The following is a 1,077,635-nucleotide window of genomic DNA, read 5'->3' on the forward strand; positions in this document are numbered from 1 at the left end:
CGTTTACAGAGGATCCATTCCATGGTAGAGGGAGCATGATTTATCCTCGTAAATAACACCTACTCCACATTGATGTGTGTCTTCCTTGGCACAACCCTGCCACCTCTACACGTGGGATTTCAAAAGTGACTGATTTCTCAATCTAGAATCCTGGACAATGTCGCTTTGGACCAAGAGATAATTTTTTTTCTTTTTTTTTGAGACAGAGTCTCGCTCTATTGCCCTGGCTGGAGTGCAGTGGTGCGATCTCAGCTCACTGCAACCTTCACTTCCCAGGTTCAAGTGATTCTCCTGCCTCAGCCTCCCAAGTAGTTGGGATTACAGGTGCCCATCACCAGGCCTGGCTAATTTTTGTATTTTTAGTAGAGACAGGGTTTCGCCATGTTGGCCAGGCTGGTCTCGAACTCCTGACCTCAAGTGATCTGCCACCTTGACCTCCCAAAGTGCTGGGATTACAGGCGTGAGCCACTGAGCTTAGCCCAAGAGATTAATTTTACAGCAAAAGGTCCACAATGGATACATGGCGATGGGATCCATTGGTCCTACCAACAACTACATCTGCTGGAAACAGTCAGCCTGGATGACCATTGAAATGGCTTATTAAAGGCTGGGCTAAGGGGTCAATTGGAGGTTTCTATGTGGGGTTTGGAGCTTGTATTAAATTAGAATGTATCTGGTGGCCCATGCCTGTAATCCCAGCACTTTGGGACCCCGAGGAAGGAGGATCGTTTTGAGGCCAGGAGTTCAAGACCAGTCTGGGCAACATAGTGAGACCCCATCTCTAAAACATATGTATAAAATAGCCAGGCACGTTGGTGGATGCCTGTAGTCCCAGCTACTCAGGAAGCTGAGGTGGGAGGACTGCTTGAGCCCAGGAGTTCAAAGCTACAGTGAGCCATGATTGTGCCACTGCATTCCAGCCTGGGCAACAGAGTAAGACTCTGTCCCCAACTCCCTGCCTCCAAGAAAGTACCTGGGATTTGTTTTAATCAGGTATGGCGAGGCCAACAGGCCAGCAGACGAATGCCGTGAAGGAAAAAGTTTTTACTCACCCATCCCTAGAAACAGGAGGCCATGTGGGGCCACTCAGGGAAGTACTGGGGTAGGTCAGTGGGGAGAGGCGGAGGGGGAACGGGGCAAGAGCCTTCACTGTGGTTTGCGCAAGAAGGAACAGGTGAGGCTGGGGGAATGGGTTGATTGGGTTTGGGATTGGCCAATTCTAGTAATTTCAGCAGCCTCCAGGGTGTAGGGGCCACTCCTAGCAGTCTGACGTCTGGCCCTGGGATGCTGCGGGTCGAGAAATATTGTCTCCAAGAGTGCAAAATCCAGATGGAGAAGGTGCTTGCGTTTGGGCTCTGGCTTGGTCGGTTTGCATACCGAAGGCGTGCCAGCGCTCGCAGGAAAGTGGTTTACCATCTCTAGGAATTCACCAGCACTGGAAGGAACAGTTTCTCCAGGATTAGCAAGGCCCCCAGAAGTCAAAGCATCATAAAAAACAGACAATTAAAAAAATATATTACTGATACAAGCTACCTTCTACCACATGCCATAAGCATTGAACCAATAGTTGATGCACTGTACCCCAATAGCTGTAATTCAAAGGCTCCAGAAGCAAGGACTGACCCTTCCCAAATCACTCCCGGTGACCCCAGTGGCACCAGACAATCCGGTTTTCCAGTTGCCAGAAAAACACTTCCATTAGAAAACTCACCGAAATGGGCCAAGTGCAGTGGTTCACAGCTATAATCCCGGCACTTTGGGAGGCCAAGGCTGGTGGATCGCTTGAGTCCGGGAGTTTGAGACCAGCATAGGCAGCATGGCGAAACCTCATCTCTAGCAAAAAAAAAAAAAAGAAAAAAAAATTAGCTGGGTTGTAGTGGTGTGCATCTGTGGGAGGATGCTTGGGAGGCTAAGGTAGGAGGATTACCAAGCTTGGGAGGCAGAGGTTACAGTGAGCCATGACGGTACCACCGTACTCCAGCCTGGGCAACTGAGTGAGACATTGTCTCCAAAATAAATAAATAAATAATAAATAAAACCATGAAAAGTTCCTCTGAACCTGCATCTGTAAATGTGTAAATGTTATCTGTCACTTTGGGTTTCTTGTGCCAGTGAAACAGAATTCAAAGGAAGGAGCTCCCATACTAATGGGGGTCATTACTGAGTATTGTGAGGGATCTGGATGGCTGCCGCACAGTGGAGGTAGGGAGGAGTCTGTCTGGACCATGTGGTTTCACTGCGAACCCCATGAGCCCAGCAGACCATGAGGATCTTGGTGCATTCATGCCTGGCGATAACGGTGAACAGGGAGCAGTCATGCCTGGCAGAGAACGGGCAACCAAAGGCTGGGGCCCCTCAGGGATGAGGGCTTGGGTCACCCCAGCAGGCAAGAGCCTTGGACCATCTGAAGAGCTGGCTCAGGGTGAAGGAAATCTTGCATGGGTTCTCTCTAGAGGGGACTGATGACAACTATTAATTATGGACTTGGGACCACCTGCAGTTGCCCGGAATGTAGCTCGTTTCAACACATCTCTTTATTCACTCTTTCGGTAGGTCATGCCTGTCCACTGTCCCGAAGACTCAGTGCCACTGTAGGCTTGGGGTGGGCACACATGGATCTGAGTGGTGCAAGGGGTGGACTGTGGCAGACACTTTCTGGTGCTCTGAGTCACTTTCCGTTAATTTCCTTCTGATTTCTGCAGCAGCAGTGGTGGTCAGTTACAGGCAAGCGCAGGCATGCAGGGAATGTCCCACACCAAGCATGTGACAGCATCTTTTCCCTCTCTGGCTCAGAGTCCTTTCAACAAGGGTCTGTTGAGGCTATGAGCAAGCTCTGTCCACAGTTATGAGGAAGTCAGTGTCCTCAAGGGACACCCTCCACCTCTGGGAGCGGAGGAGCAGATGGATACATGCTCCAGGCTCCTTCTTGCGGAAGGACAATTCTGGGAGACATTCTATACTCTTTGCAAGGGTTTCTACAGAATCAAGCCCCCTTTGCTGAAGCAGCAACCATGATAACTCACCCTGACATCAGCTTTTCCTCTTTCCCTTTAGCACTCTTGTTCCTTCTGTCTGTTCCTTGAGGTGCCTCCCAAATAAACTCCCAACTCCCAAGACCTTGTCTTAGGTTCTGCTTTGAAGGCCTCCAAACAAAGGCACCCCCATGTTTTTGTTTGTTTGTTTGTTTGTGACGGAGTATCGCTCTTGTTGCCCAGGCTGGAGTGCAATGGCATGATCTTGGCTCACTGCAACCTCTGCCTCCCGGGTTCAAGCGATTCTCCCACCTCAGCCTCCCAAGTAGCTGGAATTACAGGCATGCGCCACCACGTCCAGCTAATTTTGTATTTTCCAGTAGAGGCGAGGTTTCTCCATGTTGGCCAGGCTGGTCTCAAACTCCCAACCTCAAGTGATCTGCCTGCCTCAACCTCCCAAAATGCTGGGATTCCAGGCATGAGCCACCGCGCCCGGCCTGTTTATTTGTCTTTTGAGGCACGGTCTTGCTCCGTTGCCCAAACTGGAGTGCAGTAGTGCAATCACAGCTCACTGCATCCTTGACTTCCCAAGTTCAAGTGATCCTCCCACCTCAGCCTCCTGAGTAGCTGGGACTACATGCATGCATCACCATGCCTAGCTAATTTTTTGTTGAGATGGGATCTCACTATGTTGCCCAGGCTGGTCTAAAACTCCTGGCCTCATGGCTGGGTGTAGTGGCTCATGCCTGTAATCTTAGCACTTTGGGAGGCTGAGGTGGGTGGGTCACTTGATGTCAGGAGTTCGAGACCAGCCTGGCCAACATGGCAAAACCCCATCTCTACTAAAAATGCAAAAAACAAAAACAAAAACAAAAACAAAATTAGCCAGGAGTGGTGGTGCATGCCTGTAGTCCCAGCTACTCGGGAGGCTGAGGCAGGAGAATCACTTGAACCCAGAAGGCAGAGTTTGCAGTGAGCCGAGATCACACCACTGCACTCCAGCCTGGGTGACAGAGCAAGACTCCATCTCAAAAAAATAAAAATAAAAAATAAAATTCCTAGGTTCAAGTGATCCTCCTTCCTCAGCCTCCCAAAGTGCTAGGATTACAGGCATGAGCCACGGTGCCTAGCCAAGGACACCCTGTAATCAAGCAGTCCTGGTGGAAGGGCTGGGGTGGCCCAGGGCAGCAGGTGTCTGGCCAACAGTTTCTAGTGTTTTGTGACTGCTACTTACTGACACACATAAAAGAGACAGTCATACTGGTGCGTACTGGTGGAATGTTGACTCTTGTCTTCAACAATGCCAAAGTTCAGGGTTTAGTAAAAGTATTTAAACAGGGCGTGGTGGTTCACACCTGTAATCCCAGCACTTTGGGAGGCTGAGGCGGGTGGATCATGAGATCAGGAGATTGAGACCAGCCTGGCTAACATGGTGAAACCCCGTTTCTAATAAAAATACAAAAAATTAGCTGGGTGTGGTGGCACATGCCTGTAGTCCCAGCTACTTGGGAGCTGAGGCAGGAGAATCACTTGAACCCAGGAGGCAGAGGTTGCAGTGAGCCGAGATCGTGCCACTGCATTCCAGCCTGGGCGACAGAGCAAGACTCCGTCTCAGAAAAAAAAAAAAAAAAAAAAAAAAGTATTTAAACTGGGCCTGGTGGCTCACACTTGTAATCCCAGCACTTTGGGAAGCTGAGGCAGGAGGATAGCTTGAGAACAGGAGACCAGCCTGGGGCAACATAGTGGGACCCCTCCATCTCTACAAAAATTGCAAAAGTTAGCCAGCCATGGTGGTATGTGCCTGTAGTCCCAGCTACTTGGGAGGCTGAGGCGGGAGGTTCACTTGAGCCAAGGAGGTCGAGGCTGCAGTGAGCCATGACTGTGGCACTGCACTCCAGCCTGGACGACATAATGAGACCCTGTTTCAAAAATAAAATAAAATAAAATAAAAAACAGTATTTACAGGCCCGAGAACTGCGCAGGTCAAGCCATTCATAACTAGTTCTTTCATGTATTCATAACATTTCAAGATAAAACCTCCATTTGGGTGATTATCTGAACGGCTGAGGCCTATGCCACTGGTATACAGAGTGTGCCTCTGGGTAAGTGGTCTCTCTTTCCCTAAATGGGGCTTCAGCCAGAAATTTGTCTTGTTTGGTTTTGTTGGGTGGTCAGGTTGTGCCAAGCATTACATATGATGCTTGAGTCATAATCACGTTGAGAACAGAAAAAGAAACCATTTATGGTCCCTTCCTATACTAAGCACTTCACATGCAGGATCTCGGACTGGAGAATTACTCTCCAAGGTAGCTATTGCTGTTACTTCCAATTCCTTGATGAGGACACTGGCTCAGAGAGGTTAAGTAACTTGTCTGGGGCCACTCAGCAGTTAGGTGACACAGCTGGTATTCTTGCCCTCTCCCTGGGCTGTCTTCTTGGTAGCACCTGTGAGCTCCAGCCCAGAAGAGATGCAGTCAGGTCCACTCACATCCTATTGGCTGGAACTGGTCACATGACCCAAGGTGAACTGGGAAGGATGCTGGGAGGTAGAGAAGAACGTGGCTAATTGGTGAACATTTGCAGCTCAGTACCAGATACAGCCGGGTGCAGGCAGGGCTCTGTAAGATGTGGTCATCTCTGCACATTGATTGCCATGCAAGGCTCGACTCAGCATCTGTTGGCCTGTGTCTGCTTCTCCAACCTGTGCACACACAAATGGGACCAGCCCCCAGCATCCCTGGGAGACTAGAAGAGGCCTTGAACTCCACTCGGGATCAGCTCTTCTGAATGCAGATTAATTGCTGTTGATGTTCTTTGGACATAATTTTCCGTGAGACAGGATCATTTGGAAACCCATAAATACACATTCAGATGCACGTGATGGATAATAAACTCGGCTCCAGCGAGTCATTTGAGCTGCCATAAATCTTGTTTGCATTTTCTTCCCCAGTGCCTGTAAATCAGGCCCTATCTCTGCCTTCTGGGTCCTGGTGGCCCCTACCTGCCATCCATTACGCTGCAGGTGGGGCATCCGACAGCCAGCCCCACACGCCGCCCTCATGCCCTACGCACATCCATCACGTGGCCAACCCTGCATCCTGCCGGCCTCCTGGGGGGCCCAGGTTCCCTGAAGTTTTACTTGTCTCCTGTGCTTTTCCGAATAGCAGCTGTCCCCTACCCCCAACATCACAGATTACACGAACCTGATTGGGTTTTAACGACATGCAAGTTTTGAAAGCAAACTGGAGCGAGCTGCTGCTGGGTTTCTACCCTCTCCTTGGCCTGTGCCCCTGTGAGCTGTTTTGTTTTCAACAAGCCAACCATGCAAAGAGCAGGCAAAACCTTGTGGGGTTTGGAATCAGACACGGTGGGCTGCAATGGTTCTGTAATTAACAGATTTCAGCCAAGTTCTTTCTCCGGGTCTCAGCGTGCTCATCTGCAGGATGGAGATAATAACCCTACGTCCTCGGATTGTATCTCAGTGTAATAGTACTCAGGTAATCAACATTAGAGAAACCCCCAAAACTCAGTTGCTTAACCCAATATACAGGTTTGATTTTTGCCCCATGCAAAATCCAGTATGGCAGCTTCCCGCTCTCTTACAGCTTTGTTTTCTGGAGCTGATGATCCTCTAAGATCACCGCCGCAGGAGAGGAGAGAGACAGAAAAAGGACATTGGCTCCTAACTGCTCCAGCCCAGAAGAGATGCAGTCATTTCTGCTCATCTCCTATTGGCTGGAACTGGCCACATGACCCCAGGTGAACTGCAAAGGCTGCTAGGAGGTAGAGGAGCCTGTGGCTAATTGGTGAACATTTGCATTCCTCCAGGAGTGGTTGTGAGTGTTCAATCACATGCAGTTCTCGGGGCAGGGCACCGAAGGGCTCTAGCAGAGCCTCGAGATGTCAGAGATGAGTCTAAAATAAGATTGGCCGGGTGTGGTGGCTCATGCCTGTAATCAGAGCACTTTGGGAGGCCGAGGAGGGCAGATGACTTGAGGCAGCCTGGGCAACATGGTAAAACTCCGTCTCTACTAAAATACAAAAAATTAGCTGGGCATGGTGGCACATGCCTGTAGTCCCAGCTACTTGGGAGGCTGAGGCAGGAGATTCACTTGAACCCGGTAGGTGGAGGTTGCAGAGCTGAGATCGCATAATTGCACTCCAGCCTGGGTGACAGAGTGAGACTTTGTCTCAAAAATAAAATAAAATAAAATAAAATTTTGCCTGTGACCTGCTCTGGGCTGGGCAGCAACTCTTGTTCCTTTGGAATCCAGGAAGGACCCAGAGGTCAACCCTGGACCAGAGGCAACTGTTCCTCCTTTCTCCCTCCTCCTACCCTAAGGGTGAAATCTGTTGCTTGTCCTGGTGGAATTCTCTTTTTCCAGCTCCCATTCTCAAAAGCACCCCATAAAATACCAAAAATAAACACCGTGCATGGCTTCCATTTGGGGAGGATTTGTCTTTTTCCTTTAATACTTCTTACCACGACATACCAGCCTTTCATCTTTGCACGCCTGGGTCCATAACCCTGGGAGGCAGGCCAAAGGCAGTGTGTGTAGCCTCTTGGGTCAAATGAGGACTTACCCCCTCTGAATGCCGAGGAAAGCACAGGGGACTGTCTGGGGGAGGCAGCACGCAGTGAACAGACAGGGAGACGCTGGGTCTGGGCCTGGAAGGATGCATAGGAGTTTGTCGGGTGGCAAAGTTGAGGCAACAGACAGGGAGACATTGGGTCTGGGCCTTGAAGGATGCATAGGAGTTTGTTGAGTAACAAAATTGAGTGTGTTCCTGGCAGAGGGAGCAAAGTGTGCAGAGAGATAGGAATGGGAATGGACTGGTGTGTTCTGGGAGCAACTGGGAAGTCTGGATGTTAGGGTTCCTGGGGATGGAGAGGCCAGGAGGACTGGGTTGTGGAAGACCAGACTTTATCTCCAGGACAGTGGGGAGCCTGGGAACAGCGCAAGTGGGGACGTCCCAGGATACCTGCCCACCACGACCAACTTTTGTGACAGCACCGAATCTTGTATTGGTGGCAGGGTGGCCTGTTTTCTCCCCAGATTTCACTTCCTGGGCAAAGGCAGTCTTGCAAGAATCTGAAAGGAGGCACCACATAAAATGACTTTTTTTTTTTTTTTTAAGTAAAAAGTCAACAGTTCCGTGATCTTTGTAGAAATTAATCAGGAACACATGCGTTCTATTTTTCATAAATTGCAAGAGATCAAAAGGAAAGGAAAATGCTCTTAGGGTAAAAGACAATGGGAGTTCCATCACCAGCTGGAACACCCCACACACTGTCTTGGAGTGGGGGGCCTTCCCTGCACCCAGCGTCCTGGTGTGCATCCCTGGAGAGAAAGTATGGGCTGGGCATGAGATACAGGATGGGCTTAGATACGACCCAGACCTGAGAAGCTCCCAGGCAGGAGCAGAGGACCAGGCTCAGCAGGGGACAATGACAATCTCTAGAGGGACAGTCCAGGGCCGAGGGAACCCAGAGAAGGCCTCTAAGTGTCTCAGATATGAGAGGAGGAACAATTGGAGAGGAGAACAAATGGGTGGGCTGGGGACGTATCGAGACTGTCTTTTTTTTTTTTTTTTTTTTTTTCCAGACAGGGTCTCCCTCTGTCACCAGGCTGGAGTGCAGTGGCACGATCTCAGCTCACTGCAACCCCTTTCCCGGGTTCAAGCAATTCTCCTGCCTCAGCCTGAGTCTGTCTAGAATGTACAGCTAATGAATCTCGATTTTTCTCTTGTGCTTTTCTCCCCAGCTATCTGAGGATGGGGGCACAATGGCAAAAGCCCTGGGCACAGAAAGCCAGTCCAGCTTTTCTCTTACAGTGAGGCCAATCCCATACTTTATGGGGGTTTTTCATACTTTTTTTTTCTTTTTGAGATGGAGTCTCGCTCTGTCTCCCAGGTTGGAGTGCAGCGGCATGATCTCGGCTCACTGCAACCTCTGCCTCCTGGGTTCAAGCTATTCTCTTGCCTCAGCCTCCTGAGTAGCTGGGATTACAGGCATGTGCCACTACACCCTGCTAATTTTTGCATTTTTAGTTAGAGATGGGGTTTCACCATGTTGGCCAGGTTGGTGTCGAACTCTTGGCCTCAAGGGATCGGCCCGCCTCAGCCTCCCAAAGTGCTGGGATTGCAGGCATGAGCCATGGTGCCCAGTCCCAATCCCATCCTTTGAGCCTCAATGCCCTCATCTGTAAAATGGAGCTCATAATGAGACCTACTTCCCCCCGGAGAACTATGGACAGGTGCATGCTCTCTGGGGCCTCTCTCACACTGGCCTTCCCCTTGCCAGCCTCCCCTAGGTCTATCTGCTGTGGGGGCTGCAGTTACTCATGGGCAGGAGAAGTGAGGAAATGCAGTTGCTCAGGCCTAGACCCAGCTGATGCCCTGTGTGTCCAAAGTCCAGTGGGGCCTGGGCCTCTGGTGGCCGGGACACCCCTGTGTCCAACCCAGGGTGGAGAAAGAGGCCAGGAGGACATGGTGCTCTGAAGGCCTTTTGTGTGGCATCCTCAAGGGACCAGATCCAGGGCTCCTCCTGCACCCTGAGCCCCCACACGGGAGCTGAACAGCACCCAGCCTGCCGCCAGCCACCCCCGCGGTGGCCTGGTGCCAGCCCTGCAGGCGGGCGGTGAGATAATCCGGCTAGACGGGCTGCCATCTTGGCACGTCCCAAGACGCCCGAGGCCACGGGGAGCTTCAAAAGGAAAATTAATGTCTCTTACCAGCAATTAGAGGAAATTATTCAGATAGAAATCTTGTTTTCTATCTCCTCATCCTTGTTTTTGAATCCCCAGCCTTTGATTTCTTTCTTCTCCGGGGATTCTCAGAAAGATGCTCTGAGAGCCTGGGCTGTGCACCGAGGCCTAATGAGGGCCTGGCACACCTGGCGTCGCAGCCTCGCCTGGGGTAGTCGTCTTCTGAGGCCTGTGCTCCTGAACCCAGCCCTGAGGTCTTCCAAAGAGGCTGGCGGGCCCTTGGCAGCTGAGGGCAGCTCTCCCGAGGTGGGTGGGCCTCTGTTGGGGCTGGCTCCCCCTGATGCCCAAGGGAGGGGGCACAGGGCTATAGGCAGACGTCATGCTCTTGGGGTGAAGGGGTGCTGAGGGCACTCCTGGGTGGAGGAGAGGCCCGAGGGGTGGACTCATTGGGAACTGACACCCTTCCTGTCTCAGCGGGGTCCACTCACACTTTCCACCCTTCAGTCTTTCCCCACTGCCTCGGATGCAGCTTCAACTTCCCAACCCAGGGCTCAAAGCCCTGAGGATCTATCCCCGTTGGCTTCCCTGGCCTTGCCCGCCGTCCCCTCCTCTAAACGTCCCCCGCTCCACCTGCCCAGGGTGCCTGGCTTGTTCCAGACAGGAGCTCAGCCGCCATGACCCATGGTCGCACACACCCTGACCTGACATCAACGACCTTCTTCTCTTTTTCTGCCTGGTAGACTGCTGCACCTCCCCAGGTGGCCCAGCACTGCCTCACCTTCTCAGAGGTGCTGGCTTGGACCCCACCCATCAGAACAGTTGACATCTCCATCACCTAGTCCAGGCCACTGTCCTGTGCTAATCAGGAGCTACTCATGGGCTCTCTCCTCTAGAAACTCCTCAAAGAGGGAGAAGGGCGGCTTCATCTCTAGGTTCCCAGCGCCAGGTGGCCCTGAACGGGCTTTAATAAGCTCCTGCTTGAATGAGTGACACCCAATGATAATGAGGGCTTGAATAATTGAAGGAATGAAAGAATGAATGGGACTTATTAAAAGAGGCACCAGGAACAAGGTGTCAAGAGACGAATCTTGAATCATGATTCAGTCACTTCTTCCGTGTGTGACATGGAGCAAGTCGCTTTACCTTTCTGGGCTTCATTTTTCAGTTCTGTAGAATGGGATTAATAGTTTTAATTAAAACTATTAATACATAGTTTTAATTAAACTATTAATATATACTGCCTTCAAAACAGTGTGTGGCTAAAACAAAGTAAAGGGGTTGCCAGGTGTGGTGGCTCACGTCTGTAATCCCAGCACTTTGGGATGACGAGGTGGGTGGATCATTTGAGGTCAGGAGTTCGAGACCAGCCTGGCCAACATGGTGAAACCCTGTCTCTACTAAAAATACAAAAATTGGCTGGGCATGGTGGCGCGTGCCTGTAATCGCAGCTACTCAGGAGGCTGAGGCAGGAAAATTGCTTGAGCCCGGGAGGTGGAGGTTGCAGTGAGCTGAGATGGCGCCATTGCACTCCAGCCTGGGTGACAGAGGGAGACTCTGTCTCTAAATAAATAAATAAATAAATAAAGGGGTTGATCATGCAATTATATTAAAGGCCAATGTACCACTCATCCCTCCCTCCCTCCCTCCATCTACTCATTCATCTAATTATCAATTCATCCATCCATCCACTCATCCATCCACCCATCTATTCACCCATCCACCATCCATCCACTCATTCATCCATCCACGCACCCACACAGTCATTCATCCCTTCACCCATCTATTTATCCATCCAATTATCCACCCATCCATCCATTCATCCATCCATTCACCCATTTGTTTATCCATCAAATATCTATTCATCTATCATCCACCCACCCATCCATCCATCCATCTATCCATCCATCCATCTGTCTGTCCTCTTGTCCATTCATTTAACAACCACTCACTGAGACCTCCTTCATGCCAGGCCTGTGTTGAGGAATGGGGGACAGTGTGGGGTTAGAAGCAGGACCTGCCTCCAGAATATTCTCTCAGGGAGCGGTCATCAGTGGCAGCAGAGAAGCCCAGACAGGAACTAAGGGGAGGAGGCTGAGCATGCAATCTCAAGAGTACAGCCCAGGCTGGGCACAGTGGCTCACACCTGTAATTCTACCACTGTGGGAGGCTGAGGCAGGCAAATCGCTTGAACCCAGGAGTTCGAGACCAGCCTGGGCAATGTGGTGAAACTCTGTCTCTAGAAAATATTAGCCAAGGCTGGGCACAGTGGCTCATGCCTGTAATCCCAGCACTTTGGGAGGCCAAGGTGGGCAGATCACCTGAGGTCAGGAGTTCGAGACCAGCCTGGCTAAAATGGTGAAACCCCGTCTCTACTAAAAATACAAAAATTAGCTGGGCGTGCTGTCATGTACCTGTAATCCCAGCTACTCGGGAGTTGAGGCAGGAGAACCACTTGAATGCAGGAGGTGGAGGTTGCAATGAGCCAAGATTAACACCACTGCACTCCAGCCTGGGTGACAGACCAAGACTCCATCTAAAGAAAGAAAGAAAGAAAGAAAAAGAAAAGAAAAGAAAAGAAAAGAAAAAGAGACTGGGCACGGTGGTTGACGCCTGTAATCCCAGCACTTTGGGAGGCCGAGGCGGGCAGATCACAAGGTCAGGAGATCGAGACCATCCTGGCTAACATGGTGAAACCCCATCTCTACTAAAAATACAAAAAATTAGCCAGGCTTGGTGGCGGGCACCTGTAGTCCCAGCTACCCGGGAGGCTGAGGCAGGAGAATGGTGTGAACCCGGGAGGCAGAGCTTGCAGTGAGCCGAGATCGTACCACTGTACTCCAGCCTGAGGGACAGAGCGAGACTGTCTCAAACAAAAAAAAAAAGAAAGAACAGAAAAGAAAAAAATAGGCAAGCGTGATGGCACATGTATGTAGTCCCAGTTACTCGGGAGGCTGAGGCAGAAGGATCACTTGACCCCAAGAAGCAGAAGCTGAAGTGAGCCCAGATCATGCCACTGCACTTCAGTCTGGGTAATAGAGTGAGACCCTATCTCAAAAACAAAACAAAACAAAACAAAACAAAACAAAAAAGAGTACAACCCAAATCTCTTCTTCCCACCACCTCAAATGCACCTGGTCTTGTCATGCTCAACCGGCTTCAGAAACCCTAGGAGACCAGGAACACTTCTGCCAGGGGTCCAGTTGGGAGGACACTTGGAGGGCCTGGTCATGGAGGTGGAGGTAAAGAGGAAGGGAAAACCAGACACAGAGAGGTTAAGAAATATGCCCCCAACTACTGTTGAATTGGGATGTGAGTCCTGAGCCACATTCTTAACCAGGTCCACATCCTGGATCAAATGGGCCCTCAAGTCAAGTGCTTGGAAAGCCTCCAATAAGTAGCTGGCCAGCATCTATTACATACTTCCCCTGACAAGACGCTCCCTACCTTTCCAGGCTAGTGAGGCTCATCTGTGTATGGCTCTGACTGTGAAAAACTCTTTCTTGGATAGAGGATCCACATTGGTCCTGGCTCTGCCCTCTGGACCCTGTATTCCTGTTGGCCTGGAATGTCCCTGCAGAAACTTGAAGACAGTAGTGTGTCTCTGAGCCTTCTCTTCCCCAACATGGGTACTCTTCCCTGCTCCCCCCAGGCTCTCTCACCTCCCAGCTGTCCATCTAGCACAGAAGATCAAATGTATCATTGAGACCACAAGGGAGGGGAAGCAGCTTGGGAGATCAGGAAAAAAACTTATGACAGTAATTTAGGGTCTTAGCCTCACCCTTGGCCTTATCCTGTGCTTTCTAGACATTAACTTTCATCAGCCCCCAAATCTTGATTTAATCATTCCAGCTTAACGTATTGTCTTCGTTGCTACAAAATGCCTTGATTCTTTTTGGGGAGTAGAGATAAATAATAAACAAATAAAGGTACCCGTTAACCCCCCCACTAAGTTTGGGGGGATGATCACATCTGCGTCCTTTCTCTCTTGCCTGCTTCAAGAAACAATTGTTAATTATTTTAGCAAGTTTCAGATCAGTTGATGTCATGACAATATCTTGAAATTAACCATAGTGGCCGGGCATAATGGCTCATGCCTGTAATCCCAGCACTTTGGGAGACTGAGGTGGGTGGATCACCTGCGGCCAGGAGTTCAAGACCAGCCTGGCCAACATGGCGAATCCCCATCTCTACTAAAAATACAAAAAATTAGCTGGGTGTCATGGTGCGTACCTGTAATCCTAGCTACTCAGGAGGCTGAGGCAGGAGAACCACTTGAACCTGGAATACGGGAGGCGGAGGTTGCAGTGAGCCAAGATCACACCACTGCACTCCAGCCTGGGTGACAGAATGAGACTGTTTCAAAAAAAAAAAAAAAAAAAAAAAAGTCTACCATAGTGAGGGTCTTTACACCATGAGAATTGGCAAACACTACCAGTCAGGGCTTTCCCCCCTACATTTTCCAGCACACAACTGAATATGCCTCTCATCTTTCTTGTCCCCATGGAGTAGTCAAGTGAGGAGGACTGCCTGATCCTAGAGACCCTGATCCTCCTAAGATGCACACTAGGCCTCTATTCTCAGAGGACTTTCCCCTCACCTGACTCTCCTCGGTGCACATGCTGTCTTCCTCTGTATTCTTTTAGGAGCCACAGGGCTTCAAGAATGCATCCATTCATTCAACATATGTTGAACACCACTATCTGTCAGGCCCTGGGCTGGGGACTTGTGATGGAGGACTTACAGATTGAACAGAGCTGCCTTCTCTACCAGTGCCTTGAGGGGACTCACTCTATGTCATGTGTATGATTCATGCTATCTCATTTAACCCTCACAACATCCAGGCCCATTTTATAGATGAGAAAACTGCAGAGCCTGGAGTGTCAAGTGGGTGATTTCTATCTGTTCTGCTCTGAAGACCCAGGTTTAACACTCAAAAATGACAGTGGTGGTAATTTTTTATATTCTTGTTTGGTCTTCATTATGGCTCTGAGAGGAAGCTGTTTGTTGCTCTATTTGTCAATGGGGAAAGCCTGAAGCTCAGGGATGTTGACTGGTCCAACTTGCAAGCTTGAATGAAAATGCAGGACTCTGTCTCCTAATCCAGGTGGTGGTGCAAAATGAGCCCCCCTCCTGGGGTGGAGCCTTGAGTTGGGATCCCTGAGTTCTTGTCTCAGCCCCAGTGGGGATGTCAAGGGTGACCTTGGACATGTCACTTCTCATGATCTAAGCCATTCTGTGCCCTTCAGCCCTGATTGCTCTGAGCCCCAGACCCTGCCATCCCCTGTCACTTGAGCTTCATCATAAGACGTTCCATGAACGTTGCCACTTATTGCAACACAGATGGAACTCTCTAAGCCTCTGTTTCCTCATGTGTAAAAACTGGATAACAGTAGTTTCTACTTTACAGGATATTGTGAGGATACAGTAATATCATACTCTCAATGGATCCCTCAAGGATGCTCAATGTTAGCCATTAACTCTCTGGGAACATATCCCCACTGTCTAGCTGGCTGTGGTAATCATGTATGAAGCCCACGAACATTCAAGTGTCCAGTGATCACCTAAAATGCACACAAGTTCATCCATTCAGTGTTGACATGGACAGATGGTATGGTGGATTACAGATGGCTATAAATTATTTGTCATGCCTTTCAAGAAATCTACTTCCCCTCCTGTTGAGTCTAGACTATCCTCGTGGCTGCTTATCCAATAGAATGCAACGGAAGGAACAGTGGCCAGTTATAGTGTCCTAGTCTTTATGAAGACTGGCAGTTTCTGCTTCTCCCTCTTGGAACACTTGCTCTTGGGACACTGCTTCTCAGAAACCAACCATCATGCCCCAAAACATGTACAGAAGCCACATTTAGGCACTCTGGTTGACAGCCCCACTAAAGTCCCAGGCAACATCCAACATGAGCTGTCAGTCATGTGAATGGGCCATCTTGGATATTCCAGCTCACTATAGCCCCCCGATGGCTGCATCCCCAACCAACATCACATAAAGCAGAAGAACCTCCCAGCTGAGCACAGTCAACTCATAGGATAATGAGATTTAAGATAGTTATTACTTTAAACCACTAAGTGTTGGTACAATTTGTTATGCAGAAAACCAAGTGTTGGGGCAATTTGTTATGCAGAAAACCAAAACATACAGTATACCCATTTATGAAACTTTAAAGTATTTATTTACTATTTTTTTGAAAAAGATTATACTTTTTCATTCTATACTACAGAAAACTATAAACAATAATTTGCTGCCTCTATTTGTATAGCCTGCAAGGTAAGCATGGCTTTTACACTATAACATGTCTGGAAGAAATCAAAAGAAGATTATTTTGTAATCTATGTGAGAAATTTATACAAAATTCAAATTTCAGTATCCATAAATAAAGTTTGATTGGAATACAGGCATGCTCATTAATTTATATCTTGTCCACAGCTGGTTTGTCGTGAGAGCAGTAGAGTTCTGTGGTAGTATCAGAGGCCATATGGACCATAGCACCTGAAATATCTACTGTCTGGCCCTTTCCAGGAAAAGTTCACCAACTCCCTTCTGTGGAGCATTAAATATGTATCATCATTTTGAACTTAAAATCTTGCATATAAGAACTTGTATGTGTCTGAACACTTATTGACTGAGTCCTGTAAGGAAAAATCAAAAAAGCAACAGTGGACTTTTTTGCTTATTTATTTTTAATGTTTATAGAGACATGATCTCAGTTGATCACCCAGGCTGGAGTGCAATTGTGCAATTATAACTCACTGCAGCCTCCATGTCCCAAGCTCAAGTGATTCTACCACAGCCTCCTGAGTAGCTGGGACTACAGGTGCATGCCACCATGCCTGGCTACATTTTTATGTTTTATTTTGTAGACACAGGGTCTCGCTATGTTGTCCAGGCTGGTCTGAAACTCCTGGGCTCAAGCAATCCTCCCATCTTGGCCCCCCAAAGTTCTGGGATTACAAGTGTGAGCCACGGTGCCAGGTCTATTTATTTGTTTGTAAGTTTGAAAGCTTTCAGAAGTTTAAGAATGGCCCAAGCTGGGCAACAGTGGCTCACACCTGTAATCCCAGCACTTTGGGAGGCTGAGGTGGGTGAATCACCTGAGGCTGGGAGTTCGAGACCAGCCTTAGCAACATGGAGAAACCCCATCTCTACTAAAAATACAAAATTAGCTGGGTGTGGTGGCACTTATCTGTAATCCCAGCTACTCGGAAGGCTGAGGCAGGAGAATCACTTGAACCCAGGAGGTGGAGGTTGAAGTGAGCCAGGATCACACCATTGCACTCCAGCCTGGGCAACAAGAGCAAAACTCTGTCTCAAAAAAAAAAAAATGGCCCAACAGTGTGAAAACATAGGAGGAATGCCTAGAAAGCATTCAAAGAGAGATCAAAGGGAAACTCTGATTATGGGGATGAACAGAAGACTTTGAAGAAAGAAACTAGAAATGGAAGGGGTCCTAGTGGGAAAAGGACATCCCCTAAGGCCAACACAGCATCCATGCCCCCAGCCCCTTCTATCCTCCCCGCCCCCACTGTCCTGCCCTGGCCAGAGCTCCAGGTCACACTATTCCCACTATAGGGCCTACACTAGCTGTCCCCATCTTTGTCCCCTACCCATCTTCCTCCACTAGGGCTCAGCTTGACAACCCTTCCTCGTTAGCCTACCACCTCTAAGCCTGCATTGCTTCCCTTCTCTGTGCTCTGAAGTTATGTATACAGGACTTGCCTCTAAGCTCCCACTGGCCAGGTCGTACCATTGAGACCCAACCACTTATTCTTCTGCTCCCTGGGCTGGCTGCACCTTGTGGGTAGTCATTGGGCTTATTTATCTCTGGGCCCCCAGGGAAGACATGAGAGCCAAGCTGCTGAATACAGGGGCCCTGCAGCTTGTACTGAGCATTTGAGTACCAGAAACTTACGGAATTTCACGGTGGAAGACCCTACAATACGGCATCTCCTTCCCATGCCCCACTGTCAGGGACAAGGGGTGTAGAGACATCGGGGCCTCCCAGCTGGAGAGACTGTTCAGGGCCAGCTCTGAGCTGCCTCCCACCCTCGCCTAGCCTCTGGCAGGGCCTCTGGCCGGCAGGAACGGCCAATAGAGTCACCTCCTGCTGACAAGCCTGGCGCTGACAGCCGGGATCTGGGAGAACAAGAAGTCCATTCAAGGCACAGGGCCGGGCGGGCCCACTTTCAGGTGTATGATCTCACCTCTCGGAAACTGGCAAGCCGCCGGAGGGCCTCGACAAGCCTTTGATGACCCTGTGCTGAGGACGCAAATCCTAGGCCTGGCTGACACCCTGCTCCAAGGACCAATGACTAAGGCCAAAGACGGTCCCAGATGGGGCCTGGGTAGAGGTGAAACTGCACAGGCGGACGGGCAGAGCTTCCACCTTGGAGAAGAGACCCAGGCCTGACTGGGACCCAGAGCCAGGATGGGCACCTGGAGTGGCAGGGACAGCCCAGACCCCTCCTGCCCCGCTTCCCGGGAAGCAGCAGCTTGTGTGTTCTGGTCAGTCGGCTTTGGCAAAGCTGACTGGTGACATCAGGCAGGCACCCCCTCTCATCCAGATCCTGGGTCCCCCCCACACTGGGACCAGCTGGGGGCTAGAGCTAAAGGAACTTTGCTTCCAGCTCAGCTTGTGGCTGGGCTTTGTTGCCCAGTAACCACCGGCACCCTAGTGGAAGGGACCGGCCAGGGGGAGCAGTTGGCCCCATCTCAGCTGGAATCTCCCAGGGTAACTGGGCCTGCAGCTTGCTGGAGTTCGTACTTTTCTGTGAGCTCACAGGGCAGATCCCAGGAGCCAAAACTGACCCAGAGGGAATGGAACTCAGATGGTCAAAGAAACCACTGCCCTCTGCTCTCTTGGCATGCGACCTCAGTTCCACCCACGGAGACCAGATGGCGGTCTCTGGCTTTTCCAAGGACTCGCGGGGCAGGAGTCCAAGACAGAGCACACACTGGCCTCTCACTGTGACCAGCAGTGGCCTCTGTCGTCACCTCTGTGGATGGCAACACGGGCCTTCCATCCATTCCGCAAAAGGAAGGCAAAGCCGCAGCACCCATGCAGGGGCCTAAGCCCCGAGGGAGGTTCCCCATGCCTTTGAAATGACTATTCTGCTCTGGCTGGAGGCCCCGGGTCCTGCCACCTGACCCCAAGAGCCTCTCTCAGCTCAGGTCCTGCCTCCTGATCACTCACTGAGCTTGGCCTCCAAACGACTGTGGCGACGACAGGCTGTCTACTGCCTCTCAGAGCTCCTCCTGCCCCGGCCGGCCTGGCTCATTGGTGCTGTGGATGGCTCCCCATCTCCCAGCAACCAGGACTTCTCCCTCCTCCAGGCCCCCGGGACTCTGCCTAGCCCATGCCCTGGGCTATTTATGGATGTGTCCACTGCTCTGCCTCTCAAGAATAGAGGTTGGGTGTGAGCCCACACCGATTCCTAGTGCTCAGCACAAGCCTGGTCCAAGGAGGAACCCATTGGTAGTTTGCAAAGTGAAGTCTCTGGTCATTGAAATGGCAGTGTGACCACATCCTTGGAGTGGAAAGATGACAGTCTTCGAGAGCAGACAGCCGTGGGCAGTTGTGGCCCTTGGACAAGTATCTTAGCTTCTCTGAGCCTCAGTTTCCTCATCTGCAGAATGGGAATATTAGCACCCATTCCCCTACAAGAGAGCACAGCAATTCAAGGCTAAAGAGAGTTGTTTGTTGTTTTTGTTTTGAGACGAAGCCTTGCTCTGTCACCCAGGCTGGAGTACAATGTTGCGATCTCAGCTGCTGCAACCTCTGCCTCCCAGGTTCAAGTGATTCTCCTGCCTCAGCCTCCCGAGTAGCTGGGACTACAGGTGTCCACCACTATGCCTGGCTAATTTTTGTACTTTTAGTAGAGACAGGGTTTCACTGTGTTGGCCAGGCTGGTCTTGAACTCCTGACCTCAAGTGATCCACCCACTTCAGCTTCCCAAAGTGCTGAGATTACAGTATGAGTCACTGTGCCCGGCCGTAAGGCTGGAGAGAGGTTTAAGAGAGACCAACTGTGTGAAGCCCCGTCTACCAGATCCGGCACAGGCACTCAAAAAAAATCAGTCCCCACTCCAGCTCTGGGCTTCTCTCTCACTGGCCTTCTGCGCCCAGTGCCCCAGAAACTGATCTGAGCCGGGGTGGGAGCCTTCACAGCAGCTTGTAGGGAAAATGCTGAGCCAGGGTCCTCTGCCCTGAATTTTGGCCTCATCCTGCCACTTCCTGCCTATGTGTGCAAATGAGAGCTGCCTTTTCTCTCTGAATCCCAGCTTTCTCAACTGTAAAATGGGTACTCCAGCCTGCCTGGCCCACCTCACAGTGGAGGTCCAGGTGCTGTGTAGACTGTCGAGGGCCATGTGACAGGTGGCCCAGGCCACCCAGGGACTGGGCCACCTTATTGGCAGGTGGGCATAGTGATGGCTCTTGTCTAGGATGGCCTGCCTGGATGGTGACCCAGTGAGAGTCCTCAGTCCCCAGCCAGGGCTGCTCTGGGCCCAGCCTGGCCTGAGATACCATCCCAAAGACAATTACCATGCTTCAGCCTCTCGAGTAGCTGGGATTACAGGCACACAACCATACCCAGCTAGTTTTTTTTAGTAGAGACGGGTTTCACCTTGTTGACCAGGCTGGTCTCGAACTCCAGACCTCAAGTAACCCACTTGCCTCCACCTCCCAAAGTGCTGGGATTACAGGCATGAACCACTGCATCCAGCCAGGCCTCCAGCTTTTAAGGGAGATTCACATCTGCCCGCTTGATGGAAGTTGTGGGCAGGGCAGGAAGGAGAAGAACCAGTATTTACCAGAATGGATGAGGGCATTCCAGGAGCGGCCTTTTGCTGAATGGAGGCAGCATGGAAAAGGAGCAGGCAGGACCCGGACAGTGTAGGAGCCTGAGGCTGTCCCTCCAGGCTGTCCCAGGGATCTGGAGCCTCATCGAGGCCCCGTCCTTGGCTCTTCTACCGCCCCAATCCATGGGAGCCAGGAATCTTGTTGCCTCAAACTTGGGGAGTCAAACTTCACAGACAAAGCGCTCCCACTGGAGGTGCTTGGAGGCCTCGAACCTGCATCCTTGAATGGCCCAATGCCCTGATGGGCTGGGCTTCAGAGAGGGAGGGAGAGGTTATGGAGTGCTGGGAGTGGAAACGGCTGGAGGTATAATGTCATTCCATCTGCAGACCAGGAAACAAGGGATGACAGAGGGGGCCGCACAGCCAGGCAGTGACAGGTGAGGGACAGAAAGGGATACCCCCCGCCACCCATTGTCCTGGGGGTGCTGCCCAGGTTCCTGAGTAGTTGGGTCAGGTTACCTAAAGAACCCTTGAAAGCCCACGAGGAGAGAAAACCCGCTTTCAACAAACGTGGAGAAAGGCGTGGATCAGAGTTTAACAGGTGAGGTCCCCGATGACTGTGTACCACTCCATGCAGGGCCCAGGGCACACAAGCCTCCTTTGTCCCCTGCCGTGCACATGGGACCAAGACTAAGGCTTCTTCCCCCTGAATATCCTGCCCTCCCTCCCCAGCCTCCTGCCAACTGCCTGCCTTCCAGTGCCCCCGAGGACACAGGATAGAGGATTGCTTTGTGGACCATTGCTGGGGACATGTGGACAGGCAGGGGCTACCAGCTCAGAGCAAAGATGTCACAGATGCGTGAAAACACTGAAGATGGGGACGCAGAGGCACCGAGCATTAGATGGCTGGAGTCACTGGATCACAGCATCTGGAGCCAAGGCTTTCCACTGTTCCCAGGTGTAATTCTTCCTCTGCCGTGTAAAGCGGGTGCCCCAGCTGTACTCACTGGGCTGCTCTGTGGGTCGCACAGTCAGTAAGCGGCAGAGCTGGGATAGGAGGCCAGGCAGGTAGGTGTCTCAGCCCTGTGTCTTACCCTCTCTGGCCTCAGTCTTCTCATCTGTCAAATGGTGTAATAATAGGATATATTCCTCAGGGTTGCTGGGAGGGTTATGCACGTGAGTGCTCGGTGACTGTTCTCTAAGGGTTTGCTGCTGTTTTTTTTACTTAAGGAAACTTAACATCGAGTAGGTTAAGCAGCCGGGGCTTGAATTTAGTCTTCTCTGCACCAAAGTAGTACTGTGGACTCCTGTGCCGACGGTGATCTAGAGATTCCCAAGTCCCAGAGGCTTTGGGGAAGGCGGAGCCAGAAGAGGCTGCTCAGCTGTCAGTAGATGGCGCTGTGGGGCCACAAGGGCCGCCCTCGCTGCAAAAGCGCATTGACGCACCATGCTGTGCACAGACTGGGGTCTCCCAGCCCTGGGCCAGGCCCCGCACCAGGTATGGCCCCAGGAGAGGGGGTGCTGCTTACCTTGTTTCCCTGATGAGAGATATGAAGGCTCAGAGAGACTGAACCACTAGCCTTGAGGTCACACAGCTATAAGGGGCAGGGCTGGGGCTCCCCACGCCAGATGTCTCACTGAGATCCCCAGCCCCACCCCCATCCCACCCCTCACTCTGGCCCTCAAGAGGCCACAGTGACTCCCCGGCGCTTGATGGGAGCCAGGCGCGCCCCTCCTCCCCCCATGGCTGGACATTCCAATGAAGCTGAAGCCACCAGCTTTGAAGTGAGAGCTAAACCCGGATTAGGGCGGCTCCAGGCTGGCCTCTCCCTCCCAGCCCCATTGCCAGGTCCACGCCCACCAACCATGTCAGGCCAGAGTCCTGGCCGCACAAAGGGGTCTGGGGCCCAGAGCGGGCAGGACCTGCCCAGCACAACACAGCCCCTCTCATAGATGGTCTCTGCTGAGAAGCCTCAGGGGCCCGCACGACCTGCTACTAGCCTGAAACCCCACGTCACGCGGGTGCCAGCCCACGGGAATGGGAGGCTGTCTGTCCATCTGTCTATTTGCGGGCAGCCACACTTCCCTGGCCTCACTCTGCCTGTTTGGGTTCCAGGATCAAGCCTCTTTGTTCAAGGAGATTTAGACTCAAGACTGGAAGATGACACTGGTATAGTGAAGCTACACCAGTTCTGGAACCCATGTTCCAGAACTTTCTGGAACATCCACCTTCAGATTGATCTCTCACAGCCTTTTCTCCAGAATTCAGCTCTTCCCAGACTTCACTATTTTATTTTATTTTATTTTATTTTATTTTATTTTATTTTACAGAGTCTCACTCTGTTGCCCAGGCTGGAGTGCAGTGGTTCAATCTCGGCTCACTGCAACCTCCACCACCAGGTTTCAAGTGATTCTCCTGCCTCACCCTCCCAGGTAGCTGTGATTATAGGCATGAGCCACTGTGCCCAGCCTTATTATTATCTTTTTGAGACGGAGTCTCGTTCTGCCACCCAGGCTGGAGTACACTGGTGCAATCTCTGCTCACTGCAACCTCTGCCCCCGACTGGATTCAAGTGATTCTCCTGCCTCAGTCTTCCAAGTAGCTGGGATTATAGGCATGCACCACCATGCCCGGCTAATTTTTGTATTTTTAGTAGAGATGGGGTTTCATCATGTTGGCCAGGCTGGTCTCGAACTCCTGACCTCAGGGGATTTGCTCACCTCGGCCTCCCAGAATGCTGGGATTACAGGCGTGAGCCACCGTGCCTGGCCTTTTCCTAGACTTCAGTGGTTCCCATTTCACCTTCATGCTTCATTACTTTTTTTTTTAACCTAAATATTGTTTACATTTATCGTTTTCCTTAAATCGACTCCTGTAAATATGTTTATTTTAAAGAAAGCTTTTATAAAAAAGAAAAATTGCTATCAAAAATGAAAAGCTAGTCCCCTGTGCCACGTACAGACAATATGCATAAAGACGCATACCACGGCTGGGCGCAGTGGCCGATGCCTGCAATCCCAGCACTTTGGGAGGCTGATGTGGGTGGATCACGAGGTCAGGAGATCGAGACCACCCTGGCCAACATAGTGAAACCCTGTTTCTACTAAAAATACAAAAATTAGCCGGGCGTGGTGGCGGATGCCTGTAATCCGAGCTACTCGGGAGGCTGAGGCAGGAAAATTGCTTGAACCCAGGAGGCGGAGGTTGCATCGAGCTGAGATCACGCCACTGCACACCAGCCAGGTGACAATTCAAGACTTCGTCTCAAAAAAAAAAAAAAAAAAAAAAAAGCATACCACGAAAATGGAACAATGCCGTTCAATTCTGGCTGGCTGCCAGGGCCTAGGGAAGGCTCTCAGCCTGGTGTCTGCTCCCTTGCTAAAGAAGGCAGTAGGCTGGTCAGAGACCTGGTTGCACAAAATCCAGCCTCTCCTTGATGCAGTCAAGAGAGAACATTGTGGAAGCAGACTCCCTTTCAGCATCTTTCATTTGGAGTCTGGTCATCATCTCTTCTTTGTCTGCATTTCTCCCACACATTCTTCAAGTTATCACCTCCTCCAGGAAGCCTTCCAGGCTGAAAAGGGCATCCCCTGTGCTTCTTCAGCTCCACAGGCATTTCCTGACTTGGCATTTGTCATCCTGGTTTAATAAATCACATTTCCGGTTATATCACTCCCAATGGAATGAAAGTGTCCCTCTTTTATTCCTTAGAGACAGGGTCTTGCCCTGTCACCTAGGTTAGAGTGCAGTGGGATAATCATAGCTCAGTGCAGCCTCTAATTCCTGGGCTCAATCAATCCTCTTGCCTCAGCCTCCCAAGTAGCTGGGACTCCAGGCACACACCACCACACCCAGCTTTTTTTCTTTTTTTTCAGAGATGGGGTCTCATTATGTTGCCCAGGCTGGTCTCGAACTCCTGGCCTCAAGCAGTCCTCCTACCTTGGCCTCCCAAAGTGCTGGGATTACACATGTGAGCCACCACACCCAGCAAGGGCCAAACCTTTACCATGGCCCACACAGTTCTGGGCCACTCCCTTCCACCCACCGCAGCCTGTCCTCTGGCTGTCTACCTCTCTGCCGCCTTGAGTCTTTCTTGCATCATGATGTCCTCACTGGTCATGGGGTCAGCTTTCTCCTGGATATAAGCTCAGTGTGGTCTGGTGAGGGGTGATCTGACCACCTTCAGGTCCCCAGGCCTAGTCTGCTTGAAGGAAGAGAGCAGCCTGGAAACTTAGCATCGTCACTGTCTCCATTTTCCAAATGGAGAAGCTAAGTCCTAGTGAGGTTGGTGACTTTCCCAGGGTCACCCATCTAGCCATGGCAGACCTGGATGCAAACCCAGGCCTCCGGGGCCAGCAGGGATCCACCCTCCCCTAAACTCCCTCCCTCTCAGGACTCTACTTCACCTTCATCAGGCGAGATGTTTTGTTTGAGAGAGACAGGAAGAGAAAAACAGACATGGACAGTCCCCTGGGACCCCCGGAGGCCCAAGCTAACCCCCAGCCAGACTGAAATCCTTAGCCCAGGGCTCAGCTCACAGCAGGCATAGAGTACAATCTCCCATCAAGACTCTGGCTATACATCCTGGCTAACAAGGTGAAACCCTGTCTCTACTAAAAAATACAAAAAACTAGCCGGGCGCGGTGGCGGGCGTCTGTAGTCCCAGCTACTCGGGAGGCTGAGGCAGGAGAATGGCGTGAACCCGGGAGGCGGAGCTTGCAGTGAGCTGAGATCGGGCCACTGCACTCCAGCCTGGGCGGCAGAGCGAGACTCCGTCTCAAAAAAAAAAAAAAAAAAAAAAAAGACTCTGGCTATGGGGGCGCCCCCTTGGAACCTCACTGCGTGCCTTCACCAGCTCCTGAGGCCTGAAATTCCATGAGGAGGTTTCATTGCCCTGAGGTTTAGTGTCCCAGGCTAAAGACACCATCAACCCCTAGTCCCCACTCCCACCCCAGCCACGTCCTGGCTGTGAAAAAGGTGCAGCCACTCCCAGGGTTGCCACAAAAACAGAGTGATGGTGGAAGCCTGTGCCAGGCAGGGTCCCTCCACCAGCCACGCTGTCCCGGGAGGGGCCCCACCCTCCTGCGGTCAGCAGAGGCTCCCTGGGAGAGTCCCCACCCCGCCAGCTCCAAGCCCCTGGGGTCCGTCCTGGAAAGACCTTCAAAGGACTTGGCCATTCTTGAGTGAGTGCCAGGACGGAATCTGCTCCCAGAGTCAATTTAAGCAGCCACACGGGTAGAAGGAATTTGCCGTTTCTCTTAACAGCGACCCCCTCATGATTTACGTGGGGACCACTGTCTGAAGGCCCCCGGCTGATGGATCCCGAGTGGAAAAATGAAATGCCAAGACCCAAGTGTCTTGCTGGGCTAATTATCCTCAATGAGACCCAGCTGGCTGTGGCAGCCGGCGGCGCCAGGGCAGGGCCGGATCCCTGTACCCAGCTCCCTGGGGCTACAAAGGCCTGTCCCAACCCTGCCTGTGTTCCCTGTCTGTCACCTACCAGGCCAAGTCTGGGGCCACCAGGGATTCCAGGAGAGCCACTTTGGCCAGATAACAAGATGCGTCACCTTGGATGCTGCCAAGCAAGCCCAGGACTGGCCATGGCCTTGGGTTTGCTACTGCCCTGGGGGGTAGAAATCCTTGAGACACCAGGGGCCCTGGGGTTCCATTCTGCTTATGGGAAGACTAAGGCCTAGGCAGACAGGGAAAGTCCCCTGAAGCCTCCAGGAGGCTCAGGAATAATTGCAATTCCAGCCTCAGCTTCTGCCCTGCAGTGTCTTGGAGGCCCAAAGCCACAGAGCTGCTTCCAGATAACTCCCATGGTTCGGGGCTGGCTCTCTGGGTGTCCTGGAGCCAGTCAAATATTTCCCAAGAGCCTCCTCCATGCCAGGCCCCATGTAGGGTGCTGGGGGCATAGCCGTGGGCAAAATCCAGCCCACTCCCTGCCCTCGGGGACTTATAGCACTCTGGGGGAAGACAGACACCACTTACCAAAAAGCAAAAGTTCTTGGTGCCGTGAAACTACATGGAAAGTGATTTGGCCTATTCCGGTGTCAGGGCCTTAGGATGTGCTGCTGACCTGAGACCAGAAAGCTGAGTAGGGAGTGTGATGGTTAATACCGGGTGTCAACTTGATTGGATGAAGGACGCAAAGTATTGTTCCTGGGTGTGTCTGTGAGGGTGTTGCCAAAGGAGATTAACATTTGAGTCAGTGGACTGAGAATGGCAGACCCACCCTTAATCTGGGTGGGCACAATCTAATCAGCTGCCAGCAAGGCCAGAATATAAAGCAGGCAGAATGTGAAAAGACTAGCCTGGCCTAGCCTCCCAGCCTACATCATTCTCCTGTGCTGTATGCTTCCTGCCCTCGAACGTCGGGACTCCAAGTTCTTCAGCTTTGGGACTCGGACTGGCTTACTTGCTCCTCAGCTTGCAGACAGCCTATTGTGGGACCATGTGATCCTGTGAGTTAATACTTAATAAACTCCCCTTTATGTATATCTATATCTATATCCTATTTTATTTATATTATATAATATATATTATATAATAATCTTTATATATATGATAATTATATATATATCCTTTTCTTTCCCTTGTGATCCTGTGAGTTAATACTTAATAAACTCACCTTTATATAGATATATCCTATTTTATATATATATCCTATCCTATTTTATATATATCCTATCAGTTCTTTCCCACTAAGAACCCTGACTAATACAGGGGGGATTGGGCAAAGGAGCAGGGAGTGTTTCAGGCAGAGGGAGCAGCATGACCAAGACTCTGCAACAGGAGGAAACATAGGGCCCCAGATGAAACTGTGCAGCTGGAACCCAGAGCCCAGGGCATGGTGGTGCAGGGAAGTTCAAGAGGCTGGCAAGGGGTTCTCTTGTTTGTTTTGGTTTTTATTATTTTTTCTAGAGATAGGGTCTTGCTTTGTTGCCTGCCGAGGCTGGTCTAGAATTCCTGGACTCAAGCAATCCTCCAACCTTGGCCTCCCAAAGTGCTGGGATTACAGGCGTGAGCCACTCCACCCGCCACGTTCTTGTACCTTTAGAAAGGTGCTTCCAGAAAGAACTCTGGAAAGACGGTGTGTCCATCCATATGCTCATTCTTGCTGATTTCTGTCTGGCTTTTGGGAGCCTCAGCCTTCCACCCCCGGAAGGGCAGCTCTGTGGGTCACGCCAGCTACCGGGACCAGAGGAAGAACTGGAGAGCCCGGGGTCATCCGGGTATTCCTCAAGGACTGGACAGAAAGGCATGGATATTGAAGGTGGCTGGTGGTGTGCCCAGGTCAGGGGCAGCGGAGACCACCAATGAACCAAGCTTGGGAGAGAAGGGCCTCCAGGAGGCCATGCTGTGTAACTCCCAAGAGTGGCAGAGACCAGGGAGCCACCAGCAGCCACAGAGCTGGCTTGTGCCTTCTGAGAGGCCCCCTGCTTTTCTTTTCCCTGGGGCCCCACTGGAGCCTCATCACTCCCATGCCTATAGCCTAACCCAACCCTGGTATCTCCCAGCCAGAGACGGTTGAGGGCAGAGGTGAGGTACTACTGGTGTTATTGATCACCGTCTCTGAGCACTGGTACAGAGGAGGTATAGACAAGTGGAGGCACCGAGGACAGAGGAATGAATGAGATGAATGCCCCTGGCCTCCTCTCTGAGCTGACATGGAGCCCCTCTGGCCTTCCCTGCTGGCTGGCCCTGTGTCTTGGAGGAGCTGGGCTCCTGCAGGTGGGCAGGCCTAGCGGCAGGGTGCAGCTGGCAAGCAGATACCTGTGGCCTGCGGTGCCTTGGCTCTGGCTTGGTTCTGCGGGGCACAAACAGGTCTGACAAGTTCCTCAGCAGCAGAGACAAGGCTCGGTCCATGATTTCCAGGAAAGTCAAAGTCTTGGAGAGCAAGCGGAGCCAGGCTTGGGGTGGAGGGAGGAGCTCCTCTGCCACATACCTGTCCCCTGTGTCCTGAGCCCAGAGCTCCAGACGGATGGTGGTGCTTCTCTCTCCTGCCTCCCACAGAGGGAACAGGAGCTCAGCAGTGGGGGAAGAGGAGGGGAGACCTTTCACTATGGCCGAGGGGTCGGGGAGTGTGGCCCCTGTGGTTAAGCAGCTACTGTCAAAACCAGGGCTGGCCATCAGCAGGGTCCAACATGCCACCCTCCTTGGCCTCCTTCCTCCTGGCCTCTCAGGGTCTGAATTCTACTCCTCAACCCACAGCCTCCAATCCTTGGCTCCAGGGACCTCCTCCCCCAACCTCAGCCACCCTATTCCAAGATCACACCTTAGACCTGCTCTTTTCTTCCTTAAACACTTGGTTCTTCTTTCTTTCTTCCCTTTCTTTCCTTTCCTTTCTTCCTTCCTTCCCTCCCTCTTTTCTTCTTTCTTCCTTCCTCTTTCTTTCTTTCTCTCTCTCTCTCTTTCTTTCTCTCTCTTTCTTTCTTTCTTTCTTTCTTTCTTTCTTTCTTTCTCTTTTCTTTCTTTCTCTCTCTCTCTTTCTTTCTTTCTTCTCTTCTCTCTCCTCCTCCTCCTCCTCCTTCTTCTCCTTCTTCTTCTTCTTCCTTTCTCTCTCTCTCTCTTTCTCCCTTCCCTTCCCTTCCTCCCTTCCTTCCTCCCTTCCTCTCTTCCTCCCTCCCTCCTTCCCTTCCTTCTTTCTTCCTTTTCTTTCCTTTCTTTTCTTTTCTTTATTTCTTTTCCCTTTTTTTGTTGAGACAGGGTCTCATGGTCTCTCTCTGTCACCTAAGCTGAAACGCAGTGGTGCAATCACAGCTCACTATAGCCTTGAACTCCTGGGCTCAAGTGATTCTCCTGCCTCAACCTCCCAAATAGCTGGGACTACGGTTGTGCGCCACCACACCCGGCTAGTTTTTTGTATTTTTAGTAGAGATGATGTTTGGTCATGTTGGCCAGGCTGGTCTCAAATTTCTGACCTCAAGTGATCTGCCTGCCTCGGCCTCCCAGAGGGCCGGGGTTACAGTCATGAGCCACAGCATCTGTCCAACAGTGTCTTAGATATAACACCCAAAGCACAAGCAGAAATAGCTAAAACAGACTTCATCAAAATTTAAAACTGTTGCACATCAAAGGGCACTATCAAGAGAGTAGAAAGACATCCCACAGAATGGGAGAAAATATTTGCAAATCACATGTCTGAAAGGGTCCAGGCTGGGCATGGTGGGCTCATGCCCGTAATCCCAGCATTTTGGGAAGCCAAGGTGGGAGGATTGGTTGAACCTGGGAGTTCAAGACCAGCCTGGGCAGCTCTCCTAAAAAAAAAAAAAAAAAAATTAACCAGGTGTGGTGGCTCATGCTTATAGTCCCAGCTACTGGGGAGGCTGAGGTGGGAGGATCACTTAAGCCCGGGAGATTGAGGCTGCAGTGAGCTGTGATGGTACCACTGCACTCCAGCCTGGGTGACCGAGTGAGACCCTGTCTCAAAAATAAATAAATAGACAAATAAATTAAAATAAAAATATCTAGTATGTAGAATATATAAAGAACTTCTATAACTCAGCAACAAAAAAAGTGTAACACAATTTTAAAATGGGCAATGAACCTGAACAGATTTCTCCCAAGAAGAAATACAAATGACCAATAAAAACATAAGATGCTCAATATCATTATCCATTAGAGAAATGCAAATCAAAACCCAAATGAAATACCATTTCATACCCACTAAGATTGTTATAGTTTTGAAAAAAAAAAACACACAAAACAGAAAATAACAAGTATTGGCAAGGATGCGAAAAAATTGAAACCCTTGTACATCACTGGTGGGAATACAAAATGGTATAACCTTTTTGAAAAGTAATTTGGCAATTCCTCAGAAGGTTAAATATAGAGTTACCATGTGACCCAGTAATTTCACTCCTAGGTATATGCCTAAGAGAATTGAAAACATATATTTATACAAAAACTTGTACACAAATGTTCATAGTTGTATTATCCATAAGAGCTAACAGAAATATCTTAAATGTGCATCAACTGATGAATAAACAAAATGTGATCTATCCATAAAATGGAATCTTATCTGGCTATATAAAGGAATGAAGCCAGGTGCGGTGGCTCACGCCTGTAATCCTAGGAATTTGGGAGGCTGAGGTGGATGGATCACCTGAGGTCAGGAGTTCGAGACCAGCTTGACCAACGTGACAAAACCCGTCTCTACTAAAAATACAAAATTAACCAGACGTGGTGGCTCACACCTGTAATCTCAGCTACTTGGGAGGCTGAGGTGGCAGAATCACTTGAATCCAGGAGGTGGAGGTTGCGGTGAGCCAAGATCGTGCCATTGCACTCCAGTCTGGGCAATAAGAATGAAACTCTGTCTCAGAAATAAATAAATAAATAAATAAAGGAATAAAGTCTACAACAAGGATGAACCATGAAAATATTATGCTAGGCCGGGCGCGGTGGCTCAAGCCTGTAATCCCAGCACTTTGGGAGGCCGAGACGGGCGAATCACGAGGTCAGGAGATCGAGACCATCCTGGCTGACACGGTGAAACCCCGTCTCTACTAAAAAATACAAAAAAAAAACCTAGCCGGGCGAGGTGGCAGGCGCCTGTAGTCCCAGCTACTCGGGAGGCTGAGGCAGGAGAATGGCGTGAACCCGGGAGGCGGAGCTTGCAGTGAGCCAAGATCACGCCACTGCACTCTAGCCTGGGCGGCAGAGCGAGACTCTGTCTCAAAAAAAAAAAAAAAAAGAAAATATTATGCTAAGTGAAAGACACCACACACAAAAGGCTACCTATTGCAGGATTCTATTTATATGAATGTCTGGAACAGGCAAATCCATAGAGACGTGCAATAGTAGCTTCATGGTTGCCAGGGGCTGCATGCAGGAAGAATAAGGAGTGATCACTAATGAATTTCATTTTGTGGTGATTAATATTCTGTTTATAAGTAGTGGTAAAAGGCAGAGCGCGGTGGCTCACACCTGTAATCCCAGCACTTTGGAAGGCCGAGGCGGGCGGATCACCTGAGGTCAGGAGTTCGAGACCAGCCTGGCCAACATGGCAGAACCCCATCTCTACTAAAAATACAAATGTTGGCTGGGCATGGTGGCACGTGCCTGTAATCCCAGCTACTTAGGAGGCTGAGGCAGGAGAATCGCTTGAACCCAGGAGGCGGAGGTTACAGTGAATCGAGATCACACCACTGCACTCCAACTTGGGCAACAGAGTGAGACTGTCTTTAAAAAAAAAAGTGGGTTTTATGGTATGTGAATTGTATCTCAATAAAAAAAAAGTTTTTTTTTTAAGTGTGCACTCTTTTGCCTCTTTTTCCATATAACATAGTACATATGAACAATCAGCCAAGCTGTTGTGTACATCAATAGTTTATTCTTATTGCCATGTGCTATTCCCATGTATGAGTGCCCTATTATTTATTTATTCAGACAGGGTCTCGCTGTCGTCCAGGCTGGAGTGCGGTGGTGTGATCACAGCTCACTGCAGCCTCCAACTCCTGGGCTCAAGTGATCCTCCCACCTCAGCCTCCTGAGTAGCTGGGACTATGGGCGTGCACCACCATGCCAGGCTAATTTTTATTTTATTTTTATTTTTATTTTTTTTGTAGAGATGGGGTCTTGCTATGTTGCTGGACTGGTCTCAAACTCCTGGCGTCAAGCAATCCTCCTGCCTCGGCCTCCCAAAGTTCTGGGACTACAGGTCTGAGCCACTGTGCCTGGCCTCTTTTCAGATCGTTATGGCCATTTGAATATTATTCTTGTCATCTACCTTTTTTGGGGTTATAATCTTTCTATTATAGATATGAAGAATTTAAAAATATATATATCCTGTGGATATGAGATCCTTGTCACGATGTATGTGTTGCCGGTATGTTTCCTGGCCCAGTGCCTTTTTTCTTTCTTAATTGCATCTTTTGGTGACCAGAAGTTTTTAATTTTGATGAAGTCCAATGTATCCACTTTTATGGTCAGAGCTATGTGTGTCCCGTTTAAGAAATCCTTGCCTACCCCCTAAACATCCCTTGAAGCCACCTCTTCCCTTCTGATGTCTTCGCCTCTAGCCAGCTCTTTGCGGCCAGTTTTCTCCCGTGCTTCTCCGTTCTCTTCCCACCGATGTCCCCACCCCACTTTTTGCCCCCTCCTCTGCCTCCCTCACTGCAGTCAGCAGCATCTTCCTGCCCAGGGACAGTCCTGGCTCTTCTGAGAATCCCTGGGACCAGCACAGCCTCTGGCACGCACTAGGTGCTTAATAAAAGCTCCATAAATGAAGGCAATATCCTGTGGCTTAGCTGGGAATCGTTAAAACTGTCAATTAGCTCTAAACACCAGCTCCTCGGGAACATTTGAGCAGAGCCAGAGAAACAAAAAAGTTTTGGAAAAACCAACAAGATAGGAATGTTTCGTTTTCTCCCTCACTGGAGCATTTACCGCACAAACTCAGACCTCGTTAGCATTATTTATTCTTGCTTTGTCCCCAACCATAGACAAGGGAACACTTTTTCTTGTACCCGCCGGTTGCAAGAGCTCCCCGTCACACCCTGCAACAGTGTTTGCTGCCCCTGAACGCTGGGGAGACTCGTGATCCCCTAATCCTTCTCTTCACCATGAGTGATGACGTAGCACAGGTTTCTGTAGTCCAGGTTGCCGCACACATCTGGGGGGAACGCTGCAAACATCTGCTTGACCTGGGAAGGAGCAGAAAGTCAGCCTGCACCAGGCCAGGTGGCAGCCAGAGCAGAGAATCTGCTGTGATCCACCAAAATCCCAATTTACCTCCTCCTCACTGAAGCGGTCTGCCTGGGTCATAAGTTTTTCTTTGATGCTGTTCAAGGGAGAGACACAGTCATGTTCAGGGAAAGGGATATCCAGCTTGAACATGCAGACCCCAGGGGTGATGAAGGGCAAGTGGGGGCAGGGGGATGTCCTGGCTCAGGAGGCCAGGCTACTCCAATGGCCCAGTAGCCTCTGAACCTCGGTTTCCTCCTCCATGAAGTGGGCTTTCCTCCCAGCATCAGGTAGGGACCAAAAGAAATGACCTGGGGACCCCAACATGGGGGCCACTCTGAACCTCAGTTTCTTTTTCTATATAAAGTGGGCTTTCCTCCCAGCATCAAGTGGGGACCAAATGGAATGACCTGGGGACTCCAACATGGGGGCTACTCTGATTTCCCATCATGCACTATAACTAAGCTCTGTATCATTGAGGGGAGACACCTCAGGTCCCCTACCGCAGAGCCTCTTTTGCCTGATTCTGGACACACTGTTTTCTCCAGCTTGTGATGTTCACTGACATCTGCAAAGCGCTTTAGAGACGACAGATGCTTGTGCTCTGCCAAGGGTATAGGAAGGCCTGTCCAGGTCTGTGTCCTCTTGGGCCTGCAAGGGACTGGTGCCCCTTCAAGTTTGGAGGGTCCCGCAGGGTTCTTAAGGGAGCTCAGTGGGCAGGGATGGTGTCAGACAGCTGAGCGGGGCCTCGTCCACCCACTCTGGCACCAGCTGCGGCAGACCTCACTAAGGACCAATGCACATTTTCCATTATTTATGTTTCTGTGGGCCAGTCACAGTTTCCAGCTCTCCAGGCTGGGGACTTTTCACAGACTCTGTTTCAACCAGAGCCTCCGTCGTGGCCCATCTGGCCTGCCTGGCCTGCAGCTACAGATCCAGGTCCCATGTCCCAAGGCAGTGTCTTCAGTTCCCAAATTAGGGCCCCAAAGGGTCTTTCCAGCCTTGTCCTTGAGAGCGAAGGTGGTTGAGAGTAGAGGGAGGGCTCGGTGTCACTCCAGGGATGCCTCTGATGCTTCCCCAGGTCCCCAGGATGGAGGTAGGAGCCACAGACCCCGAGGGAGGGGTGAAGGGGAGGACTGTGGCCTGGAGCAACCCTCAGCATCCCCTCCCCATCCCAGGGGAGTATGTGACTCATGGTCTTGGAGTTGAGAACGTGTGAAACAGGACAGACCCTCTCCACCTCCACCCCTGCCGCATCTGCCCTCTCCCCCCCATCCAGCTCCATATGTGAGAATCTCAAAACTAGCAAAACTTGCCTCAAAACCTGAAGGCCGGCAGCATTACAGTAATTGATCAGGAAGCCTGGGCCTGGGGAGGAATCTCACCTGCCCCAGGCCACCCTCAGGTCCAGCAAGGTTCTGAAGGGACTGCCTGGGCACAGCTCAGAGGTCAGCCCTAAATCCTGGGTCCTGGGAAGGCTGCCACTCCCCCGCCCACTCCCGCCTGCAATCCTTGGCTCTCTGCTCTCGTGTTGTCACTGGGTGGGGCACCCCTACCCTCACGATGGCAGCCCCAGTGCCTGCATCCACTTTCCCTTCATACATTCCAAGTGAGCCGGTCACCTTCCCCAGTCCTTACTGCCCTCTTGCCCGAGGCAGTGCTGGCTACGATCTGGCTCAGTCCTCTCCCCAGACCCTGGATCCTATGGGCACTGGTCCCTGGCTCTTTGCTTATCTGTCTGCCCGACTCCGTCTCGACGGCCATGACCCTCCTGGGAGCTGCAACCCTCTCCTCTCCTTCTCCAGGCTGGCCTCCATGGTGTCCTTCCCTAACTCCTCCTCAGGTCCTCCCACGCTCCCAGGGCAGACGGAGAGTCCAGGGGCTAGGGTGTGAGCCTCTCCAACAGGCCCCACCTGCCACTCTGTGCTCAGTCTCCCCTATACCACCTCCACCCACACCCTCCAACTGCAGCCAACTCCAAACAAATATGCACACGCCAAGCCCTGGCCCTCCGAGCTCTCTATTCTCTCATCTAGAATGCTGTTCCCGCCCTAGCCTGGGCAACCCGTAGTCATCCTTCAAGGCCCGCCTTTGCCCCCACACCCACCCCACTAGGAAGCTCTCTTGGAGTGACCCACCACTTTTTTTTTTTTTTTTTTTTTGAGACAGAGTTTCACTCTGTCGCCCAGGCTGGAGTGCAATGGCGCCATCTTGGCTCACTGCAACCTCCACCTCCTGGGTTTAAGCGATTTTCCTGCCTCAGCTACCAGAGTAGCTGGGATTACAGGCGCACACCACCATGCCTGGCTAATTTTTTTTTTTTTTTTTTACTTTTCAGTAGAGACAGGGTTTTGCTGTGTTGGCCAGGGTGGTCTAGAACTCCTGGTCTCAAGTGATCTGCCCACCTCGGCTTCCCAAAGTGTTGGGATTACAGGCGTGAGCCACCGCACCCAGCCTGACCCACCACTTCTTATCCATTTCTACTTCCATGCACACACAGAGAAGGGGACACCAAGACCCAGAGAGGGGAAGGGACATCAAGCGATATCACTGGGCTGGATCCCCAGCTCCTGGCTTTTGGGAGAGAAGACTGCGCTGCCACCAATCCTGACCCCAGCCCAGAGCTGGCTTATTCCCCTGAGCCTTTGCAGGCAGGAAAACCCAAGGCAGTCAGGGGGAAACTTACACATCGGCCTTGACAAAACCTTTTCCTTCAGTGTCGAACACTTTGAAGGCGTGGAGAATGGTCTCCTCTGGGTCCGTGCCTATAAGCAGCACATACAGGGCAGAGAGAGAGGCAGGTGGAGAGGGTCCCACAGAAACAGGCACCAGGCTGGGCAGGGGCTGGGGATGGGGGCAAGTCCCACGGCCCCCGCACAGAGGCACAGCTCTGGGGAACTTCTTCCCCAACTTCCACTGCACAGCGAGGGCCGAGCTCACTTGAAGCAAGAACAAGGAGGGAAACAGGTCATTGTAATCATAGACAAGGGCACCGCATATATATTTTTGTGAACAACGTGTGCAACTGTACATGGAGACCCTGATTGAGCATTTACTTTGTGCTTAACCCTTCCCTATTTTACAGATGGAAAAGCTGAGACCCAGAGAAGTTAAGTGACTTGTCCAGGGTCTCACAGCTGAGTCTGCTGCATGACCAGTGAAGGAGGGGGGCATGACTCTGGGGCTCACGCATTACCCAGGCTGTGCACAAGACGTCGTGGGTGGAAGAAAAAGAGTTCTGTATATGGATGCCAAAAGGCTGGGGCTTGGGCAGTGGCATTGGAGGGGTCTGAGAGATTGTCCTGGCCAGAAGTGGGGTTAGGTGGGCCCACGGGCCAAGGGAAGGGGCTCGGGGGGCAGAAGTGAAGCCAGAGAAGTTCTGCTTTTATCACGTTCACAGCATAGTCTTGGGGAGAGATGTCATTAGAAGAAACGAATCTGATACCCACAATGGGATTGAATGTGCAGCCCCCGCATTGCACCAGTGGGAAACGGAAGCCCACAGAGAGGAAGGGTCTTGCCCAAGGCTTCACAGGCTGCGTGAATGATAGCAGGTGACCTGGCCACCCTTGCCTGGTGCTCTTTCCCCCTCTGTCACCGTGTCCCCCTTGTTCACTGTGGACGCGAGGGTGCCCCCTTCCTTTCTTCAGTGCTCAACTGTGTCATTGGTGAAAGGGGACAGAGATGGTGCTTGACACCCACCTCACAGGAGCAGCTAAGATAACATGCCATTCATGGTAAGGTTTTAACAAACGTGTATCAATCAGGGCTGCAAACAAATCTGAGTGCTCTATGCCTGCAGCTTTAAGATTTTATCCCCTGGAGCTCTCAGAGCACCCATGGAGTAGATGTGGTCGTTTTAGTTTATCAGAGAGAAAACAGGCTCAGAGAGGTTTCATTACATGCCCAAAGCCCACTGAGAAGAGAAAGGACGATTGAAACCCACCTCTGTGGACTCCAGAGTCCCCTGCTCCTTCTGCCACCCTGTGCTCCTGCCAGTCAGATTGGGTCAGGCAGGGCCATGTGCCTCCCCCATCAGACTAGGTCAGGGCCATTTGTTCCTCCACCATCACACTAGGTCAGGACCATCTGTGCCTCCCCCATTAGACTGGGTCAGTGCCATCTGTTCCTCCTCCATCAGACTGGGTCAGGGCCATCTGCGCTTCCTCCATCAGATTAGATCAGGGCCTTATCTATGCCTCCCCATCAGATGGGGTCAGGGTCATCTGTGCTTCTCCCATCAAACTGGATCAGGGTCATCTGTGCCTCCCCCATCATACTGGTTCAGGGCCATCTGTGCCTCCCCCATCAGACTGGATCAGGGTTATCTGTGCCTTCCCCATCATACTGGCTCAGGGCCATCTGTGCCTCCCCCATCAGACTGGGTCAGGGCCATCTGTGCCTTTCCCCTCAGATTCGATCAGGGCCTCATCTGTTTCTCTAGCACTAGACAGGGTCAGGGTCAGCTCTACCTCTCCCATCAAACTGGATCAGGATCATCTGTGCCTCCCCCATCATACTGGCTCAGGGCCATCTGTGCCTCCCCCATCAGACTGGGTCAGGGCCATCAGTGCCTTTCCCCTCAGATTAGGGCCTCATCTGTTCCTCTCCCATTACACAGGGTCAGGGCCATCTGTGCCTCTTCCATCAGACTGAGTCAGAGCCATCTGTGCCTCTCCCATCAGATTAGATCAGGGCCTCATTTGTTCCTCCACCATTAGACTAAGTCAGGGCCATCTGTTCCTCCCCCATGAGACCAGATCAAGCCCATCTGTGCCTCTTCCATCAGACTGGGTCAGGGCCATGTGTGCCTCCCACATCAGACTAAGAACTAGCCAGGAGTAGGGCAGTGTCTGAATCTCCAGGCATCTCTGAAACTGGCACAGAGTGAAAAAGCCTGGCACATGCTGGCCTCACTGGCCTGGGAACTTCTAGAGGGCAGAGCCATGGACTGCCTCTGGGCAGGGTGGCAGGAAGTTCGTGTGCCCAGCAGAGAGGCTCAGCCCAGAGCACAGCAGGGGCAGGGTTCCAGGCCCTCACAGCCTGTCCAAGCAGGCAGGGGTTGGGCAGTGCCTCCAAGCGGGTGAGGCTTGAGTGACCAGAGGCACCCACTTGGGATTTGCTTCCGAGGCCACAGCCTCCCAGGTTTCACTGATTAGTTGAAAATTCCCAGCGTCTTTGAAGAGGCCTCACTGCTTGGGCAGGTTTGTGGCCAGCTCCAGCCTGTCCCCCTGCGGATCATGCACATGGACTTAGCTCAGGCTCTCAGGCTCTCAGGCACCCAGCACAGCCCTGCCACTCCCTATTGCCATGGCTGGCAGTCCTCCCTTCCCTCCTCCACAGAGAAAACCTCTATTCCTGAGACTGCAAACCTCATAAAATCTGCTACAGAGTGGCTACCTCCCCCCATCATCGTTGGGAATCTCATGACACAGTCTCCTCTTCCCAATTAGTGGGGTGAGGTGGCGCCCGCCCCAGCCCCCTGCCCTCCCGGCTCCTGTCCCCTCCCACCGGCCTCTCACGCAGTCTGGCCACGTCTGCACAACAGGCTCAGCCGGAGCCCCAGTCCCGGTGCCCCTGCAAAAATGAGAAACAGCTGCAGCCCTGCAGCCCACACCAGACCCTGGGTCACAGCTTCAGCTCAACCATGGACCAACACAAGCTTTTAGTCTCCATCTTCCCATCTGCGAAACAGGTTTGGGGCCCACCGTGAGCTGACAGAGTCCCCTCCCCTTCCCCTGAGCACTCCTGAAGGCCTCTTTAAACTCCTGCTCTGGCAGCAGGGCCCCTGGCCCACGTCCAGCACCAGGGGTGGCAGGTGCTCACCGCCTCACCTCCTGGGCCGGGCCCTGGGCCGTCCACTCTGGCAGAACCAGAGGCCACTTCCCCAGGCCCTCCCGCCGGCCTTTAACAGGCCTCCTTCAGTGACGTTCCTCTGGATAAAAGAATCAGGCCTGTCTGCTTCCTTTGAAGTTGCTGGCTAGAGTCACGCATATCTTTCCCACAGAGCATTCTTCTCTCCTGGCCTCCTGGGTTTCTGAGCTCTTCCAGGAGGCAGACATGGTCCTGGAAATAGGCCCCGACAAGCTGCCCGGAGGTGGGCCCAGTGATGCTCCTGATTCAGCTAGACAGCCCCACGTTCAGAGCCTGCTCCGGATGAGCCTGCCCTCCCCAGCCCTGGGTTTCCTCATCTCTCGCACCCAGGCTGATGGCTGCCTTCCTTCTGGCTCTAGATCTGCCGGGACACGGTGCGTGGAGGCTGCTCTACCCCCCAGCAGGTCACGACCCATGAGAGTACTGATTTTTCACCCCATCGAACCTGTGATGTCAGGTCGGATCACCCTGTGGTGGACTGAATGGTGGCCCCTAAAAAGGTATATCCACCAGAAGCCGGGTGCGGTGGCTCACACCTGTAATCCCAGCACTTTGGGAGGCCGAGGTGGGTGGATCACGAGGTCGGGAGATCGAGACCTTCCTGGCTAACACAGTGAAACTCTGTCTCCCCTAAAAATACAGAAAAATTAGCCGGGCGTGGTGGTGGGCACCTGTCCCAGTTACTTGGGAGGCTGAGATAGGAGAATGGCATGAACCCGGGAGGCAGAGCTTGCAGTGAGCCAAGATCACGCCACTGCACTCCAGCCTGGGTGACAGAGCGAGACTCCGTCTCAAAAAAAAAAAAAAAAGAAAAGAAAAAGATATGTCCACCAGAGCCTGTAAATGTCACCTTATTCGGAAAAAAGGACTTTGCAGATGTAAGTTAAGCATCTTGAGATGCAGAGATCATCTTAGATTATCCAGGTAGGACCTAAATCCAACAGCAGGTAGAGTCCGGGCGCTGGGGCTCATGCCTGTAATCCCAGCAGTTTGGGAGGCCGAGATGGGCAGATCACTTGAGGTCAGGAGTTCGAGACCAGCCTGGCCAATGTGGTGAGACCCCCGTCTCTACTAAAAATACCAAAAAAAAAAAAAAAAAAAAAATTAGCCAGGCATGGTGGCGGGTGCCTGTAATCCCAGCTTCTTGGGAGGCTGAAGCATGAGAATCGCTTGAACCTTGGAGGTGGAGGTTGCCATGAGCTGAGATTGCACCATTGCACTCCAGCCTGGGCAACAGAGTGAGACTCCGTCTCAAAAACAAAACAAAATGAAACAAAGAGGCAGGTGGAGGGAGGTTAGATAGAAGAGGACGGGACCATTCACAACGAAGCAGAGATGAGAGAGGTAGAGCCACCAGAAGCTGGGGAGGCAAGGAATGGATTCTCCCCAAATCCTCTGCCAGATTTTGCATTTCTAGTCTCCAGGACTGTGAGAGAATACATGTCTGTTGTTTCGAGCCACCCGGTTTCACAGAATTTGTTACAGCGGGCTCAGGAAACTATTATAAGCCCATTTTACAGACCAAAAAACTGAGGCCAGAAAGCAGATAAATCTGTGCAAGGTCAACCTAGGAGTCAATGGGAAGCCAGGGCCTGACCCTAGGCCTAGCCAAGGCAGGGGGTCCAAGAGAGGAGGCCTGGCAGGGGCAGCCTGAGGGTGGGGGGCTGACAGTGCCCACCTCCCAGGGACCACTGCCCCAGCTGGCTCTTCCTTTTTTTTTTTTTTTTTTTTGAGATGGAGTCTGGCTCTGTTACCAAGCTGGAGTACAGTGGCCCAATCTCGACTCACTGCAACCTCTGCCTCCCGGGTTCAAGCAATTCTCCTGCCTCAGCCTCCCAAGCAGCTGGGATTACAGGCACCCACTACCATGCCCAGTTAATTTTTGTATTTTTAGTAGAGTCAGGGTTTCGCCATGTTGGTCAGGCTGGTCTCGAACTCCTGACCTCAGGTGACCCACCCACTCGGCCTCCCAGAGTGCTGGGATTACAGGCATGAGCCACCACGGCCGGCCTTGGCCCTTCCTTCTAACCATGGAACTCTCAAGCTCTGGGATGTCCCTATGAGAGAGCTCCCCCAGGGCCAGGACAGAAAGGGGACACAGATGGCCCCAACCCTCCACCCCACGCCTAATGCTGTGTCTCGAGTGGGTACAGTGGTTAGAGCCAGGGTTTGGGGTTGAGGTTCCATCCCGGCCACTTTTTGCTGGGGCATCTGGGGCAGGGTTCGTGACTTCTCTGGGTCTGAGTCTCTTCATTTGTGAATGAGGCTCCCTGATCCTTCCTCTGGGGGCTCCAGTGGCCACAGAAAAAGACAAGGGGAGTAACTCGCTCTGCACGGGGGTCGACCACAGCATCTTTCGGAAACACCTTCCCTCCGGCATCCTCTGCCTGTCCCCCCAGCCCCATGTGCAGAGCGGGCAAAAGGAGCCCACAGGTAGGAAGGTAGGGGAGCAGCATGGCTGGGGGCAGTGGGATGGGGAGCACTGTCCTGATGGTGGGCGAAGGGGTTAAAGGCAGGGTTTAGTTGTTGTTGTTGAGACAGGGTCTTGCTCTGTCACCCAGGCTGGAGTGCAGTGGTGTGATCTCGGCTCACTGCAACCTTCACCTCTCAGGGTCAAGCGATCCTCCCACCTCAGCCTCCAAAATAGCTGAGACTACAGGTATGTGTCACCATGCCTGGCTAATTTTTGTATTAGTAGAGATGAAGTTTCATTATATCACCCAGGCTGGTCTCAAACTCCTGGACTCAAGCAAACCGCCCGCCTCAGCCTCCCAAAGTGTTGGGATTACAGGCATGAGCCACCATGCCTGGCCAAAGCAGGAGTCTTTACGGTTACCCCAGTCTGTGGTGAAGAGAGGGAAACTGAGGCAGGGCCCCTGAAGGTGCGTGCACCCGGGGGCTGGTGTCTGGGGCCACATCATGCTCCCACCTGTGGTGTGTGTGTGTCAGGGCACCCCCTTCATACACACATCCCCCTGCCATTCCCCGCCGTCCCCCAGGACTCCAGGAGCCTGGCTTACCCTTCAGCTTCTCCCCAAACATTGTCAGGAACACCGTGAAGTTGATGGGTCCGGGGGCCTCCTTCACCATGGCCTCCAGTTCCTCGTTCTTGACATTGATGCGGCCTGTGGGAGGTGAGAGGTGGGGCCGCCCGGGAGGATAAGAGAGAACAGAACTTGAGCCTTGGAGGGTCCCACAGAGCCTCCCCACCCAGCCGTCCCACATGTCCCCCACTCAGCCCTAAGGCCCTGCCCCCTCGTTGGGGGACTCTTTGGGGGACATTTGGGCCACAGTCAGCTTCCGGCTGCCCCCAGCCTCATGAGAAGGGGAGCAAGTCACTCTCATCCCCATTTTACAGGTGAAGAAACTGAGGCCCAAGAAGCTGCAGCTGAGGTGCACAGGGGCTGCAGGCTCAGGATTCCTGTGCCCCAGGAGGGGATCAGTGGATGCCTGGATGCCGGGATTCCCCGTGGTTCCAGGGGACACTCAGATTCCCAGGAGCTCAGGGCCTTGTTACGTCCGTTCCGCCACCTAAACCCCGCATAGGCAACTTCAGGCTCTTCCCTGGGGCCTTAGAGGGGGCAGAAACCTTAACCTGGGAGTTGGGTCTTTCCCTCCGAATCAGCTTCTCCCCTGCTCTCCTGGCCCCTCCCCACACCCAGGGCCACCTACACCAGCCCCAGGCCCATGCTGCTACTCCTGTCCCTGGAGTGTCCTCCCCTTCCCTGGCCGAGTCCTTCTCCAACCCCCCAGGAAGGTCTGCTGACTTTCCAGGCAGCGGCTGCGTTTCCCCTGCGCTCCCCAGCACAGGAGCCTCTCACGCCCACTGCGAGCGCTGCCCCGCTGGCCCCAGCTGCCCACTCTCTCCGGATGGCCCGGCCCTAAGCTCCGCCGGCTGCTGGCTCACCCACCCAGTGCGGCAAAGGTGTCCCTCAAGTCCTCTTTGTCGATGAAGCCATCGCGGTTCTGGTCCATGATGGTGAAAGCCTGGCAGAGACACAGGTGCTGAGTGGCCACCCACCCTTCCAGTCCCCGGCAAGGACCATCCTCCTGCTGACTGCTGCCCAAGGAGCCTCAGGGCAGGTCCCTCTGGCAGCCCAGCTGGGATGTGCTCCATCCCCAACCCCTCATTTCAGGCTCACAGCAACTCCAGTTTACAGAGAGGGAAACTGAGGTGCAGAGAGAAAAAAGCCTGGCCCCAGGTCACACAGCAAGCACAGGGTCAGGTACAGAGAGAGGAAGAGGCTGCCCAAGGGCAACAGGTCACACATCCAGGCTCTGGGCCATGGCCATGGTGTCCTGAAAAAATAATGCCATTGGCCAGGCATGGTGGCTCATGCCTGCAATCCCAGCACTTTGGTAGGCAGAGGCAGGAGGATTGCTTGAGGCCAGGAGTTTGAGACAAGCCTGGGCAAAATAATGAGACCCTGTCTCTACAAAATATTAAAAAGTTAGCCAGGCATAATGATGTATGCCTGTAGTTTCAGCTACTCAGGAGACTGAGGTGGGGATCGCTTGAGCCCAGGAATTTGAGGTTTCAGCGAGCACTGACTGCAATACTGCACTCCAGCCTGGGTAACAGAACAAGACCCTGTCTCAAAAAAACAAACAAACAAACAAAAAACAAAAAACTATGATCATTAAAAAATGTAGTAATGGACTGAGCACGGTGACTCACGTCTGTAATTCCAGCACGTTGGGAGGCTGAGGCAGGTGGATCACCTGAGCTCAGGAGTTCCAGACCAGCCTGGCCAACATGGCAAAACCCTGTCTCTACTAAAAATTCAAAAAATTAGCCGGATGTGGTGGTGCGTGTCTGTAATCCCAGCATCCCAGCTACTTGGGAGGCTGAGGCAGGAGAATTCCTTGAACCCGTGAGGTGGAGGTTGCAATGAGCGGAGATCACGCTATTGCACTCCAGCCTGGGCGACAGAGCCAGACTCTGTCAAACAAACAAAATAATAATAATAATAATAATAGTAATAATGACATCTTCAGCCCCCCGAGACTGAGGACTGAGCCTCTGCCCAGCTCCTTGAGCAACTGGCATGCATTCCAAGAATCCTCACAACAGCCCCATGGGACAGCAGACCGACCTCTTTAAACTCCTGGATCTGGGACTGATCAAACATGGAGAAGACGTTGGAGCCGGCAGTGCCTTCTGCTCTTTTCCGAGCTCTTCTCGGTGCCTGCGAGGTACCAGACAACGCCTTGCAGCGGCCCCTGCCTCGAGGGTCAGCCCCCACCCCCTGTCTCACCTCCCAGGGCATCGCAGTCCAGAATGACTCTGCCCTCCCCGGTGCCCACAGCAGACAGACAAGGCTCCCCCTGAAGCCTTGCAGGTAATCAGGACGTTCTCCCAGCCCATGACAAGAAGCCTGCATGGCGTGCACCCCCACAGAGCTGGACAGCTGCTTCCTGGCCCTGTCCTCCGGGCTCCGGAAGGTGGGCGGCCAGCGCCTGCACTGCAGAGCAGAGGCGGGCATCTCTTCCTTCAGCCTCCCCATCTCCACCCCAGCATCCTCCACTACAGCTGGAATCTGACCTTATCACCACCTGCTAAAAACCTTCTTCGTGTTCTCAAGAGAACAACTGAGCTCTTAGCACCCCCGACGGGATCTGCCTCTTGCCCCCTCCCGGAGCTGCTACTCCCTCTCACCCAGGCCCTCTGCTGTGTCCCACAGCTGCCTTCCCTCCCGGCGTTTGCCCCTGCCTGGAATGCCTTGCTCTGTTGGAATTCCCTGCTTGGAATGCCTTCCCTGGAGAATCTATGTAGAGACTCCTACCCATCCTGTAGGCTCAGCTCCCTGTCACCTCCTCCGAGAAGCCTTCTCCGACCCCAGGCCATTCTCCCCTCCCCGCTCCACTGTGAACTGTCACCCCCACAGCACGTATCACACTGTCCTGACATATCTCTGTGCGTCTGTCTCCTCGACTAAGTGGACATCTCAGGGGTAAAACTCACTTTGCCCCATCTCTGGTCTCTCCTGTCCCCACCCTGAACCTGGCTCAAAGTGGGGATCAGCTGATGCTTGGAAATAGCTGCCCAGAACTCAGGGCCAACCTACGTAGCAGGCAAAGCAGGAGGCCACCCACGTTGAGTAGTTAGATGGTCTCCGGCCAGCCTTCCTGCCTCTGTGATGTCATGGTGTCTGGAAGTCCACTATTGGGCACTTCCTGAATGCCCTAGGTCCCCAAGACCCCCGAGGGTCCTGTCCCTCGGCAGCCATCCTTACAACCCCCAGGGGCGCTGTGAGCCCCAGAATGGGCTCTTGATGGGGGAAAAGAATTGCTGGATTCCAGAGGGGGAGGTGGACGGGATGGCACAGACATGGGCTCCCACCGCCAGCTCCTGTCTCCATCACAACCTGTACCACCCTCTCCTGCCAAGCCCTTGTCTACCCGCCCCCACCAGAGCAGAGGATTCCCCTCATCCCCTGCTCCCCACCCCCCAACGCCTGTGTGGTCTCCCCTGCCCCCAGCTCACTGCTGTCCCCACCCCTGCCCAGGAGCCCTCGATTGACGGGGGCAGAAGTGCCGGCTGACTTATAATTAGCTTTTACTGGGTGCCTTGTCTCTACTAATCCTTTGAAAGGGGGCTGCCAGGGCGGCCGGGAACGTTATGATGCTGTAAAACCTCTGTAATATTTATAAATCCTTTCAGACATCATAAAGAAAAGAACTTCCCCGCAGAGTTCATCTCACATAATTACATATACATTTCCTCCGATTAATAAAAAATGATCACTTCCGTCTGTGGGAGGTTCTGCCCTTTCTCTGGCAGACCTGGCCATGGCCTTGGCGTCCTCAGTCCCTGCCCCCCAAGGTCCCAGGCTCTCATGATCCCCCTGGCTACACCCCCACCCTACAGTGTCCCAGAGCTCCACGACGGAGGGAGAGGTCATTTTCTCTACTGCGCAATAGAGTCCTAAACCCTCGGGTCTTTGCAGCTCAGCTGTCTTGAAAATTCCTTTTGAGAACGGCCCCTATAAAATACAATTCCCCAGAGAGGAACATCTCAGGGAAGAAGGGGGTCACCCGCATCCGGGTTCAAAGCCTGGCGTGGCCGCTCCCAGCCTCTGTGATGTTAAGAAATTCACTTGTCTTATCTGAGCCTGTTTCCCCATTTGTAAAACCAAGAACATGTCGACCTCAACGCATCAGGACATGTATTAGACACATGCGGACCTCCAGGCAGGCCCATGCCCAGTCCTGGGGACCCAGGGCTGAATCAGGCCCCATCTTGGTCCCCAAGAAGCTCACAGTCCCGCTGGAGACAGGCAATCCATATAGGCCCTCAGGCAGTCAGGAGGTGACAAGCCGAGACTGACAGCCGAGTCAGAGCTCTGGGCTGAAAGGGACTAACTAATGAGGCAGGTGAGACGCAGGCACAGAGGGACAGCTAGATTGATACCCTGCAGGGAGTCCCCAGGGGCAGAAGCCCAGGGCAAGTCCCACGTCACATGAGGTGCACAGGCAAAGGTGAGCAGGGGGACCTCAGAGCTCCAGAGGTGCCATGCTGTCGCGAACACTGACCCCCGGCCCTCCCAGGGGACCCGTGCCCTCAGAGCCACTGCCCCTGTGAAGCCCCCAGGCCCTGCCCACCCCGTCTCTCGACACCCTCCTCTTCCTCATTCTCCAGCAGTCCCCACCAAGTTCAGGAATGCAGAGACTCAAATCAGGACCCACGTGGAGAGGAGTCCCAGGTGGGGCAGGTCCAGGCACGGCATCAAGAGGGAAGAGGAGGTCAGACCAGGGACAACATGAGATCAAGGTCAGGAAGGTCAGTGAGAGGCAGGGTGAATTCAGGCAGGAGGTGGAGGTCAGAATCACACACGGAGTCAAGGTCACAGAATGAGGTCAAAGTTGAGAAATGAGGCTGGGCGCAGAGGCTCACGCCTGTAATCTCAGCACTTTGGGAGGCTGAGGCGGGTGGATCACTTGAAGTCAGGAGTTCAGACCAACCTGGACAACATGGTGAAACCCCATCTCTACTAAAAAAAAAAAAAAAAAATAGCCGGGTGTGGTGGTGGGCGCCTGTAATCCCAGCTACTCAGGAGGCTGAGGCAGGAAACTCACCTGAGGCCAGGAGGCAGAGGTTGCAGTGAGCCGAGATCAAGCCACTGCACTCCATCCTGGGCGACAGAGTGAGATTCTGTCTGAAAAAGAAAAGGAGTTGCGGATAAGGTCAGGGTCACGGTCAGGGTCAGGGGTGGGAGGGAGGAGACCGCAGTGCTGAAGCCAAAGACACAACAGCCACAGGCCTGAGCTCCCCAGGGAGGAGGTGGAGGTGAAAGGAAGGTGGCCGTGGCAGAGGCAGAACAACCCCAGCCTACCATGGTCTGGAGAGCTCCCTGGAGCTGCAGCTGGCCTGGGGATAGCTCAGAGATGGCCCTTAAATAGTGGTCCTCCCAAGGCCCCTGGCATGCACCAGGCTCAGTGTGGAAGGTGATCCAGGACAGGATAGGGGCCTCCCTGCCAGGCACCTGCCTTGGGCCATTCAGAGTGGGTGGGGTTGGGGGGAATCCGTGGGTAAAAACCACGGCCACAGGGACTGCCTAAGCCTCCAGGATCTCCGAGAGCCCTGGGCCAACTGTTTTCTCCAGAGCCAAGGGACCAAGACCCAGGAAGGGGCATTTGGCCAAGGACAGCGAGTAAGTTGAGGCCGGCAACCCCAATGGGAAGATTTGGCCTTGAGTTGTCAGGGAGTGTTGCCCAGGGTGGGGTCAGCCATGCTGGCTGGGACCCACTCAGACTGCAGTGTGGCCGGACCTCTGGAGCCGTGGGACTCTGGGTGGGACATCACCCTCTAGGAGGCTCAGTGGTCTCATAGGAATGGGAGGGTGTGACACCCCCCGGTCTGCTTGTGGAGAGGGTTTCTGCACCAACCTGGCCCTCAGGGTCTCCTTCTCCCCATATGCCTATTATCAGGACCCCCATTACGCACCCCCAGGCCAGGGGACCCCCTCAGAGCACTGAAATGCTCAATGAACAGAGAAAGCAAAGAGACAAATAAAAGAAAAATGGGATGGGCGTGGTGGCTCACGCCTGTAATCCCAGAGCTTTCGGAGGCCAAGGTGGAAGGATCGCTTGAGGCCAGGAGTTCAAGACCAGCCTGGGCAACATAGTGAGACCCCCATCTCTACAAAATATAAAAAAAAGTAGCCGAGCATGGTGGTGTGTTCTTGTAGTCCCAGCTACCCAGGAGGCTGAGGCAGGAGGATTGCTTGAGTCCAGAAGTTTGAGGCTGCAGTGATCTATGATTGTGCCACTGCACTCCAGCCTGGGCAACAGAGTGAGATATTGTCTCTTAAAAAAAAGGAAAAAAGAAAAATGGAGGTGACCCTGATGAGGAAGAACTGAAAAATGAGACCTCCATTCCACCCTGGCTTCACACACACACATCCATCCCCACCCGGCCTGGCCCCGCCCAAGAATTCTCTAGTACATCTGCCAAACAGAGCCCGCACCTGCCCTGGAAAGCCTCTCCTGTGTCTAGTGCAGCCCCAGCAGCCCCAGCTCGACCTCAGAGGCTGCCACTGTCCATCTGGGGCCCGCCACATCTGATCAGCTGCCAGGGCCGGCAGTGCTGGGTTCAGGCAGTGAGCCCATGGGTCCCCAGGGGCTGAAGAGCTTAACTGTCCCTGGAGCTTGCCTCAGGCCTTCAGGCCTGGGTACAGCTGATCCCCTGCCTTGGGGGAAGGGAATATCATCATCATAATAAGAAGAGCAGCTACTATACAACACAGAAGGTCAGGCCATGTCTTAAAACACGTATCCTCACATTCAGTCCATACCCCATTTTCCGGATGAGGAAACTGAGGCACACATGGGTTACCCAAGGCAGGTAAGAAGTGGAGTCAGAGGCCAGGCACAGTGGCTCACACCTGTAATCCTAGCACTTTGGGAGGCCGAGGAGGGAGGATCACTTGAGGCCAGGAGTTTGAGACGAGCCTAGGCAACATGGTGAAACTCTGTCTCTACCAAAAAAAAAAATTTTTTTTAATTAAAAAAATATTCAGGCATAGTGGTGAAGCGAAAAAGTTCCCTTATCCCCTTCACAGGGCATGCGATGGGGGTGTGGCTTGCTTCTTCCATGACCCACTGCTCAAACCTCTAGGGGGACCATGCAGACAGGCAGGCTATGGGGCTCCGACCTCACGGCAGCATCTAGGGGTGGAGGCTTACAGCTCCTGAAGCCCCCGTGGGCGTGTGTTACAGGATGCTCTTCCAGTTTTGCCATCTGTGGGTGGCTTGTGTTCATCAGCTCAGTTAGACCCTCTGCCTTATCGCAAGGACAAAAGGCTTTCTGTATCCTGGGATTCTTGCCTTGATGCATGTGAAAATTGGATCACACGTGGGCTTGGAGAATGAGTGCGAGGTTTTACTGAGTGGTGGAAGTAGCTCTCAGCAGATGATGGGGAGCCAGAAGGGGGATGGAGTGGGAAGGTGATTTTCAAGGTGCTCAGCGGCCAGACTCTCCTCCGACCATCCCCGGCCAAATTCCCCTGGGCATTTGCTTTATTCAGCCAGTCGATGGCCTGCCAGCATCTGCCAGTGCTGTCGGTGTGCTCTTCCCATCCTCTGCTCCTCTTGACGTCCAGCCGCCTGTGTGTGTACCCACTAGGGTCTCAGGGTTTTCATAGGCACAGGATGGGTGGGGGGGGGCAGGGTGTGGTGGGCCAGGGTGGTCTTGCAAAATGCAACATTTGGGCATGTAAACATGAGTGCCTGTCCTCACCTAGGTCCGTGGGCACAGGCCCAAGGGTGGAGGCCTCGCCAGGGACCCTGCCTTTCTCCTCCCAGCACTTCCCTGTCCCCCCTCCTATATCAGTGGCACATGCCTCTAGACCCAGCTACTCAGGAGGCTGAGGTGGGAGGCACTCAGCCTGGACAACAGATCAAGGTCCCATTTCTAAAACAAAAAAAGGAGAGAGAGAGAGAGGGGTGGGGCCAGGACAAGAGCCCCTCTTTCTAGTGTTTCCAGAAGGAAGCTTCCAAAAGGTTCTGCTCATCCAAACTCTCCCCTCCTCCTGCTCCCTCCCAGTCACCCCCTACTACAGCTGACTGCCACGTCCCTGAGCTCTAGTGACTGAGTCCTCCTCCCAGAGCTGGGGCCAGGTCCTGCCACGATGCTGCACAGCCCGCTTTCTGCAGCAGGAAACTGTGTGCCTCAATCTCCCCGACAGGGCTCCTCTCCTGGTGTCCTGGCATTCCTCTCCAGGGAGACAAACCATACATTCCACAGGTGTTCAGCAGGCCAGGGGGAAAGGAGAACCCAGCTCTGGGGATGGGAGCCTGGATTCCAGTCCCAGCTGCCTGTACCTGCTGCAGAAAGCGGGCTGTGTGACCGCGACAGGTGCCTGCCCCTTTCCAGGCTCGGGCAGCGGGACAGTGGCCAGGCTGCAGGCTTTCCATGCCTGGTCTGTGAGCCTGGCCCTGGTGCCTCCTGGCTCTGGGCTTACAGAGGGGGTAGCAGACCTAAAACTCCTGCTTCCTGCCTCTGGCTTTGGCTTCCCGCTGCCCTGAGGCCTCTGCAAGCAAGGGCTCTTGCCTCCAGGCAGCACGCCAGGGACTGTGGCAGGGGCTCCCGAAGGCCAGGGACAGGCCTGAGCAAGTGGAGAGCCCCCCCGCTGCCTGCCCGGAGGAGGGGAAGCGACGCTGGTGAATCACACCGGCTTACAAATTAGTCTGAGTGGATTTCCTCCCCTGGCCTCCTCCTTCGTATGACCGGAGGGAGGAAGAACCGGTGAGAAATCTGGTAGAGACGTGAAAACCCCGGGGTGAGATGGTTGGGAGACGTTCGTTCCTGAGGGGTGGGAAATGTGAGGGTGCAGTGGCCTTGAGAAGGGGGAGCCGTGAGTTCTGCACCCCCCAGTGGGACCCTCAGTTTTCCCCATCTGAGAAATAGTGCCAGCAGCTGGGACCCCTTGAGGCTGCCATCGGGAAGCCTAGTGCCATTGGAAGGAGGTTGGCTTTGGGGTTATTGGCCTGGGGTTTGGAGGGCAGAGCCTTCTCTTGCCCCGCTTGCACCCCATGTAGATGGAGTCCTTGACAGAACTCCAGCCTCTCCAAGCTGCAGCCCCTTCACCCAGGTGACACCGCAGTGAGTCAGTTGTCGTGGCTGGGTCGCACTGTTTGATTCAACTGACCACAGGGCCAGGGCCAGGGCCAGTTCTTGGAGTCAGAGACACTCTGAGGGGTCTCTGCTCCCAGCCAGGGGACCCTGGAGAGCAAGTATCCTCTGGAACTGGAATTCCAGGTCTGCCTGGGGTTGAGTCAGAGAATACTTAGCACTCCCGGTTTCCAGAGGTAACTGAAGTTCTGGGAGTGGCCAAGCCAGGAAGGGAGCTTGGAACGAGCCCAGCTGCCTGGCAGGGGGACAGCTGTTCCCCAGACAACACTGGAACAAGCTGGGGAGATGCCTTCCCCTTTCAACCCTCACCCCTAACCTCTCACCTCTAACTCCTCAGGGTCAGCAGGCTGTCCCTGTCCTCCAGCCCCACGGCCCTTGACCCCTTCCCTGGCCAGCCACCACCCTGACTTTGGCTGTTCTCCAAATGCTTCCTGAAATCTCCTTCCACCAAGCCTTTGGCCACATCGCATGTTCCCCTACTCATCACAATCACAGTCTCCAGCCTGCTTTAGAACACCTCTCGGCCAGGCATGGTGGCTCCCGCCTGTAATCCCAGAGCTTTAGGAGGCCAAAGTGAGTGAATCACCTGAGGTCAGGAGGTCGAGACCAGCCTGGACAACATGGCAAAACTCTGTCTCTACTAAAAGTACAAAAATTAGCAGGGCATGGTGGTGGGCGCCTGTAATCCCAGCTGCTTGGGAGGCTGAGGCAGGAGAATCACTTGAACCCGGGAGGCGGAGGTTGCAGTGAGCTGAGATAGCACCAATGCACTCCAGCCTGGGTGACAGAGTGAGACTGTATCTCAAAAAACACACAAAAAACAAAAAACAACAAAAACAAAAGGAAGCCAACAGTGCTGCCTTCGGTCTGTGGCCAAAGGCCCAAGAGCCATTGGTGTAAATTCAAAAGACTTCCAAAACTGAAGAACTTGGAGTCTGATGTTTGACAGCAGGAAGCTTCCAGCACAGAAGATGAAGGCCGGAAGACTCAGTGAGTCTTCTTATTCCACTTTCTTCATTCTGCTTTATTCTGGCCTCGCCAGCTCATTAGATGGTACCCACCCAGATTAAGGGTGGGTCTGCTTCTGTCAGTCCACCGACTCAAATGTTAATCTCCTCTACCAACACCCTCACAGACACACCCAGAAACAATACTTTGCATCCTTCAATCCAATCAAGTTGACACTTAATATTAGCCATCACACCTACCCACTGAATTTGAGACCTTAGGCCACTTTCTGACCCTCCGTGAGCATTCCCAGGCTGCTGTAAGAAATGCCTACAAATTATTTGACCATGGAGAGGCGGGATCTATACCATCATTCCTTGCCAATGGGCAGGCTTTTGTGACTGCTTTGACCAAGAGAGTAGGGTAGAGTGTCACTATGTGACTTCTGAGGTTAGGTCACAAAAAGCCATGGAGCTTCTACCTTATTTGCTGGGACTTTGTGCTGGAGCCCTGAGTCACCCTATGATGAGTCTGACTACCATGAGGTGGCCATGTTGTAGGGAAGACCAAGTCACAGGAAGAGGCCCTGTGTCTGCACTCCAGTCAGGAGTCCTTGCCTTTGAGTCATCATCTGAGCCTCCCAGACAACAAACGTGTGAATGATCAGTCTTCAAGTGATTCTGGCACCAGCCATGGAGTCACCCCCATCCTTAGAGCCCCCCAGCTGAGGCCCTAGAGATTATGACAAGCCACCATCACCATCCCTTTTCTGAATTTCTGATCCGTAAGAACCCCTGAGCATGCTGCTATGCTTTGGGGTGTTTTGTTTTGTTTTTTTTTTTTTTGGTTTTTTGTTTTTTGTTTTTCTTTGAGATGGAGTCTCACTCTGTTGCCCAGGCTGGAGTATAGTGGTGTGATCTCAGCTCACTGCAACCTCCACTTCCCAGGTTTAAGCAATTCTTCTGCCTCAGCCTCCCAAGTAGCTGGGATTACAGGCACCTACCACCACACCCAGCTAATTTTTGTATTTTTAGTAGAGACCAGTTTCACCATGTTGGCCAGGCAGGTCTCAAAGTCCTGACCACAAGTAATCTGCCTACCTCGTCCTCTCAAAGTGCTGGGATTACAGGCATGAGCCACCATGCCCTGTGCTTTGGGGTGATTCTTTACAAAATATCATACTAACCATCGCAGCGATATTTAAATGTGATCTGTAGGGGGACAGGCTGCACAGTCACAGTCTACTCCTCAAGGGTCTGGGGCCTGTAGGAAGATGAGAGCATGAATTTGAAATCAGATGAAAGTGATTTCAAGTCCTGCTGGACCACTTGCTCTGTGACCTCACCCACATCACTGAATTTCCCAGAATCCTCAGCTTCTCCACCTGTCACACGGAGTCAGTTTTCACTTGGCAAGTTTGCTACGTGCCTGGCGCTTGTAGATTGCGGCTACCAATCCTCTCTGGTTATTGGCAGAGAACATGCTGCCCGTGACAAGACACTGAGCCAAAAGACGCCTCTATTGGGCTTCCAGAACGTGCTTCCTGTGCCGTGGCTCCAGCGTCCTTAGTGGAAGAGAGACACCCTCACGGCCTGCCCTTTCTGGCCTGGCCAAGGCAGCATGACTCCTTGGACGATCCCTCTCCCCATCCCAAATGTCACAGCCCGGCACCATGGCTTCCCTCAGACCCTGTGGGCCAAGGACAGACAGTAGGCTGGGTCCACAGGAAACACCCAAAGTCACAGAATGCCATTTACCCATTCCCCCATCTGTATCTCCTTTACCCATCTCTGTCACATATTGAGAAAATGGCTCCAGATTGGAGGTGCACACAGCCCCTGAGCTCCTGCAGCCATCAAGGCTCCTGACAGGCTGGAGCCGTCCGGGAACTAGAGGCCGGCTCAGGCCAGAGCAGCTCACACATAGCATTTCAGACAGACCCTGACTCAGGGCCAATTCTCCTCTTTCTCCCTTACCCCAGAGGAAATAGCCTCTCATGTCCATCAACTCTCTCATTGCCAGGTGGGATGCCTGAGATGTTGACAGTTAGAGCCGGTGGGCTGTCTTTTCCCAAAGCCCCTGGCGTCCCCTCTTCCCCAGCTCCCATCCCATCTGGAGCCTTCTTCCAATTGGAGGCCACGTAGAAAAGACACGGAAACCTTTAAACTAAGAATACGTCCTGGAATGCTTCTTCCCTGTTTTATAGCTGCAGCTCAACAGGCTGGTGAACGTGCTCCCTCACCCATAGACGCTCAAGAGAGGCATCCCATCCAAGGGGCCTGTGGTCACAGCGTCCTGCTGTAAAAATAGCTACGGATGGCCGGGCACGGTGACTCACACCCGTAATCCAAGCACTTTGGGAGGATCCTCCCAAGGTGGGAGGATCACTGAGGTCAGCAGTTCGAGACCAGCCTGGCTAACATTGTGAAACTCCATCTCTATTTAAAAAAAAAAAAAAAATTAGCCGGGTGTGGTGGCACGCACCTGTAATCCCAGCTACTCAGGAGGCTGTGGCGGGAGAATGATTTGAACCCAGGAGGCAGAGGTTGCAGTGAGCTGAAATCACACCAATGCACTCCAGCCTGGGAGATGGAGGAAAACCCTGTCTCAAATAAATAAATAAATAAATAAATAAATAAATAAATAAATAAGTATCTGTAGAACTGATGGCTGAGAGGAGGAAAAGGGGGTAGGCTTTTTCTGCCCAGTGGGACTGGAAGTTACCCTAAAAGGGAGTAGATGAGGTCTCTGAGCCAGGTCTGGGAACCTGCGGCTGGATCTTGTTTGTTCTTGTTTTGTTTTGTTTTGTTTTGACAGGGTCTCGCTCTGTTGCCCAGACTGGAGTGAAGTGGCACAATCAGGGCTCACTGCAACCTCCTGGGCTCAAGCAATTTTCCCACTTTAGCCTCCTGAGTAGCTGGGACTACAGGTGCACACCAACATGCCTGGCTAATTTGTGTATCTTTTGTAGAGACGGGGTCTTGCTATATTGCTCAGGCTAATCTCAAACTCCTGGGCTCGAATGATCCTCCTGCCTCAGCCTCCCAAAGTGCTGGGATTACAGGAATGAGCCACCGCACCCAGCCAGCTTCCCTACTTTTGAGGTTTTGGGACTCCAGCTGGCTTCCTTGCTCCCCAGCTTGCAGACGGCCTGTGTGGGATCCTGTGAGCCAATTCTCCTTAATAAACTCCCTTTCATATATGCATCCATCCTATTAGTTCTGTCTCTCTAGGGAACCCTGACTAATACAGTAGGGGAGGCAGAATTCAGATCCAGGTCTGAAGGACTGCGCCCCACAGCCAGCTATGTGAGCTCAGGAAGTCCAGGAAACTCAGTGGGGGGTGGCACAGCATGGCAGATGGTGGTTCTCTGACCACAGCCAGGAAGGCCTACGTTTGGAAAGGGGCCCAAGAAGGGAAGAGAGGTCGGGCCCCCTTTTTCTGCTGAGAATGACCTTGAGAGGAGGCTGGGCCCTCCTTCAATGCCAGCTCCCTCCCACTCAGCCTGGACTGTGGCATCACCTCTCTGGGTCTGCATGTCCCCACGTACCCTTCCTTGAGCCCCTGACCCAAGCCCTGGGGAGGGAGGGGCTTACACAGCTCCCTCTTGCCTCACTCTCCATCGACAGCTGTAGAAACTGAGGCTCACAGGCTGGGTGTGGAAGCTCACGCCTATAATCACGCCTGTAATTTTGGGAGGCTGAGGCAGGTGGATCACCTGAGGTCAGGAGTTTGAGACCAGCCTGGACAACATGGCAAAACCCTGTTTCTACTAAAAATACAAAAATTAGCCAGGTGTGATGTTGTATTCCTGTAATCCCAGCTACTTGGGAGCCTGAGGCAGGAGAATCGTTTGAACCCGGGAGATGGAGGTTGCAGTGAGCCCAGATTGCACCACTGCACTCCAGCCTAGGCAAGAGAGTGAGACTCTGTCTTAAAAAAAAGAAAAAAGAAAGAAAGAAAGAAAGAAAGAAAGAAAGAAAGCAAGCAAGCAAGCAAGCAAGCAAGCAAGCAAGCTGAGGCTCACAGCAGGAGGGCTGAGTCTCCTAAGCCAGCTGCTTCACCAACCTCCTGCCAGCTCCAGCCCTTTCATCCTTCTGCCCTGTCAGTCCCTGCCCTCTGCAAGTGGGGCCAGGGTGAGGGGACTGTAGGAGTTCAGGTCCATGCATTCTCCAGCCCCCGTGGCATTTCTGCAGGGGTTCAGAGCAGAAGAGAATGGTGGGATAGGCGGAATCCCCGGAGCCTGCGTGGAGGAAGAGAGAGAGGGTGAACTGGGCCCTGGTGGATGCCTGGTTTCCCTATCTTTCCCCCAAGAGCCAGGCCGACCTCGTCCCGCTGGACAGCTGAGGAAACTGAGGCCTGGAGCAGCGAGGGGCCTGCTCAAGGTGCACCACCGCAATTCCAGCCGCGACTCCACCCACCCCATTCCCTAAGGGGTGCCTGGGAGTTGAATAACCTGGAAGTTCAGGTGGGACCTCCCCGAGGCTCTAGGCATCCCTGCAGTGGCCAGTGGCTCAGGCAGGCAGTGTCAAGGCCAGAACCCTCCCAGGGGCCTAGAGGTTGCCAAACAGGCCCAATTTTCTGTGCTAATGTGGGCTTTCTGCTGCTTGGAAACTGCGCACACCCTCCTCTGAGAGCTGAGCCAGCAGCAACAGGACAGACTATAATTATGACAAGTTACATCCTGTTGTCCTGGCTCAGTGATTAGCCACATCGCCCAGCACCCAGCAGCTTGCACTCCAGGGGTCTGCCAGAAGCAGGGAGGGCGAGAGGAGCCCTTTGTTAACACTCGCCCCCCATCCTGCCTTACAACCGCCCCCCCACCAACTGGGGGTACCTTTTCCCGCTAGTTACTCATCCCCGAAACCTGACCTCAATCACCCTCCAAGGGAGTTCGCTGAGCTGGACATTCCACCAGCCTCCACAGACCGGGGCATCCACAGCAGGGAGGATGATGGATGATAGGAGCCCTCCCGAAAGATATCCCACAGCAACCCTCATTTTGCCGCCTTTAATCCCACAGTTCTGGGGCTGGGCTCTGAGGCAGGAATGTCATCCATGTTTGTGCCTTGCACAATTGCAGGGAAGCCACTCACATAGACCGCAGTAACTTAGAACCTTAGACTTCAATGAAACTGTGGCCTCTGCAGTTGGGCAGTGTACAACCTGAATGACTGTACATATTCTACAAGGTATAATTTCTCAACGCCTTCCCTCAAGCAAATAAGACACAAATCCTGGAGGCACAGGTCCATTCACCCAGCTGACCAATTCTGGGACTGCATTTCCAGAATGTTCTATGTGAAGTGGGAAAAGGATTCTTTCTCTTCTCTCCTCCTCCGGGCCGGTGTCGTCATGGGAGTTCTGAGTACAGTTGCGGGCCTGCTCTGGGAGAGAAACAGATACAAGGAAGGAGAAATTCCAGGAGCTTGGGAGATAGCAAGGACCCAGACCCACATTGTCTGAGCCTGGCTGATGTTCTTCAGTCAGCAGAGCTTCTTAGACCTCAAGTGTAGAGACTTAGATGCACCATGAACTTTGGTTCATGGAACACCCTGATCATTGGCCCATAGCTGGCCCTTTTTCTCTCCATCTGGTTGATTAATTGATTGATTGACTGATATAATGAACATCCATGAACACCACCCAACTCAAGGACCAGAATGTCACCAATAACTTATGTCACTTATGCCTTCTGATACGGTTTGACTGTGTCCCCCACCAAATCTCATCTTGAATTGTAGCTCCCACAATTACCACGTGTCATGGGAGGGACCCGGTGGGAGGTCATTGAATCATGGGGGTGGGTCTTTTTCATGCTGTTCTCATGACAGTGAATAAATCTCATGAGATCTGATGGTTTTATAAAGGGGAGTTTCCCGGCACAGGCTATTTCTCTTGTCTGCTACCATGTGAGACGTGCCTTTCACCTTTCACCTTCCGCCATGATTGTGAGGCCTCCTCAGCCACGTGGAACTGTGAGTCCATTAAACCTGTTTCTTTTGTAAATTACCCAGTCTCGGACATGCCTGTATCAGCAGTGTGAAAATGAGCTAATACATATTCCTATCCACCTGCACTCCTCCACACAGAGGAACGACCATCCTGAACTTATGCCTATCATTCTCGCACTGATTTTATGACATCTACATGTACACTTAAACAATATATACTTGAATTTTGCTTGTTTTTAAACTTCTTTTTTTTTTTTTTTTGAGACAGTCTTGCTCTGTCATCCAGGCTGGAGTGCAGTGGCATGATCTCAGCTCACTGCAACCTCTGCCTCCTGGGTTCAAGCAGTTCTCCTCAGCCTCCCAAGTGTCTGGGACTACAGGTGCCCACCACACACACACAGCTAGTTTTTGTATTTTTGGTAGAGATGGGATTTCACTATGTTGGCCAGGCTGGTCTCAAACTCCTGACCTCAGGTGATCCACCCGCCTCGGCCTCCCAAAGTGCTGGGATTACAGGCATGAGCCACCGTGCCCAGCAAAAGCGCATTCCATTTATTGTGCACTTCATTTCTATTATTATTCCAATGTGCTATATAATGAAATAATTCTACAACTCACCATCGTGTAGGATCAGTGGGAGCCCTGAGCTTGTTTTCCTGCAACTAGACGGTCCCATCTGGGAGTGATGAGAGACAGTGACAGATCATCAGGCATTAGATTCTCATTAAGGAGCTCGCAACCTAGATCCCTTGCATGTCATGTGCAGTTCACAATAGGGTTCACGCTCCTTCGAGAATCTAATGCCTCGGTTGATCTGACAGGAGGTGGAGTTCAGACGGTAATGCAAGCAATGGGATGGGGCCGTAAATACAAATGAAGGCCGGGGGTGGTGGCTCATGCCAGTAATCCCAGGACTTTGGGAGACCAAGGCAGGCAGATCACGAGGTCAAGAGATCAAGACCATCCTGGTCAACATGGTGAAACTCTGTCTCTTCTAAAAATACAAAAATTAGCCAGGTGTGGTGGTGTGCGCCCATAGTCCCAGCTACTCGGGAGGCTGACGCAGGAGAATCACTTGAACCCAGGAGGCAGAGCTTGCAGTGAGCCAAGATTGTGCCACCGCACTCCAGCTTGGCGACAGAGCGAGACTCCATCTCAAAATAGATAAAAATAAATACAGATGAAGCTTTGATAGCGGGCCCAGCACTCATCTCCTGTGCTCCAGCCCAGTTCCTAACATGCCAGGACTGATACCAGGGGTTGGGGACACTTGATCTCGCCTATTGCTCCTAAGCTACAAACCTGTTCAGCACGAGACTGCACTGAATACTGCAGGCAACTGTAACACAATAGTATTTGGGTATCTAAACATAGAAAGGAGACAGTAAAAACACAGTATAAAAGATGAAAAATGATACACCTGTCTAGAACACTTACCACAAATGGGGTTTGCAGAACTAGAAGTGGCTCTGGGTGAGTCAGTGAGTGAGTAGTGAGTGAACGTGAAAGGCTTGGACATTACTGTATACCACTGCAGACTTCATAAACGCTGGACACTCAGGCTACATGATTTTCTTTTCTTTTCTTTTTTCCTGAGATGGAGTTTTGCTCTTGTTGCCCAGGCTGGAGTGCAATGGCACAATCTTGGCTCCCTGCAACCACCACCTCCCAGGGTTCAAGTGATTCTCCTGCCTCAGCCTCCTGAGTAGCTGGGATTACAGGTGCGCACTGCCACACCCAGTCAATTTTTGTATTTTTAGTAGAGATGGGGTTTCACCATGTTGGCCACGCTGGTCTCCAACTCCTGACCTCAGATGTTCTGCCCACCTCAACCTCCCAAAGTGCTGGGATTTCAGGTGTGAGCCACCATGCCTGGGTGATTTTTTTTTTGGAGATGGAGTTTCACTCTTGTTGCCCAGGCTAGCATGCAATGGTGTCATCTCTACTCCCTGCAACCTCCACTTCCTGGGTTCAAGCAATTCTCCTGCCTCAGCCTCCCAAGTAGCTAGGATTACAGGCATGCACCATCATGCCTGGCTAATTTTGTATTTTTAATAGAGACGGGGTTTCACCATGGTGGTCAGGCTGGTCTCGAACTCCTGACTTCAGGTGATCTGCCCGCCTCAGCCTCCCAAAATGCTGGGATTACAGGCATGAGCCACTGCACCCCGCCACTACATGATTTTTATTAAAAAAAAATATATATATATATATATATATATTTCTTGGCCAGGCTTGGTGGTTCACAGCTGTAATCCCAGCACTTTGGGAGGACAAGGTGGGAGGATTGCTTGAGGCCAGGAGTTCAAGACCAGCCTGGGCAACACAGCAAAACTCTGTCTCTACTTAAAAAAAAAAAAAAAAATTAGCTGGGCATTGTGCCATGTGTCTGTCATCCCAACTACTCAGGAGGCTGAGGTGGGGGAGGATCACTGGAGCCCAGGGGTTTGAGCCTGCAGTGAGCAATGATGGAACCACTGTACTTTAGCCTGGACCACAGAGTGAGATCGCTTCTCAAAAAATGTGTATTTTTCTTTCTTCAGTAATAACTAATCTCAGCTTACTGTAACTTTTTTACTTTATAAGCTTTCCAATTCTTTTTAACTTCTTTACTCTTTTGTAATAACATTTACTTTAAAACACAAACACGTTGTACAGCTGTACAAAAATATTTTCTTAGGCTGGGCACGGTGGCTCATGCCTGTAATCCCAACACTTTGGGAGGACAAAGTGGGCGGAACGCTTGAGGTCAGGAGTTCGAGACCATCCTGGCCAACATGGTGAAACCCCGTTTCTACTAAAAATACAAAAAATTAACCAGGCGTGGTGGCAGATAGCTATAGTCCCAGATACTCGGGAGGCTGAGGCAGGAGAATCACTTGAACCCAGGAGGTGGAGGTTGCAGGGATCTGAGATTGTGCTGCTGCACTCCAGCCTGGGTGACAGAGCAAGTCTCCATCTCAAAAAAATAAATTAATTAATAAAAATAAAAATAAAATAAAATTATTTCTTTATATTCCTATTCTATAAGCTTTTTGCTATTTTTAATTTTTGTTTTTACTTCTTAAACTTTTTTGTTAAAAACGAAGACACAAACACACACATTAGCCTAGGCCTACATGAGACCAGCATCATCAATATCACTGTCTTCCACCTCCACATCTTATCCCACTGAAAAGTCTTCTAAAACTCGTGGGACTGTCATCGCCTATGACAACAATGCCTTCTGGATACTTCCTGAGGGACCTGCCTGAGGCTGTTTTATAGTTAACTTTTATTTTCAATAAGTAGAAGGAGTACACTATAAAATAATGACAAAAAGCGTAGTATAATAAATACATAGGCCAGGTGCAGTGGCTCACACCTGTAATCCCCACACTTTGGGAGGCCGAGGCGGGCAGATCACCTGAGGTCAGGAGTTTGAAACCAGTCTGGCCAACATGGAGAAACCTAGCAAAAAATACAAAAATTAGCCAGGCGTGGTGGCACACGCCTATTATCCCAGTTACTCAGGAGGCCAAGGCAGGAGAATCACTTGAATCTGGGAGTCGGAGATTGGAGTGAGCCAAGATCACGCCACTGCACTCCAGCTTGGGCGAGAGAGTGAGACTCTGTCTGAAAAAATAATAACAATAAAATGCATACATACATACATAAACCAGTAACACAGTCATTTGTTATCATTATGAAATATTATGTACTATATATCATTGTATGTGCTAGACTTCTTTTTTTTTTTTTTTTTTTTTTTGAGACAGGGTGTCGTTCTGTTGCCCAGCTTGGAGTACAGTGGTGCAATCACTGCTCACTGCAGCCTCAATCTCCTGGGCTCAAGTGTTCCTCTTGCCTCAGCCTCCCAAAGTGCTGGGATTACAGCTGTGAGTCACTGCACTTGGCCTTGCTTATTTTTAAACTTTAAATAAAGGGATTAGCAAAAGTCTCTAGGAGTTGCCTTTTCACTGGACATGACACAATCAGGCATTGCTTAATGACTGAGATACATTTTCTGAGAAATATGTTCTTAGGTGATTTTATTGTTGTGTGAACAACCTAGAGTGTATTTACACAAACCTAGATGGGCTAGCCTCCTACACATCTAGGCTAGAGGGTCTAACCTGTTGCTCCTACACTACAGACCTGTATAGCATGTGACTGCATTGAATACTGGAGATGCTTGTAACACAGGGGTAAATGGGCAGGCATTTGGCTGTCTCACACTATTTAGATGAGGGATTCCTCCTTCACCAGTGGGGTGAATAGGAGATGATCAGGGCACATGTGACTTGCTTTGATCAATGGCATGAGAGGAGAAGTGTTGGGCCAGCCCCAAATCTAAAGCTTTGACTCTCTCCTGCCTTCATCCCATGCCATGACCAAGAGAGAAGCTGCACCCTCAGCCTGGAACCCAGGAAGAATATACTCAGATACTCAGAGCAGAGCAGTCCCGGCCAATCCCCAGACTCTCAGCTTGAGTCAGGACTTCCCACCAAGCTCAACAGAGCCCCAACCTAGATCAACCAAGCCGCAGCCAATCTGCAGAGCCGTGAGCATTAACGAATGTTGCTTTGAGCCAGAGATGGGGGTGATCTGTTACTCAGCATGTCAATGGCTAATCCATTGCATCAAAATTCACTTATGTTGCTATATGACACCACATGTGGCTTATTCTTAATTGTGTAACTATAGGCCCATTAATATATCCACTTTTCCTATTGATGAGTATTTGAGTTGTTTCAATCTTTTGCTACCATAAATAGCACTGTCCTTTTTTTTTTTTTTTTTTTTTTTTTGAGATGGAGTCTTGCTCATTGCCCAGGCTGGAGTGCAGTGGCGTGATCTCAGCTCACTGCAAGCTCTGCCTCCCAGGTTCACGCCATTCTCCTGCCTCAGCCTCCCGAGTAGCTGGGACTACAGGTGCTCACCACCATGCCTGGCTAATTGTATTTTTAGCAGAGACGGGGTTTCACCGTGTTAGCCAGGATGGTCTCGATCTCCTGACTTCATGATCCACCCGCCTCGGCCTCCCAAAGTGCTGGGATTACAGGCGTGAGCCACCGCGCCCGGCCAATAGCACTGTCTTAACATTCTTTTAAATTTCTCAGCCAGGTGCGATGGTTTACGCCTGTAATCCCAGCGCTTTGGGAGGCTGAGGCAGGCAGATCACCTGAGGCCAGGAGTTTGAGACCAGCCCAGCCAACATGGTGAAACCCCGTCTCTACTGAATACAAAAATTAGCCGGGTGTGGTGGCAGGCGCTTGTAATCCCAGCTGCTCGGGAGGCTGAGGCAGAGAATCGCTTGAACCTGGAAGGCAGAGGCTGCAGTGAGCCGAGATTGCACCACTGCACTCCAGCCTGGGTGACAGAGTGAGTTTCCAGCTCTAAATAAATAAATAAACAAACAAACAAATAAATAATCTTGATGTGTGTGGGCAAGAGTTTCTCTGGAGAATATAGCTAGAAGTAGAAATGCACATATTCAACTTTACAAGATAGTATCAAATTGTTTTTCAAAGTGGCTGTACCAATTGTCACACCTACCAGCCATTCTTGAGACCTGGCTCATTTCATCCTATCCGATATCTGCTGTCAGAGTTGGGTGGTTTTTTATTTTTGCTTTTTTTTTTTTTTTTTTTGGTTTTTGTTCTTGCTTTTCTTTTCTTTTTCTTTTTTTTTTAAAGAGACAAAGAGACAGGGTGTCACTCTGTTGCCCAGGCTGGAGTGTAGTGATGCAATCATAGCTCACTGCAGCCTCAAACTCCTGGGCTCAAGCGATCCTCCTACCTCAGCCTCCTGAGTAACTGAAACTATAGGTGCACACCCCATGCCTGGATAATTTTTATTTTTTTATTTTTGTAGAGATGGGATCTCACTATGTTTCCCAGGCTGGTCTCAAACTCTTGGCTTCAAGCAATCCTCTTGCCTCGGCCTCCCAAAGCACTGGGATAACAGGTGTGAACCACTGCACCTGGCAGAAAAGTATTTTTTTATAAATCTAGTGTAGCCCAAGTTCTCCATTTTAATGTAGCCAAATTTTTCTTCGCTGTTTTGGTGTATCTCACACCGCTTCACTAATAGCAGACAATATTGACAGCAACTAGATGCTAAATGATCTATAACAGGGATAAGTTGAATTATGTCAAATCCACACAATGAAATACTATACTGCAGGCCAGGCACAGTGGCTCACGTCTGTAATACCAGCACTTTGGGAGGTCGAGGTGGGCGGATCACCTGAGGTCAGGAGTTTGAGACCAGCCTGGCCAACATGATGAAACCCCGCCTCTGCTTAAAATACAAAAATAAGCCGGGTATGGTGGAGTGTGCCTGTAATCCCAGCTATTCAGGAGGCTAAGACGGGAGGATCGCTTTAACCCGGGAGGTGGAGGTTGCAATGAGCCGTGGTCATGCCACTGCACTCCAGCCTGGGTGACAGAGCAAGACCTTGTCTCAAAAAAAAAAAAAAAAAAGAAAGAAAGAAAGAAAGAAATTACCAAATTACCATATTGCAGTTAAAAATAATTATTTCAAACAAATATGATATAAAAAGATATTCACATTGTAATAAGTAAAACGACTAAGTAACAAAATTTGATTCTAAATGTGTTAGGATAAACTGAAATGTCTTCCACCTGTCATTAGACCCAGACTTAGAATAAAAATCAATCTAATCCGAGCTGAGTCATCCACGCAGGTTAGAAAAGAACCCTTTATTGCTAGAGAGGGTTTTATGGTGATGCAAGCCAGGCTTCCCAGGAAAATCTACTGTTACAGAGGGGTCAAGACCAAAGCCATACAAATGAGGGAAACAGAGTTTTTTTTTTTTTTTTTTTTTGAGACAGTCTTGCTTTGTCACCCAGGCTGGAGTGCAGTGGCGTGATCTCGGCTCACTGCAACTTCCGCCTCCTGGATTCAAGCGATTCTCTTGCCTCATCCTCCTGAGTAACTGGGATTACAGGTGTGCGCTACCATGCCTGGCTAATTTTTGTATTTTTAGTAGAGACGGAGTTTCGCCATGTTGGCCAGACTGGTCTTGAACTCCTGACCTCAAGTGATCCATCCTCCTGGGCCTCCCAAAGTGCTAGGATTACAGGTGTGAGCCACCATGCCCAGCCCAGGTTCATCTTAATTTGAAATTGGCCATGTTGCCGGGCACCGGTGGCTCACACCTGTAATCCCAGCACTTTGGGAGGCTGAGGCGGGCGGATCACAAGGTCAGGAGATCGAGACCATCCTGGCTAATGGTGAAACCCGGTCTCTATGAAAAATAAAAAAAAATTAGCCGGGCGTGGTGGCGGGCGCCTGTAGTCCCAGCTACTTGGCAGGCTGAGGCAGAGAATGGCGTGAACCTGGGAGGTGGAGCTTGCAGTGAGCCGAGATCACGCCACTGCACTCCAGCCTGGGAGACAGCAAGACTCCGTCTCAAAAAAAAAAAAAAAAAGAAAAAAAGAAAAAAGAAATTGGCCATGTTACTTCTGAGAAAGAAATGATGAAAGCAGTGGTCATTTTGGTGAGATGTGCTTAGCTCTTCTCCTCCTGTGGGTGGTCCCTGCAGCCCTCTCTGGGAGGATCCTGAGATTGTCCTGGGGTGCCAATCTTTGTTCTCCAGCAAAGCACCAGAAGGGGCCAGTGGAGGGTAGGGGAGATGGGGAAAGTCAAAAATTTCTATATCATATAAGATTAGAAACAGGTCCAGTGTAGTGGCTCATGCCTGTAATCCCAGAGTTTTGGGGGGCCGAGGGGGCCAAGCCCAGGAGTTCAAGACCAGCCTGAGCAAGATAGCAAGACCCCATCTCTACAAAAAATTTAATAATTAACTGGGTATGACGGCGCAGGCCTGTAGTCCCAGCTACTCAGGAGTCTGGGGTGGAAGGATCCTTGAGCCCAAGAGTTCAAGGCTGTAATGAGCTATGATGGCACCGCTGCACTCCAGCCTGGGTGACAGAGACAGACCCTGTCTCTAAAAAATAAAGTCGGGAGGGCAGGCACGGTGGCCAGCACTTTGGGAGGCCAAGGTGGGCAGGTCACTTGAGGCCAGGAGTTCGAGACCTGCCTGGCCAACATGGTGAAACCCCATCTCTACTAAAAATGCAAAAATTCCCCAGTGTGGTGGCGCATGTCTGTAATCCCAACTACTTGGGAGGCTGAGGCAGGAGAATCGCTTGAACCCAGGAAGTGGAGAATGCAGTGAGCCAAGATTGCGCCACTGCACTCCAGCCTGGGTGACAGGAAGACCGTCTCAAAAAATAAAAATAAAATAATAAAATAAATAAAATAAAATCAGGAACAATCTATTGGAAGGTGGGACTTCTCTGAGATTTGAATCAAAGTTATATTCGTATAACAAATGCCCTAATTTATTTATATTGTCTATTTCAGGTGGCTGGGCGCAGGTGGTGTGGGAAGCCCCTATAGAGACTGGAGGGGGAGCTAAAGATTCCGTAAGCCCTCGCTTGTGCTGTGTGTGGTGTAGGTGAAAGTGACAAGGGGTTTCTTTCTCCACAAGGGAGGAGAGGCATATCTAAGACCAGCATATATCTAACACGGGGACGTAGAGGGAGGGAGTGCAGAGGAGAAAGGAAAACAGGAAGAGGGTCTTCTCCTTCTCTCTGCCCCACCTCAGAGCTCCTAGCAGAGGTGGGCACATGGCGGGTTCTCCGGGAAACCTCCCAGGCTCCGCTCACGCGCCTACCTGGCCCCAGGTGACCTTGGGGTGCCCGCGCTGTGGGGAGCCTTCAAGGCGCCCGAGTGAACCTGGGGACTGTTTGAAGTCCTGGCACCTTCTAAGGATTCCGTTTAACAAGCTGGGTGCCGTGGGCACTTGGATGAAAGGAGCTATGTAAAGACATGATATCATTACCCATTAAAGCTCGTTTTCTTAGAAACAGGAAGGTCCATTTGCCAAGAGTAAACGGTAAGGGCAAGCCCTACCTGGGCACGGGACCCTGCAGTTGGGAAAGTCATTCTGGGTGGGCTCAGGAGCCAGTGTGAGTCAGAGCGTGGGGGTGAGGAGGGGTTGGAGGTCTCACCTGCGCCCCAACCCCAAGAGGGAGAAGCCAGCAGAAACAGCAGCTGGGGCCCCAGGGGGCTGGAGAGTCTGCCCAGCCTAGCAGGAATGAGGGAATTACTGGCCCAGTCTGGATGGAGGGGGCCACTCCGTCAAACTCAGAAACACCCCGACATCCTCTGCAAGATGTCACCTCCATGAAGGGACAAACGAAAGGCGCTGGCCCTGTCATTCCCCTTTCGTTAATTCTGCAAATGTTAGGCCAGGCACAGTGGCTCACACCTGTAATCCTAGCACTTTGGGAGGCTGAGGCGGGTGGATCACTTGAGGTCAGGAGTTCAAGACCAGCCCGGGCAACATGTTGAGATCCCTGTCTCTATTAAAAATACAAAAAATGAGCCAGATGTGGTGGTGTGTGCCCATAATCCCAGCTGCTCGGGAGGCTGAGGCAGGAAAATCTCTTGAACCTGGGAGGCAGAGGTTGCAGTGAACTGAGATGGAGCCACTGCACTCCAGCCTGGGCGTCTTAAAAAAAAAAAAAAAAAAAATTGGAAAAGGTGGTGTGTGAGCTTCACCTGGAAGGACAAATAGGACTTGAGGGACAGAACAGGAGGGGACACAAGCACCTTGAATATGTCCAGGGATTTCCACAGGCAAAATGCACTTAACCCACCCAGCAGGAGGGCCCTGGGCTAGAAGCCGGGCCGGGCTTCCCAGTCCTTCTTGAGCATGAATTAGCCAAGGTTTGCAATGGGCCCGTGACCCGCCCCTGACCAGACCCCCCACCTCCCACCCAGTTCTCCCCGAACCACACCATGCCAGGCCCTGGCACTGAGGCTGCACTCCATCTCCCCATCCTGCAGGGTCCAATCAGCCCCCCAAACTCAACCTCAGGCCGCGACCCTCGCGAAGGCCCGGAGGAGCCGGGCGCTGCTTCCCAGCAACTGTGTTTCCTCAGCCTTGTTTACAGTTGTTGAACTATTTTCGTCAAATTAATTAAATACATGCTAAATCCTCTCCAATTTGTTGTGCGATGAATTAAAGATGTGAAGATTGTGAAATGCTCAAGAAAACCCATGGATGCTGATGAAAGCCGCCGGCACCACAGCCCCGAGTCAAGCGTCAGGCAGTCCAGAGTCTGCTTCTATCACCCGGCTGAATCAGAGTGGAGTTCTGAGGCCTCAGCGGCCAGGGTCCCGGGGAGACCTCACGTCTACCCACAAAGGTGACTCAAGGCGCAGAGATGCCCCTGTCTCTGGAGAGCACAGTGCATGGCTGCCAGGGGCATGGGACACAAAGTTCTTCCCCAGAGTATACCTCAGGGCTTCCTACAACCCCTCAGGTCAGCAGCTTGCAGGAACAGCAACAGCTTGACCAGGCGTCGTGGCTCACACTTGTAATCCGAGCACTTTGGGAGACTGAAGCAGGAGGATCACTTGAGCCCAAGAGTTTGAGCCCGGGAAATACAGGAAGACTGCATCTCTACAAATAATTTTTTTTTTTTTTTTTTGAGACGGAGTCTTGCTTTGTCACCCAGGCTAGAGTGCAGTGGCCGGATCTCAGCTCACTGCAAGCTCCGCCTCCCAGGTTCACGCCATTCTCCTGGCTCAGCCTCCCGCGTAGCTGGGACTACAGGCGCCTGCCACCTCGCCTGGCTAGTTTTTTGTATGTTTTAGTAGAGACGGCGTTTCACCGTGTTAGCCAGGATGGTCTCGATCTTCTGACCTCGTGATCCGCCCGTCTCGGCCTCCCAAAGTGCTGGGATTACAGGCTTGAGCCACCGCGCCCGGCCTTACAAATAATTTTTTTAAAAAACTAGCCGAGGCTGGGTGAGGTGGCTCACGCCTATAATCCCAGCACTTTGGAAGGCCGAGGTGGGCGAATCATTTGAGGCCAAGAGTTCGAGACCAGCCCGGCCAACATGGTGAAACCCTGTCTCTACTAAAAATACAAAAAATTAGCTGGGCGTGGTGGCATGCACCTATAATCCCAGGTACTCAGGAGGCTGAGGCAGGTGAATCGCTGGAACCCGGGAGGCAGAGGTTGCAGTGAGCTGAGCTCACGTCATTGCACTCCAGCCTGGGTGACAGAGCGAGACTCCATCTCAAAAAAAAAAAAAGAAAAACAAGGAAAAATCAGCCGGGCATGGTGTTGTAACCATGAGTAGTCTCAGCTACTCAGAAGCTGAGGCAGGAGGACCGCTTGAGCCCGGGAGGTCGAAGCTTCAGTGAGCTCTGATCACAGCATTGCACTCCAGCTTGGATGACAGAGTAAGTAAGACCCTGTCTCCAAACAATAAATAAATAAAAAAAAGGAATAGCAACAGCAAACGTTGATCTGAGAACGCAGTGCACAATAACTCACGTAATCCTCATGCAACTCTCCAAGGGGGCAGGTGCTGCTATTATCCCATTGCACAGTGGAGGCACAGGAAGTAACTGGTCAAGTTCATACACCCTGGGAGGACACGAGGCCTGGAAAGAGGCTGGGCTGTCCAGCTGTAGAGTCTGTGCCGGTAACCACTATGTACACAGGATCCTCCCCTAGCTCTGGCCTGTCCCAGGTATGGTTTTTGCAGAATCAGCCGCCACAGGCCAGACCACACCCCCAGGAGGCTTCTGGGGTCTGGGACACACACCATCCCACCCACCCTACAGCTAGCATCTGCCTCATTCTAGTCTTGTTCTGGGTAAAGTGTACCCCATTGGCCTACATGAGAGGGCAGGTCACCCATGAGAATCCCTTCACTCAGACAGGGGCCTCCTGCACCTGCCTGGGAACATAAGAGAGGCATGAGTGCTCTAGCCAGAGAAACTGAGGCACAGAGGGTCTTGCAATCTGTGAGTCTGTGGCCTAAGCCCCTTTCCTGGAGCAAGGTGATGCATAGATTCAAAGTGACCCCATAGCCATTGATGTGGATCCAGGGGAACCCCGGGCTCTGTGTGTGTGTGTGTTTGTTTTGAGATGGAGTTTCGGTCTTGTCACCCAGGCTGGAGTGCTATGACGTGATCTCAGCTAACTGTAACCTCTGCCTACAGGGTTTAAGCAATTCTCCTGCCTCAGCCTCCTAGAATTATAGGCTGGAATCACAGGCACGAACCATCATACCCAGCTAATTTTTGTATTTTTAGTAGAGAGGGGGTTTTGCCATGTTGGTCAGGCTGGTCTTGAACTCCTGACCTCAGGTGATCCTGGTCTGTGTTTTCTTTCTTCCATGTCGTACATGAAGAGATTGAGGTCCAGAGAAGAACAGGGACGCGTGCCCAATGCCCAAAGAGAGCTGGTGGGAGAGCTAAGTTCAGATCCGAGAAGGAATGGCTGAGCTGCTGGTGCCCAAAGCCCAGGTCCCAAGCCGGGGCTCCCCGGTCACTGCTGTCACTCCGCTCCTCCAAGGTGGCAGGCAGTCTGACTGTCTTGGGGCCCAGGGTACGTTTCACAGAGCCTTGATTCCACCCTGTGAGGTGGGCACGGGTGTACCCCACCTACTGAGCAGAGCAGCACTGAGAACCCAGAAGCAACTGTGGATCTGAAAACATCTTGTAAACTCCAAATCCCAAAAAGGATGGTGATTGTTGGAAATGTTGATTCTGGAGAAGAGGATGGGGGCAAATTAGGTGAGCTCCAGGCCAGCGCCTCCTGCTAAGACACATGCACCCCCTCAACAGAACTCATTCCTTAAAACACACACACACACACACACACACACACACACACACACACACACATTTTTTAAGAGACAGGGTCTCAGTCTATCACCCAGGCTGGAATGTAGTGGTGCAATCATAGCTCATTGCAGCCTCGAACTCCTGGGTTCAAGTGATCCTCCTGCCTCACCCTTCCGAGTAGCTGGGACTACAGGGGTGTGCCACCACTCCCGGCTAATTTTTTATTTTTGGTAGAGATGGGGTCTTGCTATATTGCCCAGGCTGGTCTCGAACTCCTGGGCTCAAGCAATCCTCCCACTTCAGTCTCCCAAAGTGCTGGAACTACAGGCATGAGCCACCGCACCCAGCCCAGACCTCATTCCCATGTGTCTACTCAGGTGGGCAGAGGCCCACAGTGCCCAGAATCTGGCCTGCTTACGACCTTTCCCAGGAAGAGACAGGGCACACACCCTTGGGGGTCTCTCTAGGACACCCTGGCTGGCCACAGAACTCTCTTACCCTGAAGTCTCCCTAAGTGGTGGCCTCAGTTCTGTCACAAGCCCTTTGATGAGAAGTTGACCACATGGCCCCCACTAATTCCTCTCTGGCCCTTAGCAAGTTTTCACCCATCGCCTTAGTGACATGAAGTAAGATAGGTCCCCAGCCTCCTCCCCTATTCCCCGAAGGCAGTCTTTCTCAGGGGCCTCCCCAGGCCTGTGCTGAGCCACCCTGGGACACAGCAGGTGATGTGACCCAGTACCTACTGCCTGGTCACTCATGGGCAGAGGAAGACAAAAGGCCACTTTGGTAAAAAGTGGCAAAAACGTCACTGTTACCAAGGAGACAGGGCTAGGATGTGCAGAAGCCAAAGAACCTAGCAGAAATGGGAGAGATTGATGAGTTTTGATGGGGGTGGGGAGGTTTGGTGAAGAGAACAAGTGGGCCAAGTGGGCATTGTAGCTAAGGTTTTGAAGGATGAGTAGAAGTTTTCCAGACAGAGTTAGGAGGGTGGGGGTGGGGGTGGAGCAACAGAAGGGGATTTTAGACACAACTTCTTTGTAGGACACTGCTTTTCTCTTTTATTTTTCTCAGGAATGATCATTGGAGACTTTGATTCAGCAGGAGGGAAGGCACTGGGCGTGGCTGGAATACAGGGCATAGGACGAGGAAATGGCAGAGCTTTATCTATGAAGATGGCATTTTCCAGGTCCTGGGGGAGGAGGGGGTTGACGTCAAGGTAAAAGGCTTGCTTCTGTGCATGATGGGGAACCCCTGAGAGGCTTTGGGCAGAAAGAACGATGACGAAATCACTCTGGCCTCAGACACAGACCAAGACAAGAGCCAAAAGCTCAGAAAAGACTGGAGAAATAGAACAGAAAAGAGGCGCTAAAGTCTTGGGCGGGGGCCCTGGGGGAGGGCATTGATTAGAGCAAGCTTGTCCACCCTGCAATCCACGGACCGCAGGTGGCCCAGGACAGCTTTGAACATGGCCCAACACAAATGCCTGAACTTTCATAAAACATGATGAGATTGGCTGAGTGCAGTGGCTCATGCCTGTAATCCCAGCACTTTGGGAGGCTGAGGCGGGCGGATCACTTGAGGTCAGGAGTTCGAGACCAGCCTGGCAAACATGGTGAAACCCCATCTCACTAAAACTAAAAATACAAAAATTAGCTGGATGTAGTGGCGCACGCCTGTAGTCCCAGCTACTCGGGAGGCTAAGGCATGAGAATCACTTGAACCCAGCAGGTGGAGGTTGCACTGAGCTGAGATTATACCACTGCACTCCAGCCTGGGCAATAGAGCGAGACTTCGTCTCAAAAAAAAAAAAAAAGAGAGATCTTTACAATTTTTTTTTTTTTTTTTTTTGAGACAGAGTCTTACTCTGTTGCCCAGGCTGGAGTGCAGTGGTGCGATCTTGGCTCACTGCAACCTCCGCCTCCCAGGTTCAAGCAATGAGATTCTCCTGCCTCAGCCTCCCAAGTAGCTGGGACTGCAGGCGCGCGCCACCACACCCAGCTGATTTTTTTCTATTTTTAGTAGAGACGGGGTTTCACCATGTTGGCCAGGGTGGTCTTGATCTCTCAACCTTGTGATCTGCCCCCCCCGGCCTCCCAAAGTGCTGGGATTACAGGTGTGAGCCACCGCGCCTGGCCGGTATTTTTGTTTGTTTGTTTGTTTGTTTAGCTCATCAGCTATCATTAGTGTCAGGGTATTTCATATGTATGGCCCAAAACAGCTCTTCTTCTGATGTGGCCCAGGGAAGCCAAAAGATTGGACATCCCTGGATTGGAGGGACACTAGTGGGGAAGAGCACAGTGGGGACCAGCTGTGATCGAGGAGAAAGCTCACTCACCCCTACTTCCTGTGCTGTGGCCAGTGGGTGGTGCCAGTCCTCCTTCTTCAAGGAAGCAGAAGAGTATTTATTATAGAATAAGAATGAGTGTTGGCCAAGCTCGGTGGCTTATGCCTATAATCCCAGCATTTTGAGAGGTTGAGGCAGGCAGATCACTTGAGGTCAGGAGTTCAAGACCAGCCTGGCCAACATGGTGAATTCCCATCCCTACTAAAAATACAAAAAGTAGCCAGGTGTGGTGGTGCGCGCCTGAAAACCCAGCTACTCGGGAGGCTGAGGCAGGAAAATCGATTGAACTCGGGAGGCAAAGGCTGCAGTGTGCTGAGATGGCACCACTACACTCCAGCTTGGGCGACAGAGCAAGATTCTGCTCAAAAAAAAAAAAAAAAGAAAAAGAATGAGCATTGAGATGGATGATGGATGGCACGGTCTGCAGAAGTCAAGGTTCGAAGAGGGGGAGATGCACTGGGGACCAGGGAAAAGTCACTGGCCAGCCCTCCCGCAGCAGGGAGGCAGGCAGAAGAGTCAGAACTTGCAGGGAATCTGGGAGCCAGGAGGATCTGGCTGCTGCAATACGAAGGCGGGGCCAGTGTAGACTCTCATAGAGGTCTCTTCACACCATCTCTGTGAGGTCACAGCCAAGCGTCTGGGGAAGGCACGGGTCACTGTGACTTCTTAACAGGGCCAGCAGCCTGGGAGAAGAGCCAGCCACCAATCAGGGAACAGGACATGCAGAAGAGTGTGGATAAACTGGAACCCGTGGGCACCTCTGGGTCAGTCTCTCTGCCCCGCCTCTAGCCATGATGATGCTCAGAGCACAAAGTTCACTTTAGTCCAACTCTAACTCAGACCCACAGAAGGGAGGGGATTCTAGGAAACAAGGCTCTAGCTTGGCCAACTTGACTCAGTACAAAACCACCACAGCAGGAAGACATGGAGCCGCTTGCTGAGACCAGGCACCAGGGATGGGGCAGGTTCAGGGATGCCTGGTATGGTTGTGTATGTTGTTCACTGCTCAAGAGCACCTGGCTAAGGAGCCAGGAGGGGCTGAACTGACCCTGGCATGAAGCCATATCTATCTGGAGGAAGGGGCGTCTTTTTCTAAATTGCATAAGATACCAATCAAACCTGGGCAGGATGAGGGAAAGGCATTGTATTCTGGTTGATATGGGAGGTGTGGGGGTGTCCATAGGTTAAGCTTCTCCCAGCATCTGTCATCCCCCTCTGTGACCAACACTGTAAAGGCCCCATGCACAGGGCCCTTGCTATCAGTTGGACTAACCAGTAACAGCCTTGTGGCAAATGGCGACGGTCCTAAAATTCCCAGAGGGCAGGCAGTGCAAAAGCAGGCAGAGACAGTTAACTTGGAAGGAGGATTGTGCCTTAGGCAGAGCTGTTTCAGATAGAACGAGATGTGTTTTGAGGTAGTGAGTTCCCTGTCACTGGAGGTATGCAAGCAGAGCCAGATGAATGTTTGCAGGGTTTGGTGCAGGGGATGTCATTAAGCTCTAGGTGGCAGTTCAGCCACTTGCTCCTCCTGGACAGTGAGTCAGGTGTGAACAAGACCTCAGAGGATTGGTGGCGGGTCTCAGGCGGGGTTGGGGGGAGTTCCTCTCCAGCCCTCCCCAACCCTTTGTCTCTGCTCAATTCTTTTTGGAACCAGATTAGGTATTTAGAAGATTAATTTCATGTTTGTGCAAAGCAGGGGATTAGGAGGGGAGGAGACTGAGGCTCTCTACAGGTTGTTAATCTAAAATAAGACAGCAAAATCGCTCTGGCTACGAGTCACAGCTAAGGGTGCCACTGACTGCCAACAAGCCAGGGTTTTTCATCAGTAGTTTTCTTTCATTTTCTGCCGTCTCAGGACCAACACTCTTGCGCTCTGGGGAATATCAAAGGCAGAACATGGTGGGGTGGCCTCCATGCCCCAGAGCAAGGAGACTGGAGTGCCACTCCCATTACCCCCATCCTGCCAAGGTCCAGACTGCAGACCTCAGACAGAATTCCTGCCACGAACACCACCCCGACTCCTCAGTCCACTGCCACCTCCTGCCTCACTCCTCGGTGCTCCTGGAGGAACCAGAGGCTCAGAGAGGACGTGGATTCACCCCAGCAAGTCACTGATTCCTGGCCCAGAACTCCTCCTCGGTGCTGCCACTTAGAGTTGAGGTGGTGGGAGCTGCTGGAGGCCTTCTGGGGGTGTCTGGAAGCATAGCCCATGCATCCAGGAGCCTAGGGGGATTTTTTTTTTTTCTTTTTTGTAACAAAATTATTGGGATAGAATTCCCAAGCCAGGCCAGGCGTGGTGGCTCACTCCTGTAATCCCAGCACTTTGGGAGGCCAAGGCGGGCGGATCACAAGGTCAGGAGATCGAGACCATTCTGGCTAACACGGTGAAATCCTATCTCTACTAAAAATACAAAAAATTAGCCGGGCCTGGTGGCGGGCGCCTGTAGTCCCAGCTACTCGGGAGGCTGAGGCAGGAGAATGGCATGAACCCGGGAGGCGGAGCTTGCAGTGAGCCGAGATCTCGCCACTGCACTCCAGCCTAGGCGACAGAGCGAGACTCTGTCTCAGAAAGAAAAAAAAAAAAAAAAAAAAAAGAATTCCCAAGCCATACAATTCATCCATTTAAAGCAGGGATGTCCAATCTTTTGACTTCCCCGGGCCACACTGGAAGAATTGTCTTGGACCACACCTAAAATACACTAACACTAATGATAGTTGATGAGCTTAAAAACAAACAAACAAAAAATTATCGCCAAAAAAAATCTCAAAATGTCTTAAGAAAGTTTACGAGTTTGTGTTGGATCGCATTCAGAGCCGTCCTGGACCACATGTAGCCCACGAGCCACGAGTTGGACAAGCTTGATTTGAGGTGTACAATTCAATAACTAATGAATTTTTGTATATTTAGAGTTGTAAAGCCACCATTTTAGAACAGTTTCGTCTCCCCAAAAAGCAACCCTGTACTCATTGGCAGTCTCTCCTCACTCCCTTCCCCATCCCAACCCCTCGTAAATAATCTACTTTCTGGCCAGGCAGGGTGGCTCATGCCTGTGATCCCAGCACCATGGGAGGCTGAGGCGGGTGGATCATTAGAGGTTGGGAGTTCGAGACCAGCCAAGCCAACATGGTAAAACGCTGTCTCTACTAAAAATACAAAAATAAGCCAGGTGTGGTGGCGCACGCCTGTAATCCCAGCTACTCAGGAGGCTGAGACAGGAGAATTACCTGAACCCAGGAGACACAGGCTGCAATGAGCCAAGATCACGCCACTGTATTCCAGCCTGGGCAACGGAGTGAGACTCCATCTCAAAAAAAAAAAAAAAAAAAAAAAAACTGAGCTCAGGAAAGATTTGGCCAGTTTATAAGCAAAACTAGAAGGGAAAAAGGAAGCAGCCAGAAATGTCAGGGTTTGCAGGGTTCGAAAAGCCAACTGTAGGCTGGGTGCAGTGGCTCCTCCCTGTAATTCCAGTGCTTTCGGAGGCCAAGGTGGGAGGATTGTTTGAGCCCAGGAGTTGGCGACCAACCCTGGCGACATAGCCAGACCCCATCTCTACTACAAATTTTAAAAATTAGCTGGGCGTGGTAGCACACACCTGTAGTCCAAGCTACTTGGGAGGCTGAGTGGGAGGATCACCTGAAGCCAGGGGTTTGAGACCTGGCTGGGCAACATAGCAACTCTCTGTTGGAGTCCAAGGCTGCGGTGAGCCATGATTGCACCACTGCACTCCAGCTTGGGTGACAGAGCAAGAACATGTCTCAAACGAAACAAAACAAAATAGAAGAGAGAGAAGAAAAGCCAACTCTTTCTGGCTTTTAACTTCATATGTGTTAAATGTCAATAAATTTACCTTTGTGTATGTAAAATGTCAATTAAAAAGTGCCCTTGAGGAAACAAAGTTAACTCAGGAGATAGAAGATAACTTGAACAAAAACTCTAATTAACATCCCCAGGGGATTCCCTAAGTAAACAAAAAAAGAGCTCCGGGGAATTCAAAATACCTTTGCTAGAATTTTTAAAAGGTAACAAAAGAGTTGGTGATTAAGGCTAAGGAATCTCCCAGAAAGGAGGAAAAGAGAGATGGGAGATAAAAGATCAGAGGTAGATGGGAAAATCCAACCGCTACCCCTGGGAGTTCCAGAAAGACAGAATAGAGAATACAGAAGGAAATAAGTGATCAAAGACACACAAGAAGAGAGGTTCCCAGAACACAAGGCTAGGAGCCTTCAGATTGACTGGCCATACAGCGCGATAATAAAACTAAAGACGGCAAGGTGTGGTGGCTCATGCCTGCAACCTTAGCACTTTGGGAGACCAAGGTGGGAAGATTGCTTGAGGCCAGGAAATCAAGACCAGCCTGGGCAACATAGTGAGACCCCACTTCTATTTAAAATAAAATAAAAGTGTATTTTGTTTTTATTTATTTATTTATTTTGTGGCAGTCTCGCTCTGTTGCCCAGGCTGGAGTGCAATAGTGTGATCTTGGCTCACTGCAACCTCCACCTCCTGGGTTCAAGTGATTCTCCTGCCTCAGCCTCCTGAGTAGCTGGGATTACAGGCGCCCACCACCCATGCCTGGCTAATCTTTGTATTTTTAGTAGAGACGGGATTTCACCATGTTGGCCAGGCTGGTCTCAAACCCCTGACCTCAGGCAATCCACCTGCCTTGGCCTCCCAAAGTGCTGGGATTACAGGTACGAGCCACCACACCCGGCCAAGAAAATAAAATGTTAAATAAAACGAAAGAGAAGGCAAGGAGAAACTTCAGTAGGTGTACCAGTGGTAAACAGATGGTCCTAAATATTTCCAGTGGGCAGAGGTAAAAGCAAGTCACTACAAAAGAACTGCTGATCAGCCGGACACGATGGCTCACGCCTGCAATCCCAGAACTTTGGGAGGCCAAAGTGGGTGGATCATTTCAGGTCAGGAGTTCAAGACCAGCCTCGCCAACATGGTGAAACCACATCTCTACTAAAAATACAAAAATTAGCCAGGTGGGGTGACACATACCTATAGTCCCAGCTACTTGGGAGGCTGAGGTACGAGAATCACTTGAACCTCGGAGGTGGAGGTTGCAGTGAGCTGAGATCGCATCATTGCACTCCAACCTGGGAGCCAGAGAGAGACTCTGTTTCAAAAAGGAAAAGGAAGCAAAGCAACAGAGCAGTATCTTCTGGGTTCTCAAGCAAAAGTTTTGGCTTTCTGTTTTGTTTTGCTTTTGTTGTTGTTGTTATTGTTGTTGTTGTTGTTGTTTTGAGATGGAGTCTTGCTCTGTTGCCCAGGCTGCAGTGCAGTGGCACGATCTCGGCTCACTGCAAGCTCCGCCTCCCGGGTTCACACCATTCTCCTGCCTCAGTCTTGAGCAGCTGGGACTACAGCCACCCGCCGCCACCGCACCCAGCAAATTTTTTTTTTTTTTGTATTTTTGGTAGAGACGGGGTTTCACCGTGTTAGCCAGGATGGTCTCAATCTCCTGACCTCGTGATCCGCCCGCTTCGGCCTCCCAAAGTGCTGGGATTACAAGCATGAGCCACTGCACCTGGCCAAGGGAAAGTATTTTTAACCTAGAATTCTATACCCAATCCAACTATTGTGAACCTGGAAAATCTGAGACATGTCTCACTTAATTTATAAAGTTTATTTTGCCAAGATTGAGGACATGCGCCCATGACACTGCCTCAGAAGGTCCTGACGACATGCGCCCAAGATGGTCGGAGCACAGTTTGGTTTTATACATTCTAGGGAGACATGAGACGTTCATCAACATATGCAAGATGAACATCGGTTCAGTCTGGAAGAATGGGACAACTCAAAGCAAAGGTGGGAAGACTCAAGCGGGGAGGGGGCTTCGGGTCACAGGTAGATAAGAGACAAATGGTTGCATTCTTTTGAATTTCTGATTAGCCTTTCCAAAGGAGGCAATTGTGATGGCACACACCTGTAATCGCAGCTTCTCGGGAGGCTGAGGCAGGAGAATGGCGTGGACCTTAGAGGCGGAGCTTGCAGTGAGCCGAGATTGAGCCACTGCACTCCAGCCTGGGCGACAGGGTGAGACTCCATCTCAAAAAAAAAAAAAAAAAAAAAAAAGATATGCCTTTATCTCAGTGAGCAGAGGAGTGACTGAGTAGAATGGGAGGCAGGGTTGGGAGGCGGAGGCTGCAATGAGCCAAGTTCAGGCCACTGCTCTCCAGCCTGGGCATCAGAGTGAGTGAGACTCTGTCTTGAAATAAATAAATAAATAAAAATAAAAATAATAAAATGAATTTAAAAACTGAAAAATTCTTTTGTAGAGGTGGGGTCTTGCTATGTTGCCCAGGCTGGTCGCAAACTCCCGGGCTCAAACGATCCTCCCAAATTAGCTTCCAAAAGTGCTGGGATTACAGGCGAGTGCCACTGTGCCTGGCTTGTGAACTCTTTTCGCTTTAGGGTCCAGTTTTTCTTTCTCTGGAAGTTTCTAAATGCTGTTCTTTTGCCTGCATTTTCTGCATCTTGAGTTCTTTTGATGTTTCAGAAATGCCATCAAATCTATAGGGCCCTCGTTTTCCCCGGGTTTCTGGTCACTGGTGTTCACTACTCACCCATCCTCTTTTGCTAATCTGGATCCTGGCATCTGGTCACACTCCTCTTACTCCCCAGGACTGCAGCCACTGTTGCCTGTATCTCATTTCTCCCTCTTTCTTTCTTTCTTTTTTCTTTCTTTATTTTATTTTATTTTATTTTATTTTATTTTATTTTATTTTTTGAGATGGAGTAAGCAAGCTGGAGTGCAGTGGCTCGATCTTGGCTCACTGCAGCCTTTGGCTCCCGGGTTCAAGCATTTCTTCTGCCTCAGCTTCCCTCTTTCTCAGAAAAGAAAAGAAAGCAACAGAGAAGTGTCTGTAATCCCAGCACTTTGGGAGGCCGAGACGGGTGGATCATAAGGTCAGGAGATCGAGACCATCCTGGCTAATACAATGAAACCCCGTCTCTACTAAAAAATACAAAAAACTAGCCGGGGGAGGTAGTGGGCGCCTGTAGTCCCAGCTACTCGGGAGGCTGAGGCAGGAGAATGGCGTAAACCCGGGAGGCGGAGCTTGCAGTGAGCTGAGATCCGGCCACTGCACTCCAGCCTGGGTGACAGAGCCAGACTCCGTCTCAAAAAAAAAAAAAAAAAAAAAAACAGGGAAGTGTCTTCTAGGTTCTTAAGGGAAAGTATTTTTAACCTATTTTAACTCCCTCCCAAGTAGCTGGGACTACAGGTATGCGCCACCACGCCCCGCTAATTTTTGTATTTTTAGTAGAGACAGGGTTTCACCATATTGGCCAGGCAGGTCTCGAACTCCTGACCTCATGATCTGCCTGCCTCAGCCTCCCAAAGTGCTGGTATTACAGGCATAAGCCACCGTGCCTGGCCCTCCTTCTTTCTTGGTTTATTTATTTGCTTTTCCCTCTGGGAGGAATGGATAGACAATACACTTGTGAAGGTTTTGGAAGTCTAAAAAATGATATGGTCCTCAGGCTTATTCAATAGTGTGAAAAGAAAATAAATCTTGGGGCTCTCAAATCACTAAGCTAAAGAGAAAAGTCAAGCTGGGAACTGCTTAGGGCCAACCTGCTTCCCACTTTTTTTTTTTTTTTTTTTTTTTTTTTTGAGACAGAGTCTCATTCTGCTGTCACCGAGGCTGGAGTGCAGTGGCACGATCTCAGCTCACTGCAACCTCTGCCTCCCGGGTTCAAGCGATTCTCCTGCCTCAGCCTCCCTATGAGTGCCCACCACCATGCTTGGCTAATTTTTTGTATTTTTAGTAGAGACAGAGTTTCATCACGTTGGCCAGGCTGGTCTCGAACTCCTGACCTCAGGTGATCCCTCCCAAAGTGTTGGGATTACAGGCGTGAGCCACTGCACCCAGCCTATTTTTATTTTTATTTTTTGAGATGGAATCTTGCTCTGTTACCCAGGCTGGAGTGCAGTGGCATGATCTCGGCTCACTGAAACCTCCACCTCCCAGGTTCAAGCAATTCTCCCACCTCAGCCTCCCAATTAGCTGGGACTACAGGTGTGTGCCACTACACCCAGCTACTTTTTGTATTTTTAGTAGAGACGGGAATTCGCCATGTTGGCCAGGCTGGTCTCAAACTCCTGACCTCAGGTGATCTACCTGCCTTGGCCTCCCAAAGTGCTAGGATTAGAGGTATCAGCCACCACGCCCTGTCCCTCCAAATTTTTTTTAATTAGCCAGGTGTGGTGGTGAGTGCCTGTAGTCCCAGCTACTTAGACGCTGAGGTGGGAGGATCACTTGAGCCTGGGTGGTCGAGGTTGCAGTGAGCTATGATGGTGCCACTGCAATCCAGCCTGGGCAACCAACTGAGATCCTGTCTAAAAAAAAAAAAAAAAAAAAAAATTCCGGGATCACATTATGGTTGATGAGCAAGCCAAGGTGTGACAGTCAAAGGAAGCATCTGAGTGGGGTGGAGAGGAAGTCATTTGCCTCACTGTGAGATAGGTGACCCTGGAGGCTCAGAGACCATGAGGGCGGACGGAGAGGAACCCCATAAATGGGCTAATGTCTTCACTGAACGAGGGGTTATGGGGATCAATGAATGAGCCTCCAAGGATCCTCAGAGACGTTTCTGCTGCCTCCCCAGCCAGCACCCCACAGCCCAGGAGGCTGGACTCTGTATTTGGTTCATTGATCCAAGCTCCTTCTAGACCCTGGGATCATCTTCCTGCCCCACCCCACACTGATTCCTCCCGCCTCTCATCCCAGCCCACTCCAATTCTGACAAACACATTCCCCAGTGCCTCATCAAATCCCACGTCGGTACATGCTCAGGAAGGAGTGGAGTTGGTTCCAGAGAGGTTGGCAGTGAACTGGAGTGAGGGATGGACAGAGAAACTAAAGGAATTTTCCTGGAGGGAAGGGCTTGAGGGTGGAGATCGGGAGGCTCAGCTGCTGTCAGTAAATGTATGTAGAAGATTCGAGGAAGAGGACGCAGACCAACTGCGGTCTGGGACCCCAGATTGCTGAGCCGCCAGCAAGGGGAGGGTGCTGCAGGGAGTTCCATTTGGGTTCAAATAAGGAAGCCCAATTGAAGGAGTGAGTTCTCCATCCGAGGGGGTGTGTAAGCAGAGGCTGCACATCCACCCTGCTGGGATGGTGCTGGTGGGATTCAGGCATGAGATGAGGATCTCCAGCCCTGAGACTCTAAGAAAAGGAGATGAAGAGCAATGGGAGGGAGGAGAGAGCAAGACAGGGCCCGAGGCTAAAGAACAGACGCCACATCTCAGCTGTGGAAGCAGCAGCTGGAGATGGAACAAGCCCTTATGTGTGGGGAATTCGTCTCAGCAGATGAGGTACAGCGAGGATGTTCACGATGTCTCCTGAAATGAATACCATCTGGAAAAAGAACAAATTCAACAGGACCCATTTTTTTTTCCACTAAAAAACCAAGCCAACTTCAGTGCCATCCTAATTTATCTGTTGAGAAAGAAGGTCTTTATTCTCAGGAGCTGGGAATACCACTTCTTTATTATTATTATTATCATCATCATCATCATCATCATCAATCATGATCATCATCTATTTTTTTTTCTTTTCTTTTCTTTTTTTTTTTGAGACGAAGTCTCCCTCTGTCGCCCAGGCTGGAGTGCAGTGGCACAATCTCGGCTCACTGCAACCTCCGCCTCCCAGGTTCAAGAGATTCTCCTGCCTCAGCCTACCAAGTAGTTGGAATTACAGGTGTGCACCACCACGCACGGCTAATTTTTATACATTTAATAGAGACAGGGTTTCACCATGTTGGCCAGGCTGGTCTTGAACTCCCAACCTGGTGTGATCTGTCTGCCTTAGCCTCCCAAAATGCTGGGATTAAAGGCGTGAGCCACTGCATGCCCAGCCAGACTCCCAAGTTTTCTTTGTCAATTCTTGCTTTAACTATCTTGAGGCTATGTTATTAATGTATAAAAGATAAAAAATTTCTGTCTTTCTAATGAATTTACTCTGTTTTATTCTTTATTGACCCTCTTTATCTCTAGTAATGCATTAGACCTTAACATCTATTTTTCTAACATTAATATAGGTACACCATCTTGGTTTTTTTATTTGCCTAGAGCATATTTTTCATCCTTTGATTTCTAGTCTTTCTGTGTTCTTATGTTTTTGTGTGTTTCTTATAAATACCATATACTTGAATTTTATTTTAATTTTGTTTTACAATCTTTGTCTTTTAATTGGAGAATTTAGTTTGTTTACTTTTTTTTTTCCTTTTTCTTTTTTGGATACAGAATCTCACTCTGTCACCCAGGCTGGAGTCCAGTGGCATGATCTCAGCTCTCTACAACCTCCACCTCCGGGGTTCAAGCAATTCTCGTGCCTCAGCCTCCCAAGTAGCTGGGACTACAGGCATGTGCCACCATGCCTGGCTAATTTTTTGTATTTTAGTAGAGACAGAGTTTCACTACGTTGCCCAGGCTGGTCTCGAGCTCCTGAGCTCAGGCAATCCATCTGCCTCAGTCTCCCAAAGTGCTGGGATGACAGGCGTGAGGCACTGCGCCCAGCTAGTCCTTTTACATCGAAGGGATTAGTGAGCAATTTGGGTTTATTGCTATCATCTTGTTATAGTTTCCTATTTGACTCACATTTTCTCCTGCTTTGTCGCTCTCTTTTCTTGTCTTCCATTCGTTTATTAGTTAGATACTATTGTAATAATGTTGCATAAGAGAGAACTTCAAAATCTCAGTGATTTACACCACCAAAAATGATTTCTCACTCGAAGATCAGAGGCCGGCTACCGCTCTGCTAGGTCTTCTAATTATTCTATATTGTGCGTCTCCTCTAAGCATATTCTCGCAGGGAGCAAGCTGAATGAAGCAGGAGAGGCTACCGAGGGCATGTTTTTCTCCCAGCAGTGACAGGCACAGAGGGACAAAGCTAAATCATGCAAGGACATTTAAAACCTCAGTTTGTGGCTGGCTGCAGTGGCTCACGCCTATAATCCCAGCACTTTGGTGAGGCTGAGATGGGCGGACCTCTTGAGGTCAGGAGAGTTCGAGACCAGCCTGGCCAACATGGTGAAACCCCGTCTCTACTAAAAATATAAAAATTAGCCAGGCATGGTGGCGCACACCTGTAATCCCCAGCTACTCGGGAGGCTGAGGCATGAGAATCACTTGAGTCTGGGAGGCAGAGGTTGTGGTGAGCCGAGATCACGCCACTGCACTCCAACCAGGGTGACAAGAGCGAAACTCAGTCACAAAAAACCCCAAAAAAACAAACAAACAAAAAACAAAACAGGATGTAGATTTCCCCATGAAGGACAGTTTTGCAGGGCCATTTCAAAATACACCAAAGAAATACAGTTGTGGGTAAAAGACTTTGATTTCTTTCAGGGCCTGCTATCTGTCATGCTGGTATCTTATTGCTAAAGAGGGACCGTTTTGTCCTTCTTAGGGTCTCTGTTTTAATGTGAATGCTGGTCAGCTGTACCTGAATTCCAAAGGGAGGTGGGTATAATGAGGCATGTCTGACTAAAGCCATTCCCATCAAGGCCTGAACTAGTGTTTCAGGTTTACTTTAGAATGCCCTTGGCCGAGAGGAGGGAACTATTCACTTGGCTGGCGGGGGTGCTTAGAATTTTATTTTTGGTTTACAATTCCTAGGAGAAATATGTGTGTAGGTACACCCACCACACACACACACACAGACACACACACGCCACACTCATATAGATTATAATCTAAAAACAACTCATTCTGGCCAGGCGTGGTGGCTCACGCCTATAATCCCAGCACTTCGGGAGGCCAAGCGAGCGGATCACCCAAGGTCAGGAGTTGGAAACCAGCCTGACCAACGTGTTGAAACCCTGTCTTTACTAAAAATACAAAAATTAGCTGGGCATGGTGGCAGGTGCCTGTATTCCCAGCTACTTGGGAGGCTGAGGCAGGAGAATCGCTTGAACTTGAGAGGTGGAGGTTGCAGTGAGCCGAGATGGCGCCAATGCACTCCAGCCTGGGCGACAAGAGGGAAACTCCATCTAAATAAATAAGTAAATAAATAAAATAAAATAAAAATTACAAATAAAGAAATAAAAACAACACATTCTGGTAGATTCTATTTTATTTATTTTACATAAGACAAAATGAAGTTCAGAAGTATGAAGTGACTTGCTTGGAGCTTCCCCACTTAACAGGGGCCAGAGTTAGGATTCAAATCCTGTCCAACTGGCCCCAGAGCCAGAACTCCTTGTACTACCTTGTCCCTCCCACCTCTATCTCTGGTCATCTCTGCATGAGGCTAAAACAAGAAGGCAGATCATTGCCTTGTTCAACGTCAGCTGGGAACAGGTGCATCAGGCAACGCAAATTTTTCACCACCCTACAAATATCCATGAGTGACAGCACAAGGGAGTACCAACTCACTGTGAGTATCGACCTTGGGATTACAAACAAATTTCAGTGTGTAGGTGAATTGACAAATGCAGAATCCACCAATGATGAAGATCAACTCTACAGATGCTCCTTGACTTACGATGAGGTTACATCTCAATAAACCCATCTCAAATGGAAAGCATTGAAGTTGAAAATGCATTTAAAGGCCAGGCACAGTGACTCACACCTGTAATCCCAGCACTTTGGGAGGCCAAGGCGGGTGGATCACCTGAGGTCAGGAGTTCAAGACCAGCTTGGCCACCATGGTGAAACCCTGTGTCTGCTAAAAATACAAAAAAATTAGCCAGGCATGGTGGCATGCGTCTGTAATTCCAGCTACTCAGGAGGCTGAGGCAGGAGAATCACTTGAACCTGGGAGGCGGAGGTTGCAGTGAGCCAAGATCATGCCATTGCACTCCAGCCTGGACAAAAAGGGTCAAGCTGTCTCAAAAAAAAAAAAAAAACAAGAAGAAGAGAAGAAGGAAGTGCATTTAATACACCTAATCTATCAAACATTGTAGCTTAGTCAAGCCTACCTTAAACATGCTCGTGTAACCAAGTACCCCCTTTTACTAAGAGATAGTTTAATTATTTTTCTCTCTCCTCCTTTACCCTGCTTCCTATTTAGCTATTCAGAAGTGCAATTATAGCCTTTTACTTCCCCTGCACCAGATACTCCCTATTTTAGGGGTCCCCAGCCCCCAGGCCATGTTAGCAACCTGTTAGGAACCGAACTGTGAGTGGCAGGTGAGTGAGCATTACTGCCTGAGCTCCACCTCCTGTCAGATCAGCGATGCCATTAGATTCTCATAGGAGCACGAGCCCTATTGTGAACTGTGCGTCCGAGGGATCTACGTTGTATGCTCCTTATGAGAATCGAACTAATGCCTGGTGGTCTGAAGTGGAGCAGTTTCATCCCAAAACCATCCCCTGCACCTCCGGTCTGTGGAAAAATTGTCTTCCACGAAACCAGTCCTTAGTGCCAAAAAGGTTGTATAGACCGCTGCCCTACAGGTAAGTTCATCTAACCATGTGCTTAGAAGCACCAGAGCAGAACTCCCTCCCACCAGGAAGTTGTCTTGGGAGACAACAGTCCATCTGCCACCCAAAGTGTGCCCGCTACGAAACTCTGTCCCACCTGGAGAGTTTTTGTCCACTTCGCCAATGCAGTCCTGTCCACGAAGGTGCCAGCAGTCACCAGCTCAACTGCCTGGTCATGCTAGCACCAAAGCTGGTATGAAGACCCGCCCCCAACCTGCCTGCTTCCTTCCCTGCATGTCATTCACCTGCCTTCTGCCCAAAAAGTGAAGCAATACCCTTAAGGCAGGAAGCCTGTACTTCTCCCCCTAAGCTAGCTTTGGAATAAAAAGTCACTTTCTTGGCCAGGCGTGGTGGCTCATGCCTGTAATCCCAGCACTTTGGGAGGCCAAGGCGACAGATCACCTGAGGTCGGGAGTTCAAGACCAGCCTGGCCAACATGGTGAAACTTCATCTCTACTAAAAATACAAAAATTAGCCAGCTGTGGTGGCGTGCACCTGTAATCTCGGCTACTTGGGAGGCTGAGGCAGGAGAATGGCTTGAACCCAGGAGGGGCGGAGTTTGCAGTGAGCCGAGATTGTGCCACTGCACTCCAGCGTGGGCGACAGAGCGAGACTTCTCCAAAAACAAACAAACAAACAAAAAGTCACTTTCTTTTTTTTCCCTTTTTTTTCTTTTTTGAGACAGAGTTTCACTCTTGTTGCCCAGGCAATGGCGCGATCTCGGTTCACAGCAACCTCCGCCTCCCGGATTCAAGCGATTCTCTTGCCTCAGCCTCCGGAGTAGCTGGGATTACAGGCCTGCACCACCATGCCCAACCAGTTTGGCATTTTTAGTAGAGACAGTGTTTCCCCATGTTGGTTAGGCTGGTCTTGAACTCCCGACCTCAGGTGATCCGCCTGCCTCAGCCTCCCGAAGTGCTAGGATTACAGGCTTGAGCCACCACGCCCAGCAAAAAGTCACTTTCTTTATATCAGACTTTGCTCTTGTTCACTGGACTCTACAAGCAGCAAGTGACTGAACCCACAATTTGGTTACACTCAGAGCACTGACATTAGCCTACGGTTGGGCAGAATCATCTGGCAACACAGTACACTGTACAGTATGATTGTTCACCCTCATGGTTGCCTGGCTGACTGGGAGTTACAGCTCACTGCAAGAGAGTATCATACTGCATATCGCTTGCCCTGGAAAAGATCAAAATTCAAAATTCAAAGTATAGTTTCTGCTGAATGCATATCGTGAAGTCGAAAATTCCTAAGTCACACCACTGTAAGTCTGAGACTGTATGTAATCTTTCACCCTCTGCCAGAAATATCTCTTCAATAATTGTCCAGTGCTTTAAGTATATTTCCAGAGAGCTGTGGAGTAGGGGGCAAAGGGCCTTGAGCAGAATGGTCTATGCCTTTGTGCCTCCAAATTTCATCTGTCAAATAGAAAAAAGAGGCCGGACGCGGTGGCTCAAGCCTGTAATCCCAGCACTTTGGGAGGCCGAGACGGGCGGATCACGAGGTCAGGAGATCGAGACCATCCTGGCTAACACGGTGAAACCCCGTCTCTACTAAAAAATACAAAAAACTAGCCGGGCGAGGTGGCGGGCGCCTGTAGTCCCAGCTACTCGGGAGGCTGAGGCAGGAGAATGGCGTAAACCTGGGAGGCGGAGCTTGCAGTAAGCTGAGATTCGGCCACTGCACTCCAGCCCGGGCGACAGAGCAAGACTCCATCTCAAAACAACAACAACAACAACAAAAAAAAAACAAATAGAAAAAAGAATCCCAGGTCAGATGAGCAAATGATGATGTCAAAGTGCTCAGCAAACAATAATGTACATGAAAGCGCTTAGCAAACAATAATGTACATGAAAGCACTTAGGAAACAATAGAAGTGTTAATACCACGTGCATTCTTGTAATAGCTGAGCCTACAACTTTGGTGACACTCTGGTTCTAAGCATGATTTTCAGCTATTCCCAAGAAACTGAAGTTTATGTAGCAGTGAACGTCCTACGAGCAATCAGACCCACTTCACTTCTCTTGATTGTCATTTAATATTCTTTTATTAAACATCAGTTGTGAGTATGACCTAGAGAGCCACTTGATGTCAGAGACATCAGAACTGAGCTCAAGAGACACTCAGATACCTGATCCAGACCTCAAAGGAAAGATCTGTCCAAAGTTGAGAAACTAAGAGAATGATCTGTCCACCTAGACCACGCCAGGCCCTAGGAGAAGGTCTGTCCACTCAGACCCTACAGGAGAAGCTAAGAGAATAGTCTGACCACACAGGAGCTGCTGAAGAACAGCCAGTCGTGGGTGCGGGGGGAGGAGGGTGCAGGGAAAGAGGCAGGAAGAAGATGTGCTTCCAGGAGAGCAGAGGTTAATGGCGCCCAGTGCAGCTGAGATGTCAGGCATGATACGGACTGAGAATTACCCATTGTGTTTGGGCTGTGATGTGGTTTGGTTGTGTCGCCACCCAAATCTCATTTTGAATTGGAGTTTCCATAACCCCCACGTGTCACAGGAGGGACCCAGTGGGAGGTAATCGAATCATGTGGGCAGTTACCTTCATGTTCTCATGATAGTGAGTGAGTTCTCATGAAGGCTGATGGTTTTATAAAAGGCTTTTCCCCCTTTTGCTCGGCACTTCTCCTTCTTGCTGCCATGTGAAGAAGGACATGTTTGCTTATCCTTCCGCCATGATTGTAAGTTTCCCGGGGCCTCCCCAGCCATGCTGAACTGTGAGTCAATTAAACCTCTTTCCTTTATAAGTCACCCAGTCTCAGGTATGACTTTACTAGCAGCATGAGAACAGACTAATACACGCCATGTGTCATCTCATTTCATCTTCAAGCACCCCTCTGGAGGTGGGTTCAGAGAGGCAAGTGGCTTGCCAAAGGTCACACAGGTGAGAGGAGCCAGAGGAAGGATTTAGAGGCTGGCCAGGCACAGTGGCTCACACCTGTCATCCCAACACTTTGGGAGAATGAGGTGGGAAGATCACTTGAGACCACAAGCCCAAGACCGAGCCTGGGCCACATAGCAAGACCCCATCTCTAAAAATGAAAAAGAAAAAAATCATCTGGGCATAGTGGTACATGCCTGTTGTCCCAGTTACTCGGGAGGCTGAGGTGGGAGGATTGCTTGAGCCCAGGAAGTTGAGGGTGCCGTGAGCCATGATCACGAGACTGCACTCTAGCCTAAGCGACAGAGTGACACTATCTAAATAAATACATTAATTAAATAAAGCCTCAGTTTGTGTTACCTCTACTCACAATCATTGGCTAAAGCAAGTCACACCGTCAGACTCAACCTCAAAGGTGGGGGGAGCTTGAAAACCAGTGGCCTCAAATTCTTTAGTTTTGAAACTTGAGTGTGAGAAGAATCTCCAGGCTACTCATTAACCTGCATCTGAGATGGGACTCAGAAGTCCGCTGCACACCCAGGAGGCTCCAGTAGCATGCATGGCCTCCCTCCTACTGACCCTTGTAGCCGGGGATCCCTGAGTTGTGTTGGGCTCCCCTCACCGCCCCGCCTGCAAACACATCCGAGTACATCACCGAGGTTGCTCCCCAAAGGAGGAGGGTGGCCCCCGGGGCACTCGCAGCCCCTCCCCTCTGCCTGGCCCTCCCCTGAGCTCTCTGCAGATTCCTCATTAGTGAGTGCAAAGCCAGCCCCTTTGCGCCTTCCCAGGCCTCTCAAGGACTGGGAGAGGCTGGAATGCAAGCCCCGAACCACCCTCCAGCAATCCTTCATTATCCCTTCCCTCGCAGGTCCCACCACCAGGTAATTCCATTGTTAATTAAAATCCTGAAGCCTTTAATATCTCGGCTCATAATTGCTATTTTCCCCAGCCCTGGATTGGCTGTGCAGGCTGCGGGGGGAACCTGCTTTTTTTTTTCCTGGGCTCTGCTTTGTAGCAATCACCGGCTGTCTATTTCCTCAACCTCAGCCAAAACCCTTCTTCTCCGTGGGCTTCAATAGTGGAGCAATGGGGACCACCCTGGGGGCCACCCTAGCACCCCCTGGATGCCTCCTAGGAAAGCAGACCAAGGAAAGAGGCAGTCTCCTCCCCCAACCCCAGGCAGGCCTCCAAGTACAACCCCCAGCAACACAGCCTGGGAGACCGAGACAGTCAACTCCTGTACACAGCGGGCCATGAAGGCCCCAGAGTCCCGCAGAGGCCTCCTGAGACCATGTTCATGGGCAACAAGGCTCTTCCTCATCCACGTATCATTTGCTGCTCCCCCGAGTCCCGAGTCCCCATTGTTCAGGTAAAGAAGAAAAAGATCAGAGAGGGAGGTGAATTTCCCAAGCCCACACAGCAGAGCCAGGAGGCCTAGAGTGCAGACCCTGTGCTCTTCTGACCATATCCTCTGCCCGTTGGCCTTTAAGACCTTTCTTACCTTCCTGTTCTCAGCCTCGATGCCCTTCTTCCTCCTCCACCAGCCTCACTCACACTTAGCCTGGCCCCTGTCTCTTCCTCTGTCATTCCCATTCTAGGTGAGGATCCGGGTTCTGTAGATGCTCCCAGGGGAGGCAGGGGGCCAAGAGTGAGGAGGGACAGAGGACTGTGACTATTGGTCACAGATGTCAAAGGCTGGAGGACCACAGTGGAGCCAGGAGGGGGGTGCTGAAGTTAGCCCTGTTTTTTTTTTTTTTTTTTTTGAGACAGACTTTCACTCTTGTTGCCCAGGCTGGAGAGCAGTGGCATGATCTCGGCTCACCCCAACCTCTGCCTCCCGAGTTCAAGCAATTCTCCTGCCTCAGCCTCCTGAGTAGCTGGGATTACAGGCATGTGCCACCATGCCTGGCTAATTTTGCATTTTTAGTAGAGACGGGGTTTCTCCATGTTGGTCAGGCTGGTCTCGAACTCTCAACCGCAGGTGATCCACCTGCCTCAGCTTCCTAAAGTGCTGGGATTACAGGCGTGAGCCACCGTGCCTGGCATGCTTTATCTTAATCACTCTGTGCTGTTGACCCAAAGGCCCCGTAAGGTCTGAAGGATCACGCCTCTATCCCCTGCCCGCTGGGAAGGTGACCGGGTATTACCCTCTGTGGAAGAGAGCACCTCACTCAAGGCCAGGCCTTTCTTGGGCAACGGTGCAGATGGGGGCAGAGCTTGGCTGGCCTGGCTCCAGCTTTGGAGGGTCTGAGGGTGGACTGAGCTCTTGTTGCAACTGCCCTGCTCCTCCCTCTGTGCCCCCTGCTGCTGTCCTCCTCCCCCACAGGTGTTGATCCCAAGACCATATGACCATAAAACCTCCATCCAGTCTGATTCCGGGGGACCTGGCCTTCTAGAGCCGTTTTTCTTTTTGGAATTTCCAGGGCCTGCTTCCTCTACTCTCCCTTCCCACAGGGACCCCAGACCCTGTGCACCATGACCCATTACCCACGCGTCCCATGCTTCTGGCTGGTCTGTCGTTTCAGAACTGGAGAACGGAGACGTATCCTCTCCACTTTCAAGAACCTCAGCTCGACCGGGTGCTGCAGATCCTGCCTGTAGTCCCAGCACTTTGCGAGACTGAGGCAGGAGGATTGCTTGAGCCTGAGAGTTGGAGGCCAGCCTGGGCAATGTGGCGAGACCCTGTTTCTACAAAAAGTTTAAAAATTAGCTGGGTGTGTGGTGCATGTCTGTAGTCCCAGCTACTCAGGAGGATAAGTGGGGAGGATCATTTGCGCCCGGGAGGACGAGGCTGTAGTAAGCCATGATTGCACCACAGCACTCCAGTCTGGGCATCAGAGCAAGACCCTGTTCCCCTGCCAAACAACAACAACAACAACAACAACAACAACAAACCAAAACGAAACCTCAGCTCCCCCTAACAGAAAGTCTCCAGGGGCCGAGGACCCCTTCAGAGCCCTTGATGCTTCTGAGGTCAGCTGTGTCATCCCGAATTTCCAGAACTGGAAAATCTGTCACCTGCCCCAGCTGCACAGCTGGGAGGTGGTGGAGATGGAGTTCTGAACACATCGGGTTCTCATCTAATCCTCAGCTCACAGCTGCCTCAGTCAACCTCCAACAAGATTCCTCTGTCACTGGTGGCTCTGCAAGAAAACCAGTCCCTGAACTGACCAGCTCTTCTGACTGCTCAGAAGTAGGATCATGTTTTTGTTTTTGTTCTGAGATGGAGTTTCGCTCTTGTCATCCAGGCTGGAGTGCATTGGTGTGTTCTTGGCCCACTGCAACCTCTGTCTCCCAGGTTCAAGCGATTCTCCTGCCTCAGCCTCCTGAGTAGCTGGAATTACAGGCACGTGCCAGCATGTCTGGCTAATTTTTGTATTTTTAGTACAGATGGGGTTTCACCATGTTGACCAGGCTGGTCTCGAACCCTTGACCTCAGGTGATCCACCTGCCTTGGCCTCCCAAAGTGCTGGGATTACAGGAGCGAGCCACTGCACCAGGCAAGAAGTAGGATCACGTTTCCAGAGGACTGCTTGCATTCATTCATTCATTCATTCATTCACTCATTCAATAAACATGATGTCTTGAGCATCCCTTGTGTCAGGCAATGTTTGTTGCTGGGGACACCTTAGTGAACAAGATGGACAAAGCCCTGGTCCTCTTGGAGCTTCTATTCTAGGGAGAAAGATATACAAGTAAAATAACATACAATAGGTTAGATAGTGCTAAGTGCTAAGGAGGAAAACAACAGAGAAGACGGACATGAAATGCCTGTGGTGGGTTAGACGGTGAAAGTTGAGTCAGGGTGGCCAGGGAAGGCCTCAATGGGAAGCTGGCTTTTGACAAAAGGGTGCAGGAAGGCCAGGTGCAGTAGCTCACGGCTGTAATCCCAAGACTCTGGGAGGCTGAGGCAGGAGAAGTTTGAGGCCAGCCTGGGCAACGTAGCAGGACCCTGTCTCTACAAAAAAAACTTTTTTAATTAGCTGGGCCTAGTGGCAGGTGCCTGTAGTACCAACCACTCAAGAGGCTGAGGTGGGAGGATCACTTGAGCCTGGGAGGTCGAGGCTGCAGTGAGCTAAGATGGCACCACTGCACTCCAGCCTGGGTGACAGAGTGAGAGCCTATCTCAAATGATTAAGAGAGAGAGAGAGAGGGAAAGGGTGAAAGGGTGAAAGGGTGCAGGGCCCAGCTGGGAACAATAGGTCACATGGAGCCCTTTCTCTGGACTCTTGGTGGGGAAGTTCCTCCAAGGAAGAAGTTCCTTCAAGCAGAGGCTGAGCAGAGAGGAACGGCTGCTGCCCGAGCTTCCCAGTCTGGTTGTCCTGACAGGGGCAGCAGGAAGGGTGCATGGACACCCATCTGCGTAAGGAGCTTGCTAGGCAGGGTCCCCCTTGTTCCAGTGCTTCCACCAGTGCACCCAACCTGAGCCCTGCCCAGGTCCTGCTCACCCCCTGAATGGCCTTCCAACACTGAAGACCTCAGTCAGCTACTTCCTAGCAATGAAACACGTGCAGCCTCCTTGCAACGAGTGCCATATATTGGAAGGGCACCCTGAGATTCCAGGCAAAGGAAATCGGTCACCCAGAGGTGTTATGTGTTCCCTGCAGGAGACAATGCAGCTTCAGCCAGGTCCCCCAGCCTCCGTGAGGAAAGTGCCCTGCACTGTCATCCTGACCACAGTTCCTGGAAACCCCCAAGGAAATTGGCACATTCTGCAGATCTGATCTGCTGGCTTCATCTCTGTCAGGCACCTAATCAGTGACAACACCCGGATCCAGGCTAGAGCCCTGTAGCATACCACTAGAGACTGTTAGTGAACCTGTGCTGGCTGCCCCTTCGTGTTTGCTAACCAGCTTTCTGAGGGATCAGGGAGGGACACCAAGCTCTCCCCACTGTGTGATCTGAGTGTCTCTCTTTAGCTCCCATGTGTGGAGGAAAGAAAGGGAAAGGTGTCAGCTGATATCAAAATGGAGAGAGTAAAACCATGACAAATACAAGACAAACTACCCAAGGTCCTTTGGAACCATTCTGGCCTTGGGAGGTGTCTGAATCCACAAGAAAGACTCAATGAGAGTTAAAAAGAAGCATTCTGCTCAAGACTGGAGAGCAGCTAGGATGAGGCTAAGTAGTAATGGACAACAGCTACAAATTCATGAGAACGGGAACTGCCATGGATTGGACAGCAGGGCCCTTGTGTGTGTGCGTGCGTGTGCGTGTGTGTGTGTGTGTGTGTGTGTGTAAGAGATGGGGTCTCATTCTGTCACCTAGACCAGAGTATAATGATGTGATCACCACTCACTGCAGCCTCAACCTCCTGGGTTTAAGTGATCCTTCCACTTCAGCCCCCTGAGTGGCCGGGACTATAGGCATGCGCCACCATGCTAAGCTTATTTTTAAAACTTTTTTGTAGAGATGGGGTCTCACTATGTTGCCCTGGCTGGTATCAAATTCCTGGCCTCAAGCAATCCTCCCGCCTCAGCCTCCCAAACTGCTGAGATCACAGGTGTGAGCCACCATGCCCAGACCACACACACTTTTTATTCATGAGAAAACTGAGGCTCAGAGAAATTAAATATCTTCTCCAAGTGGTGTGGTAGGGATTTAAACCTGCATCTCTTCAAATTTCAAGAGACATCTTTTCTCCTTAGAGACAACCAAACCCCTCAGGATGTGCATGTTTCCCATGGGTGGAGGGAGCACCTTGAGGGCCAGCAGGAGGCAGTGTGGAGCAGAGGAAAGGCCAAGGGCTTTGGACTCAGACCCACCTGGGATTGCATCTCAATGCTGTGCTATCTTGAACAAGTTACTAAGATTCTCTGATTCCTGTTGTCATTTTCCTTATTGGTGCTGCAATAAGTTATCTCAAACTTAGCAACTGAAAACAACACAAATGTATTATCTTACCGTTTTGGCAATCAGAAGTATGAGATGGGTTTCACGGAGTGCAGTGGGGTGATCTCAGCTCACCGCAACTCTGCTTTCTGGGTTCAAGTGATTCTCCTGCCTCAGCCTCCCAAGTAGCTGGGATTACAGGCGTGTGCCACCATGCCCGGCTAATTTTTTTGTATTTTTAGTAGAAATAGGGTTTCACTATGTTGGCCAGGCTGGTCTCAAGCTTCTCACCTCAGGTGATCCACCCGCCTCAACCTCCCAAAGTGCTGAGATTACAGGCGTGAGCCACTGTGCCTGGCCTTAATTTTCTGTCTTCTAAGACTACCCACATTCCTTGGCCTGTGGTCCCCTTCCATCTTCCGAGCCAGTGTATTAGTTCCTTCTCATGCTGCTATGAAGAAATACCCAGGACTGGGTAATTTATAAGGAAAAGAAGTTTAATTGACTCACAGTTCTGCATGGCTGGGGAGGCCTCAGGAAACTTACAATCATGGTGTATGGCAACTCTTCACAGGGTGGCAGGAGAGAGAATAAGTGTCAGCAGAGGAAATGCCAGATGCTTATAAAACCATCAGATCTCGTGAGACTCACTCATTATCACGAGAACAGCATGGGGGAAGATGCCCCCATGATTCAATTACCTCCCACCAGGTCCCTCCCACAACATGTGGGGATTATGGGATTACAATTCAAAATGAGATTTGGGGCCGGGCACAGTGGCTCACGCCTGTAATCCCAGCACTTTGGGAGGCCAAGATAGGCAGATCACCTGAGGTCAGGAGTTCGAGATCAGCCTGGCCAACAAGGTGAAACCCCATCTCTACTAAAAATACAAAAATTAGCCAGGCGTGGTGGCATGTGTCCATAGTCCCAGCTACTCGGGAGGCTGAGGCAGGAGAATCGCTTGAACCTGGGAGGCGAAGGTTGCAGTGAGCCGAGATTGCACCACTTCACTCCAGCCTGGGCAACAGAGCTTGCAAGACTCCATCTCAAAAAAAATAAAAAAAAGAGAGAGAGAGATTTGGGTGGGAACCCAAAGCCAGACCATATCAGCCAGCAAGGAAGGTAGCATCTTCAAATCTTCTAACGCTGACCTCCTTTTCTGCCTCCTTGTGCTTTAAAGAACCTGATCATGGCCGGGCGCGGGGGCTCACGCCTGTAATCCCAGTACTTTGGGAGACCGAGGTGGGCGGATCACCTGAGGTCAGGAGTTCCAGACCAGCCTGGGCAACATGGTGAAACTCCGTCTCTACTAAAAACACAAAATAAGCTGGGTGTGGTGGCACACGCCTGTAATCCCAGCTACTTGGGAGGCTGAAGCAGGGGAATCACTTGAACCCGGGAGGCAGAGGTGGCAGTGAGCTGAGATTGCACCACTGCACTCCAGCCTGAGGAACAAGAGTGAAACTCCATCTGAAAAAAAAAAAAGAAAAAGAAAAAGAAAAAAAAAGGACCTGATCATGGCCAGGAGCCATGACTCACTTCTACTACCTCAGCACTTTGGAAGGTTGAGGCAAGGAGAATCCTTTTAGCCCAGGAGTTCAAGACCAGTCTGGGCAACATAGTAAGACCCCATTTCTACAAAAAATTAAAAAATTAGCTGGGCATGGTGGTGCACACCTGCAGTCCCAGCTACTTGGGAGGCTGAGACGGAAAGATTTCTTGAGCCCAGAAGTTTGAGGCTGCAGTGAGTTATGATTGTAGCATTCCACTCCAGCCTGGACAACAGTAAAACCTTGTCTCCAAAAACAAAAACAAAAAAGGACCTGATTGATTACAAGGGATCCACTCAGATCATGCCGAATAACCGCTTATCTCAACGTCATCTGATTAGCAACCTTAATTCTGTCAGCAATCGTAATTCTCTTTTGCCAGATAAGGTAACAGAGTCTCAGGTTCTAGCGATTAGTACATGGATATCAGGTTGAGGATGGTGCTGGCATTATTCTGCCCACCATGTTCATTATCCTTATTGAGCATTTGTGAAATTAAGATGAGTTTGTTCAATAGTAGCCCCAAACACGGTAGCTCTCACAAGCAGATATTTAATACATGGTCCCTATGAGTATATGTTTGTTTGTTTTGAGACAGGATCTCACTCTGTTGCCCAGGCTGGAGTGCAGTGGTGCAATCATGGCTCACTGTAGCCTCGAGCTTCTGGGCTCAAATGATCATCCCGCCTCAGTCTCCTGAGTAGCTGGGATGACAGGTACACACCAAGCTCCACTAATTTTTGTATTTTTTTTGTAGAGACAGGGTCTCACTATGTTGCCCAGGCTGATCTCAAACTCCTAGACTCAAGCAATCCTCTCGCCTCAGCTTCCTAAAGTGCTGGGATTACAGGTGTGAGCCACCAAGCCTGGCCCTATACTAATTAAAATTTAAAAACAGGCCGGGTGCAGTGGCTCATGCCTGTAAATCCCAGCACTTTGGGGAGGCCAAGTCGAACAGATCACCTGAGGTCAGGAGTTCGAGACCAGCCTGACCAACATGGTGAAACCCCATCTCCAACAAAAATACAAAATTAGCCGGGCGTGGTGGCTCATGCCTGTAATCCTAGCTACTCAGGAGGCTGAGTCTTAAGAATCGCTTGAACCTGGGAGGCGGAGATTGCAGTGAGCCGAGATCACGCCACTGCACTCCAGCCTGGGCAACGAGTGAAGCTCTGTCTTAAAAAAAAAAAAAAAAATTTAAAACCAGTTTTAAAAGTGACTATCTTACCAAGGTTATCAAAATCTTTAAAGGAACCAGGGCCAGATGCTCCCTGCCGCCCGCAAACCCACCCTTGGTCTGCTGTAGGAGGCTGGGTCCGAGGAGGCTTGGCAATAAGGGAATCCCTAGGGGAAGTGCTCCCTCCAACTGGAGGCTCCTGCCTGGGCTGTGGGGATGCCCTCCAGGGAGGTGAGCTGGCTGGAGTTGTGTGCCAAGACTTAATTAACTCTGGAGCAACCACATGTCCAAGGACAACTCTGGAGCTGTTGAGAATGACCCAACCTAGATACGGCATTTCCCCCAAACAACCCCAGGTGTAACACAGACTAGGGGAGCCACCTCCCAGTCAACCACAGCCAGCTGGCTCCGGGCCCCTGGAAGTGCTAGTGCTTGGGGTCCACTGAGCTTTCTGACTCCTCCTCAGATATTTTAAAAATCACAGCTTAAATGAATTTGCTATTTGAGGTCTTGTGCCTTTAAGTGAAATTCAAGCCACTGATTTCCAGAGTCTGTGTCACCAGCTGGTTTTACAAATAGACATGCAAGCTTCTAGAATCTTCTAGCTGTTTGCCTTAAAAGACGGGACACCAGATTTCTTTTATGAGGCAACCCTTGAACCCCTAGAGGCCTAGCTTTGGAAGGAAGGAAAGATTTAGGCTGCTTAAGTCTTATTGCAGCCACTCATGGCTACCATAGACAGTTGTGCAGCCTGTGCACTGCACAAATGCCCCCAGCTGGGATGTCAGGGGGAGCAAACATGGGAATTAAGATCCAGCCACACTGCACTGCACTCACTCTGCACTCACACTGCACTCACCAGTGGCATATATGATCTCAGATTGGCTCCTCCCAGAGGAGGAGTGAAGGCTCGAACTCTGCTTCTCAAACTAGATGTCCATCATGCACAAAACGTGGCCCACCCGTACAAAATCAGGGCTGCTCAAATCAAACGTGACACAGCTCAGAAGCTGACAAAACTCAAACTGGTCTAATCCCCTGTGTGTTCAAGGATCACAAGCTTCAATGTCATGGCAATGTCGAATTTCCATCTGGGCGCCTGGATGTTACTCTCAATTTCTGTGTTCATCGTGTCTCAACCAGTAACTGTTTGCCCAGTGCTGGGCCTGGAGGCAGCCCTGCTCTCACCCACTGTGGGTCTCCTGGGTATACTCTGGGGCCTCCTAACCTCACTCTTTGGTAGATAGTCAGAAATCAAAGCCAGGAGCAAGTTCCGAGTCCAGAAGAAGAAGCAGGCCCCATTTTTCTTCCTTCCTTCCTTCCTTCCTTCCTTCCTTCCTTCCTTCCTTCCTTCCTTCCTTCCTTCCTGTCTCTCTCTGTCTTTCTTTCTTTCTCTCTCTCTCTTTCCTTTCTTTCTCTCTCTCTTTCTCCCTCCCTCCCTTCCTTCCTTTCTCTTTCTTTCTTTCTCTCTCTCTTTCTCTCCCTCCCTCCCTCCCTCCCTCCCTTCTTTCCTTCCTTCCTTCCTTCCTTCCTTCCTTCCTTCCTTCCTTCCTTCCTTCCTTCCTTCCTTCCTCTCTCTCTTTCTCTCTCTCTCTCTCTGTCTCTCACTCACTCTGTTACCCAGGCTGGAGTGCAGGGGTGTGATCTCGGCTCACTGCAACCTCACCTTCTGGGTTCAAGCAATTCTCATGCCTCAGCCTTCCAGATAGCTGGGACTACAGATGTGCGCCACCACACTTGGCTAATTTTTGTATTTTTAGTAAACATGGGTTTCACCATGTTGGTCAGACTGGTCTTGAACTCCTGGCCTCAAGTGATCCACCCACCTTGGCCTCCCAAAGTGCTGGGATTATAGCCACGAGCCACTGTACCTGGCCCAGGCCTAGCTTTCTGCTACGCCTGGACATGCTTTCAGCAGCTTACTAACTGGTGTGGAGAGGCCGTCTCAGAGGAAATACGGACTGTCTAGGCTCTGAAAAGCTGCCTGGATTCTGTCCTGTTTGTGAGAAGGCTAGCGCTGAAACCTCCACATCACCCTACAGTCCTGGTCTAGACCCAGGAGGCATCAGCAGTGTGAGGTGCTAGGCTGGTTATCTGTTGCTGCCTAACAAGCCACCCAAAGCACTGTGGTTTTACAAATTTTATGATTCTCACCCTCATGGTTTCATAGGGTTTACTGGTTTCAGCTGGGTGGGTGGTTCTGGCCTGGGGTCACTTGTAGAGTTACAGTCAGATGGCATCAGCGGCTGGTGTCATCTGACTAGAAGTCCAGGATGGTTTCCTTACTCACACGTCTGGTGGCTCAGCTAGAAGACCCAGGTCCTGGCCAAATCACTCTCTCTCCCTGCCAGACTTCCCCATGAGGCTCCTTGGGCTTCCTTCCAACATGGCCACCTCGGAGGAGTCAGACTTGTCACACAGTGGCTGGCTTCCCCTAGACCAGGCATTACCAGAGAGCCAGGTGGAAGCTGCAAGGCTACTTCTGACTTAGCAGGGCACACAGTCCTGTCCACTGTGTTCTCCTGGTATACCCAGGGCCAGCCACTATGTATTCAAGGGGAGGGGATTATATAAGAGCATGAAAACCAAGAGGCATGGTTCACTGGGGGCCCTCTCTGGTTACTATCCACCACAAGGGCGGGCAGGTCCAGGGTGGGACAAGTGCAAAGGCAGTCAGAGAACAGGTGGCCTGACTCTTCCCTCCAGCTAGGACTGAGCTGGGCTTTTCCACAAGCACCATCATCCATTTATTTCACAATTGTTCTGTCACCTGCCACAGTGATGACTTAGCCCCTGTGCTCACCAACTGTCTTTCCTATACGATATGATCCTTCCAGGTAGAGAAACAGTGCAAGATATTCCCGTCCTAAGTATTCAATCCAAATCACTGATTCAATATCTGTATATTTAATAACAGGCCTGCAATCCAAATGCTTTGGGAGTCTGAGGCAGGAGGATCTCTTGAGGCCAGGGGTTCCAGACCAGCCTGGGCAACACAGCAAGAACTCACCTCTACAAAAAAGATTGGCGTGGTAGTGCACGGTAGTCGAGGCTGCAGGGAGCTATGATCACACCACTGCACTCCAGCCTGGGTGACAGAGAAAGATCCTATTGCAAATATATTTATGTTGTATTTATATTTATATTATATATTTATTTGCATTATATAATTATATTATACATATATTATAATATATAATATAAATATAAATTTAGTACCTTTATAAACATATATATATACACACACACACATATATATATAGGATTGACTATAGCCCACTCCATTTTTCAGCTAGTTCAGAAAGATGCATAATTTTTTTCCTCAAGCCACAGCCTCCAAATGATTGAACTCTTTCATGGATTTCCAGCCAGACCGAGGACATGCACAGCTCTCTATCCATCCACCCAGGAACTCTAAACAAGCACGTCTCCTCCCAAGTCTTGGTTTTCTTCTGGGAGAAAAAGGGGTTATGGAGACAGAGAGGTTGACCAGATGGCCGGACTCCAAGAGCCACCATTATGATCAAGGGGATCCAGCTACCTTCATAGTCTTGGGCAGGTTCCTCCTTATCAGAGTCTTAATCTCTCACCTGGATCACAGGAAGTCAGACAAGATGACTCTACGGGCCCTCCCAGCACCACCATTCTTCAGACTCTCATCCGACCCCATTCCGCACATCCAGGAATACAACCATTGCCTTGGGATTGGGATTTCAGCCCGGATGTTCGGTGTAGCCTGTTCTCCCCCAGATCCCATTCCCCTGAAGTTTAAACCGTTGCAAACAGGCAGACACTGCAATGGAAGCTGATCTGAATCCATTCTCTGGCTGGGTGCAGTAGTTCACACTGGTAAACCCAGCACTTTGGGAGGCCGAGGCAGGAGGATCACTTGAGCCCAGGAGTTGAAGACTGGTCTGGGCATCACAGCAAAACCCAGTCTTTACAAAAATAAAAAATAAAAGTTAGCTGGGTGTGGTGGTGCACATCTGTAGTCCTAACAAGCTACTCAGGAGGCTGAGGCAGGAGGATCGCTTGAGCACAGCAGCTGAAGGATGCAGTGAGCTGCGATCACACCACTGTACTCCAGCCTGAGCAACAGAGTGAGATACCGTCTCAAATAAAATTAAATGAAATATTAATAAAATAAAAATAAATCTATCCAGACGTGGTGGCTCACGCCTGTAATCCCAGCACTTTGGGAGGTCAAGGTGGGTGGATCACGAGGTCAAGAGTTTGAGATCAGCCTGGCCAACATGGCGAAACCCTGTCTCTACTAAAAATACAAAAATTTGCTGGGCGTGGTGGTGCATGCCTGTAATCCCAGCTACTTGGGAGGCTGAGGGAGGAGAATGGCTTGAACCCGGGAGGCAGAGTTTGCAGTGAGCCGAGATCACGCCATTGCACTCCAGCCTGGGCAACAAGAGCAAAACTCTGTCTCAAAAAAATAAAATAAAATAAAAATAAAAAATCCATTTTCTGGCCCCTGGCTACCACTGAGTGATGGGACCAGGGTGGGCAGCAGCTTAGTGTAGCAGAAAAGATTGAGACGAGAGGTCTGCCAGGCTGGGTGACGATCCAGGCTTTCCTACTTGGCGACAGCATGACCTTGAGGCATTTCTTAACCTCTCTGAACCTCAGTTTCCCCATTTGCAAAATGAGGGTTATAATGCTCACCTCCCAGGCTGGGTCCTATCTGAGAAGGCCAGAGGAGTGCATGTTATTATTCAAACTGCATGCTGGAAAGTGACGTTTGTTTCAAAGGCAGCGGCGCTGATCCTTGTCACTGGCGCAGAGCCCTCCCTGATATAATTTAGGAGTTCTGGGTTTGGGAGTGACTCCCGGGCAGAGCGGCCATCTCCCTCCACCCCTGACATCCATCCGCAGGATGAATAAACCCTGCAGCCCGCCTGGAAGGGCTCTCGAAGCAGTGGCCTCGGAAGATGCCCTGGGCTGTCGTATTCTCCGACAGGCCGTGCTAAAAAATGACTCCAAGGAAAAGTAAGCAGACACTCCAGGCCATAAATATTTCAGAGCGGAATGAACGTCCTTTCCCCAGCACCGACTTGCCATATATATTATTTATAAAACCATAACTTGAGTTGAAAGATAGTCGTCGAAAGAATAGACAGTCTCACTCAGATTCACCCGGCGCTTGGGAAAACCATCTAGATGGAGAGAAAATAGTGTCTGGGCTAGGTGAGGTCACAGGAAGTCACCTGGCTCCATCCCCTGGCCCCAGCCTGGCCTGGGGAGGGACAGCCCAGAGAGGCCTCGGACCCAGCAAACTGCCAGGTTTGCACAACCCAGGGCCTTCCTGGCTTCTTAGGAAATCTCCATTAAATGACAACCGTCACAACCAGATGGTTAAAAAATAAATCTGTTATCCCCCTTTATAACAGGGGTAGGGCTTGTCATGAGAGAGGAAGCTGAGAAGGGCTTCCCAGAGGATATTGGGTGAGCAGACTCACTCCCCAGCTAATTTTTATATTTTTAGTAGAGACGGGGTTTCACTATGTTGACCATGCTGGTCTCGAACCCCTGGCCTCAGGTGATCCGCTCACTTCGGCCTCCCAAAGTGCTAGGATTACAGGTGTGAACCACCGTGCCCAGCCCTATATTGATTTTTTAATATGTATGTGGATATGAGGTAGGAGGTGGGGCTTGACTCAGGACCAGATTGAGGACTGGCTGAAACAGGGAAGAAGCACAAAAAGCCCCCCTCCATAAGCCATGCCCACCAGCCCCGTGTCAGTTTCCCTTTGCCACGACACCCAGAAGTTACCACCCCCTTTCTATAAATTTCTGAACACTCCACCCCTTCATTTGCATGTAATTAAAACGGCGTATAAACATGTACAAGAAGACAGCTTCCACTCCCTATGATTTTATCGCTGATCAATCCGCACTCCTGGCTCACTGGCTTCCTCTCACCCACCAAGTTGTCCTTAAAAACTCTGCTCCCCAAATGCTCGGGAGACTAATTTCAGTAATAATAAAACTCCGGTCTCCGGCACAGCCGGCTCTGCATGAATTACTCTTTCTCTATTGCAACTGCCTGTCTTGATGAATCAGCTCTATCTAGGCAGCGGGCAAGGTGAACCCCTCGGGTGGTTTCAACCTCACCCTGCCATGGTGTGCGTGCGCGTGTGGGCAGATGTATCTTCCTCCCCCATCCAATCCTTGGGCTGGGCTTGTGCCCCTGAAAGCCCACAGTTCTGCAGGAGGAGGTCCCTGTGTTCACCCCAGATCCTCCCAGATTATGCCAGCAACCCAGGGAGGGCTCACAGAGGCCCTCGAAACTCCAGCTTGGCTGCAGTGCACCCCTGAGGCTCTCCCTCTCCTGTTGCATGGCACTGCAGATCTCTGGGCTAGTAGGACCCCCAAGGGTTGGCCACACTGCCCACCTCATGGAATACGCCACGACAGCAAACACAAGTGAAGTCCGCTCCAAAGTGTGAGTGTCCAGTGTCAACAGCATCACAATCTTCTACAAGGCACCATCTCATCATCCTCGAAGCTGCCAGCCCCATGATGTGGAAGCACAAGAGGAAATGGTCTCAGCTGGGGACAGTGACTAATGCCTGTCATCCTAGCACTTCGGGAGGCCAAGACAGGAGGATCGCTTGAGCCCAGGAGTTCAAGACCAGCCTGGGCACCGTAGCAAGACCTCCCCGCTCCAACCATCTCTACAAAATATAGAAAAATGAATCCGGCATGGTGGAGTGCACCCGTAGTCCCAGCTACTGGGGAGGCTGAGATGGGAGGATCGCTTGAGCTCAGGAGTTTGAGACCAGCCTGGGCAACATAGCAAGACCCCTTCTCCACAAAAACAATTTTAATAACTAGCCAGGTGTGGTGGTACATGCCTGTGGTCCTAGCTACTGGGGAGGCTGAGATGGGAGGATCGCTTGAGCTCAGGAGTTTGAGATCAGCCTGGGCAACATAGCAAGACCCCTTCTCCACAAAGACAATTGTAATAACTAGCCAGGTATAGTGGTACATGCCTGTGGTCTTAGCTACTTGGGAGGCTAAGGTGGGAGGATTGCTTTAGGGCAGGAGTTTGAGACTGTAGTGAGCCGAGATTGCACCATTGCACTCCAAGTTGGGCAACAGAGTGAGACCCTGTCTCCAAAAAAAGAGACAGAAAAAAAGAAACAAAATAGAAATCACTGGTAATTCCATGACCCAGAGGTACTCTAGTTACCATTGGTGACCATGTGTGTGGATGGATGGTTACATATGTATAAATATCTATACACATACGTATGTATATATCCCTGTAGGAGAGTATGAATGAACTTAAGCTTATTTAAACTATTCCCCACTATTGTTCCCACCTAAGGAGTGGGAATCCCAGGTCCCAGCTGGAGAGAGACTGTCCCAAGGCAATGTTGTGGCAGCACTGAGGTCAGTGAATCACCAGCAGAAATGAAAGCCGCTGGGCTGAAGGGCTCAGGGGACTCAGAAGAAACTTCTGGGATTAAGGCCCAGCCCAGCTGTCTGGGGGCTGTGCGGTATCTGGGGACAAACCAAGGAAGGACAGGACTCTGGCGGGGCCTTCCTGGCACCGTCCTGTTCAAAATGAACACAGCACTGTCTGCCCCGGCCCCCATCCCACAGACCCCCTGCTCAGACTCATGACTCCAGTGGGGTGGCCCTTCCTACCTTACATGCAGGCTGGGGCTCTTCTCCATCCCCACCGTGGATCCCCATCTAGCAGCCATGGTCAGCAGGACCAGGGCACGGCAGAGTGGGACATGGAAAGGTGGGAGAAGTTGGGGGGAGGGTGCACGAGCTAGGGGAGGTCTCGAAGGCTCTCAGGGAAAGCAGAAGTTAGGCTGCTAAGGCCTGGATGGGGCCTGATGCAGAGGGAGGAGGGGACTTTCCAGGAGAGGAAAAGTCTGCACTAAGACCCCAACCGGAAGCAGACGTCGCCTGGTCGGCAGGGAGGCCCACAAGGCCACAGTCCCTCACCACCACCCAAGGGAAGCCCCCAGGATCGGAACCACTGGCCACCCTCAGGCTCATTGGCTTGGAATGGCTATTTTATTTTATTATGATTATTTTTTAAGAGACAGGGTCTCACCCTGTCATCCAGGCTGGAGTGCAGTGGACCATCGTGGCTCCCTGCAGCTTCCAACTCCTGGGCTCAAGCAATCCTCCTGCCTCAGCCTCCCGAGTAACTGGGACTACAGGCGTGTGCCACCACACCTAGCTCTTTTTTTTTTTTTTTTCACAGAGGCAGGGATCTTGATTGCTGCTCAAGCTGGAATGCAGCGGCGCTATCATAGCTCACTGTAGCCTCGAACTCCTGGGCTCAAGCAATCCTCCCGCCTTAGCCTCCCGGGTAGCTGGGACTACACTACAGGCATGTCCCACCACACCTGGCTAATTTTTAAATTTTTCTCTAGGGATGGGGTCTTGCAATGTTACCCAGGCTGGTCTTGAACTCCCAGCCTCAACTGATCCTCCCACCTCGGCCTCCCAGAGCATTGGGGTTACAGACATGAGCCCTGGCACCCAGCCAACTCTTTAAGATCAAATGCTGGCTGGGCTCAATGGCTCATACCTCCCAGCACTTTGGGAGGCCAAGGTGGGCGGATCACCTGAGGCCAGGAGTTCGAGACCAGCCTGGCCAATATGACAAAACCTCATCTCTACTAAAAATACCAAAAAAAATTAGCCAGGCATGGTGGTGCACACCTATAATCTCAGCTACTCAGGAGGCTGAGGCAGGAGAATTGTTTAAACCCAGGAGGCAGAGGTTGCAGTGAGCTGAGATCATGCCATTGCACTCTGGCCTGGGCAAAGAGAGTGAAACCTCATCTCAAAAAAAAAAAAAAAAAAAAAGGATAAAATGCCCTTTGTACTCCCCACCATTTGAGGCGCGGAAGATACAGGACCCTACTGAGAGGGGAAGGGAGCAGCACCTGGGGTCACTGTGTGAACTCGGGTGAGATTCCCGTGCTTAGGAGGTAAAACAAGGTTTGCAGTACCTACCTTAGGTGTAGAAGTAAGAATGAAATGCAAGAGCAAACATAAAAACCCCAGGCTGGAGGACTGAGCCCCCAGTGCCTTGGGAGCCACGACAGTGGGATCATTCACACACAGACAGGCCTGGTGGAATCTTCCAGACCCACGCCTTGCAGCGAGGAGGCCTGCTCAGGCCCCAGAAGTCCCCCCTCACTTGGGCACAGCCCAGCCACCATGCCCACCTGGTTGGTGGGCACAAGAGTGTCGAGGGAATGTGCTTTGTGGGCAGCAAAGTCCTTCTTCAAAGAGGTGTTTCCACCTGCAGCTCCGAGCAGGACATGGGGTCACATCGGGCCCCAGGACAGCAGCCCCTGTCCTAGGCTTGGTCCTGACCCACCTTCTCTGGAAGCCAGTCCTCAAGTACCCTTAGGGCCTTTACACGCTCACACGTGCAGACACGCACATGCACACACAGGCACACACACACGCAGACACACATGCGCACACACAAATGCACACACATGCATACAGGCGCACACATGGACGCACGCACGCACACACGCATGCACACACGCACGTACACACATGCGCACACGGCTGCCTCCACTCAGGCCTCCACCAACCCCCTCCCAGCTGTAGCCACCGCCGCCACCCCCAAAATTAAAAAGAAATAAAAATAAAAAACCGAATGAGTTAATTTGCTAAAATGAACCAGAATGCAATAACTGATTACATTTTTCCCCAAAGGAAACTTGAGTTAATTTGGCCGGTGACTCATATGCCTGGCTGCCAGTGACAACACACACCATCCCAGACACAGCTCCTCGCTGTGCCCCACTGCCAGCCATCCCCCTCCTGGCTTCCCTCCTGCGGGAGGCGGGGACAGAGGGGTGGAGGGAGAAGTGCCCACTGGATAAAGAGCTGTTTGAGGCCCTTCTGAAAGTGCAGGAAACACACGCATGCACACAGACATGTATCTGTACAGAAGTGCGTGTCTGTGCACTCACACCAGGCACACACACACACACACACACGCCTGCACCACAGCTGAACTCTGGCATGGGCTACTCAGTAAATCATTCAACGATAACCTCTGCATACCAATACTGGGGGAAAATCCAATTAAAGTAACTCATTACTAAGTCATTCCTATTTTCCCAGCATCTTAAAGCTCCTGGGAAGAGAAGGGAAGGACAGGCAGATTACTAATGTGACCTCTCCTAGGCTGTGGGGAAAATTCCTGGCCTGGCTCCCAGGGGTGGAGGCCCCAGATGGATTTCTCTGTCTGCTTGGGGGTAGGGGGAACACTGGGGACAGCCCCCCCTCCCCATCCTTGTACCCTGTATATGGCCACAGCCTCTCCCGAAAACAGCACACATAGCTCAAGCGAAGTCCTACGGTCAGCAGACCCATGAGGCCCAGCCTTGTCATTCACATGCTGTGTGACATTGCACAAAGCACTTAACCTCTCTGAGCCTTAATCTCTTCTCTAAAATATCTTCATCTGGTGGTTATTTTTTGGGTTTATTTTGTTTTGTTTTGTTTTGTTTGTTTTGTTTGCTTTGTTTTGTTTTGTTCCTCTGTCACTCAGGCTGGAGTCAGTGGCACTATCACAGTTCACTGCAGCCTTGACCTCCCTGGCTCAAGCAATCCTCCCGCCTCAGCCTGTTGAACAGCTGGGACTACAGGTATGCACCTCCATGCCTGGCTAATTTTTTTTGTATTTTTAGTAGAGATGGAGTCTCACCATGTTGCCCAGGCTGCATCATCTGATTTTTTTTTTCTTTTTCTGAGACGGAGTTTCGTCTTGTTGCCCAGGCTGGAGTGCAATGGCGTGATCTCCGCTCACTGTAACCTCCACCTCCTGGGTTCAAGCGATTCTCCTGCCTCAGCCTCCTGAGCAGCTGGGATTACAGGCGTGCACCACCACGCCCAGCTAATTTTTTGCATTTTTAGTAGAGATGGGGCTTCACCATGTTGGCCAGGCTGATCTCGAACTCCTGACATCAGGTGATCCACCTGCCTCGGCCTCCCACAGTGCTGGGATTACAGGCGTCAGCCACCACATCCAGTCCATCTGATTTTTTTTAACTGGAGGGGGAAAGAAAGGAAAGGCACATACTTTTCCCTTCCTCTTTCCCCCTTGCCACTGATTGGGTCACAGAAGTGATGGCAGGAGGCAGGAGCTGAGGCAGCCATATTGGACTCAAAGATAGAAGTCACCTACTGAGCAAGACAAGAAAACCCAGCAAGATACAAGGAAAACGGAAAATGGTTCCTTGAGACTGTGGAGCTGCCGTGGAAGCCCTGGATTGTTTGTGGCCAGACTATTATATGCAAGAGAAACAAACTTCTATGTTGTTTTCAAAATATGTTACCTATATTTATATATCACCATCATCCCTATGTTCACACATGGTGAAATCTAAAGCCATTCAGAGGCTGGGCATGGTGGCTCACACCTGTAATCCCAGCACTTTGGGAGGCCGAGGCAGATGGATCACTTGAGGTCAAGAGTTCAAGGTCAGCCTGGCCAACATGGTGAAACCGCGCCTCTACTAAAGATACAAAAATTAGCCAGGTGTGGTGGTACGCACCTGTAATCCCAGCTACTCGAGAGGCTGAGGCAGGATAATCCCTTGAGCCTGGGAGGTGGAGGTTGCAGAGAGCCAAGATAGTGTCGCTGCACTCCAGCCTAAGTGACAGAGTGAGACTCCATCTCAAAAAACAAAATAAAATACAAAACTATTCAGAGGGGATCACTCGTTAAAGACAAGAGATGTCCCTGGACTCCTCATCCAGTAATCCCCAGTGAAATGACACCACCCAGGGCTCCAAGTTTTGGCCCAACTCACCCACCAATTTCTGCGCATCCTCAGGTACATCATTTTCCTCCCCATGTTTCCTTACCTGTCTTTTGACACTAATATCAGTCTCAATTTTTAAATGCTGATCAATGAAGGACCCAAGCCATGGATGGGCAAGAAATCACTTTGTAAAGAACCAGGATTGGGCAAGGTGGCTCATTCTTGTAATTGCAGCACTTTGGGAGGCTGAGGTGGGAGGATCACTTGAGGCTAGGAGTTTGAGAGCAGCCTGGGGATCACAGAAAGACCCTTGTCTCAAAAAAAAAAAAAAATTTGAATTAGCTAAGCATGGTGGTGAGCATCTATATAGCCCAGCTACTCTGGAGGCTGAGGGAGGAGGATCACTTGAGCCCAGGAGTTGGAGGTTGCACTGAGCTATGCTCATGCCACAGCACTCCAGCCTGGGTGACAAGGCAAGACCCTGTCTCTAAAAAAAAAAATTATTTTAAAGATCAGGGAGGCTGGGCATCTGGGCACAGTGGCTCACGCCTATAATCCCAGCACTTTGGGAGGCCAAGGTGGGAGGATAACTTGAGCCCAAGGAGTTCAAGACCAGCCTGGGAAACACAGGGAGAACCCCACCTCTATAAAAATAAAAATTGGCCGGGCGCGGTGGCTCAAGCCTGTAATCCCAGCGCTTTGGGAGGCCGAGATGGGCGGATCACGAGGTCAGGAGATCAAGACCATCCTGGCTAACACGGTGAAACCCCGTCTCTACTAAAAAATACAAAAAAACTAGCCGGGCGAGGTGGCGGGCGCCTGTAGTTCCAGCTACTCGGGAGGCTGAGGCAGGAGAATGGTGTGAACCCGGGAGGCGGAGCTTGCAGTGAGCTGAGATCCGGCCACTGCACTCCAGCCTGGGTGACAGAGCGAGACTCCATCTCAATAATAATAATAATAATAATAAATAATAAAAAAATTAAAATTAAAAAAAGTAGCTGAACGTGGTGGTGCGTGCCTCTGGTCCCAGCTACTTGAGAGGCTGAGTCCGGAGGATCCCGTGAGCCCAGGAATTGGAGGCCACAGTGAGCTGTGATTACACCACTGCAGTCCAACCTGGCAACAGAGTTGAGACCCTGTCTCAAAAATAAATAAATAAATAAATAAATGGACAGAGAAAAGCAGGAACTGGGTCTAGGTGTCTAGGCGGGACTGATGACTGGCTGGAGCACAGAAGGCAGACAGACCCACAGCCGCCAGGCTGGTTTCAAGCTCACCTGATCCTGTTGCTAAACCGTCTTGCAGGAGAGGAAGCTGAGAAAGAGAGAAAACCTAGAGGAGAAGCTGGAGTCCCACCACCCAAGCCCTGCCACACAGCTGCAGGTTGTCCGAGCCTGCCAGAGCCCTGTGCCGGCCTCCCAGGCCAGACAATAGAAACAAAGGCAATCCCAAGTGGGGCACAGGTCAGGGCTCTGTATGGCCCCAGGAATGATGACACCTGGGGACGGTTCTCAGAGTGGCCAGATGTCTGCCTGAACTCTGAGCCCAAAACTCAAGCACAGAATAATTGTCCACCATGACCTTGAAGGCCAGCTCTCACAGCCGGAGGGAGCAACAGCCAGGCTTCTGGGCACACTGAGGCACACTCAGGCCCCACCGTCCCCTTGGTGTGGGTCTGAGCTCGTGCCTTTCGGCATGTGCACAGCCTTGGGGTCGGTCAAGCCTGGATTCGAATCTGGCTGTATCACTTACAAATGGAGGGACCTTGATTGAGGAGGGTTTATAACCTCCCAGAGGCTCAGCCCTGCCCCTACACCCAGGGGGCTGCTGAGAGGCTGAGAAGCTGAATGAGGTCAGGGCGTAGACAGCCACGCACGCCATAGGCACACACACAGGAAGGGGACTTCCCCTCCCTCCCAACCGTGGCCATCTGCGCCCGACTGGCGTGACAAAACGGCAAAAAACATTGGTCAAATTTCTATGCAGCATCCTCCAATGTCCCCAAGTCCTGTCATTTCAAGATAGAAATCGGGCTGACGTGCTTCCTCTTCTCCAGAAAACAGACTCCAAGCATGGTCAAAAAACCAAAGGCGGCTGGGTGCGGTGGCTCACGCCTGTAATTCCAGCACTTTGGGAGGTCAAGATGGCTGGATCACCTGAGACCAGGAATTTGAGACCAGTCCAGCCGACATGGCAAAACCTTGTCTGTACTAAAAATACAAAAATTAGCCGGGCATGGTGGCACGTGCCTGTAATCCCAGCTACTCGGGAAGCTGAGACAGGAGAATCGCTTGAACCCAGGAAGTAGAGGCTGCAGTGAGCCAAGATCACGCCACTGCACTCCAGCCTGGGCAACAGAGTGAGACTCCGTCTCAAAAAACAAAACAAAACAACAAAAAAAAGAACAGCAAGGGAACCTTAAGGGTCCAAGATTCCCACTGAGAAACTAGGTCTCTATTTCTCCTTATTCCAGTCTGGAGCGGCATGTTCTGGACTTCTCCAGGCCTCAGACACAGCAGAAAAAAACGCAAGAATCCTCATGCACCTGGCTTTTTCATTTTATTATTTATTTATTTATTTTTTGTTTGTTTGTTTGCTTGTTTAAGATGGAGTCCCAATGTGTGGCCGAGGCTGGAGTGCAGTGTCGCGATCTTGGCTCACTGCAACCTCCGTCTCCCGGGTTCAAGTGATTCCTCTGCCTCAGGCTCCTGAGTAGCTGGGATTATAGGTGCCCGCCACCACACCCACCTAATGTTTGTATTTCAGTAGAGATGGAGTTTCACCATGTTGGCCAGGCTGGTCTCTCAAACTCCTGACCTCAGGTGATCCACCCATTTCAGCCTATGAGCCAGCGCACCTGGCCACACCTGGCTTTTTCTATTGATTGACTGATTGATTGATTGATTGATTGATTTAGAACTGAGGTCTCACTCTGTGGCCCAGGCTGGAATGCAGCTGCGCAATCACAGCTCACTATAGCCTTGACTTCCAGGGTTCAAGCAGTCCTCCTGCCTCAGCCTCCCAAGTAGCTGGGACCACAGCCACGTGCCACCACATCCGGCTGATTTTTCAAATTTTTTGTACAGCTAGGGTTTTGGTATGTTACTCACGCTGATCTTGAACTTCTGATCTCAGGTGATCTGCCCCCCTCGGCCTCCCAAAGTGCTGGGATCACAGATGTGAGCCACTGCACCAGGCCCACATCTTGACTTTTAAAGCATGCACCATATAGCTTTATTGTTTTCCACCTGAATCTCCTTATATAAGACTCCCAGGCTGGGCCAGGCACAGTGGCTCACGCCTGTAATCCCAGCACTTTGGGAGGCCAAGGCGGGCATATCATTTGAGGTCAGGAGTTCAAGACCAGGCTGGCCAACATGGCAAAACCCGTCTCTACTAAAAATACAAAAATTAGCTGGGCGTGGTGGTGCATGCCTGTAATTCCAGCTATTCGGGAGGCTAAGGCGGGAGAATTGCTTGAACCCGGGAGGTGGAGGCTGCAGTGAGCCGAGGTCATGCCACTGCACTACAACCTGGGCAACAGAGTGAGACTCAGTCTCAGAAAAATGAATAAATAAATAAAAAGATTCTCAGGCTAAAGTCACGAAGCAGGGTGGCCCCGAGCCCCAACCAGCAGACACAGCCCAAGGGGGCCTCTGCAAAGAGCAGGACTGTGGGTTGTGGGCAAGACGTGGAGGGGAGGGAGAGGAGAGCAGGGGACCCCCTACACTGGGAGGAGTTTGCAGGCTTCACCAGGGAAATAGGAAGGCACCCCCTGCCCCAGGGAAGCGGACAGGGCATAGAAGGCATTTTCCAAATTGTACAGCTACAGGGACCACTCTGCCCAGAGCTCCACTCACACCCTCCAACCTAGTCACACAGACACACATTCACACACACACACTACAGTCGTACACGCACAGATATGCATTCACATATACACTCACAGACATACAGATACACACTCACAGGCACACACAGACATGCATTCACATACACACTAATGCGGAGACACACCCAGGCGTTCACACGGAGTCACACTTACACACAGACATGTATTTACACATTCAAATGAATACACACGCTAACACACAGAGACACACACTCAAAAACACACACACAGAGACATGTATTCACACACCAAATACACACACAAACGCTAACACAGAGTCGTACTCACATAGACACACACACATACACACGTAGGTATCATCACTACGCTAATGTCTCTCCATGTCCTATGACAGGTGTGCACGGCCTTACCTTGCACTGAGGTGCCACTGCAGTATTGGGGTTCTGCCATAGTATTGGGGTCCATTCACCCATAGACGGTTCATCTCCAGTCCCACACGCAGGAATTTCCGGTGCCACGGGACCTTTTGCTGGGGAAGATGCTGGTCTGCTCCAAAGTCAACGTGGAATCTGGGCAGTGCCAGAACGACCTGCTCCTGGCTTGGGAGCCGAGCACACAACCCCCCTACACACAGCGCCGTTTAGATCCTGGCACCCCACCGTCGGGCTCCCTAAAGATGTGTCCGTTCTGCTTGACTTAAACACGGAATTTCTGGTGGGTCCTCCAGCGACAGGGGAGGGAGGAAGAGGCTGTGGCTTGCAGGACAGGGGGTCAGGATAGAGATATGGGCAAAGGCTTGGGGGCCTCCTGCTTGCAAGGAACCAGGTGGGGTCCTATTGTGGGGATGGGCGCCCCTCCAGCCCCTGGATTCACAGGTCCTTGACCTTCCACCTCCTGGGATCTTCTGTCACAAGTCCCACCCTGCAGCCTATCCTGGGCATGTGACCCACAGCCTGTGTCTCCTGTCCCTCCCAGCGCCACCCTGAGCTCACCCTACCCAGCCCCCGCCACGCCTGCTGCACCCCCAGGGCGGACCTTCCTCCCTGCCCAGGCTGGACATCCCGCCTCTCTTGCCTGCCCCTTGACCTCCCTGATGGGACTAAGTGGAGGCTTCTGTTCATGGAAACTGGGGTTAAGGAAGCAAACTACAGGGCCTGGGGTCAAGGTCAGGGCCAAGATTAGGGCTGAGTCAGCCCTGCCTACCTTCTTCCCGCCTCTTCCCCCGGGCATCCAGGCCCTTAGGTGTCAGGAGTTACAGCCTTGCTGTCGCCTCCTGCTCCTCAGGTCAAGGCCAGGGCTGCCCCTTCCTGCCCCCCTTGTCGTTCGCTCCCCGAGGGCGCAGCAGAAGCGCGGGGAACTCTGGACCCCACGAGCCGCCCTGGCAGAGGTTGCGCCGCCGCTTCCCTCGGGCGCCGCTAGGTGGCGCCGCGCTAACGAGGATCGGGATAGACCGAAGAGGCCTCGCTGCCACCAACCGGGTCCCCACTCCCCGGGCCCCAGGCTCGCCTCAAAGCTCAAACACGCACCCGGGGTCCCTTCCACCACCCTTCCTCCCCATCCCTGGCATTCTTAGCCCTCGGCAGCTCCCGTGGTCCCAGGTGCCAGTCCGTTCCCTTAGCAGGAGACCTGGAGTGCACGGCCCCTCCATGCCCCTGGGACGCAGGACACATCGGACGAATAGGAATCAACTGTGGGGAGGGAGGGGCCACCCAGGAGAATCCCAGTCCACGGATTAAGGGAGGGTGGCATGCTGAGTGCCAGGCAGAAGGCCTGGCCTAAGCAGTGCTCCCTAAGTGAGGGTGCACCCTCACTTACATCCTTCCAGGACAGTTCCTCTTCACATCCTTCCAGGATAGCTCCCCGCCTCTGCGTTTTCTCCCCCAGTTTGGGGGTAGTGGTTTTAGGCCCCCGTGTGAGAGTGAGAAGGCTCAAGGGTGCCACTACCCCAAAACCAAGGGGGCAAGGGGCAGACCCCACCTGTACCGGGAGCAAGGAGCTGCTTTAATTTACTCCTCCCAACATGTCTGTTAGATGTTTTACCAACGAGGGAGATGGGGCTCAAAGCCCAAGGTCACATGGGGGTAGATGGCAGGTGGATCCCAGGTCTGGCAGATGCCCTTGCCATGCCCTGGGATGCCCCAACTCTGACCACAATGAGCCCCTCCATCTCCTTTACTGCCCAAAACTAAACTCTGAGGCACAGTGACCAGGCCAAGCTCAGACATCCCTGACTCTATGCTCCACCTCTGTCCCTCTGAGACCCCCACTGTCCTACAGCTGCCTCCTGGCCTTTGCAATGGCTGATTGTCCTGCCGGGAAAGGTGTTTCCCCAGCCTCGCCCTTCAGGGCCCACTCCAGCATCAACTCCTACAGGAAGCCCTCCCTGATTGATCCCTAAGTGGAGGCTTCAGTTGGGTCCCAGCCTCAGGAAACTGGCATCAGAGCCTCCCATGGTCCCAGGCTCAGACACAGTAGTGAACTCAGTCAGGTGAGGGAAGAGCTGAGAGCCCACCACCACCACGATACTGGTCCATCGGCAACCTGTACCACACCCCCAAACACCCAATTTACAAAGAAACTTTTCAAAGGACATTTAGGGTAGATGATAAAACTATGGCCCAGAGAGGCCAAGTGACTGGTGCAGAGTCACACAGCAAACCAGAAGAGAGACTAGACACCAACCAAGGTCTGTCACTACATTCATGAAAGAAAAGAAGGCTGGGAGCGGTGTTTTGTGCCTGTAATCCCAGCACTTTGGAAGGCCAAGGTGGGCAGATTGCTTGAGCCCAGGAGTTTGAGACCAGCCTGGGCAACATAGTGAGACCTCATCGCTACTAAAAGTTTAAAAATTAGCCCAGCATGGGGACGTGTGCCTGTTGTCCCAGCTACTCAGGAGGCCAAGGCGGGAGGATTGCTTGAGCCCAGGAGTTGGAGGCTGCAGTGAACCGTGATCACGCCACTGAACTCCAGCCTGGGTGACAAAGCAAGGCCCTGTCTCTAAAAAAAGAAAGAAAATAAAAGGAAGACCAAAAGCAATGAATTTAAAACACACACACACACACACATGCACGCACACACGCATGCACTCATGCATGCATGTACTTACGAGGTAGGGCAAAGTGCCGTTGTGGACTGCAGCTGGGAAAGAGGGTGACTCAGTGCCACGATGCCCTGCACAGGGCCCCACGCTTCTGAGAGCAGTCCAGCATGCAGCTAAAGCCATCCTCTCCTGTGGGCACATCCCTGGGGACAGACCTCGTCTGTTTATCACCTGGCTTGGGTAACCCAAAAAGCTCTGCCCTCCAGTCGTCCGGACAGTGTCACCCATTATGACTGCCCCAGAGCACCTAGGGGTAAGTTGAGCTGGGTCAGGTTAGGCTAGTCCAGGCAGCCCCCAGGGACCCCAAAACTCACTGGCATCCACCTCTCAGGGTCTTGGGCTGAGAGTCATAGGTGCTGTGGGACATTCCAGAAAGTGCCCCCAAGAAGGCTTCATAGAACAAGTCCTACACTTGGGAGTTGGATCCAGGTTCAGCCTGTGCTCTGCCCTGCCTCGGTGTAGCCCTTCCTGAGTGCTGCTTTGGGATTCATTAATACAACCATGGGCTGGGGTGGGCGGGCACTGAGTAGCATGTGCTGGAGAGAGAGAGAGAGAGAGAGAGAAAGCACATGCATATCACGCATATCTTCACACTACTACTTCTCTTTTTTTTTTTTTTTTTTTTGAGATAGGGTCTTGCTCTGTTGCCCAGGCTGGAGTGCAGTGGCATCATCATAGCTCAATGTAGCCTTGAACTCCTGGCCTCAAGCAATCCTCGCACCTCATTCTCCTAAGTAGCTATGACTACAGGCACACACCACCGCACCTGGCTCATTTTAAAAAAATTTTTGCAGACATGGAATCTTGCTGTTGCCCAGGCTGGTCTTGAACTCCTAGCCTCAAGTGATTCTCCTGCCTCGGCCTTCCAAAGTGCTGGGATTACAGGGCATGAACCACCCCAGCCTCCCTCCCTCCCTCCCTCCCTCCCTCCCTCCCTTTCTTCCTTCCTTCCTTCCTTCCTTCCTTCCTTCCTTCCTTCCTTCCTTCCTTCCTTCTCTGCCTCCCTCCCCCTCCTTCCTTCCTTCCTTCCTTCCTTCCTTTCTTTCTTTCTTTCCTTTCTTTCTTTCTTTTTCTTTCTTTCTTTCTTTTTCTTTCTCTTCTTCATTTGTTCACTTTTTTTTTTTTTTTTTGAGATGGAGTCTTGCTCTGTCACCCAGGCTGGAGTGCAATGGTGTGATCTCGGCTCACTGCAACCTCCACCTCCAAGGTTCAAGCAATTCTCCTGCCTCAGCCTCCCCAGTAGCTGGAACTACAGGTGCCCGCCACCAGCCAAGCTAATTTTTGTGTTTTTGTTTTTGTTTTTGTTTTGAGACAGAGTCTCGTTCTGTCGCTCAGGCTGGAGTGCAATGGCGTGTTCTCGGCTCACTGCAAGCTCCACCTCCCGGGTTCACGCCATTCTCCTGCCTCAGCCTCCCTAGTAGCTGGGACTACAGGTGCCCACCGCCACGCCTGACTAATTTTTTGTATTTTTAGTAGAGATGGGGTTTCACCGTGTTAGCCAGGATGGTCTCGAACTCCTGACCTCAAGTGATGCACCCATCTCAGCCTCCCAAAGTGCTGGGATTACAGACGTGAGCCACTGGGCCCGGCCCCTTCCTTCTTTCTCTTTTCCTTTCTCTCTCATGCTTTCTTTTCTTTTTTTCTTTTGAGAGCCAGTTGTAAATCATTTACCTGCAGAGGCTGAGAGAGCAGCCTCTTCCTCCTCCAGCCCAGGAAGCCAGTCAGCAGCACCTCCAAGCAGCAAGCCTGCCTCCCTTGGTGTCGCTACCGCCCACCCGGCTGCACAGGGAAAGCCTGCGACATCTGTTCTTCCTCTTGCTTTATTTCTTGTTTCCTTGCCCAAGCCTGGGAACCCGCGCTGACCCTGCTTTCCCTACCCCCACTTGACCTCTGCCCCATGGATGTCTGGCCCCAGAGTGTCCCTGGAGGAGCTGATATTTCCAGAGAGTCACCTCTGGGCCTCCCGGGGACCATCCACACCAGGGGGTGATAGTTTCTGAGGTTCAACCCCCGGAGAACATAGCAGCAAGCCCTGAGCCTCCCCGAGAATCTCCACACCACTCAGCAAGAGCCCGCGCTGATCAATCAGTGAAACGGGAAGGCAGGGCCATCGCTAATTCAGGCAGCACAGCATGGAGTTGGCCTAATTTGGACGTGGCCTCCGCTAAAGCTGACCTTCGAACCCTCCAAGGGGGGAAAAGAGAAGAGAAGAGAAGAGAAGAGAAGAGAAGAGAAGAGAAGAGAAGAGAAGAGAAGAGAAGAGAAGAGAAGAGAAGAGAAGAGATCGAGTTGCCTCACCTATTTAAAGAAAATGATGATTTTCAAATGCGTTTAATGCATGAATTCGGGTACATCAAAAACTGATATCATGATTACGATCCGCCCTTTGTCCCCTAAAGATGACACCCTCCTTAGCACCACCAGCAGTCAGAATTGCTGCCAGCACTGAGCATTAAACTCCCTGTCTTGTTATGTTTTTTTTGTTTTGTTTTTGAGACGGAGTCTCACTCTGTTGCCCAGGCTGGAATGCAGTGGTACAATCTTGGCTCACTGCAACCTCCGCCTTCTGAGTTCAAGTGATTCTCCCACCCCAGCCTCCTGAGTAGTTGGAATTACAGGCACACACCACCACGCCTGGCTAATTTTTGTATTTTTAGTAGAGACGGGGTTTTGCCATGTTGTCCAGGCTGTTCTCGAACTCCTGACCTCAAGTGATCAGCTTGCCTCAGCCTCCCTAGTGCTAGGATTACAGTTGTGAGCCACCATGCCTGGCCGAAACTCCTTTTTAAAGAACATCCTTGGCTGGGCACGGTGGCTTATGCCTGTAATCCCAGCCCTCTGGGAGGCCAAGGCGGGTGGATCACCTGACGTCAGGAGTTCAAGACCAGCCTGACCATTATGGTGAAACCCTGTCTCTGCTAAAAATACAAAAATTACTGGGATGTGGTGGCATGTGCCTGTATTCCCAGCTACTTGGGAGGCTGAGACAGAATTGTTTGAACCTGGGAGGCAGGGGTTATAGTGAGCTGAGATCACACCACTGCACTCCAGCCTGGGCAACATAACGAAATTGTCTCAAAAACAAAAAAACAAAAAAAGTCCTGGCCAGGCACAGTGGCTCATGCCTATAATCCCAACACTTTGAGAGGCCGAGGTGGGAGGATCACTTGAGGTCAGGATTCTGAGACCAGCTGGAGCAACATAGAGAAATCCTGTCTCTACAAAAACAAATGCAAAAACTTAGCCAATCATGGTGGTGCACACCTGTAGTCCCAGCTACTCAGGAGGCTGGGATGGGAGGATCGCTTGAGCCCAGGAGATCGAAGCTGCAGTGAACCTATGATCATGTCACTGCACTTCAGCCTGGGCAACAGAGCAAGACCTTGTCTTGAAAACATAAAAGAACATCCTGCCATCCATTCCATCAGGCAGCCCTTCTCTCTTTCATGTAGCAATATTTATGAAAGGACAGCTGTGGCCACAGCCCTGTTGAGTCCACACACACAGATATTTTCTGTGGCATGTTGCTCCTGTCCTGCCCTTCGTGGGGTCTGATTGCAGAGGCTCTGGGGATAGGACGTCACTGGACTGCAAATTGGCACTGGCGCCACATCCGTCCCATGTCCTGCCCAAGTCTAACTTGACTTCTCTTAGTTACTACCCCATCAATGTTTGCCCACTGAATGTTCACTGGTCCTGCTCGCGCCCCAAGTGAGTGGCTGGCAGGAAGGCCAGGGTTGCGGGGCAAAGCAAGCAACTGCCTGTTCTGGACAAGGGCAGTGGCTTTTAATTATTTTTCAGCAGAACTCTCTTTATAAGCAAAATCATAGGGAGAGCCTCCGGATATAAAACAAGAGAGAACAAAACGGCTATAGTTGAATTCGGCCCTGCCTAGCTGCCCCTCCACCTGGGATCTCCTGGATTTTCTCTGGATCTTCTAGTTTTGAAGTCTCTCTCTCTCTCTCTTTTTTTTTTTTTTTTTTTGAGATGGAGTCTCCCTCTGTCACCCAGGCTGGAGTGCAGTTGTGCAATCTCGGCTCACTGCAACCCCCACCTCTTGGATTCAAGCAATTCTTCCGCCTCAGCCTCCCAAGTAGCTGGAATTATAAGTCTGCCATATCATGCCCGGCTAATTTTTTGTATTTTTAGTAGAGATGGGGTTTCACCATGTTGGCCAGGCTAGTCTCGAACTCCTGACCCAGGTGATCCATCCGTCTCGGCCTCCCAAAGTGCTGAGATTACAGGCGTGAGCCACCGTGCCCAGCCTAGCTTTGAAGCCTTTGGTTTCCACCAGGGCCTGATCCTGTCCAGAAACCCAGTCTAGAACTCCAACCTGTGGGTGTAAAAGAAAATATAAGGAACAAAAATTGCTGGGCACAGTGGTTCATGTCTGTAACTCCAATACTTCAGGAGGCTGAGGCAGGAGGATCACTTGAGGCCGGGAGTTCAAGACTATCCTGGCCTCTTCAAACATATCAAGATCCTGTCTCTCTTTTTTTTTTTTTTTTTGAGACAAGGTCTCTCTCTATGTCACCCACGCTGGAGTGCAGTAGTGTGTTCATGACTCACTGCAGTCTCGAACTTCTGAACTCAAGCAATCCTCTTGTCTCAGCCTCCCAAGTAGCTAGGACTACAGGCACGCATCAGCACACCTGACTAATTTCATTTTTTAAAAAATTTTTTGTACAGACAGAGTCTGGCTATGTTGCCCAGACTGGTCTCAAACTCCTGGCCTCAAGCGATCCTCCCACCCTGGCCTCTCAAAGTGCTGGGGCATGAGCCACTGTGCCCAGCCAAAATCCCCATCTCTACAAAAAGGAAAGGTTAGTCAGGCATGTGGTGCATGCCTGTAGTCCCAGCTACTTGGGAGGCTGAGGCAGGAGGATCACTTGAGCCCAGGAGTTCAAGGTTGCAATTGGCCATGATTGTGCCACTGCACTCCAGCCTGGGCAACAGGGTAAGACCTCCATCTCTAAAATAGAAATAAATAAATAACAAAAACTGGGCTGGGTGTGGTGGCTCATGCCTGTAATTCCAGCACTTTGGGAGGCCGAGGTGGGCAGATCATTTGAGGTCAGGAGTTCAAGACCAGTCTGACCAACATGGTGAAACCCTGTCTTTACTATAAAATACAAAAATTATCCAGGCATGGTGGTGGGTGCCTGTAATCTCAGCTGCTCAGGAGGCGGCAGGAGAATCACTTGAACCCAGGAGACAGAGGTTGCAGCGAGCCACGATCGCACCACTGCACTCCAACCTAGGTGACAGAGTGAGACTGCCTCTCAAAAAAATAAAATAGGGCCAGGCACGGTGGCTCACGTCTGTAATCCCAGCACTTTGGGAGGCTGAGGTGGGCGAATCACTTGAGATCAGCCTGGCCAACATGGTGAAACCCTGCCTCTACTTAAAAAAAATAAAATAAAATAGCCGGGCATGGTGGCACACTCCTGTAGTCCCAGCTACTCGGGAGGCTGAGGCAGGAGAATCACTTGAACCCAGGAGGCAGAGGTTGCAGTGAGCCGAGATTGCACCACTGCACTCCAGCCTTGACGACAGAGAGAGACTCCATCTCAAAACTAAATAAAAATAAAATAAAATAAAAATAATAAACAAAAATTGGAAATTACAATAGTGTCTCCAAAATACCATTTCCTGGGCTCCACCTCCAGCTCCCCAGAGTCCCAGAAAGAAGAATTCTCTTCTTTCACACCTAACAGCTACCCTGGCCCTCCACGGCTCCAGATCAGTCTGGCAGTGATGATTCTGGTTATACCATCTTCCAAACCAATCACTGGGATGCTGAGGCCTGCAGAAGACCCTGTTGTCCCTACCAACACCTGGGACACCAGATTGAACCAAGGAGCCATCTCTCATGATTGTATGAGTGACAATAAATCACTCATTCTTCATTCATTCATTCATTCAATGCTGCCGTGTCCCTGGTGCCCAGTGCAGAGCCAGGGACTGCTGTGAAGGGCACATTCTCATTGACATGTGCCAGGCTTTGCACTTGGCACCAAGGACATGGTAGTGCCCAGGTAGACAGAGGTGCTGCCTGCATGAAGTGTGAGATGGACTCTGGTGAGGACACGGGCAGTCCCAGCCTGGAGCCACACAGGCATCCATGAGGGCAGGAGGGGAGCTTTGGGGCACATGGAGGGGTCTGATTCAATCCGGGAGTCAGGGAAGGCTTCCTGGAGGAAGTGGCCTCTGAGCTGATACCTGGGGAGTTAGCAAGAAGAAGAGGGTACAGGCTGGGCGCAGTGGCTCATGCCTGTAATCCTAATGCTTTGGGAGGCTTAGACAGGAGAATTGCTTGAGGCCATGTGTTTGAGATCAGCCTGGGCAACATAGGGGGACCTCATCTCAAAAAAAAAAAAAATTTTTTTTTAAGAGCATGGGTGCATGGCTGGGAGCAGTGGCTCATGCCTATAATCCCTTTGGGAGGCCAAGGCGGGTTGATCACCTGAGGTCAGGAGGTCGAGACCAGCCTGGCTAACATGGTAAAACCCTGTCTCTACTAAAAATATGAAAATTAGCCAGGCATGGTGGCACACGTCCGTAATCCCACCTGCTCAGGAGGCTGAGGCAGGAGAATTGCTTGAGGCAGAGGTTGTAGTAAGCCAAGATTGCACCACTACACTGCAGCCTGGGCGACAGAATGAGACTCCATCTCCGAAAAAAAAAAAAAAAAAAAGAGGGCCGGATACGTGGCTCATGCCTGTAATCCTAGCACTTTGGGAGGCCAAGGCGGGCAGATTGCCTGAGCTCAGGAATTCGAGGCCAGCCTGGCCAACATGGTGAAACCCCATTTCTACTAAAATACAAAACATTAGCTGGGCATGGTGGCGTGCACATGTAGTCCCAGCTCCTAGGGAGGCTGAGGTAGGAGAATTGCTTGAACCCGGGAGGTGGAAGTTGCAGTGAGCCAAGATCGTGCCAGTGCACTCCAGCTTGGGTGACAGAGCAAGACTCTGTCTCAAAAAACAAACAAACAAACAAACAAACAAACAAACAAACAAACAAAAAACAGAGGGTGCAGGCAAAACGGAGTTCCAGCAGAGGAAATGGCATGTGCAAAAGCTCAGGGCGTTGCAAGAATGTGGGGGCTGGAGTTTAGTGTGGCTTGGAGAGACAGGTCAAGGTGAAGGTCCCAGCTGAGGAAGGCTAGAGAGGGACAATTAGATTTCTAAGGTCCTAGTAGGCAAAGCAAAGAGGGAAACTCGATCAGTCATCACATTCATGGGTCCAAGCTGCTGCTGGGGATATGGACATTGTTTCCAAGGACTGAGACCAGGGAGAGAGGCCTTCTGTGCACTCCCATAGGTGGGCACAGGGGCAGGGGGTGAGTAGCATTTTGGACAGCACCCCCATGACAGAGGCACCTTGGCCGTCCAGGGCCAAGTGCAGGCTGGTGGAAGTCAATCTGTGAGCATCCAACTCCCAGGCGTCCCATTCCACCATCCCTCGAACTGGTAACATTTGGGATCCTGGAGCAGCAGAGGGCCCACCTTGTTCATGGGCAAACAGCCCAGTCCCTATCTTCCGCTGCTTTTCCTCATCCTTCCTCAAGGCACACCTTGTACAGTGTGGCATTGGCCTTTAGCAGACAACCTGGCCTGAGCCCGGCAGAGGTGCATCCTTGCCTGCACTGGCTGGTTCCCGATGGAGCTGCAGCTGCCACCAACCCCCGGACCCCAGGCTGCCTGCTGGTGCTGCATGATCTCTGCCTCCTGGGTTCAACAGATTCTCTTGCCTCAGCCTCACGAGTAGCTGGGATTACATGCACGCACCACCACGCCCGGCTAACTTTTGTATTTTTAGTAGAGACGAGGTTTTGCCATGTTGGCCAGGCTGGTCTCAAACTCACCACCTCAGGTGATCCACCCGCCTCGCCCTCCCAAAGTGCTAGGAGTACAAGTGTGAGCCACTGCGCCTGGCCTCTCCTAATGTTTAAATGCATCTCTATATGCCTCCTGACATCCTTTTCTGAGCAAGGCAGGTGCAACTAACCAAATAAACAAATTCAAAATGACTCCCCACCTACCCGCTCCTCCCAGCACTGAGCCATTGTCCAAAGGTGAGTGTCATGAGGCCAGGGTGACTTTAGTCCCAGGGGGCCCCAGGCTTCTTGTGCCAATGAACCCGGGCCGACCTGCACCCATTCTGCATATGCCCAGACATCTTAGGGAGGCAAGGCCCTCTTCCCGCCCCAAGTCATCTGTTCATTCATTCACTCAGTCACTTGTTCAGCAGATGGTGGGTCTGAGGCTCTAGCTGGCTCACCCCCTGGCTGCGCTGGGCCTAGGGGACATTGGCCTCAGCAGCTGACCGACGGGGCCTGTGGGACAGTCTGTCCTCACACTGGCGTGAGGCTTGCTGCAGAGTCCGAAGTCACCATGTGCCTCTGGGCCTGGCTCTGTGCTGGCAGAGGCTGTTCCCTGGAACGGATGCAGGCTCCCATATGGGGCCTCAGAACCCCAGCCCTGCCCGCTGTCTGTAGCCTCTGTCACCTGCTCCTACGCAGGCATCTCCAAGGCCTCCCCTGTAGACACAGCTCCAACCTCCCCAGGCATCAGGCCAGGGCTCCTGCAGGGTGGCCGCCACCCCAGCGGGAACCAAGCTCCTTCCTCTTCAGAGCTGCCCCAGGTCTCCAGGGACTGGATCCAAGGCTCTTGGGTCGTAGAGATGACTGGAGATGCCCCGTCCTTCATCCCCTCCTCCTGCCTCAGTGCAGCCCTGGATCCTCAGATCCTTCCCCAGGGTGAGAGAAGGTGGTAGAAGTGAAAGCTCCATTTCTCCTTCATGGCGATAGGCAGACAGACAGACAGACAGACAAAAAGGCATGCAAATAGGCAGGCAGAAAGTCAGACGGGCAGACGGGTAGGCAGACAGACAGGCGGGTAGGCAGGCAGACAGATGGACAGGTGGCCAGGCAGACAGGAAGATAGGGAGACAGACAGGCAGATGGGCAGGTGGGCAGGGAGACAGGCAGACGGGCAGACAGGCAGAGGGGCAGACAGGCAGACAGATGGACAGGCAGGACCCACAGACAGGCAGACTGGCGGGCAGACAGGAAGGCAGATGGACAGGCAGACCCACAGACAGGCAGACAGATGGACAGGCAGACCCACAGACAGGCAGACTGGCAGGCAGACAGGTGGACAGACAGACAGGCAGACAGACAGACTGGCAGGCAGACAGGCAGACAGATGGGCAGGTGGGCAGGGAGACGGGCAGATGGGCAGGCAGACAGGCAGACAGAGAGGCGGATAGACAGGCAGACAGACAAACAGGCAGACAGGAATGCATAAAGATAGACAGACAGACAGGCCATCAGACAGCGGGCCACCTAGCTGGTCAGAATTGCAAAACTCCCAGGCGTAGCAGAGACATTTTGACAAAACAGGGTGGTGGGTGTCCCAGGGCCCTCTCCACTGTGGTGATGAGCAGTGGCTCAACCCCCTCCCCGGAAGGTGGAGAACAAAGACCAGGCAAGGGGGCCACCCGGTCCTTACCCTGGTCACCCCGGCCATCACCCCCATGGGGCCCGGCTGGCCCATGAACTCTCCGTGGTTCCCGGAGGCGCCATCACCCTCGTCTTAGGGGAGGGCGCCTTGCGGGGCCGAGAGTGTGGAAAGAGTAGCGTGTTATTGTGCACTTCTTCTTAAGTCTGTGATAAGCTCCTTCTATTAGACTATAGATCTCGTCACATAAAATAGATTTGTGGACTCACAGCCAGGGAGAGCCCCATTCTGGAGCGGCGGAAATGGCTCATTTTTCCCTCTCTTCTGAGAGTAACTGATGGTCGTGAATTTTTCACCCAAATGTCGCCACTAAAGATGTCACCAGCCTCCCTCCCCTGGAGATTTTACGATCTGGCTCTAATGGGGTGGGGGTGGGGCCTGGGGCGAAGGGACTGGTGTGACCTGGAGCTGGAAAAAGGAATCAGTGTCATCCAGGGCAGGGGGTGGTGGGGAATCAAAGGGGTCAGAGGCTGGAGTGTTGATGGCGGGTGACAACAGCAGTTCTGTTTACTGAGCAGTTACTGCATGCCAGACATGTCATTCACTCTCTGGCTGAAGTTCTTGATGCAAATAACAAAACATGAAGTAGCCGGGCCGAGATACAAGTCATACACTTGCCTTCTCACCTGTAAGGAGGAAATAACTTTTTTTTTTTTTTTTTTTTGAGACAGAGTCTCGCTCTGTCCCCCAGGCTGGACTGCAGTGGCCGGATCTCAGCTCACTGCAAGCTCCACCTCCCGGGTTTACGCCATTCTCCTGCCTCAGCCTCCCGAGTAGCTGGGACTACAGGCGCCCACCACCTCGCCCGGCTAGTTTTTTGTATTTTTTAGTAGAGACGGGGTTTCACCGTGTTAGCCAGGATGGTCTCGATCTGCTGAGCTCGTGATCCGCCCGTCTCGGCCTCCCAAAGTGCTGGGATTACAGGCTTGAGCCACCGCGCCCGGCCTTTTTTTTTTTAGACGGAGTTTCACTCTTGTTGCCCAGGCCGGAGTGCAGTGGTGTGATCTCGGCTCACTGCAACCTCTGCCTCCCACGTTCAAGCGATTCTCCTGCCTCAGCCTCCCAAGTAGCTGGGATTACAGGCATGCACCACCACACCAAGCTAATTTTGTATTTTTAGTACAGATGGGGTTTCTCCATATTGGTCAAGCTGGTCTTGAACTCCCGACCTCAGGTGATCTGCCCGCCTTGGACTCCCAAAGTGCTGGGATTACAGGCAAAAACCACCGTGCCTGGCCTTTTTTTTTTTTTTTTTTAAGAGAGAGAGAGAGTCTCACACTGTCACCCAGGCTGGAGTGCAGTGTTGCAATCGTAGCTCACTGCAGCCGCAAACTCCTGGGATCAGGTGATCCTCCCACCTCCACCACACAAGTAGCTGGGACCACAGGTGCCCACCACCACACCTGGGTAATTATTTAATTATTTGTAGGAAGGACAACGGCTCGCTATGTTGCCCAGGCTGGCGTCAAACTCCTGGACTCAAGTGATCCTCTGTCCTCGGCCTTCCAAAGTGCTGGGATGACAGGCATGAGCCACTGCACCTGGCTGGGAATAACTCTCTTGCAAGAATCTGCATCAAAGTCCTTCTGCAAGGCTGTACTCCAGGAAAATGGGATGCTGGCTTTGGCAAGGCGTGTTTTCTGTTTGGGTAACTCATTAGGGAAATACCTACAGCCATTGTGGGAGAGGGGATGAAATTAGGACTGGAAATAACCACTGTCTCCCTGCTCGTGGAATCCCAGGCAGCCTCCCTGATCAGGAAGGGTGAAGTCCGTGCCGGGAGGGTCTGACCAACACCTGAATTACCAGGAGAGTTGGAGCCATAGACTCGCCACCCTCTGTGGAAGGACGGGAAACCGGATTGAATGAGAGAGTTCTGGAAAACAAACAGGAAGAGGAGATCCAGGTGTGGGAAGAATGTTTTGGAGGGACGTTACCCCCAAACATCCAGGCTGGCAGGGCCTGCTCCCCTCGGACGGTGCAGAGCAAGGAGAAGGTCAGACAATGGCCCCCTCATCCTCCCGTACCCTGAGCCAGGAGAGTTAAATAACAGCGGCACCTCCATCACAGCCCAGGGTCTATTTGGTTCGCAGGGACTGGCACCAAGCGAAGACACTCAAGAAAGGGATTCTACTTCCTGATCAGCAGAGAAGGGACTAAAGAAATGCTCCTGGCCGGGCGCGGTGGCTCAAATCCCAGCACTTTGGGAGGCCGAGGTAGGTGGATCATTTGAGGTCAGGAGTTTGAGACCAGCCTGACCAACATGGCGAAATCCCATCTCTACTATACAAAAATTAGCCAGGTATGGTGGTGCATGCTTGTAATCCCAACTACTCGGGAGGCTGAGGCAGGAGAATCGCTTGAACGCGGGAAGCGGAGGTTGCAGGGAGCTGAGATCGCGCCGTTGCACTCTAGCCTGGCGACAGAGCAAGACTCTGTCTCAAAAATATAAAATAAAATAAATAAACAAATAAAGTCATCTTTCCCAGGGTGAGGAGGCACAGCTTGGGGGAGAGGGAGGGAGTTTGCATGGAGCCCATGGAGGGGGTAGCAAGACTGAAGGATGGGGGGGCAACGGAGGAGACACATCCAGCGCCAAGCCCCAAGCGGGGACTCAGGAAATGTCCAGGGATTGATTGACATTTTACAAGACTCAAACACGTTGCACGTGGCACTCCCCAGATTATTGCCCTATAAATGAGTACACAGCACGTTCACTGATTCATGACCAGGAGGAATCCAGCCCCAGACAAGTAAACAAGACGACTGCAGTACCGCCCAATAAAGCTAATAGGTGCTTTGAGAGAAGCAAGTTCAGGGTTCGCTTTCCAAGCTCAGGGTTAGTGACTGGCTTGCTGGGCAAATTACTCACTCTGCCTGGAGGCAAGGAGATGTCCAGGAAGTCTTCCTGGAGGAGGGAACAACTCAGCTAATAACCATTAAGAGCATTTGGAGTGCAATTCTCTTGATGGCAAGACAGTGATTAATACCAGAGGTGGGTCCATTGTGTGGAGGAGAGAGTGGAGGGACGGTGAGAGAGAAGAAAATGTTGGGGACAAGCTCAGAATCTCTTGGAGCTAGAGGCTTCTTTCTTTCTTTCTTTTTTCATGATCTCGGCTCACTGCAATCTCCACCTCCCAGGTTCAAGCAATTCTCCTGGCTCAGCCTCCTGAGTAGCTGGGATTACACACCCATGCCACCATGCCGGGCCAATTTTTGTATTTTTAGTAGAGATGGGTTTTCACCATGTTGGCCAGGCTGGTCTAGAACTCCTGACCTCGTGATCCGTCCCCCTTGGCCTCCTGAAGGGCTGGGATTACAGGCGTAAGCCACCGTGCCCAGCTGGGATCTAGAGTTTTATCTTCAAAAATACATGCAACTTTTGCATCCTGCTCCATAATACAGCGTTGGTTTTTGTTTTCGGTTTTTGTTTTGTTTTGTTTTGAGAAAGGGTCTCCCTCTGTCTCCCAGGGTGGATGGAGAACAGTGGCACTAGCATGGTTCACTGCAGCCTCAACCTCCCAGGCTCAGGCAATCCTCCCACCTCAGCCTCCCGTGTAGCTGTGTCCACAGGTGCACACCACCACCCATCACGCTGGGCTAATTTTTAATTTTTTTGTAGAGATGGGGTCTCACCATGTTGCCAAGGCTGATCTCGAACTCCTGGGCTCAAGTGATCCTCCTGCCTTGGCCTCTCAAAGTGCTGGGATTACAGACATGAGCCACCATGCCCAACCAGTGTTGGTTTTTATTTAAAAAAGTTTTCTTTCTTTTCTTTTTTTTTTTTCCTTTTGAGACATAGTCACTCTGTCACCCAGGCTGGACTGCAATGGCACACTGCAGCCTCCGCCTCCTGGGTTCAAGCAATTCTCCTGCCTCAGCCTCCCAAGTAGCTGGGATTACAGGCACATGTCACCACGCCTGGCTAATTTTTTGTAATTTTAGTAGAGACGGGGTTTCACCATGTTGGCCAGGCTGGTCTCGAACTCCTGACCTCAGGTGATCCACCCGCCTCGGCCTCCCAAAATGCTGGGATTACAGGCGTGAGCCATTGCGCCTGGCCTAAAAACAAGTTTTCTAATTACTTACCACATATAAATAGACAGAGAGGTCAATGGAGCAGGAAAGAAAGCCCCAAAATGTACCCCAAAACATACTAGAATTTAGCATATGAAAAGGAGGGCCTTACATCAGTGAGGTAAGCGTGGGCTTTTTAATAAATGGTGTTGGTAAAACCAGGAAACCATCTGGAAACAAATAAAAGTGAATCTGTTCGCCAGAACACAAAAACAAATTCCAAATGGGTCCAAGATTTAGATGTAAACGTTAAAATCGTAAGAGAACCAGAAGAAATATGAATGAATCCCTTTATAACTTTGGACTGGGGATCATCTTCCAATGATGTAAAATCCAAAAACTGAGGAGGGGGGATAGTGAGCCTTTAAGTTGATGATGATGATGATGGTAATGATAATAATAATGGGGCCAGAGGTGGTGGCTCACGCCTGTAATCTCAGCACTTTGGGAGGCCAAGGCAGACGGATGACCTGAGGTCAGGAGTTCAAGACCAGCCTGGCCAACATGGCGAAACCCCGTCTCTACTAAAATTACAAAAAATTAGCCAGGCGTGGTGACATGTGCCTGTAATCCCAACTACTTGGGAAGCTGAGGCAGGACAATTGCTTGAACCCAGGAGGCAGAGGTTGCAGTGAGCTGAGATCACACCACTGCACTCCAGCCTGGGCAACGAGAGCAAAACTCCATCTCAAAAAATTAATTAAATTAATTAATAACAATAATGAACAACTTCCATATGACAAAGAGCATCACACGCAAAGTAAGTCAAAAGACAAGCAGGGAGAAAATATTTGCGACTCATATTACAGCCAAGGGGCTGCTCTCCCTAGTAGGTAAAAAGTTCTTACAACAAAAGAAAAAAACAACAAAAAATCTAGTAGAAAAATGGACAAAGGATTTGAACAGAGCATTCTAAAGGAAAGAAATATAAGTGGACTTTAAACACATGAAAATGCTCAATCTTATTCACATTAAGAGAAAAGTGGGCCTCGGTGGTGGCTCATGCCTCTATTTCCAGCACTTTGGGAGGTTAAAATAGGAGGATCACTTAAGTCCAGAAGTTTGAGATCAGCCTGGGTAAAAATCTCATCTCTACAAATATTTTTTTTTAAAGTTAGCCAGCATGGTGGCACATGCCTGTAGTCCCAGCTACTCAGGAGGCTGAGGCAGGAGGATGGCTTGAGCCCAGAAGGTAGAGGCTGCAGTGAGCTGAGGTTGGGCCAGTGTACTCCAGCCTGGGCAACAGAGTAAGGCCTGTCTCAAAAAAAAAAAGAAAAGAGAGAGAGAAATGAATTATACACCACACCAGAATACCATTTCTTACCTATCAGATAGGCCCAAATCCAAAAGTATGCCAACATGGCCCAAGGATGAGGCTGTTGTGCAGGCAAACAGGCTGTCTGGCCTGTTGCTGGTGGGAACGCAAAACGATACTACCCCCAGTGGCTAGTGATTTAGTAATTCTTATCGAAGTTACGGATGCATTCACCCTATGGCCTGTGAGTCCCACTTCCGGGAATGTGTTCAACAGTTTCACCTTGAGCATGTGAGAAATGATGTACGTATAAGCTTAATCATCGCAGCTGCGTGTAACAGCAGCCAGCAGCAAGCTGGCAGCAATCCAATTGTTTCACACATATCTATGCAAAAAGACAGTGAAATAAATCATGGTACATCCACACAGTGAAGTACTATGAAGCTGTTGAAAAAGGAGGAGGAGAAAGAGGAAGAGGAGGTGGGAGAGGGGAAGGAGAAGAGGAGGAAGAGGAGAAAGCTCTCTATATACTGATGTGGAAAGATAGAATATTAGGTAAAAACACAAGGAGCAGAACACCATAGGTGGGTGGGGTGTCTCATGCCTGTAATCCCAGCACTTTGGGAGGCTGAGGCAGGAGTAGCACTTGAGCCCAGGAGTTCGAGACCAGCCTGGGCAACATAGCGAGACCTCGTCTGTGCAAAAAATTTTTTAAATTAGCTGGCATGGTGGCTCACACCTGTAGTCCCAACTACTCGGGAAGCTGATGTGGGAGGATTACTTGAGGCTGAAAGATCAAGGCTGCAGTGAGCTGTGATCATGGAACTGCACTCCAGCCTGGGTGACACAGCAAGGCTCTGTCTCAAAAAAATAAAAATAGGCCGGGCGCAGTGACTCGCGCCTGTAATCCCAGCACTTAGGAAGGCCAAGGCAGGTGGATCACCTGAGGTCACGAGAGCAGCCTGGCCAACATGGTGAAACTCTATCTCTACTAAAAATACAAAAATTAGCTGAGCATGATGGGCACCTGTAATCCCATCTACTGGGGAGGTTGAAGCAGGAAAATCACTTGAACCTGGGAGGCGGAGGTTGCAGTGAGTCAAGATTGTGCCACTGCAGTCCAGCCTGAGTGACAGATTGAGACTCAGTCCCAAAAAAATAAAAATGAAATAAAGATAAAAATAAATCAAAAGAACAGCATCTATGTCACCAAATACAGATTGCTTTATGCATTTACATAAAAAAATACTAGAAGGATACACAAGAAACTAATTGTTCCTCTAGGGATCAGGGGGATGAGATCCCTGGAACGTGGATAGAAAAGGGACTTGTGATAAATGCCTTTTCATAGCAGTTTGGATTTCAAACCGTGTGAACACATTACATATCCACACTTTTGTAATGATATTAACATAAATAACTTGCCAAGAAAGTAAACATCAATATTTATCAGGTATAGGTCTGGTGGTTTGTTCATCCCTGAATACCAAGTCCTAGATCCATAGGAACTTGCCCCCCAGTTTGGAGGAGACAGCAATGGGGAGCCATTGAAGGTCTCTGAGCAGGGCAGGCACACAGTGAACCCCAGAAAGCCCATAGCCCTGCAGCCAGTGCTCAGGGCCAACAGACAGCTGCAGGGCCAGGGAACCTATGACTGCGGCCCTAGGGGCAACTTTGGATCAAAGTGGAACTTCCTTGGTGGCCCAAGCCCCCATGCACCCCGTATCCAATGTCCAAGCTTCCCTGGCGGCAGCTTAGCACTCAGCTCTTGGCCTTCTGCTTCCTACATAGGGAGGAGATTTTCTACTATGGAGAGAGGGTCGCCACCCGACAGGGCTCAAGGAAGCCCACGAGAGCCGGTTTCCAAGCCCTGGGGCTCGGGCTGGGCTGGCTGAGCCCAGGTCCCTCAGCTGATACCATGGCAAGTTGCTGAGAAGTCCTGCATGGCAGCTCTGATACCCGATGGGGACCTAGTGGGTGTCCCTCTTCTCCCTTTCAAAATGAAGACATCCTTCTGGCTGCAGCTCAGGGATAAGTGGAGACAGAGGGACTCTTAGGATCACTCTCCACACCCCACCTCCTTCAGGAAGGCTTCCTGGGCCATCAAGATGATGGAACACCTCTTCAGCCTCCGTCTCCTGGACCAAAACCTGCCCTGCTGCCTTCTCCGAGTCCTCCATCCAGGGCTGCGACCCTTGGTCCTGACTTCACACCACCCTATGACCAGCCCCCAAGCTCTGGCATGCTAGTCCCTCATCTGCAGCTCCCAGCCCCTCACCTTTCCTGCCCCTCCGTGGGAGCTTGTCCATACAAACATTTTGTAAACTGTAAAGGGCTGTGCACTGACAAACACTTTGCAAACTGTAAAGTGCGGTGAACCGACAAGCACTTTGCAAACTGTAAAGAGCCGTGCACCCATAAGCACTTTGCAAACGCTGAAGGGCCATGTACCGGCAATGTCTCCTGAGGTGAGGAGGAGGGGGAGGGAGAGGAGAAAGCCTCTGACTGTGGTTCTCCACCACAGGCCTGGGTTTTACTGCCCGCATGAAATGCTGTGTTTGCTCGGCACCCCACCCGGTGGCTTGTACACACCTGTACGCGGAAGGCTGTAATTTGGCAGCATTAATCACAGGTAGGATCACACCCAAGTTCCTGGCACTCCACTCCTCAGGGCGGCTGGCCAGGCCGTCGCCTTTGTGTTCCAATTATGCCATCTTTTATTGCTCTTTTTCTTTTCTTTTTTTTTTCCGAGATGGAGTCTCACTTTGTTGCCCTGGCTAGAGTGCAGTGGCACTATCTCAGCTCACCGCAACCGCAAGCGATTCTCCTGCCTCAGCCTCCCGAGTAGCTGGGATTACAGGTGCCCGCCAACATGCCCAGCTATTTTTTGTAATTTTGTAGAGATGGGGTTTCACCGTGTTTGCCAGGCTGATCTCAAACTCCTGACCTCAGGTGATCCGCCTGCCTCCCAAAGTGCTGGGATTACAGGCATGAACCACCACGCCTGGCCTTATTGCTCTTTTAATGATAACAGAAACACTGAAGGAGGCAGGGTCTGAGCGTGATTAATGACACGCAAAAAAGCCATGCAGTGCCACTGCACTTGGGGCCCAGAGGAAGTTCTGTGTCTGGACAGAGCACTCCCCGTAGGCGGGTGTGAAGAGGCTGTGCGGGGTAGTGGCTAGCACATGGGCTCTGGCATTCTACAAGCCTGAACTCAAATTGTGGTTCTGGCGCTAACCAGCTGTGTGACCCCAGGCAAGTGACTTGCCCTCTCTGAGCCTCCATTTCTTTATCTCTAGAACAGTATATCGAAGACAAAGGACTGAGATGACTGTGGGGAGAGGCTGCTACTTAGTAGGCTTTTGTCAATGCCAAGTCCTCCCGGGCCCTCCCATAGCTAGTGCTGTCTGTTTCTCCCTCCAAATTCATGTCATTTCCTACAGGTGTTGCCTCACTGCTATGCACGCGGTAGGTGCACAGGGCGGCCGAAAGAGCATGGGCTTTGGAGTTGATTTTTCCCTTCCCTTCCCTTCCCTTCCCTTCCCTTCCCTCCCCTCCCCTCCCCACCCCTCCCCTCCCCTCCCCACCCCTCCCCTCCCCTCCCCACCCCTCCCCTCCCCTCCCCTCCCCCCTCCCCTCTCCCTCCCCCTCCCCTCCCCCCTCCCCTTTCCCTCCCCCTCCCCTCCCCCTCCCTCCCCCTCCCTCCCCCTCCCTTCCCTTCCCTTGGAGTTGATTCTTCCCTCCCCTCCCCTTCCCTCCCTTCCCCTTCCCTCCCCTCCCCTTCCCTTCCCTCCCCTTCCCTCCCCTCCCCTCCCCTCCCCTCCCCTTCCCTCCCCTCCCCTCCCCTCCCCTCCCCTTCCCTTCCCTTTTCTTTTTTCTTTTCGAGATACAGTCTTGCTCTTCCCCCAGGCTGGAGTGCAATGGCGAGATCTCGACTCACTGCAACCTCCCCCTCCCAGGTTCAGGTGATTCTCCTACCTCAGCCTCCCGAGTGACTGGGATTACAGGTGCCCGCCACCACGCCCAGCTAATTTTTGTATTTGTAGTAAAGACTAGGTTTCACCATGTTGGCCAGGCTGGTCTCAAACTCCTGATCTCAGGTGATCCACCCACCTCAGTCTCCCAAAGTGCTGGGATTATAGGCGTGAGCCACCGCACCTGGCGATTTTTCATCTATTCAGTAAATATTAACTTCCTGCGGCCAGGGTGCTGGGGATCTGGCCCCACACAGATGGTGTAGGAAGGTGTCCCTTGGGCCATGCCTTCCTGATGCTGTGCCCTGGGTTGTGGGAGGAATGAGGCAGGTGCAGGAGGAGAGCAACACGGGTGAAGGTCTGGAAGTGAGACAGAGAGGCTTTGGGAACAGTAGGCTGGCGTGTGCAAGGGACGGCAGGAGAAAGGAGGCCCGAGGCCAGATCCTAAAGGCCTTTGCACCTGGGCTATGGAGTCTGAGCTCCATCCAGAGCACGTAAGGAGCCACCAGAAAGATTCAAAGGGGAAATGTGGGTTACAAGGCCAGGAGTGGAGGCAAAGGGTTGGTAAGAGGTTGCAGTTGTGGACCAGTTTCAAAAGATGAATGGGGGCCAGGTACAATGGCTCACGCCTGTAATCCCAGCACTTGGGGAGGTCAGGAGTTCGAGATCAGCCTGGCCAACATGGTGAAACTCCCGTTTCTACTAAAAATACAAAAAAATAGCCGGGCATGGTGGTGGGTGCCTGTAATCCCGGCTATTTAGGAGACTTTGGCAGGAGAATCATTTGAGCCCAGGAGGCCAAGGTTGCAGTAAGCTGAAATCGCACCGCTGCACTCCAGCCTGGGTGACAGAGGGAAACTCCATTAAAAAAGAAGAAGAAAAGAAAAAAAGATGGATGGGAACCAAATCTGGGATTACTTTTTATTTTTTAGAGACAGGGTCTTGCTCTCTATCACCCAGGCTGAAGTGCAGTGCTGCAATCACAGCTCCCTACAACCTCAACCTCCCGGGCTCAAATGATCCTTCTACCTCAGCCCCCTGAGTAGCGAGGACTACAGGCAGGCGCCACTGGCCACTGAGTTGGGCCGGGGTAACTTTGTGTCCCTTCTCGGCCATGTACCAGCTATGAGACCTTAGGCACATGATTGACGTAACTCCTGGCCACGTTTCCTTGTTCCTAAATTGCAATAGTGATGCATGGTTCCCCAGGTAGCAAGATTTAATAGAGATTAAAAGAGGGGCTAGCCAGGGATGGTGGCTCATGCCTGTAATCCCAGCACTTTGGGAGGCTGAGGTGGGTGGATCACCTGATGTCAGGAGTTTGAGGCCAGCCTGGCCAACATGGTGAAACCCCATCTCTGCTAAAAATACAAAAAATTAGCCGGGTGTGGTGGTGCACACCTGTAATCCCAGCTACTCGGGAGGCTGAGGCAGGAGAATCGCTTGAACCCAGGAGGCGGAGGTTGCAGTGAGCCGAGGTCATGCCATTGCACCTCAGCCTGGGCAACAAGAGCGAGACTCCATCTCAAAAAATAAAAAAATAATAAAAGAGGGGCTATACCATACTTAAGAAATAATTGCGTAACTAAATAAATGGGGACAGGAGGACCGCTCTTCCATACAGTAGAATGCTGATTAATATGTGTACAAGAAAAGAGGGAAATAGGAAAGTTGCCAGTAGGCAGTGATAGTTGCAAATGATATCACCAATGGATGCTAAAATTGATGGGTGAGAGTTTAAGCAGAAACAGGATGTGCCTGGTCTCAAAGTATCACCCCAAAATAAGGATTAATTAGCAAGAGAAGGGAGACAGTAACTGTACAGGGAGAAACCACTGTAATCAGTGAGCAAGGCTCATACCGCAAGATGCACGCAGACTGCACCGAGATGGACGTGATGTTATCTTTGTGATATTCTCACCCAAAATGCATACGCTTGCTCTGAGCGAGAGAACGCATTGAACAAACTCAGAATTGAGGGAAATTGGACAAAATAGCTGATTGGGGTCAATCTTCAAAAGTGACTTCCGGCCGGCAGCGGTGGCTCACACCTGTAATCCCAGCACTTTGGGAGGCCAAGGCAGGCAGATCACCTGAGGTCAGGAGTTCGAGATCAGCCTAGCCAACATGGCGAAACCCCGTCTCTACTAAAAATACAAAAATCAGCCAGGCGTGGTGTCTTGCACCTGTAACTGGGAGGTGGAGGTTGCAGTGAGCCGAGATCGCACCACTGCACTCCAGCCTAGGTGACAGAGCAAGACTCCGTCTCAAAATAAAATAAAATAAAATAAGTGACTTCCAGGCTGGGCACAGTGGCAGTGGCTCGTGTTTATAATCCCAGCACTTTGGAAGGCTTAAACAGGAGCATTGCTTGAGCCCAGGAGTTCAACATCAGCCTGGGCAACATAAGGAGACCCCATCTCTATAAAAAATAAAAAATAAAAAAATAGCCTAGCATGGTGGTGCACACCTGTGGTTCCAGCTACTCAGGAAGCTGAGGTGGGAGGATTGCTTGAGGCCAGGAAGTGGAGGCTACAATGAGCTATTACTGTGCCACTGCACTCCAGCCTAAGCAACACAGTGAGACTCTGTCTCAAAAAAGAAAAAAAAAAAAAGACTTCCAAAGCGTCAAGGTTATGAAAGAAGAAAGACTGAGGAGCTACCACCAACGGCAGGAGGTGAAGGCGAAATGACAATTACATGTAACGTGGGATCCTGAGAATAGGATCCTGAGACAGAGTAAAGAGAGCCGTGGAAAAAACAGTGAAATTCAAATAAACGAGCTCTGCAGTTTTCTGAATGGTATTGCACCCACGTTAATCTGCTTCTGATCATTGCGCTGTGTTTATATAAGACATTAACTTTAGGGAAAACTGGGTGTGACCTACACAGAAACTCTACTTGTACAACTTTTCAGTAAACCTAAAATTATTATAATTTAAATTTTTTTTTTTTTTTTTGAGACAGAGTCTCGCTTAGTCGCCCAGGCTGGAGTGCAGTGGCGCGATCTCGGCTCACTGCAAGCTCCGCCTTCTGGGTTCACGCCATTCTCCTGCCTCAGCCTCCCGAGTAGCTGAGACTACAGGCGCCCGCCGCCTCGCCCGGCTAATTTTTTGCATTTTTAGTAGAGACGGGGTTTCACAGTGTTAGCCAGGATGGTCTCGATCTCCTGACCTTGTGATCCGCCCGCCTCGGCCTCCCAAAGTGCTGGGATTACAGGCGTGAGCCACCGCGCCCGGCCAATTTAAAATTTAAAAGTTGTTTTTTTTAAAAAAGGATTATATCAGTTATCAGTTGTTCTTAGCCTTGGAGACACATTTGATCATCAAAAGACCAAGAGAGGTGTGGAGTTGTGTGTCTTGCTTTTTTTTTTTTTTTTTTTTTAGAGACGGTTTTGCTATGTTGCCCAGGCTGGTCTCAAACTCCTGGCCTCAAACAATCCTCCTGCCTCGGCCTCCCAAAGTGCTGGGATTACAGGCATGAGCCACAGTGCTCAGCCCCCAAGAGAGGTTTTTAATACTGTGTCCTGGCCCCTCCTGGGATCAATTGAACCAGTATCTCCAGGGGAGAGGCCGAAGCATGGTTAGTTATTAAAAGTTCCCAGGTGATGTTCATGGCAGCTCCTGTTGAAGGGTGGGCTATATGTAAATTACTTGGCCCAGAGTAAGCTCTTTTTTTTTTTTTTTTTTTTTGAGACAGGGTCTCACTCTGTTGTCCAGGCTGGAGCACAGTGGTGCAATCTCTGACTCTCTGCAGCCTGAAATTCCTGGACTCAAGCAATCCTCCCACCTCTGCCTCTCAAGTAGCTGGGACTACAGGCATGCAACACCACACCTGGCTAATTTTTTTTTTTTTTTTTTTTTTTTTTTTGGTAGAGATGGAGTTTTGCCACGTTCCCCAGGCTGGTCTTGAACTCTTGAGCTCAAGCGATCCACCCACCTCAGCCTTCCAAAGCTACAGGCATGTGCCACCCTGGCTGGCCTGGTTCTTCAATAAATGATCATTTCCCAATATAAATGTGTGGGTTCATCACCTGACATCTTCATGCACTCACAGACTATTGAGCACCAGGCACTGCGAGATACAGCAGGGATGCCACGGTGGGCAAGAAAGACGAGGTCCTCATATTCCAGAGTGGAGTGGGGATAAGACAAACAATAAATGCTTGAAATGATCACACATGGGACTTTATTAAAAAAAAAAAAGGGGGGGGGCTTTGATGGAAATAAATGGATATGATAGGGAGTAACTGGGGATGGAGGTGCAAGCTCCATTAGATGGGGTAGTTCAGGAGGACATCCTGGAGGAGGTGACATTTTAGCTGACAGTTAAACTGGAATGATGAGAAAGATGGAACCATAAGAAGAGCCGGGGAGAGACTAGATTTTCTGTGCAGTGGAAAGACTCCAGTGATCATCGAAGGGATGAAGGGCAAGGCAAGGCATGAAGGGCAAGGCAGGGATGTTCTTTGGTCTGATTTCATTTTTTTTTTAGACGGAGTCTCGCTCTGTTGCCCAGGCTGGAATGTAGTGGCATGATCTCAGCTCACTGCAACCTCCACCTCCCGGGTTCAAGTGATTCTCTCACCTCTGTTTCCTAATAGGCTGGGACTACAGGCGACCACCACCATGCCCGGCTAATTTTTGTATTTTTAGTAGAGACGGGGTTTCACCATGTTGGCCAGGATAGTCTCGAACTCATTTCCTCAAGTGATCTGCCCGTCTTGGCCTCCCAAATTGCTGGATTTACAGGCATGAGCCACCACACCCAGCCTCATACATCTTTTTTAATTACTATTTTTTAGAGACAAGGTCTCAGTCTGTCATCCAGGCCGGAGTGCGGTGGTGCAATCATAGCTCACTGCAGCCCCCAATTTCTGGGCTCAAGTGATCCCCCAAACTTGGCCTCCCGAAGTGCTGGGATTACAGGCATGAACCACTGTACCCGGCCTGATTTAGGATTTTTAAAGATTACTCTGGAAAGCAAAAAGGTTACTCTGGCTGCCAGAAGGAGGCTGATCCATGGGGGTGAGTTAGGAGGCTCTAAGATCTGTCCAGGAAAGAGACGATGGTGGCCTAGACCAGAAAGATGGTGACAGAGGAGGAGTTGAACTCATTGAAACTGGCATTCCATTGAGCTGAGGTTTGGGGTAAGCAGTGCCCTGGCCGCCCAGCTCCTCAGCAGAGCAACTGCCCTTTCATTTATTGTTATTATTATTATTATTATTATTGAGATGGAGTCTTGCTCTGTCTCCCAGGCTGGAGGCCAGTGGTGCAATCGCGGCTCACTGCAACCTCCACCTCCTGGGTTCAAGCAATTCTCCTGCCTCAGCCTCCCGGGTAGCTGAGATTACAAGTACACACCACCACACCTGGCTACTTTTGTACTTTCAGTAGAGATGGGGTTTCACCATGTTGGCCAGGCTGGTCTCAAACTCCTGGCCACAAATGATCCACCCACCTCGGCCTCCTAAAGTGCTGGGATTACAGGTGTGAGCCACTGTGCCTGGCCTGCAACTGCCCTTTCAAATCCAGCCAGTGCCTACTTGTTAGTACCTATCGCATGCCAGTCCCCCAGCCCAGTATCATCATGGCCACAGGCTCCCCTCCTGCAGTCACCCATACGCCCGAACATGTCACATCCTACAGTCACCCTGTAAGCCACATGCTCCTGGAATCCCTAATACTGATGGCAGAACTAAAGCTCAGAGAGGAAAAGACACTCAGCCAACATCATACAGCCTGCGGAACTCAGGACAGCCTGTCCCACTGCCCCAGGCTGGTTCCCCAGTCAGGACCCACCACTTCCTCTGAGCCTGGAGGATGAGGGGAAGTGCTGGCAGAAAGTCACCCTAGTGCTCCAAGCAAACAAGGGCAGGATTGATGTCCAGAGCCAAGCTGGGCCCACGCAGCTGAAGACGGCAGCACTGTCATCCTCCAGGGTGCCTGGGCCTCAGCCCAGAGATGTAGCTCTACCTGCCCAGCCTGATCTCCGAATTCCTAGACATCCCAGCCCAGGGAGGCCAGGTTCCCAGGAAAGCAATTCTTACTAAGGTGTGAATGACTGATAGCCAGTCCTTTCCTGAAAGGGAGTGACAGCATAGGGACACTGAGCTCCAGAAGCAAAAGAAAGGATCAGCCTCCCTCTGGCAGCCAGAGTAACCTTTTTGCTTTCCAGAGTAATCTTTAAAAATCCTAAATCAGGCCGGGTACAGTGGCTCATGCCTGTAATCCCAGCACTTCGGGAGGCCAAGTTTGGGGGATCACTTGAGCCCAGAAGTTGGAGGCTACAGGGAGCTATGATTGCACCTCTGCACTCCGGCCTGGATGAAAGGGGAAATATAAAATCTTTGGCCAGTTGCGGTGGCTCACACCTGTAATCCCAGCACTTTGGGAGGCTGAGGTGGGCAGATCAGTTGAGGTCAAGAGTTTGAGACCAGCCTGGCCAAGATAATGAAACCCCGTTTCTACTATAAATACAAAAATTAACTAGGCGTGTTGGCAGGCACCTGTGATCTCAGCTACTCAGGAGGCTGAGGCAGGAGAATCGCTTGAACCTGGAAGGCAGCGGTTGCATTGAGCCAAGATCACACCACTGCACTCCAGCCTGGGAGACAGAATGTGACTCTGTCTCAAAAAAATAAAAATAAAAAATAAAAACTTAGCTCCTTTTCTATTTTACATCCTCTTCGCAGCTGGAACTCCTCGGGGCTCAGTTATTAGCTGCAAACTCCTCCACTTAATTCCTCAAATCAGCAACAGATGGAGGAACTCAGCTTCCAGCCCAGCCCCACCTAATGCTGGAGTCCCGTCAAGAGTGGAGAGTTGTCTCCTCCTGGCTTGGACGCCTCCAGTGACAAAGCCCTATTATGTTCATTAAAAAACCTAGTGTTATTTAACAACATGGCTATTGGAAAGTCCTTTTACACATGTGAGCAACAAGGAAGTAGGTATAAAGCAAACACGTCTGGAACCATTGGTTTCCCTTTTACAGATGGGGAAACTGAGGCACCAGGGGGTGAAGGCATTGCCCGAGGTCACCCATGAAAGAATGGAGCTGGCTGGGCACAGTGGCTCATGCCTATAATCCCAGCACTTTGGGATGCCAAGGCAGGCAGATCACAAGTTCAGGAGATCAAGACCATCCTGGCCAACATAGTGAAAATACAAAACAAACAAACAAAAAACAACTGGGTGTGGTAGTACGTGGCTGTAATCCCAGCTACTTGGGAGGCTGAGGCACAAGAATCGATTGAACCCAGGACGTAGAGTTTGCAGTGGGCCAAGATCGCGCCACGGCACTCCAGCCTGACAGAGCAAGACTCCGTCTCAAAAAAAGAATGAAGCTGGGATGTAAACCAAGGCAGGGATCCTGGTTCCTGAAACCTCTCCAGTGAGTGATCTGAAGGCCCCAGACCCTAATCTGTTGACTGCATCATTAGCTATTCCCCAAGTAAAGTGTGGTCTCCTAAAGGCCACTGCCAATGCCGTGACATGTGCCCCAGGAGGAAGCAGGATCTTCCCGACCCAACTTTGAACATGCACTTGGAGTCCTCAATCAAGACAGCCTGGAAGAAATGAGGGCAGATGGGCGACTCAGTGGCCCCCAAATGCGTGCCACCATGGCTTCCCCTGATCCACACATCTCTTGACCCCTCCCCTCTACCCACTCACGTGCTGGGCTTTCTCTGCATCCCTGGCAGGGACCTGTCTCGGATCACAAAGATGAGTAAGAGAAGGAGGCTGTTGGCCTGGCGCCGTGGCTCACAGCTGTAATCTCAACACTCTGGGAAGCCGAGCTGGGCGGATCACCTGAGGTCAGGGGTTCGAGACCAGCCTGGCCAATATGTGAAACCCCATCTCTCATAAAAATACAAAAATTAGCTAGGAGGGGTGGCGCATACCTGTAGTCCCAGCTACTCCGGAGCCTGAGGCAGGAGACTCTCTTGAACTCGGGAGGTGGAGGTTGTGGTAAGGCAAGATCGCACGATTGCACTCCAGCCTGGGCAACAGAGCAAGACTCTGTCTCAAAAAAAAGAAGGTACTGTCTTCCTCTTGACCACAGAGCAGGGTGGGTGGGTGGGAGACGATATAATGAGAGGACACAGGCCTCCTAGTCACAGGCCAGGTTCAAGACGAGGCCTCAGCTAAGCATGGTGGTTCCCACCTTTAATCCCAGCACTTTAGGAGGCTGAGGCAGGAGGATCCCTTGAGCCCAGGAGTTCAAGACCAGCCTCGGCCACATAGTAAGACCCCCATCTCTACAAAAAGAAGAAAAGTTTAAAAATTAGCCAGGCATGGTGGCACATGCCTGTAGTCCCAGCTACTCAGGAGGTGAGGCAGAAACATCTCTTGATCCCAGGAGGTCAAGGCTACAGTGAGCTGTGATCATGCCACTGCACTCCAGCCTGGGCAACATAGCAAGACCTCATCTATATGTACATAAAATATGTACAATAATAATTTTTTTTTTGAGATGGGATCTCACTCTGTTTCCCAGGCTAGAGTGTAGTGGCAAGATCTCAGCTCACTGCAACCTCCACCTCCAGGGTCCAAGTGATTCTTCTGCCTCAGCCTCCCGAGTAGCTGGGATCACAGGCATGCGCCACCTCGCCCGGCTAAATTTTGTATTTTTAATAGAGATGGAGTTTCACATATTGGCCAGGCTGGTCTCGAACTCCTGACCTCAGGTGACCTGCCCTCCTCAGCCTCCCAGAGTGCTGGGATTACAGGTGTGAGCCACCACACCGGCCTAATAGTAATTTTTAAAAGATAAGGCCGGCTGGGCACGGTAGCTCATGCCTGTAATCCCAGCACTTTGGGAGGCTGAGGTGAGCAGATCACCTGAGGTCAGCAGTTTGATACCCACTTGGCCAACATGTGAAACCCCATCTCTATTAAAAATACAAAAAATTTGCCAGGTGCAGTGGTGCACGCCTGTAGTCCCAGCTACTTGGGAGGCTGAGGCAGGAGAATGGCGTGAACCCGGGTGGCGGAGGTTGCAGTGAGCTAAGATTGTGCCACTGCACTCCAGCCTGGGCAACAGAGCAAGACTCTGTCTCAAAAAAAAAAAAAAAAAAAAAGACAAGGTCTCATCCTTTCCTGGTTGGGGGCCTCGGGAAATCACCTCTCTGAGCCAAGTGAGATTCCCTCCAAAAACAGTCCCACCATCTAGAGGGTACAGAGCCATCTCTGCCCTTGCACCCCTTCCACAGACTCTGGGATGAAGGGACAGCTGCACCCATGCCCCCTTCTGCCTGTTATCACATCCTTCCAATCCTAGATTACCCCTCGCCCTATTCTCTTGGGGACCCGAGCTGCCCTCAGCCCCAGACCCCCCGAACCATCCTGCCACCAGGGCCTGGGCTGCCTTAATCCGGGCCCCCTCCCTCCCTGCAAAAGGCTGCAAACGCTTTTGAGGGCTGGAACATCTGGCTAATGGTGGGGAAAGTGCTGAGACGACAGGTTATTTCAACACGGTCATCATCTGTTGGGTATTTCAACACTCAGTGCTTGTGCAAGAGACTTAATGGGACCTGTCATAAACTCACGCTGTCTCAAAGCTCGGGCACGTCGCGGCGGGGCTGATGGGGAGTTGTCAGGGTTTAGCAATAGGCCCCGTCTTGGGGCCCGTAGCCTCCTTAAGGGTTATTTTGGCTCCACCGTGGAAGGCTCGAAATCTCAAGGTGTCAGAGAAAATCCCAAGCAATTACCTCCCGGGGTAATTAGATGGTGGCACAGATAGCCCGCCTTCCTGCCTTCCCTCCTGCCCGGCAGAGGGAGGGAGAGCGGGGGACCAGCCGGCCCAGCCCCCTGCGCCAGCCCCGTGGGGGAAGGAGGCCGCAGATGACCTCATGGAAGGAACGGTGGTGAATCATGGCCCAGACCACATTCGTGTTTCCCCGGGGGTGGGCAAGCGTGTTGATCACCGGAGGGGCAGCTTCAACACCCAGGGAGATGGGGGGCAGGCCGGGGGGTGGGCGTGCTCCAGGAACCCACCGGCCTCACTGCAGCAGACCAGAGCCCAGATCTGGACTTGGGATGTTTGATTGGGTTCAGCCCTGATCCAAGACTTTGTCTGAACTCCATCGCCTCTCTGAAAGGCTACACAGAGGGTGGAGGGTGGGGTAGCACCTCCTGAAACCAGGAGGCGAGGTCCCGGGGAGGGAGGTCACCGTCCAAACTTGTGGGGGCTGTGCAAAGCTCCCCACCACTGGCTCTCCCGGGGCAAGTAAGAGGCCCTGCCCCATGCTGGCAACACCGGAAATGAACTAAACAGCACAGAGCAGAGACTCTAGGGCCTCAGACAGCCCCACTGGCCGGGAAGAGGGGCAATGGCTTAGCTACAGAGGCCTCTTGGTATGGGGATTCACAGAAGCGCCCTGGGGAGGCCTGAGGGATGAGAGATCAGACTCCCTCAAAGACCACCAGAGCCCCAGCTGAGAACCTGCTCGGTGCTCATCCACCCTCCCTGTTCCACCCCAACACGCTTATCCCCAGAGTGTTCTGGAGAGGTGGTACTAACGGGGGGTCTTGTGGGAGTTCATGAGGATGGGCTGGAAAGGGAGCACGGGATTCCCAGCCCTGCATGGGACAGGCGGGGAGGTGCTGGGACAGGACACCCAGGGAGAAGGAAGAACGTGGAGAACGTGGAGAACGCGTCGGGTATGCCAGCAGGACTGTGCGCTGGGAGACCAGAATGCAGGCCATTAAGACACGGACCAGGCCGGGTGCGGTGGCCCACGCCTGTAATCCCAGCTCTCAGGGAGGCAGAGGCGGGAGGATAGCTTGAGCCCAGGAGTTCGAGACCCGCCTGGGTAATATAGCGAGACCCTGTTCTCCACAAAAAGGAAAAAAAAAAAAAAAAGACAAAAAAAAGACACGGACTGGACAGGCCTGGGCAGGGCAGCCCACGAGTGCGGATCCCTTGGTGCACTGGGGAGCCACAGAAGGTCTTTGATTCCTGCAGTTACACATACAGCAAGGGACTTTGAGCCCCTTCTTAGGCTTGGTTTGGCAGGAGCTAGGGAAGAGTTCTAGGGGTGGGTAGGAGGAGGTGGGAGGTGCAAGAAGTCAGAGAATAACCTGAGTGAGGACAACTGCCAGGATGAGAAGGTGAAGGGAGCATGGGACTGAGGATGCTGGGAAGTAGACGCCCCAGAACTGGGGCCCGAGCTGGGAGAAGCTGGACGAGGAGGGGCCCCTTCTCTGAACCAGTCCACAGAGTTGAGAGGGAGGACAGACAGGGAGGGGTTTGCGTGGACTTTGGGGTCTCCCTAGAAATCGGCCACACAGGACTCAGGTAGTCTCCTCTGTCATGGGGACAATGATCCTCTGCTTCAATCGGACCCTTCAGAGTCACTCAGACATTCTCCCAGGAAACACATCAACCAAGAATATGGTTTCTTGCTTTGGTTTGGTTCGGTTTTGTGGTTTGCTTGTTTTTTTTTTTTTTCCAGACAAGACTTCACTCTGTCACCCAGGCTGGAGTGTGGTGGCAAAATCACAGCTTACTGAAGTCTCAAGCTCCTGGCCTCAAGCGATCCTCCCATCTCAGTCTCCCAAGTAGCCAGGACCACACAGGCATGCGCCACCATAACTGGCTTTATTTATTTATTTATTTATTTTTCTTGAGATAGAGGCTCGCTCTGTCACCCAGGCTGGAGTGCAGTGGCACAATCTCAGCTCACTGCAACCTCCACCTCCCGAGTTCAAGTGATTTTCTGCCTTAGCCTCCCAAGTAGCTGGGATTACAGGCGTGCGCCATCACGTCCGGCTAATATGCTTGTATTTTTTTAGTAGAGATGGGGTTTCACCATGTTGGCCATACTGGTCTTGAACTTCTGACCTCAGGTCAGGTGATCCACTCACCTCGGTCTCCCAAAGTGCTGGGATTACAGGCGTAAGCCAACGCACCCCGCCATTTTTTTCTTTTATTATTTGTAGAGACACTATGTTGCCCACGCTGGTCTTGAACTTCTGGAATGAGAGATTCTCCCACCTCGGCCTCCCAAAGTGCTGGAATTACAGGTGTGAGCCACCACGCCGGGCCCGAGCCCCTGCCTTTATACAATCACATCACCTCCAAACAGAGGAGAAACTGCCCGCCCTGCCATCTTCAGACAGACAAGGGCTGGGGATGGAATGGTTTATTCTGACTCACAGCCGGGGCTCACCTGATGCTCACCCCTGTCCTGTGCAGCAGGCACTGTGATCATCCCATTTTACAGATGAGAAGACTTGCTGCTTACAGGTTCGGAGCCCAGGCCAGCCATCCCTGCGACCTCACTCCTGACTGGGGCAACTCAAGTGTCAGGACCGGCCTTCCTTTACTTCCTGGGCAGGAAACCTCATTGGAGCTCCCCTGGGTGAGGTGGGAGGGACCTGGCCCCTGCCCTTCACCAACACTCCAGTGTGGCTTCCTGTTGGCCACCTGTCTCCCCTCCCATGCCAGAGACCAACCTTGCCTGGGTACAGGGAACCACGGTGAAGCAACCGTGAAATAGAAAGGGGCCCTGGGATGGGAGTCAGGAGATGGATGCTGTGGCAGTCCTAGTCCCGACCCTAATGCGTTCTGCCATCAGGAGGAAGTTATTTATCATCACCAGGCTTCCAATTCCTGCCCTGAAGAAAGAGGCAGTGGCCTCAGTTTCTGGTCAAGAGATGACATCGTGGCGTGGTGGAGAAAGGCCCCCCAAGCACAGCCAGCCACCAGGTTGGGGTTTTAGCCCTGCCTCTGGAGTGGACACCCTCGCTTCCCCAGGCCTTGTCTTCTCTCTCTCTCTCTCTCTTTTTTTGAGACAGTCTCGCTCTGTCACCCAGGCTGGAATATAGTGGTACGATCTTGGCTCACTGCAACCTCCACCTCCTGAGTTCAAGTGATTCTGCTCCTTCAGCCTCCCGAGTAGCTGGGATTACAGGTGCGTGCCACCACACCTGGCTAATTTTTGTATTTTTAATAGAGATGGGGTTTCACCATGTTGGCCAAGCTGGTCTTGAACTCCTGACCTCAAGTAATCCACCTGCCTCAGCCTCCCAAAGTGTGGGATTACAGGCATGAGCCACCGTGCCCGGCCTTCTCATCTTTAACTGGGGTACAATAGCATCTCTCTCAAACACAGCCCAGTGCAGGTGCCACGCTAGGGAAGCATGATGTCCTCAGTGTGACAGGCAACATCCCCATCCTGCTCTAGAACCTTCTGTGGTCCCTTGACAGACTGTCCCTAGCTGGGAGGCTGGACCACCAACTACCTGCTAAAAACAGGTCTGTGGACTATGGGTTGAGTGCAGGGGCTCATGCCTGTGATCCCAGTGCTTTGGGGAGCCAAGTCAGAAAGATCGCTTGAGGCCAAGACCAGTCTGGGCAATTCAGTCTCTACAAAAATTTAAAAAATTAACCGTGCATGGTGGTGCATGGCTATAGTCCCAGCTGCTCAGGAGGCTGAAGTGGGAGGATTGCTTGAGCCCAAGAGTTGGAGGCTGCAGTGAGCTATGATCACACTACTCTACTCCAGCTTGGGCAACATAGTGAGACCCTATCTCTACAAAAAAATAAAAATACAATTTCAAAAACAGGTTTGAGCCAGGCACAGTGGCTTACACCTGTAATCCCAGCACTTTGGGAGGCCAAGGCAGGTGGATCTCCTGAGGTCAGGAGTTAGAGACCAACCTGGCCAACATGGTGAAACCCTGTCTGTACTGAAAATACAGAATTAGCCAGGCATGGTGGCAGGTGTCTGTAATCGCAGCTACTCGGGAGGCTGAGGCAGGAGAATTTCTTGAACCCGGCAGATGGAGGTTGCAATGAGCCGAAGATCATGCCACTGCACTCCGGCCTGGGCAACAGAGGGAGATTCTGTCTGTCGCAAGGAAAAAAAACAGAAATACAAATACAGAGCAAGGAGAATGCACTGGAAACTCAAGAGTGGTGAGCATGAGGGCTGGGACAGGGGTGACAGGAAGGATGACATTCCCTCTTGCCTGCCCCGTGGCAGGCCACGTGCCAGGAAGGAGATGCCCACAGTCCCTACTTCTCCCACCTCAGCTCTGAACCCAGGCAGGGCTGCATACAGCATGCCAAGAGGCCCCCAGGCCCTGGGAACGGGGCCCCAGGAGGGCATCCAGACTGGCTCTGACCCCTGCCTCTGGAGCAGCCTCCCGGCCCGGCCTCCCGCTCGGCGTGGGGCAGCCCAGACACCATGGCTCAGGCCGAGGGCCTCCCGCCATGGCCTCCCCATCGGCTGCGCTGGATGGCACCGTCTCCTCATGCATCTGCCAGTTTACATTCCCCCAACGAAAAGCAGCTTTGTTTATGGAAAGAGCTATTTTGGTTCCACGATTTCCCTCCACTCCTCCGGCTCGCAGGCGGGATGGCAGCTGCTCTCTTGGGGAGCTAGGAGGAGCCGTGGAGCCATCTCCACTCCCTTGGGGAGGGGACCACAGGGCTCTGGCATGTAGAAGGGGATGGGGACCAGGCACACAGTGCCATCACCCCCACGAAGGCTCTGGGAAAAGGACCAATGCACAAACCATGTCCAACACCAGGTCAGGGCAACCCTGCCCAGAGGCAGGAGAGTGGGGTCCCCATGTGCTGCTGACTTGGGCACCACACACTCTGCCTGCCCCAACCGTGTGCCCTGGGCTCTTGGACCATACCCTCCTCCTCCCACAGCTCTGCCTGGTAAGAAGGGTTATTAACCCCATTGCACAGATGAGCAACTAAGGGTCCTGGAGATGATGAAGCACCTGCAAAATTACAAAACTTGGGGACGAGGGGCAGGGTTCCCTTCCCGGGACCCAGGGTTCTGACCCCAGATCTCATCCTTCTTCCCCTGATGCCACCCTGTGATGGAAGTAGAGACACACATCTCATAGAGACGGGAGCCAGTAGGAGTCCAGGGTCACTGCCATGCCTCAAAAAAGGGGTGGCAAACATTAACTCCAGTCACAGGAGGCAGCGAACCAAGTGTGAGTAGTAATAGTCCAGTTTACAGCATGGGGGCCTGCCTGGAAGGAAGCTTCAGTTTCCTAGATGGGAGCCCCGATGGCTCAAGGGGCAGGAGGAAACAAGTAACAGTGTCCCTCCAAAAAAAAAAAAAAAAATCACAAGAGGCCAGGCCAGGAGCCGTGGCTCATTCCTGTAATCGCAGCAGATTGGGAGGCCAAAGTGGGAGGATCACTTGAGGCCAGGAGTGTCAGACCAGCCTAGGCAACATAGCCAGATCCCATCTCTACTAAAAATAAAAAAAACTTAGTGCAGCATGGTGGTGCACTCCTGTAGTCTCAGCTACTTAGGAGGCTGAGGTGGGAGGATCACTTGAGCCCAGGAGTTAGAGGCTGTGCTGAGCTATGATCACACCACTGCACTCTAGCCTAGCAGATGGAGTGAGAAACAGTCTCAAAAAAAAGAGAGAGAGAGAGGCTTGGCCAGGCGCAGTGGTTCACGCCTGTAATCCCAGCACTTTGGGAAGCCAAGGCAGGCAGATCACAAGGTCAGGAGTTTGAGACCAGCCTGGCCAACAAGACAAAACCTGTCTCTACTAAAACTACAAAAATTAACTGGATGTAGTGGCGGGTTCCTGAGGTGAACACATCAAGGTCTGTAATTCCAGACACAGAAACCCACTCTGACTGGGTTAGGCAGATAAGGAATTTGTTCAAAGCTCCTACGTAACTCAGTATCTCCCGGAAAGCCAGAGTCCCAGCTGCTCGGGAGGCCGAGGCAGGAGAATTCCTCGAACCTGGGAGGCAGAGGTTGCAGTGAACCGAGATTGCACCGCTGCACTCCAGCCTGGGCGACAGAACAAGACTTGCCAAAAAAAAAAAAAAAAGGCTGGGCGCGGTGGCTCAAGCCTGTAATCCCAGCACTTTGGGAGGCCGAGATGGGCGGATCACAAGGTCAGGAGATCGAGACCATCCTGGCTAACCCAGTGAAACCCCGTCTCTACTAAAAAGTACAAAAAACTAGCCGGGTGAGGTGGCGGGTACCTGTAGTCCCAGCTACTCGGGAGGCTGAGGCAGAAGAATGGCATAAACCTGGGAGGCGGAGCTTGCAGTGAGCTGAGGTCTGGCCACTGCACTCCAGGCTGGGCAACAGAGCAAGACTCCATCTCAAAAAAAAAAATTATATAATAGATCTACTTCCTACTCTTCCCTCCAGATGAAGAGCTCCTGGCTGGGAGTCAGACACATTCCTTTTGCCTCCCTGAACACCTCCAAATGCCCCTCCTATGTCTGGGGAATTCCCCACCTTGTGAATTACATCCTCCTTTTCAGACCCCCTTGCAGCTAAGGCTTAATCATGTGACCTGGGCTCCACCAATCCATGCATGTACCAGACTCAGAATGAGAGCAATGACCCAGGAAGTAGAGGCCATGTGGAATCCATTCTGGCTGGCGAAGTGTCAGATCCCACATCCAGTTTCTGAAGGCAGCACCATGACTTCAGAGTTGGAGCCCAGTGGAAGGCCAGCCTGGCATGCAGTGGGATTAGGGGCCTTGCTTCTGATTGTACAGCCTCAGAGCCTGGGACTCTGGCTTTCCGGGAGATACTGAGTTACGTAGGAGCTTTGAACAAATTCCTTATCTGCCTAACCCAGTCAGAGTGGGTTTCTGTGTCTGGAATTACAGACCTTGATGTGTTCACCTCAGGATAATGAAAATGCTCCAGGAAGCCCCGGCTCAGCCCAGCTGACAAGAGTCAGAGGCATTTGTGCATGAGCAAGAGACCTGCCCTGCCTTCTCCAAGACAGCCCCGTGCTGGGCCATAGGCTGGGGATGGGAGGGAATGGAGGCCCACCAGGCCAGATCCTCCCTGGCCTGTGAGATGCCCAGACACCAAACCCAGCCCAGGACAGAGGTCTGGGCAAGAGTGGCTTTCAGACCCCAATGGTCCTGCACATCCAGGTGGCTCCTAGGAGGGGACTCCAGAGCTCTTCCCCACAGAAGGATCACTTGAGCTCAGGACTTTGAGACCAGCCTGGGCAACATAGTCAGACCCCATCTCTACAAAAAACAAAACAAATAAAAATAGCCAGGCATGGTGGTCCCAGCTACTTGGGAGGCTGAGGCAGGAGGATCACTTGAGCCCAGGAGATCAAGGCTGCAGTGAGCCATGGTTGTGCCACTGCACTCCAGCCTGGACAATAAAGTGAGACCCTGTCCCCCACCAAAAAAAAAAGACTTGACATCTCATCATCTCTTTCAGGAAGCTTCTAGCCCTATGCCTTTTGAGCCAGGTGCCTCCCAGGAACACCCAGAGGCACTGGGGCCCCGTCAGCCAACGCACGTCCACACTAGATTGAAACTGCCCATTTCAGGTCCTGTCCATCCATCTCCCTACTGAATGGCAGCCCCCAGAGAGCAAGGGCCGTCTCCAGACCATTCTGAACGCCCAGTGCCCAGCACAGTCATGACACGGTAGACGCTTAGTGTGTTTGTTGAGTGACTATATGATGACAGAATGGATGTCCTCCTCCGTGGGAAAAGTCTGAAGTCTTGGCATAGTGAGAGCCAGGAAGGAGAAGAGCAGTCGCAGAGTGGCCCTGTGGCTTGGTGGGCAGCACACACTCCTACCTGAAGCCCCCAGGCCATTGATCACCTGTGCGAAAGGCATGAGAAGGGCTGGCCGATGCCTGCTGCTGCAGCCACTGCAGGTTTATTCATGAGCCCAGCAGAAAAGCATTTCCCAGGAATCTGGAGTTGCGGACTTGCTTCAACGCTCCACTTACCCCACTACTGATTTGGATTTTTAGAGACAAGGTCTCACTCTGTCACCCAGGCTGAAGGGCAGTGTTACTATCATAGCTCACTGCAGCCTCAGCCTCCCCAGGCTCAGGTGATCCTCCTACCTCAGCCTCCCAAGTAGCTGGGACTACAGGTGTGCGCGACCACGCCCGGCTAATTTTTATATTTTTCTACAGGTAGGGTTTTGCCTTGTTAGTCAGGCTGATCTCAAACTTCTGGGTTCAAGCAATCCACCCACCTCAGCCTCCCAAAGTGCTGGGATTGCAGGCATAAGCCACCGCGCCTGGCTCCCAACCACTATTGGTCTGTATCTAGGAGACGTGCACCTCTCCATTTACTTGCCAGGGACACCTGTCCAGCACACATCAAGGAACGAGGCAGTGATTGAGCGGCTTTGAGTAGAAGTCAAGTGTATCCCTTCGGAGTCTCTCTTCTTTCCCGAACATGGGCAGGCAGAAGGAAGTTCCCAAGGGGCCCCTCAGAGGGAATCTGGCAGCTCCAACCCACCAGCCCAGCTGCCATCGTCAGCACAAGAGGCGAAGTGCAAAGGATCCCTGCTCCTCCAGGCCACAGCTGCCTGAGACTCACACCTGGTCCTGCAAGCTGGCATCAGTGGCATTATCTTGGCCCTACAGGACAGACCTAGAATGACTCATAGCCCACACCAAACCGTGGATGGTGGAAGACTCTGGACTCCCTTCCCAAGATGTCTGTGACGTTTTGTTGTGGACACAGCATTAGTCATATGTCACAATTGCCCGGGGCCCAGAGCCCAACTTCCACTGAATTTCAGTCCAGGGACAGCCTCAGCTTCTTGCATGAGACGCCTCCAGCCTGCAGCACAGCCACCAGATGTCAAAATCCTTTACCTTAGTTTCTGTGCTCAAACCCACTCACACCAGGCATCTGTGTGGGTAGAAGGTTTACTGTCGCTTGGAGAGGCAGAGGAATTTGCTTTGCAATTATTGGGACCTATTAAAATCCTTCTCCCTAGATGTTTCTCTGTCATATCTGCTCTGGCCTCCGCCTTCTCCTTCCTCCTTCTGCCCCTGAAATCCTGCCTGCCATCAGAGCAGAACTCTCCAGCCCCCGAGTTGGTCCTGCCTTCAATCCCGAAGCATCTGATCAATTTTCCTAAACAAGGAGGTTTTGCTTCTAAGCAGAATTTGGTGCTGGTTCTTAAAATAATGTTTTGTTTTGTTTTGTAATCCCATGACACTGGGATCAGAGTCACCTTCTCAGCACAGTTTCTGGTACCCCTTATATTGCAAGGACCTGAACTGAATGGACACAGACCCGGACCTCAGAGAGTCCAGGAGAGGCGAGCCCTATGTAGACCAGAGCAGAGCCGATGGGGTGATAACAGGATGAGAGAAGGGCAACCCAGCCCTGGCGGGGGCTAATGAGGACAGTGGCCTCTCCTTGGAGGAGCCAGAGAAAGCTTTGCCAGAGAGGTCACGGGAAAGCCAGTCTTGAAGGGGTTTCATGAGCAGAAAGGCAGCTGGGACGGTCAGCCAGCAATACCTCTCCAATGGGTTGCAGCATTCACACTGCACCATAATCACTGGGTTCAAACCAGGCACGGTGGCTCACGCCTGTAATCCCAGCACTTTGGGAGGCTAGGGCAGGAGGATCACTTGAGACCAGGAGTTTGAGACCAGCCTGGGCAGCATAGCAAGATTCCACCTCTACAAAAAATAAAAATAAAAAATTAGCTAGGGGTGGTGGCACATGCCTGTGGTCCCAGCTACCTGGGAGGCTGAGGTGGGAGGATTGCTTGAGACCAGGAGTTAGAGGCTGCAGTGAGCTATGATTGCACCACTGCACTCCAGCCTGGGTGACACAGTGAGATCCTGTCTCTAAAAAATAAAAATTAAATTAAATTTTTTAAAAAAGAATCCTGTTGGCCGGGCGCGGTGGCTCAAGCCTGTAATCCCAGCACTTTGGGAGGCCGAGACGGGCGGATCACGAGGTCAGGAGATCGAGACCATCCTGGCTAACCCAGTGAAACCCCGTCTCTATTAAGAAATACAAAAAAAAACTAGCCGGGCGAGGTGGCGGGCGCCTGTAGTCCCAGCTACTCGGGAGGCTGAGGCCGGAGAATGGCGTGAACCCGGGAGGCGGAGCTTGCAGTGAGCTGAGATCCGGCCACTGCACTCCAGCCTGGGTGACAGAGCGAGACTCCGTCTCAAAAAAAAAAAAAAAAAAAAAAAAAAAAAGAATCCTGTTTAGTGTCTGCCTCCTCCATCAGACTGGAAACTCATGGAAGGTGAATGACAGGGGCTGAGGTGCAAGTTCAATCAGCCTGTGGCCCTGGGAGGAAGAAAGGGAAAAAGCAGGTTAGGGGATGGGACTGCAGCCGCAGCACCGAGGTCCTGGGTGCCTAGAAACCACGAGATCCCTGACACTGAGGCAGAAACAAGGGCGAGCATTGACTGGATTTCTATCCTACACGTGTTAGCGGATGTGATGGCTTCAAACTGAAAGTGAGTGAGTAGTTTGTGGGACCTTGGGCCACACCTGTGAAAGGCTTTTTTTTTCTAAGACAGGGTCTTGCTCTGTCACCCAGGCTGCATCGCAGTGGTGCAATCACAGCTCACTGCAGCCTCAAACTTCTGGGCTCAAGCAATCCTCCAGCCTCAGCCTCCCAATTAGCCAGGACTACAGGCAGGAACCACGATGGCCAGCTATTTTGTTGTTGTTGTTGTTGTAGAGATGGGGTTTCACTATGTTGCCCAGGCTGGTCTTGAACTTCTGGCTTCAAACGATCCTTCTGCCTCTGCCTCCCACAGTGCTGGGATTCAAAAGGCCTTTTATATGAAGCATTTGTGATCCACCAAAAATCCTATCGTAAGTCCTGTTGCTCTAACAAGCACCATAATCGTGCATCTGTCCAGAACTCTGCATTGAGGAGGAGGCTTTAAAGCCCACGTGCTCAGAGCTACGGTGTAGACCCTATACCCCACCATCATCCCACAGGATTCAGGGAGCAGCTGGAGGTGAGATAATTGTAGGCTCCAGGCTCTGCTCCCTGGGTGGGATTAGCATTAGTCAGTAGGTTTCTCTGTCCCCTCAATCTCCCCGCTCCTGGGACTTGCAAAGCAGTGAGAGTGGGCAACACGCCGTGTAACACAGTTAATTACACGTTGCTTGCATTGTGCTCTAATTACTGTTCAGGCGTGTGGGGCTCCTCACCTGCACTGGATCCTGGAACTCAGAGAAAGAAACTTCTGTCTCCTGTAATCCCAGCACTTTGGGAGGCTGAGGTGGGCAGATCGCTTGAGGTCAGGAGTTCGAGACAAGCCTGGGCAACATGGTGAAACCCCCATCTCTACTAAAAATACAAAAATTAGCTGGGTGTGGCAGCTGGCATCTGTAATCCTAGCTACTCGGGAGGCTGGGGCAGGAGAATCGCTTGAATCCAGGAGGAGGAGGTTGCAGTGAGCTGAGATGCTACCAGTGTACACCAGTCTGGGTGACAGAGCGAGACCCTGTATCAAAAAAAAAAAATTAAAAATTAAAATAAATAAAAATAAAATTGATTGTAGAAATTGCATTAATGGCTACATTAAAAGCCATTGAATTGTGTGTGTACATATATATATATATATATATTTTTTTTTTTTTTTGAGACGGAGTCTCACTCTGTCGCCCAGGCTGGAGTGCAGTGGTGCGATCTTGGCTCACTGCAAGCTCTGCCTCCCAGGTTCATGCCATTCTCCTGCCTCAGCCTCCCCAGTAGCTGGGACTACAGGTACCCGCCACCACCCCAGGCTAATTTTTTGTATTTTTAGTAGAGACGGGGTTTCACAGTGTTAGCCAGGATGGTCTCGATCTCCTGACCTCGTGATCCGCCCGTCTCGGCCTCCCAAAGTGCTGGGATTACAGGCGTGAGCCACCGTGCCTGGCCTGAATTGTATATTTTTGATGGATGAATTGCATGATATGTGAATTATATCTCAATAAAGCTATTACTTAAACAGGAGAAAACAAAAAACCCAGCGGCAATCTTCCCCAAGCTCCTTGGCAATAGGAGGCCCTGCTGTTCTCCACCCAGCCCTTCTGAGTTCATGCTTACAGTTGCTTCTTTTTTTTTTTCCTTTGACCCGGAGTCTCCCTCTGTCATCCAGGCTGGAGTGAGGTAGCGCAATCTCAATTCACTGCAACCTCCACCTCCTGGGTTCAAGTGATTCTCCTGCCTCAGCCTTCCGAGTAGTTGGGATTACAGGCACTCACCATCATGCCCGGCTAATTTTTGTATTTTTATAGAGATGGGGTTTCACCATGTTGGCCAGGCTGGTCTTGAACTCCTGACCTCAAGTGATCTGCCTGCCTTGGCCTCCCAAAGTGCTGGGATTACAGGCCTGAGCCACTGCTCTCAGCTGCTTCTTAAATGCAGCTGGGGCCAAGCAGAAAGACGGCGCTGTCTCAGGCCAGGCAAAGGCAGAACCCACTGGACAGAGTTCCCTGAGATTGAGGCAGGGATGACGCATGGCTGCCTTGTGACTAGCTATCTCTCCGCTCTCTGGTGAACTATCCCAAGCCAGACCGTGGTTTTGTAATTTGAAGTCCAAGGCCGTGAATCAACATAATCTACTTATCAAGACCAAAGGCTGCGGTCGCCGTGCATGTAGAAGGAACAGCTCACAGTGCGTGGCGCCTTCATGCCAGAGGGCTGGGCCACACCCTGGTGCCCACTGGGGGTGGTGCCCAAGGATCCTGCTGGACTAACCAAACACAGCCCTGGGCCACACCTTCCCCCAGCCCTCTCAGCCCTCTCAGCTCTGCCACTTGGAGCCTGAGAGTCTGACACCCCCCACCCCACCCCCAGCCAGCTCTGTGACTCCCAGTGCTCTGGCTTTGGGATTTGTTTTGTTTATTTTAGAGACAGCGTCTCTCTCGCTGTGTTACCCAGGCTGGGGTGCAGTGGCGCCATCATGGCTCACCGAAGCTTCCGACTCCTGGCTTAAGAGATCCTCCCACCTCAGCCTCCAGGGTACCTGGGATGACAGGCATGCGCCACCATGCCCAGCTAACGTTTTAAATGTTTTATAAATGTCGGGGGTCTATGTCGTCCAGGCTGGTCTCGAACTCCTGGCCTCCTGCGATTCTCCCACCTCTGCCTCCCAAAGCCTTGGGACTATAGGTGTGAGCTGCCGCACCCAGTCTGGCTTTGGCTTCAGCATTTACGTTATGTTGTAAAACACGACTTCAATCAGGGCCACTTCCTTTAGCTTAAAACTCTTCAGTGCCTTCTGGAGATAAAGACTAAGCTCTTGGACCCAACTTGGTGTGACCCCTGGGAGTCCTGCCCCGACTGGGAGCCCCCATAGCTCATCCTCCCCATGGCCCCTTCACTCCAGATACACGGGTCTTATTTTAACTCTTTGGTTTTTTGTTTGTTTGTTTGTTTGTTTGTTTGAGATGGAGTCTCGCTCTGTTGCCCAGGCTGGAGTACAGTGGTGTGATCTCAACTCACTGCAACCTCCACCTCTTGGGTTCAAGTGATTCTCCTGCCTCAGCCTCCCGAGTAGCTGGGATTACAGGCGTGCACCACCATGCCTGGCTAATTTTTGTATTTTTAGTAGAGATGGAGTTTCACCATATTGGCCAAGCTGGTCTCAAACTCCTGACCTCGTGATCCACCTCTCAAAGTGCTGGCGAGGCATGAGCCACTGCGCCCAGCCTGTTTTAGTTCTTTGTAGTCCTCCTGTTCCCTCTTAACCTGGGAGCCTCTGGGTAATGTCTTCAGCCCATTGTCTTGGCATCCAGCTAATTAGGTCACTCATCCCTACAAAAACCCATCTTTCAAGGAATGGCCATCCCTGCTCAGGTTACTGAGTCCTGTTGACCCTGGACTCTCTCCTGTCTCTCCCCTGGCACTGGTCAGTGTGTCTGTGTTGCTGCAATTGCTGAATTAATGTCCGTCCCTCCCTCCAGGCCACATATGATGACACCCCCTGTAGCTGCCACAGAGCCCAGCACCCAGTGGATATGCAGAAAGCCCTCGTAGGCCAGGCATGATGGCTCACGCCTATAATCCTAGAACTTTGGGAGGCTGAGGTAAGAGGATGGCTTGAGGCCAGGAGTTTGAGACCAACCGGGGCAACATAGTGAGACCCCATCTCTACAAAAAATTAAAAAATTAGCCGGACATGCTGGTGTACACCTGTCGTCCCAGCTACTCGGGAGACTGAGGCAGGAGGATCGCCTGAGTCCAGGAGTTCCAGGCTACAGTGAGCTACGATTGCACCATGCACTCCAGCCTGCCCAACAGAGTGAGACCCTGTCTCTGAAAAAAAAGAGAGAAAAGAGAGAGAGAGAGAGAGAGAGAAAGAGAGAGAGAAAGAAAGAGAGAGAGAGAGAAAGAAAGAAAGAAAGAAAGAAAGAAAGAAAGAAAGAAAGAAAGAAAGAGGAAGGAAGGAAAGAAGGAAGAAGGAAGGAAGGAAGGAAGGAAGGAAGGAAGGAAGGAAGGAAGGAAGGAAGGAAGGGAGGGAGGGAGGGAGGGAGGGAGGGAGGGAGGCGGGGAGGGAGGGAGGGGAGGGACCAAGGGTGGGAGGGAGGGAGGAAGGAAGGAAGGAAGGATGGAAGGAATGAAGGGAGGGAGGGAGGAAGGAAGGAAGGAAGGATGGAAGGAATGAAGGGAGGGAGGGAGGAAGGAAGGAAGGACAAAGGGAGGGAGGGAGGGAGGAAGGAAGGAAGGACGGGAGGGAGGGAGGGAGGGAGGGGAGGGGAGGGGAGAGAGGAAGGGGAGGGAGGGAGGAAGGAAGGAAAGAAGGAAGGAAGGAAGGAAGGAAGGAAGGAAGGAAGGAAGGAAGGAAGGAAGGAAAGAAGGAAGGAAGGGAGGGAGGGAGGGAGGGAGGGGAGGGGAGGGGAGGGAGGGACGGAGGGAGGAAAGGAGGGAGGGAGGAAGGAAGGAAGGAAGGAAGGGAGGGAGGGAGGGAGGGAGGGAGGGAGGGAGGGAGCGAGAGAAAAGAAAAGAGTGGACAATTCCAGGCTGGTGTAAGCTGAATGAAAAGCCTTGTCCTGGAGTTGCACTTAAACCCGTTCTTGTTTTCAGCTTCTCGAACTCTCCCGTTTTTCCCAAACATAAATTGCTCCCGGTCCTCCTCTGCCTATAACCCACCGGGAGCTTCCCATTGTGATTATAATAAAACCTAAGCTCCTCGCCATCACTCACAGGCGATGTCACCCACAGGCCCTACAGGGATATGGTCCCTGTCCCCTCTTACATCACAGTGGGAAGCTCTTAGAGGGTTCTAGGGCGAGAAGCATCTTTCCTCCTGAACTGACATTTCGTCACTTTGTGCCCCTGACTCTCTCCAAGTTCATTTCCATCTCCCTCTCTGCAGGGCCAGGTGAATCAGAAACTGATCGCACACCAGAGAAACTGATCGCACACTGGAGAACCAATGACCCACTGCCCTTGCACCTCTTCATAGGGGCATTTGCAAGAGAAGCCGTTTTTTTTTCACCAACGTCATTGGGAATTGCCAGGACAAGGTGATAATAAAAAGCAGACTGCTTTGAGTAATTTTATTATTGTTATTAAATTGGCTACAGACAAGGCATTCCCTCATTACCTGCACCCGGGAGGGACCACTTGCGCCACCACTAGCCCCAGCCCCAAAGGAAGACGTCCAACATCGGTCCCTCCACTGGGCAGGTATTGGAACAGAGGATGTGACCTCATGGCCGCCCCATAGGGTCACCTGATACAGAATGAAGTAGGTACCAGTATAGCTTTTACGTCACCCCACCAGGATGGTGAGGGGGGCACCAGGCACTCAGTCATGTGGTCACAGGGCAGGAGTTCAAGGAGTATCCACATGACAGGTTTTTTATTTGGGGCTTGGGAAGAAGTAAGGCATCCATGGCCAGGCGTGGTGGCTCACGCCTGTAATCCCAGCACTTTGGCAGGCCGAGACGGGCAGATCACCTGAGGTCAGGAGTTCGAAACCAGCCTGACCAACATGGTGAAACCCCATCTCTACTAAAAATGCAAAAATTAGCCCGGTGTGGTGGTGCCCGCCTGTAATACCAGCTACTCAGGAGGCTGAGGCAGGAGAATCACTTGAACCCAGGAGGTGGAGGTTGCAGTGAGCCGAGATTACATCACTGCACTCCAGCCTGGGTCACAGAGTAAGACTCTGTCTCTAAATAAATAAATAAATAAATAAAAGCAGTAAGACATCCACACACCCCTCCGTCAGCTTCCTCTGTGACTAGCGTGGATGTTCTCAAAGGCAGCAGAACTCTAGGACCATTCCTTTATTTTTTTTCTTCAGAGACAGGATCTTACTCTGTTCCCCAAGCTGGAGTGCAGTGGCACAATCCTAGCTCACCACAGCCTCCAATTCCTGGGCTCAAGCAATCCTCCTGTCTCAGCTTTCCAAGTAGCTGAGGCTACAGGTGCATGGCACCATGCCTGGCTAATGTTTAAATCTTTTTGTAGAGATGGGATGGGGAGTCTCGCTATGTTGCCCAGGCTAGTCTTGAACTCCTGGCCTCAAGTCATCCTCCCACCTCGGCCTTCTAAAGTGCTGGTATTACAGGCGTGAGCCACAGCATTTGGCCTAGGACCCTTCCTTAGAGTCCCTGCTGTGAAGCTGGGCTGGGCTGCTGAGGGGCCATGGCAGATGCTGACTACATGGAGCAAGAGCAAAATAGGAAGAGCCTCTGAGCATCCTTCCCTGGCTGTTCCCTATGCTTGTCCTTCTCCTTGCCCCAAACCTACACCTATTCCCGACTCTCTCAAGGAGGTCCGGTTCTGTGCATTTTATTTTTTTTAAGAGGCAAACTGGAGCAGGCTGGATGCAATGACTCACCCCTGTAATCCCAGCACTTTCAGAGGCTCAGGTGGGCAGATCACTTGAGGCTAGAAGTTCGAGACCAGCCTGGCCAACGTGGTGAAACCCCATCTCTACTAAAAATATAAAAATTAGCGGCTGGCCACGGTGGCTCAAGCCTGTAATCCCAGCACTTTGGGAGGCCGAGACGGGCGGATCACGAGGTCAGGAGATTGAGACCATCCTGGCTAACACAGTGAAACCCCGTCTATACTAAAAAATACAAAAAACTAGCCGGGCGAGGTGGCGGGCGTCTGTAGTCTCAGCTACTCGGGAGGCTGAGGCAGGAGAATGGCGTAAACCCGGGAGGCGGAGCTTGCAGTGAGCGAGATCCGGCCACTGAACTCCAGCCTGGGTGACAGAGTGAGACTCCATCTCAAAAAAAAAAAAAAAAAAAAATTAGCTGGGCATGGTGGTACATGCCTGTAATTCCAGCTACTCAGGAGGCTGAGACGGGAGAATCGCTTGAACCCAGCAGGCGGAGGTTGCAGTGAGCCAAGATCGTGTCACTGCACTCCAGCCTGGGCAACAGCGTGAGACTCCGTCTCAAAAAAAAAAAAAAAAAAAAAAGATGTAAACTGGAATAAAGTTACAGCCAATGGGCGCTGGTCACATGCCAGCAGGGGTTTTTTCATTTTGCCTCTCTGGGAACCCTCATATTCCCTGTACCCCTGCCCCCTAACAACAGAGGAGCTCCGTGACAGCGGGAAGAAGAGACAGGACCAGGGAATGGATCAAACAGGGTCCTGCTGAATAACTAGCCAGGCAGTGGAAATGCTTCTGAACAGTAAAATTTCAACAGAAACACCAGAGAAAGGAGATGCCGGCCAAGTGGGCAGAGAAACCTTGGCCCGGAACACAGCCTCCCGTTCCAGCTTCCGCAGGGGGATTAAAGACAGATTCGGCTGCTCACATCCAGCCCTTGTGAGGGGCCCGCCGGTGCCCCAGGCATTAACACCCACCTCCTGATTCATTTTGTCCTGACCACAGCCCTTGGGGGAGGACAAGGCATGCCCATTTTACTGGTGGTGGCACTGAGTCTCTGAGAAACCTAATGATTGCATAGGGAAGCCAGGCTCTCTGCCTGCGGGCCCAGGGCTGTTTTCAAGGTAACCTGAAACCTGACCTCCCTGCCCTGGCTGTCAGCACAGCCTCCCGCCACCCTCCCACTGTCCCTCCCCTCCCCCCACCACTCCCATCCCCCTTTTCACCCACCTGCCTGCGGGCTGGTGGCTGGCCACTACTGGAAGACTTCCAGGCGCTCTCCCCTCCCCAGTCCCTGAAACATTTTGGAAGAAGGGAGAGGCCGGGAACTTAGGGCCCAACATGAAGGACATTAGTAGGTGTTAGAAAAAATAGTCAAGTGTGAAATGAATTCCTGCAAACCTCCCGGCCTTGCTGGGAACCTTCGCTTCACCATCCGACAAACCCACAGCTAATAAATCAGAGGCGGTGACCAGAGCTGGAACAGCCAAAACAGCCTGAGCTGGATCCGCACAGAGCCTCAGAGGGGCAGAGAAGGGAGCGCTCTGGCCACCTGCCTCTCTCCTGTAGCGCCAGCTCCCTGAGCATTTTTTTTTTTCCAAGATGGAGTCTCACTCTGTCGCCCAGGCTGGAGGGCAGTGGCGCCATCTTGGCTCACTGCAACCTCCGCCTCTCAGGTTCAAGCGATTCTCCTGCCTCAGCCTTCCAAGTAGCTGGGACTGCAGGTGAGTGCTACCACACCTGGCAAATTTTTGTATTTTTAGTAGAGACGGGTTTTTGCCCATGTTGGCCAGGTTGGTCTCGAACTCCTGACCTCCAGTGATCGGTAGTTCACTGTAGTGATCAGGCCCGCCTTGGCCTCCCAAAGTGCTGGGATGAGCCACCTCACCCGGCCCTCCCCAAGCTTTTTGAGTTCTCCCTGCGAACTCAGAATCTTTGGACAACCTCCAAAATGACTCCCTCACAGCCAGAGCTGGGTTCCAGGTCGTGAGAGGTTTTCAGAGCGTCTGAACAGACAGGCCAGCTTGGGGATCTCTGAGAGGGTATACCTTCCACTCTACGAAGCCGCCTCCTGAGACTACAGCCCCCATAACCTGAATCCTATTCTCAGAAGGCCAGGCCCTGTGCCACCTCTTCTCACCACGCAGGAATTGAGGCCCACAGAACAGAAGAGATCTGTCCAGAGCTTACTCTGAGTCTATGTTCCCTCCCTGGGCCCTAGCGTGTTGTGTCTGTACCTGAAGGGCACATGTACAACCTGATGTCTCATGTGAGCAGGTGAATTTTAGCCAGTTGGCCCAACCAGAATCCAAGCTCTATAAAGGCAAGGCTTGAGCCTGGCCTAATTTTTGCATGCTAAAATGTTAGCTCAGACCCCAGCTATAGAAAGAAAGAAGAAAGGAGGGAAGAGAGGAAACAATAAATGTGAAACAAGGAAGGTGATAACAAGGAAGGTTTTGGAACTGGGATTTTATTCTGATTGGGCCACAGTAAAAATGAATTGTACAATTCCTTCAGGCATGGTGGCTCACACATGTAATGCCAGCACTTTGGGAGGCCGAGGCAGGAGGATTGCTTGAGTCCTGGAGTTCCAGACCAGCATAGGCAATAAAGCAAGACCCCGAATCTACAAAAAATTTTAAACTTAGCCATGCACTGCATTCCCAGTGGCACGGGCCTGCAGTCCCAGCTACTCAGGAGGCTGAGGTGGGAGGATTGCTAGGATTGCTTGAGCCCAGGAGGTTGAGGCTGCAGCGTGAGCTATGATCATCATGTCACTGTTGTCCAGCCTGGGTGACAGAGGGAGATTCTGCCTTTAAAAAATAAAAATTAGCAGCCAGGCACAGTGGCTCACACCTGTAATTCCAGCACTTTGGGAGGCTGAGGTGGGCAGATCACAAGGTCAGAAGATTGAGACAATCCTGGCTAACACGGTGAAACCCTCTCTCTACTAAAAATAGAAAAAATTAGCCAGGCATGGTGGCATGCACCTATAGTCCCAGCTACTCGGGAGGCTGAGGCAGGAGAATCGCTTGATCCCAGGAGATGGAGGTTGCAGTGAGCTGAGATCGCACCACTGCACTCCAGCCTGGGCACAGAGCAAGACTCTGTCTCAAAAAAATTTTTTTAATTAAAATTAAAAATTAGCCAGGCATGGTGCTGCATGCCTGTAGTCCCAGCTCCTCAGGAGGCTGAGGCAGGATGATCACTTGAGCCCAGGAATTCAAGGCTGCTATGAGTTACAATCATACCACTGCCCACCAGCCTGGGCAACAGAGCAAGACCCTGTAAAAGAAAGAAAAGAAAAGGTGTTTTGTTCTCCCCACTCCAGATTGTAAAGTCCCAGGGAAGGACCATGATAGGCCCAGGCAATGTCATGTGACCACCCCATTGAACCAATCACGATGACCAGAACTGAGTCTGTTCCAAGAAACAAGGAAATTGCCCAGGGCAGATAGAGTCCCAGATGTCCACTACACGTGGGTTTATTTTGTTTGCCCCGCATATCAGCTCTGGAAAGGAAGGCAAGAAGAAGGGGTAAGTACTATGGCCTACACCTTCTGGCTGAGAAACCAAGACCTTAAGAGATTTCTTTTCTTTTCTTTTTTTGAGGCGGAGTCTGGCTCTGTTGCTCAGGCTGGGGTACAGTGGCGTGATCTCGGTTCACTGCAAGCTCTGCCTTCCAGGTTCAAGAGATTCTCCTGCCTCAGCCTCCCAAGTAGCTGAGATTACAATCACCCACCACCACATCTGGCTAATTTTTGTACTTTTAGTATAGACGGGGTTTCACCTTGTTGTTCAGGCTGGTTTCAAACTCCTGACCTTGGGTGATCTACCAGCCTCAGCCTCCCAAAGTCCTGGGATTACAGGCTTGAGTTACTCCGCCCGGCCAAGAGTTCTCCCATCATGAAACACTAAGTGGAACCTCTACCTACCCACACCCAGTCCCCACAAAGGCCAGGCTATAGCTGCCCCCACACCAAAGGAAAATTCAACTGGGGCTGGACACAGTGGCTCAGGCCTATAATCCCAGCCCTTTGGGAGGCCGAGGCAGGTGGATCACCTGAGGTCAGGAGTTCGAGACCAGCCTGGCCAACATGATGAAACCCTGTCTCTAATAAAAATACACAAATTTAGCTAGGCGTGGTGGTGGGCATCTATAATCCCAGCTACTCTGGAGGTTGAGGCAGGAGAATCGCTTGAACCCGGGAGGTGGAGGTTGCAGTGAGCCAAGATCATGCCACTGCACTCCAGCCTGGGCAACAAGATTGAAACTTTGTCACAAGAAAAAGAAAAGAAAATTGGAACTTAACTCCTGCCAGGATTGAAGTGAGAGAAGGGAAAATGGATTTCAAATGTGTTTTGAGAGATTTCATCAAGACCGAAATGACGTTTTCTAATACATGTCTCAGCACAAATCTATGTAGAGAAGGAAGCGGTGTTCAGATGAGAATCTCAGAGCCATGCGTGATAGAATTGGAAGAGGTTTGGCTGGGCGTGGTGCTCACATTGTAATCCCAGCACTTTGGGAGGCTGAGGCAGGCAGATCACCTGAGGTCAGGAGTTCAAGACCAGCCTGGCCAACATGGTGAAATTCTGTCTCTACTAAAAATACAAAAAGTAGCTGGGCATGGTGGCGCATGCCTGTAGTCCCAGCTACTCGGGAGGCTGAGGCAGGAGAATCGCTTGAACCTGGGAGGCAGAGGTTGCAGTGAGCCGAGATCACGCCACTGCACTCCAGCCTGGGCGACAAGAGCGAAACTCCATCTCAAAAAAAAAAAAAAGAATTGAGAGAGGTTTTAGCAGTAATGTCATCCCCCCAGGTGGGTGGTCTCACAAGTTCATGCAAAACCAGAAATAGGCTAACAATGGCTATTTATTGAGTGCTGGACATTTTTTATATATTCAGGGAGCACTTCCTCCCCACCCCTGAAGTTTCCATTGACAATGATATATCCCTTCTTCACTTCCTGCTTTTCTGATCCACTTCCTTCTCCCCTAGGAGGAGGACTCATCTGATTGGTGGGTTTGGGAAAAGGAAGCAACTGCCTATCGTAGTCCCTTCTAGGCACGTTTCAGTCCAATCAGCTACCCACAGAGGGTGCCTTCCCATCTCAGTTGATCCAACTCCTGCAAGTCTCTTGTGTCAGTTGAGTTCTGAACTTGGGAGGAGAAGTTTAAATTGTGTGTGTGTGTAAAAAATATATATAATATATATTGAATTCCCAACAATATATATTATTATAATTATCAACAATACTGTGAGATGAGTATTACTCCCATTTTATTTTTATTTTATTTTATTTTTTGTGATGGAATTTCACTCCTGTTGCCCAGGCTGGAGCACAGTGGTGCGATCTTGGCTTACTGCAACCTCCACCTCCCACGTTCAAGCTATTTTCCTGCCTCAGCCTCCCCAGTAGCTGGATTACAGGCATCTGCCACCACGCCTGGCTAATTTTTGTATTTTTCATAGAGACAGAGTCTCACTATGTTGGCAAGGCTGGTCTCGAACTCTTGACCTCAGGCAATCCGCCTGCCTTGGTCTCCCAAAGTGCTGGAATTACAGGCGTGAGCCACTGCCCCCAAGCCTCTCTTTCTCTTTTTCTTTCCCTTCCTTCTTTCCTCCTTTCTTTCTTTCTTTTTCTTTTTTTGAGACAGGATCTTACTGTGTCACCCAAGCTAGAATGCAGTGGCACCATCACAGCTTACTGCACCTCACCTGGGGTCAGGAGTTCGAGACTAGCCTGGCCAACATGGCGAAACACCGTCTCTACTAAAAATACAACAATTAGCTGGGTGTGATGGTGCACACCTGTAATCCCAGCACTTTGGGAGGCCGAGGCAGGTGGATCACCTGAGGTCAGGAGTTCAAGACCAGCCTGGCCAACATGGAGAAACCCTGTCTCTACAAAAATACAAAAATTAGCTGGGTGTGATGGCGCATGCCTGTAATCCCAGCTACTCGGGAGGTGGAGACAGGAGAATCGCTTGAACTCAGGAGGTGAAGGTCAGCCGAAATTGTGCCACTGCACTCCCAGCCTGGGTGACAGGGTGAGACAACATCTCTCAAAAAAAAAAAAAAAAAAAAGAGAGAGAAGGGAGGGAGGGAGGGATGGGAGGGAGGGAGGAAGGGAAACAGGGAGTGTGGGAGGGAAGAAGGAAAGAAGGGAAGAAAAAAGGGAAAGAGGGAGGGAGAGAGGGAGGAAGGAAGACTATCTACTTTTCAGGGTTAGGATGTAGCATTCAATGTAAAACTACACACAGAATGATTAGAACCGGTCATAGCACACAGTGAACACCACTACAGCCTGTCTACTGCAGTTATTATCCGTGTGTCCTCGGACAAGTCTCCTGCCGTCTTGGAACCTTGGCTTCGGCATCTGCATAACAGGTGAAATGGTGGCACCCCATGAGGTGAGTCACATGAGCGTCACATGGGAAAAGTTTTGGAGAAGGTCTTTGCAGTGTGTCCAGCTCAGAGCAAAGGCAAGGGGTTGGGATTCTCTCACACCCTGCAGGAGTCCTAGTGCATGAAAATGGACTGTTCCTACCCTCTGGGAGCTTATGGTCCAGTGCAGGGGATTATTAAACTACACAAGGAGACACAGTACAGAAGGACTTACAGGCTGGGACATATGGAATTTGGATTTTGTCTTAAGTCCAATGCAAAACCATCAAAAAATTGTAAGCAGGGGGAAATGTGATCTGATTGACATTTTTAAAAAATTACTCTGGGTTGGGCGTGGTGGCTCACGCCTGTAATCAAGCACTTTGGGAGGCTGAGGTGAGCGGATCATGAGGTTAGGAGATCGAGATCATCCTGGCTTACAAGGTGAAACCCCGTCTCTACTAAAAATACAAAAATTAGCTGGGCATGGTGGTGGACACCATCAGTCCCAGCTATTTGGGAGGCTGAGGCAGGAGAATGGCATGAACCCGGGAGGTGGAGCTTGTGGTGAGCCGAGATTGTGCCACTGCACTCCAGCCTGGGCAACAGAGTGAGACTCCTTCTCAAAAAAAAAAAAAAAAAAAATTACTCTGGTTGCCAGGCGCAGTGGCTCACGCCTGTAATCCCAGCACTTTGGGAGGTCGAGGCAGGAGGATCATTTGAGGTCAGGAGTTCAAGGCCAGCCTGGCCAACATGGTGAAACCCTGTCTCCACTAAAAATACAAAAGTTAGCCATGCATGATGGTGCACGCTTGGAATCCCAGCTACTTGGGTGACTGAGGCAGGAGAATCGCTTGAACCGGGTAGGCAGAGGTTGCAGTGAGGCGAGATCATGCCACAGCACTCCAGCCTGGGCGACAGAGTGAGACTCCATCTCAAAAAGAGAAAAAAGAAAAAAGTTACTCTGGCTGCAGGGTGGAGGAGGAATGAATGGGAGGTGGAGCGAGGGCATGAGGACAGAGGACCCCACGAGTAGGGCAGCGGAGATGGCCAGGAGTAGTTGGATTGGGGTATTTTGGGGAGCTGGGATCTACACAGTTTGATGTCGGATTGGGTGGGGAAGGTGAGGGAGAGGGTGATGTCAAGAAGGACTCAAAGGCTTCTGGCCTGAGCCCTGGGTAGAAGGCGGGGGGACATTTCCTGAGAGGGGAGAGCTTGAGTTGAGTTTGGGACACGGGGAGTTGAACATGCCCTTGAGACATCCAAGTACAGGTCCTAGGGACAGCAGGGTGCGCACCGTGACAGAAGGGACTCAGTGACTGGGTGCTATTGTGAGGGCGGGCCTGCTATCCTTGGAAACAGTGCTTTGGAGGACCTAAGGGTGAGACCCTCTGGCCAGGGAGACCTGGACGGCCCCAACCCCTTCCGCCCACGTCCCACTACTCCCAGGTCTAGGGGAAATCTGGAGTCTTCCAAGGACTTGGTTCTAACACAGTGGTGCACATTCCTGCAATTTTCAGGGAGAGAAGGGGCCCAGAGGGATGGAGCCAGCCTGGGCAGACTCTAGGGAGGAGAAGGAGAAGGAGAAGGAGGAGGAGAGGCACAGAGTGTGGCCTGGAAGCCCCTTCCTCAGTCTGTTTGCACAGCTGTCCAGGCCTGGCTGGGCAGGGAGGGTGTGAATCATGGGTTTCCGGTTCACCACCCCCCACCTCCAGGGGAGGACAATGTGCCTGCAGGTATGTAGTTTGGTGATGAAGACTCTCCCAGGAGAAGCTCCTCCTCTCTCCCTCCTCCCCAGCCCTTTGACCACACCTCTGGGGTTGTTTTAGCTTTGTTTTTTGGCTTTTTGTGTTTGGTTTTTAGAGACAGGGTCTCGCTCTGTTGCCCAGGCTGGAATGCAGTGGTGCGATCATAGCTCACTGCAGCCTCCAACTCCTGGGCTCAAGCCATCCTCCAGCCTCAGCCTCCCAAGTAGCTGGAACTGTAGGCAGACGCCACCGCACTTGGCTAATTTTTTAAGTGTTATTTTTTGTAGAGACGAGGTCTCACTATGTTGCCCAGACTGGTCTGGAACTCCTAGCCTCAAGTAATCCTCCTGCCTTGGCCTCCCAAAGGGCTGAGATTATAAGTGTGAGCCACCACACCTGGGCAATCCCCATTTCATGGTTTAAAAGGAAGACTCGGGGCCCAGCACAGTGACTCACGCCTGTGACCCCAGCACTTTGGGAGGCTGAGGTGGGCAGATCACCTGAGCTCAAGAGTTCGAGACCAGCCTGGCCAACATGGCAAAACCCCATCTCCATTAAAAATACAAAAATTAGCCAGGCATGATGGCACATGCCTATAATCCCAGCTACTTGGGAGGCTGAGGCAGGAGAATTGCTTGAACCCAGGGGCGGAGGTTGTAGTGAGCCAAGATTGCATCACTGCACTCCAGCCTGGGTGTCAGAGTGAGGCTCTCCAACTCAAAAAAAAAAAAAAAAAGGTGGATTCGAGAAGGTCAAGTGTCTTCCCAAGGGCATTACGTATCTCTGTGCTGGGCCTGCCTGACCCCAGGTCTCTGCTCCTGGCCACTGTGCCCTCACAGGAGACCTCTCAGAAGTGAGAGAACTCTCTGGGTAGGAACCAGAATAGCATGGGAGGAAATTCCTCTCCCAAACCCATGACTTGGTGACTCCTCTCCTCAGCCCTGCCCACAGCCCCAGGGTGCACAGAGACCTTGCTTCTGACACTCTGGCCAAGCTGGCTCTGAGAGTGAAAGGCTCGGTCTCTCTTGCCTAGGGAAGACAGATGCAGCCTTTACAATCATGCAAGTAACCGTTTACCCACTTGGCTTCCTGTTAGGTTGTGTGTTTTTTGTTTTTTTTTTCTTCCTTCCCCCAAGGGGTGTCTCTTATCTGAGGGTTCTTAGGGGCTTTTTGTGCTGGGCTGTTTACCAATGGGTGACCGTTAGTGTCAGAACCAGCCTCTTGGGAGGAGTGAGGTGAAGAAACGCAAGACCAGGTGGGGCCTCGGTCATCCACACAGCCACAGGAGGGCAGGCTGGACGGGACAAGCACGTCCTGGGCAGTGAAGGACCACGGCCACATCCAGCTCTCCTGCCAATTCCGGGCTCCTTCTTCCAAACGGCCCGATTTAGCCAAGTTAAAGTGAGTTGGTGGCTGGGCATGGTGGCTCAAGCCAGTAATCCCAGCACTTTAGGAGGCCGCAGCAGAAGGATCACTTGAGGCCAGGAGTTTGAGATCAGCCTCGGCAACACAGTGAGATCCCACTCTGTAAAAAACTATAAAGTTAGCCAGGCGTGGCTACACAAGCCTTGTAGTCCCAGCTACTTGGGAGGCTGAGGCGAGAGGATCACTTGAGCCCAGGAGTTTGAGGCTGCAGTGAGCCATAATCGTGCCACTGCATTCTAGCCTGGGCAATGGAAGGAGATCCTGTCTCTTCAAAACAACACGTTTAAAACATTTTGCCTGTAATCCTACCACTTTGGGAGGCCGAGGCAGGTGGATCACCTGAGGTCAGGAGTTCGAGACCAGCGTGGCCAACGTGGTGAAACCCCATCTCTACTGAAAATACAAAAATTAGTCAGGCATGGTGGCTGGCACCTGTAATCCCAGCTACTCGGGAAGCTGAGGCAGGAGAATCCCTTGAACGGGGGCGGTGGCAGAGGTTGCAGTGAGCAGAGATGATGCCACTGCACTCCAGCCTGGGCAACAGAGCAAGACTCTGTCTCAAAAATAAAAAATAAAAATAAAACATTAGAACAGTGCTTGGTACCCAGTGATGGCTCAGTAGGTGTGAACCAGTCATGCAGCACTTAAAGCATAGCCTGTGCAAAGAGGCCGTGCTTCTACCTTCACCTTTCCAATAGCATCTTTCCAGAACTTTCTATCTTCTGGTGGGCAAGGACCGTGAGAAACACCAAAATCTGGAGAGAAATCCTGGGTCTTGAGATGACTCCGGCTGTGCCTGTCTTGGGCAAGTGGGGTGGTGTGTGTGTGAGGGTGAGGGGGCCCAGGAAGGGTCCCTGCACTTCACTCCTGCACCTTTGGCTCCCCACAGCCCCCCTCCCCTTCTCTAACTCCAAAAAGCCCAGAGGCCCAGCCGTGTTTGGAGAAGGAGGGGGTCCCTGAAGCTTGGGCCACCTTCAAAGTGACTGCAGGGAGGAAGATGTGGACGCTAGACTCCGTACTGACCACTCTGAGAAGGAAACCCCCAGGGGAAAGAGGATGTGTGGTGGGCATCACAGCAAAGGGGTTTAGGGGAGACAGGGATGTCTGTGAGATGTGGGAGAAGCACACTGAAGACCTGAGAGGTGAGAATGGATGGAACTGCCCCTGAGAAGGGGAACGGGGTCTCCTCTTCCTCTAAGAAGGAACAAACCCTTGCACTTGTCGGCAGAGCCCTGAGAAGTGAAAAGTGGATTTGGCCTTCCTTAGGAGACCAACACTCACCCGCAGCGCCCTAGAATGTAAACAGGGCTGGGAATGCAACGACCAGGTCCTAGTAGCCTAAAGGCTGGTACCTCTACCTCCATCAGGACCTGGTGCCAGAAATAAAAAGATTCTTAGACTATCCCCACTGGAGGCCGGGTGCAGGGGCTCAGCCTGTAATGTCAGCACTTTGGGAGGCTGGGGCAGGCAGGTCACTTGAGGTCAGGAGTTCAAGACCAGCCTGGCCAACAGGGTGAAACCCCTCTACTAAAAATACAAAAATTAGCCGGGCATGTCGGCAGGCATCTGTAATCCCAGCTACTTGGGAGGCTGAGGCAGGAGAATCACTTGAACCCAGAAGGCGGAGGTTGCAGTGAGCCGAGATAGGAGGTTGCAGTGAGCCAAGATCGTGCCATTGCACTCCAGCTGGGACTACAAGAGTGAGACTCCATCTAAAAATAATAATAATAATAAATAAATAAAAATTTTTAAAAACCCACTGGAAGGGTCCTGCAAGGCCAGCCACGAATCTGTACAAGTCCTCGGACAGATTGGGAAACTGAGGCTCAGAAAGGCGGCCCCCACCCCATCGGAGCATCCCAGCTCCACGCGCGCGCCTGGCAGGGGGCGCACTTCCCCGTCGCGCGTGCCAGGCAGGGTCCCCCAAGGAAAAATCCTCTTAAAAGAGTTTTTCCTTTCGCGTGAACTCGCCGCCTGCATCCAGCGGCGCGGTCTCCAAGGTGAACCTCTTACAAATGTGTTGCAGATGTGCGTCCTTCCATTTCTGGCTACCGCGGCGCTGCTCGGGAGCTGCGGCGGCGTCCCCAGAGCGATCCAGCCCGCGTTTTCCGTTCCGCCCGCCAACTTTTGCAAGCTGTAGTTATTTGATAATGATTTTTTTTTTAAACCTCTCCCAATAATTGTTATCCTCCCCGCCCGGTGCAGCTCAGGTGATGGGCATAGACGGCGGCTCCTCCTCCTCTTCCTCCTCCGGGTGCGCTAGGCTCTGGCTTCAGCCCAGGGGGAAGAGCCACAGCGTAGGCGCCTTCTGCAAAGGCAGCGGGGAAGGCCCCGGAGGCTGGGCCAGAGCGACCCCGGATCCGCCCCCGCCCCGTCCATGAGGCCTCTCACACCCTCCCCCGGCCCAGGCTACCTCCTCCAAAGCCCACTCTCCGGAGGCCAAGACTGGTGAACGGCTAGGGGCTGGTGGGCACAGAGTTCAACATTTTAAATATTTATTAGGCACCTACTGTATTCCCGGGCCCTGAGCAGAGCTGGCCTCCAAACGAGAACAGCCCTTGTCCTCACGGAGACTGGGGGATGCCACCCCTGACCTGGGAAGGTGAGAGGGGCTTCCAGGGCAGGGATCCCCCCGACAAAACTTGCTCAAAGTGCCAGTGCTAGACAAGGAGGGAAGGCTTGGCTCCGCAGCAAAGTTCAAGGCAGAGCTCCGCCCCACCCCCATCACCTCCAGCCCTTCCTCCACCTTCTGCCAAAGGTCATCACTGAAAGCACCCTCAGAGCCTCTTTTAGAAAGCTACGGGTCTCTGCCCGGCGCAGTGGCTCACGCCTGTAATCCCAGCACTTTGGGAGGCCGAGGCGGGCGGATCACTTGCGGTCAGGAGTTCGAGACCAGCCTGGCCAACAAGGAGACATTCCGTCTGTACTAAAAGTACAAAATTTAGCCTGGCGGGATGAGATGAGCCGAGATCGTGCCACTGCACTCCAGCCTGGGCGACACAGTGAGACTCTCTTAGAAAAAAGAAAAAAAAAAAAAAGCTACTGGGCTCAGAAAATGCAGTTATGTAGGTAAGCAGGTGGCTGAAAGGCAGACCCACACTAACTCCTTTTTGGAATCCCTGAGGTGCACGCATAAACAGGGGCGGGAGGAGGGCAGGCTGGAGAGAGCCCAGGTGAGCTCCTGACCCCCACTGGGGGGGCCACATCTGGGTCTGATGGCTCAGCTACAAGTGATTTGAGAGGGGCCCTTTGCTGGAGGGAAGTGAGCCCAACCTCAGCTCGGTTACATCCCCAGAAAGCCCAAAAAGTTCTTTTTTTGTTTGTTTGTTTTCGTTCTTTAAGCCTGAGCCCATTTTTTAAGTTTTTAAGTGAATATTCAGTTTTGGTTTAAAGTTTTTAAATGAATACTAAGAGTTTTCGTTAAAGTTTTTTTATGCATACGAAGTTCTTTCTTTCGTTAAGCCTGGGTTGATTTTCAGCTTTTTAATGAATACCATTTTAATTATTTATTTTAAATGCTAAGGTTTTTTTTGTTGTTGTTGTTGTTGCTGTTGTTTTGTTTGTTTGTTTTTTTGAGACGAAGTCTCATTCTGTCGCCCAGGCTAGAGTGCAGTGGTGCAATCTGGTCTCACTGCAACCTCTGCCTCCTGGGTTCAAGTGATTCTCCTGCCTCAGTCTCCCGAGCAGCTGGGATTGCAGGCATGCACCACCATGCCTGACTAATTTTTGTATTTTTAGTAGAGATGAGGTTTCACCATGTTGTCCAGGCTGGTCTCAAACTCCTGACCTCAAGTGATCCACCCACCTTGGCCTCCCAAAGTGCTGGGATTACAGGCGTGAGCCACCATGCCCAGCCTTAAATGCTAAGTTTTCATTTTAATAAATTTTTAATGAGTTGATTTTAAGTTTCTTGGGGCTTTTTTATGGGGGTCCGGGGGGACCAGGTCTTGCTGTGTGGTTCTGTCACCCAGGCTGGATGCAATGGCGTGATCATAGCTCACAGCAGCCTCAAACTACTGGGCTCAAGTGATCCTTGGCAGTGGCCGGAGTTCTGGGTACCTGGAGGTGGGCAGTGATAGAGGCATTTCCCAGGCAGGAGGTACCACTCAGGGGATAACTGACTCCTGGTAACTCTATGGCCTTCCCTGAACCATGAGTGACACTGGAGCAGTGAATGTATTACCTCTATCGCGCCGACCAAGAGCTGGTACTGATAGGCCATTATTGACGATCTGTCTAAGGGTAGATGTAAGAGGGGCCTGTGAAGCCACACTCCAAGGTCGAATTTTCTTGTTGTTGTTGTTTTGGGGTTGGTTATGGGTTTTTGTTCTTTGGGGGGTTTGGGGGGTTTTGTTGGTTTATTGATTTGTTTGCTTTTGAGACAGGGTCTTGCTCTGTCACCCAGACTGGAGTGCAGTGGCACAATCATGCCTCACTGCAACCTCAGTCTCCTGGGCTCAAGTGATCCTCCCACCTCAGCCTCCCAAGCAGCTGGGACTACAGGCATGCACTGCCATGCCTGGCTCATTTTTAAATTTTTTTTTAGAGATGGGGTCTCACTATGTTGCCCAGGCTAGTCTGGGACTCTGGGCCTCAAGAAGCCTCGGCCTCCCAAAGTGCTGGGATTACAGGTGTGAGCCACACCACAGTTGCCCTCTAAAGTCTAGTTTCATCTTGTGAAGAGTGAGGAGCCACTATGAGGCGACAAGTCAGGGTCCTTCCAGGCCCTTACAGGAAGCCCACCATGACTGTTCCCCGGGGGGTTCACTAGTATCTCTGAGCACATTGTGCCTCTAAGCCAGGCCCCCGGCTATGGAAGGCGACCACCCTCCCAGCCTCCCAGCCTATGGGGGCGATGCTTCTAGAGGTTGGAGGACTCATCGTGAGGGGCAGAACAGTCTGATTTTCCTGGAGGACGCCCCTCCATAGACAGGACAAGCCCCCAGCCACTGCCTCCTTCTTCCCAGCACTCAACACTGCTCCTCTGCCTCCTTTATCTTTCACTTCCTCCTCCTCCACCTTCTGCTGCTCACCAGAGTCCAACTCACATTTCTTCAAAAACTTAAAATGGGCTAGGTGCATGGTGGCATGCACCTAAAATCCCAGCACTTTGGGAGGCTGAAGCAGGAGGATCACTTGAGGCCAGGAGTTCGAGGCTGCAGTGAACTATGATCACACTGCTGCACTCCAGCCTTGTTGACAGAGATCCCATCTCTAAATAATAATAATAATAGGCCGGGTGTCATCCCAGCGCTTTGGGAGGCTGAGGAGGGCAGATCACCTGAGGTCAGGAATTCAAGACCAGCCTGGCCAACATGGTGAAACCCTGTCTCTACTAAAAATACAAAAATTAGCCAGGCCTGGTGGTGGGCACCTGTAATCCCAGCTACTCGGGAGGTTGAGGCAGGAGAATCACTTGCACCTGGGAGGTGGAGGTTGCAGTGAGTTGAGATCGCACCACTGCACTCCAGCCTGTGCGACAGACCATGACTCAGTCTCAAAAATTAATAATAATAATAATAATAAAGTTTCTTTGATGTACGGATCCAAAATTTTCCAATCAGAAAATCTAGAAAGAAGCTATTTTAATTTTGGCATATGTATAAGTTTCATGGTTTCAGGGGTGTCCAAGGGAGAGAATACAGTCACAGGTTCTTAGTTTCTGTTTCTGGTTGGGCCAGTAAAGCCCCTTCCTCATCTCTCTTTTCCGCTTGTCACTAGAGGCAGAAACTAAAAACCATGGCTTCAGGCTGCTAAAAGCCTAAGACAAAACAGAACAACAACGGCCAAATAAGGCAGGTTGGACAAGCTTGGTAGGGTTTAGTATCATTTTTTATTGTTTATTCTCACAATGAGCAGGGCACATCCTCTGCTCATTGTGGGACCTGTGCAAGACCCAGATCAGGGCTACCTCCTCCAGGAAGCCTTCCAGGCTCTACAGGCTGTGTCAGGTACTATCTGCCACGCTCCCACAGCCCCTGGGGTTCTCACCATTGCAGTCCACAACACACAGTATTGGGGTCATTGGTTTACCCATCCCTCGCCCTCATCACGAGTTCCTCGGGGCAGAAACAAGAGTCATTCCTCCCTGTGTCCCCAGTGGTGCAAGCAAGGTGCCAGGAACAGTTAGTGGCACTGAGTCTGAGAAGCAGGCTGGCCTGTGTGAGTTGCCTTCTGCTCCAGCTGTGTCCTGGGTCGTGATGGGATCAGGCCTCCTATAAGGGGCCCTTTCACAAGCTTGCCACCCTCCCCCACCGGGTTGTGAGACCCTCTTCGGAGCCTCGGAGAAATCCCTCTCTTCCTGTCTCCCTGGGCTCAGCCATCACCCTCCCAGCCTGCCGGGAGGGGGCTCCCACAGGCACGTCCCCTCCCCATCCACCCCGGAGGAGGGAGATCAGATGCTGGGCTGGAGGCCCCTTGTCTGCACAGAGGCAGGATTTATCTCAGTTTGGGGAGGTCTGGGGCCCCCAAAGTCCTAGATCATCATTAGTTCCATCAAAGAGGCGGCTGTGATCTCAGAGACAAGATGCATGGTGTTCAAATTGGAAACAGCCTGGTGGGCCGAGGGGCAGCGCTGGGCGGGGAGAGGGTTCAGGCCACCCCTGGGGGAGCCCAGGACACTGGAGGCATCCCACAGACGGTCACAGGAAGAGGAGGAGGAGGAAGAGGGAAGAGAAAACATTCCACTCCGGCTCCAGGGAAGAGAGCTGCGCACAGATGGAGCGGAGCCAAGTCTGCGAGTCAAGGCGACCTCCCCATGGAGGCTGGAGAGAAAGTGTGGCCAACTGTACTCACCACTCATCCCATGAGGGTCCTACTGTGCCCCACCCCGCACCGCAAACCTTTGTGGGCCCAGTCCCACCACCCACAGCAATCCCTGGGAACTAGAAAGTGAAGGAATGCATTGCCTTTGCTTTACAAACGGGGAAACTGAGACTTGGGGGGGGCAAATGGATGTGCCCTAGATCACCGGGGGTACCTGGCATGGCTGGGGTTCCAGCTCAGGTGCCTGGGCCTCCGGAACTTCACCCCGACTCTGGAAAGACATAGCAAAGAATTGTTTTTGTTTTTGTTTTTGTTTTAATAGAGTTTTGCTCTTGTTGCCCAGGCTGGAGTGCAATCTCACGATCTTGGCTCACTGCAACCTCCGCCTCCCGGATTCGAGCGATTCTCCTGCCTCAGCCTCCCAAGTAGCTGGGATTACAGTTGCCCACCACTATGCCTGGCTAATTTTTTTTTTTTTTTTTGTATATTTAATAGAGACGGGGTTTCACCATATTGGCCAGGTAGACCTCAGGTGATCTGCCCGCCTTGGCCTTCCAAAGTGCTGGGACTACAGGCGTGAACCACTGTGCTCCGCCAAGGGATGGTTGAGTGGGTACAGTTCTCTATCCTTGTCGCTCCCTGTTAGCGGCTGGCACCGAGACAGCAGTTCGATTTGAAACTTGAGGTTTAAAATAGAGCTGGAGAAACAAAACAGAAATTTCTCCTAAATATTGAGAAGTAGCCATACTAGCAGACAGAATGAGATTTAACTGGCACATTCAACTAAAGAAACAAACGTAAAAGATTTCTCCCACCCTGCTGCTCTATGTGGATGACTACCTCTGTCTAGACGCTCTCCAAAGGATGTCCTCTAACCCCTGCCCACCCCACAGGCCTCCAGACAGCTGGCCCCTCTGGTCCCCCACCTGCGCTCCCCCCATGCTCCCCACAAGCCCCTCTCCAATGGATGGAGGGTAGTTGAAGCCGCTGTCTGCTGGTGCTGTGGGCCACTTGGGTGCAGTCCCTGCCCGGCTCTGCTCAAAAGAGATAGGCTCTGACTTAGTGGGTGTGGTCTCCAGTCCCCAATGGGCAGAGGGAGCCTCTGTGAGGCTCCAAGAGGTAGCCAAGGCATTAAAATGCCTACAAGGCAGGCAGGATGGTGATTCTTTAATGGACGATAGGACCAGAGAAGTGATCCGGTCAGGAAACGGTCCCTAGGAGCAGAGGAGAGAGAGGAGATAGGACTTCTGTTGGTCGGGCATGGCAGCTCATGCCTGTAATCCCAGGACTTTGAGAGGTGGAAGCAGGAGGATCACCTGAGGTCAGGAGTTCAAGACCAGCGTGGGCAACATAGCGAGATCCTGTATCTAAAAAAAAATATTAAAAAAAAAAAAAAAAAAAAAAAGCCTGGCCGGGCGCGGTGGCTCAAGCCTGTAATCCCAGCACTTTGGGAGGCCGAGACGGGCGGATCACGAGGTCAGGAGATCGAGACCATCCTGGTTAACACGGTGAAACCCCGTCTCTACTAAAAAATACAAAAAACTAGCCGGCCGAGGTGGCGGACGCCTGTAGTCCCAGCTACTCGGGAGGCGGAGGCAGGAGAATGGCGTGAACCCGGGAGGCGGAGCTTGCAGTGAGCTGAGATCCGGCCACTGCACTCCAGCCTGGGTGACAGCGCGAGACTCCGTCTCAAAAAAAAAAAAAAAAAAAAAGCCTTCTGTCTAAGAGTGTTTCAGAGACTCTGTTTATAATGGTGAAAAATGGGGAACAACCTAAGTTTCCAGCAATAGCTAAGTAATACCATGTGATGGACTAGCAAGTTGCCATTACAAGCAATGCTTGTGGACTTCTTTTATTAGCGTGGGAGAAGTGCTGTCAGCGCAATGCAAGATTAAATGAGATAATTTATGTAAAGGATTTATCACAGTTCCAGCTACAATATAAACACTCAAAAACTGTTAAATGTGGTGTGTGATAAAGGCAGGAATGAAAAAAATATATATAGAGAGAGAATAATTCCAGATTTGTAAACAACAAACACGTTTTAAAAGGCAGTAGGGGCTGGGCACGGTGGCTCATGCCTGTAATCACAGAGCTTTGGGAGGCTGAGGTGGGAGGATCGCTTGAGCCCCAGTTTTCAAGACCAGCCTGGGCAACATAGCAAGACCCCATCTCTACAAAAAATTTAAAAAATCAGCCAAGTGTGGTGCTGCATGCCTGTAGCCACAGCTACTCTGGAGGCTGAGGTGGGAGGATGGCTTGAGGCCAGGAGTTTGAGGCTGCAGTGAGTCATGATTGCACCACTGTACTCCAGCCTGGGTGATACAGCAAGACCCTGTCTCAAATAATAATAATATTAAAGGCAGAAGGAAATATTAGAAAATATTGCTGAGTTGTGGGATTATTGGAGATTTAGGGGCTCACACCTCTGTATTCTCCAATTTTTCTATGAGTGGATATATTCTATTAGTGGAAATTTTTTCCAGCTTTTTATTATGCAAATTTCCCAACATGCAGCACAGTTGAAATAATATTACAGTGAGCGAATATATACCTCTTCCTAGATTCCACACTAACATTTTATTATCTTTTATCTCATAAACATTCATCTACCTAACTTCTCTCTATCCAGTCATAAATCCATCTTAGTTTTTATAATGCCTTTTAAAGTAAACTGCAGACACCTTTCTGTAAATACTTCAACATGCATATCAGGAAAAGTAGGGGTTTTTTTGTTTTTGTTTTGAGACAGAGTCTTACCCTGTTGCCCAGGCTGGAGTGCAGTGGTTTGATCTCCACTCACCGCAACCTCTGCTTTCTGGATTCAAGTGATTCTGCTGCCTCAGCCTCCTGGGTAGCTGAGACTACAGGCGTGCACCACCATGCCCGACTAACTTTTGTGTTTTTTTAGTAGAGTTGGGGTTTCACCATGTTGTCCAGGCTGGTCTCGAACTCCTAAGCTCAAGTGATCCTCCCACCTTGGCCTCCCAAAGTGCTGGGATTACAGACATGAGCCACTATGCCCAGACAAGGAAAGTAGTTTTTAATAGTTACCTAGAGGAGACAGGGTGTCCTCAGCCCTAAGAAAGCAGCCCCCGCTTCTCCATCATTCTTGCAACAAGCTAGTCTGGAGGGACTGCAGTGGGGTGGGGTGAGGCCCAGCCCTCCAGCCTTCCTCTGTGGGTGACCTAATCGGCCCTTGCAGTCCAGGGGTTTCTCCTTACCTGAGGCAGAGACAATGAGATGTAAATAAACCTCTCTTCTCTTCATCACCTGAGGGTGTGGTGAAGGTTACCTGAGATAAACCTGAATTCACCTTGGGCTTCCTAGAGCGGTAAGGTTGTCAGATGAAGCAAATAAAAATATAAAAATCAGCCAGAATTGGTGGCATGCACCTGTAGTCTAGGTTACTCAGGATGCAGAGATGAGAAGGATCACCTGAGCCCAGGAGTTCGCGACCGATGAGCTATGATCGTGCCACTGCACTCCAGCCTGTGCAACAGACCAAGACTGTCTCCAAAACAAAAAACAAAGAAACAAACAAACAAAAAAACTGCCGGGCGCCTGTAATCCCAGCACTTTGGCAGGCCGACGTGGGCAGATCACGAGGTCGGGAGATCAAGACCATCCTGGCTAATACGGTGAAACCCCATCTCTACTAAAAATACAAAAATTAGCCGGATGTGATGGCAGGCGCCTGTAGTCCCAGCTACTGGGGAGGCTGAGGCAGGAGAAGGGCGTGAACCCAGGAGGCGGAGCTTGCAGTGAGCCAACATTGCTCCACTGCACTCCAGCCTCGGTGGCAGAGCGAGACTCTGTCTCAAAAAAAAAAAAAAAGTTTCCTGTTATCTCAGTGTTATTTAACAAATAAAAATTAAATTTAAAAAAATGAAAAAATACATAATATAAAAAATACAGGACACCCAGCTAAATTTGATTTTCAGATTAACACTTTTTTTAGTGTTAGTATATCCCATGAAATATTTGGGATACACTTATACTAAAAAATGATGCAGTCTGTATTTTATCTGGCAACCCTATGCAAGATGGGAGAATCAAAGCCCCAGAAAGGAAAGCATGTCAGGAGTTAGGATATGGGTTGGGATTTTTTTTTTTTTTTTTTTTTTTTTTTTTTGAGACAGGGTCTTACTCTTTTACCCAGGCTGGAGTGCAGTGGTATGATCATAGGTCACTACAGCCTCGACCTCCTGGGCTCAACCAATCCTCCCACCTCAGCTTCCTGAGTAGATGGGACCATGGCTGTGCACCACCACACCCGGCTAATTTTTTTATTTTTAAGAGAGATGGGTCTCACTATGTTACCCAGGCTAGTCTCGAACTCCTGGCCTCAAGCAATCCTCCCACCTCAGCCACCCAGAATGCTGGGATTACAGGTGTGAGCTGCCATGCCTGGCCCAGGTTGGGATTTTTGATAATAAAGTCTCACCTTTTTTTTTTTTTTTTTTTTTGTGATATGGAGTCTGGCTCTGTCACCCAGGCTGGAGTGCAGTGGCATGATCTCGACTCACTGCAATCTCCACCTCCCAGGTTCCCGCCATTCTCCTGCCTCAGCCTCCTGAGTAGCTGGGACTACAGGCACCCACCACCACGCCGGGCTGATTTTTTGTATTTTTAGTAGAGACGGGGTTTCACCGTGTTAGCCAGGATGGTCTCGATCTCCTGACCTTGTGATCCGCCCACATCAGCCTCCCAAAGTGCTGGGATTACAGGCGTGAGCCACCGCACCTGGCCAATAAAGCCTCACATTTGTACTGTACATTGTAGCCCACAAGGTGTTTTCAATTTGTTATCTCACTCAAGGCTCATTATCAGTACCCAGGAGAGTAGGATTTTATTCCCATTTTACAGTTGAAGAAACTGAGTCTCCTAGAAGCCCAACTTCCAGCTTCCCCACCCAGCTGAAAAGGTGCAGGGTTGGTGCTCAACCGCGGCATCTGGCCTCCTGTGCAGGCTCTCCTGAGTCTGGTTACTGTCTCTGAGCTCTCAGTAGACTACACCTTTTTATCCTGAAACCCACAAGCGGGGTTCCAGGATGAGGCTTTCAAGCCTGCAGCTCCAGTGAGCTTAAACGATCTAGTTTAAATGGACGTTAAAACAATGCAGAGAGAGTCCACCATCTAATGTCACTCAGAGGGGTCATGCAGAGTCAGAGAGAGGCCCCTGTGGGGTCTGCCATCTCTTAAGTCCCTACTTTCCTATTTGCAGGGCACCTGTGTGCCTTGCAGGGCTACGTGCAGAGCCAAGAGGTAGGCACTTAGAGGTGACAGAGTTGAACCACCAGCTAAGACCAGTGATCCGGGCAGGGGCCAAGCTCTGTGTAGCTTTGGCGAAACTGAAGTTTTAGAGTCTTTCTTACATCAAGTAAGAAAGACCATTATCTGGTGGGGCACAGTAGCTCACACCTGTAATCCCAGCACTTTGGGAGGCCAAGGCTGGTGGATCACTGGAGGTCAGGAGTTTGAGACCAGCCTGTTCAACATAGTGAAACTCCGTCTCTACTAAAAATACATAAATTAGCCAGGCATGGTGGCGCATGCCTGTAATCCTGGCTACTCAGGGGGCTGAGGCAGGAGAATGGCTTGAATCCAGGAGGTGGAGGTTGCAGTGATCCGAAATCATGCCACTGCACTATAATCTAGGGGATAGAGCGAGACTCCATCTCAAAAAAAAAAAAAAAAGACTATTATCCCATATATCTGCATGCATGTGGCCATTGCTTCATCTATTGGTTGCTTGGTTTGTTTGGAGACAGGGTCTCACCCTGTCACCCAGGCTGGAGTGCAGTGATGCAATCATAACTCACTGTAGCCTCTCACTCCTGGGCTCGACGATCCTCCCACCTCAGCCTCCCAAGTAGCTAGGAGTACAGGTGTGCGTCACCATGTCCAGCTAAGTTTTAGTTTCTATTTTTGTAGAGAACGGTTTTGCTATTTTGCCTAGGCTGGTGTCAAACTCCCGGCCTCAAGTGATCCTCCCGCCTCAGCCTCTCAAAATGCTGGAATTACAGGTGTGAGCCACTGCACCCAGCCAGTTCAATGCATTTAAGCAATGATTTTAAAACGTACTTTCTTTTGCTATCGTTATTCACTGAAAAATGCGCATTGAAATGTAGTAATGCAGTAAACAAATCTTTCTAGGTTGAATATTGTTGCATGCTGTTCTGACAAAGGAGGGGAAAATTCCCTGTCTGAATTTCCATGGTCCCTCCTCCTACACCCATACACATCCTGCGCCGCAACAGACTTTTTCTTTCCCAAAAGGAAGGTTCTTATTGTTGTTTTGTTTTCACTTTGAACTCCTGAGATTCGTTTCTGGCAAGGTTCCTTTCCTCTCTCTCTACCAAACAGTTTTGAAATAGTCATCATTTCTCTGAGATGATAAACAGTGAGAGATTGCTTTTACTTTTGAAGGCAATGAAAACGCATCTATGGTTTCACTTTGAAACACATCAGGAAAAACACTCCTATCACATTTAGCACGTGTAAAGGAATTCTCCATTCATGGGCCACCTGTGTGTCTGACGACTGTTTAATACTGCTTCCCAAGTTTCAGTAATCGCTGGAAGCCACTTAATCACATCCAGCCTCGCGATGTGCGACCCGGTGTGTTTTCTGCAAAGTTCCCAGCGTCCTGCAGGTCTCTCCACCACTCCCGTTACATGTGTTTTGGGTAATCGCCAATCTTTTCACAGATGAATGCCAGAATGTGGAACAAAGGCTTGAATGCAATGAAAGCACGCTGCGGTTTTTAAATTTTTCTACAAAAGCATCAGCATCACAAATTGCAATGGACAATGCTCCCCAATGTGCCTGCACAGACCCCTTATTCCTCCTTGTACCATACTGCGGTGCAGCCAGCATTCCCCACAGATGTGTCCACCCTTCTGTTGCAAATTCGGCCACCCATGTGACAAATTCCATCTGATTAGCAGATAATAATTTGCTACTGACCGTTCCATTAGGAAATCAATATCTTCGCCTCGCCCAAACTGCAGTGATTTCAGATGTGCTTTACTTCTTTTGTATTTTCAGAATTTTTACAGAGATTTTCTTTTTCAAAGCAGAAACTCCTGTGCTATGTGAATGAGTCTATATATATATATACACACACACATAACTTTATATATATAGGCAATTTATATATGTCTTTTTTTTGAGATGGAGTCTCCCTCTGTCACCCAATCTGGAGTGTAGTGGTTCAATCTCGACTCACTGCAACCTCTGCCTCCTGGGTTCAAGTGATTCTCCTGCCTCAACCTCCTGTGTAGCTGGGATTACAGGCACCTGCCACCATGTCCAGCTAATTTTTGTATTTTTATTAGTGATGGGGTCTCACCAGGTTGGCCAGGCTGGTCTCAAACTCTTGACTTCAAGTGATCCACCCACCTTGGCCTCCCAAAGTGCTGGAATTATAGGCGTGAGCCACCATACCCCGTCTATATATGTCTCCTTTTTTAGAGAGAGATGGGGTCTTGCAACGTTACCCAGGCTGGTCTTAAATTCTTGGGCTCAAGCAATCTTCCCACCTGTGCTTCCCAAAGTGCTGGGATTACAGGCATGAACCACTGCCCCTGGCCTCAACTTACGTATGTCTTTATGACCATATATATGAGTTAGTCTTAGTCATCTTTTCAATACCAGCAAAATCAAAGAGTCTCTATAAATTGAGATAGTGATTCAGATTTTTCTTACCTAAACTACAGTGGTTCTTTCACTTCCCAGAGACGGCCTTTACATGTTATCAGGAGACATTGATTTCATCTGCCATGCCCTGTAATGTTTCAACTTTTATTTTTCTGGTGATTTCATTTTGAATTTGCTGGCTTCTACCGGCATCGACAGATTCACACATTAGAATCACTGTCTTTTATGGCCTCCCGAAACTCCCTCCAAATTGGCTTTATTCAGGGAAGGAATATTCTTGTCATGACTCCTTAACGATAAACACTGTTTTGCAAGAAATAAAGTATGTTTGACTTTGAATTTCAGGTATGTTCTTGTTTCCTCAAGCTGTTATGAGTGAGCAGATAATAATTTGTTAGTGACAGTTTCACTAGGAAATCAATATCCTCTCCCAATTGCAAATGATTTCAGATGCATTTCACTTCTTTTGTATTTTCAGAATTTTTACAGAGATTTTCTTTTTCAAAGCAGAAACTCCTTGTACTCTGCAAATGAGTCTGCTCTGCAAAACATTGACAGAAACAATGAGGAGAGTTTGTGTGTGTGTGTGTGTGTGTGTGTGTGTGTTTGTTTGTTTTGTTTTGTTTTGTTTGAGACAAGGTCTCGCTCTGTCACCCAGGCTGGAGTACAGCGGCATGATCTCAGCTCAGTGCAACCTCCCCTCCCGGGTTCAAGCAATTCTCGTGCCTCAGCCTCCCAAGTAGCTGGAGCTACAAGCGCATGCCACCGCGCCTGGGTAATTTTTGTATTTTTAACAGAGATGAGGTTTCACTATGTCGGCCAGGCTGCTCTCGAACTCCTGGCCTCAAGTGATCTGCCTGCCTTGGCCTCCCAAAGTGCTGGGATTACAGGTGTGAGCCACCACGCCTGGCCAGGGAAGGTGTTTTTTTTTTTTTTTTTTTTTTTTTTACCCCATTTCCTACCCTGCAAATCTGACTCCAAGAGTTTTCATCACTTCCAACTTTGCCTTAAACTCCTCACATATTAAAAATGCATTTTAAGACTGGGTAACATAGCGAGACCACATCTCTACTAAAAATTTAAAAAATTAGCCAGGCATGGGGGTGTGTGCCTGTGGTCCTACCTACTCAGGAGACTGAGGTGGGAAGATGGCTTGAGTCCAGGAGTTCAAGGCTACAGTGAGCTATGATCACATCACTGCACTCTGGACGATGGAGCAAGATGCTGTCTCAAAAAACTTAAAATTAAAATTTAAAATAAAGTAGAAATAAATTTTAGCTTATCTATCACAAATGTCAAACTATGTGTGGCATCCTGGCATGAAACCCTATAATTTTCTGTATCTATATTGGCATCATTTATATACAGATTAATTATTGGTGATAAAGGCTTACTTGAAACATCGAGTCCCACCATTTGACAACATGACTCAAGAATGAAAAACAGATCGGGTACAGTGGCTTGCATCTGTAATCCCAGCATTTTGGGAGGCTGAGGCAGGAGGATGGCTCGAGCCCAAGAATTTGAGACCAGCCTGGGCAGCATAGTTAGACCCTCGTCTACAGAAAAATTTCAAAAATTGCCAGGCACAGTGGCTCACGCCTGTAATCCCAGCACTTTGGGAGGCCAAGGCGGGCAGATCACCAGATGTCAGGAGTTTGAGACTATCCTGGCCAACATGGCAAAACCGCATCTCTACTAAAAATACAAAATTTAGCTGGGCCCAGTGGTGGGTGCCTGTAATCCCAGCTACTTGGGAGGCTGAAGTAGGAGAATCACTTGAACCAGGAGGTGGAGGCTGCAGTGAGCCAAGATCACACCATTGTACTCCAGTCCGGAGAACAAGAACAAAACTCCGTCTTACGAAAAAAATAAAAAAATAAAAAATTAGGCCGGGCGCGGTGGCTCAAGCCTGTAATCCCAGCACTTTGGGAGGCCGAGACGGGTAGATCACGAGGTCAGGAGATCGAGACCATCCTGGCTAACACGGTGAAACCCCATCTCTACTAAAAAATACAAAAAACTAGCCGGGCGAGGTGGCGGGCTCCTGTAGTCCCAGCTACTCAGGAGGCTGAGGCAGGAGAATGGCGTAAACCCGGGAGGTGGAGCTTGCAGTGAGCTGAGATCCGGCCACTGCACCCCAGCCTGGGCGACAGAGCAAGACTCCGTCTCAAAATAAATAAATAAATAAATAAATAAATAAATAAATAAATAAAAAATTAGGTAGGTGTGGTAGCATGGACCTGTAGCCCCAGCCACTTGGGAGGCTGAGCTGGGAGGATCACTTGAACCTGGGAGGTCGAAGGTGCAGCGAGCGATGACCACGACATGGCACTCCAGCCTGGGTGACAGAGTGAGACCCTGTCTCAAAAACAAAACAAAACAGAAAAACCATTGCTGGCATTCCTAAGAATGGGGTCAATACCTTCAGAATCGAACTGCCCTGGACTCAAAACGCTCCCACGTTTCCACTTATCCACAGGCTTTTTAGACTGACTGAGCCAAACTCTTAGACATATGAACACAGACTTTGATTTTCACATCTTTTTTCCAATAATTGCACTTACCAAGAGAGAAACCATAGCTGACCATGATCAATGTATCCAATAACTGAAGGAGAGTAAGACGTTTGTCTTCCCAGCAATACAAAGGTACGCACTTGTCAATGTGAATGAGGGGTTTACTTCAGTCAGCAGACACAATATTTGCCAACTGAGGATGCTAAATTGATGGATCCCATGGTGTTGGCTTTCATTTTTCTTTTGGAAGCGTCTTTTTAATTTTTCTTTTATAGAGATGGAGTCTCACTATGTTGCTCAGGTTGGTCTCGAACTCCTGGACTCAAGCAATCCTCCCAATGTGGCCTCCCAAAGTGCTGGGATTACAGGCATGAGTCACCGTGCCCAGCCAGCTTTCATTTTCTATCTTGATGAGGAGATAACTATTTTTTAATATTACTATTATTTTATACTACTACAGGAGAAACAGAAAAATGGGCTAGGTGTGGTGGCTCACACCTGTAATCCCAGCACCTTGGGAGGCCGAAGCAGAAGTATTACTTGAGGGCAGGAGTTTGAGACCAGCCTAGGAAACACAGCAAGACTCCATCTCTACAGAAAGAAAAAAAATTTTAATTAAATTGTTTTAAAAAGAGCTGGGCCCAGTGGCTCACGCCTGTAACTCCAGCACTTTGGGAGGCCGAAGCAGGTGGATCACCTGAGGTCAGGAGTTTGAGACCAGCCTGGCCAACATGGCGAAACCCCGTCTCTACTAAAATTACAAAAATTAGCTGGGCGTGGTGGCGGGTGCCTGTAATCCCAGCTACTCGGGAGGCTGAGGCAGGAGAATTGCTTGAACCCGGGAGGCAGAGGTTGTTGTGAGCCGAAATCGCACCACTGCACTCCAGCCTGGGGGATAGAGTGAGACTCTGTCTCTAAAATGAAATGAAATAAAATAAAGTAAAATAAAATAAAATAAATAAATTGTTTTAAAAAGAAAGAAGGCTGGGCGCGGTGGCTCAAGCCTGTAATCCCAGCACTTTGGGAGGCCGAGACGGGTGGATCACAAGGTCAGGAGATCGAGACCATCCTGGCTAATCCGGTGAAACCCCGTCTCTACTAAAAAATACAAAAAACTAGCCGGGCGAGGTGGCGGGCTCCTGTAGTCCCAGCTACTCAGGAGGCTGAGGCAGGAGAATGGCGTAAACCCGGGAGGCGGAGCTTGCAGTGGGCTGAGATCTGGCCACTGCACTCCAGCCTGGGCGACAGAGCGAGACTCCGTCTCAAAAAAAAAAAATAAATAAATAAATAAATAAAAATTTTAAAAAATAAAAAGAGAAGGATGAGTTGTGTTTCATGCATATGTAGCTAATTCCAAGTTGTCTGACTTCTCTCTCATGTTTTTGACATTAATGCAGTTTTTCTTCTCTGCCTTTTTGGGAAATCAGGGTCACTCCTAGGATGTTCCATTCACCCTCTTACTCCTTGGACTTTTGAGGAACATTTCCATGCCAGGGACACAGTTAAGCCCTGGGCACACAGATGAACAATCCATTTCCTGGCCTGGAAAGCTCATAACTCCAAAGGTAAGACAGCTGTTGACAATTCTAAACAGTTTTTATTTACAACACTTCTAACACCAAACATGTGAGGTTTTCTTCCCCACATCAACCAGTTCTCCAACTTTCCGGACACCAACTGGGTGTCCTGCAATTCAGTTCAATCCTTCTTTATTTTTATTTATTTATTTATTTATTTATTTATTTATTTATTTATTTATTTTTGGACAGCGGCCCAGGCTGGAGTGCAGTGGTGCAATCACAGCTCAGTGTAGCCTTGACCTCCCAGACCCAAACAATCCTCCTGCCTCAGCCTTCCAAGTAACTGGGACTACCGCACCACCATACTTGGCTAATTTTTTAAAAATTCTATTTGTAGAGACGGAATCTTCTTATGTTACCCAGGCTGGTCTTGAACTCCTGGGCTCAAGTGATCCTCCCACCTCAGCTTCTCAAAGTGCTGGGATTATAGGCATGAGCCATAGCACCCGGACAATTCAATTCAATTCTTTTTTTTCTTTTTTTGAGATGGCGTTTCTCTCTGTTGCCCAGCTGGAGTGCGATGGCACGATCTCGGCTCACTGCAACCTCCACCTCTGGGGTTCAAGCGATTCTCCTGCCTCAGCCTCCCGGGTAGCTGGGACTACAGGCACGTGCCACCACACCCGGCTAATTTTTGTATTTTTAGTAGAGATGAGGTTTCACCATGTTGGCCAGGCTGGTCTCAAACTCCTGACCTCAGGTGATCCATCCACCTCAGCCTCCCAAAGTGCTGGGATTACAGGCATGAACCACCATGCCCAGCAATTCAATTCAATTGTGACACTAACTGCCAGGAGTTAGGGCAGATCCCACAGGATAAGGACTCAGTCCCACAAGACTGCTCCCCACTTCAGATGTCAATCACATGTATAGAGTGCACAGAGGACCCACTTTTTTTTGAGATAGGGTCTGCTCTATCACCCAGGCTGCAGTGCAATGGCATACACGATCATAGCTCACTGCAGCTTCAATCTCCTGGACTCAAGCAGTCCTCCCGCCTCAGCCTTTCAAGCAGCTGAGACCACAGGTGCGTGCCACCATGCTTGGCTAATTTTCGTTTTTTATTTTGCAGAGACAGAGCCTCATTATGTTGCCTAGGCTGGTCTCAAACTCCTGGACTCAAGCGATCCTCCTGCCTTGGCCTCCCAAAGTGCTGGGATTACAGGCGTGAGCCATGGCACCCAGCCCCATATTCGCATTTTTGTGCAACTTGGCTATAAAGTTGTGGATTCCCACAACCCCCTCCTCAGATTCAATAATTTTCCAGAATGGCTCACGGAACTCAAGGAAACACTTTCCTTACTATTACCAGTTCATCTTCAAGGATATTATAAAGGATACAGATGAAGACACAGAAGAGATCACACAGGGCGAGGTATGGGGGTGGGGGATTCGTGGCGTGATCCGCCCGCCTCAGCCTCCCAAAGTGCTGGGATTACAGGCGTGAGCCACCGCGCCCGGCCTCTCCCCACATGTTGATGTGTTCACCAGCCTGGAAGCCCCCTCAACCCAGTCATTTAAGTGGTTTATGAAGGTTTCATTTCATAGGCATGATTGATTAAATCATTAGCCATTGGTGATTAATTCACTCTCCAGTCTCTCTCCCCTCCCTGCAGGTCCAAGTTGGGGCTGAAAGTTCCCACCTTCTAGTCAGGTGGCTGGTTTTTCTGGCATCCACCCCCATCCTGAAACTGTCCAGTGGCCCAGAAAGTGTCACCTCATTAGCATAAACTCAGATTTGCTGGAAAGGAGTTTGTGATGAATAATAACAGACACTCTTGGGCTGGGCACGGTGGCTCACGCCTGTAATCCCAGCACTTTGAGAGGCTGAGGCGGGCGGATCGCCTGAGGTCGGGGGTTTGAGACCAGCCTGGCCAACATGGTGAAATCCAGTCTCTACTGAAAACACAAAAATTAGCTGGGTGTGGTGGTGCACACCTGTGATCCCAGCTACTTGGGAGGCTGAGGCAGGAGAATCACTTGAACCTAGGAGGCAGAGGTTGCAGTGAGTCAACAGAGTGCCACTGCACTCCAGCCTGGGTGACAGAGTGAGACTCCATCTCAAAAAAATACATATAAAAATAAAAATTAAAAAAAAAGACAATCCTAGCACTCAGGAAATTCCAAGGGTTTTGGAGGCCTGTGCCTAGAAGCAGAGACAAAGGCCAAATATAGATCGATTTCTTACTGTATCACGAAGTCACAGTGGGATAACTGCAGGAGACCGGTGGTCACTTCTTCCTGGTGGGGTGAGGAGGAAGGAGCAAAAGTTTCATAGACGTGACTGGAGGCCAGGCAGGGTGGTTCAGGCCTGTAATCCCAGCACTTTGGGAGGCTGAAGTAGGAGGATTGCTTGAGTTCAGGAGTTCAAGACCAGCCTTGGCAGCATAGCAAGACCCCCATCTCCGCAAAAAAATTAGCCAGACATTATGGTGCACACTTGTAGTCCCAGCCACCCGGAGGATGAGGTGGGAGGATAGCTTGAGCTTCAGAGGTTGAGGCTGCAGTGAGCTGATTGCATCACTGCACTCCAGACTTGGTGGAAGAGTGAGAACCTGTCTCAAAAAAAAAAAAAAAAAAAAAAAAAAGACCAGGTACAGTGGCTCATGCCTGTAATCCCAGCATTTTGGGAGGCCAAGGCGGTTGGATCACCTGAGGTCAGGAGTTCAAGACCAGCCTGACCAACGTGGTGAAACCCCGTCTCTACTAAAAATACCACACATTAGTAAGGCATGGTGGCACGTGCCTGTAATCCCAACTATTTGGGAGGCTGAGGCAGGAGAATTGCTTGAACCCAGGAGGCGGAGGTTGCAGTGAGCCGAGATCGCGCCACTGCACTCCAGCCTGGACAACAGAAACTCTGTCTCAAAAAAAGAAAAGAAAAGAAAAGAAGAAATGACTAGCAGTGGCAGGAGCAGGGGATGACCTGTGGCCACCCATAAACCCAACCAACACCCAAACTACCACCTCCAAAATCATACAACCTCAACGGAAAGGACATGAAAATTCCGTTTCAGGCCGGGCGCGGTGGCTCAAGCCTGTAATCCTAGCACTTTGGGAGGCCGAGACGGGCGGATCACGAGGTCAGGAGATCGAGACCATCCTGGCTAACACGGTGAAACTCCGTCTCTACTAAAAAATACAAAAAACTAGCCAGGCGAGGTGGTGGGCGCCTGTAGTCCCAGCTACTCGGGAGGCTGAGGCAGAAGAATGGCGTAAATCCCGGAGGCGGAGCTTGCAGTGAGCTGAGATCCGGCCACTGCACTCCAGTCTGGGCGACAGAGCGAGACTCCATCTCAAAAAAAAAAAAAAAAGAAAATTCCGTTTCAAGACAAGTTCCCAGTTTCTCTACCTAATCTGATTTCAACACTCAACCCTCTCCCAAATAGAAATTGGAGGTAGGGGGGTGCTTTCTCAGGCCATTTGCCCACCTTTGGGGAGAGATAGTCTCCTCCTCTGGCACTAAGAGGATGCTGGTGTTAGCTAGTGCCATCCTTCACATCCAGAAAGGACTCTCTGCTCCCGACCCCCAAAAGCAGACCTTGTTCCACCTTGGAAGGGGCTAATATGACAAACACCAGTACCTGGCCCAGGATCAGACACATTGCCACAGAATCTCTAGGCATGGGACCTAGGTATCTGCATGCATTAAAAAAAAAATTTTTTTTTTATGAAAGAGATATGGAGTCTCACTCTGTTGCCCAGGCTGGGGTGCAGATTATAGCTTACTGCAGCCTTGATCTCTCAGGCTCAACTGATCCTCCTGCTTCAGCCTCCGGAGTAGCTGGGACGACAGGTGTGCACCATTACACCTGGCTAATTTTTAAAAATTTTTGTCAGCTGGGTGTGGTGGCTCAAACCTGTAATCCCAGCACTTTGGGAGGCCGATGCGGGCAGATCACCTGCAGTCGGGAGTTCGAGGCCAGTCTGACCAACATGAAGAAACCTATCTCTACTAAAAATAAAAAATTAGCTGGGTGTGGTGGTGCATGCCTGTAATCACAGCTACTCGGGAGGCTAAGGCAGGAGAATTGCTTGAAACCAGAGGCAGAGGTTGCAGTGAGCCGAGATCAGGCCATTACACCCCAGCCTGGGCAACAAGAGTGAAACTCCATCTGGAGTAAAAAAATATATATATCGAAGAGACAGGGTCTCACTATGTTCTCTAGGCTGGTCTTGAACTCCCGGCTTCAAGCGATTCTCCCACCTCGGTCTCCCAAAGTGCTGGGATTACAGGCATAAGCCACCATGCCTAGCCCTGTACTTTTAAACACCTGTTATGCACACTGCAGTTTGAGAACCGCTGCTCAGGCCGGGCGCGGTGGCTCAAGCCTGTAATCCCAGCACTTTGGGAGGCCGAGACAGGCGGATCACGAGGTCAGGAGATCGACGAGACCATCCTGGCTAACACAATGAAACCCCGTCTCCACTAAAAATACAAAAAAATTAGCCGGGCGTGGTGGCGGCGCCTGTAGTCCCAGCTACTCGGGAGGCTGAGGCAGGAGAATGGCGGGAACCCGGGAGGCGGAGCTTGCAGTGAGCCGAGATCGCGCCACTGCACTCCAGCCTGGGCGACAGAGCGAGACTCCGCCTCAAAAAAAAAAAAAAAAAAAAAAAAAAGAGAGAGAGAACCGCTGCTCTTACCTTTTGTTTCATAAAGGGGAGTGGGGCTCCCTGGGAAGCCAGACCCCCCAGGATGGCCAGGGTCACAGATGCCCGTTGGAAGCTGGGCCCTGGAATGGAAAAGCCTGCCTGGTTGTGAATTTGGACTCTGTCCAACAGCCTCGCCAGGGAGGTTGTCCTCCATCCATCAAGCCAGCCTGACTCCCACCGGAACCAATCCAGAGGGAGGAAGGAAATCAAACATGGCATCTGGATTTTGCCAGCAACCAGGCACTTGGGGACCTTACCCGCTTTTCCATTTCCTGGGCTCAGAGCCCACTCCTGCTTCCCCGTCCCCTACGACACAGCCTTGGGTCAGGTCTCCCCAGCTCCTACAGATTCCTCCATGGTCCCTCTGCCTCTTGTCTCTGTGCCTCCAATCCATATGCCATTCTGCTGCCTGGGCAATCATCCATAAATGCAAATTGATCTGATTTCTCCCCATCAGAATCCTTAAATGACTCCTCATTGTCTATGAGGAAATGTCCAAATTCATCAGCCCAGCATTTAAGACCTTTCAGACATCTGACTTCCTTTCCTTGTCTCTGAATAACCCCACTAATGCTCCTACCCACCACCTACCTGCTCCCTCATCCCAGGATGTCCAGGTGCCCCTGGTGCAGTGTAGACAGTGGTTATGGACTCAGCTTCTGGAGCCAGACCTCTTGAGTCAAGATCCTGGCCATGCCATTAACAAGTTTTTGGGCCTGGCTGGGTGCCATGGCTCACACCTATAATCCCAGCACTTTGGGAGGCTGAGGGAGGAGGCTCACTTGAGGTCATGAGTTTGAAACCAGCCTGGCCAACATGGTGAAACCCCGTCTCTACTAAAAATACAAAAAAAAAAAAAAAAAAAAAAAAAGCTGTGCATGGTGGCGGGTGCCTGTAATTCCAGCTACTCCGGAGGCTGAAGCAGGAGAATCACTTGAACCCGGGAGGTGGAGGTTGCAGTGAACCGAGATTGTACCACTGCACTCCAGCGTGGGTGACAGAGCCAGACTCCATCTCAAAAATAAATAAATAAATAAATAAAAATAATAATAATGATGATTTTAAAAATGTAAAAGCCTGGCAACCCTTTTGCTCCCTCTCTTACCGTATGACATACCTGCTCTCCCTTTACCTTCCGCTATGAATAAAAGCTCCCTGAGAGGCCGGGCGCGGCAGCTTACACCTGTAATCCCAGCATTTTGGGAGGCTGAGGTGGGCAGATCACTTGAGGACAGGAGTTCAAGACCAGACTGGCCAACATGGCAAAACCCCCTCTGTACTAAAAATGCAAAAATTAGCCAAGAATGGTGGCACATACCTGGAATCCCAGCTACTTGGGAGGCTGAGGCAGGAGAGTTGCTTGAGTCTGGAGGTGCAGTTGTCAGGCCTCTGAGCCCAAGCTAAGCCATCATATCCCCGGCGAAATGCACGCGTACATCCAGATGGCCTGAAGCAAATGAAGATCCACAGAAGTGAAAAGAGCTTAACTGACGTTCCACCGTTGTGATTTGTTTCTGCCCCACCCTAACTGATCAGTGTTCTTTATAATCTCCCCCACCCTTAAGAAGTTTCTTTGTAATTCTCCCCACCCTTGAGAATGTACTTTGTGAGATCCACCGCCTATCCCAAAACCTATAAGAACTAATGATAATCCCACCAGCCTTTGCTGACTCCTTTTTTGGACTCAGCCCGCCTACACCCAGGTGAAATAAACAGCCATGTCGCTCACACAAAGCCTGTTTGGTGATCTCTTCACACGGACACGTGAAACAGCAGTGAGCAGAGATCACGCCACTGTACTCCAGCCTGGGCAACAGAGGGAAACTCTGTCTCAAAAAAAGAAAAGAAAGCTCCCTGAGGCTCCCCAGAAGCTGAGCAGATGCTGGCACTATTCTTGGACAGCCTGCAGACCCCAAAGCCAAATAAACTTCTTTTCTTTATAAATTATCCAGTCTCAGGCATCCTTTTTTTTTCTTCTTTCTTTCTTTCTTCTTCTTCTTCTTTTTTTTTTTTTTTTTTTTTTTTTTGAGACAGAGTCTTGCTCTGTCACCCAGGCTCGAATGCAGTGGCGTAATCTCAGCTCACTGCAACCTCTGCCTCCTGGGTTCAAGCGATTCTACTGCCTCAGCTTCCCAACTAGCTGGGATTACAGACATGAGCCACCACGCCCGGCTAATTTTTGTATTTTCAGTAGAGACAGGGTTTCATTATGTTGGCCAGGCTGGTCTCGAACTCCTGACCTCAGGTGATCCACCGGCCTCGGCCTCCCAAAGTGCTGGGATTACAGGCGTGAGCCACTGCTCCCAGCCTCAGGCATCCTTTATAGCAACGCACAATGGACTAACACATTTGCCTTGTATCAGCTTGAGAACCAAACACTAAAAACCACATGATAAAGGAGAACCTGATTTCTATTTATGCAATGTTTCTTAAAGCCATAAAAGACGATGAATATTTCCAAAAAGAAGAAACTGAACAGAATAAAAGGTTAGACTTTTTTTCTTTTAATATCAGAGAGGTAATAAAATAGAAAACCTTTTTTGTTTAATTAGTCATTATGATCAGGTATCTATGGAAACAAGTCTGTGATCATGCTGGAAATAGGTAAATCATCTCCTCATTGAACAATGTAACAATCAACACAAAAGCTGGAGGTGTGAAACATCAACGTTCATTTCTTCAACAAGTGCTTTTTTTTTTTTTTTTGAGACAGAGTCTTGTTTTGTCATCTAGGCTGGAGTGCTCTGTTGCCCAGGCTGGAGTGCAGTGGTGCGATGTTGGCTCACTGCAACCTCCGCCTCCCGTGCTCAAGCGATTCTCATGCCTCAGCCTCCTGAGTAGCTGGGACTACAGGTGCCTGCCACCACTTCCAGCTAATTTTTATAATTTCTGTAGAGACAGAGTCTCACCATGTTGGCCAGGCTGGTCTCGAACTCCTAACCTCAAGAGATCGCCTGCCTCAGCCTCCTAAAGTGCTGGGAGACACGATGCCCAGCCTCCTCCTAGTAATTTTCCATCCACTCACCCCACCGTGCTCCCAGGCTGTGAATTCCCACTTTTTCCTGTGGTATTTGTAGTTAAGTCCAATCTCTTTCCCTACTGCAAGATCCCATCGTGGTGGTTCTTTACCCTGTCACAATAGTGCCCCCTTTTATTCAAGGTGTTAATTTTTTCTCTAACACTGGAAACTTGTTAGAAACGCAGGGTCTGCCCAGGCCCGGTGGCTCATACCCGTCATCCCAGCACTTTGGGAGGTCTAAGCGGGAGGATGGCTTGAGCCCTGGAATTCTAGACCAGTCTAAGCAACACAGCAAGATCCTCATCTTTGTTTTAAAAAGATTTTAAAATTTAGCCAAGCGTGGTGGCACACGCCTATGGTCCCAGCTACTCAGGAGGCTAAGGCGGGAGATCACTTGAGCCCAGGAGGTCAAAGCTTCAGTGAGCTGTGATTGCACCACTGCACTCCAGCCTGGGCAACAGAGTGAGACCCTGTATCCCCCCAAAAAAGAGAGAAAAACAAAAAGATAGATCAGAATGAACCTTTTTTGCATTTTACAGATAAGGAAGCTTCCGCTCAGAGTTGAGGGCTTCCTAAATGGCCCAATAAGGGTGGCCTGGTGCCTTGCTCCAAAAGGCCTTAACAGTAGAACTGAGACGATGGGCTGGGTGGTCCTCATTAACCTCTGAAAGCATGCCTGGGGAAGAAGGGACCAGCCCAGGCTCCAAGGGCCTCTTCAGAACAACACCCTGCTTGTCCAAGTGCCTCACTCCCGGGTGACTTGATTTCCAGGAATACCAGGGCAGTCCCCTGCAATGTCCACTCAGACCCAGGAGCCTTCCTGGTATCAGGCCTGATCCCAGCAAACTGCACAGATGGCTGTGCCCATCCCCCGGCTGTGCAGGGAAGCCCAGGGAGAGCTTGAACTTCAGCCACTGGCCCCTGCTTTCAGGCCTAATCCTGCAGCAGCTGAAACCAGGGAGGGTGGGGGCCGGGGTCTGCAGGGGTTGTGGGGTTTCTGCTACTGTGAGTTGCAAAGTCCATTTCCAGCCTCAGCGAGGGCTGCCTCCTGCCCTCTGTTCTACTCTTAATCCCTATACCATGGGACCATTTGCAGGTCTCCAGATTTCTTTCTTTCTTTTTTTTTTTTTTTTTTTTTTTTTTTTTGAGACGAGAGTCCTACTCTGTCACCCAGGCTGGAATGCAGTGGTGCAATCTCGGCTCACTGCAACCTCTACCTCCCAGGTTCAGGCAATTCTCTTGCCTCAGCCTCCTAAGTAGCTGGGACTACAGGAACCCGCCACCACACTTGGATAATATTTGCATTTTTAGTAGAGACGAGGGTTCATCACGTTGGCCAGGCTGGTCTCGAACTCCTGACCTCAAGCGATTCGCCTGCCTCAGCCTCCCAAAGTGCTGGGATTACAGGCATGAGGTCTCCAGATTTCCTGTTAGAGCTCACCTTTGAAACTCAAGCCAACTCTTCATTGTGCAGAGAGAAAGATAGAGCCCAGAGAGGGTAATGGAGCTGCCCAGGTCACACAGCAAGCCAGAGGCACAGCCAGCCTGGCACCCAAGGCTTCCCTTTTCAGGGCTTCAGCCTGCAGGCCCACCATGTGCCCCAACATGGCCATGGCCAGAGCCTTGCCCCAAACACCCACTGCAGGGCCCTTATACCTGCTGTTCCCTCTGTCTGGGAGTCCCATCCTCTCGACATCCCTATGGCTTATTTTCTGAGTGCATTCAGATCTCTGCTCACAGATCAGCTCATTGGAGAAGCCCTGTCTGACTCTGTAAAACAGACCCCTCCCGGCTCCTGCTTTGTGGCTCTGCAAAGTTCTAGACATTGATATTATGTTCTCTGCTAATTGTTTTATTTTGGTCATTTTCTGCCTCTCCCTGGCCTGAATATAAAAGTCAAAAGGGCGGGTGTGGTGGCTCATGCCTGTAATCCCAGTGCTTTGGGAGGCTGAGGCAGGAGGGTCACTTGAGGCCAGGATTTCAAGACCAGCCTGGGCAACATAGCAAGACCCAATCAGTAGAAAAACTAAAACTAGGTCGGGCATGGTGGTGCACACCTGTAGTCCCAGCTACTTGGGAGTCTGAGGTGGTAGGATCCTTTGAGTCCAAAAGTTTCAGACCAGGTCAGGTGTGGTGGCTCATGCCTGTAGTAATCCCAGGGCTTTGGGAGGCTGAGGTAAGTAGATTACTTGGGATCAGAAGTTTGAAACCAGCCTGGGCAACATGGTGAAACCCCGTCTCTACCAAAAATACATAAATTAGCCAGGTATGGCAGTACACACCTTGTAGTCCAAGCTAATTGGGAGGCTGAGGTGGGAGGATTGCTTGAGCCCGGGAGGTGGAGGCTGCCGTGAGCTATGATGGCACCACTGAACTCTAGCCTGAGCGACAGAGTAAGACCCTGTCTCTGTTAAAAATAAATAAATATTTAAAAAAAATTATAATAAAAGCCAGAGTGGCAATGACTTTGTTTTGTTTGTTGCTGTGTCTCCTGTGGCCGGAACAGTGCTCGACATAGTAGAGGTTTTCACTAAACATCTGTGGAGCGAATGCATGAATTCACCTATAGTTTCCAGATCTGAGGGTGATTAAATATTCCCTTACCGTTGTGTGAGGAGAGCTACAAACACATCCCAGCTTCTTCCCTTCATCTCCTCTCTGGTTTGCAGATTCAGCCTCTCGCAATTCACTGTTCCCAGGGAATTGTGTGAGAGAAATGGGCCTCATCTTCATCTTGTCCTTAGATTACTGGTGTTTATCTTTCCCACACACACAAGCCCCAACCACCAGCCACCACCATCCTCCCCTGGGCCCTTCTAATCGCTCATCTTAGAATGGGCTCTCCCACCTTCCAGGTGAAATGGCAGACAGTTTGCAATTCTATCTCTTTGTTTATTTAATCCTCATAGCCATCCACTGATGCCACCACAGTCACACTCAGCATCCTGATTCCCAGGCTCAGAAAGGGTAAGTAAATTCCACAGCTAGGAAAGGAGCAGAACAGACTCACGCCCCAATGCCCTGATTCAAAATTCGGTTGTCAGCTTTTCTCTCTCCCTTTCTCTCTTTCTCTCTCTGCCTTCCTTTCTTTCCTTCTTTCCTCCTTCCTTCTTTTCTTTCTTTCCTTCCTTCCTTTCTTTCCTTCTTTTTCTCCCTTTTCCTTCCTTCCTTTCTTTCTTCCTTTCCTTCTTTCTTTTTCTTCCTTCTTTCCTTTTTTTTTTGAAGATGGAGTCTCGCTCTGTTGCCCAGGCTGGAGTGCAGTGGCGTGATCTTGGCTCCCTGCAAGCTCCACCTCCTGGGTTCACACCATTCTCCTGCCTCAGCCTCCCAAGTAGCTGGGACTACAGGCGCCTGCCAATAGGCCAGGCTAATTTTTTGTATTTTTAGTGGAGACGGGGTTTCACCATGTTAACCAGGATGGTCTCGATCTCCTGACCTTGTGATCTGCCCGCCTCAGCCTCCCAAAGTGCTGGGATTACAGGCATGAGCCACTGCGCTCAGCCTTTTCTTCCTTCTTTCCTTCTTCATTTCTTTTTTTCCATCTTTCTTTCTTCCTTATTTTCTTTTTCTTCCTTTCTTCCTTCCCTTCTTTCTTTCTTTCTTTCTTTCTTTCTTTCTTTCTTTCTTTCTTTCTTTCTTTCTTTCTTTCTTTCTTTCTTTCTTTCCTTCCTTCCTTCCTTCCTTCTCTCTTTCTTTCTTTTCTTTCTCTCTCCTTCCTTCCTTCCTCTCTCCTTCTTTCCTTCCTTTCTTTTTTTTTTCCTCAGATGGGATCTTACTTTGTCACCCAGGCTGGAATGCAGTGGCATGATCATAGCTCACTGCAGCCTCAACCTCCTGGGCTCAAAAGATTCTCCCACATCAGCCTCCCAAGTAGCTGGGACTACAGACGTGTGCCATCACACCTGGCTATTTTTAAAGTATTGTTTTAGAGACACAGTCTCACTATGTTGCCCAGGCAGCCTCAGATTCCTGGGCTCAAGCAATCCTCCTGCTTCAGTCTCCCAAGAAGCTGGAACTGCAGAGGCACATCACCATGCCTAGCTAATTTTTAAATTTGTTGTAGAGATGGGGTCTCACTATGTTGCCCAGTCTGGTCTCAAGCAATGCTCTCACCTCAACCTACCAAAACATTGAGATTACAGGCATGAGCCCCTCGCCCAGCCATCTGCCTTTTCTAGGTCATTTCTGAGGTCCAGCATGGAGGGAAAATGCCAACACTAAATCAACACTGGGGGAGTAACGTGAAGTGCCTATTAATTTGCTGGTGCTCCGTGAGGGCCCGTGATCCTAGACGAGAGGGCTCTGCTCATGGAGTCTGTTCTCTTGGGCTGCCGTCCAACAGGTTGGGCAATCCTACTTCTTTGACCCCTTCCTTTTTTTTTTTAAACGGAGTCTCACTCTGTCCCCCAGGCTGGAGTGCAGTAGTGCAGTCTCGGCTCACTGCAAGCTCCGCCTCCCAGGTTCACGCCATTCTCCTGCCTCAGCCTCCCAAGTAACTGGGACTACAGGCACCTGCCACCACGCCAGGCTAATTTTTTGAATTTTTAGTAGAGACGGGTTTTCATTGTGTTAGCCAGGATGGTCTTGATGTCCTGACCTCGTGATCCACCTGCCTCGGCCTCCCAAAGTACTGGGATTACAGGCATGAGCCACTGCGCCCGGCCTAACTTTTTTATTTTTGCTTATTTATTTATTTATTTTTTTAATTTTTATTTTTTGAGACAGAGTCTCACTCTGTCACCTAGCCTGGAGTGCAGTGACGTGATCTCGGCTCACTGCAACCTCTACCTCCCGGGTTACACCATTCTCGGCCTCAGCCTCCTGAGTAGCTGGGACTACAGGCGCCCACCACTTCGCCTGGCTAATTTTTTGTATTTTCAGTAGAGACGGGGTTTCACTGTGTTAGCCCGGATGGTCTCAATCTCATGACCTCGTGATCCACCCGCCTTGACCTCCCAAAGTGCTGGGATTACAGGCGTGACCCACCGCACCCGGTCTATTTACATTTTTTTTGAGAGAGAATCTTGCTCTGTTGCCCAGGCTGGAGTGCAGTGGCGTGATCTCCTACAACCTCTGCCTCCTGGGTTCAAGAGTTTCTCCTGCCTCAGCCTCCCATGTAGCTGGGATTATAGATGTGCGCTACCACACCCAGCTAATTTTCATCTTTTTAGTACAGATGGGGGGCTCACCATGTTTGCCTGACTGGTCTCGAACTCCTGGCCTCAAGTGATCCGCCTGCCTTGGCCTCCCAAAGGAGTTGGAAATCCACAGACCTCACCTCTACCAAAATATAAAACTAGCGGGGCATGGTGGTGGGCGACTGTAGTCCCAGTTACTCAGGAGGCTGAGGCAGAAGAATAGCTTGAACTTGAGAGGCAGAGGACACAGTGAACCAAGATCACATGATTGCACTGCAGCCTGGGTGACAGAGTGAGACCCAGTCGAAAGAAAAAAGAAAGAAAGAAAGAAAGAAGGAAAGAAGGAAAGAGGGAAAAAAAGAAGGAAAGAAGGAAAGAAAGAAAAGAAAGAAAGAAGGAAGGAAGGAGAAAAAGAGAGAAAGAGAAAGACAGAAAGAAAGAAGGAAGGAGAGAGAGGGAAGGGAAGGGAAGGAGGGAGAAAGGAAGGAAGGAGAGAAGGAAGAAAGGAAAGAAGGAAGGAAGGAAGAAAGGAAGGGAGGAGAAAGAAGGAGACAAAGAAAGAAAAAGAAAGAGAGAAAGGGAGGGAGGGAGGAAAGAAGGAAGGAAAAATAGGCGGAGAGGAGAGGATTTAAGGAAGGAGGAAGGTATGGCCAAAGCTATGAAATTGGTAACGATTGTGGCCTGTTTCCAGGAAACGTAGGTCTGGCAGAGCCAAGCATTCCCCATGGGAGCCCTGGAGTGAACAGGGGAGTGGAGACAGATGATGGACAGCCTTGAATGACAGGCTCAGGGATTTGGACTTCTCATAGACCACGGGAAATCATTGAAAGTTCATCAGCAAAGTGACATAATGGCTCATGATTCAGAAAATGTATGGCTGGACTGTGGGGGTGGGTGGAGCAGGAAGGGAGCCCACATTAGGAGGCTGCCCTGCCATCCACGTAGGAGGGGAGAAATTATAGAACATCACCCCAAGGTCTCACCCCTGTCATCCACAGGTGAGAAAACTGGGGTCCCATAAGGGAAAGTGACAGTGACATGCCCAAGGTCGAAAAGCCACCAAGGAACAGAGCCTGAACCTGACCTCTGGGTTTTAATATTTTTTGTTTATTTTTAGAGGCAGGGTTTTGCTCCGTCACCCAGGCTGGAGTGCAGTGGCATGATCATAACTCACAGGAGCCTCGAGCTCCTGTGCTTCGAGTGATTCTCCCGCCTCAGCCTCCTGAATAGCTGGGACTACAGATGCACACCACTGTGTCTGACAAATTTTATTTTTTTGTAGAGATGAGGTCTCACTGCATTGCCCAGGCTGGGAGATTTTTTGTTACTGTTTTCCTTGGAGACAGAGTCTCACTGTGTTGCCCAGGCTGGAGTGCAGTGGCATGATCTTAGCTCACTGCAACCTCTGCCTCCTGGGTTCAAACAACTCTCCTGCCTCAGCTTCCCGAATAGCTGGGACTACAGGTGTGTGCCACCAAGGCCGGCTAATTTTTGTATTTTTAGTAGAGACAGGGTTTCTCCATGTTAGCCAGGCTGGTTTCAAACTCCTGACCTCAAGTGGTCCCTCCTGCCTCAGCCTCCCAAAGTGCTGGGATTACAGGGGTGAGCCACCGTGGCTGGTATGTTGCTGTTGTTAATTTCTAGCCCCAGTGTCTTTCTGTTACAGGAGACCCTCCCTGAGGCCACCGAGACCATAGAACCCAGTAGATATTCAAAAGATAAATGCGGGTGTGATGGTTCGATTTGCTGCCCGGCTTAGGTTGGTGGCAGCAAGGAGGCATTATAAGTGTGAAAGACAGGGCTTAGGGATTGATGGTGGTTTGGAGCAGGGTAGGAGGGGAGGTGATCAGCAGGGCTTAGACCACCATCAAAGATGCATGACAGCCAGAGGAAGTCAGGCCAGGGTCTCGTTTGTCTGACACAGGAGGAGCTCGTTCCCGGAGATGCCTACACAAGAGGGTCTCCTCCAGGTTGGAGCTGCAGAGAGATCCAAAGTGCAGCAGAGGCTGGTTGCGGTGCCTCACGCCTGTAATCCCAGCACTTCGGGAGGCCCAGAAGGGAGGATCACTTGAACCCAGGAGTTGCAGACCAGCCTGGGCAAACACAGCGAGACCCTGTCTTTACAAAGGACTTTAAAAATTAGCCAGGTGTGGTGGTACTTGCCTGTGGTCCCGGCTACTTGGGAGGCTGAGGTGGGAGGATTGCTTGAGCTGGGAAGGTCAGGGCTCCAGTGAGCTGTGATGGAGCCACTGCACTGTGATCGTGCCTGGGTGACAGAGCTGAGACCCTATCTCAAAAAAAAAAAAAAGCAACAAGAACAACACAAAAACAGGCTGGGCGTGGCAGCTCACACCTGTAATCCCAGAATTTTGGGAGACCGAGGGGAGGGGGGTGGATCACTTGAGGCCAGAAGTTCGAGACCAGCCTGGCCAACATGGTGAAAACCCACCTCTACTAAAAATACAAAAATTAGCTGGACGTGGTGGCGGGTGTCAGTTACTTGGGAGGCTGAGGTGGGAGAATCGCTTGAACCCGGGAGGCAGAGGTTGCAGTGAACTGAGATTGTGCCGTTCCATTGCACTCCAGCCTGGGTGACAAAAGCAAAATTCTGTCTCAAAAACAAAAAAAAAAGAACAACAGAAAAACAAAGGGCATGAGAGACACCCTGATTCAGAGCCTGGGTGTGGACACGCAGTGGAGAACACACAGTGGGGGGCCCAGCATGGGAGCATGGAGGCCCCCACCTCCTGGCAGCAGAGCCAGCGGGCTCTCCTGATGACTATGAGCTAATCACTTACCTTCTTTGTGTCTTGGCTTTCTCATCCGTAAAATGGGAGTGATGATGCTTACCTACCTCATCGCCGAGTTATGAGAATTAATTAATATTTATAAAGGACTTGGAGATCCACAGATGAAAGCCTCTAGAGAACTACAAAGTATCATTACCGTAATTACATTACACTATTATATCTCGGGCCAAGGGCTTTCTGCAGCTTTGCTTATTACTGAGAATGGGCGATGGCGTGCAGATAAAACCCAATCTTCTCCAACCATCGCGCAAAACGCCGACCCAACTTCATCCAGATCTAAACTCTGGGAGATTCCATCAGGCTTGGAAGACATGACAAGCGTCTCCAGCATGAAAATCCCCCAGGGGCAGTGAGATATGGTAAAAAGACTACCTTCTCAGTTTCCTCCTGGGAGCAACAGTTCTGGGGGTCTTAGAGAATCAGGGGCTACTCTGCCTTCCTCCAGAGGCCGCCTCCTCATAGGTCAGTCTGATCCAGCATCATCCAGTCAGGCTTTCTCTTCTCGGGGGCACTCCTGACTTTTTTTTGGTAGAGACACAGGTCTTACTTTGTTGCCCAGGCTGGTCTGAAACTCCCGGCTTCAAGCAATCCTCATGCCTCGGCCTTCAGAAGTGCTGGGATGACAGATGACATGAGCCACCACCCCTGGCCTCTTGGGGACCTTTTTGATGTTCAACTGGGGCCTCTGTAGGATCCCTTCCCATCATTTCCCTGGCCCCAAGTCAGACTCTGCTTCCAGACCCAAAGAAGACAGCTGCTTGGCCTTGGATGGTAAACTCTCCCTCGTTTACTGAACCTCCAACGATTTTGGTGTTTACCCATCCTCCCTCATTTCACAATAGCTCAACCTGACCGGGTAGGCGAAAGCTAGATCAGAAAGAAATATAATTACCTTTTTACGAGCTTATGACATGGTTGCACCCTACTCTCCTGCCAGCTTGTCCAGTCACTCACGAATGATGATATACATACTATAAATTATATCATTATCGACCTATAATTACAGGCAACATATATATGAATCCCCCTGAAGGAGATTGAGGCTCCAAGATTACGTACCCTTGCCCCTCGGTCCCTTGGGAAAAAGCCCGTTGCAAGAGGGGAGGTTGTTACCAATTTCCAAATATCACAGACGCTCTGTTAAAACAACAGAGACGCCCCCTCCCACCTTCATGCATACACACCCCCAGGCTCCATTAGAACAAATCAGCTCACCCCACAACACGCACAAAGCCTGAGATGTTGGCAGGAACAGATCTGGACGTGTGAGGGCTGATTCTCAGGGGGAGACCAAGGGCAGAGTGCCCTGGCTCTGGGAGCTCCAGGGAGAAGGACTGGAGTGTGTGGAGCAGGACGAGGTCCTAGGATACCAAAGCAGGGCAAGGCTGGGAGGGCTGTTGCTCCCCTCTGTCCTCAAAGGACACCCTTAAAGACACCTGCACCTCTTAGGACAGAGCATTGGTGCTCTCAGAGATGCCCTCACTCCATCAGGACATTTCCCAGTGCCCGGCAGTGGTCTAGTCACACAGTCACCCTGCACCATCCTGAAGAGTGATCTATCTGGAGGGCTAGACCTGGCTGAGACGGGCTGTGGATGCTCCCGGGCCTTTGGCTGATGGCAAGGGGCTGTGACTGCTGTGCTCAGCTCAGTTCCTCATGGGAACCCTGGGCCAGAAGGAGATAGTAGGCTAGGTTTAGGAAGAGGACCAGGATCAGTCCAGGTGCTAGAGCTGACCAGCCTTCCATGCCTCTCTTCCTCCCTTCTGTGGGCCTCCTGGAAGCTCTGGGGCAAGCTCTGGGGAGCAGACATGAAAATGGCAAGTGGAGCTGGACTTGGTGGCTCACGCCTGTAATCCCAGCACTTTGGGAGGCTGAGGTGGGTGGATCACTTGAGGTCAGGAATTTGAGACCACCCTGGCTAACATGGTGAAACCTTATCTCTACTAAAAATACAAAAATTAGCTGAGCATGATGGTGGGTGCCTGTAATCCCAGCACTTTGGGAGACTGAGACGGACGGACCACCTGAGGTCAGGAGTTGGAGACCAGCCTGGCCAACACAATGAAACACCATCTCTACCAAACATACAAAAATTAGCTGGGTGTAGTGGTACACATCTGTAATCCCAGCCATTGGGAGGCTGAGGCAGGAGAATCACTTGAATCGGGATGTGGAGGTTGCAGTGAGCCGAGATCAAGGCTCTGTCTCAAAAAAAAAAGAAAAAGAAAACAGCAAGCCTCATTCATCCTTAGGGAACTCAGAGAGAGAGAGAGAGAAAGAGAGAGAGAGAGAGAGAGAGAGAGACAGAGAGACAGAGAGAGAGAGAGAGAGAGGCCCTTGGCCAGAGGAGCATGTATTCCGCAATGAATGTGACACCAGAGGCCGGACAGAACTCAGAGGCAAGACAGAGGGAGGTGGGAACTTAAGAGATCAGGAAGGATTTTGCAGGTGGGCAAATGGGAGAAGGAGATTCTGCAGAGAGAGCATCTCCCATGAAGGCATGGAGGTCTGTCCGTGCTGCAGTGAGCATGCCTGCTCACTTACAGCACTAGCCAGGCAGAGGTGAGAGGGGAGGCTGGATGGGGCCAGCCCTCCCCGCTCCCCCCATCCTATCTTACCTCCAGCTTTTCCTCATACAAACCCACACTCAGCCAACCGGACACCTTGGTGTCTCCAGTGATCCCCTCAGTCTTCTGCAATCTTTCCTCCTTCCTCTTCCTTCCTTTGTGACATCCCCTTCTCCCGGTCCCACCAGCTTATCTGGTCACACTTGGGATGTGAGGGCCTGGATGGTTGTCTATCAGGGTCTGATACACACCCTGATCCCCAAATAGCCTTGCCCTGGTCAACTCCTCCAACCAGCCTGGGACCGGGCACACAGCAGCGGGAGCAGGAAGAGGAAGAGGGCGCCGGGGGACAGAAGGGTTTTACCCAGAGTCACAAGTGGCAGACTCAAAACAGCCGAAAGCCTCTTCCATCTGGATGGCAGGCGACCCCAACTGTGGCTCTCCCTTGAATCACATCTTGTAAAAAAATCATTTGCACGTTTGAATTCAAAGCCCCTCAAAACAGTATAAACACCACCATCCCGCGTACCATAAAAACCGCACTGAGCATTTATGGAAACTGAAACATGTGTATTAACATATGGCAAAAATTTCACTTACTGCATCTTTTTAGCATTGGACTGATGCATGAGGCATCTGTGCAAAAAGCGTTGGAATGGAAGCTTCAGAAACAAGCAGAACGAGAAAAAGGCTGTCGCGGAGGCTGGCAGGCCAGCAGGGCGGCAGGGAAGCCCGAGGATCCGTCCCTGGCACAGGCTGGTGGCTTTGGCAGAGAGGCAGGGGGTTGGCCCACCAAGGAGCAGGGCCCAAGAGCGCACACAGTGCAGCCATCCACCCCAGACCCTCCGAAGCAGCTCCCACCCGCCCTTCAAATGATGCTCCCACTTCAGCCTCCCGAGTAGCTGGGATACAGGCTCCCGCCATCACGCCCGGTTAATTTTTGTATTTTTTAGTAGAGGTGTAGTTTCTCCATGTTGGCCAAGCTGGTCTTGAACTCCTGACCTCAGGTGATCCATCCACCTTGGCCTCCCAAAGTGCTGGGATTACAAGTGTGAGCCACCGCGCCTGGCCACCGCCTTCCTTCGTCTTTCTTTTCTCATTTTTCTCTCCTTCTACCTCCAAGCAGTAGATGGATCTTAGATGCTGGAAACAGGAGAAGCAAGCTCACTTCTTTTTTCTCACCCCAAGTCCCAGCAGGAGAGAGTCAAGTCATTCTATGCCCTACAGTCCATTATTGAATCTCTTCTTTACTATTTATTTATTTGTTTACTTACTTATTTTTGTAGAGACGGGGATCTGCCTATGGTGCCCAGGCTGGTCTTGAACTCCTGGCCTCAACAATCTTCCCTCCTTTGCGCCCAAAGTGCTCAGGTTACAGGCTTGAGCCACAGCACCTAGCCTCATGATCGAGCTTTGATGGGAATCCCAGAGTATGACCTTCACTAGCTTCTGCTTGGAACCAACAGCCAAGTGTCCCTTGTGGCTCATCTAGGGTTGAGATGGCTGCAGCCTGCCCCATTATCTCATCTAAAAGGCCAGTTAGGGCCAAACGCAGTGGCTCACACCTGCAATCCCAGTTCTTTGGGAGGCCAAGGTGGGAGAGACACTTGAGCCCAGGAGTTGGAGGCTGCAGGGATCTACGATCATGCCATTGCACTCCAGCCTGGGTGCCAGAGCAAGACCCTGTCTCAAAAAAAAAAAAAAAAAAAAAAAAAAAAAAAAAAAAGGCAGGAGGCAGTCAGGAATTTTCTTCTCCTTCCTTAAAGGAATGTTCATGGTTCCAGCACACACAGTCCCTGTTCACTGAGCCAACCCCCCATGCTGGGCTTCATGTCTAGGAGTGGCAGCTGCAGGTAAGAATGCTAAGACCCTTATCAGACCCAGCATTCTGACGGTCATAGGCCCTTCAGCATTCTTCAACTCTAGCAGCAGCCTCAACCCAGAAAGCAGAGGCCCCCTTCAGGCCTGCAAATGGGGCTCTACCCTGAGTCCTCAGACCAGCATGTGGCACGGTGCCATGCTTAGGGATGTGCTAGTCACTCTGAGTTGCTTTGAAAGAATAAGCCAGCCTTGGGCCAGGCGCGGTGGCTCACGTCTGTAATCCCAGCACTTTGGGAAGCTGAGGTGGGCAATCACCTGAGGTCAGAAGTTCGAGACCAGCCTGGCCAACATGGGTGAAACCCCGTCTCTACTAAAAATACAAAAATCAGCTGGGCGTGGTGGTACGTGCCTGTAATCCCAGCTACTCAGGAGACTGAGACAGGAGAATCGCTTGAATCCAGAAGGCAGAGGTTGCAGTGAGCCGAGATTGAGCCACTGCACTCCAACCTGGGTGACAGAACAAGACTCTGTCTCAAAAAAAAAAAAAAAAAAAAAAAAGAATAAGCCAGCCTTGTAAATAGCCACTGGCCCAGGGTGAGTTACAGTTTCCATGAAACGAAATAACAAGAAACGTGCTTTGAATTACTTTGATACTATGTGTCACAAGAGGTCAGGTGGGCTTTCAGCTTCCCTCTGAGTGAGAGAGCATCCCAAAGGGTGATGCAAAGAACATGGCCACATGGCTGTGGAGCCTGTGGGATGGGGACCTGTGGCAGATTCACTCATGTCATGGAGCATGAAGGTGTCAGAACTGCCACACCTCACACCTTGCAGGCTCAGGCATCTACTGGCCTCTGTCATCTGATTGGGGTCTCTGCTAATTGAGGGATAGGTGTGAGAGTGAATAGTCACAATCCTGAAACCTAGGTGGAACAGCATCACCATTGCATAAACACGCTGGCTGCCAAGAAGGGCCCTTCCGGCTGGGCATGGTGGCTCGCACCTGTAATCCCAGCACTTTGGGAGGCCGAGGCAGGAGGATCGTTTGAGCCCCGGAGTTTGAGTTTGAGACCAGCCTGGGCAAGCTAGTGAAACTCCCATTTCTACAAAAAATACCAAAAAAAAAAGTTTTGTTTTGTTTTGTTTTGTTTTTTTATATACACCCTTGATGGTGCCACTGTTCTCCAACCTGGGCGACAGAGTGAGATCCTGTCTCAAAAATAAAGAAATTGGCCAGCACAGTATCTCATGCCTGTAATCCCAGAACTTTGAGAGGCTGAGGCAGGTAGATCACCAGAGGTCAGGAGTTGGAGACCAGCCTGGACAACATGGTGAAACCCCGTCTCTACTGAAAATACAAAAATTAGCTGGGTGTGGTGGTGGGCACCTGAAATCCCAGCTACTCAGGAGGCTGAGGCAGGAGAATCGCTTGAACCCAGGAGGCAAAGGTTGCAGTGAGCAGAGATTGCGCCATTGCACTCCAGCCTGGGCAACAAGAATGAAACTCCATCTCAAAAAATAATTAATTAATTAATTAATTAATTAAAATAAAGAAAGGGCCTTCCAATGTGGGGGCTTATGGGTCCTTTGGGTTTTTTATCCAAGGCTGAGCAAGTCTGTTTCTCACAGGTGAGGGGTAACCAAGCTGGTCTGGAACAGGGAGCCTCCATCAATTTCTTCTGATGGCAGCTTTCCAGGTCTACAGTGCTGATTTGTGCTGGAGTGCTATCCTATCTGTTAATCAATGGCATGGAAGAGAACACGGACTGCTGGGCAGATCCCCACAGTGCCTATCAAAGAATAACATCGAGTCTCAGACTTACACGGAAGGAGGAAATTAATCCACTGCCCTCCCATTCATGAGGATACTCCTTGCTGCACCCAGACACGCAGTTTGCAAAGTGCTTCCGTACACATCAACATGGTTGAGATGTGCAGCCACCCTATGAGGGAGGCATCCTGACCCTCACCTTCTTAGATGGGAGGAAACTGACTGGGCGCCGTGACTCCCGCCTGTAATCCCAGCGCTTTGAGGGGCTCCCCTGAGCTCAGGAGTTGGGGACCAGCCTGGCCGATGTGGTGAAACCCCATCTCTACTAAAAATACAAAAATTAGCCGGGCATGGTGGCATGCACCTCGGGAGACCAAGACAGGAGAATCGCTTGAACCCAGGAGGCAGAGGTTGCAGTGAGCCGAGATCATGACACTGCACTCCAGCCTGGGCAACAGAGCAAGACCCCGTCAAAAAAAAAAAAAAAAAAAAAAGGGAGGAAACCAAGACTCAGAATATTGAAGTGACTAACCTAGGGCCATATGGTCAGTGGGTGGCAGAGACATGGCTCAGAACAATGTGCCCTGACCCAAGGGTCCCTCTCTCTCCAGAAGACCCCCCCACCTCCAGTCAGGAAATCTTAACTCTTATTAAAAGCCAGACACTAGGTCCTAGCCCTCTTTCTTGCACAGTGGGTACTGTCTGGGTGCCTACTAACTCCTTATCAGAAAGTAGACTTTCAGCCTAATGCAGTGGCTCATGCCTGTAATCCCAGCACTTTGGGAGGCCGAGGCAGGAGGATCACTTGAGCCCAGGAATTCGAGACCAGCCTAAGCAACCTAGCAAGACCCCATCTCTACAAATAAAAATAAAAACATGAGTCAGGTGTGGCAGTCCACAACTGTAGTCCCGGCTACTCAAGAGGCAGAGTTGGGAGGATCTCTTGAGCCCAGGAGGTTGAGGCTGCAATGAGCTATGATGGTGCCACTACTCTCCAGCCTGGGCCACAGAGTGAGATCTTGTCTCAAAAAAAAAAAAAAAAAAAAAAAAAGAAAAGGTAGGTTCTCTTAGGCAACCAAATTGCCTAACATTCTATCTTTTTAACCATCAGAATATCAGAACCTGGCCCTGAGACAAAAGAATATCTAACTTTCCTTTCTTGCTTTGATAAAAATCAAAGCCCAAGAGGTAAAATTACCAACCATTTCCCCCAGCCAGCATCCTGGACTTGGGGTTTATTCCCAGCCTTATGGGGTTCCCGGCCAGGCAAAAGGTAGGCAGGGTTTCCTAGCTCTCTTTATCTTTCCTGTTCCTCTCATAAAGAAAAAAAAAAAAAATGTGGTGGGGCCCGGAGCACAAACAAGTTACAAGAAGATGAGACGATACCCTCTTGTCACCATCCTGGTATTTCAGTATCTAGAGAATGGCGGCTCAGTGCTTGCATTGGCAAAGAAAGTGGGGTAATTGATATACCTTACGACATCTTTCAGAATGTGCTCCTCCCTGCTTTAATTTCAGCCTCAAGGTGTGGAGAAGCAGGCTGCTTTCTGAAAAACAAGAAAAACACATCCTTCCGTTAACCAGGGTACTAAATGGCTTCAGGCCTTTCTCACACCTACAGTCCCAGAGGGCCCCCAAGAGTCCTTGGGTGGTCTAGGAACCTTTATTATTATTAGAGACAGGGTCTCCCTCTATCTCCCAGGATGGAGCGCAGTAGCACGATCATAGCTCACTGCAGCCTCCAATTCCTGGGCTCAAGCCATCCTCCTGCCTTGGCCTCCCAAAGCACTGGGATTACAGGTGTGAGCCTTAACACCCAGCCCTAGGAGCCTTTTTTATTGAATCTGTCCTGGTTTCCTCCTGCTGGAAAAGGGGGAGGACGTGATATGGTTTGGCTGTCCCCACCTAAATCTCATCTTGAATTGTAACTCCCACAGTTCCCTCATGTTGTGGGAGGAACCCGGTGGGAGGTGACTGAATTATGGGGGCAGGTCTTTCCTGCACCGTTCTCGCGATAAGTGAATGAGTCTCACGAGATCTGATGGCTTTAAAAACAGGAGTTTCCCTGCATAAGCTCTCTTTGCCTGCTTTATATCCTGGCCGCGCCAGCAGCTGATTAGACGGTGCCCGCCCAGACTGAGGGTGGGTCCGCCTTTCCCAGTTCACCGACTCAAATGTTAATCTCCTTTGGCAACACCCCCATAGACACACCCAGGATCAATACTTTGCATCTTTCAATCCAATCAAGTTGACACTCAGTATTAATCATCAAGGGTGGTGTGGGGTTGGATGGTCTTCCAGAAGATTCTGTTCGGAATGACCATGGGAAGCCAGGCTATGATGTTGGAATGAAGGTCCGGAGATGACTGTGTACGAAGGGAAGGTCGAATGTTGGTGGGCAGGGCACAGGGCTTGCTGTGTTTCTGGCATTCAGTGTCCACTGTGATGGAGGAAAGAAGCCCTTCCTGAATTCCAAGGGGAATTTTGGGTGATGTCAGGAGAAGCAGGCACACAGGTGTGCAATGCACGTTTGCCAAGACAGCCACATAAGCCATCGGCAGGACTCAAGGGGCAGGAAGGACTTCCTGGGGTACTCATTTGGAAAAGGGGTGCTTTGGAGTAGCTGGGAGGGCCGGAGCACTTACTCAGAACACTTAACCCACTGGGAGTCACTCCATGGACAGAACACGATAAGGCAGAGGCCACATGGAGGACCTGAACACCTCTGGATGACCTCAGACAGTCACTTCTGGTCTCTGGCCTCCGTCTCCTGTTCAATCATCAAAGCTGTTTACCGACTTCCGAGAGTCACTGGAAGTCCCGAGTGTGGCGACAGGCGTGCAGGAAACTCACACACTATAAATTCCCTTTCAAAAGTCAGGAGGAAGCCAGGGGAGCGGACGTTGGTCTAGACTGCTGTGGCATTTCTGAAACTCCTCTGAAAATCCACCGCCATCCGCAGTGTGCCAGGAAGAGCCTCTGTCAGAGGACAGCCATTGAGAAGTGGACAACAGTGGGTACGGTACATTTATAATTTGCAGAGAGGAAAAAAGCAAAAAAAAAAAAAAAAAAAAAGGAAGAAAAACAGTCATCCGCGCTGGCTGGCTCACGGTCACACACATTTCTGGGTCCTTCCCCAGCAGGCAATGACATCTGGTAACCCCATTGTCTGCTATCTGCAGGGAAGAAAGTGTTAGACACGAGGGCAGATGGAGTTTGCCTAACGTGTCTGTTCTCTTCTTCGCTGCCTTTTCAACTCTTCTTGGGAATGCAGCAAAATAGCAGCTGTTCATAATTTCATGAATAAAGAACTATGTAAATTTCAACTATGAAAATGTGTTGCGTCTCTTGTGGGCAAAGTGTGGTGTATGCTCCTGCGCCGTCTCTATTTCCATCTCGTGCGCATGTTGGAGTTTATCTAAACGGCACTCTCTGGGTAACTGCTCAGTTTCAGATTCAGACTCGGCTAATTCATGACAAACAGCTTTGAGAACTATCCCTGCTTAGCCAGAGCAACAGGCTTGGAGGCCCAACTCTCAGGGTAACAATTCAAGGCCCATCGCCTCTGAGTGAGATGTCAGTCTATTCTCTCTTTCCTTCTCTCTCTTTCTTTCTTTCCTTCTTTCCTTCTTTCTTTCCTTCTCTCCTTCCTTCCTTCTTTCCTTCCTTCCTTCCTTCCTTCCTTCCTTCCTTCCTTCCTTCCTTCCTTCCTTCCTTCCTTCCTTCCTTCCTTCCTTCCTTCTCTTCTTTCTCTCTTTCTTTCTTTCTTTTCAGGGTCTCGCTCTGTCACCCAGTCTGGACTGCAGTGGTACAATCTCGGCTCACTGCAACCTCCACCTCCTGGATTCAAGCAACTCTCCTGCCTCAGCCTCCTGTGTAGCTGGGATTACAGGTGTGCATCTCTATGACTGGCTAATTTTTATATTTTTAGTAGAGACGGGGTTTCACTATGTTGGCCAGGCTGGTCTCGAACTCCTGACCTCAGGTGATCCACCTGCCTCGGCCTCCTAAAGTGCTGGGCCACCTTGTGAGTCACCGTGCCTGGCCTCTATGTGTTTCTTTTTATTGACCTGTAAAATGGGTACGATGATGTGGAAAAGAAAAGGAAAAAAAAAAAAAAAAACGCAAAAAACCCCAGAACATTTGCAGGCTGGGTGCGCGTACCTACTTTGGGAGGCCCAGGCAGAAGGATGGCTTGAGGCCAGGAGTTTGAGATCAGCCTGGGCATCCTGGTGAGACCCTGTCTCTACAAAAAAAATTTAATTAGCTGGGCATGGTGGTACACACCTGTAGACCCAGCAACTTGGGAGGCTGAGATGAGAGGGTCGTTTGTGTCTAGGAGTTCGAGGCTTCAGTGTGCTGCAGTCGCGCCACTGCACTCCAGCCTGGATGACAGACAGAGACCTTATCTCTAAAAGAAAGAAAGAAAGGAAGAAAAAAAAACAACATTTGCATAATAATTATGGAGGCCAAATATATTGAGAGTTTTCTTCCAAATTCCTGCAGAAGGCCAAAATTACCAGCAAAGGATTCCAGTCCCTAGGACCTAGATGGGTCTCCATGGGTACATGCAATTCTAAAGCCATCATATCCTCGACTCCTGGGGCCTCCAGGCAGCTTCTGGACAGTTATGGACACCATCTTGCTGGGGAATATACTGCGCTCTTTGCGAACAGTCTTTCTAGTTCATTTCAGAAGGGCAGGGGGCACCCCTTTTTGGATGGGTGTCATCTGGGGAAGATGCCGAACCCATTGTGAAGGAATCCAGTGTGTGGAGCGAGGACTTATGAGTAGACGCTGTATAAATTCCACGTTCAGGCCGGGCGCGGTGGCTCACACCTGAAATCCCAGCACTTTGGGAGGCCGAGGCGGGTGGATCACTTGAGGCCAGGAGTTCGAGACCAGTCTGGGCAACATGGTGAAACCCAGCCTCTACTAAAAATACAAAAATTAGCCGGATTTGGTGGCACACACCTGTAATCCCAGCTACTTGGGTGGCTGAGGTAGAAGAATCACTTGAGCTTGGGAGGCGGAGGTTGCAGTGAGCGGAGACTGTGCCACTGCATTCCAGCCTGTGCAACAGAGCGAGACTCCGTCTCAAAAAAAAAAAAAAAAGAAAATTCCAAGTTCAGCTCCTTAAAAGAAGGAGTTTTCTGGTAGTGCTCCAGAGATAACCAGACTGCTCTGGAAGGATGAGGGAAGAGTCCTGGTTTCCGGTTGGTTAGGGTGCTGCAGAGAAGCACCTCTCATGCTTGGATGCACATAGGAATCACCAGAGGACCTCGTTCAAATGCAGACTTTAATTCAGCAAGTCCAAGGAGGGAGGCATTTCTAACCATCTCGCAGGCTTTTCTAACCTGATGCAGGTGCGGCTGGTCCCCAGACCATACTTAGGATGCTGATCTTTCTCTTTCTTTCCTTCCTTCCTTCCTTCTTTCTTTCTTTCTTTCTTTTTTTTTTTTTTTTTTGAGACAGGATCTTGTTCTGTCACCCAGGCTAGAGTACAGTGCCATGATCACAGCTCATTGCAGCCTTGACGTCCTGCACTCAAGTGATCCTCCTACCTTAGCCTCCTGAGTAGCTGGGACTACAGGCCCATGCTACCATGCCCAGCTAATTTTTGTATTTTTTGTAGAGACAGTGTTTCACCATGTTGCCCAGGCTGGTCTCAAACTTCTGGGCTCCAGCAATCTGCCCTATTTGTTTCCATTTGAGGGACCAGGCATCATGTATTATTTAAAAAAAAAAAAAAAAAAAAAGCACCAAGCATGGTAGTTCACACCTGTAATCCCAGTACTTTGGGAGGCCGAGGTGGGAGGATTGCTTGAGCCCAGGAGTTCAACTCCAGCCTGGGCAATATAGTGAAATCCTGTCTCTACAAAAAATGTAAAAATTAGCCAAGCGTGGTGGCAAATGCCTGTAGTCCCAGCTACTCGGGAGGCTGAGGAGGGAGGATCGCTGGAGCCCCGGTGACCCAGGCTGCAGTGAGTGGTGATCACACCACTGTGCTCCAGCCTGGGTGACAGAGTGAGACCCTGACTTTGGGAAAAAAAAAAGAAAGGAAAACAAATTGGATCATCAAATGGTCTGAGTCACCTGAGAAACCACAATTTAATGCCACCTTCTGATACCCAGAGTTCCTATCTTTGAATCAAATTAAGTGGAAAACAAGTTAAAAAAAAATCCTTAAATAATTACGGAGGTGGGCAGAGGTTTTTTTTGTTTTTTTTGTTTTTTTTGTTTTTTTTTTGGTGATAGAAATGCTTGATAACGCTTGTAGAAGAAGTGAAAAACATCTCACATAAAAATTTAATCTGAATGTTTTTGTTGTTAAAAGTCTCCTGTGAATCATGAATTATGAAAAACATGACCCAGGAAAGCTGTGAACAAGTTGATTCAAGTATCTCAGGCATGTGATGATCTCACGCCCCAGTCCAGCTTGGTTTCTGAGACGGTTAGGATTTTATCAGGTTCAGGGCGCACTGATGGCCTAATTCTGGCTCCAGGCCTCACCCGGCTCTTTTCACACCGGCGCCAGATGTTTGGGAAGTTTTCAGGAAACTGTGGAAAACCAGACCTCAGGCTGGTCACCTTCCAGCAAGGTAGGAGGTGGCTGGTACAGTTTTCACGTTATTATTTCTTTTTCTTTTTTTTTTTTTTTTTTTTTTGAGACAGGGTCTTGCTCTGTCACCCAGGCTGGAGTGCAATGGTGTGATTTAAGCTCACTACAACCTCGATCTCCCAGACTCAAGCGATCCTCCTTGAGGATTGCAATCTCAGCCTGCCAAGTACCTGGGAGTACAAGCACACACCACCACACCTGGCTAATTTTTTTATTTTTTGTAGAGACAGTGTCTTGCTGTGTTGCCCAGGCTGGTCTCAAACTCCTGGCCTCAAGCAATCCTCCCACCTCAAGAGGATTGCTTGAGGCTTGAAATCCTAAAGTGCTAGGATTACAGGCATGAGCCACCATCCCCAGCTGCTCACCCATTCTTAAATACAAAAGGAGACCCTGAAAATAAACTGTACAGAGGGATCGATTAGACCTCATGACCCTTGACTTTTAACTCTTCACTGAGGAATGAGCCTGACTCCTTTCTTCCTACCTGCACTCATCAGACATTTATTACACGTGGTGGGGCATGATGGCTCACGGCTGTAATCCCAGCACTTTGGGAGGCTGAGGCGGGTGGATCACCTGAGGTCAGGAGTTCGAGACCAGCCTGGCCTACCTGATGAAACCCCCGTCTCTACTAAAAATACAAAAAAATTAGCTGGGTATGGTGGTGTGGACCTGTAATCCCAGCTACTCGGGAGGCTGAGGCAAGAGAAGAGCCTAAACACACCGTGAGCAGACTAATGACATCAAAGTGGAACCAGAATGATAAGTCATAGCTCCCCAAAATTTGAGCATCTGTTCTGTGTGAAACACTATAGCAGACATTTGTTTGTTTGTTTGTTTGTTTGTTTATTTATTTTGAGACGGAGTTTTGCTCTTGTCACCCAGGTTGGAGTGCAATGGCGTGATCTCGGCTCACTGCAACCTCTGCCTCCCGGTTCAAGCGATGCCTCGACCTCCCGAGTAGCTGGGATTACAGACGCCCACCACCAGGCCTGGCTAATTTTTGTATTTTCAGTAGAGTTGGGGTTTCACCATGTTGCCCAGGCTGCTCTCGAACTCCTGACCTCAGGTGATCCACCTGCCTTGGCCTCCCAAAGTGCTGGAATTACAGACGTGAGCCACCGCGTCCGGCCTATGCTACTTCCGATTCCCTACCATCGTCCGTTTAGTGATGACCATACCCAGGCGATCTTGATGCCTGAGATTTAAGGTGTGTGAAATCCCACTGGAGTTCAGAGCTGCTGCTTTTTTTTTTTTTTTTCCTCCAAGAGGAATTGTTAAAGTCAAACTTGACCAAGTTCTTTCTGCAAACTGGATGCCTTCACATGCCTGTCTCCAGATCCATGCTTCAAGGTTAAGTGTTATTAATATAAGTAATACAGATTGGGAGGCTGAGGCAGGCGGATCAGGAGGTCAGTAGTTCGAGACCAACCTGGCCAACATGGTGAAACCCCGTCTCGACTAAAAATAGAAAAATTGGCCGGGTGTGGTGGCAGGCACCTGTAATCCCAGCTACTTGGGAAGCTGAGGCAGGAGAATCACTTGAACCCAGGAGGCGGAGGTTGCAGTGAGCTGAGATCGTGCCACTGCACTCCAGCTTGGCGACAGAGCGAGACTCCATCTCAAAAAAAAAAAAAAAAAAAGTAATGGAGAAGCTGAAGGTCACCCAACTCGTTTCCTGGCTTGCTTCTCTCTCACAGTTCCCTGACAATGATGAAAGCCTGTTCTCTCCAGTCCTCGGCCTCTGTTGGTCCTCACTTTGCAAATGTCTTTCCCGGTTTTCAGCCAGACTAGAAACTCCACGTCTCCCCGTGAGAGTTCCCAGGGCACCTCGTGAGACATTTGCAAGAGATTGTATCACCTTTAACTTACCCCTGTGTGCTGCAGGAAACAGGGTTCAGACTGTTCTACGCTTTGAGCACATGGCCTTTGAGGCTTCTCACTTGATCCTCAGAGCTAAATGCTCTCAGATCAGAACAGCAAAGGACTTCGGCCCCAGCCCTACAAGAGATGTTGTCGTTGCATACAATCAGCCAGGAATGCCTTCATTCATTCTACACATCTTTATTGACACAGCCTGGCCCTGAAGACAAGAGAATGAGAAAGGAGGAAGACAGCCTTGGTGCCTGCCTCCCTGTGTTTAGAGTTTAGCAGGAAAAAGAACTAAATCAGGGATGCATTAGAAGTATGGTATTACGCCACCATGGAATACTATGCAGCCATAAAAAAAAATAATGAGTTTGGCCGGATGCACTGTCTCATGCCTGTAATCCTGGCACTCTGGGAGGCCGAGGCGGGTGGATCACCTGAGGTCAGGAGTTTGAGACCAGCCTGACCAACATGCTAAAACCTTGCCTCTACTAAAAGTACAAAATTAGCCAGGCATGCTGGTGCACGCCTGTAATCCCAGCTACTTGGGAGGCTGAGGCAGGAGAATCGCTTGAACCTGGCAGGCAGAGGTTTCAGTGAGCCGAGATGGCACCACTGCACTCCAGCCTGGGCAACAAGAAACTCTTGTCTCTGGCCGGGTGCGGTGGCTCATGTCTGTAATCCCAGCACTTTGGGAGGCCGAGGCGGGCAGATCACGAGGTCAGGAGTGCAAGACCAACATGGTGAAACACCGTTTCTACTAAAAATACAAAAATTAGCCCGGTATGTTGGTGCGCGCCTGTAATACCAGCTACTCCAGAGGCTGAGGCAGGAGAATCGCTTGAACCGGGGAGGCGGAGGTTGCAGTGAGCCCGAGATCATGCCACTGCACTCCAGCCTGGGCTACGTAGCGAGACTCCGTCTCAGGAAAAAAAGAGAAACTCTGTCTCAAAAAATAAAATAAAATAAAATAAAAAAGAATAAGTTCATGTCTTTTGCAGGGACATGGATGAAGCTGGAAGCCATCATTCTCAGGAAACTAACACAGGAACAGAAAACCAAACACTGTATGTTCTCCCTCATATGTGGGAGTTGAACAATGAGATCACATCGACACAGGGAGGGGAACATCACACACCGGGTCCTGTCGGAGGGTGAGGGTAAGAGGAGGGAGAGCATTAGGACAAGTATCTAATGCATGTAGGGCTTAAAATCTAGATGACAGGTTGATAGGTGCAGCAAACCACCATGGCACATATATACCTATGTAACAAGCCTGCACATTCTGTACATGTATCCCAGAACTGAAAGTAAAATAATTTTTTTTTTAAAGTATGGCATTATGCATACTAGTCTGGGCGTGGTGGCTCATGCCTGTAATCCTAGCACTTTGAGAGGTCGAGGGGGGTGGATTGCCTGAGCTCAGGAGTTCGAGACCACCCTGGGCAACATGGTGAAACCCCGTCTCTACTAAAATGCAAAAAATTAGCCAGGCATGGTGGTGTACCTGTAGTCCCAGCCACTCAGAAGGCTGAGGCAGGAGAATTGCTTGAGCCCAGGAGGTGGAGGTTGCAGTGAGCCGAGATCATGCCACTGCACTGCACTCTAGCCTGGGCGATGAAGCGAGACGCTGTCTCAAAAAAAAAAAAAAAAAAAAAGTGTGGTATTATGCATACTGACAACAGGGAAAAGTGAACCAGCTCCCAACTGAATCCTACTTTGCTAAGTTGCATACATGTTTTCTTTATTCATTTCCATCCACTTATGTATAAGTTAAATATATATATTTTAATCCCTGCTGTATCAGTCAGGGGACTAGCAGGAAACAGAATCAAACAGGGACAATTTAAGAGAAGTTAAGAAGGGACTAGGAGGCTAGCTGTGGTGGCTCACGCCTGTAATACCAACACTTTGGGAGGACCAGGAGTTTGAGGCCAGCCTGGACAACACAGCAAGACCCGATCACTGTAAAGATTGTTTTTGGCCGGGCACAGTGGCTCATGTCTGTAATCCCAGCAATTTGGGAGGCTGAGGTGGGCAGATCATGAGGTCAGGAGTTCGAGACCAGCCTGGCCAGCATGGTGAAACCCCATCTCTACTAAAAATATAAAAAACTAGATGGGCATGGTGGTGCTTGCCTGTAATCCCAGTTACTCGGGAGGCTGAGGCAGGAGAATTGCTTGAACCAGGCAGACAGAGGTTGCAGTGAGCCAAGATTGAGCCATTGCATTCCAGCCTGGACAACAGAGCAAGACTCTGTCTCAAAAAAAAAAATCTTTTTTTTAATAAAAATAAATCTTTTTTTTTTTTTTTTTTTTTTTTTTTGAGACTGAGTCTGGCTCTGTCGCCCAGGCTGGAGTGCAGTGGCCGGATCTCAGCTCACTGCAAGCTCCGCCTCCCGGGTTTACGCCATTCTCCTGCCTCAGCCTCCCGAGTAGCTGGGACCACAGGCGCCCGCCACTTCGCCCGGCTAGTTTTTTGTATTTTTTTAGTAGAGATGGGGTTTCACCGTGTTAGCCAGGATGGTCTCGATCTCCTGACCTCGTGATCCGCCCGTCTCAGCCTCCCAAAGTGCTGGGATTACAGGCTTGAGCCACCGCGCCCGGCCTTAAATCTTATTTTTTAATAGCTGGGCATACACCTGTAGTCCCAACTACTCGGGAGGCTGAGGCGAGAGGATTGCTTGAGGCCAGGAGTTTGAGACCAGCCTGGGCAACATAGAGAGATCCTGTTTTTTTTTAAAAAATATATTTTTTTAAATTAGCCAGGTGTGGTGGCACACTTCTGTGGTCCTAGCTACTTGGGAGGCTGAGGCAGGAGGATCACTTAAGCCTAGGAGTTTGAGGCTGCAATGAGCTATGATTGCTCCACTGCACTCCAGCCTGTAAGACAAAGTGAAATCCAGTCTCCAAACAAACAAACAAACACCTCACAAACAAACAACAAGCAAAGGACAGTTAGTACCATTCTGTCTATATTAATCCACTAAACCGATAACCGCCAGCTGTCTCGCATCTTTGTGAATTCACAGACATAATGTGTGTGCATCTGGGTCTTAATAAGAGATCATGGAGGCTGAGTAATGTTTGGGCAGAGAAAAAAATTATTGCATTAAGCAATATGATCTTCAGCAATTGACAGCTGGTGATACGGGAGCTTTCAATCTTTTATTTTGTCTTAGGCTGAGAGGCGAAGTCTGGTGTTTAGCTGTATTTTGCATTGATTTTCCAAATGACAAAGAAAATTTCAAAAGCTGTCAAACAAACGCGAGACATTTACGAAGTGAAGCTGGGTTTCACTGGGATTTATGCTTTCTTCCTCATCTATTATGGATATTTCATTAGCGATTAGTCAGAAACTTTTAGAGCTAGCTTCGGAGTTTGTCATTTAGAGCTTTCATATCAATTTCCTTAAAACATAAGAAATAACATTGCTATAAATAAGGCAAAAGGCTAAGGCAGATAATACAATGCAGAAGGCAAAACATAATTTCCAAACATATGCAATTATGAAAAATAGAATAACAAAGTAGGCAATGTTTCAAATGAAGTTCCTAGATGCACATTTCATTTAAGCTTAATAAAATATCACTTATATTGCAGTAATACCATTTAATTATTAAAAATTCTCTCCAACCGGATTAATAGCTATGTAAAAGATGCTCGTCTAAATTCAAACTTTTCCTCCACTCAGCAGTCTCTCATTATTAAGACTAGCCCTCGTTTAGAATGAATTTTCTTCTGTCCATCAAAAACCCCACCTGTTAACTCGTTTTTAACACTGTAAATTATTTATATCAGATGCTTGGAAACACAAAGCAAAATAGAGAAGATGTCACCCACACATCATTTTATGTTTATTTTTAACCTACTATATCTTCTTAGTTTCAGGCAATTTTAAAAAAACAATTTTTTTGAGACAGAGTCTCACTCTGTTACCCAGGCTGGAGTACAGTGGTACAATCTCAGCTCATTGCAGCCTCGAACTCCTGGGCTGAAGTGATTCTCCTGCCTCGGCCTCCCGAGTAGCTGGGACAACAAGTGCACGCGCCACCATGCCCCAGCTAACTTTTTGAATTTTTTGTAAAAACATAGTCTCGCTATGTTTCCCAGGCTGGTCTTGAACTCCTGGCCTCAAGTCATCCTCCCACCTTGGTCTCCCCAAGTGCTGGGATAGAAACTGGCCTTTATACATGCTGGGTGCCCCACAGATACTGGACATGTGTTATCTTTTTTTCTTTTCTTTTCTTTTCTTTTTTTTTTTTTTTTTGAGACTGCATCTCACTCTGTCACCCAGGCTGGAGCGCAATGGCACAATCTTGGCTCACTGCAACCCCTGCCTCCCGGGTACAAGAGATTCTCGTGCCTCAGTCTCCAGAGTAACTGGGACTACAGATGTGCACCACCACGCCTGGCTAAATTTTGTATTTTTAGTAGAGACGGGGTTTCACCATGTTGGCCAGGTTGGTCTTGAACTCCTGACCTCAAGTGATCCACCCACCTTGGCCTCCCAAAGTGCTGGGACTACAGGCGTGAGCCACCGTGCTCGGCCGACATGTGTTATCTTAATTATTCCTTACAAGCCCATGAAGCAAGTTTTATTGTCCCCATTTTACAGATGGGAATAGTGAGGCATAAGGAAGTCATACAACCAGTACAAGCAACTGGGCCTGTTCCGAAACTTTACGATTTCTGCCTTTACCCACTCATCACACTGCTAAAGCAACTTGTAATTATTACCGACTATAATTCCTTTTGAATTCTGTGGCTTTGTGATTTGGCTTTTGTTGGATTATGAATGACTGGTTTTTTTTTTTTTTTTCCCAGCTAGAGTCTTGCTCTGTCACTCAGGCTGGAGTGCAGCGGTACGATCTCAGCTCACTGCAACCTCTACCTCCCGTGTTCAAGTGATTCTCCTGCTTCAGTCTCCCAAATAGCTGGGATTACAGGCATGTGCCACCACACCCAGCTAATGAATCATGAACAAGCTTAATTCCAGATAACAGCAATAGGGCCTGTCTCACCCATGATACACGCTGGGAGTAGATCTTGAATTGATAGTTTTATTAATCAGTGACACGCCACGGAAATTCAATCTCACAGAATTTGGGGACTGCAGAACCAGACAGGATGTGCTGAGAAGTTTCCGTCTGTGTTTAAAATATGTTTCTGAAGTTGCTGCTGTCCTATTGTGATTGCTTTTTACTCAACGGTTATTGCAATCTTGGCCTCACGATACCAAAGAGTAAGACTTCGGTTGCTCAGTAGGATCTAAGATGTCAGGAAGGCGGTTTTTATTCTGTGCAACTAGACCCTTTGGTTCTTTCATTTAGTTTGGGCTCCAGAGCCTTTAGAGGCTTTGGTGATTTCACCCGACCACTATTTCTAGCAAGTCAGGAAGATGAGGCCAGTGGCTCAGGGGTTGAGATCACACCCTGGGAAATGCAAGGCCATGGTCAGGCACAGTGGCTCACGCCTATAATCCCAGCACTTTAGGGGACTGAGGCAGGAAGATTGCTTGAGGTTAGGAGTTCAAGACCAGCCTAGGCAACATAGGGAGACCCCTGTCTCTGCACATATATTTATATAGTTTTTTTTTTTTTTTTTGAGACAGGGTATCACTCTGTCACCTAGGTTGGAGTGCAATGGTGTGATCTCAGCTCACTGCAATCTCTGCCTCCCAGGTTCAAGCGATTCTCATGCCTCAGCCACACGAATAGCTGGAGTTACAGGTGTGTACCATCACGCCAGGCTAATTTTTGTTATTTTTAGTAGAAACGGGGTTTCACCTTGCTGGCCAGGCTAGTCTCAAACTCCTGACCTCAAGTGATCCACCTGCCTTGGCCTCCCAAAGTGCTGAGATTACAGGTGTGAACCACCACACCCAGCCAAAAAATGCAAAAATTAGCCGGGTGTGGTGTGGTGTGCCTGTAGTTTCAGCTACTTGGAAGGCTGAGGCAGGAGGATCGCTTGAGCCCAGGAGTTGGAGGCTGTAGCGAGGTATGATGATCCACCTACTGGGTGACAGAGAACGACCCTGTCTCAAAAAATTTAAAAACAAACAAACAAAAATTAAACCATATTGGCCAGGTGCGGTGGTTCACACCTGTTATCCCAGTGCTTTGGGAGACCGTGGGAAGATCACTTGAGCCAGGAGTTTGAGACCAGCGTGTTTCTACAATTTTTTTTTTTTCCTGAGGTGGAGTCTCACTCTGTTGCCCAGGCTGGAGTGCAATGGAGCAATCTCAGCTCACCACAACCTCCGCCTCCTGGGTTCAAGCGATTCTCCTGCCTCAGCCACCCAAGTAGCTGGGATCACAGGCACCCGCTACCATGCCCAGATAGTTTTTGTATTTTTAGTAGAAATGGGGTTTCGCCATGTTGGCCAGGCTGGTCTCGAACTCCTGACCTCAGGTGATCCACCTGCCTTGGCCTCCCAAAGTGCTGGGATTACAGGTGTGAGCCACTGCTCCCGGCCAAAAAAAAAAATTTTTTTTTTTTTAATGCTAACTCAAAGTAGTGGCACACAGCCCTGGTCTCAGCTACTTGGGAGGCTGAGGCAGGAGGATCGCCAGAGCCCAGGAGTTCAAGGCTTCGCCACTGCACTCCAGTCTGGGCGACAGAGGGAGATTTTGTTTCTGAAAAACAAAAAAAAAAACAACAAAAAAACCAGAACCATATTGACACACTGTTGTTACATTGCCATTAACTAAAGTCCACAGTTTACATTAGCGTTCACCTTTCTAGTTGCACAGTTCCAAGGATTGTGAAAAATGCATGATGTCACATGCTTACCATTACAACATCACACATAATAGTTTCCCTGTTGTAAAACTGCAATGCTATGGCTCCATCCCTGAGGTATTTTCATCATCCTGAAGTTAAGCAAAAAATGACATTCCAGGAACAAGAAAGTAAGAAAAATGCTACACTCCCAATGGGCTGAAACCATGATAGGATATGATCTGGGCTGGTGAATGCAATGTTCTGATAGGGATGAAACAGAGTTATTGAAGGAGAGCGGGGCCAAAGATCCCTTCTGGAACGAGGAACAAGGAGGAAGCAAAATTAAAACCATCACTGAGGGATGACTGTACCCAGGTCTAATGTGTATTAGCTCATTTAATCCTAGCAAAGATACGACAAGGTATGTTTGATAATTATCTTAACCTCCAGCATTGGATCTTATTTGGAGCACAGCCATAGGGATGGGTGAGGTACGGTTCAGAAATTATAGGTGAGGACAAGGTGACTCAGAGAGGTTAAGTAACCAGCCCAAAGTTGCCCAGCAAAAAAGCAGCATGCAGTGCCTAGGGTTTGCACACAGGTCTGTCTGTCTGATGTCCACACCTGTGACCTTCTCTCTGCCCCATGGCGCTGGCTCCTCTGAGATGCAGAAGGGTGAGGATGGAGCTTTTTTCATCTGCAGAGTGCCCACTGCAATTGTTCCAGGGAACGCGAGGGAGGCAGTTTTTAAGGGACTCAGCAACAGGAAATTTGGTCTATTGTTTGAAACAAAGAGGTGCAAACAAGTGCCCGCTTTGAAGTGATGAATAACAAACTCTGCTGGGAGTGGAAAGGCAAGAGGCTACAAGATTCTTGAGTTGGTGTCAAATGCGCAAGACACGGGGCAGAGGGGAAGAGGCAGCCCGGGAGAAACTGGGGCAAGATCTGTTTGAAGAGAACGGGTCTTAAATAGATCAGGCTATAGAGGACAGCAAGGGGTAGGGGGACCAGAGGGTCATGTCTGTCTTTCTTTCTTTCTTTCTTTCTTTCTTTCTTTCTTTCTTTCTTTCTTTCTTTCTTTCTTTCTTTCTTTCTTTCTTTTCTTTCTTTCTTTCTTTCTCTCTCTCTCTCTCTTTCTCTCTCTCTCTCTCTCTCTCTCTCTCTCTCTCTCTCTCTTTTCCTTCCTAAGGGAGCTTGTTTGTTTGTTTGTTTGTTTTTAAAGAAAGCATAGCAATCCCAGGTGGGGGTAAGAGGCAACAAGGTGAACAGTAAAACACAGACCAGTTTCAAAAGGAAACAAAACGAAACCCCACCACCTGGTCTGACTTGGTTGGTAATAAAATGCTATCGGATAAACGGAGCTTGTGTAAACTAATCCCACCTCCCACTCACAAGTCAGTATTAAATTTAGGAATGAGAGAGTCTAAGATACCGACTTGGAATTACTTACAATTGTTTCACTAAACTGCTCGCCTTGGACTGTAATAGCACATCCATGACCCCACCCTCCCGGCCATAGCTGCCAGAATGGGATTGTTAATCAGATACTTCCCCAGACAGTCCATTAAACCAGACTCCCCTAAAGTGAAGATAGAGCCCACGGCAATTAGCAAGTAGATTCCCAATGATGACTTGGAAAACACACCCTTTTCTGGCTGCTTAGACTGCCAACCACCCGTCTTCCTGTACTTAAGGGGGACTTTTGACTCTTCCCGACGTCTCTCATTTGCAATCAATGTCTCATTCAAGACCAAGGTCAAGTTATCAATCTTGATTATAGATGCCCTGGACCGGGGTGTCTGGAGCCTCCACTGCCGCAGAGAGATGTCTGGAGACAAAGCCTCTACGGGGAAGGATTGCTGGCAAGCAGGTTGCTGCAAGGTAAGACGAAGGAATCCTTCCTGGGCAGGTAATACCCAGGACTTCCTGAAGGGGGGAAATTGAGGCTCCCTTTTGGACAGCTCAGGTAGGTTCTGACCAGTTCGGCGCCCAGGTGTGGCAAAACAGCTGCATGTAAGTCTGGGGTGGTACCGAAAGTCCACACTTTGGCTTACCAGAGAGTAAGTAGTTGTGCAGAAGTTCCTTTACCTTGCTGAGCCTCAGTTTCCCCCTGTGTAAAAGGGAGATAATGCTTTGTACCTTGCAAAGCTGCTACCAGGATTAGAGAGAAGCCGTGTAGACCTCAGTGGGTAATAACTGTTGTGATTAGGTGGTTTTACAGGCAAAAATGACTCTTGCAGACTTGTGACTTCCCATCTGGCCTTTCCAACCTCAGGAGGTCAGTAGGTAACAGCGACGTCCTTTCGTGGCTCTATTCCCGGTCCCTTGCCAAGAGTTCTCATAAACGTTTTATTCTGGGGAGGCGTGAACTCAAAAGTCCGCCAAAGGGAAAGAATTCTGAGAGAGGCGTATGACTGAGTCAGAAAGAGGGACCCTGAAGTCTTAAGAACATTATCTTCTAGCTAAATCTTGACTCACAAATACAACCCAATAGTACCAAATACGATTTTTCGTGTGCACATCAAATAATTGGTTTAATAGGACCAAACCAATTACACATTTTCCAGGTCTTCCCAGTTGAATTTTAGGCTCTCTCCCAGGCAGGAACTACTGTGTTTCGGGTGGCTTTATATACACTCTGCCACCATGCCTGCTTGCCTGCTCCAGCACACACACACATCACCACCACCACCACCACCACCACCACCTCCACCTCCACCTCCACCTCCACCACCTCTACCACCTCCACCACCTCCACCACCTCCACCACCACCACCAGACTGATACAGGCTTCAGGAACAGTTGTTGACTTTATTTTGCATGACATTTAAGAAAACAGGAAACTCGACTCCTCTGTATAGAGCTGAGGGGTCTCAGCCCTGGTTTCCGAAATAAAAGGTCCTGGGTAGACAGGTCTGGAAGCTGAATATTAGACCAGTCTTAGCAGGGTTTACAGGCATGAGCCACTGTGCCCAGTCCGTTATTGTTTTCACATGTTACTGCCCTGTTACCACTCCCAACTAAATTGTAAGCTTCTAAGGGCAGGGACTTAGTCCATCTCTGCCATGTGGTTGGTTTTTTTTAGTGTCTGATATAGCACTTTGCTCAACACATGGTGTTTGGTGATTGGACAATGGGCTTTCCAGCATTACTGGTGACATCTGTACCTGTCCCCCAGTAAACCTTTTTAAAGAATACAGGCCAGGAACAGTGGCTCATGCCCGTAATCCCAGCACTTTGGGAGGCCGAGGTGGGTGGATCACGAGGTCAGGAGATCGAGACCATCCTGGCCAATATGGCGAAACTCCGCCTCTACCAAAATACAAAAAATTAGCCAAGCATGGTGGTACATGCCTGTAGTCCCAGTTACTTGGGAGGCTGAGGTAGGGGAATAGCTTGAACCTGGGAGGCGGAGGTTGCAGTGAACCAAGATTGCACCACTGTACTCCCGCCTGGTGACAGAGCAAGACTCTATCTCGAAAAAAAAAAAAAGAAAATTGAACAATTAGGCATGGTGGTGTATGCCTGTCGTCCCAGCTACTTGGGAGGCTGAGATGGGAGGATCACATGAGCCTGGGAGGTTGAGGCTGTAGTGAGCTATGATCATACTACTGCACTCCAGCCTGGGCAGCAGAGCCAGACCCTGCCTCAAAAAAAAAAAAAAAAAAAAAGTAAAAACAATTAAAAGAAAAAAGAAGACAAAGATCTCGCAGATCCAGTTCAGCAGTTGGCACTGTGTCTGCTGCCTTCCTCAACTGGACCATAATGACTTCAATTTCTCTCAAATGCCTTTGTATTTTATGTTCACTTCAATTAGCACTAATAGAACAACACTTCACACCTTCATAAGGTCTTTCCTTGGAAAGCTCCAAAGCATTTTACAAGAAAGTGTTAATTATTCCCATTTTACAGGCCTGAAACCTGAGGCAAAGTGAAACAGTGACTCAGTGGCAAAATTAGGACGTGATTTTCCCTCTCTGTTTTCAATTGCCTACTATAATCACTAGATCACAGGACCCCTTTTAGATTAGAGTTAAGTTACTGTTTAAAGAGCTGAAAGGCTGGCACGGTGGCTCCCCTCTGTAATCCCAGCACTTCAGGAGGCTGAGGCGGGTGGATCACCTGAGGTCAAGAGTTCAAGACAAGCCTGGCCAACATGGTGAAACCCTGTCTCTACTAAAAATACAAAAAATTAGCTGGTTGTGTTGGCGGGCACCTGTAATCCCAGCTACTCAGGAGGTTGAGGCAGGAGAATCACGTTAACCCAGGAGGCGGAGGTTGCAGTGTGAGCTGAGATCGTGGCATTACACTCCAGCCTGGGCAACAAGAGCGAAACTCTGTCTCAAAAAAAAAAAAAAAAGAAAGAAAAGTCCGGGCACAGTGGCTCACACCTGTAATCCCAGCACTTTGGGAGGCCGAGGTAGGTGGCTCATGAGGTCAGCCTGGCCAAGACAGTGAAACCTCGTCTCTACTAAAAATGCAAAAATATTAGCTGGGCATGGTGGCAGACGCCGGTAATTCCAGCTATTCTGGAGGCTGAGGCAGAGAATTGCTTGAACCCGGGAGGCGGAGGTTGAGGTTGTAGTGAGCTGAGATTGCACCACTGCACTCCGGCCTGGGTGACAGAGTGAGACTCCGTCTCAAAAAAGAAAAAAAAAAAAAATGACATAGGCTCTAATGTATCCTTATTTTAAATAACATTTACTATTTCCCTGCATTATACGGGTAGTATATATTCATGTAGAAAATATATAAAATATAGAAATAAGGCTGGCTGCTGTGGCTCATCCCTGTAATCCCAGCACTTTGGGAGGCCGAGGAGGGAGGATGGCTTGAGGCCAGGAGTTCAAGATCAGCCTGGGCAATATAGAGAAACTCTGTCTCTACCAAAAATTGTTTTAAAAAATTAGCAAGGCTTGGTGCTGTATTCCTGATGACTTGAGCCCAGAAGTTCGAGGCTGCAGTGAGCCATCATTGTACCACTGCCCTCCAGGATGGGGAACAGTGAGCCCATGTCTCAAAAAAAAAAAAAAAAAAAAAAAAAAAAGAAAGAAAAAAAGAAAGAAAGAAAAGAAAACACAAAAATATTAAGGAAAATAAGTCACTTATGAATTCATCATCCGGAGACACTGACTCTTAGGAGTTAGCCTGTTTTTCTGTTTTTCTCCCTAGCATTCTTTTTTTTTTTTTTTTTGAGACAGAATCTTTCACGGTTGCCCAGGCTGGAGTGTAGTGGCACGATCTCGGCTCACTGCAACCTCCGCCTCCCGGGTTCAAGCGATTCTCCTGCCTCAGCCTCCCAAGTAGCTGGGATTATAGGCGCCTGCCACCACGCCGGGCTAATTTTTGCATTTTTTTATTTTTGTTTTTTGAGACAGGGTGTCACTCTGTTGCCCAGGCTGGAGTGCAGTGGCGCAATCTCGGCTCACTGCAAGCTCCGCCTCCCGGATTCACGCCATTCTCCTGCCTCAGCCTCCCGAGTAGCTGAGACTACAGGCACCCGCCACCAGGCCCGGATAATTTTTGTATTTTTAGTAGAGACAGGGTTTCACCTTGTTAGCTGACCTCGTGATCTGTCCGCCTCGGCCTCCCAAAGTGCTGGGATTACAGGCGTGAGGCACCGCGCCCGGCCTAATTTTTGTATTTTTAGTAGAGACGGGGTTTCACCATGTTGGCCATACTGGTCTTGAAGTCCTGACCTGAAGTGATCCGCCCACCTCGGCCTCCCAAAGTGCTGAGATTATAAGCGTGAGCTACCGTGCCAGGCCCACATAGGCTTTTCAAATTATACAAGTGTGTGTGCCTGTGTGTGTGGGTGAATATTTTAATAAGAAAAAGTAAGTCCTAGAGTCGAGGCCTACTTTCCTCACTTCTTCCTTCTGCCATTCACCTCTCTCACACAAAAACAAAATGTTGACATCCCCTGAGATTCTACCCTGGTTAAAGCTAGCTTCATAAACCTTTAAAGATACTATAATACAGACTCTCAAAAACTGACACTACATCAAATATTTCACGTGCATAGAACTTGAGGGAATGAAAAAGTTTTCTATTCCTGCTAGAAATACGAGCTTTTCTATTTCCTATTTTCCAGGGGAACAACCTTTCTCTTCTTTTTTTTTTTTTTTTAAGTCAGAGTTTTGCTCTTGTCACCCAGGCTGAAGTGCTATGGCGCGATCTCAGCTCACTGCAACCTCCACTTCCCGGGTTCAAGCGAGTCTCCTGCCTCAGCCTCCCGAGCAGCTGGGACTACAGGCAGGCGCCCGCCACCATGCCCAGCTAATTTTTGTATATTTAGTAGAGACGAGGTTTCACCATGTTGCCCAGGTTGGTCTGGAACTCCTGACCTCAGGTGATCCACCCACCTCGGCCTCCCAAAGTGCTGGGATTACAGGCATGAGCTACCGCGCCTGGCCGGAACAAGCTTTCAAAATCTTGCAAACCACACTTACTCAGGAAAAAAATAATATACAATCCGACAGTGCTTATGACAAAAGAAAATCTAATTACATTTCATGAAAACAAATCTTCATTCAACACCAACTGTATAACTGTGGAGATGTGTCATGAAAGAGGGTGTAGAAAAATATTTTGCTTTGTATGATGAATAGAACAGGAAAAAAAAAAAACCCAACCCATGTCTATACCCTACATGGCCTAGCACCAGGGACATATTTGTTGTTTAAAATATTAGATGGCAAACTTATGTTATAACAGAGCAATATTAATAATGAAAGCTCAATGTAAATAAAATGCACATGGTTCGTATCTCCCAGGAGGAAAGCAAAGAAATTAGTATAAGTCTGAGCACAGAACTTGAACTTTACATTAAGCAAGTTAATAATAATATTTATATAGTGTTTTACATATCTCAAACCCTTTCAAGCTACTGTTACCCTATTAATTTCTAGTGATTCAGCAATGACATCAGTGAGAGTCATAGAGGATGGCATTTATTTTAATTGTGTACAGGAAATGGGTAATATGACATCTATGTGGGAGTCTCATGATGTGGGGGAGATACAAAAGGAAAAGTAAGATTTGATATTCGAATAAACTCGAAATATCAAGAAAATGTAGGCCCGGGTGTGGTGGCTCACGCTTGGGAATTCCAGCACTTTGGGAGGCCGAGGTGGGAGGATCCCTGGAGACTGGGAGTTGGAGACCAGCCTGGGAAACTCTGTACAAAAAAAGAAGAAAAAAATAGCCAGGCCTGGTGGCACATGCCTGTGGTCTCAGCCCAGCAGATTGAGGCCACAGTGAGCCATGATGGTGCCTCTGCACTCCAGCCTGGACTACAGAGTACAACTGTGTCTCAAAAAATAAAGAAAAGAGGCTGGGCGCAGTGGCTCATGCCAGTAATCCCAGCACTTTGGGAGGCTGAGGCAGGCGGATCACCTGAGACCAGGAGTTCCAGACCTGCCTGGCCAACATGGTGCAACCCCATCTCTACTAAAAGTGTAAGAATTAGCCAGGCCTGGTGGCGCACGCCTGTAGTCCCAGCTACTCCAGAGGCTGAGGTGGGAGAATCGCTTGAACCTGGGAGTGGAGATGGCGCCACTCACTGTTGCCTGGGCGACAGAGTGAGACTCTGTCTCAAAAAGTAAATAAATAATAAAATAAAATAAATTAAAATAAGAGAAAAGAAAACCAAATTTATAGTAGAATATAAATTTGGTAAGAAAGAGATTGCAGCCACAGGTCAGTGGCTGGTGAGATGGGCTTTGGAAGCTTGTTTGATAACAAAAGCTCCAGGTCTCTTAGAAACTTGGATGTCCCAAAGCAAGGAGGAGTCGAGTCCATTAAGCTTGATGTATTTTCTTCTTTTGTTTTCTTTCTTTCTTTCTTTTTTTTTTTTTTGAGATGGAGTCTCACTCTGTCACCCAGGCAGAATGCAGTGGTGTGACCTTGGCTCACTGCGACCTCTGCCTCCCGGGTTCAAGCAATTCTTCTGCCTTAGCCTCCCAAGTAGCTAGGATTACAGGCACGTACCACCACATCCGGCTAGTTTTTGTATTTTTAGTAGAGACGGGGTTTTACCATGTTGGCCAGGGTGGTCTTGAACTCCGGATCTCAAGTGATCTGCCCACCTCGGCTTCCCAAAGTGCTGGTATTACAGGCATGAGCCACCTCTCCGCCACAGATGTATTTTCAAAGCGTAAGCCACCTCCATCTAAGAGGCCAAGCTGTACACTTTTTTTGTTTAAGACAAATCGGAGAGAACAGAACATAATCATTAGAGGTGTGGAAAGATACCTAGAGTGACTGTCATCAACATATGCTGTCCAGAAGTGGAAAGAAGGGGGAAATGGTGGGCCAGACATGAAGTCTTTGAAGATTTCCAAAAGGGGCTTGGAGACCGAGAAATGCTGTCACCAGAGATAGGGTGGAAGGGTGGTGAACAGGAGTCTACTGTTTAGAAATCATTGTAGTTTGTTCTTACAAGTTGGGCAGGTTTTTGGTACAATTATATAACTACACATACATTCAGGGTATTGAAATGAATGATGTACTATACATGTAATTACATGTAGCAAAATGTGTACTTTTATTTGGTGGGTATTTACATATAGTACAGCGAATAGTGTACTTAAAAATAATTAACATAAAATATTATTTTAAAAACAAAGCAATTAAAAGTAGTTTGGTTTTCTTGAGCTCAAAAAAAAAAAAAAAAAAAAAAAAGAATCTGGAATCTTCCTTTCATTTATTCCAGTAGTCTATGCCAAATCATTCTAAACGGCAGTCACCAAAGACAAAAGAGTCATTCCCTCTGTTATTCATAATCTTTTGATATAAGGAAAAGGGATTTTCAAATGTAAAGTGTCTCAAAACTTCTGTCTCGCCTTAGTCCTGAATTTAAAACATTTACAAATTCAGGCAGCTTGAATGACTACCTTGATATAATTTTGAACTTCTGTTTGTAAAATTAAGATTCTCCACCTGACTTTTTATTAAGACTTTTTATTCCTTTATACCATGCATCAAAAGAGTCATATCTTTATGCTTGTTTATGAATAAATTATGATGTAAGCATTTAGCATTATGAATTGTTTCTGATTATTTCTTGTTGAAAACTATTTGAAACTTGTTCTAGTTTGGATGCAAAAAAAAATTCAGAAAATGGATTAAGGTTTTAGAATGAACCTCTTGATTTTTCCTTTGAAGTATATCTGATTTCTGAGTTTTTTTCATTTTCCTTCTAGCTTGGTAAAAATTACAGATTATTCCCCAACTTTTCTTGGGGATAGAGTTTCTTAACTTTAGGTGAAACTTAATTGTATGAGTCCATAATAAAAGACTCTTATGTGGGGTAAAGAAAATTGATTTTTAAAATAATGCGTTATAGTGTAAGACATTTTTCAATGTGGAAGAAATTCTTGATAGTTAATTCCTTCAAGGAATTAGTTGAAATATAACAGAACAACTTCTAAATTTGAATCTTTAGAAAACAACACGACACATTTGCATTTCTTGGGTCTGCCAACGAGGGCCAATTTAGTAGTAATCTACCCATATTTTGGAGAACTGGACAATTTTTTTTTTTTTAACCTTAGTGGATTTAATAAACTATATGTAGATGTCAGGGAAAGGAGAATCCACTAGTGTTAGGAGGACAGGAAAGAATGAACTCCCAAAAGCACTTTACAATTTTCTGCAAGTTAAATTAGATAGTATTATCACATCCCCCATGTGGCTACTTAACACTTTTTAGGCAAAATAAAATGGGCCAGAAAAGAAATTTAGGAATTCTGGACTAAAATATTAATTATTTAGTTACCTTCTTTGGGGCTAAGCTGTATTTCATGTAAAGGCGTCAGGAACAAACATCATCTTGGTCAGTTCCTCCATCTGATGACGGGGGGCTTGATTTTGAAAGCTTGGGTGGCAAGTTGGTCATATACTTGGAAATTGTGAGATTTCATCCCCTAAAGGAAGAGCCTGAGTATCGAAAAGTGACCAAATGCCTGTGGATTTTTTTTCCCTTGTTTTTCATTCTAAGTAATATTAATTATGCATCCAGGTGCCCGAGGTATTTCTTGGTAGTGGGCCATTTATCTTGAGAACTTACCTGCCTCTCACACTGTTCTGGGAGGTCATAGCCATTACTGTATTATCTTTGTAGGTGCCAGTGGAAATCTAGGTCCTAAAACCTATAAAATATTTTCTAAATATTTTATGCAGTGCACAGCTTTGTAGATCCACTCTGCCAGTGGGTACTCGGGTTTTTACAATGGTGAGGGTGAAAGTCAATCTGAAACAATAAAAAAGAAACAAAATAGTCTTTGGAAATAAATACAATTTGCTTTTATTCTGTGTCTATACTTGCTCAAGAAAAATAAAGTGCATTTTAAAAACTTTTTTTAGGTCTCTGCTGTTTCACTCAACCCAGATAACTTTTGATCAGTGGTTTATTTTGAATGATTTTCTTTTTACAAAGTAACGTTTTATGGTGCTGCTGAAAGTTATTCTAAACCCCCCCCCCCCCACCCCCTGCAGAGAGCAACAAGGTTTATGTAACGCAGAGCTTTGGTGGGAGAAATCTAAATTGTATTTAAATAGAGGTTAACCGCTGGGCCATCCAATACAGTGTGTCTGTACTAAGTCAGGTTAGCATGTAAATAATATAAATATAACCAGAAATGTAACAAGGGTATTTAATAGTCATCAGATTTATTTCTAAAATATTGCCATGGATTCAGAATCCTGAATTCCAACCAGATGTATTTCGGGAGTATTACACAGGTCATATATATTTCACTTTTTTGGTTCAAACCCAGGGGATCTACACGATAATTAGATTGAGAACATCTGCATCAAATCCAAACCATTTCCCTGATCCTTCCTTGAGCCTTCCTCATGGGAGGGATTTCTGTTTTTTTTTTGTTTTTTTTTTTGTAAAGCCCCTGCACATTTTATTTGTCTAGCCACCTTTAGCGCAATTCCTAGGTCTCGCCTGCCTGCCACCGCAGAAATAGACGTGCAAGGGGAAGGCGGAAGCACCCCCCCACCCCCACCGCCTCCCAGAGTGTGGAGGCATCCTTAGAAGTCGCATTCCTCGGGACAGGACTGTCCCGCGGTGGCAATGCCTCTTCCCGCCAGGGGCCTGACTCTGGGACAGGGCGTGGCCAGGCGCGGGGGCCCGGTGCGCCGGTGGGCACGTGCGCGGGGACCCGAGGACCCGAGTGTCGGGGCGCCGCTGCCCTCTACCGGGCGGTGCGGTCGGAGCTACCGCGCGGCGACCGGCCGACTGCGCGCGCGGGCTGGGGCGCCCCACACGGAGGCAGCCCTTGGCCACCGGAGATCCGCAGTGCCCTGCTCTGCGCGGCGTCACCGCATCTGGGGTGGAGGCTCGCGACGTGCCCCCCGACGCCAGCGCGCTCCCACCGACCGGCGAGTCAAAGTTGCGTTGGGGAGGCAGTGAACCCCGCTGCTGACGTCAGGGGCCTCCCCTTGGGGAAACTGAGGCCCCTGGCCAGCAGCGCAAGACCTGGGGACACGCGTGTTCTCTAAATGTTTGGGACTTTCATTTCTAGCCTCTTCCTCCAAAAATGCCGAATTCACTGCGCCAACTCTCGAACTCACTTGAAAAGCAATTGTTTTCCACTTGCGCGTTTTATTTTGTATCCTATACAGATTTTGTTTACATATGCATACTGAGATTAAGGAATTTGGGGACTTGTTTTAACTAATTACTCGTTCAATGAGGTGCGGGAGAGTCAAAGTACAGTATTCCTACTGGAAACTCCAAGTCACACGTGTGTATAATCAATGAAAGATGACGATCACAAAACGTGTGTTTTCGCCAGTTTTCTGCGAGGAGAGAAATCAAAAGAGAATTTATTTTTTGGTTTGCATTTTAGCATTTCTGTAAACTTGGGACCACGCTTTCCGTTTTCAGTGAGTGCACCCACACTTTCCAACATTCTGCGCCCGAAGTTGCAACAAACCAAGGTGTCTGAACCACAGGAAGTTTCTTCGGCTGTTCCGCTGAAGTGGCGCGGGGGGACACAGAACTGGGCTCCCAGACTTTTCCTGTCGTGGCCTAAACTGGAACGGCTTGGGCGAATGGGGGCTGCCGGGACCCCCAGCGTCACCGCCGTTGGGGTGCGTTCGGGTGCGACGCTGGCACCGCCGCGGTCCGGGTGTGGGGCATCCACGCTCGCGGCCCCCTGAGAGGGTCAGGGCTGTTTCCCCCTCAACTCCACTCCTCCAAACATGCGACGCCGTTCCTGGTCGTCTCGGTGTCCCCGTCCTCGCTGGGCGCAGAGGGATCAGAGCGTTGCCGTACACCGCCGGGGCGCCTCCCACGCGCGCCGCTGCGGGGGACCTGGGCCACGCAGGGGTCGGGTGGAGGGTCCGGGGCAGGTGGTAGCGGCGTCTCCGCGCTCTGGACACTAACCATTACAGGGTCGCTCAGACGTTTCCCCCGACCGGAGCCCTGAAGGCGCTGCGCTCGGCCACCGCGGGCGATCGCGACCCCTGTGGGGGACCCCCCAGCCCTCCCCAGGTGCGCGGTGCCCGGGCACCCCGGTCGCTGCCCTCCAGCGCCCCCTCGGGGCCGGGTCTGTGGCCAGCGCGACCGCAGACTGGGGTGGGGGGGGTTGTCCCGAGGGGCGGGGGTCGCCGGCCGGCCCGCGGAGGGGAGGGGGAGAGCGGGGTGGGGGGGTTGGGGGAGCAGGGGCCGCGGCCGCGCGCGCGAGGCCGGGCCGCGGCCGCGGCGCCCTGGGGCTGCGACTCCGGCTCCGACTCGGGCTCGCCATGGCTGCGGCGGCGCCGTGAGGAGGAGTCCGCGTCCTCGGTGGCGGCGGCGGCGGCCGGCTCCAGGCCGGGTTTTGGCGCCGCCCGCCTGCTGCCTCCTGGCGGCTCCTGAACTCCAGCCCCCTCTCTATCAGCCGCTCACTCCGTCTCAATATGTCTCAAGATGGCGGCCAATGTGGGATCGATGTTTCAATATTGGAAGCGCTTTGATTTACAGCAGCTGCAGGTCAGGCTCCTCCGCGCTCGGCCTCGCGCCCGGGGGTGGGGGCTGCGGGCGGTCGCGGCCTCCGCCGGGGGCCCCGGGCTGGCCCAGCCGCCGGGGGGCCCGCGGCGGCGGGGAGGAGGGGGGTGCCGGGCACCGCGGGGCCGAGTCGGGGCCGAGTCCCTCCCGCTCCCCGGCCCCCATTGATCACTCGCTTGATCGGAAATTGATCCTCTTTGTTCAATTCATCGATCAGCCCAAGATGGCGCCGGGAGCCGCCGCCGCCACCGCTGCCCCCGGTGTCTGCCCCCACCCCGGGCGCCCCCCCGGGCCCCGCGCCGCCGCCGCCGCCGCCAGCGCCGCCGCCGCCGTTGCCGCCGCGGGACCGGGGAGGGGGCGGCCCCGGCGGCCCGCTGGGCGCGCGCGCGAGCAGGGAGCGGGGAGCGGGGAGCGGGGAGCGGGCGGCGGGGGGCGGGCGGCGGCGGGCGCCGGGAGGGGGCCGCGGCCCGGCGGTGGCGCCCGCCCGCCCGCTCGCCCCGCGCCCCTGGCCCGCAGTATTCCCGGGGAAAGTTTGTGGGGAGTTGCTGCGGGGGGTGAAGCGCCTGCCTCTCCAGGAGGAGCCGCCGCCACTGCCGCCGGCGCGGCGGAGCTGGGGCTGGTGGCGCTGTGGTGCCGCCGGCTCGGGGGAGGGTCAGAGCGGCCACCGGCGGCGGCGGCGCGGCCCGGCTCCGGCCAGGCGGGCGGGTGGCCGGGCGGGCGCCCGCGCTCCCTACCCCCGGCCGGCCCCGGCCGCCGCCCCCGGCTGTGACCGGCCCGGGCCGCGCAGCCAGTCCGGCACCCCGCGTGTGGCTCCCGGCGCGGACCCCTGGGTTTGTTTACGTCCTGGGGAGCGCCCCGGGGCCACCCGCACACCTCGCGGCCGCCCCGCTCTTTTGTGTGCCTGTGTCGGTGGCGCGGACCTGTCCTTCCGTGGCCGGGGACCCCCGCGGGCGCGCTTTGGGGAAACTTGGCGAGGGGCGGCGGGGGTGCCCCGCGCGCAGTGCGGCTGGGTCGCGGTGTCCCGGACCGCCGGGTGCGGGCGCGGGTGGAGGAGGCTGCAACTTTCCCCGAGCGCAGGCCCCGTGCTGTTCCCCCGGGTGCCCGAGCGGGGGACGCTGCCTCCCCACCGCCTGTCCGAGCCGAGATCGCCGCGCGCCTGGGGGCTCCGGCGGCCCCCAGTGACCTTCGGCGCCCGCTCCTTTCCTTGCCTCCCCTCGGGGCTTCTGCCCTCCTGCAGGGCCCGCCATGGAGCGCGCGGCGGGTGCGCTCGGAGATGCCTTCTCGGGCCAGGTTCTCGAAAGCAGAGCCCCGGGGGCCCGTTGGGACCCTGGCGTGCTGGGCAGTGGTCCGCGCGCAGAGTCCCCGGCGCCGCGGGGGGACTGTGCCGGGGCTCCCCGGCCCGCGCCAGAGCCGCCGCCGTGCCCAGGGGGCGAGTGCCCGCCTGCCACCCCCCGCCCGGAGGAGCGGCGCGCCCTTAGGGTCCGCCCCGCACGTGCCAGCTCGGCGCCCGCGGCGCCCGGACAGCCCCGGGACTCTGCCAGGTGGATGTTGTGCGTAGCCGGAGCCAAGTTGAAGGTGAGCGGCGTGTGGGCCAGAAGTCCCGAGATTGCAGGCGCGAGGGGAACCGGGGATGTGGAGGGGGGGGTGCCTGGGTCCCGCGGTTTAAAATGCCCCACTACTGCTTGGCGCTCTGGGAGGGGATAGGAGGGTTCCCCAGGGCCTGGGGAACTGCAGCTGCTCCCACTGCTAAGGTGTGTGTGAAGGTAAACTTGACTGAACTTTCCTAACCTGGAGGACTGGTGACAGTGACCTACAGCAATACCTTTGGGAGCAAAGCGGCTGAACTCGAGATGCAGGCTTGTATGAAACGAAGCGGGTTGGATTAAAACATATTTAAATGGGATCTGACAACTTTAATTGTATATGCTTGTTTTCTGCTCTTGCCTACTAAGAACGATAAAGCCGAGTCATAGTCGTTATGAAATTTCCTGAAATTTCTCGCTTAACTAGGAAGAAGACTATGCGAAATATGTATTTCCGATAAGATTAAAACTTAAAGGAGTTTGAGTATTTATTGACTAAAATAGATTACTCCAAAGTGTCTATTGTGTAAATTAGATTCCTGGATGTAATGAACACAGCCGAATGGCATTTTTGATAAATTGGTCTACCCTGTTTTAGTAAAAATAGCTCCCTTTTACCATAATTTAATTCCTGTGCTTACTGTAAAACCCGTTGTGGAGTTTTAAGAGACAAACATTATTATTATTTTTCCCTCTTCCTAAATGTGACATCCTAGCTTAATATCAATGAAGTGTCCTTTTTAAAGCATCCTGGCAAACCTGCCAAATGGATTTCGTTTCTAGAGTTACTAGATTTTAAGAACTCTAAACCATCCTGTCCCCCATATTAGCTACTTCTTCAGGGGATCAGGGCTCCAGGACTCCATGGAAAGTTTCCATGTCACTTTACTTGCACTTTATGTGGATATTAAGAAGAAAACAAAACCAAACTCCAAAACAAAAATCGCTTATTTGAACGTCATTCCTCTTTACTCCTTTGCTTTTGGTGGTTGCTAATGATTTGGCCTTAGATGATTTTCTATGGGTTTGCAAACTTCAATCGAATAGGAGATGTCAAAGTTCAAGTCTCAGGCCAATCTGGTTCTTTCTCTGGGCCGTGAGGAGGCCTTTGGAGTTGGTGTCTGGTTAATTCCCACCAATAGTCAGTGAACCAATAGGACTACAGTTTGGGAGAGAATTCATTAGTTTCAGATTCTTCTCATCTTTCCAGACCTCTTTATACTGAGATTGGGTTGCCACCTGGGGGTAAAGAGGCTGATTGGTCTCAGCAGAGACAAATCCAGGTTGGAGACTTCAGTGGGTCCAGGTGAGGTTGGGCAGTTCCGCAGTTCTGCAACCACCCAGTGAGCCAGGGCCTCCAGGTTCTTGTCCCTCGGCTTTCTGGGTCTTGAAGCTGCCGCCTTGGCACAGGAGTGCATGCTCAGGAAGAGAGTTTCTGAAGATTGTGTTTTATTCCGTTTCCTTTTTAGTCCCAAAGGCTTGTGGTATGGAAGTTTCAGTGCTTTGGTATTGCTAAGACTAGTTGGACAAGTTTTTTCTCCTATCTCAGACTTGTAAAAACCAGGTTTTCTTTTCTTTTTAAATAAGAAAAGCACTGTTGTATAAATTTGTCTTTTAAATACATATTTGTAAAGAGGACACTTTCTAAGGCTCATGGCACTCTATGTTAGTGCAGCTTTGAACTCTTTAGGACGGGCCCGGCCAATGACTGTCTTCCCTTTGGGACATTATTCCCACATGGCGTCCAGCCTTCCCCTTTAAGCAGCCTCTGCAAAAGTAAATTTGAAAAGTTGCCTTCTTTTTCAGAATCAAAAAACAATTTCAGTTTTGCTGAAAGTCCATTTTCTGATGGCTTTTTTTTTTCCCCTGTTGTGGAAGCGTGTATGTTACTGGCTGTCCAATACTGTTTACCATAATAAGTATATTATTTTAATTAAAATGTCCCATCTAGTACCCTTTATAAAATAATGGTTCAAGAAATTACACCACTGCTGCTTCTGCTTTTGTTTTCTTGGTTATTTTAATATGGGTGTCTTTGAGGTTGGATGTGGGAAGGGGTCATTGGCAGTTGATTTAAGTTTTTTCCTATGTGAAACTCTTTTTTTTCTTAAAGATGCAAGTTGGTGAGTTAATGCAACAACTCCTGGTATAGTTGAGTCCACAGACACCCCTTTGACTACATCCTCAGCTTCATGTATCTTCTGTCGGTAGTTAGCCAACCTAAGAAAGTTGAAAGGGCCAAATTGTCCAATACCTTCAGGAATGCTTCCCTCCTAAATCCACTGAGCTAACCTTAAAAATGCAGTCTGGCGAACTGTGCTGAGCCTAAAACCTTTAATGGCTATTTAAAAAGTCTCCTATTGCCATACAATTAAGACAAACCCATCAGGGTTTATATGGGAACTGTGCAGAAACAGTAGTTTGTGCTTTCTAATTCCCCTCCGGGTCTACCTGTAGCAGTAAACAATCAAAACCGCTCCTGAGGCTGTACTCACTTTCTGTGTCTTAGGAGAGAAAACAAGGCTAGAAGTAGAAAGTCCACATTTGTTTCAGCTCCTCTGTAATGCCCCAGGAACGGCTGTTTTTAGTGAAATGAAGGAAGGACACATTTGTTAGGGGAAAACTCATACATTTCGTAAACAGAGAAATTCATCATATGAAGAATCATACAGAGGTAGGTTGAATTCCTACCTGTGCTTCCATTTCAAATAGTTTACACAATTGTCACATGTAAATTTCCCAGACAGGTATATCTGACGAATTGTAACAATTGTAACACAAATGCTACATAAAAGGCAACTCTAACCATTATTTGAATATACAGGACCCAGGATCGTGAGTTATTGTAGGAATTATTTAAGACCGATTTAAAATTATTGAATACGTAACTTTAAAAAATATAATTGCTCTCTCTATGAAAAGTGACTTTTATTAGTAATTGTCAAAGACAGAAATTTGTCTGTCTTGTCATTTTGTTTTGTCTGAAGCCCGGCGTTATCGCCGCAGAGAGTTTTGGTTTCCACCGAAATTTCCCTGCCTCCGATTGTTTAAACCAGACCCTTAATCTTATTTTAACATATTTAAAATGTTCAAAAAACCCGGAAGAATTGTTTTGTGTAAGTAGCAAGCGAATGTAGCTTAAACACTCAAGCAATTCTGGTATCTAATTGGAAACAGGTGGAATTCTTGGAATCCCATGTTTGAGTCTTTTTATAGCAAAGCCCAGGGACACTTTTCACTTATAGCCATTCGTTTTGTCGAAGCTATTTGAAGAGGGGCCCCACAGTCTCTCCTTATGTCCCACTGTTGCTTACCTGGACAAAGCGGTCATGCTGGGTGCTTTAGGAACTGGATACCTGTGAATGCCTGGATGCCGGGAGAAGTGTGTGTGTGTTCCGATAATGGAGTGAAAAAGGAATCTAATGGCATAGTTAGACAAGCGATTTAATATCTGTATTGTTATATGACTTTTAGAGCAAAGAATTTGTGAATTCATTTGTGATTTCTGACTTGATGAACCTTGACTGACCGGAGCATGTAGGTACATTTTATTACACCCTGATTCAGAGAAAAACTATTTGCCCCCGCCCCCCCCCCCCAAAAGTTCTACATTTAGAGAATATAAACTTCACCAGCAACCAAAAAAGTATTAACTTGGTGAGGAGGGTATTTTCTTTTTTCTTTCTTTCTTTCTTTTTTTTTTTTTTTTTAATTTGAGACGGAGTCTTGCACTGTCGCCCAGGCTGGAGTTCCCTGGCGCGATCTCGGCTCACTGCAAGCTCCACCTCCCGGGTTCATGCCATTCTCCTGTCTCAGTCTCCCGAGTAGCTGGGACTGCAGGCGCCTGCCACCGTGCATGGCTAGTTTTTTGTAATTTTTAGTAGAGACGGGGTTTCACCGTGTTAGCCAGGATGGTCTGGATCTCCTGACCTCATGATCCGCCTGCCTCTGCCTCCCAAAGTACTGGGATTACAGGCGTGAGCCACCGCGCCCGGCCGATATTTTCTTAAATATTAATGGCAGGGCCCTCTGAATTGTCTGTGTCATTTGATCCATTCTAGTTTTCAAGGCGTGGTCTTGAAAAGCAGTTGATCGCCCTGGTTTTGGGATATGTTTCAGAACCAAGTTTCGATGGTATGTCAGTGTTGGATTTTCCTGCTGAGGACAGCTAAGGTTTGGTATTGAGCAGTTTTGAATTTGCTGAGCTGTAATCAGTCCAGCTTCTCAGCTGTCTTCTGAGAAAGTTGATGGAGGAGAGTGGTCTCTGGCGGGGATGGAGGTGTCCCTGCAGGAAATGAACCAGGTCTGAGGGGAACCTGTGCTGTTCCCCTCATTTGTGCTGCGCGTGAAACAGCTTTGAAGCACCTGGCTTGTGACTTAAAAGTTTTTTAAAAAGCATTTGTGCTGCCCTATTCAGGTATGACACAGTGAGGGTGAACCACTCTTTTTGAAAGACATCTAAGGTCGGCCATGGTGGCTCATGCCTGTAATCCCAGCACTTTGGGAGGCTGAGGTGGGCAGATCACTTGAGGTCAGGAGTTCGAGACCAGCCTGGCCAACATGGCAAAACCTCATCTCTACTAAAAATACAAAAATTAGCCGGGCATGGTGGTGCATGTCCGTAATCCCAGCTACTTGGGAGGCTGAGGCACAAGAATTGCTTGAGCCCAGGAGGTAGAGGTTGCAGTGAGTTGAGATCACGTGACTGCACTGCAGCCTTGGTGACAGAGCGAGACTGTCTTAGGAAAAAAAAAAAGAGACATCTAATTTGTTGTAAAACCTGTCAAGAACCTTCGCTTTAAAAAGCTAACGCCTCTCTAATAAAAATAATTTTAATTTTGTTGTAATTAAATTCAGAGAGGACGATGTTAGTGCACAAAATAAAGATTGTCAATTTCTTTATTTTAATCCGACGGCATTTCCTTACTGCAGGAGGCCCAGGACCGTTGGCAGAAATTTTGTGTTGATTAGAGCCCCGGGCCATGGGAAGTGCAGGTATTGTGGCCGCAGAGTTCATTGCCCAATCCCTGGCTGACCCCACAAGCAGGACTGGTACAGATCCCACCCACAGGGTCTTCCTACACAGAGAAACATAATCACACAGGTGACTGGAACGGAGCCAAGGATGGCGGTGTTCCTCCCGGGATTTACTAACACTGCCAGCCAGCAACTCAAGAACTAGCCAGCCAGGAGTTTCACAGTAAGTGAAACTGACTTGGTTCTGCTTCCTTTCATGAAAACCTTTGTGAAAATGAGCCCAATAAGGAGTCCAAACCTTTATAAAGCACAGGACCTGCCAGAGTGGAAAGGGCCCCGGCCGACTCCATCAGCCGAAGCTTGAAATCTGGGATGGTCTGGACTGTGTGATTGATGCAGTTAACGATGGAGGAAATTAACAGAGCTTACTCTGAAACACCAGGGAAGTGGCTTGTTCTTCCTTGGCGTTACTTTGAGTAGATACTGGCACACTGCTTGTTTTCTTACAGATACCTTTCTATTGGGCTGTGTTTATTCAATAAGGAAATGCAGTTAACTTTTTTTTTTTTTTAAGTGAACCACGGGTTATGAGGTGTTCCGAGTTTGGTTAAGGGAAAAACAAATTGACAAATTAGCTCTTTCTTAAGTGAGTATTGCGAAACAGTGAGAAATAGAATGCCTGTCGTACCGTCATTAAAGATTTATCTGGGTGTTGACAGCTTTTTGTTAAATGTGAGACATTCAGATCCTGTCCACCCAGCATATGAAAAAACCAAACCAAACCAAACCGAAAAACAAAACGCAACACAAAAGCTTCTTTCCATTTCTCCCCAAAAGCAAGACAATTTTTCTTAAACTGGTACTTTCTCCCTAATGAGTTGCCACGATTTTATTTTCTCTAACATAGTTTTATGTCTTTAAGACAGAACGAATATCAACTCTTTTTATTTTATTTTTTGAGACGGAGTCTCACTCTGTCACCCAGCCTGGAGTGTAGCGGCACAAACTCCGCTCACCGCAACCTCCACCTCCCGGGTTCAAGTGATTCTTGTGCCTCAGCCCCCTGAGTAGCTGGGATTACAGGCGTGCACCACCATGCCCGGCTAATTTTTGTGTTTTTAGTAGAGACAGGGTTTCACCATGTTGGCCAGGCTGGTTTCAAACTCCTGACCTCAAGCAATCCACCCACTTCGGCCTCCCAAAGTGGTGGGATTACAAGTGTGAGCTACTGTGCCCGGCCTCCACTCTTTTCAGACATCTTTGTTGAGTTGTTCTTTTGGGCCTGTAAGTTTCTCTGGCTTATTGCCACTTTCCCCTCCTGTTTCTAGGGAAGAAATGATTATTTAGATAAAAAATAATTTGATAAAAGGTAGCAGATGATACCAAAGGTTAATCTTTGTCTTGAAGAGCCTGAAGCTGTGAGCACCGGTAAAGCCATAGGCTGTGTTGAGGGAAGGGCTGGCTGGGAGCTGCCCTCAGCCTAGCCTCCGGGTGTTAGCTGGAGCCCTTGCTGTCTGGACAGCCTATCACTTCTCGCCCTTCTCCTGCCCTACCAAGCCTGTCCCTTCCTGTGTTGTGACAACTTTTTTTTTCTTTTTTAAACAAGTATTTCTACCGCTCCATTATTTTGAGATTCTTGGAAGAAAGATACTATGTAAATGAAAATTAAAAATAAAATTCTCACTGGAGGGAATCGTATACATGTAATGTTTTTGATGAGGTTTGGAAAAGACTTTCGTTCTCCCTCTGGAACTGGAAACATTCTGTGGCTCCTGTCACCATTTCTGTGTCACTCTGAAAGGTGTGGCAGATAATGGTGAAACATATTATTTTCTGTTTTTCACCACGGTAGTTGACCCAGAACTTAAACCCATGCAGTCCTGGGTTTAGTGAATTATTTCTGTTGCATACAGTTCTGCTGTGTCCTTGCCGAGAGCGTAGTCAGCAACCACCCAGAGAACACCAACCTTTCAAAAGGAAAAGGACTGGAGTCCCCAACATACAGAGATTACAGCTAAAATTACGACCAGAGCTATAAATCCTGTCTTCGCTTCCTATTCACACAGCAGAGATGTTGTAAGTCATACAGGTTTGAGACAGAAAATTGAGAGCAGAGGAGCATGTGTTTAAACCAGCATAGAAACATTCATTTACCAGAATTGCTTTATTTCAGCTGTATCTCAACTCGTTGCTTACACAGTCACGTTTGCTGTCTCATCACTCAGCCAAGTGGGAGACAAGTTCAGGTTTCTGCTCCATGGGATCCAGGAGTCTGTAGTCACCGGTGAGCTTGGAGGACCACGAGGTGGCTGGGGCCCTTGGAGAACTGTGCTACAGAGTCGTAAAGCCACCACCCGGAGCTGGCCATCCCAGAGGGAAGTCTTGGTCATCTCTTCTCCTCCACCTGGTCCTCAGCCCTGGTCCCACAGTTTGTCAGCATCGATGTGGGACTGGGAGAGGAAGGATATTGCCAGTTATGGTTGAATGTCATTGTCAGGGGAGTAAGAAGTAGTTTGCGATTGTTTTACATGGCTCTGTGTTGGTATATAATTATGCTGTCATCTTAAAACGCCCTGATACCTTAATGAAATCTTTGTGTGTGTGTGTGTGTGTGTGTGTGTGTGTGTGTGTGTGTGTGTGCAGTTAGTTTTGGGGGCTGCTTATTGTGTGTGAGAGCCAAGTCCTTCTAACACACAAGAGCTGAGTGCGTCGTCTTTTGCTCGTTTTAAAACTGCCCATTCAAAACAGGTCGCAATCCATTATAAATGCAGCTGCCAGATTAATCTTCCCGAACCATTGATTTCATGATGCCATTCCTCTCCTTAAACATCCACGGTGGCCCACTTTGGCACAGAGTGGAGACCACATTCGTTAGGGTAGCAGGCAGAGTTCCCCGGATGGTCCTTTCTGTCCCACCTAAACCTTTTCCATCCTAGCTAGAATGACTCCAGGATCTTGCATATTTGGGGGAGCTCCCTCCTCCTCCCTCTCTACATCTGAGCTTCGAGCCTATTTCAGAATTTTTTTGGTTTTTTGTTTTTGATTTTTTGAGGCAGGGTCTTGCTCTGTTGCCCCGGCTGGAGTGCAGTGGTGAGATCATAGCTCACTGAAGCCTTGACCTCCCAGGCTCAAGCAATCCTCCCACCTTAGCCTCCTGGGTAGCTGGGACTATAGGCACGCACCACCACGCCTGGCTGATTTTTCTTTCTTTTTTTTTTTTTTTTTTTTTTTTTTTGTAGAGACGGGGTTTTGCCATGTTCCCCAGGCTGGTCTCAAACTCCTGGGCTCCAGTGATCCTCCCTCCTTGGCCTCCTAAAGTGCTGGGATTACAGGTGTGAACCACTGTGCCAGGCCTTCAATCCTATTTCATGCATTTCTTTTCCTTTCGCCCCTGTGTGCCCGGCAGTGGTGATGGAGACTTAAAATAGCAGTGGCTTCCTGCCCAGAGGGGTGGACAGGACCGGCAGGACAAGGCTGGGATGGATGGAGCTGTGTGTGTCTGAGCCTCTGGGAAGGCTGCAGGAAGGGCTTGGAAGACAGGTCAGGGCGTGGGCAAGGGGCGCCCACTGAGCTCTGTGCGCTTGGGGAGGTGTGGGAGAGAGGGCTTTCCAGCAGAACCGTTGTGGGGTGGCCAGGGATCTCTAGGGCTCCCCTGTGGGCTTGGGTTCCCTCCCTCTGCCCTGATTATCCCTTGTGTACCCACCACAACCATCTGCCACCCAGGCCCCCACTCTCTACCTTATGTGTTCAATTTAGGACTCATTCAACTGGTTAAGAATGCAAAATTTTTTTTTTTTTTTTTTTTTTTTTGAGACCGAGTCTGGCTCTGTCGCCCAGGCTGGAGTACAGTGGCCGGATCTCAGCTCACTGCAAGCTCCGTCTCCCGGGTTTACACCATTCTCCTGCCTCAGCCTCCTGAGTAGCTGGTACTACAGGCGCCCGCCACATCGCCCAGCTAGTTTTTTGTATTTTTTTGAGTAGAGACGGGGTTTCAACGTGTTAGCCAGGATGGTCTCGATCTCCTGACCTCGTGATCCGCCCATCTCGGCCTCCCAAAGTGCTGGGATTACAGGCTTGAGCCACCGCGCCCGGCCGAAGAATGCAAAATTAATTCTTTTTTTTTTTTTTTTTAATATTGTGAAAGCAGGTAGATTATAGTAAAACAGCTGTGATTTTTGTTTGTTTGTTTGTTTTTTGAGACGGAGTCTCGCTCTGTCACCCAGGCTGGAGTGCAGTGGCGCGATCTCTGCTCACTGCAAGCTTCGCCTCCCGGGTTCACGCCATTCTCCTGCCTCTCAGCCTTCCGAGTAGCTGGGACTACAGGCGCCTTCCTCCACGCCCAGCTAGTTGTTTTTGTTTGTATTTTTAGTAGAGATGGGGTTTCACCGTGTTAACCAGGATGGTCTCGGTCTCCTGATCTCATGATCCGTCCACCTTGGCCTCCCAAAGTGCTGGGATTACAGGCATGAGCAACTGCGTCCGGCCAAAATGACTGTGTTTTGAAAGCTACTGATAGGTACACCTATGGAATAGACATTTCTTTTTCAGTCCCATTAATTATCTTTCTGTGCAAAGTAACGTAAGTGTTACTTTTTCGGTCTCATTAAGGTTATCTTTCTTTGCAAAGTAGCATAAGTGTTGGTTAAAATACAGCTTACCCTTGAACAACATGGGGGTTAGGGGCTGATCCCTTCTCCCATTCCCCCCACACCCCGCCTGCACAGTCAAAAATCCATGTATAACTTTTTATTTCTCCTCTCCCGTCCCCTCCCGTCCCCTCTCCTTTTCAGACAGGGTCTCACTCTGTCACCCAGGTTAGAGTGCAGTGACATAATCATAGCTGACTGCAGCCTGGACCTCCTGGGCTCAAGCAGTCCTCCCATATCAGCCTCCCAGTAGCTGGGACTACAGACACTCATCAGCATGCCTGGCTAATTTTTATTTTTATTTTTTTTAGAGACAGGGTCTTGCTTTGTTGCCCAGGCTGGTCTTGAGCTCCTGGGTTCAAGTAATCCTCCTGTCCCGGTCTCCTAAACTGCTGAGATTATAGGCATGAGCCACCATGCCCACATGAAACTTGATTCCCCAAAAACTTAATTACTAATAGCCTACCGCTGATAGGAAGCCTTACCGATAACATAAACAGTTGCTTGATTAACATGTATTTTGTATGTTATATGTATGATATACTGTATTCTTAGAATGAAGTAAGCTAGAGAAAAGCAAATGTTATTAAGAAAATCATAAGGAAGAGATAATATATTTACTAATCAGAAAGTAGAAGTGGATCATCCTAAAGGTCCTCATCCTCTTTGCCTTCACATTGAGGAGTCTGAGGAGGAAGAGGAGGGGTCAGTCTTGCTGTTACAGGGTGGTGGAGACGGAAGGGCTGGAGCAGGTGGAGGCGGAGTCAGGAGAAGCAGGCCCAATCAGTGTAACTTTTTTTTTTTTTGAGGTGAAGTTTTACCCTGTCACCCAGGCTGGAGTGCAGTGGCGGATCTCAACTCACTGCAACCTCTGCCTCCCAGGTTCAAGTGACTCTCCTACCTCAGCCTCCTGAGTAGCTGGGACTACAGGCACCTGCCACTACACCCGGCTAATTTTTGTAGTAGAGACGGGGTTTCACCATGTTGGCCAGGTTGGTCTCAGAATTCCTGACCTCAGGTGATCCGTCCTCCTCGGCCTCCCAAAGTGCTGGGATGACGGGCGGGAGCCACCACACCCAGCCCCACTCAATGTCACTTTTACTATGGAAAAAAAAAAATCTGCGTGTAAGTGGCCCTATACAGTTCAAACCTGTGTTGTTCAAGAGTCAGCTATATGTATAATTGTACTTGTGGCACAGAGAACACAAAAAGATCCGTATTTTTAAAAACAGCATTGGGCAGAACAACTTTTTGACAGAGGTTTGTTCTTTGACTCTGCTGGCAGCCTGAACGGGAGGAAACTTCCCCATATGAACGAATGGGGAAAGTGCATGTTGTAGTTCTCAAAACCCTAAAAAGTCTAAGAGAAACCCAGCAGCAAGAAACACAGAGACTTGGGTGTCAGCATCGGAGGAATGTCTCACGTCTGCCTTATCCCCCAAACCCTGTCCCATGGGTCTGGCCTGTGGCCTGTGTCTGGGCAAAGGCACTCCCCACTCCGGGTCAGCCCCACTTCAGAGCAGTGGACCTCATAGGCCTGCGTGCTTTGTGGCCACTTCATTTAGTCAAAGAAAGTACCTAGGATATTTTTGTAGAGGTGACGTCACTGTCTGGCTGCAGAAGCATTTGCTTGGATTTGGGGAAGTGAGGGCTGGGAGAGGAGGACTTAGAGAGGCAGGATGCCCAGGCCCAGTGCGGGTGGCTGATGGGAGGTGGGCTTAGCATCTGCAGGGACAGGGCGGAGGGAGAGGAACCACCCGAGGCAGGGGGAGGGGGTGTGTCCCCTTTGGGATATGGGGGATTTGGGGGACTGGTAGGTAATTCCAGGGGTTGAGTCCCTGGGGAAAAGGAGGCTTTTAGCTCAGTGGAAAAGTGGGTGCCGAAGTCTGGAAGATGAGTTGAAACCTGGAGTTTGAAGCCCAGGGAGGATTTTGTTGGAGTGTTGGCTGGTGCTGGAGAGCTTTGCATCATTTGGGGTGGGGTGGGGTGAAGAATTAATTTGAACCGGCACAGCACCCCTTTGTCTTGACTTTCCCTGTACTGGAGGGAGGACGGCTTGATGTTTCAGCAAAAGGAGCAGTGGAGAGAGAGAATGTTGCTTGTAGGATTGGATTCCACATACCGTATCCAGTTTTACATCCACTGGTGACAAGACAGGAGCTTTTCTATTTTTATTTTGTATTTTTATGTTTTTGTGCACTAACGGTAATGGTTTCATGCGAACGGACAGCGGGCAGGCGCGGGCTTAGGCTCTTGGTTTATTTCATGTTACTTGCATGACAGCCCTGTGGAGCTGCGTACCTGCCATAGGTGAGAAGCCGGGAGTCGGGGTTATATCCTGGCCTTTGCCGAGCTCCAGGCGTGTTTTTCCTCCCAACCTGCGCTGTTCCCTAGGCAGCCCTCAGCCGAAGCAGTGGGGTCACTGGGGGACTCAGAAGGGACCTCTTCTCCAGGGCTGCCCAAGATGAACTTGGCTGGGTGTGGGTCACTTAGCAGTGAGCAGCTGGGGATGGAAATGGGGCCGGGGTGGGTGGGCTTGAGGGGAGCACTTTCTCGGGGAGGCCTGGCTGGAGCCTTGCCCTGTCCGTAGACTTCAAACTCAGCCCCGCAGAGAAGGGTCATCTGATAATAGAATCACGGCTGCCCCGTCATTCCTGTTAGCAAACTTCATCTGATAGTTGGGATACGGCTGTGGCTGGGGCTGCAAGGAGCCCCCCCATTGCATTACTCGCTATCCTCAGATACCCAGTCCTTCCTTGCCTGAAGCAAGTTTGTTGGAAGCATTTTGGGGAACTGTTAGGAGAGAGGCCTGGCCATGGGGCCCGACGGGCCCAGAGGAGAGGCCTGCCCTGTCTGTGGGTGGTTTGGTGAATGCTGGATGGAGCGTCTCTTTACAGGACTTTCCTCTGAGATGCAGGGGCTGTGCCCCTGGGTGCTGGGGAGTGAATTGCCCATAGATACTGATACCTGTACTTAACCCTGTGGCGGTCAAGACCAGATCCCCACTCTCCAAGCCCCTGGGAAACTGGTTGATGTAGCCCCTGTGGTGATATCGCACTCAAATCCATGCAGATCCCCTGACATGGTCAGCAGCACCCACCACGCAAGCTTCTGTTCTGAGCTACACGGGATGTTGGGCGTGTGTTTTCTGAGACTGACTTCATAAGACATGTACCATTGGCCAACTGGCCTGAGATAAACAGCCTGGTCACAGCGACATCCCTGAGATCTTAGCTTCTTTCCCTCGGGGAATTATCACTGGACTGGAAAACTGAGGTTTTGGGCCACTCTGGATTCAGATGCTTTGGTTGTTGTTTTGAGACAGAGTCTTGATCTGTTGCGGACTGCAGGGGTGGGATCATAGCTCTCTGCAGCGGTGGGATCATAGCTCTCTGCAGCCTCGAACTCCCAGGCACAAGTGATCCTCCTGCCTCAGCCTCCCTTGTAGCTGGGACCACAGGTGCGCCCCACCATGCCTGGCTAATTTTTTTTACATATTTTTCTATAGACAGGGTCTTATTATGTTGGCCAGACTGGTCTCAAACTCCTGGGCTCAAGTGATCCTCCTGCCTCAGCCTCCCAAAGTGCCGGGATTATATAAGCATGAGCCACCGCGCCTGGCCCAGATAACTCTTGCATGCTGATTTTTTTGTAATGATGGACTTTGTTTTGTTAAAAAATTATAAATTTAAAGAGAAAATATGCAAAAATGTGCACTGGTCTCAGAAATAACACAGCACATTCGAGTGAAGTTGTTGGCAGTTCTGTATATTTCGGGGTGACTCATTTTTCTCATAGGCTGTTGGGGCCATGCATCCATTTGTGTCTGAGCACATCTCCATGGTACCTGATGACTCGAATGGATCCTGTTCAAGCCCTTGGGTTACCCAAAGAAATACACTCCTGGCGTGCTGGTTGGTCAGAGAATGCAGGACACATGGGGTATCGTGAGGTGTCCAATGGCAGCGGGTCTGATGTGTCTGCTGTGTGGACAGGGCAGGGGTTTGGAAAGATGGACTCTGGCTGTCTTGCTCCAAAGACTTATTTAGGCCGTTGTTGAGCATTTATTGAGTGTCTCCTGTGTGCCAGGCAGCATTCTAGCATAGGGATTGAGTGACCAGACAATAGGGAATCCTTGCCTTCAAGGAACTGACATTCTTTTTTTTTTTTTTTTTTTTTTTTTTTGAGATGGAGTCTTGCTTTGTCATCTAGGCTGAAGTGCAGTGGTGCAATCTCGGCTCACTGCAACCTCTGCCTCCTGGGTTCAAGCGATTCTCCTGTCTCAGCCTCCCGAATAGTTGGGATTACAGGTGCGTGCCACCATGCCTGGCTAATTTTTTTGTATGTTTAGTAGAGGCAGGGTTTTGCTATGTTGGCCAGGCTGGTCTCCAACTCCTGACCTCAGGTGATCTGCCCACCTCGGCATCCCAAAGTGCTGAGTTTACAGGTGTGAGCCACCACGCCTGGCTGGAACTGACATTCTTGCAAGGGGGATGGAAAACAAAGGCCAGGAATAAGTGACCTGTATAGCTTGGGTACCCGGTGGCCTGGGAACAGATAGAGAAGGACAGATAGAGCAAAGCCCCACAGAGTCACTTCTGTCTTCTGAAGGCTCTGAGAAATAACAGAGTATTATTATTGTTATTATTATTTAGAGCCAGAGTCTCACTCTGTCACTCAGGCTCCAGTACAGTGGTGTGATCATAGCTCACTGCAGTTTTGACCTCCTGGGCTGAAGCAATCCTCCCACCTCAGGTTCCCGAGTAGCAATCCTCCCACCTCAGGTTCCCGAGTAGGGATTATGGGCATGTGCCACCATGCCAGGCTAACTTTTTTGTATTTTTTGTAGAGATGGGGGTCTCACTGTGTTGCCCAGCCTGGTCTTGAACTCCTGGCCTCAGGCAATCCTCCTGCCTTAGCCTCCCAAAGCGCTGGGATTCCACGCCTGAGCCGCCACACCTAGCCCTGATTTTTAAACTGAAGAGGGACAGTTCAGTTGTTGGGGTGTGTCTTGGAGGATCCTTCTGCAAGCCCCACATGAAAGGCAGGCTAGAGTGAGGGGGAGGGATGATAATGGAACCAGGAGGATGTGGTAATCATAGCCTGGCGAGAGGATGCCCGGCTGTGGCTGTGCCAGACTCAGTGTGCCTGGCCCTGGCATTTCAGGCAAGGACCACTGGGGGGTGATGGGAGAGATGGGGCTGGGTGAGTGGCATTTCCGCAGGCATCCAGAGGGGTCCAAGAAACTGAGGTTGGGGAACATCAGGGGTGGGCAACAGCCTGTGGAGGGTGTGGTCATCAGTGTCCCCCACCGACACAGCACATCCAGCGAGCCCACTGTGTCCCCAGTGCCTGCGGTGCGGGGGGCTGGCACCTCTGGAGGTGGGCTCCGTGCAGACATCCACCCAGTCAGTCCCCACAGGTTTATCAAACACAAGTGGGGCGACAGGACCCACACTTCGGCATTGGACATGACTCACACACGCGGGGAGTCGGCTTGGAGTTCCTTTATTCATCCCTATTTGCTTTCTGTCTGTAATCCTTTGTAATTCCTTGGTTTCATGATGTAATTCTAATAGAAGTAAACCCGACCTTTCAAAATTATGTAATTAATTGCATTCAGCTTCAATGACAATGACTTATTATAGTGATACGTGGTGGCAGGGCAGATACCTACTGCAGGGGGGCTCCTGTCTGCTTGGTACTAGGACTATCACTTCTGTGCACGTCGGAGCAACTGCACAGGAGGTCAGCTGGCTGCCCTGTGTCCTGCACCAGTGCCTCTGGTCCCCACCTTACCAGGAGCAGCTCCACGGCCATGCAGCGAGGGGCCGGGGAGGGCGGCAGTGTGCAGGGAGGAGCTGCTTCGGGGTGGGAGGGCGTGGACTTGTCTGCAGGTTAAAGAGAGGAAGTCTTGCTGGGAAAGTAACTTCGGGGCTGGTTCCCTGAGGGCATTCTTCTCTGATTCACCTATTTTCCTGAGAAAAAGGAGGGAGGGCGCGTTCAAGTGAACGTGAAGGGTTCAAGGATCGGAAAGGCAAGCCAAGTACAGTGGCTCACACCTGTAATACCAAGTTTGGATGGCTGAGGCAGGAGGATCGCTTGAGCCCAGGAGTTCAAGACTAGCCTGGGCAACACAGTGAGACCCCGTCTCTACAAAAAAAAAAAAAAAAAAAAAAAGCCCAGCATGGTGGCTCACACCTGTAATACCAATACTTTAGGAGGTCAAGGCAGGAGGATCACTTGAGCCCAGTAGTTCAAGACCAGCATGGGCAACAGTGAGACCCCGTCTCTACAGAAAAAAAAAAAAAGAAAAAAAAAGAAATGAAATTAGCAGAGCATGGTGGTGCACACCTGTGATCCTGGCTACTTGGGACGCTGCGGCTTGAGCCCAGGAATTAGAAGCTGCAGTGTTGTATGGCAGTGCCACTGCACTCCAGCTTGGGTGACAGAGCAAGAGGAAGACTCTGTCTCTTAAAAAGAAAAAAAAAAAGAATCCAAAAGCAAGCTTATGGAGAAGGGAGAAAGTGTGACAGTTGCCTCGGGGCGTGGGATAGCAGAAGATGGATGTCAGGTTAAAAACCATGACTGTGCTGTAGTATTTCCAGGAGGCCAAGTCCAGGGCTCTGGGCCCTGTACACTGCTGTGGCATCAGACCCTGAAACAGAGCTCTGAGGTTTTAACCTTCCCAGAAAGTCTGCATTTTTTTGCAGATCGGTTTTATTTTGTGTTAGGAGGAGGCGCTTTTGCTAGGAAATCTTCACTGCAATTTGTCCCCCCTAAATCAGGGCACTTGGCATCTCCTTCTAATGGGGGGTGCAGAGTCTGTCCCAGAATGGGATGCACAGTATTCACATGACGACCGATTAGGTGGGTTGCTGGGCTGGCCCCTCCGATCCTGTCCTGTCGCCATGCAGCCACATGCCTTTCCTTATCCGCAGATGTTCTGCTGTCACGATTCTTCCAGGGAAGAATCTGGAAGTGGAATCCACAGGGCGGTGCCCAGGGGTGGCCTTCAGTGTCTAGTGTCCTGTTTCAGAGAGATGCCTTTTCTTTATTTGAAAAGCTGATTCTTTCTCTTCTTTTTTTTTTTTTTTTGAGATGGAGTTTCCCTCTGTCACCCAGGCTGGAGTGCAGTGGCGCTATCTCAGCTCACTGCAACCTCCACCTCCTGGGTTCAAGTGATTCTCCTGCCTCAGCCTCCCAAGGAGCTGGGACTATAGGCGCCTGCCACCACGCCTGGCTAATTTTTGTATTTTTAGTAGAGATGGGGTTTTGCCATGTTGGCCAGGATGGTCTTGAACTCCTGACCTCAGGTGATCTACCTGCCTAGGCCTCCCAAAGTGTTGGGATTACAGGCATGAGCCACCATGCCCAGCCTTATTTTCTATTTTTAAAGAAAGAGCAGGACTGAAAACATTTGCATGCACAGTGAGTTTTGAAAAGTTCCTTTTTTTAGGGAGAAACAAGAAGGTGCAGAGTACTCTTGAAAAGAATTTTTTTTTTTTCTGTTCTAAACATGCCGCTTGTTGCCCTGGTGCAGAGAGCAGTTCTTTTGACACAATACCTCCGTTCTGTAACTTTTTTTTTTTTAAACTAAAATTCATATAATGTACCATTCACTTTTCCAAAGCTTAAAATTCTGGCCAGGCGTGGTGGCTCACTGCGCGGTGGCCTATAATTCCAGCACTTTGGGATGCTGAGGCAGGCAGATCACTTGAAGCCAGAAGTTTGAGGTCAGCCTGGCCAATATGGCAAAACCCCGTCCCTACTAAAAATACAAAAATTAGCCAGGTGTGGTGGTGAGCGCCTGTAATCCCAGCTACTCAGGAGGCTGAGGCAGGAGAATCTCTTGAACCTGGGAGGCGGAGGTTGCGGTGAGCCGAGATCTTGCCACTGCACTCCAGCCTGGGTGAAAGAGTGACACTCTGTGTCGTAAATAAATAAATAAATAAAGTTTAAAATCCATAGATGTTTGGTATATTCACAATATCGTGCAGCCATCACCATGACTAGTTCCAAAACATTTCTAGCACCCCAACAAGAAACTCCCATACCTGTTAGTAGTTGCTATCTGTCTTCCCTCCTGTACCCCCAGCTCCCCGTAACTATTCATCTACTGTCTGCCTCCATGCGTCTCGGGAATCACGGATTACATGACCTTCGTGCTCTGGCTTCTTTCACATAGCATAGTGTTCGCAGGGCTCACCCATGTTGACTCATGCACATGTCTGTGCCACATTCTTTTTTTACGGCCAAATAATATTCCTTGGTATGGGCATACCAGGTTTTGTGTATCCTTTCATCAGCTGGTAAACATTCGTGCTGTTTCCACTTTTTTGGCCATTGTGAATAATGCTGCTGTGAACATTCATGTACAAATGTTTGTGTGAATGCAGTTTTCCATTTTTTTTAGGTGCAATTGCCAGGTCATGTGCAGTCACTCTGGGTTTCGCTTTCTGAGTCTGTTGTATTTTGTTTATTTTTTTATTTTTGTGGGTGTGCATATTTATGGGGTACATGAGATGTTTTGATATAGGCCTGCAATTCATAATAATCACATTGTGGTGAATGGTGTATCCATCCATCACAGATTTATTCTTTGTGTTACCAACAGACCAATTATACACTTTTATTTTATTTTATTTTATTTATCTATCTATTTTGAGTCAGAGTTTCGCTGTTGTTGCCCAGGCTGGAGTGCGATGGCACGATCTCGGCTCACTGCAACCTCCGCCTCCTGGGTTCAAGCGATTCTTCTGCCTCAGCCTCCCAAGTAGCTGGGACTACAGGCACCCGCCACCACGCCTGGCTAATTTTTGTATTTTTAGTAGAGGCGAGGTTTCACCATGTTGGCCAGGCTGGTCTCGAACTCCTGACCTCAGGTGACCCACCGGCCCCGGCCTCCCAAAGTGCTGGGATTACAGGCGAGAGCCACCGCACCAGGCTTTTAGTTACTTTAAAATGTACGATTAAATTATGATTGACTATAGTCACCCTGTTGTGCAATCAAATATTAGGCCTTATTCATTGATTCTAACTTTTTTTTTTTTGTAGCCATTAGCTGTCCCCACCTCCCTGCATTGTTGTGTTTTGACCTCTTATGTGTAAGTCCTGTTTATTCTCCAGAACGCTCCTTTTAACACCCAGGCCATTCCATCTCTCTTTCTTCTGCCCTGGGTGTCATACCATCTCTTCCTCAGATCTCTCCTGGGGTGCAGGGGCTCCCCTCCAAACGACTGCTGTGCACAGAGTGATTTTGTGCTCAGGCATGTGGATCGCTTGAGCCCAGGAGTTTGAGACCATCCTGGGCAACACAGTGAGACCCCATCTCTACAAAAAAAAAAAAGGCTGTTGTACAGTTTGGGATGAGAGTTAGTTGCCCCCACAGTCCTCCCTCCTCCCAACCCCACCTTCCCTCCTTGCTCAGCAACAAGGGACCCCCATCCCTGGGCGATGAAGCCTCAGGGTTGTCTAAATCCTTGGCCGGGCACAGTGGCTCATGCCTGTAATCCCAACACTTTGGGAGGCCAAGGCGAGTGGATCACCTGAGGTCAGGAGTTCGAGACCAGCCTGGCCAAGGCTCTGAGACAGAGCAAGAGTCCTTCTCAAAAAAAAAAAAAAAAAAGAATCCTGGCCCATTCCTTCCCCATGGCCAGGGCATTACACTTTGTTTTGGCCGGAGAAACTGGGAGTGCCCATTGTCTGCCTGGGGACATGCCTGTGGGAGAAGAGGCTGACCCCACCTGCTACCACCATCCCAGCATGGGTGCGACGGGGGGCAGGGGAGACAGAGTAAAAATTGCAGAGGACATGGGGCAGGAAGATGGAAGGAAACGGGGCCCTCAATGGCTCTGAGCTGTGGAGTGAGCCAGTCCTGCAGTGCCCAGTCCCCATTTTTTGTGGCCTGAGAAAGTCAAATTTCCTCATCCTTTGTCGTTGGCCATTGTGTTATTTGGAGCGGGAAAAGCATTCTGAAACAAGCTACTACAATGAAAATCCAGGTCCTAGCAACTTGCTGTGCACAGCTTTGGCTTGGCATGGACTTAGAGAGTGACGTCTTTGAGATACACTGGTCCGGGGTGCAGGTATATTTGAGTGTGTGAGGAGGACATATGTCCTCTAAGCTCTGTTTTCTAAAGGCAGCAGAATTCCATTTGCCAAGCCAGATGTCCCTCAATACGTTAGATCCCGCCAATAAAACATTAAGCAATTAGAATGGTTAATATTCAGTAAAGTATAATTAGAAGCTGGCATAAATTGTGAATGAAATTGGCAGGTTCCATACGTTACAGCGAAATACCAAATCTTTTTTTAGTTGTGTATGTGTATCTCAGTGAGTCTATCAACTCGGATGGGTGAATCTTACCTCCTCTGTGGATAGAAATGAGCTCAATTTCAACTCAGTTCACTATAATTTTAAATGTTTAAGAACATCTTGCCAGTTGTTCTATCATGTTAAAGATACTGACATCTGGCTGGGTGGAGTGGCTCATGCCTGTAATCCCAGCACTTTGGGAGGCCGAGGCGGGTGGATTGCTTGAACCCAGGAGTTCAAGACCAGCCTGGGCAACATAGTGAGACCCCCTCTTTACCAAAAAATCCAAAAGTAGCTGGGCATGGTGATGCACACCTGTGGTCCCAGCTACTCAGGAGGCTGAGGTGGGAGGATCGCTTGAAGCCGGGAGGTCGAAGGTGCAGGGAGCCATGATGGTGACACTGTACTCCAGCCTGGGTGACAGAACGAGACCCTATCAAAAAAAAAAAATAAATAAAGATACTAAAATTCTCAAATCAAATTATAAGGGTTTTAACATGCCCATTTCTACACCATGTGCAAGAAAAACCAATCTTTGTTTTCTGCCTGCCTTTAGGGTCCATTCTCATTTTCAGCCCCCTTTCCTCATTCTACTATATTAATTATGCCTTTATATGGATGCAGACTTATGAAACATATAGCCTATTTTGTATGTATACGTGGTTTTAATTCGTAAGCGTGGCACTGTGTCCTAAATCTTTTTCTCCTTCCTTTTCACTCATCAATTTTTTTTTTTTTTTAATGAGACAGAGTCTCGCTCTGTCGCCCAGGCTAGAGTGCAGTCGCACGATCTTGGCTCACTGCAACCTATGCCTCCTGGGTTTAGGTGATTCTCTTGCCTCGGCCTCCTGAGTAGCTGGGACTACAGGTGCCCTCCACCACGCCCGGCTAATTTATGTATGTTTAGTAGAGACGGGGTTTCATCATGTTGGCTAGGCTGGTCTCAAACTCCTGATCTCAGGTGATCAACCCACCTCGGCCTTCCAAAGTGCTGGGATTATAGGCGTGAGCCACCTCACCCAGCCTCACTCATCACAATTTTTGAGATCTTGTTGTCTATGTCATTCCCTGTGAATTGTGTTTGTTGTGACAGCCGTATTGAAATCCATCTTCAGGGCCAGGTGCGGTAGCTCACGCCTGTTATCCCAGCACCTTGGGAGGCCGAGGCAGATGGATCACCTGAGATCAGGAGTTCGAGACCAGCCTGACCAACATGGTGAAACCCCATCTCTACTAAAATACAAAAAATTAGCCGGGCGTGGTGGCGCATGCCTGTAATCCCAGTTACTTGGGAGTCTGAGACAGGAGAATCACTTGAACCTGGGAGGTAGAGGTTGCAGTGAGCCGGGATTGTGCCATTGCACTCCAGCTTTGGCAACAAAAGTAAAACGCTATCTCAAAAAAAAAAAAAAATCCGTCTTCAGCATTCACCTGTGTTAATCAGCCCAGACTGCCGTAGCAGAGTACCATAGGTGGGGTGGCTTACACATATTTACACAACGCGTATTTATCTCTTATAGTTCTGGAGGCTGGAAAGTCCACGATCCGGGTACGGGCCAACATGGTTCCTGGTGCGGGCCCTTTTCCTGGCTTGCAGACGGGCTTGTTTTTGCTGTGTTGCCACATAGCAGAGAGTGTGCGCAGGCAGGCAAGCCAGCTCTTTGGTATCTCTTGTTTTAAGTATACTAATCCCATGATGAGGGCTTTACCCTAGTGACCTCAGTCATATTGGAGGCTGGGGCTTCAATGTATGAATTTGAGCGGGGTGGAACAGTTCAGTCCTTAGCAGCACCCTAGCTCACACGTCCGTTTCCCTGGGGCTGGTCCCCCTCAGTAGTATCTGACCCCCCGCCCCTGCAACCTCCACGCACAGCACTGCTAGGAACGTTCTTACACACGTCCCTTACTGGTATCCAGGAGCAGGCTTGCTGGATCCAGCCAGAAAGTGTTCCTCCTTTCACGAAGCACCTCCAGATCGCTTCCCAGCGTGGCTGTCCCACTTACTCCCCCACCCACCGTCGTGAGAGTTTCTTTCCCTCACAACACAGTCTCATCCGTGCTTTGTGGAGATATTTTTTGCCAGAGGGATGGTTTTAAAGTTGGTTCTTCAGTGTTGTGTCATGATCACCAGGAAAGTCGATCTCTGCGATAAGCCTCATTTTATACTTGTCAGCTTTTCAGATTTTGCCTTTTGTAAATTGGTCATATATTTTGTCCTCTTTTTTTTTGTTGTTTTTTTAAATGGTTTACCATCTTTTTGTTGATTTGCAAGAGCTCCTTGTATGTTCCACATAGGAATAATTTGTCAATTTTCTTTCTTTCTTTTTTTTTTTTTTTTTAAACATAGTTTTGCTCTTGTTGTCCAGGCTGGAGTACAATGGTACGGTCTTGGCTCACTTCAACCTCCGCCACCTGGGTTCAAGCGATTCTCCTGGCTCAGCCTCCCCAGTAGCTGGGATTACAAGCATGTACCATCACACCGGGCTAATTTTTGTATTTTTAGTACAGATGGGGTTTCACCATGTTGGTCAGGCTGGTCTCAAACTCCTGACCTCAGGTGATCCGTCTGCCTCGGCCTCTCAAAGTGCTGGGATTACAGGCGTGAGCCACTGTGCCGGCTGTTACAGTTTTTTTAATAAAAAAAAAATTCTAATAGATTATTGTGATATAGAGGAAACAATTGGTTTTTGTTGACTTTGAAGCTGGGAAACTTGCTGTTAATATTTTTACTAATTAACTTGATTCTGTTGCATTTTCTCTGGAGATAATAGTATATGCAAAAAATGCAAGTTTTTATTTGTTCCTTTCCTTCTGATTCTTACAGTGGAGTGACTTGCTGGCTAGAATCTAAAGTACTCAGTTACACGGTAGTGGTGACAGAGGCTGCCCTTTTCTTTCTCTTTCTACCAAAGGAGATTTTTGGTAGAAGCTTTAACCAGGTGGAGGAACTACCTTAACTCCCCTTTCCATAGTTTTTAGATAATTTTTGTTTTTTGGTATAAATAGCCGTTGTCCTCTTGCAGATACTTTTCCTTAAAACCTATTCATGTCCATGGCATTTTTATCCCTTAGTTTATGAATGTGATAAATTCCATTGATTGACTATATGATGTTGAATCCTTTATTGCTTTCTGGGATAAACTCTTCTTATATTTTAAAAATATTGTTGGATTTGATTTACAGTTTTCAAATCTGTGTTATTAAGTGAAATTGGCCTATAATTTTCTTATTCAGTTGGAATTGAGGTTTACTAGTCTCATGAAATGGGTAAACATCGCGTTGGAACAATTTATATAACATGAGGATTATCTGTATCTTAAAATTTGATAGCTCACCTTTGAAACCATCAGGGCCTGAGACTTTAGAATGGTGACTGGGAGGCATTTAATATTTCACTTTTTTTGTTATTGGTCTATTCAGGTTTTTTATTCTTTTTTTGGAGACGGAGTCTTGCTCTGTCACCCAGGCTGGACTGCAGTGGCGCGATCTTGGCTCACTGCAACCTCCGCCTCCCGGGTTCACGCTGTTCTCCTGCCTCAGCCTCCCGAGTAGCTGGGACTATAGGCACCCACCACCATGCCCGGCTAAGTTTTTGTATTTTTAGTAGAGACAGGGTTTCACTGTGTTAGCCAGGATGGTCTCGATCTCCTGACCTCGTGATCCGCGCACCTCGGCCTACGAAAGTGCTGGGATTATAGGCGTGAGCCACTGCGCCCTGCAGGTTTTCTATTCTTGTGTCAATTTTGGCATTTTATAATTTTCTAAAAATGTTTTCATTTTATCTTGGTTTTAAAACTTACTGTTCTATGATCATAGTATTTTTTTGTAAATCTGTTTTGAACTCTAGCTGTCTCCCATTTCTTTTTTTTTTTTTTTTTTTTTTTTTGAGACAGAGTCTCGCTATGTCGCCCAGGGTGGAGTGCAGTGGCCGGATCTCAGCTCACTGCAAGCTCCGCCTCCCGGGTTTTTACGCCATTCTCCTGCCTCAGCCTCCCGAGTAGCCGGGACTACAGGCGCCCACCACCTCGCCCGGCTAGTTTTTTGTATTTTTTAGTAGAGACGGGGTTTCACCGTGTTAGCCAGGATGGTCTCGAACTCCTGACCTCGTGATCCGCCCGTCTCGGCCTCCCAAAGTGCTGGGATTACAGGCTTGAGCCACCGCGCCCGGCCGCTGTCTCCCATTTCTACATTCTGTGTTTCTGAATTTATTTACAACTTTTCTCTTTTTATTTTTAGTTGTGCATAGAGGTTTGTTTATCTTACTGATCTTGAAAAAACAACTTTTGGTCTTGTTAATCTTGCCTTTTTGTTTATGTGGTGTATTTCTCACCATTATTTTATTCTCTGAGTGCATTCTTTTCCTAACTTCTTTTTTTGAATACTCAGCTTTTTATTTTATTTCATTTATTTATTTATTTATTTTTGAGACAGTCTCGCTCTGTCACCCAGGCTGGAGGGCAGTGGTAAGAGCTCAGCTCACTGCAGCCTCTGCCTCCCGGGTTTAAGTGATCCTCCCACCTCAGTCTCCTGAGTAGCTGGGATTACAGGCACCCATCACCATGCCCGGCTCATTTTTGTGTTTTTAGTAGAGACGGGATTTCAGCATGTTGGACAGGCTGGTCTTGAACTCCTGACCTTGCATGATCCACCCGCCTCAGCCTCACGAAGTGCTGGGATTATAGGCATGAGCCACTGCGCCCGGCCTTGAATACTCAGCTTTTTAAATTGGGATTCTTTCTTGTTTTGGATAAATCTATTCAAAGCCATAACATTTCTGCTAAGTATTATTTTAGCTGTGTTCCACAAATTTTGACATGTAGTGCTTTCATTTTTATTCATTTTGTAATTTTCTATTCATTTTGTAATTTCCCTTATAATTTTCTGTTTAACCCAAGGGTTATTTAATACTGTATATTTTTAAGATTTTTGACATTTTTCTTTAATGGCTTTTAAAAATGTTGTTGCTGTCATTTTTATCACATATGGTCAGAGAACATAGTTCCCGTAATCCTAGTTCTTTGGAATCTATGAGGCCTTCTTTTTGGTGCCTTGCACATGGTGGATTTTTGTGAATTTTCCATATGTGCTCAAAAAGAATGTGTTTTTGTTTGAGTAGAAAAACGTTAAATATGCAATATATAAGTGACATATACAATATAGTCATACAGTTTGTTTGGTATATAGAATATGTTCATGTCAATGTTTCTTTGATAATTTTCTTCCTATAGTGTTTTATTTATTTTTTCTTTTTTTGAGACAGAGTCTTGCTCCATCACCCAGGCTGGCATGCAGTGACGTGATCTCTGCTCACTGCAACCTCTGCCTCCCAGGATCAAGCTTCTTGTGCCTCAGCCTCCCGAGAAGCTAGGATTACAGGAGCACACCACCACGCCCAGCTAATTTTTGTAGTTTTAGTAGACTGGGTTTCATTATGTTGCCCAGGCTGGTCTGTAACTCCTGACCTCAAGTGATCCTCCTGCCTCAGCCTCCCAAAGTGTTATGATTTCAGGTGTGAGCCACCATGCTGGGCCTTCCTATAGTTTTTCACGGTTGTTACATTATATTAGGTTAAGGCTGTGCTGTTACATGCACATATGATCGTGATCTTTAGATTTTCCTGATCTATTTTTTTTTTTTTTGATGTCTATATGGACTCATGTTTTTCACGTTAAATTCTATTTGTTTTGATGTTAAAATTATTCTATTTTTTTTTTGTTTTTGGTTTGATGTTGCTTTTTCTCTTTAATTATTTCCAATCCATATCATTTTGCTTTCATTGCATCTGTTGTAGATATGTGATGTAAGATCTCGTTTTTAAAACCCAGATTGAGAATCTTTGATAAGTGAATTTAGCTGATACACATTTCTGGTAGTTGTATTATATTAGGATTTTGTGTTTTCTGTTTACCATTGCTTATTTTTTAAAAAGCTTCTCTTGTAGTGCTTTGTAGGGTTAAACTTTCTTCTGCTGGATTTTAAAGTTGTGCAATCTATTTTATTCTTCTAGAGCTCAGAATTGTGATTATTCTTAAAATTATTAAGAGCCATTTATGTGATTAGTTTTTCCTATCCATTTCTTTTTTTTTTCTTTTTCTTTTTTCTTTTTTTTTTTTTTTTTTTGAGACGGAGTCTCGCTCTGTCACCCAGGCTGGAGTGCAGTGGCCGGATCTCAGCTCACTGCAAGCTCCGCCTCCCGGGTTCACGCCATTCTCCTGCCTCAGCCTCCCGAGTAGCTGGGACTACAGGCGCCTGCCACCTCGCCCGGCTAAGTTTTTGTATTTTTAGTAGAGACGGGGTTTCACTGTGTTACCCAGGATGGTCTCGATCTCCTGACCTCGTGATCCGCCCGTCTCGGCCTCCCAAAGTGCTGGGATTACAGGCTTGAGCCACCGCGCCCGGCCTCTTTTTTTTTTCTTTTAGAATATAATTGATTTTTAAATTCACTTGTTTCAACTGCCTGGAGTAGGGATTCCTGTCAGTTTCTAAAGCCTATTGGTATCTTTGTCTTTCTGTCAAATAAGCTAAGTGATAGGGACCTTGTTCCCTCCCTTCAGCCTGTTGAGATCATCTAGATTCTAGGATAATGGTGCCATCTAGGACTGTGGCCCTTGGGCGTGCAGAATCAGCCTCACCAGGTATTAGACTTTCAGTATTAATTTTCCCTCCTTGCTAGAATATATGAACAAATGTGACCCTGAAAGAGCCAATCCTTCAGGATGGATCCAGAGTGGCTAAACCAGGCCTAAATTTAAAATAGAGCCAGACGGCCATTTGCAGATTAGAGGTCACACATTTAGTCTGAGTTCCCTGAAAACCTGCACCTTTGTTAAGTTTGGGACTTTCAGAGCTCACCTGACCCAACCAGTCTGAGTTCACCTGCCCTGGCCAATCAGGGCTCAGCTGTGTCAACCAATCAGACCTAAGCAAGTTTGAATCATTTATTTGCATAAAGAAATCTGATTGGGAACCTGGGTGGGCACTTTTGCTATTATCAAACGACCCTCCCCGCCAAGCAACTCTGTTTACACGGAAGGCTGCATCTCCCTGGTTTGCAGGGAATAAAGTGTCTTTCCTCCAGGTTCCTTTTCAGAGCACTTTTGTTAGCAGGTATTAAACTTCTTGAGACTTTAAAATCTGAGTCTATACTTTTTCCACCTTCATATTTTTTTTTTTTTTTTTGAGGCGGACTCTCGCTCTGTCGCCCAGGCTGGAGTGCAGTGGCCGGATCTCAGCTCACTGCAAGCTCCTCCTCCCGGGTTTACACCATTCTCCTGCCTCAGCCTCCCGAGTAGCTGGGACTACAGGCGCCCGCCACCTCGCCCGGCTAGTTTTTTTGTATTTTTTTAGTAGAGGCGGGGTTTCACCGTGTTAGCCAGGATGGTCTCGATCTCCTGACCTCGTGATCCGCCCGTCTCGGCCTCCCAAAGTGCTGGGATTACAGGCTTGAGCCACCGCGCCTGGCCTCCACCTTCATATTTAAGTGATACATTAGCTGGATGTAAAATTGCAGGTCAGAATTCTTTTTCTTCAACACCGAGATGATTCCCCTGTTTTCTTTTTGCAGAGAGTCACAGTTGAGAAATATGAGGACAGTGTGATTCTTACTGCTTTGGAGGAAGTCTGGTTTTTCTTTTTATCCTTGTTTTCATTCTTTTTATCCTTGTCATCTTTTTTTTTTTTTTTTTGAAACAGAGCCTCTCTCTGTCGCCCAGGCTGGAGTAGAGTGGCACAATCTTGGCTCACTGCAACCTCCGCCTCCCAGGTTCAAGTGATTCTTGTGCCTCAGCGTTTTGAGTAGCTGGGATTATAGGGACCTGCCACCACGCCCTGCTAAGTTTTGTATTTTTAGTAGAGATGGGGTTTCACCACGTTGGCCAGGCTGGTCTTGAACTCCTGACCTCAGGTTATCCACCCACCTTGGCCTCCCAAAGTGCTGGGATTACAGTCGTGAGCCACTGGGCCTGGTCTGTCTTTATTCTTTAATATCACCAAAATGTTTCTAAATATGGATTTCTCCCCCGTGCCTATCTTATTTGGCACTTTACTGACCCTTTGATTCTGATGTCTTATTTTTTTATTTTATTCTAGGGAGTTCTCATACATTTATCTCTCCAAATATTTTCTCTCCTCTCTTTATTTTTTCTTCATTCTAGGACACCCACTGTACAGGTGTCAACCCTTCTTCTGTTCTCCATCTCTCTCTTTTTGAAATGGAGATGGGGTCTCACTATGTTGCCTGCTCTGGTCTTAAACTCCTGGGCTCAAGCAGTCCTCCTGCCTCAGCCTTCCATAATGCTGGGATTACATGTGCAAGCCACCATGCCTGGCCTGTTCTCTGTATCTCTTGACATTAGCCTCATTCTCGAACATGAAGAGAGTAGCCTTGGTGTAGACTGGCCACGAACTGGCGATTGTTGAGATGGGCAATTGGTAGTGAGGGTACCCATGAATTGGCGATTGTTGAGACAGGCGATAGGTGGTGAGGTACTGTTTATATGTATTTCAAATACTGTCCGTGTATAGCTACAGTTGACTTACCTCCTACTGAGACCCACTGGCCTTAGCCTGTGGTGTGGGGATGAAGGTGGGGAGGGAATAGAAGAGGAGGCTGGCTGGATAGGCCTGGGGCTGGCTGCCGGGACAGTTAACATGACTTATGTGGCACGTCTTACATTTCTATGGGACAGTGCTGTTCCAATCTAGCCCCTTGCTAGGCAAAGTGATTCATGAACCAGCGACAGTGGTATCACCTGGGAGCTCGTTAGAAATGCAGGATCTGGCCGGGCACAGAGGCTCATGCCTATAACCCTTTGGGAGCACTTTGGGAGACTGAGGCCGGAGGATCACTTGAGTTCAAGACCAGCCTGGCCAATGTGGTAAAACCCCATCTCTACTAAAAATACAAAATTAGCCAGGTGCAGTGGCACATGCATGTAATACTAGCTACTTGGGAGGCTGAGGCAGGAGAATCGCTTGATCCCAGGAGTTGGAGATTGCAGTGAGCCGAGATTGCGCCACTGCACTCCATCCTGGGTGACAGAGTGAGACCGCATCTTTAAAAAAAAAAAAAAGGCCGGGCGCGGTGGCTCACGCCTGTAATCCTAGCACTTTGGAAGGCTGAGGCGGGCGGATCACGAGGTCAGGAGATTGAGACCATCCTGGCTAACACAGTGAAACCCCGTCTCTACTAAAAATACAAAAAATTAACCGGGCATGGTGGCGGGGCGCCTGTAGTCCCAGCTACTCCGGAGGCTGAGGCAGGAGAATGGCGTGAACCCGGGAGGTGGAGCTTACAGTGAGTCGAGATCACGCCACTGCACTCCAGCCTGGGTGACAGCGAGACTGTCTCAAAAAAAAAGAAAAAAGAAAAAAATGCAGGCTTTCAGGCCCCACCCCAGGCCTCCTGAGTCAGAATCTGCATTTTTATGAGATTGCCAGGTGAATCATATGCACATGAATGTTTGCACATTAAATGAGCACTGGTCTGGATCCTTTAAAAAGGGATGATTGGTTTTATTTAATTCATATTTTAATAGAGTGACTCCTCCCTTACCTTCCAAGTTGAGCTCTCCCAGCATAGATGGCCCAGCTGCGAGGACCGATGCCCACAGTCTGTGCATAAACAGGGGAGTTCCCGAGCCCTTTCCCAAGCCGCCTTTAAATGCAACTCCTTTTTTTTTTGAGATGGAGTCTCGCCCTGTCGCCTGGGCTGGAGTGCAGTGGCCGGATCTCAGCTCACTGCAAGCTCCGCCTCCTGGGTTTACGCCATTCTCCTGCCTCAGCCTCCTGAGTAGCTGGGTCTACAGGCACCCACCACCTCGCCGGGCTAGTTTTTTGTATTTTTTTTTTTTAGTAGAGACGGGGTTTCCCTGTGTTAGCCAGGATGGTCTCAATCTCCTGACCTCGTGATCTGCCCGTCTCGGCCTCCCAAAGTGCTGGGATTACAGGCTTGAGCCACCGCGCCCGGCCTTTTTTTTTTTTTTTTTTTTTCGAGACAGGGTCTTGCACCATTGCCCAGGCAGGAGTGCAGTGGTGCAGTCCTAGCTCACTGCAGCCTCGACCTCCTGGGATCAAGCGATCCTCCCACCACAACCTCCCACCTAAGCCCCCCGAGTAGCTAGGACTACAGGCGTGTGCCACCATGCCCAGCTGATTTTATTTTTTGTATTTTTTTTTGTAGAGGTGATGTTGCTCAGGCTGGTCTTGAACTCTTTGACCTCAGCAATGCTCCCACCTCAGCTTCCCAAAGTGCTGGGATTGCAGGCAGGAGCCACCCTACCCAGCCGAACTCTTTTCTTACATGTAGTTCTAACAGTTATTGATCATCACTCTTCAAGGTGCTCATACATTAAAACAGCAAATTGGAAGTAGGCCAAGAAGGTGCTAGTGGCAGCCCCACGGACAGTAGCAATTAGGACCAGTTGCCAGCTTGATAGTGGGAGACCAGAGAGACTAAAAATAATTGCAGCCTGCGTTGGTCTGGTATGGATGCTGACTTCCAGACACGTAGCTGGGTGCAGTGGCTCATGCTGTAATCCCAGCACTTTGGGAATCCAAAGTGAAATGATAACTTGCCAGGAATTCGAGAGCAGCCAGGGCAACATAGCAAGACCCTGTCTCTACAAAAAAATTAAAAAATTAAAAAAAATTAGTTGGCATGGCAGCATGCACCTGTAGTCTCAGCTACTTGGGAGGCTGAGATGGCAGGATTGCTGGAGCCCAGGAGTTCAAGGCTGCAGCAAGCTGTCATTCTACCACTGCACTGTAGGTTGGGCAACAGAACAAGGTCCTATCCCTAAAGAAATGACAAAATAAACTGTCAACCTCCTGGTGGAGAAGGTAGTATTTTCACCAACGCTGTAGCAAATGTCAAGGCCAGGACAAACACTTGTTTGGAAAATTTACTTTTGAGGAACCTCCTCTCCTCTAGTGGTGCTGGATTCATGATATGTTGTTACCTGGAAATGGCAGCTCTCACTGGGGTAAGAACCTGGGGTTTTGGAGATGGCCTATGTTTGGAGGCGCCTGATCCCCATCAGCAGCCATGCGCCCCACTGTCTGGGCAGTGGCCAAGGGCGCTCTGTTTTGGATGGCAGACAGCGCATCTGATTTGGAATTTTTGTTCCAGCACTTCTTAGCTGCGTGACTTCAGGCACTGAACCTGCTTCCTCCGTGAAACAGCGATAAAACTATTTACTGTGTAGAGGATTCTGTGAGACTCAGTGTATGTCAGTGCCTGATGTACTATTCTAAATTTATTTTTATTTTTATTTTAGAGATGGGGTCTTGCTGTGTTGCCCAGGCTGGTCTTGAACCGCTGGCCTCAGGTGATCCTCTGGCCTCAGCCTCCCAAAATGCTTTTTCATTTTTAGCCTCAAAATGAGAAAGTAAAGTGTGGTGGTGTTGGCAGCTCACCCATAGAAACTGCTTTAAAGGCCAGGCACAGTGGTTCATGCCTGTAATCCCAGCACTTTGGGAGGCCAAGGCAGGCAGATCACCTGAGATCAGGAGTTCAAGATCAGCCTGGCCAACATGGTGAAACCCCGTCTCTACAAAAATACAAAAATTAGCGGGGTATGATGGCAGGTGCCTGTAATCCCAGCTACTCAGGAGGCCGAGGCGGGAGAATCACTTGAACCCGGGATCTGGAGGTTGCAGTAAGCCAAGATCGTGCCATTGCACTCCAGCCTGGGCAACAGAGTGAGACTCAAAAAAAAAAAAAAAAAGAAAAGAAAAAAAGAAACTGCTTTATATTAAAATAAAAATAATGGTCATAATCTGGCCTTAGGGGCCATAGCATCAATGCTGAGGCCTAGATCACCCAGGTCACTGGGCATGTATTGATGTTGTGTTGTTTACATGTTTTATTTCTTTTATGCTTTTTCCCAGAGATTGATTTTTTTCCCCTCCCTTATGTGATTAAAAATATCTGCTTACACGTTCAGCCCAGCTCAGTTGGCATAATGTCTTTTTAAGGCACAAGCCAGCTTCCTGGGTGTGAGCAGCTTCCACATCAAATGTTCAGTGGGCAAATGAAACATGTGAGTCATACAACACTTGGCACCTCTGTGGCTTTTAATATTTGGTGGCAAACTTCCTACCGCGAGGAGAAAATTTTCAAAGTGGAAGTCCTTTCAGATCCAGATGGCGAAAGAATTTGTTGGGCGAGGGATCTTGATTGTTAACGTTGAGGGGACTAGGAATGTTTGAATTTTCTCCCCCTTGTATTTTCCCAGCCTGGTAGGCCTCCATGGAGGCCAAATTTAGTTGCGAATTGGACCACTTTTGTGCAGAGTGAGGCTCCATCTATGGAATGTGCTTAACCATAAGGATCAGAAAAATTTCTAGTAGCTTTGTAAGTGCACAGCAAACAGAAGACAAAGTGTGGCCGGGCGCCATGGTTTATGCTTGTAGTGCAAGCACTTAGGAGGCAGAGACGGGAGGATCATTGAGCCCAGGATTTCAAGACCCAGCCTGGGCAACATAGCAAGACCCCCTTCTCCAGGAAAAGGAAAAAGAAAGAGTTTGAAAAAAGTGTGTAGACTAACTGAACACTTGCAAGGCATTTTTTTTTTTTTTTTTTTTTTGACTGTCTGGAGAGCTTGGGTTCCGTGAACACAATACAGCTCTTGTTCCACGTGACTTACATGTTGGGCCCCGGGTTTTGTTTTCTTGGCCGAGATCTTGAAGACTGTCTCCAAGTAGGTGTTTCTTCCTTGACAGCAGGTTTGGCCAGTTATGTAGTCAGCCGTGTCCTTCTCCGAAGGGTGGGTAGATGAGTCGGGGGTAAGAGGGGGTGACAGCGGGTCATACGAGCTTTTTTTCCTATTTCACGTCATTGTTCAGGGATACAAGTTCAGGTTTGTGACACAGGTAAACTTTTGTCATGGGGGTTTGTTGTACAGATTATTTCATCACCCAGGTATTAAGCCCAGTATCCGTTAGTTTTTTATTTTTTTATTATTATTATTATTTTAGTTACTTCTCCTGATCCTCTCCCTCCTTCCACCCTTCACCCTCCAAAAGGCCCCAGTGTGTTTTTTCCCCCTCTCTGTGTCCATGTGTTCTCATGATTTAGCTCCCACCTGTAAGTGAGAATATGCAGTATTTGGTTTTCTGTTCCTGTGTTAGTTTGCTAAGGATAATGGCCTCCAGCTCCATCCATGTCCCTGCAAAGGACGTGACCTCATTCTTTTTTCTGGCTGCATAGTATTCCATGGTGTGTATGCACATGTTTTCTTCATCCAGTCCGTTCTTGATGGGCATTTACGTTGATTCTATGTCTTTGCTATTGTGAATAGTGCTGCAGTGAAATACATATGCATGTATCTTTATGATAGAATGATTGATATTCTTCTGGGCATATACTCAGTCATGAGATTGCTGCATCAAATGGTGTTTCTGTCTTCAGGTCTTTGAGGAATCACCACGGTGTCTTCTATAATGGCTGAACTAATTTACACTCCCACCAACAGTGTATTTAAGTGTTCCCTTTTCTCTACAGCCTTGCCAGCATCTGTTACTTTTTGACTTTCTAGTGATAGCTATTCTGACTGGTATGAAACAGTATCTCATTGTCTCATGCAATTTTTTTTTTTTTTTGACAGGGTCTTACTCTGTCACCCAGGCTGGAGTACAGTGGCATGATCTTGGCTCACTTCATCCTCCGCTTCTGGGTTCAAGCTATTCTCCTGCCTCAGTGTCCCTAGTAGCTGGGATTATAGGTGTGCGCCACCATGCTTGACTATTTTTTGTATTTTTAGTAGAGATGGGGTTTCACCATGTTGGCCAGGCTGGTCTCAAACTCCTGACCTCAGGTGATCCGCCCGCCTTGGCCTCCCAAAGTGCTGGGATTACAAGTGTGAGCCACCATGCCTGGGCTATTCCATTTTAAAATACAATTTTTCTGAAGGTAGTCATTGTTTTTGCATGTTTTCTTTTCTTTTTTTTCTTTTCTTTTTTTTTTTTTTTGAGACAGAGTCTTGCTCTGTCGCCCAGGCTGGAGTGCAGTGGTCGGATCTCAGCTCACTGCAAGCTCCGCCTACCGGGTTTACGCCATTCTCCTGCCTCAGCCTCCCGAGTAGCTGGGACTACAGGCGCCCGCCACCTCGCCCAGCTAGTTTTTTTGTATTTTTTAGTAGAGACGGGGTTTCACTGTGTTAGCCAGGATGGTCTCGATCTCCTGACCTTGTGATCCGCCCGTCTCGGCCTCCCAAAGTGCTGGGATTACAGGCTTGAGCCACCGTGCCTGGCCATGCATGTTTTCTTTTCTTCAAACCATTTTTCACTTGTTAATCAACATTTTATAAGGCTTAATATTAAAAAAGAACCAACCCCACCCCACCTCTCCCTACTCTCATTTCCTACACCCAAGAGCAGCCCTGGTTTTCTTTTTCTTTCTTTCTTTCTTTCTTTTCTTTTCTTTTTTTTTTTTGAGACGGGGTCTGTTGTCCAGGCTGGAATTGCAGTGGTACGATCATGGCTCGCTGCAGCCTCGACCAGGTATAGGAAATGAGAGCACTGTGCCTGGCTAATTGAATTTTTTTTGTAGAGATGGGGTCTCACCATGTTTCCCAGGCTGGTCTTGAACTCCTGGGCTCAAGCGATCCTCCTGCCTTGGCCTCCCAAAGAGCTGGGATTACAGGCATGAGCCATTGTGCTCAGCCAGCCCCTGGTTTGCTAAGTATCAGGCTTATACCACTTGTCCTTGGTATCTCAGTGTGAGGTGTTGACTTACTGATTTATGAGACATGGATGAGGATTCTGGCCTCAGAAAAGGCCGCCTCCCCCTCTCTCCTTCTCAGAATAGTCACATTTCACCTGTAATCCCAGTGCTTTGGGAGGCCGAGACAAAAGGATCACCAGAGGCCAGGAGCTCTCGACTAGCCTCAGCAACATTGCAAAAACTCTGTCTCTACCAAAAAAATTAAAAATAAAAAAATTATCCAGGTATGGTGGTGTGCACCTGTAAGTCCCAGCTACGTGGGTGACTGAGGTGGGAGGATTACTTAAGCTGGGGAGGTCAAGGATGCAGTGAGCTATGACGACATGTACTCCAGCCTGGACGACAGAGCAGAGAGTCCGTCTCTTAGAAAATAGCAAATAAATACATTTTTAAAAGAATAGTCATACTTCTCTTTTTGGCTCAATCAATTTTCAAATATACAGTGTTTCCATAGCTATGACTTTGCAAATATTAGTTTTCTTTGTACACTGCTTAATGTATCCCTAAACTGTCCTCCAGCAGCATAGATCTCTTAAAACATGGAAGGCCATCAGTGAGGTAGGGTTTCATCTTTCTTGGTGACAGCCCTTCTTGGCCCCCCGATTCTGCCCAGCCGGGTCTCCCATTCCTCATCATCTCGGGGGCTTCTCCCTGTCTCTCTCCAGCTTTGGATCTCCTGACTCCTGTACGCCATGGCTTTGTTCTTCCTGGTTAACCTCTCATTTGCTGGGGGGACCTTCTCTGATTGCTTCCTAATAGATGGTGACCATATCTGCGATCCGATAAGGTCTTCTTTATTCTGTCGTCAAATCCCAGGTTGGAAAACGCTTCCCGCAGAATGGGAAAGATGTGGCTCCCCGTTTTCTAGCATCCATCAAGGGTGTTCTGAATTCTTGTCCTTTGTTCTAACACCTTGTAGAGTTGTCTTTTTCTTCTTCTTAGAGTTCATGAACATGCACCTTGGCATGGTTCTCATGGCCTGGCCTCTGTTTTCTGTCTTCCAGAGTGGTGTTAGTCAGACGTTGCACTTTGTGGCCTGATCTGCTAATTTTTCTTACCTTTCCTTTTTCTCTCTTCTCTTTTTTTTTTTTTTTTCTTTTGAGACAGGGTCTCACTCGGTCACCCAGGCCAGAGTGCAGTGGCACCATCATTGCTCTCTGCAACCTCCACTGCTTGGGCTCAAGGGATCCTCCTGCCTCAGCCTCCCTAGTAGCTAGGACTGCAGGTACACACCACCACGCCTGGCTAATTTTTAAAGTATTTTATAGAGATGGGGTCTCACTGTGTTGCCTGGGCTGGCCTTGAACTCCTGGTCTCAAGCAATCCTCCCACCTTGGCCTCCCGAAGTGCTGTGATTACAGGCATAAGCCACCGTACCCAGCCTTACCTTTCACTTTCATGCCTTTGTCTGTTTTGATGTGTTTTCTGCAGGAATTTCTCAGCCTTCCAGTCTTTCTGAACTTTTATTCATCTTATTTTAGATTTCTGAGTTTTCTTATTCTTTGAACATTTTTATGGTCTGTTCTTTCATGGAAGCATCATCTTTTATATTCCTGGCTACATTCATCACAGTTTAAAAAAAAAAAGTTTTTGGCCAGGCCTGGTGGCTCATGCCTGTAATCCCAGCACTTTGGGAGGCCAAGGTGGGCTGATTGCTTGAGCCCAGGAGTTCGAGACCAACCTGGGCGACATGGTTGCCCAGGTCTCTACTAAAAAGACAACTAGCCCTGTCTCTACTAAAAAGACAACTAGCTGGGCGTTTTGGCGCACACCTGTAGTCCCAGGTACCTGGGTGGCTGAGGTGGGAGGATGGCTTGAGCACTGAAGGTGGAAGTTGCAGTGAGCCGAGATCACGCCACTGTACTACAGCGTAGGTGACACAGCAAGATCCTGTTGCAAAAATAAAAAAAAAATTGTAAAAAGTTTTCTTCTGTTCTCTGCATTGAATTCTTTTTTTTTTTTTTTTTTTTTTTGAGATGAAGTTTCACTCTTGTTGCCCATGCTGGAGTGCAATGGCATGATCTCGGTTTACTGCAACCTCCACCTCCCAGGTTGAAGCAGTTCTCCTGACTGCCTCCCAAGTAACTGGGACTACAGGCGCATGCCACCATGCCCGGCTAATTTGTTGTATTTTTAGTAGGGATGAGGTTTCATCATGTTGTCCGGGATGGTCTTGAACTCCTGACCTCGGGTGATCCACCCACCTCGTCCTCCCAAAGTGCTGGGATTACAGGCATGAGCCACTGTAAGCATTGAATCAAAGTAAGCATTGAATTCTTACTGTCTTTACTTTGTAAAATGTTTTTTAAAAAATATGCACACAGTTGCATGCCATGCATTTTGGTTGTAAAGTATAATAGAGTGAACACCCAGGAACCCTCCACCCAACCCTAAGAACCAGAGCTTTGCCAGTCAATTGCATCTGCCTGTATATTCCTCCGACCCCCTATTCCCTGCCCCCTCTCTGGGACAGGTGAGCCATCTTAAGTAGTGTATTTATTATGCTCTTGCCTAAAATAATGTAGTTTCTATACCCATGAATAGATGCTTAAGTAGTATATGATTACTCTTCCCTGAGTTTGAGCTCTATAAAAATGGTATTATTCTGTAATAGACTTGCAGGATTTGCTTTTTGAACTTGAGTTACTGCAACCTTATCTGTGAGGTTGTCTCTTATAACTGTGGTCTGTTTATTTTCTCTGATGCTTAAACTCAGTTGTGCGGCTAGACCCACAACTTCTTTAGCCTTTGTCCTGTCGCTTTGTCTCTGTTCCTCGTTCCACTCTTTGTTTTGGTCCCAGGTAGAAGTTTCCTCCAATGCCTAGTGACATGTTGTTGTTTGTTCATATATCAGAGCATGGCAAAGAAGGTTTTGTGTGTGTGTGTGTGTGTGTGTCAGGGGAAGGAGCAGTTTTGGTGGCCCCCACCGTAAGTGATCAACCCAGGTGTCCAGTTGCGGGGAGCCCCCAGCCATGGGTATCTGTGGCTCCTTCTCTTGGACTGGTCAGTTTCTCCAGCAAGGAGCCCTCAGTGCTGCTGCTGGGTGGCGCCGTTAGGAACTGTTAGTCTGACCACCTGTCTTCTAGGTGCCAGGCTGGGGAATGTGCTGGGATATTCACTCAGCCCCCTGCCTGTGGTCATGAGAAACCCCAGTCTTCTGCCCGCAGTGCAGGAGGGACCTGACCGCAGTGGCATTTTGCACACCTGCCGCCGTCCAAGTCCTGCAGCTCGAATGAGCTTGCTGCAGGCAGCCTACTCCGTCTTGAGGCTTGTCTGGAAAGGCGGCTTCGGCTTTCCAGCGCTTTCCAGCTTCTGAGATTTTGGGGGCTTTTCATTTGCTCTTGCTTTCCTGTTCTCTTTGTCAGGTGAGTTGATACCTTTCTGTTCCAAAGTGAGCAGAGATCGTCTGCTGTGTTGAACTGGATATCACAATTCTGAAATGTGTGCATGCGGCAAGGCTGTGTGTGATGATACCAGTTTCATAGGAAACACTTCGGTTTTGGTTTTGTCTTTCGAAGTCATCTTTTGTGAGCCCCTTTCTAGCCGGGCTGCCAGCGAGTTATGATTAACACATGTTTGGAGTTTTTCTGCAGAGCAACTTTATGAAATGCTCAGAAAGCCAGTCTCCTGAGTATAGGAGCCTGTTGGGTGGTGATGGGATGAGGAAGCAGTGGGGGCTTTGGTGCCAGAGGCCTGGGCTCAAATCCGGCCTCCGTCATTTAGGGGTTGGATATCTCCATTCCCTTATCTCTGGGTGGAGAGAACGTCCTAAGTTCTTAGTGTTTGGAAGGGACCCCCTCCATAAAGTGAGGTGCCTCTTGGCCACCGCTCAGCCAGTGGCGGCTGGTCCTAATAGTTGCCTCCTCTGATTGCTGGACTAAGAAATGGCACCCTGTCTCCTGTTTCTGTGGCACCCCATTCTCAACAGTGATGGTTCTGCCTGTTTTTATTCACACACACCTGCACACTCAAAAGGACTAAAAATGGACTCAGCTTTTTTTGAGACGAAGTCTCGCTCTATCACCCAGGCTGGAGTACAGTGGCATCATCTTGGCTCACTGCAACCTCCGCCTGCTGGGTTCAAGCGATTCTTGTGCCTCAGCCTCCCAGGTAGCTGGGACTATAGGCATGTGCCACCACACCCAGATAATTTTGTATTTTTAGTAGAGGTGGAGTTTTACCAGGCTGGTCTCAAACTCCTGACCTCAAGTGATCCTCCTACCTCGGCATCCCAAAGTGCTGGGATTACAGGTGTGACCCACCTTGCCCAGCCTGGACTCAGTTTGGATTGCAATGCCTCACAATGGTGACCTGCCTCCTTTCTGTTAATGCATCCGCTTCCCTCTTGCTTAAAAATTTCACCAGTGCTGACCAGGCGCGGTGGCTCATGCCTGTAATCCCAGCATTTTGGGAGGCCGAGCTGGGCGGATCACGAGGTCAGGAGATGGAGACCATCCTGGCTAACACAGTGAAACTCCGTCTCTACTAAAAATACAAAAAAATTAGCCGGGCGTGGTGGCAGGCACCTGTAGTCCCAGCTACCCGGGAGGCTGAGGCAGGAGAATGGCGTGAATCTGGGAGGCGGAGCTTGCAGTGACCCGAGATTGTGCCACTGCACTCCAGCCTGGGTGACAGAGTGAGACTCTGTCTCAAAAAAAAAAAAAAAAAAAAAATTCCCCAGTGCCGTGGCATCTTACCTCCTGCTGAAGTGGGTGCTGATGCCTTTGCCAGGGATTGGACACCATCCTTTGGAGCCTGGCCCAGGTCTTGCCTCCCAGCAAAACCCTGGCCGCCTTTCCAACCTCAGAGGCTCTATCTCCTCCCAAACCCTGTAGCCCTTCCAGTCACCGGTCACTGACTTCCATTAATTGGCCTGGTGGCCTTGCCTGCCAGGGGGACCATGAGGTGAGGGGCCATGTCCTACGAGTGGTCTCTTTCTCCAGGGTGCTGGGGACCCAAGAAATGCCTGGTCATTTCTCACAGGTTGATAAGGAAAATGAGGCCTAGGTAGGGACAGGCAGGATTTCACCTGAATTACAAGATCACGCAATGGAAGAGTCTTCAGTATGTTTTCAGGTCTTTTAGAACTGAGTCACAACACTCATTTGGGTACTTTCTCTGTGTTCCCCCCATGTGTTAAAAAGCAGCTTAAGGCCGGGTGCGGTGGCTCACATCTGTTATCCCAGCACTTTGGGAGGCCAAGGCGGGTGGATCATGAGGTCAGGAGTTCGAGACCAGCCTGGCCAACATGGTGAAACCCCGTCTCTACTGAAAATACAAAACTTAGCTGGGCACAGTGGTGGGCGCCTGTAATCCCTGCTACTCGGGAGGCTGAGGCAGGTGAATCGCTTGAACCCGAGAGGCGGAGGTTGCAGTGAGCCGAGATCCAGCCTGGGCGATAGAATGAGACTCTGTCTCAGAAAAAAAAAAAGCAGCTTAAGTGGTGGCTTAACGCCTGTAATCCCAGCATGTTGGGAGGCTGAGGTGGGAGGATCGCTTGAACCCAGGAGTTTGTGACTAGCCTGGGCAACATAGCAAGAACCCGTTTCTACAAAAAATAAGAAAAATTGGCCAGGCGTGGTGGCATGTATCTGTAGTCTCAGCTCCTTGGGGGCTGAGGCTGAAAGAACCCTTGAGTCCAGCAGGAGGTCAAGGCTGCAGTGAGCTATGATCAAGCCACTGCACTCCAGTCTGGGTGACAGAGTGAGATCCTGTCTCAAAAAAAAAAAACAACAAAAAAAAACCAAGAAAAAAGCAGCTAAATTCAGCTGCAAGTGTGCAGTAAAGCACAAGTTTTCAGCCATCAGTGCAGGGAGCCGTTAATCATGATCCGTAATAACCAGAATGTTATTCCACAGTTGCGGTTTGTTTATTTCATTAGAGTTGCGTCTTCACCTATTTCCCTCCCTACTCTTAATTATTTATCCAAGTTAGTGTTTTCCATTCTTTCACTGAAGGCTCTAAAAATGTCCCGTCAAGAAGTCTGGTAGCTAATGGAAGACGAAGTGGACTTTACAGAAAGATGAATTTTCTTCTCTAGAGCTGGAAAGCCCTTCAGCGTGTCATGCGTTCCCCAGCCAGGACAGACAAAGCCACGCAATCTGTTTCCTGCAGGCCCAGAGGGGAAGGCTTCCTCCTTGTGGTTAGTGACTTCAAAAGCTGTCCCCACTAGAGCAAGTCCAACTGTTCCTCCAGTTCTGATGACCTCATGGCAGCCGACTGAGCTGCTGAATGCTGTTTTTTTTCTATGCAGAAACCCTCCCGACTTCCACGAGGAGTTTACAGGTTTTCCTCTTCACTCGGGTTCCCTTGTCATCGTTAAACTGAAACTACCTCCTTGTAGCCAAATTCTGTGGTCCCTTCTTGGCCTCAGCCTCCTTGACCTCTCTGTGTCCCCACCTTGGCCCTCCCACGCCTGCCAGCCATACCACAGGCCCTGGGTGTGAACCCATCCTCCGCGGTCATGCGGCCACGCCTCTGCTCAAGCTGTGCCTCCTCCCGGGTGCACCCTCCCTCTCCCATCCTTCAGCCTCTGAAGTCCTGCCCAGCTCCGGTTCCTGTTTCTGTTAGGACGAGGCCCTTCAGATCCTCTGCAGCAGGTGGGCTCTGTCCTGCCCCGTACCCCGCGCGGCGGGCCACTTTTGGGCCTGCACCATGTTCCTGCCCTGACCCCGCCGGTGTTAGCGTCACGTGGGTCCTGATGTCCTCCGTCTCCCAGGCCTCGGCTTATCTGATTGGAAGCTGTGCTTGACTCTGAAACCCCCGGCACCTCCCACAGGGCATTTTGCCTGTCACAGGCCTAGCATTCAATACCTCTCATATTTTTGAAATATCTGCAGAAATAAAAAGAAATAACTATTTTCTTCTTCAGGAGTTAACATGCATGGCCACCATCTACTTTTCAATACATAAAATACGTTTTCAGCACAGAAAGGCCTTTCACCGCTCTTACTTACATAGTCTGCTTTTGGTATGATGTGGATGGATGAAAAATGAGGACTGTAGGCCTCTGAAATCAGCTGTTTTGACTTAAAGAAAGCAGCGCACACTTTGAGTCAGGTGAAGCGAGGATGGGGTTTCACCCGTCAAGGATGAATTTGCTGGGCTACTTTATACTGGAACTGTTCTTTCCAGAAATGAGTGAGGCAGGAAGGGAAAGATGGAGCTTGTCTGGCTGTGTCGGATGAGCCCCTTCGCAAGGCTATCACCCCACTAGGCTGACTTAGCTCAGAATGACTTAGTTGTGCTATAGCTTTGCATAATTGCAAGGAGCTTTGTTTGTTTTTTTTTTTTTTTTTGCAGGGAATTTTTTTTTTCTTCTTAGCTCTTCTTCCTGGTGTATTTGTAGAGATCAGCTTCATCATGGTCATTTAACAGTAAGGGCCAGGTGCGGTGGCTCACGCCTGTAATCCCAGCACTTTGGCAGGCCGAAGTGGGTGGATCACCTGAGGTCAGGAGTTTGAGACCAGCCTGGCCAACATGGTGAAACCCTGTCTCTACTAAAAATACAAAAATTAGTCGAATGTGGTGGCATGTGCCTGCAGTCCCAGCTCCTCAGGAGGCTGAGGCAGGAGAATCACTTGAACCCAGGAAGCGGAGGTTGCAGTGAGCCGAGATCGTGCCACTGTACTCCAGCCTGGGCAACAGAGTGAGACTCTGTCTCAAAAAAAGAGAGAACACACTATTTTTGTTGTTTCTGAGGAGCCGGGTTTCTTGCCACGGAACCTGCTTAGAAGAAAATGCAGTATGTCAATTCCTCAAGAACCAAGTTAAGCAGCAGCTAACCAAGCACGTGGCTAAAAACCCGGCCAAGAGCATTGTAGTATCTGGTTTTGGGGTGGGTAGTGGGGATCCCATTTTAGAGGCTGACTGGTTTGTGATGGTTGGGTTTTACTTCCTTAGGTCTCAGCTCACATGTCCCCTTCTCAGAAGAGCTATCCTCACCCATCCCTTCTTGGTCCCTCCCCGCTTCCCTGACTTTTTCTTCTTCAATGACTTATCTGCACGTGACCCCTACTTATAAAACCTGTGTCTTCCAGTCCTCACGCCGCCGGAAAGAATGTTTGAATTCTGAAAACAGTGACTTTGTTCTTAGCACCCACAACAGCAATTGCTCAGTGAGCCCTTTGTTGAGTGAGTTAGTTGTGAGCTATGGTGGTTTAGTGAGGGTATACTTTGGCCCTTAGAATGGGAATGGCTTTTTTTTTTTTTTTTTTTTTTTTGAGATGGAGTCTTGCTCTGTGGCCCAGGCTGGAGGGCAGCAGCACAATCTCAGCTCACTGCAACTTCCGCCTCCCAGGTTCAAGAGATTCTCCTGCCTCAGCCTCCCGAGTAGCTGGGATTACAGGCACTCACTACCACGCTCGGCTAATTTTTGTATTTTTAGTAGAGACTAGGTTTCGCCATGTTGGCCAGGCTGTTCTCAAACTCCTGACCTCAGGTGATCCACTTGCCTTGGTCCCCCAGGGAATGACTGTTTAATCACAAGAAAGTCTTCCCGTCATGCGTTGTGAAAGCCAGAAGTATTTTAATTGAAGAAATCCAGTACTGTTTGGCTTTCTAGATTGGGAAGTAGGGCAGGTGGCTAATGATTGAAAATGGACCAGCAACCAGAGGGCCCTTGGAAACTCTAGCTCAACTTCAGGCTGTAGTTTTGTTTATGCCCTTGTCACTAAAGGCACTGCCCATGATAGCTGGGTTTGCAGTCCCTGTTGAGCTGGGGGTTGAGAGCAGAGCCCTAGAGTAACTCAGCGAAGGCGTCCCTCCCTGCACCTGAGCTGGGGGAGAGGCGGCTTATGATTAACTCAGCGATGTCTCAAATGCCATTTCTAGAGGCTGAACACATTAACTTTTAAAAAATGATTTAAAAATTACCAATTGACCGTATCCGGGGCTGAACCTGCATGATTCAGCTTCTTTTAAAAATATCTCTTCTCAACAAATTGCTTCCTTAACATTTTAATTTGTTGATCATCAAGGAAGCTTGCCAAATATTAGCTGTTCTTTTCCATTTCCTACCGCCTCAAGCTTCCCGTATTTGGCCTATTTCAGTGGAGCTGTAAGGTCACTCCCTATTTTTCTTCCCAAATAACTGTATTTATTACTGTCAGGTATTGGCGGGTTTGATCCAGCTGTCATCAGAACGTTTGGAAATACCGTTTTCTGCCAGAACGCTGATTTAATGATCTCATACTGCCATGGCGTGTTCTCTCTGCAGACTTGAGAACTTGTTGAATATGTTCCCTCTTCTTATTGAGCAACGGTGCTCTTTGAACATTTTTCCCAGCCAGAGGCTTCATGGGCAGTATCTTTAAGATCCTAGCAGAAGGTTGCTTTTTTTTCTCTCTCTTCTTTTTCTCTTTTCTTTGATTCTTTCTTTCCTTCTTTCCTTTTTCTCTTTTCTTTGATTCTTTCTTTCCTTCTTTCCTTTTTCTTTCTTCTCTTTCTCTTTTTCTTTCTCTCTGCTTATTTCTTTTTTCCTTTGCTCCTTCCTTCCCTCCCTCCCTCCTTCCCTTCCTCCCTCCCTCCCTTCCTTCCTTCCCTCCTCCCTTCTTTCCTTCCTTCCTTTCCTCCCTCGTCTCTCTGTCTCTGCCTGCTTTTTCCTCTCTCTCTCTCTTCCCCCTTCTCCCCTGTCCTATCCTCTTCTTCCTTTTTTCTTTTTTCTTTTTTTGGAAGACCCAGATTAGTAGCAGAGACTCTTCTTGAAGCGGATAGAGAGCATTGTCGCTGTTTGGTATTTTGAACAGATTCTTAAGAAAATGTTTTCCTGGTGGAAGATTTCAAACACACACGAGGTGAGAATAATGAACCCTGTGTGCTGCCCCCAGCATTATCAGTTCCGAGCTCTCAGCCTGTCTAGTGTCATCTCCACCCCTTACCTACTCCTGGGATTTTGAAAAGGACATCATATTATTTTCTCCATAAATATTTCAGTATGTATCTCTAAAAGATAATGTCACTTTGAAAAAAATACCTAATACCACGATCACACCTAAAACATAAACGAACAATATGAAGGGTGAGTTTCTGCTGTGTGGCACGGCAGAGTGATGCTCTGTGGGGTCCCAGGAGAGAGTTCAGTGTGTCACCTGCCGTCACCTGCCATCTCCTGTCCCAGGGCCTGGGGCTAGCCACTGCTCTTTTGTGAGCCTCAGCGTCTTCATCTATAAAACTAGAGGGTTGCACTAGTCTGTCTTTCCCCTCCCCTCCCCTCCCCTTCCCTCCCCTTCCCTTCCCTTTCCTTCCTTTCTCTCTCTCTTTCTTTCTTTCCTCCCTCTCTCTCCTTCTCTCTCTCTTTCTTTCTTTCTTTTCTTTTCTTTTTTTTTTTTTTAAAGAGACAGAGTCTTGCTCTGTCACCGAGGCTGGAGTGCAGTGGTGCAGTCATAGCTCACTGCAGCCTTGACCTCATAGTCTCAAGCGATCCTCCCACCTCGGCCTGTGAGGTTCTGGGAGCACAGGTGGGCAACACCATACCTGGCTAAGTTTTAAATTTTTTGTAGAGATAGGCTAGTCTTGAACTGGCCTCAAGCGATCCTTTTACCTCTGGCCCCCAAAGTGCCGGGGTTATAGGCTGAGCCACTGCACCCGGCCTGCACTAGTTTTTTTGTCTCTAGAAATCTGCATCTCTGAATGTGTGAGGTCCTGACCTGCTTTAGAATAGATCTCAGCCACCCCACTCCTTCGAGCCCACATTTCTTACCCGTGCCTGCTGGTCACAAGAATTGGCACATTTTCCTTTAGCTGCACACACCAGTCCTTGCACGCATACTTCTGGTCACTTTTTAAATGTCTGGCAGATGGTTTCAAGTGCAATGCCATCTCTGTGTAATAGTTGATTCTCTAAAGAACAGAGTCTACTAAGTGGAAGATGTGTTTCCACATTTAGCAGTTAGCTGTTAAGAGCCAGTAACAGGTGCAAATTTGCAACCCGTTTTTTCCCCAATCTTTTGGAATGGAAATGGTTCAGTCATTTGAATTTAACAAACTGCCTGCCCTGCACGTGCTGCAGATGCTGGGCTGCAAAGCTGGTTTTGGTGCTGGTTGGCCCCCTGGGTGCTCCTGTCTACTGGGGGTGGGACAGGCAGAGGACTGGAGGCTCAGTGCTACAGGGGCACATGTCGGGTGGGGTGGGGTGGGATGGAGGTGAGAAGAAGTCCTGGCCAGTCCTGATTTGGTGGTGTCAGTGCTTGTGGGCTAGTGAGATTTCTACATGCCCAGGCTGGCTGGTAGCCATGTGTCAGTCACTCATAATCCCAGTACCAGAGTTATCATCACCCCTAACTTTTGTTTTTGAGACAGAGTCTCACTCTGTGGCCCAAACTGGAGTGCAGTGGCACAATCTCGGCTGACTGCAACCTCCACCTCCTGGGTTCAAGCGATTCTCCTCTCTCAGCCTCCCAGGTAGCTGGGATTACAGGCACCCGCCACCATGCCTGGCAAAGTTTTGTATTTTTAGTAGAGATGAGGTTTCACCATGTTGGCCAGGCTGGTCTCAAACTCCCGACCTCATGTGATCCGCCCACCTTGGCCTCCCAAAGTGCTGGGGTTATAGGCGTGAGCCACTGCGCCCGGCCACCCCTAATGTTTTGATTTATTTCCTTTGGATTTTTTTTTTCTCTGAATAAATGGATTGATGATATCTATTGACATAGTCAGAAACTCAAGAAACATCTATGGAGCATCTGGCCATGGAGCGGACACTCCTCTTGGTCCTGGGGGTGTGTGGTGGGAAGGTCAAGGTCTTTCTAGTCCTCCAAGAGCTTCCAGTCTGATGGGTTCCTAGAATATAATACATTGTGTGCTGTTGTAGGCGGGACCTGCACGCTGTGCAGTTGGCTTTACGGTTGACACCAGGCCACCAGTGGCCTCCTCCGCCTGCCCTTCCAGCCTGTGGTTGTCCTTCAGCTGCTGCCTGTGAAATGTGATCCTTTCCATAAGTCCCAGCACAGAGACAGGGAAGGCAGTTTCCAAGAAGGCCCTTCTGCTGGGGTGGCTCGGAACCTGCCCCCTTTCATCTGACTTGCCTATAAAAAGGTGGGTTTTTCCTCCGGCCTATAAAAAGGTGGGATTTCACACTGACGTAATTTACATCGAGGGACATATTAAGCCTGGTGTAATTTGCAAGTGTGCCCCGAACACGTTTCATCAGCAGGCTCGTTGTAGAGACCACAGTGTCCCTTTCCTTCCCATCGTAAGTCCCCGGTGTGTGTGTTTGTGGAAATGTCACACCCGAAGTTTAGAGCTCAGAGAGGATAAAGACCCGTATTACTAAACTTATCTGGAAAATGTGGCTTCAGATTTTTTGTTTTCACAGCAGTAATTGCATTTCATGTGTGTGTGTGTTTTTTACTTATTACAGAAAATTTCGAATATATACCCAAACAGAAGAAGATCATGAATGCTTTTGTGTCCATGACTCAGCTTCAATAATAATTATTTACTTGTCGCTGGCCTTGTCTTATCTGTAACTTTCTCATCGCTCACTTGACTTCAATTTTGAAACAAATCCCAGACATCATATCTTATGCCATCCACAGATACATCGATGTGTATCTGTAAAAGAGAAGGACTTTGCAAAAAGTACAACCACAATACCATTAGCACACCCTCGAAAAATGACAAAAATTCATCAATATCAGCTATCCAGTATCAAACTGCCACTTTCCCACAAAATGTCGTAATTAAAAAAAAATTTGTTTGAATCAGAAGAAGAAAATCCAAGTGAGATTCAAGAGTCCCGCTGAGACTGGTTCATGTGTCTCAGTCTTTTGAGAGTTCTTTTTTTTTTTTTTTGAGATGGAGTCTCGTTCTGTCACCCAGGCTGGAGTGCAGTGGTGCGATCTTGGCTCACTGCAACCTCTGCCTCCTGAGTTAAAGCAATTCTCCTGCCTCAGCCTCCCAAGTAGCTGGGATTATAGGCATGTGCCACCACACCCAGCTAATTTTTATATTTTTAGTAGAGATGAGGTTTCACCATGTTGCCCAGGCTGGTCTCAAACTCCTGGCCTTAAGTGATCCACCTGCCTCGGCCTCCCACAGTGCTGGGATTACAGGCGTGAGCCACCGCGCCCAGCCAGGGCTCTTTTTACATTGCAGAACTGAAACTCTGCACCCATTAAACAATAACACTCCATTTCTCCTTCCCCATCATGTCCTGGCAACCATCATTCCACTTTGTCTCTATGCCTTTGACCACTCTAGGTCCCTCGTCTAAGTGGAATCATACAGGATTGTCTTTCTGTGACTGGCTCAGTTCACTTAGCACAGTGTCTTCAGAGTTCCTCCATGGCGTAGTTTGCGTCAGAATTTCCTTTCTTTCTGAGGCCGAACAATATTCCGTGGTGTGTGTATACCCCATTTGGTGTATTCATTCATCTATCAGTGGATGTTTGCGTTGCTTCTACCATTTGACTATGATAACGCTGTGTGAACTCTAGTGTGTATTTATCTCTTCAAGACCCAGTTTTCAGTTCATTTGAGTTTATATCCAGAAGTGGAATTGCTGGGTCTTATGGTAATTCTATTTGGGTTGCACCATTTTAGATTCCCACCAACGGTGCACAAGGGTTCCAATTTCTCCACAGCCTCGCCAGCATTTGTCATTTTCTGGAATTTTTTTTTTTTTTTTTTGAGACAGGATCTCATTGTGTTGCCCAGGCTGGACTGCAGTGGCACAATCATGGCTCACTGGATCCTTGACCTCCTAGACTCAATCAATCCATCCACTTCAGCCTCCTGAGTAGCTGGAACTATAGGTGCGCACCACCACACCCCACTAATTTTTATATTTTTTTGTAGAGACGGGCTCTTGCTGTGTTGTCCAGGTTGGTCTTGAACTGCTGAGCTCAAGCGATCCTCCTGCCTTGGTCTCCCAAATTGCTGGGATTACAGGGGTGAGCCACCATGCCTAGCCTGCATTTTTTTCTTTTTTAATGGTAGACATCTTAGTGGGTATAAGGTGGTATCTCATTGTGGTTTTGATTTGCATTTCCCTGATAGATATTTTTATTTTTATTTTTTTTAGAGGGAGTCTCGCTCTGTCACCCAGGCTGGAGTGCAGTGGTGCTATCTTGGCTCACTGCAACCTCCTCCTCCCAGGTTCAAGCAATTCTCCTGTTTCAGCCTCCCAAGTAGCTGGGGCTACAGACACACACCACCATGCCCAGCTAATTTTTGTATTTTTAGTAGAGATGAGGTTTCACCATATTGGTCAGACTGGTCTCAAACTCCTGACCTCAGGTGATCCACCTGCCTGGGCCTCCCAAAGGGCTGGGATTACAGGTATGAGCCACTACACCCAGCCTAATAGTTATTTTTAATACTTATTTAAGCTTCATGTTTCAATCAGGCGTGCTTCATGATGGGGAATATATTAATATTTAATGAGCTACCTTAATCATTTCTTAAAAAGTAAAAAAGGGAAATACTGCCTCCCACACGGGGTTTATGATGTATGTCATTTTTTGAAATGTTTTGTAGAATCCGACCAATCCTCTCAGTTTATCAAAAAGATATCAAAACCCAGAGAGAAAGAGGCTTTGCCATAGCCTCGGCCCTGGGAGATAGAAGAGGACCCTGGGGCCCGGGTTCCCCCCTGCCCTGGCTGCCCGGTCCTTCCCCCGACACCATTTCGAGGCCCCCTTGTGGAACTTTGGTGGGGACGCCAGGTGCATAAAGTCTGTTTGTTGAGCTACAGATGCCCACCAGCAGTTGCTGTTATTGTAGACTGGTTGTTCTGATTTGTCAAGAAACCCAGAACAACTGTTTTTCTTCTTTGCAGTGGATGTTTGTGCACATGACCTTTTGAGAACATATTTCCTGATACGGTGGAGGCACTGATGTTCGTGCAGACTAGCTGAGTTAAATCTTCATTTCTTTCAGCTGAAATTGCCTAGCTGCTCCTTTAAGAAGTGCGCTGTGTGGAGTTACCATGTTTCTCATGCTGTTAAATGTTTACTGGCAATCCTGTCTACTTTAGTGTGTTATTGTCAAATGACAAGGGAGTCCCCAGTCAGAGAGCAATGACGCAGCCTGTACTTCTGGGGGCAGCCAGCGTCCGAGCGTTTCCACGTTCATTCCTACGCAGTCGGTAGGCTCAGGATGTTTGTGAACGCCAAAGGGTGTGCGTGCACCCTGGAGTGTGGAGATACTAGCATGCTGTTTAATGATGGCCACCATGGGACGTGCACGCTCATTCATTAAGGCTAACGTTTTATGGTTTGTTGCGTGAGTGCAGGCACAATGGTAGGTACTGGGCATTAGTGCTGAAACAAACGACAGCACCGGCCCTCGTGGGACTTCCATTTCAGTGGATTCAGGGGAAAGCAACACGTGTTTTTGAGAGACTTTGGCAAGGCAGGCAACCTTGATGTTGACTAAAGGAAGAGAGATTTGGAATGCCTGTTTTACAGCCTCTGGTCACAAAAATCATATGGGACCCTTTATTGCAGACTGGAACATTTATTTCAAGGTCTCAGATTAAACTAGAGGAGGCCAGGCATGGTGGCTCACACCTGTAATCCCAGCAGGTTGGGAGGCTGAGATGGGAGGATTGCTTGAGCTCAGGAATTTGAGACCTGTCTGGGCAACATAGTAAGACCCCCATCTCTACTAAAAAAAAATAAAAATTAGGCTGGGCATGGTGGCTCATGCCTGTGATTCCAGCACTTTGGGAGGCTGAGGTGGGCGATCACTTGAGGCCAGGAGTTCAAGACCAGCCTGGCCAATATGGTGACACCCTGTCTCTACTTAAAAAAAAAAAACAAAAAACAAAAAAACACTAAAAAATTAGCTGGGTGTGGTAGTGCATGCCTATATTTCCAGCTACTTGGGAGGCTGAGGAACGAGAATCTCTTGAACCTGGGAGGTGAAGGTTGCGGTGAGCCGGGATTGCACCACTGCACTCCAGCCTGGGTGACTGAGTGAGACTCTGTCTCAACAACAACAAAAGTTAACCAGTTGTGGTAGCACTTGCCTATAGTCCCAGCTACTTGGGAGGCTGAGGTGGGAGGATCACTTGAGCCCAGGAGTTGGAGGCTGCAGTGAGTCATGATCATACCATGGCATTCCAACCGGGGTGACAGAGCAAGACCCTGTCTCTTAAAAAAAATTAAACTAGAGTAGATAAATGAGCAGGCATACTTGTTTGCTGATCATTCATGGTTGAGACAATGAACAACTCATTAAATAAATTGTTGGTAACAATGAAATCAGGAGAATTTCAATCCTGAGTCAGTGTACACAATACAAGGCACAAAACGTTGAGTTAACGGTGGTTCTACTTTGCCCTCTAAGCATTTTATTGACTTCAAAACCTACGAAGAAGGCGCCATAGCAGCCTTTGGGGGAAACTGATATATGGAAATAAGAAGGTTCAAAAAGTTTCATAAAAGTTGTATTTGGGCCTGGGCATGGTGGCTGACGCGTATAATCCCAGCACTTTGGGAGGCCTAGGTGGGCGGATCACTTGAGGTCAGGAGTTCGAGACCAGCCTGGCCAACATGGTGAAATGCTGTCTCTACTAAAAATACAAAAACAAGCCAGGCGTGGTGGTACCTGTAGTCCCAGCTACTCAGGAGGCTGAGGCAGGAGAATTGCATGAACCCGGGAGGCAGAGGTTGCAGTGAGCTGAGATCACGCCACTGTACTCCAGCCTGGGCAACAGAGCGAGACTCCATCTCGGGGGAAAAAAAGAAAAAAAGTTGCGTTTGGTCTTTGAGTTGATTTGATTTTCTGTGGTGATCATTAATGCGTTCTGTATTCCTGCGGCGTTTGGCTTCCGTGTTCTTCCATATGCTTAATTCTCTAACGTGGAGACGCATCGACAGCAATAGATGAAATGAAACATCAGGTTGCTTACCGGGAGGTACCTTCCAGAATGTGTGTGACGGAGCCAGCATGGGCAGCAGCATCCCGCTCTTTCAGAGGGTGCTTTGGATGCTCAGTTTCCGAGGCAGACTGTTTATTAAGCGTGGCGGCACAGAAGTCCTCCCCTCCCAGTGTGCCCGCTGTAACCTGGCTGAAGCCACACACCACGTGCTGAGGTGTCGTGGCTGGGGCAGACCTAACACCTGTATTGCTTGTGGCTGCCGTGAGTGGTCACAGGTGAAATGGGGTGGCAGGTGGGCCCCTGGTGGGACTCTGAGCACACAGAGTGGGCACCTCCCTTGATGTCTGGGGCAGGGTGAGTGCATTGTGAAACCCTTGAGTGTGTCCGCTGATCAACACTTAACTCCAGCCATTCCTTCCCTTCTCTGATCTTTCTGAATTTCAGATAATTTGCTTTTCTCTCTCTGTTTTTTTACTTTTACTTTTATTTTCTCAAGACCGTCTTGCTCTGTCCCCAGGCTGGAGTGCAGTGGCACAATCTTGGCTCACTGCAGCCTCCACCTCCCGGGTTCAAGTGATTCTCCTGCCTCAGCCTCCTGAGTAGCTGAGATTACAGGCTCCTACCACCATGCCCAGCTAATTTTTATATTCTTAGTAGAGATGGGGTTTCACCATGTTGGCCAGGCTGGTCTTGAACTCCTGACCTCAAGTAATCCGCCCGCCTTGGCCTCCTAATGTGCTGAGCTTACAAGTATGAGCCACTGTGCCTTGCCTCTCTCTTTTTTTTTTTTTTAAAAAGGTCTCGCTATGTTGCCCAGGCTGGTTTCAAACTCCTGGCCCCAAGCGACCCTCCTGCCTTGACCTCCCAGAGTGCTTTGATTACAGGTGCGCTTTTCTCTTTTTAAGCCAACTTGTGCGTAGAATCATTCACTCGTGCCTTTAGCTGTTGTCTCTGTGTTGAGGAATCCAGAGTGTGGCCCTCCTAGACTTATCTGGGGACCCGCATTTCCTTCTGCAGAGTTAAAACCCATCGCATCCATCTGCTGTCCCTTTACGGCACCCGTGTAGGCCTGCGGTGGAGCTGGCTTTTGTCCTTTGCTGTCCCCGGCTGAGCCTTGGCCTTGTCTTGGGCCGATGCCTCCTTCCGTGGGCTGCCGTGATATGTTGGCATTTCCTGGGGAGAGTCTCGTACTTTCTCTTTTCTCCCGTCTTAGTCTTTCCCCCAGGGACCTGGCAGGCCTGTGTGCTGGGGACCCTTTGCTCATCTCACACACTGAGGAGGGGCACCTTAGCTCTTGATGCCCTGGGATGGAGCAGTCCCTGAGCACCCAGCCCTGTGCCCTGTGTCCACTGCAAACCTGGTCCTGTTTTTTGGAGCCCCTTACTTGGCAGTGGGGTCTTCATGGGTGGGGTTACTGAAGCAGGAGTTGGTTTAAGGTAAATACCATCAGCCGCAGAGCTCAGAGTGGATGATGAAGTGCTTTAGGGGTTGACAGGGCAGAGCTCGCTGTAGAGAGTGATGGAGAGAGGCTCCCAGGAGGGGAACCCTTTGACATGGGAGTTAAAGGACTGGGACCATTTCTCGGGGGTGGGGGGGATGGGAGCAGTGGCTTGGGAAGGGACAGAACGGGAGCAGGAGGGCCTTGCGCACCGACGCTTTTGAGGACTGGATCTGAATGGGAGAGTGGGGAGAAGGCTGGAAACCTGGGCGGGAACAGGAGAGGAGAGGGCCCTGGCTGCCAGCAGAGCTGTAGGCGTGATCTGGGCCATGCCCTGGGAGATACACAGGAGATGGTGCGGCTGGGGCGGAGACTTCCCTGGCTTCAGAGGGCAGGCGAGGGGGCAGAGGGCCTGGGGCGTGGACTCGGGCAGGTAGCAAAGGCCAGAAGGAGTGAGAGTCATTCCACCTGGGACGTGGGAACGGCTGGTGGGGGCAGGCAGGGGGAGACTAGGATGAGCCCCATGTGCGCGTGACCTGGAGACTGACCTGGAGGCGGCGGAGGGGCTGTGTCAGCCCCAGGTGGTGGGAGGAGCATCAGCTTGTCCAGAGGACGTGGTGCCTTTCAGACCCTTTGAGTAAGAGACAGAGTGGGTCTGTCCTCCCTGGGCTGTTTTCATTGCCCAGCACAGTGCCTGGCACACAGTAATAATAATAAACACGTGGACTGAACACAAGAGGTTGGGGGGAAAGGTTGGAATTGGCCACAGGTGTCCTAATGCCTGATATGTGCATCAATGCATCCCTGAGGGATGGAATTTAAAGACAAGAGCTGGAGGCACAGGGCTGAGGCTGTCGGGTGAGCACAGCATTTGGGGGGCACGGGAAGGGAGTGACTGGTGAGGGGTAGGGAAACCAGCATGTTAGAAGGTCAGCCAAGGTCAGGCAGCCAGCAGGGTGGGAGGAGGCGTTGGTGTGCACACGCGGGGAGCCTCCGTGTCCTCAGGACACCGTGGAAGATGGCAGGACACACGTGTGAGCCACAGCAGGTGGGCGGGAGCTCACAGGCTGCAGAGGAAGTGCAGGGGAGGCCAGGTTTTGGCGTTTCCCAGAAGCGTAAACTTGGCTTCAGCTTTTCCGTGGCTCCCCTCCACCAAATCTTAAATCCTCTTGCTAAGATGTGCTCCACCCCCTGCGCTCCGCCCCTGCGTCCTTATTTCCCACCGTGGTGGGCAACTTGTCTGCCATCCCCTTCCAGGTGCCCCGCAGAACCACCACCACTTGGGAAGGTGGTTCCTCGTGCCCCTCCCCTTGTGCCTTCCTTCCCCAGTGCCTTTTCTGACCCCCTCCTGAGACAGCCTCCCTGTGGGCCATTTGAGCACCTGTAGCATTCCATCCCGTGTCCTCACCCCGTTGCTCTTTGTAGCTATCTCACTCCCACTGCAGCTCATGAGGCCACACAGGCCCTGATATTTAGTGGGTTTTTTTTTTTTTTTTTGAGACGGAGTCTCGCTGTGTCGCCCAGGGTGGAGTGCAGTGGCCGGATCTCAGCTCACTGCAAGCTCTGCCTCCCGGGTTTTTACGCCATTCTCCTGCCTCAGCCTCCCAAGTAGCCGGGACTACAGGCGCCCACCACCTCGCCCGGCTAGTTTTTTGTATTTTTTAGTAGAGACGGGTTTCACCGTGTTAGCCAGGATGGTCTCGAACTCCTGACCTCATGATCCGCCTGTCTCGGCCTCCCAAAGTGCTGGGATTACAGGCTTGAGCCACCGCGCACGGCCTTTTTTTTTTTTTTTTTTAAAGACAGCATCTCCCTTTGTCACCCAGGCCGTTGTGCAGTGGCACCATCCTAGCTCACTGCAACCTCAACCTCCTGGGCACAAGCAATCTTCCCGTCTCAGCCTCCTGAGTATCTATCTGGGACGACAGGCTCACACCCACCACACTGGGCTGATTTTTTTTTTTTTTTTTTGTATAGACAGTGTTTCACCATGTTGTTCAGGCTGGTTTCGAACTCCTGGCCTCAAGCAATTCACCCGCCTTGGCCTCTTAAGTACTGGGATTAGAGGCATGAGACATTCCCTGATGTTTAGTTTTAAAGAGGGGGTGGTGCTGTTTATCTCCAGGCTCAAGGCTGGACATTCTTTCCTTAGGATCTGTGATACTCCAGTCAGGACTGTTTCTGTTCTGCCTTTTATAAAACTCTTGTCTAAAAATTAATGCATGAGGGAAGCTAGGGACTCTTCTTCGATTATTTCTTGTGAAATATTGTGAATCATTTCTTGTGAAAACCTCAAGAGTCTGAATTTACAGGGAAAGCTTAGAATTAGCTGTAATGTGGATTACAGAGCAGCAAACAACCTTAAGTGGCAGAGCTGGTTCTACAAGATTTTTCCAACCCTTTGTGGTCTAGTTTTCGTTTTTTCCCTTTTAAAATTGTTTTCAGCTAAAGCTGCGAGGACAGTATAGAGTTTTGCCTTGTAAAATTGGTAGTGAGTAATTTTAGAATAGATGCTTATGAAGTCTGTAAATAAATAGTAAGACGCCTTGCCTAGTTCCACGCACATGTCAGTTTCGTAACTATTTCCCGAAGCTGAGCTCACCTGCCGGTGCCTTGGAGGGACCTAGCCGCCAGGGGCTGCAGATGAGTAGGAAAGCGGGTGTTGCCCACAGCAGGGCGGACACCCCTGTTCCCTCTCGTGTTTTCTTCTCCAAAACCTGCCACAGGTCATTGGAGAGCATTCCTGTTGCTCTCTGCACCCCTCTTTCTGATGCATTTTACTGTGTGATCCTCGCATCCGTGGTTCAGGAGATCCTGCTACACTTTCCTGACTGTCTTGCTCTGCCCGGGAATACCTGGCTCATCAGCAGAATACAGGCCTCTGCTTAACTGAATTTGGTCCTGTCGTGAGGACTAAGAGGTGATGTACTCAGTTACATGATAATTCTGAAAAATAAAAGCCCCCTTTTTTTTTTTTAATAACACCCATCAAAGTGGAAGAATCTGAAGTCTGCGTGTAGAGGGGGTTGGCAGGGCAGTAGAAGCAGGGGGCCCTGTGTCCTGTTGGTAGAAGAGTGAGCAGAATGGCCACTGGAGAGCCACTTGGTGGAGGTGCCTGCAGCACAGCAGAGCAGCTTCCCTCCCAGATGAAACATCATGCGTCTAGAGGGGACCCTGGGCATGTGCACAAGGAGACAGGTACTGGAGTGTCTGTTGTAATATATTCAATGGGAGTGCGAGACCTGGAAGGACGCAGACGTGCGTGGGTGGTGCTGGCCCCCAGCAGGTGGCATCTAGTAGAAGTAAGGGTGGTGAAACCCCGTCTCTACTAAAAATACAAAAAACTAGCCGGGCGAGGTGGCGGGCGCCTGTAGTCCCCGCTACTCGGGAGGCTGAGGCAGGAGAATGGCGTAAACCTGGGAGGCAGAGCTTGCAGTGAGCTGAGATCCGGCAGTGCACTCCAGCCTGGGCGACAGAGCAAGACTCCGTCTCAAAAAAAAAAAAAAAAAAAAAAAAAAAAAAGTAAGGGTGGTGGTGGCATGTGTGGTCACCTCACCAGCATGGCCTCGCACAGGAAAGGGCAATTGAAAATTGTGTGGGCTGGGTGCCGTGGCTCTCGCCTGTAATCCCAGTTCTTTGGGAGGCCAAGGTGGGCAGATCACCTGAGGTCAGGAGTTTGAGACCAGCCTGGCCAACAGTGGTAAAACGCTGTCTCTACTAAAAATACAAAAATTAGCTGGGCATGGTGGCAAATGCCTGTGTTCCCAGCTACTTGGGAGACTGAGGCAGGAGAATCGCTTGAACCCCAGAGGTGAAGGTTGCAGTGAGCCAAGATTGTGCCACTGCACTCCAACCTGGGTGACAGAGGGAGACTGTCTCAAAAAAAAAAAAAAAAAAAGTTGTGTGTAGTGTGATTCTGTGAGTTCAAAATGCAAAGCAGTGACTTTATGTTATTAAAGATCTAGCAGACACAGAAGGATATTTTATTTATTTGTTTATTTATTTATTTATTTATTTATTTATTTATTTTTGAGACAGAGTCTCTGTCTGTTGCCCAGGTTGGAGTGCAGTGGCACGATCTTGGCTCACTGCAACCTCTGCCTCTTGGGTTCAAGTGATTCTCATGCTGCAGTCTCCCCAGTAGCTGGGATTACAGGCGCCCACCACCATGCTCGACTAATTTTTGTATTTTTAGTAGAGACAGTGTTTCGCCATGTTGGCCAGGTTGGTCTTGAACTCCTGACCTCAAATGATCCACCCGCCTCGGCCTCCCAAAGTGTTGGGATTACCACCGCGCCTGGCCCATAGAAGGATTTTTTTTTGGGAAAGAATATGGAAAGTGATTATTTTGGAGCTGGAGAGGAGAAACTGAGACTAAATAAGATAGAGTGGGGGCTTCTATGATAATGCTTTAGTTTTTAAAAAATAGCAGATATGACAAAATGATAAAATTTGATGAAGCTGTGTGTTAGGTACATAGGAATTTATTTTCTGTATGCTTGAAATATTATGAAAAAAATAAAGCCATATACGCTATCTGTTTTTTTGTGTGTATGTGTCAATAGGATTTAGGCCTTTTTTGTACTTCTAGGTTGAAGTTTTCAAGATGAGGGTATTTTTTTTTCGCCTCTCTGTTAGAGAATACTAAAGTTATGTTTTATGTTTTATTTATTTATTTAGTTTTTACAATGTACCATTTTAATCATTTGGGTATCCTTTTTAAAATCTCTGAGCTTTTAAATTTTTATTTATTTAATTTTTTGAGACAGAGTCTAGCTCTGTCACCTGGGCTGGAGTGCAGTGGCCCAGTCTCAGCTCACTGCAACCTCCGCCTCCCGGGTTCAAGCAATTCTCCTGCCTCAGCCTCCCAAGTAGCTGGGATTACAGGCACGTACTGCCATGCCCAGCTAATTTTTGTATTTTTAGTAGAGACGTTTCACCATGTTGGCCAAGATGGTCTTGATCTCCTGACCTTGTGATCTGCCCATCTCGGTCTCCCAAAGTGCTGGGATTACAGGCATGAGCCACTGCGCCCGGCCTCAGCTTTTTTTTTAAATTACTTTTTATTTTAAGTTCCATGGTACATGTGCAGGATGTACAGGTTTGTTACATAGGTAAATGTGTACCATAGTGGTTTGCTGCACCTAGGTATTAAGCCTAGCATGCATTAGCTATTTTTCCTAATTTTATCCCTTCCCCCACCCCATATTTTTTATTTTATTTTTTATAGAGACAGAACCTCACTATGTTGCCCAGGCTGGTCTCGAATTCCTGGCCTAAAGCGATACTCCCACCTCAGCCTCCCGAAGTGTTGGGATTACCAGGTGTGAGCCACCGTGCCCGGTGTTATATTGGCTTTAATTGTATTTATGGAAGAACTTCTATGTTCTCTTTCCTTATTTTAAATATTGGGAGGTAGATGAAACATTTTAGATTTCTCTACATTTGAAGAAGAGGTATATTTTCTTAGGCTCTTCTTTTTTTGAGACAGTCTCACTCCATCACCCAAGCTGGAGTGCAGTGGCAGGATCTCGGCTCACTGCAACCTCCACCTCCTAAGTTCTAGCGATTCTCCTGCCTCAGCCTCTGGAGTAGCTGGGATTACAGGTGTGCACCACCACACTCAGCTAATTTTTTGTATTTTTAGTAGAGACAGGCTTTTGCCATATTGGTCAGGCTGGTCTCAAACTCCTGGCCTCAGGTCATCTGCCCACCTCGGCCTCCCAAAGTGCTGGGAATACAGGCGTGAGCCACCGCGTCTGGCCAGGTTCTTCCTTTAGATAGAATAATAAATATAGGTACTTGCCTCTGTTTCTGTTCAGTATCAGTGAATTATCTACAGAAAAACGAGCACAGGAGGACTGCTGAAGTAAAGAGGTGCACAGTGCCTGCATTCCCTCGCCTCATGTAGTCTTAGACTATTCAGGATGCTTTGGAAAGAGTAAACTGTAAATCATATTGCGTATTTTCTGGGCCGGGAGTCTGGAGTAGTTTCATATTGCCTGTGAAACAAGAGATGCTTCTCAGAATGAGATTTCTGGCTTGATTGAATTAGGATTATTGCAGGCAGGATGGGAGTGAAATGGTACATTCCTTTCATGCCAGTTGTGGAGAGGATCTCCGTGCAGGCCGTTGATAGAATGGTATCCTACACTTCCTTGGTGTCTCTCTCTGAGGAAATAAGGGCTTAATATGTCCTATTCAGTTAATCCTCACAGCATCCTTAAAGGTGACCGGAAGGCAGATAGTATTAACTCCATTTTACTTAAAAAGCAGTGGAAACATGATGATTTGGAGCTCCCTGGGAGCCCTCGAACTTTTCTCTAAACTCCTCCGGTAGCTGAGGAGCAGGACGCACGCGCGGAGGAGGGAGATATTTATGGCGCATTGCCTCGGTGCCAGGCACCGTTGGGAACTTTCTAGGATCATGATGTCTTTGAATTCTCAGGACGTTTCTGCGAGGTGGTGGGCGGGATCATCCTGGGTTGTCAGGGAGAAGTCAAGTTCACCGGCCCAGGTCCCCAAGCTGGTCAGTGTGGCCTGGTCTGACCCCGAGGTTCCGCTGGGGTTTCTGTCCCTCCAGCCTGGCATCGTGAACTCAGGGGAAACAGATGGGGAATCTGTTGTTGTAGCAAAGATTCAAAGGATTTGAAGCAAAATCAACAAACTCAGTTGTAGAGGGTACCACGTGGTTGATACCATTGAAAACAATTGCACCTAAATGAAATAATTTGATGGCGTGGAGTCGAGTTTTGGAGCGCTTGCATCACACCTTCTGACACCCGGCTGGGGGGCCGCCTGTCCCAGAGCATCGAGGACAGATACCGCTGCTGTTAGACCGCATTCCACCTCTTTAGTGGGGCCCCACCGCGCTGGCCGCGAGACTATTTTAATTTGTAACAATCCTGCTTGATGACAGGAAGACGTCAAAAAGGAGAAATCAGGCTCATTGGGGTTCCTTGTCCACTCGGGGGGCATGTCTCACTGTGTTGCCTGGGGCCTTGTACACACCCTTACCCTCTCTTACCGGGAAGTAAAGTGAGGTTTAGAAAGATTACCTTCATAGGTGGGAATTGAACAATGAGAACACTTGGACACAGGAAGGGGAACATCACATACCGGGGCCTGTCGTGGGGTGGGGGGAGGGGGGAGGGATAGCATTAGGAGATATACCTAATGTAAATGACGAGTTAATGGGTGCAGCACACCAACGTGGCACATGTATACATATGTAACAAACCTGCACGTTGTGCACATGTACCCTAGAACTTAAAGTATAATAATTTAAAAAAAAATAAAAAAAAGAAAGATTACCTTTGTCTTGGGTCATTTTTTCTTAAATGCACAGCTAGGATGCAAACCCAGACAGTTTACAAACTCTTTCAGGTACCATCAGCCACATGCCAGGACTTCAGTGGCGTGATGTTTTTTGTTGTTTTTAGAAAATACTGCTAATCACTCATGGGAAATAGGGATGAGGGCTTGGATTTCAGCTGCTTTGCATTAAACAATGATTTCTCTTATTATAAGCAGAGCTCTCTATTAACCAAAAACACTTGGCTGTTAGACATGGTGTTTAATTGCTGTTAGAATGTATTTTTGTCACACTGCCCTATAATAAGCAAAAGAACTGTTTGTGCCAAACATTGAAAGGAGGCTAAGGGAGGATGAAAACCATGCCTGCTACTCCACCTCCCTTCTTTCGAGGTGGTGGTGTTTTGTTTGCTGTTTTAGCTGTGGTGTGTGCGTACCACTCGTACCTTTCACAGGAGAACACCTCATCTGAATACCGGTCAGGACCTGAGACGGGATGAGCCCTCCCCACAGTGCCCACGGGTAGGTGCGCTGCTCTCTGCCCCTTAGCCAGGAGCTCTGCTTTTTCTACCCTTAGAGATTTCTTTCATCCTCTATTATGTAGGCCTGACTCTTCGCCTAATAGAGGAAAAACAGCCATCTATTTGGCACTCTTTTTTTTTTTTCCAAAATGGAAATGACTTTCTCTCTGATTTTTACAAAGCAAAAAATAAGAGTAAAGATTCAGAAACGACAAAAAAGTATGGCGAAGGGAGTAAAGATGGCCACGAATCCTATGACTGCCGATGGTTTGGTCCCAGGATGCATTCTTCAGATATTTTCTCCCTGTAGGTTTATGTAAACAGAAAGCTAGGTGAGTGGAAGTAACACTCCAAATACTGATTTGTGGCTGGGCGTGGTGGTTCACACCTGTAATCCCAGCAGTTTGGGAGGCCAAGGTGGGTGGATCACCTGAGGCCGGGAGTTTGAGATCAGCCTGGCCAACATGGCGAAACCCCATCTCTACTAAAAATACAAAAATTAGCCAGGTGTGGTGGCGCATGCCTGTAGTCCCAGCTACTCTGGAGACTGAGGCAGGAGAATCGCTTGAACCCAGGAGGTGGAGGTTGCAGTGAGCTGAGATCATGCCACTGCATTCCAGCCTGGGTGACAGAGCAAAAAAAAAAAGCAACCTGATTTGATTTGTAACAATTTTGTGTCCTAGCGTAGAGTTTACTGTGCTATTGAAAATATCTTTTGACTGGGCGGGCGCGGTGGCTCATGCCTGTTATCCCAGCAGTTTGGGAGGCTGAGGCGGGCGGATCATGAGGTCAGGAGATCAAGACCATCCTGGCCAACATTGTGAAACCCCATCTCCACTAAAATAGAAAAAATTAGCAGGGTGTGGTGGCACGCACCTGTTGTTCCAGCTACTCGGGAGACTGAGGCAGGGGAATCGTTTGAACCTGGGAGGCAGAGGTTGCAGTGAGCTGAGATCAGGTCACTGTGCTCTAGCCTGGTGACAGAGCAAGACTCTGTCTAAAAAAAGAAAGAAAAATCTTTCAATGATAGCTAAAATATATATATATATTTATATATATTTTATATATATATTTTTATATATTTTATACATATATATACACATTTATACACACTACACACACACACGCACACTGTATTTGAAGTGACATGTTACATGGTTTTCCACTATATGATTTCTCATATTTCATCAAATTGATCCTCTCGAACTCCTGACCTCAAGTGATCTGCCTGCCTCGGCCTCCCAAAGTGCTGAGATTCCAGGCCTGAGCCACCGCACCCAGCCTCTGATCTTTTTTTCATCTTTTTCTTAGTTTCTGACCTTATTACCACTCTGCACCACGTTGGGATGGGTATTCTTGTACATCCGTGCAGCTTTTCTATGATTTTTAATGTCTGATTATTTTCTTAGGTTAAATTTCTAAAAGTAGAAGTGAACAGTGTGTGCACATTTTTATGACTTTGGGTACATTTCATTACATTACTTTCCAGAAAAGTTGGAACAATTCATAACAGTAACTGCAATGAATTTCTTGTATTACTTACCTCTTTTTAAGCAAGTAATATAATCTCTTGGTTCCAAAAACAAAGCATAAAGAAAAGTCTCCTATCTGCCTACCTCCCCACCCACAGTTGCTGATTTTTTGGTGTGTATCCTTCCCGAGTTTCATTATATACACAGAAACAAATACCAGTGTCGCCCTCCTTTGTATGTACATAGTCTAGCGTGCTATGCATACCCTTGTGCAAGTGTCTTTTTTATTTTTTTAAATTAACAGGCCAGGTGCAGTGGCTCATGCCTGTAATCCCAGCACTTTGGGAGGCCAAGGAAAGTGGATCACTTGAGTCAGGAGTTTGAGATCAGCCTGGCCAATATGGCAAAACCCCGTCTCTACAAAAAATACAAAAATTAGCTGGGCATGGTGGCGGGCACCTGTAATCCCAGCTGCTGGGGAGGCTGAGGCAGGAGAATCGCTTGAGGCCAGGAGGCGGAGATTTCAGTGAGCCGAGATCGGGCCACTGCACTCCAACCTGGGCGACAGAATAAAACTCTGCTTCCAGAATAAATAAATAAAATTAAATTAAATTAACAATGTTTCTTACACTTTTCAAATCAGTACATTAAAGTCCCTCCAATTGTGTGTGTGTGTGTGTGTATGTGTGTGTGTTTATTACAGCAACACCATTGTTCAGTGATATGAATAGGTATATTTTATATACTTGGTTCCATTTTGATAGATATTCGGGTTGCTCGTTGTGCATATACCGTTTGACACAGGTGCAAGCTTATCTGCAGGGGGAAGCCGATCTGCAGGACTCATTCCTATAGGGATAGGGGCCGGGCCCAGGGACTTAAGTATTTGTGAATTTGTAGAAACTGCCAGCTTCCGCACACTTACCAGTTTACACACCTTCCCTCCAGCACTGTCTGCAGAGAGCCCTGTCCTCCAGGGCCCTAATGCTAATTCTTTCATGATTGCACTAATTATATGCACAAAAGGAATGCAACAAAACAAAGCAAACCACCTGGTTTTTTAGGTGTGGAAGTGCACATGGCAGTAAGGAGTCAGTGAAATCAGTCACTGTGGGACATGACCCTCCCCTTGGTTATTTTACTGACTTGGAATAACGCCACTTCCTTGTAGGAAACAGGCAGTGACTGTCAGTGCGTGTGCCTAGGAGAGGGGTGGGTCCTTTTAGAGACTGACTGCCTTTTAGAGACTGACCACGCAGTTACCTAGCAACAGGCTGCTGCTTAGCTAGATGAAAAGTCAGTTTGAGAAACTGAAGTCATTGCCGCTAAGGCTGGCAAGGTGTGGCCGCGGTCAAGTCAGGGGAATGTCGTCGTAGCCGGCACTGTGTGCCTGAGACCCTCAATTAATGCGTGGCTGCTGGGGTCTGGCAAAGCTCATCTTGCAGTTTTGTTCAAAGCAGTGCAATTTCCAAGCCACAAAACAGATCCTTTTCAATACAATGTGATTCTAAAAATTCTGTTAATAAAGAGAAAAAATGATGCACCAGCGGCTTACAAGATTTTTTTTTTTTTTTTTTTTTTTTTTTTGAGACAGAGTTTCACTCTGTCGCCAAGGCTGAAGTGTAGTGGTATGATCTTGGCTCACTGCAGCCTCCACCTCCCAGGCTCACACAATTCTCCTGCCTGAGCCTCCCGAGTAGCTGAGATTATAGGCATGCACCACCATGCTGGGCTAATTTTGTATTTTTAGTAGAGATGGGGTTTCGTCATGTTGGCCAGGCTGGTCTCAAACTCCTAACCTCAGGTGATCCGCCCGCCTGGGCCTCCCAAAGTGCTGGGATTACAGGCGTGAGCCACTGCACCCAGTCACAAGATCTTAAAGTAGAAGGAACTACGGTATTTTTTTCGAGAATTCTGTTAGGGCGAGAAGCCCGTTCATACTGTGCTGGAACCATCCTGTGCCTGTCTGTCCTTTGTAGGAACTCAAACCAATATGCCTAAGTAGCTGAAACTGTTGCATTTCAAAGCCTTTTCAAGCATATCTTGAGGACACTGTTCCCTGCAGCTGAACTGAAGTCTTGATCTGAGCCCAGGAGGAGTCCCTGGGGTTGTCTTGTTGCAGGTGGGGGAGTGGGAATGCTTGCACTCAGCTTTGGGGGACCTTAACCCTTTGCCCCCTCCCCTGTCACCTTCACATAGCTTTAACATGAGAGTCTTTCTGTCCGTCAGATCTCCCCTGTGCAAAGAGGGGTCTACTCCAAAAATCGCTTTGAAATGGGAATGGACCCCTCCCTCTCTTCTATTTTAGTTTCTAGCTCTTTAAAATAATGCAGCTTTTCGCTTTATTGTTCTGAATCAATGCATTCTAGCCATTGGCTTTCCCAGTTGCTTCCCTGCAGCTGGGAGCCCTGCTTTGTGGTTGAGGCTGGTCTTACCATTGCTCCAGTGGTCTTTGGCCCTCTGGGGCTTACTTCCCCTGCCCGGGAGGCCTGGGGCCAGCCAGTGTGGTGTGACCCGCCTGACAGTGAGCTCTCCCGGCTGGCCCAGTAGAGGGTGGTCAGGTTCCTTTTGTGGCCTCACCTTCTTGGGAGGTAAAAGTGGCCCCCTGGGTGCCATGTGGGCCGCCCACAGGGTCCTCGGTGGAGCTCCAGCATTGATTCCTGCAGGTTCAGCTCCTGCCCCAAGGCAGCATCCAGCTGGCTGACTGGGGTTCTCCCAGGCTCACTAAGCACAGGACAGCCTGCTTCTGCATGGGGGCGCACAGGGGACCTCAGAGTCACGCTTAGACCCTTCTCCCACCTCCTGACTTGCGGACTTCGGTGGTGGGTGGTGACAAACTGGAGTCCACTGGGTCAGAGGCAGAGAAAGGTGGCTTTGCTGGGGGCTGAGGAGAGGAGGCGTTTTTGGATCACAGCATATACCTTGTCTAGAATTGTATAAAAACCTACAGGAAAAGGGTGATTTTAAAAAAACAACTAAAGGCACAAAAAATCCAAGCGTGAGAATATCCAGAATGCGAATGCGTTTATATAACCTGCACCATTGAAAGGAACATTGGAAAAAAAAAACAAAACTCCAAGGAACAGGTCATTGGGTTTGGAGAAGTTTCCTTCAGGAAGTTCTCTTCCTGCTTGTTCACTGTGGATCAAAGCTCGTTGGCAATTTCAGATATTCATATTCTTGAGACTCGGTGCCTTTGGAATGACGGCTCACAATGAGGACGGTGTGCGTTTCCGGCAAGAATCAGCGGTGGGGGCTTTTCTCCTTATCACCCGTTCCCCAGACCCCTCTCGCCAGCCTCATAAAGAAACAGATGGTGCATCAGGAATAGCTCAGAAATCACGTTGGCTCCTGGCTGTATAAAGAGTGGGGACTGGGATCATAAAAATTTGAAATCTCCTAGGAAAGGACAATGATTCCCTCAATGAAACATTGATGTAAAGGGAGCATTTTAAAAGACAGAAATGATGAACCCTGATTCAGGTCGAAGCTGGTAGTGTACTTTAACCTTTTTGAGAATTGTTAATTTAAAAGCAAATAGAATGAAATATAGACTATAAAAGCAGATTAAATCACTTTTATGCATCCTGGTTTTTTTTTGGTGTCACGTAACAGGAAGAGTTAATACAAAGAAGACCAGGTTTTGGAAGGACAGTGGGGCTCACATGTGATGAAACACAGGCCATGACCCCTTTAGGAATTGGAGGGAAGCCAGCCAGGTCAGGCCCCCCACCCCTGGGTCCTGGGTTGGGGCTCTGTGGGCCCAGGGAGCCCCCCAGAACCAAATTCTCCGCTAAGCAATTTTTAAAAGAGCAGCTGCCCATCCCATGTCCAATTAGAGTGAGCAGATGTTTAAGAAACATGTCTTTGATTGATTTGGGGGGAGCCCCCCACAGTTTGATGTTTTGCTTGGAGGTAGGGGAAATGGGGACTGAGTTACAAGTATCTACCTGTAGGAATAAACAATTCTTTTGAAACATCAGTAGTGAAGAAAGAAAAAAAAAAAGGCAGCTTAAGATTTATCTAAAAAGGAAGTGGAAAGTTAAAGTTGCTGGAGATCTCATTACTGTCTGTCTCGCTCACCGTAATTAAAAAATGCCTGAATGATCTTAATAACACATGATTCAGCTGACAAGCACTAATTGCCCTGTATCAGGCCAAGAGAAGATGAATGTTGTCAAGAAAACCACAAGTCAGACAAGCTGATTCTCTGTGAGTCTGACACCGTGTTCCCATGTACAGACCAGTTTTTACTGGAGTTCTTCCAGCATCAAAAGCAGCTTCTTACCTTCCCATTAATTTTCATTGCTGGCAGGCCCGAGTTGTTTGCGATACACTGACTGCCTCCCTTGATTCCTGCTCGCTGTGGCTCGGGAGCTTGGGTCCGCAGACAAATGTAAATATGTTTCTTGCTCTTATCTTTGTCCTTTTTCAGAAAAGAAATCCGTTCCCGTCCAATACGAATGCCCTGGTGGGCTTGTCAGTGAATTACATGGTATTTGGGAATTGATTTTCTGACGCCACCGATTTGTCAAGAACTTCTCCTGCCTTTTCAGCGATTTGACAGCACCTGTTAGGCTGTAGTGCCGTGTGATTGGGCAGTTCACCTGCGGAGACAAAGGGGACTGATGACTTTTTGTCGCTTGGGCATCCAGAAACCTCCCTGAAGGTGGAGGTTATTGAGGGAGGAGGCGGGTGGAAAAATGATGTTGGTTTGTTCCTGCACTTTTATAGAACAGCCAAACCATTCTATGGCAAATAAAGCAGAATCCTAGGGCCAGGTGCAGTGGCTCACACCTGTCATCCCGGTATTTTGGGAGGCTGAGACAGGAGGATCGCTTGAGCCCAGGAGTTTGAGACCAACCTTGGCAACACAGTGAGACCTCGTCTCTACCCCCCCCCAAAAAAAAAAAAAAATTTGCTGGGCATGGTGGTGCACCACGCCTGTAGTCCCAGATCCTCGGGAGGCTGAGGTGGGAGGATCACTTGAGCCTGGGAGGTGGAGATTGCAGTGAGCCATGATCACACCACTGCACTCCAGCCTGAGCAACAGAGTGAGACCCTATCTCAAAAACAAACAAACAAAAAAGAAACTTGTTTCCTAGAAGAGACAGATGAGGCAGGTGAATAAGCCTACCACATAAGTAAGTAATCCACTAACTTAGGGAATTTCATGACCAGTCACTGAGCACGCCCTGTTGCAAGGGGGACGGCCGACCAACAAGATCATCTCAGAGCCACCCGCACACAACTTGGCTTAGCCTAGTTGGCAAAAGTGTCTCTTTTCAGAGAGCTACCCTCCTGGAATTGAAATAAAATGAAAATTTGTGATGACTGTCAACTACTGTCAGTGTGACTTAGGTGTAGAAATTAAGAAAGAAAAAAAGACCACCCTAAAGGCATTTGTGCATGAAGAAACCCACAGAAATAAAGCCAGGGGTGCTGTTCTTGGTCTTCATTCAGGCTAGCACCTCTCATCACCTTTTCACTTTGGAGCTCAGGACCTGGTTCACTCAGCAAGTGAGCAGCTCACACAGCAAGTGCTCTGCACACAGCAGATGTTCTGCACACAGTAGGTGCTCTGCACACAGTAGGTGCTCTGCACACAGTAGATGCTCTGCACACAGTAGTAGGTACTCAGAGTATAGCGCTGTTGATGTACATGTTTCTGGAGGGGCCAACACAGGAATCTGCACGTGGGTCCCTGCTTTAAGCCCAGCCCCTCTCTGTGGGCGTGGGATGGAGTCTTCCTTTCTTGGTGACCGGCGCCCTCTGGGGTCACTGGAGGCCTGGACTTCCCCACTGGCCCAGTGACCTTATTTCCTTGTTCCCTGTCTCGCCCAGCCCTGGCTGTACTGGGATTTGAAAATCTGGGATAAAGCCTTTTTCGGGCCTCTAAGGCCCTGCTGGTTCTGCGTGTTCCAAGGAGCTGCACCTCTGGGTGGTGAGCTGGCCTCTTTGGCATTTGATTTATGTATAGCCCTGAGTCACTGGGAGCGGATCTAGAGTCCAGGCCAGTGACTGATTTCAAACGCTAACACTCTTGGCTCAGGCTCAGGTTTCAAGTCAGCCTCCAAAGGGGATGTTTGCTCGTTTCGTCATCTTCCTATCACACCAATTTTCGTCATATGGCGGGGTGGCACTCATGTACCCTGATGATTATTATTCTTTTAAAACATGAAGTTATTTATGTTACGGGACAAGTTCGTCACACAGTCCGAATGTGGAATGTTGCCATCCTTTTCATCCCAATCCTGCCAGTGATTTCTGTTTACAATAGAACTATTGACATTGTATGGGGATGAAACTAGCATAAGATAGAAATTGTTGGCTTGCCTGAGATTTTCATCGTATGTACACATAGACAAAACCTGGCTTTAGTTCCTAAAGCTATTGCTATTTATTGTACTTTTATTAGCTAATGTTACAGATCCCTATAGCATGCCAGAGGCTATTAAGAAATACAGGGGCCAGGGGTGGGAACAAAGTCCCTGGCTATGGATCATGCAATTGATCTATAGTTATTTTTTTTTCTTTTTCTTAAAATTTTTTTTAAATTTTAAATTATTATTATTACTATTTTTTGAGATGGAGTTTCACTCCTGTTGCCCAGGCTGGAGTGCAGTGGCACGATCTCTCCTTCCCGGGTTCAAGCGATTCTCCTGCCTCAGCCTCCCGAGTAGCTGGGATTACAGGTGTCTGCCATCAAGCCCAGCTAATTTTTGTATTTTTAGTAGAGACGGGATTTCACCGTGTTGGCCAGTCTGGTCTTGAACTCCTGACCTCAAGTGATCCACCCACCTCCTCCTCCCAAAGTGCTGGGATTACAGGCATGAGCCACCATGCCCGGTCCAAATTATTATTTTTTATAAGACAGGATCTTATCACACAGGCTGGACTGCAGTGGTACAGTCATAGCTCATGACAGCTTCCAACTTTTGGGCTCAGGTGATCCTCCCACCTCAGCCTTCTGAGTAGCTGGGACTACAGATACATGCCACCATGCCAGGCTAAGTTTTAAAATTTTATTTTGGTAGGGGGTCTCGCTGACTTGCCCAGGCTGGTTGTGAAGTCCTGGCCGCAGTGATCCTCCTGCCTTGGCCTCCCAAAGCGCTGGGATTATAGGCGGGCGTGAGCTATGCTCTTGGCCTATTTTTAGTTATTATGGATACGTAATAGCTGTACATATTCATGGAGTACTTGTGATGTTTTAATATAAGCATACAAGGTGTAATGATCAAGTCAAGGTAATTGGGATATACACTGACAGTCTTACTGATAATATTCTCAGAACTTTCTGATTCCAGAACTCCTCCCTCCTCTCCCATAATTAGATACGTGTTTTTCTGTCCAGTAATTGCTGCAGTACTCATTTTTAGGTGACACAGGGAAGGGGGTGTGCCATGTGGGGGCCTCATCCCAAAGACCTTGTGCTGTTTGGGACAGGTAATTAAAGCCCCATGCGAGGTGGGTGAGTGTTAAACTCATGCTCTCCACACCTTCCCTGAGTGCCTGGGAAAGCAGGCTTCTCTAAGAAAGCAGAATAGCAAATAGGCAGTGATCCCTGACAGAGATACATAATGATCGTCAGTTTCATGGATTACAGATAATTCCGTTTAATGTCCTCTGTTTTTCCTTTTTGCAAATTTCTATGCATTATAGAACATTGACTTTAGCATAGAAAGTGCTAATTCTTGATTTGGCACTTTAATGGATATTTACACAGTGACACCATAAACATTGGATAAACAGAGGATTTATTTTAATGAGATCTTTGGCGATTTGAAGCTGTTTCCCCCTTGCCTTCTGGAATCCCGGGCTCCAGTTCTGCCTGGTTTTGGTGATGCTGTCACAGTGGAGGGCTAACGGCAGGCCTCGACTGTGAGCCGGCGCTCGGCCTCCTTCTCATTTCCTCGCTGGGTTCCAGGCTCTTTGAAGCACTCGCCTCCTCCCCTCCCTGCATGTCCTCTGCAGTGCCTATTTCTGTGATTTGCATATAGCGGAAATATTTGTTGAACCGAATTATTTTTACACACAAGCCTTTCATGTGGCCAACATTTTGAGGTCTGTCTCCTTTGGCGGGAGTCTAGGAGGAATCTTCCAGTTCACTAAGAAGGGTTTGATAGCTTCAGGGCAGGTGTGCCCTGATTGCGGCTGGATGCGGCCCTGCCTCCACCCAGAGGCTCTCTGGCCAGGAGGGGAATGAACCAAGTGCCCACATCCCCCCTCTACAATGTTTATGCAGAGGTGACTCTCACCTGCCAATGGTGACAGTCCACCAGGGAAGTCCAGAAGGCCTTTGGATTAAAGCTGTAGGAGAGGCAGGTCCCTCCCCAGGGTCTGAAGGGGAAGAGAGAGGAGAGAGAAAACCAAAGATGGGAAGGTTCAGCTACTCGGGAGGCTGAGGCTGGAGGAGCCCTTGAGCCCAGGAGGTCAAGGCTGCAGTGAGCTATGATTGCGCCACTGCTCTGCAGCCTGGGTGACAGAGGGAGACCCTATCCCAAAAAATAAAAAATAAAGATGGAAAGATGGGAGGATTCTCCCCAGGAAGGCCCAGGCTGCAGGGTCCGCTTGTCCTTAAAGGCCAGCTCAGTGAGGCTACAGGTCCCCTTGCCCCAGTTCCCCGAGCACAGAGCAGGCATGGCCTCGGACGACTTCCTCTTTGTGTCTCGTGGACTACTCAATAAATATTAATGTTTTCCAAAGATACCTTGCCCGGCCCTCCCTGGCGAGGCTGTTGGCTTGAAGGAATAACAACACTCATTGCACTCACGGAATATTAAGTCTGTGCCAGGACCTGTTCTGAGCTCATCACTTGTGCTGACTCGGTGCCTCCCCACAAGCTCGCAGGGCAGATGCTATCGTCACCGCCGTTTACAGGAGAGGAAACTGAGGCACAGGGTCCTTCCACAAATGGCCCCCATGAGCAGACGGCACATCTGGAATTCCAGCCTGTGCAGCCTGGCCCCAGGATCCCCATGCCTCTGTGGGGGACACTCTGGGAGTGACAGGTGAGGCACTTCTCTGGCCTCTCTGGATCTCCTGGTGGTCCTAAATGTGGGTAGTTACCCTTTTGGGGTGCTGTTGGTGCTTTGTAGATGTCTCAGGGACCCTACAGGGACTGCCTTCCATAGACACCCAGCTTTTTTCTTTTTTTTGAGACAGATTCTCACTCTCCTGCCAAGGCTGCAGTGCGGTGGCACGATCTCACCTCATTGCAACCTCTGTCTCCTGGGCTCAAGTGATCTTCCTACCCCAGACTCCCAAATAGCTGGGACTACAGGCGTGCGCCACCACGCCCAACTAATTTTTTTTTTGTAGTTTTTTTGGTAGAGATGGGGCTTCACTGCGTTGCCCAGGCTGGTCTGAAGCTCCTGGGTTCAAGTGATCTGTCCACCGTGGCTTCCCAAAATATTGGGATTACAGGTGTGAGCCACTGTGCTTGGCCGGCACCCACCTTTTTGTGGACTTTTCTTTGTTGACTTGGCAACCAGCAAGGTGCAGGCTTTTGCCACCAACACAATACCTGTGGAGAGAAGCCCCGTGGCCTCCGTGCCTGCCAAAAGAAAGGCTTAGGTTCCCCTGCAAGGGCTCACATGTGCACTGCAGGCCTGGAGAGCCCACGCCAGCCTCACTGAAGCCGGATTTAGTTCCTGAGTACATTATGGAGAAGGGCCCAGAGCAGAGACTGCAGGGACCACAGGCACAAAGTGGTCAGGTGGGCCTGGCCTTTGGAGGAGGCTAGGCACAGCCACCTGCTCCTCCTCTCTCCCATGGGCAGGTTGGCCTTGTTGCCACTGGAAACACGTGAGAACTCACGGGTGTTTTCTGGCCGTGTGACCTAAATGGGAGGCTTGCTGAAGGGTAGATGCTGCTTCACCAGCAACAACAGGACCCCCCGGACCTCAACCACAGGACGTCCCCCACCCCATTCAGCTCCCACTCTTCGCTCCCCCCTCGGCAGAGCAACACATACCATTGCCCAAAGAATGGACCAGGCACAGTGCGGGGCCCAAGAGCAAATGTTCTGACGAAGGAGGTCAGTGCCGGACACTGCTGGGTGTTGCTGAGCCCTGGGCTGGCAGGGACAGTTTTGCAGAGATGCTTTGGAAGGGGCTTTGCTGGGGAGGGGGTATCTAGAAGGGGCAGCCCCTGAATAGGGGAGCCGAGTTGCTGTGACTGCATCTTCCTTTTTTCCCGATGGGGGCAAAACTCTCTCTCCTTTTTAACCATTCTCTGTTATCTGTTTTTCCTTTCTTTTAAAACTTTTTCTTTCTTTTTTTTTTTTTAGAAGGAGGATCTTGCTCTGTTGCCAGGCTACAGTGCAGTGGTATGATTATCGTTCACTGAAGTCTTCATCTCCTAGGCTCAAGCAGTCCTCTTACCTCAGCCTCTTGAGTAGCTGGGACTACAAGTGTGAGCCACCACGCCTGGATAATTTTTATTTTTTGGTAGAGATGGGATCTTACTGTGTTGCCCAGGCTGGTCTTGAACTCCTGGCCTCAGGTGATCCTCCTGCCTCGGCTTCCCAAAGTACTGGGATTAGAGACATGAGCCACTGCACCTGGCCATGTCCTCTTTTTCTGAATCGGGAGGATAAGGGCTTCCCACAATGCTGGCATCAGCATTGGGAGCATTTCCATGGCCCCAGGGCTGCTGATACGCCCTGTGGACAGGGCGGGATCCATAGTTAAGTCGGTAAAGCACCATCCTCTGGGACTGGCTGTCATATGATATTTCTTGCTTTTAGGACTGTTGGATTGAAAAACCAAATCCCGTCACTGTATGTGGTGACGACAGTGACCTTTTTTTTTTGTTTGTTTAGAAGCTTATGATTCATCGGGTCTCTTTTGGTTTACGGAAAGCCCAGATGTCACGGGTCCCTCTGCGTGCCCACTCCAGGAGAACGCATTCAATGCCAAGGAACCCTGCAGTATGCAAAGTTGGATTTAGGGATTTCCCGGATAAAGCTCACTGAGGGTCAATGAGTTCCATAAACATTATTGAGGCCGGGCGTGGTGGCTCACGCCTGTAATCCCAGCACTTTGGGAGGCTGAGGCGGGCGGATTGCCTGAGGTTGGAAGTTCCAGACCAGCCCGGCCAACAGACAGGCAAAACCCTGTCTCTACTAAAAATACAAAAATCTGCTGGGTGTGGTGGCACATTCCTGTAATCCCAGCTACTCGGGAGACCGAGGCAGGAGAATCGCTTGAACCCAGGAGATGGAGGTTGCAGTGAGCTGAGATCACGCCACTGCACTCCAGCTAGGGTGACAGCGAGACTCCGTCTCCAAAAAAAAAATTACTAAATGTCTTCCTTGTACCTGACACTTTGCTTTATCCTATTTAATACCACTGGAGAATATGTTGAATTCAGACTTGTTCCTAGATTTATATACATCTACATATCCATCTTAACACATTGGTTTATTTTGTTTCTCCATGTTCATACCACCAGCCTGATGCCTTAATTGCACGAATGAATGAATGAGTGAATCCAGCTTATTTTATTTCTCCCCAGGATCTGGTATACAAGAGGTGGTAATTTTTTAATTTGAGACAGAGTCTCACTCTGTCACCTAGGCTGGAGTGTGGTGGTGCAATCTCAGCTCACTGCAACCCCTGCCTCCCGGGTTCAAGTGATTCTCATGCCTCAGCCTCCTGAGTAGCTAGGATTACAGGCGCCCGCCACCATACCCAGCTAATTTTTGTATTTTGGGTAGAGTCAGCGTTTCACCATGATGGCCAGGCTGGTCTTGAACTCTTGACCTCAAGTGATCTACCTGCCTCGGCCTCCCAAAGTGCTGGAATTATAGGCGTGAGCCACCACACCTAGCCAAGAGATGGTCATTAAAGTTCAATTTAGGCACTCCTTACAGAAACCCTACAAAGTTGGTATCACCTCTATTTTGCATATCAGAAAACTGATGCTGGCCAGGTGCAGTGACTCATGCCTGTAATCTCAGTACTTTGGGAGGCTGAGGCAGGAGGATTGCTTGAGGCCAAGGGTTCAAGACCAACCTGGGCCATATAACCAGACTCTGTCCCTACAAGAAAATTAAAAAATGAGTTGGATGTGTACCTGCAGTCCCAGATACTTGGGAGGCTGAGGTGGGAGGATCATTTGAGTCCTGGAGTTGAAGGCTGCAGTGAGCTATGATTGCACCACTAAATTCCAGCCTGGGCAATGGAGCAAGACCCTGTCTCAAAAAAAAAAAAAAAAAAAAAAAAGTACTGAGAGAGATCGTTTCCCCTGAGAGTCTTTGGATAGTTTGTAGAAAAACAATACTCTTCCTTCTAATGCCTCGTAGCTTTTTCACTATTTCAGGCACATTGGCCTTTGAGGCTGGAAAACACTTTTACTTACTTCCAGCTTTATGAGATTCATAAAATGGCCTTGAGAAAAGGAAACCGATTTTTCTCCTTCTAAAAACATCGAGTGGGCCGGGTGTGGTGGTTCACTCCTGTCGTCCTAACACTTTGGGAGGCCGAGGCCGGCGGATCACTTGAGGTCAGGGGTTTGAGACCAGCCTGGCCAACCTAGTGAAACCCCATTTCTATTAAAAATACAGAAAACTAGCTGGGCCTGGTGGTGAGCGCCTGTAATTCCAGCTGCTCAGGAGGCTGAGGCAGGAGAATTGCTTGAACCTGGGAGGCGCAGGTTGCAGTGAGGCGAGATTGCGCTGCTGCACTCCAGCCTGGGTGACAGAGCGAGACTATATCTCAAAAAATAAATAAATAAATAAACAAAAACATCCAGTGGAGGTAAAGTGTTCAGGAAATAATTTCCTGGAAGAGGGAACTCTGCAGTTGCAAATGCAGCCTTCTTACAAGTTGCTTGTAAGGTGTTGAAACTCTCTGGCAATCCCAGTGACTGGAGATGTCCTGTTTTCTGGAAATGTAAGCTTTTCCACCTTCACTTTAGCTTAGACGGGGAACCAGGGTCTTTGTAGCAGAGATGCAGCTGCCCTGATGGCGGAAACACTCCCGCCAGTGTGTGGCGGGGTGCCCCCAGGGATTTGGGGAGAGAGAAGGCCAGTGGCAGGGACTGGCTGGAGGAAGAGGGTGCGAGGAAAAACACTGGCTGACATTTGAAGGAACGTGCTTCAGTATCAGGGAAGCCCAGCGTGGGATAATCGGTGTCTTGGCAGATGGGCTTGGCCGGGAGCCCCGAAGCCGGCAGTGTTTAGAGATCCAAAGAATAGGGGGGCTGTGGGGAGTCTGTTGGTTCACAGCAGTGTCCCCCAAACCAGCACAGTGGGATAAGAGTGGGCTCGCCAGGGAAGGACAGGGCGTTAGGTCCAGAGTTGCTTAAGTCCCCAGCGGTGGTCAAAATGCAGACATGAGAGACTGGGGGTTCAGAGATCACCTGAAGGATGACTGTCTCCCCCTCCGCCCCCGCCTTGGGTCAGAGCTGGCTGGGAGAGCCCATCCTGCAGCCTGTGCTTGGTGGGAATCAGCATGAGGGGTGCAAAGCGCTCGGCAAGGCCTGGCACCGGGTTTGTTCTTGGGATCAGAGTGATGCATGCGCCTTACATTTTTAAGCTGCCGGTTTTGTGGGTCAGTATGGGGAACAACAGTGAGTCCCTTTTCTAAAACATATATAAAGGTTGGTGCGAAAAATAGCAGCTTGTTTCTGCTTGTGTATTTCTACTCACTGCTAGGACACAAATCTACCCTCCCGTCTTCTGAATTGTTTTCCTTCAAACTCTGATTTAACTGCTATTTAGTTAACGAGCTGGGCAGGATAACCTTGAACTCTTCCAGGCTGTGGCTGTTAACCGTCACCATCTCCTGCTTCTCACTTTACACACTCACATGAGACCTTTTTTATTTCTGAAGTGTGGCCTGACATTGTTTAGACTGTTGTTTGGTGCTTATTTTTAACTGTTCTTTTGTCACTTAAGTAGGATGTCTTAATTCTTATTTAGTGTTAGATCACTTAGCAGGATTTTTTTGTTTTTTGGGGGGGAATATGATTTTGTGTCACATTTTGAATACTTCTCTATGGCAGTATCTTTTAGAGTTATTACGGACCCTGTGATTCTGTTCTCAAAGACTGTATCTCAGAATATATATCTAACCATTGGAGGTAGACACCAAAAATGCTTTATTTGATTGTCTCATTTGGGACTCTAATTCAGTGAAGTTGGCTGTTTGGAGTCTGAGACTGGATCTGTTTTTTTGTTTGTTTGTTTGTTTGTTTGTTTTTTGAGAGAGGGTCTTGCTCTTCTGCCAGGCTGGCGTGCAGTGGTTTGAACATGAGTTGATCACTGCAGCCTCTCACTTACGTGCTCAAGCAGTTCTCCTGCCTCAGACTCCCGAGTAGCTGGGACTACAGGTGCTCACCACCAGGCCCAGCTAATTTTTGTACTTTTTCTAGAGACAAGGCCTCATAAGTAGTTGTTGCCCAGGCTGGTCTCGAACTCCTGGGCTCAAGTGATCCTCCTACCTCAGCCTCCCCAAAGTGCTGGGATCACAGGCATAAGCCATCACACCCAGCCAGGACTGGATCCCTTGACTCACTTAATGATCAGGGTTTACTTCTGACCTGTGTGGGGTGCTGTGGGGAACCCAGAGATCAATAAGACAGCCCCTACCTTCTTGGAGCTGTATTTAACAGGGTCATAGAAGACACACTCATAATCAGAAACCATCCAGAATGTGACTTACGGCCAGGGAGAATAGGGAAGGGTTCATGGAGATGGTGGCATTTGATTGAATTCTGAATTTGGGGTTGTAGGTTTCAAATATTAATTTGGGGACAGTCATCCTTTATTTTTATTTTCCTCTCTAAATTTAAAGAAATTGTTATTTTAAAAAAAACAATTGGAATGGGTATTGAATTTCTGTGTGGAGAATATCTACCAGTTTTTCATCATTTTCTCCATTGCATAGTGTCAATAAATGTTAAATGGAATGGTCTGTAAGGCTTTGTTGATAATTTTCTTTTCTTTAACATAGACTTGTAAACTAGAAGCCCTGTGTGGGTAATGGGCGTGCCTATTTCAGCTTCTTGTCCCCAGAAATCCACTCCCTAAAAGGCTTATTGAGTGAATCAGATCTGGGAGCATCTCTTTTGTGTTGGAGCGGAGAGTCAGTCCGGGCTTTGAGTCTCTCCTTGCACTGACCAGCGGCAGGCTGAAGACAGTTGGACTTAAGAAAACTTCATCTAGAAGCAATATGCTGGTCAGATTCTTTCAATGCTAGGTTTAGTATCGCTCCTTTTTCTCCCATTTGGTGAAGTGGTATAATGCTTTAGCACATTTTAAATAAGATTACACAAGCGGCTGTTAGTTGGCATCAAGAATCTTTTAATCTGGAAAGAAAATGTTACCTCCTTCATTTGCAAAACAGAGTGTTTCTGGCACCGTATCCCAAAGTGTCTTCTGGTTGTTCCGTTTTTCAGAAGTTACTGTGGGCTTCTAATTACCCTCATTTAGACATCCAGGACAGAAATTGCCACTTCAACAAGAAAATTTTGTAATGAGCCGGAGGAAATGGTCTCATCATTACTACGTTATACGCAGTCTGAAAGTCTGCGTGGATTTTTATTTCACAAGAATGTGACTGTTTAATTGAAAAATGTTGTTCAAATGTGCTTTCTGTTCCTATCAGTATGTTGTTAATGCTTAATACAGCCACGCTCGAGTCAGTGAAAATTGGTGCCCTTTGCCAAAATACTTTTTTTCATTTTTGTGTAGAATTTTGTGATGCTAGATCTATTTTTGTTTAATTAGGCCCTGCAAGAAAATGAGGGAGAGCTGTATTTAAATTTTTAGACCGTTCAAGGGCCTAAAACTATCCTAGATGAAAGGCCCCCAAAATTAGCTTTAATATTTATTATATGAATAAAACCAATAGGGAAAACGTTTCCAGAAACCCTTTCTCTTTTTCCTTCTTCAGGCAGCTGGCTAAGATTAATTGCAGGCCTGAAAGTGGGCATGTTTGCTAGTTTCTCTCCTATTACTAGAAAATAACTCTAAGAGAGGAGAGAGATACCGTCTCCTTGTATTTGAGGGGCAGGTTGTAAATTTTGTAACTCACTAATATAAAATGTTTGTTGATAACATCATATTTTGCTTTCTGATAGAAAAGTCCTAATTTCTATATTTTTTTTTTTTACTTTTTATTTTTATTACTTTTTTTTTTTTTTTTTTAAATAGAGATGAGGTCTTGCTATGTTGCCCAGGCTGGTCTTAAACTCCTGGGCTCAAGCAACCTTCCCACCTCAGCCTCCCAAAGTGCTGGGATTATAGGCATGAGCCACTGCGCCTGGGAAGTTTTTTTTTTTTACTTTTTATTTTGTTTCTAATTTCTACTTTCGACAGGATTCCTTTTAAAATTTTATTCTAGAAAACAAAACTGCACGTGAAATATTTGCCTTGTAAACGGAAAGTTCTGAAAACGTCAGCTCCAGGCTGTGGTGTGAAGCCGTCTGGCTGATTCGCCTGGTAAGAAGCGTGTTTGGGGCACGGTGGGTCACCTCGCCCCCTGAGAGCGTTCTTTCATCATTTGAGCAGCCAAGCATCCCTTTTGGGCCAAGGGTTTGCCAAAGACTCTTACGTAGAGAAATGGACAGACCTAGTTGCATGCTGATGTTAGAGGCAGAGAGAAAGAGGAAAGATCCTTGTCTAGCTTAAGCCCCTGTGCTTCTTCCCCACATTTATTTGACTTCCCAAATTGGATTGGCTGTTGTGATTGAAAAGATTGTCAGCACTATGTAAATGAGAATGAGAAGTAAAAGTGCATCTCATGCAGATAATTTCTATGTAGATAATTTGCCATAAAAATTTATATTGCAGTCCTTAAAACCTTCGGAGATTTAGTCTGTCTAGGGAAAGGTGATTTATATGGCATTAAAACACTTTTTATGTCCCAGTCCTTTAGATTTAATGTTTATTGCCTATAAAAACGAAATCTTCTTGTGGATATTTAAAAGTTTTGGTACTGTGTGAAATATATATTCAAGTTAGAAATGCTTTGGAGATGTTGTAAATAAGTGGCAAATCTGTTGCTCAAAGTCCACTGTGCTGTCTGGGCCCGCATCTTGGCTTTGCACGCCTGAAAAGCTGCCCAGGGTACCGGTGTCTGAGCAGCGCCATAGTGGGGTTGCCAAGCAGGAGAATGTCTTATGTAGGGATTGTGTTGGTTTTTCAAAAAACTTAAATTAGCTAACAAGGATGGAACTATTATAATTCCTCAGAAAGTTATGCAAGGTCTGACCAGAATTTCATTCCAGTCTGAATTGGAATGAATTTCTGATCGGAAAGACTGAATTATGGCGCAGGAATTTTTTTTTTTTTTTTTTTTTTTTTTTGAGACAGAGCCTTGCTCAGTCACCCAGCCTGGAGTGCAGTGGCACGATCTCAGCTCACTGCATCCTCTGTCTCCCAGGTTCAAGCAATTCTCCTGCCTCAGCCTCCCAAGAAGGTGGGATTACAGGCGCCCACCATCACACTCGGATAATTTTTTGTATTTTTAGTAGAGACGGGGTTTCGCCATGTTGGCCAGGCTGGTCTTGAACTCCTGACCTCAGGTGATCCACCCGCCTCGGCCTCCCAAAGTGCTGGGATTACAGGCATGAGCCACTGCGCCCGGCCTATGGCGCCAGTTTTAAAGAGTGGAAGTGCTTTGACAATGCAATGCCCGGTGCCAAGCAGTTTTTAGGCCTTCGCAGCCACTCAGATGAACAGCACGCTTCAATTCTGGTCTTAAATAAAACTCTCATGGAGTAAATAAATCATATGGTGGGGGCGGCACTGCTGGGGAGGAGGGTGCTATTTAAGCATTTTGGGGGTTCCTGAAAGATGTTTCTCAAAGTGAGCACTGGAGAGGGGAGTACCTGGTTTGATTGTTGAACTAAAGCGTGGTTTCTGTGGCCCTAGGGAGTTCTTCCCTGGGTATGATTGAATTCCCTGAGTGCTGGGATGGTGGCCTCCCCAGCCTGTCCCCAGCTTCTCAGACTCCTTAAAACACTGCGTATTTTATTTAATTCAGTAACTTATTTTTGAGATTCAGTCTTGCCATGCCGCCCAGGCTGGAGTGCGTGCAGTGGTGCAATCTTGGCTCACTGCAACCTTCGCCTCCTGGGTTCAAGCTATTCTCCCGTCTCAGCCTCCCGAGTAGCTGGGATTACAGGCATGCGCCACCACGGCCGGTTAATTTTTGTATTTTCAGTAGAGAGAGGGGGTTTCACTGTGCTGGCCAGGCTGGCCTCAATCTCCTGACCTTGAACACTGGGTAGTTTAGAAATCATGTGGGAAGTGCTTTTCCTAGAGCTTTGTAGCTCCTCAAAAAGGCAGAAGTAATCAACTATGCTTCCCCATTGTAGCCACAGTTGGATCCCAACAGTAAAGGCCACTGGGAAACCATCTAGTCTGGGTGAGTCTGGCCTGGGACCCTGGCATGGGGAAGAGACTGGACATGGAGGCTTTGGATGGGCAGCTTGGTCTGGACAGTACTGGGAATAAAGGAACTTGAGACTTCGAAATTGCTGTAATGGGGGTGTTCTTACCTGTCCATAGGGGTGGGATGTCAGTAAGCTTTGCCGGTGTCTGTCCCATAGATGGATTCAGCTCTGCATTGCAGCCCCCAAAGGAGCCTGCATTCTTAAAAGAATGTTAGGGGAAAAAAGATTTAAGAGAGCACCTGAAGTCCTGAACCCCTTCAGATGGAATTCTTGGCTGCCTGTAGTCAGCTGCCAGTCCAGCCGCGCCCTCTAAAAGAAGTCGCAGAGACTGAGTTATCAGCGAGGCAGTGAAAAGTTGTCACGTTCGCCTAATTCTTGTAGAGGCAAGAGTGGGAGTAAACTGGAAGGGGGTGGATTATTGGTGATTTGGGGGCCACGTTTCCTTGTGTCACCTGTAAAGTTTGTTTGTTTGTTTGTTTGTTTGTTTGTTGTTTGGAGACAGGGTCTTACTCTGTCATGCAGGCTGGAGTGCAGCGGCGCAATCACGGCTAATTGCAGCCTCAACCTCCCCAGGCTCCCAAGTAGCTGGGACTATAGGCATGTACCGCTGCACTTGGCATATTTATTTATTTATTTATTTATTTATTTATTTTTATTTCTAAGAGACGGGGTTTTCTTATGTTGCCCAGGCTGGCCTCAAACTCCTGAAGCAATCCACCCACCTCAGCCTCCCAAAGTGCTGGGATTACAGGTGTGAGCCACTGCGCCTGGCTCACCCATAAAATGAAAATGAAAAGAACAGACCACAGCCAGCAGTCTTCCGACCTCCAGCTCTCGCAGGTGGTGGGCAGTCTTGCCCCAGGTGCAGCAGGTAGGCCAGGAAGCAGGTGTAGGGACAGAGCAACAGCAGGCACCGTGGGGACACACACAGTAAGTGTGGAATTGGTGTGTGTTTGCGGAAACGTGAATGGGCGAACGCAGGGGTGTACGAAGGTATACGCAGGAACGCCACAGTCAGCTTTGTGTAAAGTGGACCAGTGAACAGATTGCTAGTATTGCTTCTGACAGCACTGCTCCTCAGGGGAAAACGGTGAACTCACTTTAGAACTCGCCTTTGTCAGCTCCAACTAGACTCTGGAAGGAACACAAACGCTCAGACTTCCCCTTGACAGACTGTGAAGCAAAGCCAGTTACACAGCTACAGTCACTAATATTTTTGGTACAAAACAGTTGCTAAAATTAATTCCAGTCTGAAACTTGATGAATTCTCAGTCATGGAATTAACAGGTCTCAAATGGAAAAAAAAAAAAAAAATTAGCTTGATTAAAAATAAATGTTTGTGCTGGAAATGTGGAGCCCGTCTGTCCCTAACAAACTAAATACGAAGTTTTTCATCTTAGAGGATTTGTTTGCCTTTGAGTATTCATAGGGAAAGTGCACGTTTGTACCAGAAATTTAGAGACACACCCCCAGTAAGTTGTTATAAGCAGTCAGTATTATCCTTTTTGTGTAAGGCCAGCAGTCAGTCCCTATGATAAAGGGAAGATACAAGCCTGGCTCAGCAGTGGCCCCCCGAGTCTATCTGATGTGCAGAAAAGTCACACACACACCACTGTCTTGAAGGGCAACCTCCTTTCAGCCAGCACCCATTTGCTCCCTCTTATTAGGCCTTCCTCTGAATTTATATCAAGCAAACTATTTAGGACACATCTGTGAAGCAGGAAGTGTGTTTCATTTTGTTTTTAATGAGGTTTCAAACTCTCTCTTCCCATCTCTGTCCCTGGATGACAGCGCAGAGTTTTATGTCATTTGCTATTAGACGTCTTGTGGCTTGACATCCTCGAAGGCTCAGCCACCCCTGGGTGTGTTTGGTTAATACAGCAAGTGAAGAAGAAGGGGTGGTCTGTTAAGAATTTGGAGATTCTGGCCAGGTGCGGTGGCTCACGCCTGTAATCCCAGCACTTTGGGCGAGGGGCTGCAGGGTGGCAGCCGGGGGCGGCGGGGGGTGGGGTGGAGGGGGCATTGCTTGAGTCCAGGAGTTCAAGACCAGCCTGGGCAACATATCGAGGCCTCATTTCTACAAAAATTTTTAAAGAGTAGCTGGGCATGGTGGCATGCACTTGTCATGTCAGCTACTTGAAAGGCTGAGGCGGGAGGATTGCTTGAGCCCAGGAGTCCAGGTCTGCAGTGAGCTATGACCATGCCACTGCACTATAGCCTGAGTGACAGGGCGAGATGTTGTCTCTTAAAAAATAATAAAAGAAAAAAATAAAAGAAAAAGTAGAGGTTCTGTGCTTAGTTAATTAGAAAATTTCCAACAACGCAATCAGTTAGACGTTCATAATTATTTCTGCTGATGTAAGTATCACAACGCAGGTCATGGGCAACAGTTTACCATTTTCACACCCAGCTTCAATGTTAAATGTCCCCCGGAGTATAGCGTGACCAGTCTGATATTATCATCCCCAAATCTTTATAGTTTTAGCTATTGGGATGGATGACTGAATAACCATTTTTTTTTCCAGTGTGCTGGTCTTGGAGTTTTGCTTATTGGTGCGTGTGTTTCAAGAGGAACCTCTGTTCCTTGGACTTGATGTAAAGTGGCAAGTCATGCAAAAAGCTGGATTTTATCAATAGTTTTTGTCTAAAAACCAAAACCAAAAAATCCTTCCCCCGAAGTCCTAGTGCTTGAAATAAACCGCCCTCCTACCCCCACCCAGCTTGTCCGCGTGGATCCAGTAGCACCCCCGGTACCCTGGTGGGCCTTTTTGGCAGCCCCGAGGGGTCAGGGATCTAGGGGGATGAGTCACCGCGGGGAGCGCAGATGCACTTGGAGTGGGGAATTGCAGGGGGAGACCCATTCCCCTGCTTTAAACCGCAAATGTCTTTTGATATCTAGTAAAATTGGCAAGCAGAATGATTGAAAACATGTGAGAGGTAACTGGATCTAAGTCTCAAGTAGTACATATTTGAGAAGTTTTCCCCAATGTAAAAGTCACTCTTTAAGAGCCTTAAACTAATAAAAACAAGGAAATTCCATGTTACGGCTGCCACTCGGCCTTTTCATTTTTATTCCAGAAGTCAGATCTGACAGGTCAGCAGCTCACTGGTCTGAGCTCCCCGTATTTAAAGCAGTAGGGACGAGGAGAAGAACTGGCAGCCGCCGGGACGGGGAAGTCTCCAACGCTGTTCAGTGCCAGGCTCGTAATTCCATCTTAGTTTATCCTATTTTCTCTTCTTGGGGCGGCTTCCTGTATTTACTTTATTCACCAAAGCTGCTTCAGGATTCCTTTAGAGACCATTCTTGTTTCTTTCCGTTTCTGTGTCCTTCTTTTCTTGAGACAGAGTCTCGCCCTGTTGCCCAGGCTGGAGTACAGTGGCACGATCTTGGCTCACTGCAACCTCTGCCTCCTGGGTTCAAGCAGTTCTCCTGCCTCAGCCTCCTGAGTAGCTGCGATTACAGGCACGTACCACCACACCTGGCTAATTTTTGTATTTTTAGTAGAGACAGGGTTTTGCCATGTTGGCCAGGCCGGTCTCGAACTCCTGACCACAGCTGATCTGCCTCCTTTGGCCCCCCACAGTGCTGGGATTACAAGGCGTAAGCCACTGCACCCGGCTAATTTCCTTTATAGTTACACTGGCTTGGAGGAATAACATACTGAGTGGCGTGGAAGGCACTGGTGCACATTAGTGTAGCATCCCAGAGCCCCGTCCACTGGCGGCTGCTTGTGCATGGCTACCTGTGGCTTCTTGTCTGTGATGGAACCTCGTGGGCAGAGAAATGGCTGGAGAGCATCACCAAGGCTGCCTGGTCCAAGTTGCTTCCTGTTGCTGCGTGGGCGGTGTCCTGGGGTCCAGGCCCTGGGTGGTAGCGATAAGATGGTGATGGGGTGGAGTGGGGTCCTTGCAGATCCCACATTACTGGGTGGCCTTTTGCCCTTCAAACCAGATCACAATCCCCTCCCTGCCAGGTGGTCTTCAAGAAGGCACAGGAGGCTGGGTACGGTGGCTCACGCCTGTAATCCCAGCACTTTGAGAGGCTGAGGTGGGTGGATCACTTGAGGTCAGGGGTTCGAGACCAGCCTGGTCAACACGGACAAACCCTGTCTCTATTAAAAATACAAAAAAAAGTTAGCCAGGTGTGGTGGCGTGCTCTTGTAATCCCAGCTACTTGGGAGGCTGAGGCAGGAGAATCGCTTGAACCCAGGAGGCCGAGGTTGCGGTGAGTCAAGATTGTGCCGCTGCACTCCAACCTGAGTGATTCTGTCTCAAAAAAAATAAAAAAATAAAGAAGTCACAGGAGGCCCAGCATACAGAAAACATCAGGTATAGAGAGATGTCCTTCCTGGGCCAAAACAGGTGGTGTCGTTTTGCTGAGTTTGATAGAGAAAAAATCCTGATGTCTGTGTACATAAGAAGTGACGTCTAGAGTTCGAGAAAAACCGGTGATGAGAACTTGAACTTGGAGGAGTCACAGGGAGATTGGGAACGCTTTGTAATTGGCATGAATTTCCTGCCTCCAGGGGCCTGGCGCAGAGACCTAGGATGAAGAGGGGGCCACTGAGCGGGGTGTGAACTTGGAGAGTGTGGGGAGCTGCCCCAGCCGAAGGCACTGGATGGGAATTCATGCCAGAACCCCATCACATAGTGGCAGGAGCTGTAATTGTGCTTCTTAATTGTGTATCCTCATTTAGTGTGAGTTTAGATGGTTAGCAATAGCTCGTTAGCTAGCTTTTCAGAGTCAAAGTTAAAGAGCCCCCCAGCTATCTTGTAGAAAGCCCCCTGGACAGGATGGGGTGATGCTGATAGCTGGAGTCTCTGTTCCAGTGCCCAGAATGGGGAGACTGGCAGTACTTCCGGGCAGCCCACGAAGCAGCCCCTTCCCCCCGCTGGTGTCCCTCACGTCCAGCAGAGCTAGAAGTGAAACTCACTGAGGATTGACACGGCCCCTTTAAAATCGCATCTCCACTCTTGGCACCAGGAGCCGTCATGTAGTGTAACCTGTTGGTGCCCAGAACCCAGGTTTCCTGGTGGCAGCCAGCGGTACCAGTGCCAGGAGGCAGCGAAGGAATCACTTGCGACGCCCGCTCTCTCTGCCATACGAGCGTCGTTCTGCGGGGCCATCTGGCTGGCAGCAGCTCTCAGCCAATGGCAGGATGTTGTAAACCTCACTCGCTGAATGCGGCACCGAAAATCTTGAAAATTAACTGCAAAAATAAAATCAAAGCTGGCTCCGAGATGGTATTTCTTGGCCTGGCATAAGCTCTCCGGATGAACTTGCTCTGCCTTGTTGATAGATGCTTCTTACTAGTTTGGTTTTTTCCCAGGAGCCAGTTGGCATCTTTTAACTTTTCCTTGTAAAATCCAGGCAGAAACATTTTGAGAGCTTTCTGGAGTTTTTATTTGCTAATTAAAATGTGAGAAGGGAACACAGCCACAGGTAGAGGTCTAGTGCAAGCCACAGCTGTGATTCAGAAGAAAAAATAAAAAAGCCAAACCTGACAGTTTCAAAATGAAGTTATTAGCACTTCACCTATAACTGTGATAGCTTTTAACTTGCATGATCCTTCTCTTAGGCACCACCTCCCACCCGAACCCCAGAGCATATGGGAAAAGGAGCTTATGTGTGTACGTTGCAGGATACTTAATAGCTGAAGAATCTAACAGGGATAACTACCATCTCTCTGGAACTTTTTTAACTTAGAAGAGTATGTCTTGTTCTGTTTATGTATCACATAGTTTTCCAGCAACCCTGGGAGGTGAGGTAGGTGGTATATTTTACCAATGGGAAAATCGAGGCTCAGGAAGTCTTGGTGACTTGCTCAAATTCCCATAATAAGAAGCCGCTGAATCCAGGATGGAACCTGGTCTACCCCAAATGCCTCTACTGCTTCCTAGGCCCCAGTAATGCCTCTGGGTAGGGTGGGCCCAGCTCTGGAAGAAACACGGCTATGAAAAACATCACCCAATATTGGGTCACCAGCCTTCTTCCGCTTGCAAAATAATTAAGCAAAATCTGTTTTTATTTGTTTTTGAGACGGAGTCTCGCTCTGTCGTCTAGGTTAGGGTGCAGTGGTGTGAACTTGGCTCACTGCAACCTCCATCCCTAGGGTTCTAGCGATTCTCCTGCCTCAGCCTCCCGAGTAGCTGGGATTACAGACTTGCACCACCACACCTGTCTATTTTTTTTGTATTTTTAATAGAGACAGGGTTTTGCCATGTTGGCCAGGCTTGTCTCGAACTCCTGACCTCAGGTGATCCACCTGCCTCGGCCTCCCAAAGTGCTGAGATTACAGGTGTGAGCCACTGTGCCTGGCCGCAAAATCTATTTTAATTCTCCAAGTCGTAAACAGCCAGTGGCCCACCAGGCCCAGCTGTATGTTCTCAGAGACTCCCCAAAGCGTATATGTCCCGGGCAAACACACACTAGGTGGTTTGTGTTGCTCCCCAGTAGACCGTGTCTGCCCCGGCAGATGTCAGTGGCTGAGAAGCCCCAACAGGGAGCGAGCCACAGACCCGTGGATGGCTTCCCCGCCAGCGTTCTCCTCGCGAAGGGGAAGGGAGCCTTTGCCAGAATGACTGGTGCCCTAACAAATTGATTCCTGCCAAACAATAGAAATAAATATTTTCAGCAGACAGAAATGTTGGCTCCGAAAGCATTCAAATTAAAGGCTTATTTCTGAAACAAATACTTTAGGAGGAAAACATTTTTACCAGCGCAGATGAGATCAGAGCTATTCCTTTTGGCAGTGGCAGGATTATTTTGAGACTCAGCCACAACGGTTTCCCTGCCCCGTCTCGTTTTTCACTGATGACCTCGCCCCCTGTTTCATGGAGACAGGGAATTGCATTCAGCTAGAGGCATGGCGAAGAGGTGGTGGCATGGTGTCCTGCAGAGAGCCTCAGTTGGACAGTGGGCCGAATTGGATTCAAATCCAGGCCCTACCTCTCCTGCTGTGATTTCGGCAAAGCCCGTCAGTCATCTGATCGTCAGCTTCCTCAGTCTGTGAAATGGGGCGGTGCCTAACTTACAATGGTTAATAGCATTATCCTCAGGACCTGAGGGTCATTGGAGGCCAGCACTGTCCCTGGAACTCCCTGTGTTGATGAAATGGTCTCTACCCACCCCAGCAAATATCATTGCCACTAGCTACATGTAACTGTTGGGCCCTTGAAGTATGGCAGCTGGAGCAGAGGGAGCACATTTTAAATTTAACTTAGATGAACTATAATCCACATGTGGCCACTGGCTACTGTTTTGGATAGTGCAGTTCCTGCTCATCCGTCTCATTTCATTAGCTGGTGCCTGGAGCCAATTAATTGGTTGGAGGGTCAACCTACTACAAATCTCCCAGCTCCTCTGTGCCGGATGCAGCTGTGCGGAGTTTGGGCCTGCCTGTTCTCTTTGACATCCATCTTCTGTCTTGCAGCCAGAGCAGTGGGGCAGTGCCATCGAGTTTGGCAGAGGAATGAATATCTTAGCCACGAACTCCCCAAATCAACCTTCCTGGGTATCTCTTAATTTTCTAAGAGAGGGGTCTTGCTATGTTGTCCAGGCAGGACTCGTGGTCTCTTTCCACCTCAGCCTCCCGAGTAGCTGGGACTGCAGTTGTGCACCCCCACACCCCTCTGATGTTTCTTAATTTTAACAAGTTCTCACATGTCTCATGATGTATGCTAAGTATAAAAAGAATAACAGAAGGCATGAAGTCAAGGGGCTTGTTTCCCAGGCATTTGTTACATTAATGAGAAGTGAGTCACATTTATGCAAAGCCTCAGTTTCCTTATCTGTAAGACCAGATCAGCAAAGCTCCTGTGGCCACCTCTCTCCCTGGTTGACCCTGAGGCCAACAGGAGGGGCAGGGTCAGCAGCGGGCCAGACCTCAGCAGCCCCTCCCCATCCTGGTCTGGGGGAACACAGGAGGCAGAAAAAAAGTGACCTACCCAAGGCGGGCGGTGGCGGGGGAGGTCCCACTTTAACAGGATGCAAGATGGCCGGGAGAAGGCTGCAGAGAACCCAGGCAAATGGAGATTAGCAGACCCCAAGAACTATACCCCAGGGGGCTGGGTGGGCGGGGGGATTAGGGTCCTCTGGGCTCCTTTCACAGCCGAAGATTGTAGTGGGGAGCACTGTGTGTGCTTACAAGGCTGAGGCTGGCAGGCAGAATTGTGTGTTGTTTTGAGATAACAGCCACAACAGAGCAGTAAAGAACACTGCATATAAAATGGACATTTTTTTTTTTTGTAGCTCAAAAATGGTCAAATATCAGTAATTTCATGCGGTTTGAGTAATCCATAAAGCAGAGCCCTTCTCGTTAGGGCTGAGAATTATCCTCCCCTCTCCCTGCCACAGAGCCAGCCACGTGGCCTGCCCCCGGCACCTGCTCTGCCTTACATGTCATTATGCGTCTCCGAGACAGCGTCTCTCACATCTCACCGTTTAAATGAGCGTCTAGCAAGTGTTCCATGGAGTGCAATGCTTGTTGGATACATCTGGCATTTTCGTCTTTGCAGAGTGGGTTTGTGACGGGGTGAAAAACGAAAAAACAAATTCTTGATTCTTGATGGAAATCTCTCAGCCCTGAGAGATTTTTATAAAAAATAAAGCCTTTATTAAAAAGGCTTGTGGGAAAACTTTGTATGCATAGCTTTTGTACTCATAGACCAAATTATAATTTTTTATTCAATCTTATTTTCTGAATAGGTAATGTGTTCACTTGGTCCAAAATCAAAATTTTAGCTGGGTCCAGTGGCTCACATCTGTAATGGCAGTACTTTGGGAGGCTGAGGTGGCGGGTGGGGGGGATCACTTGAGCTCAGGAGTAACATGGTGAAACCACGTCTTTACAGAACACACACACACACAATGAGCTGGACATGGTGGCACGTGCCCATAATCCCAGCTACTCAGATGGCTGAGGCGGGAGGATTGCTTGAGCCAGGAGTTCGAGGCTGCAGTGAGCTGTGATTGCACCACTGCACTCCAGCCTGGGTGACAGAGTGAGACCCTGTCTCCAAAAAAATAAAATTTGTATGTTTATATACTGAGAAATCTTGTCTCCGCCTTTGTCCCTTTTCACCCCTACTGTTTACCCCAAGTCAGTACTGTACTTCTGTTCATTTTCTGGGGGTGTGCTGCACAGATTCAAGAGAATAGCATTTTCATGGAAAGGCTGCAGCTTGTAAGTTTCACTTGAATTTCTGTGACTGGGAGTTCATATCAAATGATCTCTCAGAACCAAGAAATACTGACACATATCAAATGTATAATAACGTTTTGAGAATTTTCTTTTTTCTTTTTTTTTTTTTTCAGACAGAGTCTCACTCTGTTGCCCAGGCTGGAGTGCAGTGGCGTGATCTCGGCTCACTGCATCCTCCACCTCCCGGGTTCAAGTGATTCTCCTGCCTCAGCCTCCCAAGTATCTGGGATTACAAGTGCCTGCCACCACGCCTAACTAATTTTTGTATTTTTGGTAGAGATGGGGTTTCACCATGTTGGCCAGGCTGGTCTTGAACTCCTGACCTCAGGTGATCCACCTGCCTTGACCTCCCAAAGTGCTGGGATTATGGGCGTGAGCCACTGTGCCTGGCCCCATTTTGAGAATTAAAGGAACATGGGCACATAATCTTTATACGAGGTGGAGTCAGATTGAATAGCAAGAGGAAGAGAAACTGACGTCCATGCTCTTTGCACTGGGTGTTTTATGTGACTTAGTCCTCATAGCAGTTCTCTGAAGTATGCATCAGGCTGTCCCCATTTTACATTAAATCGCTTGCCTGGATCACTCAGCTGGGGAGGGTGAGAGCCAGGCGACCTACCCAAGGCTGTGTCTCTGGGTGGGGGGCTCAGAAGCTCTCTCCCTCGTTTTGCAGTAACCAGACATTGTCTCCTATAAATTGTAGCAACTGGAAATGAACCAGGTCTTTTCCTGCCCTCTGATTTTGGTGGAAGATGTGACCTACCCAGGAAAAGCACGATGATTTTAGGAGTTTAGGTGCACGAAGCTATTTTCCAAGCATGCTCATTCTTCTCCCAATTTGGGACACATTGCTGCCCCTCTGCCCTCATCTGTGGGGCTGAGGGAGCTGGAGTGACAGCCACAGCAGACCAGTCTGCATCCTTGTATGCCTTGTGGGAAGCAGCAGAGGAGGTGGCGTTGAACCCATCTTACAGATTCGGTGGCTTGCTGAAGGCCATTCCCCCGACAGGCAGTGGGAATCCATGTTCACTCTGGTCCCTTGGATCAGAAATTCAGTGCCCTTCCCTCCACACCACGCTGTAGATACCTCTTTCCTCTCCTGGACCCGGGACATCCTCTCTTCTTCAGGGTACTGGGGACCAGGATCCACCCTTGTGGTGAGAAAACCACACCATAAATAAACACAGCCACCATACGCCGTGAGATCTGGCCAAGAGGTTTCCTTCTGTTCATTCGGCCCTGATCTCCAAGATGGGAAAGCATTGCCAGCTGCCCTGTGTAGAGATTCCTGAACACACGGCGTTTCTTATTAACCCCCCAGATAACCAGAACATCAATCTTTGGGCAAGCACTCGCTTCTTCACATGCCCCGTATCTGTTTCTTTCTTTTCTTTTCCTTGTCTTGTCTTTCTTTTCTTTTTTCTTTTTTTCTTTTTAAAATGAGACAGGGTCTTGCTTTGTTGCCCAGGCTGAGCTCGAAATTCTGGCCTCAAGTGATCCTCCCACCTCAGCCTCCCAAATAGCTGGGACTACAGGTGTGCGCCACCATGCCCAGCTATCTTTTTTTTTTTTTTTTTTTTTTTGGGGGGGGTACAGACAGGGTCTTGTTATATGGCCCAAGCTGGTCTCAAAGTACTGGGCTCAGGTGATGCCCCCACCTCGGCCTCCCAAAGTGTTGGGATTACAGGTGTGAGCCACTGCGGCCAGCTATTCTTTAATTTACTAACACTGACTACCTGCCTGTGATGTCCCCGGGACCCTGCAAAGTTCGGGGAAATTCATAGTGAGCAAAACATAGGCCCTGCTGGAGTTTACAGCCCATGGGGAGATGGCACCACCCCTGTGCCCAGACTAGGGGAGCTGCCACACAGCCACTCTCTGAGCTGGGCACACAGGTTCCCATCTCTTATGAGGTGAGGCAAGAGCAGGGAGGGAGTCAGGGAAGTGGCATCGGAACAATTTTTGGAAGAGAGAAAGGAAAGGTTTCCAAGCAGAAGGAAGAGCCTGTGGCGAGGTCCGAGGGGAAAGGAGGGGACCCTGTTCTCTGGGGACAGTAGGGGAAGGCCAGTGTGCCAGGGCAGGGTTCTGGGGGGCCCTGGGTGGTCTTATCCGTGGCCCTCAGGAAGCCACAGAAGGCGTTTAAGCAGGGAACGCCAAGTTCACGGCGGGCTTTGGCAGGGCGCGCCCCCTGTCCTGGAGGACTGTGTCCTGGTCATCTCTCCAGGCCCCCACCGCATGCCCTTGAGGACTAGGAAGCGTGCCTTCTTCTCTGCACCAGGCTGACTGCTAGCAGCTCCCGTATCTCCAGCTTTCCTGCTTTCCATTATGCTTTTTGCCTCTTTTTCCTCACTGCCAGCCCAGGCCTGTGTGGTGTGGTGGGGTGGCTGGGAGCTCACTGCTCAGCGAGTGGTTCCCTGGGTCTCTCCCTCCCACTGTCCCATCTTTGCCACTCATCTGCTGCCCCCCCGGGACCCCTTTTGGAGGTCAGTCTCACTCTGTGGAAACTCTGGCTTCCTGGTTCGAGATGCCCCCTCTGGCCCACGTGTCTGACATCACGTACCAGAACACTGTGGCCATCATTCAGAAGTTTTTATGACATAGCAGTGAATCAAAGCCTGTCAGTGGGAAAGTGATGGGGAAGGATTAAGTGTCTGAGAACATTTGGGAAATATGAGGTTAGACCTGGTTCTCAAACTTATGAAACAGGCGAAAACATGAACGTTCACTTTGGGAATTCTGCAAGATTCTCCTTTAAATGGAGTCCATGAGGAGGACAGAATGAATTTTCTGCAGCGTTACGCAGGAGCACTTTTCTGGAAATGAGATTTCCTGGGACCTTGTCAGCCCTTCATAGCCTAGGTCTCCTTACTAGGGGGAAAGAAATGAGATTTTATTTGTTTTTATTTTTATTTTTTTTATTTTTTGAGACGGAGTCTCACTCTTTTGCCCAAGCTGGAGTGCAGTGGCACGATCTCGGCTCACTGCAACCTCTGTCCCCTGGGTTCAAGTGATTCTCATGTCTCAGCCTCCTGAATAGCTGGGATTACAGGCATGCATCACCATACCCGGCTAATTTTTGTATTTTTAGTAGAGACGGGTTTCACCATGTTGGCCAGGCTGGTTTCAAACCCCTGACCTCAGGTGATCCACCTGCTCCAGCCTCCCAAAGTTTTGGGATTACAAGTGTGAGCCACCCACCGGCCACAAACTTATGAAATAAGCCAAAACATGAACTTTAACTTTAGGAATCTACAAGGTTCTCCTTTAAATGGAGCCCACGAAGAGAACAAATGAACTTTCTGCAAATGAGGTATCCTAAGACATTGTCAGCTGTTCAAAGCTTAGGTCTCATTACTGGAGGGGAAAAAGTAAGATTTTAAAATATAAATGTGTGGCCGGGCGCCGTGGCTCACGCCTGTAATCCCAGCACTTTGGGAGGCCGAGGCGGGCGGATCACAAGGTCAGGAAAACGAGACCATCCTGGCTAACATGGTGAAACCCCATCTCTACTAAAAATAGAAAAAGTTAGCTGGGCGAGGTGGCGGGCGCCTGTAGTCCCAGCTACTCGGGAGGCTGAGGCGGGAGAATGGCGTGAACCCGGGAAGCAGAGCTCCCTTGGATCAGAAATGAGTGCTCTTCCCTCCACACCACGCTGTAGACACCTCTTTCCTCTCCTGGACCTGGAACATCCTCTCTTCTTCAGGGTACTGGGGACGAGTGAGCCGAGATCACGCCACTGCACTCCAGCCTGGGCGACAGAGCGAGACTCCCTCTCAAAAAAAAAATAAATAAATAAAATATCAATGTTTAGCCAGACTCAGTGGCTTACCCCTGTAACCCTAGCACTTTGAGGAGGCTGAGGTGGGAGGATTGCCTGAGCCCAGGAATTTGAGGCCAGCCAGGACAACATAGCAAGAACCCCATCTCTTTAAAAAAAAAATAAATAAATAAAACAACCAAAAAAAACTCATCATTTCCCTTTAGGAGTAGGCATTACGTTTATGTGCTTAAAATACCAAAGGTACCCAAGTGTAGGTAATGAAAGACTTTCCCGCCCCCAAGTGAGTGCCCAGTCCCTTAATTTCCCTCCCCGGGTGCGGATACTACCAGTATCTTATGTTTGCAGAACCTTCTACAGAACCTTGTGTAGGTAGAAGCAGATTCTATGCATCTATGTATATCTGTGTATTTGCAGTGACTAGATTGATTGCTGTTGATGGACATATTTTGGGGAGGTATTTTTACACTTTCATTACCGAGCACAGGCTCGCAGGATGGCACTTTCCCGCACGCACCACCACGCCTGGCTAATTTTTGTATTTTTAGTAGAGACAGGGTTTCACCATATTAGCCAGGCTGGTCTGGAACGCCTGACCTCAGGTGATCTGCTCGCCTTGGCCTCCCAAAGTGCTGGGATTATAGGCATGAGCCACTGTGCCCAGCCAGGGTTTTTTTTTTTTTTTTTTTTTTTTTTTAAATAGAAACGGGGTTTCACTATGTTGACCAGGCTGGTTTCGAACTCCGGACCTCAGGTGATCCACCCGCCTCAGCCTCCCAAAGTGCTGGGATTACAGGTGTGAGCCACCATGACTGGCCTCGTTTTCTCCCTTTTCTAAGCCCCCCACCTCTGTTTTTGTCCCGCTGTCTGGTCCTGTCTGTCTTGTTTCATCTGGCAGTCAGGGTTGACTTGTGATTTACCTGCACATCCCTGGAGCCCCTGGCCTGGTGGGGGATGCTGGTGGCAGAGTGAATTCGGGTCTGAGGCCAAGCATGTGTCTCTGAGAATACAGAAAATGAACCATGATGTAGCGTTTACTGTGCCACAAACTTGAAATACATCATTTTGATTATGTCCAGAGAGAGGAAGTCATTTGACCACAGCCACACAGGTTACAGCAGGGATGGGGCCTGGGGTCCAGGTGTGAGCTACCACACCCACCCCACATACACTTCAAAGATGAGCAAATCCAGGCTGAGTGCAGTGGCTCAAGCCTGTAATCCCAGCACTTAGGGAGGCTGAGGTGGGAGGATCACTTGAGGCCAGGAGTCCAGTCAGGTTTGGGAGGTTGAGGCAGGATGATCACTTGAGGCCAGGAGTCCATTCAGGTTTGGGAGGCCGAGGCAGAAGGATCACTTGAGGCCAGGAGTCCATTTCAGGTTTGGGAGGCCGAGGTAGGAGGATCACTTGAGGCCAGGAGTCCATTTCAGGATGGGGAGGCCGAGGCAGGAGGATCACTTGAGGCCAGGAGTCCAGTTCAGGTTGGGGAGGCCAAGTCGGGAAGATTGCTTAAGGCCAGGAGTCCAGTTCAGACACCACCGTTTGAAGCGTCTTGAGGTGTTTTCAGTAGGGGGCTGGGAGAGGTGATGGAAAGAGGCTGGTGGGTGGGCTTAGGCCCACCACGTGTTTCTAGCCAGAGAACCCTCCATTCATCCAAATGATTCTGTTGTTGGAAATGGAACAAAAAATAAAATGCTCTTAGGACCTTCCTGTGCAGGAACCATGGCCGACCTTTCCCTTTTTTACAAGTGATCTATTTTTTCACTAACAAAACCATTTAAGATTTCTATATAGGATGTGCTGTTTGATTAGTTTGACAGATAATCCCCCAAGAGACATCAGATGAACTCACTCTTTGGATTAAAGTGTGAGATAATAAAACGAGAATACTTGTATTGCTGATGTGGCCAGCCCAAGTATGTTTTTCTTACCAGCCCAGGGGTTCTGGGGGCAGGAGGTGTCCTTTGCAGGCCTAGAAGGACCCACCCTGTGGGAGCCTGGCCCTGTGACTTGCAGGAAGTCTCAGTGGGAAATGGTGGGGATGCCTCCCACAGCTCACACTTTAAAACAAACAACTGACAATTACACTTTTTTTTTTTTTTTTTTTTTTGAGACAGAGTCTCGCTCTGTTGCCCAGGCTGGAGTGCAGTGGCATGATGTCGGCTCACTGCAACCTCCGCCTCCCGAGTTCCAGCGATTCTCCTGCCTCAGCCTCCCAAGTAGCTGGGATTCCAGGCTTACGCCACCACGCCCAGCTAATTTTTTCTATTTTTAGTAGAGATGGGGTTTCACCATGATGGCCAGACTGGTTTCGAACTCCTGACAATTACACTTTTTGAGACAGGTTCTCCCTCTGTCACCCAGGCTGGAGTGCAGTGACTTGATTATGACTCACTGCAGTCTTGACCTCCTGGGCTCAAACGATCCTTCCGCTTTAGCCCCCCAAGTTACTGGAACCACAGGCACCCACCACCATGTCCAGCTAATTTTTGTATTTTTTGTAGAGATAGGGTTTCGCCATGTTGGCCAGGCTGGTCTTGAACTCCTGGGCTTAAGCAATCTGCCTGCCTCGACCTCCCAAAGTGCTAGGATTACAGGTATCAGCCACTGTGCCCAGCCCACATACACTTTAAAGGTGAGCAAATCCAAGCCAGACATGGTGGCCCATATCTGTAATTCTGCACTTTGGGAGGCCGAGGTGGGCAGATTGCTTGAGGCCAGGAGTTCAAGACCAGTCTGGCCAACATGGCAAAACCGCCTCTCAACTAAAAATATAAAAATCAGCTGGGTGTAGTGGCTCACACCTGTAATCCCAGCTTCTCGGGAGGCTGAGGCTTGAACCCTGGAGGTGAAGGTTAACCAGTGAGCTGAGATCACGCCAGTGCACCCTAACCTGGGCGACAGAGAAAGACCGTCTCAAAAAAAAAATATATATATATAGGCATATCCAAATGGATCTCTGGTCTTATTAAAATACCTATCTGGGAGAAAAATTTTCCCACAATTTCTGTTAAGCAGACAGCTGGTTACATGGTAGTTTTGTTTGTTTGTTTGTTTGTTTTTATTAAAGTTCTAGGGTACATATGCACAACGTGCAGGTTTGTTGCATATGCATACATGTGCCATGTTGGTGTGCTGCACCCATTAACTTGTCATTTACATTAGGTATATCTCTTAATGCTATCCCTTCCCCCTCCCCCCTTCATGGTAGTTTTTAAAATTTTGTTTTTAATAACATCTGAAATGCCTGGCTGAAAGTCTGGAGTTGGGGGCAGAGAGAAACTTAAAATGTTAGGTGTTTGCCCTTTGAGGAGCTGTCAGAATTGGAGAAAAAACATCCCAGAAGTTGTAATCAGTGAGGAAAACAGGATTCCAGCTATCCAGAGCGCCCCGGCTGTACACCAGCATCACGGGATGAGGGATGCCTGTGTGCACGTCGCCCTTGGTTTCTGAGCTGAAACAGCAGCAGCCGGGCCGACTTGGTGATAGGCTCGGCCTGCCCCTGCGGTGGACTGCCTGGGCCTTGGCCTTGGTCTTGGCCCTGTGGTGGATGATCTGAGCCTTGACCTTGGCCCTCCAGTGGATGATCTAAGCCTTGGTCTTGGCCTTGGTCCTGCTGTGGATGACCTGAGCCTTGGTCTTGGCCTTGGTCCTCCAGTGGATGACCTGAGCCATGGCCTTGGCCTTGGTTCTGCAGTGGATGACCTGAGCCTTGGCCTTGACCTTAGCCCTCCAGTGGATGACCAGAGCCTTGGCCTTGACCTCTGAAACTCTTCTATGCAAGGATGAGGCTCCCGTTGGTGACACCCACTTGCTCAGTCTACACCTGGGAAGCTCTTGGTCAGCTCGGCCTATTGACTTGGGTGAGAGATAGTTGCCATCCAGCAGGTGCTGGGTGTATGAGGGGGACTGCACCGAAACCTGACCCATGTGGGTCCTCATTGCCTCCTGACATCAGTCATCCCATGATCTCTTGGAAAGATAAAAACACATTTTCTGCGTTCTGGTGCCTCTCCTTGCCAGACATTTTCTCAGTCAAGTTTCTGTCTCTTTCAGCCTTGTCGGAAGTGCCAGGTTCTGAGCCTGTCCGTTTGCTGCTAGCCTGCCAGCTTCCCATGACCTGGGACCTGGGACGAGGGGCCTGCAGGTGTTTCTAGCTGGAGAGGAGTTCTAGATAGTTCTGAGGAGATGCCCTCCTGTGTCTTCCTCGGGAGAGTTCTGGCTTGGCTGGTGGTGTTTTCTGTTACCAGCAGTGGCCACCGCTACCACCAACCCCTCCACCCCTTCCCCCTCCTCTATCTCCATACGCCCTGAGACTGGCCAGTGGGCAGCATATTGTGCAAGAAACAGCTGTTGTTTTGACAAAGGACATACTCGCCTCACTTCTTGCATCACCAGACCCACGAGGCCGTGGATTCCAGGCCTCTGTCCCTGCAGGTGGACACACACACTGTAACACAGAGGCTCACGTGTCCTACACTATGCATTACAGAAAGTATTACTCCCATCACCACTTGTGTACGCACTCGTTCACATTTAACAGGATTGTAAAAATTAATAGATAGTGCAGTTTTTCCAGCTAGATAATGCATGCAAATGGCAAGACAGTCCAAAGATACACACTGTGGAGTGAGTCCCCCTCACCACTGGCCCCTCTGGAGAGAGCCAGGCACGGTCACAAGTTTCTTCTGTATCTCTCTGGAGATAATCACAGCCTATGCGAGCATATGGATGGATATTCTTTTAAACATTGTGTTGCGGTTTGCTTCTTGGCTTGCATGTATCTGATATCATGTCCCTTACAATACACCGTGTTTTTTTACACTGCAGGAAAATCTGTGAGGGGCTAGACCGACAGGGTATTGCTGGGCGTGGAGGAGGTTGGGGCCAGGTTTTTTGCTCTTTGTGACTTTTTCGTGCCTTTCAGATGTGACGACTCTCCATACGCCTTCTCACACGTGACCCGTGACTCATGGGCCGAGGACTCTGCATTTGGGACCCCCACCTCCACCTCCCCAAAATGCATTTCATTCCCTTGTTAATGTGTCATTGTAGTTGACGCTTTGAGGATAGGCAGGCTTGGTAGATAATAAAACAGTATTTGGCTTATGTTTAATCGCTGTCTCCTCCCACAGCCCGAGAACGCCTTAGCGTCCTTCAAAAAGGATTTGGTGGTGCTGTTTTTTATGTGTGTGTGTTGTTTTTAAAAAAATTTTTTTCCAAGGGACCCGGTCAAAGATTTCAAGCCTTAAATCTGATCAACCCAATCTGGGGCGGTGGCAGCTCAGTCTCTCCTCCTCGCTGTGCCAATCTGTTTCTGTGGTGGCGGGTGGCGGCTCGGTGTTAAATTTGGAGACCCCCGTGGGTTTCCCATGCCGACCTGCATATGTCTGCAGGCGCAGGGAAGGGAGCGCCGCAGACCCCTGTCGAGTCCCCGACTGCCAGCAGCAAGTTGCCACAGGCGCACTGGCTCTGCAGCCCCGGGATCAAGGTGGGTTCACCTTGCACCGGGCCACCTGTTTCAGTTCCCTGCTCCCCCAGGCAGGCTCCCTGACAGATCAGCCCAGGGAGGGGCAGGTGGGGGCCGAGGGGGATGGAGGGGCCCACAGACCCCCTGCTCATCTGGCGTTCTCCCCAACGTTTTCCACACTTGACCCACTAGATGAGAAGCTGGGGGTCGGGGCTGGGACCCCACAGTCCCCTTCCTACCTCCAGCGCCTGCTGGCTCAGAGACATCAGTAGACACCCACCGATTGGGTAACGGCCCCCAGCACCCCCACCCTGCGAGGCTTCCATGCAGTGAGGGAAGTAGGGACCCCCGGCTGAAAGCAGTCATGTTCTTTTTTGTTTTTCTCCTAAGTTTTCTGTGTCTGTGTGCGATTGGAACGAAACATCAACTCTTTTTTTTTTTCTTTTTTGTCATATTTCAATATTGGCTTTCTTCCCCGCCTTCTTTCGAAGGCTCCTTTTATAACTTCGGCTGCTGCTGCTTAAATATAGATGTCGAAGCCCTCCTCCCTCCAGATTGTTTATATTTTTGAAGAGCCTTCTGCTTCGCTGTGACTGCTCCTCTCTTATCTGTATCCCCCGTTCCACCACATTGGTTTCGGTTGCTCTTTTTTTTTTCCCTGCCTTCCCTTAACTGGGATGTGTTTCAAATGTGGTCTATCAAAATGTTCAGTGTTTCCCTTTTTTCTGCAATAGCTTTGACATCTGTTCTTGAATTCTAGCCCACGTTATTCCTTAGGACTTGTTTGCCCAAGATGTGCCTGTATGCCAGAAATACTAAGGGGAGAAGAGTGTGGTGTGGTGGTATCTTCCCCTCATTGCCTGGTTTGTTGTTTTATTGTTGTTGTTTTTTTTTCCTTTCCTCCCCTGCTTTTTAAAATGTCTACGATTTCTTTCTTTCTTTTATTTTTCCCTTGGAACATCTCGCTCTATTGCCCAGGCTGAAGTGCAGTGGCATGGTCTCAGCTCACTGCAACCTCTACCTCCCGGGTTCAAGTGATTCTCCTGCCTCAGCCTCCCAAGTAGCTGGGATTACAGGCCCGCCACCATGCCTGGCTAATTTTTGTATTTTTAGTAGAGACGGGGTTTCGCCATGTTGACCAGGCTGGTCTCAAACTCCTGACCTCAGGTGATCCACCCACCTCGGCCTCCGAAAGTGCTGGGATTACAGGTGTGAGCCACCTCGCCCGGCCTATCTGTGATTTCTGTGATTTCTAAGTTGACAGCATGTTTTCATCCCATCCAGCATGGCCCAACCCATAGTGGTACCAAGGAAGCATTTCCCAGCAAGAACTTGTAACGTGTAGGTTTGCTGGTTTACTTCTGCCAAGGAGGAAAGCCAGTGGGCCATGGTGAGGTGGGTGGGGCAAGGGGGTGGCGAAGGAGAGGCTATAGTGTGCTTCTTGGAGGCGTGGGGATAAATCTTGAGTTTTGATTTTTCTCGCCGTTCAGCCTTTGAAATGTTAGGTTCTTGCTCTGCTTGGACTCAGGGTGACGGTCCCCACCGTTGAGAAGCCAGCTGGAGCAGCCACCTTGGATCCCAGCAGAATGGGCCGCTGTGTGTCTTTAGTCGCCGAAGCGACTCGGCAGGAAAACAGGCCTTTTGGTGGCGACAGCAGTGTGTCCTTGGGCGCCTGCTGTCAGCCTGGAACACCATTCTGGGGCCATCTGCTGCAGGCTTGTTGGAAACAGATCCTCTTGGCAGCTCTTCCCAGAATTTCCGAGGCCAGGGCACAGGTTCTCTGGCGCGTTGATTATCGGTTTGTTGCGGGGAGCAGAGCCCAGAGCCCTCAGTTCCCTGGCGGGTTCCTCATGGGGGACCCACTCCTGATGGTCCTCAGCGTTCCCGCGCAAGTAATGTGGTTTGAGAATAATCGCCAATGCCAGGTGCCTCGTTTCCGAAAAGTGGTTGGAAATAATTATTCTTGGAATTTATGTTTTAAAGATCCCTCTTGAAAACTAATCATAGGTTAATGGTCTCGAACATGATGCTTGGCCTAGAGTGAGCTCACCGTAAATATCTGTTGAATGAATACAAACCAAATATTACTCCCAGAGATCCCAGGCCCACAGCGTTGAAGGACGGCCACAGGAGGCCAAGGAGGGGATAGCCGAGGAGGGAATAGCTCAGCAGAAGGACTAGAGCCCAGGAGAGTGGCTGGAAGGGACCCTTCCTTGGCTGGAAGAACAGGGGTGGAGCAGCTTGGGGAGGCGGGTCCTTTACGCTTGGCCTGATAGTTGTGGCTGGAGCAAAAAAGATGTTTCTGTGTATTCTGTTACCGGAACAGAGTCATTTATGGCGGGCACATTGAGGCACGACCCGTGGCTTTGAACGAGCTTGGTTTTCTCAACCACTGCACATGGGACGGACGAGGGATGGGTGGATAATATAATGTTCATTTCCCTGCCTTCCCGCCGCCCTCCAGCCCCTCCTCTGCCGATGATTGACGATCCCTAGAGCCACTGGGGTCTCTCCCCCAGTGTTCTGGTCAAATGCAAATAGGACCCTCCTCTAGTACACAGTGCAATTACAAACTCCCTTTTCCTTTCCTGTTTCCCCCAACAGAGAGAACTCGATGCCACCGCAACGGTATTGGCGAACCGGCAGGATGAAAGCGAGCAGTCCAGAAAGCGGCTTATCGAACAGAGCCGGGAGTTCAAGAAGAACACTCCAGAGGTGAGGCGGGTGACCGTCACAGTTGCTTTGGAGGGATCTTAGAATGCTGGGGCATATTCAGGCAATGCTCCGTGAGCGTTTCATTTTCATCAGTTGAATGCGCGGTCGGCAAACAACCTGTTTCTTTCCCCGGATGTCTTCAGCCCCATTTCCAGTAGAATGCACGCCACCCTGCAGGCCGTGGGACGTGGAAATTGATAGGTTGTCTGGAAGTATGAAAGCCAGAGCTAATTCCAGGTGCAGATACTGGACAAGCTGGGTCTGTAAGAACACGTGGGCAGGTGTGTGGGTGTCTCAGACCCTCGAGTTCGTCCCAGACCCTGTCCCATGTCGGTTAGCAAGCCACCGAAGTCCATAAGGGATCCTGTGGGCTGGAAGGCCCTCGGGGCCTGCTTCCCCGGTGCTGGGGCAGTGTCTGAAGGCTGCACGCATCTGGGCATAGCAACACGCCTGACGCTTCTTGTAAAACAGACATTTCGCCTGCTAGGCCTTTTAAATGCCTCTGTTTCTTGAAATACGCCCTAAAGGGCAGTGGAAATGTGCTTTTCACATACTCCTGTTTTTTCTCTCGTGAGTGTGCAATCGGGGGACAGTGTTGAGTTGCTAGGGTGGTGTTTTTCTGCTCGTTTCCTGGGCCCCTTCTTCCTTCCCTTCAACCCTATCAGAGGCTTAGTAAGAAAAAGAAAAAAGACCCACGCGTGTTGCAGGCAGATGAGCAGTCGCGGGAATGGCTTTCCGGGTGACGTCTGCCAGTTTGGTCCCCATGGCACTCATGCCGTGGTCTCGGACCGCACCCTCTCTTACACCTTCCCCTTGTATGGGAAGAGGTTGCAGCAGCCCACAACTTTGGCCCGGCTTCCGGGCTTGGGAAATCTACAGCTCTTGGCTCCTCCCTATAGGACACAGGAAGACGCCTGGAGGCAAAGCTCCGTTCTAAGAGAGATGCCCCTCTCTTACATAATATTGCTGGGAAATTATATGTGAATTGCATTTTTAAAAGGAGACTCATTTAAAATGTTTCAAAGGAGGCTTGCTAGTCAAGGGAGTGCTGGCATGAATCATTATGGGAAACAAATTAATAACCTTATGTCTTCAGAATAAATATTTTGGGAGAAAGCTTGGTAGCAGAGTGGAAAGAAGGCAGCCTTTGGCCACAGAGCCAGCCAAGGGTTCAAATCTCACACCCGCTGCTCGCCTCCGCCTGCCTCTAAATGTGGGTACTCCATGTTTCACGAGACCAAAAATGAAGATGGGAGTCACTGGGGGTGCTTGGGGGTTGCTGCCTTCTCTGCCCGTGTTGGGGAGTGGGGGGCCCTATTCTCCGTGTTAGCCTTGCCCTGAGTAAAAACAAGAGGAAAAAAAGAGTTGGGGACAGAACATCCTTCTTCTGTTGCCTCCAGCGGCTTCAGAGCAGACTTTCCTGGAACTCTGGTTTCCTGAGAACTTGTCCTTGACTCAGTTTCCCCAGCCTAAGCCCCGCCACATCCATCTCGTGAGCTCCTTGTAGTGCTGTTTCTGTAGCGAGTGGCCGTCCGCCGTTCTGTATTGTCATTGCCCTTTCCTTGGTGACCACATGTCCGCCGGTTTCCATAGAAAATCTTAGAGGTTTGGCTGGGCGCAGTGGCTCATGCCTGTAATTTCAACACTTTGGAAGGCTGAGGCGAGCAATCACTTGAGGTCAGGAGTTCAAGACCAGCCTGGGCAACATAACAAGACTCATCTCTGTTATAAAAAGAAAAAAGAAAACATTTTATGATTAAAAAAAAAAAAGAAAATCTGAGAGGGGCAAGGCCATCCTTCTGAGGCCACGGACAATAAATACACGAGTGTAATCAGCCAGAGAATGAGGCTCCAAGAGGCCTGGATTCCCGGGTGTTCCTCAGAAGTCCCCAACTCCTAGTGACAGTGGAGAGGAGCATGTCCCCCTTCGGTCACCCTGTCTGTCGCATATGCTCTGCTGATAAATGCTGCTTGTACTCTGCTGAGCCCTGTTCCTCCATCGTGCCTTGTGTCGAATTCCACATTAGTTACTCAAAGACAGCTGGCCTTAAACTTGGCGTTTTTATCTCCTTCTGATCCCAGTAAATGGAAGAAGCTTGGGCAGGCGGCAGCCTGGTAGGTACCTGCCACTTGGGGCATTTCTTCTCAGGACACATTTTTAGACTCATCTTCATGGAGAAGGGGGCTGGAACCCACCTGCTTGGCCCCGACCCCACCACTGCCAGTGGGTGGAGGGTGGCGCCCACTTCCTCATCTTTCGCTGTAGTAAGGAGAGTCTCACTGCAGCCTGCGGTCCTGGGGAGGTGGGGAAGGGGGAGTTGGCTGTAGGCTTCTGCCCCGCCGGCCCCATGCACTTTCCCATCCAAGGGCCAACCTGGAAATCTGTGGAGCGCCCATGGGGGAAGTCCAAGGTGAGACCCACTTCACTTGTGCCAGCAGCCAGAGCCTCCTGCTGGAAACTTCTTTTAATTTTTTGAGACAGAGTCTTGCTCTGTCGCTCAGGTTGGAGTGCAGTGTCACAGTCTCGGCTCACTGCAACCTCCGCCTCCTGGGTTCAAGCGATTCTCCTGCTTCAGCCTCCCAAGTAGCTGGGATTACAGGCACGCACCACTACCACAGCCAGCTAATTTTTGTATTTTTCGTAGATTTCACTGTGTTGGCCAGGCTGGTCTCGAACTCCTGACCTCAGGTGATCCACCTCAGCCTCCCAAAGTGCTAGGATTACAGGCATGAGCCACCGCGCCCGGCCCTCCTGTTGGAAATTTTGAAGCCACATAAGGCCAGAGCGGTGGTGGGAGCGGGGGGCTGTGGCTGGAGTGTGCAGAGCGGTGGTGGGAGCCGGGGGCTGTGGCCGGAGTGTGCTGGGTGTGCAGGAGGCGGGGTTCCCTGCTGCTCCCTGTGACAGCAGGTGTGTGTGAGTTGGGGGGCTGTGACAGTACGTGTGTGTGTGTGTAGATAGCACATATGTGGAGCCTCAGCTCAGTGCCTGGCCTGCGCCCCGAGGGGACATTGGGTCACCATTTGTTTGGGGTCTCAGTCTTGAGGAGCCACCACTGCCCTGACACTGGTTGTTCCTCTGGCCACACCGCAGGATTGATTACTAATCATGGAGGTGACGTTGGAATGTTGCATATGTAGAAACGGGGCTTGCTTAGAGCTTTCGCCCATGGGGTAGGACAGCCTGGCTTACCAGGAGGAGGGTGTCCTCTTCCCTATGGATACAGCCCACGATCCTCACGGCTCCATACCTTCCAGGGCACAGCATGGCAGAGCCAGGGCTGGTGGTGTTCCTGCTGGTATGACACCAAGAGTGTTGATCTTGGTGGAAATGCCCAGGTCTCCTTTTGTTCTGGGAAAGGAGGAAAGGTTCTTCGGTGTCTGATGAATGTCTAATGTGTTCCACGAGGAGGATTAGGCACCCATGAGGGTTCAGTGGGGAGTAAGGTTCACCTGCTGTTGGAGATTTCACCTTCTAGACTGGCCCTTCCCAGATGTCACTGGGAAAACCTCTAGTCCAGGAGGGAAAAGGTCTTCTGATGGGGACGTGGCTGGGGAGGGATGCTTTGTGGTGACTGGGACTCCAACAGGCGGGAAAAGCCACAAGAACATCAGGAGGTGAGCGCCAAGATGGCTGGAGCCTTGAAGGGTTTTTCTGGGGACAGGATCCTGCTCTGTCACCTGGGTTGGAGCGCAGTGGCACAATCACAGCTCACTACAGCCTCCAACTCCTAGGCTCAAGGAGTCCCTCCGTCTCAGTGTCCCCAGTAGCTGGAATTACAGGCACGTGGCACCACAATGCCTGGCTATTTTATTTTATTTTTATGGTTTTTTTTGAGACAGAGTCTTGCTCTGTTGCCCAGGTTGGAGTGCAGTAGCACGATCTCAGCTCACTGCAGCCTTCACCTTCTGTGTTCAAGCAATTCTTCTACCTCAGCCTCCTGAGTAGCTGAGATTACAGGCATGTGCCACCACACCCAGTTACCTTTTTTGTATTTTTAGTAGAGATGAAGTTTCACCATGTTGCCCAGGCTAGTCTCGAACTCCTGACCTTGTGATCCACCCGCCTCAGCCTCCCAAAATGTTGGGATTACAGGTGTGAGCCACCGCGCCTGGCCATAGTTTTTAAATTTTTGGTAGAAACAGAGCCTTTTGCTGTTGCCCAGGCTACTCTCAAACTCCTGCGCTCATGCAGGGTCCTCCCACTTCGGCCTGCCAAAGTGCTAGGATTACAGGCACGAGCGCTGCGCCCGGCTGAAGGTTTTCTGTTTAGAATTAGTTTTTCGAAGTTTCAGTTTTATATCATTAGATTAATATATTTGTCGTCATTTGATATTGCGTCTTTTTAATCCAGAAATTGTAATTTACAGAAGATTGCAATTACTCTGCAGATAAAATTGTGTACATTTTCTTTGAATCTAAGAACAGAGTCCATTTGAAAGAAAAACGTTTTTAAATGTTCTAACTGAGCATCCATTCCCTATTGAATTAAGAATCCATCATGGAACATAATAGGCGGTGGAGTGTTTCTAGGGTATATTGCTTTCTATATTTTTGGGTTTTTTTGGAATATAGTGGCACAATCATAGCTTACTGTGGCCTTGATGTCCTGAGCTCAGGCGATCCTCCCCTTATAGCCTCCAGAGTAGCTGGGACTATAGGTGCGTGCCACCACACCCTGCTAATTTTATGTTTTGTAGAGGCCGGGTCTCACTTTGTTGCCCAGGCTGGTCTCAGACTCCTGGGCTCAAGCTAAATCTCCCACCTTGACTTCCCAAAGTGTAGGGATTACAGGTGTGAGCCACTGCGCCCAGCTCTGCTTTTTGTATTTCTTACTGCAGGCGACATACTTAGTAGCTGTGTTTCTTGGGGCAGATACCTCCCAAAGCCCCAGTTCTGTCACCTATAAATAGCGTAACGACAGGGCCCCGCTCACAGGGTTGCTGTGTGCACATATGTGTATGTACATACCCATGTGCCTGTATGTGACGGGCTACACCCAGGCCTGTCCCTAGAGTTTAGCTTATGTTCGTTACTAGTATTAACCGGGGAATACTCACCGTGTAACTCATGAGATACAGTGGATTTCTGTTCCTCAGAGCTAACTCGGGGAATTTCTATATTTTATTTATTTATTTTTGAGGCGAAGTTTTGCCCTTGATACCCAGGCTGGAGTGCAGTGGTGCCATCTCGGTTCACTGCAACCTCCGCCTCCCAGGTTCAAGTGATTCTCTTGCCTCAGCCTTCTGAATAGCTGGAATTACAGGCACCCACCACCATACCCAGCTAATTTTTTGTGTTTTTAGTAGAGACAGAGTTTCACCATGTTGGCCAGGCTGATCTTGAACTCCTGACCTCAAGTAATCCACCCACCTCGGCCTCCCAAAGTGCCAAGTGGCATGAGCCACTGCACCCGGCCTTAGCTTGGCAACTTAAAAAAAAATAAGAACAAATATGGGTAGTTTCGCTTAAAGTGTTTCAAAAGTTGGTTTGGGGCCAGGCACGGTGGCTCACGCCTATAATCCAAGTGGTCTGAGAGGCTGAGGTGGGAGGATCACTTCAGACCAGGAGTTTGAGACCATCCTGGGCAACATAGTGAGATTCCATCTCTACAAAAAGTCAAAATATTAGCTGGGATAGTGGTGTACGCTTAATAGTCCCAGCTACTTGGGAGGCTGAAGTGGGAGGATTGCTTGAGCCCAGGAGGTTGAGGCTGCAGTGAGCCATGATCGCGCCACTACACTCTAGCCTGGGCAACGAAGTGAGATCCTGTCTCAAAAAAAAAAAAAAAAAAAAAAAGTTGGTTTGTAATAACGGTTACTCATCTTACAAATATTTATTGAACACCTTCCATGTGCCAGACAGTTTGGCCCTGGGAATAAAACCCTATCTCCATTCTTTAAAAAGTTTCTTATCTTTCTTAGCAAGCAAATAGAACCCAATGGCAGAGCGTGTTAAGTGCTAGGATAGAATGACTGGAATCTTCTGACTGTAGACTTTCCCCACAGAAACACTCTTATGTCAGCGGTGATAAAGTTCTCTGGATAAGCCACATATGGCTCAGTAACCCTTTTTATAGATAAACAGTTCTGCTTTTTGAGCCTTGGTTCTTAACCTTTAAAATATCCATGAAAGTTAAGGACCTACGCCTCTGAGAAATGCACATGTTTGCAGTTTCTGGGGGGCTCCCAGACACTCATCCATGCAGCCCTAGTTTAGAACACAGTTCTCTGGGCCCATAGTCCCAGTTTCAGCTCACCATTCCAGGAGAGCACGTGGGTCACGTCAACCCTCCTCCTCCTCCTTGTGCTTTGGGGTGGAAGGGGATGAAGGGGGGGGGGACTCTAGAGTTTTGGGGTGGGTGACAGATGAATACCAAGGCCTGAGCACTGGGCAGGGACAAGGTGTGCCTGGCCCTGGCTGTGTGCTGGGGAGTGGGAGATGGGTGAAGGAGCAAGGCCACTTGATGTGACAAGGGGTTCCACGGGCTAGCAGCAAGGGCGGCACCTCTGCACTGGGCTGGCCACAGCATGTCAGGAGGGAGCAGCAGCAGCTTTCTGGAAGCCTGGTGGTGTTAGAATCACGTATGTGAGCAGTGGAGGCTGAAAGCCTAGCTCTTGCAAACCCCAGAAAGTGTCTCTTAGCCTTTCCTTTTGCCGTTTGCTTTTCCGTGGCTTTGATCGTGGCCGAACACCGATTTCCCACGTGTGTGATTCCAGAGTTCTTCTGGAGGCGAGATCACAGGAGGTCTGCAGCACGTCTGACCTGCAGACCCGGCTCACTGGCTTGGCTGTAGGGAGTTAGTGGATGGAGAGTGGCTGGGCAGGTTAGAGACCAGGTAACCCGGCGTGGGGTCCTCTCTGGAGAAACCCCCAGTGCTCCTGCGACATTGGCCTGGCTTCAGGGCTCTGCTATTTGAATGTGATGCTCAACTCTCCAATAAATGGTCGTCTGTGTTAGGCTTGCTTCCAGAAAGAGCGCAGGGATGGTTTTGGGTTTTGTTCTGCTTCTTTTCAGTATGGGAGGAACCTTCCCTGATGGGAGGAAAGAGAGGAGGAGAACCACATTCCTGAGATGCTGTGATTTTATCATGAAACCATCCCCAGCCCTCATCCTGGTGACGTCAGTCGGCCCAGTCCTACTCCAGAACGCTTTTTGGGTGTCCGTCTGCAGGACTTTGCTTGGTTAATTTTTGTCTCCTCGGAAACAGACCCCGTTGCTCTGGGAGGAGAGCCGAGCTGCGGTTCAGGGGCCGTCGCTGGTCATTTTTTGCCCTGATGTATTTTTGCCTCCACATTTCTTGATCTCTGGAACGTTAATCCCAACGATGCCTGGTCCGCGGTGCTCACAGTCTGCGTCTGTGCTTTCGACACCTGTCCTGCTCAGATGCACGTGATCACGCCCAGGTCTCCATCCTGGCTCTTGTTGGCTGCGGCGGCAGCCCTGACTGTCGGGGACACCTGGCTCAGCACTCCCAGCTTGCAACAGGGAGCACCCTCTGCTGCTCACAGAACTGGCCATCCACTTTCTTCTCCTTTCCCGGGTGCCAGCGTCTTCCTCTACCCCTTCTACGCCGGCCTGGCGCATTTCTCTGATTTCTGTGTTCCCTGGTTGCAGTTGTAAAAATTCAGGCTTGGGAGTTGTCTTGAGATAGGACTTGCAAAGGAATCTTTTACAGTCGTTGAAATGGGCTAGATTTGTGGATTCCTTCCTGACCCTGGCAGGCACGGTGAGGGGAGGGGTCCCTCCTTTTTATTGATCAGGATGCACCGTGTGCAGGGTAAGCCAGGAAGCCACGCGCCTGACGCTGTCTCTGCCATGGTGAGGAAGACAGAGGATGGGAAGACGCTGCGAACTTTTATGATTCGTTTTTCACTCTCAGTGAGAAAAGCAGCTAGCAGGATGGGTGAGGGAGTGGAGGGTAGTAATATATAGTTGTGGCCTGGGCCCAAACGCATTTAGTCACTGCCTCGACAGCCTTTATATAGACACCACCGGAGTGACTCAGCCTGGAAAAAGAGAGTCACTTAAAAATAAAGTTGCGACTCCAGTGGACACGTGGTGCACAGGCTGCCCTGAGATAGTCACCAGGGCTCCATGGCCCTGCACGCCCCCCAGGGCCCTGGGCGAGTCAGGTGATGAAGTGAGGGCAATCATCGTAACCCTATCGTGGCGTTGTCATGAGGATTTAGTAAAGTCACATATCATCCCCCATGACGTTTTTCTTTTTGTTTTTGTTTTTTTTCTTTTTAGAGCCACGGTCTTGCTCCATGGCCCAGGCTGGAGAGCAGTGGCATGATCTCAGCTCACTGTAGCCTCAACCTCCCAGCCTCAAATGATCCTCCCCCCTCAGCCTCCCGAGTAGCTGGGACTACAGGCATGCACCCCCACACCTGTTTAATTTAATTTTTTTTTTTTTTGATAGAGATGGGGTCTCACTTTGTTGCCCAGGCTGGTCTAGAACTCCTGGGCTCAAGCGATCCTCCCACTTCAGCCTCCCAAAATGTTGGGATTACAAGTGTGAGCCACCACACCCGGACTTTGATGCTTTTTAAACACAAAACAGTGGCCAGGCATCATCAGCTACTCCTTGATATGTTACTGTTACCCACCGAACTGTCTTCTCTGTTATCAACACATTTTGTTTTGCTCCTTATTAGACCCTAAAACCACTGCACACAGAAGAGTGAAAAGCCCAGCCTCATTTTGCTTTCATCACGTTGAGCCCATTGAGTTGGCTTCACTACCCACAGCCCTAATGTGACACAATGGGGCTTTTTTTTTTTTTTTTTATAGCTAGAATTCCACTCCATCACCCGGGTTGGAGTGCGGTGGCTCAATCTCGGCTCACTGAAACCTCTGCCTCCCAGGCTCAAGCAATTCTTCTGCCTCAGCCTCCCAAGTAGCTGGGACTATAGGCATGTGCCACCGTGTCCAGATAATTTTTTTGTATTTTTCGTAGAGACAGGGTTTCACCATGTTGGCCAGGTTGGTCTCAAACTCCTGACCTCAAATGATCTACCTGCGTCAGCCTCCCAAAATGTTGGGATTACAGGCATGAGGCATGGTGCCTGGTCAAAAGTAGGTTTCTATAGAGATAGAAATCCCTGGGGTGAGGGGAAAGAGGAATGACTGAGAGTTGGTATGGAGTATCTTTTTGGAATATAAAAATGTCCTGGAATAAGACAGTGGTGACACTTGCACAACTTGGAATACGCCAAATGCCACTGAACTGTGTACTTTAAAAGGGTGAGTTGCATGGTATATAAATTATGTATCAATAAAGCTGTAATTAAAAAAAAAAAATTCCAGCCAGATGCAGTGGCTTACTCTTATAATCCCAGCACTTTGGGAAGCTGAGGCAGACGGATTGCTTTTGCTCAGGAGTTGGAGACCAGCCTGGCCAAATAGTGAGACCTCGCCTCTACAAAAAATAGAAGGGAATGGTGGTGTGTACCTATGGTCCCAGCCACTCAAAAGGCTGAGGTGGGAGGGTTGCTTGAGTCCAGCAGGAGATTGAGGCTTCAGTGAGCCATGATTGCGCCACTGCACTCCAATGTGGGTGACAGAGACCCCTGTCTCAAAACAAACAAACAAACAAACAAAAAAAACCTAAACTAAATTAAATTTTAAAAGAATTCCTCTCTTCATGGGGGTGTCAGAAACCCCTGAAGAGATTTCTTAGTTGTTCTCTCATCCTCTGAAGAAGCTCCCCACAGAAAAGTATCTTGTGAATTTTCATTTTTGCAGCGGCAGTTTGGTTTTAAAAAGGCCACTCCAGGGTTTGGCAAAATGAGAAAACCCCAATAATCAACTTGGGTGTTTAATCATTCTGGAATCACCTACTGTTAAGTTATAATAAGCTTTTAACTAGAAAAAGTTTAAAAATTAAAAGTGAACTTTTAACTGTTACCAATTAAACTCTTTAAGTCAGTTTATCAACCCAAGCCATTCTTTCTTGTCGGTCCCTAAGGGAGAAGAGGTGCCTTGAATGGGACCCAGTAATGAAGGAAATTTGAATGTAATTGGGGCCGCGGTTGGGGAGGGTGGCTGCATTATCCCCTGACATCCCAGCAAAACCTTGCTGCATGGTCTGGAGGGCACCAGCGGGGGCCTGTAGGGAAGAGAAAGTTGCTTGGGCCCAGGGACATTGAGTGCTAGTCAAGCCCTGGCTTCATTTGCTGCAACAGCATTAATAGTGTTGTGACCTCCATGGCACTGGGACAGAAGCTTAACCCCAGTTTCTTCGTCTGCAAAAACATACCCTGCCTACTTCAAGGGGTCCTGGAGGCTCAATGTCCAGTCTCAGGCGAGGAGTAGAATGCATAGCTAGTTAGTGGTGACAGGCAGTGACCTTGAGCAAGGTCACAAACTGTTCTAAGACTTGGTCCCCTTATCTATAAGCAGGAAGAGAATTGGTGCTATCCCATTTCACCCAGGAGGTTGAAATGAATTCAGATGCACAGAGCATATAGTAGGTGCTCAGTAAACACTTACCCTCCTCTCTTCTTTCCTTCCTTTCTTTTACAAGTGATGCTGAGCCCTTTTCTAGGGCCAGGGGCAGTCAGATACAGCAGGGATGGAGGGAGAAGATTCCAGATCTCACAGAGATCTGGCAACAGCCAAATAAACAGATGACGCACAAGATAATTTCAGGTGGCGGTAAGAGCTCAAACGGGACAAAATGGTAGGGAGTGATCAAGGATGGGCGAAGGTACTTCGGGGAGTCAGAGAACGTTTTTTGATCTTAAGAATGCAAAATGACTTTTTGTATCACCTGTCAACACAACACACATACACACGGAGCTTTTAGTGCAAATTTTGAACCATTGATAAATTTGGGCAAGCTGTTAGCAGTGGAGTCCCCCGCATTTCTTCCATGTAAAGCCCTGATCGTCTTGGCTCTAACCACTCACTTACTTTGAAGCATCATATTCAGTCTCTCTGCTTTCTAAGACCAGGGATGCTATTTAACTTGGGCGTTAGAAAATTCAGCTGGCCAGGTGCAGTAGCTCATTTCTGTAATCCCAGCACTTTGGAGGCTGAGGCAGGAGGATTGCTTGAGACCAGGAGTTTGAGACCAGCCTGGGCAATATAGCGAGACCCTATCTCTACAAAAAATGAAGAAATTAGCGGGGCATGGTGGCGCACACCTGTAATTCAGGAGGCTGAGGTAGGAAGATCCCTTGAGCCCGGGAGGTCGAGGCTGCAATGAGCTATGATTGTGTCACTGCACCTCAGCCTGGGTGGCAGAGCAAGACCCTATCTTCAAAAAAAAAAAAAAAAAAAAAAAGTCAGTGAATTCTGGAGTTTCAAAGAGATCTTATTTTGTTTGTTTGTTTTCTGGGCCAAAGGCCCAGAAATTCTTAGGTAATTCTTCGGTAATTAATTCTTAGGTAATTAACAAGGAGCTAATCTCCTAGTTGCTCTGTTCCTTGTCACTGGAAGTGGTCAGAGCCATGGTGGGGCTTGGTCCAGAGGTGGCAGGTGGCATCTGAAGACCCCGCAGGCCCCTCTTTCCTTCCGGGAGCATCTCAGGACGGCTGCTGTGTCTGCCCCCGCCCCTTGCTGAAACGTCAACAAGGCCGGCATTCCCTTTCCTTCCTGAGAGCCGTGTGTCGCTTCCTTCGTGTGTCCAGCCGTTTTTACAGGGCTATTTTAAGTATAACAGATGCATTATCTGAACGTTTAATAACTGTCAAAAGGGAAGCACTGTCATTAGATTCATGTGCCCTGGAATTTTAGTTGAAAACATGCTGCTTTCTATCACATCTGAGCCTCTATTTTCTTATGCCAAAAAATAGGAATGATGACAACGACCTCGGAGTCATTATGGGCTGGATGAACTCTTATAGGGATTCAGAACAACCCAGGCACCAAGCAGAAGGTCAATGAATGGTTTATTGTGTTCATGTTACCGAAATCTACTCTTTTGAGAAACTGTGTTCACAAATGACTCCCCCCCCCCTTTTTTTTTTTTTGAGACGGAGTCTCCCTCTGTGGCCCAGACTGGAGTGCAGTGGCACGATCTTGGCTCACTGCAACCTCTGCCTCCTGGGTTCAAGCAATTCTCCTGCCTCAGCCTCCCAAGTAGCTGGGACTACAGGCACCTGCCACCGTGCCTGGCTAATTTTTGTATTTTTAGTAGAGATGGGGTTTCACTGTGTTGGCCAGGTTGGTCTTGAACTCCTGACCTTGTGATCCGCCCGCCTTGGCCTCCCAAAGTGCTGGGATTACAGGCGTGAGCCACCATGCCTGGCCTCACAAATGGACTTTAAAGCTATAAATGTGACGGGGGCCAGTGGCTCACACCTAGAATCCCAGCACTTTGGGAGGCTGAGGCTGACGGATCACTTGAGCTCGAGAGTTTGAGGCAGGAGAATCGCTTGAACCCGGGAGACAGGGGTTGCAGTGAGCTGAGATCGCGCCACTGCACTCCAGCCTGGGCTACAGAGTGAGACTCCGTCTCAAAATAAATAAAAATAAAATAAAGCTATAAATGAACGCTTAAAAAAATTCTGAAAGCCTATGGTAGACCCTCGTTTCTACTGCGGACTTGAATAGATACAGTAAAATAAAAATTTGCCTTCTTCCATATGTGTCTAGAGTTTTCTCTCCTTTTGCATTAGTTTCACTGTTCATAGAGTGGAAATGTTTGCTGCTGGACTTTTCTTTTTGGAAGCTATTCTTTGAGAGTAGCCCATAACTTGTCTTTCTGGTCAATAACCTCAACTGAAATGCATTCTGAATGGAGAACGTCATTCTATGTAGGATTTAATAATAACTTCGGCACAGAAAAGCACTCTGTGCCTCTTCTCGGCAAACAACTTTGTTGAGCACGATTTTAAAGGTGTAACAGCTAAATGCGAAAGCCATATGATTTGGTTGAAATTGTGGTGAGCTGTTATTAATATTTATTGAGTACTTGCTAGGAGCCAGGCATTATGCTAAGTGCATGAGAATCATTTCTCTGCCCCTGGAAGTCACCCTGGGAGCTAAGTATCATCGGTGCCACTTAACGGAGCATAAGCCACCCACCTACCTACTGGGATTTTCCTGGGCAGACAGACTTCTGGGAATGAGGCCATATAATCCCCGAACACCCTGCCTCCTTCAGGTTCCAGAAGCCAAATTTTTCTCTTTTTTTGAGACAGATTCTTGGTCTTGTCACCCAGGCTGGAGTGCAGTGGCCTGATCTCAGCTCAGTGCAACCTCTACCTCCCAGGTTCAAGCGATTCTTCTGCCTTAGCCTCCCTAGTAGCTGGGATTACAGGCACCAACCACCACGCCCGGCTAATTTTTATATTTTTAGTACAGACGGGGTTTCACCATGTTGGCCAGGCTGGTCTTGATCTCTTGACCTCAGGTGACTCACCTGCCTTGGCCTCCCAAAGTGCTGGGATTACAGGCATGCGTCACCACACCTGGCCCAGAAACTTAATTTTTAGTCACTTAACCATTAGCAATTCCTCTTCTATTAGATTTTTTAAAAATCGCTTTTCAGTATTTCTTTTTTTTTTTTTTTTGAGACGGAGTCTCGCTCTGTCGCCCAGGCTGGAGTGCAGTGGCCGGATCTCAGCTCACTGCAAGCTCCGCCTCCCGGGTTCACGCCATTCTCCGGCCTCAGCCTCCCGAGTAGCTGGGACTACAGGCGCCCGCCACCTCGCCCGGCTAGTTTTTTGTATTTCTTAATAGAGACGGGGTTTCACCGTGTTAGCCAGGATGGTTTCGATCTCCTGGCCTCGTGATCCGCCCGTCTCGGCCTCCCAAAGTGCTGGGATTACAGGCTTGAGCCACCGCGCCCGGCCTTCAGTATTTCTTTGAAGTGGCATACTCATTTAAAGGATTCTATATGTCAGGGGGAATGTTTTGTAGGAGTGTACTTAGGAAGGAACATATCGTTATAGCCTAAAATTTGCCATTGCCCTAAGAAAGCCTTCTTAACTTATGGAATTGGTTATAAGCCAAAGCGTGGGAAAATCTCCCCTTCCACTTTGAGATTATGGCAGTCAAGAAAATGACAATTGGATGCCAAGCCATGCTAACTCTGATACTTGCTGTCTTCATTTTTCCTTTCTCTGGCTAGGGGGCTGCGGCGCGTGTGGGGTGGGTGGGACTAGTCACTGAGCATGTTATTGACTAACATTGGCTTTTCATTTTAACTTGCAAATGTGAGCGGCATAAAAAGTGAGTTTACGAGGAGCATGACTGGCCTGTTATGCAGAGTCTTGTAATTTTGTTTGTGGCCCAGTATTTTAAGAATATATTGTGTTATATAGTTGGTGTCCTTAAAGGAGTATATAATTGGATCTGGAAGCTTAGATTCTGATACTGACTTGGCCACTGAATGAATGCAAGATCTGAGCAAGCCATGTCCTTTCTGTTGTTCAGTCTAAGAAAGGAGGTGTTGGTGCTGAGTGCGGTGGCTCATGCCTGTAATCCCAGCACTTTGGGAGGCTGAGGCGGGCGGATCACTTGAGGCTGGGAGTTTGAGACCAGCCTGGCCAACATGGCAAAACCCTGTCTCTACCAAAAATACAAAAATTAGCCGGGTGTGGTGGTGCGCGCCTGTAATCTCAGCTACTCTGGAGGCTGAGACGGAGAATCACTTGAACCTGGAAGGCAGAGATTGCAGTGAGCCGAGATCACGCCCTGCACTCCAGCCTGGATTTCAGAGCGAGACTCCGAGGTTCTGTGTGGCCGAGAGCTACAAATTTTGCAACGAGAGGCTCCTCTCTTTTCCAAAGGTGTCCTTATTTCTGTTGGTCTTACCTGTGGGCCCAAGACATAGGCACATCCCTTTCTTCTTAAAAGGCATCACCTCCTCTGTCTCTTGGGGTTTTCCTACCCAGAATTCATTGATGTGTGCAGCAGATATTCCTGGCAGTCCCATTGTGTGTGGAATGGGGTGAACCAGGAAGACTGTTGTAGGGCTCGGTAACTTCAGGGACACAGCCATCGTAGCTTATAATGGCAGCTGACATTTAGTGAGCACTTACTGCATATCCAGTACTATTCTAAACACTGAAAAGGCATTTAACTAACTTAACACTCACAGGATCCCTACGAAACAGGTACAGTGTTTATTTCTGTTTCAAAGAGAGGGAAACTGAGGCCCAGAGAGGTGGAGTGAGTAACTTGCCTAGGGCGTCACTGCCCACAAGTGGCAAAGCTGCTTCAAGGTCTTTTTTTTTTTTTTTTTTTTTGAGACAGAGTCTTGCTCTGTTGCCCAGACTGGAGTGCAGTGGCCGGATCTCAGCTCACTGCAAGCTCCGCCTCCCAGGTTCACGCCATTCTCCTGCCTCAGCCTCCCAAGTAGCTGGGACTACAGGCGCCCGCCACCTTGCCCGGCTAGTTTTTTTGTGTTTTTTAGTAGAGATGGGGTTTCACCGTGTTAGCCAGGATGGTCTCAATCTCCTGACCTCGTGATCCGCCTGTCTTGGCCTCCCAAAGTGCTGGGATTACAGGCTTGAGCCACTGCACCCGGCCTCGGTTTGTTTTTTGTTTTTTTTTTTTTTTTGAGACAGAGTCTTACTCTGTTGTTGAGGCTGGAGCGCAATGGCACGATCTCAGCTCACTGCAAGCTCCGCCTTCCCGGCTCAAGCAGTCTTCCCACTTCAGCCTCCCAAGTAGCTGGGGCTACAGGCATGCGCCACTGTGTCTGATTGATTTTTGTATTTGTTGTAGAAAGGGGTTCTCACTGTGTTACTCACGCTGGTCTCAAACTCCTGGGCTCAGTCCCTCCCAAAGTGCTGGGATTATAGGTGTGAGCCACCATGCCCCTCAGGAATTCTTATTTTTTAGATGGAAATTTTAAATTGGCTTTTATTGGAATCTCATTGAATATGTAGATTTGGAGAGGCTTTAGAAAGCATTTTCGAGTTCTGATTGATTGTTTTAGATTTCATTCACAGGTGAATTTCATTCTATATATTTGACTCGAGGGATCCACAGAAACCATCTACATGGGCTTCACTTACTCTGGTTCATTGTGTGGGATACAAAATCGTCAAAATTGAAGGATTGATCATTGTGTCTGGAGCCAGGCATAAAAATAAACCTCACTCTGTTATCATAGGTGGCTGTGATTAAGATCGAGGGAAAGGTCGGCCCTGGGCCTCCTAACATTGACAGTTTCCTTCAGAAGATTAAGTGCGGCTTCATTTTTGGCCCGGGCCATCAGTAGCTTAAAGCCATTACTGTCTATTGGCTGTTTGGTTTGTCTGAAATATGGGGCCGGCCTCAGCCTATTTCCCTGGGGTCAGGTGTGTTCACATAATCAAAGTGCCAGGAACCCATATCGCATGCAAGCATGTGTGTTCAAATTAGCCTTCTCCGGGGAGGAATTCACAGTGCCGGGAGTACGTGCAGAGATGTTCTTTTGCACTTTTGCATTTTGAAACGTGCATCGCTTATGAGCGCAGCATTTTCAAGCCTTTTCTTGAGATCAGCTCGTTCAGTTACATGTGTTTTTGAAGATGACCATTTGTGAAGCCGTCAGCCACTGGCAAAGTGAAGAAAAATGAAGATTTCCGCCTGGTTGATGTGTGGTCGGGGAATTTCATTGGGCCAGTACAGCTCCCGTGATCTATTCAGAGAAGGGTGGTAGCTTCTGTTTCCTTGAATTAAAAGTTGTAGACAAGTATATTTTCATTTGTTTTGCTTATATATCTACAACCCATGAAAGGTATTTCATATGTATTTAAATGATTGCTTTGCCGCAATCAAGTAAAAATACTGGTTCACTTAACAGTGAATTGAGACAAGGAAAAGTGATATGTGAATAGAAATAAAGAAATTAAAGTAAAACAGGATCAGGGTAGGTTCTAGGGCTAATAATTTAAGAACAGAACATGTGGTTTAACTCTTTTTGCCTCTGTAAGGGGATGTGATATTTCTATTTTTCTTTTTACTGAAACTAGATCGTGAGATACGTTTTTCATTCATATTTAAAACTTGATAAAATGTTTGGCTTTATATTAATTTTCTCAATTATAAGTGGGAAATGAATTCGTTGATAACCCTTTTCAAGTAAATGAACTGATAGATTAGAACCAGAAGAGCCGAGAGTCATTTTTATTTTAAAATTCTTTTTGCATGAACACATCTGTAGTGCTGAGGAATATGTGGAAAATTGAAATATTGCTTCTCTCCTACCGTGTCTCCAGTGCCTCGATAAATCACCTTTTTTTTTTCCTTTTAAAATGTCTGGCCTTATAATTTATGTTTGCATAACCCATTACTAAATTCATAGTAGGTGTTTTAGTTGGCAGACATTATTCCAGGGATTTGGAGGAGTTAAAAAAAAATACAGACCCTTTGTTAGTATTTATACTAAGTGGACATTTTCCTTTTTTAACAATAACAACAAAAAAAGAATTAGATTTTTAAAAAAGAATTCGGCGCTATTTACCTTTTTCCTAGGCAAACGCTATTAAGTTCATATTCTCACATTATTCATTGTCTTCATGGAGATTAAGATTTCTTAATGGACTTTATAGCTTTTCTTTCTGTTTTTCAAAATTAGAACTGGCCGAAGAAAATACTTCTGATATTAAGATTGGACAAATTTCTATGGAATTTTCAGTAGGTGTCATGTTGTATAGGAGATAAACATTTCTGTTTTAGTAAGTTTTAGATTTCTTACCTCCCATTGACCATTTTGATCATAAAGTGAAGATGAATATATTCATTCATTTACTGCAGTCTTTGGTACTTGAACAGAAATAGCAATGTTCTCGGTTTGTTCGCATACTTGTGGCTTACCTTTGAGACTTTCTAATTTTTAACCAGACATTTAAAAATAGCCATTCTGTCTTTTAGCCCTAATTTAGAAAATCTTGTAGCGCTTTCCTTTGAAATGATGAAAAAAAAGTTCTTTCTGTTTTCTGTCATCAAAGTTTAAAAAGCGATGTTAGGGTATTTTAAAAGCCAGAAAGATCATGTATGGCGTGCTGAGGAAGTTTGCTTTGTTTGATCATTTTCTCTTCCCTTCACCCCCATCAGCTGGCTAATAATGTTTTCCATGTAAAACGTGTATCACAGCCTGTTGAAATCCCTGTGGTTAATCAGAAGAGAAGTTGTTTCTATCCTATGGAACCTTAATATAGTTGTCTCTATCCTATGGAACCTTAATATAGTTGTCAGCAGGTTTGTGGCATCTTTAGTCTCTTTGTGAAATAGAATGCCTGTTACTGTTTAAAGGATAATAGTATGTTAAACAGAAATTCAGAATTCACCACACTGTAACGATGATCTAAAGGTCAAGTTGTACAGTATAAACTTGAAAATCTCTCTCTGACTTCCTTTCCACCTAAATTAGAGCCTAAAAGTCATGAGAATTTTGTCTTATTTTTGTTTATTTTAGAGATAGCATAGGTAATGTTTTAAAAAGTTGCCGCCTTTTCGCTATAATGCGCTTTCATTATCAGAGATGTTTATTCTGGTTGTATTTCTCTGACAACCTTCAATACTTAACAGAATAATTTAGTTTGGATTCAAAGAAGTGCCTCTTCTATTTCTGTATTTGTTTCTAGAAACTTTGGGGTGGAGGGATTATTGTTCCTTCTTCCTGGCAGTGTGCAGGGTTTCACGAATCTGACTTTTAAAAGCTCAGCTCTCAGCCCCGAGCCTCTCATGAGTTAAAGAAAGGGTTTTTCAGCTTTCGGGAGACGAGAAACACATTTTATGGCTCTTCGTGAAGTCGCCTGCTCCGTCCACGTTCTGTCCTCTTCCTCCTTCCCGGTTTCTGGGCTCCCTGGCTCTTGTCATGAGGCTTTCAGTTTTGTGTCCCAGAAAGCACTCCCCTCCCCGGGGACGGTGCCATGCCAAGGCTGGGAGAAAGGAAAAAGGAGGTGTTTATCGCCCTGAAGATGCCTTCCAGCCTTTATTATTAACTCCCTTCCAAAGTAAACTTTCGGGTTTGTTTCAAGTCAGTTCTGGCCAAAGTACAGTTGGGTTTGCCGTGTTCTCTAGGAGTAGAGGTGAAAACAGCATTGCCCGGGGTAAGGAGCAGGAGGAGGAGGAGGAGGAAGGGTCCACTTATAGGAGTGGGTGGAGGGGAACTGTGAGACGGCTGCTGGGACAGATCTGACTTGGAGAGTGACGTGCATGAACGAACAAGACCCGGCTCTGTCCACGCTTTCACAGCTCTGTGTCCTGCCATCGGACATGCTGGCACGTCTGCTGTGGGTGCCCTGCAGTTCTCCGGGCACTCCTGGCCCAGCTGGGGAGGTTGGCATGGTATCCATCATTTTGATCTCAAGTAGTAAATGAAACTCTTGAGAGGGCAGCACCCAGCAGACGTTTGCAGCTAGAGACAGGGCTCTGGGGATGTGCAGGAACCTGAACCTGGTGTGGCAACGGTGTGGGGCTGTCACGAGGCGTGAGGAGTCTGGGGTGGTGTTGGGGACGGCACACGATGGTGGGACTCAGGCCAAGTGAAGCTTGGACTTTACCCTGCCTAAGGCCTTGCCAAGTGTCAGAGGGTACACACTTGGGAGTCACATGGCCAGGCTCACATTTCCAGCCGACGTTACACTCTACAGCCTGGCAGCAGATGGATGTTTGGGGACAGAGGTGGAGCCGGAACAGCTGGGACGCTGTTTTAGAGGACTTTGCAAGAAATACGCTCTTAAAACAAGGAAGCAGTGGTTATGTCTTACCCATTCAACAACGATCTGTTGTGGACCAGCTGTGTGCCAGGCAGTTGCAGGCCCTGAGGCTGCAGCAGTGAGCAGAAGGCCGAGGTCCCTGCCCTCGCGGTGCTTACATTCTAGTGGAGACAGACTTTAACCCACAGGGCAGGAAAACACTGTTCCAGGAGATGCAGGTGGGGGATTGTGACTGTGGAACTGGGGGCATAGAGGCATAGAGACAGTTTTGAAAGCACTTGGCTGAGAAGGATGTGAGGAGGGAAGAGGGAGGGTGCATCTGTAGACGGACCAGGTTAAGAATGAGGACTTCCCCATCCTGACAAGGGGGAGCCCCGAGCTTGTTTCCAGGTGTGACGGGGGTGGGGAGAAAGGGATTATTCCAAGAGGGGTGCGAATGTCATTTTCAGAGCGAGATAAAGGTCACAGAGTTTGGAAGGAGATGAGATCAGGCACTTGGGCTGGCAGGCGGACAGGAGGGAACTCAGGGAGATGGGAACCCCGGGGAGGAAGTTAGGGCAGGATCCCCTGGGAGTTTTCCCAGATACATAGGAGAAAAGGTTGTCCTTCGAGGGTGAGCGGGGGCTAAGTGCAGGGGACAGAAGAGAGGAAAGCCCCGCGGCCATCATGCCCGGCTACTGTGGGTGGTCTGGATTGGAGGCGGCAGCCGGGCTGTGTTTGTGCGGAGGGTGGCAGGGGGCCAGCGGAGGAAGCTGCCTAGGCGCCAGCCCTGCCGTCCCCACCGACCTCCTCGCTTTGGGGTTTTGCTTTCTGCCCTGGCCACGTGGGACTGGCTAGATGGAGGCTAGGTGGAGATCAGGCAGTCAGGGTTCCCGGCTCTCAGAACCGTAATGGTTAAGCAAGCAGCTTCGTTTCCAGGCACGCAGGAACTCCCCCGTGTCAGCGTTTTCCTAACATGGCTAATCATAAAAACCTCCTGGGTGTGTGTGTGCTTGTTAAAAATACTGTCCCTGGGCCCCACCCTAGACTTAGTGAGCCACAGTCACCGGGGAAGGGCCTGGGGACTTGCATTTAGAAACAGCACCTGGAATGCTTACTCCAAGGCCAGTTTGGGCCCCCTTCCGTGGCCTCCCTCTGTGTCCCTTCCTCCAGATGCTGATTGAGGATGTGTCCCCTTCCGGGGCTGTGGTTTGCATGTCTCTGTCTCTGTCACAAAGTAGATGCCTAGGGAGTGTGTGCTGCGTGGCTCCCTGAAGACCCTGCACTGGGGTGTCAGCACCCCAGCCCCCAGCTCCTCCCCCTGTGAAAGACATTAGCTCCTGGAGGGGCTCAAGTGGTAGAAATGAATCTTACCATCAGTGTTTAGACCTAAAAGCCATCTCCAGGTTATCACAGCATGAGACAGAGATAGAGGCAGAACCTGGTGGCTCTAGGATTATTTTTGAGCAAAGATCGCCCAAGCTTTGGCATAAGCCAGGGTTATTCACATGTCCGAGTCCCTGGAAATGGGGTGTGACGAGGTTGTGGGGGACCTTCAGAATGAGGGAAAAGGTATAAATCAAAATCGCATTTTTTAATTGAGACGGAGTCTCGCCCTGTCTCCCAGGCTGCAGTGCAGTAGCACAATCTTGGCCCACTGCAACCTCTGCCTCCCAGGTTCAAGCAATTCTCCTGCCTTAGCCTCCCGAGTAGTTGGGACTACAGGTACGTGCCACGACGCCTGGCTAATTTTTTTGTATTTTTAGTAGAGACGGGGTTTCACCACATTGGCCAGGCTGGTCTCGAACTCCTGAGCTCAAGTGATCCACCCGCCTTGGCCTCCTAAAGTGCTGGGATTATAGGTGAGAGCCACCACGCCCGACCTAATGATACAAATATTAGTAGATTTCTGCTTACTCACTTCATCACCACCAGCATTTTCTAGCAAATGTGAGTTCAGCAGACACCAAAGATTTTTATAAATCATAGGAGACAGTCTTGAACGTTGAGAAGATTCTGTTAACTCGTCTGTTCTACCCACACTCTTGCCCTTCCTCCCTCACAGAAAAGCCAGGAGAAAGGTGAATAATTGAATTACAGATGGCAGTAAATATTTGGATCTAGCTACTTATGAGGCCTGAATGATATCAGTCAGTACAAAGGGTTGATATCCATGTTTTTTGGGGTGTATGTGTGTGTGTGTGTGTGTGTGTGTGTTTGAGACACAGTCTCGCTCTGTCACTCAGGCTGGAATGCAGTGGTGTGATCATAGCTCACTGCAGCCTCAACCTCCCAGGTTCAAGTGATCCTTCCACCTCAGCCTGCTGGGTAGCTGGGACCACAGGTGTGTGCCACCACACCCAGCTAATTTTTTTGCAGAACAGGGTCTCACTATGTTGCCCAGGTTGGTCTCAAACTCCGGGGCTCAAATAATCTTCCTGTGTCGGCCTCCCAAAGTGCTGTGATTACAGGCATGAGCCACTGTGCCTGGCCAATATCCAGCATGTTGGGAGCCTTTTTTTGGTTACATTTCATCCTTATCTACTGACCTGGAGATACTGGTGTCAATCAGGTCTTCACTGGGGGAAGAGATTTTTTTAAAAAGTCAGATTTACACTCAGTAAGATTCACCCTTTTCAGATGTCCACTTTGATGAATTTTGACAACCACATATGGTCATGTGCCACTACCACTATTAAGACAGAGGACAGGCTGGGTGCAGTGGCTCACACCTGTAATCCCAGCACTTTGGGAGGGCAAGGTCGGCAGATCACCTAAGGTCAGGAATTGGAGACCAGCCTGGCCAACATGGCAAAACCCCGTCTCTACTAAAAACACAAAAATTAGTCAAGCATGATGGCTCACGCCTATAATCCCAGCACTTTGGGAGGCTGAGGCGGACAGATCACTGAGGTCAGGAGTTTGAGACCAACCTGGCCAATGTGATGAAACTTCGCCTCCACTAAAAACACAAAATTTAGCTGGGCATGGTGGTACAATGTCTGTAATCGCAGCCACTTGGGAGGCTGAGGCAGGAGAATCGCCTGAACCTGGGAGATGGAGGTTGCAGTGAGTCAAGATCATGCCACTGCAGTCCAGCCTGGGCAACAAGATCAAAACTCTGTCTCAAAAAAAAAAAGATATAGGATGATTCCACTCTCCCCCCACATTCTCCCAAGCCTCTATGTAGTCAGTCCCTTCCCCTACTCTCAGTCCATGGCAACCACGAATCTGTTTTTTGTTGGCATCATTTTGTATTTTCTGGAGTGTTATATAAAGGGATCATACCGCACGCAGTCTTTGAGGCTGGCTTCTTTCACTTAGCGCGGTACATTTGCAATTCAGCAGTGTGGCCGCTCTCAGTGCCAATTAGTATTCCATTGTGTGGATATACCACCGCGTGGAGGGATTTTTAAGGCTGGTCAGGCAGTGCTTATGTCACGGGCCCAACATCCAGTCCCCTGGGCCATTTAAAGCTGAGCACAGCCCCACACCTAACCCTCGTCCTAACGATTGTGTAGCCACTCTGCAGCTTCACATCCTGAATGTGAGCAGTCTTTTTTAAAGAAGGAGGTTTTGTGCCAGGTGCAGTGGTTCATGCCTGTAATCCCAGTAGTTTGGGAGGCTGAGGCGGGTGGATCACTTGAGCCCAGGAGTGGCCTGGCCAACACAGTGAAACCCCACCTCTAAAAAATGCAAAAATTATTGGTGGTGGGTATCTGTGGTCGCAGCTACTTGGGAAGCTGAGGCCAGAGGACCACTTGAGCGTGGGAGTTTGAGACCAGCTGGGGCAACATAGTGAGACCCCTCCATAAAAAATACAAAAATTGGGGTCAGGCGCGGTGGCTCATGCCTGTAATCCCAGCACTTTGAGAGGCTGAAGTGGGTGGATCAGGAAGTCAGGACCAGCCTGACCAATATGGTGAAACCCCATCCCTACTAAAAATACAAAAATTAGCCAGGCATGGTGGCAGATGCCTGTAATCCCAGCTACTTGAGAGGCTGAGACAGAGAATTGCTTGAACCCGGGAAGTGGAGGTTACAATGAGCCAAGATCGTGCCACTGTACTCCAGCCTGGGTGACAGAGTGAGACTCCGTCTCTAAAACAAAAAAAGCCGGGCATGGTGGTGTAAGCCTGTGATCCCAGCTACTTAGGAGGCTGAGAGGCAGGAGGATTGCTTGAGCCTGGGAGGTTGAGGATGCAGTGGGCACTGCACTCCAGCCTGGGTATCAGAGGGAGACCCTGTCTCAAGAAGAAAAAAAAAAAAGGAGGTTTTAGTGTTTGCAAAGCTGGCCAGTTTCCAGCCTGGGTCACCAGTGGAAAAAATATTTGAGTGTTGTTGGCAAGAGAAGCTCGCCCAGAGGCACACTCCATGAAGTCCCTGGCTCCCACCAGGGGTGCCTGTGATGGAGGGCAGGCTGTGGTGCCTGTGGGCACGCACAGGTGAGACAGAAGGAGTAAGGGGTTATTACTCCCGGGCGCAGCTCTGCCTGGAGGCCAGATGTCCTCCTTCCTTCGATCTCTGAATTACAGATGCTCTTCTAGTATTTTCTTATATTGATAGATATATGTGTATATATATCAATGTAAGATATATATCAATATAACACACACATATGTATGTGTGTGTGTGTGTGTTTTCTTGTTGTTCTATTTCTTATATTGTCATTTGATTCCTTTGTCCTTTAACTTGCAAGTGAATGTGTTTTCTTATTAGATTGTAAGCTCTGGGAAGGTAAGACCAGCACTTCAATCCTCCCAGATCCTTGGTTGGGCATGTTATTGATCAGTCCACATCTATTGCTTGGCTGATTGACTAAATGCTGTGGTGCCCATGTTCACTGAGGGATTCCAGACCCCTGTCTAGCCCAAGGATGCCTCACAGTGGGAATGCTGGCACAGCTGTCTTGGCAATCAGTAGACCATCCTGTTAGTTCTTCAAGCCCAGAGAGGGTCAGTGACTTGCCCGGAGTCACACAGCAATCCATTAGTGAGGCCAGCCCCTTCCGTTTCTCTTGTAGTGAAGAGCTCCTCACAGTTTATTTGCATACTGTAAATTTGCAGAGTCAGAAGGAAAAGGGCAGGGAGCTGGGCTTCCTTGAGGCAGGTGGCTCTTTTAAAGCTGGAGCATGTTGTCGCCAATCTGAGCTTGCTTCCAGGGATACAGTCAGCCGGGCAGCCTGTTCCCATCAACCTGAGCCCTGATGGAGGCCTGGACCTGACAGGCTGCCTGGGGAACTCACTGGGAGGAGGGCGGGTCGGGGGAGACCCAGGAGCCATGCTGGAGTCTCTCTGGCCTACTTTTTGCCATAGTTTGAAGGGAAAGTGAGTGAATTGCCAGGCTCAACCTGCAGTTTCCCCAAAACTTGCACAGGATTGGCCTTCATCACTGCATGGGGAGATCTCCTTTGGGGGTCTGCTTCGTGGTAGCTGGGGTGTCCCTGAGGAATACCTGGCTTTCCTCACTGTTCCTAGAGTATCTTAAAGATGAAAATGGAAGAAAGTGCTCACATCTTTGTTTTGTGCTGCAAGCAAAGTCTTGGAAAAATGAATGATGCCAGTGGAATCTATTTATTGTAATTAATTTCCTCAAGCTACGGGATCGCCTTTTCTTGCTGAGATTGCCGTTTGGCAGTTGCAGGTCAATAGCCCGATTCTGAGAGTGGATGTCTCTCTTCCCTTCTCTGGTAGTTTTCAGGTCGGGGCATTCCTGAACTCCATCTGCCTCATTTCAGGCTGGGATCACAGTTCAGGAGCGAAGGCTTTATGATATTAACTAGTCAACAGATACATTCTTTGAAGAATTTCTGTGTTTTTAATTACCCCACGCAAGCCTTTGGACGCAAGGGTTATGAGGGGCATTTTGCATTGCTAAATTCCAGCCTTGATTGCAAACCTTAAAAGAGCAGAAACTGCTCAGAACAAGTTGTTAAAAGCACAGACACAAGGGAAAGGTTCCTCTCTCTCCCTCCCCCTCTCTCTGTCCCTGTTTTTAAGTCCTTTCAGCTGGAAGTGAAACTGCAACATTATCAAACATGCCAGTACACACTGTTTCCCAGGCCTGTTTTTGCATGAGTTGGGGTAGAAATGTACCCAGCTTCTGTTCCAGTAGGTGGAGAAAGATGCTTAAATCCTAGAAGCACCGTTCACCTACCTTTTTAGGGTACTGCAGGTTTAGCTCGAGGGTTGGAGGGCATCCAGAAAAGCATGACTAAGAGAGAAAAAGACTACTCCCAAAGCTAACAGGGTGGAGTATCATAGCCAGGACAGGAAAATTCCCAGCAGGGAAATGGCCTGTCTGTAACGCAGACACATTGGGTCATAGGTTTGCTTTCACAGAATAAGTGAATCGGAACAAACGTCTTTTTTGAATTTCATTCCAAGAGGCCCAGTTTCTGCAGGTGTGTCTTTTCAATCTCACCTTGTATTCAGTATTATTTCAAGCAATCTCCATTTGAAGCAGTGTCTATTCCAGACCAAAAAACCTGGCTAAAAAATGTTGTTATTGTTGTTTCTGAGACAGGGTCTTTCTCTGTCGCCCAGGCTGGAGTGCAGTGGTGTGGTCTCAGCTTACTGCAGCCTCGACCTCCTGAGTTTCAGCGATCCTCCCACCTCAGCCTCCCTAGCAACTGAGACCACAGATGCCCGCCACCATACCCGGTGAATCTTTAAATTATTTGTAGACAGGGTTTCCCCGTGTTGCCCCAGGCTGGTCTCGAACCACTCCTGTGCTCAAGCGATCCCCCTGCCTTGATCTCCCAAAGTACTGGGATTACAGGCATGAGCCACTGCAGGCCTCCCAGACTCTGGGTTGCTTTTCCTGTTGTGAGGGCAACTTGAGCTCCTCCACCGATTGCTCCAAGCCTTTGCTCCAGCTCTTGGTGCCTGAGGTGGTGGGAGCAGCATGGCCTTTGCTGCACACGGACCTGGGCCCAGATCTAGGTTCCATCGGCTGCTGGGAGATCAGTTCCCTTCTCTGCACCTCCATTCAGCTTGGACAGGAATCTGTCCTTCCTAGAACAGCTGTGATTAATAACTGAGACCACACCTGTGTTCGCTGTGGCTTAGTGCCGTGCACACAGGTACCTAGTGGATGTTAACTTTCCTCTCCATCCTGGTCAGTGCTTAATTTTGTTTTTTGTTTTGTTTTGTTTTGTTTTTGTTTGTTTTGTTTTTTTCAAGATAGATTCTTGCTCTGTCACCCAGGCTGGAGTGCCGTGGCACAGTCTTGGCTCACTGCAACCTCCATCTCCCGGGTGCAAGTGATTTTCCTGCCTCAGCCTCCTGAGTAGCTGGGATTACAGGTGCCCGCCACCATGCCTGACTAATTTTTGTATTTTTAGTAAAGACAGGTTTTCACCATGTTGGCCAGGCTGGTCTCAAGCTCCTGAGCCCAAGTGATCCACTCGCCTCGGCCTCCCAAAGTTCTGGGATTATAGGTGTGAGCTACTCCACCCAGCCTCTGGTCAGTGCTTCTGTTGAGTTCAAGAAAAATGACCAATTCATGCAAAACTCTGAGGGGCAGACACTCTCCCACGCTGTGGCGACTGACGTCAGTGCTGCTTTCGGTGTCTTTGTGCAGTGTTGGTTGGTGTTTGCTCTCAGATGGGCTGTTTTCAGTATCACGTATCGTATGCAGGGTGCAGAGGGGCTCGGCTTACATACCGAGAGTCAGAGGACTCGTGCGGTCACAAGTAGGTTGGGAACAGTGTCCCCTAATGGATGAGTTTTGGGCTTTTTAAAAAAAAAAAAAAAAAAAGCAGGGGCATTGATGAGTCTCGTTGGCACCTTTTGGCTTGTTGAGGCTCGGGATCTAATATTGGTCTCTGCTGTATACCTAGCACAATACCTGCCACTTAGGCATTCCATAAATATCGTTAAGTAAGTGAATTAGGTCGGGTGCGGTGGCTCACGTCTGTAATCCCAGCACTTATGGAGGCCGAGGCAGGTGGATCACGAGGTCAGGAGATCGAGACCATCCTCGCTAACACGGTGAAACCCCGTCTCTACCAAAAATACAAAAAATTATCCAGGCGTGGTGGCAGGCGCCTGTAATCCCAGCTACTCGTGAGGCTGAGGCAGGAGAATGGCATGAACTCGGGAGGTGGAGCTTGCAGTGAGTCGAGATGGCGCCACTGCACTCCAGCCTGGGTGACAGAGCGAGACTCCGTCTCAAAAAAAAAAGAAAAAAAAAGTGAATTGGGCTGGGTGCCATGGTTCACACTTGTAATCTCAGCACTTACGGAGGCCGAGGTGGGAGGATTTTCTTGAGCCCAGGAGTTTGAGACCAACCTGGGCAACATAGCTAGACCGCGTCTCTATTTAAAAATAATAATTAAAAAAATGACAACTTGAGCCACACACAGGTTCTTGCCAAAGCCTCCATTAGTGCTGTGACTCAGGAAGGAAAACTTGTTTTTTTCTTCAGTTGACTGGGCTCAGCCATCCCAGGTGTGAGTGACCCAGGCCTTGAGAACAGGTACTTGATCTGTAGGGAGCCCTGTCCCCACCCAGGGAGACTGTCCCAGCCCCTCCCGATGGCTCCTTCCAGAGAGCGGCTGGGTTGCAGGGGGTAGTCGTGTCCAAGAGTCCTGCAGGATGGAGTGGGAAGGGGCGGGAGGGCTGCCCTGCACCGCCAGCTGTTCATCTACCCCAGTGCCATGGAAACAGAGCTCCTGCTTTTCCCCAGGAAGGCGCTGATACATTTATAGGCTAGCATTCAACATCAGCAATGTGCTTTGGCAGGCTCAGCAGTAAGACATAAACCCACCAAGGTCTGGGGGAAGCACTGGGTGTTACCGTCCTGGCTCACGCGGGAGACCCATGCTCCTCCGTGACCATTTGTGGCCAGTGAGCCACCAGTTGACACCAGCGATCCAGCTCTCTGCACCTCTCACTTCACAGATGAGGGAAGTGGGGACCTGCCTAAGGTCACGCTTTAGTGAATTTCTCAAATCAAACCCAGGATCTGGAATTTTTCTTCTGAGCTCCTGCTAAGAGACCCTGGTTCGTTTCCTCTGGGCAGTCTGTGTCATCCGCTGTGGCGTGTCTGTTCGTGGGTGATTCTGTTTCTGTTTTTAAACCCTGTGCCCTATGGTTGGTGCTTTTCCTCCTGGAGGGTCCTGCGGACCTGCAGCAGTCACCTTGGGCCACCCAGGGAGCAGGTGGGCACACCCAGGTTGCATCTGTCGCCACACTGGTGCGGGCTGTATGGCACATCACTGCTGTCGGGTTCGCTCCACTTGGTATGAAATGAGAGGGCCTTTTTGCTGAAGTAAGGTGTTGCAATTTAGCCTGGGGATGAAGCTGCTGCTTCCAATACCCAGAGTTAAGACCAAATGCCACAAGAGTGAGAAAATACAACAGCATTGCACTTTCCCAGAAAGTGTCACCCCAGGGTGCCACCCCACCTCCCAAGCCCACTCTGGGACTCCTTCCACACACAGTCACCCACAGATTACCAAGCCTGTGGGGCAGGTGCTGGGTGCGTGTTGGGAGTCGGGGGTGGATGAGGATGAGGTCTTTTGCAGACACAGGGCAGAGCGACCTCAAGGCAGAGCCACGAGGGCCTGTATGCAGCAGCTCCAACCCAGGCAGGCTCAGGCTCTGCACCTTCAGCTACAGGATACATTTGCTTTTGACACCTCCGCTGTCATTCAGACACAAAGCACACCACCACCGAAACCACTCCACAGAATGTAGAGTTTCCTGCCAGGAAAATAAAATAAATTAAGTCACTAATACTTTTATTTAAATTGTGAATACATTTCCTCTCTGCTGCATTTTGTAATTTATACCTGGGAGTTAATTTATTGTTATTTACAGTTGCACAAGGACTCATGGAAACGACTTGTGTATCGAGTGTTCTCTTCGTGCCGGGCACAGTCCTAGGTGCTGGGGGAGGCAGGTCACAGTCCTGGCCTCGTAGAGCTGATGTTCTGAACGAGAGTTGAGTCCCCAGTGGGACATCTTGAGAGCCCAGTGCAGGTCCTGGCCAGGGCTGTGGGGACTGAGGGGAAGACCTGGATGGCGGGAGGAGTAGGAACAAGATCTACAGGATTCTGTGCACAGGGCTGCAGGCCGAGAGGGAGGAGTCAGGGGTTCTAGTCGGCCAGGTTCAGGGAGCTGGGCGTGTCTGCAGTCCCAGACCTCCTGTGCACGGGAACGTGGTTCTGATGAGCCTGCATCGCCTTCCCTTCCCTCCACCACCTATGGGTCTGGGTGGCAAGAAGAGTTCTGGCTCTGTCAGCCAAGGTCGGGTACACCAGAGGCACAGGACTTGGTTTAGGAGTCAAGACAAGGCGTCTGTTTATTCAAATAATGAGTTCTATGCACCTCCAATGACTGGGTCTATGGTCAGGAGGGCGGCACCTGGCGAGAGGTCAAGGTAGAATTGTGGATTTGGAAGGGTGGGGGATGGAAGGCCCCAGAGCGATCGGGGACTGAGAAGGTGACGACATTCTCTAGTGCAATGTGTGGACAGACAGAGTAGAAGAATCAAAACCAGTCTTGAAGTGACAGGTGGGTCAGAGGGCAGCTTTCTCAGGACTCGGGTCAGGAAGAGAAGGGTTTCCAGCAGGAGGGAAGATTGCGCTTAGAAAGAGAAGGGTGTGCTGGGCTTGATGGTTCACGCCTGTAATCCCAGCACTTTGGGAGGCCAAGGTGGGTGGATGACCTGAGGTCAGGAGTTCATCTTGAGACCAGCCTGGCCAACATGGTGAAACCCCGTCTCTACTGAAAATACAAAAATTAGCCCAGCGTGGTGGTGGGTGTCTGTAATCCCAGCTACTCAGGAGGCTGAGGCAGGAGAATCACTTGAACCTGGGAGGTGGAGGTTGCAGTGAGCTTGGATCGCGCCACCGCACTCCAGTCTGGGTGAAAAGAGCGAGACTCTGTCTCAAAAAAAAAAAAAAAAAAAAAAAGATAAGGTTTCTAGCAGGAGGGTCAGTGATGGTCAAGCTTGCAGCTGGCAAATGTTGGGTTGGATTTGGGGTGGGGAGTTAGGCCAGGAGCTGGTGGAGGGGGACAGGGGAAGGAAAGATCACTGTCTGCTAAGCCTTTCAGATGAGTTCCCCATGGTCATCAGAGGTAGGTCTTGCTGTCTTCATTTTACAAAAGATGAAAGCCACAGGAGGCGTAGACTTGCTTGGAGAATTCGTACTCAGTTCAGGGGACTCTAGCATTGATGCTCAGCCCACACTGCCACTGGGGAGGGCTCAGGGGCCAGTGTTAAGTGAGACCAAGGAGGTGGCACCCCTGAACCAGTCTGTCCGTGAGCTCGGTGGTGAGAAAACGGTGCACAGCGAGGGGAGCCACAGAAAGCCCGGGATGTGTCACCCAGAGTTTCAGCTGGGAAAGGGCAAAGCCGATTTGGGTGGGAAAGTGGAAGCAGGTCCCAAGAACGAGGAAGCAGTGACCAACTTTTATTTTAAATGTTTTGATCACAGATTTAAAACTTGAGTAACTTCACTGCAAAATGGCCGGGCACGGTGGCTCACACCTGCAATCCCAGCCCTTTGGGAGGCTGAGGTGGGAGGATCCATTGAGTCCAGGAGTTGGGAGACCAGCCTTGGCAACATAGTGAGACCCTGTCTTAACAAAACAATTAAAGAAATAGCTAAGTGTGGTGGCGTGTGCCTGTAGTCTCAGCCACTTGGGAGGCTGAGGCAGGAGGATTGCTTGCACCCAGGAGCTTGAGGCTGCAGTGAGCCGTGATCATGCCACTGCACTCCAGCCTTAGCAAGAGCGAGACTCTGTCTCAAAAAAACAAAAACCAAAAAACCACCTCACTGTTCTAGGCATGAGCCCGACCTTAAATATTTACCCCATGTCCAACCATAAGTTAATCCTGCACACACCTTCATCAGTTTCTTAAAGAAACTGGTGCCCCAGCATGGGGCATGCCAACGTATTAGACAGGCAACAACTTAGACATGGGGACGAAATATATTCCATCTTAAATCTCAAAGTGCACAATACAGTCTCTAAAATTAAAGAAAAGAAAGATTTATTTCCAAAAAAGCCCACAGTGAAATAATTGTCTCAGTCTGTGGAGAGAGCTAATTTGGACAGAATCACATATTTTGATTCCTGGGATTTTTTTAAAAGGAATCTTTTAAAGCAGTAAATGAAATATTTTTGGATGTAGACGAAAATGACTTACTTAGCCATTCCACTGGCAATGTGGAAAGGATGAAGACCAAGTTTGAGTTAGCAAGGACACCTTCAGAAAGTTCAGCTCCCGGGAAATGTTGACCCCAGCCATCCTTGTCTGTATTTCCTCAGGACTATTGCTTACGGAATTAATTGGGACTAATTTCTGTTGCACCTGATCTCCAGCCAAAACACTCACATTTTGCCTCATCTTTGCAGAGACCTGGGCTGAGTTTTATCTCTGCGTCACTGCCGAGTTCCCTGCCCCCGCTCCGTTAACAGAGCTATAATTAACTCACAGGACGCCAGGCAGCCAGATTCGGCCAGGCGCCAAGAAATCAGCCCCAATTACTATATTCACATTGTCAGTAATGCCCACTTCACAGCTTCTGCTAATTTGAAATGGCAAGTTCCAACTTTCCATAGTAAAATTACCATTTTTGTCCTATTCTATTACATGGTGATATTTGTCCATTATTTGGGCTCCGTAAACTTGGCATTATCACGACAATTAGTTGTTGAGGGTTTTCTAAAATGATTTGCAATTACATCTCTTAAGCGGAAAACTGTCTGCTCTGATGGAGTGAGAATCCATTCCCTCTGTGCCCTAGATCCACTTTAGGAATTGGCTTTTCATAGGGGAACGTGGTGCCTTGGGATTTTATAATAAAGTCCAGCCTTTAAAATAAGGGCTAGCCTTGGAACGTTCCCTGCATTGTAGATTTCCAGTGTTCAAGTTGTCTGATTTCTTTATAAAGATGGAGAAGTGTCTCTGTCCCTCTGGGTCTCTGGAGTTCCCTTGGGTCTGGGCCTCTGTATCTGGATCCCCTCAAGCCCTGCTTTGTTGTAAGAGCCAGATTAGCCAGGGGCTCCTGGTTGGTGGCTCTGCTGGAGCATCACAGTCTCTTTTCTCTGACATTTGCTGACCTTCAGCCCGCCCTGGTACAGGAGCATCCCACTGAGGTCCTCTGTTTTCCAGAGTCCTGTCCCTGAGGAATCACCTGCCTGAGTCCATAAGCTTGGGACTGGCTGGCCTGATTGGGTTGTACATTTTGTTCTCTTTTCGGCAGAGAAACCTCAGGAGGCACCATGCCAGGCCACTGGCCCCCTGCAGGTGTGTCTGAGTGTGGCCCAGGACCCTGGCCATCACTGGTCTGCAACAAGATAAGCACAGATGTTCAGAGTAGGTGTCTAGAAATGTTCATAGCAATTTAATGTGACGGTGACATCCAAGTGGCATTTTAATTTATTTTATAAAGATCTCAGTCCACAATGGGCTGGAAATTTAAAAATCTGTTGTGTGTTCTTCTCCCACAGATTGTTTGACAAACATTGGTCATTATTTAATCTCCTCATCTCTGATTGAATTTCACTGTGATCATTTACTGTGGCTAAGGCAGAGTGCTTGCTTTTTTTTTCCTTTTTCTTTCTTTATTTCTTTTTTTTTTCCCCCTTTGAGACAGAGTCTCGCTTTGTCACCCAGGCTGGAATGTAGTGGCACAATATTGGCTCACTGCAACCTCCACCTCCTGGGTTCAAGCGATTCTCTTGCCTCAGCCTCCCAAGTAGCTGGGATCATAGGTGCACATCACCATGCCTGGCTAATTTTTGTATTTTTAGTAGACATGGAGTTTTGCCATGTTGCCCAGGCTGGTCTTGAACTCTTGACCTCAGGTGATCCACCCACCTCAGCCTCCCAAAGTGCTGGGATTATAGGCATGAGCCACCGTGCCCAGCAAGTGCTTGCTTTTTCTGCTAGACAGTGGTCCCCAGGCCCAGTCCCTGAGAGAGGGGCTTCTGAGAGGTGAAGGAGGCAGGAGTTCTTGCCCCTGACTCAGGGACTGGTGTCTCCTGGGCGTTATCACAGATGGGCTGGTTATTACCCCACAGGATCTGACAGTTCCAGTACAAGCTTCTTTGCTGAGACGGAGTCTCGCCGTGTCGACCAGGCTGGAGTGCAATGGCGCGATCTCGGCTCAGTGTAACCTGCGCTTCCTGGGTTCAAGCGCTTCTTGTGCCTCAGACTCCCGAATAGCTGGGATTACAGGCACCCGATATCACACCCGGCTAATTTTTTTATTTTTGGTAGAGACGGGGATTCACCTTGTTGGTTAGGCTGGTCCTGAACTCCTGATCTCAGGTGATCCGCCCGCCTCAGCCTCCCAAAGTGCTGGGATTACAGGCGTGAACCACTGCGCTCGGCCCAGAAGACTTCTATTTTATGAGATAAGAAAATTATATTAAATTAAAAAAAAAAAAACCCAGTAAATTATATGAAATTCAAATTTCATGGCCCATAGTTTGTTTTTTTAAAAAATTGTAGTAAAATACACATAACATAAAATGTACCATTTGAGTTATTTTGAAATCTACAGTTCAGTGGAATTAGGTACATTCAGTGTTGTGCAAGCCATCACTGCCATCCATCTCCAGAACTTTTTCATCATTCCATACCTCACCTCCATAAATAAAGTTTTATTGGCACTCAGCCATACTCATTTGTTTATCTATTGTCTGTGGCTGCTTTTCTGGGCTACAGCGGCAGAGCTGAGTAGTTGCAACAGAGACCATATGGCCTGCAAAGCTTAAAATATATTTTTTTCTTCTTTCTTTTCTTTTTTTTGTGGAGATGAGGTCTCACTATGTTGGCCAGGCTGGTCTCAAAATCCCGAACCCAGGCAGTCCTCCTGCCTTGCCTCCCAAAGTGCTGGGATTACAGGCATGAGCCACGTAGAATATTTACTATCTGACCCTTTCCAGTAAAACTCGGCCAACCCCTGTCCCAGTGCACACTCGCCTTACTTCTTAGTTACCATAGCAACTGCCTAACTGGTCTCACTTCCTTCGGTTTCATTCCCTTTCTGTGTATCTGCCCCCGGAGGAGTTTTTCCAAGATACAATTCCGATTGATTAACTTCCCTGGGTTAAAATCTTTTAGCAGGCTGGTACAGTGGCTCAACTTGTGATCTCAGAACTTTGGGAGGCCAACATGGGCAGATCACTTGAGACCTGGAGTTCCAGACCAGCTTGGGCAACATAGCAAAACACTATCTCTACTAAAAATACAAAAAATAAGCAGGGTGTGGTGGTGCACGCCTGTGGTCCCAACTACTTGGGAGGCTGAGGTGGGAGGATCGCTTGAGTGGGTGGCAGAGGTTGCAGTGAGCTGAGATCGTGCCACCGCATTCCAGCCTGGGTGATAGGGGGAGACACTGTCTCAAAAAAAAAAAATTCCTTTAGCAGCATCCCGTAGACTAATGCCATGTCTGGGGACATGAGTCCCAGGATAACTGCACTAGTTATTAAAGGCTCTGTAAACTCTTGCAGAAAAGAAACCTGCTGAACATTGATCAACCCAGTACCCTTCAAAACTCAGTGACTGTGCAAGTCTTTTTGGTTTTTACTTTTTTTTTTTTCTTTTTTTGGAGACAGAGCCTTCTCACTCTGTGGCCCAAGCTGGAGAGCAGTGGCGTGATCTTGGCTCACTGCATCCCCTGCCTCACAGGTTCACACCATTCTCCTGCCTCAGCCTCCAGAGTAGCTGGGACTACAGGCGCCCGCCACCATGCCGGGCTGATTTTTTGTATTTTTAGTAGAGGTGGGGTTTCACCGTGTTAGCCAGGATGGTCTCGATCTCCTGACCTTGTGATCCCCCTGCCTCAGCCTCCCAAAGTGCTGGGATTACAGGCATGAGCCACCGCGTTTTTCCTTTCTTATCACCCATTCTCATAGCCTACAGCAGGGATTGGCAAACTGTTTACTGTAAAGAACCAGATGGTAAAATACTATCGGTTTCGGCAGAGCCATATGGTCTCTTACAAAGACTCAACTCTGCTGTAAGGTAGCCATAGATAATACAAAAATGGTGGGCGTGGCTGTGTGCCGATAAAACTTTATTTAAAAAGACAATCAGGCCCATTTGAACTCCTGTCCTATAGAGCAGTGGCTGTCAAGGTGTGGCCCAGACCAGCAGCATCACAGGACCTGGGGACTTGTTAGAATTGCAGATTCTGACCAGGCATGGTGGCTCATGCCTATAATCCCAATACTTTGAGAGGCCAAGGTGGAAGGATTGCTTGAGGAGTTCAAGACCAGCCTGGGCAACATAGCGAGACCCCATCTCTACCCAAAAAAAAAAAAAAAAACAAAAATTAGCTGGGTGTGGTAGCATATGCCTGTAGTCCCAGCTACTCAGGAGACTTGAGGATTGCTTGAGACCTGGAAGGTCAGAGCTGCAGTCAGCCGTGATCGTGCCACTGCACTCCAGCCTGGGCAACAGAGCAAGACCCTGTTTCAGTAATAAACAAATTAAAAGTACAGATTCTCAGGTCTACTCCAAACCCGCTGAATCAGAAAATATGAGGGCAGGCCCAGCCGCCTGTGCCTTAACCAGCTCTCCTGGCTAAGGCATGAGATCCATGCTACGGAACCCCGAGTACCTTTCAGAACATGTTGACCTCATTTGCAGGGATCAGTGGCCCTTTGCCATATGGCCTCTGGCCAGTGTCCCTCCCTCATCTGGTGGAGTTGGTACCGATGCCGAACCACCTGTGGGTTCTGAACATGCCTTCATTTCTCCCGCCCATGCATTTGCACAAGTGTGGTCCTGTGTGGGACCACTCGCCTTTCTGCCACCACCTTCTCCCCCACTGCGCCGTGCTGGTCTCGGCTGGGGGCTTATCTGGTCCCAGAGGTGCGTTGGGAGGTCCCCACCCCTTCCCCCTGCCCGTTGCGTTTTCTACCCCTGCGCTGGGTGTGCATAGGTGTGCAGGGTACATCTGTATGTCCTTCTGCAGTCACTGACTTGATTGTCTGCCTTTCCCCAGAGGATGTGGGCTCTGTCGGGACATTTTATCCATCTGTTTGCAACATGAAATAGACACCTCCGAAATGTGTGTGTGTTCCATAAATGAAGGAGCAGAGGGACCCCCTTGGAGCATCTCAGAGGCCAGGAAGCCTGGCTTCTCGCCGCCCTGCCCACTCCTCACGTGTGAGGAGGACTGGGGAAGTCGAGTCAGCCCTCGGGGGTTCCTGATTTTCTCCAGTTCTGGGAAGAGCTCGCAGTGGAAGGCCTCCCAGCCGTTTCCTCTTCTCCCTCAACTCTGACTCACTAATTGATTAATGTTTGGAAATTGTGACTCATCTTGTTAGAGAAGGAAAAGGAAATTTTATTCTCTTCATTCTCCCTCCCTTTCAAATTAAGTATTAAATAAAAAGTGGCTGATGTTCCACTTGGTGCGGTAAGAAGCATTTAAATACATTCCCGGCCCTCATAATTGGTGGCTTCTTGCAGAAAGGTACTTATTAGAAGAAAAACATTTCCCTATGTGTTGGTGTTCGGCCTTCTCGTTGATGCAATTACACGGTGAGTTGGTGAGCGAATCTACCTTCCCCCTTTTTGAAGGTATTTGTGGCAGCTCCTGTTGTAGGAATCGGGGGAGAGGAGCCACTTCTCTTTTAGTAAGAAATGCGAAGAGTGGCCTCTCCACCTTCAGAGTTTCAAAATGAGTTCACTCGGGTGGTGAGTAATGATGTCTTAAGCTGACTTATTAAAGGCGGAGGAATAAGATGTTCTCGCTTTACCTCACGTACCAAATATAGATAAGGCGCTGGATCAGCAGGGCCTCAGGCCCGTGCCAGGACACAGTCGGGCCTGGCGATGTCTGTTTTGTCTCACGATGTGGAGGGTTGAAGGGGAAGCACAGCCTTTGCTTTTAAGGGTTTTCTTCTGGGAAATCCACACACACACAAAAAAAAAAGGCATTTGTTCACTTCTCACGTTGCGATGTTGAAATTATGGCTTGGAGTTTTACATTTGCCTTTTAATTCTCTTTATGGGCAGCAAGCATGTCTATATGTCTTAGGCTCTTGGTTCTGGAAGACCAAGTAACTTCGGTATCATTTCAAATTGTAACCCTCTGATCTGGGCAACATAGCGAGACCCCCATCTCTTTAAAAAAAAAAAAAAAAAAAAAAGGTTTGTAAGTCGGCCAGGCATGGTAGTGTGCACCTGTAGTCCCAGCTACTCAGGAGGCTGAGATGGGAGGATCGCCTGAGGCAGGAGTTCATGACCAGCCTGGGCAACATAACAAGACCCCATCTCTATGACAAAATTTAAAAATAAGCCGAGTACAGTCATGCACACCTGTAGTCCCAGCCAGTTGACAGGCTGAGGTCGGGGGATCACTTGAGCCCAGGAGTTCAAGGTTGCATTGAGCTATGATGGTGCCACTGTACTCCAGCCTGGGTGACAAAGTGAGACCCTGTCTCAACAAAATAAAATTGTAACCCAAAGTAAGGGCTCAGTAAATGTTAGCCACTGCGATTATTCTATTATTCCCGTCCTCGTTGTTAATATTTGTGTGGCTTTGGTGCCTAGCGTCTTTTGTACCTGTATGTATTGCCAAGGAGAATCTCAAGGAAAAAAAGTAGAAATATGGTTAAAGCTGGCTGGGCACGGTGTCTCACACCTATAATCCCAGCACTTTGGGAGGCCGAGGCAGGCAGATCACTTGAGTGCAGGAGTTTGAGACCAGCCGGAGCAACATAGCGAGATCCCATCTCTGCAATGTGCTGGCGTTTGCAGTGCAGGCACCAGCGCCCATGGTAGTGAGGAGGAAGCTGTGGCTTAGAGCAACTTCCAGAATCACTGCTCTGGTCACACAGCTGCTCACAGGTGGCATCAGGAACACATCTAGTCTGCCTGCTGCTTAACCGTGACAAACTCCATCGCCTTCCAGTTTGCCGGGCTGAGGATCAGATGCATTACGTAGAAATATTTGAACTTGGAAGCTGTTGAAATGCAGGTTCAGGCAAGGCACGGTGGCTCACGCCTGTAATCCTAGCACTTTGAGAAGCCGAGGCAGGTGATCACCTGAGGCTAGGAGTTCGAGACCAGCCTGGCCAACATGGTGAGACCCTGCCTCTACTAAAAACGCAAAAATCAACTGGGCATGGTGGTGCACGCCTGTAATCCCAGCTACTCGAGAGGCAGGAGAATTGCTTGAACCCTGGTGGTGGAGGTTGCAGTGAGCTGAGATCATGCCACTGCACTCCAGCATGGGTGACAGAGAGACTTAGTCTCCAAAAAGAAAGAAAGAAAGAAAGAAATGCAGATTCAAGAAAGGTAGAGGATGATTTGTGGTCCGCTCTGCACCTCCTCCCTGGTCCGTTCCCTTCTGCCTGTTGGACCATTGCTGTGACACAGGTGATCTGAGCGTCAAGAAAAAGGTACTTCTTGCCTCTCAGTGATGAGATTAGCAAGCACCTACTGCTTGTATTCACTGTGCTGAGTTCTACCCATTTATTCTCTCATTCAGTCTTTACATCTCCCTGATGAGGAGGCGTAATAATATCATGCCCATTTTATAGACTTGAGGGAACTGAGCCCAAGCCACTCAGCCAGAGAGTGACCGAGCTGGGGTTCCACCAGGTCTGTCTGATGGCAGGCATGCCTGACCTCTGCACGTACCCACCTCCCCACTTCCACAGCCTCGTGCATCCCAGGGAACGCACAGCTGGGGCCCCTCTCTTAATTTGCACCTTTCCTGAGCCAGTTCAGAAGTCCCAGACTATGCCTTTTTGGCTGGCTGTGTCACTGGGTCCAAGGATGGTGCTACAGGGTTAAAGATCTTCCACGCAGATCCTCTCCACTAACGGGAAATCAGAAAAGGGAACTTGCAGAGAATATTGGCGCCAGTGGTTGGACCTAGGGATTTGTAGCCACCTCTCTGAGGGAGATGGAGGACAGGGCTAAGAGTCACAACTTTGTCCTCTACCCTCTAGCAATCGAATACTTGCAAAGCCCTGTTTCTAAGGTTAAAAGAAGGCAGCTTTGGGGGACGAAAAATTCAGCGTGGCCGGCTGTCCGCATCTTACAGCGGTAGGGATGAAATGCACGCGCCCTCATTTGAAATGAGAATCGCCGTGCCTCAGTCAAACAGCGGCCTCTCCGGATGCCAAGCTGAGATCATTTCCATTTCTGTGCCGGGATCGGCCTTTTGCAGAGATAGATGGGTTATATTTATCACCAGCTAACTTATTAGCATGTGACACCAGATACACCAAATTGTAATCTGACTCATAAAAGGGTACGTGGTTCATGACTTGATGGTGAAGCAGGTCAGTTTCCAAAAAAAAAAAAAAAAAATCAGACAGATTATGGAATCAACATTTCCTTCAGAAAACTTCTTCAGGGGTAAACTGGTATAATAGGAATGCCAGTTCAGACTGTTCTGAAAACAGTTACCTTAAGAATTTTATATTCCTTTGACCCAGCAATCCCACTTTTGAAAATCTATCTCAAAGAAAAAAAGTGGAAATACAGTTAAAGCCACCTGGGCACAGTGGCTCACACCTGTAATCCCAGCACTTTGGGAGGCCGAGGTGGAAAGATCACTTGAGTGCAGGAGTTTGAGACCAGCCAGAGCAATGTAGCGAGACCCCGTCTCTACACAAAATATAAATTGTTTGCTGGGCATAGTGGTATGCACCAGTAGTCCCAGTTACCTGGGAGGCCAAGGCGGGAGGATTGCTTGAGCCAGGGAGTTCGAGGTTGCGGTGGGCTATGATCACACCGCTGCATTCCAGCCTAGGTGACACAGTGAGACCCTGTCTCAAACAAAAAGAAAAAAAAGAAATATGGCCAAAGCTTTATGAACAAGAACGTTTATTATAGTGTTATTGATATACTAAAAACAGGTGGGAGGGAACAAGGCTAGCGTCCAATATAGAGGAACGGTTAAATGATGTTAAAAATCATTCATTCAAATTATTATGTAACTGATATTGTTTCCCAAGAATATTTGCTAACATGGGAAAGATCATGATATCACCTAAAGTAAGAATTACAGATGCTGTATCACCCTGGTTTTATGAAAGAAAAATATTCAAAAATATAAAGACAAGATGAATATATGGACATATAGCACAATGGATCCAAATACCTGCACATCACACAAGGGCTGGTGCACATGAGGACACTGGATTCTTCCAGGCCTTTTTCTAAGTCTTAGCAGGGATTATTTTTGTTGGTGTGAGACTGGCTTTTTTCTTTGTTACGCTTTTCTCTGTTTTGCAGATTTTCTCTATAGAGAATGTTACTTTTTTTATAGGCAGGGCATGGTGGCCCACGCCTGTAATCCCAGCACTTTGGGAGGCTGAGGCGGGCAGATCACCTGAGGTCAGGAGTTTGAGACCAACCTGGCCAACTTGGTGAAACCCCGTCTCTACTAAAAACACAACAAAAATTATAACCAGGTGTGGTGGCGGGCGCCTGTAGACCTAGCTAGTTGGGAGGCTGAGGCAGGAGAATCGCTTGAACCTGGGAGCTGAGATCACGCCACCTCACTCCAGCCTGGGTGACAGAGTGAGATTCCATCTCATAGAAAAAAAAAAAAAAGAGACAGAGAGAATATTACTTTTTAATTTGAAAATAATAACTAAGAAAATGTCCGAATTTGCAAAATAGAGTCTTTTTTGAAAGACTCTTTGTACTGATTATTCGCCAGCATCTTTAAATGGAAACAGTGGTTAAGCGTAAGAGCTTCGAGTCCCACAGATCAGAACCCCAGCTGCCGTTTACTTACCCACTGCAGTCCCTGGGCGAGTCATTCAATCATCTAAGCCTCCTTGTCCCTACCTGTGCAATGGGGGATCGCTGGTACCCATCTCGTGGAGCTGCTAAAGTGATTAAATGAGACACAAGTATGCGAGCCCTTTGCTGGAACATGTTTCTGGAACACTTGCTATTATTAGTGGAAATATTGCCGCCGTGCCACATGCCAGACCCCGTGTGAAGTGTGCAGAGTGCTGGGTGGGTAAAAATAGCCCCCCTCCTCCTAGAACTTCCAACCCAAATGTGGGAAGGGGGCACACAGGTAACAGAAATGACAGCGTTGACGTCTGGTGTGTGCTGTGTAAATCAGGTCATCTGTGCTGAACCCTGCGGCTCAGGAGAGATGTGGTGGGGGCTGTCGTGGGAACTGGGCCCTACCTGGGAGCCAGGATGTGGGCCTGGCCTGAAGCTGCAGCAGCAGCAGTAGCAAGATGTGAGACTATTTAGGAGATAGAACTTGGTTCAGTGGGAAGAGTAACCCAAAAGGACTCTAGGGTAGTCCTGAGATTTTCTTCCTTTTTTTTTTTTTTTTGAGGCAGTCTCACTCTGTTGCCCAGACTTGAGTGCAGTGACACAATCTCAGCTCACTGCACCCTCCGCCTCCCAGGTTCAAGTAGTTCTCCTGCCTCGCCCCCTCAAGTAGCTGAGATTACAGGTGCGCACCACCATGCCTGGCTGATTTTGTATTTTCAATAGAGATGGGGTTTCACCATGTTGGCCAGGATGGTCTCAAACTCGTGGGCTTAAGCAATCTGCCCACTTCAGCCTCCCAAAGTGCTGGGATAGCAAGCATGAGCCACCATGCCCAGCCTGTCCTGAAGTTTGCACAGAAGCACGAAAACACAGAGAGAATTCCTTTTCTGTCATAAGGAGATGATGCTTTTTTTTTTTTAAGAGACAGTATTGCCCTGTCACTCAAGTGATACAGTCGTGGCTCACTGCAGCCTCGACCTCCCTGGCTTAAGCAGTCCTCCCACCTCAGCCCTCCTAAGTAGCTAGGACTACAGGCTCATGCCAGCCACCATGTCTGGCTAATTTTTAAATTTTTTATAGAGACACGGTCTGGCAGTGTTGTCTAAGCTGGTCTCAAACTCCTGGGCTTAAGTGATCCTCCCACTTCGGCCTCCCAAAGGATTACAGGGGTGAGCCGCTGCACCCAGCCTGGATGATTGGATGATGCCTATAGAGTAAGGAAAAACAGACTTTTCCCCCAGAATGTTTTCCTTGCCGAGCTCTATGTGTGTGCAATGTGTGTGTGCATGTGTGCAAGAGAGCGTGGCTAAGACAAGGATATTCACCTGGCATCCTCATTCCCAAGTTGCCAGTACTCCCCTCCCCTTTTTTCTTAACTCACCACCTAGGAAGTTTTCCTATTTCTCTTCCCCCTATCCCAGATAAGAAGAATTGCCTTCTTTCCTCCCAGCTGATTTGCTTTTCTCGTCATTATATGGCAAACCAGGCTGCGCTCCCTCCTAAGGCAGGCGGTGGTTCGCTTTGGGCTCTGAGTCCTCAGAGTTCTGCCTCTTCGGGTGCCAGCCAGGAAAGCCGCCTTCCGCTTTTAGAGCAACGTGAAGGAATCATGGCAGCCCACGTAAGATCACTCATTATTTCTGTTGAAACTGATTCTATCGAGGGTGGAGTGCATTGCCTTTAATTTCTTTGTTTGCGTGTATTTTTTTCCCTCTCTCTCACAAGAAGTATATTCTTTTCTTTCCTGTTTGTTCCTGCTCGATTTGGGGAGGCTGCTATTTCCACTGCCTAATTAATGGGAAGGTGTTCTGCGGAGGATTTCACTGCGTACGTGTTCTCTGTTTGGACATGGTACAACCTGTGGACCCTTTTAAACGTAGTTACATGTTTGACGCTTTATAGGGTAATAACTCGATTAATTTTGCACGGCTTTTTAGAATACCATTGTTCTCTTGAAAAGAACAGGTTTGCTGTTTTAACAAGACTTTAATGCCATCGAGATGCCTCACATTGGCACGGTTGCGTAAGAATCGCACGGTCCGGTGAAATGAAATTGAGAGAGCTGTTTCCGGCGCCCGGTTGTTTGGGACGGCCTCCGTTCGGTGCTTTTTTCATCCTCGACCCAGTGACCAACTGTGTCTGCCCTGACGTTTCTTTCAATTCCATCATTCTGAAATGTCTCCGGAATCTGTCGTTTTGGCTTTTGCAGCAAGGTTCATTGTGTTTGTCTTGCCCACTTCAGGTTTCTCTAATTGAGATCATGTGTAAAGGAGAATTGGCAATTAATCGGATGACTGATTAATTGTGAGATTCTTATTCTTACCAAGGAATGCTATAGAAGTCCTGGCTTTAGATAAAATTCTCAATGAGGGCCAGGTGCAGTGGCTCACGCCTGTAAGCCCAGCACTTTAGGAGGCCAAGGTGGGAGGATCACTTGAGCTCAGGAATCTGAGACCAGCCTGGGCAATATAACAAGACCAAAAAAAAAAAAAAAAAAAATTAGCTAGACACACACTTGTGATCCCAGCTACTTCGGAGGCTGAGGTGGGAGAATCTATTGAGCCTGGGAGGTTGAGGCTGCAGTGAGCCGAGGTGGCACCACTGCACTCCAGCCTGGGCAACAGAGCAAGACCCCATCTCAAACAAATTCTCAGAGAGGCCTTAATATACCTTTTTTAATCGTAAGCTTTAAGAGCCTGCTCATGCAAAGAGAATTCAGTGAGATGGAAGATTGTTTATTTCCTCCTGTGCATTGGTCACAACTTTGATTCCACAGAAAGTCAGTGTGCTGTCCTAACAGAGCTGAGTGTGTGGAGTAACTTAAGACCTTCCTCCCTCTTAGCAAATGTGTATTAAATGTTTCTACTTTCCCAGTTCCAGTGCCCTGTGATCAGAAGGTGAGCTTCACCGAGGCCTCCTGGTGTTGTGGAGAGGGAGCCCCGGGAATGGCTGGATGCAGAGGGTGAAGGTTGAGATGCAGGAGAGGGAGCAGTCAGCCTTCTGGCTTGGGCTCTGGTGGGTGGTGCCCTCCATGAGATTCCAAAAAGGACTAGTTTGGGGAGGAATGAAATTGGCATTTGGAGAGTGTAAGATACTAGTGGGGTCTCCGAGCAGAGCTGCCCAGGAGACAGGCTGGCCATGAGGAGAGTAGCATTGACCTGGATGTAGATTTGGGAGCCACTCACCGGAAGACAGATTCCATCTGTGTGTCCCTGGGCAGCGTGATCATGGGAATACCACTTAACCTCAAATCCTTGGCTTTCTCTGTAAAGTAAATGTAATAAGATCTCCACAGGGTTTGCTGTGAGGGTTGAATGAGTTCGGTGCACATGAAAGTGCCCTGTACCCTCGAAACCAGCTATAAATATTGGTTATTATTGTTAGGATGCTGATGTTCAAATATAATTTGCCAAAATCATTTGGGAAGCATTGCATACTTCAGTCCCACATGGAGATTTGCAGGGCATGTGATTATCTGTTTGTTCATTTAGTCACAATATTGATCAGTATAGAACAACTAAAGCAGTATATTTTAAAAATCAACCAGGAGCAGCCATTCTTTGAAGTATTACACAACCATTAAAAATTATGTTTGGCCAGGTGCAGTGGCTCAAGCCTGTAATCTCAGCACTTTGGGAGGCCGAGGCAGGTGGATCACCTGAGGTCAGGAGTTCGAGACCAGTTGTCTTCACTAAAAATACAAAAATTAGGCAGGTGTGGTGGCAGGCGCCTGTAGTCCCAGCTATTCCAGAGGCCAAGGCAGATGAACCCCGGAGGCGGAGGTTGCAAGTGAGCCAAGATTGTGTCACTGCACTCCAGTCTGCGTAACAGAGTGAGACTCCATCTCAAAAAAAAAAAAAAAAAAAAATTGCAGAGAGTTTGTAGTACATGGGTCAGGCTTAAGCAAAAAGAAAGCAACTTAGGAAGTATATATACATGGCCGGGCGCGGTGGCTCAAGCCTGTAATCCCAGCACTCTGGGAGGCCAAGACGGGCGGATCACAAGGTCAGGAGATTGAGACCATCCTGGCTAACACGGTGAAACCCCGCCTCTACTAAAAAATACAAAAAAAAAAAAAAAAAAAAAAAACTAGCCGGGCGAGGTGGCGGGCGCCTGTAGTCCCAGCTACTCGGGAGGCTGAGGCAGGAGAATGGCGTGAACCCGGGAGGCGGAGCTTGCAGTGAGCCAAGATCGCGCCACTGCACTCCAGCCTGGGCGACAGAGCGAGACTCCGTCTCAAAAAAAAAAAAAAAAAAAAAGGGAGTATATATACAGTAGTATTACAACTACAAAAGAAACAGGCAGAAAAAACCCTGGAAGGAACCATGCCAAAATATTAAGTCCCCCTTAGGGAGTAGGACTTGAAGTCATTTTTCTTTATGTTCTTCTGTGCTTTAAACATACTCTGCCATGACATATTCCTTCTATGATGAGAAAAATATAAACCAACAGTAACAGCAGAACACCCCTTCCCCCAAAATACAGGTGGGAATTCCATGTCTGAAGAGGTGAAAAGACAAATGTATCGATTTCATCTTTTTAATATTTCCCTGCAATTCATCTTTGCCTTAATCACTGTTTTCTCTCTGGCCGTGGAATCACAGAGCTAACTGCACAGAAACGGTGTGAATGAAACCAGGTTGGCCCTACGCAGAATCTCAAATCGCTCTACCCTTTTGGGATCTTCCGTTTAAATTTTTGGATAATGAAAATTTGATCTTGATTTCAACTAAAGCTGTTGTGTGTAAATCTAACGTTTCTATTTAGCGAAGGTTTTTAGCGGTCCATAGAGGATGGAGATAACAAACTGTTATTTGTCTTCTGTCTTTCCCATGTTTGCCATGGGTTCTGGTTTGTAGGCAGATGTAAATGCAGATATGTGTGCCCCCGTCATGTCTGAAAGGATGATAGAAGCGAGCTGAAGACTCTTTACTGGGAGAAATGGATTTCTCCCTTGCTTTTAGAATTCTCGACTCCTCCCATTCATTCGGAGCAACAACTATCATACCATATTTCATCAATCTCAGATTTCTTTTTTCTTTCTTTTTTTGAGACAGGGTCTTGCCCTGTCACCTGGCTGGAGTGCAGTGGCACAATCATAGCTCACTGCAGCCTCGAACTCCTGATCTCAAGCAATCCTCCCGCCTCAGCCCCCTGAGTAGCTGGGGCTGCAGGTGTGCACCACTGCAACCAGGCCAGTTTTTGTATTTTTTGTAGAGACAGGGTCTTGCCATGTTGCCCAGGCTGGACTCAAAACTCCTGGCCTCAAGCGATCCTCCTGCCTCGGGCTCCCAAAGTGCTGGGATTCCAGGCGTGAACCACTGCGCCCAGCCCAATCTCGGCTTTCTGGTCTGGCCAAGGAATTTACTTTCAAGTTGTAGATATAGTTTGTGCGTTTCTGCTTTTGCCGTCTCCTGGTTCCCCCTGCCGATGCCACCTCTGGTGCCACTTGTCACCTTTCTCTAAAACCACCCCCTTCCCTCACCTGGCAGGAAAATTCCCTGCCTATCCTTCAGTGACCCCAGCACCGATTTCCGTGCCAGAAAACGTGCTGTCCTCCCTGTATTTGGCTCACCTGTCCTCCCCCTCACTGATATTTTGGGGGAGGAATCACATGGGTTAGGTGCCTATCCGTCAGCTCCTGTATTCCATGCGCGGCCACAGCGGCCCAGTGTTGGATTCCAGTGTGTGATGTTGAATGACGCAGGCGTGGCTCCCGTCCCCGGGCTGCACCCAGCAGTTCATTCCGGCTCCAGGCCTCTGCCTTCCTCCACTCTCACCTCTTCTCCTCTGCAGAGAAGTGACTGCTGCTGGTTCGTAGGGCGGGAAGTGGAGATTGGAGGTTCTTTTGAGAGGGCAGAGCTGAGCCCTGGCCTGATCTAGTCACTCAACAGCCCATTTCCCCATCTAAAAATGGAATAATAATCAATTACTTAGTATCCGTCAACACAAGTCTATGTGTGTGTGTGTGTATATATATATATATATATATATATATATATTTTAAGAGACTGGGTCTTGCTCTGTTGTCCAGGTTGGAGTGCAGTGGCATAATCATGGCTCACTGCAGCCTCAATTCTTGGGCTCAAGTGATCCTCCCACCTCAGCCTCTGGATTATCTGGTGTGCACCACCACGTCTGGCTAACTTCTTAATTTTTTGTAGAGACAGGATCTCACTATGTTGCCCAGGCTGGTTGCGAACTCCTCACCTCAAGTGATCCTCCCACCTCACCCTCCCAAAGTGTTGGGATTACAGGCATGAGCCACCGTGCCTGGCCAAGCCAATATTTTAACAGGCCCTTTACCTATGTAATTTCACTTCAACTTCTCAGCAACTCTGTGAGGTCGGGAGGTTGGGTGTTCTTGTCAAAGACACATCAAGAAATGACAGGGCAGGTGCCGGGCACAGTGGCTCATGCCCTGTAATCCCAGCACTTTGGGAGGCCAAGGTGGGTGGATCACCTGAGGTCAGGAATTCGAGACTAGCCTTGCCAACATGGTGAAACCACGTCCTACTAAAAAGACAAAAATTAGCTGGGCGCAGTGGTGAGCACCTGTAGTCCCAGCTTCTCAGGAGGCTGAGGCAGGAGAATTGCTGGAACCTGGGAGGCAGAGGTTGCAGTGAGCTGAGATCACACCATTGCACTCCAGCCTGGGTGACAGAGCAAGACTCCATCTCAAAAAAAGGTGAAAGAAGTGACCGAGCGGGAATTTGGGCCCAGGTTTTGTCACCGAATTTTGTATGTTTTAGCTATCATTATTGCTGTCCTTGTTATTGATATCGGCCCTGAGGGTTTAATGATGAGCAGAATATATCCCGGCTTTAAGAAGTCAAGAGGAAAGCAAGCTAGCTTTGCTTTATTTCAAGTTTCTCATTCTTTCTTGATCACGGAATGCCCACCTGTGCTCTGGAAACCACACCTCCATTGGACACGCTTTGGGAGTACTGGCTTCCGGCGATTTGGGTGGTTTTGCACTGATTTCGCATCCAGCAAGCAAACCTCAACATCTTCCGACGGTCCCCAGCAACCAGAACATTGTGATTTCAGAGTTGCGAGGGATCACAGCTGTCAGCCTGTCTGTCCACCCTGCCTGGCGCTGGCCTCAGTGGGAGGATGGTTGCATTTGGACCAGAGCAGAGGCAGAGATTTCATTCCTCCAGTGAAATACGAGGGCTTGTGCAACAGGCTTCTTATCTCGTCTCCACCTGATCCCAGGAGCCCGATTCCTTTCCAGGCAGTGGATGAGACCTTTCTCTTTCCAGCACCAGTGTGTGTGCGTGAGTGAGAGAGTGAGTGAGTAGGGTTTATGGTGATTAAAGGTGTGGTCTTCATTTTGACACCTTTTGTTCTATAACAAACGAGCCTGACAACCATGAACCTGCTTCTTGCCAGACAGAAAAGTCATTCCCGTGCCTTGCCCCTGAGCCTCCTCCGAAATGGCAGATCCGCACATGAGGAATTATTATTCCTCGAGCAACAACATATGAGTTGTGCCTGTTCCCTAACTCCGCTTTGCAGTTTGTGACTATAATCTAATGACTCCGGCTGACGTTGATCAGGTCCTTGGTGTGGGCGAGGCACTGTGTGGCGGGGAGGGGGATTCCTTCCTTTGTTCCTCCCCAGTGCAAAGCAGCAGGCATCACAGACGAAACTCAGAAGCCACAAAGAGGTGCCTAGGTCGGGCTGGCCTTGGTGCCCATGACGTCTCCCTCCCAGACCTGTTCTCCTTCCACCAACCTTGGTTCCCAGTCAGGCGGGGAGAGGGGGCGGTAGGGGGAGGGCAGGGTCAGCAGGGCATGTGGCCTGGCCCTGTCCTGGAGTGGGGTTGACTGCGGCACTGCTCCAGAAAAATGGATTTTGTTGCCAGCGTTAAAAAATGATGACTTGGAGATTGAAAGAGGTTGAAGAGATAGGAGCCAAAGGCAATGTGTGGACCTCATTTGGATCTCAGTTGGAAACAAACCAACAGAAAACCTGTTTCCGAAATAACTGGAGAAATTAGAACAGTGGGTTTCTGGATATTTTATGATATCGAAGAGTTATTGCTGTTATTTGTGAAATGACAAGAGTGTTTTGTTTTGCTTTGAGACAGGGTCTCATTCTGTCGCCCAGGCTGGAGTGCAGTGGCACCATCAGGGCTCACTACAGCCTCAACCTCCCCGGGCTCACATCCTTTTGCTCCAGCCGCCCAAGTAGCTGGGACCACAGGTCTGGCTAATTTTTGTATTTTTTGTAGAGATGGTGTTTCACCGTGTCACCCAGGCTGGATAATAGAGTGTTGACTGTCTGTTTTTTTTGTTTTTTTGTTTTTTAATATCCTTATGTTTTAGAGAATTCACACTGGAATATTTCTAGATCAAATGACATGATATCTGAGATTTGCAACAATTAATACACTAAGTGAAACAAGCCTGGCTGAGAGTTGATACTCATTGAAAGCGCATGATGGGCACGTGGGGATTGGTGTTACTGTTTGGTTGATGTAGGCTTGTGTTTGAGATTTTCGTAGTAAGGTGGTATTTTGCACAAAACCTCAGCTCTGATTTTTCTGGGAAAATGGGAAGGTCTGGTGGTTGCAGGCTGCTGGAGCTTTAGATGGGTGGGAATGTCCTAGGTGGTGAATGTCCCTTGGCCACGTGGAGGGAAGGCTAGAAAGAGCATGGCAGGGGGCCTGATGCCCCGACAGGTGGGGGCCACCTGCAGGGAGCATCAGCAATGTGTGCTTCTTGAGGGTTGTTACCCACGGTCTATATCTCCCTGTATTCACCATGATACACACGGGACTTCCTTCTGATCAGTTGCACAGCCTAGGGGATCCTCTGGGCCAAGCAGACCTGCCAGGGAAGCTCTCAAGTGGTCTGGATAGAACAAGCAGGGGGCTTCTGCAACAAACCGGCCTGGCTCCAGGACATCCCCATCCAGGACGGATTTGACAGATCCATCCCAGCCCCATAACTTGGTTCCTTTGCAGAGGATCATTTGGAATCTTTTTTTCTTTTTCTATTTTTTGAGACAGAGTCTCACTCTGTCGCCCAGGCTGGAGTTTAGTGGTGCAATCTCGACTTACTGCAACCTCCACCTCCCGGGTTTAAACGATTCTCTTGCCTCAGCCTCCTGAGTAGCTGGGATTACAGGTGCCCTCCACTATGCTCAGATAATTTTTGTATTTTTAGTAGAGATGGGGTTTCACCATGTTGGCCAGGCTGGCCTTGAACTCCTGACCTCAGGCTATCCACCCGCCTCGGCCCCCCAAAGTGCTGGGATTACAGACGTGAGCCACCCCACCTGGCCAGGAATCTTTTTCCATTTGCCACACTTGTGACTCAGCCAAGTGTCTTTTTCAAAGACTAATAAAGCCTTCACAGCTTCCGAAACACTGCGCTAGATCTGGTAGCCGCGGACAATTTGGATTCCTTCTCCAGTGGGAAAGATTCAAAACTGCAGGTTTCAGAGGCCTTTAAAAGCTTCTTGTTGGTATAATGTTCATTGAACGCAAATTCTTTCGCAAATAATGGCCTGCAACTGCTTTCAAGAAATAAACTCATCTTGCTGAGCCTGGGCTTGTATGTGTCAATGGTGAAAAACTGCAAACACGCATTCTATTAGCCGAATCGTTTAATTAAACCACATCCTTGAAATGGTCTGCACTACAGGAAGGGATGTTGTGTGTACCACACTTTTTAAAAAGGTATGTAAAGGGTCCCCAGAAACATATAATCGGAATTTATCCTAGACAAGTCATTTCCTCTCCCCATGTCTGTTTCTTCATCTGTAAAATGAGGCAGTGGGGCCAGGACGTCCGCGAGCTCTGTGGAGTGATGCTGTTCACAGGTGCTATTACTTGGGGGAATCATAATGCTGTTAGGTTTCTGGTTTGGGGACTTTTCTTTGTTTTTTTGAGAGAGGGTCTCCCTGTGTTGCCCAGGCTGGAATGCAGTGGTGTGATCATAGCTGCCTGCAGCCTCAACCTCCTGAGTTCAAGCAGCTCCCCCTGCCTCAGCCTCCTGAGTAGCTGGGACTATAGGTGCACACCACCGCAACTGGATATTTGTTAAAAATTTTTGTACAGAGGTTTCCCTGCATTGCCCAGGCTGGTCTCCAACTTCTGGGCTCAAGTGATCCTCCCCACCTTCGCCTCCCAAAACACCGGGATTACAGGCATGAGCCACTGCACCTGGCGTTAGGGTTTTATCCTTTGTCTTAAAAAAAAAAATCTTCACATAAAAGTTAATTGGTGGGTAGGAGGGTGTTCCTATATCAAATGTATGTTGAAATACAAGAGTCAAGAGGCTGAGTCTGGGGGTCCAGGTGGGTCCCCTGGTCAACCCTCTGCAGACTTGCTGCTGCTTTTGTTAAAGTGTCTGGGAGTCCCAAGCCACATGGGGTAGGGGCATCAGAAGAGTCTAGAATTATTATTATTATTTTTGACGTGGAGTCTTGCTGTGTCACCCAGGCTGGAGTACAGTGGCGTGATCTCTGCTCACTGCAGCCTCCACCTCCCGGGTTCAAATGATTCTCCTGCCTTAGCCTCCCGAGTAGCTGGGGTTACAGGTGCGCACCACCATGCCTGGCTAATTTTTGTATTTTCAGTAGAGACAGGGTATTCCCATGTTGGCCTGGCTGGTCTTGAACTCCTGGCCTCAAGTGATCCACCCACCTCGGCCTCCCAAAGTACTGGGATTATAGGCATGAGCCACTGTGCCCAGCCTGAAGAGGGTAGAATTTTTCAACCCTCTCCAGGATGTCCCTGCTGCCTGGGTGGGAGGCGCGGGAGAGTTGGTAGGGAGAGGACTATGCTGTGGGGATATGACTCTGCAGGGTGACCCTGGCTCTGCAGCTGATCAGCTCTGTGGCCTTGGGCAGGACACTGGGCTCCCTGCACTCCTCTCTCCACATTGGTAAAGGGTCTGGTCAGGCCAGCTGTGGGCTGGTGGTGAGAGTAACAGAGATACTAGTCTGTTACTGGGAACGCCCATGAGCTGATTGCTGTCATTAACCTCCCTGTACTGAGAGTTAAACAAACAGGCACCTAGGCTGGGTGCAGTGGCTCACACTTGTAATCCCAGCACTTTGGGAGGCCGAAGCAGGAGGATCGCTTGAGGCCAGGAGTTTGAGACCAGCCTGGGAAACATGGTGAAACCTCATCTCTACCAAAAAAAAAAAAAAAAAAAAAGCAAAAAATTTGCTGAGCATGGTGGCGCACACCTGTACTTTCAGCTACCCAGGAGGCTGAGGTGGGAGGATCCCTTGAACCTAGGAGTTCCAGGCTGCATTGAGCCGAGATCGCGCCACTGCACTCCCTCCTGGGTGACAGAGCAAGACCCTGTCTCAAAAAACAAAACAAACAAACAAACAAAAAACAGGAGGAAAAAAAAGAAAAGAGGCACCCAGATTAGGAAGGTCCAACCCTGTCACAAAGAAAAGTGACCAGATCATACATTTTGAAATTCACCTCCTTTTGACAAAGCCGGGATCCTCATGAAAGAGAAGATTCTGATGTGAAGTCAGCCCTGTGCTTTCAGCGTTTCCAGCCTGCAGGTTGATAGAATCCCACACTTTTTAGCGGTCGAAAGGAACTTAAGATGTACCAGTTATTTCAGAGTTGTGAAGCAGAGACTAAAATAGTTTGAAGCTGAATTTTAAGCCTCTTTTGGCCAGATCAAAGAAACCCAAACTTCTAAAAATACCAAATTAGCTTTTTAAGCATAGTTTCTATCTTTAGTTGAAAATGTGTGCAGTGTATACTTCTGGAACCTACTTAAATGTATCCATTGAAATGAAGATGTACTTTGAAAAAAGAGGCGCCTGGCCTGCAGTAATAATTAAGTAACTTTCTCTGCCCTTGACTCTCGCCCCAACCCGTATCAGGATTCCACAGTCCCCTTTCTCCTTCCCTTTTCAATTCTGAATCCATCCTTGTCTTCTTGCCCGAGTTAGTACCCAAAAAAAAAAAAAAATGTTACTCTTGTAGTTTACATGTCATAAATGAAAATGGATATTCCTACCCAGGGCATAATCTGAAATATTTGTATTTGGGTTTCAAATGTGTGATAAGATGCTCTCTGTGGCAGATCGGCCTTTCTAATTGCTGTGCTTGTTAAAATTCAAATTAGGCTTTATTCTCTTAGCAAACGTTGACTGACAGTTGCAGAGAGTGGCCCAGAATGGCACTGAGTGATGGGTGGCCGGGAAGCCTGCGGGAGGAAATTCACAACAGACCCCTTCATAGAGAAATGGCTGGCCTTGACTTTGAGTCCTTCCATCCCAGGTGCTTTAGAGACAGAGCTGCCTGACCCTTGGCAGAGCTTGGCCTGGGGGAGCATTGGAGGGGCTCTTCCCACCTGCAGTTCCTGAAGGACACACGGTCTGATACAGGCTTCATGTGGACTGGCCGAATCCCACCCAGGTTTACACAACCCCAGAATTGTAGAACCTGAGCTCCAGGAGTGGGACACGATCTCCCCACGCCTCTGCTGAGTATCCCAGACCTTCCCATGTGTCTCTTTACTTTTCTTTTTTTTTTTTTTTAAAGGAGTCCCACTCTGTCGCCCAGGCTGGAGTGCAGTGGTACGATCTTGGCTCACTGCAACCTTGGCCTCCCGAGTTCAGGCGATGTTCCTGCCTTAGCCTCCCGAGTAGCTGGGATTACAGGCATGTGCGACCACACCCGGCTGATTTTTGTATTTTTAGTAGAGACAGGGTTTTACCATGTTGGGCACGCTGGCCTTGAACTCCTGACCTCAGCTGATACACCTGCCTCGGCCTCCCAAAGTGCTGGGATTACAGACGTGAGCCCCCACACCTGGCCACACCTTCCCGTTTCTAATCAGGACTGACCCTGGGATCATATGACCTCCTTGGAGTGTAGAGGCATCCTGGTTGTCTGGGGACTTTGGTGGGATCTCTGCCAGTTTTGCCTGCAGTGGAAGGAAAGGGAAGTGACTTGTCTTGGGCACCTGCTTTGAACAAGGCACTGAGCTGAGCATGTTCACATGCATCTGCTAATTTAATCCTGACAACGGTCCTGAAAAAGATACTTTCCCCATTTTCCATCTGGGGAGACTGAGGCTCAGAGAGGTCACTGGCCTGCCCAGGATGGCACTGCCAGCAAGGGGTGAGCTCATATTGAGTCTGGGTCCGTGTGACCCTACAGCTATGCCCTTGCCACTATGTCATTCCTGCCCTCCTGGCTGGTTGCGTTCTGCCCACTTCCAAGAATGATTTCCAATGGCTTTGCAAAGGTACAGTTAGCACAGTATGATAAGCAAGGCATGAGACTGGGAGTAAGTGAGAACGAAGAGGAAAGAAAGTGAGAGGAGGCTGGGCATGGTGGCTCACGCCTGTAATCCCAGCACTTTGGGAGACCAAAGCAGGAGGATCAGTGGAGCCCAGGAGTTCAAAGTCAGCCTGGGCAACACAGGGAAATTCCATCTCTATTGTAAAAATAAATTGTAAATAAAGTGAGAGGAAAAGTCAGTTAGAACTAGAATCAGACAACTATCCCAAGTTCCCCAGACCCTGTGTACTTTGTAAAGATGAGACAGACTTGATTGTGAGCTTCCCAGCAACCAATGCAAAAAGGGCAACCAGATAAGTCATGTGACTCATGCTGTCCACAAACTTAAAACAAAGCATGCGTTGAGGGAAAGCACAGCTCCTGTGGTGTTGGTTTAAAAAAAAAAAAAAAAAAAAAAAAAAAAAAAAAAAAATCTCCCTCAGATCCTCGTAAAAAGAAGTCACTCAGTTTCATTGCTGGTTACAAGTTGCTGGCAACCAAGTGTCCCTGGCAAGTATCTTGCAGCTTAATAGAAACAGCATTACATTGATCTGAAGGAAGACAAGCGAATTACAGGCCCATTTTTGAGAGTGGATACACCTCTTTCTAAAGGTAGAAGAACTTCTGTCTGGATTTATGAGTTGGGTGATTTCAGATACTGATGTTTTGAGTTCAGATACAAAGTAAATATAGCTTGTAAAGTACTGGTCATTAGAACCAGAGAATGAACTCTGTCCCTCTCTTTTAAATCTGGTTGGTGTAGTCTTTTTAGACACATACTGTTTGGGGACAAAGAGATCGATCAGAATTTTCTTGGCTCCTTGGACACCTTCTGACCTGGGTTGCGGGGATCTGTTGGAGAGAGAAGGGCGTCATGGATCCCGCGTCGAAAACAGCCTTGAAGAGGGCCAGGAGAACGGAGGACCCGGGGGAGGGCCCTGACCACTGGGCACATCTGCCCTTTGTTTCTCGTTTGACTTTTTCTCTCTGCCGGTGGCCCTTTCTGCTGTATTCATGCGCCTTCACCACCTCCGCGTATTTGTGTGCTGGGGTTCAGCCGCCAAGGCGAAGAGAGGCTCCCTGTCGGGGAAGGACTGCGGCCCCAATGCCTCCTCCTCCAGGCCAATCCGCCATGGTGGGTGGGAAGAGAGGCCACTCCCTAGAGAAAGAAACACTGTCAGTAGGTGTCAGGAGGGGTCCCGGGAGCTCGCCACGTGGTAACCAACAGACACAGCCCTTCTCGGCATTCAAAGTTGCACCCCGATCCCTGTCAGGGAGTCGTGACTTTGTTACCACTGACCTAGGGCAGAGTTTTAAACAGTGACCTTAAGGCGAAAAGCTCCGGATCTCGTTACTGAGCAGTGCAGCCAGCCACTGCCTGCCTTCCTTTTTGATTCTAAAAATGACACTCGGGTTTTAGAGGGTTGCTTTTCAGGCAGCCGAAATCCCCGCATGCACCTTCTGGTACACTTCAGGAGAGAAGAATCGAGTCCATCCACGGTATCCTTGCCCGGGTACTGGTATCCATCACAGCGCGACTGGTGTTTCAGCAAAGCCAGACCTGCTTTTCCTGGCAGAGGCTGGGCCCCTTTAAATTTTGCTTGTAGCCTGAACGCACCTCCTAGCTCTTCCTTGCTCAGCACCCGTGACCCACTGGGTCACAGTGACCCACATCCCATGGCTCTGACCGCAGCTGGACTCATCTCACACTCATGTTCATCACGGCCCCCAGAAGGCACGTGTTTTTAACGAGAGGTTCATTTCCACTACTGCCCCCAGCCCTCCGCAGCAAGCCAATGCAACACCAGGACAGAGTCTGCTAATAGGGGAATTGGAGACTAGAGGAAGCAAGTTTTACTTTTTTGGTTTGACCATTTAAATTGAAGTCATGCCTGCAGAGAAAGTTATGCATATAGAAAAAATGTACACCTCATACTGTGTGCATTCAATGAATTGGCGCAAAATGAATGCATCCATGTCCCCAACACCCAGATGGAAAATGCCACCAGCACCCTTAGCAGCCCCCACCTGGCCCCCTGAATTGGAGTGAATTTTAAAAGAAAAGGGAAAGAAAGTGAGATTTCCCAATTAGAACATATGGGACAGCCACTTTATATACTGTCCACCTTGCCCCAGATTTTTTTTTTTTTTTTTTTTTTTTTTTTTTTTTTTTTTTTGAGAGTCTCTCACTGTCGCCTGGGCTGGAGTGCAGTGGCATGATCTCGGCTTACTGCAACCTCCGCCTCCCGGGTTCAAGAGATTCTCCTGCCTCAGCCTCCTGAGTAGCCAGGATTACAGGTGTCTGCCATCACGCCTGGCCAATTTTTTTATGTTTTTAGTAGAGACAGGAGTTCCCTGTGTTGGCCAGGCTGGTCTCGAACTCCTGACCTCGTAGTCCACCCACCTTAGCCTCCCAAAGTGTTGGGATTTTGGGCATGAGCCACTGCGCCCAGCCCAGATTTTTTTTTTTTTTTTGAGACAGGGTCTGGTTCTGTCGCCCAGGCTGGAGTGCAGTGGTGCCATCTCACTGCAACGTCCACCTCCCTGGGCTCAAGTAATCCTCTCACCTCAGCCTCCCGAGTATCAAATTCTCATTTTAAAAATTAAGAATCAGACCCAAAAAGGGCGAGTGACTTGACCATGACTAAGGCTGCAGAGCCTAAAATGTCCCCATCCAGGAGTCTTACTGTGGCACACTCTCATCCAAGCCACACGCTTGAGTTTTATCCTCTCCACGTCTTTCATAGATTATCAGGAAGCGAAATAACCTGTTAATATTTTCAAAACTTCTTACGACATGTGAAGTGCTGTATAATGATTAAGATAGAAAGGAGAAACTAGGAAACGAGAGCTTTTAATCCTAGCTTACAGGAAATTCTAACTAGTAGGAAATCTAATTCAGGCAGCGCTGGGAAACATCACAGGCTATGAGATGAAAGTCAGCTAAATTGGGATCTAATTCTATAATCTAAATATAGATGTAGATATATTACAGGTTGGCCTTTTCAGCTGGGGAGAGTATCATTCAATCCAAAAGTGCCTTTTGTATCACAGAGAAGAGCGCAGCCAGGGGTGATACCAGCTGAGGAAGGGGGTGGGCAGCTTGGCGTGAAGGGCTTTCATTCATTCCTTAGTTGTCTCTATTTTCTTAAATTTTATAGTGGGAATTGTTTGTGCATTGTATGTATAATAAACACATGGAAAAGACAAGAACGAGGAAGGCATCTCAGGAGTGTTTTTTTGGGAGGAAGGCTGTCATGGCATGTGGGCAGAGGGAGGCCTGGGAATGGGGTTTGCTGGGTCAGAAGGATGTCCGTGTTCTTTGCCAATTTGGCATCAGAAATGGCTCGCGCCAGCCAGGTGCGGTGGCTCATGCCTGTAATCCCAGCACTCTGGGAGGCCGAGGTGGGTGGATCACCTGAGGTCAGGAGTTTAACACCAGCCTGGCCAACATGGCAAAACCTCATGCCCACTAAAAATACAAAACTTAGCTGGGCGTGATGGTGGGCACCTGTAATCTCAGCTATTCTGGAAGCCGAGGCAGGAGAATCTCTTGAACCCGAGAGATGGAGATTGCAGTGAGCTGAGATTGTGCCACTGTCCTCCAGCCTGGGCGACAGAGCAAGACTCCATCTCAAAAGGAAAAAAAAAAGAAAAGGAAAAGGCTCACTCCTGTAATCCCAGCAATTTGGGAGGCTAAGGCGGGAGGAGCTCAAGACCAGCCTGGGCAACATAGTGAGACCCCCTATCTCTACAAAAAAAATGAATATATATATATATTTTAATCAGCCAGGCACAGTGGCGTGTGCATATAGTCCCAGCTACTCAGGAGGCTGAGGTGGGAGGATCACTTGAGCTCAGGAGTTTGAGGATGCGGTGAGCTGTGATTGTGTCATTGTACTCCAACCTGGGTGACAGAATGAGACCCCATCTCTAAAAGAAAAAAAAATGCCTGTTTCAGTTGTCACTCCTCACCAGTGAGGCGTTGGGAGTGTTCTCTTCCTCCCAACCTCACTAACCCTGGATAATGGCATTGTGGTACATTTTCCACTGGTCAAAAACTATATATTGCCTTAAATTCAAAACTCGTCAATCAACAGTGAGCATGGCTGTCTTTCCGTGTGTTTGTTAGTCAGTGGTATCTCCTATGTAAATTACCTTTTGACATCCTTTATTTGTTCTGGTTGGCCTTTTACCTTGTCTTCTTCTTACTCATTTTTAAAGAGTATGAATTAAGGCCGGGCACAGCTGCTCACGCCTGTAATCCCAGCACTTTGGGAAGCCAAGGTGGGTGGATCACCTGAGGTCAGGAGTTCCAGACCAGCCTGGCCAACATGGTGAAACCCCGTCTCTACCAAAATTAGCCAGGCATTGTGATGGATGCCTGGAATTCCAGCTACTTGGGAGGCTGAGGCAGGAGACTCACTTGAACCTGGGGGGCGAAACTTGCCATGAGCTGAGATCACATCACTGCACTCCAAACTGGGCGCAGAGAAAGACTCCGTCACAAACAAACAAAAACAGTATGACTTAATTATTTCTCTCTTACATATTGTAGAAATTTTCCCCAAATCTACCATTCATTTTGTAAACATAAACATATATTTCTATAGTCTCTTAGTAGTGATTGTAGATTTCTGGTTTTTCACTTGGTTTTTGAATCTGACAACAGTTTTGTGTGTAGGGTATTGTAGTGTAAGGGATCTGTCTTTTCCCCCAAGCAGATAGCTCATTTTCCCAATGCAATATTCCTTGAAATATTCTGAATAAAAGAGAATTTTAAAAATCTGTTTTTGAGCAACGGGAAATGTGAACCAAAAATATGCATAAGGAATTTTTGATTGAAAAACCCAGATGGGGGCAGGAGTTTGAAATGAACTTCCCCTAAAAGCCAAAACTTGTAGAGGTGGCAGCCTGAGGGCTTTCCAGAGAGCTGTAATTGACTGCTGCTCCCATCAGCCACTCTCCTCTCTCTCATAACTTTTTTGGGCAGCCATTAAAGATCTGATGACGAGCGTGAATGTGGCAGCATTTTGGCATTTTGGATGGTGGCATAATTGCACATATTGAAAAACTCTAAATTTACATGGGTGGATCCAGTGTGTCTCATTATACGGGAGGTGTGAAAACTCCATGTGCCTCTTTGAGCAATTGTCCTGCTCTGTCACAGTTCAGGGGAAACAAAAGTAGCTCCAACTTCCTGAGATTTAAATTGGACTTTATTCCATTTAGTTGATACTGTAACTAGAATTTGAATATTCTTTTCCCTTTCTGATTTTTTTTTTTTTTTTTTTTGGAGATGTAGTTTCATTCTTGTCACCCAGGCTGGAGTGTAGTGGCACAATTTCAGCTTCCTGCAATCTCCACCTTCCAGGTTCAAGCAATTCTCCTGCCTCAGCCTCCCAAGTAGCTGGGATTACAGACGTGCACCACCATGCCCAGCTAATTTTTGTATATTTAGTAGAGATGGGGTTTCACCATGTTGGCCAGGCTGGTCTTGAACTCCTGACCTCAGGTGATCCTCCTGCCTTGGCCTCCCAAAGTGCTGGGATTACAGGTGTGAGCCACCGTGCCTGGCACTCTTTCTGATTTCCATTTTCACTTTTATCTCTCCAATCCTGAAGATATATCAACCCACAAGGAACTTCCTTCCAGCCTTTACTTAAAACATTGCTCTTCTTCCAACTCCAGATATTCCCTACGTCGGCTGCCACTCCTTCTCGTCTCTGTTCAGTCTTGGAAAATTGGTTTGGTCCAAGCTGAAGCTATTCTTGGAAGAAGTACCATTATTTTTAAATAAAAGGGTTCCCCAGCCTGGACAGTGTAGCAAGACCCCATCTCTACCAAAAAATCAAAAATTTAGCCAGGCATGATGGTGCACACCTGCAGGCCCATCTGTTCGGGCGGCTGATGCAAGAGAATGGTTTGAGCCGGAGAGATCGAGGCTGCGGTTAGCTATTATTGCACCACTGCACTCCAACCTGGGCAATAGAGTGAAACCATGGCTCAAAATAAATAAATAACATAAAAAGATTCCTCCTTTCAGAGAATTGCTTGAACCCATGAGGCAGAGGCTTGCAGTGAGTCAAGATTGCGCCACTGCACTCCAGCCTGGGTGACAGAGCAAGACTCCGCTCAAAAAATAAAAATAAAAAATAAAAAAATAAGAAAGATGCCTCCTTCCAGGACCCAAGAACTAGGAATTTCAAGCTGAAATCTTGCTTTTGAAGCATGATTATGTATGGGGGGATCAGCAGAGTGTGTGAAAATTATTAAAAAGTAAAGCATGAGATGTGACTGAGCTCTTGGGAGGGGACCACTCTCCCCTTCTTAAAACGCTTTTTTTTCTCCTGACCCCTGCCTGAGATACAGGCTGTCCTGATTCAGCCTACCTTGCCTGTCACTCTTTGATGGATCCCCACTTGTGCCCTGCACCTGAGATTGGAGTGCACACAAGTCTCGGGGACCTGCCCTTTGAACATCTCCAAGACCCTGTCCTCAGGGGATCCCGTCGACTCTCGTGGCTGAAAATACCATCCACAGAAGGATAGCATCTATATTTATATTAACCCAAATATTCAACTGAATATTCAACATCTCTACTTGGAAACACATCTCTGGCTTCACATGGCTTCAAAAGAGAACTGTTGACCCCTCCCCCACACACCGCCTCCACCACCAATCCCAGTCCCCCTGTCACCTCGGGAAATGGTGTCACCACCCAGGGGCTGCTCAGGCTAAAACCTAGGTGTGCCCTGGGGCTCCCCCTCCTCTTCCCCGACATGCCCGGTCCACCAGCAAGCCCATCCTTCCTCCTGGATACACCTGGGCTCCCAGCGACACCACTGTCACCTTGGCCCAAGCCATTGTCATGGCCACCCCACCACCATTTCCATTCTTAGCTGCCTTCTGTCCATTCTCTTTCCCCAGCGGTCCCAGCTTTATTTTTAACGAATGCAGTTCAGATCTTTCCGTCTCCCTGCTAGACCCTCTGACGCCTTTCCATACAACCTTCCACGGTCTGTGACCCCACGTCGCCCTCGCTGGCTGGGCCACGGTCCCTCTAGTCCTGGTCTTCACCCTTGAACCTGCCTAGCCTCTGTCCTCCTCCTCTACACCCCATGGCTTCTTCCACTTTCTTCCGCCTGGCTCTCCCGGGAATTCCAGCTACGTGTGCTGTTCCTGTCACACGTCGCCTGGTGTGTCATTTTCATCTCTGTCTACCTTTCCCTCCTAGAATGCCATTCCTATGAGAGCACTTTCAGGTCACTTCACAGCGTACCTCCAGCCCCAGGCACAGAGCCCGGGATATCGTAGGTGTGCAGTAAACATCTGTTGACGGGCTGGCTGGATTCTATGTGGGAAGCATAATGACCAGTGGTCACAAATTACCAGGGCCAGAGGGGCGCCTCCTGGCGTTAACCACCTGGTGCCCGCCCTACCTTTAAAGCCAAGAGTATCCATTTAATGAGCAAGAAGCAGAAACCCTGGGCAAAGCAGTGCAGATTTAGGCTCTCAGGGGAACATGTTGACCACTCAGAAAACCTTCCAGGAGGTGAGTACAGGGAGATGGAGGTGCTCTAGCCTGCGATGCTGGGAAAGGGTTGTGGGCTGGAAAAAGGGCTCCCTGGGACTGGTATATGGGCCACTGGGCAGAAGAGGGGCTGCCAGAGGGCTCTGAGATCCTCACTCTGGAGCAGGTCCTCACCCACACCGAAGGAACGGAGGACGAATTCCGTCATGCTTGAAATGTTGAATTGTTGGCAAAAGCCCAAGTTAATGAAATAGCATGGAAAATGGGCGTGATTAGATTTTTGAATTGTAATTAGATTAACATTGTCACTAGTTATCTGTCTGATATATCTTATAAATCAAATGTTGGGTTGATTTATCTTTCATCACTTGTGGGGACTTTACTCCTAACAGTAACTCAGAAACCAGCCCCAAGTCAGAGCTGGTGGGATGGGCTCCCAGCTATCTTTAGGAAGTTTGTTGGTTTGGGGAAGACAGCCACCACCTTGGGCAGGGCTCTGGTGTTTTCTTCCTTTTTTCTTTTTTTTTTTTTTGAGATGGAGTCTTGCTCTGTCATCCAGGCTGGAGTGTAGCAGCACAGTCTCGGCTCACTGCAATATTCGCCTCCTGAGTTCAAGCAATTCTCATGTCTCAGCCTCCCGAGTAGCTGGCACTACAGGTGCCCACCACCACGCCTGGCTAATTTTTGTATTTTTAATGAGACAGGGTTTCACCATGTTGGCCAGGCTGCTCACGAACTCCTGACCTTAGGTGATCCACCCACGTTGGCCTCCCAAAGTGCTGGGATTATAGGCGTGAGCCACCGTGTCCGGCAGGGCGTTTTATTTTTTTGTCCATCTGTTATTCAGGAACTTTGTTTCCAGCGCTGTGAGTACAGGCCCAGGGCTGGGTGACAGAGTGCAGAGAGCAGGGCCCTACCCTTGAGCTGTTTCTGGAAGGGCTCCCAGCCAGCACCAGGCTTAGGGAGCAGTGTGCCCTGCAGTGTCATTCCAGGTCAGGGAGGTTGTGATGAATATTGTTCTCAACAGAGGGTCCCCAGGGCAGTGATGCCACTACTTAGGATCTTACAGAATAAGATTCTTCAGGCTGGGTGTGGGGGCTCACACCTGGAATCCCAGCACTTTGGGAGGCCAAAGTGGGAGGATCACTGAGCCCAGGAGTTCGAGACCAGTCTGGGCAACATAGCAAGACCCTGTTTCTACAAAAAAAAAAAAAAAAAAGGTTTAAAAAGTAGCTGAGCATGGTGGCATGCACCCGTCCCAGCTACTTGGGAAGCTGAGGTGGGAGGATTGCTCTAGCCCGAGAGGCCAAGGCTGCAGTCAGCTGTGATTGTGTCACTGCAGTCCAGCCTGGGCGACAGAAGGAGACCCTGTTTCCAATAAAAAAAAAATAAAAATAAAAATCTTTATTTTGAAGAATCTGACCAGTTCTCTACCTGGCACTTGAGTGAAAAATGACACAATCCAAAGTAGGTGGCGGATTGGTTCTCACTCGGGCAGTCCCTGGAGACACCTCTCCTGCTTCTGACCCGGGGAAGAGTGCGGTGATATAAACCACCTTCTGCTCTAGGCCAGCTTGTAACTGTTCAGCCAGCCAGCCCTCTCCTAACTCTGTGACCCCCGGCCCGGGAATGGGGCTCCTCAAGGCCCCGAGAACCAGCCCGCCGTCCCCACGGATGTACCTGGAAGCCACAGTGCCCCACACCCCCTGGGACTCTCCCAAACACAGCACCTGTGCTTCCTGACTCCTCTCTCTGAATCTGGCCTTTGAGTTCAATGTCCTAGGAACTTAACTCTAGGGATGCCCTTTCCCCCTTTAGCTACTGAGTCATGTGCTGAGTCTTTGGGAATTTCAGGCAATATTTAGGTTGGTGCAAAAGTCATTGTGGTGTTTGCTATTAATTGCAAAAATAATAAATGGGAAAATGAATTTGTGTACATCAGGCTTGCCTAGGGAGATGACCTAGGGAGAGGCCCCATTTTGCGTAGCTCCTGAGCAGGGAGAGATCCTCACATGAATGCCCCCCTTTCTTTTTGTGAATCCTGACCCAGTACTGTGTCCCCGCCCCACGCCTCCCCCCACCTATACACACGCTTCCCTTTCCCTTGCAGAACATTTTCTACCACAGTTCCTCTCTCCTGACATAGTATATGTTTGTTCCTTACCTGTCTTGCTGCATGAGGATGTAAGTTGCCTGAATTCAAAAACATGTCTTGCTTTTTGTGAATGAAAGAGTGGCTGGCATGTAGCAGGTACTGAAATATTTGTAGAGTGAATGATAAATCTCAGTTCAGGGCACTCAGTGTGGCCTGGGCTATGTGGAATAGCCAATTGGTGGCCACAGAGAGTGGCTAGCCATTCCCAGGCTGGGAATGTGACACTTAGCCACTCTCTTTTACAGATAATGTGCTTATTAAAATGATGTCCCAAGGCATTCCCCAGTGGTGTGTGAATCGTGAATGCAAATGTCAGAGGCTCTGAAGTTTCAAGTTTTTTTGTTTTTTTTTTTTTGAGACGGAGTCTCGCTCTGTTGCCCATGCTGGAGTGCAACAGTGCGATCTTGGCTCTTTGCAACCTCCGCCTCCCTGGTTCAAGCGATTCTCCTGCCTCCGTCTCCTGAGTAGCTGGGATTACAGGCAAGCGCCACCACACCCGGCTAATCTTTGTATTTTTAGTAGAAACGGGGTTTTGCCATATTGGCCGGGGCTGGTCTTGAACTCCTGACCTCAAGTGATCCGCTGCCTTGGCCTCCCAAAGTGCTGGGATTACAAGCGTGAGCCACCGCACCTGGCCAAGTTTCAAGTCTTGACTCTAATAAAACCAGGGAAGTTTCGCGCGGCCACATAAGTGGGAGGGAAAATTAACTGTTGCTTTCTGTATTCACCAAGATGGCCTAAAATAAGAAATCAGAAAAGGGAAGAAAGAAAACCAAACCCCTGAGGTTGTCCAAGTCGATCTTGGCAGGTATTTTCTTGTCTGTTGATTGCTAGACTTTCCCTCTACCTGCATTGCAGGCTAAAATGTATGACTCAGCCCTGGCCAATAACATACCAGTAAAAAGTAGTTTCCCCTGAGAGCTTTCTCTTCCTCCATAGCTGTGAGTGCCAACAGCTTCCACTGTAAGTGAGAAAAGCTGAGTGTGCCCCGGCTGCCTCGTTTTCTCACCAAGGTGTTATGAGCTGGTGGGGAAGGCCAGCAGCTGGGGCAGCAGCTTTAGAATTAGTGCACGAGACAGGAGGACAAGTCACTGGGCCTCCTGAATTTCCTCATCTGCAAAACAGGGACAGTTTTTTAATTTCTTTTTTTTTTTTTGGTTTGAGATGGAGTCTTGCTCTGTTGCCCAGCCTGGAGTACTGTGGCACGATCTCAGCTTACTGCAACCTCTGCCTCCCGGGCTCAGGTGATTCTCATGCCTCAGCCTCCTGAATAGCTGGGATTACAGGCGCAGACCACCATGCCCGGCTAATTTTTGTATTTTTAGTAGAGATGAGGTTTCACCATGTTGGTTAGGCTGGTCTCAAACTCCTGGCCTGAAATGATTTGCCTGCCTCGGCCTCTCAAAGTGCTGGGATTACAGGTGTGAGCCACCGTGCCTGGCCAACAGGGACAGTTTTAATCCCCTTTCTGGGTGGTGTCAGGACACCCACAGAGGTGTGGGTCTAAGCGCTTTGTGAATATCCATGTCCTGTTCCTAAGGAAAGCACTAGTCATTCATTCATTCACACAACAGTTACTGACAGCCCACCTCAACCGGCAGGAATATTATACAGCCACTGTAATGTAAAATCACCAGTGCTGTTCAGAAGGGTGGAGATGTTTATGTCATTGGCTGTGTGGCCAAAAGAAAAAGTTCTGCTGGGGACGTGGGATGGGCATATACGTGTTTGAATATAAGGTCTTTAATGCTGTTATATTTGGTCTCCATCAAATAATTATTCTGTGGGTGACAACCTCTTAGAAAAAGAAAGAGAAAAGCAGCTATTTGCATAAACCTCAGGCCATGTGTGGTCTCCTGCCCCAGGAACCTTCTCTCACACTCATCCCATCCTCCCGCCAGTGGTTCCTCCCTCGATGGCATGAGGTGGTTCGGTTTTTTCCCTCTGTGTCCACCCTGGGGTGCCCTGGACCTGTGGTCACTGACTGCAGTGAACAATTATGTGTGCGTCTGTTAGTTCATTTGCATTGCTATAAAGAAATACCTGAGGCTGAGGAATTTATAAAGAAAAGAGGTTTACTTGGCCCAAGGTTCTGCAGGTTGTACAAGAAGCATGACCCGAGCATCTGCTGCTGGTGAGGCCTCAGGAAGCTTCCAATCATAATGGAAGGCAAAGAGGACTTGACATATCACATGGGGAGAGAGAGAGAGTGAGAAGGGGGAGGTCCCAGACTCTTGTAAACAACCAGGTCTCACAAGAACTCAGAGCAAGAACTCACTCATTACCAGGAGGCGGGTACCAAGCCATTCATGAGCCATCTGCCCTCATGGCCCAAACACCTCCCACCAGGCCCCAGCTCCAACACTGGGGATCACATTTCAACATGAAATTTGGAGGGGACACTAGCCATAGCCAGGTGTCGTGGCATGTGCCTGTAATCTCAGTTACTCAGGAAGCTGAGGCAGGAAAATCGCTTGAACCTGGCAGGCAGAGGTTGCAGTGAGCTGAGATCATGCCACTGCACTCCAGTCTGGTGACAGAGCAAGACTCTGTCTCAAAAAAAAAAAAAAAATATATATATATATATATATATATATTAGAGAGAGAGAGAAGAGGGGACAGATGTCCAAAGTGTATCAGTGTCCATCATGGCTTCATGGCTTTTAGACTGTCAGGCGTTGAATATGGGCCTGTGTTTTCTTTCTCTTTATCTCCTCATTGTTGAACACATGGGTGTGCCTCCTGTGGATGGGACCAGTGGCTGATTCACCTTTCCAAACCTGCGTCCTGATGATCTGTAAAGTGTACCCACCCTGTAAGATTGTCGTGGGACAATGTATATAAAAACCTCGATATACAGCCTAGTACACAAAGGACGGTGTAAATATTCTCTTCCGTGCTTCGTAGATTTCACTTTTGAACGCTCAGATTGTTCTCTGGCAAAAATAAATAAATAAATAAATAAATAAAATAAATGCTTGCAGTGAGAAGCTGCCCTGCACTCTCAGGCGAGCTGTTGGGTGCAAGTCCTGCAGGACTGAGCTCTGAAGGCCACGCACTCCCTGGGTTACGCTTGCACTATGGCATCCATCCTGGCACAAGCGCAGATGGGCAGTTGGGAGGGGACATCAGCCTGGGAAAACTAGATGTCAGTGAAAAATGCTGGAGGTGGCTGGCGTTCGCAAAACCCAGTCGTAAAAAACAGTGCGTTCTCGGTACAAAATGAGCACTGTTAAAAATAAACCACGCAAGAAGAAATATATTTGAATACGAGGCACGGCAAACAGTTTTGCAAGGTATTAAGATCACATTAATCTTAATTTTATTATATATTAAAGTTTCTAACTTTTCAAATAATGCAGTTTTCGTTGTTTTAAAACGTCTGAGAATTATAGAGCTATTTGGTGTGGCTGTCAGGCAAGGACTCCTGCCATTTATTGGGGCCCTGGTTTTATTTAATAGCCAGATGAATGGAATAGTTAATAAAAGAAATATTGCTTTATTCCCTGACATTTATGTCCTTGGTTTCCAATAAAGAATTGAAATTATGAATAGTTGATGGTTTAAATTGATGTTTTATGTTGAACGCTAGCTATAATTTGCCCTCTGAGGATTGTAATACCGAGAAACAGATGGTTTCACAGTAACAAATTGCTATGTGTATACACTCTATAGTCTTGGCTTTCAGATACTTTCACCTTCGGTTCTGAGCTGCTCTGCAGATGGAGGCGGGGGGCGGGCGGGGGCGAGATCAGCCTCTGGTGGAAGGGGTTTCCTGCCTGGTGGGGGAGACACAGACAGGCCCAGGGGGTTCAGGGAAATGTAGCTGGCCTGAGATGTGGCCAGCACCTGCACTGGGCTTTGGTGTCAGTACCTGGGGCCAAGAGGGGCATTCTGTCCAAGATCACGGTGGCAGCTGCAAGGGTAGTGCCTGCAGGACTGCTGTGCATGTGGCCGTTTGACACCGTGCCGTGCTGCAAACTCCACATCTTCCTAGAACAACCAGGAAAATGCTGTGGAGACTAGCTGCCAGATTTTGCAGTTGCCCTGCGGTGGAGAGGTCAAGAGCCTGGACTCTGGAGCCAGGTGGCTCGGCCACTTTGGGGGAAGTTTCCCGAATTCCCACATCTCAGTTTCCTCATCTGTAAAACGTGCATAAGAGCAAAAGCCACTGCCCTGTTCTGAGGATTCACAGAGACCATCCCTCTAACACAACCCTGAGCCGGGTGCCGGGTACGGCGTCAGCGCCTGCCAGGTAATGGTGTAACGAAAATTACAAAGCAGATTGATGTGGTGTGATTCCTGACGTTACAAAAGCTTCCTTGTTTTTCAGAGGGAGTTCCCACAGGGGTTCTTTAGACAGGCAGTGCATTAAGGTTGCAGAAATTTACTTTCCAAAACGTTTTAAAGGAACGCAGCTTCAGTGGCAGCAAGGTACCTGAAACAGGAACCCTTCCAGAATGTCTCTGTTTTGTTGGCCTTTGAGACCTGCCACTCCTGACTGTGGGGACCTGGGCTGCCCCAGATCCGCCTGTCAGAAGCCTGGAGTTGTTAAGCTGATGATATTTAACACCAATGCGAAGAGCCCCTCACAGACAATTCAAGAACACTTACAGATAGAAACTGGGCCTGGTTTTAAGGTGTCATTTAGCACAAGTGTTAACAACAAGAGATGGAATTGGTAACGAGGCACTGGGGTCAGATCCTCATATTTTTGTCAACTTTCATCGGTCAGATCAGTAGTTCTGTCTTCTCTAAGAGGAGTGTGGAATTTAGTGGTTTTCCTGCTTTGGGCTGTGACCCAGGAGCTTGTTTTCAAGATGTATTTATTTAGAATACAAGGCTCTTTTCCATAAGGAAAGGAAACGTTACAGAAGCGAGCTCTTGGTTAATTGAATAAGAAACCTGTTCGTCTCATGACTCACTTAAGAGAGAGCTGGCAGCCCTTCCTGAATGCCTATTACAGGCGGCACTGTGTCCTTTTACTTAACCTCCCAAGGAGGATGAGGGTTGCAGGCTCCCCAGGCCCATCGCTGTGTTGATGAGTGACAGAGCCTCTGTAAAGGAGTGGGGATGAGCTCTGAGCCCTTTTCCCGTGGGCTGCGCTGCCTGGAAGCAAGCCCTGCCTCGGCTTGGCTTCCAGCTCTCGCACAGAGCCGAGTGTTAACTGGTGGTAGTTTGGAGATGAGAGGAAATGGGCTGTAAGGACCATTGAGTCCAGGACCTACCAGAGCAGTCTTTCTCCTCTGTAATGTGAGACTGTAGAGCTCTAGAATGTTCTTCTCCAACTCCCAGCGGATGCTGTCAGAGCCCTAGGGGCAGGGTCCTTCAGTGGCTCCCTGTGGCCTGAAGGACAAGCCAGCTCCTGCCCTGGAAGCTGTGGGGACGTGGTCCTAGCCTGTGCTCCTGCCTCGCTGACCTCCCTGGAATGCCGGGGCCACCTCGCTGGGTTCCTCCTGTGCCCCAATCTGCCCCTGCCACCCCTGTCCCACCGTGCTTCCTCCCTCCCTGTGCCTCGGCTCAGGCCCTGCCACCCGGTGCTCTGACCTCGTCCGTCTTGGAATGAGGCGCCTGCGTGGGTAGCCTGTGGGTGGAGTTGTGATCATCTGTTTGCTTTCGGTCCACTCCACCGCATCCCGACACAGTGTCCAGCACACAGTAGGCATCAGTGAATGAATGTGGGACAAATGCTTGCACAGAAGTCTTTGCATGAGCCACGACTGTAAACAGAGGTGCTCCTCTCGTCCTAACGTGGAACTCCCCAAGCTGTGGGAAAGGGTGCCCATGGACCACTGCTCACCCGTGGCTCAGATACTTCCACAGTAATTTATTGGCGACAGTGACTCATAGCTTCCATAGGTTCAAGCAGAAGAAACGGCGAGTCCTGGAGCACTGCTTGTTTTGAAGTCTGTTTCAGATTAGGGTCATGTTTCAAAGTTTTTGAATTTCTTTTTTATTCAGAAGACATTTGATGAGTTGACTATTGGGGGGATGTTGACCCCGGTGACTCTGCGGGACAGGGGAGACCCCTGGGCTCCCTTATAAGCTTGCTGACTCACCACCTGTTCTCTGTCTTCTACATTAGAAGCAAGGGCAGGGAGGCCGCCGGGCGCGGTGGCTCAAGCCTGTAATCCCAGCACTTTGGGAGGCCGAGACGGGCAGATCACGAGGTCAGGAGATCGAGACCATCCTGGCTAACACCGTGAAACCCCGTCTCTACTAAAAATACAAAAAAAACTAGCCGGGCGAGGTGGCGGGCGCCTGTAGTCCCAGCTACTCTGGAGGCTGAGGCAGGAGAATGGCCTAAACCTGGGAGGCGGAGCTTGCAGTGAGCTGAGATCCGGCCACTGCACTCCAGCCTGGGCTACAGAGCAAGACTCCGTCTCAAAAAAAAAAAAAAAAAAAAAAAAGAAGCAAGGGCAGGGACGCTGCCTTTCCCGGCCGCTGCGGTGTCCTAGCGCAGGGCACGTGCCCGAGGACCCTTGGTGATCGGAGGGAGGGCTGCACCAGGGACATCAGTGCTGGTCTTACAGGAAATGGCAAATGAATGGAATGGTTCTGACTCCATATTACTCCTTATGCAGATGCAAAATAAACACACACAATTTTTCATCCCGGAAAGAAGTCTAAACGAACTCTTGACAAAAACAGCCAAGTTCAGAGAAGCTGACCGTGTTGGTGTAAGAAGCTGTTTTCAGGCCGGGCGCAGTGGCTCACGCCTGTAATCTCAGCACTTTGGGAGGCCGAAGTGGGTGGATTACTTGAGGTCAGGAGTTCGAGACCAGACTGACCAACATGGGGAAACTTCGTCTCTACTAAAAATAGAAAAATTAGCTAGGCGTGGTGGCACAGGCCTGTAATCCCGGCTACTTGGGAGACTGAGGCAGGAGAATCGCTTGAAGCCGGGTTGAACCCGGGAGGCAGAGGTTGCAGCGAGCCGAGATCACACCACTGCACTTCAGCCTGGGCAACAGAGCAAGACTCTGTTTTTTTAAAAAAAAAAAAAAAAAAGCTGTTCTCCCTGAGTCAGCCCCGGTATCTGATAAGTGTCTGCAGCTGACAGCTCGGAGCTTCTGTCAACCCACTTTGGAGGCTGGGGTGGGAGGCAAGAAACCCAGACATAACCCCTCCTGGCTGCAAAACCTCCAGGTTTGATTGCGGCACCCACTCCATGGTGAGTCTTAACTCTTCTGAAAACTGTTCATGGACTGCAGGCCTCACAGGGGCTTCCGTGCCAGCTTTTCCTCGTCACCTCCTGCTGCAGATCTGTGCCCCCAGGCTCTCCTGTGTGTCTGCCTGCTCCTCCTTTTCCTCCAGGTCCGATTCCACAGCCCTGGGTTGCCTTCCCACCTCTGTCTTCTCTAGGGTGTGTCCTGGCCTTTCCTGCCACCATTGTCCTCAGGGATCTTCCAGCTTTCCAGGCATTTGGAAAGAGGCCTCCATACCTTCATGTGGCCTCCCAGGTTCCCTGTGACAGGGTCCTGCGTCAGGAAACCGGGGGCTGGGTGCAGTGGTTCATACCTGTTATCTCAGCACTTTGGGAGGCCAAGGCAGGAGGATTACTTGAGGCCAGGAGTTCGAGCCAGCCTCGGCAGCATAGTGAGATTCCATCTCTCCAAAAAATAAAATTTAGCCAAGTGTGGTGGCGTGCACCTGTGGTCCCAGCTACTCGGAAGGCCAAGGCAGGAGGATTGCTTCAGCCCTGGAGGTTGAGGCTGCAGTGAGCTATAATCGTGCCATTCCAGTCTGGGAAACAGGGTGAGATCCTGTCTCAAAATAATAATAATAATTATTATTATTGTTACTATTGTCAGGGAAGGACACTTAGATCCCCTACTGGAATCTAGGCTTCCTCATTCCGTCAGATTCTGCTCCTCCTCCAAGGCTGGGCTCAGGAGCCTGCCCCTCTGTGAACCTCCCAGTCCTCAGCCCCCTTCCTGTTCCTGCAGCACTGACGTCACCTCGTCGTGCCCGACTGTGTAGCGTGCAGGCCTCCATCTTCCACCCGACTGCAGAACCTCAGGTGGTATCTGGTTCCACGTGTCCCCACTGGCACCTCGTCTGGGACATTGTCTGCGCCGACCAGTGATAACAATCGAAATAGCAAGCGTGGCTGACCGTGTGCCGAGGCTCGGCGCATGGCATTGGCCAGCCGTGATTTCATCTCAGCCTCTAGCATCCCGCTGGGGTAGGTTAATCCTGGATTTCTCAGATGGGAAATGTTAGGAACATCTCTAAGCCCCCATGGAAGGTCCCCGAGCCCAAATTCGAACCCACGTGGAGCGTTCCGTTGCTTCAGTGTGCTCTGGTGTGAATTTTAACGTAAGGTCCTGGCATTTAAGAGCTAGAAGGCACCCCAGAGGTGGAGAGCTCAGCTCTGTCATTGGATGGAAGCTGAGACCGGTGAGGTTCTCACTGGGGCTTTTGCAGGGAGTTTGGGGGAATTTTGAAGGCGGTACAGGTGTTCTGACCCTAATACCGTCTCCTCCAGCTGGGCCACACACTTGTTTCCTGCTCCTACCCCCATCCTTCCCACCCCTTGGATTCTGGGTGTACAGAGGGATGGGCACGTGCTGAGGTCAGCCTTGGGTTAGCCTCGTGGACAACGTGGGCCTGGAGCAGGAACCCGCCTGATAGGAGACACTCCAAGTCTGTCCGTACATGCTCAATGTGGGCATCGCTTGCACGCAGGTGCAACTTTTCTCTGGGAAACCACTTGAAATGAATTGATAGCCTCACCGCGGTGGAGACATGGCTTGACTGCGGAGAGACTCCATTGTAGAGAAATATTTGAGTAAAAGGTTTCATGTTAGAGTAGCATCTGCATGCAAATAAGAGGTAATGGGCGGGTGCGGTGGTTCACACCTGTAATCCCAGCTACTTGAGAGGCAGAGGCGAGAGGATCTCTGGAGCCCAGGAGTTTGAGACTGGCCTGGGCAACACGGTAAGACCCCATCTCTTAAGGAGAAAAAAAAAAAGTTTAAATTAGCTGGGCATGGTAGTCCCCGTAGACAAAGCTACTCAGGAAGCTGAGGCGAGAGGATCGCTTGAGCCCAGGAGTTCAAGGCAGTAGTGAGCTATGATTGTGCCACTGCATTCCAGTCTGGGCAACAGAGCCAGACCCCATCTCTCTCTTTTTTTTTTTTTTTTTTGAGATGGAATCTCACCCAGGCTGGAGTGCAGTGGCAAGATTTTGGTTCACTGCAACCTCTGCCTCCCGGGTTCAAGCGATTCTCCTGCCTTAGCCTCCCAAGTAGCTGGGATTATAAGTGCCCACCACCACGCCTGGCTAATTTCTGTATTTTTAGTAGAGACGGGGTTTCACCATGTTGGCCAGACTGGTCATGAACTCCTGACCTCAAGTGACGCTCCCACCTCGGCCTCCCAAAGTGCTGGGATTACAGGTGTGAGCCACCGTGCCTAGCCCAGACCCCATCTCTTTAAAACAAAAAAGTACATGAGATAAATGGGGAAAATGCTCTTGAGACAAGACCAAAACATACAGTGGCTGCTAAATGTCAGTGCCACGAGCCCAGGATTCTCCTACATCCCCTTCCGTGGTCAAGGAGGACCGCTGGGCTGTGTGTCTTCTGTGATTCTCCCCTGGTTCTGAGCCCTTTGCACTTGCACCTCACAGCGCCGCTCAGGTCCCTGGGGGTAAAGTGCAGAGGGAAATGGTGGCCGCTTGTAGTCTGATTGGATAAAAGCCACGGGAGGGTTTTGAAATTCTCTTTTCCTCTCGAATATGTATTTCCGCATCTTTACGGAGCCTCATCAACGCTTTTTTAAACCTCCCCTGGGATTTGAACCAGCGCCCATAGATACAGGTGGCTTGTCAGGTCAGCCATGTGCTGCTACTGAGGCAGCATCTGTCCCTAGCCCCGCAGCCACAGGTTCAGAAGGGAAACGCTTCTCCCGGGTGCCTTATGAGACCCAGTACTTCTAGTTTCACTTCATTAAAAACACCGTACAAAAGAAAAAGGCTGTCAAAACACAAGCAGCGTTTGAAACAAAACTTTGTAGGTCCCCTTGTACCACCACCGTCGTGGGCAGCATAGCGGATGAGTTCTGGGACACCAGCTAAAATGTGTGCAAGAGAAGCCAGGGTGCGTGGCAGACGTGTGTGTCTTTATGGGATTCAAGTCATGTCTCTGTTTTGTTGACCTGATAGAATTCATAGCCATCTAGCCTATGTATTGGATTTTTATTTTTGTGATGTCTGCTGCTTTTTAAAAATATCAGTTGGGGCCGGGCACGGTGGCTCATGCCTGTAATCCCAGCACTTTGGGTAACTGAGGCGGGTGGATCCCTTGAGGTCAGGAGTTCGAGACCCACCTGGCCAACCTGGCCAAACCCTGTCTCTACTAAAAATACAAAAATTAGCTGGGCGTGGTGGTGCACACCTGTGATCCCAGTTACTCAGGAGGCTGAGGCAGGAGAATCACTTGAACCCAGGAGGCAGAGGTTGCAGTGAGCTGAGATCACGCCATTGCACTCCAGCCTGGGCGACAGAGTGAGACTCCATCTCAAAAAAAAAAAAAAAAATCAGTTAGTAGCCAAGCACCGTGCACACACCTGTAGTCCCAGCCACTTGCGAGGCTGGATGATCACTTGAGTTCAGGAGTTCAAGACCAGCCTGGGCAACATAGCAAGACCTCATCTCTACAAAAAATAAAAAATTAGCAGGGCATGGTGGCACATGCCTGGAGTCCTAGCTCCTTGGGAGGCAGAAGGATCTCTTGAGCCCAGGAGTTCAAGACCAACCTGGGCAACATAGTGAGATTCCATCTCAAAAATATATATCAGTAGGTTAATCCAAACTTTGTTACATGGGCCAAGTGGCCAAAGTCACATCTTAGAGTTGTGGACTATGTAATCAGGTAAGTGTGGCTACAGTCACAGAAAGTTAGGGTAGAAAGAGGCTTGGAGGAGGGTGCACTTCTTCTAGCCAGAGCTTTCCTACTGAGCTCCTTTAAAGCTCAGGGGAAAGTGGGACGGGGTTGGGGAGCGACCTAAAACCCACCCCGTCCCATCTTCAACCAGAGCCACCCTGTTTTTACCTGCTCAGCAGTATCGTGCATCCATGTCACATTTTATTTGAAAATGGTCTTCTGCAGTTAAAACTACGAAAAGTTGAAAGTGGCCAACTTAAACTGCACTGTTTCTTTTTTGATTGAGGAGACTGGTGTACATAGAAGGGAGGTGTCAGTTAACGAGACTGTGACCTCACCACAGATGCCTGCCTGTGGCTGATGGAGCTCCCAAGGCCTGGGCCACACCCTTTGTGCCCTGTGCCCAGCAAGTTGTGGAGGGGAGGGGTCAGTATCTGTTTGTAAGATAAAGAAAAACATGCTTCCCAATCGGCCATACTACCCAGAGGGTGATACAGATTTAGATCTTATTTCAGTTTGGCTAGAGAAGCTCAGGTACCAGTGAGCAGAAGTCTGGCCATTGTGGTGGCTTCTGGAAGATGATGTGCCATACTGTTAGCAGGGGTGCAATTTGAGATGTGAGACCACCAGAGCTTTGATTCCCCCCTGCCCCCCCGCACCCCCCCTCCTCCGCCTTGTATTATTTGGAGTGTTTTTGTTGTTGTTCATGGTAATTACCTACTATTAGAAAACAATCTAGTTCCATTTGCAATAGGGAATAGTACATCTGTGACACTTACAGTCTCCAGACCTGGGGAGCCCCTGGCCACCCCGAGGGGGCCCTGGTCACCCTGCTGTTGGTCATGCCTAGCTCTGGGTGGCCGGCTAGGTGGCCTGGGTGGGAAGGTCCACTCTTTGCCTTTATGAAAAGAAGGGCTTGGGCCAGGCGTGGTGGTTCATGCCTGTGATCCCAGCACTTTGAGAGGCCAAGGCGGGAGGATCACCTTAGGTCAGGAGTTCAAGACCAGCCTGACCAACATGGCGAAACCCCATCTCTACTAAAAAATACAAAAGTTAGCCGAGTGTGTGGTCGGCACCTGTAATCCTAGCTACTCGGGAGACTGAGGCAGGAGAACGCTTGAACCCAGGAGGCGGAGCTTGCAGTGAGCTGAGATCGCACCACTGCACTCCAGCCTGGGTAACAGAGCGAGACTCCATCTCAAAAATAAATAAATAAATAAATAAATAAATAAATAAGATAACAAGGTGCTCTAGAGACGGCCACAGGCCTGCGGCAGCTGCACCGTCAGGGAAATGGAGTCAGAGAGAGCTTCAGCTGCTCTGATGGGGAATGAGGGTGTGCAGGATCCTCTGGAGGTGGCTCAGGCCTCCCAGGGGAGCACTTACTTTTCATTTCATAGTATGCCAGAGCTGCTAATGCAGGAATAAAGCAAAGGGCTTGCCACTCCGTGCGATGGCCATTTTTTCATTCATTCATTTATTCGTCCTTCCTCTACACATGTATGGCAGATTAACAAAAGCACCTCCATGGCCTAGCCATGTGGCCCCCATGGGTTTCTTAGCCTCTCTGAGCAGGTTGGACAGGGCTGCCTTTTCTTCTTCCTAACTCTAACTTCTTTCCAGCCTCTTCCCTCTAACATCAGCCTTCATCCCTGCACTGCGCCTCCCAGTGCAGACTGGGACATCCTCAGGCCGTGTTTGAGCCACCCCTTCATCCTCTGTGCTTTTCCCTGGCATCTTGGACTCCCCTCTCCCCTTCATGGTGCTCCTAAGCCATTCCCAGCTCTCCTGTTACGCTCTCTGTCCTCCCAGCCCCGAACCCATCCAGCTCTATATCCACCTGCCCGGCTGCCTTTCATGCTGCAAATGTAGCACTCCCAGAGCCCATCTGTCTCCACATGTTCAGGCTTCCTGCCCCCTAACCCCGGTGGTGGCCGCAGTGCCCAGTGGGGCACCCCAGCCAATCCCAAGGGTGGCCACATGGAGCCCTTCCTCCGTCTCCCTCCCCTCATCCACACATTACCAAGTCTTGCCAATTTCATCTCCTGAGGACCTCAGCTTCCGTCATTCTCTCCCCATTATACCACAGTTGCCACCGTTATTTCTCTCCTAGACCTTGGCTGGCATTACTTGGACATTCATTTCTTTGGAACCTCTTGGCCAGCCTTGCACACCTTTAACTAGACTAAGAAGATTTGAGGCCAGGGGTGGTGGCTCATGCCTCTAATCCCCAGCACTTTGGGAGGCCGAGGTGGGCAGATCACCTGAGTGAGGTTAGGAGTTTGAAACCTACCTGGGCAACATGGTAAAATCTCGTCTCTACTAAAAATACAAAAATTAGCCAGGTGTGGTGGCACATGCCTGTAATCCCTGCTACTCGGGAGGCTGAGGCAGGAGAAACGCTTGAACCCAGGAGGTGGAGGCCGCAGTGAGCCAAGATCACACCACTGCACTCCAGCCTGGGTGACAGAGCGAGACTCCATCTCAAACAGCAGCAGCAAAAAAGAAGATTTGAGCTCCCTTCCGAGATCCATGCCACTGGACCTGGGCTGAAGGCTTCTACTCCCTCCATTGTCACCTTCAGGAACCCGCTTGTTACTTCCCTCCCAAGAATGTTCCGGAAGGTCTTGGTTTAATTTCTGGAGGGCATTCAAGAACTCACAGTCATCTCATGTGTCTAGAAGAGAAACATTAAGGCCAGGCACAGTGGCTTATGTCTGTAATCCCAGCACTTTGGAAGGCTAAAGCAGGAGGATCACTTGAGCCTAGGAGTTCAAGACCAGCCTGGGCAACATAGCAAGATCTCATCTCTACAAAAAAAAAAAAAAAAAAAAATTAGCCAGGCATGGTGGCACATGCCATTAGTGTCAACTACTTAGAAGGCTGAGACGGGAGGATCATTTGATCCCAGGAAGTCAAGGTACAGTGAGCTGCGATCGTGCCATTGCACTCCAGCCTGGGTTTCAAGAACAAGACCCTGTCTCAAAATTTAAAAAGGGAGAAACAGAAGCATGGCAGCTCAGAAACCTGGCCGGGGGTGATTGTGGGGAACTGCTGCTGACGGGCTCTTGGGCACACCCCCCACTCCAGCCATTTTGCCTGGATGCCTTAGGAACACTCCTCATACCCTCCTGAGAGTCCCCTCCAGGCTTCTGTGGCTCACTTATCCCTGCCACGTGGACTCCAGAAAGCATTCTCGGTGGAAACCCACAGAAACTGTTCCCAGGCACGAAGCACGCCAGGTGCATCCTGTTCTTTCTGTCATTTAAAAAAGTGAATGTGTCTCAATCCCTCCGTATAAAACAGTACCCTCTCACCCTGCGTGGTTTCAATTCTGGTCTGTCTTATGCCTTTGGATTCAATGACCTTCATCAAATCTCTGGAAGGCAAGGGCCATTTACAGTAAACATGGTGGGAACTTCACTTAGCAATGTACTTGGGAAATAAATTCTGGTCACAAAATAGAGAAGCAAATGCAGCAAATAATCCCACAGACCATTGTAAAATGTCTTTTAGATGGTAGTTGTCAAAGATTAGAGTTACTCGTCCAAAACTGTTTGGAATTTCCTAACTTGTTGGAAGTGTCCAAACATCGGCTGGCCCACGTACCATAGGCGCGTCCGCTCAGCACCCTGGTGAGTGGAGAGTTGTGTGTATGGGGACTTAGCAGAGTGGTAGGCAGTTTGCAGGAAACTTGCCAACGCTTATTAATATATACCAAAAAGATGCAGGAACCGCTGCGGTGGCTCACGACAGTTCTCCCAGCACTTAGGGAAGCCAAGGTGGGTGGATCACCTGAGGTCAGGGATCCGAGACCGGCCTGGGTCAAGATGGAGAAACTCCGTCTCTCCTAAAAATACAAAAATTAGCCGGGCGTGGTGGCGCACACTTGTAGTCCCAACTAATCGGGAGGCTAAGACAGAAGAATTGGTTGAACCTGGGAGGTGGAGGTTGCAGTGAGCTGAGACCGCGCCACTGCACTCCAGCCTGGGCAACAAAGAGTGAAACTCCATCTCAGAGAGAAAAAAAAAAAAAAAAAAAAAGATGCAGGACCATCTGCCTATGTTACATTTTGGTGATGATATCTGACCTTCTGGGAGAAGAGAACGTCTTACCCCCACGGACCCAGGAAGGCGTGCACGTGAGGATGGCAGGACAGCGACTGTGGACACTTCCTGTGTCACCGTCCTCTGCTCTAGGTGTGTACTGATCACAGGCACAGGACAGAAGACTCCCCAGAGTCCGATCTCATCTCTTGAGCCCGGCTGGCTATCCTGGAACCCCAAACCTGCTGGCCTTTGGGAGTGGACAGCAGCCCACGCCTGCAGGCGGCCCGGCCCCACTGTGCAGCCCTGCTCCAGCACGTTGTGTTTTTCTGGCTTGTCTCTGCCTAGCCTGCTGTGACCGTGGAGGGGGCCCCGAGCAGACCTGGGGGTGGCGGTACCAAGGCAGAGGCAGGCGCACAGTGGTTTCCAAGGGAGAAAATGAATTCATGATCTAAAATGTAAAACCTTAATTATGCCTGACTCCTTTCCTCCCTCCCTCTCTTCCTCCCTCCTTCCCTCTTTTCCTTCCCTCCCTCCCTTCCTTCCTTTCTTCCTCCCACACTTCACTGACCTTCTTTCATTTTGTGACTTTATCAAATACAGCTCCAGGCTGTCTTCTCTTGCTCCTCTGCTCTAGGCTGTCTTCTCTTGCTCCTCTGCCGCACACATACCCTTCCACCCTGTGTCTGCCCATAGAAATCTCGCATCCCCTCCAGTATTCCTGCCCACTGTGGCCTCTGTTAGGAAATTCTGGTGCAGTTTCCTCACAGGGCGGCCCTTCTGGAAATCGCTCCCCTGCGCTCGTATGCACTCCGGCCCAGCCCTCAGAGCTGCTTATCTGGCTCTTGTGTCCTCTGACTGCCCATCAGGGACTGTCCATGGGGCTGTGTCTGCAGGGAAGCAGCCCCAAACACAGTCCTTGTCAGCACCCCGATCTGGACCTGAATTGGGCCCTTGCGCTCACTAGCTGTGGACCAAAGACAAATCAGGTTCCACCTGTCCCCAGAGTGGGGAAAAGCAGTAGTGTGGGCCTCCCTGGGGTCCCCATGATGGTGTAATGAGTGCGTGCACAGAGCCTGCTCCATGTTCTATGGATATTTCCATAACTTTTCATTTATTTTATTTTATTTTTATTTTTTTCTGAGATGGAGCCTCCCTCTGTCACCCAGGCCAGAGTGCAGTGGTGCAATCTTGGCTCACTGCAAACTCTGCCTCCTGGGTTCAAGAGATTCTCCTGCCCCAGCCTCTTGAGTAGCTGGGATTACAGGCACTCACCACCACACCTGGCTAATTTTTGTATTTTTAGTACAAACAGGGTTTCACCAGGTTGGTCAGGCTGGTCTCAAACTCCAGAACTCAAATGATCCTCCTGCCTCGGCCTCCCATAGTGCTGGGGGATTACAGGCCTGAGCCACCGTGCCCAGCTAACTTTTCAGTTTATAAACACTAATACCTACTTGTGTCCTGTGGCCTTATCTCAGCCATGTTAGGCTGATGTGCCCATGGTACAGGTGGCAGAGCAGGCTCAGGGTCAGGAAGCTGCTGGAAGCCATCCAGCCATGTGGCGCAGAGCACAGCGTCTGGGACAGGGTCTTCGCGACAGCTCTTGGGATCCTCTCTTCTCATTGTTATCTCAGAGAGCTTTCACTGTTGGATGAGAGGTTGACCCCGGGCCCCACCCCAGTGCTGCTGGGCCCTGTGGGCACTCACAGAGCGGTCCTTGCTGGCGTGAATCATACTCCTGAGTCTCAGGGGTTCCTGCGCCACCAGAGAACCAACTCCCCAAGTGTCAGTCACTTGGCTCAGTGCCTGTATCATAAACTGGGCACCTTTAGCAAAAGTCCAATGTGGAACTGTGTACCCTCCTGTCCCAGCCCTTAGTAAAGACTGCTGTAAGCATCACAGTGCAGACGGCAGAGCTGTGCCCAGGCTGCAGGCACACATTTACCGGGTATGTGCAGTGCGGATTTCAGGGCTGCGCCTGAGCTGCAGGCACACATTTACCGGGTATGTGCAGTGCAGATTGCAGGACTGTGCCTGAGCTGCAGGAACACATTCACTGGATATGTGCAGTGCGGATTGCAGGACTGTGCCTGAGCTGCAGGTGCACATTTACCGGGTATGTGCAGTGCGGATTGCAAGGCTGCGCCTGGGCTGCAGGTGCATATTTACGGGGAGTGTGCAGTGTGGATTGCAGGGCTGTGCCTGGGCTGCAGGCGCACATTTACCGGGTGTGTGTAGTGTGGATTGCAGGACTGCGCTGGGGCTGCAGGCGGACATTTACCAGGTGTGCGCAATGTGGATTTCAAGACTTAAGAGATGAGGCAGCCAGTTCCTGTCCTGCCCAAGGGCTGGGCAGGGGTAAGCATCAAAGACCCTGGGCATCCTTCCCAGCCTGGGCGGTGCCCCCAGCCATCACTTCTCAGCAGGACGGCCGGCAGGGCATCTGTCGTCTTTGTGCACCAGCATCCCGGCCTGTTTGGGAGAGAAGTAGTATTTCCATATCCCACTCAGGCTGATAGCGTTTAAGGAAGAAGAGAAAGAGAGGCTTTTGGCTTTCTTGATTTCAGTCTTTCTGAAGCTGAACCCATCACTGGTGAAAAAAAATTGGTTTTTTTGGAACCAAGAAAGTGGCCTCGGCCTCCAGTGCCCGAGCAGGCTCTGGCCGGGGCATAGGATCCTGGCAAGGATGCTGTGCTGTGTTGGGCAGGAAGCCGCTTCCTCCCTCTAAACGTGGGTGTCCAGCTCTCTCTTCCTCCCTTTCTTAAGTTGAGGGAGCTGTTGTGCCAAGGGCAAGCAAGAAACAGGCCCCTGAGTGCGCAGGTTCACAGCTGGGCTTTGAAGCAGGAGTTTCCTCTTGGCCCTTGGGCCACACCTCTGTAGGGTGCCTCTGCAGCATTTCCCTCCTCGGGCAGGAGCCTGGCTTGTAGAGGACAGACAGGCAGGAAGAATGCTGGCCTCCACTGTGCCACCAGATCCTGTCCCTAGGCCAGCAGGAGGGGAGGGGAGGGGAGGCGATCTCATCACTGGAGGAGGAGGGGCCAGCTCTGGAGTCCGCATGGCTGAGGCTGGGCTGGGCTGTGCTTCTAGAAGCAGCAGCCCTTGCCTCCACTCTCTAGGGATTTTTATTTTCCCTTTACAAACTTTTTTTTACCCTTTTTTTTTTTTTTTGAGGTGGGGTCTTGCTATGTTGCCCAGGCTGGTCTCAAATTCGTGGGCTCAAGCAATTCTCCTGCCTCAGCCTCCCAAAGTGATGGGATTACAAGCATGAGCCACCGTGCCTGGCCAATTTTTCTCTTTCCTACCAGCCTTTTCATGTGGGCTGAGCCTGCAGGCTATGCCTAAGTATAGTCCTTTGAACTTGATTGACCATGAGCTTCGAAAGGCTCCTTTGCAGTCTCAGTTCTCTGGCAAATACACCAGCTCGGTTAAGCCGACTTTTCTTTGATTGATGTTGGCTACATCTAGAAAGCAGGATTGCCACCACTCCTCGAAGCACCCCACGATTAGAGTGTCTGAGCGCCGCGTCTGCTCTGCCGAGGCTGGTGACAAATTGCCTAGAAAGACCCCCTGACAGAGGATGATGGGCTCGTCTGCAGCAGGGCCACTTGCGGCCCAATTGCTTCCAAGATTAAACCTTTCCAAGGCAGTCTGCACTGCCCCGTACACAGTTGGGCCGCTCGGTTTAAGATTATGAATGAATGTACTGAATTGGATCGCATTTAAAAATATATAGGTTTTGAAGTTTGAGGGCTCAGGAAGAAAATGAAATCCTTTGTCCCAAATCAGGGCCTGGTTTCGTCAGTGGCGTGCGTGCGTGCTTTGTGTGTGTGTGTGCGTGTGTGCGTGTGTGCGTGTGTTCTAAAGAGACCCTAGTGGCTATGCACCGTGGCTCATGCCTGTAATCCCAGCATTTTGGGAGGCTGAGATAGGAGGATCACCTGAGGTCAGGAGCTCAAGACCAGCCTGGCCAACATGGCGAAAACCCCATCTCTACTAAAAATACAAAAATTAGCCAGGTGTAGTAGCAGGCAACTGTAATCCCAGTTACTCAGAAGGCTGAGGCCAGAGAATCGCTTGAATCCGGGAGGCGGAGGTGGTAGTGAGCCGTGATCATGCCATTGCACTCCAGCCTGTGTGACACAAGCGAAACTCCATCTAAAAAAAAAAAAAGAGAGAAAGAGAGAGAGACCCTAGTTTAGCTCTTTCAGAAAGCAGCTGCCCTGAATTGAGACACATGTGTCTTAAGCTTGTTTCTGGACGCTAGCACTAAAATAGCAGTCGGACTCTGCATGCCTCTCACAGGCAACTTGTCCACAAAACCGCCTCCAAATGTTCTCCCAAGTGCATATGTCTGACCCAGGCTTCTTTCTCATCCGCCTCCTGTGGAAGGAAGATCGCATCTTGAGTTTTAAGGATTTTTAAACAATCTTACCTGCAAAGCAATGTATATTTCATGTCCATTGACATTGGAAAACATTCTTGTCTAATCAATCGCTCTGGTCCTGCTTTAGTTTTCTCCAGAAATAGCCAAATCCTCTGGGCATGTTGAGGCTGCAGCCCATTGTGTAGAACTGCTTAATGTGTACCTCACCTGGTTTTTGCATTCATGCAATTGTTGGTCCTTTAGCAAAATGTTCGTTTGGTTGGGTTTTATGTGCAGGAATGGTGGTGGGTTGGGTGAGTGTTAGTATTTAAGGGAAGGTTTTTTTTGTTTTGTTTTGTTTTTAAGAGTTAGGGTCTCACTTTGTCACCCAGGCTGGAGTGCAGTGGTGTGATCATAGCCCACTGCAGGCTCAAACTCTTGGGCTCCGGTGATCCTCCCTCCTCACCCTCCCCGAGTAGATGGGACTACAGTGGGTGTGCATCACCATGCCAGGATAATACTTTTTATTTTTACTTTTGTAGAGGTGGGATCTCGCTTTGTTGCCCAGGCTGGTCTTGAACTCATGGGCCTCAAGTAATCATCCCACCTTGACCTCCCAAAGCATTGGGATTATAGGCATGAGTCACCATGCCTGGCCATAGGAGAAGATATTTTTAAACATGATTTGCTTTTGACTAGCGTCCTGCGTTTATTAAAGACCCTAGATTGCTCTAGGTGTTCTAAAAATAACCAAGCCCACATGCCTGCCTTCTAGACATGGGCTGGAGGGCCTGCCAGGAGCATTCTTGGGGATTCTCAGTAGCCCCCAGTTAACCCAGGTTGACTTACAATTCCTCCCTCTCTTAACCAAAATAATGTTGAATTTTTGGTTCCTTATCTTTTAACTGAAAAGCTCTTGTTTGTTTGTTTGTTGGTTTGTTTGTTTTCTGAGACAGAGTCTTGCTCTGTTGCCCAGGCTGAAGTGCAGTGGCACGATCTCGGTTCACTGTAGCCTCCGCCTCCCAGGTTCAAGCCATTGTCCTGCCTCAGCCTCCCGAGTAGCTGGAACTACAGGTGCCCTCCACCACACTAAGCTAATTTTTGTATTTTTAGTAGAGACAGGGTTTCACCACGTTGGCCAGGCTGGTCTCGAACTCCTGACCTCAGGTGATCCACTGCCTCAGCCTCCCAAAAGTGCTGGGATTAGAGGTGTGAGCCACTGCGCCCGGCCCCGTTTGGTGTTTTTAATGCCGTATTGCCATTATTTGCACTTATTCTTTTGCAGAATTTCAGCACCTGGTGGTCAGGATGTTCCTCCTGGCCATGCACATACAGGACACGCAACAGGTTCTCCATAAGTGTGTGCTGAGCAAAACTCACTCCTTCCTCCTGGATGCATTCATCACGGGTGTGCTTGAAGCAGCCAGAGCTTGCCCCTGCTCAGAAGTGCTTAGTTGCTAATTAGCTGTTTTCGCAAAGGTACTGACGTTGGAGGCATCAGTGTTCATCCTTTATAGCACTGGAAAAATGTGATTGATTTACAATTGTGACTAAAAAGGTGTTTAGAGAACTCTTCTATGTAAAACAAGACAGTAAGCTGGGCGCGGTGGCTTCGTGCCTGTAATCCCAGCACTTTGAGAGACTGAGATGGGTGGGTTGCTTGAGCTCAGGAGTTCTAGACCAGCCTGAGCAACATAACAAGACCCCATCTCTGCAAAAATTTATTTTTTTAAAAGCTGAGGATGGTGGTGCATGCCTGTAGTCCCAACTACTGCAGAGGCTGAGGCAGGAGGATCTCTTCAGCCCGGAAGGTGGAGGTTGCAGTGAGCTATGCTTGTACCACTGCACTCCAGCCTGGGCATCAGAGTGAAACCCTATCTCAGAAAGAAAAAAAGAAGAAGAAGAAAAAAAAAATATATATATATATATATGTATATATATGTAGTGTGTGTGTGTGTGGTTGCAACTTTTGCACATTACTTTGAGTTCTGGGCAAGGGGAGAGGAACTGAGGTTGGTCACTCCCTTCTTGCGTGGATGGCTGTGGGATTTGGGTGAGTTTTTTGCTCCATAGTACTTTTCACCCTGTATTTTCTCATAGGTTTTGCCCCACTGGGGCTTTGTGTAAAGATTGGGGCTCTCAGGTCCCATATGGTACTTACTAGCGAGAGTTCTGAGTGGCCAGTCCCCTCCCTGCCCTGTCATTGCTACAAGGGGGCCTTGCTGTTGGACCACAGTCTTCGAAGAGTCCAGCTCCCCTGCTCACTCAAGTCTGCAGCAAGGTCTCACTTGGGAGTTATAGGTCAGACTCCTTTGTTTTGTGTGTGTGTGTGTGTGGTTTTTTTTTTGGTTTTTTTTTTTTTTTTTTTTGAGACGGAGTCTTGCTCTGTCGCCCAGGCTGGAGTGCAGTGGCCGGATCTCAGCTCACTGCAAGCTCCGCCTCCCGGGTTTACGCCATTCTCCTGCCTCAGCCTCCTCAGTAGCTGGGACTACAGGCGCCCGCCACCTCGCCCGGCTAGTTTTTTTGTATTTTTTAGTAGAGACGGAGTTTCACCGTGTTAGCCAGGATGGTCTCGATCTCCTGACCTCGTGATCCGCCCGTCTCGGCCTCCCATAGTGCTGGGATTACAGGCTTGAGCCACCGCGCCCGGCCGATCAGACTCCTTTGAAGTCAGAGCGTGGCAGCGGAATTCCAGGCCACCTGGCAGTGAGTGCTCTTTGCAGACCTGCGAGTGGTGCTGGGCCACCCCGCCACCTCCACCGCTAGCACCGTATCTGTGTGATTAAAGCCACGACCTGCCTCTTGGGTGGAGGCCTTCCAGTCCTTGGAAGCGGAATCTTTGCTGCTGCTGTCTGCAGAGAGAGACCTTTTTTTTTTTTTTTTTTTTTTTTGACGGAGTCTTGCTGTGTCACCCAGGCTGGAGTGCAATGGCACAGTCTCGGCTTATTGCGACCTCTGCCTCCTGGGTTCAAGCAGTTCTCCTGCCTCTGCCTACTGAGTAGCTGGGACTACGGGTGCCCGCCACCACACCCAGCTAATTTTTGTATTTTTAGTAGAGATGGGGTTTCACTGTGTCGGCCAGGCTGGTCTCAAACTCCTGACCTCAGGTGATCTGCCCACCTCGGCCTCCCAGAGTGCTGGGATTACAGGCATGAGCCACCGTGCTCGTCCCAGAGGGACTCTTTAGAGAGGCTTCTTGATCCCACAAGGGGTGAGCGTCTCTGGCCAGGCACAGCCCCTCCTGACTAAGCCCAGCGCGCCTGGTGCTGAACACACACACACACCCGCCCCCCGCCCCACTGTTCTGTTGTCAGATGTGTTTGTTGTTTTCTTGTAAAGAAACAGTATGACAATAAAGGGAGGTTACTTCTTAGCTGCTCAGAAGGTGACCAGAGCAGGGCTGGAGTGCGAGCTTTGCATTCACGGCTTATTGCAAGGCCACTTGGAATTGAAGGGGATCTCCATTTGAGTCTGAGCTGGAAGAAGGAAGGGGCTCCTGCACCGTGGATAGAACTCGGGCTCTCCCCGGGGTCAGGGGCCTGGGCTCCGGTGCAGCCCCACTACTTCATCAGGGCACCCCAGGCGGTTTCAGCCTCTGATTTCTCATCCCGGGAATGGGGTGTTTGTAGCCTCGTGGGCCGCTGTGAGGATTGAATGAGGTGTGTTTGTGAGCCAGTAAGGCAGCCAAGATGTCACTTACATGGAACTTACATTGCAACCCCAGTTTTAGAATGACATAGGATATTAAATATCACCATCTCCTTGAATACTCACAGTCCACAGTTCGCTTCTTGTTACAAAGTGTTTAGTTCTAGGCTGGGCCTGTAATCCCAGCACTTCAGGAGACCAAAGTGGGAGGATCACTTGAGGCCAGGGGTTCAGAACCAGCCTGGGCAACATAGTGAGACCCCTGTCTCTACAAACTATATATATACACATATACATTTTATGAAGATGTTTAGTTGTTCTGGGTTTCCTAAAAAATACAGCTTAACTTGTTTTGTCTTCCTTTACCTGCACCTGGATGCAGTGGGAGAGATTTTCCCAGTTTTACAAGGTGGACCAGGTGAGCTCTCCTCTCAATAGGGCTGAAAGACAGGGCTTTGGCATCCTGCCCCAGAGCCTGGCTTTTACCACATGGCTTGATTGCAGTGCCAAGCAACCTTCCTTATGGGTCCACACACCTCTGGTTTTTAGCGTGAGATTGGAGCAGCTGTTCCATCTCTGGCCCAGCCAGGTATAGTCAGGTACAAAGGAAAGTGACCTAGAATGAAGAGGTTGCCCTGACCTGGTGGTGGAATTGGAGCCTGGGAGCATCGGATGGCTTAGTTCATCTGTTTGGCAGTGGATCAAATCCCCCTCCTCCCACATACTTGATTTATGTGGACTGGGAAAGAATGTTGGGTTTCAACATAAAGAAAATAAATTTGGCTGATAACTCATAAATCACAATAAACTTTCATTCCAAGAGTGTTCTGGGTTTTAAGAAATATATTCCTATCCCACATCTCAGTTGATATTCAGAGCCACCATTGAGCTAGAGTCATTCCCAGGTGGAGAAACTGAGGCTTGGGAGTTATACCTGCCTTGGAGAGGGATGGGGCTAAGACCTGGGCTCTGGTGTCCTGACCACGGAGCCTGGCTCCTTCCACGTGGCCTGATTCCTGGGATGTGAAGCAGCCATCCTCAGAGGGCCACACACACCTGGGCGCGTGCACAGTGCGGCAAGTAGAGAGGCAAAGAAACAAGGGAATTGATCAGGGGTCCACACGCTTTCTCTAAAAGAGGCTGGTGCTACATATGTTAGTCTTGACGGAGAAAGAGGCAAAATCAGGATATCATGTAGGCACTTATGTAACCACTTTAAATGCAACCATTTAAAAGTGTAAAAACCATTCTTAGCTCATGGGCCATAAAAATCCCAGCAGCTGGCTAGTTTTGGCCGGCTTGCCGCGGCTTGCTGACCCCTGGGAGAGAGAGCATCTGCTGTTGCAGGCAGGGGGCTGCAGGTCGTCCCCCCTGTTTGGATCCCCTTCCTGCCCGTCGTTCACTCTGTCAACTTCTACCCAGAAGTACCTGGGAGTCGGGGGTTTTGCTATGTTACAGAGAACTTGGCTTTTGATAGAGTCGGAAAGGAATTCTGGGAAAACTCTGGAGATGCATTAAAAAATCTCCATCGGGTCTGGCGTGGTGGCTCACGCCTGTAATCCCAGCACTTCGGGAGGCTGAGGCAGGCAGATCACCTGAGGCCAGGAGTTCGAGACCAGCCTGGTCTGGTTTTGTTTTGTTTTGTTGAGACAGGGTCTTGCTGTATCCAGGCTGGAGTGCAGTAGTGCAATCACAGCTTCACTGCAGCCTTGAGCTCCTGGGCTCAAGCGATGCTCCCCCCTCAGCCTCCCAAGTAGCTGGAACCACAGGTGTGCACCGCTGCACCCAGCTAAATTTTTTTATTTTTGCAGAGATGGCGGTCTCCCTATCTTTCCCAGGCTGGTCTCGAACTCCTGTCCTCAAGTGATCCTCCTACCTCGGCCTCCCACAGTGCTGGGATTATAGATGTGAGCCACTGCGCCTGGCCTCTTTCTTCTTGAGGCTAGTTTTCCTGACTGCGTGATTCCTAAAGCTTTACCCCACCAATGCTGGGTTCCCCTCCTCTCTCTACTCTACCTGCTGAGGCTGGAGCTCTCAGGGACACAGTCAGCAGCTCAGCCTCTGGAAAGATCACATCCTTCCAGGAACCTGCTTCTGGAGGCACAAGAGGTGTAGCTCCTCTTAGGCCCTTTCAATGAAGTAAGAGCAGCTCATTAGCATCCCAGGCTAAAAAGCCTAAAGCCCTTCGCTTTTACCAAACCAAATGGTCCAAAGAGAAAAGTCATGAGGAGTGGAAGCCGATAGAAGATCTGCTTGGAAAGCTAAGGCTGCCGAGGTTGAAGTCTGTTGTTCTTAGTTGCAGACCCTAGGGAAGAAGCAGGAGGACCCCGGTGGGGCTGCAGCCATTCAGAAAGAAAGCTGCCTGGGGTTTCACTTCAGAACCTCCCTCCTTTTAACCTAGGAGTAAAGAGAAAAAGACCCACAGGGTTCACTGGCTCAGAAGTCAGTCTCTTTCAGTTTGGAGCCTCCGGTTGGAAACCTGCTTTTTAACGGCCAGGCCAATGGTCTAGTTACTCTTTGAACAGGGAAGGCTCGTCAGGATCTCTGCTGCCCACGCCTCAGTGCTCCCTCGAAGGACAACTCTGGGATGCCAGTTTCTATCAGAATCTCGGTAGAATGGATTTCTTTTCTTTTCCTTTCTTTTCTTTTCTTTTCTTTTCTTCTCGAGACAGAGTGTCACGCTGTCACCCAGGCTAGAGTGAAGTATCACAATCTCGGCTCACTGCAACCTCCGCCTCCCGGGTTCAAGCGAGTCTCGTGCCTCAGCCTCCTGAGTAGCTGGGATTACAGGAGGGTGGCAACACGCCTGGCTAATTTTTGTATTTTTAGTAGAGATGAGGTTTCACCATGTTGGCCAGGCTTGTATCGAACTCCTGACCTCAGGCGATCCACCCGCCTTAGCCTCCCAAAGTGCTGGGATTACAGGCGTGAACCACTGTGCCCAGCCCTAGAATGGATTTTTCTTTTACGGAAAATAATGTTATTGGTGAATGGGTTTGGGCCATCATCTTCAGAAACTGATTTAATCTAGAACAGTCTGTGATGGGCAGATGTGGAATAAAACCACTGGACGCATCAGGCGTCACTGCCAAGGGTGCAAGGGGCTGCTCCATGCCGGGGGTGCGAGAGGAGCAAAAAGCCGTCTCCGCCCACCATGGTGCAGGCCAGGGTGCAGTGGAAAGCCCTTGCTTCTTAGATTCCCCACACAAAAGTGTATTTCTTGTAGATTCCGCCATTGCAGCCCTCCTCCTCCGCTTGGCAGTGGCTCTTCGCTAGCTGCCTCGGGGTGGATCTCTCCTCATCTTTGCTGCTGGCCTCATCCAAGGAACAGACCCCATGCACGGAGCCGAGATGCCCTGAGGTCTTCACTGATGGCCCTCTGAATTTTTATGTTGTTTGTATTTCATTTTTTATTGATTGAATATTTGAGACAGGGTCTCACTCTGTCACACAGGCTGCAGTGCAGGCACGCAATCCTGGCTCCCTGCAGCCTCGGCCTCCTGTGCCTAAGCCATGGCCTTCTCTGACTTTGAACCTCTGGGCTCATTCTCAAGTCAGACCACTCACTCACTGAGACCCTCGGCTCTTCCATAGGTCTCAGCCTTTTGCCCCTTTCAGTTTTCAGTTTTTGCAGCCTTTCTGTCCTCTTCCCTCTCCTGTTAAGGGGACATATCCAAGGGCCCTGGCCACAGGGCCTCCCACACTCAGCCCCTGGGTACCAGGGCCTGGGTCCTCTGTGGAAGTCCTGCCAGCTCCACGTATTTCCCAGCGTGGATATCTCATCATCTTCGCTACTGGATCAGTTCCTGGCCTGTGCCTCTCCTGTCTGGCTCGTGGCAGGGGCTGCCACCCTCACCCTCACCTGGGCCCTAAACTGCTACAAAGCCCCACTCTCTCCTGTTCCATCAGTCTGCCAAGTCCAGTTTATTTTAATTCTAGGGAACATTGTCTTCCTCCTCCCCCCTCCCTCGCCACCACCCACCTCTGGTTGTTTTTTTTGAGATGGAGTCTCGCTCTGTCACCCAGGCTGGAGTACAGTGGTGCGATCTCAGCTCACTGCAACCTGTGCCTCCTGGGTTCAAGCGATTCTACTGTCTCAGCCTCCTGAGTAGCTGGGACTACCGGCGCCTGCCCCCACACCCAGCTAATTTTTGTATTTTTAGTAGAGACAGGGTTTCACCATGTTGGTCAGGCTGGTCTCAAACTCCTGACCTCAGGTGATCCGCCCACCTCGGCCTCCCAAAGTGCTGGGATTACAGGCACCACCTCTGGTTCTGTTACCTTTGTCCAGACTTGTATTTCCCAGCTGGTATCTTCCATCTCCAGGCTTTCCCCTCTGGCCGGTCCTTTAGCAGGAGTCACCTTCCTGAAGCAGACCCTGGTCTGGTCTCTGCGTACTACCTTTTGCATGGTTGGTGGCCGTGCACCTGCCTCTCAGGCCATGTCTGGGTTCTTCTAGGGGCTTCGGTGGTCTGGGAGCCTGTCCCTGCTGGCCCCCTCTCCAGCTGATGAAGGTGAAGCTCTTCATCAGCTTCACCTTGTTTGCATCTCTGGATCTCCTCTTTTTTCCTTCTGTTTGTATCTTGTCTCTTTCTAGAAAGCCCCCCACTTCTACTTTCCCCTTTGTTTGCAAATGTCACCCAGTTCAGGTGCCTCCAGCTCAGCAAAGAGGGATTTTCATTCCTCGGGCCCCCATCGCAGGCTAGCCGCGCCTGTCTTTCGGCTCATTTCATTTCCTGCCTGGGATTTTGGTCGTGTGCGTGTCTTTATTCTCCTCGTGTAATCCCTGAGGTGCAGAGTGTGTGCCTGTCCACCTCTGCCCTCTCTAGAGGTTGGAATATGACCAGTGTTCAGCCGCCAACCCAAAGAGCCCAAGATCCCCAAGTCCTTAGCCTGTCCCACTCTGCTGTGGGCCCACGTGCCTGGGGACGAGGCACCTTTCCTTCCCTGACCTTGACTAGGACAGAACACGGGGTAGGGCCTGAACATTGAGCAATTGTCAAACTGCCTACTTACAATGAACAAAATAGCTTTTCAGGAGGCAAGACCACAGCATGGTCATGGTGAATCCTGACTCGCACTGCAGGTCTTTTATCAGGATTTTTGGTTTTCCTGGTGGGCACAGATGTGGGTGGAGCAGATCAGAGGCCTCTCAGGTTCTTGATCACTCATGGCAGCTCAGGCCTGCTGGTGGTGAGGTTAGAGATCCAGATAGCAGAGGAGAGAAGGGAGGTACGGGGAACCGTCGGCCCCGCGTGCTCCAGCAGGTCTGCGTGATTAACCTGAATTGCAGCATTCAGAGGCTCGGCCTGCCAGCCATGGCGGTTCCAGATGAAATGCAGCTTAGAAGGCAGCGTGGCGCAGTAGCTTTGGCGCCAGCCGCACCCAGAGTTTGGATTGTAGCCAAATGGCCTCAGGTGCAAAGTACAACCTCTGGGAATTCCAGATTTCCTATTTACATGACAGGGATGATTCCATACCTGAAGGGCTGTTTGGAAGCATCTAGAAGCAAGCACAGTGAAGTGGCTGTCATGATGCTGACTGCACAAATGATGGTGTTAGGATCCCTCCACAGATGTGGCCGGATGACACCCCTCACCTGGGCCGCACAGCACCCTAATGTACACACTGAAGAAAGCCTGCATGGTGCTGCAGAGCAGCTCATTTCTAAGAAGGCCAAAGAAATTGCTCAGTCCAGACCAGGGAACCCAGCTTCTCTTTTAGAGGTGGGATCTTGCTGTGTTGCTCAGGCTGGTCTCAAACTCCTGACCTCAAGTGATCCTCCCGCCCTGGCCTCCCAAAGTGCTGAGATTCCAGGCATGAACCACTGCACCCAACCTCTAGCCTCTTTCTACAAGTAAAATGATTCAAGTGAGTTCAGGCCCACGCCGGGTCTCAAACCCTGGCCCTCCGCCCGTCTTCCAGCCTCCACACCCCTTCTCTCTCCTTACAGAATCTTCTGTCCTTTTGTACCTCAGGGTGGCAGACAGGTTGGCCAGTGGCCTTGGACTCCCTTTATCTCTAGTACATGTTCCTATAAATTTAAACCTCCTCAGTTGGGTAAAAGCTTTGGAATTACTAACATTCCTTTTGTGCTGCCTAACGTTCTTGCCATTTAAAAGATTAGCAGGCATAATTTCAGTGAGCCTTCGTGACTGGCGTGCCTCTTAGCTTAATCTCTAGTTGGTACATGTTAAAACCTATAAAGACAGCCTCTCCAGCATACACAGGGAGCTTGAAAACGAAAGAAAGGTTGCTCTGACCTCTCAGCACAGTAGATTTCTTAAAAAAGAAAGAGTGAGGTGGGCGGCCTCCCTTGCTGCCAGTGCTAGATTCCATGATATGAAACAGCAAGGTGCAGCTGGACACGGTGGCTCGTGCCTGTAATCCCAGCACTTTGGGAGGCCGGGGTGGGCAGATCCCCTGAGGTCAGGAGTTTGAGACTAGCCTGGCCAACATGGTGAAACCCCGTCTCTACTAAAAATAAAAAAATTAGGTAGGCATGGTGGTGCACGCCTGTAGCCCCAGCTACTTGGGAGGCTGAAGCAGGAGAATCACTTGAACCCAGCGGTAGAGATTGCAGTGAGCCGAGATCACGCCACTGTACTCCAGCCTGGGAGACAGAGCAAGAAGATTCCGTCTCAAAAAAAAAAAAAACAAAAAACTGACTTGCATATGTGCTTACATAAGAAAGGGAGATTCACTGAGTGGACCATGCATAGCAACTCTTAAATCTGTATCATGGAATTCATGATTGGGCATCTCTTTTATATCAGGCAACATACAGGTGATATACATACCTGTGGCTTCCCGGAAAGGGAAGGAAGTAGAGATGGCATCGTCTGTTAATTGTTTGTATGTGTGTGTGCGTATTTAAGGTAATGTGTGTCTGTGTGCATAGGGACACGTCACATGCATGTGTGACACATTTATAGGATGAAGGGGTGTCTAAAAGACATTCAGGAAACTCGCTAAAGGAGTGAGTTTGCAGTTCTCAGGATGCGTGCTGTTTTAAAATGAGCATATTTCACGCCAGCGGGCATGAGGACCACGCTGAAAGATGCCGGTTGTGCTTTGTGTCTAAGCCCAAAGCGTGGATATCATTTTATAAAAGTAAAATTATGGGCCGCGCACGGTGGCTCACACCTGTAGTCCTAGCACGTTGGGAGGCCAAGGGGGGCAGATCACCTGAGGTCGAGAGTTTGAGACCCAGCCTGACCAACATGGAGAAACCCCGTCTCTACTAAAAATACAAAAAATTAGCCGGGCATGTTGGTGGGCACCTGTAGTCCCAGCTACTTGGGAGGCTGAGGCAGGAGAATCACTTGAACCTGGGAGGCGGAGCTTGCAGTGAACCGAGATCGCGCCATTGCACTCCAGCCTGGGCAACAAGAGCGAAACTCCATCTCAGAAAAAAAAAAAAAAGTAAAATTATATTGTTATGGAAGGTCTGTCTGTTTGGGTAAGCCCTCTCCGGACGTATTGTTGTATAGTGTATCCATGCCAAGGATTTGGTGTGAGTCTCGAAGCATTCACACCAAACTGTGGCCAAGCCCAGCACTGAGAGCGCAGTGGGCGTTTGGAGAAGGACACGTTCGGATTTCGTGGTCCTCTGCCTGGCAGGAGCCGCTCAGCCCCTACAGCCCCTTCCCCGAAACCACCAATGCCTTTCTCTTCAGTTTTGCTATTCTCATACGCTGGCGATGGGAGTTTGGAGATAAACATGGTCTCTTCTGCTTGCTTGCTTGCTTGCTTGCTTATTTATTTATTTATTTATTTACTTTACCTCCCGGATTCAAGTGATTCTCCTTCCTCAGCCTCCCAAGTTACTGGGATTACAGGCATGCACCACCATGCCCAGCTAATTTTGTGTTTTTAGTAGAGATGAGTTTCACCGTGTTGGCCAGGCTGGTCTTGAACTCCTGACCTCAGGTGACCTGCCCACCTTGGCCTCCCAAAGTGCTGGGATTACAGACGTGAACCACCGAGCCCAGCCTTCTGCCTTTTTTTGTTAGCTCCCTGTGGGTGGGAGAACTACCCCATGGAGTTGGTGCCTAGCCAGGCAGGACACGGAGGTACACCCCTATCATTTTTGGTGGCAGGGTGAGAGGATTTTTATTACCATACCTAGACACTTGATTTTTTTTTTTAATTTTGAGACAGAGTTTCGGGCTTGTCACCCAGGCTGGAATGCAATGGTGTGATCTCTGGTCACTGGGTTCAAATGGTCACAGGGTTTCACCATGTTGGCCAGGCTGGTTGACACTTGAATTTATTTATTTTTTTCAGATAATTTGGGACTACAGAAAGGACTCTTTGAAAGGGTATTCTAAAATAATTTCACTCAATTAGGTTTTAAACATAGACTGCCATATTGTTGATTTCACAGGATTTGCTTTTTTAAAAACATGTATTTTATTTATTTAGAATTTTTCTTTAAGAGATGGGGTCTTACTCTGTTGTCCAGGCTGGAGTGCAGTGGTGCAATCTCAGCTCACTGCATCCTCTGCCTCCCGGCTTGAAGCAATTCTCGGGTCTCAGCCTCCCAAGTAGCTGGAACTATAGGTGCGTGCCACCACACCTGTCTAATTTTTGTATTTTTAGTAGAAACGGGATTTCACCATGTTAGCCAGGCTGGTCTCGAACTCCTGACCTCAAGTGATCCGCCTGGTTTGACCTCCCAAAGCGCTAGGATTACAAGCGTGAGCCACCACGCCTGGGCTTCAGTAGCTTTTAAAGGTTGTAGCTGAAGATTTTGTACTTGTCACATGGGGTAATATGACAATGAAAGCAGAAGACAGACTGGTCACTCTGCTTTCCCCGGCGTCCTCTCTGGCTGGACTTTTTGAAGGTGCTGCCCGGGGTCATGAAGAGATGGCCCTGGCTGCTTCCAGAAGGTATGCATTCCCGAGTCCACTTGTGTCCTGGAGAGTCGGGGCGGAGGGGGCTGTCCATCTTTGTATCTCTGTCTCTCGGTACAAATTTAACGAATGAATGAAGCATTCCCCCAGAGAATTCTTAAGTCATCTCAGCCAGTCATGGAATTTCCCAGCAAGTCAGCTTTTCGAACCCTGAAAATATTTTCAATATTCATCTCTTTAAGGAATGTATCAAAAGCAGTCAGCACCAACCATGGTTTTTCAGCTGATTCCCAAATGCATGATAAGAAACACCTAATTCCTTGGGGGAGAAAACTTGTTCAGGTGAAATTCTTGCGGAAATCCTTACAGCCCTATGGTGTTCGCTAAGATGTAGCAAGAATGTAAATAGCTAGGTACTTTGATCTACCTCAAATACTTACCAGTTTAAACATTCTGCCATTCTGCCATCATACCAAAAAAAAAAAAAAGGCACCGGCCCAGGGTTATGAATGGCATTACTGTCGTTGGACATGCGTGACTGAGACGTAGATCAAGAGAAATTTGTAAGAAAGACAATAAGGTACAAAAATCACAAAAGCTAATGTCAAGATGGTTGGAGATAAATAGATCTATATTTGCCATATACGGTAATAAAAGAAAAGTCCGTGCAAATTTGCTTGACATTTATGGACTTCTATGATTCATCTACCAGGGCCAGCAGCTCCAGCCAAGAGATATAGAATGTCTTCAACTGTATTTCTTTCCTAAATTGTTTCGCTACAAAGAAGCCACGTTGTGTATCCAGAAGAAAATTCCAGGACCATGTAAAAGTCACTTTTCGGGAATAGGCCTGAAAAAGCTTGCTTAGAGGAATTCCAGAAGTATTCAAAAGGCAGTTATTGACCAAACACATAATAATTTTCTAAGCATCAACAGTTTTCCATAGATCCAAGCTCACGTATACAGCGTATTTTCTGTGGCTGGTCACTCCAGAAATAGAGGATTCTCGGCCTTGTTGACTGACTGACTCATATGCAAAGTCCTCTCACTTCATTTTATTTTCTTATTTTTTTGAGAAAGGGTCTTGTTCTGTCTCCCAGGCTGGAGTGCAGTGGCACAGTCATGGCTCACTTGCAGCCTTGACCTCTCTGAGCTCAAGCCATCCTCCCACCTCAGCCTCCTGAGTAGCTGGGACCACAGGCACACACCACCACGCCTGGCTATTTTTTGTATTTTTTGTAGCGACAGGGTCTCACTATGTTGCCCAAGCTGGTCTCGAACTCCTGGGCTCAAGCAATCCTCCCACCTCAGCCTCCCAAAGTGCTGGGATTACAGGCATGCGTCAACATACCCAGCCTGTTTTTCGTTTTAATCTGTTATTGAGTAAGTTGCAATTTGTGGCTCCATTTCCAGAGACAGGGTGCGAAACAGGTACTGAGTCATGTGTACCCTTCGGGTCCAGCAGCTTCTAAATTGTGTCTATCTCTGTTCAGGTCCCTGGAACTCTCCTGGGCAGCAAGCTCAGAAGAGACCAACCTCTGTGGCCTTCGCAGTGGGTTGCTGTTAGATGCACCTTTTAGAAGCTACATTCATAGTATCTCAAAAGACCAACATAAGGGATACTCGGTACGGCCACCACTCACTCCCACAACACAAACACCATTTCCCGCCCAGAATTTCCTGTGAAATGTGCTCATTTTAAAACAGCGCACATCCTGAGAACTGCAAAGTTAGGCATATAGATCAATACCAATTAGACTTCTTTTTAGATACACTCTACGCTCTGCAGAGACCTCTGGGGTCTCCAAGGGCTGGGACCTGCTGGATAAAACTGGATGAAACTAAGTTACTGCTTCTCTGGTGCCCTTGAATGGACTTTCTTGGCTGCAGTGACGTTGGGCCCCCTTCCTAGCCGCGTGCTGCTCTACCATCGGGGATGCTAAAGTCGGGGAGGGCCAGGAAGCCTTTCTTTGCTTGGAAGTTTTTGTTTCTCCTTCGCTTGCTAGGTTGGGATAATCCGTTGGGAAGCCTCTGAGCGTCTTTAAACATAAAATCTAGTTTCAAAGGTTTAAATTCCCTAGTTGCCCCCTAAGTTACATGTTGCTTAGACTTGGTTGCTATCTGTATGGTATAAATAATTCCATTTAGAAATTAAGAAATTATGGGCTGCATTTTCGATGCCAGTGGCTCTGTGATATCCCCCGACTACCAAAAAAGAAGAAGAAGAAGAAAAAAAAAAGCATCTAAAAATTGTGAGGTCACTGCTTAGATCTTTCTTTCTGGCTGCACGTGGGTTACCAGGTGCCTTGCCAAGATCTTGCCTCTGTGTCCATGTGTGTGTTTGAGTGAGTGTCCCAGAAAGCATATACACTGTGCTTTGTGTCTGCAAGTAGATTTACCCATCGTTCATTATTAATTATTCCTCTGAGCAGCGCTGTGAAACTAGTAAATATTAATAAACAATATGTGCTGATTATGAACCTAAGAACGAAAGGATGTCTTTTTCAAGCTGCTTAATTTTAGGTAAGCTAGTTGCACACAAGTGATGAATAAATGTGAAGTCAGGCATCCAGGTGGAGAAACAAAGAAAATCAAACTGGAACTGCAAAAGGAGTGTGCCTGAAATCTGATTTTATTTTATTTTATTTTTGAGATGGAGTCTTGCTCTGTCACCTAAACTGGAGTGCAGTGGCGCGATCTCGGCTCACTGCAACCTCCGCCTCCCAGGGTCACGCAATTCTCCTGCCTCAGCCTCCCAAGTAGCTTGGACTACAGGCGCACACCACCATGCCCAGCTAATTTTTGTATTTTTAGTAGAGACAGGGTTTCACCATGTTTGCCAGGCTGGTCTCGAACTCCTGACCTCAGGTGATCTACCTGCCTCAACCTCCCAAAGTGCTGGGATTACAGGTGTGAGCTACCATGTCCAGCCGAAAGGATACAATTTATTTAAAGACAAAGGAAAAAGAAAAGCCATAGTTGTGTTCACTTAGAAACATCTCCCATTTCATGCCAATGTCTTTCATGGTAGTGTTGTCCAAATGCATATATGTGTGTGAGATTCATTGTTGTCATGTTGGGGTTAAACTGTAAACATGCTTTATAAAAGTTCGTGGCTCCTTTCACTCACCCGCCCCCTACACATCGTCCAGATCTGAGCTCAGGTGCTCATTCCCCAAAGGAGCCTTCTCTGCTGTCTAGGGTCAAGTCTGCCTCTTTTTTTCTTTTTCTTTTTTTTGGAAGCAGGGTCTCACTCTGTCACCAGGCTGGAGTGCGGTGGCGCAATCACGACTCACTGCAGCCTTGACCTCCTAGGCTCAAGCAGTCCTCCCACCTCAGACTCCCAAGTAGCTGGAATTACAGGCACGTGCCACCACATCTGGCTACTTTTTAAACATTTTTTGTAGAGATGAGATCTTGCTCTGTTGCCCAGGCTGGTCTCGACCTCCCAGGCTCAAGCAATCCTCCCTTAGCCTCCCAAGTAACTGGGACTACAGGTACGTGCCACCATACCCAGCTAATTTTTTTGATTTTTAGTAGAGATGGGGTCTGGCTATGTTGCCCAGGCTGGTGTTGAGCTCCGGAGCTCAAGCAGTCCTCCCGCCTTAACCTCCGAAAGTGCTGGGATTACAGGCATGTTCCCCTGTGCCTGGCCAGTTTGCCTCTTAAACTCCCTTCACACCACGTGCCCCTTTCTGCAGCACTGGCCACAGGTAAGTGTCATCCATGTTGGTGGTGATTTGACTCGTATCTCACCTGTCACACAACAGAAGCTCAGGAGGCACAGCAGCCTGTGGACTCTGCTCATGATTGAAGGAGCCCTTGAAACAGGGCCGGAAGGCCCAAAATAGCCACTCAACAAACATCTGTCGAATAAATGGAAGTCACGTGCCTCATTCCAAGTCTTTGCTCTTCTTCAAAAACTAATGATACTGACTCCAGGCTGCAGTGAGTGATGACCGCACCTCTGCACTCCAGCCTGGACGACAGAGCAAGACCTCGTTTCTTACAAAGAATTATACTGACTACCTAATATGCTATTGTACTGCTTTAGTAAAATTCTCTAGTAAGTACTCCCCTGGTGTCGGGATCCACGTTGTTCCCAGTAGTTCTCTGTTCTAAACTCATGCTGGACATTCTTGTGCATAAATCTCTGCCTACATCTCTGATTATTCTTACAGATAGACTCCTGAAAGTACTAAGAGGAAGGATTCATCTGCATTCTGATTTTAAACAGCCCATTTGTCTAAATGTTAGCAGGGCCTAAGATCTGGAATAAATGACACGGTGGCAAAAGTCGGAGTCACACATCTTGGTTGGTTTCAGAGAGTCCTGGGGTGAAATGGTGCCTTTGGGGTCCATCCCTGTCTAGCACAGGAGTTCCCTTTGCAGCAGTGTCCATAAAATATTAGCTTGGGCTGGTCGTGGTGGCTCACGTCTGTATCCCAGCACTTTGGGAGGCCAAGGCGGGTAGATCACCTGAGGTCAGGAGTTCGAGACCAGCATGTCCAACATGGTGAAACCCTGTCTCTACTAAAAATGCAAAAATTATCCTGACGTGGTGGTGGGCGCCTGTAATCCCAGCTACTCAGGAGATTGAGGCAGGAGAATTGCTTGAACCCGGGAGGCGGAGGTTGCAGTAAGCCGAGATCGCGCCACCGCACTCCATCCAACCTGGGCAACACAGGGAGACTTTGTCTCAAAAAAAAAAAAAAAAAAAAAAGTGAGCTTGGTGATGAGTCTGGGAAGAGCATCTCTTCATTCATTCAATCCACAAGTATTCACTGAGTGTCTGCTCCGAACCTAGCACCATCCTTTGGCCCAGGAATAGAGGACTGTACATCTCCTCAAATGTCTCCTAGAAATTGAGACCTCACCACTCTCGCTAGCACATAAGCTTCCTGAGGGCAGGGACTGACTGTCTCATTCACTACTCGTAATTAATGCTCAAATGATTTTTGAATAAATTAATATATAATACATGGGCCGGATGTGGTGGTTCATGCCTATAACCCAGCACTTCCGCAGGCCGAGATGGGTGGATCACCTGAGGTCAGGAGTTTCAGACCAGCCTGGCCAACATGGAGAAACCCCATCTCTACTAAAAAAATACAAAAATTAGCCAGGTATGCTGACACACACCTGTAATCCCAGCTACTCAGGTGGCTGAGGCACGAGAATCGCTTGAGTCTGGGAGGCGGAGGTTGCAGTGAGCCAAGATCACACCCCTGCACTCCAGCCTGGGCAACAGAGCGAGACTCTGTCTCAGAAAAACATGTGGTTCCTCTCTTTGACAAATTCCAAATCTATTGATGTATAGATACATCAATAAATCACAACTGTGTTTTCAAAGTTCTGAAATGTAACTAGAGATTTGTTTATTTTTGAGATGAAGTCTTGCTCTGTCACCCAGGCTGGAGTGCAGTGGCGTGATTATAGCTCACTGCAGCCTCAACCTCCTGGGCTCAAGCGATCCTCCCACCTCACCCTCCCAAGTAGCTGGGACTATAGGCACTTGCCACCATGCCTGGGTAAATTTTTAAAAATTTTTTTTGTAGAGCAGGAGTCTCCCTATGTTGCCTAGACTGGTCTCGAACTCCTGGCCTCAAGGAATCCTCCTGTCTGGGCCTCCCAACGTGTTGGGATTACAGGTGTGAGCCACTGTGCCCAGTCAGAGGTTTAGACATGAGCAGTTATTCAGAAAGGGACCTGGAAGAATATTTTGAAATCAGACCTAGAATCAAATCAGACTTATTTAAGAGAATTAACCAATGGAGCCTGAATTTGGCTTCTCCTGTTTCCCACCGCTGATCCCCTGGCCACGAGGAGAGTCCTGCAGGAAATTCCTGTGCCAGGTGGGCTAGCCCTGGACACGTGGCTTTGGAGACTGGGCAGGGCTGATGCCAGCCCAGGCTACTGGAGCTGGCGCTTGCATGCCCCTCTCAGTGAGGTGTCTGATCCCCAGATGCCAGCGAGGCTCTGGCTGTCCTGTCTGAGCTGCCCGTGAGGCCGCACACAGGATCTCAGAGTGGACAAACAGCCTTTCCCTTGACCATGAGCGGTTCTCAGCTCTGAGACCAGAAGAAGCCTTAGTGCAACCATTTCTCAAAGTTTCAGTCTCTTTAAATTGGGGACTCCGGAGAGGTTGCGTGCGTGCGTGCATATGTGCATGTGTGCGTGCGTGCGTGCGTGTGCATGTGTGTGTTGTATCTCTCAGTATTGACTGTGTTAGCCATGAAAGCTGAGGAGTCTGCAAAGCACAGGAACACACAAACACACGAGCCACTGGTGTCAGAGTGAGGCTATCGTCACACATCGCAGCCATCTAGAAAACTCCACTGTACACTTGCAGGAGAAGGCGAGGAAAAGGCAAGTAACAAGAGTAGTTTTGACCTTGTGGTTCCATGAAAGGATCTGGAGAGCCGGGAGTCCCCAGACCCTGCTTTGAGGATCGCTGGCTTAGCGGCATTGGCAGACAGGCTCCACCATAACCCTGAGCCGTGGCCACGTGCTGCCAGATCACGGCCTCCGTGCAGTTCGAATCTGCCCTTCTTCTGAGTCCTTTGCACCATCCTCAATCTTTATCAGCCCACATTCAGGCATTACCACTTAGATAACCACCCCCTAAACACACACACACACACACACACACACACACACCCCACTTTTCAACATCAGACAAGTCTTTTTTTGTTTTTTTGTTTTTTGAGACATAGTCTCATTCTATTGCCCTGGCTGGAGTGCAGTGGCGCAATCTCGGCTCACTGCAGCCTCTGCCTTCAGAGTAGCTGGGATTACAGGCGCATGCCACCACACCTGGCTAATTTTTCTGTTTTTAGTAGAGATGGAGTTTCACCATGTTGGCCAGGCTGGTCTTGAACTCCTGCCCTCATGTGATCCACCTGCCTTGGCCTCCCAAAATGCTGGGATTACAGGCATGAGCCACCATGCCCGGTCTCATCATCAAAGCCTTGCAGATTCCCTGTTGCTCGGGAACTCAGGGGTCCCCGCCTGCGGTTTCAGGGTACCCCTCGCTGCTTACCAGCAGGCACCTTGTGTTGAAATCCTGCACCCTCATCTCAGCTCCCCATCCCACCAGTCCCCCAAAGCCAGCCCTTCCCGTGGTGGAATTGTACCAGGCACCACGCAAAAGCCATAGCATCAGCATTGGAGACTTGCTGCCAGGACACGGAACGTGTTTTAAATGGTGCAAAGACATTTAAATGGGAAGAAATTACAGCAGGAGTGAGTTTATCCCTTTCAAGATAATCTTATTTAATAACCAAAAAACTCACAAAGATGTGCATTTTATCCAACTACAAAAGCAGCGTGGCGAGTTATATATTGTGGTAATTACATGTTTGGGGTTTCATTCCTCCTTTAAACCAGATTTCTATTATTTCAGAAAATCAGCCATTGTAGAAAAAGACTATTCATTTATTTCATTGCTGGGTGGCCCATACACTGTAAAAATAGGTCAAGAACAGTAATCTAAATTGACTGCTGATAAATAATTAAAGCTAATGGAATTTTTCTCAAACCTGTGAACTAAAATCTTTGAGAAATTGCCAGGACATACTTACTGTCTGCTGTTGTATAGAAAGATATTTTTTATTTAATACTTGAGTTTCAATGCCATTTAAAATTACCCTTTTCTATCACAAGGACTGGAAGGAATATGTGTTCATCTATAAAAGTAACCAAAGGAACGATGCCGTGTTGATGGTTATATGGTTCATCTTCAGATGAGATGGGAAGTGACGGTTTCAGTATCCTGGAACAAAATAAACTTATTTTTCACTGAACTATATTTTAAGTTGAGGTCTACAGTCCGCATATCACATAATATATATTGTCTTGTTTTTAAAGACTTCATACCTGGTCTGAGCTCTTGTATACATTGATAAGGGAAACTTACAGCTATTTTATATGACATCCAGGAAAATAAATACTAAGAACATTTTTTCTTTCACCAGTAATTACTGTTCTCTCATTGGTGCTACCAGGGCCTTATAAAAAGACATTGGGGTTGGGCGCAGTGGCTCACGCCTGTAATCCTAACAGTTTGGGAGGCTGAGGCAGGCGGATCCCTTGAGGTTAGGAGTTCAAGACCAGCCTGGCCAACATAGTGAAACCCCATCTCTACTAAAAATACAAAAATTAGCCAGGCATGGTGGCGGGTGCCTGTAATTCCAGCTACTTGGGAAGCCGAGACAGGAGAATTGCTTAAACCCAGGAGGCGGAGGTTGCAGTGAGCTGAGATCATGCCACTGCATTTCAGCCTGGGCGACAAGAGTGAAACTCCGTCTGAAAAAAAAAAAAAAAAAAAAAAAGAAATGACAATGTGAGCTAAGACCAGAGGAGAGGGGAGAGGCAAGAGCGGAGAATTACCCCAGGTAGGGGATATCTGGAACAGAAGGTGACAACTGAACAGGCCAAGCCACAGGGCCAGGTCCCTAAGGGTCCCCACCCCTAGCACCATTGGCAACAACCTTGAGAGAGTCAGAGTCTTTCAGAAGTGACCCAGTTCAGCTCCTCACTACCCCCACCCTGCCCCAGTGCTCTTGGAAAGACTACATTGTCACCAAAGGAGAAAGGGTCCCACCCCCGAGCTGTCACTGTAGAGGATGGGGTACCACCAAGAGATGCTGCACCTCTTAAATGAAGTCAGGGTTATTTCCCAGAAAAGCATCCAAGTTACTGTAGAGTGAAAAAAAATCCAGAAAAATCTGGATTATTAGATTTTTTTTTTTTCTCCCATTTGGAGACAGGGTCTTGCTCTGTCACCCCAGGCTGGAGTGGAGTGTCACAGTCATAGCTCACTGCCATCCCAAACTCCTAGGTTCAAACCATCCTCCCAAGTAGATAGGACTACAAGCCTGCACCACCATACTTGCTAATTTTTGTATTTTTTCTAGCGACAGGGTTTTACCATGTTGCCCAGGCTGGTCCCGAATGCCTGGGCTCAAGCAATCCTCCCGCCTTGGCCTCCCAAAGTGCTGGGGTTACAGATATGAGTTACCAGACTTTTTTGTTGTTGTTGTTTTTGGAGACGGAGTTTCACTGTTGTTGCCCAGACTGGAGTACAATGGTGCAATCTCGGTTCACCGCAACATCTGCCTCCTAGGTTCAAGTGATTCTCCTGCCTCAGCCTTCCAAGTAGCTGGGATTATAGACACACACCACCATGCCTGGCTAATTTTGTATTTTTTTATTAATAGAGACAGGATTTCTCCATGTTGGTCAGGCTGGTCTCGAACTCCCAACCTCAGGTGATCTGTCTGCCTCAGCCTCCCAAAGTGCTGGGATTACAGGTGTGAGCCACCACACCCAGCCCAGATATTTTAAAAATAGAGACGACTCGATGACTTTGGAGATGTGTTTGTAATTCACAGCCTCCTTCTGTGTATGCGTTGTGTTTGTGCTGATTCCAGCGAGGCTCTCACTCCTGCAGACAGAGGTGAGCCTCTGTGCAGCAGCTCAGCACGTCACCAGCTCTGGGTCCCTGGCACGCGACTCTGGGATATGGGGAGCGGAAGAGAGCTCATGGGAATTGGGAGCATGAGGCCCTAAGATAGAGCAGAGCCTTCTAGAGAGGGCCCGGGAGTGTGTGTGTTACGACTCCCACTCATACATTACAGGTGCAATTGAACACTGCCTCATGATTTTATTTGTCTCTATTTTGCTTTTACGTCAGAATGGGTTCCTCCAGCAATTAGCATTACCTAAAAAATTCCTTAATAGCATTTTGCTGTTCAGTTCTCTGACCTGAAAACTGAGTTGTGAATCAGCGGTTTCAAGAATAATGGAAATCCGGCCAGACAGTAGCACACCCCTGTAATCCCAGCACTCTGGGAGGCCAAGGTGGGTGGATCACTTGAGCCTAGGAGTTTGAGATCAGCCTGGGCAGCATGGTGAAACCCCGTCTCTACAAAAAATGCAAAAATTAGCTGGACATGGTGGCGCATGCCAGTAGTCCCAGCTGCTCGGGGTGCTAAGATGGGAGGATTGCTCGTGCCCACGAGGTCAAGACTGCAGTGAGCTATGATTGAGCCACTGCACTCCAGCCTGGATGGAAGAGAGAGACACTGTCTCAAAAAAACAAAAAACAAAAAAAACAAACAAAAAAAAGAAAATAATGGAAATCCTTTTACATAGAAACATCTCTGTGTAAACATTATTTATTTGCTGTGTACTCAAAGGAGAGGAGGTTGGCATGAGCTATTTTGGCTTTCACCAATAGACATTCGATAGGAATTATCTCAAGACCTTAACTTTCTGTGCATTAAGATGTTTGTTACTTTTTGCCCAATAGATGGGATGGGATGAAAGCAAGGTGAAAAAACATCACTGACAAGCCTGTAAATGAATTAAGTGTGTAACTCGAAGTAATTAAGTTTTATTTTTATTTTATTTATTTATTTATTTATTATTATTATTTTTTTTTTGAGACGGAGTCTCACGCTGTTGCCCAGGCTGGAGTGCAGTGGCGCGATCTCAGCTCACTGCAAGCTCCGCCTCCCGGGTTCCCGCCATTCTCCTGCCTCAGCCTCCTGAGTAGCTGGGACTACAGGCGCCCGCCACCGCGCCCGGCTAATTTTTTGTATTTTTAGTAGAGACGGGGTTTCACTGTGGTCTCGATCTCCTGACCTTGTGATCCGCCCGCCTCGGCCTCCCAAAGTGCTGGGATTACAGGCTTGAGCCACCGCGCCCGGCCAGTAATTAAGTTTTAAAACATGGCCGGGTGCAGTGGCGCAAGCCTGCAATCCCAGCACTTTGGGATGCCGAGGTGGGCAAATTCCTTGAGGTCAGGAGTTTGAGACCAGCCTGACCAACATGGTGAAACCTTGTCTCTACTGAAAGTACAAAAATGAGCAGGGTGGGGTGGCTCGCACCTGTAGTCCCAGCTACTTGGGAGGCTGAGGCAGGAGAATCGCTTGAATCTGGGGGGTGGAGGTTGCAGTGAGCTAAGATCACGTCACTGCACTCCAGCCTGGGTGACAAAGCGAGACTCCATCTTCCCCAAAAAACAGTTTTTAAACATGTGTTCACTGCCTCATTATCATTTGTTCCACTGTAGTTTTGACCGGCCTGAGCCCCACTTTTTCTAGTTTATGACCACAAAGGAGGATTATGCGGGTGTGCATGAGGACCAGTAAGTGGCAGAGTCTGCATTTTCTGGTGCTGTCCAGACAGCAAAGAGTGCTGTGTTCTAGAAAGACAGTAAATCATATCATGTCCTTGCTAACCGACGATGGAGAATTCTGTGGGTCGGAATTGAGCATCTTTTTTGAGACAGAGTCTCTCTCTGTCACCCAGCCTGGAGTGTAATGGCACGATCTTGGCTCACTGCAGCCTCAACCCCCCAGGTTGAGGTGGGGAGTCTCCCAGTGTACTGGGACTCTAGGCATAAGCCACCGTGCCTGGCCAGAATTGAACATCTTTGTATCTGTCTTCTTAGTTTAGTACAAAACTGAATAATATTTGCAGGCAGCAGAATTGGATCGGGAATTTCTCAAACTGCCAAAGATGAAATTAGAATGAGTGATTTTTGGCTGGCAGCTTGAAGTACATATATATCAGTTTGTGTATGATACGTGTGAGTATATAGTGGTTTTTCCCTCTTCAACTGTCTTTAAATATGTGTGTGTGCGTGAGTGTGTGTACAAACACACATGTAGCTTTAATATCAAAAAGGTTATTTTTGTAGGTCTGTTAGGAGACATGAATATGCTCAAAAGGGAAAAAATCTACATGGATGGGGTGAGAGGAGTTAGCTTTATTTAAGGACATTATAAAAGGCAAAGCCCTTCTGCCTTTCTGGAATGCTGTAATGGAATATAGAAATAATTGTATCATCTCCTGTACTTCTCAGAGCTGGTGTTTGGGTGAGGCTGGCCCTGTGCCAGGTTGCAGGGTTGGGGTAACCTGGGAGCACGCCTGGTAAGGCACACTGCCATTCAGGGCCTGGCCTTGCCCCTGTGCCCCAGCCCCCTGTTCTCCTCTATCAAGCTCTGCCCTCTTCCATTTCTCTGCTGTAATCTGAAATCTCTCAGCCCCACCAGCTTTCTCATTCCATGACTTCATCTGACTTGTCTCTTTCCTCTCTGAATCTGGGCCCTTGTTAAGCCTTTTTTTGTTTTTTCTTTGAGACGGAGTCTCACTCTGTCACCCAGGCTAGAGGGCATTGGTGCGGTCTCAGCTCACTGCAGCCTCTACCTCCGGGGTTTAAGTGATCCTCCCACCTCAACCTCCTGTGTAGCCTGGACTGCAGGCATGCACCACCATGCCCAGCTAATTTTTGTATTTTGAGTAGAGACAGGGTTTCGCCATGCTGGCTAGGCTGGTCTCAAACTCCTGACCTCAGGTAATCCACTTGCCTCAGCCTCCCAAAGTGCTGGCATTACAGGTGTGAGCCACCATGCCCGGCCATAGCTATTCTTCCATACATTCCCTCATGCACCCATTCCCTGTCTTTTGAGTCCCCACTGTGTGCCAGGCCCCGTGGTTGTTTTCCCTGGACCCTGCTGGGATCACACAGTAATCTCTCCTCCATCATTCTTTACACCTTCCACCCTCTTTTCGCTTGTTACCCTTTGTGTTACATTTTGTCCTCTACCTTTCTGAAAAGCACAATGGGATGCAGTGATGTGTTAGCTTCCTGTTGCTGCTATCGCAACCTGCCATGCGCCGAGTGGCTTAAAACAACAGAAATTTATCATCTGACAGTGCTCGAGTTCAGGAGTCCAAAATGGGATTTCCCAGGCTGGAATCAAGGTGTCAGCCAGAATTGTGTTCCTATCAGAAGCTCTGGGGGAGAATCAGTTTCCTGGCAGTTTCCAGCCTCTCGGGCTGTCCACATTCCTATAGCATTCCGACCTCTGCGTCCGTCCTCAGATCTCCTCTGATTCTGAGCCTCCTGCCTCTCTCTTACTAGGAGCACTGAGATTACACCGGGCCCACCTGGATAATCCGGGATCATCTCCTGACTCATGATCCCTGACATAATCCCATCTGCAAAAGCCCCTTTTACCATCGAAATCTGATGTGTTCACAGGTGCCAGCTATGAGGACGTGGTTATCTCTGTCAAACTATTATTGGTGCTGACCACAGATAGCCTTATTCATATAAAAAGAAATTGGTGGCTGGGCATGGTGGCTCACGCCTATAATCCGCAAACTTTGGGAGACCAAGGCGGGCATATCGCTTGAACCTGGGAGTTCAAGACCAGCCTGGGCAGCATGGTGAAACCCTGTCTCTACAAAAAATACAAAAACTAGCCAGGTGTGGTGGTGTGTGCCTGTAGTCCCAGCTACATGGGAGGTTGAGGTGAGAGGATCCCTTGAACCCGGGAGGTGGAAGTTACAGTGAGCTGAGATCATGCCACTGCAGTCCAGCCTGGGTGACAGAGCCAGACCCCGTCTTAGAGGGGGAAAAAAAAGCAACAACATATTGGTAAAGAATCTGATTATTTTTTGTCATGGAACTTGGTGCAAAAATATAGAAAATCATCTAGTGGAGGAAGCAACAGGCCTGACTTCTCCAAGGAAATAATGGTATCACGTTTAGAAATGCATCCTTTGGAACAGTATACAGTTAAAAGGGAAATTACAATGCTTCTTGACCAAATGTTTCTACAGGATCACAGTACAAAATAATGTGGGCTGGTGATATTTGTCAAAAAACTTGTGGTACAGTGGTCAGGTGCAGTTGCTCACACCTGTAATCCCAGCACTTTGGGAGATCAAGACAGGCAGATCGCTTGAGTCCAGGAATTCCAGCCTGGGCAACATAGCAAGACTCTTATCTCTACAAAAAAATATGAAAATTAGCAAGGCATGATGGCGTGCATCTGTAGTCCCAGCTACTCGGGAGGCTGAGATGGGAGGATCACTTGAACCTAGGAAGTTGAGGCTGTAGTGAGCTATGATCACACCACTATACTCTAACCTGGGTGACAGAGCAAGACTCTGTCTCAAAAAAACAAAAACTTGCTGTACAGGCCTATCCTGTAGGTCCCTCTGCAATGATGGAAAAGTTCTGTGTTTGCATGGTTGGAAGCAGTAGCCACTAGCGCCAAGTGGCTACCGAATCCTTGAAATGTGGCTAGGGTAACTCAGAAACTGAATTTCCCAAATTTATTTAAGTTATATTTAAAAATAAGTAAGCACATATGGCTGTATGTGTTGGATAAGCAGACTTCTTCATCTGGGATCTCAATAGGTCTTACTTAGGAAGGCTCTGATAAAATAATTTGCAGAGTTTTATTTCTAATGGCAAGGTCAGTAGCTTTCCTCAGATTCTCAGAAGGCTTCATGAACCAAAAGGTAGGCCTGGCGCAGTGGCTCACGCCTGTAATCCCAGCACTTTAGGAGGCTGAGGCGGGTGGATCACCTGAGGTCAGGAGTTTGAGACCAGCCTGGCCAACATGGTGAAACCCCGTCTCTACTAAAAATATAAAAATTAGCTGGACGTGGTGGTGGGCACCTATAGTCCCAGCTACTCGGGAGGCTGAGGCAGGAGAATCACTTGAACCTTGGAGGTGGAGGTTGCAGTGAGCTGAGATCTAGCCACTGCACTCCAGCCTAGGCAACAGAGTGAGACTCCATCTTAAAAAAAAAAAAAAGAAAGAAAAAACGTAGTTTAAATGCCTGAACTTTCAGTAAATATTATCTTAGTTGAGTCTTTTCAAAGTATTTGAAGCACTTTCTCAGTTACTTCATTTTAAATAAAATGCCCTGAACAGGATCATAAGCACGTACCTATGGGATGTCCTGGTGTTTCAAAATGGGCACTGGTGGCATGGGATAAAATTTATTGTGACTTTGTCAGATGTGGATTCAAAACAGGCTGTATCTCCCATTAACGGTGCATTAAAATGGCAGCTAGGGCCAGTCATGGTGGCTCACGCCTGTAACCCCAGCACTTTGGGAGACGAAAGTGGGTGGATCACCGGAGATCAGGAGTTCGAGACCATCCTGGCCAACATGGCAAAACCCCGTCTCTACTACAAATACAAACATTAGTCGGCATGGTGGTGGGCACCTGTAGTCCCAGCTACTTGGGAGGCTGAGGCGAGAGAATCACTCAAACCCGGGAGGCAGATGTTGCAGTGAGCTGAGATTGTGCCACTGCACTTCAGCTTGGGTGACAGAGTGAGACTGCATCTCAAAAAAAAAAAAAAAAAAGGGCAGCTAAAACACAGTGCAGTGGCCCAGGTCCATTTCAGATAGAAACAGCAGTCAAACCACCCATTCTAGTCTCTTTTATTCCAAGCGAATCATCTCACTTAAACTGACATCACCAAAAGCTTTAGTCTGTAGCACATTCAAAATGAGGTATATGTGACCAGGAGTTAGTAGAAATAAAAAGTCGTTGTAGGCTGGTGGGGTGGCTCACGGCTGTAATCCCAGCACTTTGGGATGCTCAGGTGGGCGAATCTCTTAAGCCCAGTAGTTTGACCCTTGCCTGGACGACATGATGAAACCCTGTCTCTACAAAAAAAATACAGAAATTAACCAGGCATGGTGGCATACACCTGTAGTCTCAGCTACTTGGGAGTCTGAGGTGGGAGGATGACTCTAGCCCAGGAGGCAGAGGTTGCAGTGAGCCGGGATTGTGCCAGTGCACTCCAGCCTGGTCGACAGAATGAGACTCTGTCTTCAACAACAACAACAACAAGAAAGAACCACCTCGTTGTATTCTTAAATAAGTTTAAATCCTGGAGCGCCAGTTGGCGTTATTCATGTTTTAGGAGTGCAGGAACGGGTGAGGTCCCCAGGCTTGCTTTAGATGATAATCAGCACTGACTGCCACGCTGTTTTTAGGAGGCCTTAACCGATGTTTCCCTTCTTTCTCCTTCTCAAATGGCTGCTTCCTGACCTCCGCCTCCTGCTCCAGGATTTGCGCAAGCAGGTAGCGCCGCTGCTGAAGAGTTTCCAAGGAGAGGTAAGCTTTTCTATTCATTTTCTATCCTGAGCCACCCTTCGTGGCTAATTCATCTTTTTAGTCACGTTAAAGAAATGCTGTGGGCAAAAGGTGCTGCCCAGATGGTGCCTTCCCGGCTGCTCCAACCCAGCGTCGTGCATATTTTGCGCTCTGCGACGTGATTTTCCACTGGGTCCTTGGTGAAAGCTCTCCTGGAAAAGGAAGCTATGCTCAGAATATACAGAGGTGTGGTGGATTCCGAGCAGAAGTGCCTTGTATGGTTGCAATGGGCAGATTGTTTTCGTCGAGGCCTTTAGGAGCCCATGCGTTCCCTCTCAGAAGTCGCCTGGTTCCCTGAGCTGGTCTGGGGCTGCCACTGCCACGAGTGCGGTGCTTTGGTGAGAGGCTGGCGGGGGCACAGGGATGCCACTTGATCGCAGGCTTGAAACAGAGCATCAGGCAGAAGCCACGAGGAGCAAGCCTAGGCTCGGTAGAAGGAAGTGGTTTCTAACGGATCCTTCCAGAGAAGGACTTGAGCCATCTGGCAGACGGCACGTGGGTGGCAAGTCACCTGGGACGTCCGCCCTGGCTACCTGTTAGCAGGAACAGCCACAGAGGAGACCGGGCTTCACGCGGGTGACCTTGCCAGCCCTTTGTGTAAAGATTCAGTGATGTTTAGAAAACCAGAAATTATATTATTCTTGCGGATTTATTAAATCTTCTCACCTCTTTAGCGTCTCCCATTGGAAAAACAATGTGAAATCATATCAGGCTGATGAGAAAAGGAAATGAGACATTTCCAAAGCCCCTGAAAGGGCCCATGTTGGTACAGTCTTAGGGATTTTTCTTTTTTCTTTTTTTTTGAGACAGAGTCTTGCCCTGTCACCCAGGCTACAGTGCAGTGGCGTGATCTTGGCTCACTGCAATCTCCCCCTCCCGGGTTCAAGTGATTCTCCTGTCTCAGCCTCTCAAGCAAGTGAGATTACAGGTGCACACCACCACACCCAGCTAGTTTCTGTATTTTTAGTAGAGACACAGTTTCACCATGTTGGCCAGGCTGGTCTCGATCTCGTGACCTCAAGTGATCCACCTGCCTCGACCTCCCAAAGTGCTAGGATTACAGGCATGAGCCACCGCGCCTGGCAGGGATTTTATTTTCTTGCAACTATTAAGTCACAGGGAGCACGTGGGGGAAGGGGCAGAAGCGATACAGCTGTGAGATACAGTAGGTTCCACTTGGGACACAGGTGATATGGGCCTTATATATGGAAGGCTGGGTTCCTGGGCCCAGAGCTCTAGAGCAAGTGGTCGGGCTTCCATTTGGGAAATTTGTCAGCTGGGAGTGAGAGCAGGGAGTGAGTGAAGAAGGAGGCCAGGGAGATTATAGCCAGAGATAGAGAGGCGATTTCAGGACATCAAAAGGGACCAGCGTAGAAAGAAGACACAGCGGTTGGTGATGGCTGGAAATTTTAGAGGGTAGAACAGTGCCCCTGTCTTCTTATGATCTTCTTCCTGCCTCATTCAGCCCCCATGCATGTAGCTTGGTCCGGCCAGCAGGACACCCGCATCCCAGAGCCTGGATGGACTTGAACAGTCTTTTTCTCAGAACTTCATCTCCAAGCCCGTACTTGATGAGTGAGACTGTTACCTGACACCTCCCCACATTTGATCTTACCTGTTCTGTTACCTGTTCAGCAGCTTTTGAGAGACGCACTAGCTTCCTAGTTCTCTCACTCAGAGTTCAGTGTACTTTCTGGGTGTTTGCTTGTTTTCCTTTCTTCTTGAAAAATTTTCAAAGCTGTGTAAAAATGGAAAGATTAGTACAGTGAACACCTGCATACTCTTTTTTTTTTTTTTTTTGAGACGGAGCTTCGCTCTTGTTGCCCAGGCTGGAGTGCAATGGCGCGATCTCGGCTCACTGCAACCTTCACCTCCCAGGTTCAAGTGATTCTCCTGCCTCAGCCTCCCAAGTAGCTGGGATTACAGGCACCCGCCACCACGCCCAGATGATTTTTGTATTTTTAGTAGAGATAGAGTTTCATCATATTGGTCAAGCTAGTCTCTTAACTCCTGACCTCAGGTGATCCGCCCGCCTCGACCTCCCAAAGTGCTGGGATTACAGGCATGAGCCACCGTGCCCGGCCCACCTATACGCTCTTTACCCAGATCCACAGTCGTTAACATGTCACCCCATGTACCTCCCCCCTCCCCTACCCGCCCACCACTTTTGCTGAGCATTTGGAAGTAAGTTGCAGAAGCAGGCACTGTGTCCCTCAAACACATGGAAGGCTCCCGAAGTGAAGGAACCATTAGCATTCTCCCACATTACCACAGTCCATAAATATCACACCTGGGAAAATTCACAGGAATTCCAGCTCATCTCCTATTTGATCTAAAATCAAATTTTTCCAATTATCCCTAAGATGTCTTTTATAATGGCCTTCCCTACAACTGAGGTCCAGTCAGGTTCAGGTTCACACATTACATTTGGAAATCTATCTATAGATCTGTCTATCATTTCATCATCTGTTTTATAATTTTCTATTTTAAAAAGTTTTTTTTTTTTTTTTTTGAGACACGGTCTCACTCCGTTACCCAGGCTGCAGTGCAATGGTGCCATCATGGCTCACTGCAGCCTCCACCTCCTGGGCTCAGCAATCTTCTTGCCTTAGCACTCCCCCACCCCGCTCCGCAGAGAGCTGGGACTATACATGTGCACCACCACATCTGGCTAATTTATTTTTATTTTTAGTAGAGACGAGGTTTCAATATGTTGCCCAGGCTTGTCTCGACATCCCGGGCTCAAGCCATCCTCCCACCTTGGCCTCCCAGAGTGCCTTGATTACAGACATGAGCCACCGTACACGGCCCCTCCATTATCTTTTTTAATGTAGGACATCCTCTCCATCTCCATCACCTTTAATTTTTTTTATTTTTTTATTTTTCTAGACAGGGTCTCACTCTGTCCCCCAGGCTGGAGTGAAGTGGTACAATCTCAGCTCACCACAACCTCCACCTTCTGGGTTCAAGCGGTTCTTCTGCCTCAGCTTCCCGAGTACCTGGGATTACAGGCACGTGCCACCATGCCCAGTTAATTTTTGTATGTTTAGTAGAGATGAGGCTCTGCCATGTTGGTCAGGCTGGGCTCAAACTCCTGACCTCAAGTGATCTGCCTGCCTCAGCCTTCCAGAGTGAGTGCTGGGATTACAGGCATGAGCCACTGCGCCTGGCCTGATTTTTTGTTTTGTTTGTTTGTTTTTTTGAAGAGTCTTAGCAAATTATCTTATAGATTAGCCCACATTCTCAGTAGGATAATGGATTTGATTCCTGATATCTTAAATTTGAAATACCCAACAAACATCTAGGCAGAGCTTTCAGTTGCCTATTTTTTTTTTAAAGGCCATATGAAAGCTAATCATAAATAAATAAATAAAATTAATATGGATTTTGAAAACACAAAAGAAAGGTAATTGTTTAGCACCATTAATTAATATTTATCAAGCCTCTGCTAATTTATAAATAAATTGTATTATGTATACTTAAGGTATACAACATGATGCTATGGGATACATACAGACAGTAAAATGGTTATACAGGGAAGCAAATTAACATATGCATCATCTCACATAGTTACTCTTTTTCGTGTGTGTGGCAGGAGCAGCTAAGATCTCATTTAGCAGAAATCCCTCATATTGTAATTATATTTACTACAGTTCTTGTTGCACATTAAATCTCTAGACACTCCCAGCATCATCCTTCCCAACATGCTACATTTTTTTTTTGAGATGGAGTCTTGCTCTGTCGCCCAGGCTGGAGTGTGGTGGCGTGATCTCAGCTCACTGCAAACTCCGCCTCCCGAGTTCAGGCCATTCTCCTGCCTCAGCCTCCTGAGTAACTGGGACTACAGGTGCCCGCCACCACGCCCAGCTAAGTTTTTGTATTTTTAGTAGAGACGAGGTTTCACCATGTTAGCCAGGATGGTCTTGATCTTCTGACCTCGTGATCCACCCGCCTCGGCCTCCCAAAATGCTGGGATTACAGGCATGAGCCACCGCACCCAGCCCCAAAATGCTACATTTATATTAATTTGTACTGATATATATATATATATATATATATATATATTTTTTTTTTTTTTTTTTTTTTTTTTTTTGAGGTGGGGGTCTGGCTTTTTCACCCAGGGTAGAGAGCAGAGTGGCATGATCTCGGCTCATTGCAACCTCTGCCTCCTGGGCTCAAGCGATTTGCCCACCTCAGCCTCCCAAGTAGCTAGGACCACAGGCACATGCCTGCCTAAATTTTTGTATTTTTTGGTAGAGACGGGAGTTTCACCCTGTTGGCCAGGCTGGTCTTGAACTACTGAGCTCCAGTGATCCACATGCCTCAACCTCCCAAAGGGCTAGGATTACAGGCTTGGGCCACCGTGACGCATGGCCTGGAAGTGGCTTTTAAAATATTTTACTTCCATCCTTTCGTTATGATGTGTTCCTATTAAAAAGGTGATCATGCCTGTAATCCCAACACTTTGGGAGGACAAGGCAGGAGGATCACTTGAGCCCAGGAGTTCGAGACCAGCCTGGTCAATATAGTGAGACCCCGTCTCAGGCTTATGCCTGTAATCCCAGCACTTTGGGAGGCTGAGGCAGGTGGATCACCTGAGGTAAAGAGTTCGAGACCAGCCTGGCCAACATGGTGAAACCCCATCTCTACTAAACATACAAACATTAGCCTGACATGGTGGCGTGAGCCTGTAATCCAAGCTACCTGGGAAGCTGAGGCATGAGAATCACTTGAACTCAGGAGGCAGAGGTTGCAGTGAGCCAAGATTGTGCCACTGCACTGTAGCCAGGGTGACAAGAGCAAGACTCCATCTAAATAAATAAATAAATGTTTGCGATATTATGAAATGATTAGTTATAATTATAACAAAATCATAAAATGTAACTCACAGTGAAATTAGAGCTATTTATTATTGATTGATGGATTGTGATACCTAATTTTGAGTGTTTCACAAGCCCAACAAATTGATGGGTGGTGTAGGGGAGGTGTGCCCTTAATATTCAGTCCAATTTGAAGTTTATTCTAGTTCAACAATAGTTTAGACAATCCCTTCAGTAAAGTAATGCGCACACCCTCTAGGAAAATGCTGTCTTCCAGCCTTTTCTGGCCAATGCTTACTTCTCTCCCTGAGAAGCGGCATGGTGTGGAAGGTTGAGGGGATGAGGGGCTGGCTCAGAGAACCTTTTGGTAGTAGGGGAGCAAATGTCCTCAGGCAGCAAAAGCCTCTTAAGAAATAACTTGAGTGCTCATATTAGAGAAGGAATGAAAGGCTAACAATCTATGAACTAAGCATCCGCTTTATAAAATTACAATAGGCTGGTGTGGTGGCTCACGCCTGTAGTCCCAGCCCTTTGAGAGGCCAAGCCAGGAGGATCATCTGAGGCCAGGAGTTTGAGACCAGCCTAGCCTAACATAGCAAGACTCCATCTCTATTAAATAAATAAACAAATAAATGTACGACAGAGTAAGTTCAAGTCGAATAAAAGAAATGACAAATATAATTATAATAATAAATATAAGAACAGAAATGAATGAAAAAGAAAACAAAGAGCCACGAGAGAAACATTCTGAAAGTCGTTTATTTGAAAATACCACTTCAATTGACAAACCACTGCACTAATCAAGACAAAATTGTTAGGAATAAAATTGGGGATGATATTGCAGCTGCTGCAGAGATTAAAAAGATAAAGGGAATGTTATAAGCAACTTTATGCCAATAAATTCTGAAGTGGAAAAAGTTCTAGAATTCTGTAACTACCAAAACTGATTAAAGAAGAAATAGAAAACTTGAATAGCTTTGTAACTATTACTGAAATATTTCCATAAGGTCTAGACAGTTTTCCGAGAGAATTTTATCAATCATTCATGAAATAGAGAGTTCTCATACTTAGCAGACTCCTTCAGAAAACAGAAAAAGAGGGAGCACTTCTTAACTCCTTTTATGAGGCTAATATAACCTTGATACCAAAACGAGACAAGAACAGTACAAGAAAGGAAAATTAAAAGTCAGTCTTATGGGCCAGGCGTGGTGGCTCACGTCTCTAATTTCAGCACTTTGGGAGGCTGAGGCAGGCAGATCACTTGAGGTTAGGAGTTTGAGACTAGCCTGGCCAACATGGTGAAACCCACCCCGTCTCTACTAAAAATACAAAAAATTAGCCTGGCATGGCGGCGGGCGCCTGTAATCCCAGCTACTTGGGAGGCTGAGGCAGGAGAATGGCTTAAACCCAGGAGTCGGAGGTTACAGTGAGCTGGGATCATGCCACTGCACTCCAGCCCTGGCAACAGAGCGAACTCCATCTCAAAAAAAAAAAGTCAGTCTTATTATTGAATAAATATGCAGAAGTCTTTTCAAAAGTATTAGTAAATTAAATCCATCAAGCTTGGTATATCCCAAGAATACTGTTTTGTTTAAAGTTTTCAAAATTTATTAATTTAAATCCATGTCATTAGCAGATTAAAGGAGGAAACAATTTCAATAGTTATACGAAAAGATTTTGATAAAATTCAAATCCATTCATGATTAAAAACTACCAATAGGCCGGGCATGGTGGTCAGGAGTTTGGGACCAGCCTGGGCAATGTGGTGGAACCCCGTCTCTACTAAAAATACAAAAACAAAAAATTAGCTGGGTATAATGGGTGAGGGCCTGTAAACCTAGCTACACAAGAGGCTGAAGCAGGAGAATCACTTGAACCCAGGAGGCAGAGGTTACAGTGAGCCGAGATCGCCCCACCTCACTGTAGCCTGGTCAACAGATCGAGACTCCATCTCCAAAAAAAACAAAAACAAAAACAAAAAACAAAACCCTGTCAACAAACTAGGAAGAGAGGGAAGCTTCTTTAGTGTGGTAAAAGGTATTTATCAGAAACATACATCAATCATCAGACCCAGTGGTGGTAAAAAATAGTTTCACAGAAAACCAGGTACAAGACAAGAATACCTACTATTGCTACTTTAATTAACATTGTACTGGAAGTCTTAGCTAGCAGAGAAAACAAAAAAAAGAAAGTACAGATAGCTCTTTTTTTTCTTTTTTCTTTTTTTTTTTTTGAGACGGAGTCTCACTCTGTCCCCCAGGCTGGAGTGCAGTGGCTCGATCTCGGCTCACTGCAAGCTCCGCCTCCCGGGTTCACGCCATTCTTCTGCCTCAGCCTCCCTAGTAGCTGGGACTACAGGCACCCGCCACCACGCCCGGCTAATTTTTTGTATTTTTAGGAGAGACAGGGTTTCACAATGTTAGCCAGGATGGTCTCCATCTCCTGACCTCGTGATCCGCCCACCTCGGCCTCCCAAAGTGCTGGGATTACAGGTGTGAGGCACCGCGCCTGGCCAGATAGCTCTTGACTTAATGATGGTTCAGCTTTAGGATGATGCAAAAAAACTGTACTTTGAGTACCCATACAACCATGCTGTTTGTCAGTTTCAGTACAGTGTTCAATGAATTACATGAGCTATTGAATGCTTTATTATAAAATAGGCTTTGTGTTGAATAATTTTCCCCAACTATAGGCTAATATAAGTCTTCTGAATATATTTCAAGTAGGCTACGCTAAGCTATGATGTTTGCTAGGTTAATTTATTAAGCACATTTTTGACTATAATATTTTCAACCTACAATTAGATTGTTGGGATGTAACCCTGTTGTAGATCCAGTATAAGTACTGCAACAGAAGAAATCAAACTGTCATTTTTCAAGTGAGCCTCAATTATTTAACCAGGTTACTAGATACAATATCAATATACAAAAGTAATTATATACCCCTGTATCAGCAGCAAACTTAAAATGTAATTTTTATAAAGGATACTACTGGAGACAGCCAGCCAAAAAAAAAAAAAAAAGTAGCTAGAAATAAATGTAACAATACAAGGGAAATCTTTCTGGGGAAAGATGTGACATTTGTATTGAAGGATATTAAAGGAGATTTAAATGGAGAGAGGGAAAGTATATAAGGAGAGAAATTTCCACTGCTATTGAAGTGGTCACTTTTCTCTAAATTGATCACAAAATCAGTCATTGTAGTTCCAGTAAAATCCCAACAAGTTTTTTTTTTTTTTTTTTTTTTTTTTTTGGAGACAGAGTCTTGCTCTGTCACCCAGGCTGGAATGCAGTGGCACCATCTCTGCTCACTGCAACCTCCGCCTTTCGGGTTCAAGTGATTCTCCTGCCTCAGCCTCCCGAGAAGCTGGGATTACAGGTGTGCACCACCACACCCAGCTAATTTTTGTATGTTTAGTAGAGACAGGGTTTCACCATGTTGGCCAGGCTGGTCTTGAACTCCTGAGCTCAGGCGATCAGTCTGCCTCGGCCTCCCAAAGCGCTGAGATTACAGTCGTGAGCCACCGCACCCGTCCCCAACAAGAATTTTAATGAAACTTTTCAAAAGCTGATTCCAGAATTTTTATATGTATGCAAGAACAAATGGTCAGTAATAGTGAAGATAATATTGAATCAGTCCAAGTTGGAGGAATTGCCCTACCAGATTTTTAAAGCTGTAGTAGTTGGCACAGAGTGAGATACATACACCAAAGGAACACAATAAAGAATTCGGAATCTGGCCGGGCACGACGGCTCATACCTGTAATCCCAGCACCTTGGGAGGCCAAGGCAGGAGAATCACTTGATGTCAGGAGTTCCATACCAGACTGACCAATATGGTGAAACTTCCTCTGTACTAAAAATATAAAAATTAGCTTGGTGTGGTCACATGCTCCTGTAGTCCCAGCTACTTGAAAGGCTGAGGCAGGAGAATTGCGTGAACCTGGGAAATGGAGATTGCAGTGAGCCGAGATCGCGCCACTGCAGTCCAGTCTGGGCCACAGCGTGAGACTCCGTCCCAAAAAAAAAAAAAAAAAGGAAAGAAACCGGAATCTGACCTATGCATATATATAGAAGCCAAATATATTGCAAAGATGGTATGGATCAGTGAGGAAAGAGGGGACTTTTCATGGTTCCCTGACAGTTGGCAAATCCTTATAATTAAATAAAGTTGAGGCCGGCTGCACTAGCTCCTATCTGTAATCCCAGCACTTTGGGAGGCTGAAGCGGGCAGTTCCCTTGAGCCCGTGTGTTAGAGACTAACCTGGGCAACATGGCGAAACCCTGTCTGTGCAAAAACTTACAAAAATTAGCTGAGTGTGATGGCACACGCCTAGAGTCCCAGCCACTTGGAAGGCTGAGGTAGGTTGATTGCTTGAGCCCAAGATTTGGAGGCTGCAGTGAGCTGTGATTGTGTGCCACTGCACAACAGCCTGGCTGACAGAGCAAGATCCTGTCTCAGACAAACAGACAAACAATTAACTAGAGTTGGAGCCCTACCTTACACCATGTGGAAACACAAATTACAAGGAGAGTCTTAGGGAAAGCTTTAAACTTTCTAGAAGAAGATATAAAAGATGACGACTTTGACTTTGGGATGGGTAGAATTTCTTTCTTTTTCTCTCTCTCTCTTTTTTTTTTTTTTTTTTTTTGAGTCAGAGTTTTGCTCTTGTTGCCCAGCCTGGAATGCAATGGTGTGATCTTGGCTCACCACAACCTCCGCCTCCCGGGTTCAAGCAATTCTCCTGCCTCAGCCTCTGGAGTAGCTGGGATTACAGGCATGCACCACCATACCCGGCTAATTTTGTATTTTTAGTAGAGACAGGGTTTCTCCATGTTGGTCAGGGTGGTCTTGAACTCCCGACCAGGTGATCCACCCGCCTCGGCCTCCCAAAGTGCTGGGATTACAGGCGTGAGCTACCACGCCCAGCCCTGGGCTGGGTAGAATTTTTTAAACAGAAAACCATAAAAGAAGAGATTGTTGCAGTGAACTACATTAAAATTTTTAAGTAGGAGTTTTGTTTTTTTTTCATGGAAAGATACCCTAAAGAAAGTGGAAAGATGGCCGGGTGTGGTGGCTCACACCGGTAATCTCAGCACTTTGGGAGGCTGAGGCAGGTGGATCACTTGATGTCAGGAGTTTGAGACCAGCGTGGTCAACATAGTGAAACCCTGTCTCTACTGAAAATACAAAACTTAGCTGGGCATGGTGGCACATGCCTGTAGTTTCAGCTACTCGGGAGGCTGAGGCATGAGAGTCGCTTGAACCTGGGAGGTGGAGGCTGCAGTAAGCCAAAAACACTGCACTCCAGCCTGGGCAACAGAGTGAGACTGTCTCAAAAAAAAAAAAAAAAAAAAAAAAGGTGAAAGATAAGGCCAGTGCACTGCTAGCTCCATGGTATGTTCATGTGAACTAGAAAAAAGGTCTGCTGTTCTCAAGACTTTTCACATCAGCTGTTGGAAACTTGCAGTAATAAAGATTCATACTTACCTCAATGTTTACCATGATAGATTCAAACGTCCAGAATGTGAAGCGTGCCGTCTAGGACTGTGCATCCCACCGTTGTGTGTGGGATAACCTTGGCCATGATTTACAAATCTGGAGGAGGTAGTTGTCACACCTGTAATTAACAATTAACGTTCACAAGATATTCAAAATGCTCGCATGTCAGTGGGGGAAAAACCCCAATAAGAAAATGAGTACAAGTTATGAGCATAATTGTTAGAAGAGAACATCGGAATCGTCAGTAGCTATATGAAAAGATGTTTAGGCTGCATTATAGCCAGGGATATACAGATTAAAATAACTCATCTGCAAGTTATTCCTCCCAACCAAGTTGGCTAAAATTAAAAAGTCAAGATAGGAGCGTAAGTTGAATTAACCTTTTTGAAAGCCAATTTGGCATCTGGTGATACAGTTAAAGACTCACCTGTACCGTGATGCGGCAATTTCACTCCTAAATATATACACTAAAGAAACTTAGGCATGCCGGGCGCGGTGGCTCATGCCTGTAATCCTAGTACTTTGGGAGGCAGAGGTGGGAGTGGCGCTTGAGCCCAGAAGTTCGAGACCAGCTGGACAACATAGTGAGACCGCCATCTGTACAAAAAAATTTAAAAATTACCCAAGCATGGTGGCACATGCCTGTAGTCCCAGCTACTCAGGAGACTGAGGCAGGAGGATCACTTGAGCCTGGGAGATGGAGGCTGCTGCAGTGAGCTTTGATAACAACATTGTACCCCAGCCTGGGGGACAGAGCCAGACCCTATTTCAAAAGAAAATTAAATAGTTAAATAAACTTGTTTGCCCTGGAAAACCAGTTCAGAAATTTTGAAAATAGTTAACATATGAAAACAACCCAGCCAGCCATCAACAGGAGAAAGAATATAATAAAACTCTGTTGTAACAAAAGATTAATGATAGAAAAGCATATGGATTTATTTACTGAAAGTTATGAACTCTATATACCCAGGGCCTCTCCTTCGTGAGCACTAAGTAAGTGTTTATTGGATGGGTGGATGGAAGCATCGTCCTCATCTTACAGATAAAAGGACTAAGCCCGAGAGAGGACTCCAAGTCACACAGGGCATAATGGCAGGACTGGCCTCGATCCTGGGGCTGTCTGACATCCCAGAAGTGCCGACGTTGGTGCGCTCTGATAGTGCTTGAGCGGGGAGGAAGCAATGCCTTCAGCCCCTCCCTGATCTTAGCCAACCTCTCCACTCTTTGACTGACACTTTGAGAGGCCGAGGCAGGCAGATCACTTGAGCCTAGGAGCTCCAGACCAGGCTGGGCAGCATAGTGAAACCCCCTCTCTACAAAAAAATGCAAAAATTAGCCAAGCATGGTATCACACACCTGTAGTCCCAGCTACTTGAGAGGCTGAGGTGGGAGTGGCGCTTGAGCCACTTGTTTTTGAGCCCAGGTTTTTATTTGAGCCCAGGAGGTTGAGGCTGCAGCGACCTATGATGGCACTATTGCACTCCAGTGTGGGCAACACAGCGAGACCCTGTCTCTATTTAAAAAAAAGAAAAAGATTGATGTTCATCTTGCGTACAGTGCTCTGCAAACCCTGCCTGAAGCCCCCTTCCCTTCTAACCAGCCCCTTCTAGGTAAATTCTGGAGCTTGGTGCATTCTCATGTGTACATCCATTACTGTGTCCATGCGCTTTGCTACAACCACGATCTGCATCACTGGAAGGAGTGGGGCCCGCGTTGACTGTGACTTTCATCACAGTATCACTTGCTGTCATGGCCTGAGGAAGGGACCAAGGAATGATCTGAAACTTCCCTTTGTGCTGAGTGTCTCCCTTACCTGCAGTGCGCTGGCCGCGTTCAGAGCTGCATGCAGGACGGTGCTCTTGGAGGCGGAGTTTTACTCTCTGGTCTTCATTCAACACAACCTTTTCGGGAGCCTCCTGCTTCAAGCTATGGGCCAAATGGTAGCTAAAGATGTCGCATTGAATACAATCAACTAGGACCCTGCTATTCTAATGAAGGGAAACGGATGATAAACCAAAAGGCAATGTTAGATGGCGCCAGGTGCTGTGAGGAAGACACGCTAGGTCTCAGGGTAGAGCGGGAAGAGGTGGTACCAGCTTCTTTAGTCATCCAGGGAGGCCTCTCCAGGGAGGATGACAGAACATCAGAGGGAAGAAGCAAGGAGAACCAGCCACACTCAGAGCTGAGAAAGAGCGTCAGGAAGATAGGGGCAGCGAGTGCCAGGGCTCTGCAGGGATGAGCTTGCCTGGCAGGGAGCAATACCAAGGAAGTTAATAGGGCCTGGGTCATGCCAGGGCCTTGTAGGCAGAAGCCTTAGGTCTCTTTGTAAGAGACCCTTTGGTCTCCCCTTTGAACTAGACCCTTTCAAAGAGGTACAGTAGAAAGCAAATTCCCCATGGGCACCGGCAGGATGATTTCACAGATTCTAATCAAATCATGGGAAATAGAGAAAGTTGGGTGAACTACAACAGTCTATGAATGAGTTAAAAGTGACTACGAGTCTGCTGCCCATCTTGCAGCCCATATCTGTTGAGCTGTAACATATTTAAGCATTCAGATCTAAAGGCCGTTGCTAAATAAAGCCAGGGTGTCCATGTCGTTCGCTCCAAAGAGCATTTCGCAGGCAGCCGGTCCAGGCGCTGCTGCCCACCACCTCTCTGACCTTGTGTGAGTCTCGGGGCCTCTTTCTGCCCAACTTTGCTCATCTGTGAAACGAGTGGGTTACCCAGATCCTCCCCCAAGGAGCTCCGTAGCTGTAAAACCTCATGAGACTCACCGGAGCAGTTACTTTGGTTGACTATCGCCAGCAGAACCGAAAAGGACGTTTTCCAGCAATGTAGATCTGTTCAAAAATAGATGAGCTGGCCAGGCACGGTGGCTCGTGCCTGTAATCCCAGCACTCTGGGAGGCTGAGGCAGGTGGATTATGAGGTCAGGAGTTCAAGACCAGCCTGGCCAACACAGTGAAACCCCATCCCTACTAAAAATACAAAAAAAAAAAAAAAAAAAAATTAGCCAGGCATGGTGGTGGGTGCCTGTAGTCCCAGCTACTTGGGAGGCTGAAACGGGAGAATCACGTGGACGACCACCTGCCAGGGAGATTGTCACCTCTTATCCTTTTTTTTTTTTTTTTTGAGATGGAGTCTGTCTCTGTCACCCAGGCTGGAGTGTAGTGGCACAATCTCGGCTCACTGCTACCTCTGCTTCCTGGATTCAAGCGATTCTCCTGCCTTAGCCTCCCAAGTAGCTGGGATTTCAGGTGTGCGCCACCATGTCCTGCTAATTTTGTATTTTTAGTAGAGATGGGGTTTCACCATGTTGTTCAGGCTGGTTTCGAACTCTTGGCCTCAAGTGTTCCACCTGCCTCAGCCTCCCGAAGTGCTGGGATTCCAAGCATGAGCCACCGTGCTCTTGCCTTATCAATCCTTCTAAATGCCAGATCCTCCAAGTCTTCCCAAAATACTCAGCCAGAAACAGATTCTTCTTCTTCTGATCTCTGATATGACTTCATTTGTATCTCCCTTTTGATTTTCCTTTTTTTTTTTTGAGACGGAGTCTCGTTCTGTCACCCAGGCTGGAGTGCAGTGGTGTGATCTCAGCTCACTGCAACCTCCACTGCCCAGGTTCAAGCGATTCTCCTGCCTCGGCCTCCCAAGTTAGCTGGGACTACAGGTGCACACACTATGCCTGGCTAATTGTTTTGCGTTTTTGGTAGAGACAGGGTTTCGCCATGTTGGCCAGGCTGGTGTCAAACTCCTGAGCTCCAGTGACCCGCGTAGTAGTTAGGATTTGGTGCGCTCTCTCCCTTTTGGTTTTGAGCCTAAAGACATTCTGCCCTTATAGTTCACTTACCAAGGCCTTCTGCTTCTAAAATGTAGAAGGGAGGGGATGTGTGTGTGAGTGTGAGTGTGTGTGTGTGAGTGTGTGTGAGTGTGTGTGCGTGTGTGTGTATATGTCTTTGCACCTATTTCTGTCCCCATCTTGCCAGCACTTGGCTAAGTACTGCATTAAGCATCATGGGTGAAATAGGATTGGAGAAGGTCGGACCAGATCAGTGGCTCCCAAAGCCACTGGGTTGGCTGGGTTGGACCAGTGCTGCACTGGCCTGAGAACTGAACTGCTCGCGTGTTTCCAGGAATATAGCTCACCAGGCTCCTACCCTGACATTCTGGTGTAGAAGGCCTGGGGTGGAACCTTAGAATCTGTAATATTTCGAAACCCACCTCTGATTCCCATGCACTGCTAGTTGTAAGTTCACTGGGCTTGGTTCCCTGAAAGAGCACTTTCTCCTGGTAACAAGTTCTGTGACTCTCTCTGGCCCACTCAAGCTCCTTAGATTGGTGTGTTAGGAGCTCTATGACTTGCCTTTGAAATATTTTTCCAGCTTCAAAGTCCTAGACTTCTACTCCAGCTGAACTGGCCTGTGTATTATGAGTCACCTGAACATACTTTTTGATTTCCTGAAGCCTCTGTTATTGTTCAGAGCCTTTTGCTGGTCCCTACCTATAAAACTCATTTCCATCCTTTAGAGCCGAGCCGAAAAGTCTGTCTCCTTTGATCATTTTCCTGACCGTCGCAACCTATTTCTAACCTCTCCCCTCTTTTTTATCCTCAGCTCTATTAAAGTATCATTAACAAACAAAAGTTGTACATATTTATGGTGTATAATGTAATGGTTTGGGGTTTTTATTTTCTCCCTCTGTCACCCAGGCTGGAGTGCAGTGGCATAATCAGGACTCACTGCAGCCTCCACCTCCTGGGCTCAAGCGATCTTCCTGCTTCAGCCGCCCGCATAGTTGGGACTATAGGCATCTGGCCCAGCTAATTTTATATTTTTTCTATTTTAGTAAAGCCAAAGTCTGGCTACATTGCCCAGGTTGGTCTTGAACTCCAGCAGCACAATCTGAGCTCACTGCAACCTCCACCTCCCGGGTTCAAGCCTCAGCTTCCTGATTAGCAGGGACTATGGACGTATGCCACCATGCCTGGCTAATTTTTGTATTTTTAGTAGAGACGAGGTTTTGCCATGTTGGCTAGGCTGGTCTCAAACTCCTGACCTCAAGCAATCCTCCCACCTCGTCCTCCCGAAGTGCTGGGATTACAGGCGTGAGCCACCACAGCCAGCCCAATGTGATGTTTTGATACATGCATACATTACAAAGTGATTTCCACAACCTGACTATATACCCAGTAGTTCATGGTCCGTGTGTGTGTGTTGAGAACACTTGAGATCTACTGCCTTAGCAAATGTCATATATATGATTACGAGATTATTAACTATAGTCACCGTGCTGTACCTTAGGTCCCCAAAACCTACTTTTCTTGCATAAGTAAAACTTTTGCTTTGACTGACTGGGGGATCTTGAGTATGTGCAGATTTTGGTACATGCAGGGGGTCCTAGCACCGATCTCCCGAGTGTACCAAGGGATGCCGTGTGTATATAAAATCACATCTTTATTACCCATTTATTTGTTGTTGGATGTTTAGGCTGTTTACATATCTGGCTATTGTAAATAGTGCCACAGTGTACATGGGTGTGCAGATAACTTTTAACAATACTGATTTCAATCCCTTTGTGGTGTTGCTGGATCATATTAGTGTTGGGGGGACCCTCTGTGCTGTTTCCTATAATGGCTGTACCAATTTGTATTCCCACCAACAGTGTACAAGGCTGCCCTCTTCTCCACGACTCACTACCACTCATGTGTCTTTTTGCTAATATCCCTTCCAACAGGTATCAGGTGATACCTCATCGTGGTTTTGAGTCAAATTTTCCAGATGATTAATGATGTTGAACAGCTTTTCATATACCCGTCGGCCGTTTGCGCATCTTTTTTTAGAGAGAGACAGGGTCTTGCTCTGTCATGCAGGCTGGAGTGCAGTGGTGCGATCATGGTTCACTGTAGCCTTGAACTCCTGGCCTCAAGTGATCCTCTTGTCTTGGCCTCCCAAAGATTTTGAGATTACGTGAGCCACTGCGCCAGGCCTTATGTGTCTTCTTCTGAGATCCTTAGCCCATTTCCTTTTTTTTTTTTTTTGAGATGGAGTCTTGCTCTATCACCCAGGCTAGAGAGGCTGGAGTGCAGTGGCGTGATCTGGGCTCACTGCAACCTCCGCCTTCTAGGTTCTAGCAATTCTCCTGCCTCAGCCTCCCAAGTAGCTGGGGTTACAGGTGCCCGCCACCACACCCAGCTAATTTTTGTATTTTTAGTAGAGACTGGGTTTCACCATGTTGGCCAGGTGGGTCTCGAACTCCGGACCTCAAGTGATCCACCTGCCTTGGCCTCCCAAAGTGCCGGGATTACAGGTGTGAGCCACCGTGCCCAGCTGCCTTAGCCCATTTTCTAAACAGGGTGCTTGTTTTCTTGTTATTGCATTGTTAACTTTTCCTCTCTTTCCAGCCCCCTCTTCTGTGAGACTGTGCACACTTTGAGGGCCTGTATCTTGTCTTAGATGCTTTATCTGTTCTTTGCCTTATGGAACTGGTTACATAAAACGTTCTTAGCTGAATTTCCCCCTGCCTCTCGCCTTCTCCTTGTTAATGAGTATTGAGTGCTGTGTGCGAGCATCTAGTTCAGTTCCTAGACGCCCACAAGCAAAATAGGTCAGTGCCCTGCTGGGAGTAGGGAGAGGTTGTCAGGGTCTTCTTTGGATTTGTGGCCAGACAGGCGACTGTGGAGCAGGCCAGGCACTCTGGGGACAGGATGATGCGTTCTGGCTGGAGGATACAGGGAGGCTTCCCAGGGACCCTAACACAGCCTGCTGCCCTGGACCCTTGCTGGGGAACTTCCTTCTCACCCACTATGTCTGTCCGCAGGCTCTTGGGTCTTCTGCAGTGGTGGAGGTGACAGTGGTGGCAGCTGTGGCGGTCACCGTGGTGATGTGGCTGCTGTACTGTCATTATCTTACGGCAAAACCCGCAGGCCTGACACACACAGTGTCTCCCTGTAAGTTCGCGCCATGATGGCTCAATTAGGGACCCATCGGACTGGGCTCAACATCCAGGCCAGCTGCATAATTGAAAGCACATTTTCTCCTCCAAAGCTGCAGCTGGTTTGGTTCTGCTCATGCAGAAAGGGATCTAACCTTGCATAACATAGGAAATGAACAGTTGAGAGAGAAGCCAAATTCAATTTCAGTCAGATATGTTGAGGCTAAGTCCATGATCTATGGAAGCAGGGGCAGGAGCCGTGCGCCTGTGGAAAGGGGTGCTCTCAGCAGTCTATTAATCACGGCCGCCCGCCCGGCGCTGCCGCCACTGCCGGGTGCCACCGCGCCCGCGCGCCCCCTCCGATGCGGGCTGGAGCGCAGCCAAGCACTCCAGAAGTTAACCTCTTAAAGACCCGGAGCTGCTTTCTGTTGAATAAATGTAATTTTGTGGTCAGAAATAAATGCTTGTGATATAGCAGGAGCTTTGAAAACAACGGCAAGCCGGAGCGATTACAAATTGCTCCATGTTGTAGAAGTCAACAGCAGACATCAAAATTCCACGTGGAGGGCAAATTGATTTCGGCCCAGAGCTCTGCAGCTATTCAATAAAAGTCCTATTAAACCATTGTATGTAATGAACAATCCAGAGCAAATCTAATATTTTCAGTGGATAATTATTTTTAACATCCTCTCGGTAACCGCTGGTAGATTTCTTGGATGTTTACAGCTTGAACTCGGCCAGAGTGGGCCTTCCCAGCTGTCATTTGGCATCTCTGCAGGGGGACCCGCTCCAGGGACGCAGCTGCCTACATGGCTCCTGAACATGGAGCTCTGGGCCTGGGGTTCAGGCTGCCAAGGAAGGGTGCATGTTTCTGAATCTTCCAGTACCTGGGACATAGTAGGTCCCTGGACAATGCTTGTTGGATTGAGCTGAACTGAGTTGAAATGCACAAGAGGAAGCTCTAAGAACCCCGGAATAACTTAGGAAAATGATATTGTGGCAAAGTTAACTCAGAATCTGAGGCTGAAGAGACCAGTGGGTTGCAGGTAAGGAAACTGAGGTCCCTTGTGATAGAGGAATGTCAGCCTCTATGGGAGTCAGGACAGAGCTGGCACCCCAGGAAGCCCCAGCACTTACCCATTTCACTTCCCTTTTTTGGAGATGGAGTCTTGCTCTGTCGCACAGGCTGGAGTGCAGGGGTGCGATTTCGGCTCATTGCCACCTCCGCCTCCCAGGTTCGTTATTCTCCTGCCTCAGCCTCTGGAGTAGCTGGGATTACAAGCACACACTACCACGCCTGGCTTATTTTTGTATGTTTAGTAGAGACAGGGTTTTGCCATGTTGGCCAGGCTGGTCTCGAACTCCTCACCTCAAGTGATCCACCTGCCTCAGTCTCCCAAAGTGCTAGGATTACAGGCATGAGCCACTATGCCCAGCCCCCATTTCACTCCTGTTCTGTTCTGTTCTGTTTTGGTTTTGACTTTTTTTTTTTTTTTTTTTTTTAAATGAGACAGTCTTACTCTGTGGCCAGGCTGGAGTGCAGTTGTGTGATCATAGCTCACTGCAGCCTGGACCTCCTGGGCTCAAGCAGCCCTCCAGCCTCAGCCTCCTGAGTGGCTGGGACTACAGGTACACACCACTACACCCAGCTAATTTTTGCATTTTTCTGAAGAGATGAGGGCTTGCTGTGTTGCCCAAGATGGTCTTGAATTCTGGCTTCAAGCAGTCCTCCCACAAAGGCCTCCCAAAGTGTTGGGATTACAGGCATGAGCCACCACGCCCGCCTCACTTCTGTTCTTGACAGCTTGCAAAGTGCATTCTTTGTCATCTTTGTCAAGGAAGCCACACTGGGAGAGTCACCAAAGCGATCTTGTTGCCCCTCTACTGTTCCCACCCCCAGGATGCTCCCCTACCCTGCTCATGACGGGGCTGCAACCCTGCTCCTTTCTAGACCAAGAGCTTCTCAGGGAAGGTCTGTTCATTCATTGATTCATTAAATATTTGCTGAGCATGTGTGCCAGGCTAGACCAGAATTAGACCCTGGTTAGTGGTGGTAGGTGAATGAGTGCAGCCGTTGCTTTCATGAAGCTTAACAGTTTAGCAAGATCTGTATGCCCATGTGGCACAGTGTTTGGTGCTCTGTTAAGTGATGGTGGATGGGTGGATGGATTGGTGGATGGTGGCTGGGTGGGTGGATGGATGATTTGATAGATAAATGGGAATGGATAGATGCTTGATTGCATGGAGGGATGGGTGATTGCGTGGAGGGATGGGTGAATAGGGGATAGATGGATGGGTGATTGGATAGAAGGATGGATGGATAGATGATTGGATAGAGGGGCTGATGGCTGGATGATTGGATAAAGGGATAGATGGATGGATGATAGGATAGAGCTATGGATGGATGAAGGGAGAGATGGAGGGAGGGAGGGAAGGAGTGAGGGAGGGATGGATGATTAGCCGGGAGGGAGGGAGGGAGGGAGGGAGGGAGGGAGGGATGGATGGATGGATGGATGGATGGATGGATGGATGGATGGATGGATGGATGGATGGATGGATGGATGGATGGATGGATAGATGGATGGATGGTTAGATGGTTAGCCTAGAGGGAAGGATGGATGGATGATGGATGGATGGATGGATGGATGGATGGATGATTAGAAAGCAGTATGTGTCTGTAAGAATAGATTGACTCTTACTCATTTTCGTCTCTTGGAGTAAAGTCATCCAACTTCTAACACTCTGTCATACAGTATTTATTTGACTATTGTGGAATTTAAATTTCTAGGGTATTTTATTTTCTGCAGATCTCCCTTCCCTTGGAAAAACTCAATATGGATGTTAATTAGGTTTTACTAAAGTTCCATCGATTTAATGCAGTCATTCCTTAAATGAAACTGACACCAAGGACCAGATGGCCAAAGGGAGCCCACATTCATGTGTGTGGTTCTGAGGAGGGAGCATAGGATGCAGTTTGGTAACAGCTAAGAGCCCTGAGGAGTTTGTTGCTGAATGTGGAGTATTCCATGTCTCGTCCCTCCCCCAGTCATTTTCCAACTATGTCACAACTCTCTTTGCTAATAATATGTTGCACAGCATTTTATGTCTACAAAGTACCATTTCCATGATGTCGCTCACCCTTCCTCACCACCCTGTGCCCGAGGCATCATCACCATTCTGAGTTACCAACAAGAGGGGTAGCAAAGATTCCAAGAGGCAAAGCAGGGACTCCCACCTCCAGGCTCCAGCCTCTCCTCCCCTCCACCCTCTCCTGGTCCTGTCCTGAAATCTTTGGCTTCCTTGAACCTTGTTATGCCCAGGCAAATGTCACGATCGTGCAACTGTATTCCCACCACCTCCAATGAGTGTCCCCAGCCTGACGGGATCACACGTTTGTCCAGCCACCTGCACAGAAAAGCCTCATGGACAGCTCTGCGAGGTCAGAAATAGACCGAACAGGGTCACTCGGTCGGAAGAGGTGGTAGTGTTAGAACCCAGGTGTTTGAACTTGGTTTAATATTCATTCCACTCTCTCACACACACATAAGGGCACATGACCACTATTAATCAAATTTTTAAAAACTCAGCCAGGCACAATGGCTCATACTTGTAATCCCAGCAATTTGGGAGGCCAAGATGGGCGGATTATCTGAGGTCAGGAGTTTGAGACCAGCCTGGCCAACATGGTGAAACCCTGTCTCTACTAAAAATACAAAAATTAGCTGGGCGTGGTGGCACACGCCTGTCATCCCAGCTACTCAGGAGGCAAGGGGAATCACTTGAACCCGGGAGGCAGAGGTTGCAGTGAACTGAGATTGTGCCACTGCACTCCAGCCTGGGCAACAGAGCGAGACTCCATCTCAAAAATAAATAAAGGGAATTTAGCATAAAGTCATTAATGTTGACTGTTTCAGCCTGGGTGACAGAGCGAGATTCTGTCTCAAAAAAACAAACAAACGTGAGCTCCGTGTCTGTTTCATCTGTTCCCCTCTAAGCATAAACTTCCTGAACCTTCTAAGTCCAGCCAGGTGGGCCAGTGGTCACCGAGATCCCTCCTCGCTGGGGGACAGAATAGGCCTCTCCCTGCTTTGATGCTGTTCTTTGGCCTTGTCCCCTGCCTCCTTTCCTGGACCACCTACGAGGACCTAGAGGGACACAGTACTGGGGGCAGGAGCTGGGAAAGACCTGCCATGGTGCACTGATAGAAATTGAGACTCACTTGGAGAAATTTCCTCTGAAACACAGCAGACTCTTAGTGCAGCCCTTTGAGCAGATGAAGGAGGGTGAAAAGAAGACCATCCCTTCAGCTCCAGCTGCGTGCCAGAAGCTTCGCTTACATTATCCCATTTCATCTGCACAGCAGCTCAGCCTGGAGGGGAGAGGAGTAAATGGGCCCAGAGAGATCAAGTAACTTCGTTGGAGCTTGTCAGCCTTGAGCTGAAACTTGGACTATGATGTCGAACTCAGAAGCCCATGCTTATTCTATAAAGCCTGGAAAGTATCTTGGAATTGCTTTAGAAGTAGGAAAAGAGTGGAAACCTGTGAGATTACACTGTCTTCCAGCATAACAAGAAAAGAGAAGCCAATTGGGTGTGGTGGCTCACACCTGTAATCCCAGCACTTGGAGAGGCTGAGGCAGGAGGATCACTTGAGCCCAGGGAGTTTGAGTCCAACCGGGGCAACATAGTGAGACCGCATCTCTACCAAAAAAAAACAAAAACAAAAACAGAAACCCATGAAATGATCCATGGGTACATAGGAAAGGAGAGAAACTCGTTCCTAGGGCTGTGGGAGGAATGACCGCAGGCCTGGCCTGGGAAAGAGCTTTGCTTTTCAGGGAGCCCCTTGGTGTTTGGGGACTTAGGAGAGCAAGTCTGGCCCCAAGATGTGGGGCGAGGCATCCCCACAGAGCACACATCAGCAGATAAGGGCCGTCGCTCTAGGAACACAGTCTTGTCCTGGCGCAGGCATGAGGAGGGCTCAGAAGTTTGGCTGGGAGCATTCCTGCCGTCCTTACTGAGGAGCTACCACTGTGGACCAGGACACCCCCATGATAGGAGCAGATTCCCGGGGTATAGACACTGCTTCCCTTTTCACACTGTCTCCTGAATTTTCTCCTGGGTTCCCACTTAGAGGAGCAGAGAAAACCAAACCGATAAGTCACTGATCTTGGAGTCAGATCTGGATTTGAATCCTGACATCATCGTTTGCCAGCGTGACCTTGAATATCTCATGTCCGCTTCTCTGTCCCATCCATATAACAGGAAATGTCTCTCACAGAGTGTAGACATGATATGCACATGTTTAAAGATGATGGCATAAAAGCAGTGCTGGATGGGAGCTGGTAGCTAGTTATTGATCATAGAACCCTCCAGGTCCTTTAACCTCTCCAATAGCCGTACTCTTCCAGGATTTAACCTTCTGGGGCTCTCCCTGTATCCCTGTCCCATCTACACTCCAGAGTAACCTCATCTGGGCTGTTTGGGCCTGGCTTTTCCACATTTTTCCCTCTGGCCTGGGCCTGTCATCCAACGTCAGACCTCCCTGGGGCTCCCACTTTGGGCACCTCACTAACTAATAATCTTCACTTCCCATGTCAACACGGGCACCTCCGTATGCCCCATTTCAGGAGAGGTAACCAGCCCCTAGTTGCCCTGGCCAGAACTCTGGGAGAAGCTATGTTCACTATTAGATCCTGTGAATTCTTTTTATTGTTATTATTATTATTATTTACTATTATTATTGTGTTGGGCTCTTGCTCTGCTGCCCAGGCTGGAGTGCATTGGTGTGATCATAGCTTACTGCAGCGTCAAACTCCTGGGCTCGAGTGATCCTCCCGCCTCAGCCTCCCGAGTAGCTGGGACTACAGGCGCACGCCACCACTCCCTGCTGAGACCCTGTGAATTCTATTCCCCTAACCTCACTGGAATCGGCTCCCTCCTTCCCAGGAGTTAGCTTCCTCCCTCTCTTTCCTGGACTGGTCTATCTACCACCAGTTGCCATCCTGTCCCAAGTGATTGCTTCATTTCCCACCCTGATTGACATCCTCAGGGACTCCCCCTCAGCATAAGCTGCCGCCCCTGGGTGTGGTCCCCTGCACCTCCCTCCACAGGCTGGCCCCTGCCTGCCTCCTCACCTCACGTCTCCCCAGTCACCTCCTCTGTTCCCAGGCACGGCGGGTCCCTGCCCTTCTCTGAACAGGTCACTCTGTTTGAACACGTCTCTGTGTCTTTGAATAGCCCTCCTCTCCCTGCTGAAGCCTTGTCCCTCCCACCACGAATAAAGATGATCTTTGTCTTCTTTAAAACTTGCCCTAAGTTTGCAAAACACAGGATGCAGAGCAGCGTCTGTAATAGCCTATCATTTGTGTTTGAAAAAAAAAAAAAAAATAGGGCTGGGCATGGTGGCTCATGCCTGTAATCCCAGCGCTTTGAGAGTCTGACGCGGGTGTGTCACCTGAGCTCTGGAGTTTGAGACCAGCCTGGCCAACATGATGAAACCCCGTCTTTACTAAAATACAGAAAATTAGCCAGGCATGCTGGTGTGCAAATGTAGTCCCAGCTACTTAGGGTAGGAAAATCAGAGACAGGAGAATCATTTGAACCTGGGAGACAGAGGTTGCAGTGAGCCAAGATCATGCCACTGCACTCCAGCCTGGGTGACAGAGCAAGACTCTGTCTCAAAAAAAAAAAAGGGAAGACTGTATGTCTATAGATGATTGTAAATGCGTAAGTACCTCTGGGAGGATGCCCAAGACCATCTTTACCTCCAGACCAGGCAGCTGGAGGACAGGTGGATGTGGATGGGAGGAAGACCTACTTTTCACTGTCAACTTTTGTTTTCACTTTGCTTTTCTTTACAATTAAATGACTTTTAGTGTATTCACCAAGTCGTGCAGCCATCATCCTAATTCCAGGACATTTTTGTCAGCTCAGAAAGAAACCTCATACTGGCCGGGCGCGGTGGCTCACATCTGTAATCCCAGCACTCTGGGAGGCCAAGTCGGGCAGGTCACTTGAGGTCAGGAGTTTGAGAACAGCCTGGCTAACGTGGTGAAAACCTGTCTCTACTAAAAAAGAAGTACAAAAACATTAGCCAAGCATGGTGGTGGGCACCTGTAATCCCAGCTACTCAGAAGGCTGAGGCAGGAGAATCACTTGAACCCCGGAGGCGGAGGTTGCAGTGAGCTGAGATTGCACCACTGCACTCCAACCCGGGTAACAAAGTGATACTCTGTCTAAAAAGAAAGAAACCTCATACCCTTTAGCAGTCACTCCTCATTTATCCCAACCCCAAACCTTGGCAACCATGAATTCCCCTTCTATCTCTGTAGATTTGGCCATTCTTAACATTTCATATCAATGAGATCAAATAATATATTAGTTTTTTGTTCCTGGCTTTTACTTAACCATGGTTTCGATATTCTTCTGCGCTCTAGCATATACCAGTACTTGCTTTCATTCTTTTTATAGCTGAATAATATTCCATTGTATGGATATCCCATGTTTTATTTATCCAATTATTAGCTGATGGCCATTGGTAGTTTTTTTCCCCCACTTTTTGGCTTTTATGAATAATGCTTCTATGAATATTCATATACAAGTTTTTGTGCAGGTAAACATTTTTGTCTGTCTTGCCTATGCACCTAGGAGTAGAATTGCTGGGTAATAGGGTAACTATTTTTAACATTTTGAGAGACAGCCAAGCTGATTTCCAAGGTGGCTGCATGATTTTACATTTCTGTCAGCAGTGTAGAAGGGTTCCAATTCAATTTCTCAACATCCTTTCTAACACTTAGTATCATTTTTTTTTTTTTTTTTTTGAGACAGGGTCTCGCTCTGTTGCCCAGGCTGGAATGCAGTAGTGTGATCTCAGCTCAATGCAACCTCTGCCTTCCAGGTTCAAGTGATTCTCCTGCCTCAGCCTCCTGAGTAGCTGGGATTACAGGCGCGTGCCACCACGCCCAGCTAATTTTTTTGTATTTTTAGTGGAGACGGGGTTTCACCATGTTGGCCAGGCTGATCTCGAACTCCTAACCTCAGGTGATCTGCCCGCCTCAGTCTCCCAAAGTGCTGGGATTATAGGCATGAGCCACCGCGCCTGGCCCCATTATCTGTCTTTTTGATGATAGTCATCCTAGTGGATGTTGTGGTATCTCATTGTGGTTTTGATTTGCATTTCCCTAATGAGTATTGGCATTGAGCATCTTTTCATGTGCCTGTTGGCCATTTGTATCTTTGGAGAAATATCTATTCAGATCCTTTGCCCATATTCTAATTCAATTACTTTTATTAAATTTTTTATTTTTAATTTTTGTGGGGACGTATATATTTATGGGGTAGGGCACAGGGCACATGAGATGTTTTGATACAGGCATGCTATGTGTAATAATCTCATTATGGAAAATGGAGTATCCATCACCTAAAGCATTTATCCTTTGTGTTACAATCCGATTATCCTTCTTTAATTACTTTTAAATGTACAATTAAGTTATTGACTGTAACCACCCTGTTGTGCTATCAAATAATAGGTCTTAATTCGTTCCTCCTGGCTTTTTTGGTACCCATTAACCATACCACCTTTCCGGCTCCACTACCCCTCCCAGTCTCTAGTAACCATCCTTCTACTCTCTGTCCAAGAGTTAAATTGTTTTTATGTTTATATCGCACAAATACATGAGAATATGAGATGTTTGTCTTTCTGTGCCAGGCTAATTGTTTTTTTTATTTAATGAGTTGTAAGAGGGCTTATATATTCTGGAGTATCTTTTCAAAACTTCCATTCTGCGGGTTGTGTTTTCACTTTTTTTTTTTTTTTTTTGGAGACAGAGTCTCACCTTGTTGCGCCAGGTGGGTGCAGTGGCACGATCTCGGCTCACTGCAACCTCTGCCTCCCAGGTTCGAGCCATTCTTCTGCCTCAGACTCCTGAGTAGCTGGGATCACAGTTGTGTGTGCCACCATGCCCCGTTAATTTTCGTATTTTTAGTAGAGACAGGGCTTTGCCATGTTGGCCAGGCTGGTCCCGAACTCCTGACCTCAGGTGATCCACCTGCCTCAGCCTCCAAAAGTGCAGGGATTACAGGTGTGAGCCACTGCACCCAGCCTCTCTTTTCACTTTCTTGGTAGCATCTTTAGAAGCACAGAAGTTTTACATTTGATTAAATCCAATTTATCGATTTTTCTTTTGGTATTTCTGCTTTTGGCATCATACCTAAGAAACCATTGCCTAATCCAAGGTCATAAAGGTTTATACCTGTGTTTTCTTTTAAGATGTTTTATAGTTTCAGCTCATACATTTTGGTCTTTGATTTATTTTGAGGTAATTTTTTGCATATGGTGTGAGGTAGGGATCAAACTTTGCTCTTTTGCATGTGGATATCCAGTCGTCCCAGCAACATTTGTTGAAACACTGTTCTTTTACCATGGAATTGTCTTGTCACTCTTGTCAAAAATCAGTTGATCATACTATGAGGGTTCCTTTCTGGGCTGTATTGATCTATATGTTTATCCTTATGCCACTACCAGTTCTGGTCAATGTAGCTTTGTATTTAGTATTGAAATTGGGAGGTGTGACTCCTCCAACCTTGTTTACTTTTTCAAAATTATTTTAGTTATTTGGGGTCACTGCATTTTCGTATGAATCTTAGAATCAACTTGTCAATTTCTGCAAAGAAGCCAGCTGGGTCTTGGCACAGGGGTTCTTGCCTGTAATTCTAACACTTTGGGAGGCCAAGGTGGGAGGATCACTTGAACCTAATAATTCAAGACCAGCCTGGACAATATAATGAGATCTCATCTCTCCAAGAAAAAGGTTAAAGATTAGTCAAGCATGGTGGCTCATTCCTATAGTCTCAGTTACTCGGGAGGCTGTGGTAGGAGGATCACTTCAGCCTGGGCGTTGGAGGTTGCAATGAGCTGAGGTTGTGACACTGCACTCCAACCTGGGTGACAGAGTGAGACCTTGTCTCCAAAAAAAAAAAAAAGCCAGCTGGAATTTTGATAGGCATTACCTTGAATGTGTAAATCAACTTGGTGACTATTGCCATCTTAAAAATATTAAGTCTTCCAATCCATAAGCATTGGCCATCTTTCCATTTAGTTTAGTGTCTTTCAGCAGTGTTTTATGGTTTTTAGAGCACAAGTTTCATATTTCTTTTGCCAAATTTATTCCTAAGTATTTTATGCTTTTTGTGATGCTGTTATAAATGGATTTTTTTTTTTACTTTCACTTTTAGATCATTTATTGCAAACATATAGAAAGAAACGATTTTTTTTACAGGGATACTTTGTTGCACTGAGCTTCACTTTTTTATGCTTTGAAGATAATTGTGTTTTTTCACAAATTGAAGTCTGTGGCAACCCTGAGTCAAACAAGTGTGTCAGCATTATTTTCCCAACTGCAGGTGCTCACTTCATTTCTCTTTGTCACATTTTGGTAATTCCCACAGTATTTCCAATTATTCACTATTATTATATCAGATATGGTGATCTGCAGTCAGGGAGCTTTGATATTACTATCATAATTGTTTGGGGACACCACAAACCGTGCCCCATATAAGATGGCAGACTTAATTGATAAATATTGTGTGTGTTCTGACTATTCCACCAACCAGCTGTTTCCCATCTCTTCCTGTCTTCGGGTTTCCCTATTTCTTGAGACACAACAATATTGAAACTAGTTGAATTAATAATCCTACAACGGCCTGTTTAATCAAATGAAAGGAACAGTCACATGTCTCTCACTTTAAGTTACAAGCTAAGAATGATTAAGTTCAGTGAGAAAGGCATGTTGGAAGCTGAGGTAGGTTAAAAACTAGACTTCTTGCACCAGTTAGCCCAGTCATTAGTGCAAAGGACAAGTTCATGAAGGAAATGAAAAGTGCTGCTCCAGTGAACACATGAATGATAAGAAAGCCTTATTTCTGATAGGGAGAAAATTTTGGTGGCTGGATAGACAATCAAACCAGCCACAACATTCTCTTAAGCCAAAGTCTAATTCTTTTAATTGGGTCTTAATTCTCTCAAGCCAAGGCCCTGAATCTTCAATTCTGTGAAGGCTGACAGAGGTGGGGAAGCTACAGAAGAAAAGTTGGAAGCTAGCAGAGGTTGGTTCATGATGATTAAGGAAATAATTCATCTCCATATACAAAAGTGCAAAGTAAAGCAGGAAATGCTTTGGTGGAAGCTGCAGCAAGTTATCCAGAAGATCTAGCTAAGATAATCAATGAAGATGATGGCACTACACAACAGATTTTCAATGTAGGTAAAATAGCCTTCTCTTGAAAGAAGACATAATCTAGGACTTGCATAGCTAAAGAGAAGTCAGTGTCTTTTCTTCAAAGCTTCCAAATGCAAGCCAACTCTCATTAGGGGATAATGCAGCTGGTGACTTGAAGTTGAAGCCATTGCTCATTTACCATTTGGAAAATCCTACAGCCCTTCAGAATTCAGCTATACCTACTCTGCCTATACTAGAAATGGAATAATAAAGCCTGGATCACAGCATCTGTTTACAGCATGGTTTACTGAATATTTTAAGCCCACCATTGAGACCTACTGCCCAGAAGAAAAAAATATTCTTTTCTTTTTTGAGACGGAGTCTAGCTCTTGTCGCCCAGGCTGGAGTGCAATGGCACAACCTTGGCACACTGCAACCTCTGCTTCCCAAGTTCAAGTGATTCTCCTGTCTCAGCCTCCTGAGTAGCTGGGATTACAGGCTCCCATCACTATGCCTGGCTAATTTTTGCATTTTTAGTAGAGACGGAGTTTCACTATGTTGGCCAGGCTGGTATCGAACTCCTGACCTCACAATCCGCCCACCTCAGCCTCCGGAAGTACTGGCATGAGCCACCGCACCCAGCTGATAAAAAGGTTCCTTTTTTTTTTTTTTTTTTTTTTTTTGTCTGAGACAGAGGCTCACTCTGTCACCCAGGCTGGAGTCTAGTGGTGCGATCTCATCTTACTGCAACCTCTGCCTCCTGGGTTCAAGTGATTCTCCTGCCCAGCCTTGCAAGTAGCTGGGATTGCAGGCGCTTGCCACCATGCCCGACTAATTTTTTGTATTTTTAGTAGAGATGGGGTTTCACCATGTTAGCCAGGATGGTCTTGATCTCCTGACCTTGTGATCCATCTGCCGCAGCTTCCCAAAGTGCTGGGGTTACAGGCATGAGCTACCGTGCCCAGCCAAAAGGTTCTTTTCAAAATATGACTGCTCATTGACAGTGCACCTAGTCAACAAGAGCTCTGATGGAGATGTACAAGATGAGTGTTGTTTTCATGCCTGCTAACACAACCTGCATTCTACAGCACATGGATCAGGGAGTAATTTTGACATTCAAGTCTTATTTTTTAAGAAATACATTTTGTAAGGCTACAGCTGCCATAGATGGTGATTCCTCTGATAGATCTAGGCAAATTAAGTATAAATCCTTTCCTTCTGGAAAGGAGTCACCATTTTAGATTCCATGAAGAACATTTGCGATTCATGGGAGGGGGTTGAAATAGCAACATGAACAGGAGTTTGGAAGAAATGGATTCCAACCCTCATGGATGACTTTGAGGGGTTCAGGGCTTCAGTGGAGGAGGGAACTGCAGATGCGGTGGAAATAGCAAGAGAACTAGAATTAGAAATGGAGCCTAAGATGTGACTGAATTGCTGCAACCTCATGATCAAACTTGAATGGATGAGGGGGTGCTTCTTATGATGAGCAAAGAAAGTGGTTTCTTTTTTTTTTTTTTGAGACGGAGTCTCGCTGTGTCACCCAGGCTGGAGTGCAGTGGCCCGATCTCGGCTCACTGCAAGCTCCGCCTCCCGGGTTTACGCCATTCTCCTGCCTCAGCCTCCGAGTAGCTGGGACTACAGGCGCCCGCCACCACGCCCGGCTAGTTTTTTGTATTTTTAGTAGAGACGGGGTTTCACCATGTTAGCCAGGATGGTCTCGATCTCCTGACTTCGTGATCCACCCGCCTCGGCCTCCCAAAGTACTGGGATTACAGGCTTGAGCCACCGCGCCCGGCCAGAAAGTGGTTTCTTGAGATGGAAACTACTCTTGGTGAAGATGATGTGAATATTGTTGAAATGACAACAAAGGATTTAGAATATTCCATAAACTGAGTTGATAAAGCAGTGGCTGGGTTTGAGAGGATCCACTCACATTTTTTAAGAAGTTCTGTGGGTAAAAATCTATCAAACAGCATTGCATGATACAGAAAAATCTTGTGTTAATGAAAGAGTCAATCAGCGTAGCCAATTTCATTGTTTTCCTATTTTAAGAAATTGCCACAGTCACCCCAACCTTCAGTAACCACAACCCTGATCAGTCTAGCAGCCATCTATACCAAGGCAAGACTCTCCACCAGCAAAAACATTACAACTCCCTGAAAGCTCAGATAATCGTTAGCATATTTTGGCAATAAAGTATTTTTTAATTAAGATATGTACATTTTTTGAGACATAGAGCTATTACATACTTAATAGACAATGATATAAACATAACTTTTATATTCACTGGAAAACCAAACAAATTATGCGACTTGCTTAATTACAATATTCGCTCTTTTTGTCATATTTGCCTTTTTTTTCTATTTTTGAGACAGTCTCACTCCAGGCTGGAGTACAGTGGCACAATCTCAGCTCACTGCAACCTCCACCTTCTGGGTTCAAGCAATTCTCATGCCTCAGCCTCCTGAGTAGCTGGAATTACAGGCATGTGCCACTACACCTGGCTAATTTTTTTTTTTTCGTACTTTTAGTAGAGACAGGGTTTCACGATCGTGGCCAGGCTGGTCTCAAAGTCCTGACCTCAGGTGATTCACCTTCCTCAGCCTCCCAGAGTGCTAGGATTACGAGCGTGAGCCACCGCACCTGGTCTGTTTTTACTTTCTTATGGTGGTCTGGAACCAAACCTGCGTTATCTTCAAGGTACGCCCATATATTGATCTTGCATTGTGCAGTCTTGCTGAATGTGTATGTTTTTATAACTTTACAATTTTTTTTATTGTACGCATATATTATCTACTCACAACAATGGTGATGTAAAAATCTCAGGTAGGCATTTATCCCCTAGGAAGCCTGCCCCCCACACCCCCACCAGGATTTACCCAAGGGAGGTAGGGTAGGGGAGCATTACCCCATCTTAAGCTTTTTGGGAGCAGCAGTAGGAATCTCTGTCTCCCATAGGCTGGGATAGAACACCACCTAGCGCATCTTAGCCTCCTTAAACAACTTTATTGACAGAATGCAGGAAGAAGTGAAGCAGGGGTGAGCAAGCAACCAGCACCTCCTTCCTCTGAAGAGCCTGCTGCCGGCAGGTTTCCCTGTTGTCTAAGCCGTGATCTGCCATACTGGAGCATTTACTTGCTCATTCTGGTTTTGCACTGTGGGGAGAGAGAAGACAGCTAATCTTTCTTCCCCAAGACAGCCTTTCAGATAGATGTTGACAGCCAGAATGGCAGACGTACTTGGAAGGGCTTCGTAAACTCAAGGAGAATAGAAATGCTTGTTGCTTTTTTTTATCATCTTGGCTTTTAATCTTGTGCTATCCCCTGCCACAAATCTCCTCTATGGATCCCACATCCTTTCTCCAAGCCAGCAGGTTCTTCAGGGCCTCTCTAGTTTTCCTCTTAGAAACTTTACTAAGTGGGGCCAGGCGTGATGGCTCACACTGTAGTCCCAGCACTTTGGGAGGCCAAGGCAGGTAGATCACTTGAGGTCAGGGGTTCGAGACTAGCCTGGCCAACGTGGTGAAACCCCCATCCAATAAAAATACAAAAATTAGCCGGGCATGGTGGCGGGTGCCTGTAATCCCAGCTACTCGGGAGGCCAAGGCAGGAGAATCACTTGAACCCAGGAGGTGGAGGTTGCAGTAAGCCGAGATCATGCCGCCTCACTCCAGCCTGGGTGACTGTGAGACTTCATCTCAAAAAAAAAAATTAAAACCCTCAAGCTTTGGCCTGCGTAGGTGTCTCTTTCAGACAGCACCCGGGTCAGTCTTAGCTGACTTCTAGCGTTTCATGTGGCCCTTCAAACCATGCTTTGCTGTTGAAAACATTCTACAGCCAGACTTTGAGTAAGACAGAACTACCCTATCATATCCCTGCAGCTTTGTTGATTTTTATTGGCCTATGGTCCGACAGAGCTCATCGATTTGAAAATTCTTTTAATGGCCTGTGTTTATTTCTGAATCATTAGCTTGTAAACTCCCGGAGTATACAGGCTAGTAGATTGTTCTTGAATATGCCATTGTCACTGTGGTCTTAAATGTTGCTTAGGGGCCGGGCGCAGTGGCTCACGCCTGGAATGCCAGCACTTTGGGAGGCCGAGGCGGGCGGATCACGAGGTCAGGAGATTGAGACCATCCTGGCTAACACGGTGAAACCCTGACTTTACTTAAAAAATACAAAAAAAAATAGCCGGGTGTGGTGGTGGGTGCCTGTAGTCCCAGCTACTCGGGAGGCTGAGGCAGGAGAATGGTGTGAACCCAGGAGGCAGAGCTTGCAGTGAGCCGAGATCATGTCACTGCACTCCAGCCTGGGCAACAGAGCAAGACTCCATCTCAAAAAAAAAAAAAAAATATGTTGCTTAGGGTCCTGGTCCTCCAGGACTTTCCACATCTTGGCTTCCTGCTTGGTTTTATCATGATGGGGAATAACCTATGGTGTGGTCGAAAGAAAGATGCTGACTTTGGATTTATTATTGAAGGTTAGTGATGTTGACCTGGTTCCTATCCAGACAGTGTCCAGTGTCAGCTACTTGATGTAGGAGGTTCCCACATTTATAATCACAACAGCTCAACAAGGAGGGAGTTACTACGCTCACTTAATAGACAAAGAGACCAAGGCTTCAGTGTGTGTGTGTGTGTGTGTGTGTGTGTGTGTGTGTGTGTGTATATATGGTTTTTTTTTTTTTGAGACGGAGTCTCACTTTGTTGCCCAGGCTGGAGTGCAGTGGCATAGTGTCTTGGGTCACTGCAACCTCCACCTTCTGGGTTCAAGCAATTCTCCTGCCTCAGCCTCCCGAGTAGCTGGGACTACAGGTGCCCACCACCACACCCGGCTAATTTTTTTGTATTTTTTTAGTAAAGTCAGGGTTTCACCATGTTAGCCAGGATGGTCTCAATCTCCTGACCTCATGATCCGCCTGCCTCGGCCTCCCAAAGTGCTGGGGTTCCAGGCGTGAGCCAGCGCGCCCGGCCAGAGACTTCAGCATTTAAGTAACCTGCCTCCCAGTCACCCAGCCAGTGTGTGCTGGAACTAGGATTCAAACCGAAGTCTGTCTTTCCATCAAACCACATGCTCTTTCCATTGACCACGTGGCCCCCAGCCCCAGTGTGCAATGCTGGATGTTATATCCCTAGGAGGGGCCAGGGGCCAGCTTCCAAGTAACTTGGTGGGTTTCTGCATCTGAGAAGTGAAGCTGGTGAGACAGCAGTTCCTTCACTGTTTTCCAAGGGCTGCCGCTGCTTTGATCTTCACAGCAACCAAGATGTATCACCCCACTTCGCAGATGAAAAAACTGAGGCCCAGATAGGTTAATTCAATGGCACAGGCAGAGCACCTGTTTTATGTTGGAGCTGGAAATCAAACCCTGGTGTGCCAACAGCATGCCCAGGCTCTTGGCTGTGTGTGGCGTGGACTTGCCTACCACACGGGCATGGCCAGGCCCCTGTGGTACACTGGAGAGATGAGCCTTTTTTATTTCAAAATACACAGCACTTCTTGGCCGGGCACAGTGGCTCATGCCAGTAATCCCAGCACTTCAGGAGGCTGAGGTGGGTAGATCACTTGAGCTCAGGAGGGAGCCACTGTGCCCGGCACTGTATGTTAATCTCTTAGAGATACGGCCAACTCTTGAGATCTGTAACCATCAGCTTTTACTAGATTATGCTGCAGTAACAAACAAACTGCTACAAATCTCAGTGGCCTCTGGCAACCAGAGATCATTTCTTGTTCGTATGTCATGTTGGCTGGGGGTTGGCTGTGACTGTGCCCCAGCCCTGTGGGTGATCCTCATTCTAGGATCTCAGTAGAGGAAGCAGGTCCTATAAGGTCCTCGCAGCAGAGGGAGGGAGCACACTGGCTCTTAGATCTTAACGCTCAGATAAGACACCATCACTTAGATACCATTGGCTAAAGCATTTCATGTGGCCACACCTGACATCACTGGGGAAGGAAAGCACCCAGGAGGAAGTTGCTGTTACACCACAAGTCACGTGGCAGTGGGCAGAGATGTGTGACACCTCCTCCAGGGAGCCTGGATGGTAGTTGGGAGTGGCAGCAGCATATTCCGTGTGACATGTGACTCCGGGAACCCACAGCACAGCCCCGCTGGCATTCGCGTGGTTGGGCAATTTCTCACCCCTTCCATAGCTCAGAGACCTGGTGGATTTCTATGAACTCGTTTTCCAAACCTAGTTTTTATACTATCATAAGCAGGTACTGATTGAGAGCTAGATTAAAATACCTTCCTGTGGACATTTGTCTTTATCTTATTTTATTTGAGACAGGGTCTCACTGTCACCCAGGCTAGAGTGCAGTGGTGCAGTCATAGCTCATTGCAGCCTTGACCTCCTGGGCTCAAGGGATCCTCCCAAGGAGCTGGGACCACAGGCATGCACCACCACACCCACTCAGCTAATTTTTTATTTTTTGTAGAGACAGGATCTTGCTACGTTGCCCAGGTTGATCTCGAACTCCTGCGCTCAAATGATCCTCCCACCTCGGCCTCCCAAAGTGCTGGGATTATAGGCGTGAGCCATTGTACCTACACATTTGTCTTCAAATGTAACACTTAGCCGGGCACGGTGGCTCATGCCTGTAATCCCAGCACTTTGGGAGGCCGAGGCTGGTGGATCACTTGAGGTCAGGAGTTCGAGACCAGCCTGGCCAACATGGTGAAAACTGTCTCTACAAAAATACAAAAATTAGCTGGTCATGGTGGCAGGTGCCTGTAATCCCAGCTACTTGGGAGGCTGAGGCAGGAGAATCGCTTGAATCCAGGAGGGGAGGTTGCAGTGAGCCGAGATCGCACAATTGCACTCCAGCCTGGGTGACAGAGCAAGACTCCTTCTCAAAATAAATAAATAAATAAGTAAATGTAACACTACATTTAAAAAAAAAAAAAAACCTCAACCTTATGAAAGTGATGTTGCTGAACACATAACCGTGGAATCCAGTAGCAGCCATTAGGGCAGATGTGCGGGTTACCGCAGGAAGACAGCTGGAGAGCGCTGTTGGGTGTGTACAGTAGAGAAAGACACCTCCCAGGAGCTACTACCAGCCAAGTGACTGTCATCATCTCACAGCACACCAAACAAATGCTTACTACACAGATAACTCTTTACATATTAAGCATTTCTTTTTCTTTCTTTCTTTTTTTTTTTTTTTTTTTGAGACGGAGTCTTGCTCTGTCGCCCAGGCTGGAGTGCAATGGCGCGATCTCGGCTCACTGCAACCTCCTCCTCCCAGGTTCAAGCGATTCTCATGCCTCAGCCTTCTGAGAAGCTGGGATTACAGGTGCCTGCCACCACACCCAGCTAATTTTTTTAGTTTTAGTAGAGACAGGGTTTTACCATGTTGGCCAGGCTGATCTCGAACCCCTGACCTCAAGTGATCCACGCACTTTGGCCTCCCAAAGTGCCGGGATTACAGGCCTGAGCCACCATGCCCAGTCAAGAACTCTTTACATATTGAGCATTTTCATAAATATTTATACCTGGATTCCTGAACCGTTGGGTCACATCTGCAGACCATGCAGTTGGCCATTGCAGAAGATATTAAAAGCATATTAAACACCCACTGTGTGCCCGTGCTCGGGAGGAAAGACAGTTGACGCTACAGCTTAGTTTTCCAGGAATTCAGGATCCCTGAATCAGTCAGCCTTATCTGTCGTCCTAAAACTCCAGGACAGCCCCAGGTGGTGGTGGGAGTGGCCGTGGCTGGGAGATGGATCTGCTCTGAGCCTGGGGATCAGGGTAGCATTCCTGGGAGGCGCCTTCCAGGCGGAGGGGAAATTGCTCATGTGTTCTGGGAATTGGGAGTGACTGGGTGTGGCAGGAGTGTGAGGCATGGCAGGAGGTGAGCCTGAAAAAGAGGCTGATCCCTCAGAGCAGGACAGGTTTTACCCAAGGCCGCAGGCCAGTGTCTAACCGTCTCTAGATCCATCCCAGTTTAGCTTCTTCTAAATGGTTTTGTGTCTGTGCGATAGTGTGTGTGAAATGGGGTTTTGTTATGTTGCCCAGGTTGGTCTTGAACTCCTGGGCTCAAGCGATCCTCCCACCTTGGCCTCCCAAAGTGCCGGGATTACAGGCATGAGCAACGGTGCTGGCTCTAAATGGTTTTAAGGGCATGGTACCTACCTCAAGCTATCATGCACGCAGGCACAGCAAGCCGGAACCCTAGCCTAGGATCCTCTCTTCAGCAATCCTTGCCTTAAGACCTCGCCTCAGACGTTTGCTCATTCAGATCCCTCCCCTTCTCAGAGGCAGCTGTGTTACCAAGCTCTGGCTTGCACCTCCAAGGCACGCAATGGATGGGCTGGGCTCCCTGCAGGATGGCCGCGAGGGGATGGGGGGCCAGCATGAGCATGAAGATGAGCAGGATATTGTCCGTTCCTCTCTCCCTCCCACGGGTGCTCTTCCTGGCCAGTAGTCATGTGGACACCTGGGGGGAAGCTGTTGTGTGTGGCAGTCACTGTGTTGTGTCTGGTACTGGGGCCCTGGCCAGGGTAGGTCAGTGACTCGTCCAACCCCAGGAGGCCACTGCTGTCTCCTCCTCGAGCAGATGAGGTGGGGCTGGCATTCAAAGCTCTGGCTCCCTCCGCCACTCCAGACTCAGAGCAGCCCAGGAACCCAGCTCCAGGTCTGGAGGAAGTTGTGTGTGCATTGGGTCTCACAGCATAGATGGGTTTTGAGTGGACGGAGAGGCTAGCAAAGGGTGTTTCGAGTAAGCAAAGCATGGAACTAGGAGGTCACCGGCTGCAGCAGGGAAGTCACACGAAGGGACAACCCGCCACCGACTGGGTGAGCTGCAGAGGGAGGATGGACCAAACTCCAACTTCAGGGTCATTCTGGTTTTTTTTTTAAGACAGAGTCTCGCTTGGTCATCCAGGCTGCAGTGCAGTGGCTCAATCATAGCTCACTCCAGCCTTGAACCCCTGGGCCCAAGTGATCCTCCCACCTCCCCGTCCAAGTAGCTGGGACTGCAGGCGTGTACCACCGTGCCTGGCTAATTTGTATTTCGTAGAGATAGAGTCTCACTCTGCTGCCCAAGCTGGTCTTGAATTCCAAGGCTCAAGCCCTCCTCCCACCTCGGTTTCCCAAAGTGCTGGGATTACAGGTGCTTGCCACCATGCCCAGCTCATTTTTATTTTTGGTAGAGATAGGGTCTCACTCTGCTGCCCAGGCTGGTCTTGAACTCCTGCCTCCATTTCCTAAATTGTTGGGATTACAGGCATGAGCTACCACGCCCAGCCTTGAGGCCCATTCTTGTCTATGCGGCTGAGGGGGATCTTTTAAGTAGTCTGTTTTAAGAAACCTCATGGTCTGTTTGCATACTGAATTAATTAAACTCATCAGCCTGACTGTGTTCCTCAGGACTGGGCTGGAATTTCCCTGTGTTAGTGGAGGAGGGCACGCAGAGAGGACTGAGAGTCATGGTCCCTGTGATACAGCTCCAGTGAGTGGAGGAACACTAGGGGTTTTGGTTTTTATGCTGGTTTAGATAAAACAACACGGACACACATGGAGTGGTTGTTTTTTGTTTGTTTGTTTTGTTCTGAGATGGAGTCTCGCTCTGTCACCAGGCTGGAGTGCAGTGGCGTGATCTCGGCTCACTGCAACCTCCGCCTCCTGGGTTCAAGCGATTTTCCTGCCTCAGCCTCCTGAGTAGCTGGCATTACAGGCACCTACCACCATGCCCGGCTAATTGTTGTATTTTTAGTAGAGATAGGGTTTCACCATGTTGGCCAGGCTGGTCTCGAACTCCTGACCTCAGGTGATCCACCCGCCTTGGCCTCCCAAAGTGCTGGGATTACAGGTGTGAACCACCGCTCCCGGGTCAGTGGAGTGGTTTTAAAACCCCCGTGTCCATGGGGCTGGGTCCTTCTGCTTGCTGTAGGGGAGAATCTGCTGTGTCCCTGTTCCAGCTTCTGGTGGTTTCCTGGTCATCTTCCTCTTATAGATCATCAACCCAGTCTCTCCTTCATCTCCCTGTAACATCCTACCTGTCTAACGTGTCTCGGTGTCTAGCTTTCTCCTTCTTATTGGATCCTATTGGACGAGGGCCCAGGCTAATGACCTTGCCTTACCTTGATCACTGGCAGAGACCCTAGCTCCAAATAAGGTCACCTTCACAGGTATTGGGAGTCAGGACTTCATCGTCTTTCGAGAGACACAGTTCAGCCCGTTACAGCCCCGAAGTGTGCCGTGTAAATTACCAAACCCCACATCCCCGGGAATAACCCAAACGGGAGACCGGAGGACAGAGTTCAGGATCCTTCCAGATCCCAGCCCTTGCCTCCAGGAGACGCAGCCACCCGGTACCCTCAGTTGGAATACCTGGGAAGTGAGGGGCCCTCCCTAGGCAGATCCTAAGCCAGAAAGAGAAGCCTCTGTGTGGCCGTCAAGCGGTACGGACAGCAGCCAGGGCGTCTGCCCAGCTTTCTGGATGGACTCTGCTACCCACCTGCCTCTCCTAGAACTGAGCCCCAGGGAGTGTTCCAATTCATCCGGAGAAGCAACTCTAAATCCATTGCTTACTCCAGACATCTATAACATGCGGGCTTAGGTACAGTTGAAACTGTGCCATTTAGACAGTTCCCAAAATTTGTAATAGATATTGAGAAAGGTACATGATACGACAGGGAAAGAAAGCACAACGCACAATCTTACGTATAGGCTGATTTCAAGTACGTACATACACACATGCGTTTTAAGCAGCTTGATTGAGATATAATTCACATACCATATAATTCACCCATTTAAAGTCTGGAGTTCATTGACTTTTAGGATATTCACAAAGTTGTACGGCTGTCACCACAAACAATTGTAAAACATTTTCATCACCCCAGAAGGAAATCCCACACCCGTCAGTTGGCATCCACCAGCCCCTCCTTCCCATCACCCCCAGTCCAAGACCACTCTAATGTATAATACATCTCTCTTTTGTTTGTCTGTGTGTCTGCATTTCATGTAACTCTTTTTTTCTTTCTTTCTTTTTTTTTTTTTTTTTTTTTGAGGTAGAGTCTTGCTCTGTTACCAGACTGGACTGCAGTGGTGCCATCTCAGCTCACTGCAACCTCCACCTCCTGGGTACGAGCGAAGCAATTCTCCTGCCTCAGCCTCCTGAGTAGCTGGGATTACAGGTGCACGCCACCATGTCCGACTAATTTTTGTATTTTTAGTAGAGATGGAGTTTCATCACCTTGGCCACGCTGGTCTCAAACTCTTGAGCACGTGATCCGTCCACCTTGGCCTCACAAAGTGCTGGGATTACAGGCGTGAGCCACTGTGCCTGACTGAAACCCTTTTTTTTTTTTTTTAATATAATTAGAAAAAAATATTAGAAATAAAGACTTGACAGTTTGACTCCTGCCTATGAGTGGCAGATTTTAATTATACTTTTAAGTTTTTTTCTATATTTTTGATATTTTTCTGATCACACAATAAGCATGAGTTGCTAATAATGGGGGAGGGGGTTATTTTAAAAACAAAGGGCGGTCTTGTCATATTAATAGTCCTTGTAAGCAAGGCATGGTGGCTCATATCTGTAATCTCTCCTGACCCCCGAGGTCAGGAGTTCAAGACCAGCCTGGCCAACATGACGAAACCCCGTCTCCACTAAAAATATAAAAAATATTAGCTGGGCGTGGTAGCGCACTCCTGTAGTCTCAGCTACTTGGGAAGCTGAGGTAGGAGAATCGTTTGAACCCGGGAGGCGGAGGCTGCAGTGAGCTGAGATTACACCACTGCACTCCAGCCTGGGCAACAGAGCTAGCCTCCATCTCAAACAAAAAGTCCTTGTAGATTGTTCTGAAACTCTACTTAACACCAAATTCCCAACCTTGTTTTTTGTTTTTGTTTTTATTTGAGACAGGGTCTCACTGTGTTGCCCAGGCTGGAGTGCAGTTGTGTGAACACAGCTTACTGCAGCCTCAAACTCCTAGGCTCAGGCAGTCTTCCCACCTCAGCCTCCCAAGTAGCTGGTATTACAGGTGCATTGCCACCCTGCCCAGCTAATGTTTTTTGTCAAATTTTGAAATTTTAATTTGTAGATATCTCATTATTTTGCCCAGGCTGGTCTTGAACTCCTGGGCTCAAGCCATGTTCCTGTCCCTGGCTCCCAAAGTGCTGTGATTACAGGCATGAGCCACCACACCTGGCCCAGAATCACAGCCTTATCTTATTGGGTTGAGGGGGGTCGAAATGTGTCTGAGTTCCAAAGAATTGACTTCAAATTTGAATCTTGGTGCACAGCTTGTTAGAAGGTGGAAATGCTTGCATTGCACTAGGCTACTATGCGTTCAGTTTTCTAGGCCCAGCTCCCACTAGCCATCGTCCCCCAGTTCTGAGCACCCCACATCCTTAATCAGGAGACCTCTTTCAGCTCTTAACAAACTGCCCGGTGGCTCAGGTGAGAGGCCCTATAATTAAACCACATCCTTTGCCTCTGTAATAACATCGGAGACAGCATAGTTCTAGGAGGGGACAGACGGAATATATAATTTCCTGTCCTTTGCCTGAGCCAGTATGACATTGGTACATGTGCAATCTTGCATGTTTCGGCTGTAAAATGCAATCTGTTGTCTCAGCAAGTGTGTAGGTAAGCTGAATATTCTACCAGGTTGGTCCAACCATGGCAGGCTCTTTGCATATGCGTCCAGCATAGTTGATGAACAGACGTCTACACTAGGGGAAACTGGCTCAGCTAGTCAGTTCACAAAACAAACCAATCCTGGCCACTGTCGCAAAACCTCGCCAGTTGCCTAATCTGGAATCCCGGGCACCGTCCTCGATTCACCTTGTTCTTCTGGGCCTCACGTCAACTGTGTGTGTCGCTGATCTCTCCATCCGCCCTCTCCTCCTCCTCAACACCCCCAACCACTGCCCAGTGCATCTCACTCGGATGAAGGCAGTGACATCCAACGGGTCTCTTCCTCCCTGCCCCCTCCTGTGCTCTTTCCACCCTGACCGCTGCCCAGGTGATGAGGGTCTCCCTGCACCATATACCCTTTTGCCCCTCAAAATCTCACCCCACTTGCTTGTCCAGCTGCATCACCCACAGCTCCCGCATATGTATCCGCATTCCCACCCGGCAGACTCTCGCAGTCCCCTATGCCCCATGGTGTGTTGTAGCAGTGTTGGTGGACTCTTAATCTGGAATGGAGCACACGCTGACATGCAAATAAGTGTCTTAAAACAGAACACACAGGCCAGATGCGGTGGCTTACGCCTGTAATCCCAGCACTTTGGGAGGCTGAGGCAGGCAGATCACCTGAGGTCAGGAGTTGAAGACCAGCCTGGCCAACATGATGAAACCTCATATTTACTAAAAATACAAAACTTAGCCGGGCATGGTGGTGAGCACCTGTAATTCCAGCTACTTAGGAGGCTGAAGATTGAGAATTGCTTGAACCTGGCAGCCAAATGTTGCAGTGAGCTGAGATCGTGCCACTGCACTCCAGCCTGGGTGACACAGCAAGACTCTGTTTCAAAAAAAAAATTTTTTTTGTATGAAATTCTTTGCTCCCGGGATTTGAATGTGTCCGTCCGTTTACATGCAGTGTCTTACCCGTCCACCTGGGTGAAATGCTTTTAAAGACTCTGCTCCAAGGTCACAACTTTACTGCCTGAAGTTCCATTCTCCATGTCCCCAGGGATTTAATTACTTGTTAATTACATACCTGTCTCCCTCCTAGACCCTGAGCTCCTGGGGGTAGGAACTGTCTCTTCCTGCCCACCTCTGATCCTTAGCAGTGTCTAGCACATGGCCAGCTCTTAAGTCAGTACTTGGAGAAGAAAAAAGACCAGGAAGGGCATGCCAGACCATTCTGTATGGAAGATCCACCCAGTGTTCCCTGCTGTATAGTGAATGGCTCCATACTCTCAAATCTCTGCTCCTCTCTCGTTTACCTTCATGAACAGGGTACTGTTGTGTTTGCAGGCATTTCCTCTAAGAGGTTGAAGCCCAGTTGTCAAGCATCTGTGCGGAGGAATCAGACTTCCCCCGCTACGGGAATTCACTAGATGTGTAATGCTTTGTAAATTACCTCTTGACAAATATTGAGCTCTTTGTTTTTCTTTCTTTCTTTCCTTCCCTTTCAGATTGATGCACTGAGTAAAAGAAGCAAGGAAGCTGAAGCAGCTTTCTTGAATGTCTACAAAAGATTGATTGACGTCCCAGGTAAGCCCCGGCACTGATGGCCCACCACTGGGGGGCGTTGTGTCTGGTGAGTCGGTGGGTTTTGGGCCCATTCTTCTTGGCTTTCCTAAGGAAAATAAATATGCCATCAGTGGCAACTTCCCCCAAGAAACCAGGGAGTGCAGGACACATGAATTCTCCACAACCCAGACTTTGGGTATGAAAGGAAATTGGATGTACTTGTTGAAGTACTCATGTAATCTCTAGGGGATGACTTTGTAAAAGCAGAGACCCAAATCTCTGAGGCTACAGCATAAAACACTACGCGTACTGCAGAGAAGATGCAAACCCGATGTGTGTGTGCTGTGCAGAAGTCCCTCGTACTTTAAGACTTTAGGAATGGCCCTACTAAGACACCTGGAGTGTCCCGCTCCCCCTGCCAGGTCATCCAAGATCAGTGGCCCCTGGACAAGCCCTTCACTTAAGGGTTATGGGCAGAGGTAACTGATAATCCTTGCAGCTACAACCAAGTATATAAGTTGTTTCTTTTACTATTTTTTTTAATTTTATATATTTATATATGTATATATATATATATATATTTTTTTTTTTTGAGACGGAGTCTCGCTCTGTCGCCCAGGCTGGAGTGCAGTGGCTGGATCTCAGCTCACTGCAAGCTCCGCCTCCCGGGTTCACGCCATTCTCCTGCCTCAGCCTCCCGAGTAGCTGGGACTGCAGGCGCCCGCCACCTCGCCCGGCTAGTTTTTTGTAGTTTTAGTAGAGACGGGGTTTCACTGTGTTCACCAGGATGGTCTCAATCTCCTGACCTCGTGATCCGCCCGTCTCGGCCTCCCAAAGTGCTGGGATTACAGGCTTGAGCCACCACGCCCGGCCTATATATTTATTTTTGAGACAGGGTCTCGGTCTGTCGCCCAGGCTGGAGTGCAGTGGCGCAATCTCTACTCACTGCAACCTTTACCTCCCGGGCTCAAGCGATCCTCCCTGCTCAACCTCCCAAGTGGCTGGGAGGTGCGTGCCACCACACTCAGCTAATTTTTGTGTTTTTTGTACAGATGAGGTCTCACTGTATTGCCCAGGCTGGTCTCGAACTCCTGGGCTCAAGCGGTCCTCCCACCTCAGCCTCCTAAAGTGCTGTGAGGTTATAGGCAGGAGCCACCACACCCGGCCCTGTTTCTTCTTTTAGAGGGATTGAAGAATTAAAATTTAAATAATGTTTGTGAGGCATTCTGAGAAATGATGGCTTCCGATTATTTATTCTGGAAAAGTCAGAAGGCATGTAGAGTGCCTTGAACTCTCTGGTCCTGTTTGTGGGTCCTCCATTGCCTTAGAATCTCGAGTAAGGTGATGGACATAACCATGTGGGGCCCAGCTCAGCTCTGGAGAGATGCTTATCAGATAATTAGGAAAGTCACTTGTTGCCTTTCTCCGCCAAGCAAGGAATTGGAATTACCACCACCCTCCCCTCCCCACCCATTACAGTTGCGCACTTGCCCTTGTTAGCAATTCTCTGAATATCATTGACGTCATTAGAGCTACATTAACAGAGCGAGGCCGACTCAGGTCTCCTTTGTACCTGTACTTGTGTTCTAATTCAGGTCCACCACGGGCTTTGCTGTCCCCTCTTGGAGCTGGGATTAATAGAGGTCACACCAAACACTTCGGACAGGGAGTTGGGAGACCCAGATTCTTCTTCCCTGGATCACATTCCTTTTCCTCTCTGAACTTCAGTGTTTTCATCTGTAAAATGGAACAGGGTCAGGGAACAGCCTAACCATAGAGAATGGTTTGCTTTGTTCTAAACTTTTGCTGTCTTGGGAGCTTATCTAGTTATTAGTTCCAAATTCTAGCCTTTTGGTTTTCTATGAGAGTTTGTATCTGACTAGGAGTTCCTTGAAGAGCCTGACTGAGCCTCACGAAGAGGCTCCTTCACAGTAAAATGGATCAGTGTTACCGCTGGAGGGTGTCCAGGTTCTTGGTGTTTTGAGCAATGAATTGGACAAAATGCGCAAAGCTAGGAAAGAATGAAGCAACAAAAGCAGATACTTACTGAAAATGAAAGTACACTCCACAGGGTGGGAGTGGGCTGAGCAGCCGCTCAGGGCCCAGATACAGATTCTTCTTGGGTCCAAATAACTTCTGGAGGTTTCCCATTGGCCAATTGGTGTTCATCCCATGTAAATGAAGTGCTGGCCCGCAATCAGTCTGATCAGTTGCAGAAAGCAACCAACCAGAGGCTGAAGTGAAGTTAAAAAGGTCACACTCCTGTGCAAACATCTTGATTGGTTGTGGAAAGAAACCAATCAGAGGCTAAAGTGAAGTTACAAAGTTGCATTTCTATGCAAAGGAAGACTTGGCCCTGCAATCAGTCTGATTGGTTGCAACCAATCAGAGGCTGAAGTTACAAAGTTTCACTTCTATGGAAACATCTGATTGGTTGCAGAAGGCAACCAATTTCCCATCTGCAGGGCAGAAAAGATTGGGGTTTGCAAAGGAAGTAGCGGGTGGTCCTTTTGTTACTTAGGTGTGGAAAGTGGGGGTTTTCCCTTCCATTTAGTTCTAGGAAGTCAGGGTGAATCGGCCTTCGGTTCCCTACCTGCAGACCCTATTCTTCTGCCTCAAGAGCACTGTCCCTCGGGCGTCAGCAGCCTGGTGGGTTGGGCATCGCTGGCATTTTCTTGTTTGTAAGGTAGTGGCTGAGAATTTTCTCTCTGGACTATGTCATGTCCTTACTGACACAGGGATAAAGAATTTACAGAAAAAGCGTGACCTGGGCTTTGAGAAATTTCATTTTGTGTTTCGAAAGAGTTCATTCTCTGACTTTTTGTTGGTTCCTTGGGCTCAGGAAGGTTCTGCTCCGTTCTATTCCCAGAAGTTCTTGCTACCACTTCTGGGAGCAGGATCCCAGAAGGGAGTGTTTTCCAGCTGAGAACCTTGTCCAGTTGGTGACTTAGTCCAAAGAAGACTGGCTCACTTCATCTTTGCCAGAGACCCAAAGACTCTTTAGCTGCTGTTTTCTAAATAATATGTAATCTCTTTTCTTTCTTTCTTTCTTTCTTTCTTTTTTTTTTTTTTTTTTTCTGAGACAGAGTCCCGCTCTGTCATACAGGCTGGAGCGCAGTGGTGCAATCTTGGCTCACTGCAACCTCCACCTCCCGGGTTCAAGCAATTCTCCTGCCTCAGCCTCCCACATAGCTGTGATTACAGGTGCCTGTCACCACACCCAGGTAATTTTTGTACTTTAGTAGAGACGGGGTTTCGCCATGTTGGCCAGGCTGGTCTCAAGCTCCTGACCTCAGGTGATACGCCTGCCTCAGCCTCCCAAAGTGCTAGGATTATAGGTGTGAGCCACCGCGCCCCACCTAGCTGCTGTTTTCTAAATAACCTGTAATCTCTTTTCCAAAAGTCAAATTTGCACCTCAATTTTTCCCTAGTGAAATTTTCCAACTGGGCAGCCACTTTAAAACATTGCTCGGTTTCTTTCTCCGCAGTTACGTTCTGTGTGAATTTCCCGTAGAAAAAAAGACCGTTTTTCTCATCAATGTTTCCTCTTTACCTGAGCCGACCTTGTCCATGTACATGTGCAAATTTTAAAGAATTTCTATCACAGCATAGGTATTCTGCCTTTCTCGCTTAATGTTATGATTCTTATTATTACCATAAGCATTTTCCTATATTGGTGATATTCTTCACAATTTTTATTTCTGGCCAGAGAATTGAAGTTTGCAGTTTAAATTGATGAATGGTGGGAGCAAAGAATGTTTGATGTTTTCTATAATACTAAAAGTCAATCAAAATACATCTACATTCCACATAGATCACTTTCACCCACCGCCTCCCAGGTATTTCTTACAAATGCTGTGATCTGCCAGATCTAACAAGTTACTTGCAAAGCAGGAATGGTGCTCGGAGCACTCTCCCTGTGTTTTAAAGTCTGATTATTGCTCAGATGCAATCATTCTGTGGCTGAGGCTTACAGGAAGGGCCCGGTCAATAGTAATGATGCATTTACTGACAGTCACTCAGTCGGGGGAGTCAGGATGCCTTAACTGTCTGCATACTTCAGGCCTTAATCCAGTGGAACCCAGAAACATTAGTAGGGTGCAGTAAGTTCTGCTACTTGCAAGAGACAGCAGCTCACACTGTCACAGGAAAAAGGAGGAAGCCCTTGGGAATAATGCAACAGGCATTCCAGCTATGTGCCGCACAGCCCTGCTCCTGGATCACAGGGCGAGCCGCCAAGCTGGCCCCAGGAGCAGCGGAGCCAGAGTCCCACCCAACCCAGGAGTGACAGGCACTTGACCAAACCAGCTCCCACCTGCTTCCCCTTTCTGAAGTTTTATTTATTTGTGCATTTCCTCGTTGCTTATCTCTGGGTCTCATTAGAGTGACAGCTCCATGAGGATAGGGCTTTGCATTGTGGCTCTTTGCCCAGAGCCTGGCGTGCAGCAGGTGGGGCATACTGAATGACTGAAGGAGTCAATGGACCCAAATTCCCACCACTCTCACTGGGTCCTCAGCAGTGGAGTTCACCAAGGGTTGCATTGGTGACTCTTAGAGCTTTGTCCATGGTCCAGGTCTCACTCCTGAGTGCCAGGCTGCATATCCGACTGCCGCCTGGACTTTCCCATTGGGATGACTGGCGGGCACCCACCCGATGTGTCTGGCAGAAGCCATCTTCTTACTGCCTGCCTTATTTTGGTGGGTAGCATCACCTCCCACCTTGCTGCTCATGTTCTGAGCTTTTTGCTTTTCCTGAGACGGGGTCTCACTCTGTCACCCAGGCTGGAATGTGATGGTATGATCTCAGCACACTGCAACCTCTGCCTTCTGGGTTCAAGCAGTTCTCATGCCTCAGCCTCCCAAGTAGCTGGGATTATAGGCGTGCGCCACCACACCTGGCTAATTTTTGTATTTTTAGTAGAGATAAGGTTTCACCATGTTGGCCAGGCTGGTCTCAAACTCCTGACCTCAGATGATCCACTCGCCTCGGCCCCCGAAAGTGCTGGGATTACAGGCGTGAGCCACCATTCCTGGCCTGTGTTCTGAGCATCTTGTCACCAACTGTGGCCATCCGACCTCTAGGATGTGTCTCAATTCCTGCCACTTCCCTTCACCCCAACTCCTGCCCTACAGTCTGCAGTTCACATTGATGTGAGTCTAAGTGCTTGTAGGGCGGCCAGACTCTTCCTGGCTAATCGCCACCAACCCCTCTGGATTAACCTGTTGAGATGCCGCTTCCTGACAGAGGCCTTCCTGGCCTCCCCAGCAGTTTTAGGGGACCCTTCCTGTGCACACACACACCCTGGCCTGGGACCCTGCCCTTCAGTCCATCGTAATTCCATGGTAACTGGCCAAGAGACTGGTTCAGTATAGTTTTGTTGCTAATTATTTCCTTTGTGTCCACCCCAGTGCCTGCCATGTGGCAGAAACTCCATAAGTACTGCTAAACGAATGCAGAAATTAATGAATCAAATTATTTCTTCAAAATGCTGAGTGTTTTTTGGTCTCAGGCTCCTACTGTTTCCAGTGAATCACCCTTCCGAGGTTGAAGCTTCCCAGTGAGGGCGAGCACTGCAGAGCGCTAAGACAAGTCAATTGCAGGAGAACAGAATGTATCTTTTATTGAGTTGTAGCAGTTTAATAGCTCTCCGAACTCTCATTTTACTTTCGTGTCACTCTATAAAGATTTACATGCCTGCATAGACATTTATACGGCACTTAGCATTCGGGGTTGCCCAAACCAGCACATGCGCATCTGAGGCCTTCGGCTTTGGGGCGGGTCCTTGGTGGCTGGGATCTGTGTTTGGTTTACCACAGGTCCCATCAGCGCCCCAAGCCCAGCACACAGGGTAGGATCTCCCTCCACCCCAGCTCATCCCCCACCATCCCCCACCATCCCCACCCACCCACTTCTCCTTCGGTGTTCTGGCTCCTCCCTCTTCTTCATCTTCCACCTTCTGTAATTTCCTTCACATTAAAGACACTAAGGCCGGGTGTGGTGGTTCACGCCTGTAACCCCAGCACTTTGGGAGGTCGAAGCAGGCAGATCACCTGAGATCAGGACTTTGTGACCAGCCTAGCCAACATGGTGAAACCTCATCTCTACTAAAATAATACAAGACATTAGCTGGGCGTGGTGGCAGGCACCTGTAATCCCAGCTACTTGGAAGGCTGAGGCAGGACAGTCGGTTGAACCTGGGAGGTGGAGGTTGCAGTAAGCCGAGATTGTACTACTGCACTCCAGCCTGGGTGACAAAGCAAAACTGTCTAAAAAATAAATTAAAAAAATAAAAATAAAGATGGCCGGGCGGGGTGGCTCACACCTGTTATCCCAGCACTTTGGGAGGCCGAGGCAGTCAGATCACGAGGTCAGGAGATCAAGACCATCCTGGCTAACATGGTGAAAACCCATCTCTACTAAAAATACAAACAATTAGCCAGGCATGGTGGCGAGCGCCTGTGGTCTCAGCTACTCAGGAGGTTGAGGCAGGAGAATGGCGTGAACCCGGGAGGCGGAGCTTGCAGTGAGCCGAGATCGCGCCACTGCACTCCAGCCTGGGAGACAGAGCGGGACACCATCTCAAAAAATAAAAATAAAGACACCAAATAAGCATTTAGCGATAGAGTAGCATTGAACCATCATGGTCCTCATGCACCCTCTGAGCAGGTTTGATAGTTCAGACCTTGATGTTTCTGTTGTTTTCATTTGCCACCAGATTGCTTCTCATTCCTTAGTCAGTTTCATGAGTATTATCAGACTCATCTCCCTGGGTATTACTCAGGTCAGTGCCTGAGACCCCAGAACCCCTCATCCCCCCACCATACCCCCGGGGCATCAAGAACCAGGCTGAGCCCCAGGGATATAATAGCCAGCTCAGTTCCTGCCCTCGGACTATAGAGCCTGGTGGGAATATGGGCATTAAAAAGTAATTGCAACCAGGTGCAGTGGCTCACACCTGCAGTCCCAGCACTTTGGGAGGCTGAGGCAGCTGAATTACCTGAATTACTTGAGCCCAGGGGTTGAAGACCAGCCTGGGCAACACGGTAAAATCCGTCTCTACCAAACATACAAAAATTAGCTGGGCATGGTGGCATACGCCTGTAGTCCCAGCTGCTCAGGAGGCTGCAGTGGGAGGATCACCTGAGCCCGGGAGGTCAAGGCTGCAATGAGCCGAGATCATGCCACTGTACTTCAGCCTGAGTGACAGAGTGGGACCCTGTCAAATTAAAAAAAAAAAAAATTAAAAAATTTAAAAAAGAAGAAGAAAAAGTAATTGCACAAATAACAACTGAGTCTGAGGTGTGATAAGCAAAGCCCAACGGGCAATGAGATTATAGAATAAGGTGAATCAAGCAGGACAGAGGCAGCTGCCCTAAGGTGGCACCAACTGAGGCCAGGAGAAGAAGCCACAGGAGGCAGTTTTCTGACCAGAGAAAGCAGCAGCAGGGAGGAGCTGGGACGGGAAGAAGACTAGCAGATGGAGAGAATGTCGGGTCAGTGGGGCTTAGTGCGCAGAAGAGGAAAAGGACCCAGGAGCAGCCAAGCCCTACAGCAGCCAGACGGAGACACTGAAATAGTCAGCGGGGCTGTGAATAATGACTCTGGGGATCAGGCGCAGTGGCTCACTCCTGTAATCAGTGTACTTTGGGAGGCTGAGGCAGGAGGAGTGTTTGAGGCCAGAAGTTCAAGACCAGCCTGGGCAACATAGCAAGACCCCCATCTCTTAAAAAAAAAAAAGAGATAAGTAAAATATGCAGCCTCTGTCTCTAGTTCGAGACCAGCCTAGCAACATAGCAAGACCGCCCCCATCTCTTTAAGAAAAAAAAAAAAAAAAAAAAAAAAACAAGTAAAATAGCCTCTGTCCCTTACTGTAATGAAACGAGAAATAAATGTCTCTGCTCTTAAAATGTGACGCTCTGAGATAGCTGGGAATATTCTGGAATGACCGCTTCTAACAGGCTCTTCCAGCATAGCTGGAATTTTACTGAGTTCTGAGCAAAATTATGACAGTATGCATAATTCGTCAGTAATTAACCTTGTGTGGGTGACTTGCTCTTGCTTCTTGATACTTTTCATTTTTTTTTTTCTACAATAAGTATGTATTTATTTCTACAATGGCGGAGAGCATAAATTAGTAAAATATTCAAGTTGCAATCTTAGTTTCTGAATAGGCCTTATTAATGTATTGCAGATAAGAACTTAGTCAAGTAGTTGTAGGATAAAACACAAATGTGACTGTTCTGTTCCAGAAACATCTTAGTAATGGTTTTGGGGATTTTTGTTTGTTTTTTATATTTTAGCAGCGGGGTCTCTGTTGCCCAACCTGGAGTGCACTGGTACCATCGTAGCTCACTTAACAGCCTCCTGGTTCAAGCGATCCTCCTGCCTCAGCCTCCTGAGTAGTGGGGACTACAGGCACATGCCACTACACCTGGCTAATTTTTAATTTTTTTGTAAAGATGGAGTCTTGCTGTGTTGCCGAGGCTGGTCTCAAACTCCTAGGTTCAAGCAATCCTCCCGCTTCGGCCTCCCAAAGTGCTGAGATTACAGGCATGAGCCACCACACCCAGCCTAGTAATTGGTGTATTTTGAAGAGTTCCTGGGTAGAAGAAAAAGACTAGGCACTACAGAACCTCTCTGCTTTGGTTGCAAAGTTCACTGGAAGCATCTCTTTGCAAGTTGTCCTTGCCTCTGTCTCTGACCTGCTATCAGAACCGTATTTTACTGCTTGCTGAGATGCAGTTTAGTTCCTACGGACACAAACCCTTCAAACATAAAGGCAGTGCCTGGAAGGGTTTATTTTAAGATTTAAATCTTAGGAAGCACATTACCAGTGATATAAAATATTCATTGACTCATGAAACACTGCTAGAAGTCGTTGTTTCGTGACTGACTTGTCTGCCTTTATTTCCATAGGTTAACTGGTCTGCCTTTGTGAAAAGTAGATGTAGGTTTTTCGAAAGTACTAAAAGAGAGCTGGCTGGAAAGAGTGCATTTGTAGGCCATTCCATTTTCAGAGCCTGCTCCCAAATGCCCATGCTCTGAGGTCCCCCCCACTGGGGGAAGTTTCATTTTGAATGTAGGAAAACCATCTCTCCTGGTGACTATCCTTGTCGGCCTAGCATCTGAGAATCTAGAAATAAAATGGAATGTCATCATTTTTTGAGAACTGCTTTTTAATGCTCCTCCAGGAGAATAAAATAGCAATCTGGTTCTTGGTGCCTGCTACTTTCAAGTGAGGACACATTACAGGTTAAAATTAGAAAACACTGTTCTTTTATACTTCTTTCTCCGCTGCCTGCCCCTCACTCAAGGATCCCACATTAAGACTCCTGGAAAAAAAGGTGAAGAAATTGACCCGGCATGGTGGCTCACGCCTATAATCCCAGCACTTTGGGAGGCCGAGGCGGGCGGATCACCTGAGGTCAGGAGTTCAAGACCAGTGTGACAAACATGGTGAAACCCCGTCTCTACTAAAAAATAGAAAAATTGGCCTAGCATGGTGGCGTGCACCTATTATCTCAGCTACTTGGGATGCTGAGTCATGAGAATCGCTTCAACCTGGGAGGCGGAAGTGCCACTGCACTCTAGCCTGGGCAACAGAGTGAGACTCTGGAAAAAAAAAAACAAAAGTGACAAAATCTTATTTCGTTAGAAATAGCCCCTGGTTTTCATGCCAAGACGTTCATCAATGTGCCACTTGGTAGCCTTCTCGATAGAAATGTGGCCGTTGCAGCCTGATTCTGTACGGTGACTCCAGTCCACATATTCCAGGTCTCCTGGTGTTGGCAAACAAGGCCTGGTACCCAGGGCCCCTCCGGAGAGCTCCCTGTAACTTCAGTAGTGGGAGACCTGCAGGATCCCTTTACAGATCCTCAGTTTGCCTTCAGAAAACATTTTCATTCTTGTGATTAAGAAGCAATCACAGGCCCCAAACAAAACAGGACAGAAAGAGGAACTGGGTCTGGAAGAACAAAGCCCTGTGGGTGGCAAATAATGTGCTGACTCCTGTCCAGGATACAGGTCCCTGGCCCCAAGCTGGTCCTGAAACAGCCTCGGGGGACGAGTCTATATGCTCTGTCCCAGTTTCACTCAGGCCCCGGCATTAGGGAAATTGGAAACCAGGCATGGAAGCAGCGTCCCTACCTTCCTCGGCCAGGTTCACAAACCTGGGGCCCAATCCGCCTCTCCATGTAGGACACTGTATGTTTGCAGGCTGAGGAATTAGCAGGCATGACAAGATGGGTGTTGGACCCGGCACCAGCAGATTTTGCCGGCTGCTGTCACTCCCAAGGCTTTCCCTTCTCCATCCATCCTCACCCGGTCCCTCGACACAGCACTAGAGGGAGAACACCCTGGATGTGACTTGGGGACTCCTCCTCGGTGTGCTTGTGTGGAGAGTGGAGAGGTGCGTCGTTTGTGCCCCGCTTTGCCGTGACCGGGGTGGTCCTGGCACGCCGGGTATCTAGACAGCTTTTCATCAGTCGCTCATCAGCATGCTAATTGCCGTATGACTAATTATGCCCTGAATTCCAGTTGATTTTCTTAATGAGACAGCTGGGTTAATTATGTAATCGTATGATTACATTAGCCTAGAGTGCCCTGGCGAAAAGTAGCGTCTGCCGCGCTGTGATGTCATCGCGGGGACGGTGCTCACAAGGGGGACATTCATCCTCAGGCTGGTGGCAGGGGACGGCCCCCGTCACCCGCAGAGCACACTGTGCAAACATCGGCCTCATGTCTATTAAGATTGGCCTTTTCAGCCCTCACAACCTGCAAGAAAAGCAGTTCACCAGCAGTCTCCTCGCCACCCTGCGCCCTCTCCACACCCCCAGCCAAATCCCAAACCCGCCTGCAGCCCTCGGCAGCTCTTCTGACATCCAACCATGTGTCCTTTCTTCTCACAGGACCTCTCTGTACCAAGGCTGTTAGACTTTATCAGGGCATGCTAGCACTTCCTTTGCAGTGATCCTAAGAACTCAAAGCAAAATGTTTGCATTTAAGTCTCACAGCGACTTAGTTTACGATAACATATAAACAAGCCCTCGACTGGCCCCGACCTTAGATCCCACTGCGCACCCCAGATATGCTGTTTCATTCCGTCTTTCTGCCCTGATCTCTAACATACATCATACTTACTAAGAAAATACATGACTGATACCTTCTGGTTTCTGGCCACTTCGCTACTCCCCATCACAGCAGAACTTCCCTGGAGGGTGACTACCTGCCGAATCCACTTCTTCACCTATTTATACTCTTCCTCCTTAGACTTCTGTGGCCTTCTCCTCTTCCTCTGCCAGGGCTCTAAATGTTGGAGTACGCCAGAACGTTATTCTTAGCCTTTTCATTTACATTCTCTCCCTAGGTGACTTCTAAAACTCCACATGACCAAAAGAGAATGATCAGTTCCCCCGAAATGCTCCCAAGACAGTTCAGTGGCATCACCATTCACGCAGGTGCTTTGCCCACTGATGTGGTTTGGCTCTGTGTCCCCACCCAAATCTCGCCTCGAATTGTAATCCCCACATGTCGAGGGAGGGAAGTGATTGGATCATGGGGGCAGTTTTCCCCCGGCTGTTCTCATGATAGTGAGTTCTCGTGAGATCCAATGGTTTTATACGTGTTTGGAAGTTCCACCTTCACTCTTCTCTCTCCTGACGCTTTGTGAAGAAGGTGCTTGCTTCTCCTTTGCCTTCCACCATGATTGTAAGTTTCCTGAGGCCTCCCCAGCCATGTGGAACTGTGAGTCCATTAAACCTGTTTGCTTTATAAATTACTCAGTCTAAAGTATTTCTTTTTTTTTTGAGACAGAGTCTCGCCATCGCCCAAACTGGAGTGCAGTGGCACAATCGCGGCTCGCTGCAACCTCCTCCTCCTGGGTTCAAGCAATTCTTCTGCCTCAGCCTCCCAAGTAGCTGGGATTACAGGTGCCTGCCCCCATGCCCAGTTAATTTTTTTGTTTTTTGTTTTTTTTTTTTTTTTGAGACGGAGTCTCGCTCTGTGGCCCAGGCTGGAGTGCAGTGGCCGGATCTCAGCTCACTGCAAGCTCCGCCTCCCGGGTTTACGCCATTCTCCTGCCTCAGCCTCCCGAGTAGCTGGGACTACAGGCGCCCACCACCTCGCCTGGCTAGTTTTTTGTATTTTTTAGTAAAGACGGGGTTTCACTGTGTTAGCCAGGATGGTCTCGATCTCCTGACCTCGTGATCCGCCCGTCTCGGCCTCCCAAAGTGCTGGGATTACAGGCTTGAGCCACCGCGCCCGGCCTAATTTTTGTATTTTTAGTAGAGACAGAGTTTCACCATGTTGGCCAGGCTGATCTCAATCACCTGACCTCAGGTGATCCACCCGCCTCAGCCTTCCGAAGTGTTGGGATTACAGGCATGAGCCACCGCGCCCGGCCCAGGTATTTCTTTATAGCAGTGTGAAAACAGACTAATACAGCCACAATGCACAAGTCAGCCTGGGTTCCCTTCTTTCTTTCACACCCAGTAGCCAGGCTGTTAGCAAGCCCTAGTGAGCCAGCAGCCTCCAGAATATATCCCAAATTCGGCCACCTACCCTTCAGCCACTGCCACCTAATCCAAGCCACCAGTCTCTGTCACCTCACTGCACTCACACCTCCACCTAACGTCCTTTGCACAGCAGGCAGACAGGTCTAAGTCAGTGGCCTCCAAACTACTTTTGCTTATGCACCGCAAGAGTAAAAAAGTTTGAATTGGGCCAGGCACGGTGACTTACGCCTGTAATCCCACCACTTTGGGAGGCCGAAGCAGGTGGATCACCTGAGGTCAGGAGTTTGAGACCAGTCTGGCCAACGTGGTGAAACCCCCTCTCTACTAAAAATACAAAAATTAGCTGGTGTAATAGCGAGCGCCTGTAATCCCAGCTACTCAGGAAGCTGAGGCAGGAGAATCACTTGAACCCAGGAGGTATAGTGAGCCAAGATTGCGCCACTGCAGTCCAGCCTGGGCAACAGAGTGAGACTCTGTCTAAAAATAAATACATACACACATACAATGAAATGCACTCATTTCAAGTGTGCAGTGTGATAGCGTGGCCACCTTCACAATCAAGATGTAGAACATTTCTGTCACGTCAAATTCCCTTCTGACCCCAGTACCCAGCAACTGCTGTTCTGCTCTCTCTTACTATCTAGTAGATTTGTCACTTCTGGAGTTGTGTAGAAGTGGAATCATTTGGTCTGTGGTCCTACATCCGGCCTCTTTCACTCAGCACAGTGTTTTGGGATTCATCTAAGTTGCTGGTATCATTAGTCCTTTCGTTTTTATTGATGAATGATATTCCACTGTGTGGATATATACCAATTTGTTTATCTAACAGGTATGTTGACAGACATTTTGTTGTTTGTGGCTATTATGAATCAATCTATAAACATTCATGGAGAGTTGTTACGTAGGCATATGTTTTCATTTCCCTTAGGCAAATACTTAGGATGAGGATCAGGGTACCTGTACATTTTACCTGATAAGAAATGCCAAGCTGCTTTTCAACGTAGATGCATCTTTTTTTATTAATTTTTTTTCATTTTCTTTTCCTCAGGGTAGCAAAGTTACAGTTGTATTATTTTATCCCCGCATAAGAAATCGAGAGGAGTTCCAGTTGCTCCATGTCTTCTGTTTCATTGGTTATCGTCTGATTTTAGACATTCCTAGTGAATGCTTAATGTGTTTCATTATGATTTTAGTTTGCATTTTCCTGATGACTAATGATGTGGAATATTTTTTCATGTGCATTTTTGCCTTCATAGATTTTTATTTATAAAGGTTTCAGTCTCTTGCACATTTTAATTTTGGAAACAGGGTCTTGCTCTGTTGCCCAGGTTGGAGTGTAGTGATGAAGTCATAGCTCACTGCAGCCTCAGTCTTCCAGGCTCAAGCAATCCTCCCACCTCAGTCTCTCAAGTAGCTGAGACTACAGGCATGTGCCACCACACCCAACTAATTTTTTACTTTTTCTAGACATGAGGTCTAGCTATGTTGCCCAGGCCGGTCTCAAACTCCTGGGCTCAAGCAGTCCTCCCACCTTGGCCTCACAAAGTGCTGGGATTATGGGCATAAGCCACTGTGCCTGGCTTCTATATACGTTTTAGATTCAGCTTGTCAGTTTTTACAAAGGAGCTTTCCGTGATTTTGATTACGATTCCACTGTATTTGTGGATCAATTTGAGGAAAATTGACAGCACTATTTATTCTTCCAGTCTAAACAATATATTTATTTAGTTCATCTTTAATTTCTCTGAGCAGTATTTTGCAGTTTTGATGTATAAGCCTGGCACAGATTATATTCAGTTTATTTCTAAGTTAAAGTCATGTTTTTCAATGCTATATTAAACGGTATTTTCTTTTGTAAAAAATCTACAATATGTTTATTTTATTATTATTATTATTATTATTATTTTTAATCTCGCTTCATCACCGAGGCTGGAGTGCAGTGATGTGATCTCAGCTCAGTGTAAACTCCGCCTCCCAGGTTCAAACAATTCTCCTGCCTAGTCTCCCGAGTAGCTGGGATTACAGGTGCCTGCCACCACACCCGGCTAATTTTTGTATTTTTAGTAGAGATGGAGTTTCAACATGTTGGCCAGGCTGGTCTCAAACTCCTGACCTCAAGGGATCTGCCCACCTCAGCCTCCCAAAGTGTTAGGATTACAAGTGTGCGAGATTAAAGTTTATTTTATTTGCAGATTTATTTTCCAATTGTTTGTTGCTTTTATGTAGAAATAGAATGAATTTCATATAATATTATTTTATATATTTTTTACATTTTAACAAATAATAAAATATATAAATATTTTATATATTTGGTATTTACTTAATTATCAGTCTGAATACTTTTCCCTAATGTTGGGTCCAATGCAAGGATGTCTGCTTTCTCTACTTCTAGTCAACATTAAATATAGGGAGCAAGTGCGAAAAAGAAAACAAAACAGCAAGAAAAATAAATATACAGTGTTATATATGATATATTTTATATTATATAATTTTTATATAATAATATAGGTAACCTCTTAATGCTCGCCTATTAGCTCTAGACATTTTTTTGAAGTTTTCTTGAATTGTCCATATATGCCCTTGAAGGCAATATATACTGTTGGTTTTTTTTTTGAGACAGAGTCTTGTTCTATCACCCAGGCTGGAGTACAGTGGCGCAGTCTTGGCTCAGTGCAACCTCCACCTCCTGGGTTCAAGCAGTTCCCTGCCTCAGCCTGCCAAGTAGCTGGGATTACAGGTGCCCGCCACCACACCTGGCTACGTTTTTTGGATTTTTTTTTTTTTTTTGAGACGGAGTCTTGCTCTGTCGCCCAGGCTGGAGTGCAGTGGCCGGATCTCAGCCCACTGCAAGCTCCGCCTCCCAGGTTTACGCCATTCTTCTGCCTCAGCCTCCCGAGTAGCTGGGACTACAGGCACCCGCCACCTCGCCCGGCTAGTTTTTTGTATTTTTTAGTAGAGACGGGGTTTCACCGTGTTAGCCAGGATGGTCTCGATCTCCTGACCTCGTGATCCGCCCGTCTCGGCCTCCCAAAGTGCTGGGATTACAGGCTTGAGCCACCATGCCCGGCCAAGTTTTTTGGATTTTTAGTAGAGACAGGGTTTCACCATCTCGACCAGGCTGGTCTTGAACTCCTGACCTCTTGATCCACCCCCCCACCTTGACCTCCCAAAGTGCTGGGATTACAGATGTGAGCCACCCCACCCGGCCACAATATATACTTTATAGATGTTGGGTGGAATGTTCTATAAACATCAGTTAGGTCAAGTTGGTTGATAGTGTTGTTCATGTTTCCTGTATCCATACTGATTTCCGATCTATAACGCTGTATATTTATTTTCCTTGCTTTTTCTTTTTGGCACTTGCCACCTCTATTTAATGTTGACTAGAAGTAGAGAAAGCAGACATCCTTGCATTGGACCCAACATTAGGGAAAAGAATTCAGACTTTGATAATTAAGTATAATATTAACTGTAGATTTTTTTGTAGATACCATTTATAAGATGGAAATTCTCTCCTATTCCTAGTTTACGGAGAATTTTTGTCATAAATGGTATTGAATTTTCTCAGATGGTTTTTGGCATCTATTGAGATGATCATATGATTTTCCTCTTTCCTCTTAACATGGTAAAATAATCTGATTCTCAAATGTTAAACAAATCTTGCATTCCTAGGATAAATCTTACTTAGCTATGCATTTTATGCATATTGTGAGTTTTACTAAGTGAGCATTGTTTTATTTCATTGTGGTCAGAGTACATGTTTGTATGATTTTTGTTCTTTTGAATTTATCAAAAGTTGTTTTATCATCCTGTACATCGATGAATGTTCCATGTGTACTTAAAGAGAATGTGTATACTGCAGTTGTTTGAATGGCATGTTCTAGAAAAGTGAGATCTGTTTAGTTAGTGGTGTTCTTCAAGTCTCTCGTATCCATATTGATTATATAAAAATCATAATATTAATGTGAATGGCTTTTTTTGGTTTTTTTTGTTTTTGTTTTTGTTTTTGTTTTTTTTGAAACAGAGTCTCACTCTGTCGCCCAGGGTGGAGTACAGTGGCGCGATCTCGGCTCACGGCAACCTCTGCCTCCCGGGTTTATGTGATTCTCCTGAATGTGTATGGTGTTTTGAAATCGAATTATTATTTTGGATTTTTCTTTTTTCTTTCAGTTCTGTCAGTTTTTGATTTACATAGTTTGAAGCTTTCTTTTGGGGCAAATATACCCTTTAAGATTATTATATCGTCTCTCAATTGTTTGATTCTTTTGAGTTTATACAATGATCTTCATTATTCCTGGAAATATTCCATGTCTTAAAGTATTCTTTTTCTGATTTTAATATAAGCACTCTGGCTTTCTTTTGATTAGAGTTTTTATGTTATATATTTTTTCTGTCCCTTCACTATTAACCTGTCTGTATCTTTATGTTTAAGTTATGTAAATAGCTACATCTTGCTTTTTTATCCATACTATCTTGCTTTTTTATCCATTCTATCTGCCTCTTAACTGGAATGTTAGATCATTTACATTTAATGTAATTATGGATCAAGTTGGATTGAAGTCTACCATGTTTTTCTATTTGTCTTGCCTGTTTTTTCTTGTATTTTTCCTGCTTTCTTTTGATTAACTGATTTTTTAATGATTTTATCTCCCCAATTATCTTATTAGCTATAACTCTTATTTTCTTAAGGGTTACTTTAAAGTGAAAAGTAGGCCGGCCATGGTGGCTCACACCTGTAATCCCAGCACTTTGGGAGGCCAAGGTGGGTGGGTCACCTGAGGTCAGGAGTTTGAGACCAGCCTGACCAACATGGAGAAACCCCGTCTCTACTAAAAATGCAAAATTAGACAGGCGTTGTGGTGCACACTTGTAGTCCCAGTTACTTGGGAGGCTGAGGCAGGAGAATCGCTCGAACCTGGGAGGTGGAAGTTGCAGTGAGCAGAGATTGTGCCACTGCACTCCAGCCTGAGGGACAGAGCGAGACTCCTTTTCAAAAATAAAAGAAAAGAAAAACAGAAATCTGAACTCTCTTTGTACAAACAACCGTGTTCCTAAGGCTTTTGTGCACTTATAGCATGGGAGGAACACAGATCCTTGACAAGTTGCTTCCTCTCTGTCTTCCCATCTGTAAAACGGGAATATGGGCCAAGCACGGTGGCTCACACCTGTAATCCCAGCACTTTGGGAGGCTGAGGCGGGCGGATCACCTGAGGTCGGGAGTTTGAGACCATCCTGACCAACATGGAGAAACCCCATCTCTACGAAAAATACAAAATTAGCCGGGCGTGGTGGCGCATGCCTGTAATCCCAGCTACTCGGGAGGCTAAGGCAGGAAAATCTCTTGAACCCGGGAGGCGAAGGTTGCAGTGAGCTGAGATTGCGCCATTGCATTCTAGCCTGGGTAACGAGCAAAACTCCATCTCAAAAAAAAAAAAGGGAAAAGTAACCATCTTTAACTTACTTTATACCTTCAAATAATATACCATTTCATATACAATATAAGAATCTTATAATACATTGTCACTTTCTCTCTCTTGTTCTTTGTGCATTTTTACTGATTTTACCTCTACCTGTATTATAATGCTATAATACATGGTTACTATTTTTTCTTTAAACGCTTATCTTTTAAAGAAATTTAAAATGAAATTGTAATGTTTTATTTTTACTCATCTATGTACCATTTCCAGTGTTGTTTATTCGTTTGTGTGGATTCAAGTATGTGCATGGAATCATTTTCTTTTGGTATATAGAATCTCCTTTTAACATTTTTTATGATATAGGCACACTGGCAATGAAATCTGTTAGCTTTCATTCATCTGGGGGAAAAAATACCTTGATCTCACCTTTTTTTTTTTTTTTTTTTTGTGACGGAGTCTTGCTCTGTCACCCAGGCTGAAGTGCAGTGGCACCATCTCAGCTGACTGCAACCTCTGCCTCCCAGATTCAAGTGATTCTCCTGACTCAGCCTCCCCAGTAACTGGGATTACAGGTGTACGCCACCACGCCTGGCTAATTTTTGTATTTTTAGTAGAGACAGGATTTCTCCATGTTGGCCAGGCTGGTCTCAAACTCCTGACCTCAGGTGATTCCGCTGCCTCGGCTTCCCAAAGTGCTGAGATTACAGGCGTGAGCCACTGCATCCAGACACCTGAATTTTTAAAGAGTATTTTTTGTCAGATATAAAATAGTTTCTTGGGTCTGCCAGTCATGGTGGCTTACGCCTGTAATCCCAACACTTTGAGAGGCTGAGGCGGATGGATCACTTAAGGTCCAGAGTTGGAGACCAGCCTGGTCAATATGGTGAATCCCTGTCTCTACTCGAAAAACAAAAATTAGCTGGGTGTGATGGTGTGCACCTGTAATCCCAGCTACTCGGGAGGCTGAGGCAGGAGATTCTCTTGAACCCAGGAAGCAGAGCTTGCAGTGAGCTGAGATCGTACCACTGCACTTCAGCCTGGGTGACAGAGCAAGACTCTATCTCAAAATAAAATAAAATAAATAAAATAAAATAGTTTGTTGTTGGTTTGGGTTTTGATTTTTTGTCTCTCTGGACTGACTGACTGTTTCTGACAGGAGATCTCCAGTAATTCATATCTTTTTTTTTTAAACCTATGTACAATGAATCTTTTTCTCTCCACCATTTAAGATTTCCATTTTCTAATTTTGATTTCAGAAACTCTCTTATGCTTACTGGTGTTCTTTGGGTTTATCCTGCATGGAGTTTGTAGAGTTTCTTGAATTTTTAAGTTTATAACCTTTATGAAATTTTGCCACTGTTTCTTCAAATACACCCTTTCCCCCTTTCTGGGAAATGTAGGTTTGGTTGCTTAATTTTGTTTCACAGGTTGCTGAGGGTTTACTAACTTTTTCTTCAATTTCTCTCTGTCTATTTCTGTTTGGTTTGTTTCTGTGACTGTATCTTTAAATTCACTGATCTTTTTCTTTCACTGTGTCTAATCTGTTGTTCAGCCAATCAAGTGAATTTTTTTCATTTTGCATATTTTAAGTTTCAGAATTCCATTTGATTTTTATGTTTTCTGTTCTTCTCTGTATTGTATTCATATTTTTCTTTAAATCCTTGGACATGCTCGTAATGGATGTTCTAGTCTGCTTGTTCCATTATCTCTTGTCATTTCTGGTTCTGTTTTTATGAACTGATTTTTCCTCTGATGATCCTGCTGCTTTGCGTGTCTAGTAATTTTCTATTGAATTTTAGACATCATGAGCGTTAACTGCATTTTGTTGTCTTATTTAAGTTTGGGCAGGCAGTTAAGTTACTTGAAGATCAGCTTGATCATTCTGAGACTTTTTTGTAGCTTTTTGGAGTGGATGTGGATAAGGCTTCAAGATTAGTTTAGCCCTCCACTCTGGTGTGACACTTCAGTGTCTTTATAAGTCCTTGCTCTTCAACAAGTGTGTCCTCTCTGACTGGATGCAGTTGGAAAGTCCTCCAGCCCTCAAACTGGGTTGGTGGGGGGGTGTGGTGGTTTTTGGCTCAGACTTTCCTTTCTGTTCTTGTCTGGCCTTATGAGTTTCACCCTGTACATAGACACTTTAGCTCTTGGCAACAGATCACCTCTCTGCAGATTTCTGTAGCTCTTTCTTAGTATATGTCCCTCCTTTTCAGTGCTCTACCTTGCAAATTCCAATTGCTGCAGCCACCCAATCTTCTGGTGTCTGTCCTTCAGTGGACAGGGAGACCATCACACTCTGCTTGGGTTTTTTTCTTCGCTGTGATGCAATCCAGAGAGTTCTTCCTGCCAGGAAGGGTAACATAGGGCTCATCTCATCTGCTTCCCTTCCTTCAGGGAAGTCTTGTTCCACCAGTTGTCCAGGGTCTGTAAATAGTTGTTTCATTGACTTTGCCTAGTTTTCTAGTTGTTTATGACCAGAGGGCATGTTGAGTATCAGTAGATCTGTCATGGCCAGAAGCAAAGACTCCAAGTTCTTTTAATTTTGACTTTTGGTTTTCATAGAAATGGCTGGAAAAAATAACTTACAAAGATAAATAGATTCAAACCAAAGAAGCACATTATTGGCTATCTTTACAAAAATAGGATTCATATTTATGAAATCTAGGTATAGGTTGAGTGTCTTTTATTCAAAATGCTTGGGATCAGTGTTTTGGATTTGGGATTTTCGAATTAGGGAAACTCAACTTGTACTAATTATGAGACGGTATTTGTTGGAACTCATCTAGTCAATTTTCATTTTCCATGATATTCTTCTTTTTTTTTTTTTTTTTGAGATGGAGTCTCGCTCTGTCGCCCAAGCTGGAGTGCAGTGGCGCAATCTCTGCTCACTGCAAGCTCCGCCTCCCAGGTTCACACCATTCTCCTGCCTCAGCCTCCTCAGTAGCTGGGACTGCAGGTGCCCGCCACCACACCGAGCTAATTTTTTGTATTTTCAGTAGAGATGAGGTCTCACCATGTTAGCCAGGATGATCTCGATCTCCTGACCTCATGATCTGCCCACCTCAGCCTCCCAAAGTGCTGGGATTACAGGTGTGAGCCACCACGCCCAGCCTCTTTTTTTTTGTTTTTGTTTTTTAATAGCTTTTCAGAAGATTTTGCATTTCTTATATTAATTAACAAACTATTTGAAACTTCTTTTGGCAAATGTTTACTCAGATTTGAGTTGGTAAATAATAGTAGATAACATTTATTGAGTGTTAACTCTGTGTGTGGCAATTTTCTTAAGTTAATCCTCACAATAGCACCATGACATAGGCACAGTTACTATGCCCAATTTGTAGATGAAGAAACTAAGGCACAGAGGGGTTAAGTAACTTGTCCAAGACTGCACAGCCAGTAAATGAGAGAGCTGAGACTCGAACACATGCAACCTGGCTCATACTGCAAACCATTACACTACAGTCCCTCTTGTGCGATATGAGGCATTGAGCCATTTTTGTAGAAGGTGCTGCCTTTGCCCATCAGTATATAGATGATGGGAACATTTCCATATATTCACCTTTAGAATGCTGTCACTGTAGCATGAAATAGTTATTTTCCTCAACAAGCATTAAAGCACCACATTTATTGCAACAATTTAGTATGTGTTTATTTTTTCAAAAAATCCGTCAAGCAGTGTATTACTGATATGATAGCCATTTACCATCACAAAACAGGGCAGATAATTTGGATCACTTAGCTTGCCCTTTTTTTTTTTTTCTTCCCTGTTTTGAGGACAGGGTCTCACCCTGTTGCCGAGGCTGGAGTGCAATGGCATGATCATAGTTCACTGCAGCCTCTAACTCCTGGGCTCAAGCAATCCTCCCACTTCAGCCTCCCTAGTAACTAGGACTATAGGTGTGTTCCCACCATGCCCAGCTACTTTTTTATTTTTTATTGTTAGAGATGGGGTCTTGCTATGCTGCCCCAGCTGGTCTTGAACTGCTGGCCTCAAGTGATCCTCTCACCTCAGCCTCCTAAAGCACTGGGATTATAGGCACACACTGCCCCACCCGGCCAGGATCACTTCGCTTTTCTAAAGAAAATCGTATAGCTCATCTTTAAACTTAAAACTCTGTCATACTTTTGCCAAGAAAAAACCAACAAACCATTTTGTGGGTTGAAGTACTGCAGTTTTGGTTTGGTTTGGTTTGAGATGGAGTCTTGCTCTGTCACCCAGGCTGGAGTGCAATGGTGTGATCTCAGCTCACTGCAACCTCTACCTCCTGGGCTCAAGCAATTCTCCTGCCTCAGCCTCCCAAAAAGCTGGGACTACAGGTGCGCACCACCACACCCAGCTAATTTTTGTATTTTTTGTGGAGACGGGGTTTCACAACATTGGCTAGGCTGATCTCGAACTCCTGATCTAAGGTGATCTGCGTGCTTTGGCCTCCAAAAGTACTGGGATTACAGGCGTGCGCCATGGCGTCCATCCCTGGCCACTTCTTGACAGGAGCAGAATTGCATCCAAATTCTGACCATTGGCTCATTTCATACATTGTATTTTCAGCTCTAGCATTTAGTTTGCTTCTTTTTGTATATCTTTTTCTCTCATCCTTGCACTCTTGTTTTCCTTAAAATCCTTGTGCGCAGCCTCCCTCTCCCTAATCTCTTTTCTCTTCCTGTTCTCCCTCTCCTTCCCTGGGACCACACTGGCTTCTCACTATGCCTTGACCATGTCCTATTCACAGCTACCACAGGAACTTTCACCGGTTGCTGCCCCTGCCTGGGGTGAATCCCTGCAGTGCCTCCCATTACCATCCCGATCTCCATCCCCGCTCACTTCTTCAGAGAGGCCTTCCCTGTCCCCTTGTCTCTAGGACCCATTCCCCTCTCTCCCTGTGCCTCTCCTCTTCATGCTCGGCAGCGCAAATGCTCCGCACTCACAGTGGGGCTGTGCTCCAGTCAACCCATCACAAGTTGAAAACATCACGAGTCGAAAATATGTTTAATGCCCCTAACCTACCAGACATCGTAAGTTGAAAATACCACGAGTCAAAAATGCATTTAGGCCGGGCACGGTGGCTCGTGGCTGTAATCCCAGCACTTCGGGAGGCCGAGGTGAGCAGATTGCTTGAGGCCAGGCGTTCGAGACCAGCCTGGGCAATGGAGTGTGAATCCCTGTCTATACTAAAAATACAAAATTATCCTGGCACGGTGGCGTGCGCCTGTAATCTCAGATACTCGGGAGGCTGGGGCAGGAGAATCGCTTGAACCCAGGAGGCGGAGGATGCAGTGAGCCAAGATTGCACTGCTGCACTCCTGCCTGGGCGACACAGTGAGACTCCGTCTCAAGAAAAGAAAAAAAGAACTCCTTTTCCCAGTTTCTCCAGGAGCGCTTTTCCACTCATCTGGCCTCCTGCCTTGCGTTTGTCATCTACATCCATGGCTTCTCTCTGCTACGAGGCTGAGCCCTTCCCAGAGCAGTTAGTTGGTTCAGTTGCTTAGGAAATATTTGTTAAATTAGTACTGAAAGAGATTTTCATTGGCTGCTGGTTAAGGAAACAGAAACCTTTTTTTTTTTTTTTTTTTTTTTCCTGAGACAAGGTCTCACTCTGTCCGCCAGGCTGGAGTGAGACCCTATCTAAAAAAAAAAAAAAAGGTCATAGCTCTCTGCAACCTCCACCTCCCAGGCTCAAGTAATCCTCCCACCTCAGTTTCCCAAGGAGTGCACCACCATGCCCAGCTAATTTTTTTATTTTTTCTAGAGACAGGGTCTCACTTATGTTGCCCAGGCTGGCCTCAAAGTCCTGGGCTCAAACAATCTTCGCTCTTCAGCCTCCCAAAGTACTGGGATTACAGGCGTGAGCCACTGTGCCCAGCCAGTAAGCAGAAATCGTACTGAGAATTTTTCATACTCATTTGCCTGGCCAGCTTCTTTCCTTCTTCCTTCCCTCCCTGGGTGAGATGCATCACCCCATACATTGCAGAGCGAGCTCCACCAGCCTCTGACTGGGATGGCTGGAATTAACGAGATAATGTTGCATGCACTTAGGAAAAGGTGCTGAATATGTACAGTATTGTTGTTTGTAATAATTATGTTCCTTGAGCCCTGTGTTGCATAACAAGCTATATAATACCTCCAAGATTGCTTTAGGAATTAAGTATCAGATGATTGTAAAACACTTTACAAGATTGTCGCATTGGGTGGGTGGAGCTGGCAGGAAAGCGTGTTGAATCGGAGGAGGAGGCTGGGAAGACAGGGGTTATCGGATTTTGTGTGTTCCTGTTTTATGTATGGGTGTGTCCTCTTTGCCTCCTCCAGACAATTCCCTAATTGAGCTGCTAAGATCGGAGGCATCTGACGTTCGCATAAGACCTGACAATCCTTGTGTGGGGTTTAAATGGCATTGGAAATCATTAACGAGACAAAAAGCTATGATTTCCGTAGATTAACACACAGGTTGGGTTTTGGCATGCCAAAATTCATTGTTTTGGTCTTTAGCCCAAACATGCTGGAGTCATTATATTGTCATGCGGTAATTAGCTGTTCCTTTAATACAAGTAATAAAAATTAAGCCTAAGAAGTTCTTTAGCAATGCCTCTTACATATCCCAAAACAATATTCATATGCTGTAGGAATTTAGCCATTCAAATGTACTGTAGTAAAGTTTGGAGTTTAATGCACAGTGATGTTTGAACATTTAGCTGATCCTTTAGTCTGTGACCAGCTTTGCTACGTAGGCATTAACCTTTAATAGTGTCAGACTAAATATACATGCCATAGTGAACGATTAAGAGATGGCCTGAATTTTCATTTACAGTATAAGGCTTTGAAAATTGGTGTAAAGGTCTGGCTCCTCCTCACTTGATAATGTGCGTGTCATTTTCATATGTCACTGGATTCCTTGCTTAACCGCATGGGAGAAGCTATTTTTTAATTCGAAGCAGATACAATGGGATCCTGGCCTTTTGAAAAGAATGGACTGGAAATGTTGTTGACAGAACTTTTAGGGAGGGCAGGCAGTACACTAGCTTTGTTCTTTAAAGATATAATTTGTTGGCACTTGTGCTAGAAAGCCTACATGAGCAACTCTTAATATAATTTTATACGTGAGCAAAGGTTCCTCTCTTTACCTCCTTTTCCCTGACCTCTATGTCAAGTGTAAGTCGTGGTTTTGTAAAAGGAGGCTGTGAACAGGCTGTTCACTTTCTTGAGACCATTTGCCCAGCACAAGGCCGTGAAGGTAGGGAAGAGGGGCAGGCTGAGAAGGTGAAGGTATTCAGAGAAGTTACAGAATTTTTTTTTTACAAACAGCACCTGGAATGTTTTCAGTAATTCTGTTTTTTGTGTTATCACGACTCCTGCTTACAAAGAACCATCTACCCAAGATAGCTTTTTTTTTTTTTTTTTTCCCCCAAGACAGGATTTCGCTCTGTTGCCCAGGCTGGAGTGCAGTGGCTCGATCACAGCTCAGTGCAACCTCTACCTCAAGGGCTCAAGCGATTCTTCTGCCTTAGTCCCCCTAGTAGCTGGCACTACAGGTGTGCACCACCATGCTTGGCTAGTTTTCTGGTTTTGTGTTTTTGTTTTGTAGAGACAGGCTTTCACCATGTTACCCTGACTGGTCTCGAACTCCTGAGCTCAAACGATCCGGCCACCCTCGGCCTCCCAAAGTGCTGGGATTACAGGCATGAGCCACTGCAGCCGGCCTCCAGAATAGCTTTTGGAGTCAAATTTAACATAAATATTTTAATGCTGATTAAAATAATAATGAAAAGTCATGCGCCAGAAAGAGATGCAATTATAGACTGTGTATACGTGCAGAGTAAGTGCCCAGCAGCCAAGGGTTCTGCATGATGGACTGTGTTACTGCGAAACCCCAGCACCCAGGGTCCGCTGACGTTGAGCCCAACATATCCCAGTGCCTGCCTTTTGTAAACTCTGCCAAGATGCTGGCATCCCAGAGAGTCCCTGGCTCCCGCTGGATACATTAACCGAGGCATGGTAGACCTGGCCCTCGATTCCGGGAACCTAGGGTGGTCTGAAAAATTAATGACTCTGGCATTTGAAAATTAAGTGAGCTCTTGAATATATACTCTTGTTGATCCGCTGGGCATGGTGTTTGGCATTCTTCGACTGGAGACTAAATCTCTACAACCATCTCATAAGTGACGCTGGCGCCCATACCAGAAATACATTCAATAATCTTTCTAAGCCCCGTGGACTTGGGTATTCTTCCACTCTGACGGAGCCTGAGAATTCCAAAGGAAGTGTGCCCCCGGTACCCAGCAGGCAGAATATAATTGCCTCTTAGGCAGCAGAAGGAAAACTAAAAATCGCATTGATGCAGAAGAACATTTAAGGTCTCTGCATCCTGTTGAATTCACAGTAAAGGCGAGAGCCGTGAGTTTGTACTGTAAATTCCAGGTCCTGTGACTTCTGACTTTGGATTAAAATCCAGTTTTCTGCAAGTGAATCTGATGGCAGATGTGGCCTTGAATTGGCCGCAAGACCCCATCGCTGGCCTGGCTGCTGTTCAGCTCGTGCTGCCCTGCACTTTGTTATTGTCAGGAGTGCGGTGGCCTCCGGGCCAGCTGGCCTCCGACAGGGCCATGCTGGGTCACCGGCTGTGCCTCTGCAAGGGTCTTCAGCCTTGGGACCCCCAGCCACTAACCCCTGACTCTTCTGAACACCCATCATTAGTGAAGGAGGATCGTGATGGAAAGTGATCATGTCATGAAACAGGGTGGCTTCTTATAAAGCCTAAGTGTTTCTTTCCTCTGCTTCACCAAGTGACCTTCCTTGTTGTAAAGAATGGTCACTCAGGGCCGGGTGGGGTGGCTCACGCCCATAATCGTTTGGGAGGCTGAGGTGGGCAGATCCCTTGAGTCCAGGAGTTTGAGACTGGCCTAGGCAACATAGGAAGACCCTATCTTTACAAAAAATACAAAAGTTAGCCCAGCATGTTGCTGCGCACCTGTAGTCCCAGCTGCTTGGGAGGCTGAGGTGGGAGGATTGCTTGAGCCCAGGAGGCAGAGGCTGCAGTGAGCCATGATCATGCCACTGCACTCCAGCCTGGGAGACCCTGTCTCAAACAAAAAAGCATGATCACTTTAAGTTAACAGACTTAGGTGTGCATTCTCCATGCCAGCCAACTAGCTGGGTGACCTCAGGTGAGTCACTCCTCTTCCCTGGGCTTTAGTTTCTGAGGCCTCTCTCAAGATCGTTGTAAGGCTCAAAAGACAAAAATCTCCATAAAGTGTCCCGTGAACTGTGTGGCGTTCTCAGGCATCAGGTGTTACTTCCAACTTCATAATCACTGGACCCTTAAACATGCCGGCACCTGTCCACGGACTTGTCCGTCCTCCACATGCAACTCTGGGGATGTGATTGATCTCCTGGGCTGCTGCCTGGTGTATTTCTCTACTTATGTCATCAAAGAATAAAAATCGTGAAAGTGTCACACCAGGCAGGAGTAATCGACAAATACCAGTGAATCTCATGGCTGTTCCCACCCCGTTTTCACATCTCCAGGACCCTGGGCTGGGTCCATCCTTTGTAAAGCGCTGGAGAATTCTCCCATCCAGCAAGGGGGCTGGCTGCGGGGGCATGACTGTGGCCTCTGGGGATCCCACTGGAGCTGATATCTGGGAGCCCCTCTCTGAGCCTGTGTACCGCCGCGGAGGGGGCCTTTCTGGGGGCAGAGTAGGGTGATGGCTGTTTTCCTGTTGTGCAGATCCCGTACCAGCTTTGGATCTCGGACAGCAACTCCAGCTCAAAGTGCAGCGCCTGCACGATATTGAAACAGAGAACCAGAAACTTAGGGAAACTCTGGAAGAATACAACAAGGAATTTGCCGAAGTGAAAAATCAAGGTTGGTGGAAAATGCGTTCTTTGCTTTGTCTTCTCTTCTCTCTTCTTTTCTCTTCTTCTTTTTTTTTTTTCCTCTTCTTTTCTTTTTATTTTAATTGGCTTTTCCCATACTTTTGGGACCAGCTTCCTTGTAATATACACGTCATAAAGTCAGGGTGGGGCAGGAATCTGAGTGTTAGAGAGAGATGATAATCGTGCTGAGCTATTTTGAAGTAAAACTTTTCCTCTGCACAACAACGACGTAAGATTTTATTGCCCTCTGATGAGACCGATCAGGATTCTTTGAAAATTCTTCCTGTATCATTACGTGATTGGGTCTGCCTCTTGAAAGGCCGACGCATTGCCTCCAGGCGACACCTGTCAGAGAGCCAGCTCATGATCAAAGGGTCATACACAGTAAGTCATTTAATAATTGCCGCGGATACATTAAGGCTTCAGACACGTCTTAAAGGCTGCATGCTTAAGCGCCGCTGTTGCCTTGTCAGTATCGCCTATTCATTAGGAATTTAATGAAAGAAAACAACCTCTTGGTGTGTTTGCCCAGCCGTCAACAAGACAGAGAGGGCAAAGGTTGCCTGGCTTTTCCCGTCAGGGAAGAACAAAGGAATCTGTCCTATACCTAAAATCCAAGGCACTCAGAATCCGGGAGCCTCTTGGCTTCCTTGGCTTGAAGGAAAATCACAGCCCCCCTCTGACAGCAGCAGCAGGTTTTTCAGCCAGCTCCGAAGAGTAATTCGTCCTGTTTGTTTTTGTTTGGGAATGTGGGTAAGGAATTAAATTGAAAGGGGAGGCTGCCCATTCCCAGTGGCCTTCCATTGACTATTTGTAGAGACTGCAATAAAGAGTTAATTGGGGCCACGTGCGGTGGCTCACACCTGTAATCCCAGCACTTTGAGAGGCCAAGGTGGGAGGCTTGCTTGAGGCCAGAAGTTCGAGACCAGCCTGGGTAACCTAGCAATACCCTGTCTCTACAGAACATCAAAAATTACCTGGGTATGGTGGTGCGCACCCGTGGTCCCAGTCACTCGAGAGGCTGAGGCGGGAGGATTGCCTGATCCCAGGAGGTCAAGCTTGCAGTGAGCCATGATTGTGACCCTGCACTCAGTCTGGGTGACAGAGCAAGATCTGGTCTTTAACAACAGAAAAAGTGAATTGGCAAAGACTTCTAAAAGCGTCCTTTGGCTTTAAAAACACTGCAGACAGACCAGGGAAGAGGAATTGTCCATGGGAATGATCCAGAAAGCATCTGTGAGGATGTGTGAAGAGCCAGAGGTAGAGGCATGGGCTGCGAGGGCAGCGGTGTCCAGGGCCTCTGAGAACATCTCCCTGCAGTGTAGGTATGAGGGTACTCAAGCTCTCAGGCCAGCAGGGCTTCCTTGCTGAAATTTGGGGGCATGAGGTGACAGGCAGTTGGGGAAGCGAGACCGCACTTCTATCTGGCTTTGCAGAGAGTGGTGAGCCTTTAGGACCAGAAGGGAAAGCCCTATCCCGCTAGAAAGTGAGGCGTTGGGCTTACTGGGCTGGAACTGCTGTGAGGGAACGTATTACCTTCCCCTGTAGGAAGCATTTCTTGCCAGAATCACTCCAGTGTTACAGTGAAAGGTAACCTGCAAATCTGCACATCGAGTTTTCATAGGTGCGCTACCCTAAAAGGGAGTGTCCTGGGATTTTTTTTCCCCTTCATTGTCCTCTGGCATCTAATTTTGATAGATCCACTCTCTGGTTTGTTTGGTGGGTATTTTTTATTTATTTATTTATTTATTTTAGATTCAGGGTCTCATCCTGTCACCCAGGCAGGAGTGCAGTTGCACAATCATGCTCACTGCAACAACCTTGACCTCCTGAACTCAAGCAATCCTCCTGCCTCAGCCTCCCGAGTAGCTGGGACTACAGGCATGTGTACCACCGTGCCCAGCCTCTTTCTGGCTTATTTTATTTTTTTAAGTTTGCTTTTGTTTTGTGGGAGGGTGGTGCAGGTTGGGCCTGAAGGACTGTGCAGGATTGTCCTTCCCTTCTCCTTATATCACTGGTGCCTCAATGACCAGCTTCCCAGTGGCCAGGGCTTTGCACAGGGGCTGACCAGGAGCCAAGCTGGGTGTGGATGTTCTCTCCCCAAAGGTCTCATATGGTAGGCTTTTCACAATGAGTTATAGAGTCCAAGATTTAAGAACAGCTCCAGGCCAGGTGTGGAGGCTCACGCCTATAATCCCAGCACTTAAGGAGACCAAGGTGGGCAGATCATTTGAGGTCATGAGTTCGAGACCAGCCTGGCCAACATGGCAAAACCCCATCTGTACTAAAAATACAGAAATTACAGGCGTGGTGGGGCATGCCTGTAATCCCAGCTACTCAGGAGACTGAGGCGGGAGAATCACTTGAACCTGGGAGGCAGAGGTTGCAGTGAGCTAAGATCACATCACTGTACTCCAGCCTGGGCAACAGAGCAAGACTCCATCTCTAAAAAAGAACGGCCCTGGAGACAGACAGACAGGCAGACCTGGTTTGAGTCCTTTCGTTGCCACCACCTAGCTATGTGACCTTGGGCAAATTATCTCACTTTGCTAAAAGCCTCTTTCTCCTGGGAGGCAATTCTTATACTTACCAGGTAGGGTTGATGTGGGGTTAAGTATGTATATACACACAGCATTTAGCTCTCAATAGTACCTGCTAGTTATTCAGCAGTGTGGTTTTTGCCAGAAATTTACCCCCCTTTATTTGGATAACAAGTTTTCCCAAGCTCCAGAAAAATGTCATTTCCTCTCCTCCCCTTCCCAGAATAAAAGTGATCATAATTTAGGAAGGTGGGCGGTGCACATCACTTCTTGTAATTATCATAGCAGTAGTATAAATGATTAAAAAGTTAGAGCAGGGGCCCACACAATGGCTCATGCCTATCATCCCAGCACTTTGGGAGACCAAGGTGGGAGGATCTCTTGAGGCCAGGAGTTCGAAACCAGCCTGGACAACATAACAAGACCCTATCTCTTAAAAAAAAAAAAAAAAAAAAAAAAAAAAAAAAAAAAGATGGTGTGAGTACTTTGTGTGTTGCAATAAAGAAATACCTTAGGCTGGGTAATTGATGAAGAAAAGAGGTTTATTTGGCTCATGGTTCTGCAGGCTGTATAAGCACAATGCCAGCATCTGCCTGGCTTCTGGGGGTCCTCAGGAAGCTTTTACTCATGGCAGAAGGTGGAAAGGGGAGCGAGCATGCCACAGGGCAAGAGAGGTGGGGGGACCCCAGACTTCTTAACAATCAACTCTCAGTGATTGAGAGGCCACCAAGCCATTCATGAGAGATTTGCCCCCATGACCCAGACACCTCCCACTTGGCCCCACCTCCAACATTGGAGATGAGATTTCAACCCGAGATTTAGGGGAGACAAACACCTAAACTACATCAGGCACGTGATAAAAGTTAGAGCAAAGAGGGAACTTCCGCCTCATGGGCCACAGCCCACCCACCCTGCAAAGATGAGTAAATGGAGGCCCCAGGTAATGCCAAGCCCTTCAGAGCCCTCTCTGTTATGCTGGCCCCTCCTCCCCTGCACATGCCTGGGAGGCCTGCTGAGACACCCAGTGTCTGCCTGGGGTGCAGCCTGGGCCAGAAGGCCAGAGGCTCTAGGATAAAGTGGCCTCTAGATGAGGTTAGGCTGGTCCGTGAGCACTCACCTGGGGCCAGGGGACCTCATGAGGCAGAGACCTCATCAGGCACAGCACACTGACGAGGTCACACACTGTGATGTGTCATGAGGAGCCCCACTGGAACAAGTGTTAGGGTCCAAGTGCTGTACAGCCACTTCCAGCTGGTCCTTAAAGGCAAAAATGAGACCGGGTGTGGTGGCTTATGCCTATAATCCCAGCACTTTGGGAGGCCGAGGTGGGCAGATCATTTGAGATCAGGAGTTTGAGACCAGCCTGGCCAACATGGTGAAACCCTGTCTCTACTTAAAAAATACAAGAATTAGCCAGGTGTGATGGCACACACCTGTAATCGCAGCTATTCAGGAGACTGAGGCATGAGAATTGCATGAACCTGGGAGGCAGAGGTTGCGGTGGGCCAAGATCACGCCACTGCACTCCAGCCTGGGCGACAGAGCGAGTCTCTGTCTCAATTTAAAAAAGGTAAAAATGCTGTATGTTTACATGAGAGTGGGGCTTTTTCAGAGCTGACCTGTCTGGAGTCCATTCTAGAAGTGTCCAGTTCTTGCCTCACTTTGGCCTCGTCCGTATGGCTTGAGAGAGACGTATCACCAACCACTGTGTACACAGAGCATTTCTTCCAGGCTCTGAACAGCCAAGCCAAAAGGCAGAAAGGTGCCCGGTCCCCTCTCCTGTGCCCCAATATGATCGTTGGTGGAATTCCACCTCTCTGAAGAAAGCACTCTGGGTCCCACCTCATGAAAAAAGCCAACCTCTTAACAAAAGAGCCTTTAACACAAAAATTAGCCAGGCGTGGTGGTGTGTCCCTGTAATCACAGCTACTCAGGAGGCTGAGGCAGGAGAATTGCTTGAACCCAGGAAGCGGAGGTTACAGTGAGCAGAGATCACACCACTGCACTCCAGCCTGGGCCACTGAGCAAGACTCCGCCTCAAAAAAAAAAAAAAAAAAAAAAAAGCCTTTCGCTTCTATGCACTAAGCCGCATGGGTGTTAATCACCCAGGTAATGTGCTTTTGCCCTGGCCAGCGCGTGTCTGTGCAGGTCAGAGAGCAGGAATGGCTGTGAGTTACACACCTGGCAGGTGCGCTTGCTGCACCAGAGGGAGCTCCATTGCCACAAACCCTGTCTGGCCCTCCCCCGGCTCTGCCCGGCCTCGGCTCCTTCATTCATTCATGCCATAGTGCTTTCCTGAGCACGTGTCTGTGCCGGTGCTGGGCGCACAAAGAAAATGAGCCTCGCCCGCTAAGAGGTGGATCTGTAGCAGCGGGCAACCATTCCTAAGAGCTCCCCTTTCCTGGGGGCTGGGGCCACAGTGCTTCTCCACAAAGCATCCAGCATGCAGAGTGGCATAGGCGTGTCTGGAGGAGGGCGCAGGTGGAGCGGCCCTGCCCCAGAGCCACCCACAGGTCTGTTCCATTCATCAAGTCCGCTTTGATGTTCCCTGTTTGGGCAGTTGAAGCGATGTCTGTGAACTTGCAGTGGTGGTATGGGAGCCACTCACCAGAGCTGCCTGGGCCTGGGCTTTCCCCAGACAGCCCTGCCTTCCAAGGGGCCCCTCGCTGCCCCACCTCCCTGGCGCTCACACCCCACTCTAGGACTTCTCCGGGCCACATGCCAGTCACCAAAGCATCTTCCCCCAGGCTACAGCACCCTCTGTTCTGCACACACAGCCCCCGACCACCAGAGTGGAGGGCGCTCCAGGGTAGGTCCTTTCCAGCCCAGTCCCTTCCATGCTTTCTCCACCTAGCACTGCGCGTTTCTTGTCACTTGTGAACCAGCAGAGCTGCAGGGCCAGGCCGTCTTGCTTGCTTGCTTGTTTCTTTCCTTCCTTCCTTCCTTCCTTCCTTCCTTCCTTCCTTCCTTCCTTCCTTCCTTCCTTTTCTGTCTCCCTCTCTTTCTTTCTCTCTCTGTTTCTCTATTTCTCTCTCTCTGTTTCTCTATTTCTCTCTCTCTGTTTCTCTCTCTCTCTCTCTCTCTCTCTCTCTCACTCACTCACTCACCCTCACTCTGTCACCCAGACCGGAATGCAGTGGCACAATTATAGCTCACTGCAGCTTCAAACTCCTGGGTTCAAGACATCCTCCCACCTCAGCCTCCCGAGTCCCTAAGCTGGGCGCAGGTGTGCGCCACCACATCCAGCTAATTCTTGCCCTTTTTGTAGAGGCAGGGCTCGCTGTGTTTCTAGGGTTGGCGTCAAACTCCTGGGCTCAAGGGATCCTCTCATCTCGGCCTCCCAAAGTTCTGGGATTACAGATGTGAGCCACTGTGCTTGGCCTGTAGACTTTCTTCTTTTTTTTTAAAATTTATTTGTAATTTGTGTGGGTACATGGTAGGTGTATATATTTATAGGGTACATGAGATGTTTGATACAGGCATGCAGTGTGAAACATCACGTCATAGAGAATGGGGTACCGGAGACTTTCTTGACTCCACTTCGATTGCTTCTTCCAAAATGCACACGCCATTATGAACTTTTTTGTTTTCTGAGAAAATACTTAAACCCACCTAAAACTTTATTAATCATCCCTCAGTTACAGGACTAATTGAAGACTCATCAATAAGATGATATGATATTTTACCATTGATTTCCATCTCCCCTCCCCCTGCCTTTTTTCTTTGACTGGTACTAGAGAAACCAAAGCTCTTCTTTTCAGCGAAATCCATTGATCCTCCTCAGCCTAAACGTTTAAAGTTCAATTTAACATTTAGGGAGTAAAAAGTCTCCGAAGGGACTCGTAACCATTGATTTTGTGTCAGAGTTGAAGAGCTAAGGTTTAAAACACACCGATCCTACCAGGTTATGAGAGCCTTGTACCTACAGCCATATGGAATTGTGTGCTTCTCTTACTGTAGGTTTTTTTTTTTCTTTTCTGCAGAGGTTACGATAAAAGCACTTAAAGAGAAAATCCGAGAATATGAACAGACACTGAAGAACCAAGCCGAAACCATAGCTCTTGAGAAGGAACAGAAGTTACAGAATGACTTTGCAGAAAAAGAGAGGTGAGCATGGCTTACAGGCACACACAGACTGACATAGCATTTGCCCCTGAACTTCACATCACAAGACACGTTGATAAATGGATCTGCAAAATAAGCCCAGGATGTAACCCCAAATCTGTAAAGGCTGTGGGCAAAATGTTTCAAAAATTATATTCTGGCCAGGCACACTGGCTCACACCTGTAATCTGAGCACTTTAGGAGGCCGAGGTGGGTGGATCATGAGGTAAGGAGTTCGAGACCAGCCTGACCAACATAGTGAAACCCCGTCTTTATTAAAAAATACAAAAAAAAAAAATTAGCTGGGTGTGGTGGCGCGCATTTGTAATTGCAGCTACTTAGGAGGCTGAGGCAGGACACTCGCTTGAACCCAGGAGGCAGAGGTTGCAGTGAGCCAAGATCACACCATGGCACTCAGCCTGGGCAACAAAGTGAGACTCCATCTCAAAAAAGAAAAAAAGATATTCTACATTTGTGAGGTTTCTGTGAGCAAAATGCATCTCCCTTTCCCAATTGGTGGATGGTGTCAGGCAGCCAGTGAGCCCGAGGGTATCCAAGCCATGCAGGGGCAGAGGTGAAGCTCAAGACGTGAGTCGTTAGCAAGGTGGCACCTGGCAGCTGCACCTGGGCTGAGACCAGAGAGGAAAGCCCATTCCCAGTGTGTGGCCTCTGGGGACAAGCCCTGGCCTAGTGCTAAACTCTTTCTGCCTCCTCAATCAAATTGATATTTAATATTACATGCACATACACACACACACACTCTCTGATGTGATATTTAATATTACACACGTACACACACACAATCTCGGTGGGTTTTTTGGTATTGCCTCTCATTACCTTACATATCAGGGAGCTACGATCAGTAAAATACGTTAATGCCCTGTGTAACTGATGTGAGTTTTACATTTCTAAATACCAATTACCAAAAACGTTTCCCACAAATAATGAGTTGGTTTTCCCCTAGCATGATGAGTTAATGAAAGTTAGATTCCTTGTAACAACAACAAGGACTATTGAACTTACTGATCCCAACCATATCGATCGGATTTTTTTTTTTTTTTTTTTTTTTAAGAGAGTTTCGCTCATTGCCCAGGCTGGAGTGCAATGGCACGATCTTGGCTCACTGCAGCCTCCGCCTCCCGGGTTCAACCAATTCCTCTGCCTCAGCCTCCCAAGTAGCTGGGATTACAGGCACCCACCACCAGGCCCGGCTAACTTTTGTATTTTTAGTACACATAGGGTTTCACCATGTTGGCCAGGCTGGTCTTGAACTCCTGACCTCAGGTGATTACAGGTGTGAGCCACCATGCCTGGCCTAGATTGGGTTTTTTTAAACTCACGGGTTAAATTAAGATATTAAGTTTTATACCCGCTCCCATCAAGAAAAGCAAAAAAGGGGGAAAAAAAAAGATACTGAATTTTAACTTTAGTGTGAAGAAATGTATATATCCATCAACAGGAAGCATGAAATTTGTGATTACAGGTGAGGGGCCAAGTGGGACTGTGGCTGGCATGGGATCTTGTTTTATTTTCAGTTGACTTCCTATGCTGCTACTTGGTGAGCTTTTCTTTTTACTTTTCCTGGTTTTTTTTGTTTTGTTTTTTTTTTCGAGATGGAGTCTCACTCTGTCACTCAGGCTTGAGTGCAGTGTCACAATCTTGGCTCGGTGCAACCTCTGCCTCCCAGGTTCAAGTGATTCTCCTGCCTCAGCCTCCTGAGAAGCTGGGACTACAGGTGTGCACACCACCACGCCCAGCTAATTTTTGTATTTTTAGTAGAGGTGGGGTTTCACCATGTTGGCCAGGATAGTCTCGATCTCTTGACCTCGTGATCTGCCCACCTCGGCCTCCCAAAGTGCTAGGATTACAGGCGTGAGCCACCGTGCCCGGCCCTTGGTGAACTTTTCTAAGGCAGACTCTGTAGCAACATCATTGAGTTAGGAGGTGAGGCTCAGACACTGGACCAAATTGAAGACTAGCTGAAACAGGGCCTGGAGAGAAGCAGGTTTCTATAAGACATGCCCACCAGTGTGCTATGTCAGTTTACCATTGCCATGGCAACACCCAGGAGTTACCACCCCTTTCCATGGCAATGATCTTCCAGCCCAAAAGTTACTACCCCTTCCCTAGAAATTTCTGTATAAACTGCCTCTTAATCTAATGGTAATTAAAAGTAGGTACAAATATGAGTGCGAAACTGTCCTCAGCTCCTACCGTCAGCACATGGCCTGTGGGGCAGTCCTATCCCGCGAGACTAGTCACGGAGCTATAACGCTGCCGCCTTCGTAAAACTGCCTTCTTCTGCCGTTCCACCGGCTCACCCTTGAATTCCTTCCTGGCTAAAGCCCAGAGCCCTTGCCAGCCAAGCTTTCCTTTGGGGCTCGCCTGCCCTGCAGCATCATGAAGGCCTCTAGGGAATGTCATTAAGCTGACTTCATTCAGAAAGAAAACTGGCCGGGCGCAGTGGCTCACATCTGTAATCCCAGTGCTTTAGGAGGCTGAGGCAGGGGGATCCCTTGAACTTAGCAGTTCGAGACCAGCCTGAGCAACATAGAGATATGCCATCTCCATGGCATGAATGAATGAATGAATGAATGAGCCATGCAGGTCAGCTTGTGCCTATAGTCCCAGCTACTCAGGAAGCTGAGGCAGGAGGATTACTTGAGGTCAGGAGTTCCAGGCTCCAGTGAACCATGATCAGGCCACTGCAATCCAACATGGGTAACAGAGCAAGATCTTGTCTCAAAAAAAAAAAAAAGAAAGAAAGAAAAGAAAAGAGGCTGGGCACAGTGGCTCACACCTGTAATCTCAGCACATTGGGAAGGTGAGGTGGGTGGATCACTTGAAGTCAGGAGTTCAAGACCAGCCTGACCAACACGGTGAAACCCTGTCTCTGCTAAAAAAAAAAAATACAAAATAAGCCGGGCGTGGTGGCGCATGCCTGTAATCCCAGCTACTCGGGAGGCTGAGGCCGGAGAATTGCTTGAACCCGGGAGGTGGACATTTGCAGTGAGCCGAGATCGCGCCATCGCATTCCAGCCTGGGCAACCAGAGCGAAACTCTGTCTCAAAAAAAAAGAAATGAAACAAAAGAGAACTGCCAGCTCCCGCCCACCCAGGGCCCTCCCTGCATCAGAACTTGGCCGGAGGCTCTCAGTACATTCTCTCACTAATTGCCCAGGATGGATCTGCAATGTAGACCATCTCATTTCATAGAGGGAGAAACAGGTCGTGGGTGAGGTACCTCCTACAGCTTTTGCAGCTAATCAGGGCCAGAGGTGGGACTTTGCAACTCCAGACTGGCGCCTGGCCACCTCTGCAGCCCTGGCCTCCCCATCTGCTCGGTCATGGCCACCTGGAGCCCTGGCTGCAGGACCAAGTTCAGTCCCTTGGGGCCACGCCCAACTCTGCAGGTGGAGGCCGCATCCATCTTCCCTGGGGGAGCGCGGCAGGGCGCAGACTCCAAGAAAGGGGTGCGCATCACAGAGTCAATGCTCAGACAGACGGGCAGACCTTTGACCCCATTGATACGGACTTGGTCCTAAGTAAATGCCTCTTAGGAAAGCACTCCTCACCAGTGAGTGATCAAGGGGGAAAATGCAAGCAATTTCAGGGCCCTGCCGTGGACAAATGGATTAGTAAAAAGAAGGACCATCCCTAACTGGGATGTTATAGCACCATTAAAATATTAATAATAGTTATGGAGAATTCATAGTAATGTGAGAAGTGTATCCAGTATAATATGAAGTCAAAACATACATCATACAAAATTATATATAGTACAGTATGATTGTACGTCTTCCTATAGCAAACTCATGCATTACCACAATATGGAAATAATCATATATGGGAATTAAATATTAAGTTGACTTTTCTTTTTTTTGAGACAGAGTCTCGCTCTGTCACCCAGGCTGGAGTGCAGTCACGCAATCTCGGCTCACTGCAACCCTCCGCTCCAGGCTGAAGTGATTCTCCTGCTTCAGCCTCTTGAGTAGCTGGGATTATAGGCGTGTGCCACCAAGCCTGGCTAATTTTTTAGTAGAGACAGGGTTTCACCATGTTGCTCAGGCTGGTTTCGAACTCCTGACCTCAGGTTATCCGCCGCCTTAACCTCCCAAAGTGCTAGGATTACAGACGTAAGTCACTGTGCCCAGCTCTTGGCTTTTCAAATTAGGTAAAGGGATTAGCTATATTAAAATACACAATAACTGATTCTTAGAGGGAAGGGCTGAAGCTAGAATTTACTTCCTTCATTGTGTGTGTGTGTGTGTGTTTCGAGACAAAGTCTCACTCTGTCACTTAGGCTACAGTGCAGTAACATGATCTCAGCTCACTGCAACCTCCACCTCCTGGGTTCAAGCAATTCTCCTGCCTCAGCCTCCCAAATGGTTGGGGTTACAGGTGCCCAACATCACGCCCAGCTAATTTTTGTATTTTTAGTAGAGACAGGATTTCACCATGTTGGCCAGGCTGGTCTTGAACTCCTGACCACAAGTGACCTGCCCGTCTTAGCTTCCCAAAGTGCTGGGATTACAGACTTCATTCTTTATACCAAAAAATTGTTGATGGATCTAGGATTTAAATATTATAATTTTTTATTCTCACAAACATACTGGAAGAAAACTGGGGTGCATATTTGTTTTTATTAATGTGACTATCTAAAACTTAAAACAGATTCTTAAAAACAAATAATATTTTAAAAACATAACACACAGAGAAGAAATATTTGTACCATGTAAGACAAAAAGGCTAATCTTCATTATATACAAAGAGGTCTTCAAAATTAATAAGAACAAAATCCACTCTACAAAAATAGGCAAAGGAGATAAGTAGGCATTTCATACAAAGAGAAATAACATAGCTTTACTCAGCAGTAAAAATTTAAATTTGATTTTATCTTGCGTTGGCAGAGTATACGAAAACACACTTACATATTGTTGGTGGGAGTTTAAATTGGTGAAAGTTTTTTGTTGGGAAGTTTTTCAGTATCTATCAAAACAAGACAAGTGGCCAGGCAAGGTGTCTCATGCCTGCAATTTCAGCACTTTGGGAGGCTAAGGCAGGCGGATCACTCAAGGCCAGGAGTTCGAGACCAACCTGGCCAACATGGTGAAACCCCATCTCTACTAAAAATATGAAAAACAGCCAGGCGTGGTGCACACCTGTAATCCCAGCTTCTTGGGAGGCTGAGGTGAGAATTGCTTGAACTCAGGAGCAGACGTTGCAGTGAGCCGAGATCACGCCATTGCACTCCAGCCTGGGTGACAGAACAAGACCCTGTCTCCAAAAAAAAATTGCAGATACCCTTTGGCCATTGTGATTCCTCTGTTAGCATTTCATCCAACAGATTCACTCTCAAAATTATGCAACAATATCTCCACAATGATCACTGAGGGAATGTTCAGTAGAAAGAAACCTAGAAACAATCTGAGTGTCCATAGTGGCTTGATTAAGTTATTTAATAAGAATGAGGAAGAACTATGTTTGCTGGAAATAGAACATTTCTAAAATGCGGAGAGAAGTGAATAAGGGACCCCAGAATGTGATGTGTGTTGTGATCACCTTTGTATTAAAAGAACAGGGCAGGGAGATTATATTACACTGTAGGATATTAAATACTTCTGGCCAGGTGCGGTGGCTCATGCCTGTAATCCCAGCACTTTGGGAGGCCGAGGCGGGCAGATCACGAGGTCAGGAGATCGAGACCATCCTGGCTAACACAGTGAAACCCCATCTCTATGAAAAATTTTTAAAAAAATTAGCCGGGCTTAGTGGTGGGCGCCTGTAGTCCCAGCTACTCGGGAGGCGGAGGCAGGAGAATGGCGTGAACCCAGGAGGCGGAGCTTGCAGTGAGCCGAGATCCTGCCACTGCACTCCAGCCTGGGCAACAGAGCGAAACTCTGTCTCAAAAAAACAAAAACAAAAACAAAAAAACCTTCTGTTTCACTAGCCAGTATATTACATTGCTTCATTATTACTCTATAGTATGGTACATATTAAATCATACTATGCTTTAGTATATTACATTCATTCATATTTTGCTATGCTATGTGGCATATTAATTTATATTGCCCTATAGTATGTTACATATTAATTCACATTATGCTATAGCATGTTACATATTAGTTCATGTTACACTATAATATATTAGTTCACATTTCACTATAGTACATTATGTATTAGTTCATATTACACTATAGCATGTTACATATTAGTTTGTATTACACTAGTTTGTTACGTGTTAGTTCACATTACGCTTTAGTGTGTTACACATTAGTTCATATTACGCTCTAGTATGTTACGTATTAGTTCATATTACCCTATAATGTGTTACGTATTAGTTTATGTTACACTATAGCATGTTACGTATTAGTTCATATTACAGTATAGCTTGTTACATGTTGGTTCATAGTACACTGTTGTTACACGTTAATTTCTATTATGCTATAGTGTGTTATGTGTTTGCTTATATTACACTATCGCCTGTTACATATCATATGCTACATATTAGTTCATATTATGCTATAGTATGTTACATATTTGTTCATATTACATTTTAGCCTGTTACATATGATGTCGTATTTCTGTACATGCAGAAACATTTTAGAAAGATACAAACGAACTCTATCTGAGGAGCGGAAATGAGCCAAGGAATAGTAAGAATCTTCCATTTTCCATGCTCTTGTCATATTTGATTACATCCCTGAGTGTCCATAATTGAAATACATGAAAATATTAGCAGTGCTTTTCTAGAGGTGATGGGAATTGGGGCGACTTTGTAAACTGTGTCATTTCTACTTTTCTGTATTCCCAGTTTATTATTATGAGAGCATATGTTATATTCATATGACATAAAAATAATAAACTTATTTTTGGAGCTTTTTTTTTTTTTTTTTTTTGCAGATTAAGAGGAAGGAATGCTATTTATTGACCAGGGAAGTCACTTAGAGATCCTGGGAAATGTGAATCTGTGGAATGCCGTTGCAAGCATTCACAATGTCCCCATTAGGTATTGCAGTTGCGTTTGCATTCCATTATAACAGAGACGAAACAGCTGCCACATCTATTTAGTGCATCCTTTATTCCAACAAACTCCTTCATTGTGTCAGCAGAATGTAAATGGATCATTCTTCTTGGGCTAACTTCAGAAAACAATGAGTGCGTGATGATGATTTTTTTTTTTTTCTTTTTAAAATCTGGCATTGCAAGAACAAATTACATTTAGGATAACCTTCTACGCCAGTTACCACCCGTCAAGCCCGACGGGTTGCACACTTCCCATGATGTGACACGCAGTTACAAAGTTGGGGTGTGGAAGCTGCAGGAGCAGGGCCCACGGCCCACGTGTCGTCGCGGGCGATACCCCGTGGCGCGCCTGCCGCCAGCTGAGCGCAGGGAGGGAGCTGAGCTCAGCCCAAAGGCACACGTGCATTTCAGTTGGTAAAGGAGATGACCAATTTGGCTTCATCCTCTTCTTTGCAGAAAGCTGCAGGAGACACAGATGTCCACCACCTCAAAGCTGGAGGAAGCTGAGCATAAGGTTCAGAGCCTACAAACAGGTTTGATACTCTCCTTCCTAGTACTGTGGATGTGGGGAGGACCGGGGGAGAGTTGGGTCGGCTCCCTGACCGCCCCGGTCCCCGCAGATACCTGTTGCTCTTGGGGGCCGTGGGAGCTGCCGTGAGCCCACGCTGAAGATTCCGCAGCACGCCCGCCAGCTGCTGCGCCTCATTCCTCACTGACTTTGAGTTGTTAATGTAGAGGTGGGAGGATCTCAATTCCATTTTCATCCCTTCCACACGCCATCCTTGCTTCCTGCTCTTTTTCCAACAAACACGTCTAAATCACCAAACTGTCAAGGACTGACATTTCATTTGGAACAATAATAGAAAAAAAAAAAAAACCTCACTTCTACCCTAAGTGAAGTTAAGGAGAACAGTAATTTCAGACCTTTAAAATTTAAAAGCCACCAAAAAAGGTTATGCTCAAGTTTTTACAGTATCTTTAAACTTCTTTCTCTCTCTCTGTCTCTCTCTCTTTTTTTTTTTTTTTTTTTTTTTTTTTTTTGAGACAGAGTCTTGCTCTGTCACCCAGGCTGGAATGCAGTGGCGATCTTGGCTCACTGCAAGCTCCGCCTCCCAGGTTCACGCCATTTCCTGCCTCAGCAGTAGCTGGGACTATAGGCGTCCGCCACCACGCCCAGCTAATTTTTTGTGTTTTTAGTGGAGACGGAGTTTCACCATGTTAGCCAGGATGGTCTCGATCTCCTGACCTCGTGATCCGCCCACCTCAGCCTCCCAAAGTGCTGGGATTGCAGGCATGAGCCACCGTGCCCAGCCCTCTCTCTCGTTTTTATTTCTGTTTTTGTTTTGTTTTTGTTTTTGTTTTTGTTCTTTTGAAACAGGGTCTTGCTCTACCACCCAGGCTGGTGCGCAGTGTCGTGATCTCCGGTCACTGCAACCTTTACCTCCATGGGCTCAAGCAATCTTCCCACCTCAGCGTCCCCAGTAGCTGGAATTAACAGGTGCCCGCCACCACACCCGCCTAATTTTTGTATTTTTAGTAGAGATGAGGTTTTACCATGTTGGCCAGTCCAATCTCGATCTCCTGAGCTCTAGTGAGCCACCACGCCCTGCCTTTCTTTTTTATTTCTGAAAGAGAAGCATCACCATGTATTTCATTTAAATGTACTTTTAAATTTTTATTTTTTTTTTGATGACCCAGAACTGAGCAGAAATGTGGACAGACATCAGAAGTCATGATTCAACTTAAAACACAAATGACAAGAGTGGGAGAAAATAATCACAACCAGTTTGACAAATGGATAATTAAAAAATGTAAAGGCTGCCAGTCAATCCGTTAAATGAGAGAAACAGTGCAAGTGAACAATAAGCAAAGGATAGGAACAGTCAGTTCACAGAAGAAATGCAAATGGAAGCTACACATATGAAAAAATGCAAAGTTTTTTTACAGTCAGGGAGATGCAGATTCAATTAGTGAAAGACTGTTTTGCCTGTCAGACTGTCAGAATTTTTTAATTATTTATTTATTTATTTTTGAGATGGAGTCCCGCTCTGTCACCCAGGCTGGAGTGCAGTGGCGCGATCTCGTCTCACTGCAAGTTCTGCCCCCCGAGTTCAAGTGATTCTCCTGCCTCAGCCTCCTGAGTAGTTGTGATTACAGGGTAGTTGTGATTACAGGCACACGCCACCACGCCCGGCTAATTTTTGTATTTTTACGGGGTTTCGCCATGTTGGCCAGGCTGGTCTCGAACTCCTGACCTCAGGTGATCCACCTGCCTTGGCCTCCCAAAGTGCTAGGATTACAGGTGTGAGCCACCGCACCCGGCCTAATTTTTTATTTCATTTTAGAGACATGGTCTCACCCTGTCGCTCAGGTTGGAGAGCAGTGATATAATCATAGTTCAATGCAGTCTCAAAATCCTGGGCTGAAGTGATCCTCCTGCCTCAGCCTCCCAAGTAGCTGAGACTGCAGGCACGCACCACCACACATGGCTAATTTTTTTTTTTTCATTGTTTATTTTATGGACATGGATTCTCACTGTGCTGCCCAGGCTGGTCTTGAAGTTCTGGCCTCCAGCGATCCTCCCACCTCAGCATCCCAAAATGCTGGGATTACAGGTGTGAGCTACCACACCTGGCCTTTGAAAAAAACTATAGCAACTCTGGCCTGACAAAGACTGTCAAAAATTACTGAAACACCCAGTGTTGGTGAGGGTGAAGTGGCACTTAAGGAATGGATGGGCAAGAAGCCTCTTGGGAGGCCAGCTGGGTGGCATTTATGTAAAACTCCAGTGCCCAAGCTGTTCAGCCAGCAGCTTCACTTCCAGGTATCCTGATGAGAGAACTGAAGGTTATTGCCACTGCCCGCATCCACAGGTGGAAGGACTTCCATACCATACTGCCCAGGGAAAAAGACTAGTCTCAAGAAATATTCATACCGTCCCATTTATGGGGGTAGAAAATAAAAAAAGATACATACACACACATATATACATGCAATTATGTATGGAAATTTTTTTAAATGTAAAATACACTTTCTTTTATTTTGTTACACTTTTTTGAAATGAGTCTCGCTGTGTCACCCAGGCCTAGAGTGCAGTGACGTGATCTCGGCTCACTGCAACCTCCGTCTCCAGGGTTCAAGCAATTAATTCTCCTGCCTTATCCTCCTGAGTAGCCAGGATTACAGGCTACGCGCCACCATGCTTGGCTAAGTTTTGTATTTTTAGTACAGACAGAGTTTCACCATGTTGCCCAGGCTGGTATCAAACTCCTGACCTCAGGTGATCCGCCCGTCTCAGCCTCCCAAAATGTGAGCCACCTCACCCAGCCAGGAATAATAAAATACACCTTAAAAGATGAAATCATCCAGGTGCAACGGCTCACACCTGTAATCCCAGCACTTTGGGAGGCCAAGGTGGGAGGATCACTTCAGGCCAGGAGTTCCAGACCAGCCTGGGCAGCATAGCAAAAGCCTGTCTCTACAACAGTGTTTTAAAATATTAGCCAAGCGTAGTGGCTTGCACCTGTAGTCCCAGTTACTTGGGAGGGTGAGGCAAGAGGACGGCTTGAGTCCAGGAGTTCAAGGTTGCAGTAAGCTGTGATTGTGCCATTGTACTCCAGCTTGAGTGACAGTGAGAAAACTTGTCTCTTAAAAATGGAAGGGAAAGAAAGAAGGAAGGAAGGGAGAATGGGAAAGAAGAAAGGAAGGGAGAGAAGAAGGGAGGGAGGGAGGAAACTTAACATTGGTTCTGTCTTTGTAGGTGGTTGGGATTCGATGAGGCAGAAATGAAAGGGGATTTCCTATTCCATTTTTTATATTTTCATCATCTTGACCTCTTTTGTGTTTTTCTAATCTTTATTTTTCCACGTACCTGACTGTTCACAGAAATCTTTGCCTCTTTTGAAACGGGAATAGATTACTTGTATATGCATTCTTTTAAAATTTCATTTAAATAGTTAATATCTTACGTCTTGGTTTTATATGCTTTGCCTTTCAGCCCTGGAAAAAACTCGAACAGAATTATTTGACCTGAAAACCAAATACGATGAAGAAACTACTGCAAAGTAAGTCTGTCCACTTGGCCTCCCTTATCGTCACGCATTTCTCACCTGATTTTGCTTGTGTAGGGCAGGATCGAGAAGGTTCTTGACCTCTGTGCTGCTGCAGGGACACAGTGTCTTTCCCATGAGTTACTTGCGTCGGTTCAATGCACATTCTAGCACTCATTGGGTAACCCTTCCCACAAACTTCTTTCATTTACTGTAAAGCCTGGTCACTGCTATGCCTTCTGCCATGAACATTTGGGAGTTAGTTTATACAAGATGTGACACATGGGACATTTTTTGTGTGGAGTTGGGTCTGGGTAAATCTCATCTCTTCTTCCTTGGGCCATAGTTCTTCATTTCTTCCAGGGCCCTTTAGGAAGGCCTGCCCCAGAATAAGCCCATTCCCATGCAGGCATACGGGTTCATGTCATACCTTGCAACGCTATGTGTGGATATACGGATAGACACAGATTCGGGAAGGCAGAGTCACAAAAGGCCAAGTTCCCACCCAGCTCTTGTCCAAAGGAAATTAGAGGTGTCCACTACAAGTGTACTTTTTACCAGCACATCTTTCGTGCAGAACACCAGCAAGGAAGAAATAACAATCGACATAAATCATGAAAAGATGAAGAAATGACAGAAATTGCTCCTAGCCATGGCCGCCTCTACCAAATTCCAGGGGGGCAATGCGAGGCTAGAGTTTGAACCCAGTTTTCCTGTTCTGGAAGGCTCTTCCCGTCTTCCGCGGAAATACACATGCGTGCTTACTGCCATGTCTCTTGGGTTTCCCTATTCCAGTAACTAAGGTCCCCCTACTCTGCTCACACAGTGCCTCCGTGGGCATCAGCAAGAAGATGGGTGCTTCTGAATGGCGCCGCTGTCCCGCCAGGCTCCAGCTCTATATGGGTGCTGGTACTTAGTATCCCTCTGCGCCATCTCACGTGACCTTGGGCTTTGAGGGTGCTGCTGGGTCTGTTGCTTTCGGGATGCTGTATGGGGTTCTTGGCCCTTTGCTCTGGGTCGTTTAGTAGCCTGAGACCTCAAGAGCCCAGCCCCTCGGCCTGGTGGTCAGAACGGATTCTGATCATGAGTATGAAACTGACAAAGACTAAAACATCACCACTAGATCAGCTACTTTCTTCTCTCAATTACTTCTGCTTGGACCTGATTAAGCAACTTACTTGTACTAAGTAAGTTGTTTTTCTCAGTAAATCTGATTTTTAAAAATTACTGTATTTCATCAGGCATGGGCATGGTGGTATGTACCTGTAGTCCCAGCTACTTGGGAGCCTGAGGTGGGAGGATCATGTGAACCTAGGAGTTGAGGCTGCAGTGAGCTATGATCTTGCCACTGCACTCCAGCCTGGGCAACAGAGCAAGACCCTGTCCCTAAAAAAAATTTTTAATTAAAAAAAATTTTTTTGTTTTAAAAAACATGTCAGGGGCTTAATCCCCTTCACGTAAAAATTAGCCCTGTCTCAGGACTACAGCTGAGAGGGCAGTGGCTCCCTTGGGGTGCGCCCCACCAGCCCTCTGAAGTAAGAAACATTCTTGTCTCCCCAGTGGTGAGCCAGGCTGAGGGGTGTGGTGTGCACGAAGGGAAAGAGACTCACTCGGTTAGATGATAGGCACGGCTCAGAGATAATAGATTCATTCATTGATTCAACAGATGTTCACAGAGGCTTCCTCTGTGCCTTGCCCCGTGCAAATTCTGAGCCTTTTATGGCTCCATGGCCATTGCAATCCAACATGCCCAGTGCTGCAATCAAGAGGACGGGCACTGGCCATCAGCAGGTCAGATAGGGAGCCTGCAGGTGGCAGGCAGGGCACTCCCATTGGGATAGTCAGAAGAGAGTTTGGTTGGGTGCGGTGGCTCACGCCTGTAATCCCAGCACTTTGGGAGGCCGAGGCAGGTGGATCACCTGAGGTCAGGTGTTCGAGACCAGCCTGGCCAACATGGTGAAACCCCGTCTCTACTAAAAATACCAAAATTAGCTGAGCATGGTGGTGCACGCCTGGAACCCAAGCTACTGAGGTGACTGAGGCACGAGAATCGCTTGAACTTGGGAGGCAGAGATTGCAATGAGCTGAGATAGCACCACTGCACCCCAGCCTGGGCGATGGAGCAAGACTCCATCGCAAAAAAAAAAAAAAAAAAAAAAAAGTCAACATTGGGCCTATTTGCAGAGGTGCAGTTCCTAGGCTCATAGTACCAGTAGGATTTCCACGCCTGGGTTTGAATGAGCCAGAGGAGGGAAAGGAAGCTGGAGCCTGAAGGTGAGGGCCCCCTCGAGGGGAGCCGTGGCCTTGGAGAGGGGAGAGGGACCCAGGGCAGTGCCAGGGACCCCTCACCTGATCCCCTCTCTCCTCCTACCAGCCAGGGGAGCTGGGGAAGGGCATAAAACATCCCTGGCACCAGGGGAGTGCAGGGAAAGAATTGTCAAGGAAGGCTTCCTAAAGAGGGTGGTATGAGATTCGGGATTGGAAGATGAGTCAATTCAGGGTTTGCAGAGGTTTGTGAAGATGCAAGCCTGGCGAAGCCTGTCTTGGGGAGGACCCACCAGAGGTTCCGAATGATTTGCCTGTGGGGCAGGATGGGCGCAGCCTGGCAGGGCATTTCCCACATTAGAAACGGTCTGGACACTGACAAAGGCAGCCCAGGACCAACGACGTACACTAATAGTTCCCGGAGTAAGTCATCCCCCAAAAATGCAGAGAATGGCCTGAGATTATTGGATCTTGGCTACTTTCTTTTAACTTTGGAGGCCATGGGCTCAATTGGAGGCTTCCTCTGCTGCCTTTCCCTCCCCTTTTATTTTCCAGGACAGATTTGTCACTGTTCCATCTGCTTCAAGTCCAACCTACGCATATTTTATTAGACCAGACACGTTTTCATTCATGCTTATGAATATAAGCCCCTTGGGGGTAAATCTTTTCACATATGGTCTTACAGCATTTCAAAAACGATTTCTTTTCCCTCTTCAGAAGGAGGGATTCTTAGGGCCGGGCGCGGTGGCTCACGCCTGTAATCCCAGCACTTTGGGAGGCTGAGGCGGGTGTCTCACTTGAGCCCAGGAGTTCGAGACCAGCCTGGGCAACATGGCGAAACCCTGTCTCTACAAAAAATACAAAAATTATCCCAGCGTGGTAGCTCGTAACTGTAGTCCCAGCTACTTATGGGGCTGAAGTGGGAGGATCACTTGAGCCCAGGAGGTCGAGGCTGCAGTGAGCCTAGATTATACTACTGCACTCCAACCTGGGTGACAGAGCAAGACCCTGTCTCAAAAAAAAAAAAAAAAAAAAAGGAGGAATTCTTAAATATTTGTTGACGGGAATTGGAGAGGCATGAAGGAAGATGGGTTTTGGAGAAAGACTGACTTGGGAGTAATTCACTAGGGTCCACTACCAGCACTCTGTGTGACCCTGAATGAGCTATGAGCTGTCCACCTCCCTTTCTGACCTGTACAGCAGGCATACCAGGAGTCAAGTCACTGGGTGTTGTTTGTTGTTGTTTTTATTTTGTTCTGTTTTGAGATGGAATCTCACTCTGTTGTCCAGGCTGGAGTGCAGTGGCACAATCTCTGCTCACTGCAACCTCCGCCTCCCAGGTTCAAGTGATTCTCCTGCCTCAGCCTCCCAAGTAGCTGGGATTACAGGCGTGCACCACCACATCTGGCTAACTTTTGTCTTTTTAGTAGAGACGGGGTTTCACCATGTTAACCAGGATGATCTTGATCTCCTGACCTCATGATCCACCCACCTCAGCCTCCCAAAGTGCTGGGATTACAGGCGTGAGCCACCGCACCCGGCCCGCTGAGTGGTATTGAAGAGGAATGAGATGTGTGTGTACAGCACCTGGCATGGTGAGAGTCTGAGGCTAAGCTGTCGACAGATAGAAGCTATTCCCAGCAAGCTCACAGCAGGGCATGGTATGCGTTTCTGAAATTAATGGCCTTAGAGGAAATTGACCTTCACCACGACGGACTGGGTGCACATTGCCTGTCTGTCGTGGGGAGATGTCACAGGGTACCCATCCCTCTCCCCGGTTTTGGGGAGAAGCCCGCAGGTCTATGGCACCGAGGCTGCTCCGAGACCCTGGTTTATCGTGAGCAGTCATCGCCATGTGTCAGCTGGGACAGCACGGGCTGACTGTGGCGGAGACAACGGCAGTAAAGTTTTCCATGTGTAGGCTTGAAGCAAAATGTAATTAGCCTTTATGTGCAGAACAAGGGCCCATTGATGAATACAGCTGGTCTTTGTTTTGTCCTGTCGTTGAGAGTGGGAGGTAAAAGTGTTCTTCTTCATGTTTATTAATGCAAGATTCCTTAGACAAATGGCAAGCACAGTTTAATATTTGTTGGAACATGGGGGCTTTGCCAAAACAGTTGTTGTGTAAGAAGATTGCAAGGTTTCCGATTATAACCATTTCTGGGTTAAATAAATGAATTATTTCTGCCCTTTTTTTCTTTTTGGAAATTTTTTTTAGAGTCGGGGTCTCACTATGTTGCCCAGGGTGGTCTCAAACTCCTGGCCTCAGGTGATCCTCCCACCTCAGCCTCCCAAAGTGCTGGAATTACAGGCATGAGCCACTATGCCTGGCATTCTTTTTTCTTTAGTTAAAAACATAGCTCCTTCTCAGATGGTCACCCTGTGTACGGATCTTCCCACTTCTCTTAGCAAATGGAGATTTACCACCCTAATAGCCTTAACCTTGGCGAGTCCAGCAAAGGAACGTGGTGTGGATTTTAACATCTAAACAATTTCCTGGGATGGATGGCCATGGAGGTGGCAGATCCCTGGAATCATGCAGCAGCAGCCGGCCCAGAGAGAGGCCTGGGCATCCCTCACTGCCCCAAGTTCCTGCATCCATCTCCTGCAGCTGTTCACTTACTTGTTATTGAGTTTGGGTTGCTACTGCACCCTCCAGCAGGAATGTCGCCCTCCCAGCCAAGCGGCTAGTGTTCCGGGCAAAAGTGCAGGAATTCCCATTTTTGCTGAAGTCCACGATCCTATGCCCTGTCCCCCCAAATCTGGGTTAGAAAAGGACTTCCAGCTGCAATACACACAGTCAGCTTCTTGCATTCCTCCCCACTCGTGGGCCGAGGCACTGAGCCTTGATGAAAGAAAATATTGAATTGCACTGAAATACTACATTTTTTATAGCTCACGTTAGTCTTAGGAGAATTTGCACCTCCCAAACCTTTCCTGCCAGTAAAATTCATATTTCTTAAGGTTACTCATGTTGTATTCCTAGCGTATATGCTTTTTTCAAAGAATGACATTGTGTATACACATACTTCCACAGTATGGTTACAAAAGAGACATTTACGAGGAACTTCACTTGGGTTAATTTTAGAGTATTTTCTTTATAACGTGTGTATAACCAGTGCTTCATCACAAAACACAACGTGCTCTGAAACAGCAGAAAACTTTCCTGTGGCTAACTCAGTGTGGGGAAGCCTCTATGCTTCTTTGGAGGGATAGAGAAATCCAGGTCCCAAAAGAGGACATAGGACAGAATTTGGAAAGGGGAGGAGGCGGGGCCCAGTGGCTCACGCCTATCATCCCAGTACTCTGGGAGACCGAGGTGGGAGGATCACTTGAGCCCAAGAGTTTGAGACCAGCCTGGGCAACATAGTGAGACCCCATCTCTACCAAAATATACAAAAAATTAGCTGGGCGTGGTGTTGTACCTTTAGTTCCATTTACTTGGGAGGCTGAGTTGGAAAGTTCGCGTGAGCCTGGAAGTTCTGTAGTGAGCTATGACTGCATCACTATACTCCAGCCTGAGTGACAGAATGAGAGCCTGTCTGTAAAAATAATAATAATAATTTTTTAAAGGAGGGGAGGAGGATACCAGCAATTCAAGACAACTCTCTGCATGCTGAATGTGGATAGGATGGATACTTTCTTTTTATTTATTTATTTATTTATTTGAGTCAGGATCTCTCTCGGTTATTCAGGCTGGAGTGCAGTGGTGCGATCATGGCTCACTGCAACCTCTACCTCCCGGGTTCAAGGGATTCTTCTGCCTCAGCTGCTGGAGTAGCTGGGATTACAGGCTCGTGTCACTATGCCTGGCTAATTTTTGTTTTTTGGTTTTTTTTTTTTTTTTTTTTGAAACTGAGTCTTGCTCTATTGCCCAGGCTGGAGTGCAGTGGCACGATATTGGCTCACTGCATCCTCCGCCTCCCGGGTTCAAGCGATTCTCCTGCCTCAGCCTCCCAAGTAACTGGGATTGTAGATATCTGCCACCACACCCGGCTAATTTTTGTATTTTTAGTAGAGATGAGGTTTTGCCATGTTGGCCAGGCTGGTCTCGAACTCCCAGACTCAAGTGATCCGCCGGCCTTGGCCTCCTGAATTGCTGGGATGACAGGCGTGAGCAGCTGGGATGGATACTTTGTTTACGTGCTGTGCTGGACTATTTCACAGTGGTTTCCTGAGTGTTATCTCGTCTGCCCTTTCCTGCAGTCATCAAGGCAGCTTTTACTGTGCTCATTGCATGGATGAGAAGGCAGTCCCAGGAACACGCAGAGTCAGGCCCCGGACCTGGTCCTTTAGGCTCAAATTCCAGTGCTTTTTGCTTGAGACCACAGCAGTCTTCAAAGCCCCTTTCTGGTGCCAGTTTCGTAATCAAGCAGTGAAGGTGAGGAGGGCTAGCCAGGTGAAGGCAGGCATTCCCGGGGGGTTCAGCCTTTCCCAGTCTCACAAGCCCTCGTTGTATTGACCCTAGCAGATTGATTTTTCCCTTTCTGAACAATAATTCCTCATGAAAGACTCACGGAACTGGGGCCAGGTAGAGCCCAGTTGACTAAACCTGAGAATCACCCAACTGTCTTGACCATCATATTTAGACAAATATTGCATCCCCTGATTGAATTTGAAAGGGACAACTTAAGCATCCTGAAAATAGAGTCTGTCTGCTGTACCTTTAAGAATGTAAAATGTTCTATTTCCTGGCTTTTTGATGAGTCATCAGTTTCCAGTACTAGTTGCTGTAATTATCCTGGTTGGATTAATTTCCCTAAAAATAGAGAAGCAGCCACTTTTATGGTTTTGAGAGTATGGACTTGAATAAAGAACCTCCTGTCCCTTAAACCTTAGAGAGCTCTAAATCAGACTTGCAGGGAAAAACCGATGGCCAGTTTTTTTTGTTTTGTTTTGTTTTTTTCCTTCTTCCTGTGTCTTATCTCCAATAGGGCTTGTGGATTTTGTAGAATTCTTGGGATTTTTTTCATCTCTGTACAAGTATTTTGCTCCACACCTGAAAATTGATGCCTGGGTGAGCCCTGAAGGAATTTCCTTGTCTTTTGTACCAACACCAGCTGTCTTGGCCCCTCTGAATAGTACAACCATGACCTGGTGTCTCCCCAGGCTGGGGCCTGGGCAGAAACAGGGGGTGGCTTCATAGTTCCAAGTCCAGGTAGAAATTCCTCTGAGCATCAAAGATTCTTTGCCTGTTCTGTGGACCCCAGACCTGGCTAGGAAATGTAATTGACATGTAATAGACATGTCTGTTGCAAAGCATCAATGAGAATTGCCAAACTTGACTCCTCTCCTTCATTGGTGTTTAGGGAAGCCCTGCTTTACCATGGTAGGTGTGGTGTCAGTTGCTGGAACGATAAAGACAGGGTGGGAGGCGGCTTACAGACATCACATGCACACACACAGGCTCACACACTCTGTACCCAAAAACACGTACACATAAATAGAGAGGCAGCCGGGCACGGTGGCTCACACCTGTAATCCCAGAACTCTGGGAGGCCGAGGCCGGTGGATCACCTGAGGTCAGAAGTTCAAGACCAGACTAGCCAACATGGTGACATCTTATCTCTACTAAAAATACAAAAATTAGCTGGGCGTGGTGGCGCGTGCCTGTAATCCCAGCTACTTGGGAGGCTGAGGTAGGAGAATCACTTGAACTCGGGAGGCAGAGGTTGCAGTGAGCCGAGGTCGTGCCACTGCACTCCAGCCTGGGCAACAGAGTAAGGCTCTATCTCAAAAATAAAAAAAAAATTAAAAAACAGAGGAACTGTGCATGTGTCCATGTATATAAACATGTTTATGAATATAAACATGCAATCAGTTTTTTTTAATTTTTTATCATACAGTCTCTCAACCAGTCCTACTGCTTTTATTTTCTTTCTTTCTTTTGAGACAGGATCTCACTCTGTCACCCAGGCTGGAGTGCAATGATACGATCTTGGTTCCCTACAACCTCCACCTCCAGGGTTCAAACGATTTTCCCACCTTAGCCACCCAAGTCTCTGGTATCACAGGCGTGTATCACTACACCTGGCTAATTTTTGTATTTTTAGTAGAGATGGGGTTTCACCATGTTACCTAGGCTGGTCTTGAACTCCTCAGCTCAAGTGATCCACCCATCTCAGCCTCCCGAAGTGCTGGGATTACAGGCATGAGCCACCGCGCCTGGCCAATAAAGCAACCATATTCATCCAGCATCCTTTAAGAGGGTAGAGAAAATCATTATTCACAGACTGTCACCTGGGTTTGGCGTGCATTCATACAGACTTTACCTATTTAAGAGATCCTTAAAGTTTTTCTGATTCACTGTTAAGGCAAGCCTAGGGATTTCACAGTGTATATGTGAAGGAAATAGGTAACGGACTGTTGAGTGAATACAATGTATAGATCATAGCACATATGGTGATCTGTGAAACGGGGGTGTCATGACACACCCCTTCCTGCATCCCAGAATTGTGAGGGTCAGGCATGGTAACGGGCGTTCCTGCAGCCTGCATAGCAGTGCCAAATGCAGGCTGCAATCCAGCAGTGTCACTGCTGGGTATTTATCCAAAGAAAGGAAATGGCTGTGTTGCAGGCATGCCTGCACTCACACGTTTATCACAGCACTATTCACACAGCAGCCTAGATGGGGAAGTGACCTGTGCGCCCAGCTTCAGATGAGTGGATGAAGAAAATGTGGTGTAGATCCACAGCATAATACGATGGAGACTTACAAAAGGAAATCCTGCCATTTGCAACAACAACATGGATTCATCTGGGGGATGTTACGTTAAGTGAAATGAACCAGGCACAGAAAGACGAATACCACAAGATCTCACTCATGTTGACTCTAAATGTTGATCACATAAAAGTTAAGAAGAATGGTGGTTACCAGGGGGTGAGGAGAGGTTGGTTAAATGATACATATTTATAGGTGGACAGGAGGAATAAGTTTGAGAGATATATTAGACAGCATAGTGACGATAGTTAATGCCGATATATTGTAAAATAAATGTGGTTAGTAGAAATTTTTTTTTTTCTTTGAGACAGAGTTTCCCTCTGTTGCCCAGGCTGCAGGGCAGTGGCATGATCTCAGCTCACTGCAACCTCCACCTCCTGAGTTCAAGCGATTCTTATGTCTCAGCCTCCCAAGTATCTGGGAATACAGGCACACACCACCATGCCCAGCTAATTTTTGTATTTTTAGTAGAGACGGGGTTTCGCCATGTTGGCCAGGCTGGTCTCGATCTCCTGACCTCAGGTGATCCGCCCGCCTTGGCCTTTTAAAGTGTTGGGATTACAGGCGTGAGCCACCGCCTCCGGCCTCATTTTTTAAGTATAGACTGAAAACTACCTCAAAAGAAGGCCTTTATCCCATGGTCTGTACACACAGGCTTCGCACATCGTGGCTGTGCAGGAACTCTTGAGCCTTCCCTGTGATGATGACTGGGTCAGGGTTACCACCTCTGTAGTGTTCAGCCTGCAGTCTGCCCAGTGAGGACATTTGCGCTCTGGAAAGGTAAAGTCAGGATGCTGTTGGCTCCTAAGCAGAAAGCAGGCACCACCCGGCCTTCAAGTGCTTCAACAGTGAAGAGTTAGGACGGAGGCCCAGCCTGGAACATTCCTGCCACCTTCTGCCCCCAGTAAAATTCCTTAAAGCTGTGAGGTTCTGACTCACCACGGGGAGTCCCTGACTGCCGCTGGGAGGGCCTGGGCTACGCAAATCTCAGTGACATGGCACGTCTTATTTGCTTCAGAAGTGGCAGAGGAGAAAGTGACTCACCTCACGCTGCCCGGTCCCACCCAGGGTCCTTGTGAAGAAAGGTGGGAAGGCTGGCAGAAAGGAGAACCGTCCTTCCCGTGGGATACTCCTGAGATCGCAGCACTCCACTCCGGCCTGCTTGATAGGAGTGAAACTCTGTCTCAAAAACAAAAACCAAAAAAAAAAAAAAAAAAAAAACACAGACACTATACATGTGTCCATGTATATAAACATGTTTATGAATATACCTAATTTTTAAAAAGAATTTTATCATGCAGTCTCAACCAGTCCTACTGTTTTTATTTTATTTATTTATTTATTTATTCATTTTTTTTTTTTTTTTTGAGACAAAGTCTCACTGTATCACCCAGGCTGGAGTGTGGTGATTCAATCTTAGCTCACTATACAACCTCTGCCTCATGGGTTCAAGCAATCTTCCCACCTCAGCCACCCAAGTAGCTGGAATTATAGGCTGTTTCCTTTTACATGACATTATTTTCCTTTTTAGAGTTTTTGTTTTATTTTTATTTTTGAGACAGAGTCTCATACTGTTGCTCAGGCTGGAGTGCAGTGGTGTGATCTCGGCTCACTGCAGCCTCTGCCTCTTAGGTTCAAGCAATTCTCCAGTTCAGCCTCCCGAGTACCTGGGACTACAAGCGTGCACCACCACTTCCGGCTATTTGTATGTGTGTGTATGTTTTGTAGAGACAGGGTTTTATCATGTTGGCCAGGCTGGTCTTGAACTCCTGGCCTCAAATGATCCTTCCACCTCGGCCTCCCGAAGTACTAGGATTACAGGTGTGAGCCAATGCGCCTGGCCCATGACGTTATTTTCAAGTACAAAGCTGTATATGTTTACTATACAAAATTTAGAAAATTCTCAAAGATTTTTTTAAAGGAAGCAGATTATCACTCATAATCCCACAGCAAAGACAATCATTGTTAACATTTTGGCCTATTTCCATAGTCTTTTTTTTCATTCAGATTGTTCCTTACATTATTACATATTGGGCATTATGTCCCCCTAAACCCATCATAACTTGTAAATACCTTAAGTCTAAAATGCGTTTAATACACCTAACCTGAACGTCATAGCTTAGCCTCACCTATTTTAAGCATCCTCAGAACACCCACATTAATTAGCCTACAGTTAGGCAAAATCATCTAACACAGCTGTCCCCAACCTTTTTGGCAACAGGGACCAGTTTCATGAAAGACAATTTTTCCACGGACCAGTGCGGTGGGGGGCGCAGTTCAGAATGATTCAAGCATGTTCTATTTATTGTGCACTTTATTATTATGACATTGTACTATATCATGAAATAATTCTACCATCATGTAGGATCAGTGGGAGCCTGAGCTTGTTTTCCTGCAACTAGACGGTCCCATCTGCGGGTGACGGGAGACAGTGACAGATCATCAGGCGTTAGATTCTCATAAGGAGTGTGCAGCCTAGATCCCTCGCATGCGCAGTTCACAGTAGGGTTTGCCCTCCTATGAGAATCTAATGCTGCTGCTGAGCTGACAGGAGGCAGAGCTCAAGCAGTCATGAGAGCAATGGGGAGCAGCTGTAAATACAAACGAAGCTTCCCTCCTGCGGTGCATCTCCTGCTGTGCGGCCCAGTTCCTAACAGGCCACAGATGTGGCCCAGGGACTGGGGACCCCTGATCTATATAGTGCTTTCTTTTTTCTTTTTATGAGATAGGGTCTCACCCTGTCACCCAGGCTGCAGGGCAGTGACACTATCATAGCTTCCTGCAGCCTCCAACTCCTGGGCTCGAGAAATCCTCCTGCCTCAGCCTCCTGAGTAGCTGGGACTGCAGGTGTGTACCCCACGCCAGGCCGATTTTTGTGTTTTTTGTAGAGACAGGGTCTTGCCGTGTTGCCCAGGCTGGTTTTGAACTCCTGGGCTCAAACAATCCTCCTACCTTGGCCTCCCAAAGTGCAGGGTGGGATTATAGGCGTGAGATACTTCGCCCAAACTCGTCTGTTTTTTACCAGTGGCATAGACTGATAACATGATTTTGATTTCTAGGGGTTTTTTTTTTTTTAACACCTGACATGTTGTAAATATTTCTTGCTTATCATTAAATATGCTTCAGAAACACAGTGTACACTGCGTAACATTCCATCACGTAGGTGAGTCCTAAGACCCACTTGTTTCCCTGCTGTTCAGGAGCCTGATTTATTACACTGCTTTCGTTGCCCTACAGGTTTTAATCTGGGGAGCTTTGTCCCCCTTCTTTTTATGCCTTTATGTTCTGCCAGTGGCTGTGGCATCTTTTTCGTTTTTTTGTTGTTGTTGTTGTTTATTTTTTTGTTTCTTTTGAAATGCAGTCTTGCTCTGTCGCCCAGGCTATAGTGCTGCGGCATGATCTCGGCTCACTGCAACCTCCACCTCCCAGATTTAAGCGATTCTTCTGCCTCGGCCTCCCAAGTAGCTGGGACTACACGTATGTGCCACCACGCCCGGCAAATTTTTGTATTTTTAGTAGACAGGGTTTCGCCATGTTGGCCTGGCTGGTCTTGAACTCCTGACCTCAGGTGATCGGCCCGCCTCAGCCTCCAGAAGTGCTGGGAGTACAGGCCGGCTGTGGAATCTTGAGGTAGCCTCCCAAGGCCATCATCAGACAAGTGAGTTTGGAAGCCCAGAATTCTCCAAAGATTCACAGCAGCACTGGCACGGGGCCCGTGTTCCTAGGCTGCTGCTCTGTGATATTTGTAGACGTCTCTAATGAAAAGTCAGGGACAGTGGATGATGTGCACGGCTCAGAGACCCTTACTCTGGTCCCATCTGTCCCCAGGTGTGGCCCCACAAAGCCCCTCCCTCGGCCGCAGCACCGACCTCTCTAGTAAAATGAAAGGATCGGACCAAACGCCAGGCAGGACAGAGGAGCCGGCCCCTTTGTCAGCCTCTTGCATTTTCTTGCCCAGTTCTACTTCCCAGAGGCCTGGATCTCTGATACTGTCTCCCAGCGGGGCCTGTTTGTGGAGTGGCCTTCAGGCAGGGCTGCATCCAGGGCATGGGGCACAGCATGAGTCACTGTGGGAAGAACCTGGGTTGTAACATCATAAAGACCTGGGTTTAATTCCCGACTCCATGAATTATGTAACCTCAAGCAGGGCAGGAGTTTTCCTTACTCAGACCTCAGTATTTTCATAAGTGAAACAAAAGAATGCCTTGCCTCATCTGTAATCCCAGCACTTTGGGACATCAAGGCAGGTGGATCATTTGAGGCCAGGAGTTCAAGACCAGGCTGGGCAACATGACGAAACCCTGTCTTTACTAAAAATACAAAAATTTGCCAGGCGTGGTGGCAGGTGCTTGTAATTCTAGCTAGGAAGCTGAGGCAGAAGAATCACTTGAACTGGAGAGGTAGAGGTTGCAGTGAGCTGAGATTGTGCCATTGCACTCCAGCCTGGGCAACAGAGAGAGACTCTGTTTCAAAAAGAAAGAAAAGAATGCCACATTAGTGCCTGGCACAGGACCTCTATAAAGGGTGGCTGACATTGCTGCTGCTGCCTGCAAGGTGCCTGGCATCACTTGGCACATTTTAAAAAGGTCTGCTTACCTCCCCCTGCTCAAGGTGTCTTCCCACTCTTAAGAATTCTGAAACCCCGTCTCTACTAAAAAAATACAAAAAAAAAAACTAGCCGGGCGAGGTGGCGTGTGCTTGTAGTCCCAGCTACTCGGGAGGCTGAGGCAGGAGAATGGCGTAAACCCGGGAGGCGGAGCTTGCAGTGAGCCGAGATCGCACCACTGCACTCCAGCCTGGGCGACAGAGCGAGACTCCGTCTCAAAGAATTCTGTTGCTTTCCATGAAGAATTTATAAAAATCATTATCTGCACTGCAAGACCTGCTCATCCATATTAGCGTGCCACAGCTGGGGGACCCAGGTATAAGGCTTTGTTTCCCATCATCTTCCTCAGGGATCCTAAATTTTAAAATCTGCATTAGTCACCATTGAGGTACCACTAAATATGGTGGCCAGAAGTTCCAAGTTCAAACCATTGCACAACTGCAAATGCCTTCATAGACATGTCTCTAAAAAATCAACACCGGGACAAGGCACAGTGGCTCACCCCTGTAATCCCAACACTTTGGGAAGCCAAGATGGGCATATCACTTGAGGTCAAGAGTTCGAGACCAGCCTGGCCAACATGGTAAAACCTCGTCTCTACTAAAAATACAAAAATTATCCGGGCGTGGTGGTGGGCGCCTGTAAACCCAGCTACTCAGGAGACTGAGGCAGGAGAATGGCTTGAACCCAGGAGGCAGAGGCTACAGTGAGCCGAGATTGTGCCACTGTACTCCAGCCTGGGAAGCAGAGTGAGACTCCATCTCGAAGAAAAAATCAACACCAGAGGTTAATAATCTAGTAACTAACTGTCTTCTATGTGCCACATTTTTGCAAGATCCAAGTTTTAAAGTGAGAACAAGCTGTTCGGTCCCCTCCCAGCTGACCGTGACACCGAGGTGGTGGCCCACGTTGGAGATCTGGCTCCATCTGGCTTGGAGAATTTGGGGCACCCTGGGCTGGTGTGAAACAAATTAAAAGAGGTGCCAAACAGCCAGGCACCCAGCAAGGATGCCCAGGGCTCTTGTTTGGGGATTTCATTAAAAAAACTTTTTGGAACCCGCCTCAAAGAATGAAAAGTTTCCTATAGGAAGGCAGGAGCCAGGGAGATAATTGAACTCATTGATTTCCTTCACGGCTTGTTTGCCCTTTCATTCTCTTCCCGAGGTGCTATTTGTTGAGGAATGTCTCCAATTGCCAGAAAGACAGTGGGGTGTCTCATATTTCCTCGCCACCTCTCCTGAGTTCTAAGGCAAGCCTGCAATATGAATTTTTAATGCCGAGCTTTATGGCATCACTCCTGCACAGCCCGAATGCATCGCTCTCCTGAGCCTTCAGATTTAATGCTCCAATGAACAGAGCAAAGACTGGGGCATTCAACATCAGTGAGAATTAACCCCCAAATGACCACGCCAGTGCCCTCTGATTTTCCTAAAGGGAGTTGGGAAAAAATAAAATAAAAATTATGTAATGTTGGCCAGGTGAGGTGGCTCACACCTGTAACCTCATCACTTTGGGAGCTGAGATGGGCGGATCACCTGAGGTCAGGAGTTTGAGACCAGCCTGGCCAACATGGCAAAACCCCATCTCTACTAAAAGCACAAAAATTAGCTGGGCATGGTGACAGGAGCTTGTAATCCCAGCTACTTGGGAGGCTGAGGCAGGAGAATCGCTTGAACCCAGGAGGCAGAGGTTGCAGTGAGCTGAAATCACACCACTGCACTCCAGCCTGGGCAATAGAGCAAGACTCCATCTTACAAAAAAAATTATGTAGTGTTGAGAATCCTTGCTATCAAAATAGCCTGAAGCACAAAAGCACAGCTTATTCTTTAAATTTTATGGAATAGCCTATATTTTTACCTTTTCACTTCTTCTAAGTTGGACGACGTGTGGTTCGATGCATTTCTGTGATCTTCCCACCCTTAAAAAAAAAAAAAATCTCTGCAGGCCGGGAGTGGTGGCTCACACCTGTAATCCCAGCACTTTGGGAGACTGAGATGGGCAGATTGCCTGAGATCAGGAGTTCGAGACCGGCCTGGCCAACATGTTGAAACCCCGTCTCTACTGAAAATACGAAAATTAGCCAGGCGTGGTGGCGCATGCCTGTAGTCCCAGCTACTGAGAAAGCTGAAGCAGCGAGATCGTGCCACTACATTTCAGCCTGGTCTACAGAGTGAGACTACGTCTCAAAAAAAAAAAAAAAAAACTCTCCAATTTGTAGGATTTTAATGAATATATAGATGACCAGCTGCTGTGCGGTTTCCATGGAAAGCCCAAATGTAATTAGAAATCCAATTTCCGATGGATTTTTCCAATGGAAAAAGGACCAGTTGTGTTAAGTGGCTAATTCTTTTTGTACGCAGATGGTTGATTGTCATTTTCTTAGAGTAGCTTTCTGAATTTTTGCAGACATCAAAACTAAGAAAAAGTTGTATATAAAAATTGCTCTGAGCCTGGCGCAGTGGCTTACGCCTGTAATCCCAACACTTTGGGAGGCCGAGACGGGCGGATCATGAGGTCAGGAGATCGAGACCATCCTGGCTAACACGGTGAAACCCCGTCTCTACTAAAAATACAAAAAAAAAATTAGCCGGGTGCAGTGGCGGGCACCTGTAGTCCCAGCTACACGGGAGGCTGAGGCAGGAGAATGGCGTGAACCCGGGAGGCGGAGCTTGCAATGAGCCAAGATTGCACCACTGCACTCCAGCCTGGGCGACAGAGCAAGACTCCCGTCTCAAAAAAAAAAAAATTGCTCAATTGTCCAGGCGCGGTGGTTCATGCCTGTAATCCTGACACTTTGGGAAACCGAGGTGAGAGGGTCGTTTGAGGCCAGGAATTCAAAACCAACCTGGGCAAAACAGCGAGACATAATTTCTATTAAAGAAAAAAGTTTGAAAATAAAAGTTCCTCAAATTTAAGTACATTAAAGAAGGACAGAGTCTTTAGTAAATGGTAGAATAACGGGCCAACTGTGTAGAAGCCAGTAGAATCAGAGCTGAGCCCCACGCAAAATAAAGTCTATTATTTATTCATTTATTTATTTAGAGACAGGGTCTTGCTGTCTCGCCCAGGCTGGAGTGCAGTGGCATGATCTCAGCTCACTGCAACCTCCGCCTCCCGGATTCAAGCAATTCTCCTGCCTCACCCTCCTTAGTAGCTGGGATTACGGGCATGCACTACCACACCTAGCCAATTTTTGTATTTTTAGTAAGGATAGGGTTTCACCATGTTGGCCAGGCTGGTCTCGAACTCCTGACCTCAAGTCATCCACCCACCTCTGCCTGCCAAAGTGTTGGGATTACAGGCGTGAGCCACCACACTCAGTTTAGATGTTTAAAACATTTAAATGTGACCAAAAAGAAACCGATAAAAACACTAGGAACAATTTTAGGTGGATATTTATACAATAAGGGGGTGGAAAAAAACTTTTTTTTTAAGCGTGATGCCAAAAGTAGAAATCACAAAGGGAAATTCAGAGCTTTGTGGAGATGGATGAGCGGGTAGATAGATGGATGGACGGATGGATCGGCAGATGGATTTAGACAGACTGGCAAAAATATTTGCAATGTATATAACAGAGAGAGAGTGTGTGTGTGTGTGTGTGTGTGTGTGTGCGCGCGCGCACGTGCGCGCGCCCTTACAGAGCAATAAAAAATTTCATTTCCCAATAGAAAAACCTCTATATTTTCAGTTTCTTACTAGACATTTCTACTATGAGTATCTCAAACTCAGATTACCTTGTTATTCTCCATAATTTCCCCCTTCCCTATAGTCAGCCCCCTTCTGCTTTTTTCCTCCGCCTGACCGTATCTGCTCCTCCTTCATTCCAGAAACTGAGGGTATTTCCTCACTCCTTTGTGAGCCCTCCTGTCTAATTCATGTTAGTTCCGCCTTCTTGCAACATTGTACATTCCCAACTTCATCACCACTCTCACTACTGTCATTTTAATTTGTTTTTCTTTCTTTTTTTTTTTTTTTTTTTTTTTGAGACAGGGTCTCTCTCTGTCACTTGCAGTGGCGAGATCTCAGCTCACTGCAACCTCTACTTCCCAGGTTCAAGTGATTCTCCTGCCTTAGCTTCCGGAATAGCTGGGATTACAGGCACCCGCCACCACACCTGGCTGATTTTTGTATTTTTAGTAGTGACGAGGTTCACCATGTTGGCCAGGCTGGTCGCGAACTCCTGACCTCAAGGGATTCACCTGCCTCAGCCTCCCAAAGTGCTGGGATTATAGGCGTGAGCCATCGCACTCAACCTTAATTTGTTTTTCATCTCTTGGTCTCACTTCAAGATCTTCCGAACTTGACCCTCTGCCACCAGTTTCTCCCTGGACAAAACCACCCTCCAAGCATCTGCTAAAATTATCTTTCTAAAATATGTCTGATCCTGCTAAAACCTGTCCCGCTTAAAATCTCTCCGTGGCGCGCTCTCTCATCTCTAAGGGAAAGTCCAAATCCACAGCGTGATGCACAAGGCACTTTGGGAGGCAGCCCTGCCTTCCCAGCCTCATCTTAAGCCAACTCGAACTCCACCGTACTGTAGAATCCCAGGCCTTTCTTTCCCCAGCTCACCTTGCAGCCAGTTCCACCTTTCCTGACAAGCAGATCCTGCCCTGCCTTGCCTGCTCCTGTGCCCACACTTACCTGCTCTGGTGAAAGAAGGCACTGGTATCCCTCATTCTAGGGGCTCTTCATGTGGAGTCTATAGAGAGAACCCAGGGGCTTCATGAAGTGGACCCAGAAAAAAAATATGTCTTTTTTTTTTTTTTTTTTTGAGATAGAGTCTCGCCCTGTCACCCAGGCTGGAGTGCAGTGATGCGATTGCGGCTCACTGCAACCTCTGCCTCCCGGATTCAAGCGGTTCTCCTGCCTCAGCCTCCCAAGTAGCTGAGACCACAGGCACGTGCCACCACGCCCAGCTGGTTTTTGTAGTTTTTAGTAGAGATGGGGTTTCACCATGTTGGCCAGGCTGGTCTTGAGCTCCTGACCTCATGATCCATCTGCCTCCACCTCCCAAAGTGCTGGGATTACAGGCATAAGCCACCGTGCCCAGCCTAGAAGATACATCTTTATTTCCATCAGTGTCTAACTGCAATGTAGCATTTCCTTCCATTGCAAATGAAGCCCCCACACCGGGGTAATTGCAAACCTGTGACCTCATTGCGAGTGGAAATTATAGAGGCTTTCACATCTCATTCCCATTGTTGCAGAGATCACAAACACTGTTTGGATTCATCACTGCTTCAAAATGTCAGTGGTTCTTAGATTTGTTATTTAGTGCAACAGTAAAGAACAGTTGTTCCTATATCACAAATCTGGTTTTAAAAAAAGATTGTCCTGGCGTGGTGGCTCACGCCTGTAATCACAGCACCTTGGGAGGCCAAGGTGGGCGGATCACTTGAGGTCAGGCATTTGAGGGCAGTCTGGCCAACATGGTAAAACCTCATCCCTACTAAAAGTTTAAAAAATTAGCTGGGCGTGGTGGTGGGTGCCTGTAATCCCAGCTACTCAGGTGGCTGAGGCAGGAGAATCGCTTGAACCTGGGAGGCAGAGGTTGCAGTTAGCCGAGATCGCACCATTGCACTTCAGCCTGGGCAGCAGGGCTAGACTCAGTCTCAAAAAAAATAAAAAATAAAAAAAAATGTAATAACTGAACTTCAAAATAATTGTTTTCCTTGGTCTTTAAAACACAATTTGACTTGTGTCCTATAATGGCCTCATGGACTTACATCTTTAAAACATTCTGAATAGACGCCTGTATTCTTTACAAGACTTCCAGAGGGGACCATGGCAGAGGAAAGGTTAAGCATCTGCATCAGATTGATAGAGTCTTGAGGGCTGTGGCCGGATCCTCCTCCGTCTTTCCCCCACCACCACTTTGCACAGTGCCACTTTATACCACATGACTTTTTATTTGTTTGTTTTGAGACAGGATCCAGCTCTGTTGCCCAGACTGGAATGCAGTGGCGCAATCACGACTCACTGCAGCCTTAACCTCCTGGGCTCAAGTGATCCTCCCACCTCAGCCTCCTGAGTAGCTGGGACTATAGGCAAGTGCTACCACACCCAGCCGATTCTTTTTATTTTTAAAGATGGGGTCTCACTGTGTTGCCCAGGCTGGTCTCGAACTCCTGGGTTCAAGCGATCCTCCCACCTCTGCCTTCCAAAGTGCTGGGATTCCAGACAGGAGTCACAGCGCCAGGTCCCTATTTATTTTACTCTCTGTGTGTTTCCTTATATCCTGTTAAAATGGGTACAGTGGAAACTGGGCAGTAATTCTACATGTATTCTGGATTTTAGCTACTCACATTTATGATTACTTCTACCTATCAGTTAATTGCTTTTCACTCAAGTTTTAGAGATTTTCACTGTGCAAAACAATCATATATAGTTGGCACTTGAATAACACAGGGGTTAGAGGCACTGACCCCCCACACAGTGAAACATCCAAGTATAATTTTTGACTCCTCAAAAGCTTCACTGACAGCCTGCTGGTGACCGGAAGCCTTACCAGTTGTATGTTATATATAGTATCCTTCCAATAAAGTAAGGTAGGGAAAAGAAAATGTTAAGAAATCCTAAGGAAGAGAAAACACACTTTCTGTTCATCAAGTGGAAGTGGATCATCAAAAAGATCTTCATCCCCGTTGTCTTCACATCAAGTAGGCCAAGGAAGAGGAGGGTTGGTCTCGCTGTCTCGGGTGACAGCAGAGGAGGAGGTGGAGGAGGTGGGAGGGGAGCCAGACACACTCGGTGTAATTTTACTGAAAAATATTCAAGTTGAAGTGGAACCATACTGTTCAGACCCATATTCAAGGGTCAACTCGTGTGTGTGTGTGTGTGTGTGTGTGTGTGTGTGTGTGTGTGTGTGTGTGTGTACATACAAAAATTATACATATAAATAAGATGGGTCCCATCAATCTTATCCTTAATCATTTCTAATATGGTTTCAGTGAGAGAAAATAGTCTTTTCAGGCCAGGCACGGTGGCTTATGCCTGTAATTCCAGCACTTTGGGAGGCCTAGGCAGGTGGATCACTTGAGGTCACGAGTTCAAGAGCAGCCTAGCCAACATGGTGTAAACCCATCTCTACTCTAAATACAAAAATTACCCCAGTGTGGTGGCGCATGCCTATAGTCCCAGTTACTTGGGAAGCTGAGGCAGAAGAATCCTTGAACCTGGGAGGTGGAGGTTACAGTGAGCTGAGATCACGCCACTACACACCAGCCTGGGAGACAGAGCGAGACTCCATCTCAAAAAAAAAAAGGAAAATGGTCTTTTCTCCTCCATCCATTTTCTTATTTTTCAATGATTTATTGTATCTTTAACTTGTCTGAAGTTTATTATAGCATATAGAGTAATATTTGACGCTGTTTGTTATTCTTTAATACTCAGTTTGCCCAATAGTATTGATGATTTCTTCCCCCAATGTATAATATCTGACAAATCTGGCATAATTACATAAACATCTGGATTTCTGTCGATAATTTCATTCTATCAGTCTACTTTTTCGCTCTAATAAGTGCCACACTCTTGATGAAGTCTCCTTGTTTTCTATTTCAATATCTTGTATAGCCAGTTTACTATTGTTGGTTTTAGTTTAAAAAACAACAACACAACAACCTTTAGTATTTTGGTCACCTATTTTTTCTGTATGCATCTCATCATTTTACCAACTCCTTTTTTTTTTTTTTTTTTTTTTTTTGAGACAGAGTCTCGCTCTGTCACCCATGCTGGAGTGCAGTGGCGTGATCTCGACTCGCTGCAACCTCCACCTCCCAGGTTCAAGTGACTCTCCTGCCTAAGCCTCCCCAGTAGCTGGGATTACAGGCACCCACCACCATGCCCAGCTAATTTTTGCATTTTTAGTGGAAACAGGGTTTCACCATGTTGGTCAAGCTGTTCTCATGATCTGCCCACCTCGGCCTCTCAAAGTGCTGGGATTACAGGCGTGAGCCACCGTGCCTGGCCATTTTACCAACTTTTATAAATTAACTTGGGAGAGAAATGTATGTTTCTTTGTATTTAATGCAACTGCACATAAGATATGTATCATTCGCTTCCTTTGCTCCAAGCATTTTATAATCCGATTTTTCTACAGATGGAATTTATACTATGTTATTTTAATTCCCACGTGCTTCTATGTTTTTCCCTGTTGTAAATGAGATAGATCTTTTATTTCATTTTGTGGATGTTTATTACTGCTATAGGGGAGTTTGTTATTTTCTTGTGTTTGCAAAGAAGCATAGGACTTTGCTGAACCCTTGATTGTCCTAGCCCATTTGCTCAAGTGAATGCCTTGGATTTGGGGAGCATGGAACTGCATTACCTACAAGTAGCGAATGTGCACCCTTTGTGACATTGAGAACCTCTGATCCTCTTCTTTCATTCCTGTTTTCAGAAGGAGCATTCTGTTACAGCTCTGGGAAGAATCGTGGAGGCTCTTGGTTTAAGCCTGTGTCCTTTTCCATGTTAACCAAATGCTCCAGTGATTTCCCCTCTGTAAACTGAACTGTGACCTGGTTTCTAGATTCCATGGGATCAAAGCCCCACAACTGTGTTAGATCCTCCTAGTGGGGTAGTTTTCTATTAGGTCTGTGCAAAAGTAAATGCAGTTTTTGCCATTAAAAGTAATGGCAGGTCAGGTGTGGTGGCTCACACCTGTAATCCCAGCACTTTGGGAAGCTGAGGCAGGCGGATCACCTGAGGTCACAAGTTCAAGACATGGCCAACATGGCAAAACCCTGTCTCTACTAAAAATACAAAAATTAGCTGGGCGTGATGGTGGATGCCTATAATCCCAGCTACTTGGGAGGCTGAGGCACGAGAATTGCTTGAACCTGGGAGGTAGAGGTTACAGTGAGCCGAGATCGCGCCACTACACTCCAACCTGGGCGAGAAGAGCAAATCTCTGTCAAAAAAAAAAGTAATGGCAAAACCGCAATTAGTTTTGCACCAACCTAACAGTAGGATTACACTTTTGTATAGTACATTTCATTCCATTTTTCTTTTACATATTTTATGGATTTTCTTGCTTGATTATTTAAGACAAGTTGAAGCTTATGTTTCTATGTACTTATGTTTCTATGAAACTTAAGCTTATGTTTCTATGTTTCTAGCATTTCTTATTTCTCCCTAACGTTATTATGCTACATAAAATATTGATTAGTCTGGCTTCAAACCTTACCTTAATTAGCCTTTTAAAAAAATCTAGTTGTCCAAGTGCACTGGCTCACACCTGTAACTTCAACACTTTGGGAGGCCAAGGCAGAAGGGTCACTTGAGCCCAGGAATTGGAGACCAGCCTGGGCAATGTAGTGAGATCTTCTCTCTAAAAAAATTAAAAATTAGCATGGTGGTGCTTACTGTAGTCTTAGCTACTTGGGAGACTGAGGAGGGAGGACTGCTTGAGCCCAGGAGGTCAAGGTTGCAGAGAGCCAAAATTGTGCCACTGCACCCCAGCCTGGGCAACAAAGTGAGATCCTGTCTCCAAAAACAAAAAATCTAGTTAATCGTTGCCTTTTTACTCAAAATGTGTTTCTACCATTTTTTTTATTTTTTAAAAAAATATGTATTTTATTGTTATGGGTCAATTTGGCCTAATTACATTTACTGATCTAACTCTTAACTGAAATTTCTCTTTACTGTTGAATTGTTGATCCTTTTCTTTTTTCTAATTCACAGTATCTCTGTCCTAGGCTTTCTGATCTATTTAAGGAAGATTGAGTGAACAGCCTAATTGACCCTCTGAATGTCCCCTGAGCCTTCTAATCAGCCCTGCCTTGAGCCTCCTCTTGTAACTGAAATTCACTTTCTGATGCAGAACCATTGAGCCCTTCTGAAACCTTTTCAAAACTATATATTTAAATTTTCTTATCAAACTGTACTGTTATTAGATCACATGTCTAGCATAGCAGCAAATTATGCTTCATTATATTAACCTTGCCACTTCCCTCTACAATGAGACCCGATCTTTTATAAAATACTCTGGACCTACAAATTCCTGCTGGTGAATTCTTTAAAGTTATCTGGATTTTCGACGATTGTCTACTCCCTTTACAAAGCAGCTGCTGTTTAACAGGATTATCCATTAGTGGTGCGAATCCTTTATTCCCTAGCATATGGTAAATATTTTTCACCAACTTGAGGTATGCCACGTAGATCCCGCGGGGTTTACACACATAGACAAAGGCGTTCTTCTCATCACATTGTTTTAAACAGTACAGCTGCCATTTTAACTTTCACTAGACCTCAGAAATGTATCAGCTGGGCCGGGCACAGTGGGTCATACCTGTAATCTCAGCACTTTGGGAGATCGAGGCAGGTGGATCATTTGAGGTCAGGAGTTTGAGACCAGCCTGGCCAACATGGAGAAACCCCATCTCTACTAAAAGTACAAAAATTAGCTGGGCGTGGTGGCACGCACCTGTAATTCCAGCTACTCGGGAGGCTGAGGCCTGAGAAGTGCTTGAACCCAGGAGGCAGGGGCTGCAGTGAGCCGAGATTGTGCCGCTACACTCCAGCCTGGGCAACACAGAGAGATTACATCTTAAAAAAACAAAGAAAGGTATCAGCTTGACACCCAGGGTCCTTCTGTAAGTTAAAACCTGGGAAATGCCCTACCCTGGCATTTGTAAAGTGGCTGAATCCAGTTTCCTGTCCAGAATTACAATGACATTGTATTAATACATTGATAGTCAAAAGCATAGCTAAGCTGAGAGGCTGGTTATTGGATATACATCTTCCTAGTGGAGAGATTAGTACCACCTGAAACAGCTTTTGGCTTGTCCGATAAGACTCCTTTCCAGCCAGGCATGGTGGCCTACACCTGTAATCACAGCACTTTGGGAGACCAAGCTGGGAGGACTGCCTGAGCACAGAAATTCGAGACAGGCTGGGCAACATAGCAAGAACTCATCTCCACTAAAAATTAAAAACCCTTTCCAAAATGATTTTTTGTTGTTGTTGTTGAGACAGAGTCTCGCTCTGTCACCCAGGCTAGAGTGCAGTGGCACGGTCTCGGCTCACCGCAAGCTCTGCCTCCCGGGTTTACGTCATTCTCCTGCCTCAGCCTCCCGAGTAGCTGGGACTACAGGCACCCGCCACCACGCCTAGCTAATTTTTTGTTTTTTAGTAGAGACAGGGTTTCACCATGTTAGCCAGGATGGTCTCAATCTCCTGACCTCGTGATCCACCCGCCTTGACCTCCCAAAGTACTGGGATTACAGGCATGAGCCACCGCGCCTGGCCGAATTTTTTTTTTAAGACAGGGTCTTGATCTGTCACCCAGACAGTAGTGCAATGGCACAGTCATAGCTCACTGCAGCCTCGAACTCCTGGGATCAAGCGATCTTCCTGCCTCACCATCTTAAGTGGCTGGTTCTACAGGGGCATGCCAGCACACCCAGATTTTTTTTTTTTTTTTTTTTTTAATTTATTGTAGAGACGGAATCTTGCTACATTGCCCAGGCTGGTCTCAGGCTCTTGGCCTCAAACGATCCTCCCACCTGAGCCTCCCAAAGTCCTGGGATTACAGGTCTATTCCACTCTGCTCAGTCCAAAACAAATTCTATAACCAAACCAGAAAAGTTGTTTTTTGTTTAGCTTTTTACCTTGAAACTTTCATTACCCCTACTTCCAACAAAGTATTTGAGGTGGATTGAATGCAACACAGAATCAATAAAGCTCTCAAGTAAAGTCTGAGATTTAAAGGGGGATAGCTCAGTGGGGAAGATAACTTCTAAGGCTTGGCTTTGAATAAAGCTCAGTTCTTCAGTAACCTGGTGTGACTAAGACACTTTCTACCTATGTGGGTTTTTTTTTCTTTTTGAGACGGAGTCTTGCTGTCACCCAGGCTGGAGTGCAGTGGCACGATCTCAGCTCACTGCAACTTCCACCTCCCGGGTTCAAGCAGTTCTCCTGCCTCAGCCTCCCGAATAGCTGGGACTACAGGCGCACACCGCCACGCCCAGCTAATTTTTTGTATTTTAGTAGAGACAGGGTTTCACCATGTTGCCCAGGCTGTTCTTGGACTCCTGAACTCAGGCAGTCCGCCCACCTCAGCCTCCCAAAGTGGTAGGATTACAGGCGTGAGCCACTGCGCCTGGCCTCTATGTGTTTTTTTTATTGTTAAGAGTTCGAGGCTGGGTGCAGTGGCTCACACCTGTAATCCCAGCACTTTGGGAGGCCGAGGCGGGAGGATCACTTGAGGTCAGGAGTTCAAGATCAGCCTGGCCAACATAGCGAAACCCCATCTCTACTAAAAATACAAAAAATATTTAGCTGAGCATGGTGGTGCATGCCTGTAATCACAGCTGTTGGGGCGGTTAGGGTAGGAGAATCTCTTGACCTCAGGAGGCAGAGGTTGCGGTGAGCCAAGATCATGCCACTGCACTCCAGCCTGGGGGATGCAGCGAGACTTTGTCTCAAAAAAAAAAAAAAAAAAAAAAACTAATATTACTATGCCACCCTGATACACTGTTTGCTTGGCTAGGAGGGAAAACTTCTTGTTGCAATTAACCTTTCTATTTTCTTCACTACGTCTAGTATTGTGAACTTCCTTTGTGGTATTTTAGTGATTAGACAGGATGGAGGGCGTTCTTAAAGATTCATGGCCAAATCCGATGATGTCAGAGTGAAGGGAACGGACGGTCTTCATGGGGCCAGCAAGTCTGGCCCCATCTGAATTGTTTGTCTAACACTTCACACGCAGAATAGGAACCGCTGAATTATTCATTTTCAAGTTGCCCTAAAAAAGGTACTTAGCCTGCCGAAAGGCAGACTTTCGGTGCCAGCGGGAGGAAGAGGAAGGATGCTGTCTTTCCTATGAACGTTCTCATGCCTCCACTGCCTGGGTCTTCAGTTTCGCTTCCCAGCCCTGCGGGGTCTGGGAAACCACCAGCTAACTTAAGTGCAAGGCAATTAAGCGGGGAGGGAATTGTGGACAAATCTGTAGAGACTCTGAAGCCACAGGTGAGCCAAGCATTGACTTTACTGGGGAAAGAGCAGGTGGAAGAAGGTTGAAGGAGCTTGGGTTGGTCAGAAGGTGCCAGGATTTGGGACCTGAGCCAGGGAGGTTGGCCCAGGAAGTGGGCTTGGGCTTGGGGATGGGGAAGGAAAGAAAGCTGAGAGCAATAAGTAGTATGCAATCAGAAATTTTTTAATTCTTAGTTTTAGCTTCTCTGCCACCAAACCTTCTCTTTCTTTTCTTTTCTTTTTTTTTTTTTTTTTTTCTTTGAGATAGGCTCTTACTCTATTGCCCAGGCTATGGTGCAGTGGCATAATCTTGGCTCACTTCAAACCTCCGTCTCCCGGGTTCAAGTGATTCTCCACCTCAGCCTGCTGAGTAGCTGGGATTACAGGTGCATGCCACCACTCCCAGCTAATTTTTTTTTTTTTTTTTTTTTTTTTTTTTTTTTAGTAGAGATGGAGTTTCTCCATGTTGGTCAGGCTGGTCTTGAACTCCTGACCTCAAGTGATCCACCCGCCTCAGCCTCCCAAAGTGCTAGGATTACAGGTGTGAGCCATCATGCCCAACCCCAGTCTTTTCTTAACAGTTCCTACCACGCAGTACTTAGGGGAGAAAGTCATTAGAAACGCACTTGGGATGAAAGCCTGGGGTTTTAGTAGAGACAGGTTGCCCACCATGCCCTTGAGCCCATGCACCACTGATCCGCCGTGTGCCTCAGCTTCCCCACCCATGAAATCCTAGCAGTCTTCCCCTGTAGGTCTGCATTACTCCCCTATGGTGTATCTTTTGTGCAGCTCAGGAGGCGGGTGAGAGAGAGAAGCCCACGTCTTGCCCAAAATACGATTTGGCGCATTCTTGGGCAGTGTCTGTTGGAGCTACAGGCGGGACGCTTACAGGTGAAGTAAACCAGGAAAGGCAAACAGAACCTGAAAGGTGGTTCTGAAGGAAAGAATGCAGAAATTGGGCAAGCAGTACTCCCACCAGTAGGAAGGTTTGCTGGCAAAGTTTCACGCTAAAATGTGAAGGAGACTATTAAAAACAATGGGGATAGATGATGGAACAGCAGCCCTTCCTAAACCACCTTTAAAAGTCTGAAACTAGGGCCAGGTGTGGTAGCTCACACCTGTAAGCCCAGCTACTTGGGAGGCTGAGGCAGGAGGATCACTTGAGCCCAGGAATTCGAGGCTGCAGTGAGCCATGATAGTACCACTGCACTCCAGCCTGGGCAACAGTGCAAGACCCTGTCTCTACAAAAAATAAATTAGCCAGGTGTGATGGTGCACACCTGTAGTCCCAGGTATTCAGGGGATCGAGACAGGTGGATCACTTGAAGACAGGAGTTCAAGACCAGCCTGGCCAACATAGCAAGACCTCGTTTTTACAAAAAATTTAAAAATTAGCAGGTGTGGTGATGCACACTTGTAGTCCCAGCTACTTGGGAGGCTGAGGCAGGAGGATCTCTTGAGCCCATGAGTTCAAGGCTGCAGTGACCCATGATCAAACCACTGCACTCCAGCCTGGGCAACAGAGCAAGATCCATCTATTAAGAAAAAAAAAGTAATAATAAAAACAAACAAATCTGAAAGTAAAGAAGAAACAACTGGTACCCATTTCCGGCTGGGTTGCTGTCTACCCGTGATTCCTGGCACAGTTGGGGCAAGTCCCCGGAGTGCAGGAGCCATGTTGCCTGCATCTTTGTAACTGTCCCATGGCCAGGGGGCTCAATGGATGGCAGACTGCTGGCCCACCATGTCAACAGCAGGAACTTGTGCCTCCGTTTCCTCCATCGCCTAAGTGTAGGCCTCTCACCACGACAGTTCCCTTCCTGGGTCAGATGATACTTGGGGGGGTCCCTTCCAGAATTCATTTTCTTCCCATTCTCTGTTCTTGGCTAACAGTCTTTTTCTGTTTTTATGAGACAGTCTCACTCTGTCGCCCAAACTGGAGTGCAGAGGCGCGATCCCAGCCCACTGCAGTCTCCAACTCCTGGGCTCAAACGATCCACCCACATCAGTCTCCAAAGTAGCTGGAACCACAAGTGCATACCACCACACCCAGCTAATTTTTGTATTAATGTTTTGTAGAGACAGAGCTTCACCATGTTGCCCAGGCTGGTCTCGCACTCCTGGGCTCAAGCGATCCTCCCAACTTGGCCTCCCAAAGTACTGGGATTACAGGTGTGAGTCACTGCGCCTGGCCCAGTCTTTTTCTATGTCAAGAAAAAAAAAAAATACATATGGCGTATTATTTTTTAAAGTCACATTCTTCTTACAGAGATGTGCTCTTTGTGTACATTTTTTCCCCCTTGACAAGTGAGCAGATAAGACGCTGGGAAGGTAACTGTCTTGACTAAAGTTAGAGTCTGGCATCAGGCAGACTGCACAGGATGGCCACTTCTTTTTTTGCTTTTTTGTTTTGTTTTGTTTCATGTTTTTTGTTTGAGATGGAGTCGCACTCTGTCTCGCCGAGACTGGAGCGCGCTGCTGCGATCTTGGCTCACTGCAGCCTCCACCTCCTGGGTTCAAGCGATCCTCCTGTCTCAGACTCCTGAGTAGCTGGAATTACAGGCATACACCACCACACCTGGCCAATTTTGTATTTTTAGTAGAGACGGAGTTTCACAATGTTGGCCAGGTTGGTCTCGAACTCCTGATCTCAGGTGATCCACCTGCCTCAGCCTCCCAAAGTGCTGGGGTTACAGGCATGAACCACTGCGCCTGGCCAGGACAACCACTTCTAATCCGTATTCTTTCCACAGCCACAGCTACTCAGCGCCCTTTAGATTCTCCTTCTTCTTGAGTATTTTAATGTCTTGCTTATCACCTTGTTTCATTGCAGATGGAATAGTAACAGTCAGCATCAGTGCACGCTTTACAATTAATGAGTGATGATGGAGGGATACCCGACTACTGTAATGCTCTTAACTGTTTTTATGGTCTTACGGGTTTTTTGTTTACGTTTCCAACCTACATGTGGCCTGGTGCCAGCATCTTCCGTTCATGGCCCATCCCGTCTCACCTGTCCCCTCTCCTGTTTTGACTTGAAGCTACTCCCAGAATCCTTTCATTCCCTTTCTAAACATTTTAACACACATATCCTCACAAGAAGGACTTTCTTTTTTTAATATAGTCACAGTGCAATTAGCACATTCAAAAATAATTTTTCACCTGGAGTCCCAGCAACTCAGGAGGCTGAGGTGGGAGGATTGTTTGAGCCCAGGAGGTTGGGGCTGCAGTGAGCTATGATCACAGCACTACACTGCAGCCTGGGTGACAAAGTGAGACCCTGTCTCAAAAAAATAGTAAAAATAATACTCTTAATAATTTTTTAATATGATCAGGTAAATCTAGCCAGTTTTGAAATTTCTAGTTGCCCCCAAACTTCATAAATGGTTTTATTTTCTAAAATTATTTTAATTTAGGCTGGGCGCAATGGCTCACGCCTGTAATCCCAGCACTTTGGGAGGCCGAGGTGGGTGGATAACTTGAGGTTAGGAGCTTGAGAACTGCCTGGCTAACATGGCAAAAAAAAAAAAACACAAAAATTAACTGGGCATGGTGGCGCACACCTGTAGTCCCAGCTACTCAGGAGGCTGAGGCAGTGGAATCACCTGAATGGGGAGGCAGAGGTTGCAGTGAGCTGAGATCACACCACTGCACTCCAGCCTGGGCAACAGAGCAAGACACTGTCTTTAAAAAAAAAAAAAAATTGAACTTGGATTCAAGTAAGATCCACACGTTGCAGTTGGCTGGTGTGTTTTTAAGTCTTGGTCATTGTATAGATTCCCTCTTCGTTGCTTTTTCTTTTCCTTGCAATGTATTTATGCCAGAAATGGGGTCATTTGTCCAGAAAAGATTCCTCACCCCACCCCACCGCGCTGCTGAGATTTTACTGATTGCCTCCCCCAAATAGTTTATCATGCTCCTCTGTCCTCACGCTTTCCTGTAAATCTAGAAGCTTGATCAGATTTGGGCTAGAAGTTTTTGGCCAAAAACCACTTCGTGGGTGGTTGCGATGATCTCCTGATGGTCTCAGGTACTGGAAGTGAGCTCTCACCAGAAGAGAAAGGTCCTGACTTTCATACACCATCATGAGGAATCCAGGCATGGAGCTTGGTGGTTTACAAAACCTTTTCCTTTCTCTCTGTGTTCTTGTTTTATCCTCATGCCACTTTCTTTGAATTTCATGGCTTCTTCTGTATAGGTGACTGTCCAGCTCAGAAATCTGTCCAAGGTCAAACAACTGAAAGACAATGGGAGGGCTGGGCACGGGGGCTCACGCCTGTAATCCTAACACTTTGGGAGGCCGAGGTGGGTGGATCACCTGAGGTCAGGAGTTCAAGACCAGCCTGACCAACATGGTGAAACCCTGCCTCTACTAAAAATACAAAAATTAGCTGCGCGTGGTGGTGGGCACCCATAATCCCAGCTACTCATGAGACTGAGGAAGGAGAATTGCTTGAATCTGGGAGGCGGAGGTTGCAGTGAGTTGAGATCGTGCCGTTGCACTCCAACCTGGACGATAGAGCGAGACTCCATCTCAAAGATAAATAAATAAAAATTTTTGGAAAATAAAAATGCAGCGGAGAAGAATTCCAACCCATTTTCCGCCAGCCACACACTGTTCTCTAGAGCACAGTTTTCCTAATTTCACTTGATTTTAAAAAACAAAGGAACCTCCATGCCCAGCCCGCTCCCCACTTCTTTGGGTAGAGCAGGGCTGTTAGAACTCTAGAGAAATGCAGGAAGCAGCTGCCGATGAACCCAGATGCTCATCCCTGGAGGCACTGTGCGGTCTCAGGAGCAGTAGCCGAATGAATTATGCAATATCATAGCCTCATTCCCTGGGCCACAGCTGTCCCATGTTCCCTGCCTAGAGATGACTGAAGCCCGAGTGACAGTCACAGACTGTTCTTGATCATGCTGAGGGTCACACACTCTGGTGAGCACCCAGCTGGCCAGAGCTGTGCTATTGGTTTGGCAGAGGTAGAAAGTTGACCCCGCACGTGCCGTGGAAGGTCATTTCGTTCACTTCATCAGCTATACTCGGACTGAGCTAAAGGAAGATTTTATTGAAATTCGTTTCCCATGAACAAGTCAACTAAATAGTGGGGCAGGAAGGGAAATTTTCTTCCCATTTGGGATTGAAAAGATGAGGCTGAACCAAACTTGTTTTTACGTTTGTTTGTTTGTTTGTTTTAAAAAAAAAAAAAAAAAAAACGGAGTCTCGCTCTGTCGCCCAGGCTGGAGTGTAGTGGTGTGATCTCGGCCCACTGCAACTTCCACCTCCCAGGTTGAAGCAATTCTCCCACCTCAGTCTCCTTAGTAGCTGGGATTACAGGCGCATGCCACCACACCCAGCTAATTTTTGTATTTTTAGTAGAGTCGGGATTTCACCATGTTGGCCAGGCTGGTCTCAAACTCCTGAATTCAAGTGATCCATCCGCCTCAGCTTCCCAAAGTGCTTGGGATTACATGTGTGAGCCATCATGCCTGACCTAAACTTGTTTTTAATTGTTACTGTTGTATCATTTAAATTAATATAATGGTAATCTACAGAAAACAAATCGTGGTTAATTTCTGAGCAGGCAGAGGTGACATCCTGGCCGTTTAACTGTCTCTCAGCACAGTGTTACTTCCAGCAAAAATGAAAACTGCTATTTCCAGAAGGTTATCTGGAGGGATAAAGCTTCACAGGCTGGACCGACTCTCCGTCCAGGCCCTTGACTGGGGAGGGGTGGGGCCACCCTGGAGTGTGACACATTTGATCCGGGGCTTGGAAGATGCAAGATGGCTTCATCCTCCCCTCTACTCCTGCCAAAGCAGAGGTGGTTTAACCTTGGGTGGAAAACGAAAGATAGGGCGAGTCGTGCAGATGAGGGCTGCCAAGAAAACCTTTCCCTGAGAAACACTCTCTCCTCCCCTCCTCCCCTTCCCCATCAGCCTCCGTGTCTTCAGTCCCGACCTGGTTCACAGATCCGTGTTGGGCACAGGGATGAGTGATGAGTGGTGAGCCGGGCCGCCTAGTTCTGTACTCCAGGACCTCACAGTCCAGTGGACAAAAAGAAGCCTAATTCTGTGTCTTTCTATACTTCTCCCCAAAGGCTATTATTGCCTTGTTTTTCAAAGGCTCTGAAAAGCAAATCGTTTTCCTTCTGCCATAACATCTTGTAGGCTCTTTCCTTAAAAGTCATAGTTACAATTTGGCAAAAGAATTCTACCCTTTCTGCCCTTTAGGGCCGGGCGCGGTGGCTCAAGCCTGTAATCCCAGCACTTTGGGAGGCCGAGACGGGCGGATCACGAGGTCAGGAGATCGAGACCATCCTGGCTAACACGGTGAAACCCCGTCTCTACTAAAAAAAATACAAAAAATTAGCCGGGCGAGGTGGTGGGCGCCTGTAGTCCCAGCTACTCGGGAGGCTGAGGCAGGAGAATGGCGTGAACCCGGGAGGCGGAGCTTGCAGTGAGCAGAGATCCGGCCACCGCACTCCAGCCTGGGTGACAGAGTGAGACTCCGTCTCAAAAAAAAAAAAAAAAAAAAAAGTCATAGTTACAATTTGGCAAAAGAATTCTACCCTTTCTGCCCTTTAGAATACTAGCCAGTGAATGGCTGTCTGTCAAGAGGAGAGGGGACCTCAGATATCACAGGTGTCGTTAATTTGCATATTTGGGCCAGTGCAGTGGTTCGTGTCTGTCATCCCAGCACTTTGGGAGGCCGAGGTGGGTGGATCACTGGAGATCAGGAGTTCGAGACCAGCCTGGCCAACATGATGAAACCCGGTCTCTACTAAAAAAAAAAAAATAGAAAAATTAGCCGGACATGGTGGCGCATGCCTGTACTCCCAGCTACTCGGGAGGCTGAGGCAGACGGAGGTTGCAGTGAACTGAGATCGTGCCACTGCACTCCAGCCTGGGTGACAGAGCGAGACTCTGTCTCAAAAATAAATAAATAAATAAATTTGCATATTTGGTCAACCAGTATTTTGCAAGTACCTGCTGTGTCCTCTGGAACTCTGGCAGTGGATAAGCGGTAATCAGTATATGAACAAGAGACTTTGAGATGGGAATAGATGCAACAGAAACTAAATGAATGGACCATGGAGAGTGGGGCTGTGGAGAGGCCTCTCAGAGGAGGGCCAGGAGGGCTGAGACCTGGAGTGGCTTCCTAGGCCTCAAGAGGGGACAAGCATGGCGCTTCCAAGGAACAGAACAGGACGAAAGAGGCCGGGCACGGTGGCTCATACCTGTGATCCTAACACCTTGGGAGGCCAAGGCAGGCAGATGACCTGAGGTCAAGAGTTCGAGATCAGCCTGACCCACATGGTGAAACCTCGTCTCTAGTAAAAATACAAAAATTAGCCGGGCGTGGTGGCGCACACCTGTAGTCCCAGCTACTGGGGAGGCTGAGGCACTAGAATCACTTGAACCTCGAAGGCAAAGGTTGCAGTGAGCTGAGATTGTACCAGTGCACTCCAACTTGGGCAACAGACTGAGACTGCATATCAAAAAAAAAAAAAAAAAAAAAAAGGAAATACCCATCTTTTATTAAAAAATCGTAATAAAATAGGAATATAGTTAGGTATTTCATTAATAAATGTGTATATATATAATTACATATGTGTTATATATAACTACATATTAATGTATGTATTATATATATAAAGCCAAAATTCAGCAACATGGCTTCATGGTGAGCCATTAGATCTGGTACCCACGTATCAGTCAGGCCCTAAACCAGGATTCTCTTATATTTAAGATAGTTCTGGAAGCACTGGTCAGTTCAGTTGTCCAAGAGAAAGACGAAGATTTTGGATTTGGGGGGAACAGATGGTGTTTGGTTACATGAATAAGTTCTTGAGTGGTGGTTTGTGAGATTTAGGTGCACCCATCACCTGAGCAGTATACGCTCCACCCAATTTATAGTCTTTTTTCCCTCACCCCCCTCCCACCCTTTCCCCCCGAGTCCCCAAAGTCTTTTGCATCCTCATAGCTTAGCTCCCACTTATGAGTGTAGACCATGCAGTGTTTGGTTTTCCATTCCTGAGTTACTTCACTTAGAATAATAGTCTTCAATCCCATGCAGGTTGCTGTGAATGTCATTCACTCATTCCTTTTTAGGGCTGACTAGTGTTCTATCGTGAAATAAGATTAAAAGGGAGTGGGAAGAGACTCTGCCGTCTTTATTTGCAGATGTGGTCACGGGATGCCACGCAACCCCGAGAGAGCCATTGAAAAGTTGTTACAAAATTGAACAGGCTTCCGTTCCCCTGTGGCCTCTTTCTCTCGACGGCTGTACCTCCCTCTGCCCCTGAGTCCCCTGCTCAGTAACTGTGTCCTTATCCTCCAGGGTACAGACTGGATGTCCCCTACTCCGGGATACTGTTTCTCCTGGTGTCTGCAGAGGCCCTGTGCCCCTTTCTGAGGTGTCACTGTGCTGAATCGCTGGTGGCTGCCATCTCCCTGCACCTCCCACTGGGTAGACAGGAGGGGGGTCCCTGTCCACCCACCCATGCCCCGTATATCCCTGCTGAACTCCCAGGACGTGCAGGGTGTACTCCTGTGTGCTAGCAAGAAGGCAGTGCCAGCACCACTATGCCATTGCCCACTCATCCCCTGGGACATTTGTTTCCCTTGGGTGTGGTTCATGGTAGGTGCCCCATGGGCGTTATTGGTGGGAGACCACCCTCTCTCGGTCTGAGCTGGGCCTATCGCCATCAGGGCATAACAGCCACAGCATGTGCCTTGGCTGGGAGTAATCTCGCCCTGGCTCGCATAAGACTGCAAGTAGACCAGCCCTTCCTCTCCGGAAGATCAGGCGTTTGTGCTCCGATCAGCTTTTCCTATGGGCTTGTCCCCCACTCCTTCCCCAACTCTTTGACCCCCCGAGTTAAGGGGATTCCAGACACAGAGCCAAGTGACCTTCCTCAAGAGCCTGGCCCTGCCTCCACCGCTTCAGCAACCTGCTCTTTCTGAGTGAGGTCCAGGGAGCCCCACCTCTGTCCCCTTCCTCTACCCCCTGTGCTAAGGAAGCCTCACCTGTGGTGTAGGTTGTCTTGAGAAATGACCCCCCTTAAGGACAGAGCAGGTCATCACGTGCAACCCTGGGGTGGAAGAGGAGAGTTCACTGGATCAAACCTAACAGGAGCTTTTCTGTTAAAGCAGGAGGAATTCATCTGTAGATATTTCTTCTTTCAATGCCAAAGGACTTTGTCATCTGGTATTGAGACTATTGGTGTTCTTTCTTTTTCTCTCTTTTCTTTCTTTTTTTCTTTCTTTTGTTTTTGTTTTTGTTTTTGTTTTTGTTTTTGTTTTTTTGAGACAGGGTCTTGCTCTGGTGCCCAGGGTGGAGTGCAGTGGCACGATCTCAGCTCACTGCAACCTCCACATCCCGGGTTCAAGCGATTCTCCCTCCTCAGCCTTCCGAGTAGCTGGGATTACAGGCACCCGCCACCATGCCCGGCTAATACTTGTATTTTTAGTAGAGACAGGGTTTCATCATGTTAACCAGGCTGGTTTCAAACTCCTGGTCTCAAGTGATCCACCACCTCGGTCTCCCAAAGTGCTGGGATTTCAGGCGTGAGCCATCGGGCTGGGCCGAGACTATTGGCTTATGAATCGAGTCTAAGAAGATACACTGGTCTTTGAAGTCCGCTGTGTATGTTTTTCCAACTGCCTTGTAGATATACTTTGTTTTAAACAGCTCCTGATGTCAGCGTGCTTATTTGGGTATTGAAATATGCACCAACACCGTGCCCCAATGCCACGCTTTAGCCCCCAGGAGGCTCGCGTGAAAGTAAATACTAGAGTTTCTAGCATGGATATAATTTCCCTTCCATCGACCTTGACCATGTCCTTTTCAGTTCCTCATAAAAACAGTGTTAGCCCAGAGAATACCCTGAAATGATCTGTAGGGAACTGATTGAATGAACTACATATTCTAGGCCAAACTGAAATTATTCGCTATTTGAAGTCAGAGCCCAGCATAATACCAGGCAGGTTAATAGATCAGTGGAAGCTGTTTTGTCAGCTCATAAAAAGGTGAGAGAACTAAATTTTTATAATAAATCATTTTGCTGAGCAAACAATATGTGCGGTTATTACGGACTTTGGAAAATAAATGATTTTAGACCAATGTCAGGCTGCAGATACTGATGTGGTTAGTTGAGCCTTCAGCATGAAGAGAATGAAAAATCTTTGGAATACTGTTGACACTCACACCATGAAACCACATGCCATTTAATTCATTACTGCGCTTCCAAGGTTGCATTTACAGTTGTGGTATTAACCCCTGGGCATTTTCGTATTACTTATTGCAGACAGTTTGTCAGGCGGGATTAATTCGGTGGGGGGAGGGAGCAGTTTGGAGAGAAAGTGGATGATTAAGACTAGGGTGGGGCCAGGTGCGTTGGCTCAGGACTGTAATCCCAGCACTTTGGGAGGCCGAGGCAGGCAGATCACCTGAGGTCAGGAGTTCGAGACCAGCCTGGCCAACACAGTGAAACCCCATCTCTACTAAAAATACAAAAATTAGCCGGACGTGGTGGTGCATGCCTGTAATCCCAGCTACTTGGGAGGCAGAGGCAGGGAGAATTGCTTAAACCCGGGAGATTTCAGTGAGCCGAGATCACACCATTACACTCCAGCCTAAGCAACAACAGCGAAATTCCATCTCAAAAAATACAAATACAAATACAAAAATTAGCTATGATTGGGTACGCCTGTAATTCCAGCTACTTGGGAGGCTGAGGCAGGAGAGCCGCTTGAACCGGGAGGGCGGAGGCTACAGTGAGTTGAGTTTGTGCTACTGCACTCCAGCTGGGCAACAGAACAAGACTCTGTCTCAAAAACAAAAAAACAAAAAAACAAAAAACTGGTTGGGAGATGCCTCAAGGCAGGACCCGCCTCCTTGGTCCTGGTCTGCAAACACTGATGGCCCCACTTCGCATCTTCCAAAGCCCCGATCACACTTAGCTAGTTGTGTTTTCCTTTCGGCTTTTAAAAAAGAATACCTCCTTAGAAAAATTAATAACGGACCAGGCACAGTGGCTCATGGCTGTAATTTCAGCACTCTGGGAAACCAGTGCAGGAGGATCGCTTCAGGCCATGAGTTCAAGACCAGCCTCGGCAACATAGCAGGATCAACCTTGTCTCTGCAAAAAAGAAAAAATTACCTAGGTGTGGTAGTGCATGCCTGTAGTCCTAGCTACTGTGGAGGCCAAGGCAGGAGGATTGTTTGAGCTCGGGAGTTTAAGACCAGCCTGGGCAACACTGTGAGACTCCTGTCTCTAAAAAACAAATTTTTCTTTTAAATTAGCTGGGCTTGGTGGTTCTCAACTGTAAGTCCTAGCTACTCGAGAGACTAGGGCAGGAGGATCACTTGAGCTCAGGACAAGAGTTGGAGACTGCAATGAGCTGTGATCACACCACTGCACTCCAGCCTGGGCGACGGAACTAAAAATATCACATCAAAAATAAAGAGTTGTCAGAAAAATGAATAACAAACATACAGACTTTTTTTTTTTTTTTTTTTTTTGAGACAGGGTCTCATTTTGTCACCTAGGCTGGAATGTAGTAGTGCCATCTTGGCTCACGATCCTCCTGCCTCAGCCTCCCAAGTAGCTGGGACTACAGGCATGCACCACCACACCTGGCTAATTTTTGTATTTTTAGTAGAGACAGGATTTCACCATGTTGGCCAAGCTAGTCTTGAACTCCCGACCTTAGGTGATCCACCCGCCTTGGCCTCCCAAAGTGCCAGGATTACAGGCGTGAGCCACTGTGCCCAGCTGACTTTAAAAATAATAATCAGAACGTTTCCTCACCAACTGCATCCCTGGTTCCTCCCATTGTCCCCTCCTGTGGTTTCTGGTCCCTTCTATGAATGGAGACGGTAGCCCCTCCGGGCCCGGCTGTCACCACAATTCCTGGTATGGAATAGGCCTGCCCTGCAACGGCAGAGTGTGGTATTGTCATTGTCATTTGAAAGCTTGGGGAAAAGAGAGTTGCCCTCATCATGGAAGGTAAGTGCAGTCCTTGTTATCACATTCAGTATTTTGGTCCCTTTAGCAGTTGCTTAGTAACCAAAGCACAACTGACCAGGAGATGGAAAAGTTAAAATTCACTTCCAGGGATTGCCTCAAACTGCCAAGTGTACACCTTCCCGCGTCAATGTGACTGATTTTTTATAAGTGACGTGAAATCTTCTGGAGATGAGGCATGATTTTCCGGATGTTGGGTGTCCTGGTGAAAATCCAAAGCCATGTGCTCTCTGAGAAGAAATCCAGAGAGTGTGCACTTTCCAGGAGGTGCCCAAGCCCCAGCCAGGCCCCACAAACCTGGCAGGAACTGGACTCGACCTGCACGGACCCCAGCCCTGCCGAGCCGGCCTCTGTGTAAAGCAGCGCCCCTGGAACCTTGCTCTTCTCTATACCTGGGCCTTGGGCCGCTGGCAACACCAGGCTGCAAGTGAGCAGTGGATGAAAGCAACAGGGGCGAGCCCCCCAGGCAGCCAGGGCCTCCGGCTTTTCAGCTCCACACTCCCGGGATCAGGGAGCTGCACCCAGGGAGATGGTGTCCTCCCGTTGCTGCTGCTCCCACAAGAGTCAAGGCTAAGTAAGCTCCCTGGCCAGAGGGTTTTCCTGGTTGACAAGCAGCAGAGGGGAGGCATCGGTGAGGCATCTCGGAGACTGGGGCCATCCCCTTCCCTTCCTTCCTGTCTTCAGCAGAAAGGTATTGAATGCCTGCCGTGTGTTTTTCTCCTTCAATTCACTTAAGAGACACACAGCAGGGCTGGCTTATCTGTCCTCCCACCACGTACACTGCCAGAAAGAGCGGCTGGTGTCCCTGGGAGGACTCAAGCACACAGGCAAAAACAGCTGGGCCCCAGAGGAAAGCAGTGCTTCTGAAAGACACACCCAGACCCCAACAGTGGGTGTGATATGAGGCAGGACAGCTGGGCCACAAAGACAAAGTCAGCATGACAAAGGCACTCAGGGAAACAGAGGAAGATATTGGCAGTGTGAAGCAAAACCAACAGGTAATTTTCAAATGGACCAAGAGGAAGTAACAGTGTAAAAAAATCGAATAACTTAGGAGCAAAGAAGAAAGGATACATTGCCAGCCGGGTCTGGTGGCTCATGCCTGGAATCTCAGCACTTTGGGAGGCCAAGGCCGGAGGGTTGCTTGAGCTCAGAAGTTCGAGACCGGCCTGGCAACATAGCAAGACCCCATCTCTATAAACAAAAATTTTTTAGGTAAATAAATAAAAGAATCAACACAAACGTGGAAAAAAAAGATGAAGATATTTCCCAGAAAGTAACTAAAAACATATAGATGTAGATGTCAGAAAGAAGAGAAAATTAGAGATCAATTCAGGAGCTCCAACATCCACCTAATAGGAATTCCAGAAAGAGGAAGTAGAAAATAGGCCAGGTGCAGTGGTTCACACCTATAATCCCAGCACTTTGGGAGGCTGAGGTGGGAGGATCGCTTGAGCCCAGGAGTTCAAGACCAGCCTGGACAACATGGCAAAACCCCATCTGTACCAAAAAAAAAAAAAAGAAAAATTAGCTAGGCATGGTGACATGTGCCTTTAGTCCTAGCTATTAGGGAAGCTAAAGTGGGAGGATTGCTTGAGCCCAGGAGGTTGAGGCTGCCATGAGCCATGATCACACCACTGTACTCCAGCCTGGGTGATAGAGCAAGACCCTGTCTCCAAAAAAAAAAAAAAAAAGATAAATTGCTAAAGACCAGTTAGATCAAGTTAACCTTGATCCAGAAGGCAGCAGGAAAGGATAAAGAAATAGCAAAATATAAAAGAAAAGTTGAACGACATGGAGGACAGAAGTAGCTATGCCAACAATATCCAAGTAGCAGCAGTCTCAAACAGAATAGAAGTATTCAAATGAAAATAAATTTAGCCAGAATTAAAGAAAGAGAGGGCTTATATAGGGCCACACTGGAGCCATTAGGAAAAGTCCTCACCTAGACCCACATTCAGTGTCTCTTCACTCACCAGCCTGACCAGTCCCCATCCACCTCCCAAGTTCTTCAGCCAACTCTGCTGATGCATTCAGAGGAGGATTTAGGCAATTGTCAACCTCTGCACATCTTGTGGGTACGCACAGCTATGTATTTTCGTTGTCATCTTTTAAATCTATGACATTGGTGAGATACACAGGACCCATGTCTGCATCTCTATGTGCCCATTCCAGCACCAGGAAACTTTTAGGGGTGTGAAACGCTCGTGGAGCAAGTGAATGAATGAGTGACGGTAGCCAGGGCAGTTTTGACCTGTGTATGTGAACACTGGAAATACACGATAGGTAACTAAAGTACAAAACTATGTTTACAACTTGTGATTTGGGACAGGCTCATGGCTATAGTCGCAGCACTTTGGGAGACCGAAGCAGGTGGATGGCTTGAGCCCAGGAGTTTAAGACCAGCCTGGGCAACGTGGTGAAACCATGTCCCTACCAAAAAAAAAAAAAAAAATTAGGTGGGTGTGCTGGTGTACGCCACTAGTCCCAGCTACTCCGGAGGCTGAAGCAGGAGGACTGCTTGAGCCCAGGAGGCAGAGGTTACAGTGAGCCAAGATCATGCCACTGCATTCTGGCCTGGGTGACAGGGTGAGACCCTGTCTCAAAAAAAAAAAAAAAAAAAAAAAAAAAACAAACCTGCAATTAGCCTTAAGAAAAGTTTGCAAGCTTTTATTTTGTGTCTGAAGGAGTTTACACTCTGAATTCTTCATCGACAGGGTGTGAAGGTAGCAGCTTTCTGCATTGACTGGTGATTATCCTTTTCCGATATAAGACCCTTAACACTTTTAATTTTTTTTAATTACCATTTGTAGTGTTAGACTATCTTTGCACAGCAATTTTTGTGTCAGATCTTGTAGGTTCCACTTTGAGATGATACAGTGGGATGTTTCGTCATTTAAGCAGCCCTGTCCCTTCCCCACTGCCTGCACCCAGCACTGTATTGCAGAGGCCCAGTTTGGGTACTTATCTTACAGAGACACTGCCTTCTTCATGAAATCGTCCTAAAAATAGCTTCATTTAACTAGGCCATTTGACAGGCTTTTTCAGACTTTTTCTCAGACCAGTCTGAAAGCCGGATATTATTTCAAACAGATACAATGAACATTGAACTTGATCACAAGGCATCTGTTACCCTATTCAGGCTGCTGGGAGTTGATAAGACTGCCTCAAATCACTGTGTGCAGTTAAAGGCTGCAAAAGCCTCAGGCCACAAAAATTCCTCAGCCCAGGGGCCCAGAGACAGTTTTTCCACCTCTCAGCATCGAGGGTGTACCTTAGCCCGTTTTCTGTTGCTGCAACAGAACACCTGAAGCCAGGTGATTTATAAAGAAAAGAGGTTTATTTGGCTCACGGTTCTGCAGGCTGGGAAGTTCAAGGACATGGCCCTGGCTCCTGGCGAGGGCTTCCGTGCTGCGTCATAACATGACGGATAGGGTCAAAGGGGAGGTGGATGCATGCCAAGAGGGACAACCCAGGGAGGTTCCTGGGGTTATGATATCCCACTCTTAAGGGAACTCATCCAATCCCTAAAGTCTGGTCAGAGCAAGAACTCATTCACTGCCAGGAGAATGGCACCAAGCCATTCATGAGGGGATCCACCCCCATGACCCAAACACCTCCCTCTAGACCCCACTTCCCAGTGCCCCCACGCTGGGGATCAAATTTCAGTAGCAGTTTTGGTGGAGACAAACCATAGTAGGGTGAGTAGGTACTCTCACTTGCACCTGCCTCCTTGGGACCATGGAGCAGGTTGCAGAAGGACAGAGCTCTCTTTGTCAGGCTTGTCTGGTGCCCTGGGCTGTCCCCAGGAGTAGACTTGCCCATCTCTGACAGGATGGGCCACATCCAGGACTCTGGCATCCAACATGACATACAGCCCAGTGAATACTGGACAAATTCTAGGGATATAGGGCAGAAGGGACCTACGGCCCAGCATTCAGAGAGAGCTCACAGTGTGAGCACCCAATGAAAACTCAAACCTGCAAACCAGGACTCGAGACAGTGCTACTCCCTGAGACGGAGCCGCTGGGAGGGTCTGGGAAGGACAGAGTGGGTGGAAGTAGGAGATGAGGTTCCCTGGGAGGAGAAGGCATTCAGGCAGGCAGCGCAAGTGGAGGCCTAGTGCAGAGGAAGGCCTGGCTCTTCGGGGTCCCGCACATGGTGGGAGTTGTTGGAGAACAGGGCCCTGAGAATGAGTGGCGGGTAAGGCCAAGAGGAGGAAGGAGCCTTGGTGTAGAAGGGCCGTGCGTGTGGCTGAGGGAGGGATTGCATCCCGAAGGCAGCAAAGTGCAGGTGCGTGTGGACTCAGAGCCATAGAATGAGAGCCCTCAACCCCAACCAGGTCCCTGTGGCTGTAACATTGGCTCCGCGGCCCTTGGGCATGCTAAAAAACCTTCCTTGGGTCACAGACAGTTCTAGCCTGTGGCCTCCTAACAGAGACCATCCTCAGGACCTGCTTGCAGATGTTGGGGTGGTGGCCTGCCCGGGTTTCCTGCTCTAACCTCCCATAGGCTTTTGGAGTTGGCCATGCCCTTCTCAAAAGGACTCTCCAGGCTGGGCGTGATGGCTCACGCCTGTAATCCCAGCACTTTGGGAGGCGAAGGCAGTTGGATCACCTGAGGTCAGGAGTTCGAGACCAGCCTGGCCAACATGGCAAACCCTCATCTCTACTAAAAATACAAAAATTAGCCGGGTATGGTGGTGCACACCTGTAGTCCCAGCTACTCAGGAGGCTGAGGCAGGAGAATTGCTTGAACCTGGGAGGCGGAGGTTGCAGTGAGCCGAGATCATGTCATTGCACTCCAGCCTGGGTGACAGAGCTCTGTCTCAAAACAAACAAACATAAAAACACTCTCCACATTCCTCTCTCATGACGCTGTGTGTTGGATTCACGTATTTGCCTTCAGATTACTAAAGGAAACACTTTAAAAACAGAAAAAGGGAAAAACAGAACCTGGACAATTGCTTTTACGAGCAGGCTGGGCCAAGCTATGAACCCACACAGTCTGCACTGCAGCCTGTACAGTCCCCCAACCTGTGTCTCCATCCTCACCTGCCCTCCTTATCTCCAGTTGACCACCTTCTCCTGGTTTCCTCATTCCTGGTGAGGCTTTCATTGCCAAGTGCCTTTTCCTAAAGTAGCCTTTCCCCAGCTCCTCCTCTCACCCCCAGCCTGGCAAACTTCTACTCATCCTTCAAAACCCCACTTACCTGTCACCTCCTCTGCACCCTTCCTTGATTCCCTCCCACAAAGAGAATTTATTTCTCCCTCTGTGTTTTTCAGAGCACTCTTCTCAGAGCTCTTTTTGAACCCTTGAGAGGACAAGGTGGATTTTATATTTTTATGGGTTTGTCTCCCCAGTGAGATTGGGACTCCATCAAAGGCAGGCAGCCCATGTGCACCAGACACGTGATTATCAAAAGAGCGCATAGCATCAGCAAGCACATCTCTTCCCCCAGTGCGAGCCCACCTCCTCCTGCTGGACAGCATTGACTCATGGTTCCACATAGCCCTTCCCGAGCCCTGAGCTAGGAAGCTGTCCCTTCAGTCACCCACTGAGCCGGTCTCCTTGTGACTAACCTGCTCTCTCCCTCTCACCCTCCTAGGGCCGACGAGATTGAAATGATCATGACGGACCTTGAAAGGGCAAACCAGGTAGGACCCTGGACGCTTTTAGTCCTAAAACCCACACTAGCGGGCCCGTTTCTGGCATCTTGGAAGGTTTGTCACCTGAAGTTAGAAGGCCGGTTATCCTTCCATTTTTTACTGACAGCTTTCAATGTTGATGCTGCTTCTGATGTCGTGAGAAGTAGGAAAAGACATAAAAAGTCCCAGGAACCATTTCCTTGGCAAAGTCTTTGATGTGGTTCCAGCATCTCAGACATCCCATGGTGAACATCCCCTCCAAAGTGGTAACTGTCTCCTTTTCCTTACTCCGTCTCTAAACACCCGTCTGTGTAGCTGTGGCATCCGTGACAGCGTAGACATCTTACCATGGTGTTATCCTAGGAGAGTTCCTTACCACCACGTTCTCATGGGTCACAGCCACTTGCTCCAACGAGGGCTGTCAGCCGACGGCCCCCTTTTGGCTGACACTTGGTTCTCAGAGAGGCCTTGTGGCAAGTACCCAGCACAGTGTCTGGCACATAATTAGGTACATGGTGTTGGGTGGTTCTAAACACTCTGCTGCCTGGAAAATTCAGCCGTCCCCAAACCCCTTCCTCCCACAAGGACCCCACAGAACAGGAAAACATTTTGCTTTAGCCAGTGCTGCTGTTGCTCTGAAAAGAAAGTGATCCCCCAGCCAGGCTCACGCCTGCAATCCCAGCAGTTTGGAAGGCCGAGGTGGGTGGATCACTTGAGGTCAGGAGTTCGAGGCCAGCCTGGCCAGCATGGTGAAGCCCCGTCTCTGATAAAAATACAAAAATTAGCCGGGTGCGGTGACATGCACCTGTCATCCCAACTGTTCAGGAGGCTGAGGCAGGAGAATCAGTGAGCCGATCACACCACCGCACTCCAGCCTGGGCGAGAGAGCAAGAATCTGTCTCAAAAAAAAAGCAGTTACGGGAAGGAGTTACCTTCATCACAGATCGCTATTCCTATTTCTCAAGTGTCCACCGACTCCCCCTCTCCGCTCAATGCCAGTCCTGGGCATACCTTGCCTTTAGACGGCTCTTTTGGACAATCTAATGTACCCAACAGGAGAGCCTGGTTTGTTAAACAGGAGAGCCTTATCCTGTGAATATCAGTGCACTGTCTGGAACAGGCTCTCTGTGGTCTGAGAGACAGTCCCAGGTACCTAAGAAGTTTGGCAAAGCAAACGTACTTCTCAAGGTGCCAAAGCCACTCGGTGAACCCCAGTCTTAGGAGACACCAGACAGGACCGTAGGGACAGGTGCTGACTCCAGAACGACATGGGTTCAGTTACTAACTTGGTATTTCCTGTGTGGCCTTGACGGGTCTCTTAATCTCTTAAATTTCTTGGTCATTAAAAAATCAAAAGAAAAATGAACCTTGAGGCCATTATGCCAGGGGAAATACGCCAGTCACAAAAAAAGACAAAGACGGAATGATTCTACCTCTATGAAGTCTCAGGAGGAGCCAGCTTCAGAGAGACAGAAAGTTCCACGGTGACTGCCAGGGATGAGGGGAGGAGGGAAATACGAAGTTGTTGTTAAATGGGTACAAAGTTTTGGTTTTGCAAGATGAAAAAATTCTGGAGATTAATTGCACAACCACGTAAACATCCTTGATGCTACTGAAAAGGACGCTAATGGTTAAGATGGTAAATTTTATGCTTTGTGTATTTTACCATGATTTAAAATATATTTAAAATTTTTGAAAGAAAGGAAGGGAATTTAGCTAATGCTTCCTTTGCAAGATTGTTTTGAGGATTAGAGGTAAAATGCCAGAATAAAAAGTAGATGGTTGCCAGGCGCAGTAGCTCACACCTGTAATCCCAACACTTGGGAAGACCGAGGCAGGCAGATCACTTGAGGTCAGGAGTTTGAGACCAGCCTGGGCAATTTAACAAGACCCCATTTCCATAAAAAATACAAAAGTTAACTGGGTATGGCAGTGTGCCTGTAGTCCCAGCCACTCAGGAGGCTGAAGCAGGAGGATCACTTGAGTCCAGGAGGTAGAGGTTGCAGTGAGCTATGATTGCACCACTGCACCCCAGCCTAGGTGACAGAGTGAGATCCTATCTCAAAAAAAAAAAAGAAAAAGATGCCTAAATATACGTTAGTTCTGTAGCTGCTGAAGAAGCACAGGTTTTGGGGGAATTGTAAAGTCATGCCTTCAGGAAAGGGTGGTAAGTGGTAGAGGCGAGTTCTCACCAACAACTCAGCCAGAATTAATAGCCTGATATGGCTGCATTAATAGAAATACAGTTTCTAGAATGAAGAAGGTGGTGATTCTGCTCATTGGCAGCAATGAGTCCATGCCTGGGAAATTCCGTTTTTTAAATTTATTTATTTTTCTTCTGTGAAACGGAATTTTACTCTTGTCATCTAGGCTGGAGTACAATGGTACAATCTCAGCTCACTGCATCTTCCGCCTCCCGGGTTCAAGCAATTCTCCTGCCTCAGCCTCCCGAGTAGCTGGGATTATAGGTGCCCACCACCACGCCCAGCTAATTTTTGTATTTTTAGTAGAGACAGGGTTTCACCGTGTTGGTCAGACTAGTCTCGAACTCCTGACCTCAGGTGATCTGCCCGCCTTGGCCTCCCAAAGTGCTGTGGTTTCAGGCGTGAGCCGCCGCGCCCGGCTGGAAATTCCATTTTAGACTGGAAGCCACACTGTAAAGAAAACAGCTCCTTGGAGTTTGTTCAGAGACAACTCCATGGCCAGGACAGGGAGGGGCTCTAACACAAAAGGAACTATGGGGTTTGGAGACGTTCCTCATCTTGGGGTAGCAGGGAAAGACAGCAGCACCACTGGACAACGAGCAAGAGGATTAATTTCAGGAATCTGGGACACGAAAAGATGAGAAGAGGGAAGGGTTGTGGGGTATTTGTAGGTTCTGTCCTTGGAGCTCTCAAGGGCCGACCAGAAAGAAAGAAAGGCCAGGGGACGGAGCCACGCCTTTTCTGAGAGACCCCTGTAGACCCCAACCAAGCATAGAGGCTGGTGGGAGGAAACTTCTTTATTTTTGTTTTTGAGACAGTCTTGCTCTGTTACCCAGGCTGGAATACAGTGGCACCATCTCAGCTCACTGCAACCTCCCCCTCCTGGGTTCAAACGATTCTCCTGCCTGAGCCTCCCCAGTAGCTGGGACTACAGGCATACACCACCACGCACGGCTAATTTTCTTATTTTTAGTAGAGGTGGAGTTTTGCCATGTTGCCCAGGCTGGTCTCGAATTCCTAGGTTCAAGCGATCTGCCCACCTCAGCCTCCCAAACTGCTGAGATTGCAGGCACATGCCACCACGTCCAGCTAATTATTGTTCTTAGTAGAGACAGGGTTTTGCAATGTTTGCCCAGGCTGCTCTTGAACTCCTGGGCTCAAACGATCCACCCACCTCCGCCTCCCAAAGTTCTGGGATTCCAGGTGTGAGCCACCATGCCCAGCCAGGAAGCTTATTCCCAACGGTGGTCCTCCTCAGTCTGGCTCTCCAGAGGTGCCACACTGAAAGATGCTTGCTCTGGAGAGAGTGAGCTCCCTGTCACCAGAGCTATGCAAGCAGATTAGCCAGCCCTCCCGGAGAGCATGAGATGGGGAATCAGCCACAGAGTGGACCGAAGGAGGGATTGAACAAGAAGGCTCAAAGGGTGCCTTTTGACCCTGAAGTCTAGGAGTTCGTGACATGAGAAGCATTCAGAGAGGAAAGATGCAAGCCCTGGAATATCGAGAGAATATTTTCAGCAGGACAAGAAGTGGAAGGTTAAAGGAAAGCCAGAGAAGGGGACGTTGGCCTGGGCCATCAACTAGGAGAAAAGCTGCCCAGAGCTGGGCATGGTGGTGGCGGCACCTATAGTACCAGCACTTGGAGAGACCGAGGCAGGAGCTCGCTTGAGCCAGTTTGAGACCAGCCTGGGCAACACAGTGAGACCCCCATCTCTACAAAACGTTAAAAAAAAAAAAAAAACTAGCCAGGTGTGGTAGTGCACACCTGTAGTCCCAGCTAACCCAGGAGGCTGAGGTGGGAGGATCTCTTGGGCCCAGGAGTTCAAAACCAACACCAGAGATGCGGGTCGGAGAGTGGGCTGGTAGGAGGGGACCTGGCCAGGCCTGCAGGAGGGTCCCAGTGTGAAGGATTAATCCTGGGAGCACTGCAGAATCGTAGGCAGGATTGAGACAGAGAACAGATGGGAGTGGAAAGACCAGAAGCCGGGAGAGCAGTGAGAAGCTAGCGTGGCAGTAAGGGGAGAGATGGCATGGGCCTGACCCGAGGCCGTCCCTGCGGAGGTGAGCTGGAGGTGGGCTGGGCAGTAAGAGGAGGGCGCAGACACGGTCCCACACTGGTGCAGGCGGCAGGCATCTGGACCAACGCCTTTCCCATCAGGAAACCCCCAGGAGGAGCAATTTACTAGCTCACTGGCATACAACATTCGTTTTCCCTAGGCATGTAGTTAGAATGTTCTACTGAGACCTGAAGCGCTCTTTTATTGCTAAAGCACTGTGCTCCTGTTACAGAGAAGTGGTAGAGCAGTTGGCACCTGTCAGTTACGTCGGAGCCTCATTCACACCTGTTTGTTGAACATCAGGGCACTGGCATAAATACTTACTGTCCCAATTGGTGACAGTAAAGGTTCAGAACTCTTGAGATATCATGGTAAATAAGAAGCCACAGCTTTACACTTCAAGCTGTGTGTGAACCCCGTCCCGGGGTAAATAAGAAGCCACAGCTTTGCGCTTCAAACTGTGTGTGAAACCCCGTCCCGGGGTTTTAGCAATTCATGGCTTTTTTTGCGGTGAAAAACAGCGGCCCACCCACTGCCCCTCCAGGGCCTCCTTTCTGAGCAGTGGTGATCTGAGTTGCTAGTGGGCCTTGGTCTCAAACTCCCGGGCTCAAGCGATCCTCTCCCCTTGGCCTGCCAAAGTACTGGGATTACAGGCATGAGCCACTGAGCCCGGCTTTGAAACCAGCATTTTAGTATCTATGAGGCCTGCTCAGAGTCAGTGCTCAAAAAGATGTACTGAATGAATATGGGCTTTAACGCCCAGGCTGGAGTGCAGTGGCACGTTCTCCTAGCCCACAGTGGGGCTGGGAGGGAGTCATTGAAGTGAGCTGCCCTCCTCCTGTTCACCTGCCTGGTGTTTATGTCACAAGACTGCCCTAGTGGAGGACCCTCCAGGTTGAGGTTAGGGGTTAGAAACCACAGCTGAACCTCACTATGGAGAGTGGGTCTCCATGGAGGCCTTGGCCACTGGTGCAGCATCAGCGTGGGACACGTGGTGGTCGGCATCCGGTCTCCAGCCGTGGTAGACGTTCCTGGCCTCCTTCCTGCAAAGTCACTGACGTGGGGTTACCTCTGGGAGTCAAGACGGTCACTGTAATTGCTGGGGGTGGGGAAGCAGGCCTCAGCCCATTGTAGGCTCTGGGGCTGCTTTGTTCCTCAGGGGACTTGCTCATCTCTGGTGTCCTCAAGCCTGAACTTTAATGGCCATGCAAGCAGAGAACAAGAGACAAAACCTGGGGCCAAGAAAGGGGTGGAAGATTGGATCAGAGACTCCCCCTCAACCCATATAAAACCAGGGACTTCAAAGGCCATACTCTGAAAGTGTAAACTGGGGGGATGTGGAAAGGAGTCTGCCCTTAAAGGGGAGACGGTGAGGGTTCCCTCTTGTTGGTTCCAGAGGGAGAAGAAAATGAGCCTCCCAAGAGATCCTAACCACAGTCATCTCTCCACAGGTCTGGGGCTGTGTTTCACGCCAGTCGCCCCAGCCCTCTCCCCACACCTCTGCTCCGCCAGGCTGCAGCTGGCCCAAGGCCCTGTCTTTATCCTCTGCAAGCCCATCCCTCTCTGTGTCCTTCCCATGGTGCCTCACCATGTTTTATGAGTCAAATTGTTCAGACTTTAGAGGCCTGGAAGTAGCTGTCTGCATCCTGTATTCACATCCCAATCGGGGGCACTGAGGTTAGAGGAAAACTTTTTTTTTTTTTTTTTTGGATTGCCCTTGCTTGCCCTGTGACCCAGGCTGGAGTGCAGTGGTGTGAGCTCACTGCACCCTCCCCCTCCTGGGTTCAAGCAATTCTCATGCCTCAGTCTACTGTGTAGCTGGGACTACAGGTGCACACCCCCACACCCGGCTAATTTTTGTATTTTTAGTACACACAGGGTTTCACCATGTTGACCAGGCTGGTCTCAAACCCCTGACCTCAAGTGATCTGCCCACCTCAACCTCCCAAAGTGCTGGGACGGATGGGCAGGGGCAGGGGAGAGATGGGCAGGGGTTGGGGGGCCCGTGGAACTTCCTCTAGGATGAGGTGACCTCGTGGACCCCTGGTTCCAGCTGCCCCTCCCCAAATCACCCAGTGAGGAATGTGACACCAGCCCAGGGAGCAGAACAGCCTCCTTCACCTTCCCCAGAGACGTGAAGCCCCCCGGGTCTCACGGTGGAAACCGTCTCTGTATTTGCTGGCTTGACTCTAACAGGAAGAATTCCTGAGACACGGTGTCGCTGGCTGCTTGCTGCCTCCCAGGTGACTGCTGAAGGGAGGCAGTGTTTAACTTGATGCCAGCTAAGAGTCGTTTCCCCGAAAAGGGTCTTCCATTTTGAGAGGAGGAGGATGTGAGGTGTGCCTGGGGCCACACACACCAGGGACCTTCATGACAATGTCCTGGATACCGTTGCCAGGTGGCGGGCATCGGCTTATGTGAGCCCCATGGCCGCCAGTCCCCTTGCTGGGCGACTGTTTTCTGCCATCGTAGTCCGGGTTACCACCGATATGCAAGCAGTACCCTCCTCGCCCCCGTGTTTCTAGCATCTACTCTGGTTTCTCAGCAAAGGACAGAGAATAGGCAAGAAACAACAAGAAAGATCTCCCGGGACAGTGCTCAGGCTCGGCGAGGGGCCGTTCTCATGGTGAGGCAGACACAAAAGTAGAATGAGGACTCCCGGTAGCTCTGCCTCTGCGGGGACACAGGAGGAGACGGGAGCCTGGCAGTAATCACAGGGAAGTGATGTCTCAGGGCAGCCACCACTCTTGCGTCTGGGATTCCAGATCTAGAAACACAGCTACAGGTGGTTGAACAGGGGTCTTCAGGAAGATGCCAGAGCCTCAAAACCAGTGTCACCACGCGCCGACCTGGCACAGGGCCCCCTTTTTCCTGCCTCAGCTGCCAACGATGGGCTTCACTGCTCAGCTCCTGAAATGAATTCATCCCAGCTGCCGATCAGCGTCTGTTTCCCTGTTCCTTCCTTTCACTGCCATGAGGCCTGTTTTTAGGCAATTCTCCTGTTTCCTGAATGTCTCACCACACAAACCACCTCAACACTTCATTTTTTGAGTTTTCTATTTTTTTCGATGCCCTCAGGACAGAAATCCTAAATAACTACGTGATCAGACGAGGTGAAGCCAAAAGTGATAGAAGTCTGACCACCATGACCGCCAACAGACAGGCCACAGAAAGACTGTCCATGAACTTGGAAACTGCAAATGCAACCGCTCCACAGAAATTTTGCAGTCAGGCCTGGCTCGGGGGCTCACACCTGTAACCCCAGCACTTTGGGAGGCTGAGGCGGGCGGATCACTTGAGATCAGGAGTTCGAGACCAGCCTGGCCAACAGGGTGAAACCCTGTCTCTGCTAGAAATACAAAAATGAGCTGGGCATGGTGGCGCGCATCTGTAATCCCAGCTACTCAGGTGGCTGAGATGGGAGAATCACTTGCACCTGGGAGATGGAGGTTGCGGTGAGCCAAAAGCACACTGCTGTGCGGCAGGGTGAGACTCCCATCTCAACAAAAAAAAAAGAGAGAGAGAGAGAAATAAAGAAATTATGCAATCAGAGATTGAAATCATCAACAGCTAGAGATCCCTTCTTTTGTGAACCGTCACCCTGTGATGAGATGGTATCCACTCTGAACGGCTAAAGCCTGCTTGAGACCCATGTAGGCTCCCAGGGACACCTTATAACCAGGTGTCCAGGACTTCCCCAGCTCTGGCTGTTCCAGAACACTTCAGAACCAGCTTCTCCACTAGGCTAAGAAATAGGTTTCCTAGCCCAAGAGACCAGGAGAAATATCTCCAAATACATCTTATTCCAGGCAGTCTTAGATATTTTCTGCCCAAGAGTTGAACTGACCAGCAAGGGAGGCATAAGCTCTTCAGTGATGTGACGTGATTATCAGAAACACTTGGCGTGACCCATCTGGAAATAAACCAGGAAAAATCTTTTTTGTTGAAGAAGACATTTTTCCGTAGTCTTAATAGTTGATTAGGCTCGGTGCAGTGGCTCACACCTGTAATCCCAGCTCTTTGGGAGGCCAAGGCAGGTGGATCACCTGAGGTCAGGAGTTCAAGACCAGCCTGACCAGCATGGCAAAACCCTGTCTCTACAAAAAATACAAAAATGAGCCGGGCATGGTAGTGCATGTCTGTAATCGCAGCTACTCAGAAGGCTGAAGCAGGAGAATCCCTTGAACCCGGGAGGCGGAGGTTGCAGTTAACTGAGATTGCACAACTGCATTCCAGCCTAGGCAACAGAGTGAGATTCCAATCTCAGAAAAAAAAAAGAAAAAAAAAAACAACAGTTGATTAGTTAACATGAACCAGCAATCACCTCCATAGTCCTGGACATACAGGTCACCTTGCCACTTTCCTGATGGCTGGTTCTAGATTCAGTGTGGACAAGAGATAGTGATAGAGGTGACCTGTTTGGGCCTAGACAGACCCAGCCAGGCACGTGAATTCAACTGAATGTAATTCCAAGAGCTCCTGGAGAGGCAAGGCAGACGGCCACCAGCACCACCCTGGGCAGACGGAACTGCCATTAGAAATATCCTAAATTGGCTGGGCATGGTGGCTCACACCTGTAATCCCAGTATTTTGGGAGGCCAAGGCAGGCAGATCATCTGAGGTCAGGAGTTCAAGACCAGCCTGGCCAACATGTGAAACCCCATCTCTACTCAAAACACAAAAATTAGCCAGGCGTGGTGGGCACCTGTAATCCTAGCTACTCAGGAGGCTGAAGCAGGAGAATCGCTTGCACCCAGGAGGTGGAGGCTGCAGTGAGCCAAGATCATGCCACTGCACTCCAGCCAGGGTGACAGAGCGAGACTCCGTCTCAAAAAAAAAAAAAAAAAAAAAATCGTAGTTTGTCTGTATGCAGGGCAAATAGATTCCATGCTGTTGCCACAGAATTGCTTAAACCTGCCAAAGCCACTCCTCCTAGAACTAGATTAATCAGCCAGTTCCAGGGCAGGCCAACTTCTTGTCTTTCTGAGTCCTTTCTTAGCAATTATTAACCACACGCTGCCATGCCACAAAACAGGAAAACACACGATGGAGATGCTGCTTGGCCAGGCTTTTCTGATTGAATGTTTCTAGTAGTGGAATGTAAGTCTGGGAGGAAGAAGCGGAACTTTGCCTCAGCCCACATGTCCCATGTCATTCGCCACCGTCTCCTACCTGTCTTAGAACTGTGCCTCAGTCCTAAGAATTAAACCGGCACAAGGCCATTCACAAATGACCTCTGCCTGAGCTCTGTGTCCCGGGCACTTCCGTGGCTAGGGACCATGTTCCCATTTTACAGATGGGTAGGCGGCAGCTCAGTGAGTTTGGGTAACTTGCCCTGGTTTGTCTTTTCCCAGACACCCTGTCGGGCGGGGGCACTGGCGTGACCTGTCCTCGTCATCCAGTGGGAAATCCCCATTTTCTCTCTAGGAGTGGTGGTTTCCTTGTTCAAGATTTTTAGGCAAATGTTGGAAAAGTCCACTCATTTGTCCCGCAGCCCCCCGCACTGGTCTGTGCCATCCTCCTGCCTGTGTCCTCGGATTGGTCTGGTTGGCTGAAAATGCCAGGATCAGCATTCAAAACACTTTGTCCAGTGGAGGGTTAAATATGTTGAAATAAGCCCAGCCCTTACAAAAGCGGTGGCATTTACATCCTGTACGTTTATGGAAATCCTTGCTGAAGAAAAACAACCACAACATTGTTTGTGCGTGTTTTTAGGAAGAGAATGGCCAAAGTGTCTTTAATTCACTGTTTACCCGTGAGAATTACTCCCAGGAGTAATCCCGCAATAAAATCTTCTTGGTCTATGAGAATAGAAAGAAATTGAATCAAAAGACTCGATTTCCACTTGTATTTATTCAGTCTGGGAAATTCAGTGGGCCGGAGTATTAGTATCAGCAGGGGATTCCTTTGCTCCTAGCGTTAAATTACTGTCATAATCGCTCAATTATTTCTTCCTTGTACTGTTTAAAATAAAAATCCATCACATTCTGTGTTTTTTTTCCTAGCATTTATTAGGTTGAGTGTTTAGGAAAATCAATTATAGTCAGTCAGGCATGAATTGATGAATGTTCTTGTAATAATTGTCAGTTGTTAAACTGAATGTACTTTCTCTTTCACCCCTTTTCATTTCCTTCAGAGGGCAGAGGTGGCTCAGAGAGAGGCGGAGACCTTAAGGGAACAGCTCTCATCCGCCAATCACTCCCTCCAGCTGGCCTCACAGATCCAGAAGGCACCAGACGTGGTGGGTAGCCCCGGCCCCGTGGGGGACTGTCCCCGCCTGGCCTCTGCACCTTCGAGTTACAGCCGCTTGCCCCTTTTTGTTTCCAGCGTCTCTTTTTGGGAATCACGTTTTAACCAGTACTGCTTTCTTGGTGGGGTTTGCTTTGACCAACTGGGGGCCGGAGCTTGTTAAAGTCGAAGGAAGAGCTTTGCTGACTGTGCGTGGCTGGGCTGAGACCAGCATGGCGTCCACCCAGGGCCAAGGTGGAGGCCGCGCAGACATAATCCCAGACACAGTCACAGTGCCCCAGCCGGGCCTCGGGGGTGATTGCTGGTGTGCGGGTGGAGACCCGAACCAGGAGCCTCTCCAGAATGACACAGGGAAATGGAGGGTTTCCGCTGTGCCCTTGCAAGATGAGGAACAGTTCAGGATGAGCTGGGGGATGGGGGTGGGCAGGCAGAGAGGTAACATTCTGCACCAGTTTATGGAGCAGGAAGAGTGGGTATCACACCACTTTTTTGCAGCTTGCTTTTTTTGAAATTAGCGCAAATGGCTCTTAAAACATTCCCAGCTCAATCAAGATGGCTTTGAACTGCTGGTTTCCAGACTGTCTTTCAATGCTGTGTAGGGACAAGGGACAGCGTTGGAGCTTAGACCTTGGGTGTGGGAGCCATAGCCCCTGGTGCAGACCCCAGCTCTGCAGTCTGGTGATGGGGACAAGGAGCTTAATGTCCCTGAGTCTCTGTTTCCCCGCCTCTAAACTGCGGGGTTGACGCGGAAGTTATTGTGAGCAAATAACTTAGAGCAAAGCTGGACACATAATAAGACTAAGTAAACCTTAGCAGTAATTCTAGTTGTAGTTGGCAGTAATTCTAGTTGTAGTTGGCACCATTATCTCTGATCTCCCAGTTTTGGGTTTTTTTTTTTTTCTTTTTTTTAAATTAAGATAAGGTCTCTCTCTGTCACCCAGGCTGGAGTGCAGTGGCGCAGTCTCGGCTCACTGCAGCCTCCACCTCCCAGGCTCAAGGGATCCTCCCAGCTCAACCTCCCGCATAGCTGGGACTGCAGGCGCACACCACCACACCTGGCTGATTTTGGTATTTTTTGTAGAGACTAGGTTTTGTCATGTTGCCCAGGCTGGTCTCAAACTCCTGGACTTAAGAGATCCTCCTGCCTCGGCCCCCCAGAATGCTGGGATGACAGGCGTGAGCCACCACGCCCAGCCTGATCCCCCAATTTCTAGCACATGATTTCATCACTAGTTCGCTTACAAACCTCAGTTTTCCCATGTGTAAAATAGGAATTAAGTGATCATGAGGCCCCTCTAAGGAGCCCCTCATCCTAAGGCTACAATGAGTACGTATCAGTTGTAGGAGTCCTTTTTATCGAAAGGTGACTCCATCGAGCCCTTGCTGTATGCCGGGGCTTGTCGTGGACACCCGAAGAACCCTAAGGAGTAAGATGAGGCTGGTTGCAGAGGGTAGTCTCATCAGAAAAACTTGCTCTTGTGATCAATTCATCTGTCAGTTTGACAGTCATTATTCCCACCCAATCTGTGAAACAGGGTACTGTTGTTTCTTTTTTTTTTTTTTTTTTTTTCTTTTTTTGAGACACAGTCTTGTTCTGTCACCCAGGCTGGAGTGCAGTGCCATGACCTCAGCTCACTGCAACCTCCGCCTCCCAAATTCAAGCAATTCTCGTGCCTCAGCCTCCCGAGTGGCTGGAGTTGCAGGCGCGTACCACCACACCCAGCTAATTTTTGTATTATTTGTAGAGATGGGGTTTTGCCACGTTGCCCAGGCTGGTCTTGAATTCCTGTCTTCAGGTTATGCACCTCCCAAAGTGCTGGGGTTACAGGCGTGAGCCACTGTGGGATCTCACTCAGTCACCCAGGCTGGAATGCAGTGGAGTGATCATGGCTCACTGTAGCCTTGACCTCCTGGGCTCAAGCGATGCTCCCACCTCAGCCTCCCAAGTGCTGGGATTACAGGCATGAGCCTTCATTCCCGGTCCTATTTTTTTATATAGATGAAGAAACAAAAGCTCAATGAATGTAAACACCTTTCCCCAAAGCACAATGTAATGGCTGAGCTAAGACCCAAGTTGGACCTTCTGGCACCCCAGACTGTGGCTTTTAAATTATTCACCAGGAATGAATCTAGATCAAAGTATTAAGACTCCCTTCTAAGAATGGATTTTAGGTTTCTTTTTAAAATTAACATTAAATAAAACATCTGTTGCTGGGCACAGTGGCTCACGCCTGTAATCCCGGCCCTTTGGGAAGCTGAAGCAGGAGGATCACATGAGGCCAGGAGTTTGAGACCAGCCAGGGCAAAATATGGAGACCCCATCTCTACAAAAATGTTAAAATTAGCTAGGCATGGTGGCATGTGCCTGTAGTCCCAGCTGGCCGAGGCAGGAGAATTGCTTGAACCCAAGAGGCAGAGGCTGCAGTGAGCTATGATCGTGCCACTGTGCTCCAACCTGGGCAACAGAGAAAAATCCTGTCTCCAAAAAAGTAAATATGAGACTGGGTGTGATGGCACACACATGTAATCCTAGCACTTTGGGAGGCCGAGGTGGGCGGATCACCTGAGGTCAGGAGTTCCAGCCTGGCCAATATGGCCAGACCCTGTCTGTACTAAAAATAGAAGAATTAGCTGGGTGTGGTGGCCTGCGCCTGTAATCCCAGCTACTCGGGAGGCTGAGGTAGGAGAATCGCTTGAACCTGGGAGACAGAGGTTCCAGTGAGCTGAGATCATGCCACTGCACTCCAGCCTGGGCAACAGCAAGAATCCATCTCAAAAAAAAAAAAAAAAAAAAAAGGCAGATAGGATTTCTGAATGTAGAGAGTGTTTCTGGATATAGAGAAAAGATTTGCATTGAGTAGGCCATCACGTCCTTCATACTTCATGGACTCTGGAACTTAATTTTAACTGAATGTCCCCGTGGCTCTGTTACGGGTCCTTCCTCTAAGTTTTGACAAACTGGATGCAGCACTATGGCCGGGGTGGGAGGCAGCCTTCAGGACGGGGTCAGCGGCTTCCCCTGGCCCCTGGGGTCCCGCTTGGTTCTGCAAAGGAAGCCGTCCATTCTGATGCGTCTACATGGAGCCCCTGAGCTCCGTGTTTTGGTTGAAAAGAATTCTGGCACTATCCTGGACTGCAGCAACCAAAACATTTCAGAAGGAAATGAATGTTTTTGCAGGTAGAGTCCGTTGTGGATCCTAGGGGCGCTTAAACACTTCATCATCGGTTAAGTGCCGTGTTTACATGGCACCGGTTCAGTCTCCCCAGAGCAGCCCCGTGGGGCTCCCCGCGGGCATGTGTTCCCACATAGCCAGTGGGTTCCAGCTGCAGCCAGTTGGGGAGCAAACATGGGAAACTGGGCCAGCGGAAAAATGGTCTGTTGCACTTGGCTGGCAGAATGCAGCAGAGAAACAGTGGAGTCTGTAGATCTAGCAAAGGCCAAAACCCGTGCATTGGGTATCCCAGTGGAATCCCCCATTCTAGAAGGTGAGCGGTCACTGAGTGAGCTGCTGGCCCAAGTTTGCGGCCATGCTGGGCTTTGCATAGTTTTTTTGTTTGTTTGTTTGTTTGTTTGTTTTTTAATGAGACATAGCCACGCTCTGTCACCCAGTCTGGAGTACAGCGGCGTAATCTGGGCTCACTGCAACCTCCACTTCTGGGTTTAGCCAATTCTCCTGTCTCAGCCTCCCGAATAGCTGGGATTACAGGTGCATGCCACCATACCTGGCTAGTTTTTGTATTTTTGGTAGAGATGGGGTTTCACCATGTTAGTCAGACTGGTCTCAAACTCCTGACCTCAGGTGATCCGCCCACCTCAGCCTCCCAAAGTGCTGGGATTACAGGCATGAGCCACCGCACCCAGCCTCCCTAAAGCTTTGAAGGCCAACTCTTCCTCTCTCTGATTTCCTCTCTAGCTTTTGTCCATGTCTCTCCCAGCCATCACCCTATGGACTGACAGGCCACTGCTTCTCATCCAGGCCCCCTGGATCGCTCCCCAAGCCCCTCTCTGTCTCTTTCTTAGTTCTCCATTGTGTTCTTGTGACGGGACAACTGGGAGTGCCCATTGTGTTGAGATGGAATGAGCCACAGTTTCAGATAAAGGAAGGATGGGCCGGGCACGGCAGCTGACACAAATAATCCCAGCACTTTGGGAGGCCGAGGCAGGTGGATTACAAGGTCAGGAGTTCGAGACCAGCCTGGCCAAAATGGCGAAATCCCATCTCTACCAAAACTATAAAAATTTGCCTTTGCCATGCATGGTGGCATGTGCCTGTAAGCCCAACTACTCAGGAGGCTGAGACAGGAGAATCGCTTGAACCCAGGAGGCGGAGGTTGCAGTGAGCTGAGATGACACCACTGCACTCCAGCCTGGGTAACAGAGCAAGATTCCATCTCAAGACAAAAAACAGATAAAGGGAGGACGGTCATGTCTGTGTCATTTCCAAGGTCTTTCTGCTTTGGGGTTCATTATTACCTCGTTTAGTTCATGCGAGACAGCGTTGATTTTTGCTATTTTATGAAGGAGGAGTTTGTGGCTTGAGTTCCTAGGAGTTGGCCAATGTGGCCAAGCTCTTGTGGCCACACCCAGCCAGGCCCAGGAGTTGAGCCCTCGACCACCTGCTGCCCGGTCCCCACTCTGGGTCCAGCGACAGCACTGAAATCCGTACCTTTGACCTGTGTCATTAGGAGCACCTGTCCCAGATACATTAACCTTGACCTGCCCCTCGTGAAACCCACGTTCCCTTAGCTGGTTTTACTGACCCTTTCGTAAAAGCCTTTTAATCAGTGTCTATGGCCAGCACCCCTGAAGATTAAGATGAGGATGTGATACAGCATGATTCAACCTGTGCCCAGACTGACCTCCCTACATGTCACTTCTACTGTGTCCCCTCTTTGCTCCAGAGCTGGCAGGGACTCCCCAGGGCTGCCACCACATGTGCAGGCGCCTCTGGCCACCCCTGGCAGCCGTCACTCCTCCAGCCCTGCCCTACACTCCTGCCAGCCTCTGCACCTGCCTGCACGTTCCCCACCCTTTCCCGGCACCCACTGTGAGATGGAGCCCCCCTTCCTTCCCACAAGGTCCCATCAGCCTGCCCGAGGCCCACCCGTTCCCCCCTCCTGTGGCTCAGCCCCTGTCCTGGTCCTCCTACCCTGGAGGGCTCCTGACGTTGACCCTGCCCGGCGTTATCCAGAGCAGTGCTTTCCAGACTCCCTGTGATGGACAGTTTTGTTTTGTTTTTTAAATTTCCAGTCTGTGGCAGACTGATCGTTTTATATAAAAGACATTTAAAATGTCACCAAAATGCCGAATCGCTATAAAAGTTTCTAAACACTTATTCTCGATTTCTGTAATTGCCTCACTGTGCACCAGCAACAGTTTGCAAATTGGCAACGATCCGTGCAGCTCACGCTGCACGGAACAGGCCTGGACAGCCGTGCCTGGTAAATAAGCCGACAGGAGATGCTCGCTCCAGCCCTCCAGGGCCACGCGCACAGCTGTCAGAGGTCAGGAGACCCGAAACACCTCTTTTACAACCTCATACAAATCAAAGAAGCAGGAAGGAGTACCGTCTTTGCGCACGAAACTGTACAGACTTAAATGGTAAAGGCCTCATTTTCCCCGAGGGAGATATGAAGCATTATTTCCCTGAGTGATTGCCTATCCCCAAATTTGAAAATCCGTGGCGAGCACACGGTGCATGGGATGGCCCAGCTGCGCTTGCCAGCCGGGGCCACGGTGCCACCCTTTCCCCACAATACAGGCAAGATCAGGACATGAAACTGAGCACTTCAGAGGGGGGACAGCAGCAAGGACAGTGGCTTTCTGTGTTACAGCATGAGCTGCCCCCAGGATTCGGCCGTCATAGACACCATGCAGCTCTGCCCTCTCCACCTGTGTCCCCGTCTGTCATGCCCAGAATTGTATCTGCCCTGCAGAAAAGATTTCAGAATCTTTCAGGAGCCAGGATTCCTTTTCTTTTTTCTATGACAGAGTCTTGCACTGTCACCCAGGCTGGAGATCAGTGGTGCAATCATGGCCCACTGCAGCCTCAACCTCCCCAGCTCAAGCGATCCTCCCGCCCCAGCCTCCTGAGCAGCTGGGACTATAGGCATGCACCACCATGCCTGGCTAATTTTTGTATTTTTTTGTAGAGATGGGTTTTCGCCATGTGGCCCAAGCTCGTCTCGAACTGAGCTCAGGTGATCCATCCACCTCTGCCTCCCAAAGTGCTTGGATTACAGGTGTGAGCCATGGCACCCCGCCCCATGATTACTTTTAAAGCTTGAAAAAAGTACTACTTGAGTCATTGAGAAGTAGAATTACAGATTTGACTTTTTCCTTTTTTTTTTTTTTTTTTTAGTACCTTACCTTTTTTCTATTTTGCATATTTTCCACAATGAGCATTTGGTGAGGTTAAGGGGTAGGTAGCCAGTTTTTTGTTTTTTTTTTTTTTAATCAATTATCCTAAGAGTTCTTCAACAAAGGAACACCAAATATACATCTGCCACATCTTTTAATTATTTTATTAAATAAAATACTGGCCGGGCACAGTGGCTCATGCCTGTAATCCCAGCACTTTGGGGCCAAGGTGGGTGGGTCACTTGAGGTCAAGAGTTTGAGACAAGCCTGGCCTACATAGTGAAACCCCATCTCTACTAAAAATACAAAAATGAGCCAAGTGTGGTGGTACCCACCTGCAATCCCAGCTACTCAGGAGGCTGAGGCAGGAGAACTGCTTGAACGCAGGAGATGGAGGTTGCAGTGAGCCAAGATCACGCCACTGCACTCCAGCCTGGGCGATAGACCAAGACTCCATCTCAAAAAAAAAAGAAAAAGAAAAAGAAAATGCTGATATAGAGTTATCAATTTGTCAGACAATATCTCAGCTTCTGGGTAATTTTAACAGAGAATCTCAAGGACCTTGAATTCCACCTTGTGGTGGAAAATCTCGGTGGTTTGGGAGCATTCGAGGGAGGCTTCCTCCTCTGAGCCACCCACTCTGCCGTTCTCCTGCCTGGAGCACTCTTCCCTCTTCTGCAGCAGTCAGCAGCCCCTCCCACCTCCTCCAGGTCTCTGCTCACACATCACCATCTCAGTGAGTCTTTTCCTGGCCATCTTATTAAAACCCCTGCCTCTCTCAACTCTGACTCTGTGGCCTCTGTTTTAAGTCTCCTTTGACAGTGGTCACCCTGCACACTTTGCATTACTAATAAGTGTATTTTCTGCATCTCACTCACCATGCCCCATCCCTGCTGGGCTGTAAGCCCTGGGAAGACAGGGACTGTTCTCCTGTTTTTTCGTTTTTTTGAGACAGAGTCTCATTCTATTGCCCAGGCTGAAGTGCCGTGGTACAATCTCAGCTCAGCGCAACCTCCGCCTCCCGAGTTCAAGTGATTTTCCTGCCTCAGCCTTCCGAGTAGCTGGGATTACAGGCCGCCACCACTCGCCTATAATTAGCCCAGTTAATTATACCTAATTATAAGCACAGGGTTTCACCATGTTGGCCAGGCTGGTCTCGAACTCCTGACCTCAGGTAATCCACTCACCTCGGCCTCCCAAAGTGCTGGGATTACAGGCGTGAGCCGCTGCGCCCAGCCTGGACTTTTGTCCTTTGATTCACTGCTATATGCTTGGTACATGGTGGGCGCTCAGTACATATTTGTCCAGTGGATGAATCTAGGTGGCAGCTAACCACAGGGGGAGGAAGGTGACATAGGGGAAGTGCAAGCAAGTGGTGTCCTGCCATCACCAGCCCACACCCTGAGATCTGTGCAGCTTCTGTCTCAGTTGCCAGCACAGATAGCCCCAAGCACCTGCCTCAAGGCCAGTGCAGTTTTGTCATCTCTTTTCTCCTCCCCAGGAGCAGGCCATAGAGGTGCTGACCCGCTCCAGCCTAGAAGTTGAGTTGGCCGCCAAGGAGCGGGAGATCGCACAGCTGGTGGAGGATGTGCAGAGACTCCAGGCCAGCCTCACCAAGCTGCGGGAGAATTCAGCCAGCCAGATCTCCCAGCTTGAGCAGCAGCTGAGCGCCAAGAACAGCACGCTCAAAGTAAGGGGGCCGCAGGGGCCGGGGGTGGCCCAAGGAGGCAGGGCGGGCAGCTGGACGCGCGTGCGCGCACACACCCTCTGCCTTTCTGGACTTGATAGCAAGTATGGCAACCTTGAACCTCTGTAAAGTAGCACCAAGGAGAGTCCCAGAGTCCACAGCAGGGAGACTGGATGTTGAACCCTGCCATCAGCCCTTGTGTAGACAGCATTTCCCTTGTTTTTTTTTTTTTTTTTTTGGAGACAGAGTGTCGCTCTGTTGCCCAGGCTGGAGCGCAGTTGTGCGATCTCGGCTCACTGCAGCCTCCACCTCCCAAGTTCAAGCAATTCTCCTGCCTCAGCCTCCCAAGTAGCTTGGGATCACAGGTATGCATCACCACGCCCAGCTTCTTTATTTATTCGTTCATTCATTCATTTATTTTTGAGACAGAGTCTCATTCTTGTCGCACAGGCTGGAATGCAATGGTGTGGTCTTGGCTCACAGCAACTTCCACTTCCCAGATTAAAGCAACTCTCCTGCCTCAGCCTCCCGAGTAGCTGGGACTACAGGCGCATGCCACCATTTTTGTATTTTTAGTAGAGATGGGGTTTCACCACGTTGGTCAGGCTGGTCTTGAACTCCTGACCTCAGGTGATCTGCCCACCTCAGGTTGCCAAAGTGCTGAGATTATAGGTATGAGCTTCTGCGCCCAGCTCTTTAACCGAGTTTTACAGAGCATCCTGGCTTTCTGAGGATACCCCCGCAGGAGGACGTGGTGTCCTATAACTCCAGCACTTCCGGTGCCTGAGCCAAATAAAACCCCAGAGGTCCATGGAAGTCACATCTGACCTTCTAAGCTAAGGGACATTCTCTTGTCCAAGCACCTTTTCCCTTGGTGGCCCCAGTCCAGGTACTGCTTCAGTCCAGGGAGCCAGACACTCAGGCTCCCTCCCACGAGGCACTCTTGGCTTTTCCATAAATTTCTATCCCAGACGCAGAACCCAGAGCTTTTTCCACATATTAAAAGTAATGATTATACTTTAGGTATTTGCAATCTGTTGAAGCGAGTGTAATTTGAAGAGGGTCCTGGGACCCTTGATTTACAGGCTTCAGAGCCAGAGGAGACTCTCAGAGTTGTCAGTCTTGACAGTGAAGAAGGCAGGACCTTCAGGGCAGGGCTTCAGCCCCCGGCCGGGGTTTCCCGCTCTGCCCGGGGGCTGCCCGTTCAGGCCCATTCCTTCCCCAGTACCTCCATACCGTGTCGGGGGGTGAGAGAATGAGCAGCTGTAAGGTATATTCATTATATGAATAAAGTGAGTCAGGGTTCATTGTGAACATTCAAAGGACACCTTTTCTGGTATGAAGTAGGCCTAGGATGTACTTAGGTCCATTTTGTTTTGTTGTTGTTGTTTTTGAGATGGATTTTCACTTTTGTCGCCCAGACTGGTATGCAGTGGCGCAGTCTTGGCACACTGCAACCTCCGCCTCCTGGATTCAAGCAATTCTCCTGCCTCAGCCTCCTGAGTAACTGGAACTACAGGCAGTCGCCACTATGCCAGGCTAATTTTTATATTTTTAGTAGAGGCAGGGTTTCACCATGTTGGCCAGTCTAGTCTCAAACTCATGACCTCAGGTGGTCTAGCAGCCTTGGCCTCCCAACCAAAGTGCTGGGATTAGATTACAGGCATGAGCCACTGCCTTTTTGGGTTTTTTGGAAATGGAGTCTCTCTCACTCGCCCAGACTGGAGTGCAGTGACAGGATCATAGTTCACGGCAGCCTCAAACTCCTGGGCTCAAGCGATCCTCCTGCCTCAGTCTCCCAAGTAACTGGGACCAAAGACGTGACCCACCACACCCAGCTAGTTTTTTAATTTTTTGTAGAGCTGGGATTTCACTACGTTCCCCAGGCTGGTCTGGGACACCTGGGCTCAAGCAGTTCTCCCACCTTGGCTCCCAGAGCACTCTGGGATTATAGGCATGAGCCGCTGCACCTGGCCCAATGTCTTTTTTTTGTTTTTAATTGAAATTTTTTTTTGACACATGACCTAATTTATGCCAAAACTAAGTTTCCAGCAAATCTACTGCTGATGCTGATGGCTCCCATGACCCTCCCTCGCTCCGTTCTTCTGCCTCTTTGGGGTGAATTTCACCCATTCACTGAGAACTGCCCAGTGCCTGGTCCCTTGGAGGAGACAGTCCTGCCGACTTTGGGGAAATGGTTGAGTCCTGCTTCCGTCTGTCCTCAGCCAGGTCATTTTTAAAAATATTTTATTTTATTTTAGATGGAAATTCATTCTGTTGCCCAGGCTAGAGTGCGGTGGTGCCATCTCTGCTCACCACAACCTCTGCCTCCCAGGTTCAAGCGATTCTCCTGCCTCGGCCTCCCGAGTAGCTGGGATTACAGGCATGAGCCACCACTTCCAGATAATTTTGTATTTTTAGTAGAAATGGGATTTCTCCATGTTGGTCAGGCTGGTCTTGAACTCTTGACCTCAGGCGATCTGCCCACCTCGGCTTCCCAAATGCCGGGATTACAGGCGTGAGCCACCGTGAGCCAGGTAGTTTATTTTGTCACCGCCATTTCTTCCTCTCTCATCAGCGTACCCAATGAGTACCAGGATTCAGTTTTTATTTCTAGATTTAATCTCATTTGCTCATGTTACGGCCATTTCTGACCCCAGCAACGACATCATTATGAGATAATTTGCCTTTCTCTCCATTGTCAAGTTAAAGGGCGTGACTCAGATACACACCAGCTACAAGAGAGCAAGGCTGTAGACCTTACATTTTTTATTATAGAGCAATTTCTTCCAAATCAGTTAAGGTTTCAATGTTTGCCTTCACAAAAAAATGAAATGCGGTTTTGCAAATTAATGTTCGTTATCCGTATCTTGGGGGAATTGTTTAATACCGTGCAGTTAATGAAACAATTCAGCAATACTTCTTCCAAAATCATTGCTACCTTATCTTCATCTAATCTCATAATCAAAACATATCTTCCAGTAACAAGACTTCTGATTTTAATTATCTTAACTCCTTGTTGCCAGGAGTACAGATTTCGCTAATACCAAACCCACATGCAGAAAGCGTTTGACTTCACCAAACCAGGGTTTCCTCTCACCCCAAAGGAGTAAGGTTAATTGAACAAGATACCTTCTGAGGGTGTTTTGTTTTCCTAATGTGTATAATGTATAGCCTCAACTATAAGCTAAAGGAATACAATTATTAGGAAAATATTTTTACGAATGAGACTTGGCAAATTGGCAACCTGATGCTTTTGCCATGGGGAACCTTGACCCCACAGTCTTGGCTACTCATAGAACTCACCTTCACTTACCATGGAGCTGCTTTCTTTCTTTCTTCTTCCTGTCCCCTTCCCCGCTTTCCTGTCTTACGGGGGACCCACGGATGCACAATGTGGCCTTGAATTAGGTTGCTGTTTGAGAGAGGAGGCTCCAAGCGCCCAGCTCTGGGCTCAGCTGTTTGGAGTTGCAGGTGGTTTTCCCATGAACACTTGGCAGCAGGTCCTTGATCTTTGAGACATGTGCCAGGTTGTTTGGTGACAGTCACTTGGGGAGAGGGCATTTCCCATATGCAGAAGGCTTATTGGGCAGAATCTTTGTCCTGAGTTCATTGAATTGTTTCCACCCGTACTTTCCAATGATACTCTCTCCAGTTGGATGAATTGGAGGACTAATTGGTTCTCTTTCTCTAACCCATTGAAATTCTCCATCTTTCTGCCACTGAGGTGTCTTCTCTTCCCTCAAATTTGATTTGTCATTTTACAAAGATACCAGACAGCTGCACGTCTTCGAGTCTGTCCTGTCCAGGGCTCTACTTTTTCAAGCGAAGTTCCCCATAAGCGCCCCACCATCCACGTGTGTCACGGGACATCCGCTAACCTTTAATTAGGCACGGAAACAGACGCAGAAGTGGGAGATGTTTCCTCCTGCCTAATCTGACAAGTGCTTAAGCATAGTGCCACTTGTAAGGAAGAACTCTATTTTTGCAATTAATGAAACAGCCCGACCACCGTTGACAAGGCTGCTTTTTGATAACTCTCTATTCTGTGGTCTTCTGTTGGAATGCTTTAATATAGAGGCAGTATAATTAGCTAGTCAACTGCACTGTACTTGCTACAGCACAGAAGATAATGCTACCAATAGCTTCAATTTACAATGAGTATTTGTAAGAAAGGCTAACTAAAAGAACGACAGGCTCCCAGAAGGAGGAATTATATTTTTCTGAAGACGCTTTAAAGATCATTGCTTCCCATTGGGTGGGTAGTCACATGAGTTAGAATCACCTAGGGGTCTTTTTCCAAACTGCTCTGTTTCCCTACCCCTCACCCCAGCCCCTGAAGCTCTGATGGGTCCCATGGAGACACTATGGGAAGGTGCTGTGTCCCTGGGGCACTGAGGTGGTATGAAAGAGGTGGTGGAAAACCTTCCGTCTCCCCACACCCTCTGGCCTTGGGGGTCTGTCTTTTCATCTTGCATTCTCAGGTGGGAAGATCACTGGAGCCCAGGAGTTCAAGACCAGCCTGGCCAATGTAGTGAGATCCCATCTTTTTATTTTTTTATTTATTTTTATTTATATATATTTTTGGAGACAGAGTCTTGCTCAGTCTCCCAGGTTGGAGTCCTGTGGCGTGATCTCAGCTCACCACAACCTCCGCCTCCTGAGTTCAAGCAATTCTCCTGCCTCACCCTCCCAAGTAGCTGGGACTATAGGTTCCCACTACCACGCCCAGCTAACTTTTGTATTTTTAGTAGAGACGGGGTTTCACCATGTTGGCCAGGTCAGATCACGAGCTCCTGATCGCAGGTTGTTCACCTGCCTCGACCTCCCAGAGTGCTGGGATTACAGGCGTGAGCCACCACGCCCAGCCCCTTCTCTTAATTTTTTTTTTTTTTTTTTAATGAGCCAGAGTGGTGACACATGCCTGTTGTCCCAGCTACATGGGAGGCTGGGGAGAGAGGATCATTGGAGCATACACAGCACCCACCCCAGTGTTCGGAGATTTGGACTCACCATCCAGAGCCCAGAGTATCCTTGGGCTCCTCCCCAACTCCCAGCACCAGCAGAACCTAAATTTCCATACCTGCTGCCTCTCCCTGAGGAAGCATGGAGACACATGTCGTCATCTGGAGAGAGTCCTTGTCCAGTAGAAAAGGAGGTACATGCTGCCCAGGCCTGGACCCCAGAGATGCAGTGTCAACTAAGGGTCTGTGTCTCAGACCCCTGCCCTGGGCGAGGGGTTCCCTGTGAGGCCAAAGACTCCCACACCAACTCTCCCCTGAACCAGTCAGACAGCACCACGCGGAGCCTGGCCCCGTTTATCTGCACCGCAGATGCCACTCTGCCCCCACGGTCAGAATTTTATGGAAAAGAGATATTGTCACTTTGACCACTCGCTGTGTAACCTGGAAGACATGACCTTTCCCAGGGTCTCTGCCTTAGTCAGACCTGCGAGAGGCCCCTTTGCTCTTTTTTTTTGAGACAAGGTCTCACTCTGTTGCCCAAGCTGGAGTGCAATGACACAATCATAGCTAACTGCAGCCTCGACCTTCCTGGCTCAAGGAATCCTCCCATCTCAGCCTCCCAAGTAGCCGGGACTACAGGCACATGCCACCACAGCCGGCTAGTTTTTATATCTTTTATAGAGATTGTGTCTTGCTATGCTGCCCAGGCTCGTGTCGAACTCCTGGGCTCAAGTGATCCTCCCACCTCAGTCTCCCATAGTGCTGGGGTTACAGGCATGAACCACCATGCCCTGCAGTAGATAGACATCGTCTATAGATTGGACACGTACTTTGCTAATGCCAAAATAGTTGGCATTGTAGATTAAAGCTTATTTTCATTTAAATCTTAGCCAGGCTTTTAAGAACTTCAAATAGATAATTCTTCTGGCACTTCAGGACCGAGCTGGGGAGCACCAGTTAATTTAGCCAGGTGGGCTCCGTGTATCTTTTCAATCGTGCTATTACAACAGGTATGTTCAATTGGTACTTGATCATCCTATGTTTCACCACTGTCCTTTGAAAACCTGTGTTCATTCTGAATCTCCCCATTCTTCAGATGAGAAACGTGAGGCCCAAACAGGCTCAGGTTATCCAAGGTCACAGTCAGCCGGGGTAGGACCAGGTTGGCAGCCAAGTCTCTGACACTTGGCCTTTTCTCACCTGTCTGTGTAAAGCCCACATGTGTTCCTTAGATTCATGCATTTTATTTTATTTTTAAAGACAGGATCTTGCTCTGTTGCCCCAGGATGGAGTGCAGTGGCATGATCATAACTCACTGCAGCCTCAACCTCCAGGGCTCAAGTGATCCTCCCACTTTAGCCTCCTGAGTAGCTGGAACTACAGGCGTGCACCACCACACCCAGCAAATTTTTAAATTTTTGTAGAGATGGGATCGCCCTATGTTGCCCCTGCTGGTCTTGAACTCCTAGGCTCAAGCAATCCTCCTGCCTCAGCCTCCCAAAGTGCTGGGATTCCAGGCGTGACTCACCGCACCCAGCCAGACAAGTGCATTTTTCAGGAAGATGACCAGTTCCCAGATTCTCTTTCCACAGTCTTGGACATGAGGTTACCCTTGACAGTGGGAGCCACTCCAGGGCACATGTACTCTTTCTCTGTGGCTCTGCTGCAGAATAGCGAGGACCTTGGGACGTGACAGGCTGAGATCTGGAGACTTTCATGAACAGAGCTCCTGGAGAAACAGAACCAGAGACTCTCTTTAGATCCAATTGTAGCCAGATTCAACCCCACCTAGCAGGGATGTAGTAATTGTAGTAACAAGGACAGTAACAGTACTAACCACCATTTACAGAGCACTTTACCATGTGCCCAGCACCATACTAAGCTCTAAGTACCCAATATTTTATTTAATCCTCACCAAAGCACTGTAACATATGAACACAATCCCCATTTTATAGATAAGGAAACTGAGGCTTAGAGAAGTCAAGTCTGGGTGGTTGGGTGGGTTGGTTGATTGGTTGGTTGATTGATTTATTTATTTATTTAGAGGCAAGGTCTCACTCTTTTGCCTGGGGTGGAGTGGCACCATCACGGCTCACTGCAGCCTCCACCTCCCAGGCTCAAGTGATCCTCTTGCCCCAGCCTCCTGAGTAGCTGGAACTACAGGCACATGCTAACACACCCAGCTAATGTTTTGGAGTTTTTTTGTTTTGTTTTGTGTTTTTGTAGAGACAGGGTCTTGCTATGTTGTCCTGCTTGTCTTGAACTCCCACGCTCAAGCGAGCTACCACACCTGACCCAAGACGTCGAGTCTTATCTAGGTTCACCTTGCAAGTATGTGGCAGAGTCAGGATCTGTGGGACTCTGGAGCCCAGGTTTTGCAGAGAGCCCCCGGCTCATCCTGGCCTCTCCAGCGTCTCACTTCCTCCCTGCAGGCAAGCGGGGCTGGCCTCAGCTCTGTCAAGACCTGCACTGTAGGACCCCAGAGATTTTTCTTCTTTCTTCGGGTAGTCAGACCCATCTGCAAAAGTTTTGCAATCATGAAATCAGATAGCGTATGAAATGCTAGGAATAAGCGCAGGTCTAGCATACCACGCGGCCAGCGGGAGCATGACCGGACAGGAGGAGTGCGTCTTCAGAGACATTGAGAAACTGGCGTGCCTGTCGCCCATCCCAGGGTCAGAGTCTTTGAAACCGAGCTTTCTGGGAACCCAACAAGGAGTTTCTGATCGAAGAACCGCACTGAGGACAGTTAGTCTTTTTTCCCACACTGGGCATTTTCAGCATCAGAGGCCAATGGGAGCCCTGCGTCTGCAGGTTTTGAGATGTGGCACTCACAGTAGGGTCACTAGAATGGAGATGTCCATGGGACCAGGTTACAAGCGCTCTGCCAGTTGGGAGAAGTGTCGCCAGGCAGCCTCCCCCAGGCTCCATCCAGCTTATCTGCCCAAGACAGGAAACGTCATCAAAGGTTTAGAGAAGAGATCTTGGGGACTTCCTGGTTCAACTGCCCCAAGGTAGATGGCAGAACTCTCAATGGAAGCTGTTTAGCTCTCAGCAAAAGCTTATGTCCAACTAAAATACAGTCATGCGTCACTTAACAATGAGGCTGCGTTCTGAGAAATGCGTCATTAGGTGAATGCGTTGTGCAATCATAGTGTGTACTTGCACAAACCTAGATAGTATATATATATTTTTTTTATTTGTGCCTGTTTTTCATTCGGAAAACCAAATGTCCCAGCACCATTACTGAGCATTAGTCATTTCCCCTGCTTGATCTGCATTGCCTTTATAAAGGGCCGTATGTCAGCTTTCTTTGTATGTTCCATTAGAATGACTCAGGCCAGGCGCGGTGGCGCAAGCCTATAATCTCAGCACTTTGGGAGGCCAAGGCAAGTGGATTACCTAGTGTCAGGAGTTCAAGACCAGCCTGGCCAACATTGTGAAAAACCTCATCTCTACTAAAAATACAAAAATTAGCCAGACATGGTGTCAGACACCTATAATCCTAGCTACTTGGGGAACTGAGGCAGGAGAATTGCTTGAACCCAGGAGGCGGAGGTTGCAGTGAGCCAAGATCATGCCACTGCACTCCAGCCTGGGCAGCAGAGTGAGACTCTGTCTCAAAATAAAAAAAGACTCTTATGGGGCTTAGGCAGCCTTTGTTGACCGAAGCGTTATGTGGTACACAGTTATACACGGATCCCACCCCTAAAACCTTCCAATTAGGGCCAATCACAGGCCTTCGAAGAAGACCTGCAGCCATGCCCTTAGACGGAGAGTGTAATGGGACTTAGCAGTGCTAAGAGTCCCAATATCAAGGCTGGGAACCTGGAATCCCGGCACTTTGAGAGGCCGAAGTGGGAGGATCACTTGAGCCGAGGAGTTCAAGACCAGCCTGGGCAACATAGTGTGACCTCGTCTCTACAAAATAACTTAAAAAAAAAAAGAGTCCCACTATTGAGGGCCCAGAGTTGCCAACATCTGCACTGGTTCTTTGCTTTGTGCAAACCCTTGAGTAATTGCTGTTATTCCCATTTTACAGATGAGAAGTTTATTAACTTGTCCATAGGCACCCAGCTCATAAGTGACAGACTCAGGTTCCAGGCTCAGGCCATTGGCCTTCTTGGTCTGTGCCATGCCAGGCTCGGAGACCCTCCGTGTGCTCCTCCCTCTCTCTGCCTTATTCCCAGCCAGCTCCTATTCTCTGGATATGACCACGTTTATGCACGTTCCGTATCCAGCTTTGGTGATCGCGACCGTCTGATGTGCATTTTGGATTCCAGTGACACTGAATAATCCCTCGCAAGGAAATATGAGTGCATTAGTACTAACTGCTATTTGACGATAGGGAAGAGAATAAAATAATCACTTCTTGACAAGCACCTTCTGAGAATCTTTTGTAGGAAAATGAGTGCCTTCTACCTCGTGTTTCATTAGGACTGAGAAAACCATTATAATACACAAAGTCAGCAAGAAGTTTTCAAAAGGACCTATGGCAGAGCAGTTTCATGCAGTGGGAAAGGCACGCTTGAGAAATCACCACCGAAGGCAACAGAAAAAGACGGGCCCAGTGAAGGCTGGGCAGCTGGAATCCCAGCACTTTTGAGAGGCCAAAGAGGATAACTTGAGCCCAGGAGTTTTAGTTAGTTAGTTAATTAGTTATTAATAGTGTGTGCTTGTACAAACCGAGATGGTATTTATCTTATTTATGCATTTTTTAATATGAAAAACCAAATGTCCCAGCCCTGTTACTGAACATTCGTCATTTCCCCTGCTTGAACTGCAGTGCCTTTATAAAGGGCCGTATGTCAGCTTTCTCTGTATGTTCCATTAGAATCTTAGGGACTTAGGCTGGACACGGTGGCTCAAGCCTGTAATCCCATCACTTTGGGAGGCAGAGGTGAGCAGATCACCTAAGGTCAGGAGTTCGAGACCAGCCTGGCCAACATGGTGAAACCTCATCTCTAATTATTATTGAATAATTACTTAATTATTAATTAGTGATTAATAAAACACATGAATTTTTAAAACAGCGGGCAGGTTGGGATTTGGATGGCACCATCTCCTCCCCAAAGTCTAGAATGTTCTCAGTTGGCTTTAAACTGTGGTCTTAGCCATGGCTAGTCAAGCAGAACCTGAAAGGGCACCTATGGCTGGGCATGGTGGCTCACGCCTGTAATTCCAACACTTTGGGAGGCTGAAGGGAGAATCACTTGAGCTCAGGAGTTTGAGACCAGCCTGGGCAACATAGCAAGACCCCATCTCTTAAAAAATAACCAGGTGTGGTGATGTACATCTATAGTCCCAGCTACTCAAGGAGCTCGGGCAGGAGGATTGCTTGAGCCCAGGAGTTGGAGGCTGCAGTGAGCTATGATCGCACCACTGCACTCCAGCCTGGATGACAGAGCAAGACCCTGTCTCTCTTTTTTTTTTTAAAGAAGAAAAAAAGAAGAAGAAGCATAACACCTAGAAACTCTGTAGAGGGGAAGTTACCGGAAATGACATTTGTTCACCTCTAGCTTGGAAACATGCTGAATGGCCAGAACACCCTCCTGGCACTGCCCCTCCATGTTCTTGTTTTATGTAGAGTTGCCTCATTTCCTCCAAGGAGCTCCCTTTAGAAAAGATCAAAAGCAAACTAGTCCAAAAACACCTTCAGAGAAGAAAGCACCCCTACGACCACCCCACAGCAATGGCTCCTCTCACAAGAAAGCCCTGCAGAGCTGTGGGCAGAAACGGCCACACCAGGCTGGGCAGGGTGGCTCACTCCTGTAATCCCAGCACTTTGGGAAGTTGAGGCAGTAGGGTCACCTGGGGTTGGGAGTTCAAGACCAGCCTGGCCAACATGACAAAACCCCATCTCTACTAAAAATCCAAAAAAATTAGCCAGGAGTGGTGATGCATGCCTGTAATCTCAGCTACTGGGGAGGCTGAGGAAGGAGAATTGCTTGAACTCGGGAGGCCAGGGTTGCAGTGAGCCAAGCGAAGATCACGCTACTGCACTCCAGCCTGGGCAACAGAGCAAGAGTCCGTCTCCACCAAAAAAAAAAAAAGATTAAAAAGAAAAACAAGAAACAGCCACATCAGTCCCCAGTGGGCTCACAGACCTTTCTGGAGCCCACTGGAGCATCACTGCACTTTGGAAATGTGCCATCGTTCCCCTAGGCACCTGAGAGGGAGCAGCATCTCAGGCAGGGCCCTCCCCGCAGGACTCAGACCAGCTTGCTATCAGGGAAGCCACCGAGCACCTAACTGAACAGGCCCCTACTCCTAAAACCCCAGCATTCAGGGGTTCAGGAGTGCAAAGGTGTTTGCCCTGATGCCTGTTTGATGCCTACTCTCAACACAAAAGGGCTGTGTCTCTCGTTAGCGGAGGTTCTCCCAAAGGTGTTGACAACCAGCTGTATGAGTCCGTCAGCCTAACATACTTTGTTTAAAACCACACGCTGCTTTTCAGACACCAGGAAAGCCTCTCCTCCTTCTGTTTGCGGTTTCATGGCACTTCCTACAAAATGCACTTTTCCTCCTCTGCAAAGATTCTTCCTTCCGTTGTTTGTTTGTTTGTTTGTTTGTTTAAAGAGGTAGGGTCTCCATTCCTCACTCCGTCACCCAGGCTGGAGTGCAGCGGCACAGTCATAGCTCACTGCACCCTCCAACTCCTGGGCTCAAGCAATCCTCCCACCTCAGCCTCTCAAGTAGCTGAGACGACAGGCATGTACCAGCAACCCGGCTAATTTTTTTTATTTTTTGTCGAGATGGGGCCTCACCATGTTGCCCAGACTGGTTTCAAACTCCTGGGCTCAGGCAATCCTCCCACCTCAGCCTCCCAAAGTGCTGGACTTACAGGCATGAGTCACCATACCCAGCCTTCATTCTGCTTTTGCTAAGTTGTACGTCAACAACTTTACAGCATCCCTATACACGTTGCTGTGCCTGGGCACACATTCACACTGGGCAGGCCGGGAGCGTGAAGGAAAAAAGATGGCCCCAGCACTCCATTCACAAGGGCTGGCTTCCCCTCGCAGGCACAGCTGGCTGTTCCGCAGCGAATGCCGTCGGTGAAGTCCATGGACCTGTTGTCAGGCATGGCCACTGATCAAATTCTTCTCTGTTTTCAGCAACTGGAAGAAAAACTCAAAGGCCAGGCTGACTATGAAGAGGTGAAGAAAGAGCTGAAGTAAGTACGGAGACCTCTGTGGCCCCTCACAAGCTGAGGCTCATTAGGGCCATCTGCTAACAATGCCACGCCGGTGACGGGCAGCCTTGGCCCCCTGCCCTCTGGCTCAGCAGATGCCCGTAAATGCAGCCAGAGTTCTGCCACTCCACGGTGTCCTGGGCTACCCAACGCTGTGGGCGTTTGCCCTCGGGCCTGTCCCTGAATTCTTTGGACTTCTGCTAAAAGCTGTGCATTTCAGGTATTCCAGAATGCATGGAATCAGGGGCATAGTGCCTTTACAGAAATGATCAAATATGACCTTGTTTTGCAACTATAAATTCCCCAAACAGAAGCAAAGCACAGGAGGGAAACGTTTTCGGGTTGAAGGTGGGCATATGGCCTCACACTGCCCTGGCCTCCTGGACTCGGAAACTCTGTCTTCCAATCTCTGTTCTCCACCTGTGAGACTGTAGCCAAAAGCTTGTCGTCTTTTCAGGGCTAATGATGGCATTCTCAGTTCTCAAGCTTCAAAGTTCCCTTCTTGGCCAGCAGCCCCCACCTCTGCCTCCTCACCCTGAGCCGCCTTTGGCACTCTAGAGCTCCCAGGTCCTGGTCTTTACCTGTCCCCCAACATCCATCATGCTCCAGGCTCACTGACCTCCCCTGCAAGCCTGGAGCCTGTGGTCAGACCCTCTGCGTTCATACAGCTCCCCTGGATCGTCAACCATTCCAAGCCTTCCCACCGGCATCCCTGCCTCACTCCTAACGTTATTAACCACTGCAAACGAAGGTTGCCTAGGGCGTGGTGACCGGCCCCACAGGTCCCCTGTGCTTCTCGTGGCTGGAACTCTGCTGGTTTGAGGCTTCCTCAGGGGTTCTTCCCTGCCCTTGTCACTGTTACCCCAATCTCTATCCACAGATGCCCTTAGCCCTCTGCTAGGGACAGACTCCCGCCTCGGGTCTTAGGTGCCACCTCCCATCTGTGCAGGCTGCCCCCTCCGCCTAGACCTTGGGTCTCTTCCTTCCTGCCCCTCCTGCTGTCCCATCAGCCCCTTTCTCTCTTGCTGCTATTTTCCATTTCTCCTTTTAAGATGAGCCTACACCCACTCACCACGTTTTCTTTGTATTGTTAATTCCATTCTGCTAAGAAAAGCTCTTTGGGTGTCCTCTTGAACCATCTCACTTCCATGACCAGCTGCCTTCTCTCGCCTGAGACCCCCAGCCTCCCTGGTGTCTGCTGGCCCTCATAGTCCCTGTCCCCACCATGCTCTCCCCCCGAGTAGTCTCATCCCCTTTCCAGCTGCAAAGCCTCTGCCGGCACCTCTTCGGACAAACCCCTACACCCCTCTAACACTTCCAGCCTTTGTAACTTACTTACTTACTTACTTATTTATTTGACAGAGTTCCGCTCTTGTTGCCCAGGCTGGAGTGCAGTGGTGCTATCTGAGCTCACCGCAACCTCTGCCTCCTGGGTTCAAGCGATTCTCCTGCCTCAGCCTCCCAAGTAGCTGGGATTACAGGCATGAGCCACCACCCTGGGCTAATTTTGTATTTTTGGTAGAGATGGGGTTTCTCCATGTTGGTCAGGCTGGTCTCGAACTCCCGACCTCAGGTGATCCGCCCACCTCAGCCTCCCAAAGTGCTGGGATTACGTGTAACTTATTATTAAACGTTACCTGGTTAACCTTCTCTACCTGCCTCTCCTATCCCATTCTTTCCTTCCTTTCCCTCTTCTTCCCTCTTCCAAAAAAGAAAAAGAAATTGGGCCTTCTAATTTTGAGCCAGAGAAACTCTGCTGCAAAGGCCTGTGCCCAGCCTCACCCTGGGAGTTAGTATTCCTCTTCCTCCTCCTCCTCCTCCTCCTCCTCCTCCTCCTCCTCCTCCTCCTCCTCCCCCAAGTTCACTTCATTCCCGGGGAGCTGAGGTTTCCAGGCTCCAGCCAGCAGCACATACCAGTCTACTCCCTCTCATCCATAGCCCGCTAGGCCACAGGCTGCCCCTACCCCCACTGCAGGGCTGCCTCGCCAGCCCCGCTTGTCACCACATTCCTGCTGACTCTTTCTGTTGCATCTGCACACGACAGGCCCCACCACCATGTGCACATCTGGAAGCCCCACTCAGGTGGCTTCTTTGCCCAAATGCGCTCCTAGCTGCCCACTTCCTGGTGAACCAGGTGTGCTCTTGGGCTCTTGCCCGCGTCCCCTTCTCAACATCGTCCCATTTCCATTTCCTCACCCCCGCGCAACGGGGTGCTGACCTCAGATCCTCACGCACTGCAGCACAAGACACCCCGTCCCTTCAGGGCCCTTCTCCAATGCTCGTTCATCATGACGCTAAGAAGTGGTCTCCAACCCGTCAAGATCCCTCCTGCTGGGGTCCTCGCAAGTTCTGTCTCTTAATGGACCACTTGGAGTCTTGCCTATTACCTGTACTGGCCTGTAAATTTCCTGGAGTATGGACCAGGAGTGGTTCTGATTCCCCACGACAACAAGCAGCTAGCAGGCTGCTGGTAAAGATCTGTAGAATAAATAAAGAGACACATGGTCTCTTATTACATAATCCAAAGAAAATAGGAAACAAAGGACAGGATTCCATCTTAAGAAACCCCTTTCGGCCGGGCGCAGTGGCTCACGCCTGTAATCCCAGTACTTTGGGAGGCCGAGGCGGGTGGATCACCTGAGGTCAGGAGACCAGCTTGGCCAACATGGCGAAACCCCGTCTCTACTAAAAATACAAAAATGATCCGGGTGTGGTGGCACACACTAAGGGGACAGAGGCCGAAATCATGGCTACAGGAACACAGCGAAGGTTCGGTTGACTCTGCACCTGCGAATCATAAATCTCACGGTCCAGCCAGCCTGCTCTGAGTCTCTTCTCCATCCTTGGTATTTCAAAGAAACACTTGCAGCTCCTTCAAAGCCACACAGCCTTACTTCCCCTCTTCTCCTTGGTATACTCAGCAAAAGAGGGACATCCACAGCAAAAGGAACTCAAGAAACAGTAATAATCCTGGGGACCTGGACTCACTGAGACTGTAGTGATCAGGGCATGGCCCTTTTCAGTGCTGATGAGAACAAGGGAGGCAGAAGTCACCTTATGTTGCCACACCTTTGTCATTGCGCTCCTTCCCCAACCTGGGGCTGCAGAGAAGGTCTGTCCATCTCGCTTCTGAGTCATCCAAGTCTAGGACGTTGCCCTTTGCCTATATGCCCTGGTCCCCAGGTGGGTGCCAGTTAGGAGTAAGGTGTGGGCAGTGGCCGCCCTGGTGGGTTCCTCACTCTCTGGCTTCTCCTTACAACTTTTTCCTTCCCTTTAAGCTTTACAAATACATTCCACTTGCAACAATGTTCTGTCTGTATTAAACTTTAAAATTATACTCTGAACAGACCTGGTGTGACTCCATATGGAATGATTTACATGCTAGGCAAGAAACTTTTGCCAGCCAACTGCTAGTTGAATAGTTATTCTAGAGACATTATCAGATTCTATTACTGCCAGGGAAGTTGTTAAAGTTGACAGTTCTTCAGTTCCTGGAGAGCAGGAAATTGTAATGTTAATGCTTATTAATGTGGCTGTTGTCAAAGGTATAAGTAGAAAATAACCGCTCTGGGCCGGGCACGGTGGCTCACGCCTGTAATCCCAGCACTTTGGGAGGCTGAGGCAGGTGGATCACTGGAGGTCAGGAGTTTGAGACCAGCCTGGCCAACACGGTGAAGCCCTGTCTCTACTAAAAACACAAAAATTAGTGGGCATGATGGCACATGCCTGTAATCCCAGCTACTCAGGAGGCTAAGACAGGAGAATCGCTTGAACCCAGGAGGCAGAGGTTGCAGAGAGCCAAGATCATGCCACTGCACACTAGCCTGGGTGACAGAACGAGACTCTGGCTCAAAAACTAAAATAAAATAACCCCTCTCTCGTGCTCTTGCAGCATTCTGAAGTCCATGGAGTTTGCACCGTCCGAGGGCGCTGGGACACAGGTACGTGTCTCACTCAATGGTCAGCACTAGCGTCAGCCCCGCTACTGGTTACCACTGGTCCCTCTGGAATATCCCATGATCTCACTGTTTCTACGAGGCCTCTCGCTTACAGTCAATGAGTCATACTTCAAGAACATTTTAACCAAGTTAAAACAGATTGTCTTTTTTCTCTCTCTCTCTCTCCTTTTTTCCCATGTGTCCAAGGTATGAACCAGGCATAGATCAAAAGCCAAGCTGGGGATGAACAAGGGATTGCTTCATCCCTAACTGATAGGAGATGGGCACTACCAAAAAGCAAATTATCTTTAACTAAAAAGAGGCAAAAAGAGACAAGTTAGTGTTTTCCAAACTGGTAACTGAAGTGAAATTGTGATTTCACTTGAGCCAGGTACTAAGAACGTAAATAAAAAACTGTCAGTTGTGTTTAAGGCGGCCAGGCTCAGTAGCTCATGCCTGTAATCCCAGCACTTTGGGAGGCCAAGACAGGCAGATCGCTTTGAGGCCAGGAACTCGAGAACAGCCTGGGCAATATAGCAAGACCACGTCGCTATTAAAAACAAAAAAACGAAAAATAGCCAAGTACTATGGCATATGCCTGTGGTCCCAGCTACTTGGGAGGCTGAGGCAGGAAGATCGCTTGAGCCCAGTAGTTCAAGGCTATGGTGAGCTATGATCGCGCCACTGCGCTCCAGCCTGGGCAACAGAGAGAGACTTTTTTTTTTTTTAATTGCATTAAAGAGCAGCCAAAAATGGATTGGTTTAGGAACTTCAGTTACATGCTGCCTCAGTAGAGAAGGCACAAGGGCAGGATGACAGTGGCCCAGGGTCATCTGGTGGCCGATAAAAACTGACTTCCAGGCCAAGCATGGTTGCTCACGCCTGTAATCCCAGCACTTTGGGAGGCTGAGGTGGGTGGATCACTTGAGGTCAGGAGTTCGAGACCAGCCTGGCCAACATGGTGAAACCCTATCTCTGCCAAAAACATAAAAAATTAGCTGGGTGTTGTGGCACACGTCTGTAATCCCAGCTACTCGGGTGGCTGAGGAAGGAGAATCACTTGAACCCCAGAGGCAGAGGGTACAGTGAGCCAAGATTGTGCCACTGCACTCCAGCCTGGGTGACAGAGCAAGACTCCGTCTCAAAAAATTAAAAAATCAAATCAAATTGACATCCTAAGTGGAATCTGACTCCAGATGCCCAGAAGACAACCAACATCTTTGTGGCTGGCAAAAAAAAAAAAGTTCCCTTTACAGAAACGTTCGGACAGAGGTTTGTGGCTTGGCAGCCAGTCTTACGGCCAAATGAGGTGCGAGTTCAGGTCGCTTGAGTTTGAGAACAGATGAGAGAATAATTAATTGTTTAGAAGCTGTGAAAGTCTAAGAAGAAAAATGACTTCAACTAGAATCCATTCTTTCTGAAGGGAACTTGTTTTCCACGTGTATTAAACGTCTTGGGGGAAAATCAGCTGTCCCTACCCACTTCGGAGTCAGATCGAGAGCTGGGTGGGAACACGGACAGACGGAGGGAGGCAGGGCTCCGGGCCTGGTCGCCCAGGAAGCAGGTGGGTGGCCGGCCCCGCAGTGAGCCCCACAGTGAGCCCCCTGCTCTGCCTCTTCTAGGATGCGGCCAAGCCCCTGGAGGTGCTGTTGATGGAGAAGAACCGCTCGCTGCAGTCCGAGAACGCCGCACTGCGCATCTCCAACAGCGACCTGAGCGGTAGGTTGGCCGGGCTTCACGCGTGTGAGGTGCTTGGTTCGCTTCCAGGGGTCAGTCAAGGAAAAGCAAGGTGAATCGTGAGTCTGGGGAGATGCATGGCCAGAGAAGCGCCGGTTAATGAGAACCTTTGACTAATGCGTGTTGGGTGCCCTTCTCCTCACCGCTCCTTCCTTCCCTTCCCCGCCCTGCTTAAAAAGCTGGATGTTGAGACGGGCCAGCCGCACAGGCTCTGCGGAGGTCAGTTAGGGGCAGTGCGTCTGGAGACCCCGGGAGGGACAGCTCGGAGGACGTCGGCCTTTCTGATCTGTGTCTAGTTGTGCTGCACAGAGGCCAGGGACAGTGTGAACCCAGCCTCGCTCTGGTGGTGTTTTCAGGGACAGCCCCGGGTATGCCGGGTCCAGTAGAGGTTTTTCTTCCTTGGTCAGGTCTACCCTGGGGACGCGTCCCCCATCCTTAGCCTTTCTTGGCTCATCCCCCAAATGGTGGCGTCACTGACTGTGCTTCTGATTTGGGCAGCTGGTAAAACGCGTACAGGTGTCTCGGGCTCCGATGGTATTGCATTCTCAAAACGGGCGCGCGCCTCCAAATCGAGGGGGCTTGGTACCGTGCATCCACCTCAGAGCAAGAGGTACGAGCGAATCCATTGGTCCAAAAATGTCAGTGTTTGCTGCTCCTCCGGCCGGGGCCAGCGGGCCCAATAAGAGGCCCGTGACCCGTCAACTCTTCCCTGTGTGTGTCACTGGCTCCTTGTCACGCTAGGAGTTTGAATCTATGTGAAGGGGACTCTCCAGGCTGCAACGTACAAGAAAGGCGCAAACATGAATGCATGTTGCTTGTTTTGGGAAGCCTCGTTTGGCTGACTTACAAATTTAATCGGAAAACAAACCAACCCACCTCATTGGCCCTTGTAAAAAAAAAAAAAAAAACCTGCACTTTTTTTTGTTTTCCCTTTTGCGGGGGCAAACTTTTGCATTTTGGTCTTGGTTTTTTTTTCCCCCTTTGGAATCCCCCATAATGCATTCTGTTTGCCCTTCCTTGTAGGGTCAGCCAGGAGGAAAGGGAAAGACCAGCCTGAAAGTCGGCGCCCGGGATCTTTGCCGGCCCCCCCTCCTTCTCAGTTGCCCCGCAACCCCGGGGAGCAGGCTTCCAATACTAATGGTACACACCAGTTCTCACCAGCGGGGTTAAGTCAAGACTTTTTCAGCTCATCCCTGGCAAGCCCCAGCCTACCCCTGGCTTCTACAGGAAAATTTGCACTAAACTCTCTTCTCCAGCGGCAGCTAATGCAGTCCTTCTACTCCAAGGCTATGCAGGAAGCCGGAAGCACAAGCATGATTTTTTCAACAGGTCCATACAGCACAAACTCCATATCTTCCCAAAGTCCATTACAACAAAGCCCAGATGTCAATGGCATGGCCCCATCCCCCAGCCAGTCAGAAAGTGCTGGGAGCGTCTCCGAGGGCGAGGAGATGGACACTGCAGAAATCGCCCGGCAGGTCAAAGAGCAGCTCATTAAGCACAATATCGGACAACGTATTTTCGGACATTATGTGTTGGGACTGTCTCAAGGGTCCGTGAGCGAGATTCTAGCTCGACCCAAGCCATGGAATAAACTGACTGTTCGCGGCAAGGAGCCATTTCACAAGATGAAACAGTTCCTCTCCGATGAGCAGAACATCCTGGCCCTCCGTAGCATCCAAGGCAGACAAAGAGGTGAGAGACTGGCGTTGGGTGGCGCCAGCGTGTGAGCCCGTCACAGAGTTGCAGATGTGTGTGTGCATGCGTGTGTGTGCGTGTGTGTGTGTGATGAAACATTTGTGCATCACATCAGGTAAAGTTCTCTTTACTTCTGCCACGTCCAGAGCTCAAGGGTGGCCCGACATGAGTTAAGGCTGTTAGATTTGGGAGATCTGGCCTTTCAAATGCACTCAGCACTCCATACTTAGGAAACCCTGTAGTATTTCAATACTGTAGATCATATTACATGATGTATAGCGCCTCGGTATGCTTAGTGGCCATGGGTCTAATTGGCCTTGGGTGCTGGTCTCACTTTTGGGAGGAGCCCTTGCGTCCCCTCCAGCCCCATAGGACCATGTTGACTGGGCTCGATCATTGTGCAGAGCTGGTTCTGTAGGGAGAACACGTCACAGATGACACCCCCCATCTTCCCACCCCGCAAAAGAGGGCGTGTCCCATGGCCACCTTCCTTACATTGTTCATGGTCCATTAGTGATTTGTTTAGCATTATGAGTAAAACAGGCCTGGCTTGAGTAAAATACACAAAAAATTTTATTTAGGCACACTTTCTACCCCACCCTCTGTAAAAAGATAAAATGTCAGTCGCATTCATAATTTCAAAAATCCTAGCCGGGCATGGTAGCTCACGCCCATATAATCCCAGCAGTTTGGGAGGCTGAGGTGGACCGATCGCTTGAGTCCGGGAGTTCAAGACCAGCCTGGGCAATATAGATTTTGTAATCTTTTGATCTACAAAAAAATCAAAAGATTAGCCAGGGGTGGTGGCGTGTACCTGTGGTCCCAGCTACCTAAGAGGCTAAGGCAAGAGGATGACTTGAGCCCAGGAGGTGGAGGCTGCAGTGAGCCATGATTGAGCCACTGCACTCCAGCCTGGGCAACAGAGTGAGAACCTGCCTGAAATAAAAAAAAAAAAACAAGAAAGAAAGTTCCTTCTCTGTTTTAAGACCAGGGGAACAATGTGCCACATCAACAGAGCTATAGAGAGGTCATTTCATCAGACATATTTGAAACACCCTGAAATTTAGACTCAAACAGAGCAGGGAGATGTTTTGAACAGCATCAATTTGCACCAAGAACATGCAGTGTTTTATGAGGATGTTAACCGAAATTGAATGTCTTTGGATGATTAATGTGAGCTTTGTTCTGGGGGCTGGTGGGTGATCCTCCTTCAAGGCAGTCCTCCCTCCCGTGGACCTCCCTGGCCTTGATGCCGTAGGTCGCTACTTAGATTTCCCCCATCTCCTTTTGCAGCAGAGTCACGGCCTCTGCGGGCCAGTCAGCCAGGGAAGGGCCTCTCAGAAGATTCTAGAAACTCCCAAGTTGCACAGGCAGCCCTGAGCCCTTTCTTTAGCGACAGGCGGCTCAGATTTCATGTCACACAGCCCATATCGTCAACACCACCATTCCCCTGATTGTTTTGTTCTTACCACACTTGTTTTTCAACAGAGAATCCAGGCCAGAGCCTGAACAGACTATTTCAGGAAGTACCGAAACGAAGAAATGGGTCTGAAGGTATGTTGCAGGCAGGTGTTTTCTTTGCAGTCAGTCACCTAGGGAAGCAGCATGTCCTTAGCTGTGTATTTGGGTTAAAACTGTGCAGTGTGATTCTGGCCTGGAACCTGATGGAAAAACAGCTAGTAAGTATAAAACAAGGCACGGGTTCAAGCACACCCAGCCCCTTCCTCCCGAGCTGCCTGCCCTTTCCCAAGCGCAGGCAGAGGTGAGAAGAGGCATCACTAAGCTAAGCCCCCCCGAGTCTGAATCCCAGCCCACTTCAGATCCTAATTACCCGGTCCCCCATTTTTCTCAGACGCAGTTGAAAAAGTAACAGTGGTTGCTCTGAGAAAAGTCAGGTGACCCCATCAAATTAAATACTGCTGCTTCCTTGTATTTTTAACTCGGAAATACACTCAAGGTCCTACGGAACGAACGCATCCCAAATCGTCCCGGTGGCGTACTTGTTTTTAAATGGTGGTATACTTGTTTTGAATGCAGTGGTTCCTATTTAGGAAGGTAGTACGAAATTAAACTATCCGGGCAGCTTCCCGAAAGAGCTGGGGCCGGCCCCCGGGCCATAGTAGCTTCATTTCGTCTGCACATTTGCCTGCACAAACATCACCGTGTGGCCGAAAGAATCCATCCTCGCCCCTTAGGAATTTCTGCAGGCTCCTTTCCTCGTTTGTAAATTTTAAAAAGACATTATGGGATCATAGATGCGAACAATTTTTTAAGTTAAGTCTGTCTGTCTTCACCCTGTGCCTCTGAATGATTGACAGACAATCAGCCTCAAACCCTCCGCCCTCCTTTCCCGTTTATCCTGTGTGGGCCACCAGCCTCCAATAAACATCTAACCCCGACGAGAGTCAGTCCCAAGCCACAGCAGTTGCTTCTAAGTGACTCATGAGAAACGTTGCCTTTTAATCACCCACCTTTTATATATATGGATTAAATGATCGGTTCTCCAGGGCACTAACCCACGGGTGGTGTCCGGCTCTGGCAGAGTGACACTGGCCATAAGGTCAACTGAGCAGGAAATCCCTCCTGCCCGGTGTCGCTGTGAAGTTGCACTCACAGCAAACGCAGGCCACTGGGAGGCCACATCTGCCTCCTTGTGTCACCAGCCCCCACCCGGGGCTATATATCAGAATGACGTCTTCGCGCAGCGCTGCTTTCTGTCTGAGGTTTGGGTTTGATGTCATTGGCGCAACTTCTCCCCACAGGTAACATCACCACCCGGATCCGAGCCTCGGAGACTGGCTCTGATGAAGCCATCAAGTCCATCCTAGAGCAAGCCAAGCGGGAGCTCCAAGTGCAGAAAACTGGTACAGCTTCCGTTTCTTCACCCACTGTCTTCCAAACTTAATTAAGAGAATTGTCATGAGTGCTCTGGTCAGCAGTAATTAACTATTTTTTTTTTTAAGCAATAATGAACGCCTGTTCTCAAGCATTTAGGCACGTAGAGAGAAGCAGGTCTGTCTTTGTGATCTGTATTTGCCTAATAGTTACCTTTTTCTTTTTTCTGAGATGCAGTCTCGCTCTGTTGCCCAGGCTGGAGTGCAGTGGCACAATCTCAGCTCACTGCAACCTCTGCCTCCCAGTTTTAAGCTATTCCCCTGCCTCAGCCTCCCGAGTAGCTGGGACTATAGACATGTGCCACCACGCCCACTAATTTTTGTGTTTTAGTAGAGACGGGGTTTCACCACGTTGGCCAGGCTGGTCTCGAACTCCTGACCTCCAGTGATCCGCCCACCTCGGCCTCCCACAGTGCTGGGATTACAGGCATGAGCCACCACACCTGGCCCCTAGTTACAATTATTCACAGAAATTACACTCCTCAACTTTGACAGAACTACTTGCATTTCAGAATATAGCACAGGAAAATGAATACTAAGTATAAAAATTATCAGAGGCCAGGTGCGGTGGCTCACACCTATAATCCTGGCATTTTGGGAAGCTGATGGGGGAGGATGGCTTGAGTTCAGGAGTTTAAGACCAGCCTATGCAACATAGTGAGAGACCTTGTCTCTTAAAACACTAGCCAGGCATGGTGGCGTGCACCTGTGGTCCCAGCTACTTGGGAGGTTGAGCTGGGAGGATTGCTTGAGCCAGGGAGGTGGAGGTTACAGTGAGCCATGATCATGCCACTGCACTCTAGCCTGGGCAACAGAGCGAGATCCTGTCTCTAAAAAAAAAAAAAAAAAGAAATCCTCGGGGAAAGGAGCCCCAGGAGGGCACGTCAGGGAGCACTTTCACTGACACCCCCTTTGTCACCCTCTACATCTGTGTGTACCAAAGGCCACCAGGTCATCAAGCTGCAGCATCAGGCCCTGGCCCTTGGTTCAGACAAGATGCCTGAATGTTTCACTGACAGGGGCCATGCTGGGGAAATAGACGGTGTGGTCCTCCCAAATAACCCACACTTTGCAGTAGGTCAAGTTAGGATGAGAAGCATGTCCCCAGCTAAAGGGGGCCTCCCCTGCCACACTCTCACCCCTGTTTCTCCACGCAGCAGAGCCGGCCCAGCCTTCCTCCGCATCCGGCAGCGGGAACTCCGATGACGCCATCCGCTCCATCCTGCAGCAAGCCCGCCGGGAGATGGAGGCCCAGCAGGCCGCCCTCGACCCTGCCTTAAAGCAGGCACCGCTGTCCCAGAGTGACATCACCATCCTCACCCCCAAGCTTCTGTCCACCTCGCCCATGCCCACCGTGTCCAGCTACCCGCCTCTCGCCATCTCCCTGAAGAAGCCCTCCGCAGCTCCTGAGGCTGGTGCCTCTGCTCTGCCGAACCCCCCGGCCCTCAAAAAGGAGGCCCAGGACGCCCCCGGGCTGGATCCCCAGGGAGCCGCTGATTGTGCACAAGGGGTCCTGAGACAGGTGAAAAACGAAGTGGGCCGCAGCGGTGCCTGGAAGGACCACTGGTGGAGCGCGGTGCAGCCAGAGAGAAGAAACGCCGCCTCCTCCGAGGAGGCCAAGGCCGAAGAAACGGGCGGCGGGAAAGAGAAAGGTAGCGGTGGCAGCGGAGGTGGCAGCCAGCCTCGGGCCGAGCGCAGCCAGCTCCAGGGACCCTCGTCATCAGAGTACTGGAAGGAGTGGCCCAGTGCCGAGTCCCCATACTCCCAGAGCTCAGAGCTGAGTCTGACCGGGGCCAGCCGCAGCGAGACGCCGCAGAACAGCCCCCTGCCATCCTCCCCGATCGTGCCCATGTCCAAGCCCACCAAGCCCTCGGTCCCCCCGCTGACCCCTGAGCAGTACGAGGTCTACATGTACCAGGAGGTGGACACCATCGAGCTCACCCGGCAGGTTAAGGAGAAGCTGGCCAAGAACGGCATCTGCCAGAGAATCTTCGGAGAGAAGGTAAGGGATCTGATCTTGAAGCTTTGGTTCTCCCGTCTCTTCTCCTTGCTGAGGACCAAGTATCTATCCCAGAGTCTGTGACCCTCACCCATTTCAATTCACCCAAGAGCGGAGCATAAGGCATCCTCTGCTCCCAGACTTCCAAGGTGCAGCTGGTAAACATTCCAGCCCCGATTCCATTTGTCGAGCCCCGATTCCATTTGTCGAGCCCCGACTGCAGCCAGGTTCTGGGCTCAGCCTCTCACCTGTGTGCTGCCCTTTCAACCTCTCAGTTACGCTGGGAAGTAGACGATAAAATCCCCATTTGACCAGAAAGGACATCAAGGCTTGGGGACGTTAACTACTTGCCCCAAGCTGGCTGGCAGCCTAGTTCACATCTAGCTTTTGCTGCCAAGGGGGAAGCCGAGAGGCACCCCTGCAAGTTTCTTTGGCTAAAAAAGATCTGATCTGATCACATAGAGGGACCACCAGTACGCAGAGAGCCAAAAGGGACTTACTAGAAAAAGCTGCAGAGAGCATCATTGTTCCTTTCTGTGTAACTCTTGGATATTGTTCAGTCAGAGAGGTCAAGCAACCTGCCCAGGGACACACAGCTCGGGGATGGCCCAAGCAGGGTGGCCTGTGTTTCCCCATCATCCGTCCCTGGCTCAGGAAAGTGTAATCATGCATGGACAAGCTTCTAGGGCTTTCTGTTCTTGGCACTTTCCTGGTCACTGGGATTCAGGAGAATGAGGGTTAACTGCACCTGCCAAATCTAAAATAAACATCATGTCCTAGTATCATTTTATTTATTTATTTTTTGAGATTGGGTCTCACTCTGTTGCCCATGCTAGAGTGCAGCGACGCTATCTCGTCTCACTGCAACCTCTGCCTCCTGGGTTCAAGCGATTCTCCAGGTTCAAGCGATTCTCCTGCTTTAGCCTCCCGCGTAGCTGGGATTACGAGAGCCCACCACCACGCCCAGCTAATTTTTGTATTTTTAGTAGAGTCGAGATTTCACCATGTTGGCCAGGCTGGTCTCGAACTCCTGACCTCAAGTGATCTGCCTGCCTTGGCCTCCCAACCCCCTACCATTTTAGATTAGATTTAGATTAAATAATGGAGTGCTGAATAGAACGAGAAGCACCCCTCTCCCCTAAAAGGAAGGTGCCCTTCCTGAGGGAGCACGTGGCTGATCAGCAGGGGACAAATCTCCCTCCCCTGCTTGCCAAGCCAGGGTCCCTGCATGGTGCCGTCCCCGCACTCCCCGCCCTGCCTTCCACTCCGTGTTTGCCATATGCTGTGCTGTAAATCCGAGTGGTGTCCAATGGCGAACTTTGCCCTGATTTTGCAAAAGGTGAAGGGGGGCAACTAGAAATGAGGATGAGTATTTCAAGCCCCTTGAGATTTCTAGATCAGTGTTGTAAAAATACCATTTGAGAACATGGAAATAGACATTCGTGCTCATGCCTTAAATTTAGCAGACTTAATAGCACTGAACTTGTTTGGCCCGTGAGTGCAGTTTTATTCTGGAACTTGAGAACTTTTCAAAAGAGTGATCGGATGCAGCCCCTAAATATCCCAGGGCGGCATCTGTGTCCTGTGGGGGGTGTTTGTGCCTATACATATGTATGGCCATATGGGAGCATCAGAAAACTCGGGTGTGTACACGCAACTCAGCGATCATCTGCGGCGGACTGTCACTCCCAGGCCAGCTCCCCAGGTCCTACCAGCTCACCTCTGGGCCCCCACCTTTGATCAGGATGCGGTCAGAGCAAGCAGACCTTTCTAAATGCCGGCCTGGTTCTGTTTGCAGAGGACACCAGCTTCCCCGGTCCCACTGGCACCCACTGCCCCACCTCCAGAGGGGTCTTATCCCTGGCACCTTAGCCTTTCCCGGTGCCACCAGGTGAAGAGCAAGGTGCTTGTACACACCTCCTCCGCAGGGTGTCAGGGTGACAGGCCTGCTGTCTTGGCAGGATCAAGACCCTGGGATGAGACCCTCTTCCCTTCCTGGGAGCCAAGAGCTGTGGCTGTAACCATGGCTTGCCCAAAAGTCCTCCTGTGCCGGGGTCTCAGCCTACCATTGATCTTTAAACGTTTATTCCCTGCCCACAACCTGTCACTGCCACCAGGCCGCAGTTCTGCGCTCAGAAGTCAGCCCTAGACACGCCCTCTGTGTGTTGCATGTGCATTGCAGCAGTGTCTGTGGCGTCAGGCTAATACCCGGCACTGATGGCCGTGTGTGTTCGGTGCCATTCCAGGTGCTGGGCCTGTCCCAGGGCAGCGTCAGCGACATGCTGTCCCGACCGAAGCCATGGAGCAAGCTGACGCAGAAAGGCCGAGAACCCTTCATCCGGATGCAGCTCTGGCTGAACGGCGAGCTAGGCCAGGGTGTTCTACCCGTCCAGGGCCAGCAGCAAGGGCCAGGTAACAGGGGTCCTGCCAGAGGAGAGGGGCTGCCCCCACTGTAGCAAGGACCTGGTCACAGCAGCCCCACCTGGGCTGTGCCGAGAGGGAGGAGGGAACTCCACCCCAGGAGGTGGCCAGCCACGCTCCCCACCATGGGCTGGTGCTGGGGGACAGAACCGTCCCCTTCCTCCACAACCTGTCACCGTGGGACTGACTTTAGTGTTTAGGAGAGAAGATCGTGCCTAATTTTATCAGCAGCAGAAAACGAGTTACCAATTTTAAAAATGCTGTTTATACATAAATACAGGTAAAAGTCAAGTAGCTGAATCAGGGATTCAGGAAAGAAAGTCAGCCAAGGGTACTAAAGTGGGAGATGTCACAGGCAAAACCTTTCACCTTCTCCCAGCCCAGGGGCCTGGCTTTGCGACAGCAGCACCTCCCTGGCCCGCAGGTCCCGTGCTCGCCCCTCCCCAGGAGGAGTGGGAAGCCTCCCTGGGCCTTGCCACATGCAGTTAGGAAGTTTTAAGCCCTGGGCCGCGTTCCTTCCTTTAATTATAACCTTTTTCTACTTCAGTCCTCCACTCTGTGACGTCGCTCCAGGACCCGCTGCAGCAGGGCTGTGTGAGCTCAGGTAAGCAGCCAATTTCTGTTGGTTTTACATGAAATGTCTCACTGCCTTTTCTGTTGTCCCGTGCTCTGCTCTGTCCCGGGGAGACTCCAAGGGACCCCACGTTCTGGATTTGGGGAGCTGAAATATGGCATCCTGTCTGCAAACGGGGTCCCTCTCTGCGTCAGTACCTAATGGAGGGCGAGTCGACAGCGCACGGAGGGACCCTGCCAAGGTTTGCACACCCACTGTCATCCTTCGTCAGCCTAGAGCCTTGTGTTCAGGGCTGGGGTCTAAGTCAGAGACAGATTCCCCACTCGGGGGCTTACTGTCTGACAGGAAGGGACAAAGTATGGGCGCACATCCCTCTCCGGGTGTGGTCGTGTCAGGGGACTTCTTGTCTAACCGGAAGACATCTAGGCATCCTCTGAACAGGAAAATGGGGAGCTTGGACCTTGAACAGTGGGAAAGGTAGGGTAGCAGAAAGGAAATGGCCAGGAAACCCCTGAAGACAGCTCAGGTGTGAACGGATGAAGAGCTGGGGACTGAGATCAGAGCCCGGGAGCAGGTGGTAGCAGAGGGTGGTGGCTGCAGGCTGAGAAGCTCAGGCTCCTTTCTGTCTGCATTTCACAGCCTTGAGGTCTCCAACCAGACTTGTTCTCTTTGCCACACGGTGCCTGGACACAGCCCGTCCAAGCTGACCCATGGCTACGGCTCCTAGGCTCCCTCCTGCGCCCCCCGCTTCCCATCTCATGCGCCGATCCCACACTTGGAGCTGAGCTTTTTACAGCCAGCTTTTAGGAACAGCCAGCACTGTGAGCTGGTCCTCTTTTTCCCTTTCTGTATTTTTCTAAACATGTTGATTCGTCTCCATATCCCATTGATTCATTGAAAACACAAACAAAGCTAACAGGAGCACGAAGCCCGCCAGCTTGCCGCGAGCTCCACGAGGGGGAATGTGTGTAGCACAGGGAACAGCTGTGTGGCAGTGGCTGCTGCTTCTGCAAGAGCCCAAACCCTCACACAGATGCAGCCGGAGCGCCTCGGTGGCATCTCAGTCCCCAGTTGAGAGTTCTGCGTGTTTTCCGTGTTTGATTTGATTCTGACCAACGTAGGGGTCAGGAGGCTGCATCTCACCGCGCCGTGGGTCTTCTTGGCTGGACATCTAGGTAGAGCGGGCGTCCATCGGAAGAAGGGATCACTCATTCTGGCTTGGCCAATTTAATTAGAAAGTACCAAGAACTAATCCAGCACTGGCTCGAGTTCAGAATACTTGACGGGAAATAATGGATGTAGCTGTTTGTGCTGGAGTTTTACGGACGTCTGCGTGGAAAGTTAGCCTTGACCCCCTGCTCTAACAGGAAGTTGGCCTTCTTTAAACTCATGAGAGTATTTGAGTCCATTGAGGCAGGACTGAACTTGGCAGAAAGTGACTAATGTTTTCTAGATCAAAACCACTCGTTAGACCGGGTGCAGTGGCTCACGCCTGTAATCCCATCAGTTTGGGAGGCCGAGGCGGGTGCATCACCTGAGGTCAGGAGTTTAAGACCAGCCTGACCAACGTGGTGAAACCCCATCTCTACTAAAAATACAAAAAAATTAGCTGGGTGTGGTAGTGGGAGCCTGTAATCCCAGGTACTCGGGAGGCTGAGGCAGAGTTGCTTGAACCCAGGAGGTGGAGGTTGCAGTGAGCTGAGATCGTACCACTGCACTCCGGCCTGGGTGACAGAGTGCGACTCCATCTCAAAAACAAAAAAAAACAAAAAACCCCTTGTCCTACATAAAACAGGAAGTCTCCCTTGGTGCCATCCCTGCTGGCATCAGATCGATTCCAGAAGCAATTTCTCCTTGACAGAACAAATCCTAGAAGAATGACGTTTTACTTTGTATTGTAACAGATCATCGCCACTGTGCTGGAACGTCCCTACAACAGTCACGTGTCAAACCCAAGAAAAACACACTAGGCTCTAAGAGGAATGTAAATGATATTTGTAAGATACCAGTTGACTTTACAGAATAAAGTCAGTTAAGACTCCTGGGCAGTCTCGCAGATTGGAAGCAGGAGATAGAAAAAGGCAATGAGCCCCTGGATGAAATGGAACAGGGTATGGAGGTTGCCAGTGGTTTTTGTGAAGAGGCAGCAAATGGATGTATCTCCCCCACCCCGCTTCCATGTCATTCCAGTGAGAGGGGAGGTGAAGCACATATCACCGACCCAACACCCTGAAGTCATAGGAAAGCAGCAGCAGAAGCAAAAATCATGGTCATAGGAAAGCCAGCAGCAGAAGCAAAAATAATGCTGACTAGGGAAAAAAAATGGAAAAAGATTTCTTATATTGCAGGAAAATTTTTTCTTTTTTTTTTTTTTTTTAAGACGGAGTCTCTCTCTGTTACCCAGGCTGGAGTGCAGTGATGCAATCTCAGCTCACTACAACCTCCACCCCCCAGGTTCAAGTGATTCTCCTGCCTCAGCCTCCCGAGTAGCTGGGAATACAGGTACCCACCACCACGCCCAGCTAATTTTTGTAGTTTTAGTAGTGACAGAGTTTCACCATGTTGGCCAGGCCAGTCTCGAACTCCTGACCTCAGGTGATTTCCCCCACCTCAGCTTCCCAAAGTGCTGGGATTACAGGCGTTAGCTACTGCGCCTGGCCAGGAAAATTTTTTTAAATTGTATAGCGTAATGACGGCTAAGTAAAAATATTTCTCTGGACCAGCAGGACTAGGAGGGCTTTGCCAGAAAGAAAAGAGATTATCATATGGCTTTCCTCTTCTGAGTCTTTACTGTCAGAGGTTACTTTTCAAGGGAGTTTCACACGGTGGCTCACATCTGTAATCCTAGCACTTTGGGAAGCCAAGGTAGACAGGTCGCCGGAGCTTAGGGGTTCAAGACCAGCCTGGGCAACATGGTGAAACCCTATCTCTACAAAAAATGCAAAATTAGCCAGGTGTGGTGGCATACACCTGTAGTTCCAGCTACTTGGGGGACTGAGACGGGAGGATTGCTTGAGCCTGGGAGGTCGAGGCTGGAGTAAGTCAAGATCACGCCACTGCACTCCAGGCTGGGTGACAGAGGGAGACCCTGTCTCAAAATAATAATAATAATAATAAAAATTTTTAAAGCTATGTTTGCAGTATACAGAGTGTGTGTGTATGTGTGTGTGTGTGTGTTGGAGTCTCACTCTGTCGCCCAGGCTAGAGCGCAGTGGCACAATCTCAGCTCACTGCAACCTCCGCCTCCTGAGTTCAAGCGATTCTCCTGCCTCAGCCTCCCAAGTAGCTGGGACTACAGGTGCGTGCCACCACACCTGGCGATCCACCCACCTCAGCTTCCCAAAGTACTGGGATTATAGGCATGAGCCACTGTGCCCCGCCCAGTATATGGAATTTAATTTAGAAAAATAGAGTTGCTTTCTAACAGTGGTTTTTAGTAAATCCTTAGGATGGGTGACATGAGAAACTCTAGAATCTTCCTTGACAGTGTCTCTGCGGAAACTTCCCTGAAGCAGGGGAGTGAGCCTCTGTCCTAAGATTGCTGCAGGATTCCGATTCCCTGTTCTTCCCATGGCTACCCCAGAATCCTCAAGAGGCTCACAGACCCAAAAGATGCTCCCTCCATTGTCTGCCTTGAGTAGCTCGCCGTGGTAGAACCAGTGTCTGCAGGAAGGTCATTGCAGGCCCGTCTTGGCTTCTTCCTGAAAGTCGGTGAGAAACGCTCAGTGCTTGAAATTCCGGGCCTCCAAGATGGACTGGCGGGTGGTTTTCCCTCCCAGGTAGGCAGGGACTTTGGACAACTTGCTTAGCCAGCCACAGCCCTGCAGTAAGGGAAACAGGCTTACAGCGGAGTCCGTGGGGGCGGATGGCTCTGTGCTGTGTGCTCGGTTACCATGGCGATCAGGTGCCCTGCGCCAGAGTGGCCTCGCCCATCTGAACAGCAAGCTGCTGGCCCAGGAGTCTGTTTTCTTTTCCTCACTGAAGAGCTGCCGTCAGCGTCTTCCTGCTGGGCTCTATTGCCCTGTCTGTCCCTCCATTTTCCTTAATGACTTAGGCACCAAATTTGCCAAAAAGGAGAGAGAAACTGACGTTTCATTCACATCATTACTTTTTCCTCTTGGCGGATACAACAGGTTCTGAATGTTCCTCTAAGAATCCAAGCATGGGGGTGACAGCCTTGGGCATTAAGGAAATTTGATGCCATTTTTAAGCAGCAGCGTCACTAGTGACCCGCCACTTTTTCTTAGACGCTGTTGAGGCCTTGAAAAGGCGTAAGGTGATAGGTTCCATGCCGGTCATGAGTAACTTCTTTTTAAGAAAAACGGTTTTTAAAAGACAAATCTTCAGATCAGTTACCTGTTCACAGGTTTTCTGGTGCGTCTTAACTTTCTACAAATATTTTTGTGTTGGCTTCTTGCAAATTGCTCAGCGCCTTGGGGTCTAAAGGGGGGCGTAGTTATAACCAGAGTCATCTTTGATCTAATTTGGAAAACTTCATTTCAAGATGGAGTTGCAAGTGGTCCTCAGGGACTGATTCTGCAGGCCCTTTTGTCTGTTCGTCATTCCAGGCGTCATCCCTCATTCCTGGACCTCACACTACTTAACCATAGCAAATGTTCATAGAGGAGAAGGTAGGGGCTCTTTAAGGCTTGTTTGCTCAGAGTGTGGCCTTCTTATCATTTAGCAATTTATCTTACTCTATTTTTTGTTTATTTTTTATAGATAGATGGGGACTCACTCTGTTGCCCAGTCTGGAGTGCAGTGACATGATCACTGCTCAATACAGCCTCAACCTCTCAGGCTCAAACAATCCTCTCTCCTCAGCCTCCTGAGTAGCTGGGATTTACAGACACTGTCCACCACACTCAGCTAATTTTTTTGTAGAAGTGGGGTCTCTTTTTTATTCTTTCCTTTTTTTTTTTTGTTTTTATTTTTGTTTTTGTTTTTTGAGATAGAGTCTCGCTCTGTCACCTGGGCTGGAGTGCACTGGCGCAATCTCCGCTCACTGCAACCTACACCTCCTGGGTTCAAGCAGTTCTCCTTCCTCATCCTCCCAAGTAGCTGGGATTACAGGCACCCGCCACCACACCCGGCTAATTTTTGTATTTTTAGTAGAAATGGGGTTTCGCCATGTTGGCGAGGCTGGTCTTGAACTCCTGACCTCAGGTGATCCACCCACCTCGGCCTCCCAAAGTGCTGGGATTACAGGTGTGAGTCACCACACCCGGCCTTTTTTATTCTTTATTTCCAATACCCAAGTAAGCTGGAGAAGTAGGGGGTCTCTGTTGCCAGGGCTGGTATCAAACTCCTGGCCTCCCAAAGCGCTGGGATTACTGATACGAGCCTCCACACCTGGCCACTTTGTAACTTTTTAATGTGGGAGCGTTTCATTGCTGTGGCCAACAAGCTGTTACATCTGCATTCACACTGGCTTCTAGTGTATTATGGCTATCCAGGTGGAAGGATGGTCCCCTGCCCTTGGCTGAATCGTAAAATTCCCGGCTCTTTCCTGGCGTGTTAGAAATGATGGGTTCCAAGCCTTCTCTGCTGCCTGTTGCTGTTCCCAGTCAGCCAACAGAGTATCAGTTGCCTCTTTGAGAAGACAGCTGCTGTGGTCTGTCTCTAACGTGGGTGGTCCGATGTGTGTCCCTCTTTGACGTGAAGCCCACAGGGCTGTGGGCTGTCCATGACCTTGTACAACCAGGAGATCCCCTATCGCGGTCAGGTCCACATTCCTTTTGAATGTGCATGTGTGTCATGGTCATGGCTCTTAGCTGGTCCCCAGCAGATAGCCAGGAACATGTGTCCAGGGCTCATGAGCTTTAAACTCTGCTGTAAGATTCTAAAGCAGTGTCCTTGATAAGCAGCCGGTTCTCCCATCCCATGTTCATGGCTAACACTCAGTGTTGCGAGCATGTGGATTGCATGTTCATAGGGACAGGAGGGGCTGATTGCACCCCCTGGAAATTCCATGGCACTGTCTGAAGCAGGCAGGAGCCAGGCACAGTGACTCACACTTGTAATCCCAGCCCCTTGGGAGGCTGAGGTGGGTGGATCACTTGAGGTCAGAAGTTTGAGACCAGCCTGGCCAACCTGGTGAAACCCAGTTTCTACTAAAAATATAAAAATAAGCCAGGCATGGTGGTGTGCGCCTGTGATCCCTGCTACTCAGGAGGCTGAGGCAAGAATATCACTTGAAGCTGGGAGGTGGAGGCTGCAGTGAGCAGTGACAGCACCATTGCACTGCAGCCTAGGTAACGAAGCGAGACCCTGTCCCCCTACAGAAAAAGATTACCTCTTCCGCTGGAGGCATTAAAGAATCAGCTTTTCAGCCAGGCGCAGTGGCTCACACCTGTAATCCCAGCATTTTGGGAGGCCAAGGCGGGCGGATCACCTGAGGTCAGGAGTTTAAGATCAGCCTGGCCAACATGGCGAAACCCCGTCTCTAGTAAAAATACAAAAAATAGCTGGGTGTGGTGGTGCAGGGCAAATCTGTAGTCCCAGCTACTCGGGAGGCTGAGGCAGGAGAATCGCTTGAACCCGGGAGACCGAGGTTGCAGTGAGCCAAGATCACACCACTGCACTCCAGCCGGGCGACAAGAGCAAAACTCCATCTCAAAAAAAAAAAACAAAAAAAACTCAACGTGATCTCGGCTGAGCTAAGATAAAACAGGACTGGCTGTGCCACCGTGAACCCTTCCAGAGACAGGTGAGGCAGGCTGCGCGGGGGCAGCGCGGGAAGTCCCAGCTGATGAGATGAGGCTGGGGGACCACCCCGAGAGCCACAGGAGGAAGGGCACATGCGCTTCTCAGAAGTTCCTTGATGTGTGACGTGTCAGGATCACTCGGAGACCTTGCCGGAAAGCCCCTTTGTCACTGTGTATGACCTGCTTGTTCAGTTCCCCAATCCCCTCCAGATGCTTGTGGGATTCACGATGGGGGTTGGCCACATGTTACTGGAACCAGCACCCTGTGACATTTATGCAGGAGAACACGGGCGTGTGGAGGGCCTTTTGTTCCTGGGACAGCCCAGCCTGGGGGACCCTGCACACACAGATCCTGCACAGATGCCCCAGGCAGCCAGTGGTGAGTACCATAGCCCACTTTAGGTTTTGTTTCAAAGCAACAAACGTTGCTATCAAGGGAGCAAGGCGGCCTACGCAGGCTGCCAGCACCACCCCAGCACCCTGCAGTCCCACCTCCCAGCACCACCCATCACACCCCCTTGGGGAAGGCTTTGCCAGAACTCGGCCCCCAAAGTCTCTGTTCCTAGAGCAGAATTTGTCCCTGTACCTCACCCAAAGAGAGGGGAGAAGTCATAGCCCAGAGTCACCGATTTATTTGACTTTTTTGTTTTTATAATGATTTGCAGGATTTTTTCCAAGAAGTAAAATGCACCATAGTTACAAAATGCAAGCATTCAAACTTACAATTTTTTTTTAAGAAATCAGTCACCAGCCCTCCCTCATCCTCCTCTCACACACCCCCAACCCCCCACCCCGCCACCATCCCCAGTTTCTCATGTGCCCTTCAGGACAGTCATGCATCTAAATATTTATTCCACACAGACGGGGGCCGTGCAGGCCTCAAAAAGGCCATGTGCCTTGCTTTTCTCCCTTAGTAACACACCATGGGGACCTTCCTCCATCAGCATGTGGAGGATTTTCTCTTTCTGTGTGTGCGTGTGTGAGACGGAGTCTCGCTCTGTCACCCAGGCTGGAGTGCAGTGGCACGATCTCGGCTCACTGCAGCCTCCGCCTCCCGAGTTCAAGCAATTCTCCTGCCTCAGCCCCCAAGTAGCTGGGATTACAGGTGTGCGCCTCCGCACCCGACTAATTTTTTGTATTTAGTATAGACGGGGTTTCACCATGTGGCTCAGGCTGGTCTCGAACTCCTGACCTCAGGTGATCCACCAGCCTCAGCCTCCCAAAGTGCTGGGGTTACAAGTGTGCACCACCACGCCCGGCCAGATGTCTGCCTTTAAAACAGAATCTGGTCACATCTTCCCACCTCCTTTGGTGGAGATTGTCCCTTGCAGATGGTGCCGGGTGCTCCTGGCACCCCAGTCCCCTGAGACGTGATCTGCATGTGCCTTTCCAAAGTCTCACCTTCTACAAAATGCTGTTCCATCCTTGGAAGCTGTCCGTTCATTGACCAGTTCCTTAAAGTGGACACGAAACCTTGAGCTTCCAGAGTAAGACTATAGGGTCTAGGTCACTGCTCAGGCCATTTGGGGCCAAGCTAGTATGGAACCAGGCCAACTAAGCTGGAAACAGCCGGCAAGGTTGAGGGGTCACATAACTCTCATTCTTCCCATCGCTTTCCCTGGACCCTCCGTCCTGGTGCTCCCTGGCTTCCCCTTCTGAAAAGGCCCAGCAGGCCCAGCCTGGCTTATAGACACATCCCGTTCTCTCCCCTTCAGGCTTTCCATAGAAAACAGAATTTACAGCACATTGGGCATTCAGTACAAGAGGCAAAAATAGGTCATAGGAGCAAATGAGGACTTCAGTTTTCAGTGGTTGAATTCTAGGGAAGGAATGAAAAAGCTTAAATGCCTAGAAACCCTCAGGTGATTGCAAAAAGGGGATGGGAATAAAACAAGGGAGTCCACGTGCTGGCATGGACTCTGTGCCACTTACAGAGCTGATGTCCTTAATCCGTAATCAATAAGTGAGGCCAGGCACAGTGGCTCACGCCTGTAGTCTCAGCACTTTGGGAGGATGAGGCAGGTGGATCACCTGAGGTCAGGAGTTCAAGACCGGCCTGGCCAACATGGCGAAACCCTGTTTCTACTAAAAATACAGAAAAAATTAGCCGGGCGTGGTGGCGGATGCCTGTATTCCCAGCTACTCGGGAGGCTGAAGCAGGAGAGTAACTTGAACCTGGAGGTGGATGCAGTGAGCCGAGATGGCGTCACAGTGGCACTCCAGCCTGGGCAACAAGAACAAAACTTCATCTCCAAAAATAATAATAATAATAATAAGTGGAAACAGTTCCCTCCTCTTATGGATGGAATAAACCAAGACTCAGAGATAAGAGGTGATTTGCCCCAGTCAAGAAAGTGGTGGCCAGGCACAGTGGCTGATGCCTGTAATCCCAACACTTTGGGAGGCCAAGACAGAAGGATCGCTTGAGTCCAGGAATTTGAGACCAGCCTGAGCAACATAGCAAGACCCCATCTCTACAGGAAATTTAAAATGTAGCCGAGCATGGTGGTGCGCGCCTGTAGTCCTAGCTACTCAGGAGGCTGAGGCAGGAGGATTGCCTGAGCCCAGGAGTTGAATCAGCAAATCAGTGACAACATGGAAGCCACGTTTACAAGGTTTGGCTGTTGGAAAATGTATAATCCACCTGGCCTGGGCTGCATGGAGTGTCCATACTCCTTTGAAACCTCTTCTGGTCTAAATTCAGTGAACCTATACACAATGGCTTGAGGTCCTGTCCCTGCTACGGGGCAACCCTGCCTTTCAGCTGTCACGGCCCCCGGAGCCATGCCAACACCCAGGCCCCAGCCCCATGCAGACTGGCCCAAGGGACCTGCCAGGCTCCCGGGGAGGATAAGGAGGGGAGTTTCTTAATGGCATTGCCCTGGATAGAATGGGAGCCAGGCAGGAGGCTTCCATCGGGGCCTCCTCTAGATTTTGTGTTTCCTTCTTCCCTTTGGAACTGGATTCCTAAATATAGCCCCAGTCTGAATTGGCAGATGTTGGGTTTGTCCTTTCCACGAGGGCCAAAATTAGTCTGTCATTTGGCACCTAAATAAAGCAGCCAAACTGCCTTTAAACCAACTTTGCAATTAAGAGGTAGTTGGAACATTCTATTTGATAAGGAAAGTTTTATGGATGCCTTAGCAGCACCTCTGAACCCAGGAGGCTGAGGAGAGAGGACACCCGGGCCCCAGAGGGGCACTCCTTCCCCGCCATCAGGCCTTCTCATTCCAGAGTTAAGGTCAGTTTTGTTTCACGTGGCTTAAAACACCTCGTGAATGTGGAAAAGAGAATCAGTGCTCCCCAGAAATAGCACTCCGAGCGCACGGCAGCGGTTACTCCAACTGATTTATTTATTTATTTATTTATTTATTTATTTATTTATTTATTTATTTTTTGCAAGCAAAGAAAAATCTGTCCAGAGTGCCTGGAGCTGGGTTAGTGCAGGGACTCCCCAGGGGCAGGAGAAAGATGTTATAATCAATTATCACATCATAACACTGATGTATGATAATTACTGAGTGTTTCTCCTGAGATAGTGCAGCATTTGGCTGGGATGCCGCTCTTTCACGGTCCACTGCCTGATTAATATGCAAATAATAGGCTGATTGCATGATGAATGCAGAAATGAGTTCGCTGATAACGTGAGCACCGAAGCGGGAAGATGATAAATTACTTTTACTGACTGTCCTACATTAAGTACCCTTTCTCAACAATTTCATCACAAATTAAGTAAAGCAGTATGGAGAGATTAGGAGGACGTGTAAAATAATGTACCTTAATGGTTTTTCTAATACCGTCGCGGAAGACGGAAATGTCAGCTTGGTTCTGCCCGGTGCTGCCCTGGGTCTTTGTAGGGCTAAGTGAGTTCACTCACCTGGGCATTGAGTGGAAGACAGGAGGCAGCCCACCACACCGGCGTGTTCCACGGGCGGTGATCAGCCATGGATTCTCTGAGGAACGTTCCATTGCAGCCCATCCATTGCAACCCCGCACACTGGGCCAACAGGCAGCATCATGGAAGGAGGAGGACAGGCTGTTCTCAGGGCAGACGCAGCATCCTCCCCACAGATGGGCACCCCCAAGCCTGCTGTCCACCATGTGCCTGCGGGAAAGGAGCATTTCTGGGCTGCAGGCCTGGAAGACTCGAAAGAAAACAATATTTAAGACCTCGTGCCTGGGCACAGTGGCTCACGCCTGTAATCTCAGCACTTTGGGAGGCTGCGGCAGGAGCCAGGAGTTTGAGGCCAGGAGTTTGAAAGCAGCCTGGACAACATGGGGAAATCCCATCTCTACAAAAAATACAGAAATTAGCCAGGCATGGTGGTGTGTGCATCTGTAGTCTATAGTTTCAGCTACTTGGGAGGCTGAGCGGGGAGGATCATTGGTGGAGGTTACAGTGAGCCGAGATCACTCCAGCCTGGGCAACAGAGCAACACCCCATCTCAAAAAACATAAACAAAAAAAGACCTCCTTGACCTCTTTTTAGCTCTTCCAAGTCTCGGAAATCTGGAAAAATTAATTTCACTATTAGAATGGCAATGGGCACACCGGCCAGAGAGCATGACTTGGTAAAAGGAACAGATAGGTTTGCCCAAAGCCAGAATTGAACCCTTGAGAAAAAGAGGGTACACACACACACACACACACACACACACACACACACATATTCTGTCTCCCTCACACACACACTCGCACAGTGATTAATCTTTGATTACAGCAAAGCAATTTAACCAGAGGCTTTGTTTTTTCCCATCTTAGTAATATATATTTAGACTGTTTGTATGACATACATTTTGTCTTAATGCACAGGGACGCATTGATAAGTGTTCGTACACACAGCTGGCTTGGTAATAAGGTTATTGAAGGTAATTTGAAAGCATCATTTCTAAATCAGTATGGATCTGCAGAAAAGCCGGAACAAGGCGAGCCTGTGCCCCTGAAGCAGGGCCATCTGTGTCACCCAGTGTCCCTTCAGCAATCTGGCCAGACTGTGAGTTCACTACCAAAATTGAATTGTAATTTAAGTAGGGTTTTTAATTTTTAATATCTTCAAGCTCTGCTTTTGATATGCTTATTTCCTTAAGAGCTTATAAAAGATACACAAGCCAAATGAGCCCGGAAGGAAAGTGAGTTTCCATTCCGAATCCCCGGCAGGTCCCCTCCCGGCCTGCGGGTGAGCTCTGGTTCTGCGCAGGTTCCCACCAGCCACAGGGCCTCATCACCTCTGCAGCTTCGTCCTTGCGCATTTCAGGCCAACACAGAATTTCTAAGATCATTTCTCCCCAGCGTACCTTCCCATGTTGGGGAGATGAAAGAGGAGAGTAGAAAACCATCCCAGAGGGAGGGAGGCTCTGGATGGCACGATGGCGTCTAGAGGGAGAGAAGCTCTGGATGGACACGATGGCGTTTAGAGGGAAGGAGGCTCTGGATGGTCACAATGATGTCTAGAGGGAGGGAGGCTCTGGATGGACACGATGGCGTCTAGAGGGAGGGAGGCTCTGGATGGACGCAATGGTGTCTCCTCTAGTTGGAGGAGCTCATGGTTAACTTCTCAGAACAAGTTCTCACTCTCTTGGCAGCAGAGGCCTGTTACACCCCTGTGCTGTGGCCAGGACCATGCTGCCCGCACAGCTGTACCTCCAGACCCTGCTCTGGCACTGCTCTCCCCAGAAACACCCTCTTCCTAGACTCTGAGTGACCCGCTTAGTGACATCGGCCTCCCACTTTGGTTACCAGATATGGGGGCGCAGGGTCTGCCTTGCTTATGGCTGTACCCCCACCACCTGGCACATGGAGGGTTTCCCTATTGTGGAAGGCACAGGTCCCATCTTCGAGCAACTTGGAAGTCAGTTTTGGGGAGGTAAAATACAAATCGCACAAGTTAAACAACCTTGCTCTAATTGAAACAGGTTTTCTTTGGGGCCAGATATGGTGGCTCATGCCTGTAATCCCAGCACTTTGGGAGGCCAAGGCAGGAGGATCACTTGAGCCCAGGAGTTCAAGACCAGCCTGGGCAACATAGTGAGACCCTATCTCAACAAATAATAATTATAGTAAATTAGCTGGAATGGTGGGATGTGCTTGTAGTCCCAGCTGCTCAGGAGGCCGGGACAGAGGGATTGCTTGAGCCCAGGAGGTCGATGCTGTAGTGAGCAGTGATTACGCCACTGCACTCCAGCCCAGGCAACAGGGTGAGACCATATCTAAAAAAAAAAAAAAGAAAGAAAAAAAGGGAGAAAGAATTTCGGCTCCCATGTCATTATAAGAGTTTCTTGAGCAAACCTAAAAATATATATTGTTGGCCAGACACGGTGGCTCATGCCTGTAATCCTAGCACTTTGGGAGGCTGAGGCAGGAAGATCACTAGAGTCCAGGAGTTCAAGACCAGCTTGGGCAACATAGTGAGGCCCCCATCTCCACAAAAAATTAAAAATAACCAGGCATGGTGGCGCACACCTGTTGTTACAGCTACTCAGGAGGCAGGGGCGGGAAGATCACTTGAACCCGGGAGGCAGAGGCTGCAGTGAGGCAAGATTGCACCATTGCACTCCAGCCTGGACAACAGAGCAAGATGCTGCCTCAAAAAAAAAAAAAAAAAATACACACACACACACACTATGGCTATATAGTTGGCACACAGACACACCCCAGCACCTACTAGGTACCAGCGACTTTGAGTTCATCTTATCCTTTCTTTAGTCCCTGCAGAGGGTGGGGGGGGGTGTGTGTGTGAAAGAGAGAGAGAGATCGTTGCTGTTCCATTTTATAGAAGAAACTGGCACCCACTGGTTGAGTGGGGGGGGGCATTGATCTTTCCTAGAGTGGAGCAGAGCTACCACCCATCCCCTCTGGTTCCTCTGAGGGATCTTCCCACCCACTCCAACCCTTTTCAACCCCCACCTCTCCCCGCCCACCCCGGCCCCACCGCTTACAGACTCTTTCTCAGGTTCTTTCTGCTATTGAAAAACAGTGATTTGATAGATTTGGGGCTGGCAAGGGATGTGCCCAAAGCTTGATGCTGCCACTTGTATGGGCACAGACCTTCCTGGGGGCAGAAGGCCATCCCGGGACCCTGGGGAATTGGACCTTCGCGTCCCGCCGCTGGCATCAGGCACAGCTGCTCACCCTCTTGGAAATAAAGCCATTTTGTAGGTTGGCCACACTGGGTATGTCTCTGATATTCCTCAGTATGTTGTTGGGCTACTTTTGTTTCTTTCGTGGTAGGGAAATGTCCAGTGGCCTAGGAAGGAGTTGTGGAAAGCTCATGAGTATCTTTGTGACATCTGCTAAAGTTGCTGCATATTGTGTTTCAAGCTCTTGTTAATCAGTCAAGATGCCAGTCTTACTCAGAAGAAGAGTACTCTGGGTTTTTATATGGGCTGTGTCTAATGGAGACGGAGAATGTTCCGGTGGAGATCCAGCAGGGCTGTGAGCTTCTGCTGCTGGATTCAGAAGCAAGGCTTGGGAACCGAGGAGCCTAGCATCACTGCCACAGCCGAGGAAAGCCTTGGTTTTCAGAAATTTTGGAGCTGGTCATGCAAGTGTGTCTCATGTTTGTGGTATGACCCTGTATGACCAAAATACAGGAGGCCAGGGCCAGACGCGGTGACTCACACCTGTAATCCCAGCACTTTGGGAGGCTGAGGCAGGCAGATCATTTGAGGTCAGGAGTTCGAGGCCAGCCTGGCCAACATGGTGAAACCCCATCTCTACTAAAAATACAAAAATTATCTGGGCGTGGTGGCGCACACCTGTAATCCCAGCTACTCAGGAGGCTGAGGCAGGAGAATCACTTGAACCCGGGAGGCGGAGGTTGCAGTGAGCCGAGATCGCACCACTGCACTCCAGCCTGGCAACAGAGACAAAGAACAAACAAATAGGAGGCCAAATGAACGTTGTCGTTCTCCTTTGATGCTGAGAAACTCAGTCCAGGCATAAACCCCCAGGGGGTGTGGTCTCTTCAGAGTACAGGGTCAGTTCCGGAGCAGATCTGGTGCCCACATCACCATCTGTCCCTCTGAACCCAGCTAGGAAGCATCCAGGCTGGGGGTCACCCTGTTGTGGCTTCTGAAGCTGTCAGCACCAGTGGCCGGAAAGGCCTGCAGGCTGGGCAGAGTCTTTCGGAGCCTCCAGGGCTCCTGCCAGCCCCAGCATGCCCACACCGGGCACCTCAGAGCCCGCCATGCATCCTTGTATCTTGCGCCACTCCTGCCACCTCCAGGCCCATCCCTCCCTCGGACTCTCCTTTCCTCTCCTCCCGGGCTCCCTTTATATTTTTTGTTTGTGTTTTTTTATTTTTTATTTTTTATGTTATTTATTTTTTTGAGACGGAGTAGTTGGTACTACAGGCGTGCACCTCCGCACCTGGCTAATTTTTGTATTTTTAGTAGAGACAGGGTTTTGCCATGTTAGCTGGGCTGGTCTCGAACTCCTGACCTCAAGCAATCCGCCCATCTCAGCCTCCCAAATGTTGGATTACAGGCGTGGACCACCGTGCCCAGCTCCCCTACTCATTCACACTTACATGTGCCAGGCCACGACCACCCTCCCCTCTCCCCTAACCTCCTCCCTCCTTCCTCCCGCCCTTCCATACGTGTCTGTCTGTATAGTCATTGGAATTTCCTGGCTTGGCATGGGCTCAAAGCCGAAACCATGGACAGAATGAAAAGTGGCGCATCAGACCAGCCGCCAGTTAAATAATGTTTGGGTTCTTGTCAGAATGTCACGGAGTACCCTGTCATTTTGTTTCAGCAACTTGTCCTTCCGAATGCACAGTTCGCCTTATGGCATGCCAGCAGTAAAAATGTCACTTACAATAATTACTTTTTGGTGAAAATGCTTGCTGACTTCCCACCTTCAAGCTGTTTTTTACACAGTGGGGAGATAATAAGAAACGACTTTATCCTGACTGCTCAAATGAACACTAAATGGAATTTGGGTTATTATTACTGCGGATAGAGGGCCGGGTATGGAAATTTTAAGAGTGGATCAGAGGAACTGCAGAGCGATGCATCTCCGAGAATTATGACGGGTGCGCGTTTTCAATTGGCTCCCATTGAAAACTTAAGGCAGCTGTTGTTTGCCTGCTGTTTTTGGAATATAATATTTTTCGTAATCCTTTTATAGTTTCTGAATGCCTTGTGTATCTCAGAGGGCCTTGAGTCACTATCTCTGCTTTCTGTAGCTTCCTAACCAAACTCCTCTTATGCCAGATTCAGTGCCTTGTAAAAAAAAAAAAAAAAAATTAATTCACATAGATCACTTTTTAAATGTAACACCTTACTATTGCTGTCAAAACTGGATGGATGGGACTATGCAGTAGGGCTTTTAAAATATGCAAATTACTCATTTTCAACTGTCCTGGTCCTGCAGGCTGCAGAGTCCTTGGAAGCGAGGTTTTTGTCTGATTTCTCCCTTATACCCAAGACACAGAGTAGGTGCTTTAAAAATGTGTGAGTAGGCTGGGTGCAGTGGCTCATGCCTGTAATCCCAGCACTTTGGGAGGCAGAGGTGGGTGATTTGCTGGAGCCCAGGAGTTCAAGACCAGTCTGGGCAACATAGCAAGACCCCATCTCTCTACAAAAATACAAAAATTAGCCGGGCATGGTGGCACACACCTGTCCCAGCTACTTTCCGTCATACATTAGCAAAGAGGCTAAGGCGGGAGGGTCTCTGAAGCCCAGGAGGTCGAGGCTACAGTGAACCATGATCACACCACTGCATTCCAGCTGGGGCAACAGAGCAAGACCCTGTCTCAATGAATAAATAAATAAATCAAATGAGAGTTAAATGACGCAGGAACGACGGTAGGCTGCGATTCAGAATCACGTGGTATTGGCAGATAGCAGGATGGGTAGGAACATCGAGGTTTTCCACTCCTGATCTGGTTCCAATCCTTGCACCATCTGTGTGACTTTAACCAAGTCACGTTGCCCGTCTGAGCCTCTGCTTTCTCACCTGGGATTTCCACCCCAGGGCCATTGGGAAAATTGAATGAAGCCACATGCAAACGCCCTCAGCTGGCTGCTCCATTCACGCCTGGTATGAAATGTGTTTTGGTTCCCTTCCACAATCCTGTGAGTGGATCAGCTTTTTGTGACTCATCGTTAAGTCTTCGAGATTCACACATGTCGATGTGTGGGTTGTAGAAAAAATGCGTGGGAAGGCAGGCACAGTCACTCTGTCACTAAGGCACACTCGGGTGCAGGGGGCAGGCACCACCAGCTGTACAGGGGCTGTTTAGAATATGGCCCATCCGCCTAGCTCCTGGCTGTGTGTCTCGGGGCACCATATCTTTTTTTCTTGTTTTTTTTTGAGACAGAGTCTCTGTTGCACAGGCTGGAGTGCAATGGCACAATCTCAGCTCACTGCAACCTCTACCTCCTGGGTTCAAGCAATTCCCCTGTCTCAGATTCCCAAGTAACTGGGATTACAGGTGTGTGCTACCACGCCTGGCTAATTTTTGTGTTTTTAGTAGAGATGGGGTTTCACCATGTTGGCCAGGCTGGTCTTAAACTCCTGACTTCAAGTGATCCGCCCGCCTCAGCCTCCCAAAGTGCTGGGATTACAGGCATGAGCCACTGCGCCTGGCCAGGGCACCATATCTTACCTGTGTAAAATGTAGGAAGTGGCTGGGCACGGTGGCTCACGCCTGTAATCCCAGCACTTGGGGAGGCCAGGGTAAGAAGATCCAATCACTTGAGGCCAGGAGTTCTAGGACCAACCTGGGCAGCATAGCAAAACCCTGTCTCTATTTTTTAAAGTTTAAGAAAAGTTTAATGTTTTAAAAAAGATAAACGCATCACATAGGATGTGGCCTTTTGAATCTGTCACCAGCGTCCCTGTCATGTGCCAGGCGTTGTGGAAGAAATAGCACTCGGTCATAAGATTTATGTTGACTGTAGGTCTTTATAGAAGTACATTTGACCAGGTGCAGTGGCTCACCCTGTTAGGGTGGCCAGGGTGAGGGGACCCTCTGGGCAGTGGGGAGAGTTGGCTTCCTGTAGGATTCACTGTCTGTCCTAACAGAACAAAAATACAGTCAATATAAAGAAATATTACTTCTCCTTTCCAAACATTAGCAAGTGGAGCTCTGTGATTAAAACGATACTCTCTGAAACAGCAAAGCTTTTTGCTCCGTTCCATGCAATTAAAAATAATAATTAAAAAAAAAAAGGCCCGGGCACAATGGCTCACACCTGTAATCCCAGCACTTTGGGAGGCTGAGGTGGGCGGATCATCTAAGGTCAGAAGTTCGAGACCAGCCTGGCCAACGTGGTGAAACCCTGTCTCTACTAAAAATACAAAAATTAGCTGGGCGTGGTGGCCCGCGCCTGTAATCCCAGCTACTCGGGAGGCTGAGGCAGGAGAGTCGTTTAAACCCGGGAGGAGGAAGTCGCAGTGAAATCGTGCCACTGCACTCCAGCCTGGCAAGAGAGCGAGACTCTGTCTCAAAAAAGAGAAAGACTGACTTTCTTCCCAACATGATGTTCTGAGCGCATGGATTCATGGTGTCTCCAGCGCGTCTGTTTGCTGTGGCATCTCTCCATGCCTGCGCCACAAACGTGCGCTCAGTCCTGTTTCCTTGACCTGAGACCGCAGCCACATCTGTGCACGCAGATGTCTGTTGGTGAGTAAACTATCTCCCAGGAAGAGTGTGCAGCTTGCAGCTGTCTTCTACATTTTATTTACTTATTTATTTATTTATTTAGAGACAGAGTCTCGCTCTGTCCCCAAGGCTGGAATGCCATGGCACGATCTCAGCTCACTACAACCCTCGCCTCCCCCATTCAAGCGATTGTCCTGCCTCTGCCTCCCCAGTAGCCGGGATTACAGGCACCCGCCACCACGCCTGGCTAGTTTTTGGATTTTTAGTAGAGAGGGGCTTTCACCATGTTGGCCAGGCTGGTCTCAAACTCCTGGCTTCCAAGTGATCTGCCCACCTCACCCCAAAGGTCTTCTGCATTTTAGACTCAGACTGAGAGTGGAGAGACAAATACAAACCACCTCCAGCAACCAGCCGCCACATGTCAGTTTCACATGCTGGATCTCTCAGGACTCGGACAGGGATTTGATCTCAGAAGCCTGCCTTTGTCTGTAGTCACAGCCTGGAGCACAGAGGGACACCTGTAACAGTAGTGAGCACCCCCTGTTTAGTCCTCCCGGGGGTTCATGATGGCAGAAATCCATGCCACCGGCTTGCAAGGCGCGCCTGGAAGAAAGAACTGCACAGCCTCTGAGTTTCGCGGTGAGCTCTGCCTCCGCCAGCACCCAGAACAAAACGGGGAGGTGCCCCGGCAGCCGGCACCACACTCGGTTTATTAGCCAGGCAGCCATGATGTTGACCTTGTTGTGGGTTAAAGGACACAAAACCTGAAAAGAAATCTGTTTATCATTTGGGGAATTCATGCCATCCTTGACAGTATCCGGTGAGCAAGATGGATGATCTGCCAGGCCAGCCCCTCGCATGGGTGAATCACGCCATCCTTACAGTATGATTCCTCTGCCGGCTTCAGACACAAAAATAACATTTGCGGGGTTTTATATCCCGTTCTTTGGTGACCCGGGGAGTGAGCAGAGAGAAGAAATCTGATTTGTAAGATTCACATTGCCCTAAAGATTTATACGGACCATTTCTGCCTCTTACGCTTGTCTCTTCCACATCTTTCAAAAACCGGTTTGGCGTGTGTTTTTCTCTCTGTAACCTGATTTCCCAGGTCAAGGACACAGCCTTATGCGATGGCGGAAGTTTGTGCCAGTTCAGGACGATAAACGGGGTTGATGGCTTAAGTTGCGATTGTTTTATTTGGGGCTTTGCTCTTTCTAGGTATGAATACAAAATGTTCCTTGTATTTGGAATGTATTTATGGCAGGTTTAGTGGATCCTGGATACAGTATGTCCAGAAAAGGACTCTTGAGATAAATGGTAAATTGAAGTTAAGTTGCTGCTCTATGCTACATTTTCCCTTCAGCCAGGTAACAAGTATTTTGGGTTATCTACTATGGTGCTGATGTTGACTGAGTGACCTGCTAGGGCTCGAGGGAGAAGCAGCAAGAGTAAGACCCTTGGCCAGGCATAGTGGCTCATGCCTGTAAACCCAGCACTTTGGGAGGCTGAGAAGGGAGGATCACTTGAGGCCAGGAGTTCAGCCTGGGCAACATAGCAAGACCTCATCTCTGCAAAAGAAAAAATTAAAAAATTAGACAGGTGTAGTGGTGCATGTCTGCAGTTCCAGCTACTTGCGAGGATGAGGTGGGAGGATTGCTTGAGCACAGAATTTTGAATCAGCCATGGCAACCTAGCAAGACCCCATCTCCACAAAAATTTTTTTACAAGACCCTGGTAGCAGAGAGCATGACCTGGGCCCTCTTATCTGGCACTGTGGGGTCTTACTCTGTCACGCTTAGTGGGCATGGAGGGAGAGATTGTGCCAAGACACTGAGCTGGGCCCAGATTCTGCCTTGCAGGCAGGACCTCAGCACGAAGCCACATATTCCTCCTGGACAGTTTCTATCTGCAGAAATTAGGAAATGGCCAGTCTTTATCCCAGACATCCCGGAACTGGAATCCAGCCTCTTTTATCAGGTTTTATGGGATGTTATCAGAGGCCAGAGGGATCACTCACCAACAGAGCCCAGCTGGCGTTTCCCACTGGGCACCCGCAGCGACCCCAGCAGGGCAGAGGAAAGTGTAGACACTGGCTCGTCCACACCAGCCCTGTCACTTCTGCTGTTGATTACAGCATGGCTTATACCAGCAAAGAGCTTGGTTTTCAGAAGCAGGCAGAACCAGCAAGTCCCGAGACTGGAGGTAGAATTCTAAAATGGAAGAGCTGGGGAAACAGAGGGTGCTCCTCCTCTCCTTGCCTCTCTCCGTCTTCCCCTAGGGTTGGGTGCTGTGGAGTTCTCTGCTCTTCACAATAAGACACCAGCTGGGCATGGTGGCACGCACCTGTGGTCCCAGCTCCTCAGGAGGCCAAGGCGGGAGGATCTCCTGAGTCCAGGAGGTTGAGGCTGCAGTGAGCCTGATTGCACCACTGCACTCCAGCCTGGGCCACAGAGCAAGACTCCATCTCTAAAAATATAAAAATAAAAATAAACACCCTAGGTCCTGAGACCCGTTACTGGGGGACCAGAAGCTATGGCCTTACGTTTCCTCATTTTTTTTTTTTTTTCTTTTTTGAGATGGAGTCTCACTCTCAGTCACCCAGGCTGGAGTGCAGTGGCACAATCTCAGTTCACTGCGGCCTCCACCTCCCGGGTGCAAGTGATTCTCCTGCCTCAGCCTCCTGAGTAGCTGGGATTACAGGTGTGAGCCACCGTGCCTGGCCAATTTTTGTATTTTTAGTAGAGACAGGATTTCACGGTGTTGGCCAGGCTGGTCTCGAACTCCTGACCTTAGATAATCCACCCGCCTGGCCACATTTCATCTTAAGGGTCTTCATAACTGTGGTGACAACGTACTATGGGCAGCCGTTATTTAAAACAATCTGTCTATGCTTTTGGTTCTGGAAAATATGGACAACATAACTACACAAGTTATAATCTAGCCAAAGTGCTTCTGAATTACCAAATTATGGGGTTTCATTAGAAGAAATCATGACAGCGATAACACGATTAATAGGAGTTTTTTTAGCAGAATGCCCTCATGCCCTCATGTTAAGCCCTCCAAAGCCTTTCTTTTAAACCCCTAGTTTTTCTTCCAGTGATGGTATTTTTGTTTTTTAATATGGAAGATTAGTGGTTACTCTCAGTCAAAAAAATATGAAACAGTTCACTGAGACCCACAGAAAACCCTACCGTCTGCTTCTTCTACAGAGCGTTTAATTAGTATTTCCTAGATGCAGAACATAGATAGATGGTCGTGGTGAAAGACAGCTATTTTCAGGCACAGTTTCTCGTGTGCTTTAATTACAGAAAGCACTCCAAAGACCTCCGCCAGCTGCAGCCCTGCCCCTGAGTCCCCGATGAGTTCCAGCGAGTCGGTGAAGAGCCTGACCGAGCTGGTCCAGCAGCCCTGTCCCCCCATCGAGGCAAGCAAGGACGGCAAACCACCAGAGCCCAGTGACCCGCCAGCATCCGACTCCCAGCCCGCAACCCCGCTGCCTCTCTCCGGACACTCGGCCCTCAGCATCCAAGAATTAGTAGCCATGTCCCCGGAGCTGGACACCTACGGCATAACCAAGCGGGTGAAGGAGGTGCTGACGGACAACAACCTCGGTAGGTTCTCCTCTCGGCTGCTGAGTCAGGAGGTGGCAGGGAGTTTGCAGGTGGAGTAGATGAGGGGCGGGCGCTAGGCCAAGCCAACCATAGAGTCTCAACTTGTGTAGGCGCCCTCTGAGAGCATGAAATGTCCTATAGTTGTGAACAGTAAGGAGCGTGCGTTTTGCAGGTCAGTCCCTACCTCCTCCCGACCCTGCTCCCCGATGGGGACCAGTTAGAAGATGAGCATGGGGTCAGAGTGGACTCGGGAGGATCCATGCAGACTGTCTCTTTTTTTTTTTTTTTTTTTTTTTTTTGAGACAGAGTCTTGCTCTGTCACCCAGGCTGGAGTGCAGTGGTGCAATCTCAGCTCACTGCAACCTCTGCCTCCCCGGTTCAAGTGATTCTCGTGCCTCAGCCTCCTGAGTAGCTAGGATTACAGGTGCCCACCACCACTCCCGGCTAACTTTTGTATTTTCAGTAGAGATGGGGTTTCACCATGTTGGCCAGGCTGGTCTCGAACTCCTGGCCTCAAGCAATCTGCCCATCTCAGCCTCCAAAATTCTTGGGATCACAGACATGAACCATCGTACCTGGCTTGGATGTATCTCAATAGAGACAGTCTGAGTAAGTCCAGATTGCTTGAGGCCACAGTCTGAGACCAGCCTGGGCCACATAGCAAGACCCCATGTCTACAAAAAACGTTAAAATTAGCTGGACGTGTTGGTCTGCACCTGTAGTCCCAGCTACTCAGGAGCCTAAGATGGTAGGATCACTTGAGCTCAAGAGTTCGAGACCAGCATAGACAACATAGCAAGACCCCTTCTCTATAACAGGTTTAAAAATTAGGCCAGGCACAGTGGCTCATGCCTGTACATTGCCTCATGTTGGGAGACCACAGCAGGAGGATTGCTTGAGTTGAGCCAGGAGTTCGAGACCAACCTGGGCAACATAACGAAGCCCTATCTCTACAAAGAATACAAAAACTAGCTGGGTGTGGTGGTGCACGCCTGTAGTTCAGTTGCTCGGGAGGCTGAGGCAAGAGAATCACTTGAAACCCTGTAGTTTTAGGCTACAGTGAGCTATGATCATGCCAGCGTACTTCAGCCTGGACAACACAGTGAGACTCTGTCTCAAAAAAAGAAAGAGATAGACACCCAATAGAGCCTGGCATCCTCAGGGGGCTCCAGAGCTGGGCAGCGTCCACCCGGCAGCACCAGGATGGCTTAATGGAAGGTCTGACGGACCCCAGTTCTCACTCTGCTCACTGAGTCTGTGATGCTGGCCAGGCTGCCTGCCTTCTCAGATCCCCCTCCACAAAACTGGAATAACCACACCTGTCTGGGGGCTGTGAGTAGCAGTAATTTCTAGCACCAGGCCCGACTGGTAATAATAGTCATTGTTATTTTATCATCGCTGTTTCTGCTGCCTTGCAAAGCCATCTCCATTTCACAGCCCATAGCTGGGGCGGGCAGCCCCTGGGGAACTCACTCTGTCACCCCGGCATCCCACCATGCCTCAGACCCAGCCTCGGCCTGGCACATGCTCCACCCCCTCAGGTGCTCGGCCTGAGGTGGTTCTCTATGCTCTGTGTCACTGCTCACCAGCTGCTGTGGCTGTAAGAATGTTACGGTGTTTCATCATTTTTATTTTTATTTATTTTTTTTTTTTTTGAGATGGAGCCTCACCCTGTCACCCAGGGTAGAGTGCAGTGGCACGACCTCAGCTCACTACAACCTCTCGGCTCACTGAACCCTGGGTTCACGCAATTCCCCTGCTTCAGCCTCCCTAGTAGCTGGGATTACAGGCATCTGCCACCATACCCAGCTAATTTTTATATTTTTAGTAGAGACGGAGTTTCACCTAACTAGCCAGGATGGTCTCGAACTCCTGACCTCAAGTGATCCACCCGCCTCAGCCTCCCAAAATGCTGGGATTACAGGCGTGAGCCACCGTGTCTGGCCCTTTTTTTTTTTTTTTTTTTTTTTTTTTTGAGACAGAGTCTCCCTGTCTCACTCAGGCTGGAGTGCAGTGGCACAATCGCGACTCACTACAATCTCTGCCTCCTGGGTTCAGGTGATTCTCCTGCCTCAGCCTCCCAAGTAGCTGGGATTACAAGTGCCCGCCACCACACCCAGCTCATTTTTGTATTTTCAGTAGAGACAGAGTTTCGCCATGCTGCCAAGGCTGGTCTCAAACTGGCCTCAGGTGATCCACCCACCTTGGCCTCCGAAAGTGCTGGGATTACAGGCATGAGCCACCATGCCGGCCAAGCCTATTTTGTCATTTTAAACCACCGTGCTCCTCCAGTGTGGTGTTAACCAGACAGGGTGGTGTAGGCATGCGGAGATTGGAAATGTACCCTTCTATCCTTCTTATTTCCCATGGGTGAAAGTCAGTTAAAGGGGCGGTGTTCTCTGCAGTGCATGCAAGCACAACCCTACTGAGTGGTTGCAGTTTGTCTGCTGTTCATGGAAAGGCCTTGTGTGTCCTTTGTTTCTTCCATGGGGTGAGAAGAGAAGGGAGGCTGAGCACAGTGACTCACTTGAGAATGACAGGTGGCCTGTAACCCTAGCACTTTGGGAGGCTGAGGCGGTGGATCACCTGAGGCCAGGAGTTCGAGACCAACCTGGGCAACACAGTAAGACCCCGTTTCTACAAGAAATAAATTTTAAAAAAATTATTTACGGGCATGGTAGTGCTTGCTGTAATTCCACCTGCTTGGGAGGCTGAGGTGGGAGGATCACTTGAGCCCAGGAGGTTGAGGCAGCAGTGAGCCATGATGGCACCTCTGCACTCCAGCCTGGGCAACAAAGCAAGACACTATCTCAAAAAAAAAAAAAATTTAAAAAAAAGAACAGAGTAGCTGAGTTCCACTAAAGTTTGCTCAGTGATCTGACAGCCTGGGGGTTAGGCCAGCTTGTCCAGTGGAAGCCTCCCATCCGCCTGTCTGTACAATGCAACAGACAAAATAGAATGAGAGAAAAAGTCATATCAATGAGACTTTGTATAATTAAGTCAATTCATAAAAATAAAAATGTAGCTGTTGATTTGAAAAAATGGCTAATTCCCATATGTTTATCAGTTATTGAATCATGCAGCGATTCCTAGACTTGAGTCATCTCCCACTTCATAGCTTGTCACACATCCAAGGAAGCAGGTCAGTTGTATCACTCCCGCCCACCTCCTTATAGGAAGTGGCCTTCCATGTAAATGTTGAAAATCAGATAGGGTCTAGCTCTGTAGCCCAGGCCGGAGTGCAGTGGCACGATTATAGCTCACAGCAGCCTTGAACTCCTGGGCTCAAGCAATCCTCCCACCTCAGCCTACTGGGTAGCTGGGACTACAGGCACACGCTCCAAGCCCAGCTAATTTTTTTTTTTTTTTTTTAATAGAGATGGGGTTTCACCATATTGCCCAGGCTGGTCTCAAACTCCTAGGCTCAAGTGATCCGCCCACCTCAGTCTCCCAAAGTGCTGAGATTACAGGGAAGAGTCTCAGTTTAAACACTTGTGAGTTGCAAGATTGCAATTACAAGATTGCGAACATTGAAATCTCACACTTGGCCTTATCTTGCATGCCACCATCATTGCTGGAGTCTTCCTTAATGTTGGTTTTACTGGGCGAAGGTTTGTAGCTTTCTTCAGGCTCTCAAATGGGTCTGTAGCCCAAAAACGGTTAAAAGTCATGGCTAGGAAACATCCAGGAGTCATACAGATAATTTTCCAGGAATAATCATCTGATTTTTTTTCCCCCGTTCAACTGGGAGGCCTAAGCAAGGAGCAACTAGCTATTCATATGATGGCTTTCCCAAACATAGCAAGCTCCTTGGAATGAAAATAGATTCTTTTACCATGTTAGCATTAAGTAAAATTTTCTTTTTTTGAGATGGAGTCTTGCTCTGTTGCCCAGGCTGGAGTGCAGTGGTGCGATCTCAGCTCACTGAAAGCTCCGCCTCCCGGGTTCACACCATTCTCCTGCCTCAGCCTCCCCAGTAGCTGGGACTACAGGCACCTGCCACCACGCCCGGCTAATTTTTTGTATTTTTAGTAGAGATGGGGTTTCACTGTGTTAGCCAGGATGGTCTCGATCTCCTGACCTTGTGATCCACCCGCCTCGGCCTCCCAAAGTGCTGGGATTACAGGCATGAGCCACCGCGCCTGGCCAAAATTTTCTTATAACAACTGCAAAAAAAAAAAAAATCATAAGGACTTGGGACATTTATAGGCTAAAGAGTTTGAAAGACAGAGAAACCACAGGTTTACAAAATCAGTAAATTTATCTTTAGGTTTAAAATGACCAAGCCAGGCGTGGTGGTGTGCACCTGTAATCCCAGCTACTCAGGATGCTGAGGTAGAACAATTGCTTGAGCCCAGGAGTTCGAGTCCACCCTGGGCAATATAGCAAGACCCTGTTTCTTTAGGGGGAAAAAAAAAAAAAAAGACTGATAAGAAATTAATGTCTCAGCTTCAGAGCTTTCCAGGCAGTAAACTTTTACTTGGAGGCCCCCTTCTTAGAAGCCAGTGTGTGGTGCTTCTATTTCACAGAGAGGATGTGAGCCACAGAGAGAACAAGCCAGCCCTCTGTCGTCTCCTTGCCCCTGACGGGGAGAGGTGCCTTCTGTTCTGTACGCTTTATGGGGTCAAACACCGGCCCCTCTGATCCCAGTCTCCACTTCCACCTAATAAGTCCTGTTCATTCAAGTACTCCCGTCAGGCCATCCAGGTTATCACTGATCCTAATTTGTATCTTTACAAGTGGTGGCCCTCTAAACCGGCAGCGGAGTGGCCCTCAGAGAAGTGAGCCTCTCTTTCTAAGCTCCTGACAAGCATTGCCAACTCAATGCGGCTGTGCCCTCCATAGCGAAATGCCCTCTGATCAGCCTGTGAAGCGGGCTGCCTGCCCCTGCCTGCGAGAAGAAAAGGTATCGGAGAAGGGGTTTTGATCCACTTCCAGCTACTTTATTTAGCAAAGGCAGCCTAGACTGCAAAAGCAGACTTTGGAATTGGAATTGGCCGGCCTCTCAGAAAAGCAGAGCTGGGCAGCTCGCCCTCTCCTCTGTCCTGCTGTGATTGCGGGTTGCGTGCCCCGTTGTCTCAGCGAGACCTGATAACCTTGCTAATTGTGGAAGGAGACGCGGGCTGCCCTCTGATTTGAGGTTGTACGAGAGGGGTCTCCTGTTTGCTGTTTGGCCTCCTGAGCTCTGGCTTAGAGATTTCACTGCCTCTGAGAAACACCACAGGTGTTAGCGTGACCTCAGCACATACAAAGCCTGAAGGCTTTCTTTTTTTTTTTTTTTTTTTTTTTGAGACACGGTCTCTCTCTGTTTCCCAGGCTGAAGTGCAGTGGTGCAGTCATAGCTCACTGCAGCCTCAACCTCCTGGGCTCAAGCAGTCCTCCCATCTCAGCCTCCCAAGTAACTGGAACTAGAGGTACATGCCACCATGCCTAGCTAATTTTTTTTGTGGTATTTTTGTAGAGACTGAGTCTCACCGTGTTGCCCAGGCTGGTCTCAAACCCCTGGGCTCAAATGATCTTCCCGCCTCACCGCACCAGGCTGCAGGCTTAAGAGAAACGTCATTGGCCAGATGCAGTGAGTCACGCCTATAATCCCAGCACTTTGGGAGGCTGGGGGTGGGTGGATCACCTGAGGTCAGGAGTTCAAGACCAGCCTGGCCAACATGGCAAAACCCAGTCTGTACTAAAAATACAAAACTTCGCCAGGCATGGTGGCGCACACCTGTAGTCCCAGGTACTCGGGAGGCTGAGACAGAAGAATCGCTTGAACCCAGGAGGCAGAGGTTGCAGTGAGCTGAGATTATGCCACTGCACTCCAACCTGGGTGACAAAGCAAGACTCCATCTCAAAAAAATAATAATAATAAACATCATTGGTTGTGTGTATGGAGAATGCAAGAGCAATGCCAACTCCCTCGCCAGTGGAGAGTATTAAAAGTCTGGTTGAAGATATATTTCTACCATGTGTTTGCTGTAAGCTAGGACGTCGCCAGCCCAACCCTGGGCCTTTAAACTCCTGTGTCTGATTTTAACCTTGACACATCCTTGTCCCTTCAGATCCCTGGCTTTCAGTGACAATACCTGTCTCGCTTCTGTTTTCTCTCTAGGCCAGCGCTTATTTGGGGAGACCATCTTAGGGCTCACCCAAGGCTCTGTCTCCGACCTCCTTGCCCGCCCTAAACCCTGGCATAAGCTCAGTCTGAAAGGACGAGAGCCCTTCGTCCGGATGCAGCTGTGGCTGAATGACCCCAACAATGTGGAGAAGCTGATGGACATGAAGCGGATGGAGAAGAAAGGTGAGTCTCCTGCCCTGCTCAGGCCGGCTGTGTCCTCATTCATAGACAGGCTGTTTCTTTCAAATCTTTCCCACCCAGCTAATAAGGGACATTGACCCATGACCAAGGGACCAGAGGACGGGGCAAAAATATTTTTGGATGGTCATCAGCTAATGAGTACCTAAGAGGGCTAGGAAGATCTGTAACTTTTTCTCTCCAGCAGCCTGAATCTAAAGATTTTTTTAGCATTGGGAGCACTTTTAACCAAGGAGAGCAGAACAGCGCTGGGGGTGCTGCATTTGGTTTTTGTGTCATGTGGGTGGCTGATCGGGCTATGACAGCATTTACTGTGTACGCACCAGGTGGCTAGAGGCTTTCCTTTGTTATCAGAGAGAATTAAGAAATGCATTTTGTAGGCCGGGCGCGGCAGCTCACGCCTATAATCTCAGCACTGGGAGGCTGAGGCAAGTGGATCACTTGAGGTCAGGAGTTCAAGACCAGCCTGGCCAACATGGCAAAACCCCGTCTCTACTGAAAAAAAAAAAAAAAAGCCAAGCATGGGGTGCGTGCCTCTGTAATCCCAGCTACTTGGGAGGCTGAGGCACAAGCATCGCTTGAACTCTACAGGCAGTGAACAGAGATCAAGCCACCACACTCCAGCCTAGGTAACAGACCATGACCCTATCTCAGAAAAAAAAAAAAAAAAAAAACTGCATTTTGTAGATCAGGAAACAGAGGTTCAGAGAGGTTCGGTGCCTCCGCCAAGGTCACCCGGCCTAGAAAGTGACAGAGCAAACTCCTGCCACAGCGGATCTCTCTCTTGCTGTTATTTTCCAGCCTCTGGGGATTTGGCCTCCCGAGAGGAATAACCCCACGTCCACCCACATATCATCTCGAATGTGGATTCGCATTCTTCTCGCAGCCTGTAGGCTACAGCATAGGAAAAATGCCTAAAGCCAGGTGTGCTGTGCCTCGTGGTTTGCAGTTTCCAAGTGCTGGTCCTCGCCAGTGAGTCCACCCCTCGAGCACCCTCCGTCCTCAGGTCACCCATGGTGCTGGGAGCTCACTGGGCGGCTGAACTGCATCCTTAGAGGCAGAGACTGGGAACTAGCTGCTGCTGGTCTGACCATAAGAAGCAGCAGCCTCCCTGAACTAAGAGTGGGCATTCCAGGGGCCAGGCGCGGTGGCTCACGCCTGTAATTCCAACACTTTGGGAGTCCAAGGCAGGTGGATCACTTGAGGTCCGGATTTCGAGACCAGCTGGGCAACATAGTGAAACCCTGTCTCTACTGAAAAATACAAAACTCAGGCAGGCATGGTGGCACATACCCATAACCCTAGCTACTTGGGAGGCTGAGGCAGGAGAATCGCTTGAACCCGGGAGGAGGAGATTGCAGTGAGCAGAGATGACACCACTGCACTCCAGCCTGGGCGGCACAGCAAGACCCCGTCTCAAAAAAAAAAAAAAAGAATGGGCGAATGGGCATCCCAGGCCCCTGAGTGGCTCTGCCCCAGCCCACCCCTCCACCACACAGAGCATCTGAGCCAGGGATGGGTACGGAACCCAGGCCTGTCCATTCTTAATTCACCCAGAAATTCCAGCCAAGCGTCACCATTCTCACCCAACCCGGGAAAGGGCTGCTGAAGGAGAGAGAGTCTCTGGTGCCTCCTCCAGAAACCAGAGAAAACCCTCCTATGGGGGTTCCTTCATAATAATAGAGGCTTCTATTTTCTGAGAACTGCCCTGTTTGCCAGGCACTGTGCTAAGACTGCTCTCCATCCACACGACTCTGCATAGATGTCCTTATCCAGGAAATACGAAGCTCGGGGCTTCATGCAGCCTAGCAGATTTCAATAGCTCCTATCAGTAGGGAGTGGAAATCCATACTCAGGGCTGTCAGATTTCAAAGCAGGTGCTGTTAAATATACATCCGCTGCCTCTGTGCTGCGAGCTGCCCCCGTGCGACCCAAGGGCACTGCTGCTGCCCACTGATGACCTGCCCAGGTGGTGCCTTCTGCCCCATTCAGGGCCCCTCTAGCGGGCTCTGGCCTGCCCTTGGGTGTGTAGTGTAAGGGTCTGAGGTAGGCCACGCCTCTTGGGCAGCCCCAGGCAGCACTGTAAGCTGCAAAGGCCTGGTGCCACATTGCCCCCCACCAAAAGTTTTCAACTTATTTTTCATTTTGTTTGTTTGTTTTTTAAAGTCTTACTATATTGCCCAGGCTGATCTTGAACACCTGGCCTCAAGCAATCCTCCCATCTCGGCCTCCCAAAGCGCTGGGATTACAGGCATGAGCCACTGCGCCCAGCCCTTTCAACATCTTATTATGGGAAATTTCCAACATAAACAAAAGTAGAGAGAATGCTGTCATGAACCCAATATATCTGTGCAGAGTTTCCCATTATCCCCTCACCCAAACAGCATGAAGCTTCCTGCACTTGCCAGGAGGCAGCCCTCAGCCCCTAGGAGGAAGGAGGTCCTGACAACCCTGCTCACCCTGGGCCGGTAGGAAAGGACCTGAGTCCCCCCAAATACATCTCCAGGGCTTCCCAGGCCTCCCGTCTTTCCCTCTGCACAGGCTCGGGGCGCCCTCTTGTGTTATAAATGAGTTATTGTTTCTGCGGGGCCCAGACCCTTCCAAAGGTGTCCCAGTATGGAAAGCCTTTGTGGTCCCGCGGCCTTCTCTTCACTCCTGGGGGTGCCGGCCACGAGGGCTGCTCCCTAGAGAGGCCTTCTCCAGCCCCGCGCCAGCCCCTGGTCAGTCGTCTGTTCCCTGGGAGGGAACTGGAGGGAGTCCCCACCATTGGACAATCCAACTCCTTTCTCTGGATCCAGCTGCTTTGACTCAGCTGTTTGGGTTTTGTTTTTTGTTTTTTTTGTTTTTTTTTTTTGAGAGGGAGTCTTGCTGTGTCGCCCAGGCTGGAGTGCAGTGGCATGATCTCACCTCACTGCAAGCTCTGCCTCCCGGGTTCACGCCATTCTCCTGCCTCAGCCTCCCAAGTGGTCTGGGACTACAGGCACCCGCCGCCACGCCCAACTAATTTTTTGTATTTTTAGTAGAGACAGGGTTTCGCCATGTTAGCCAGGATGGTCTCGATCGCTGATCTCAGGTGATCCGCCCACCTTGGCCTCCCAAAGTGCTGGGATTACAGGTGTGAGCCACCGCGCCGGCCCCGCTGTTTGGGTTTTTTGTGAGGAAGATTTACCTTCACAATTACTTCTGAGTTCTCATGACAAAACGGCAAGTTAGTTAACGAATTCCCTTGCCTAAGTTGTTTATTTTATTTTATTTATTTTTTAGAGACAGGGTCTCACTCTGTTGCCCAGGCTGAAGGGCAGTGATGCAATCATAGCTCACTGCTGCAACCTCAACATTCTGGGCTCAAGCGATCCTCCCGTCTCAGCCACCCGAGTAGCTGAGACTACAGGTGCACGCCACCACACCTGGCTAATTTTTAAATTTTTTGTTGAGACAGGATCTCACTATGTTCTCCAGGCTGGTCTCAAACTCCTAGGCTAAAGTAATCTTCCCACCTCAGCTTCCCAAACTGCAGCGATTATAGGTGTGAGCCACCACGCCAGGTGGTGTCCTCCAAGATTCAATTTAAACATCATCTTTTCTGGGCAACTTCCCCTGCCCCCTCCCCAGGCCTGACTGAGGAACTCTTCTCAATATCCCCATGGTCCCTTGTACTTACTTACCCCCACCCCACTTTTCACTCTGATGGGAACATCTCTCTGGATACTTCTCCGCCTCCCCTACTAAACTGTTAAGTTGTGCAGGGACAGGTGAGGACCTCACATTCCGTCAGAGCAGGTCCTTGGTGAGCGTGTGCTGGTAACAGAATGGCTCTCATCTTAGTGTTGTTTCTTTGTTTTGTTTTGTTTGAGACGGAATCTTGCTCTGTTACTCAGGCTGGACTGCAGTGGCACCATCTCGACTCACTGCAACCTTCACCTCCCGGGTTCATGCAATTCTGCCTCAGCCTCCCTATTAGCTGGGATTACAGGCGCCCACCACCACGCCCAGCTAATTTTTGTACTTTTAATAGAGAGGGGGTTTCACCATGTTGGCCAGGCTGGTCTTGAACTCCTGACCTCAAGTGATCTGCCCGCCTCAGCCCCCCAAAGTGCTTGGATTACAGGCATGAACCACTGCGCCCAGCCTCATCTTAGTGTTTTGAGATGCTCTGTGCAAAGTCCCGCAAGCCAGCACTGTGCCATCCCGCTAGCGGGGACCGGGGATTTGGGCTGCTGTCCCACCTGGGCCTGACCTCAGTCTGCCGTCTCTTCCTCCGCAGCCTACATGAAGCGGCGGCACAGCTCAGTCAGTGACAGCCAGCCCTGCGAACCGCCCTCCGTCGGCACCGAGTACAGCCAGGGCGCCAGCCCCCAGCCCCAGCACCAGCTGAAGAAACCCCGGGTGGTGCTGGCTCCAGAGGAGAAGGAGGCGCTGAAACGAGCGTATCAGCAAAAGCCATACCCGTCACCAAAAACCATCGAAGACCTCGCCACCCAGCTCAACCTGAAAACCAGCACCGTCATCAACTGGTTCCACAACTACAGGTACGGCTGGCTCCCAAGGAGCGCCCGGTCGGCCCAGGGGAAGGGGCTGATGTGTCCCGAGGCCGCCATGGTGCACAGGGGTGAGGCTCCGGGGGGCTGGGAGCTTGGTGATTGGTCCGTTCCTTGGTCTCTTAGGTTTGTGGGGGTTTTTGGGGGGTTTTTTTTTCTGTTTTTTTTTAGACGGAGTTTCAATCTTGTTGCCCAGGCTGGAGTGCAATGGTGCAATCTCGGCTCATTGCATCCTGTCTCCTGGGTTTAAGCGATTCTTCTGCCTTAGCCTCCCAAGTAGCTGGGATTACAGGCGCCCACTACCACACCCATCTAATTTTTATAGTTTTAGTAGAGATAGGGTTTCGCTATGTGGGTCAGGCTTGTCTCAAACATCCTGACCTCAGGTGATCTGCCCACCTCGGCACCACAAAGTGCTGGGATTACAGGCATGAACCACCAACGCCCAGCAGTTCCTTAGGTTTTTTTGGAGGTTTTAACCCAGAGATGGAAGGCCACGTCCCTTCCCATCACTGTCACATAGTTAGAGACAGGTGGTATCTGCCATGACCCAGAAAGAAAATCACCTCTCAATTACATCATTTAATAAGGGAGCATGTAGGCATTCATGGTTCAAAAGGAGTGAAACTTTTGTGGTTTAGTTTACATATATTTGTATTTATATTCATATTTATTTATTTTTAGAGGCAAGGGCTTGCTCTGTCACCCAGGCTAGAGTGCAGTGGTGCAATCATAGCTCACTGCAGCCTCGAACTCCTGGCCTCAAGCAATCCTCCCACCTCAGGTTCCCAAAGCCTTGCGATTATAGGCATGAGCCACTGCACCTGGCCTGAACTTTTATTTCTTAGTGATTTTGCAGTGCTTTCTCGGGGTCTTCTGCCGTGTTATCTTCCAAATTAGTTTGATTAGTTCTGTAATTAAATAAATGAAGTCATTTAAGGCCTTTGCTTTTGGGAAAGTTCATGAGTTAATGAAGACAGATTGAGCGTCTTCTAGATCTCAGATTCTGAGCTAAGTTTCACCAAGTTATATCACTTAATCCTCACAAAGTATATGAGATACCACATTCTCTTCCCTTTTTTTTTTTTTTTTTTTTTTTTTTTTTTGAGATGGAGTCTCGCTCTGTCGCCCAGGCTGGAGTGCAATGGCACGATCTCAGCTCACTGCAACCTCCTTCTCCCAGGTTCAAGCGATTCTCCTGCCTCAGCCTCCCGAGTAGCTGAGACTACAGGTGGGCACCACCACGCCCGGCTAATTTTTGTATTTTTAGTAGAGACGGATTTCAACATGTTGGCCAGGCTGGTCTCCAACTCCTGACCTCACATGATCCACCTGCCTCAGCCTCCCAAAGTGCTGGGATTACAGGCATGAGCCACTGCACCTGGCCAGTTCTCTTCATTCTACAGATGAAAAATACAGAACTCAGAGGGGCTAAGGAGGTCAGGGCCCAGCGCTCTCTTGGTAGAACAAAGTGCACTGGGATGAAGGGTTTGGAGTAGATTGAGGAAACTCACTGAAGGTTCCTGAGTTGCTGATCATAGCTATAACCATACTCTCTACTGCTAGAAACCAAGAATTCCAGGGCCCTGATGGAGATCCCTAAGCTAGTGCCTTGCCAGTGACCATCTCAGGTGCTGCTTCCCATTGTCCTTAGGGCCCGATAACACTGGGGTAGGCGCGCCTGGTTCAACCAAGGTGACCATATATAGGTGTAAGTGATGGCAGTGGGGCCCTCCCAGCTGTGCATGTGACACAGTCACGGGCAGTACAAGGTCACAGTCAGGCTGGAGGGGAAGTTGTGTCTCTCACAGGGCCCTCCCTCCCCCGTAAGGTCCACTGGAGTTCCTGAAGGGTCCCAGTAAACCACCCAGGCTCTGAACAAATTGGGAAACTAAAATATTAGGTTGGAGCCCAAATCACACCTTTATTACCCGTAAAGGCAAAGTCACAACATGCTGCTCGTTGTGAGAGCTGAGCGCACCGGCTACGTGGACCCTAGACCCAGGCAAACTTTCCCACAATGGCAGCCCTGGTTCCGCACGGGCCTCCCCATGTGCCGGCTACCTCCCGCAAGGACAAAATCCAGGATTAGCCAGGCATGGTAACACGCACCTATAGCCCCAGCTACTCAGGAGGCTGAGGCGGGAGGATCATGTGAGCCCAGGAGGCAGAGGCTGCAGTGAGCCAAGATCACACCACTGCACTCCAGTCTGGGTGACAGAGCCAGACCCTGTCTCAAAAAAGAAAGTAAGTCCAGGAGCTGCACAGCCAGTTTCTTCATTCCAAATTTAGCAATCAGATCAAAACAGAGGCAGAGGGAGGCCAGCAGTTAGAACAGTGGAGGTCCCTCTACTTGGAAGGAAACTTCAGCATTAATGAAGCAGAATGAAGGAAATGAACAGAAACGTGGACAGGGTTTCCTGAAGCTTCTCTCCACCAGGTGCTATGCTACCCATTTCCACTTTCTTTCTTTTTTTTTTTTTTTTTCTGAGACAGAGTCTTGCTCTGTCACCCAGGCTGGAGTGCAGCGGCGCAATCTCAGCTCACTGCAACCTCTGCCTCCCAGGTTCAAGCCATTCTTCTGCCTCAGCCTCCCAAGTAGCTGGGATTATAGGTGCCCGCCACCAAGCCTGGCTAATTTTTTGTATTTTTAGTAGAGACTGGGTTTCACCATGTTGGCCAGACTGGTCTCGAACTCGTGACCTCAAGTGATCCACCTCGGCCTCCCAAAGTTCTGGGATTACAGACGTGAGCCACCACGCCCAGCTGCCGTTTCTACTTTCTAGCCACAAAGATGCTGCATTTTGAAGTCTCCTGTAATTCACGTCCATTTTAGGACATGTGTGGTAACTCTTTCTATAATATAGATGCATGCAAAGCCCTAGGTTACTATCTGGGCATAGACGCTACCAATTATAAAAAATAGCTCCAAAACTATGTTCCCTGGCCCTGCTGGGGCCACGTTTGTTTCCCAAGTCCCCCAACAGGCTTCAGCTGCATGGCAGTCACTGCCCCCTGGCCAGAGCATACCCCCCTCAGGTTTCTCAGTTTGCCGCTTGTCTTGCTGGTCTTCTGACAGTCATGCCCATCGCACTGTAGTCTGCAGTCATGGTGGCGATGCCTCTTTTGTGCATTTTAGCACTAACAAATTCAATGGTACACCTGTGGCAAAGATAAAGAGAGAAGGGGAGAGAAGAAGAAGACCAGTAGGACCTCAAAACTTAGTAAATGAAATTTAGTAAACCCAGGTGTGGGCTGGGTGTGGTAGCTTATGCCTGTAATCCCAGAACTTTGGGAGGCCGAGGCGGGTGGATCACTTGAGGCCAGGAGTTCGAGACCAGCCTGGCCGACATGATGAAACCTCGTCTCTACTAAAAATACAAAAATTAGCCGGGTGTGATGGTGTGCGCCTGTAATCCCAGCTGCTCAGGAGGCTGAGGCAGGAGAATCGCCTGAACCTGTGAGGTGGAGGCTGCAGTGAGCCATGATCATACCACTGCACTCCAGTCTGAGTGACACAGTGAGACTCTGTCTCAAAAAAATAAACGAATCCCAGGTCTGAATCCAGAGTAGACACTCAACAAATGCTTCCTTTCAAAAATAACTCCACAACAAAGCAGGATGGGCTGAGTCAAATATGGGATCCAAGAGATGAGTTTGAGCTGCAGAGATCTGGAAAAATATCATGGAAGAGGTATGAGATGAGTAGGCTCTTGAAAGGAGGATTGGAGTACAGAATTTTATAAGCAACGAAACAGGTGGAAGGAGAAACAAGGGACCAGGCACAGTGGCTCATGCCTAGAACCCCATTGGGAAGCGGACGCAGGAGGATGGTTTGAGGCCAGGAGTTCGAGACCAGCCTCAGCAACATAGTGAGAGCCTGTCACTAGAGAAAAAATAATAATAATAATAAAATAGATGAAGGAGAAGTGAGCATTCAGAATTGGCATGAAATTGCTTGTCTAAGATTGCCCAGCAGGGCCGGGCTCAGTGGTTCACGCCTTTAATCCAAGCACTTTGGGAGGCCAAGGCAGGCAGATCATCTAAAGTCAGGAGTTCGAGACCAGCCTGGCCAACATGGTGAAATTCTGCCTTTACTAAAAATGCAAAATTAGCCCAGTGTGGTGGCACATGCCGGTAATCCCAGCTACTCGGGAGGCTGAGACTCTCTTGAGCACAGGAGTTCGAGACCAGCCTGAGCAAGATAATGAGACTCTGTCTCTACAAAAAATTTAACAATTAGGCTGGGCATAGTAGCTCACACCTTACAGCCCAGCACTTTGGGAGACTGAGGTGGGCGGATCATGAGGTCAGGAGATCGAGACCATCCTGGCTAACATGGTGAAACCCTGTCTCTACTAAAAAGATAAAAATTAGCCAGATGTGGTGGCACACACCTGTAATCCCAGCTACTCGGGAGGCTGAGGCAGGAGAATCACTTGAACCCCGGAGGCGGAGGTTGCAGTGAGCTGAGATCGCACCATTGCACTCCAGCCTGGGCGACAGAGCAAAACTCCATCCCCCCGCCAAAAAAAAAAGCCCACCCACCCATCAGGCCAAGGGCAGAGCAGAGATGCAGACTGAGTTTTTTCTCCAAGGCTTTTGTTCTTTCACTAAATGCTTTGTACAGACCAATCTGCTGTTATACCCGACAGAGCTTCCCAATGCTGCATGTGTTATATCCCTAACCAAGAATGTAGTTTTTTACATTCTTTTCTCAGGGGTTAAACAGGAAACGTTGATTTTCTTTTCTCCTGCCCCACTGGAACCCTCAGGGAGTAACACTTGGTGTCAATTTTTGCCCCCTCAAAAAAAACCAAGCTTTATTTCCTCTCATCCTTTTACTTCAAGGGGATTAGGAATATCTCTGGCTAAAGGCAATTAAAAATATCTCAGACTAGGCCAGGCACAGCCTGTAATCCCAGCACTTGGGGAGGCCAAGGTGGGAGGATTGCTTGAGCCCAGGAGTTTGAGACCAGCCTGGGCAACATAGCGAGACCACGTCTCTACAAAAAATAGAAAAACTCAGCCGGGTGTGGTGATGCGTGCCTGTGATCCCAGCTACTCAGGAGGCTGAGGTGGGAGAATCACTGAACCCAGGAGGTTGAAGCTGCAGTGAGCCATGATCACGCCACTGCACTCCATCCCGGGCAAGAGAACAAGACCCTCCCGCAAAAAAACATATCTCAGGCTGACCATTTACCCAGGATTGATGACAAGATTGCCAGAATAACACACCACAGGACACGGCTCTCCCCTGGAAGAACAGGTCCACCCAGTAGGAACTCAGATTCCGAACCCTTGTAGCCACGGCATTCCGTGAGTCTTGTGTGACTTCCCTAAAAAACCGCAACTGCTCCTGGAAGCTCATCTTTCTAGGCCAGAAGACAGTATTCCTTAGACACATGGAGACAAATCTAGGCTAAGAAGGATAATGTCTCACATCTGTGGAGCACAAGGCATGTGCCAGGCACTGAGCCAAAAAGTTTTTTGTTTGTTTGTTTCTTTTCTGATTGTGGTTTTGGTTTTGGTTTTCGTTTTTTGAGAAAGGGTCTCGCTCTGTCGCCCAGGCCGGCGTGCAGTGGCAAAATCTCAGCTTACCACAGCCTTGAACTCCCAGGCTCAATCAGTCCTTCCATCTGAGCCTCAGGAGTAGCTGGGGCTGCAGGTACACGCCACCATACCTGGCTAATTTTTTGTATTTTTTTGTAGAGATGGGGTTTTGCTCTTTTGCCCAAGCTGGTCTCTAACTCCTGAGCTCAAGCAATCTCCCATCTCGGCCTCCCAAAGCCCTGGGATTACAGGTGTGAGTCTCTGCACCCGGCCTGAGCAGACAGTTTTATAGATGTATCATCTTATCAGTCCCTCCATCAGCACCCAAGTGCAGTGCTGCTGGCCCCATTTTACAGGCAAAGTCTGCACGTAGGGGCCAAGCTCATGAGCATGGAAACCTAGGCCCCACGCCTAACGGTGTCCCCTCCCCAGCCTTAGGGCTTATCACAGCACACAAACAGCAGCTGGATGGTGACCCCTTTTTGAGTGTCTACTTTGGGTCGTACATCATACATTTAATACCTTATTTAATCACGCCTGTAATCCCAGCACTTTGGGAAGCCGAGGGGGTTGGATCACCTGAGGTCAGGAGTTCGAGACCAGCCTGGCCAACATGGTGAAACACCGTCTCTACTAAAAATACAAAAACTTACAAAAAATTAGCCAGGCGCCATGGCACATACCTGTAATCCCAGCTATTCGGGAGGCTGAGGCAGGAGAATCATTTGAACCCAAGAGGCGGAGGTTGCAGTGAGCTGAGATCGCACCACTGCACTCCAGCCTGGGCGACAGAGTGAGACTCCATCTCAAAAAAACAAAAAAAAAAACCTGAAGTTTTCTTATTTCTCACAGAATGCTATGGCTGTGAGGTTAAATAACTTCTCCAAGTTGCACAGCTAGTAAGCACCAAAGCCACATGTCCAACCGCGATGTGCCTGCTTCCAAAAAGCCTGCACTCTGGCGTGGGGTCTGGCTGGAACCAAACCTTCACTACCCGTACAGCCTCCCACCTCCCCAGTCAGAGTGGGTGGGGTGCAGAGTTTCACCCCAACTAGCAGTCTCACTGCCAGGGAGCTTGAAAGCCATAGCGCCCAGGAACCTGTTCACAGAAGCCCCCGTTTCCCGGGCTCCCAAGGTAGCCCCAGGAAAGGGGGAAAGACTTACACACCATGGAACTTCTGGGGGGCTTCTCAGAACCCTTCCCTTCTGAACCAGAGCTCACAAATCTTTCAGGACAAGGTTCAGAGCTCACTGCACACAGGAACCAAATAACTCCGTAGCAGATTCACACCGCCCTACACCCCGCCAGAGTTCAATACCCTGGGCTAAGCTACAGTAGGATCTTCCCCAGGGGAGTCCCCACAGTCAGCACAGGACCCAGTGCAGAATAGGAGCCCAGAAAACCTTTTTTTTTTTTTTTTTTTTCCTTGAGACAGGATCTTGCTCTGTCGCTCAGGCTGGAATGCAGTGGCACAGTCTCAGCTCAGTGTAACCTCCGCCTCCCACGTTCAAGAGATTCTCCTGCCTCAGCCTCCTGAGTTGCTGGGATTACAGGTGCCTGCCACCACGCCTGGCTAATTTTTGTATTTTTAGTAGAGACAAGGTTCCACCATGTTGGCCAGGCTGGTTTCGAACGCCGGGCCTCAAGCCATCGGCCCGCCTCAGCCTCCCAAAGTGCTGGGATTGCAGGCATGAGCCAACACACCCAGCCTCAGTAAGCCTTATTGGCCGGGCTTGGTGGCTTACACCTGTAATATCAACAACTTTGGGAGGCCAAGGCAGGAGGATCACTTCAGCCCAGGAGGTCAAGTTTGCAGTAAACTATGATTGTGCCCCTGTACTCCAGCCTAAGCAACATCATGAGATCCTGTCTCTACAATATTTTAAAAATTTAGCTGAGCATGGTGACATACACCTGTGGTCCTGGCTACTCAGGAGGCTGAGGCAGGAGGATCACCTGAGCCTGGGAGGCGGAGGCTGCAGGGAGCTATGATCACACCACTGTATTTCAGCCTGAGTGACAAAGCAAGACACTGCCTCTGAGTAAAATAAGGAAAGGGAAAAAAAAAAAAAAAAAGGAAAAATACAGAATTTGGTGGAATTCCACCCTACCCTGGACCACAAGTCCCCAACCTGACCTTCTGTGGCTCAGAGATTAAAATTTTCACTTTGGCGGCTATCCATTAATTGATCCTCTCCCCTGAAGTCCTGATGGATGCAGTGGTCATCAGGCAGTTTCACTGATGAACTCACCCAGCCTTCATTACTGCACACCAGTGGCACCAGTGCAAGGCCTGGGTGTACAAAGAATAAATGGGACCTTGTCTTTCTCAGTCTAGTTGGAGCGGGATAGGATGGGATGTAGGAAACGTGTCACTCAATAAGAACCCTGGCCGGAAGTGGTGGCTCATGCCTGTAATCCCAGCACTTGGGGAGGCCCAGGCAGGAAGATTGCTTGAGCCCAGGAGCTCAAGACCACCCTGGGCAACATGGAGAGACTCTATCTCTTTAAAAAAATTAAAAAAATTAACAAGCATAGTGACACACTTGCACTCCTAGCTACTCAGGAGGCTGAGATGGGAGGATCACTCAAGCCCAGTAGTTGGAGGCTGCAGTGAGCTGTGATGGCACCACTGCAGTCCAGTCTGGTGACAGAGCAAGGCCTTGTTTCCAAAAGGTTTTTGGAAAATAAAATAAGTGGCCGGACACAGTGGCTCACACCTGTAATCCCAGCACTTTTGGAGGCCGAGACAGATGGATCACCTGAGGTCAGGAGTTTGAGACCAGCCTGGCCAACATGGTAAAACCCCATCTCTACAAAAAATGCAAAAATTAGCTGGATGTGGTGGCGGGTGCCTGTAATCCCAGGTACTCTGGAGGCTGAGGCAGGAGAATCGCTTGAACCCGGGAGGCAGAGGTTGCAGTGAGCGGAGATTGAGCCACTGCACTCCACCTGGGCGGCAATAGTGAAACTGTCTCAAAAAATTAAAATTAAAACAAGTGCCTGTGGCACTTGTTGCAGTGGAGAAGAAAGGAGTGGTGTCCCAGCCCTGGGATGCTGGGATGGCTCCTGCCAGGCCCCGAGGGGTAGGTGGTGACTCTGGAGAGGGGGTGCCCCATGGCCCGAGGGTCGCTGGAGGGGCACGGAGGGGCCTCCAGGCTGGATGGAGCAGGAGCCCCAGAGAGAGAGGTCTGGCCAGGGTGGCACCAGGGGCCCTGTCCCCAGCAGCACTCCCCTCACGTCCGCACCTCTTGTTGTCTTGTAGGTCTCGGATTCGCAGAGAACTGTTCATTGAGGAAATTCAGGCCGGGAGCCAGGGCCAGGCGGGCGCCAGCGACTCACCCTCGGCCCGCAGCGGCCGGGCGGCGCCCAGCTCAGAGGGCGACAGCTGCGACGGCGTGGAGGCCACCGAGGGCCCAGGCAGCGCCGACACCGAGGAGCCCAAGTCTCAGGGAGAGGCCGAGCGGGAGGAGGCGCCGCGGCCGGCGGAGCAGACGGAGCCGCCGCCCTCGGGGACCCCGGGCCCGGACGACGCCCGCGACGACGACCATGAGGGAGGCCCCGCGGAAGGCCCGGGGCCTCTGTCCAGCCCCGCCACCGCCACCGCCACCGCCACCGCCGCGCCCGCGGCCCCCGAGGACGCCGCTACCTCAGCCGCCGCCGCGCCAGGGGAGGGCCCCGCAGCCCGGAGCTCCGCGCCGCCGCCCAGCAGCAGCAGCAGCAGCAGCAGCAGCAGCAGCAGCGCCCCCCGCAGGCCCAGCTCGCTGCAGAGCCTCTTCGGCCTCCCGGAGGCCGCGGGCGCCCGGGACTCGCGCGACAACCCCCTGCGCAAGAAGAAGGCCGCGAACTTGAACAGCATCATCCACCGCCTGGAGAAGGCCGCCAGCCGGGAGGAACCTATCGAATGGGAGTTCTGAGAGGCCGCGGCCCCGGGGCGGGCAGCCAGACTGGGCTGCAAGGGCCTGGACGGGGTCGGACGGGGCAGGAGCTGCAGACACCGTGGCCTGGGCTTGGCCCGCGGCCTGCACCGACCCCAGGCCGGACCTGAGCCCGCAGCCCAGACCCACTCCACGGTCCGGGGCCTGCACCGACCCGAGGCCCAGATCCAAGCCCGTGGCCCAGACCCACTCTGCGGCCCACACCGACCCTGAGGTCCCGGGCCGACCCTGCGGCCTCCACCAACCCTGCGGCCCAGACCCAGTCCGCGGCCTGGACCGCTTCGCGCACTTACCGCCCTGCGGGCCACAGGGCAAAATCGCCATAGGCCAAGGTGCATATAGAAAACAAAGGAGCATTAAGCCCAATCTATGTCGAGTTTTCAAGGAAGAAAACGGAAATGTGTGGTCGAGCTTTTTTGTACCCTGAAGTGTTTTTTTTATTGCCCTAAGTGATTTCCACAGGTTCTGGAATAACTCTTACAGCTTTGCCTTGTGTCCTCCTGTTCCGTGTGGGCTTTAAAAGAAAAAAAATCAAACCCACATATTAAAAGGGGGCTTTTTATCTGCCATCTAATGGCTTCAGAGCGATAATACACTATTATCTTCTTAAACCAGGAAAAAAAAGGGGGGGGGATTTTTCAGAAAAATTAAAAAAGAAAGTTTTTGTAGCTGTTCAGTTGCCACTAAGAGATTGCACAGTCAAAACGACTCTAAACACACTAGTTTGGATTCCTAAATATTTTCAAGAAAAGAATCTTCTCGTTTGAAACTTTGAATTAAAATAAAACACATTTACTCCACATATTTTTTAACAAAAAGAAAACGTCACATCAGGAAACTCTGATTTTGTGGTAGCTGACATAGTGTTTTCTTGTACGTGAATAGAATCCTGACATGTAGTGCACATCGATGTATAGCTTTAACTGACCCTGGGTTTTGCAGACCAGGGTTTGTTTAATACACTCCATTCTAGGCCAAATCAGGACAGAAAAAAAAAAAAAAAGAAAAAAAAGAAAAGATCCGAATCTAGGTATTTTATAATCTGCTTTTTAACCTCTAACCGCAGAGCACGCTGATCAGACCTCATATCTTGGAGGTTTAGGAGACAAGTTAGAAGAACTGTAGCATGTACCTGTCAATTTTGTTTAATTTATGGTGTCTCAGTCTGTCTGTGCGTCTGCACGTGTGCAAGCATTGAAAGAAAGGAGAGAGTAGTCCGGGCGAGCACAGCAGGCAGTTCCGGGGCCAGATGGGCCCGTCCCCAAGTAGATAGCAGTCTACGGATCTCTCTCTGGCACAGAAGGCACCTCACCTCACACCACTCTCCTGGGCACCTGATGAACTGAGCCCTCCCAGGGGAAGACACTCCCCAGGCCTGGGCAGGGCTTGCACGTGCACTCTCTCTCTCTTTACCTTTTTCTTCCCACCACAAGCACTGATGACCCTGTTGAACTCGTGGGAAACTTCCTTTCTCTGCAGGAGAGAGAACGTGGCATTTTGGGCTCCCCACTCCCATCCCTGTAGAAATGGCCCAAACTCACACCAAAACGTGGATGCTCTTCAACTTCCAAACCTACCATTTGCCCTTCGTTCATTTCGCCTCTTAGAAAGTTCTTTTATGCACAGTTTTAGGGCAGTCTAAGTACAAACTGAAAGTCTAACTTGTCTCTGATTCCTCCCTTGTCTATGTGTATATGCGTGAGAATAGAGGCGGGTGAGAGTGTGCGTGCGTGTGCGTGTGTGCAATTTTATACGTCTGTGTATTTTCTTAAGTACCTGTGCACACGTAGAGTGCATTACTGCCACCTTTTTCAATAAGCTGTTTTATCAGTTACGGCTTCTACAAGTTTGCTAATTTAGACTCCTTTATTGCCATATCTTTAAACTAACAATAGATGATTTCGGTATATATATATATTTTTTTTTGCTTATTTATAGGTGCTGTATTTTATTATCTGATTGTTAGGAAGGGATGAAAGGGGCAAATATTCTTTAGAGGGATAGACTGCCGGCAGTATTGGGTATAATTTACAAGATGTAGTTGTCATACTGTATATTACTGATTGAAAACTTTTTGACCGTATTGTGTATCATTGAAACCTTTGTCTTAGGTCAACATCTTTGGATGACATTTTAATGGTGCATTCATTATTTCTTAAGTTTAATTAATATTACTTTTTTTTATTTAGGGGGTGGGAGGGAGTTATAATTTTAAAGGTATGCTCTGGCTGTTCCACCTCCGTGTGCTTGTTAATTAACTTGTAGGACTTTGACTGTAAGATGTGAAACCACGTTTCTTGCATGATGTTTTAGAGATTATTTCATTTACAGTCTTTTAACCTGCAACTGCAGCACTTAGTTCACGTTTTCACAAATTTTGAGAGTCACTACACTAAAGACAATGCCTTTTCATGAATAAGAAGTTTTCAGAAGGCTCTAGGGGGCTGGGAGGCAGGCCGTTTGTTTGTCTTTTGATGGGGGTATCATTTCTGAACTTGAAATCTGGTTCAGGGAGAAGAGAATTCAAAATCAGAGGAACTTAAGGGGACACGGGTCAACATCTGGCTCGATTCAGGTGCATTGAGAAGAGTGAGTTCACATCAGTGACCCTTAGGACAGTGAGTGGCAGAGCCCTAACGACTGTGGTGTCCTCTCCACAAAACCCTCAAGGGACTTTTGTCATCATGTGTGATGAATCTCTAAATATCATCTAATTTTCATAAGAATGAAAAGCAAGAAGTTAACATGAAATAGTGGGCTAGGGTTTCGTTTTAAAGGCATGACTGTTATTTACAAAGGTGTTAAATCTGAGGAAATGGACAAACACAGATTTATCCATTCTAGTGGCCAAACAGTAACAGTCTAAAACGCAGTCATTTTGGCCTCCCAAGCAATTTAGTCATATGTGGTGTTTTCTCTTTTTGGTTTTTATTTTTTACATTTTTAACTAGGTTACTGTTGGTTCCTATTCTGTCTTTTTTGCCAGACCTACATCTGGGTACCGGATACAATCAGTTGGTTAAATTTTGCTTGCAGTTCTGTGTATTCTTTTTCCTCTCTTATTTATTTTTTTAAAAAATGGAGATCCCAACCTTACGATCTTTGATGTTAAGCTAGCACTGTCTGTAATACTTCTAAGAGCTGCCACTAAAATAATACAGCAATCCGTGGCCGGGGGAGCACCCCCTCCTGGTTGGGCCCCTCAGTTGGAGTCTAAGGGTTAATCTCTCATCTTGCTAAGCAGTATTCAAGTGCCTTGAACAGTGTCCCCTCGGCGTGGCTCCCCTTCAGCACACTGATGTTCCAAGCAGTGGCCCCTGCAGGCAGCCGACCCCCTTCCTCTTCACGCCCTATGAGTTTAAGAAGCTGATTTGTACCTCTCCCCTGGGGGAAACGGTTCCATATAAAACACTAACACTTAATTACAAGCTCCATTATGCCATTTTAAATGGCTTCTTTTTGTTAATTGGAGGCAGTGTTCATAACTTAAGGCTTTTGCCATTAACTTAGCTGGCTAAGCAGAGGCTCGGCATAAAATCAGTGTTTGCATTTAGCCTCTTGACCCGGGGTTCCTGCCCAAGCTCCCTTGTGATAGCCAAGATGGCAGGTGTATGGGTTCTGCCCTAGACCTGTGCCCAACTCACTTCCATCCCAGAGGAGTCTTCTGTCCTCCTCCCCAATCCCCGAGCTCCCAGGTAACCTCCTCTTGAACTTGTGTATCAGTGAAGACATCTGTGGTTTCTGCTCACCAGACCTCTCTTTAGAAAGGGTTATCAGAGCCATGGAGCTTAGCTCAACTGGATTCTTCCAGACGATCTTAGGAGTCATCTTGGCATGAGGCAGCTTCTAAGCATCTCCTGGGACAGGATCGGGGCAGACAGCCCAGGGATGCGTGCGTGGGGGAACTCTCTGAGAAATGCCAGGATCGTGGTTCACAGGGACTCACCATCAAACCCTGCTACTTTGTGCAAGTAATTGAGGCAAAAGATACCAGTCGACAGCCTCCCTGGGGTAGATCCCTTGTACCTCCAAAGTACAAATACCTCCCGGCTCAGTTTCCTTTCTGTCGCCATCTTTGTTTTCTTCCCATTGAAAAACCATTCTGTCTGTTGTGGACGTTCAGGTCTGCTGGTTGGCAGTCCGGGCCCAGAGTGCAGCAGAGCTCTGGGTTAAATATTCCTTTCTGGCCACCGCCCAAGCCCAGGTGGCCAGCTCTCATACCCCATCTCCCTCCTTGGCCAGGGCCAGCATCAGGCGTGCAGCTCACGACCAGTTTACACAGGTTGTAAAGAGATCGCTGTGGGCCTCTGCTGACTACTTTAAGATCGTGCCACAGCCAGGCCCTAAAAAGAGAGGAGAACAGGAGTCCCCAGGTGAGCTCCCTCACGGGCAGGTGCCTTCCCGACTAAGGTTGGACTGGATGACTTTGTTCCTCCTGCACGCATGTCCTTTGATACAAGGTAGATCAATGAACTCTGTTGACATTCTATGCAATGTTTTTCATTCCTCTTGATTTTAGCAAAGCAAATCTTACTGAAAAATAGCAGAGTCTGGGGAATAGACGCATGTCCTTCTGGGAGTCACACAAAGAAAAGCAGAGAGATTTTGAACTGAGGGGCGACAGCCTTTGCCTTAAATGCACTATGACAGGCGCATCTTGGCAGACCAGTGAAAACAAAAGTCCATAGACCTTACTCATCCCAAGGCCGACAAGCCAGCTGTACAGGGGGAGATGTAGCGATACGGGGCATGTGCGGTGGGCGTGCTGGGCTGTTCGCTGTGGTACTTTAGGCTGGAGGTTTGGCTCCAGTGCTGCCAGTGGGGGGGCCCTGTCCCTCCCCGGATGTCCTCCCTCTTCTTCACACTCCTCATTGTCCCTTCTACCTCACTAACCTGTGTTCTCCATCTGATGTCACCCAGAACCACACCCCGCAGAACTATGAGGCACGTGGGCTGGAGGGGGCGGGAAAGCTGCCAGCGCAGCAGACACGAGCATCCCTCTGCCTGGTGGGCTGGCGTTGTGTGTCTCTCCTTATGTGAGCACAACACGGACAGACAGCTGTGCTCTGCAAGGCACACGGATTTTTCTCTTGACTTCCACCTGTTCTCAAAGCTCCAGCAGCTGTTTCTTTTGCAGGCAGGGCGTGGTCTCAGGCCTCCAAGGGTCTTTGCCTATCCTTTCTGTCCAGTCCTGTTCAGCTGTTAAGATCCATCATGGCCATTATCCTTGCCCCGGGCTGCCCCAGAGTGGCCACATGAGGACACTTCCCAAGATTCCCAGCTGGCTTTGGGGAACGCTGTAGCTCTTGGGTGTCTGTTGTCTGTGGCATGGTTTCAGCGTCACTGCGAACGCTCCTTTGCAAACATCAAACATCTCAAAGACAGAAAAGGATAGATGGCTTCCTCCAGTCTACATGCCCCGTCCACACTTGCATCACCCTCTTATCCCAAAAGAATATGCCAGTTCCCATCCAGCACCGAAGAAAACCAGCTCCTGGGGCTGCTGGTTGGAGGTGGGTCTGTCCACTGTGGGGGTCACAGTGTTCCCCTGCTGGAGAGAGTTTGCAAGTAAGAACCCAAGTGTGGGGACAGCATCCTATGATTGGGCATTGACCAGCCAAAGCTCACATTTAGAAATCCCTCAGTGCTTCTGTGGTTTCACCTGGGCATCGATGACATTAGGGAAGCCTTTGTGACCACAAGGGCAGGGCTTATGGCCTGAGTAGCAAGGTGGTGACCTGGGGCCAGTGTGACATGGTTGGATCTCAGCGTGTACTAAATGTCAGTCTGGGCAGCACACTCGAACGCTAAGAGAATGGTCCAATTTGACGATCTTATGTCTATTTCCATCAGGTTTTGACTTTCTGTAGATGAAAACTACCAGGGAAAAGGGGAAGCAGGTACCCAGTAAAGTTTAGAAAGATCCAGTCTGTGAAACCCTTAGAGATGGGCTGAAAGTTAAGTCCACAACCCTTGGGCTTAATCAGGACAGAAGAGGAGGGGGCGTAGGGGGCAGAACGTAAAAGGAGCTCCAGCCCTGCTCCCGGCCCCCCAGCCCAGTCTTCCCAATTCCAGAGGCCTCGGCGGCCTGTGCTCCTCACCACGCTGGTCAGGGGAGTAGAAGGAAATGCAATTTCTGCCTGTCTGCCCGACTTCCAAACACTTCCCCCTCCTGCCCAGGCCTCTCCCACCACCACCTCTCCTCCAAAGATAACCGTGTCCATGCCGTCCGTGGCATCATCTCGAGTTTTCATTTTTGGATGAAGTGACATTTAGCTTTAACAAGACATTTCCAAAGCGCCTAGTCTCCTCCAAAATGCTAACTTTAAAAGTTGGGCATTGTAGGCGAAAAATCCCGAAAAAAAAAAAAAGAAAAAAAAGAAAAAAAAAAAAAAAGGTTGGCGAGAGAAAGACATTCGGCTATGCATAAATGTGCACTTCCCCCATCCCCCCGTTCTTAAACTCTTAAGATGCCCTTGAGTTGCTTTTCATGAATCCCTTTAGTTTACCTAGTAATGTTAAGAAAGCATTAGTCTGCGTTACTGTAATTTCTGTAGTGTTTAGGCTTTAATTTCTTCCACAAAATATGCTATATGCTATGTATCAAACTTTCTGTAATCAGAAAGAAAAGGTGCCTTATATCCCAATGTCACGGCTACATCCCTATGGAAATTAATCAGAAGCACAGTGTGTACGGAAGCATTGGGACTTATGCTGGTGAAACGAGACACCATTCAGCAAGACACATTGAAGTGGCACGGAGCTGCTTTTGTTTTATAATTCCTTTTTCCCCCCTTTTGCTTCTTTTTTATTATTTTTTTTTTTGTAGTTTGCTTTAAACAAAAAGCACTTAAATAGATGACTATGTGTAAAAGCTCTGTGCAATTGAAATCATTTTTCTTCATTTTTAAAAAATAACGTATTGCACACCAAATGAACTCAAAGTAAGCTTTAGATCAGGACGATTCAGGTTATGAATGAGTTTGTTCACTGTAGTTCCGTTTGTTCATGAACCGAAGGGAAAACAGGCCTCCCCCATTCCCTCCAGTCTCCCAGCCTGCCTCTTGGTGACCACTGAGCTGGGCGTGCAGGGCCCGCGGGCTCTGGCCGGAGCCGCTGGCCTGACGAGGCAGGATAGGGAGTGTCGGTGATTCAGAAGCTGAGAGCCTTCCCCAGTGTCTGAGGCCACAGCCATCCCTTCCAGCACTTAACCTTGTCTTGTTGAAATGGACTGACTGCTACTGACCTGCCGGCGTGCGTGAGGGTGATTATAAAAGGATGTTTCCTTGAGGAAAAAAAAAAAATTATTTCTATCCTCTTCTATTTATTATTAGGTTAATCATTTAAGTACTTATCAGGAGTGTATTGTTATTTTGTGTTTTGTTGTCATAAATGCTTTTTGCTGTCACTCTAGTGGTTACTATCCTCTGCCTTCCTCTCCTCCCCCATTCCCCCAGAGAACCAAGGCGTCTGGGGGATTAACTGGGGGGCAGATGGGTTTCCCCAGCAAAATCAAACACCTGTCTCCAGAGTAGCCACTCAAAAACTGGTGGTCTCTATGTGTCTAACTTTTTAAACGAGAGAGTATATGAACAAAAAAACATCTACCAACGAGTGAGGGAGTGCTGAGCTGAAGAACGCTCGCTTGAGGAGCTTCAGAGGAATCTTAGCAAAGCCAAGTTCAGTTCCCCAAAGCCTCCTAGAGCCTCTGGTAAGACTTCTGGGTTCATGAAGTTTCGGCGAACCCCGGTCAGAGAGGGCGCGGTGGCCTGGCCAAGACTTTACTTCCAAGCGAGAGAGTGATTTCTTGCAAGGCCCGCACGGGTTGATATGTTTTGGTTGGTTTTTTGTTGTTACTGTTTTTCTTGCGTACAAAGTTGGTCAAAACCATCTTTCAAAGCAACAGTGTTTTGTAGTACCAGGCTGTGGCTTGATGGCTCACCTAGGAGAGCATAGGCAGAGGGCCCCTTTTCTATAGGTGGTTCAATGTGGAGGAAGGTTGGGTGTGGAGATCGCTTGCTGTGGCCCCAAGCTCAGCCAGCAGGACACCAGTTGCTTGCCAATCGGGTGTGAAGGTGAGATGCCCTGCCTCAATCCCATGGGCCCAGCAGAAGGAATCTTACCCCAGGCCAAGGCAAGGGTCCTGCCCACCCCAAGGTAGGCTGGGAAGAGTATCTCTTTCCATACCATCACCTCCCCTTCTCCAAGATCACCGGGGGTCCTGATTTTGTTCTCTCTTTGAAAGAAACCCTCCACCGAAACAATGGTCCCCATCTCCCCAAAATACTTTTTTTTTTTCATTTTTCTCTAATCAGTCTATGCATTTCTCTCTCTCAAACCATCTTCTGCCTCTTCCCTTGAGAAAACGGGCATCTCACGTCCCCCATCTGAGACCTCTTGGGAAAAAAAAAAAAAATCCCGTGCGTTCTGGAGATGTGAGAATTCACCCAAAATTCTTAAAGCATTGGAGAATAGCTTGTTATAAAATAAAAGTGGGGGAAAAAAGAAGGTGGTTTTCCCCACATCCCTTTCCATTGAATAAGAGACCTAGTTCTTTGCGTTTGTGCAATAATAACTGTTTGCTGCTTGCCTTGAGAGCGGGTAGCACCACGCTCCTGTCCAGACTACTAACAGCACAAGACGCACTCGCAGGGTGGCGGAATCTTCCGGAAAACTCTTTATAAGCTCAGCAACCCCCAACCCACCCCCGCTCCAGTGTTTTGTCACGTCTTACATTTTAGCAGTATTTTATATTTTCTGTAACGCACCAAGTCTTAGATCTTTCTAGAGCTTGTTTGTTAATCCTCACAATCACAGATTTTTTTTTTCTCCAATCCTCACAAAGACCCAATTGACCAAAAAAGAAAAAAGGAAAAAAAAAAAAGTCTTTTTTTTTTTTTTTTTTTTGTACAAATCGCTTTGAGATGCCTCTGGTGTGTTGCTGTGTGACACCTCTCTGATAACATTTTATTTCTTGCTATTTGTTTTTCTACATTAAGAGTCAAAGTTGACCTGGCTGGCGTGGGGGTGGGGGAGGCACCCGTCGGCCCCTTGGTGTTGTCCCTCTGTCTTTGGTTAGCCATACGATGTTTGTTCTCAGCACTGTACAACGGTCCCTATATAATACGGAGAAGCAATATCACTGTATGAGACTCACACCATGTATTATTATTCACTAGCACCCTAGGTGTGATAATTGAAGTAAATATCTTTTATACAAACACAAGAATGTCTGGGTTGTTTTTATTTAAAGTGTTCTGGCCTGAGGACGAGCAGCAAACACTGTCATTCAGGGTCCAAATGGCACCTCGAGAATCGCCGTTCCCGAGGTTGTCCTCCTTGCACCTGTCCACACGTCCTCGGGCGTGTGGCTTCCGGGCACACAGAAAACCGCGTGGCTCTAGGAGGCATGGGGATTTCCGGCACCGCTCTTTCAGTCTGCATCCGGCTCACAGGAAGGGCTCCACCAGGGCCTTCATTCCTACTTGCTGTTGTCACCAGCACTGTTTGCCTAGCCTTGAACCCAGCCCTTACCCTCCCTGGCGTCCGCTTCCTTGTCTGTAAAATGGAGACACCATTGCCTGTCATATAGGCTTGCTGTGGGGAACCAGGAATGGTGGCCAATGCTGGTGTGGCACCGGGTTGGTGGTGGCAGCCCCAATCGATGGCACTTGGGTGACCAGGACTACGACCAGGCTGCTCTGCCTGGTGGCCCGCAGCTGATCAGTGGCGTGACCTCAACCTTCTGTGTGGGGCTCTCACTGTGCCCCTGACTCCTGATGTAACAGAAAGACAAGTGAAGAGCGCCAGTTAATGCTTGCGAGTGGGCCGGAAGAGGGGATTGGGACAGTGGCTTGCGGGTCTCTGGAATGCTGGGGCGGCTGAGCAGGGTCTCTTTCCAGATGGCGCTCAGGCTGGACGTGGGGGAATGGCTCTGCCGAGGTGGCTGCTAGGCTTCTCCGCGCAGTTGTGACTCAGAGGCTGTTGCTCGTCTTGAGACCTACCGGGTTGGAACAGAGCCGTCTGCCAGGCTGATGTGTGTCTAGTGGAAGTGGCGGATGACTTGGTCGCGTATTAATTCGGAGATTTCAGATTGTGGAATGCCCACATGTGATACAGAAGCATAAGCCTCTCTCCGAATTACACTGGATTCAATCCTTCCTCCAGTGGGAGAACCCAGAGTATGGGATGGAGACGACCCCCAGTGCCAGGTGCAATCGGCAGCCCCGCGTCTCACGCAGTCACTCAGGGCCAAGGGTGTCTCTAGAGTTACCCCAAATGCCAGCCCCCTCAGATAGGAGAGACCTGCATAAAACCCTAAGAGCTGGCCCGGCACAGTGGCTCACACCTGTAACCCCAGCACTTTGGGAGGCTGAGGCGGGCGGATCACTTGAGGTCAGGAGTTCAAGACCAGCCTGGCCAACATGGTGAAACCCTGTCTCTACTAAAAATACAAAAATTAACCAGGCATGGTGGTGGGCGCCTGTAATCCCAGCTACCTGGGAGGCTGAGGCAGGAGAATTGCTTGAACCTGGGAGGCAGAGGTTACAGTGAGTTGAGATTGCGCCATTGCACTCCAGCCTGGGCTATAGAGTGAAATTCCGTCTCAAAAAAAAAAAAAAAAAAAACCCTAAGAACTCTGCCAGTTTGGTATTTGACACACTGAAGTCTGACGTGGTTAATTTTTCTGTTTGCTAGTTTAGGCATGCCCCCATGTATTTAATGATCTGTTAACTAAATTAAAATAAGAAATGTTAAAAAAAAAAAAAAAAAGGGAGGGAGGGAGGGAGGGAAGAAAGGAAGGAAGGAAGCAAGCAAGCAAGCAAGCAAGCAAGCAAGCAAGCAAGCAAGCAAGCAAGCAAGCAAGCTGGGCACAGTGGCTCATTCCTGTAACTCTTATAAGCCCAGCACTTTGGGAGCAGGTCAAGGCAGGAGGATTGCTTGAGTGCAGGAGTTTGAGACCAGCCTGGGCAACATAGTGAGACCCCATCTCTACAAAAAATAAAAAATTTACTGGGCATGGTGGCATGTGCCTGTAGTCCCAGCTACTCTGGAGGCTGAGGTGGGAGGATCACTTCTGCCCAGGAGTTCAAGGCTGCAGTGATCTATAATGGCACCACTGCTCTCCAGCCTGGGCAACAGAGCAAGACCTTGAATCTTAAAAAAAAAAAAAAAAAAAGTTTGCTCAAAGTCTTTTTCCTCGGAAAGTTGAGACAGGGTCTCAGTCTGTTGCCACCTCCTCCTCCCAGGCTTAAGCAACCCTCCCACCTCAGCCTCCCAACTAGCTGGGACCACAGGTGTGCGCCACCACGCCTGGCTAATTTTTTGTAGAGACGGGGTTTCACCATGTTGCCCAGGCTGGTCTGAGCTCAGGAGATCCACCCACCTGGTTCTCCCAAGTACTGGGATTATAGGAGTGAGCCACTGCGCCCGGCCTCCCCACGTGCTTCTAAAGTGAGATTTAATTAAGCAAAACTGCAATTGCACCTGGTTTTGCAGGGCTAGCTGCAGAGGCAGAAAAAGAGAGTGAGATTTCACGTTCTGACTGCAATTGGCTGATGCCCCCATTCCAGGCAAATGGTTCAGTCTTGACCTTTCTCCTGTCCCCGCAGTTAAGTGGATCTGAACAGAACCTTGTTCCTTGCTTTTGTTTTTGAGACAGAGTCTCTCTCTGTTGCCTAGGCTAGAGTTTAGTAGCACGATCTAGGCTGGCTGCAACCTCTGTTTCCTGAGTTCAAGCAATTCTCCTGCCTCAGCCTCCTCGGTAATTGGGATTAGAGGTGCGTGCCACAATGCCCAGCTAATTTTTAGTATTTTCAGTAGAGATGGGGTTTTACCATGTTGGCCAGGCTGGTCTCGAACTCCTGACCTCAAGTGATCTGCCCACCTTGGCCTCCCAAAGTGCTGGGATTACAGGCGTGAGCCACCGTGCCCGGCCCCTTATTTGTTTTTTGTTTTGTTTTGTTTTTAAGATGGAGTCTGGCTCTGTCACCCAGGCTGGGGTACAATGGTACAATCTCGGCTCACTGCAACCTCTGCCTCCTGGGTTCAGGTGAGTCTCCTGCCTCAGCCTCCCAAGCAGCCGGGATTATAGGTCCTCACCACCACACCTGGCTTTTTTTTTTTTTTTTTTTTTTTTTTTTGTATTTTTAGTAGAGATGGGGTTTCACCATGTTGGCCAGGCTGATCTCGAACTCCTGACCTCAAGCGATCTGCCTGCCTCAGCCTCCCAAAGTGCTGGGATTACAGGCGTGAGCCACCGTACCCGGCTGCATGCTCTGAGGAAACACAATTGTACGTAGACAGGGTGGCACGACGTGATGATGAGATAGATTAGAGCGCTTGAATTGTCTGCAATGGCCCTGTGTGCTTCTGTTTAAAAGCCCCTCCGAGTGGCTGCCTGGGGATATGCTGCTCCTCTCCACAGTCCTAGCATGCCAGCTTTGGAGGCACACCAGCTTGCTGGTGTCTACTTCAGTTCATCACTGATTCCTGTGAGGTGGCAGAGGCCTGGGCCCACATGTACGGACCCAACCAGGGAACTGGGAGGGCTCCACAGAGCTACGGTGATGTTGCCAGGGCTCCCGGCCAGGGGACCATTGATCAGCAACTGACTCATACAGTGTTGAGTGACTGGTCTCCATAGACAGGGGAGACACAGCCTGGCCCCAGCCTTGAGCAGGCATTGCCCAAGTTCCTGCCTTTTCCAAGAAATTCAGACTCTTCGAATACCAACAAGGAAGGGCTCTGGTCGAGTATGGTGGCTCACGCCTGTAATCCCAGCACTTTAGGAGGCTGAGATGGACGGATCACCTGAGGTCAGGAGTTTGAGACCAGCCTGGCCAACATGATGAAACCCCATCTCTACTAAAAATACAAAAATTAGCCGGGCATGGTGGTGCACACATGTAATCCCAGCTACTCAGGAGGCTGAGGCAGGAGAATCACTTGAACCTGGGAGGTGGAGGTTGTAGTGAGCCAAGATTGCACCACTGCGCTCCAGCCTAGGCAACAGAGCGAGACTCTGGCTCAAAAAAGTAAAAAATAAATAATACCAATAGGAAGAGCCCTTTCTCTTTTTTTCAAACAGAATCGGGTATGGATAAGTAATAGCAGAACTGGCCGGGCGCGGTGGCTCAAGCCTGTAATCCCAGCACTTTGGGAGGCCGAGACGGGCGGATCACGAGCTCAGGAGATCAAGACCATCCTGGCTAACACAGTGAAACCCCGTCTCTACTAAAAAATACAAAAAACTAGCCGGGAGAGGTGGCGGGCGCCTGTAGTCCCAGCTACTCGGGAGGCTGAGGCAGGAGAATGGCGTGAACCTGGGCGGCGGAGCTTGCAGTGAGCTGAGATCCAGCCACTGCACTCCAGCCTGGGCGACAGAGCAAGACTCTGTCTCAAAAAAAAAAAAAAAAAGTAATAGCAGAACTGCCTGTTTGGGGCAGTGGTGTGGCCTCCGGGGAGCAGGATTTGAGGACAACCCTGCCATTGTTCAGGGAGGCAGTGTCTGTGGTCAGGAGACACTGGCTGTATCAGGATCCCAGCAGCGTCACTTACTGGCTGATGACCGTGGGCAAGTCTTAGTCGACGCTCAGGAAATCTTTGAAAGAATGAATGAGTTTAACTTCCTAGTGCGTCTGTTTCTGTCTCTGTAAAGGGGATAGAAAAAGCCAAACTCGGTCGGGCACGATGGCTCATGCCTGTAATCCCAAGGCTTTGGGAGGCCACGGCAGGAGGATCCCTTGAGGCCAGGAGTTCAAGACCCACCCTGGGACACATAGCAAGACCCCATCTCTACAAAAATGTTTAAAATTCGCCGGATGTGCTGGCACATGCCTGTAGTCCCAGCTACTCGGGAGGCTGAAGGATGGCTTGAGCCCAGGAGCTCAAGGCTGCAGTGAGCTATAATTGCATCACTGTACTCCGGCCTGGGTGACAGAGTGAGACCCTGTCTCCAGTTAAAAAACTAAGAGGTAGGTGGCTCACGCCTGTAATCCCAGCACTTTGGGAGGCCGAGGCGGGTGGATCACGAGGTCAGGAGATTGAGACCATCCTGGCTAACACGGTGAAACCCCATCTCTACTAAAAAATACAAAAAATTAGCCGGGCGCAGTGGCGGGCACCTGTAGCTATTCAGGAGGCTGAGGCAGGAGAATCGCTTGAACCCGGCAGGCAGAGGTTGCAGTGAGCTGAGATACCTCCACTGCACTCCAGCCTGGGAGACAGAGCAAGACTCCATCTCAAATAAATACATAAATAAATAAGAGGTCAGACTCACAGGGTTGCTGAGAGAACCCAGTGAGAAGACCTGGAAACCACTCGCCCAGCTTCCAGTGCCAGGGCAGAGCCTGGAAGGATCCAAGTGAGGCCTATGCAGTTACTGGCAGTGGAAGCAGCAGAGGACTGGCCGGCCCTCCCGGGGTCTTGCTGCCCATGGCCAGGCCCCATCTCCTGGGGTCTCTCGTCTCTCTAACACACGTGGCCACTGGGTTTGGCTGTGATGGGATGGGACTGAGCCGTGGTAGATGCTCACATCAGATCGCAAAGAGGGCCAGCTGTGCCTCAGCCTGGGAGACCCTGCAGCTCCAGGAATCCTGGTGCAAGTTTCCAACTGAGGAAACAGATGCTTGCCGCAGGGTAGCATCCACTCGCCCGTGAGCTAGAACATACCCAAGGCTGACCGTGGGCAGCTGCCTTACACGCTGGGGTTATTACAGGGCAAACCAGGAGCTCACCTTCTTATGAAGGGACAGACAGTAGACGTAATAAATAAGTGAATGAGATAGTTGCTTTGAAGGTAATCAATGTTATAAGGAGGATGGGAAGACCAAGTGAAAAGAGTTAAAGTTTTTTTTTTTTTTTTGGAAGATGAAGTCTTGCTCTGTTGCCCAGGCTGGAGTACACTGGTGCAATCTCGGCTCACTGTAACCCCCACCTCCCAGGTTCAGGCGATTCTCCTGCCTCAGCCTCCCAAGTAGCTGGGATTACACGTGTACACCACCACACCCAGCTAATTTTTGTTATTTTTAGTAGAGACAGTGGTTTCATCATGCTGTCCATTCTGGTCTCGAACTCCCGACCTCAAGTGATCCGCCCGCGTCAGCCTCCCATAGTGCTGGGATTACAGGTGTGAGCCACTGCACCCAGCTGAAAAGGGTTAAAGTTTTAAATCGGGTGGTCAGGGTAGGCCTCCCTAAGAAGTTCCCTTCTTTGTTTAATTTATTATCTTTTTCTTTTTTTTTTTGGAGACAGGGTCTCACTCTGTCACCCAGGCTGAAGTGCAGTGGCGTAATCATAGCTCACTGCAGCCTCCAACTCCTGGGCTCAAATTATCCTCCCAGCCTCCCTAGTAACTGGGACTACAGGCGCACATCACCGCTTTTGGCTAATTTTTGTATTGTTTGTAGAGACGACGTCTCGCTATGTTGCCCAGGCTGGTCTCAAACTCCTGGCTTCCAGCAATCCTCCCACCTGGGCCTCCCTAAGTGCTGGGATTACAGGCATGAGCCACCGATCCCAGACAGAAGTTAACTTCTAAACAGTCGTGGCAGAGGTGAGGGAATGAGCCCTGCAGATGTGAGAGGGAAGGACGTTCTAGGCAGTGGGAACCGCCAGTTCAAAGGTCTCGTGGTGCAAACGTGTCTGGAGACCAGCATGGCCGCAGCACCGTGACCAGGAGGAAGAGTGGGAAGCGGTGAGGTCAGAGAGACCAGGGAGAGGCGGAGCATGGGGGCCTTGTCGGCCATTGCAGAGTCTTTGGCTTTTACTCTGAGTCAACTGGGGGCTATTGGAGGGTTTGAACAGAGGGTCCTGGCTCTGGTGGGGAAACAGGAAGTAGGATTTATTATTGGTAGGCATGAGTAAGGAGGGGTCTGCACAGGGGAAGCCCTCAGAAGCACAGGGGCCAACACTCACCCGGGAGGCCGCGACTGGGGCTGCGTTTGACCCCCAGCCATGCCAGATGAGGGAGCCGCTTCTCAGCCACCATGTGGGATCAGCTTCATCCGCATTGAACCTGATCAAGGCCCGCTGCTTTGTGCTCTAGATCTTCTGGCAGCCAGGGAACTTGGACTTGGCCCCACGTATGACCTCAATCACATGCTCATGGTTCTGCTGTTGGTACAGATAGACATGATGACCTGGCCAACGTGAACCCTGGCTGTCACATCCCGGGGCTTTCCAAGGGCACCCCGAATACTTGCCTGGTGTCTAGACGAGAGACAGCACGAGGTCAGAGACACAAATGTCCAGTGGAAAGAAATGTCTCCAAGGTTCCTTAGGGCAACCCATATAAGAAACAGACTGTGTGGCCGGGCGTGGGGGCTCACGCCTGTAATCCCAGCACTTTGGGAGGCCAAGGTGGGTGGATCACCTGAGGTCAGGAGTTCAAGACCAGCCTGGCCAACATGGCGAAACCCTATCTCTACTAAAAATACAAAAAAGTTAGCCAGGCATGGTAGTGGGTGCCTGTAATCTCAGCTACTCAGGAGGCTGAGGCAGGAGAATCGCTTGAACCCGGGAGGCAGAGTTTGCAGTGAGCCAAAATTACGCCACTGTACTACAGCTTAGGCGACAAGAGCAAAAATCTGTCTCAAATTTTAAAAAGAAAGAAAAAGAAAGAAACAGACTATGTACTTTACTGAGGAGGGTGCTGTTTGCAACCATTGCAGCTTACAAGGTCACAATTTTTTTTTTTTTTTTTTTTTTTTTTTTGAGACATAGTCTTGCTCTGTCGCCCAGGCTGGAGTGCAGCGGCGCAATCTCAGCTCACTGCAAGCTCTGCCTCCCGGATTCATGCCATTCTCCTGCCTCAGCTTCCCAAGTAGCTGGGACTACAGGTGCCCACCACCACGCCCGGCTAATTTTTTTGTATTTTTAGTAGAGACAGGGCTTCACCGTGTTAGCCAGGATGGTCTCGATCTCCTGACCTTGTGATCCGCCTGCCTCAGCCTCCCAAAGTGCTGGGATTACAGGCGTGAGCCACCACGTCTGACCTAGTCACTATTTCTTTTTTTTTTTTTTTTTTGAGACGGAGTCTCGCTCTGTCGCCCAGGCTGGAGTGCAGTGGCCGGATCTCAGCTCACTGCAAGCTCCGCCTCCCGGGTTTACGCCATTCTCCTGCCTCAGCCTCCAGAGTAGCTAGGACTACAGGCACCTGCCACCTCGCCCGGCTAGTTTTTTGTATTTTTTTAGTACAGATGGGGTTTCACCATGTTAGCCAGGATGGTCTCGATCTCCTGACCTCATGATCCGCCCATCTCAGCCTCCCAAAGTGCTGGGATTAGTCACTATTTTTTTTTTTAAGAGACAGGGTCTCACTCTGTTGCCCAGGCTGGAGGGCACTGGCACGATCATTGCTCACTGCAGCCTCGAGTTCCTGGGCTCAAGCAATCCTCCTGCCTCAGCCTCCCAAGTAGCAGGGACAGGCATGCACCACCACACACGGCTAATATTTTTATTTTTTATAGAGACAATCTGGCTATGTTGCCCAGGCTGGTCTCAAACTCCTGGACTCAAGCAATCTTCCTGCCTCAGCCTCCCAAAGTCCTGGGATTACAGGCATGAGCCAATTGCACCCGACCAACTTTTTAAAAGGCTCTCTCTGGCTGCTGCTTGGTGCCCGGATCATAGGTGGCAGAGGGAGGCCAATGGGAGGCTGATGCCATCATCGCAATGAGAGGTGGTCATGACTCAGACTAGGTGGCAGCTGTGGTAAAAAGGGACTAGATTCTGGAGATATTTTTTTTTTTTTTCTTTTTGAGACGAAGTCTCGCTCTGTCACCCAGGCTGGAGTGCAGTGGCCGGATCTCAGCTCACTGCAAGCTCCGCCCTCCCGGGTTCACGCCATTCTCCTGCCTCAGCCTCCCGAGTAGCTGGGACTACAGGCGCCCACCACCTCGCCCGGCTAGTTTTTTGTATTTTTTAGTAGAGACGGGGTTTCACCATGTTAGCCAGGATGGTCTCCATCTCCTGACCTCGTGATCCGCCCGTTTCGGCCTCCCAAAGTGCTGGGATTACAGGCTTGAGCCACCGCGCCCGGCCGATTCTGGAGATATTTTGAAGGCAGAGCCAAAAATGAAACTTAAGGCAGGCGCAGTGGCTCACACCTGTAATCCCAACACTTTGGGAGGCCGAGGCAGGTGGGTCATTTCAAGCCAGGAGTTCGAGACCAGCCTGACCAACATGGTGAAACCCCGTTTCTACTAAAAACACAAAAATTAGCCGGGCTTGATGGATTCAGGAGAATCTCTTGAACGCAAGAGGTGGAGGTTGCAGTGAGTTGAGATCACGCCACTGCGCTCTAGCGTGGGCAACAGAGTGAGACTCCATCTCAAAAAAAAAAAAAAAGGAGAGAGAGAGAAACTTTAGATTCAGCATCAGGAGTGATGGAGAGGAGTGGGGCTACCTCCCGGGGTTTGTTCTGAGCCACTGAAGGGTGGCAGAGAGCTGGGTCAGGCCGGGAAGGAGGTCTCTGCCTAGCCCTGCAGATGTCACCTCCTGGCGCTGGGCTACAGGGGTCCACACTCGGGCTTGGGGAGTGCAGACTTGGGGAGGAAGGGATCAGGCTGAAATGCAGACCCATAAAGGTTGAAATTCCAGTAGAAGAACAAGTAGAAGATAAATCCAAGGAAAGGCGTGGACTGGAGTCCCACACTGGGGAGCCATCGGCTTGTCAATGGCATCCCGCATGGCCAGAGCGGATGAGAAGGCAGAGTGAGGCATCTGCGGACAGTCCCCGTACAGCAGCAGCAAGAAGCTTAGCAGGGAGGGCAAGGACCAGTCAAGGAAACAGGGACAGAGCATCCAGCCGGGGGAGGAGGCCCAGGAGGGTCGGTGACCTGGAAATAGCTGCTAACACAGCAGCTCAGATGAGAGTTGAAAAACAAGGACGTGGCAATGTGCGGAGGTCATTAGGGACCTTGGCAAGGACAGTCGGCGTGGGGGGGCAGCAGAGTCTGATGGGAAGGGCTTGAGGAATTGGAGGAGTGGAATTAGATGCTTGAGAAGACAGCTTCTTCAAGGAGTTTTGCCGAAGTGGGGTCAAGGGAAGGGGCATGTGTGCATGTGTACATGCCTGCTAGGAGAACATGCTTGCATGCATGTAGAAGAGAGAAGCAAGAGCTGGTGCTGCAGGAGAGGGTGGCATTGCTGGAGACCCCATTGCGTAGGGGTGAGGGGCCAGCACCTGCAGGCATGGGGAGCTGGCTGGGGGGCTCCGCGGTCACCTGTGGTTACCTGCAGGATCTACAGGTGCAGAGGCAGGGAGGGGTGGATGAGGCAGCAGCTTGGCCTCCCTCAGTGTCCTCCTAGCAGAGGATACCATGTGCACCAAGCGTCTCCACCATTCCTACCTGGCCTGCAAGTGATTTAATAAGACAGGGGCGGCCGGGCGTGGTGGTTCATGCCTGTAATCCCAGCACTTTGGGAGGCCGAGGCGGGTGGATCACCTGAGGTCAGGAGTTCGAGAACAGCCTGGCCAACATGACGAAACCCTGTCTCTACTAAAAATACAAAAATTAGCTAGGCATGGTGGCGCATGCCTGAGAGGCTGAGGCAGGAGAATCGCTTGAACCTGGGAGACAGAGGTTGCAGTGAGCCGACATCATACCATTGCACTCTAGCCTAGGTGACAAGAGTGAAACTCCGTCTCAAAAAAAATAAAAAAAAGACAGGGGCCCCCGGCAACTTCAGGAAAACTGTAGGTACAACGCCGCTGGCCTTGCTATGATAAATCTCTGTGTTCAATCCTTTTGCAATCAGAAATCATGCCTAGACTTTTTTTTAGGCATGGGGCAGAGGGGGACAGGGTCTTGCTCTATCGCCCAGCCTGGAGTGCAGTGGTGCAATCAGCTCTCTGCAGCCTCGAACTCCTGGACTCAAGCAATCCTCCCGCCTTAGCCTCCTGAGTAGCTGGAACCACAGGTGCACACCACAATGCCTGTCTAATTTTTGTATTTTTCTGTAGAGATGACGTTTTGCCATGTTGCCCAGGCTGGTCTCAAACACCTGAGCTCCAGCGACGCTCCCACCTCTGCCTCCGGAAGTGCTAGATTCCAGCCGTGAGCCACAGCGCCGGCCTTCCTGACGTCTTGACCTTAAAGACGCTTTGATTCCCTCCTCCTCTCTGTGAGGTGCCCTCTCTAGGCTGTCTTTCCGGGTTCTCAGAAGGATGAGGTCCTAGTCTTTCCTGAGGGGAAGGGGACCGTGTTGGGTCCTTGCCCCACAGACTCCTTTTCTGAGCCCGTTTCCCTGTCTTACGCTCACTTATCCACCCATCACCTGTCATCCCTCTCTCCCCTAAACAAAGTATGTCCCTCTCTCCTGGGTTTCCGGGTTGCCGATCGTCCATTCCACACACTCCATGCTTCTCAAGATCCCCTCTGGGGCCCACGTTACCCCCCTTCCACCAGTTCTGCCCATCGGGCTGTGCCTTGCAGCCCTGCACACCCCCACCACCCCGACGACGATGCCCTCGCCTTATTCAGCCTCTCTGTAGCTTCTGACCTCCTGACCCTCCGTATTCATTGACCCTCCTGCCTCATATTGGTGCCTTCACATGCATCCTCCTGGTGTCTCCCCTGCCTCCTGCCGCCTCTTCTCAGGGTCTTTGCGGGACCCCCTTCATGGGTCACCCCCTGAGGCTCTGGCCACACTCATGGCAGCACTTTCTCAGGACTTGTCCACCACCCCTGATTTTCTGTATTAGCCATTCTTGCATTGCGGTAGAGAAATACCTGAGGCTGGGTAATTTATCAAGAAAAGAGGTTTCGTTGGCTCGTGGTTCTGCAGACTGTACCAGAAGCGTGGCACTGGCATCAGTTTGGCTTCTGGGAAGGTGATGGAGCCTTTACTCATGGCAGAAGGCAAAGTGGGAGCAGGCGTGAGACATGGGGAGGCCAGGAGGAAGAGACAGAGAATGGGGGTAGGGGAGGTGCCACGCTCCTTAAACAACCAGATCCCTATCCCAGAGACGGCACTGCGCCAGGAGGGACCCACCCCGTCCCCCAAACACCCCCCACCAGGCCCCACATCCAACACTGGGGATTAATTACTTTTTTTCTTTTTTGAGACAGGGTCTCACTCTGTCACCCAAGCAAGAGTGCAGTGGCGTGATCATGCTCACTGCAACCTCTGCCTCCTGGGCTCAGGTGATCCTCCTATCTCAGCCTCCTAGTAGCTGGGACTACAGCTACAGCACCACACCCAGTTAATTTTTTTGTGGGTTGTATTTTGTAGAGACGGGGTTTTTGCATGTTACCCAGACTGGTCTCGAATTCCTGGGCTCCAGTGATCCTCCATCCTCAGCCTCCCAAAGTGCTGGAATTACAGGCAAGAGCCACTGCACCTGGCTTGATTACACTTCAGCATGAGAAGTGGACAGGGGTGAATATCCAAACTCTATCATTCCACCCCTGCCCCCCTCGCCCAAATCTCATGTCCTTCTCACATTGTAAAATACAATCATGCCTTCCCAACAGTACCCCAAAGTCTTTTTTTTTTTTTTTTTTTTTGAGATGGAGTTTTGCTCTTGTTGCCCAGGCTGGAGTGCAGTGGCACCATCTCAGTTCACTGTAACCTCCACCTCCCGGGGTCAAGTGATTCTCCTGCCTCAGCCTCCCGAGTAGCTGGGATTACAGGCACCCGCCACCATGCCCGGCTAATTTTTTTTTTTTTTTTTTTTTTTTTTTTTTTAGTAGAGATGGGGTGTCACCATGTTGGCCAGGCTGGTCTCAAACTCCCGACCTCAGGTGATCTGCCTGCCTCAGCCTCCCAAAGTGCTGGGATTACAGGCATGAGCCATTGCACCCAGCCCCAAAGTCTTAACTCATTACAGCATTTAGTCACAACCATCGAACCAGTCTCTAAGAAGTTCCAAACTTTCCCTTATCTTCCTGTCTTCTTCCAAGCCCCTCAAACTCTTCCAAGCTCTGACTGTTAGGACCCTAGATCTCCTCAACTTGCATCTCCAGCCTGAGGTCCACAGGTCCAACCCCCACCACACGCATGCCCTTAGCTGTTCACAAGCACCTTTGTGCATACTGGAGCCAAGCCAGGCAGCTGCCCACCCGTTCCCCCACACAGGGCCAGGCCTGGGCCTCCCCACCTGGGTTCTGCACAGCGATGGGGTCCACAGCTCTCTCTCCAGCTCCTTCTGCGGCCTCCCAGAGCTCTGCACTCCAGAGGTTGAAGAACTTGCCGAAGGTCGTGAAATTCGTAAAAGGCAGGGCCAGAATGCAAGCCCAGTTCTGGACTTGACATCAAGTGGCCACCATGGATGTGATCCCAACGTCCCCACCTGCGCATTCCAGCCTCCAACAGAGGAGGCAGGGCGAGGCAGCCGGTGGGGGACAGGGGGCCCTCCCATGGCTGGTGAGGCCCTGTCCTTCTCTAATTGAGGCCCCTCTCTCGGGGAAGCCCGCACAGTCAGTCTCCTGGCCTTCGCGTCCTCCCAGCGTGGAGTGACAGTTTCAAAGCACAGCTCTGGTTGCTGCTGGGATCCAGCTGGTCTCTGGGACAGTGTCCAGATCCTGTCCCCAGCAGCCTCCGGTTCCTTATCCAACCCCCTCTACCCAGAGCCTTCCGTCCAATCTCACTGCCTGCCAGCCTCTGCTGCCCTGTCTTACCCAGCCTGTTCTCTCTGCCTCACAAGCAGCCATCCCCCAATTCTCCTGCCCGTGCTCCTATTGCCCAAAGCCACCTCTTCAGGGATGGCCTCCCCCAACCACTCAGCCGTGCACCCCGAGATCCCCTCAGGAGCTAACCCAATGCCCAGAGCATCTGCAGTAGCGCCAATGGCCAGGCCTCCAGGCCAGCTTAACACGTGGGACGTTTCCAGGATAGCGGGCCACCAGCTGGGAACCGGGGCAGCCTAGGATAGAGGGTTTGCAGCCAGGGTGCTCACACCTGCACAGAATGTCGCATACATGCACAGCAGGACCATGTGCCCTCCCCTGCAGGAACAGGCACAGAAACAAGTGCACAGGGACCAGGCCCACGCACCCCATCATCTCCCCAGTGCCTACGGACGGCGCTGGGAGCTGCAGGCCCTGGGACCTGACCAAGACCACACTGAGGTGGCCACAGACTGGGGGCAGATAAAACAGGCATTGCAAGGAATCATCTCAGCCGCTTTTTATCCACCCCTCTTGCCAGGCCACACCTCCAGGGACAAGGAGGACAAGGAGGCCTCACTCTGGCGGGGCAAAAGTCACCTCTGCAAAGGTTCCCCATCTCAGCCCTGTCTCTCTGTCCCCCAGGCCCTCATCCCTAAAGTGGGATGTGGCTTCCCTGAGCCTTGTTGGGGCTTAATGCCCTCTTTTTATTCCAGGAGTCTGTCCCCATGGGATCAGTCCCAGCACAGTTCTTGGATGTGCTCTTGTTTGTGACCAAACTGAAGAATCCCCTCCCTTGGTCTAGGCCCTTCACCTCTATTAATGTGACCCAAGGCCCCATTATCTTTCTGGTGGTTTCCTCTCCCTACATCTCATAGCTGCTGTCCACCTCCCCTCCTAAGCATGCGTGGCCAGCTCTGCCATCCCATCCCACAGGCCAGGGCCCAAGAACTCTGCACCCAGGCCAGGAGGGCATGTCATTTGTCGTCTGTCTGGACCCCTCCATTTGGGGTCTCCTTAAAGTCCCTGCAGGTGACCCACGGCCAGCCCCAACCCTGCCCCTGACAGTCCTCCCTCCAAGGCCAGGTCCTGCCCTCAGGTCCTGCCTCTTCCCTCATCCCCTCCTCACTTCCGCAGGCACCACCTTCCTGCCAGGTACCCAGGGGCCCAGTGAATGTCTGAAGGAAGAAATCCATTTGGAGGCCCGGCGTGGTGGCTCACGCCTGTAATCCCAACACTTTGGGAGGTTGAGGCGGGCAGATCACTTGAGGTTGGGAGTTCGAGACCAACCTGGACAACATGGCAAAATCCGTTCTCTACTAAAAATACAAAAATTAGCCGGGCATGGTGGCAGGTGCCTGTAATCCCAGCTACTCAGGAGGCTGAGGCAGGAGAATTGCTTGAACCTTGGAGGCAGAGGTTGCAGTGAGCCGAGATGGAGCCACTGCACTCCAGCCTGGGTGACTGAGTGAGACTCTGTCTCAAAAAAATAAAATAAAATAAGAAATCCCTTCGGGGCCTGAATGAGGCGAGACTCTGGTGTGGGCAAGGGCTTAGACAGAGCTGGGGGTGGATGCCTTGGGTTTAGTCCCAGGTTGGAAAGCCTCTGTTCTTTGACTGTAAAATGTGAATCGTCTTTTGTCACTCATCTATAAGGGCTTGGTGTGCAGGGAACCCAGGAGCATGTCGGGGTGAGACTGGCTTGCCCCATCCTGGCCCAGGATGCTGAGCTCAGCTAGGGCGGGTACGACAGCCGGTCAGTGGGCTGCACAGTCAGGGACAAGTCCACCGAGACGGCCGCACACACCATTTCCCTGGCACTGCCCACAGCCTGCAGCCTTTGTGCATTTCTGAGGCCACAGTGCCCCCTGGTGGCTGTGCAGCCTACCCCAAAGGACAGCGTCCTGGGTCTCAGGCCTCCAGCTCCCTCTCTGCAGCCCCAACAGCTCACCCTAAATGAGGTTTGTTGTCACCATGTTACATGTCACCATTTGGGACCAGAAAGGGGGATCCAGTGGCCCTGAGTCGCACAGTCAACCAGAAACAGGGCCAAACCTCACCCTCAGGGCTGCCTGGCTCCTGGGTCACTGAAGTCCTGCCTGGAGATGCGTGCTCGGGTCTGGGGGCCCTTCCCCGATGTCTCTCACCCTCCTGCAGGCAGGAAAGTCACAGTTTGGATGCTTTGTTGTAAAGACGACCCTGGCACCTGGAGGAGGGAGAGACGGACAGGGCTGTGGGTCGGGGGACTCCTTGGGGACCACGCGGCCCCCACCACTGCAGCTGGAGCCTCTGTTGGGGTCAGGATGAGGCACCTCTGCTGTCAACCCAGAGGTGGGACCCTATGCATCCTCCCTGCACCGCCCACGGCTTTCTCTGCCTCTCCTACCTCCCGGCTTCCCACTGGACATTATCTCAGAACATCAGCTATGGAAGCAACTTGAGCCTCCTTGCCCCTGCATGGCAAGCAAAGTGAGGCCCAGAGAGGGAAAGGGGATGGCCAGGGCGCTCCAGACGGCTGTGGGCAGAGCCACGTTGCGCTGGTTTCCCCTAATCCCTGACCTGAGTTCCTTCTCCTACCCAGAGTATTTCAACAGTCCAGAGAGTGCTTGGGGCCAGGAGTGCCTCTGATAGTCAGGGTGGGCTTCCTGGAGGAGACCCTAGGTCTAACGGGGTCTTCTAGGCAGAGGTGAGTTGGGAGGGAATAGCCAGCACTCTCACAGCATCCAGGCAGCCCTGCTTCCAGACCATGGGTTGGAGAGGCAGAACCAGGGGAGGGCACCAAGGGTCCCACCAGGCTCCCTCTGATGGCCATGTCTTCCTTTGGCCACAGGACGCTGTGCGGAGCTGCAGGTCCGCGTCACTGAGGCTGTGGCCACAGCCACTGAGCAGAGAGAGCTGATCGCCCGCCTGGAGCAGGACCTAAGCATCATTCAGTCCATCCAGCGGCCCGATGCCGAGGTGAGCCCACCCCCCTGCCCCATGCCAGCCTCGCTGCCTGCCCAGGGTTATTTTAGCCTCTGCAAACGCTGACTTCCCAGATAAGCCTGTGTATCCGGCAGCTGGTGACAACCCAGAAGGGCTGTCACCTAAAACCATTGGGTTCTCCCTTCTTACTCCCATGAATACCACCCTGCCCCTGATTTGGGGTGACAGGCCATGGGGCAGAGGCCACAGGACTTCCTAGCAGTAGCACAGAGGCCCCTCTCAGGCATTGCCCTGAGAGCAGAGCCAGAGGCAAGGCCAGGACCATGTACCCATCTCCCAGCTAAAGAACCTGGAGCCCAGAGATCACAGCAGGCTGGGGCATAAAGAGCCCAGGGAGGGCATCTCCTCACCCACCTCCCCTTCTATAGAGGCCACAGTGGGACTCCGGGAGAGAAATCTGGGCTTCCCCAGGTCATGAGGCAGGCTGGTTGCAGGGCCAGGGAGGCCAGGTGTCTGATGCATGTCAAAGCTGAGTGGCCGCGAGGAGAGCCCCACTGCTGCTGAACTCTGGCCTCAGGAGTGACTCAGGGCCCAGCCGTCTCTTTGGTAGCCCACGCCATGTGCCCAGGTCCGGGCCCTCCTGCAGCCAGCCTGCACCCCGGACGGTCCCACCCACTCCTTGCCACAGCCACCCTGCCATTTGCCTTGGCCATGCTGAAAGGGAATATTCCATGCCCACTGTGTGGACGCACCTCCTCATCTCTTCCTGTCACCTGCAGGGTGCCGCCGAGCACCGCCTGGAGAAGATTCCGGAGCCCATCAAAGAGGCCACTGCCCTATTCTACGGTAAGCAGAGCCCTGACCCATGGGAGGAGGGAGGAGGCGGGAAGAGGAGACAGGTGATACTGCCTGAGAACCCAGATCCCCAAAGATCAATCCCTTCCTCTAAGAAGGTCAGGCCCCCATGTCTGCAATGCAGTAGCAACCTTTGAAGGGTCAGATAAGGCCAGGTGTGGTGGCGCACACCTGTAGTCCCAGCTATTTTGGAAGCTGAGGTGGGAGGATCGCCTGAACCCAGGAACTGGAGACTGCAGTGAGCTATGATGGTGCCACTGTACTCCAGCCCGGGCGACAGACCAAGACCGTGTCGCTAAAAAACAAAAAGGCGAATGAGCCCCCAACCTGCCTTTCTGGATCTTAGCCTGACACCCCCCATCTTGGGGTCCTGACCCTTCAGCCCTGCCAGTGGCCTGTGAAGGGCTGGTGAGTGGTGGTCAGCCAGGCCTCACTGCTGAAGTGCAGCTGGAGGTCCATGGGGTGGGGGGAAGGCAGCCTCCTTAGGTATTGAGGACAGAACCTGAGGCTGCTGGACCAGAATACTGGGGGTGTGCCCATGCGTCCCCAGTTCCCCTCCTGCCCCTTTGCTTCCCCAGGGGCTATAGGCCTAGTCTGACAGCTGCAAGGGTCTCAGATTCAAGCACAGAGTGACCGGGAGGGGAGTTCTGGGCCTGGCCCTCTCACAGAGCAGACAGGGGAACTGGGCCCTTCTCCAGGGTTCCTATTGTCAGGCCAGCCCCTGCCATCCATTCTCACGCTCCCCGGTTCCCCTGGCTGTCCCCTCCCCTTCCCCGACATGCCCAGCACCAGGGGGTCAGATACCATGTGACTTCTACCCCATGGCATTTGGCCAGAAATCCCCCAGGGCTGGGGGACCCACCCCAAAGGGCCCCCTGCTGGGTTCCGCCTCCTGCCACCCCAAGACACCCTCCTCTACCTACTAGGACCTGCGGCACCAGCCAGCGGCGCCCTCCCAGAGGGCCAGGTGGATTCACTGCTTTCCATCATCTCCAGTCAGAGGGAGCGCTTCCGTGCCCGGAACCAGGAGCTTGAGGCCGTGAGTCACATCCTTCTCTCCCCGATGCTCCTTGGGCCCAAGGACACAGTGGGGGAACACACAGGCTTTCAGGAGAGAGATACAGCACAGACTGTAAACCTCATGGGGAAGAGATTTGTTCTGTGCAGTCAGGGAGGGCTTCCTGGAGGAGGTCATGCCACACCGGGCTTTGAAAGAAGACTCAGACACTCACAGTAGAGGAGACAGGGGGCCCAGTGACCCAGAAGGGAGCATAGATCATTCCAGGGCTGCATGAAACAAGACGAAACAAGTCGCCAGACGAGTGCACTCCTGCCAGGCTGGGAGGCGTGGCCTTCAATCTGCAGGGAGGGGCACCAAGGAAGGATTTAAGCCAGGCAGTGGCGCTGCAAGAATGCAGGGTGACCATCCTGGCTAACACAGTAAAACCCTGTCTCTACTAAAAATACAAAAAATTGGCCCGGCGCGGTGGCTCACGCCTGTAATCCCAGCACTTTGGGAGGCTGAGGTGGGTGGATCACGAGGTCAGGAGATCAAGACCATCCTGACCAACATGGTGAAACCTCGTCTCTACTAAAAATACAAAATAATTAGCTGGGCGTGGTCGTGGTTGCCTGTAGTCCCAGCTACTCAGGAGGCTGAGGCAGGAGAATGGTGTGAACCCGGGAGGCAGAGCTTGCAGTGAGCTGAGATCACACCCCTGCACTCCAGCCTGGGCGACAGAGCAAGACTCTGTCTCAAAAAAAAAAAAAATTAGCCAGGCGTGGTAGCGAGCACCTGTGGTCACAGCTATTCGGGAGGCTGAAGCAGGAGAATGGCGTGAACCTGGGTATCCACCCAGAAGCAGAATTACTGGATCCTATGGTAATTCTATGTTTAACATTTTTAAAGGAAGCACCATACTGCCATATACTTTTTTGTACTGCTCAAGTTTTTGTTGTGTTTGTTTTTGTTTTGTCTTTTTTTTCTTCTTCTTCTTCCTTTTTGTGGAGAACAGAGTCTCGCTATATTACCCAGGCAGGTCTCGAACTCCTGGGCTCAAGCTATCCTCCCACCTCTGCCTCTCTGAGAGCTGGAATTACAGGCATGAGCCACTGCACCTGGCCTTGTTTTTGTTTTTTGAGACGGAGTCTTGCTGTGTTGCCCAGCCTGGAGTGCGGTGGCACAATCCCCGTTCACTGCAACCTCCACCTCCCCGGTTCAAGCGATTCTTCTGCCTCAGCCTTCCGGCTAGCTGGGACTACAGGTGCCCGCCATCACACTCAGCTAATTTTTGTATTTTTAGTAGAGACAGGATTTCTCCATGTTGGCGAGGCTGGTCTTGAACTCCTGACCTCAGGTAATCTGCCCACCTCAGCCTCCTAAAATGCTGGGGTTATAGGCATGAGCCACCGCGCTGGCCACTGCTTGAATTTTGAATAGTGTGAAAGAAACACTTATTCAAGCATTTGAATAAATTGAAACATGAGATTCCATTTCACCTTGCCCTTAGATCGGCAAATAGTAAAACCACATAGTGTGTGATTCCATGTATATGAAACATCCAGTACAGGTAAATCCATGAGACAGAGAGGAGACTGCCGATTGCCAGGCAATAGACGAGGAGGAAATGGGGAGTGACTGCTGGCAGATTTGGGGTTTCTTATTGGGGTGATTTTAAATGTTCTGGAATTAAGTAGTGGGGATGGATGGTTGCATAACATTGTGAATACAAATGACTGAACTGTACACTTTGAAATGCTGATGTTTATGTTATGGGTATTATATCTCAATAATAGTCTTTAAAAGGCTAATACCAATGACAAAAAAAAAAGTATGAAGAAATCTGACCAGGCATCATGGCTCATGCCTGTAATCCCAGCACTTTGGGAGGTTGAAGTGGGAGGATTGCTTGAGCCCAGGAGTCTGAGACCAGTCTGGGCAACGCAGTGAGACCCCGTCTCTGCAAAAATAAAAAAGTAGCGGGGCATGGTGGTGTGAGCCTATAGTCCCAGCTACCTGGGAGGCTGAGGTGGGAGGATCGCTTGAGTCACAAGGCTGAGGCTGCAGTGAGCTCTGGTCATGCCACTTTATTCTAGCCTGGGTGACAGAGCAAGACCCTGTCTCTAAAATATATAGACAGGGGCCAGGCGCAGTGGCTCATGCCTATAATCCCAACGCTCTGGGAGGCAGAGGTGAGTGGATCACCTGAGATCAAGAGTTTGAGACCAACATGACCAAAATGGTAAAATCCTGTCACAAGCATGGTGGCACACGCCTGTAATCCCAACTACTTGGGAGGCTGAGGCAGGAGAATCGCTTGAACCCAGGAGGCGGAGGTTGCAGTGAGCTGAGATTGATTACATCATTGAGCTCCAGCCTGGGCAACAATAGCGAAACTCCGTATCAAAAAAATAACAATAATAAAAATAAAAAATGAAATAAAATATATAGACAGGGTCTTGCTCTGTCATATATTAAGGTTGATGCAAATGTAATCATGGTGTTTGCCATTACTTCTAAGGACAAAAACCACGATTACATTTGCATCAACGTAATACATATGAAGAAATCTGACCCAAGATCCCTGACTTCTGCCTGGGGTGGGGCTACAGTGGGGGAAGGGGCAGCTTTACAGAGTCAGGCAGGTCAAGGAGAAGGCTGTGGGCACAGAAGGGGCTTTGCTCCAGGTAGACAGAGCAGCACCTGTGCCAGCACGGAGGCCTCTCCCCCACCCCTCTTTTTGCCCCTCCCCCCACAGGAGAACCGCCTGGCCCAGCACACCCTCCAGGCCCTGCAGAGCGAGCTGGACAGCCTGCGCGCTGACAACATCAAGCTCTTTGAGAAGATCAAGTTCCTGCAGAGCTACCCTGGCCGGGTGAGGGCCCTCCCCTGGCCTCAGCTTCAGGTGGACCAGGCAGGGAGAGAGGCCGATCAGGGCTCTGGAGGTGGGAGGGTCGGGGGCCAAGACCTGCTGGGCAGCACTGGGCCCCAGAGGCCCCCTGAGGCCTTCCGACATCTCCCCACCCACCCACCCACCCACCTGCCTGCTAGCTGCCCTCCCTAAGCTGGGAGAAGCCCGTAGAGTGGAGCCGCTGTCCAGATTCATCATAAAAACTGACCAGAAGGGCCAGGCATGGTGCCTCATGCCTGTCATCCCAGCACTGTGGGAGGCTGAGGCAGGAGTATTGCCTGAGCTTAGAAGTTCGAGACCAGCCTGGCCAACACAGTGAAACCCCGTCTCTACTAAAAATTAAAAAAAAAAATAGCCAGGCATGGTGGCGCACGCCCGTAGTCCCAGCTACTCAGGAGGCTGAGGCAGGAGAATCGCTGGAACCCGGGAGGTGGAGGTTGCAGTGAGCCAAGATCGCACCGCCACTGCACTCCAGCCTGGGCAACAACAGCAAAACTCCGTCTCAAAAAAAAAAAAAAACTAGCCAGAAAGGCAGGGCACAGTGGCTCATGCCTGTAATCCCAGCACTGTGGGAGGCCGAGAGGGGTGGAGTTTGAGACCAGCCTGGCCAACATAGGGAAACCCCATCTCTACTAAAAATACAAAAATTAGCCAGGCATCTTGGCACATGCCTGTGGTCCCCGCTACTCAGGAGGCTGAGGTGGGAGGATCACGTGAGCCCAGGAGATAGAGGCTGCAGTCAGCTGAGATCCAGCCACTGCACTCCAGCCCAGGTGACAGAGCAAGACCCTGCCTCCAAAAAATAAATATAAATAGGCCAGGCATGGTGGCTCATCCCCGTAATCTCAGCAGTTTGGGAGGCTGAGGCGAGCAGATCACTTGAGGTCAGGAGTTCCAGACCAGCCTGGCCAACACAGTGAAACCCCATCTCTACTAAAACTACAAAAATTAGCTGGGTGTGGTGTCATGCACCTGTAATCTCAGCTACTCAGACAGCTAAGACAGGAGAATCGCTTGAACCTGAGAGGTGGAGGTTGCAGTGAGCCAAGATCATGCCATTGCACTCCAGCCTGGGCAACAGAGCTAAACTCTGTCTTAAATAAATAAATAAATAAATAAATAAATAAGCAAGCAAGCAAGCAATAATAAAAAATGTAAACAGAACTTGGTACACACTCCAAAAAGCAACGAAGAGCGTGGATCAAAAACTCACTTGCCGAGTTCTTCTGGGCTAGGGAGGCCTGTGCGTGGCTTCTTGCAGCCCCCCAGCCCGTGCCAGGAAACCCTTTCTATGAGTAACAGGAGAGCATGGGGCATAGTAAGGCAGGGATTCACCTCTCCCTCTCCCTTTGGGGCCCAGCAGCCACCAGCCCTGTCCCCACCCATCAGAGCCACTCCTCGGCCACCAGAGGGCACTCAGACCCTGCAAACCAGCCTGGCTCTGGGTGGCCAGCTGAGGAGGCGGGAGTCTCCTCTCCCAGGTGCCTGCCTGCCCCCATGACTACCCCCACACTCCCAGCAGATCCACCTTCCTGCACCTGCGCCCGGTCCTGCCTGGGCCTCAGTTCCCCATCCGTGCCCAGAGGCGCTGTGGCCCTGACCCCATGGGTAGCTCCATGCGCCTATGGCAGGAGGCACCTGCCACATTCACGTTGTCAACCCAGCACCCTCTCCTCCCACCTCTGGGATCTAGGGCTCCCTCCCCTACCTCCCTTTTTGCAGATGAGGAAACTGAGGCTCCCCTGGGCTCCTGCCCTTCCCACTGGGCCCCAGGGCACTGACTGGGTCTCTTCCCCTCCCGGTCTGTGCAGGGCAGCAGCAGTGATGACACGGAGCTGCGGTACTCGTCCCAGTACGAGGAGCGCCTGGATCCCTTTTCCTCCTTCAGCAAGCGGGTTCGTGAGCCCAGCCTGGGCAGGGGAGGGAAGGGGCATCAGCCCAGGGAAGTCCAGGGGTCCCCCCATCACCTGGCCCCCATCCCTGAGCACTCGGCCTTCCCTGGCCCCCCTCCAGCTGCCCTCGTCTGGGTGCTCTCGGCAAGCCCTGCCACACCAGCCCTGCACAGCCTGGCCCCTCAGGCCAGGAGCCCCCCCAAGACAGCCTCCCCACCGCTTCGGTGCAGTGTGGGCCCAGCGCCCATTCAGGAACACCTGCCGATGGCTACCTGAGGGTGTGTGGCAGTGGCTGGGTTAACCTGCAGTGTATTTGGGGGACAGGCAGACAAGGAAGAGCCAGTTACAGCTCCCAGAGTCGGGCGATCCATGGTGGGGACCCCACCCTACAACTCCCCTCCCCCACCCAGACTGCAGAAGCTCTGCCCGTGGAAAACTTTCCCGTGGGCAGAATGGGCGGCTGCAGAGGCGGGGAGGGGCTCTCACAGATGTCAGGGGAGTCCAGAATGTCACACTGAGTCGACTGTGCACCTGTCGACACTGAGTCGACGGCAGCACCCCGGCAGCCCCCTGGAGGTCTGCAAGAACAGCGAGACAGGGTGGCCTGTGGCTGGCCAGGCCCCGCTCTCTGCCACAAGCCAGGGTCTGTGAGGTCCTCTGGGGTTCTTTCCTGATTGTCCCTCCCTGTACAGGAGCGGCAGAGGAAGTACCTGAGCCTGAGTCCCTGGGACAAGGCCACCCTCAGCATGGTGAGTCCCTGCGCCTACCCGTCCCCTCCCCAGACAGGCCTGAGCCTCTGTCTCCAGCCACCTCTTCACCTGCCCTGCAGCCCAGGCTGGAGGAGCCGCCTGCCCTGCCAAGAGTGGCTGTGTGATCTGGGACAGGGTCTCTCCCCTTCCCAGGCAGATCCTCTGAGAGCATGGTTCATAGCAGTAGGTTCTGAACTGAGCTGCAGGGGGGCCATTCCTCAGAATTCCTGCAGCCTAGAGTCAGGCCTGGTGGCTCACACCTGTCATCCCAGCACTTTAGGAGGTGGGAGGATTGCTTGAGCCCAGGAGTTCGAGACCAGCCTGGGCAACACAGTAAGACCCTGTCTCTACAAAAAATAAAATTAGCCAGGCGCGATGGTGTGCTGTAGTCCCAGCCAGTCCCTGTAGTCCCAGCTACTCAGGAGGCTGATGGATGAGGATCACTTGAACCTAGAAAGTCAAGGCTGCAGTGAGCTCTGACCACTACATTCCAGCCTGGGCAACCTTGTCCCAAAAACTTTTTTTTTAAAGAATTCCAGTTGCCGGGCACGGCGGCTCACGCCTGTAATCTCAGCACTTTGGAAGGCCGAGGTGGGCGGATCACCTGAGGTCTGGAGTTTGAGACCAGCCTGGCCAACATGGTGCAACCCCATCTCTAGTAAAAATACAAAAATTAACTGGGCATAGTGGCACATGCCTGTAATCCCAGCTACTCAGGAGGCTGAGGCAGGAGAAGCGCTTGAACCCAGGAGGCAGAGGTTGCAGTGAGCCAAGATCGTACCACTGCATTCCAACCTGGGCAACAGAGCAAGACTCCGTCTCAAAAAAAAAAAAAAAAAATGAATTACAGCAGCCCTTGTCTCTCACCCATAATGGTAGAATGGGAGACCCAGCTTCTTGCCCCTTCCTTCCCCTTGCCACCCTAGGGCCCTTTCTGTGAAGCCCAGGTAGCCCTGCAGCGGGGGGTGAGGCCAGCCCCATCCCCACTCACCCTTTCCTTGCTCCCAGGGGCGTCTGGTTCTCTCCAACAAGATGGCGCGCACCATCGGCTTCTTCTACACACTGTTCCTGCACTGCCTGGTCTTCCTGGTGAGTGTGCACACGGGCAGGCCAGGGGCACCTTCACCACCCCTACCCCTGACCTCCAGGGCAGCACGGGCCTGTAACGGTGGCCTGGCCCCTTGACCTACCCCAAGCTGCATCCCCAGCTGGAGGCCACGCCTCTCCCCTTCAAGAGCCTTGGCCCACCCCAGGGACGAGAAGGACCCACCCCACTGGGACCTCTGGCCAGGGCACCAGCCGGGCCGCTCCGTGAAAGACGCCTGGCTGATCGCATCTGGGACTGGTCCTGGAGGGGCTTCGTAGGAAGAAGGGATGGAGTGGGAAGGGAGCAGGTCTAATGAACTCCACCAAGGAACAGTCATGAAGGCTGCACAGGGAAGGGGCGTCTTGAACTAACGTCCTCAGCTGCAGAGGGGTGTTCTAGTGAGCAGATAAGGGCCTCCATGTCTGCCAAGTTGGGGGAGAAGAGGGGTGGAAGGCTGTGTCTCTGGAAGGATCCAGTCTTGGGGACTCCTGTCCCCAGCACAGTCAAGATGGCCCCTACAGGGCTAACCTGGGCTCCAGCTCTGACCCCAGGGCCCGGTGGGTCCTGGCCCTTCCAGGGGTTGTCCCACAATATTCGGGGAGGTGCCTCTGTGTCTGGGCCCATCTGACCATCTGCAGAAACAGCAGGTGCAGGAGCATGTCTAAGGCCCACCCGCCCCGGAGCCTGGGGCTCGAGAACCTTTATGTCCCAGGCCAGGCCCAGGGGCCATGGGTGGGCTGCAGGGGTGGCCTTGAGGTGAACGGGCAGCTCACCGTGTTTCCATCTGGCCAGGTGCTCTACAAGTTGGCATGGAGCGAGAGCGTGGAGAGGGACTGTGCCACCTTCTGTGCCAAGAAGTGAGGACCCCCACCTGGGCCCCCCCTCAGCCCCACAACCAGCTCCCAGAACCCCCTGCAACACCCCTGAGTTCCTGCCTCATGTCCCCCACTCCTTAGCCCTCCATCACAGCCCCCATTCTGGCCCTCCCCCTACCCCCACTCCCAGTGCCCACTACCCCCCAGCCCCACCCCATCACACGATACACATCCCCCTTCCCCAACACACACACTCGGCCTCAATAAACCTTCCCATGTCCCCCAGGTTCGCCGACCACCTGCACAAGTTCCACGAGAATGACAACGGGGCGGCAGCTGGTGACTTGTGGCAGTGACACCCCGGCACCTGCCCCGTGACAGTGACAGCTGCACCTCCACCTCTGACTGCTCAGTGCATCTAATCACTTAGTCTTCCCCGAAGAATCCCTCATGGAAACTGTTCTTATCCGCTGTCCAGCAGCTGCCAGAGGCCCCAGGTCCCCTCGGGTCCCCTTGAAAGAATGTCTCGGTCACATCAGGCCCGCTAGGTCCAGAGAGCCAGCCCCCAATGCCCGACCAGGCTAAGCCGCAGAGACCCTCTCAGCCCCCACCTCAGGCTAGGGCTCTGCCCACAGCCTGACCTCTAGCCCTGGTGGCAGAGGTCCCTCAGCTGCGAGGCTGATTGGGTGACCACCAATTCCAGCTGTGGTTAATCCAGCTTGGACCTGTCTGCACTGCGATCCTCTTGGGCTCCCCTAGGATCTCCCCATGCCCCATAAGAGGTGGAAGGCACTTCCTTCCAGGACAGCAGGCTTTGAGTCCAGTACCCCCAGCCTGCCTTTGCCACCAGCCCCACCCCGCAGACTATATGAGGTTTGACAGAGTCTGGCCCCTCCCCCACTGCACCCCGAGAGAGAGCCCCAGTCAGTGGAACAGTTTCTATTACCCCCTCCCTGCCCCCAGACCCACGTGATTTCTGCTTTCTTCTTTAGCAGGATATTCTGGTTTCTAGGTAAGGAAGAGTCTCTAATGAGCCCCCGAGCCTCAGTCTCTTCAGACTCATGGGCTGGTCTGAGGGGTCCAAGCATGTCCTAGCCAATCAGAACTGGCTGTGGACCACCCTAGCACGGCCACCTCTCAGGGCCACTGGCAGGCCTTCCTAAGTTAGATTTGTAGTTGCACATTTAGCTTTGCACATTTGAAATAAACCACGGTTGCAGCCACCCTGGTGCCCTGTGCTCTGGGACACTGGAGGGACAGGAGGCTGGTGGGGATGCCTGCAGTGCCACCCCTGGGAGCTGGGGCTGGCCTCACAGCTGGGCACACAGAACATTCCTCCACCTCTTCTCATCTCCAGGAATTCCATGAGCACATTCAGAGCTCTGCTGAAACCCAGATCGAGTGTCCGCCGAGTGCTTTTGAGCGGACAAGCAGCACCATCAAAAAGGGAAACCCATTCCTTTATTCAAAAACCACCCGGGGCCAGGCACAGTCGCTTACACCTGTAATCCGAGCACTTTGGGAGGCCGAGGCAGGTGGATCACTTGAGGTCAAGAGTTCATAACCAGCCCGACCAACATGGTGAAACCCCATCTCTACTAAAAATACAAAACTTAGCTGGGCGGGCATGGTGGCACATGCCTGTAATCCCAGCTACTCAGGAGGGTGAGGCAGGAGAATTGTTTGAACCCGGGAGGCGGAGGTTGCAGTGAGCCGAGATCACGCCAGTGCACTCCAGCCTGAGTGACAGAGTGAGACTCCGTCTCAAAAAAAAAAAAAAAAAAAAAAAAAACCACCTTTCAGGCTGTGGCTGGGTGTATGACGTGTCTTGGTCCACGTCAGTTCCTGGGGAATCTCTGCTTCCCTTTCTGTGCTCCCCTTTCCCATGGGCCCTCGCCTGCCAGGGGCTGCAGAGCACGTGCCCGCCAATCCCCCTGAGCACCAGCCTTGCATTGGAGCCCCCCTGAGCCACAGGCTCTGGGCCACCTCACCTCCAGCCCAGCCCCAGATGGAGGAATGCATTCTCTGGGTCTGGAGTGGGTGCATTAACCCATTGTCCAGGTGGCCCATGAGACTGGTGGCAAACCCAGGTCCCCCACTGCAGCCCACCAGGCCAGGGTCCCCTGGGCTACCTCTGTCTCCATTTTAGTTCTGACCAGTCTAAAGCGTGTGTATCCAGGGGCCTTTCTTTGGGGTCCCAGCACCCCTCATCTCCCCCATCAGGACTTCCAAGCCCCCAGAGCCTCCTGCCCTCAGGGACCCAGGATGGGTCCTTTCCTCCCTGACCCTCATTCCTATCCCCAGCGAGGTGACAGCTGCTCTTGGCCAACCACACCCCCTCCACCCCCACAGCTACTTCCACATCTCCATCAGTTCCTCCTTGTGGGTCCGAGGCGCTCTGCCGCCGGCCTCTCCCCACTTCCTCCTCCCTGGGGATGGATCCAAGCTATTGTCCTGCCCATGGCTTCCCATCTCAGGACGCTCTCTGGCCACTGTCATCCCAGCAGTGGAGTTCAGCCCACTACTCTGAACCAGGTTAGTCCACCGCGGGTCAGGCTTTCCCCTCTCCCGGGAGGGTGGAGATCGAAACCAGGCCATGTATGGAGCCTCCCTCTCTCCTGCTCTCCGGCACCCCCTCCTCCCCCTTCCCAGCCTCATTCATAGGTGTCCTGGTTCCCAGCCAGGCCTCCAGGCCTGTGTGCAACTCCAATCGAGGGCTGGCCCACTGCCGAAGCTTTCATTAAAGTGTCTGCTGGCCTGGTCCTGCAGAGGGAACAGAGCCAAGATGTGGGGCAGGGAAGGGGCCTGCCTGGCTTCCATGCCCCCGTGGAGGGCAGCACCGGGGTTTTGGGCAGCAGGTGAGGGCTCTGTCCCCTTCACCTTCACCTCTGGAAGCCCCACCTTTCCATCCCTAAGAAGGGGATAAAAATCCTTGTCTGTCCAGCCTCCTGAAAAATTAGAGATGGGAAATGGCTCTGGGAAAGGTCAGAGGTCAGTTTGGGCCCGGGAGGGTGACAGACGGAGGCAGCTCCAGCTGGCAAAGAGACCAGGGCAGAACCGCCAGAGGTGGGGGCAGGGGACAGGGAGGGAGATGAGGGGAGAAGACACCCAGGGGTCCCCCACTGCTATCTCCAGCAGCAAGATTACTCTCATCTCTGAGGGGCCCTTTCCACACCTCTGCCCCCACTGAAGCCCTCCCTCCCCTCTCGGACCTCTTCCAGTCCTGCTGAGCCCCCTGCACCTCTTTCAGGAAGCCTCCCAGAGCCCCCACCAGCGGTCTGGCCACCTGACCCCTCAGCACCAGGGGTCAGGCCACAAGTGCCCCGCAAAGCCCAGCGGGACTGTTTCCTTAGCCCGACTGGTCTCTGCCCTAACGCAGGCGAGTTCTGGAGCCAGGAAGGGGTGAGCAAGGTGCCAGGGCTGTGGCCCCTCATCGCCCCTCTATGATCTCTGACACCTCTCCGGGTGGCATCAGGCCCCCATCACAGCGAAGGCTGGGTGGTGGGGGCACAGCGCTCTGGGGGCCGTCCCGCGCTGTGTCCCGGGGGCGATTTCCCGCACCGGAGGGCTGGAAGGAGGGGGCGTGGTGGCGCCCTCGGGATTTACGAGAACCAGACGTCGACTTCCCCCGCTGCGACATCCAGGCCTCCTCCAGGCTCCCATTGTCCCCGCTGCGGAGGGTCTGGCCACAGCGGCGGCTCCCGCGAAGCACCCGTCACCGAGGGGCGCTTCGAGGGCTTCCGCGCCCCATACAGCCGCCACGCAGGACACTCCCCCGGCCCCACGAGCCGCACTCCCGGGGCTACCACCACCCCGGGCTCGAGAGGTCGCTTCCGCGAGGAGGAGGGGGAGTCCCGTGCCTGGCCTGGGACCGGCTCTGCGAAAAGAAGACCCCAGTCCAGATGGGGCGACTCGGAGCCGGCTCCTAACCCCTCTCTCCTGGCCCCAGGGCCGGGCAGTCTCGGCAACGCAGCTGCGGGGAGCGAGCAAGCACCAGCAGTCGGCGCAGCTCCGGCTCCGCGGAGGGCTGGGGGCGTGGAGGGGGCGGGGCCTGAGCCGCGCAAGGAGGGGCTGGAGGGGACCGAGCCAGAAGGCGTGAGGGGGCGGGCGGGGCGGGGCTCGCGGCGGGGGCGGGGGCGGGGTTCGCGGCGGGGGCGGGGCCGGGAGGCGCGCGCCTTGCGGGCGGGGGGGCGCGCCGCGCGGGGCTGGGCTCGGAGCGCGCGGAGCTCGGCTGCCGGAGAGCCGCGCGGGGAACGCGCCGGGACTGCGAGGAGCGCACGAGCCTTAGAGACGGTGAACCAGGGAGGGAGCAGCCGCCACCGTCGCCAGCTCCCTCCCGGAGGGAGCCCAGTCCGCCGCGGGCCATGAGCCACCGGGCCCGGGGAGCCCGGCCGCGGTACGGGCAGCGCTCAGCCGGCGCCCCAGCCCGCTCGGCCGCAGCTGCGCGCCTGTAGGTATGGCCTCCTTGTGCCCAGTTCCTCGCTCCCTGGTCCTTTCCCCGGGACCCCTGTCTGTCCCCTGGGACGTGCGCTGTGTGAGCACCGCTGCCCCGCGGAGAGCGGCCGCACACGCCTCGGTCCGCGCGTGTCGTCTTTGTGTGCGCGGGTGGGAGGGAGGAGGGCGCGCGAGGGAGGGGACGCGCCCCCGGCTGGGATCGGCTCTCGGATCCCCATCCCGGGCTGGGCGGGGAGCCGCTGGAGGGGCCGAGCCGCCTCTGGACCAGCTGCGCCCCCGCCCCCTGCTAGGGCCCCGGTCGAGTGGTAGGGCGAGAGGAGCCGGGCCCTTAGAGGAGGGGGTCTCTGGTTGGGGGAGGGGGCGCCCAGGTTTCTTCCCTACGCTGGGAGCGCTGGGAGGGGGCGTCAACCTAGAATGAGGGTGAGGGCCACGGGGTGGGATCGGGAAGAACCTCCTCCAGGCCACAGTCTCCGGGCAGACACGCCCTCCCTTTGGCCCAGGCACCCCTTTCTCGACCCGCCCACCCGGGGAGCTCCCCGGAGCCCCCGATTGCGGGGAGGATCGTGGAGGGTGCCCAAGAGGTCGGCTCCTTTAAGAAGGGGCGGGTTCGTGCCCTCCATTCAGGCCCTTGGGCCTCTGCCATTGATGAACCTGCGGGCAGCGCCGACCGGAACCGCGCCAGCCCAGCGGGCTGAGGCCGGGCAGAGGCAGGGACGCTTCCCGGCCCCCTGCAGCCCCGAAGTGGGGGCCTTCAGGGAGGGAAGTCTGCAGTGACTGGGGCTTCTCTGAAGCCATGCAAGGCAAACTGGGCAGCCTCAGCCGAGACCCTGAACAGCAATAAGCCAGGATCTACGTGCACTTCCAGCTGGTGCAAGGGAGAGCCTCAGGTTAGGCTGTCAGACCTGGGTGGAGCCCTACCAATGCCCTCGAGCCAACATCACCTACCCTGTAAAATGGGATGGTGCTGCCTGCCTCCTGGTTACGGACCGGCAACTCTCGGCAGGAGGTGCGTCCCAGAGGCAGGTCCCCGGAGCTCCTCTGGGAGGACTGGGGGCAGGGAGTGTGGTTTCCCCAAGAGGCTTCGACTGCCTCTTGAGCCGAAGCACCCTACTCTGTCCCACCTTGAACTCTCCCATCCTCTTCCCTTCTGACCTCCCGGCTCCACGCAGGAAGAGGCTGGGAGAGTGACCTAGAACTTTTCAGCTCCAGGAACTTTGGGAGAGGTCTGGCGGTGGCGGTGGTGGCACTGCTTTTAAGCTAGTGTGGATCAGGGCGTTTTGGGGGGTCTCAGAGACAGTTTCCCACCAACCGCTTCCTTAGAGGTCTGTCCTACCAGCATCTGAGAACAGCCCCACCCCGTGCCAGGCCGGCTTCTGATGCTGCTTGGTTTAATGCTTCTAGGTAATCAAGGGTTAATGCACATGCTTTTCTTTTTACCCTTGTTGTGAAAAATCTGTCTAAAGTGTCTAAATGCCTCTTCCCTACTTAGCATGGATCTCCTAGGGAGGACTTCTGTACAAATACCCAGGGGTGGGCTTCCCTTGGGGGTCTTGGAAGTGGGATCTCCACCCAAGTGATCCTGGGCCTCCCAGGGCTGAGCTTTTGGTTTCAAACTTACTCGTGCCAAGCTAAGGGCATCAGGGTCGCTGTTCGTGTCATCTTTACAACAACCCTGTGGGTTTAGTGCTATTATTATCCCCGCACAGGGAGGGGAAGTGACTGGCCCAAAGTCCCGCAGTCAACAAGTCAGGCCTCCCAACCACTCCTCTCTGACAAGAGCCTGGCACTTCTTGCCCTGTCTACCCAGCCTGGGTTGCAAGGAATGGGGGGTTTAGGGGCTTCAGGCCTCCTGGCTGCTGTCTTCCTGGGGCTAAGGTCCAGTCTTGAGGCCTGCGCTCATTCTTACTGTCCAAGTGAGGTCAGGGGACTGGTCAGAGCCTGGGGCCTGGAGAGGTTTCTCTTTCCGGCTCACCTGGCTGGGTGCCGTTTTATGGCTATGCTCTGTCTAGGGGGATAGCAGGTGTGACCCCTCAACACGAGGTCACAGCCCACACCTGTCTGGGCAGAGCAAGGCAAGGCATCGCTGTGTGGGTGTGCAGCATCTTTTGGTTCCTCTGGGTGAAGCAGGGTTTGGGCCCCATTCTCCACATACTTCCGGCCCACCTAGGGGGTGGGGAGGACAGCCAGCCAGGAGCTCACGGTCTGGTGGAAGAGACAGGCTACAGCCATGTGGTGTGGTGGAGGGGCAGGGGGCAAGGGTGGAGGTGGGGACAGGATCAGGGGGTGTTCCCGAGGCCTCTGTGGGCTGGGGGGCTTACCTGCTATTGGGGCAGAACAGGGGAAGTAGGCAGTGCCTGGCTGGGTGCTGAGGCTCTATGCAGAGGACAAGCAGGAGTTGGAGGAAGAGGATGTATTCGAACTTGGAGGTGGTGAGTTTGAGGTACCTGGAGATCAGCCAGGCTGGGAGTTGAGCTCAGAGAAAGGCCCGGGGAAGCTTTATTAGCACCGGTAGTCCCCAGAATTTGGGGATGCTCAGATCTTAGGGGTGCCACTAGAGGTCTCAGGAGGCACTGGTATGTGTGTCCTGGAAAAGCCAGAAGGCAGCTGGGTGGGATGAATTGGGGGAGGTACTAAGGGGGTATCCTGCAGGTTTAGGGGGCTGGGCCAGGGCCCATGTGAGGCTTATGACGCTGGGGGAGTGGAAGGGACTGAGTGTCTCAGGCCAAGGCTGGAGATGGGGGGGACCTCTGCTCTGCAACCCCAGAAAGGCAGGGTGGGTTGGAAGTAACCAGGGCCAGTGCAGGTGGAACCAGCCCAGCCTGCCCTCCACCTGCAGAGCCCATCCAGGAACTGTCCAGCACTGGGTGCTCCTGAAGGAGGCTGAGTCTGCCTCTTGAATCCCCAAGCCCTGGCCTAGCTTGTTGTCCTGACCCCCACTTCCTGCAGAACCCAGCTGTGGATGCCCCTGGCCCCCCAACCCGGCCACTCAGAGTGCCCCATCCCCTAACGGTGGTCATTTCCTTTCCGGAAACAGGGACTCGGTCTTCCCACTGTGCCCTTGGAAGGGGAGTTCCCCAGAAACAGGGCTCAGAAAGGGACCAACCTGGAACTTGGCTCCATACCCCTCTTTTTTTTTTTTTTTTTTTTTTTTTTTTTTTTTTGAGACAGTCTTGCTCTGTTGACCAGGCTGGAGTGCAGAGGCGTGCAATCTCGGCTCACTGCAACCTCCACCTCTGGGGTTCAAGCAATTCTCATGCCTCAGGCTTCTGAGTCGCTGGGGTTACAGGTGTGCACCACCACGCCTGACTAATTTTTGTATTTTTAGTAGAGATGCAGTTTCACCGTGTTGGCCAGGCTGTTCTCAAACTCCTGACCTCAAGTGATCCGCCCTCCTCGGCCTCCCAAAGTGCTGGGATTACAGGCGTGAGCCACTGCACCCGGCCTCCCCTCTTGCCCATTCTGCGGCCCTGGACCCTCCCACCTGGCGTCTGACACACAGTGGGAGCTCACCATGGTGTGGTGGCCAGTGCATTGAGGGTAGTCACCTCCCTCCCCAGAATCCCATTTCTTCATCTCTACAATGGAGAAACAACTCTTTCTTCCAGGGAAGATGTGAGGGGAGAAGGGTTTTAACAGGGGCATGGCCCACTGAAATGTGGGTTCTAGAATGCTGACCTTGGCCGCACTGGAGCCTGGGTTTATGTGTTGGGACAGTGGGTACCTCTGCAACCGTCTGCCGTGAGCAGTTAGAGAAAAAGGGAATGAACAGAGCTGTGATTTTTAAACTAATAGCTTTTTTAATCTTCATGACAGCCTCTTAAGGTTGGCACTGCTGTCACCTCCATCTTAACAGATGGGGAAACTGAGGCTCCAGAGTCCAAGGGGTCCTGCTGGGCAGCAGGGCAGCTGGGATTCAAACCCAGACAATCTGGCTCCGGATCTCAGACTTTTAACACTGTCCCAGCACATCAAGTGACCAGAGGTGGTCATAGGGAGATGCCCAGGCAGTGGGGCTCCCTTTGCTGGGGAGCAACTGTCAAATGCAACTGTGGGAACCCCTGGGACTGAGGGTCTGCAGGCCCCGGCGCCAGCAGGGCTTGTCAAGCTTGGGATGTCTGCAAAAACCGGGGGGCTCAGCAGAAGGGCTCCCACCCTCCCATGGCGGTGGCAAAGGCTGAGCGTGCCATGAGAGGCCTGGGGTTGTCCTGGGTGCAGAGCTGTTGTAATAGCTGCCTCCAAGCGATGCTGCTCAGGGTGGGCCTTGGACTAGAAAGTTATCTGCACGGAAGAGCAGCTAGGGAAACTAATGCTCAGAACAGCCAAGACCACTTAGTACCTACTCACCCATACAGAGGCATACAAGTCCCAAGGGCTCTGAATCCACACCTGGCCCCATCACCAGCCAGAAGGCCCCCACCCACCCATCATGCAGTGAGGTCATAGCAAGTTCAAGGGTGTTAAGACCAGAAACCATGCCTACTTTACCTTCTGCCAGGGTGGTGGAGTGAACGCAGGTATTCTGGGAGGGGAAGGTTGGGGAATTCCAGCCACATCTGGCGGAATTCCGGCACATCTGGCCCTGGTTCAGAGCCTACCTTGTGGGATGCGGTCTCTGGGGAGGCGAGGAGTAAAATGGGCTTGAAAACCAACGCCCACGTATTCAGCGGTGAAACAGACTGAGCTGTGTGCTCTGTTCCTGAATCTGCAGGGAAGAGAGACATTCATACCTAGTCAGCGGGTGGGAGTCACTCCAGGCCAGAGGGATGGCCTGCCCAAAGAGTGTCTGTGTCCTGCCCAGGGAGGGCTGCAGAGAGGAGGCTGGAGGGGTGGAAGGGACTGCCCTGCTGAGGCCAGGAGGGCGCTCGAGGAGCAGCAGGATTGAAAGCCTCTGTTGTCCAGAGCAAGGCTGAGTGGGCCAGGCCCGTGCTGCTAAGGTCCTGAGGACCCCTAAGGGTAGTGGACATGAGAAGGCATGGCTGGGCAGCTTTTCTGAGGATGGTGGAGGTGAGCAGAGTGAGGGGTGCACTGGCTCACAGTCCCAGCAGTTTGGGAAACTGAGGCGGGCAGATCACCTGAAGTCGGAAGTTCGAGACCAGCCTGGCCAACATGATGAAACCCTGTCTCTACTAAAAATACAAAAATTAGCCGGGCTTGATGGGTTGCACCTGTAGTCCCAGCTACTCAGGAAGCTGAGGCAGGAGAATCGCTTGAACCCAGGAGGCGGAGGTTGCAGTGAGCCAAGATCACGCCATTGCACTCCAGCCTGGGCAACAGAGCGAGACTCGGTCTCAAAAAAAAAAAAAAAATTACCTGGCCATGGCGTCATGTGCCTGTAATCCCAGCTACTTGGGAGGCTGAGGCAGGAGAATTGCTTGGCCCCAGGAGTTCGAGGCTGCAGTGAGCTATGATTGCGCCACTTCTCCCCAGCCTGGGCCACAGAATGAGACTTTGTCTCAAAAAACAAAACAAAACAAAGCCTGTTTCCCCATCGTGAATGGTTCATTGGGGGATGGGTGGCACTGCCCACCCCAGGATGTAGGAGAGGACCCTTAGTTCTGACCCTCTCCCCCTTCATGCACTTGATTCTCTGACTGCCGCTCTGAGGACGGAGCTAAGTGAGGGTGCAGGAGGAAGGGGGATCTCTTGCCAGTGGGGCGCAGCTTTTGGGGGTGCTGCATAGCTAGTTTGACCTGTGGGACCACTGACCATCCCTCCTCTTCCTGGGCCTCCTGGCCTCCTGTGGCTGGGATGGTGCTGGGGAGGGGGTGGGGGCGCCAGCTGGACGTGGGCGGGGCTCCTGCCTCTCCCCGCCCCCAGGGCCACCGCCCACTGCGCCGCGCATCGATTGGTCGCGGGCCCATTAGCGGGGGCGGTGAGTCCGACTCATCAATATTTTAAGAAATGACCCGGCCTTGGGGTCTGGAACTGCTGAGCGGGCGGGGGCTGAAGACCGGCCTTTTTTTTTGTCCTCCAATTGTCAGCGCTATTTTTACCGCCGGAAAGCTGCCGCCCCTCCCCCATGCCGCCTGGACTGACTGTCTAGCTGAGCTGGGGGCTGGGGTCTCTTGTCTGGGTTGCTGGTGTTGGGGTTAGGAGAGACTGTGGCTTGGAAAGGCGATGAGCAGGGACTCCATTAGTCTTCCCCTGCCCTCCTCCCTCCATCCTCCCCACCAAAAACCCCTCTGAAGCCCCCATCCCATCCGAGATGGTAACGAAAAACATTTTTTCAGGAGAAGGCAGACAGCCCAACTGAGCCTAGAAAAACCGGAGGTGGGGGGGTGTAATGGATTGGGGGAGGGTGGTCTACCCGCCCAATGCTCCCAGGAGGGCCAGCACCGTAGGGGGTCGTGGGTGGGCTTCCTTTGTCTCCAACGCCAGTCCTCAGAGAAGCAGCCTGGGAGGGGGAGAGGCAGCCCCCTACTTGTCCCTGGTCCCAATGGAATGACAGCCCAGTCTTCGATGTCCAAGGCCATCACTTCTGCATCAGAATCAGGAGCCCATAGAGGCCACACACAGCTCCAGCAGCCCCATGTTACTGATAGGGAAGCAGAGGCATCGAGAGACACAGAACCTGGCCCAGGATAGAGTCCAAATCTCCCAGAACCCAGTCCAGCACTGCCCGGCGCCAACTCAACTGGTCTGTTCTGACACCCTGGGACCATAGGAGGAGAGCTGACCACCGAGAGAGTTAGAGACCACAGGGTCTTGGAGATCAGAGAGGCAGAGCAGTATAGGGAAGGTTTCCTGGGAGAAGAGAAGGTTTTGTTTTGGTTCGGTTTTTTGAGACAGGGTCTCACTCTGTTGCCCAGGCTGGAGTGCAGTGGTACAATCTCGGCTCACTGCAGCCTCAACTTACTGGTTTAAAGCAAACCTCCTGCCTCAGTCCCCCAAGTACCTGGGACTACAGGCGTGCGCCACCACGCCTGGCTAATTTTTGTATGTTTAGTAGAGACGGGGTTTCACCATGTTGCCCAGGCTGCTCTTCAACCCCTGAGCTCAAGTGATCTACCCGCCTTGGCCTCCCAAAGTGCTAGGATTGCAGGCGTGAGCCACCGCACCCGGCCAGAAGAGAGGGTTTTGCACGATCTAAAGGCAGGGGAGATGTTGAATAGTCGGAAGAGCAAAGTCCCTAGAGAGGGCTTGAAACACCAACCTTGGCAACACCCGGAGGCTGGGGGAGCTCCCGCCCTGCCCATGACTGCACATGGGTTACAACATTGCAGACACCACCTCCTGTCCCATCTTGCCACCGAGTGGTCAGAAAGTGAGGAGAGTGGGCTCGGAGGTTGGGAGTGTGGTCAGTGTCACTCACTCGGAGAGCCCCCGCGGGGTCACACCTTGAGCCCAGGTCAGCCAAGCTCCCTACACATGGTCTCCTCCCCAGTTCTGGTCCCAAAGGTGGGTGGGGACAGCACACTCCTGACCCTGCCACAGCCAGGCCCCCTTCCCTGTGGCTTGCAGCCTCCCCTCTGCAGAGAACCATGTCGGGGCCTCCCTCTCTCCATCTGAAGCCAGGTGGGAGCCTCCCTGCTGGCACTGCTGTTTGGAGACTTATACCTCTAGCTGCTCAACCTGCTTCATCTGTGTATCCAGGGCTGGTCCTACTGAGGACTGCTGTGCCCAGCATCAGGCCTACAGGCTCCTGGCTGGCTTGCGGGGTTAGGTAGGGGAGGTCAGGGCAGTCCCAGCCTCCCAGGCCAGTCCATGCCTAGGACCTGGCCACACCTGCCATGTCCTTGGAAGATTCCTCTCTAAGTTCCACTCCCACTCCAGTAAGGGCTACCTGAGACGCACCTGCGAGAGCCTCCCCCAGGGTCCTGTCCCACATCTCCGTGCCTTCTCCCTACCAAGAGTTCCTCCAGCCAGCAGGACGAGCTGGGGGCAACAGGGATTGATGTCTGAGGACTCGGCACTGGGGCTGACTTCCTGCCTGCCCCCATGTGGGGGCATAATCATGTCACTCAGGGACCCCACACCTACCCTTCCTAGGCTGCCAAGTCACTGGCTCTGAGCCCCCGGGGGGTCCTAATGGTACCGGGAGAGAGGTGGCCACCGTCAGGGGCACTAGCATACTGGATAAATGGTTGGGCTTGGAGCTCAGGGACAGGGTTTCATGGGTGCAGCTGTGGCCCCACCCGCACCCCAGGAAATGCCACCCCTGCAGGTCAAGGCCTGGGCCTGGGCTCATCACCTTCCCTGGAGACCATGGTGGTGGTGGTGGTGGTGGTGGTGGTGGCAGGTGTGTTCCCATCTCCACCCCTCAGGGAAGAAGCAAGTTCCAGGAGCCTGGACTATGACTCAGGTCTCCCTTTTGCCCTGCGCACTTTCTGTGTCAGATGGGGAGACAGTCATGAGGACAGACACTTGGAGTACCCTACAACTGGCACCATGCAAGACAGACAGGAGGAGACCGTGGGAGCTCAGAGGAGACACTTGTGCTGGCCTGGGTTGGGGAGAAAGGAGAGGTGTCAGGGAAGGCTTCCTGGAAGAAGTGGCTTCTGGATTAATTATTGAAGGGTGAGTAGGAGTTAGGGGAAGAAAGGAGGGGGCAGGGGAAAGGTCAGGCATGAGCAAAGCTCGTGGGGGCCTCAGTCCCCATCCTCCCCCCACCTTCATGAACTCTAAACAGCACCACCACTACCCAACCGCCAATATCCTGATAAGCCCTGCCCCCAACTCATTGTTCAGGCCCCCAGCACCCTCTTTATTTTATTTGCACTCATGAAGCCCAACGCAATAACCACCTCTTGAAGGAAACCTTCCAAACTCCCCACTCCCCTCCCCAGTACCAAGGCAGGAGTCTCCTAGGAGACCACTGGTTTGGAAACCCGTCCTTGAAGCTAAGCAGGCTCAACCGGGAGCCCTGTTCTGTCCCTGGGGCTGTCCCGTGGTTATTGACTGCAGATTGATGGCGAGGTTGCCCCAAGGAGAGAGGGAATTCCCACGGTGCCCTATGGCCCAGAGGCCTCACAGATGATCTCACAGAAGTGGGGCAGCTATTTTTACCTGGCATTTAATTACAGGGTTTGGATCCCAGAGGAGAGATGAGATGGTGATCCCAGGAGCTGCGAGGGAGGGGCATTCCGGGAACTGTGGGGATCTTGGGAGGACAGGCGAGGGCATGAACCTATAACTCAGTTCCTCGGAAGGGTGGGCGCTTGTCCCCCAATACTGGGCTGGCTCCTCAGACAGGGACTCCCCAGGGCACTACATCACCCCACTTCATCACTATTGGGAATTTTCCCCCTGGCTTGGATGGGGGCTGTATGCACACAGCAGGTTGGACCTGCGCCCCCAGGGGCGATGGCAAGGCCCCCAGGTGATGGGCTGGGTCCAAGCCACACAGTTTAGCCATCCAGAGCTGTGAAGGACAGAGGGGCCTGGGAATAAGAGGATGAAGCTGGGGTGAGGAGACCACTGGGATTCCTGGATTGGGGCATCTTCAAAATCAGATTTGAATGGGAATTCTGGGGGAAACCAGATTCCAGAACATGGGAATGTAAGTAGAAGCGTGCAAGCCATTGTGATGGAAAGAAGCAGGGTCTTCAATGTCAGTTCAAAAACTTGGTCCCTTTAGCCAGGCATGGCAGCTCTTGCCTGTAGTCTGAGCTACTCGGAAGGCTGAGGTGGGAGGATCACTTGAGCCCAGGAGTTGGAGGCTGCAGTGAACTATGATCTTGCCACTGCACTCCAGCCTGGGAGACACTGCGAGACTCTGTCTCAAAAAAAAAAAAAAAAAAAAAAAAAAACAAAAAAAAAAAAACCTTGGTTCTTATCCACAGCTTTGCTTTCAGATGCCCATGGTCAACAGAGGTCTGAAAATATTAAATAGAAAATCCCGGAAGTAAACATACAAATAAAAATGTAAATTGCAGGCCATTCTTAGTAGCAGGATGAAATCTCAAGCCATCCCGCTGTTCTGCCTGGGATGTGAATTATCCCTTTGTCCGGCATATCCGCGCTTTGGATATGACCCGCTCACCACTTAGGAGCTATCTGGGTTATTAGATCCAAAAAAACGTAGTGGGCCAGGTGCAAGTGGCTCATGCCTGTAATTTCGGCACTTTGGGAGGCCAAGGCCAGAGGATTGCTTGAACCCAGGAGTTCAAGACCAGCCTCATCAGTAGAGTGAGATCCCGTCTCTAAACACACACACATACACACACACACAAATACAGTGTACAGAGGTTCAGTATTAGCCAGTTTCAAGCATCTGCTAGGGGTGTTGGGACATACACCCCTTGGACAAGAGGGAACTACCATATTTGATCCACAGTAGGAGGAGACCCCTCAAGTCCTGGAGTCACTGCAGACCTGGGCAAGCACCCTGGACCTGTCTTGTCACTAACAAGCTGTTTGTCGTCAGGCCCCATGTGAGGGCTTAGGCGGTGACAGCTGTGACATGCCTGGTGCGCCGAATACATTCATTTGTTCATTCTGGTCAGTGTTTCCCAAGCGCCTGCCATATGCCCAGCACTGAGGACACAGCCGCTTCTAGGTCTGGCAAAATCCCTGCCTTGTGAAACTGGCATTCTCGGGGGAAGGGGGTGGAGGGGAACACACGACCAAGCAACTAAATCTATGCCATGTCAGCCAGCAGTAAGGATAATGGTGAAAATAGGCAGAGTGCATGGAATGCATCAGAGGGAGTATTGTCATGAGAGGGATTTGTCATTCTCAAGAGTGGTCAGGGAAGGCTATCGGCCAAGCCTATGGTTGCGCAGAAACCCAAAGGAGGTGAGGGAATGTGGAGGTAAGAGCACTCCAGGCATGTGCAAAGGTCCTGAGGTAGGAATTTGGCTGCTATGGTTCTGGGAGGGCGAGGAGGCAGGTGCAGCCAGGGAAGAGTGGCAGGAGGTATGTCCAGAAGGATAAACGGAGGCAGATTATGTCAGGCCCTAGGGGCTGTGGATAGGGCCTCGGGCTTTGGCTTTTACTCTGTTTTGTTGTTTTTGTTTGTTTGTTTGTTTGTTTTGAGACGGAGTCTGGCTGTGTCGCCCAGGCTGGAGCGCAGTGGCGTGATCTCCACTCACTGCAAGCTCCGCCTCCCGGGTTCACGCCATTCTCCTGCCTCAGCCTCCGGTGTAGCTGGGACTAGAGGCGCCCGCCACCGCGCCCGGCTAATTTTTGTATTTTTAGTAGAGACGGAGTTTCACCATGTTAGCCAGGATGGCCTCGATCACCTGACCTCGTGATCCACCCGTCTCCGCCTCCCAAAGTGCTGGGATTACAGGCCTGAGCCACTGCGCCCGGCCTCGGCTTTTACTCTGACTGTAGTAGGAACCACTGCAGGATTTTGTGCAGAGGAGGGACTTGATCTGTCTTGTGTTTTGGTTTTGGGTTTTTGTTTTTGTTTTGTTTTGTTTTTGAGTCAGAGTCTCTATCACCAGCTGGAGTGCAGTGTCACGATCATAGCTCACTCCAGCCTCCAACTCCTGGGCTCAAGCGATTCTCCCACCTCAGTCTCCTTAGTATCTAGAACTGTAGGCATGCCGCCACATCCAGATTGGGTTTTGTTGTTCTTGTTTTTGAGACAGAGTCTTGCTCTGTTGCCCAGGCTGAAGTACAGTGGTGCCATCACCGCTCACTGTAGCCTCAACCTCCCAGGCTAAGGTAATCCTCCCGAGTAGCTAGGACTACAGGCATGCCACCACATTCAGATCAACTTTTTTTTTTTTTTTTGAGACGGAGTCTGGCTCTGTCGCCCAGGCTGGAGTGCAGTGGCTGGATCTCAGCTCACTGCAAGCTCCGCCTCCCGGGTTTGCGCCATTCTCCTGCCTCAGCCTCCCGAGTAGCTGGGACTACAGGCGCCCGCCACCTCGCCCGGCTAGTTTTTTGTATTTTTTAGTAGAGACGGGGTTTCACCGTGTTAGCCAGGATGGTCTCGATCTCCTGACCTCGTGATCCGCCCATCTCGGCCTCCCAAAGTGCTGGGATTACAGGCTTGAGCCACCGCGCCCGGCCAGATCAACTTTTTTTTGTTTATTTTTTTGAGACAGGGTCTCGCTCTGTCCCCAGGCTGGAGTACAGTGGCACCATCACAACTCATGGTGGCCTCAACCTCCCAGACTCAGGTGATTCTCCTGAGTAGCTGGGATTACAGGTGTGCGCCACCATGCCCAGCTAATTTTTTGTATGTTTTTTGTAAAGATAGGGTTTTGCCATGTTGCCCAGGCTAGTCTTGAGCTCCTGAGCTCAAGTAGTCTGCTCACCTCGGCCTCCCAAAGTGCTGGAATTACAGGCCAGTGTGTAAGCCAATGTGCCTGGCCAAGACAATTGTTTTGTTATTACGTTTTCTTTTTTTCTTCTTCTTTTTTTTTTTTTTTTTAGACGGAGTCTTGCTCCGTTGCCCAGGCTGGAGTGCGGTGGCACGATCTCGGCTCACTGCAAGCTCCGCCTCCCAGGTTCATGCCATTCTCCTGCTTCAGCCTCCCGAGTAGCTGAGACTACAGGCGCCCGCAACCACACCTGGCTAACTTTTTGTATTTTCTGTAGAGACGGGGTTTCACCGTGTTAGCCAGGATGGTCTTGATCTCCTGACCTCGGGATCCGCCCGCCTCGGCCTCCCAAAGTGCTGGGATTACAGGCATGAGCCACCGCGCCCGGCCTTTTTTCTTTTTTTTTCTTTTTTTTTTGAGATAGAATCTGGCTCTGTCACCTAGACTGGAGAGCAGTGGTGGGATCTCAGCTCACTGCAACCTCCGCCTCCTGGGTTCAAGCAATTCTTGTGCCTCAACCTCTCAGGCAGCTGGGACTACAGGCATGCGCCACCACACCCAGCTAATTTTTGTATTTTTAGTAGAGACGAGGTTTCATCCTGTTGGCCAGAATGGTCTCAATCTCTTGACCTCGTGATCCACCTGCCTTGGCCTCCCAAAGTGCTGGGATTACAGGCATGCGCCACCACACACAGGAGTCTTGAGTTTTGGAAATGACTGGGCTCCTGGGAGGAGAACAGACTTTAGAGGAAGTGAGATCAGGATCCTGGAGACCAGGAAGCAGCTGCTGGAATGCTGCATGCAGGAAAAATAGTTATGTGAATCCCAGGACAGCAGCCTGGACCGGGAGGAAGGAGCTGAGTCCTAGGTATATTTCAAAGGTCCAGCCAGCAGGATTCCATGTGACTTCTTCGTTTCTACCCGGCTTTGGGGGACCTCAGAAGAGGTCATCCCAGCCTCTTCTGCTAGCCCCAGGAATGACCCCGAGGTTCCCTGAGACTACTGTTTGGGGAGAGAATGAATGCAGGGCTGCCCCTTCTGCAGACACCACCTCCTGCTTCCCCAGTTGTCTTTCTCTTTTTTTTTTTTTTTTGCAGTCTCACTCTGTCGCCTAGGCGGGAGTGCAGTGGCGCAATCTCGGCTCACTGCAACTTCTGCTTCATGGTTTCAAGTGATTTTCCTGCCTCAGCCTCCGGAGTGGCTAGGACTACAGGCCTGTGCGACCACGCCCGGCTAATTTTTGTATTTTTACTACAGCCTCCGCCTCTTGGGCTCAAGCAATCTCCTGCCTCAGCCTTTCGATGGCTGGGGTTACAGCGTGCACCACCACACCCGGCTAGCCGGCTAATATTTGTATTTTTAGTAGAGACGGGGTTTCACCATGTTGGCCAGGCTGTTCTCGATGATCCGCCCACCTCGGCCTCCCAAAGTGCTGGGATTACAGGCGTGAGCCACCGCCCCCTGCCCCAGTTGTCTTTCTGTTACACGCATCCATGCTGCTTGGAAGGGCTGCCTGCTGTAATCCCACAACACACACGTGTGCGTGTACACACATACAGCCCCAGAGAGTCCTAGGGGAGCTGGAAGGAGGGGACAGGTGGGCACACTGGTCACAGGCCTGAAAGTAACTGCGCGCTCTTCTCACCCGCAGCCGCAGGTGGCTGCAATGGGACGGAAGCCATGAATGGTGCCGCCCCCGGCCCCGCCACAGCCGCCCCGGTCCCGGTCCCGGTCCCGGTCCCGGACTGGCGGCAGTTCTGCGAGCTGCACGCGCAGGCGGCCGCCGTGGACTTTGCGCACAAGTTCTGCCGCTTCCTGCGGGACAACCCAGCCTACGACACTCCCGACGCTGGCGCCTCCTTCTCCCGCCATTTCGCCGCCAACTTTCTGGACGTCTTCGGGGAGGAGGTGCGCCGCGTGCTGGTGGCCGGACCGACGACTCGGGGCGCGGCCGTGCGCGCGGAGGCCATGGAGCCGGAGCCCGCGGACACCTCTGCACTCAAGGCAGCGCCCTACGGCCACTCGCGGAGCTCGGAGGACGTGTCCACGCATGCTGCCACGAAGGCCCGCGTCCGCAAGGGCTTCTCGCTGCGCAACATGAGCCTGTGCGTGGTGGACGGCGTGCGCGACATGTGGCACCGGCGCTCCTCGCCCGAGCCCGACGCAGGAGCTTCCCCGCGCGCCGCCGAGCCCTCGGCTGAGCCCCGCGACAAGTGGACGCGGCGCCTGAGGCTGTCGCGGACGCTGGCGGCCAAGGTGGAGCTGGTGGACATTCAGCGCGAGGGGGCCCTGCGCTTCATGGTGGCCGACGACGCGGCCGCGGGCTCCGGGGGCTCGGCGCAGTGGCAGAAGTGCCGCCTGCTCCTGCGCAGGGCTGTGGCCGAGGAACGCTTCCGCCTGGAGTTCTTCGTGCCGCCCAAGGTGAGTTACCCCATAACTTCCACCTCCTGGGGGGACCAGAGGGGGCACCTGGGCAGCAGCTGAGGGTGCCAGGGACACTGTCTTTGGGGACCATGTGGTCTAATCTGGATGACAGGGTGGAGTATTTGGTGCCAGGACCCTGGGAGGTGGGCCTGTCATGCCTCTTGGACAAGTCACCCCTTCAACCCTGGTTCTTCCTTTGCCAGGAAGGGCCCTCTGGCTACACCAAAGGGTTCTGGGGCACTGGTTTTTTCTTTTCTTTCTTCTTTTTCTGTGTGTGTGTTTGTGTGTGTGTGTGTGTCCATCTGTCCCTCTGTCGCCCAGGCTGGAGTGCAGTGGTACAATCTCGGCTCACTGCAAACTCTGCCTCCCGGACTCAAGGGATTCTCCTGCCTCAGCCTCCAGAGTAGCTGGGATTTACAGGCACCCGCCACGATGCCCGGCTAATTTTTGTATTTTTAGTAGAGACAGGGTTTTCCCATGTTGGCCAGTCTGGTCTCGAACTCCTGACCTCAAGTGATCTGCTTGCCTCAGCCTCCCAAGGTGTTGGGATTACAGGCCTGAGCCACCATGTCCGGCCTTTCTTTCTTTTTTGTTTCGAGATGGGGCTGTCACCCAGGCTGGAATACAGTGGTGCAATCATGGCTCACTGCAGCCTCCACCTCCCAGGCTCAAGCAGTCCTCTGTTAGCATCCCGCGTAGCTGGGACCACACACACCACCACTCCCAGCTAATATATTTTTTTATTTTTCTTAAAGACAGGATCTATGTTGCTCAACTGGTCTGGAAGTTCTGAGCTCAAGAGATCCTCCCCCACCTTGGCCTCCCAAAGTGCTGGGATTATAAGCATGAGCCACTGTGCCCGGCCCAGGGCACCATTCTTGATGTTGTTCAAGAGACCGGCTACCTGCCCTCCTCTCATGCAGCCCGAGGGTGCCTGGCACCTCCCAGAGCCGAGGCCTGCAGGGATGCGGGCAGGAGTGACCGAGCACATTCACAGAGGGCTCCCTGGGAGGTCTGTGTCTGACTCCATGGGGCTCTACTCTTCCCCAGCTCAGCTGCCAGGCTCCAGCCCAGCGCCTGTCCAGGGGGTCCTTTTCTGGCCAGGGAGATGCCAGGCTTCTTTCTAGCTGTCACCAACATTGTTGCTCACTGGCGTGCACTGACCCTTCCCCTCTTAAGGGCTGGCCGTCAGGTCCTTGGCAGTAGTGTCACATCTTCTCCAAGGTGGCCCCCCTGCTTTGGAGAGTGGGAATAGTGTAACAATAGTGCCCAGCCTCTGAGAGCCCACAGTGTGTCCAGACCCCAGCCTGGTGGGCATCTGTACAGAGATGCTGTCATCATCTAGGTACCCCACCCCGGCAAGGTGAGCACATGGTCCCCAGATTACAGAAGAGAGCGCAGACAGATGTTCAGAGAGGGAGTGTGGCCTGCCCAACGTCACCCAGATGGCAGGTGCCAGAGCTTGGCTAACATGGTGGGGCATGGTGGCACGCACCTGTAGTCCAAGCTACTTGGGAGGCTGAGGCAGGAGCATCGCCTGAACCCAAGAGGCAGAGGTTGCAGTGAGCCAAGACCACACCACTGCCCTCCAAGCTAGGCAACAGAGTGAGACCCTATCTCAAAAAAAACAAAAGAAAACAAAACAACTGGGAGCCGAGCACGGTGGCTCACACCTGTAATCCCAGCCCTTTGGGAGGCCGAGGCAGGCAGATCACCTGAGGTCGGGAGTTCGTGACCAGCCTGACCAACATGGAGAAACCCCATCTCTACTAAAAATATAGGATTACATGCCTGTAATCCCAGCTACTTGGGAGGCTGAGGCAGGAGAGTCACTTGAACCCGGGAGGCGGAGGTTGCAGTGAGCTAAGATCATGCCATTGCACTCCAGCCTGGGCAACAAGAGCGAAACTCTGTCTCAAAAAAAAAAAACCAAAAACTGGTCTAATGATACCCGCCACCCTGGTGGTCCCAAGAATGAAAGGAACGTGGAAGTGGAGGTCCTTGGGCACTGGGAAGTTGGGGCAGGGGGAGGCTTTGCTGGTGCAGCAGCGGACAGCAACCCCGGGGACCACCGGGGGCCCCCACCCACCTCCTGCATCAGGGCCCACTCTGTCCCTGGGTGCTCTCTGAGTCACCCACAGCTTCTTGGCTCTCTCTCCATCTCTCAGTCTGCTGGGGGAATCTGGGTGCCTGGAGGTGCAAGGGTATGGGCTCCCCAAAGCTCAGTGCCCATGAGCGACATGGGCCCTGGAGAAGTGACGTCCTGGGGACACAGCTACTCTCTGAAGAGCTTTTTCCCCAGGTCCTAACACCCCTCCACTTCCCTAGGGCTTTTTTCCTGCCCAGGCCCCTGCCTTTAATTTCCTGGGAGAAATCCTAGACCCTAAGCCCGACTCCACTCCTTGTCAGAAAGGGAGACCGAGGCCCAGTGACGGGTGGGGTGGGGCTTACCCAGGGTCACCCAGAGGGCAGGGACAGAGGCCCAGGGCTCCAGCGCCTTGGGCCTGAGTGACAGTCACAGCTGCCCTTCTGTAAATAGCAGTGTCTGCTGCCGTCGGGGGAGGGGAAGCAGCAGCTGGTGCCCCCCCCACCACCTCCTTAGCCCCGGCAGAGCCCACTAATTTTGCTTTTGGCAGAGGGCAGCGTTCCTGTGGGGTCACTGGGCCCTTCCCCTCCTTTGTGTCATGCCAACGTGGGGGCATTTGTGGGTATTCAGGAGTCGTTCCCGTGGGAGGGCAGCTCCTACCATGTAAAGAGCTTGGTTGAGTTTCCCAAATGTGTCTGGTCCCAGGAGACAGGCTCCCAGGGTGAGTGAGCCCCCGGGATGCCCCGAATGATACCCCCACTGCCTCTGCACCCACCCACGGTCCAGTTCTCTTGCCTCCGAGAGGCCTGGATGCACCCTTGGAGCCATCAGGAGCTCGGGGCCTGCAGGCTCAGGGGCCATTGCCTGCCTGGCACCTTAGATTTCCCTCTCACACAACCTTTGAGGTGCCAGCCCCGGTGAGTCAGGTCTCTGGCTTCCTGCCTCCTCACCCCTGCAGGAAGAGCCTCCTGAACCCCAGGTCCCCTCATTGCCCTATGCCAGGCCAAGCCCTGGGGACCCAAGGAGCAACGAGGCCAGCCCCCTGCCATTAGGGAAGCCACTGGGAAACCTGGTATTTTCAGGATGCTTGCAAATCTTAGTGGGGTCAGTCGGGCGCGGTGACTCACGCCTGTAATCCCAGCACTTTGGGAGGCTGAGGCGGGTGGATCACTTGAGGTCAGGAGTTCGAGACCAGCCTGGCCAACATGGTGAAACCCCGTGTCTACTGAAAATACAAAAATTAGCCAGGCATGGTGGTAGGCACCTGTAGTCCCAGCTACTCGGGAGGCTGAGGCAGGAGAATCCCTTGAACCAGGGAGGTGGAGGTTGTAGTGAGCTGAGATCGTACCACTGCACTTCAGACTAGGTGACAGAGTGAGACTCTGTCTCAAAAAAAAAAAAGAAAAAAGAAAAAAAAAGAAATTTCAGTGGGGTAAGCCCTGGAGGAAAAGCTTGGGCTACCTACGTGTTCAGCAGGTGGCCAGGACCCTAGAACGGGCACTTCTGGAGGATCAAGCTCTCTGAGTAAAGGCCTGGAGTTATAAAACAAGTTGACCATTCAGGCATGTGGGCACAGCGAGTTGTGGCTGGAGCAGGTGGGAGGAAGCTGGACCAGGACAAATGGACCTCAGATTCCAAGCTGGGGAACCACAGCGTCTCTGGCCAGTAGGATCCCTGCTGAAGCTTCCAGTCCAGGCCTCCACTGCAAGCCTCTGTCTGCTCTGTCCCCAGCCCTGCTGGCCAGCATGACGGCCGCACACCAGGGTCAGCCAGCCTCTGTTCCTGCTCCAAGCCCAGCTCTGCCCCTGCTGGACAGGGGCCAGTTCTTCCTGGAATTCCCATCTGCCTGCCCATCAAATGTGTGGCCCTTCCTTTTCCTCCTAAGAAAGTTCCTGTCTCGGAAACCAAGCCCTGCTGGGAATCCCAGACTCAGGCCAGCCCCAGGGGGGGCCTCAGGCTCACGGCAGGGAGCTTTGAGGCAGAGTAAGTGGAGCCAGGCACAGAGTGGCGGTCCCACAGAGCCCTGCCAGCTCACCTTGGATCAACCCTGCCCGCAGCATTGTTGGGAACACTGGTCCCTTTTACTCACTCCAGGAAACAGTAAGCCCCGTTCTGAGTTGGGGGCTCCAGGCCCTGCTCTGGAAGGTCAGGTCTGTAGCAGGAGACCAGCATTTTTTCTTCTTTCTTTTTTTTTTTAAGTGACCAGGTTTTAAGACCATCATTTTTTATTTTTTATTTTTTATTTTTTACTTTATTTTATTTTATTTTTTGAGACAGGGTGTCACTCTGTTGCCCAGGCTGGAGTGCAGTGATGTAATCTCGGCTCACTGCAACCTGCACCTCCCGGGTTCAAGTGATTCTCTTGCCTCAGCCTCCCAAGTAGCTGGGATTACAGGCGCACACCACCACGCCTGGCTAATTTTTATATTTCTAGTAGAGATGGGGTTTCACCATGTTGCCCAGGCTGGCCTCGAATTCCTGACCTCAAGTCATCCTCCTTGGCCTCCCAAAGTGCTGAAATTACAGGTGTGAGCCACTACACCCAGCCAAGACCAGCATTTTTTAAAAAGTGAACTAGAATAGAAGAGAAAATATCACACTCTATCACACACAGGAAGGGTAACTGTTTTCTGGTGAGATGTTTGCTTCAGAGATATTTTTACCTGCGTGTGTGTGTACTGGGCCCCAGTGTTAAGTGTATTTCTCACAATGGGTCAAGGTCAAAAATAAGAAAACCACAGATCTCGTGGGTGTATCAGGCAGCCCAGGTGGGGTTCTCTCCTCAAGGCTGGGAGGTAGGAGGCTCAGATGTCAATTCTGGTTCTGTCCTGGACTTGCTAGGTGACTATAGGAGGAGTTCCTTTTTTTTTTTTTTTTTTTTTTTGAGGCAGGATCTCTCTCTTGTCACCCAGGCGGGAGTATAGTGGTACCGTCATAGCTTATTGCAGCCTCGACCTCCCCCGATCAAGTGATCCTTCCACCTCAGCCTCCCAAGTAGCTGGAACTACAGGTGCACATGCCACCATACTCAACTAAGTTTTTTGGTCTCTCTTTTTATTTATTTTTTTTCTGTAAGACAGAGTTTCGTTCTTGTTGCCCAGGCTGGAGCGCAGTGGCGCGATCTCAGCTCACCGCAACCTCCACCTCCCAGGTTCAAGCGATTCTCCTGCCTCAGCCTCCCGGGTAGCTGGGACTATAGGCATGCACCACCACCCCCGGCTAATTTTGGGTTTTTTGTTTGTTTGTTTTTTGTTTTTTGTTTTTTTGAGACGGAGTCTTGCTCTGTCGCCCAGGCTGGAGTGCAGTGGCCCGATCTCAGCTCACTGCAAGCTCCACCTCCCAGATTACCCATTCTCCTGCCTCAGCCTCCCGAATAGCCGGGACTACAGGTGCCTGCCACCTCGCCCGGCTAATTTTTTGTATTTTTAGTAGAGACAGGGTTTCACCGTGTTAGCCAGGATGGCCTCGATCTCCTGACCTCGTGATCTGCCTGCCTCAGCCTCCCAAAGTGCTGGGATTACAGGCGTGAGCCACCACGCCTGGCCAAATTTTGTTTTTTTTTTTTAGTAGAGATGCAGTTTCTCCATGTTTGTCAGGCTGGTCTCAAACTCCTGACTTCAGGTGATCTGCGTGCCTTGGCCTCCCAAAGTGCTGGGAATATAGGTGTGAGCCACCACGCCCGGCCCGTTTTTGGGTCTTGAGTAAAGATACGGTCCCACTATGTTGTCCAGGCTGTCCTTGAACTGCTGGACTCCGACCATCCTCCTGCCTCGGCCTCCCAAAGTGCTAGGATTACAGGCATGAGCCACCACACCTAGCCAGGAAAAATTTATTTCTTGTTTCAAAGAAATGCCTTCCTCAATTTCCCCATCTGTGAAATGGGGATTGGGACACCTCTGTACCAGGGTGGCTGTGGCAGTCTATTTGAGGGCCACTCTAATGCCTGGCAGCGGGGAGGGAATGGAGAAGGCGTCAGGAAATGCTGGGGCCACTGACTGTCCTTCTTCTGGCCCCCAGGCCTCCAGGCCCAAGGTCAGCATCCCACTGTCAGCCATCATTGAGGTCCGCACCACCATGCCCCTGGAAATGCCAGAGAAGGACAACACGTTCGTGCTCAAGGTGAGGTCTCACCCCTAATCCCAGAGATCCTCCAGCTGCCCCAGGCCACCTCCCCTTTGGGTGCTACAGTTCCATAGGGGAGCAAGGGGAAGGAGCCTAAGGCAGGACGGTAGTGGGAGGGAGCCCTGGTGTGGGGGGGTCCCCAGACCCTATGACAGATGCCTAGTACATAGCTAAGACTTGAGTCTCGGCTCCACAGCCAAGTGCCCCAGGCGTTGCCCAACATCTGGGCCCCTTGCTCCCATTTACCCCGGGCCTGGGCGAAGCTCATCAGTTTCACTTCCTGCCCTCCCTTCCCCCACTGGAGCCAGCACACACCCACCCCACTGGTGGCCAGCCGGCAGCAGTTATACAAATGTTCCCGTCCCAGGGCACTGGAGTGTGGGAACCGGGCGGTCTCCCACAGAGGGCACAAAGGCATCGAGGGTGGGCGGGGAGGCACCCCGGTGGGTCTAGAGGCAGCCCATCCTTTTCCCAGGCCCCACACCGCACGCCAGGGTGGCCTGCAGGGGTTTCTGAGGACACGGCTCCAGGCTGCCAGAGCTGTGGTCCCTGGGACTCCGCAAAGGATCAGAGGGTGTTGATGAAGCAGGGTCCCCCTGGGATGCCTGGTCCCACCCACTCACCCTGCATGAAGCCCTCACCCTCTTCTCCCGGCTTCTGGTTGTGTTTGTGTTTGTACCCGTTCCCATTTGTTTAGTCACGACTCGCTTTTTCGTTTAACAAATGTTTACCAACCCCGGACCCTGAGTCATGCCAGGCTAGGGGCTGGGGACACAGTCCCTGCCCACCTGGTACCCTCTAAACTGCCGATCGTGCATGACAGCCCTGAGGCAGAGGGGCTCGCCTGCCTCAATTTCCCCATCTGTTCAAAGAGGGATTAAAGGCAGTCTCCAAGAACCCACCCAACTCTGTCATCCTGGGAGTCCAACAACTACATTGTTTGGTTTTTTGTTTATTTGTTTGGAGATGGATCTCACTCTGTCCCCCAGGTTGGAGTGCAATGGCGCGATCTTGGCTCACTACGACCTCCTCCTCCCAGTCTCAGGCGATCCTTCCATCTCATTCTCCTGAGTAGCTGGGACCAAAGGCACATGCCACCATGCTTGGCTAATTTCTGTATTTTTGGAAGAGACGGGGTTTTGCCATGTTGCCTAGGCTGGCCTCGAACTCCTGAGCTCAGGAGATCTGCCCGCCTAAGCCTCTCACAGTGCTAGATTACAGGTGTGAGCCACCACGCCCAGCCCAGCGACTACATTTTGACAGAGGCACACCACCGGAAGCCGACAGCACGGGACCTGGGTGTCCCAGAGACCTGGGTTCAGGCCCTGGCCCTGCCACTGGCTGCTGTGTGACTTTGAGCAAGTTCCTTGGCCTCTCTGAATCTTGGTCTTCTCATCTATAAAATGGGAGAAATGGCTCCCCTCCCTCACAGGGCCGTTGGGAGTTGTTGAGCAGAGTGCAGGGTTATGCTCTGGGCCTGGCCCCAGCAGGGATGTCCCCTGCCCTCTTCCCCTTCACAGGCTGCATATCTCAAGCACATGGCCATGCTGGTAGAACTCCAGGCACTAAGACATGCAAGGCACCCTACTCAGTGTGCCTCTCCACTCAACTTGAACCTCATCCCTGCGGTGCCAGGGCATGGGCTGGGGATGCTGGGCCACCCATCCCTCCCCCCACCAGCATGGCCTCCTCAGAGGCTGCGTCTCCAAGGCAGAGGAGCTGAGATCAGTGAGGCGGGACATATCCCCAGTGGGGAGGCCCAGGAGGGAGGGAGCGCAGAGTGTGAGCTGCAGGCTGTACCACCAGGTCCCTGGCCTGAGTTCCGGGTGGTGCCCGATGGTGAACCCCACTGTCTTTCCTGCTGCTTATGCCCTTGAGCCCTGCTGTGGGAGCGGGGGATGAGCCATTTGAGCCATTCTGGCCCTGTGTCCTGTAGTCCAGAGCCTGTCTACTGACCGTGTTCTGGATTCCCGGCCACCTTCCTCCCCAGGTAGAGAATGGAGCTGAGTACATCCTGGAGACCATCGACTCTCTGCAGAAGCACTCGTGGGTAGCCGACATCCAGGGCTGCGTGGACCCCGGGTGAGTGTCCAAGTGGCCCAAGGATGGGTGGACAGGCTGGGTGTGTCCTTGGTCCAGCCTTCACCAGGAGCAGCTTTCTAGCAGGGCAGGAGCTTAGCTTGAGAAACGAGCAATTCAATGTGATTCAGGTTGGTGCCAGCCAGGATCACCCTCCTTTAAAATACCTGCTACCTCCAATCCCCAGCAGGCTCTGTGAGGCCTGCTCTATGGGGCCAGGGCCTGGGGACCTGGAAGGAAGTTGGACCAAGTCTTGTCTTCACCTCAGGAGAGCCTCAGAGCACTGGGAGTTGGGCAGAGATGGGAGTGAGTCCCCAAAGGGCTGGGGGCCTGGTGCAGTGGCTCACACCTGTGACCCCAACACTTTGGGAGGTTGAGCTGGGAGGACCGCTTGAGCCCAGGAGTTCAAAACCAGCCTGGGCAACATAGCCAGACCCTCCTTTTTTTTTTTTTTTTTTTTTTTTGAGACAGGGTTTTGCTCTGTTGCCCAGGCTGGAGTGCAATGGTGTGATCTTGGCTCACTGCAACCTCCGCCTCCAGGGTTCAAGGGATTCTCCTGCCTCAGCCTCCCGAGTAGCTGTGATTACAGGTGCCCACCACCATGCCCAGCTGATTTTTATATTTTTAGTAGAGATGAGGTTTCATCGTGTTGGCCAGGCTGGTCTCAAACTACAGACCTCAAGTGATCCACCCACCTTAGCCTCCCAAAGTGCCGGGATTACAGGCATGAGCCACTGTGCCCAGCCAACCCTGTCTCTTAAAATAAGAAAAATAAAAAGAGCTGGAGAGAGGCTCCTAACCCAGCTCTGGGCTCAGGGAAGGGTTGCTGGTAGGTGTGCTTACCTAACCCGAGGCTTAAATAAAGAGTGGACCAACGCTAGGGAGAGGAGGATGGGAGAGGGCAGAGAGAACAGCCCAGCAAAAAGAGTGGAAATGGAACTGGGCACGGTGGCATGCATCTGTTATCCCAGCTACTCTGGAGGCTGAGGCTGGAGGATCGCTTGAGCCCAAGATTTGGAGGCTACAGTGATACAGGACTGCACCACTGCACTCCAGCCTGGGCAACAGAGCAAGACCCTAACTCTTAAAAAATAATAATAAAAATTTGGCCAGGGCTAGGCACAGTGGCTCACACCTGTAATCCCAGCACTTTGGGGAGCCGAGGCAGGCAAATCTCCTGAGGTCAGGAGTTTGAGACCAGCCTGGCCAACATGGTGAAACCCCATCTCTACTAAAAATACAAAAATTAGCTAGGCATGGTGGCGGGCATCTGTAATCCCAGCTACTCGAGAGGCTGAGGCAGAAGAATCGCTTGAACCCGGGAGGCAGAGGTTGCAGTGAGCTGAGATTGTGCCATTGCACTGCAGCCTGAGTGACAGAGCCAGACTCTGTCTCAAAATAATAATAATTTTAAAAGGTGTGGAAGTGTACAGGCACCTGGGACTTGCAGGGAACATCAAGGCCTTTGGGGTAGCCAGTGAGGAGGAGGTTTTGATGAGAGCTCAGGAAACGGGTAGGTCAGGGACAATGGGAGCCATGGCGGGTAATAAGCAGAGGGCACTTATGGTCAGCTGTGAACAGGAAGAGCAGCAAGAAGGTTGGCTCCACCGTCCAGGAGAGATGCCAGGCCAGGAGTAGGAGGGACAGGCAGCCTGACACGCTGAGCAATTGGCAGCAGCTCTGCTGGCTAATGGGGTGAGCCAAGCCCCCGGGGGAAGGGCCGCTGCTTTCTAATTAACAGCTTCATTTAAAGAAACACAATTAAGGTCCTGGGCGCCTCCCAGGCCCTGATCCACAAAGTGGTTGGAATCCCTCCGCCGCCGCCCTCCGGACCATCTGCTCTGCAGACTCTTTCCCTAGCCCCTGTGAAGGTGAACCTCACTTGGTGGAATTTTCGAGCTGGCAGGGTCCCAGACACCTCGTGTCACAGACGGGGCGAGAACCCTTCCCACCCTCTGAGGGTCTCCACGGGATCCCAGGAGGAGCCCAGCCCCTCAGGGATAGTGGGCAGGGATCATGAGCCCTCAGCGGGGACTGTACCCACTTGGTGGTATCCGGGCCACGAGAGAACCTTCCCCTTGGCTTTCTGAAGTTTCAGTGGAAAATCAATTTTGCAAAAGGCAGATAAACAAGAGAAAAGGCATACAAATTTATTTATTTATTTTTATTTTGTTATTTTATTTTTTAGAGGTAGGGCCTTGCTCTGTCGCCCAGGCTGGTGTACAGTGGTGCAATCAAGCTCACTGCAGCCTCGACCTCCTGGGCTCAAGCGATCCGCCTGCCTCAGCCTCCCAAGTAACTGGGACTATAGGCACATGCCACGAGGACTGGCTAATTGTTTTTTTTTTTTTTTTTTTTGAGACAGAGTCTTGCTCTATCATCCAGGCTGGAGTACAGTGGCACAATCTCAGCTCACTGCAACCTCCACCTTCCAAGTTCAAGCAATTCTCCTGCCTCAGCTTCCTGAGTGGCTGAGATTATAGGTGCCTGCCACCATGCCCAGCTAATTTTTGTAATTTTAGTCGAGACAGGGTTTCCCCATGGTGGTCAGGCTGGTCTCAAACACTTGACCTCAGGTGATCTGCCAACCTCATCATCCCAAAGTGCTGGGATTACAGGTGTGAGCCACTGCACCCAGCCTAATTTTTTTTTTTTTTAAGAGATGGGTAATCCCAGCACTTTGGGAGGCCAAGGCGGGCGGATCACGAGGTCAGCAGATCGAGACCATCCTAGCTAACACGGTGAAACCCCGTCTCTACTAAAAATACAAAAAATTAGCCGGACGTGGTGGCAGGCACCTGTAGTCCCAGCTACTCAGGAGGCTGAGGCAGGAGAATGGCGTGAACCCGGGAGGCGGAGCTTGCAGCAAGCTGAGATCCGGCCACTGCACTCCAGCCTGGGTGACAGAGAGAGACTCCGTCTCAAAAAAAAAAAAAAAGAGAGATGGGGTCTTGCTACATTGCCCAGGCTGGTCTTAAATTCCTGGATTCAAGGGACCCACCTGCCTCAACCTCCCAAAGCACTGGGATTACAGGCATGAGCCATAGTGCTTAGCTGTACAAGGCAGATTAATAGGAGAAAAAGCATGTAAATTTATTTAACATGTATACATAAGAGCCTTCAGAATGAAGACTCAAAGATACAGGGGAGGGCCGGGCGTCGTGGCTCACACCTGTAATCTCAGCACTTTGGGAGGCTGAGGCAGGCAGATCACCTGAGGTCAAGAGTTCAAGACCAGCCTGGCTGACATGAGGAAACCCCGTCTCTACTAAAAATACAAAAATTAGCCGGAGGTGGTGGCAGGCCCGCTGTGATCCCAGCTACTTGGGAGGCTAAGACAGGAGAATCACTTGAACCTGGGAGGCAGAGGTTGCAGCGAGCTGAGATCACACCACTGCACTCTACTGGGTGACAAAAAAAAAAAAAAAAAAGGCCAGGTATGGTGACTCACACCTGTAATCCCATTACTTTGGGAGGCCGAGGCAGGCGGATCACGAAGTCGGGAGTTTGAGACCACCTTGGCCAACATGGTGAAACCCTGTTTCTACTAAAAATACAAAAAGTAGCTGGGTATGGTGATGGGCGCCTGCAATCCCACCTACTTGGGAGGCTGTAGCAGAAGAATCGCTTGAACCTGGGAGACAGGGGTTGCAGTGAGCTGAGATCGTGCCTCTGCACTCCAGCCTGGACAACAGAGTGAGACTCTCTCTCTCAAAAAAAAAAGATACAGGAAAATGGTCCATTTTTATGCTTAGGTTCAGCAAAGTATAGACAGCGGTGTAGAAAGAGGATTGGACACAAAGGGCGGGATCTGAAGGGAACAGACTGAGCGGGGGACCCAGCCAGGCCTGTCTGTCTAGATTTTTCTTGGCCTCTCTGAACAGCATTCCTTCTGGGTGTGGGACAGAACCCTATCTTGAATGGGGGTTTTATGACCTACAGTCAAACCAGGTAGATTGGGTAATTTCTTTCATTCTTTTTTTCTTGTTTGCTTTCCTTTCCTTCTTTCCTTTCTTTCTTTCTTTCCTTTTGTTTTTACTTTTTTTTCTGTTCTGTTGCCCAAGGTGGAGGGCAGTGGCATGATCACAGCTCACTGCAGCCTCCAATTCCTAGACTCCATTGATCCTCCTGCCTCACCGCCACGCCCAGCTAATGTTTTTTTTATTAAGACGGGGTTCTCAGGGCCAAGTGTGGTGGCTCATGCCTATAATCCCAACGCTTTAGGAGGCTGAGGCGGATGGATCACCTGAGGTTGGGAGTTCGAGATCAGGCTGGCCAACATGGAGAAACCCGGATCACCTGAGGTTGGGAGTTCAAGATCAGGCTGGCCAACATGGAGAAACCCCGTCTCTATTAAAAATACAAAATTAGCTGGGCGTGGTGGTGCATGCCTGTAATTCCAGCTACTCGGAGGAGACTGAGGCAGGAGAATCACTTGAACCCTCGGGAGGCAGAGGTTGCAGTGAGCCAGGATTGCACCATTGCGCTCCAGCCTGGGCACCAAGAGCAAAACTCTGTCTCAAAAAAAAAAAAAAGGTTCTCGCAGCCGGGTGCAGTGGCTCACGCCTGTAATCCCCACGCTCTGGGAGGCCAAGGTGGGTAGATCACCAGTTCAAGACCAGCATGGCCAACATGGTGAAACCCTGTCTCTACAAAAAATACAAAAAAAAAAAAAAATTAGCCAGGCATGGTGGTGCATGCTTGTGATCCCAGCTACTGAGGAAGCTGAGGCAGGAGAATTGCTTGAACCAGGGAGGCGGAGGTTGCGGTGAGCTGAGATCGTGCCACTGCACTCTAGCCTGGGCAATAGAGCAAGACTCCATTTCAGAAAAAAAAAAAAAAAAAGATGGGGATCTCGCTATGTTGCCCAAGCTGATTTCAAACTCCTGGCCTCAAATGATCCTCCCACTTTAGCCTCCCAGAGTGCTAGGATTACAAACATGAGCCACCATGCCTGGCTGGATAATTTCTCTATGACAAGTTTTTACATAGAATATTTTTAAGTTGGCCAGGCGCAGTAGCTCACACCTGTATTTCCAGCATTTTGGGAGGACAAGGCAGGCGAATCACGAGGTCAGGAGTTCAAGACTAGCCTGGCCAACATAGTGAAACCTCATCTCTACTAAAAATACAAAAAAAATTAGCCAGGCATGGTGGCGGGCGCCTGTAATCCCAGCTACTCAGGAGGCTGAGGCAGGAGAATCGATTGAACCCAGGAGGCAGAGGCTGCAGTGAGCCAAGATCATACCACTATTCCAGCCCTGGCAACAGAGTGAGACTCATCTCAAAAAAAAAGAATATTTTTAGGTTTTATGACTACGTTTTGGAAAAAGGGGTTCTGGTTTCTGTGACCCACCTTGGGAAAGAGGGACTTCCGTTTCTCTGGTGCCTCTGGGGAGAAGAGGATTGAGAGACAGGTAGGCAGGAGAAGGTCAGAGAAAAACATTTTTGTTTCTGAGGCTGCTGCTGAGGACTTTATTTTGGGGTATTGTTTTCTGAGCCCCAACAGTGGCCTGGTCAATCACATGGTGGCTACAGAGCCAGCGGAGGGTGGGACAGAGGGACGGGACATGGAGGCAGAGAGAGGTGACCAGAGCCAGGAGGGCTACATGCTGGGCCATGGGACTGCCAGCCACTGCCTGGCCACGTAAGCAGCCTGTGGTTTGGGTCCAAGTCCCACAGCAGGACATGGCTTCCATTTCTTGTCTCTACAGTGACAGTGAGGAAGACACCGAGCTCTCCTGTACCCGAGGAGGCTGTCTAGCCAGCCGCGTGGCCTCCTGCAGCTGTGAGCTCCTGACTGATGGTAGGTAGGGGGACAGGGTTGGAGGAGGGGCACACGCAGGGTGGACAGATAAAGATACATGTGTCTCACCTGCCATTTCCCCAGCAGTTGACCTACCCCGGCCCCCAGAGACGACAGCCACGGGTGCAGTGGTGACAGCCCCCCACAGCCGAGGTCGAGATGCCGTCAGAGAGTCCCTGATCCACGTCCCACTAGAGACCTTTCTGCAGACCCTGGAATCCCCGGGCGGCAGCGGCAGTGACAGCAATAACACAGGTGCCAGTGGGGACAGCCTGCTCTTCCCACACCACCTCTCCTGGACCCCCATCCCTAGCCATGGCCACCCGTGGGCTCCCTAAACCTTGCTAAGCCCCAGAAGCTGTGACATCTCATCCCCCTGGGTCCTTCACACATCTCCGAAGTACTTCTGGCTTTTGTAGACTGGTCTAGGAACCTGGCCCCTCCCACTGGACCCAGTTTCAATAGAAAATGTTCACAGGGGCCGGGCACAGTGGCTCACACCTGAAATCCCAACACTTTGGGAGGCCAAGGCGGGCGGATCACCTGAGGTCAGGAGTTCGAGACCAGCCTGGCTAACATGGCAAAACCCCATCGCTACGAAAAATACAAAAATTAGCCGGGAGTAGTAGTGCACACATGTAGTCCCAGCTACTCAGGAGGCTGAGGCAGGAGAATCACTTGAATCTGGGAGGCGGAGGTTGCAGTGAGCCAAGATCACGCCACTGCACTCCAGCCTGGCAACAGAGTGAGACTCTATCTCAAAAAAAAAAAGAAAAAGAAAAAGAAAGAAAAGAAAATACTCACAGGGCCTGGGTGCAGTGTCTCACACCTGTAATCCCAGCCGGGGCTTTGGGATGCTGGGGATCACTTGAAGCCCGGAGTTTGAGACTAGCATAGACAACATAGCAAGACCCTATCTGCACAAAATTTTTGAGACAGAGTCTCACTTTATTGCCCATGCTGGAATGCAGTAGCGGATCATAACTCACTGCAACCTCCACCCCTGAGTTCAAGCGATTCTCCTGTCTCAGCCTCCCGAGTAGCTGAGAATACAGGCACCCGCCACCACGCCTGGCTCATTTTTGTATTTTTAGTAGAGATGGCGGTTTTGCCATGTTGGCTAGGCTGGTCTTGAACTCCTGACCTCAAGTGATCCTCCTGCCTTGACCTCCCAAAGTGCTGGAGTTACAGGCGTAAGCCACCATGCCCGGCCACAAACATTTTTTTTTAATTATCTGGGCAGGTTGGTACACACCAACCTGCCTGTAGGTTGGTGTGCCTGTAGTCCCAGCTACTTGGGAGGCCGAGGTGCGAGGATCACTTGAGGCCAGGAGGTCGAGGCTACAGTGAGCTGTGATCACACCATTGCACTCCAGCCTGGGCAACAGAGAGAGACCCTATAAAAAAAAAAAAAGAAAAAAAAAAAAAGAAAAGAAAAGAAAGAGAAAAGAAAAGAAGAAAGGACGGAGGGAGGAAGGGAAGGAAGGGGCTCACAGAAAAGGGTCCAGAGGGTTGGAATCAGGGGTTGGGAACAGGCGACTGGATTTGTTCCTAAGTTTGTTGATGACTTACAGAGCAACTCCAGGATAGTCCTTCACACCTCTATGCCTCAGTTTACCTCATAGACGTCACCATTGGGTTGGGTCAGCTCCCTGCCCAACTCTAAAATTATTCCGGCTGGGCACAGTGGCTCACACCTGTAATCTCAGCACTTCAAGAAGCCAAGGCAGGAGGATCGTTTGAGCCCAGGACTTCCAGACTAGTCTGGGCAACAAAGCAAGACTCTGTCTCTACAAAAAATAAAAATTAGCCAGGCATTGTGACACAAGCTTGTAGTCCTAGCTACACAGGAGGCTGAGGTGGGAGGATTGCTTGAGCCCAGGAGGCCAAGGCTGCAGTGAGCTATGGTTGTGCCATTGGACTTCAGCCTGGGTGACGGAGCAAGACCCTATCTCAAAAAATAAGTTAAATAAATAAATAAATAAAATTATTCAGCTGGGCACAGTGACTCATGCCTGTAACCCCAGCACTTTGGGAGTCCAAGACGGGCAGATTGCCTGAGCTCAGCAGTTCAAGACCGGCCTGGGCAACATGGTGAAACGCTGTCTCTACTAAAAATACAAAAATTAGCCTGGCCATAGTGATGCATGACTGTAATCCCAGATACTCAGGAGGCTGAGACCGGAGAATCACTTGAACCTGCAAGACCGAGGTTGCAGTGAGTTGAGATCACACCACTGCATTCCAGCCTGGGCAACACAGCAAGACTCTGTCTCAAACAAAAAAATATTCAGGTCAGGTGCAGTGGCTCATACCTGTAATCCCAGCACTTTGGGAGGCCAAGGCAGGAGGATTACTTGAGCCTAGGAGTTTGAGACCAGCCTGGGGAACATAGCAAGACCCCATCTCTAAAAAATAAAAAATAAGGCCGGGCACAGTGGCTTACGCCTATAATTGCAGCACTTTGGGAGGCCGAGGTGGGTGGATCATCTGAGGTCAGGAGTTCGAGATCAGCCTGACCAACATGGTGAAACCCCATCTCTACTAAAAATACAAAAATTAGTTGGGCGTGGTGGCAGGCGCCTGTAATCCCAGCTACCTGGGAGGCTGAGGCAGGAGAATTGCTTGAACCCCAGAGGCAGAGGTTACAGTGAGCCACTGGGATTGTGCCATTACACTCCAGCCTAGGCGACAAGAGCAAAACTTTGTCTCAAAAAAATTAAAAATAAAAACTAAAAACCCACAAAAATTTTAAAAATTATTCCAACAGCATTTTGCATGTAAAAAAAAAAAAAAAAGATGTCACCTCTTTTCTCACATTTATTTCTTTGTCCCCCTCTCTCCTTCCCTCCATGTTCCTCACACTGTCATCCCCACCTCAGGGGAAGAGGGTGCAGAGACAGAGCCCGAGGCTGAGCCGGAGCTGGAGCTGTCCGACTACCCCTGGTTCCACGGGACACTGTCCCGGGTCAAGGCTGCTCAACTGGTTCTGGCAGGAGGGCCCCGGAACCACGGCCTCTTCGTGATCCGCCAAAGTGAGACTCGGCCTGGGGAGTACGTGCTGACTTTCAACTTCCAGGGCAAGGCCAAGGCAAGTGTGTTGGGGGGGCTGTGAGGGTGCAGTGGCCAGCCCTGAGGGAGAGGGGTCATGGTGACCCCGGTCCTAAGGCTGTGCCTCGGAAGCAGCTGCAGGCGAAGCGGTGTGGCATGACTTCCCATGGGCCCCGCTCACCCCAGCCATGCTCCGTGAACCACCTGCGTCCCTCCTACACATCACTGAGGGACTGCAGTCAGCCCTATTTCAGCCTCTCCGTTCTCCAGAAGGGGATCTCCTAGCACTGGATCTTCTGAGGGTCTCCACCCAGAGGTCCCGCAGTGCGGGGCTGGAGCCAGCCAAGGCCCTCAGAGCCCCACCTTCTGCCCCACCCCCGCCAGACAGCCCCTCCTCCCTGCGCAGGTCAGGTCACCAACCCGAGAGGCACACACGGGCAAGCCCTAGAGACCCACCAGGGGAGGAGGTGATGGGCTGGGTGGGAGAGCTGTGCAGGGTCTGGGGGGTGGGGTTCAGCATCGGAGGGGACAGCCTGATCAGAGACCTGCAGGGGAGGGAGAATTGTGGAGGGCAAGACAGGCGGGAAGGCGATCCCAACAGCGCCCAGCTGGATCAGAGGCATGATGGTACACCCAGGCGGTGTGCTTTCAAGGAAGAGGGTTCTGTGCTATATTGACCTAAAATGCTTTGGTTTTGCTTTTGTTTTTTTTTGTTTGAGACAGTCTCGCTCTATCCTCCAGGCTGGATTGCAACAGTGCAATCTCAGCTTGTTGCAACCTCTGCTTCCCGGGTTCAAGCGATTCTTGTGCCTCAGCCTCCCAAGTAGCTGGGATTACAGACACGCACCACCACACCTGGCTAATTTTTATATTTTTAGTAGAGACGGGGTTTCACCATGTTGGCCAGGCTGGTCTCGAACTCCTGACCTCAGGTGATCCACCCACCTCGGCCTCCCAAACTGCTGGGATTACAGGCGTGAGCCACTGCGCCTGGCCTGTTGACCTGAAATTCAAAGGAAAATTTGACAGCAAAGCCGAATGATTATGGGAGGGTGCAATGTGGCCAGAGGGGGCAGGAACCTCAGTGCCCGCCCCCACATCCCAGGTTTCCGATAAGGAGACACTCAGCCCAGGCTCCTGCCAGGATGGATTTCCTGGCAGCTCCTATTAGAGGAGGGAGAACCTTAGGACTCCTGCTCTAGGCCTGCAGCTGGGGGACAGCATCTCTCTGCAGGGACCCCGGCGGCCCTAACCCCTAGTGGCCCAGTGCAGACCCTCTAGTGGCTTCTCTCCTCCGCCGGGTTGGCCCCACTGTGCAGGAGGTAGCACCTCCACCAGGGACATTTCCTTGGCAAGCAGCCACTCTTCCAGTTCCTCCGACAACCAGGTGCTTAAGGCCATCCCTGGTGACGTGCGTTTACTTCTCAGCCAGTGCTGCTCCAGGCAGCCTTCCAGAGGGCCTGGATCTGAATCATGCCCAAGCCAGAGGCTAGGATGGGGGAACACAGGGTGGGCAGGAAGCTCCTCTCCTTCCTGGAACAGGACCCAGCCTTGAACCTGCCTCTCACCTCTCTACCCAGCTGCTCTTCTCCCAGAGTGGAGATGACTGCTCCAGGCTTGATAATTGAATGGTGGGACAAAGCAGGAACCCCGGCCTCCCGCTTACATACCTCCTGGGCGGGAAGATCACTACCTTCCCAGGGGCAACTCTTTTCACCTTCACGGAATGAACGTCTGGAAGGTCTGGGCAGAAGATTGGGATGTGTCCAGCTTGCCTCTCCTCACCCCTGGGGCCCGGCTGTGCCCTGCGCAGGCTCTGCCCGGCTATGAGGCTGTGGTGGGACCCCTCTGTGCTGTTTCTCTCGGGCTGAGTCCCTGCATTGTCCTGGCAACTTATCTGCTAAGTGGCAGAGCTCACTTGCGGGACCGCCACCCTCTTCCAGGGATTGTCTGTATTTTGTTTGTTTGTTTGTTTTTTAAAGGGATGGGGGGATCTCACCATGTTGGCCAGGCTGGTCTTGAACTCCTGACCTCCAGTGATCCACTCCCCTCAGCCTCCCAAAGTGCTGGGATAACAGGCGTGAGCCACTGCACCCGGCGGATTGTCTTGTCTTTTATGTAGGTGGCCAGACCAGCTCCCCTTCCTGGGCTTGGGGCTATGTGTGTACCCTCAAACAACTCCTCTTAGCTCCCCTGTTGCCACACACACCCCAGAGATAGCCACTTTTTTCTGCAGTGGGATACATGTTGAACAAAATAGGGCTTAAGTCAGAGACCTGCGGCTCACCACTAGACACCACAGGCCTATGGTTTCTTACCCTGAGGCACCTGCCTCATGCAGGCTCTAGAGACCCAGAGAGTAGCCAGCCCTGGGGAGCTTTTCACGCCACTGGGTTTTGGCTCTGCGGGGACAGAGGCCCAACCTCTAGCCTCCTGGGCTGGGGGAACCACCCAAACAGGAGTTTTCTTCCCTGCTCTGTGCTCTGTGACCGTGGGCCAGTCACTCCCCCTCCCTGGGCCTTGGTTTTCCCATCTCTAACATGGGGGCAGTAATCCCTGTCTTCTGGCGTTAGGAGAGGATTAGAGATTAGAGGTGTGTAGGACATGGGCCCATAGTAGGGGTGTCCCAGCATGGGGACAATGCCTGATGCCTTCCATCCCAGCCTGGGTCTGTTGCCTCCATTCTCCACCCCTAGATGGAGCTCATGTGTGAGGGGCCCCCTGGCTCTGACACAGCCCCATACAGCCCCTGTGAGCTGGTCCTTCCGTCAACCCCCAAAGGCGCTTACCCAGGTGCCCATCCCCGGACCCACCCCTGACCACACCCACCTGTACCCACAGCACCTGCGCCTGTCCCTGAACGGCCACGGCCAGTGTCACGTACAGCACCTGTGGTTCCAGTCTGTGCTTGACATGCTCCGCCACTTCCACACACACCCCATCCCACTGGAGTCAGGGGGCTCGGCCGATATCACCCTTCGCAGCTATGTGCGGGCCCAGGGCCCCCCGCCAGGTAAGATGCTACCACCTGGCCCGTGTGGTTACTCAAGAAGACCCCTTTGATTACTCAAGAAGGTGGCCCCTGGGGTAGGATGAGCCCCAGGTCTCCTGTCCCACAGCCTCAGCTGTGTCCCTCCCACCCTAGCCTAGCCACAGCAGTTGCAAGCAGTCAGGTCAGCAGGAGTGGAGGCAGAAGTGGCAGCCCTGAGGCAGCCAGGTCCCTAATGATTCCTTGCAAGGGGAACGGGGTGCCCAAGAGCAGTGCAGGTGGGTGTATGGGGGTGGGGACAGGGGTGGATTGGGGCAAATGGGATGAAAGGAGCTGGGGGCATGGATTCCCAACCCCTGCACAGGGGAGGCTCAGAGCAAAGCTGTTGGAACCCAGCACTAAGGGCATGGGTGCATGTGCATGCGTGTGGTTGTGTGTGTGCATGAGTGTATGTGCAGATGTGCACGCATGTGGCCGTGTGTGTACGTTTACGTGTGCGTGTGTGGGCGAATATGCATGAGCATGTGCATTGCGTGCATGTGTATGCGTGTGCGCATATACGTGCACGTGTGTGCACGCGTGCATGGGCGCGCATGTGCTTGTGTGTGTGCTTCTGTGCGAGCGTGTGCATCATGTGTGCGTGTGTGTGTACTCCTGTGCGTGTGGCTGTATGGGCGTGCACACGCGTGGTTAGGTACGTGTATGTGTGTGTGCTCCTGTTTATGCATATGTGCGGGTGTGCGTGCATATGTGTCCGAGGACATGGGCTGCAACTCGGAAACCCGAGCGTGGGCCCTGGCCCCCGGAGGGATCCCGGCCTCCCTCCAGGATGTGGCTAGCCCAGGTCCCCACTCACTCCCTGCTGCCGCCTCGTTGCAGAGCCGGGCCCCGCGCCCCCTGCCACGCCAGCGCCCCCCGCCTGCTGGAGCGACCCGCCCGGCCAGCACTACTTCTCCAGCCTCGCCGCGGCTGCCTGCCCGCCCGCCTCGCCCTCTGACGCCGCCGGCGCCTCTTCGTCGTCCGCCTCGTCATCTTCGGCTGCGTCGGGGCCAGCCCCCACGCGCCCCGTCGAGGGCCCGCTCAGCGTGCGGAGCCGCAGCAACAGCGCTGAGCGCCTGCTGGAGGCCGTGGCCGCCGCCGCCGCTGCTGAGGAGCCCCAGGAGGCCGCGCCCGGCCGCGCGCGCGCCGTGGAGAACCAGTACTCCTTCTACTAGCCCGCGGCGCCGCCCGGGTGGGACACGCCAAGCTCTTCAGTGAAGACACGATGTTATTAAAAGCCTGTTTTAGGGACTGCACCCTGCTCTCCTGTCGTCCTTTCTCCCACGGGGAAGGCGGGGACTGCGGGGCAGCCACTCTCAGAGACCCCCGTCCAGCCCAGTGTGGCCTGACACCTGCCAGGCCCCCTTACAGCTGTGTCTCTGGTGGGACAGCTGAGGGACTCCCCATGGGCCATCCGGCAGCACCTGAAAGAGGGCCCAACAGCAAGGGTTAGGGCTTAGGATCCGGAGGGGGTTTTATTGGAGCTGTGAGGCAGAGAGATGGGGGTGGCAACAACGAGGGGTGCTGGAAAGAGAGGAGGGGGCATTCAGGACACAGGGATGAGGAGCACGCCCAAGTCATACGGAGACCTTGGATGCCAGGAGGAGGAGCCTGGGCTCCGTCTAGGAGGGTAAAGGCGTTTTGGGGCAGATCTATGAAGTCTGGCGGTGTGGACAGGGTGGCACGGCAGGATGTCTCCGTATTAGCCCTTAGGGGATTGGGCAATGGAAGAAGCTGGATTTCCCAGCTGGGTCATAGACTTAGAAGAAGCTTAAAGAGCCCTCCCACCCACCGTACTCCACCCTATTCACACCCTGCCCCACCCCGTCCCATTCCCACCCCACACCTACCCACAGGTGGAATTCCAGCTGTGGCTCCCATGACCCCAGGCTCAGGAGACACTGCCTGCTGGCAGTCCCAGCACCCCATGTTCAAGAAAGATCTTGTTCCTACTAAGCCAAACCTCTGCCTTCCCCCCAACGCCCCAGACGTGGGGTCACAGACCCATGGTCCCCTTGCCCAGGACTGGCCTTGCAGGGCTTGGGCCAGTGATGCATCCATCTTTCTTTCTTTCTCCTTCCTTCCTTCTTCCCTCCCTCCCTCCCTTCCTTCCTTCCTCTCTCTTCTCTTTGTCTCTCTCTCTTCCTTCTTTCCTTTTCTTTCTTTTTCTTTTTTGAGACAGGTGCAGTGGCGCGATCTTAGCTCACTTGCAGCCTCAACTTCCTGGGCTCAAACTATCCTCCCACCTCAGCCTCCCAAGTATCTGGGACTATAGGCGTGGCCCACCACGTCCAGCTAATTATTTTTGGTAGAGACAGGGTTTCCCCACGTTGGCCAGGCGGGTCTCAAACTCCTGAGCAATCCTGGGTGGGAGGTGATCCACCCACCTCAGCCTCCCAAAGGGCTGGGATTATAGGCATGAGCCACTGCGCCTGGCCAGTGATGCGAATTTCAGATCCCAGACATCTAAATCTCTCAGGACTGTGACTAACACAGCCTCCTCCCCATAAAAGGGGCATGAACTCCCTTGGGCGGCTCCCAGGGCTATCAGCCACCCGGTCCCCATGCACAAAATCACCAGGAAGTGACAGAGCAGGGCTCCCTGCTGCCACCATGGTGAGGGAAGAATACAAATTCAGCGATCAGGAGAGCACCCTGCTAGCTCTGCTTCCAGCACCTCCATTCAGTTGTGGCTGGAGCCCTTCTGCCCCTGTGCCCTGGTGGTTTGGGGTCTATGCCAGGCCAAGTGCAAGCCCCCATTCCACTCCAACAAGAACAGAGCGGGCTCTGGACTGAGGCTTGGGTTGGGCAGAGGAACAGGGGCAGACTTAAGACTTAGACCCACTGGGCGGGGGCAGTGGTTCACACCTGTAAATTCCAGCACTTTGGGGGGCCAAGGCGGGCAAATCACCTGACGTCCGGAGTTTGAGACCAGCCTGGCCAACATGGTGAAACCCCTCCTCTACCAAAAATACAAAAAAAAAAAAAAAAAACTGGCCAGGCGTGGTGGTGCACGCCTGTAATCCCAGCTACTTGGGAGGCTGAGGTGGGAGGATTGCTTGAACCCAGGAGGTGGAGGTTGCAGTGAGCCAAGATTGCGCCACTGCACGCCAGCCTGGGTAACAGAGTGAGACTCCATTTAAAAAAAAAAGACTTGGACACAGAGTGTGCCAGCCTTCAGGCCCTCCTGTCCTTTCCTCCTGATGTAGTCGGCCATAGCAGAGGCCACTCTCCATGCTGAATGTTCAAAACAGAATCAGCACAGAAGCAGGCAAAAGCACTGATGGCTGTCGCCCTCACTCAATGGGGGGCTCATGCACATACTCACACACATAGAGTATAAGACTGTGGGAGAGGGTCTGTGCCCATCCTAAGGGGGGCAGGCGCTGTTCCTGGGGAGTTCCCAGGTTAAAGTGGATTTGGGGGGGACAGCAGGAGAAGATGATACGGTGACCCCCCCGGGCTCTCCCAAGGGACGCGGCAGGAAGGCCCAGGAGGTCAGTGAAAAGGGAGCTCTCTCTTCAGTCTGGCCACCAGGGTGAGATCCTCAGGTCTGTCACTGAAGAGGGTGCTTCCAGACAGCCCACACTCAGTGGGGGCTCTGGCGAAATCACAGCAGTTGCACAGACGGCAGCAACATTTTCAAGGGGGTTTCATTTGTTCCTCAACAAGCATTTCAGATGCCTGCTCTGTGCCAGGCCAGGACCATGGGATAGCTGAGTCAAGTTTTGGGACCACGAGTGCCCTGGCTGACTGTGACGCTGGGTGTTGGGGGCATGGGGGATTGCAGTTACAGGAGCAGCGAGGTGGGATATGAGACCTGCAAAGTAGAGAGAGCCTCGAATGCCAGGCCAGGGAGTTTGGAAGGTGCTGGAAGCCAATGCCAATTAAAATGGGAGCTGAGATCACCCTGTAGCCAGAGGGTTGGGGCAAGGATGGACTGGAGGTGGCAAAATGAGGCGGGGCCCAGGGAGGCTGTGGTGGGTCTGGGTGAGGGCAACGGGCCAGGGTGGGGCAGCAGAGGAGGAGGACAGTGACGGAAGAAAGATCATAGCCGGGTGCAGTGGCTCATGCCTGTAATCCCAACACTTTGGGAGGCCAAGGCGGGTGGATTAGCCGGGCTTGGTGGCGGGCGTCTGTAGTCCCAGCTACTCGGGAGGCTGAGGCAGGAGAATGGCGAGAACCCGGGAGGCGGAGCTTGCAGTGAGCCAAGATCGCGCCACTGCACTCCAGCCTGGGCGATAGAGCCAGAGTCCATCTCAAAAAAAAAAAAAAAAAAAGAAAGAAACTTCCTGCGATGTTGAGGGGCTCTTACATCCCTAGTATTAAGAGACAGCAAAGCAGCCAGGCACGGTGACTCATGCCTGTAATCCCAACACTTCGGGAGGCCAAGGCAGGCAGATCACTTGAGGTCAGGAGTTCGAGACCAGCCTGGCCAATATGGTGAAACCCTGTCTCTACTAAAAATACGAAAATTAACCCAGCATGGTGGCAGGCACCTGTAATTCCAGTTACTCGGGAGACTGAGGCAGGAGAATTGCTTGAACTCGGGAGGTGGAGGTTGCAGTGAGCCAACATTACACCGCTGAGCTCCAGCCTGGGCAACAGAGTGAGACTGTCTCAAAAAGGAAAAAAAAAAAAGCAAAGTAATGCACTAATGTGAATGGTGAGTAATGAATCTCAATCATTGTCCCCAAATCCTGTATTCATTTATTATTTATTTTAAGGAGCATCTTGATCTGTTGCCCAGGCTGGAATGCAGTGGGGTAATCACAGCTCACTGCAGCCTCAATCTCCTGGACTCAAATGATCCTCCCACCTCAACCTCCCAAGTAGTTGGGACTACAGGTAGGTGTCACCACACCCTGCTAATTTTTAATTTTATTGTAGAAATGAGGGGTCTCGCTATGTTTGCCAGGCTGGCCTCGAACTCCTATCCTCAAGCGATTCTCCTGCCTCGGTCAAAAAGCCTTTTTTTTTTTTTCTTTTTCTTTTTCTTTCTTTTTTTTTTTTTTTTTTTTGAGACAGTCTTGCTCTGTCACTCAGGCATCTTCATCTGTTGCCCAGGCTGGAATGCAGTGGTGCGATCTTGGCTCACTGCAACCTCTGCCTCCTGGTTTCAAGCAATTCTCCTGCCTCAGCCTCCCAAGTAGCTAGGACAAGAGGTGCCCACGACCACGCCCAGCTGACTTTTGTATTTTTAGTAGAGACTAGGTTTCACCATGTTGGCCAGACTGGTCTTGAACTCCTGACCTCAGGTGATCCACCCGCCTCAGTCTCCCAAAGTGCTGGGTTTATAGGCATGAGCCACCGTGCCCAGCCTCAAAATCCTTTAATAAGAAAAAAACATGCATTTGGCCAAAACATGCATTTGGCTAGGTAGAAAGTTTTCTGCAGTGCCCACCCTCCCCTAAAAGACCCCAGGCCAGGGGTTTCTAATCTCTTTTGTGCCTCAAGTCCCTGACAGTCTGGGGAAGACTATTATGCCCTGCTCAGCATAATGTTTAAAGCGCACAGAATTAAATACATAGACTCACAAGGAAAACCAATTACCCTGAAATTCAGTCAAAATATTAAATACAATTAAAAAGTAATCAAAATATTTATTTAAACTGGTGATATAGTAATATACATACTTCTTTATTAACACTTCAAATAGCAAGCTTTAATAGCAGCCCTCATAACTACTGTAATTTCAGTCAATGATGAGCATGAATGATACTTTTGGGTTCTGAAACAAACTAGATGCGCTGTGAAAAGATCCCTTATTTGGACAAGCTCAGTGGCTCACGTCTGTAATCCAGCACTTTGGAAAACTGAGGTAGGAGGATTACTTGAGGCCAGGAGTTCAAGACCAGCCTTGGCAACAGAACAAGACCCACCCCACTCTGCAAAAAATACGGAAAACAGCCGGGCACAGTGGCTCACACCTATGATTCCAGCACTTTAGGAGGCAGAGGGAGCTGGATCACTTGAGACCAGGAGTTCAAGACCAGCCTGGCCAACACAGCAAAACCCCATCTCTACTAAAAATACAAAAAAATTACCTGGGTGTGGTGGCACGCGCCTGTAATCTCAGCTACTCCAGAGGCTGGGGCAGGAGAATCACTTGAACCTGGGAGGCAGAGCTTGCAGTGAGTCAAGATCGTGCCACTGCGCTCCAGCCTAGGCAACAGAGCAAGCAAGATCTGTCTCAAAACTAAATAAATAAAATAAAATACAGAATTTTAGCTGGGTGTGGTGGAGTGTGCCGGTGGTCCCAACTGCTCGGGAGGCTGAGATGGGAGGAACACTCAAGCCCACGAGTTGGAGGCTGCGGTGAGCTATGATCTGGCACCACAGCACTCCAGCCTGGGTGACACAGCAAGACACTGCCTAAATAAAAAACAAGAAAAGAAAAGACCCCTGATTTCCATTGGTGGCAAAGTAGCAGCTGCTGCTAATACTGTTGGTAGTTTCTCCTTAAATGAAATAAATGCAATTTTTCAGTTAGAAGTTAATTAAGGCCGGGCGCGGTGGCTCAAGCCTGTAATCCCAGCACTTTGGGAGGCCGAGACGGGCGGATCACGAGGTCAGGAGATCGAGACCATCCTGGCTGACACGGTGAAACCCCATCTCTACTAAAAAAATACACAAAAAAAAAAAACTAGCCTGGCGAGGTGGCGGGCGCCTATAGTCCCAGCTACTCAGGAGGCTGAGGCAGGAGAATGGCGTGAACCCGGGAGGCAGAGCTTGCAGTGAGCCGAGATCTGGCCACTGCACTCCAGCCTGGGCGGCAGAGCGAGACTCCGTCTCAAAAAAAAAAAAAAAAAAAAAAAAGAAGTTAATTAAAATAAGTTTACAAGCCTCCTGATTTTTTTTTTTTTTTTTTGAGACAGGGTCTCACTATGTTGCCCAGGCTGGTCTCAAACTGCTGAGCTCAAGTGATCCACCCGTTTCAGCCCCCCAGAGTGCTGGGATTATAGGTGTGAGCCACCATGTCCAGTCCAAACTTCCTGAATTGTATCTGTGAATCATTCAAGACCCTTAGGTGAACAACCCTGTTCTAAAGAGTGGAGACACATTGCAAGAATTTGAAATAAAATGTTCAGGCCAGTCATGGTGGCTCATGCCTGGAATCTCAGCACTTTGGGAGGTCAAGGCAGGGGGATCACGAGGTCAGGAGTTCAAGACCAGCCTGGCCAAGATGGTAAAACCCTGTCTCTACTAAAAATACAAAAATTAGCTGTACGTGGTGGCAGGCGCCTGTAATTTCAGCTACTCAGGAGGCTGAGACAGAGAATCGCTTGAACCTGGGAGGTGGAGGTTGCAGTGAGCCGAGATAGTGCCACTGCACTCAAGCCTGGGCAACAGAGCAAGACTCCATCTCGAAAAAAGAAAAAAAAAAAATGTTCAGGCTCACGCCTGTAATCCCAACACTTTGGGAGGCCAAGGCGGGTGGATCACCTGCGGCCAGGAGTTCGACACCAGCCTGGCCAACATGGCAAAATCCCGTCTCTACTAAAAATACAAAAATTAGCCGGGCTATTTGGAAGGCTGAGGCAGGAAAATCGCCTGAACTCAGGATGAGGAGGTTGCAGTGAGCTGAGATCACACCACTGTACTCCAGCCTAGGCGACAGAGTGAGACTCCGTCTCAAAATAAAAGAAAAACGAAAAGAAAAGGAAAGAAATAAAATGTTCAGAAATGGCAGAGGGACAGTGGCATGATGAGGAATTCACCACTCACTATAAAAAAAAAAAAAAAGCCCTCGGCTCGGCCACATGGGCATAGTGGCTCACACCTATAATCCCAGCACTTTGTGAGGCTGAGGTGGGAAGATCGTTTGAGCCCACGAGGTCAAGACCAGCCTGCGCAACATGGAAAAACCTTGTCTTCTCTACAAAAAATACAAAAAATTAGCCAGGCACAATGGCATGCACCTGTAGTCCCAGTCACCTGGGAGTCTGAGGTGGGAGGATCCCCGGAGCCTGGGAGGTCAGTTGCATCCCACTGCACTCCATCCTGGGCAACACAGGGAGACCTTGTCTCAAACCGAAACGAATCCCCAAAACAATGGTGATCAGCAAATTCTCCTCCAAGGCTGAGGTTAGATTGGGTGGGGCGGATATTTTCCAGTTACTTTAAAATCTTGCCTGCAAATCATGGCTGCAGCCGTGAACCTTGATTGTGGAAAGGTCAAGCACCCAAATTTATAAGAGAAGATGACTTTTAAGAGTTTCTTTGGCCGGGTGCAGTGGCTCAAGCCTGTAATCCCAGCACTTTGGGAGGCCAAGATGGGCGGATCACGAGGTCAGGAGATCAAGACCATCCTGGCTAACACGGTGAAACCCTGTCTCTACTAAAAAATACAAAAAACTAGCCGGGCGAGGCGGCGGGCATCTGTGGTCCCAGCTACTCGGGAGGCTGAGGCAGGAGAATGGCGTAAACCTGGGAGGCGGAGCTTGCAGTGAGCTGAGATCTGGCCACTGCACTCCAGCCTGGGCGACAGAGCGAGACTCCATCTCAAAAAAAAAAAAGAGTTTCTTTGGTTATAAAAGGGAATTAACAAATATATGTTATAGTAGAACAAGTAACATAACATGTCTCATCTTGGAGACCTCCTTACTTGAAAGTGCTATTTCTTAAGAATTCATTAATGTTTCACTTCTCTGTTGTAAAAAAAAATCTTTTGCCAAGCACAGTGGCTCACGCCTGTAATCCCAACACTTTGGGAGGTCAAGGTGGGCAGATCACCTGAGGTCAGGAGTTCGAGACCAGCCTGGTCAACGTGGTGAAACCCCATCTCTACTAAAAATACAAAAATTAGCCAGGCATGGTGGCACATTCCTACGTCTACCAATCTGTCAAAAAAAAAAATTATTTTTGAGACAGAGTCTCGCTCTGCCGCCCAGGTTGGAGTATAGTGGTGCGAACATGGCTTACTGCAGCCTCAACCTCCTGAGCTCAAGCGATCCTCCTGTTTCAGCCTCCCAAGTAGCTGGGACTACAGTTGTGCACTACCACACCCAGCTAATTTATTTTTTTAAATTTTCTGTAGAAGTAGGGTCTCACTGTGTTACCTACGCTGACCTCGAACTCCCGGGCTCAAGTGATCCTCCCACCTCAGTTCCCAAAGTGCTGGGATTGCAGGCATGAACCACCACACCCAGAGTGTAGTAAATATAATTTTCACTTCCTCTCTGTGGTGATGGTGCAGTTACCACACATGCAACCTTGGGAGTACCAGCATCATATATTTAATTTGTGCAAAGCGACTGGGTACTGTGGCTCTTGCCTGTAATCCCAGCACTTTGGGAGGCCGAGACAGGTGAATCACAAGGTCGGGAGTTCGAGACCAGCCTGGCCAACACGGTAAAACCCGGTCTCTACTAAAAATACAAAAATTAGCTGGGCTTGGTGCACATGTGTAATCCCAGCTGCTCAAGAGGCTAAAGCAGGAGAATTGCTTGAACCTGGGAGGCGGAGGTTGCAGTGATCCAAGATCACACCACTGTACTCCAGCCTGGGCAACAGAGAGACTCTGTCTCGGAAAAAAAAAAATTAAATTAATTTGTGCAAAGATTCTGAAGTTTGCACCAAAGTTAAGAAAAGCTACGGTGTCTGTTACAGTTAGTTACTATTGCTACATAAATCACCACAAAACTTAGTGACTTACATCCACAACAATCATTTTGTTCTTTCTTTTTTTTTCTTTTTTTTTTTTTTTGAGACGGAGTCTCGCTCTGTCGCCCAGGCTGGAGTGCAGTGGCGCGATCTCGGCTCACTGCAAGCTCCGCCTCCCGGGTTCACGCCATTCTCCTGCCTCAGCCTCCTGAGTAGCTGGGACTACAGGCGCCCACAACCGCGCCCGGCTAATTTTTTGTATTTTTAGTAGAGACGGGGTTTCACCGTGGTCTCGATCTCCTGACCTTGTGATCCGCCCGCCTCGGCCTCCCAAAGTGCTGGGATTACAGGCGTGAGCCACCGCGCCCGGCTTGTTCTTTCTTATAATTGCTGTGGGTTAGAAATCCAGGAATAGCTCTGCTGGGTAGTTCTGGCTTATTTTGTTCTTATTTTGTTCTGGCTTATCAGCTCTTATTTTGTTCGTTTGTTTGTTTGTTTGTTTGTTTGTTTGTTTTGAGACAGTGGTGTGATCTTGGCTCACTGAAAGCTCCACCTCCCAGGTTCATGCCATTCTCCTGCCTCAGCCTCCCAAGTAGCTGGGACTACAGGCACCCATCACCACGCCCGGCTAATTTTTTGTATTTTTAGTAGAGACGGGTTTTCACCGTGTTAGCCAGGATGGTCTCGATCTCCTGACCTTGTGATCTGCCCGCCTCGGCCTCCCAAAGTGCTGGGATTATAGGCATGAGCCACCGCGCCCAGCCCCGCCCCCCCTTTTTTTTTTTGAGACGGAGTCTCGCTCTGTCGCCCAGGCTATAGTGCAGTGGCATGATCTTGGCCCACCACAATGTTTGCCTCCTGGATTAAAGCGATTCTCCTGCTCAGCCTCTCGAGTGGCTGGGATTACAAGTGCCCGCCACCATGCCCAGCTAATTTTTTGTATTTTTAGTAGAAACAGAGTTTCACCATCTTGGTCAGGCTGGTCTCGAACTCCTGACCTTGTGATCTACCCGCCTCGGTCTCCCAAATTGCTGGGATTACAGGCGTGAGCCATGACGCCCGGCCTGGAAGACATTCTTGTAGCTTTTCTTGCAGATATTGGTGGAAGAATATCTCATAGACATTCATCTTTAGAAGACAGAATCTGCCAGTGTCTGTGGCTGTACCTATCTCACTTTTTTCTGCTTTTAAAAATAAATAAACTCTAAAGCATACCACCAATCAAGCTGATTTTAGGGACTATAGGAATAAATACAAACCTGGTTTGGTAACTAAAATGTAGTATAATCCAAGTATGCTAGTGGTATCTTTTTATAAATTGACTCTTGAGGAACATAGATAACAGTAAAGATGATCAGGAGTTTGAGATCAGTCTGGGCAACATAGCAAGATCACTTAAGCCAAGTGGGGACTGCAGAGATTGCAGTGAGCCGAGATCACACACCATTGCACTCCAGCCTGGGTGACAGAGTGAAACACTGTCTCAAAAAAATTAAAAAAAAAAAAAAAAAATTCCAGGACCAGATGGTTTTACTGGTGAATTCTACCAAATACTTACTGACACTCACCAAAGAAGATACATGGATGAGCCTGGCACGGTGGCTCACATCTGTAATCCCAGCACTTTTAGAGGCTAAGACGGGCAGATCCCCCGAGATCAGGAGGATCTGACAGGCGTGCTACTCGGGAGGCTGAGGAAGGCGAATCGCTTGAACCAGGGAGTCGGAGGTTGCAGCCTGGCCAACATGGTGAAACTCCGTCTCTCCTAAAATACAAAAGTTAGTCAGTGGTGGCTCATGCCTGTATCCCAGCACTTTGGGAGGCCAAGGTGGGCGGATCTCCTGAGGTTGGGAGTTCGAGACCAGCTTGACCAACATGGATAAATCTCGTCTCTACTAAAAATACAAAATTAGCCAGGCGTGGTGACACAGGCCTGTAATCCCAGCTACTCAGGAGGCTGAGGCAGGAGAATCACTTGAACCTGGGAGGCAGAGGTTGTGGTGAGCTGAGATCACACCATTGCACTCCAGTCTGGGCAACAAGAGGGAAATTCCATCTCAAACAATATATATATATATGTACAAAAATTAGCCAGGTATGGTGGTACGTGTCCTAACTACTCAGGAGGCTGAGGCAGGAGAATCACTTGAACTCAGGAAGTGGACGTTGCAGTTAGCTGAGATTGCGTCACTGCACTCCAGTCTGGGTGACAGAGCGAGACTCTGTCTCAAAAAAAAAAAAGGAGATAGATGGATGCCATGAGCACATAAAATGATACTTAACTGGCTGGGCATAGTGGCTCATGCCTGTAATCCCTGCACTTTGGGGGGCCGAGGTGGGTAGATCATGAAGTCAGGAGTTCAAGACCAGCCTGGCCTATATGGTGAAACCCCATCTCTACTAAAAATACAAAAATTAGCCAGGTGTGGTGGCGGGCACCTGTAATCACAGCTACTTGGGAGGCTAAGGTAGAGAACTGCTTGAACCCAGGAAGTGGAGGTTACCGTGAGCCGAGATCGCACCACTGCACTCCAGCCTGGGCAACAGAGGGAGGCTCTGTCTCAAAAAAAAAAAAAAAAAAAAAAAAAAAACACTGACCACCCCAAGTGTTAGTGAGGACGCAAAACAACTAGAATTCTCACCCTCAGGTGGTGAAAATGCAAAATACTTAAAGCAATATGGAAGACAATTTGGTAGCTTCTGAAAAAGTTAAAAATATACGTACTGTAGACTTCAGCCATTCCACTCCCAGTATTTAACCAAGATAAATGAAATCGTATTTCCACACTGTGACTTGCACAGAATATTCTTGGTGGTATTAATTATAATAACCCCAAACTGGAAACAACCACATACATATCAACAGGTAAGTAGAGGCCAGCCACGGTGGCTCACACCTGTAATCCCGGCACCTTTGAGACCAGCCTGGCCAATATGGAGAAACCCTGTCTTTACTAAAAATACAAAAATTAGCCAAGTGTGGTGGTGGACGCATGTAATCCCACATACTCAAGTGGCTGAGGCATGAGAATTGCTTGAACCCGGGAGGCAGAGGTTGCAATGAGCCAAGATCGTGCCACTGTACTCCAGCCTGGGCAACAGAGAGAGACTTTGTCTAAAAAAAAAAAGAAAAGAAAAGAAATGGACAAGAGTGAGGGATTTAACAAGGTGTGAGCAAATTTGGGGGGCATAATTCCCTTGTTCATTTTCTTCTTTGTAGCAATGGTTTCACAGTACATATGTGTGTCAAATTTTATACATTTATGTGTTTACTGAGATAGGGTATTGCCCTATTGCTCAGGCTGAAGGGCAGTGGTGCCCTCCTAGCTCACTGTGCCTTGAATTCCTGGGCTTAAGCAATCCTCCACCTCAGCCTTCCAAGTAGCTGGGACAACAGGGGCACACTGCCATGCCCAGTTATTTTTTAATAGTTTTTTGTAGAGACTGGGGTCTCACTATGTTGCCCAGGCTGACCTCGAACTCCTGGGTTCAAGTGATCCGCCTGTCTCGGCTTCCCAAAGTGCTGGGATTACAGGCATGAGCCACTGTGCCTGATCCAAATTATACACTTTAAACATGAAGCATATTGTATGTAAGCTTTTCTTGAATAAAGCTGTTAAAAAGTGAAAGAATAAAACAACGAAGGAATTGTGGCTATTCTTTTATAATGTTCTTGGAGAAGACCCGATCTTGTTTTAGAAAATTAAAGCTTGCAAAGCTTTAAATAACATTGTTATTTAAATGCATGACTTGGTCTAATACTTTAAAGCAAAGTAAGTAAAATTTGATTTTAAAAAAAGTTACATAGTACAGAGAATATTTTTTAAAATCTCAGTGAAGAGGAGAAAATAAATTAAAATACTTTAATGTTAGTACAAGAAAGAGCTTAGTAAATTATAATTAAGTTTAAGATATCTGGCCAGGCACGGTGGCTCACGACTATAGTCCCAATACTTTGGGAGGCTGAGGTGGGTGGATCACCTGAGGTCAGGATTTCGAGACCCGCCTGGCCAACATGGTGAAACCCCGTCTCTACTAAAAATACAAAGGCCAGGCGTGGTGGCTCACGCCCGTAATCCCAACACTTTGGGAGCCCGAGACGGGTGGATCACGAGGTCAGGAGATCGAGACCATCCTGGCTAACATGGTGAAGCCCCGTCTCTACTAAAAATACAAAAAAAATTAGCTGGGCGTGGTGGCGGGCGCTTGTAGTCCCAGCTACTGGGGAGGCTGAGGCAGGAGAATGGCGTGAACCTGGGAGGCGGAGCTTGCAGTGAGCCGAGATGGTGCCACTGCACTCCAGCCTGGGCGACAGAATAAGACTCCATCTCAAATAAATAAATAAATAAATAAATAAATAATAAAATAAAATAAAAATACAAAAATTAGCCAGGCATGGTGGTGGGTGCCTGTGGTCCCAACTACTTGGGAGACAGAGGCAGGAGAATTGCTTGAAACTGGGAGGCGGAGATTGCAGTGGGCCAAGATCATGCCATAGCACGTCAGCCCGGGTGACAGAGCAAGACTGTCTCAAAAAAAAAAAAAAAAAAGCTTAAAATATCTGCATAAATTCATGAGCTTTCGCTTTTAAATAAAAGGTAATTTTTCTCTACTGTCATCCTGTGATGCTATCAACACTCTTCTGAAACCATAAAAATCTGTCTTCCTATGGCCCAAATTTTTTTTTTTTTTTTTTTTTTTTTGAGATGGAGTCTCACTCTGTCACCCAGGTTGGAGTGCAATGGCATGGTCTTGGCTCACTGCAACCTGTCTCTCAGGTTCAAGCGATTCTCCCACTTCATCCTCCCAAGTAGCTTGGGCCTGCAGGCATGTGCCACTATACTCAGCTAATTTTTGTATTTTTAGCAGAGATGGGGTTTCACTATGTTGGCCAGGTTGGTCTCAAACTCCTGACCTTGTGATCTGCCCGCCTCGGCCTCCCAAAGTGTTGGGATTACAGGTATGAGCCACTGGGCCTGGCCCCAAATTTTGGTCTCTAACAGGATGTTTGAATAAAATACGGCCAAGGCTCTTGGAATGAGTAGCCAATTCTATGTTTGAGACAGAAAACCTTCAACTGGGCCTAGAATATCCAGCTGTCAGAAAACAAGGTTCCCAGCACTTGTAATCCCAGCACTTTGGGAGGCCAAGGCAGGTGGATCGCTTGAGCTCAGGAGTTTGAGACCAACCTGGGCAGCATAGTGAGACCCCCCCTAAAAAAAAAACACAAAGAAAATTAGCCAGTCATGGTGGCCCATGCCTGTAAGTCCCAGTTGCTCAGGGGCCTGAAGTGGGAGGATCACCTGAGCCTGGGGAGGTCAAAGCTGCAGTGAGCCTTGATTGCTCCACTGCACTCCAGCCTGGACAACAGAGTGAGACCCCTTCCCAAAAAACAACAACGACAAAAAGCAAAAGTTTTTTTTTATGGCTAATTGGAGATGTTATCACTACAAAGAGCTTAAAAGGATATTCACTAGCCACAGGTTGGCAATTTAAGCATCAAAAATAAAATGCCACTACACTTCAGCCTAGATGACAGAGCCAGACCCTGTCTTCTTTTTTTGTTTTTTTTTTTTTTTTTTTGAGATGGAGTTTTACTCTCATCACCCAAGCCGGAGTGCAATGGCACAATCTCGGCTCACTACAACCTCTGACTCCCAGGTTCAAGTGATTCTCTTCTCTCAGCCTCCTGAGTAACTGGGATTACAGGTACCTGCCACCGTGCCTAGTTAATTTTTGTATTTTTAGTAGAGACAGGATTTTACCATGTTGGCCAGGCTGGTCTCAAACTCCTGACCACAGGTGATTCACTCGCCTCAACCTCCCAAAGGGCTGGGCTTACAGGTGAGAACCACAGTGCCTGGCCTGACTGTCTTCTAAAAATGAAAAATAAAAAATTATAGGCTGGGCACTGTGGCTCATGCCTGTAATCCCAGGACTTTGGTAGGCTGAGGTGGGCGGAGTGCTTGAGCCCAGAAGTTTGAGACCAGCTTGGGCAATAAGTGAGATTCCATCTCTACAAAAATTTCTTTTTTTTTTTTGGAGACGGAATCTCGCTCAGTCGCCCAGGCTGGAGTGCAATGGCGCGATCTCGGCACACTGCAAACTCCACCTCCCGGGTTCACGGCATTCTCCTGCCTCAGCCTCCTGAGTAGCTGGGACTACAGGCGCCCACCGCCACGCCCAGCTAATTTTTTGCATTTTTAGTAGAGATGGGGTTTCACCATGTTAGCCAGCATGGTCTCAATCTCCTGACCTCATGATCCGCCCGCCTCGGCCTCCCAAAGTGCTGGGATTACAGGCATGAGCCACCGCACCCGGCCTACAAAAAATTTTAAAATTAACTGAGTGCAGTGGTGCACACCTGTAGTCCCAGTTACTTGGGAGGCTGAGGTGGGAGGATTACTGGAGCCTGGTAGGTTGAGGGTGCAATGAGCTGTGATCACACCACTGCACTCCAGCCTGGATGATGGACTGAGGCTCTATCTCAAAAGAAAAAAAAATAATATATATATATATACACACACACACACACACAAACACACACACACACATATATATATATGATCAATGGAATAAGTTGAATTTGTAAAAGATCATGAGTCTATGATACTCAAAAGGGATAAATATTTTAGAATGTGAATATGATGATTCTAAAATTTCCCACTGAAACTGAAAATTGCAATCCTAGTGCTTTGGGAGGCCCAAGCAGGAGGATTGCTTGAGACCAGGAATTCAGGACCAGCCTGGGCAACACAGTGAGACTCCATCTCAAAAAACTTCAAAACATTTAAAACTCAGCAGGGTGTGGTGGTGCATGCCTGTGGTTTCAGCCACTCAGGAGGCCAAGGCGAGAGGATCACTTGAGCCCAGGAGGTTGAGGCTGCAGTGAGCTATGATCACATCACTACACTCCAGCCTGGGCAACAGAGGCCTGGGCAACAGACAAACAAATATTTGCAATAGATGTGAAATTCCAGTGCTGAATTATCGAATACAGAATTAACGGAGGAGATAGCCACAGGCTAATTCTGTGGCTCCTGATCCACTCACCTATTTTAAGTACAGGAAAGAGCTGAAAAAAGAAAAGGGGGCTGGGCGAGGTGGCTCAAGCCCATAATCCCAGCACTTTGTGGGGCTGAGGTGGGCAGATCGCTTGAGCTCAGGAGTTCAAGACTAACCTGGGCAACATGGCGAGACCCCATCTGTACAAAAAATAATAAAAAAAAAATGTAGCCAGGCATGGTGGTGCAACATGCTACTCTGGAGGCTGAGATGTGGTCCCAGCTGCTCTGGAGGCTGAGATGGGAGGATTGCTTGAGCCCAGGAGGTCAAGGGCTATAGTGAGCTATGATCATGCCACGGCACTCCAGCCTGGGAGACAGAGCAAGACCCTGTGTCCAAAAAAGAAACAAAAAAAGAAGAAGGAAAAAAAAGGAACGCAAGGGAGGGGAGGGGAGGGCAGGGCGCAGTGGCTTATGCCTGTAATCTCAGCACTTTGGGAGGCCTAGGCAGGCGGATTACTTGAGGTCAGGAATTCGAGAACAGCCTGGCCAACATGGTGAAACCCCTTCTCCACTAAAAATACAAAAAAATTAGCCAAATGTGGTGGCACATACCTATAATCCCAGCTACTCAGCAGGCTGAGGCAGGAGAATCACTTGAACCCAGCGGGCAGAGGTTGCACTGAGCCAAGATTGTGCCACCGCACTCCAGCCTGGGAAAGAGAACAAGGCTCCGTCTCAAAAAAAGAAAAGAGAAGCAGACTGGGAGCTCTAGCTATGCCGAGTTCATCCTGAGAAGGCAGGATGGCAAGTGAAGCTTCTCAGCCCCTCTGCAGAGCTAGACAGGCTACCTGCAGCAGAAGAAAAGTAGACTGCTCTCCGCCTTGTGTCTGGAAAAGCTAAAGCAGCCTGTGGCCTCAGGATAGAGGAGGCCGCACTCCTAGAGTTTACCTAGGAAAGGCAGACACAAGTATTCCCTGTGGGTTACATCACTGGCCCACAAGAGAAGTCAGCTCTAGGCCAAGGTGTGAGGATCACTTGAGCCTGGGATGTGGAGGTTGACGTGAGCGAAGATCACACCACTACACTCCAGCCTGGGCAACAGTGAGACCCTGTCTCAACAAAAAAATAAATAAATAATAAATATTAGAAAAAAAGAGAAGTGAGCTCTAGATTTTAGCCAGAATCAGAAAAATGACAAGGCATCCAGGGCCAGGCGTAGTGGCTCACGCCTGTAATCCCAGCACTTTGGGAGGCCGAGGCAGGAGGATCACCTGAGGTCAGGAGTTCAAGACCAGCTTGGCCAACATGGTAAAACCCTGTCTCTACTAAAAAATACAAAAATTAGCCAGGCGTAGTGGCGGGCGCCTGTAGTCCCAGCTACTCTGGAGGCTGAGGCAGGAGAATCGCTTGAACCTGTGCAGTGAGCTGAGATCGCACCACTGCACTCCAGCCTGGGCAACAGAGTAAGACTCTGTCTCAAAAAAAAAAAAAAAAAAAAAAAAAAGGTAGAAAAATGGCAAGGCATCCACAAAAATTTTCTCATCCCCTTACTTCTCCTGTCTCCTTTCTACCAGGGTCAAAACAGCAGCTAGTAAGGAGGAAAGGAGGTAAACAGGGATTTGGAAGCAGAATCTACTCACAACCGCCTTCCTGGAACGAAGGCTCCCTCCTGCCACCAGCCCTCGAGAGGGAGGAAAGAGAAGTCTTTTCTTTTCTTTTTTTTTTTTTTTGAGATGGAGTTTCACCATATTGGTCAGGCTGGTCTCAAACTCCTGACCTGAGATGATCCACACACCTCGGCCTCCCAAAGTGCCAGGATTACAGGCATGAGCCACTGCGCCCAGCAGGGAAGAGAAGTCTTAACCCTGCTAAAGGGAATGATTTCTCCTTGGTGCGTGGATGACCATGCATGTCTCTACATCAGCCATGTAGGCAAGACCTAACCACAGCTGGCGTGAGCCTTGGTGGAATACCCTTATGGGCTTCCCAGAACATGAAGATGTAGGAAGACTGGGTGGGGCTGCCTGCCTCTCTCCCAGGAGGGCTGTCATGAGTCAGTTTCTTATCACCTCCCAGGTTCTTTTCTTCTTTTTTTTCTTTTTGAGACAGAGTCTTGCTCTGTCTCCCAGGCTGGAGTGCAGTGGTACAATCATGGCTCACTGTAGCCTTGACCTCTTGGGCTCGAGCAATCCTCCCACCTCAGCTTCCTGAGTAGCTGGGACCACATGCCTAGCTAATTGTTTTATTATTATTTTTAAAGACAGGGTCTCGCTCTGTTGCCCAGGCTGGAGTGCAGTGGCATGACCATGGCTCAGTGCAGTCTCGACCCTTTGGCTCAGCAATTCTCCTACCTCAGCCACCCAAGTAGCTGATACCATAGGTACGCACCACCACACTGAGCTAATTTTCCTTTTCTATTATTTGGAGAGACAGGGTCTTGCCATGTTGCCCAGGCTGGTGTCAAACTCCTGGCCTCAAGAGATCCTCCCACCTCGGCCTCCCAAAATGCTGGACTGACAGGTATGAACCACTGTGCCTGTCCTGGAATTGGTTCTTAGCAACAGAGTGCAATCTGTGTGGCATTGTCATCTGACCCCTTTTGATTCAGTGTCACTCTGTGGAACAAGGGACAAAGGGAGCTGACACTTTTGGTGACCTTGTTATTGCTGTCTATGTATATAATAAAGGGCTTGAATCTAAAAAGAGCTTGTTACTTCTTTTGAGACGGAGTCTCACTCTGTCTCCCAGGCTGCAGTGCAGTGGCGCAATCTCATCTCACTTCCATCTCCACCTCCCGGGTTCAAGTGATTCTCCTGCCTCAGCCTCCCGAGTAGCTGGGATTACAGGCATCTGCCACCACACAAGGCTAATTTTTGTGTTCTTAGTAGACAGAGGATGTCACCATGTTGGACAGGCTGCTCTCAAACTTCTGACCTCAAGTGATCCACCCGCCTCGGCCTCCCAAAGTGCTGGGATTACAGGTGTGAGCCACTGTGTACAACCTACATTGCCTCCTTGAAATAAGAAAACGATAGCAAATGTTTTAGATGATGTGTCTTCTCCTATGAAGCACAGGAATTTTGTGCTTTCTTCTTGCTCTGTCACCCAGGTTGAAGTGCAGTGTTGCGACCTTGGCTCACTGCAGCCTCCACCTCCTAGGTTCAAGCATTTCTCATGCCTCAGCCTTCCCAGCAGCTGGAATTACAGGTGTACACCACCATACCAAGCTGATTTTTGTATTTTTAGTAGAGACAGGGTTCACTTTGTTGGCCAGGCTGGCCTCAAGCCATCTGCCTACCTCAGCCTCCCAAAGTGCTGGGATTATAGGCGTGAGCCACCAAGCCCAGCCCTCTGTTGCCCTCTGTTGTTTTGTTTTGTTTTTCTTTCTTTCTTTTTTTTCTGAGACAAGATCTTGCTCTGTCGCCCAGGCTGGAGTGCAGTGGTGCGATCACAGCACACTGTAGCCTCAAGCAATCCTTCCACCACAGACTCCCATATAGCTTGAACTATAGGCATGTGCCACCATGCCTGGCTAATGTGTGTGTGTGTGTGTGTGTGTGTGTGTGTGTGTGTGTGTTTTGTGGAGACAGTGTCTGGTTATGTTGCCCAGGCTGACCTCGAACTGCTTGGACTCAAATGATCTGCCCGCCTCGACCTCCCAAAGTGCTGGGATTACGGCATGAGCCATCACACCCAGCCCCTGATTTGAGAGGGGGTGTGTGTGTGTGTGTGTGTGTGAACTGAGAGTAAAAAAGCTCCTTCAGCAAGTACCCAGGACGACCAGTTTTCGTCTATTTTCCTTTCCCTTGGCAAGTCATGAGAAAGAAAACACCACAAAACAACTTCCTAACAACGAATGCCAAAATGAAACAAATAGCCTAACTGTATGTTAAGTCAGTGGCACAATTAGGCACAGTGGTTTGATATTCCTAGGGGAATATACCCTAAAGACAAAAAGACTACAAAGAAATCTTAAACAGCACTCAGTCATCATACTGTTAGCAAAGGTATTGGTGTGACTATTTTGAACTTATTCAAAGTTCAGATGGTATCGGTATGACTATTTTGAATACATACACACACACATGTTTTATATATAGTATGGAAAGTCAGTGAGTAATTGTGTTGACATTATTAGGAACCAAGATGAGGAAAAAGAGATACCGATATATATATATCGGTTTTGTGGCTTTTGTTTTTATAGGACCAGAGTCTCACTATGTCGCCCAGGCTGGTCTTGACCTCCTAAGCACAAGCGACCCTCCCGCCTTGGCCTCCCAAAGTGTTGGGATTACCGGCATGAGCCACCATGTCCGACCGAGATACAAATATCATTTATTTTTATTTTTATTTTTTATAGAGACGAGGTCTCACTATGTTGCCCAGACCAGTATTGAACCCCTGTACTCAGGTGATCCTCCTGCCTCAGCCTCCCAAAGTTCTGGGATCACAGGCATGAGCCACCATGCCTGGCAACATACAAATTTTTTTTTTTTTTGAGACGGAGTCTCGCTCTGTTCCCCAGGCTGGAGTGCAGTGGTGCGATCTCGGCTCACTGCAAGCTCCGCCTCCTGGAATCATGCCATTCTCCCGCCTCAGCCTCCTGAGTAGCTGGGACTACAGGCGCCCGCTACCGTGCCCGGCTAATTTTTTTGTATTTTTAGTAGAGACGAGGTTTCACTGTGGTCTCGATATCCTGACCTTGTGATCTGCCCGCCTCAGCCTCCCAAAGTGCTGGGATTATAGGCGTGAGCCACCGCGCCCAGCATTTTTTTTTTTTTTTTTTTTTTTTGAGCCAATGTCTCACTCTGTTTTCTAGGCTGGAGTGCAGTGGAGTGATCTCAGCTCACTGCAACTTCCACCTCCCAGGTTCAAGCGATTCTCATGCCTCAGCCTCCCAAGTAGCTGAGAACTACAGACGAGCTCCACCTGTAGTGGAGCTAATTTTTGTGTTTTTAGTAGAGACGGGGTTTCACCATGTTGGCCAGGCTGGTCTCAAACCCCTGATCTCAGGTGATCTGCCCGCCTCAGCCTCCCAAGGTGCTGGGATTACAGGCACTCAGAGCCACCGCTCTGTCGAAATATAAATATTAAATCAAAGTGAAAACCCTATGATTTTACAGTTGAACCCGGAAGGCGGAGGTTACAGTGAGCCAAGATCGTGCCGCTGACTTCAGCCTGGGCGACAGAGCGAGACTCCATCTCAAAAAATAAAATAAATAAATAAATAAATAAATAAATAAACCCCTATGATTTTAAATGGGAAAGATTGGCAGGTACACTCTAAAATATTAATTTTTCCGCTCTGTCCATTGAAAAGATTCAGAAACTACAGCAACAACCCTGTAGTAAAAGCATCCCTGGTGCCTGACAATGGTCTTTAATGTTATTTTTCACTGAGGAATTAGGGCTCCCTGGAAAAATGGCTGGTTTCAGGTTAGTGGCAAGAAATGGGGAAAATGAACCCAGAACATCTAGAAAATGAACTACCAGAAATCAAAGACAGAATTAAAGACCACCGAGATCTTTCTAAAAAGACACATGAGTTGACTTGAAGAGGCCCCTACTGACCCAATATACAACCATCCGAGTCTTATGAAAGAATATTGACAGGCCGGGTGTAGTGGCTCACGTCTGTAATCCCAGCACTTTGGCCGAGGCAGGTGGATCAACTGAGGTCAGGAGTTCGAGACCAGCCTGACCAACATGGAGAAACCCCATCTCTGCTAAAAATACAAAAATTAGCCAGACATGGTGGCGGGCGCCTATAATCCCAGCTACTCAGGAGGCAGAGACAGGAGAATTGCTTAAATCCAGGAGGCAGAGGTTGCGGTGAGCTGAGATGGCACCACTGTACTCCAGCCTGGGCGACAGAGCAAGACTGTCTCAAAAAAAAAAAAAAAAAAAAGCTCAGGTCAAGCTGGGAAAGTATTGTTCAAATCTTCTATATTCTTATTAATGTTTTTGTCTTCTTTTTAAAAACTCAAATTGCCGAAGCCTGGATACGGTGGATCATGCCTGTAATCCCAGAGCTTTGGGAGGCAAAAGCAGAGTATTGATTGAGGCTAGGAGTTTGAGACCACCCTGAACAATATAGCAAGAAGACCCCATCCCTAATAAAAATTTAAAAAGTAACCAGGCATGGTGGTGCGTGCCTGTAGTCCCAAGCTACTCAGGAGGCTGAGGTGGGAGAATCACTTGGGTCCAGGAATTTGAAACTGCAGTGAGCCATAATAGCACCACTACAGCACTTTGAGAGCTTGGGCAACAGAAAAATACCCTGTCTCTAAATTTTAAAAACTAAGTCTGGGCACGGTGGCTTATGCCTGTAATCCCAGCACTTTGGGAGGCCGAGGAAGGCGGATCACCTGAGATCAGTAGTCTGAGACCAGCCTGGCCAACATGGCAAAACCCCATCTCCACCAAAAAAAACAAAAATTAGCCAGCGTGGTGGCTCATGCCTGTAAACCCAGCTACTCAGGAGGCTGAGACAGGAGAATCCCTTGAACCCAGGAGGCGGAGGTTACAGTGAGCCGAGACTGCACCATTGCGCCCCAGCCTGGGCGACAGAGCGAGACTCCATCTAAAAAAATAAAATAAAATAAAATAAATAAATAATAAAAACATAAAAATTAACTAAATAAAGATGGATAAAATCAATTGCTGAGGGCACAGTGTTAAAGCGTCCAAATGTGATTGTGGGTTTCCTACTTTTCCTTTTAATTCTGCCAGGTTTTCCTCCTTACATGCTGAATATTGTTATTGGACCATACACATTTAGAGCTGTTATGTCTTTCTGTTGAATTGACTCTTTTATCATGAAAAAGTGTCCCTCTTTTTCTCTGGTAGTACTTTTGACCTTATAAACCACTTTGTTAATAATTTAGCCACACCAGCTTTCTCATAGTTGGTGTTTGTAGAATATATCTTTTTTCATCCTGTTATTTAAAAATGTCTGTGCTCCTATATTTATTTATTTTATTTATTATTATATTTTTGAGATGGAGTCTTGCTCTGTCGCCCAGGTTGGAGTGCAGTGGTATGATCTTGACTCTCTGCAACCTCTGCCTCCCAGGTTCAAGCAATTCTCCTGCCTCAGCCTCTCACGTAGCTGGGATTACTGCTGTGCACCACCACACTCGGCTAATATTTGTATTTTTAGTACAGACAATATTTCACCATGTTGGCCAGGCTGGTCTCGAACTCTTGACCTCAAATGATCCACCCATCTTGGCCTCCCAAAGTGCTGGGATTACAGGCGTGAGTCACCAAGCCCAGCCTGTCTTATTTATTATTATTTTTAAAGACAGGGTCTTGCTCTGTTGCCAAGACTGGAGTGCAGTGGTACAATAATAACCCATTGTAGCCTCAACTTCCTGGGCTCAAGTGATCCTCCCATCTCAGCCTCCCAAGTATCTGGGACCACAGGTTCACTCACTGCTACCTCTGCCTCCTAGGTTCAGCCTATTTTCCTGCCTCAGCCTCCCAGGTAGCTGGGATGACAGGTGCGCACCACCACATCCAGCTAATTTTTGTTTTTGTTTCTGTTTTTTGAGATGGAGTCTTGCTCTGTAGCCCAGGCTGGAGTGCAGTGGCACAATCTTGGCAAACTGCAACCTCTGCCTCCAGGTCCGATTCAAGCAATTCTGCCTCAGCCTCCCGAGTAGCTAGGATTATAGGCACATGCCACCATGCCCAGCTAATTTTTGTATTTTTTAGTAGAGATGGGGTTTCACCATGTTGGCCAGGCTGGTCTTGAACCCGTGACCTCGTGCTCGTGATCTGCCTGCCTCAGCCTCCCAATAATTTTTGATTACAGGCATGAGCCACCGTGCCCGGCCGGTCCCAGGCCCTTTTTAAACAACCAGCTCTAGTGGGCACTTACAGAATGAGAACTCACTCACCCCCAAGGGATTCATCTGTTCACAAGGGATTCACCCCCATGACCTAAACACCTCCCATTAGGCCCCACCTCCAACCTTAGGGATTATATTTCAACATGAGATTTGGAGGGTCAAAAATCCATGCCATAAGCTGGGCACTGTAGCTCACGCCTGTCATCCAGCACTTTGGGAGGCCGAGGCAGGTGGAGCACCTAAGGTCAGGGATTCCAGACCAACCTGGCCAACATGGCGAAACCCCGTCCCTACTAAAAATACAAAAAATGTGCCAGTTGTGGTGGTGGGTGCCTGTGATCCCAGCTACTCAGGAGTCTGAGGCACTAGAATCGCCTGAATCCAGGAAGCAGAGGTTGCAGTGAGCCGAGATCGCGACACTGCACTCCAGCCTGGATGACAGAGGGAGACTCTGTCTCAAAAAAAAAAAAAAAAAAGAAAGAAAGAAAGAAAAGAAAAGAAAAAAGAAAGAAAAGAAAAGAAAAAAGAAATTGGGCTCAGACAGGTTAAATAATCTGCCAAGGATCACATAGCAGTAAAGGATGGGACTGTAATTCTAACACAGTGTCTGACTCCAAAGCCTATATCCTCTTTCACTTCAACTTTTATTTTAGAATCAGGGGGTACATGTGCAGGTTTGTTACAAAGGTATATTGCATGATGCTGAGGTTTGGAGTATGAATGAATCTGCTACTCAGGTACTGAGCATTTCTTAGCCCTTCCCCCCCCTCTCTTTCCCCCTCTAGAAGTCCTCAGTGTCTATTGTTCCACCTTTATGCCCATGTGTCCCCAACATTGAGCTCCCACTATAAGTGAGAACATTCAGTATTTGGTTTTCTGTTCCTGCGTTAATTTACTTGGGATAATGGCTTCCATGTGCATCCATGTAACTGCAAAGGACATGATTTCATTGTTTTTTATGGCTTCATACTATTCCATGTTGTCCAGGGTGGTCTTGAACCTTTACGACCGATCTTCTCTTTTCCCAGTGAAGTTGGGAGGCTCCTAAGGACAAGGATGCGGGCCTGGCTCAGGGGTGGCTCACGCCTGCAATCCCAGCATTTTGAGAGGCCAAGGCGGGCAGATCACCTGAGGTCAGGGGTTCGAGACCAGCCTGGCCAACATGGTGAAACCTCATCTCTACTAAAAACACAAAAATTAGCCGGGCATGGTGGCGCATGTCTGTAATCCCAGCTACTCGGGAGGCAGAGGCAGGAGAATCACTTGAGCCTGCGACACGGAGGTTGCAGTGAGCCGAGATCGCATCACTGCACTCCAACCTCGGCAACAGAATGAGACTCTGTCTCTAAAAAATAAAAAAGGACAAGGATGCAGGCTCTGCTATTCACACTAAGACTTCCAGGGAGCTGAGAAGGATCCAGTCACATTGTCAGTTCAAGACGATCTGGGCCAGCCAGGGAGACAGAGGTGCGTTCCTACAGAAGGAAATTTAGTAAGGAGAACTGTCGTGTCTCTCATGTGGCCCCCACCCATTCTGCAGCAGCTTCAGGTGGGAAAGGTGCAATTCCAGAGAGTGTGAGTTGCTCAAGCTGCAAATGAGTAAGCAAGGGGTAGAGAGTTTTCAAATAAAAAGCGTGCAAACTCGGCCGGGCGCCATGGCTCACGCCTGTAATCCCAGCACTTTGGGAGGCCGAGGCGGGCGGATCACTTGAAATCAGGAGATTGAGACCATCCTGGTTAACACAGTGAAACCCCATCTCTACTAAAAATACAAAAAAATTAGCCGGGCGTGGTGGTGGGCGCCTGTAGTCCCAGCTACTAGGGAGGCTGAGGCAGGAGAATGGTGTGAACCTGAGAGGCGGAGCTTGCAGTGAGCCAAGATCGTGCCACTGCACTCCAGCCTGGGCGACAAAAAGCGAGACTCCACCTCCAAAAAAAAAAAAAAAGTGCAAACTCAGCTGCTACTGAGAGCCCCAAGAAAGGGAAGCAGTGTCCAGCCTGCCCCCATCTCACTGGGCCATGATCTCACTTCAACTTCTGTTTTCTGTACAGTTCTGCTTTGTCCTTGGGAAGTGACCTGCATGAAGTTGAATGGGGCCAAAGGAGAGAGCAAGGAGGCGTAAATGAGCTCTGAAATGTCCCTGGGCAACAAAGAAGGAAGAGGTGAGGGCAACTACTGGGAGGAGGCAGGGCCCAAGGCATAAAGGACTTTAGGCCAAGGAGTTGGATTACCTGATGGCATCAGAGCATGGTAATGAAGCATACAGGGCCAGGAGTGGTGGCTCATGCCTGTAATCCCAGCACTTTGGGAGGCCAAGGCAGGCAGATCACCTGAAGTCAGGAGTTCGAGACCAGCCTGACCAACATGGAGAAATTCCGTCTCTACTAAAAATATAAAATTAGCCGGGCATGGTGGTGTGCGCCTGCAATCCCAGCTACTCTGGAGGCTGAGGCAGGAGAATCGCTTGAACTGGGGAGGTGGAGGTTGCGGTGAGCAGAGATCACACCATTGTACTCTAGCTTGGGCAACGAGAGTGAAACTCCATTTCAAAAACAAACTAACAAAAAAAATAGTATCAGCTGGGCATGGTGGCTCGTGCCTGTAATCCCAGTACTTTGGGAGGCCGAGGTGGGTGGATTGCTTGAGCTCGGGAATTGCTCGAGGTTGAGGCTGCAGTGAGCTATGATCGCGCCACTGCACTCCAGCCTGGGTGACAGAGTGAGACCCTGTCTCAAAAAAGAAAAAAAAGTGTCTACTAAGACCTCCACTCCCTATAATGGCACATGAAGTATCTCCAACCAACCCACTCAGTGAGTAAGATAGGAAAGCTGGTCAAGTGTATTTTTTTTTTAAATCTTAAGCCATTGTAATGTTGAGGAGGTAGTGAAGAATGACAAGGCTACAGCCTGGAAGAAGAACAAAAAATCTAGAGAGGTGAGCCCAGCATTTCAAACTACTTTTTCCTGGAGTTGTCTGCCAATTTGGAAGAGGTGGATGAATGTCTAAAAGGCTGAGAAGCCTTTCAACAGCCTTGTTGGGCTAGGGAACAATTATTTGAATACAGGACCTGCCAAGGCAAGGGGCCCTATTAAAGCCTCTGTGCTTTGGAGTGAAACCAAAAAAAAAGCCTGCATCCTAGGAATCGGAAATAGACCAGAAAGCCAGGCGCAGTGGCTCACGCCTGTAATCCCAGCACTTTGGGAGGCCGAGGTGGGCAGATCACTTGAGGTCAGGAGTTCCAGACCAGCCTGGCCAGCATGGTGAAACCCTGTCTCTACCAAAAATACAAAAATTAGCCAGGCATCGTGGTGGGCACCTGTAGTCCTAGCTACTTGGGAGGCTGAGGTGTCACAAGAATTCCTTGAACCCAGGAGGCGGAGGTTGGAGTGAGCCAAGATCACACCACTGCACTCCAGCCTAGGTGACAGAACGACACTCTGTCTCAAAAAAGAAAAAACAATAGAAAAGAAAGAAATAGACCAGCCCTTCTGTGGACTGAAGTTCAGCTTCTAATCATCTCAGTCCCTGAAACTGAATAAAAGTAATCGTAGATTCGTAGATTGTTAGCACCCTCAGGCGCTAGCAATGTCTATCCTGGCAGAAGCCAAGTTAAATTCTCTCCAGAGGTAGTTAATATAATGCTAAATTTAAAAATAAATATCAAGGTTTAAAGGTTAAAAAAAATTATTCCTCAAGATAAAAAGTAACTCTTCACTGTAATAGAAAGTTAAATTCACCAGGAAGATACAATAATTCAAATTTGCATGTACCTAATAATATTGTCTTAAAATACATAAAGCAAAAATCAACAACTCTATAAGACTAAATAGCTAAACCAAAAATAGTGGGAAATTTTAACATGCTTTTCAACAGAAACTGATAAAATAGTTAGACAAATAATTAGTAAGGATATAGAAGATTTGAACAACTTAATCTATAGACATATGTGGTCAGAGTGACATGATGAAGCCGGCTTGTATCCTCTCATGAGAACCAACTTTTAAAAATTTCAAGACTTTTGTGAACCAGCTGATATCACGCTAGTAGCTTGACATTAACCACTATGGGAATATTTATGTACTAGTGTGATAGGCAAATGCTACCAGTCAGAATTTCATCCCCTTTCCCTCTGAAGCTAGTTAGATTTTTTACTTTTACTTTTTTTTTTTTTTAAATAGAGGTGGAAGTCTTGGTATATTGCCCAGGCTGATCTTGAACCCCTGGGCTCAAGCCATCCTCCTGCCTCAGTCTCTCTGGTAGCTGGGACACCATGTCTGGCCAGTCGTTAAATTTTGTTTGTTTGTTTTTGAGACTGAGTCTCGCTCTGTCGCCCAGGCTGGAGTGCAGTGGTGCGATCTCAGCTCACTACAACCTCCGCCTCCCGGGTTCAAGCGATTCTCCTGCCTTAGCCTCCTGAGTAGCTGGGATCACAAGCGTGTGCCACCACATCCGGCTTTTTTGGTTTTTTGTTTTTTTGTTTTTTGTTTTTAATAGAGACGGGATTTCGCCATGTTGGCCAGGCTGGTTTTGAACTCCTGACCTCAGGTGATCCACCTGCCTCGGCCTCCCAAAGTGTTGGGATGACAGGCACATGCCACCGCACCTGGCCATGCTGCATCTTCTTTGCCCTAAAATGACCCCTTGATCTGAAGAGATGACGTAGGAGATCCCTTGCCCACAAGTCAGATGCATTTTGCAAGCCCTTGAACGATGGTGCTGGCAGAGGTACTGCAGATAGAAAACACAAGCCCATTTCTGGTGTAGTACCAATTAGAGTAAGACAAATCAATGCCCCGCTCTAGGATGAAAGGCGGCCCGTGTAATCAACTTACCCCCAAGAGGCTGCCTGGTCTCCTCAAAGGATCGTGCTGTATCATGGGTCATTCTGTTCAGGCAGGCATTCAGTGGCAGCAGTAAATATATCAGCCTTGCTGAGAGGGAGCCCATGCCGTCATGCCCATGTGTAGCCTTCAGTCCTGCACGTGGACATTCTGCTCATGGACCAATTGCATAATCACTGAAGTAGCTTAGGACAGACACTGCATGACCTCCATAGACAAGCTATCTGAAATTCTTTCCTTTTTTTTTTTTTTTTTTTTGAGACAAGGGCTCACTTTGTCACCCAAACTGGAGGGCAGTGGCTTGATAATCACTTTTGGAGGCTGAGGCAGGAGGATCACGTGAGCTCAGGAGGTCAACACCAGCCTGGACAACAGAGCAAGACACCATCTCTACAGAAAATTTAAAAATTCGCCAGGCATGGGGATATGCTCCTGTAGTCCCAGCTACCCAGGAGGCTGAGGTGGGAGATTTGCTTGAGCCCAGGAGACTGAGGCTGCAGTGAGCTATGATTGCACCACTGCCCTCCAGCCTGGATGACAGAGCAAGACCCTGTCTCAAAAAATAATAATAATAATAATAATAAGTAAATCAATCAATAAATAAAAAGAAGTGTGGGTGCTTCGACCACATTGGCCTCTGGGTTTTCAAAAACCTGTCACCCCAAGCCTTGGCCGTATGGTGGGCAGGGCAGATTTACAGGCCCGAGCTGCCTCACAGGGCACAAGGAGCTAAGGGTGGAACTCCTCCCCAAAGCAACCCAGACAATGGAGGGTTCACTCCCCTGCAACCTGGCAAATCCACATTGTTAATTAGGTCAAGTTTATTGAGGTACAATGTTCATACGATTAAATCCACCCTTTTAAAGTATATGGCTCAAGTCCAGGCACGGTGGCTCACACCTGTAATCCCAGGACTCTGGTTTGAGACCAGCTTGGGCAACATAGAGAGACCCCATCTCTACAGAAAAAAAAAAAATACAAAAATTAGCCAGGCATGGTGGTGCGCACCTGTAGTCCCAGCTACTCGGGACTCGGGAAGCTGAGGTGGGAGGATTGCTTGAGGCTGAGAGGCAGAGGTTACAGTGAGCAGAGATCGAGACATTGCACTCCAGCCTGGGCAACAAAGTGAAACCCTATCTCAAAATAAATAAATAAATATCTAAATGCATAAAAATATATGGTTCAATAAGTTTGATAAATGTGGGTGGTTGTATGGCTGCACCACAATTCAGATATAGAACATTTTCATCATCCAAATATTATGCAGAGAGGCCAGGTGCAGTGGCTCACGCCTATAATCCCAGTGAGGCTGGGGACAGAAGGATCACTGGAGGCCACGAGTTTGCAACCAGCCTGGTTAATATAGCAAGACGTCATCTCTACAAAAATAATAATAAAGTAAAAAAAAAAATTAGCCAGGTGTGGTGGCGTGCACCGATAGTCCCAGCTATTCAGGAGGCTAAGGCAGGAGGATCACTGAAGCCCAGGAGTTTGAGGCTGCAGTGGGCTATGGTTGCACCACTGCACTCCAGCCTGGGCAACAGAGTGAGACGCCATCTCAAACGAAGGAAGGAACAGAGGAAAAGAGGAAGGGAGGGAAGGAGGGAGGGGGAAAGATATCCATTACCCGAGAACGTTCCCTCAGGCCCTTCCAAGTCAGTCCCTCCTCCTCCTTGGCCCATGGCAACTGCCGATCTGTTTTCCATCCCTATCATTTTGGCTTTTCCAGAACATCAAGTAAATGGAACCATTCAGGTTGTGGCCTTCTATTAATAGATCTGACTTCACTCACTAAGCATAATGCATCTGAGATCCATCCATGTTGTTGCAAGCCTCAAGAGCTCCTTCTTTCCTTTTTTTTTTTTTTTTTTTTTTTTTTGAGATGGCATCTCGCTCTGTAGCCCAGGCTGGAGTGCAGTGGCGCGATCTCAGCTCACTGCAAGTTCTGCCTCCCAGGTTCATGCCATTCTCCTGCCTCAGCCTCCTGAGTAGCTGGGACTACAGGTGCCCACCACCACTCCCGGCTAATTTTTTTGTATTTTTAGTAGAGACGGGGTTTCACCATGTTAGCCAGGATAGTCTCGATCTCCTGACCCCGTGATCCGCCCGCCTCGGCCTCCAAAAGTGCTGGGATTACAGGCGTGAGCCACCTCACCTGGCCCCCACTCCGGTTTTTTTTTTTTTTTTTTTTTTTTGAGATGGGGTCTCACTCTGTCACCCAGGCTGAGTGCAGTGGTATGATCTCTTAATCCATCTTATTAATCTGACTCACTGCAACCTCCACCTCCTGGGTTCAAGTGATCCTCCTGCCTCAGCCTCCCAAGTAGCTGGGATTATAGGTGCACACCACCACACCTGGCTAATTTTTTTTTTTTTTTTTTTTTTTTTTTTTTTTTTTGAGACGGAGTCTCGCTCTGTCACCCAGGCTGGAGTGCAGTGGCCGGATTTCAGCTCACTGCAAGCTCCACCTCCCGGGTTCACGCCATTCTCCTGCCTCAGCCTCCGGAGTAGCTGGGACTACAGGCGCCCGCCACCTCGCCCGGCTAGTTTTTTGTATTTTTTAGTAGAGACGGGGTTTCACCGGGTTAGCCAGGATGGTCTCGATCTCCTGACCTTGTGATCCGCCTGTCTCGGCCTCCCAAAGTGCTGGGATTACAGGCTTGAGCCACCGCGCCCGGCCAGCCTGGCTAATTTTTTTTTTTTTTTTTTTTTTTTTTTTTTGAGACGGAGTCTCGCTCTGTAGCCCAGGCTGGAGTGCAGTGGCCGGATCTCAGCTCACTGCAAGCTCCGCTTCCCGGGTTCACGCCATTCTCCGGCCTCAGCCTCCCGAGTAGCTGGGACTACAGGCGCCCGCCACCTCGCCCGGCTAGTTTTTTGTATTTCTTAGTAGAGACGGGGTTTCACCGTGTTAGCCAGGATGGTCTCGATCTCCTGACCTCGTGATCCGCCCATCTCGGCCTCCCAAAGTGCTGGGATTACAGGCTTGAGCCACCGCGCCCGGCCCAGCCTGGCTAATTTTTATATTTTTAGTAGAGATGAGCTTTCACCATGTTGACCAGGCTGGTCTTGAACTCCCAGCCTCAAGTGATCCTCCCTCCTCAGGCTCCCAAAGTGCTGGGATTACAGTCAAGAGCCACGGCACCCAGCAAAAGCTCCTTCTTTTTATTGCTGAGTAGTATTTCCCTGTAGGTCTAGATCACAATTTGACAGACATACGGGTTGTTTCCAGTTTTTGGCAATTTTGAATCAAGTTGCTGTCTGTATTCACATACAGGTCAGTCTGTGGACATATATATTCATTTCTCTAGTTCGAGACCAGCCTTGGTAACAGGAGTGAAACTCAGTCTCAAAAAAGAAAAGAAAAAAGAAAAAAACAAACTTTGCTCTTCTAGTACTTTAAGTCTCAACCACTACTCAAAGAATTGAGGTAGGAGTGCCCACTCCTCTAGGGTAACCAACCATCCTGGCTTGCCCAAGACTCTCCTGGTTTTAGCACTGAAAGCCCCACTTCCTGGGAAACCCTTTAGTCCTAGGATCAAACTAGGACAGGTGTGGTCACCCCATTTTTTTTTTTTTTTTTTTTTTTTTTTTGAGACAGAGTCTCTCTGTCTCCCAGGCTGGAGTGCAGAGGCGCGATTTTGACTCACTACAGCCTCTGCCTCCTGGGCTCAAGTGATTCTCCTGCTTCAGCCTCCCAAGTAGCTGGGATTACAGGCAGCACCCCCCACGCCCGGCTAAATTTTTGTGTATTTTTAATAGAGACTGAGTTTCACCAGGTTGGCCAAGTTGGTCTCGAACTCCTGATCTCACATTATCCATCTGCCTCGGCCTCCCGAAGTGCTGGGATTATAGGCGTGAGCCATATTATTGAGTGTCAGGCACTGTGCTAGGCATTGCAGGTCCAAACGTCATTTTACCCATGGGCCAGTGTCAAGGTAGGTTCGCTTGTACCAATCTTGCACATAAGGAAACAGCCTTAGAGAGGTTAGGTTGCTTGTGCAAACCCAGGGTAGGTGGCACCCAGTCTGCCAGTCTGCAAAGCACTGGTATCTTCCAGCCCGTAGACCTTGCTCCCTGGGTGCCCAGTACTGGGGCTCAGGGAAGGTGGATTAAGGCTCCCAGTGGCGGGACCTAGGTGGGGATTTGCTGCCCTCTGGTGGCAGAAGGGACGTCACTCAGGGTGTGAGACTTCTGGGCATCTGTGAGGTGGCCTTTCATTCCAGGCAGCCGGACCTCAAATCTGACCTCAGCCCTAGGAAGGTGCCGCACGAGCAGTTCCCACCAGGGTCTGCTGGGGCCCTGTCCCATCCATCTGTGAGTCACATGATCACTCAGGCTGTCACAGGCCCAGGGCTAGACTGCTGGGTTTGAGTCTGTGTGGCCCTAAGCATTGCTTTCTCCTCTGGGCCTCAGTTCCATTTCAGTAAAATCAGGATGATGGCCTGGGCAACATAGCAAGACTCCATCTCTACCAAATAAATAAATAAATAAAAGATTAGGCTGGGCAAGGTGGTTCACGCCTGTAATTCACTTTGGGAAGCCGAGGCAGGTGGATCACCTGAGATCAGGAGTTCGAGGACAGCCTGGCCAACATGGCGAAACCCTGTGTCTACTAAAAATATAAAAATTGGTCAGGCATGGTGACGGGTGTCTGTAATCCCAGCTACTCGGGAGGCTGAGGCAGGAGAATCGCTGGAACCTGGGAGGTGGAGGTTGCAGTGAGTCAAATCGCACCATTGCACTCCAGCCTGGGTGACTAGAGAGAAACTACATCCTAAAAAGAAAAAACAACAGAAAAATTAGCTCAGTGTGGTGGCACCAGTCTGTGGTCTTAGCTACTCAGGAGTCTAAGACTGAAGAATTGCTTGAGGCCAGCCTGGGCAACATAGCAATACCCCATGTCTACACAAAAATGTGAAAAATTAGCTGGGCATGGTGGTGTGTGCCTATAGTCCTAGCTTTTCTGGACACCGAGGCAGAAGGATCCCTTGAGCCCAGGAGTTCAAGGCTGCAGTGAGCTCTCCAACCTGGTGACAGAGTGAGACCTCGTCTATTGAGAAATATATATCTGCTGATAAATATGTCCACAATTTAGACCACACTTAGACACTGAAGTTATTGCCAGTTCCTTCATACGCACATGCCTTAACTCTCTTGCCTTCGTGCATTCCTTCACTTCATTCATTCGCTTAACTTCCATCCAGCAGATATCTGCCAAGCACCAGCTCTGTGCCAGACACTGAGGTTGGGGGTGCCAAGGACACCTTTACCAACCGGACAGACACTGCCCTGCACTCCTGGCTCTGTGGCTTTCCTAGGAGCCCATGTCCCTCCAGCAAATGTTTCTTTTATTTTTATTTTTATTTATGTATTTATTTTGAGACAGAGTCTTGCTCTGTTGCCCAGACTGGAGTGCAAAGGCGTGATCTTAGCTCACTGCAACCTCTGCCTCCCAGGTTCAAGCAATTCTCCAGCCTTAGCCTCCCGAGTAGCTGGGATTACAGGTGTGCACCACCACGCCTCGCTAATTTTTGTATTTCTACAAAATACAAAAGAATACAAAATACAAAAGTCTATGGCCTCGCGTGTTCGTTTAGTAAGTGTCCATTTATTGATTGAGTCTTCATTCACTCTTTCTCTTAATGTCCTTATTCATTCATTCATCCATCCCTTCCTCATCTCACTAACACATCCATTCAGTCTTCATATATGTTTTCATTCCTTTATTCTCCAGGCATCCTGGAAGTACCCACTCTACACCACGCCAGGGTTAGATGCTGGGATTCTGGCCCAGCCCACCACCCTGCCAAGCCCATGGGGACGCAGATGGTGAGGACATAGTGGTAACTACTTCACCAGTTATTGGGATTCAGAGCTGGGGGAGCACCAAGAAGGGAGCAATTCACTTCCTGGAGGTGGGGGGTAGGAGGGGCAATCTGAGAAGGCTTCTTGGAGGAAGTAGCATTTTGGCCAAGTTGAGAAGCCTGTGTGAGAGTTCTCTAAGGAGGAAAAGATGCTTTGTTTTGTAGACAAAAGTCTTTGTTCTGTGGAGTGTTTGGAGAAAAGTGAGATACTGGTTGCTAACGTGTGTGGTGCTGGGTGAGTTTGTGTGCCTGGCCCCACCCAGGTCAAGCCATCCCCAGGTTCCAATGACAGACCTGGGCCACTAAGGATCCTTGATTCCACCCTGAGCTCCTAGAAAACCACCCACTATCAGGCAGCCAGGAACGACCTTTGGAGAACAAACATGTCACCCTCCAGGTACCATCCACTTGTCCACCTGTTCATCCCCCTGGGGACTCAGTGGGAGGGCAACCCTGTCCCTAGGAGCCCATGTCCCTCCAGCAAGTGCTTCTTTTATTTTTATTTATTTATTTATTTTGAGACAGAGTCTTGCTCTGTTGCCCAGGCTGGAGTGCAAAGGTGTGATCTTAGCTCACTGCAACCTCTGCCTCCCGGGTTCAAGCAATTCTCCAGCCTCAGCCTCCCGAGTAGCTGGGATTACAGGTGGGCACCACCTTGCCTTGCTAATTTTTGTATCTCTAGTAGAGACGGGGTTTCACCACGTTGGCCAGGCTGGTCTCAAACTCCTGACCTCAGGTGATCCGCCCACCTCGGCCTCCCAAAAGTGCTGGAAGCCACCGCGCCCGGCTGGAATTCTTTAAGTAAGAGGCATGATTAAATATTACGAGAGCACAGAAGAATGGCTATTTTCTTTGTATGACTAAAGCCTCAGGGTTAGCAGGTATATTGTCAGCGAGGTAATGGTGTAGGGTTTTGTGATCAGTGGTACAAGAGAAGGAAAAAGGGAAAGGATGTGAAGGAGAAGCTCTGTCCAGTTCCTGTTCTGTTTCTCTGGGAGCTGGCCAGACATTCACAGCTGGGTCTTGGTATTCTCTTGTCAAACAAAAGTAATTTCCAGGACACCAACATCACACAAGACCATTCCATGACCACAAAAGCCTGGTGCGGTGGCTCATGCCTGTAATCCCAGCACTTTGGGAGGCTGAGGCAGGTGGATTGCCTGAGGTTAGGAGTTCAAGACCAGCCTGACCAACATGGAGAAACCCCATCTCTACTAAAAATACAAAATTAGCCGGGGTGGTGGTGAATATCTGTAATCCCAGCTACACGGGAGGCTGAGGCAGGAGAATCGCTTGAACCCGGGAGGCGGAGATTGCGGTGAGTGGAGATCGCGCCATTGCACTCCAGCCTGAGCAAATAGAGCGAAACTCTATCTCAAAAAAAAAAAAAAAAAAAGAATTTCCAGAGACTGGACTTAAGAGATCCAAATATCAAATGAAGCCTGCAGAATGTCCCACCTCAGGAAGGAATGCTGAACAATTGATTGACACCCTTGTTGCCACCAGCCAGACTACCAGGTGAGTTATTACTCAAGATAACCATCGCAACCAGATATGCGACCTGCATACCCTCACGTGCTTTGCCCAGCCCAGTCTGCATACCCTACCCCGATGTCAGTTCCCATGCTTTGTCTAATAAAAAAAAAGTCCTGGCCGGGCACGGTGGCTCACGCCTGTAATCCCAGCACTTTGGGAGGCCGAGGCGGACGGACCACGAAGTCAGGAGATTGAGACCATCCCGGCCAACATGGTGAAACCCTGTCTCTACTAAAAGACAAAAAATTAGCTGGGCGTGGTGGCGTGCACCTGTAGTCCCAGCTACTCAGGAGGCTCAGGCAGGAGAATTGCTTGAACCTGGGAGGCGGAGGTTGCCGTGAGCCGAGTTCGTGCCACTGCACTCCAGCCTGGTGACAGAGCAAGACTCCGTCACACACACACACACACACACACACACACACAATTCCCACTGGTTTTTCCACAAATCAGCTGGAGGATCCCTTCACTTCTGCTGCCATCGTCTCCCCTACACTCAAGCACAAGCTCTGAAATAAACACCTTTTCTGGAAAATCTGCTTGGACCCCTGTTAAGTTTCATTACAAGTGGAGCCAAAGAGACTGTGGTCTGTAACCCCAAATGAATGTGAGCAACAGCTTTTCTCTTTCTCTCTCTCTCTCTCTCTCTCTCTCTTTTTGAGACGGAGTCTTGCTCTGTCGCCCAGGCTGGAGTGCAGTGGCACAATCTCGGTTCACAGCAACCTCCGTCTCCCAGTTTCAAGCTATTCTCCTGTCTCAGCCTCCGGAATAGCTGGGATCACAAGCACACACCACCGTACCTGGCTAATTTTTGTATTTTTAATAGAGATGGAGTTTCACCATGTCGGTCATGCTGGTCTTGAACTCCTGACTTCAAGTGATCCGCCTGTCTCGGCCTCTCAAAATGTTGAGATTACAGTTTTGAGCCACCATGCTGGGCCTTTTCTCTTTCTCAATGTCAACTAAACAAAAAATCAGGCTTTTAAAAAATTAAGGTTAGTTTTTTTCAATCTTACTGAGGACTGTAACCAGGGAAAGTCTTTCACAGAGTTAAACTGCTCCAAAACAGAGTTTCAGCACACATTTTATATTTATATTTATATACAGTTTATATACAAACATTTATACACAGTTGTTGGTGCTCTGCATGTGCTCAGAAGTTGTATCAGTCCAGGCGTGGTGGCTCATGCCTGTAATCCCAGCACTTTGGGAGGCTGAGGTGGGCGGATCACCTGAGATGAGGAGTTCAAGACCAGCCTGGCCAACATGGTGACTCTGTCACTACTAAAAATACAATAATTAGCCGGGCATGGTGGGGGGTGCCTGTAATCCCAGCTACTTGAGAGACTGAAGCAGGAGGATCGCTTGAACCTGGGAGGTGGAGGCTGCAGTGAGCAGAGATTGTACCACTGTGCTCTAGCCTGGGCAACAGAGTGAGAGTCTGTCTCAAAAAAAAAAAAAAAAAAAAAAAAAAAAAGTTGTATCTAATATGCTCAGAAGTTACAATAGAGCAAAATTTCATCAAGGCTTGTGTGTGAGGGTATATCTAGTTATAGATTATAGAGGCTTGGCTGGGCATGATGACTCACACCTATAATTTCAGCACTTTGGGAGGCCCAGGCAGGAGGATCACTTGAGCCCAGGAGTTCAAGACCAGCCTGGGCACCACAGCAACACCTTGTCTCTGCAAAAAATAAAAATAAAAAAATTAACTGGGCGTGGTGGCATGCGCCTATAGTCTCAGCTACTTGGGAGGCTGAGGTGGGAGGAGTGCCTGAACCCGGGAGTTCAAGGCCGCAGTGAGCTATGATCGAGTCCCTGCATTCCAGCCTGGGCAACCAAGCAAGATCCCGTCTCTAAAACAAAAACAAAAAAACAAAAACCAAAAAACAAAAAAAAAGTTATAGAAGCATAACCGTTAATACTGTCAGAGATTATGTACAGGAAGAGGCAAGGGCTAGGATCATTGAATTTGTCTTTTCCAAAAATGCAGTGATTGGCAAGAAAGGTGGGAACCTGTGTTTTCTCTCTCCCTCCCTCCAGTTTATTGTTCAGGGAGTTATTGGAGAGGGCTGCGCTCAGTCACGAGTCAGGGCCTTTGTGAAATCCTGCTTGCAAGCAGAATGAGCAGACATGGTTCCTTAGGTTTACTACTTTGTCTCACACTACAAAAGGGTCATTCATTGGCAGAGGTGTATTTACTGGGGGCCAGGTATAGAGTAATTCGAGAGGGACAAAGGAGGCAGGTCCCAGTCTTCAGGGAGCTCAGTGACATGTTTGCGCTGTTTTATGTAAACAGGAGATTGTCAGAAATGGAGGGGGGACCAGACCCAAGGAAGCGCCCGGACAAAGGCGGGAGGCGAGGAGTGCTGATGGAGTGGAGGTGCCGAGAGCAACAGCAGGGCTGCTCGGTGGCACGAAGACGCCCGCGGGGACAAGAGAGGTCGGCTAGGGCCAGGTTACTCAGGCACGGAGGGCCACCTCCCCTCCAGGGACGTGAGCATCTAGCTGCACTGATTTGTTGTTCAGGAACAGGAAATGAAACCCCACAGCTTTGATTACAATAACCCACGCCAGCCTCAGGCTCATGAATATTCAGCAGGCTGCTTCCGGCTCGCAACCCCGCCTCCGTCCCCCTCCGCGGAGACTGCGTCTGCGTCGCCGGCGCGCGGCTCTGTCGTCATACTTGCGCGCCGTCGCCGCCGCCGTTGCCGCTCGCCGGGGAAACTGGAAGGCTGCCATGGCGAGCTCCGCCGCCTCCTCCGTGCGACCGCCGAGGCCCAAGAAAGAGCCGCAGACGCTCGTCATCCCCAGGAATGCCGCGGAGGAGCAGAAGCTTAAGCTGGAGCGGCTCATGAAGAACCCGGTGAGACGAGGCCTACCCCCTTCCTCTGCAGAGCCTCTGGGTTCCCGCAGGTCCACCTTCTCTACCTCCAAATTCAGAAACTTGGTATCCGACCCTCCCAGAGCAGTCTTTGGGGAAGAGGAGGAGGAGGCTGTCCTGGAGATAAGTGAACTTCCCGTCCTTGTGTGAGAGCCCAGCTTGAATGAAAGCACGGTGGAGCGGCTTCCCGCTAAGACCCCTTCTAGTTTAACTTTCTGTGAACAAAAAGCGTTAGACTGAAAAGGCAGAATTTGTGGGTTAGCAAAAGGGTATTTTCTAAACAACGCGGATCGTTAAAGAGTGGCAGAGACGTTTGGAGCGAGTTACTCCTCTCCCGCCCACACCCCCTCCGGGCCTCGGTCCCCTCAATCATAAAAACAATTGAACGGGAAACGTCCTTTATACCTTTGACCAGAAAAACTTGACTCTTCTCCCCTCGTAGTGTTAAAGTTGGCGATTTCTAGCTGGAAACTCTGGCTTAGGTTTCTCAGTTCTGCTCTGGAAAGTGTAACCCTGGGAAGGTGTGGACTGTGTTATACCCAAGAGTACATAGGATGAATAAAGCTACGACAGAGGGAAGAACACAAAATCAGCTCTGTGTCCAAGCAGCAAAGCAATCCTGCTTCATTAGTCAATTAAAATTCTTTGGTGATAAGAAATGTAACTTGGGGCCGGGCGCGGTGGCTCAAGCCTGTAATCCCAGCACTTTGGGAGGCCGAGACGGGCGGATCACGAGGTCAGGAGATCGAGACCATCCCGGCCTACACGGTGAAACCCCGTCTCTACTAAAAAATACAAAAAAACTAGCCGAGCGAGGTGGCAGGCGCCTGTAGTCCCAGCTACTCGGGAGGCTGAGGCAGGAGAATGGCGTAAACCCAGGAGGCGGAGCTTGCAGTGAGCTGAGATCCGGTCACTGCACTCCAGCCCGGGCGACAGAGTAAGACTCCGTCTCAAGAAATGTAACTTGGGGTGGACTTTGTGTAATCTCAGCGCTTTGGGTTGCTAGGCGGGAGAATGGCCTGAGGCCAGGAAGGAGTTCAAGACCAGCCTAGGCAACATAGCCGGTCCCTGTCTCTACAAAAATAAAAAAATTGCTTGGCATGGTGGTGCACACCTGTGAGTCCTAGCTACTCTGGAGACTGAAGCGGGAGGATCACTTGAGCCCAGGAGTTCAAGGCTGCAGTGAGCTATGATTGCACCACTGCACTCCAGCCTGAGGGACAGAGCAAGAAGCTGTCTCTAAAAAGATAGAGAGGTAATTTTGTTAGCAGATTTATACTTAGAAATGCTTTCATGTTTAAATGTTGCAGGACAAAGCAGTTCCAATTCCAGAGAAAATGAGTGAATGGGCACCTCGACCTCCCCCAGAATTTGTCCGAGATGTAATGGGTAATGTCTGTGTGTTTGTGTGTGTGTGTGTGTGTGTGTGTGTAAATATAATGTTTTAAGGTAGCTATAAAAGCCCTGTAGTTAGTATTTGTTAAATCTCTGATGAGGGGAAATGTTTACATGTTCAGTGTTTTGCTTTTACAATGACGGGGATATAGTTGCTTTTATTTGTTCATTTGACATCAGTAAATTTAGCTTAAAGGTTATAGTTGCTTATGGTTTGGTACTATGGAATTTTTTCCTGCACTGTTGCTTTTTTTTTTTCTTTTTTTCTTTTGGAGACAGAGTCTCACTCTGTCACCCAGGCTGGTTTGCAGTGACACCATCTCGGCTCACTGCTACCTCCGCCTCCCGGGTTCAAGCGATTCTCCTGCCTCAGCCTCCTGAGTAGCTGGGACTACAGGCCTGTGCCACCACTCCTGGCTATTAGTAGAGACTGGGTTTCACTATGTTGGCCAGGCTGGTCTTGAACTGCCGACCTCAGGTGATCCGCCTGCCTTGGCCTCCCGGAGTGCTAGCATTACAGCTGTGAGCCACTGTGCTCAGCCATCTCCTGCGTTATTCTTAATAACGCATTGTGGGTTTTTTTGTAAATAAAAATAGTTTTATTATTTTGTTGGATCATAAATTAACATATCTACAGGCATACCATGGAGATAGTGTGGGTTTAGTTCCAGGCAACCTAGTTAAAGTGAATGTCGCAATAAAAGGAATCATATAAATTCTTTAGTTTCCTAGTGTACATACAAGTTTATACTCTACTGTACTTTAATGTGCAGTAGCATTATGTCTTTAAAAAGCAACGTAGGCCAGGCGTGGTGGCTCATGCCTGTAATCCCAGCACTTTAGGAGGCTGAAGCAGGAGAACTGCTCGAGTTTGAGACCAGCCTGGGCAACATAGGAAGACCTCATCTCTACTAAAAATGTAAAAATTAGCCAGGCATAGTGGTGCACGCCTATGGTCCCAGCTACTTGGGAGGCTGAGGCAGGAGGATCGCTTGAGCCCAGGAGGTCGAGGCTCAAATGAGCTGTGATTGTGTCACTGCACTCCAACTTGGGTGACAGATCAAGACCCTGTCTCAAAAAAAAAACTTAAGAAAAAACACTTTTACAAAAATATGATTATTCTACATATACTACTTTGTAAGCACCTTTTTTTTCATTTAATGTATCATAGATGTCTTTTCAACTCACTGGAAATCTAGCATGACAAATGTGAAATCATAGAGGAGGTGAGAAAGTCACTTAACCACAGTCTGCCCCTCCTGATACTGAATTTGAGTGGGATTTTTAGTGACTTCACATTCAACATGTTTATAACAAATAATGACATCTACAATATGCCAGGTACTGAGCCAGTTCTTTATACAGTGGGGAGAAAGGAAGGCATGGTCCCTTCCACGACTTCCACTGTTTGTTTCTTTTTTTTTTTTTTTTGAGACGGAGTCTCGCTCTGTCGCCCAGGCTGGAGTGCAGTGGCATGATCTCGGCTCACTGCAAGCTCCGCCTCCCGGGTTCACGCCATTCTTCTGCCTCAGCCTCCCGAGTAGCTGGGACTACAGGTGCCCACAACCGCGCCCGGCTAATTTTTTGTATTTTTAGTAGAGACGGGGTTTCACCATGGTCTCGATCTCCTGACCTTGTGATCCGCCCGCCTCGGCCTCCCAAAGTGCTGGGATTACAGGCGTGAGCCACCGCGCCCGGCCCACTGTTTGTTTCTTTAGTCCCCTTCGATTAAGGGTGACCTGTGTTGGTAGCTGAATTTCATCTAGAACCATGGACTGTCCTGGCTACAGGTTCAAGTGCTGGGGCCGGCAGTGGAGAGTTCCATGTGTACAGACATCTGCGCCGGAGAGAATACCAGCGACAGGACTACATGGATGCCATGGCTGAGAAGGTCAGTGAGCCAGAAGGCTGGTTGAGCCCCCATGTTTGGGCAGTGTGCATGTACTGCCTTTAGAAGAAAAACATTTGAGGAGGCCAGGCATGGTGGCTCGCGGCTGTAATCCCAGCACTTTGGAAGGCCGAGACAGGGGATCACCTGAGGTCAGGAGTTTGAGACCAACCTGACCAACATGGAGAAGCCCTGTCTCTACTAAAAATACAAAATTAGCCAGGCGCATGCGTGTAATCCCAGCTACTCGGGAGGCTGAGGCAGGAGAATCGCTTGAACCCGAGAGGCGAAGGTTGCAGTGAGCCAAGATTGTGCCATTTTCTCTCCAGCCTGGGCAACAAGAGTGAAACTCTGTCTCAAAAAAAAAAAAGAAAAGAAAAGAAAAGAAAAAAGCATTTGAGGAAGAATAGATAATGCTGGTTGTGGCTGGTGTGAGGTCTGCCTTCTACGGACAGCACAGCACGCAGAGTCCAGGTAAACCCTCAGTCAGAATCAACATAGCAAGATCCTTACACTAGACGAGGGATGGAGAGTGAGAGTCTTCCTCGTGTATGAAAGGGCACAGCTGAGACCCCTTTTCCCTCTAGGCCATTTGCCATGTGATAGAACAGCAAATGGGATCCCCACACCATTTAAGTTGTTACTTCTCTGTGTCATCCTCCCTCTTCTCCCTCTTAGCTGAATGCCTAAATGCAGTTAGCTGTGCATTTGGTGTGAACAGCAGCTTGCTTTCACGACTGTGAAAGTGCATATAGTATCTGCCTCTTTGAGCATTTGAGCTTCCTGGCTCTGGAGCTGGCATTTCTTTGTGACAGGTGTCAAATAATAGACTATTTTAAGATTATTATTATTATTATTTTTTTTTTTTTTTGAGACGGAGTCTCGCTCTGTTGCCCAGGCTGGAGTGCAGTGGCGCGATCTCGGCTCACTGCAAGCTCCGCCTCCCGGGTTCACGCCATTCTCCTGCCTCAGCCTCCCGAGTAGCTGGGACTACAGGCGCCCACAACCGCGCCCGGCTAATTTTTTGTATTTTTAGTAGAGACGGGGTTTCACCGTGGTCTCGATCTCCTGACCTTGTGATCCGCCCACCTCAGCCTCCCAAAGTGCTGGGATTACAGGCGTGAGCCACCGCGCCCGGCCTATTTTAAGATTATTATTAATCTATAATAATTATAGGTTATTTGAGAATTGCTTCAGAAACCATATTTTGGGGGAGGGGTCGTTTTTAGACAGGTTGTCACTCTGTCACACATGCTGGAGTGAAAGGGCGCAATCTCAGTTCACTGCAACCTCCGCCTCCTGGGTTCAAGTGATTCTCCTCCCTCAGCCTCCCAAGTAGCTGGGATTACAGGCGTGTGCCACCATGCCTGGCTAATTTTGTATTTTTAGTAGAAATGGGGTCTCACCATGTTGGCCATGCTGGTCTCGAAATCCTGACCTCAAGTGATCCACCCACCTTGGCCTCCCAGAGTGCTGGGATTACAGGCATGAGCCACCATGCCTGGCCCCCAAAAGCAGAATTTTTTCTAACTCAATTTTGGCCATTCCAATAAATTCTTACTTATTTTCTTCTGTATCCTGGCTGTCTCTTTGGTTTAAATTTTCCCTAATGTTTTATTTTGAAAATTTCAAACAGAAAAGTTAAAAGAATTATGCAACACATATATCCACTCCCCCTTGACTTAACAATTCCTGTTGTGCTGGATTTTCTTTATCACACACCTATCGATCTATCCATACCTCTATTGGTATGCATTGTATTATGTCTTCCCAGCAGTCCTGTTTCCAAGCCTCATTTTCCTCATCTATAAAATGGGGAAAATTATAATTCCTCCCTTCCAGAGCTCTACTCATACCTCTATTCCTCCCATGAATTTGTTGGTTTTTTGTTTGTTTGTTTGTTTTGGTGCATTTCAGAGTACGCTGCAAACATCAGGACGTTCCATTCTTGAACATTCAAGCACGCACATTATTAAATAGGGTTTCATATTTGTGTATGCTTTTCTTTTTCCTTTTAAAGTAGTATCTGGCCAGGAATGGTGGCTCATGCCTGTAATCCCAGCACTTTGGGAGGCCAAGGAGAAGGGGTCACCTGAGGTCAGGAGTTTGAGACCAGCCTGGCCAACATGGTGAAACCTTGTCTCTACTTCAAATACAAAAAATTAGCTGGACATGGTAGTACACACCTATAATCCCAGCTACTTGGGAGGCTGAGGCAAGAGAATCGTTTGAACCCGGGAGGTGGAGGTTGCAGTGAGCCGAGATCGTGCCATTGTACTCCAGACTAGGGGACAAGAGCGAGACTGGGTCTCAAAAAAAAAAGCATTTATTTGAACCTCTGTAAAGTGCCACAAATATATTTTACGAAATAATAGGCACCCTGGCCATACTGAGGAAACGGACTTTTTTGGGTGCAAATTCTAAAATTAGTAACGCAACAATTCCTCACCCTTATTAGAAGAAGTCAGATATACATTTGGAAAATCAAAAGGAACCTGCCAAATAACATTTGATTTTTTTTTTTTAAGAGACAGCGTCTCACTCTATTGTCTGGTTGGACCTCAGCCTCCTCTGTAGCTGAGACTAAAGGCACTTTTCTCCTGGGCATTTCTGGAGGAACTTTGGTCTCCAATTAAAAAACGACAGACCAGACAGGTACCACCCAGGTAGCACTTGACATGCCATCATACCCAGTTTTGTTTTTTTGTTTTTTTGGTTTTTTTTGAGACTGAGTCTCACTGTCGCCCAGGCTGGAGTGCAGTCGCGCGATCTCGGCTTACTACAAGCTCCGCCTTCCGAGTTCACGCCATTCTCCTGCTTCAGCCTCCCAAGTAACTGGGACTACAGTCACCTGCCACCACACCCAGCTAATTTTTTTGTATTTTTAGTAGAGATGGCATTTCACTGTGTCAGCTAGGATGGTCTCAATCTCCTGACCTGGTGATCTGCCTGCCTTGGCCTCCCAAAGTGCTGGGATTACAGGCGTGAGCCACCACGCCCAGCCATCACACCCAGCTTTGGTTTTTATTAATAGTAAGACAGGAAGGCCGGTGCAGTGGCTCACACCTGTGATCCCAGCACTTTGAGAGGCCAAGGCAGGCAGATCACTTGAGCTCAGAAGTTTGAGACCAGCCTGGCCGACATGGCAAAACTCCATCTCTACTAAAAATACAAAAATCTGCTGAAAATTCTGTCTCAAAAAAAAACAAAAACAAAAATTAATCAGGCACAGTGGTTACGCCTGTAATCCCAACTACTCGGGAGGCGGATGCAGGAGAATCGCTTGAACCTGGGAGACGGCAGTTGCAATGAGCCGAGATTGTGCCACTGCACTTCAGCCTGGGCGACAGAGTCAGACTCTGTCTGAAAAAGAAGAAGAAAAAGTCCTGCTTTGGGCACAGGGTGGGGTCATTGTTGTGCTGGCTGTCGACTGATGCTTGCTTGTCCTGTAGTTTTTTTTGGCCCCTGGGTGTTGGTGGTGGTTCTTGTTCCTGCCATCTTCTGTTGGTAGCAATCTCAATCCTAGTGAGAAATATTAGACAGTTTTTGTCAAAATTCTACCAGGTCACTGCAATGGGTTTGCCTGTCAAAAATAATGCTCTGTGTATAGAAGCCATCAAGCTGGGTGCGGTGGCTCATGCCTGTAATCCCAGCACTTTGGGAGGCCAAGGTGAGAGGATCACTTGAGCCCAGGAGTTTGAGCCCAGGCAACATGGCAAGACCCCATCTCTGCGAAGAATACAAAGACTAACCAGATGTGGTGGCACCTGCCTGTAGTCCCAGCTACTTGGGAGGCTGAGGTGGGAGGATGGCTTGAGCCTGGACAGTCAAGGCTGCAGTTAGCTGTGATCACACCAGTGTACTCTAGCCTGAGTGACTGAGCAAGACCCTGTCTCAGGAAGAAAGAGGGTAGGGGGGACTGAGGGAGGGAAAGGAAAAGAAACTACTATCAGAAACACTTTTATTTTTATAAACTATTTTAGAGGGGAGGACATAGAGCAGGTTGCTGTCTCAAACACTATAAATTAATCTGAAGTTTTTATATATTGATTCAAGATTCAGAGAAAATACAAAAAAATGGCCGGGCGCGGTGGCTCAAGCCTGTAATCCCAGCACTTTGGGAGGCCGAGACGGGCGGATCACGAGGTCAGGAGATAGAGACCATCCTGGCTAACATGGTGAAACCCCGTCTCTACTAAAAAAATACAAAAAACTAGGCAGGCGCCTGTAGTCCCAGCTACTCGGGAGGCTGAGCCAGGAGAATGGTGTAAACCTGGGAGGCGGAGCTTGCAGTGAGCTGAGATCTGGCCACTGCACTCCAGCCTGGGCGACAGAGCAAGACTCCGTCTCAAAAAAAGAAAAAGAAAATACAAAAAAATGTTTCGCAAACCTTGGCCTCCATGTACATGCAAAAGATTCTTGTTTTGAATGGCAAAAGGCAGTCTCTTGAGATTTTTTTAAAAAGGCAAGAGCATCCTCATTTTTTAGTGACTGACAGATCACCTCCATCAAAGCCCAGTCCTACTCACCCCTGCTTGAGACATTGCCTCTGCCAGGTGCGGCAGCCAGCTGGGGCTCTGTTTCGTTTACTTGCTGGTAAATTCGGCTTCTTCAGCAGCACAGAGTAAGACATTCACAGCTCAGCCTTTTTTTTTTTTTTTTTTCCCTGAGACAGAGTCTCGCTCTGTCACCCAGGCTAAAGTGTGATCTTGGCTTACTGCAGCCTCTGCCTCCTGGGCTCAAGCAGTTCTCATGTCTCAGCCTCCCGAGTAGCTGGGATTACAGGCGCCTGCCACCATGCCTGGCTCATTTTTTATTTTCAGTAGAGATGGAATTTCACCATGTTGCCCAGGCTGGTCTCGAACTCTGGACCTCAGGTGATCTACCCGCCTCAGCCTCCCAGTGTGCTGGGATTACAGGCGTGAGCCACCGCACCCGGCCTTCACAGCTCAGCTTCTAAGCAAACCAAATCTTTTAGAGTTAAGTCATTTGCTTTTTGGTTGTCCAGAAAGTTGGTTAATTAAAGTTGATTTCCTTCCTGAAGGAATATTTTCTGCCCTCAGAGAGAGAGCTTGTTTGATTTGGTTTCTGTGCCACTATAAGCAGATGCATACAGCCCTGGCGGTGCAGACCAGCAGAGGTGTTGAAGGCACCTCTTCGTTCTTTGCCGGCTCCTTATTTTTTGCTCCATTGACCTTTACGGCTGTTCCTGGAAGAAACGAGATGACACTTTGAATCAGTAGATGTCCTTGTAGTTTACAGGTGCATTTCTATTTTTTTGAGACAGAGCTCTCCCTCTGTCGCCTAGACTGGTGTACAGTAGCATGATTTCCGGTCACTGCAACCTCTGCCTCCCAGGTTCAAGTGATTCTCCTGCCTCAGCCTCCCGAGTATCAGCCTCCCAAAGTACTGGGATTACAGGCATGAGCCATTGTGCCCAAACCCTTATTTCATTATTCTTCCTAACAGCTCTGAGAGAGGAATTACAGTTTTCCCCATTTTATAGATGAGGAGACAGGCTTGGAGACAGAACTGCTGAGAAGTAATGCAGTCGATACAAATATATGTGTGGGTGCGTGCTTAGCAGCAGGTCATGGCAGCAGATGGCATGTGTTATGCTGCTTTAGAATCAGTCATTTGGTGGCTGGGCACAGTGGCCTGTAAACTCAGCACTTTGGGAGACTGAGGTGGGAGGATCCTTTGAGGCCAGGAGTTTAAAACCAGCGTGGACAACATAGCCAGACCTGTCTTCACAAAATAAACATAAAAATTAGCCAGATGTAATGGCATGCACCCATAGTCCCAAGTACTCAGGAAACTGAGACAGGAGGATCTGTCGAACCCAGGAGTTCAAGGTTGTAGTGAGCTATTGTGCTTACTGCACTCCAGCCTAGGCGACAGAGTAAGACCTTGTCTCAAAACCAAAACAAAAAAAACTCAGCCATCTGGTAACTGTGGTTGGGCTTAGGGCTTGAAAATTCCATGGTTCTAACCCTCCCGCCATTCCTTCTAATGAGCTCTGGGCAGTGTCCGAGGTTCCGACTGAGCAGATGATGAGCGCTGCCCTCAGGGTGTCCTCTGCACTCCCTCCTGTGTCGTCTCCTGTATCATGCTGTGCCTCAATCAACTGAAAGAGTTACTTCGCCATCGGAGTGCTATGTATTGATTACCTGCCTTGCCTCTGGTACAGGCTTTTAAAGTTAAAATGGCCCTGGGGACCCGAGTAGTGCCTCTGGCACCCCCAGTGGTGTGACTTCTAGGACTCTCCTACTTAGCCTGAGCAAAACCTCCCACAGTCTACCCAGACCTGAGCGTGTCTAAATGATGTGGGTTTTGTTGCAGCAAAAATTGGATGCAGAGTTTCAGAAGAGACTGGAAAAGAATAAAATTGCTGCAGAGGAGCAGACTGCAAAGCGCCGGAAGAAGCGGTAAGAGGCATGGCCTAACTGTGATGACACTTAAGGGCCCGGGTGGTGACGGGGTGAGCTGAGTCCTTGCAGTCGGTAGTAGTTCCTCTGCATGACCTGTAGGGGTCATGAGTGTAGAGCAGTGACATATTATCTGAGCAGAGCGCAAGTTCTTATGACCCTCCAGCTGGTTACAGCTTGTCCAGAGCTTGCAAGTCAGGACTTCAGTGATCACATTGATTTCTGTGTCTCCTTCACGTCTGCATTTTTTTTTTTTTTTTTTTTTTTTTTGGAGACAAAGTCTCACTGTGTCCCCCAGGCTGCAGTGCAGTGGCACAATCTCGGCTCACTGCAACCTCCACCTCCTGCATTCAAGCAATTCTGCTGCCTCAGCCTCCCAAGTAGCTGGGATTACAGGTGCCCGCCACCACACCTGGCTAATTTTTGTATTTTTGGTAGAGACGAGGTTTCACCATGTTGGCCAGGCTGGTCTCAAACTCCTCACCTCAGGTGATCCGCCTGCTTTGGCCTCCCTAAGTGTTGGGATTACAGGCATGAGCCACTGCGCCCGGCTGCATCTGTATTTTAACAAGATGCTGCAGCCAAACTTCCCATTTAGCAAGTTTCTTAGATTAGGGTTTATGACTCCCTTGAGTGACTACATGGTGTACAGGCTGTGTGTTTATATGTGTATCTGTGTGTTTACATAAGTGGCCGTCAACATTTACAATTAGAGCTGAACAGGATTCTAACAACAGCCCCTAAATATCTTGAAATGAAAAAGCATCTTTAGGGACCAGGCATGGTGGCTCACAGCTGTAATCTCAGCACTTTGGGAGGCCAGGGCAGGAGGATCGCTTGAACCCAGGGGGCTGAGGCTGCAGTGAGTTATGATCGCACCACTGCGCTCCAGCCTGGGTGACAAAGTGCAACCCTGTCTCTACAATCATAAAATTTTTTTTGAAAAAGCATCCCCGTTATTTCTAAGGTTGCTTTGCCTCAGGGCTCCCCGGGATTTGCTCTTGAATCCTAATGAAAGTAGCTGATAAGGACGGACTGGCAGAGTCATGCAAAAGTTTTGGTTGGTGCAAAAGTAACTGCAGTTTTGGACCGTGAATTTTAGATCATTATAACTAGGCTCAAATGTGTTTATTAATCAAAATAAGAACCATTACAATCAACACATTTTTGCCAATGAGAAATAAGTTTATTTCTGTAACATAAAAATCCATGCTCCGGGATCTGAAGAAGTCTTAGCGTTTTCTGCATCCTGCTGGTTGTGGAAGTGCTTTCCCTGCAAAAAGTTGTCAGAGTGCTTGAAGAAGTGGTAGTCAGTTGGCAAGAAGTCAAGTGAATATGGTGGATGAGGCAAAGCATTGCAGCCCAATTCGTTCAACCTTTGAAGCGCTGGTTGCGCGACGTGTGGTCGGGCGTTGTCCCGGAGAAGAATTTGGCCCCTTCTGTGGATCAGCGCTGGCTGCAGGCGTTGGAGTTTTCAGTGCCTCTCACCGATTTGCTATGCGTACCTCTCCAGTGTAATGGTTTCGCCGGGATTCAGAGAGCTGTAGTGGATCAGACCAGCAGCCAGCCATCAAGCAGTGACCACGACCTTTTTTTGGTGCGAGTTTGGCTTTGGGAAGTGCTTTGGAGCTGCTTCTTGGTCCAGCCACTGAGCTGGTCGTCGCCAGTTGTCATGTAAAGTCCACTTTTCATCACACGTCATAATCTGATCGAGAAATGGTTCATTGTTGTTGTGTAGAGTAAGAGAAGATGACACTTCAAAATTTTTTTTTATTTTTGCTCAGCTCACGAGGCACCCTCTTATTGAGCTCTCTCACCTTTCCAGTTTGCTTCAAATGCTGAATGACCATAGAATGGTCGAGGCTGAGTTCTTTAGCCACTTCTCGTGTAGTTGTAAGAGGATCAGCTTCCATGATTGCTCTCAGTTGGTCATTGTCCAATGACCAATGGCTAGCCACGATGCTCATCTTCAAGGCTCTCGTCTCCTTTGCAAAATTTCTTGCCCTGGCACTGCACTGTACATTTGTTAGCAGTTCCTGGGCCAAATGGCGTTGTTGATGTTGTGAGTTGTCTCCACTGCTTAACTACCCATTTTGAATTTGAATGAGAAAATCACTTTAATTTGCTATTTGTCTAGCATTGTTTTCGTAGTCTAAACATAAGTAATAAGTCATTAGCAAAAAAAAAAAAAGCCCATTAAAATGATGTATGACATAATCACATCTATTAAAGAATATATTGGCTGGGCGCGGTGGCTCACACCTGTAATCCCAGCGCTTTGGGAGGCCAAGGTGGGCAGATCACGGGGTCAGGAGATCGAGACCATCCTGGCTAACACAAAGAAACCCCATCTCTACTGAAAATACAAAAAATTAGATGGGTGTGGTGGTGGGCACCTGTAGTCCCAGCTACTAGGGAGGCTGAGGCAGGAGAACGGTGTGAACCCAGGAGGCAGAACTTGCAGTGAGCCAAGATCGTGCCATTGCACTCCAGCCTGGGTGCTGGGTGACAGAGTGAGACTCTGTCTCAAAAAAAAAAAAAAAGAATGTATTCCAGGCCAGGTGCGGAGGCTCACACCTGTAATCCCAGCACTTTGGGAGGCAGAGGCAGGCGGATCACGAGGTCAGGAGATCGAGACCATCTTGGCTAACACAGTGAAACCTCGTCTCTACTAAAAATACAAAAAATTAGCAGGGCATGGTGGCGGGCGCCTGTAGTCCCAGCTACTCGGGAAGCTGAGTCAGGAGAATGGCGTGAACCTGGGAGGCGGAGCTTGCAGTGAGCTGAGATTGCGCCACTGCACTCTAGACTGGGCGACAGAGCGAGACTCCATCACACACACACACACACAGAATATATTCCAATATCAAATAGCAAATTCCAGCAATGCAAAAACGGCAATTACTTTTGCACTCACCTAATATTTTTCTTATTTTGTTATTGTAATGTTTGTGTTATTCCACAGGTTTTAAAGGTACCATAAGAAGGTGTTTATTTTCTAAAATATACCATAAGGTAGTTAAGGAATCAATGTATATGGTTTTACATTTTTAGCCAGAAGTTAAAAGAGAAGAAATTACTGGCAAAGAAGATGAAACTTGAACAGAAGAAACAAGAAGGTGAGTGGTGCCCACTTTTCTTGGCTGTAGCCTCTTTCTTGGTGTTGGTCACAGTGGCTGAACTGTCGGGAAACACAGGGATGGAGAGTTTGGGCTGGTTGGCTGGCCACTGAAGAAATAACAGCTTATTCATATTAGCTAGGACCCATTGAATTGCACGTATCAGAAAACCAAACTGGCTTAAGCAAAAAGATGCTGGCTCAAGTTAGGTCGAGGACAGACCTCCCTTCGGGCACGGCTGGTCAGGGAGATCAGTGACATTATTGGTTACTGACATCTACCCCTCTGTCCTGATGTCCCGTCCTCAGGCCGCTCACACTCCTTGTAGTTTTGAGGTGCCTGCAGCAGCTCTTGGGGCTACATCCCTCCTCAATATTGTCCAGGAGGGAAAATTGAGAGGATGCCTCAACTTTCCTAGCCAAAAGTCTTTTTATGTCTCTCTGGCTCTGATTGAGTCACTTGTCAGATCAGGTAAGAATGCTTTTGACTACAAGCAACAGAATGCAGTAATGAAGTGCCTAAACCACGAGGAGTTGTTATTTTTTACAGGATGAGAAATCTGGTAGTAGGTGGCAGCGTGATGTGGCTCAGCCGTGTGGGCTGGCTTCCCCGCACATCCCTTGGCCTTTACCCCAAGGGTGTGGGGTGGCTGCCATGGCTTCTGGCACCATACCTGTGTTCAAAGCAGGAAGAAGGGGAGTAAGGTACTTATGTGGTCTGCCCCTTTTATATTGGAGAGCAAAAGTTTCTCCAGAAGTGCCCAGAAGACATCACCTTAAATACTAGGTCACTTTGCCATCCCTAGCTGCCATCAGGCTAGAGGAATAGAAAACAGAACTGTTGTAACCAACTCAAACCTATCGTGATCCAGCACTGCAAGCTGAGTACATTGCCGCCCCAGCCAGATTCGAGGTACCGTTAATAAGAAAGAGTCGGGGGCAGGATTGGCTGTTAGGTCAGCATCCCACCGTGCTGCCAATCCTGCTGCCTCTGAACTCATCACAACGCTAGGGGTGCTATCCCCCATCCCTGGGAACTCATGTACTGTGAATAAGGGAGGGGGGCCCCAGCTGGAAAGGGCCAAGGATGCTAAGAGACCAAAAAGTGACACTGTCCCCCACATGACTGAATCTGTGGCTATTCCCTGCTTGACCAGGTCTGCTTCCTGAGTGCATGATTGTGGTTTTTGGTTTTAGGGTGAAGTCAGACTTTCATTGATGTATTAAAATACAGTTGGGCTGGGCATGGTGGCCCATGCCTGTAAATCCCAGCTACTTGGAAGGCTGAGGCAGGAGAATGACTTGAACCCAGGAGGCTAAGGTTGCAGTGAGCCGAGATCGTGCCATTGCACTCCAGGCTGGGCAACAAGAGCAAAACTCCATCTCAAAAAAATAAAACAGGCCAGGCACAGTGGTTCATGCCTGTAATCCCAACACTTTGGGAGGCCAAGGCAGGTGGATCACCTGAGGTCAGGAGTTCGAGACCAGCCTTGCCAACATGGTGAAACCCCATCTCTACTAAAAATACAAAAATTAGCTGGGTGTGATGACAGGCACCTGTAATCCCAGCTACTTGGGAGGCTGAGGCAGGAGAATTGCTTGAACCTGGGAGGCATAGGTTGCAGTGAGCCGAGATTGTGCCATTGCACTCCAGCCTGGGTGACAGGAGCGAAACTCTGTCTCAAAAATAAATAAAATAAAATAAAATATGATTGGCCACTTCTAAGAACCGCTCCTTATGAGTTGTAAATGTACTATGTGACACATCGGATATGGTTTTAGGTTGTTTCTCACCCTCTCCTAGAAGAAATTATTTTAAACTGCTAAAATGTGACTGACAGGACCTCATCCCTCAAATAAACTACCTCATCACTTTCCACTCCACCGCAGCAGTAGATCATGGAAGTACTTGGCCCAAGGAGGAGGATTGGGCACAAAAGCTATTCTCACAATCTGTTGAGGGGATATTGTAGCTTGGACCTATTATATTTGGAAATTTGAGACCAGCCTGGGCAGCATAGCAAGACCCCATCTCTACAAACAATAAAAAAGTCAGCCAGACATGGTGGTGCACACCTGTAGTCCCAGCTTTTTGGGAGGCTGGGGCAGGAGGATTGCTTGAACCCAGGAGTGCAATACTAGTCTGGGCAACATAGTAAGACCCCTTCTCTACACAAAATTTTAAAAATTAGTCAGGTATGGTGGTGCATGCCTGTCATCCTAGCTACTCTGGAGGCTGAGGTGGGAGAGTCGCCTGAGCTGAGGAGGTCAAGACTGCAGTGAGCCATGATTGTGCCACTGCACTGCAGTCTGGGTGACAGAGCAAGATTCTGTCTCCAAACAACAACAACAAAAAGAATATATAAAAAAATAGGTCTCCTTTGCTGAGTGATTTGACCCTCCCTCCTCAGGGTTTGTTGGTTTTGCTGCTTATCATTGTCATTGTTGCTGTTTGTGTGTTTAGTGACTTTCCTAACAAATTCTGTAAAACCTGTATTCTTTGTTGTGTTTGGACTCTGAATTCTCTGCCTGGTTAGCTTAGTTGGTCACTGGAAGATGAGAGATTTCCTTGAATGTCTTGAACCACCAGTCTTTGGCAAAGACTGTCTCCCAGTCTTTGCCAAGGACCTCTGTGTGTGTGTTGGAATTTGCCTCCAACACGCTGGCAGGCAGTCTGCAATTTGCTGTAGCCTTTACTTCCTGCTTGCACAGAGCCTCCAGGGCAGCAGAAGTGAGCAGTCAGGGCCTTGGCTGGCTTTCTTGGGCATGTGCACTGTTCTGGTGGCCCTCTAGCGTCCCAGCTTTTCCTTTTAAGCTTTTTGGTCAGTTTCTTGTTTGTGTCAATTGTTACTGCTGTCTTGGTTGGTGGGATGTTAAACAGTTGTCACTGATGGTTTTTGACAAACACCCAGGGGAAAAAGCTGTTCATGTTGAGTGAGCTGAACTCAATGCTGAGTCAGATCAACGGAAGACAAGCCTTGCAGGTAGACGTTTCCAGGGAACTGCCAGACAGGTCAACTAGGGCCAGTGCCCTGAGAATGGAACTTCCAACAGCCCCCAAACCAGTCAGCCTCCTCCCGTTTTTACAGCTACTGTGGCAGGGGGGCTCTTGGTTTTCAAGGCTCCTTCAGATCTGGGGAGAGGGAGACAGGAAATTAAAACCCACAGAGCTCGTGCTCTTAGTGAGGTTCAGGCATTTGAACAGTTCGAGGAGCATTTCCAGAGTTCTGAAAAGGTTGATTTTTAGGATGTTTGCCAGCGTTCTATTACCTTTATGGAGAAGCAGATTTTTGGAGGCCCTTACTCTGCCATTCATCCCTTTGGATTTTTAACTTTCAAACAGCACTGCATTTGAAGTGTGTTTCCTGTACGTCAAATGTTTGGGTCATGTTTTTAAATTCATTCTGACAGTCTATCTCTTTCTTGAAATGTTTGGATTCAAGGCTACCATTTTATTTGTTTTTTGTTTTCATTTTTGTGTTTTTGAAGCAAGATCTCACTTTGTCACCCAGGCTGGAGTGCAGCAGTGCAATCATGGCTCACAGCAGCCTCGAACTCCTGGTGGGCTCAAGCAATCCTCCTACCTCAGCCTCTTGAGTAGCTGGGACTGCAGGTGTGTACCACCATGTCTGGCTAATGTGTTATTTTTTTGCAGAGATGGGGTATCATTATGTTGCCCAGGCTTGTCTTGAACTCCTGGGCTCAAGTGATCCTTCCACCTCAGCCTCCCAAGTAGCTGGGACCACAGGCCTGTGCCACCACGCTCAGGTAATTTTTGTATTTTTTATAGAAACTGGGTTTCTCTGTTTCGAACTCTTAAGCTCAAGTGATCTTCCCGCCTTGGCCTTCCAAAGTGCTGGGATTTCAGGCGTGAGCCACCATGTGAGGCTGTCGTGCTTTTTCTCTGGCTGCTTGCTTTTTTTTTTTTAAGATGGAGTCTTGCTCTATCACCGAGGCTGGAGTGCAGTGGTGTAATCTTGGCTCACTGCAACCTCTACCTCCTGGGTTCAAGCAGTTCTTCTGCCTCAGCCTCCCTGATAACTGAGATTACAGGCACGTACCACCATGCCCAGCTAATTTTTGTATTTTTGGTAGGGATGGGGTTTCACCATGTTGGCCAGTCTGATCTCGAACTCCTGACCTCAGGTGATCCCCCCACCTCAGCCTCCCAAAGTGCTGGGATTACAGATGTGAACCACCACACCTGATCTTAGTTCTATTTTTAATTTTTGGGTAATCACCATACTCTTTCATAGTGACTGAACCATTTTATATTCCCACCAGTGCAAAAGGGCTATAATGTCTCCACATCCTCACCAACACTTATTTTCTGTTTTTTGGGGTTTTTTGTTTTGTTTTTAGGTAACTATCCTAATGGGTGTGAAGTGGTATCTCACTACAGTATTGATTTGCATCTCCCTAATGATTTGTGATGTTGGGCATCTTTGTTTTTATTGTTGTTTTGTTTGTTTTTGAGACAGAGTCTCGCTGTGTTGCCCAGGCTGGAGTACAGTGGCACGATCTCGGCTCACTGCAACCCCTGCCTCCACCACGCCCGGCTAATTTTTGTAGTTTTAGTAGAGACGGTGTTTCACTGTGTTGGCCACACTAGTCTCAAACTCCACCCACCTCAGCCTCCCATAGTGCTGGGATTACAGATTTGAGCCACCACGCCCAGCCAGCACTTGAACATATTAAAAAATGGTTAATACCCCATGATTGTACATGCTTTGTACCAAACGGGAAGAATAGAGCGTTCTAAGGATAACCGTCATAAAAGTGGTTTGGGCTTGGACTCATTGGCTCATGCCTGTAATCCTAACATTTGGTAGGCCAAGGTGGGAGGATCGCTTGAGCCCAGGAGTTTGAGACCAGCCTGGTCAACAAAATGAGACCCCCATACCTACAAAATGTTTCAAAATTAGCGAGTTGTGGTGGTGCGCACCTGTAGTCCCAGCTTCTTGAAAAGCTGAGGTGGGAGGATGACTTGAGCCCAGGTGGCGGAGGCGGCAGTGAGCTATGATTGCACCGCTGCACTCCAGCCTGGGTGACAGAACAAGACCCTGTCTCAAAAAAGAAGTGGTTAGTATGCCATTTATCTCCCCTTCTTGATTCCCTTCTTTATTTTTCATTTTGTGAGAGTAAGCAAGCTTTTCCAGTTGTCCGGTGGAAGAAATGGAAACTAATGTGGTAATACCAAGTTGCGCCCCAAGGTGGCTTTGGTGCGCCGTGGGTCCTGGATGGACCCAGAGGCACAGATCGCTCAAGCTATTTTGGCTCTTCTCCTAAAAAGCAGGAGAGGGCAACTGGCTGAGTGTTGTGTTGTTGGAGAGGACATCTCACCGCTTGTTTTCTGTGCTGGTCCAGTAGCTCAGGGAAGACTCCCGGCAGTGTGGGACTTGTGTCTGAATGACAGCACAGGATGACATTAAGCCAGTGTTGATTATTCTGAAGCCTTGAACTCCCCAGATGATGTATTCCCACACCACTGTTACTTATCCTAACATAGGCCTGCCCATCAAAGAAATCCAGGGCGCCCTTAGGGAATTTGTTACTAGGCACCTCTAGAGCAGAGTTTCCTCCACGGATGCACTGCTGATTCCTCAGGCTGGAAAATGCTGTGTCGTGAGGGGCTGGGTCTTGGTCACTGCAGGATGTCTTAAGGCATTGTAGTGTCTAGCCCCCACCCAAGGCCAGGAGCACCCACCTTCCCCCAGTCATTGGCAGTTGGATGTCTCCAGACACTGCCAAATGCACCCTAGTTGGGGAGGAGGACGGAATTGTTCCTGCCTGAGAGCTCCTGATCTATGGGCAGGTATCCGGTGTCCAGAAGGCACTCAACATGTGTTTGGATCAAACTGTTTCTTTCAGAGCCAAAATCCTTTAACATAATATGTTGGAAAACTACCCACATCCTTTGTGTCTTTGGAAAAAAGAGATACTCTATGATCATTTTAGAAATTTTAAAAATATGCAGAAAAGAACAACATCAAAAATAAAAGTTGGCTGGGCACAGTGGCTCACGCCTGTAATCCCAACACTTTGGGAAGCTGAGGCTGGAGGATCGTTTGAGGCCAGGAGTTTGAGACCAGTGTGGGCAACATAGCAAGACCCTGTGTGTATTTTGTAAATAAATAAAAGTTATCTGTAACCCGTACTAAAAATGACTTTAACACTTTAATATCATTTCTTCAATTTCAGTTTTTTCATATATAAGCCTTATCTCTATAAATGCCTTGTTTATAGTTGTCCTGATTTTATCACGTAACATTGTATCACAAGTGTTTTCCCAAGTCTCTGCTTAAAAGGATTTTTTTCTAATCTGTTCATTCATCTGTTAAAAACAAAGTGTGTGCTTCAGTTGCAGTCAGTGGCATTTTACCCAGTATGCCTGTAGCCTGTGAATAAAATCTCAGATTCCTGGATCTTAAAATATTATATAAACAGTAGTAGAAGAGTACTGGAAGGAGGGCCAGGCACAGTGGCTTCTGCCTGTAATCAGCACTTTGGGAGGGCGAGGCGACAGATCACCTGAGGTCAGGAGTTCAAGACCAGCCTGGCCAACATGGTGAAACCCTGTCTCTACTAAAATACAAAAATTAGCCAGACATGATGGCGGGTGCCTGTAATCCCAGCTACTCGGGAGGCTGAGACGGGAGAATCACTTGGAACCTGGGAGACGGTGGTTGCCGTGAGCCGAGATTGCGCCACTGCACTCCAGCCTGGGCGGCTGAGTGAGATTCTGTCTCAAAAAAAAAGAGTACTGGAAGGAAATTATGTAGAAAGCTCAGATATCATCATCCTAGTTGATCACCTTTTTCTCTATTCATTTTCTTTTAGTCTCCATGTGCACATCATTTGTATGTAGATAGAATTATAGGAAGCTTTCCATTTTGCTTATTTAACATTATACACATACTGCTTCATGAGGCAATTCCTTCATAATTTTTCAGTGACTGACAATATCCAACAGTTGACATGCCCTAACACACCTAATCTTTCTCCTTTTATGAAACAGTAGATCGATTCCAGTTCTTGTCTTCGGTGAATATCCTGTGTCTCTCCCTTCCCCCTTTCTGGGGTGATAGATTAAGATAAATTTCTAAACCGGGCATGGTGACTTACACCTATAATCTCAGTACTTAGGGAGGCCGACGCAGGCAAATTGCTTGAGCCCAGGAGTTGGGAAACCAGCCTGAGCAACGTGGTGAAACCCTATCTCTACACAAAGTAAAAAAATTAGCCATGTGTGGTGGCACATGCCTGTAGTCCCAGCTACGTGGGAGGCTGAGGCAAGAGGATCACCTGACCTTGGGGAAGTTGAAGCTGCAGTGAGTTGTGATCATGCCACTGCACTCTAGCCTGGGTGACAGAGCAAGACCCTGTCTCAAAAAGGAGAAAAAAAAAAGATAAATTTGTAACCACGGGAATTACTAGATCACAGAGTATAAAAAGAACTCCTGGCTCTGGAAATATATTGCAGGTTACTTTCCGAAGGGATAGCCCCAGTTTTTGCCATTGACAGTGTGTGTTAACGGTACACTCTTACCATATCCTCAACATTTTACTCCTCCTCCACATGGGTAAGAATGGGGCACATGAGAACCACTCAAGGTCTTACTGGGGATTGAGTAAAAAGCCTTACAGAAATACAGTGTAGACCTGCAGGACCGTGGAGGCAGTCCCACTCTCTTGCCATGCCACTCCCCACGCACCCACCTGTGTACAGCCTCCAAAGCTCTTTTTTTTGTTTGTTTTTCGAGGTAGAGTCTTGCTCCATCACCCAAGCTGGAGTGCAGTGGCGCCAGCTCAGCTCACTGCAACCTCCGCCTCCCAGGTTCAAGAGATTCTCCCACTTCAGCCTCCCAAGTAGCTGGGATTACAAGTGCCCGCCACCACACTGGCTAATTTTTGTATTTTTAGTAGAGATGGGGTTTCGCCATGTTGGCCAGGCTGGTCTTGAACTCCTGATCTCAGGTGATTCGCCCGCATTGGCCTCCCAAAGCACTGGGATTACAGGCGTGAGCCACCGCGCCCAGCCCCAAAGCTATTTTATAAAATGTACGTTGGATTGTCAATCATTCTTATGCCTTTGTAACAATACCCGAGATCATGGAATGCTTGTTACGTACCCCTAGTTCTAAACGCTTTGCATGTATTAACTAACATAATCCTCACAGCAGCCCTGTGAGGCAGTCCGTGGTGTGTTATCCCCATTTTACAAATGACAGACCTTAGGCACCGTGTGGTGGTGGCGCCCACAAAGCTGCAGAGGATGTGGGCAGCAGGCCGGGATGTGATCCCAGGCACCCGCACCCGCCCATGAGGCGATCCTGCGTGAAACCCTGTCAGCAGCCCCAGTGTTCCTGGCCTTCGCCGACTGGCCCCTCCTGGTCTCTCTACTATGCTGGTCTGTCCACTCCCTTCCACATACCCCCAGCTCTCTGTTCTTCAGCCTTGCTGCATGTGCTTAGGCCGCCTGTACTCTCTTCACGCCACCTGACTTCTCATCTGCCTGGAGAAGCTCTCTTCACCTTCAGCGTCCTCTTACAATACTTTCTGTCCGTGTAAAGCCTCTCCTCACCTCCCTCCAGCCTCCAGCCCTAGAAGTGGCCTTTTCTGCCAGCCTGCCCCATGGGGTTGTGTGTGCCCTTGGCTGCGGACCCTGCCAGATCACATAAGGTGCTTCTCCATTCAGCTATAATGTCAGTTCCATCTTTTTCAAAATAAGCCTCATTTTAGAATAGCTTTAGATTTACGGAAAAATTGCAAAGATATTTACAAAGCGTTCTCATATACCCAGTCTCCCCATTGTTTAACTTCCAAAGTTAACCTGGAACATTGGTCGCAATTTTTGAACCCACATTGATACCTTTATTAGCTAAAGTCCATACCTTATTCCAGCTGCCTTAGTTTTTACCTGATGCCCTTTTCTTGCTCCAGAATCCAATCCAGGGCACTGCGTCACATTTTGTTATCACGCATTCTTCGGCTCCTGTTGGCTGTGACAGTTTCCCAGACTTTATGTGGGTCCAGTACTCTATAAAACGGCCCTCAGTTGGGATTGGTCTGATTTTCTCATGATTTGACTGGAGTCGTTTGTTTTGGGGATGAGGACCACAGAGGGAAAGCACCCTTCTCACCACACATCAGGGCTGTGTCACAACTGCCAGCGCGGCCATCAGGTTTTGTGGGGTTTTTTTTTTTTTTTTTTTTGAGACAGGGTCTCTCTCTGTTGCCCAAGCTGGAGTGCAGGGGCACCATCTCACCTCACTGCAGCCTCAAACCCCTGGGCTCAAGTGATCCTCCTTCCTTAGCCTCCTGAGCAGCTGCAACTACAGATATGTACCTCCACACCCTGCTAATTTTGGTATTTTTTCTAGAGATGGGGTCTCACTGTGTTGCCCAGGCTCGTGCCATCACTGTTGATGTTGACCTTGATCACATGGCTGAGATAGTGTGGTCACGTTTCTCCCTCTTACATTTTCTCTCTTTTCCCCTTCCTGTACGATTCTCGGTGGAAGAAAGTCACTGTGGGCAGCCCACACGTAGGGAGTGTGGGGCTGTGTTCCTCCTTCCTGACAGTGAAGAATCTACATGCATCGTTGAAGTCATTCTGCACTCAAGGGTTATTTCTGTGTATTTATCATTATTTAATCATTTCCTTCTATCAGTATGAACTTGTGGATATTCATCTTGTACTTTAGGTTATAGTCCGGTATTACTGTATTTGTTTTACCGCTGCTCATATTATTCCAGCTTTGGCCATTGGGAGCTCTTTCAGTTGGGTCCTGTGTTCCCTTGACAAAGTCCCATCATTGTCAGTATTTTTTTTTTTTTTTTTTTGAGACAGGGTCTCTCTCTATTACCTAGCCTGGAGTGCAGTGGCACCATCGCAGCTCACTGCAGCCTGAAACTCCAGGCTCAAGCAATCCTCTCACCTCAGCTTCCCAAGTAGCTGGGCCCACAGGCATGCACCACCATGCCTGGCTAATTTTTAAAATTTGTAGACACGAGGGTCTTGCTATATGGCCCAGGCTGGTCTCAAACTCCTGGACTCAAGCAGTCTTCCTGCCTCAGCTTCCCAAAGTGCTTTAATTACAGGCATGAACTGCCACACTTGGCTTCCTTACTTCCTGGTACCATAGGATATTCCAGACTCATGTCTTGTATTTCCTGCCCTGGGCCCGGGATCAGCCATTTGTCCAAGAAGTCCTGGCTGCTGCTTTTTTTTTTTTTAGATGGAGTTTCACTCTTTGTTGCCCAGGCTGGAATGCAATGGTATGATCTCGGCTCACTGCAACCTCTGCCTCCCGGGTTCAGGCAATTCTCCTGCCTCAGCCTCCTGAGTAGCTGGGATTACAGGCACGTGCCACCACACCCAGCTAATTTTTGTATTTTTAGCAGAGACAGGGTTTCACCATGTTGGCCAGGCTGGTCTCAAACTCCTGCCTGCAAACAGTCCACCTGCCTCTGCCTCCCAAAGTGCTGGGATTACAGGCGTGAGCCACCGTGCCTGGCCCCTGGCTGCTTTTACTAGAGAAATGGTATTAAAACCCAAGGTCTGGGGACTAGGCATGTTCTGTGCTACTGGATGGTTGCTTTTAGGCTCTCTCAGCTGACAAAGCCAGGAAATTTACCTGTGTACTCTACCAGTATATACATACGTATCTGTTACTACTAGTACCCATAACCAACCTCATCCATATTACACTAACCTGAGTTCATGCTGATGTCTCCAAGTCCAGCCCAGTACGACATGGCTCATTCTAGCCTTCTCTCCTTATTTCTCTATCACCTCTCACCCCAGTAGTGAGTATCTTTGTTACCACCGTCTGCTAGCCATTTGCTTCATTGCTCAATTCCAGCATACATGGATAATGGCTTCAGAATTGTTGACTGTTACCCCGGGGGAAGCACCATTACCAACTAGGGACATTGCTATATGCAGTCCCTTCAGCCTTACAGAGGCCACTCATTTCAAGAATTACTTAGATCAGCACTTTTTTTTGTTTGTTTGTTTGAGATGGAGTCTTGCTCAGTCGCCCAGGCTGGAGTGCAGTGGCACGATCTCAGGTCACTGCAAGCTCCGCCTCCCGGGTTCACGCCATTCTCCTGCCCCAGCCTCCAGAGTAGCTGGGACTACAGGCGCCTGCCACTACGCCTGGCTAGTTTTTTTGTATTTTTAGTAGAGATGGGGTTTCACCATGTTAGCCAGGATGGTCTCGATCTCCTGACCTCGTGATCCGCCCGTCTCGGCCTCCCAAAGTGCTGGGATTACAGGCGTGAGCCACCGCCCCGGGCCACTTTTTTTGTTTTTAATGTTTAAAAAAACATTTGAGACGATGTTACACTATATCACCCAGGCTGGTCTTGAACTCCTGGGCTCAAGCGATCCTCCGGACTCAGCCTCCCAAAGCGCTGAGCCGCCACACTTGGCTGATCAGCACTTTTCCCCACACTCTCTTCACAGAGATCATTTCGTACATTGATAATACGTTTGGATTCATGTGTCACCTTCTACATTCCATCCTGGGACCCCGACATCCTAAATGACTTTTTAAATTAACATAATTCAGCCAGGCATGGTGGCTCACGCCTGTAATCCCAGCACTTTTGATTTGTGACAGTATCTTTTTAATTCTTGTATCACCAGCATTAAGCATAGTAACTGATGCGCAATAATCACTTGATGATTTCTTTTTTTTTTTTTTTTTTTTGAGACACAGTCTCGCTCTGTCGCCCAGGCTGGAGTGCAGTGGCCGGATCTCAGCTCACTACAAGCTCTGCCTCCCGGGTTCACGCCATTCTCCTGCCTCAGCCTCCCGAGTAGCTGGGACTACAGGCGCCCACCACCTCGCCCGGCTAGTTTTTTCTATTTTTTTTTTTAATAGAGACGGAGTTTCACCATGTTAGCCAGGATGGTCTCAATCTCCTGACCTCGTGATCTGCCCGTCTTGGCCTCCCAAAGTGCTGGAATTACAGGCTTGAGCCACCGCGCCCGGCCGATGATTTCTTTTTTTTTTTTTTTTTGAGACAGAGTCTCGCTCTGTCGCCCAGGCTGGAGTGCAGTGGCCGGATCTCAGCTCACTGCAAGCTCCGCCTCCTGGGTTTACGCCATTCTCCTGCCTCAGCCTCCCGAGTAGCTGGGACTACAGGCGCTCGCCATCTCGCCCGGCTAGTTTTTTTTTTTTTGTATTTTTTAGTAGAGACGGGGTTTCACCGTGTTAGCCAGGATGGTCTCGATCTCCTGACTTCGTGATCCGCCCGTCTCGGCCTCCCAAAGTGCTGGGACTACAGGCTTGAGCCACCGCGCCCGGCCGATGATTTCTTACTGTTATGTATTTGTCACATTGAAGGAATGAACTGGGGTAGTTTTGTTGAATTGCCAAGTGACTTGACTATGCCCCAGGTTTCTGGGTTTCTCCTCCCTGAGAGTGATACTCTTAGACCATGACAATAGGTCTTCCACACACTCAGAATCCCTTGCGTAGACTATTAGTGAGATACAGGTTGAGCATCCCAAACCCGAAAATCCAAACTCAGAAATGCTGCAAAATTCAGAGCTTTTGAGCACTGACATGACGCTCCAAGTAGGAATTACACCCCTGACCTCATGCGAGAGGTCACAGTCGAAACGCAGATACACAACACAGATGATTCAGTGTCTCCCAGGGACAGAAGACCCTCCCAGCCTCCTTCAACCGCAATACAACCTGTCCACATACACCCAGATTTTCCCCCACCCAAGCACCCCCACAGAGGGTAAGAAAATGGCGCCTCTAAGACAGACCATACGCACCAGCGGCAGGTTCCCCATGATGCCCCACACAGGGCCCAGACCTCCATGCTTACTCACAGTTTTTTTGCTTGTTCTCCACTTTGTTGTGTAAAGACACTGTTGAAAATGTCAAAAAGGCCTGCAGATCCCCCTATGGGTAACAGTGATAAGAAAAAGAGGAAGCATTTATGTTTATCTATAGCCCAGAAAGCCAAGAATGACTGCCACACATGACCTGAGGAAGCAGAGGGATAAAAAGTTGAAACACCAAAAGCCATGAACAGAAGTTCATGAAAAATTGAAAAATAAGGCTGGGCACGGTGGCTCATGTCTGTAATCCCAGCACTTTGGGAGGCCAACAAGGGAGGATCACTTGAACCTCAGCCTTCAGGGCAGCTGAGATTACAGGAACCCGCCACCGCGCCTGGCTAATTTTTGTATTTTTAGTGGAGATGGGGTTTCGCCATGTTGGCCAGGCTGGTCTTGAACTCTTACTGTTCAAGGAGTTCAAGACCACCCTTGGCAACATGGTTGAGACCTCGTCTCTACAACAAATACAAAACTTAGCCAGGTGTGGTGGCACACACCCATAGTCTCAGCTACTCAGGAGGCTACAGTGAGCTGTGATCACACCACTGCACTCTAGCCTGGTGACAGAGTGAGACTCCGTCTTAAAAAAAAAAAAAAAAAAAAAGTGTCCCGTAACCCTTTAATTCAAACACAGCATAGTAGGTGGTTTGTTACCATTGTTACCATTTAGCAGCCGATCCAGGTGTTCTCGTGATGCAGCTGTGCTGCTTAATTACTCTGAACATACTATTTTCTACTGTATGAATGGCCCATCACATTTATTACTGTTAAGCACTTATGTGTGAGTAAGTGTATGAAAAGGATTGCTTATCAGTCACAAATAAATTCAGAGTCAGAAATGATGGTGACACCAAGCCACAGATCAGCCACATGGGTGAGAGATAGACGCCTTTGCTTTCTGATGGTTCATTGTACACAACTGTGTTTCATACACAAAATTATTATTAGAGATGGAGTCTTGCTCTATTGTGCAGGCTGGAGTGCAGTGGCGTGATCTTGGCTCACTGCAACCCCTGCCTCCCGGGTTCAAGCGATTTTCCTGCTTCAGCCTCCCAATTAGCTCAATGACAGGCGTGCGCCACCACGCCTGGCTAATTTTCCTTTTTTATTTCTGAGACAGAGTTTCGCTCTTGCCCAGGCTAGAGTGAAGTGGCACGATCTCAGCTTGCTGCAACCTCCACCCATCCCCCACCCCTGGTTCAAGCAATTCTTCTGCCTCAGCCTCCCAAGTAGCTGGGATTACAGGTGCACCACCACATCTGGCTAATTTTTGTATTTTTAGTAGAGATGGGGTTTCGCCATGTTGGCCAGGCTGGTTTCGAACTCCTGACCTCAAGTGATTCACCCGCCTCAGCCTTTGAAAGTGCTAGGATTACAGGTGTGAGCCACTGTGCCTGGCCTAATTTTTGTGTTTTTATAGAGATGAGATTTCACCATGTTGGCCAGGCTGGTCTCAAACTCCTGACTTCAAGTTATCCACCTGCCTCCGGCTCCCAAAGTGTTGGGATTACAGGTGTGAGCCACCATACTCAGCCACAAAATTATTTTGAAATGTTATATTTACCTTCAGGCTATGTGTATGGGGGGTTACATGAAACATAATGAACTTCATGTTTAGACTTGGGTCCCATCCCCAAGGTATCTCATTGTGTAGATGCGGATATTCCAAAATCTGAAAACATCCGAAATCTGAAACACCTCTGGTCCCGAGCATTTTGGATAAGGGATCTTCAGCCCATACTGCATTTTCAAAGGCTTTTCAGCCACGGGAAATGCTTCCAGTCCTTCTCTGTTGCTCCTCTCCACAAACATCCAGCTCAACCAGTATTCTACGATTCATCAGGAGCAGAATTAAAGATCAGACCCTATGCTTGTTTTTTTTGTTTTGAAACAGAGTCTCTCTCTGTCACCCAGGCTGGAGTGCAGTGGCATGATCTTGGCTCACTGCAACCTCTGCCTCCTGGGTTCAAGCGATTCTCCTGCCTCAGCCTCCCGAGTGGCTGGGATTACAGGTGCCCGCCACCACGCCCGACTAATTTTTGTATTTTTAGTAGAGATGGGGTTTCCCCCATGTTGGTCAGGCTGGTCTCAAACTCCTGACCTCATGATCCATCCACCTTGGTCTCCCAGGGTATTGGGATTACAGATGTGAGCCACCGTGCCCGGCCCCTTATGCAATTTCTGCAGACAACGTAGGCAGAGGCCGAGAGAGTCAGAGAGCGTGTTTAAGCCTGGGTCCCTGTCTTAGCGAATAGGAGATCTCGAGCAGCAAGTTCCTCCACCTCTCTGGGCTATCTTCTTCATCTGTAAAATGGATATATAAGAGTGATACTTACCTCATAGACTATTGTAAGAATTAAACAGAGTACTCTATGTACAGACTTAGCACAGTGCTTGGCATGTAATAGTGTTGGACAAATATTAGCTATTAAAATATCCTCACCATTTAAACTTAAAAAAAAAAAATTCTGCCCAGGCTGCAGTGCAGTGGCATGGCTCACTGCAGCCTTGAACTCCTGGGCCCAAAAGGTCCTCTTGCCTCAGCCTCATGAGTAGTGAGGACTATAGGCATGTGTCACCAGGCCATTTTTTGTAGAGATGGGACTTGCTGTGTTGCCCAGGCTTGTCTCAAACTCCTGGGCTCGAGTGATCCATCCTCAGCCTCCCAAAGTGCTGGGATTACAGGTGTGCACCATTGCACCCACCTTCCCCATTTGAACTTTCAAAGCTAATCATGCTGTGTGGTATGAGGTTGAGGGGAAAAAGGGATGCCCCAAATTAATGAAATTAAATCTTCCAGATGCTTTCACCAGAGCCGTGTGTGTTCTTTCTGGGGTCCCATCCTGGGTATGACAGTGAACTTCAGGCAAGGCTGTGCCTTCGGCTGTGCAGGGCCTCCTGCTTAGAGGCCCTTTTCTGCCCTGTGGTGACACAGCAGTGGCAGCGCTCAGGGTGTGTAGTGGGCGTGTGGGTGGCCAGGGCAAGCCCTGCACATGTGCCGGGAGGAGCATTGGCTGGCCCGGGTGAGCCCACCCAGTTGCGAGTTGGCTGAGGCCACTGTGCCTGCGGGCAGTGTCCTGGCGTGGCTAAGCCAGGCCATCTGCTGCCTTGTGGTCTCTGCCTCCACCTTTCCAACTCTCTCTTGTCCTCCTGCTCCCACAGGAAGCCGGGGAGGGAAGGAGTTGGGAACACATTGTCCTCCTGCTCTGCTTCTGGCTGGCAGTCATGACGGGAACAGGGACCGCGCGCTGCTCACAGGTGTCAGGAGGGGATTCCTGGGCCATACTTGGGAGGAGCTGGGAAGCTGGCGTATGTGTAGGGGCAGAGTCCTCTGCCACACAGGTTTCAGAAATCCTTTCGCGGACGCCAGTGAGAACTTGAGACTTCAGCGAGAGTGTTGTCAGCCTGGCGTTAGGTGTTGAAGAGGTGGGTCAGGAATTTGCCCACCCAGGAGGTGGCCATGGCAGGGGGCAGGAGCCATGTAAAAGTAGTAGGGCCCCATCCTGGCTAACACGGTGAAACCCCGTCTCTACTAAAAAATACAAAAAAAAACTAGCCGGGCGAGGTGGCGGGCGCCTATAGTCCCAGCTACTCGGGAGGCTGAGGCAGGAGAATGGCGTGAACCCGGGAGGCGGAGCTTGCAGTGAGCTGAGATCCGGCCACTGCACTCCAGCCTGGGTGACAGAGCGAGACTCCGTCTCAAAAAAAAAAAAAAAAAAAAAAAAAAAGTAGTAGGGCCTGGTTTATGGGGTGTCGGGTCTTGCGTGTGCCGCTGGGCCTTTAGGTAAAGATGGGGTACACCCGTGAGAGCGGTGGTAGATCAGGTCTGTGACCCACCCTTACTTCCGGGGAATGGCTCAGGGGACTGGCAGGCGTGAGGCGTGGCCCTGGTTTCTCGCTGTGCGGTCCAGGAACAGGAACTTCTGACTTCCCATCAGCTCTCCTCTTTGAAAGCACACTTGATCCTGAACCATTTTGCATGTGTGTGATTTGAATGTCGTGTGGTTACAGGACCTGGTCAGCCCCAGGAGCAGGGGTCCAGCAGCTCTGCAGAGGCGTCTGGAACGGAGGAGGAGGAGGAGGAGGTGCCCAGTTTCATCATGGGGCGATGACAGTGTTTGCCACAGCCGCTGCCTGGAACCCGGCTCGTGCTGTGACCAGAAAGGAAAGGTGGCTGTTTGGCTCTTTCTTCCCTGCAAGGACCCGCTGACCCACTGGATGGAGAGCAAAGGAGACCCCTCCCGAGCCGCTCGCAGTCCTGCTTTCGGCAGGGTTGGGAGCCTGAGGGGCCGTCTCCCTGACACTCAAAGGCACTGCCTTGCAGATGCCATCCGTGTTCCTGGTAAACGGGGACAGAGAGCCTCACCTTGTCACATATTTGAACAGTGATGAGTTTGGGGCTGGTTTCTGGGAAGGGAGCGTTTATTTAGTAAAGAGCAGAACACCCTTGCATTTTGTTGGGACGTGTGGACCGTGAGTTACAAACACTCTGGAGAAGGCTGTGAGATGCCACCATTCCCATGGGGACTGAACCCCATTATGTGGACCTGGTCCCAGGCTCAGTGAGGAGATGGCCTCGGCTGTGGGGCTGGTCCATGTTGCCCACCCACTCCAGTGGGAAGTGGGAACCACACCACAGAGGGTCTGCTCCCACTGCAGCTCCCAGTGCCCTGTGTGTTCTGGGAAGCCCTGAGTGTGCACAGGGAGGCCCGGGCCAGGGATTTCACCAGGGGCTGGATCACAAGGGCATGGGGTGTGTGGAAAGGGCTGTGGGGGAAGAGCCGTTGACCAGAGAGTGAGCAGATGGAGAATGCAAGCTGGACCGAGCCAGAGCAGAGGGCAGGGGATTCCCAGCCGGACGGGGATTCTCTCTCCGACAGCTGCATTTTCATCCCGAAGTGGAAGGGGGTCTAAACAGAACGGGCTGAGAGAGGAGGGACTCGGTCAAGTGGGTGGAGCTCCTCCTTGCATGACTGCAACCATTAGGGCTTTCCGCCAGGTCATAGCAGTTGGGACCAGCGGGGAGAAGAGAGGCAGAACTCCTTTGTCCTCAGGTGGCACAGCCCCAGACTGGCATCCAGGAGGCACTGGGCCCGTGCAGAGAAGGCACCTGCAGAAAGCAGGGCAGCCCAGCACAGAGGCGTGTGCCTGGAATCCCAGCTACTCGGAAGGCCAAGGCAGGAGGACCGCTGGAGTCCAGGGATTCAAGGCCAACCTGGGCAATAGAGCGAGACCCTGTCTCTTAAAAAACGATGATGATGATGAACACAGAGGGCGGGGCACTGTGCCTGGGAGGAGCCGAGACCAGCCTTTGACCTCAGTGTTTTGAGGCCAACAGGGACGACAGAGACGGTTGCTAGTTAGAGCCTTGGCTCCATTTTTGGATGATTTAACCCCAAGTTCCTGAGTCTATTTTGTGCCCCTTACATACTTTGATAGAATTAAGGAAATAGTGGTTTTGAGTGAAGGGAAAGGAAACCCAGAAACATTTTCTGTTGCTTTTACTTCTGTAGTGTAGATTTCCCCGGCCCCGCTCTGAGCCCTGTAACATCTGTGATAGCTTCTGTCCCTTCATCGGTTCATGTCACAGGGATTTTCTTTCCCAGGAATCAGACACGGAGAGTCAGCCCTAAATAAATGAGCACATGCCCTGGCTGTACATTTTGAAACCTGTTTTTGTCTTTGTCTGGGACTGGCAGGTTTGCGTTTCGGTTTTAGTTCTCCTGTCTTTGGACTGTTGGTTTCCATCCCTCTCCCCGCCCCCATGTGTGTCACAGCCCCTGCCCTGAATCTGCAGCCTGGAGTTTGTGGGCCTCCTTAGTGCTGCGGAGGGTGCTGGGGCTTGGAGCCTGATGACCTAGCTTTTAATCCTTTCCCTGCCTCTGGTAAGCCAGGGGACTGTGAGCAAGTCCCTTCCTGCCTCTGCCAGCTCACTGGGCCAAGAGAGACAGTCGCCACGGGCGTGTGTTGGGTGGGCGGGCACATGGCGACGCAGCAGGATGCCAGGTTGTGGTGGGCTTCACCCCCATGGGGTGCAGAGATGTTTAGGCAGGACATGTCCTGTAGCCATTTCTGGCCATTATTATTAGGTCATTAGGACCTTAAGTTGAGAGATTTTTTCTTCAGGGCATCATTTATTTGGGAAAAGAGGAACAAACAGATGTCATCATTGAGAAAGGAGTGGGTGATACTGAGAGCCCCTGCCCACCCCCCGTAAAAAACACAAGATTAGGGGAGAATCATGAAGTAATGTCCCTCATCGCTGTTGGGTGGGACCTCATCTCTACAAAAAATTTTAAAATTAGCTGGGCATGATGGTGCGCACTTACAGTCCCAGCTACTTGGGAAGCTGAGGTAGGAGGATCCCTTGAGCCCAGGAGTTCAAGGCTGCAGTGAGCCGTGATCACTCCACTGCACTGCAGCTTGGGTAACACAGTGAGACCCTGTTTCAAAAACAAACATATCTAGGTTCCCTGGTGATGCCCCTGTGATTCTGCATCATTACGATTCACGCCCAAATATACATTTAAACAGGTACTTGCTCCAGGAGATTCTACTACAGAACCCGCCCCCTTAATTAGTTAACTTTGAGACAACGTCTTGCTGTGTTATCCTGGCTGGAGTGCAGTGGTGCCATCATTGCTCACTGCAGCCTGCAACTCCTGGTCTCAAGCATTCCTCCCACCTCAGCCTCCCTGCAGGACTGCAGGCATGTACCACCATGCCAGCCTAATTTTTGTTTGTTTTTGAAACAAAGTCTGGCCCTTTTGCCCAGGCTGGGGTGCAGTGGCGTGATCTCGGCTCACTGCAACCTCCACCTCTCAGGCTCAAGCCATTCTCCTACCTCATCCTCCCAAGTAGCTGGGACTACAGGTGTGCACCACCGTGCCTGGCTAATTTTTGTATTTTTTGTAGAGACGGGGTTTTGCATCTTGCCCAGGCAGGTCTCCACCTCCTGGGCTCAAACGACCCTCCCACCTCGGCCTCCCAAAGTGCTGGGATTACAGGTGTGCACCACCAAGCCCTGCCCTGTTACGATTTTAAATTTACTTCCCTATTTCCTACATTTATATTTTGGTTAAAAAAAAAAAAAAACTAAGACATTAAAATTGAGTTACAGGAGTGTTCTACTAACTGTTGGAAATAGAACTCAGGCCAGTTCCTTTGCATTCATCGTGGAGATGCGTGTTTTCTCCTTCTCCCTCTTGGAAGTTAATTTCTGTTTACTATTTGGCGTACTTGACTAAAGTGAGCTATGATTACCATATATTAACATATATTTCAGTAGAGAGAACATTCTTGGAAATTAACCTGGAGCAAGTTCCGGGTGGCTGTTTCCTGTTTTCTTACTCCACAGAACATGGTAAAGCCACTGGGTGCGGTGGCTCTCGCCTATAACCCCAGCACTTTGGGAGGCCTAGGCGAGAGGATCACCTAAGGCCAGGAGTTCAAGACCAGCCTGAGCAACATAGTGAGACCCCCCGTCTCTACCAAATAAAAATTGAAAAGTGCGCCTGGCCTGGTGGCACAGACCTCGCTACTTCCGAGGCTAAAGTGGGAGAATCACTTGAGCCTGGGAGATCCAGGCTGCAGTGAACCATGATTCTGCCTCTGCACTCCAGCCTGGGTAACAAAGCAAGACCTGATCTCAGAAATAAAAGGCCAGGTGCAGTGGCTCACGCCTGTAATCCCAGCACTTGGAGGCTGAGGTGAGTGGATCACCTGAGATCAGGAGTTCGAGACCAGCCTGGCCAACACGGTGAAACCCTGTCTCTACTAAAAATACAAAAATTAGCCAGGCGTGGTGATGACAGCCTGTAAATCCCAGCTACTTGGGAGGCTAAGGCAGGAGAATTGCTTGAACCCGGGAGTCAGAGGTTGCAGTCAGCCGAAATGGCACCACTGCACTCTAGCCTGGGCAACAAGAGTGAAACTTCGTCTCAAAAAATAATAATAAAACATAGCAAATGTTTATTGAGCATCCACTAAGTGCAAAATCCAAAGGATTCCAAGGCCCATTGCTAGGCACTGGGGATGGTGGTGGACAAAACACAGTCCTTGCCTTCAGGGGGCTCCAGGTCTCAGCAGAACAGGATCCGGGAGAGCAGCACAGCATGCTGTGTGGGCACTTGACCCAGGCCTCTGCAAGGGCGAGCACCAAGGTGAACTCTTAGGCGGCTCAGGAGAACAAGAGTGCCCAGAAAGCGAGCTGGGGAGGGACGAGGCGCCCTGCCATGGCCTCAGACCCTGTTAATAAGGGGACTGGAGTCTCAAAGGTCACAGGGTAGGGGCTGGAATGGAGAGACATGGGGGACCTTTGAGTTTGTGGAAAGGGACAAGGCTCCTGCCTTGCCATGCAGACCAGAGGTGATGGTGGCCTGAGTTAGTGCAGAAGCAAGTGAGGACAGGGAGAAGTAGGGGAGAGTCCAGCGACATGGATGTGGGAGAATTCACACGACCCAATGGGGAGGGGACTCATGGTTGCCAGCAGCTGAGTGGTTGAGGGAACCCTTCTGAGACAGCTGACCTAGGGCTGACGGCTGAAACATCGTCTGGGTTTAGGAGCTGGGTTTATGCGGGCAGATCACCTGAGGTCAGGAGTTGGAGACCAGCCTGGCCAACACGGTGAAACCCCGTCTCCTAAAAAATATATACAAAAATTAGCTGGGCATAGTGGTGGGCACCTGTAATCCCAGCTACTTGGGAGGCTGAGGCAGGAGAATTGCTTGAACTCGGGAGGTGGAGGTTGCAGTGAGCCGAGATCACGCCATTGCAATCCAGCCTGGATGACGAGCGAAACTCCATCTCAAAAAGAAAAAGCTATTACAGGCCAGGCGTGGTAACTCAACCCAGTAATCTCAACATTTTGGGAGGCTGAGGCCGGCAGATCATGTGAGGCTAGGAGTTCTGAGACCGGTCTGACCAACATGGTGAAACCCTGTCTCTACTAAAAATACAAAAATTAGCCAGGCTTACTGGCCTGTGCCTGTAATCCCAGTTACTTGGGAGGCTGAGGCATGAGAATTGCTTGAACTCTGGAGGTGGAGGTTACAGTGAGCCGAGATGGCACCATTGCACTCCAGCCTGGGCAACAGAGCGAGACTCTGTCTCATAAAATGAGAGAGAGAGAGAAAAAAAAAAAAAAGAATAAAATGGAAGGAAGGAAGGGAGGGAGGGGGGAAGGAGGGAGGAAGGAAGGAAGGGGAAAGAAAGGAGGAAGTGAGGGACGGAGGAGGAAGGGAGGGAAGGAAGGAAAGGAATGAAGGGAGGGAGGGAGAAAGGGAGAAAGAGAAAAGAGAAAAAGAGGAAGGGAGGGAAAGAAAAGCAAGCAAGCTATTCTGTTTGGTTAGGAAACCAGCTCTGAAAAGCACTGGCAATTATGACTTGCATTTTGCTTCTGTCTGGGCATGCTGGATAAATGTGCCCGGGGGGTGGCGGCATCAGTAACAGGCACAGGAAGCTTTCTCAGGGATGAGTGAAGTTGCTGCAAGAGTGAGAATTCAACAAAGGACTCCTTTGCTGAAAGCACTTTCATCTGTGATGCAAACTACTGCCGTTTACAAAGTGTTTTCTTCCTGGGTTTTTTTTTTTTTTTTTTTTTTTTTGAGACAGAGTCTTGCTCTCTGACCCAGACTGGAGTACAATGGCATGATCTTGGCTCACTGCAACCTCCGCCTCCCAAGTTCAATCGATTCTTCTGCCTCAGCCTCCCCAGTAGCTGGGACTACAGGCATGCACTACCACACCTGGCTAATTTTTGTATTTTTAGTAGAGACGGAGTTTCACCAGTTGACGTGGCTGGTCTTGAACTACTGGCCTCAGGTGATCAGCCTTCCAAAGTGCTGGGATTACAGGCGTGAGCCATCGAGATACATTTTACCAAGAACTCCACGTTGGAAAGCCATAGCGTGATTGCTTTTTGAGGACTTTGCCCCCAGAAATTCAAATGATCCCTTACCCATAGCCATTGATGGGGGTGGCAGGAGGAGGGCCAGTAAGGAACCCTGGGCTTTTCTTATGCCCATGTTAGGGCCTAACCTGCCTTTTAGGTCAGTAACCTGGAGGGGGAAACCTGGTTTATTAGACTAAGTGTCCTCGTGGTTTCATTCTGGCTCTCAGCAGTAGTCTGTAAAATACAACTCGAAGTGTAGATGGATTTAACCTGGCGTCCGTAACATCTACTCTTCCAATTGTCATAAAATGTGGGCTGGCTGACATGAGTGGAATTTTTCCTTCGTTTGGATAAATGTGTCACGGTCCAATGCTGTTGTGACAGATGGAAAAATCCTATGTAGGGCACGCAGCAGCCTACCCGGCACGGAGGAAGGACTCCAAGGGACCGTCTGGCACCGCCGGGCTGATAGGAACCCATCTTGTCTGTCTGTGAATTATTCATGTGCTGCACTTCCTGAAAAGAACGCTCCTGTTTGACTACCTCACTCGTAAAACCGCAGAGAGTTCACCATTAAGGGTGAGAGGCTCTCTGCAGTAGAGAGTGGAAGAAGAAGAAACGCTTTGCTGCTGTGTGCGAACAGCCTGAGAAGGACAGCCTGCTGCACTGGGGTTGGGACCCCAGGGGTCTTGCTGGGCCTGTGAGTGGCAGTGCGCTCTGGGTGGCAACCCCCAATTAGCTCAGTGCAAGCTCTTCGTGGTGCCATCCAACACCCTGGGCAGGGGCCAGGCAAGGTGGCTTATGCCTCTATGCCCAGCACTTTGGGAGGCCGAGGTGGGAGGATCACTTGAGCCCAGGAGTTCGAGACCAGCAGAGGCAACATAGTGAGATCCCGTCTCTATTTTTCAAAAAAATTTTAAAATCAGCTGGACGTTGTGGCACATACCTGTAATCCCAGTGCTTTGAGAGGCTGAGAGAATCACTTGAGGCCAGTTTAAGACCAGTCTGGCCAACACAGGGAGACCTATCTCTAAAAAAAAATTTTTTTTTTTTTTTTTGGCCGGGCACGGTGACTCACACCTGTCATCCCAGCACTTTGGGAGGCCGAGGCCAGCGGATCTACTGAGGTCAGGAGTTCAAGACCAGCCCAGCCACCATGGTGAAACCCCGTCTCTACTGAACATACAAAAAAGTAGCCAGGCTAGTGGCCCGCACCTGTAGCTCAGGAAGCTGAGAGAGGAGAATCGTTTCAACCCCGGGGGCGGATGTTGCAGTGAGCGGAGATGGCACTACTGCACTCCAGCCTGGGCGACATGGCAAAACTCCCTCTCAAAAAACAAAAACAAAAATTTTTTAATTACCACGGTGTGGTGGCTCCTGCCTGTAGCCTCAGCACTTTGGGTGACTGAGGCGGGAGGATCACTTGAGCCCAGGAATTCGAGGCTGCAATGAACCATGATCGCACCACTGCAGTCCAGCCTGGGTGACAGAGCCAGACCCTGTCTCAGAAAAAAAAAAAAAAAAAATCCTGTGAAAACTCAGGCGTGGCCAGACAGATTCTCCCCTCCCCACCTTCTTTTCCCCTCCACTGCCCACCTGGCACCCGCCCGCCCTGTCCCCACTCCCCACCCCTCCATGCAGCCAGCGTCCAATGCTAGGCACCCCCCGAAGCTCCCCCTGCCAAGCCCGGGGCTTCCCTTTTGCGCCCGGACCCAGGGGCAGGGAAAGCCCAGCTCGTGGTCTGTGGGTAGCCAGATCTCCAATGGGGCGGGGGCCTCGCCTTGACTCCCAGAGCTGGGGCGGGGGACGGGAGCTGGGGCAGGAGGGATGCGCGCGGGTCAGGGCCTTCCCACCTCCCCTGCTCCTCTCCAGCGCGCGATCCCGGGGTGGTTCCAGGTAAGACAGGGACCCCCACCCCGCCACTCCGAGGAGGTGCCGCCAGCCCCGCCCCTCCCGGCCCGGCGGGTGACGTGGCCGCGGCTCCCCCGCGGGCAGGTCACGTGGCGGCGGCTCCCCGTTGCCTTGGCAGCGGCTGCGGCGGCCGCGGGGGCGGGGCGGAGGCGGGGCCGGGGGACCCCGCGCGACCGGCGGAAGGAGGGAGGGGGCCGCGCTCGGCGCTCCGGCCGGGCCACTGGGCCACAGGCCACGCGGCCACGCGGCCACGCAGCCCGAGCGGGAGCTGAGCCGGGCGGGGAGAGGGCAGCTCCGGTGAGTGTGGCGGCGGGGGCTGGCGCCGGGAGCGGGGGTCCTTGCGGCTGGGGGCGCCGAAATTGGACCGGGGACTCTCGGCGGGGAAGGGGACGACTGTAGGCTGCCGGGGCGCGGTCACCACCCATCCGGGGTTGGTGACCTCCACCCCGCGGGATCCCTGGCGGGGTGCGGCGCCCAGCGGATCCGGGTCGAGGGCGCAGCCGGGTCCGGACACCGGGGTGTCCCTGGGGGAGGGACAGGGATGCAAGGGGGCGTCACTGGGAGGCCCCCTCCCAATGAGCCTGCCGGAGAGAGACAGACACTCGCCATTGCCGGTGCCCCAGATGCTTAGAGGAAGTCAAACTCCAAGACCGCCCTGTGGAAATGTGTCCAACAGGCCAGGCAGGAAGAATCGCTCATCTTTAGAGAGGGGATCGCGTTATTCTACAAGATCTGTTTTCTCTGACTGCTCGTTAAAGAAAAAAAAAAAAAAAGCAACCCCACAAGGTTCAGTCCCTGAGCATCCTCTAGGGTCTGTGCCACCTGACAGAAGTGCAGGGCTCCATCCTGCCCCACCCCACCCCCTGCCTGGGATCCAGTGTGGGGCCCAGACTCTGTCCCTCCCCCCAAGCCACCGGGCCTGGCACACACAGATGGCACTGGAAACATAGAGGATGAATAGGAATCCCCTCCTGGGCTGCTCCTTCCAGACCTGCAGACCTGTCTCAAGACCTAGCTCCAGACATCCTTTCCTCCACAACCCCACCCACTCTGGGGGCATCTGCAGGGCCTCACCAATGGGGCATGGGAGGGCTGGCAGCTCCTAGGAAGCCACCCTCAGCCCTCACTGCCCTGAGCTCTTCACCTCCACTCTCAGACCTGAGCCCAGCCCACCCCTACTGATGGAGCATCCCTCTTGTTCACCCTTCCTTCCTCTGGAGGCCACCAGGCTCTCCCTTGCCTCCCACTCCTCCCAGTTGGCCAGCCATTTCCCTGGGTTGAACTGTGGTCCCAAACCAGAATGATCTAGCAGTGCCCAGACCGTTCCACTCACCGATTCCTTCCATTCTCCCGTGGCTGGACGCCCAGTCATGCTGCCCAGACCCTCTGGCTCATTCCACAGCCCCAGGCTCCAAGTGTCTTCCACCCACATCTCCCTGCCCCCTCCACCCCCCAGGTGGCAGCTACCTTCCCTACTTATCTCCTGGACAAGGGGAGCCACCCCACACATACACCTGGAGTGGCCTTCCGGTCTCTCAGAATCTTTCCATGCGTGCAGCGTCTTGTCTTTGAGGAACGGTCCCTCTTTTTTGAAATTCTTTTTAGAGTCCACATGCAGTGGTTCACGCCTGTAATCTTAGCACTTTGGGAGGCCAAGGTGGGCAGATCCCTTGAGCTCAGGAGTTCTAGACCAGCCTGGCCAACGTGGCAAAACCCTGTCTCTACCGAAAATAAAAAATTAGCCAGGTGTGGTGGCACACACCTGTAGTCCCAGTTACTTGGGAGGTTGAGGAGGGAGGATCGCTTGAGCCTGGGAGGCAGAGTTTGCAGGGAGCCGAGATCGTGCCACTGCACTCCAGCCTTGGCAACACAGCAGGACCCCATCTCAAAAAAAAATTATTTTTAGAGACAGCTTCTTACTATGTTGCCTAGGCTGGTCTCCAGCTCCTGTCCTCAAGTGATCCTCCCACCTTGGCCTTACAAAACACTGGGATTACAGGTGTGAGGCACTTTGGCCTGCAAAGGGCTGCTGTGTCCCCTCCGCGGTGTTATCTGCAGGCACCTTTTCCTGGCCTTGGTGTGAGGCAGCCAGTCCTCTGCTCCCTGCCCTCCACTGAAGCCTTTAGCTCAGTGGATGAGGATTGCCCCCACCTCTTTTTTTTTTTTTTTTTTTTTTTTTTTTGAGATGGAGTCTTGCTCTGTCGCCCAGGCTGGAGTGCAATGGTGTGCTCTTGCCTCACTGCAACCTCTGTCAGCACACCCGGCTATTTTTTTTTTTTCTTTTCTTTTTTTAAGACAGAGTCTCACTCTGTCACCCAGGCTGGAGTGCCGTGGTACAGTCTCAGCTCACTCCAACCTCTGCCTCCCGGACTCAAGTGATTCTCCTGCCTCAGCCTCCTGAGTAGCTGGGACTACAAGTGCATGCCACCACACCTGGCCAATTTTTGTATTTTTAGTGGAGATGGGGTTTCACCATATTGGCCAGACAGGTCTTGAACTCCTGACTTCTAGTGATCCACCTGTCTTAGCCTCCCAAAGTGCTGGGATTACAGGCATGTGCCACTGCGCCTGACTTTTTTTAAATTTTATTTTATTTTCTTTTATTTTTTGAGACGGAGTCTCGCTTTGTGGCCCAGGCTAGAGTGCAGTGCTGCAATCTCAGCTTACTGCAACCTTCACCTCCCTGGCTCAAGTGATTCTCCTGCCTCAGCCTCCTGAGTAGCTGGGATTACAGGCACCCGCCACCACGCCCAGTTAATTTTTGTATTTTTAGTAGAGACAGGGTTCCACCATGTTGTCCAGGCTGGTCTCAAACTCCTGACCTCTAGTGATCCGCCCACCTCAGCCTCCCAAAGTGCTGGGAGGACAGGTTTGAACCACGGCTCCGACCCACATCCCCTTATCTTGCTCCCCTACTGGGAGGCCATGAATTCTGGCCTCTTTCATCTTGGATCCTTAAGTGCCAAGTGTGCTCAGCACCTGTGTGATGGAGGAGGGAGGATGGAGGGAGCAAAGGTTAGCGTCTCACCCCTGCAGTCTCCGTATACTGGGGTCATCAGACCTGCACGCTCAATTCTGTTAACTATGGGGGTGAGGGAAGAGGAAAAATGCAGTTTCCAAATTATAGCATTTTCCATTATGTGGAGCTAACCTATGGATTGCAGTGTTTCTCTGAATTCTCCCCAAGGGAAGGTACGCCCGGGGATGGAAGTGCTTGGACGCGGTGCTGCTGGCTACGGATGTGCATGAGGAGATGGGACGGAGAGCCCAAGTTGGCATTCGTATAAATGACCTGGTAATTGGCATCCCCTGGCAGAAATAGCACAGAACTGTTCCCAGAGGGCCTGTTGGCCAGGGAAGGCTGTGGCTTTGCAGCCTTGTTGAGAACAAAGGGAAAGGCGACATGATTTTCCACCTCCAGCACCTTCCTGCGTAATTTTCAAATTAGGGCATTTTCAATTATGGGGGCTCAACTCTGGCATGGATGGACTAAGTTTGGGGCATTTCCTCAGCTGCTGACCCTGTTAAGCACCCCCCCACTCCACCCATCCACCCCAGCCACACTCCCTGGGACCTAGAACACGGATCTGTGTGTAACAGCCTGAAGCAGACTTTCCATGGGGCCTATGTGGGCCTGGACATAGAAGTTACTCTCTTCCCTTTCCTTCCTTTCCCTTTCCTTCCCTTTCCTTTCCTTTCCTTCCCTTCCCTTTCCTTTTTCCTTTCCTTTTTCCTTTCCTTTCCTTTTTCCTTCCCTTTCCTTTTTTTTTTTTTTTTGAGATGGAGTCTCGCTCTATCTCCCAGGCTGGAGTGCAGTGGCCGGATCTCAGCTCACTGCAAGCTCCGCCTCCCGGGTCCACGCCATTCTCCTGCCTCAGCCTCCCGAGTAGCTGGGACTACAGGCACCCGCCACCTCACCCGGCTAGTTTTTTTTTTTTTGTATTTTTTAGTAGAGATGGGGTTTCACCGTGTTAGCCAGGATGGTCTCGATCTCCTGACCTCATGATCCACCCGTCTCGGCCTCCCAAAGTGCTGGGATTACAGGCTTGAGCCACCGCGCCCGGCCTCCTTCCCTTTCCTTTCCTTTTTCCTTCCCTTTCCTTTCCTTCCCTTTCCTTTCATTTTTCCTTTTTCCTTTCCTTTCCTCTTTCCTTTCTTCTTTCCTTTCCTTTCCTCTTTCCTTTCTTCTTTCCTTTCCTCTTTCCTTTCCTCTTTCCTTTCCTTTCCCCTTTCCTTTCCCCTCCCCTCCCCTCCCCTCCCCTCCCCTCCCCTCCCCTCCCCTCCCCTCCCCTCCCCTCCCCTCCCCTCCCCTCCCCTCCCCTCTCCTCTCCTCTCCTCTCCTCTCCTCTCCTCTCCTCTCCTCTCCTTCCTTTTCCTTTCTTGAGACAGAGTTCTGCTCTGTCACTCAGGCTGGAGTGCAGTGGCACAGTCTTGGCTCACTGTAACCTCACCTCCTGGGTTCAAGCGATTCTCTTGCCTCTGCCTCAGCCTCCCCAGTCACTGGGATTACAGGCACCCACCACCACGCCCAGCTAATTTTTGTATTTTTAGTGGAAACAGGGTTTCACCATGTTGGCCAGGCTGGAAAAGTCACTCTTTCTGATGCCAAGTAAACCACAAGGTGCCTGTGCCCTTGAAGCACGCCCTGCAGATTAATTAGAACTGGATCCTGGCATGCGGCCGAGCAGCCCAGCTCCTTGGGACACACGCGACCGCCAATCCCCTACTTAGTGGAGATTTAGGTTTAAATTCACAAATCTTGACAGATCCGTCCTTCTGATGTTTAATCCATGTTGGTCAAACCAGATGTCTACCAGGTATGAGTCCAGGCATCTCCGCCGTCTGTTTCTCCTTAAAATGTGGTCATGTGAGTTGGTGGATTTCATTTTTCATCTTGCTAAAAGTTTGCCTTGTAGCCTGGATGTGGCTTTAGTTTTGTAAGTCCAGTATTTTTCTTAGGGTGAACTGTAATGATCAAAATTTAAGTTGAAGGCCAGGCACGGTGGCTCACACCTGTAATCTCATCATCTTGGGAGCCTGAGGCAGTTGCATCACCTGAGGTCAGGAGTTCGAGACCAGCTTGTCCAACATGGTGAAACTCCATCTCTACTAAGAATACAAAAATTAGCCAGGTGTGGTGGCGGATGCCTGTAGTCCCAGGTACTTGGGAGGCTGAGGCAGGAGAATCACTTGAATCTGGGAGTCAGAGGTTGCAGTGAGCAGAGATTGCACCACTGCACTCCAGCCTGGGTGACTCAGCGAGACTGTCTCAAAAAAATATGTAAAATAAAATAAATTAAAAGTCCTATAGGTGGAAATATCCCCATTCTCAAGATGAAAGAGCCAGCTAAGAAAGGTCAGCTGTCATGCTCAGAATCACACAGTAGAGTCAAATCCAGGTTTCAGAACTTTAGGTCCTGGAGGCTGGGCGCAGTGGCTCATACCTGTAATCCCAGCACTTTGGGAGGCTGAGGCAGGCAGATCACTTGAGGTCAGGAGTTCAAGACCAGCCTGGCCAACATGATGAAACCCTGTCTGTATTAAAAATACAAAAATTAGCTGGGCGTGGTGGCGCACACCTATAATCCCAGCTACTCGGGAGACTGAGCAGAAGAATTACTTGAACCTGGGAGCCAGAGTTTCCAGTGAGGTGAGATTGCCCCACTGCACTGCAGCCTGGGCGACAGAGCGAGACACTGTCTCAAAAGCAAACAAACAAACAATCATAACTTTAGGTCCTGGGCACTTTCTAAACCCCTGGGCAGCCCCTGTAGGTTGAATGGGCTTAGAGTCTAGCTCTTCCAGGCTGCAGTAACCTAGGATACCTGAGCATGTCTCTCTCCCACCTTCAGCCTGGCTCCCACCATGAGCGCTGAGCTCAACGTGCCTGTCGACCCCTCTACTCCTGCCTGCCCGGAGCCCGGCCACAAGGGCATGGATTACCGGGACTGGGTCCGCCGCAGCTACCTGGAACTGGTCACCTCCAACCACCACTCAGTACAGGCCCTGTCGTGGCGGAAGCTCTACCTAAGCAGGGCCAAGCTGAAGGCCTCCAGCAGGACCTCCGCCCTCCTCTCCGGCTTCGCCATGGTGAGTGTGCACGCCAGGTGAGGAGCTCGCTGGTCAGACGGGCTTTGCTAACTGAGGTCCCGGGATGCCTCGGGGACCAAAGCGTTCCCTCCAGTCTCTGGCAGCCAGGATGGACCAGTGGAAAGCATCCGCCCAAGTCCCACCAGATGGGACTTGGGCGACTGTCAATGTGAGTGAGGGTGCTGGGTGTATGCCAGGGGCTCCCAGCCCTAGAATCTTCAGAAAGCCCACTCTGTCCTGTTCACATCATGTACTTGCTTAGCAAGGAGGGAGGTTGGTGCAGGGTAATTATAGTAGCTCAGGTGCAGTGACTCACACCTGTAATCCCAGCACTTTGGGAGGCCAAGGTGGGAGAATAGCTTGAGGCCAGGAGTTTGAGACCAGCCTGGGCAACACAGCAAGACAAGACCCCTGTCTTTACAAAAATAAATAATTATCCAGACTTGGTGGCACGTACCTATAGCCCCAGGTATTTGGGAGGCTGAGGCGGGAGGATCACTTGAGCCCAGGAGGCCGAGGCCTCAATGCGTTATGATCACATGACTTCACTCCAGCCTGGACGTCAGAGTGAGACCCCATCTCCAAAAAGAAAAAATAAAATGTATTTATTTCTTTATTTTGGCCGGGCGCAGTGGCTCATGCCTGTAATCCCAACACTTTGGGAGGCCGAGGTGGGTGGATCACTTGAGATCAGGACTTCAAGACCAGCCTGGCCAACACAGTGAAACACCATCTCTACTAAAAGTACAAAAAAACAAGCTGGGTATGGTGGCAGGCGCCTGTAATCCCAGCTACTCGGGAGACTGAGACAAAAGAATTGCTTGAACCTGGGAGGCCGGAGGATGCAGTGAGCCAAGGTCACACCACTATACTCCAACCTGGTCAAGAGTGAGATTTTGTCTCAAAATAAATAGATTAATTAATTAATTAAAAAGATAAAATCAAATCAAATCGCTGCATGGTACAGGGTTTCCTGGAGAAAAGTGCCCACGTCTGCCCCGTCTCGGGCACCACCCAAATGTTTGGAGCTCTCAGGGATCTCTGAGCAGGCCCCAGGGATTGATTGGGGTTGGATCAGTTTAGCCCAGTTAGCGATGCAGAAGTTCCTGGAATGTGAACTCCAGGGTGACAAAGCAGAGCTTTTGGCCTGGCTCCCGGTGGCCGCCTTCCCTCTGAGTCATCCCCTAGGACAAGAGTCAGTTTCGGACAAAGCTGTGGCTCTGACAAGGGGCCCATCTCCTGTTGACTCCAAAGCCGCTGACCCACACCCCTGGAGGGAATTGTCCCAGAGGTTAAGGACTCACAGTGAGGACACAACAGTGTGCTTACAGGTCCTATTGGGCGGAAGTGATTTTTTTGTTGTTGTTTTGTTTTTAGAGACGGTCCCTGTCTGTTGCCCAGGCTGGAGAAGGCAGTGGTGTGATCATGGCTCACTGCAGCCTCTACTTCCTGGGCTCAAGCCATCCGCCTGTCTCAGCCTCCTGAGTAGCTGGAATTATAGGCACGTGCCACCACGCCTGGCTAATTTTTTTTTTTTTTTTTTAGAGACAAGTTCTCTGCTCTGTTGCCTAGGCTGGAGTGCAGGGGTGCAATCATGGCTCACTGCAGTCTTGAACTCTCAGGTGATTTTCTCACCTCGGCCTCCCAAAGTGCTAGCATTACACCTTGTCCAGCCTGTTTCCTTATGTGAAAACAATTATTGTTTTTCTTTTTGTTTGTTTTTGTTTTGAGATGGAGTCTTGCTCTGTCACCCAGGCTGGAGTGCAGTGGTGTGAATTGGGCTCACTGCAACCTCCGCCTCCTGAATTCAAGTGATTCTCCTGCCTCAGCCTCCCAAGTAGCTGGGACTACAAGCACACGTCACCACACCCGGCTAATTTTTGTATTCTTAGTAGAGATGGGGTTTCACCATGTTGGCCAGGCTGGTCTTGAATTCCTAACCTCAGGTGATCCACCCACCTCGGCCTCCCGAAGTGCTGGTATTACAGGTGTGAGCCACCACACGCGGCCTCTATTGTTTTTCTATAGGCCAGAGGCTCAATTGTTAGACTGATGATACAATTTAAAAGAAAAAGCTGACTGGGCGCGGTGGCTCATGCCTGTAATCCCAGCGCTTTGGGAGGCTGAGGCGGGCAGATCACCTCAAGTCAGGAGTTCGAGACCAGCCTAGCCAACATGGTGGCACCCTGTCTCTACTAAACATACAAAAATTAGCCGGGCTTGGTGGCACGTGCCTGTAATCCCAGCTACTCAAGAGGCTGAGGCAGGAAGATCACTTGAACCTGGGAGGTGGAGGTTGCAGTGAGCCAAGATGGCGCCACCGCACTCCAGCTTGGGTGACAGAGCGAGACTCCATCTCAAAAAAAGAAGAGGTGGAGGCTGGGTTCCGTGGCTCACGCCTGTAATCCCAGCACTTTGCGAGGCCAAGACGGGCGGATCACGAGGTCAGGTGTTCAAGACCAGCCTGGCCAAGATGGTGAAACCCCGTCTCTACTAAAAAAAATACAAGGCCGGGCGCGGTGGCTCAAGCCTGTAATCCCAGCACTTTGGGAGGCCGAGGCGGGTGGATCACGAGGTCAGGAGATCGAGACTATCCTGGCTAACATGGTGAAACCCCGTCTCTACTAAAAATACAAAAAACTAGCCGGGCGTGGTGGCGGGCGCCTGTAGTCTCAGCTACTTGGGAGGCTGAGGCAGGAGAATGGCGTGAACCCGGGAGGCGGAGCTTGCAGTGAGCCGAGATCACGCCACTGCACTCCAGCCTGGGAGACACAGCGAGACTCCGTCTCAAAAAAAAAACAAAAAACAAAAAACAAAAAACTAGCCGGGTGAGGTGGCGGGCGCCTGTAGTCCCAGCTATTCCGGAGGCTGAGGCAAGAGAATGGCGTGAACCCGGGAGGCGGAGCTTGCAGTGAGCTGAGATCCAGCCACCGCACTCCAGCCTGGGCGACAGAGTGACACTCTGTCTCAAAAAAAAAAATAAAAAAAAAAATACAAAAATTAGACGGACGTGGTAGCAGGTGCCCGTAATCCTGGCTACTCTGGAGGCTGAGACGGAGAATTGCTTGAACCCGGGATGGGAGGCTGCACTGAGCTGAGATGGCGCCACTGCACTCCAGCCTGGGCGACAGAGCAAGACTGCATCTCAAAAAAAAAAAAAAAAAAAAAAAGAGGTGGGTCTTGCTGTGTTGCCCAGGCTAGGTTTTGTATGTTTGTTTGTTATTTTTTTCTTCACCTTATGCCAAGGGGAAAATATTGTTGTTTCATTTTGTTTTTTCCCCCAAGTATTTTTGACCCGCGGTGGGTTGAATCTGCAGATGTGGAACTCAGAGATACAGAGCACCAGCTGCAGTGGGAAGCACATGAACCGTCTGGCGTGGAGCTGAGACCCGGGGGGAGCCGCAGTGCACCTGCTTGATTAGATTAGCATAGCGTCATTAGGTCAGATCATTCTTCAGACTGCAGGGCAGCTTGGGAAAAATAAGTGACAAGTACAAATCATCAGAAACTAGCTGAGTCGGGGCAGGGCCCTGGGAACAGGCAAAGGTACAGATTGCTAGGAAGAGTTCGCCTTTATAGTGTGTCTTCCCTCATTAGAATTGCAAAGCTGTTCCTTTGTCTAGCAACGCGTGCTTGTGCCTAACCTGAAGCTTATTTCTTGATGCATATTCTTCCCCCAACACGGAGAACCAGTGATCCGAGGCCCCCCTCATAAAACCTCTACATAGGCCAGGCACGGTGGTTCACTGTAATCCCAGCACTTTGGGAGACTGAGGCTGGCCGATCACTTGAGGTCAGGAGTTCCAGATCGCCTGGCCAACATGGGGAAACCCAGTCTCTACTAAAAATATGAAAAGGAGGGCCGGGCACCATGGCTTATGCCTGTAATCCCAGCATTTTGGGAGACCGAGGTGAGCAGATCACCTGAGGTCATGAGTTGGAGACCATCCTGGCTGACCTGGTGAAACACTGTCTCTACTGAAAATACAGAACTTAGGCCAGGCGCAGTGGTTCACACCTGTAATCCGAGCATTTTGGGAGACTGAGGCGGGCAGATCGCGAGGTCAAGAGATGGAGACCACCCTGGCTAACACGGTGAAACCCCGTCTCTACTAAAAAAACAAAAAATTAGCCATGTGTGGTGGCACACGCCTGTAGTCCCACCTACTCGGGAGGCTGAGGCACGAGAATCACTTGAACCCGGGAGGCGAAGGTTGCAGTGAGCTGAGATCGCTGTACTGCACTCCAGCCTCGGTGGCAGAGCAAAACTCCATCTCAAAAAAAAAAAAAAAAAGCCAGGTGTGGTGGCTGGCACCTGTAACCCCAGCTTCTCAGGAGGCTGAAGCGGGAGGATCACTTGAACCTGGGAAGGGGAGGTTGGAGTGAGCCGAGATCATGCCACCGCACTCCACCCTGGGCAACAGAGCAAGACTCCATCTTAAAAAAAAAAAAAATTAGTCAGCCATAGTGGGCTATTGGGGAGACTGAGGAAGGAGAATCGCTTGAACCCAGGAAGCAGAGGTAGTAAGCCGAGATAGCGCCATTGCACTCCAGCCTGGGCAACAGAGCGAGACTCTGTCTCACTTAAAAAAAAAAAAAGGCTGGGTGCGGTGGCTCAAGCCTGTAATCTCAGCACTTTGGGAGGCCGAGACGGGCGGATCATGAGGTGAGGAGATCGAGACCATCCTGGCGAACATGATGAAACCCCGTCTCTACTAAAAAAATACAAAAAACTAGCCGGGCGGGGTGGCGGGCGCCTGTAGTCCCAGCTACTCGGGAGGCTGAGGCAGGAGAATGGCGTAAACCCGGGAGGCGGAGCTTGCAGTGAACTGAGATCCGGCCGCTGCACTCCAGCCTGGGCGACAGAGCGAGACTCCGTCTCAAAACAAACAAACAGACAAAAAATGTAATTTAAATTAAAAATAATTCTGCATAAACACAGTAAAAACTTTCCTTCTCTTTTCTTCTTCTTCTTTTTTTTTTTTTTTAATAGAGATGGGGTCTCGCTTTGTTGCCCAGGCTGGTCTTGAACTCCTGGTTTTAAGTGATCTCCCGCCTTAGCCTTCCAAAGTGCTGGGATCACAGGTGTGAGGCCGCTCACTCAGTCCCTTTTCTCCTCTTAAGGCGGAACAAAACCACTTTTTGTGAGCTCTGCCCGCTACCTCGTAATCGTCTTTATTTCCTGTCTTGGAGGCCTCTGTGGTTTGTAATATTTGTCACTTGGGCCATATCCTTTGAGGTGACCATAGCCAAGCCAGGGCCACACTGAGAAAAACCATCCCTCAGCCCATGTTCTGTGGCTACTGGTTTTTGGATGCGTTTCACAATAGCCCCAGCCGTATTATTGGTGAGTTGCTGTTCAGCTCTGGTCTACTAGGACTGCCATGTCGTCTTTTTTTTTTTTTTTTTTTTTTTGAAATATAGTCTCACTCTGTCGCCCAGGCTGGAGTGCAGTGGTGCAATCTGGCTCACTGCAACCTTCGCCTCCCGGGTTCAAGAGATTCTCCTGCCTCAACCTCCCGAGTAGCTGGGACTACAGGTGTCCACCACCATGCTCAGCTAATTTTTGTATTTTTAGTAGAGATGGGGTTTTGCCACGTTGGTCAGGCTGGTCTCGAGCTCCTAACCTCAAGTGATCTGCCCACCTCAGCTTCCCAAAGGGCTGGGATTACAGGCGTGAGCCACCGCGCCCGGCCATATCTTCTTTTATCTAGGAAGCGTTCCATCACCACTAAGAGGTGGCAGTTGCTAAAGGACATTATGAAATCTTCATATATATTATTTTATTTTATTTTTTACTTTATTCGTTCCCAGACAGGATATCGCTCTATTGCCCAGGCTGGGGTGCAGTGGTGCATTCATAGGTCACTGCAGCCTCCAACTCTGGGGCCCAGCCTCCTGAGTTATTTTTTATTTTATTTTATTTATTTATTTTTTTGTGGCAGGGTCTCACTTTGTCACCCAGGCTGGAGTGCAGTGGCATGATTTCAGCTCACTGAAACCTCTGCCTCCCGGATTCAAGCGATTCTCCTGCCTCAGCCTCCCGAGTAGCTGGGATTACAGGCACAAGCCACCATGCCCGGTTCATTTTTGTATTTTTCACAGAGAGTTTTTGCCATGTTGGCCAGGCTGCTCTCAAACTCCTGACCTCAAGTGATCCGTACCCCCTTGGCTTCCTAAAGTGCTAGGATTACAGGCATGAGCCACCGCACCTGGCCTGAGTTTTTTTTGTTTTTTTTTTTTTTAAACAGGGATGGCTTAGGTCTAGGAGGGAAACACAGTGGGTAGAAGAATCTTCCCCTGGCTTCTTTCTTCTTTTTTTTTTTTTGAAACAGAGTCCTGCTCTGTCGCCTAGGCTGGAGTACAGTGGCATGATCTCCGCTCACTGCAACCTCTGCTTCCTGGGTTCAAGCGATTCTCCTGCCTTAGCCTCCCGAGTAGCTGGGATTACAGGCGCCCGCCACCAGGACCAGCTAATTTTTTGTATTTTTAGTAGAGACAGGATTTCACCGTGTGGGCCAGGCTGGTCTCCAACTCCTGACCTCAAGTGATCCACTCGCCTCGCCCTCCCAAAGTGCTGGGATTACAGGCATGAGCCACCGCGCCTGGCTGACCTCACATTTCAAGACACCAAGCAGAGCCTGCGATTCCTTAGTTTGTCCGTTTTAGACCATACCTGCTGTAACCTCTGACTGTGATTGATGATTTTGCTTCCTCAGGAGACCCAGCCATGCCTCCTTTCCCTCCTCACCCTCGGCCTCACTTGCATCACTTTTCCTGGGCTTTCGAGGTGCTGGCTCTCGCTGGGCTTTTGGCCTCTGCTGAGGAGGCACCACGTGGTCTGTCTGAGGCCATCCAGGTGTTCAGCTCTGAGTCTGGGGACTGTCGGCAGTTTCAGTTGTTATATTTTAAAAGGTCAGGGTTTTTTTTTTGTCAAGATGGGCTCTCACTATGTTGCCCAGGCTAGTCTCAAACTCCTGGGTTCAAGCGATCCTCCTGCCTCTGCCTCCCAAAGGAAGGAGTATAGGCATGAGTCATCGTGCCTGGCCAATTTTTAACTTTGAAAGGTCAGTTTCCTTTTTTTGTAGAGACGAGGTCTCGCTCTGTCACATGGGCTGAAGTGCAATGGTGTGATCATAGCTCATTGCAGCCTGGATCTCCTGGATTCAAGCGATCCTCCCACCTCAGTCTCCCCAGTAGCTGGGACTACAGGCATGCGCCACCAAGCCTAGCTAATGTTGTATATTTTTTGTAGAGACAGGGTCTCCCTCTGTCCCCCAGGCTGGAGTGCAGTGGTGTGATCGGGGCTCACAGCAGCCTGGAATTCCTGGCCTCAAGTGATCCTCCTGCCTCAACCTTCCAAACCACTGGTATTACAGGCATGAACCATTGTACTCGGCCAGTTTTTCCCTCCCTCCCTCCTCCCCTTCCTTCCTTCCTTCCTCTCTCTCTTTCTTTCTTTTTCCTTTCTTTTTTAAACTTTTGTGGCTTGTTTTGTTTTGAGACAGAGTCTCATTTTGTCGCCCAGGCTAGAGTGCAGTGGCACGATCTTGGCTCACTGCAACCTCCGCCTCCCAGGTTCAAGCGATTCTTCTGCCTCAGCTTCCCGAGTAGCTGGGATTACAGGTGCCTGCCACCACGCCCAGCTACTTTTTGTATTTTTAGTAGAGACGGGGGTTCACCATGTTGACCAGGCTGGTCTCCAACTCCTAGCCTCGAGTGATCCACCCGCCTCGGCCTCCCAAAGTGCTGGGATTACAGGCATGAGCCACCACACTGGCCTCTTCTGTACTGTTGAGATTTTTTTTCTCAGTGCAGTCTTCTTTAGCTAATTAGAACAAAGGAAAATGTGAAACATTTGATCAGTGAGGAGGTTGCCCGCTGGTCTTCAAGGGCCCAGAACATGGGTGAGTCCCGCCAGCAGGAGAGCCCATGGCTACCCTGTCCCCCGAACCTGGCCCAGCCCCTGCTCTGCCTGGCAGGTGGCCCTGGTGGGGCCACGCCTTGCCCTCCCCACACCCAGCACCACCTGTCTGCTGTCCCCACAGGTGGCCATGGTGGAGGTGCAGCTGGAGACGCAGTACCAGTACCCTCGGCCGCTGCTGATTGCCTTCAGCGCCTGCACCACGGTGCTGGTGGCCGTGCACCTGTTCGCCCTCCTCATCAGCACCTGCATCCTGCCCAACGTGGAGGCCGTGAGCAACATCCACAACCTGAACTCCATCAGCGAGTCTCCGCATGAGCGCATGCACCCCTACATCGAGCTGGCCTGGGGCTTCTCCACCGTGCTAGGCATCCTGCTCTTCTTGGCCGAGGTGGTGCTGCTCTGCTGGATCAAGTTCCTCCCTGTGGACGCCCGGCGCCAGCCTGGCCCCCCGCCCGGCCCCGGGAGCCACACGGGCTGGCAGGCCGCGCTGGTGTCCACCATCATCATGGTGCCCGTGGGCCTCATCTTCGTGGTCTTCACCATCCACTTCTACCGCTCTCTGGTGCGCCACAAAACGGAGCGCCACAACCGCGAGATCGAGGAGCTCCACAAGCTCAAGGTCCAGCTGGACGGGCATGAGCGCAGCCTGCAGGTCGTGTGAGGGGCTGAGGGCCGGGGCTGGGGGCGGCCCTGTGCCCGGGAGCCCGCAGAGGCGGGGATTTGTCAGATGCAGACATTTTGCAAGGCTGCCGGGTAGTTCAAGACCAAAGTTTTCCTCTTGTCTTAATACCATAAGCACTGGATGACTTCTCCTGAGATGGAACCATCTGGTTCAACGAGGGACTGTGTTGCTAAGAGTATTGGGGGCAAAACCAGGCTGGTTCCTTGGCCTCAGGGTTTCCTGGGTCGGGGACACAGTGAAGAGGCTACAGTGGGATCTGCCCATCAGTCCTGGGCCAGGAGGGCCTCCAAGCAGCACCCAGTGGGTGCTCAGACCCAGCATGCGTGGCTGGTGGGCCTGGGAGAGCCAGGGCAGGCTTTTGCTTTCAGAGAACGATTGCCCCAGAGACCCGTGGTGGGCTTCGTGGATGCTGAGTGGCCCGTGTGACAGTGATGACACGAGGGCTGCGGCATTTGAGTGGGTGCAGGTGCACGGCAGGGCTTGGTGCTTCCCTGCCTGGCCCTGGAGGAAGCTGGGTGGCCTGGCTTCAGGGGAAGACAGGAGCCAGGACACACGTCAGCCCAGCAAGTGCGGGGGGTGCTGCAGCCCTCGGCAGTGGTGTCAGGCCCCCGGGGATGTTTCCATCGGGGGCGCGGCCTGGCTGAGCCGGAGGAGACATGTTCACAGGCATCTACGAGACACCCGCATGAGGAAGTTGAATTATTTGAGGGCTGCTGCATAGTATGCTAGGCTCAAATTCTCTTTTCTCAGCCAGAGAGAGCCCTGGCCACACGGACTCAGTGGGGCCACCAGGGTGGGGAAAGGATCCTTCCCCCACAGCCAGCGGCCTCCAGCTGTCAGCCACAGAATGGCCTCTGAGGCTGACTCAGCCACTCCCCTGGGCTGTGGCAGCCCGAGGCAGAGGCTTTGGCTCAGGCCCCGGAGCCTGTGCAGCTTCCTGTGGCCCCAGGCAGCGAGCGGACATCCTGGGGGACTTCCTGTCTAGGCAAGGCCATTGGCCTGGCCTGGCCTGTGGATAGTGGGGCCAGGGGTTGGCCCAGGCCAAATGAGTGCCCTCCTTGTTATGACACCGAGTGACTACAAGGGAAGCAAGACCCCTCCAGGCCTCTCAGCCGACACTGGGTCCCACCACACACGGTGACTGCGCTGTGCAGTGCGGGTTCTGGCCTTTTCCCTAAGGGCATCTGGTAGACCCAAAGCCACACTCTTGGGCCGTGTACGCACGCCGCAGCACCAGCTTCCCTGAGCTGCTTGTACAACCAACCACCTTTCCCCTCTTCTCCAGCTGTAACCTGGAATGCCAGCCATGCCTTGTCTTTTGTTCTCATAGTCACTGGGGCCAGGCGCAGTGGCTCATGCCTGTAATCCCAGCACTTTGGGAGGCCAAGGTGGGTGGATCACCTGAGGTCAGGAGTTCCGGATCAGCCTGGCCAACATGGTGAAACCCCACCTCTACTAAAAATACAAAAATTAGGCCGGGCGCGATGGCTAACGCCTGTAATCCCAGCACTTTGGGAGGCCAAGGCGGGCGGATCACTTGAGGTCAGGAGTTCGAGACCAGCCTAGCCAACATGGTGAAACCCCGTTTCTATAAAAAATACAAAAAATTAGCCGGGCGTGGTGGCGGGCGCCTGTAGTCCCAGCTACTTGGGAGGCTGAGGCAGGAGAATGGCGTGAACCTGGGAGGCGGAGCTTGCAGTGAGCTGAGATCACGCCACTGCACTCCAGCTTGGGCGACAGAGCGAGACTCCATCTCCAAAAAAAAAAAATTAACCGGGTGTGGTGGCGGGTCTGTAGTCCCAGCTACTCAGGAGGCTGAGGCAGGAGGAGAATCACTTGAACCCAGGAGGCAGAGGTTGCAGTGAGCCGAGATCATGCCATTGCACTACAGCCTGGGCAACAAGAGCGAAACTTCATCTACAAAAAAAAAAAAAAAAAAAAAAAATAGTCACTGGGCTTCTTCGTGCTCTGATCACATCTCTTGTAAAAGCTTACGCTCTCTCCGGGGTCCGGGTTGGCTGTGCCATGGAATTCTGGGTGGCCTGGTTGGGGTCTCTGGAAATGTGGCTGCAGCAGAGAACAGAGACCCTGACACGCAATTCCCCGTGCTGAGGGGCCCTTGGGGAGTCACGCCGAGGGTCCCCACGAGAAAGTTGTGGCATCCTTGGGGGCCGGAGAAGAGCCCTGTGTCTTCTGAGGGGCTCATCCTTTGTGTCCCCTGCAGACATCTGTCTGCGACCCTTGCCCTCCAGCACGTCCGTACTTTCCTGCAGCCTGTAGAAACACCTCTTATGGTTTAATGTGTTTGCTTTGCTAAAGAATGTCGGTGTTGGCCAGGCAAGGCGGAGCACGCCTGTCATCCCACCACTTTGGAAGGCCGAGGAGGGAAGATCACGTGGGCCTAGGGGTGCGAGACCAGCCTGGGCAACATAGCAAGACCCCATCTCTAAAAAAATCATTTTAAATTAGCCAGGCCAGGTGCAATGGCTCATGCCTGTAATCTTAGCACTTTGGGAGGCCGAGGTGGGCAGATCACTTGAGATCAGGAGTTTAAGACCAGCCTCGGCAACAACATGGTGAAACCATCTCTAGTAAAAATACAAAAAATTAGCCGGGTATGGTGGTGGGTACCTGTAATCCCAGCTACTTGGCAGGCTGAGGCAAGAGAATTGCTTGAATCCAGGAGGCAGAGGTTGCAGTGAGCCGAGATCGTGCCACTGCACTCCAGCCTGGGCGACAGAGCAAAACTCTGTCTCAAAAAATAATAAATAAATTAAATAAAAATAAATTAGCTGGGCGTGGTAGTGCATGCCTGTAGTTCCAGCTACTTGGGAGGCTGAGGCAGGAGGATTGCTTGAGCTGGGGAAGTAGAGGCTGTAGCGAACTATGATTGCGCTACTGGCCGGGCACGGTGGCTCACGCCTGTAATCTCAGCACTTTGGGAAACCGAGGTGGGTGGATCACTTGAGGTCAGGAGTTTGAGACCAGCCTGGCCAACATGGTGAAACTCTGTCCCTACTAACAATACAAAAAATTAGCTGGGCATGGTGGTGCTCACCTGTAATCCCAGCTACTTGGGAGGCTGAGGCAGGAGAATCATTTGAACCCAGGAGGCAGAGGTTGTGGTGAGCCAAGATCGTGCCACTGTACTCCAGCCTGGGCGACAGAGTGAAACCCTGTCTCTGAAAAAAAAAGAAAGAAAGAAAAAGAAAAGAATGTCAGCATGTCAGTGTCCCTCCAAGGAGTGACTTTGGGTCAAGACAGGCTGGCTCTTCTAAATGAATGGCTCCTCGTGGCTGGGAGAGGCGGCAGCCTCTTACCCTGGCCTGAGCCTTTTGGGAGGGGCCCTCCTGGGCCTTCTCCTGCCTCCCACCTTCCTGCAGCATCTGTGCCCCTGCCCACGCAGTGCCACACTCCCCAGACTATGGAACGCATCTCCAGTGCCATCTGGGGGCCAGTTAGTGTACCTGGTCCCCAGGCAGAGTTCTTGACCTGGCAGCATCCAGGCAGGTATTAAGTGCCCAATGATGGTGGCACGTGGGTGGGGACGGAGCCACATTCAAGTCTAGCTCTCTGATTAGGAGGATGACGGTGTTGGAATTTCCTGTTCTCTTTCTCCTAGAGTTCTTGTTCTCCCAGCTCCAGACTTTCTAGTTTCGAGGAATGAGGCAAACCATTGCTGTGGGAATAGCAGTGACCATGGGTAGGGCCATGGTGGCTGGGAGAGGAAACCTCAGGGTCACCCCAGAGCCTGTGGGGAGACGGAGGGTGAGCTGTTGTCGGAGCTGCAGAAACACCTTGAGGGGCAGCATGGGCGATGGGGAACGCCATTGCAGCCTAGAAATTCAGTTTCTGGAGGTTTAGCCTGTCTTTGAACAGTGTTTAAGAACAGAGGCCTCCAGGCCGGGCGTGGTGGCTACATCTGTAATCACAGCACTTTGGGAGACAGAGGCGGGCGGATCGCCTGAGATCAGGAGTTCGAGACCAGCCTGGCCCACGTGGTGAAACCCCATCTCTACTAAAAATACAAAAATTAGCCGGGCGTGGTGACACACCCCTGTAATCCCAGCTACCCAGGAGGCAGAAGCAGGAGAATCACTTGAGCCCGGGAGGCAGAGGATGCAGTGAGCCAAAATCACGCCACTGCACTCCAGCCTGGGTAAAGAACAAGACTCTGTTGTTTTTTTGTTTTTTTTTTTGAGACGGAATCTCTCTCTGTCGCCCAGGCTGGAGTGCAGTGGCCAGATCTCAGCTCACTGCAAGCTCCACCTCCCGGGTTTACGCCATTCTCCTGCCTCAGCCTCCCGAGTAGCTGGGACTACAGGCGCCCGCCACTTCGCATGGCTAGTTTTTTTGTATTTTTTTTGTAGAGATGGGGTTTCACCGTGTTAGCCAGGATGGTCTCAATCTCCTGACCTCGTGATCCGCCCGTCTCAGCCTCCCAAAGTGCTGGGATTACAGGCTTGAGCCACCGCGCCCGGCCAGAGACTCTGTTTAAAAAAAAAAAAAAAAAAAAAAAAGAACTGGGGCCTCTGCCTCAGTTTGCCCTGGAGCCAGCCGGGGCCCGTCCTAATTTGGAGCACAGTCTTCCCGGTGCCTAGACATGCCAAGGCCCCTCCCACGTGGGACACCCTCTCCGTTTAGTACCTGACCACCTGTTTCAAAACACAGGTGTTTCTGGTTTAGAAACTTGGAAGGCAGAATGTGTTTTCGCGTCTTCTAGGAGGGTTTGCTGAGGACCGGACCACGTAAGCCTGAGTGGATCCGGACTCAGCTGCAGCCCTTACCCGCCTCGTGCTGATGATCTATGCATGCAGCAGACACATCCACTGTCCTGTGTGCGGGTTTTTAAAACAGTTGCCCTGGATGAAACTGAATAAACCAGTGACGCTATTCAAAGTCTTTCTGTTCTTGGGGGGACGCTGTGGGCAGAGGGGATAAACTGCAGCCCCTGGCCCTCCCCTGGCATCTGCTGACTGGGGGACCCCCATCATGGCATAAAAACCTTCTCCTGTAGCGCCATCTGGCCTCCTGTCACTGGTCACTGGCCAGTGTCCTCCCAGGCTGCCCCGGGAAGGGGGCGTGGACATCTGTAGAATGGAGGCAGGGTGCTCAGGTCCAGACACGCCGCCATGGGGCTCCAGCCAGCTGGGACCCCGAGAGCACAGGGTGCCTCTGCCTGCCGCTTCCCCTCCCAGACAGGTCCCTCTCTTTCCAGAAACAAAGGAAGGGGCAGCCCCAGAGGGTGGCTGAGTGACAACAGAGCCCACCTGGACAGGGTCAGCTTGGAGGTCCCCCCAGTCCCTTCAGGAGAGGAGCCACTGGAGCACTGGTCGCCTGGGGACATTCTCCAGCCCCAGGTCACTGTGGGGCAGCAGGAACAGGTGGGTCCCTCCTGTGGGCTGGTGGCACTGCTGAGGAAGCACCAGACAGCTTTTTTTTTTTTTTATTCAGAGTGGCTCTGTCACCCAAGCTGGAATGCGGTGGCATGATCTTGGCTCACTGCAGCCTCCTCCCTCTGGGTTCAAACGATCTTGTGCCTCAGCCTCCCAAGTAGCTGGGATTACAGGCACACACCACCATGCTTGGCTAATTTTTGTATTTTTAGTAGAGACGGGGTTTCACCATGTTGGCCAGGCTGGTCTCGAACTCCTGACCTTGTGATCTGCCCACCTCGGCCTCCCAAAGTGCTGGGATTAGAGGTGTGAGCCACTGCGCCCGGTCTGTTTTTAAAAATATAGGTTTATTTTAGAGACGGTCTGGCTCTATTGCCCAGGCCAGAGCCAAAATGCAGTGGTACAATCATAGCTCTCTGCAGGCTCCAGCTTCTGGGCACAAGCAATCCTCCCACCTCAGCCTCCCAAGTAGCTGGGACTACAGGTGCACACACCACCATGCCCAGCTAATGTTTTTTGTAGAGATGGGATCTTGCTATGTTGCTCAGTGTGGTCTTGAACTTCTGGCCTCAAGCGATCCTCCTGCCTTGGCCTTCCAAAGTGCTGGGATTACAGGTGTGAGCCACTATGCCTGGCCCGTTCTGTATTTTGTCGCCCACTGAGGTAGAGGCCCCCTTCTAGGAAAGAATTTGTTTTGTTTTGTTTTGTTTTTTCGAGACAGTCTCTCTCTATCGCCCAGGTTGGAGTACAGTGGCATGATCTCAGCTTGCTGCAACCTCCACTTCCTGGGTTCAAGCAATTCTCCTGCCTCAGCCTCCTGAAAAGCTGGGACTATAGGCATGTACCACCACCATGCCCAGTTAATTGTTGTTGTTTTTTGAGATGGAGTTTCACTCTTGTTGCCCAGGCTGGAGGGCAGTGGCACGATCTCAGCTTACTGCAACCTCTGCCTCCCAGGTTCAAACGATTCTCCTGCCTCAGCCTCTTGAGTAGCTGGGACTACAGGCATGCACCAACACACCTGGCTTATTTTTGTATTTTTAGTAGAGATGGGGTTTCTCCATGTTGGCCAGGCTGGTCTCGAACTCCTGACCTCAGGTGACTGCCTGCCTCAGCCTCCCAAAGTGCTGGGGTTATAGGTGTGAACCGCTGCACCCAGCCTCTTTTTTTTTTTCTTTTTTTTTTTTTTTTGGTATTTTTAGTAGAGACTGGGTTTCACCACATTGGCCAGGCTGGTTTCAAACTCCTGGCCTCAAGTGATCTGCTGGCCTCCGCCTCCCAAAGTGCTGGATTACAGGCATGAGCCACCGCACCAGGCCTTGTTATTATTTTTAACTCTGGCACTTCACCCTAGAGGCTGCTAGGAATCAGGTGTGCCAAGCAACTGGCACCACTCCATGGAAAGCGTTTGGGGCAGTGCCTTGGTTCTGCCAACCCTAAGAGGCCAGGCTGCCCCTTGGGCTGAGCAGTGGCCTCAGTACCAAGCCCCGGGCCAGCAAGCCCACCAGCCTCGAGACAGACTGCACTTCCGGTGGAGGCTGCCATTTCCTTAAAGGGAAAACATGCCCCACCCCTGTCAAGGGCAGGACACAAATCACTGGCATGGAGGAACCCACTCCACACCCAGCAGATCATCGACACAGACTTTTTTTTTTTTTTTTCCAGATAGAGTCTCACTCTGTTGTCCAGGGTGGAGTGCAATGGTGCGATCTCGGCTCACTGTAACCTCCGCCTCCCGGGCTCAAGTGATTCTCCTGCCTCAGCCTCCTGAGTACCTAGGATTATAGGCACCCACCATCACGCCTGGCTAATTTTTGTATTTTTAGTAGAGACGGGGTTTTGCCATGTTGGTCAGGCTGGTCTTGAACTCCTGACCTCAAGTGATCCTCCTGCCTCAGCCTCCCTAAGTCCTGGGATTATAGGCATGAGCCACCTCGCCTGGCCCAAGACTTTTTGCCTCAGGTGCTGCAGAGCCCTGGTGGGGCCCAGGAGGGCAAGGCCCAGACAGGAGCCGAAACCCATGTAGAACCTGACAACCTATAGCTCACACCTGTAATCCCAACACTTTGGGAGGCTGAGGTGGGCAGATCGCTTGAGCCAAGGAGTTCGAGACCAGCCTGGGCAACATCGCGAGACCCTGTCTCTACAAAAATACAAGAATTACCCGGGCTTGGTGGTGTGTGCCTGTAGTCCCAGCTACTGGGGAGGCTGAGGTGGGAGAATCATCTGAGCCCAGGGAGGTCGAGGTCTGCTGAGGTAAGTGTGCTGACGGATGCGGAAACTGCCACCCCAAACACAGGTAAGCAGACTTTACCCTGCAGGCGGTGGCTCCTGGGGCGCAGCCCTGCAGAAACACATGGGGCAGCTGGGCGGAGGGGCTCATGCCCATTATTCCCAGCGCTTTGGGAGGCTGAGGCAGGCGGATCGCTTTTGAGCCCAGGAGTTTGAGACCAGCCTGGGCAACATAGCAAGACTCTATCTCCACTGAAAATCAAAACAAAACAAGACAACTAGCTGGGGATGGTGGCACACGCCTGTAGTTCCAGCTACTGGAGAGGCAGAGGGGGAGGATCACTTGAGCCCAGGAGGTCGAGGCTGCAGTGAGCCATGATTGCGCCACTGCACTCCAGCCTGGGCAACAGAGCAAGACCCTGCCTCCGCACCCCCACCCCCCCCAAAAAAAAAAAGAAAAAGGAAATATACAAGGCTATGGGGTAGTGTACGGGGGCCAGGCTATGGCAGAAGCCTCCCAGCATGGCCTTCTCCAGCCCCATCCTCATTGGGTAAGGTGTCGCTGTGGATCTGTGTGTTGCAGCTTCAAGGACAGACCCAACTCGGATGTCACCAATTTACCAGGTAATGGAGTTTCCTAAAGTGTGCTCTGCTGGAAGGGCGAGCACGGAGGGGGCCCGGGGAGGGAGGTTTCCTGCTCTACAGCATCCCCAAGCCTCACCAGGCCTCTCCCCTTCAAGTCTCTATGTGCATCGTTCTCCAGATGTCCCTCCCCATTGCTGGAGCATCGTGCAGCGGCCAGCCCAGCCTGCCAGGGGCAGAGACCCTGCACTGGTCCCCGGGCTGGCTTATCTGCTCCAGTGCAGGGATGATCAGCTAGAACTCTGACCCCACTCACATCTGGATACGCAGTGAGAGGCCCGTTGCGGCCATGACACTGGGAGGAAGCCGGGCTCCATGCTCTTGCTCCAAGTGAGCCGACCAGGGAGCCAAAGTCAAGGTGGCCTGGGAGCCATATCCACCCACCTGGCCGCTGGGCTCTCACAGCCACTAGAAACCCAGCAGCCTCTCCCCTGGGTCTGTGCGGGGCTCTTCAGCCCTCCTGGGGGCTCAGTGGCTGGGACGCTGCTTTATAGACAGTGCATGGCTCCGCCACCTGACAGCTCCCAGAGGGTTCTGGGGGTGACTGTAAAGAGCGGTGCTGGCCCCGAACCTTTCCTATTCCCCTGGATTTAGTTTCCAGTAAGTGGTGGGGAACTGAACATTTTGTCCCATAGTGGTGGGAGAGAGGGCTGGCCACATGGGTCCAGGCCACCCCTCAGCCTCCACAGCCTGCCTCTCGCCCGGCCACAGGGACAGCAGAGCAGCTCCCCCATCCAGGTAAGCCCCCCGCCCCCCACACAGCCCCATCACAAGGGAATAGCCGCCTGGTGTCGTGGGAGGTGAGGAGCTTTTTTTTCCCTTTTATTTATTTGAGGGACAGGGTCTTGCTCTGTTGCCGAGTAAGTGCAGTGGTATGATCATGAGCTCACTGCAGCCTTGACCTCGTGGTAGTCATCCTCCTGCCTCAGCCTCTCTTACAGGTGTGCGTCACCACGCCCAGACACCCAGCTAATGTTTGTACTTTTTGTAGAAATGGGGTCTCACTATGTTGCCCAGGCTGGCCTCAGGCGATCCTCCCACCTCAGCCCCTCAAAGTACTTGGATTACAGGTGTGAGCCACTGTACCTGGCCAGGAGCTTTAATTTTTCCCACATGTTAACAGCATTATGGGGCTGGGAGGAGGCTCTCAGATTTCCCTGCCCTCCTCACATCCTCAGTCCCCCGGGGCGTGGGGGTATCAAGCATGAGTCAGGCTGAGCCTGACTCTGAAGCTATTACCAGCTCTTTAAACTTCAAATCTTCAACCAACTCTGTTCTCTAATCCAACACATTCCCCAAATGAAGGGGCTGGACGGTGAGATATCAGGAAACCCCATGAAAATAGATGCATAATAAAGGTGAAAATCATTTAAAACGTTCCCTTCTTTTTTTTGAAACACTCTTGCTCTGTCGCCCAGGCTGGAGTGCAGTGGCGCAATCTTGGCTCACTGCAACCTCCACCTCCCGGGTTCAAGCGATTCTCCCACCTTAGCCTCCCAAGTAGCTGGGACTACAGGTGCGAGTCACCACACCTGGCTAATTTTTGTATTTTTTGTAGAGACCGGTTTTCACCATGTTGGCCAGGCTGGTCTCGAACTCCTGACCTCAAGCGATCCACCCACCTCAGCCTCCCAAAGTGTTAGGATTACAGGCATGAGCCACCGTGCCCGGCCCCCAATATTTTTTAAGCTCAAATGATCCCACGTCCCCAAGACTGTGACAAATTAAATAACCAAAACAAGCATGGCCACGGTCCAGGTGGAAGGGGGCTGCCCCGAGGTGCGTTCCCATCAAAACCCGCTCCCGGGTGCGGCTCACGCCGCTCACAGCATGTCACCCATCTTCTCTTGAAACCCCGTGAGTTGCGGGAGGCCCTGTCCTGTGCTTCCCGTTTCAATCCCAGGATCAGTCAAGTCTGGAGCCAGGGAGGCGGCTCATACGGGTCTTCCCTGGAAGGAGAAGGCAATTCGCAGCAGTTCCTGTCCCAGCTCTTGCTGCCCCCCTCCGGGGCCGAACTCGGCTGACAGCTCCCGGAAAGTGACGCAGACGCGGCGGGCCTCGATGTGTCTGCGGTGGATGGCGTGCTTCCACTGGTGCCTTGCGGCCCCCGTGAGGACCAGCAGGGAGCGGGCGGGTAAGGGGATGGCCACCTCCACCTCCTGGCATAGCACCGACCGGCTGGGTGCTATCACGCTGTCCACCAAGGCCTCCGGGGCAGCCGACGGGGCCGAGCAGAGGAGCAGGCTCCCGGGTGCCTCCCGACACATGGACAGCACGGTGGGGGACAGGAGGTTGAGGCTGACCAGCCGCTCCCCCCACAGCCAGGCGTCGTCCAGGTGGGGGTCGATGGCAGAGCCGCGCTCGGGGCAGTAGTCCAGGTTGCACTGCTCGACGGGCCGGAAGCCCTCCAGCCCCGGGTAGAGGCTCATCCTCCGCACCACCTCCCGGCTGAAGCTGGGGAGGCCGCAGAAGCCCTCGGTCTTTAGCTTCTGTTTCCGAAAGTTGACTTTGGGGCCATAGTCCTGACGGATGAAGACAAAAAGAACATGAGGTGTCTGACTTTATGAAGATGTCTACCACAGACTAGGTCGGAAGAATTCAATCACAGTGACCAAGGCAAGCAAAAGCCTCCTGGCTTCATGGAGGTGAAGCAGGAGGAGGCAGACTCAAGGAGACAGAAGTGACAGCAAATGGCCGGGCGTGGTGGTGCATGCCTGTAATCCCAGCGCTTTGGAAGGCTGAGGCGGAAGGAGCTCTTGAGGCCAGGAGTTCGAGACCAGTCCTCTCTACAAGAAATTTAAAAATTAGGCTGGGTATGGTGGCTCCCGCCTATCATCCCAACACTTTGGGAGGCCCAGGCGGGTGGATCGTTTGAGCCCAGGAGTTCGAGACCAGCCTGGGCAACATAGCAAAACTCCATCTCTAGTAAAAAAAACAAAAATTAGACAGATGTAGTGGCACAGGCCTTAGTCCCAGCTACTTAGGAGGCTGAGGTGAGAGGACTGTTGGAGCTCAGGAGGTTGAGGCTGTGGTGAGTGGAGACTGAGCCACTGTACTCCAGCTTGGGAGACAGAATGAGACACCCTGTCTCAAAATAATAATAATAATAATTAGCTGGGCTTGGTGGCATATGCCTTAGTTTCAGCTACTCAGGAGGCTGAGGTAGGAGGATCACTAGTGCCTGGGAGGTCAAGGCTGCGGTGAGCCAAGATCACACCACTGCACTCCAGTCTGGGCAACAGAGCAAGACCCTGTCTCAAAAAAAAAAAAAAAAAAAAAAAAAAAAACCAACCACGAGTAAGCTGTACACAAATGTTCACAACAGCCAAAAAGTGACAACACCAATGTCCATTGACAGATGAATGAGGAAATGAAATGTACAAACATCCAACAGGATGTCACAAAAGAATGGGGCCGGGCGCGGTGACTCACGCCTGTAATCCCAGCACTTTGGGAGGCCAAGGCGGGCGGATCACTTGAGGTCAGGAGTTCGAGACCAGCCTGGTCAACATGGTGAAACACCGTCTCCACTAACAATACAAGAATTAGCCGGGCGTGGTGATGGGCACCTGTAGTCCCAGCTACTTGGGAGGCTGAGCCAGAAGAATGGCTTGAACCTGGGAGGCAGAGGTTGCAATGAGCTCAGGTCATGCTACTGTACTCCAGCCTGGGTGGCAGAGCGAGACTCTGTCCCCAAAAAAAAAAAAAGCTACAATGAAGGCTGAGGGGGCACCCAGGGATGTTGACTGTCCCAGTGGCCATACATGGAGGCTGGGGAGGGAGGAATGGGGGTGAGGGGGTGAGGGGACGTGAGAAGGCGGGGTCACTCCAGCCTCCAGTAGAGTTTGGACACAGGTAGGGAAGGGGTGAGTTGGAGGGAACAGCGGGCCCGGGGAAGGGGAAGCGTGTGAGGAGACAGGACACTGATGGTGACAATGGGAGGTGGGGGCGCCTGCAGCTTGGGAGAATGGGGTGCCCTCGCCACCACCATTGGTGCAGAGAGGGGCAGAGAGCCCAGCAGCACATATCACGGGGAGAGGGGTACCCGGGTGCACCTCTGCCCATCAGACACACATCCTGCAGCACACAGGCTGCAGACGGCCCCAGGGTCTGGGGAAGTCGCCCACTACTAACCCTGGAGGTTTGTGGGGTATGGCTGCAGAGGAAGGGGAGGGTCCCCAGCAGTAGGGCTGCCCCCTCAGCGCAGCCCAGCCCTCCCCATGGGCTCAGGGCCGGCCTACCTGCTTCCTCCGTCCAGACTGGGAGAGCTTCCAGGGGTCACGGTCCATGAGCCGCACCAACTCGGCTTCTTCCTCCTGGGTCACAAAGTCCTCGATCAGCATCACTCCTGGGAAGGGGAAGGCCCAGCCCTCAAAGTCAGATTCCTCTGCACCCACGGCCCAGCCGGTGTCGGAGCAGTAAATGAAACGGTATGTTTTCTGCAAAAGAAACACAGGTCCACAGGCTGGGCAACAGAGCGAGACCCCGTCCCTACGAAAAGTTAAAATAGGCCGGACGCGGTGGCTCACACCTGTAATCCCAGCACTTTGGGAGGCCGAGGTGGGTGGATCACCTGAGGTCAGGAGTTCAAGACCAGCCTGGCCAACATGGTGAAACCCGATCTCTACTAAAAATACAAAAATTAGCCAGGCGTGGTGGCAGGTGCCTGTGATCCCAGCTACTCAGGAGGCTGAGGCTGGAGAATTGCTTAAACCTGGAAGGCAGAGGTTGCAGAGAGCCAAGATGGCACCACTGCACTCCAGCCTGGGCGACAGAGTGAGACTCAAAAAAAAAAAAAAAAAAGTTTAAATAAAAGTTAGCCAGGTGTGGCAGAGCTACTCAGGAGGTTGAGCAGGAGGATCATTTGAGCCCAAGAGGTTGAGGCTGCAGCGAGCCATGGTTGTGCTACTGCACTCCAGCCTGGACAACAAAGCAAGACCCTGTCTCAAAAAAAAAAAAAAAAAAAAAAAAGGGAAAGACGCGTCCTGGAGCCATGGCAGCTCCGGCACTTGTGTGCCCTCAGGAGACCCTCTGATGGCTCATTCCTCCTCTCAGGCCACCGTAGAAGGCAGTTGGAGACTAGGGGGAGGTGCAGGCAGAGCCTCTGCCCCAGGCTGACCGGGGGACGGCCTGCAGCCCTCTGGAGTTAACATGAATTTGACTGGTTTCCTTTCTCACTTTCCTCCCCTGTAAAAGAGAAGGGTTTGTACAACGCGTTTTTCCTTCTCCATTTTACAAAGGAGGCTCAGCAAAGTTAGGGAACCAGCCCGAGGCTGGACAGCACCTCCTGCACTCCCATCTCCATGGCTGCTTCCAGGAAGACCCAAACTGCCTATCTTGAATCTGTGGACCCTCATCTCTTTAGGTCTTTGCTGACGCCACCCCTGTATCCCAGGGGCTGCCCGTGCCTATCACCAGCCTGAGGGTCACCCAGGAGGGCAGCCTCCTTCCCTACTGAGCTGAGCATTCAGCTGAGCTCCTCAGCGCCCCAGCCTCCCTCCTCTTCACTCTTGTCCTCAGGGCACTTTTCCAAACCCAGCATCACCCCTCAATCCTTATACCCTGGGCTGTCACTCAACTCCCACCCCATGTCCCTCTCTGCTCTGCCACCATCCCTGAGGCCTGGCGGTACTCTCAGGGCTCCCCCATGCTAAGGAAAGTCTGGAAACCAAGACGGGTGCGGTGGCTCACACCTGCAATCCCAGCACTTTGGGAGGCCAAGGTGGACAGATCACCTGGGGTCAGGAGTTCGAGATCAGCCTGGCCAACATGGCGAAACCCCATCTCTACTAAAAATACAAAAGTTAGCTGGGCGTCGTGATGCATGCCTGTAATCCCAGCTACTCGGGAGGCTGAGGCAGGAGAATCCCTTGAACCCAGGAGGCGGAGATTGCAGTGAGCTGAGGTTGCACCACTGCACTCCAGCCTGGGTGACACAGCCTGTCTCAAAAAAAAAAAAAAAGTCTAGAAACTACTCCTGGCCTTGTCTCCTCCCAAGCCACGGCTCCTCCTCCTCCTCTCCTGTCACCACCATTCCTGTACCTGCAGCCTCCCATCCCCCAACTCTCCCGGGGCCTCCACCTCTCTCAACTGTCTCTTTTCTGCCTTCTGTGCAGCCATCCTCGACCCTGACCCCAAGTCACGCTGCCAGTGACTACTTCTTAAATCTCTCCCTTGGCTTCGGCTACCCCTTCCTGTCCACCTGTCTTCATTAAAAATAGTTAGTTAATGGCCAGACGTGGTGGCTCACACCTGTAATCCCAGCCTTTTGGGAGGCCAAGGCGGGAGAATCACTTGAGCCCAGGAGTTTGAGACTCGCCTTAGCAACACAGAGAGATCACATCTCAATAAAGAAATAATAAATTCTGGCCAGGTGTGGTAGCTCACACCTGTCATCTCAGTTCTTTTGGAGGCTGATGCGGATGAATTACTTGAGTACAGGAGTTCGAGACCAGCCTGGCCAACATGACAAAGCCCTGTCTCTACTGAAATAAAAAAAAGTAGCTGGGTGTGGTGGCGCTCCTATAGTTCCAGCTACTCGAGAGGCTGAGGCAGGAGAATCGCTTGAGCCGGAAGATGGAGGTTGTAGTGAGCCGAGATCACGCTAGCGGACACCAGCCTGGGCAACCCCATCTTGAAAATAATAAAAAAACATTTTTTTATTTTCTTTTTTGAGATGGAATCTCGCTCTGTCACCAAGACTGGAGTGCAGTGGCACGATCTTGGCTCACTGCAACCTCTGCCTCCTGGGTTCAAGCGACTCTCCTGCCTGAGCCTCCCAAGTAGCTGGGAGTACAGGCACGTGCCACCACGCCCAGCTAATTTTTTCTTGTATTTTAGTAAAGACAGGGTTTCACCATGTTGACCAGGATGATCTTGAACTCCTGACCTTGTGATTCTCCCGCCTCGGCCTCCCAAAGTGCTGCAATTACAGGCCTAAACCACCGAGCCCGGCCAATAATAAATTTTTAAAAAAGAGTTTCGCCAATGAAATATTTGCATCCATGGCACTAAACATTTTACATGGATTATCTAGTTTCATCCCTAGGACAGCCCCAAGAGGAAGGTACCATAACTATCATGGGCAGGAGGTGTAGACATGCGGAGGTTCTGGCCAGAGTCACCCAGTGAGGACCTCGGAGGCCACCAGACCTCAGCCCTGGGCTCTGTGGCCCATCTCCTCTTCCTCTCCCATCTCCAGGCTCCTCACACCCTGGGCTGCCACTCACTGTGGGCCGCTGTCTTTCTCTGTTCTTCCCTCCAGGGACCTCAGCCCCTTCTAATGCTTTACTTCCAGCTCAGACACCTCCTGAGATCGGCACTATCTCCTCCCGCTCCTGGGGCCCTCCCATGGGAAACATTAAAATTGGGAGTCCCCCGTGTGTCGACTGAGCAGGCTGGACTTGTCCCAAAGGCCATGGAGCGCTCTTGAAGGGTTTTAAAGGAGTGACGAGGTCAAATGTGAATTTTAGAACGATCTGGAGAGGGGGAGGGGCAGCTATGAAGGGGTGGAGGCTGGAAAGTCAGTGAGGAACTGCCCCAGTGCCCTGAGATCCTGGACACCTCATTTTCCTTGTTCCACATCCATCGTGTTGGGAAGGTGTTACCTTCACATGGCCACTGGCGCGGGTCAGACTTTCCGCAATTTCTTTTCTTTTCTTTTCTTTTCTTTTGTGTTTGAGGCAGGGTCTTACTCTGCCACTCAGGCTGGAGTGTAGTGGCGCTCACAGCTCGCTGCAGCCTTGACCTCCTGGGCTCAGGCAATTCCCCCACCTCAGCCTTCCACGTAACTGGGACTACAAGCACACGCCACCGCACCTAGCTAATTTTTAAATTTTTTGTAGAGGCAAGGTCTTGCTATGTTGTCCAAGCTGGTCTCAAACTCCTGGACTCAGGCGATCCTCCTGCCTCAGCCTCCCAAAGGGCTGGGATTCTAGGCATGAGCCACCGCACCTGGCCCCTTCCACAAATTAAAACTCTAAAGTTCATTCATATTATTGCACAGCCGTTACCACCATTCAGAACTTTTTCATTTTGCAAAACTGAAACTCTTTCCCCATTAAACAACAGATCCCCATCTCCGCTTCCTGAGCCCCTGGCAACAACCCTTCTACTTTCTGTCCTTGTGACTACCCTACATAGCTCACACAACAGGAATCCTGCAGTATTTGTCTTCTGTGACTGCTTCCTTAACTTAGCCTCATGTCCTCAAGGTTCATCCATGCTGTAACATATGTCAAAATGTCCTTTTTTTTTTTGAGACAGGGTCTCGCTATGTTGCCAGAGTGCAGCAGTGGCATGATCATAGCTCACTGCAGCCTTGACCTCCCAGACTCAAGCAACCCTCCCATCTCAGCCTCCTGGGTAGCTGGGACCACAGGTGCGTATCACCATGCATGGCTAATTCTGTGTAGAGGTGGGGTTTCACCATGTTGCCCATGCTGGTCTCAAATTCCTGGGCTCAGGCGATCCACCTGCCTTGGTCTCCCAAAGTGCTGGAATTAGAGGCGTGAGCCACTGTGCCTGGCCTGTCCTTCCTTTTTAAGGCTGAATAGTATTCCACTGTGTGTATACACCACGTTTTCTGCATCAGTTCATCTCTCTCTCTTTTTTTTTTTTTTTTTTAAGGAGTCTTGCCCTGTCACCCGAGCTGGAGTGCAGTGATGCGATCTCGGCTCACTGCAACCTCTGCCTCCTGGGTTCAAGTGATTCTCCTGCCTCAGCCTCCTGTGTAGCTGGGATTACAGATGTGCCTCACTAAGCCCGGCAAGTTTTTGTAATTTTAGTAGAGGCAGGGTTTCGCCATGTTAGCCAGGCAGGTCTTAAACTCCTGACCTCAGGTGATCTGCCCACCTCAGCCTCCCAAAGTGCTGGGAAAACAGGCAAGAGCCACGACACCCGGCCCAACTCATTTCTTGATAGATACTTGGTTTGCTTCCATCTTTGGGCTGTCGTGAATAATGCTGCTATGAACATTGGTATGCAAATATCTCTTCCAGACCCTGCTTTTAGTTCCTTTGGATATATACCCAGAAGCAGGACTGCGGATCATGGGTAATTCTATGTTTAATTCATGAGGCATGCCATACGGATTCCACAGGACCTTGGGCACTTCTACTATGGATGATGGGGCAGTTTCTTCACTGGCTTCCCAGCCTCCACAACTTCATATCTGCCCCTTCCCTTCCCAGGATCTTTCTAAAATGCACATTTGACTTCACTCCTTTAAAACCCTTCAAGAGCTTTCCATGGCCTTTGGGACAAGTCCAGCCTGCTCAGTTGATGCGCAGGGAACCATCTGTGGTCAGACACCACCCGCCCCCCGCTGCCCCCACCAACCTCTCCGGCCTCATCTCTCTCACCTGAGCCATCACCACTCCACCTTCCTACCCCACGCAGTTTTCTGGGCTGGAATGCCCTTGCAACCAACCACAATCCTTCCATGCCAGCCCAAAGGCTCTGAGTTCTTTTTCTTTTTTTATTTATTTTCTTTTCGTGAGGCAGGGTCTCGCTCTGTCGCCCAGGCTGAAGTGAGGTGGCTCAATCATAGCTCACTGCAGCCTCCAACTCCTGGGTTGCAGCGATCCTTGAGTTCCTCTTCATTAGTTAACTGGAATTCACTGTCTCCTTGTCCATTGCAGTCCACGGCCTTCAGGCACCGCTGGACTGGTATTCAGCACCCTCGATCGACCCTTTCCGTGTCATCTCCTCGCGGGCCTGTGAAGCTCCCAGCGCCAGACCCGAGAGGCTACGTCGAGGTTTGCAGGCAGATCCCCCCAGAGTTCCCGAGGTTACCTGTGATCGCACCCACCCACATTCCAGCCCCTTCCCCACTCCCAAGCCCGCTCCTTAAAGCCCTCATCTCCTCAGCCCGCATCGCTCCTACCGCAAGGGTCCCTCACAGGCTTTGATCCTGGCCCGTATCATGGCCAAGCTGGGCCTCAGTTTCCCCAGATGCAGAGCGACGTCTGTGGACGAGGCCCCTACCCCTTACCGCTGGGGGCAGTTCCCAGGGCGGGTCGCCGCCACGCTGCCGCTCGCAGATCAGACAGGTCCGGATGCCCTTACAACCACATTCCCGAAGGACCTCGGGGGTCTCGGCGGCGGCAGCCGCCATCGCGCCGTCCGGGTGGCCAGTGCGCAGGCGCGGCCGTGGGTGGCCGCTGGGAGTTGTAGTCCGCGCGAGGCGGGGGCACGAGGCCTAGGTTCCGCTTCCTTCCGGTCGTTAACGCCCACGGGCTCGCGCGGCGCCACCTCCTGGGCTCCGTTATCGCGGACGCCAGTACCGGGCTCCAGGAGACGCAGGGGGACGCCAGACGCCGGGGCCGCCGACTGGGTCGGCGCGGGCCGCGCCTCCTCGCCATGGGCCCCCTCTCGGCGCGGCTGCTGATGCAGCGCGGGCGCCCCAAGAGCGACCGGCTGGGGAAGATCCGGAGCCTGGAGTAAGAGCCGGGCAGGGGGCGAGGCTGTGTCCGCGGGGCCGGGGGTCGGAGGGAAGAGCGGGGACCCTCCCCAACGGCCTGCCTGTCCCCGTTATCGCCCTCTGGGTTCGGCAGAGTCGCTCCAAATGTCTTCTTGTTGGGAGATCGTGGCCCTACCCGTTCGCCGCGAGCCCCGAGGGGCCTCATCCCCTGAAGGGAGCCGGGAGAGTTAGGGGCACAGCCTGCAGCTACCATTAGAGGGCCTGGGAAGCACAGAGGAGCCCCCGAAGGATCAGGAAGAGCATCCTAGAGGGGGCTAGGATGCCCCTCAGTCCTAAAGTAGTTGCAGTTTTTTTTTGTTTTTTTTTTTTTAAGTGGTGGGGAGTCGGGAGTAGTGGCGCGCGCTTCTAGTCCCACCTACTCGAGAGGCTGAGGCGGGAGGATCCCTCAGCCCAGGAGATGGAGGCAGCAGTGAGCTGTGATCGCGCCTAGGCGACTGAGTGACGCCCCGTCTCTAAAAATAAAGTAACGAGGGGGTGGGGCGGGGCGGCTGCACTTGTGCGAGAAATGTCAGGTGAAAAAGCCTTCTGAGATAGCTGGGGCAGATTGGTGTGGGGTGCAAAGCCTGCCCTCCCCCTAAGCCTTCTGCCCCCAACTCCAGCCTGTCAGGGTTGGAGCTGCTCTCCGAGCACTTGGACCCCAAGCTCCTGTGCCGCCTGACGCAGCTGCAGGAGCTGGACCTATCTAACAACCAGCTGGAGACGCTGCCGGACAACCTGGGCCTGTCCCACCTGCGTGTCCTCCGCTGCGCCAACAACCAGCTGGGGGATGTCACTGCCTTGTGCCAGTTCCCCAAGCTCGAGGAACTCAGCCTGGAGGGGAACCCCTTCCTGACGGTAAGTGGGGGCCTCCCACCAGCCTCATACTGGGGGCCAGGACTCTGTTGGGCTCAGGCTCAGCATCTCCTGAGCCACTGCCGTTCACCCCCTCTTCCCCAGGTCAATGACAACCTGAAAGTCTCCTTTCTCCTGCCCACACTCCGAAAGGTCAATGGCAAGGATGCGTCCTCAACTTACTCTCAGGTGGAGAACCTGAATCGGGAGCTGACCAGCAGGGTAAGGGGATGAGAGGATTATTGTGTGCTTGGGAGCTATAGGCGGCATCAGGAAAGTGATGGAATTGGACATCAGGAGGATGCGAGGAGGGTGACTGATAGGGGCTCTTTGCCCTAACAGCCCCTAGCCTGATGTGCTTTTTTTTTTTGGAGATGGAGTCTCACTGCATCACCCAGACTGGAGTGCAGTGGTGCGATCTTGGTTCACTGCAACCTCTGCCTCCCAGGTTCAAGTGATTTTCCTGCCTCAGCCTCCCAAGTAACTAGGATTACAAACACCTGCCACCACGTCCAGCTAATTTTTTGTATTTTTAGTAGAGACAGGGTTTCACCATGTTGGCCAGGCTGGTCTCAAACTCCTGACCTTAGGTGATCTGCCCGCCTTGGCCTCCCAAAGTGCTGGGATTACCGGTGTGAGTCCCCGCACCCGGCCTGACTCTTATAAGTAGCGCTTTCTGGGTTTTTACTTTCCTTTTTTTTTTTTTTTTTTTTTTTTAGAGACAGGGTCTCACTCTGCTGCCCATGTTGAAGTGCAGTGGTGTGATCATAGCTCACTGCAGCATCCAACTCCTGGGCTCAAGCAATCTTCCTGCCTTAGCCTCCTCAATAGCTGGGGCTTTAGGCACATGTCTGGATCATTTTAAAATTTTTTGTAGAGATGGGATCTTGCTATATACCCCAGGCTCCAACTCCTGGCCTCAAGCGATGCTTCTTCCTCAGCCTCCCAGTGGCTGGGACTACAGGTCCCTGGGCTGTTTCGGGGTGGGGTGGGGGTGGGGTGTGTGTGTGTGTGTCTGTGTGTGTGGTTTATGAGGCTGTGATTCCAGGAGGCTTCCAGCAGGTGGCAGGATGGAGGGCTGGGTCCGGAGGAGCTGGGGTGGGCCGGGCCTGGATCTGCTCCCTCTTGCACCAGGTCACAGCTCACTGGGAGAAGTTCATGGCCACACTGGGCCCTGAAGAGGAGGCTGAGAAGGCCCAGGCAGACTTTGTGAAGTCAGCTGTCAGGGATGTCCGCTACGGGCCTGAGTCCCTCAGCGAGTTCACCCAGTGGCGGGTACGTCCCTGTCCCGATGTGCAGGGAGTCACTGGCTCTCGTATCCCTTGCCTGGAGGTCCCTGGGTGTGAAGGGCTAAGGGGCTGTGGGAGTGGGGTGAGTCAGGGTGGGCAGCCCTGTTGACTGGAGAGGCCCTTCCCCAACTCTGGAAGCACAGGCTCCCCCTGACTATGCATTGGCAGGGCTGGGGGCGCCTGGGACTGTGCCCAGCTTCCTGATGGCCTGGCCCCACCCAGGTGCGGATGATCTCTGAGGAGCTGGTGGCCTCCAGTAGGACCCAGGTGCACGAGGCTGACAGCCCAGAGAAGCCCCCAGAAGCTGGAGCTGCCCACAAGCCCAGGGTGAGTGCAGCTCCTAGGGCTCTGAGGCTGGCCCAGCCCCTCCTGCCTGGAGAAGCTGCAGGAGACCAAGGTGACCTGGGCATGGGCCCAGGAAGCACCCCAGGCCCTGACTCGCTCCCTAGACGACCCTGGGCCAGCCTGGGCCTCCTACACCCACAGTGAGGTGGGGTCCAGCCTGTGATGGGCAGGAAGGAAGCCCCTGGCAGATGGGCCCATGGTCACAAGGCCCCCTCCACAGGCCAGACTGGCGGCCTTGAAACGGCCAGACGATGTCCCACTCAACCTCTCTCCCAGCAAGCGGGCGTGTGCCTCCCCGTCGGCCCAGGTGGAGGGCGGCCCTGTGGCAGGCTCCGATGGCAGCCAGGTGAGCTGAGGTGGCAAGGAGCAGGTGGCAGATGAGTTGGGGCTGGGCAGCCGTGACCTTCCTCTCCCCACACAGCCTGCCCTGAAGCTGGAGCCCCTGCACTTCCTGCAGTGCCACAGCAAGAACAACAGCCCTCAGGACCTCGAGACCCAGCTGTGGGCCTGTGCCTTCGAGCCAGCCTGGGAGGAGGGTACATGGTGGCGGGCAGGCGGGGCAAGGGCTGCTGGAAATGGGGCCGCCTGGATGGGTGGGGGATCAGGAGACAGAGCTTAAAAGGCACCATCAAGTCTGGGAGGAGGAGGCTGCAGGGAGGACTTGGATGGGAAGTGTCTCTGCTCATCTGACCTCTCAAAACCGGGCACTCAGGGGCCACATCCCAGACCGTGGCCACGTGCGGCGGGGAGGCCGTGTGTGTGATTGACTGCCAGACAGGCATCGTGCTCCACAAGTACAAGGCGCCCGGCGAGGTGAGTGCAGGGCAGGGGTGCCCAACTGACTCCTGCATAGCAGCATGGGGATGGGTGCAGGCTTGGCCCCCTGCCCAGTGGCCTTTTTCTTTCATGCTGGGGCTCCCTCCCCCAGGCCCGGACCTGCCCGTGTGTTCACACCAATAGCTCTGCCCCAGTGACTGTTTCCTCTAACCCCCGCCCAGGAGTTCTTTTCTGTGGCCTGGACCGCCCTGATGGTGGTCACACAGGCCGGCCACAAGAAGCGCTGGAGTGTGCTGGCAGCCGCAGGCCTGCGGGGCCTGGTCCGGCTACTGCACGTGCGTGCCGGCTTCTGCTGCGGGGTCATTCGGGCCCACAAGAAGGCCATCGCCACCCTGTGCTTCAGCCCTGCCCATGAGACCCACCTCTTCAGTAAGCCCCTCCCCTTCACCCCTGGGACCCCCAAGCACCCCTGTCCTGCTGCCCCAGTGGCCTCCGCGCTCTCCTCCCTGGGATGGCTGGGAGCTCAGGCGCCTGCCGGGCCCCAGGCTGCACTGCTCCCACTCTAGCTTTGGCAGGAAGCCATGGCACTTCAACCCTGGCTTTATCCACAGCCTGCTCTGTGGCCTTGGAGTTTCCCAAGTTTGGGCCACTCTGTCCCCTGTCAGTGACCTGGGGGGATGCTCCTGCCCCCAGGTGTGGTGCCCCCTGGCAAGGGAGATGGATGAGCTACAGGAGATGGCTGCTGGAGCCACCGCATCAGGTTACAGCGAGGAGACAGGGATTGTAGGCCCAGGAGTGTTCTGTCTCCTAGCCTCGGCCCTCCCTCCCTGCCTCGGTGACCGCGGGCTCAGCCTCGTATGCAGCCAGCAGGAGGGAGCAAGGCCACCTCAGGGCCACCTCTCCCCTGCCCCACTCCCTCCTCAGCGGCCTCCTATGACAAGCGGATCATCCTCTGGGACATTGGGATGCCCAACCAGGACTACGAATTCCAGGCCAGGTGATGCTTCGGGCGAGGCTGGGGAGTGGCCAGCTGCTGGGGCAGGGACACCTTGGTCCAGGGCTGACGCTCTGCTCCCTCTCACCCACCGGCAGCCAGCTGCTCACACTGGACACCACCTCCATCCCTCTGCGCCTCTGCCCTGTCGCCTCCTGCCCGGACGCCCGCCTGCTGGCCGGCTGCGAGGGTGGCTGCTGCTGCTGGGATGTGCGGCTGGACCAGCCCCAGAAGAGGAGGTGAGGCTGGGCAGGGGGCGCCTTGGAAGCCAGGTCTCTGCACAGGGTGACTATTGGCCCAGATGGGCTCAGAACAGCCTGGGCACACTCGGGCAACCATAAGAGTTGTTTTCAGGGGCCTCTTCATGGAACTGGCCTGTCCTACCTTCCTGCCAGGCTCGGGAGGAAAGGACTGTGACCCTGCCCTCACCCTGGGTTCCGCTGTGGGACTGGGCCATGATGGCCTCCCCTTCACCTGGGGCTTCCGCACCATGCTGTGCCCGTGATCCAGCCACTCCTGCCACTCAGCAGCAGCCTGACGGTCCTCTGTGCAAGCGCAATGTTTTCATCTGTAAAGCGGGGCCAGTGGCTAGCGGAGGGCAGGGGAGGCCGTGTCTGGGCAGGCAGGCTTTGGAAATGCCACGTTGAGGCTTTGTGGCTCATCTGTCCCTCCTGGAAAGCCTCTGAGACAGGGCTTGGCAAGGGGTCCCTGTCCTCTTGGGGCCACCAACCTACTGGGGAAGACAGACGCTAAGCAAAGGTGGCCCATCAAAATCCCACAGTGTGATGCCAGCTACGAAGGAGAGGGAAAAAGAGTAACGGGCAGGGGGACACTAGCGTGAGGGCCTCAAGGGACTGCTGAGGTGACCAGCAGCAGATGGATATTCTGGGGCTCACGCTTTCCCCCCTGGGAGCCTGGCGAGGGAGTCAGCAGGCAGAGTGCGGGAAGGTGCTCGCATGGAGGGAACAGTATATGCAAAGATCAGTGGCAGGTCAGCTGGCTGGTCTGCTTGGCCATGTGGCCACAGCTGGGTGGACTCAGCCCACAGCGAGGTGGCAAGGGTGCCTGGGCAGGGCACGCCAGGCTTTGTCAGCCACAGTAAGCTTTGCATTTCTATTTTTTATTTACTTTTTAGTTGAGATGGAGTCTTCCTCTTGTCACCCAGGCTGGAGTACAGTGGTTTGATCTCGGCTCACTGCAACCTCCACTGCCAGGGTCCAAGCGATCCTCCTGCCTCAGCCTCCCAAGTAGCTGGGATTACAGGTGCACGCCACCAGGCCTGACGATTTTTTTTTTTTTTTTTTTTTTTTTGAGACGGAGTTCTGCTCTTGTTGCCCAGGCTGGAGTACAATGACACAATCTTGGCTCACTGCAACCTCCACCCGCCTGGGTTCAAGCAATTCTTCTGCCTCAGCCACCTGAGTAGCTGGGATTACAGGCGTGAGCCAACACGCCCGGCTAATTTTTGTATTTTAATAGAGATGGGGTTTCGTCATGTTGGCCAGGCTGGTCTTGAACTCCTGACCTCAGGTGATCCACCCACCTAAGGTGATCCACCCGCCTCAGCCTCCCAAAGTGCCAGGATTACAGACGTGAGCCATTGCACTGGCCAATTTTTGTCTTTTTAATAGAGATGGGGTTTCGCCATGTTGGCCGGGCTGGTCTCGAGCTCCTGACCTCAGGTGATCCACCCGCCTCAGCCTCCCAAAGTGCTGGGATTACAGGCATAAGCCACCGCCCTGGGCCAAGATTTGGATTTTTAGCCTACCTACAACAAAGAGCCCAGGAGGAGCTTCCACACAGCAGCGCTGTGCTGAACGGAGCAGCAGGGCCCTTGGTGGCAGCGGCGGTAGTTATGGGCTTATCTTTCTCACCAGCAGCCCCTGGGCTGCCTCCTCCCTCCCTGCCCGTGTGCCTGGTCCCCATGTCTAAGACGCTTCTTCTCATGCCCTCTGCCCAACTGGCTCAGGCCTGGCCCATGGTTAGCTGCTGGGCCACCCTCCTGGCTCCAGGCCAGTCTCCGAGTCAGGTAGCTGCCGGGACACTTCTCCAAGCAGACACTCCCACACGCTCTCAGCTCTGCAACATTCAGCAGCCATTCCCGTCTTTAGAGTCAGAGCAGATACCCCCAACAGCCCCCTGGGCCATGGCCTGGAAATACCTGCCCTACTTGGCTGCCAGGAGGGCCCCTGCTCATCTCACACTCGGTCCCAGAAGCACCGGCTCGCTTCAGAGCCTGTTCAGACCACCTGGCCTAGTCCTGTCCTGGAAGAGCCACCCCCTCGTGCCTCTGGGTCACTACTTGTGACTTGGGACACTCAGGTGCTGGCTCCCCCTTCCAGGGCAAACTGAACCTTCCTGGGGCCAAGAATGTATCTCTTTGGTGGCATCTTCTGTGCCGCCTTCACACAGGGCAGGGTCCCCAGCAGGTGCCCTGCAGATTCCCCGGGTGAGCAGGCAGCTCTCTATCTGCAAGGAATGGCCAACCAGCATCTCCCGCTGCCCCACAGGGTGTGTGAAGTGGAATTCGTCTTCTCTGAGGGCTCCGAGGCATCTGGACGGAGAGTGGATGGGCTGGCATTTGTGAATGAGGACGTCGTGGGTGAGTGAGCCCAGCTCGCGGGACAGCCTGGCCTCTGGGCACACAGATGGGCCACTTGTCCCCAGGCTGGGCTTCTGATGATCTCTAGTGGGAGGAGGTGTCCGGGAGGGGCCACTCTGCACAGCTCTCCCTTCTCCCCCACAGCCTCCAAGGGGAGCGGCCTGGGTACCATCTGCCTGTGGAGCTGGAGGCAGACGTGGGGGGGCCGGGGTAGCCAGTCCACGGTGGCAGTAGTGGTCCTGGCACGGCTGCAGTGGTCACCCACCGAGTTGGCCTACTTCTCGCTCAGCGCCTGCCCTGGTGAGCCCGCCTGCCTGCCTGCCCACCCCGTCCCCTCAGGGCCTCTGGGAGCTCTGCCCCGATTCAGGCTCCACCTCTGTCCTGACAGATAAGGGGATCGTGCTCTGTGGGGATGAGGAGGGTAATGTGTGGCTCTACGATGTCAGCAACATCCTGAAGCAGCCACCCCCGCTGCCGGCAGCCCCGCAGGCCCCCACGCAGGTACCGCCCGGCTCATCCTGCCCAGGCTTGGGCTGGCAAGGCATCAGGGACCCTGCCTTTGGTCAGCAGCAGCCCAGCCCAGCCCTCCTCTCTCCCCCCACCAGATCCTGAAGTGGCCCCAGCCCTGGGCCCTTGGCCAGGCGGTGACCAAGACCATGGTGAACACGGTGGTGGCCAATGCTTCCTTCACCTACCTCACCGCCCTGACGGACTCCAACATCGTAGCCATCTGGGGGAGGCTGTAGCCTCACACCATCGCAAAGGACCAGGGACACAGCTAACTTATTCAGTTTTGGGCCGATGGGGGTGGGGGGTCTTTCTATCAGTGAATATTTTTATTAAACTCTCTACTGTGGACAAGAAGCCTGTGGAAAGGTGTTTCGAGTTATGCGGGAAAAAGTGTTCCTGCTTTGATTGACAGGCAGGCCCAGGAGCTGAGGCTTCTAGAGCAGAGACTCATGGGAGCTCATGGGTTTGCACACTTCCCTCCGGCTCAGCACTGCCTCCCCAGCAGACCCTGGGCTCCGGAGCTTTGGTCCAGAATGAATTCATCCCCGCCAACCGGAGGCCCCTGAAACAGGTCATCTGCCTGCATCAAGCCTGACCATCCATTTGCTTGTGAAGTCACCGCTGCTCAAGTCCACATCCAGGTCTCTTCCGCCATCCTTTATTAGGAATATAAAACCTAATCTATGTACGGGATACGTTGGTGTCAGGGTGAGGGGTGGTCACAAGGCGGGCCATGGCTGGGACTGGCCGCTCTCCTCGGCATAGTGCCTGGAGCGGAGGGTCACGCGCAGGTAGGAACTGGGCTCACAGGCTGAGCAGAGCCCCCTCTGGCCCCTACTCAATTCCTTCCTGCTTGTCTTTGATGGCCACCTGGGAGAGAGGAAGAAGGCGGAGACTGAGTTGGAACGGCTGGGGCAAGGACGCTGGGGAAACAAGCCCAGCATCCCCTGGCCAGGCCCTTCCTGGAGGGCAGCCATGGGCCACACTCCCCAGGACAGTGGAGCAACTGAAGAACCCTCCCAGCTGGCCCAGTCCAGCCGTTCTCTATGGCAGCCCAGGCAGGAGTCAGGGGCCACGGGCTTCCTGGGGAGCAGATGACTCAACACACTGAAATCCCCCAAGCTGTGGCTCTTTCCCCTCTAAACTGTTATAGACTCCCAGGCGCCCTGCCGGGAACAGGCATGGGCCACCCTGGGGTGAGCTGCCTCCCAGACAGAGGCCTGGAAGGACCAGGCCTTGCCAACCACAGATAAGGGATGTAGAAGAGCACCCCCAAAGGACAGCAGCTCCCCGCCCCGATCCGGCTCACAGCACATGAGGGGACCCTGCCGCGCTACGGAAGTCCCATGGGGCAGGCAAGCCGCAGGCCTGGACTCCACAACCTCAGTCCACACGTCCTGAAGCCTGTGGTGGAAGTCCCTGCCCTTCCATGAGCACCGCCTCTCCCCCAAGACCTCCGAAGAAACAGGCTAGGGCTGTCCCAGGCATGGGCACATGGGCCGGTGTCCAGCCCACGCCGCCCGCCCCTCCGGGCCCCGCCCTCACCCGGAAGCGCTCCTCCAGCAGGGACAGCTCGCTGATGAGGTCGGTGATGGCGTTGGTGAAGGCTTCCTGGGGGCTGTAGTCCGGCGTGGTCTGCACTCGGATGATGATCTTGTGCTCCAAGGGGTGGGGGACTTTGTAGCCAGCAAATAGCACCTGTGGGTCCTTTAGGAGTTGTCTGCGGTCCAGGGACAGACAGTGTGAAGGGCTAGCCTCATGCCCTCGGGGCTCAGGCCCAAGCTGGGTGGCAGCCAGCTCAGAGCAGAACAGACTTTCTAGACAAAAATCCAACCCCCCAATTTTTTTCCCCAAAAGTCTTCAAGTAAAGTAATGCTTTTAGGAAGATAACTCATGTGGGAACACCCTACCCGCCACACACACACACATAACACCCTGCATCCATGATGTTGAAGGACACACACACGGTCCCCCACACCCCCCACATCCATGAGGCTGAAGGACCCAAGCTGGAAACGGATTCCAGCAACCTCTTCCCACAGGGAACCGCAGTGCTGGCAGAGAGATCTCCTAGGCAGCGAATGTCCAGACAGTGTTCAGTGACTCAGGCCCAAAAAGCCCAAAAAGCATCCACACAGCAAATAAAGGCAGCAAGGAGAGGAGGGCCCAGGCTCTGAGCAGTGAGTGGAATGGAAATGCAACTCAGTCCTCCGAGCAGCACAGCTGCCGGCGGCTGGCCACGCACACTGGATGGGGCTGTGTCGCGTACTGTGCCCTGGGCACACTGGGGTCTCCTCTAGAGCAGCTCAGAGTGGTGTGAGCACCACGAGGGGGACCCATGCATAGCTGGCAACACTGGGCTCAAGAGCAGGGGAGCAGCAGGGCCCCAGGAGAGCTTGGGTGCCCCACTGGCTGGGCTCCGGGCAAGAGTCCTCCATCCCTGTGCCCGACCACACCAGGAGACTGGGCAGACCCCACTCACAGGGAAACGCCTGGCTTCGCTGGTGGCACCAGAGGGAAGAGCCAAGTCTACAGGAAAATGACAAGTCCCTGGGCCAGAGTGGCCGTCACATCCCTGACCGACCACCTGGCTAGGACCTCACTGGTGTAAATGAACATCCACCAACTAATGCAGGGCACCCATCAGGGGCACTGGAACGCCACAGAACTCTCCTACTTCTTTCTCTTGTTAAATAGAAGTTCTAGTCTCTGCCACATACATCTTAGAGTCCCAGGTGGCACTGAGGTCACAGACAGGTGGCATGAAGGAAGCTAATCTTGACTGCTTTTCAATGCCCCTTAGCATGAACAACACACAGGCCTACTGTGCTGGAATCTGCTGCTCATTCATTTATAGAATGTGCACTTAACAGTGAACGTAAGGCCGGGCGCAGCAGCTCACATCTGTAATCCCAGCACTTTGGGAAGCCGGCAGGTGGATCATCTGAGGTCAGGAGTTCAAGACCAGCTTGGCCAACATGGTGAACCCCCATCTCTACTAAAAATACAAAATTAGCTGGGCATCGTAGCATGTGCCTGTAGTCCCAGCTACTAGGGAGGCTGAAGCAGGACAATCACTTGAACCTGGGAGGCGGAGGTTGCAGTGAGCCAAGATTGCGCCACTGCACTCCAGCCTGGACGACAAGAGCGAAAACTCCGTCTCGAGAAAAAAAAAAACAAAAAAAAAGTGAATGTAAATGCACATGTTCATCTACAGAATAAGCCACTACAGAAGCATGGCTTATGTGAAGACATGGAGGTCAGTGTCATTTTGATAAAAAGGTACCAAGATGCTGGGTGCAGTGGCTCAAGCCTGTAATCCCAGCACTTTGGGAGGCCGAGACGGGCGGATCACGAGGTCAGGAGATCGAGACCATCCTGGCTAACACGGTGAAACCCCGTCTCTACTAAAAAATACAAAAAACTAGCAGGGCGAAGTGGTGGGTGCCTGTAGTCCCAGCTACTCAGGAGGCTGAGGCAGGAGAATGGCATAAACCCGGGAGGCGGAGCTTGCAGTGAGCTGAGATCCGGCCACTGCACTCCAGCCTGGGTGACAGAGCAAGACTCCGTCTCAAAAAAAAAAAAAAAAAAAAAAAAAAAAAGGTACCAAGATTATAAAATGCCCACAGCAAGCCCCCAGAAGGACCTCCTGTAGCTCAGAGAGACTGAGAAAGATCTTGGAACTTGTGCTTTGCCCAGAGGGGCCCATTAAACACAGCCCATGAGAGCCTGTGATGGGAAACTTACGATTTAATGATGTTTCCCAGTGTGTGGTCTTCTTTGTTGATGGTGAATAAACAGGCATTGGGTACCTTGGTGTCCTTGTTAATGGTGATCCTAGGAAGATGCAGAGGCCACAGATGAGGGGCAGGGGCTCCCCTCCTCCCACCCTGAGTCTAAATCCTGCCTCCTCCTGGCCAGGTGCGGTGGCTCGTGCCTGTAATCCCAACACTTTGGGAAGCTGAGGTGGATAGATGACCTGAGGTCAGAAGTTCAAGACCAGCCTGCCCAACATGGCAAAACCCTGTCTGTACTAAAAATACAAAAAAAAAAAAAATTAGCTGAGTGTGGTGGTCCATGCCTGTAGTACTGGCTACTTGGGGAGACTGAGGCAGGAAAATAACTTGAACCTGGGAGGCGGAGTTGCAGTGAGCCGAGATCACGCCACTGCACTCCAGCCTGGGCAACAGAGGGACTCTGTATCAAAAATATAAAAATAAAGGCTGGGCGCAGTGGCTCACGCCTGTAATCTCAGCACTTTGGGAGGCCGAGACGGGCGGATCACGAGGTCAGGAGATCAAGACCATCCTGGCTAACACGTTGAAATCTCATCTCTACTAAAAATACAAAAAATAGCCAGGAGTGGTGGCTGCTGCCTGTAATCCCAGCTACTCGGGAGGTTGAGGCAGGAGAATGGCATGAACCAAGGAGGCAGAGCTTGCAGCAAGACTCCGACAAAAAAAAAAAAAAAAATATATATATATATATATATTTTCCTATGTATATATATATCCCTATATATATAGGAAAACAAGCTCTGCCTCCTCCTGAAGACCTTTCTCAATTTCTTCATCCCATAAAGACCTCGCCAACCCGGTCCCCTACTTCCTGCTACCCCAGATCTATGGAACTTTGGCCTTTTCTGAATTCCTTTTTTTTTTTTTTTTTTTGTAGAGATGGGGTTTTGCTTTGTTGTCCTGGCTGGTCTTGAACTCCTCGCCTCAATTGATCCCTCCTGCTGCCCAGGCTGGAGTGCAGTGGTGTGATCCTAGCTCACTGCAGCCTCCAACTCCTCGGCTAAAGTGCTCCTCCCACCTTAGCCTCCTGAGTAGCTGGGACCACAGGTGCACATCATCATGCCTGCCCTGTTCCTTTTTTCCAAGGTGGTTTCTCCACGTTGACACCACACACATTTTAGGGTGCATAATTCTTTCCTGTGGGGTGCTGTCTTGTGGACATTGTAGGACATCAGCAGCATTCCTGACCTCTATCCAGTAAATTCTAGTCATAACCCCTTTGACAACCAATAATGTTCCCAGTTATTGCCAAATGACCCTTGTGGGGTCAAATGGTCCCCAGTTGAGTCTGCTCTAAAGGAGGCCTAAGTGGCTGGCAAGGGCCACACCCAGACCTCTGCACGGCAACCTGGGAACAGTAAGAGCCAATGGTTATGAGGTCTTCCAGGTGCTGAGCTTTGGACCAAGAGCTTTACACAAATTACCTCATCCAATTATTTTTATTTTGAGACAGGATTGCGCTCTGTCGCCCAGGTTGCAGTGCAGTGATGCGATCACGGCTCACTGCAGCCTGAAACTCCTGTGCTCAAGCGATCCTCCCACCTGAGCCTCCCAAAGTGCTGGGATTAAAAGTGTGAGCCAGCGCACCCGGCCAGATCCCCTTTTTTTTTTTTAAATGGAGTTTCACTCTTGTTGCCCAGGCTGGAGTGCAATGGCGTGATCTCCGCTCACCTCAACCTCCACTTCCCAGGTTCAAGTGATTCTCCTGCCTGAGCCTCCCGAGTAGCTGGGATTACAGGCACGCGCCACCACGCCCAGCTAATTTTGTATTTCTAGTAGAGTAGGGGTTTCTCCATATTGGTCAGGCTGGTCTTGAACTCCCGAACTCAGGTGATCCGCCCGCATCGGGCTCCCAAAGTGCTGGGATTACAGGCGTGAGCCACCGCACCCGGCCTGAATCCCATGTTTAAGTACAGTAATAAACTCATTTTCCACATGAGGAAACAGGGCCTCCAGCAAATCAAGTCACAGATACAGAGTAGCTAAGTGGGGGATGCAGGGGCTGAGCCCAAGCTCTCTCCCCTGGACTCCTTCAACCCGCAGGCAGCGAGGAGCCACTGCGGCTTTTACACAGGCCGCTGACAGATCGGAGGGGATGGGGGATGGAGGATGGAAGTGGAGGGCGAGAGACAAGACAGGAGGCTGCCAGATCCCAGAGGAAAAGGGCTATGGAGAACCAGACACTCTAGGTTCGAATACAACCCCGCCACTTCCTGCGTGTCCGGGGGAACTTGCTTCTCCGAGCCTCAGTGTCCTCATCTGCAAAATGTACACACTCGTCACTGCCTCGCGGAACGGCCTTAAAACAGGCCGAGCGGTCGATCAAGCAAAAGCTGTTTCCCTCCCGGGGCAAGAGATGGGCAGGAGACACCCCAGAATGCGACAGTCGCAGGCCCGCGCACCTCGGCCCGCCGCAGCCAGCGTCACTTACTTCTTCTCGCCCTCAAAGAGCAAGAACGACTCAAAGGCTGGAGGGGCGTTCATGCTCCCGCCGCCGTCGCGTCCAGACCCCAAGTATCTGCCGCCGCCTCCTCCAGAGCCCTGATAAGAGGCCTCTTCCGGATTACTCCAGCGAGACAAACCCGCGTAAGGATCGGCTCATCGCCCCCTTTCGGGCTGGAGGATCTTGCGCAGGCGCGAGAAAAGCCCGAGGTAGGCCCTTGCCTCTGCGCATGCGTCAGTCGGGAGGTTCCCCCCCCCGCCCCCCCCCCCCACACCATCCCCTCCCCTCGGCGTGGCTTGCCCCCGTGGGCGCTCTTCGGCGCATGCTCAGAGCTCTAGGAGGGCTGTTCTGCCCCCACAGAGACCTCCTAGTCCTGGCTGAGCGGGAACCCCAAGCTGTACCTTTCTCCGCTCCCCATATCCCTTGATCTCTCTTTGGAAACTTGCACCCCTTTGGAGTGCGCAGCAGGAAGCCCCTGAATAGAGATAACAAAGCTAAGGGGTAGTGGACAGCTGCGGCTGGCAGCCGTAGGGGGAGCAGAAGATCTCGTGGCCAGAGGCAGATCTATGATAAGCCTTCTGCGCAGGCTGCCTACACCGACTGCTGCAGGACCCCTGCCTTGGGGGTGCCACCGGCTTGTTGGCCGGGAGGAACAATTGGGTGACGGACGGATGCAGAAGGAGGCAGGTGTATACAGAAGTGAGAGGGGAGCCCGGAGGGTTACGTATATCTTTTTATATATTATTATTATTTAGAGAAGGTGTCTCCCTCTGTCGCCCAGGTGGGAGTGCAGTGGCGCCATCATGCAGCCTCCAACTCCTGGGCTCCAGAGATCCTCCTACCTCAGCCTCCCGTCTGAGCCTCCTGTCTCAAAAAAAAAGAAAAAAGAAAAAAAAGGGGGTCCAGGTGCAGTGGCTTACTTACACCTGTAATCTCAGCACTTTGGGAGGCTGAGGCAGAAGGATCATCTGAGGTCAGGAGTTTGAAACCAGCGTGGCCAACATGATGAAACCCCATCTCTACTGAAAAAAAAAAAGACAAAATATTAGCTGGGAGTGGTGGTGTGCGCCTGTAATCCCAGCTACTCAGGAGGCTGAAGCAGGAGAATCGCCTCAACTCGGGAGGTGGAGGTTGCAGTGAGTTGAGATCACACCACTGCACTCCAGCCTGGGCAACAGAGCGAGACTCCATCTCAAAAAACAAACAAACAACAACAACAAAAATCATCTGGGAACCTGCCCCAGGCCCCAGTTGAACGCCAGGCCTTGAAGTGTCTGGGAGGCAGTGGTATAGACTCAGGGGGCAGATGGGAGGTACACCCTCTCCTGTTCCTCTCGCTTTTCCAGGTGGCCTCCAGAAACAATGTGGCATCCTGGGCTATGGGCAGCTCTGCTCAGGGCCTGAGAAGAGAACCGGGGGGCAGAGCCAGGCATGCACTGATGTTAACTTCCCTTCCAGCTGCAGTGGTCAGGGTCTGGGGAGGGGAGGAGAGGCGTGGTGGATGCTGCCAGAAGGGCGGCTGTGTGTGTGCACTCAAGATCCAGGTTTCTACTTGGAGCCCTAATAAGTCCATGCCTCTTTCCCTATCACTGCCTGCATTTAGGCTCAGGAGACCCTGGAGGCCATACTTCCTGGACAGTAGGTCCTTGAAACCCAATGAGATCCAACAGGTATGAGGACTTTTGTGTACCCCTAAGGAAATAGCCAGAGAACCATGTGCTGGTGATTTAGGGTGGGGTGGGGGCTGCATCAGGCTCAGCCACCCCTGGACCCAGGCCTTGGGCCAGGAAGGGAGGGGAGGGACCCAATCCAGCAAAAAGGCTTAGGAGGCCCATAGGATGGCAGACCACAGGAGGCTATGAAGCTCTAAGGGGTCAGGCTGGTGGGCTGCTTAAGGGGGAAATGGTATCCACCAAGGCCACAGCCAGGAGAAAACATTGATATGGCCCCAAAAGCCATAGGGAAGAGGGAGAGGGCAGGCCCCTTGAATCTAAATCTCCCCTTGACCTTTTTTATTTTTTTGAGACAGGGTCTCTCTGTCGCCCAGGCTGGAGTGCAGTGGCACGATCTTGGCTCACTGCAACCTCCACCTCCTGGGTTCAAGCAATTCTCCTGCCTCAGCCTCCCAAGTAGCTGTGATTACAGGCACCTGCCACCATGCCCAGCTAATTGTTGTATTTTTAGTAGAGACAGGGTTTCACCATGTTGGCCAGGCTGGTCTTGAACTCCTGACCTCAGGTGATCCACCCACCTCGGCCTCCCAAAGTGCTGGGATACAGGCGTGAGCCACCGTGCCCAGCCCTCTTTACCTTTCAACAGTTCCTGGAAGAGCCAAGGTATACAGGCTGCCCCACTGGCCCTGCCCCAGAACCTAGCTGGGCAGCCAGGTCAGGGGTCATGTCTGAACCCTGGGACTTTGGGGGCTGTCCTAGGATAAGGACAAAGAGGGGAGGCTCAGAGCTTGCTTGGATGAGCTTTGAGAATGTGTTCGTGGCTGGGTGCGGTGGTCCTGTAATCCCAGCACTCTGGGAGGCTGAAGTGGGAGGATGGCTTGAGCCCAGGAGTTGGAGACCAAGCTGGACAACGTGGTGAGACCCTGTCTCTACCAAAAGTACAAAAATGGGCATGATGGTGCACACCTGTAGTCCCAGCTACTCAGAAGGCTGAACTCAGGAGCTGGAGGCTGCAGTGAGCTATGATCACTCCACTGCACTCCAGCCTGGACAACACAGTGAGACTCTGTCTCAAAAAAAAAAAAAAAAAAAAAAAGATGTTCTGGAAGACTCTGAAGAGGCTCTTTTTTTTTTTTTTTTTTTTGAGATGGAGACTTACTCTGTCACCTAGGCTGGAGTGCAGTGGCGTGATCTCGGTTCACTGCAACCTCCGCCTCCCAGGTTCAATCTGATTCTCCCAAGTAGTAGGGATTACAATGCGCACCACCGCACCCAGCTAATTTCTGTGTTTTCAGTAGAGACTGGGCTTTCACCATGTTGGCCATGGTTTGCCAGACTAGTCTCGAACTCCTGAACTCAGGTGATCCGCCCGCCTCAGCCTCCCAAAGTGCTGGGATTACAGGTATCCTCGGTCTTGTTAATTACACTGGGGTTTGCTGTGTACGGTGAGATCAGGATGAGGGCGGTGAGGTGGTGACCAGGGGGACCCATGCTTCTGCTCGGGGGGTTGGCAGAAGCCAGCAGGGCTTGGGGTTTCCCTGTTTGAAGCTCTCCACGTTGAGAGTGCGGAGGAGCGTGACATGCGTGTGAAAATGCAAACCTGGCCCTCCCTGGCTGGAGGCTGGCAGTGGGTGAGTCTCTGGTAAGACCAGGACACGTATACTTTTTAAGCTTTTTTATTCTTGAAAAGTTAAAAGATACACAAAACTAGACTATGCAGGATAATGAGCCCCCACATACTCCGCATCTCTCTTCCGTAATTATCAGCTCGTGGCTACCTCTACCTCTCCCCCTGACCCCCGCCTCTGGATCATTTTGCAGCAAATCCCAAATGCCCATATCATTTATCCTAAATATTCCATAAATATTCCACTATGTAGCTCTGAAAGAGAAGGACTCTTACAACACAACTGCGGTATCTTTTTTGTTTGTTTGTTTTTGTAAAGACGGGGGTTTCACCATGTTGCCCAGGCTGGTCTCCAATTCCTGAGCTCAAGCGATTCTCCCACCTCAGCCTCCCAAGTAGCTGGGATTACAGGCATGTGCCACCGTGTCCAGCCAAGAGCAGTATCTTATCACACCTTTACAATATTAATAATTCTATTCATCCTATAGTTGATCAATGTTCAAATTTCCAATTGCCTCATAAAAAGGTCATTTCTTAACATTTTGTTTTGTTGCAGTTGGTTTCTGTAAGTCACATAAGTATCTTAAGGTTTTTGTAAGTCACGTAAGTATCCTAAGTCTCTCTTTTATACTTCTATTGTAGTAAGATAGTTATAATATAAAATTTGGCATTTTAACCATTTTAAGTGTTTAACTCAGTGGTGTTAATTACACTCACAATGTGTAGCCATCACCACTATTTAGTTCAAGAATCTCAAGTCTCCTTTATTTTCCTTTTTTTTTTTTTTTAATTAATTTTAGGGACTAGGTTTTGCTATGTTGCCCAGTCTGGCCTTAAACCCCTGGCCTCAAGGTGATCCTTCTGCCTTGGCCTCCTGAGTAGCTGGGACTACAGGTGTGCACCGTCACACCCAGCTTCAAATTTCTTTTAATTATAAAGTTCTGGCCATGTGCGGTGGTTTGCAACTGTAATCTCAGCACTTTGGGAGGCCAAGGAGGTCAGACCACCTGAGGTCAGGAGTTCAAGACCAGCCTGGCCAACATGGAGAAACCCCATCTCTACTAAAAATACAAGAATTAGCCAGGCGTGATGGCAAGTGCCTGTAATCCCAGCTACTTGGGAGGTTGAGGCAGGAGAATCATTTGAACCTGGGAGGCAGAGGTTGCAGTGAGCCAAGATTGAGCCATTGCACTCCAGCCTGGGCAACAGAGTGAGACTCTGTCTCAAAAAAAAAAAAAAAAAAGAGAAAGAAAAAAAAGAATCTATAAAGTTCCCCTTCATCTGAAAATCGAATGTGATTTTAAACAACCTATTTGAGCTCTGAGGTGGATGTCTAAGTTCCAAGCCCACTCCTCCCTTCTGAGGGTCCCAGTTTCCTGATCTCTTCTTCCCTTTCCTTCCTGGCAGCTTAAACAAGATACAGATAACAGGATAAAGGTGAGGAATGAATGAATGAAGGGATGCAGGCAGATGTGAAAACAGCACCCTCCTGGAGGGCTGGGGCCACCTGGAGGCGCTCTGTGTCTGAGCTGCTGCTGTGAGGAGCCTGGTGCCGGTGGGCACTGGGAAGGAGGCAGCCTTCGAGTGGGGGGCAACCGGGGGAGGAAGGAGGTTGGCTGAGCCAGGTCTGGGGGCCTCAGGGACTTCTGTGTCCTGATAAGGCACAAAGGCCCTGCCCACCCTGCCCCGGAGCGGCCCACAGTAGCAGCGGCTGGTGGCCCCTGCAGCAGGTCAGCCCCAAGAGTGGGCACAACGTGTGGCTTGGGTACCACAGGGCCAGAGGAGAGGGACAGGGGCCCTGCTCCTGTCACCCGCTGCTTCTGCCACCCCAGGACCAAGTCATCGGTGTGAGCTGGTGGCCAGACATCACTGCCCCACAGGCAGTGGGGGCTCCTCTTGGGCTGGGGGCAGGGCTTAGTGGGTAGCCCTATGGGAGGGGGAGCTGGTGGGGGACCACAGGGACTGACCAAAGAAAGGCAGGCCAGATCCCAGGACACCAGGGGCTCTAAGTCCCCAAGAGTACGGACCGGGTCACAGTCAAGTTTTGCCGACCGTCGGACCAGCCCGGGGCCTCTATGATGAAGGCATCAGAGAAACCCCATGGGGCCAGGAAGGGGCTGGGGCAAGGGTGGGCCTTTGGGATCTGGGGTCAGAGTGGGGAAGGAGGTGACTGCGTGGCAAGGCAGGAGCTGAAGGTCTTCTGGAGAAGGAGGGTCCAGGCCTTGTCCCCACCCCGATCCAGGTCACTGTGGACGCAGCTGGGAGCTCAGCCTGGCAGCCCATGTGACACAAAGGTTGGGGGGACGGGAGCCTCCACAGGGCCAACACTGCCAGCCACACAGCTAACGGGCTTGGGGTAAGGGCTGCGTGAAGAGGAATGGGGTCCGAGCCCCGCCTCTGTGCCGTCCTCAGAGACACCCTAGAGAAAGGACTTGCCTGGGGGCTGCTTTGAGGAGAGAACAGCTGGTTGGACACACTGGGCTCTGTGGCCTGTGGGGCATGGAAGAGGGGACCCAGGGACATGGTGGGGACAGCAACTGGGAAGGGAAAGGAGTCCCCGACCCCAGATGAGTAGGGGGAAGAAAGAGGGGGGAACAGGGATGCCCGGGCCCATGCTGTCAGCCCTATCCTTGGCACATCCACCGACAGCCTCCGAGGTTCCCCCGGGCCCACTCTCTCCCCAGACCCCCATCACAAGACCCCACAGCCTGGACAGTAACAGCAGGTTTACTGTTGGCAACAGCACAGCCCTGTGCCACCCAAGGGCAGCGGGTGGGGTGGCGGCCGGGTCTCCTGGGGCCCCGTTCTCCCTCCCATTCTCTAGGTCCCTGGAGGCCAGACGCCTGGGTGTGGCCCGTCCTAGCGGTGGTTCTGGCTGGGTCTGTCCTAGGCGGGAGAGGAGGGTCCCTGGAGAGGCAGTGATGGCTGCAGCGGCTGTAGGGAGCCAGGGACACTTCAGGCCAGCCATGACAGGCCCAGGCCTGCTCAGCTCTGCACTTCTGGGGATCCCCTCATTCCTGACTCCCCCTCTCCCCCACTTGGAAGAGACCTAGGCCCTGCACCCTAATGAGGAGGACCGGGGTGAGGGGTGCAGAGTCCAGGGCGGGGGGCTCCGAGCGCTTGGCAGGGGACTCAGCAACGGGAGCGCAGGGTGGGCCTCACGTCTGCAGCTCCAGGAGGCAGTTGGGCTCTGAGGGCGGGGAGCCGGCCGGGCTGGAGCTATGGGCCTCCCGGAGGTCCTGCAGCACCCGGAGCAGCTGGGCCAATGAGTCCTTGGGAGCTGCGGGCAGAGGCAGCCGTGAGGGCCCCTGGGAGTGAGCCCGAGGACCCCACCCGTGCATCCCTGGTGGGGGTTCCGGCCACGAGCAAGTCCCAGGTGGGCAGGACCTACCTTCGCCAGGGCTCGCGGGCACCGTGCCTGCCTCTGCGCCCCTGCTCAGCTCCCGGTGCCTCTCCCTGTGGGGGAGGTCAGAGTCAGGGCCAGCATCCTCCACCTGCCCTGCCGGAGCTTCTGGTGTCCTTGTGGGAAGGCTGGGGGTGACCCAGCATGGGCCTCCGGGGCTAGAGGTGGCTCTGGGGGTGATGGCAGGGCTGACTCTTTCAGTCTATGAAGAGGAAACACGGGCCCAGCCTCGGCCCCAGGCCACCTTGCACCTTCTCCCTCCCTGTGTCTCCTACTCCTCCCCACACCACTGTGGGTTGACCAGAATGCCCTTTGGATTTTTTTTTTGTTTTGATTTGTTTTGTTTGAGATGGAGTCTTGCTCTGTGGTCCAGGCTGGAGTGCAGTGGCGCAATCTGAGCTCACTGCAACGTCCACCTCCTGGGTTCAAGCAATTCTCCTGCCTCAGCCTCCCCAGTAGCTGGGATTACAGGAACCCTCCACCATGCCCAGTTAATTTTTGTATTTTTAGTAGAGACGAGATTTCGCCATGTTGGCCAGGCTGGTTTCAAACTCCTGATTTCAAACGATCCGCCTGCCTCCATCTCCCAAAGAGCTGGGATAACAGGCATGAGCCACCGCACCCCACCTTCGTGGGTTTTGAGGGCAGAGATAAACCCCGGAAGAGTCGATGAGGAATGGGGAGGACCACAGCCTTCCTCCTCGCAGGGTGTAGGGGTGTGAGAGAGGAATGAGCTCCGGCTCCAGCTGGCTCAGGGGAAGCTGAGCGTGTGGGAATCACTGGATCACCTTGAAGTATCCCGGCACCGGCCGCATCTCCAGAGGCCCTGATTGAATGGGGCCTTGGCATCCTGTTTTTAAAGCTGATCTTTAAAAGCATCCTGTTTTTTCTAAGCTTCTGCCAGGGCTGAGAACCACTGGATGAAGCAAGATGGTCAAGGATTCAAGGAGCTGGCCGAGGCTGTGCCTGTGCTCCAAGGGCCCGGGGGAACAGCTGGCCAGGTTGCAAGGGGGGCTCAGCACACAGCATGAAGCAGGCATGGCCTTGACCCTTGGGGCCTCCGTCCTAACCTGAGTTGGCCTCGTGCTGCAGAGAGGTACTCCTGGTGCCCTCCCCAGATGTGGCCAATTAGAAGAGAGGTGACCAGCCACCATGGAGCAGCCCCAAGCCTGGCACGTTCCCCGGGCTGCAAAGGCTCTCCTGGGTGGGACTCACCACAGCATGGCCTCCACACCCAGCAGGTGCCGGTAGATGAGCTGGGCCTCAAGGTCATGGTCAAGAGGGTCATTCCACTCCTGCAGGGTCACCCGTGACCGGGTCTTATCGCAGCCCTGACCTGGGGGCACAGAGAGGGCAAAGTCACAAGCAGACACTTGGGACTACCATGTCCAACTTTCTGGTTGCATAGATGGAGAAATGGAGGCCTGGAGGGGAGAGAGATGCACTTGGGGGTCCCTGGTGAGGGCAGGGCTGGGAGCACAGCCCGGTAAGTCTGACCCAGGCCCTGCCTCGGCTCCCCACCCTCTGGGGGTAGCCGCTTCTCCTGGGGTCAGCCCCTGCACCATGGGATGCATGACTTCGGAGCGTGGATGTCATCAGGGTATGACTGGGGGAGCCGGGTAACTTTTTTTTTTTTTTTTTTTTTTTGAGACAGAGTCTCACTCTGTCGCCCAGGCTGGAGTGCAGTGGCACAATCTGGACTCACTGCAAGCTCTGCCTCCCGGGTTCACGCCATTCTCCTGCCTCAGCCTCCCGAGTAGCTGGGACTACAGGCGCCCGCCACCTCGCCCGGCTAATTTTTTGTATTTTTAGTAGAGACGGCGTTTCACCGTGTTAGCCAGGATGGTCTTGATCTCCTGACCTCATGATCCACCCGCCTTGGCCTCCCAAAGTGCTAGGATTACAGGCGTGAGCCACCACCACACCTGGCCAAAACAACATTTTTAAAAATGTAAAACTCAGGCCAGATATGGTGGCTCCCTCCTACAATCCCAACACTTTGGGAAGCCGAGGCAGGAGGATTGCTTGAGCTTGGGAATTCAAGACCAGCCTGGACAACATAGCAAGACCTCACCTCTAAAAAAATTATTTTTAAATGAGCCAGTGTGGTGACGCATGCCTGTAGTCCCAGTCTACTCAGAGGCTGAGGTAGGAGGATTGCTTGAGCCCAGGAGTTGGAGGCTGCAGTAAGCTATGATCATGCCACTGCACTCCAGCCTGGGCAACAGAGCAAGACCCTGTTTTACAAAATTAAACAAAAAAATCCCCTCAGCTCCTCAAGCCACATTTCAAGTACTCAAGAGCCACCGGTACAAAGGCCGGGCACGGTGGCTCACGCCTGTAATCGCAGCACTTTGGGAGGCCGAGGCGGGCAGATCATGAGGTCAGGAGATCAAGACCATCCTGGCTAACATGGTGAAACCCCGTCTCTACTAAAACTACAAAAAAATTAGCCGGGCATGGTGGCGGGCACCTGTAGTCCCAGCTACTCAGGAGGCTGAGGCAGGGGAATGGCGTGAACCCGGGAGGCGGAGCTTGCAGTGAGCCAAGATGGCGCCACTGCACTCCAGACTGGGCAACAGAGTGAGACTCTGTCTCAAAAAACAAATAAATAAAGCCACAGGTGCTAGAAGCTAGAGTACTACACAGTATGGAGTCCTTCTAGAAGCTCCTCTCTGCCATCCCTTTAGTGCCCAAGGCTCAGGGTCCCCTCCCACCCACAGCTCTGGATTGAGACCTCCAGCATTGGGGTGTGCAAACCCAGGGGCTCTCTGGCTGTCATGAGCAGGGCGTTCCTCAAGTGTGTTCCTCAGAACACCGGTTCTGTAAGAAGCTCCTTGGGGAAGATAAGAGTTCCCTGTCGGCCGGGCGCGGTGGCTCAAGCCTGTAATCCCAGCACTTTGGGAGGCCGAGGCGGGTGGATCACGAGGTCAGGAGATCGAGACCATCCTGGCTAACATGATGAAATCCCGTCTCTACTAAAAATACAAAAAACTAGCCGGGCGTGGTGGCGGGCGCCTGTAGTCCCAGCTACTCGGAGGCTGAGGCGGGAGAATGGCGTGAACCCGGGAGGTGGAGCTTGCAGTGAGCCGATATCGCGCCACTGCACTCCAGCCTGGGCGACAGAGCGAGACTCTGTCTCAAAAAAAAAAAAAAAAAAAAAAAAAAAAAAAAAAAAAAGAGTTCCCTGTCAAATGAGTTTGGGAAGTGTTGGGTTAAACTGCATTAGAAATGGAATTCTAGGCCGGGCATGGTGGCTCACGCCTGTAATCCCAGCACTTTGGGAGACCGAGGCAGGTGGATCACGAGGTCAGGAGTTGGAGACCAGCCTGACCAACATGGTAACACCCCATCTCTACTAAAAATACAAAAATTAGCTGAGTGCAGTGGCTTGTACCCATGGTACTTGGGAGGCTGAGGCAAGAGAATCACTTGAACCTGGGAGGCGGAGGTTGCAGTGAGCCAAGATCTCACCACTGCACTCCAGCCTGGATGATAGAGCTAGACTCAGTATCAAACAACAACAACAACAACAACAAAAACAAAAACAAGAACAACTTGACCAACAGGGTGAAACCCCATCTCTAGTAAAAATACAAAAAAATTAGCTAGGCTTGGTGGCGAGTGCCTGTAATCCCAGCTACTGGGGAAGTTGAGGCAGGAGAATTGCTTGACCCTGGGAGGTGGAGGTTGCAGTGAGCTGAGATTGTACCACTGCACTCTAGTCTGGGCGACAGAGTGAGAGTTGGTCTGCGAAAAAAAAAAAAGAAGAAGAAGAAAAAAGAAATGGGATTCTAACATGTTTTTGGGCCTCCTTAGAGTCATCAGCGAATTCACTCATATGCATCACACGCAACACGTGGCATTTCCCAAACCACCTGGTCCATGGGACCCTTTCTGGCCAGAGCACCTGGAGGGGCCACCATTCCTTGGGTTAGGTCCCTGCAGGTGCACAGCAGGGCTCAGGGCCCTGTCGTTCAGCCAGAGGCCTGATCTCACAGTGGACGGATGCAGAGCCTGGGGTCCAGGCCTCCTCTCCCACCTGTCTTCTCTTTTTGGTGGCAGCAGCTCCACTTGTCCCCACGGAAGACGCCAGGGTGGTAGGAGCCCAGCAGGCCGGTGTTGTTGATGCTCACCTTCCGCAGCGCAGACAGCCACTGGTTCAGCTCGTTCACACACTGCCGGGGATGTGGAGGGGGAGGCCTGTTCAGACGTCACCTCCTCCAGGAAGGCCTCCTAATGCCAGATGCCATGTTCCCCACCACCCCAACCCAGCAGCTTTGAGTGAATTAGGAGAGGCTGCCCTTCCTCCAGGGTAACGTGGCCCATGCCGGGGTGCACGGCCTGGAGAGCAGGTGTGGTGGCTCACTCCTACAATCCCAGCACTTTGGGAGGCCGAGGTGGGAGGATCGCTTGAACCCAGGAATTCAAGACCAGCCTGGGCAACACAGCAAGACCTCATCTTCTCCTCTCCCACCTGTCTTTTCTCTTTGGTGGCAGCAGCTCCACTTGTCCCCGCAAAAGGCACTGGGATGGCAGGAGCCCAGGAGGCTGGTGTGGGCTGGACTTCAGCTGCCATTGGCCCCTTGGCCCCACTCATAGGTATTCCAGAACCCGCCAACTATATTTGGTGGCCCTGATATCACTACTTTTCCCTGTGGCTCTGGACCCTGACCCAAAAGGGAACCCCTAGAGGAAAGGGCACAGAGGGGACAGGACTTCCTCTAGGACGGTCTTGCCTGCCCCTCCAGCTGCAGGCCTCTTACTTGTCCCACATGTTCCTGCCCTAGATACACATCTGGGTCACCCTCCTACAAGGTCCCTGCTCGAATGCCACCCATCAGAGGTCCTCCCTGACCACTCTTTATAGGGTAGACTGCTCCCTGCTATACCCCACTCTGTTCCCTCCCTTGCTCCCTTAGTCCCTTCTGGTTCCCTTCAAGTCACTATCACAATTTGACTTTTTTTTTTTTTTTTTAAGAGACAGGGTCTCACTCTGTCACCCAGGCTGGAGTGCAGTGGTGTGATCATAGCTCACTGCAGCCTCCAACTCACTGCAGCCTCCAACTCCTGGGCTCAGGCAATCCTCCTGCCTCAGCCTCCCAAGTAGCTGGGATCACAGGTGCATGCCACCATGCCTGGCTAATTTTTTATTTTTTGTAGAGATGGGGTCTTGCTACATTGGCCAGGCTATTCTCAAACTCCTGGCCTCCAGTCATCCTCCCACCTTGGCCTCCAAAAGTGCTGGGACTACAGGCATGAGTCACTGTGCCTGGCCCGACATTTGAAACACGTATTTATTGGCCCATCTTCTCCCTGGGATATCAGCTCCATGAGGGCAGGACTCTGCCTCGTCTGCCATGGTATCCCCTTACCTAGAATCATGGCTGGAACCTAGGAGGTGCTCAGTAAGTATTTTTTTAAATAAATGAATGAATGAGTTAATGAAGGAACAGATGAGAAGGTTATTTGAGAACATGCATCCAGAGCCACACGGAGCATAACGTTTGATTATTACGCATTGATACAGACACAGAAACACACAGGTGCCAGCTCAGACTTTCTTTTTTAGAGATAGGGTCTTGCTCTGTTGCCCTGGCTAGAGCACTGGGATTATCGGCATGAACCAGCGTGCCTGGCCCCGATCTCAGTTATCTGGAAATAGTTTCCAACAAACGGGTGCAACGCGCAAATTTCACATCACAGGCATGCGCCTGTCTGTGCACTGGCCCATATACAGACCTACACAGGGATGCCCAGGGAAAGACATGGGCCATGGCCTCCTGGGGGCTCAGACCCCTGGACAACATACATACATCTGTCCCCGACACCTCCCAGATCAGACAAACCCTGCGATGCTTGATGTAGCTGGTAGGGCGGCGGGAGGCTCAATCAACTCTTTTCTCACCCAGTCCACTCAGGCCACTCCCATAGCACCCAGGCCACTCCCACAGCACTCAGGCCCCTCCCTTAGAGCTCAAGCCATTCTCACAGCACCCAGGCTACTCCCATAGAGCTCAGGCCACTCCCACAGCACCCAGGCCACTCCCACAGGGCTCATGCCACTCCCACAGTACCCAGGCCTCTCCCATAGCACCCAAGCCACTTCCACAGTGCTCAGGCCGCTCCCACAGCACCTGCTCCCCTCTCCGCACCTTGCACTGCAGGTAGGCAGTCTGTGGCCTGCCGACATCATCCGTGTAGATGACTTGCATGACGTGCGAGCTGCCAAAGCTCTTTTCCTCCACCTTTTCCGCTGCCCGGATGTTGGCTAGCTTGATGAGGGCGCTTTTCTGGGGCAGGCAGGGAGGAGGTTTAGGGACCTAGCCAGGGCCATTCCATTCCCCACCTCTGGGCCTCAGCCTCCCCTTCTGCAGCACCAGGGGTAGGCATGGGAGACCCAGAGTGACCTCAGGCAGGGCAGAGCACAGACTGATGGTGACCAAGTGCCCAGCAACTGGGAGGGGAGGACCTGGCCTCTCAGGGGAGCACTCCCAGAAGGCCTGGGAGGTGTGAGCTTTGGGGTAGTGTCTGGACAGCCAGTATTCCCCGGGCTACAAAGTCAATCCAGCCATAGCCAACGCTGTGTGACTTTGCATTTATTAATTTTCCAACTTGCTTTTGTAGTCCCAGGCTCTAATAGTCATATCCTGGCTGGGCGCCGTTGCTCACACCTGTAATCCCAGCACTTTGGGAGGCCGAGGCAGGTGGATCACCTGAGGCTGGAAGTTCGAGACTAGCCTGATAAACATGGAGAAACCCCGTCTCTACTAAAAATACAAAATTAGCTGGCTGTGGTGGCTCATGCCTGTAATCCCAGTTACTCAGGAGGTTGAGGCAGGAGAATCACTTGAATCCAGGAGGCGGAGGTTGCAGTGAGCCAAGATTGCACCATTGCACTCTGGCCTGGGCAACAAAAGTGAAACTCCACCTCAGGAAAAAAAAAAAAAAAAAAGGGACCAGAATTAAATAATGCCCATGTAGCCAAATCTTTCAGCCCTGGCAAGGAAGATGCATAATAATCATCTGAGTGCTTTGGGAGGCTGAGGCGGGAGGATTGCCTGAGGCCAGGAGTTTGAGACCAGCCTGGGCAGCATAGCAAGACCCCGTCTCTGTAAAAAAAAAAAAAAAAGTTAAAGAAAATTAGCCAGGCTTGGTGGCACATGTCTGTAGTTCCAGCTACTTGGGAGGCTGAGGCAGGAAGATTGTTTGAGCCCAGGAGATGGAGGCTGCAGCCAGCTATGATCGCACCACTGCACTACAGCCTGGGTGACAGAGAAAGACCCTGTCTCAAAAAATAGTTATCATCATCTGAGGAATCTCAGGTTGGAAGGGGCAGGCCCCTCATCTGGCGGGACCCCTGAGCTGGTTCTTTGAGAACAAGGTGAGTGATGAGCTCCTTCACCTACCCCAAGCCCACTCTCAACCGCCCAGGGCTAGGCTGGGTACTCCTGGCCGACCATCCCCATAGCCTGCATGACTGCGGGCAGGTGTACAGCAAGACGTCACCAGGTCCATGGCGGAAGTATGTCCTCAGCCCTTCCTGGGAGAAGAGAGCTTGCAGGAGAGGTGACCCATGACTCAGAGAGGGCTGTACAAGATGATCTTTGAGATCCCTTCCCACACCAAGCTTCCGTGCTTCTATATTCCTGCCTCTTCCAGGAAGCCTCTCCTGGTTGCCCTACCTGCCTCCTCACCTAACAGCCCAGGTGATGTGCTTTCTTTAATAATACCATTTGCCTAAATAGTACTACCTGCCAGGCCCTGGGTCAAGACCCTTAGGGAGATCATCTCATCTAATCCTCAACAACCTGGTAAGGTCGAATCATCTTCCTCCATTTTTTTTTTTTTTTTTTTTGAGACGGAGTCTTGCTCTGTTGCCCAGGCTGGAGTGCAGCGGCACAATCTTGGCTCACTGCAACCTCCGCCTCCTGGGTTCAAGGGATTCCTGTGCCTCAGCCTCCCGAGTAGCTGGGACTACAGCCGTCACCACGCCTGGCTAATTTTTGTATTTTTAGTAGAGACAGGGTTTCTCCATGTTGGCCAGGCTGGTCTTGAACTACTGACCTCAAGTGATCCACCCGCCTCGGCCTCCCGAAGTCCTGGGATTACAGGCGTCAGCCACCATGTCCGGCCCTCCTAGGTTCTGACAAGCAGTACAGATGCCACACACCTGGCTTTCTTCTCTGACCCCGGGGGACCTCAGGTGGGCTCCAAGGAAGGGGACAGGTGCCTCTAAGGTGCCATAACCTCTCGGAGCCCCACTTGCCGGCCTCCCTCCTTACCCACCTTGGAGCTGGGCGTCTTGGCGAAGCTGAGGGCCTCGGTGGTGAGGAAGAAGTAGAGCTTCTTGAAGGAGGAGGACATGAGGGGACCCTTGCCCTTGGTCCTGTGGATGAAGAGTGGCCCCTCCTTCACAGGTGGCGCCTGCAGACTCAGCGTCCGCTGCAGGTCCAGCTCTGCCAGGCCAGGGAGGGAGGGGGAATCGAGAGCCCAGTGAATGAGGGCGGGGCCGGGGGCGGAGCAGTGGGCGGGGCCATGGGGCTCAAGGGCTGAGCAAGTGTGAACAGCCGGCAGTGGACGTGGTCATGAGGCTCAAAGGTGCAGCAAACATCAACAGCAGGTGGTGAGCGGGGTGACGGGTGGACTGAGGTAGGCAGGGCCATGGGCTTGGAGGCGGGACACGCGTCAATAGCAGGTGGCTATTGACCAATATGGAGCTCAAGGGTGGAGCAAATGTCAACAGGCACAGATGGTGGGTGAGGCCATGGGTCTAGGGGTGGGGCAAACATCAACAGCAGGCAGTGAGCAGGGTCACAGGAAGCACAAACAGTGGTGGGTGGGTCTATGGTCTGGGAGCCTGGCAAATGTCAACAGCAGGCGGTGAGTGGGGCCACGAGAGGCAGAAACAGCGGTGGGTGGGGCCGTGGGGCTCAAGGGCGGAGCAAACGTCAGCAGTAGGCTGTGGGCGGGTCTGCGCAGGGCTGCGCTCACCATCCTTCTCCTCGATGTCCACGAGCTTGGTGATGAAGTCCTTCAGCTGCGCCACGCCCTGGCGCACGGTGGGCTGCAGCGGCTCCATCCAAGCCTCCTTGGCTCTGGAAGCCGGCGTGTCCATGTTGCCCACGTTCTGGACTGCCTGGAGGTGACAGCAGGAAGGACCAGGCTCTGCTGGGTCAGGGGCCTAGCCACTGCACCCCCTCCCACCCCCCAAGTCTTTGCTACTCAGCCTTAGAGATGGAGGCAGAGGCGACAGAGGCCATGCCCACGGGCCCCCTCCAGCCCCACGAGGGATCAGGGAGGAGTGGATCATGGAGTTTGATGCTTTTTTATAACTGAGACCACTTGCACCTTCCTCTGCAGGTTTAACAGACGCTGCTGCACTGGGTACCCCACCCCCGTGCCGGGCAGATAGGTGCAGCCTGAGAGTAAGTAGACCCGGGTTGGAAGGTCCCACGATTCACCACCGACAGGCTGGGCGGCCTTGGCCACCTCCGACCCCTCGCAGGCCTGTTCCCCTATCCATGAGATGGTGCTGGAACAAGGTGGCCACAGGAAGGCTTTGCAAACTGTGAAGTGCAGTGCCCACGTGGGCGTGCCAGTGGCCTCGCCGGAGCCGGTAGGAACACACTGCAGTCCAGGCCAGGGCCCCGGTGGGACACCCAGCTGTGCATCCCGCCCGTGGCCGCAAGGCCCGCACCTTGGCCAGCAGGAGCAGGGTGCGGCTGGTGCGGGCGTCCGCGTGGCGCTCCCGCAGGTGGAAGAGCTTGGGAGACATGATGGCGGGAGAGAAGAAGCGCAGGCACAGGAAGCTGGTGACGGCGATGAACGGTACATTCTGCAGGGATGCGGGAGAGCGCGGGCTGGGGTCCCCCAGGCCTGGGCTCCTGGCAGCCCCCTCCCCTTAGGCTCCGTCCTTGACCCTCCCCAGGACACCGCCTCCCTCATCCTCCCCAGCGCTCCCTGGTTCCTCACCGCTCTTCGCCCGCAGCCCCAGCCCAGTCCAACTCGGCCCAGTTTAACCAGTCCCAGTCTAGCCCGGCAGGTGGAAGGCGCACCTCGTGCTGGGCGCCGGGGAAGCGCTCGCGCACGCGCCGAAAGAGCTGGCGGAAGGTGGCGCGCACCACGGCGGGGCACGCGCGAACTGAGCGGCTGAGCGCGCTCAGCAGCGCCCCCAGGTGGGCGCGCAGCGTCTGCGCGCTCTGCTCTAATACCTCGGCCTCTGTCTGAGGGCGGTGCAGCCCCGAGCACCTGCGTGGAACGGGGCAGGGCGGTAGAGGGGGTCGCAGTCAGCGCCAGGGCCACGACAGGAACAGTGGCTCTTGCAGCAGCCAGGACACGGACACAGGGGACAATACACGGGTGGGCAAAGCCACAAACACACGTGCAGACGGGGCCTGATTCCACGCCGCTGCACCCTGCACCCCCCCGGGGTTACCCCCGGCCTCACCCTACATCCTTAACTTCCACTTTGCTGGGATCCAGCTCCACATACTTCTTCTCCTCAAACACCTTGTTGACGATGGGGCCCAGGACGCCGTGCAGGTACTGCATCCCGGCCACCTGGGGACCACCGCAAGTCACATTGATCCTGTCTCCCCCAATCCCACTCCAGCTGCCCACCCTCTCCCGGCAGCCGCTCCTGCACCATCTTCCTGCCATATCCGCCCAGGAGGGGGCCAGGTACACATACAGGGCAAACTGCTTATCCGTGAATGAATGAGGGAGTGAATGAATGAATGGCTAGAATTCTTAGCCCTTGTAATCCCAGCATTTTGGGAGGCCAAGGCAGGAGGATCACTTGAGGCCAGGAGTTTGAGACCAGCCTGGGCAACATAGTGAGACTGTCTCTAACTTAAATTTTAAGTGCGCGCGCGCGCACACACACACACACACACACACACACACACACACACACTCTTTTTTTGGTGGCGGGGGCGGGGAACAGAGTCTTGCTCTGTGGCCCAGGCTGGAGTACAGTGGTGTGAGCTCACTACAACCTCTACCTCCTGGTTCAAGCGATTCTCCTGCCTCAGCCTCCCCAGTAGCTGGGATTACAGGTGCCCGTCACCATGCCAGGCTAATTTTTGTATTTTTAGTAGAGACGGGGTTTCGCCATGTTGGCCAGGCTGGTCTTGACCTCCTGACCTCAAGTGATCTGCCCGCCTCAGCCTCCCAAAGAGCTGGGATTACAGGCGTGAGCCACCGCGCCCAGCCGCATTCTTAACCTTAAAGGGCTCTGAATGCGGAGATAGAACACTGGAGCCGAAGTCCCAGCCCCCTCTGTCGCTCTCTCTGAAGCTTGGTGTTGTCATTTGTAAGATGAGGACAATATAGCATGCAACTCACCTTCAGAAAAGACTCCATGGACTTGGAGGCCAGAGAGTTGCTCCGGAACAGGGTGTTGGTTTCACCTACAAACAGAGGCCTCAATGGGTAGGGGGCTAGGACAAAGCTTTTGGGGGAGGAGGAGGACAGAGGACCTTGGTGGCTGGGGGATCTAAGCTGGCCCCTCAATAAAGGGCCTCCTCACCACCTCCCAGCCCACTGTCCCACCTCTGCCCTTGGCTCTGTCCCGTGCTGCCCTCCTGTCTGACCCCATCTGCCTCCTACAGGAGGAGCCCACCCCGGCCCAACCACCTCCCAGTGTTCTGGGCCCAGCTCCCTCCCAGGCCTCACTGGTGCGACTCAGCTCCAGCTGGAAGAGCAGGTCCAGGAAGTCCTTGGCCAGCCCCTGCCCCAGGAAGAGCTTGAGCAGGTTCGTGGCCACGTCCTGGCGACACTCGGTGCTGGTTGTCTCCTCGATGAGTGAGATCAGCTGCCCTGGGCCCTGCAGGGAGAGGCACGGGGGATCCCAAACCCTTTCCTCTGAGGACCTCAGAGCCCCCCAGGGAAAGAGGACATTTTCCCAAGGGGTGGCTGGGGATGGGGCCCTGGGTACTGGCTAGCTCCTCACATCCCCAGACCTCAGTTTTCTGCTCTGCAGAATGGGTTTAGGAGGACAGGAGCACAGGCCTACCACCGCTGGACCCTTCCACCCTGCCCGGAGCCCCCTCACCTGCATGCCCAGCTTCACCTCGTGGCACAGCAGCTGCACCAGCGGCTGGTAGCAGCTGGAAGGCAGCACCATCTCGTCCCGCAGCCGCACCTCCAGCTGCAAGGAGCCCAGGTTGCCCCTGGAATGGGCAGCCTGTGACCTCTCCACCAGGGACCCAGGCCGCCCTGGGCCACAGCCCTCCCATGGCCTCCAGTTTTTTCCCTTGGGCCTAGCCTCCCATCTCTCTGCTCATGCCCTCCATCCGGGTACCCTGCACAGCTCTGCCTCCCAGGTTCCACCCAGCCTATTTATTTTCTCTTTTTGGAAAGCCGTTCCTGCCTCTGCACTCAAGGCACCTCTATCTGTCTTCAAGGTCTGGCTCCCTGCCACCTCCAAGCTTGGGTATGTGGAGCTCCCAGCCTTGAATCTATAAACTCCCAGATAATAGCACCATCATGTGTACAGTTTACAGCAGAAGCAAATCCCCAACCCTCATAACAACCTAATGGGGAAACTGAGACCCGAGCCTGCAACTTGCCACATTAGATCGAGCTTCCAAGCTTCCCTGTTCTGACAGGGAAGGTCAGAACAGAGGAGGGTATGGACCAAGGCATGACATCCTCTAAGGCTCCCACTGCCTCTGCTCAGCACGAGCCTCATGCACAGAAGCAGTGTTAAGATGGGCCCCTGGGCCTGGCGCAGTGGCTCATGCCTATAACCCCAGCACTTTGGGAGGCCAAGGCAGGCAGATCGCTTGAGGTCAGGAGTTCGAGACCAGCCTGGCGGACATGGCAAAACCCCATCTCTACTAAAAAAAAAAAATACAAAAATTAGCCAGGCATAGTGGCAGGTGCCTGTAATCCCAGCTACCCAGGAGACTGAGGCAGGAGAATCGCTTCATCCCAGGAAGCAGAGGTTGCAGTGAGCCAGGATCACGCCACTGCACTCCAGCCTGACTCTGTCTCAAAAAAAAGAAGATGGGAAGATGGGCCTTGGCTGGTTCTATGGAAATGCCTTGTGCTGGACACACGGCTGTCCACCTGCCCCTACCCTGTTAAGGATGGGAATGGGGGAAGGGTGTCTGGGGCCTTCTACAGAGACACAAAGCGGAACCATCAAGGGCTGTGGGGCCACAGCACACAAGCCAGAGGGCTCCCTAGACAGGCTGCCAGATTGAGCAGAATGATCCAAGACACCCAGTTAAATGTGAATATTTTATTTACTTATTAACTATTTTTTAGAGATGGGGTCTTGCTATGTTGCCCAGGCTGGTCTTGAACTCCTGGGCTCAAGCGATCCTCCTGCCTTGGCCTCCCAAAGTGCTATTACAGGCAGGAGCCATCATGCCTGGCCTACATTTGAATATTTTTAGTATAGGTATGTCTCAAACAGTGCATGGTTATTTATTTTTTATTTTTTATTTTTTCTGAGATGGAGTCTTGCTCTGTCACCCAGGCTGGACTGCAGTGGCACGATCTCGGCTCACTGCAACCTCCACCACCCAGGTTCAAGCAATTCTCCATCCTTAGCCTTCCGAGTAGCTGGGATTAGAGGTGCCCGCCACCACATCCAGGTAATTTTTGTATTTTTAGTAGAGACGGGATTTCACCATGTTGGCCAGGCTAGTCTCGAACTCCTGACCTCGTGATCCACCTGCCTCGGCCACCCAAAGTGCTGGGATTACAGGCATGAGCCACCACGCCCGGCCATTTTCTTGAAACGGAGTTTCCCTCTTGTCACCCAGGCTGGAGTGCAGTGGTGGAATCTCAGCTCACTGCAAGCTCCGTCTCCTGGGTTCAAGCAATTCTCCTGCCTCAGCCTCCCAAGTAGCTTGGATTACAGGTGCCCTCCACCACGCAAGGCTAATTTTTTGTATTTTTAGTAGAGACGGTGTTTCACCATGTTGGCCAGGCTGGTCTCGAACTCCTGACCTCAGGTGATCTACCCACCTCAACCTCCCAAAGTGTTGGGATTACAGGTGTGAGCCACCACGCCCAGCAGTTATTCTTTTTTTTTTTTTTTTTCCAGTTATTCTTATACTAAAAAAGTATTCACAGCTGGGCACAGGTCAGGAGTTCAACATCAAGCCTGGCCATCGTGGTGAACCCCATCACTATTAAAACTACAAAAAATTAGCCAGGTGAGGTGGTCCTAGCTATCTGGGACGTTGAGGTGGGAGGATTGCTTACACCCAGGAGGTGGAGGCTACGGTGAGCTATGATCACTACTGCACTGGTGGTACAGGCGCATACCTGTAATCCCAGCTACTCTGGAGGCTGAGGCACGAGAATTGCTTGAACCTGGGAGGTGGAGGTTGCAGTGAGCCAAGATCATGCCACTGCACTCCAGCCTGGGTGACAGAGTGTGAATCTGTCTTTAAAAAAAAAAAGTATTCACTGTTTATCCAAAATTAAGTTTTAACTGGGTGTTCTGTGTGTGTGTGTGTGTGTTTTTTAGAGAGTCTAGCTCTGTTGCCCAGGTTAGAGTGCAATGGCACGATCTCGGCTTACTGTAACCTCCGCCTCCAGGGTTCAAGCGATTCTCCCTGCCTCAGCCTCCCAAGTAGCTAGGATTACAGGCGCCCGCCACCACGCCTGGCTAATTTTTGTATTTTTAGTAGAGACGGGGTTTCACCATGTTGGCCAGGCTGGTCTCAAACTCCTGACCTCAGGCGATCCACCCACCTTGGCCTCCCAAAGTGCTGGGATTACAGGCGTGAGCCACTGCGCCTGGCCTAATTTTTTATTTATTTGTAGAGACAGAGTTTCACCATGTTGGCCAGGCTGGTCTCAAACTCCTGGCCTCAAGTGATCCTCCCATCTCGGCCTCCCAAAGAGCTGGGATTACAGGCATGAGCCACCACTCCTGGCCAAGGGTGTCCCGTCTTTTATCTGGCAACCCTATTCCTTGAGAATCTTTCAGAGGGAGTTGGAGCTATGGCTCAGGGACACTGACTCTGGAGACTTGAACCCTGGTCTGAGGTCTGTAGGGAAATTTTCAAAGTGGAAGTGTCTGAGTACTTGTTTTAGAGACTTCCAGAAAGCAGAAAGCAGGAGACCTGTACAACCTGTGAGCTAAGAAGACAGAGCTGGCCAGGTGCGGTGGCTCATGCCTGTAATCCTAGCATGTTGGGAGGCTGAGGTGGGTGGATCACCTGAGGTCAGGAGTTCAAGACCAGCTTGGCCAACATGGTGAAACCCTGTTTCTACTAAAAATACAAAAATTAGCTGGGTGTGGTGGTGCACAGCTATAATCCCAGTTAATCGGGAGGCTGAGGCAGGAGAATCACTGGAACCCGGGAGGTGGAGGTTGCAGTGAGCCAAGATTATGTCACTGCACTCCAGCCTGGGCAATAGAGCAAGACTCCATCTCAAAAAAAAAAAAAAAGAGCTGAGCTGAGTGGGGGATTATGGGAAAAAAAAAGGGGGCGGTGGGAGGGAAAAAAAAAAGGGGGCGGTGGGAGGTGGAGCCCAGCCTGGATGAGAAGGATGCTGGCCTGGTGGGCAGGGGCTGAGGGGGCCCTGGAGCTGTGTCTCCTGACCTCTCACCCCGAGCAGACCCCTGCCCTGCCTGCCTGTAGCCAATTCCCAAATCTCAGCCCCCACCCCACCCCTTGAGGCCGGCTGCCCAGCCCCATGCACTTACTCATCATGCTGCCGGCTCTTTGTCTGGTAAGGCTGCAGCCGGAACCAGCCCTCCTCCGGCTGGGCCACCTGCAGTCTCTGGATGTCAATCACCACCTGGGGACATAGCGGCAGTCTTCCTGGAGCTGAGAGGCTTAGGTCTCCTCCTTGCCAACTACTATTCTTAGTGGGGAGGGGCCCCTTCCAAGGGTCCCTGAGTGCCAGTGGCGGTGGGGGGAAGTTGCTGGTTCTGGCAGACAGTGGGGGGTAGTCCCAGGCTTCCTGAGTGTCCCTCTCTGGGGAAGCTGGAGGGAGGTCCCTGAGGGTGGGATGGCTGCAGTGGAGCCAGGTGCTAGAGGACAGCAGGTGCAGCCTGGAGGAAGTGGTTGGGGGTGGTGCTCACTTTGCCCAGGAAGTCGTTTCGGCTGACAAGGTCCCAGTCCCAGGTCTCCACGCACAGCACCTCCGTGGCCCCCTCCTCCAGCTCAAACTCAAACGTCTCATTCCAGCGTGGGTAGCATGACTTCTTCACGATCTGGCCAGAAGAGGGTGGGTGGGGGTTAGGCTGATGCCGCTGGACTCCCCAGGATGGGCAAAAGGCAGAGCTGCCCCAGACACCTCCCCTGGGTTCCCCACAGCCTCCTCGCCTTGGAGGCTCTGCCACAGCAGAGGTTAAGACGTCCTGTCCAAGCTCCCACCCATTTATCAGATGGGGAGAATTGAGGCCCAGGGTGGGGAAGAGACGTATCCAAGGCCACACAGCAAAACAGTACTACTCTGCTGGTGGGAATGTGAACTAGTACAACCGCTATGAAAAACAGTGGGATTCCTTAACTAACTAAAAGTAGAACTACCATTTGATTCAGCAATCCCACTACTGGGTAGCTACCCACAGGAGAAGTCATTACACAAAAAAGATACTTGCACACACATGTTTTTTGTTTGTTTGTTTTGTTTTGTTTTTGAGACAGAGTCTCACTCTGTCCCCCAGGCTGGAGTGCAGTGGTGCGATCTCAGCTCACTGCAATCTCTGCCTTCCAGGTTCAAGCGATTCTCCTGCCTCAGCCTCCCGAGTAGCTGGGATTTCAGGGGCCCACCACCACGCCCGGCTAATTTTTGTATTTTTAGTAGAGACGGGGTTTTACCATGTTGGCCAGGCTGGTCTCGAACTCCTGGCCTCAAGCAATCTGCCAGCTTTGGCCTCCCAAAGTGCTGGGATTACAGGCGTGAGCCACTGCACCTGGCCAAGATACTTGCACATGCATGTTTATAGCAGCACAATTCGCAATTGTGAAAATGTGAAACCAGCCCAAATGTCCATCAATCAACAAGTGGATAAAGAAACTGTGGTATGTATATATAAGATGGAATACTACTCAGCCATAAAAAAGGAATGAATTAATGGCATTCACAGCAACCTGGATTGGATTGGAGGCTATTATTCTAAGTGTAGTAACTCAGGAAAGAGAAACCAAACATCGTATGTTCTCACTCCTATGTGGGAGCTAAGCTATGAGGACGCAAAGGCATAATAAGAATGACACAATGGACTTTGGTGACTCGATGGGGGGAAGGGTGGGAAGGAGGTGAGGGATAAAAGACTACAAATTGGGTGCAGTGTATACTGCTCGGTGATGGGTGCACCAAAATCTCACAAATCACCCCTAAAGAACGTATGTAACCAAACACCACCTGTTCCCCAATAACCTATGGAAATAAAATATTTTTAAAAATACACACACACAGGGCTGGGCATGGTGGCTCATGCCTGTAATCCCAGCACTTTGGGAAGCCAAGGTGGGAGGATCACTTGAGGCCAGGAGTTCGAGACTAGCCTCGCCAACATGGTGAAACCCCACCTCTACTAAAAATACAAGAAATTAGCCTGATGTGGTGGCGTGTGCCTGTAATCCCAGCTACTCCAGTGGCTAAGGCAGGAGAATCCCTTGAACTGGGAAGGCGGAGCCTGCAGTGAGCTGAGATCTAGCCACTGTCCATCCAGCCTGGGTGACAGGGCAGGACTTGGCCTCAAAAAAACCCCACAAAACACAAAACAAAAACAGTAGCGACCACACAGAGAAACCAGACCTTGGTGCCTTCCTGCTCAGGACTGGGTCCCCCCAACCCTGGACGTTTCCTGGGGGTGGGGAAGGCAGCATGGGTGTTCTCAGATAAACCCCACTCGGGCTGTCTCAATCCCCTCCTTACCCCCAAGCATGGCCAGGAGTGAGCGGAGTTGGCCCCAGAGGGGCTGGGACCTATTATGTCCCCTAGAGAGGTTGCCCCCTTCTCTGGGCCTCCTCTGTAAGACTGTGGCCCCCAATCTGTCCCCCCAGGCGACGGTGAGCAGATGGTGAGGTGAGCAACGGGGGCACGGCTGGCAGGTCCCCTGAGCCTCCTGCCCCTTCCCTGCCCTCTGGCCTCCTCACCGAGGTCTCCTGTGTCCGGCCCTTGTAGCGCACTCGGACGAAGGGATCAGATGCGCCATTGCGGTCCTTTGGGGCCAGATCCCTGGTGGGGGTGGAGGAAGATTGGATCATCTACTTGTCCCTGAGCCCCCCTTCCCCCACTTGTCACCACCATTATGTAACCACAGTGGCCAAAAGGCCTGAGCACATTCCGTCCCTGGCAAGCTGATTGTGGACAGTGCGCCTCTGGCCTTTCTGGGCCCTGCTCCCATAGCCAAGAATCTCTCCCCAGGGCCGCCCATGTGGCCAAGAATCCCCCAAGGCGGAGGCCATGGATCCTTCCCACCAGGCGGCTGCAGGCCAGTGGGTGCACCTTGCTCTGGCGGTGGCGGGGGGTGGTGTGAGTGCTGCCAGGGAACTGCTGGGCCATGTTCCCAGCCCTCAGTTCCCAGGGCTGCCCTGAGCCTCAGTTTCCTCATCAGGAAAATGGAAAAGTGAATTGCTACTGGGCTCAGGTTTAGGGAGAGAGTGTGCTTCCGGAAGGTCTGCCCCAGTAATGTCGTCCTACTTGGTGGAGGAGTGAGGTGCAGCCCTGATGGGCAGCCCTTCCTTTTCTCCATGGATGGGTCTTTACACAGCCCTAGTCTAGTCACGGTACCCCCAGCCTTTTTTTTTTTTTTTTTTTGAGACAGAGTCTTGCTCTGTCGCCCAGGCTGGAGTGCAGTGGCGCAATCTCTGCTCACTGCAACCTCCGCCTCCCAGGTTCAAGTGATTCTCCTACCTCTGCCTCCTGAGTAGCTGGGATTACAGGTGCCTACCACCATGCCTAGCTATTTTTTGTATTTTTAGTAGAGACAGGGTTTCGTCAGGTTGGCCAGGCTGCTCTCAAATTCCTGACCTCAGGTGATCCACCCGCCTCCCAAAGTGCTGGGATTACAGGTGTGAGCCACCACACCCCGTCCTCTTCTCTTCTTTTCTCTTCTCTTCTCTTCTCTTCTCCCTTCTCTCCTCTCCTCTCTTCTCTTCTCTTCCTTTCCCTCCCTCCCTCCCTCCCTCCCTCCCTCCCTCCCTCCCTCCTTCCCTCCTTCCTTCCTTCCTTCCTTCCTTCCTTCCTTCCTTCCTTCCTTCCTTCCTTCCTTCCTTCCTCTTTCTTTCTTTCAACAGGGTCTTGCTCTGTTGATCAGGCTGGAGTACAGTGATGCAATCATAGCTCACTGCAGCCTCCACCTCCTGAGCTCAAGCAATCCTCCCACGTCAGCCTCCCAAGTAGCTGGGACTATAGGTGTGCCCCACCACACCTGGCTAATTTTTTAATTTTTTTGTAGAGACAGGGTCTTGCTGTTGCCCAGGCTGGTCTCGAACTCCTGGCCTCAAGAGATCCTCCCGCCTCTGCTTCCCAAAGCACTGGGATTACCAGCATAAGCCACTGCACCCTGCCAGTATTCCCTACTTAGAATTCTTTGTGGAAGAACACCAAAGCCCACTCGTCTTCGATATTTTAAGCCTCTCATGCCTGCCTTTCTTTCCCCCTCAAAACTGTCTAATAAAACCCCAAGGTTGAGGTTGGGTGCAGTGGCTTGTTCCTGTAATCCCAGCACTTTGGGAAGCTGAGGCAGGCGGATCACGTGAGGTCAGGAGTTCGGGACCAGCCTGGCCAATATGGTGAAACCCCATCTCTACTAAAAATACAAAAGAATGGGCTGGGTGTGGTGGCATGCACCTGTAGTCCCAGCTACTCAGGAGGCTGAGGCAGGAGAATCACTTGAACCCAGGACGGCGAAGGTTTCAGTGAGCCAAGAAAATGCCACTGTACTCCAGCCTGGGCCACAGAGCCAGACTGTCACAAAAAAAAAAAAAAAAAAAAAAAAAAAAAACAGCCCAGACACGGTGGCTCATGCCTGTAATCCCAGCATTTTGGGAGGCCAAGGTAGGCAGATCACCTGAGATCAGGAGTTTGAGAATAGTCTAGCCAACATGGTGAAATCCCATCTCTACTAAAAACACAAAAAATTAGCCAGGTGTGGTGGTGCACGCCTGTAATTCCAGCTACTAGGGAGGCTGAGGCAGGAGAATTGCTTGAACCCAGAAGGCAGAGGTTGCAGTGAGCTGAAATGGGGCCACCGCACTCCAGCCTGGATGACAGAGGGAGACTGTCTCAAAAACAAAAAACAAAACCAAAAAAAACCCCCAAGGTTTCATTGAAATATTGAGAATCTTCCCAGAAAAAATAAGGAGGAAATATTCTTTCTTCCTCTGCAGCAAATGGACCTTCTTAGGCTGACTTGGGATTCCAGCAGGAGTCTCATTGCTGAGCACAACGTGGGACAAGTCCCCTCACTCTGAGAGAGGCCTGGACATTCCTTTCCTCTGCTAGGACTCACTAGGAGAAGGCCAACCACTGTGGCCCCGGAGGATGGGAGAGAGGAGATTCCTGGAGAGAGGGGAGGGCCAGGCCTCCCATCTCCGTGGGTGACGAGGGGTGCCTGGGAGAAGTGGTCCCGAGGTCCCAGAGCCCGGCTACGTGCATGAGCGGGTGCACACGTGTGCATGCCTGTCCTCCAGACAGCCTGGTGCCAGGCAAGGATAAGGATGGAGGAAGCGGGTGAGTTCGGGTGGGGCGGGGCGGTGGGGGGGAATTAATGGTGGAGGCCAGAGAGTGAGCGAGTGTGGGGGCGTGGCTGAGACTCCCAAGGCCAGCCATTTTCCATCCATTTCTATTTTCCCAGGACAGAAAATAACTCCTGGGAAGCCAGAGTGAGCAACATGGGTATCATCCGACCCACACCCCTCCTCTGCCCAAGGGAAGTCTTCCTCTTAGACAGGCGGACCCCTCAAGGGTGGGGGGAACACTGGCTCCATAGGGGCTGCTTGGCTGGGGGCCACCCTCCTGCCCCACAGGCAGGGAGTGACTCCGGGAGGTGGGTTTGGAGCCGGAAGGGAAGGCACTTCGCACGGACAGAGTGTGACTCAGGCCCAGGCCCAGACGTGAGTGCAGCCTGCAGCTAAAAATACCCTGTGGGTTGGGGGGGTGGCCCTGTCACAGGTGACTCAGGCCCATGGAACCGTCCAAACCACTGTCTCTCCTTGGGGGAACCCTCAATTTTTACCCATTGGGAGATTTTCAGCAAATCTTTTCACCCCCCAACCCCACAAGGGACCCATTGACCCACACACACACTCCCACCAAGCCAAGTTCACACTGGGGTTAAACACAGGGAAGCCGGCCTTAGCACTGGGGCACTGAGGCTGTGTGATCAGAGTTCTGGGTCCCCTCACCCGTACCCCCTACTCCACCCCTCTCTGATGGCTCCAGTTCCTCCATGAGAACATTAGACTCTCCCTTAAAAGACATATTACCTTGAATACAAATCACCCAAGAAACATCTTCAAGTCCAGAAAAGCTCCCGGAATTCTCTTTTTCTTTTTTTGAGATGGAGTCTCACTTGTCGCCCAGGTTGGAGTGCAGTGGCGCCATCTCAGCTCACTGCAACCTCCACCTCCTGGGTTCAAGACTCCTGCCTCAGCATCCTGAGTAGCTGGGATTACAGGCACCCGCCACCACGCCCGGTTAATTTTTTTTTTGAGACAGAGTCCCGCTCTATCGCCCAGGCTGGAGTGCAGTGGCACGATCTTGGTTCACTGCAAGCTCCGCCTCCCGGGTTCATGCCATTCTCCTGCCTCAGCCTCCCGAGTAGCTGGGACTACAGGTGCCCGCCACCATGCCCCGCTAATTTTTTTTTTTTGTATTTTTAGTAGAGACGGATTTCACTGTGTTAGCCAGGATGGTCTCGATCTCCTGACCTCGTGATCCACCTGCCTTGGACTCTCAAAGTGTTGGGATTACAGACGTGAGCCACCGCGCCTGGCCAATTTTTGTATTTTTAGTAGAGAAAGGGTATCATCATGTTGGTCGGGCTGGTCTTGAACTCCTGGCCTCAGGTGATCCACCTCAGCCTCCCAAAGTGCTGGGATTATAGGTGTGAGCCACTGGGCCTGGCGAGCCTCTCTCTTGAGAGCAGGCTTTGATTGGAGGTGGCCAGCTCTGGGACCAGGAGGTAGGGTGGGGTGAGGGGAGGCTCAGCTTCCTCATTGGGTTTCTCTAGTTGCAGGGGACCCACTGTCCGCCCCCAGGCCCCTGAGTCTCACCTGGCCTCCAGCACAGAGCAGCGTAGTCGGCAGGCCCGGGTCCCTGGCTGCACTTCCAGCCGCAGGTGGATCTCGCCCTGCACCTCCTCATCGGGGTCGACCTCCGTCAGGTGGGTCCACCCGCTGAAACCTGTGGGGTCAGCTCAGCCAGGGACCCGGCCCTGAACCCCCACACCCTCCACCCTCAGCCCCACCAGGCACCTTGAGGCACCTCTATAATCTCCTGGGAATCCTCTAGGCACCCGTGAAGCAGGGGCTGGTATCCCCAATGACAGATGGGGAAACTGAGGCTCAGCAAGTGAACAGCAGCAGTGGGAAGAGCTGGGATTAGAATCTAAGTCAGTGACCTGGGGCCTGTGCCCTCACTATTGTGTCATTTTGCTGTTGTTTTTAGAGACCAGGTCTCACTCTGTGGGCCAGGTGTGGTGGCACATGCCTGTAATCCCAGCTACTCAGGAGGCTGAGGCAGGAGAATTGCTTGAACACAGATTGCGCCACTGCACTCCAGCCTGGGCGACAGAGCAAGACCCCATCTCAAAAAAAAAAAAAAAAAAAAAAAGATGGAGTCTTGCTATGTTCCTCAGGCTGGTCTCAAACTCCTGACCTCAAGCAATCCTCCCACCTCAGCCTCCCAAGGTGCTGGGATTATAAGTGTGGGCTGCTGTACCCAGCCAGATTCCCCATCTTAAAACAGGAAGAGAGTGGCCCTCCCCTAGGGCTGCTGGGAGGAGGGTCTGAGGCCTGGATGGGGAAGCTACAAGGCACCCCGAGGAATAGCCTCACTGGGGCCGCTAGACCCCAGAGACGCTGGCTAAGGCTGCAGGTGGGAAAGGCCTTTGGCCTGGCAGGGGCCAAGAAGCCCCATGAGTCAGCAGAATGTGCCTCCGCCCTGCCCCCATCCCTGGCCCAGCCTCACAGACAGGAGCAGGTGTGTGCGGGGGGAGGCCAGCGAGCAGGACACAAAGGCTCTGATGGCAGAGTCCATAGCATCCAAGAACTGCTTTGAACCCTCAGAGAGCCCAGAGAAGGCAAGAGCTGCCCAAGGTCACATACAGTGAGGCTGGCACAGGGCTGACCCCTCAAAATCCTGTCTGGGCAGAGCATGGTGGCTCACACCTGCAATCCTAGCACTTGGGGAGGCCAAGGTGGGAGGATCCATCAAAGCCAGGAGTTCAAGACCAGCCTAGGCAACAGAGTGAGACACCCATCTCCTTTTTTTTTTTTTTTTTTTTTTTTTGAGACAGAGTCTTTCTCTATTGCCCAGGCTGGAGTGCAATGGCGCAATCTTGGCTCGCTGCAACCTCTGCCTCCCAGGTTCAAGAGATGTTCCTGTCTCAGTCTCCCTAGTGTTACAGGTGAGCGCCACCATGCCCAGGTTATTTTTATATTTTTAGTAGAGACAGTGTTTCACCATGTTGACCAGGCTGGTCTTGAACTCCTAACCTCAAGTGAATTGCCACTGGGATTACAGGTGTGAGTCACCATGCCCGGCCCCCATCCCTATGTTTCTTTCGGAGATGGAGTCTCGCTTTGTCATCCAGGTTGGAGTGCAATGGGGTGATCCTGACTCACTGCAACCTCCGCCTCCTAGGTTCAAGCGATTCTCCTGCCTCAGCTTCCCGAGTAGCTGGGATTACAGGCACCCACCACCACATCCAGCTAATTTTTTGTATTTTTAGTAGAGACAGGGTTTTACCATGTTGGCCAGGCTGATCTTAAACTCCTGACCTCAGGTGATCCGCCTGCCTCGGCCTCCCAAAGTGCTGGGATTACAGGTGTGAGCCACTGCGCCCGGCCTCTTTTTTTTTTCTTTCTTTTTTTTTTTTTTTTTTTTGAGATGGAGTCTCGCTCTGTCGCCCAGGCTGGAGTGCAGTGGCGCTATCTCGGCTCACTGCAAGCTCCGCCTCCCGGGTTTACACCATTCTCCTGCCTCAGCCTCCCGAGTAGCTGGGACTACAGGCGCCCGCCACCTCGCCCGGCTAGTTTTTTGTATTTTTTAGTAGAGACGGGGTTTCACCGTGTTAGCCAGGATGGTCTCGATCTCCTGACCTAGTGATCCGCCCGTCTCGGCCTCCCAAAGTGCTGGGATTACAGGCTTGAGCCACCGCGCCCGGCCTTTTTTTTTTTTTTTTAACTACATAAAAATTTTAAAAACAATAACACCAAACAATGTCTGCATCCCATAAATAATTCAAAGGGATCTCCAGCCTGCACTGGCTCCAGGCCAACCCTTCAGACTCAGGACACAGTGGTACTAGGGTCCAGGTGGAGGCGACCCCATGGGCTACAGAAGGAGCTGGCTCCATTGGGAGAAGGGGTCCCTACGCTTCAGCAATGGAGTGTAAGGAGGCCCCTTCTTCTGCCAGCAGAGGCCTCAGATTCCACCCGTAGCAGCCCCTCTTTGCCCTAGGGAAGACGCAGTAACAACCAGGTTTGGGGACGTGCTGAGGAACAGAGGCCAGGAGTACAGAACGTGGCCCTGGCTTTTGGGGAGAGTAGAAATGGCTTTCCCTGAGCTGGAGACCAGATGGAGCCTAGAGGGGAGGTCTCCGAGTGAGAGGGAGGCCAGGGACTGGGCAGACCAGTGCGGGAGGGAAAGGGAGAACTTACCCTTAGGGTGAGAGGCCAGGGTGTCCCTTGGAAGGCAGACCTTTCCGATAACGTCGTCCCGGCTAGAGGAGGGAGATGGAGTCAGAGCTGGGTAGGGCTTCAGGACCTGCCCTCTGGGACCTCCCACCAAGTTCAGGACCCCCGGGGGGGAGCAGGGTGGTGGACACTGTCATCATTTCCAGATGGACCTGTGGCCCTTCTGTAGGCTGTGGGCTCTGGACCTTCTGGGGGATGTGATAGGTTTCTATGACATTTCTATCACACACCTGCACATGCCAAGCTCACGCTCTCTGGGTGCCCATTTCACAGCTCACACCTGCACGCACATGTGTAGTCCATGCACACCTGCGCCCCCATGCCTGCACACATGGCGCGTGCACCATGGAGCCACACATGTGCACACCCACAGGATTAAGCCTTTCGTCCTCCCAGGCCCCCAGGCTCCGCTTCCCTCCAGGCTGCAAAGAGGATGCCAAAAAGGAGACCCAGGAGTCCTGGCGGTGAAATGGGCCAGGGAGCAATCAGATGGCCAGGTCTGGGTCCCAGCTGGAGAGGGGGGTGCTCACCTGAGGGCATCCTCATCCATGACGTAGAAAGCCACAGTGTGGAAGGTGGGCGGCAGGTGCACTTGGTACTCTTCACCCCAGAAGGGGCACAGGGTCTTCCACACGGTGGCTGTCCTGCAGGAGAGAACCCTCAGCAGGCGCCCAGGCCACCCCTAGGCCCTGGACTGGGACCTGCCTTGTATCTCCTCCTACCCCTACAACTACTGGCTCTGCTGCGGACGTGTTTCCCCTGTGCCAGACCCTACTGTCCACCACCAGTCACTACCCTTTGACCTTCCTCTCTGCCCTGGATGGGGCACAGGGCTGCCTCTCTCTGGCTGTTATTTATTTTATTTATCTTTTTTTTTTTGAGACAGAGTCTCGCTCTGTCACCCAGGCTGGAGTGCAGTGGCATCATCTTGGCTCACTGCAACCTCTGCCTCCCGGGTTCAAGCAATTCTCCCTGCCTCAGCCTCCTGAGTAGCTGGGATTACAGACACCTGCCACCATGCCCAGCTAATTTTGCCATTTTAGTAGAGACGGGGTTTCACCCTGTTGGCCAGGCTGCTCTCGAACTCCTGACCTCAGGTGATCCGCCTGCCTCGGCCATCCAAAGTGTTTGGATAACAGGTGTGAGCCACTGTGCCCAGCCTCTCCAGTTGTTTTACATTTGGGGAAACAGATCACAGTTGGTAGGTGTTGGCCTCAGGTCACAGGATACCTGCCTCAGGGCGATTGCCGAGCCTGGCCTCCCATCCTCACCCAGCTCTGGTCAACCCCCTGTGGATCAGAGCCTTCAACTCATTGGACTCAGCGGGCTAGCGGGTGGGGACATGCTGAAGCCCCCAAGGACCCAGATGAAAGTTCAGGGAACCACCTCATGCCAACCACTTCTCAGACAGGTCATCTGACCTCGAGGGCCTGTTTCCCTTCTTTATCAAGAACAGCAGTGCCATCACACCCCTCTCCCTCTTGCTGTCTGTGGTTTGCAGACCCTTGAGAAAGGCTGGGAGCCTGCTTGCAGGTGGGGAAGGACTGGGAGTCTGGTGGCCTTGGCTACGAGTAGGCCACGGGCACTCAGGTGGGCAGAACAGCAGGGCAGGTCTGGCCATGAACTTGGAAGCAGGAGCCTGATTGAAGGAAGGGAGAGGACAGCAAAGACCCTGCCCAGAGATCATGGGGACCATGGAGGAAGGGACATCCGGAGGAAGTGGCTCTTCGGGGTGCAGGCTGCGGGTGCCCAGCCTCGAGGGATAATCACTGTGGGACTCTCAGGGGACAGGACCCAAGTTAGAGCCAGGACCAGGGAGGGGAAGGGAGCTAGGCTCTCGGGAGGCCAGACTTAGGCTCCAGTGTGGCTCTGCCACTTACTAGGCTTGTGACCTTGGACAGGGTAGTCTCCCTGAGCCTTAGTTTCCTAGTCTGTAAATGGGGTCTAATGATATCGTATCTCACTAATTGCAAGAACTAAACGGGCTAGAAAAGGGCTGGCTCCATAAATGAGAGCTGTTGTTACAAATCGTCAGCATCTGTCTCTCCCGGAGGTTGTGGTGATTGCAAAGATGAACAGAGTCCGGCGAGAGGCTCTTGGCCAGGCCAGTTCCTCCAAGGTCTTTCTCCCCTCCTAGCTTGGGTGTCAGGGTGAGGTGGGGAATCCCAGGCAGAGGACCAGGTGCACCAAGCCCCCTCCCATCTCCGTACAAAATTCACAACAAAATTCACACCCCTTTGCGGGGAGAGCGCAGGTCCGTGAGGGGCTGAGCGCCCCTGGGTCCTGGGAGTGGGGGCGGTACCTGATGATGGGCTCATTGTCCACCTTCACGATGCAGTAAGGGTCGCTGCTGCCGGTGCTGCAAGACAGAAGGGCAGGGGCGGGGCTGGAGGGCAGGGGCGGGGCGGGGCCTCGCGGCACGCTCCTCCCTCTTCCCCGGCCCCTCGGGAGGAGCGCGGGGAAGAGAGCGGAGGCTGAGTCTTCGCATCCTGGTTAGGAGACCGCAGGCTCCTCGGGCCAAACACGGGTCCCCGCCCTCAGCCCGGGAGCGGATGGTGAGGGAAGGGCAGGAACCCGCGGCAGGGCTCCCCTTTCGCGGGCAGGGGTGGGAGTAGATGGAGGGAGAGTTGTGGGGGAGGGAGAAGGAGAGGGAAGAGACAGGGATGGGTAGAGAGAGAAAGGAGAGGAAAGGAGGGGGAAGGAGGGGGGGAGGGACTGGGAGAGGGGCAGAGGGAGGGGCAGAGAGGGAAGGGGATGGACAGGGAGGTGAGAAAGAGGGAAGAGGAGACAGAGGGAGGGGGCTGAGAGGGAGGAGAGAGAGGGATGGGGGCAGGGAAGAGCGAGGAGGAGAGAGAGGGAAGCGGGAGGGAAGGCGGGTGATAGGGAGGGGGAGAAAGAGGGAGGAGAGTAAGAGGGAGGGAGTTAAGAGGGAGGGAGAGACTGAGTTAGGGGGTGAGAGGGAAGGGGTGAGAGGGAGGGGGAGAGAGGGAGGAAAGTGAGAGGGAGGGGGAGAGAGGTGGGGAGAGAAGGGGGTAGAGAGGGAGGGGGAGAGAGGGAGGGGGAGAGAGGGGGAGAGTAAGGGAGGAGGAGACTGAGTGAGGGAGGGAGGGGGAGAGGGAGGAGAGTAAGAGGAAGGAGAGTAAGGGGGAGGAGAGTAAGAGGGAGGGGGAGACTGAGTGAGGGGGTGACTGAGTGAGGGGGTGACAGGGAAGGGGAGAGAGGGAGGAGAGGAAGAGGGAGGGAGTTAAGAGGGAGGGGGAGACTGAGGGAGGGGGTGAGAGGGAGAGGGAGAGGGAGAGGGGAGAGACAGGGAGGGGAGGGAGAGGGACAGAGGGAGGGGTTACTGGAAACCTGCTGTTCCTCCCGCAGGGGATAGAATGTTCCTCCTTTCTATGCCCTCCTACCCCATCCCTGCCTCCCCCCAAAACAGCTCCAAGCAACAGCTCCAGGCAAGCTCCTGGGACCCCTACCCTCTACACCAAAGTCTAGCCCCTTAATCTCCCTGGAGCCTTTGCTCCTGCTGTCTCTTCTGCCCAGTCTGCCTTCAGCCCTGCCAGGGCCCTCCCTTGCCCCAGGGCGGGATGGGGCGGAAGGCGTCCCTGGACTCACATTCCTTGCCCACTTCATCCAGCCTGGTAGTGATCAGCTGCCTCCCACCTGCTCTGAGCTGCCTGGGGGCGGGGAGCATGCCTATGTCCCTAGGGACCCCACAGGGCTTGGCACAAGACAGGCAGCCCGTGAGTGTTTGCCGAATGAACTGACAAATGAATGAACTGATGGTGAATGAATGAATAACAGCTATCTGGGGAAAGAGGGATGGGGGAATGCAAACCTGTGCTCAGTTCCAAGGGTCTCAGGTGTTGGGGGCCTCCTGGAGCTGGGAGAGACCTGCAGCCAGGCCTAAGGCTGGTACTGGGTAAAGTGGGGGAGTGAAGGCTGTCTCTAGAGCTGTTCCTCCACTGAGTGTCCATAAAAAGGAAGTGTGTTTCTATGGTGGAGGGTGGGGAATTCCAGCCTCTGCTTCCCTTCTCAAAAGGGGCTCTTCCGGCAGAGGAAGGCACTTGGGGCAAACAGCTCCAGAAGCTCCTGGACACAGACAGGAAATGTCTACCAAGACTCAGTTTTCTACCTATAAAGTGGGAAGTGTAATCCCGGCTCACAAGGCAGCTTCCCTGGGTCCTGAGATGATATGAGAAGGTCTTGGAGGTGCTCAGTACATGTTAGCACTGCCTGCAACTGTGCCTGTAACCTCCCCCTGCCATCATTCGAGAGTCCCCTCCTCCTGGCTGGGCGTGGTGGCTCACACCTGTAATCCCAGCACTTTGGGAGGCCGAGGCAGGCAGATCACGTGAGGCCAGGGGTTCGAGACCAACCTGGCCACCCTGTTGGGTGAAACAGGGTGAAACCCCGTCTCTACTAAAAATACAAAAATTAGCCGAGTGTGGTGGTGTGCACCTGTAATCCCAGCTACTGGGGAGGCTGAGGCAGGAGAATCCCTTGAACCCCGGAGAAGGAGGTTGCAGTGAGCCAAGATCGCGCTGCTGCACTCCAGCCTGGGCAACAGAGCAAGACTCTGTCTCAAAAATAAAATAAAATAAAATAAAATGAAAAGAGCCCCCTCCAGGGAGCCCCCTGTGAATACCCCAGCTTGTGTCCCATCAACCCAAAGCCAGGGGACTCCAGGTGCTAAGCAATCAGGCCCCTGGGCACCCCAGGTGCTGGGCTGGGCTGCAGGATCCAGGAGCCATACAAGGAGCTCAGAGGAGGCAGGGAGAGGTCAGTCCTGGCTGAGGCAACAGGGGACCTCCCTGGTCTGTCCCCCCACTACTGAGCTGCTACTGCTTCCAAAGGCCTGGAAGCAGGACCCAAACCCCAGTGTGCAAGGACTGTGAAGAGCTGGGTGGCTGCATCAGAGGGCGGGGGCAAGAGGATGGTATTGAGAGCAGGCCGAGGCCAGATTTAAGGACCTGGGCCCAACCCACTGGGTCCGCAGTGGGTTGCTGGAACCCATGCCCAGTTCCTTCTTCGCTAGTGAGGCCCCTAGGCTGCCCACCTCTCTCATTTCTCCTTCCCCAAGCCAGTCACCACTGGCCTTGTCTGGCTACTTTTGGGTCCTCTATATTTAGGGCCTTGGCAGTTTCTAGGCTGTGGAAGGAGGAGGATCAGGGAAAACCCCGAAATAGCCTTGGGCCAGTCCCCAAGGCCACTTGGTGTGGGAGGCAGTGGGTCACTGGTCATCGTGAGACTTGGCTCATGCCTAGGTACGCGGGGATGGGAGACAGTGGGAAGAGGCAGGGCAGGAACAGGCAGGCTCTGAAAGCTAGCAGTGATGGGGAATGCAGCTGTGCTCTGTGCCCTTTAGAGGAACAAAAACCCATGAGCAGAAGTGGCAGGAAGGCAGCTGGCAGCTGTGTGAGGACCGTTCCCTCCTTGGAACTGACTCAGTCAAGATCAGCCACTATGAGAGGTGGTGAGCTCCCCATCCTCGGAAGTATGCAAGCCCTGGCTGGAGAGGATGCCACTCAGAAGATAGGCGGGGCACTGGTGAGGCACAGGGAAACTCCAGTACTCAGTAAGGGCCTCCCATGATCTCCAAACCCCTGCCCGACTCTGCAGCCAAATGCTTTGCATAGGATTTCCGAGGCTCAGTCTCACCGAGCCCAGCCGCAAGCTTGCAGCCATGGGCAGGCTAGGATTTTCAGCCTGTTGGCAGTAGACAAAGGCAATCTGAATCCTGACTTCTCTACCTACCCTCTGTATCAACTTGGCAAATGACTTTCACTTCCTGAGCCTCAGTTTCCCAATGTGCAAACTGAGGACGTCTACCTTATAAAGCTAAGATGAGGACTAAGTAGGGGAAGTCCTCAACACCTCTTATTCTCCCCTACTATGGACCTGGTGCCAGGATTAATGAGTCACTGTCCCTGCCCTCACAGTCCCTGCCACACCAGGGGCTTCCTCCTGCCACCCAAAGTGCTGGGGGGCAAGACCAGGAGCCAGGAACTCTGCCCAAAGACACCAGAGAATGCCCTGGAGAGGGGAAGTTTGAGAGGGGTCCTGAAGGATGAATGGGAGTTTTCTGGAGGACTGAATGGGAGTGCTTGAAGACAGAAGTCCCCACACATGGGCGAAGGCAGAGATGTGAAGGGTAGTAACCCAAATGTGAGGGACTGTTTATGGGATGGTTTAAGAGGTGGCTGATAGGTCAGAGTTGTGTATGCCAGCCACAGGGGAAGATAGGGGGGTTGCAAAGGAGACGTGAGTAGGGCAGGCAGGGGGACAGGGTGAGGAGCGAGATTTCAAGGCACCCTCCACTGTAGACGGAGCCCCTTTGCTCAGAGGCAAAGCACTGGGCAGGGAACCAGGCACTGGGCTCCCAGGTGGGCATACCAGAAGAGCTCCGCTGCCCTGGGCTGGAGAGAGCCTGGAGCCAGGCACTAGGGCCAGCTGCTGTGGGGATGAGGAGGGAGGCGACAGACGGAGGGGCTGCTCCTCCCAGCCATCACCAGCCAGAAGAGGCCAAGATGACCTAGTTCCTAGTGCCAGTGGTGGCAGGGGGTGGAGGGTGCTTAAAGGCTGGGCCTGGAGGCTGAGACCCTTCTCAGAGCTCCTCTGCCTTCCCAGCCCACACACCTCACTGGCAGCTCCCACTCCATCTCCCTCCAAGCCTCCAAGCACAGAAACCCACCTAGGGCTGCCCACCGCCCTCCCTTCCCCATTGTCATGGTAACTGCTGAGCTGGGCCTCATCAGACCCAGGGGGCCTGGAACTGGCGCTGCTCTCAGTGGTGGCGCGCTGAGCGTGCTGGGAAGCTCGCAGGGGCCACCATACATATGTGTGAGCGGAGTGCCTGCCTCACCCCCGCCCCACCCCCTCGCCCACGCTGACCACTTCTCTGCATCCAGGAGCCCGGGGCGCCCCGAGGAGGAGCCCCAGGGGTGGGGAACTGCAGCCCCGCAGACTTTGGACTCTGTTTCCTCCAGGCTCCCCTTCTCCCCTCCCACCCTCCTCCTCCAGGCAGCCAGTGCCCCTCGACCTTTGAGCTTTCCCCCTCTTCCTCTAGAGGGATTTCAACCCCTAGTTTAAAGAGGGGAAACTGAGGCTTGAGGAGCAGGGAGCTGCCGAAACCCTGCACATGAGGAAGGTGGTGGCAAGACCAAGATGGGGGACCAGGGGTCAGGCAGCTCAGCCCTGGGACCTACTGAGAAGAGTGGGACGAGGGGCCCCTGAAACCTCCCCAAATCGAGCCAGGGACCAGGGGAATCCCCAGATGTCAGTGCCTGTTAGAAGCCCTAGACTCAAGACCCTGCTCTGCCTGCCACTTGGAGCCAGTATTTCACGTCTCTGATCCTCAGTTTTCTCATCTGTAAAATGGAACGGTGAGAACCGCCTTTCTGGGTGGTTGCGAGGATTAACGGGATGGCTCAGGTGTAAAGCCCAAGGCACAAGAGACAGTTACTACTCTCCTTCCCTCCCCCACAGTCCTGCACCTGTCCTGTCCTCCTGACCTGTTCTCACTTTTCATGCCAGTCCCTCCTACCCAAGTGCACAGCAGGAAGCCCGGGGACAGCCCCTGGGCCTCAGCATGTGCTTCAGGTGCACACTCAGGGGCATTAAGGGCTCTGGAACTACTGATCAAGACCCTTCCTTTGCAGGGGGACACCCCACCCCTCCAACCACACCCCAGGGGCAGATCACCAAGACGTCTCCCCTGGCACATCACCCAGCTCCAGCTCCTGTCCTATCAAAGCCCCTTCCCCTCGTAAGCCGCGGATCGCTGACAAATTCTCGCCCCCCTCCCTAGTTCCCAGCCCCCCAGCCCTCGGTGACACTTTTCCCGCCCCCCTCGGTTGTCACCCCGTCTGGTGCTCACAGCAAATGTCACTGTCCCCATTTTCCCCGCCGATCCCCCACCGCGGCCGCACTCCCGCACCCTCTCCACTGCTCTACTTGTGGGTGGACCCCGGAAAGGTCAGGCGTCCTGGGGGGCAGTGCCCCTCCCCGGAAAGTTGGGGCTCCCACCCCTGGCCGCGCTCACATGTCCTTGGCGGGCAGATTCTTCCCCTCCACGATGCGGATGTACAGCGAGCTGCGCTTGGCCATCGCGGGGTCCCGGCTCGTGGGGAGCCAGACACCGGGGTCCGGGGTGGCGGGCGGCGGGCGCTGAACTGGGCTCCGCGGGGGGCGGGCCGGGGAGGGCGGCGGGGCGGGGCTTCGCTGCCACTCCGCTCACCCCACCCCCGCCCCATGTGCGGGTACACTGCTCCCGGGCCGGCCAATCCGCGACCGGGATTCCCCGGAGCGTGGCGGGGCCTGCCGGGGCCGCGGCGCTCATTGGCCGCCTGGGGTGTGAGGGGCGGGGCCTGTGCGGAGGCGCTGACGCTCGCCGGGCTGCGGGCACTGCCCGCGGTGGCTCCAGCGGGGCGCCCCTGGAGGCACGGGTGGGGAATCCGGGCTGCGTGGTCTGGGCCGCGGGTGCGTGTGGGCGGCGGGTGTGGTCCGAGCGCGAGTACCGAGGAGCACCGAATACCGGGGGATGGGGGGTGACTCTTGACTGTAAGCTGGGGACACGCGGGCCTTGAGGGGGGAGCGCGTGCAAGGGGGGGACACGTTCCCACCGCGCCGGGACCACCGGAGTCTGGCGGGTGGAAGGCCCTGCGTGGATGTGAGTTGAATGAATGAGCGTTCTGACGAATGTAACAAACAGCAAACAGGAGTGTTTATATCACAACCACCTGGACCCAGAAGGAGACAGAGAGAGCCCGGGCAGCTCAGAGGTTTTGGAAACTGGCATTTGGGTTTGAGAGACCTGTTTTTGTTTTGATTTTTTGTGCACCTGCTTGGGAGAAGCTGCTTTCTCAATTGTCACCTGATTTACTCCTCCTGCGTCCCCGCAGTGGGAACCTGGATGAGGTTCACAGTGGGAAGATTTCCTGTTGGAGGTCAGGAGGTCACACAGGTAGCACCGGGGCCAGGCTTGCCAGGCTTGGCCTCCCAAGTACTCCCTGATGGCAGGTCGTTCCACTGGGGCGAGATCCTTCTCACAGATTCTGTCCAGAGCGGAGTTTCTGGAATTATCCATCTTCATGGTTCAGTCTTGGGGCCCTGCACGGCAGAGAGTGGCCCTGGGGAGCTGGCTCTCCTAAGGGCATTGTCGCAAGCATGACCACAGAGTTGGGTCGGGACTCAGCTTCACCACTCTCTCCCTTGCTGGGTGACCCTGGGCAGCTTCCTGAGCTTCTGTGAGCTGGTTCAGTTTCATTGACTGCAAAGAGGTGCTGAGAGCAGAAACACCTGCCTAAAGTACACAGGAGATAATGTGTGTGTGTTGGTGGGGGAGGGGTTGTCTAGGACAGATTCTAGTTTCTGTTACATCGTTTTCCTATTTTGTTATTTGTATGGTACATGCACACGTTATCAAATTGAAGAGGTATTAGCCAAATGTGCTGGCTCAGGCTTGTAATCCCAGCACTTTGGGAGGCTGAGGTGGGCAGATCACCTGAGGTCAGGAGTTGGAGACCAACCTGGCCAACACGGCCAAACCCTATCTCAGCTAAAAATACAAAAATCAGATGGGCATGGTGGTGGGTGCCTGTAATCCCAGTGACTCGGGAGGCTGAGGCAGGAGAATCGCTTGAACCTGGGAGTGGGAGGTTGCAATGAGCTGAGATCAAGCCACTGTACTCCAGCCTGAGTAAAGGAGTGAGACTCTGTCTCAAAAAACAAAGTACACAGGATATATTGTGTGTGTGTGGAGGGGGGGATGTCTAACACAGATTCTAGTTTCTGTTATATTGTTTTCTTTTCCTATTTTATTATTTGTATGGTACAGGCACATTTGATCAAATTCAAAAAATAGAGTTTGCAATCATTACAATGAAAAGTAAATCTGTAGCCAGGTGCGGTGGCTCACACCCATAATCCCAGCACTTTGGGAGGCTGAGGCGGGTGGATTACCTGAGGTCAGGAGTTCGAGACCAGCCTGACCAACATAGTGAAACCCCGTCTCTACTAAAAATACAAAAAAAATTAGCTGGACGTGGTGGCGGGCACCTGTGATCCCAGCTACTAGGGACGCTGAGGCAGGAGAATCGCTTGAACCTGGGAGGTAAAGGTTGTGGTGAGCCGAGATCGCGCCATTGTACTCCAGCCTGGGCAACAAGAGCGAAACTCTGTCTCAAAAAAAAAAAAAGAAAGAAAGAAAAGAAAAGTAAGTCTCGCAAGTCTCACCCAGCCACACAGATTCTCCCCCACAGGCATCTAGTGTTCTTAGTTCCTTGTGAGTCATTTTGGCGGCTGAGGGAGAATTTGTCTTTTATTTTTATATTTATTTATTTATTTATATATTTTTTGAGATGGAGTCTCACTCTGTTGTCCGGGCTGGAGTGCAGTGGTGCGATCTTTAGCTCACTGCAACCTCTGCCTCCCCGGTTCAAGTAATTCTCCTGCCTCAGCCTCCTGAGTAGCTGGGATTACAGGCACCCACCACCATACCGGCTTTTTTTTTTTTTTTTTTTTTTTGAGACGGAGTTTTTGCTCTTGTTACCCAGGGTGGAGTGTAATGGTGCGATCTCAGCTCACTGCAACCTCCCCCTCCCAGGTTCAAGCAATTCTTCTGCCTCAGCTTCCCCAGTAGCTGGGATTACAGGCATGTGCCACCACGCCCGGCTAATTTTGTATTTTCAGTAGAGATGGGGTTTCTCAACGTTGGTCAGGCTGGCCTGGAACTCCCGACCTCAGGTGATCCGCCCACTTCAGTATCCCAAAGTGCTGGGATTACAAGCTTGAGCCACGGCGCCTGGCACACCTGACTAATTTTTGTATTTTTAGTAGAGACAGGGTTTCACCATGTCAGCCAGGCTGGTCTTGAACTCCTGACCTCACATAATCCACCCACCTCAGCCTCCCAAAATGCTGGGATTACAGGTGTGAGCCACTGTGCCCGGCCGAAAATGTGTCTTTTAAAAGATTTTAAAAAAACAGAAAACAAAAAACTTTGAGAGACTGAAGGGGGCAGATCGCCTGAGGTCAGGAGTTTGAGACCAACCTGGCCAACATGCTGAAACCCCATCTCTACTAAAAATACAAAAATTAGCTGACTGTGGTGGCGCACGCCTGTAGTCCCAGCTACTCAGGAGGCAGAGGAAGGAGAATCGCTTGTACCTGGGAGGCAGAGGTTGCAGTGAGCCAAGATCGCGCCACTGCAAGACCCTGTCTCAAAAAAAAAAAAAAAAAAAAAAAAAAAAGACCAGGCGCAGTGGCTCATGCCTGTAATCCCAGCACTTTGGAAGGCCGAGGCGGGCGGATCACAAGGTCAGGAGATCGAGACCATCCTGGCTAACACGGTGAAACCCCGTCTCTACTAAAAATACAAAAAATTAGCTGGGCGTGGTGGCAGGTGCCTGTAGTCCCAGCTACTCGGGAGGCTGAGGCAGGAGAATCACTTGAACCCGGGAGGCAGAGGTTACAGTGAGCCAAGATCGTGCCACTTCACTCCAGCCTGTGCAACAGAGCTAGACCCTGTCTCAAAAAAAAAGAGAGAGAGAAAGCAAGCAAGCAAGCATGTTCATTCTCTCTGCCATTGGGCAAACATACCATCTCTCTTCAACAGGTCTGGGTTCCCTGTTAGTGGACAGGCCGATGGTTGCCATCATTTGCTTTTACCTGACAACTGCATGGCTCATACATTTTGCATGGGAGCAAATGCAGCTGATAATAAATTCCTAGAAATGGAATCTCCAGGCCAGACGACATGTGCATGCAGAAAGTCCATTGGATTTGCCACATTTCCCAAGGTGGTGCCTATTTGCGAGTACAGGGCCACCAACATTCAGGAGAATGTCAGCTCTCCCGGACCTGGTAGCCCACTCGTTATCGGTCTTATAATCCTTTTTCTTTTTTCTTTTTTTCTTTCTTTCTTTCTTTTTTTTTTTTTTTTTTTAAGATGGAGTCTCGCTCTTGTTGCCCAGGATGGAGTGCAGTGGCGCCATCTCAACTCACTGCAACCTCTGCCTCCCAGGTTCAAGCAATTATCCCGCCTCAGCCTCCCAAGTAGCTGGGATTACAGGCACCTGCCATCATGCCCAGCAAATGTTTGTATTTTTGTAGAGACAGGGTTTCACCATGTTGGCCAGGCTGGTCTTGAACTCCTGACTTCAGGTGATCCACCCGCCTCGGCCTTCCAAAGTGCTGGGATTACAGGCTTGAATCACTACGCCTGGCCTTTTTTTTTTTTTCTTTTTCTTCTTTTTTTTTTGAGACGGAGTCTCGCTCTGTCCCCCAGGCTGGAGTGCAGTGGCCGGATCTCAGCTCACTGCAAGCTCTGCCTCCCAGGTTCACGCCATTCTCCTGCCTCAGCCTCCCGAGTAGCTGGGGCTATAGGCGCCCGCCACCTCGCCCGGCTAGTTTTTTTGTATTTTTTAGTAGAGACGGGGTTTCACTGTGTTAGCCAGGATAGTCTCGATCTCCTGACCCAGTGATCCGCCCGTCTCGGCCTCCCAAAGTGCTGGGATTACAGGCTTGAGCCACCGCGCCCAGCCTTTCTTCTTTTTTTAGAGAGACACAGTCTTGCTCTGTGGACCCTGCTGGAGTGCAGTGGTAGGATCACGGCTCACTGTAGCCTTGGCCTCCTGGGCGCAAGTGATCCTTCCACCTCAGCCTCTGGAGTAGCTGGGACCATGGCATACACCATCATGCACCATTAACTTTTTATTTTTTTGTACAGATGGCGTCTCACTATGTTGCCTAGGCTGGTCTTGAACTCCTGGCCTCAAGCAATCCTCCTGCCCAGCCTCTCAAGTAGCTTTGACTATAGGCACAAGCCAACATGTACAGCTAATAAAAAATTTTTTTGTAGAGATGAGGTCTTACTATGTTGCCCAGGCTGGTCTCAACCTCCTGGCCTCAGGCAATCCTCCTGCCTCAGCCTCTCAAGTAACTTTGACTATAGGCGCAAGCCAACATGTACGCTAATTTTTATTTTTTTATTTTATTTTATTTTTTTAATTTATTTATTATTATTATACTTTAAGTTCTAGGGTACATGTGCATAACGTGCAGGTTTGTTACATATGTATACTTGTGCCATGTTGGTGTGCTGCACCCATCAACTCGTCAGCACCCATCAACTCGTCATTTACATCAGGTATAACTCCCAATGCAATCCCTCCCCCCTCCCCCCTCCCATGTACTCTAATTTTTAAAATTTTTTTGTAGAGATGAGGTCTTGCTATGTTGCCCAGGCTGGTCTCGAACTCCTGGCCTCAAGCAATCCTCCCACCTCAGCCTTCCAAGAGAGGCTCTTGGGGCCTAAACCATGGCTGGTCTCCCTAGAACAGTGCAGTCAGCTCATCCCTCCCTCTCCCAGAGCCTTCAACCACCTCTGCCAAGAGTTCTAGACCCCACAATGACCTGGTCACCAGCCCTTCTGGATTGTAGCTGCACAAAACAGATGTAAACAAACGAAATCCTCCCTTCTCCAGAGCAGTAGACCCTCGATGCCACCCACTTAGCTTTGTTGTGTCATGCTTTTCCAGTTTCTGGTTCCAAGCAGCAAGAACCAGCTCCAACTAAATAAAAAAGCGTTCGTTAGATGGATATCTAGTATGTCACAAACTCTCCCGAGAACCAGGCACAAAGGCCCCACATCACATTGTATGCGTGGCTTGGTGCAGACACCCCCATCGCTGGCCCTGGCACCAGACCCCTCATCTCACACCAACACGGGACGCCCTGTGCTGCCGCTGCAACTGTTACACTCCGAATCCCTCTTCACGACAAGGCTGGGAGAGCCAGCGACAGATTGTTGGCATCTGTGCTGGGAGCTGGGAGGAGGAGGAGGCCCTTGGACAGAGAGAAAGGGGGCTCTTGTGCTTGGGAGCCCAAAGAGTTGGCTAGATTCACCACAGTATCTTAAATTTCTCCATGTCAGTTCGAGACCAGCCTGGGCATCACAGCAAGACCCCATCTCTACAAAAAAATTAGCCGGGCATCGTGGTGCTCGCCTGCAGTCCCAGCGACTTGGGAGGCTGAGGCAGGAGGGTTGCTTGAGCCCAGGAGGTTGAGGCTGCAGTGAGCTATGATTGCGCCACTCCAGCCTCAGTGACAAAGTGAGAACTTGTCTCTTAAAAAATAAATAGGCCAGGCACGGTGGCTCACACCTGTAATACCAGTATGTTGGGAGGCCGAGGCGGGCAGATCACGAGGTCAGGAGATCGAGACCATCCTGGCTAACACAGTGAAACCCCGTCTCTACGAAATATACAAAAAATTAGCCGGGCGAGGTGGCGGGCGCCTGTAGTCCCAGCTACTCGGGAGGCTGAGGCAGGAGCATGTTGTGAACCCAGGAGGCGGAGCTTGCAGTGAGCTGAGATCGCGCCACTGCACTCCAGACTGGGTGACAGAGTGAGACTCCATCTCTAAAAAAGAAAAAGAAAAAGGAAAAGAAATAAATACGTAGACCTGGCCTGGTGGCTTATGCCTGTAATCCCAGCACTTTGGGAAGCTGAGGTGGGCGGATTGCCTGAGCCCAGGAGTTCAAGACTAGCCTGAGAAACATTGTGAAACCCCATCTCCACATAAAAATACAAAAAACAAAACAAAACAAACAAACAAAAACGGAGCCACAAGTGGTGACATGAGCCTGTAGTCCCAGCTAGTTAGGAGGCTGAGGTGGGAGGATCACCTGAGCTCAGGAGGTGGAGGCTGTGTTAAGCTGTGATTGCACCACTGCACTCCAGCCTGGGTGATAGAGCGAGACCTTGTCTCAAAAAAAAAAAAAAAAAAAAAGAACAAACAAAAATAAACAAACAATGCCAGGCACAGCGGCTCACGCCTATAATCCCAGAACTTTGGGTGGCTGAGGCAGCCGGATTACTTGAGGTCAGGAGTTCAAGAGCAGCCTGGCCAACATGGTGAAACCCTGTCTGTACTAAAAATACAAAAAAATTAACTGGGCATGGTGGTGCTTGCTATAATCCCAGCTACTCAGGAGGCTGAGGCACGAGAATTGCTTGAACCCGGGACATGAAGGTTGCAGTGAGTTGAGGTTGCACCACTGTGCTCCAGCCTGGGTGACAGAGGGAGACCCTGTCTCAAAAATAAATAAATAAACATTTAAAAATAAATTAATTTAAAAAGGGAATTTCTCCGTGTCATACCCCAGATGACAGCCTTTAGTACCCACTAGATGTCCCCTGGACTCCTGGCACCCACATGGTTTTTTCATTTGATTCTCATGACACCCTGTTGGGTAGATAATCACCTCTATTTGCCTGAGATTCCTGTGACATGCCAAGAATCCTACAGCACACTCCATTTCAGAAGGAACGTGGGGCCCGGGCACAGTGGCTCACTCCTGTAATCCCAGCACTTTGGGAGGCTGAGGCAGGTGGATCGCTTGGTGGTGGTCACGAGTTCGAGACCAGCCTCACCAACATGGTGAAATACCCGTTTCTACTAAACACACAAAAAATTAGCCGGGCATGGTGGCATGTGCCTGTAGTCCCAGCTACTCGGGTGGCTGAGGCAGGAGAATCACTTGAACTCGGCAGGCGGAGGCTGCTGTGAGACGAGATTGGGCCACTGCACTCCAGCCTGGGCAACAGAGTGAGACTCTGTCTCAAAAGAAAAAAAAAAAAAAAAGAAGAATCCCTGCCTGGGTTCTGCTGGACTGTTTTCAACACCTGCCATTCTGCTGTAGCCCCAGCCCCTAAGGGCACACGAAACCCTCCCCTTCTCATCTCCATCATCCCTCCCCATGGGAGCACAGCCTGTGAGCTCGGGGACTCCTGGGGGAGAACATCCTTAACACAGGATTCGGCCAGGGAAGTGAGCCAAGTTTTTAGCACATTCCCAGAAACTGCTCTCTTGGGAGGGGGTGAGTCAGAGGGTGGGGCCGGGAGGGGAGCCTAGTCCTGGCTCCACCATTTAGTCCAGACACACCAGTCTCTGGTGGGCATAAAAACAGCCAGGCACAGTGGCTCGTACCTGTATTCCCAGCACTTTGGGAGGCCAAGGCAGTCAGATCATCTGAGCTCAGGAATTCAAGACCAGCCTGGCCAACATGCTGAAACCCTGTCTCTACTAAAAATACAGAAATTAGCTGGGCGTGGTGGCGCATGCCTGTAGTCCCAGCTACTTGGGAGGCTGCCCACCTCAGCCTCCCAAAGTGTTAGGATTACAGGCGTGAGCCACCGTGCCTGGCCACATTTGAATATCTTAACCCATGTAAGTCAAACATGCCTAGGGCTCACAAAAGTCATGGTGCACCCTGGCACAGGAGAGGAGGCAGCTCTTGAGTTTCAGTGCATGCTTTTGATATTCACAATAGGTCAGTGTCGTTGAAAGAAAAAGTGAGGTCAGACACAGTGGCTCATGCCTGTAATCCCAGCACTTTGGGAGGCCGAGGAGGGCGGATCACCTGCGGTCAGGAGTTCGAGACCAGCCTGGCCAACATGGCGAAACCCTGTCTCTACTAAAAATACAAAAATTAGCCAGGCGTGGTGGCACATACCTGTAACCCCAGCTACTCGGGAGGCTGAGGCAGGAGAATTGCTTGAATCCGGGAGGCGGAGGTTGCAGTGAGCCAAGATCGCACCATCGCACTCCAGCCTGGGCGACAAGAGCGAAACTCAGTCTCAAAACAAACAAACAAACAACAACAACAAAAAAAGCAAGGAAGGAAATTCTTACACATGCTAAAACATGGATGAAACTTGAAGACATGATGCTAAGTGAAATGAGTCAGTTACAAAGAAAGACAAATACTGGCTGCCTCCACTTACGGGAGGTATCTGGAATAGTAAAATTCACAGAAACAGAAAGGAGAGGAGAAGTTTTCCGGGGCTGGAGCGGGGCAGGGAAAGGGAGTTGTTTGTTGGGTATAGGGTTTCAGTTTTGTGAGGTGAAAAAGTTCCAGAGATCTGTTGCACAACAATGCACGTATAGTTAATACTACTGTGCTGTCCACTTAAAAACAGTGAAGATGGGCCAGGCGCGGTGGCTCACACCTGGAATTCCAGCACTTTGGGAGACCGAGGTGAGTGGATCACCTGAGGTCAGGAGTTCGAGACCAGCCTGACCAACATGGTGAAACCCTGTCTCTACTAAAAATATAAAAATTAGCTGGGCGTGGTGGCGGGTGTCTGTAGTCCCAGCTACTCAGGAGGCTGAGGCAGGAGAATCTCTTGAACACGAGAGATGGAAGTTGTGGTGAGCTGAGATGGTGCCACTGTATTCCAGCCTGGGCGACAGAGAGAGACCTCATCAAAAAATAAAAAAAATTAAAAAACTTAAGATGGGCTGGGTGCGGTGACTCATGCCTGTAATCCCAGCACTTTGGGAGGCTGAGGCGGGCGGATCACTTGAGCCCAGGAGTTCAAGACCAGCCTGGGCAACATGAGAAAAAATACAATTTTAAAAAATAAAGAAATAAGGCCGGGCTCACACCTGTAATCCCAGCACTTTGGGAGGCCGAGACGGGCAGATCACGAGGTCAAGAGATTGAGACCATCCTGGCCAACATGGTGAAACCCCATCTCTACTACAAAGATTACCTGGGCGTGGTGGTGGGTGCCTGTAATCCCAGCTACTCGGGAGGCTGGGGCAGGAGAATTGCTTGAACCTGGGAAGCGGAGGTTGCAGTGAGCCCAGATGGCACCACTGTGCTCCAGCCTGGAGACAGAGTGAGATTCCGTCTCAAAATAATAATAATAATAATAATAATAAATAAAATAGTTAAGATGGTAAACCTTATGTGTTTTTTACCAGAATAAAAAAAAATGCACCTATACCCCAACTTTGTACATATATTTTGACTGTATAAAGTAATTGAAAAGAATTTTATAACTTCTGTTCTCTACCAACATCATGCATTCTTGAGAATCTTAGGATTCTTCCAAAGTGAGAAAGTGTGACCTACAAATTGTTTTCATGCGCAGTGACGCATTTTGAAATACTAAATTTAACAATGGATGAAACTGACATAGTTATATTTAGAAGACATTTCAGTAAACATTTACTATTTTTTAAAGTTGCAGTTTAAATGCAGTTTAAATACTATTTTTTAAAGTTAAATATTTTGGAGCCAAAGCATTTTCCCCTCTTAAACCTCGAGGAGTTTTAGGAGCTGGAGGCCTCACACCCCTCCTGGAAAAAATTGTCACTGCCCGAAGGAAATATTCCTGAGCCACTTCCGTCTTCACCCATCAGACTCTGACAGTGGCTCCTGGTGCCTGTCCTGCTGTGCCACGGTCCAGAGCCCCCAGAGAGGACTTCTGGGAGGAGGCAGGTCCTGGAAGAATGACACCGGAGGCATTGCTGAAGGAGGAGAAGCCCACAAAAATGGATAGGAGGCAGGAGCAGGGGATGAGGAGGAAGCTGTGTGGCAGGTGCAGAGGGTGGCAAGGGCGGCCCTCTCTGAAGGCCAAAGGAGCCCAGCTGTGAACCCACAAAAGCTGGGCACAGGAGCCAGGGACACAAGGATCCCTGGCAGGCTCCGGGCCAAGTGACAGCTGTATGTTGAGAAGTTCTGGCCGGGAGCAGTGGCTCATGCCTGTAATCCCAGCACTTTGGGAGGCCAAGGCGGGTGGATCACGAGGTCAGGAGTTCAAGACCAGCCTGGCCAAGATGGTTAAACCCCGTCTCTACCAAAAATATAAAAATTAGTCTGGCATTGTGGCAGGTGCCTGTAATTCCAGCTACTCGGGAGGCTGAGGCAGAGAATTGCTTGAACCCGGGAGGCAGAGGTTGCAGTGAGTCGAGATCATGCCACTGCACTCCAGCCTGGGTGACAGAGCAAGACTCCGTCTCAAGAAAAAAATAAAAAAAAAAGTCTTGGCTGGCCAGCTGGGAGGCATCAGAGGCCAGATGGGGCTCTATCCCCAGCTTCCCCCCCGCCATCCCGCCAATCTTGACACCCCTACTGCACCAGTTAGACAGATACCATTAAATAACAGTTTTAAAGCCAAGGTCCACAGGCTGGGCTTGGTGGCTCAATGCCTGTCATCCCAGTACTTTGGGAGGCCAAGGCGGAGGATTGCTTGAAGCCTGGAGTTCAACACCAGCCTGGGCTACATAGCGAGACCCTGCCTTTACGAAAAATAAAAAAATTAGCCAAGCATGGTGGTGCACACCTATAGTCCCAGCTACTCAAGAGGCAGAGGTGGGAGGATCGCTTAAGCTCAGAGGTCACGGCTGCAGTGAGCTGTGACTGTGCCACTGCACTCCAGCCTGGGTGATAGAGTAAGACCCTGTCTCTAAAAACAAAAAGCAAAACCCACAAAAAAACGAGGTCCACAGTGAGGATCGTAGGCTCTGGAGCCAGACAAGTGAGTTCAGATCTTACCTCCACTGCTATGATAGGACCTGCTGTGTGACTGTGAGCCAGTTATTCAGCCTCTCTGGGCTTCATCTGCCTAATCTGTAGAGTGGGCAATGGTGGCTGCACCCCGCAGAGTGACTGGGAGCACAGCGTGCTGGTGAGCCACTTGGTCACCAGACCACAGAGGGCACCTCCCTGGGGCAAGCACTCAGGATGTCCTCACGCTAATCCCCACAAACAGAGGAGCAGGGCTGTTCTCACCATCCACACCACCCCCACTTTTTTTTTTTTTTTTTTTTTTTTTTTTTTTTTTTTGAGGCGGTTTCGCTCTGTGGCCCAGGCTGGAGTGCAATGGCGCAATCTCGGCTCACTACAACCTCCGCCTCCCGGGTTCAAGTGATTCTCCTGCCTCAGCCTCCCGAGTAGCTGGGATTACAGGTGCGTGCAACCACACCCTGCTAATTTTTGTATTTTAAATAGAGACAGAGTTTCGCCATGTTGGCCAGGTTGGTCTCGAATTCCTGACCTCAAGTGATCTGCCTGCCTCGGCCTCCCAAAGTGCTGGGATTACAGGCGTGAGCCACTGTGCCCTGCTAATTTTTGTATTTTTAGTAGAGACAGGGTTTTGCCATGTTGGCCAGGCTGGTCTCGAACTCCTGACCTCGAGTCATCTGCCTGCCTTGGCCTCCCAAAATGCTAGGACTACAGGCATGAGCCACCATGCCCAGCCTCACCATCCCCCTTTCATGGATGCAGAAATCATGGACTGAACCCTTAACTCGGCACCAGCCTCAACACACCAGGTCCTCACCAAGGACTCCAGGACTAAATGCTGGTGTCCCATCCACTTCATAGATAAGGAACTGCAAAGTCACAATGACAAATTCAACCCCCTCCTAGCACAGCCCCCAGACTCCTAGCACAGCCCCCAGCCCCACAGAGGTCAGAAAGAAAGACCCTGCTCCGAGAGAAAGACAGACAGACAGACAGACAGACAGAGAGAAACAGATGGAGAAACATAGTCAGAGGCAGCGAGACAGGAAATCAGAAAGAGAAAATTCAGGCTCATGCCTGTAATCCCAGCACTTTGGGAGGCCAAGGCAGGTGGATCACCTGAGGTTAGGAGTTTGAGACCAGCCTGGCCAACATATTGAAATCCCGTCTCTACTGAAAATACAAAAAATTAGCCAGGTGTGGTGGCAGGTGCCTGTGATCCCAGCTACTCAGGAGGCTGAGGCACAAGAATCGCTTGAACCTGGGAGGTGGAGGTTGCAGGGAGCCGAGATAGAGACATTACACCCCAGCCTGGGCAACAAGAGCAAAACTCTATCTTAAAAATAAATAAATAAATAAAAGACAGAGGCAATTCAGAGGCCAGGAGTGGTGGTGTGAACCTATTATCCCAGCTACTTGGGAGGCTGAGGTGTGAGAATCGCTTGAACCCGGGATGCGGAGGTTGCAGTGAGCTGAGGTTGCACCACTGCACTCCAGCCTTGGTGACAGAGGGAGACTCCGTCTCCAAAAGCAAAAAAGAAAATTCAGAAACAGAGAGGGCTGCTCTGAACACCCAGACTAAAGTAAGGGTGGGAGTCGGGGGAATGTTGCCCCCAGTTTTCCCAGGGACCCCTTGTGGGGGCGGTGGGAAGCAGTTACAGGTCACCTCTGGGCACCTCAGGGGTGGCTGTGAATGGTCTTCAGCAGAGGCAAAGGTGGACAGAAGCAGGCATAGGGCTGGTGACAGGTGTCACCTTAGGATGTGCCCTGAAACCATGGGGATCCCAAAAGTGAGCAGGGCATGGCTGCCAGGAGGACTTCAGCCCTGCAGTAAAGAGAGAGTTTCTGTGTGGTCTCAGACTCTGATGATCTCCTTTCCCTTCTTTCTTTCTTTTTAATTTTTTTTTTTTTGACACAGAGTCTCGCTCTGTTGCCCAGGCTGGAGTGCAGTGGCGTGGTCTTGGCTCACTGCGTCCTCTGCCTCCCAGGTTCAAGCAATTCTCCTGCCTCAGCCTCCCAAGTGGATCACACACACCTGCCACCACGCCCAGCTAATTTTTTTGTATTTTTAGCAGAGATAGGGTTTCACCATGTTGGCCAGGCTGGTCTCCAACTACTGACCTCAAGTGATCCTCCTGCCTCGGCCTCCCAAAGTGCTGGGATTACAGGCGTGAGTCACCGCACCTGGCCAAAATTGTTGTTGTTGTTGTTTTTCTTTTTGGAGGGCTGGGCCTGATGGCTCATGCCTGTAATCCCAGCTACTCCGGAGGCTGAGGCACGAGAATCACTTGACCCTGGGAGGTGGAGGTTGCAGTGAGCTGAGATGACGGAGTGCCTGAGTGACAGAGTAAGACTCTGTCTCAAAAAAATAATAATTTAAAAAATAAATAAAAGAAAAGAAAAAGAAAAAAAACTTCTAAATTTTTTGCAAAGATGACGTCTCACTGTGTTGCCCAGGTTGGTCTCCAACTCCTGGACTCAAGCGATCCTCCTGCCTCGGCCTCCCGAAGTGCTGGGATTAGAGGTGTGAGTCACTGCGTCCCACCTGTACCCTTTTCTCTGAGGCCTCCTGGAGCTGCAGTCCCTTAATCCGCTCAGCCCCAGCCCCTGTGGGTGAAAACTACTGCCCCTCTCAAAGTGAGAAACACTTTGAAACACCAGGAGTGGGTGTTTCCTGTCAGCCCAAAGCTGGGAGTCCAGAGTCTTGGGTCCATATCTCTGCCATAGACTCTGGGAGCAACCAGGGACACACTGCTCCCACTGAGACTGGAGACTGGAGACAGTCTCAGTGGAGAGCTGGGCTTGAAGGAGAAGGGATGGGGCTGGGAGAAAGAACAGGAGGAAGGGCTGGGAAGTGGGGGAAAGGGGCCAGGTGCAGCTCTGAGGGCACTCCCCAAGCAGAGATGGCCCAGGGCTGGGGGAGACAGCGTGATTCCAAAGGGACTCTCACCTCCAGATCCCTATGCAGGACCTGACCAGGACTCTTCTGACTCCACAAGGAGAAAAATGTGTGTACAAGTGAGGGGACTTGGGATGGGGCCAGCGCAGCTGCGGCTGGAACGTAAACCTGTCATGGCTTCTGGCGCCATGGCCACCCTCAGCCGGGGAAAGGGCCCTGGCTCAGCTGATGAGAACCAGGAGCCAGGATGGAGCCACAGTGGGGGCACGGGAGGGTGGAGGTGACAGCTCTTGGTTTTCAGCCTGGCTCTCGCCCATCCACTACTCCCCCCATCCACTACTCCCACAGATCCTGGGCACTGTAGGTAACGGGAACCCTGGCCTCTAGATGCCCCCAGCCCTTGGATCACTGGTGTCCCGCAACCACTTAGCTGCCCCCCAGTAGGCCCCCCACCATCCCCCTGCATCTCTGCCTTGGCTCTGCCTGGGATCTTCTATGTGGCTGTTCCCCCATCCCTGCAGTGCCTGACGCCACCCAGTGTCTTGCTAACCCACAGTTCTCTGGACTATTCCATGGATGTTTGCTGGATAGACATGGACATTTTGCATACAGAGAACTGCACAAATCTTTTATTTTTTTGAGATAGGGTCTCGCTCTGTTACCCAGGCTGGAGTGAAGTGGTACAATCATAGCTTACTGCAGCCTCAATCTCCTGGGTCTAAGCAATCTTTCCAGCTCAGCCTCCTAAGTAGTTGGGACTACAGTTTCATGCCAGCACGCTCAGATAATTAAAAAAAAAAATTTTTTTAGAGTCAGGGGTCTCGCTATGTTGCCCAGGCTGGTCTCAAACTCCTGGCCTCTAGCAATCTTCCCACCTCAGCCTCCCAAAGTGCTAGGATTCCAGGTGTAAGCCACTACATTCAGCTAAAGTGCACAGGTTTTATGTGGACAGCTCAAGGAAGTCTTACACAGGCCTACGACTGCATCACCATCTCCCAGATCAAGAACAAGAACATTCCCAGCCCCAGGAGGCTTCCTTGTGTCCCATACCCGTCACCACCACCTCTGGGAATAACTTCTATCCCAGTTTATTGCCATAGATTACTCCCACCTGCTTTTTTGAGATAGGGTCTCACTCTGCAATCACAGCTCACTGCAGCCTCCAACTTCTGGGCTCAAGTGATCCTCCTGCCTCAGCCTCCTGAGTAGCTGGGATGATAGGCCGGCACCACCACGCCTGGCTATTTTTAAATTTTTTTTTAAGATGGGGTCTTGCTATGTTACCCAAGCTGGTCTTGGGTAACTCCTGGGCTCAAGCGATTCACCCCCCCACCCCCCCGAACTGGCCTCCCAAAGTGCTGGGATTATAGGCGTGAGCCACTGTGCCCACCCGGTCCTCCCGTCTGCTTTTGCTCTTTATATAAATAGAATCCTACAGTGTACATTCGCTGGTGCCTGGCTTCTTTGCCAATGTTATGTGCAGGGGAGTCACCCATGTTGCTGAATAGCATTCTATGGTGTGGGCGGAGGCTCCACAGCTTGCCTCTTCACTGGCCTGTGGATGAATGTCTGTTGTTTCCTGTTTGGGTCTGTTATGAAGAATCCTGATCTGAATGTTCTTGCACGTGTCTTTTTTTCTATTTTATTTATTTATTTTTTAGATGGAGTCTTGCTCTGTGGCCCAGGCTGGAGTGCAGTGGTGCGATCTTGGCTCAATGCAGCCTCCACCTCCTGGGTTCAAGCGATTCTCCTGCCTCAGCCTCCCAAGTAGCTGGGATTACAGGTGCCCACCACCACGCCCGGCTAATTTTTGTATTTTTAGTAGAGACAGGGTTTTGCCATGTTGGCCAGGCTGGTCTCGAACTCCTGACCTCAAGTGATCTGCTCCCCTTGGCCTCCCAAAGTGCATGTCTTTTGGGAGGCTCAGTGCTCATTTCTCTTGGGGAAATGCCTAGAAGCAGAATTACTGGGACCTAGGGCAGGTGTAGAACACTGGATTCTAAACAGGCCGGTTCTGACTGTGCCTTTCCAAGTATTTCACACGTGTTCCCTTCACCTTCCCAGGGGACCTATCACATGTCTCCTTCACCTCCCTCTATTCCCCCAGTAACAGAAACTTCGGATCTGTCAGCCTCTGTTTTGCAAAGCAGGGCAGCCCTCCTGACCCCGCTCCTATCCTGGTGGGCCCAGGGCACACCTGTCACTGCTGAAGGGTCCACTGGGTTGGCCAACAAGGAGGGAACCCTTTCCTGTTGGCTGAGAGCTTCTCTCTCTTTTTTCCTTTTCTTTTCTTTTCTTTTCTTTTTTTTTTTTTTTTGAGACGGAGTCTTGCTCTGTCACCCAGGCTGGAGTATAGTGGAACAATCTCGGCTCACTGCAACCTCTGCCTCCTGGGTTCAAGCGATTCTCCTGCCTCAGCGTCCCAAGTAGCTGGGATTACAGGTGCATGCGACCACGCCTGGCTAATTTTTGTATTTATTTATTTATTGAGACTGAGTCTTGCTCTGTCGCCCAGGCTGGAGTGCAGTGGCCGGATCTCAGCTCACTGCAAGCTCCGCCTCCCAGGTTTACGCCATTCTCCTGCCTCAGCCTCTGGAGTAGCTGGGACTACAGGCGCCCGCCACCTCGCCCGGCTAGTCTTTTGTGTTTTTTTTTTTTTTAGTAGAGATGGGGTTTCACTGTGTTAGCCAGGATGGTCTCGATCTCCTGACCTCATGATCCGCCCATCTCGGCCTCCCAAAGTGCTGGGATTACAGGCTTGAGCCACCACGCCCGGCCTTATTTATTTTTTAGTGCAGACGGACTTACCTTATTGGCCAGGCTGGTCTCGAACTCCTGACCTCAAGTGATCCACCCACCTTTGGACTCCCAAAGTGTTGGGATTATAGGCATGAACCATCACACCCAGGCCCCGAGAGCTTCTGTCATGGCACTTTGGGACTGTCTGCTTGGGGTTCATCCCTCTGTGCCCTGGCCACCCCCTTACCCCCAGGACAGGGACTGTGGTCAAGCTATTCCTGCATCCGGTACCCAGCACACAGCTTGATGTGGACAACAGGGAACCAGGGGCTCACAGAAAGGTGGGGTGGGAGAGAACAGCTTAGAGGCAAATGTCTCCCACTTTGAGGACTAGGTCCGGAGATGTAGCTTCAAGGTCCAGTTTCTCTGCTTGGGCCTGGGGAAAGCTTTTCACTTCTTGGGACCTTAGTATAAGCCTGGTGTCCCTCCAGGGTCCAGGTGAGCCCTTCCATTTACCCCAACCTTAGACCCAAGGCAGATGAGTTGAGTACAACCAAGGCCCATTGGTCACACCCTTCCCAGGCCCTAAGAGGTCACTTCCTGGACTGCCCAGGCTGGAACCGGCCCACGGTGGGAAGAGAAGGGGTCTCCCACTGGAGACAAGGCCTCCAGTCAATGTCTCTGACATTCATGGAGACCCCTCTGGGGCTCAGTGGCTGGTCAGAGGGGTCGAGGCAGGGCCCTGGGCAGCGGGTGGACAGGCTCCGTGACCAGAGGGGCCATCGCCCACCCCGCCCTTGGCCATCAGCCCGGACCCAGGTTCCTCTCTTCCCAGAAGTTCATCCCCTTGAATGGACTTACGTGCTTAGCTCTCATTAACCTTTTGAACCTTCCAGAAAGGGAGTGGAAATGTCCTGCCTCGTCTCCTGCTGAGGAAGCCTGGGTAGGAGTGGAGGAAGATAAGGGGACCCTCCAGCGCTGCTGCTGGGGCCAGAGATGTGGGAGTCCCAGGCAGGGGTGTTGTCCTGAGCAGGGTCTCTGCACCAGCTCGGTCACCAACGGGGCTCTGCAGGTTCACCCAGCAGAATATCTCAAATATCTGGGATTACAGGCACCCACCACCACGCCCAGTTAATTTTTGTACTTTTAGTAGAGACGGGGGTTTTGCCATGTTGGCTAGGCTGGTCTCGAACTCCTGACCCCAAGTGATCCACCCACCTCAGCTTCCCAAAGTGCTGGGATTACAGGTGGTGGGTGCCTGTAATCCCAAGATATTTGAGATACTCTTGAACTCCGTGTGATTCAGAGGTTGACAAACCACTCGAGGTGGAAGAGACAGAAGTGGTGAAAGCATTTGAAGAAGGTGTTTGAAGCTGAGCTTGGAGGACCAGAGGACTGGGGCTCCAAGAGAAGGGGTGGGAGGTGGGGGAAGGGTGCCAGGGAGCAGCTGGTGTGAGCCCTTGTGTGCCATCCTGGAGACCCGGGGCCTTGGGTCTGATAGCACAACTCAAACCCGTCCAGCAAGCAGGGGCTCCGGTCTCTGCTACAGAGTCCCCCAAATCCCTACAAGTCCCCAGGGGCATCTGGGGACAGTCTGCATTTCAGCCAGGAGCTCACCTACGGGTCCTGGGAGCAAGGGGAAGTCACCCCCTCTGCCTGGGGTGTCCTACTTGGGAAGGGCCCCCACAGCAGGGTGGCTGGGACCCTAGAGAGACCCCCCTCTCAAACCATAGCCCTTACCTCTTTTTTTTTTTTTTTTTTTTTTTTGAGACGGAGTCTCGCTCTGTCACCCAGGCTGGAATGCAGTGGCGCGATCTCGGCTCACTGCAAGCTCCGCCTCCTGGGTTCACGCCATTCTCCTGTCTCAGCCTCCTGAGTAGCTGGGACTACAGGGGCCCACCACCATGTCCGGCTAATTTTTTTTTTTTTTTTTTTTTTTTTTTTTTTTTTTTTTTTTTTTTAGTAGAGACAGGATTTCACCATGTTAGCCAGGATGGTCTCAATCTCCTGACCTCGTCATCCGCTCGCCTTGGATTCCCAGAGTGCTGGGATTACAGGCGTGAGCTACCGCGCCCCGCAGCCCTTGCCTTTTTGTGACGCTGCAATGGAAATATCCCCCAGGAAGATTACTTTGATGGGATCAGACCGGGTAGCCCCCGCCCACTCACTGCCGCTGACTCTTGGACAAGCTGATTCCCTCCCCAAGGCTTCACATGCCCCCACTGCCCAAGTCTTCAGACCCCTCAGGTAAACCCGCATTTCCAAGAGAGCCCCGGCTCCCATGTCAAAAAGGGGGTGCGGAGACACACTGTGTGGGTGAGTGGAGAGCTGCCTGGTTTCCAACAGTCGTCCCCTTGGGGCACCTGGGCTCCTGCTGCAGTGGACGGCTGGGTGTCTGGAGGAAGGGCTGGCGTGTGGAGACAGTGTTGGGGCACAGCCAGCAGCGGAGGGGGTTCCAGGCTGACTCCCTCTGTATCTGCCAGCTTCAGGGGATGGGCTGCGAATGGTTCTGTCCCCCGATACCCACTTGTTGTTTTTTCTTTCTTTTCTCCCTCCCTTCCCCTTTCCTTCCCTTCCCTCCCTCCCTCCTTCCTTCCTCTCTTTCTCTCTCCTTCCTTCCTTCTTTCCCCTTCCTTCCTTCCTTCCCCTCCCTCTCTCCTTCCTTCCTTCCTTCCTCTCCCTCTCTCCTTCCTTCCTTCCTTCCCCTCCCTCTCTCCTTCCTTCTTTCCTTCCCCTCCCTCTCTCCTTCCTTCCTTCTTTCCTTCCTTCCTTCCCCTCCCTCTCCTTCCTTCCTTCCTTCTTTCCTTTTCTCTCTCTCTTTCTTTCTCTTTCTTTCTTTCTTTTCTTTCTTTCTTTCTCTCTCTCTATTTCTCTCTCTTTCTCCTTTCTCTTTCTTTCTTTCTTTCTTTCTTTCTTTCTTTCTTTCTTTCTTTCTTTCTTTCTTTCTTTCTTTCTTTCTTTCTTTCTTTCTTTCTTTCTTTCTTTCTTTCTCCCTCCCCCCCCCTTCCTGTCCCCTCTCTTTCTTTCTCTCTTTCTTTCTTTCTGACAAGGTCTCAGGGTCTTGCTGTTGCCCAGGCTGGAGTGCAGTGATGCAATCAAAGCTCACTGCAGCCTCAACCTCCTGGGCTCAAGCAATCCTCCCACCTCAGCCTCCTGAGTAGCTGGGACCACAGATGCACACTACCATGCCCAGTTAATTTTTAAAACTTTTTTAGAGATGGTGTCTCCCTATGTTGCCCAGGCTGGTCTTGAACTTCTGGGCTCAAGTGATCTTCCCGCCTAAGCCTCATAAAGCACTGGGATTACAGATGTGAGCCACCGCATCCAGCCCCTGTTCTTTCCCCGCTCTTATTTCTGCTTCTTTTTTCCCTTTTCCCCACTGAGCCCAGCTCTGGAACTGACGCCGGCTTTCTGATTTTATCTTGTGTTTATTGGGAAATGGTGGTGCCCATCTCTGGGCCAGTCCAGACAGCTTCCCTCTAGGAAGTGAGCCGAGTTCCCACGGCGTGTCAGAGTTAAAAACAAGGACAAGAGACAGCGTGAGAGACATAAGAGAGGGGGCATGGAGAAAGACAGAAAAACAGAGAGAGGGACACACAGGTCCCCTGCTTCCCTTTCTGTTTGTTCATTAATCAGGCTGATGTCAGGTGGCACAGGGGGCATTGGACATCATTTCATGGCTTAAGGTCATTGTCCCCAAGTCTGTTTTCCCACGCTGTCCCCTTAAGAGCTGGGCTGCCAAGGCCACACACTGCGGTCCATGGGAGGGTCAGTGTCACCCTCCAGCCTGTGGGTGTGCCCAGCAGAGCCTCCAGCTCTGTGCCTGCCCCCTGGAATGCCCCTAATGCCCTCCTAGCCCCTTACCCATCCTTCAAGGCCACACCTGTGCCCCTCCTCCATGCAGCCCCCAGATGGGATTGGCAGGGTGTGCCTCTCTGTCCCTCAAGGGCTCCCTGGTCATCTCTGTGCATGTCTAGATGCCACTGAGATGGACTGGCCTTGATGGTCGAGACTTTACGTCTTAGCATCCAGCATGGCTAGCTGAAGTCAGTGGCTACAGAGTGTGGGAATGAATGAGTGAGTGAGTAAATGAATGGGGGAGGACCAGACCTGGACAGGAGCTTCTGATGCCTCTTGCCCATCTTTTTTTTTTTTTTTTTTTTTTTGAGACGGAGTCTTGCTCTGCTGCCCAGGCTGGAATGCAGTGGCTGGATCTCAGCTCACTGCAAGCTCCACCTCCCGGGTTTATGCCATTCTCCTGCCTCAGCCTCCCGAGTAGCTGGGACTACAGGTGCCCGCCACCTCCCCCGGCTAGTTTTTTTGTATTTTTTAGTAGAGACGGTGTTTCACCGGGTTAGCCAGGATGGTCTCGATCTCCTGACCTCATGATCTGCCCATCTCGGCGTCCCAAAGTGCTGGGATTACAGGCTTGAGCCACCGCGCCTGGCCCATCTTTTTTTTTTGAGATGGAGTCAGGCTCTATTGCCCAGGCTGTGGTGCAATCTCAGCTCACTGCAGCTTCTGCCTCCAGAGTTCCAGCGATTCTCCTGCCTCAGCTTCCTAAGTAGCTGGAACTACAGGTGTGCAACAGCACGCCCGGCTAATTTTTGTATTTTTAGTAGAGACAGGGTTTCACCATGTTGCCCAGGCTGGTCTTGAACTCCTGACCTCGTGATCCACCTGCCTCGGCCTCCCAAAGTGCTGGGGTTACAGGCATGAGCCACCGCACTCAGCTCCCACTTGTCCATTCTTTTCATGGATGAGGAGGCTGAGGCCCAGGCCGGCCAGGTGGGTGCCAGGACTGGGGCTCTGACACTTTCCCTCCTAGGGGATTCTCAGGATCCCTCTCTGGGAACATGGTCAGTGGCTTGAAGGGGCCAGGGGCTTTCCCTCCAGCCAGCCCTGGACTCCCAGGCCCCAGAGAACCTGGAGAAGCCAGCCTGGAATGGCTGGGATTTTCATTGGGAGAATCCCACTGGGAGAATGCACTGGGCTGTCTCCCAGCCCCTGAGATTGGGCTCTGGGCTCAGCACTGGGCAGGACCCAAGGAAGTGGCTTAAGTCTCTGTGGTCAGGCGGTGTCTGCAGTAGAAAGCAGGGTGGCATGTGGCCGGGGCAGGGGACTGTGGTCAGGGAGAAAGGTTGCCTGGGGCTATCCAGGCTTCAGCCTGGGGATGGGAGCACCAGGGAACCAAGACAAAGTGCAGCGCTGGGGCTAGCTTTGGGCTCGGCTGTCAGGGAAGCATATTGGCATGAGGGGCCTCCTGGATGTCCGGTCAGAGATGGCCAGGGGGCCAAGGACATATGAGAGGCAGCTGAGAGTTTCTGGGTGAGCTGGCTCACACCTGTAATCCCAGCACTTTGGGAGACTGAGGTGGGCGGATCACCTGAGGTCAGGAGTTCGAGACCAGCCTGGCCAACATGGTGAAACTCTGTCTCTACTAAAAATACAAAAATCACTCGGGCATGGTGGCGGGCGCCTGTAATCCCAGCTATTCGGGAGGGTGAGGCACGAGAATCGCTTGAATCTAGGAGGTGGAGGTTGCAGTGAGTCAAGATCGCGCCACTGCACTCCAGCCTGGGTGACAGAGCCAGACTCTGTCTCAAAAACAACAACAACAAGAACAACAAGGCAGCTGACAGGAGGGATAAGGGTGATTACTCCATATCAGAGCTGGCTGAGGCTGGTGCCCAGGGATAGGGGAGCTGAGTGGGTGCAGGCCCAGAAAGTGAGCAATTGCCAGTGACACGGGGTGGAGGGACAGGTGGAGGAGGAGTTGTGAGCTCGGCTGCACAGGACATTACTCCAAATGGGGCTGAGGAGCAAGGGGGACCCCCACACTCCCCACCTCCCAATGCTGAGGCATGTAGGTAGAGGGCTACAGGAAGCCTCAGGAGGGCTTCAGGGAGGAGGTGTTCTCAAGGAAGAGGCAGGAGGGTGGTGAAGGGGACATTTGGGGGCCACCCCTTCTCCAGCTGGCAAAATTGCCCTGTCCCCGCTGGGTGCGGTGGCTCATGCCTATAATCCCAGTACTTTGGGAGGCTGAGGTGGGAGGATCACTTGAGGTCAGGAGTTTGAGACCAGCTTGGGCCACACGGTGAAACCCCCACCCCCGTCTCTACTAAAAATACAAAAATTAGCTGGGCGAGGTGGTGCACTCCTGTAATCCCAGCTACTTAGGAGGCTGAGAGAGGAGAATCACTTGAACCCAGGAGGCGGAGGTTGCAGTGAGCTGAGATTGTGCCATTGCACTCCAGCCTGGGCGACAGAGCGAGACCCCATCTCCAAAAAAAAAATTTGCCCTGTCCCCTGGGACTCAGAGGTCAGCCCCTGCAGAGTCCCCTCTGCACACTACCAGCCCCACTCCAGCCTCGGCAGCCCTCTGTCTGGGCAGGACTTTGTAGCCCTTTCTCCAGTCTGGAGACCAGAAGGTCAGGAAAGGAGGCCAGGCATGGTGGCTTATGCTTGTAATTTCAGCACTTTGGGAGGCCAAGGTGGGAGCATCTCTTGAGCTCAGGAGTTCCAAACCAGCCTGGGCAACATGGCGAGACCCCATCTCTATAAAAAATTTAAAAAATTAGCCGGGTGGTGGCACGCACCTGTAATCCCAGCCACTTGGGAGGCTGAGGTGGGAGGATTGCTTGAGCCCAGGGGTTCAAGGTCGCTGTGAGCTATGATTGTGCCACTGTACTCAAGCCTGGGTGACAGAGCAAGACCCTGTCTCTACAAATACAAAATAAAATAAAGAAAGTTGGCCGGGCGCGGTGGCTCAAGCCTGTAATCCCAGCACTTTGGGAGGCCGAGATGGGTGGATCACGAGGTCAGGAGATCAAGACCATCCTGGCAAACACGGTGAAACCCCGTCTCTACTAAAAAAATACAAAAAACTAGCCAGGCATGGTGGCGGGCGCCTGTAGTCCCAGCTACTCGGGAGGCTGAGGCAGGAGAATGGCGTAAATCCGGGAGGCGGAGCTTGCAGTGAGCTGAGATCCGGCCACTGCACTCCAGCCTGGGTGACAGAGAGAGACTCCGTCTCAAAAAAAAAAAAAAAAAAAAAAAGAAAGTTAGTTAGGTGCTGTAGTACCTGTAATCCCAGCACTTTGGGAGGCCGAGGTGGGAGGATCGCCTGAGCCCAGGAGTTCAAGGCTACAGTGAGCTATGAAGGCACCACCATACCCCAGCCAGGGCAACAGAACAAGACCCCGTCTCTAAAAAAGGAAAGAAGAAAAAAAGAAAAAAAAAAGAAAGAAATAAAGAAAAAAAAGAACAGGAAGGATCTAATTCCACTGGATCAGCACGAAGGCGGCCTGTGCCTCTGTATGTCTATTTGCCTTCTCTGTCCTGCTGTGACCCCGCAGGCTGGCCTCCAGGGACTGCACCACTGAGACCCCACACTCTCTTGCTTCTGGTGAGGTGTGGCTAGTGGAGGGACTGGCATGAGATCAGGGGGCGGGAAGACAGAGCCCTGTTCCCTCAGGTGGCTTCATCCTTTCACCTACAGCCCCTGCTCCTGCAGGGCCCCTCACCCATAGCTACTGCCTGCTGGTCCTGGAAACGTCCCTCCCTCCCTCCCATCAGCAATCAGACCCAGGAGTGCTCAGGGCCCCATTAGAGCCAAGTCCCAGGTCACCCTCTCTTGTCCATTCCCCTAATGCTGCCCACACCTTTGTAAACGCTCTCAATTGCCCTGTGAGACAGCGCACCATCTGTTTCCTGCCAGGACCAGACCCATACAGGGTGTGGCAAATGTTTGTGAAATGCAGGGTCTTAGAGTTCACCCAGTTCAACCTTCCCTTTTAAAAATGTTTCATTTTAGAGACAGGGTTTTGCTCTGTCACCGAGGCTGGTGTCCAGGGGTGCCATCATAGCTCACTGCAGCCTCCAACTCCTGGGATCAAGCGATCCTCCCACCTCAGCCTCCAGAGTAGCTGGGTCTACAGGTTCATACCACCACGCCTGCCTAATTTTTGTTTTGTTTTGTTTTGAGACAGAGTTTTGTTCTCTGTCACCCAGGCTGGAGTGCAATGGCACAATCTCGGCTTACTGAAACCTCCTTCACCCGGGTTCAAGTGATTCTCCTGCCTCAGCCTCCCCAGTAGCTGGGATTACAGGCATGCGCCACCATGCCTGGCTAATTTTTGTATTTTTTGTAGACATGGGGTTTCACCATGTTGGCCAGGCTGGTCTTGAACTCTTGGCCTCAGGTGATCCTCCTGCCTCTGCCTCCCAAAATGCTGCGATTACAGGTGTGAGCCACCACGCCTGGCCTTAACCACCATGCCCAGCCTTAATTTTTGTATTTATATTTTGTAGAGATGGGGTGTTGCTATGTTGCCCAGGCTGGACTTGAACTCTTGGCCTCAAGAAATCCTTCTGCCTCAGCCTCCCAAAGCACTAGGATTAGAGGTGTGAGCCACCTACACCTGGCCTAACCATTGCTTTTTATGTAAGGGGAAACTGAGGCCCAGAGAGGGTGAGTGATCTGTCTTGGGTCACCCAGCCCCAGGGTTGGGGCTCATAGCTGTTCTGAAAAGGTTCTGGAGAGGCCAGGGCTTGTCTCACAGAGACTGGCAGCCTGTCTGCCCCATCCCCGGCCTGCCTCTCCCAGCCTGGTAGGTTCAAGATCATTTGAGCGTTTCCTCCACAGCAGGAGCCGGATGCATCTGCTCCAACTAATAATCCCATTAGGGCCATTTGCGCCTCCTAGGGGCAGGCGCCTGGGAACCCAGCCAGCGCCCTCCTCCCTGACCTCTTGCCCCAGAGGGTGGGGCCCCTCCACATGGCACAGGGTGTCTTCCGGCCTCCTCTCCATCCCTCACCCTCCCCAACCTACCCATCAGCGACACGTTGCTCCTCCGGCCTGGCACCCTTCCAAGGTCCACCTGGAAGTGTCCTGCTCCTTCTTCAAAGCCACCCCTCCCCAAGATGCTGCCTCTGAAGCTCAAACAGTCCATCTCCCTGACAACTGTGTCCTCTCCTTCTCTCGCATGTGGTGGTATCGCTGTCCTCCCCCTACAGCAGTGGGCACCTTGAGGGTAGAATGTTGCCTCGGGCATCTCTGGCCCCTGGGATCCGAGCACTGAGTGGGAATCCTGATAATAAATGTTGCATGATAAATAGGCACAGTGACTCACGCCTGTAATCCCAGCAGCAGGATCACTTGAGACCAGGAGTTTGAGACCAACCTGGGCAACACAGTGAGACCCTGTCTCTACAAAAATTTAAAAAATTAGCCAGGCGTGGTGCCATGTACCTGTAGTCCAAACTACTCAGGAGGCTGAGGCGGGAGGATCACTTGCACCCAGGAGTTTGAGGCTGCAATGAGCTATGATCATACAACTGTTCTTTCCAGCCTGGGCAACAGAGTGAGGCATTAATTTTTCTACAAAAAAATTAATGCCTACAAAAAAATTAAAAATTAGTTGGGTGTAGTGTCATGCGTCTGTAGTCCCAGCTACTCTCAGGAGGCTGAGGCGGATCACTCGAGCCCAGGAATTAGAGACTGCAGTGAGCTATGATGGCGCCACCGCACTCCAGCCTGGGCTACAAGGCGAAACTCCATCTCAAAAAAAAAAAAAAAGGAAGAAGAAGAAGCAGCAGCTGCGCCTTTTGCCTTTTGTGTACTCCAGGAAAGGACTGGAGGAAGTGGACGCAGAGGGCTTAAGTCCTCCAGCCAGCAGGGAGCAGGCTGGGGAGAGGGGCCACAGGGAGGACGCTCGGGTAGAAAGACAGCAAGTGCCAGCCATGCTGCCCAGTGGCCTTTGGGTACCAGAGGGCTGTCTGGGCAGGACAAGAGGAGCACCTATCTCAGGTCCACAGTCGGCCAGCAAGCTCAGCTAATTTTTTTTCTTTTTTGTAGAGATGGGGTTTCACCATGTTGCCCAGGTTGGTCTTGAACTCCTGGGCTCAAGTGATCCTCTTGTCTCAGCCTCCCAAAGTGCTGGGATTACAGGCCTGAGCCATTGCGACCAGCCTTGGGTCCACAGTCTTCACAGTTCCCAAGGCACGTTCATCTTGGTTTAGTCTTACTGTGGCCTTGTGGGTTCAGGGTTACCATCCTCATTTTACAGATAGGGACAGTGAGGCTGGCAGAGAGGCCCGTCCTGCCCCAGGTGACAACTGCCCTAGGATCCTGAGCCTCGCCCCGGTCCTACATGCCCTTGGGGACCTCCCCAGGAGGAGGAGCTAGGGGCAGTGGTGCAGAAAGATTGCCCAGGTGTACGATGTCACAGGCAGGCAGGGGGATGTTGGGGGCATTTATTTCTGATAGAGACTGGCACAAGCTTTGGGTTAAGGACACTCACCCCCCACCCTCATCTAGAAACAATCTCTCTTGCCGGGCGCGGTGGCTCACGCCTGTAATCCCAGCACTTTGGGAGGCCAAGGCGGGCGGATCACAAGGTCAAGAGATCGAGGCCATTCTGGCCAACATGGTGAAACCCCATCTCTGCCAAAAATGCAAAAATGAGCTGGGCGTGATGGCGCATGCCTGTAGTCCCAGCTACTCGGGAGGCTGAGGCAGGAGAATCGCTTGAACCCGGGAGGCGGAGAGCCGAGATCGTGCCAGCCTGGTGACAGAGTGAGACTCGTCTCAAAAAAAAAAAAAAAAAAAAAAAAAGTAAAGAAAAGAAACGATCTCTCTCAGGGTCCAGAAGCTTCAGGGCATGTCCCAGCCCAGGCTCTGCAGCCTGGGCCAGGGAGGAGGTGGAGGGACACATGGACCCCCCTGAAATCCCTCAGGAAGCCCCCTCAGCAGGAGTGCTGAACGTGTGGTGCGTGGTGTATCTTCTCACACTCCCTCTCTCCTCTGGGCCTGATAGCGAAGTGCTCCTGCAGCTGTTGAAGCTTGGGAGGGGAGGAGAGAGGGAGAGATAATGGATGCTGAAGAAAAGCGCTGGCGGAGATCCCACACCCATTGGCCAGCATGCTCCGACCCATCACAAAGGGGAAACTGAGACTCCACTGGCCAGGCGGAATTAACCAAAGGGACTGAGGTGATTCCTCCAAACCTCACAAATCTAGCTCATCGCTCCTGCCCCTCACCACTCTCCCCCTCCACCCTCCACACCCCAGGATCCCGCTCAAACATTATCTGTCTGTCTCCCTTGGTCAAAACCCACTACTGGCTCCCACAGGCTGCAGGATACAGCCCAGTTCCTCAGCTGGGCCCCTGGGGCCCCTGGCCTGGCCTGGCTGCCTGCACCCCTCCTGCCCCCTTCTTAGAGTCACCGCCTCTCCCCCTCCTCCCCAAATCCCACCAGGGCTAGGTCTCCCCTTTTCTCTAGGAAGCCTTGTGGACACCCTCCGTGCCCCAGGCTCAGGCACCTGAGCTCTGTATGACACCCTGACACCCTTTTTTTTTTTAGATGGAGTCTCACTCTGGCGCCTAGGTTGGAGTGCAGTGATGCAATCTCTCAGCTCACTGCAACCTCCACCTCCCCAATTCAAGCCATTCTCCTTCCTCAGCCTCCTGAGTAGCTGGGATTACAAGCACGTGCCACCACACCTGGCTAATTTTTTGTATTTTTAGTAGAGATGGGGTTTCACTATGTTGGCCAGGCTGGTCTTGAACTCCTGACCTCAGGTGATCCACCCGCCTCAGCCTCCCAAAGTGCTGGGATTACAGGTGTAAGCCGCCACACCTGGCCTGTATGGCATCTTGAGGCAATGCTCGGAACTTGGCCTGAAAGCAATTCACCTCCACCTGGAGTGTCTCCCCGACTCCGGTGTCTGCAGGTTGCAACCACTTGCAATCCCAGATGCTGCCACCAGGGGGTGCACAGCACCCGCTTGGAAGGTGGGCAGGGGCGGGCGGGGAGTAACTAGAGAGGGAGAGGTTAATGCCCAAGGGTCCCGCCCCTCCCAAGAGGCATGGGCGGTCTCAGCCCGGTCCACTCACCAGGTGTATATGAGCACAGCCAGGAGGGCTGTAAGGAGGACTGCCAGGAGGATAGACAGGATGGCAATGATGACCACGGTGCCTGGGCTCTGGGGGCCGGGGACAGCCTGAAGTGCCTGGGCTGAGGCGGTGATGGGGGGCCGCACAGGCGGGCAGGAAAATAAATTTTACCTGACGGGAAGGGGCCCTTGGGCAGAATCCAGACCAATCACACCACCACCACTCCCCGCCCCCGCCCCCCGCCGCCCCGCCTCCCCTACCACCCAGGCCTGGGGGAAGAGAGTGGCTGGGGGAGGGGCGCCTGCAAATTGCCGGACGGTCAACTGCCTCTGACTGGGTGGTGGGCTGACCTGTTCCTCCAGCCCATCCTCAGTCCTCAGGAGCCCCAGGCTCCATCCAGTCCCTCTGCCCGGCCCTCTGCCCCTACTGTTCGACCGGAGCCTCTGGCCCCTACCTTGCTGCAGGCGAGTGTCGCTGGACCACTTTGTCTCAGCCACGGGTCCTTCGTCATTCATCACCAGGAACTTCACCCTGAATGGGAGACCCAGCATTGGCCATGGGGGTCCCCCAGAGTCCTGAAACCATCAGGCCCTGGTGCCTGCAAGTCTGTCCCCTGGAGTCCCAGGCCCTAGGGAGAGCAGCCTGGGGAGGGAGCTGGGGACTAAAGGCCCAATAGAATGGGTTCGAATCTAGGGGTGACATTTCCAGCAGTGTGACGTTGGGAGTGTCCCTCCTCTCTGGGCTTCTGTGTCCTCATTTGGGAAAGGTAGGGGGCAGGTATTAGATCTCTCAGAACAGAACATGCGTGAATCAAGCATTTAGTGAGGGGAGACTGTCTGGATGGAGAGATGCCACCTGAGTGGTCCACACGGCCCATGGGGACTGAGGCTTGAGGTGGGGAGCCTTCTGCTCGAGAAAAGCAGGATAGGCCGGGCGCGGTGGCTCACGTCTGGAATCCCAGCACTTTGGGAGGCCAAGGTGGGCAGATCACTTGAAGCCAGGAGTTGAGACCAGCCTGGCCAACATGGCGAAACCCGGCCTCTACTAAAAATACAAAAATTAGTTGGGTGTGGTGTGAGATGCCTGTAATTCCAGCTACTCGTTAGGCTGAGACTGGAGAATCGCTTGAACCCAGGAAGCAGAGGTTGCAGTGAGCCGAGATCATACCACTGTACTCCAGCCTGGGTCACAGAGCAAGAGTCTATCTCAAAAAAAAAAAAAAAAAAAAAAAAAAAAAAAAAAAAAATAGAAGAAGAAGAAAAGAAACGGATAATTCATGTAATTCATGAAGGCCTCTCCAACCCCTGTCTGCTGCTTCCTCTTCCCTTTGGCCAAGCAGGAGCAGGGGACCCAGGCATCCTGCTGGGGCCCTGGTGAGCATCCTAGGAGCTGCCCCAGGCTCTGGCTTGGGTGCAGGCAGGAGCCAGGGCCTGGCAGAACCGCTCACCTGTAGGGGCCGGGTCCCGGGAGGGGATGGTTGCAGCCAATTTTTGTTGGTTGGCAGTGGGTATCATTGCCGACGCGGAGGACACGGAGCTGGCCTCTGGCCTGGCCACCCAGGTACAGCCCCCGGTTGGCCCTCAGTGTGAGATAGTAGCCCCTCTGGGAGAAGTTGGCAGGAGCCGGGACGTCCTGGTTTGACCGTGGGGCCGTGAAGCTCTGGGTGGCTAAGGGTGGCACTGTGGTTAGACAGTCACATAGCAGGATTCCACCCTCACCCCACCAGGCCTGACAGCCCTCCCCGGCCCCATCCCCTGCAGCACCTGCTCCCTGCATCTCCCCCCAACACACCCGCTACTGCCCTCAGGCCCGCAGGCCCATTTCACAGAGGGAAAACCGAGGCCCGGCCCCAGCAGCACCCACCATTGCTGAGGGCCACCACCAGCCAGATGGTATCCGAGTCAGAGATGTTGTGGCTGTGGAACTGGCCCAGAGGCTGCTCCAGCGTGAAGGTGGACTGGGTGAGCCTCCCCGCCAGGGTGTCGTTTGAGAGCTGGGGCACATAGTTGATGTGCTCTGGGGCAGCTGGAAGGGGAGGGCAGAGAGGAGAGGCCAAATGGGGCAACCAAGCCCCCAACAGCTCTGATCTCCCCCCCACCCAGATCCAGACTTAACATGGGAGCCCCAAATTAGGGGCACTTCCTGGGAGGTCGGGTCCGGTATGAATCAGGAAGCTTCTTCTCTGGCGACTCTATGCCCCATGGGCATGGGTAAGAGGCCTGAGTCCAGCCCCTGGCCCCTCTCTGAGGAGCCTACTGGGGGTGGGCACCGTGGGAGGTGTAGGACAATGGCGGCATGGGAGCCTCCACCCCGGCGGTAGGCACAGTTCTCCCGGGCCCGGCCATGTTGGGATGAAACTGGAATTTGGGGGCAGCCTGACCCTTGGCTGAACTCTGCTCCTGACATGCGCAGTGACCTCCAACTTAAGTCCCTCCAGCTCCACCCACATGGTCCAGGTTGTGCTGCTTGAGAGGATGAGTAACTTGGCAGGGGGCGGGAGGGTGGGGGCGGGGGGTGGGATGGCACGGGAAAGTCTGCTTGGCTGAGACTCCAGGCTGGGACACAGACTGCCCAGAGGGTCTGGGGTCTCTGAAGCCAGAACTTGGTTCCAAGTCTAGAATGTCCTCTCCTCCCCGCCCTGTTCTTTGCCACCTCCCACCATGGCTCCAAGGCATCTTCGCCTTCTGGACCAAGTCCCCCTCTCAGACTCCCACCGCCCCTCCCTGGGGAAGGGTGGGGGACAAGGACAAGCTTCCCAGGTCCGTACGCCAGAGGGGACTCCGGATTGGCAACTTGGCCTGTGTCCAGCCTTGCGGGTTGGAGAGCTCAGACCTCCCCAACTGAGCCTCCCAGGCAGGAGCAGGACTACAGCGCCCCTCCTCTCCCCAACCCCAAATACAGGTCCGGAAGAAGCACAATGATGGACTGGGCTTCTAGGCAAGTCTCCAGCAGCTGCCCCTGTTTGGTTCAGTTCAGTTCAATTTGATTCATTTACGTTGAATTCAACTCAACTCCAAAGGTTCAGGCTAGAGTCTTCCTTGGGGGCGACTGTCGTGATTCCTTTCTTAGAGTTCTCAGTCCTATCTCTGCAGCCCAGGGCACTCTGCGTGCAGGAGGCACTTAATGTTTAGAAAGAGAAGTGGAGGCCGGGCGCCGTGGGTCATGCCTGTAATCCCAGCACATTGGGAAACCGAGACAGGCGGATCATGAGGTCATGAGTTCGAGACCAGCCTGGCCAATATGGTGAAATCCCGTCTCTACTAAAAATACGAAAAGTAGCCAGGCATAGTGGCTCATGGCTGTAATCTCAGCTACTCAGGAGACTGAGGCAGGAGAATCACTTGAACCCAGGAGGCGGAGGTTGTGGTGAGCCGAGATTGCGCCACTGCACTCCAGCCTGGGTGACAGGGCAAGACTCCATCAGAAAGAAAGGAAAGGAAAGGAACAGAAAAAGGAAAGGAAAGGAAGAGAAAGAAAGAGAAAGAGAAGTGGAGCAGGCAAAGACTAGGGGGGACGCAGAGATTGTAGGAATGTATCTCTCAACCTGTCCAGTTTTTCTTTTTCTTTTTTTTTTTTTTTGAGACAGGGTCTTGCTCTTTGGCCCAGGCTGGAGTGCAGTGGCGCATTCATAATTCACTGCATGGGCTCAAGCCATCCTCCCGCCTCCATCTCCCAAGTAGCTGGGATTACAAGTGCACTCCACCACACCCAGCTAATTAAAAACAAAAATCTTTTTTAAAAATGGGGTCTTGTTATGTTGCCCAGGCTGGGCTTGCCAGAGCTTCCTGGGGACACGCATTGTCCTGGACGCCTAGAAACCTCTCCTCAGGGAAACAAAGGAGGCAGGAGCCACGCGTGAGAATTTGGAAACAAAGTGAGGTCTTGGGTCTGTCCTGCAGCCTGAGATGCAGTGGGTCCCTCCCGACCAACCCCCCGCTTACTCACCTATGCCTGTCCCAGGCTGGACATGGGTCAGTAGCAGCAACAGCGACATTAGCAGCTGGGACTGTCCCGCAGAGAGCCCCATGGCCGGGCCAAGCCTCCAGCTGTTGTCCATCTGTTCGTCTGTCTGCAGTGTCTGCAGCTCCAGAGGCTCCCTGGTCTGTAGTCTGTGCTGGGCTAGGGGAAGCTGTTCCTGGCATCTCCTGTTGCCCCTCCCAGGTACCCCCTCCTCTCAAACAACTGGTTGGACAGGTTTGGGGGCAGAATCTGCCGGCCCAGTGAATCTGGCATCGCCAGGGAGGGTCCGAAGAGAACAATCAGTTGCAAGACAAGCCTGGACTCCCCCACCCCACCCCAGGAGCGCCTGACCAGGGAGGGGCTGAGGAAGGAGGAGGCAGCCCCAGGATCCAAGCTGCCCCAGGGACTATCCCGCCAAGTCTGCCCCGTGGATCTCCTTGTCCAAACAGTCCCCAGTGTAGTGACTCTTCCTTTAGGACCTGAGGTGGGAGGATCACTTGAGCCTGGGAGGTTGAGGCTGCAGTGAGCCTAGATGGCACCATGGCACTCCAGCCTGGGTGACAGTGAGACCCTGTCTCAAAAAAACAAAACAAAACAAAACAAAACAAAACAAAAAAACCTGGGAAGAGTTGGTGTCTGTTTTTGGTTCGTAGAGAGTGCCGATCAAGGAAGTTCTCTGGAGTCTCATTAATTAATTAGTTAATTAATTATTATTATTGAGGCAGGGTCTCACTGTTGCCCAGGCTAGAATGCCATGGTGCTATCATAGCTCGCTGCAGCCTTGACCTCCCAGGCTCCAGGTTCTCAGATTCTCACGGCCCCGCTCTGGGGAAGGATGGGGGATGAAGACAAGCTTCCCAGCTTGGCCTGTGTCCAGCTTTGCTGCTCAGAGAGCTCAGATCCCCACCCTCAATTCACCCCTCTGCGTGGAAGGGAGTGACCCTCACTTTCTAGCACAGACAGGGAAGAGGGCTTGGCCAAGAGCAACCAGGAGGTCAGGGCAGGACTGGGGATTAGATCACGCCCAAATGCAAGCTCTGTGGCACTCCTGGTATGGCCCTGCTGTCCCCCTGCAGCCTGGCCCCGGGAGGGGGGCTCCCAGACCTCACACCCCCTCATCTCTTTATCCAGGGGACCTGCCCTCTCTCCCTCCTTCATCGCCAGCCTCTGCCAGGGCAGGGTAGTTCCTCTTCAAGACAGAAAATTACCAGATGGAAGGCCGGGCGTGGTGGCTTACGCCTGTAATCCCAGCATTTTGAGAGGCCGAGGTGGGTGGATCACCTGAGGTCGGGGGTTCGAGACCAGTCTGGCCAACATGGCGAAACCCTGTCTCTACTAAAAATACAAAATTAGCCAGACATGGTGACTTGTTCCTGTAATTCCAGCTACTCAGGAGGCTGAGGCAGGAGAACCACTTGAACTCGGGAGGCAGAGGTTGCAGAGAGCCGAGATCGCACCACTGCATTCCAGCCTGGGCAACAAGAGTGAAATGCCCTCTCAAATAAAATAAAATAAAATAAAATAAAATAAAATAAAATAAAAATAAAAATAAAAATAAAAATAATAAAAAAGATGAGATGGGCTCAGGGCAGGTAGACAGAGACCTGTGACCACCTCTCCCCTGGATCAGGGTACCAGCTCCCGTCAGCCCGACCTTCACACTCTAATTATGCCAGATGTATTCTTTCTGGGAAACCCAACAGATTATCACCTGTGGCCCCCATTTTTGGGTGAAGAGGGGGCATTCCCCGAAGGGGACATACCTCAGTTCCCCAAGGGGATTCAGAGGTTCACCTCAACTCACAAGAAAAACTTCTGGCAGGGCGTGGTGGCTCGCACCTGTAATCCCAGCACTTTGGGAGGCCGAGGCGGGCGGATCACCTGAGGTCAGGAGTTCGAGACCAGTCTGACCAACATGGAGAAACCCCGTCTCTACTAAAAATACAAAATTAGCCAGGCATGGTGGCATGCCTGTAATTCCAGCTACTCGGGAGGCTGAGGCAGGAGAATCGCTTGAACCTGGGAGGCGGAGGTTGTGGTGAGCCAAGATCACGCCATTACACTCCAGCCTGGGCAACAGGAATGAAACTCTGTCTCAAAAAAAAAAAAAGAAAGAAAGAAAAGAAAGAAAGAAAGAAGGCCGGGCGCGGTGGCTCAAGCCTGTAATCCCAGCACTTTGGGAGGCCGAGACGGGCGGATCCCGAGGTGAGGAGATCAAGACCGTCCTGGCTAACACGGTGAAACCCCGTCTCTACTAAAAAATACAAAAAACTAGCCGGGCGAGGTGGCAGGCGCCTGTAGTCCCAGCTACTCAGGAGGCTGAGGCAGGAGAATGGCGTAAACTCGGGCGGCGGAGCTTGCAGTGAGCTGAGATCCGGCCACTGCACTCCAGCTTGGGCGACAGAGCGAGACTCCGTCTCAAAAAAAAAAAAAAAAAAAAAAAAAAGAAAAGAAAGAAAGAAAGAAAGAAAAAGAAAAACTTCTGGAAGGGACATCTGTCTTGAGCAGGACAGGAAAGAAACGTGAAGTGCGTTGAAGTGGGAAGACATTGAGAACCATTTGCCACCAGGTAAGGAAATTCAAGATCCTCCCAATCGGGGTCCCTCACTCCCTGCTCCTTCACACCTCTGAGCCTTTGCCTGTGCTGTTCCCCTGCCTGGAACCACCTCCTCCCCAGAGAGAAAACTCCTACTGCTACTTCAAAACCCAGTTCAGATATCACCTCCTCTTGTAATGTCTTCCCAGACAGTCTCTCCAGGCTGACCACCAAACAGAGTGACTCCCTTCTTTCTCAGCACTGCCATGGCACTTCGTATGGACCAGTGTCCCTCCCGCTGTTTAATGACCAGTGAGCCATGCACCTGCCACCCTCCTGGGGCCCAGCCTGTGCTTGGGCAGATGGGAGGCTGTCTTTGTTCACTCAGGCAGCGATAACAAAACACCAGAGACTGAGTGGCTTAAAAACAACAGACATTTCCTTCTCACAATTGTAGAGGCAGAGAAGTCTAAGATCAAGATATGAGAGGAGGCCAGGCATGGTGGCTCGTACCTGTATTCCCAGCACTTTGGGAGGCCGAGGTGGGAGGATCACATGAGGCCAGGAGTTCAAGACCAGCCTGGGAAACATAGCCAGACTCCGTCTCTACAAAAAAATTAAAAATTAGACCGGCATGGTGGCTTACTCCTGTAATCCCAGCACTTTGGGAGGCCAAGGTGGGAGGATCACTTGAGGTCAGGCATTTGAGACCAGCCTGGCCAACATGGTAAAACTCCGTCTCTACTAACAATACAAGAGTTAGTAGGGCATGGGGGCATGTGCCTGTAATTCCAGACTTGGGAGGTTGAGGCACAAGAATAGCTTGGACCCGGGAGGGAGAGGCTGTAGTGAAGCAAGATCACACCACTGGTCTCCAGCCTGGGTGAGAAAGTGAGACTTCATTTAAAAAAAATAAACAAAAACCTAGGAAGAGTTGGTGTCTGTTTTTGGTTCATAGAGAGTGCCTTCTAGCTGTGTCCTCACATGGTGGAAGGGTCAAGGAAACTCTCTGGGGTCTCTTTTGCTTATTATATTATTATTATTTTTTGAGACAGGTCTCACTCTGTTGCCCAGGCTGGAGTGCAATGGTGTGATCTCAGCTCACTGCAACCTCCACCTCCCGCGTTCAAGTGATTCTCCTGCCTCAGCCTTCCGAGTAGCTGGGATTACAGGCGTGCACAACCACTCCTGGTTAATTTTTGTATTTTTCGTAGAGACGGGGTTTTGCCATGTTAGCCAGGTTGGTCTTGAACCCCTGACCTCACGTGAGCCGCCTGCCTCGGCCTCCCAAAGTGCTGAAATTACATGCATGAGCCACTGTGCCCGGCTGCCCAGCTAATTTTATAACTTTTTGTAGAAACAGAATCTTACTGTGTTGCCCAGGCTGGTCTCAAACTCCTAGGCTCAAGTGATCCTCCCACCTCGGCCTCCTAAGATGCTGGGATTCCAGGTGTGAGCCACCATGCCCGGCCCATATAATACAGGTTTCCCCTCTCTCACTCCCTTTTGAAAGGCAGTTGAAAGCAGGCATCAGAACGTGGGAAGAGCTTATTTCCCCTTCTTGAAACACGTTCTTGCTCATAGACGTAGCCTCTCCTTGAGTCCCCAGAAATGGGCAGGGCAGGTGTTACGACTAATCTCATTATACGGATGAGAAGAAACCTGGGGCCTGGCAGGCAGAGAAACTTCCTGCAGTCCCAGGGCAGGTCAGTGGCAGGGCTGGGACCCAACCCCCCAGGTCTCCTGTACCCAGGGAGAACTCCCTCTTTGCCTTATTTATTTATTTATTTATTTATTTATTTATTTAAGACGGAGTCTCGGTCTGTCGCCCAGGCTGGAGTGCAGTGGCGCGATCTCAGCTCACTGCAGCTTCTGCCTCTGGGGTTCCAGCGATTCTCCTGCCTCAGCCTCCCAGGTAGCTGGGACTACAGGCACACCCACCACCATGCCCAGCTAATTTTTGTATTTTTCAGTAGAGACAGGGTTTCACCATGTTGGCCAGGCTGGTCACTCCTGACCTCAGGTCATCCACCCGCCTCGACCTCCCAAAGTGCTGGGATTACAGGCCCCTCACCTTTTTTTTTTTTGAGACTGAATCTCACTCTGTCACCCAGACTGCAGTGCAGTGGTGCCATCATAGCTCACTGCAATCTCTGTCTCCTGGGCTCAATTTATGCTCCTGCCTCAGCCTCCTGAATAGCAGAGACTACATGTGTGCACCACCATGCCTGGCTCATTTTAAAATTTTTGTAGGGATGAGGTCTCACTATGTTGCCCAGGCTGGTCTTGAACTCCTGGGCTCAAGTGATCTTCCTGTCTCAGCTTCCCAAAGTGCTGGGATTACAGGTGTGAGCCACTGCACCTGCCCTTGAATAGATTTTAAAAACCCACCTAGGCTGGGTGTGGTGGTGCGTGTCTGTAGTTCCAGTGCTTTGAGAGGCTGAAGCCGGAGGATCACATGAGGCCAGGAGTCTAAGGCTGTGGTAAACCATGATCACACCACTGCACTCCATCCTGGGCGACAGAATGAGACCCTGTCTCTAAACTAATAATAACAATAATTTTTAAAAATGTTAAAATCGACATAGAATTTATTTTTGGTGTGATGTGTGATTCAAATTATTTTTTTCTCAAGTTAGCCTGTTATTCAAACACTAAAATATTGAAAATGCATCCTAGGCTGGGTGCAGTGGCTTGCACCAGCACTTTGGGAAGCCAAGGCAGGCAGATCACCTGAGGTTGGGGGTTCAAGACCAGCCTGACCAACATGGAGAATAATAATAAGCCAAGATTGTGCCATTGTACTCCAGCCTGGGCAACGAGAGTGAAACTCTGTCTCAAAAAAAAAAAAGAAAGAAAGAATAAAGAGAAGGAAAGAAGGAAGAAAGAAAGGAAGAAAGAAAGAAAGAAGGAAGGAAGGAAGGAAGGAAGGAAGGAAGGAAGGAAGGAAGGAAAGAAAGAAATATGTATCCTTTCCCTATTTGAATTGAAATGCCTTTTTTTTTTTGAGATGGAGTCAGGCTGGACTGCAGTGGTACAATTTCGGCTCATTACAGCCTCTGCCTCCCAGGTTCAAGTGATTCTCCCGCCTCAGCCTCCCAAGTAGCTGGGATTACAGGTGCACACCACCAACCCGGGTAATTTTTGTTTTTTTAGTAGAGATGAGGTTTCACCATGTTGGCCAAGCTGGTCTCAAAGTCCTGACCTCATATGATCCGCCCACCTTGGCCTCCCAAAGTGCTGGGACAACAGGCGTGAGCCACTGCACCTGGCCTGAAATGCTGTTTTTATCATACACTGCAGACTAATGCATCCTCAGTGTCGCCTCCCAGCTTGATGTGGGACAAGCCACCAAGGGTGTCCTCATCACAGCCTTGCTGAGGCCACCAGTTGGCTATGTTGGCCCCTGCCACCTGAGGCACACAGGAGTCCAGGAGTCCTCTCTGGCCTTGCCTTTATCCTGGGGCAGCTGCAGGTGACAACCTCTGGAAGAGGCAGTAAGAGGAGCCAGGACACAGGCCAGTCTGAGGGACATGCTCCTCCCACAGTCCTGGAGAGGGGCCTGCATGTTTCTGCATGTGGAGGGCCGGGCCAGGGTGGGGAAGACTGGGGATGAGCGGGGAGGCCGGACCCTGCAGCTTCTTGGGGCTGCAGTTAGCCTGGAAGCCAAGTCCCTGGTCTGCAGTGAGGCTGCGGCTGCCAGCCCCTCAAATAGGCACAGTAGGCACCTCCCAGCAATGCCACTGTGCAGAAGAGATGCCGACAGTGACAAGGCGGTCCAGGGTGTTCCCCAAACCAGACACCCCACCTCCACCCTCTGCTATTTTCCTTTTCCCGGTCAGCCCTGGGGCTCTGGCACAAGCTCAGGAGGGGAGAGAGGCCATGCAAAGTGACCACACTGGACTCTCTGCCCTGAGAGCCTGGGCACTGGGAACCAAATGTACTGTGATTAGAAAAATGCGGCCAGGTGCAGTGGCTCACACCTGTCATCCCAGCACTTTGGGAGGCTGAGGCAGGAGGATCGCTTGAGCTCAGGAGTTTGAGACCAGCCTGGACAATATGGTTAGACCCATCTCTACTAAAAATACAAAAAATTAGCTGGGCATGGTGGTGCACACCTGTAGTCCCAGTTACTCATGAGGCTGAGGGTTGAGGCATGAGAATTGCTTGAGCTCAGGGTGGTCGGGGGAGGTTGGGGGGATGGAGGGTAGAGTGGAGGTTGCAGTGAGCTGAGCTGGGATAGTACACCACTGCACTCCAGCCTGGGTGACAGAGTGAGACCCTATCTCAAAAAAACAAACAAACAAACAAAAAAAAAACATCTTATACCTTGAGGGTCATGGAGACTTTCATGCCTTCCTCTGTGTGTGTGTGTGTGTGTGTGTGTGTGTATGTGTGTGTGTGTGTATGTATGTGTGTATGTATGTGTGTGTGTGTGTGTATGTGTATGTATGTGTGTGTGTGTGTATGTATGTGTGTGTGTGTATGTGTGTGTGTGTGTGCACGCGCATGTGCATTCAGGTTAACTTCTGGAATTTCCGTTTCATTCCTTGGATCAATCTGTCTGTTCAGGCGTCAGTACCAGACTATTTTAATCCGTGTATGTATCTTTGTATTTATTTTGAGACGGAGTTTCGCTCTTGTTGCCCAGGCTGGAGTGCAATGGTGCAGTCTCGGCTCACTGCAACCTCCACCTCCCGGGTTCAAGTGATTCATTCTCCTGCCTCAGCCTCCCAAGTAGCTGGGATTACAGGTGCCCGCCACCACACCCGGCTAATTTTTGTGTTTTTAGTAGAGACGGGGTTTCGCCATTTTGTCCAGGCTGGTTGAGAACTCCTGACCTCAGGTCATCGGCCCGCCTCGGCCTCCCAAAGTGCTGAGATTACAGGTGTGAGTCACTGTGCCGGGCCAATCGCTGTATTTTTATAATCTGCTTTGTTCTGTGCAACTCACTAGTTGTGAGGGTAACTCACTAATCAGCTGTGCCCTTCTTTGGTGAATACCTCTTTTTCCCATTAAACTGTAACTCCCTGAGGGCAGGGACTGGACCTGTTTATCTGTTTCGTTCTCCCACTGAATCCCCACTGTTAACCTAGGGATTTGGCACAGTAGTTGTGTCCAATAATTTTTTTTTTTTTTTAAGCAGGGTCTTGCTGTGTCACTCAGGCTGGAGTACAGTGGTGCGATCAGAGCTCACTGCAGCCTCGAGCGCCCAGGCTCAAGTCATCCTCCTACCTCAGCCTCCTTAGTACCTGGGACTACAGGCACATGCTACCACACCCATCTAATTTTTAAATGTTTTCCTTTTTTTTTTTTTTTTTTTTTTTTGAGAGATGGAGTCTCACTTTGTTGTCTAGGCTGCAGTGCAATGGCATGATCCTAGCTCACTGCAACCTCCACCTCCCAGGTTCAAGCGATTCTCCTGTCTCAGCCTCACGAGTAGCTAGGATTACAGGTGCCCACCACCATGCCCAGCTAAGTTTTGTATTTTTAGTAGAGACGAGGTTTCACCATGTTGGCCAGGCTGGTCTTGAACTCCTGACCTCAAATGATCCACCTGCTTCGGCCTCCCAAAGTGCTGGGATTACAGGCATGAGCCACCGCACCCAGCCAATTTTTAAATTTTTCCTGGAGATGGGGTGCTCGCTATGTTGCCCAGGCTGGTCTCAAACTCCTGGCCTCAAGCAGTCCTCCTGCCCCGACCTCCCAAAGTGCTGAGATTACAGGCATGAGCCACTGTGCTCAGCCCCAACAATTATTTTTGACAGATAATAGGGACATCTCCTTCCTCTCTGTGTCTGGCCAAGTAGCCCCAGGTGACACTCTTTTTTGTCTGTTTTTGAGACAGAGTCTCACTCTGTTGCCTAGCCTGGAGTCCAATGCCATGGTCTCGGCTCACTGCAACCTCCGCCTCCTGGGTTCAAGAGAGTCTCTTGCCTCAGCCTCCCAAGGAGCTGGGACTACAGGCGTGTACCACCACACCTGGCTAATGTTTTTATTTTTAGTAGAGATGGGATTTCGCCATGTTGACCAGGCTGGTCTCGAACTCCTGACCTCATGATCCACCTGCCTTGGCCTCCCAAAGTGCTGGGATTACAGGCGTGAGCCACTGCTCCTGGCCGTGACACTTGTTTTATAGCATCAGGTTGGTCACAGCCTCTGGGTAGAGGCCAGCTTCCATGTCATGTCCTGTCTTCCTAGTGCAGATGTCCCCAGCTGCAGTGAGTACCAGTGTGAGGGAGTGGGCTCCAGACGCCCAGAGGGGCCAGAGGGATGGCCACAGCAAGCTCTGGGGAGTAGCCAATTCCCCAGCACCTGCCTGCCCACGCACCTTTGGGGTGACTCATGAGACAGGGTGGGGCTCCCACCTGACCTCTCCCAAAAGGCAACCAGCTATAAAGGCTCTCAGAGGCCCACCCAGCCCCGGGTCATCAAACAAGGCCCCAGCTCCATGGCAACCATTACACACATTCATCAAGGAGGAGCAGAGGGAGGTGCTTTCTGGCTCACCGCATCCCCAGCAGAAACAGACCCCAGATCTGGGCCCAGGACTTTGTCTGTGCGGGGAGGGGAAATGCAGGTGACTCAGTCCCTGCTCCTCCACCAACTCGGCCTCAGGCCTCTCCCCAGACCCTGATGGAGATCTGTCTGTGATAATAATATCAAGAGGAAAAGGCCCCACGGTTCATCCACCCCATCCTGGCTCTGATTTTTTTGTTTCGTTTTGTTTTTTGAGACAAAGTCTTGTCCTGTCCCTGAGGCTGGAGTGCAGTGGCGCGATCTTGGCTCACTGCAACCTCTGCCTTCTAGGTTCAAGCAACTGTCATACCTCAGCCTCCTGAGTAGCTGGGATTACCGGCATGCACCACTACACCCGGTTAACTGTTGTATTTTTGGTAGAGATGAGGTTTAGCCATGTTGGCCATGCTGGTCTCGAACTCCTGGCCTCAAGTAATCGGCCTACCTCAGCCTCTCAAAGTGCTGGGGTTAGAGGTGTGAGTCACTGCACCTGGGCCTTTTTTTCTTTTTATTATTATTATTTTGTTATTTTATTTGTATTTATTTTTTGAGATGGAATTTCATTCTTGTTGATCAGACTGGAGTGCAATGGCATGATATCGGCTCACTGCAACCTCTGCCTCCCGGGTTCAAGTGATTCTCCTGTCTCAGCCTCCTGAGTAGCTGGGATTACAGGTGCACACCACCATCCCTGACTAATTTTTTTTTTTTTTTTTTAAGACAGAGTTTTGCTCTTGTTGCTCAGGCTGGAGTGCAATGGCACGATCTCGGCTCACTGCAACCTCTGCCTCCCGGGTTCAAGCAATCCTCCTGCTTCAGCCTCCTGAATAGCTGGGACTACAGGCACATGCCACAATGCCCGGATAATTTTTGTATTTTTAGTAGAGACAAGGTTTCACCATGTTGGCCAGGCTGATCTTGAACTCCTACCCTCAGGTGATCCACCTGCCTCAGCCTCCCAAAGTGCTGGGATTATAGGCATGAGCCACCATGCCCTGCAAATTGTCTTGCTGCATAACAAATGCCTCCAAAACTCTGAGGCTTAAAGCAATGTTATCTTATTTCTTAAGGTTCTGTAGGTGGGCTGGGCTGGGCTGGGCTCAGCCGGGCAGTTCTTCAGCTAAATATGGCATGGGCATTGGCTAGGGCTACTCATGCAGCTATAGGCAGATGGGAGCTGGGCTTCACTCATGTGTTTGGGATGGCTGGAACAGCTAAAAACTGGCTGCACATCTTTCTCTCTCTCTCTCTCTTTTTTTTTTTCCTCTCTCTCCATGAGTCCCTCATTATTCAGCAGTCCAGCCCAAGCTTGGTTACCTGGCAGGAACAATTCCAAAAGGGCAAAAATGGAAGTTGCCGGCCCTCCAGTCACAAGTCCCAGGTAGACATGAATTTTGAGGGGACACTATTCAACCAAATGCAGGGGGCCAGGGCTTTTGGCGTGCTCAGTGAGGAGGTTACTGTGGTCGGCCAGGCAACAGACTAGAGTGATGGCAGTGAAAATCCTCTCTAAATTCATTTTCCATCCTGGGGCTGTGCAGAAGTTCTAGCCAGAGAAAGTGCCCCATGGCTCCAAGTTTTCCTGAAGTTCTGCTGCCCTCTGTGCTGAAGCTCAATTGGCCAGACACTGGCTAGAGTGATGATCTTAGAGGACAAGGGGTGGATCCCAAGTGCTACCAGGTACCCCTACCCTGACCCTGGGAGCAGATGGGTCGGGTGTTTGTGGGAGAAGTTGTCCCCCAGGGCCTGGCTTACACCCCCCTCCCTGCTCTGCCCAGGATTACACTCCCTCCCATTCACACCACCTCAGCCACTGAAGATCTTCCTAAACCCAGTCTGCCCATCTTGCTTGGGCATCCTCTGCATGGTCTAGCTTCTTGGGGGTGGCATTTAGGGCCTTCCACCCCTTTCCCAGGCCATATCTCCTACCACACCCTCTTGACCTCCCCAGTTCCATATCCCTCACCCTGGCCAGCTGAGCCTTTCCACAAACCTTCTGTGATGCCCAGTTCCTAGTTTGTTTGTTTTGAGACAGAGGGTTTCGCTCTGTTGCCCAGACTGCAGTGCAGTGGTGTAGTCTCGGCTCACTGCAACCTTTGCCTCCCGGGTTCAAGTGATTCTCCTGCCTCAGCCTCCTGAGTAGCTGGGATTACAGGCGTGTGCCACTACACCTGGCTAATTTTTATATTTTTAGTGGAGATGGAGATTCACATGTTGGCCAGGCTGGTCTTGAACTACTGGGCTCAAGCAAACTACCCGCCTTGGCCTCTCAAAGTGCTGGGATTACAGGCCTGAGCCACTGCACCTGGCTGATGGCCAATTATTTATCTCCCTTCCCTCCATCTTCAATAGGGGCTCCAGGTCCAATGCCACCCCCTCCAGGAAGTCCTCCTTGCACCTCTGCCCCCCATTAGGCTGGGCCAGGTGTCTCCCTTGGGCTCCCAGCACTGCCTGTGTTGCCCCCATCATAGCTCCTCTCCCCTGCACCGTACTTTCTAGGCCAGGTCCTATCTGGGCTCCCGGTTCTGTCTGGTGGGGACCCCAAGAGAAAGAAGCACCCAGGTACATTTGACAATCTGATCCTGCTTGCAACTCCCCACCCTTCCTGCCCAGCTCAGCCTCTCCAGCCCCCAGCCCGAGTGTCTCCTGACCTAGTGCTCCCTGACTGGCCTGAAACCCTGGAATCAGGGCTGAGACAGGCCTCCAGGCACAGGGGTGGGGAGGGCGTAGCTGAGACCACAGCTGCCATGAAACCCTCTTGGGGACATTGGGCTCCCTCCCCTGGGGAATGAAAGGTGGGGGTAGGAGGAGGGAGGGAGAGGCCAGGATGATTAATGGGACATTTCTTTCTGTCCCTGGGGGGAGAAGCCAGGGAGAGAATGGTTGTCAAGGGCAACACATTCTTTCCAGTGGCTAACTCTGATGTGTCACTCACATCACAGGGAGTGGGGTTTCGAGGAGGCTGGACTGCAGCGTGGGCCCAAAGGGAGCTTGGAGACCTTCTAGGTTGATTGCTCATTTTACAGAGGGGAAACTGAGGCCAGGGGAGACAGGTATGGTGCCCCTGTGGGGCTTACACCAAAAATGAGGCTTAAAAAAGGGGCAATCCTGGGCTGGGCGTGGTGGCTCATGGCTGTAATACCAGCACTTTGGGAGGCCAAGGTGGGAGGATCACTTGAGGTCAGGAGATCAAGACCAGCCTGGCCAACATGGTGAAACCCCATCACTACTAAAAATTCAAAACTTAGCTGGGCCATGGTGGCGGGCGCCTGTAATCCCAGCTACTCGGGAGGCGAGGCAGGAGAATCACTTGAACCCAGGGACAGGCAGGAGCCACCGCATCCGGCCACACATAGGGATTTTGAAGGAACACAGTTCAGTCTGCAGCTGGGGGGTGCATCCCCCATGAGCAGGATGCTCTCTAAGGACAGAGACTGGACCTGAGCCCTCCACTGAGCCCATGGGTCTTGGGCTGGGTCTAGATCTGTTGTCCTGCCCAAGAGTGGCTGCTCCAGGGGGGCAGGGGCGGCTGCTGAACGAGCAGTCAGGTGTGTCCCTCAGCTCCTGTTTCTTTCTGGCCTCTTCTCAGAAGGTGGCGCCATCCTGCGCTCCACCACAGGCTGGGCAGCTTCCAAGGCTGCTGTGGGCAGAGATCAGAGGGAGATCTAGAGAGGCAGTGGGCTGGGCTGTTGGGGGCCACTGCCCTGCGGTGTCGCCAGGAGTGGAGGTGCCCGCTCTGTGCTCCAGCTGTGACCCTCTATGGGCAGTGGGGGGGCTGATCTCTGCAGAGTGACCTTGCGTCCCCAGGCCTGGGGAGGGGATGGGAGGCTCTGAGGTGGCAGCTGTGCATGGTCAAAGTGACAGCTTAGGCCAGATGTGGTGGCTCACACCTGTAATTCCAGCACTTTGGGAGGCTGAGAGGGAAGCCCAGAAGGTGAAGACCAGGGTGGGCAATGCAGTGAGACCCCATCTCTATAACAAATTTTAAAATTAGCTGGATGTGGTGGTGCATGCCTGTAGTCCCAGCTACTTGGGAGGCTGAGGTGGGAGGACCATTTGAGCTCAGAAGTGAGTGAGCCCTGATGGCACCACTGTACTCCAGCCTGAGCAACAGAGTGAGACTCTGTCAAAAAAAAAAAAAAATTAAAAAAAAGAAATCAGCAAAATGAGAGGTGAGTAACAAAGCTGAGGAAAGCCGAAGGCCAGGGCATCTTTTTTGTTTGTTTGCTTGTTTTCTTTTCTTGTCTTTATTTTTGAGACAGAGTCTTGCTCTGTTGCCCAGGCACGCAGTGGCAGGATCTCCGCTCTCTGTAAGCTCCGCCTCCCGGGTTCACGCCATTCTCTTGCCTCAGCCTCGTTAGTAGCTGAGACTACAGGCACCTGCCAGCACACCCAGCTAATTTTTCTGTATTATTTTTAGTAGAGACGGGGTTTCACCATGTTAGCCAGGATGGACTCTGTCTCCTGACCTCGTGGTCTGTCCACCTCAGCCTCCCAAAGTGCTGGGATTACAGGCGTGAGCCACTGAGTCCCGGCCTGTTGTTTTTCTTTTTTTGAGACAGAGTCTCACTTTGTCACCCAGGCTGGAATGCTATGGTGCAATCTCGGCTCACTGCATCCTCTGCCTCCTGGGTTCAAGCGATCCTCCTGCCTTAGCCTCCCGAGTAGCTGGGATTACAGGTGCATGCCACCAAACTGGCTAATTTCTGCGTTTTCAGTGGACATGAGATTTCACTATGTTGGCTGGGCTAGTCTCCAACTCCTGACCTCAGATGATCTGTTAGCATTGGCCTCCCAAAGTGCTAGGATTACAGGCATGAGCCACCGTGCCTGGCCAGCAAACCATTTTTTGTTTGTAGTGTTGGGATCTCGCTATGTTACCCGGGGGGTCTTCAACTCCTGGCCTCAAGTGATCCTCCTGCCTTGGCCTCCCAAAGTGCTGGGATTACAGGCATGAGCCACAATGCCCGGCCAACGCTCACAGTTTTAAACATCTAATTACAAAGTGAAAAACATGCTGTGAAGGAAAAGGACACAGCTCTCAGAGAGCTGAGAGTTGAGAAAGGGCTTCCCTGAAGAGAGACAAGGAAAGACAAGGAAAGGGCGAGAGGAAGAGGCACCTGGTGGAGGAGCCATCTATGGACAGGGAAGGACAAGGGCAAAGGCAGGGCGTCCTAAACGAGGGTCTGTGTGGCTGGAACAGTGGCAGCAAGAGAAGGATTATGGGGGCATCGTGACTGAGATGGTGAACTTAGATTATGTTCTTATTTATTTACTTATTTTGAGCAAGGGTCTTGCTCTGTTGCCCAGGCTGGAGTGCAGTGGAGCGATCATAGCTCACTGCAGCCTTGACCTCCCAGGCTCAAGCGATCCTCCCATCTCAGCCTCCCGAGTAACTGGGACTACAGGTGTGCAACACCATGCCTGGATAATTTTTTTTTTCCCTGTGACAGAGTCTCACTTTGTCGCTCACGCTGGAGCACAGTGGCGTGATCTTGGCTCATTGCAACCTCTCCTTCCTGGGTTCAAGTTGTTCTCATGCCTCAGCCTCCTGAGTAGCTGGGACAACAGGCGTGTGCCAGCATGCTAATTTTTTTTTTTTTTTTTTTTTTTTGATACGGAGTCTCGCTCTGTCGCCCAGGCTGGAGTGCAGTGGCCGGATCTCGGCTCACTGCAACCTCCGCCTCCCGGGTTTATGCCATTCTCCTGCCTCAGCCTCCCGAGTAGCTGGGACTACAGGCACCCGCCACCTCGCCCGGCTAGTTTTTTTGTATTTTTTTAGTAGAGACGGGGTTTCACCGTGTTAGCCAGGATGGTCTTGATCTCCTGACCTCATGATCCGCCCGTCTCGGCCTCCCAAAGTGCTGGGATTATAGGCTTGAGCCACCACGCCCGGCCTAATTTTTGTATTTTTTCATGGAGACAGGGTTTCGCCATGTTGGTCAGGCTGGTCTCAAACTCATGGCCTCCGGTTGATGCGCCTGCCTCAGCTTCCCAAAGTGCTGAGGTTACAGGAGTGAGCCACCACACCTAGCCTGTGTCTGGAAAACTTTTTTTTTTTTTTGAGATAGAGTCTCGCTCTGTTGCCCAGGCTGGAGTGCGGTGGCGCTATCTCAAGTAGCTGGGATTACAGGCACACACCACTGTGTCCGGCTATTTTTTGTATTTTTAGTAGAGATGAAATTTCACCATGTTGGCCAGGCTGGTCTCGAACCCCTGACCTCAGGTGATCCACCTGCCTCAGCCTCCCAAAGTGCTGGGATTACAGGTGTGAGCCACCACGCGTGACCCCTAGGGGTTATTTCTGACCTGACTCTTTTCTTTTTTTTTTTTTTCAGATGGAGTCTTGCTCTGTTGCCCAGGCTGGAGTGCAGTGGCGTGATCTTGGTTCACTGCAACCTCCGCCTCCCGGGTTCAAGTGATTCTCCTGCCTCAGCCTCCCAAGTAGCTGGGATTACAGGCACCTGCCATCATGCCTGGCTAATTTTTTTGTATTTTTAGTAGAGACAGGGTTTCACCATGTTGGCCAGGCTGGTCTCAAACTCCTGAGTTCAACGGATCCTCCCAACTCAGCCTCCCAAAATGCTGGGATTATAGGCGAGAGCCACCATGCCTGGCCTTAAGCTGAATTTTGAAGGGCAAATGGAAGAAGGAGGCCAAGGCAGGAGGATCTCTTGAGCCTAAGACTTCAAGACCAACCTGGGCAACACAGCAAGACTCCATCTCTAAAATTTTTTTTTTTTTTTTTGAGACAAGAGTCTCGCTCTGTTGCCCAGGCCGGAGTGCAGTGGCGCGATCTTGGCTCACTGCAAGCTCCGCCTCCCGGGTTCACGCCATTCTCCTGCCTCAGTCTCCCGAGTGGCTGGGACTACAGGCGCCCGCCACCACGCCCGGCTAATTTTTGCATTTTTAGTAGAGACAGGGTTTCATCATGTTAGCCAGGATGGTCTTGATCTCCTGACCTCGTGATCCGCCCGCCTCGGCCTCCCAAAGTGCTGGGATTACAGGCGTGAGCCACTGCACCCGGCCTTAAAAAATTTTTTTTTAAAAAAAGAGGAAAGAAGGAGAGGCGAGGGAGCTGCTCAGAGAGAACAGGGGTGTATACGGTCCTGCTCTTGTTATGCCCAGACCATTTATTCCCCGAAGAAGACCACCAGAGTCCAGAGTCAAAGCTAAGCAGCAAGGATCTTTATTACAGGTTCGAACCTGGAACTCTCCCTCGCTCGTGAAACGAGACGGGCAGGAGAGCTCCCCCACTGAGCTCCGAGCAGTGTTATATAGTCTAAGAAAAGTGGGCATAGAGTTATTATACAAATCAGATATATGATTGGCTAGTGTTTGAACAAGGCGATTTGGCTAACTATGATTGGTTCCCGCCATTTCTGATATTTTGGTTCAAACTTTGAGGCGGGAGAGCAGGTTTATGGCAGCAAGAGTTTATCTTACTTAAACACGTCTTGTGACCTTGCCTCAGAACTTACACAATCTCTGGTATGTGCAAAACAAAATCTCTGGTACGTGCAGAAAACCAGGTACTCACAGAACTTATGAAATCTCTGGTATGTGCAAAGATTAGAGAGCAGAACAAGGGTGTAGCGGGTGGGGGGCGGGTACACATCTATCTTTGTGTCCTTTCATTTCCCCCTTCTCATAAGTAACTGGATGTCCAATCTTGGATTTCCAGAGTCTTATAATATAGCCTCACTTTCTGGGTGCAGGAGAGGCTGGTGATGGCTACGGAGGACCATTAGTTGGATGGTATCAAACCTTTCTCTGACAAATTGTAAAATTTTATTTACCACACAGGGGCCTATAGTGAATAGAAGTAGTAAAGACATTAGGGGGCCTAAAAGGGGTGCCAGAAGGGAAAACATTGAAGAGCTCCACCAATTGTTAGCGGCTGTAGTGAATTGTTGCTTTTTCATTTCTAAGCTTAGTTCGTATAGGCGTTGGACTCTTTCCTCAACTAACCCTGACTCATTTATATAGAAACAGCATTCTTCTTTGAGGAACATACAGGTACCTCCTTTCTCAGCCGTGAGTAAGTCTAAGGCTCTGCGGTTTTGAAGGGTGACCTGTGCTAGGGAGGTGAGCTGCCGCTGAAGGGAGGCTAGGGAATAGGCGGAGTCTTCCATAGCAACAGAGAACTGTTGTAACAGCTTGTCGTTTTCTATCATGGAGTGTTGTAGGGCCCCTCCTGCTAACCCCGCTGCGACGACAGAGGTGGTTAAGGATATTCCGGCAATTAGTGGTAGAAAAACTGCTCGTCTATGTCGCGCAGTTTCAGTTGGGGCAGTCCCTGCCCAGCCTATGAACTCTGCCGGGGTCAGCAGGGTCAGTCGGGGAACTAGTGTAACAGGGATGCACAACTGTCCGTCAGAGATGCTTTTGGACTACACCAGAAGAACACACCAGGGGGAGCACGTATGGGGCTATTAGGGTATGTAGCCGTCTGGTTGCAGAGGCTGCTACTAAATGCTGAATAACAGTAGGGGTATTTCTCTTGGTATGGGTCACGGTACAGGGCTACATCAGGTATTGCAACTGTTGATGAATTAGAATCTGGCATATAGTTTGTGGGTGGGGAGGAAAGGGGAACAGCGGTTAATGGTGGTCTTCCTAAGGTTGCACACATAAAGCAAGAGGACAGGTCGCCTAAACCGGTGAGGTTGGCGAATGCTAGCCCTTCTTGTAATAGGGTTAGCCAGGAGAAGGGCTGCAAGTCTTGTGATAGCTTGGTTTCCTGTCTGTGGATTTGTGTATGGATTAAGGGTCGAATCTGGACTAGACTCCGCCACAAGTACAGGTGGCTACTAGGCCAGCTACTACTGGCATCGTAGTAGACTGCCCCATGTTGGGGCGATGTCCACCGGGAGTGCCCTGGATCTGTTATCCAAGTGAATATGTTGGGAGTCCCTGTCGGGTAGCGAGTCCTGAGGAGGTTAGACTTTCTCGGGTATTCGTCCCATACCCTGGCTGAGTGCATTTTACAATAGTGGTATGGGCAACCTGCATTCTGGTGCCACCAATAATTCTTACAATTATATTCAGTCTGATCATATTCAAAACAAATCATGGGTATCCCCGGTTGGGCAATTTGGAAATTAGTGAAATTGAGGTAAATTGGAGTATTGCACCCGGAGGGGGGGCAGTCTGCACTAGCTAGCAGTTTACCCGCTTGGGGGGTTTCCCCGGGGTGAGTTTTGTTCTCATAGAGCCAGAACCTCCAGACATAGGGATTAGACGGCGCAGCAGTTAGGAGAGTCAGATGTATAAGGCATAAAAGCATAGGCAAGCTAGACATGGTTACGGCTATGTGGGTGACGGCGCAGGGTTAGCTTTAAGGGATTGTTCTTAGCTTTGTCTACAGTCCATGTAACCGGTGCTCCAGACGGCTCGAGAAGGTCGGATGTTGGGTCCACTGGTTTGACGTGTGTGTAGTGGATCCACGAAGCGATGCCTTCTACTTTGAGAGCGGTGGGAGTAGTCAGGAGTACTTGCAGTGGTCCTTTCCACCTGGGTTGAAGAGTTTCTTGCCGGTGGCGCTTGACTAGGACCCAGTCTCCCGGCTGGAACGGATGAGGCGTCGGCGGAGGTCCTGCCTTGTACAGTTCTCGTAGTCTGGGCCAAATTTCCTGGTGAATTTTCTGTAAGGCTTGTAAGGAGAACAGGAGCTCAGAGACATTTTCAGTTTCAGGTTTGAGTAAGTCATCTTTTAGACTGGGGACCAGGGGTGGGGGTCTGCCATACATGATTTCATATGGTGTGAGGCCCAGTCTGTAAGGGGTATTTCGGGCCCGGAACAGAGCGTAGGGGAGAAGTACTACCCAATTAGCGCCAGTCTCCATGGTCAATTTAGTTAAGGTCTCCTTCAGAGTCCGATTCATCCTTTCTACCTGTCCTGAGCTTTGGGGCCTATAAGCACAATGTAATTTCCAATTTGCCCCAAGAATGGAAGCCAAATCCTGACTTACCTTAGCAACGAAGGCTGGTCCATTGTCTGACCCTATTTGGACGGGAAAGCCATACCTGGGGAGGAGTTCTTCCAAAATTTTCTTTGCTACAACCTGAGCAGTTTCTCTCTTAGTTGGGAACGCTTCTGTCCATCCTGAAAAAGTATCTACAAAGACAAGTAAGTACTGATACCCATATTTTCCAGCCTTTATCTCAGTAAAGTCTATTTCCCAATAGATACCAGGCCTAGTTCCTCTACACCTAATTCCTGCGGTGGTCTGGGTTTGGGGGCAAGCGTTGTTTAGTTGGCAGGCTTTGCAATTTGTTGTGACATCGCTGGCCAGTTCAGCTATGCGCCTGATTCTAAACTTGGCGTGCCTGATTAAGTCCATCATTCGCCGGGCACCCAGGTGGGTTGTCCGGTGGATGTGTTCCAACACCTGCCGTCCTAATTTTTCTGGTAGGATGGTTTGGTCATTTATATCAGTCCACCACCCATTTTTAACCTGTTTTAGGGGAAGCGTGTTCATCCATTCGCGATCCTGTTCGGTATAATCGGGAAAACATGGCAAATTTCGCGGGCCAGGATCGGGGAGCTGGAGCGCGAGGAGCTGACTGGGAGCTTTTGCTATGCTCCTTGCGGTTTGGTCGGTTAAGAAGTTGCCTCGAGCAATTGGCGTAGTTGGTTTCTGATGCCCAGGGCAATGTACGATAGCCAATTTCTTTGGTTTCCACAAAGCAGTTAATAGAGCTAGGATCTCTTGCTTGTTTTTTATTTCTTTGCCTTCGGCTGTTAATAGTCCCCTTTTTCTGTAGATGGCCCCATGTATGTGCGCAGTAGCGAAAGCATAGCGGCTATCCGTGTATACTGTTAGTTTTTTCTCTGCCCCTAGGGTGAGGGCCTGTGTGAGGGCTATCAGTTCGGCTCTTTGGGCTGATGTCCCTGGAGGCAAGGGTTCTGCCCAGATTACCTCAGTCTCTGACGTTACAGCCGCTCCTGCATACCGCTGGCCTTGGTGGACGTAGCTGCTGCCATCAGTGAACCAGGTGAGTTCTGTGTCGGGGAGCGGACGATCTTGCAGGTCCTCCCGCACCCCATGCACCTGAGCCAGTATCTCAGTGCACTCATGGAACGGGGCGTCCAAGTCTGGATTTGGCAGCAGTGAAGCAGGGTTTAAAGAGGTTGGGGGCAGAAAAGTTATTCTGAGGGGGTTTAACAGCAGTCCTTGATAGTGGGTGAGCCGGGCGTTACTCATCCATCGGTCCGGCGGCTGCCGGAGGACGCCTTCAATGGCATGCGGGGTTATAACGCGCAACTCTTGCCCCATGATAAGTTTATCAGCGTCTCGGACCATTAGGGCGGTCGCCGCGATTATCCGCAGGCAGGGTGGCCAGCCAGCAGCCACTGAATCTAATTTTTTTGACAAATAGGCAACTGGCCTCTGCTAGGGGCCTAGGTACTGTGTTAACACGGCTTTTGCAACACCCTTACTTTCATCTACGTATAAGTGGAAGGGCTTGGAGACATCAGGGAGCCCCAGCGTGGGGGCTGATAACAAGGCAGTTTTGATTTGTTGAAAGGCCAGCTCAGCCTCTTCCGTCCAATTGAAGGGCTGCCGTTCCTTTGTTGCCTGGTATAGGGGCTTGGCTAACTCAGCAAATCCGGGTATCCATAACCTACAGAACCCTGCCGACCCCAGGAATTCTCTCACTTGCCGTGTCGACTGGGGTCTAGGGATGCGTAGGACTGTTTCCTTTCGGGCTTTGGTTAGCCAGCGTTGCCCCCCTTTTAATAGGTACCCCAGATAAGTTACCTCTGACTTGCAGATCTGAGCCTTTGTTGCTGAGGCTCGGTAGCCTAGCTCCCCCAGAGTCTTCAAGAGGTCCTCAGTCCCTTGAACACAAGTTTCCGGGGATCTGGCTGCTATTAAGAGATCATCAACATATTGCAAAAGAGTTATTTCAGGGTGTTGCCGCCGGTACTCACCCAGATCTTCATGAAGGGCTTCATCGAACAGGGTTGGCGAGTTCTTGAACCCTTGTGGCAGCCTGGTCCATGTTAGCTGACCGTTGATGCCCCTCTCAGGATCCGTCCATCGAAATGCAAAGAGTCCTTGACTTTTGGGAGCCAAAGGAAGGCTGAAGAAAGCATCTTTTAGATCAAGAACGGTATACCACTGTTTTTCGGGATGTAAAGCACTCAGAAGGGTGTATGGATTGGGCACAGTGGGATGTATGTCCATGACCCTTTTATTAACTTCTCTTAAATCCTGTACTGGCCTGTAGTCCGTACTGTTGGGTTTACGAACAGGTAACAGTGGAGTATTCCAGGATGAGTGGCAAGCCCGTAGGACTCCCTGGTCTAGGAGTCGGCGGATATGGGGTGTAATTCCTTCTCTTGCCTCCAGGGGCATAGGATATTGCCGAACCCGAACCGGGTCCGTCCCTGGCTTAACTTCCACAAATATGGCAGGTCGATGTTTAGCTAGCCCTAAGCCCCCAGTTTCTGCCCACGCTTCAGGGAAACGCTGGAGCCAAGAGTCAATTTCCTGATCGGGGGGCTTTTGCTCTTGATGGAGTCTGTACTCATCTTCTAAGGTGACAGTCAGGATAGATATTGGCCTGTTTTGGGAATCAGTTATCTTGGGCCCTTCTGGCTCAAAGTGGATTTGGGCCCCCATTTTTGTCAGCAAGTCCCTCCCTAGTAGAGGGCAGGGGCTCTCTGGGATGACTAGGAAGGAATGGGAGACTTTTCCCGTTCCTAAGTCTACAGTCCTCTGGGTTGTCCAGGGGTATACTGTCTGAAAGCTTCCATTAATCTCTCTAAATACACAGCGGGGCTTTCTGTCTTACCTTGTAACACAGAATATACTTTAGCCAAATTGGTGGGCTTGCGAGCTGCAGCCCGGAGACCCGCCATTAGAGTCTGGCGATAAATGAGCAGTCGTCCCCTACCTTCTGCCGTGTTGTAGTCCCATCTGGGCCGGGTCAAAGGAAAAGCCGCGTTAATGAGGTCAGGATTTGCAGTTGGCTGGCCGTCGTCTCCTGGAACCAGCTTTCTGGCCTCAACTTGGATTCTTTCCCGCTCCTCCGTTGTGAACAGGATTCGGAGGAGCTGTTGACAGTCATCCCAGGTTGGCTGGTGAGTAAACATGACACTGTCTAACAACGAGGTTAGATCTTTGGGATTATCGGAGAACCGAGCATTTTGGGACTTCCAATTGTATAAATCACTAGTGGAAAAAGGCCAATACATGAGACGGGAGAGCCCGGTATCATCGAGCGATCCTATTTCTCTGAGAGGCAGGGCTACGGTGGAGTCAGGGAGTCGGGAAGCTTGGTCCCGCAGTACGCGGCCTCGCGTTCGGCCGGCCGGCCGGCCCCCCCACGTTACTTTCGCTCTCGGCTGCTTCCGCTTCTCGGTTTCCCTCTATGGAAGCACCACCCTGGGGGACTGGGTCCTGCGGGATAAGGTGCGGATATGGTGGGGGAAGTGTGGGTTCTAACCTTAGGGGGTCCTGGCTGTCTGGCAGCACAGGGGCCGAGGGAGCAGAGGGAGTCCTTTGTCTTGTAGGTCGCATTACTAGGACCTTGCAAGGCTCAAGGATGAATGGAGTTATCCAGGGCGGTGGGTCTTCCACAAGATTTTGCCACACTAGAATATAAGGAATTTGATCAGGATGTCCTGACTGCCCTGGCAGGAAAATCTTAGTTTTTACCTTAGTAATAATAGAGAGACAGAAAGTTCCTTTGGAGGGCCACCCTACGCCGAAAGAGGGCCACTCCGAACGGCAGAAAGTAACTAGCTTTCCCTTCTTTAGTTCTACGCTTAAGTTACGCCCCCGAGCCTTCACATCCTTAAAATTGGTAACAAGGAGTGAGAGCGGCGTGCCCTGGTTGTTGCCCATCTTTGGACTGCTCCTACAAAGAGAAGGAGGGACGAAAATGAGTGTGAAGCAGAGGGGAGTATCCGACAGGTCCGGTCCTGGAAGGGGAAGAAAAGGTTTTATGTTTCGTTTTGGACTTACACTTAACACTTAACAATAACGGACAGACAGTGAGAAACGATAAGCCTCGCGAGCGCGTGTCGGACTTCCGACCTGAGTCAGACGGGGCAACCAAGGATGGAGGCCCCCAGATGGGCACTGAGGGACGTCTCCCACCAGTCCCGAGTGGCTGTCTTTTAGCGCGTCCGCCAAGACCATGCCACTTATAAAACAGACCAATACAGATTACAGATTACGGATTTCGTGAAATTTCAGGGAGACAGACAGAGACAAAAACAGAGACAGTGACAAAGCCGGCTTACCTACAGATTAAGATCCATTGACTTGGGGGTCTGGTGGGCTTGGGGGAAATCCCGGACGAGCCCCCATTTGTTATGCCCAGACCGTTTATTCCCCGAAGAAGACCACCAGAGTCCAGAGTCAAAGCTAAGCAGCAAGGATCTTTATTACAGGTTCGAACCTGGAACTCTCCCTCGCTCGTGAAACGAGACGGGCAGGAGAGCTCCCTCACTGAGCTCCGAGCAGTGTTATATAGTCTAAGAAAAGTGGGCATAGAGTTATTATACAAATCAGATATATGATTGGCTAGTGTTTGAACAAGGCGATTTGGCTAACTATGATTGGTTCCTGCCATTTCTGATATTTTGGTTCAAACTTTGAGGCGGGAGAGCAGGTTTATGGCAGCAAGAGTTTATCTTACTTAAACACGTCTTGTGACCTTGCCTCAGAACTTACACAATCTCTGGTATGTGCAAAACAAAATCTCTGGTACGTGCAGAAAACCAGGTACTCACAGAACTTACGAAATCTCTGGTATGTGCAAAGATTAGAGAGCAGACCAAGGGTGTAGCGGGTGGGGGCGGGTACACATCTATCTTTGTGTCCTTTCACTCTGCAGTGGCACCCATGGTGGCCAAGGGGTGGCAGTAGGGATTGTGAGCTGGGAAGAACAGATCTGAACCAGGGCAGATAAAGGGGACTGGAGAGGAAGAGTTGGATTCCAGAAATATACAGGAGGTGGCCACAGGAATTGGGAGATGAGGCAGAGGGAAGAGGCCATGCCCAGTTTGTGATGTGGCCTACTCATGAATGCAAAAACTGGGGCCTTCTGTGCTTTGCAAGTGAGTGCACCACCCCAGTTTGCTTTACAGCAGGGCCCCGGGAAAAGGGGTTCTGGGGATGTCATCTTAATAGCAGGTGTGTTCCACAAGAACATTAATACATCATTAATATTTTTGAAAGACAAGACCGGGCATGGTGGCTCATGCCTGTAATCCCAGCACTTTGGGTGGTTGAGGCGGGTGGATCACTTGAGCTCAGGAGTTCGAGACCAGCCTGGGCACCATGGCGAAACCCTGTCTCTACTAAAAATACAAAAAATAGCCAGACACAGTGGTGTGTGCCTGTAATCCCAGCTACTTGGGAGGCTGAGGCAGGAGTATTGCTTGAACCTGGGAGGCAGAGGTTGCAGTGAGCCGAGATCACGCCACTGCACTCCAGTCTGGGCAACAGAACGAGACTCCATCTCAAGAAGAAGAAGAAAAAGAACGCAAGGGCACTGCCCAGCACAGGCACAGTCACATCAGGCCCTGGGGAGCTGTGCCAGGGCGTTCTGCCCAGCAGAGTCACACCGAAGAGGGTCCTCAGCCGAACCCCATCCCCTTGAGGACCAGCTCGTGACAGCTTTGAGCAGAACATGTCATGGGAATGGCATTGTGCAGAACCTTTTATTAAATGGCATTTAAAATATTCTCCAGGACTGTGCAGTTGGGGAAACGCCACGAAATCCATTGGCCCGGAACATAATGGCTCAATGGTTCAAAACAAATGCATTGTTAAAAAGGAAAAACAGCAACTGTTGTGGGGTAATGACTTGCAGATGACTCAGCAGGCCAAACATCAAAGGAATTCGGATGGCAGCAGGTGGGCACAGGCAGCCAGGAAACACCCTCCCTCGCTCTCACTTCCGGCGATCGCTTTAACTCCCTGGAGCGTCTAAACTACCCATTTCTCTCCATCATCCCTGCAATCCCCAAGCAAGAGCCACCTTGGTCTCCCGCTGGGATGTCAGTGGCTCCACTCTAGCTGAACTCTCCACGTCCACTCCTGCCCCTCGCCCGTTCCCCTCTCAGTATCCAGAGGGACCAGGTTCTTTTTTGTTCTTTTTTTTTTTTTAGACGGAGTCTCACTCTGTCGCCCAGGCTGGAGTGCAGTGGTGCGATCTCGGCTCACTACAACCTCCGGCTCCCAGGTTCAAGCAATTCTCCTGCCTCAGCCTTCTGGGCAGCTGAGACTATACACGCACGCCACCACACCTGGCTAATTTTTTTGCATTTTTAGTAGAGATGGGGTTTCATCATGTTGGCCAGGCTGGTCTCAAACTCCTGACCTCAGGGGATCCGCCCACCTCGGCCTCCCAAAGTGCTGGGATTACAGGCGTGAGCCACTGCGCCCAGCCAGGACCAGGTTCTAAACCTGATCACATTGCACCTCTGCTCCCAACATTCAGGAACTTCACACGGCAAGAACAGAATCTAGGTTCAGACAGGTGTGGTGGCTCACGTCTGTAATCCTAGCACTTTGGGAAGCCAAGGCAGGAGAATCAGTTTGGGAGGCCAGGAATTCGAGACCAGCCTGGGCAACATAGAGATCCACCTGGGCACAGTGGCTCATGCCCGTAATTCCAGCACTTTGGGAGGCCAAGGCAGGAGGATCACTTGAGGTCAGGAGTTCAAGACCAGCCTGGCCAACATGGTGAAATGCCATCTCTACTAAAAATGCAAAAATTAGCCGGGCGTGATGATGGGCACCTGAAATCCCAGCTACTTGGGAGGCTGAGACATGAGAATTGCTTGAACCCAGGAGGTGGAGGTTGCAGTGAGCTGAGATCACACCACTGCACTCCAGCCGGGATGACAGAGTGAGACCTGTCTCAAAAAAACAAAACAAAACAAAATAAAACATACCGACACCTAATCTCTATAAAATATTTTTAGAAGTTATCCAGGTGGGCCGGGTGCAGTGGCTCATGCCTGTAATCCCAGCACTTTGGGAGGCCGAGGCAGGTGGATCATCTGAGGTCAGAAGTTCAAGACCAGCCTGCCCAACATGGTGAAACCCCGTCTCTACTAAAAAAAAATACAAAAATTAGCCAGATGTGGTGGCAGGCACCTGCAGTCCCAGCTACTCGGGAGGCTGAGGCAGGAGAATGGCTTGAACCCGGGAAGCCGAGGTTGCAGTGACCTGAGATAGTACTGTCGCACTCCAGCCTGGGTGACAAGAGCAAAACTCCATCTCAAAAAAAAAAAAAAAGAAAAAAGTAAAGAAAGAACGAACCCCTAGGAAGCCCCTTGGCTCTCAGTGGGGGCCAGTAGCGTCCCCTAGGCTCCTGGGCTATAATTCAGTCTTTACACCCCAGGTTCCAAGATCTGTTTGGAGGGAGTTTCCAAAGTCAAGTTCCAGGCGGCTCCTGAGGGTGATGGCAGCTCCTCAGGAGGCCCAGAGAGGCTGTGCAGAAGGGAGGGGCACCTGCAGGCTCGCACGGGATGTCCCTGGCGCTGCACCTGGCATCAGCACAGATTCTGACAGTAAGAACAAACACAGAAGGGCCCCAGGACATTCAAAAGCCTGTGGCCAACATGGCGAAACCCCATCTCTACTGAAAATACAAAAATTAGCTGGGCGTGGTGGCAGGCACCTGTGATCCCAGCGACTCAGGAGGCCAGACTTGAACCCAGGAGGTGGAGGTTGCGGTGAGCAGAGATTGCACCACAGTACTCCAGCCTGGGCGACAGAGTGAGACTCCACCTCAAAAAAAAAAAAAAGAGTCTGTGGCAATCCTGCTCTTAGCTGGTCCTTGGACCCTGGGAGGACTCATTCATCATTTTCTTGTCACACAGTAAACATCAATGGCCCCCTCCTCCTCCCTCTCATGCCCCTTCGGGCTGGGCCCCTAGCCAGCTGTCTTGAGTCTGGATAGGACAGCGTGAGACAGTCTCCGCTGGGGGTCACTGATAGGGAGGTGGTCTTTTAACTTTTTTTTTTTTTTTTTTGAGATGGAGTCTCGCTCTGTCGTCCAAGCTGGAGTGCAGTGGCACGATCTCAGCTCACTGCAACCTCCGTTTCCCAGGTTCAGGTGATTCTCCTGCCTCAGCCTCTCAAGTAGCTGGGATTACAGGCACCCACCACCACACTGGGCAAATTTTTGTATTTTTAGTAGAGATAGGGTTTCACCATGTTGGCCAGGCTGGTCTCAAACCCCTGACCTCAAGTGATCTGCCTGACCTGGCCTCCCAAAGTTGGGATTACAGGCATGAGCCACCAAGCCCGTCTGTTAACTGTCTCTCAATTCCAGGCAGAGGGACCCAGGGTCCACCGTAGTGGGTTTTTGTTTGTTTGTGTGTTTTGTTTTGTTTTGCTTTTGAGATGGAGTCTCACTCTGTCGCCCAAACTGGAGGGCAGTGGCAAGATCTCAGCTCACTGCAACCTCCACCTCCCAGGTTCAAGTGATTCTCCTGCTTCAGCCTTCCGAGTAGCTAGGATTACAGGCCCCCCGCCACCATGCCCTGCTAATTTTTGCGTTTTTGGTAGAGACAGGGTTTTGCCACATTGGCCAGGCTGGTCTTTAACTCCTGACCTCAAGTGATCTGCCTGCCTCAGCCTCCCAAAGTGCTGGGATTATAGGTGTGAGCCACCGCGCCCAGCCTGTTCGTTCAAGACAGGGTCTCACTCTATTGTCCAGGCCAGAGTGCAGTGGTGCGATCACAGCTCACTGCAGCCTTAAACTCCTGGGCTCAGGTGATCCTCCTGCCTCAGCCTCCCAAGTAGCTGGGGCTAGAGGTACATGCCACCACCCCTGGCTAATCTTTTTTTAATTTTTAGTAGAGATGGAGTCTCACTATGTTGCCCCAGCTGGCCTGGAACTCCTGGGCTCAAGTAATCCTGCCTCAGCCTCCCAAAGTGCTAGGATTCTAGGTATGAGTCATGGCACCCAGCCTATCACAGTAGTGTAACCTAAAGGGGCTGGCTCCCCTGGCCAGACTTCACCTGGGACACCGAGGCATTTGACTGAATCTGTTTCTGTCTATACCTGGAGGGGCTCTGGTGGCTGGTGGGGGTGCAGGCAGCATGGAGGAGGGGCTCTCAGAGATGAGGGGCTCAAGGGCTTGCTTGGAAGGGAGCACGACCAAAACCACATATCTGGCCCTGAAACGCATGTGTGGCTTTTCCTGGGTTATTAGAAGATGGGGGCACCTCAAAGTACAAGCCAGGACAGCAATCAAGGGACAGGCTCGGGGTAATCCCATGGGGCAGAAGCTGAGCAGGGCCCTGGGCTCCCAGTATAAATTTCCTGTCCCGGCAGGGGCACCATTCAGGCCAGGGTGGGCTCCAGACCGCATTTATTCACCTCCAAAGAGGGCTGCAGCCCAAGGGTCACCACCGAGCGCCCTCTGTGGGCAGGGCCTGCAGGCCGGGAGCCGTGGTCACATTAGAGGGCCCGGGAGCGCGGCCCAAGGGGGCGTGCGCAGCGGCCGTGGACAGAGTGCAGCGGGCAAGTCATTGAGCCTCAGTTTCTCCATTTAGAAAATCGCGGCGGCTGGGCGGACTGTATGGCACGCAGCGGGCTCTCAGGCGTGACTGCTCATCCTCTGGCTTGGCGGAAGCAGGCCTAGAGTACTGACCTCCACCGACCCCGCCACGCGGCATCTGCTACCGCCTTGGAGATAGGAGGGGCAGCGAATAGGAGTGCGCATGCGCACTGTCCGTGAGGCGGCCTGGCTGCGGCTCCCTGGCGCTCCCGAGTGGCGACGACGGGAACCACCGGCCTTGTACGCAGATGGACACTTGGGGTTCTTCTGCACAGAGGGTCCTTCCAGGTGATGGAGGCTCCTGGGTCCCGGAGAGCCTCCTGGGATGGCAGTCTAAGGGCATGACAGACCCCCTACAGCAACAGGTCACATCTGGACACGTGGTCATCTCAGGTCTAGAGAAGGCAGCTCCCCAAGGTCAGGACCAGCTATGCCTGAAGCCCGAAGTCTAACACTGTATGTGGCATACAGCAGGTGCTTAATAAATGCTTGAGAGGGTGGATAAGGGCGAGAGCCATCCGTATGCACAAGAGGGTTGTAGGTGGTGGCCAGAATTGGTAGTCAGATGACCATGGAGAGTCCCACTCTCAGAAAGGTGCTGTGCCCAGGGGCAGTAGGGACGCCTCTGAATCCTTACCCTGCCCAGCCACTGATGGGTGGGACAGGGGACAGAGGGCGGCTCAGGTCTCATAGGCCCCGGGATGAGCCCAGCTTCCTGCACCAGGCAAAGCACGGTCCCCTGCAGGCCTCCTCCTGGGGTCTGGAAGATTGCTGTCAGGGTGGCCTGTCCACACAGCCTCCAGCCTTCCTCGAAGGAGGTCAGGTGAGACAGAGATGGGAATGGAGGTGGGGACTGGGTGTCCAGTCTGCCCATGACCCTCCCCTAAACCCTCCTGAGTGCAACTTACAGATGTTTGGAGAGGGAGAGAAACCGGAAAGGCAGAGGCAGGGGGGCTGGTGCTGGGATTTCAGGCAGGGTAGGGGGTGTGCTGGCCAGCGGGGAAAGGCAAGCAGCCCTGAGGGGGCCTGTGGGTGCAGAAGCTGGGACAGAGCACCATGCACTCTCTCCCTGCGCCCCACCTCCCCCAGCCCCATGCACAGAGGCCAGGCTAGGGGCTGAGGCTGGGGAGGGGGTCCTGGCCAGGCTCGCAGCCCACTGGCAGTGTGGCAGCCTCGCTGGGCGGGATGTGGTGGGTCATGTAGCGCTTCCCCATGAAGGAGCCGATCCGCAGCTGCTCCGGGGCCTCCTCCGGCCACCACAGGCTGGAGCTGGGTGGGGAGAGGAGGAGGAACAGATGTATGTGTCTGCCATGTGGGGCGGGTGCTGGGTCAGGGCCTGTTCTCTCTCCCTGCTCCCTCACCTGCAGTCTCTCTCATTTTTTTTTTTTCTTCTTTTTTTGAGATGGAGTCTGGCTCTGTCACCCAGGCTGGAGTGCAGTGGTACAGTCTCGGCTCACTGCAAGCTCCGTCTCCCGAGTTCAAGCAATTCCCCTGCCTTAGCCTCCCAAGTTGCTGGGATGACAGGCTGGCGCCACCACACCCGGCTAATTTTTGTATTTTTAGTAGAGACGGGGTTTCACCATGTTGCCCAGGCTGGTCTTGAACTTTTGGCCTCCCGTGATCCTTCTACCTTGGCCTCCCAAAGTGCTGGGATTACAGGCATGAGCCGCTGCACCCGGCCTCACCCGCAGTCTCTGATCCCTCCTTCCTCCTTTCTAGAACCAATTGGAGGACCACCTCTCCAGGTGGCCACCCTGACTACCCTGGCATCAGCTTACTAAACCACCAGAGGATCCACAGAGAGCAGGTGAGGCCCGGGAGGAGAAGGGCCTTGGCTGGGACACACTGAAAGACAGGGCCTGGGTGAGGCAGGCCCTCCTGAACCTGTCCCCAGAGGGGCTGCTGGCCCCCATCACTGACCCCCAAGGTGCGAGATACTCAGGGTGGGAATTCCCTGCACAGGCCCTGGGAGGGGCGCTGCCCAGCTCGAAAGCATAGCATCGGGCTGGGCAAGGTGGCTCACGCCTGTAATCCTAACACTTTGGGAGGCCGATTCAGGAGGATCGTTTGAGCCCAGCAGTTCCAGACCAGCTTGGGCAACATAGCAAGTCCCTGTCTCTAAACCCCATGGCATGCCTGGAGGGCTTCCAGACACTGGGACCAGTTCAATGGAAGGGGTTCTGGGTGAGAGAGGGGCCCGAGGGGGTGTCCCCACTCACAAGCGTGCGGTAGAGGCTGCCAAGAAGGCCAAGAGCAGGAGGCCGGTCAGAGAAGAGAGGATGGAGGTAATGATGATCATGCTGCCACTTCGCCGCCCTGGCCAGGTGTCGATGGATCCGGGGGTCTTCCCTGCACACACACCAGCTGCTCAGAGAGGCTGCCCCTCGACCCCAGGGCTGGCTGTCACCTCCTCCCTTTCTCCCTCCCCACCCATGCTCACGTAGCCTCAAGGCCTGGCTTTCTCATATCCCGAGGCACCCCCCTGAGCCCAACCCCCTGTCCCAATTCCTCTGTGCTCTTCCAGCCTGGACCACGGCCTCCGCCCTGCTCCTACCTTCTAGGTTGCTCCCACCCACGTGCTTATCCACTGCCCTGCTCCCTGGAGCCCAGCAGTCAAGGCCTTCAGATGACAAGACTTCCACCCCACACCCCCTGACCTCTGAAGCCATCTCCCAGGAGACCCCCACCCTAACACCCGGGCCGCGGCACTAGAAACTTCTTGGGCCTGGTACATTCACACTCGCCCCTTGGGGTCTGCTCAGAACTCAAGCTGGCTGCCTCCCCAGCCAGCCCCGACCTGACTCTGACCCCCCCCACATCCTCTTCCTCCCTCCCAGCAGGGGCTGACACAGCCTGACTCCCTCTAGCAGTGGGGAGGCTGTCTCTGCCCACAGTGTGGCTGGAGCCCAAGAGTTGGCAAACGCTTGCTGATGGGCCGAGATGGTGCCCCTGCCAACGGGGCTGGCTCAGTGCCCCACGCCCCCAGCATGAGGATCTGTTGGGGGTTGGGCCTGACTTGGACGTGGCCTCCAGGCCCCCAGCCCTGTGGGAGCAGGGGTGCGCCCAGCTCAGCAGAGGGTGACGAGGTGGCCCAGAGAGATGGGTGAGTCCACTGGGGGCAAACAGAAGCCAGGGCGCCCCTCCTGCCCAGCGCTACCTTGGTGGAGAGTGATGGGGTCTGACCACTTGGTCTCGGCCCTGGGTGAGCCCCCGGCGTCCATCAGGAGGAACTTCACGCTGGGGACGGGAGGTGGTGGGGGAGGAGGGGAGAGACTCAGAGGCTGGGACCACCCCAGGCAGGGCCAGGTCCCCCAGCAGCTCCTCTGGGCCCCTCCCATGGATGTGGAGTGGGGGTGCCAGTCAAGGGCAGCAGCCGGTGGCCTGGCCCTGCTCTGAGAATCCCCTGAGATGTCTCCAGCCACTTGGCCTGTGTCACCATCCCCCATCCCCCTGAGCAGTTGCTCTCCAGACACCAGACCTGGGCCGGGGATGGTTTAGGGGCCCCAGTTCCTAAATGCCATGAGTCCAAAGTGCAGGTGAAGGTGGCTTAGCAAGGCACATGGGCAGGGGTCCCAGGCCTCCCAGAGGGGCAGCAGTAGCCGGAGGGCGGGGGGCTCAGTCACCAGCAGCCCAAGGACCGAGGGCACTAGGAGCCCCGCAGAGGGGCTCGGTTTGTGTCTTTGCAGGGCTGGGAGCTCTGGAAGGTCTGGGCAGTGGGGAAGGACCTGGCAGGTTGGCACTGAAAAGAGTGGCTGCGGGGGACAGGGCGGGGCGTGGAGCTGAAAGCTGAGCCAGGGTGTGGCGGCGGGGAGGGCAGAGGGTGGACCTGGAGAGTGGGTGAGAGGGCAGAGGGGGGCTGGGTAGAGCGGGGTGCTGTTCCAGCTTCTCCACGCCCTGCCTTCCCGGCTCCCCCCGGGCCTGGTCTTCCTGAGGCCACCCCACCTCGTCCTGTGCCCGGACAGTCCTGACCTGGACACACAGCCTGCTTCCCCATCCCGGCTCCACCCCGACCTTGGCAGGCCACTTGACCTCCTGTGCCTCAGTTTCCTCATCTGTAAGAGCCGGTGGGAGCCACCTCTCTTGCTCCCTGCCTCATATCCACAAGACTGGGTCTGAACTCGGCCCCCAAGTTTCCTGCTAGATCTGCCCATGGTGGGGGTCAGGGGCCTAGACTTTGGGGAAGCTGCCCCCTCCCACCTTGACTAAGATCCCGCCTCCCCGTGGTGCCCACCCGCTCCTCCTGGGCCTTGCCCGGCCCCAGCTGAGGTGAGCACTGTTGCTGACTCTACAGTGGAAGGAGCTCGGGCTTGCAAAGGGAAGGACAGGGGCCAGAGGACCCCTGGGAATATGGTAGAGAGAGCATCCTTGGTCCCAGCAACGCCTCCTCCCCAAGCACAGCCCCAGTCCCAGGGCCCCGGTGGTGGGGGTACCACCCACCGATAGGGTCCAGGGCCAGGGAGGGGTGCGTTGCAGAAGGGCCGCTGATGGCAACCGTGGTCATGGCCCACCCGCAGCACGGGGGCACCTCCGCTGCCCACCAGGGGGTCGTCACAGGGCAGCCGGTCCAGAGACAGGGGCAGGGTCATGTAGTGGCCGTCGGTCAGCAGCTGTGGGGAGGCCGGGATGTCAGCCAGTGTCTCTGGGTTCTGGAAGTTCCTGGAGGCTGCAATATGAGAGAACAGATAGGGGTAGGAGGGGAGAGACCAGCTTTGTGCTTATGAGCCAGGGTTCTGTGTTCACCCACGCTCCAGCCCTGACCCCCCATGCCACCTCCTCCCTCAGGACCCCCAGAGATAGTCCAGATCCACAGTTGACTTTGTTACCCCTGAAGGAGAGCTTCCCTCTGGCCTTCTGTCCTCACCCAGAGCCAGGAGTGGGGAGCAGCGGGCGGTCCCAACCTTCCCAGCTCCAGCCCCATCACAGTGCACCGGCCCTGCCCCCCACGAAGCCACATCCTGCCAGGTTGCAGCCTAGGTTTTCCATCCAAAGGAAGAACTACTTGGATTCAGAGAAAGGGCTGCAGAGCTGTTGACAAACCCGCCACTTAAACAACTCCCGGGATTTGGTGCTCACTATGTGTGTATTTTTCAATACACATATCACCCCTTTGGATAAAGCCCCATTCATCCACACCTATCTCCCAAAGGCCCCACAAGGGCTCAGTCATTGAAGGCGCTTGCTGGTGAGGGGCTCCTAGGGCCCACCACTCTCCTCGGCCATCACCGTCACCCAGGCCCCACAGCTGTCCCCGCACCATTGCTGAAGGCCACCACGAGCCAGACGGTGTCGCTGGCGCTGGCATGCCCGTCGAAGACACAGCGCGGCTGCTCCAGGGAGAAGGTGGTGGCTGTGACCTTCCCTTCCAGGTCCCAGGCTGTTATCTGCGGCGTGTAGGGCACCAGCTCTGTGGCCACGGGGGACAGAAAGTGAGCCACGGAGACGGGCTTGGGGGTTCCTGGGGCTGCCTCTCCCAGTCAGAGGCGGGTGGGCGCCCAGGGTCCAATCACTCCCGCAGGGCCCCCAGCCCCTTGGGTCTGGCTGGACGCGTCCATCCAGGACCCCCACTCACCCAGGCTCAGGCTGGGCCGGAGACAGTTCAGTGCCATGAGGAGCATGTGCAGCCCTAGGAGAGGCTGCCCCCGGGGGAGCCCCATGACAGGTGCCAGCACCCAGGAGGCTCAGGGGCTGGTCTGGCTGCCTTGGGCTGCACCCCACCCCCAGCAGCTTGGCCCTGGAGAAGCTGGTTAATCAGGCTGCCCCAGGGGCTGGAAAGACCTGCAAATGTAAGCGCACCCCACCCCCTTCCTCCCAGTCCAGCCCCCAGCAGGGAGGAGCTGGGGGCGGTTCTGGAGGGAGGCAGGCCAGTGCCCAGCCCCACTGCCAGGGCCGAGGGAGAGGGACCACTGGACCCCGGATGCCAGCCAGGCCTTCCTGGAACCTGGATTGGGGCCCCTCCCAGTCTCTCGGCCCTGGGGAGGAGGGTCTGGCTTTTGGAAACTTGGGCTCAGGACCACATGCTTGAGATTCCTGCGCCCCAGGTGCCAGGAGCCTCCCTCTGGCCGTCTGTCCCCACCCAGAGTCAGAAGTGGGGAGTAGCAGGCACCCTCAACCTGCCCAGCCCCAGCCCCATCACAGCGCGCTGACCCTGCCCCCAACGAGGCCACATCCTCCCAGGTCACATCCTTGATTCCCCATCCAAAGGAAGAAGAACTTGGATTCAGAGAAAGGGCTGCAGAGCCCTTGACAGGTGACAAACCCGCCACTTACACTACTCCCGGGACTTGGCGCCATGTGTGTATTTTTCACATATATAACCACATACCTTCACAGCTCAGTGGCTTAAATAGATATGTCACCCAGGGAGGGCAGTGGTGAGAGCACAGCTAACTGGAGCCTCAAACTCCCAGGTTCAAGTAATCCTCCAACTTCAGTCTCCCCAGTAGCTGGAACCACAGGCACGCAACACCATGCCCTGGCTAATTTATTTATTATTTTTTAAAATTTTATTTAATTTTTTTTTTTTTTTTTTTTGAGACGGAGTCTAGCTCTGTTGCCCAGGCTGGAGTGCAGTGGCCGGATCTCAGCTCACTGCAAGCCCCGCCTCCTGGGTTCACGCCATTCTCCTGCCTCAGCCTCCCGAGTAGCTGGGAGTACAGGCGCCCGCCACCTCGCCCGGCTAATTTTTTTTGTATTTTAGTAGAGACGGGGTTTCACCGTGTTAGCCAGGATGGTCTCGATCTCCTGAACTCGTGATCCGCCCGTCTCGGCCTCCCAAAGTGCTGGGATTACAGGCTTGAGCCACCGCGCCCGGCCTAATTAATTTTTTTTTAAGATGGAGTCTCCTCTGTTGCCCAGGCTGGAGTGCAGTGGTGTGATCTGGGCTCACTGCAACCTCTGCCTCCCAGGTTCAAGCGATTCTCCTGCCTCAGCCTCTCGAGTAGCTGGAATACAGGCACATGCCACCAGGCCCAGCTAACTTTTGTATTTTAGTAGAGACAGGGTTTCACCATGTTGGCTTGGCTGCTCTCAAACTCCTGATCTCAAGTGATCCGCCTGCCTCAGCCTCCCAAAGTGCTGGGATTACAGGCGTGTGCCACCGTGCCTGGCACCCCCGCCAATTTTTTTTTTTTTTTTTTTTTTTGAGACGGAGTCTGGCTCTGTCACCCAGGCTGGAGTGCAGTGGCGCGATCTCGGCTCACTGCAAGCTCCGCCTCCCGGGTTCACGCCATTCTCCTGCCTCAGCCTCCCGAGTAGCTGGGACTACAGGCGCCCGCCACCTCGCCCGGCTAGTTTTTTGTATTTTTTAGTAGAGACGGGGTTTCACCGTGTTAGCCAGGATGGTCTCGATCTCCTGACCTCGTGATCCGCCCGTCTCGGCCTCCCAAAGTGCTGGGATTACAGGCTTGAGCCACCGCGCCCGGCAATTTTTTTTTTTTTTTGAGACGGAGTTTTCACTCTTGTTGCTCAGGCTGGCTGGAGTACAATGGCCCGGTCTTGGCTCACTGCAACCTCCACCTCCTGGGTTCAAGCGATTCTCCTGCCTCAGCCTCCTGAGTAGCTGTGATTATAGGCATGTGCCGCCACATCTGGCTAATTTTGTATTTTTAGTAGAGATAGGGTTTCTCCATGTTGGTCAGGCTGGTCTCGAACTCCCGACAGAGTCTCACCCTGTCGCCCGACTATTTTTTTGGTATTTTTAGTACAGATGGGGTTTCACTGTGTTAGCCATGATGGTCTTGATCTGACCTCGCGATCTGCCCGCCTCGGCCTCCCAAAGTGCTGGGATTACAGGTATGAACCACTGCGCCCGGCCTGTGTCTGGCTTCTTTTACTTTTTCAAGGTTCCTCCTTGACTGTGATTGCTTCATTCCTTTTCACAGTTGAGTAATATTCCATCCTGTGAACGTGTCGCACTTTGATTCATCAGTGGATGCATAATTTGTTTTTTTCCTCTTTGGGGCTATTGTAAATAATGCTGCCATGAGCATCTGTGTGCAGGCTTCTATGGGGACATTTTCAATGCTCTTGAGTACGTACCTAGGAGCGGAACTGCGGTCACACGCTAATGCTCCTTTCAGAGGTTCCGTTTGCCGAAGTGGCTGCATCTTACATTCCCAGTAGCAGTGGATGAGGGTCTCATTTCTTGACATCCTCTCCAACATTGCTTTATTTTTGTTTCAGTATAGCCATCATAATGGGTGTAGTGTGGCATCTCATGGTTTTTATATTTTATTTTTGAGACGGTGTCTTTTTCTGTTGCCAGGCTGGAGTACGGTGTGGCACGATCTCGGCTCACTGCAACCTCCGCCTCTCGGGTTCAAGCAGTTCTCCCGCTTCAGCCTCCCGAGTAGCTGGGATTACAGGTGCTATCACCACACCCAGCTAATTTTTTATATTTTTGGTAGAGACACAGTTTCATCATGTTGTCTGGTCTCGAACTCCTGACCTCAAGCGATCCACCCACCTCGGCCTCCCAAAGTGCTAGGATTACAGGCGTGATTCACTGTGCCCAGCCTGGCCCTTTATCTTCTTCGGAGGAACATCTATTCTAGTTCTTTGCCCATTTTTAAATTGGGTTGTCTTTTTGTTGAGGTTTTCTCGTTTTTTGTTTGTTTTTGAGACAGGGTCCAGGCTGGAGTGCAGAGGCATAATCTCGGCTCACTGCAACCTCTGCCTTCTGGGTTCAAGCAATTCTCCTGCCTCAGCCTCCAAGCAGCTGGAAGTATAGGTGCCCACCAACACGCCCAGCTAATTTTTGTATTTTTAGTAGAGACAGGGTTTCACCATGTTGGCCAGGATGGTCTCAATCTCCTGACCTCAGGTGATCCGCCCACCTTGGCCTCACAAAGTGCTGGGACTATAGGCATAGGCCACTGCACCCAACCTATTGCTGAGTTCTAAGGGTTCTTTATATATTCTGGATACTAGATCCTTATCAGGAATGCGATTTGAAAATATTTTCTCCCATCCTCATCCTCAGAATCCTTTCAAGGAGAAGCATCCAAGGCTCAGGCACCCACCCCAACTCCTGCACTCATAGGCAGTGTGAGTACAGAGTCTCAAATGTGGAACCAGGCCAGGCACAGTGGCTCATGCCTGTAATCCCAGCACTTTGGTAGGCCGAGGCGGGAGGATCACCTGAGGTTAGGAGTTCAAGACCAGCCTGGCCAACACGGTGAAACCCTGTTTCTACGAAAAATACAAAAATTAGCTGGGCGTGGTGGTGGGTGTCTGTAGTCTCAGCTACTCAGGAGGCTGAGGAAGGAGAATCGCTTGAACCCGGAAGGTGGAGGTTGCAATGAGCCGTGATCGCGCCACTGCGCTCCAGCCTGAGCGACAGAGCGAGGTTCTGTCTCAAGAACAATCAACCAATCAAATGTGGAACCAAACAAGTTTGGGGTCCAGCTACGCTGGGGTCTTCTAGGGAGGCCTCAGTACCCTTTCTTCCCCGGACCACGTTACCATTAGGCATAGTGCCCTGGGCCCACACTGTTTATAAGAGCCCACATACATTCTTTTTTTTTTTTGAGACGAAGTCTCGCTCTGTCGCCCAGGCTGGAGTGCAGTGGCCGGATCTCAGCTCACTGCAAGCTCCGCCTCCCGGGTTCACACCATTCTCCTGCCTCAGCCTCCCGAGTAGCTGGGACTACAGGCGCCTGCCACCACGCCCGGCTAATTTTTTGTATCTTTTAGTAGAGATGGGGTTTCACCGTGTTAGCTAGGATAGTCTCGATCTCCTGACCTCGTGATCCACCCGCCTCAGCCTCCCAAAGTGCTGGGATTACAGGCGTGAGCCACCTCGCCCGGCCGAGCCCACATACATTTTTAATTTCTGTTAAAATCAGAAGGGAGAAAAATGAACCTTTAGGTGAGAGAAAATCCTCTAGTATACATTAATATATTCATCTTTATACCAACATGTTGTAAAATAGATTTTTCAACAGAGAAAGGGGCTCGCCAAGGCCAAAGTGCCTCTGCTTCCCACAGCCAGGAATGAGGTGGCCCTGCCGTCCCTCTCTGGTCCCAGGCCCAAACTCCTCCTCCTGGACAGGCAGCACGATCTTGACTGGGGATATCTGATCCAAATTCCAAGAGGGTCAACAATTAGAACTTTTACAATGGTGTCAGATCAACCCTGGCCTGGATTCCACCGACCTAGCCAAGCATTCAATCTGTGTCTTTTTATTATTGTTATTTTACAGATGGGATCTTGCTCTGTTGCCCTGGCTGCAGTGCAGTGGTGCAATCAGAGCTCAATGCAGCCTTGAACTCCTGGGCTCAAGCGATCCTCCCAACTCAGCCTTCCGACAGCTGGGACTACAGGCAGGTGCCAGCATGCCCGGCTTATTTTTTTTTTGAGACGGAGTCTCGCTCTGTGGCTCAGGCTGGAGTGCAGTGGCATGATCTTGGCTCACTGCAACCTCCACCTGCTGGGTTCAAACGATTCTCCTGCCTCAGCCTCCTGAGTAGCTGGGATTACAGGAGCATGCCACCACGCCTAATTTTTGTATTTTTAGTAGAGACAGTGTTTTGCCATGTTGGCCAGGCGGGTCTCAAATTCCTGACCTCAGGTGATCCACCTGTCTCGGCCTCCCAAACTGCTAGGATTAGAAGCATGAGCCACGGCACCTGGCCTAACCTTTCTTTAGAGATGAGGTCTTGCAATTTTGCTCAGGCTGGTCTCAAACTTTTGGACTAAAGTGAGCCTCCTGTCTTGACCTCCTGAGCAGCTGGGATAACAGGCATGCGTCACCATCCCTGGTTCAAGTCATTGCACCTTTGAACCTGCGTCCACATCAGTAAAACAGACAGCAGCTCCAATCCTAAGTGAATGGCATTTTGTGAACCACAACCCCAGGGCCACAAAGGTGACAGCTGGTGCTCTGGGGTGACAGCCCCTGGCACAGCAGGGTGATCAGTGTGGGGCATGTGGAGGCGGCATAGTCCAGTACCATAGGCTTCCCCACGCCTCGCTGTGGCCTGTTCTTCAGTAATTAAATGGGAGCCGATGAGCACATGGGACCTCCTCCTGCTCTGATGCAGGAAGTGTGGGGGGGCACGCGTGCACACACACACACACACATGCACACACATGTACGCATGCACACACCCAGGACCTGCTGACTTTGGCTATAGAGCATTTATTGCAAACAAAATTGAGGTAAAAGAAGCTGACCCAGAACCCACGCCCGTCCAGGCTGGGGAAGTCTCTAGTTGCCCCACACCAGGCCCCGAGCACCGCAGGCCCGAAGCAGCCCCCAGAGGACAGACGGGCCCTGCGCACTGAGGTAGCTGCATCTTAAGCCCCCATGAGTACAACTGCCCAGGGCTGCCCAATTCCTGGAGGGGAGGAAGGAGAGGCAGGCAGGGGGAGCCCCGGCTTCAGGTGGGGCACACCCCACACCCCCAACAAACCTCCCAGCCTCTCGGGCTGGGCACTTCCTGCCTGGCCACCCAGCCAGCCATGGGGCAGCGGGGTGGCCACCAGAGGCGGCTGTGCTGGGGCACAAGGTCACTGCTGCTCCAGACAGTCCTCGGTCACCCCCTGGGCGGCCAGCTCAGCCAGCACGTTCTGCAGGTAGTTGGGGTCGGGGTAGCCATGGCCTGTAACGTTGCGGTCCATCTCTGTCTTGTGGTGGATCTCGTTCCACACCACAGTGTCCGTCTCACCTGTGGTGCTGGACGTGCCCACTGTAAAGATGAGCCGCCTCTTCCAGGCTACCTTCAGGAGCTCTAGGACCTGCCCGGGGAGGAGGAGGGGGAAGAGGAAGCAGGGACCGGGAAGTGAGAGGGGCTCAGTGAGCAGGCACAGGCTGGCACCATGTTCTTCCCATCCCAGCCCCTCCCGGGTGACCTCATCCACTCCCTGGCACTCACCCCATCTGCAGGGAACCCAAAACTGCCCACTGGACAGTACATTAGGATCCCACAGAAGCCTGGGCTCCAGCCCACCCTGCCTCGGTGCCGGCCACTGCCATCGTTTGGTCCTGATGCCCAGGCACCATGCTCGAGTCCTCCCTGCTTCCAGAGCCGGTGCTGGACGAGCGCCTGCCCGTCCACCCTCCCTGGTGGAATCCAGGCCTCCCTGCCCTCTCCTCACCTCCAGCTCCGCCACCTCGAGCCCATTCTCACACGGCCAGAGGAGCTTTTCCAAAGCTCCATCAGCAGCTCCACCTCCGTGGCTTCCCTGGGCGCTCAGAACCAGCTCTACCCCTGGGGCTGGCCTGGGGGATGGCCCTGCCTTCACGCCCTCACCACGGGCTCCCACCCTCCTCGACAGCTGTCCTGCCTGCCTGGAAGGCTCATCCCCAGCCTTCTCTGCAGTCGCAAAGTCCCTATTCAGGTCTCAGGGCAGACACGACTGCTCCAGCCTTCCTTGGTCACCGGGTCTAACACAGCCCCTGGTCCCTCCCTGTCACACTCTGATTCTCAGGAGCTCCTGACCCCACCCAGCAGGGTGCTGGAAGGCGATGGCCTCTCCTCCTCCCTCGAGGCTCTGTGAGGTCCAGGCTGCCCTCCCTGTACCTACAGCAGGTCCCCAGAAAAGAGCAGCAGACACCCAGCCCGGCCTCAGCCTCTGTCCTCCACTGCAGTAGTAGAGCCCAGTGTGGCGTCTGGCCTCCCGCTGCGTGGTCAGGGCCCTGTTCACCCCCGGGACGCGTAGTGGCACTTACCTTGCGGCCCTGGGCATTGTCTGGAAGGTAGCACTGGCGGGGAAACCCTCTGGCAGTGAACGGCTTTCCGGGATTGGGGTGCTCAGGGCCCTGCAGGAGGAACAGACACCAGGATAGGGTGCTCCAAGAGCCTGCACAGGGACAGGCCCCTGCACTGCTCCAGCCTCTCCCCGGTTCCGAGATGCCAACCCCGAATGTTCCTAATTTCCCTGTGAGCTGCGGGGAAGTGGAGGGAAACCAGGGGAAAGGCTCACGGTTCAATAAGACAAAAAGACCACTCCATCCACCACAGGTGGACCTTGACTGGTACCCGCTGCCCCGTTATCTTCCCACCCTGCCCCAGACCCTGCCATCCACCCTCTGCCCAAGATGGGAGACTGAAAGGGCCAGGGCCCGTCTGGTTCTCCTCAGGGATGCTGGGCCTTGTGCCTGGGCTCCTGACACCCACACACCTGGCCCCGCCACTCCCAACCCAAGGTTCCTCGATGCACACCCTGCTGTGGCCCTGCTTCTCCAGCCCCTCTGCAGGGTTCCTCCCACTGAACTGCCTGCCCTTCTGTCCAGAACAAGTCTAGCTAAGATGGCTCCTCCTCCAGGAAGGCTTCCCTGGTTTGGGAAAGAGTGGAGGGCCAGCTCTCTGCTGCCACAGCCCTAAGAGCTTGCCCCAAGTCCCGGCACTGCCTCTCCATTCCTGGCCCTCCATGGCCCTGGCCTTAGGGGACCTGGGGGCCTGAGCTTGGCCACATGGGCATCCTCAGCCTTGATCCAGGGGCAGACTGCTGGGACGTGGGTGGGGGGGGGAAGAGGACTGGCCGGGAGTGGGGACTCCAGGAAGGCCCCTCACCTGGATGCCATGGGGAATGTTGTAAACTATGAGGATGGTCCCGCAGTCCTCGTGGCCAGGGAGCGACATCTGGAACCGTAATACCTCCATCTTTCCCTGGGGCTGGGTCCCCGTCTTCTCTCCATAGATGGTTTTGCAGGAGGGACACTGCAGACTTCCATCCTGAGAGAGGCAGATGCGACCCACTGAGCTGGCTGGCTGAGAGCACCCAAGACCGTCACCTCCACCGTCAGATGGTAAAGGGCCCCGGGAACGGGCCAGCCGCCATCCCAGGGAGTTGCTGGCAGCCTCCCGCCCGGAAACTGGCTTCCAACAGCTTCCCTGGAAAGCTTTGTTTTGCACCAGCAACTCATTATGCCGTTTTCGTTAAAGGAGCATGCTATCAGGAGACAGGTGGTGAGTGGGAAAACTCGGATCCTGAGCAGAAGTCTCCACGGGTGAAGCGCATTTGAAGTCTGACAGACAGCCTTGCAGCGCCTGATCTGTGGAGCTGGGCCCTGGCTGCCCAGGACGGCAGACACTAGGGAAGGCCAAGCCAGGCTCTGACGCGCCACATGACTTGGTTCTCTAAGCCTCCAAACTCTGCCCATCCTGCCTGAAGGCCGCTGCAGAGACAGCAGCCAGGGATCGGCTTGGGCGTGGCTCTTCACGTGTAGGCTGCCGTGGGACCCAGGGTCAGCCCTGCCTCGTGGCCTGGCTCCCACCACCCAGTAGGGCAACCCTGCTCTGCGCCTCTCCCTCATGGGCACTGTGCTGACCACACAGGGTCGCTGTAAGGAAGAAGGGAGACAGCGTGTGCAGCGCTGACAAGTGGCCGAGGGGGAGGCGGTGCCCTGAGGCTTGGAGAAGCCCACAATCTCCTCAGGCCTGGTTGGAGGGGTGGAGGGAACCAGCCCCATTGGTCCCCCTTTCTAAAGCGTGGGGCAGGCCTAGGAGAGTAGGGCAGGCCTGGGAGAGCCGGCCAGGCCTTTAGAAAGGTCTTCAAGCTGGCCCCACGCCCGGCACCATCTTTTGCAGAGGCCCGTCCCCGCAGCCACCCCCAGAACCCTCCCGCCTCTGCAGGTGTGGACAGCTCAGGACTGTGGGGGCAGGCCACCCGCCTCCACCCCGGGCCAGTGGGGGCACCTTGTTGCCATTGCAGTACATGGCCAGCAGGCACAGCAGGTGGAAGGCGTGACTGCACTTGGTGAGGCGGCCCACAGCCAGGGGCCCGATGGCCTTGCTGTCAGTCACGTCGCTGTACCCAGATGCTGCGGACAGCTTCTCCATGCAGATGATGCAGTCCTGGAGGAGACCAAACACAGGTCATGCTCGCCAACAGTGGGCTGGGCTGACGAGGGCCAGTCTTGGAAAAAGAGGCTTTCACGTGCTGAAATGCTGGAAGTGTGGTCAAAGTCAATTCCAAGACCAGGCTCAGTGGCTCAGTGGCTCAGCCCTGTAATTCCAGCACTCTGGGAGGCCGATCACCTGAGGTCAGGAATGTGAGGCCAGCCTGGCCAACATGGGAAAACTCCATGTCTACTAAGAATACAAAAATTAGCCAGGCGTGTTGGTGGGCGCCTATAATCCCAGCTACTCGGGAGGCTGAGGCAAGAAAATTGCTTGAACTCAGGGGGCAGAGGTTGCAGAGCTGAGACTGTGCCACTGCACTCCAGCCTGGGCGACAGAGTAAGACTCCATCTCAGGAAAAAAAAAAAATCGTCCATTCCACAGGCTGGAAAGACAGGTGAGTCACTGGGACCTGTGCCCTTAAAGAGCTTAACAGCAGCACAGGCCTGACATGACAGCAGGAGCCACCAAATGGGGAGGATGGACAGGGCAGGATCCTGGGGGAGGCCCTCGGAGTGGGGTCGTACAAGGGAGACAGGAATTGCCAGATGGACAAGCACGGAGCGGGCACCTGGGAAGAGGGAGGAGGATGTTTTGAACGAGGAGCCAGCACATGGGCACTAAAGCTGGCAGGGGGGGAGCGGGGAGCAGGAGATGAGACAGGATCAGGGAGAGGCGGGCCCTCGGGGTTCTGGCTGCCACACTCAGGGGCTGGGGCTGTGTGCGAGTTGGGGATCCTGCTGGGGGTTCCAGGCAGGGAGTGCTCCCATGATCTGAGCTACGTGCTGGCTGTGCAGACGGCAGCTTGGAGAGGAGGAGCCTGGGGTGAAACGGCCCAGTCATACCAGATGGGCACCAGAGCGGAGACAGAGCTAAGCACTGGGCAGGAGGGAATGCGGCAAGGGCTTGTTGAAGGGGTGGGACGCATGAGGAGGACTTTGAGGCTCCTGTCCAAAGCTTTACTTACCAGATTTTTTTCGTGGACTCAACTGACTGGAGAGAGACATAAGTGAAGAGTCCCTGGGTACTGGGGCTCCTGGCCTTTCACCCGTTCCCCAGTATCTGAAGGTCTCTGGGTACTGGTACTCCTGGCCATTCACCCGCCCCCCAGTATCTGAAGAGTGCCTGGGTACTGGTACTCCTAGCCATTCACCCTACCCCCCCAACAGTATCTCCAGGGTTCCCCACTAAAATCGGGGGAAAGGGGTGCCGCAGCCCCCAAAACGTGGCTCAGCAGAGGTTCAGGTTCTATGGAAGAGCAACAGGAGTCTGACTGGTCCCATTCATTACAGGAGGCCAGGAGGACAGGGCTGCAGTGAGCTGTGATCACACCACTGCACTGAGCCTGGGCGACAGTGCGTGCCCCTGTCTTTAAGAATAAAAAAATTATAGGAACCTTAACCAGCTCTCCCAACAGCTGGAGGGGCAGGGCAGCCACCTGGACGAGGCCACCTCACTTCTACACCAGCATCCGCACGGCGGAGAGTGGGGCAGGCTGGCCCATCCCTTGTCTCCGGGATTCCTGCTCCCAGGACGGCCATCAGGCTACAGAGAGGCCAGGGCCGGGAGAGGAGGGACTTTGCTCAGGACCACAGCTCCTTAAGTGCAAAGCTCAGATCATAACGATATGGGTCTCAGGAGGCTGGGAGATGAAACCAAAGGGGCTGGAGCAAGGTCCTGGCACTCAGAGGCACCTGGGAAGCACCCTTCAAGCGAGAAGGGGCAGATGTCCTTTCTATCTGGAGTTGTCTGCAAACAGAAACAAAGGCAGCCCAGCTCCCAAGACACAAACCTCATCTGGGGGCACTTGCAGCTCTTCCGTGTAGTTTTTTATGACCTGCTCTGGCTGTGGCTCTGGCTTCGGGGTCCCTCCTAGAAGAGAGAAGTACATAAGCAGCATCCTGAGGAACACAGGCTGGAGAGGAGGCCAGAGGGCGACGAAGGCAAAGGAAAGGTCCAAGCTGCCAGGAGGAAATGCGAGAGGGTCCCAGACAGGGAGGCCAGTGTGCAGGACGGGAGAGCTCAGCGCCAGGTACAGAGCCCCGAGCTCCGCCGGGCAAAGCCTTACCCAGTCCCACCGTCCAGGGACCTGGCTCAGCCGCAGGAGCCCTAGAGGATGCAGAAGAGCAGAAACAGCAGCACAGTCTCCTGGGAGCCGCAACCCCACGCACATTCAGTGAGGAAATCGACACAGGCGCTACTGAGGCTGCGCGGAAGTCAGACAGCAGCTTCGGCACAAACTACTCCAGGGGGCGTTGCGGTAGCACGATTTGATTCAACTCGCATTACCCTGGCATGAACATCGCGGGGAGAAGGGAGTCTGGGGCCCAGCACGTACGGGCAGCTGCACACACGCCGACTGCTGCACCGATACTGTTCCGGGAAACGCCTGCCACTGACTGGGAGGGTCTGTCACGTGCCGATTAGCTCCTAAGTCCAGCCACTCTGGGGAGGGGCCGAGTCTTGGCAGGAGCCCACCCTGACGGCCTCACTCCCGTCTGTGCACACGTGCACGAAGCAGGAGGGAGAAGGGCTGCATCTCCATAAACACCAAACCCCGCATCCAGTAAAGTCCCTCCTACAGACAGGAAGCTCCCCCAGCTGGTGAGGATCGGCTCGGCCCGGGGTGTTCTCTAGGTAGCGGGGGTAGCAGAACCACAGAGGCCAGCAGCCAAGCCCGTGCGGGGGTGAAAGAGGAACGGGGAGCCCAGTGCCGCCCGTGGAGGCGCTCCTGTGAGGGGCTCCACCCCAAGGTCATGGTGGGGCTGCTGGTGGTTCCAGACTCCAGGACCAGAGGGGCTCTGGTTTGAACCCGAGCTCATGGCCATCATCAGGGGCTGCAGAGAATTCTAAGCCTGAGGGCTCACAGCTGCACCTGCCGAACTCCCCCTACACCAAAAAGGGCCAGGGAGGGGACAGTTTGGCAGGGAGGTGCCCTGGTGGGGTGGAGGCTGGAGTCAGCACGGTTTGATTCTGGTTCTCTTGCTGTGACCGAATCATGTCACCTCTGAGCCTCGGTTCCCTGATCTCAAACGGGAAAGACGAATATGTAACTAAGCTGGAATTGCTGTGATGGCATTCGCTGCTGTGCCCTAGAGGGAAGCTGCTGGCAAGACCATACCCACCAACACCCGTCCACACGCCCCACACCTCCACTCACATCCTCCACTCCTACAGACCCCACACCTCCACACACACCCACACACCCCAATCCACACCCACACTCCCCATACATACACCCCACAACTCCACCCACACCCCCACATAACCCACACCTCCACACCCCACAACTTCACCCACACCCCCCAACCCCCGTCCACACACCCCACACCTCCACTCACATCCCCCACTCCTACAGACCCCACACCTACACACACCCACACCCCAATCCACACCCATACACCCCACAACTTCACCCACACCCCCTAACCCCCGTCCACACGCCCCACACCTCCACTCACACCCCCTACTCCTACAGACCCCACACCTACACACACCCACACCCCAATCCACACCCACACTCCCCACACACATACCCCACAACTCCACCCACACCCCCACATAACCCACACCTCCACACCCAACTTCACCCACACCCCCCAACCCCCGTCCACACACCCCACACCTCCACTCACACCCCCCACTCCTACAGACCCCACACCTACACACACCCACACCCCAATCCACACCCATACACCCCACAACTTCACCCACACCCCCTAACCCCCGTCCACACGCCCCACACCTCCACTCACACCCCCCACTCCTACAGACCCCACACCTACACACACACCCACACACCCCAATCCACACCCACACTCCCCATACACCCCACAACTCCACCCACACCCCCACATAACCCACACCTCCACACCCCACAACTTCACCCACACCCCCCAACCCCCGTCCACACACCCCACACCTCCACTCACATCCTCCACTCCTACAGACCCCACACCTACACACACCCACACACCCCAATCCACACCCACACTCCCCCCACACACACACCCAACTCCACCCACACCCCCACATAACCCACACTCCACACACCCCTCCCAACTCCACCCACACCCCCCACACTTCCACATAACCCACACCTCCACACCCCACAACTTCACCCACACCCAACCCCCGTCCACATACCCCACACCTCCACTCACATCCCCCACTCCCCACACACACACCCCACAACTCCACCCACACCCCCCCACATAACCCACACCTCCACACCCCCCACAACTCCACACATATCCCCCATACCCCCACATAACCCATACCTCTACACATCCCACACACACACCCCACAACTCCACCCACACCCCCCACACCCCCACATAACCCACACCGCCACACACCCCACACCTCCACACACACACCTCCACACATCCCACACCTCCACACCCCCCACACACTTCCACACCCCCCCCACACACCTCCACATATCCCCACACCCCTCCACATATCCCCACACCCCACATACCTCCACACATCCCACACCTCCACACATCCCACACCTCCACACATCCCACACCTCCACACACCCCTCCATACACCCCACACCTCCACACACCCCTCCATACACCCCACACCTCCACACACGTCACACACCGCACACCTCCACACACCCATCTCCACACACCTCACACCCCACACACCTCACACACCTCCACACACCCCATACACTCCACATACCTCCACACACCTCTCCATACACCCCACACCTCCACACACTTCACACACCCTACACCTCAAGCACCCCACATACCTCCACACACCCCACCCCTCCACACAGCCCACACCTCCACACACCTCCACACACCCCACACCTCCACACACCTCCACACACCCCACACCTCCACACAGCCCACACCTCCACACACCTCCACACACCCCACACCTCCACACACCTCCACACACCTCCACACACCCCACACCTCCACACACCTCCACACACCTCCACACACCCCACACCTCCACACAGCCCACACCTCCACACACCTCCACACACCCCACACCTCCACACACCTCCACACACCCCACACCTCCACACACCTCCACACACCCCACACCTCCACACACCCCACACCTCCACACACCTCCACACACCCCACACCTCCACACACCCCACACCTCCACACACCCCACACCTCCACACACCTCCACACACCTCCACACACCCCATACACTCCACACACCCCACCCCTCCACACAGCCCACACCTCCACACACCTCCACACACCCCACACCTCCACACACCCCACACCTCCACACACCTCCACACACCCCACACACCCCACACCTCCCACACCTCCACACACCTCCACACACCTCCACACACCTCCACACACCCCACACCTCCCACACCTCCACACACCCCACACCTCCACACACCTCCACACACCCCACACCTCCACACACTTCCACACACCCCACACCTCCACACACCCCACACCTCCACACACTTCCACACACCCCACACCTCCACACACCTCCACACACCCCACACCTCCACACACCTCCACACACCCCACACCTCCACACACTTCCACACACCCCACACCTCCACACCCCACACCTCCACATACCTCCACACACCCCACACACCTCCACACACCTCCACACACCCCACACCTCCACACACTTCCACACACCCCACACCTCCACACACCCCACACCTCCACACACTTCCACATACCCCATACCTCCACACACTTCCACACACCCCACACCTCCACACACCTCCACACACCCCACACCTCCACACACTTCCACACACCCCACACCTCCACACACCTCCACACACCCACACCTCCACATACCTCCACACACCCCACACCTCCACACACCCCACACCTCCACACACTTCCACATACCCCATACCTCCACACACTTCCACACACCCCACACCTCCACACACCTCCACACACCCCACACCTCCACACACCTCCACACACCCCACACCTCCACACACTTCCACACACCCCACACCTCCACATACCTCCACACACCCCACACCTCCACACACCTCCACACACCCCACACCTCCACACACCTCCACACACCCCACACCTCCACACACTTCCACACACCCCACACCTCCACATACCTCCACACACCCCACACCTCCACATACCTCCACACACCCCACACCTCCACACACCCCACACCTCCACACACTTCCACATACCCCATACCTCCACACACTTCCACACACCCCACACCTCCACACACCTCCACACACCCCACACCTCCACACACTTCCACACACCCCACACCTCCACACACCTCCACACACCCCACACCTCCACACACTTCCACACACCCCACACCTCCACACACCTCCACACACCCCACACCTCCACATACCTCCACACACCCCACACACCTCCACGCCCCACCCACACTTCCACACACCTCACACCTCCACACACCCCACACAACCCCAAACTTCTACACACCCCACACCTCAAACACCCCACATACCTCCACACATCCCACCCCTCCACACACCCATACAGACTGCCCAAACCCACACTCCAGTCACTGTGGCGAGAACGCCAGACCAGAACGATGGTTCCCCGGCTCAGGGTGGCCCTCCGTGTGGCTGGAACGCCCTACTCAAGCCGAGGGGGGCCTTTTCCTTTAGAAAAGCCTGCCAATTCCAGAGCCATCTCCGGGTGAGCCTGGGGTGAGGCCAGGCACAGCATCCCACCCCCGCCCACCCACCCCAGCCCTCGCAGCTTTTCAGAATGGAAGGGAGCTTTCCATTAGCCACATGTCTCAAAAGGGGCCAGCCAGGTGACCCGCCAAGAACCTGTCCTTCCCAGGTAAACCCAAGTGCCACAGAAGGTTGCCAGCCCGGCCTGCCAATGAGTCCGGCTCCTCCCCCAGGGCAGGGGAAGGGCAGGGCGTGCAGAGCCCTGGGCTGAGGGCAGGAGCTCAAGGCCCACCCCACCCTGAGCACAGCTCCTCGCCTGTGGGCTGGAGGTCGGACACAATCGGAAGCCACCCTTGCCGCATACCAGGTGCTTCGAGTACTTCCTAGTCCTTGCCCAGCCCCTCTGCTAAGCGGAGGCTCCGGGAGGACCTGCTGAGATGACACAGCCACTGAGCGCCAGCAGGACCATGACCACCCTCCCTGCCCGCCACCACGCCCACTCGAGAGAGTCTGGACTGGCCGCAGTCCACACTTCCGCAGCCCGGGGGTGGAAGCAGGGCCAGCACCCGCTTGGGCAAGGTTCAGAACTTGATCATCACAGGCTGCTCCGAGCAGGTCTTGCTGTAACTCCCTGAACCTGCTGTGGTCCTAAAGCCCCTCCTTCCCTGGCCATGCAACGAGCAGGACAGAGGTCACCAACGGACCCCTCTCAGGCAGCCCACGTGGCGGCCACACAGGGCTGGGGGCCAGGGCAGCAGACCTGGGCAGTAGACCTGGACCACTGTCTGGGAGCCTTTCCCGAGACACATGCTGGCCCTGGCAGAAGGGACGGTTGTCCCTGCATCCTGAGCCGGGCGCCGCCTATCACCCACAACTTGTTGCTTATAAAAATCACAAAGTCCTCAAGAACAAGCCCCCTCAGGCCAGCTGTGACTAGAGGAGAGGAGCTGAACTCTGGGAATGCGGCGGAAAGTCAGCTTCCAGGGGCCGCCTCTGCTGCTGAGTGAGGGCAGGGAGAAGGGCCACTGAGCCCCTTCCCACAGGAGACTGGGCGCAGAGAGAAGGAAGAGCGTCTGTGCAGGACAGTCAGAGGCAGCGAGGCTGGAAGGAGGCTTAGCAAAGGCCAGAGAGCTTTTGGGAACAGGAACTACCTTTCACGGACATTTTCCTCAATCTCTTAACTGAGCTGTGACTTTTAGAGGCCAGACGGGAGGCGGGAGGGCTGGCGGGCTGGGGTGCGCGGCTAAGACACACGGGGAGTCCAATGGCTGACATCAGAACACTCGTCATGCCTGCACGGGTGTGAGATCAGACACGCAGAGAGGGAGAGACATTAGAAGATTCATTCGGCATGTGACGCCAACAAACTCTGCTCAGGCCAAGGACGTGACACCATCAATGGCCACAGGGACCCACAGGTCTCCCTGGGGAATGCAGCCTCTAGGGGCTGCCAGGACTACCCAGGCCAGGAACCAGAGGGTGGGGCAGCCTGGCTCATGGTAGCCTTGGCCCCAGGGTCCACAGACAAGCCCATACCCTCAGTGTGCAGATGGGGACTGGACGGAGCCCGTGACTTCAGGAGAGCAGAGGGCGGAGGACACCACTCCAGAAAGCCGCCCAGGGCATGGGGTCTCCTGGTGGGGGCTGGCTCCAAGGGCTCAGCTTCCCCAGGAGGCCCCGGGCCTTCCTGGCTTGGGGTTACCAGGCCTCCAGCCTCCACCTGGCGCTCGCTGTGTGTGCTCCACGCCCCTCCTGGCTGATCTGCGTGCCACGGCCTTCAGCGACAGCACTGGGGTGGACGGGCAGGAACGTGGCCCCTGGGCCTGCTCCCACACCGCAGCGTCCTCATCCTGTGAGGGCTGGGCTGCAGCAAAGCCCCAGGCTGTGGCTCTGATGCCGTCGGGCAAGGGTGGGCCTGCGGTCAGCAGCTATGCTGAGACGGACCGGCCACTCTCTCCAGGGCTCACCGCTGCCCAATACCTGCAGGGAGCCCCGCACTTGTCCTGGGGAGACCCTCCTCTGACACTGCTTCCTTTGTGCTCCCTGATGACCCAGCACTTCCTGGGACATAGCGTGTCCTCCTGCTGGACGAACCCGTTTCTGCCACACCCTCGGCCTACCCTGCTCTCCATAGTGCCAGCTCCCTGGTCCTCCCTGTCATTCGTCAGTCAGGTCAAAAGCACCTCCTCTCCAGGGAAAGGGGAAGCCCGGAGCTTCTTAGCCTTAAGGTGGCTTCTGGGGTCTGCAGAACCTGGCTTAGAGGCTGGGCACAGCCGGGTGCCGGGGGAGTTGGTAGAGATCCCAGCCCTCCTGGACCCCACTCCCCACCCAGGAACAGACGGTGTGACTCAGGGGTGAGGGGCGGCCAGGCCAGCCACGGCGCCCCCACTAGAAGAACAAAGTTTCTCAACCCGGCACATGTGCCTGGCTGTGCGGACACAAGCGGAGGCCAGCCACCAGCCTGGGCAGCACAGCCAAGGCGGGCAGGGTGAGTTGCAGTGGCCGCTCAGCAGGAGACACCAAAGCGTGCATCAGAGGACGGAGGTTCAAGCCCGGAAGCGTAATGCCCTCAACGTCCCAAGCTTGTTCCTGGCTCAAATGCGGTTCCTGTGGGAACTGAATGTTGGGTGGAGAGAAGGACAAGCGGGCGCGGTGGCAGAGAGATGGGAGAGGACAGGGACAGATGCAGTTTTCCTCAAGAGAACCTGGTGCCTCTGCACTGCCCGCGTCCTCTGGGAGGACCAAAGACCAGAACACGTCTCCCTACCCAGGGTTCTCCGGCAGCACTGCCTCGGTGGGCAGGCCTTCCCTGAACACCGCCTGACGGGGCCTGTGCCTCCAAGCCTCCTGCCCCGCTCTGCTGGACGACTCCTGCTATGCACTCTCCTCTGTTTCTATGGACTGTCTTCCCTCAGCACCAGTTCCACGAGGTCCCGCCCGCAGCTGCATCTCCAGTGCCTGGTCCCTGGGAGGCCTGCAGCCCTCTGTGTTTGCTGAGGAATGAAGACATCCCTGGGCCGCCACCAGCCCCCAGGAGGCCACATGAGCGACATGCGTGTCCTTTTTAAGGCAGGACCCACTCCCCTGAATTCAAGTCACAAACACACAAGTTTCAACCCAGAAGCCTGGAGAGGAGGAGGGCTAGGGACAGCCCCCCAAACTCCTGACAGCCCCCGAATCACCTGAATAACTCAGAGGGCCACAGCCTTTTTCTCCACCCATCTGGGAGGATTCCCGCTGTCAGAGCCCCGAAGAGTGAAGCCCCCACTCACTGACTCTCACTTCCAATTTGCAGACACCCCTCCTTCTAGCACCCAGGGCCAGGGCTGAGATCCAAGCCTCTCCTCTGTGTGCTCTGACCTCCCAGCCTGGGTTCGAGCCCAGTGCCAGCCCTCACCAGCTGAGCAGTCCTGGGCAGGCTGCTGACACCCACCCCTGCCCCGGGCAGCAGTGTGAGCTGTGGATGGACCACTGTTGTGACCAGAGGAGGGGTGGAGACCCTGGCCCCAGCCTCACAGTCCCTACCCCCACCCGATAAAGGAGGGGCTGGGCTATCCCACAGCCAGGGGAGCTGTCACCTGGAGGCACCATCACCTGGAAGCAGTGCCTCCAGCACCCAGTCCTTCCAAAGCATGACCTCCTGGTTATAAACCTCCTTGCAAAACCCTGTGCACGAAGACTCGTCTCTGCAGCCGGGCATGGTATAATTCCTCAACCCACAAGCACGCCAGGGTGACAGGACACCGCTCTCCAGCTCTGGCTCTGGGGTGCTGGCCAGGCTCCTCTCATTCCCCGCTCCCCTAGACAATGCTCCCCCAACAGGCACCAACACTGGGCCTTGAACTGGGGGAGGCAGCAGGCTACACAGCCTGCAGGCTCTCCTATTTCCTTAGGCCTGAACCAGCTTCCCGAATCTGTTTCCCCACAAGTAAAACGGACGTTAAAATACCTGCTTTGCTACGGGATTGCTCTGAGAGCCACGGGGACAGAGAACAGGATGGACAATTTGGGATGCAGCCTGGATAGAACCTTCAGCCTCAAGAGCAGAGGAAGGGGGCAGGTGGTAACTCCACATCCTGGGCACTCAGATCTGTGTCATGGCCTCAGAGGTCGCTGTCAGGCCTGGCCACGAAGGCTCGCAACAGCCCCAGAGCTGGAAGGAGCTAGGCCGTGAGGAACCATGTGGGGGCCCCGTCTGTTTACCCGTAACTTGTCTCCAATACCACCACGGCCGCCCACGCACACGCGCATACACGGTACACTGACTTCCCCACAGCGCCGCATGGTGACTTCAGTGGGCAGGGACTTTCTGGCCAGTGCGTCTTGCTCATTCCGTCTCCCCTGCCCCACTCCAGCTCCTCTCCCTCCTGCCCCCACCTCTCTGGCTGCTCCTTCATTTTCTCTTCAGGCTTCTCTTCCCAGAGTCCCGCCCGCGGTCTCTAGCGCACACGCTCCAATGAATGGTCAGGGGCACCCCATTCCACCGCAAACTGCTCTTCTGAAGCCCACAGCCAAATCCCACTGCCCCAGAACAGCTCCACTGGCCACTCCACAGCCATCAGTCCCTCCAAACCTCCCCCCAGACTCAGCAGCACCAAACTGTCATAGGCAAGAAGGCCCGGGGCTGTGTCTCAGCTCTGCCAAGGGCTGGCAGAGAATTTTTTAATTCTCCAAGCCTGTTTCCTCTAATGAAAATGGGCACAAAAGCCCCTACCTCAGTGATTTAAGGATGCAATGAATTCACACACACAAAGCCCCAGGCTGCTCCTGAGTCATGACTGGCTGTGCTCCACACACCAAGCCCTAGGCTGCTCCTGAGTCATGACTGGCTGTGCTCCAGCAGGCCTCAGTCTACCCCCAATCCCCCCTCACAACCCTCAGCCTGACGGCTCCTGCCTCTGAATGTTTCAAACCAAACCTCCTCCTCCACTCCACTGCCTTGAAGCTGGTCAGGCCTTGGCTGGTGCCCCCAGGTCTGAGATCAGGCTTTGCACTAGCCGCCCTGCCTCCAGACTTGTCCCCTCTCAGCCACCCTGCACTATGACAGCGACTCACCTAAAACACCAACTCACTGAATTCTGCTACATCACCCTGTGAGCAACGGCGGTGCCATCTACCTCCTGACCTCGCACTTTCCAGAAGTTAGAAAATAACCTCGGCTGGGCGCGGCAGCTCGTGATGGGAATCCCAGTGCTTTGGGAGGCCAAAGCAGGATGATGGCTTGAGCCTGGGAGTTCAAGACCAGCCTGGGCAACATAGTAAAACCCTGTCTCTATAAAAAATTAAAAACTAGCCGGGCATGGTGGCATGTGCCTGTAATCCCAGCTACTCAGGACGATGAGGCAGAAGGATCGCTTCAGCCCAGGGGTTGGAGGCTGCAGTGAGCTATGACTGCACCACTGCAGACCAGCCTGAGGAACACAGCAAGATCCTGTCTTCTTATAACAAGAAAAAAAAAAAAAAAAAAGGCCTGGCGCAGTGGCTCATGCCTGTAATCCCAGCACTTTGGGAGGCCAAGGTGGGTGGATCACTTGAGGTCAGGAGTTCAAGACCAGCCTGGCCAACATGGCGAAACCCCATCTCTACTAAAAATACAAAAATTACCTGGGTGTGGTGGCAGGCATTTGTAATCCCAACTACTCGGGAGGCTGAGGCAGGAAAACTGCTTAAACCTGGGAGGCAGAGGTTGCAGTGAGCTGAGATCCCGCCACTGCACTCCAGCGTGGGTGACAGAGACAGACTCTGTCTCAAAAAAAGAAAAAAGAAAAAAAAAAAAAACCAAAACCCTGCCATGTGTGGAGCTTCTGCAAACCCTGCTAGCCAGGCTGCTGAAAGAGAATGGGTGCGGGGGCCAGTGGTAGGTATTTTTAAGGATCCTTAAGGTGAAAGCATTGCTTGAGCCCAGGAGTTTAAGACTTCAGTGAGCTGGGTTAGCGCCACTGCACTCCCGCCTGTGTGACAGAGCGAGACTCTGTTTCACGAAAAAAACCAAACCAAACCAAACCCAAAACAGTTCCAAGATGTAAGATGTATGGTTAGTACAGCACAAGATCTGGCTGGACCCAAAAGGTGCTTCTTATTCAAGATATAAGGGTAACTACAGCCGAAATAGGTCTATTAATTCCCCAGAGGGCTCCTTTAAGGAAATGTTTAAAGCATTTCAGGACAGGAAAGTGACTATTTAAATATAATGCAATTCAATGCAAAAATGTTAAAGGATATGAAAAGTTCTGCACCCGAGCGCCCACCGTCATCAGGCCCCACATCCCCAGAGAGCCAAAGGAGGTGTGCCTGGGCTCACTCTGGGGGGACACCATCACCAGAAAGAGGCACTGCTCCCCTAGGAAGCCGCTTTGGCTCTCCCTGAGGATCCAGAGGGTGACAAGACCCCACATCACAATTTCTTCCCCACTGAGTCCCGCGGAGCACAGACTGCTCTGCAGCCCGAGGGCAGGCACCTACCTGCGAGCGCCTGCTGGACTCTGCTGGGCTTTGGCATCTGCACGGGCACAGTGGCAGGGATGCTCCCCGGGCTGCAGGACGGACCGCTGGGGAGGGAGGCACTGGGGGAGAAAAGAGCAGAGCTTACGGTGCTGCTGACTTATCAGAAACGAGAGCGAGAGAAACACTGTGTCATCGCCAAGTGGGAGTCACTGAGGTGCCTTCGCGCTTTCACGCTCCTTGGGTGCCTCTGTGTAGCTGCCTTTGGTTTTGTTTTCCTGGGCAATTCAGAGGACTCAGGAGGGGTGTGGTGGCTCACACCTGTAATTCCAGCACTTTGGGAGGATGAGGTGGGAGGATCACTTGAGGCCAGGAGTTTGAGGCCCACCTGAGCAACATAGTGGGACTCCATCTCCACAAAAAATTTAAAAAGTCTGCCAAGAGCGGTGGTGCACACCTGTACTTGGGAGGCTGAAGCAGGAGGACGGCTTGAACCCAGGAGGTTGAGGCTGCAGTGAGCCATGATCACATCACTGCAGTCCAGCCTGGGCGACAGAGTGAGAATCTGTCTCAAAAAAAAAAAAAGGCTCTGAAAACAATCGTTTCATACCTATTGTGAATAAAGAAAATAAAAAGATATTTTACACCCACCAGTGTTAGCAAAATGCAGGCTTTCGGGCCGGGCGCGGTGGCTCAGGCCTGTAATCCCAGCACTTTGGGAGGCTGAAGCAGGTGGATCACAAGGTCAGGAGATTGATACCACCCTAACATGGAGAAACCCCGTCTCTACTAAAAATGCAAACAATTAGCTGGGCATGGTGGCACGCACCTGTAGTCCCAGCTACTCGGTAGGCTGAGGCAGGAGAATCTTTCACTTGAACCCAGGAGGTGGAGGTTGCTGAGATTGTACCACTGCACTCCAGCCTGGGCAACAAAGTGAGACTCCGTCTTAAAAAAAAAAAAAAAAAAGCCAGGCGCAGTGACTCAGCACTTTGGGAGGCCGAGGTGGGTGGATCACAAGGTCAGGAGTTCAAGACCATCTTGGCCAAGATGGTGAAATCCCATCTCTACTAAAACTACAAAAATTAGCCAAGCGTGGTGGCAGGTGCCTGTAATCCCAGCTACTTGGGGGACTAAGGCAGGAGAATCGTTTGAACCTGGGCAGCAGAGGTTTCAATGAGCCAAGATCACACCACTGCACTCCAGCCTGAGCAACAGAGAGAGATCCTGTCTCAAAAACAAACAAAAAATGCAGGTTCTCATAACACCTGTTTAGAGGAGACACCTGGCAGAAACCACTTTAGCAAATGCTCATGACCTTCGTCACCAGTAACAGACAAGTCAGTATCATAAACCCCATGATACAATGCTCTGGGAGGGACACACCATTTTGGGGGGATTTAATGTCAAAAATGCATTATCTAGCCTGGGCAACAATCAAGACCCCATCTCCAAAAAAGAAAAAACTAGCCAGGTGTGGTGGCATGCACCTGTGGCCCCAGCTACTTGAGAGGTTGAGGCGGGAGGATCACTTGAACCTGGGAGTTCAAGGCTGCAGTGAGCTATGATCTCACCACTGTACTCCAGCCCAGGCTGGAGGCTCTGTCAAAAAAGAAATAATGAAGGGCATTATCTTTGTCCAAACATGGGAAAACTTAAGACAAACTCAAATTAAGGGACATTCAATAAAGCACCTCTATGAAAGTAACAAGGTTATGAAGGATAAAGACTGACAAACCGTTTCAGCCCAGAGAAGGACGGAGAGAATAAGAACTGGAAGCGAAGTGGGACCCTGGATTGGATCCTGGGACAGAAAGAGGACAGTAGTGGGAAACTGGTGAAAAATCAAGAAAAAAAAAACTTCAGAGTATTGTACCAGTGGTAATTTTCTTTCTTTTTCGGGGGGGGGGGGGAGGGGGGGAGGCGACAGAGTCTCGCTCTGTTGCCAGGCTGGAGTGCAGTGGTGTGATCTTGGCTCACTGCAACCTCCGCCTCCCAGGTTCAAGCGATTCTCCTGCCTCAGCCTCCCAAGTAGCTGGGACTACAGGCGCATGCCACCATGCCTGGCTAATTTATGTATTTTTAGTAGAGATGGGGTTTCGCCATGTTACCTAGGATGGTCTTGATCTCTTGACCTCGTGATCCACCTGCCTTGGCCTCCCAAAGTGCTGGGATTACCGTCTTGTTCCCTACAATGATTATATTCAGGTCACTCATTTGGTCTTTGTATTTATTTTTTTCGAGGCAGAGTCTCACTCTGTGCCCTGGCTAGATGGAGTGCAATGGCATGATCTTGGCTCGCTGCAACATCTGCCTCACAGGTTCAAGCAATTCTCATGCCTCAGCCTCCCGAGTAGCTGGGATTACAGGTGTGTGCCACCACATCCGGCTAATTTTTGTATATTTAGTAGAGACGGGGGTTTCGTCATGTTGGCCAGGCTGGTCTCAAACTCCTGACCTCAGGTGATCTGCCCACCTCAGCCTCCCAAAGTGCTGGGATTACAGGCATGAGGCACCACACCTGGCCACTCATTTGGTTTTAAGTCATCATATTTCTTTCTTTTTTTTTTTTTTTTTTTAGAGGTAGGGTCATGCCAGCAGAGTGACATGGTGGAAGCATGCTGGGCTCACAGAGTTGGGCTCTTGCTCTGTTGGAGTTCAAGCCCTTAGCTGGAGTGCAGTGGTGCAATCATAGCTCACTGCAGCCTCCACCTCCTAGGCTCAAGTGATCCTCCTGCCTCACCCTCCTGAGTAGCTGGGACTACAGGTGAGCGCCACCACACCTGGCTAGTTTTTAAAATATATATATAAACAGAATCTTGCTATGTTGTCCAGGCTGGTCTGAAACTCCTGGCCTCAAGAGATCCTCCCACCTTGGCCTCCAAAAGCACTGGGATTATGGGCATGAGCCACTGTGCATGGTCTGAGTTTGTTTGTTGACTGTTCTCAAACAGGATTGTCTCTGCGGCTGTGCCACGCAAACAGCAGCTTCTTGCTCTCCTCGCCTACTCCCAATCCAAAGGCAAGGCTGGCAGTGGATCTGGGGGCCCTGATAATGCCAAGAAGGGCAGGGAGTCTGGACACCTGGGTCAAGGTCCTGGCTCTACTGACACTCACCTTTTCATTCATTTGGAGCAAACCCCTCCCCTTCCTCAGTCGGTTTCAACTCTTCCCCACCCGTTTTTTTTTTCCTCAGAGTCTTGCTGTGTCACCCAGGCTGGAGTGCAGTGGCGTGATCTTGGCTCACTGCAACCTCTCTGCCTCCCAGGCTCAAGCAATTCTCCTGCCTCAGCCTCCCGAGTAGCTGGGATTACAGGAGCCCACCACCATGCCCGGCTAATTTTTGTATTTTTAGTAGAGACAGGGTTTAACCATATTGGCCAGGCTAGTCTTGAATTACTGAACTCAAGTGATCCACCCACCTCGGCCTCCCAAAGCGTTGGGATTACAGGTGTGAGCCACCTGCCCAGCCCTCTTGTCCTTTTTTTTTTTTTTTTTTTTAAAGGAAAGTGGATCATCTCTGATGGTCTCTACAACTCTAAGGTTCTGTAAGTGAAGGCATTCAGGACCCTCTAGGGCAGCACTGAGCTCAAGCCCTTAGTTGGAACCCAGAAAGCTGAAGTTTGGCACTGTAAGTCTACAAAACAAATGGGCTATGCAGCAGGCTAGGCATCACTGGCCCAGAGGGGCTCTAAGCCCATGGTGCTCCTCCCCCTACCACCCCCACCAGAGATGGGGTCCCTGACTGCTCCACCCCACAGAAAAATCCCAGTAAGTGAGGTCTTCCTTCACCAGGGAGAGGCACATATCTGAATGAGAAGGCTTGCTTCTGTTCTAACAAGAACGAACAAGAAGTCCTTGCTTCCAAGGACTACAGCAGAAAGCAGAAGCACAGTGAGGCTTCCAATGGGCGCTCACCCTGTGACTGGAGAGCAGGAAACCAGGAGTGTGTTCTGCAGAAAGCTCTAAAAATATCACCACTTCCCCCATATAATCACAGTTCCCCCCGGTGTGTGTCCCTGCTGTGACCTCTAGGAACTGAACCATACAAGGATACAGAGGTTCCCAAGATGGGGGCCCCCAGGGGTGGATGGAACCTCAGAGGTTATCAATCGCCCTCATCATCCTCAGAGGGCTCGGACCTGCAGAACGTTCCCAGATGGGGGCACCAACTGCCCCCCGAAGTGTCCTTCTCTGAGAAGTCCCTACAGTCATGACCTCAGGCACCCTCCTCCTCTCCCTGACTCCTGGTCCGCCTATCAGGCCCTCCCTGGCTTTCCTGTCTGTGACCATCTCCAGAAGATCCCAGACAGCGTGGGAAACGTGAGACATGAGGACTCAGTTTTCTATGCAGGGCGAGGGGCAAAACCAGGAGGCCGGAGAGGAAGGAGATCCAAAGCCCCTCTCCAAGGCCACACCCTCTGGGATTGGGGCTGGCAGCCAGTCCCATGAGCTGCAGAGGCTGGAGACGATGCTAGAAGCGTATGCTCCCGCTCAAAGCCGTGTGCGCTGGGCATGGCAAGTCCCCTTCCCAAGCCTCAATTCCTCTACCTATGAGGATGATTCCCAAAGGCCGCCAGGGCAGTGAGGAGACTCAGGACAAATATCCGTGGGGACCAGGTCTTGCAGGAGCAGAGGGAGGTGAAGCCAGGCCCTAAGGTCCACCAGGTACTTTCCTGTAGGGCCCTAGCTACATCCTGAAAACCACAGCAACAATAGAACAGAAGGCAACCTCAGAAACTGACCAGTCCAACCCTCTCTCAGCTCAAAAGAAGAAGAGGCAGGGCACGGTGGCTCACACTTGTAATCCCAGTGCTTTGGGAGGCCAAGAGTTTGGGACCAGCCTGGGCAATATAGTGAGACCCGTCTCTACAAAAAATTTTAAAAATTAGCTGGACACAGTGGCACAAGCCTGTAGTCCTGGCCACTCAGGAGGCTGAGGCAGGAGGATCCCTTGAGCCCAGGAGCTTGAGGCTGCAGTGAGCCATGGTCACACCACTTTACTCTAGCCTGGGTAACAGAGTGAGACCCTGTCTCTTAAAAAAACCAAAACAAAACAAAAAGCAAAGAAAAAGAAAAGAAAGAAGAAAAAAATAGAGAAGAGACCCAGGGCCTACCATAAGTCAGCAGCAAGGCCCCATCTGGGCCCCATGACTCCAATCCCACAAGCCAAAAGACAGGCGGCCGCAGGAGGAAGAGGAAGTGAGTTCTTTCAGAGGCAAGGGCAGGGGCAGCAGCAGCCGCCCACCACAGCAGCAAGCCACCAAGAGCTGAGCGGGCGCAGTTTTGTAGGGCCACTGAGCCATTTGGCACAGAGCAAAACACCCACAGGCTTCACCTTGCTGAGCTGTGACAGACTGCTGGTCATAACCACCACCCCAAGCCATCCAAGTGCTATGCAGTGCCACACGCTCTCCGTTAAGGGAGACAAGAGCGTGCATGACACATTTAGGAAAGATTTCCATCCAATATCATTGAAACACAAGTTCTGATGCTTAAAGGAATCAACTTCAGCTACCAGGAAATCTACTGCCACCCAGCAGCTCAGCCCCAGATGACACGCTTTCTTGTATCACGGCCTATTCCCAGGGGGCACGTGGAAGCTGTGCACATGAGTTCCAGGAAATTTTTCGATTTCATGCGCTCACATGGTATTTCTAGTGGCTGCCAGTAAAAAGTCGGTTCTCGGGCCTCCCCAGCCCATGGCGCTGGCTCTAGATGGGCCCCGCCTGCCCTGCCTGCCCCCCTCACATCCAAGGTAACTTTCACCTGCTGCTGTTGACAAGCACTTGGCTGTGAGAAGCTCGCCACCTGCTAGGTTAAGAGGTCAGGTATTTACTAAGCCCCATCTGGCTCTATACCCGTCAGAGGAGGGTTAACTGCAGGGGGCCTCACTACAAATCAGGCAGGTGAAAAGCCTGTTTTTCAGCGCGGGGATAGGCCCGTGCAGGTGAATTACACCTCTCCAGCTCCAAGAAAACCAAAGGAATCAGGATGCACCTACACCTACCCCAGGAGACAGGCCCCTTTGAGGCTGGTTCTACTAACAGAGCCTGCTGGCCTGGTTCCCTCCTGACTTAAATGTGGGGCAAGACACAGCAAGCCCAGCCCAGCACCAAGGGAAGACGGACTGGCCCAGCCACCTTCTTTTCTGTAACTTGCCTGGCCCACACCAGTGGGACCCACATCAGCACTTCTGCAGGCCCTCAGGCTAGGGATGGGGACCCCAGAGAAATATTGGGGGAAACGCAAATGGTTTAGTAGAGACCAGTGGGGCCCAATACCAGGAGAAAGGAACAAAGCCACATTAAGAGAATCCCGCTCTAGCACTATCCAGAAATTTGCCTCAAAATAATTCCTAAGAACTTAAGAAGCTCCAGGAGGCTGGGTGAAACAGAGCTGACAGAAGTCCCAGTGCCTCTAAGAACCCTCCTGGGCCTGTAGATAGAGTACACTGTTCTCTGAAACAGGCTGACCCAGATATTCAGGGCGGGAAGTTGAGGCAGCACCTCCCTGAGCCCGGCTTGCCTATGTCTGTGTCCTCAAGAGAACCCCAATAACACCTTCCTGTACTCGCAACTCCCAGAAAGATCTCAGATGCACGTGCCCCAACTCCTGGCAGAAGATGCCCATAAGAACTCTAACTCACCCAAGGCCCATCACTCTCCTGTCTACTGGCCTCCTCCTAGCTCATCCCTCAAGAGGCCTTTTGGGCCAGGTGTGATGGCTCATGCCTATAATCTCAGCACGTTGGAAGGCTGAGGCAAGAGGATTGCTTGAGGCCAGGAATTCAAGACTAGCCTGGACAACATGGCAAGACCATGCCAATACATAAAACTGAAAAATTAGCCGGGTGTGGTGGTATACACCTGTGGTCCCAGCTACTCAGGAGGCTGAGGCAGGAGGATCACTTGAGCACAGCAGTTCGAGCCTGCAGTGAACCATGACTGTACCACTGTACTCTAGCCTGGGTGACACAGCAAAACCCTGTCTCTAAAAATAGTAACAAAATAAAATTAAAATGTATTAAAAGAGCCCCCTGCCTTCCCGGGAGCATCAAGAACTCCCCATGTGCCCCAGATAGCGCACTCTTGGGGCCTGGGCTGAATCCCAGCTCTGGCACTTGCTGGCTGTGTCGCCAACCTCATGGGCCTGGACGTGCTCCCCTGTAAGTGAAGAACACTGCTCAGCCTGAGAGCGTCGTGGCATGAGTGAAGTCACTCATGCAGCCTGCTCAGGAGGGCCTGGCACATGACACGAACCAATAAGTGGGAGGCGCTGTCACTGTGTCTTACACAAGCTGACAGGGTCCTCAGAAACACAGTCTGAAAAAATACTAGAGGTCCGAGAAGTCGCCAAGGAGGTCTCGACCACCCTGAGAAGTTTCAGCCCTTGACGTGGGTGCGGTAGGCAGGGGTGGGCCAGTGAGCAGGGAGGCAGCAGGATGCTGACCAGGGCCAGTGCGGCCCACACACTCCCTCACCACCCACACCAGCACACTCTCAGAAAGCCCCGTCCCAGCTACCACTCCGAATTCTCAAAATGTGCTCCAAGCCCAACACTCTCAATAATGAATGACAAAGCCCCAAGTCAGCCAGAGCGTCAGAGGGCTACGGCCAGCCCAGAGCATTCACCTTGGCCAAATCCAGGGAAATCCAGGGGGGTTCCTCATTTTATCTTTTTTTTTGAGATGGAGTTTTTTTTTTTTTTTGAGACGGAGTCTCGCTCTGTCGCCCAGGCTGGAGTGCAGTGGCCGGATCTCAGCTCACTGCAAGCTCCACCTCCCGGGTTCACGCCATTCTCCTGCCTCAGCCTCCCGAGTAGCTGGGACTACAGGCGCCTGCCACCTCGCCCAGCTAGTTTTTTGTATTTTTTAGTAGAGACGGGGTTTCACCGTGTTAGCCAGGATGGTCTCGATCTCCTGACCTCGTGATCCACCCGTCTCGGCCTCCCAAAGTGCTGGGATTACAGGCTTGAGCCACCACGCCCGGCCGAGATGGAGTTTCACTCTTTGTCACCCAGGCTGGAGTGCAGTGGCATGGTCTTGGCTCACTGCAACATCCACCTCCTGGGTTCAAGGGATTCTCTTGCCTCGGCCTTACAAATAGCTGGAATTACAGGTGCTGACCACCATGCCTGGCTAATTTTTGTATTTTTAGCAGAGATGGGTTTCACCATATTGGCCAGGCTGGTCTCAAACTCCTGACCTCAGATGATACATCCACCTTGGCCTCCCAAAGTGCTGGGATTACACACATGAGCCACTGGGCCCAGCTTTAAGACAGGGTCTCGCTCTGTCGCCTAGGGGCTGGAGTGCAGTGGCACGATCACAGCTCACTGCTGCCTCGACCTCCTGGGCTCAAGCGATCCTCCTGCCTCAGTCTCCTGAGTAGCTGGGATCACAGGTGTGCACCACTATGCCTGGCTAATTAAAAATTTTTTGTGTGTGTGGAGATGAGGTCTCACTATGTTGCTCAGGCTGGTTTCTGACTCCTGGGCTCAAATGATCTTCCTGCCTTGGCCTCCCAAAGTGCTGGGATTAAAGGTGTCAGCCTCTGTGCTTGGCCAATCTCCTCACTTTAAATGCCACCTGCTCTGGTCTGCACTGGGCCCGTGGTATCCTTATCTCTCTCTCAAGGAGCTGAGTGCTTTACCAGGCACTCTGGGCTGGGCTGCATCAGCAGGGGGCCGGGTCACCCATGCCACCTGCAGCCACTGCCACATGCTCCACATTCTGTCCTCCCTCACACCGTGCTGACAGCCCCCCACACTAGACTGGGTCGCAGGGGTAAGGGCTGATGCTCTGGTCTCTGGGTCTTCACGACCTGGCACATGGCAGGAGTCAGTGTACAGGCAGTGACCCGATGTTCTCGGGCACAATGCTCGCCATGAAGCCCACAAGCAGAGGCCACAGGCCTCTAACTCTGCTCTCCGTGGAGGGTCCCAGCATCGTGACTGAAAGGACTGTAGATTCTAACCCATGTGGTGACCACCAGGACTCGGGTACAAGGGGTCAGGTAGGCTCTGGACGGCCATGGCACCTCAGCACTCACATGGCACATGCAAATGAGATGCCATGGCAGGGACCACCCAGGGGGCAGGAGCCGCATCTGCAGGAATTGGGGTGAGTCTTCCCAGCCAAGTAAGAGCGGAAACACAGGGCGGACAAAACGAGTGGCTGTTGCCCACGATACCTGACTGCACCAGAAGTGGAGGATCCTGGGGGCAGGTGCTGCAGTCCCAGGTGGGAGAGGCTGGAGCGGTAGAGGGGCTGGCTCCCCAGGGAGGGAGGAGCCGCGCCCCAGGGGTTGGTGGTGTTCAGCCTGGGCGCAGACCGAGCCCCGGAGAGTGAGGGTTTGCTGTACGGTGCAAAGGCCTGGTGGGTCCCAAACACAAAAGCGGTCCTGTGCGGGGGGTGCTGGGGGGCGGGGTACGCAGGGAGGTTGGTCATGGAGTGGCGGTAGCGGCCTGACACGGGGCCAGTTCCGCTGCCGCTGAGGCACTGGTGGCAAGAGCAGGCAACGCCCGTGTGGCCCGGCGGAGCGATGATGGTGGTCACCGGGTAAGGCGGCCCTGCTTGGCGCCGCACACTGCGGCAGAAGCTGGAAGTCTTGTTGGTCTGCGTTTGGGTGGCATAGTTGACAGTGTAGTTGTACCCCAGCGGGGCCAAGTCCACGAGCTGGTTGCCCCTGGCCACCTGCTGCTCCAGATAGTCACAGACGCTGGCTTCGTAGGCGGTCCAGGAGCCATCGTCGCTCAGCCACTCCCAGACGACACCTCGGCCAGGGGCTGAGTGCTGGGGGAACAGGTGTCTCCGCACAGCCCTCATGGTGCCTGTTTCCAAAGAAAAACAAAAGGTTAGTCTGCTAGCATCCCCAAAATACAGGGAACGTTCAAATTCTTTTTTCAACAGCCCAAATAAATAGGAACACAGTAGGTACACAGTCATGCTGCTATTTGTTTATTTATTTTTAGAGACAGGGTCCCCTTTGTCGCCCAGGCTGCAGTGCCATGATGTGATCATAGTTCTCTGCCACCCTGACCTCCTGGGCTCAAGCGATCCTCCTGCCTTAGCCTCCTGAAGAGCTGGGACTACAGGCACATGACACTATACCCAGCTAACTTCAAATCCACGGCCTCTATGACACCTGCCACTTTCATTCCCCAATTAACACTTCCTGCTCTCCACCACAATATGCAATTTCGGTGTTATTATTTATCCTGTCTGCTATCTTTCTCAGTTGACTTCACACAACGTGAAGGCGATGACTTGGGAGCTGACTGACAGCCACAGTTTTCACAGACTCTACGACACTCCTGACAAAGATTAACACAGTTTCCAGGGCCAGGCGTGATAGCTCAAGCCTGTAATCCCAACACTTTCAGAGGCCAAGGCAGGAAGATCACTTGAGCTCAGGAGTTGAAGACCAGCCTGGGCAACACAGGGAGATGGAGATCCTGTCTCTACAAAAAACAAAAAACAAAAACAAAAAAAGAAAAAAAATCCCATACTTTTTAAAAAAATTTAAAATTAAAATTGGAAAAAAAAAAAAAAAAGGAAAAACCAGTTTCTCAAGTATTGGCACTGGTGACACTATGGGCCAATAAGTCCTTATTGCAGGGCCAGCCCTATACGCTGCAGGACGGTGAGCAGCATCCCTGGCCTCCACCCACCAGATGCCAGGAGCACCCCCACCTCCCACCCACTCAGCTGTGACAACCAACAATGTCTCCAAACATTGTCAGATGGCCCTGGGGACAAAATCACCCTGGAATGGAGGAAGGGACGGCTCCAAGAGGAAACTGGTGCCTCATTCTCAATAATCCTGATCAAAACACACTGCAGGTCCAGGCGCGGTGGCACACGCCTGTAATCCCAGCACTTTGGGAGGCCGAGGCAGGCAGATCACCTGAGGTCAGGAGCTCGAGACCAGCCTGGCCAACGTGGCAAAACCCTGTCTGTACTAAAAATACAAAAAGTAGCCAGGTGTGGTTGTGGGCGCCTGTAATCCCAGCTACTCGAGAAACTGAGGCAGGAGAATTGCTCGAACCCAGGAGGCAGGGGTTGCAGTGCTGAGATCACACCATTGCACTCCAGCCTGGGCAACAGAGCGAGACTCCGTCTCAAAAAAAAAAAAAAAAAAAAAAAGATCAAAACACATCGCAGACCAAAAAGCAGAAATGCACACATGCAGAGGGGCGCAGTTGCCTGCCCAGGGCACACAGCCATTGAGTGGTGGGGCAGGGCCCTCTGAACTCCCATGGCGCACCACCCCTCCATGCCAGCCTGCCTGCCAAAGAGACCCTCCAACCTCTGCGGTCGGGACAGGCATTTCTGCTTTGCGAGACAAGGGGAAGGGCCTCCCACAGCGTCTCACTGTGAGCTGCACTCAACCTGTGTGGATGTTCCCACTCACTGCACCCACCTACCACCACGTGTGCTGCAGGGACAGAGCAGCTCTGTAGGTCACGTCCATCACCCCAACACCTGGCACAGAGCCTGTGGGAAAGCAGGTGCGGCGCCCAGATATGTGCGAGAGGCAGACAGCGTCTTACCGGTGTCCTGGCGGAACTGGGTCCAGCTGGGGAGGTCAATGATGTAAGGGGCCAGCGAGGGGTCTGCCTGGCCCAAGGGGATGCTGTGGGCCAGGCTCCCGAGCCCGAAGCGTTGGCCCTTCTGCTGGACAAACTGCTGCTCGATGAAGCTGCAGACGGCGGCGCTGTAGGGGTGCCAGGTGCCCAGCCCGTCCTGCCATTCCCACACGGCCACAGCCACGGGGCTGGTGTACACCTGCACCAGGGAAGGGCTTGGGGCCATGGCCATCTTCCCAAGGAGTCCTGCTGCTTTCCCAAACGGCTTCAGACCCCTCTGGCCTGGAGTCCCGGGGTCATTGCCCAGAGCCTCCGGCAGATCTGTGAATAGGACAGACACGAGCAGTTACCAATGTACAGCAGTAGCCCTGCAGAGTCAGCCTCAGGGCAGGGGAAACACACCATGCTTTTCCACAGCTGATTTTTTTTTTTTTGAGATACAGGGTCTCCCTCTGTCACCCAGGCTGGAGTGCAGCAGTGCGATCTTGGCTCATGGCAGCCTCAAACTCCTGGGCTCAAGCAATCCTCACAACTCAGCTGCCAGAGCAGCTGGGACAATAGGCATTTGCCGCCACACCCAGCTGATTTTTTTCCTTTTTGTAGAGATGGTGTCTGTGTTGCCCAGGCTGGTCTCAAACTCCTAGCCTCAAGGGATCGACTCGCCTCAGCCTTCCCAAGTGCTGGGATCACAGGTGTGAGCCACCGCGCCTGGTCTCATGCTTGCTTTTCTTACCCTAACACCTTAAGGGCACCATGAATCAAGAACCTGATCCTGCCTCTTTACTCTGGCAGCCAGGAAGAATTCAAAGTCAATCCTACAGCTACCTACTGCCGCACAGGCCCATGAAGAAAGAGCAGCGGAAATTCCGGGTGCTAGTCACCAGCGCAGCTTCTTTCTTGCTACTGGTAATTCCCCTCTGGCCCAACTGCTTAGTGTATCATTTCATCATGCGTGCATTTCTTTTTTCTCTTTTTTTTTTTTTGAGACGGAGTCTCACTCTGTCACCCAGGCTAGAGTGCAGTGGCCGGATCTCAGCTCACTGTAAGCTCCGCCTCCCGTGTTTTAGGCGATTCTCCTGCCTCAGCCTCCGGAGTAGCTGGGACTACAGGCGCCTGCCACCTCGCCCGGCTAGTTTTTCTTTTTGTATTTTTTAGTAGAGACGGAGTTTCACCGTGTTAGCCAGGATGGTCTCGATCTCCTGACCTCGTGATCCGCCCGTCTCGGCCTCCCAAAGTGCTAGGATTACAGGCTTGAGCCACCGCGCCCGGCCGCATTTCTTTTTTCATTGAGATGGAGTTTCACTCTTGTCGCCCAGGCTGGAGTGCAATGGTGTGATCTGGGTTCATTGCAACCTCCGCCTCCTAGGTGGGTTCAAGTGATTCTCCTGCCTCAGCCTTCCAAGTAGCTAGGACTACAGGCATGCGCCACTGCGCCCAGCTAATTTTTTATACTTTTAGTAGAGATGAGGTTTCACCATTTTGGCCAGGCTGGTCTCAAACTCCTGACCTCAGGTGATCCACCCATCTCAGCCTCCCTCTATTAGCACCCACCATGCTGAAGATGAGAACCCAGCATGTCTCGGAAAGGAGCAGGGGTTTTGGGACACAGGTTCTACCTCCTCATGTCTCCAGGGTGCCCTGGAAGCATCACTGACCACAAAGGAAGCCCTAGATGGGCACCGAATCACCCCTCTGTCCTCTGCAAAGCTCTCTGCACCCACTCCCCCGCCCGGCCCCTGCTGACCGGCCACCAGGCCCAGCGAGTTCTTCCCCACCTCCCAAGCTCCCCACCTCCTGAGACCTTCTCCTTGTAGTCGCTCCAGCCCACCCTCTTCCCTTGCAAAGACTCCACATCCTCCAGGCCCAGCTTGCGTCGCTCAGGATGACCCTCTGCACATGCCCTCTGCACCCTCCACAGCACTGACCAGAACCCTAGTAACCGCATCCACCTGTGGCTGTAACCACGGTCCTTCTACTCCTCCCCAGGTGGCAGCAACCCCAAGCCTGCCTCATTCACAGCTGCATCGCTGGGACCCAGCCGGGGCGTGCCACGTGGTGAATGTTCTAGAATGTTCTATACACCGCTTCAGAATGACAGAGTGAAGGTGGACAATGATTCCAGTCAGCACCTCCAGTTGTCTGAATGAGAAGAGGCCTGCAAATGCCCCCATATGATGGCCGCCCCCCATGGCACTGGCTGTTGGAGTGCCGGTCCAGGGTCCAACATTTAGCAACCAACATCAAATGTCCTAGTCTCTCCTAAGCCGCACAGACTGATAAGGTGACATTTCTCTCACGGACAGGAAACCAAGGCTGAAAGAGGTCAAGGGGACTGGGTGTGGTGGCTCACACCTGTAATGCCAGTGTTTGGGGAGGCTGGGACAGGAGGGTCGTTTGAGCCCAGGAGTTTGAGGCCAGCCTGGGCAACATACTGAGATCCCATCTCTGCAGAAAATTTAAAAATTAGCCAGGTGCGGAGGCGCACGCCAATAGTCCCAGCTACTCAAGAGGCTGAGGCGGGAGGACGGCTTGAGCCCAGGAGTTGGAGGCTGCAGTGAGCTATAATCCCAAGGCACTCCAGCCTGGGTGACAACAGGCCCCACCTCTAAAAAAAAAAAAAAAAAAAAAAAAATCAGGCCAGTCACGGTGGCTCAAGCCTGCAATCCCAGCATTTGGGAGGCCGAGGTGTGAGGATCACGAGGTCAGGAGATGAAGACCATCCTGGCTAACACAGTCTCTACTAAAAATACAAAAAAAAAAGGCAGGCGTGGTGGCAGGTGCCTGTAGTCCCAGCTACTCAGGAGGCTGAGGAAAGAGAATGGCGTGAACCCAGGAGGCAGAGGTTGCAGTGAGCTGAGATCGGGCCACTGCACTCCAGCCTGGGCGACAGAGCAAGACTCCATCTCAAAAAAAATATATTATAATAATAATAATAATCAGAGCTGATGCAGCGTGTGTGCACGCTAATGCCAGAGCCCATGCCTGCTTCTTTCCAGGGGTTGCTCCAGATCTGTCTCCCTTCCAGGGAAGGCGGTCTTACCCTTCTCATTGAAATCTTGCTGGGGTAGTACAGTCTGGGACCACACCAGAAGCCCAGGGTCCCAGTCTTATCACGAGCCACGCGACTGTGAGGACGTCACTGTAACTACCTGGGTCTCAGTTTCCTCATTGGCAAAATGGGGATAAAATATGATGTGTACGCTTGAGGGGACAGTCATGGGAATCTCCAGATTGTATCAGTGGGGGCCCTACCGGCCAGGGCCCTGCATGGGCGTGTTGTCACAATGAGGGTGTGTAGTGCTTGAGAGACGTGGGTCGTGCTCTCCTTTCCTCTTCCCCCTCTTTAAGCAGGGCCTGTAAGTGAAGCCCAAGGTGAACCTCAGACTGAGCCCTCCTCGCTAAGACAATGGGCCATAGAGCCAGACCCGACCTGGGTTTGTTCCCTGTGCTGCCTCTTAGTCGTGTATGTGTGACCTTGATTGAATAACTCAAGGTCACACATACACTACTTAATAAAAGGTGACATTTATGTATTTATTTAGAGTCTCACTCTGTCACCCAGGCTAGAGTGCAGTGGCGTAATCACCACTCACTGCAGCCCCACGGCCTCCTGGGCTAAAGCCATCCTCCTGCCTCCGCCTCCCGAGCAGCTGGGACTACAAGCATGTGCTACCACACTCAACTGATCTCTTAATTTTTTGTAGAGACAGCAGTCTCACTCTGTCACCCAGCTGAGACTACGGGCACGCGCCACCATGCCTGGCTATCATATCATCTTGATGGTAGTATCTAAGCTCTCCAAGCTTGCTTTCTTTGGGAAAATGGAGTTATCAACATGTATCCTAAGTGTTTTTCATAGGGATAACACAGACAGGTGTGTATAAGGTACCCACACAGCACTAGGCATACAGCAGACAGTCAACCCATCTTGGCCTCCCTGCCTCTCCTGGCCCCTCACCTCCAGCACTTGCCTACCCTTTCAGTCTCAAGGAGGAATGGCCACAAGGGCAGCCCTGAGTATAGAGCATGAGAACACAGGTGAGTCAGGCCTGCAACAACTCCGAACACAGGAATCGGCAGCTCTGTGGGTGCCAGGCCTGCCACAGAGCTGCCAATTCCTCCGACAAAAGCCCACAACCCGCCCAGAAGATCAGACCTGGGGTGCCCTCGGGCAGGCGGGCTGAACAGCTCAGCTCAGTGTCTTCAATTAGAAGTTTCTGTAACCACAATGAGGTACAAATCAGAGGACTGCCTTCCAAGCCAATTACTCCTGAGTGTCACTCATCTCTCAGGCAGCCAGGGCCGCCTCCATCATCGGCACACGGGGTATGTCCCAACATGTCCTCACGGCCCGGATGAAACAACTCTCAAAACAGCCTGGGAAATACAGGTGAGGACTTCAGCTAAAACATCTCATGAAGGCACGCGGCCTCCCCGATGGAGGGCGTGCCATGTCCCAGGCCCTAGGAGGGTACTGGAGACTCCAGAGGAGGATGACAAGGCACACAAGCCCCTCCATGACCAGCCACTGTTCGTACTCACACCAAGCCCTCCACCTTTGATACCTACAGCTAATTCTAGAAAGTTCCAGAACATTCCAAGCCACTTACCACCCTCTAGCAATTGATCCTCTCTCTATACCAGCCTCCAAGCAAACACGCCCATCCTTCCAAGACCCAACCATGGCATCCCCTCTCCTGCGCCCCCGACCCACACTCTCGCCAGAGAGGGCTGGCTCCACCCACCCTTGTGTGCACAGCACAGGCCACTTACACAAACACAGCTGCACTCCCTGGTTTCGGTGGCCTTCTCCCCACCAAAACAGAAACTCCCTGAGGGCAGAGCTGGGGCTGCAGCTCTTCAGGTGCCCAATATCCCAGAGGCTCTGAAACACCAAAGGAGGGGTGAGCCTTCTGCTCCAGGGGCACAGGCACCTTTGAGTCACTGCCCAGAAACGCCCACTGTGTTCCCCTTGAACCCAGCAATTACGCACAATACAGCGGCGAGTCGGTGCACCAGTCTCTGCAGCAGCCTCGGCTTAACCATCACTTAGCTGCAGCTTAAAAACCTAATTTGTTTCAGCTCCTAATGATGCGGGTTCATTATGAAAATTATTAGTATTATAATTGGCCATGGGAAAAAGCCTCAATTTGGAGGCAGCCTAAACACTTTACAATAAAGGAATTCTTGCACCAATTATGGAACATTCTAATGATGGAATACAAATCAGTCTTAAAAAATGAAAGAAAGGGCCAGGCACAGTGGCTCATGCTTGTAATTCCAGCACTTTGGGAGGCCAAGGTGGGCGGATCGCCTGAGTCCAGGAAGACAAGACCTGCATGGGCAACACAGCAAAATCCCGTCTTTACAAAAAACAGAAAAATTAGTCATGTTTGGTGGTGCGTGCCTGTAGTATCAGCTACTCAGGAGGCTGAGGTGGGAGGATCGCTTGAGCCCTGAAGGTTGAGGCTGCAGTGAACCGTGATTGCACCACTGCACTCCGGCGTGGGTGAGAGAGAGAGACCCTGTCTCATAAAAATAATTAAAAATTAAAAGTCTGGAAAGAACAACACTAAAATGTCACTGGAATTAAAGAACTATGGGATTGTTTTTCTTTTGTTTTTATTTTTGAGAAAGAGTCTTGCTCTGTCACCAGGCAGGAATGCAGCGGCACAATTTCGGCTCACGGCAACCTTCACCTCCCGGGTTCAAGCAGTTCTCCTGCCTCAGCCTCCCAAGTAGCTGGGATTACAGGCACACACCACGCCTGGCTAATTTTTGTATTTTCAGTAGAGACAGGGTTTTGCCACATTGGCCAGGTTGGTCTCAAACTCCTGACCTCAAGTGATCCACCCGCCTCGACCTCCCAAAGTGCTGGGATTGCAGGTGTGAGTCATTGCACCCAAGTTATTCTTTCTTTACCTCTGTTTGTACTAGAAAACTGTTCTAAAATAGTCATATAACTTTTTAATAATCAAAGCTTTTTTTTTTTTTTTGACAGAGTTTCATTCTTGTTGCCCAGACTAGAGTGTAATGGCGTGATCTCAGCTTACTGAAACCTCCACATCCTGGGTTCAAGCGATTCTCCTACCTCAGCCTTCCAAGTAGCTGCGATTACAGGCACCCGCCACCAAGCTCAGCTAATTTTTTTTTTTTTGTATTTAGTAGAGACAGGGTTTCACCATGTTGGCCAGGCTGGTCTCGAACTCCTGACCTCAGGTGATCCACCTGCCTCGGCCTTCCAAAGTGCCGGGATTACAAGCATGAGCCACCTTGCCGGGCCAAAGTTTTTTGGGTTTTTTTGTTTTTTTAAATATTAACAACTTTGACCCGGAAAAACAAACCTTGCTTTTCCTTTACAGTCTCTTGTCAGGTTTTCGCTGCAAATCTGCCCATAGGATCGTGGCTGAGGCACCATGGAATGCTGCTGTTCTACTGGAGATGCAATTTCATCCAAAAGAAAAAGGGAAAAGTATCCAAAAGTCTTTCTAGTCTCAGGGGAATTAGAAAAGCTTCAGAACAAGATCTGCGCTGGCACAAGAATCTGCGTGGCAATCACCCTGCCCAGCTGTGAGCCCTGGGGCAGGTGAGCCCCACACATGGATCTCACTGCAGTTGTGGCCTCTAGGAAGAAGGCCTTGAATGCAGATTTTAAACAGGTACTCAACTCAGACTGAGCTACGGCTCCTAATCGCTACTCAGACCCGGCTACTTTCAACTTAATATGTGAGAAACCCATCTCATCACTGCAGACCTGCTGAAATCTGTTACGACTAATTCTTCAATCCTCACCAGAATGCCTGCTGTCCTGAGAGAAGATGAAAGCCACTGGGTAGCCACAAGGCAGTTATGTCCCCTTCTCTAGGCTCTGTGATTCCGGCAGTTAGAGTGGGTTCAGAAACCCTTATACACGTGATCATATGCTGTCTGTCAACATGTAAAACAGGCCGAGCGTGGTGGCTCACACCTGTAATCTCAGCCCTTTGGGAGGCCAAGGTGGGAGGATCACTTGAGGCCAGGTGTTTGAGACCAGTCTGGGCAACAAAGCAAGACCCTATCTCTGAAAAAAAGAAAAAGAAAAGTAAAACACAGAAATGTGGGGTGTTGTTTTTGACACAGAGGTGGCCTCCATTCCTAATTTTCTTCAAGAGAACCATGAAGCTCCTTTGCAAAATAGGAGAGTTTTCTCTGAGACAGAGTCTCGCTCCATCACCCAGGCTGGAGTGCAGCGGTGCGATCTTGGCTCACTGCAACCTCTGCCTCCCAAGCTCAAGTGATTCTTGTGCCTCAGCCTTCTGAGTAGCTGGAACTACAGTGCACCACACCACACCTGGCTAATTTTTGTATTTTTAGTAGAGACGAGGTTTCGCTATGTTGGCCAGGGCTGGTCTCAAACTCCTGGCCTCAAGTGATCCACCCGCCTTGGTCTCCTAATAAAGTGCTCGGATTACAGATGTGAGGCACTGCGCCCAACTGGAAAACGGGAGAGTTCTGAGAAGTGTGGACTGGAAACCAGTGACAGGAGGTAACTTCTACCTCTTCCCAGCTCTGATTCCACTAACATGGTCTAAACTTTCCAAACTCAACCCACACCACTGTTCAAGTCCTTATTTTCTAAGCTGTTTCTCTTTCGGGTACTTTCCAAGAGGCCTGGGCCTGAAACTCCACACCCCACCAGCTGACACAGTGTGCGTGACCTGGAACTAGAAATGACCTTCTCATAGGGCAGATGGCCACCCACGGGGGACACCTTGTTAGAAAGCCTCTCCAAAGACCTGGGAGAGTTGAATCCTGACACAGACATATCAAAGAAATGTTCTACTTTACTAGAAATTTTGTTTAAAACGTACTAGTTAAAATCAGTGGCTGAGCATGGTGGCTCACACCTACAATCTTAGCTACTCAGGAGGTCGAGGCAAGAGGATCACTTGAGGCCAGGAGGTCAAGACCAGCCTGGGCAACACAGAGAGACCCCCATCTCTATTTATTAAAGAAAGGGGAAAGAAAACAATTTGGTAATATATATCGAGAGGTTTAAAAATGTTCACTTCCTTTGATCCAATAATTAAGACTCTAACTTGAGAAAATTATAGAAGAATTTTGACGTGAAGCTATTCACTACAGCACTGTATTACGTAAAACAGAAGCATAGGGCAAACTCCATAGAAGTCAATAAAATGTTAACAGCTGTCTTTGAGTGGAGAAAGCATGGGAGACTTTTCTTTTTTTTTTCTTTTTTACTTGCTTCTTTTCTTCTTCATACATAGGAGATGTTTTGTTCGACTTCCTTATATATCTGAAATTTTCACATTTTCTAAAATGAGAAAGCATTACTTCTGTTATCAGAAAAAAACTCTCCTGGCCGGGCACAGTGGCTCATGACTGTAATCCCAGAGCTTCGGGAGGCCAAGGCAGCAGATCACCTGAGGTCAGCAGTTTGAGACCAGCCTGGCCAACATGGTGAAATCCCATCTCTACCAAAAATACAAAAATTAGCACCTGTAATCCCAGCTACTTGGGAGGCTGAGGCAGCAGAATCCCTTGAACCCGGGAGGTGGAGGTTGCAGTGAGCTGATAACTGCACCATTGCACTCCGTCTGGGCAACATGAGTCTCAAAAATCAAAACAAAACAAAACAAAACAAACCTCTCCTTAAAATGCCAAACACTTTTAAAAGGTCATAAATGTAAACCAAACCACCACCACTGCTGTGTCTTACCATCATTACTTTAAATGGCTGCTGCTATCCCAGTGCGGTTTCACTAATATCAGGCCCTGTCAATTTACCATGGCACCTCCCTGACAACAGACACATCCCCCCATCCCCGAGTTCCACAAAAATGGAAGAACCAACCATCCACATTCCTGACTATGACAGCAGTCCTGTGAGTATGGCGGGATGGGGCTTTGCTTGAAAACAGATCACTCAGGCCAGTGCCTCCCGCACCTTAGTGAAAGATGGCACGAAACCAGCATGGGATTTGTCCCTTACACAGTGGGTGGCTGGAAGGGAAGTGACAACTCTTCTGGCTGGGGCCTGACGAGCCCTCCAGGGACAGGTCAGAGCAGAACCTTCCAAAGGGCAGCCATGGTGCCAGCCCAGTAACCTACAATTCCCTTGTGGTCAACCAGCTTCTCCAGAACTAAGAACCCGCTGACTCCTGGGTGGCCAAGAGCAATCTGACCACCTACAGCCAGTCAGAAGGTGGAGCCCTGGTTTACGGGCCTAGCCAGAGGGGAAAGTGGAGGAGTAATGGGGGCAGCAGTGGATATGTAATAGTAATAGCATGCCTGGGGCGGTGGCTCACACCTTATGATCCCAGCACTTTGGCTGGCTGAGGCAGAAGGACTGCTTTGAGCCCAGGGGTTCAAAGTTGCAGTGAGCTGTGATCGTGCCACTACACTCCAACCTGGGCAACAGAGCGAGAGCCTGTCTCTTAAAAAAAAAATAACAGCGGAGCAGGAACCTGCATCCAGGAACAGAGCCCTCTGCTCCTCCCTCAGAATGAATGGAGACCAGAAATCAGATGTTTATGCCCAAAAAAAGCAGGATTTCGTTCAGCACTACTCCCAGATTGTTAGGGTGCTGACTGAGGATGAGATGGGGTACCCAGAGACAGGAGATGCTATTGCCGGGCTCAAGGAGATCCTGGAGTACAATGCAATTGGAGGCAAGTATCACCGAGGTTTGACGGTGCTAATAGTGTTCTGGGAGCTGGTGGAGCCAAGGAAACCGGATGCTGATAGCCTCTAGCGGGCCCTAACCGGGGACTGGTGTGTGGAACTGCTGCAAGCTTTCTTCCTGGTGGCAGATGACATCAAGAATTCATCCCTCACCCACTGGGGAGAGATCTGCTGGTATCAGAAGCCGGGAGTGGGTTTGGATGCCATCAATGACGCTATCCCTTTGGAAGCATGTATCTACTGCCTGCTGAAGCTGTATTGCCGGGAGCAGCCCTGTGACCTGAACCTAATTGAGCTCTTCCTGCAGAGTTCCTACCAGACAGACTGGGCAGACTCTGGACCTCATCACAGCCCCCCAGAGCAATGTGGATCTTGGCAGATTCACCGAAAAGAGGTACAAATCTATTGTCAAGTACAAGACAGCTTTCTACTCCTTCTACCTTCCTGTAGCTGCAGCCATGTACATGGCAGGAATGGATGACAAGAAGGAGCATGCCGATGCCAAGAAGATCCTGCTGGAGATGGGAGAGTTCTTTCAGATTCAGGATGATTACCTTGACCTCTTTGGGGACCCCAGTGTGACCGGCAGAGTTGACACTGACATCCAGGACAACAAACGTAGCTGGTTGGTGGTTCAGTGTTTGCAGCGGGCCACTCTGGAATAGTACCAGATCCTGAAGGAAAATTACAGGCAGGAGGAGGCCAAGAAGGTGGCCCGGGAGAAGGCACGATACAAGCAGCTGGATCTGCTGGCCGTGCTCTTGCCACATGAGGAAGACAGAGCCAGGTCATGGGCCTCACTGAACAGTATGCAGCGCCCCTGCCCTGAGCCATCTTTCTGGGGCTTGCGCACAAAATCTACAAGTGGAAAAAGTGACCTAGAGACTGCAAGGGCGGGGAGAGAAGGCTCTCAATAAGTTAATTATTGTGTAAAATAAATAAATGAATAAATAAATAACAGCAATGACTACCAGGTAAAGGTTTACCAGGCACCAGGCACTGCGCTAAGCCCCTCCACCTGACTAGTAATTCTCGTTGGTCCTCACAACCAGGGAAGTGGGATATTTCCATTCCACAACAGAGAAAAGTGAGTCACAAGAAGACATGCGGCTTGCCCAAGGATATCCAGGGACTGAGAACACCCAAATCTGTTTCCAGAGTTCCTGTCTTTCCCACCAAGACAGACTGACGCCGGACAAACTGGCCTGTAGATGTGTTTTGCTTGGGCTACTGAGGTTTGGCTTCTAAAAACTGAGCGGATGTTTAAAAATTAGAATATTTAGCCAGGCTAAATGGCTCACGCCTGTAATCCCAGCACTTTGGGAGGCCGAGGCGGGCAGATCACGAGGTCAGGAGATTGAGATCATCCTGGCTAACACGGTGAAACCCCATCTCTACTAAAAACACAAAAAATTAGCCGGGTGTGGTGGCACGCGCCTGTAGTCTCAGTTACTCGGGAGGCTGAGGCAGGAGAATCACTTAAACCCAGGAGGCGGAGGTCACAGTGAGCCGAGATCACGCCACTGCACTCTAGCTTGGGCGACAGAGTGAGAATCTGTCTCCAAAAAAAAAGGAATATTCACAGTAAAAAAAAAAAAAAATCTAGATTTCCAGCTTCCCTTGAAAATGAGAAAAGATGGCAACATTTGCAGGCAGGACCTAGATCCATGATCTGCTTGGCAACACCAGCTAAACTGCAATGGTGGCTGGGACGTCCTCTCTGGGTAACCACAGCTACCACGACTCCCTGTGGCTGGGGCCATCATGCTTTTCCTGTAAAGGACAGAAAAAGTCTTTGCAACAACTCTGTCACTAGACCACAAGAACAGCGATAAACAATTTGTAAACAGGAGGGGTTGCGTACCAATAAAACTTTATGAACTAAATCAGGCAGTGGGGCTGAACACGGTGGCTCACACCTGGAATCCCAGCACTTCGGAAGGCTGAGGCGGACAGATCATTTGAGGCCAGGACTTTGAGACCAGCCTGGCCAACACAGGGAAACCCCATATCTACCAAAAAAATACAAAGATTAGCCAGGCGTAGTGGCATGCGCCTGCAGTCCCAGCTTCTTGGGAGGCTGGGGCAGGAGAATCACTTGAACCCAGGGGGCGGAGGTTGCAGTGAGCCAAGATCACGCCACTGTACTCCAGCCTGGGTAACAGAGTGAGACCCTGTCTCCAAAAAAAAAAAAAGGCAGTGGGCCAGATTTGGCTGATGGGCCATCACTTGCAGACCTCTGCCCTGTGGCCTCCCTCACATCTGTTACCGTGCTTTCACACTCCTACAGTTGAGCAAGACTTCTCTGAACTCACGTCTCTATCAACAAGGGAGAGAGTGCTCTGCCTCTGGCTAGCTTTGCCAACAACACGCCCTGCCCTCTGCAGACATGTCAGCCTTTGCCCAACACCTAAGGGTGAAATACAGCATCCAACAGCACAGCAGGCAGCATGCCAACAGAGCCACACCAGGCGTTGATAACATTCTCTGCATCCGGGAATCAGGCCCTGGCCTCTCTCTCCCCTTCCTCTCTCCATTCCCCCCGGATCCTCAGGATCTGTTCCCATGGCTTCAATATTCCCCTGCATACAGATCACCCAAAGCCATCCTCATGATGCCCTGCCTGAGCCCCTCAAACCCTCAGCTCCCGCCATCTGGACCTCCTGGCAGTGCCCGGGGTGGGTCAGGCTGTTTCATGCCCTTCGTCCCCCACTGAGAATGCCCATTGCCCTTGTCCACTTACTCATCTCTTAATTCCTAACTCGAGACTTTGCCCTGTGAGATCTTTCCTACGTTCACTCCCGCTCCACAGGCAGAAGTGGCCACTTCTAACAATCAAGGCCCACATGACGTCTGAGTGCCATTATCTGTCTCCTCCACTGGGGAATGCATAAGCTCCTTAAAGGCAAGGATTTTGTTCAGGAAAAGACTTCAAACCAGACCCAGAAAACTGAGTACTAGTGAAAAACTACATTTCACTATGTTAAAATGAAGAACAGCTGATCAACAGAAGACACCTTAAAGAAAGCGGAATAATAGGTTAAAAGCTGGGAGAAGATATTTGCAATAGACACGAAGGATTAAAATCAGCAATATATAAAGAGCCCTAAAGATCAACAAAAAATAAAGCACCAAGAACCCTACTGAAAAACTGGCAAAAGACATGAATATTTCACAGAAAACACATATGCCAATAAACGTAAGAGGAGATAGTCAGCAACGGGGCTGAGGGACCTAGAAACCAAGTTCCCAAATATTCCATTTTCTTTTTTTTTTTTTTTTTTTTTGAGACGGAGTCTCGCTCTGTCACCCAGGCTGGAGTGCAGTGGCCAGATTTCAGCTCACTGCAAGCTCCGCCTCCCGGGTTCACGCCATTCTCCTGCCTCAGCCTTCCGAGTAGCCAGGACTACAGGCGCCCGCCACCTCGCCCGGCTAGTTTTTTGTATTTTTTAGTAGAGACGGGGTTTCACCGGGTTAGCCAGGATGGTCTCGATCTCCTGACCTTGTGATCCGCCCGTCTTGGCCTCCCAAAGTGCTGGGATTACAGGCTTGAGCCACCGTGCCCGGCCCTAAATATTCCATTTTCTACTCATTCACTTGGCCAACAGCAAATGTTGGTAAGACTGTGGAGTTGCAAGACACAGTACACTGCTGGTGAAGTGGATACTGGGATAAGCACTTCATTCATGAAACAGTCTAGCAATAGCTACGAAAGATGAACATTGCTGAGCATGATGGCTCTCTGTCATCCCAGCACTTTGGAAGGCCAAGGCGGGTGAATTGCTTGAGCCCAGGAGTTCAAGACCAGCCTGGGCAACATGGTGAAACTCCATCTCTATCGAAAAAAAAAAAAAAAAAAAAAAAAGAGCTGGGCATGGTGGTGTATGCCTGTAGCCCCAGCTACTTGGGAGGCTAAGATAGGAGGATCACACGGGCCTGGGAGGCAGAGGTTGCAGTAAGCCGTGATCACACCATTATACTCCAGCCTGGGCAACAGAGCAACATTTTGTCTCAAAAAAAAAAAAAAAAAAAAAAAAAAAAAGTTGAACATTTATTTACCCTATAACCCAGCAAAATACCACTCCTAAGTTTATATTCTTACATACGTATGATAGGAGACATACATGGAAATTTTGGAACAGAATGCTTACAATACCAAAAACCTGGAGGCCGGGCACGGTGGTTCACGCCTGTAATCCCAGCGCTTTGGGAGGCTAAAGCAGAAGGATCACTTGAGACTAGGAGTTCAAGACCAGCCTGGGCAACACAGTGAGACTGCCTCTACACAAACTTTAAAAATCAGCTGGGCATGGTAGCCTGTGCCTGTAGTCCCAGCTACTCCGGAGGCTGAAAGGGGAGGATCCCTTGGACCCAGGAATTTGGGGCTGCAGTGAGCCATGATCATGTCACCGCACTCCAGCTGCCTGGGTTACAAGGTGAGACACTTTCTCTAAAAAAAGAAATAGGCTGGACGTGGTGCCTCACGCCTATAATCCCAGCACTTTGGGAGGCCGAGGAGGGCGGATCACCTGAGGTCAGGAGTTTCAGACTGGTCTGACCAACATGGAGAAACTCTGTCTCTACTAAAAACACAAAATTAGCCAGGCATGGTGGCACATGCCTGTAATCCCAGCTACTCAGGAGGCTGAGGCAGGAGAATCACTTGAACCCAGGAGGCGGAGGTTGTGGAGAGCCGAGATCACACCACTGCACTCCAGTCTAGGCAACAAGAACGAAAACTCCGCCTCAAAAAAAAAAAAAAAAAAGAAAGAGAAAGAAAGAAATACACATGTAAGATAAACGAAAAAAATGAAAGAAAGGAGATAATGATTACCTCAGAGTAAGAACAGAAAACAAGTTCAAATGAAATGATTGGATGTTCTAAGGGGACCTGATAAAACAGAAAACTTTTTAAAGTTTTTTAAAATTAAAAAAAAAAAAAAGATTAGATGTATACTTTTGTTTCATGATCCCAGCTTTTGTTTTGGGTGCCTAGATTGCCAGAGCTTACTACATTTATTAAAAATAACTTACTAAATAAGGAAAAGTAGGTCAGGCATGAACACTGAGGAGTATGTACTAATCAATCTTGTTTTCAGCTTAGCTGATAAGGCAAACACCAGAGGGACTGCTGAATTCATCTTTGTACTCCAAGTGCCAAGCACAAGCCCTGGCGCACAGAATTTCGGGAGGCATTTGGGGAATGAATCAGTGCTCTTCTCTCTAGCCCATGGCCTCATTTCCTGTTGGCCTCTTAATACCTTCAACACGTCTGAGGCCAAACGCATCTTCCTTCCTCATTCTCCTTTTCCCCCTGGATTTCCCCAGGCGGCCAAGAGAAAAATCTCAGACTCTCTCAGTCCTCCTCAGCCCGCTCCCCCAGGCCTAGCAGCTGCCTGCCCTCAACTCTGAAGCCCCCTGCTAACACCTGGCCGGGACCCTTATGCCTCTCACTTTAATAAATACTCCCTCCTTGCCAGGTGCAGTGGCTCACGCCTGTAATCCCAACACTTTGGGAGGTCACAGTAGGTGGATCACCTGAGATCAGGAGTTCGACACCAGCCTGGTCAACACAGGGAAACCCAATCTCTACTAAAAATACAAAAATCAGCCAGGCGTGGTGGCAGGTGCTTGTAGTCCTAGCTACTCGGGAAGCTGAGGCAGGAGAATCACTTGAACGCGGGAGGTGGAGGTTGCAGAGCTGAGATTACACCACTGCACTCCAGCCTGGGTAATAGAGCTAGACTCCATCTCAAAACAAACAAACAGACAAGCGCTCCCTCCCAAACGGCTTCTCCAACTCTGCTTTCTCCCTCTCATACATCTCAGATAGAAGGCGTGGGGGCGGGGCGGGTGACAAGATTAAGCTTCCTGAACTACCATTCTGATCTTGTTTTTTTACACACCTCCCCTGGATCTCTAGAATGAAATTCAAATTCCTTAGGCTGATAGTCAAAGTCGATCACAATACGGCCCCTCCCTTGCTATCAACAATATTTGCTGGTGCCCTTCCCTTCCATCCCCCCTCATGTATACCTCCCCCACCACAATCCCCCTCCAGAGTGTAAGTGATCCAGAGTAGTTTAATCTACTACTCCCATCTGCATCAGGGTGTCCCCACCCCCATGACTCTGCTCCGCCCTGAATCCCACCTACTTGGTCCCCTGTCCTGACCTTACCCACCCTTTTATGGCCCAATTTAAACAGCACTTCCCACGATGCCTGGATGTGCCCAGCAGAAAGCAAACACCCTCTAAATTAGCCAGGCGTCAAGGTGTGCACCTGTAATCCCAGCTACTCGGGAAGCTGAGGCACGAGAATCTCGAGCCTGGGAGGCGAAGCTGCAGTGAGCTGAGGTGGCACCACTGCACTCCAGCCTGGGTGACGGAGTGAGACTCTGTCTCAAAAAGTAAACAAGCAAAACAAAATAACAACAAAACGAATGAAAGAAAACACCCTCTTATCAACTTCCTTATCAGTTCTCTATGTTCACTTTATCTCTTCCACTAGACTATGAGCAACCGAGGGCAAAACCACTTATCTGCCTCTCCCCATGAAGCAGCTGGCATGGTGTAAGAAGACTGTCACAAAGTGAATAATCCAGTCTAACCCATTCCACACGCTCCAGTGTGCTCCTTTGAAATGTCCCTCACGAGGCCAGGCACGGTGGCTCAGGCCTGTAATCCCAGCACTTTGAGAGGCTGAGATGGGAGGATCACTTGAGGCCAGGAGTTAGAGACCAGCCTGGACAACATACAGAGACACTGTCTCTAGATAAAACATTAGTCGGGTATGGTGGTAGGCACCTCAGCCACTCTGGAGCCCAGGAATTTGAGGCTATGGTGAACCATGATCACTCCACTGCACTCCAGCCTGGGCGGCAGCAGCAGACACCAACTCAAAAAAAATAATAAATAAAATACCCCTCATGGAAATCTCCTAAAATCCTTCCGCTCCCGAGTCTTGGCATGGCCCACATAACCCTCCCTGCTCAGCCCTCTGCCTGCTTTTCCAGCTTCCTCTACCACATACTAAGCTACTTACAGTAGCCCAGCTGTGTCCCGGTAGCTTCATGACTTTGCAAACGCTGACTCCTCTCCCAGACGACTGTGCCCCACTTTCTAAGTCCTACTCCTCCTTCACAACCCCCCTCAACTACCACCTTCCAGGAGCCTTCCTGACCTCCCTCTAGCCCTCCCCTTTCTGGATGTGGGTAGGAGGGCCTTGTGCTTTCCCCAGCTCAGTATATGTCACACTGACAATACTTTGTCACTGACTCTGGTTTGTCTTTTCCACCAAACAATGCGCTCCCAAAAGACAGAGATCTTGTCTGGCACCCAGTAAAGGTTTATGCAACAAAAGAAATGAAAACTGCCAGTTCAAATGCAGAAATCGTGACTTGTGTCTTCCATCCCATAAAGCATGTCTTAAAGTGGAAAGCATCTTCTAAGACTAGTTAGTGAAACAGGAGAAGCAGCTGGCAAGACGCCACTGCAATTTATTTGAGACAGGTGGCAATCAACAGTCAACTTCCAGGGCGCACGTTTATCCTGCAGACCTCAAATTCCACCCTCCCCAATCCTCACCTTCTCTGCACCAGATAGAGAAGGCAGCAAGGTCAAGTCCCCATGGCTCTCACCTTTTCTCTCTGGAGAGCTGGCACAAACCGTCCCTTCTGGATGAAGACACCAGCTCCTTAGGAAGAATGACTTGTTTGAGTTCCCATCTTGATACAAACCACAAACAACAAAAACCGGGCAAATCTGAAAGCTTGCTGACTCAGCGACACAAATTCCAAGGCACCTTTGCCAACTAGGAAGAAGATGATCAGGTTTTAAATTAAACAGCAGTTAGTAAAAAACAAAGGTACAGATGTTGGATCCGTGTGCTGTGCCTGGGGACTGAAAATCACCAGATTTATTTTCCAATAGCCTGGGCGGAGCAGAAAGTACAATAGTCTTCGTCCACCCACTTAACAATCAAGGAGATAGTTGAAAAAAACAACAAGCAAACAAAACCCTGAGCCCTTTTTAAAAGTTTTTTATTATTATTATTTTTTGGAGACGGAGTCTTGCTCTGTCACCCAAACTGGAGTACAGTGGCATGATCTTGGCTCACTGCAGCCTTCGCCTCCCAGTTTCAAGCAACTCTCCTGCCTCAGCCTCCTGAGTAGCTGAGATTATAGGCATGCGTCACCACACCTGGCTATGAGCCCTTTTCTTTAAAAAAAGAAAAAAAAAAGTTTGTTTTTTTGTTTGTTTGTTTTTTGAGACAGGGTCTCCCTCTGTCGCCCATGCTGGAGTGCAGTGGTGTGACCATAGCTCACTGCAGCCTCCAGCTCCTGGGCTCAAGCGATCCTCCTGCCTCAGCCTCCCAAGTAGCTGGGACTACAGGCACCCACCAACACGCCCATCTGATTTTTTACAGAGACAGTGATCTCAGGAATCTTCTTGTTTCCCAGGCTTGTCTCAAATTCCTGGACTCAAGTGATCCTTCCACCTCGGCCGCCCAAAGGGCTGGGATTACAGGCATGAGCCACCGTGCCTGGCCTGAGCTTTTTCCACAGAAAGCCCTAAAAGGACTTCATAAGCCAGTCTGGCAGCTAAGCATCCAGGAAATCAACACACCAGAGACGGTAAATATTTAAGGTCACAGAGCAACCGAATCAGAGGGCTTGCTATCCAGATGGCTAAAGTAAGCCCGGATGGTGGCCACCAGAAAGTCTACCTTCTAGAGCGCTAGAGGAGCTAGGAGGGCATGCAGAAATATTCTGAGTTTCTCAAGGGTCCAGACGTCTGTACACATGCTATTTATTTCCATCGCTGTTGGCGCTTAGAGAAGTGGAGCCAGCTTGGAGGAGGAGGGCAGCTGGCTGAGACAGTCGCGATGAAAGCGCAGCTCCAGAAAAGGGAACCGAGTTCTAAATCTTTTTCGGCACCCCTTAAGGACCCCAAAAAGTGACCCAGGGCCCCAGGAACTCCCGGGAAGGCTCCCCACAGGAGAGCAGGGAAGCAGAGTTAGGAAGCAAACTCCTCCAAAGTACAACCCATGGCCCAGTGAGTCCCTTCACCTGGGGGTAGACCCCAGCAGGACCCACCCCTCGTCAGGGAGCCAGTGGCAATCTCGTCACCGCCTCCTCCGGGTACTTTGGGAAGGGGTGCGCTCCTCCCGAGCGACCCGGACTCCCGGGAGCGGCGCCCCTCCGCCTGCGAGCCCCTCAGCCTTCACCCGAACGTCCTCTCTCGCACCTGGCACCCTGTCCCGTCCAAAGCTCCCGGCGCCTCCCAAGTCCCCCAACTCCCGCCCTCAGGACCTTGATCCCAGAGACCGATAGCCCCGACACCCCAGATCTCCCGGGACCCCCGGGTGTCGCCGTCGCCCCCCCTCACACCCACGCCCGCCCCTTTCCGGTCCCAGCTAGGCTCCAGCTCCCCGCGCCACCCCACGCCCCGGGACCGCAGCCCTAGCGACGCGCAGGTGGCCTGCCCGCCCTCTCACCAAGGCTGAGGAGGACGAGGGGACGGGACGGAGGGCACCACCGCGCTCAGGCTGCAGCTCCGGAACGGCCTGGGCAGGGCTCTGGCTGTGGGTCCGACTCTCAGGAGAAGGCAGCCAGAGTGAAACTCAGCGTCGCAGCTTCCGAGCGCGCCGCTGCGCATGCCCGGGGCGTGCGGCCTTCTGGGAAATGTAGTCCCGGTGGGGCCCAGGGGGCGGGCGGGAGGCGGGGCTCGGGGGGAGGGGCTCAACCCAAGGCGCACCTGCTCCAGTGTCTGTTTTCTTCCTTCACCTGTTCACTCATTGACTTATTCCTCCAGTAATTACTGACTTAATTTTAACTAGTTTTTACTAGTATATACATGGTGCCAGGTCATGTGCTACTGTGTTTCCCTTTTTTGTTTTTAAAATTAATTTTATTTTTCTTTTTGTACAAATGGGGGTCTTGCAGCACTGCCATGTTGCTCAGGTCAATCTCAAACTCGTGGCCTCAAGCGATCCTCTTGCTTCAGCCTCCCAAAGCACTGGGGTTGCAAGTGTGAGCCATCGAGCACAGCCTTTTTAAATTTAAATTTTTGTCTTTTTCTTTTCTTTTTTGTTCTTTCTTTCCTTTTTTATTTATTTGTAATATTTATTTATTTATTTTGCTACTGTGTAGTGGGAGTGTGGGAGTGAATAAGTGAATCAGCAATGGTTTCTCGGCTGGGCGCAGAGGCCGATGCCTGTAATCCCTGCACTTTGGCAGGCGAAGGCCGGCGGATCACCTGAGGTCAGGTTCTAGACCAGCCTGGCTATTCTTGGCAAAATCCCGTCTCTACTAAAAATCCCAAAAAAAATTAGCCAGGCGTGGTGGCTTGTGCCTGTAATCCCAGCTACTCTGCAGGCTGAGGCAAGACAATCACTTGAACCCTGGAGGTGTAGGTTGCAGTGAGCTAAGATCGCGCCATGGCACTCTAGCCTGGGCGACAGAGAAGGAATCCCTCTCAGGAGGAGGAGGAGAAGAAGAAGAAGGAGAAGGAGGAGGAGGAGGAGGAGGAGGAGGAGGAGGGGGAAGGAGGAGGAGGAGGAGGAGGAGGAAGAGGAGGAGGAGGAGGAGGAAAATAGAAAAAGAAAAGAAAAGGTTTCTCGCCGGGCGCGGTGGCTCGCGCCTGTAATACCAGCACTTTAGGAGGCCGCTGGGGCCAGATCACGAGGTCAAGAGATTGAGACCATCCTGGCCAACATGGTGAAACCCCATCTCTACTAAAAATACAAACATTAACTCGGTGTAATGGCGCGCGCCTGTAATCCCAGCTACTCGGGAGACTGAGACAGGAGAATCACTTGAACCCAGGAGGAGGAGGTTGCAGTGAGCCGAGATCGCGCCACTGAACTCCAGCCTGGGCGACAGAGCAGGAATCCGTCTGAAAAAAGGAAGAAAGAAAGAAAGAGAGAGAGAGGAAAGAGAGAGAGAGAGAGAGAGAGAGAGAGAAAGGAAGGAAGGAAGGAAGGAAGGAAGGAAGGAAGGAAGGAAGGAAGGAAGGAAGGAAGGAAGGCAGGCAGGCAGGCAGGCAAGCAGGCAAGCAAGCAGGCTAGGTTGGTTTCTCTCCTGGGAAAGCTTTGTATCTAGTTGGAAAGTCAGGCACTTAAACATACAATTACAATATAGTGGGGAAAATGTTTGGATAAAGGAGGGCACAGAAGGATATGCCTAACTTGGGAGTGGGGAGAAGACATCACAAGACAGATAAAGGCTATGTGGGTTTTTCAGTCCATAGAGAAATTTGCCAGTTGGAGCACAGGCAAGCTCTTGTAAAGCAAGAGAGATGTGAAAGTGCCTCATGCACTCTGGAGGCAGCCCAACGTTCCTGGTGGCCAGGACAGGGGACACATGGAGGGAAGGGAGTGAGGAAGGAGAAAATGCACTAGGCTATGGCAGGATCTGAGGAGTATGGGGAGAAGCCAGGGTAAGATTGTGATGAACTTTAGATAATGTGAGTGTTCACACATGTGTGCACATACTACATATGCTGAATATTATGTATACAGTTTCAGTGGGATCAAGTTTCTGTGAATCTTGGAGGACCATGCACCCAGTTAGAGATACTTACCTGGAATGACATTATCCTAAGGTCATTGATCCTTTATCAGGGTTACTCGGGAGGCTGAGGCAGAAGAATTGCTTGAACTGGGGAGGCAGAGTTTGCAGTGAGCTGAGATCATGCCATTGCACTCCAGCCTGGGTGACAGAGCAAGACTCCGTCTCAAAACATATATATATATACAAAAATTAGCTGAGTGTGGTGGCACATGCCTATAATCCCAGCTACCCGGGAGGTGAGGCAGGAGAATCACTTGAACCTTGGAGGCGGAGGTTGCAGTGAGCCGAGATGGCGCCATTTCACTTCAGTCTGGACAACAAAAGTGAAACTCCATCTCAAAAAAAAAAAAAAAGGAAAATAAAATAAAAATCTGACCTCAGGTAATCTGCCCGCCTCAGCCTTCCAAAGTGCTGGGATTACAGGTGAGGGCCACTGCATCCGGCCAGAGTTCCATTTTTATAACCTGAAAAGACGGACTATTTTTATTTGGGCAAAATAAAGAGTTCTGGTTGTGAAAAGAAATAAAATAGGGCAGTATCAAGAGGGAGAGTGGGGGGCATGGACTTTTATATCTTTGACAGGAGAGAGAAGAGTGTGCTGACGTCTGAAATTGCAGCAGGGTGTCTGCCCCCTGGGAACCTGGAAATGAGGGAAACAGGCTTGGCCACTTGCAAAGTGAACTTGAAACTAATATATGTAGCAAAGGGTCAGAGACAAAAGAACTGCCTGGCAGGAGGGGGCTGGTTAAATAACCCCAGAGCACTAGGCAGCCCTAGAAGGAATGAGGAAGACTCACAGTGCCCTAGATCTATAGTTAAGCCAAAAAGGAACTTTGAGCAAGGCAAGGTGGCTCATGCCTGTAATCCCAGCACTTTGGGAAGCGGAGGCAGGCGGATCACCCGAGGTCAGGGGTTCGAGACCAGTCTGGCCAACATGGTGAAACCTGTCTCTACTAAAAATACAAAAATTAGCCAGGTGCGGTGGTGCACGCCTGTAATCCACCTACTCAGGAGGCTGAGATAGGAGAATCACTTGAACCTGGGAGGCAGAGGTTGTAGTGAGCCAAAATTACACCATTGCACTAGCCTGGTTGACACAGTGAGACTCGGTCTCAAAAAACAAAAGGAATTTTCAAAATAGAGGGTAGAGAATATAGGAATATGCACCCATTTGTGTTTTTTAAACAATTGCATACAATAAAGAAGAAAGTTTCTGGGAAGAGACCCAAGAAGCCCTCAGAAGGTAGGGGGATAAGCTGAAGAATTTTTAAAGATTTTATTTATTTATTTTTTGATACAGTGTCTCCGAGGCTGGAGTACAGTGGCATGATCATAGCTCACTGCAGCCTCGACCTCCTGGGTTCAAGTGATCTTCCTGCCTCAGCCTCCTGAGTAGCTGGGACAACAAGTGTGCACCATGCCCGGCTGATTTTTGTATTTTTTGTTGAGACAGGGCCTCACCATGTTGCCCAAGTTGGTCTCAAACTCCTGGGCTCAAGCATTCCTCTTGCCTCAGCCTCCCAAAGTGCTGAGATTACAGGCGTGAGCCACCCACCGCGCCTGACTGAATTCTTAAAGATTTAGAGAGGGTTGTCGGCCTGGCGCAGTGGCTCATGCCTCTGATCCCAGCACTTTGGGAGGCCAAGGTGGGAGGATCACCGAAGGTCGGGAGTTTGAGACCAGCCTGACCAACATGGGGAAACCCCGTCTCTACTGAAAATACAAAAATTAGCCAGGCGTGGTGGTGCATGCCTGTAATCCCAGCTACTGGGGAGGCTGAGGCAGGAGAATCTCTTGAACCCGGGAGGCAGAGGTTGCAGTGAGCCAAGATCGCACCATTACACTCCAGCCTGGGCGACAGAGTGAGACTCAGTCTCTAAAATAAATAAAATAAAATAAAATATAAAATGAAATGAAATAAGGCTCTTTCCTCTCTGGCAGTATCCCCACTCCCCACAACACACACAGTAGGGCAGTTTACCACTGGCATTCTTGCATAAAGGTCCACAGCCTAAGGGGCAGTGGTAGGAGCAGCAGCAGGAAGTGTTCCTGGCAGGAGTTCTTTGTCTGAAATTTTCTGCCTAGAGATGGTGTCTTTTTTTTTTTTTTTTTTTTAAACTCCTCAAAGGCTGAGGTTTATTCAACACACCCAGGCCACCAGCGCTCTGAAGCAACTGAAAATGAATGACGTGGCCCAAGAAAGAATGTGACTGTTGGCCACACAATGGGGAGTGGTGTTGAGCAAAGAAATTTAGATTCTAATACCCATAATCCCAGCACCTGGGGAGGTCACACTCGGAGCTTGAGCTCAGGAGTGTGAGACCAGCCTGGGCGACAAGGCAAGACCCCATCTCTACAAAAAACAAAAAAATTAGCCAGGTGTTGTGGGATACCCCTGTGGTTCCAGCTACTTGGGAGGATGAGGCAGGAGGATCACTTGAGCCCAGGAGGTCCAGGATGCAGTGAGCTATGATGACACTACTGTGCTCCAGCCTGGGTGACAGGGTGACATCCTGTCTCAAAAAAAAAAAACAAAACAAAACAGAACAAGTGGGGGCGGGGCACGGGTAGAGTGTGTTTGCAAACTATTGGAACTTTTCCACCAGTTGATGAATGAACGGCGAGCATGTGTACCTTACTTTAGATTTGCCACAAGGGAACCGGTGAAAAGGATGAGCCTTTTATTTGGTTTTTGAGATGAGGTTTCACTCTTCTTGCCCAGGCTGGGGTACAGTGGTGTGATCCTGGCTCACTGCAACCTCTACCTCCCATATTCAAGTGATTATCCTGCCTCAGCCTCCCAAGTAGCTGGGATTACAGGCACGTGCCACCACGCCCGGCTAATTTTTGTGTTTTGAGTAGAGATGGGGTTTCGCCATATTGGCCAGGCTGGTCTTGAACTTCTGACCTCAGGTGATCCGCCTGCCTCAGCCTCCCAAAGTGCTGGGATTACAGGTGTGAGTCACCGTGCCCAGCAGGGTGAGCCCTTTCAAAACATGTTCCAAGGGGCTGGGACTTACATAAGATAATTCTCTGGGGAAGACTGGGAAGACTGGTTTACTCCACAGGGCTGTAAAGCACCCTTTTTTTTTTTTTTTCTTTTTCTTTTCTTTTTTTTTTTTTTGAGACAAAGTCTCTCTGTGTCGCCAAGGCTGGAGTGCAGGGGCGTGATCTTGGCTCACTGCAACCTCCGCCTCCCTGGTTCAAGTGATTCTCTTGCCTCAGCCTCCTGAGTAGCTGGGATTACAGGCACCTGCCACCACACCTGGCTAATTTTTTTTTTTTTTTTGTAGTTTTAATAGAGATGGGGTTTCGCCATGTTGGCTGCAAAGCCATCTTGCTTTTCTTTGTTGTGCAGGTCACACCTGGGTCCTGAGCAGGGGCCATCATCGGAGACACCAGGTGATGTCCATTCATCAGAAATAATGAGCAAAGCAGCTGTGGCTTCTAATCAGACCATCCCTCTAGGGTGTCAGATGGAGGCCAATTAGTGGAGGCACTAGACAACCAAATTCTGCCTTTCCAAGCAAAACACCAGCAAATGCTCTAGCCCTTAGCATTGATGCTGGAACCCAGTGTCTTGCTTTTACTTGGATTTTCATGATCTTCTCTTGCTCTGGGCGAGCTGGGGGCTGGTTCTAGGATCAGAACCTTCAGAGGCACTAAGAAATGCCACCTGGAGTGGAGTTAAAGAATTTCTTTTTTCTTTTTTTTTTTTTTTTTTTAACTCCTCCTGCTATTGTCAGAGGCGGGTGAACCAGAGCAACTCCATTTTGAATAGGGGCTGGATAAAATGAGGCTGAGACCTACTGGGCTGCATTCTCAGATGGTTAAGGCATTCTAAGTCACAGAATGAGATAGGAAGTTGGCTCAAGATATAGACCTCACTGATAAAACAGGTTGCAGTGATGGCCGGGAGCAGTGGCTCACGCCTGTAAGCCCAACACTTTGGGAGGTTGAGGCGGGCGGGTCACGAGGTCAGAAAATCGAGACCATCCTGGCTAACATGGTGAAACCTCGTCTCTACTAAAAATACAAAAAATTAGCTGGATATGGTGGCATGCACCTGTAGTCCCAGCTGCTCGGGAGGCTGAGGCAGGAGAATGGCCTGAACCTGGGAGGCGGAGCTTGCAGTGAGCCGAGATCTTGCCACTGCAACTCCAGCCTGGGCAACAAAGCAAGACTCCATCTCAAAAATAAATAAATAAAATAAATAAATAAATAATAAATAAATAAATAAAACAGGTTGCAGTGAAGAAACCGGTTAAAACCCACCAAACCCAAGATGGCGACGAAAGTGACCTCTGGTTGTCCTCACTGCTACGCTCCCACCAGCGCCACGACAGTTTACAAATGCCACGGCAACGTCAGGAAATTACCCTATATGGTCTAAAAAGGGGAGCATGAATAATCCACCCCTTGTGTAGCATATCATCAAGAAATAACCATAAAAATGGGCAACCAGCCACCGTCGGGGCTGCTCTGTCTATGGAATGGCCATTCCCTTATTCCTCTACTTTCTTAATAAACTTACTTTCACTTTACGGACTTGCCCTGAATTATTTCTTGCGTGAGATCCAAGAACCCTCACTTGGGGTCTGGGTAGGGACCCCTTTCCTGTAACACCATCATTCTCAAGTTTAGTTTAGTTTTGTTTTGTTTTAGAGACAAGATCTAACTCTGTTGTCCAGGCTAGAGTGCAGTGATGTGATCACGGCTCACTGCAGCCTGGAACTCCTGGGCTCAAGAGATCTTCCCACCTCAGCCTCTTAAGAGTGCTGGGATTATAGGCTTGAGCCACTGCATCCAAACTCAGGCCTTTTTTTTTTTTTTTTTTTAAATATAAATTCCTTTTTTTTTTTCTTTTTGAAATGGGGTCTTGCAGTGGCTGGATCATATCTCACTGCAGCCTCCAACTCCTGGGCTCAAATGATCCTCCCGCCTCAGCCTCTGGAGTAACTGGGACTACAGGCACTCACCACCATGCCTGGCTAATTTTTATATTTTGTTTGGTAGAGATGGGGTTTCACTATGTTAGCCAGGCTGGTCTCTAACTCTTGGGCTCAAGAGATCCCTCCACCTCAGCCTCCCAAAGTGCTTGGATTACAGGTTAAGCCACTGTGCTCAGCCCGAATTGATTCTTTTTTTTTATTTCACTTTTCCCCCTGTGATACAGCCCCAGGAGATCCTCAAATAAATTCTTAAAACAGTCTTATGACTCTAATGTCAGAAATCTTATCTACAGGAACAATGGTATGCAATGGTCAGGAACTAGTGCCACCTGACTTTTAGCAACAAGGAAGTGGGCCAAAATGCAGCCTGATTAATGCTTAATTATAACTCTGTTTCTGTCCAGAACCCAGCACACAGTTCTTGTCACTCCTGTGGGGATAGTTTCATTCTCATTGTAAATGAATATTCTGATGCATTGGTTTGGGATATATAGATTGTTCAAGAAAAGGGATCAAGCCTGGTGCAGTGGCTCACACCTGTAATCCGAACACTTTGGGAGGCTGAGGTGGGTGGATCACCTGAGGTCAGGAGTTCAAGACCAGCCTGACCAACATGGCAAAACCCCCATCTCTACTAAAAATACAAAAATTAGCCAGGCGTGATGGTACGCACCTGTAATCCCAGCTACTCGGCAGGCTGAGGCAGGAGAATCGCTTGAAACCCGGGAGGCGGAGGTTGCAGTGAGCCAGGATCGCGCCATTTGCACTCCGGCATGGCCAACAAGGGCAAGAATCCACCTCCAAAAAAAAAAAAAGAAAGAAAGAAAAGAAAAGAAAAGCACGCTTGGTGACTGTGCTAGGTTTTTTCAGATAAGTTTTTTTTTTTGTTAAATAAGAGCAATTTTGTTTAACTTGGGGGTTATTTAAAGATTGTTTCAAAATGTGGATTTAGGAAGGAAATAGAAACAAGGTGGGAAGAAGACCAGTAAGTAGGAGAGATGTGAAGAAAAGTTATAAGTATGAGGATATATTTTTGGTAAAGAAAGTTGAAAAGAGAGTAATTTTTCATTTTGCATAAGAGAAGACTTTGGCCAAAATCAAGAGGAAAGGAAAGTAAATTTCTGTCCTAAAGTAGATTGCTAATATAAAAAAAGACGTATAGGAGAAAATTGAAGGTTTAAGGAAGTTGTAGGTTTGTGGAAGATTAATCTCATGAAAGGAATTTTGTGTGTGATTAAGCTGGCTGAAATTAGAAGGGGATTATTTATAAGATTTTTGGCCGGGCGTGATGACTCATGCCTGTAATCCCAGCACTTTGGGAGGCCAAGGCGGGTGGATCACCTGAGGTCAGGAGTTCGAGACTAGCCTGGCCAACATGGTGAAACCCCATCTCTACTAAAAATACAAAAATTAGCCAGGTGCAGTGGTGCGCACCTGTAATCCACCTACTCGGGAGGTTGAGGCAGGAGAATCGCTTGAACCTGGGAGGCAGAAGTTGTGGTGAGCCAAAATTGCACCATTGCACTAGCCTGGGTGACACAGTGAGACTTGGTCTCAAAAAAAAAACAAAAAAAAAAAGCCACAAATATTTATAAGATTTACTAAAAATTGAACTTTCTTTTCTTTTTTTAAATTTATTTACTTTTTTTGAGATACTTTTGCTCCGTTGCCCAGGCTGGATTGAAGTGGCGTGATCTCGGCTCACTGCAACCCCCGCCTCCCCAGTTCAAGTGATTCTCCTGCCTTAACCTCCTGAGTAGCTGGGATCACAGGTGTGCACCACCAGACCCGGTTAATTTTTGTATTTTTAGTAGAGATGGGGTCTCACCGTGTCGGTCAGGCTGGTCTCAAACTCCTGACCTTGTAATCTGCCTGCCTTGGCCTCCCAAAGTGCTGGGATTACATGTGAGCCACTGTGCCCGGCCCAAAATTGAAGTTTGTTTTTTGAGGCAGGGTCTCGCTCTGTCACCCAGGCTGGAGTGCAGTGGCATGATCATAGCTCACTGTAGCCTTAATCTCCTGGGCTCAAGTGATTCTCCCACTTCAGCCTCCCAAGAAGATAGGACTACAGGTGTGCACCACCACACCTGGCTAATTTTTACTTTTAGTAGTGGTGAGGTCTTCCCATGTTGCCTAGGCTTAAAACTGAGCATTAATATCAAAAGTACACTGATGGATTCAAGACCACAATTTGGGCCCCTATGTTGGAACCACAGGGTTTTTGTGGACCATTGATCTGCCCTTTACAAGAAAATTGGAGAATGGTGTAAACCTGGGAGGCGGAGCTTGCAGTGAGCTGAGATCCGGTCACTGCACTCCAGCCTGGGTGACAGAGCGAGACTCCGTCTCAAAAAAAAAAAAAAAAAAAAAAAGACTTTTCTTTACCTTTTAGGTAACTGGCCTAGGAAACAGAGAATCTCTGTTTCATCAAGAATATTGGGCCGGGCGCGGTGGCTCAAGCCTGTAATCCCAGCACTTTGGGAGGCCGAGACGGGTGGATCACGAGGTCAGGAGATCGAGACCATCCTGGCTAACACAGTGAAACCCCGTCTCTCCTTAAAATACAAAAATCAGCCGGTGTGGTGGTGGGCACCTGTAATCCCAGCTACTTAGGAGGCTGAGGCAGGAGAATTGCTTGAGCCCAGGAGGCAGAGGTTGCAGTGAGCCGAGATCACACCACTGCACTCCAGCAAGGGTAGCAGAGCAAGACTCTCCTAAAAAAAAAAAAAAAAAAAAGTATTTATTGTGCTTTGTGTCTTTGAAATCTTTTCTCACTTTGGTTTTATTTCACAATGACCTGTGATCCTACTTTGATCAAGCGTTTTAAAACTTTGATATTTGACAAACTTTTCAAAAATCACAATTAAGGCAGACACAGTAGCACACGCCTATACTCCCAACACTTTGGGAGGCTGAGGCAGGAGGATTGCTTGAGCCCAGGAGTTTGAGACCCACCAGGGCAATATAACAAGATCCCATCTCTACAAGAAGTAAATAAAATTAGCTGCACATGGTGGCACATACCTGTAGACCCAGCTACTCTGGCAGCTAAGGTGGGACAATTACTTGCTCCAAGAGTTCGAGGCTGCAGTGAGCTATGCTTGCGTCCATGCACTCCAGCCAGGGTGACAGAGTAAGACCCTATCTCAAAAAAAAAAAAAAAAAAAAAAAAAAAGCCGGGCGCGGTGGCTCAAGCCTGTAATCCCAGCACTTTGGGAGGCCGAGACGGGTGGATCACGAGGTCAGGAGATCAAGACCATCCTGGCTAACACAGTGAAACCCCGTCTCTACTAAAAAAAAATACAAAAAACTAGCTGGGCAAGGTGGCGGGTGCCTGTAGTCCCAGCTACTCGGGAGGCTGAGGCAGGAGAATGGCGTGAACCCGGGAGATGGAGCTTGCAGTGAGCTGAGATCCGGCCACTGCACTCCAGTCTGGGTGACAGAGTGAGACCCCGTCTCAAAAAAAAAAAAAAAAAAAAAAAAATCAAAATTAAGCATTTTTGACCTCAAACTAACTTTAGGATGTTAGTTCAGGAGGACTCCTGAACCTCTCAAAGGATCTGCAAAAAAAGAAATATTAAACCAATTGGGCCTGTCTGATATATTAATTTATATGAGGCTGGGCACAGTGGCTAATGCCTGTAATCCCAACACTAGGAGGCCAAGGCAGGAAGATTGCTTGAGCCCAGGAGTTTGAGACCAGCCTGGGCAAAATATCGAGACCCCCGTATCTACAAAAAAATTTTTATTTATTTATTTATTTTTGAGACGGAGTCTGGCTGTTGTGGGCCAGGCTGGAGTGCAGTGGTGCCATCTCGGCTCAATGCAAGCTCCATCTCCCTGGTTCAAGTGATTCTCCTGCCTCAGCCTCCTCAGTAGCTGGGATTACAGGCACGCACCACCACACCCGGCTAATTTTTGTACTTTTAGTAGAGACGGGGTTTTGCCATGTTGGCCAGGCTGGTCTTAAAGTCCTGACCTCAGGTGATCCACCCGCCTCGGCCTCTCAAAGTGCTGGGATTACAGGAATGAGCCACTGCGCCCAGCCAAAAAATTTTAAAAATGTAAAAATAAAATAAAAAATAAGGCTGGGCATGGTGGCTCACGCCTGTAATCTCAGCACTTTGGGAGGCCGAGGCGGGCGGATCACAAGGTCAGGAGTTTGAGACCATCCTGGCTAACATGGCGAAACCCCGTCTCTACTAAAAATACAAAAAATTAGCCAGGTGTGGTGGCGGGCGCCTGTAGTCCCAGCTACTTGGGAGGCTGAGGCAGGAGAATGGTGTGAACCTGGGAGGTGGAGCTTGCAGTGAGCAGAGATTACACCACTGCACTCCAGCCTGCGCAACAGAGTGAGACTCTGTCTCAAATAAATAAATAAATAAAATAAATTATAAGAGAAGGATTGGCAAAATAAGAAATATTTCACCTTGGCCGGGCGCGGTGGCTCAAGCCTGTAATCCCAGCACTTTGGGAGGCCGAGACGGGTGGATCACGAGGTCAGGAGATCGAGACCATCCTGGCTAACAAGGTGAAACCCCGTCTCTACTAAAAAATACAAAAAAACTAGCCGGGCGAGGTGGCGGGCGCCTGTAGTCCCAGCTACTCAGGAGGCTGAGGCAGGAGAATGGCCTGAACCTGGGAGGCAGAGCTTGGAGTGAGCTGAGATCCGGCCACTGCACTCCAGCCTGGGCGACAGAGCAAGACTCCATCTCAAAAAATAAATAAATAAATAAATATTTCACCTTGAGATATATTTATATGGGTATGTTATTAATATATTCAAAAATTATAAAACATATCTAGAAATCTGATGTATCAGTCAATTTTGGTTCACAAATAACATTCTTGTCAATTATGTCATCATTACGATGGACTCAGACCAGGTTTTGGCCATGGCCACTTGAAGTCTTCATGTCCACACTTAATTGCCTTAGTCTAATGTCTTTCTGAAAGCTTCTTGCCGGCAATTATAATCCCAGGGAGTTATGTCTTCAAGGAGCTTCATGGAAAGAATGAAGTCTGACAAGTATGGGTTTCTAATAACTGTGAGTTCACACTATTGAACTAAATTTCCAAAACTTGGCCAGGCACCGTGGCTCACGCCTGTAATCCCAGCACTTTGGGAGGCCAAGGTGGGCGGATCACCTGAGGTTGGGAGTTCGAGACCAGCCTGACTAACATGGAGAAAACCCGTCTCTACTAAAACACACACACACACACAAATTTAGCTGGGCGTGGTAGCACATGCCTGTAATCCCATCTACTCGGGAGTCTGAGGCAGGAGAATCACTTGAACCTGGGAGGCCGAGGTTGCGGTGAGCTGAGATTGTGCCATTGCACTCCAGCCTGGGCAATAAAAGCGAAACTCTGTCAAAAAAAAAAAAATTCCAAAACTCGAATGAAGAAACTGATGGGTTTGTGAAATTGCTAATACAGATCAGAGCAAGAATTACTTACAAGACTGAATGAACTGATGAAAAAGAATTATGAATCTTTTTTTTTTTTTTTGAGACGGGGTCTCACTCTGTCGCCCAGGCTGGAGTGCAGTGGTGTGATCTCAACCTCCGCCTGCCAGGTTCAAGCAATTCCCCTGCCTCAGCCTCCCAAGTAGCTGGGATCACAGGCACCCGCCACCATGCCCAGTTGATTATTTTTATTTTTATTTTTTTTTGTGACAGTGTCTCGCTCTGTCGCCCAGGCTGGAGTGCAGTGGCCGGATCTCAGCTCACTGCAAGCTCCGCCTCCCGGGTTCACGCCATTCTCCTGCCTCAGCCTCCCGAGTAGCTGGGACTACAGGCGCCTGCCACCTTGCCCGGCTAGTTTTTTGTATTTTTTAGTAGAGACTGGGTTTCACCGTGTTAGCCAGGATGGTCTCGATCTCCTGACCTCATGATCCGCCCGTCTCGGCCTCCCAAAGTGCTGGGATTACAGGCTTGAGCCACCGTGCCCGGCCGATTATTTTTTTTTTAAGATGGAGTTTCGTTCTTGTTGCCCAGGCTGGAGTGCAATGGTGCGATTTCGGCTCATTGCAACCTCTGCCTCCCAGGTTCAAGCGATTCTCCTGACTTAGTCTCCCTAGTAGCTGGGATTACAGGCATGTGCCACCATGCCCCGCTAATTTTGTATTTTTAGTACAGAGGGGGTTTCTCCATGTTGGGCAGGCTGGTCTCGAACTCCTGACCTAAGGTGATCTGCCTGCCTAGGCCTCCCAAAGTACTGGGATTACAAGCGTGAGCCACCAAACCAGGCCGTTGTTTTTTTTTTTTTTTTTTTTTTCACGGCAGGGTCTTGCTGTGTCACCCAGGTGAAGCGCAGTGGTGTGATCATGGCTTGCAGCAGCCTTGAATTCCTGAGCTCAATCGATCCTCCCACCTCAGCCTCCCAAAGTGCTGTGTTACAGGTGGGAGCCACTAGACCCTGCTGAATTATGGATTTTTAAGGCTGCTTTATGTCAAACATTGCGGGTTCTTTTAATATTGTTTTCCAGATTTAAGGAAACTTTTTTCTTTTAAGCTTTGTATAATTTATAGTAATTTGGTAAAGTACTTTTGAAAACAAAAATGAAAATATTTGCTTTTCTTCTCTACCTGAACCCGCCAGAATTTAGAAGCAATTTATGATTATTCTTATTTTTACAGCAACATGGTTATTTGCATAGGTTCAGTAAGAATCTGTTCTCTGTCCAGGCACAGTGGCTCACACCTATAATCCCAGAACTTTGGGAGGCCGAGGCAGGCAGATCACTTGAGGTCAGGAGTTCAAGACCATTCTGGCCAACATGGCGAAACCCTGTCTCTACCGAAAATACAAAAATTAGCCTGGCGCGTTGGGCATGTGCCTGGAATCCCAGCTACTAGGGAGGCTGAGTCAGGAGAATCATTTGAACCTGGGAGGTGGCGGTTGCTGTAAGCCGAGATTGTACCACTGCACTCCAGCCTGGGTGACAGAGTGAGATTTTGTCTCAAAAAAAAAGGAGGGCCAGGCATGGTGGCTCATGCCTGTAATTCCAGCACTTTGGGAGACCAAGGGGAGCGAATCACAAGGTCAGTTCAAGGTGACTCTAGGGAGAAAAATTATGTTTCAATAGAAAAATGATAGTTTACCTGTTATTATAGTAATGTTCATTGTTTGAGTTATTTATCTACCTGTAGACTGGATTAGATTCTGGATTCTTCTAGTTTTCTCTAATGTCTGGCTACAATCTCTAATTAAGAATGAGAACTGGCTGGGCGCGGTGGCTCACACCTGTAATCCCAACAACTTGGTAGGCCGAGGCAGGAGGAGCACTTGAGGTCAGGAGTTCAAGACCAGCCTGGTCAACATGCTGAAACCCCATCAGTACTAAAAAAATAAAATAAAATTAGCCGGGCGTAGTGGCATGCCCCTGTAATCCCAGCTACTTGGGAGGCTGAGGTAGGAGGATGGTTTGAGGCAGAGAAGTCAAGGCTGTAGTGAGTTATGATGGCGCCACTGCACTCCAGCCTGGGCAGCAGAGTGAGACCCCATCTCAAAAAATAAACCCACACCCAAAGTGTTGGTTTACAGAGGTTTTCCAGTGCAATAGGAAGTTTCTGGAAACTTTAGGGAAAGAGGAGGACTAAGCAATGGAGTCAAGAGAATCCTTAGTGGTTTTCCACAACCTTTCATTTCTAGTCTAGTTCCCCTAGGAGGCAGGTAGGCCACGCCCTCTGACATTGCTGCTGGAGGCTGTGGCTCCTGGCAAAGGCCCAGGGAAACTATCCTGCTGAGGCCCATCTGGAGCTGGCCGGGAGCTGACACTCAGGGTCACATCTTAGTCATAACTCCTCCCCTCCCCTGACACAGCCACTTCCTCTTTCTGCTGAGGACAGAAGTTGAATGAAGGACAAGCTCTCAGAATGTTGCAACCCCAAAGAACTTGAGTACGAGGAAGAGACGTGTGTTTATTGCGGGAACCGTTCCCTGGTGTGTCCTGGCTCATAGAACAGCTCCAACAACACGTGCTCGGATGCCAAGGGTGCCATGAAGACCAATCCTTGCTATAATCCTGATGGAAAGAACTTCCCTGTCTGAACAGAGGGTGGTGGTAAGTAAACGGATTGTCAGGGGTAGAAGCGCCCAGCGGACTCCAAGCCTGGAGCGTTTTGCCGGAGACCTCTTGCGTGAACCATGATTCCACCAAGGGCTCAACTCATTCCCCCAAGCAGTCATGTCATCCCCGTATACAGATGAAGCCACCTGCCAAGCTAGAAGTGGCAGGAAGAGGCCAGGTGTGGTTTGTGGCTGCTTGGGCAGTTGAGGCAGGAGGAACGCTTGAGCCCAGAAGTTGGAGTCCAGCCTGAGCAACATAGCAAGACCCCATTTCAAAAAAAGAAAAGAGTGGCAGTTAGGACTAGGACCTGGGGATATGGCTTCAAGGATGTTTCCGAGCCTCCAGGCCACATTCTCTGCCTTTCCAGTTGATCATCTCGACAGGGAAAGCCTACCGGCACATGCGTGCCCAGATGGGCCAGCATCTCCCTTATCCAGCCCATGAGGCCTCCCTCTCCAGGCCAGGCCCCACTCTTTACTAGGCATTGAGGCCTTCCATGCCCTCAGGGTACAGATTCTCCCCCTTTCTCTCCCCTCCCCCCTTTTTGAGATAGTCACATTGCAACACCCAGACTGGAGTGCAGTGGCATGATCTTGGCTCACTGCAACCTCTGCCTCCTGGATTCAAGTGATTCTCCTGCCTCAGCCTCCCCAGTGGCTGAGACTACAGGCACTCACCACACACCCTGCTAATTTTTATATTTTTAGTAGAGACAGGTTTTGCTATGTTGGCCAGGCTGGTCTTGAACTTCTGGCCTCAAGTGATCCACCTGCCTCGGCCTCCTAAAATGCTGAGATTACAGGTGTGAGCCACCACACCCACTTCCCCATGGTTGAGGATTTGCTTCTGGATCACCACCTCCAGGAAGCCCACCTCCCCAACCCCTAGGCAATTTTATTTTTTGAGAGGGTCTTGCTCTGTCACTCTGGCTAGAGTACAGCAGGAGGCAGCAAGGCTGGGACCTGGGCAGTGAGCACAGCTCACTGCAGCCTCGAATTCCTGGGCTCAAGTAATCCTCCAGCCTCAGCTTCCCAAGCAGTTGGGACTACAGGCATGTACCACTGTGCTCGGCTAATTTTTGTATTTTGTAGAGATGGGGTCTCACCATGTTGCTCAGGCTGGTCTTGAACTCCTAGGCTCAAGCCATCCTCCCACTTTGGTCTCCCAAAGTGCTGGCCCAAATTACAGGCCTGAGCCACCATATCTGACCTTTTTTGAACCCCAGCCTGCTACTCCCCTACAGACAGATCACACCACAACCTGCTTGGGCCGCGAGTGGCTCACCTGCAACAATCCCTTTGTGTCGCAAGTCCCTGGCTCAGGGACTTAACCTTAACCACTCAAATCACCTGGGGATTTTTTTTTTTTTTTTTTTTTTTTTTTTTTGAGATGGAGTCTTGTTCTGTTGCTCAGGCTGGAGTGCAGTGGCACGATCTCGGCTCCCTAAAACCTCTGCCTCTCTCAGGTTCAAGCAATTCTCCTGCTTCAGCCTCCCAATTAGCTGGGATTGCAGGCACCCACCATCATTCCCAGTTAATTTTTTGTGTTTTTAGTAGAGACGAGGTTTCACCATGTTGGCCAGGCTGGTCTTGAACTCCTGACCTCAGGTGATCCACCTTCCTGAGCCTCGAAAAGTGCTGGGATTACAGGTGTGAGCCACCACGCCCACCCCACCCGGGGATTTAAGATGCAGATTTCTGGGTCTGGGATGGGGCTTATAAGTGATATGGTTCCAACAAATGCTCAGGTGAGGTCAACGTTCACAGACCACACTTAGAGTATCAAAGGCCTTCCTGCTCTCAGTAGGTCCAAAGCTACCCAAACATTGCTCTGAATGCACTATAGACATGTCTACACCCAAGTCAACATGCTGGAGCCCCTTGCCCTCAGCCAGACAGCAGGCTAGAGATAAGCACCATGCCAGTTGCATCTGAGCATCTTTCAGCTTTCAGTTTGTGCCTAATCCTGCTCAGTAGGTGCCACCCCATGTGGCCCACAAGGACTGGCAGGCTCATAGCAAGTAGCCGGCCAGGCTGGGATGCCACAGTGAAAGTGAACTTCCCCGAGTGAGAATGGCTTGAGTTTGGGGCAAGGCTGGAGCCAGCTACTGTGGGAGGCTTCTCATCCCTCAGGGGTACCATAAACACCTTCCCCAAAGAAGGTGGCACAAGCTCCCTGGGTACCCCTCTTGGGGCACCATTCCCTTACTAAGTACTCCTAGGGACTATGGCCAATACCTGGGTGGAGGGAAGCAGCCTGTTTAGGGAAAGCGACAAAGGTGGGGGGAGGTTGAGAAGCAGCTCCCCTCAGTGACAGTGAGGCCTCACATCTATAATCCCAGGGCTTTTGGAGGCCAAGGGGAGAGGATCACATGAGGCCAGGAGTTCGAGGCCAGCTTGAACCAGTTCCTACCAAAAATACAATAAGCTGGGCATAGTGGTTCATGCCTGTAGTCCCAGCAACTCAGGAGGCTCAGGCAGGAGGATTACTGGAGACCAGGAGTTCCAGGTTGCAGTGAGCTATGATTCTACTACTGCACTCCAGCCTGGGCAACAGAGCCAGACCCTTCCCTCTCAAGAGGGACAAATCAAAAGAAACCCAAAATCAAAGCAGTTTCTCAGCCTTCCTGAGGCCTCCTACCCCCAAAGCAAAAGTGCCTACCTCAGAGCCACCTCAGGACCACTAGCTCATGACATGGGGCTGCCTCCTGGAATGGCTTAGGGTGCCAGTCCCCCTTGCTACAGCATTGACAAATTCATACCAACATGCCCCGAGAATAGCTTCAAGCCCAACGTGACAGCTAAGACCAGGCAGAAGCAGAGCTCCCATCACTGCCTTACCGGGAGGGCCCAATCATGACTGGCCTTCTGGCCTCTAGCGTCTGAACAGAGCTGGCTGCCTGCTTGCCTTGGAGAAAGGGGCCTGGAAGCTCCCGTCTCCCGTCTCCCGTCTCCCGTCTCCCGTCTCCCGTCTCCCGTCTCCCGTCTCCCGTCTCCCGTCTCCCATGTCTAGAGTCAAATCCATGGGGGCCAGAGATACAAGATTCTTTGCTAATCTAGAAGTAAGGTGGGCCCAGCCAGACTGACCTTCATCTAAGTTTCCATGTTGGTTCCCATGGAGGTGATAGATCATAGTTGTCCGCAAGGACATGAACCCTACCCTGTTTACACTAGCGGCACAGTAGTGCTTGCTGGACTGTGCTATGTGAGTGCACGGGGCTGGTGGTATAGTCTTCCCCACCCGACACAGTCAGTACTAATTCTGATCTTCTATCACACCACAACCAGATACTGCTTTCTTTTATTGGGAAACAGACACAGAGCGGGAGGCAGTGCGCCACCTCCTGGTGAAAATCAGGATAACAGCGGTCAGAGTCAGAGATGCCACCACGGCCAGGCCTATGCCCAGCAGCAGCACGGAGGTGTCAGCCGGCAAGGCCCACTGCTCTACTTCATAGTCAGCACTCCTGTCCAGGAAGATCAGTGGCCCCACGGTGATATCTGCTTCTTCTGTCACTGTAGAAGGAGAACAAACACCCGGAGGTCATCTTAGTCCCTAACCAGGAATCAGGTTGGAGGTTTATTCTGCCTCAGTGGGCTGAACTAATATGTTGTCTTTTGTGTGTGTGTTAACAAAGTTCATAGACAAAAAAAGACAGCTTTCTCGGCTAGGTGTGATGGCTCATGCCTGTAATCCCAGCACTTTGGGAGGCTGAGGCAGGCAGATCACCTGAGGTCAGATGTTTGAGACCAGCCTGGCCAACATGGCAAGATCCCCATCTCTACTAAAAATAAAGTTAGCTGGGCATGGTGGCACATGCCTGTAGTCTCAGTTACTTGGGAGGCTGAGGCAGACTAGCTTGAACCCGGGAGGCAGAGGTTTCAGTGAGCAGAGATCATGCCACAGTACTCCAGCCTGGGCAAAGAGCGAGACTCCATCGTGAGGGGCAGGGCAGGGGGAAGGAACGTTCTCTCATACAGAGAAAGTAGGTCACCCACAAGAGGGATTTCCCTAGTATATCAGGTCTTTTTTGTAGAGACAGGGTCTTGCTATGTTGCCCAGGCTGGTCAAGAACTCCCAGGCTCAAGTGATTTCTCCAGCCTCAGTCTCCCCAAGTGCTGGGATTGTAGGCATGACCCAGCATTCTGGCCAGATTATTATTTTTTGAGACAGAGTTTTTGTTCTTGTTGCCCAGGCTGGAGTACAATGGCACAATCTCAGCTCACCTCAACCTCCACCTCCCGGGCTCAAGCAATTCTCCTGCCTCAGCCTCCCAAGTAGCTGGGATTACAGGCATGCACCACTACGCCCAGCTAATTTTGTATTTTTAGTAGAGATGGGGTTTCTCCATGTTAGTCGGGCTGGTCTCGAACTCCTGACCTCAGGTGACCTGTCTGCCTTGGCCCCTCAAAGTGCTGGAATTACAGGCGTGAACCACTGTGCCCAGCCAGATTATCTTAACAGCTGCTATTTTTCCCCTACATGCCTAATGATGTCTCAGTAGAAGCCTAGGATGACAGCAGAGCTACCCTGGCTGCCACTGAGGTGGCGGGCTGACAGCCCTTCCTGCTTAGCCCCAGGATTTGTGTTAGGGAAAGGTAGCTGCAGGCCTAGGAGCAAACAGCTTTAATGAAGGACAAGGGAAAAGACCATCACCCTGAAATGACAGCAGATACCCTCAACTGAGTAGGGGATGATGAACAGCCTCTTGGCCGTCCTGTGACATACCATGCCTGCGGTTACGAGAAGCAGACCTGGACCACTGGCTCACGACATGGGGCTGCCTCCTGGAATGGCTTGGAGTGCCACAGTCACCCTTGCTACAGCATTGACAGATGTCAGCTGGGCCTTCCACTGGGAACCAGCTGAGTTGAAAGACAAGCAGCTTAGATTTTTGTTGCCTGCAGGAAGCAGTTTGCTGATAATACATTGGGGGAAATAGACAAGGCGTCACCGATTCAGTTTCTACCCCAGTCATGGGGCACCTGGCCTCCTCACCTGTTGGAAGACTTGCTGAAGGAACAGGCTTTGTTGAGTTCGTCTGGTTCCTGCTCAGCTGGGATGGCCTTCAGGTGGCAGGTGATGTATATCTGCAAAAGGAATAACAGCTATTTCCAGGCTGAGTTCCAAGCTGTGCCTGGGAGTTTAACATGCCAGTTCTCATATAACCCTTAACCCTTTAAAGAGGGAGAAGGGGCCGGGCACAATGACACACATACCTATACTCCCAGCACTTTGGAAGGCCGAGGCAGGTGGATCACCTGAGGTCAGGAGTTCGAGACCAATCTGGCCAACATGGTGAAACCCCATCTCTACTAAAAATACAAAGTTAGCCGGGCGTGGTCGTGGGTACCTGTAGTCCCAGCTACTTGGGAGGCTGAGGCAGGAGAATCTCTGGAACCTGGGAGGCAGAAGTTGCAGTGAGCCGAGATCATGCCACTGCACTCTAGCCTGGCTGGCAGAGTAAGACTCTGTCTCATAAAATAAAGAGGGGGAAGGAAGAGCCTCATCTCTAAGATGGTCTAAAGGTTCACTTACCCAATGTTAGAGCAAGCAGCAACTAATTTTAGACTGAAATCCACCATTTATCATTCCCCGAATCTTTTCCAAACTTACCCAATCATTGAGCGTGCTTGACCCTGGGCTTCTGAGACAGGGTCTGTCACCCAGGCAGGAGTACAGTAGCATGATCATGACTCACTATAGCCTTGACCTCCCGGGCTCAAGGATCCTCCCACCTCAGCCTCATGAGCAGTTGGAATTATGAGTACACGCCACCACACCTGGCTAATTTTGGATTTTTTGCAGAGATGAGGTTTTGCCATGTTGCCTAAGATGACCTCAAACTCCTGGGCTCAAGTGATCTGCCCACCTCAGCCTCCCAAAATACTGGGATTACAGGTATGAGCTACTAGTACCCAGCCAATCCTCAGCTTAACTCAGCATTGCTAAACCCCTGCACCCACCCCCAGGTGACTGAGGTGGGTGGTGGACACCTTACTAGCGAACAGCTTAGCTGGGCTCCCGACACTGCCACCTGCCACCTGACTAGTTGACAAGCTACTTTTCTTCAGGGATGTAGTCACTGTATTGCCAGCTACGGCAAGGCCAAGGTGTTTGTGACCCGAGGTCCTTGGGCACATAGAAGCCTTTCAGACCTGCTCCTATGGAGTTTCCATTTCAGACCTAACAGGTGTTGAGACAGAGTCTCACTCTGTCACCCAGGCTGGAGTATAACGGTGCAATCTCAGCTCACTGCAACCTCCACCTCCCAGGTTCAAGGGATCCTCCTGCCTCAGCCTCCCGGGTAGCTGAGACTGTACACGCACACCACCATGCCTGGCTTTTTTTTTTTTTTTTTTTTTTTTGCATTTTCTTGAACTCCTGACTTCATGGTCCACTCGCCTCAGCCTCCCAAAGTGCTGGGATTACAGGTGTGAGCCACTGCGCCTGGCCAGACTTAAGAGTTTGATGGCTCACTCCTTGGGCAAGCTTCTCCGGGCTTTTCTTCCTCGCACATACCTCTGCTATTAGTCAAGCCTAGGTCAGCCTCCTTTTACCTGTAAGGGATATGATGACCAGAAGACTCACCAGGGTGACACCCTGACAGTCCTAGCCTCTGGGACATGTTTACCCACATTTTTAGACAAGTATGAGGGAATGAACCCAATCTGAGCTCCTGCTGGGAGCTGAATGACCCCCTACCCAGGGAATAGTCAACTGCCCTGTAAGCCACCCCCTTTTTTTTTTTTTTTTTTTTGAGATGGAGTCTCACTCTGTAGCCCAGGCTAGAGTACAGTGGTGCAATCTCAGCTCACTGCAGCCTCTACTGCCTGGATTCAAGCGATTCTCTTGCCTCAGCCTCCCAAGTAGATGGAATTACAGGCACCCACCACCACGCCAGGCTAGTTTTTGTATTTGTAGAAGAGATGGGGTTTTACCATATTAGACAGGCTGGTGTTGAACTCCTGGCCTCAAGTGATCCACCTGCCCCGGCCTCACAAAGTACTAGAATTATAGGTGTGAGCCACCGTACTTGGCCAAGCCTTCTCATCTTCGGCTGACATTCCATCCTGCCACTGGGGTTAGGGGCCATTTTGACAGAGCCAGGGCTCAGTCTAGCCTTGGCCCGTCCCCAGGTCAGTTTCCCTTCATATTCCAGGCAGGGCTGAAATTCCTCCCTGCTCAACCTCAGGCAAAGCATGGCAATTCTGCCACCTTCTAGCAGAAGCCACAGAGCCACAAGCCTCAGTCACCACCTAGTGGCCAAGCATACCAGCAGGGAAACTTGAAACCATGTAAATTCAGACTTTTAGAAACAAGCCAGTTTAGCAGTTCTCCGGCTGCCCATCTTAGCCACCTGCCTCGCAAGTAAGAAGCTTCCAAAGCCCTGTAGTCTGTTCCAGAAAGGAAATGTACTTTCATCCTTAGCTTCTTCCTAGTATGTTTTTCTGGTGCTAACTGGAGTCTAAGATCCCAGGGTAGTACCCCTATAGCGGCCTTTTAGAAGCAGGGTCTAGGCTGGGCATGGTGGCTCACACCTATAATCCCAGCACTTTGGGAGGCCACGGTGGGTGGATCACCTGAGGTCAGGAGTTTGAGACCAGCCTGGCCAACATGGTGAAACCCCATCTCTACTAAAAAAAATATATATATATACAAAAATTAGCTGGGCATGGTGGCGGGTACCTATAGTCCCAGCTACTTGGGAGGCTGGGGCAGGAGAATTGAACCCAGGAGATGGGAAGTTGCAGTGAGCTGAGATCGTGCCATTACACTCTAGCCTGGGCAGCAAGAGTGAAATTCTACTTCAAAAAAAAAAAAAAAAAAAGGTGGGTGTGGTGGCTCATGCCTATAATCCCAGCCCTTGGGGCAGCTGAGGCAGGTGGATCACCTGAGGTCAGGAGTTTAAGACCAGCCTGACCAACATGGCGAAACCCCATCTCTACTAAAAATACAAAAATTAGTCAGGCGTGGTGGTAGGCACCTGTAATTCCAACTACTAGGGAGGCTGAGGCAGGAGAATCACTTGAATTGGGAAGTAGAGGTTGCAGTGAACCGAGATTACGCCATTGCACTCCAGCCTGGGTGACAGAGCAAGACTGTTTAAAAAAAAAAAAGCACAGGGTCTTGCTCTGTTGAGGGCAATGGCACCATCATAGCTCACTGCAGCCTTAAACGCATGAACTCTGATCCTCCCACCTCCGCCTCCCAAGGTGCTGGGATTACAGATGTGAACCACCGTACCCAGCTACCCTATGGCTCTGAAATAGGGTTGCTCCTTTGCACCATGGGACATAGTCTACTGAGGCATCATCAATCCTACCTTTGAAGGGGAACCCTCCAAGGGCTCAGACTATCTTCCATTAAACAGCACTGTTCTCTGGTCTTAGTCACCCCTCAATCCCGAGATTGAGAAACCACCTCAGTCTATACCCACGCTGACCGCTACCACCTGGATAAAACCCTCTCCCCCATCTTCCTCCCAAATGGGCCACATCTGAAGTCAATCTTGACTTCCTCCCACAACCAGGATCCTCTCCCCTAAGGAGCTATTGGTCACTGATCCGAGGACCAGGACTCTTAGCAAATCTGCCCTCCTGTATCCCCAACCCCACTGAAGCAGGGCCTACCACCGAGAGCTTCAGGCCATCTCATCAATATTAGATGCTTTTCCCTTTTGCTACCCTAGTGACCCGTGTTGATCTTTCTCTTCCCACAAGGCAGCTGCTGGAAGAGGTAAAGTGGCATCGATGTGATCTTTGATGAATTTCTACTTTGTCCCTTAATGCCACCCTGACATATGAGCCTCTGCTTCAGAGGTCTGCAAGCCTGGCTGTGTATTAGAGTCACCTGGGAGCTTAAGTGGCTTTTGATGCATTTCCAAGTAGAATAAGGTAGATTAGTAGATGGAGGATAATAGTAAAATGCTAGTAGGCTGGGTGCAGTGGCTCACACCTGTAATCCCAGCACTTTGGGAGGCCGAGGCGGGTGGATTATTTGAGATTGGGAGTTCAAGACCAACCTGGCCAATATGGTGAAACCGTCTCTACTAAAAATACAAAAGTTAGGTACGCAGTAGTGGCACAGGCCTATAATCTCAGCTACTTGGGAGGCTAAGGCAGGAGAATCACTTGAGCCTGGGAGGCGGAGGTTGCGGTGAGCCAAGATTATGCCACTGTACTCCAGCCTGGGTGACAGAGTGAGACCCTCAAAAAAAAAAAAAAAAAAAAAAAAGCTGGGTGCAGTGGCTCACACCTGTAATCCCAGCACTTCAGGAGGCTGAGGCGGGTGGATAATGAGGTCAGGAGTTTGAGACCAGCCTGGCCAAGATGGTGAAACCCCATCTCTACTAAAAAATACAAGGATTAGCCGAGCATGGTGGCAGGCACCTATAATCCCAGCTACTTGGGAGGCTGAGGCAGGAGAATTGCTTGCACCTGGAGGCAGAGGTTGCAGTGAGCAAAGACCATAACATTGCATTCCAGCTTGGGCGACAGAGTGAGACTGTCTCAAAAAAAAAAAAAAAAAAAAAAAAACACACACACACACACACAAAAAACACACACACAAACAAAAACAAAAATGCTAGTGGTAGAACCTAGATGGTGTACACATTGAAGTTGGTAGTTTTACAGCAAACACCCATGAAGATTTTGGTAATAGAATGTTACAAAAATGTGACACCAGGCCCTACCCCGATAGTGAAGGTATGAGACTCTCTACAATCAGTATTTTTACAGCCTCTCCAGATGATTAGTATAGAGCCAGCATTGGAAACCCCTGCTTTAATCACTTCCTAACCACCTATTCTAAGCTCACAGCCCCGCCTCTCATCGCAGTGAGCTTGTTTAAAAGCTACTTGAGGCTGGGCATGGTGACTCACGCCTGTAATCTCAGCACTTTGGGAGGCCAAGGTGGGTGGATCACGAGGTCAGGAGCTCAAGACCAGCCTGGCCAACGTGGTGAAACCCCGTCCCTATTAAAAATATAAAAATTAGCTGGGCATGATGGCGGGCACCTATAGTTCCCAGCTACTTGGGAGGCTGAGGCAGGAGAATTGCTTAAACCTAGGAGGTGGAGGTTGCAGTGAGCTGAGACCGTGCCATTACATTCCAGCCTAAACTGTAGAGCGAGACTCCAACTAAAAAATAAATAAAAGCTACTTGAAGCTGGGCACAGTGGCTCATGCCTGTAATTCCAGCACTTTGGGAGACCAAGACAGGTGGATCACCTGAGGTCGGGAGTTTGGGACCAGCCTGGACAACATGGTGAAATCTTGTCTCTATTAAAAATACAAAAATATTAGCTGGGCACGGTGGCGGGTACCTGTACTCCCCACTACTTGCGAAACTGAGGCAGGAGAATCACTTGAACCCCGGAGGCAGTGAGCTGAGATGGTACCACTATACTCAAGCCTGGGCATGACAGAACAAGACTCCATCTCAAAAAAATAAAAGCTACCTGAGGGCTGGGTACAGTGGCTTATGCCTGTAATCCCAGCACTTTGGGAAGCTGAGGGAGGAGGACTGTTTGAGGCCAGGAACTCAAGACCAGCCTCATCAATAGAGCTACATCCCGTCTCCACAAGATAACTTAGTTGGACATGGTAGCATGTGGCTGTAGCTCATCCTAGCTACTCAGGAGGCTGAGGTGAGAGGATGGCTTGAGCCCAGGAGGTCGAGGTTGCCCTGCACTGCAGACTAGGCATAGGAAGCCTCTTTCCGCAGAGGGCAAAAGACCCATGATTTGATTTTTACTTCTAACCACCTACCATTACTTCCTGGCTAGATGTCGGTCCTTGAACCTGTACTTCCTACCACATCCCTCCCCACCTCAGCCATCAGAGGCAGTTCCCATCTTTATTCCTTCCTTCTCCTTCCCTCTTAGTGTCAATTGGAACTTTCTAGTTTAGGTTCTCAAGGAGAGGCCCCAGACCGGCAGAACCAACACTTAAGAATGCAGATTCTATTTATGTATTTATTTAGAGATGGAGTCTCGCTCTGTTGCCCAGGCTGCAGTGCAGTGGCACAATCTCAGCTCACTGCAAGCTCTGCCTCCCGGGTTCACACCATTCTCCTGCCTCAGCCTCCCAAGTAGCTGGGACTACAGGTGCCCACCACCATGCCCGGCTAATTTTTTTTATTTTTAGCAGAGATGGGGTTTCACCGTGTTAGCCAGGATGGTCTCGATCTCCTGACCTCGTGATCCGCCCGACTCGGCCTCCCAAAGTGCTGGGATTACAGGTGTGAACAGCCGTGCCTGGCCAAGAATGCAGATTCTAGGCCTCACTCAACCACCTGAAACAAACCCTGGGTTGGGGCCCAGTCTCAGTTTCAACGAGCTCTCCAGGTGAGGATGATGCCTTCAGAATCGGCCTAGCCTAGATCAAGTTCAAGAGGCCACCCTGCCTAGTAAGTTCACACTGGCCTTCTTTGAACCTGGAGAAAGCCTCCAGGAAAACTAACGCCTGCTTTTTTTTTTTTTTTTTTTTTTTTGGAGACAGTCTCACTGTTACTCAGGCTGGAGGTTCAGTGGCACAATCTCTGGTCACTGCAACCTCCACCTCCCAGGTTTAAGCTATTCTCCTGCCTCAGCCTCCCAGGTAGCTAGGATTACAGGTACCCACCACCCACGCCCAGCTAATTTTTTTGTATTTTTAGTAGAGTCCGGGTTTCACTGTGTTGGCCAGGCTGGTCTTGAACTCCTGACCTCAAGTGATCCACCCCCCTCTCGGCCTCCCAAAGTATTGGGATTACAGGCATGAGCCACTGTGCCTGGCCTCTACCTCTTAAGGCTTCATATTGTTCATTCTTATACTTGAAAGCCTCACTAAAGCTCATGGCTTTACGTGTAAGTTTCAGTTACTGGACAGAGCTCTAAGTCATTTGCTTAAGGGTAGAGCTGGTGAGCAACCCCACTCAGTAGGATATGAAGGTTGCAAGTTCAGCCTTCTTCCAGGCTGTTAAAGCTCTTACCATGTTTCTGGAGTCATTAGCAAAGTGGAAGACATCCACTGTGAACTGGAGTGTATCTGGCCCGGGTCGAGGAACTTTGAACGCAGAAGAGGCATCAGTGAGACCATCGACAAGACAGCTTGGAAGAGAACAGAATGGTGTTAAAACCAGACAGGTGGGCCAGGCACGGTGACTCACGCGCATAATCCCAGCACTTTGGGAGGCTAAGGTGGGCGGATCACTTGAGGTCAGGAGTTCAAGACCAGCCTGGCCAACATGGTGAAACCCTGTCTCTACTAAAAACACAAAGATTAGCCGGGTGTGGTGATGGGCACTTGTAATTCCCAGCTACTTGGGGAGGCTGAAGCAGGAGAATCACTTAAACCCAGGAGGAAGAGGTTGCAGTGGGCAGAGATCAAGCCTCTGTATTACAGCCTAGGCTACAGAGTGAGACTGTCTCAAAAAGCCAAACAGGTGGCTCTAGGGTCATCTTGCTAGGAAGGTTCTCTAGGCAGGGAGTCCAGTGCTCACCCATGGAAGTCCACGATGGTGTGATAAGGGGAGGCATTCTGGTCTGGTGTTGGTGTGGCCACGCAGTGGTCCACAAACAACCGCAGTGGCACGTGGCTGCCAGTGTGGATTTCTGCCTGGAGGTGGGCTGCATCTCCCAGGTGGAAGGTAGGGGACCTCTTCTCAGCGTTCCAGTTCTCTGAAAGACACAGCCAGCTGGGCATGGTTGGCTCACGCCTGTAATCCCAGCACCTTGGGAGGCTGAGGCAGGTGGATTACCTGAGGTCAGGAGTTCGAGACCATCCTGGCCAAAGTGGCAAAACCCCATCTCTACTAAAAATAGTCAAGTTAGCTGGGTGTGGCATCACAAGCCTGTAATCCCAGCTACTCAGGAGGCTGAGGCAGGAGAATCTTTGAACCCCAGGAGGTGGAGACTGCAGTGAGCTAAGATAGCACCATCGCACTCTAGCCTGGAGGTCAGAGCAAGACTCCGTCTCAAAAACAACAACAAAAAAAACAAAGACACAGCCAAGGGCAGGGGTTTGAGATGGCCCAGGGCTTTACACAGCTGTCCCACCCAGCCTTCTCTTACCCTCCATCAGACGCAGAGAGAAAGTCAGCTTCTCCTCCGAGAATACCGTGGTCCTGAAGGGCAACCAGGTGGGCAGGATGGCCTGGCTGCTCACATTGCCCTGCCTGAGAGAAGAACGGCAGCTGTGCACACCAGCCTCAGGTCACACTCACCTGGGCCCCCACTGATGGGGAATATCTCACTGCTACCCCACTACAGGATCACCAGCTATGGCCCAGCCAGGTAGCTGGTGCAAGATGGCTGAACAGACACCTTGAGCCTGAGGCTGCCCCCAGACCCTCCTGAACTTCTGCACCTGTGAGTGGCCCAGCCCTCCTAACTGATGCTAGGATGCTGTCTGGGCTGCTGAAGACAGCTGAAACTAGGAGTTTGGTTTCTAGACTGAGATCTGCTCCTTCTTGAGCCCTGGACCTGAGTGCAGTAGCTCGAGCCTGTAATCCCAGTACTCTGGGAGGTGGAGACAGGAGGATTGCTTGAGGCTAGGAGTTTGAGAGCAGCCTGGACAACACAGCGAGACTCTCTATAAAAAAAAGAAAAGATAGCTAGGCACAGTAGTGTATACCTGTAGTCCCAGCTACTCTGGAGGCTGAGATGGGAGGACTGCATGAGCCCAGGAGGTCAAGGCTGCAGTGAACTATGATGGCACCCACTGCACTCCAGCCTGGGTGGCAGATTAAGACTTTAAAAAACAAAAAACCAAAAAGCCACCACACATACTTTAGCCCTAGAGGTTCAGGTTTGGGGTCTGAGAGCAGGCCCTGCACAGTACTCCACAGGATGCTTGAGAGGGGAATCAGTTAAGGCCATCCTTTAGAGATCAAAGATAGACCCGTAGGGTCTTGAGATGCTACGGAGAACCTGAACCCGCACCAGTGACTGGGAAGTCCATGGAAGCAGGTCTGGGTATCTGCAGATACCTCTGCTGACCCCACAGGATCTGCTGGGAGAAGCTATTCCAAGCAATGGATGCATCTATTGATAACTAGACTCAGGTATCTGGAGCCAGGTTAAAGCATCCCAGCCTACAGCCAGCCTCTCTAGTACTGCCTGCAGCCAATGGATCAGGTGAGCCGCCATCCTCAGAGGCCAGGCCCAGACAAAGCTACTCTGAAGTCAGAGACTTCCACGGTCACAGGAGGACTTCAGTCCCTCCCGCAGGCTGGGCAGCCTGCCCTTGATTCTTCCATCTCCACTACCCACATAGACACCAAGCTCCTCCAGTTGCTCTTAGCTCCTCCGAGTCAGCCTCTACAGCCCCTGCAACCATGGGTCAGGCCTCATCGAATTCGGTTTTCCAGCCTCCCGTCTGGTTCTCACTGGTTCCCGCTTGTCTTCTGCACCAGCCACCAGGTGACCCTGGGTGGAGATTCAGTCCTCACCCATTCCAGGAGAGGCACCTGTGGTGAGGCTGGTGAGCCCATCTATCTGGCTCCCTCATTTCCCTAGTCCCTGGGCTCCAGCCCCTAGGCTACATGTCACCTACTAGGGGCACACTGCCCTCCCATGGGGTATGTGGCCACATGGCTCTGTCCAGGCTATCTCAGCCTCAAGGTCCCACTCCAGGATCCTGTTCTAGGATAACCCCTACCATGACTCCTCCCAGGGGCATGGCTCATCCCTCATGTCCTGACTGGTATCAGCTCCCTCCCCACTTCACACTAGCATTTTCTTTTTGAGATGGAGTCTTGCTCTGTTGCCCAGGCTGGAGTACAATGGTGCCATCTCAGCTCACTGCAACCTCCGCCTCCTGGGTTCAAACAATTCTCCTGCCTTAGCCTCCTGAGTAGCTGGGATTACAAGCACGCACTACTACACTCAGCCAATTTTTTTGTATTTTTAGTAGAGATGGGTTTCACCATATTGGCCAGGCTGGTCTCGAACTCCCGACCTCGTGAACTGCTCACCTTGGCCTCCCAAAGGGCTGGTATTACAGGCCTGAGCCACCGCACCCAGCAGCATCATCTTATACCCACTCCCACACTGGTTCAACGGCAGGGACAAAGTACCCTGCACCCCATGCTGAGGCCAGCACAGGACCCAGCGTGGTCCTTGGGAGCCACAGTTTCTCTTCCCACTTCAGAGCCTGAGTTCACAAGCACGTGCTTGATGCCAGGGCCCCGAGGACCACAGAAGAGTAGGCCACCACCGCCCAGGTCAGATTCTAGAACCCAGCCTAGCACTATTATTTTTTTGAGATGGAATATCGCTTTGTTGCCCAGGATGGAGTACAGTGGTGCAATCTCGGCTCACTGCAGCCTCTGCCTCCTGGGGTCAAGCAATTCTCCTGCCTCAGCCTCCAGAGTAGCTGGGATTACAGGTACCCGGCTAATTTCTGTGTTTTAAGTAAAGATGGGGTTTCACCATGTTGGCCAGATTAGTCTTGAACTCCTGACCTCAAGTGATCCACCTGTGTCAGCCTCCCAAAGTGCTGGGATTACAGGCGTGAGCCACTGCACCTGGCCCCAGCCTAGCGCTATTGGAAGGCCATTTCTGAACCCTTAAGGAGGGCCCAGGCTGGCATAGTACCATCCCTGGGGCTGGGCAGCTCTGCAGCTTCCACTAAGCTGCAGTCAGGCTCCTGATGCTCTTCTGGGACTAGAACTAGACTCAGCAAGACCCCCAATCCCGCCCAGGGCAGTAACCACAGCTGCAAATGCTTCCATAGATAATTCTAATAGCCATGCTGCAAGCTGCCGCCAATAGCCAGCCCACTTGCCTGCAGCCACACCCAAGGTGCTTTTGCACCAGGGGCCATGAGTCAGTCCCACACTGACCTGGGGTAGCGGCACTCAATGGGAATCTCTGCACGGTTAGTCCTCACGATGGACAGGTTTCCCACAGGGCGGGGGTTGTGGAGCAGGAAGGTGCTGTACACCAGGGCATCGTCAGTCACCTGGAGGAAAGGTGAGAGGTTAACGCTACTGGCATCACCTGCCTGGGTGTACCCAAGTCATACATAAGTACACAGGAAGGGCAGCAGGGAGGGCAGCCCACAGGGGGACAGAGAGACCACAGGGTCAAGGCCAGGTGCGGTGACTCACACCTGTAACCCCAGCACTTTGGGAGGCCAAGGATTGCTTGAGGCCAGGAGTTCGAAACTGGCCTGGGCAACATAGCAAGACCCCATCTCCAAAAAAGAACACAGGCTCTGCCACTGGTCAGTAAAGAGGCAGGACAGGTACTGTCTTTGTACCTCAGAATCTACTTCTGACACACTGACACCACCTCAGGCAGCCTGGATCAACCACATGGCAGATACCATGCAGCAGCCAAGCAATCCAAGCATCAGGATACATGTTTCCCTTCTGACACTCCCCCTCCACACCCCCCAGTACATACAGTTTCCTCTTTCAGGAGAGGCCAGGGCTAAGATAGCCCCCAGGAAGGAGCCAGGAAGTACCCAGCTGTTAACACTTATCAGCTTCTGGCCGGGTGCTATGGCTCACACCTGTAATCCCAGCACTTTGGGAGGCTGAGGCGGGGAGATCACCTGAGGTCAGGAGTTCAAGACCAGCCTGACCAACATGGTGAAACCCCATCTTGACTAAAAACACAAAATTAACTGGGCATGATGGCACATGCCGGTGATCCCAGCTACTCGGGAGGCTGAGGCAGAAGAATCGCTTGAACTCGGAAGGCAGAGGTTGCAGTGAGCCGGGATTGTGCCATTGCACTCCAGCCTGGGCAACAAGAGCAAAATTGTCTCAAAACAAAAAACAAACATCAGCTTCTAACCTATTCAAGCCCATTTCACATAAGATGGGGGAGACTGGTTCAGAGGTTGCCTGAGGCAGGAAGCGCACAGGTGAGTGCTACTGGGGAGATTTGCATCGTCCAATAGGGCTGCAGAAGGCAGGGCCTGCCTGGGAGATAGTTTTACAGCAAACACCTATGTTTGAAGATGTTGCTAGAATATTAGAAAAATGTGACACCAGGCCCTACCCCACTAGAATGAAGGTATGAGATTCTCTTTGAGAATCAGTATTTTTACAACCTTTCCAGGTGATTAGCATAGAGCCAGCATTGGAAACCCCTCCTTTAGTGACTTCCTAACCACCTTTTTTTTTTGAGATGGAGTCTTGCTCTGTCAGCCAGGCTGGAGTGCAGTGGCATGAACTCAGCTCACTGCAACCTCCGTCTCCCAGGTTCAAGCAATTCTCCTGCTTTAACCTCTGAGTAGCTGGAATTACAGGCACGTGCCACCATGCCCAGTTTAAAATAAAAAAAAAAAAGATACAGGGTTTCACCATGTTAGCCAGGCTGGTCTCGAACTCCTGGTCTCAGGTGATCCACCCGCCTCAGCCTTCCAAAGTGCTGAGATTACAGGTGTGAGCCACCGTGACCAACCCCTAGCCACCTATTCTAAGCTCACTATCCCCACCTCTCATCTCGGAGCTTGTTTAAAAACTACTTGAGGGCTGGGTGCAGTGGCTCATGCCTGTAATCCCAGCACTTTGGGAGGGATGAGGATTGCTTGAGGCCAGGAAGTCAAGACCAGCCTAGGCAATAGAGCTAGACCCCATCTCTACAAAAAGATAACTTGGCTGGGCAGTGGCATATGCCCGTAGTCCGTCCCAGCTATTCAGGAGGCTGAGGCGGGAGGATGGCTTGAGCCTAGGAGGTCAAGGTTGCCCAAGAGCCCAGGTGGCTGCCTGGCCCTGACCCAACTAACTCGATCTTCAGGGAACAGTCCTAGACCTTATTAGCAGATGCCCCAGCACAGACAGAACCAGCACAGTTCGTGGAGCCCCTTATTCACAAGTTATTACCATTTCAGGGCAGGAGGGCATTCAATTAAGCACTGAGCCCCACAGAACTGCACAGGCTGTATACCTGGGAAGCTGGTCTTGGCTGTAATTTTTTTTTTTTTGAGATGGAGTCTCGCTCTGTTGCCCAGGCTGGAGTGCAGTGGCACGATCTTAGCTCACTGTAACCTCCGCCTCCCGGGTTCAAGCATTTCTCTGCCTCAGCCTCCTGAGTAGCTGGGATTACAGGTGCTCGCCCCTAACTTTTTTGTATTTTTAGTCGAGATGGGGTTTCACCATCTTGACCAGGCTGGTCTTGAACTCCTGACCTCGTGATCCGCCCACCTCGGCCTCCCAAAGTGCTGGGATTACAGGCGTCAGCTGCAGGTGATTCTTACCGGGCAGAACTGGGAAACACCACATCAGAGGAAGGAATTTGCAGGCTTTGCTCCTCATTGCAGTCACCTGAGATCCTTAATACCCACAGCTGGTCCCACACCCTTTCTATTTTAGCAGCCTGGACATCAGGATTTTTAGAAGCTCCACAGGTGGGTTTTATTTAAAAAAAAAAAAAAAAAAAGAGGGTCTTGCTCTGCCTCCCAGGCTGGGATGCAGTGGCACAATCGTAGCTCACTGCAACCTCCAAATCATGGGCTTAAGCAATCCTCCCGCTTCAGCCTCCCAAGTAGCTGAGACTACAGACAGGCACCACCACACCCTGTTTGTGTGTGTGTGTGTGTGTGTGTGTTTTTTTTTTTGGTAGAGAAGCGGGTCTCATTATGTTGCCCAGGGTGGCCTTAAACCCCTGGGCTCAAGCGATCCTCCCATCTCAGTCTCCCAAGGTGCTGGGATTATAGGCACCATTGCACCCCAGCCTGGGCAATAAAAGCAAAACCGTCTCAAAAAACAAAAACAGCTGGGCGCGGTGGCTCACGTCTGTAATCCCAGCACTTTGGGAGGCTGAGGCAAGTGGATCACGAGGTCAGGAGATCGAGACCATCCTGGCTAACATGGTGAAACTCCATCTGTACTAAAAATACAAAAAAATAGCCAGACATGGTGGTGGGCACCTGTAGTCCCAGCTACTCGGGAGGCTGAGGCAGGAGAATGGCGTGAACCCAGGAGGCGGAGCTTGCAGTGAGCCGAGATTGTGCCACTGCACTCCAGCCTGGGCGACAGAGCGAGACTCCGTCTTTAAAAAAAAAAAAAAAAAAACACACCCACACACACAAACAAATACCACTTATCAGCTTCTAACCTATTCAAGCCCATTTCACAGAAGGTAGGGGAGCCAGGCGCCTGGCTCCCCAAGTAAATCTAAGACCTGTTTGTGAGCCTCTAAACTAGAATAATTCCTCAACTCCTGAAGCTCTCTCTGGCCTCCCTCCCCAGGAAAACAAGGGCCCCTGAGTCCTCAAAGAGAGCCCAGGAGACCACACTTAAGACCAGAGCTCTGGCCGGAGGACTCCAGGGGCTGGACGTGCCCCCAACCCAGGCAAGCTATTGAAAAGGAGGAGCCAGGTTCCCCTGAGGCGGGAGAGGACAGGCCCTCCATGGGGCAACAGGAACTTGGTCCAGATCAGGGTTCAGCTGGGGAGCTGCCCTGCCGTAAGGCCTCTCCTTGCAGCCTCTTTCCCCACCGGCCAGGGGAAGGGAGGTCTGGCCTGGATTTCTTGGTCTTTTCCTGCATGTACCTCGGGTTAAGCCCTCCCCCCTTGAAGCTGCCCCCAGGGACCCACTGGAGCTTTATAAGGTCTTCAACACCAAGGTTATGATGCCCCCGCCCCCACACCACTTATCTACGTGGGATTTTATTTTATTTTTTGAGCCAGAGTCTCGCTCTGTTGCCCAGCCTGGAGTGCAGTGGCACAATCTCAGCTCACTGCAACCTCTGCCTCCTAGGTTTGAGTGATTCACCTGCCTCAGCCTTCCGAGTAGCTGGGATTACAGGCACGCACCACCGTGCCTGGCTAATTTTTGTATTATTAGTAGAGACGGGGTTTCACCATGTTGGCCAGGCTGGTCTCAAACTCCTCAGCCTCCCAAAGTGCTGGGATTACAGGCGTGAGCCACCATACCAGGCCCCAGTTAGTTTATTTGAAAGCTTTTAAGAGACAGGGGTCTACACTATGTTGCCCAGGCTGGCCTCAAACTCCTGGCCTCAAGTGATCCGCCAGCCTTGGCCTCCCATAGTGCTGGGATTACAGGCATAAGCCACTGCACCTGGCCCACTTGGTGCTTTTAAGATAATACTTTGGGTCTCTTCAGAATGAGTTTCTAATGCTCCAAGCGTTAGAAACAGCCCCTTAGGCTACTCACAGGGCTGCCCTATCACTCATGCCTGTGTGTCACAAACCCACCTGAGTCAGAGTGGCGTGGCTTGGGCCAGCCCGAAGTGCACTGCCACCTCTGGCTCCACCCCACCTACCCAGTGTTGGCAATCAGAGGCAGGAGCTGCCCTAGGCGCCGGTGCCCTCAGCGCCCAGCTTCAGGCCTCAACTGGGCCACCTCCCCACCTACAAATGAGAGGGATCCACCCAACCCCACCTCTCACTGCCTGTGGCCAGACTCCCCATCCCCGGCTGCCTCGAACATCCTCCCACCAAAGCCGGGGCCGCCAGCCTCTCTACCTGCATGCTGCTGCCACACTCGTGGAGTCCAACCTCAAACCTGACCACATCCTCGGTGTCCATGGAGACCAGAGGCTCACAGGCCTCCGGGCCCAAGGTGAGGTCAGCAGCCCTGATGAGCTTCCCAGTGCCAAAAAGGTCTTTGCTGACCGTGACCAGCAGGGTGGCCTCCCGACACTCCACCAGTACGGGCTGTACGGACGTCTCAGCACGACTGGCTCCACCCTGCAAGAGCCAGAAGGGTTGGGGGTAGCACAGCTCGGTACTACCCCAGAGCAGAAGGCAGATAAAGAGCCTATAGCTCAGCTCCATGGCGCCTGCAGAGCAGTGGGCAGCCACCACTGGCCGTCTTATACCCGTGGGATGCTGGCTGCTGCCACCTGGGCTCTCAGCTGCCTCCCTTCCCTAGCCAGGTGGGCCCTTGTTGCATAAAGCAGTTCCCATCCAGCAGCATCAGTAACACCTGGGAGCTTGTTAGAACTGCAAACCCTCAGCCCTCACCCCAGCCTGACCACAGTAGAATTTGGCTTTTAGCTTGGAAATCCCCCACATGTATTCACGTCAAAGTTTTTTTTTGCTGTTTGTGTGTGTGTGTGTGTGTGTGTATGCGTGTGGTTTTTTGTTTTTGTTGTATTGTGTTTTGTTTTGAGACAGAGTCTCGCTCTGTTGCCCAGGCTGGTGTGCAGTGGTGCGATCTTGTTTCACCGCATCCTCCACCTCCCAGCCAGCTCCAAGTGATTCTCCTGCCTCAGCCTCCTGAATAGCTGGGATTGCAGGCAGGCATGCACCACGCCCGGCTAGTTTTAGTATTTTTGGTAGAGACAGGGTTTCACTATGTTGGGCAGGCTGGTCTCGAAGTCCTGACCTCAGGTGATGCTCCTGCCTCGGCCTCCCAAAGTGCTGGGATGGCAAGTGTGAGCCACCGGGCCTGCCCTGCCCACTGGAAAGTTTTATTATTTTTTTTGTTTTGTTTTGTTTTGTTTTGGGGGAGGGGGGACAGAGTCTCGCTCTGTCACCCAGACTGGAGTGCAGAGGTGCAATCTCAGCTCACTGCAAGCTCCGCCTCCTGGGTTCACGCCATTCTCCTGCCTCAGCCTCCCGAGTAGCTGGGACTACAGGCGCCCGCCACCACGCCCAGCTAATTTTTTGTATTTTTAGTAGTGACGGAGTTTCACCGTGTTAGCCAGGGTGGTCTCGATCTCCTGACCTCGTGATCCTCCCGCCTCGGCCTCCCAAAGTGCTGGGATTACAGGAAAGTTTTTAGCTTGGAAATCCTCACGTGCATTCATGTTAAAGTTTGCAGAGTGTGCTGGCTGCCTGGTGCGTCACAATGTATCACAGCTTCCCTTCAATCCCCTGCTGGCCCTGCCCTTAATAAGCTCACAGTCCGACAAGGGAGCTGTCCCAGGTCTGTGTGGGACACAGGAGAAAGCCCTTGACTGAAGGGTCAGGGGGATTAGATCCGAGACATAAGGAGCTCATTCCAAGTGTGAGAAAAAGGAGGCAGTATCAATTAGGAGACAGGAGGAATTTCATGGGTCTCTGCCTTACTTTATGGGAGGCCGGGGGGGTAGGTCAGTTCAGGCAGAGGCAGCTGTGTGAAGGGAGGTGGAGAAGGGGCCCTGGGTTCTTCATTCCTGGGTGAATCCCCGGGAGTTCATACTGAGACAGAGCAGAAGCGGGACCTGACTTCAGCTCACCCCAACCAAGGCATTCTTTTTTTTGAGACAGTCTCGCTCTGTTGCCCAGGCTGGAGTGCAGTGGTGCAATCTCAACTCACTGCAGCCTCTGCCTCCCAGGTTCAAGCAATTCTTGTGCCTTACTCTCCCGAGTAGCTGGGATTACAGGCTTGTTCTACCACGCCCAGCTCCTCACCACAAGGGATCCGCCCGCCTCAGTCTCCCAAAGTGCTGGTATTACAGGCGTGGCCCACCACGCACCTGGCCCAACCACGGCATTCTTTCCTGCATTCCCAGTCATCACCAGACCCATACCATGACCTCACCAACGTCATCATGTGGAAACATGCCTTTTACTTAAGAGAGTCCCAGGAACTGACCTGAAGAGATCCAAATATCAAACCAAGGTTGTGGAGTGTCCCACCTTGGGAAGCAATGCTGAACTGATTGACAGCCTTGTTGCCACCCGCCAGACCACAAGGTGGCCCATTACTCAAGATAACCATGGCAACCAGATAATGCCAACCTGCATACCCTCACGTACTTTGCCCAGCCCAGCCTGCATGCCCTACCCCTGATGTCAATTCCCACGCTTTGCCTAATAAAAAGCCTTACTGGCTCTTTTCGGAGAGTCAGATAGAAAAATCTCAATCTCTCTCCCTCTCTCTCCCCCTCTCTCTCATGCTGCCTCCTTTATGTCTGTGCATAAGCTCCAATGAAGGCTTGTTTAGGAAAACTCATTTAGCCTCCTGTCAATTCCTTCCTTCCTTTCTTTTCTTTTCTTTTCCTTTTCTTTCTTTCTTTCTTTCTTTCTTTCTTTCTTTCTTTCTTTCTTTCTTTCTTTCTTTCTTTCTTTCTTTCTTTCTTTCTCTTTCTTTCTCTCTCTCCCTTTCTTTCTATTTCTTTCTCTTTCTTTCCTTCTTTCTTTTCTCTCTCTTTCTTTCTCTCTCTTTTTCTCTCTTTCTCTCTTTCTTTCTTGACAGAGTCTCACTCTGTCACCCAGGCTGGAGTGCAGTGGTGCTATCTCGGCTCACTGCAACCTCTGCCTCCCGGGTTCAAGTGATTCTCCACCTCAGCCTCCTCAGTAGCTGGGATGACAGGCACCCATCACCACGCCCAACTAATTTTTGTATTTTTAATAAAGATGGGGTTTCACCATGTTGGTCAGGCTGGTCTCGAACTCTGGACCTCAAGTGATCCTCCCTCCTCGGCCTCCCAAAGTGCTGGGATTACAGGTGTGAGCCACTGTGTCCCGCCCTCATGTCAATTTCTTTTCTTTTCTTTCTTTCTTTCTTCTTTGTTTTTTCCAGACAGAATCTTGCTCTGTTGCCCAGGCTGGAGTGCAGGCGCGATCTCAGCTCACTGCAACCTCTGCCTCCCAGATTCAAGCAATTCTCCTGCCTCAGCCTCCTGAGTAGCTGGGATTACAGGTGCCCACTACCATGCCCAGCTAATTTTTGTATTTTTAGTAGAGACGGGGTTTCACCATGTTAGTCAGGTTGGTCTCGAACTCCTGACCTCAGGTGATCCACCCGCCTTGGCCTCCCAAAGTGCTGGGATTACAGGCGTGAGCCACCGTGCCTGGCCACCTCATGTCAATTTCTATTGCACTGAGAGCCCAAGGACCCGTGTTTGGGGTAGGTAACAAGACCTGCTAAAGCCTCAGGTCCCCGGGAGTGAAAGTAGCAGTTTAGGAGGCCGGGCAGAACCCTGTGGGTGCCAGGCTGAGATGTTGGACTTAGCCCTGTGGGAAAAAGAGGCCACGAAAGGAACAGTATTGGCTGGGCACGGTGGCTCACATCTGTAATCCCAGCATTTCGGGAGGCCGAGGCGGGCAGATCACCTGAGGTCAGGAGATCGAGACCAGCCTGGCCAATATGGAGAAACCCCGTCTCTACAAAAAATACAAAATTAGCTGGGTGTGGTGGCATATGCCTGTAACCCCAGCTACTTGGGAGGCTGAGGTGGGAGAATTGCTTGAACCTGGGAGGTGGAGGTTGCAATGAGCCGAGATCACACCACTGTACTCCAGCCTGGGCAACAGAGCAACACTCTGTCTCAAAACAAAACAACAACAACAAAAAGTTTACTGCAAGGGTCCTATCAGGAGATGATGAAGGACTGACAGGTACAGCATTTACCAGTGGCCTACTCTACGCTGTCCCTGGGTGAAATTCCTGCAAGACAGGAGGAAGAATACAAAAACTAACGACATTAGCTGGCCATAGTGGCACACACCTGTAGTCCCAGCTACTCAGGAAGCTGAGGTGGGAGAATTGCTTGAACCTGGGAGGCAGATGTTGCAGAGAGCCAAGATTGCACCACTGCACTCAAACCTGGGCGAGACTCCACCTCAAAAAAATAAAAAATAAAAATTATACATGTATATGTGGGTATATATATTATATATAATTTTTAAAAATTTAAAAATTTGCCAGGCACAATGGCTCACATCTGTAATCTCAGCACTTTGGGAGGCTGAGATGGGCAGATGACAAGGTCAGGAGTTTGAGACCAGCCTGACCAATATGGTGAAACCCCATCTCTACTAAAAATACAAAAAATTAGCTGGCATGGTGGCATGCGCCTGTAATCCCAGCTACTCAGGAGGCTGAGGCAGGAGAATCACTTGAACCTGGGAGGTAGAGATTGCAGTAAGCTGAGATCGTGCCACTGCACTCCAGCTTGGGTGAGAAACTTAGTCTCAAAAAAAAAAAAAGAAAATGGAGACGGAGACACACACACGTGGAGAGATATATGTATGTGTGTATATGTTACATATAGACATAAATATAAAGAGATAGGGAGAGAGGGAGGATATGTATCAATCTTCATATTGGCTGAACCTGGGTAAAAGGTAAACAGGTGTTCTTAGTGTTATCTGTGCAACTCTTGTCAGTTTAATTTCAAAATAAAAAGTAAAACAAAAAATAACCAAAAACATGAAAAACTCTGTGTCAGATTCAAATGAGAAGACGACGATGCTGTTAACCAAGTACCAAAAGCAACTGCTAAAACAAAATATGAGGTTCCTAGGTATAAAACAAACAAAAAAAGATATGTAAGATCTTTGAGGAAAAATTAACAAAACTGTATTGGCAGTCAGAGTAAAGAATGCCTAAATTTACAGAGGTATTCCATGTTCATGGATGGGAAATGCAATATCATCATTATGTCAATTCTTCCAAAATTAATCTGTAATTTCTATCAAAATCCCAACATGTTTTAGCTATAATGTGGGTAGAACTTAGTAAACTGATTCCAAAATTTATATGGAAGAGATAAGGATCAAAAAGTCAAGATTTTTGCAGAAAAAGAACATCTGGTACGAGTGTGGTGGCTCACACCTATAATCCCAGCACACAATTTTGGGAGGCCAAGCAGGAGGATTGCCTGGGGCCAGGAGTTTGGGACCAGCTGGGCAACATAGTGAGGCTTTATCTCTATGAAGAAGAAGGAGGAGGAGGAAGAGGAGGAGGGAAGAAGAGGCTGGGCATGGTGGCTCATGCCTGTAATCCCAGCACTTTGGGAGGCTGAGGCAGGAGGATCACTTGAAGTCAGGAGTTTGAGACCAGCCTGGCCAACATGGAGAAACCCCATCTCTACTAAAAATACAAAAATTAGCTGGGTGTGGTGGTGCACACCTGTAATCCCAGCTACTGGGGAGGCTGAGGCAGGAGAATCACTTGAACCTGGGAGGTGGAGGTTGCAGTGAGCCAAGATTGCGCCACTGCCCTCCAGCCTGGTGACAGAGTGATACTCTGTCTCAAAAAAAAGAAGAAAGGAGGAAGAGGAGGAGGGGGAGGAGGGAAAAAGAAGAAAGAAAAAGAGAGAGAGACAGGAAGGAAAGAAGAGAGATAGAACGAAAGAAAAGAAAGAGAGAAAAAGAACATCATGAGACACACACCCTAACAGATATAAAAACATATTATAGAGACATGATAATTAAGACACATTGCTGTTAGAACAGAAACAGTGGAATAGATGAGAGAGCCTAGAAGCATTCACGTGCATATGTGGAAACATGATACAGGATGGAGAAAACAGATGGACTCTTCAAGAAAAGGAGCTGCATCAATTATTATCCATCTGGGGGAAAATTGGATTTCACTTCCCACATAAAAATGAATTCTAGATAGATTAAAAATCTGAATGGGAAAGAACAAAACTAAAACTTCGAGAAGAAAATATGATCTTCAGGGCAGAGTGAGGTGGAAAGTATTTGCTAAAGAAGACCCTATCCTCCAAAAATAATGCACAAATCGTAAAGAAAAAGTGACTTTGTAGAGCACTTTCATAAATAATGACCAAAATTGTTATAACAATAATGACCAGGTATTGCTCACTCTCAATATGGCAGGGACTAGACTGAGTTCCTTAATCCTGACACTCATCCAGGAAGGCACTATTTGCTCCATTTTACAGCTGAGGGAATAAGCACTCAGAGAAGTTAAGGAACTTGCCCAAGTTTGCATAGCCAACGAGGAACCAAATCAAGATTCAAGGGTCTGTCTGACGCTTTCTGTTTGAGTTAACAACACCCAATGTGTGCATTGGGGGAGATACATCCAAAAAATAACTCCAGTACAAAGATGTGTTATTATTTTGGCCTTTTTTTTTTTTTTTTTTTGAGACAGAGTCTCACTCTGTTGCCCAGGCTGGAATGCGGTGGCGTGATCGGCTCACTGCAAGCTCCGCCTCCTGGGTTCATGCCATTCTTCTGCCTCAGTCTCCTGAGTAACTGGGACTACAGGCGCCCACCACCACACCTGGCTAATTTTTTGTATTTTTAGTAGAGATGGGGTTTCACCGTGTTAAGCCAGGATGGTCTCGATCTCCTGACCTCGTGATCTACCCGCCTCGGCCTCCCAAAGTGCTGGGATTATAGGCGTGAGCCACCGCGCCCAGCCTTCTTCATCTTTTTTTTTTTTTTTTTTTTTGAGATGGAGTCTTGCTCTGTGGCCCAGGCTGGAGTACAGTGGTGCTCTTCTGGCTCACTGCAACTTCCACTTTCCAGGTTCAAGTGATTCTCCTGCCTCAGCCTCCCGAGTAGCTGGGATTACAGGCGCATGCCACCATGCCAGGCTAATTTTTGCATTTTTAGTAGAGAAGGTGTTTCACCATGTTGTCCAGGCTGGTCTTGAACTCCTGAACTCAAGTGATCCGCCTGCCTCGGCCTCCCAAAGTGATATTTTGGTCATTTTAAGGACTTTATGGACTCACCCAGATATCCAGTAGGTGTTTTAAAAAATAGCACTATTCGCCAGGCAAGGTGGCTCACATCTATAATCCCAGCACTTTGGGAGGCCAAGGCGGGTGGATCACCTGAGGTCAGGAGCTGGGGACCAGCCTGGGCAACACAGCGAAACCCTGTCTCTACTAAAAACACAAAAAATTAGCCGGGTGCGGCTACATGCCTGTAGTCCCAAATACTTCGAAGGCTGAGGCAGGAGAATCGCTTGAACCCGGGAGGCAGAGGGTGCAGTGAGCCGAGATTGTGCCATTGTACTCCAGCCTGGGCAACAGAGTGAGATTGTGTCTCAAAAAAAAAAAAAGCACTATTCAACTATTAAAAGCCAGACATGGAAGCTCATGCCTGTAATCCCAGTGCTTGCTTTGGGAGGTAGAGCTGGGAGGAGCAATTGAGTCCAGGAATTCCAGCCCAGCCTGGGCAACATAGCAAGACTCCATCTCCGCAAAAAATAAAGTAAAATTAGCCAGGTGTGGTGGTGTATGCCTGTAGTCTCAACTACTAGGGAGGCTGAGGTGGGAGGATCACTTGAGTCCAGGAGTTCGAGGCTGCAGTGGGCTACAATCACACCACTGCACTCTAGCCAGAGAGACAGAGTGAGATCTCGTTTCAAAGAAAAAAAAAAAAAAGAGAATAAAAGAATAGCACTTTTCTTTCTACTTGTCAACCTGGGAAGACAAAATATCTGGCATGTGATGGAAAATAAGAGGAACCACAAATTTGAGAACGTGCCAGACACACATACATACATAGTGATGATCATTAATTCTATAGCCAGAATTCATTGATTCTGTATCCAGACTTTGGCTGGAGGGACCTCAGTGGGTTGAGATTT

At 50.5% G+C, this 1,077,635-nt stretch overlaps 13 protein-coding genes, 25 long non-coding RNA genes, 1 other non-coding gene and 2 pseudogenes across 125 annotated transcripts in view; 17 read left to right on the top strand and 24 right to left on the bottom strand.

Moving 5' to 3' along the window:
* Positions 1-32,896: 32,896 nt before the first annotated feature.
* MYL10 (myosin light chain 10) lies at positions 32,897-49,201 on the bottom strand. Of its 3 annotated transcripts, XM_015134517.3 has the most exons (8): positions 48,941-49,201; positions 44,150-44,242; positions 43,894-43,995; positions 42,965-43,040; positions 42,074-42,178; positions 35,866-35,944; positions 33,228-33,276; positions 32,897-33,139 (listed from the first exon to the last, which is right to left on the bottom strand). In XM_015134517.3, exons 1-8 carry the CDS (start codon positions 49,016-49,018, stop codon positions 33,041-33,043), a joined length of 681 nt encoding a protein of 226 aa, XP_014990003.2. In that variant the 5' UTR covers positions 49,019-49,201; the 3' UTR covers positions 32,897-33,040. The 3 variants fall into 3 exon arrangements, with proteins under 3 accessions (XP_014990003.2, XP_077854100.1, XP_028701454.2); XM_077997974.1 differs by lacking the exons at positions 43,894-43,995; positions 48,941-49,201 and adding an exon at positions 45,019-45,047; XM_028845621.2 differs by lacking the exons at positions 43,894-43,995; positions 48,941-49,201 and having other exon boundaries at positions 44,150-44,471.
* Positions 49,202-134,327: 85,126 nt separating this feature from the next.
* On the bottom strand, positions 134,328-292,271 carry LOC144339751 (uncharacterized). The gene is made up of 3 exons (XR_013415126.1): positions 290,722-292,271; positions 289,311-289,495; positions 134,328-134,374 (listed from the first exon to the last, which is right to left on the bottom strand). It is a non-coding gene; the product is annotated as an uncharacterized LOC144339751 (long non-coding RNA).
* Positions 240,145-712,450, top strand: CUX1 (cut like homeobox 1). 28 transcript variants are annotated; one of them, XM_077994465.1, is made up of 25 exons: positions 240,146-240,231; positions 343,535-343,645; positions 455,658-455,705; positions 498,317-498,395; positions 526,021-526,158; positions 532,693-532,816; positions 540,295-540,371; positions 543,836-543,902; positions 588,091-588,139; positions 598,528-598,632; positions 606,503-606,691; positions 618,771-618,829; positions 622,740-622,788; positions 624,408-624,504; positions 625,852-626,217; positions 627,709-627,774; positions 628,983-629,084; positions 630,275-631,116; positions 633,360-633,525; positions 634,082-634,138; positions 655,735-656,037; positions 662,144-662,332; positions 666,612-666,876; positions 675,705-676,050; positions 676,231-677,036. In XM_077994465.1, exons 1-25 carry the CDS (start codon positions 240,169-240,171, stop codon positions 676,354-676,356), a joined length of 4,083 nt encoding a protein of 1,360 aa, XP_077850591.1. In that variant the 5' UTR covers positions 240,146-240,168; the 3' UTR covers positions 676,357-677,036.
* On the bottom strand, positions 267,892-269,864 carry LOC144339807 (uncharacterized). Its single transcript, XR_013415183.1, has 2 exons — positions 269,687-269,864; positions 267,892-269,182 (listed from the first exon to the last, which is right to left on the bottom strand). It is a non-coding gene; the product is annotated as an uncharacterized LOC144339807 (long non-coding RNA).
* LOC144339757 (uncharacterized) lies at positions 268,136-273,538 on the top strand. The gene is made up of 2 exons (XR_013415132.1): positions 268,136-269,280; positions 273,429-273,538. It is a non-coding gene; the product is annotated as an uncharacterized LOC144339757 (long non-coding RNA).
* Positions 278,445-282,062, top strand: LOC144339742 (uncharacterized). The gene is made up of 2 exons (XR_013415116.1): positions 278,445-280,529; positions 281,864-282,062. It is a non-coding gene; the product is annotated as an uncharacterized LOC144339742 (long non-coding RNA).
* On the bottom strand, positions 278,626-289,303 carry LOC144339795 (uncharacterized). The gene is made up of 2 exons (XR_013415171.1): positions 288,000-289,303; positions 278,626-278,681 (listed from the first exon to the last, which is right to left on the bottom strand). It is a non-coding gene; the product is annotated as an uncharacterized LOC144339795 (long non-coding RNA).
* LOC144339797 (uncharacterized) lies at positions 283,768-286,717 on the top strand. Its single transcript, XR_013415173.1, has 3 exons — positions 283,768-283,882; positions 284,603-284,735; positions 284,911-286,717. It is a non-coding gene; the product is annotated as an uncharacterized LOC144339797 (long non-coding RNA).
* LOC144339744 (uncharacterized) lies at positions 333,239-335,658 on the bottom strand. The gene is made up of 2 exons (XR_013415118.1): positions 335,420-335,658; positions 333,239-334,634 (listed from the first exon to the last, which is right to left on the bottom strand). It is a non-coding gene; the product is annotated as an uncharacterized LOC144339744 (long non-coding RNA).
* LOC144339743 (uncharacterized) lies at positions 359,136-380,634 on the top strand. Its single transcript, XR_013415117.1, has 2 exons — positions 359,136-360,711; positions 379,453-380,634. It is a non-coding gene; the product is annotated as an uncharacterized LOC144339743 (long non-coding RNA).
* LOC144339765 (uncharacterized) lies at positions 365,451-370,995 on the bottom strand. The gene is made up of 2 exons (XR_013415140.1): positions 370,643-370,995; positions 365,451-366,835 (listed from the first exon to the last, which is right to left on the bottom strand). It is a non-coding gene; the product is annotated as an uncharacterized LOC144339765 (long non-coding RNA).
* Positions 385,512-396,192, top strand: LOC144339741 (uncharacterized). Its single transcript, XR_013415115.1, has 3 exons — positions 385,512-386,147; positions 395,137-395,578; positions 396,085-396,192. It is a non-coding gene; the product is annotated as an uncharacterized LOC144339741 (long non-coding RNA).
* On the bottom strand, positions 385,699-387,265 carry LOC144339794 (uncharacterized). The gene is made up of 2 exons (XR_013415170.1): positions 386,098-387,265; positions 385,699-385,960 (listed from the first exon to the last, which is right to left on the bottom strand). It is a non-coding gene; the product is annotated as an uncharacterized LOC144339794 (long non-coding RNA).
* Positions 389,173-395,036, top strand: LOC144339761 (uncharacterized). The gene is made up of 2 exons (XR_013415136.1): positions 389,173-389,460; positions 394,101-395,036. It is a non-coding gene; the product is annotated as an uncharacterized LOC144339761 (long non-coding RNA).
* LOC144339758 (uncharacterized) lies at positions 391,072-398,687 on the bottom strand. Its single transcript, XR_013415133.1, has 3 exons — positions 397,563-398,687; positions 391,384-391,571; positions 391,072-391,180 (listed from the first exon to the last, which is right to left on the bottom strand). It is a non-coding gene; the product is annotated as an uncharacterized LOC144339758 (long non-coding RNA).
* On the bottom strand, positions 404,322-407,190 carry LOC144339775 (uncharacterized). Its single transcript, XR_013415150.1, has 2 exons — positions 406,909-407,190; positions 404,322-406,532 (listed from the first exon to the last, which is right to left on the bottom strand). It is a non-coding gene; the product is annotated as an uncharacterized LOC144339775 (long non-coding RNA).
* On the bottom strand, positions 450,819-453,586 carry LOC144339783 (uncharacterized). The gene is made up of 2 exons (XR_013415158.1): positions 453,124-453,586; positions 450,819-451,863 (listed from the first exon to the last, which is right to left on the bottom strand). It is a non-coding gene; the product is annotated as an uncharacterized LOC144339783 (long non-coding RNA).
* On the top strand, positions 472,090-478,878 carry LOC144339745 (uncharacterized). The gene is made up of 2 exons (XR_013415119.1): positions 472,090-473,241; positions 477,633-478,878. It is a non-coding gene; the product is annotated as an uncharacterized LOC144339745 (long non-coding RNA).
* On the bottom strand, positions 502,294-504,673 carry LOC144339799 (uncharacterized). The gene is made up of 2 exons (XR_013415175.1): positions 504,470-504,673; positions 502,294-504,310 (listed from the first exon to the last, which is right to left on the bottom strand). It is a non-coding gene; the product is annotated as an uncharacterized LOC144339799 (long non-coding RNA).
* On the bottom strand, positions 520,169-535,733 carry LOC144339768 (uncharacterized). Its single transcript, XR_013415143.1, has 2 exons — positions 534,655-535,733; positions 520,169-520,308 (listed from the first exon to the last, which is right to left on the bottom strand). It is a non-coding gene; the product is annotated as an uncharacterized LOC144339768 (long non-coding RNA).
* On the top strand, positions 545,944-583,803 carry LOC144339774 (uncharacterized). The gene is made up of 2 exons (XR_013415149.1): positions 545,944-546,886; positions 582,212-583,803. It is a non-coding gene; the product is annotated as an uncharacterized LOC144339774 (long non-coding RNA).
* Positions 551,855-554,098, bottom strand: LOC144339760 (uncharacterized). The gene is made up of 2 exons (XR_013415135.1): positions 553,242-554,098; positions 551,855-552,246 (listed from the first exon to the last, which is right to left on the bottom strand). It is a non-coding gene; the product is annotated as an uncharacterized LOC144339760 (long non-coding RNA).
* Positions 593,051-596,688, bottom strand: LOC144339779 (uncharacterized). Its single transcript, XR_013415154.1, has 2 exons — positions 595,708-596,688; positions 593,051-594,241 (listed from the first exon to the last, which is right to left on the bottom strand). It is a non-coding gene; the product is annotated as an uncharacterized LOC144339779 (long non-coding RNA).
* Positions 622,980-623,110, bottom strand: LOC114677249 (small nucleolar RNA SNORA48). The gene has a single exon (XR_003728540.1). It is a non-coding gene; the product is annotated as a small nucleolar RNA SNORA48 (small nucleolar RNA).
* Positions 627,129-629,967, bottom strand: LOC144339805 (uncharacterized). The gene is made up of 2 exons (XR_013415181.1): positions 629,928-629,967; positions 627,129-629,281 (listed from the first exon to the last, which is right to left on the bottom strand). It is a non-coding gene; the product is annotated as an uncharacterized LOC144339805 (long non-coding RNA).
* Positions 712,451-713,610: 1,160 nt separating the features above from the next.
* On the top strand, positions 713,611-751,752 carry SH2B2 (SH2B adaptor protein 2). Of its 18 annotated transcripts, none has more exons than XM_028845622.2 (10): positions 715,443-715,681; positions 724,019-724,199; positions 729,552-730,321; positions 736,428-736,529; positions 738,523-738,614; positions 744,326-744,417; positions 744,502-744,672; positions 747,300-747,508; positions 750,310-750,481; positions 751,337-751,752. In XM_028845622.2, exons 3-10 carry the CDS (start codon positions 729,581-729,583, stop codon positions 751,669-751,671), a joined length of 1,914 nt encoding a protein of 637 aa, XP_028701455.2. In that variant the 5' UTR covers positions 715,443-715,681; positions 724,019-724,199; positions 729,552-729,580; the 3' UTR covers positions 751,672-751,752. The 18 variants fall into 18 exon arrangements, with proteins under 18 accessions (XP_014990031.3, XP_077852628.1, XP_077852629.1 ...); XM_028845624.2 differs by having other exon boundaries at positions 744,505-744,672; XM_077996506.1 differs by lacking the exon at positions 715,443-715,681 and adding an exon at positions 717,303-717,460 and having other exon boundaries at positions 722,944-724,199.
* A 38,128-nt stretch (positions 751,753-789,880) lies between these two features.
* PRKRIP1 (PRKR interacting protein 1) lies at positions 789,881-821,457 on the top strand. Of its 4 annotated transcripts, XM_028845625.2 has the most exons (7): positions 789,912-790,070; positions 791,399-791,477; positions 793,274-793,374; positions 799,714-799,799; positions 802,854-802,918; positions 818,951-819,046; positions 819,800-821,457. In XM_028845625.2, exons 1-7 carry the CDS (start codon positions 789,945-789,947, stop codon positions 819,898-819,900), a joined length of 654 nt encoding a protein of 217 aa, XP_028701458.1. In that variant the 5' UTR covers positions 789,912-789,944; the 3' UTR covers positions 819,901-821,457. The 4 variants fall into 4 exon arrangements, with proteins under 4 accessions (XP_014990032.2, XP_028701459.1, XP_028701461.1 ...); XM_015134546.3 differs by lacking the exon at positions 818,951-819,046 and having other exon boundaries at positions 789,881-790,070; XM_028845626.2 differs by lacking the exons at positions 802,854-802,918; positions 818,951-819,046 and having other exon boundaries at positions 789,881-790,070.
* Positions 820,295-821,457, top strand: LOC144339731 (uncharacterized; annotated as a pseudogene). Its single transcript, XR_013415107.1, has one exon. The product of XR_013415107.1 is annotated as an uncharacterized LOC144339731 (transcript).
* Positions 821,458-827,721: 6,264 nt separating this feature from the next.
* Positions 827,722-849,838, top strand: ORAI2 (ORAI calcium release-activated calcium modulator 2). 8 transcript variants are annotated; one of them, XR_013414696.1, is made up of 5 exons: positions 827,722-827,888; positions 830,779-830,886; positions 833,444-833,681; positions 841,730-843,619; positions 848,000-849,838. XR_013414696.1 is itself a non-coding variant. In XM_028845040.2 (4 exons), exons 2-4 carry the CDS (start codon positions 830,879-830,881, stop codon positions 842,267-842,269), a joined length of 786 nt encoding a protein of 261 aa, XP_028700873.1. In that variant the 5' UTR covers positions 827,726-827,888; positions 830,756-830,878; the 3' UTR covers positions 842,270-844,241.
* Positions 827,755-830,883, bottom strand: LOC144339801 (uncharacterized). Its single transcript, XR_013415177.1, has 2 exons — positions 830,508-830,883; positions 827,755-829,066 (listed from the first exon to the last, which is right to left on the bottom strand). It is a non-coding gene; the product is annotated as an uncharacterized LOC144339801 (long non-coding RNA).
* Positions 849,839-851,555: 1,717 nt separating the features above from the next.
* LOC144339750 (uncharacterized) lies at positions 851,556-859,863 on the top strand. The gene is made up of 7 exons (XR_013415125.1): positions 851,556-851,630; positions 852,464-852,694; positions 854,819-854,990; positions 858,826-858,940; positions 859,189-859,326; positions 859,560-859,614; positions 859,752-859,863. It is a non-coding gene; the product is annotated as an uncharacterized LOC144339750 (long non-coding RNA).
* Positions 851,634-860,711, bottom strand: ALKBH4 (alkB homolog 4, lysine demethylase). Of its 2 annotated transcripts, none has more exons than XM_077995167.1 (3): positions 860,555-860,706; positions 854,802-854,876; positions 851,634-853,082 (listed from the first exon to the last, which is right to left on the bottom strand). In XM_077995167.1, the coding sequence occupies exons 1-3, from the start codon at positions 860,675-860,677 to the stop codon at positions 852,495-852,497; spliced, it is 786 nt and encodes a 261-aa protein (XP_077851293.1). In that variant the 5' UTR covers positions 860,678-860,706; the 3' UTR covers positions 851,634-852,494.
* Positions 860,712-860,784: 73 nt separating this feature from the next.
* On the top strand, positions 860,785-868,742 carry LRWD1 (leucine rich repeats and WD repeat domain containing 1). Of its 3 annotated transcripts, XM_077995184.1 has the most exons (16): positions 860,785-861,002; positions 861,357-861,506; positions 861,643-861,877; positions 861,980-862,096; positions 863,009-863,149; positions 863,386-863,490; positions 863,729-863,854; positions 863,930-864,044; positions 864,221-864,321; positions 864,507-864,714; positions 865,210-865,282; positions 865,378-865,518; positions 867,790-867,881; positions 868,026-868,181; positions 868,270-868,382; positions 868,487-868,742. In XM_077995184.1, exons 5-16 carry the CDS (start codon positions 863,033-863,035, stop codon positions 868,625-868,627), a joined length of 1,488 nt encoding a protein of 495 aa, XP_077851310.1. In that variant the 5' UTR covers positions 860,785-861,002; positions 861,357-861,506; positions 861,643-861,877; positions 861,980-862,096; positions 863,009-863,032; the 3' UTR covers positions 868,628-868,742.
* Positions 868,743-869,033: 291 nt separating this feature from the next.
* On the bottom strand, positions 869,034-874,708 carry POLR2J (RNA polymerase II subunit J). Of its 5 annotated transcripts, none has more exons than XM_015134548.3 (4): positions 874,620-874,708; positions 872,139-872,228; positions 869,937-870,111; positions 869,034-869,261 (listed from the first exon to the last, which is right to left on the bottom strand). In XM_015134548.3, exons 1-4 carry the CDS (start codon positions 874,670-874,672, stop codon positions 869,226-869,228), a joined length of 354 nt encoding a protein of 117 aa, XP_014990034.1. In that variant the 5' UTR covers positions 874,673-874,708; the 3' UTR covers positions 869,034-869,225. The 5 variants fall into 5 exon arrangements, with proteins under 5 accessions (XP_014990034.1, XP_077852706.1, XP_077852708.1 ...); XM_077996580.1 differs by having other exon boundaries at positions 869,907-870,111; XM_077996582.1 differs by lacking the exon at positions 872,139-872,228.
* A 5,934-nt stretch (positions 874,709-880,642) lies between these two features.
* On the bottom strand, positions 880,643-914,483 carry RASA4B (RAS p21 protein activator 4B). 8 transcript variants are annotated; one of them, XR_013415100.1, is made up of 21 exons: positions 914,233-914,481; positions 908,497-908,553; positions 906,725-906,838; positions 906,159-906,220; positions 903,549-903,678; positions 899,424-899,505; positions 897,398-897,529; positions 897,017-897,111; positions 893,393-893,510; positions 893,014-893,164; positions 892,684-892,748; positions 891,785-891,897; positions 891,393-891,585; positions 891,035-891,172; positions 890,329-890,473; positions 889,624-889,793; positions 887,490-887,627; positions 885,377-885,512; positions 882,550-882,670; positions 881,323-881,536; positions 880,643-881,211 (listed from the first exon to the last, which is right to left on the bottom strand). XR_013415100.1 is itself a non-coding variant. In XM_028845629.2 (21 exons), the coding sequence occupies exons 1-21, from the start codon at positions 914,295-914,297 to the stop codon at positions 881,090-881,092; spliced, it is 2,412 nt and encodes an 803-aa protein (XP_028701462.1). In that variant the 5' UTR covers positions 914,298-914,483; the 3' UTR covers positions 880,643-881,089. The 8 variants fall into 8 exon arrangements, 7 of the variants coding, with proteins under 7 accessions (XP_028701462.1, XP_028701463.1, XP_077852613.1 ...); XM_028845629.2 differs by having other exon boundaries at positions 881,323-881,387; positions 914,233-914,483; XM_028845630.2 differs by lacking the exon at positions 914,233-914,481 and adding an exon at positions 910,027-910,154 and having other exon boundaries at positions 881,323-881,387.
* Positions 914,484-941,390: 26,907 nt separating this feature from the next.
* On the bottom strand, positions 941,391-947,206 carry UPK3BL2 (uroplakin 3B like 2). The gene is made up of 6 exons (XM_001108997.5): positions 946,992-947,206; positions 944,910-945,071; positions 944,494-944,713; positions 943,501-943,577; positions 943,047-943,167; positions 941,391-941,992 (listed from the first exon to the last, which is right to left on the bottom strand). The coding sequence occupies exons 1-6, from the start codon at positions 947,101-947,103 to the stop codon at positions 941,884-941,886; spliced, it is 801 nt and encodes a 266-aa protein (XP_001108997.2). The 5' UTR covers positions 947,104-947,206; the 3' UTR covers positions 941,391-941,883.
* A 28,198-nt stretch (positions 947,207-975,404) lies between these two features.
* UPK3B (uroplakin 3B) lies at positions 975,405-981,622 on the bottom strand. 3 transcript variants are annotated; one of them, XR_013415105.1, is made up of 6 exons: positions 981,180-981,622; positions 980,865-981,014; positions 979,529-980,273; positions 978,768-979,362; positions 977,830-977,959; positions 975,405-976,879 (listed from the first exon to the last, which is right to left on the bottom strand). XR_013415105.1 is itself a non-coding variant. In XM_001109111.5 (6 exons), the coding sequence occupies exons 1-6, from the start codon at positions 981,262-981,264 to the stop codon at positions 976,720-976,722; spliced, it is 831 nt and encodes a 276-aa protein (XP_001109111.2). In that variant the 5' UTR covers positions 981,265-981,622; the 3' UTR covers positions 975,405-976,719. The 3 variants fall into 3 exon arrangements, 2 of the variants coding, with proteins under 2 accessions (XP_001109111.2, XP_077852678.1); XM_001109111.5 differs by having other exon boundaries at positions 978,768-978,847; positions 980,048-980,273; XM_077996552.1 differs by lacking the exon at positions 978,768-979,362 and having other exon boundaries at positions 980,048-980,273.
* A 5,113-nt stretch (positions 981,623-986,735) lies between these two features.
* On the bottom strand, positions 986,736-1,034,461 carry DTX2 (deltex E3 ubiquitin ligase 2). 13 transcript variants are annotated; one of them, XM_077996491.1, is made up of 12 exons: positions 1,034,334-1,034,461; positions 1,032,475-1,032,638; positions 1,025,390-1,025,509; positions 1,015,116-1,015,472; positions 1,012,754-1,013,393; positions 1,003,581-1,003,681; positions 998,270-998,410; positions 992,250-992,329; positions 990,254-990,412; positions 989,129-989,290; positions 988,285-988,374; positions 986,736-987,350 (listed from the first exon to the last, which is right to left on the bottom strand). In XM_077996491.1, the coding sequence occupies exons 4-12, from the start codon at positions 1,015,381-1,015,383 to the stop codon at positions 987,123-987,125; spliced, it is 1,869 nt and encodes a 622-aa protein (XP_077852617.1). In that variant the 5' UTR covers positions 1,015,384-1,015,472; positions 1,025,390-1,025,509; positions 1,032,475-1,032,638; positions 1,034,334-1,034,461; the 3' UTR covers positions 986,736-987,122. The 13 variants fall into 13 exon arrangements, with proteins under 13 accessions (XP_077852617.1, XP_077852621.1, XP_077852620.1 ...); XM_077996495.1 differs by lacking the exon at positions 1,025,390-1,025,509 and having other exon boundaries at positions 992,250-992,326; positions 1,032,475-1,032,530; XM_077996494.1 differs by lacking the exon at positions 1,025,390-1,025,509 and having other exon boundaries at positions 1,032,475-1,032,530.
* On the top strand, positions 1,024,610-1,025,712 carry LOC106997349 (farnesyl pyrophosphate synthase pseudogene; annotated as a pseudogene).
* Positions 1,034,462-1,049,301: 14,840 nt separating the features above from the next.
* The window catches only part of LOC144339785 (uncharacterized), a 35,282-nt gene continuing 6,948 nt past the window's right edge, over positions 1,049,302-1,077,635 (top strand). Inside the window, exons 1-2 of the long non-coding RNA XR_013415160.1 lie at positions 1,049,302-1,049,430; positions 1,055,245-1,055,337. This is a non-coding gene — a long non-coding RNA (uncharacterized LOC144339785). The remainder of the gene's footprint in view (positions 1,049,431-1,055,244; positions 1,055,338-1,077,635) is intronic.
* Positions 1,052,704-1,070,886, bottom strand: ZP3 (zona pellucida glycoprotein 3). Of its 2 annotated transcripts, none has more exons than XR_013415104.1 (8): positions 1,069,871-1,070,886; positions 1,065,270-1,065,388; positions 1,062,496-1,062,599; positions 1,061,925-1,062,102; positions 1,061,415-1,061,532; positions 1,054,435-1,054,526; positions 1,053,719-1,054,301; positions 1,052,704-1,053,280 (listed from the first exon to the last, which is right to left on the bottom strand). XR_013415104.1 is itself a non-coding variant. In XM_002803236.4 (8 exons), the coding sequence occupies exons 1-8, from the start codon at positions 1,070,180-1,070,182 to the stop codon at positions 1,052,737-1,052,739; spliced, it is 1,275 nt and encodes a 424-aa protein (XP_002803282.1). In that variant the 5' UTR covers positions 1,070,183-1,070,886; the 3' UTR covers positions 1,052,704-1,052,736. The 2 variants fall into 2 exon arrangements, 1 of the variants encoding a protein (XP_002803282.1); XM_002803236.4 differs by having other exon boundaries at positions 1,052,704-1,052,951; positions 1,054,165-1,054,301.

Source organism: Macaca mulatta, chromosome 3 (assembly GCF_049350105.2).
Source record: "Macaca mulatta isolate MMU2019108-1 chromosome 3, T2T-MMU8v2.0, whole genome shotgun sequence".
Lineage (NCBI taxonomy): Eukaryota > Metazoa > Chordata > Mammalia > Primates > Cercopithecidae > Macaca > Macaca mulatta.

Coding starts and splice junctions, on each gene's coding strand:
- MYL10 (XM_028845621.2), bottom strand. CDS start 44,437: ATGCAGGCTTCTTGTCATGGGCTGGGAGAACGTCCTGATTACCTGCAA. Junction 43,041..44,149: donor AGATCCAGGAGTTTAAAGAG/GTCGGTCTGCTG, acceptor TGTCTCTGCCAG/GCTTTCACCATCATGGACCA. Junction 33,140..33,227: donor ACCGCTTCAGTGAGGAGGAG/GTAAATTGGGAT, acceptor GCTCCTTCCCAG/GTCAAGCAGATGTTTGCAGC.
- CUX1 (XM_028844747.2), top strand. CDS start 241,492: ATGGAGCGCGCGGCGGGTGCGCTCGGAGATGCCTTCTCGGGCCAGGTT. Junction 498,396..526,020: donor AAGATTGATTGACGTCCCAG/GTAAGCCCCGGC, acceptor CCTGTTGTGCAG/ATCCCGTACCAGCTTTGGAT. Junction 627,775..628,982: donor ACGAAGAAATGGGTCTGAAG/GTATGTTGCAGG, acceptor TTCTCCCCACAG/GTAACATCACCACCCGGATC.
- SH2B2 (XM_015134545.3), top strand. CDS start 713,663: ATGGATCCAAGCTATTGTCCTGCCCATGGCTTCCCATCTCAGGACGCT. Junction 744,418..744,501: donor CTGTGAGCTCCTGACTGATG/GTAGGTAGGGGG, acceptor CCATTTCCCCAG/CAGTTGACCTACCCCGGCCC. Junction 747,509..750,309: donor ACTTCCAGGGCAAGGCCAAG/GCAAGTGTGTTG, acceptor CTGTACCCACAG/CACCTGCGCCTGTCCCTGAA.
- PRKRIP1 (XM_028845625.2), top strand. CDS start 789,945: ATGGCGAGCTCCGCCGCCTCCTCCGTGCGACCGCCGAGGCCCAAGAAA. Junction 790,071..791,398: donor AGCGGCTCATGAAGAACCCG/GTGAGACGAGGC, acceptor TAAATGTTGCAG/GACAAAGCAGTTCCAATTCC. Junction 819,047..819,799: donor GGACCGCGCGCTGCTCACAG/GTGTCAGGAGGG, acceptor GTGTGGTTACAG/GACCTGGTCAGCCCCAGGAG.
- ORAI2 (XM_028845040.2), top strand. Junction 833,682..841,729: donor TCCTCTCCGGCTTCGCCATG/GTGAGTGTGCAC, acceptor CTGTCCCCACAG/GTGGCCATGGTGGAGGTGCA.
- ALKBH4 (XM_077995167.1), bottom strand. CDS start 860,677: ATGGCGGCTGCCGCCGCCGAGACCCCCGAGGTCCTTCGGGAATGTGGT. Junction 854,877..860,554: donor CCTGGGAACTGCCCCCAGCG/GTAAGGGGTAGG, acceptor TTTGTGACCCAG/GAGGAAGAAGCCGAGTTGGT. Junction 853,083..854,801: donor AGTCTGGACGGAGGAAGCAG/GTAGGCCGGCCC, acceptor TTCATCCGTCAG/GACTATGGCCCCAAAGTCAA.
- LRWD1 (XM_077995185.1), top strand. CDS start 863,033: ATGGCCACACTGGGCCCTGAAGAGGAGGCTGAGAAGGCCCAGGCAGAC. Junction 864,045..864,220: donor CGAGCCAGCCTGGGAGGAGG/GTACATGGTGGC, acceptor CCGGGCACTCAG/GGGCCACATCCCAGACCGTG. Junction 865,283..865,377: donor GACTACGAATTCCAGGCCAG/GTGATGCTTCGG, acceptor ACCCACCGGCAG/CCAGCTGCTCACACTGGACA.
- POLR2J (XM_015134547.3), bottom strand. CDS start 874,672: ATGAACGCCCCTCCAGCCTTTGAGTCGTTCTTGCTCTTTGAGGGCGAG. Junction 872,229..874,619: donor CTCTTTGAGGGCGAGAAGAA/GTAAGTGACGCT, acceptor GCATCTTCCTAG/GATCACCATTAACAAGGACA. Junction 870,112..872,138: donor CTGGGAAACATCATTAAATC/GTAAGTTTCCCA, acceptor CCTGGACCGCAG/ACAACTCCTAAAGGACCCAC.
- RASA4B (XM_028845629.2), bottom strand. CDS start 914,297: ATGGCCAAGCGCAGCTCGCTGTACATCCGCATCGTGGAGGGGAAGAAT. Junction 906,221..906,724: donor ATGGATGAGGATGCCCTCAG/GTGAGCACCCCC, acceptor TCCCTCCTCTAG/CCGGGACGACGTTATCGGAA. Junction 893,165..893,392: donor AGGTGAAGCTGGGCATGCAG/GTGAGGGGGCTC, acceptor CTCTCCCTGCAG/GGCCCAGGGCAGCTGATCTC.
- UPK3BL2 (XM_001108997.5), bottom strand. CDS start 947,103: ATGGACAACAGCTGGAGGCTTGGCCCGGCCATGGGGCTCTCTGCGGGA. Junction 943,168..943,500: donor CGACACTCGCCTGCAGCAAG/GTAGGGGCCAGA, acceptor TCACCGCCTCAG/CCCAGGCACTTCAGGCTGTC. Junction 941,993..943,046: donor GCTGTGCTCATATACACCTG/GTGAGTGGACCG, acceptor TCCCCTCCCAAG/CTTCAACAGCTGCAGGAGCA.
- UPK3B (XM_077996552.1), bottom strand. CDS start 981,264: ATGGGGCTCCCCCGGGGGCAGCCTCTCCTAGGGCTGCACATGCTCCTC. Junction 981,015..981,179: donor CCGGCCCAGCCTGAGCCTGG/GTGAGTGGGGGT, acceptor CCGTGGCCACAG/AGCTGGTGCCCTACACGCCG. Junction 976,880..977,829: donor GCAGCCTCTACCGCACGCTT/GTGAGTGGGGAC, acceptor CTCCCCACCCAG/CTCCAGCCTGTGGTGGCCGG.
- DTX2 (XM_077996497.1), bottom strand. Junction 1,013,394..1,015,115: donor CCAGTTCCGCCAGGACACCG/GTAAGACGCTGT, acceptor CTTTGGAAACAG/GCACCATGAGGGCTGTGCGG. Junction 989,291..990,253: donor TGTACTGCAATGGCAACAAG/GTGCCCCCACTG, acceptor TGCCTCTCTCAG/GATGGAAGTCTGCAGTGTCC.
- ZP3 (XM_002803236.4), bottom strand. CDS start 1,070,182: ATGGAGCTGAGCTATAGGCTCTTTATCTGCCTTCTGCTCTGGGGTAGT. Junction 1,062,600..1,065,269: donor ATTGAGTGCCGCTACCCCAG/GTCAGTGTGGGA, acceptor TTCTTCTCTCAG/GCAGGGCAATGTGAGCAGCC. Junction 1,054,527..1,061,414: donor CTAATGACTCCAGAAACATG/GTAAGAGCTTTA, acceptor TTCCTTTTGCAG/ATATACATCACCTGCCACCT.